At 37.5% G+C, this 1,153,433-nt stretch overlaps 4 protein-coding genes and 2 long non-coding RNA genes across 41 annotated transcripts in view; 3 read left to right on the top strand and 3 right to left on the bottom strand.

The window, feature by feature from the left end:
* The window catches only part of GRIK2 (glutamate ionotropic receptor kainate type subunit 2), a 629,197-nt gene extending 530,461 nt beyond the window's left edge, over window positions 1-98,736 (bottom strand). For 11 of the 18 annotated variants that reach the window (XR_014806479.1, XR_014806478.1, XR_014806486.1 and 8 more), the window contains exons 1-2: window positions 98,589-98,736; window positions 93,003-93,409 (exon numbers count right to left, since the gene is read on the bottom strand). Coding sequence is in view for 6 of the 18 variants with exons in the window: in XM_021073366.2 (XP_020929025.1) it covers window positions 93,003-93,117 (115 nt within the window). In the remaining 12 variants the exon portion in view is untranslated. Of the gene's footprint in view, window positions 1-89,619; window positions 89,929-93,002; window positions 93,410-98,588 lie in introns of those variants that run through there. The other 7 variants (XR_014806484.1, XR_014806483.1, XM_084961465.1 and 4 more) reach the window with 2 other exon arrangements.
* A 145,147-nt stretch (window positions 98,737-243,883) lies between these two features.
* Window positions 243,884-493,641, bottom strand: LOC110260404 (uncharacterized). Of its 3 annotated transcripts, XR_014806469.1 has the most exons (7): window positions 493,478-493,641; window positions 491,661-491,792; window positions 475,379-475,469; window positions 437,693-437,777; window positions 431,805-432,083; window positions 430,658-430,894; window positions 412,220-413,102 (listed from the first exon to the last, which is right to left on the bottom strand). It is a non-coding gene; the product is annotated as an uncharacterized LOC110260404 (long non-coding RNA). The 3 variants fall into 3 exon arrangements; XR_014806470.1 differs by lacking the exons at window positions 412,220-413,102; window positions 430,658-430,894; window positions 431,805-432,083; window positions 475,379-475,469 and adding an exon at window positions 243,884-246,617; XR_002343650.2 differs by lacking the exons at window positions 412,220-413,102; window positions 430,658-430,894; window positions 431,805-432,083; window positions 437,693-437,777; window positions 475,379-475,469 and adding an exon at window positions 488,735-489,269.
* A 129-nt stretch (window positions 493,642-493,770) lies between these two features.
* ASCC3 (activating signal cointegrator 1 complex subunit 3) lies at window positions 493,771-818,983 on the top strand. 7 transcript variants are annotated; one of them, XM_084961380.1, is made up of 43 exons: window positions 493,771-494,053; window positions 515,684-515,814; window positions 518,747-518,897; window positions 537,004-537,252; window positions 537,378-537,563; window positions 566,651-566,771; window positions 572,585-572,792; window positions 573,509-573,650; window positions 574,247-574,372; window positions 600,761-600,961; window positions 601,579-601,719; window positions 627,107-627,271; window positions 637,339-637,515; window positions 640,380-640,451; window positions 663,443-663,577; window positions 677,627-677,818; window positions 678,122-678,346; window positions 685,708-685,827; window positions 688,939-689,103; window positions 690,533-690,619; window positions 691,476-691,652; window positions 695,234-695,459; window positions 696,988-697,142; window positions 699,742-699,840; window positions 701,196-701,364; window positions 704,842-705,062; window positions 706,402-706,487; window positions 708,139-708,305; window positions 708,439-708,584; window positions 708,705-708,825; window positions 710,958-711,100; window positions 727,090-727,227; window positions 727,313-727,433; window positions 728,539-728,671; window positions 732,680-732,805; window positions 750,028-750,139; window positions 750,338-750,472; window positions 787,515-787,739; window positions 809,547-809,698; window positions 811,495-811,642; window positions 814,801-815,010; window positions 817,906-818,081; window positions 818,176-818,983. In XM_084961380.1, the coding sequence occupies exons 4-43, from the start codon at window positions 537,226-537,228 to the stop codon at window positions 818,321-818,323; spliced, it is 6,024 nt and encodes a 2,007-aa protein (XP_084817506.1). In that variant the 5' UTR covers window positions 493,771-494,053; window positions 515,684-515,814; window positions 518,747-518,897; window positions 537,004-537,225; the 3' UTR covers window positions 818,324-818,983. The 7 variants fall into 7 exon arrangements, 5 of the variants coding, with proteins under 5 accessions (XP_084817506.1, XP_084817500.1, XP_084817487.1 ...); XR_014806468.1 differs by having other exon boundaries at window positions 537,004-537,563; window positions 704,808-705,062; XM_084961374.1 differs by having other exon boundaries at window positions 515,690-515,814; window positions 537,004-537,563.
* On the bottom strand, window positions 740,154-744,923 carry LOC146406134 (uncharacterized). Its single transcript, XR_014806471.1, has 2 exons — window positions 743,152-744,923; window positions 740,154-741,205 (listed from the first exon to the last, which is right to left on the bottom strand). It is a non-coding gene; the product is annotated as an uncharacterized LOC146406134 (long non-coding RNA).
* Window positions 818,984-856,618: 37,635 nt separating the features above from the next.
* Window positions 856,619-936,652, top strand: SIM1 (SIM bHLH transcription factor 1). 7 transcript variants are annotated; one of them, XM_085020902.1, is made up of 12 exons: window positions 856,619-856,839; window positions 857,550-858,153; window positions 867,449-867,531; window positions 870,980-871,073; window positions 871,639-871,743; window positions 871,884-871,969; window positions 872,572-872,771; window positions 872,964-873,070; window positions 873,695-873,842; window positions 898,724-898,892; window positions 927,831-928,090; window positions 930,497-936,652. In XM_085020902.1, the coding sequence occupies exons 2-12, from the start codon at window positions 857,979-857,981 to the stop codon at window positions 930,513-930,515; spliced, it is 1,446 nt and encodes a 481-aa protein (XP_084877028.1). In that variant the 5' UTR covers window positions 856,619-856,839; window positions 857,550-857,978; the 3' UTR covers window positions 930,516-936,652.
* A 17,824-nt stretch (window positions 936,653-954,476) lies between these two features.
* LOC146406133 (uncharacterized) lies at window positions 954,477-1,151,281 on the top strand. Of its 5 annotated transcripts, XR_014806453.1 has the most exons (9): window positions 954,477-954,724; window positions 1,006,238-1,006,281; window positions 1,018,417-1,018,591; window positions 1,074,180-1,074,269; window positions 1,139,594-1,139,718; window positions 1,140,916-1,143,343; window positions 1,144,070-1,144,288; window positions 1,146,306-1,146,480; window positions 1,147,744-1,148,024. XR_014806453.1 is itself a non-coding variant. In XM_084961336.1 (7 exons), the coding sequence occupies exons 5-7, from the start codon at window positions 1,143,282-1,143,284 to the stop codon at window positions 1,146,355-1,146,357; spliced, it is 333 nt and encodes a 110-aa protein (XP_084817462.1). In that variant the 5' UTR covers window positions 1,039,998-1,040,169; window positions 1,041,691-1,041,780; window positions 1,074,180-1,074,269; window positions 1,139,594-1,139,718; window positions 1,140,916-1,143,281; the 3' UTR covers window positions 1,146,358-1,148,024. The 5 variants fall into 5 exon arrangements, 2 of the variants coding, with proteins under 2 accessions (XP_084817462.1, XP_084817453.1); XR_014806454.1 differs by lacking the exons at window positions 1,006,238-1,006,281; window positions 1,018,417-1,018,591; XM_084961336.1 differs by lacking the exons at window positions 954,477-954,724; window positions 1,006,238-1,006,281; window positions 1,018,417-1,018,591 and adding exons at window positions 1,039,998-1,040,169; window positions 1,041,691-1,041,780 and having other exon boundaries at window positions 1,146,306-1,148,024.
* The last annotated feature ends 2,152 nt before the right edge of the window (window positions 1,151,282-1,153,433 follow it).

The raw sequence follows: 1,153,433 nt of genomic DNA, 5'->3' as shown, positions 1-1,153,433 counted from the left end.
CAGTGTTGGAGAAATAAAAATGCCAAGTGAACTTCACCCGTGTTTGTTGTTGTTGTTGTTGCTGCTGTTGCTTTCTTTTCACAGCTGCATGTAAGTTCCCAGGCTAGGGGTTGAATCAGAGCTACAGCTGAGGCCTGCGCCATAGCCATGGCATCACAGGATCCAAGCCTTATCTGTGAGCTATAGCACCCTCACAGAGACAACATCTGGTCCTTAACCCACTGAGCCAAAACAGGAACTCCATTCACTTGTATTTTAAATGAGTGTGTTTTCACAGCAGAACAATCAACTGACCTCCAGGACTTCCTTGGCTCCGCCTGGTGAATCCACACGGGACAAAAAGTGCCCCACATCCACTCTTCATAGTTCTAAGGCCAGTCACTTGATGGAATATAGTGTCTGTCTGGGATAACTGTCAAAGTGATTTTTACTCCTGAAATAAAAGCTAATCATGTATAAACCTCCTTATGTAAATAGGGCACACTCTTCTCTGAGTATTTATGACATTTTGCCAATACTTGGAACCACAGTTGAATGGGGATATTCTGTAAGTAGCTTTATGTTTAAAATTATATCCAGTGGTCATACTGTTCAAAAAAGTAAGTCTTAGAATTCTTATTAAAATATAATCATATTCCAGAGAACTACATCCTTCACAGCACTTGGTGCTATTTCATATACAGCATCATTAATGTAGACAAATATGTTAAGCAGAATTGAATTTATTTTTCTAAAAAATAATCACCTGTTGAAATACTAGGTAGCTTTTCTATCCCATCACCTGCCATTTAGTTCTTCTAACTCTCAGCATTATAGAGGAAAATTCAATAATTATATATTTGCTACACATATATATCCATCCCATGCGGAAAAGGTAAACCCATCTACTATCAGGAATGCAACATTGAGAAAATAATTTTGAAACTTAAGCAGAAGGGTTTAAAAAAGAAGTTTGTGTAAGTATGAATCTAAGAACCTAACTCAAAGAATTTAGACATGATTTGGTCTTACCATTTTATTACAGACAAGGAAATACAAACCCAGAGAGGAAAAAGTGTCTTCCAAGTTACATATGGTACATATGATAAAACCAAAATTAGAATTCAGGTTCCTCCAAAACTAATAAGACATCCATTTATCAATAAATGTACTCACTGGAACAAGCACTAAAATTGAAAATAATAATTCTTTCAATATCTCAGATTAATCTCACACCAAATTCACCTCTACAACTTACATAAAAATCTTTTAACAAACTGTACATGTTTCAATGACAAGCACTGTTTTCTTCTGTTGATAAAGATATTTTCCCATAGAAAAAAAAATCAAAAGCTTTCTAAATAACACAATCCGGGACCTTTTTCACATCCTCTACCCATATGGCTTGTCAAGAGAGCACATTAATTTTGTGGGCTAAAAGTTTTACTTCTACTATTGGAAAGGATTGTTAAGCTTTCATAAGCATGCTTTACATCCCCTAATCAAAGTTAAGTCAGGATAACTTAGATAAATACAGGGAAGGATGATTATTTATAAGGAGAAAGAAAGATATTATAAAAATACTACTAGATGTACTAATGATACATGAAATATTTTAAGACTCATGTCTACATAGAGCTTCCCTGTATTCAGCTTTCAAATACAGTCTAAATAGAAAGAAAAGAACTTGACTTGTCTAAATAGAAAGAAAAGAATTTATAAAGGTATAAGTTTATATACCTTTATACTTAACATTCATTTTGGTCAAAAATCAAAAGGATTAGAATTGTTTTTCTTTAAACGAATTTAGAGAGTGGTTGTACATTCTTTAGTAATAAAAGATAGAAATCAGACTTTCCTCTTAATAAACAGTGTTTTTCCTACTGAGTAATGAAATAAAATGATAGCATTTATTCAGTGTTAATAAGACTTTTTCTATATAATTCTGAAAATTCCATTTCTATCATGCTAACCCAATAGTAATCCCATGGATGCCCCACAAGGAAGCCAGCCTCATAAACATTCAGTCAATGTTGACCCCCAGACTTCTTTCCGCTATACCCAACCAGACTGAAAATTTCCCTTGGCGACATCACTTCACCTTTTACCTAAAGGCTATTTTTATTTTATTTATTTATTTACTTATTTGTTTTTAATATAATGATTTTTACTTTTTTCCATTATAGGTGGTTTACAGTGTCCTATCAGTTTTCTATTGTACAGAATGGTGACCGAGTTACACATACATGTATACATTTTTTTTCTCACATTATTATGCTCCATCATAAGTGACCAGACATAGTTCCCAGTCCTACACAGCAGGATCTCTTTGCTCATCCTTTCCAAAGACAACAGTCTACATCTGTTAACCCCAAGTTCCCAATACATCCCACTCCCTCCCCCTCCCCCTTGGCAACCACAAATCTATTCTCCAAGTCCATGATTTTCTTTTTTGTGGAAAGGTTCATTTGTGCCATATATTAGATTACAGATATAAAAGATATCATATGGTATCTGTCTTTCTCTTTCTGACTTACTTCACTCAGGATGAGAGTCTCTAGTTCCATCCATGTTGCTACAAATGGCATTATTTTGTTCTTTTTTTATGGCTGAGTAGTATTCCATTGTGTATGTGTATGTCTGTATGTGTGTGTGTGCATGTGTGTGTGTGTGTGTGTATATATATATATATATATATATATATGTATATATATATATATACCACATCGTCCTAATCCAGTCATCTATTGATGGTCATTTGGGTTGCTTCCATGTCTTGGCTATTGTGAATAGTGCTGCAATGAACATGCCAGTGCATGTGTATTTTTCAAGGAAAGTTTTGTCCGGATGTATGCCCAAGAGTGGGACTGCTGTGTCATATGGTAGTTCTATGTATAGTTTTCTAAGGTACCTCCATACTGTTCTCCACAGTGGTTGTACCAGCTTCCATTCCCACTAACAGTGCAGGAGGGTTATTTTATTTTTTACATAAATTTTTTTTTAGGCTACATCTATGGCATGTGGAAGTTCACAGTTCAGTCCCTGGCCTGAACAGCAGTAACCCCAGTCATAGCAGTGACAACGCTGGATCCTTAACCCACTAGGCCATCAGGGAACTCCCATTTTATATAAATTTTGCCTGTTAAAAGTTTTAAGGAAAGGAGACTAAAAGCACTAGGCATGGCTTTCCCCAGACAACATCTCTCCTAGGTTACAAGGGTAAGGCCTACCAACACTCAGCAACTTTACTACTAAAAGGTTGATAGACTGAATTTCATATAATCATAAAACAGCATAACTAAAAGTCATAACTAGAAACCTACCAATTTCATATCACAACTCCTTACATATATATCACCAACCCCCTCAAAAAAAAATTAAAGCTATTTTACTAAACACAAAATAACATAACAGTGCTAGATACATTTTCTACCAACCAGAAAAATGGCAGCATAAATTGAAAATATAAAGCTCCCCTGCTGGATCATATATCATAGTTCAAAAGAACTTTAGCTTCTCTTTGCCTATTATGCAGAAATGTAGCTGTAACTGCGTTATTTCTCTCAAATAAATACTCATATTAAAGACTTTCATTTTATATTCATGTTTTATCATCTAAGTATATTTCAATATAATTGGTCTTATCCCTATGAAACCTGTTATTATCAAATCTACTAATATTTATGGTACACTCCTTCTCTAAATTCCATAAGAATTACTTTTCAGAATTAATAACCAAAACAAAATGACTAATGTACAAGGTTATCACCATATTTCATATAAATATCACAGAGCAAATTCCCCCAGAATGTCACAAGTTATTTTGCACTAAATGATTTAGTTTTTTAAAGTTACACGAAGGTTCTACAAAAGCAACGTATTTATGTTTGAAAGCTTAAAGAAAAATTACCAATCATTCAAATTAGTTTACTATGCCTAAAAATTAATTAAGGTTAATGTGATGCAAAAAGAATACTGAATTAGTCTGAAGTTCCAAGTCTTGCATTATATCCCTATTCATTATAAACAACTACTTGATCTTAGGAAAATCATTTAACCTCTAAGGGACTTGAAAGTTCTCATCTGTAAATGAAAAAACTGTATTATCTCATTGCTAAGTTATCTTCAAAATATGATTCTAAAACTATAACTAGTTTACATAATTTAGTGTAAATACAAGATTTAGTACATGGATATTTAGATCTATTCTTTTTGTTGAAGCAAATGATCTGTGTTTAGTCAAGGTTGTTGTCATCGCACTATGTAAAGTCAAGGGTATTTGATGCTCTTTAGTTTTCCTGATAGGAGAAATGTGTTTCAATTGAATTATGACATGCTTCTGCAGCCGGATGCCTACAAGACAGCAACAGTCTGCTGTCTGTCAGCTATGCCAATAAAAGTGATAAATGTTTCCAGTGATTAAGTTATTTGTCAATAATAGAAGGAGCATTTTGAACTCATAAATTCTGCACCTATAACTTCATACTTGTCTAAAACTGTATAATCTACTTAAGCATTGAAATCTAACAGAAATAGATGAAAAAAGTAGAAGTACATTTTGTAGGTTAAAGAGATACACTTTATTTCAAACTTCTCTGCTGCCTGAGAAAAAAATCCCAATAAGGGGATTTCACTGCCTCTTTGAGACAGTTACTTGAATATCATCTTAACATTATCTAGTCAGACATCATTTCCTGATATCAAAGACATAAATAAATACAAATTGTATGTCCCGTATATGAGTATGTGTAGGTGTGTATACACACATGTATATGAATTTTTAATGTCATATTAATACAGTATAAGAATTAGCAAATTTTCAAGAGAGAAAATGTTTGAAATTACTTTTAAAATCTGATAAGATTCCCGAGGAAATCTTTTCACAAAATACAATGGAGCATACACTATGCTGAAATAGTAATATTCAGGCTGTAGTAGGTCTTCAGGGAAATATTCAATGCTCTCTCCAGCTTTCATGGAAAAACTAAATAAACAAACCACAAGCAGCAGGATAGTTTTCCCTCTGGAAGTGGATGGCTATAGATGTATTAAGGAGTATAACATATGCTATTAAATATGGATGGTGAATAATTCATATGAGCTATCAAAAGAGCCAAGCAACTGGGAGTAATATCTACTCTGCTAAAATTCTCATTTTGTTCTTTGTTGTCTTTTGCAATCAGTAGGCTCACAGGATATCTGGTGTAAATGAAATAAGGTTGACGGCAAAGTTATAAAAAATATATGACTTAAACTCAGGTTATAAGCCAAAGCTGACACATTTTCCTTTACTTGAAAAAATCTATAAAACACTCTAAATAGCTGCCCAGTATTTCTCATTATAACCTAAGTAATGTGTTGGCAAAATGTCCACAATAATTTTTTGTTTTAAATAACTCTTTGGACGAAGAGAGAGGGGAAGTACACCAACAAAAAAATGATACAGGGAAACAGTAAAAGAAACGGGCATAATAAAACATCAGTTACGTAGGGTTTTTAAAGGTGATTGTTTAAAGGTGACATTCTGCTTAAAAGACATATATAAACAAGAATGATGTTTAGGAAAGCATCTAGGCTGGTATGGACTCAAGAGGGTCAGAGTTGGCATTTCTGTACCTACTACTAATCGTACTGCAGAAGATGTAAAAAAAGTGAAAGTTGCTTATTTAATAAATGTTCTTTGATAGTAAAAATCACTGTAAGTTATGACATTGCCTCTTGCCCAGCACAGCCTCTATCACAACGAGAACCCCGAGAAGAGGTCTCAGAAAATAGAATGCCATGAAAAATTGAATGGCCCTATGGACTCTACAATATTTTAAGATCTATTAAAAAAAAGAAATTTAAAAATCATGACCACTGCCTTTGAAAGATACATAATGAAGAAAGAAAAATATAAGAACTGCAGTGACTCATTCGTAAACCTATTTCTCCTCAAACTTCTTTATATCACATAGCTAGTATATAAAAATTTGCACACCTGATGCAAAAAATGCTTATTAAAACTTCTGAATACAAAATTATTCTTGGTTTCGACTGTATAATTTGTTAAAGAACAAGCAAAAACATCCTCGTGTAGACATTAAAAATAGCTTTATATAAGTTGAAGGTAATGAAGGAGTAATTTTAAAGTTAAGCTTTCCCATCATCTATCACTTCCAACTTGGTCCCTAAGTCATATTGGGTCAACCATCCCATTCATTACTTCTCCATACCCACTCAAATTACTTTGGTCTAGGCTTCTTATTTTGTTGTTAGATTAGTCTATCTCTCTCTCTCTCTCTCTCTCTCTCTCTCTTTTTTTTTTTTTTTTTTTTTTTTTTGGCTTTTTAGATTACTCTAATAGTCTCTTAACTTACCCCTCACTTTGTTTCTGTATTTCAAGTCCACCTAAACCCCTGGAACCTTACTCTCACACCACATACATACATCTCACATGCCCACTGCTTCCAGAGTGATCTTCCTAAAATACAAGTTTGGATATATAAGCACAAAAATGTAATTCACAGCCCTTAGCTTCAGTCATAAAGCCTTTCTTGATCTCAATCCTTCCCATCTCTATAACCCAATCTTCAGCTCCGATATGACATAGACTTTCCTCTCTAGGCACACTGAATTATCTGTTACACCCCGATGCTGTGGGGCTGTGTCCCATCCTCAGACCTTTGCTCACGGCGATTTCTCTGTATGAAAATGCCCTTCCTTTTGTCCCAGTCACAATAACACAACCATAAAATCCAGCTGACATCACCTGCTTCGGGAAACCTGAAGTGCACAGACTGTTGAGAATCTCCATCTTCTCAACCCGTTTTGCTCAGGGCAGTATATTTCAATCAGAAGTATAACTGACAACCCCTGTCTCACTTGTTGATAAAGCTGGGAAATCCATTGAGAAGAGGGAGCAGGATTCGTTTTCTTTTTCCATTGCTGAGCACAGGCTTGACAATAGTACAGCAGGGGCTCAATAATGTTTATTACATGAGTGACCCAAGAAAGAAAGTTTAACTTACCGAGGGGAATAAAAATATTATGTACGCTTCACTGATGTACATAATAATAAAAGACATATATATCTGTACTCATTCACCTATTAAACTCCAAACCAAGTACCGAAACATGATAAAATGTTTTGGAAACACTCTTTAGGTTAACTTCGGCCACTTGTAATTCAAAGAAATAAAATTCTATTTATCTAAAAATATCATGTATTTAATACCCCAAAACAATTGGAACAAATCTGTATAAATAAGTAAAAGCTTTAACTGAGGAGCAAACACATTTTTGGTAATTTTTATGATTTGTAATTTGTAAATAAATTATAACAAAGCACTGTTTTATGAGTGTAGTTTTCTTGAAAGCAATGCTTTCTAAAGTTTATCTAACCAATAGCTAGAGATTTATCCCTTTATCTTCAAGGAGAGATTCCAAGCTTCCACATGTGGAACAAGAACTAATGAATTGTTAATTGAAAACTATGATTTTAATGATAGCAAACTTTGCTTTGAGACTTGTTCATAGTATACTAGCTAAAATAGCCTTCTGCGTTGATTCCCACCACCAAAAACAGCCTACATATATATATATATATACACCCATTCCAAAAATCAACAATTTTTCAAAAATTATGCTCTTAGTTTCTAATCCCAACTAAAGAGAAGTCTCGAAAAATACAACAACATATTTCCTCAGTTACATTAAAGAAAAATCAGGAGTTCCCGTCGTGGCGCAGTGGTTAACGAATCCGACTAGGAACCATGAGGTTGCGGGTTCGGTCCCTGCCCTTGCTCAGTGGGTTAACAATCCGGCGTTGCCGTGAGCTGTGGTGTAGGTTGCAGACGCAGCTCGGATCCCGCGTTGCTGTGGCTCTGGCGTAGGCTGGTGGCTACAGCTCCGATTCACCCCCTAGCCTGGGAATCTCCATATGCCGCGGGAGCGGCCCAAGAAATGGCAACAACAACAACAACAACAAAATAAAAAAAATAAAAATAAAAAAAAATAAAAAAGAAAAATCAATGTGTCACTAAGTTTATTTTTTAATTTCATGAATTTTAGAGCAAAAGCAATCAGGTGCAGAGCTATATGGACATCAAAATTATCTCTGGGTTTAAACAGAAGCTTGTCTTTGGATTTCCAAAATGTTTTCACACAGAATTATTTTGTATTTGACTATCAATGTCATTCCTGTTTGTCAACACACTATCCATAGTCTGTTTTCTTCACATTTCATAATTACTTCATGTTCAGGCTTTTTACTGATGTAAAGTCCTCAGTAATTGATTCCATATGTTACCAATATCTGTAATTACAGAACACTTCTACTTTTTAAAAATAGGTTAATATGTTAAAGACTAACAAAATGACTGAGTGAAAAGCAAAAGAAGGGACCACTAGACAGAACAATTAGCAAAAATCCCAGGGTTGTTTTGTTTTTTTTTTTTTTAAACCATCTCTTGGCAACAAAGTACAAAATAAATAAAGTTCTGCCTTAACAACAGGTGCAAGAATTTCCATTAGGGATGAAACTTTCTTTCTCTGGAAAAATGCCTTATCAAGCTACAGAAAGCAATACTTCTGTAGAAGTGGAAGCCAAAGCAACAAGCAACAGCAGGGCTTTGAAGAAATAGGATTTGTAGATTTCCTTTATAGTATGAAAATGAGATTTGTTTTCCTCCAGGCAAAAGAGACCGAGGACCCTGGATAGGATGACAAGAGGAAAGGGGAGCCCAGTGGAATGCTATGAAGTTTGAGACAAATAAATTCCTAAGAGATAGATTTATAGCAAGGGTCTAATTTGAAGCCATTTGCATTGATGTGATATAGACCTTCCCCTCCTTCAACTCTGCTATCCTAAAATCAGCTTAGTTTAATGCTCTAGTGAATACATGGTTTCAATGGTTGTTTTCTTGACATTGATGAAGAGGCTTGGTTTCCCCTGTGGTTGAGGCTTTGTAGAACAGAAACTTCCCCAGAATAAGCAGAAATCCTTCTGTGGGATGACCTGGAACATACAACCTTTTCTACAACTACATCACACCTTTGTAAATTTGTAGGAACTTGTGGAGGGGATTGAACCTACCTGGAGCATGGTCTGGAAGGTTGAAGCCAATGTTTTTTGGATTCTGTACTGATACTTGTTCTGCTTTATAAGTTTAAGAGACTTGACAAGTCCCATTTTCTCCCTACTTTGCCGCTCGAAATTGCAATTTTTTTTTTTTTTCTTTTTAGGGCTGTACCTGTGGCATATGGAGGTTCCCAGGCTAGGGGTCTAATCCAAGTTATAGCTGCTGGCCTACACCACAGCCACAGCCACAGCCACGCCAGATCCGAGTGACGTCTGCTACCTACACCACAGCTCATGGCAACACCGGGTCCTTAACCCACTGAGTGAGGCCAGAGATCAAATCCGCAACCTCATAGTTCCTAGTCAGATTCATTTCTGCTGTGCCACAATGGGAACTCCAAAACTGCAATATTTTGAAAAAATTCAGTATATACAATTACAGACACTATCCACAAAAAATACCCAAAGTTCAAGAAACACTTAAAATGAAAAATATTTGAGTTTCATTCACAAGGAGAACATTTTTCAGTTTCTAAAGGCCAAGATTAGAAAGACATCGAAGGAGTTCCCATCGTGGCTCAGCCATAATGAATCCAACTAGTATCTGTGAGGACGTGGGTTCAATCCCTGGCCTTGCTCAGTAGGTTAAGGATATGGCATTGCCATGAGCTGTGGTGTAGGTCACAGATGCAATTCAGATCTGGCATTGCTTTGGCTATGGCATGGGCCAGCAGCAATAGCTCCAGTTCGACCCCTAGCCTGGGAACCTCCATATGCTGCAGGTGTGGCCCTAAAAAGACAAAAACAAAAAGAAAGAAAGACATTTATGTGCTGACTTTTGACATTTGTTGTATACAAGTCAATTTCATAACATATTTCACTAAATAGGTAACTCACATATAAATAACTTATTTATTGTTCTAACAGAGTTCTAGCTAAGAGTCAAAGTTAGCCAAAGTTAAAATATGTTGAAATTAGAAATAATTCATCAGTAAAAGCTTTTAGAAAACTCAAAAGTAGTAGCATTATTTTTCAAATAAGTTTTAAAATAAAATCATTTTTCTGCAGAACGCAAATCAAATTTTTCTTGTCTCCTAATCTGCATGCAGATTTCTGTATAAACATATGGTAAATAGTCATGTGATAAGTGACTTAGCTATTTTTTAAACTATGCCAAGGTCATATCAACCTTAAAGTACAAAGAAAAAAATTATCCCTCCCTGAAAAGGGAATATTTATATAACCATCCAACAAATACTTATTAAGGCATTTTTGAAATAAGATATGCTCATGATCATTGCTAAAAAATAATAAGTGGTACAGACTACTAAGAAGTAAAGGTTACAAAGAAAGTATGGTCAAAGAAATGAGATTAGTGACCATAACAATAGGAATGAGAACTTGGATCTGTCTAGACATTCTCTCTATAATTTGTATAATTGTGTAAGATCACATTTTTTAAACCAAATTAAATGAGGATAAATTACTATCAAATACATTCTTTTTGTTTGTTATTCACATGCCCTGTTGCTTCTCATTTTTTTCTTCAATTGAAAAAGTCTGCTGATTGTGTAACTATAAAGAGTATGATCTATTTCAATAAAAATATCAACATGTATATGCAAATCGAGGACATACTGCTACAAGTAAAATTCAAAAGGCTAAATATGACCAAACAAGGTAAGGGTGGTAGAATGAGGCATAATGGGTTATATTCATTAATATTGGACCAAGTCTTCAGTTATTTTTTTCTTTTTTGGTTGCCCTGTGGCATATGGAGTTCCTGGGCCAGGGGTCAGATCTGAGCCATAGTTGCAATCTATGCCTAAGCCATGGCTGCAGCAATGCCAGATTCCTTAACCCCCTGGGCTGGGCTGGGGATCAAACCTGCCTCCCAGCACTCCCAAGATGCTACCAATCCCATTGCACCACAGTAGGACCTCTCCAGGCTTCTTTTTCAACACTACATTTCAAAGTAGATGTTATAAAAACACAATTAAAAAAAAAACTTTATTCTTTTGCACATAATGCAATCTTTTTTAAAAAAATCAACATTTTGATTTTATTTAAAACAATTTTTAATTATTCTTGCAGGCACCATTAATTGTGCTTTACTTATAGAACATACTGAACAAATAAAAGTAAACATTCACTCTAATATACAAGATAAAAGTGTATATCAAAGTCTCAATTTAAATATTTTAGCTATCTTCTCACAATTAAATTCTGGTGATAGAATCAGATTTTTGAAATAGTTAATTTTTAAGGAACCAAAAAAACTCATATGAAAGTTTAGGTTTAAAGATTTCATTAGCTTTTCCTAATCTTTGATGAACTTATTAATCATAAAATCCCATCCACATTATACAGTCGAACTTTAAAAAATACTTTTTTTAGTAAAGACAGTTCATAGTCCATAATCTATCCAAACCCTATGACAAAAAAATCAAAAATACTCAGTTATCTCAGCTTAAGTTTCAAGCAACGGCTGGCATAGATGGTAGATATTTGATTTTAAAGACATTCATATTTTTAAAAGCTACCTGTAGTGCTATTTTTAGGAATGGCAAGTATGATACACTGATAGATTTCACACACATTATAATGTAATTGACAATATAAAATGTAAATTATGGTCTAAACTAGTAAAGAGGGGAATCAATTAGTACTTAATCAATTTAAAGTTCTTTCTAAAAGTCCCTAAGAATGAAAGACACCTTTCCCCCTGCTGCTCATTTAATGCTGGCATTTCTATGTGGCAGATGGTGACCTTATCCCTGTGCTTCAGCTAAAAAGATTTTTATTAAGGCTAAACAAGTGTGAACAGTGCTAATTTCCTGCAGCAGGCTGATATGAATAAACCTCTAGAATGAGTGCAAATGCCCTGCCTCACCATATGGTTGAGGTCCACATTCTGCCAATAGCATGGACTGAAAAGTAGCCAACATGCTTGAATCCTACCCTGAGTCCCATGTTTCATCGTTAACCACCCAATCAAAGAACAGCTACCAAGGAAGGGAGATCGTAATGGATGAGAAGCATAATCTGATGAATTACATACTTGGTGGGCTAAGCTCTGAAGAAGGGCCAGTTGTGGGTAGATTCTGAAACTTAAAACCTTTCCTTTCAGTACCCCTCATCATTCCCGCCATGCCCCTGCCACTTCTCTCCCTAATACCCATCTACCTTCCCCTTCTAATTACCCAGAGCCCAATGATGACTGCTGTTAATCACTGCTCTGGGCATACCATTGTAAACTGGCCCCGTAAGTGTGCTTCCAAGCCCTCAGGGTGTGTCTCAAACTTAAAAACTCTATGTACCTCCTTTAAACAACATATATTTTTAGACTCCTAGCCTTAATTTATTTTAAAAGGTTACTTAAACATATACAAACATAAACGAGGGAAGAATCTCAGTATACTTTTAGTCCACAGGGATTTGAAAATTTTATAAAATAACATTTAGTAAATCTGTTTATTATTATTATTATTATTATTTGGTTTTTAGGGCCACATCTGCAGCATATGGAAATTCCTAGGCTAGGGGTTGAATCAGAGCTACGGCTGCCAGCCTGCACCTCAGGCACAGCAACACGCCTGTGACCTACACTGCCGCTCACAGCAACATGGGATCCTTAACCCACCGAGTAAGGCCAAAGGTCAAACCTGCATCCTCATGGATACTAGATGGATTCATTTCTGCTGTACCACAACAGGAACTTCCAACAATTAGTAAATTTGAATTAACCACAGTTTGCTGCTTTGCTATGATATTTGCTTGATATTTGAATATGGTAAATATTCTTTTAGGTTGACTACACTACTACACCTTGGGTGAAAATCTAAAAATCTCACCAATCTGTCTTCGTGGAATCACTGTAAAACTTATTCATAGTGGGATGGAAATTTGGGGTCAGTAGACACAAACTATTACATTTAGAATGGATAAGCAATGAGGTCCTACTATACAGCACAGGGAACAATATTCAGTCTCTTGGAAAAGAACATGATGGAAGATAATATACGAAAAGGAATGTGTGTGTGTGTGTGTGTGTGTGTGTGTGTGTGTGTGTGTGTGTGTATGGGTCCCTTTGCTGTACAGCAGAGATTGACACAACATTGTAAATCAAATGTACTTTAATTAAAAAAAAAAAAACTTACACATAGAGCCTGGGCTTGACATCACTTGGTTTGAAAATGGTGTCACTGGGATAGAACATGCTTAATGTCTCATCATCTCAGTAGTTAAGCAGGTAAGACAGAAGGATTTTTTTTAACAGATTATCAAAATAATCATTAAAAATTAAACCTTCTCATGAGAAATTCAAGGAGTATTTTAGGAACCACTACTCTAAAATTTCACCTCTTCTTTCCTCTGCCAAAGTATAATTACCATACAGGTAGGATTTAGTGAACTCTTTCCACATGCCAAGTTCTTTATATGTCTTGTCTTTGGCAATTCTCCCAACAGTCCTACAAGGTAGCTACTATAATCATTCACATTAAAGATTAAAAAACTAGGATCATACAATTAAGATGTAAATCAAGTCTTAGTGGACTCCAGAGCCTTTTCCCTTAATTACTACAATATTCTATCTACCAGCTTGTTCTCAGCTAGTTGCCCAGTGGAATGGTTCCTACCAGTTAACTCTTCTTAAAGAACTGACTGCCTCTTCTGAGAATATTTGCACTATTCCACTTCTTATCACCCCCAAAATGAATAAATGTAAAAGTAAAAATAACAGAAGATTGGCGGGGAGAGGAACAAATCATTCTGTAACAGTGGAATGTTTCAAACGAAGATGAATGAAGATAATACAACTATATATATAGCTACTTATTCTCTAATAGTTCAATCTGACTGCACTAGAGAACATATAATAGCTGAATCCATTGCAGTTATGTTCTAAATTAATCGTTTGGTATTCTTGGGACTAGTTGTGTATTTGCTGAAATGAAAGAAAATGATGGCACAAACTTCATAATATTTTTCAACTGCTTAAAGTTGAAATACTCTTCTACTCTTAATCTGTATATATTATAAAATTTTAGTTTATTTGCATAAGTATTAATGATTTTCATTTTCATATATGTTCCTCTCACATTCTTGCTCATCCAAATATTGCCTTTTTTAGATTTAAATTCCAAGGCCACATATAAGTGTTATCATTAAGACATTTCATACCTACCAAATAGTGCTGTAAATGAATAGATTACTGAATACTTTATGCAACTCTTTCCCTCCTTTTGCTTATAAAAAGTGAGAAGTGTAGTATGCCCTGAACCCTTCAAAAAGTGCAACACAAAATCTAACAGAACAAGGCAAAACAAACAGAAAAAAATTCTTATCAAAGACAAAGTCACCAAAGTAATAAATAGCTATTTATAATTTATAAATTTCTTAAATCTGATTCAATTTTTAAACTGTTTAAAGGAGAGTTTACAATTGTCTTAGCCAAAACAATGCCTTTTAACTACATTCTCTATATCACCATTCATAAGTAATTTTAACAAATAATTTTTATGGACAAATATAATATTTACAATGTTTAAAAAAAATTAAAAATTCAGTTATGTGTTTGTCCACCAAGTTGACTTTTCTAAATTCACTAGGCACAAGAGGATGATAAAATTCTAGTCAGTGAAGGAAAGCATGAGATCTCTAGGGCACAATACACCTTCCCTAAATGTGTATCAGCTTCTAACACATATTAGCCTTTAGATGTGCTATCAGTCATCAGAGAGAGTCAGGCAAAGCAGATAAGAATTTCTTTCAAGAATTCTAAGGCCTCAAGGGAAGTCTCCTATAATTGATCAACACAAGTGTTACATCTCCTGATTATCTGGGAAGTACAAATGATCCATGTAATGAAGCTCTCAACTGTTTGCTTGCATGGGACTATGGAAAGAAGAAAAATCCATCAGCTGCAAGGATAGGAAAGAAATCACTGATGTAAAGATTTACATTTTAGATTTCCTAAAAAATTATAATTGTAGATATTGTGATAAACAGTATTATGTGAGCCTTCTTTTAAGTAGTATCTATCATATATAATCAAACAATTGCATAACCCATAAAAAGTTATTTAATATCCAATTTGCACAATGCAATTTGGGTAGTGAAAGCACAAAGTGAGGAAAACATGCCACTCTTCTATTTTTCTCTTGTGGAATCTGAATTTATTTCACTGACTTAGATGTAATAATGATACATGTAACACCTTGGTAGGAATATGAAATAGAGGGTAAGGGTCTTAGAATATGATTATCATAGAAATAAGATTTTTAGAGCTATCATACTTTATAGGATATTATTAGAAAAATCCACAGCAAAATGCAAGGCCCAGTATTCAAGTCTGAAATTCTCATAATAAGCCAAATATTTTAATTGACCAGATAAATCTTCAGGACATTTATTTTATTAAAAATAAAATAAGACTGACACTAGGTAAGAAATATGTGCTAAAGGCTTTCCCCATATTCTGACCATCATGGGCCTCTTCGAATAAGCATACCATATAATACTATGTGTGGCTTATGAAATAAAGCCCGTGCAATTTGAAATCTTCATTTCCAAAAGATTAGGACATCTCTTTTCCAATTGTAAATAAAATGTAAAGGTCTTTATCTCAAGATTGTTTTTTATTATGCAGTCAATTAGATTATTTTAAATGAGCAGACCAACAGTGTGAACTGGAGATTGGCACTTGCCATCTGCCTCTACACAGACTGAACATGAGCCAGGGCAGCTGCTGACCCTCAACAGACCCTGAAAGGAGCTCAGAGTAGAGAGCAGGAGGGAGGCACTCTCTGTGCTCTGGGCAAACTGGCAGAACAGGTGCTCAGACAGATATTTTCAGGAGAAGATTTTATGAGCCCAATTCTTGCATCTTCTTCTATCTAGAAAAGCCCTAAAATCCTTCATGGGGATGTCTGCTCCTCATGCGTGACAGCAACCTTCTGCAAAAATGCGTGCTTGGTTGTGCGTACTGCCCCCCCGTCAAAACCACACATCTACTGACATTTCCCCTGCCTCTCTGAAGCAGTATTTCAGAGCTATCTGAAATGCTGCCTGGCAGGCTAGAGTCCTCATTTCGCCCCAAGTAAAACTTAACTCTCAACTTTTAAGTTGTGCATGTTTTTTAAGTCGACAACAATAATAACATTTGACTCAATCCCAAATGATCATAGCTCTTTGGGGGATGGCTGGCCCAAAAACAGGAAAATGTTGCTTCTTTTTTACTATCCCCTCACCCCAAACCCACTCTACAACCATCCTTTCTGAAAACACTCCATCCAAGATTCATTAGTAGGACAATATGGGGTAGAGAAGGCATTAAAAGAACAAAGCTATTAGATGCGTAGCTCACAAGTTAAAAAGACCTGGGCAGCAGAGTTGGTTTGGTGGTTTTGTTTTGTTCTGTTTCAGCTATCTAACAGTGAGAGTATGCATGGCCCAATATTCTTACAAAATTTTATATGAGTTTAATTTGTGATATGTAAAACAAGGCAACATGAGAAAAGCAACATCTGCTGCTCCTTTTGTGTGCTTCCCATTTAGTGAGCGATCACCAACATCTATTCCTCAAAGCTATGAATGTAAGTGCTTTACTTTATGGCACAGCAGATAAATAAAATGTGTTACAAACCTAAGGGCATCCAGTAGGTTGGAAATACAGGCAAAAATAGACACATAACAAGTAACAGAATCAACTGATTTAGTTGTTATTTGGTTCTGAAACAAAAATGCAAGCTATCTCAAAGGCAAGAAATAGAGTCTATCCGAGCTAGTCTGTGAAAAATTTTAGTTTGGTTCTAATTCCTATTTTGTTTGCTGAAAGAAAATTATTTGTTTATAATAAATAGTGCCAGCCCAACTAAAGCACAAACCACTAGCAGTGTAATTTACATCCAACTAAATGTTTTACATGACTGCCATCTATGTTGTTCAATAACAAAGAATGGCATTCTAATTGTGAACCAAATGCTTGTGTGTGAGGAAACATGTAGACAGAGAAAAACTGGGGTACCTCTTGTGCTAAAAGCTTAAAATTTTATATGATTCCTAAAAGAAGCAGTGAATGAATGAAACCTCAAAGCTGGAATAAGTTATTTAATCTACTGTTCCGATGTAGTATATCAGATTCTGAAATAAACACATGGAGCTTAAAAAAAAAAAAAAGGAAAGAAACCTGTCAAGTTTTTTTTTTCCTGCCTGAAAAGACTCATAAAAAAACAACTATTGCATTTGGAGTGGATAAGCCATGAGATCCTTCTGTATAGCACAAGGAACTATATCTAGTCATGGAACATGATGGAGGATAATGCAGGAAAAAGTATATATACATGTATATGACTGGGTCACTTTGCTGTGCAGCAGAAACTGACAGAAGACTGTAAATCAACTATAACAAATCTTTTTTTAAAAAAAGAAAAGAAAAAGCATTCTTTTACTGTAGGGCTTAAGTCTCAGAAATAAAAGAAAAAAAATGTGTTATAAAAAATCATGCAGAAATGAGTTGCCCTAAAATGGGCTGAATAAATACCAGATATGATCAGTTAGAGACAGTTTCCATTTTAGTTATTAAACCGCTTTTTCTTCCCTCCTCACATTTATTCTGAAGTTTCTATTAAACTAAAAAATTGAAAATGAATACAATTTTTTGCTTCCCAATTCTGAATATATAACATTTCTCATCCTGAAATGAATATCATTCTTTAAAATTAGCAATCAAAGAACTTGAAAGCGGACAGTGCAACAAACTGCACAATGATTTTAAATCACTAGAAGGAATAGCTGCCAATCAGCTAATTGTAATTACGTATTGTGCCTGCTCAAAAAGAACCTGAAATGGAAATTGTTTCTTATTAACACACTTAAAATAAATTTTGGTCTGCACAAACTTCATGAATTTCGAATAGTCTTTAGGCTGTACATTTTATCTGTTAAGCCGTGAGAGGCTTTCCTGATTCTAAAAGAAAAAAACAAAAACCAGTACCTTTATATTTCTGTAAACATGTTGCGGATGCATTTATTTTAAATGCATGTATTCAGTATGGAAAATCTATGATGTGTCTCTTAGGACTTTATACTGAATACTTCAGTCAAAATAAATAACCCTGGATATTTTGAAAAATACCAGAACAAAAGGTAATCTTCAGTATCACTGTTTCTAAACAGTATTATATCTCTATAGCGAAAACAAATTCAAACAAAAAATAAGGCACAAAGGAAAGGTTGTCTTTGAAAAGGCAATTTTTTAGTGTGCAATTTCCAAAAGGAAAGCTATTCCTAAAGAGAAGCCTATGAAAAACAGATACCATCCTTTACAAGCATACCATTAAAAAAAAGAAATTTATGAAGACATATTGCTCTATTGGCAATTTATCCTAAAATATTCTAGGATAAATAACAATAAATATATTTAACAACACAAATTCAATATCTAAGTACCTTGAGAGAAAAACTACATTTCAAATGTGGTATGGCAAAAGGAAAACATTCTTCATTAAAGAAAAAGACACCATGACTTATATGGAACATAGAGATCATCTTGAATGCTTAAAATATGGACTCCTTTCTAATCATATATACACATAATAAACTAAACTTGTGTCATTAATGAAAGAGAAACACACTAAGCAAAAGAATTTCTCTCAAATTAACACATACCTAAATAAACATATGAATAAATATAACAAAACCAGAAATAGACCCACAGATACAGGTAACAAACTACTGATTGCCAAAGGGAATAAGGGTTTGGGGAGGGCCAAAATAGGTTTAAGGGGATTAAGAGGTAAAAACCACTAGGTATAAAATAAGTAAGTTACAAGGATATTTATATACATCACAGGGAATATAACCAATATTTTATAATAACTTTACCAAACACTACACTGTACACCTGAAACTGATACAATATTGTAAGTCAACTATATTTCAATTAAAAAAAAAAAAAGCAACCAGCAGATATGTTTATGCTTGAGTTGTATTGGCATGTTTAAAGGTTTAATAGTCTTTAAACTATCCAGTTAATGAGTTAGGAAACTAAAAATTCTAAAGAAATATATCACATCTCAAATAATAAATGCAAGACTGAGACCTCAATGCTAACTTTAATTAAAAGAGATAGATCCTAAACAGAAATCTCAGTTTTGCATAAACTACCATTTATAATGTTTAAAGACATTTTTATGACTTGTGTTTAGCTGTAAGACATGTTTACCACTCGTACATGGCAGTAATCAAAATAATTAGCCAAAAATATCGAAGTCTATTTTAACAGGATTATGTAAAATTTACAGACATCAAATCATTATGAAATATTAGAATCCCAGGGATATAGTCAAATCAGATGACACTCAGGAAAACTTGAGTAAACACAGTGCATTATTAATAATACTTTCTAAATAATTAGGATTATACTAATAAGTGAGACATTAAGTAATCTACCAAAGTGTTATATAAATGACTACCAAACATTAAAGTCCAAAGAAGGTTAAGAGAGTTATCCAAAGTCACACAACAATGTAGTTACCCAGAAGAGGCTAGTCTTGAACTGTGGTTTTCTGATGTCAGGTCCAGGTCTCCTTCCGATGCACATACAAATAGAAAATGCTGATTGTATATTATTAGAAGAAAGTAAAACTAGGGGACTGACTGATACAGCCATAGGGATGGCTTTGCATAATGATACAAAAAGAATACATCAAAAGGTAACATTTATATTTGAGTTACTGTAGTCAACACAGTCATTTCTTCCCAAATGTATCCTGATATTTATAACATCATGGTTGTTCTGCAGATCTTGCAGGCCACTGAATGTTTCCATACGTGGAAAATAGTTGCTAGACAAAACAAGTTGAATATTGGCTCATGTCCTAGAAAAGAAAGTTAGCTAAGACTTTGTGAGGTTGTTTCCTTCCTATTTTCCTTGAACAGTCTAACATCAGTGTACAGGGACAGAGTGAATAGGGAATCTCCTGTTTCTCAGAAATCGGTGAGTGAGCCCACAGACTGAAAACAAAGGCTCACTGAGTCTGAAGATAATGACTCTCTTGCAGGTCTTGAGCCCAACTTCCCAAGAGAGATCATCCCTCTACCCTCCCCCCACCACCACGGAAAGAAAAGGAGAGCACATGGGAAGAAGAGAGAGGGCTTCTGAGGAAACAGAGGACAATTCCCCTCCCAGAGCAAGTGCTCGTGTATGTGTGACAGCTGTTTTAAAGAGAATGACACCTAAAAATAGAAGGCTCCTCTAAGAAGGAAGACTGGCATTTTGCTTCTCACTTAGAGGTCTGCTTGGACAGCAATCTTCCTGATTGTTCCCATGCATAAGTGAGCGAGGAAAAGAGACATGGAAAGAGACAGAAGAGCAAAGAGAGAGGAGCTACCATTAAGCAGCTCACACTCCACCAACTTCCCAGGAAAGATGCTAAGAGGTCAGGAGAAAAGGACCACATTCAAGTCATTCTACTGACGTTCCATCCAAGAGAGCTACCCAACAATCAGGAGACCCTAGAAATAAGCCATTGCACTGCCTGAGGCAGAGCTAAAGTGGGAGGGTGGAACAAGTCAAGTCAAGCCTCCCTTGACAAAAGGTGTCTCCAGTGGGAAGGCCTCACAGTATCTCTGAATATTCTCATACCAGCCACACACAGGGCCTCAGCGTCCACGCAGTGGTAGTCCTAGAATCACTGACCATCAACAAAAAGAACAGTTACATAAGAGGAGAGTGTTCATCAATTTATCTTGTGACCTCGACATCCTGGAGGAACCAGGTCCTGAAGAGAAGGAAAGAAACTATACCCTCAATACCTGTGCTACTCCAAGAAACCATGTACTCCCTCCTCAGGTGTGCAGGTGGAAGATGCCACAGGATGAAATGAAATGAGTAGTAAAACTGAATTGTCTTAAAAGAATTAAAGCAACCAGAAAGTTATAGAATCTATTCTAGGTATTGTTAAAAAATAGAAAGAGAATACTCAATACAGAATGAATAAAACAAGACAATTTTAGGTTTTATATCCCACCATTACCAAATTCAGAGATTTAAATGAACCTGGCTTTACAAATGTGTAACTCATTGGTTTTTACTTATCAATCAAATCAGCTCTTGGTCAGTAACAACAGGAATTCTATTTGGACAGTCTATTAACCTAAATGGGACCAGTGAATTTACATCTTCTAGAAGGATAAAAAGAAGTGATATTGCCTATTTTAAAATAATTCCTTTTAGCGGCTTGGGTCTTGAAATAAGGAGTGTGAGAAAGATAGCTGTCCTGTATTGCAAGCCAGTAAGTTTTCCCTTTTTTCATTTACACATTATTCCAATCTTATAAAAAAACGATATAGTATCCCATGTGTTAAAAGAGTATAAGTCATTGATCAACAAATCTGAAATTATAAGTTCCAACAGCCTTGGCTAAATCTTATTTTCTCTGATATGGGATTACAACCATAGAATGTTCTAGTTAGTAGATGACCAGAGAGCACAGAGTCAACCTCTCACTCATGGTATGATCTTCCTTTCAACATTTCTCAAACATGACTACTGAAGCTCTATTTAAATAGTTACAATTATTGCTGTCCCAATGGCTTCACTGGAACTGAAGCAGTGTTGGGAGGGAGAGGTAGAGAGAAGAAACAAGCGGGAAAAGATGAGATTATAATCATGTAGCACTTTATAAAATATGGAGGTCTTCTCTTTCTTAATGGAATATGGAAGAGCATATAATCTAATTCTATTGGGTTATTATGGTTCAAGGAAATCTCCTCTTCAAAAGGACTCTAATTTCTCCATTTCCTGTTACATCAGGATCCAGTAAGGGCAGTTGTACAGAGGGAGGAATATATCCCAACACCTGTTTCAAAAAGGAATGGGTTCTCATACCTATTTTCAAAGCAAGCTAAAAACCACAAGAGAGAGTTTCTGTTGTGGTGCAGTGAAAACAAACCCAACTAGTACCCATGAGGGTGCAGGTTTGATCCCTGCCTCACTCAGTGGGTCCAAGGATCCGGTGTTGCCAGGAGCTATGGCATAGGACAGCAGCTGCAGCTCTGACTCAATCCCAGGTCTGGGAACTTCTATATGCAGTGGGTGTGGCCCTGAAAAGAAAAGAAGGAAAAAAAAAAAAAACCCACAAAAGACAGTTTTCAACAATTTTTTTTTTTTTTTTTAATTTCTAAACTAAAATCTGCCTAGAACTTCCATTGTGGTTCACATGGATAGCAACTGAAACTTTTGGTCCAAGTGAAAGCACACTATAAAAAGGTGTAGAGTAAAAAGACTATAAAAAGTTACCTGGAGTAAGAACTCAGGGTTATATATTTGATCTAGTCTTCCAATATAGATGGACATTTAAAAACTGAATGCTTTCATGTAAAGCTAAGCTTTCAGTAGAGGAACAGAAAGTGAAACTGTACTAATGGAAGGGATCTAGAAAAAAATGAGAAAGGATTATGGGAGCAGCATATACTAGAGGCCATATCCAATGTGTAACATAAGCTTTATATGTTTATATTTTACTATGTTGCTGAACTTGGTTGATACAAAAAGGTGGGGAAAGAGTAGACAGATGTTTTTAGATATTATCATTCAGGGTAAAAAATGTTTCCCTAGCAGTTTTCTATCAAAAAATTTTGTCCCCCTATTTTTTTTTCACTACTCTACTTAAAGACAAGATTAAGTAATGGGAGCTAGAGCCCTGGTTTTGTTAGCTAGTAAAAATAAGGATGAAAGGCTCTAGCTTACCCTACTCAACATTTGAATCACTGTGCATTTTTATCAGGCTACATAGAAGCACTGAAAACCTGTCTTCAATCCAAACCTTGAAAGCTTTTTATAAATCTCTGATTATGTTAATAAAGCACAATCCATAATTGGCCTAGCTATGTTACTTTAGCATCTGGCAGTTTTACAGATTTGACTAAAAATATATGTTTAAAGCCCACTCCTGTATAATTAAATGAAAGTTTGGCTTTATTCAAAAATGCAAATGAATTCTTGGCTTCTTCTCTTATACACTTTTCAATTATTTATATTTATTCCCCATTCATAGTGCTTTCTTTGGTCCAGAAACAATTCAATTTCAACAAAATTCCAATTTGTTTAAAATTTTACAATAGAAAATGACTTTAAATAGTATAATAAAAGCATATTTCTATTGCTGGAAAAGGGTATGAAGTACCTCTTGTGATATGCAACTTGCCAAATCAGAAATGAATGGACATTTCATTTTTTTGTGTCATCTGACACTAGTATTTATGTATATCAGTAGATGCTGAGATCAAATATCAAATCATTTTTACAAGTTATTTGAAAGCAATAAATGAACACCTTTAAGTCTCATCCATCCTTTAAATTCTAATCAGTCAAGAAAAAAATTTACAATTCCATAGTCAACAGCAAGTAGCCAACAGTGAACATTTCTAGATTTCTACCTTCATCATCTACCAAGGTTTCCTTCTAAACATCCTGAAAGCACACATTCACTCTTTCAAAGTACACCAGAGCTTTTGTAGTTGCCTTAAATAGTTGATACCTCCTTTGCATTCCATAAAGGATGACATCTTGAGTTATTTATTTCTTGGAAAATGGACAAATGAAAGATGATACAAGTGTCATGACAAGTTGAAGTAGTGAGGCAGATTTTATTGTTAAAATATTAATATTTCCAAGTAACCAACAAAGATGTTTTCACTAATTCTTAATGGTTTGTTTTATTTACATGGCAACTAACTAGTAATTATGAAGTAAATGTATACCACTAGTTGCAGTACACGAAGAAATTCCTATTGAGCTTTGGTCATTTTTAGGGCTGTTTAACTCATTCAAATATACTGACAATAGTTGCATGCTGATATTATCAAGTTATAAAAAAATAACACAAATTGCATATTAGTTGTTTTTTTCTTTTTATACAAAATTAATTTAATAAAACAGAAGCATATTACTGAATATGGTATTAAATCTTATACATTCATTCATAAAGTACAACTGTGCTTCCCTGAGGTAAGCAGAATACATGTAATAATAGGTCAGTTTCATTTCAATGAATAGATGAAGTCTGAAGAGTTTTCAAGGTGATGAAACCATGACCCAGAAAAACATAATTTGATGAAGAGTTTTCAAGGTGATAAAACCATGACCCAGAAAGACATAATTTGACAAATTAAGAACACTGGCAATGACAGAAGCAAATATTTTGGAAACAACTGAATAAGTGTGAACCATAACAGCCTAGAGTGTCAATGACAACAATATTGACTAGAGGCCAAGATTTAAATAAACCTGTCTTTGATTTATTGTTGTTCTTGTTGTTCTTGTTTTTGAACTCATTTGCGAGGATGATCTTATCTCATGCTTTTAGACACTGCCTCTCTCTAGTCAAAACAGCACTCAACCTCCATAAGACCTGAATTAATCTAATCTTATTTTCCAGATGGAAGATAATTTTCTTTCTGAGAAATGCTGCTAAATACTTAGCCTGACGGGAATCTTAACAGATCTGAATTCCTTTGATTTAAATAACCCAAGTATCCTACTTTATATTCCTCAGACAGAGGAGGGACATTTGTATTATCACAAAGGTTTCAGGACACTTTCCTCAGAGTGGTCCCTGGGCCTCCTAGCTGAGAATCTCACAGGCAGCTCACCAGAAACGGAGAGCTCTGGATCCAACTGCAGCCCTATTAAGTCAGAGTCTCTAAATCCAGGTTATGAGAATACACTTCTATAAAATCCAAGGAAAGTCAAGTTCCATCACTCTCACATGTCACCACCTTGGCCATATTGCATCTCAGGACAATTAAAGTGTAGGTACCCACAGCTAATGAAATAGTGGAGAAATTTAGGAGTCCTGTTATCAAGACTGGCTTACAAAGAACTATCAATCTAAAACCCCTACATACTCCATCTCTGCCAGGTGTAAGCCCTTTAAAAGGCCTCTGTTGTTCTACATCGAAGAATCCACCTAGAAATCCTTTTATTAAAAGGTGTGGTGAAAATTATCATATAGTTCAACACAACTGCCTTTAGCTATAGGAAAGGTTTATATCTGTTCCACTGAGATTGGCTCCTGCCCAAGAAAAACCACAGGGAAAAAAAAAGTCTGAAATCTGGAGTAGTAAGTTGCTTCATTCATCAAGTTTTCTTCACCCTGCTTCATACATCTACCCCTGTACTGTACATCACTTACTGAACTCTACCATTGCTAAGGACATCCACCTTCTCTTTAGGCTGACCTGATCTTGTATAGGATATAACATCTTTCTGATAGTCTGCTTTCTGCCTACTGTCTTCATTGCCAGCTTCCACACCTGTGCTGGTGCTCTGTTCCCTGTGCACTCCTTTGCTGATCCTATCCACAGACACTTCATCTAAGCAGGTGCCTAGTAATAAAGAAAATAAGCCACAAAAAAGAGGGGGTAATATAATCAAGTAACTTGGAGGAACATTATATACTTTATATCTTATCTTCTCTTAGAGATATACTATACACATTAATGCACTGAAGGAGCTGAGAATTCTTACAGCAAAGAAATGTCTGTAAAATAATTGAATCCAGTATTCCAGATAAACCATTTTTGGGAGTAACCCATGTTCCTCAGAACTACACTTAGGAAATACTGTTCTCTCTGTATGTTGGAGTCTCTTTGCCTTGTACCCATGGCCTGACTACCCATAGGGTGGAGCTTATTAGGACCCTGGAGTTGTATTTGAATACAGGCAAATTTCTGAAGGTGCCTGCAAGAAAAGAATCTTCTTATCTCATGTGTATGTGAAGTGGTTCCCTCAGAAAGAGATACGGCATTTTTAAACCATTCTCTCAAAATGATTTTAAGGACCACTCCAAAAGACCAGGTAGTATATTCTGGAAACAAAGTTTTCTAGTTTGATGTAAAGACAAGGAATCTGGAACATGATATACAATTTATAGTCTTCCAACTTCAATCCCATTCCAACCATTATGCCTGGCATCAAGACAGTCTGTAACTCTTAATTACAAAAACAAAATTGCTTTTTTCATCACAAATTTCTTTAAATAGTAGTAACTGTCACAATCATAAGAAGGCACTTTATTAAATAATATTGTGATCAACAAATGCTACCCTAAGATATTTAGTAATAGATTATAGTTTCTTCTGTTTTAATTCATACATTTTGTATGGCTTCTTATAGACCATGGGAAATTTATCTCTAAAACACTGCCTTTAAAATGTCATCATTTAAGTTATTAAGTTTTTTAAATAGAATAGTCTTTGAAATTATGCTTTGTCATGTTGCTGTTATTCATTCAAATTTCAAAGAAAACATTTTGATAGGTAATTCACCAAAATGATAAATGTCTGAAATGATTAAAATGACTAACAACTAATCTATGGTATTTTAATGGATTAAAAAAAGGGAAGGTATCTGCACTTTTTAACTCAATAATCTTCAACATTATAAATTCTTGCTTATATAAGAGAGTCCTTTCCTCAGGTAACTCATGTAATCCAAGTTGCCAGAAGTCTTTCCTGTAAGATTCACCTAGCAAACCTCCCAGCTCATCCTCCATGCGCCAGCCCCCCTGCCCCATGTTGTGGGAATCCTTATGGGACACAGGCATGGCTGATAAACTAGGACTGAATATTAACCATCCTCTTGGGCAGAAGCCCCATCCAATGCCCTGTCCTGCTCTTCTGCACACAGCCTCTCATTTCTTCACTCTTCCTTCACTTGGGCTACACCAGCTAACTTCCTCCTTACAAATTCCTTAAAAACATTAGTATGGGCCTGACTTCAACTCCCCAGACCACAGAGAGAAAGCAGACCAGAGTGTGAAATGAAACATTTCTATCAGTGTGGGGAAATTCTAAATCATAAACAAAGATTAAAACACGACTATAGCTATGAATGTCCCCAAGGTCTATAGGCTAAGCCACCAGCCATCCCCTCTGTCCCAGCCTGCTATGATGATGCGCAGACCAGCTGTCCATTCCCCACACCCATTTTGTCCCCATCCCCAAGCCACAAGCCCTGACCATGGCTTTTTTTTTTTTTCCCCAAATTCTGGCTTCCTATTCACCCGGAGTCCCAGAAGGGACAAGCTGTTTAATTTCCTCATAGGAAATATAATTTCTAGTATGCACCTGTACTCACAACTAAAAAAAAAAAAAAAGTATACTGTAAAGCAGAGAAATTATGTTGTTCAACATCTTGAATATCTACTTTAGAACAGCATTTTGACTTTACATTTGCTGAAAGACAAAAAGCCCAGTGACATTTCTTTTCTAAAAACAAAGGGACATTCTGCCCTCTTAGGTGAATTCAACCTACTCCTGAGAAATAGAAAATATGTTCTCAGCTTTAAAACAATAATTTTGCATAATTCTCTCCAATTAGCCACCAATAAAAAAAAATTACCTGAATCCAGTTTCAGATGGGGCACACTTATATTAGGGAAAAAAGACAGGAAATAAAGGGTTTGTGGTGTACTTAGTAGCTAGGTATGGTTTTATAGTAACTATAATCCTATACAGTGCTAGGCACTAATAATTCTAAGTGAATAATATATTAACATATTAACATTAAACATCACAAAATAAATACTATTAGTATCTCTGTTTCACCTAAGAGAAGTTAGGCACAGAAAGGTTATATGACTTCCCAGGATCACACAGCTAGTAAGTCAGCACTGAGATTCAAAACCAGACAGACTTGGGAAGCAATTCTGAGACCTTTCACATCTAGAGAATAGCTAAGATGTCAAAGAATATAACACCCCAAAATGTTGGTTCTGTAGAAAAAGAATTAGAAGTCAAAAGACTTGGGCTTTAGAACTTACAAAGCTAAGTTTTTACTCAGTACTTTTCTTTAGCCCAACTTAACCCGAATTGGTATTTTCTTTGTAATTCCTAATGCTAAATGGTTTTTGGCAACTGAGAACTAATAAGATCATTTTCTTCAGCACTTATGGTAGGTAGAAAAATGGCCTCCAAAAGATGGCCACGTCTTAATTCCTGGACCCTGCGAATATATTATGTTACATGGCAAAAGGGATTGTACAGATGTGATTAAGAGTGTGGACCAGAAGACATGAAGATTGTCATGATATGATCATCCTAGTGGGCCCAGTCTAAAGACATGGGTCCTTCAAAATAGAGAACTTTTTCTGGCCGTGCCAGAAAAACACAATATGAGGACCTGGTCAGACATACTGGCTTTGAAGGTGGAGGAAGGAGAACATGAGGCAATGGACGTGGTGGCATCTAGTACTTGGGAACAGCAATCAGCTGACAGCCAGCAAGTAAGCAGGGTATCATTCCTACAGGCACAAGGAAGAGATGCTGCCAACAACTACGATAAGCAGGAAAAGGATTCTCTCCTAGAGCCTTGAAAAGAAATTCAGCCCTGTTGACACCATAACTTTTGTCTGGTAAGAACCATAGCAGATTTCTAACCTACAGAATTGTTAAGATAACATGCTATGTCAGCAACAGAAAGCTAATATCAGCACCCAGAGACAATATGAGTGTGTCCACATGGCTTCATCCTTAGGATTGAGGGACTGGAAAATTATCTAACTCTTCTGCTTAAAGAATGTAGAAAGAGCTATCACTTCATCTTCACATTGTGTTATCCTGTTATATTTCTATGTCATATCATCCTGTTATGTCTAGGGTAATGCCACATACAGTGGACACAAACACACACACACACAGGACCTAAAAGTACTGCTGTTAAAAATAATTACATGTCACCTCTAAATCTCATCATAAAATGACTACCTACCTAAACTTCATTACGAGGAGTCAATTTGTCATAAAACCAAAATAAAAAAGACAGATGACTTTTCATCAAAGTTAAAAAAAAAAAAAAATGGACTTGTCGGGAATGTCCTTTTGCTTTCCCTCAGGCTCATAAGTACACAAAATTTGATCTTAGAAAAACCATGTTTAATTCTTTCTGTTGTCCTTCCAGAGAAACTGAAGGCAATGCATAGAGAAAACTGAAGATTCTCTATGTGGAGATAACCACCTGCTGTTCAAAGATTAAATGCTAATTTCTCCAGGATGTGGTTGTCGATAACTACCTAGAGGGAATGGCCAAAGTGTTAATGGACTGTATCATTCTTACCATATTAAAAAAGTAATCCAAACTGCAAAGAACTATTCTAGTTTATTTGCAACAGTTCTGTCAGTGTTAAGAATGCTTGTTGCTACAAATCGGATTTTAAAATCAGATTTTCTCATGTTCGTTTACATCACTAACATGAGAAGTTTATTTCAGGATCTATTCTTCCACTCAAGAAGAAACAAACTTTTAGTTGAGGAAAAGTACCTATTGTCTATTAGTTGTGGAAAAACACCTATTGTCTACATGAATTCTGTCAGAATGGTCTACACTGGTCTGTAAAATGGTTACTCCAGAGGAAGGCCTTTTCTCCTTTGAACATGTGTGTCCATGTATTAAAAGACTTAAATGGCCCCAGGGAGAACCCAGTGATATACTGCTTTAGGGACTGGGAAAACTGGGAGAGAGAGATGGAAGTGGCAGGAGAAAAAGCAGGAAGAGAATCTGGAGGACAGAGTTGAGGATAAGAGCAAGCAGTATATACAGTTTCCATGGTTCAAAGAAGAAGTGTAAGAACATGGAGGCGTGTACCAAGAGCACCCTGCAGTGCACCTCTGTATTTGTGGACTTGCTTGGGGACTGGCCACCAGGAATAGTTCCATAGAGTTGAAAAACTAGCTAAGATTCCCTATCGAGTTTCTTTTTTGCATAGTTAAGATTCACTTGGAGGAATAATAATCACCACTAGGTCCAAACCAGTGCTGCCTTCTAAAAAAAAAGTGTTTAGCCTCTTTATGTCTCTGAATAGAACTATACCAGGAATATACCACTAACAAAGATTGGGAAAGTTATTTCAGGAAGAATATATCATAATGGACTTTCTTAAGATGCACCGCAAATGTATTTGTGCCTTTCAAATGGAAGACTAAATGGCTTCCTCCACATTAACAGAAATTGTAATATATGGCTATTACTCTTTTTCCTCTTTGGACTGAGTCTCACAAACTTTAAAATGACAACATTTAAAGGTTCGATTCAATTTAGGTAATCATCAGAAATGTCAGCTGCTTTTCAAAGGACCCTTGGAGTCTGCCAAATTGGGCTAGAAATCATGCATGGATAGTTTTTATTACATGTGAGCTGACAGTTCTGCTTCTGGTCAAGAAAAATACATTCCTGCAAAGAAGGTGTGGTGGGTGCCTTGGCCCCTGCCCGAGAATAGCACAGAGGCAGAAGGCAGCAGCCTAGGAAGGTTTTATTTGTCCTATTATTGGGACTCCAACTTTGAAAAAATGAGAATTTTGACATTTTGTACTTTCTGAAAATTGGGGGTTCAGAATCACAAAAACGAGTCAGTTTAATTTTTAAACCAATATCAACCGTATTCTAGCTCTTCACAAGAAGTTCTCACATGGAACTGGCAAAGCCCCCATCCACCCAGTTTTTGCTTAAAGGTGGCTGCCACCAGGCTCAGCCCAGCTACAGAGCACAAGTGGCTCAGGTTTCACCAAGTGATTATCTCTGCGCTAGGCACAGGATACAAGAAGGTCCTGACCCTGATGGAACTCTGTACTGGCTGTGACTAGATGCCAGACCCAGCCATCACTCAACGAAAGTCAATCACATCAAAGCCTCTCCACTGGTGCACAGGCTAGGGGATGCCCTGAAGGAGGAGGGGGCAGCCAATCCCTGGACCAGCAACCTCCATCTGCCAGCGTCCTCATCCTTCCATTTATCCCACTCAGCCACAGGAAATCTGATCATTTTCTAGGTGTGTTAAAATGTGAAAAATACCATGAACACTGAATTACATGAATGAATATCCCTATCGAGGAAGTATTGAATGAATCTGGTCAAAAAGAGATTGGTCCACAGCTTTTAACAAACATACATGATAGGATGAGTCAGCTGCATAATTACAATATAAAGAATATTTTTTATTGTTAAGATTTTCCCAGAAATTTTCTTCACAAAGAATCATATCTCCCCCCGGAAAGAAATAAAATTATAGAATACAGAACAAAAATAAAGTAATTTAATCTATTTCAATAACAGTCCAATATATATTTATATATTTAAATAACAGAAATCTACATTTTAATATTTTTTAAAACATACACAATATGTTTTCATGGAATAGTTATTTTTCCCAAGAGTTTTAAAATGCTGGTTTAAGTGACTTTGCTTTTTTGCCTTTCAAAGAAAATTAATTTCAAGGTCTAGCTATGATGTTCATCATTTAAATAAAGGCATTATAGGAAGGTTTAGTGATTTTAAACTTACTGTAAAACATTTTGCTCTCACGTGGGATGTTCTTCACCTTTGCTCTCATTCAGAGTAGTAGCCACAGACAGACATCCCAGGAGCTGCTGTTTAATCAAGTTAGGAAAATTATAATTTCTAATTCCAGGTCAACCTTGTCACATAGGGAAAAACATTCAAAGGAAGAACCTTTTGTGAAACACTAAAACCTTAAATGTTAATGTACCTGAAATCCCAAATTTGATAAGAGGGATGAAAGAACTCATTGGAGCATCTAGCAAGTAACTCTAAAATTTGGCTGTTTAGAGGCCAAAGAATCTGTTCTGTGTCCAAAATGGACATTTATTTCTAGAAGTTGAAAGGTAAAATGTTAGTTAAAATAGGGCTGGCTATGAAAAAATTAAATATCCCATAATAGTAAAATAGGAGTAAACTATCTTAGATAATAAATATTACACACAGATTACTCTCTATATATTCATATATATGTGTATTTATGTATGTGTATATACATACATATATATAAAAATCGTAGGGGTGCTAAGTGCCAAACTGTTAAGTTCTACTTGATACCATCCTGCCAGAATTTCCAAAAGCAATTTCTCCATTAAATGTGTATTAAAGATATCAAGATTTGTTTGTAATTGATATGTGACCTCAAGAGGTACAAATTGATTAACATGCTTATGCCTCACCAAGATTCCCATACCCTGTAATGATAATCTAGTTTGTAATATTGGTGCTGATATTAAAATTAGGTACACAAGGAAAAAACAGACATTTACTCAGAATTTGCTCCTAAATTCCTTGCAATGACTTGATAACTAGCAGTTACATATCTGTAACTTAGTAAAAACATCATTTTACTCAATCTTATACTTAGTTTCAGCTGAGCATACATACACCAGAGTGTTCCCTTTACAACTGTTTGCAGTTAGTCCAACAATTCAACTAATCAAATGCTGCATTTTTATCACAGCATGCTTCAATGAGGTGATTAACTTCACCTATTAACTATTTTGGCTATTCCCCCAAATCATCCAAAAACAATCATCTAAGCTCTAGGTTTGTTTTCTGGTGTTGTGTTTGTTTTGGCAGAAGTTTATCTATGACATTCATGTTTTTTCTTGACTAATTAAAAAAATCTGGAAAAATTAAAAACTTTAAGATTTCAATATAAAAATACACATAACTAAAACTAAAAAGTCTTAATAATCTAAGAACCCAAGATTTATAAAAGAATTATAGAAAATAGCTCACATTCTTCCTTAACCTCTTTTTTTCTCCAAATTAAGATTACAGTCAAATGCAAACATGCCCATGCCAAATACATATTTGAACTTGAATTATTATTTGCAATCTCTCAACAAAACTTTTGAGCATTTACTATGTGCCAAATATTGTTCTAACAATTACTGGGTTTTTTTGTTGTTGTTTTTTTGACTAAACTTAAACACTCTGCTTTTTGGAACTAGATTTTCTCAACAACTCTGACTAGAGGTCCCGAACCTCCCTTTCCTACCCACCATTGAGTAGTTTCCTGAACAAATAATATTAAACCTAAGCAAGCCTAAAAGTTCAAGTATAACTTTTTCCAAGACAAACATTCTACCTCAAATTGAAAATACTTCATTATCTAATTCTGGACTCTATTAAAGCAAATGCTGGGACCTAAACATTCATAGTATCCTTTCCTATCAATTCAGGCTAAATACAATAAAAAATTATGATGTTAATGAAGTTTTCCTTCAGCATCTTCTCAAATGCCCATGTTCTTTGCAGCATCCCTCTTTTCCTTTTTAAAAATCTGCCCCTATTCCTGCAAGTGCCCAACAACCTGAACACATCCAGAGCAGCTAAGACCTGCCCTGTGTTAGAAGCATCTTGTATTCCAGAGCAAGTTCATGAATCAGACGAACATGCCAAATTTTCTCCTCTTTCAAATATCAGGAGTGTTTCTTAGGGGCCGTCCTCTGCCAGGCCTCACAGCAACACCCCTTTGGGACATCTTCTAGATGAACAGAGGCCAGCTCAACTGGTAAGTGGAGTTAACGTGTTAGTGGGTCCTACTGGGATAATGGATTACTTTCACAGTAATATATTACATGTTAATAAAAGCCTCCTGGAGATGGTACCTTAATCCACAGTCATCCTGCAGTAGCTGAAATTTCAGGTACCCAGGCAAGCCTATATTTAAAAATCACTTCAGATCCAAAATGGCCTTTCAAGACAGTCTAATCAGACCCCATTTACAGAAACCCAAAAGTGTTACACGAGCTCCCTAAAATCTGGTTCCTAGAAAAATCAACATTTAAGTTCTATTTTCCTGTACCCTTACCTTTTGAGTTTTCACTTTTTATTCAGGATAAACTACAAGGTATTTAATTCAGCTATATACTGAGCAGTTCCTGTGCTTATGGAGCTGTAATTCTGATTCTGATGACATCCACCATCAGAAGTACTATAGTGCAAATAGAAAATGCATAGACATAAAACAAATTACCCTATCAAGTCATAGAGAGCATTCTTTTCTTTCCTGCTAAACGCTTAATATATTTAAATGAGTCCACAAGATTAATGTAAGGTTTATCAATGTTTACATGAAGATTTCCAAATCAAATCATTATCTACCTGCATTATCTATGTAGAAGGACCACTAAAAAAGAATTCAGAAAAGTGGCTGAGCCCTCAATTGATAAGGACTCCAAGAAATGTCCATATTCCAATGCTATTTACTTGGATAATATAAATCTAACCTAGGTCTAATTATTTTATGACATGGTACCTATAACATTATTATAATGTAGACTGGCCCATGGCATGCTAGAAGCACATATCAAAAACAATTTAGCAGAGAATTGGGGGATTTAGACAATAAGTTAAAAAAAAAAAAAAAACCCACTCCTCCTCCCAAACTCCAGAGAATTTTCCCCTTGTCCCATTCCAGTCATGCCAGAAGTACTGTCCTGAATCATGAAATATTATTTGGAGAAAGGGGCTCAACATACAAAATATGACATATAGCTAAAATCACTAGAACTAAATACAACCAACATTTCTAAATACATTATCTACCTTTATTTTCTCTTCTTTTTTAGACATATAAAACACAAGCAGCAAAAACAAGCAAATGAATCCACCTTTCTAGAAAATGTCTCTGTCCCCTTTCCCTACCCAAGCTTGCCATAACCCTACTGATTTCCTGCAACCCAGACATAACTCCCCAAAAGAAGAGTTTTATACCTATTATCCCGAAATCCAGTAGAAAAAGTATGGGAGACATTTGTAAAATAAAGAGTCTTATGAAGTTATTTCAAACAGCAGTTAAAATTCATAATTACATGGAAAAAATAAAATAAAATAAACATTATTAAAAAGAGTACATTCACTGCATGTAAAACTTTGTGAATTCTCAGGTGTATCTGAAGAAATTTCAGGCTCCCCAGAAAATTTTGAAATGTTTGTTTAAAAAAAAACTCTCCACAGTTTAGTCTGAGAGAATATAACTAAGCATAAAGCATAAAACAAACCATTTAATTACTCAGAAATCCTTGAATATTCAGTAAATCCAATAACTTCAATTTGGAAAAATAATATTTAATATTAAAATACCAATGCCAATCATCACTGGTACCTGCTCACTGATGGTCTGACACACCTTGGGCGGCTCCCCCTTTACTTATTAGCTTTCTGTTAGCTTTATGGTCAGCTTCCTTCCTCATTCCTTTTTTTGTGAAGAAAAAGAGTTTCCACAGTTAGAGATAAATCCTAACCTTGGAGTGAATCCTGGGCTTACTAATCAGCTGGAACTGACCACAAATTAAAAACAACTACAGCATTTTTAACTAAAGAAATAAAAACAAAAACAAAAATCTAACAAAGACCACAACATGGGACAATGTATATAGTTTAAGCTTACATGAAAAAAACAAATACAAAATTGTTTATGAAAAAATAAGTAATGAAAAAAATGGCAGAAAATAAGCTAAATTGTTAATGATTATGTTAAGGGGTAAAGTTATAGGTGGATTTTTTCTTTTTTCTTGTTTATTTCTGTGACACTGTTGTTTAATTTCTATAATAAAAATATTTAATTAGAAAAGCATACTTATTATATTAAAAGCATACTTATACATATTACTATATTATTAAAACCAAAATTTTGTTTAGGTTATTTTAAAGTGATCATTATGTTTTACCCCAAACACTATCCATATAATATCGAGTATTTTAATTCTGACTTAGCAACATCATCATATTATTTTAAGAACAGAGAGATTGTTCACTCTCTTTCACAAATGGTGTACAAGTCCATACTTTTATTTTTACTTTTTTTTAGCTTTTTAGGGCCGCACCCGTAGCATATAGAGGTTCCCAGGCCAGGGGTCCAATCAGAGCTGAAGCTGCTGGCCCACACCACAGCTACAGCAATGTGGGATCCAAGCCACGTCACAACCTACACCGCAGCTCATGGCAACGATGGATCCTTAACCCACTGAGCCAGGCCAGGGATCAAACCCGCAACCTCATGGTTCCCAGTCGGATTCATTTCCGGTGCACCACAACAGGAACTCCAAAGTTCATACTTTTAAAACATAACTTTTAATTTAAAAGTTGAAAATAGTTCTGATGATTATGTGTTGTTGATCTGATTTCAAATCTTAAGGCAGGACTAACACTGAATTTCAAATGAAGAATTACACAAATATTCATGATCAATGTCTAAAACTCTTGAGAATCAGCAAATTTATACCAAAAAGGTTAAATTCCTCCTTGGCTATCATCAAAAAGACAAACAGTAAATATTGGCAAGAATGTGGAGAAAAGGGAACCTTCATACACTGTTGGTGGGGGTTTAAATTGGTGCAGCTACTATGGAAAACACTAGGAAGGTTTCTCAAAAAACTAAAAATAGAGCTACCATAAGTCCCAGCAATTGTATTTCTGGATATTTATTCCCCCTGAAAAAAAGAAATGAAAACACTAATTTGAAAAGATACATGCGCCTAATGTTCCTAGCAGCATTTTTCACAATTACATACACACACACACAACTATTACTCAGCCATAAAAAAGAATAAAATTTTGCCATTTGTAACAACATGGATAGCCTTGAAAAATATAACACTAAGTGAAATAAGTCAGAAAAAAAATACTATATGATATCATTTAGATATGGAATCTAAAAAATAAAACTAGTGAATATAGCAAAACAGAAGCAGGCTCACAGATACAGAGAATAAACTAGTGGTTATTGGTAGGAAGACAGAGGGAAGAGGGACAAGATAGAAGAAGGAGAAATAAGCTACAAGGATATATATTGTAAAACACAGGGAATATAGCCAATGTTCTATAATAATTATAAATGGAATAAAACCTTTAAAAATTGTGAATCACACTATGTTATATATGTGAACATTATATATTTGTATATCAACTTCACCTCAAAAAAACAATTTTTAAAAATTCCACTTCTTTGCAGAGCACTAAAGCAGATGAACCGGTAATCCTCTCACGAGCTGCCCCAGTAGGCTTATGCCTCATGGAAGCAAAAAATTACCTGTGGGAACTTCTCTAACACTACAACACATAGAGCAGAATTCAGTAAAAGCTGATGGTTGCACTGCACCCTCCAAGGGTTTAGTTTTAGGAATTCTAAAAAGAGCTCAGTCTAGGGCATATTATACTAAGCACACAGCTGGGCCTACTGCTGTAACCGGTTAGTCTCCTATGTTGAAATGCAAACATTTAAACAGAAGGCATAATACAGCACCAGCGGCTTGTCTGGGACAGCTGCACTAGCTTTTGAAACCTGCCTCTGCTAGCATGCTTGGCCATACTCATGTGAGGGCTAGAGGTTGGACACTGGCAATTCTCACTAGTATCTCATGAATTTATATTGGATCTCTCAGAAAGCTTTAAAAATGCTCCATCCCATATATCATAGATTATTCCACTGTCATTAAAATCTATGAGTATAAACACATAGCTTTTGGTATTCTGGAATTTTAAAATTCTGTAGCATTTCTGTGTCTTTAAGGAAAATCAAAGGAACAAACCTGTTTTATATACAACCAAATGTTTTAATCTTCAGTTAGTAATGCTGCCAGTCTAAGAAGATGGAGCAGAAGGCACTAGGGGTAGGAGGCAGCAGCAAAATAAGTCCACTTGCTTCAGTCTGCAGGAGGAAGACCTCAATTTCACCCCGTATACAAAGGTGTGAGCTTCTTTTCCTTTGCTTTCTTTATCGTTTCAGGTAACAATTATTTGGTATTTAGCGTTTCTTGATAATTTCCCTTTTTATAACTTATGCTTTGCTCACACAATTGGGACTCCTCAAAGCCTGTCACTGGGAAGTAAATTGATGTTTTACAGAAAAGTTCTAAATTTTATGTTTTGGAAGGAACATGTCAATGAAGCTAGAAGGAAAACTTAATGCAGTAAAATTTAACATATATATGCTAAATGGGAGCTTATAAAAAAAATCAAAGTATAGACATAGAGCACAAGGACTGGAAGGATCTACACTTTTTTTTTTTCTTCTTGCCTTTTCTAGGGCCACTCCCGAGGCATATGGAGGTTCCCAGGGTAGGATCTAATTGGAGCTGTAGCAGCCGGCCTATGCCACAGCCACAGTAATGCGGGATCCAAGCCGCATCTGCGAACTATGCCACAGCTCACGGCAACACTGGATCCTTAACCCACTGAACAAGGGCAGGGATCGAACCCACAACCTCATGGGTCCTAGTTGGATTCGTTAACCACTGAGCCACAACGGGAACTCCAATCTACACATTTAGTATCATAACCTTCTGGGGTGCATTCCCAATATATATTTCAGATGAAAAAGATTACATTTGTATTGCTCTAGTGACTGGAAAATCACAAACAAATTAGACATTTTGAATGCATCACAACTAATAAGATATGGAAACCTTTCCTTATTAAAGTAGGTTAACATTATCAATTTAAAGCATATTTCTGACAGTTCAAATACATTTTTTGGCCATGTAACAGGTTTGCAAATCTTAAATGGTTTCACATTTCTCTAAACCATAATAAGAGCATAACATGAATATTTAAGCAGCTTAGCTTTGATTTAAATATATTTGCTCAGGATATGCTGGCAGCAACCCAAAATGTAGTGTAATACCCTCAAAGCTGGCAATTCCAAACTCATTTAAGAAAGCAGATAATATGAGTTGGCAGCATTAAAGCAAATAAAGTCAATTAATTTTTTTTCTTAATTTGTTTCTTCTAGCTTGAAATTGCCAGGGATGGATAAATCTGAAGATGAATAAAAAAAGAAATTACTGAGAAGGGAACAAAAACAAAACAAAACAAAAAAGATTAAAAAATCTAAAGCTGCTATTTCTTATTCTGATCTTAATAGCAGGTTACAGTTGAATAATAACATTACCTATTGGAGGTCACTGAAATGTAGAGAGCAAAATCCATTTTGAAAAGTTTAATATGTAGAAAGCCAGTACATCATTTCACAAGCAATACCCTAAACAGAAAGATTTTTTTAGCACTATCATGTTACAGAAAACTGCATTTTTATAGTAACTGAAAAATGCAAACTTACTGCCAAAATAAAACTATCTTTTTCTTTTATTACCATTAATCATATGTTTTGAAATGTAATCCCTTGTTGAGGCTATTGAGTGGTAAGATATTTCTACAGACCACACTCAGATAGCATTCTCAGTGTTTAACCACCTTTCTTCAGTCCATTTCGGTTTACTATGGGACTGTAATACTGTTTTTCAGAAATAGAAAAGCAATAAAGAAGCACATTGAAATGGAATCCTAACTTGCTTTGCAATAAAGAAAAAAAAAAACAGTTTGCATTATTTAGTTTTGGCTTGAAGGCACTTCAATTTTTGATGCTTAGATGACTCAACTTAGGTGTTGAGCAAACATATCTTTCATACTATCACTGCCACTTTTTAGGAAAAAAAATTATAAAGTTGTTTTGGAGGAACTTAAAAGCAGTGTCTTATTTGATACTTTGAGAGCAATAGTTCTCAATCCTGTCTACACAAAGGAGAACTTAAAAAAAAAAATTCTGGTTTGCACTGTAACCCTAAATCAATTAAATAACAATGCCTTTGGGTGAGCCCTCAGGTATGAGAAAGGTTTCAAAGTTCCCCAGGCAATTCTAATATCTGGCCAGGTTTAAGAGCCACTACTTTAAGAATAAGTCATTCTTAAAATGTTAGTAAGGTTTTTTACTACTGCTAAATGAAGGACTCCAATGTTTAATTAAATCAGGGCATCATACCACACTATTATCAATACTATGGCCATGTTTCTTGAAGTGTCTTAACATATGGAAATCCATATGCTACACTTGCATACCCATATGCTCAGTTTCTATGTATATTTTTCCAAATACCATTGTAGCCACTGTGTCACTTTCAAAAGAAACATGTTCTCCATATTTTATGAATTGATTAATAGAAGGGTATTTATTTCTATATATATAATGATTTAAAACTAATAAAAATATTATTTAAAGCTATACATCATAGAAAATTATTTGAGATAAAGTATTGGGCATTGGTTTGAACATTAGTGAATACTTGTTTTATGCTCTAGTAGGTAATAGCAGACATCAAGAGTGCCTCGATGGGAGTTCCTGTCATGGTGCAGCAGAAACGAACCCAACTAGGAGCCGTGAGGTCTCGGGTTTGATCTCTGGCCTCGCTCAGTGGGTTACAGATCTGGCTGGCGTTGCTGTGGCTATGGTGTAGGCCAGCAGCTGTAGCTCCAATTCAACCCCTAACCTGGGAGCCTCCATGTACTGTGGGTGCAGCACCAAAAGGAAAAAGAAAAAAAAAAAAAAAAAAAAAAAGAGTTGCCTCAATAGGAAGTGTGAACTAACACAAAACAAAATAAGCAGTGCAATGAGATCCTGCTGTATAGCACTGGGAACTATGTCTAGTCTAGTCACACATGATGGACCATGATAATGTGAGAAAAAAGAATGTATACATGTATGTGTAACTGGGTCACCTTGCTGTACAGTAGAAAATTGACAGAACACTCTAAACCAGCTATAATGGAAAAAATAAAAATCATTGTAAAATAAAAAAAATTAAAAAATTAAAAAAACAAAATAAGCAGTGCAAAATAAAATTTCTAATATTTACTAAAAGAGCATTAAAAAGAAAACTGATATTTGGAGGTTGCATCCTCTGGCCATTCACATTAAGTATTTGCTTTTCTTAAAAAAAACAAAAAACAAAAAAAAAAACTGAGAGGTAGGTAACACTCATCATCAGAATTGAATAATATGGTCTCAGAAAAATTAATAATTTATCCAGGGTTACACAATAATTAAATTCAAACATGGAGTGCAAATCAAGATATTATTCTATACTTTTTTCCTGTCAACCCATTCTATCTCCAAGAAAGGGAACTTCTATATGGTTAACTTCCATAAGACAACAGAAACAAGTATCTTAAAAGAAATGCCATAATTAATCCAATTCCATCCAACTAATTTGTTGACTGCCTAATATAATCACAGGCTACTAGTAGCTATCAAAGACATAAGAATGAAATTCATTTGATCCCCACCTTCAAATATATTATTATAGAAATAATAATTGATTACAAAATATACTAAAGACTAGAAGAGAAATACAAACTAAGAAGTACTGCAGTAGTGTAGACAAAGGAGAATTTTCCTTGCATCAGGAAGCAAGGAAGCATTGAGAATGATGATTAAGCCCAACCTTGAAGACTAAGTAGAATTTCCACAGGACCTGTGTGTGGTATGAGAAAACTGTGCAATGAGTAATCTACAAAGGGAGATAGTTTAGAGTGGTTTAAAGACTGGTAAGAAGTAGTGAAATATGGGAGTTTCCCTTGTGGCTCAGTGGGTTAAGGATATGGCATTGTCACTACAGAGGTTCAGATCACAGCTGTGGCATGGATTCAATCACTGCCATGGGTACGGCCAAAAAAAAAAAGTAGTGAAATCTGGTTGAAGTGCAGAACACAAGAAAAGATGGAACAGGGAAAATAACAGATACTATTTTAGGATCAAAACCAAAAAGCCTGAAAGCCACTTAAAAAATGATCAAGTAGTATATCCTCTCTTTTTACATTGAGGAAACTGTAGCTCAGCGATGTTGGATGTTTCAGCAAACATCATACCAGTAACACAGTGGTAGAGATATATACAGAAAGATAAACTTCCTACTTGCTTTCTCTCCATTCCTTCTCCCTTCCCACTTCATCTCATCCTCCCTTTCTTCTTCCCTTACTTTCTCCCTTACTCCCTTCCTTTCTTTTTGTCATATTTTACATTTTCATTTTATTCTTTTCTCTCTTTTTTTTTCTTTCTTTCTTTTTTTTTTTTTTCTCTTGCTTTTTAGGGCCAAATGAGTGGCATATGGAGGTTCCCAGGCTAGGGGTCAAATCAGAACTATAGCTGCAAGCCTACACCACAGCCACAGCAATGCCAGATCCAAACCACATCTGCAACCTACACCACAGCTCATGGCAACGCCGGATCCTTAACCCACTGAGCGAGGCCAGGGATCAAGCCTGCAACCTCATGGTTCCTAGTCAGATTCGTTTCTGCGGTGCCACTACAGGAACTCCCTTTTCTCTCTTGCATGTTTAACAACACTATATGTAAAATACAGTTAATAGTATAATTAAAAGGTTGACTTAAACTATGCAGGTAATGATGAAAAGACTGAGTAATTACTACCACACTCATAGATTTCATTTACTTACTAGCAAAACAGTGTTTTCTCTTGTAGACACCATGCACTAAGCCAGCTGCAGTCTTGACCAGCTCTGAAGCTGATCCTGACATTACCCCTGACCCAGAATCACATCCTTGATGTGGTCTTGAAACCCGCAAATCTCTGGCATATTTTTTTGCATTTCAATCTGCCACTTTTATAAACTTCATAGAATTAATAGCATCCATAAAGAAGGAATGTCACAATAATATATTATCACATTTTAATAAGGTTAATTCCCAAGCTTACTGTGAATTCATTTAAACAAAGACCCCATAATGCCTCTTGTCTTTTTTCACATTCACTCTCTAAATCTACTATGACTAGAACTACAAAATTTCGGGAGTTCCCGTCGTGGCGCAGTGGTTGGCGAATCCGACTAGGAACCATGAGGTTGCGGGTTCGGTCCCTGCCCTTGCTCAGTGGGTTGACGATCCGGCGTTGCCGTGAGCTGTGGTGTAGGTTGCAGATGTGGCTCGGATCCCGCGTTGCTGTGCCTCTGGCGTAGGCCGGTGGCTACAGCTCCGATTCAACCCCTAGCCTGGGAACCTCCATATGCCGCGGGAGCGGCCCAAGAACCAAGAGATAGCAACAATAACAACAACAACAACAACAACAACAAAAAAAAAGACAAAAAGACAAAATTTCATGCCATCTGAATATGACCTGTGATTTCCCAGATTTCTCCTATTTTCTGCAATAGAAGCCTTGAACTACATACTCTCCAAAGTTCCAGAATGGCTTTCAATAGACTCAGTAATATTCTGGAGTCCATTAGTCAATGTACTGAACAGCTCATTTGCCAGAGCATTTTATAAAGACCAAAGAGTAAAGTCATAATGATCGCAATTTTCCTCTCTTTTTTTCTGAACTGGAAAATGTCCCCATTTTTCAGCTTTTTCCCAAAGTTTTATCTTTGTATTATTAGTCCCTGTACTTCAAGAAAACATATTCATAGTCTTCCTATCAGATAGTTCTCCATTTTTAATATTTTGAAATATTTATTAAAGGCATATGAAATATCTGGAAAGGATTATTTTATTAACAAGTATATTCAAAGTATTCTACCACTGAACTAATATAAATTTTTGAACAAAAATACTTTTAAAAGCCTCACCATTTAAATAATTCAACTAAAAAAACCTGTCATTTTCATGATTAATTGTATTTTGTAAAGCATTTATTAGATACTTTGATTCATTCCAAATATATTGATTGGAACAAGTTATTTTAAATATAAATAATATTATAATTGGATGTTAATCAAAAACATAATTACTTAAATTTCCTCACTTTGGCATTGCTGGTGGGCCAAACATCCAGGTAAAAGTAACAAATTCAACTACCTAAGGACTTCAGACTATTCAAATATGACATATCATGTTGACAAAATATTTGCATATGTAACAAGCCTTTTTTGGCATAAGCATCTCAGTAAAAATTAAGAAATTTTGAATATGTTATATATAAATCATATTTATACACAAAAACACATATTTAGTACATAATTTTGAAACTCTTATTAAGTAAATTTTCACTGTATTGTTAGGAAATACATCTGTGCATGGCTGAATGCAAATTCATAATAGGACTAGACAGAATATGTCAACCTTTTCATAATCATAACAGAATTAAATCCTCCTCATCCTGCTCAAGCAAACTGATCTTCCTTCAATATCAGAATATCTATATTATGGGTACTCACATAAGATGTACCCCTAAAGTGATCATTATCCAGGCCTTGTCAAAAGTGCTGCTGAGATAGTTGGCCTGTCAAAGGGATAGGTGAGCCACCTTGTGATTGATACTTAATATTCCTCTCACAAAATTCCAACCACATTGCCTTTGACGTTTTTTTGGCTGCCCCCCTGTCATATAGAAATTCCTGGGCCAAGGATTAAATTCAAGCCACAGTTGTGACCTAGGCCATATCTGTGGCAACATTAGATACTTAACCCACCATGCCCGGCCAGGAATCAAACCCACACCACTGCAAAAACAACGCCAGATCCTTAACCCGATGTGTTACAGTAGGAACTCCTGCCTCCTGCCTTTCAATATCAAGTCCTTGAATTATTAAAGGGAAAGATTTAGAAGTAACCAAAAGTGTTCCCAATAAGGCCAATGTTAAGGCCACTGTCCATTCTGTTGTTACTATTTCTTATATGCACATTTTATACACATATGCATATACAAAAAAAGATGTCTTCATTTATCAGATTATTTTGTTACTTTGAAGTGTTTCATATTGCCCTGGCTTCCAGGATGCCTAGAGCTAAATTGTTTTGTGTTGATTTCAATTATAAAGTAATACCTTAAAAAAAAAAACATAAAAAATATAGAATAACCCTTAAAATAAAAGGTAAACATGATTTTGTACTCTTACAAACAAGGAATACACTCACTAACACTTTGTTAGGTAATAACTGTTATTTTATTTTTGTTATGGGTATTTATTTGATTATAACAAGATTTAAAATATAGTAAATCAATGTCATTTTTATTTCTTATTAAGAGAATTTGCATTTCTTGGTATGTGAATTCTCTTTCTTCATAGCCTCTGTCAATTTTTTAAAATTAATATTTAAAGATTTTCTTTGTAAACTTAAAAGAATGCTACATATAATAATGGTATTTGATATACTTCTTTCAAATATTTTCTGTTTGCTTATTTTTGTCTAGGCATTCAGATGTCCCACGAACAATTATTTAATAAATAAGCCTCACTTTTTCTGACTAAATGAATGATGCAACTTTTCTTATATATTAATTTTTTTCCAAAACTAAGATCAGGAGTTCCTTTCGTGGCGCAGCGGTTAACGAATCCGACTAGGAACCAAGAGGTTGCGGGTTCGGTCCCTGCCCTTGCTCAGTGGGTTAACGATCCGACGTTGCCATGAGCTGTGGTGTAGGTTGCAGACGCGGCTCGGAACCCGCGTTACTGTGGCTCTGGCGTAGGCCGGTGGCTCCAGCTCTGATTCGACCCCTAGCCTGGGAACCTCCATATGCCGCGGGAGCGGCCAAGAAATAGCTAAAAAGACAAAAAAAAAAAAACAAAAAAACTAAGATCAGCATTGGCTTGCTATTCAGTTAAGCTGCTTTAGCAGTAAATCAGATGTTCAACTGCCATAATTATGTAAGCATAGATGAGATTAAATACTTGTTTCTTTTATTTCCTAGACAATTTCTAATGTTTTATTTTTTATTTTAAAAAAGATATAACAAAGTCATTTAGGCATTTCAAGTAAGTAAATCTTATTAAAATATTCTGTTAAGATACAAATGTTTCAATACATTTATTGCAATCATCATTGCTATTACTGTTGTCAAATCTTGGGTATTTTTTTTGCCAAGAACGTCACAAAGTTTTTTTTTTTTTATTAATCACTTCTCTCATAAGGGATCTTGAGGTTGTTGCTACATTAATGCATGAAACACAAATAATAATTCAGAAGTTAATAATGAAAACAGATAATACTCATAACCTTTTTTAAAAATATAAATTGACCTGCTTTTTTCAGTCTTTTTCTCTCTTTTACCATGTACCTGAATAAGAATTGCATATTTTAGAACAGGAAAGGACATTAAATCATTTAATCAAACCACCATTTTCTGAGAGGACTTTGGGACACTGCAGTTAAAGTGGACACTCTGGTAGAATAATCTCAGAATCAGAACCCACAATTTCTTTAGACTCAGTATTCTCTCCACTCTACCATGAGCTCTTTGAATTCTACAAAAGAATAAAAACTACTTCATTTCATGTGTTAAATTTCCAACTGAATCATTTAAATTGCTTTAGATAAAATTTCTCTGACTGCTGATATTGTATGAATTGTGATTAACATCACTGGTATCAAAATGTTATCTTTCTCAGCAAATAAGTATGATTCTTTGCACATCAAGAATGACATTTACTCCTACCATAGTAAAAAAAAAAAAAAACTTATCTATCAGTAAACTACTCTGGCCTAGGAGACAAGTATTTCAGATTCAGTAAGTGAACCCTGATTGTCAATGTCCTGTATATGACATGAAGTAATTTATCCAAATGTGACATTATATTACACTGCAATTATTTTAACTCTGTTTTCATCACTAGAAAGTAAATTCAATGAAAACATTTTCGACTTCTTTTCTATTGTAGTCTCAATAACTAGAAATAGTACATGGCACATAGTAGGTGTTCACTAAGTATTTATTGAATAGTTAGTACCTTGATTTTTTTCCTCCTATAAGAATCACAATCCAATGTATAATTTTATCAGTTGTCTTAAAAATCATTCATTTCTCTAGTTTGAACCTTATAAAATATCTTTTTATTTGTCAAAATAATGGCCAAATATTAGTAATTACATGGTTCAGTCTAATATAAATTAGTAATGGAAAACTGGTTAAAACTTTTGGTACTCTTTACATAAGCAAATATATACTTATTTGTCAGGTATTTGTTGAAAGAAGTATAAGTGAAAATCAAAAAATTTCAAATCTAGTTTTTTTGTTGGTTGCTTGCTTTTGTCTTTGGGGTGTGTCTGTGTTAGAGAGAGAAAGATAACAAATTAATTTGATTACCTCCATAAATGAGAAAGCTATATATTTAGATGTCCAAAGCTTTAAGAGGCTTAGACTAGCTTCAATTCTTAGAAAATAAAACTTTAATAAATAAAATATAAGCATTTGGATAGAAATGATATCTTTGTAGTTCTCACTCTGCATTGCATCTGTGGGGCCCTAGCTCACCTTTTCTGCTTTATTTGGAGCTGCTTATAAGGAGCCTGAGAGAGTGGACCATATCTAAGCCAACGATGTCCTCAGGGCTTCCTCAAGTTATAATAGAGTTTTCTCGCCCTACACTCCCACCTGAAATCCTAACTATTGAGTATTATGTCTCTTTTTTAAATGAGTGCACAACTGTGTGTTTTGGGGAAGGAGAGTGTTATTTCTGTCCCCTTTTCTCAGGCTATTTCTGTGACTTTCTGCCAATTTTCCTGTAGTTGTCTATAGTAGACCCTGCTTCTTCCTCCTCCCTTCTCCTACCTCAAAATGGCTCATAAACTAGAAAAATCTGGTTTAATACAGTAAATACATTTTGGAAGTGTTTCTTTAATGTATATACTTTGTGCCCAGCTATATGATTATACAGATAAAGAAAATGAGGCCCAGAAAATGAACTTATTTCCTCAAGATTACTTTGCTGCCTAGTAACTTCTGGTTAGTACAATTTTGGGGAAAGGATTAGTTCATTCAATCTTTTTTTTTTTTTCTTTTTATGTATGGCATATGGAAGTTCCAGGCTAGGGGTTGAATCAAAGCTGCAGCTGCAGGCCTATACAACAACACAGCAATGCTGGATCTGAGCCACATCTTCGACCTACACTGCAGCTTGCAGCAACATCGGATCTTTAACCCACTGAGTGAGGCCATGGATCAAATTCACATCCTTACAGAGACTTCATCAGGTTCTTAACCCACTGGGCCACAATGGGGAACTCTGTTCGTTCAGTCTTTTTTTTTTTTTTTTTTTTTGTCTTTTTAGGGCTGCAACTGTGGCATATGGAGGTTCCCAGACCAGGAGTCAAATCGGAGCTGTGGAGCTCTAGCTGCTGGTCTACACCACAGCCATAGCAACGCAGGATTCCAGCTGCATTTGCAACCCACACCACAGCTCATGGCAATGCCAGAGCCTTAACCCATTGGGCAAGGCCAGAAATTGAAACTGCATCCTCATGGATGCTAGTCAGATTAGTTTCCACTGAGCCATGATGGGAACTCTTGGTTCATTCAGTCTTGATTAACTAAATAAGGTTGATATTTAGTTTCATTATCATAAATCACTCACTAAACAGTGCTTCAGATCTCAGACTTAGATGTTTGTGCAAAATAAAGTTATCAACTTGTTTTGGTGCCAAGATACAGGGACAATTTAATACCTAAAAAAATACTTAAAAATATATTTGACAAATGATTTGTCATTAAATATAAAATACAAATTTTGGAAAAAAGAGATTAATGAATGACCTATGTAAAACATAAAATCCATAGCATATGCCATATTAAGTAAACTAAATCTAAACGAGCGCATACTAAACGGATTCATGCCTCAAGTTGACCACAAATTCAACAAGTCAATGCTTGATCTGGCTTCCTAAAATAATTCAGGTCTGAATTATAGTATACAAAGTCATGCTCACATCAAGGTCACACTATATGCTGTGCCAGATTATTGGGTTCACTTCTAAGAAGTACAGTTTTTAATTGGAACTTTGACAAAATATCCAAAGGAAAAAGATAGGATGACAAAAGGTCTGGGAACTATACTGCAGAATGATTCAATTTAAAAATTGTAAGTAATTAAAGAGAAATGATATTTAAACAGCTGTTTGCATGCTACTGGGATTAGTCTTATTTGGCTAAATATCAATTTGGGGATTTAGGAAAGGATTTTCTAACAACATGAATTGCCAATAAAGAATGAGCTCTAAAATAGGCACTGTCCCACCTATAGATGTGTACAAGATAGCCATAGATGAAAAAACGAAAATCTGTGAAAGGTAATATAGGGATGATATCAGAACTGAACTACATGACAGCCAAGTTCCTTTTCATTTTGACATGCAATCTATAGATTTCTACAAATCTGTAAAACTTAACATTTACACCTATGATTTAAAAAGATCCTAGGGAGTTCCCATTATGGCTCAGGGTTTATGAACCCAACTAGTATCCTTGAGGATGCAGGTTTGATCACTGCCCTCGCTCAGTGGGTTAAGGATCCACTGTTGCCATGAGCTGTGGTATAGGCCACAGATGTGGCTCAGATCCCACATTGCTGTGGTTGTGGCCATGGCTGGCAGGTGCAGCTCTGATTCAGCCCCTAGCCTGGGAACTTATGCCATAGATGCAGCCCTAAAAAGCTAAAAAAAAAAAAAAAAAAAAAAAAAAAGAGAGAGAGAGAGAGATTCTAATATGTTAGGTACCAATAACAAACCTAAACAAGTAAGATGTGTGATTACAGCTTCCCAGTTATTTATTTAAATCGTTAATAATCAAAATTCCTGAGAGATCATTGTTCTAAGAATATCGAGGAAGTAAATATAGAGCTCTTGAATAAACCTCTGTTTTGAAACAGATGTTAATTAAAGAGCAAAAAAATGGACCCTAAGAAATACTGCGTCATATTAGTTCAGATACACTTTATAACTTCCATTGGAAATCTATAAAGAGGCACAACTCTCTTAGAGAACCTATTTATAAGCCTGAGGAGCTTTTTTTGAGGCATTTCCCTTCAAGTCTCTATGATTCTGAACCTCTTATACAGCAATGAGAAATGACTGCTTCAGGAAGTTACTCTTCATTGAATGAAATGTGTTAGATCACTCAGGTGTGTTGAGGAAAGAATCAAGGCAGAGAATCACCTTGGCATATGCATAAAGTCTTCTCCATGCTCTATGCATCATAGTCAAAAGCAAAGAGAAAAGGTGACTGAAGTGACTCCAGTGTTGCTTAAGTGGCATTTCCATAAATCCTCCCCCCAAAATACTAATACAATTAGAAGTATACCATGATATTAAAATGATTTTGATATCTGATCCAGCTGTCCTTCAAGGTTCAGGACTTTTAAGGACAATTTTGAAAAGATATGGTTAGTTTAAACGAAGTTGATTAGAAGAGGTAATGATAAAAGTGATCTTTCCCAGTTTGTATTCAGAAATATATCTTACTAGCAAGAGCTTGATTATCTGATGTGATTAAGCTCTTTTACAACAAAGACTATATTATGCTACTAAAACCATAAAGTTCCTAATGTACAAAAGAAAGATATTATCAGTGAGGAGGAGAGGTATCAACACCACTTTATATCTGTTTATTGTAACACTGTATGCTTTTATTTTCTGTAGTAAGGGTTTTATTCTTTGTAATGAAGCATAATAATGAACTATATAGACAAAAAGGATGTAAAATTCAAAAAAAAGGCCCATGAATAACTCACAAACCCACAACTTTGTGCTGTCAAGAGCATGCTTCTAAATTTGCAGAGCTTATCATTCGTTTGAATTTGGTTTGGCAAAAACGTATTCTGCCTAACTAGATATACCTATCATTGAGTTAACTACTGCCAGCACCATAGAATCTTATGGACAGGGTCATCAGAGATAAAGATTCTGCTCACCAAAGCCAACAGAAACAAGCTGACTGCTACGTAGGAAGAGGTCAAAAAGAAGAGACAGGTATTTAAGTTAAGTCTTGAAATCTGGGGAAGGAGATTACAGAGAGAGATCAGGATAAATGGCACAGAGGAGGTGGCAGAACATGAGATATGCCTCTGGGATAACAGTAATATGAAGACTTTATGAGTGTAAAATGGTTTTTATACATGTTATCTCACTAAGTCTTTACAATGTCCAGTCATTTAAATAAGGCAACCATTCCGGCCTCATTCAGAGGCAAAGAATCACACAGCAGTAGTTTCTATGTGTGCCATGACAGGAAAAATCCTGCAAGCCCTGAATTCTGGAGACGTTTATCACAGCTACATTAGTGAATAATTCAACTAGAGACACAAAAGTGGCTATGATCAGTCAGCACTCATTTGGGTCCATAGCCCACATCAACTAAAATTTCTGCCCCATTACAAAAGAAAACAGATACAGGAGAACATCTAGGACTGTGGAAAAATGAAAGAAAATTGGTAAAAAATCAAAGAAACAATGGATTCTAAACTGGTAGCAAGTGCCCTTTAGAAATGGCAGTCCCTGAAGTACATGCTGAACATTTAAGCAGATGAACCAGCAAGACTAAGATGTAGAGGGCATATGAGAAGGACAGAAGGACTCAGGGGAAGAGATAAATAAGAAGTTCATTATGGGGAAAGGAGGGTTGTAGAGAATGGAAAAGAAGATAGGCTAAGATGAACTGTTCACAGATAGTATGTTCAGAGTTAAGAGACCTTGGAAATAATGCTTTCAAGTAATGACAGAGAATATATTCACAATGAGAAGTAGTTCAAACTGGCTGAAACCAAATAGAGACCAAAGCCACTAGGTTTTAGGAAGTGAAAACAATGAAATACCAGGTTAGCCAAGGGTCATCAACATGAGTATTGCCTCCAGATAAGATGGTAAGAGTAAGCCACTGAGGAAGACTAAACCGCATCCTTAAGTTACTGAGGAATAGAAGAGCAAAACAGCAGAGATAAAGGATTATACTGAGCCTGCTTCTGAGTTTCAAGACTTGTAGGGAATTGATGGAGAAGTAGCCTGCCCTGGAAGGAATCCCAGGGATGTTGTCACATTTGGGGTAATATAAAAAAGAGAAGAAAGAAACGTCTGAGAAGTTCAAATCTGAGGATTAGAGAGAATGAGACATGCATGTGGCAAGGTAGAGGCAACTGATAAATAGCAAATGGGGTGTGGGGATACTGAGATCTTATTGCAGAGTAAATAGAAGAGATTTTGTAAATTTGAATCATTACCACTTTTAAAAGAAAACTAAAACCTAAAAGTCACCACAGGCTGGTATAAAACAATGCTTTTTTTCCTAATTCAGAAACCTTAGTACATTTTAAAAGTACCCTGTAGCAGTTTTTAAATCACATGGAAAAACTGTCAAGGTTTCATTAGAGATGATACATCTCGATTAAACTGAATATATTACTATTATTATTATTATTATTATTATTATTATTATTATTTTGTCTTTTTGTCTTTTTGTCTTTTTAGGGCCACACCCAAGGCATACGGAGGTTCCCAAGCTAGGGGTCAAGTTGGAGCTACAGCTGCCGGCCTACACCACAGCAACAGCAACACGGGGGGTCCGAGCTACTTCTGCAACCTACACCACAGCTCACGGCAATGCCGGATCCTTAACCCATTGAGCAAAGTCAAGGATTGAACCCACAACCTCATGATTACTAGTTGGGTTTGTTAACCACTGAGCCACTATGGGAACTCCCTGAATATATTATTTAATATAAACCTAACGTATTTCTAAAAATTATTGAAGTAACAGCTATATGAATAAAAACAAGCAAATCTTCCATCTAGACCTTATCTCAGAATGTAGGATATGTTTTTCCTTGAGATGGAAATAAATAAGATGTTCTTTCCTTGTACTACAACTTACACTTCATACAGTGCAAATGGTTTCAGGTAGTGATAATATTACTGGGGTAAAAAACCAAGAAAAAGAAGTGATCAGAGTTCCCCATGGTGGCACAGCGGAAACAAATCCAACTAGGAACCATGAGGTTGCAGGATCAATCCCTGGCCTCGCCCACCAGCTCAGATCTGGCATTGCTATGACTGTGGTGTAGGCCAGCAGCTGTAGCTCCAATTAGACCCCTAGCCTGGGAACCTCCATATGCCTCGGGTGCGGCCCTCAAAAGCAAAACATAAAAAAAATTTTTTTTTAATTAAAAAAAGAAGTGATCATATTGTTAGGGTAAATAATCAGGAAGAATATGTTCATATTATATGGCTTTAGTTTGGAATTTTCCAAGTACATGCACATATTCAAAAGATCCGCCCTACTAAAAGTTTCAGAAATAATTTTCATGGATATATAATAATCACTTTTAAAATGCTTTTCAAAAAAAATTTCCTTGCATTCAAAATTTACTTGCCTATTTCAGCTTTACTGTCGCCTCAGAAGGTAAGGTTGAACAAAATTAAATTCCTTGATTAAAACTCAGAAACCTGTATCCACTCATTTGTCTTGAGGAATAATCACAATACAAACACATAATTAATTTTTGATAGTTAATATATTCTGCTTTTTCCATCAATCACTAGATATTTTTAGTGCTTTTCTATATGACAGTATTTCTCTCTATAAATTGGAATTCAATTATTTAGTTTTAAGAGAGTATTTTCAATATTTAGAGTATTTTCCATATTTAGAGACATTTTCCTCCTTTTTTTTCTCTTGAGTGAGCTGTTTGACTCTTGGGGGAAAAGAAAAAGCAATAGTGATGTTACTCTTTGAACTTTGATGTTATTGGCTCCCCTTGTTCCTTAAGTGTGTACGTCTGTCTGTGCCTTTTTTTGAGGACCTCTCTCCTATTCTAGATATTTAGAAATGAGAGTGGCCAATCTCAAACTGATCACCCTGTGATGCACTCTACTGCATTGAGAAGTGTGATGAAAATGAAAGAGTATAATACAAAGAGAGGTAGTAATAGAATCGAAAATATTCATGTCCAATTCTATTACAAACATTATAAGAAAAGGAGTAAAACTGGAAAAACATCTTGCGTCATTTCTTTGCTAATTCACTCATGACTTGCTAACACCACACACGGTAAATGTTTTTAATCACAGAAATCTGGGAATACAGTCTACACAGGAGGAGAAAATACCACTCTTAGGCCCAATCGGTCCACTACTTGCTTTTGCAAATAAAGTTTTATTGAAACTCAGTTGTACCTATCCATTGATGTATTGGCTGGTTTCATGGGACAAAGGTAGCGTTGAGTTGTTGCTACAGAACCTTTTGTCCTAAAAAGTTGAAAATATTTGCCAGCTGGCCTTTTACAGAAGTTTGCCAACCCCACGTTTATGTTCAAAAAGGTTCTCAATTAATTTGCCCTTTCGCCACACTTTTTATCTTATACTGCCTTCTAAACCCAATGACAGTGTAGAGAAAACATAAGTTTTTGCTATGTCTTTCAAGAAATCTGTCAGTATGTCAAGCAACTATCAAGCTGCAGGACACATCTGAGGCTAAAGTCACACTCCATGCTATTTTTTCTTGCCATCCAGGAGACTTTAGAATTTCAGTCAATGTTTCTTCCCTCTTTAAAATTATCCATTGAAATTAACACTTTCCCAAGACTTAAGACAACCTCTGCTCTGCTCATCCTTTTCTTGCATCTCCTAAAAGACAAGTATTGACATCCTTTCACTACAAGAAGTTTCTCAAGTCACTTTCTTGCACACTGCAGTTCTAGCAACAAAATGACACCATGCACACTCCATACATTATAAAGATTTCCCAGACCTTAAAACCAATCAAGGCAAAATTACTGGCCATCCACTGTTATGAGAGGGTAAATCACCTCCTCAAGTAGGTAACATCATGTTCTGGGTAGCACGGGAATTTCCAGTATTAAAATAGAAACTAAATGACAAACAAACCAAAAAAAGACCCAGTTCTCTCACTAGAAAAACCTGGAGACTTTCTAGAAATATAGGAAACTGTGATCACTTTTCCTAACTTTATGGTATTGAAATAGAATATGATTCGCCAACATTCAAGGAGGTGCAGACTGGTCCTGCAGGGCCAATCCCCTCAAAAGCAGGAATCCCGTGGTGACAGGAGACAGACACTAGACTACACAGAAGTTTTACTCAGTTAGAAGTGACATGTGGGGAGACTGACTTTTGGAAAGAATTGAGCTTAGAGAGCATATAAAAGGTATTAAGGCCTGCAAAATTGAAGATAGTTATAAATCCTGCAATCTAATACTCTCCCCTCTGTCAATCTTTGGTAAAATTGAAAAAACAAACAAAACAAAAACACAGCCTTTCTTGTGGAATCTGGCAAAGAGGATGTCTTTAGGTCTGAGTCTGATGAGGCCTGGGTCTTAAAGTCCCTTGCATATTTGGGAGGGGGGTGGGGGTGGGGGGTTGCAGACAACAGGAGTAAGTAATGCATTGTAAATCTATGAAAAGGGCTTTGAGCTGCTCTAGGTCCTCAAATGGAAATATGGGTAAATGTGCCAATATGTCCTAGGGGCCCTGATTTGGAATCTGATTATCAATTTTAATTTCTTAACCTGAAAAGACTAGGACATATAGTTGTTGGACAGCCCACATAGGCTCAAGTTTTATTACACAGGCAGAAAGATGTACAGCTAACAGTTCCTCAGTCCAGTTACTTCCAGCTGGGCACAATAATCTTCCTCCAATGATTTTCCTTCAAAGCTGACCAGTTTTAGAACTGGCTGATTAACCAGATTGACTGTGCAAGCATTTGTCCTAGGGTCCTTGTGGCTCCAAAGCACTGGGTAAAGATATAGAGATTCGAGAGCCTCAGCAGGATGATTTTAATTATTGATTAACTTAATGCATTGAGCCAAACTGCAACTTTGTTCATTTCTTCATAAAATCTAGTATTTCCTTCTAGTTTTTCTTGACATCAACTGACCCCTGTCAAATGAGATTTGGTCTATACTATATTTTGCACCTAATTCTGTTGAAATTTTTTATATCTAGTTTCATCTTGATTATTTCCTTTGTTTTAAAAGATTCTTCTTCAAGGAATTTTCCATGAAAAGATCATCTTTATTTGATATTCCATCATTTTTTTTCTGCGACTGTGTGTGTGGGTAATTTTATTTTATTTTTCTTGGTAGTTATTTTTTTCCACTGGCATCTACTAACATTTGTTCATTCCACAGTATTTCATAATGTCATTGAGATGATCATTTACCAATAGAAACATTATTGCCATAACTGTAGTTTTTAATCCCAGAGTCTCTCTAAATGGCATAAACAAGATAAATACTCCCTCAGGAATCTTTTCAAGAATCTTCTTTACTCAAAACTCTATCTAAGGCAGAACATTGCTCTTCTTTACAAATTGTATTTAAGTTCAAAGTTATCAGGTAAAACCATTTAACCCAAAATTCTAAACGAAATGTCCATCTTAACATAATCTCATAATAGATAAACTACTTGTAATACCTACATCCAAGAGATTTTTCTTATTTTTGTTATTTCAACTACAGTATATTGCATTTCCATTTTAAAATAAATATTCAATATACATATTCACCTGTATAATGATGCCTTTAACAAAGGAAGTGGAAAAGAAGAGGAACATTTATTAGGGTCAGTAGAGTATAATGGAAAAAGCCCATGTCTTTGGACATCAGAAAATCCTGGATTCAAATGCTCTTTTTTTTTTTTTTTTTTTTTTTTTGGTCTTTTTGCTATTTCTTGGGTCGCCCCTGTGGCATATGGAGGTTCCCAGGCTAGGGGTTGAATCGGAGCCATAGCCACCGGCCTACGCCAGAGCCACAGCAATGCGGGATCCGAGCCACGTCTGCAACCTACACCACAGCTCACGGCAACGCCGGATCGTTAACCCACTGAGCAAGGGCAGGGACCGAACCCGCAACCTCATGGTTCCTAGTCGGATTCGTTAACCACTGTGCCACAACAGGAACTCCTCAAATGCTCATTTTAATAAATTTAAGCAACCTGGCTTTTAAATTTAGTTTCTTGATCTAAAAGATGAGGCTGGGCATAAATGTCTTATAGGGTTGCTGGGATTAAATGAGATGAGTGTGTAATGGAGTCTATGAAGCATTAATAGGCTGCCAGAACTATGGCTTCCTTCTAAGGCTAGATGTCACAAAATATTCTTTCTGCATAAAGTTGTTACTTTGATCTTTGAGCATCCAGTGAAACTATCAATGCTTTCTAGAACAAAATTAACTGGGCAAAGAAAGGATTGGTGGCTAAACTACAGACATATACAAGAAAGCTTATCTCTGAGATGGAGTCCATGGAACAAGGAACAGTAGGAATAATCCATATGCTATAAACATACATGGACCCAACGGGACCCACTTTCAGGAAGTAAGCATGCTTAGTGCAACTGACAAAGTGGTTAGCAAGCTCCAGCTGTATGCGGAAAGCAGAAGAGCAATTGTTTAAGGTATATATGGACTATTTTACATCCCAGGCTTAGACGTTATGAGATAAAACTAGGCCTCTAGGTAAGCAAAACCAGGATGACCTAAAATACGCCAAACCTCATTGGTTCTATATACTTATCAACAACCTCAATAGTCATTAATACTGTTGTCACAAAAATCAATAGAGCTACTAAAGTGTCTATCGCCTGGTAAACATAGATGAGTCCTCTCTAGGTAAGCTAATTCATTACCGAGGGTTCAATTTCCATCTGCATAGTGATGACTCCCAAAGTCCTCTCTTTGTGAATTTGTTTTAAAGCATAACCTTCTCTGCCTACTGAGAAAAACACTAATCACACATGACATGTCACTTTTAAATATTACTTTATATATATTTACTGGAAAATAATGAGGTCATACAGCTATTAATTACAAATATGGTATCACTATAAGAACGTGCCAAGGACAAAAAAAAAAAGATGATGATCACATGTTTGTTGACGGTGATCTCACAATGCAGTTGCATTATTTTGGTCTTTCCAGAGGACCCTGTATGAAAAGATCTATGTTCTATTCAGGAGTTCCTCACAAACATTAATTTATAAGTGCAATAATGGACCTATTCACAGGATGCATTAGCCTTTGTAATTTTAAATATCTCAAATAAAACTCATCTAAAGAATTAAAGCAATTAAATTAATGGCCAGTGTCACTTCAGGACAAACTGTTCTGATCAATTATGTCATTCCGTGAAAAATTAAAACATTTCAGTTGGCTAAGATCAAAATAACAACAAATGAATGTCTTTCCTTGAACTAACCAAATCCTAATCAACTTCTAAAGCTCATTTCATGTCCCCTTTCTTCCATGGTATCTTCCTAATCATTTCAGTCCATGAAGACCACTAACTTAATAGAATTACAATAAGCCTTACTGCCTCAATAAGAAATTGATCAAACCAAGGTCTTACAGCTGTTAGTGGCAAAAACAGAACTACTAAAGTTTAGGGGGTTTCATGCCAAGTTTTTTCCACTACATTCTATGTTCTCTGCCTTCTGCTTTATATTTTATTTAATTTTAAATGTTTTTGGCTCTCACAATGAAAACATAAGTTCTCTAGGGAAGAAGGATGGAGAGGAAAGGTGAGCTGGGAAGGAAATAAAGGGGGAAGTCTTAGGCACCTTGCTAACTTTTATACTTCCATTGATTATTCTCTTCATCACGGTATTCCTGTAAAGGCCTCTCCGTATTTAACAGGTGAGAACTTGAGGCTCAGAGAGATTATGTTAGGAGGCCAAGGCTACAGAGATGGCAAGATGGACAGTTTGGCCACTTTGGGAAAAATGTGTATTATATTGTATGTACTTTGAGGAAATCACTGTGCTGTGCTTTCCCCTATTCTCTCAGATGTTAAGAATGCAGACCTGTTTATTTATAGCACTCTCTTTTTCCTAAGAAATGTCCTATGAAATTAAAATTTCTTAACGGCATAATAACAGAAATAACAGAAAATGGAGTAGGAAATTTTTAATCAAAATATCGACATATAGCTACAAAGAATACAAAAAGGGTCTTTGAAATAAATGGTAATGGAACAATACTTTTTGTCCTAATTGGCACTGTTTTCAGCAGTTGTGATGTATATTAGATGCTTACCACATTATGCTTCCATTATGTTGCTAGGCCATTATCGATAAAAGGAAAAATAACATATTTGTTAGGATTTCCATTAAGTAAATAGAGCCCCGTGAAGGAATGCAAAGGGACATTTTTGGTAATGCCTTCCCTTGTGTGAGAATGAAAAACTGAAGATTTTTCTGAGAATGGAAATAAGGCAGTAATGTGGTCTGTTGGCTACTTACTAGCCTCAAGTGACAGGACTCATACACCTCCCCTTTAGTCCTTGGTAAGTTGAGGGAATTTCTTTGCCAGCTACTAGCTGCAATAAGGACATGAGTATTTTTTTTTCAATTTTGTTTACAAAATACAACATATATGTCCAATAGGTAGTTAAATCTGGAAGTATTTTAATAATTGCATGTGATATATTACACAATTATAAACTAGCTGAAAATCTCTAAAATTACAAAATAGTCCATTTCTAATCTTAATTTAGAAGACATTTACAATATAATTGAAATCATCTAGGACTTTATTTTAAATTATTATTGATTTTTACTCAAAAAACCCCCCTAAATTATTAAAGAACAAGAAAAATTACAAGATCTTAAATTGGGTGATTTAGTTCTAGGAAAAGATTATACATGATGAACCAAGAAGAATCTGAAAATTTGCAGGAGATACCAATTCCCCAAATTACATATTCTTTATCCAGACTAGTACTTGCTCCCACATAAAAATCTTGCTCCAGTAAGAGCAAGGGTAACATAAATCATAGGATCTAAATATGGAAGAAACCTAATTATTCACCACACCCCCACTCTATTCAAGCTTTGCCACAGAACATTTTTCTCACAAGGAAAATGCTAAATGTCTCTGTGCATAGCCTTGCAGCTGAAAAAAAAAAAAAAAAAAAGAACAATGTCACTAAGAGTTCAGTACAGAAAAAAAAAAAAAAAAGCCATCATCATTTCAGTCAAGCTTTCTGTTTTGTGGAATATTCTGAGATACCAAAAAACATATTGTAGGAATGTAAGATACAAGAGCCTTCAAAAACACAGCCAAAAAAAAAAAAAAAACCTGCTTATCTCCTAAAAACTAATACATAATCAGCAAAATGTAGCCAACCATATAAATATTTAAGTATATATAAATGTATCAACTTGTTCAAAAGTTTTACTCCTGAAGAATTCTGGATAGAATTTATTCACCAAATCTTATTTGAAATGCAATAAGCAAGATTACACTTATAGAGAAACTTAAGATTAGTTTTGAAAAGGATAAACAATAGATCCTAACTTTAAAAAAAATGAAGTGTAATCATCCACATGAAAAAAAGTAGTAAGTTCCTAACTATGAATGTAAAGATAAGCCAGATCCAGGAGGCACTGAAGAGTGTCTTCAAGGATTGGAAAATGTTCACCTATGAGAGTCGGGAGAGGGAAAAGTGAAAGAAAAATCCAACATTCTGAGTCCAAGTAATTACAGAATGTCAGCAGCATTAATAAGAATAAGAATATCGATTCTAGGAAGAAGAAAATGAGTGTTGTTTGGGCACATGACTCTTGAGGTGCCAGAGGAAATTCCGATGGCATGAAAAGAGGCCAAGACCAGAGAGAGATTTAGAAATCATATGTTTTAAATGAAATCACTTGAGCCACTGCATAGAGGCAATGGAATAGGCAGAAGGGACAGAAAGAGGCCTAGAGGTATCACCACACACCAGGAGATAAATGGTTTCCAGAACACAAGGAGAAAACTGGGAGAGTGGGCTTTCTTGGGGTAGGGTTGGCCATGCCATGGCTATGTCCTGGTTTAAGTTATCTGTTTTTAAACCTTCTGTTGCAAAAAATAAGTAAATAAATAAAAATCATCTGTGTGTCTTCATAATGTAGCTAGTTGGAAACTGTCTAATTCTTGGCACAGTTCAAGCAGGATGGGTGGAGAATGAGTCCTGAAGGGAATAATCCCTGCTCTGAACGACAGGAAGAGCCAGCATCAGACAAAGCTAAGAACAGTCCATGGGTCACAACAGCTACTAGAGATTGAAGCAGAAGACACCGTTACTGTTGCTGAGTCACACTAGATGAAAAGAAGAATAGAATAGAAAAGCACATTCAGGGCTCTGGATGAAAGTACTCAACAATCTGATTGAGACATTATTATGCAGGATGGGTCAGGGCGGGGGAATGGCACTGATGAAAAAGAAGAAACAGTTTTAACTCCAAGAGCTGGGACTATGTGATCTATTATTTTCTTGGAAAATGCAAGCTCAGTTTGAACAACCTAAATCTCTAAGGACAGAATTTTCTTTTCTCCTCAGATTCCTCCTCAGGAGCTAAAATAGATTTGCCAACTACTCAGAGTCCTCAGAGAGCAGCTGCAGGAAAATAAGCAAAATATTCTTTATGTCCTGTGATTTTTGTTTTCCCTTCTGGGATCATGGTGAGCAGTTGGGGAGAGAAGTACCCCATTTGCGGTGGTGCCTTCACTGGAAGACCCTTGAGAAAAAAGGGCAACCCTCCAAGGGATCAAGTATGTGACATATTAAATTATCACAAAAATGTGAGAAAAATCCCCTCACCTGTGAAAGGCTTGATCTCATTCCAGAAAGTGGTATGAAAACAATATGTTTTAAATCTCCATGTCTAAAAGGTGATGTTCAAACCATAAAGTTAAATTCAACAGAGCTATAAAATTTTATCTACAATTCACAAACTTCTCAGAAATAAAAAACATAAATGACTCATCTTTTTCTTGTCTTTTCTCATAAAGAAAGATTCAAAATGGTGAAAGAAAAAAAAAGTCTACATGTCAGCTCTTCTGTTTGGGGAATCAGACACCTACAAGGTACTTTGAATTAGATGTCCACTAATATTCAAAATCCCTTCCAGCTCTGAGATTCTTCTGTTTTGAGTTTCTCTGAGAAGAGGGAAACTTTTCTGAGGATCCATTTCCAGGGAGATGACCATGGCCATGTCTCCTCCAAGGCTTGACTCTAGGACTTTGCTCAGCAGTGACCCTAAGACATGTATCCCATGGCACCCTCTCTTCCTCATCTCTAGCAGGAGGTTCTGAAGAAGCCTCTAGAATTCTGTGGCCAGTGGCTCACCTCACCCACAGGAATAAGAAGCAAACAGGGAGGCCCACTTTGCACTGTTTGCCTGTTGTTGGTGTCTAAAAAAACCCCTAGCCCTACATTATTCCACATTTAAGGGTGGTCTCTTCAAGCATATATATCCACCCTATCAGTGGGTCACAGTAAAATGTGTTGCTGTTACTGGTAATGCACTGTTTCTTCTAGCAGAGTTAAGAGGTACATTTAATCTCTAGTCACTATTTTAAGATCTATTTCTGGCCTGCAAGACTCATAAAGTGTTCCTTAAGCTACCCTTGGGAGTAATTTGCATAGGCAACTGGTGACCATTAATTGGGTGACTGCAAATGTAGGCAATAGAGGATAAATAAATGTAGAACTTTTGCTTTTAATCACACTGCTCACCTCTAGATTCAGACTGAAAAAGAAGTTCTCATCCCCATGGACCACCTGCTCTGCAGTGGCATTCTAAATACAAAGCTGTGTATCTTGTACTTTAGCATCCAGAAAACAGAACCCTAAGGGGAAAAAAGTACCTGAGGTAGGTACCTTTCAATGAAGAAAAAATTGAAGCTAAGTTTTAGACATGCAGAAAAGAAACAAAAAATATAGATTTCTATTTTCAGACGTAATAAACATTTATTACACATACAAGTCACTAGACTAAGCCCATTTCTAGGTTGTCTCTTTAAATCCGCCTATCCATCCTACAAAGTAGTTGCTAACATTACCCTCATTTTATAGTTGAGGAAATTGAGGCTAAAGAGGTTAAGCAATTTGTTCAAGGTCATACAGCTAGAAAAGCAGCAAGCCAAGACAGTCTTTGTTCTTCCAGTCTTCGCAAATCTGGAGGAAGTTAGTTTATTTGATCTCGCCAGCAGGCAAACTGGAGAGAAATGGAGGCGAAGTGCACTTTCCAAGCATTTTCTAGATGCCAGGTACTTTACTATATACCTCACATATCTCTCTCATGCGATCCACACAACAGACCCCAGAGTCATTATTTCTGCCTCCAATTTACAGAAGACATCCCTCAGGATTCTGCCAGCCCCAAAGTCCTCCATAGCCTCTGTCTCAGGTCACCTCACTCCTGTCAGGAAAGACCCACACCTCTCAACCAGTGTCTAGGCTATCAAACTCAGCCTCTGAGATAGGCTTCTCTCTTCTCCTCCTCCTCTACCTCCTTAAAATCAGAGAGTCTGCAAAGTGGGGTGCCTTGCCTTTTTTTCTTTCTCTGATTCACATATTATTTTCTCTGGCTCTATGCGGACCTAATTGTGGAGAAGGTTCTCCCTTCCTTTTGATTTGCCAAAGGGGAAGAAAAAGAATCTTTAGAAGACCTCTTCTCAAGAAAATAGCCCCATTTGTATGATTATTATTGTGCTTCCTCACCCTACTCTTGAGTGACAGAAACTAAAAACGATCATGGTCTTTTCTTACCAATTTTCATTATCACCCCCTCCTATGACCCCAAGCAGACAGATATCTTGAGAAACTAGGATGAATGTGTTCCCCAAAAGGCAAAAGAGAAGTGCACAATTATTTTTAAATGCCACCCTTAAAACCTAGGTACCAATCTCCTCTTCTAGACTACCAAAATATGGAACTGAACCTTTTTCATCGTTTCTACACCATTAGGTGTGGAATGAATATTTACAGAGTAGATTGCTGTTGAGTGTTATCAGGACAAGAAATATCACTTAATCCAATGTCTGAAACTGATACCATAGCAAAAAATAGTTTATCAGAATAATTACCCAAAGGAAGGTCCCAGGGATTAGGACACTAGAATATAAATTTCATGAGATTGAAGATTTTATCTTTGTAGTAAGCACCCAGGACAGAGCCAGGAAGAGAGCAGGATCTCAGTAAATATTAGCTGAATGAATGATTCATAAAGCATCTCTTCCTAGGGGAAGCAGAAGAGAAAAATCTACAACATAATAAAATGCTAGAAGACAGGCCTGATTCAATTACGGATAGGAAGCTCCAGAGAAGACTCTGAAGAAGTGGGGAGAAATATGAGAGCATGGGGTATCTGGGGAGAAACAGGACAAGATCTAATGAGAAACACAACAATTACATAGACACATGATTCTTAATTGTGCAGCAGAGAGTTCATTTCTTTAATAATTGCTCAAAATGGATTATTAGTTTCCTGTATGTGGAAGGTAGAAGGGAATTGAGAGCCTGCTTCTTACTAAGGAACTATATTGGGAATATGAATATGAAGCATTTCTAGGACTCCTAGTACTAACTGTTCACCTCTGAATAAAAAGAGCCTGGGATGACACTAAACAGGCAGTGCTGTCATGCACAGGAAGCCTTATGCCCCTTAACCTAACTGAGTGTTGGAAATCTCTACTCTTTACAAAGAATACTAAATCAACAGCTCAACAGCAGGCTGTGCGACAAAGTGAAGACATGTATTCCCGTTTTCCAAATGGCCAAAGTGATGTTACACGCGAGTGCTACTCTGGTAAGTAGTAACACTAGTCAAGTTTGTTTAGGTCACACACTCTCCTCCCCACATACACAAACACACTATATGCACACACCTAAGGTAAAACCCTCCTTTCCTTGACAAGTCTGTTATCTTTTCTTCCCTTCTTACAGGCCTGAGACCTTTTTGTGGCTCCTGACCAAGAACTCTTCCAGGTTGCCACTGAGAGGAAAGATGTTAATTATCTACTTAGCACTTTCTTTTTAGACTCTCAGTAGTAACCACTCTTCATTTCTCTGCCAAGATAATTCTTGGTCTATTATCAGAGCTCAGAGGTCCTTATGCCACCATTCTGACTCACAGCTGTGAACTGCCCTGCTCAAAACATAAGGGAAGAAGGACAGTGCATGTGCGGTCAGGGTGGGCACTCCACCTCTCTTTAGTTAAGTGCTAATGAAATATTTAGGAGTAACAAGGGTATCATGTTTCCTAGTCCTGTGTGAGTTCTCTTTCATCTGCACTACTGCTCTCTTCCAAACGTGCTACTTACAAAACCAAGCTTCTTATAGAGCTTACATTACAAATAACAGGTAAAGAGCTGCTTTTGAAGCATTTTAACTGCCAAAGACCTGGCCCTGTTCACATGTGTTTTTCCCACTAGATGTTGTTGGGGACACCAAGGTCACCAAGACTTGTACTGTTCCCAAAAGAATGTACAGTGAAATGGTAACACACAAAATTTTAATATTTTGGATTCAGGCTGAGGTGCACATATAAACATATTTCATTTTTGGTAGATAAGAACTTATTTGATTTTTCATAAGGCTTTATCTTAGAATTTCACTGTAGCAAATTCTAATAAGGAACCTAAGAATTTGACTTTTGTCTTTTTTTGTTGTTGTTGTTGTTGCTATTTCTTGGGCCGCTCCTGCGGCATATGGAGGTTCCCAGGCTAGGGGTCGAATCGGAGCTGTAGCCACCGGCCTACGCCAGAGCCACAGCAACGCGGGATCCGAGCCACGTCTGCAACCTACACCACAGCTCACGGCAATGCCGGATCCTTAACCCACTGAGCAAGGGCAGGGACCGAACCCGCAACCTCATGGTTCCTAGTCGGATTCGTTAACCACTGCGCCACGACGGGAACTCCAGGAACCTAAGAATTTGAGAGGAGAAATTAGAATTCTAAAGTAAATTTCAAAGAATGAGTGTGTGATACAATGGAAGAGTGGGAGCTGGGAGACACAGGTAAGGGTCTAACCCCCACCCCTCACCTGCAGACTAACACTGGTCAGGGACTAACACTCCCATTCCTTATGGGAGAAAATGAGGGGGTCAGATGTAGTGACCTTTACATTACTTTCTGCTTTTAAACTCTCCGGCTTTATGGCTTCTCATTATATTTGCTTTTTATAAAAAACTAACACATGGATTTTCATTCCTGCTTGGTTCTTTACAAAAGTGGAAGTTTTCAAATTGCTTTATAATGTTAACAATTTCCTTATGTAACTGCGAGAAACTCTTTCTCTGATAAAATGTAGACCGAGTAGTATTACTTCCAAAAGAAGTATTAATTCCTAATGAACTAATTAAAGAAAAGCATCATGGCAGGACGTATGGAGCAAAAGATGGCTCCTAACCACTTCCTAAGTAGATAACCCTGAGGATTAACAACGTTGCGTTTTGCCTTTGTGATCCATCAGATCATTTCAGAAATTTTACAACAGTTTGAAGACCACCAATATCTTTTAGTTACAAACTGTTGGCATTCACTGAATGAATGAATAAATGAATGACAGACAAACTGACTGACTGACAGTCAAAGACAAATCACTCACCAACAGACTGATCAATCCACTTAAATGAATCAGTTAATCTTACAAAACATTTCAGGTTTGTATTTCCTCACAGAATTCACAGAGAGAAAATATTACCCTCACTCAAACCTGGTCATTTGCAACCAGTATGCAAAAGTACTAGGAGGGTTAGGTACATTCTTTTCCAGGAGAAAAAAAAAAAAAACCATATTGAACAGTGTTGATTCATTGTTACTGTTGATGGGCTGCTCACTAGGATAAGTGCCCCAAGGTATGGATGCAGAGATTAAAAGTTTATGGTCTCTGCCTTCAGGCAAGTTTTCTAGCTCATTAGATAACCATACATAATTATATGTATTAATGTATAAATTAACTACAAAAAAAGGCAGACAAATGTGTAACTTCCAAAATAGAGTTATTTGGGAGTGCTATGAGGGTGCCAGAAAAGTAGAGCAATAAGTGTGAAGAGTGAAGGCATTTATCTAGGTCTTATATATGTAGGAATTTCAACAAAAGCTCCATAAGTAAGAGGAAGTGGGGGGTGCACTCAAGAGGCAGGGACCTGGTCAGGGTTGAAATTCAGCTTGTATGATTCATTTCGGCTATGGAAGTTGTTAAAGTATTGAGATAGCTTCCATACCAGGTGATAACTGGCCTCTGTCCCAAACTTCCCCAGGGCCCTCCCACCATCCCAGCTGCACAGGACCCTCTCACAGGGCCTCCTGCAATCTTGCAAACAAAAATGCGATTTTGGGCACAGCAGGGTTTCCCAGCTTGTTCCAGCTTGCTGTCTGTTCCTGTGTTTTATGAGATGTTAATATAACACATATCATCCTTACACTGTACCTTTAAAAAAACTACATGTGGTTTGAATTGTCTGATATGTGGGAGACTACTGAAAAAGACTCTTGAAATCTGATTATGTAGGACTTTAAATGTCAAGCCCAAAGGGTTTGGATTTCTTTTGGAAAGTAGTATTATGAGAGTTGGATGGTGAGAAGGAAGAAGTGGCAGGGGGGAGGGATTAGGAAAACTATGTTTTGGGAAAACCAATGTGACAGTGGTGCATAGGGTAGATAGGGCAAGTGGAGCATCAAATAGGACAAGGGTTACAATCTTCGAACACTTCGTATCTAATAGATACTATAGTCCTAACCACAAACTTGTATGGTAACTAATATTACCCCTTTTGCAGGCCAGAGACAAGCAGAGGCATTAAGAATCCTAACAGCAGCAGACGTGGGGTCTTACCCAGGATGATCTAGCTCCAGAGCCCATCTTCTTAAGCACAGTGCTGTACTGTCTCTCAATAGACAAAACAGAAGGCAGTGAAGACTTGAATTAGGAATTAGAGTACTTAGAGAAAAGACTTAATCACAATGTGGCATGTACTTAAAGATAAGTCAAAGATGCCTCCAAACTTTCAAGTCTGAGAGAATGAAAAGTCCACCCAAAAAAAAAAAAAGAAATTCAGGTGAAAAATTAGTTTGGGAATAACTGGTGATGATCTCAGTGCCAGTGAGACTTATCAAACAGCGTGCCCTTCAGGTCTGAGAGAAGGACAGTGATGCTGAGAAGACAGGATTGAACTCTCTTCTGGAATAACCCTCAAGGAGAGTTGGTAGCCTGGGGAGCGCTGGTCAGGCAGAGAGCAGAATTACAGCTCTGGGAGACACTCAGATCAAAAGGTCTACAGGAGGAGTGAACAAAGACATTGAATGTTTGAATTTGCCTGTGATACATAGGCTTGACTGCAAGAAAAGTTAACTATTTAAAAATATACATCTTCTGCTGTCTTTATAATTTTTTCCCTAATTCCACATTGATAAATGTTTTAAACTTATGATACAAAGTTTTTTAAAGAGTAAGACAAATTTTATATCACCATAGCATAAATTAGGGGAAAGAGATACACATTAGAAAAAAAAAATGGAACAGAATACGCTGAAATACTATCAGTGGTTGTGTGAGGTGTTGCTCTTATGGATAATTTATTTTGCTATCTCAAATTTCTATGTTTTATGAAATTTTATATATGTTATACAATAAAATAAATTTATTAAAACATAATTAAACTGGCACAACCCAGCACTGGTCAACAATAATACAACTAATTGTTCTACAGTATTGATTGCATCAGTAAAAATTTGAGTAAAATAAGATGCACAGAATTTGCCGCTAATTCAAAATACTTCATTGTAAATTTAATTTCCCATTTCTTTTTGGAAAACAGTAACATCCCCCATATGTATGTATTTTCTGTAGGAGGAACCAAGCCCTCATGACTAATCTATAAAATCCTTACTTTGGCTTTAGACATTTTCTACTCCAACAGCTAATCTGCATTCCAAATCTGGGAAAACTCCTCATGGGAAGGGACCCAGACCATACAAGTGGTCAAAGCTTTAATGAATGCTTCATTAATGATAAATAGCTCAGTGCTGTCCCAATATGTAAGGATCCAAATTCCTTATATACGTTGAATATAGTTCTACCCATGGATTTGTGATCCATTCTACAAAAATGAGGATAATGAGCTATGTTAAGTCAGGATTTCTTCAACTCAGTTTGGAGTCAGCTAATCTCTGTTCCTAAAGGTCAAACCTCAAAGTTAAAACAAAGAAAAGGTGTCTCTAAGCTTTCAGGCCTCTTCAGGCTTCAAAGCCTATCTGTTTCCAACTTCTACTTGACCTGCTCGCTTTCTCCCAATTTCTCATCCCTAAATAGCACCTCTCTTTTCCCCTCTATCCTCTGTCAAAATCAGATGAAAGCAATCAGATTAAACAAATTTATACTAAGCTGTGAATGACAGAAAGTTCTCCCAGGGATGTTTTCATGTTTCCATTTTAATTTTTTCACTAGCACATGTAAGGACACACAAACATATATCTTTACACAGATGCATAAGTATGCGCATGTACCTTCTTCCTTTTTTCCCCCTTTTCCTTTCTAGCCTGATTTCTTCCTTGGATATTCTCACACACATCCATATTTCCCATACATATCCATAACTTTTCTCCTCCTGGCATCTATGTTAAAAATCAGTAGTCTTTCTGACACAATCTCATGCAATACACAGGCACACACAGATTCATTCAGAAGAGTCAGGCATAACATATGCACATGTATTTAGAAGTGGATTTTTGTTGGTTTTACTAAAAAAAGAGGACAATTATACACACACTCACACACACACACACACACACACACACACATTATTTTCTCATTCAACAGTATCTTTTGGAAAACCTTCTAAGTCATCTGGTATAGTCCCAATGTGTTCTTTTTAATATGGAGAAAATTTCACATGGAACAAACATATAATTTACTCAAGGATTCTCTTAATAGAAATTTACTGTATCTCCCTTTTTGCCATAACAAACAACCCTGAAATAAACAGTTACTTACTTATGTCTTTATACACAGTGCTTTTATTTCTATGGTATTGGTTCTTACAAGTATATTGCTTATGTGTATATATTTAAGTTTAATAGATACCACCAGATTGCTTTCTGAAAAGGCTGTAATGCTTCACATTTCCACCAGCAATGTATAAAAGTACCCTTTCCCCCACACCCTAGCCAGCAATATATGGAGAAGCTCTATCCTATTTTTGCCAGGCTGATGAGTGTGAAGTGATACACCACTTATTTTCAATTTGCCTTTCCCTGACTGCTAGTAAACTTGAACATCTTTTCATATGCATATTGGCCAAGTGCCCTGAAAAATAAGGAAGTTCATTTTTTTCTTCTTTTTTAGGAATACCACATAAGGCTTTTTAAAGAATACCTAGGAACCAGCTTACTTAGCCCACCATGTGAGTAAAATGGGATTCCCTCTAGATATTCAAAACTAAATCAGTATGGAAAAAGAGACTCAGTTGTGTTACATACAGAGTCATTGAGGAATTCCCTAGCTCCAACCTAAAGCATCTAAGGGTGTTCAATTTGGCCAAGGGTTTGTCTTGCAGTGTTGTGGACTGATGGAGAAAGAGAAAAAGGCACAAAGGCTGAAGTTCACTGGTGGAGTCAGCTGGGCCATCAGCACTGCCTTCAGACTTTTTACATTTAGCATGTGTTCCAGCACACAAGCCCATCTGCTCTCTGGCAGGACACATCCCAAGTCGTAGTGAACTAAAACCAACAGAGCACTGAGGTACTATGGCAACGTGAAAGTTCATATAAATTCCCTTAGGAGCCATAGGAAAAAAAAATTCAAAAAATAAATAAATAAAACGGACTCCATCCTGAATCCTAAAAGGTGTCCAAATATACGTTCACAAATTGGTTTTCCTGGTCATGTTCTAAAGTTGAATAATCCAGGGAGAAATACACACATGACATTAAAATCATATCATTTGCGCTTTAATGGTAAAGAAATATTTGTGAGTAGTATATTGAATTTATATTCAAAAGTATATTTTTATTTTTATTTTTTTTCTTTTTATTCAGGAGTAGGGGTGAAAGGCTAGTATTATTTCTTTCCAAGATTATACTCAAGAAAATGTTCAACTTGAAGTGTTTTTCTAACAAGACTGAAAAAGAAAGGAAGACTTCATCAGGTAGGTCATAAAAGTGCTAAACATTGAAAAATCAGAGCCATAATGATGCTTCAAATTAGCTTCCCCTGAGGAGGGGATTCTGGCCGCAGCCTTTGTTAAGTGCCGTAATGTGTAGTGAGTAAGATGAATTATTCATGTAATATTTGAACATACTCTGGGAATTTCTGAAGGACTCTAGGAGAAAAATATGATTTGTCTTTCAGGTGATAAGAAGAATTTAGATCCTGATTTCAAGCAAATAAAATACAATTCAAGAGCAGCTTGCACTGATATCAGTATCTTGAGAATTCCTACCCCCATCGCCACCCCAGTAAAAACCCAAGGAAATATAATTCAATCAGCTGGGGTAAGAACCTGTGCTGATTATGTGAGCATTCTGCTGAATTCTCAGAGGTGGGACTGCCATTCCTGATGCAGGATTTGCATTCAGCCTGCCTTTGCTAAGTATACAACTGCTGCTATTTGTGTACGTGAATTATTTCTTCCATAACAAGGTTGGAATTACATTTAGGAATTTAATTCAAATTAAGTACTAATAATAGGAGCAACTTTTTTAATGTCATAAAAAGTGCCCTGGTACTTAAAATATAAAGTGTCACAAAGCACTTCCCTCTCCCTGCATACCTGCAGGTTCTAACCTCATCATGAAATTTTTGGTCAAATTATTTTCCAAGTTGTTACCAATGGAATGAAGGGAATCCAAGTGAGATTCAATGCTCACTTTCTTGAGATTGCTTTAAAATTCTGTGTTTTGTTTGTTTGTTTTTTGTTTTTTGTTTAAAAGACTGTCTAGCAGATATTCACTCCCTTTTCTTTGGGAACTTGGTGGCACAAATGGCTAAGGATGCTTTCAAAAAGAGCAGGGATTTATTCAAGCTGATTACTTGTACTTAGGTACTATTTATTAAAAGTTGGCTAGTAAAAAATTAAGAAAATGAACCCAGGATGCTAAGAACTTCAACTATTACTCAGCAAAAAAAAAAAAAAAAAAATTGTTTAAATTTCATGACTTGTACCTCGGTAAATGGAAGAGTATTAGGAATGTCTTCCTTTGAGGGGTAAAGGATTAATCAACATATATTCAGGAGGACACCTCGAGAGTGAAGGAGACCCAGACAGTGGGAAGGTCCCAATCATAGCCCTTCACATCCACTGATCTCTCCTCCTCCTCTTCCCTCTGTGTCAATGTTACCTAGACCAACCTCTGAGCTGCTAAAGGCGAATCCATCCTCTATCTCATGCTGCACAGCTTACTGAAGAGAGAAAGACAAAGTTCTAGAGTAGAGCATTTTCTGACACTTTGCCATGTGCCCACAAAATGAAGCTCCTCAGAGTAAGAGGTAGCAGCAGATGAGCAGTTGAGTGAACCAGCCAGCTGAAGCCTCACCAAGTCCTACCTTGAACTTTCCTAGTTGTCTCACACTGAAGGTGGATTTAGTACACTCCTCCTCCCTGCAATTGGGTCTCAAAATGCAAGAGAGCCACCCCTTGAGGCAGGATGAGGGAAGGTGCAGAGAAGCAGCCCAAAATGTCTAGATTTGATGGTGCTATGCCCTGAGCATGGGCCCCACTTCTGTACCCACATCCTCATCTCTGGATCTGTGTTGTTCTTGCTTGGTCTTGCCCTTTTCCCATCCTTATTTTGCCTCTGAAGACGCTAGTGTTTTGGCAGAAACCTAGAAACACTAATAAAAATTACAAATGCCACTATAAACAATAACTCAGTATTTGTGTTTCTCAAAACTTTGTCCTTTCCAGTAAAGTATAAATGTTTTGAAGGAAGGAACCATGTCCATTTCTATGCATGCTGAAAACACAGTGGTTCATACAGCACCTGACACAGAGCAACTGCTCAAGAATATTGAGACATGTTAGGTTGCACCTGTGGTTCTCAAATTTTAGTGGGTATCAGAAACACCCAGAGGTCTTGTTAACCCTCTCAGTTTCTTGCTAAGCCCTCTCAGTTTCTCATGCAGTAGGCCTGGGAAAGGATCTGAGAATTTGCATTTCGAACAAGTTCCTGGGTGCTGCTGCTACTGGTGGTCCAGACACCACATTTTGAGAAACACTGCATTTCACTACATGAAGTTATCATTTGTGTTGGTCCAAAATAGCCAAATATTAATAACTTCATAAGATTGAATTTAACACGCTTCTAAGTTAATAAATATGAACAGATGGATAAATACAAGCAAGGCATTTATAGTCCTTCTTGAGCTTATTCCAGAAGCCAGCATAAGTGCATATGACAGGCTAGAGAGCATGGGCTATGGAGGCAGACAGACTTGCATTTAAATTCTGACTCTGACACTCACTAGGTGTGATGCCCCAGATAAATCACTTGTCTTCTTAGAGTCTCAGTTTTCTTGTCTCTAAAATGGGGCTGATAGACGTGCCATGAGGATTGAATGAGATAACATGAAAAATAACTGTTGCATTTGGCCTGCGGCAGATAGTCAATAAAGAGTAACTGTCATCATTATTAATTTCACCATTATTACTACGATCTTAACACTGGGCCATGCTCTAGACATTAGAGTAACTCATGTTCTTCTATGCATTTTCTCTCTGAAAAGGTAAACCAGAATTGGGAAAGGCTGCTTGAGGATTATTTCAGAAGAGCGATGGTTCTTTATGCTGAGAAAATGTTCTTGATATGACATGCAATGCCCGCTCTAGGTCACAGAGCAGCAAAGTTCAGCTAAATTCTAACAAAACTTGTTGAAACCAATAGATCGGAAGACTTACTGTCAGAAGTCTAAACCAGCTTCAAACTCCTCAATACGTAGAATGCTGGGGAAAAGTAATTTAGCCTTTCTCACCCTGCTCCCTCATCTGTGAAAGAAGATTAATAGCACCTACTTTTTAGGCTTATTATAGGAATTAAATAACTATTCTGTGTGCAAATGCATACAGAATGCAAAGCACTAAACAAGTATTATTTATTTGGAGTAAAACAGACCTAGTTTCAACCACCCTATTCACTGAGCCTAAAAATCCACCCTTACATGTAACACCCACGTGTTGATTTAGAGTTTATAAAATGTGGTCATTGTAGCTATATAATCTCTAATGATCTCAGCCATCTTTCCACATTGCCAGAGGGCCCAAATGCCTCCACCACCATCCCAGCCTCTTTGTACAGGCCTGCATGAGGATTTGATTACTTAATAAAACCACCAGCTACACAAAGAGGGAAAGAGATGCACTGAGAACAGGATGATTATGAGCAGAAGGAAATGGAAGTGGATCCTGGAAAGGTGAAAGAGTGGTAGGAAAGGATCCTATACTCCCATGAAGACTATATCATATGATAGAACAAAGTAAGAGCGGTGAGTAAAATCAGCTTGCTGCCCAGCCCCAGGAAGAGGAAAAGAGACAGCATCTGAGCAGTCCACCCACCACAGGGAAGGAACAAGTCAGAGAAAGTAAAAGGGAAAACAATGGAAGTAGTCTGAGAGGTTTTCTTCTTTCCTGTCTTGGGCGCAGATAGTTGAGACTCCTCTCCGCTCTTAAAGGTAAGGAAGTCATGTGGAGATGATCACATTAAAAATAGCGCATTCAATACTTTCCCGTAAAGATTTGAAATCTCCTTGGCATGTCAGGGTGACCCTGTTACTGGAGCTCTCAAACAAATGAGAGAAAATGGAAAATAGCCTGGGTTTGGGGCTCATTCTCTTTTAGATTTCATAACTGTCATTCTGCAGATGCTGTTTAGAGTAGCTGTTTCTCATTCACTTGATGTTGAGAACACTGACATTTCCCGAGAATTTAAGGAAAGAGGAACAAACAATGATTGATGAAAGGGGATTAGCAGAGGGAACAAAGGAGTCTCCTCTCTCCCACCTTCCCTCACCCACCCAACCATCACTCTCACAGAAAGCCCCAACCACCCCAGCAAGCCCCCTTGGAAAGATCACAGGGACAGCTGCCTTTTTGGCCAAGCAACATGGAATGCAACAAGAAAGAAAAGGAAGCACAAGAGACAAACAGTTCAGTGCTTAGAGTCTCATACTTCCATAGGGTAGTATTTTGATTCATGGAAACTTGAATCTAAAATTTGACAAATGTTAGGGGAAAAAAACTATCTTCACCCTACCCCTCCATATGTAATCTGGTACCAGTCCATAAAAGGGTTGTTAAACTCTGCACAGACCACCTTATAAAAATAAGCCCTTTTATCTGCTGCCAGAGAACAACAAAAGAACTCTTGAGTATCTGTGGAGATTCTAGGATTATGTTAGGATGGATAATAGAAAGGCAAATACTCACTAAAAGACTGTCTGTTACTCTCAGAATCACTATAGCAATACCCAAGCCATGCAGCTGAGAAAAGCCTTAACACACACTATGCAATTCAAATGCAACCCATCACTGCTGATATAATTACAGGTGCCTGCCTTCCTCCTCTCAGATCTGTGGATAAAAGCCTAGGGCTGAATTTGTATCTCAGCTGCACAGAAGCCGAAACTAGTAGCCAATAAACACAGAGAATTCTGCATTTGACAGACAGGCTCTTGGAGGATATAGAGCTAATCTTGTTCAACAGTTCTTCTACACTCAGAACTATCAGGATGACAAAAAGGGAAGGGATGTTTATGGACGCTCCCTAACTGCAGAACTTTATTTCATTTAAGCCTCACAAGAATCATGTAAGTGAGATGTTATCTTTATTCTTTAAATAAGAAAAATGAGACTCAAAAATTGAGCAATTTGCCTTAGGTTGCACACCTCTATCAGTGGTGGAATTGGCCCTGGAACCTCAATCTTTCTGACCACATTGTCCAGACCTTTTCCAGATCAGTGAGGATCAGGCTCCTGGCAATAGTAGGTAATTAGCAATGGGCTGTGATTCTCCTAACTTGTAAGCTCCTCTCAAAGGCTGATGCATGGCAGCTTTCAAATGAGAGTTCTGCACCTCGGTCCTTTTAGGGAGAGGTGGAGTGGTCAAGATTTAAGATTCCAGTGTGGCTGTATCCGTGTGCAGGTAGATGAGAAAATATTAAATGTAAAGGCAACCTGAAAGGTCAAAAGGAGCACATCAGAGAAACTAGAGAAGGGATGTTTAGGAAGGCACGGAGAGGCAATTCTTAGAATCTCTAGCATCTTGTCTTATTAAAATGCGACTGAAAACATTTGTGCTGAGGTGAAGTTCCTGTGTGGCTCAGCAGAAACAAATCCAACTAGTATCCATGAGGATGCAGGTTCCATCCCTGTCCTCACTCCATGGGTTAAGGATCCGGCAATACCGAGAGCTGCAGTGGGAGTTGCAGACAGGGATGGGAACTGGTGTGTAGGCCGGCAGCTGATTCAACCCCTAGCCTGGGAACTTCCACATGCCACAGGTATGGCACCCCCCTCAAAAAAAAAATTGTTCTGAGGTTGCATATGAGTAGAGGTGACATACTCTATTAGAGGATGGCGACAGTGTCCACCAGCCACATGGAAATCCACCTTCTTACACAGTATAATATATTCTCACATTTTTGCTACATTGACACTTAAACCAATTCCTTCTCTCTGAGCAGGCCAAGGGGATCTCCTTCCAGTGATGTAGGCTCCTCTCAAAAACAAAACCCAACAATCACCTTCCACTTCCCACTCTCTAGATCACAGCATTAGTCTATCTCAAAGGCTCCAGCCACACATTTTTATACCATTTCACTAGGAAGACTTAACATACCCAGTTTTTAAAAACATGATCTGAAATAAATAGGAAAAACAAATCTAGTATTTAGAAATATGCCCTTAAAAGAAAAAAATGGGCAAACCTAGCAACAAACCCTGAGGAATTACCCATTTCAAAATGTTAATTGTTATGTGGAAGTGGCTTTTGAAGTTCAATTTAATTTCCTGAAAGCCCCAAACAACTCTATTTCCCTACAGAAAATAATTAAGCATCAGGGATGATAATGTGATTAGCAAGTAAAACACCTGGAATTTGCTTAGCAAATCAGAACGCAGAGAGAAGACTGCTGTGAACCTGCTGCTCCCTCCCCTGCCCAACCTCATCACCAGTGCTGAAGAGCCATCCTCATCTTCAGAAGCAGGTAGGGGGCCAGGCCTACCACTGTAAGAAAATATTCCACTAGTTACATGTCACTTTCTAAAGGCCTGCTGGGTCGTGGTTGATCCTCTGGCCCCTTGTGTTCCTAAAGGGAACTCCACTGGCCTGAAAAACCACACAGGGTTTCTGGGGGGTCTGATCATCCTTGTGAGAATAACAGAAGATGTAGAAGCATCTTCTCTAAATGAGCCTGAAATCAATTACAGAAATCAAGTCCTTTGTGTTGCAAAATTAATTAAATGATTGAACAATTGATTGATTGCGTTAACAGGTTCTTAAATGCCAGGCAATTCACTAAGCACTGTATGTGTATTATCTCTTTTATTATTTTTTAAATTTTTTTGTCTTTTGTCTTTTTAGGGCTGCACCCATGGCACATGGAGGTTCCCAGGCTAGGGGCTGAATTAGAGCTACAGCTACTGGCCTACACCACAGCCACAGCATCTGCAACCTACACCACAGTTTACAGCAACGCCAGATCATCAACCCACTGAGCCAAGCCAGGAATCGAACCTACAACCTCATCATTCCTAGTCGGATTCCTTTCCTCTGCACCACAATGGGAACTCCATGTTATCTCTTTTTATCCCAAGAATAAATTTAGAAGGTAAATAACATTATCATTCTCATTTTACAAGAAAGGAAACTAGGGACGATTCAACCGCAGGATCTAATCATACAGTTCAAAAGCCACAGAGGCTGGTCAAACTCACATATATGTTTGAATCTGAAATCCAAGCTCACCACCCCATAACAGAAGAACTGGTTAATAAACAAAAACATATAATAGAAAGTCAGACACTTTAAAAACCTGTTACGCAAAAAGACCTGATGACAGACGAATGTTCACAATAAAGTGATAAGTGAAAAAAAAATTAAGTAACAAAACACACATAGTAAGAGTTCAAGGATAAATCTCAAAATGACATTTGTTGTGAGATAATGGGTGATTTTTAAAATAATTTTTATATATTTTCCATTTTCTACAATAACTATGCATTACTTTTATAGTCAATCAAAATATTGTTTTAATTTTAAAAGGCCAATAAATAGAAATGAAATGATTACAGTGGGTTTAGTTGAACATCACAATTATGAAAGGTTTTTTTTTTCATTTTTACTCTTCTCCATATTTTCGAAATGTACTATGAAGCATTACTTCCTAACCACACATACCACACACACACGGAGTTAAAACCTTTTAAAGAACTCCCTTCTAAAATATTTCATTGGATGGATGCCTGTGGCAGAAACTACCAGTGGTCCTTCAATAGTCATTCTCATGTCTTCTAAGGAAACATACCCTGAGATTGCCAAACAGGCACATTTCCTGTAATTGGGCCTAATTCTGAGCCTCCTGTGCACCCAGGTCTAGCCATGTGACTAAGCTCCTACCAACAGGATATGAGGTAAAATGGTACGTGCAGCATCCAGGAGGTGTCCATCCTGCTGTAGGGAAGGTCGATGAGATGGCTAGAGCTCCCTTTTAGACCATGAGAAAGACCTCACCAGATAACAAAAGAGAGAGCTTGAAGCAGCATGGACCCCAGAAGGCTACAGATTCACCACACCATCCCTCAACTGCTCAAGTCTTGACTTGTATGTGAGAGGGAAGTGCACATCTATCTTGTTTTGAACTGTTTTTCTGGGAGGTGAAGTGATGTTTCTGTGATATGTTACTGAATCTATATCTTAACTAATACAGTAGTTAAACACAAAATAATTTAGACTAATTCTCCATGTGAGTGTATGTACACACACACGTATGTGTGCATGTGTTTATGTGTGGATGTGTGTGTGTGTATGTGAGTGTGTATGAAATATATTAGTGGCATCATTATGATTTGGGACAAGAGATCCAGCCCAGCTAAAGACGTCTGCTGTTGGAACAGTGGAGAGAAAGAATACAAAGAGCACAGCCACTGCAAATTAATAACAAGAATGGAATGTCTGAGAAAATGCCTCAGTAGATCACAAGTCCTAGAGGAAGATGCAAACAACAAGCTTTAGAAGTCTTTCCTTGAAGATGCAACTAGATGTATCTCTTCATGTCCAAATAATTATTTGCACGTTACTAGGTGCACTTGTCACATTGTTTTGCAATTTCCTTTTATGCAGCTACCTATATCTGTAGAGTATTCATTTGGAGACCATTTCTTTTTACTTCCAAATTAGTGTCCTAGAGTCCAATACAGTGTCTGGTATATGGTAAGCAGTTAAACCTTTGTTAAATGAATAATCAAAAGAATGAATGAATGAACAAATAATGAACTGGATTACTGCCTGCTTGTACAAACATAGACTTATATACTAATATAAGACAGCCAACAAGCACATGAAAAAAATGCTCAACATCACTGATTATTAGAGAAATGCAACTCAAAATTACTATGAGGTGCCACCTCATACCCGTCAGAATGACAACTCAACAAATAACAAATGCTGGAGAGGGTGTGGAGAAAAGGGAACCCTCCTACACTGATAGTGGGAATGTAAATTGGTACAATCACTCTGGAAAACAGTATGGAGGTACCTCAGAAAACTAAATATAGAACTACCATAGGACCCAGCAATCCCACTTCTGAGCATATATCCAGACAAAACATTCATTGAAAAAGATATATACACCCATATGTTCATTGCAGCACTATTCACAGTAGCCAAGACATGGAAACAACCTAAATGTCTATCGACAAATGAACGGATTAAGGAGATGTGGTACACACACACACACACACACACACACACACACACACACACACAATGGAATACTACTCAGCCATAAAAAAAGAACAAAATAATGTCATTTTTGCAGCAACATGGATGGAACTAGAGGCTCTCATACTAAGTGAAGTAAGTCAGAAAGAGAAAGACAAATACCATATGATATCACATATCTAGAATCTAATATATGACACAAATGAACCTTTCCACAGAAAAGAAACTCATGGACTTGGAGAACAGACTTGTGGTTGCAAACGGGGAGGGAGGGAGTGGGATGGACTGAGAGTCTGGGGTTAATAGATGCAAAGTATTGCATTTGGAGTGGATAAGCAATGGGATCCTGCCTAGTCACTTGTGATGGAACATGATGGAGGATAATGTGAGAAAAAGAATGTATATATGACTGGGTCACTCTGCTGTACAGTGGAAACTGACAGAACACTGTAAATCAACTATAATGGACAAAATAAAAATCATAAAATAAGAAAGGAAAAAATACTAATATATATTACAAATAGGCAACATATTACAAGGTATATATTAAAGTACAAACTAAATATTAGAGAAAAATCATCTCCAAGTACACATATATTTTTATAACTTATAGCAAACTAAGTGCAAATTTCTTAAAGGTCAATAAGGTGGTTCTTCAATTCTAAGAAGGTAGTAAAATAAAATATTGAAATAGAAACTATAGTATAGAAATGAAAAATATACATCTCACTGCCTATCAGAAAAAAATAGTTTCATTAGGAACTTCAATATAATGTATTTTTCAATAATCATATTTTGAGGGAATTTTCACATTTACTGAAGCTTTAATTATATCTTGCTTTTCAATTACTGTATGTTAATAATTGAAGAATTAGATCAGATACCAATGTGGAATACACAGTTACTGAATTAAATTTTAAATCAAAAACAAAACAGAAACAAAATTGAAAGAGCTTATAGAAAACTTTCAGCATCCTCCTTACAATCACAGTATAAAAACATTAATTTTCTGGTAAATATATTTAGCTTTATCTCTCTTGAAGAATAGCACCAAAAGAGGGAGAGAGATTACTTAGACTATATAGGGCTTTTTTCTTATTAATGCACAGTGATTTTTTTATATTAAAGTTTAGTACCCTAGACACAATACAGGAGAACAATAAATAAATTTGAGGGTTAAAATTCTCTTCATAGTTCTCTCACCAGTTATAAAATATGGTACTTTGAAATCTTAACTAAGATTCTATGCTTGTTTACATTAAAAACGCTGATGTTGTTTGGCTACCTGCTAAGAAATAAAAGATGCATAAAATTCAAAGAACTTTGAGAAACTCATGCCCACTACCATCTACTGTGACAGTCAAGTTTAGTAAAGTCAGAGACTCCTACCTAAAGCCAATAAATGAGTATCCTTGAATAAACTTAAATATATTAATTGTATTCCACCGTGAATATTTTTTATATCCTACATATACATAAATTTATCCTACACAAATGGAAAGGTTAAAGGCATAGTAATTCTAGAACTATAATTGGATGAATATATATGATTAAAACCTACTGTGAAATTCATGCCATATAAAGAGATTCTTCATAATTTGTCTTTGAGAGCTGCGTGCCACCATATACAATTTTTTGAAATTACATATTAATGTACTCTCAATCATTAAATCCCCTCTGAACTATTTTAATTAAAATAATTGACAATATTTAAACACTTATTAGTAAACACAGTTGAGTCCAAATAAGAAAGCTTTTCTATTCCTCAGAGCTAAGTCAATGATTTTGTTCAATATTTATCTCAAAATTATCATTAGCATATAGTTTTGATGATTTTAATACTTTAGAATCTCTAATCAATCTCTAATTGGATCAATAAGGTGTCTCCTATACATAATTCTGTATAAAGTCTCCCAGATGGCAAGTTAAATTATAGGAATATACCTAATAAATGGATGTTTTACTTAGGTGGCATTAAAATATGGAAAACATTTAGCTACCAATAATTCGGAGAGATAAAGATATCATGTTTTAATAGAAAGCAGTATATATACTTATTGAAATGTCCACCTGAAACAAATATACAAGCATTCTGGTTTCATTCCAAAAGTAGTGCCCAGATTTCAACTCTTGGTACCATGACCTAACAATGACCCAGAGAGTATAGCAGAGGAGTGGGCTGGAAGTTAAGGGTGGGCATGGTTTAGTCCAAGAGTTTTCGAATGAACACTATATGCTGGACTGTATTTTCAGCCCAGATCTGGGCCATTTACATGTATTCCTGGCAACCAAGTTGGGATCTAAGAAGAAGCCCGGTGGATTTTTTTTTTTTAATACATTTTGGGAGGACAAAATTTTAAAATAATACTAAATTATTTTAACATTAAAATAATTTAATAATAATATTAAAATAATATTTTAATATTAATAGTAAACTAATAATATTAGGGGCTCCTTTAGTTGGAGGTTGAGAGGGAAAGGTCCTGTAACTATTCAACTATTCATCATCTTAGACATTATTTGTAAAACAGCTCCTGCTTAAGATCCCTTTGGACTGTGGGGTCACTTATTTTGAATATGAATGTTCTAAATGCTTTTAAAGGATCAGTTAGCCCATCAGTGGTATGCTGAGAGCCCAACACTGCATATATTCTGTGAGAAATGATAAAATATCCAAGCCACACCCTTTATCTACAAAATGTACTCATTATTTTTTTCATAGGCTAGTCATGATTATCAATTGCCAATCCAGAAAGCTGATGTACCTGCCCATTACAAACAGAGGAATTATAAATTTTTGTTTGTTTGTTTTTTGCTCTTTAGGGCCACACCTGTGGCATATGGAGGTTCCCAGGCTAGGGGTCGAGTCAGAGCCATAGCTTCCAGCCTCCACCACAGCCACAGCAACACTGGATCAGAGCTGCATCTTTGACCTACACCACAGCTCCTGGCAATGCCGGATCCTTAACCCACTGAGCGAGTCCAGGGATCGAACCCGCAACCTCATGGTTCCTAGTCAGGTTCATTGACCACTGAGCCACAATGGGAACTCCGTGGAATTACAAATTTTAAGGTCAAAAACCCCTTAGGATTATCTAGCTCCTTGATTGATTTCCAATCTGCCTGGGAGTTTTCTTTTGTGACTTTTAAGTGCATTTCTTAAGAGTTTTCTAAAGAAGTGAAGGCATTATGACCACACAGTTGTGAAACGATGCAGCTGTGAAAAATGAAACATTTTAAACCACAGAATCTCCAGGTTTGCGAATCAGGAATTCAAATTATTTAAAACTCCTTGCATTTCAATGTGAAACAAAGTTTGGGAGCCACTGATCTGATCAAATTTTCTTGCCAATGGTTGAATTTTCTTCTACAGAATTCCTATTATCTAAAACAGACCTTTTGGAGGAAACAAAATGATCTAGATTTAAAAGGACAGTTGAGGTACGGAACAGCAAAAGGAAGAGAAATGCATCTTAGAAAACAAGCTTGAGGATGAGTGATGGAAATCTCACCCCTAATCTCTAGAAAGGCTTCCTGAGGGATCAACCCAGAATCCTCAGGAAAAGATAACAGAATGGAATATTGCTCTGTCTCTCACCACTGGAAGCAGGGACTCAATGGCGACTTCACATACTCCAACATCATTTCTTCTCCAATACAGAAATGCTTCCAGAAAACACAAAATCAGACTTAAGAGAGTGTTCTTCAACCTTCACTTAATCCATTCCTCCTTTAGTTTATCACAAAAATTTGACACTACCTCTCTTTCATCCCACTCCTGACAGGCAGCACTGATTCAAAACCTCATTATCTTCCATAGCCAGAAAATCTTCCTAATAAACTTCCTATTCTAAAGTTCATAAAACTTTGAAAAAAAATTCCAAGTGTATTATAGATTGAATACACTTTTCAAAGGGCCTTCTGGATGCTCTAATGTGGCACCACTGGTTGGGGGCAGCAGGAGGAGTCTTCTCTCTTTATCCACCTCTCTGCTTATTCCCCAACAAAGGGTTAGATCTTGAAAGAAGAGCCAAAGGTAATTCAGAGGGGCCTTAGGGAAGAATGGTGAGGCTAGTGGAATATGGGTGAACCTGAAATCTACTGTGCCTTAAAGAGGAAGCCCCAGGAAGACTGTCTAGGACAGTTCCAATGTTTTCTGTGTTCATTATTTTTGCCTTAAGTTGTAATTTTCCCCCACTTATATTCTGGATATTTGATAATGTCAATTAAATTCCTGATATATAAGGAAGAAAAAGAAACTATGGATTTGCTCTTCTATAAAACTACCAACTCAGAAGTTTGTTCTATTGGTCAACGACTCCTTTCAACATGTTTATAATTGCTTCAGGTGCATTCCAAGGAAGTCTATTCAAGACTAATTTAGAAAAGACAGGCTACAGAAAACATTTATGCACAGTTTAAGAAGTTGAATGAAATGTACATGAGTGATGACAGTTAATTTGACTTTGTGTTGCATATACACAGTAAGTGACCAGTTACATCTAAAACCCCAAAAGTCTTTTTCTCCCAATAAGCACAGAGTTCTCTACATTTTCCTATTCCAACACTGTCTTGGAAAATAGACAGATAGCAAGTAATACCCATTCTACAGAAATGGAAGTCAAGACCTAGTGAGGTTTAATTTTTTTCCTAATTTATAGCTGCTAGATGACAAAGTCAAGAGTAAAATTCATAACTCAGACAGGTCTGGTGTCCTAAGTTCATGTAGAATTAGAAAATATTACTAAATGAACCCATTCTACTAAATTGTTTTTAATTTTAAATTCTGATAAAATTATAATACAATAGTTTTATTATTATATAAAATTATACATGTAAATAATTGTATGTAAAAATATATACATAGTGCTTCAGGTAATGGAAATCTCTTGGAATCAGACATAAAACATTGAGAATGCCTTGGAAGCCACACACTGTATTCTCTCAAAGAAGCTGATGGTACTTTTAAATTGACTTCCAATGCATTCTCCTTTAGATTAACTGGAAACTTTTCCTTGTTTAACCATTTGATCTGGCCATATGTTAAAAAGACATCCCTTTATTTCATTTCAGAATTTCATTTGAGAAGTATCTGTGACCAAGAATTTCTTAAAGGCTTCAATGTTCAAGGCCAAGAGTGAGTCCTTTGCTTTCACTTCAGTAACACAGAGAAAAGAGATCCATTTATTCGTAAAGTGTAAGTAGCAGACTGAGAAACCACCTGACTGCTCCTTGCAGACCAAGTCAAGCCCATCCCTTCATCTTCAATTGCTTTCTAGGAGTGACACAAAGAAGTACACACCCTATCATCTAAATATTAACGCTCTGAAAAAGCACGGCTCTGTCAGAGCCAGTCCATTCCCTGGCCCAAAACTCACCCTCTTCACTTCAACCTAAACTCCTTTTCTTGTTCTGAGTCTTCGGCCAATGATATATTTCCCCCCTCTTCTTCTCTTCCCTCTCACACAATTTTTTACAGGTCCCAGCCAGAGTTCATTTCTCCTATAAAGATGCAAGCCCACAATAATCTCCCTGAAACAACTATTATATATATTTCCCGTACTACTCAATTGGTACTTCAATATGTATATGTCTTTTCTCTTTAATTGGATTACAAACTCCTTGAGGTCAGAATCTGAATCTTAGAATTCTATTTGCCTGGCACATAAAATGTACTCAATTACTTTTTGTCGAATAAATAGATATGGGTAGACTGTGGGCTCAGGGGGGAAAGAAGACCTTGGCAGGCATGGGAGAGGCAGATGAAGAGAGCTATAGAAGAAGGAGAGAAAGAAAAGCGATAATCTGTGGGATAATGGTCTATGAAAGAAAAAGTGGAAGAAACAAAGTAGGCAAATGTCTAAGAGAAGCTACCAGAGCCACTCTTCCTAAAATTGATGCAAAGTACAGAGTCAAAGGCTACCCTGAAAAAGTAGCATAATTCGTGGGAAAACCCTACTGGACTGGCAGTCAGAATATTCATGCTTTGGTCTAAAATCTGACACTAACTACCTTTGACCAGAGCAAGCTATCTAACTGCCCTTGGCAATTCAGCTCTAAACTTATCACATCTCTAAAGCCCCCTCTGGCTCAGATATTATATGATTCTACAGTCTTCCTTCATCTTGAGAGAGTTTTCATTTCATTTCTTCTGGGCAAGCAGGGTCACAAAGGTATGGTAAACAACACAGAAGGTTTCATTGGTAAAAAAATAAAATAAAATAAAAATAAATAAACCAAACCCCTATGATACTGAAGCATTTAATATTTGCCTTCCTTATTTGATCACTTTAGCTGAGCAATATTCAGAGTGAGGCTTGGCTGGAGGCAGAAATGGGGACTAGAGGCAACACCTTCCAAACACTTGCTTTAGTTCCATGATAGGAAAGTACCTTGTTGATTTAAAAGGGTGTGAAAAGCATTGAAAGATCTTTTGATTGGGAGGAGATATGTCTGTGTAAGAACATCACTGACATCTTATTTAAAATCATCACATTGCTCAAAGATTTGGACTAATATAAGCAAAAAGATCAATTTACAATGCATTGAGATGTCTGGCAGAAAATCTAGAAAAGACTGTATCAAATGGCATTCGACTTCCCTTTTTTTCAGCCTCTCCTTCACATCAGTGCTAATCACTCAGCACTTCCTTAGGCACCTGGTATTCTCTTTTGTATCTGAGGATCTCTGTCACAGACAGAATCGATTGATTTAATAAACTCATCCTAACTTATACAGTCTAGAGACTATGTACTCTCCCTTCCAGAAAATACTTGTCTTAAAACAAGGCCACAAGAGAGTGCAAATGCTAAACCAAAAAGAAAGACTGACAGAATTATTTGTATTGATAGGAAAAAATATCTGAAAGCCACAGTCTCCCCAGGCCCTTTCAGATCTTCACACACAGCTCCGCTGTCCAGTAAGCTGTCTCTATTAAAAGAATGCTAAGTTTTTATTAAAGAAATAAAGGATTCAAATCAGTTTTTAAGCAAATGCTATATTTGAATGCTGCAGCAAATGGAGAAACTCAAAGCCCAAATACAAAAAATAAAATGGAAAATGAAAAATCCTTCAGGAAGATTTTAAGGATCTTCTCTCTCACCTCCCACTCTGTTTTACTAGATTCGTTTTATCTAATAAGCTAATTGACCCTTTGAAAATACAACAGAATAAAACATTTGACCCTAAAGGTGTGAGATAAAAGACAGATAAGCCTACTTGTTTAGGAATCAATGAGTGGGAATGTGGGGTGGGGAAGAGGGGGGAAACTGGTGACCTTTGACCCTACTCTCACCAAGCTGAGTGCTTTGGATTTGGTTAAATCAGAACTTATTAAACATTTTTTTTTTCAATTACATACAATCAAAATTGGAAGATGTTTAAAACTTGGGTTTCAGGTTGGTCTAGAATAATCAAAGGAATAGACAAGTTGGAGAAGACAATTTCACAAGGCAAGAAGCAGTTAGAAGGAATAATCCCATCAGAGATTAAGGCTTGACTTTGACCATGGGACTAGCACTACAAGTGTTTTCAATATAAAGCAAAGACTTGCTCTTGTTTTCTGGGACACAATGCATATGTATGCACAAAGGCATGAAAATCTGAATGGAGACATTTCATTAACAAAAAACAAAGAGGGGAGTTCCTGTTGTGGCTCAGCAGTTAAAGAATCTGACTAGTATCCATGAGGATACAGGTTCAATCCCTGGCCTTGCTCAGTGGGTTAAGGATCTGATGTTTCTGTGGCTGTGGTGTAGACTGGCAGCTGTAGCTCCTATTCCATTCGGCCCCTAGCCTGGGAACCTCCATATGCCACAAGTGCAGCCCTAAAAAGACAAAAAAGAAAAAGCAAAGACAGGATTTAAAAGATGGCATAAAACCTAAGTCAAATATCTTTGACTCAATTGAAAGTGTAGACCAATTTTCAAATTTATCTTTGCAGCTTCTCTAGTATAAACTTTGTTTACAAGAAAAAAATTACCAAAAACAAAACTTTTAAAGAAAAGTCAAATTTGTTCTTTTCAGTTACCGAGAAGAAAGGATTCATCACCAACACTTACCCTCAAAGCCCTGGATACTCTCAAAGAATTTTAAGGGCCTTTTGTTTTTGAAATAAGAGGCACATATAATTCCATTTATGAAGTCACCTCTTAAAAATATTTCCTTACTGAAATTGGTCCTAAACCTAGGTTCACAGTATACGGTGAAGGTCTAAAGAAAGCTTATTTAACCTACATTAAATCTTGATAATGCATTAATGAGTCTTTTAAAGGGATAATTTTAATTCCCCAATCTTCAACCATAAAGACTATATAGTGCTAATCTGCCTTGCCCTTTCGATTAAACTTGTTAAGGGCGTTCTATTTAGTCAGCACCCGGAATGGGCCATTAAAATTCTTGTTCAGCAAGAGTTGTGTTCAGTGCTCTGTTGTTTTAAATTCCATTAAATCCAAATGGTCTTTATCGCCCCATGACCACCGTGACTTCAATCAGCCAATTTAATTACCTTACAAAATTGTCAGCAGAAGCCGCAAAGAAAAACAGGAAGCCTTATGACGTTATCAGATTGAAATCTTCCTCTTAGGTGTTTAATCTAGACCAGTCAATAATGATGATGTATACCTACTTCCTTCCCTTTCGGGCTCTTGTGACCTTACCTTTCATGCTAAGATTTAGGGTTTAAGATTCATCTGAAGCATTTCTAGTAACTTGATAACTGGAGTACAAAGTGAAAGCCCACAGAAGATAAAGCTTCTCCACCCAAATACTAAACTATCAAAAATCCCATTTTAATAATTCAGGCCATCCTACCAAAGAAAGCCTAGGCTGTCCTGCAAACCCCAGGTATAATGGATGCAGTAGATTAATGATTTAAGTCTAGTACAGTTGAAAGACAGTGAATTACTTTCTGCGTGGATGTTTAAAAATAGACATCAACATGGAAGGAATTCCATTCCCAAGGAATAAGTGTAAGTGGAGCTACAACACAGTAAAATCCTAAGAAAAGAAGGAGAAAATTAATTCCTCTCACTTGCATTTCTATCACCAAAGAGCAAAGCATTTTATCAGATATGTTGATAATTTTAAAAAAATCAAAGATTGTCATCATTATCACATGCAACACTTTATTTGATGGTGAACAGACTTGAAAAGGCTCTGATAATCAATGATACATCCTGTGTTTGGTCTATGTTATGTTCCTCCTTTGTGTGGGAGCAATTCACATTAACTTTCCTGTGCTGAGTAAATGTTAAAACAGTGTCATCTGAGAATTCAGGGAATGAACACACTGCAATGATCACTTGAATTAAACTAAAAAGCAAAAGGTGTCTGTCTGAAGAAATGACTACTGACAAATAAATCCTGGTTCACTTCTTAAGGACAAACCTCACAAAGCCATAAAACGTGTTGAGTTCCATGTGTCTGTGTGGAGAAGGGGTGCTATTTCTAGAGGACGAAAAGATCATTTTTCAAAGTCATTTTCTGAAATGACTGTGCCTCTGTTGATGGATCACATCAGAGTTATTCTTTGAAGCTTTAACAATAAGTGAGAACTTATGTGAAGAACAGATTTTTTTTTTTTTTTTTTTTTGGGTGGCCCTTGTGTTGGCAATTCTTGGAAAGATTTCCCTCCCCTGCTTTCCAGAGCTCAGCTAAGCAGGTGTTCGGGCTTTATCTGTTGCAGTCTGTTGCAGACAGTAGCCGCTATTTCTCCCCCATCCCCGCCTCCCTGGGAGCCAGTTTTCCAGCTTCCAGATGTAAGGCCACTCCTCCCTCCCGCCCACCTCACCTCCCAAGGGAAGAAAAATCTCTTTCAAAGAACTTGTAGAGAGTGGCAGCTTCTAAGCCCAGCCAATTCACTAGCACTCCTCGATGTTGTAGTACATCTGCTACTGATTATTGCATCTGGGAGCACATGGGCTATTCGGCAAATAGAGGGAATTTCCATAGGAACCCTTTCCGTTCCTTCTCTCTGAGTTTTATATCTGAACTGTCCTTGAGCTGGTGGCCTTCACCTTTGACATGTGTGCAGGAAGGTGGCTATGTGCGGTGCCAAGGACGTCTGAGTGCCTTTGGGAGACCTCGCCTGCGAAGCCATCTAAGAAAGTTATTCTACTGGCACGCCTAGGAGAAAAGCTAGGTGGAAACATCTGAAGGGAAAAAGTGGCCCACAAGCTCAACTCCTCTTTAAAGACTAGCTTGGAGAAGCCGCCCACGAGTTTGGAGAAAGTTTGGGTTCAAGTCTTTTCTGCTCCTGGCAGTTCTTAATGCCATTTCGCATAAGCAATCTGGAACACCTGACCTTGAAGATCGATAGTAAACAGGTGGTGGCCTGCGAAGTGATTTCTTAAAGAAAATGCCAAAGCCCTCCCCAACTCCGAGCCAAGGGATTGCTAGCCCTGCGTGGCGCCCGGTCCAGTGCTGGCGTCCCACTCCTCCCCACACGTTTCCAAGAGCAGAGGTCGAGGGAACCCGGAAGAGAAGGGTGGCTAAAGTAACAAAAGAAATGTTGCAGTACCTCCGAGCCACTGTCGTGCTGGGAGACCGTGGCATTGTGGCCCACGCCCCCGCGGACGGAAGGATGCCGCCTTCGCCCTCTCCAGCAGCTAGCCTGGTCCGGCCGCAGCTGCGGGGGAACAAAGGTGCCTCATTTACATACCGCGGCAGGCGGCTGCGGGGCGGGAGCGCGGGCCGCGGGGGCGGCGCAAGCTCCACACTGGGAAACGCCGGCCAGGGTCATTGGATCGACTTGGGGCGGGGGACCTGACTCTCAACCGTCCAGGATCCACCGTGTTCCCGGACAGCGCGTCTGCTGGGCGGTCGCTCTGAAGAAGCCGAGCCTGGCCGCGCCAGGATTGGAGGCGGGGGAAACAACCACGACCCATCACCCACGGCGAGGAGCCGACTCTTAGCTGACCCTCAGGTCGTGTCCCTGCCCCTTAAAGCTTCGGGAAGGCGCCCTGGGGTCGGCGCTGTGGAGACTTTCACTGGAGGTGTTTGCTAAGCGGCCTCGGCCAGGCAGGCCCCCAAGGCCAAGCAGGGTGGGAGGGACGCCTGGATACAGGCACTCTGGGCGCGACTGCAGGAAGTTTTTCTGGGGACCAGATAGGAGTCATTGTCTCAAAGTGTGTCACTTGCTTCGCAGGAGCGCACTTGGCCCGTGTGTGTGTGTGCGCGCGCGGGTGCGTGCCCCGCGCGCGCTTGGGAGAGAGAAATTGACGAGAGATTGAGCACCCGGAAGATGGATGGGGATGGCTAGGGGCTTGGCAAGGGTCAGCACCCTAAGCTGCTCCCCCATCCGCAGCCGTTGGTAGGAGGATGCACCGTCAAGTCTGAGTCCTAGTGGGAGCGGGGAAAGGGCAGCATAGAGCCCAGGAAAGTGGTTTTCCACCACCTACGGGAAGGGGGGCTGGGGCGGCCACGACGCGGGGCTCCGCGGTTGCCATAGCGCCGCAGCGGAGGCTCCCGGCGGCTGGCCTTGCCAGCCAGCCACGCCGTAGTCGGTGGGGGAAGGGGGCTAAATGCCACTTCCTCAGTAGAGCGACGGGTCTCACCCACACCCCAGAGGCAAGGCTCCAACCCCTTCCCTTTCAAGGCACAGGCCAGGGATGAGGCTCTGGTTCGCTTTTTCAGCTGAAGTTGAACATAACCTTTCTCAACAGGGGCTCATACTTCGTGCAACCAACCTCCACTCCTCCGCTCAAAACATGTTTTCCACAGAAGAAAATAAAATTCCCGCCCTTGCATCAAAATATCCCCAACAGAGGAGTGTTCCAGTGATTACAATGTACACAATCCTACCCCACAACTCAGATCCAAAGTCGCGGAAAATGGATCTCCACGTGAAAGATGTTTCAAGTTGATGGAGTAAATAACAGGTTATCCAGAACTGGGCTGTTGATTTAAGGTATCAAGGCACAGATGGGAAGGTGTTTTCCTACTCCCCTATTTCTTAGGGACATTCTTTGTGTAAGCAATGGTCTAGGAAAATGTATTTTTGTGTGTGTGTCAGCTCTTTTGGAAAGCTGCTACACACTCTGCTACGGTCGCCAAGATTTTTAATATGAAGATATGAAATGATCAGCGAATGTAACAATCTAATGATTCAGCAAATATTATGCTGCAAGACCAGAGAAGCAATAATTAAATCTTTAGAGTATTAGTGGTATTCTGGCTCCTAGGCTTTTTTTTTTTTCCCATCCAGTCCTCAAACACTGATTCACAAACACACTTTAGAAGATACCTCCAGTATTCCAAATAAGTAGGTTGTATTACTCAAAATATTCTGCAAAACTACCAAACTGTATCACTTACCATGCTTGAAGCAGAACAGCTGAACACAAACATTTCCAGTGATAAAGGAACCTGTTTAATCTCATCCTAAGAAACAAGCATTTCTGTGGATGCTTGTTGCCAAGAGCAACGTGCTTAAGTACCATCTAAAGGCATGAAGAAAGCAGGAAAACTATTACAGGAGGAATCCAGTTATAACTCATTGGTTTTTTTGTCATTACCAGTCTTCTGGACTCCCGGTGTCTATGTGTGGGTGGGGGAGGAAAGGTTGGACTCCCTTTTTAGTATAGGAAAGCATTGCTACCCTGGTACCACAAAGCCTGAGACAGATGACAAATTTTATCATTATAGAAAAAAACATATGGGAAAAGAGAGGAGATGGTGTTGACCTAATAGGAAGTGCAGGCACTCATCCTCTGATTTCAATTTGCCTGAGTTACTTAATGTCTCTCCTATTATCCCAAAGACACATACTCAGGATTATAGGGTTTCCTGCACTCTTTGGGCTAAATCCACTTGACTGTCAAAGGAGTCACCCATAGTGGGAGCGTTTACCCTGCTGGCTTTCTCCTCTCTACCTCTTATCTACTTAAGGGAACTTTCTCTGACTAGTTCTCCTTCTGAAACATCATTGGCCATTGAGAGCAGCTGAACCATTGCCCATGCTTCATTTCCTCCAAGCAAATCTTCTGACCAGCGTTTCCACCCAAAGTCTCACATTTAGATTTTCCTTTGAGCTCTAAGGAAATCTGATTTCTTGGGCAAACAATAAAGTCCTTTAATACATAAGTGTGCATATACATATATAAACAAGTGAAATAAAGACACAGTCTTAAACTCCCAAACACAGATACCCTCTGCCCCAACTACCACTGTTCATCATTTATTAGTCCAGGACGCCCAGTAAGAAAGCTGTGAGAAGAGGACTCACAAGTTAAAAACCCTTCCTTAGGATGCCTTCACTTCAGCTAAGCAGCAGCTTAACCTTGTTAAGTAGAGCCTTCAACCTTACAATATTTTTAAAAGCTCTAAGCCCCTTCAGAGACACCAGGGATTGGAAAAGCGGTGAAATTAACCGAAAAAGCTCTCTGATAACAAAAGAAATCAAAAGGCTCTGCTCCTTTCACTTGCGGACCTGTCCAGGTCCCAGGCAGAAGCGAACAGAGGCCAACTTGCTAAAGAGTTACCAGATATTAACTCATCAGCGGGGCGATCTGAGAGGCGTGTAGCCCTGGCGCGCTCGCTCGCGTGGAAGGAGCAGCCGGCCAAGCACCGAAGGATCTCGGGGAGACAGGCAGGCGCAGCAGCGGCGACTGTACCCCAGCGTCACTACCGTCTCTGTGACCCCGGGGAGGTAACGCCGCGACCACTACCGCACTGGCACTCCCCTCATCCTCCCGCGGCTAATTTTTTTTTTAATAAAAGGTGGGGGGGGGGGAGAATGAAATGGAAAGCACAGGTGGGGTCCTTTAAAATCCCGGAAGGCGATGGAGCAGCGAACAGGTCGAAATGCACTGAGCCCACCCGCCGGGAGAGCGAACACGCCTGTTTACATCCGGCTGCCTCTGAGCCGGATACCAGGCGAAGAAGAGGGATAGGGAATCTTACCAAATCTTAATACATGCGTGGTTCCTTGAGAATATCCAATCCACAGTAAGCAGAGCAGGAGTTTAATGGTGCGCTTGAAGACTGGATTACTTAGAATCGGGGAAATAATCTTCATGGTGTTTCTGTGTACACACGCGCGGCACCCACTTCCCCGATCTAGCGTTAGGCTCCAGGTACGGGTCGGAATGAGGATGCGTCGAGTGGTGGCCGCAGACGCGATCACGGCATGGTCACAGAGAGAGGAAGGAGTCTCCGCTTCCCAAACCCATTAGCAATCGCTGCATGTTCTTCACTCACTGCGCCAAGGAGCAACCTTCCACTGCAAGGGATGGTGGGACATCCATGTTAGTCGGGGAGCATCCGGGAGAAATTCAGCACGCACACCCACAATGTCCGGCCGCGCGAGCCTGGGGAAGCAAAGGAGGAGGAAAATCAATAGGAAATCCAGCCTTGGAAACGGCCAAAGCGTCGGTAGCGAGCCACAGTCCCAGCACAAAAGGCGCTTTGCTCGCAAAGGTTTTGCCAGGCCCTATTCTACTGCACTGCTGCACAGCTTCTGACGTGAAGCCAAGATTAAGTGAGAAAAATTGAGATAGCTGCTTGCCTCTTAAGGCTCTCTGCCAGTGAGCTTCCCAATATCTATTATGCAACCGATTTGATCGCCCACCTTGAGTTGCAAGGAAATCGGATTTATGTGGGAAAAAAAGTGTTTTTATTTTCACCAAGAGACTTTACTAAGATAGTGACTGACGTATGCAAGTGGACTCCCTACATCAACAGATGAATTTTAATAAATGACAAGCTAAGTCAAAGTCTCTTTGCTTAGGAGTTGTAAAAAAAGGAAGTGGTCTCTAAGACCAAATGATTTATTGCAAATGTAGTTTGTTTTTAGGCTAAAAGAGGGTCTTTTAATACTTTGAAATTTTTGCCCAGGAATTAATACAGATTAAAGTGTAACCGGAGACATAAAGTCTTTAAAAACTTTAGTGGGACATTCCTTGACTACTACCCAGAAATAAGATTTCTGCAAGTAGCATTTTAGAGAGAAAAATGTTGAATTAAAATAAAGGAATTATATTTTCTCATCCATTTTTAAGCTTATCTAAAATACTTGTGCATATATTAAAAGACAATAATGTTTGAATTGGTGCAGCAAACTCCAAAGACTTCAATAATTTATGCCCATATTTCTTCTCATTTTGGTTTTCTGAATATCTTTTTCTTGAAAAGGTGAAATATGGGATCATAGCCTGAGCAACACTGAGTGTCACAGTTTTGTCTAAAAATACCTTATTATTTTCTAGTGTTCTGCTCAGAATATTCAGAGTCCACAGACAGTGATGGTTTTGGCTTCCACAAATACCAATTTATTCAAGAAAAAAGGTACAGAAATATATATTTGTTTAACATAGAATATATTTTATTATTGAACTAGGTAATATGCTGTCCTTCATGCGTATAGGTAAAAATATCCAATCCTAATATTTTACATTAGTAAGTGAAACCAAGATGGATAGTGATAACTATATTACTATATTTTTAAGTGAACAGGAAAAACAAAAGGCAAATTGCTGGGCCTGTATCTTAAAATTAATCATTTTTTCATAATCAACTAACAGAGCAGAGGTTAAACCTGATGAAAAAACTGTAAGATCATATCATATTTGATGAATATCTAAGTTTTAAAGGAGTGATATGGGTACTATTTCTTCCAGATAGCAAGAAAACAGTGTAATATATTTAGTCCATCATGGTGATTTTTTAGAATCTATTTTTTTCTTAAAATATTATAAAATGCTGATTTGAAAATAAACCTACATTTTGTAAAAGCATTAAGTAGACAATTTTTTTTTAAGATGGAGGCATAACTGCAGTGTCAAAAATAAGCATCACGAATGGCTAGTTCTGCAGTGTAGCAGGCAATTCAATCAAATAATTTGACTATTTGAGCACTTTAAAAGGAACACCTTGTGGTAAAACCAAGGGTATCTAGCGACTCCTTCAGTCCATATTTAAAATATCTCTTGTAAAACATGTACAGCTCAACATGTTCTGTCTTGTATTTGCTGTCTCATTTGTTCCATCCTATTTGTTCTTTTTCTTTTTGATCCTAGCAGAGATAATAATGACTGCCAGAGCAAAAATATATAGTCTTATCTTTTTCATCTGTCAATGTAATAGATATCCACTATCTGAAAATAGCATGTTCTGTTTTGACTAATCAAAATACTGCAGTTTTGCAGTGTAGTTGGCATTTAACAGAACTTCAGAAAACAAAATGTACTATAACTCCTTGTTCATGTATTCTGTTAACATGATGACATTTGACATTACAGTTGTAAGTTTTATACTTAGAACTAGCATTCTAAACTAACTAGTTTTTTGTGAGATTATTTATTGGGTGTCTAGTTGAAAACTGAAAGATCAAGCTTCCAGATTCATGAAGTTCTTACACAGTAAATTAAACAGTAAAAAAGCCTATCACAAAATTTTCTTACTATTAATTGGTCCCCAAAGAACCAGTTTTGCACATATGCTAAATTATGTTCATTTACATCCATCAACTAATCCAAAAGTCTTCAACACCACAGACAGCAACCGCACCTGTCCAATTGAACTTCTGCAAGACAGGAGACAACCTTTCTTCAGTACCGCGGACAGCGCTCCAGACATAGATTTATTCTGGGGCAGAGCATTGAAAGTTGTACATTGAATGAGTAATGTGCCATTTGAAGTGTCAATGTGCATATTTCTACTATTACAGATTCTGGGAGTTTGAATTATTATATTGTTCACATTGTCAAGAGGACTATTTTGTCAACTGTGTTGTGTGTGTATTTCAGTGTGACTTAACTGGGATTGCTTAGTATAACCAGGATGTGCTAATAGCCATCCCTTTCCAGGGCATACTACTACAAAAGCCACTTACATTAACTGTGAGTTCCCTCATGAGCACTAAACTACTTGATTCTAAGTACAAAATTTCCTGAAAGACCATAAAGAATTCAAAATAGTGAATAATGCTGTCAATGTTCAGTGGCTAAAGACATTTCTAAAAGGTACAATTAGTTATTGCTTTAGAATTCTCCACCTCCAGATTTCCATCTGTTACAAGGTTGATCAAATTAATTCTCAATCTTCCTCATTAAACCCCACTCACTCCCAGGGCACAAACAACAACAAAACCACTAAAATCATCTCGCAATAGTAGAACAGAATGATTTGGTGGTGTGGAAGATGCTTTACATAATAAGGCAATACTGAAGTTATTACAATTTCTCTACAATACTTATAGCATATATCATGGTTCTAGAGCTATATGAAGGATTGATACAGTTTTTATATAGTATTCAGTGACCAGATTTAACTCTTTGTAAATTAGTAATTTGCTCCTTTCTCAAAGAGGAAAAAAAAAAACACGAAATATTATTTGGTGTCAAGCGATCATATATGTTTAGTAATAGTGAGATTTACACACCTTATTCCATAGTTTCATTTCCTTTATTTTCTCTCTTTTTTTTTTTCATTTTAACCATATGGTAACCTTTATTTCTAGGGGCCAAAGCTCTGTAGTTTCCAAGGTCAAAGCAGAGATGACAAACTGCAAACACACACACATATGCACACACACAGAGGAGCTCTGTCTAAAAGTAAGCCTCAAAAAAATTTAAAAACCACACAGAAGGCTGACATGAAGAGATATCAAGCTTATGATAAATTAACAAAGAACAAAATACATTTCATGTTCATGCAGAACTTGTTCCAACAACAACAACAAAAAGCCATTAGCTTCATCTTTCACTCTATTTTTATATTTACTGACACTAATGACCTCTTATTCTTGGGCACTATTACTTGAGAAGCAATTTTAGTCTTCCATTTTCCCAGTGAAAATGAATCTTATTCTAGTTAGCTGCCACCTGCTGGGGCATGTACAAATGTGTATTAATCCTTACAGCACAATGTTTAAAAATGCCTATACCTTTTGCAAGAAACAGCAAATACATTTCCCAGGACAACTAGAATTTCAAAGGTATTTCAAAGGCTCTTCCATGACATATCTATATTTAAGTTTTTCACATGGAATTCTTTCTAAGAATTCCACCTGACTTGTCATGGAAGTCCTGCTGTTATGTGACATTTGAGAAAGCTCATCTTATAGTAACACCTGACCTACTCTTCCATGTATGTGGCCTGTTGTATTGCAGCTAAGCTAAAATAAACAGCCTGTTCATCCATGGCATTAGAGGTGCCAGAGAATAATGTCAAAGCTGATATCAGTTAAAACCACACTGTTGCATATTTGCAATTCACCCTTCCTAACTATGAATGTTATGCTGCTATGCAATCCCTTGTGATTCTGAACACATATCAGCTGTTCCACCAACACTCTGCTGCATTGATGATTAATGACATTTAGAGTTTTAATTAATTTTTAGATGTGAAAAGTAGTGTATCTTAATTAAGAAATTGAACTGGAATAGATTTACATGACCTGCAACTTTTTTTTCAGAGCTGTGCAATCTTCAATAGGTTTGAAATAGAAAACAAACAGATAAGAAAGACTTCTAGCATCACTTATTTCTCTAACACTTTCATTCTGTGTGTTTTGTTTTGTTTGTATAATTAATAAGTTACTAGGGCTACTGGAAGCTGCCTTGGTGGTTACAGAAATGTTTTTATAGAAAGTTACAAGTGTAATGAACTTAGACAAATCAAGACTGAAATATCAGTATCTATCTTCCAGCAACTAACCTACACACTAGTTAAGATTCAAATGAATCAATCACCTCTTGTGAAATTAAAATAATCATAATCCATAAGGTAATTTCTGATGACATAATACTTACAGTATGAAGATGAAGAAATGATAGAAGGTAATCTGGGTGTTATCAAAAGGAGAGCATAGTAAGTTTTCTAACATTCCCTAGTCCCTAAATTGTAAATGATTTTCTAAGAAGCCTTAGCTAGGTCCCCTTGTCTAGTAAAGAAATCCTTAAAGCTAAAAAATGTCAGAGGATGAGAATTATTAAAAGTTCTTGACGTTTATGATCCACCCTGGTGACACTACTTCCCTCACCCTAATGGGACGCCCTCCGAGTTTTTTCAGACGCTCTCAATACTGGCACCGGTTAGAATGAATGTCTGTACTTCCTCAGCACAGAACTAAGGAGCAAGGTTAATGGACGATTGGGAGGATGGAAGGAAGGCTGGGGAGTTTGTCAGACCCGCAGGCAGATACACAGCTTCTTGCCATCTGTCTCTCTTCGCCTCGCGTGAGTCCCAGTAGCTGAGGCCACTTCCTGACACGTCCACTTATTAAATGGTTTTTGTGGAGAACGCGAGCGCCTGCAGCCAACCGAGCCAGTCTCATCCTTGACGGGAATTGGCTGAGGCGAGCGGGACAAAGCCACTCACAGCGAATCGGTCCAGCGGGTGCCCCGAGCGCACCCGTCTCCGCCGCGCCGCTGGTTGTCTTCTTACTCTCCTGGAGGCAAATGCCCACCCCGGGTCCCTCCTGTCCCCGTGGGAACAGACACCTAAAGAGGCAGCCCGGACTGGAGCCCACCCGAGGGGAGTCCTTACCTTTCGCTGGGGGTTAGGTGGGCGGGGAGGGGGAGGGGTGGTCCTCGGGGAGGAGCGGCCGGAGGAGGTCCGGCGGGAAGTCCCCGGCTCCGGGACAGAGCAGCGCAGCCGCAGGCACGGAGCGCGAGTGACGGCGGCAGCGGAGGAGACGGAGACCGCGGAGCTGCAGCGGCGGCGGCGGCGGCGGCGGAGACAGACACGCCTCCTGGCGGGGGTTCCTCGCCTCTTGCTTTAAAGGAGCCGCACTCTTTTCCCTACGGTCCCTGCACGCTCCGGGCCGCCGCAGCCGCCAGGGCGCAGCGCTCGGCCCCAGACCGGAGGAGCGACAGTGCGAAAATTCCGGGCGCTCACACAGACGTGGAAGTTATGAACTCCCCGGCCTGGATTTAGTCCCTAGCATACACCCCTGCTTAGGGATGGGGAGACAGCAACGTAATGCTCAGTTAGGGAGTGATACAAATCGTCAAGGGCTTTGCCTGGCCCTGGGTGGTGACAATATGTATAAGGAGCCCGAGCACGTTTGGTTCTGGGTGGTGGCTTTTATGCCTCTCTGAAACCATAGCAACGGAAACTTCTCTGCTGCCAGGGTTTGGGGAGCAGCTGGTAGTCTCCAAAGTGGCCCTCTTAGTCCAACTGCTGCCATTTCCCTTTGAGGTCTGCGGGGTAAGGTCTTGACCTGCGTCTCACCCTGACCTCCACCTCAAATGCATCCCACCAACGCGCTTCTGCCTTGCTGCCTGTACTCCCCCACCTTAGACTCCGGGAATCTCGGCGCCCCTCTCCCTGCCTCCGTTCCTAAAAGCAAAACAGGCACATTCTCAAGTGTCTGGAGGCAGGGAGGTCGGCGGACTGTCTCTGTGCCTGTCTGGCGCCTTAACGGCAGACGACTCCTTCACCCCCAGGTCCCTGAATTCCCAACCCAAACCGCAGAAAGCAGTTGGTCTTGAGATCTGGTAGGTGTCGGGCAGACTCTAAGGTTGAAGAAAGCAGCCTGGGGAATATTCCAGGCCTGGTGGCCGCCAAACTCTCTACATGACTTCTTAAATAGGCCCTAGTTGAGGAGGGGCGCCTAAATTCCCGAGGCTCCCGGCAGCCTGGTTTTCAGGGAGGGGCCCCCGGCGGCGAGCACAGCAGGCTCCCCCGGTTTCTCAGTAGAAAAGATTAGCTTCTGCAAACAATCCCTGATTTCCGCTCCTCTGGGTCGGAAAAGTCAACATCTATTCAATACCGTTGCTATTTTATCCTCGGCCCTACAATATTAACTAGAGCAGAGACTAAGCAAGTTGCCCCCAGAGGAAGTTGGAGAGCAGCGATTCGCTAGGAGATTTAAGCCAAGCTGAGCGGGAACAGGCCGGGCGGTGCGGGGCCGGCAGTCAGTTTTCAAAGTGCGGAGGGAAGAAGGGGCCAGGTGAGATCCTGGTGGTTCTGCTGAGTCCCCGAGCTTCTCCCATCCCCGCGGGCACTCCACCCTTTAATTCCGAAGGCCCAAATGTAGAGAGATTCTGCGTCCCCAGGGACCAGCTGTGTGTACTGGAGACAAGTGTGTGTCCTTTTGCTGCTCCCTTCTCTGCAGCCCTTGTAGAGTAAGCCCTTGACGGTGGGTCAGCGTCTGGCTCAGCCCAACCCTGAAACACGCAGAAACTCAGTCCTGACCAACCCTACTCAGTACTCAAGCAAAACCCGTCTACCCTCTCTGTCACCACTCCTGGCTCTCCGTGCTCCCTATATACCTATTGTGCCTGCCCGGTTTTAAAGAGGTTAAAGAGAGATAAGTTAGTGGCAATGGAGAGCCCCTTAGTCGTTTAAAAATCCCTGCGTTGGTGGAAGGGAGGCTGCCGTAATTAAGTCAACGGAGGCCTTGTTGTATGGAGTAAATAAATAGTCAATGACTCCATTGTGCCTTGTGGAGCGGGCAGCACAGACGCGTGACCGGCTCTGGGCGCCTGGGTTCCAGCTGCTGTGACCTGCAGCCTAATGGGCCCTCGAGGCACAGCCGAGTTTGGGCCAGGCCCGAAAGAATACTCCATTCAATCCCATTCCCCCACAGGAGTGATGAAGACAACTTGTCTACCCGCCAAAGACACTCTCCTTGTCATCTTACAATCCGCCTTCCCACTCCCAGGGAGGGAGGAGCAAAACGCTGGACACAGAGTAGATTGCAGTGCAAATCCCTGGGTGAAGGCATCCAGTTTTGCTTGTTGTGACTCTGAGCATGTAGAATAGGGAGTGTGTCTCATTTGACTTTGTGATCAACATAGGGTTTGGCATGCAGTAAGTGCTGAATGACAGAATGAAGGGATCACTGGGATCATCCTTCCACCTACCACCCTGTTGTCCCCAAGACCACATTATATCTGGGGAAGGAGAGGCTTGGAACAACTTCCTCTAAGTGCTGCTATGTTGGAGAAAAGTGAAATAAAATTTATGCATGTTGTGACCAATTCATTTCCTAAATAATAAAATGTTACCTGGATTCTAGTGAGAAAAGCAGACTACCAAGGGAGAATTAGCCTATATACATCCATTCAAACCTTCACAATAAAATTCTCCAACACTGTAAGATCTTTTCCGTAATTAATTTCAGGTTTTATGAAGTTACACCTTAAGGAATCAGACACCAAGCCTCTGTGAAGGAAGCAGCGGACTTTTTTCTTTTCCATTTCTGGTCATCCTTAAGACCTAATCTCCCATCCTTGTGAAGGTCACTGGGTCCCTAAGCTAAAGTCTTATGCAGGAACCACTTCTCCATTTTCCCTCTCAAAGTGCTCTTAGAATATTAGCATGTCTAGGATTCTGACTCCTAAGGACCCAGCAGGGACCAGTGTGAATTTCCAACCTTTCACCCAGGTTTTATTTGTTTGTTTTCTTTGTTTGGGTCTGGTTTGTTTGAATTAAATGCATTCATTCAACTGGAAGATACTATTCTGGATCATCTAGTCCAATGCCTTCATTTCACAAGCAATAGAAATCAAAGTGAGAAAAGAGGAGTGACTTGCTCAGGATGTGGCAGAACTGAGACTGCCTTCTAGCTGTGCTGAGCAACATCAGCCTGTCTCCTGTCATCTGCTTTCAAAACTTAGAATCATATGAAGTAAGCACTAAAAGTAACTTCAAAGACTTCGACTCCATTTTAGGGCCACAGACCTCTCTACATGGAAAAAAAAAATGCACACATGTGCACACAGCCTTGAAATTTCGCATACATCAATAGGAGAAGCACATAGCACCTACAGCCCACTGTAGGCTGATGAGGAGTCCCTCAACCCCAGGCTAAGGGCCACCAACCTTGTCCAACAACATCAGTTCCCATTCCCTCATGTCTTTTTAGCTGTAATTGGACAAAAATTACACTAAGGTGTTAATTAGATATAATCCATTGGATTTTTCTCACAGAATAGTATTTTCCCTTGAGAAATGGGATCAATTATTCATTTCTGAAATCTCTCAATATATTTATTGAGTATATTTATATTGTCAGTCACTGCTCTATTGCTAGCAAAACAGCAGTGAAGAAACTAAAATCTACCCTCACTGAGCTTTCAGGTTCATGGCAGGAAGATAGATAATAAACAAATATAAAAGCAAATATGTAATATGTCAGGTAGCAGGGCGTATTACAGAGAAAAATAAAGCAGAAAAGGGTATGTTGGGAAGAGGGGTTAAGGAACGATGTCATTTTATACAGGGTAGCCAAGGAACATCTCTCTCACTAGTTGACACTGGAGTAGAAATTTGAAGGCAGTAAGGGAGAGATCCATGTGCATATTTGGAGGAAGAGGTTTTCAGGCTGAGGAAACAGCAAGCATAAAGGTCCTGTGGTTGGAACAAATGTAAAGCCCCTAAGAGAGCAAAGAAGCCAATTCCCAGAGAAGAAATAAGAGATTAGTAGAAAATCTGGTCAAAGAGTAGCAAAGGATCCTATTTTGGGAATTTTGGATTTTCCGCTGAATGCAACACAGAAGCCATGAAAGGGCTTTGACCAGAGGTGAGGTACGACCTGACACAAACATGAAAGGACAATTCTGGCTGCTCTCTTGAAGCAGACTAATCTTAATTAAGAACAGGGTGGAAGCAAGGCAACCAGTTAGGAGGCCACTGAAATAATCCAGTTATCAGTGGACTGTGGACAAGAACAGGATAGTAGCATAGGGGTGGTAAGAAGTGGTCAGATTCTAGATATATTTTTAAGTAAAGCTGAGAGAATTTAATGATGGATCAAATGCGGAATGACTCCAAAATTTTTGGCCTGTGTAACTAGGAAATAGAAGTGTTATTTATTAAGATGAAGAAGATTATAGGAGGAGCAGGTTCGGACAATATTGGATGAATAATGAGTGAGAATTTGAACTTCATAGGCTTCTAACATACATAAAACATCCAGGTAGAGATGCCAAATAGACAGTTGTATACAATAGGTTGTGGAGCTAAGAGGAGAAGTATACATTTGTGAGTCATCAGCTCATTGAGTTATGAGACAAATGAGAAAATCAAGGGGATAAATGCAGAGAAATGAGGAATTTTCAAAATCAAGCACTGAGACATTCCAAAGTGTAAACATTGAGGAGAGAAGAAGGAAACAACAAAGAAGATAGAAAAATAGCAGCCATTTCAATAGGAAAAGAACCAAATATTTTCAAGAAGCCTAGTGAACAAAGTGTTTCCCCAAATGAGTGTGTTTTCAGCTGTGCAAATGCTGCTGATAGGTCAGATGAGTGAGCACTGAGAATTGGCCATTTGATTAAATAATGAGGCCATTGGTGACTTTGATGAGGATAGTTTTGGAGTGGGGATAGGGATTAAAGCATATCTAAAGTAAGTTCAAGGGAGACTGGAAGAGGAATTAAAGATGGAGAATTAAAATTTTTTTCATGGAATTTTGCTCTTAAGTAGAGAAAAGAAGTAGCAGTGGGATACATTGACATTGACGATGAGAGAGATGGATGAATGTCTTAACTAGTCAAGAGGGAGTTCCCATTGTGGCTCAGTGGAAATGAATCTGACTAGGAACCATGAGGTTGCAGGTTGGATCCCTGGCATCCCTCAGTGGGTTAAGGATCTAGGATTGCTGTGAGCTGTGGTGTAGGTCGCAGGCATGGCTCAGATCTGGTGTTGCTGTGGCTCTGGTGTGGACCAGCAGCTACAGCTCCAATTAGACTCTAGCCTGGGAACTTCCATATGCCATGGGTGCAGCCCTAAAAAGACAAAAAGACAAAACAAAAACAAAAACAAAAACAAACTGGGAGTTCCTAGTCATGGCACAGTGGTTAATGAATCTGACAAGGAACCATGAGGTTGCGGGCTCAATCTCTGGCCTTGCTCAGTAGGTTAAGGATCCGGCGTTGCTGTGAGCTGTGGTTAGGTTGCAGACACGGCTCGGATCTCACGTTGCTGTGGCTGCGGTGTAGGCCGGTGGTTACAGCTCCGATTTGACCCCTAGCCTGGAAACCTCCATATGCGAAGGGAGTGGCTCAAGAAAAGGGAAAAAGACAAAAAACAAAAAAACCAAAACTAGTCAAGGAAAGATGGAATCTGCTACACAAGCAGTAGGATTAGCCTTCAATAGAAGGGTAAATTAATCAAAGTAATAGGAGGGGAGGCGTAATACATAATACAGGCATAAACTAGTTGGTAAGTGTGTTGCTGAGAACCTATGCTTCTTACATGAGTTCCAAAGCCCCTTGCTGGTAGACACCTTCCTTGTCATTCTCTGATTCCCTCCATCTTAATTCCCATGGAGATGCCTGCTTGCTTAGTCCCACTTAATAGATTAAGTACTGTATTTTTCATAAAGAGAAGGGAAAAGTACAGATAAAATAGGAACTGGAAGAAGATGTAAGATCCTCTTGTTATTCTTTGCATTTTCATCATGAAATAAGAATAAAAAACATAAGAAGAGGTTCTTGAATGGGGAGGATATATTAGATGTTTATGGAGAATAGAGAACATGTAAAATTTTGTTTAGGAGAAAGGAAAAGTGAAAAGATAATGAAATATAGTTGGATATTTGGCCAACACTAAGGGCCACTTGAAGTTAAGAGTTAAGCATCTAATCAATAGGCATAGTTGTGTACTACACATTAATCATATTCTGTGCATAAATGAAGGTCTGGAGTAGGTGAAAAGTTGCATTTAAGCAGGGTTTAGGTTTTGCCAAGCAAGTGTGATGAGGAAATTGGGGACAATAGAGATAAATGTAGGTGCAAAGTCATGCTTATATTAATGGATTTTGGAATCCAAACTGGTTAACGAGAAAAGTAAGGACACAAGAAGCAACAAGGGATGGGAAAAGCTGATAGAATCAGCAGGGTCACCCTTTGGTGAAAGTTTGACATAGTTGGAGTAGGAGAGAAAGTGTGTGAATTGGAAAGATAGGAGGTAATGGCTTGAGAATTGTTAGTGACAATTGAATTTTCATAAAGATGAGGTCTAAGATCTAATTGTTAAAGATAGTCAATAGCCGCATGCGGCGATTTATATTTAAATTTTAATTTAAAATCCTGTTCTTCAGGCTCATTAGCCACTTTTCTAATAATCAATAGCCACACGTGGCTGGTGGCTACCACATTGGGCAGTGCAGATCTATATTTCTACTATCACAGAAAGTTCTATAGGACAGTGCTGGAGGGAGTGACTCTGGGAGTGAATGGCTAAGGTAGATAGAGAACAAGATGTTGGAGGAGTGAAGGTCAAGGGAGAGGGGCCAAGGTATTGCAGATATTCAACTCATCAATGATGTTACAGGAATAGTTTTGATGGTAATGACAGTGAGGAGCCAACATCTTTAAGGAATGGGCCGGGAGTGACACAGGCACAAAAGGGAGGGTTAACAAATGGTATTGTTTGATGGCATAAACTTTAAAGTTCAAGAGATTTTTATGAAAGAAGAATGAATAGTGATATCTGGAAGCAATAAGATCATCTACTCCATGTCCAGGCCCAGTGGCAGCAGTGGTGTGGAAGGGAAACAACGATCAGTCTGGTAATTCAGAGAAGCTGTAGGCAAACTGGGTTCCAAGGGGAACTGTGGGAAGGTTTTGGATTTGGGGATGTTCCTAGAAATCTGGAGATAAGTGATATAGGATGACCTGGAAGCCCCAGGCTTCTTGTTAGAACAGATATAAATAGGGAGGAAAGGCAAGTTGGGGTCAATCCTAATGGTCTCCAGAGCATATTGTGGTGCTAAGGTTGTATTATTTGTGGGGTGGGTGGCTGCATTGTTCTGGGACCCTTTTTTTTACATCTGCCTACAAAAGTGTGCATCAGAGAAGGTCATTGTTGCTCAGTCTCAGAACCCTCAAGGCATTTGACCACTATATTTTCTAAAGATGTCCCTCCCTCACCCAGGGAAGAAGGAGTGGAAGAGAAATCTGAGCACCTCCTCTAGTGCACTTCCTTCATCTCACCAGGCACCTAGGACATACAACTCCTCTTTATCCTGGAGACCCAACAAGTCTATGACATTTCCAGGTCACCGGAAATGGCTAAATGACTTGCTTTTAGAATCAGTTCATTGTTTCATGTGTAAACAATTTTCTACTCAAAGTCTTCCTATTTATGGCATTCCAACATTCTCAGTGTCAAAATTTGCTCATTTAGTGGTTTCACTTTTGCCTGGACTCCTGAAAGAGTACCAAAACGCAAGTACTCCTCAAGTACCCTACTTGGATGACTTACAAATCCATGAGCATCAAAGGTTCTCACTCACCCTTCCTCCTAAAATAACTTTCAGATTCTTGAGGTTATTTTGTACTGTTTCCTCGAATCCACCCCACCACTCTCACCAATCTCTAAACATCCAAGTCCTACTTCAATCCCTAGCTAATTTATTTATTCTTCTAGCAGGTATTTGTTGAATGCCTATTGCATTTTAGACAAAGATAAAACAATGAGGAAAAATGTAGGCAATGTACTTTGTAAGATATATCTAAAGACACAAGGTAACATCTATTAGTAAGACTATGATACCCTTGCTCCTCCTGTGTAGAAAGCACTGATACTAAAGTTGGAGTGTATTGGAACACAAGTGGCATCTATTAGAGAAGCACTGTATTAGAAACTATTTCTTACTAGACTCCCTAGTCCACCTGCTAAAAAAGGAGGAAAGAAATCATGTAAAGGCAATGAAAGTCTTTAGGCACATGGATAAGTAGAGAGAGGTTCCCACTCTGTGTATGATAAGGCACACAGGGACAGAAGAACAAGTTTCCTCAAAGCATAGGATCTAATTTGTCAGATCATGAAGGAACCGCCAAACACAAATCCCTCAGGACCCTTTCCTACCTATCCTTAATCTCTACTCTTTCTAGAAATTTAATACAAGGTTGGAGGTGGAGGTGGGGGGGGGATGTTATTTATATGTCCTACTCTATTCTAGAATGCTTTCACATGAAATATCATATGACTCTTTGAACAGCCTTATCAAATGTATAATTCCTATTTTTAGGATGATAAAATTAACACACAGAGAGGCATGTAATCTGCCTATGGACACACAGCTAGTGAAGGCAAAACTAGGATTCAAAACTTTGTATTGTTATTGTTTTGCTGGCTCATCAGAGGATAAAGTAGTGTCTGCCCCAGCTCTCTGTCTATTATCCCCAGGGTTTCAGATGTTGTTGCTAAGCTATGAGAGAGCAAGTCCAACAGTTTAGGCTAGGAATACAGAGGGCTAGGAATATGGAGCAACCTGGATTGAGCAGATTTGTTCCCTCAGCAACCCTCTGAGAAAAGGATTTGTTTGGAGTCAGAAATCAGAAGCAGATGCCTCTCAGAGGGAAGACCAGCTTAAAAGCAAGCAGAGGGCTCTTCTTCAGCTTTTGTTAGAGTCCAAGGAAAACCCCAGAACTTGATCTTATCCCTTAAGAGTGTTCTCAACAGAAACTAAAGGATATTCTTTGTCAAGAGCATAATTCTTGCAATAAATGAGAACTAAAGATAAAAACGCTTCTAGTAATAACCATCCATCCATAATAGTAATACCTTTTTAGTTGTTCCTTTTATAGAAGAATCTGTACATGCCAGGTCTTACTCTAATTTTCTCAACATAGAGCAGTCCAGCCCTCTCAAAGGGTTATTCCAACAATAAGGTAGAGTACACTTGTATATGTCACAGGATTTGGGCAAACTCTGTAACCTGGTTCAGGATATCAAATAGGGCTTTCTATTTAATTTTCATTCAGCACTGAAACATTATGATTGATTCAGTCCATCACAAAGGAAGTTGCTGGGTAGAGAATCAAGACTGTTTCCATAATGGGCCCTGCCTGGAAAGGTTATCCATGCTGTAGAAAGAACTGACCAGGGTGCCAATAGATTTTTTTCTCCTCTACTTTAATGTAGTGATGCTAATTAGCAGTTTTTGAATCTCTTACTGCAGGTGAGCCCAGCTTCAAGTGCTGACATTCATTAAGGTTATGGACACTGCTGATCTCCTACCTGTCACATTCCTGCTGACCAAAGGATCACGCAGGCTGCTCCATCAGGGCCGCCATGGGCTTGTTTGGAAGTGCACTGTTGGAGCATAGGGAACAGAGGTAAGAGAATTCAGTTACGGTTTTTAATTCTGCAAATTAAGCTGAAAATGAGAAGAAGAAAATGAACAGAGAGGAGGTTAAGACCAAAATGTAGGCCCAAACTCTGTATACAAATGGAAAGTGGGAGAATTGGAAAATAACTTTTATTTGTACAATATGTTGTTCCAACCAAGTTTTACTATATAACAGTTTCAATCCGCTTCCAGATCAGTGTCTCTTGGTAAACATATGTGAAATCTGAGTACAAAGAGATGTACAACAGCAATGCATCACTTAACTGCATCAATATTTTATGTAGTTTATCATGTAAAAATCAGAAGAAGATTTAGCCTTCTCTGTGGACTGTAGGGACTAAGGGTCTGTTGACCACATTTCCACTTCACAAACAGAACAATTCTACCAAGACTTATTTACAAAGCAGAAATGTGGGCAAACACACTGTCCCTGATATTTTGTTTGCTCTTCTAGGCTGACAAATTGATCACTTTAGAATTATTTCTACAATAACAGATACATATATAATTAGGAAAAGAGAAGAAGCAAATCTGTGAATATGGAAACATTTCTGATGATAGCTGATAATTAGAAATTGCTCTTCTGGGGGATAAAAGAGAAGAAATACAGTGATTTCTATAATATTTTCCAATATTCACCAGTTTTAAAATATGGATAGGTTTCATATTTATATACACTTGGTACTCTATTTATAACATTACAATATGGGACTTAGGAATCAAGATCCAAATGTCACAAGCCAGAAAATGATCTCAGCTATAAGGGAGGAGAATCTAGGATTTGCAAACATTTTTCATATATTTCCCATCATTCTAATACTTACAACAATCACCAAAGAGAGACAAGGGATATGTTCTTCTCACTGTGTAAATGGGAAGCAAAAGGTTTAGAATCTTTTTTTTTTTTTTCTTTTTACAACCACACCTGCGTCATATGGAAGTTCCCTGCTTAGGGCTCAAATCAGAGCTGCAGCTGAGGCCTATACTACAGTCACAGCAACACAAGATCTGAGCCACATCTGCAACCTACACCTGAAGCTTGTGGCAGTGCCAGATCCTTATCCCACTGAGTGAGGCCAGGGATCAAACCCGCATTCTCACAGAGACAATGTTGGGTCCTTAACCTGCTGAGCCACAACAGGAACTCCTAGAATAATTTTATGCATGGCAAAAACAACACTGAACTAAGAGTTCCCATAACTGAACCTCTATTTAACTATAATGTCTTTGGTAATTCAGTTGATTCCTGTATGCTTCAGTTTTTTCATTTGTAAACTCTGGAGGAGGAATTTATTTTGAAGTCCATGAGTTTCCTGAATTTTTTTTTTTTTTTTTTTTTTTTTGTCTTTCGTCTTTTGTCTTTTTTTTGTTGTTGTTGTTGTTGTTGTTGCTAGTTCTTGGGCCGCTCCCGCGGCATATGGAGGTTCCCAGGCTAGGGGTCGAATCGGAGCTGTAGCCGCCAGCCTATGCCAGAGCCACAGCAACGCGGGATCTGAGCCGCATCTGCAACCTACACCACAGCTCACGGCAACGCCGGATCGTTAACCCACTGAGCAAGGGCAGGGACCGAACCTGCAACCTCATGGTTCCTAGTCGGATTCGTTAACCACTGCACCACCACGGGAACTCCGTGAATTTTTTTTAAGTGATAGTTTCTTAACAGACCCAGGACCACATTATAGTCAATGCTGGAACAGGAGTTCGTCAGACCTCCAGAGTATGACCATTATCCAAATAATAAAACATTTCTGGAATCAAAAGCTAAGCTGCAAAAAAATAGAGTTCTTAGCTTTGATCTTTCAAAGTCACCATGAACATACAAAACTTACAATCTAACATGAAGACAAATATTTCTATTAAAAAGAGATAAATTTTGTTCATTTAGCAAAACTCACTAAAAATAGTCATTTCGGGAGTTCCCGTAGTGGCGCAGTGGTTAACGAATCCGACTAGGAACCATGAGGTTGTGGGTTCGATCCCTGCCCTTGCTCAGTGGGTTAACGATCCGGCTTTGCCATAAGCTGTGGTGTAGATCGCAGACGCAGCTCGGATCCTGCGTTGCTGTGGCTCTGGGTAGGATGGCAGCTACAGCTCAGATTCAACCCCTAGCCTGGGAACCTCCATATGCTGCGGGAGCGGCCCAAGAAATGGCAAAAAGACAAAAAGACAAAAAAAAAAAAAAGTCATTTCGTAATTCTTGGCTAAAGTTAATGTACAGGAAGTGATACCATAATAATTTTTATAAATACCATCCTGCTTAAACTCACTCAGTATTTGGCCCCAAGTAATAAACACTTCTAGAGAAAATCATAGAACTGAGATATACTAGATAGTGTCTCCCCCAAATTCATGTCCACCTAAAACCTATGAATGTGCCCTTATTTGGAAAGAGAGTCTTTGTAGGATGTAATCATTTAAGATGAGACCATATTGAACTAGGGAGGGCTCCAAATCCAATATGACTCTTGTCCTTATAAGAAGATGGAAATTTTCACATGGATACACACACACACACAGAGAAACATCCCATGAAGATGGAGACAGAGCAGAAGGGTTACATGTAGAAACCAAGCAATGCCAAGGATTGACAGCAGCCACCAGAAGCTAGAGGAGAGGTCCTCTCTCAGAACTCCCAGGGGAACCAACCCTGCCAATAGCTTCATTTTGGTCTCCTGCCCTCCAGGACTGTGAGAGAATAAATTTCTATTGCTTTAAGCCAGGTTCACTGTGGCACTTTGTTACCGCAGCCCTAGGAACCTAATTCACATAGAGTCTGGCCAGACATAATATTAATAACTACATATTTCAAATGAACTCTCAACACTACCCTGCAAGTTTGCTCTCCCACTCTTATGTAAAATCATTTCCTACCTCCTTTCTTTTCCTCCAAACCCTTATCTCAGCTTACAATGTGCTTCATTCCTGTTCACATCAGAAGTCATCGGATAGAATTCTTTCATTACCAGCCACCAAGTGTGCTCACCTGTTGCCTCCTGTTCTCATGTCATTACATATCCTTGATTTTCCAAAAGATGGTATGACCCTACTTTTCTTGCAGGGTTATCCTATTACTCATGATCTGGATTCCATACTCTCCTATATCCTCAAGCATTTTGATCCTAAAGTTTAGCATCTCTTTCTTGTAAGAAAGAAAGAGAAAGAAGGAAGGGAGGGAGGGAGGGAGGAGAGTGGAGGAAGGAGAGAGGGAAGAAGAAGGAACTTCCCATCTCTTTTCCCGTATAGTCCCATTTCTTTGCTCATCTTCAAAGAAAAATTTCTTAAGTCATCTGACCTTGTTTTTATTTCCTTTCATCACCTTCCCAATGCACTCCATTTGGTCATCTGTCCTCTCCATTCCAGTGCAAATGCTCTTGCCAAGATCACCAATCTGCTCCATGTTGCTCAATCTTATGTTCCTGTTTCTCTCTTTTTATCTTGATTTCTCAAGAGCATTTCACACTTGTAGATCAGCATCATTTTCTTGAAATGATTTTATTTTTGTTGTTGCTATTTTTTGTTGTACCATGTTTTTCCGCTTTTACTTTTCATTCTCTTTTATAGACTCTTCCTTATCTTGCTAATATCTAAATATTGGGGTGATCTAATTTTTTGTGTGTGTGTCTTTTAAGGGCTGCACCCATGGTATATGGAAGTTCCCAGGCTAGGGGTTGAATCAGACCCACAGCAACACCAGATCTGAGCCGCATCTGCAACCTACACCACAGCTCACAGCAATGCCATATCCTTAAGCCACTGAGCAGGGCCAGGAACTGAACTGACATCCTCATGGATACTAGTCAGGTTCATTACCACTGAGCCACAGCAGGAACTCTGTGATCTAATTTTAGATCTTCTTTTATACTTCCAAGTGAATTAATACAGTTCCATGCTTTCAAACACCATCTGTATTGTAAAGGCCTAAAATATTTATCTTCAATTCTTCTCTCATAAACTCTAGTCTTAATGCTCAATTCCACTTGAATGTCTAATAGGACCATGTCCCAAACAGAACTCCAAATCTACCTGAAACTTTTTACTTTCACTCTACCCCTTACCACAAAGAGCAGCAATATCTCCACTGTTCTAGTTAGACTCTTAGTCACTCGAGTCTCCTCTTTCTCTTACCATTTCCAAAGCAAATTAACCAACAAGCAGTATTAGCTCTCCTTCCAAATATATCCAAACTCTGCCCATCAATGTATGTTTATTGCCATGACTTTGACCCCAGCCACCATCATCTCTCATCTAGCCCACTGCTACAAAAGGTTAAATTATCTCCTTGCTTTCTACTCTTGCCCCTGCAAAATCCATCTTCAGCACCCAAGTGATCTTATATGATAGACTTCTTCTAAAATTCTCTCAGACTTGTTGCATTCGATGAATTTTTATAATATGCAACTCCTTACCATGGTCCTACAAAGCCTACTCATGTCTCTTAACCTGATTTCCTACCAAGTTCACCCCCCTCACAGGTGGTCCAGCCATTGTGTTTTCCTTTACCCTGAACACGCTATGCTCCTTTTGGCCTCATGGCCTCCTCACTCCTTTGCTCACTGTGTCACTTTATGTTTACCCTGCCTGGAGTTCTCTTGACCTAGATCTTCATGTGGTTGAAATATTCTCACCTTTAAGGTCTTAGTTCATTTGTTACCTTCTCCAAGATAGCTTTCCTGGCCATCCAACCCCACCAGCTATACTCCATCCTTTTTGTCTTAGCACTTATCGCTACCTGCTTCTCTAGAGTATAAGCCCCTTTAAGAGTAGGGACCCCAGTCTCTTTCTTTATCACCCTATCCTGGGACCTGGCATAGAATAGATGGACAATAAATATTTATTGGTGAGGTCTTATTATCACACAGGCTTTATGCAAAATTAACTAATTTAATTACAAAGACTTTTGTCTTTTCTAACATGTCTAAAGCACCACATTGTAGAGTCTTTATCACATATTTATGTGTCCATACATAAATACTAGTTAAAATATTACAATTATTTCTCCAAACATATAAACTTTGAAACTGCTTTTTTTTTTCAGAGATAGAGTTTGATAATTAGATACAAGGAATAAAGTGATCACTGCCAAGTTTTATAAGTAAGCCTCTGCTTTGCTAGGGATTGGACAGTTTCATCTGATTGTGCTCAGAAGGACCAGGGTTTTTAGTGCATACACCAACAGTACATTGGCCTTCCTGTCACTAAGACAAAATTATTGGAACATCACTTGTATTTTAATTATTTTTTCTCTTCTCCAATATTACTCATTGTCACTGTTTAAGGTTCTGGCAGGTGATCCATATTCAACTTTCTCCTATAAAATTTGATGGTGAACTTATAATGTTACTTTTTTCTTGATCCTTTTACTCCTTTTAGGACAGAAGAAGGAACAGTTCTTTGTTGAATACATTATATGCAGATACTCCATTAGATGTTTTGCATATTTATCTCATTAAACTTCCTAAAACAATCTTTCAAGGAAACTATGGAGACTGATGGCAACGGTTCTTCAGACCCTCAGTCTACTCTTGATTGTTGAGCAGAGCTCTGCTTATGTCTATAGTTCAGACTCTTCACTCTACTCCCTAGGAATGACTCTAATAACAAAGAAACATCATCTTTAAAATGAAATGTATTAGGTCAGATAGGAGGCCTTCTCCTGGCCGAGTGTATACTTTAATAATATGCTTGGTTTCACATCAATACCATCAAGGAATTTTCAAAATAGTGTTCCCCTATTTTCTGTAAAAGTGGTTTTATTCCAGAAGGACAACTCTGAAACATTTTGAAAGTAAACTAATTTCAGGGTTTTATCTCAGCATATTGTTGAAATGTCTTGTTTATATGTCAGTTTTCTTATGCTCTTTCATAATAGAAAACAAAAAACAATTGTTGATTTTTTTTCCTGGTTGACATACCCTTGAAACAGAAAAGAATCCTAACTTTCAACTCTACTGACCCTATGTAAACTCTTCAAGTTCAAAACTGATGTTAAGTTTGGCACTTTCTATTGCTTGCAATAAAAAGGTGAGGGAAATCTAAGATTAGACCTTCAAATGTGGGAAAGAAAGATGGTAACTGATAGAAAACAGAAGATGTGTGCCCCAGATCACTTCCACTACAAATTGAGAACTACCACTTTGGATGAAGATATTTTTAAAGACTGCAGAATACTGAAGAAAAAAAAAATTCTCAAGCTGTGATGAAAATCTTCCTATACATTTTAATGTTATTAATTAATTTACATACACCTATATATTCCTTAATGTAGAACTGGAACACATGATATAAATATAAAACAAAATAATTGAAATCTGAAACTTTCCAGAAAAATTTGAAGTTATGTATACACAAGAATGCATTGTGTTTGCTAAAAAAAAAAAAAAAAAAAAAGAATATTTCATAGTGTGGGTACTTGATACAAGTACATAATAATTTCTGCATCTATTTCTTAATCTTCTCTATTCCCCATAAGAGTACACAGACATACAGTGACTTTTCTCTTTGTTGAAGAAAGTACTACAATTTCTAAAGCTGCCCATTGAGTGTTTCTGAGTCATAGCCAGAAGCTATTTCAAAACGAGGACAGATTTCTTTTCTCCTCAGGGACAGACAGCATGAGGCTTCCTTAGCCCTGCATTCTAAGCCTCTTCTCCCCAAGATCTCGTTCAGTCCTAGGAGTAAAAAGACACTCTTCCATGATTAAAATGCTGATAGCAATCAAGGTGGGAGTAAGTCCATTTTTTTTTTATTCATTTCATGTTAAATTAAATCATCTGTAGTTCTATAACAATGAATTTGGCCATACCCTTAAAGAGAAACAAAAGAGATTTCAATCACGCCACTGGAAAAGAAACAACTACCAAATTGTTCTCGGATATGGGTCAAGAACAGGTCGTCGTGAGTATAGTTGAATGCAATTACGACATTCATGCATAATACCTGGCACTGTCTCCATTCTCATCAAAGAGGGTGCAAAGAGTGCTTTAGGTACCACTGGTTACAGCCATCTCATCTGCCTGAACTATCACTGTGTTTTCTTAAGCCTGGCTTTCCCCTCCATTGCATTTGTATCTGCTAGAATAAAACAACACATTTTGTTATTGTTGCAGAATTTTCCCAGTATGGTGGATTTTTCATATTTTCATAGAGCTTGAACAACCTGCAGATGAATTCTCACAACCTCCCTTCAAACTTCCCAGGTGGATTAAAACACAATATGTAATTACATCATTTATATCAGTACAGAGAAATCAAGAAAGGTTAATGTTCCAATGCTTTTAACAGAATTCTTTCTGCATCATACCGTTTTATTTCTTTGTAAGAAAAAAAAATGCAGTTATAGATGGTGATAAAAGAACTGAACCAAATAGGGCTGCATCACATTAGTGATATTGAGTCAAGCCTTGGCTCTCAGATTATCTCTAACTTTCTACAATATGGGCATCAATGAAGCTACCAACATTCTTCTTCATTGTTTGGATTTTCTACTTATTTAACGTCCAGGATGGGAGGGGAAGAAGGAGAAAGGAAAGTAATAAATTTTGCATGAAAAATTATGAATATTTATGAATATTTGCTTCATAAATAATGGCAGTGTTGATGTTTCAAAAATAATTCATATTAATTACATTTTTAAATGAAAATAATGAAAATATTTGAATAGCTTACCATCACTACTATTTTAGTGTTTTTTAGTGGTCTTGTTTATTAGTTTTAGGGTGTGTGTGTGAATTTTTTATTGTATTTATGTGTCCATTACAGATTTCTCTCCACAGGACCAAGATTCGATTTTATTTTATTTTATTTCATTTTATATTTTTAATTTTTTAAGGTTTTTGTTTGGTTTGGTTTTTTTTTTTTTTTTTTTTTTTTTTTGCTTTTTAGGGCCACTCACACATCATATGGAGGTTCCCAGGCTAGGGATCGAATCAGAGCTACAGCTGCTGGCCTATACCACAACCACAGCAATGCAGGATCCAAGCCATGTCTGCGACCTACACCACGGCTCTCAGCAACACCAGATCCTTAACCCACTGAGCAAGGCCAGGGATCGAACCCACAACCTTGTAGTTCCTAGTGGGAGTCATTTCCACTGTGCCACAACAGGAATTCCCAAGATTCCACTTTAATGCTTAGAATAGGCTTAAGTTTTGCCAAGAGCAAATGTATAAACATTACCAGAGCATTAATGCTGTTCCCTGCCTGTCAACTGCTATATCAGGGCTCTGGCAGGGATAAGACTTCACACAAGAAAAGGCCAAGCAAACCTGTGGGTTAATCAGAAGCTAAGGACTTACACAAGTTACCGCTTTGCAACAGGAAAGAACATGGGACTAAGAAGACAGATAAATGAGGAATAGAAGGAGGACCGACAGAACTCCAGTTCTGAGGATCAAGATCTTAGCGTCAGAGGTGAAGACTCAGACATTTAAAGGAGAACATTTTTTCTCAGGTCAGTCTCCCAAAGCAATAGAAATTAGAGCAAAAATAAACCCATGGGACCTCATCAAACTGAAAAGCTTTTGCACAGCAAAGGAAACCCAAAAGAAAACAAAAAGACAACTTACAGAATGGGAGAAAACAGTTTCAAATGATGCAACTGACAAGGGCTTAATCTCTAGAATATATAAACAACTTATACAACCCAACAGCAAAAAAAACAATCAATCAATGGAAAAATGGGCAAAAGACCCGAATAGACTGTTCTCCAAAGAAGATGTACAGATGGCCAACAAACACATGAAAAAATGCTCAACATCACTGAGTATAAGAGAAATGCAAATCAAAACTACCATGAGATATCACCTCACACCAGTCAGAATGGCCATCATTAATAAATCTACAAATAACAAGTGCTGGAGGGGCTGTGGAGAAAAGGGAACCCTCCTGCACTGTTGGTGGGAATGTAAACTGGTACAGCCACTATGGAGAACAGTTTGGAGATACCTTAGAAATCTATACATAGAACTTCCATATGACCCTGCAATCCCACTCTTGGGCATCTATCTGGACAAAACTCTACTTAAAAGAGACACGTGCACCCACATGTTCATTGCAGCACTATTCACAATAGCCAGGACATGGAAACAACCCAAATGTCCATTGACAGATGATTGGATTCGGAAGAGGTGGTATATATACACAATGGAATACTACTCAGCCATAAAAAGAATGACATAATGCCATTTGCAGCAACATGGATGGAACTAGAGAATCTCATCCTGAGTGAAATGAGCCAGAAAGACAAAGACAAATACCATATGATATCACTTATAACTGGAATCTAATATCCAGCACAAATGAACATCTCCTCAGAAAAGAAAATCATGGACTTGGAGAAAAGACTTGTGGCTGCCTGATGGGAGGGGGAGGGAGTGGGAGGGATCGGGAGCTTGGGCTTATCAGACACAACTTAGAATAGATTTACAAGGAGATCCTGCTGAATAGCATTGAGAACTTTGTCTAGATACTCATGTTGCAACAGAAGAAAGGGTGGGGGAAAAATGTAATTGTAATGTATACATGTAAGGATAACCTGACCCCCTTGCTGTACAGTGGGAAAATAAAAAAAAATTATTTAAAAAAAAAAAAAAAAAAAAAAAAAAGGAGAACACCCGGGCCCTATCTAGACACTGAGAGACACTTAAGTCAAGGGTACGAATCCAAACAATTAAAGATGGTACCATCTCAGCACACGCACACAAAAAAAGAAAGAAATGAATTATCTAACCATGAAAACATGTGGAGGAGTGGTGATTCTTTTGAAATGTATAAAAATATCAAATCACTATGTTGTGTACCAGGAACTAACACAGTATTGTAGGTTAATTATACTTCAAAGACAAACTGATGAACGACTGAATTTGTGAGATGGGGGGGATTGGATGAAGGTGATCAAAAGGTACACACTTCCAGCTTTAAGATAAATAAGTATAGGATTGTAATATCCAACATGGTAAATATAATTAACCTGCTGTATGTTATATATGAAATTATTAGGAGAGTAAATCCTAAGATTTCTCGTCACAAGGAAAATATTTTTTTTCTATTTAATTTTGTATCTATATGAGATGATGGATGTTCACTAAAATTATGGGGTAATCATTTCACAATGTATGTAAGTGAAACTATTTTGTACACCTTAAACTTATTCAGAGCTGTATGTCAACTATATCTCAATAAAACTGGAAGAAAAAAGGACATCATTGAGAAAGTGAAAAGACAACTCAGAGAATGAGAGAAACATTTATAAACCATATATTTGATAAGGGACTTACATCCAGGACATTAAAAAAAAGCTTACAATACAACAACAAAATGACAAATAACTTAATTAAAAATGGGCAAATGATTTGAAAAGACAGTTGTCCAAAGAAGATATACAGATAGCTAATAAGTATGAAAAGATGTTCAGCATTAGTCCTTTGGAAAATACAAACCCAAACCACAAGAAGATACCATTTCACACTTACTAGATTGGATAGAATCAAAAAGTCAGATATTAACCAGTGTTGGCGAGTATGTGGAGAAACTGAAGCCCTCATATATTGCTGGTGTAAATGTAATCAAAGATTAAATCTAGAGTTACCATATACCCAGAAATTTTACTCCCAAATAGATATCACAAGAGAATTAAAAACATCTTCGCACAAAAAATTTCACACAAGTGTTTATAGCAGTCATATTCATAATAGCTGAAAAGCAGAAAGAACCCAAATGTTCATCAACTGATGAATAGATAAATAAATATGGTATATATATACACTAGAATATCATTCAGACATGGAAAGGACTAAAAGTGAATCAGTCATTGCCAGAGGCTGGGGGAAGGGGAATGGGGAGTGACCTTAGTGGGTACTGGGTTTCTTTCGGGTGATGTAAATGTTCTAGGATTAGATAGTAGCAACTAATGAAAAATTTTGTGAATATACTGAAAAAACCCACAATGAATTGTATGCATTAAAAGGGTGAGCTTTATGATATGTGAATTATATTTCAGTAAAGCTGTTTTTTTAATCAAAATGAATTAATAACCTAAAAGCAAGATGCGAAGCCATAAAATTCCTAGAGGAAAACATAGGCACGACACTCTTTGACATGAATTGTAGCAATATTTTTTTTTGGATCTGTCTCTGAAGGCAAAAGAAATAAAACCAAAAATTAAAAAATGACAACTAATTAAAGTTAAAAGCTTTTGCACAGCCTGGAAATCATCAACAAAATGAAAAGACAACCTACCGAATGGTAGAAAATATTTGCAAACCATATGACTAACAAGGGGTTAATAATCAAAATATATAAACAGCTTATACAACTCAGTATCAAAAAATCAGACAACTCAATCAAAAAATGGGCAGAAGACCTGAAGAGACATTTTTCCAGAGAAGATATATAGATGGCTACTAGGCACATGAAAAAATGCTCAGCATCACTAACCATCAGAGAAATGCAAATCAAAACAATGGACTAACATCTCACACCAGTCAGAATGGCCATAATCAAGTCTATAAATAACACATATCAGTGACGTGGCGAAATGGGAACCTTCATATGCTGTTAGTGGGAATGTAAATTGGTGCAGCCATTATGGGAAACAACATGGAGTTCCTCAAAAAACTAAAAATAGAACGTCCATGTGATCCAGCAAGTATACTCCCAGACATATACCCAGAAAAAAATGAAAACACTAGTTTGTAAAGATACATCCACCTCATTGTTCATAGCAGCACTATTTAAATAGCCAAGACTTGGAAGCAACCTACATGCCCATCAACAGATGAATGGATAAAAGAAGATGTAATGTATCTATACAAAGGAATACTAGTAAGCTATAAAATAAAATGAAATTCTGCCATTTGCAGCAACATGATAGACCTAGAGAATATTATGCCTAGTGAAATGTCAGACAAATATTGTATGATGTCACTTATATGTGAAATTTAAACAATAAAACAAATTAATTTATACGCAATACAAAACAGACTCAGAGATACAAAAAATAAATTTGTAGTTACCAAAGGGGAAAGGTGAAGGAGGAGGGACAAATTAGGAGTATAGGATTAACAGATACAAACCACTGTGTATAAAATTGATAACCAGTAAAGATATATTGTATAGCACAGGGAATTATAGCTATTATCTTATAATAACTTATGATGGAGTATAATTTGCAAAAATACTGAAACACTATGCTGTACTCCGGAAAGTAATACAATATTGTAAATCAACTATACTTCAAATCAAAAACAATTTTAAAAGAGTCTTAAAAAACCCCGTTAATAATAATTTTTTATATTGAGTACATGTTGAAATGGTACTATTTTTGATACATTGGTTTAAATAAAGTATATGATTAATTTTTTTAAAAAGATATTTAAAAAAAAGACTTGGAAGAATCTTAAATGCGTGTTACTAAGAGAAAGAGGCCAATATGAAAAGGCTACGTGCTATATGAGCCCAACTATTTGACATTCTGGAAAAGGCAAAATATAGGGACAGTAAAAATATCAGTGGTTGCTAGACTAGGGCTTAGGAGGGACAGATAAATAGGCAGAACAGAGAGGATTTGGGGGGCAATGAAACTATTCTGTGTGATACTATAGTGGTGAATAAATGTCATTATACATTTGTGAAAACCCACTGAATGTACAACACCCAAGAGTGGAGTCCAATGCAAGCATGAACTTTGGGTGATAATGATGTGTAAATCTAGGTTCATCAGTTGTAACAAATGTACCACTCTGATGGGGGATGATGATGGTGGGAGTGGCTGTGTGTGTGTGCATGTGTGTGTAGAGGGACCTCTGCACTTTCTGCTCCGTTTTGCTATGAATCTAAAACTGCTCTAAAAAATAAAATCCCTTAAAAAAAAAAAAAAAGATAGTGCCATTAAGAACTTGGAGCAGAACCAGCTGGAAGACTGCTTCAGCATTGACCAAGAGCATCAGACGAAAAGAGTATCAAGCATGCCTTGCTGTTCACGACCAGGCTCAACTTCAGGGACAAAGCAACAAGACTGAATCCAGAGTTGTATGATACTGGGCACTGAACTGTGTCCTCCCAAAATTCATATTTGGAAACCCTAACTCCTATTGTGATGTTCTTTAGAGATTGGATTTTTAAGAGATAATTAGGTTTAGATGAGGTCATGAGTGTGGGATCCCTCATGAAAGGATTAGTGTCCTCATAAGAAGAGACATAGCTAGCTTGTTCACCACCCCCCACCAAATGAGGACACAGTGAGAAGGTGGCCATTCAAAAGGCAGAACGAGAACTTTCACCAGAACCCAAACATGTTGGTGCAGTGATCACAGACTTCCAGCATCCAAAAAGGTGAGGAATTAATTTTTGTTATTGAAGTCACTTTGTCTATGGTATTTTGTTAAAGCAGCCTTAGCCAACTAAAACAGATGGTACCATACAGGTTCTACTTTTGAACCAGTGTTACTAAAGGCCAATCTAAAATTCATAGGTGGTAGATTTTGACCAGGTTCTCCAATCTGTGCAAACTTCCAGGCCTTTCTATCTTTGCTTGATAGCCAGATGCATTTAAATCTTTCACTAGGTACAAAAGAAATTGCTGAAAGCAAGAAAAAGTATTTAGATATCTGTAATCACAACTTGCTACGCAAACAAGTACTGTGCTACTCTGAATGAGCAACAATTCTTCAGTATAAAAGATGTTAAAAAATCTTCAAGAATATGAGAGTAAGTAAGATGGTGAGTGTACCCACAAGTGTCTCTAGCCCTACTCTGGTAGGTGAAAATGCAAAGGAAAATAGAGGAAATATGGATAAACATGATGCTTTATTTTATTTGTTTTCAAAATCTTGTCACTGAATCACTTCAAAGAATTGCCCTCTGACTTTTCTATCCTGGTATTTGCTGAATAATTCCACACTCATTATAGCCACTTCCCACTTATTCTGACTCCTGTTTCCGGAGTAACACAACCTCATCTTCAATCTATATTCAAAAGTTGCTTTAGTGTTTGGTTTTGTCTTTGCTCTTCCCTCAAGGGACGAGGATGAGAATCTGGTGAGTGCCCCCAGGTAATGCCACACTGAAGCTTTGTGCAGGGTCAGCTGGCCCTTCCTGACTCTGTGGTCAGGGGCTGAGGATGGAGGTGTGGCCTCAAGATCCTGCCTCTGTGAAGCAATGCAGATGCACAAAGGAACACGATCACCCCCTGTGTTTCTGCCAGTTACAGTGAGAAAATAAAGCTCTGACAATTCTTTTTTGAAGTGATGCCGACGATGACAATAACAGAAGCTAAACATTTATTCAATGTCAATTAGAGGATAATCTCAACGTTTCCACTGGTATTAAAATAAAGGAATCTGAGGACACCCAGGCAGAAAAGAAAACATGGGAAAAATAACATTCAGGGACAAAGGTCACTGAAAAGTTAGAAATTATATTGACCCCTAGGATCGGCCTCATCTGGGAATATTATGTTACTAAAGTGCCACCCACATTGATGTGGCTGCCACATCTCCTCCCAGCACTACATCAGCTGGTATTCTGCCCTCCCAAGATACTCTGTTCTAGAGGCAGCTATTTCCCCTCATTAGAATGACTTCTTGTACTAGGGCTGTGTATTGAGGGTCTATTAAGTGCTACACATATTCTCTCCTTTGATATTTAGAGCAGACTTCAGAAATGTCCTTACTCTGAATTTTTCTATTCAGGACATAAAGATTCAGAGCCAGTAACTAACTTTATTAAGGTCACAAAACTAGCAAGGATAAGAGACAGAATTTGACCTCATGCTATAGCCCATTTGACCAGAAGTATGTGGCACTGTGTTGGGGTTCTAAATAGTGAGCAATCTGATACATTGTTTTATACTAAAATAAGCATTCACAGATATTTTATATAATATGATGCCCACTTTATAAGGATTTTACAAAGAAACTAGACCACTGTGGGTCCTCTCTCAATTTCACTCTCCTACATTGGGATGATGTTAGGTGGAAAAGTGGGGAGTATTCTCCTTCCATGCAATTACTCTAATAACAGTGTTTCAGCTTTTCTAAATACATTTTCTGAGGACAAATAGAAGAAAGCATGACAAATAAAAATGTAAAAGCTTCAACATAGAATAATTAGAAATGCAAATCCTTCGTGCTTTGGTTGACATAAACTCCAAGTCCTCACTTCATTCCTGTCTCGTCTGGACACTAGACAAGACAAGGAGGGCAGGCAGCCTGATATGGATTCTGATGTGGATTTGAGCTGCCCTTGTGCTTAGGCTCAGAGACTTTCTCAAGTTCTCCCTACCACCTCTTTCATTGCCCCCTTTCAGGGAACATCACCACTTCTGGTCCTGGCTCTGTTCTGCTTCAGCTCTGTAGCCATCCTGGCCTGAGGAAACACCTCTCTGTCTGGCTCCAAACATCCCCCCCCACAGTCACTGCACACTAAGTCTACAGATGACTTTACCAATGGAAAACCAGGGACACAAGTGCTTGCAGAGTCTGCCCCTCTGGTGCTTTCTTGTTGTAGAACCCCAGCACATGACTCATCCCTTTCTGCCTTCTTCATTCCTTTGAATCATAAATACTATCTCCACCACTATTTATTTATTTTCTTTTTTGGCTGCCCTGTGACATACGGAGCTCCTATGCCAGGGATCAGATCTGAGCAGCAGTTGTGACCTACGCAGCTGCAGCAACTCCAGATCCTTTAACCCACTGTGCCCGATGGGATCGAACCTGTGTCCTAGTGCTCCAGAAATGCCACAGATCCCGTTGCACCATAGCAGGAACTCTCCTCACTACTGTTTTAAGATGAGCTCACCTTCTAATGTAGAAGAGCATGAGAAGCTGATATCCTGAGCATTCCGATGGCCTCAGTGTGTGCTGATATCACCTATGTCACCTAATCAGTCACTAACCTAAAACATTCCTGACCAGGCTGAGGCTATCACTACCTGGTGGGAGTGATTCACCAAGGTAGGAACATTTCTCAGCTAGAGCTGAGAAATGGTAGGGTTTTACCCTAGTTTTCTATAATCCCAATCCAAATCCAAGACCATCACGTACAGTAGACACAGAGTTTTCAAAATAGACAAAAGATCTTGGAACACCTGTCTGAGCCTCATGTATCCAGAGGCACAATCTCCTTTACCTCTTCTGTGCTATTTGCTGTGCTCGCATCAAAATGTCCAATCACTGGAGCAGATCCTAAGGCAGTTAACAGGAAGTAGTGAGTGAATGGTGAGTCCCAGTCTCTCTCCCCAAATTAGAGCTTATTGACTCAAATGAATCTCCTGTTGATAAAGTTAGTGGAAGAGCTCCCAGTGCAGGCAGGAAGGCTCTGCTTCATTTCCATCACCATCTTACAAACTAGTAAGGCCGGCAGCAAAATTCATGGAATCACATAGCCTAATGCCATTCACCTGCTGTCCTTTTACCTCTTGAAAAAAGCTTCATTCCCCTCAGTAAAACAGTGAAAGCAGTCTTTCAGAGTCCAGAGTGCTAACCATTACACTATGGAACCGACACTGAAAGCAGTCTTTCAATAGCAAAACATATGTTTTTAAAACTATAGTGGAGAGTATCTAAATATAGATGATTTCCATCCCACTTCACCCTATTTTTGCTTTGCAACATATTCTATAGTGAAAAACTGGAAAGAAATAACTCTTTATTGTCCCCATCCCTTTCAAAATGAATTTGCAAATTTTCTGGTCTGCCCTTCCATCAAAAAATTACTAGTTCTGAAAGCCTGCAAGATATGACCCAAATTCACCCCATTCTGCCTCCAATCACAAAAGTGTAATACCCTTTCCTTTTTTAAATGAACATGACTTTGGTGGAGAAGTTCTTTATTTTGATACAAATCTCATTCTGCCAGAAGACATGAATAGTCAATATTTCCTCATGTATCATGCTGTTCATCAACAATAACCAATTTATTCAGAGATTTATTACCTTACCCCAGCCCACTGCTTAGCACTGACAGAGCTGATAAGAAATTCGCTCTATTTATGAAACTACAACCCTTTGGGTGAGGTAGAAAAGGTACTCATAAAGATGTGCAATAATGATGTTTCTAGGTAACTAGAGATAGAATCATAGTGTGTTGAAACTGACAGAACCATCTTAAGGAGCCAAATGCTGACAAACCAGGCTGAGGGTCTCGTGGGCTCCCGCTTAGAAGGGCTCCTATTAACCAGAAACTGTAGGAAAATGCCAACTCCTTCATATCTTTGACAAGTATGTGTTGGTGTTAAGTTCCCATTAAATGCAAATTTGATCTTTTATAAAATCATGCTTAAAGCTAATATCAAAGAGCATCAATTAGACTTCTATGCTTTTAAGAGGCTGAATAATTGCATTCATTTCGAAGCTATCTTGTGATATGTATAAAACAGAAATTTCATCAAGTTTAACTAATTACAACACAAGTCAAATTCTATTCCTGACATGTAAATAAAGTCAGCCTACTGCTGTTTACTTACTTGGTTCCTGTTTCCTCTGAAGAATTCTGGCCTTCGAAATCAATAGTAACTGAATTATTTTGCAGTAATGCTTTAATTACCAGGCATAAGAAATGAAGTATTTTGGAAAAGGGAGGATTGTCCATCTTTTAAACCATATTTTCAAATCTGATAAATTTTAATCATAATAACATAATCTTAACAAATATATTTTAACAATTCAATTACACAAAGAACATAAATTATTCAATTAGATCTGAACTCTCTCCCTCCACTCTGCAATGTTTGTAAAACAAGTACTTTCACAGAATAAAGGGAAAAACATGAAAGTTCAGAGAAGGTAAATGACTTTCAAAGTCACTTATCGTGTAACTAGAAGACACCATATCAGAATCTTCAGACTCCACAAAAACTGTTCTTTTCGTCAATAAAGTCTTTTGAAAATATACTTAGCTCTCTGCTTTATAAAATAGAAGTGTCTCAAAATATTTTCAAATTTTCTTGATGAATCAAAAATTTTATGAACAACTGACAAACTGAACTATGCAGCAATATATTGCTATTTTCTGCTCTTTGAAGTATGAAAGATTGCTTTCCCCAACACTGTATAATTCCAGAATGCTGTGCTGTTCTAATTGGTGAGCTTTAGTCTTAAATTGGCACTAAGAATCCCTAGAGGGTTACTGAGTCATGAAGAACCTAACGTGCCCTTACACTAAGGGTCCTCAGAATATTGTATGTTTGAATGCATGTTTCTCTCCCTCTCCTCACGGTTATCTGGGGACACTCTCATCATTGTTCAGATGTCAGAAAGTTGTCCCACTACCATTTTTAACCCCCCAAAGTACTTCCAATATCATCTTTTTCTTACATTTCTCTGTCCTATTCTTATTTTCCCCTGTCTCTGTCCCCTTTAGTCTTGGTAAGATTTTAAGTTATTACATTTAACATCCAGTGAGAGTGTTCCTTTCTTCAGTTTGAAGGACTAAGTGATTACATTGCATTTCCTATTGCCTTTTTATCTTTGTGACTCTTTTCAGCAATTTTTGTTACTGTTCATGCTCAGAGTATATATATTTATAATCTATATATATGAAATTGATTTTGTATATATATAATTTTGAGACTTGAATTTGTGGTTGCTTAAAACTGTGGTTACAAATAAGTGGGGATGTTGAGGTTATAAATAGAACAAATTATTTAAAACATGTAATATTTAAATTGGTTTTGAGTTGAGAAAATGAGATAAAGTGACAACTCTCAGTAGCAGGTGAAGCAACCCAAGAATATTTTGTATTCATTCGGTTCCTAAGTGAAGATCATGGAATATGCATAGTGGAATAATGGGTTCATGGAATGCTGTGGAGTAGAAAGCCTTACTAGCCATCAGAATTAGGCCCTGACCTTCTCAACCTCTTTTTCTGAATCTGAATGAACTTATAAGATGCTTCTCATAAGTATGAACTATTCCCAAGTTTACTCCTGGAATATAAACTACAAATCTATTCTTTTTTCCTCCCACTCAAAATTAGCAGAGAGGAATGAAAATTATTGTGAACGATATTATTCTAAGGATAGTCACCCTAAAAGAAAATGTTAATCCTTGGCAAATTGGGCACTTTGTGTACCATTAGACACAAATTCATCTCAAAATACATTACTAGGCTTTGATATAGTAAAGTGTCAGAGAAGAGAGTCCAAGTGTTAATGCAGAAACCAGGTTCCGGAGAGGGAGAGTGACTTACCTGAGGTCACACAGTAGGTGATGGTAGTGCCAAGGTTGGAGACCACCTCTCCAAGTCTACTGATGTTCAGAGCATATCTTGCTGCCTCATAATTAAAATTTAAGATATGATCTATTAAAATACCAGAGAAAAATTATTTTCAAACTACACTATAATATTAGAGAATATTTTTTTGCTTTACAATGTAAGCCAAAATAATTATTAGAAAGTATTAATAGTGAAAAGTTAACAGCCAATGAGAAATTTCTAGCAAGTAAAAATTACTCAAAGGACAAAAAAATACTCAAAAAACTCTTAAAGTGGAACTAGTTAGCACATTTGCTATCATAAGCACCTTCTTTCTATGTCATATTAGTAAAAAAAGTTCCAAAGCAATAGCATCATAATAGCCAATAAATATGTATGGGATATAAGATGTAATTTTGATTTTGAACCAAGTAGTTTCCAGTAAGCCTGTATCTACATGCCCAAAGTAGCAGATGGAAAAGAAAATTGTCTTCTTGCAATTATTTTGTGTATCTGGCTTAATTCATTTTTAGCTGAATTGGCTGATGGAGTCAGAATCAGGCGGAGCCTGTGCCCTTTAGGCACTTACGGTCTAAAGCAGACAATATCATTCTTGGTACTGACAGTAACTCATGAACTACCCTCAACCACACACTCAGAAAGTTTGTATCAGTTCTAACATGAAGTTATATAGAATCAATCCAATGAAAAAATATACACAAGCACTACAGATCTGTCTTAGCTCAGTGTGCTTTAACAAAATACCATACATCAAGTGGCTTAAACAACAGATGTTTATTTCTCACAGTTCTAGAAGTCCATAAGGTCAGGGTCTGGTGAGAGCTCTCTTCCTGTCTTGCAGACTGGTGCCTTCTTGCTGTATTCTGACATGAGGAGGGAGAGGGAAAAGGGGAGGGAGAGAGAAGGAGGGAGGGAGAAGGAGAAGGAGAGGAAAGAGGAGAGAGAGATGGAGGGGGAGGGAGACGGAGGTGAAAAGAGAATGTTTCTTGGTTACTTCTTTTTTTTTTTTTTTTTTGTCTTTTTGCCATTTTCTTGGGCCGATCCTGCGGCATATGGAGGTTTCCAGGCTAGGGGTCGAATCAGAGCTGTAGCCACTGGCCTACACCAGAGCCACAGCAACTCAGGATCTGAGCCGCGTCTGCAACCTACACCACAGCTCCTGGCAACACCGGATCGTTAACCCATTGAGCAAGGGCAGGGATCGAACCTGCAACCTCAAGGTTCCTAGTCAGTTTCATTAGCCACTGAGCCACGACAGGAACTCCTCTTGGTCTCTTCTTATAAGGGCATTGATCCCTTCATAAGGCTCCCCACCCTCATGACCTCATCTAAACCTAATTACCTCCTAAGGGTCTTGCCTCCAAATATCATCACATGGGGGGTTAGAACATCAACATATGAATTTTGGAGGAACAAACATTCAGTCCATAACAAGATCAAAGTGTTAGGTTTTGTGATTTAGTAGCAGAAGTAGTTTTTATCATAATCTAATAATCAGCACACTTATAATGTCGTATATATATTCAAAAACACTACTTATAATTCAATAGCATATGCCTTGCTTTTCATTTCAGGTGATTTTAATTCCATTAGTCTAGCTGCAGACAAAGTACTTGCTAGATACATGAAACAGCTATTTCTCAAACAGTTCACTTACCTGTAGTGATAAGACTATATTCCACATATTTTTAGGGGGTAAAAAAAATCAACATTGTACTCTTTGCTGGATCCTGAATCACCTCCAGTATGCTCTGTTCCCCCATATAAGTGACGATGCAGATTATATATACATATGTTATACCATAAAACAAGATGCACTTGACCTGAAACCATTTTGGCATCAAAACAGTTTTTAATGCTGCTGATATATCTAGTCTTTTGACATAGAATACACAAATCCTTAAAATAATCCCAGCCCCCTTTGAAACATGCATCAGATTAATATATCACTGGAAAATAACCAGGACAAATGAACAAAATTGGCATTGTCAATAAAGAATACGTGATTCATCTTGAACAAAGGCCCTGAAGGGGAAAAAAAAAACAAACAAAAAACCCACCAAATTGAGAGAGTAACAAACTGTAATGGTTGTTCAAATTGCACCTTCACCTAGCAAAGAATAAAACAACTTTCAGACATGCAAATAAACATTGTCTCCAAAAGTGAAAGCCAAAATCTGTACAGATAGTTGAAGATGAATGATTAAACAATTTTTATAAAACCTGGAAAATAGATTCATTTTTAGCAAGCTTTTTTTTTCTCTCAGTGCACATTAGGGAATTCAGAATGCATTTAGTATAAATAGATTTAAATGTGGAATGATTTCAAGTCTTAAATGTGCAGCTAAAATATTTAATGCTTCCCAGTCTCTATATGTAAAGGACTTTGAACTTACAGACAACCATCAACAAATAATCATTAGCTATTAGTCTGCAGAAAAAAGAGAAGAAAGAAAAACATCTAGACTCTTCAGTTTCTTAAAGACATGAATCTATTTTACAAAGAGTTGAAGCTAATTGAGGATGTTTAATAAGTGGTAAGAAAATACAAGTCTCAATTAAACATTTTGTTCCAAAGTTTAGTAGAAGAGATTTATTCTTTTTTTTTTTTTTTTTTTTTTTTTTTTTTTGGTCTTTTTGCTATTTCTTGGGCCGCTCCTGCGGCATATGGAGATTCCCAGGCTAGGGGTCGAATCGGAGCTGTAGCCACCGGCCTATGCCAGAGCCACAGCAACGCGGGATCCCAGCCGCGTCTGCAACCTACACCACAGCTCACGGCAACGCTGGATCGTTAACCCACTGAGCAAGGGCAGGGACCGAACCCGCAACCTCATGGTTCCTAGTCGGATTCGTTAACCACTGCGCCACCACGGGAACTCCGAGATTTATTCTTTATTAGTTTAATACTCTATTAACTTGTGTTAATCTGATTACACACACACACACACACAAACCCAATCACCTTTAATAGAAGCCTAAAAAATTTAGTTATATTTACATAAAGAAATTTGAGCACTGACCAAAAAGGACATGTTAAAAAAATATTCTTTTATTCTGAATACTTCTGAATTTAAAATTTCAAGTGTAATTTAAAAATTCAATACCTTAATGAAATTTGAGTATTATATATATGAAGAAGAATACAGAGTGTTTCAAAGGCACGAATTTTATTATTATTTTTCAAATACATACAAAATGAAAATATCAATTAATCTGATATTGATAATTCAATCTACTTTTTAATCATTAGATTCATTTCTTGTATATTATATTCAAGTTCACAAATTATTCATTAATGTTTTGTTTTCAAAATATTTAAGAAACTTTAATTTCAGAGTAGTTCAAAGATCACTCAACTTCAGGTTTATTAATCTGAATGTTTAATAGGATATTTCTAAGCAAAACAGGACAAACCTAGCCCTTGCCCACTTGTCTAAATCCAAAATTATTTTATTTTATTTTTTATTTTTTTGTCTTTTTGCCATTTCTTGGGCCGCTCCCGTGGCATATGGAGGTTCCCAGGCTAGGGGTTGAATCGGAGCTGTAGCCACCGGCCTACACCAGAGCCACAGCAACTTGGGATCCAAGCCGAGTCTGCGACCTACACCACAGCCCATGGCAACGCCAGATCCTTAACCCACTGAGCAAGGCCAGGGATCGAACCTGCAACCTCATGGTTCCTAGCCAGATTCATTAACCACTGTGCCACGACGGGAACTCCCAAAATTTTTTAGATTTTAGGAATTGGTATGGTTCTATTTCCAAGAATGTAAACTAAAAGAGGGTATTTTTGTCTGTTTTGCTCACTACAATATCTCTAGCATCTGGAATAATGTTGAGCACATGATGGGTACTAAAGTTGTCGTTGGAGTTCCCGTTGTGGCTCAGTGGAAATGAATCTGACCAGTATCCATGAGGACACAGGTTTGATCCCTGGCCTCACTCAGTGAGTTAAGGATCTGGTGTTGCCATGAACTGTGATGTAGACTGCAGACACCACTTGGATGTGGCATTGCTGTGGCTGTGGTGTAGGCCAGCAGCTACAGCTCTGATTTGACCCTTAGCCTGGGAGTCTCCATATGCCACAGGTGCTTGGCACATGTAACTGTATGTTCATTGCAGCACTATTCACAGTAGCCAAGACATGGAAACAACCTAAATGTCCACTGACAGATGAATGGATTACGAAGATGTGGTATGTATACACAATGGAATACTACTCAGCCATAAAGAAGAACAAAATAGTGTCATTTGTGGCAATTCGGATGGAACTAGAGGCTCTCATACTAAGTGAAGTAAGTTGGAAAGAGAAAGACAGATATCATATGATATCACTTATATCTGGAATCTAATATATGGCACAAATGAACCTTTCCACAGAAAAGAAACTCATGGACTTGGAGAATAGAACTGTGGTTGCCAAGAGGGAAGGGGAAGGTGGGGATAGACTAGGAATCTGGGATTAATGGAGTCAAACTATGCCTTTGAAGTGGATAAGCAATAAGATACTGCTGTATATATATTGAAAACTATATCTAGTCACTTATGATGGAGCATGATGGAGGATAATGTGAGAAAAATAATGCATATATGTAAGTGTGACTGGGTCACTTTGCTGTACAGGAGAAAATTGACAGAACACTGTAAACCTGCAATAATGGAAAAAATAAAAATCATTAAAAAAAAAAAGGACAAAAAAATTGTTGTTGAAGGTTGAATAAATACATTGCATTCCCAGCTCTATTCCTGGAGAGAGTCTGTTATTTTCCCTAGAAGGCAGTCTTGCAGGAAACAAGTTCTCTACAACTTGACTTTTTCATACAGTCCAGAATTGTCTCAATCTCAAAGTTAGTATTTTCTCAAATAATTGCTTGCTGTTATTTTCAGAAATAAGATTTTAGTATAGGATGTTGCTTTTGATCATGTTGAATTGCAGGATCTTTTAGAATGCATAAAGTCACTTTGGTATACTTAAAGAAAAAAAGATCCTTGCTAAGCTTCCTCTTCAAGGAAGTTAACTGGCTAAGTGCAAATGTTCCAATTTATTCAGTGTAACCAAGAGACTGATGTGAGCTGGAAATTTTAAAATGTTCCAAAGATTAGCATTTCAAAAAGACATATTACTAAATCTTTTTTTAAACTCCCCATACTCAATTTACTTTGAGAACATTTCTCAAACATTAGTAGAAATAAAATGTTTGAAAAGATAAAGAAAATCACAAAGATCAGAAAAGGTAACTTTTTTTTTCTTTTATCATATCTGTAGTCAGAAGTTAATAAGTAAAACACTGCTTGGAGTTCATTTTCTTCAAGGCAATATATTTCAGAACTCATATAAGAGAAATCAATTGAACATTTTGCTATCTATTACCCAGAAATAATCCATCATTTTTTATTTCCCAGAAACTGCGTTTAGAGATACTATATACATTCCTCAGCTTGACTTGTAGTTCTGGATCCTTGCTAGATGACACCTAAGATATGTTTCAGGAATGTCTTTACACTGCTTCCTTTTAATCTTTTTAGAACCTTATTTTTACTTATGCTTTAAAAAAATGCATTCTCATTACTTAAAAATGCAAACATTTAAAAAAATGTGTGAGTTAGGAATTGAAAATACCCAAATCTCAAAATGAATATTAAGAGGTAATGAACATACTTCCTAATTTCTATTACTCTGCATATACTAAAATGTGTATATGTTCAAACAGCCATGCATTTATACTTTTTAGAAAAATGTAATCATACCAATTATATTTGTACACACTGTATTGTGTACTAAATTGTGTCTTTTTTGCCTAACAATGTATCTTGTAAACCTTCCCATTTATGATAAGTGGATAAAACTCATTTTGTAAATTGTATAATATTTTATAACAACATTGTGAGATATTATTTAATGCCAGACTGGTAGACAGGTAAGTTTTCCCTTTTTGTCCTTCTTACAAATGAACATTTTTGCATTTAGATCTTTCTTATGTATTTCTATGAATTTTTTAGAAATGGAATTTCTGGTAGCCAAATTTCTCTAGAAAAAGTGTATCAATTGACCCTTTCACCAATATGAATGAGAACATACTTCACATCTGGCAACACTAAGTATCAATGTTTTTAATATTCAAAAATATTTTAATACTTGAAAATTCATATTTTGCCATAGAGATAGTTTATGCCATGCTTAGTAATATCTTCCTTGTATAAAATATATACAACATAAATAGGCGTGATTCCAAGATATTTAGCATGATTCCAAGTTTTGACTTTAGATTTGTATACAAAAATGATACAGATTGATAATAGATAATGATATTTATTCCATGCAAGTAGTATACCTGTACTAATTTGTACAAACTACCAATTCTGCACCTAAATTTTATTTTATTTCTTTTATGGCTTAAAATTTTATATTTAAGTTTTTCATCTATGTGAAGTATATTTAGTGTAAGGAATGAGATAGAGACTATAACCAAACCTCCCAAAAGGATAATTATTCTATTATCATTTACTCATTAAATAACTCACTTTACTCCAGTGATACAAAATGCAGTCTCGTTTTGGATAAACTGTACAGATGTTTCAGGCTGAGAGTGTTTCAGAAAGACAAAGCAGCAGCAAGGAAGCCAGTGTGGTTGGAGAGGTGTGAGCTAGAGCAGGAGGAGCAGGAAATGAGATTATGCAAGAAATGGCAGGTCCACATCATGTAGGAGCTCCTAGACTGCTCTGCATCTGAAGGATTTTTATGGATTTCCTTTGGTTTGTTAGTTTGTTTGTAGAAGTGGGTATAAATTTTTTTAAAAACCTCCCAATTTATCTCATTATTTGCTCATTTGTCTTTTCTTTTTAGATCAATTTTGATTATTTGTAGTTTTAAAAAACACCTATTCAATCTAGGATTTTTCCCAAATTCATTGATATGGAAAAGTACAAGGAAATCTCTTAACATGCAAAGTATATATTTCCCTTCAATTAATAAAATATTGGGTTTTTTATTCCTATTTATGCTTTGCTTTCCCTTTTCTTTTTCCTCATTAAGATATCTAGTAGCTTTGTTTTTTCAACAGGATTTTTTTAATGAAGATGGCTCTTTGATCTATATATGCCACAATTTTCCTTTTTTTGAATTCATTAATTTATGTTTTTAACATTTGTTTTTCTCTGTATTCTCCATATTCTTTGAGTATATTTTTATTTGCCTAATTTCTTGAATTTTATTTTTCTTCTTCGATGGTGCCTGCAGAAATGGAAGTTTCCTGCCCAGTGATTGAATTGGAGCCACAACTGTGACCTATGCCACAACTGCAGTAAAGTCAGATCCTTAACCCACTGCACTGGGCTGGGAATCAAACCTGTGACAACACTGGCTCCTTAATCCTCTGCCCCACATAAGAAACTCCTTGGGCTTGATATTTAAGTGATTTGTTTTCATAGTTTTCTGTTTAATCATTTAAATGTTTAATGTTTGGTATTTTCCTATGAGTACAAAGCTAGCCATATCCTATAGCTTTTGATTTATAATGTATCTTTTCATTTTTTATTTATTTTTCTAATTTATTTAGTCATTTTGTCTTTTTATGGCCATACCCACAGCATATGGAAGTTCCCAGGCTAGGGCTCAAATTGGAGCTATAGCCACCAGCCTATGCCACAGCCACAGCAATGCGGGATCAGAGCTGTGTCTGTGATCTATACCACAGCTCACGGCAACACCAGATCCTTAACCCACTGAGCAAGACCAGGGATCGAACCCACGTCCTTATGGATTCCAGTCGGGTTCGTTAACTACTGAGCCAGGACGGGAAATCCTATAATGTATCTTTATTTCCTGGAAATTCTATATTTTGTTTTGATATTTTCTTTGATCTAAGAATTAAATTGTGAGCCTAACAAATATTTTTTTTAAAAAAAAAAGAAATGGACTGTGTAGGAGGAGAGGTTTTTTTTTTTTTTTTTCTTTCTTTTTTTGGTCTTTTTAGGACTGCACCCACGGCATAAGGAAGTTTCCAGGCTAGAGGTCCAATCGGAGCTACAGCTGGGGGCCTGTGCCACAGCCACAGCAATGCCAGATCCAAGCCATGTCTGCCACCTACACCACAGGTCATGGCAACGCTGGATCCTTAACCCATTGAGCAAGGCCAGGGATCGAACCCACAACCTCATGATTCCTAGTCAGATTCATTTCCATTCCACCACAACGGGAACTCCCAAACCTCTGTTTTATGGCTTTTTGTCAAAAATGTGGTTATTGCTTTTATTTCTTAAAATTTTTAGGTTTTACAAATGTGGCCAATATGAAATTCTTTAAAACATTTTTAATAGGTACATTTACACTTAATAGTAAATCTGAATTTAATATGTGAAATCTATTCAAATACTTTTTTGCTCTTTCTCTGAACTGATAAAAAACATAAAATAAGTTGAAATCACTACTTAGCATTCATAGAATAAACTGAAGGAGTTCCTGTTGTGGCACAGCAGAAATGAATCTGACTAGTGTCCATGAGGATGCGGGTTTGATTCCTGGCCTTGCTCATGGGTCAGGGATCTGGTGTTGCTGTGAGCTGTGGTGTAGGTCGCAGACTCAGCTAGGATCCTGCATTGCTGTGGCTGTGGCATAGGCCAGCAGCTGCAACTCTGATTCAATCCCTAGCCTGGGAACTTCCATATGTCACGGGTACAGCCCTGAAAAGGCAAAATAAATAAATAAATAAACTGAAATCACTACTTGGCATTAATGCATTGATCCTATCAATGCAATCAAAACCATTCACCCATTCTGACTGAGCCCCAACAATGTGTCAGGCATGGAAATGGTTTTATGAATAAGAAAGTAGTGCGTGATTACCATAAAGAGACAGAGGGCCATACACAAAGTCTGGTGAGAGAACACAGCAGAGAGAAATTAATTCTGAGAGAGGGATGAATAAAGGCAATAGAAAATCAATGCCTTTTGTAACACGGTCTCCAATACATATTGTTCAACACGTCACTGCACAACGAAGATCAGAAAAGGCAAGGATTGTCATTATACATATATATACATATAAAATATACCAGGTTTCAAAATACCATGAAGTCTGTACTGCAGATGTCACGTTTTGGATCATAAATCCAAAGTTGGAAGTATTTCATTACACATCTTCCAATGCAGATTTTCTGGAAAGACTTGCTAAACCATTTCTCAGATAATAAAAGCCCCCCACCCGGCTTCAACCCACACAATTGAAAAAGATCTGTCTTAAGGGAATTTATATTTGAAAGCATGAATCTCTAAGGCCATACTAAAAGCTGGTAAAAAAAATAAAGACCATCAGAAAGGGAAAATAGATTTTCTAAAACAAAATGGGACATTCCTCTTATTATTAAAACATGCCATGGAACTCTAGGGATTGTGGTGCTCAGGTGCAAAATAACGAGCCTTGATTTGGCAATGGAAAATTCCATGAAGGGTCCAATGATATGTTATGCTTCATTAATATAAGAATTTTTACATTTAGACTGTGATTTTCACCCTTCATTATCCCAAAATGATTTATTAACTGAAGATACTATGAAGAAAATCTCATAACCACCTTGGGAGAAGTTCCTTGTAGGATGTTCTTAAATTAAAATATCAAAAACAATTTTGTTTAAGGAAGGGAGAACAAAATGATACCTACATGGAAGTTTCATAAATTCCTAAAGCCAGCAAATCTTAGCACCATCCCATTTTAATTTCAGATTTATACACAGTTACTTATTTCCACTGAGAGTAAAGACAAAGGGCTGGTCTGAGGTGGTGGTTAAGGGTGGATTTGGACATTTTTTCCACCTGGCAAAATCCTAGGGTGACAGTCTCTGGAAGACCAAATGTAAAACTGCTGTACAACACTTCATACAGTCTCTGAGCAAAGTGATCCAGAGTCATGAGCAACTCTTTAGTTAGCCATTCTCCTGGCCCAGAAAATTATGACTTATTTCTTACCAGCCCCCTTCTCTTCTATCAAAGTTTTCTCTGATGCTCTTAAATGGAAGAAATGTAAATAGATAACAGAGGTATCAGCAGAGTCCTTTACCTTCCCCTAGGCATGCAAGTACAGGGGAGATTGCTCAACCACTGCAGAAAACTCACACTCCATGAACTGAGGTAGGTATTCCCTGTTCTTGCTCTGAGCAGTCAGAGCCAGGGAGTCACAGCAGTGATCTTGGTTTAAGGTCACTGAAGAACGCATGGTCTCTTTCCAAAGGTGTCTCATCTACAACAGGTTGTCAGGGAAGCTGGTGGCCCATGGTCAGCAGTTCAGGGGAAACTGGTCAGAAGGAATGAATTGAGTCTTTTTGCCCTGATAGTGTCACCATACTCACATCACCTCTCCAGGCTTCTGTTTTGAAGCAGGAATATATATATATATATATATATATATATATATATATATATATTTTTTTTTTTTTTTTTTTTTGCAGCTGCACCTGTGGTATATGGAAGTTCCCAGGCTAGAGGTCAAATTGGAGCTGCAGCCACAGGCTAGGCCACAGCCACAGCAACATGGGATCTGAGCTGCCTATGCTGCAGACTGCAGCAATGCCAGATCCTTAATCCACTGAATGAGGCCAGGGTGGAACCAGCATCCTCACAGACACTATGCCAGGTTTCTAACCCACTGAGCTACAATGTTTTTTTAAAGAAGGTAAATATAAATTTTTATTCATCATAAAAGTAGAAGATTGGACTAAAGAAGATCTCTAAAAGCCCTCCACTGTCACGGAACTCTAATTCTAGAACTCTAATTCTTCCAGACTTTGGGTGGCTCTGTCCAGTGTGGTTTCTAACACATACTTCCTTAGAACCTAAAACTATTTCTTACGTCGACTTTTCTAATAGTGTAGGAGTATGGACTCTCAAGCTTATGAGTTGAATGATTTGGGGCAAATCGCACGATCACTTCTTGCCTATATGTCCCCACCTGAATGGAGGAAATAATCATTCTTACTTCATAGATTTACAAGGAAAGTGCTTAGAACAGTATTTCACATATAGAACGTACTTTAAATAAACTGTTATAGTTAATGGTCAGGTTATACAAGGTAAAATCAGATACACAATTTCAAAAATACAAAGCAACAAACTATAAAAAATAATTACAAATCAAACTAACCACTCAAGCAATGCTTTAAAAATTTACATATTTATTTATTTATTTATTTTTTGTCTTTTTGCCATTTCTTGGGCTACTCCCGCGGCATATGGAGGTTCCCAGGCTAGGGGTCTGATCGGAGCTGTAGCTGCCAGCCCACCCCAGAGCCACAGCAACACGGGATCCAAACTGAGTCTGAAACCTACACCACAGCTCACGGCAATGCCGGATCCTTAACCCACTGAGCAAGGGCAGGGATTGAACCTGCAACCTCATGGTTCCTAGTCGGATTCGTTAACCACTGCGCCACTACGGGAACTCCAAAAAAATTTACATATTTAAAGATAAGATGGGAGGTCCTGCTGTGGCACAACAGGTTAAGGATCAGGTGTTGTCTCTGTGGCAGCACAGGTTCGATCCCCAGCCTGGTGCAGTGGGTTAAGGATTCGGCATTGTTGCAGCTGTGGCATAGACACAGCTGTTGCTCAGATTCAGTCCCTGGCCCAGGAACTTCCATATGCTGTGGGTACAGCCAAAAAATAAAAATAAAAAAATAAGTAAAAGAAAGATGCCTGGCATTTTATCATACCCATTTCTCTTAATATAAGAGGAGCATTTTTTTCTGTCAATATTTTCAACAATGGTTTTATTAAAGCCTCTCATGTGAGGATATATTGTGATATATTTAAATTTCTCTATGTAAGAAATAAACTGTTTCCAGTCTTTATTGTTTAAAAAAAATACTAGGATAAATGCCCTTGTATACAAATGTTGGAGTAAATAATTGATGCTTATTTCCTCAGGATATATTCTATGAATGAGATTTCTTGGCCAATAGGAGGCATTTTCAGGCCTCTCTATATGTAGGTCCCAACTGCTTTCCCAAAAGGCTATACTAATTTGGAACATGAAGGTCCTTATCAAACTGCATTCTATTTAGTACTAAATACTACTTTTATGTAATCTTTGGTAATTTTATAGATAAAACCTGTATATAACTAATATGTTATTTTGAATGTCTTGGCTTCCAAATGAGATTAAACTTGGTTTTCTCACAGTTAACAGTTTTGTATTTCTTCTGTTAATTGTCTGTTCGTGTATTTTGACCATCTTTTTTTATTATTTTATATTTTTATTATATGTTTTGCTATGTATTGTTTTATTCCATAACCCTTGGTTATATTTTGACAAATTTTTCCTCACAATTGCTGTTCATCTCACTCTTGTTTCCAATGGTGTTTTAGTCATTCAACAGAAATTTATTGAGCACCAACTATGTGTGATCACTGCCCCAAGCTCTGGAGAAACAAGACAATATTTTAGAGAAGCCCTTGATCTCATAGAACTTATAGCTGAGTCTGGGAGATAGATATTAATGAAGAAAAGAAGTAAGTAATATAATATATAATGTAAAAAAAGTGATGTTGCAATGATATGGATCATTTTCACCTGCCAGACTACTCCAATATAAGATGTGTGTTATTCATTAATTATAAAGTCTAGTGAGTATTTCTCACTAGAACATAGAACCTAGAGGGTTTTTTCTTAACAGTTTACAGTATTAAAAAAAGTTTTCTTTTTCCTCCCCAAAGAAGGTGTTCAGCTTTAGCTGCACATTAGAAGCACTGGCTTTTTAAATACCCATGTCTGTCCACCCCTCCTACCCCATGAATTGCTCCTGGGTGAGGGCTGGGCATAGATTTTTTTAAAGCTTGCCAGGCAAGACTGATGTGAATCTAGTGCTGAGAAGAAAGTGTTGAGAAGGCACTTACTAGTGGCCTCTTGCTTCTCTCAGCTTGAATACAGAGATCAAGACCTGGCTTTTATGTTAAAACTAAAGTCACTAATCAAGGTCACCTTGGAATAGTGCTGAGAGACATAACTCTCCTCATTCCTGGGTGACTGAAAAATCAGACCTAAAATCATCCACTGATAGTTAAAGGGAAAGACTTTGGGAGTATGACTATTACCATAACTGAAGATAAAACTAAGAGACACACTGGGCAGTGTGGAAGGAAAAGTGAACAGTGATATGAGCTACATGTAGCACCAAGGCTATATCAGTCAGGACAGGAGTGTACTGTAGCAACATAACTAGAAACTCTAATTTTTAGTGGTTAAAAACCATGAGAGTTTATTTCTTGCTCGGAGTAAATATCCTGCAAAAGTTGGCAAGGAGCTCTATTTCACAGAACACTCAGAATTTTAGGCTAACACATGGATGTAAACACAAAGAAATAAAAGAAAACGAAAATCCAAGCACCATATCTTTCCAAGTTGGGCTGATGCCAATAAGATTACTGCTTTTTGCTCTGTATTCTCCAAAAGAATGGTAGCTGATAGCTCTACTCTGCTTCCTGAGTTGAAGTGCTCTATAAATATTTATTATTATTAATGGTCAGATTATACCTCAAGGCAAAACTGGGCTCATCATTTCCTATCCAAAGCTGAATTCAGCAAGGATAAATAAACGTGAATTTATCCATCTTTAATATAGGCACCCCTGCTCATCAGGGATGTGGTTTAAGAATTCATCCACTCAGTTAGCAACTCCTCCTCACATCTGGATCAGTGTTAGGGTGGCTAGTAGAAGGAATTAAGAAATAAGAAATAAGATAGAGACACAACATTCTTTTACTGTTCCTATATAGTTCCTGAAAATTGTGAATAATGACGTTCCTGTACGTCCTTCTGTCCTGCCATTTTTCCAAGCTGCTACTGCCTAGTGTAGTATGTGAAAAAGAATCACAAGACCCCAACAAAGTTGAAAAGCAAAAGTTGTCACTCCTTCAAAGGAAAACATCAGTTAACACTGAGAAATGTATTTTTTAGTATCATCATCTGATCTACACTAACTCAAGTGGATGGTGTTACTGTATGGGGCATTACTTCAGTTGACTGAATGCCATGTTTCTGAAAAACCAGTCAACAATGTGATCCAAAGAAACCTCTTCTCCAAACCCATATGTGACTCCACCTCTTGGAAGTAAGAAGAGATGGTATGAAAGAGGTTGTGTGGATCACTTCACCACTTTCCCATTATCAGGAAAGGAAGTCAGAGGATGGGCCTCTTTTAACTTTGAAACAATACTCCAGGAATAAAACAATAGCCCTTCCCCAACTTCCACTGTGTTCTTAAAATACTCTGCTGTGAAAAATTCACTACTGAGGAGTTGAAGACTATGTAGAAATGGGTTTAGGTAATTGATGACATGAGGGGACCAGTGAAAAGCCTTATAAATATTTTTCCATTAATCAAAATTAAACTAAAATAGAGTAGGTTAAATAGAATAGCAAGGACACATTATATATCTTTAAAGGAACAGTAAGGAGCACTCTATAATTAATTTCCACTTTCTTTTCCTTCCTTGCTGGAGCTACTTCAGGATCTTCTGTCCTGTCATTTTAGGGAGAGACTTATAATTATCTTTGTTTTGTAGCAGCTTATAAATATACTGAAAAGTAGCCTGGTCCCTCATAAAAAGTTTAGTGTCTTTCTGCTCTTATGACCTAAATTGTTGAGTCCCGAACTCTAAGAAAACCAAAAGAATTTGTATACTTGACATATTGAGATGAAGGGGAAAAAAATTGTGAGTAATCTTATAAGCTTTTCTTTTTTCTTTTTGGCAGTACCTACAGTGTGCAGAAGTTCCCAGGCCAGGGATCAAACCCAGGCCATATCAGGGACCTGAGCCACTGCAATGACAATGCCAGAACTTTAACCTTCTGAGCCACCAGGGAACTCCTGTTTTTAAATATATCACAGAGGAATAGATGCTATCAAGTCCTAACCCCTCCCCTGGAACATTCCAAAAGGCAAAGAGACAAAGTTATTCAGGATTTGCTTTCACCAATGAACCTAACCAAAAGCAGCTTAAAATAGAACACAACAGAAGACATGGACTTGACTCTGAAAACCTCTGACAACTTTTTAACTGCTTTCTACCTAACAGAGAAGGCTTGGGGTTATTTGCCTCCTCTTCCTATGTCTGTCTTAAGGCAACATTGCAAAATCCTCTACAATTCATTGCTAACCAGTCCTTGTGTTAGAGGGTTCAAACAAGAATGCTCCCTTCCTAGCAGGTGGTATTAGGTGCTCCCACCACTGAAAGACTAGCCAATCTCTGTTTTCATCTTCTGCTTTGACCAAGAAATAAATACATGAACAAAAAGGAAGAAGAGGAAAAAAAAAAAAATAACCTGCTATCGACTGAATTGTGTCCCCTCAAGCAGAGATTGTTTCTCTCTCAATCTCTCTCCAGTTGTCAAGTGAAGACACAGCAAGAGGATGGTTATAGCCAGGAGCCTTCATCAGGAATCAAGCCAGCACCTTGATCTTGGACTTCCAAGCCTCTGGAACCATGAGAAATAAAGTTCTGTTGCTAAAGCCACCCAGTCTATGATGTTAAATAACAACCCAAGCTGACTAAGTCACTGTCCCAGAATAATGATGGATCTTTCACAAATCTATAGACAACTGGAGTATATTTCTAAGACCTCTCATTCCTTTTCCTCTCATTCAGAGCCTGGGACACTAGACTGTGATCCTGAGGAGAAACAACAGCACCTGTGATTTCTCTCTTGCACGTCCCCTGGGGTCCTTTTCTTTCCCAAGTCCCGCCCAATTTTCAGCCACAAAATTGCTTTAAAACCCACATCTCCTAAAACTGAAATTCTCCACTTTGAGAAGGTATTTTTTGAACCAAATTTTCAAAGGAAAGAAATTTGTACGAAAATAGACTAAATTAAGAAATTTCAACCCAAAAATCTGTTACAGCATTTTTTTCATATTACACATATGGTACTATAACATTACTAAGGTAAAATTTAGCGTAACAGAATTCTTCTCAAATGGAAGCCTTTGCTCTTTCCATAGCTTTAAGTAGACTTCGAAATTCTGACTGATTCCTTTTTAATGTTACATTTGAGAGGTGAGGGTGTAAAAATGATCTCACACTTTGATTTTAGAAGAAAAAATATTATTTTGTGTAGAAAGCCCTGTAGTCTGTATCTGAGGCTTTCTCAGACACTATTTGATGAACATAAACATGTTAAAGATATGATCTCCTTTGGGACTGGAGTTTGTTACTGAGCCTAGGGAGAAATGGACGATTTTAGGATACCCTTATATGGTTCTTAGCTATGCTGTTATGGTAACCTTTGTGTCTTAATTCCTTACCTTCAAAGGAGAAGCTGGACCTCAAAGGACTTCAGTGTTGTCTTCACATTTCACAACTTCCTTAGGCTATTATATCCAACCTGGACCTGTAATGGAATTCCTAGGGTAACTTATGGAAAGTCTGAATCATAAGTTGGAGGCTCACAAAATTAATATGCATTTACTTACAAATATTTCCCTTACAATTTTCTTCCCTTCTCAATGTGCAGGTAAATGCTTAATCTGACAATTTGTAGCTTTATTTTTCTTCAAAAGCAAATATTTTAGCAAAATGATTTTGGTATTCTTCCTCTTCTGATAAAATGAGGTAACATAATTTGAAACCTCTAATCTACTTGCAAGGATCTCAGAAGATATTCAGCTTATAAATCAGCATTATGGCTAATCATTTCAAACTTTAAGGCTACTCTTATGTTTGCTTCTGTATTTGTCATTATGTTTGTTTTCCATGTGTTTAAAGTGCTAATGACATTCACTGCTTTTGAGATTTATCCGATTAGCACCACCATAACAGTTTATGGTGTTACATTTTACAAGATTCACTTAATATAATTTTAATTATCACTGAAAAATGGCTTCTAGTCATAAAAGTGCTTTAAAAATTACAAGCTAAATCTACCCTAAATTAAAAGTCAGGGCCTGCACTGTTAATAATAATCTTATAAAAGGAGAACATCACATGGCACAGTAGCTCAAAATTGAAATATTCATATTTTAAATAACAAAATACAGTTAGAAATATAAAACTGTCAAATAATATGGGTTCTTTGTGGTAATACTTTACAGCATCATAGAAAATTACTGGTGTAACAATTACAGGTTGTTAGGAACATATATTATTTGAAGAAACAAGATTTAGTTTGGAATCTTGGCATTCAATCCCTATATGGTGCTTCCAAAATATTGTTGCATAATGGTGAAAACAGTGCAAGAATCAATTCTATGCTAAGTATTATGAGGACTGTACTTGCATAAAAGTTACACCTAATTTTGAATTACCTACAAGTAGAAATTCAATAAAAGCTTTAAATATCGACTCTGAGGAACCAGAGGATCCTTTGCCAAGGATCTCTAAAAATTTTCCAAATGTTTTAAATTCTAAAAGCTCCATTTTCAGAGGGTGTTATAAATAAAAGTATCAACTATATTCCTATCAAAACTATATAAAATAAGACAATTATTATTCCACATAACTGCTTCATCTTCTCTAAACTTTCTGTAGGATTACCTCTTTCATTTTGTTTAAATCACTTCCCCGCACACTAGGTTATCTTCCATATTTCTTAATAACCCCCACTAGCCACCTCATTTGCATTAGATCTTGTATTACTTTCAAGACTTTTTTCAAGCCTGAGTTATTAAAAAAAAACCCTTAAGATTATATATAATTTCTGTCTAGGGTTATACAGGTGTTGGGTCCTGAAAGTTTGGACAATAAAGGCAGGGATTGAGGACATGAGTAACTTAAAGCACATGAGATCATGGGTCCAAGGTAGACATGAAATTTGGAGATGAGTTAATCAAGAGAAAAGAACAGACAAGCAAAACATGACTAGTCAAAGGTTCTAGACCTCATCTGAAATTCAAGACATCCATTCAAACCAGATGTTTGGTCACAACCAAAAGAGCAGGGAAAACAAATGGTCAGCATTTGAAAATCTGGGAGCAGATATTGGAAAACTGGCTCTGAGAAGTTGGTTTGAGGACAGAAAATTCACTCTCCTGAATGTCTAGGGCAGGGAGAGTGGGCAGGTAAGGAGGCACTTAACCACAGAAGCCCAATAGATGATAGATTGCTGGGAACTTGAAGTATAAGACAAAAATGAATTTACGAATTCACAAAAGAGGAATTCAGATAATGGGTCAGGTGCTGAGGCCAGAGTAGAGGCAAACACACTAAGAACCAGATTGGGAAGGAATCATCCTTCACTGGGATTTGGGAGCCTCAGCCATATACAGGAGAAAAGTTTTCCTTAACCCACTCAAAAGCTGACTCCCCCATGAAAAATAAGGACAGAGAGAAAATAATTCCCATGCAATTTCAGGAGACCCTTATCATTTCTGAGTCCATCTGTGGACTCTGTGGTGGTCCACAGATCACTTTCACAAATATCTGGCTCTCAAGTTGTGAGACTGAAGCCTAGAAAATCATTGCCCTCCTTCCCTATGGAGCTTTCGGCCTGCTCCAGACTTGACTTCTGAACTTCTGCAATAATTATTATTTCCCTCATTTATTTAACAGTTAGAATATGCTACCAGTGTATAGTTTATAAAATATATTCATGTTTATGAACTCCCTTTCCCCTGAAGTCTCAGACAATATTTTAAATCTCTTTGTCCTTTGTTTCCCAGGAGCCTGGCACACTGGGTATTGGTGATAGCATGCAGAAGATGGTGAGTTTATAAGACAGGGTGATGAGAGTTGGCAAAGACTTTGACTTTGAAAATTCAAAATGTCCAACAGTTTTGAGGCAAAGGGGTAAATTTATTTACCTTGAAAACCGGATATTGCTCCAGTGAGCTTCCAAATATCAGATAAACAGCTGTTCAGATTAACCAGATAAACTTTAAATCATTGCCAAGAGTATCTCACCCTTCTCAATATTACTAGAGAGGGTGGGAGGAGAAGGGGAAGGGGGGGAGAAAGGGTGTAGTATGATTAACTTAAAATTATTTAAATGAGTAGCATTTTTATAATCATCTTTCAGATACTTACAGAAAAAGTGATTAAATACATTGAAAAGAGAAAATTTTAAGAGGCTTTAGAAGTGTGTGATTAAGATGAAATGAATGGAAAGAAGAAAAAGGAAATGAGGCTCAAAATCAGGAAAGATTTTGGTAGCAGAGCTATTATCCTGAAGTATATAGAAGCAGATAGCAGGATTAAAGATACTGTGAATAGACAAACTTCTCATTGCCCCAGAGAACAGACTAGATTTCAGAGTTAATCTTTCCCCATCCAACTAGTGAGATGCTTTGTGAAGTAATTGGTACTATTGTGGTTCTGAAAAGCCTTGCTCTCATTTTGCTTATAAGAGTATTTGTGTTTATGAAAGGGTTGATGGTTTTCTATCTCAGGATCATATATGAGGCAGCTCACATGCACACATCCATTCAACAAGCACACACATATACACACACACAAAGCAAGAAGAGGAGTAAACTGTGTTCCATGTAGCTGGGAGATGTGAACTTAGAGATATCTTATTTGCAACCTCTTGAGTACTGTCATGACTTAGTTATGAGTCCTCCTGACATTAAAAGGAAAGACTCGCCAGTCCCATAGTTCAGCGGTCTCAGCAGCTGGCCCTCAGTGATGGACATATTTGTGCCCGGAGTACTGCTCACGGACATGGACACTACCCAACTCAATTCCTCAGTTGTGGAGGGGCAGATGCATAGCAATGGTAAGTTACTAAGGGAAAAAAAGAACAGGAAACACTCTTGTAAAATGCACAGAAGTGTTACATAGCCATATGCTGTAGGCTGCAAGCATCAGTCAAGGTAGATTTTACAATGTAAATTCACAGGCTATTATGCTGGAAGGAACCTTGGAGCTCCCCCAGAACACCCTAACTTGCCCTCCTTAGATGAAAAATTTGAGGCCTAGGCAAGCAAAGTTATTTGCCTGGGGTTATATGCCTGGTTAGCAATGGTGAGTTGACAAGCGTTATAGACTTTTGGAGCCAAGGCTCTGAGTGATATAGTGTTAAAGGCAGTTTGCTAACCAATGCCTGCAAAAGATTTTCATGTAGATAACAGGGCAAGCCTTTATTTGTGAATAATGGGAAAATATATTGGCTGTCAATAAAGTTTTAAAAAATCCTTTCAATTATATATTCTTTTATTTATTTATTTATTTTTAAATTTTTATGGTGACATCTGCAGCATATGGAAGTTCCCAGGCTAGGGATCGAATTGGAGCCACAGCCGCAGGCTTATACCACAGCTGCAGAAACACCAGATCCAAGCCACATCTATGAGCTACATACATCACAGCTTGTGGCAATGCTGGATTCTTAATCCACTGAGCAAGGCCAGGAATCGAATCCACATCCTCAGAAACAGAGAGCATTGGGTTCTTAAGCTGCGGAATCACAACGGGAACTCCTAGATATTCATTCTGTTGGTAGTGACATCTTCAAAGAAGAGAATATCACATAACGGTACATAAACTGAATAAGCACTACTATTTTCACTGAAATCTCTCACTTAGCAACAGTAGCCCTTAAAATTGAATTTAGCAGCTTTGCTCTGCTCAGGGGAAGCCTCCACAAATGCAATGTGCTTCCTGACTTAAAAAGCCCTTTGCCCCATTTCGTTCCATTTGTCTCCTAAGCACATACATATTCATTCATTCATTTACCCTCTCATTAAATAAACACTGTGTGTCTACTATGTCCCAGACACCATTTTAGGTTATAGGAGTAAGGCAACAAAGTAGAAACGTCCTCTTCATCATTGCCCTTGAATTCTGGTGGATACAATAAAATAGAGTGGACAAAATATCACATGACTTTTATGAGGATACATATTTATAGTTTAAACTATCTCTTACAAAAAGAAAGAAAGATCCATCTAAATGATTTTCTGATGTCTTTTTCAGCCTTATCATTGCCTACCTGTCAGAGTAATAGCTAGATATCAGAAGTGTAAACATAACTGAGATCTTAAACATTCCCCTATATTACAAATTCCCATTCAAAGAGCAAAGGCACACTATCCAAATATGGTGTATTTTTCTTTTTTTTCATTGGGCAGTCTCATATTTTCCATAAATAATCATCATTCTTATCTCTCACCTCAGAGCAATAAATTATTTTAGGGAAAAGTGTAAAGTTTTTTGCTGTTGTTGTTGTTTGTATTTTTGCTTTTTAGGTTTGCAACCACAGCATATGGAGGTTCCCAGGCTAGGGGTCCAATCAGGGCTGTAGCTGCCGGCCTACGCCATAGCCACAGCAATGCCAGATCCGAGCTGCGTCTGCAACCTACACCGCAGCTCACGACAATGCTGGATCCTTAACCCACTGAGCGAGGCCAGGGATCAAACCTGCAACCTCATGGTTCCTAGTCATATTTGTTTTTGCTGAGCCACAACGGGAACTCCAAGGTTTTTATCTATTTATCTAGGAACCAGCCACCCCAGACAAGTTCAAGGTGAGCTCAGTCCCCTTCTCGCCCTTGTTCCCCCAGCACATGTGTGATACCCAGGGTTCTGTTAACGGAGCACTTGCTGTGATGGAGACAACAAGTCACCTTCCCCTTGATTCCTTCCCTGGAGCCTAGTAGAGAGAAAATGTATCAGTTCTGTTTTCTGAAGCTAATCAAGACAGATCCATACCCTGAATGTAATTCAGCTCAGGTAAATGTGAAAAGAAATGAGAAAATAAAATACTGTAAACTCAAATACTTCATTCTTTTTTCATTTTGGTATATGAGTGCCCTAGTGGACAAAAGATTTAATATAGATGATTCTAAAATAAAACCTTGTGATAGAATCAGTAAATAGTTTGCTTCTCATTTATTAGCTAGGTTATTCTAAAATGCAATTACCAGCATTTTCTATGTCCTCTAATTCTACTCTCCTAAATCTGATTTCCTGAAGAATATTAATATTAAATCACTGTGAAGTGGCATATTATTCATAGGAAATGTAGTTGCCAACTAAACAATGTATCAAAATTCAAGTTTGATTTTTAAAAATTTCATGTTTTTATTTATTGCTCCTGAGAAATGCTTGTGTGCCTCTGAAACCCTAGGAAAGTGTAGGGGCTTGTGCTTTTCTTAATCAACAAATATTTATGTGGTAAATAGATTGCCTTTGGCCAAGAACCCGCATGTTGACTAGCATCCTGATGAAAATTTAAATAGCTGATTAAACTCCTCAAACACAGGATTTATAATGGATGCCACTATCATTTTGCAAAGTAATTTAATGCATATTTAGTGCAATTATTATGTGCTCTCTTTTCAGAAGGAGACCCAGCTGTGATCCTGCAAGTGCAAGAGAGAGCAATTGGTAGAAGGGTAGCAATTCATTGAGATTTGCGTGAAGAAGGTCTTCTGACCCTTGCTTCACTAGAGATATATAAGTACAGCTTTGAAAATTTTTCACAATGTTGTTACTAGATATTGTATGCATTCTGAGTAAAGCAGACACACAAATATAATATTCAACATTCAAGGACTGGAAAAAAAAACTATCTGAAAGTTCCTATCATTAATTAGATAAACACATTTAAATGGGCACACTCCTTTGCCATAGCTCTTAGACTATGGAGGACCAAGTGAGCTAAACACTTGGAATGGCTAGCAGAGTAATGTCTCATAATGTGTGCAAGTGTGCATGAGTGTGTGTGCACACACACCCCCCACATGACAAAGGAAGACTAATGACAATCTTTTAATTACCACTATATGAATAAACCATAAACACTAAGGTCTATCGTAACTAAGCCAAACAAAAATTTTTCTCCTATTTCCCAAAGACTTTACTTTCCTCAGAAATTGTCCCTGAACAGGAGTTCCCATCATGGCTCAGTGGAAACAAATGACTAGCATTCATGAGGAGGCAGGTTCGATCCCTGACTTCACTCAGTAGGTTAAAGGATCTGGCATTGCCGTGAGCTGTGGTGAATGTTACAGATGTGGCTTGGATCCCATGTTTTTGTTGCTGTGGTATAGGCCAGCAGCTACAGTTCCTAGTTGACCTCTAGCTGAGGAACTTCCATATGCCATGGGTGCAGCTGTAAAAAGACAAAAAAAAAAAAAAAAAAAAAAAAAGAAAGAAAGAAATTGTTCCTGAACTGTCAAATTGAGTACTAATTTGTTAAAATTAATATGATGCTGAGCTCTTACTTTATGTTCTTCTAAGTCAGTAGAATATTCAAATCAGTTTTTGCAAAGAAACCATAGAAAACATGGTGCTTCACTGAGAGAGAAAAAGAAGATAGAGAGAAGCCAAGGAAATGCTGAAAAATATATTTTCAGATAAGAGTTAAAATGAACCTAACTAATGTTGTCCCGTAATTTATTTCAAGTTGTCTGGAGTCTGCACCATGAACATATTCTCAATTTTTGTAGCCTTTTATGAGGAGGAAAAAAAGGCTTACTCAGTGTATCACATTTTGCATGTTTTCTTTTTGCTTCTTTTAATGAAAATGTTATCAAATCTTTGCAGTGCATTTTGGCATCACTGACTCCCAGTGCTTGGCCTGTGTGTGCATGCCTGAAGCAGCCTCCTTCCTGTAAGCACCTGAAATCTGTTAGCACTGCATCCCCGCCCAGGAAGCATAATAAATGCCTTGGTCCTCTGAACCTCCCCTACATCAACACCTTTTGCCTGCGAACTAAAAATATGTCGATTGTGCCTTTCTTTAAATGAAATTCAATATTAGCTATAACATTGAAAATAATTGGAAAAAACTGGTCTAGAAAAGAATACTCTTTAGCAAAAAATAATATTTGAGAAAACATGAGTATTTCACAATAAAGGGAATGTAATGAAGGTGCCTCGTGCTATATTTATCATTCCTTTAATTTGGTTCTCTCCAGAGGAAAGACATAGCTGGGGAGGGGGGAGAGGAGGAGCACCCCCCCACCTGGACATACACTTTTTAAAGATGGGAGAATAAGCAATAAAGAGCACTAAGATGTATATAGTTTTTGTTTTTTTGTTTGTTTTAAAGTTGGGCTCACTTTAATATAAGAAAATGCACTAGGGCCTTGGGAATTTCCATTAAGAGCTAGCTGAGTTATTTGGATTTCTAGGAATCAGTCTTCTCAACCTTGTGCTTGAAACCAAAAAGTAAGCAGGGAGAGCCAAGAAAAAGATGTTGGTCCAGAGCTTCATTCATCAAGTCTTCTTTTAGCTAAATTCACAAGGGGGCTCCAATTTTAGCAATTTGATGTCTGTATTTAATAAACACTGTTGACCTTTTTTAGTGTTTATTTACCTGTTTATGCTTTTCAGCAGGAGTTGAGAGAGAAGAAAATTTTTCTTCTTATAGCCCTCCAAGGAGCTTAGCTCTACTGGAAAGGAGAGCAGGAGCAGCAATGAGCAAAGAGGAGGGACAGATTTAAAAGACTTTCCTTCTAGAGAAGGCAGGAAATTGAGGCGGAATTTGGAGAGTGTTGCTTAAAATACATCAGCTGTAGAGACCCAACCTCAGCACTGAGAGGGAAAGCGAGAGGTTAAAAACCGTAACAGCACTGAGGTAAGAAACTGAAGTTTTTACCCAAAGCAATCTACAGATTTAATGCAATCCCTATCAAATTACCCATGACATTTTTCACAGAACTAGAACACATAATCCAGAAATTTATATGTAACTATAAAAGACCCAGAATATCCAAAGCAGTCCTGAGGGGGTGGGGGGAAGCAGGAGACCTAACTCTCCTAGACTTCAGACAATATTACAAAGCTACAATAATCAAGATAGTGTTGTACTTATACAAAAGCAGACATATGGATCAATAGTACAGAATAGAGAGCCCAGACATAAACCAGACACCTACAGTCAATTAATCTTCAGCAAAGGAGGCAAGAATATAAAATGGGAAAAAGACAGTCTCTTCAGCAAGTGGTGCTGAAAACTGGACAGCTGCATACAAATCAATGAAACTAGAACACACCCTCACACCATGCACAAAAAGAAACTCAAAATGGCTTAAAGACTTAAACATAAGAAATGACACTATAAGACTCCTAGAAGAGAACATAGGCCAAACAAGCTCTGATATAAATTACACAAATGCTCTCCTATGTCAGTCTCCCAAAACAATAGAAATAAAACCAAAAATAAACAAATTGGACCTAATGAAACTTATAAGCTTTTGCACAGCAATGGAAACCATTAAAAATGAAAATACAACATAAGGAATTGGAGAAAATAGTTGAAATGATGCAATCGACAAGGGCATAATCTCCAAAATATAGAAACGACTCATACAACTCAACAACGACTCATACAAACAACCCAATCGAAAAATGGGCAGAAGACCTAAACAGACATTTCTCCAAAGAAGACATATGGATGATCAGTAGGCACGTGAAAAAAATGCTCAACATCACTAATTATTAGAGAAATGCAAAACTACAATGAGGTACCACCTCACACCAATAAGAATGGCCATTGTTAATAAATCTACCAATAACAAATGCTGGAGATGATGTGGAGAAAAGGGAACCCTCCTACATTGTTGGTGGGAATGAAAACTGCTACAACCACTATAGAAAACAGTGTGGAGGTTCCTCAGAAATCTATATATAGAACTACTGTATGATCTAGCAGTCCCTCTCCTGGGCATATATACAGACAAAACTTCCATTCAAAAAGATACATGGATCGCTATGTTCACCGCAGCTCTGTTCACAACAGCCAAGACATGAAAACAACCTCAATGTCCACCAACAGATGAATGGATTGAGATGATGTGTACATATTTACAATGGAATACTACCTGGTCATAAAAAAGAATGAAATAATGCCATTTGTAGCAACATGGATGCAACTAGAGTTTCTCTTGATAAGTGAAGTAAGTCAGAAAGAGAAAGACAAATACCATATAATATCACTTATATGTGTAATCTAAAATATGGAACAAATGAAGCTTTCCATGAAACAGAAACAGACTCACAGACATAGAGAAGAGACTTGTCGTTGCTGAGGGGGAGGAGGGAGGGAGGGAGATGGACTGAGAGTTTGGGGTTGGTAGATGCAAACTATTACATTTCGAATGGATAAGCAATGAAGTACTACTGCATTGCACAGTAAACTATATCCAATCTTCTGAGATATACCATGATGGAAAATAATATAAGAAAAAGAATGTATATGTATTTATGACTGGGTCATTCTACTGTACAGCCAAAACTGGCACATCATCATAAATTAACTGCACTTCAATAAAAAGGAAGAAAAAAGAAAGAAAAAAAAAGTTTTTTTTAACTCCCTCTGAATTTTTCCACAGAATAATTTGTGATCTTGAAATGTGTATATTAGAAAAGTGTCAGATACAGTCATATTCAAAACTAAAAATAACATTAAATTGTTTGGCAGTCAATATTTGCAATTTTGCATTACAAGCTTCATTGCTCCATTTCACCAGCCAACTTGGACCCACAGTTTAGCAAGAATCTCTTAAAGCTCTACCATCTATCTAGCCTTGAACTATGAATGCAAGGGATGGGTTTAAAAAAAAGAATGTGACCTTCACAATGGTCTATACCAGAGAGAAACCTACAGTTCCTACAGGCTAAACCAGTTTGACTTTTCTAGTTGTGAATTCATGTTAATAAAGAGTTTTTATACTTACCAAGAATTAAGAGCTACAAACCCAGCCAGTGAATTTTCTACAGCTTATTCTAAATTGAGTTCTACAACCTATATTACTTCTCTGTTGTTATCCCTGTTCCTGTCTTTCACTTTTGTTTTATGGCAAAAGATTTTGATTGAATTAAGCAGTTAACTAATGTGTAAGTAATACTCCTGGAAATGCTACACAGACACAACGGAGAATTATCAAGCTAGAATATGTGATACAAGTTTTAGAACAGCTTGATGAGGCTTCGAGAGAAAGGTCAAAGAAACAGGTAGTGAAAATCAACATGTATTTAGGGATTGGAGGAAGCCTAACTTACTAAGGGCACCATATAATCACTGCAACTGGGGAGAACGTACCAATAAACATACCACCAGTAGCTGGAAGAAAGTCTGGTTGGAGGTGCATCAGGACTCAAGGATTTGAAGAGGAGAGTGATTGCTAATGTGAGCATCTGGGAGTGAGACTTGGCAGGGTTGCACTATAGAATCTCTGTAGAGAAATGATCTGAGCTCCCACTTCCAGGAATGCATCCCTAACACTACCAGATCCTGCCTGCATTCTTTCTTAGGAAAATAAGAGCAAGTTTCTGGTTAAGTATGGCCAATGGTAAAAAGGTTTTGAGCATGTACTCTGAATATATGTTCTTCTTAACACAGAACAAATTGAAAAGGATAATATAAAGATTAAATGAAAATAATTACAAATTTTCTTTTAAATTAATGGGGCAATCATTTTTTTTTTTTTTGCTCCTTCTACAATACTGTCTGTAATAAATGTGGTAAAAAATGTTTTATTATTTTTTTTATTTGACTTAAACTTTGTGATTCGGCTATTTGAAGGTGTGGTATTGAGTCCAGTTTATTTGAATACTTGATCTTATGTGCAATCATTATTGCAAAGACAGCTCAAAATATGCATAGTTTCAAATAAAAGTATATCACTAGCTATGCTTACAAAATCATAAAATCCAGTGCCATATACCAATTATACAAACTTTTTTGCCAAAATTTAGACAGCAAAATTTCCATCTTCCTTAATATTAATGAATTGTTCTTACACACAAACTGAAAGGCATTTATTCCTGATTTTTGAAAACCAGTTCAGAATTCACTGAATAATGTCATTTGGATGATTTTTAAAGCAGGTTAGGAAATTCAGTTTCCCCATCCTATAAGTACATAGAGTTTGTAAATATAAGGGTTTTTATAGGTGACAATATTTTTAGTAATAAAATCACATAGCAGTGGAAGCATTTGCAAATATTCACTTTTGAAGTGTTCTCACTGTAGTGAGATGTTTTTTAAAAGTAGCATTTACTTTCTTATTGTTTAAATGTCATCTTTACCTTCAAGAAGGACAGATTTTGTGGGATATATATATCCTAAATAGCGTACTGTTGAAGGCCATTTCCCTCACAAAAATATTTAGAAAATTTAAAATAGTTATCACCCTTTCATAAAGTAAAAATATATAACTTTTACATTTGAACAACTGTTTTAAATATTTTGCTGCAAGATAAATGGCAAAGCTTTGTGTGGAAGAGATTTCCAAAGTCACTTCCCTTCTCACTGCAAAGCATTTAAAAATAGTAATATTTCCAGGTCTTGCTTTTATGAAAATAACCACCTTGGTGGCAATAAGTGGCAAATAAACCACACTTTTGTCACAAGATCATAAAATCAAATGAGTGAGGGCAGCACTGTCAACACCTCCACTTGAGAAACTTCCATTTTTCCTTCAGGATGCCTCAAGGGCTTGGGTCACTGGCTGAGATGTCAAGGGGTGTGGGAGCCGGTGTTAATTCATATACTGACTATTAGAGAAGCTATACTTTTTATTTGAAAAGTAATCAAGAAAGACTCTAATTACTTCTTCTCTGCTCTGACGAATGCCCTTGCACACCCTGGGAAACACAGTCACCACGAAGCCACTGTGCTGTGTGGTGGGTTTTGTCTGGCTTTTGCTACACAACCATGAGCAGAGCAACTGTAGAAAAGTAAGTGCAGATTTGAGATTTGAACCTGGGTGTTATGCCCTCCAGAACTCACCTTTAACCATCTCGCCCACAGCCTCTGTGGTGAGGATGGCATGACTGGCTGCCCCACTTGCCCAGATGTATGTATGTATGACAAGAGACAAAGTCAGAAGAGAGCCACCTTCTAAGAACTTGAAGAAGAAAGAGGATCACTTGTTTCTGTCCCTGGGCCACAGAGACCTTACCATTGGTAAAAGTACCAAGTGTCCCACGAAATATTGACTAGAATATGATGTTCTTCTTTCTTGGGTAGAAGAACTAAAGGCAGAGGTATAGGGGAGTTCCCCCTAAAGGCGGAGGTATAGGGGAGTTCCCTGGTGGTTCAGTGGGTTAAGGATCTGGTGTTGCCAGTGCTGTGGCTCAGGTCACTGCTGTGGTGCGAGTTCAATCTTTGGCCTGGTAACTTCCACATGCCTGAGATATGCTCCCCCAAAATGGGCGGGAGTATATGAGGAGTAAATAATTGCTACTGGCACTTTGCCCCCAAACCGTCCATCCCTATGCACTGCGCCTCTCCATCACCTCTCAGTAGTCAGGATAATTTCCTTCAACCCCTTTGAGCCTTTGGGTCCTCCCTCTGTAAAACAGAGACAGAATTCCTGCTGTCAAGGTTAAACAAATATATTTAATGAAGTATAAAATATTATAGATGGAGGGGTGGATCCAGTGGAAGGGAGCAGCAGAGAGCTTCCCTGTCCTCAGTGGTTCTAGACATGGAAAATATCCAGTGCCCTTTGCTGACTTGTGGGTGAACTGAGGAAGAAAATACTTTCTAACCAAGGCAATTTCAAAGAAATAGGTTTTCAATTCACAGCCTCGGTGGGTACAACTGTTCCACCCACAGCCAGCTGTGCATAGAGAAAACAGTCCTGTACTGGGTGGCACCTGGTCTGCCTAGAAAGTTTGAGAAACAGTTCTATTTCTGGCCCTCTCAAAACTCCCCAAGCACTCCTCCACAACATGCAATTTACTCAGTGCTTTCTCTGGACTGCCTGCCTTCTCCTTATTAGTCTTACATATTATAAACGCTTTGGAGACGCAAAAATTCTCCTTAACACCCATTTCTGTCTTCCCCAAAGACTTAACCACCAAAACATGACTCTCTTTCCTCAAGCTGTGGAGACCTCATCCAGTAAAAAATGGTATCTTTGTCTAAAAATGCCGTGCTTTTTTGTTCTACGAAGCCTGAACTTAACTCTTATAGAACTGCTTATGAAAGCTTCTTTCAATCCAGTATTGAGTATAAATGATAAATGAAATGAATAGCATAATTCATAATGAGATAGTTAGTTGATAGGTCTTTTGCCTTTGCTAAAAGTCAGGTCTCTGCTATGCCTCCCTTTATTAAAAGCCCCCGAATAACCCATCTTATTACAATTCTGGTGCTCAGTATGTGATCCATCTGAAAGGCATACATTATGTAATGGATCTGAAAAAATAAACTTCAGATACAATTATGAATGAATTTTCTTTCTTCTAAAGCCACTCCTGAAGCTTCTCCTCTTTACCATCATGATGAGCAGGGCCACTTCATTCTGTCATAGCCTTTAGCCAGCTGTCCTTTCTCATTACTGGACAGGAGCTGCTCTCTGGGAGATCATCAGCTGCAACCCCATCTACCTTAAAGTCATGAAACAGTTGACATTAACATCCTCTCCCAGAAACCCTCTCCCCTGCTACTATCAAGCTTGTTTGTTGATTCCCTCTCACTCCTCCAGGGGCTTGTGCACAGCTGCTTTTGCTAGCCTCTCACCTTCAGCTCCCAGCTTTAGATGATCCACCTGCAGTCTACCCTTGGTCTTGCTCCCTTGTGACCCACTTTATAAACGCTCCCCTGGTGTGGCCCTTTTCATCACCAACCTACAGTCCTTGTAGGTTAGGACTATCCTGCAGGATAGATGTATCTCTAACCTCATCCTTCTGACTCATTTGCCTTCATCTCTGAACTGCATCTCTAACCTCATCTCTAACCTTCATTTCTAACCTCATCCTTCTGACTAGTTTGCCAGCCCTCAGGCGGTATGTATGTATGTATATACATACGTATATATGTATGTATGTATGTATGTATTTGTCTGTCTGTCTTTTTAGGGTTGCACTCACAACCAGTTCCCAGGCTGGGGGGGTGGGGTGGGGAGGCGGGCAAATCAGAGCTGCAGCTGCTAGCCCACAGCCACAGCAATGCCAGATCTGAGCCATGTCTCCAACCTATACCACAGAGCATGGCAACACCTGATCCTTAACCCACTGAGCAAGGCCAGGGATTGAACCCATGTCCTCATGGATACTAGTTGGGTTCATTACCACTGAACCACGACAGGAACTCCTGTATTTTATTTTAATTCTCTAAACATTTTCAATTATCTACCCCATATAAAGGTTAATTATATCTTTCACCTCTTAGAAAACTCTGTGGCTTTCCATTACATTTGTGGTACTGTGTAAGCTCCCTAACACGGATGCTCTCCCAAGATCTGATTCTGGCCATGCTTTCATCCTCAGTTTTCTAGCCACCTCTGTGAGAATTCTTCTCTCAAGGGAGGCCAGCTGTCTTATTGTTCCCTAAGGCCACTGTATAGTTTTCATCTCTGTGTTTCCTGGAATGCTCTACCCAAAGAATGAATGGGATTTCGGTAAAGCCCAATATGAATGGCCCCCACCTCTGAGAAGTCTTCTCAAATGCCCAGAGAAATTCCATCTCTCCTTCCTTTGGCCCTCTCCCAGACCCCCATACACACACAGTGTAGAGCCTGTCCCTTCTGCTAAAGCATTAGGTGATTCAGCTTGTATCAGTTGTCTACATGCATGTTTAACAAAGGAGATTTCAGGATAGACAGAAAAGACTCAATAAATATCTAATACAGGAATTTAAAAATGATTAGAAATCATATTAAATTGCTATAAGTGATTAGGAAGGGGATAATTTTTTGAAAAATTATATAAAATTCTAAAATAGTGGGCAGAAAATATTATAACAAAAACTAATATACCATCTAGACATAATAAGTAAATAAATAATAAAAATGTTGACATTTTGTGTTATTTGTCAGATTTAAAAGTTATTAAAACATAGTTGATTTACAATGTTGTATCAATTTCTGCTGTACAGCAAAGTGACCAAATCATGCACATATATGCATTCTTTTCCTCATATATCTTCCATCATGTTCTATCCCAAGAGAGTGGATGTAGTTCCCTGTCTGTACAGTAGGACCTCATAGTTTGCATCTACTATCCCTAAATTCTCAGTCCATTCCACACCCCACCCCACCCCCAGGAAACCACAAGTCAGTTCTCTGCCACAGGTTTTTTTTTTTTTTTTTAATTTAACAAATCATTTTTGATACAGTGTAGTCTGCTTAGTATTCAATCTATTGTTTCACTTTTCTCACTTGGAGCAACTTCTCATTGAATCACTCACCAATCTATTCATCTAATTTTTTTCTTTTAATACTTCTAATAAATAAATAATCTATAAGCAATGTTAGAATAATTTTGTGCATTTTAAAAGTTTGAAATAAATGGTAACACTATGTAACTTGCTTTTTCCACTCAACATTATACTTCTGAGATGGGTCCATATTGGTGCATATAGATCTAGTTCATTCATTTGAATTGCTATGTATGTCATTTTATAAATATAGCCACAATTTATTTATTCATTTCCCCTATTGATTCTGGAAAGATGTTACTGGAATCCAGGTTCTTGTTCATGCAGCCAAAGAATGAACTTTGTGAACACACAGGCAGCTAGCAAGCAAACTCTTTATTACAGGAAAGCAAATAGCTCCTAGGACAGCTGGGCTCAGGGAGAAGAGCCCCCACTCTCCATTGTCCTATAGGGGTTTTTAATCCCTTAAAGATAGGGTGGAACCAATGTGGCGTCCATAAAGATGTGGTTTTCTCCCATTGGCCTTGCCCAGTTACCTATATCACTCCTTGCCCAATAGGGGCTCTATGAGTAGAAGTGTCCCATAAGTTTTATGATTTCTTTGCCCTTTTCTTCCGGTAAACTGAGTCACAGGGGGTTAGGGATTAATGTCCATCTGGGCATAGGTACACTCCCTATAGTAAACAAGGCCTGTGGGGATATTACTCCCTGGAGCCCTTAAGCCAAAAATGTTAATCAACAGCCATATCAAAGAATGCATTGAAGCCCATGCTCCTATACTTACTCCCTGAATTATTTTTCTGCCCCAGAGGAAACAGTGTTACAATGAGCATACTTATATGTGTCTCCTCTGACATATTAAAATGTTTCTCTAGAGTATATACTTAGAAGCAGAACTGTTGGTTCATGGGTATTGTTTGTTCATTTGCATTTTCAACTTTAATAGATATTGCCAACTTGATCCCTAAAATGGTGGTTGAAGATGGAGACATTTTAATGAAATTTGAATATAACTGACAAAACAAAGACTTATTTATGTCATCAATGATGTTCAAAGGCAACTAAAACACCAGGAAGTTGAGGAATACATAAATTTCAGGAATTGGAAATTCATTTATTGCCAGCCAATAAACAAGAAGGTCTATTTTATAAAGATACTAATGTTAGCTGTTTCTATGATGTTTTCTAATACATACATTTTACAATTCTTTAGAAAATATGAATCGATGAAAATCTCAAGTAAGCAAAATCCAAAGCACTTCTCTTTTTTTCTTTCAATCAACTAAATTTTGAATATTATCTCTATTTTCCTTTTGCCCCTTCCCCTCAACAGCCAGAGATATGCAGAGTTTCCAGGAACTTACATAACACCAGGGTTCCCCACCCTCTTCACTCACTGCCCCTGGGGCTTATCACTGAAATCCTTTGTCCCAGGGTGGGTACAGCCCTTTCAGATCTGGCAGCTTTGCTTCTTATTAGTCACATGTAGCAAACAGGAATCTTTGTTGAAGCAGTGAATTCCTATGCCCAGGGTCCAGAGGACTCAGAAACATTATGCAGGCTTCTGAGGTTTGCCCCCTCCGGGGGGCACTCTTAGGAAGTGAAGTTCACCTAATCTTGAGACTTGCTTACTTTTGTCCTTTTCTCCAGTCTCCTGGAATCTAACACCTCTCTCACCCTCCCTCTCCCATTCCTTCCCCCACTCTCTCTCTCTCTCACACAGATGTGCGTGCGCGCGCGCGCGCGCGCACACACACACACACACACACACACACACACACACACACACACACAGACTTCCTCCCCATTGTCTTCAAAGGCCTTTCTCTCTCTCTTCTTTTCTCTACAAAATATTTAGAAAAATGTCCGTGGTTGATGAGAACAAATAATTTTTGTTCTATGCTCTTGGAATTCTATAAATTTCAAGGTATTTCCGAGACCACTGCTACCTTTTGTTGATTAATACAAAAGGTAATTAGGGGTATCAATTATCCCAATGTATCACTTTAATTAGACGAAATAATTGTGTTCTACAGGACTTGAAAAAAACATGAGTAACCACTTAAAGTACTGAGCAGTTTGGGGAGGACAGATTTGGAATTATTTCTTTCCAACTTTTCTCAAGTACATTGGGCACAGAGTGTTCAAACACAGAGTAAGCACCAGTGCTGGAAAGTTACCAGCTAACACCAGTTGGTAATGCTCTACCAATTATAAAGAAATTAAAAATACTGGGGGCTTAGAGGTTAATATAGTTTTGTGAAAAACTGTTTCCAGAGTACTAAACTGCTCAATGATTTAATTCTATTTTTTATAAATGTACAGTTGGGGAAAGCCAATAAAATCAGGAGAAATCCACTACATGATTGGATACCCAGCCCAACTCACCTTCTATGTTTTCTTGGAGGTCTGGGTGGACACTACGAACAGACTGTCAGGACCTGATATATAATCCTGTATGAGCCTGACCATACTCTCCAATTACTTATTTACCTGTGTCCTGGCTTTGGAGATTTAGAGATTGAGCTATACCAAGATAAAAAAATAAGGAATAAAGGCCAAAAGCTTTTGTGAGCCTATCTGACTGAAAGTGAAACTCTGTAGTCGATACTCAAATTAGAACCTCTTGGGTTAAATGTCTTCATCATTTACAAGGGATATTCATGTGGAGGGCCATAATCTATTCACAACCTGCACACCTGAGATGAAATCTATATATCAAGTGGCATTGGTAAATGACCACAAAAGCAGACTCTAGATTTTTCTCTTTCTTTCTCTCTTTCCCTCTCTCTTTCTTTCTTTCTTTCCTCCCTCCCTTCCTTTCTTCCTTTTTTTCTTTTTTAAATTTTAGAGCCATACCTTCAGCATATTGAGGTTCCCCAGGCTAGGGGTCCAATAGGAGCTGCATCTGCCAGATCTGAGCAGTGTCTGTGACCCATACCACAGCTCATGGAAATGCTGGATCCTTAACCCACTGAGTGAGGCCAGGGATTGAACCCACATCCTCATGGATACTAGTTGGGTTTGTTGCCACTAAGCCATGACAAGAACTCTGCATATAAGGGTTTTTTTTTAATTTTTAAAATAAGATTTTTATTTTTTCCATTATAGTTGATTTATAATGTTCTATCAATTTCTGCTATACAGCAAAGTGACCCAGTCATACATATATATATATATTCTTTTTCTCACATTATCCTCCATCATGTTTCATCACAAGTGACTAGATATAGTTCCCTGTGCTATAAAGCAGGATCTCAGTGCTTATCCATTCCAAATGCAATAGTTTGTATCTACTAACCCCAAACTCCCAGTCCATCCCACTCCTTTCCCCTCCCCCTTGGCAACCACAAGTCTGTTCTCCAAGTCCATGAGTTTGTTTCTTTTCTGTGGAAAGATTCATTTGTGCCGTATATTAGATTCCAGCTGTAAGTGCTATCATATGGCATTTGTATTTCTCTTTCTTACTAACTTCACTTAGTATGAAAGTCTCTAGTTTTCACAGTAAGTTTTAGCAACAAAGATGAAAGTGCACCTTTCAGCTGCTTTGCTTACAGACTATTAAAAATATTCTCCTGAAGCTGGGGGTGGTCAGTAGAATTTGGGGTAGAATATAGCCCTGACAGCATTATGACTACTCAGAATTGGCCTTAGCCCTCTTGCCAAGGCAGTGGGTTGGGTAACCATAAGCATATAGCAGAAGGCAAGTCAATACGTCCTCTGTTGGTAAGAAATTCTGAAGGAAAACCCAGTAAGTACGTATTTATAGCTCATAGACTTTACTCTCTAAGTTATTTCTCTATAATCAGGAGTGAAACTTTAAAAGCCGCCCCCCCCCACTTTTTCCCAGCAGAATGACTTGAACTTGCTGGATTGAAGGAATCAAGAGAAAGGCCTTTTATTTTTCCCAATATGATGGCTCACACAGAGATATCACTGAATTCTGTTAACTATGACAAGGAAATATACCTGTGAACAGAAGGGACAACAAATCCAGTACATGACTTGTTTAGTACATGATTGAAAACATACCTAGGTTGCCCTCAAGTATATATTTTGAAGATGGGAATGGGGGTCAAGAGAACTGAGATAGTGTTCAGTATTCCACTCAGTATTCAGCTAAGACAAAGGAAATGTAAAGACAGCCACCACTTCTTCTCACTCCTCAGGCTGGAGTAAGCAACACTATGAGGCCAGAATAAAGATGAGACAGGGTGCTAGAAGGGAAATGCACAGAACTAGAAAATTCATGGAAAGTTGGTAATAGTTGACCTCAGCAAGCCAACTTCCTATCCACTGGTAAGAAATCCTAGTACTGTTCCTATGTTTAGAAGGAAGAAGAGTAGGGCTGGGATCTTAAAGTAGCCCACAGGACAATATGCAGAATGAGAGAAGGAAAATTAAGAACAAGCAACTAAATAGAGAGTGAGGAGGGGAAGTCAAGTACTGAGACAGAGTGGAAGATAGGAAAGTGTTTGCTCATGAACACTTAACACCTGTGCAAAATTATTTAAACTGAAAAAAATAAAACAACACAAAGATGATTGGGATACAGATGGGGGCAAAAGAGTTAGGCTATCTAATTCTATACAAAGGAGAAACTTTCCAAGAGGAATAAATTTGGAGGAATAAATAAATAGCAAGTACCTGACAAGAAATGTATTAGAAATTTAAAAGTAGCAACATTTTAAAAGAACTTATGAGCAAAAAAAAAAAAGACATAATATGATGGAAATTAGACAATACTTGGAAAAGACCAATAATAAACTTACAACATAGAAAAACTATGGTACATATGCTGAATGTTCCTTAAAGAATTACCTACAGCCTTAAATGGTTAGAGAAAAAAAGTTAGAGAGAATAAAATTTATTGAGTTAAGGGTTGTACTTATGAAATTAGAAAATAGTAGACTAAATTCAAGCCACATGTAAAGAATGAAATAAGTATGATATTAAACATTATGAAATAGAAAGCATCAATGAATCTCAAATAGGTCTTTTTGAAAAGTCTAAGAAAGTTGACGAAATTAAAAGATTTATCAACAAAACCATTATTAACAGTGATAAAAGGTCATAATTGTGGAAAAAGCAAAAATTTAAATCTAAAAATACTATTAAGGAATTTATGTTGATAAATGTGAAACTGAACAAAACAGTTTTCTGAAGAATAACTTCCAAAAATCAATCAAAATGAAAGAAAAACATGAGTAAAACTAACCATTCAGTCATTAAAAAATCTATCAATTTGAACTTTGAGAGAAACAAGGACTAAATTTATCCTATCTTCTGAAATAAATCAGAAATAAAAATAATAATAAGGGAATAAAATGAATAACTATCATAAAACTTAGATAACCTAGATAAAATGGACAAAGTCCTAGAAAGATGCTAATTATTAAAAATGACTCAAAAAAAAAAAGAATGCAAAATCTGAATAGAGCTATGGCAAAAAAAGATTAGAGTTATGATCAACATGGTCTTAATAGATTAAAAGATTAGAGTTATGAGCAACATGCTTTTAAATTCATGAAATTTTAGATGGGTATCTTCCTCACTATAGCCCCTTTACTTAGAGTATTTACTTTGGAAAACTTACAAATTCTCTGCCTCTTTGAGATGTAAATTCTCTTCCCAGGTTTGGAATGTGGTTATCAAGGAAGCTAGCACCCCATCCCCCAATTACCACGACAGATAGGAGCCTAACCATGAGGATAAGGAAGTACGTGGCTTCAAGTTATCAAACTACCTCTTGTCTTGAAGATCAGAGGAAATTTAATTTCCCTTTGGATAAGGTCAGTTAGCAAACATATTTGGTCTATGATCCTCCAAAACTACACTCATTCTTAAAAACTCTCCAGCCCTTTGTCTTGGCAGAGCTGGGTATCCCAACTTGCTCTGTGCTTCCTCTCCTATTGCTGGCACTAGTATCAGAATAAAATCAATTTCTATCTGCTCACCTTGTACAGTGCATTTTTTTTTCTTTTACAGACAGTAAACTTTAAAAACCTGACAAACTAAAGGCCAGGACCAAATGGCTCAACAGATGAATTCTACCAAACATTTAAGTATAAATTAACACAAATCCTTCAAAATTCTATAAAAAATTGAAAAAGGAAGAACACTTATTGCCATATTCATGAGGGCAGTTCCAATACCAAATTCTAAAACCATACAAAAACATAATAAGAAAACTACTGATCAATAACCTTTATCAGTGTATAAAAAAGATATGGTACATATATACAATGGAATATAACTCAGCCATAACAAAGAATGAAATAATGCCATTTGCAGCAACATGTATGAACTTAGAGATTATCATACTATGTAAGTCAGAGAAAGAAAGATATCATATGAAAGCAATATTATATGATATTGCTTATATGTAGAATCTAAAAAAAGGATACAAATGAACTTATTTGTAAAAGAGAAATAGACTCAGACTTTGAAAACAAATTTATGGTTACCAAAGGGGAGGTAGTGAGGAGGAACATATTAGAGGTTTGGGATTAAGCATATGCACATGTTGCACATGGAATAACTGGTTGACAGGGACCTGCTGTATGGCACAAGAAATGCTACTGAATATTCTATGATAATCTACATGGAAAATAATTTGAAAAAGAATGAATGTGTGTATAAGTATAATTAAATCACTCTGTTGTACAGCAGAAATTATCATATTGTAAATCACAAATTTATACTTCAATAAAACTTTAAAAAATGAAAAGATATTACAGTGGGAAATATTTTGATTAAGTTAAATTTTACTGTAAGATGTTTAAATGATTTCCAGATGAAATGCACTGGAAGAACTGTCATCTCACTGGACATGTTTCTGTTGGATTTAATTCTTTAGTTCATTTTGCCTATAATTAAAATTATAATTTAATGTCTTAGCATGAGCACACTTAAAAATTAAACTAGGAGGCAGAGCAAAATGGTGGAGGAGTAAGAGGTCTCATACACCTTCTCCCATAAACACATCAAAAAAAAAGTCTACATGTAAAACGACTCACATAGAACATCAACTGAATGCTGGCAGAACTTAAACCTCCAAAAAGGGCAAGAAACTCTTGACATAACTGGATAGAACAAAAGAAAAAAAGAGAGAGAAAAGGAATCAGGACAGGACTAGCATTCCCGAGGGGGAGAAAAGGAACCCACATCGTGGGAAGCCACCTAACTGATGAAAGATTGGCTGAGTTGGAGGAACCTCAAGGTCACCAAGAAAAGCACAGCAGCTGGACTGAGAACAGTAAAGCAGAGAGAGAGCTGCACAGATCATCTGAACCACTGGCCTGGACACCACAGCTTGAGACGCTCGCGTCGGGGCTGGACACTGAGACTCAGGCTCCAGACGTCCTTGCTGATATTGAAAACCCAATGACCAGGTACTGACAAATAGCCCTACCCATTGCCTCCTTCTCCCTGAAAACACACTGAGCATCGTGGGGACAACAGCCTCCTCACACCGAAGAAAGAGACAGCAAATATTCAAACTCCTACACCAAAAATAAATAGTAACCTCACCCCAAAATACAAAGGGGTATTCTTACATAGAAGTAGCCTTACAAGACTACATTTTGGCTTCCCCAAACTCACAGAAAAAGAAAAACACAAGCAAGATGAAGAAGCACAGAAACCATTTCTAGTTAAAGGAATAGGAGAATTCACCTAAAGCAGACAACAATGAAACAGACCTCTGCAGTCTGATAGACATTGAGTTCAAAAGGGAGGTACTGAAAATACTGAAGGAATTAAGAGAGGATATGAACAGTAATGCAGATTCCTTTAGAAAGGAACTAGAAAATATAAGGAGGAGCCAAGAAAAACTAGAAAATTCATTTGCAAAGATACAAACTGAGCTTAAGGCAATAAAGAGCAGAGTGAATAATGCAGAGAAACAAATTAGTGACATGGAAGATAAAACAATGGAAATAACCTGATCAGGACAGCAGACAGAAAACCAAATGAAAACAACATGAAATAAATGTAAGAGACCTATGGGATAATATAAAACAGGCCAATCTACACATAATAGAAATTCCAGAAGGAAAAGAAGAAGAAAAGGGGATTGAAAACGTATTTGAAAAAAATTATGGCTGAAAATTTTCCAAATTTAAAGCATACTGATATCAAGATACAGGAAGCACAGAGGGCCCCAAACAAGCTGAACCCAAAAAGGCCTACACCACGACATATTATAATAGAAATGGCAAAAGTTAAAGATAAAGAGAGGATGCTAAAGGCAGCAAGAGAAAAGCAAAGCATTAATTATAAGGGAACCCCCATAAGGCTATCAGCTAATTTCTCTACAGAAACACTACAGGCCAGAAAGGAGTGGCAAGATATATTTAAAGTGCTGAAAGGAAAAAATTTGCAACTTAGAATACACTATCCAGCAAGAATATCATTTAAATTAGAAGGGGAAATAAAGAATTTCTCCCACAAACAAAAGCTAAAAGAGTACAGCAATACTAAACCCATTCTAAAAGAAATACTGACAGGGCTTCTCTAAATTAAAAAAAAGAGAGAGAGAGAGAGAGAGAGAGAAAGAAAAAGAAGCAGTAAGATGGAGGAAACAACAATTGGAAAGCAATCACTTAAATAAGCCAGCATACAGATCTAAACATGAAGATGTTAAAAAAAAAAAAAAAAGACATCAAAATCAGACAATGTGGGAAAGGAAAGTAATAAAATATAGATTCTTTTTTTTTTATTTTAATGATGTGTCTGAGCCTATATGACTATCAGGCAAAAGCAAGCAGATGTAGGAAGGGCTTAATGTGCTTAGAAAACAGGGCAACCACAAATCAAAACCAAACATTACATTCACAAAAACTGAAAAGAAAAGTACTCAAGTATAAAATAAATAGAAACTATCCAACCCAAAAAAGAAAAGAAGAAAAGAGAAACATAGAATTAACTGGAAAACAAGGTTTAAAATGGCAAGAAATATGTATCTATCAATAATCACCTTAAATGTCAATGGACTAAATGCTCCAATCAAAAGACACAGAGTGGCAGATTGGATAAAAAAGCAAAAACCTTCAATCTGCTGCCTACAAGAAACTCACCTTAGAGCAAAGGACACATACAGACTGGAAGTGAGGGGATGGGAAAATATATTTCATGCCAAGGGACAAGACAGGAAAGCAGGAGTTACAATACTCATATAAGACAAAATAGACTTAAAATAAAGGCTATAAAGAAAGACAGAGAAGGACACTATTTAATGGTTAAAGGATCCATTCAAGAAGAGGATATTACAATCGTCAATATATATGCCCCTAATATAAGAGCACCCAGATAGCTACAAGAAATACTAATAGACATAAAAGGAGAAATTGATGGGAATACAATCATAGTAGGAGATTTTAACACCCCATTTACATCCATGGGCAGATCCTCTGGACAGAAAATCAATAAGGCAACAGAGATCCTAAAGGACACAATAGAAGAGTTAAACTTAATTGACATTTTCAGGACATTACATCCAAAAAAATCAGAATATACATTCTTCTCAAGTGCACATGGAACATTCTCAAGAATTGATCACATACCGGGGCACAAAGCTAACCTCAACAAATTTAAGAATATAGAAATTATTTCAAGTATCTTATCTGACCACAATGGCATGAAACTAGAAATCAATCAAAGGAAAAGAAATGAGAAAAAACTGACTACATGGAAACTAAACAACATGCTCCTAAGAAACCAATGGGTCAATGAGGAAATCAAGAAGGAAATTAAAAAATACCTCGAGACAAATGATAATGAAGACATATCCACTCAAAATCTATGGGATGCCACAAAAGCAGTGCTCAGAGGGAAATTCATAGCAATACAGGCCTTCCTCAAAAAAGAAGAAAAATCTCAAATTGACGACTTAACACCTAAATGAATTAGAAAAAGAAGAAAAAACCTAAAGTCAGCAGAATGAAGGAAATCATAAAGATCAAAGAGGAAATCAATAAAATAGAGATTAAAAAAACAATTGAAGACATCAATAAAACCAAGAGCTGGTTCTTTTAAAAGGTAAACAAAATTGACAAACCTCTGGCTAGACTCACCAAGAAGAGGACAGAAAAAACCCAAATAAACAAAATCAGAAATGAAAAAGAAGTCATAATGAATACTACAGAAATACAAAAAACCATGAGAGAATACTATAAACAATTGCATGCCAACAAATTTGACAACCTGGAAGAAATGGACAACTTTCTAGAGACTTACAGCTTGCCAAAACTGATTCAAGAAGAAATAGATCAACTGGACAGACCAATCACTAGAAATGAAATTGAATACATCATAAAAACACTCCCTACAAATAAAAGTCCAGGACCAGATGGCTTTGCAGGTGAATTCTACCAAACATATAAACAGGATCTGGTGCCCATCCTCCTTAAACTTTTTCAAAAGGTTGAAGAAGGAATACTCCCAAAGACATTCTCTGATGCCACCATCACCCTAATTCCAAAACCATACAAAGATACCCCCCAAAAAGAAAACTATCAGCCAATATCTTTGATGAATATAGACGCAACAATTCTCAACAAAATTTTAGCCAACTGAATCCAACAACATATCAAAAAGAACATACACAACGACTAGGTGGGATTCATCCCAGGTGCACAAGGATGGTTCAACATACGCAAATCAGTCAACGTCATACACCACATTAACAATAGAAAAGTCAAAACTCACATGATTATCTCAATAGATGCAGAAAAAACATTTGACAAAGTACAACATCCATTCATGATCAAAATTCTAAAATTTTGTTGAGAATTGTTGCGTCTATATTCATCAAAGATATTGGCTGATAGTTTTCTTTTTGGGGGGTATCTTTGTATGGTTTTGGAATTAGGGTGATGGTGGCATCAGAGAATGTCTTTGGGAGTATTCCTTCTTCAACCTTTTGAAAAAGTTTAAGGAGGATGGGCACCAGATCCTCTTTATATGTTTGGTAGAATTCACCTGCAAAGCCATCTGGTCCTGGACTTTTATTTGTAGGGAGTGTTTTTATGACGTATTCAATTTCATTTCTAGTGATTGGTCTGTCCAGTTGATCTATTTCTTCTTGAATCAGTTTTGGCAAGCTGTAAGTCTCTAGAAAGTTGTCCATTTCTTCCAGGTTGTCAAATTTGTTGGCATGCAATTGTTTATAGTATTCTCTCATGGTTTTTTGTATTTCTGTAGTATCAGTTATGACTTCAATACACCACAGCCAGATAGGATTCATCCCAGGTGCACAAGGATGGTTCAACATAAGCAAATCAATTAATATCATACACCACATCAACAAAAGAAAATTCAAAAACCACATGATCATCTCAATAGATGCAGAGAAAGCATTTGACAAAGTACAACATCCATTTATGATAAAAACTCTTGCCAAAGTGGGTATAGAGGGAACATTCCTGAACATAATCAAAGCCATTTAGGATAAACTCACAGCAAATATAATACTCAATGGGGAAAACCTGAAAGCCTTCCCACTAAAATCTGGAACAAGACAAGGATGCCCACTCTAACCACTGTTATTCAACATAGTACTGGAAGTCCTAGCCACAGCAATCAGACAAACCAAAGAAATAAAAGGTATTCAAAGTGAAAGAAAAGTGGTAAAACTGTCACTCTCTGCAGATGACATGATACTATATATAGAAAACCCTAAGGACTCAACCCAAAAACTACTTGAACTGATCAAAAAATTCAGCAAAGTAGCAGGATATAAGATTAACATTCAGAAATCAGGTGCATTTCTGTATACTAACAATGAAATATTAGAAAAGGAATACAAAAATATAATGTCTTTTAAAATTGCACCCCCAAAAAATCAAATACCTGGGAATACATCTGACCAAGGAGGTAAAGGACTTATATGACGAGACTATAAAACATTAATCAAGGAAATTAAAGAAGGTGTAAAGAAATGGAAAGATATTCCATGCTCCTGGGTAGAAAAATTAATGTTGTAAAAATGGCCATACTACCCAAAGCAATCTACAGATTCACTGCAATCCCTATCCAATTCCCCATGACATTTTTCACAGAACTAGAACAAACAATCCAAACATTTATATGGAACCACAAAAGACCCAAAATTGCCAAAGCAATCCTGAGAAAAAAAAACCAAGCAGGAGGCATAACTCTCCCAGACTTCAGGCAATATTACAAAGCCACAGTCATCAAGACAGTGTGGTATTGGTACCAAAACAGACAGACAGACCGACAGAACAGAATAGAGAACCCAGAAATAAACTCAGACACCTATGGTCAATTAATCTTTGACAAAGGAGGCAAGAACATAAAATGGGAAAAAGACAGTCTTTTCAGCAAGCATTCCTGGGAAACCTGGACAGCTGCATGTAAATCAATGAAACTAGAACACACCCTCACACCATGCACAAAAATAAACTCCAAATGGCTGAAAGACTTAAACATAAGACAAGACACCATCAAACTCCTGGAAGAGGACATAGGCAAAACATTCTTTGGCATCAACTTTAGGAATATTTTCTCAGGGCAGTCTCCCAAAGCAATAGAAATTAGAGCAAAAATAAACCCATGGGACCTCATCAAACTGAAAAGCTTTTGCACAGCAAAGGAAACCAAAAAGAAAACAAAAAGACAACTTACAGAAGGGGAGAAAATAGTTTCAAATGATGCAACTGACAAGGGCTTAATCTCTAGAATATACAAGCAACTTATACAATTCAACAGCAAAAAAAAAAAAGCCAACAACCCAATGGAAAAATGGGCAAAAGACCTGAATAGACATTTTTCCAAGGAAGATGTACAGATGGCCAACAAGCACATGAAAAAATGCCCAACATCACTGATTATTAGAGAAATGCAAATCAAAACTACCATGAGGTACCACCTCACACCAGTCAGAATGGCCGTCACTAATAAGTCCACAAATAACAAGTGCTGGAGGGGGTGTGGAGAAAAGGGAACCTTCCTGCACTTTTGGTGGGAATGTAAGCTGGTACAACCACCATGGAGAACAGTATGGAGGTACCTTAGAAATCTATACATACAATTACCATATGACCCAGTAGTCCCACTCTTGGGCATATATCCGGACAGAACTTTTCTTAAAAGAGACACATAAATCCACATGTTCATTGCAGCTCTATTCACAATAGCCAAGACATGGAAACAACCCAAATGTCCATTGACAGACGATTGGATTAGGAAGAAGTGGTATATATACACAATGGAATACTACTCAGCCACAAAAAAGAATGAAATAATGCCATTTGCAGCAACATGGATGGAACTAGAGACTTTCGTACTGAGTGAAGTAAGTCATAAAGAGATAAATACCATATGATATCACTTATATCTGGAATCTACTATAAGGCACAAATGAACCTTTCCACAGAAAAGAAAATCATGGACTTGTCAAGGGGGAGGTAGTAGGTTGGTTGGGGAGCCTGGGGTTAATAAATACAAACGATTGCCTTTGGAATGGATTAGCAATGAGATCCTGCTGTGTAGCACTGGGAACTATGTCTAGTCACTTATGACCGAGCATGATAATGTGCAAAAATAGTATGTGTACATGTATGTGTAACTGAGTCACCATGCTGTACAGTAGAAAAAAACTGTATTAGGGAAATAACTATTAAAAAATAATTAAAAAATAAAAACTTAAACTAAACCATAGAAATCACTATTAAACAATGGATTACAAAAAATGTATTCATCAGTATAGATAAAAAAAATATCCTCAACAAAATACTAGCAAACCAATTCAAGCATTACATAAAAAGAGAATATTCCATGCCCAAGTGTGCTTTATCCCAGGAATACAAAATTAGGTCAAACATGAAATCACTCAAGATAATACTCCATGTCATTAGAGTAAAAGAGAAAAATGAATGATCATATCAATAGATGTAGAAAAAGCACTTTACAAAATCCAACACTTTTTCATGATGAAACCACTCAACAAAATAAGAATAGAAGGGAGGTTCTTCAACCTGATAAATTGTGTCTATGCAAAACTCATAGCTAACTTGATGGAGAAAGACTGAAATCTTTCTCCCTAAGATTAAGAACAAAATAAAGATGTCTTCTCTTGCTACTTTGATTCAACATTGTAGTGAAATTCTAGACAAAGCAATTAGATAAGAAAAAATTTATAGGCATTCATACTGGAAAGGAAGAAGGAAAACTATTTTTATTTGTATATGACATAACATTGTATATATAAAATTCTAAAGAACTCACAAAAGAAAACACACAAAAGCTAATAAACAAATGCTGCAATTTGCAGGATATAGAATCAACATTAAAAAATCAGTTGAATTTCTATACACTATCAAGGAACAATTTGAAAATGATAGAAGAAAACAATTCCATTTAAATGAGCATCAAAAACAATTTTGGAATAAATTTTACCAAAGAAGCATGAGGTTTGTACACTGAAAACTATGAAATATAATTAAAAGAAATTAAAGAAGATCTAAATAAATGGAAAACATTCTGTGTTCAGGAATTGGAAGACAGTATTGTTAAGAAAGTGATGTTTCCCAGATTGAATCTACAGATTCAGTACAATCTTTATCAAAATTCCCACTGTCTTAAAAAAAAAAAAAAATAGAGACAGGAGTTCCTGTTGTTAATCAGCAGAAACCAACCCGACTAGTATCCCATGAGGATCCATGAGGTTTGATCCCTGGCCTTGCTCAGTGGGTTAACAATCTAGTGTTGCCATTAGCTGTGCTATAGGCCAGCATCTGTAGCTCCAATTTGACCCCTAGCCTGGGAACTTCCATATGCTATGGGTGCATCACTAAAGTAAAAAAATAAAAATAAATAAATAAGACAAGCTGATCTTAACATTCTTATGAAAATGCAAAGGGCCCACATTCACCAAAACGATACTGAAAAAAATGAAAAAAACTGGAGAATTAACACCTTCCAATTTCAGGACCTACTATAAAGTTATATTAAGCAAGAGAGTCTGGTGTTGGCCTAAGGATATTTAGACCAAAGGGATAGTATCTACAATTTGGTTTATAAATAAACCCCTACAAATATGGCCAACTGATTTTTGATGAGTGCTATTAACATTCAATAAGGAAATAATAGTCTTTTCAATAAAGAATACTAGGAAAACTGGATAAAAAATAAATGTTTTAAAAAATAAATTTGGACCCTCTACCCCATAGCATGTACAAAAATTTAACTTAAAATATCTTCCTTTCCTTGAGTCTTATTGACCTAGAAAGTTAATTTCCTTTGTATTTTAAAAATAATATTAAAAACTACTGCCTTTGGAATGGATAAGCAATGAGATCCTGCTGTGTAGCACTAGGAACTATGTCTAGTTACTTATGATGGAAAATTATAATGTGAGAAAAAAGAATGTATACATGCATGTGTAACTGGGTCACCATGCTGTACAGTAGAAAATTGACAGAACACTGTAAACCAGCTATAATGGAAAAAATAAAAGTCATCATATAAAATGTTAAAAAAAACAACTGTCTCACACAAAAAAATCCCTCAAAATAGATTGTGAATTATAAAATTTTTATTAAATATTTTCTAAAATTAAAAGCTAAACAATGGAGAAAACTTGAATATTGACATTTATTTTATTTCCTAACTTATACATGACTCTTTTTATGTAGTTAATATTTCCTAGACTGCAAACATTTAGTATTTTCACTCTTTTCAATTTGCATTGCAGTTTGAATAAGCTATACTGAAATATTTAGAAACATAATTAAATATTGTCTATTGAGATATTAGCCATGAAAAGAACAATTAAAATTGAAATTCAGAGAGATAGTGATATAAGTTTAGAATGCAAAGATTTCTTTCTTGAGTCAGAGAGCCCATGGAACCTAGTGTAGATACTTCATACCAACTTTAGAGATCTCTCTTAGGCTAATTAGATCTAACAATAAGTTGAAACGGCATTTTTTTTGGAGAACAATCCATTAATGAATCTATATATTAATACATATATATTTAGTTTCATCTTTGGAATTAGAACTTAGTCTTTGACAGTTGTAACACCTACTCTTCTTTTTTTTATTTTTAGCATGAAGAAAATTTTAGGTTCCTAAGATGTAAACTGAGAGCTAAGTGACTTACCAAGGTTGCACAGCAGATAAGGTACAGAAAGAGGATTCACTGTGAATCTTATAGATTTGACTATCATACTTTTCCATGACATCATAAGGTTATAAATATACAAAATATTAATTTATGCAAAGGAACCAATGGTCTGATCAGGCCTAGGAGAAAATAAGAGGAAGAAGCTTAAATATAAGGAACCACAGAGGGATGTAAATAAGCTAAATAATACCATCTCTTTAAAGACCAAAGACCAGAATTATAATCTCATGTGAAGCATTTTTAATACATCAGTGAGACTTTCAGTTCCAAAAGACTGAGTCTAGTAAATAAACACTGTCTTTTCATTCATTAATCTATTTCTCTAAGAAGAAAAATACACCATTTAATGCAATCGCCTATTTAATAGATACCAGGAAGATACAGCCCACTAAAAATTAATCTTAGTGCATTTCACTACTGTATGAATACATGAGTTACTAACCCCTAAGTCTAAACAAGAAAACTCAACAGGAAAAGAACAAACAACTCATTTTAAAAATGGGCAAAGAGGAGTTCCCATCATGGCACAGTGGAAACAAATCCAACTAGGAAACATGAGGTTGTGGGTTTGATCCCCGGCCTTGCTCAGTGGGTTAAGGATCTGGCATTGCCGTGTCGTGGTGTAGGTTGCAGACGCAGCTCGGATCTGGCATTGCTGTGGCTGTGGTGTAGGCCGGCGGCTACAGCTCCGATTCAACCCCTAGCCTGGGAACCTCCATATGCCGCAGGTGTGGCCCCAAAGAGACAAAAAAAGACAGAATAAAAAATAAAAAAAAACCCTAAAAATGGGCAAAGGGCTCAAATAAACATTTCTCCCAAAGAAGATAAACAAATGGCCAATAAGCACATAAAAAGATAACATAATTAATTATTAGGGAAATACAAATCAAAACCACAATGAGATCACTTCACACCTACTAGGATAGCTATATTTAAACAAACAGAAAATAGCAAATGTTGATAAGAATGTGGAAAAACTAGAATCTTTGTGCATTGCTGGTGGGAACTACCACATGACTTAGCAATTCTACTGCTAGATAATATCTAATAGAAATGAAATTGGAATCTTGAACAAATATTTGTACAGTGATATTCACACCAGCATTACAGTAGTCAAAATGTGTAGACAACCCAAATGTATATCAACATACAATATATAAACAAAATATTGTACATATTTAATGAAATACTGAATAATAAAATATTATTTTGCAATAAAAAAGGAAATTTTGGTATATGTTATAACACGGATGGACTTTGAAAATATTATGCCTAGAAAAATTATAAACAGAACAAATAGTGTATGTAAAATGACAGAGTACACAGATGAGGTATCTAGAAGAGGAAAATTTATGGAGACAAAAAGAATAGAGGTTGAGAGGGGCTGGGGAGAGAGGGCAAGGGGAGGACTATTTTTTAATGTGTATAGAGATTTTGTGTTGGGTATGATGAAAGTTTTAAATAAAAAGAGTGATGATGATCACAAAACATTATGAATCTATTTAATTCCATACACTTAAGAATGGTTAATATGATAAATATTATGATATGTATACCTTGCTTTAATGAAAAAGTGCTAATGTGAAACCCAAACCAAAAACATTGCAAGAAAGGATAGCTATCATCAAATATCTCTTATGAAAAAAGATACAAAAATCCTCAACAATATACTAGCAAATCTAATCCAAGAATGTATTAAAGGAATTATGACTACAATCAAATGGGATTTATATCAGATTTGCAAAGCTGGTTCAACATTTAAAAATTGATTAATGTATAAATCAACTGTACTCCAATATACAATAAAAGTTTTTTTTTGTCTTTTTGCCTTTTTCTGGGGCCGCTCCCACAGCACATGGAGGTTCCCAGGCTAGGGGTCTAATCAGAGCTGTAGCCGCCGGCCTACACCAGAGCCACAGCAACGCGGGATCCGAGCTGCGTCTTTGACCTACACCACAGCTCACGGCAACGCCAGATCCTTAATCCACTGATCAAGGCCAGGGATCGAACCTGAAACCTCATGGTTCCTAGTCGGATTCGTTAACCACTGAGCCATGACAGGAACTCCACAATAAAAGTTTTTTTTTAAAAAATCAATTAACATAATCTACCACATCAATAGGCTAAAGATAAAAAATTGCATGATCATATCAGTTGATATAAAAAAATCATTTGACAAAGTGCAACATCTATTTATGATAAAAGCTCTCAGCAAGATAAGAATGGAGGGTAATTTCTTCAACTTTATAGAAAACATCTACCAAAAAACAAAACCAATAACTAAATCTAACATTGTACTTAATTGTGAGAAGCTGGATAATTTTACTCCAAGACTGGGGAAAAAAAATCCTCAACCCCGTATTTATTTGATATCATACTAGAAATTACAGACAGTGGAAGAAGACAAGAAAAAGAAAAAGTATAAAGATTTAGAAGCAAGAAATAAAACTAACTTTGTTCACAAATGATAATACTGTCTATGTAGAAGTTCTAAAGAATCAATAAAAATATCCTGAAATTAGTAAGCAATTCTAGTTAGGTAATAGATACAAGAGAAATGCATTAAAAAATTGCTTTTATTTATACCAGTAGTGAATAGTTGAAATTTGAAATTTAAAAGAATATCATTTGCATTAGCATCAAAAGGATTAGCCACTTACATATATATCTTTAAAAAATGTGTACAGTATCCATATGCATAAAACTGTAAAACACTGATAAAGGAAACAGGTTTAAATAAATGGAGATATATTCTGTGTTCATGGATCAGAAGACTTAGTAATGATAAGATGTCATTATTTCCAACTTAATTGATAGATTCAATGCAACCTGGTCAAAATCCCAGTAAGTAATTTTGTGGAGACTGCAAAAGTGTTTATAAAATTTATATGGAAAGGCACAAGATGCAGAATAACCTACACAATACTGAAGAAGAAGAACAAAGTTGGAGGATTGACATTACCAGACTTCAAATCGTACTATAAAGCTACAATGTTTAAGACAGAGTAGTACTGGTACATGGGCAAAAAAAAAAAAAAGAAAAAGAAAAAGAAAAATATATATTAAACAGTGGAAGAGAATAGATAGTCCAGATACAGACCCCCACAAACCTAGTCAACCAATCTTAGACAAAGAAGCAAAGAAAATTCAGTGGAGAAGGGATAATGTTTTCAATAAATGGTGCTGGAACAACTGGATATCTATGTACAAAAAAGGATTCTAGACACAACCTTTACACCTTTCATATAAATTAACTCAAAAGTGATCGGTCCTAGGTGTATATTTAAACTATAAAACACCTAGAGAAAAACACAGGAGAAATCTAGGTGACTTTGGGCTCAGTGATAAATTTGTAGATACAGCACCAAAAGAGGGATCCATGAAAGAAAAATCAGTGTCATGGAGTTCCCGTCATGGCTCAGTGGCAACAAATATGACTAGGATTCATGAGGACACGTTTGATTCCTGGCCTCGCTCAGTGGGTTAAAGATATAGGGTTGCTGTGAGGTGTGGTGTAGGTCGCAAACATGGCTTGGAGCTGGTGTTGCTGTGGCTGTGGCACAGGCCAGGGGCTACAGCTCTGATTCGACCCCTAGCCTGGTAACCTCCATATGCCACAGGTGCGGCCCTAAAAGAAAAATTGATGTCAGACATTATTAAAATTAAAACCTTCTGCTCTGCAAAAGACATTGTGGAGAAAATGAAAAGACAAGCTACAGACTAGGGGGAACTATTTGAAAAAACACATTATTTGATACAGTATATCTATTCAAAATATACAAAGAACTCTTAAAATTCAACAATAAGAAAAGAAACAACCCAATTAAAAATGCTTTCAAAATATATGAAGAACGCTTAAAATTCAACAATAAGAAAAGAAATAACCCAATTAAAAATGCTTGGAATAGACACCTCAACAAAGAAGATATGCAGATAGAAAATAAACATATGAAAAGATGACCAATATCATTTGTCATTGGGGAAATACAAATTAAAACAACAATGAGATATCACACGTCTATTAGAATGGACAAATTCCTAAAACTGACAATATCAAATCCTAGTAAGGACACGGAGCAACAGAAACGCTCATTTATTGCTGGTAGGAATACAAACTGGTATGACTACCTTAGAGGACAGCTTGGCAGTTTCTTACAAAGTTAAACATAGTCTTATCATACAATCCAATAATCATGCTCCTAGGTATTTACGCTACTGAGTTGAGAACTTAAATGTACAAAAAACCTGTACACAAATGTTTACAGCAGCTGTATCCATAATCACCAAAATGTAGGAGCAACCAAGGTGTCCTTAAATAAGGTAACTGGATAAACAAACTGTGGTATAGCTATACAACGGAATATTATTCAGCAATAAAAAGAAATGAACTATTAAGCAATGAAAAGATAAGGAGAAAACTTGAGTGCAATTTGCCAAGTGAAAAGTCTAACATACTGTTTGATGCCAACTATATGTCATTTTGGAAATGGCAAAACTGTAGAGATGGTAAAAAGATCAGTGGTCACTAGAGATTCAGGGAGATGGAGGCAGGGATAAGTAGGTGAAGCACAAAGGTGAGGCTTTCTGCATGATGCTGTAAGGGCAGATATTTGACATTATGCATTTATCAAAACCAATAGGACTTCACAACACAGAGTGGAGCTTAATGTATGCAAATTTTTAAAAACTCATTTATATTATTTTCAATAAAGATTCTAGATTATTGAAGAGATTTTTTAAATTCCATGCTTTCAGAGGTTTGCAAATTATCCCCGATGACATGGGAATAAAAGTGATTGATGAGTATTCTTCATGAAGATTCAGATTTGGGGGCTGTGGTAGGCACATCCTGATCCTGGAACGGGGGGAATGTTACACTGTATGGCAAAAGTGATTTAAACATAATTAAGGTTATAGAATTTAAAATAGGTAGATTATCCTGTATTATCTAGGTGGCCTCAATCTAATCATACAAGCTTTTAAAACCAGAAAATTTTCTCTGGCTGAGGCAGAAGAGATGCAGCAGCAGAAGTCAAAGAGATTCAAAGTATAAGAAGAACTCAACACACAGTTGCTGGCTTGAAGGTGGAGGAGTGACAAGGAATGCAGGCAGCCTTAAGGAGGTAAGGGAGGCTCCAGCTGACACTTAGCAAGGAAATGGGGACCTCAGTCCTACGGCTGCACAGACATGAATTCTGCCAACATCCTGAAGAAGTCTGAAAGCAGCTTCTCCCGCAGAGCCTCTGGACAAGAGCTCAGGCCACTGATATCTTAATTTCAGCTTCATGAGATCCAGAGTAGAGGATTTAGCTGAACCCACTCAAACGTCTGGCTTACACAACTGTAAGATAATAAATGTGTGTTGTTTTAAGCCACTAATTTTGTGATAATTCATCACAGGAGAAAATTGTGATTTTGCCCAATTTATAAATAGCTTTTTACTTCTTTTATTTTTTAATTTTTTTTTGTCTTTTTTGCCATTTCTTGGGCCACTCTCGCGGCATATAGAGGTTCCCAGGCTAGGGGTCGAATTGGAGCTGTAGCCACTGGCCTACGCCACAGCCACAGCAACAGCAATGCGGGATCCCAGCTGTGTCTGCGACCTACACCACAGCTCATGGCAACGTTGGATCCTTAACCCACTGAGCAAGGCCCACTGCACCACGACAGGAACTCCGTAGCTTTTTAAATTAAAGAAATGTTGGCATTTCTGTCGTGGCTCAGCAGAAATGAATGTGGCTAGCATCCATGAGGTTGAGGGTTTGATCCTCGGCCTTGCTCAAGGATCCCACATTGCCATGAGCTGTGGTATAGGTTGCTGACACAGCTCAGATTCTGTGTTGCTATGGCTGTGGTGTATGCCGGGGCAATAGCTCCAAGCTAGGGAACCCCCATATGCCGTAGATGTGACCCTAAAAAGACAAAAACTAAATAAATAAAATTAAAAAAAAATGTTAAGAACCACTAAGAGCTTATACCCCTCACATAATGTAAAACTAAGCACCACACCATCCAAGAAGATACCAGCAAAAAGAGGATTACATGCATAATCCTAGACACTACACTACCCCTGCTATCCTGCTTTCATGTATTCATTCATTCATTCAGCAGATATTTTGAAATGGAAGAGCCAAAAAGTCTTGAAAGAAAAAAATGAAGGGAAAACAGCAGAGTAAATGTAAGTGAAATAAGAAATTATCACGTTTTATGGATTCAAGAGGAAAAGAAATGCAAAGAGGAGGAACAATGACAAAAACAAAAATTTATGATAATCTGACAGGTGGTTTCATGAAAATGTAGCAGAGACGAATAAACCTGACTCCATACTAGATCTATCCCTTTAGTTCTAACCTTTGTGCTCTGTTGCCTGTGCCTAGTCCTGCTGGTTCTGCACCATTGTATAACAACATTGCATAGAGTTGAAAATAGGCATGATAGCATTCTCAAGGCTCTGTCTCCTAGGCTTGACCTTTAAAAATATACCACTTTTCCATTCATATAGAGATACAAAGTTACAGAACAGAGATTAAAAAACATCTTGTTGGATATATACAGGAACATTGTGACCAGACCTATGTGGAGAGCTGCAAAAACAAAAGATTCCTATACCACCAAGTTAATAGCCAACCACAGCCCCTTCACTTATAGTATAAGATAAGCTTGAATTCTAACTCAGGTAAGATGGGTCTTTGGGACACTTGTCTACCATCCTTTTGGTCTGCTGGTTTTCCAAATAAAGTCATATTTTCTTGTCCCAACACCTTGTCTATTTATTGGCCTGTTATGTGGTAAGCATTATGAGCTTGGACTTGGTAACAAAAAGAGTGGTAGAGGCTTAAGTTCTAGTTTCAGCTCTGTCTCCAGTTGACACTAGGACTTTAAACAACTTTATTAGTTTCACCAGTCCTTTGTTGAGCTGACCGATATTTTCTAGATCCTTCCAGGTTTCAAACTAATAAGAGAGGAAGAGAGGGAGTTCCCTTCATGGCTCAGTGGTTAACAAACCTGACTAGGATCCATGGGGATGCAGGTACGATCCTTGGCCTAGTTCAGTGGATTAAGAATCCAGCATTGCTGTGGCTGTGCTGCAGGCCAGCAGCTGTAGCTCTGATTGGAACCCTAGCCCGGGAACTTCCACATGCCTCAGGTGTGGCCCTAAAAACCAAGAAAAAAAAAAAAAAAAAAAGAAATAAAAAGAAAAGAAAAAGGGAGGGAGAGGGGAAAAAGGGAGAGAAAGACATGATAGTGGGGGAGTGGCGGAGTGCCTCTGAAAAATATTCTTATATTCATGAAGTCCTTCCCTCTGATTACTATGGACTTAAAGTATCTCAGAACCCCAAATGATGTCATGCCTTCCTATGGGGGAGGGATGAATTTTGAAAAGGCAGTTATGAAAAATCCAGAGAAAGCTAGGCTGATGTGAAAATAGAAAGTGACTCTTTAAGACAAAATTCTTTTTTAAGGGACTGAAGTGTTACAAATGAAAACTAACTAGACAATCATGAATATGATCTTTTTTTTCACCAAAATGATAGCTCTCTGAAGATTTAAAAACTTGGCAGACTATTGAAAATTGAGTTTAAATAGAAAGTTTCACCAGTTTGTTCTTCTGTACTGACATCTCATTCAATTACACTTTTAATTTAACTGTTATTGAGAAAGTCTTATGCTAGCAAGTTGACAATTTAGTGGGGATAATAAGGGGAATTCATTTTGGCCATTAACTACTCCCTGAAGGTTTCCATCTGAATGTTCCATCTCATTGAAACTGAAACTAAGGTTGTGTAAAAATTCCCATAAGATTAAATTGCAAGAGTCTCTATGTTTCTCTTTTTATTTGAGAATTTGGTTAAGGTAACATTGTCAATGAACAGAAAACACAATAAAGTCATTTTTACCTAATTACTGTCATTATAAACTTTAAATGAGAAACATGAGTGATTAAGACTTGATGTGGAAATCAAGGTTGTACAAGTTGTTGTCAGAGGACTTACCAACTCCAGGGGAGGGGGTTTCTCCCAGGCTGGGAAGTGAGTTTTCTGCAACCATCTGATTGTAAAAGTGTGGCAAGGTCTTCAGGGTTCCATTATGCTATTGGAATATGGTTAAATAAGATTGTACATTGTGCATTATAAATTAAGAAATTCTGGCTTTCTTCATATGATTTGGATTTTTGAAAAAAATTGAAGAGATTTAGTAAGAAAAAGGAAGCCTAGGTCAAGAGCACCAAGTAGAGAAATAGAATGGGTAGAGGGGAAGCCATTGATGTTATTTTACAGAATTTCCAATAATTCTGATTTCTCTGCCTTGGTAATTTCCAAGATAGAGTTTTGATTTATATTTGAATTATGTCAACTAGGGTCAGAAGAGTCAGTTCACGTGGGAAGAAGAATCTTTCAGATGCTCAATTTCGTGAAAAACAAAATGATCAAATAAGTAACACATAGCTTATGATTCATTACATAATTTCTAAGATGACTTGAGTCAAGCCTCTACCATAAAAACATTTTTAAAGACTCTAATTTTAGCCCTAAGAGCTATTTTTTGCCATCAAGAAGACAGTGAAACCAGTTTGAGCATTTGCCTCAACCCTCGGTATTTCTTGTCTTCCTCAGCTTCCTGAAGCTACATAATGCCTCATTCCTCACTCTGCACAACCTTTCTACAGATAAGATTGTACCCTCTCCTCAGATAAACTTACATACTGAAAACTGGATTTATGAATCATACTAGAGGACTGAGCCACTTTTTCTCCCCGGTTTGTGTGTGTGTATTCGTCTTTTTAGGATTGCACCTGCAGAATATGGAGGTTCCCAGGCTAGGGATCCAATCAAAGCTACAGCTGCTGGGCTACACCACAGCCACAGCCACAGCAATGCCAGATCTGAGCTGCGTCTACATCTTACATCACATCTCATGGCAACTCCGGATCCTTAATCCACTGAACAAGGCCAGAATTGAACCTGTGTCCTCATGGATACTAGTTAGATTCGTTTCTGCTGAGCCACAATGGGAACTCTTCTCCCCAGTTTTATTAAGGCATAATTACCAAATAAAATTATAAGATATTTAAAATGTAAACTGTGATGATGTAATGTATGTGTACATTGTGAAAGAATTCCTTCCATCAAGTTATTTACATCCATTTCCTCACATATTTACCTTTTCTATTTTTTTTAAAGGTCTGTCCTCTTAGTAAGTTTCAGCTATACAATATATTATCAACCACAGTAACCAGGTTATACATTAGACCCTCAGACTTTATTCATCTTAAAATAGAAAGTTTGTACCACCGTATTTCTCTTGTCTCCCAGCCTCTGGCAACCATATGCAACCAACCACATTTCTGTGCTCTGTGTCTGTAAGTTTGACTTTGTTGTTGTTGTTGTTTTTTAGATTGCACAGTCGATTCTTGAACAACAGGGTTTGAACTGCCTGGGTCAACTTATGCACATATTTTTTTTCAACAAATATACAGTTGGCACTTCATATTTGCAGCTTTCAAATCTTAGGATTCAACCCCTGTGGATGGAGATTCCCATCCACAGTCGGTTGAATCTAAAGATGCAAAACCCACACACTCCAACTATACTATGCCATTTTAAATAAGGAACTTGAGTACTGACAAATTTTAGTGTTGGTGGGGGTTTCTAGAATGATTCCCCTGCAGATTTGAGAAACAATTGTATGAGTGATAACCTGTCTTTTGTCTTTCTCTAACTTATTTCTCTAACTTAGCATAATGTCCCCCAAATGGCAGGATTTCCTTATTTTAAAGGCTAATAAGATTCCATTACACATGCACACACACACTCACACACACACACAACATTTGTTTATCCATAATTCATCAATAAACACCTTAGGTTGTTTTCATATCTTGGCTATTATGAATAATGCTGCTATGACCATGGGAGTACAGCTATCTCTTCAAGAACCTGGGTTCATTTACTTTAGATAGACCAAGAAGAGGGATTACTGGTAGTTCTATTTTTAATTTCTTGAGGAACAATCATACTATTTTCCACAGTGACTGTACCAGTTTACATTCCCATGAATGGTATACATAGATTCCTTTTATATCCACATCCTCACCAGCATTTGTCATATATTGCTTTTTAAAATATATGTCCTAACAGTTGTGAGGTGATATTTCATTGTGGTTTTGATTTGCATTTCCCTGATGATTAGTGATGTTGACCCATCACTAATCATGTACCTGTTGGCCATCTGTACATCTTCTTTTAAAAATGTCTATTCAAGTCTTTTGCCCATTTTTTAACTTGGTCATTTGTTTTTTTTTTGCTATGGAATTGTATGATTTCCTTGCATATTTTGAATAATAATTCCTTATAAAATATTTGGTTTGCAAATATTTTCCTCCATTCCAAAAGTTGACTTTTCATTTTGTTAATAGTTTCCTTTACCACTGCTTTACTGTGCAGAAGCTTTTTACTTTGATTAGTCACACATATTTATTTTTGTTCATTGCCTTTACTTTTTATGCCAAATACAGAAAATCATTATCAAGGCCAGTGTTAAGTTGCTTACTTCCTACGTTTTATTTAAAAAAATTATTACCATTGATTTACAATGTTTTGTCAATTTTTGCAGTATAGCAAAGTTATCCACTCATACACACATATATATTGTTTTTCATATTATTTTCTATCATGTTCTATCCCTATGCTATACAGCAGGATCTAATTGTTTACCCATTCTAAATATAATAGTTTGCATGTACTAACCCCAAAATCCCAGTCCATCTCACTCCCTCCCCTTCCCCCTTGGTGATGACAAGTCTGTCCTCCATGTCTCTTGAGTCTATTTTTGTAGATAGGTTCATCTGTGCCATATTTTAGATTCCAGATATAAGTGATATCATATGGTATTTGTCTTTCTCTTTCTGATGTACTTCACTTAGTATGAGAATTTCTAGTTGCATCCATGTGGCTGCAATTGGCAGGCATTATTTCATTCTTTTTTAGGGTCAGGTAGTATTCTATTATATATATTGACCACATCATCTTAATCCATTCATCCAACAACATTAAGGTTGTTTCCATGTCTTGGGTATTGTGAATAGTGCTGCAATAGACATAGGGGTGCATGTATCTTTTTTGAGTGAAAGTTTTGTCTGATATATGCCCAGGAGTGGGATTGCTGGATCATACGGTAGTTCTATATTTAGTTTTCTGAGGAAGTGCCATACTGTCTTCCATAGTGGTTTTACTGGTTTACATTCCCAGCAACAGTATAGGAGAGTTCCATTTCTGCCCACCCTCTCCAGCATTTTTTATTTGTAGATTTATTAATGATAGCCATTCTGGAGTTCCCGCCGTGGCGCAGTGGTTAATGAATTCGACTAGGAACCATGAGGTTGCGGGTTCGGTCCCTGCCCTTGTTCAGTGCGTTAACGATCCGGCGTTGCCGTGAGCTGTGGTGTAGGTTGCAGACGCGGCTTGGATCCTGCGTTGCTGTGGCTCTGGCGTAGGCCGGTGGCTACAGCTCCGATTCGACCCCTAGCCTGGGAATCTCCATATGCCGTGGGAGCGGCCTAAGAAATAGCAACAACAACAACAACAAAAGACAAAAAAAAAAAAAAAAAAAAAAAAAAAAGATAGCCATTTTGACTGGTGTGAGGTGGTACCTCATTTTAGTTTTGATTTGCATTTCTCTAATAATTAGTGATGTTGACATTTTTTCATGTGTGTGTTGGCCATCTGTATGTCTTTGGAGAAATGTCTATTTAGGTCTTCTGCCCATTTTTTGATTGGGTTGTTTGTTTTTTTGTGGTTGAGTTGTATGAGTTGTTTGTACATTTTAGAGATTAAGCTCTTGTCAGTTACATCATTTGCAACTATTTTCTCCCATTCCATAGGTTGTCTTTTCTTTTTTTAATGATTTTTGTTTTCCATTATAGTTGGCTTAGGTGTTGTTAATTTTCTACTATACAGCAAAGTGACCCAGTCTCTCTCTCTCTCTCTCTCTCTCTCTCTCTCTCTCTCACACACACACACACACACATATTCTTTCTCTCACATTTTCTTCCACCGTGCTCCATCACAAGTTCTTTTTGTTTTTTTAATGGTTTCCTTTGCTGAGCAAAACTTGTAAGTTTTATTAGGTCCCATTTGTTTATTTTTGTTTTTATTTCTACTGCCTTAGGAGACTGACCTAATAAAACATTTGAAAGATATCCCATGCTCCTGGATTGGAAGAATTAATATCATTAATTCTACCCAAAGTAGTCTACAGATTTGATGCAATCCCTATAAAATTACCTATGACATTTTTCACAGAACTAGAACAGACAATCCAAAAATTTATGTGGAACCATAAAAGACCCAGAATTTCCAAAGCAATCCTGAGGAAAAAAGAAAAAAAACAAGTAGGAGACATAACTCTCCCAGACTTCAGACAATATTTCAAAACTGCAGTAATCAGACAATGTGGTACTCTTACAAAAACAGACATATGGACCAATGGAACAGAATAGAGAGTCCAGAAATAAACCCAGACACCTAGGGTCAATTAATCTTCAACAAAGGAGGTGAGAACATAAAATGGGAAAAAGATAGTCTCTTCAGAAGTGGTGCTTGGAAAGCTGGACAGTTGCATGTAAATCAATGAAACTAGAACACACTCTCACAACATGCACAAAAATAAACTTGAAATGGCTTAAAGACTTAAAATACCATAAAACTCCTAGGAGAGAACACAGCTAAAACATTCTCTGACATCAACCTATGTTTTCTTTCAGAAGTTTTATAGTGTTAGGTCTTATGTTAGACCCTTTAATTCATTTTGATTTAAGTTTTGCATGGTGCATGGTGTAAGAGAGTGGTCCAGTTTCATTCTACATGTGACTGTTCACTTTTCTCAACACTATTTATTAAAGAGACTACCCTTTCTGCATTGTATGTTTTTGGCTCCTTTGTCAAAAATTAATTGAGCATATATCTATGGGTTTATTTCTGGGCTCTCTATTCTATTTAGTTGATTTATGCTTCTGTTTTCATGCCAATAACATACTGTTTTGATTACTACATCTTTGGAATGTAGTTTGAAATCAGCAATGTGATGTCTTTAGCTTTGTTCTTTTTTCTTAAGATTACCTTGGCTATGTAGGGTCTTTTTATGTGGTTCCATGTAAAATTGAGGATTCTTTTTCTACTTATGTGAGAAATGCCATTGGAATTTTGATGAAATTTCACTGAATATTATGTATAAGTTTAATATTTCTTAAGAGTTCTACATATAATATTAGCATGCAAATCAATGAAAATTAAACCCTGAGTGTTTTGCAGACACTAAAGTATCAACAAAAATTTTCATATAAAATATATTTCATCTTCACAACAAACTTGTGAGACATTATAATGTTCAGTTAACTAGTGGCCCGTTAATTTGCCATTTCACTTGTTGAGAGTATGATCAATCATCTGGAGGAAGCAAAACAAAACATTTTAATCAACTCAAATCAAGATCTGGAAAGCCACATAATACAATTTCTCTGTTTAACTATTAGGATAGCCCTCAGTTTTACTCTGAGTCTACCTCTTTAGGCACAACTCTAAGAAAACTGGGCACACCAGATTAGAAAACAACCAAAAGAGATACACAGAAAAGGAGCAACGTGATGCTGTGATGTACATATTATGGATAGTAAGAAGTTGTGTCTGATACTTGAAACACTGACCCATTTTCTTTTATTTTAAAGCAGACTTAGGAGCTCGAAATGGGATCATTCATTGGAGGCACAAACGCTCCTGAGTTGTTTTTATCAAGTCTGATCTCTTAGCTGTGGAACTGGAGGAATGTGGACTTATCTGTAATCCAGTAGAATGGGATCTGGGGAATCATTTTCATTTAAAAAATCAGTAATAACATAATGTGAGATGTCTATACTCTGTGCTTGCGAGCAAGTCTGGCCTCATGGGCACGCACAGGGACCCATCGTCAGAAATGCCTTGTATTTGGTTTAGCTCTGTTGTTGCTGTATTGAAATTCCTGGGTTTTGAACAAGGGACCTCACATTGTCATTTTGTACTAAGCCCTGCAAATGATATAGCCAGTCCTGTCTGTGAATATGCAGAGTTAAACTTACACCTAGGACATAGTGTTTTGGATAATTTTTACAACTTCACTCCATCTGACTTGAAGCTTATAGCAAGTGGTCAGCAAGTCTTAGGGCTGAGTTAAAACTGCACACCAAATACAGATAAAATGTCACACCAAAGATAATTTTTCTTTCATTTCACAATTTAATAATCTTGTTATCAAACTGAATTTTAGAGCACAAAAATCCAAGCCAAGTGGGTTAAAAAAAAAAAGCGTTGTAAAATGTATATTTTAAAGCCAAGTAATAATTGAATCCCTGCAGACTAAACAATATCACTTAGCAGCCTGCACAATGTGAAAGACTAAAAGCTTTTAATTAGACTTTTACTCAATAGGGGAGGAAAAAATAATTTAAAAGACTCAGGGCTAAAGCTGAATTGTTAGTTTTAACTTTGAACACAATGAAGAAACAATTTGACTAAATTAGTTTAGCTGTGCATTCATTAGCCTTTAATAGAAATGTGAATGCAAACTGACTCCAGGTTATTGTACTTAGAGCCAGCTTTTTAATTAGTGATTGGCAAAATGTTTATCTAGTTTGTTGTTGGAATGTTCAACCATTTACACAACAGGACTGTTGTAAACCTTTATGTAATCTTAATTGGATCTTTCAGGAGAACAAGATTTCATGTACATAAAATCACAAACTATAGTAATAAAGTTAGCTAATTTATATCAAAGTTGATACTTAAAAAGAAGAAGTTGTGCTCTGTGGCTCAATGAGGTGGAGAAATGGTTAACATCTATTTAAACTTAGTTAAATGTGATGCTCTGTTGAACTTGGCCAAACCTTGGTTATAACTGCCTTCAAAGTTGGATAGACCCAGTTTCTGAGTGGTACATGGGTTACTAATCCTATGATATTGGGCACATTAATTAGCCTCTCTGAGCCTCAGTTGCATTATCTGTAAAATGGGTATTATATAATGGATCTTAAATAGTCATTGTAGTATTGAAGATAATATATAAGTGCCCTATCTGAGGCACTCAATATAGTAGTTTTCATCAACATCATCATTATCAGCATTTTTTATTTTTAATGTATTTAAGTTAAATACCTTTGAACAGATAAAACTTGTAATATGTTGCAAAATTCAAAATGTTACAAAATTCAAAATTCGAAATGTATAAAAAGGCATACAAAGGAAAGTCATCTCCCATTCACCACGAATAATGTGGCATTATGTGCTTTATTCAATAGGTTGCTCTTTTGTCATAATAACATTACACGATTTTAGTAGTAGTAAATTTTAGTAATTTAATAATTCATATTAAATAGTAATTTATCCTAGGACTCATTCTATATCAATACAGATAAAACTTCCTCATCCTTTTTAATGGCTACATGAATATACCATAATTAAAATAAGTAATCACTTATTTTCATTTTATTTTATTTTTTTGTCTTTTTGCCATTTCTTGGGCCACTCCCGCGGCATATGGAGATTCCCAGGCTAGGGGTCGAATCGGAACTGTAGCTGCCAGCCTACGCCAGAGCCACAGCAACGCGGGATCCGAGCCGCATCTGCGACCTACACCACAGCTCACGGCAAAGCCGGATCGTTAACCCACTGAGCAAGGGCAGGGACCAAACCCGCAACCTCATGGTTCCTAGTCGGATTCGTTAACCACTGCGCCACGACCGGAACACCAAATCCCTTATTTTCAGAAGATTAGCTTATATTCATTCTTTTGCAGTTGTAAATATCGCTGAAGTAAATATCCTTAGGCACAGATTATTTTAACCCGTATGAGTACAACTTGAGAATGAATTTCTAGAAGCAACATTGGTGGTGAAAGCTTATATGTACTTTTTCATTTTGATAGATATTACAAACTGCCCTCCACAGAATGGTACCAATTTACATTTCTACCAATAACTCTAATGCTTGTTCTCCTGTATCCTAACCATAGTGCATCAATTAAAAAAAAAAAATCTCTGCCAGTCTTCCACATGAACATTTTCACCTTATAGTTTCAGTTTGCTTTTATTTTATTGTATGTGAAGTTTAGGCCCTTTTATATGTTAAAGAGTAACTGATATTTCCTCTTTTATATACTATTTCTTTATGGTCTTATCTCATTTACTGAGTTAATGATCTTTTTCTGAAATTTTTTTTAAGGAAAACTATATATACTCAGAATATCCGTCTTATATTAATTGTTTTTATTTTTTTCTCCATTTTATTTTCTCATATTCATTTTAATGTAAACTATGTATCCTTTCTTTTATATCTTAACTGTTTTATATTATCTCTAGAAAAACTCTAAGAATTTTAAAAATTAGGGGTCTAATTGAACCTACAGCTACCAGCCTATGCCACAGTCATAGCAATGCAGGATCTGAACCACCATCCGTGACCTACATTGCAGCTCAGGGTAAGGCTGGATCCTTAACCCACTGAGCGGGGCCAGGGATCAAACCGGCATCCTCATGGATACTAGTCAGGTTCGTTTCTGCTGACCCACAACAGGAATTCCCCTTCTAGTATATTTCTGTTTTCACTTTTTATATTTAAATCTTTGAATTTGTTTTAGTTACCCATTTAGTTGCTCCAGCCTAATTTACTGAATAATTCATCTGTTCACCGTCAGAACACAATATGATTTTTATCACATGCTAAAATCATTTACTAATAAATTGTATCTTTTGGAGTCTATTTAGTCATGTTGATCTATTTGCTTTGCAAAATGTTTTATTTTTTAATTTTTTTCCTCTTTTTTTATGTGTGTATTTGTTTTCTACCGTACAGCAAACTGTTTTAAATTGTATATAGTATTTATACCTTTACAGTATCTGTAGTGTAACCAATTCATTATTACTAATTTTTCCTCATGAGGTTTAGAATCACGCTATTCAGTATATTATGCCACACTTGTGAGTAATTTTACTGAGATTGAATTAAATTTTCAGATTAAGTTAGAGAAAATAATGCTTTTATAATTTTATGTCTTCCCAGTCAAGAATATGAAATGCCTTTTCTAAAGTGATTCAAGAAAAAAAAAAAGAAATTCTGAATAGCCCTATAACTATTGAAGCATTTCAATTTATAGCTACAATGAAGAAAATCCCAGGCTCAAATGGCTTTGGTATGAATTCTATCAATTATTAAAGGAAGAAATAATTAAAAAACTACATAAACTTTTTCAGGAAATAGAAAATATGGAAACACTTGTCAACTTATATTAGAAAGTTAGCACTGTCATGATACCAAAATAAGACACATATATTATAAGAATTTCTTATGAATGTAGACACAAAAAATCCTCCACAAAATATTACCAAATCAAATCCAGCAATCTCTAAAAAGTTTACTACACCCACCGTGATCAACAATATTCCCCCCCCCAGGAATGCAAGGTTAGTTGAAGACTGGAAAATCAGTCAATGTAATTCAACATATTAACAGACAAAGTAGGAAAACCACATGATTATCTCAATAGATTTGAAAAAAACAAAACATTTAACAAAATTTGACATTCACTTTCGAATTAGTAATAGAAATGATCTTTAATCTCAAAAACAGTGTCTACAATAACATCTTTAATGATTAAAGATTAAATGTTCTTTCCCTAAGATCTGAAACGAGAAGGGAATGTTTGCTCATACCACTTTTATTCCATATTGCAAATGAGATTATAGCCAGTGCAATAAGGCAAAAAGGAAAAAAAGAAAAAGAAAAAAAGGCATGGAGAAATGACTTTTTTTTTACATAAAAAGATTTAAAAAATATTCCTATTCTAAGACAACATAATTATGATCATGTACATTGAAAATCCTAAGGAATCTATCAAAAATTGTTATAATTCATAAGCAAATTAGCAAGTTCACAAGATACAAGGAGACTATAAAAAATCACTTGAATTTGTATATGCTAATGAAACATCAGGACTTGAAATTTCAACTATTACTACTTCCATTGTATTTAAACATGAAATAATTAGAGATAAATTTAATAAAATACATTCCAGATCTCTACACTATAAAATGAAAAACATTACTGAGAAAAACTAATGATCTAAATTAAAGGAACACACCATATTCAGGCATCAGAAGACGTAATATTAAGATGTAATTTCTACCCAAAGTGGTCTATATATTCAACATAATCTCAATCAAAACCTTAGAAACCATCCTGACAAGCTGATTCTAATGTTTATTGAAAATTAATAAAAGCCAAACAGGGTAATATCCTATTCAAAGTTAACTTTGGTCGTCAAGAAAAGAATGGGCTGGAGAGTAGTGGTAGGTCTTTACATGAAGATATGTTAAAGGACTATAGCATAAGTTCAAATTTACTCCGTAAAACTAGAGTAAGACAGTGTGATATAGGCATAAGAATACAGAATAATGGGAAATAATACACAATACAGAAATAGAATCATTAATACAACACCAAATGATTCTGAATAAAGATGTAATTTAAGGGAAAATTGATACTTTTAACAAATAGTAATGGAAACTTGGATAACCATGTAGAAAAACATAAATCTCAATCTTAACCTCACAGTATACATGAAAATTAAATAAAAGAGCTGTAAATGTTAAAAACTATGCTTTTAAAAATTCTAGAAGAAAAAAATTTTGTGACCTTGGGATAGACAAATATTTCTTAGGTCACAAAAGAAAAATTGATAATTAGGCCATATTGAAATTAAAAATTTTTGCTTTTCAAAAGATTTATATCAGATAGATGATAAATATAGATAAAGACTTTATATATATATATAAAATTACATGTCTACATAAAGATTTGTACTGATATATCATTAAGTTATGTTATGAAATAATTTTATATATATATATACATATATATATATATATCCCCAGTTACTGCTAATATTTGGTCTTTAATCCCATTTTATGACACTGAACTTCTAAATCTTTTGGAATTTCCTAGGTTATAGAAACAGTTTTTGTTCTAATGAGGTGACTCTTGGTGGTCTCCTACATGGAAGCTGGTCATTTGAAAGACCAACCCATGATTAGAATCTTGGACCTTTCAGCTCTACACCCCACTCTCTAGAGAGAGGAAAGGGGTTGGAAATTGAGTTAATAATTGGTCACATCTAGGTGATGAAGTCTCCATTAAAAATTCCAGAACAGAGTTTGAAGAGCTTCAAAGTTGGTGAATACACCCCTATGCTAGTAGGGTGGCATACCCCAACTCCATAGAGATAGAAGCTCCTGCATTCAGTACCCATTCAGACCTTGTCCTATGTATCTCTCCTTCTGGCTGTTCATTTGTATTTGTAATAAATCAGCAATAGTAAGCTATTTACCTGGGCTTTGTCAGTTAGTCCAGTAAGTTATTAAACCTAAGGCAGAGGTAATGGGCACCTCCGATTTGTAGCCAAGTCAGACAGAAGTTGCAAGAAACCTAGGACCCAGTACTTATGACTGGCATCCAAAGTGGGGGGCAGTCTTGTGAGATTGAGCCCTTAGTCTGTGGGGTCTTCACTAACTCAGATTAGTGTCAGGATTGAGTTGAATTGATAGGATACTCAGCTGGTGTCAGAGAATTGGTCAGTGAAGGGAAGAATCCACACATCTGGTATCAGAAGTGTTCTCAGTAGTGAGTAAAGGAAATAAGTGTTTTTTCTTTTATACAACTTCATAAGAAAACAACCAAATAGAAGGTAAATAGACAGCCAATAAGCAGAGCAAAGATACTCAGTATCAGTCATCAGGGAAATGAAAAGTAAAGCTATAATGAAATTCAACACATACCCAACAGGATGGTCAAAATTTAAAAGATTGATTCTATCAAATTTTAGAGAGGAACTCATACATTGTTACGGGAATGTGAAATGATACAGCTACTTTAGAAAATATTTGGGAAGTTTCTCATAAAATTAAACATGATTTAGAACACAAAATTCCCTTATCCAGATATGTACCTAAGAGAAATTAAACATATGTTCATATTTAAGAATATTCATACAGCTTGATTTGTAATAGCCAAAAAATGGGAATAACCTAAATGTCCATAAATAGGCAAATGGGTAAGCATACTGTGGTATATTCCTACAATGAACTCAGCAAGAAAAAGAAAGAAACTAGCTACTGATTCATGCAACAACAGAATTGAATCCCCAAAAGGAATAGGCTGAGCCAAAAGGAAAAAAAAAAAGCCAGATATACAAGAAGACTATTTCTTTAAAAGTCGTAACATAGGACAGTTAGTCTATAGTAACAGAAAATTATAGTGCCTTCATGGGGCCAAGGTGGGAGGTGGGAATGGATAGGAAAGGGGTATAAGGAAATCTTTTGAAATGATGAAAATTTTCTCTATCTTGTTTTGGTGATGGATATATTTGTCAAAACTCATGGAATACTACACTTATAATGGAGTTTTTCACAAAAATTATACTTCAATGAAACTGCTATTTTGAAAAGTGAAAGCTAGAAATGGTGGTGAGTCTGTATGTGAGTGATGGGTTTTATACGAGGTAGTTGGTTTGCAGTGGGAGATTTTTTAGAGGAGATAGATTCTGGACTTTGCATTTGGATGACTGAATTTAGAGTACTCAGAGTACTCTCGAGTGAGGCTCATTGACCTCCTCTTCCCACACATCATTGTGAAGTTGGGCAGAAGAGGATGACCAAGCTTTTAGCATAAGACAGAGGAAGTTGTTCTGAGGCACCTTCCCTCAGGAATCTCTAAGTGGTGCCTAATTTCCACATGGAGATTGAGATGATTAATTTTGTGTGTCACCTTGACTGAGCTTCGGGATGCCCAGAGAGCTGTTAAAACATTATTTCTTGGTGTGTCTATGAGTGTGTTTCCAGAAGAGATCAGCATTTGAATCCGTAGACTGAGTAAAGAAGATCACCCTCACCAATGCAGGTCGGCATTATTTGATCTGCTCAGGGCCTGACTAGAACAGATACAGAGGAAGGGTGAATTTGCTGTCTTGATTGAGCTAAGACACCCATCTTCTCCTACTCTTAGACACTGGTACCTCTGGTTCTTGGCCTTTGAGTTTGCTCTGAAATTGTAACACTGGCTTTCCTTGACCTCTATTTTATAGACAGCAGATAGTGGAACTCAGCCCCCATAATGTTTTGAGCTAATCCTTCATAATCAATTTCCTTCTATCTCTCTCTCTCTCTCTCTATATATATATCCTATTGGTTCCTTTTCTCTGAAGAATTCCTGATTACTACAAAGATATACAAAGGAAATCAACTGTTTGAATCTGTTTCAATTTAAAAGATCCTATAAGTTCCAATGGAAAAATTATATTTTTGTATATGTATTCATATATATCTCTCTGTTTAATTTCATCTTTTTATTGTTTTTTCATTTTATCTTTTAAATGTATCCTTTAATTTTATTTGTTTACTTTTTGATTAGCAAAGTCTATAGCTGGCAACATTGCTGAATGTATTTGCTATACTGATTACTATGGTGCTGTGTCCAGATTTACAAAAAGACACTGAATCTTAGAGTTCTAATTCTCCCCATAATAAATGATAAATTATCTAATTGAAAGTAGACTATCTTAGGTTATATCATTATAAGTAGATACTAAAGTCATTCCTAGGCTTCTGATTCTTCAATACAGAAAGCAGAGGCTAGGATTTCTTTTCCTTGTTTTCCTCAGCTCATTTCTTATACATCATGTGTAACCAAAGAGCATGTATTATTTCAGGCAAGAAAGATCTAGGTTCAAATTCTGTCTTTATCATTTACCCTGAACTTTGTGTTACAACTGTCTGATTAGTTTCTTAACTTTCTCCCTTATTGGATAGCAATCATAGTATAACCTCTCATGAGTAAGAGAGAAACCACAGTATTTGGGCACATCAGTATGGCTTCATGGAGTTAATGACACTTAAATTTCCTTTATTCAAAAGATGGGAGGAAGAATGCACCATTTGAAGCAGAACTCTAGGGGAGATGTGGGGGATAAGACTTTAGGAGGGCTTTAATGATACAGAATTTGGATCATATAAATTGCTAATGGGCATAAACAAAAGTTCTTGATGAAGAGAGTGACTGATCGAAATTTTACTTTAAGAAGAATATTCTGATGACGATGAAAAGAATAATTGGAATTTGAGAAAACAATTACCAAAATCTAAGAGAGTGATAATTAGTTTACATAAAATGGGACATCAAATCAGTTGTAAGATGCATAATTATTTTATGTACTATTATGAGAGAACAGAAAGCACTGCTAATTAAACTATGATACAATTCTGAAACACCATCAATAGTAGGACATATTCCAGTTTTCAGAGATGTTAGCATTTGAACAATTATGCATGTTAGAATTGATGAAATGCAGTATAATAATTGTAATGAAAGGAAGAAGAGATTAAAAGTTTTGACAGAACATGATAACTGAATTACCAAAAATAGAGTGGGGAAAGGAGGAATCAAACATGGAACCGAGATTTTTAGTTTTATTTCTTAGTACCAGTATCAGAAAATGGGAATGACTTCATTGTGGTGCCACTGGAACTTCCAGGGTGTTGTCAATCAAAAAGTTGGAAATGTAGACTCGAAATGGAAAGCATCATTGTTATTTGAGAGTGAAATTTGAAAACCAAGTATTTAGGGATAATCATTTAAGTCATATGAATATATGAATTTACTAAGGAACAGAGGACATGGAAAGAAGAGAACAGGATTAAAGGCAGGAAGCTAAAATTTTGGAGGAGGAAAAAGGAACAAAATAAACAGGGGGGAAAAAGAATTAGAGAAAAGAAAAAGTCATTCTAGGATAGAGAACCCAGATCAGGGAAGCAGAAAGTTTCCAGAAGAATAGATTGGTTGTTAGTGTTAGTGGCTGTAGAGCAGTGAAGGAAGCCAACTAATGGAGAAGGAAAAACATAGTTCTGTTTCAACCAAAGTTAATTAAGTGAAGTTAAGATTTTAAATCCTGAAAAATATTCTCAAAGAAACTTGCCAAACAGATTTTATGTTCCTGTCTTTTTTGAGAAATTTCCAGCATTTAAGAGGGACACATTTTGTTTTAAAAGCTAGTATATAGGTGTTTAGAATCTGCCCCAAATTTTTAAAAGCTAATGCATGCACTTCACCAGGAGTCTTAACTGAATCTGAAATAAAGCTGTCATAATAACTTTTTCAGTTCCCAGTATTGCAGATGGTCATTAGAATTTTCAAAGAGAAAAAAAAATAAATGCAGCATCCAGAAATACAAAAACAATGAGCAAAACATTTCCCCAAATGAATAAATAAATATTAACATGAATTGTAACACAAGTACTTTCTAGCAGAGGATAAAGGTATTTGGTGTATATTCTTCTAGAGCCATGAGCTCTACCTGATCATACCTTCTCAAAGGGAGCAAGCACGTTTTCATGGGGAGAAAGGATCTCATCTTGTGCCCAGCTTCTCACTTGCCCCAAAAGCAATCTGCTTATGTCACATGAAGAAAGAGTGGGACTTTCTAGATCTCCACACGTGCATGGACCTCTCTACTTCCATGCCAGTTTTCTTTTCCAGCTCCTATTGTGCTTTTCAGTGAGACTAACTCAGCATTCCAATTCATCCATTGCTGGACATTATGGCTTCAGAAGAAAGTTTAAAGTGTAAACCCATTTCTAGGACTATGCCTGAGAAAAGAAAAGGAGGTTAGGGGGAAGCAAACTGTTCCTGGTGAAAGGTTCTTGTCTCCTCTCAGAAGGAATTCAGAAGGGACTCAGGAACATTGAGAAGGTAAAGTGAGGATTTATTTAAGTGAGAATTAAGCTCCCAGAGAGGAGTGGGCAGACAGGTAAGAAGGCGCCCTGAGATTCTTTGGCGAGCTGGTTATGAGGGTCGTACAAACGAACGGGTGGAATATTCACTGAGAAAGGAGGAGTTTGGGGGTCAGACTCCCTGATTTTCATCCCAGTTTCACCTTCCCAAAGGGAGGAGGGATTTTTGTCCTTATTTAGCCTTGATCAGGAGTGTCATGGCATCAGTGCATGATGGCAACTTTTTTTTTAATAAGTATAGTTGATTTATGATGTCGTGCCAATTTCTGCTGTACAGCAAAGTGACCCAGTCATACAGATACATACATTTTTTTTTCATATTATCCTCCATCATCTTCTATCACAAGAGTTTGGATATGGTTCCCTGTGCTGTACAGTAGGACCTCATTGCTTATCAATTCTAATGTAACAGTTTGCATCTACCAACCCCAAACTCCATGATGGGATTTTCTTATCTGCAAGGCTAATTTTATTGTAATGAGGGCATAATGAGCAACAGGTTACACTCAGATGCTGGAGATTCCTGCCTCTTAACTTCCTTTGTCTGCCTCCAGGACACTTATCGCCCCAAAATATATGATTTTTTGTTAGTGATCTTTGTCTGGAGGTTCCTGCTTTATTTGGTCTGCCCATAGAACCCTGCTGTTTACAAGATGTGTGGTTTCCTGCCATCTGGCCTGTGCCCCCCTTCTCTGCTCATACCTAGTCTTTACTTGCGGTAACAAAACCACCTTATTCAATTACCTTCACCCCAAACATTTCTATGCTGGCAAATCATAGTAAAGTGAGCATCAGGGGAAGCACTGATGTAGAAAATGTAGGCTCAAGAAGTAGGGACAGAAATGAACATTTGTTGAGCATTTAACTATGAGCCAAATCATCTGCTAGACGCTCTAGTGACATTTTAATTTTTTATTCTCAAAACTACACTATGAGATGTGTATTACTGGCCCCATTTTACAGGTTCAGATACTTAAGACACAAGAGGTTATTGGTACTATCTGACAAATCAGGATTCAAATTCGGATTTGAGTCCAAAATTTATGACTTTTCCTAAGCACACTGTTACCTGCTTGAATGTGAGTGGAAGTGAGGGCAGAGACTCAAAGCTGTGTTTGGAGCATAGCTGACTGTATAGGTGAGGGCACAGTCCTCTGTTCTGCCATCAGCTTAAAGAGACAGCATCTTCCTACCTCATGTTGCCTGTGTCAGTGCCCACCTGTCCCCAACAGAGAGACATCAAAATCATCTGACCTAGAAGTGTAGAACCCAATCCACACTTCTAAATGCTATATAAAACATTGCTTCTGAAACTAGATAAATGGAGTTTGCTATTGCCAATTTCTATCTGCATGTAAATAATACTATAAAGCCTTTTTATCTCTCTCTCTTTTTTTTTTTTTTTTTGTCTTTTTAGGGCTACACCTGCAGCACATGGAGGTTCCCAGGCTAGGGGTCGAATTGAAGCTACAGCCGCTGGCCTACTCCACAGCCACAGCAACCCCAGATCCAAGCTGCATCTGTGACCTACACCACAGCTCACAGCAATGCCTGATCCTTAACCCACCGATTGAGGCCAGGGATCAAACCTGCATCCTCATGGATGCCAGTCAGATTCGTTTCCACTGAGCCATGACAGGAACTCCTCAAATTACCTTTTTAATAGGATAAATGTGCCCTGCACACAATTTTTTTTTACTAGAATATCTCTACTTTTTCTATTACAATATGCTATATACTAACTTTTGACAAAGAACTGTAGAAATACAGTTACAGTATCTCAAATGCCCACTCAAAACAATTGCCTTAGGAAAGTGGGCCCCTCATGTGTGAAACAGGTATAACAACACCTACCTTCTAATATTGTTGTGAATGTTAGGGGTAATTTATTTATTCAAAAATATTTATTGAGCCTCTGTTATGTACCAAGAACAGTCTGGATATGCAAATCACTCAGCACCTGGCACATAGCTGGTGCTAATTAAATAAGGACACAGGCCTCATCTCATAGGATCATAAGAGAACAGAAAAGCAACTCCAACTAAAGGGATTGCTCATGTCTTCTGAGAGGTATCCTTTTTCCTCTGTCCACTGGCAGCACAGTGATCACTAAAGAGCAATTGCTGTTACATCTGTAGATGCTGGGCTTTGCTTCCTTTCCCTACAGATTCATACCTGGGTAACACACTGTTATATAAATGGGCCAAAGAAGGCCCATGTACATCGGCTTCTATGTTGTTTACTTCTTCCCAGCAGGCTAGGACTCTTATGCCAAAGCCTGCCAAGCTCAAATTCTGACGCATGCAGTGGTTTTAAATATAGCCCCAATAAGCATATTTTTAGCCGTACAGAGTCTGCCTGCTTTGCCCACTCTGTGAAACTGCACCCAACATCTGCTAATCATAGATAAGTCAAACTAAATATGCACAAACAACAACAAAAAACATGTGTAATAAACTAGAGAATTGCTGTTCAATGGCTATAAAGTTTCGATTATATGAGATGAATAAGCTCTAGAGATCTGTTACAGGACACTGTGCCTACAGTTAACAACACTGCATTGTGCACTTAAAGACCTGTTAAAAGGGGAGATCTTAAATGCTCTTACCAAAATTAAAAAAAAAAAAAAAACAAGCAAGAAACTAGTTATAAGGAAAAAAAAATGCATGTTTCCAAAAGCAGAATGATACCGTCCCATACACACAAACACAAAAGCTCTAATAAAGGACCACAGGCAAAACTTAACCTTCAGACTAAAACAAACAAATTAGAAGAACTGGTACTTATTTTGCCACCTTATATGCAAAGTTAACTCTATATTATTAATATTCTGTGTGCATATGGGATACAGCAGCTATTTTTTTACAGTTCTTTGTCAGAAGTTAATATATAGCATATTAGAAAAGAAAAAGTAAGGGGTTTTCTAGCAAGAAAAATTGTGTGGTGGGGCACATCCAACCTGCTAAAATACAATTTGAAAAGGTTTTAGGATATTATTTGCATGCAGGTAGAAATAGGTAATAACAAAATATGCTTATTTAGTTTACAGAAGCAATGTGCATATAAAGTATTTAAGTGTGTGGACTGGGATTAAATTCCAGGTGGGCCACTTAATAGCTGTGAACCCAGCCAAGCTACTCACCCTCTCCAGGCCTCAGTGTTTTGATCTGTAAAATAGAGAGAATAACATTTAGGATGGCCCATATGGACTAGCTGATATTCAACAGTTTTTGATCTATAAAGAGGGCAATTTCATGTGGTTTAATCTAATAACTAACTCTAATATGTATGCTGAGGGGATTATAGAGATAATATGTGAAGAGCACCTAGCCCAGTTCCTGGAAAGTAGTCAAGCCTCAGTAATGTTCTGTCATATTCCCCTCAATTCTCCATGGATGCTGCTGACCTTTACGTATAATCTGTTCTCAATTTTCTGTGTTAGTGAAGATAGCCATGGGATGGAAAACCAAATACTGCGAGTGATAATCATACACTCTAAGAGCTGAATTGGACCTTACGTATGAACGGCTCTGGGCTGCTTATTTTTCAGAGGAAGAATCTGAACTTAGTAATTCAAAGAGAACCCCATCACCAGCCTCAGTTGGGATCATGGTCTCTAAAAGCCTGCAATTTTTCTAATAGAACCAGTCCATTGGGATATCACAGGGTAGTTCTCAACCCAAACTCTAAATGCCAGCACATCTAAAAGGGCCTTTTTTGTGGTGATTTTAAAGTTTATAATTTAATACCAGTGGCTATTTAGACTGATAAACGAATATGCTAAACATTACAGACAAATCGTTTCATAAGATCACCAAGAACAATTGTTAAAACACTTGGAGAAAAAAAAGTCCCTAAAATAGTGCCAACATGTTAAATTAGCTCTAACTAAACAACATAGATTTAATATATTTTCCATGCTACTTCCTCTAAATTTCTTTCCCTTATGACAACTATTCATATACCTTTTGAGCCTCCTAGATTTACTTATTCCACTCATATTTTAACATAAGAATAAAATATTTACAAAATCCTTAAAACAGCAAGCTACCTTGAATTTAGACATATTGTTGGTTTATATACTGTCAGTATATATACATGCTATATCCAAAATAAGAATACTAGCTGCCAGATATAGCAGCATGTTATCACCACTTCAATTAAGAAGTATAATTGGGTTCCCTGGTGGCTCAGTGGGTTAAGGATGCAGCATTGTCACTGCTGTGGCTCAGTTTCAATCCCTGGCCCAGGAACATCTGTATGCAGCAGGAATGGCCAAAAAAAGAGAAATGTAGTTATTTGGTAGCTTGATGAAGACTTTAGGCTTTGACTCAGATGGGTTGACTAAAGTTTAGTCTCAGCTAGATTCCAAACAGGCAAAAAAGCAAATACATTAATATATGGTCATGAATGGCTGACAGTCTTGGAGAAATCTGGGAAAAAGACAAATTATTTTCTGTTTATGAAATGTAAGCATACTATGATCCATTTTCCTTACTTATACCCTGTCAGTGGTATTATTATATTACCTATGGAATTCAAATTGCAAAGTAATCTTTTTTTGCTAATGTTGTACTACCGTGTCAACTGGGCTAACAAATCAGAAATATAAAACCACGACTATAGCCCATTTTAAATAAAGAGGAAATAACTAGCTAGGATTTTTTCATTTAGAGTAAGAGCACTGCTATCCATAGACAAGGGGAAAAGTAAAATGGAACAAACTAAGAGGAGAGAAAAAGTAAAAAAATGACCCCAAAGATGACTCAAGTTAACAAGACCATGAAAGAGTCAGGATCACAGCACCTTTTAAAATTTGTTTTCTCAAAGTGAAGTTGTTTCTGGTATTTGAATTAAGATCCTGAAGCAATCCTGACAGTATATATGTCTATACCCACTATGTTATCCTGACTCCTTAGCTTCGCTGGATATCAGTTCTTTTTTTCTTTTTCTGATTAAACTTACAAGAATAATGCAAAAACAATTACATTGTGAATTTTGCCTCTGATACCCCAGTCAACCAAATGTAAAAGTGGCATATGGCATAAAAGCAAGCTGCAGATGGCCCAACAGCAGCCGTGCACATCTGGCACATGGCTGTTTGATTTTGTATTTGCAATTTGCCAGATGACTCTTTCTGGAGAGAAGCCCAATAAGACAAATTCACTCATCGTCTTCCTCCTACAGGCTCAATGCTTCAGCCACTCTTCTCACCCTATCAGTACAACCCCAAGCAATCATGGATTCTCAGCTCTTCTAAAAAAAAAAAAAAAAAAAAAAAAAAAAAAAAAAAAAAAAGTATGCTGGCTAGTTTGGTGGTAAGTAGAACCCAAGTTTTCTGATTTTATAACCTCTCTAATTCTGAGCTTTATCTTTGAGAGCTAGTTAGATAGCCTATAAAACAAAAGAACATTTGGTACAATGATTATGCAGTGGTAAGAATACATTGATAGACATTCAGGAATATCAATCTCCTTCAAAAAGCTTTGCATTTGGATATTGGAATCAAGCTGCCAGGATATTTTAAAGTTCCCCCAGTCTGACACCAGGGGTCCAACTGAAATAGAATGTGAAGAAATCACTCTATGTTACAAAAATTATTTTATATGGTAGATAATTTGTATGTTCTAGGGAAATAGTGCTTACTTTAAGTATGAACTAGCTGTATAAGATGTCTGTGGTAGGTGGTGTTGCTAATCTCCTTACATTTCCAACTTTACCAAATAATTTGTATTTACTTAAATATACCATGATTTATTATGTCTTCCTATATTTGCATATGTTTTCACTCTACCTGTAATATTATTTTCTACTTAATACTATGTTTTTATCATTTAAAATTAAAAATCTTACCATTTTTATAAAGGTTTCTCTTTTAATTCTTTCCCCCAACTCCTAAAAATACCTCCTCTGTGTTTTCATAGTGCTTCGAGCACTTTTTTTTGTTTGTTTGTTTGTTTTTTTAATATTTTTTTTTTATTTTCCCACTGTACAGCAAGGGGGTCAGGTTATCCTTACATGTATACATTACAATTACATTTTTTCCCCCACCCTTTCTTCTGTTGCAACATGAGTATCTAGACATAGTTCTCAATGCTATTCAGCAGGATCTCCTTGTAGCACTTTTTTTTTTTATAAAGTAACCCATCCCAGTTTATCTCCTTGATCAGTGTATTTGTTTGCTAGAGCTGCCTAACAAAGTATCACAGACTGGATAAACAACAAAATCTATCTCTCACAATTCTAGAGGCTGGAAGTAAGACATCAAGATGTTAGCAGGGTTGATTTATTCCAAAATCTCTCTCTTGGGCTTTTTCTTTTTTCTTTCTTTCTTTCTTTTTTTTTTTTTTTTTTTTTTTTTTTTTTTTTTTTTTTGGTAAAGTATAGTTGATTTACAGTGTTGTGCCAATTTCTGTTGTAAAGCAAAGTGACCAAGTCATTTGTATATATACAAATGTATTTATAAATATATATATATACAAATTCTTATTCTCATATTATCTTCCATCATGGTCTATCCCAAGAGATTGGATACAGTTCCCTGTGCTGTACAGTAGTCCCTCACTGCTTATCCATTCTAAATGTAACAGCTTGCATCTACCAATCCCAAACTCCCAGTCCATCCTACCTCCTCCCCCCAATCCCCCAAGTAACCACAAGTCTATTCTCTATGTCTGTGGGTCTGTTTTGTTTTTCAGCACTATTCATAATAGCCAAAACTTGGAAATAACCTAAATGTCCATTGACAGATGAATGGATTAAGAAGATGTGGTATACATATAACAGAATACCACTCAGCTGTAAAAAGAACAAAACTGTGCCACTGCAGCAATGTGGATGTAACTAGAGATTCTCATACTAAATGAAGTAACTCTCTTTTGGACTTTTTAGATGAATGTCTTCTCCCTATTTTCACACTGCTTCCCCTCTGTAAGTATACCAGTCATATTGGATTAAGGTCTACCCTAATGACCTCATTTTAACCTAAGTAACCTTTAAAGACCCTATTCCCAGATACAATCACATTCTACGGTAATGAAGATTAGGACATGGCCATATGAATTTAGGGAGGAACACAGTCCAGCCCATAACAACTAGGTTATGAATACTTTGAGCGGCAAGACTGTCTTAGTCATATACATATTTCTAAGTTCTAGCACAACCTCCAGTGCATAACTTGAGAGCAAGATCTCATATCATTTCTTCTAGGAATATTTAAAGGGAGATGGAAATTGAAGGTAGGTCCAAATCTGTACGTAGGAGAGGTCATAGATAGGACACGTGAATAGCATTAGTGCACAGGACTTAATCAATGACCTAGGAGGCATATTCAGTCAGGCTGTTGTCCAGGCAAAGGGTAACCATAAAAGGAAAAGGTAAAGAAGTTATTGTTACTGGGGATAGGGTAGGTTTAGCCACAAGTATTGGGAAACCAGGATACAAACCAACAAATACAGCTCCTGACCAAAAAAGAAAAAAAGTGAGGAAATCCTAACACTTAAATATAGGACCATTGTTGGTGCCAGCTTGTTAGTAGCTGTGTTCCGCAGGAGTCAGCTATTACCATATGATGCTATGTAAAAACTACTCAAAATCCATTGGTTCAAAACAGCAATCATTTATTCTTACTCAAGTATCTGTGGTTCAGCTAGGGGTTTGCCTATCTGCATTGGCTAAACTGGTCAGCTCCACTTCAAGTTTTCATTGGGTCTAGGCTTATTTCCTTACTATGGATTGGGTCAGGTCAGCTCTGTGTCATTCATTCTGGGACCAGGCTGAATAGGCAGCATCTACTCAGGGGAAGCTGTTCTCACGGTAACAGCAAAAGTGCAAGAAGGGAAGCTCAATCATGTAAGTCCATTTCAAGCTTTTGTTTGCATATCTTCTAATAGCTCATTGGCCCAAGCAAGTCACAGGCTCAGCACAAAGACAAGATGGGAGTTCACACTACCATTGGTGGGAAGGAGAGCAATGTCACATGACAAAAGCCATGAATACAGGGAGCGATGAACATTTGGGGCCAGGAATACAATCTACCATAAGCCTTTTGAGATCTTGAGGTAACTTTATACAAGACAATGAACTTGAGCTGGATTCATAATTTTTTATGAGAAAATATTATTGGACCTTGGGATGGCCCAAGACTGGATCTTGCATCTCAGTCAATAGGACTCCTAAAAGATGGGTCACAAGACCTGCGGATACAAAGGGAATGCAATGACTGACTCCTTTTTAGGTTTAAATATAGGCTCCTCCAAAGAATAATTTTTTTTTTTTAATTTGGATCCTTGGGATCAGGTTAAACTCATTTTGGGGAGGTCAGTGGAATGCCTGAAACCAAATGAAGTATCTTGTTAGTAACAAAAAATCTTCTGGCATTAGGAGTTACCCCATCTATGGCTGCATCTTCACTGAAAACCCCAGATGATCTTCTCTGTGCCTGATGAACCAACAGAGGCAGCAGCAGATAGCTCCTATGACCCAGGAGATAGGTGATGATGGCTCAGAGGTCATGGTTGGGCCATGTTTCAATGGTTCAAAGGAAGGAGGCTGAGGCATTAGGCCCTACAGGAGATTCTGAAAAACTGCTACCTTTTTATAAAGTAGGTTACTGAAAGCACTAAAATAATGAAGGCCGTATATTAAAATAGCAATGGTATTCCAGTTTTCACCCTCAAAAAATATTGTTAGAGGCTTGGTTAAAGATAATACCCAGTTTTATTTGCTTTGAAGGTGATCGAGCAGCAGTGTTTATTAGGTAGTTGGATATAAACCATCTAAACCCCGTACACTTAGGGCCTTGGCAGTCTGTACCTCCAGATTCATAAAGCCTTTCTCATCCCAGAAGCATCTTTCTTCACTGTTGTCCAGATACTCCACTATTAATTCTGAACCTCTTAAACTCAAATATACTAATCTTTCTTATCTTTCTTCCTACCATTTCCTCTACTTGGAATTTTCCCCTAAAATATCTTCCTATCTTGTCTCTATCTCCCCATTCGGATCTCTGTTGAGAAGGGCCTTCCCTCACCACACTATATAGCATAGGGTCCCCATCCCATCCACCTTTGGTTCCTTCACTTGATTTTTCTTCGTAGTACTTATCATTCTCCAAAATTATCTTATCTGTTGATATACTTCTTGTTTATCATAATATTCTCTACTAGAATAGAATCCCCTCAAGGGAAGAGAGTCAATAAACATCTGTTGAATGAATAAATGCATGAATGAGCAAAATAATTCAAGCAGAACCTGCAATAATAGTGATGCTGAACTTGAGAATATTGATACTGGGTCCCCTATCACACAACCACCAGACCCTGGTATAGGATTGATCCCAAAGTTTGATGTGGAACTGAATTAGAATAGTCAGACTTAGAATAAAAATTATTAGTAAATATCAATTCACATATATAGAACATTTACATGGGCCAGATACTGTGTCAAGCACTTTATAGGCATTAATGCTTAATCTATGTGATAAGGTACCATATTTTCCTCTATCATACAGGTAAAGGAACTGATGGTTCCAATGGCTAAGCTACATGTTGGAGGACTTTGGAAAGTAAAGAGAACAGAGGTAGGAACCAGGATGTTTTACTTAAAGTGTGAGGACAAGGCTCTGTCACCTTGCTGCACACATGCAACCCCTTTGATTTTCTAGCAACTATTTCACTAAGGTATGTATGTAATTATCTCATAGTTTGTCTTTATGCTTCCTTCTCACTTTTCCTTTCCCTCATGCCACAGAGGACTTGAAATCTAGAGTAAATGATTTCAACTCTCCCTTTGCATCTCCATTTCCATCTCCTAAATCATCATGATGTTGCTGACCCAGGAGGGGTCTACAGATCTCTCCTTGCAGGTCCCCAAGTCCTCACAACCTGGATATCTCCTTTACTGTCTGTTATGGTTACTTCTGGGCAATCATGCTTTCCTTGCCCATTACTCATCTTCTGCTCTCTGTCACTGACTACTGCACTTCATAGGAGAGTCTAAGTAAATTTATAACATTTTTAGTACATAAAATTAGATTGTCCAACCATGAATCAGCAATTCCAATCTATTAGTAGATTATTTTCTGTGCTGAGGACTTTAATATTCTCATCAGGGTCAAAGCAGTTCAAATAGAAACATTTCCTAGAGCCTCCAAGACTCTAATTTTCTCTTTTGGTTCCTGTACTTCCATATAAACATTTAAATACATAAATTGTACATGAGACAAGCATGTTTGTGATTATAGATTTTGGGTCCGAACAGTTTCTTTCTTTCAGCGAGTTCACAAAAACGGAATAATGAGCAAAGACACAAACAGCACACCAGATGATCTGAGCAGAGGTAAGGATTATACATAGAGTCAGCAGCTGCGGTGGTAAGGGTAACACTGGGAAACTGAGCTGAGGATGATCAAAACCAAGCTAAGTTCCTAAGAATTATGATTCCTGGCCTTGGAAGAGGGTACCACGGAATAGAGTTTTGTTTCAAGAGTTAACTTTCCAATGAAGTGTTCTTTATATTGTTAGTAGATCTTATGTAATAAAAATATATCCTTTGCCAGGAAATACAATTGCGATTTAGCTCAATGTTAGTGGACTGGTTTAGCAATCTGACAATCAATTTGACAGAAGTTCAAATAAATACTAGCTCCAGTCTACTTATCCTTTCTAATTCACAACTCTAAATGTGGGCTTGTCCATTTATTTTTGGTACATTTTCACATGGTTCTTTCCAGTTATATTTTTATATATGATTAATTAAACACAAAGTAGCCTGAAAATCAAAGTTAAATAATCATCAAAGTAACCAAGCAAAAACAGTCCACATCAACAGAGCTTTGTAAGGAGGAAGCTTAGTGGTAATTGAGACATGTATTTGAGAACTGCTTCTGCAACCAATACCTCTGGAGAAATATCTATGTTCTGATCAGATTCTATCTTAATAGGAAACGCCATACACGAAATACCCATGTGTAAGAAGGTCTAAGGTCATGACTCTGGAATTAATCCTATAGTAAATCCACACATCAAACTCCATGAACTTTAACTGAATTTTGGAAAGACAATTTCAGAACCTGGCTGTAGGTGGATAATTTACGATGTAGTGTGAAATAAAGAACTCTCTATACCCAAGTAACACAAAGGGCTAAATTTACTGTTGTCAATTACTTTTATACAACAGCAGGGTCAGCCTCTGGCCCCAATTACTCATGTACAGAAACAGAACTGGTAGTGAGAAAATCAACAGATCCTCAGAGGTTGTAAAAGAAACCTGGAAGTGGACTGAGCAGGTATCACTGGTCTCTCCATCTTCTGCCCTGGGCACCAGGAAAGCTCTGTGACCTTAAGAAACTCATGGTCAGATTTTCTGAAATTCCGATTGTTGAAGAATGCCTTGAGTGTGGTTCTCCTTATAGTATGTAGAAGGGTACAGACTAAGGAGAAGCCGAAGCCTAACTGGAGCATCTCACACCTCTCTTTTTTCTCCACTGTTGACAGAAGCAGGCCTGGTGTGCTGTCTAGATACCAGAGAAGCTCTTGAATGAAGAACCCTTACGTAGAGAAAAAAGGTTTCATTCACCAGCTCAATAGGACTTAGCCTCTGCCTATTCTTAGCTGAGTACACATCAACTCTACCAAAATGAAAAAGACAAAAGGATAGCTGTGGACCTGCCAAAACTCAGGACCAGTCTTCACTCCATCTCAGGTCTCATTTTCTACCTGCAGGTTAGGTGTATGAACCTGGACCAGGAATACTGACCACACATTTTAACCTCTAAGCCAATTATTTCCAACAGTACTCCAATGTCTAGGATATCTCCCGCTCTTTAGCCAACTGGAGAATCTCTGAACTTGTTACAATTATATCAATGGGATTCCAGCTAAGGTTTTATTAGAATAAAGGGTATGTGGCTAAAGAATTTGAAAATCATTGCAGAAGTGGGAGCTCAAATTTTCTTTGCTCCTCACTTCTACATCTGAACTCCTCCTGAAGAGATGAACAAAATGTAGCTCTAAGGAGACCATGAGGACAGATTGTACGGAAGTGCAGCTTTTAGTAAGTGGAATAATAAATGGAACTTGAACAGAAGCACTTTTTGGGGGGGAACTTACTTCCACTTTTCTCTGCAGAGCTCTTGGCATTCTCTCTCATTTAAGATGTGGTTGAAGAGGTTAAGGAGGAAGGTGGGATAAGAGTAGCTTCTAATGAGGAAGACTTATGGGACCAGAGTGGGGTTAAAGGCTGGAAGCATAAATGGGGCACTTCCACCAATGTAAGATGAAGTTCTCCTTTTCTTCTTTCCCAGATTTTTCTTCCTGTTTTCTAAGGGCAAAACCATCTTCATATCTAGTGGAAAGAGAAAGCCTTTTTCTGCATTTAGTCTGGTCCATTATAGAATGAAGGTAAAAATGTTCTTGGGATTCACTTGTGGTTTAGTCCAGCTTCACTTGCATAAAAGATAAGAGGGATTGGAGTTCAATGCTCTAGTTAGTGATAATGTGTATACACAGTTCTTGGTGTCTTCTGGGGGTATATGGCAAGGAAGGCAGAGCTACACTAAGTTCAAAATTTGAAGTTTCATGACCCCAGAGATCTTCCTTTAGAAGAAATATGAATAATAGGGTGGTCTATGGGGCAAAGATCAGCATCTACAGAAGTTACATCCCTTTTCTATTCAAGGGATGACCTTGAGAGAACAGTGCCCAGGCAGACATAAGTTTTCAGGAAAGATAGATATCTAGATAATTTTTCTTGCCTTCAGCAATTTCTTCTACACCTAGTGAAAGATTTAAATGCATCTGGCTATGGAGAAAAGATTAAAAAGGGCTAGAAATTTGCAAGGATTGAAGAGTATAGTCAAAATCTACCACATCCAGATTTGAGATTGAGCTTTAGGGATGTTGGTTCAGGAGAAGTGGGACCTGGTAGATATCACTTATCTTAGTCTGCTTAGGCTGCTGTAACAAAATAACCATAGACTCAGTGATTTAAACAACAGGAATATATTTCTTACAGTAATGGAGGCTAGAAGTCCAAGATCAGTATGCCAGCATGGTGAGGTTTGGATGAGAATTTGAATCCTGGCTTGCAGACAGCTACCTTTTCAAGGTGTCTTCCCTGCAGGGGGCTGGGGAGAGTACCTTCTGAGGTCTCTTCTTATAAGGACACCAATCCCTTCATAAGGAACCTACCCTCATGACCTCATCTAATTCTAATTCTCTCCCAAAGGCCCCATCTCCAAATACCATAATACTGTGGACTAGGGTTTTAATACATGAATTTGAGGGAGACACAATTCAGTCCATAGCACAGAGTTTAATACTAAACTTTAGTTTTATACTTTAAATACTTACATTATTGCTATGTATCTATAAGGATACAAAATACCAAATTTATTTTGATGGAGCATTAAGAAGGAACAGGATTAAGAAGCCCTCAGGAACAGGATTAAACCTTTAAGAGATGCAGCATGATTTAGTGAAATAAATATGGGTACTTGGAGCAAGATAGATTTGTCTTGAAATTGTATTCCAGCACTTGCTATCTCTGTCACAGGAGAACTCTGGACAAGAGTAATAATATTTCCTTCTTAACAGAATTGTTGTGAAGATTAGTGAACTAATGTATAAAACATCTAGCACTACGGCTGGTACTTAGTAACTATTCATAAATACGAATTTACCCTTTTGCCTTTTATCATTAGGAGTGTTTTGAGCACCAATAACAGTTGTTTTGTCAGAAAGCACATTTAACTGTCTCTCAAAATTAACAAGTCTGGAAGTATAAAAATATAAGCTTGAAATAGCAGCTCAACAATGCCCTCAAGGACTGCTTATATTTTTTCCCTCACCTTAGCATTGTGTTATCAAACAAGAACATCATCAATTGATTGTCAAGAGAAATGTGTACATGCTTGTATACAGATGGCTTGGTATATGTGTGTCACCTCATGGTCACCAGGTAGCCAAATGCAGCTCCAAGCATCATACCTACATTCATGTAGGAAAGAAAAGCTCCAGGATATCTGTTTTTTAATCAAGAAAGAAAAGGTTTCTCAGCAGCTTTCCAGTGAATTTCCTCTTAATGATTCATTGGCCAGGTCAACTAGTTTCCCTACCTGGAAGGGAGGCTGGAAAACAGTATGTGGCTTTCTAACTTCTACACTAGGCTAGTTTGAGAGAAGGGGATTAGGAGTGACTGATAGGTTAGCTGTCTGTGGCAGGCAGAATTCTAAGATGGCCTCCAAAATTCTCAACTTCTGATGTACAATCACTTTCTCTCAGTTACAGAACCAAACTTTAATATAAGTACTGCTGTGAAGGGATTTTTTCAGATGTAATTAAGGACCCAAATAAGTTGACTTTCAAAAAGGGAGATTATCTGGGTGGTTTTAACCTAATCACATAAACCTTTAAATATGGGTCTAGATGTCAGAGACAGAGAAGCCAACGAGAGTTTAAAGCCCCTTCCCTGGCTGGATGATGATGGAGGTCACGTGGCAAAGTATGTGGCAACCTCAGGAGTCTGCAGTGTCTGCAGCTAAGAGCAGCCAGGGAGATGGGGAGCTTAATCTTTAACCTCAAGGAACTGAATTCTGCCAACAAGAATGAAGATTCTTTTCCCCCAGAGCCTCCAGGTAAGAACTGCAGACATCAGCTGATGTCTTGAGTCCAGCCTGATACCCTGAGCCCAGCCATGCTGTGTTGGACATCCAACCTACATAACTCTGAGCTAACAAATTAGTATTGTTCCAAAGCCACTACGTTTTCAGTAATATGTTACATAGAACTAGAGGATTAATATACCATCCATCACTGCCTACCACATCCCCTGACATTACTATTAAAATATTTTTATAAAAAGTATAAGAAGTCATATTTACATAATCAGAATAATTTAGGAAAATTTTGTATAGTGAGAAGGTGAGATACATTCTGAGGAAAAAGATGATATGTTGAAGTCAGCATAAAGAAAAGGGGCAGGAACAAGGGGCAGAAGTGAGTTTTGACTAGATTGGAAACAATTTGAGCCTTAAAAGTTATAGGAAAATTAGATATTTAGCAAGTAAATCAAATTTTCCTAAAACAAGGTAGTTTTAAGACTTAATCCAAAGGATGACAACATTTGCACTGTGTAATAAAGTAATGACACTATCCCTTGTCCCAAAAGAAACTTGGGCAATAAACTAAGATAGGAACTTGTTTATACAATCACTTCACTAAAAAAGGCTAACCTCTGCATGTTAAAAGTCACTTTTATGAATTAAATTTGCTTAGATTCTGAATAAAAAAGCTTCAAAAGTCATAACTGATTACCCAACAAATATGCACTTAACCTAAATACACATAACATTACTTCCCCAATTTTATACTTATACAAACTAAAATATTGAGTGAAAAGTCACCAAGATAAACATGCAGTACCCATATCAATATCAAAGAAGTTGATCATCATGGGAGCTTCAGACCCTTACTCAGAAATGGAGAAGCACTACATGATTCCAAAGGGTCAACCAGAACCCTGACCCCATACCACCTGCGACAGGTGAGAGCTTACCAAACCCTCCCCTTTGCTAGAAAAACAGAAAATATGCCAGCTGTGAACCAAACTCTGGCATCTTACAGAAGACATGGCCATTTGTCAGATTGACGCCAGGATACTTGGAGGAGAGTGTGAACCCTAAATATCATTCAATGCATTAGGATTCTGGAAGAGAAAAGTAAAAATCACCTTGTCACTTGGTGGAACTGAAGGCTAGAAAAATTAAACTTCCTCATGATTAATGTTAGTACCTTCAGCTTCCACTCTGTCACCTTCTTGTATGGAATCTGAGTTTACATCATGGGCAGGAAGAAGCAATTAAAGCACGCATCAAGGCAAAAACAGAACCAGCTTTTAGAGAAAGATTGCTTTAACTCCTCAAAGAACCTCCCCTTTCACATACATCATGTCTCTTTCGGTGGCTGGCTCAAATCAGTGAGTATAATTAGACTGAATCTCTGGTGGCAGGGCAGGTGGCAGCTGAATGGCTAGAAAATTACACACTTTGCTTCTATGCTGCCAGAAGCTCCCGTTTTCCTGTTTCTGATTTTGTTCTTTGAAAAAAAAAAAAAAACTATTTTCAAAGAACAAATTTAAGTAGAGCTACATTCAAAATCATTACAAAATAGCTAATATTGTGGGAAGACAGTCCACAAATACAAATTCTTGTCAAAAATGATAGGTAAGTTAATAAAATACCAAACAGACAGGGTAAGGAAGAAAAGCAGTGATATAAATTATATACAATTATTTAAAGTTCATATAAAAATCTAATTGAACTTATTCCTTGCAGAAGTTGAATGTAAGATCTTGATCCTTATACAGATAATAAGCATGTTTATTTTCTTTCTAGAGACCTTTAAGAATTAGCTAAAATTATTAATCTTCTCCATATAATAAATGTATGTGCACACATCATGTACTACCAAGAGCCATAGTTTCTAGAAACGCTGGTTTCAAGCCTTTTTCAATTAGAATTCTATTCATAACAGATTAGTAGATTTTTTTTTTTAATCTTTTTTTAGGGCCGTACCCATGGCTTATGGAGGTTCCCTGGCTAGGAGTTGAATGGGAGCTGTAGCTGCCGGCCTACATCACAGCCACAGCCATGGCAGATCCAAGCCATGTCTGCGACCTACACCACAGCTCACAGCAACACCAGATCCTTAACCCACTGAGCAAGGCTAGGGACTGAACCAGCATCCTCCTGGATACTAGTTGGGTTCATTAACTTGCTAAGCCATGATGGGAACTCCAGATTCACAGATTTTTAAAAATCCAAAAATATGAGAAAAATATATGAATGTTAGAGGACAGTCCTTTTCTTTAAGAAGTGTATGTCCCAAGCCAGACAAATGTCTAAATCTGACAGTTCCTTCCTTAGAAGTAGTATCCAAGGTTGATGAAGGTGTGCTATGAGGTAAATTAAGGAAAGACTTCTTTCAAAGCAAGGTTTACACTTGAAAAGTGATTGACAGCACAGTAAATTATTTAAGAAAAGGAATACTGGGAAAAAGTGTTAGACAAGGCTTTACTAGATGAAGCAAGAAAATAGAAGGGATGGTTATTTGGATGGAGGCAATGGAAAGGACAAAGCATATATAAAGATATACAGAAGGACATCAAAAGAGTGCTCTGAAACCAGGAAAGGAATCTGTTGCAAAAAGCAACAGATGGACATGTGAAAATTATAAAGGGTGAAGATCATTTTCAAAGTGGTGTCAAAAGAAAAAAGCAGAGGAGTTAGAAGAAATAAAGTTGATAGAAAAGAAAGTTTATTATTTGACTGAAGAAATTAAAAAATACAAGGCATGGAATTGAAAAATAAATGACAAAGTTTAGAAATAGTACAAAGGAATGAGTGTCAAAAGCCTAAGAGTAGGATAAGTTAATAACCATTGTGACAGTTTTTACAACTAAGGTCATTATACTGCTTGATTAATGTTTGCAAGGCTGTGGTGTAGATATGACCCAGGGGCTAGTGGGGCGGGGGAGCAGAGAAGGTAGAGAGACCCTTTACTGATAGTTCTCATTTGCCCTGAAGGCTTACCTTTTAGCAGGACACTTCTAGGGATTTTCAGGAAATGTTTTACATAGATATTCCCTAACAGCCATGAAATATCATTAGGTCTCTCAATTCATTCCTGAACAAGAATCCATACAAGGTCAAAGATTCTTGTCCTCCCTGAACCTCGACTTTCCTTAATCTAAGAGCTGTCTCTGGTTGGGGTTAGCTTCCCTGGTCTATAATTTCTCTCAAATCCACCTATTTCTCTCTTTCTTCTCTTCTCTCTCCTAAGATCTATCCCTATATTTGCAATTTCTTCCATTTGCCTATAGGAAGAAGTCGATGTACTTTATCAGCGTAGAGAAGATCCTTTAGACTGCCCTCAGGACCTTCACCTCCTGCTCTGTATTCCTCCTACAGCCAAACTCCCAAACTACACAAGCAGTGTGCTCTTTCAGTCTGGCCAGGAAAAATCTACTCACTGTTTACAAACCTCACATTTTGCTTCTCAGAAGCCCCTGCTATGTATCTGCCTCTCCCATGAGACTTTGAATGCTGAGACAAATATGATGACATGCTCATCTCTGCTTCTAGTACAGTGTCTGCTATGTTTTCTTTCTAAAAATATAAATTTCATAAATTATTACAGATGCTGTAGCTTCATATTTCTATTTCGACTTACAGTTGTCCTTAAGTACAATGAGTATTTTATCCAGTGTACAGAGCATACCTATGCCTCCAGAAAAAATATACATCATAATATAATAGGAAAGGATATTTTGCCAGGTGCTTGGAAGTAGAGAGAAGAGGAACTGGAAGCATGCATATTGTTTTGCCATATTATTTTCAGAGCAAATATCATAATAATAGTTTGGATATAGTATGACATGCATTTTAAAATACAAATCTGTATGTAATCAAATGGATGATTTTTCAAGTCATGAAAGAACAGAGGGAAAATAATGACAGTTGGGATTTTCCTCCAATAATTCCACTAAGAAAGCAAATACAGTAGATATAAAGACATAGTCTTTGGCCAGGAAGAACTGGCCATAACCTAATCAACATTATTGATATAACTGAGCTAAGAAAATGCCATTCAGAAAAATTTTGTGCAGCTATAAGAGTACAAAAAAAAAAGACTATCACAGAGGCAAACATCCACAATGGTAATACAAACACTTACCAGGAGAGAAGATACCTTTCTAGGTAGGCATGAGCCTGGTCCTGATATGGCTAGAATATTTCTGTTATGTAACTAAACACCATAAGCACCCAAAGATAGTTACTTTTACACACCAAGCTCATTTAACTAATACCCCTTGCTCTAATTATATCATCACTAATCCCAAGTAGTAGAAAAAGAGGCAAGTCAGGCCAAGAGAAATACTTGATTTTTCTAATAGTTATATTTCTCATTTTAAATTAATAAACCGCATTCTTATTTTAGATACTGGTCCTTTGTGAGGTCTGTTGGCATGATTCAACATGCCAGCATTTTATCACTTCGGAAGACAGATGAGATTGGATTTCTAACTTTACAAGGCTGAGGGCCAGATTCACCAGTCATACCTAAGACATACCCTTTATAATTACAGGCTTTCTCCCAACACAAATTACCCCAGTAAAAGAGGGACATATAGAGCAATTTGTAGTAGTCTTAAGAAAACAGTATCCTAGAACATGATGGTAAGTGGAGTAAGTAAAAGCAAAAAAAGTTTAGACAAATGTCAAAAGATCCATCTAAAATAAAGAACAAGAATGGGAGAAAAAAACGATACCTCTGGATCCTGAAGTGTGATTTCAAGGAGGAAAAACAAACAAAGGCAATGATGAATACCAGAAGGATAAGTAATGAGATTACACCCTTAGAGTTGTTAATAAGGACATGATTTTAATGGACCAGAAACTAGACTGCTGAGAATCTAAGAGAAAGCAAAAGAAAGAAAAGGCAATAATATAAATCTTGTAATTGCACAAGGAAAAGTGACACAGTAAGATTCACAGCCATGTAAATCTGACAGCCTACATAAATCTGAGAGTTTTGCTCTCAGATCTACTCAGACCATTTTGGTCATATGACTAAAGATATGACTGGAAGCAGGAGATTTCAGAAAGGTAATAGCCAAAATAAATAAATAAATAAATAAATAAGAAGAAGAAGATGGTGGTCAATGCTAATTCTATAAAAAGAATGAAAGTGGCTCTTCAATCCTTGCTTCTCATACCAAACCAGCCCCAAGAGGAAAAGACCCGAGTCTAAGTGTCAATACAGAGGACACTGTAGATAACATAAGGTTCCTGCTACTTTACTACAACACAATCAAGACAGTTGCGGCCTGTTTTGCACAGTACAGATTTTGCCACCAATTTACAGGCAACTCAAGGCCGACTCTCAAACCCAATCTTAAAAAGTTAAGAAGCTTTTATTTTACTGTACATACTTGTGGATTCCTCTTACATAGAGGGATAAGGGACACTGTTTTTGAAATGAAAATTTGAAGAGTAAGAGGATCAGTAACACATACTTGGCAAAGATAATCTAAGCCACTGACGTTTATCAGGATTTATCTAGCTGTTAGTGCTTAGAATGCTTTACATTATAATTTAAATATAGAACTGGGATCAGCCCAAGCAGTTATTTGTTCTCTGAAATGGTCTCCTAAAGCAAGTAGTTCAAGTTCAGTAATTTAAAATTTCTAAAGTTAAAGTGAAAATTATATACGGGGCTATTCAGAAGGTAATCCTTCATTGGCACGGGACCGGGCTGCCAAAAGGGGCTTTTCCATATTTTATCTGTACATGAAGAGTAAAAATTCTGAGTCTTTTCAGCTCTTACAGGATTCGACAAACATGATCTGTAAGCTTTCTCAAAGTTAATGAAACCTTCCCATAAAGCAAGGCTCTATGTTCTAACACACTACAGCAGCAAAGCAAAGGTCAAGCTTTGGAGCAAATAATGTGATGTTGAAAAGGGTCAGTGTTTTTATTTAGGTCTGCAGGGAGCTAGAGTAATGAGAAGAGAAGAGGATGAAATATACAACAAATATAATTATTTAAATTCTCAAAAATATTAATAAATTACTTGCCTAGTGCTAAAAATATATATAGGAAAAAAGGAAACAATATTCCTAGGCATTATTTATCTACTTAGCTATTTTTTTCCTGCAGCTTATGGATTCCTTTTAGACTTTCATGGCTTACTCTCTAATAAAAATCACAAACACACACACTCATACACAGACACACAAATATAGAAATTGACACGTCACAAAGCTGCAATGAATTTCACAGGCTTTATTGATCCTTTGAAATAAAAAAACAGAGAGAGAGTCCATTCTGGCTCTCTCCAAACCCCTTTCTATAATTAAAGTTTGCTCACTAATCTCACTATGTGTCAGACTTACTGGTAATAGCAGCCCATCAAGAGCATTCAAAACATAATGCAACTGTAGTTTACAGAGGTCAAAACTCTGCCTGAGAATTTTGAAAATTTATGAAAAAATAGTTTTATTTGGTGAAAACTAATATTATTTCAAAATGAGATACCAATTCATATCTACTAAAATAGATAAAATTGAAAACACTAACAGTACAAAATTTTAGCAAAGATGTAGAGCAACTGGGACTCTTCTACATTACTGTTGGAATTATAAAATATTACAACTTTGAAAAGCTCTTAGGCAGTTTCTTATAAAGTTAAACATGCACCTACTCTATGACCTAGTAATTTCATACCTTTATATTTACTAAAGAGAAATGAAAACATACATCCATACAAAGTAGTGTTTAAAAAATGTGCAAAGCAGGAGTTTCCATTGTGGCTCAGTAGGTGAAGGACCTGATATTGTTTCTGTGAGGATGTGGGTTTGATCCCTGGCCTTGCTCAGTGGGTTAGGATCCAGCATTGCCACAAGCTGTTGCTTAGGTCGCAGATATGGCTCATATCTGGTGTTTCTGTGGCTGTGGTATAGGCCACAGCTGCAGCTCCAATTTGACCCATGGCCTGGGAACTTCCATATGCAGCATGTGCAGCCATTTAAAAAAAAAAAAATGTATAAAATGTTTCATTTTAAATGGCCAAAAAGTGGAAACAACCCAAATATTCATTATCAGGAGAAGGAATAAACTAAATATACCATAGCCATATAATGAAATATTACCCAGAAATAATAAGAACAAACTCTTAGTACAACATGGATCTCTAAAGAACTACATTGGGTGAAAGAAGTAAGACAGAAAAAAAGTCCATATTATGTAATTCCCATCATATGGAAAACAGAATAATCCATAGATAAATATCAGTACAGTGTTTATCTCTTGGGAAAGAACTGAATGGAAAGCAAGAGGGAACTTTCTAGGCTATTGGGAATGTTTTATATCTTGAGTAGGGTATGGGTTAAATGGTAGCATATGTCTTTCAAAATTTTCAAACTATATGTGCATTTTATTGTCTATAAATTATACTTCAATTTTAAAACTTAAAAAAAAAACTTCTGGAGTTCCTATCGTGGCGCAGTGGTTAATGAATCCGACTAGGAACCATGAGGTCGCGAGTTTGATCCCTGCCCTTGCTCAGTGGGTTAAGGATCCGGCATTGCCGTGAGCTGTGGTGTAGGTTGCAGATGTGGCTCAGATCCCGCGTTGCTGTGGCTCTGGCGAAGGCCGGTGGCTACAGCTCCGATTAGACCCCTAGCCTGGGAATCTCCATATGCCACGGAAGCAGCCCTAGAAAAGGCAAAAAGACAAAAACAAAAACAAAACAAAACAAAACAAAACAAAACAAAAACAAACAAAACGAAACAAAAAAACAAAAAAAACTTCCTTGGAGAATGGTCTATTCAGGTCTTTTGCCCATTTTTCCATTGGGTGGTTGGCTTTTTTGCTGTTGAGGTGCATAAGTTGCTTGTATATCCACCACATGACCCAGCAATCCCACTCTTGGGCATATATCCGGACAAAACTTTCCTTAAAAAAGACACATGCACCCACATGTTCATTGCAGCTTTGTTCACAATAGCCAAGAGCTGGAAACAACCTAAATGTCCATCGAAAGATGATTGGATTAGGAAAATGTGGTATATACACATGATGGAATACTACTTGGCCATAAAAAAGAACGACATAATGCCATTTGCAGCAACATGGATGAAACTAGAGATTCATACTGAGTGAAATAAGTCAGGAAGAGAAAGATAAATACCATATGATATCACTTATAACTGGAATCTAATGTACAGCACAAATGAACGTTTCCACAGAAAAGAAAATCATAGACTTGGAGAATAGACTTGTGGCTACCCCGGGGGAGAGGGAGGGAGTGGGAGGGATCAGGAGCTTGGGGTCAACGGATGCAAACTATTGCTCTTGGAATGGATTTACAATGAGATCCTGCTGTGTAGCACTGAGAACTATGTCTAGATACTTACAACAGAGCACAACAATGGGAGGAAAAATTATGTATACATGTATGTGTAACTTGGTCCCCATGCTGTACAGTAAAAAAAAAAAAAAAAAAAAAAAAAAAAAAAAAAAAAATTGAAAAAAAATTGAAAAAAAAATCTAAGGATAGATATCAAGTTTACTCTGAAACAAGGAAGAGGAAGGGCTTAGTGAAACCAGCAGGAAAACTCTATTAGGAGGTTGCTAGGGACCTTACTTCAGGGACATTTTCCAGAGAAACACAAGTCCTAGAATTTGCATGTAGAACTCTACTGAACATATTACCCAGCCTTTACTTTTTAGGTTTTTTTTTTTTAATTGAAGTATAATGGACTTATATTAGTTTCAGGTATACAACATAGTGATTCAATATTTTTATACACTACAAAATGATTATCACAATAAGTCTAGGCGCTATCTGTCACCATACAAAGTTGTTGCAATATTATTGGTTAAATTCCCTATCCTTTTGCCTTTTTAGTCAATACTTTCAAGCATTTGCCGCTCTGGAACTTAATCCCTAGCTCTTAGCTCCGCCCTATAGTATTCGCAGATGATAACAAGTACTTTCTCCATGGGACAGCATTTAAAATATTTACTGAGAATCATCATGCCTCTTCACTTTAGTCTTCTCTCATCCTAACTAAACAATGCCAGGTCCTTGCTTCAGTTCATCTATATCCAGCATGGAATCAAAGGCTCTTCCCCACTCATATCCCTCTCATCTTAACAGATCTCCATTTGCCAATATGCTACACTTTCATTAATCAATCTAAGCTCATACTAGCATTTTTGGAAGTCATGTCACTTTTTGAAATGAACAGCTATTAAGCCAGGTTCCTCCTATGCAATGCATGCAATGGATCGAAATAACAATGTTAAGGGCAGAAGCTTCCTCGAGGATTGACCAGTCCAAACTACTCCTTCAACATCTGAAGAAATGGAGGTTCAGAGATTGACCAGCTCAAAGCTTTCAGCAAGTTTATGAGAGAATCAGATCAATGCTCTCTTCTGGTTCCCTTATATCAACACCTATTGTTATCACATGCAGTTTTTAGTTACTTAAGGACAAGAAGGACCTCAGAAATGTAAGGTTTAAGTTAAAAACACAAACTGGAACATGATATTAATAATATTAATAGAAGCCAGATGGATAGCAACCAAATTACTTAAATATCATCTGTTCATCATCACTACTACCATCATCACAATGTACTGAGATCTAGTAGCTGTGTGGCCTGGAGAGTCATTAGAGCCAAAGAGTTTATTCATGATTTAATTCTCAGACTGCTTAAATGGATAGATACCATTTTATTGTTATTGATCAGAAAAATGAGAGAAAACTGAGGCCTAGAGAAAGTTAGTTTTTAAAATTGTACTGTTCTCACCAAAAAAAGGAAGGTTGGTAAATATATGAGATAAAGGATGTGTCAATTAATCAATGGGGGGGCATAAAAGAAGAAAAAGAATTTTAAGATCACGTATAAAGTGACAGAATCAGGACTGTACCCTTCCAACCACATTCACTTAATTACAAAGTATAAACCACACATATACTCTTCTTAACCACAAGAATCCTGTATCCTTGTTACGTTGTTTGAGAAGAAACAAGGGTTACCAGTTTTCCACACAACATTGGGGCAGCAGATCACCAGATGCTAATGTATTCTTATTAGCATTCTTATTAGTGTCAGCATTAGAATTAAACATGCCACACAATCTCTACATACTTGTCACCACCATTCTATCTTGTTTCTATTAGTTTGAATATTCTTAACACTTCATGTAAGTGGAACCATACACTATTGGTCTTTTTGTAACTGTTTCACTTAGCATAATGTCCTCAATGTTTAGCCAGGTTGTAACATGTATCGAAACGGCCTTCATTTTAAAGACTGAATAATATTTCATTTTATGTACATGCCACATTTTGTTCATCCATTCATCTGATGATGGAAGTTTGGGTTGCTTCCACCTTTTGGTTTCTGTGAATGCTGCTGCTATGAACATGGGTGTGTACAAATAAAAAAATTAATTATTTTTCTTAGTAGTTATAAATGATAATTATGTTAGAAGTTAGTAAAACTGGAAACCAATAAATCAAACATTATGCTCTTGGCAATGGACTAAGAAAAGTTTCCATATAAAGTAAAAACAGTCGATTTAACAGTCTTTCCCACGTTCAATATGAAAAAGCCTGTACTTGCCAAATACATAATTAGAAGGAGCTTTTAGAAAATGAAAATAATATGCTTCAGTTTTACATATATTATATATGTAAAGTCTCAAAATTCAACTAAATTTATTGAATAATTAAGAGCAAAAAGCAGACATAAAGCCCTCACTTTAAAAGTATTCAATGTAAGACAAGGAAATATTTCCTTATTGATCACTATAACTAAACTCTTTCAAAATAATTGTCCTGTATTAATAAGACACTACCTTGAAATTCATCCCACAGGATTTTTGGACAATAGCAGCTGCAGACTTTTTTTTTTAACTGTACACACTAAATAAGAGAAATGATTTCAACATATGGCTTGTTCTATAGCTATTACTTAGCAGATGGTTAATACTAAGTTTGAAAAACTGAAGTGCAATTTTGTAGCACCTTAATATGCCATGTGATCTTATTTACCTGATCAATGACTACTGTATCTTTCCATGATGTAGATTGTTTATATCATAGCTGTACAAGACATGATTATAGAAAATACTTAAGTATAAGAAAAGGAAGTGAAACAACCATAACAATTTATCTCATGAAAAATAACTCTGACATACTCATAAAGTCTTTAAATAAAAGTATAGTAAATCTGAATACCTTATTATAAGTTCTATTAAATCACATTACTCATGTCCTATATGTATAACTCTTACTCTAATGCAAGAAGCCTGACACTAATGTTAATTGTTCTGGTTCTTCGAATCTCAAATATATGATAGAGTTTTATGCCTCTACAAATAACAAAATATCAATGTGTGTATCTAATAGTTACAAAAAGGACCACTCACTGAAATAAAGTAGCAAAGATATTCAATGTGGTAGAGAGAAAAGAAACATGAAGGTGATTAAATATTTAAATAAGTAGAGTTGGTTCTTGCTAGTCCTAGTAGTTACGTTCTAAAAAGTTGCTACCAACACTGAACTACTGTTTTAGGGAGATATACAAGGTTAGGCTGCTGTGAGCCCATGGCTACAAAATTTTCTTCAACCAAAATGCCATTTGCATTATAAAGGTACATTTGCCAATGTCCTTGTTAAAACCAGCATCATCAGTGTTGAAAACCTGTTCTTCCACATAATCCTTTTCCTGTGTAACATTTAGCAGGTATTTTTAAATTCTTCTACAGCATCCTGATCTGCAGAACCTGACTCACCTTCAGGTTTAACATTTTTCACACCATATCACCTTCTGAAAAGTGTGAGCCAGCCAGCAACAGCCAAGAAGGGGTTTACCATTTTCCTGACCCTGAGTAACATGACCATAAATTTCTTTGTCTTTCAGCCTCACAACACCACTATCCAATGCACTTCAAAAATCAGTTGTCATTTTATCAATCCACCAACATAGCCACTTTTCCACAGCTTTAGCACACACCAAAGATTTTACTCGAGCGCTTTCTGGAGCAGCCTCACATAAGATTGGAGAATTTCCTCTGGTTCTACCAGTTCCCAGGCTGAGATCACCTTAGCTAACTACAGCCCCAAGGTTAAGTGTGATCTTGAGGCTCTTGACCACTGTGGCCTTTATAATCTCCCTGACAGTACGGGAAGCTATGTTTGTTCTCTTCTCTCCCTGTGTAAGTATAAGCCAGAAATTCAAAGAAATAATTTTTAAATTCCAGAGGGGCTGATTTTTCTTGATTTTTTAAACAGCTGCACCATGGTAAAAACTAATGTAAAATAAACTGTAGATATTTAAAGTTTATGATTTGATAGGTTTTGACACATGTATAAACCCATGAAAATAATGAGTATATATACACTGTTTCCTTGTACCTTTTCTAATCCTTCCCGCCTCATCTCAGCCCCTCCCCCCACCCACTGCTTTCATGCCGCCACTGATCTTTTGTCACTATAAATTAATTTGCATTTTCTAGAATTTTATATAAAGGAAATCACCTAGCATGATTTTTTGATCTAGCATTTTTCGTTTGGCACAATTTTTTGAGAATCATCCATGAGGTTGTATATTTCAATAGTGCATTTCTTTTTATTATTGAGTGGTATAATTGTGTGGGTATATCACAGTTGTTTGTTCATTGATCCGATGATGGACATTTGTACTGTGTCCCCAGTTTGGGGCTATGAGTATTGTTGGGGAACAATGTTCAATGAATATTTTTACTTTTCTGCATTCGTCAGGACTTTCTGAGCAAAGAACTCAGGTATTTGCATTGAGATAATTGTGTAGCAATCTCAAGGATGGAGACAACCAGAGAGATATGACATCCTATCTCTCCCAGAAGTCATCATTTGTTACCATTTCAAAGGATAATGAACCTAGAGACCTTCTCTCCCTTCCCCAGATAGAGGATCTGCTTACATTCTACACACTCCAGAGCAAAGCCTGCACGTGGGCTTCCCTCCAGCCCCTGAAGGGAAAAAGGGGTACATTTGCCAGCTGCTCATATAAAATTTGAGATTCATAACTTTTAAGTTCCTCTCCTATGGTGCAAATCCCTCCTCATGCACAGGAACATTAGGCCCTCATTGTGTCAGCCCGTGGATTATTGAGGCATGAAGAACTGGCACTAAGATATTCTGTGAGTAAATAATTGATTTGTTGTCTGATCCAGCGATTTTGTGTTTCCAGTCAGGATAAATGAAGATATAAAATCTTCTGACATATGCTTTCATTTCTCTTAGATAAATACCTAGGAATAGAATAACTAGATCATATGGTAGGTGTGTATTAAAATTAAAAAAAAAAAAACTTCCCAACTGTTTTATAAGTTGGATGTACCACTTTGCATTCTCCCAAGAAATATGTGAAGGTTCCTGTTTCTCCTCATTCTAACACGTGATTCTATGAAATCTCTTTTTACCTGAACCATTCTAACACATGTATTCCCTCACGATTAATGATACAGAATTATCTTTTCATGTGCTTATTTACTATCTGTAAACCTTCTTTGGTGATATGTCTGTTCAAAATTTTGGCCTTGTTCAAAAACTTTTAACTGGGTGGTTTGTCTTCTTATTGAGTTGAAAGATTTCAGTACACATTCTAAGATACAAGTCCTTTGTCAGATACATGTTTGGAAAATATTTTCTCATGAAAGGGCTTGACTCCTCATGTTCATAAAAGCGCCTTTTGAAGAGTAAAATAGTTTAATTTATAGTCCAGTTTATTGACATTTTCTTTTAGTGCATGATTTTGTGCCTTAAAAAATCTTTGCCAAACCCAAGATCACCATTTTCTACTATATTTTAATCTAGAAGTTTTATCTGTTTTGTTTTAAATTTAAGTATATGATCAATTGTGAATTTATTTTTACCTATGGTATAACATATGGACACAAGGTTTGTTTGTTTGTTTGTTTTTGTAAATGGATATTCAATTATCCAAACACCATTTATCAAAAAGACTGATTTCTCCATAGCATCTTGATCAAACATAAGTTGTCCATACATGTGTGGGTCTATTTCTCAACTCTCTCTTGTCTTCCATTGATCCAGTTGCCTATCTTTATTCCAATACCACACTATCTTGATAACTGTAGCTTTTCAACAAGGCTTGAAATTAGGTAGTGTTAGTCCTTTAACTTTCATTTTCTCTGTCAAAATTGTTTTACTTATTCCAGTCCTTTGCAATTCCATATGAATTTTAGAACTACCTTGTCATTAAAAAAAAAAAAAAAAAAAAAAAAAAAAAAAAAAAAAAAAAGCTACTGGTATTTTGCCTGGGACTGCATTGTATCTACACACCAATTTGTGGAGCATCAACAATATTGAGTCTTCTGACCAATCAGCATACTATATCTCTACAGTTTTTAGATCTTTACTTTCTCTCAGCAGTGCTTTCAGTTTTCAGTATAGATCTGCACAGCTTCTATCAGATTTGTCTCTAAGTGTTCTATATTTTGATGCTATTATATTGTTTTCCAATTTTGATGCTAGTACATAGAAATATAATTGATGATTTAAATTGTATTTCAATCACAGGTTCCTTAGCTTTGATAAACATGGTCTTCTGTGACTAGTTAAATTTGTGTAATATTTTAGTTACTGTTTTGTAGACTCCATAGCTCACTGATGCCCTTTTTGTTGTCCCCCATCTTTTTCTCTGTTTCATTTTTCAATAGCTTCTACTGTGAGCTCTTCAAATTCATTCATCTCATCTTCTTCAGTATCTATGTATTTTATCTCAGTGTTTTAATCACATACAGTGTATTTTTCATTCAGACACTATAATTTTCATCTCTAGAAGTTCAATTTGGGCTTTTTATTATATCTTCATGTTTCTACTTAAGTTTTGGAAGATTACAGTTATAATTGTCAATGTCCTTGTCTGCTAATTCTAACACCTGGTCATTTCTGAATCAGCTTCAATTATTAAAATTTTCTCATTATGGGTTTTATTCTACTGCTTTCTTGCATGCCTGGTATTTTTAACTGGATATCATACATTGTTAATTTTATTTTGTTGGGTGCAGGATATTTTTAAATTTATATAATATTTTTGAGCTTTTTTTCTGGGATGCAGTTAATTTGCTGGGCAACAGTTTGATTCTTTCAGCTCTTGCTTTTTAAGATTTATAAGGCAGTGCTACAGTCATATTTACTTTAAAGCTAATTATCTCCCTCTACTGAGTCAAGACTCTTCAGGGCACTCTATTCACTTCTCTGTGAATTCTGAGAGTTTTCTTTTTTTCTCTTTTCTTGCTTTTTAGGCCTGCACCTGTAGCATATGGAAGTTTCCAGGCTAGGGGTTGAATTGGAGCTACAGCTGCTGGCCTATGCCACAGCCACAGCAATTCGTGATCTGAGTCATGGCTGTGACCTACACCACAGCTCACTGCAATGCTGGATCCTTAACCTGCTGGGCAAGGCCAGGGATCCAACCTGTATCCTCATGGATCCTAGCCAGGTTTGTCAACCACTGAGCCATGAAGGGAACTCTTTAAGATTTTTCTAGCCTGGTTAAGATGTCTATTTCTAGTTCTGTGGTCAGTTTTAGGTAGGTACTATTTCCTGTAATGATTTTTTTTTTTCAGGGATGCAGCTGCAGCACATGGAAATTCCCAGGCTAGGGGTCAAGAGTGCAGCTGTCAACCAATACCACAGCCACAGCAACACAGGATCCAAGCCTCATCTGTGACCTACACCACACACAGCTCACAACAATGCCTTATCCTTAACCCACTGAGCCAGGCCAGGGATTGAACCCACATTCTCATTCATGGATACTAGTTGGGTTTGTAACTCTGTGAGCCACAACAGGAACTCCCTTCTCTAATACTTTTGAATGGTTATTTCCACGCCCAGCTACTTTCCTTGCATGCATATGCTAATCAGTATACTGATGAACACTCAAGGGGGACTCTAACAATCTCTGGAGTTATCTGTACAGGTCCTTCATATCTAACACTCTCTTCTGCAAACTAAAAGCTTATCCGTCTCTCTCAGTCAGGAGTCTGTCTTTTGTTTCCCTTTTCCTGACCTCCAGCCTGGAAATTTTAAGACAATGGCCTGGGACAATTGTAGGACACACTTGGCTTGTTTCCCATGCCTCGGGGATCATTGTACTTCATTGCCAAATGTCCAATATCTTGCAATCACTCTTTCAGACATGTGTCCAGTTTTTTGTTGTTACTATTGTTTCTTATAAGAAGGTAAAGCTGGTCTCTATACCTTGTCAGCAAGTAGAAGTCCTCTCTGTTCTGTTTTCTTCTGGGAGAGTTACATTGTCAGAAAGCTTCTTTCTTTGATGTTACGAGAATTTTCAGCAGTTTTAGACTTACATCTTCATAGCTCCAGATCCAGACGAAAAGATACCAACTTCTTTTCTAGTGACTGACATAAAACTCCCCACTTTGGTCCTGAATGAACTTGAGTGGCTTAGTATTAGGTAACTATCCTGAAGCAATTCTTGTAGTTTGGGAGAAGCTGAGTTGTGTTTGCTACAGCGTGTGTGTATCCCTGTCAATCCTAGGATCAGGGTGTACTGAACAGCATCATACCACCTGGGCTGAGAGACAGGTAGAAATGCCTCCCCAGAAGACAATCAGGAGCAGATGGATGGGTAAGTGGAGAAAAACAGAACAAAACCAAACCAAAATGATATCTATTAGATGCTTATTATGAGAATTATGAGAAAGTAAGTAGAGGAAACTTACTTTAGTCATTCAGTGAAAAAAGTTGCAGTCTTTTGTTTTTTGGTTTGTTTTGCTTTTGAGTCATTTTGTTAACAGTTTCATAATAATTAAACTGAGCTACAATGAATTCTCTCATTGTATTATAAATGCTCAGTATTTATAAATGCTCTCTCAGTATTCAGTATTATAAATGCTCTCTCTATATAAGATCGTAAATGAAATACCCTTTAATTAACAAATACTCTCAGTGCAGAGAAAAATAATACTGAAAATAATAAGAAGACTTGCCTTTATCTCTGGTCTATATTAAATGTTTATATCCCTTTTTCAATTACTTAACTTTTCAAGATATCTTTTTGTAATTCTGTAAGGCAAAGACTTTCAAGATTTATTTTATCTTAAAGAATAGGAATATGCCAACATATACCCATTGCTGGTAAAGATTTTGAAAATTTATCTTGTCTTAAATTAATTTAAATAAGGTGACATATTCCTTGTTGACCAATGGATTTCACACTGCCTCTTGTGAGTAGAGCAAAGGAGGTAAAAGTACATATTTCCTCCCTTTTTATTTGTATTTCTAAATGACTTATGAGTAGGTAAATATATCCTAGGGAAGATAACAAGTTTGTCCTCAAAGTATATATTACTTATTTTTCATTGATCTTTTCCACATTTTCTAGAGTTTCTTTAAAAGTAGGATCACCACCAAAACATAATTTAGAAATGTTATTCAACATTTTTCACGTTTTTTTTAACAATGGATGAGTAACAAGGATTCAAGCAGTTTATATCAGACTCCTTTCCATCTTCCAACTTCAGCTGTTTAAAGTGGCATGGAATTCATTTGAAACTTTCAAATGAAGTGGACTAAGAGTTCTTCTTCTTCTTTTTTTTTTTTTTTTGGTAGAGAAGACTATATTTTTTATTTTAATTTTTAATTGAAGTATAGTGATATAGGAAATGAACTGGTGGTTACTAAGAGTTCTTTAAGTCAAAATTTTGCGACATAAATAAAATAATATTTGCCTAGCCTTCAGAACAATGCAATACCTACTAGGAAGTGCTAGCTGGAGTCACCTTATTGAGTGCACTTAATTTATACCTGGCCTACTTCTCCACCCCAAACTGCAGACAGGCATAATTATATAAAATTTCAATAACTTGTTTTTGCATGCATCAGTGCATCATTTCAGATATGCTTAAGCTTTGCATTTGTCCCCTATTATTTTCCTAAAATGCTAGTTCTTAGAAGAAAATGATATAGTAGCTCATCAAGTTAAATTGAATAATCCTTTTCATCCTGCATCAATACAATCTATATGACTTTATTATTTACTCCTCATTTAATTGGATGGTGTTGACTTGCTTCTACTAGAATTTTAAAACTACCCCAAACTCTTTTAAAAGTTATAAAAGAGTTCTTAACTTTAGGAATCTTTCTGAAAATAATGACTTAGAATGATAGTTGGTGAAACGATTAGCATTTTTTTCTGGTTTCCTTTAGATGGCTACATAACATGATTTTATTTTTAAAGATTTTTTTTTAAAATTTTCCTTATTTACCTCACCAGTGTCAACTTAGCTGAGTAGCTCCTACTCAGAAACTACCACATAACCTTGAAAAGAGTATATTGATTGGTGACACAAACTCATTGCCTAGTATGTTTTAAAATGACCAGCTGTTGGAATTCCCATTGTTGTGCAGCAGAAATGAATCCGACTAGGAACCATGAGGTTGCAGGTTCAACCCCTGGCCTCGCTCAGTGGGTTAAGAATCTGGCATTGCCGTGAGCTGTGGTGTAGGTTGCAGACACGGCATGGATCCTGGGTTGCTGTGACTGTGGCCTAGGCTGGCAGCTGTAGCTCAGATTCAACCCCTAGCCTGGGAACCTCCATATACCCCAGGTATGGCCCTAAAAAGAAAAAAAAAAAATGACCAGCTGTTAAAACATTAATAGGTGTGTTTTTGTAATATTCCACTTAAAGATTATGGATTCAGAGACTGCAAACAAACTGAGATTGAAACAGCTGAAACTATTAAATACAGATATTAGGCAATAAAAGACAGTGAAGCATAAGAGACAGTAAAGAAAACAAGTAAGCCTTACTCTTGCTCCAAACCCCTGCCTTGAAAACATTTCCAAGCTGTGACCCAGGAAGGGGAACCCACGCAGAGGCTGGATGAATCTGAAATTGAGGAGATGGAGCTGAGCATTCATAGAGACCAGAGTAGCTAGAGTTCTTAGGACAGAGAACTAGAGATGGAAGAGCTACAAAGAAAAAAAACTCCAGAGTTCTAAAGAGGGTGTCTCTCAACTGTTCAAAACACTGATCAGTTCATGCCTGCTAAAAAACTACCTGAGTCTGCAGAACAAATCATCTGAAAAACAATAAAATACCTCAGACTGGGTTAGAAATAATGACTGTTCCCATAAGTCAAGTTGGAATACTTTGTAAAGCATGGGGTATTTGGTAGAGTTACTAAAACTGTATTGCCTCATTAGACCAAATAATTAGCTCTGGATGAAAGAGTGTTTGACCTCACATAATAAATCTGAAAGCAACCCCCCCCAAAAAAAAATAATCCAACTGTTCCCAAGTAACTTAATAACATGCTTGAACAAAGCTCAAAAGTATTTACAGTAATACAAAAAATACCAACAATAGATAATATTATAAGGTCTGGCATGCAATAAAAAGTTACCAGATATGCAAAAGCATGGGGAAAAATGAGAAAAAAAAATCAATCAAAATTAATCCAGGAGTTTTCAGTGTGGCTCAGTGGATTAAGATCCTGACATAGTGTCCATGACCATTAGAATTCAATCCCTGGCCTTCCTCAGTGAGTTAAGGATTTAGCGGATGGGTCACAGACGCAGCTCGGCTCTGGTGTTGCTGTGGTTGTGGCATGGGCCAGCAGCTGCAGCTCCCATTCAACACCTAACCTGGTAACTTCCATATGCCACAGGTATGGCCATAAAAAGAAAAAGAAAATTAACACAGAACTGACATGGATGTTAGAATTAACAGATAAGAACATTAACACAGTTGTTAAAAATCTTCACAGAAAGAATTAGCTTTTCAAATAGAGACATAGAAGATATAAAATATACAAATTAAATTCTAGAGATAAAAACTGCAACATATAACATGAAAAATGCACTGGATGAAATTAACAGCAGATTAAACTTTGCAAAGAAAAATTTGAATAAATGGCAATTCAAACTATTCAAAATGGAAAAAGATGATAAAAAAGAATCAAAAATAAATGAAGAGAGGGAGTTCCCGTTGTGGCTCAGTGGAAATGATCCCAACTAACATCCATGAGGACGTGGGTTTGATCCCTGGCCTCGCTCAGTGGGTTAAGGATCCAGCATCGCCCCAAGCTGCAGTGTAGGTCACAGATACAGCTTGGATCTCCTGCATTGCTGTGGCTGTGGTGTAGGCTGGCAGCTATAGATTGGATTCCACCCTTAGCCTGGGAACTTCCATATGCTGCAACTGCAGGCCTAAAAAGACAATACATAAGTAAGTAAATAGATAAATAAATACCTGTGGTACAAATTCACTGACTTAATATCTGTGTAATTCAAGTGTCCAAAGGTAAAAAGAGAGGACAAAGGATAGAAAATTATTTGAGAAAATATTATACAAAAAATTCTCCAAATTGATTAAATACATAAACACATGCTCATCCAGAATATCAAGTCCAATTACATAAGAGACAAAGAAAACCACAGTCACCTCATAATTAAACTTCTGAAAATGAGCATCACTATAAAAAGAAATTATAAATCAATAAAAAATACCTCTGTAAAATACTACCAATTTGTAAATGTAAACAATCCATCAGGTAATGATGGGTCAAGAAAAAATAAAAACTAAATCTATAAACATTTTAAGTGAATGAAAATGAAAATATATAAAATTTGTGAGATGAAGTTAAAGCAATACTAGGTAAGAAATTTATAGAACAAGGTCCCTTTTTGTGAATAGGTGAAAAGTTGCAAATAAATCTCAGTTCTGTCTTATAAAACTAAGAAAGAAAAGTAAGCTCAACCTAAAGTAAGCAGAAGAAAATATAGAATAAAAATTAAAGCAAAAAGAAATAATAAAATGGAAAGCAGAAAAACAATAGAGAAAAACCAATAAATCCAAGAGCTATTTCTTTAAGAAGATCAATACATTTAATCAAGTCCATAGCTATAATGATCAATAAAAAAGAAAACAAATCACCAATATTAGCAATGACAAATGTGCATCACTACACATTCTATGGACATATATACATTTATATATAAATATAAAATACATATTTATGGCCACACCTGTGGCATATGGAAGTTCTGGGGTCAGGAATTGAAACCAAGCCACAGCTCTGACCTATGCAGCAGTTCTGCCAACACCATATCCTTAAACCCACTGGACCAGCCAGCCAGGATCAAGTCTGCACCTCCACAGAGAGGCAAGCCACTGTAGTCAGATTCTAAACTCATGGAACTCCAATTCTATGGCTATTAAGAGGATAATAAGGAGATACTATGAATAATTTTATGTCAAAAATTTTGACTATTTTTTAATAAAACAGACCAATTCCTTGAAAGACACAAACTGCTAACGCTCTATAATGGGAACTGAATAGCCTTAAATCTACTACAGAAATTAAATGTCATTAAAAACATTTTTACAAAGAAAATCTCAATTCTAAGTGACATTATTAATGATTTTTTTTTTCAGAAAACCAAAGGGAACACTTTCCAATTCATTCTATAAAGCCAACATTGACCTAAAAGCAAAACAAAACATTGGAAGAAAGTACTAGAGACCAATAACACTCTTGAATATAATGCAAAATTATTAACAAATTTTAGCATACAAAACCCAACAATATGAAAAAGTGGAATGTAAACCAGAATGCCAGCAAAGTCTCTGCTGTGGTTTTTTGAATATTTAAGAGAACTAAAATCTTGCTTTGGTTTTTCCTATAGCCGTTTTATTTTTCTAGCTTCAACAGTCAATCCTTTTTCTCTTGTCCTCCACCTCCCACGATGACTTTATTTTCCTCAGATATTCCTTAACTCTCTCTGCCAATCAGAATTCTAATGCTGCCCTACTCTATGGTAAGTTCTCACTGTAATTTTATTAAATTCATGTGGTAGTTTACTCTCTCAAGACATTTGTTGTTGTTGTTGTTGTTGTTGTTGTTGTTGTTTCTTGGGCCGCTCCCTCGGCATATGGAGGTTCCCAGGCTAGGGGTTGATTCGGAGCTGTAGCCACCGGCCTACGCCAGAGCCACAGCAATGCGGGATCCGAGCCGCGTCTGCAACCTACACCACAGCTCACGGCAACGCCGGATCGTTAACCCACTGAGCAAGGGCAGGGACCGAACCCGCAACCTCATGGTTCCTAGTCGGATTCGTTAACCACTGCGCCACGACGGGAACTCCTCAAGACATTTTTTGAATTCCTTCTTGCCCTACCATCATTCTGTCTGACTGTATTTTTCAATTATATTTCTTTTCTATTCTGATGTCCACTTCCGTTATAGCTTCTATATTTTTACATTTATCAAAGTCGCAGTATCTCTCAGCCACACCTTTTCTGACCTTTACTTTTTTGTCATGAGATTCTTTCTTTCTGGCTTCTTCAGAGGAATCATTAAAATCATTCCAAAGTCTTGGCCTCTTTTTCCCTCATGTATTCTACAAAGTCTGATCCATTTCCCCCCCTCCACCAATCTGAAGCTTACAGAAAATTCATTATTAACAAGGATTTTAATTATCTCAAACATGCCTCTTGTGTTCAATCCAACTGAGTTTCTAATCAGTGCTCCCTGGTTGAACAACTCTTCTCAGCCCCCTGTGGCAAATCTCCACTCTGATTCTTCCCTCAAAGGCATCGCCAGCAGCATCCTCTTAAAGTCTAAACAACTTCTTTCAAGCTTTCTCTCAAGCCCCTCCCTAAACTAGTCCTTGTTTTTAAAAATATCTAAGCCAAGGAGGTGAGTTTGCTTTCTTTCCCTTTCTCTTCTTTTGTTTCTCTTTTCCATACTAACTCAGCTTCTCACTATCAACCTCTCTCTCTTAAAGTCCACATTCGCAGGTAGCTGAGACACTGACCCAGATTTGGCTTAAGCTGAGGACAATACAGAGAGCAAACTCTGTGTGGAGGGCACCTGCTGTGTCTTTCCTTCCCTTCAAGGACCACAGTAGTCTGAGCAAATGCTGAACTGTTGCTTCCTCTGACTCCTCCAACACTTGAGCTACCTGATGTTTTGTAGGCTGAAAAATTGGAAGCACTGAAAATTGTTCTAGGAGTCCTGGGCCCTTTTCCTGATATTTTCCATAAATTAAATGTGCTGTTTTCCTCACTCTTGGTTCTTCCTTTACCCCTCATCTCAGGGGCAGTCATGCTGCCTCATCAGAAATACAAGCCTCTCACACAGGTAACAGGATCTACAAAGTAAATGTACTAGGAACTCTATCTGAACTACATTTGCTCCAGTACGTGTACTTACCTCTAACCTGGAAATTACAAGGGTCTGCTGTGATCTAGTCTAGCAGGATATCACAATCAAAGAAATACAGCTAAATAAAAGTAGATAAAAATTACTTCGAATATACATTCACCCCTTAAGAAAGCCCAAAAGGCATAGTAAAATATCTTTCCAGCCATTACTGCCACTCTTAATATTCTCCACACAGGCAGAGATCCTCACAGAAAAAACTCAACTCATGTGGCTCTTCTCCCTTTCCATTATTTTCTCTTTCATGTCAATGGCTAAAAATCATCCCTTCTTTAGTTCATCAATGCAGCTCGCTTTGTCTACACATTACTTTCCAATTTCCCTTCCTTTATGTTCATGCCATGACTTCTTTCACCCACCATGCCTTCCCTAGAAGCCCAACTTCTCATTTATGGAACATTCCAAAGTGCAGAGGAAAGAGGTGTAGTGAATCTGCTTCTCTCACAAGATTCAGCACATCACCCAAACTCTGTACAGTTAGAGCTCGTGAACTGACTCATCACTGAAAAAGAGATTCCCCCCTTCCTTTAAAGGAGACATAGGAGTAAGAAAAAAATATGAATATGGTGACTATCTTATTATATTTTCACAAAGTTAAAATCCATATTACTTGACTATATCCTGCACAAAAAAGCTTGGAGAACTATGTTCTGACCATACTATCTCTATGATGTAACCTTTCTAAGTAAGGTCCAGAATTAATCAACATAAAGATCTAGTATATACACAAATAGCAAATGCTGGAGAGGTTGTGGAAAAAGGGGAATGTACATATTTATAACCACGAGAAGAATGGTATGGAGGTTCCTCAGAAAACTAAATATAGAACTACCACATAACCCAACAATCCTACTCCTGGGCATTTATCCAGACAAAACTTCAATTCAAAAAGATACATGTAGCCCTATGCTCACAGCAGCACTATTCACAATAGCCAAGACATGGAAGCAACCTAAATGCCCACTGACAGAGGAGTGGATTAAGAAGATGTGGTATATATACACAATGGAATACTACTCTGCCATAAAAATGAAAGAAATAATATCATTTGCAGCAACATGGATGCAAATAGAGATAATCATACTAAGTGAAATAAGTCAGAAAGAGAAAGACAAATACCATAGGATACCAGTTATATGTGGAATCTAAAATATGGCACAAATGAACCTATCTACAAAACAAAAACAGACTCATGGACATAGAGAATAGACATGTGGTTGCCAATGGGAATGGGAGGGAGCAGGATGGACTGCGAGTTTGGGGTTAGTATATGCCAACTATTACATTTAGAATGGATAAGAAATGAGGTCCTGTTGTATATCCAATTACCTGTGACAGAACATGATAGAAGATAATATAAGAAAAAGTAGCTGGTTCACTTTGCTATACAGCAGAAATTGACAGAACATGGTAAATCAAGTATAATAAAAATTAAGATAAAAACAGAAACAGACTCATGGACATAGAGTACAGACTTAGACTTGCCAAGGGGAGTGGGGAGGGTGTGGGATGGACTGGAAGTTTGGCTTTGGCGCATACAAACTAGTACATTTAGAATGAATGGACAATGAAGTCCTGCTGTACAGCACAGGGAACTATATCCCGTCTCTTGGGATAGACCATGATGGAAGATAATATGAGAAAGAGAATGTGTATATATATATGACTGGGTCACTCTCCTGTATAGCATAAATTGACACAACACTTTAAAGCAAATATACTTTAATTAAAAAGGGGGGTACAGAAAAAAAAATCGTACATACAGAGTACTCTGGGATGTGGCAGTGAAAAGAACACTAATCTGAATTTGAAGACCTAGAATTAAACTCTGCACTATCACTGCCTGAATGACACCACATCATGTGCTGTCTTATTTTGGGTTCTCCAAAAGCAGACATCAAGATAATTTTAGGAGTTCCCATCATGGTGCAGCAGAAATGAATCCGACTAGGAACCATGAGATTGCAGGTTCGACCCCTGCAATCCCTTTCAGTGGGTTGAGGATCTGGCATTGCCCTGAGCTGTGGTGTAGATTGCAGTTGCGGCTTGGATCTGGCATTGCTGTGGCTCTTGTGTAGGCCAGCGGCATCAGCTCCAATTAGACCCCTAGCCTGGGAACCTCCATATGCTGCAGGTATGGCCCTAAAAAAAGACAAAAAGACAAAAAGACAAAAAAAAAAAAGATAATTAGTTGACTTGGAAGATGATTCCAAGAAACACAAGTAGTTGAATGGCAAAGAGAAAGAAAAAGGAAAGACATCAGTAACATGTATTATGAATCAAATTACCATTGTAGGCAACTGAGGCTTAATCCTGGTGGGAGCTCTGAGACACTGCATAAGGACACTGCTTTAAGTTATCCCACTCCAGGATGAGGGAGATAGGGTATTTAAATAGCTTTTTTTTTTTTTTTTTTTTTTTGTCTTTTTGCTATTTCTTGGGCCGCTCCTGCAGCATATGGAGGTTCCCAAGCTAGGGGTCTAATCGGAGCTGTAGCCACCGGCCTACACCAGAGCCACAGCAATGCCAGATCCAAGCCGCATCTGCAACCTACACCACAGCTCACAGCAACGCCAGATCGTCAACCCACTGAGCAAGGCCAGGGACTGACCCCCGCAACCTCATGGTTCCTAATCAGATTCATTAACCACTGCGCCACAACGGGAACTCCTAAATAGCTATTTCTATCAATCATTGGTTGAGGGCTTTTTGTTGGGGGAGGAACTGTTAATTCTAGTTTGTACTTAGAACAGACAGAGAAGGATCTGTTGATCAGAGTAAGCACGCAGAAGAGTCACATATGGAAGATGTTGCAGAAGACATGACAATGAAAAATATCAAGGGGTTATAGTAAGATCTCTGTAGTGTCTTTCTATTCCTCCCCTTGCACCATTCCGATTCACTCTTACCTCAAGAAGGTCACCCATACTACCACAGATTCATAATCTTTTTTGTAAAATTACCTTAGGAATGTTATTGGAATAAGCTATAGTCCCCACTGCCTTACCTGATTCTGGGTCCATAACTGATACTCACTACCTCCTCTCTTTATCACTCATGCTGGCTTTTTCTTCATGTTCAACCAGTGCTCCAGCTTCTCTAGGCTCTTTGCCTGGTAGAGACTTTCATCCCTGAGGAGTGTGCATCCTAGTCCTTGTACCCTTCTAGAATATGGCTGGTATAGTGCCCATTCAAAATTAAGAGGCATAGTGCCAAGAGGCACTTCACTGAACACCCTGGGCTCCAAACATGCTCTTTCATTTCTCCATTAGGTAGTAGCAACTCTTCTTTCCTCTTAATAATCAGGGTCCATTATCCTGCCAGTATGGTAATTTCTTTCTTTGCCTGCTTCTCTACCACTACGAGAAGCACACAATGACCAGATGATAGTCTCAGCTAAGATTTAGTGGAACATTTAAACTTGTCCATTGGCAGAAGACATTATTTCCCCTTCTGATAACCAAGACCTCTAATTCAGCAGAGTTTAATGTTGTAGAAATAGGAATCACAAATTTCTTAGTCAAACTGATGTTAAGATGGGCCACTCTTACTTCCATACCTTGATTCCTTTTCTATCTACTAGGGACACAGAGCCATATAATGGCAAGCAATTCAAAGCATATAAAACACCTCTTGAAAGGAGCAGCCCACCTCCTCAGAGCTTCATCCCCAATTGGCTTCATAACCATGCCTTTAAGAATTAAATTACACAGCATTTCGTCAGGCCAGCAACTTTCAGGTGATGCATATAATGGTAGAACTAATGGGTCCCCAGGTCATATGTTCATTGCTGAACCTCTAACCCTGTAAGTAGTTCCTTTCATCCAAACAATGTCATGTGGAATTCCATTACAATAAATCAGGTATTTTGTGTGCCCTCTGATTGCGGTTGCTGGGAAGGCAAAAGATCACATTTACTGTCAATTTGAAAGCAAGCTGGCAAAAACAGAAATGACAAATGCCAAAGGGACATGGGTGGGGCACTGACATTTTATCTGCAAACTCCCTGAGTCTGTCTCCTCTATAAATTGGACAAATAATAATATAGCTCAAAGGATTTCTATGGGAACCTGCTTTTGAAGTATTATAGAAATATAAGCTATAAATATTCAGTTTTTTGATAGAAGCTACAAAAGAAATAAATATCATCACTCCAACCTCCATAAAATGAGAACCTATCTTGAGTTTTCTTTTACATTATATTCCATATTTAGCGACCTGTGGTTAATATGTGACTTTAAATCTAAGAGATAAAAATTAGGCAACTGAAAATAAAACATACATTATAAATGAGAAACAGAAAAAAAATTTCCATTTCCAAAAGGATTGTTGCTATTAGCAACATATACAAAAGAAACTGAGAATAATTAATTTTTACATAAAAGCTGTAAATAAATATTTGGACAGTTGATGGAGGAGACGGTCACTTATTTGTTTGCATTTGATTGACACTTTTTTGGAGGGGGGTCTTTTTTGTTTTTGTTTTTAGGGCCACATCTGCAGCATACAGAGGTTCCCAGCCTAGGGTTTGAATTGGAGCTGTAGCAGCCAGCCTACACCACAGCCTCAGCAACGCCAGAGCCTAGCTGCATCTGCGACCTACACCACAGCTCACAGCAACACCTGATTCTTAACCCACTGAGCGAGGCCAGGGATCAAACATGCATCCTCTAGGATCCCAGTCAGATTTGTTTCCACTGAGCTATGATGGGAACTCCTGATTGACATTTATATATATATATATATCATTATATATATAATGATTTTTTTCATAATAGCTGGTTTACAGTGTTCTGTCAATTTTCTACTGTACAACATGGTGGCCCAGTTACACATACATGTATACGTTCTTTTTTCTCACATTATCATTCTCAATCATAAGTGACAAGACATAATTCCCAGTGCTACACAGCAGGATCTCATTGCTGATTGACATTTTAATCTAATATATTAAATCAAAGAATTCATTTATCTTAGGAAATATAATCACTGGATGAGACACTTAATTTCAAAAATTAATAAAAGTAAACTGAAGTATATTTAAAATATTATTTCAAAACTTTTTGAATTGCTTTAAATATCTTGCTAGTTTCTTTCTATGAGGATCAACTAAAACTATTTTATACATAGTAAGTACATACTCACTTTTGTGAAAATCCTGTTTCTGTTAAGGTGGATTAATTTTTGTGGACTTTATAGGGACGGCATAGCCTTAGGAATCTGAAGCCACATTGTGAAATGCAAGAACCAGTCTAGTAGAAAGAAAAGGTTTAGTAGGAAAGAAAAGGCACTAGGCTGAGACTATAAAGTAAGGAAGTTTAATGGCACAGAGAGAGCATTTTTGTACCAAGAAGTTATTTTTATAAGAGAAAGGAACAATCTGACCTAGTTGGTCCAAACAGTAATGTTCATGAGTGAGATAATCTTGGGGAGACAGAAAGATTTCTCTCAGAAGAATGACAGTATCAACTGTCAGATCTAGTAATCAATTAAATCTTTGAAAATACTGTTATTTTCAAAGAGAGACCATTTCCACTTGCAGAAATTTTCTCCGACTTTCCTTTTTCATTTGTTATGGTTAATTGTAATTGCTTTAACTAAAAATAGATATATAGTTATAAATAAATAAACAATAACTTTTATGAGACCACTGTAAAACCTGTTTGCACATTCCTGATGCTATTTAGTTATTCACTCATAATTAAGGAATATCTGGTATCTCTTCTCACCTAGGGCCAGTAACATATGAGAAAGCACAACACCTTAGCTGCATCTGAGATATCTAGTAAGATCTGTCTCAAACCTCAAAGTAGTAAGAAAAATAATGGGCCAAATCATACTTGGTGAAAAAGATGTGGTGAGATCCCTCACATCCTCTCACAAAGGTCAAACATGAAAAGAAAAAATTCATTCATGAAAACAAATGCCTGTCTCAAAGCTTCTGCCTGGACAAACCAGGTCTTATATCTATACCAACATTCAAGATTAATGTTCTCTTTTGTTCACATGGAGAACCTGGGGCATGATTAAAGTTCTGTCTCTTGACCACATCTCCTCTTGTACTCTGTCTACAAACAAAGGGCTTTCCTTCCCATCAACTTGGTAGATAAATATCCCATAATCTCATCCATCCCCACACTCAGGAAAAATTTATGCAATACTGTAAAGCAGATTGACTTTATGAATTTTACCACCTGTAACATAAAAGCCAGTTTAAAAATATATATGTATATATATTCATACACGTATATAATTATAACATATACAGTTTATATATGCATTAAGTTTTATTCTTAACTTCTTGATGAGTTATGCTTTATTTTCTTCTACCAGCACAGAAATATTTCCATAAAGTATTTAAAATTGGTGTTCTAGAGGAAATAATTTTTTGGCAATACTGGGGAGAGTATTTTTTTCCACTATAATGCACAAATGCAGAAAAGTTTGTTTTCTTTACACCTTTACACCTGGACGATAGTTGAGATATTATTTTTCATACTACCTTAAAAGAAATATGCATCTCAAAGTATTTAATGATGAGTGCAATCCCCCTCCCAACAAGGATATATGCAAAAAGGAAAAAATGAACTGTTTAAGAAGAGAAAAAAGTTACTTGATTGCCAGGACGAGAATTATTTTTATTTTTATTTTTAATTTTTTTTTTTTGTCTTTTTGTCTTTTTAGGGCAGCACCTGCAGCATATGGAGGTTCCCAGGCTAGGAGTCTAATCAGAGCTTTAGCCACTGGTATATGCCACAGCCACAGCAATGCCAGATCTGAGCTGCATCTGCGACCTACACCACAGCTCATGGAAACACTGGATCCTTAACCCACTGAGTGAGGACAGGGATCAAACCTGCAACCTCACGGTTCCTAGTCAGATTCATTTCCACTGCACCATGACGGGAACTCCAAGAATTATTTTTAATTACAAAGTAATGATTAGAATCAGAATTCTAAGCCCCTGCCTGGTCTTCTAGTTTATAGTAACATAATTTTCTGGGAAATTTAAATACATAGAAATTGGATTAAATTCTACGAAAATGGAAAACTAAGTCAAATATTTTGTTAAAAATGGGGAGGGAATGGAGTTAGTAGATGCAAACTATCACATTTAGAATGGATAAGCAATTAAGTCCTAATGTATAGCACAGGGTATAACATCCAGTCTCTTGGGATAGACCATAAAAGAAGATAATGTAAGAAAGGGAAAGCGTGTGTGTGTGTGTGTGTGTGTGTGTGTGTGTGTGTGTGTGTGTGATTGGGTCACTTTGCTGAACAGCAGAAATTGGCACAATACTGTAAATCAACTATACTGTAATAAAAAATTATTTTGTCAAAGTGGGAGTTCCCGTTGTGGCTCAGTGGTAATGAACCCAACCAGTATCCACGAAGAAGCTGGTTTAATCCCTGGTCTTGCTCAGTGGGTTTAAGGATCTGGCTTTGCTGTGAGGTGCAGTATAGGTCACAGACATGGCTTGAATCTGGGACTGCTGTGGCTGGCAATTGGAGCTCTGACTCAACCCCTAGCCTGGGAACTTCCGTATGCCATAGGTGCAGCCCTAAAAAGAAAAAAAAAAAAAAAAAATGTCAAAAATGGATGTTCAATTTAATTTGAAATTTTTAAACTGAATTTTTTTTTTTGTCTTATCTCTTTTTAGGGCCTTACCTGCGGCATATGGAGGTTCCCAGGCTAGGGGTCAAACTGGAGCTGTAGCTGCTGGCCTACACCAGAGCCACAGCAATGCCAGACCTGAGCAGCATCTACGACCTACACCACAGCTCACGGCAACACCGGATCCCTAACCCACTGAGTGAGGCCAAGAATCGAACCCGCAACTCCATGGTTCCCAGTCAGATTCGCCTCTGCTGTGCCATGATGGGAACTCCTCAATTGAAATTTTAAAGTGAAACACTTCTGTTCTATCCACAGGAGAACATAAAAGGATTAATGGCAGAGTTTCTGCATTTATGATATTTGGGGAGCTATTATTTTATGTATTTATTCTATTATTTCTTACTTAACAATTTCACTTAATTTACATTACTGACAAGATATTCAACTAATATGATCACCATACCACAAATTCTAAATATTAAATATAAATAGATGAAGACAAAATTCATTTTCTCTATTTGCTTCAAACACTTGGACTTTCAAAGACAGCAAATTTTAATGCTAAGGAAATTCTGTGAACTAAAGGTGCCATCTTTATGTAATACTGCTATTAAACGCCTACTACAATCATTTTATAAATTTATAACAATCTGTCTTAGAACATTTCAATTAATATATACTTCAGATATTTAACAAAAAATGTGATTCTAATCCAAATTGAAATATATAAAGCTATCCTAATAAGTAAACCTAATAAGTAAACGTTTTTGAGTTCAACAGTATGAATGTGCTCTGAATATTCTGAATTCTTCTCCAATGATCATATAAAAAACATGAAAAAGAATAAAGAAAAGGATGGGAAAGGCTCTAATATTTATTGAATGCTTTTCTCTTTGTTTTCCTCTGTTTTCGGTGTATTATATATATCACCTTAAATAGCAGTTGTCTTCCCTTCTGTACTCTGAATCAAGGGTTAGCAAATTTTTTCTATAAAGAGCTAGTAAACATTTTAGGCTTTGCCTGTCTCTGTCACAACTATTAACTGTCAACATAGCATAAAAGCAGCCATGTACTTACATAAGTGAATGAAGTACCTGTGTTCCAATAAAACTTTATTTTTAAGACTGAAATTGGAGTTTCACATAATTTTAATGTCCAAAGTATGATCAGGACGAGGGATAATCAGGTCAGGACCTGTGCCCCTGGGGAATAAGTGGTTCAAGCCACATATTGGGCACCCCAACCCTGGGGACTGACACAGGGAAGGCAAATCCCCCCACTTAGCTGGTTAGAAAATAAGTGAAACCAGCAGAAGGGCTGTAATAAGCCTAGGCTCCACTCCTGAAGAGCGTGCAGACATTTACCTACTCCTGAAACAAGATTTAGAGAGCAAATTGAAACTGCATGGTACTTTGGCCAGTTTTCCATGACTACTCTGGAGCACACCCCAGCCTGAGTAAAGCACTTACTTTGGCCCCATTCACTTTGCAATACAGCTCCATAGTACAGATGCCAGGTGTGAGGGGAATGTTCAGCTGAAGGGACAGGAGCCAACCTGGACCAGGAATAGTATCTGAATGGGGTTGGGGTGTGATATTCATTACTGGCAATGATAGAGGCAGTGCATCAGAATCATACCTGGACTCTGACTGTAGCCAGGACCACCATAGTTCATTCCTAGATTCATGCTGAGCCCCACTCCAGGCCTTCCTGCTCCATTACTGCTCGCTTCTGGGGTGAGGGTTCTGGAGCTGGGAAGGGAAAGAACACACACTTAGAGGGAATAGAGACAGGTTGCATCTGAACTTCAAGAATTCCATTCCAGCTACTGGGTACCCTACTCCACCCCCAATAGGGTACTGTTGGTCCCTGAGCAAGTGATAAGCCCTAGCTCACTCCTGGTTCTGGTTAAAGCCTCTCCATCTCCAGCCCCACCTCCTACCAAGGTGAGAACTGCCAGTAAACCCTGAGGAAAGATGTGACTCATGTTCAGATCAGATCCAACTTTCCTACCAAAGTCACTGGACACATACAGACAATAGGGACACTCCTACATAAGGGCACCCCTTCAGGACTGAAATAGGTAACTGATTTCATAAAGACAGAAAAAGTGAAGTGAAGACAGAGGGATTTGTTTCAATTCAAAAAACAAGAGAAAACTCCTGAAAAAACTAATGAAACAGAAAAAAATTATTTACCAGATAGAGTTCAAAGCATTAGTAATAAGAATGCTAACTGAATTATAGAAAAGAAGAAATGAACACAGGGAGAATTATAACAAGGAACTAAAATGTGCAAAAGAACTGAGCTGAAGAATAAAATGACTAAAATGAAAAACACACTAGAAGGAATTAACAGCAGTAGGTGATACAGAGACTGTGTAAGTGATCTAGAAGATAGAATTTTAGAAATCACCCAACCAGAACAACAAATAGAAAAACAAATTTTAAAAACAGTAACAATGTAAAGAACCTCTGGGAAACATCAAGCATACCAATAATTGCATTATAGAGGTCCCAGAAGAAGAAGGCAGAGAGAAAGGGGTAAAAAATGTATTTGATGAAAGTATGTCTGAAATCTTTCTGAATATGAAGCAGACATCTACGTACGAGAAACACAGAAGGTCCAAAACAAGAAGCCAAACAGATCCATACCAATATATGTAATAATTAGAAGTTAGGAGTTCCCGTCGTGGCGCAGTGGTTAACGAATCTGACTAGGAACCATGAGGTTGCGGGTTCGGTCCCTGCCCTTGCTCAGTGGGTTAACGATCCGGCGTTGCCGTGAGCTGTGGTGTAGGTTGCAGACGCGGCTCGGATCCCGCGTTGCTGTGGCTCTGGTGTAGGCCGGTGGCTACAGCTCCGATTCAACCCCTAGCCTGGGAATCTCCATATGCCGCGGGAGCGGCCCAAGAAATAGCCACAACAACAACAACAACAACAACAAACAAAACAAAACAAAAAAAAAAGTTAAAGATAGATAATTATATAGACAATTCTAAACAATTGTCTATAGACAATTCTAAAGGCAGCAAAAGAAAAACTAAGAGTCACATACAAGGGAACCCTCCATAAGGCTATCAGCTGATTTTTCTTCAGAAATTTTCCAGGCCAGAAGGGAATGGCATGATACAAGTAATGTGCTGAAAGGAATGCAAGTGTTCATTCTCCCTACTCTCTCTCCTTTTCCACCAGCTGGATCCACAGGAATTTGAGGCCTTCTATTTTGGGAGGATTCAAGGTGGAAGCAGCCTTAAATCCTTAAATCAGTAGACAAACAAAACCCACCAGGAAACCAACCTTCTATGTTACTAAGCCAGTAAAATTTAGGGTTTAGTTGTAATGACAGCTAGCATCAGTCTAACAAATATAACATCTCAAGTGTAACATATCCAAAATAGAACTTTTTTCACCCGGGACATTCCTCCCCCACTCTTTGCCATCTCAGTTAAGTGTGGCACCAACCATTCAGGTTCTCAAGGCCCAAACCTGGCATCATCACCCCAACATCTTTTTCTGAAATGTAAATCAGATTATGATAATCCTGGGCCTAAAATCCTTCACATTTTTGTCAATGAACTGAGACAAAAATCCAAAATTTTTATTACAGGCCCTTCGATATCTTTAACCTCATTTATTTTCCACAGACCCTCTCGGTCCTGGCACTCCAGTGTACTGGCTTCTTTCAGCTCCTCGAATGTACTAATCTCTTTCCTATCATGAGAAATCTGGGCATTGTGTTACTCTCATCCTGGAAGGTTTTTCCCACCTTACTTGATCTGCTTAATTCAGATCTTAGCTCAAATGCCACCTTCTCAGAATGGTCTTTCCAATCTTGCTGTATAACTTTCCTCTCCCTTTTTAATTCCTGGGACATTGTAATTTTCTTCACAGAAGTTTTTATAAGTAGATACATATTCTTCTTTCCAGTGATTCAATGTCTAACTCACCTACTAGGCAGAATTTCCCATATGGGTATCAGTGACACGGGGATGCACCTGAAGATACATTATTCAAACTTTCATTTGCGTTTCCTTTTTATCTCAACTCACCAATATTTACTGTTGAATTAGTTTACTTTATGCACTTGGTTTATTAGTAAAATGGTACATGAATGACGTTTATAAATATGTTAATTGTTCATTCTCAAAAATTTTTCCAATAGAGCTATTCAATCAAACAAGTTTTAAAAATATTGCACTAGACCATAAACTCCATAAGAAGAAGGATTATATCTGTCTCTCCACCCCTCAAATGCCCTTGCATGTGACTATCCTCAATAAATACTTGTTGAATAGGTAAATAAATAATAAGCATCTACAATTTATTGTCCTTCATAATTAGTTGGAATTATTATATGAATGCTAGAGTAACTAAAACTGTATTTATAAAAATGAATTATTCTAGGCTTGCTTTAATAAATAGACAAAAATCAATTCATAAATAATAGCATACATTTGCATACAAACATTGTTCTAAAGTCTTCTAAAAATTATGTTGTCTCTTTCATAAAGGTTAAAACCCCCTCCACTATCTCCTTTAAGCTATTCAGCTATTCAGTTAAAACTTTCATGAAGATAATACAAAGGGAAATGTCAACCCCGGCAAATTATCAAAAATTCCAAATTAAATAGAATCTGAATTAAGGTTTTATCCTATCTTCAATCTTACAATCACATCTTGGGAAACATTAATATAATTACTACTATTGTACTTCATGTCTTCAATATAATCAACACCATATTTTTATATATTTTTCTCAAATCATATAGTTGCTTTATTATTTCCTTTACTATAGTCTTCTTAGGCAAAGAAATATATAAAACTTTTTTTTTTCCTGGAGCAGTATCCCCTTGCCTAAGGGGTTTTTGTTTGTTTGTTTATTTTTATTTCCCCAATACGTTATATTTTTTCTACTGTACAGCATGTTGACCCAGTTATACATACATGTATATAATCTTTTTTCTCACATTATCAGACTCCATCATAAGTGACTCGACATAGTTCCCAGTGCTACACAGCAGAATCTCATTGCTAATCTATTCCAAAGGCAATAGTCTGCATCTATTAACCCCAGGCTCCCAATCCATCCCACTCCTTCCTTCTCCCCTTTGGCAACCACAAGTCTATTCTCTAATGATAGCACTTATATCTGAAATCTAACATATGGCACAAATGAAAAGAAAATCATGGACTTGGAGAAAAATCTTTTCCTATTTTTAACATAATCCTTTGTATATAATAGTTTTTTTGTTGTTTTTTATAGCAATTCCAATCATCTGCCCCAAATTTGCTTTTTTTTTTTCCCCTCCCTCTACTTCCCTTTAACCCACTTTCCTCCCACTGGTAAGCTATCAGAATGAAGTGACAGAAAGTTTAGCAGGGCCTTGATCTCTGATATTTCCCAGTCTATTTCTCTGTAATCAAAATGGGAAGAATAAGTTGAAAAATCAAGTTCAGTAGCTGGTGACAGACTAATCGTCACAGAAAATTACTAGTAGTATTTCCTCTCATTCATTTATTCATTCATAGTCAATAATTATGAAACACCCTTATATGCAAAGTGTTATATATTCATAGATTAAAAAAACAGATGTAATTCAGGAAATGTGTGATAATTCACTGAGAAGCTCTGAATGAAGACATTCTGGGTGGAACAACAGCAATCATAGTTTCTACTCTCTTCTTGATTGCCTTTTCCTTTTTAACAGACATTCTTCTTGTTAATATTGTTATTATTTGGGTTTTTTTAAAAAATAACACATAGGAAAGCAAAATATATCCTTACACGAAAATACAAGTATACCACTAAATTACTTGCCAGCTTGCTCTAAGTAAGGTTGCTGGGTCATGTCTAGGTGCGTTTTTATTTTATTTATTTATTTTTATGATTTTTAATTTTTTCCGTTTAGTTGATTTACAGTGTTGTGTCAGTTTCTACCATACAGCAAAGTGACCCAGTCATACATGTGCATTTTTCTTATGATGATTATTTGCTGATCGAATTAGCATTATAAATGAACATTTATTGTTCTCATATTTCTATGCAGATTTTAATCTCTCCTCTAATTTGATTTTGTGGTGTTTAAAGACATCATTGTTTTCATGTATCTACAAATACCTGAATTTTAGATTTTTAGGACTATTGCATTTCTTCTATTCTGTATCTTCCAATCTGATTTTCTTGAACTCGTTTATTTTCTTGTTATTTACCTTTACTTATGTGAGAGTACAATTTTAACTGCTAAAGATTTTAACTCTTTACCATACGTTACGTTCTACATATTACAGATTTTTTCATACTAAGTTTTGTGGCGTCTTGAATTTCAGTATAGTTAAGATATTCTCTACCTCTGTAAGATGAAATGGACATTTCTTTGCATTTCTTTTTTTTTTTTAAATCAGTTACTATTTTATTCCATTAAACTTTAGGCAAGCTCCAAGAAGAGCTAATTAACAGCCAATTCCTGACTGGATGGCTGCTATATTCAGAGCTACTGAATCCACAACAGTGTTCAAATGAATGAATGAATGAATAAATAAATAAATAAATAAATAAATGCAACTGTGACCAAATACCTCCTTCTTCTGCCAAATCTAAGCACAGTACAAAATTCTTTGGACTCTTAAGAAAAAACTTTGGGCTGAGAGTGAGGCCAAGACTTGAGGTTGGCTCTTCCCCTGAGGAATATGTCAGTCCATAAGGGTGCCTAGGACAGTCTTCCTCAGCCTTCTTTACCCTGTTCTACAGCCTTACTAGTGATGTTCACAACTGACTGGGAACATAGCACTTTCTATCTGAAGCAAGCTTTAATGCACTTGAGGAAACAGGGCATTCTTTCCATCAGAAGAGGATGGTGCAGGATGAATGAATCTTTAGTAAAGGAGAGATAAAAGAAAGAAAGGGTAAGCCAATAGCTTCATCTTTGAATGCCGAGTTAGTAATTGTGCCTAAACCTGATAAGAGTTTTTTAAAAAAAAATTAAGTGAAACTGATTTTTTATAAGAAGAAATGTAAAAAAAATACATTTTTTTTCAGATGAACTGAAAATAACATTATAACTATAATAGGGAAGAGAGGAAGTATAAGATGGAGAGGTGTTGTGAATGAGTTAAAGGCCTTGTCTATTGACCTCCTGCTAGAAAAGATTATGTCTAAAGTTCATGAATCAAGAAAGTAAACTAATAACCTATAAATGAAAAGAATCTGAAAGAGAAAACACATATATCTGAGTCACGTTGATCTACACCTGAAACTAACATGACATTGTAAATCAACTGTATTTCAATTTTAAAAAGAAAGAAGGAAAGGAAGGAAGGCAAGGCAAGGAAAGGCATGTTATGGAGGGCCAGACATAGCTACAAGAAGAGTTAAAAATGGACATTTGGGACTGGGGATAGTGCAGAGTAGAGCAGAAGATAGGGAGGGTAGAACTATATAAGACCTTCGTGCAATTTTATATTTAAATCGTGTGCATGTACTACTGAGACAAACATTCAATACATACACAAAGAGGCAAAACAAACCCAATGACCTATCTTAGCATTACCAACAGTTAGACAGTATCTTCTCAAAATAAAATACAGTAACAATGAATTATTGACGGGATTATTTTGTGCCCTAAGATGAATCTAAATATAATTGAACATTTATATTCTAACCACCAATTTGTTGGAAATACATGGAATAAAAAGATTTTAAGCTAAACTGGACAGGAAGGAAATCAAATTCCAAAACATCAGACATTTCTAAAGCACAAATGATCTAGTTTCTAACACATCAATGGCAAATAAAGAGGAGGAAACTATTACAGTATAAATGAAACATAACATATGAATACATGTGAAACACAATTGACTCCTGATGTAAATAAACCACCTACAAAAATGCATCTTCGAGAAACAAGAAAATCTGAAGATATACCTGATATCAGATGATATTATGGAATTAGAATAGGCTTAATGATAACAAAATGAGTATGTTAAAAATGCCTTTGCAGTACAGATGAATATGAAAGTATTTATAAGTAAAATGACACAATATCTTGGATTTGCTTTAAAAGTTTTCCAGCAACATAAAATGTTAGGGGTAATAGTGATAAAAAATAATGAAAATACATGGTGATTTTTGTCTCTGGGTGATGAGTATATTGAGTTTATTATACATTACTATGTTCTCTATCTTTATGTTTCTACAACAAAAAGTTTAAGAAGTAAGTGGATTCAGATGTACTGGGAGATTTTATTTAGTAATGTATGATTGTGTAGAAAAAATAAATAGGTAGATAAGCAAAATTAAGATTGAAATTATGCAATGCCATTGTGATATGATTCCAAATCTTTTGCTGAGTATGTCTGTGTGTAAGAAAGTGGTACTTTCCACTTGAAGAAACATGATTTATCCTGAGAGACAGAGACTTGCCTTGGAAATGACTATGAGTGAACATTAAAAGAACCATATGTTTGTGAGTACAGCCAATCTTAGTATTAAGTATTTCTGGCTGAAGAACAGACCACTGAACAAAGACCTTTCCTTCCTCACACCCCAAGAAGCACTGGGCTAGACTGGAATGTACATGGGCAGAGGGGGCGGGGAAAGAGCAGGAGGGTTGACCTGAATCATATCATTTCGTGATAAGTTATAGGGGCAACACGTGCTTCCTGGCTTGTTGGATACCTGGTAAGTCAGCCAACATTCAGTGCTAATGTGCAGTTCTTCACCCTCACGGGAGCGCTTCTAGCTCTTGCAACATAGCCAGGGAAACCAGGATGGGTCCTTTGGTCACGAGAAAACAACTCTAGGTATTCTTGGAAATATCAATGAAGAAAGAGCCCAAGGTGAGAAGAACATTTTATTGTCATGTCATCTATCTTGGGTACTATTTATTGAAAAGCCATTATCTGAGTTGGCACATGCACACTACTATATATAGGGTAGATAACTAACAGAGACTTACTATATAGGGCAGGGAGGTCTGCTCAATGTCCTGTAATAATCTATATGGGAAAAAAGAATAGATATATGTATATGTATAAATGGTATGCTTTGCTATAAAGCTAAAGCTAATATAACATTGTAAACCAACTATACATACCCAACAAAGTTTTTTAAAAATTGAGTCTCAGTTAAATACACACTTACATAAATATAATAATATGTACATACTCTTTGCATTATTCCACTTAATAAAGTATGAATACAACAATAAATAAACTATAATGTTATCTTGCTTGAAAGTATTCCATTATAGTACTACACTTCAGTTTGTTCAACTTACCCTCTATATCTAGATATTTAGGTTGTTTCCCAGTTTTTACTATTATAAAAAATGGCTCATTGGATATTTTATAGTTAAATCTTTGTGCTTATCTTTATTCTTCTATGATAAATTTCAAGCAATTCAGTTTCTGAGTCAGTATGGTATTGTGAATGAGCAAAACAAAATGAACTGCCCCCAAACAGAACTTAATGTGGTAAAGTATTAAATATATGATAAAGTAGACATCATGGATTAGTGTAGAATGGAATTATTTTATAGTAAGTGCTACTAGGCCAATTGCTTAGCCATTTATCAGATTTATTTTTATATCCATCTTTGTTATATAAATAGTTTAAGATGGCTTACTCAGATATGTGCAAGATAAGGTAAATTTTAGATGGGATAAATAGAGTAAGGAGAAAACAAAGAAAAGGGGAGAGGTTTTCTTTTTTTATGCTTGCCTTAAAATACCATATATTTGCTGGACATAACCCACAAACTTTAAATGAGAAGACAGAAAGTAGTTGTAATAATTAATTTAATTCACATAGCTAATGAGATGAAGACAAGCTAGTTGCTACAAAGAAGCAGAAATACTTGTCTGTTAAGCCCTGAAGGAAAATCCCTCTAGACTATCTTGGAGAACAAGGTATAAATGAAATGGACAACACCCTTACAGTATGCATAGCAATGCATTTCATCGGGCTGTTTATACAACATCCTCCAACATAAGTTAATGGCATTGTATCGAAGTACAAATCAATACAAATTCCACAGGGGAAGGTGAGCAATAAAACACAGTCCACACAGGCAGCAACCTATTGTACTGATTTCATCCAGGGACAGAGTATCTAAAAGAGGATCGAGAGTATATTTTTTTAACTCAATCCCTCTTAAATACAGTTTCTCGCAACCAGAGCTTTGATAGATATTGAGCATGAGTGAGTTAATATTTCCTGAAATGTACTATGAGTGTAGCCATGTAGGAAGCAGAACAATGAAACCCCTTATAAGTATATATAAACCCCTTATAAGTATATATATATATAAGTATATATAAACCCCTTATAAGTATATATAAACCTTGGTATGAGTCCATCTCATCTCTCTGAAGTAAACAGTGTAAGTAATTTTAAACAGTTTAGATGAAATAACTAGTCAGTTAATGGGCCCATACTCTTTATATCATGGTTATAATTGAATACTTACATAATGATAATATTTAATATGTAATATTCCTGCTAAACCATAAGATTTGAGGGCAGGAAGCACAGCATATCTTACTTGCATAGAATGGAAATACTATAGGCATTTACAACCCACCACTACCACCTCCTTGTATCTTACATGGAATAATGACCTATAAATTCCAGCTTGTAATTTATAGGTAGCACACATTTTGGACAGAATGCTCAAATTAATAGTCTATAATTTGGGAGGGGATTAAAAGAGGTTATATTTTATGAAAAGGAATACACTAAAATCTGGGATCTCAAATCATTAAAGTTTACCTGATGAGTTGCTGAACATGCAAGCAAGAGCTAAAGACCAAAAATAAGACAGGTTTTTGATAATGTTAATGTCAGGAATTCCTCTTCAGTTGCTTTATTAATATTAAAACTTTTATCAAGCTCAATCTGTGTTCTGCAAAGTTTGACGCATGGGCCTTTGGTTTAAAAACTGGAAAAAGTAAACCTTCCAGGCAATAATTTCCTAGAAGTACTTTATTCCTTAGACAAATGAATCTCTAACTGATGGAAATGCTCATATTCCTCAGCTTTCTGTCTGAGGATACACTCTGCCTGTTGGTAGATAAGGGCAGGGTAGGGGAAGAGGAGAAAAGTAAGAAATACATGGGTCTTATTTTCTTTATTCCTAGCCTTTCTTTTTCGTCTTATGTTTTTCTAGCATGTAGGCCACTTTATAATATGTCTTGCACTATAAGGCAAGAATCCTACATTATATGTATTCCAGATTTTTAAATGAATTGTTTCATATGTTTGAATTATTCAATAGCATGCTTTTCCTAAATAAACTAGTAAAAACTAACTCTCTGAGATTCTAAGATCTCCCATTCATGAGTTATAAAGTCCAGAGAAAGTTAAGGTAACATCATAATGAACTCAACGCTAGCTCTATGAAAATTTTCCTATTTGTATTTTTAGAATACTGGCTCTATGCAAATGTTCCTATTTGTATTTTTGTTTTTGCTATGGCAGAAAATGTGAAAATAAGTTATCTTATTAATACGGTGATGAAACATGCATAGGAGTGGAAGTCTTATTTTTTGCTAATATTACTTTAGATAATATGCACAGCAAACTTAAAAATTTAAACAGTTTTAAAAATCTATTCTTGATCTTAACATTTGGGAAAAAATAAACTTCTATAACTATAGTTGAATTTAACAAAGCTTATATTAAATCCAGGAAAACAAACTCAGCTAATATTTCACTTGCCTATAAGCTCAATAATTTAAAAAAATAGTTTTTCTGGAAAACAGACAAAATGAAATTCATTATTAAGACAACAGTTTGCACAATTGACATGAAAAACAGCCGAGTGCTATGCTAAATAAAACAAAGGGCAGGGTAGCATTCGTGTGCAATTATCCAGAAGCCTAAATCAACGCTACTCATCTCTGGAATATTGATGACTTGGTGTACCACCTCTGCAGAGAATTCCAAAGTAGCAGGTGGGGGTGATGTAGTGATGGGACAGACATTCAGAGGGAAGATAGAGAATTAATGGTCTGAGGTTTTAGGAGAGGCAGGCAGGGTCCATGGGAGTTTGCTAGAGATGAAGAAAGAGAATTGAGTCAACAAACGTATGATGTGATCCACTGAGTCAACAAACATGTGAATGCTTACAACATGCCAGGCAACAGTCCAGGCATTAGTGACATCAATTTCAAATACTTGAACTAATACCTTCAAAGAACACAGAAGTCTTTACCGAAATCATCACATAACTGAAGCAGAGTAAGAAATGTGAGTACCAAGAAATGCAGCGCAAATGGCTAGAGTTGACATGAGCAAATGAGCAGAACAAATATCTGCCAAGTTCAACTGTCACAATTAAAAGGCATCATCAATTGAGGGATGCCAAAGCACTTGTGGGTTATTTGTTTTTATTTTCTATCTTCATAGAGAAATATGTTTTTTCCCAACTTGTATATTAGAACATGACTTACATTTCCCAATTTAGAGAATCAGTGTTAAGATGATAACCACCATTCTTTTTTCTGGTAGCCTACATGGAACATGTGTGGTCTCCTCTGAACCACACACTCAGACACACACACTGACACACACACTGCTGATGTCCTTCTTATTTGGATTTATCTGCAAATTGGAGTAAGATTTGTAACTGCAAAAACACTAAACAAAACGGTGACTAAAATTTTATCTGCTTGACAAAATTAATAGTATTGTGGACCTAAGATCAACAGATCTATGGATCTAAGATAAAAGCTTATTTTGAAACATGTAATATTTCAAGGCTCAGGGCCATATATGTCCTTAACAGTGTCAGCTACTCTCTTTTGACCCAACTCTACTTGAAAAACTGCTGTGGTGTCTCCTCTCCTTATCTGAGTTAAGCATCACATTTATCCTCTGGCCTTGTCCTCAGTGAGAGTCGTTTAAAGACATGGTGCCCTCCTGTCAGCTGCTTGCTGCTCATCATTCATTGAAATAACAAGACTCAGATACAACCTTAGTCTGTTCGACCCCCATTCATCTGATGGGAAACTTCTTAGGGAAAAAAAAAATTGCCATGTATGATTGTATAAATGGCAACCCAGTTAAAAAACAAAAGCTAAATGATTACCACAAACATCTAAAAGATACATTCTAACATCATAAGCATAACAGAAGTTCAATCAATATTTGCTAAATCAGCGAACAAATGAATGATAAAGAAAATTAACCTGCCTTTATACCCACTACAGACTTGAATGACACTCATCTAATGATAACAATGTTCTATTTATTTATTCTATAGAATATTTTCCATGATTTTGATATTACTGTTCTCTTTTCTAACCTATAAAACACTATATTCTCCAATTTAAATATATAAAATTTTATTACAGGTGGCACATTTGCAGACTGAGGTCTTTTCTCCTCAATAAAAGCTATTTTTTTAAGATAACAGATCCAAGACCACTTTAATTTATTTGGTCAGTGATAACTGACCTAAAATGTCCTAAATTAGGTCATAGCACAGGAGACCATACCGGCTGAAACAAATCATCAGGCTGTTTCAACTTCTGACTTTGGATTTCTCCAGATACTTATAAAAACAAGTGTTTTTTAAAAAGGAGAAAAATAGAAACACTTTTTTACACTCTTATGCAGAGATGACATTTAGACCTTCCTAGTTCGTAATTTCCACAAAAGCCAAATGGGTATTGCCAATCATCCAGAGCTGTCATGGAGTATAAAGCAATTAAGACCTTTTAAAGAGTTTGTAATGACTATTTTGTCTTAAAATACTGTGGCAAGCAACAAATGACATTCAGTTGCATTTAAGTCATTTTAATGACTTGATTGGATCACGTTTATCATTAGGACAAAAAACTCACGGGGCCTATTTTTCATGATCTCTCTATACAAATTATTGCTGCATATGCATTACTCAATTCCTGGGTACAAGGCATGAAGGTAGTCTTGAAATTTTAGCTTTCCTTCTATTACCTTGAGTTGGTGCATTAACACTCGACTCTTCCCTCAGCATTTTCTAGGAACTCTTTCTGTTGCCTAGGGCCTTCTTATCTACATATTTTTATGCATGAAAAGGTATATACAACTATGACCAGAAGAAAGCATTTCTGAAAGCAATCCATGATCATAGTTAAGTCTTTTAAATGATATGGAAGACAAGTGTAATGAGCAAATCTGTGTACTGGCTGGAGTGACGTGTGCAGATAAAGTCAAGTTCTGGTTATCAAGAAAGGATAGAAAGAAGCTCAGTGCTTAAGAAAAGTGAATGGAAATGTGCTGCCTGAAGGTTGTGAAGCAAACGCTGAGATATGGATGACAGCTTCCACTCTCACATACTCCTTACAAAAGACTGATGACAAGTGGTGGACAAAGGAAAAAAGGTAACCCCAATCCTAAATATACAAAGCATCTTTTAGAAATTCTGGGGGGGGGGGGATATTAAAGTCATTATTTTTACATCCTAACCCAAATATATCTCTAAAGATTAATCAAGAATCTAACCAAAATTACATTAACCCACAGGATTTGAAAATATAGGAATACTGAAAGCTAAAAATACATTTAAGAAGAGAGGCTTGAGCTTTAAACTACTCCCTCATAATATTCAACATATAATTGATCTGATGCATGCACTTAACTTTATGGGATGTAAAATAGCATGCAGTGACATTTTATTTTTTACTAAACTTAGGTAACCACACTTTTTTTGAATGCCACCCATGAGTCACTGTATATGCTGAAATCATCCCTCTTCGGTAGCATGAATATACAGGCCTTTAACAAGTCAAAAATTAAACTATCTCCTATCATTTCTGAAATAGAGTAGATTGACTGATGGAGTCAGATAGTTACAGTTTGTTGGCTTTCTATGTGTCAACTTCCTATCTTCCCTTTCTTCAGTCATAGTGTCAATTGTCATCACCATTATCCTCTAAAATGATAGAATGTTTGTACTAGAAGGAACATTAGAAATAAAGTTGCCACACTGATTTATTTTCAAGGAATTAAGGTCTAAAGAAGCTAAATGATATGGGACAACCTGGGAAAAGAGTGGGAATTCAAGCATCACTACTAATTTTGCGCTACTCTGAATGGTTGCTTCTATTATACTGTATTACATTGAATGTAAGGCACTATCAAGTTTATGGCACATAATTATTTTATATATCATTTTGAAAATTGATAATGGACATTAAATGATGATATACTGTCAACTATGTCACATCCTCATTTCAAAGATGTTAACAGTGAGAAAAATGGGAATCTTAGAATTGCTGAAATATGTCATCACACACCATATGGGAAGGAAAGAATTGCTTCCTGGTCCAATCAAATTCATAATTAGATAGTTGGTGATTACCTAATTCATCCCAATGACTTTAATTTTTTGTGGCCATACCCAAGGCATGTGGAAGTTCTTGGGCCAGAGATTGAACCTGCACCACAGCAGTGACCCAGGCCACTGCAGTAACAATGCTGGATCCTTAATCCACTGTGCCACAAGGGAACTCTATAACAACTTTAATTTTATAGCAATTCAGATCTAGAAGAGCAAATGACTTACCTGAAATCACACAGAGACCTGATAAAAATATTAGGACCTAAACACAAATTTGGACTAGCTGTGATGGCAGCTTCCATAACTTTATTTTTTGCTCTTTAGGGCTGTACCATGGCATATGGAGGTTCCCAGGCTAGGGTAGAATAAGAGCTCTAGCTGTCGGCTTATACCACAGCCACAGCAATGCCAGATTCAAGCCACATCTGTGATCTACACCACTGCTCACAGCAACGCCAGATCCTTAACCCACTGAGCAAGGCCAGAGATGGAACCCACATCCTCATGGATACTAGTTGGATTCATATCCACTGAGCCATTATGGAACTCCAGCTTCCATAACTTAATTCCTATTTCAAACAGTAAGTCACTATGTGATTAAGGGAAGTCCCACACCCCTTTCTCTGTATCACTGGTTTAAGAAAAGAGGTCTGCAGTAAGAAGATAGCACCCAGTAGTCTGTGTGATCCCTTCCAGACCTAATGATCTCTAATTATTATGCATGTATGCAATACATATTCTACACACGATAAATCATGGTTCTTAATAATTACTTGCAAGAGAAATGCAAAATTTTGTTGACATCTTTTCTCTGTCATACTGAATTCAGTAGAAAAGCTGTAAAATAAAAATTCAAAATGTTCATGAAGGATCTGATTCTCACCAGGTCTGCTATAATCATCACCTTCTTTCCCCACTCTCCCATTTCATGAAAAAAATGTATTGAAATTTCAGATATATGTTGGACATCAGTATATTTGTGGTTATAATTTGAGTCTTCTGACATAATTTTCTAAAGAATGTTATTTTCAACTCCATGTAATTGTTGGCCATGCTATTCCTACAAGTGTGTTCAAAGTCAGAAGAGAATATTTACAAAATACTAGAACAATGGTTTTTACTATGATGATTGTTTTTATTTATCCAATAGATCAGTTATCAGGTGTGATTCTGAGCTAGTCACATCAGTATCACCTGGAAACTTGTTAAAACTGAAACATGTCAGGATTTCTATATGACCTATGAAACTGAAACTTTGAGGTTTGGGCCAATAATTTCTATTTCAAAGCCCTCCATGGGCTTCTGATGCACACTGACATTTGAGAACTGCTACAGTAGGTATGTGTGTGTGTGTGTGTATATGTATGTATATATATATATATATGTGATGATTTTTTTCCATTATAGCTGGTTTACAATGTTCTGTCAATTTTCTACTGTACAGCATGATGACCCAGTTACACATACATGTGTACATTCTTTTTTCTCCCATTATCATGCTCCATCATAAGTGACTAGACATAGCAACAACCCAAATGTCTATCGATAGATGATTGGATTAGGAAGATGTGGTATATACACAGTGGGTATTTATTGCTGTTTTCCATAGCATAATCTATCGCATGAGTTTTATTTTTCATTTTTTAAAGTTTTATTGCAGTATAGTTGATTTACAATGTTGTGTCATTTTTCTGCTGTACAGCATAGTGACCCAGTCATACAGATATATAAATTCACTTATATTATCTTCCATCTATTGCATTACTTTTTGAATCGATACTTTAAAAACAATTCCCAATATTTTATTTGTGAACGAATACGCACTAGAATAACCAAACCACTGAAAACTTTGTACTGACATCAGGTGGTCCCTTTTTTTTGTTGTTGCATTTTTTAGGGCTGCACCCTAGGCATATGGAAGTTCCCAGGTTAGGGGTCAAATAAAAAATGCAGCTAGCATCCTATACCACACCCAAAGCAACAGCATATCCAAGCCATATCTGTGACCTATGCCACAGCTCATGGCAACGCCAGATCTACTATCCACTGAATGAGGCCAGGGATAGAACCTACATCCTCAAGGATACTAGTTGGATTCATTTCCTCTGCACAACGGGAACTCCAACATCAGGTGATCTTGATGAAAGCACAAATGGTATTGACTGAAATTGTTTCAAGTTAATGTCTTACCCCAAACAGTATTTCTTTGGTTTAAACAGGATATTTGAGAGAATACTATGGAATATGAGAGATTTTTTAAAGGTCTCAAATATAATTATCCCTTGTGTCTTTTCAACTAATTATAGTATTTCCTTATAATTAGGCATGTTCTTTTCTTCCATAGCTTTGCAAAATTTACCTTCTATATTTATGTGCATGGATTGAAACTAAGTTCTGGCCACAGCACCTTATCAGCACCTTACAGTGGCACAAGAAACTTACCTACTTTACATATTTGTAAAATCTGAAGTCGGATGGGAGACTGTGGCAGAGTCTAACATTCACTATTCACATCTAGACCTAACTTAATATGGTCTCTTCAGAGTGAAACTGTGAGTTTTTACCACTCATTACACTTGCAGGTCTACCTGTTGCCTTTCTGCTCTCCTAAGACTGAAGGTGGAGATTAGACACAAGCTTTGGACCCTGCTCTGACCAGACATTCTCGAGCAGGATCTTACAGTGATAACCTAGGGGAGACACCATGAGGGGACTGAGGGACCATTACAAAAACTACGTAGAGATTGGGGTACTGGGGGGATGTTTTGTATTCCATCCAGATTCCCCATTTAGGACCAAGTGACTTTTTTCCGCTGGCTGTCAGGAGTATTTGCCAACAATGGTGCACAGCAAGTCCCACTATAAGTATTGCCCTCAATCCAAGAGGAGTTGCTTCACCCAAGTGTATGCTCTCCCTGGGGGCAAACTACACCCAATGACTGATTGGCATGGGGAAACAAAAGCCCGGTACCCTTGCTTCAAGGCAGTACAACTCTGAAAGTCCATGCAAGCCCCAGAGATTCTCATGGGGTCCATTGGGTGTGGCAACTGCATCGTAATTCAGCCTCCCCCTGCCCAATCCATCTGTCCTCTGCTGCTCTTACAGGTGCTGCTCTCAAAAGCACTCTCAAATACCACCTGCATGGAAATCTCTTCTAGAGTCTGATTCCCAGGGAAACTGACATAAGATAAACTATTGCCTCCTGCCAATACTATTCCCCCCCAAAATAGTGTTAGGGGGAGAGATTTAATTTATATAAATTAGGTAATCTTACATCGAATAATCTCTTTGTTGTGTTAAATCTACAATAAATGCAAGTATTTTGAAAGGCTACCTAGGTCAGTCCGCATTTTTATATTAAGTCCAATTAATATATTGTTTTACACTGTGGTTTTAGACCTGTGCCATTGTTTTGTTACTGCTCTTATAATAATAATGAAATAATAATGAAATTATCTTCCCCTTAAAAGAAAAGCTATCATGCATCTAGTTCTCAATTATCTTTTTTTTTTCTGATTTTGATCCCTGTTGTCAGATATACTCAGCTACATTTATTTATTGTATCTTCTTCCATCTTCCCTGTATTCATCTAGTTTTTTGGGTCATTTTACTGAAGTACTCCCTTAGAATGATATTTTACATGAAGGATATATGAATGTTCCAAGTACTATTTTGTCCAAATTTGTTTTATCTTGCTGATAAATTATCTGGATATAAAATTCTGGGCTTAAAAATCCTCAAAACTTTGAGGAAATTTTTACATGATCTTTTGATATCCACTGATGCCAGAGTAATTCTCATCCCTTTGTAGTGACCTGCTTTTTAATTTTTTTTTCTCTCCAAAGATTTCAGAATTCTCCTTGTCCTATGGGTCTTAAATTTCACCAGATTGTATCTAGATGTGTTTCTGTGGTTTTGCTTAATTTTATTTTTTTGTTATTAAACACACTTGACATTTAGTGGACCCCTTCCATTTAAAGACTATTTCTTTCTTCAGACCTGTGTTGGTGTTTTGTCTCTTCTATTTAATAGCTCATTAGTATCCTCTCCTGTCTTAACTCTGTTTCCTATTTTTTTTTTTTTTTTTTTGGTCTTTTTGCCTTTTCTAGGGCCGCTCCCGCAGCATATGGAGGTTCCCAAGCTAGGGGTCGAATCAGAGCTGTGGCCTCTGGCCTATGCCAGAGCTACAGAAATGTGGGATCCAAGCCATGTCTGCGACCTACACCACAGCTCAGAGCAACGCCGGATCCTTAACCCACTGAGCACAGTCAGGGATCGAACCCGCAACCTCATGGTTCCTAGTCGGATTCGTTAACCACTGAGCCATGACAGGAACTCCTGTTTCCTATTTTTGAACCTCGCATTAGAAGAATGCTGTATCTCTTAAAACATTCATCCCTGTACTTTAGCTTTTCTCACTTTTATTTCCCGACTTTTTATTGCTTAGCTCTGTGTTCTTATTTTTATTAGCCAGATAACAATGTTGGTACTCACAAAATTTTATTTCTCAGCCATCCCCCGAATGGTTTTTATTTAAGCAAACACATTTTTAGGTTTTTTTTTCTTGATCTTTGTTTTTGTTTTTCATTAAGGCCTATTCTTGATTTATGGGCATAAATTTTTCTGAAGGTAATAATTCAAGTTATGTATTAATATCTATTTCTTATTTAACTGAAATGTCTCCCTTTCTAAAAGGGTTTTTGAGTCTTGATGGTAGATACTGTATTGCATTTCTCAGATTCCCATCCAGGAAGAGCTTATTACCCTAATTGTGAATGTATTCTGCTGTCAGCCCCATCAGCTGTAGAGAATCCCATTCCACAAGGCCATACCCCTTTCCCAGGATTTCTCACACCTCTTGAGGGGCTGACATGGCCTAACCTGGGACAACTCTGAAGAGCCACTCCAGGCCCAGAGCTCTCCTTATGATTGGTTGAGGCTCTCATTAGGCCTACATTACAGCTCAGCTTCTCCCTAAGCCATGAGAAAGAAGCAAATGATGGAACGCCATTCAGCCATGAGAAAGAAGGAAATCCTTCCAGTTCCAACAACATGGATGGGCCTTGAGGGCCTTGTGCTAAGTGAGCCAAGTCAGACAAAGAGAGACAAATACTGTATAATATTACTTACATGTGGAATCCAAAAAAAAATTGAACTTTATATAAACAAAGATAGAATGGTTGTTACTAGCAGCTAGGAGAAAGGATTGGGGAGATCTTGTTTAAGGGTACAAACCTACAAAGAATAGATAAATTAGATCTCGATATCTAATGAGCATAATGATTAGAGCTAACCATACTGCATCCTTCACATTGCAAAGAGTATAGTTCTTAACTGTTCTCACCACAATAAAAGAAATGGTAATTAGGTGATGTGATAGAGGTGTTGGCTAATGCTTTGGTGGTAATCATATTGCAAATACATAAATGTATCGAATCAGTATTTCGTACACTCTAAGCTTATGAAATGTTATGTGTCAATTATATCTCAATGTTTAAAAAGAATGAATGTATCATTTCTGTTTTTTGACTGGGAAAAGGACTCAGAGAAGAGGTGAGATTTTTACTGATGACATAAAAGATGATAATGATTTTGTCTCCAGTCCATGCATGTTGTGTATATTACAGCAACATTAAATGAATGTAACAGTTCCATTCTCCCCCTTCAATACTTAATGTCACCAGGAAAATCTCTTTGCAGGGAGTGGTTTTGAAATAAGTATTATTTACTGATGTAGCTAGAAGAAATTTTAAATATTTTAAACGATTGCCTCATTTCCATTTTCAAAAATTAGAGCTCATTGAGCTCCTCTGAAGTCAAAGCAGCTTGTAAAGTACATGATAATTTGAGGCCAGTCCAACAACCTGATCCAAAACATTTCATATGCCTAGAATAGATATAAAATGCATCTTGACACGATAAAGACGTGGTTAATCCTACTCACATGGAGGGGGAAATGTGAGATCAAATTTACTATAAACTGATTATCTTCCTCCCTTTCCCAAATTCAAGTTTTCTAAATTCCAAGCTATGAGTAATAATAAAGAGATGAACTAAATCTTATGTTGTCTGAATCTAACCATCTGCTATTCAAAATTATGTTTAGAAAAGGACACATAGGGACAAAGCAATCAAAATCTCTTCTACTGCAAACATTCTTTAATTTTTTTTAATGTCCTTAAAATGGCAACAATCTCCCATGAAAATAAATCCTGAAAACTTAGCCATTTACTTGACCATGAAAAATAAAGCATTGAAATATTTTTCATAAAAATATGTATCAGTTTCAGATTTGAACCTAATCCTTTTAAAACATAAAGTACTTAAAATTACTTAAGCATTTTTTATTTTAACAAGACTTATTCCATATACGTAGCTTTTTTCACAAGCCAGCTATAGAGGAGTAAAACCGTGGTACTTCTAGTCTTTAATACACACACATCAACTTCACAGCTATTTACAGATGAAAGTGAAATTTTAAACACATTATTTCTAGCACTTTATCTCTCATGCATATGGCAGGATTTCTGGGTATTCCCATAATTATGTACATGTGTTTTCTTTTTCTTTTTTTTTTTTTTGTTTGTTTGTTTTGTTTTGCTTTTTAGGGTCATACCCACAGCATTTGGAAGTTCCTAGGCTAGGGGTCGAATTGGAACTACAGCCACTGGTCTACATCACAGCCATCGCAATGCAGGATCCTTAAACCACTGAGCAAGGTCAAGGACCAAACCCATGTCCTCATGGATACTAGTCAGGTTTGTTATCACTGTGCCATCACAGGAATTTCTGTAGCTGCATTTTCTATGTCTTGTATCATTAGTTCTTATTTTTCATGTTAATGAAATAAACCACAGTCGTAGATAAACCAAAACAGTACACAATCTCCCCTCCCATGACAAAAAGCCAAAGTTTATGCTGGAATATAATTCTGTCCTTTAGTATCAACAGGCAGATGTGAAATGGCTAAGAAGGTGTGGTTAGAGTCAGGCCTTCAGGGAGGGATCCCCAGCCTTCCTGTGATTCTGAGCAGATTTTTCAATCTATCTTAGCCCTACTATCCGCATCTACAAAACTGGAGATGCTGATAACACTTATCTGGCAGGGCGGTTATGTAGATTAAATGAGTTGAAGCACATAAGTCCTTCAAACAGCTTCTAGCACATAAATGACTAATAAATGTTAGCTGGCGGTAGTAGACATAGCAGTGCCAGCATTCTGGAAATCTACTGTACACAAAATTATAAGCCCACAAAGGAGGTGATTTGATAACTTAGGAGGTTTTAAGATTCAATATTTACCATGAGTTACATCTCAGTGAAAATAATCTCATTATAATTTAAAAGGTGAACATCACAGGGTCTGACAGCTAAAAGGCTGCCTGCTGACAACATCTCACAATTAGAGTAATAAGCTCTTCCTTGAGGGGATCTAGACAGCACGCCACAGAGTCCACCATAAAGAATCAAAGGCCCTGTTAGAAACAGGGACATTTCAGTAAAGTAAGATTACATATACATATCTGTGTATGTATACATATACATATATATATATATACATATATACACACATATACACACATATAGAATTATTATTCTCAGAGGAATTTGTACCTATAAATCAAAAATAAGCTTCAATGAAAAAAGAAACAATCAGAGAATAAGAAAGAACTTTAAAAATAGGCTTACTTAAAAGAAAAAAAATCAGTGGATGCCTGGAAACAAATCAAAGGTGAAAAACTGCTGAGTGTTGTAAGAATGGATATAAAATAGTAAAAATATAAAAAAATTCAGAGTTTAGCAGAAGCCGTAGTCTGGTTTAATGCTAAAGTGTCTATTTCATTAAGAAGCTGGGAAACAGAGAAGCCTAAACAGGCAATCAGAGCAAGGAAAGAACGTCTGAAACAACTTTAGGCCAGTTATTTTATCATTCCTATGACTCTCCTTGCTTGGAAGATGAATCCAAGGGGGTTTTTTTGCAATAGAAAGAGATGAGGGAGTTCCTGCATAATTTCTCTCCCTCTTTCTAGCCTGACTTCACTTGGAAGAAGGAACTATTAAATGATAATGAGAAGCTAAAAGGTAATTTGAAGACTCCCCTCAACATAAATATGTAATGAGCAATGGGCCAAACCTATGATGTCCCATCAGTGGCTGTTTCAAAGAACAGAACCTGAGGGTTGAAGTGACAGCTTCCTTCATAATGAGGCAGCTGTTCAGGGAGAAAGGCTGCAGGGATTCCAGGCCCGTGCACTAGCTGCCAAACAATGGCAGAGGTGCCACTGCAGATGACCCCAACACCTCAGCTCATAAGAAAAGTAGGTTGAGAATTACTGCCTCTAGCATATAATTGAAAGACAAGTGAGGATGTGTGGTATTAAAAAGACATTACATTGAGCCTAGTTTCTTGTTTCTTCTCTTATTCTTTTCATTGTCTGTATTTATTAGCTTCATGTAGCAGTGTTTGTTTTCATCATATTCATTCCATACAATCTTTTTTTGAATTTGTATCTGCATTTGCCTTAATATGTTTCCATCTTTCTTCTTGTAAAGCCCCAGCCTGCACTGTACCACTAAGTGCCTTCTCCACCTTGTATTGGTTCCTCCAAATTACAGAAAGGAGCCTGAAGACAGTAATGAGCCTGAAAACAGTAAGGAGCCTAATGAGGGCAGGGCTTGCCAACATAATACAATTTTAGTGACAGCTCATAAGATCTGAAACTGAAAGAGATATGACCTATCCCTCATTTTAGGTAAGGACTCTGAAGCCAAAAACAACAACAAAAAAAGTGCCCCAATATGGCATAGCTAGCTGGTAACAGGGCTTAGACTAAATGCAGGTATCCTAACACCTAAACTTCCAGGATCCTCACTGGACCAGCAAACCACACCACTAGTGGGGACAGGGTGCAAGAGCTTGGCTCTGTAATTAGTTGTCAATCTTATTGAAATCTTGTGTCACACAGTTACATGGGGTTATAATCAGTGGAAATGTGTTTAGAATGGGTACCAAATCCTATTTATGTCCCCCTACCTGCTTAGATTTGCTCAGTTCTCCCTATCTTCTAGGTCCTCTGCCTTGTGCTCAGTATAGAACTTCAGCACCTGCCACAACTGATTGATCCCTGAGCACTGTCAGTGTCTGTCTCTCTTTCCAAATAAGGACGGGGCTCTGGTAAGGCCTCTGTATGCCAGTGCAATAGGAGCCAAAGCAGCCCCAGCTCCCGTGCCCTGCCTATAGGGACCAAAGAGGCTTGGACTACTCCGACTACTTCTGGACTCAGTTGAAGCATCTATTTGTGGTAAATGGTCTCTGGCCTTTACAAGCACTGACATTCAACTGCTTACAGAATGCCTGATATTCAATATGGTACCTCCATTACATTTCTTTAGACCATAAGATTCATTTTTTTCAAATGAATTAAGATGATGGGCTCATGACTCTGGGAGCTTTGCTAGAAGCTTGAGGTGATAAAAGTGAAACAAGCTGTCCAAAGCTCAGCTAAAGTTTTAGTTTGGGAAGATACAGTTCAGGATTGTGGCACTATCCTCCAGGACATGGATTCTGCAGTTGAACAATGGCCAGTGTATAATTCTATCTCCCTAATAGCTGGAAAGGATACGATGGAATTAGAAGACACCCTTTCTACCATCTCTTCCAGGGACACTCCACACAAAACTTATGCTTTCTCAAACTGAAAACATAAGATTGGCAGACTAGGAATCTTGGGCCTAGGAGGGGGGGTGGTCCCATTTCTATGGGAGGATATATTAAGATTTCCATTGGAGACTATGACAAATCCACTAGACATCTGAACCCCTCAGTGGAAAAGCAGGAGAAAAAAAGGAATGTAGCAATTGGGAAATTAATCAACCCTGATTACCAAAGCAATCTAGGATTATAAGGCAGGGACCAGGGAGAAGTGTGTCTAAAACAGGAAACTTACTGAAGCTTCTCCTATTACATGTCCAGTGACAACTGTCAATAGGCAGGCAGCAACTATATCCCCACAGGACAAGGCAATTAAGGACACAGACTCCTTCTTGAGGAGGATCCTCAAGGTAAGAAACCCTTTAGAGGAGTTCCATGGTGGCTCAGCAAGTTAAGGATCTGGCATTGTCACTGCTGTGGCTCTGGTTACTGCTGTGGTATAGGTTAGATCCCTGGCAAGGGAACTTCTGCATGTCACAGGCGTGGCCAAAGAAAGAGGAACTCTTGAGAAAGACAGTGAATATTAATTATAAAAGCAGGATAAGCAACAGTAGAGGAGGCTATAGTTTGACTTAGCCTCTTTATTTATTTATTTATTTATTTATTTATTTGATCTTTTTTTTTTTAGGGCCACATCCATGGCATATGGAGGTTTCCCAGGCTAGGGGTGGAATTGGAGCTGTAGCCACTGGTCTACACCAGAGCCACAGCAATACCAGATCCAAGCCACACCTGCAACCTACACCACAGCTCATGGCAATGCTGGATCCTTAACCCACTGAGTGAGGCCAGGGATCGAACCTGCATCCTCATGGATACTAGTCAGATTCGTTTCCACTGAGCCATGACGGGAACTCTCTGACTTAGCCTCTTTAAAATTTTTCAGAAATTATGGTTGGCTATGTTTAAAGAAAATCTGTAATTAGCTGGATTTATACCTCCCTTTTTTGGTGTCCCATCTAGAAATGAGGGCATCTTGTTCTTACAAAAGTGGAGGTCCCGCATTATGGTAACACAAGAGGGTGTGAAGGGATCTGAATGGTACAATGGGAAGACTGTTCTGGACCTGATTTATGTGTCTTCCCAGGTTTGCACAAACTCACCTGCCTTCTGCTCACTCAGATGCTCAGAGAGTTCTGTCCTTGCCTCACCTTCTTGAACTACATGGCTGCCTCTGCCACCACACCCAACCCTGTGTTTGGGCTGGGATATGCCAGCCTCTATTACCTCCCCCGAGGCAGAAGCTGCCCCAGCTCCATGCACCAGCCCAACTCCAAAGATTTTGGCTTCTTCTACTCTTCCATACCCAGATGCAGTGCCAAGCCGTGGGATGTAGGAACTGGTTTCCAAGTGGCAAAACCTGGAAGTGAAGGAGATGATGCTGAGAAGGAGCTAATACATTCCTCTCCCTTCCTCCTTCTCTGATGCTGCTCTCAAGTGCAGTGGGTGTTACAGTTCAGCTCAGGCCACTAGCTGTGATTTTCCATGAACTCATGAAAGTTTGGTCATGAGCCACCTCAAATTAACTGATTCTCCTCCCCTTGTACTTTCCCTCACTGTTGTCACCTGGGATTTCATTTTCCCATAACATACTACAAAATGCTTTGCCTGGGGCTCTGTTTTCTGGAAAGCCCTGGCTAAGACTAAATATTTTGAGTCAGTCCTCCAAGAGAGGTATGCCACAAATTGAAACGTGTGTGCTGCTTTCCCTGAGTTTACCACAAAAAAGGAGTATACCAACACCTAAGGATTATACTCTAATAGATGAGTGGTCCCAATTTGTACCTACGACAAAACAAAAATTTGTAATGTTGCTCTAATAGTCTTTGTTCTTACAATTCTTAGGTACGTATGCCACTAAAATTGTCTAAGTCTTCTTGAAAGTCTTTTCTTCTGTTATTTTACTCCACCAAGTACCTTTTCATAAACTGTAATTTGAAAATGTATTGCTTAAGCTTGAAATAGTGTCACACTTTAACAAAACTTTGATGGTACAGATTTATTTATTTTTCTCCACAAGTCAAAGTTTTAAGTGGGAATAGCATTGTACTTAAAATTTGAGAGCATGAGTGTATATACAAGAAGAGAATGCTTAATATTTTGTCAATTCCTTCTCTATCTAAAGTGGACATATAAGACATACATTTTTGGAGGATACAATATAAAAAGAAGTGATAGTTGTTAAATACTGTTCCATCACCTCTAGATTACTGAGTAGAGGAAAGGTTATACCGTCAAAAGAAGAAAATGAATGCATCAGCTGGGAAGATGGAAAAGATAACAGATTATAAATACCTAACTTACAGGAAGTATAGGAGGTTTTGTTTCTTTCCATTGAATCAGTTTGTTCAGTTAAAGTTTTTGAATATATTTACTAATAAAGCTCAATGCTAGTGATATAGTCAAGATGAATTACATTTTCATTAATAGGATGTTCAAAGGTTTTAAAGGGGGGTTATCGTAGATATTCAGTTCACACTTAAGGACAGGGTATTCAAGCAATGGCAGCTTGTCATAGATCATAATAACTAAACAGAGTAAGTGAAGAATTCATAACAGTACAGGCTCTCAAAGAAGGAAAATTTTAAGCTCCCTTGCCTTTAAAAATAAATTTTCCACTGGATCTTTTAAAGTTGTTTTTCCTGAGATACAGCAAAAGCTAATTAATGCTTTCATCAAACAGGTTCCAACATAACACCATTCAGAGAATATCAACTGAAATTCAGCACAGAGGTGGTGATGTCTTACCAACAACAAATAATAGACCTAAGACTGAGTGAGCAGATGTTTACCACTTTAGGGAAGTAGCTACACATCCATCTTGTTTCCCTCTGTGGAAAGTTGGGTGGATTATGGCGTATGTTTTCCTTTTCGATTTTGACACACTGGCTTTTGAGAAAGTCACCAAGTCCCTGAGAACATGAATTTCCTTTCTGCCAATTCAGCCTTCATTTAAATGAGGCAGTCAGAGTAGAAATTATAAAACTCTTCTAAATGTGAGAGTGACTCCTTTGCTTGAACCAAGGAGAAATTTGGAAGTTCACACATCTTTTTCAGAAAAAAAATTATCCTGACTATACAATTACTGAATAGGAATAATAAAAAACGTATTTAGAAAATCATACATTTTTTTTCATGAAGTGTGTTTATTATACTAAAAATGTGTTTGAAAGGGTAGGAAGAAAAAAGCAACTTTGAAATCAGTGGTCTATTTGCTTCAGTAAAGAAAACTTTCTCTTTAGGAGTTAATGATTAGGAGGGAAAAAGAAGAGGGGAACTGAGTAGGGTGGTGGCCTTGGCCAGAATGAAAATAGAAATAGCCTGTGATAGAAGCTTGGAAACATGTAACTGTTGCTGATTGGAAGGTTGGCATCATAGGGAGACAGGAGAGAAAAGGAACGAGAAGGAATAACATATTTTCTATTTTTACCTGAAATAGGCAACATCAAGCAGCAGCCCTTCTATGGAATGTGCTATAAACTAGCCTCCTAGACTGTGAGCTCCTGGAGAACAAGGTCTGTGTCTTCTTTGTATCTTTATCCCCAGCCCTGCGCACAGTATGTGTGCAATAGATGTTTATTGAATGAATAAATGATCGTGCTGCTCTTACTAAGAGGTAAGCACAAGCAAGCATGATACAGAAACACAGCAAGCTATCTTATGGAAGAAGTTATCTGTCAACAACCGCTGCACACAAAGGAGCAGAGAAATAGCTTGTCTTTTATCTTCCGCCTCCTCTGCTAGAATTTTATGAGATTCCTAATGAAGCCACCTTGAGCAAAGAAGTTGAAGATGATTTTGTATTTTTTTATGTTTTAATCACTACTGTAACTATAATATTTCAAGAAAAAATTTTAGGCATCTTCTGAAATGGTGCTACTAGAGGCTAGGACATCCATACCTCACCCATGGTCTCACTCTTCTTTGCCAGCTCACACTATGAGCAGCTCAGTTTTACCTCTATCTCAAAGACATGCATATTCAGAATCACATTTACCTTATTTATTTGTGAGGCTTACAAATTCACTGCACTCATTTGATTGTGGAATGGCTTAAGAATATATTCTAGTCACATTTTATGTTTATAACTAAGAAAACTATTGGCTTGAATCCCAATCTGTAGAAATAACTCTTCCTCATCTACCACCAAATGTATTCTGTGGCTATTTGTTTGGGAGGTTTTTATGTCCCCAAACACCAATTCAGAACAGAACATAGGGTAAGTCATTACTTAAAGCACAGCTACACTTTAAATCGAGTGCTTAAATGACCTTGGGAATTTGTTTTCTCTAGGTGACATTCACATTGTTTATCATTTAACACACCAGTGTGAGGTTCTCCTGAATAATAACATTATTATTGGTCATTCCCCATGGTGTCTCCTTACAGGAGCACATGCCAGTCAGCACATACTGGGGCATCTGGACCCAAGTCCTCCTTTACGGGTGATTCTCCAACTAGCTGACACCTTAGCTTGACACACAATCTGGCCATCATAATTTTCTGGCCTTGGCTCCTCTCCTGTTTATGACTCCATCTTTCCAATTTGGCAAATGCTCCCATAAACAAAGCCCTTTTATTTCCACCTACACTAGAACACTTAGACCCACATGCCATTCCAGGGGGTAGTTTTGTTTTGTTTTGTTTTGTTTGTCTTTTTTTTTTCCCTTTTTAGGGCCACTCCCACGGAATATGGGGGTTCCCAGGCAAGGGGTCTGATCGGAGCTGTAGCTGCCTGGCCTATGCCAGAGCCACAGCAACTTGGCATCTGAGCCATGTCTACGACCTATACCACAGCTCATGGCAACGCCGGATCCTTAACCCACTGAGTGAGGACAGGGATCGAACCTGCAACCTCATGGTTCCTACTCGGATTCGTTAACCACTGAGCCACGATGGGAACTCCCTAGGGGCTGGTTTTTATCTGATTTGTCCTCAACTTGCAGAAAGTATTTGTACAATCTTCTGATCCACAATGGAATATACCATACAAACCATGCATTATTATATGCATTAACAAATTCTGTTCAACTATAGCCTTTCTCAGCATGACAATTTATCAAATAGACACATGAAACTTATCCTTTCAATTCTCACCTTTTGACAGCTTTAACTAAATATCATCGCCGTAAAAATACACACATACTCCTGTGACCACACTGATGCTGAATTACTATTGTTCAAGGGCTAGCAGACCTCACCTCAACCTAAGCAATGACCTCACTGCAACTCCTTGAAATTCCCATTCTTGAGCCTCACCTCCTATGGAAGTTCCCTTTCACTCCATTTTGACCAACACTGTTGGATTATTCTACTGACATCTACTTATCCTCTCAAGGACAGGCTCCTCCACCGAAACTAATACATACGAAGATGCTAGTGCTAGTGAAGTTTATTATGAAATCAGTCCTAGATAGCTTCATTCTAGTGAATGGACAGTTGCTTACTAATGATCAAATTTCAATCATCAGCTACAAAATTAAGAGGAGATATTCCAGGGGAAATAGTCTTCTTATAGGAAACTATTTACCTCCCCTATGTAAAATGGACTGATCTTCTACCCTCAGTCCTCAGCCTTCCAAAGGTAAATGATCAATAGGACTAAACTCTAAGTATCCATTGAAGAAACTAACTGAAAGACAGCCTCTTGTATCATCACCAGTAATGTTTTCTTTCCTTTCCTTTTCTTTTTTAAGGCTGCACCCACAGCATATGGAAGTTCCCAGACTAGGGGTCAAATCAAAGCTGCAGCTGGCAACCTACACCACAGCCACAGTAATGCCAGATCCGAACTGCATCTGCGACCTATACCACAGCTCACAGCAACACCAGATCCTCAACCCACTGAGCAGGGACAGGGATTGAACCTGCATCCTCATGGATACTAGTCAGATTCGTTACCCTTGAGCTACAATGGGAACTCCAGTAATTAGATTTTCTATCAGGTCCTATTGTTTCCTGTTAACCAAATATCAATTTCACTAATGCAATAAAATAGATATAACATCATTTTAGGATGTACCTGATGAATTAATTCTACAGTGTTCTGCATTGAGTAAAATGTATTCTTGACCCCTAGATCAGTTGCTTCATAAAGGAAAGCTTGAGATTTAATTGAGCAAAATTTAAGAAATTTCATTGCTGAGAGCTTTATTTATGTACCAATAAAAGATCAGACCATGATATTAAACTAAAAGGTCTCTTTCCAGAGTTGACCTCCATACCACAGGTCAAAAAATATTTCTCAAGATGAAAATAGTAAACTTTCTCCATTAGAGAAGTAAAAAAAGAAAGCTCGGTTGTTAAGAGTGACTTGAATAGGAAAACTTATGTTTAGCAAGAGTTTAGAATGTTCTAGTCTCAAAAGTAATTATCTGAGAAGTAATGGTGAATGAAATTGAGTTTAAAATGCAATCTTAAAATTGAAGGGCATTATCAATTCTAAATCTGAGATTAAAAGAAAAAACCAAAACTTGCTGGTTTTCAAATCATGTCATTGTATGATGATTCTATGCCTCTGTGCTCGCTCTTCCAACTGCAAAGCACCACACTCCTTGTTGAACGCTTTCAAGACTATTCAAATGCAACCTCTTCAATGAAGTCTTTCCGAATGTGGTGGGACACTAATGATGGGAGAGTCAGACATTATGTGTCTCATGATATTGATATGATATATTAGGAACATCCACCTCAACCTATAAAATATTACTGCAAAAAAAGTAGACCCTCCATCTAATCAAACTTCTCGATCTAACAATCAGTTTATAGGAAACATATGAAAAGAAGAAACAGTTAAATCATGCTCCAAAGAAGTAATTAGCCAGAATATGGGATGTTCTCAAGGACAAATTAGTGAGATTTAAAATAAAAGGATGACAATCCCAGGATAAAAGTTACAGAGACATAATGATCAAATGTGATAGGTAGATCTTATTTTGCTCCTGATTCCAACGAAACAAGTCTAAAAAGATATTTTTGAGACAATTAGGCAAATCTGAATATGGACTGGGTATTAAATGATATTAAGAAATGATAGGTATTATAATGAAGTGGCTTTTATATTAAAATATTCTTTTCAGTCAGAGATTCATATTAAGTGAAATGACATGAGATTTGTTTTAAAATACTTAAGCAAAAGAAAAAAGGACATGATAGTTGAAATAAGATTGGTAAAATGATGGAAATCGTTGAAGCTGGTGATAGGTACATAAGGGTTCATTAAACTACATTCTGTACTTTTGTGTATCTTTGAAAATTTCCATAATAAAAGGTTTTAAAATGTTGAATATGTACAGTGGGGAATAAAAAGCCACAGAACTCTAGGTATATCATAGTGAACAAGAGCCCCATGGAGCTTATATTCTCAAAAAGAAAAAGCAAACAAAGCAATTTTATTTTACAAATAATTAATTTGTAATTAATTTGTTTGTGCTCCAGAAGAAAAGTATAAGGTTTCAGGAGAGTGTGCAATTGGGATGGCTCCTGGTTGCATGCAAGGCTCCTGTGTTCTCCTCAACAGTCAGCTCAACCATCGCATCAACTCTTGGAGTTATCTTGCCTTCTCTAGGATGTTCAGTCCCTCTCTCCTTTGTCCCTTAACTCTTATACCACATGCAGTTTTATTCATAACATCTATTATAATTTATTTCACATACTTGACTCCATGTCTGCCTGATCCATGTCAACCTCCCATCCCCAACCCTTCCAGTTTATGAGGTCCTAAATGACAGGACACTATTCAATTCAGCTCTGTATTTCAGTACTCAATTAACTATGGGCCCACAGAGATACTCTCTGGTCCTAGCATCACAAACTTCTTATCTAATCATTTGGCTATCCACTGGTAACCATTGCCCAGATATATTATTCGAGCAAATTTTTGCAAATAAGAGTTTTCTAAAGACATAGACTTCTGACAGGCCCTCCATCTGCCCCTGACTAAAGTCACATCAAGCCAGATGGACAGAAGGACCTGGGTTTGAATCCTGACATCTCCACTTTCTGACTTCATGGCTCATGTCCCCTCACTTCTCATTCACCTCAGGTTGGGATTTGAGTTCTTTCTCTGTCCCTTGGAAAAACCTCTCATTGGAGGTAGAATAACTGAGATTCAGGGTGGAATGAAGCCAAAACTCTACCAAGAAAACAAAGTATCTTCCCTCTCTCCAGTGTGTACAGAGGATTCTGCACCTTGCAGAATCAGTCTCATCTAAAAGGCACAGACAATGCTGGGATTGTGATAACTAGCAAAGGAAACTTTTTATTTTCATCTTTTTATATACTCTATTTGTAGGTAATATGTACACTGGCTTAGGAGAGAAGGAAAGAACAAGGGAACACAAGGATTCTAATCTCAAGCTTTACTATGTCCCATAGGAAAGCATATTCCAGTCTCAGTTAAAAAAAAAAAAAAACCAAACAAACAAAAAAAACCAAAAAACAAAAGCAAAACAAAACAACACAAGCAAGTTGCAAAAGCCTTCAACTGGGCCCAGCAATGGGATGTACTTTGTAATTTCATTTGAGGTAAACCTAAAATTTGAATAATCCTGCTTGAAAAATAAAGTGACGTTACTTTATTAGAAATGCTTCATGATGTAAAGGTTTGGCTATTGGACATGTTAAGAGGAAACAGGTAAGATATTACTATGTTAGGCAGCTTTCTCCCTTCATGCAGGAACACGCAAGGATGTCTCGTCTCTTAACAATTCTATTCAACATGGTGCTAGAGGTTCTAAAGAAAGGAACTCTGAAGATATTAAAAATAAAAAAAGAAAGAAAGAAAAAGAAAAAGGAAAAAAGAAAAAATAGTACCCAGATAGGAAAGAAAGAAATAAAATTGGCTTTGTTCACATAAATCATGACAGTCTATGAAGAAAATCCTATGGAATCTGCAAGAAAGAGACTAGAACTAAGAAGCGAGTTTAGCAATTTATAGGATACAATGTCAATACATATGTCAACCATATTTTTTACACTAGCAAGGAAAAATTAGAAATTGAAAATTAAACAAAAACAATATCATTTGAAATAGCATCAGAAAAAAATGAAATATTAAAGAAAAATTGGATAAAAGGTACAAAAGACCTTGCCAATGAAAACTACAAAACAGGAGTTCCCATTGTAGCTCAGTGGGTTAAGAACCTGCCTAGTATTTACGAGGATATGGGTTCCACCCCTGGCCCTGCTCAATGGGTTAAGGATCTGGAGTTGCCACAAGGCATAGTTTGCAGATGAGGCTCAGATCTGGCCTTGCTGTGATGTAGGATGCCAGCTGCAGCTCCGATTTGATCCCTTGCCTGGGAAGTTCCATATACTGCGAGTGTGACCCTAAAAAATCAAAAAATGAAAACTATAAAATATTGTTGAAGAAAATTAGGAAGGCCTGTGTAAATGAAAGGTATACCAGGTTCATGGGTCAGAACCCTCAATCCTCTTAAGATGCCATTTCCCACAAATTGATCTATATATTAAATGTAATACCATCAAAATCCCAGCAATTTTTTTTCTTTTTTTGTAGAACTTGATGTGCTTTTTTTTTTAAGTCATAAAAAAATGCTGTTATCATTTATATGTGGAATCTAAAAAAAAGGATACAATGAACTTTTCAGAACTGATACTGACCCACAGACTTAAAAAAACTTATGGTTTTCCAAAGGAGATAGGTTGGAAGGAGGGCGGGAGATGGGCTGGGTGTTTGGGATGGAAATGCTGTAAAACTGGGTTGTGATGATTATTGAACAACTATAAATGTAAGAAAATTCATTGATTTTAAAAAAATAAGATAAAAGTCATAAAAAATGCAAAGGGTGTAGACTAGCAAAAGTATCTGTGAAAGAGAACAATGCTGAGACACATACTCCCTGAAATTGAAAAAATATAAAACTATATTAATCAAATGTGTGGTATCAGCACAGAGAAATAGATAAATCACTCTAAGAGTCTGAAAATAGACCTACACATATATAGTCAGTTGATTTTTTTTAACCAAAATGCAAAACAATTTAGTGGAGAAAAAAGGATAGTCTTTAAATAAATGGTCCTAGAACTATTGGTATCCATCTACAAAACAATAAACTTCCATCCATATCTCCCAATGTAAAGAAAAGGGACCATAAGCCTAAATGCAAAGTCTAAAACTGAAAACTTGTATGACAAAACTGAGGAGAAAATATTCATGATGCTGAATTAGACAAAGATTTCCTAAATACATCAACAACATGATCCACAAAAGAACAAATTGATAAATTGAACTCTATCAAAATTAGGAAACCTCCACTCTTTGAAATACCCTTAAGAGAAAGAAACACAAACCATAGACTGGGAGAAAATACTGGAAAATCAAACATCTGATAAAGCACTTATAACAGAGTATATTATATTATTATCTCCAAAACACTCAATAATAAGAAAAACTAAAAAATGATATATAAAATCTTTGCACAGATATTTGACCAAAGAAGACATATGGATAACAAAGGAGCCATCTGTATATAAAAAGATAGTCAATGTCACTAGTCATTAAAAATGCAAAATAAAATTATGAGGTAGTACTACACACATAAAAAATGGCTAAAATATTAAAAGAAAACCTGAAAATATCAAATGTTGACAATGATATGGAACAACTGCTCAATAATGTAAAATGAGACAAATTTTTTGGAAAATAGTTTGGCAGCTTCTTATAAAGTTAAGCATGTACCAATCATGTGCAACTCAGCCATTCTATTCCTAGGCATTTTTAACAAAGAGAAATAAAAGCAGAAGTTAATGCATAGATTTGTACGCTAATATTGATAATCTTTATACTACACTGGTAATAACTAAAACCTGGAAACAACTCCAATGTCCATCCAAACATGAATAGATAAATTGTTGTATGTCTATACAATAGAATACTAATCAGTAATAAAAGAGATTAAACTATTAATATATGCAGCAGTATGAATGAGTCTTAAATACACATATATAATCAAATGTGAGTGAAACAATGTGAATGAGTAAATAGAATATAATTTCATATACTTTTAGGAAATAAAACCAATGATTAGTGAAGGTTAGGTTTATTATCTTGATTGTGGTAATAGGGTTTTTTTTTTTCTTTTTTTCGGCTTTGTAAAATTTGTGGCAGCTTAAACTGAGATAAGATTCTAATAGGAAAAAATTTTTTTGGTCTTTTTAGGACCGCACCCACGGCATATAGAGGTTCCCAAGCTAGGGGTCAAACTGGAGCTACAGCTTCCAGCCTACACCACAGCCACAGCAACCCAGGATCCGAGCTGCGTCTGAGACCTACACCGTAGTGCACAGCAACGCTGGATCCTTGACCCACTGAGCGAGGCCAGGGCTTGAACCTACAACCTCATGGTTCTTAGATTTGTATCCCCTGCGCCATGAAGGGAACTCCGAAAATGGTTATTTTTTTTTTAATTGTTTTTACCTTTGCATTCTTTGCCACTATATTGTTTTGGCTGCTAGCTATGGCCTTGTTTTCATTTGTTTTTATTTATTTGTTTTATATTTTTTAACCTTATGGCAAAATACAAAATGCTGAAAGTTTCTTTTGAATAACATCAAAGACTTTTATATCAACAATACTAGAAAAAAAAATCTGAGTTTTGTTTGTTTGTTTGTTTTTTAGGGCCACATCTGTGGCATATGGAAGTTCCCAGGCTAGGGATTGAATCAGAGCTACAGCTGCCAGCCTCCTCCACAGCCACAGCAATACCAGATCTGAGCCATATATGCAACCTACACCACAGCTTGCATCAACGCCAGATCCTTAGCCCATTGATCAAGGTCAGAGATTGAACCTGTATCCTCATGGATACTAGTTGGGTTCTTAACACACTGCGTCACAACATGAACTCTGTGGTAATGGTTTTGAGGCAGGAGATAGATGGGTCCCAGGTTGAGCTACTGGAATCTGCCCCCTGTGAGCAGATATTTCAAAATAATGACAGGAGCAGGGATGAGCTAAGTCCTGCTTAGATAAAAGATATTATTCCCATAATATCATTCTCATTCTTGAGCACATATTTCTCATTCTTGAGGTCAAGGAGACATGCCAAACTACACATGTGCAGAACAGTTCCTCAGGAGTAGAGAAGGGAGGGGACACCAGGCCATAATGGGTCCAGAATCCCTTGCACTAGAATCCATCTTGCCTAAGAGATTCATGTACACACAGGGAAGGGCCTTGGGTCAGGCCAGATATGGACTCAAGGCTAGACAAACAAGATGATTAACCAGAGGAAACCTGGAAGAAATGCCCTCATATAAGTGACTTAAACCACCCCCAAAAGCATGTGGCTCTCTCTGTCTCTGAGTTTGCCTGAGCTTTCTCCACTCATATCATCTCTCTTAATAAGCACTTTACTTGTCTCTTGACCCCCAGTCTCTTTGCCATTTTTTTTTTTTCTCCAAAGAGACAAGGACTGGGGACCTACATCAAGCCTGCTGGCCCTTGTGCTCTAATAATTAGGATTTAGCACTCTCACCCCACAGCGACTCAAGATAATTTTCACAAATGTATATATACATGTCAAAACATCAACTTATACATTTTAAATATTTTTGTCAATTATACCTGAACAAAGTTGCTTTTTTTAAGTATAATGTTTACTGTAGGCTTTCAAAGAAGAAATTTTACATGCATGTCCTTTAAGGATCAAGGGAAAAGTAATGTACCCCTCACTGCTACTCATTCAACACAAGGGGAAGTCCTGGAAAATTCTCTAAGAAATAAAAAGGAGTAAGATGCATGACTGGAAGAGAAAAGATAAATATTTCTTTATCTGTAAAATATGTCATCATTTACCAAGAGGAAAACAGCTCTCAGTAGAATCAGTAGAGAAGGAAGGTAATAAGAAATACACAAAACTTCAATGTGGAATGCTTGAAAATTCTGATAAATAACAAAGAAATTAATATCATTAAATTGAGTCTTTCTGTGCTTTAGAAAGAACATCTTAACAGCATACAGATAATAGTTTTTCCAGATGACTCTATCAATTCTTTGCAATCTGAACCAAAATTCCAGTTATATTTTTATTTAATGAATAAATATATTATACATTTTTCATGGAAGAATAAAATTTCCTAAAGAGCACTGTTTATAGTTTTAGGAATTTGAAGAAGCCCTAGATGTCCCTTAAAGCAGAGTAGATACATTAAAAGAGTGAGAGCTCACAATGGAATACTAGGTAGCTATCTGAAGCAAAGGACTTGATGTACACATAAAATATGTTGGACCTTAAGTACATAGTATTGTGAGAAAAAAGTAAGAAACTAAATGAGATCTATAATTGAATGCATTATTAGACAATAAAATATACATTCACCCAAAACAGTAGTTTCTGCTACTCTCGAGTACATGTAAACAAATAGCTACACACTGAATACATTTCAATGGTTGCCTGTGGAAGAGAGAGACTGGGCATGGGAAGTGAGAGAAAAAAAGCAATGAATAAATAAAGATCATGTATAGACCAAGGTCAATAATCAGTCAAGAAATGAGCAGTGTGACTAACCCAACCCACTGCAGCCGAGGCCATTTACTAAAACTAAATAAAATAATTAACTAGGAAATAGACCTTAATATTTGAGTGTCCTTTCTTTGGTCAGCATAAGTTTAGTGACAGAAAATTATATTTCCTTCATTATGGAAAAAAAATAATTCTGCTTAGATCTATATTGCATTAGTCTTCTATTGCGGCCTACAAAATTATGACAGCTTCTTAAAATCGCAGAGAATTATTTCAAAGTTTCCGTGGTCAGGTGTCTAGACACAGCTTAGATGGGCCCTCTGCTCAGGGTATCACAGACTGCAATCCAGGCACTGGGCAGGCTGCATTCTCATCTGGAGGCTAGATGGGAGAAAATCCACAACCAAGCTGACTCATTGTTGACAGAATTATCTCCTGGTGGTTGTTAAGACTGTGGTCCACATTTCTCATGCTGATGGCTCTCAGCTAGGGCCCCCACAAGTACACATGCATTACCCACAGATCCATTACCTTTGCCATATTCTAGTGTTAGAAGCAAATCAAAGGTCTCATTCATAGTCATGGGCAGGGCATAAACATGGGGCAACCCTAGGGTCTGTCTGTCACATGTAAAAACAATATTTACACCATAATATCATTATAAATGAACTCACTTTTTAATTTTTAAAATCAAATTACAAAGTATTGTTATTAATAGTTATAAAGTTTATAACAGGAGAGTTGGAAACTATTAAAAGAAATGTTCTAAAGTGGGCAGATGAATAAATGGAGAGTATGTTACAAAAGTCATAAAGGTAACCACTGGAAAAAACAAAAACACAGAACTGAAAAATTAGGAAGGACATGAAGAATTTACTGGTAGTTTAATAGCATAGATTCTTCACCTTTGATAAAGGCAGTCAATACTGTCTGGTGGTGAAACCATCAAGCCACAAGTATACTGTTTGAATGGTAATGACTGGAAGAAGTAGAAACCGGAAACCATTAATGCTTCTTGCATGGCACAGACCAGTGGTGGGAACAGGAGAGAAGGGAGACTCAATTTTTCTTTGAAGTCTTGTGTGCTACTTGATTTCTTTTTACCATGGCATTATTTTCACATTATTTTTCAACTTGTTTTAAGCATAAGATATTTTAGGAATTGGGTGACAATACTCACATCAGCTATAAAATCTTCAAAAGACCATAAAGATTATAAATATCATACTTTCCTTTTTACAGCCATAGAAACTAAGTCTTAGAAAAATCACATTGTTTACCCCAGATCATGCTGCTGACTCTAGGCAGAACCATGAGTAGACCCTTGGTCCCCTGATTCTAAAACCATTCTACACCCTATACAACACACTGCTCAAATACATTTAATCAAAAGACAGGAAAGCTAGATTCTGGGTTCCAGTTCTAGCTCTGCCAATAATTTGTTTGGGGTAAGTCACTAACTGAACTTCAGTTTCCTCATGTATAAAATTCGCAATAGATCAGTGATTTTTTAACCTTTTTTTAAGCAGCAAAATTTATTTATTTAGTCTTTCTGCCATTTCTAGGGCCGCTCCCACGGCATATGGAGGTTCCCGGGCCAGGGGTTGAATCCGAGCTGTAGCCACTGGCCTACACCAGAGCCACAGCAACGCGGGATCCAAGCCACGTCTGCAACCTACACCACAGCTCATGGCAATGTCAGATCCTTAACCCACTGAGCAAGGCCAGGGATCGAACCTGCAACCTCATGGTTCCTAGTCAGATTCGTTAACCACTGAGCCACAACAGGAACTCTAAAGCAGTGAAATTTATTGTTCAAATGAAATATTGTCTCAGGTTTGATAGAAGTTTAAAATGAAAGGAAAAAAAAAAGTCAAACATGAAAGCTTCTTTGATTGAAGAGGGCAGGATGAATTCTTCAGGCTCTCTACAGCCCTGACAGACCCTCTGTCATAGTCTATAAAGCTCTTTGGTCCAAGTATGTAAAAATCATCAAGGTAGATTCTAATTGAGAGGGGTTGGTGGGGAAGCAGAGTCTGCATTGATAACAAGCCTCTGGGCAGTGCTAATGTTGCTAGCCTTTTAGCAAATCACTAGACTATCTCAGTGTCTTTTCTATGGCTTCTCTGGATTTTGACTTATCTTCATTTTACTACTTAACACCCATTTTTATGAGCCTATTGACAATAGAGACCAATCTCAAAGAACATTGCTTGCTTCCCATTTCCTGATGAAGGAGTTTACTTAGTGAAGGAGCTGAACCATCTGAAACTGCATTGAGGCAGGAGAGCACAGTGATGGATAATATAACCCCTGAATGTGACAGAACCCGACTCAAGTCTCAATTGTCCCACTTACTGGTTGGGACAACCAGCAACTTGTCTCAGTGAGTGTTAGGTTTTTCATCTATAAAGTGGAGATAAAAGTAGCTGACTTAGAAGTTGTTGGGAAAATTATAAGTAATACTATTCTTTAAGGTCCTTAGCACAGTGCCTTGAATATAACAATTATTCAATAAATATTAGCTACTTAAGGAACCTAGAGGACATTTTAAAAAATTATTCGCAAAACTTTGAGTCTAATATCAAAGTAACTGTATACAAAGAATTCTAACCTGGGGCTGGCAGACTCAAAGCAAGGTTACAGTGTACAGAGCAGGAGCACATGAAGGGTTAAACAGCAGAAATAAATTACATTATCTTCACCAAGGCCCTACAGACTATTTATAGGCTATCCGGACAGCAGTGTCATGATTTCATTATAGTTATCCAATGTATCACCAGAAAGTATTGTTCATATATTGTGTCTTTATAAGAACAAATTATAAATAAAATACAAACAAGAACAGATTTTTTTTCTATTATAACTAATTAAATCAAGCCTAAAACATTGATATCATCTCCTTAGCTTTTTTGTCATTTTTTTCCTGCTAAAAACTATTATTCTAAGGAAAAATATATATGTATATATTGCAATCATCATCAAAACCAAGTATTAACATTCTATCATAAAAAAATATTCCATCTAATATTTCCCCCTACCTTACCATGCATAAATTACCAAGACAAATTTTTCTGAAGCTTCTACAGTATAGAACTCTAGATTTAAAGAGAGGAGGCTATGCCACATTACTGGGAAACACACTTAAGAATGCTCTGGTTCTTTCTGATTTGCTTTGAACAGGCATCTCCCATGACAATATAACTCATTGTATGGGGTGACCTAGGAATTCAGTGATTTGGGGCCAAGGCATAATGCTAAATATTGGCAGAATATTGTGCAAAGATCCAGCCTCAGACAAAACATAATTCCTGAAAGCTTAACCATGAACAGACAGCTAATTTAGAAAATAATCAAAACACTTAATCTGTTAGTAGAATGTGAAAGAATAAAGAAAAAATGCTAAAGCTTCATCAAATGACTATTGACTAAAGGTTGTGCACATTTTCTTTTCTTTTTTTAAGAGCATATTTTTTAATTGGGGAATACACATATCTTCAAAAATAAAAATTTACTGGAAGCATATAAATAGCAGAAGGGCAACAACACAAAGCAAGACAGGAATTTGTTGAGCTTTAGTGAGTTTCCCAGACAATATTAAAGAAAAGAAGGTGGGAGATGAAGCTCACCTACATGTTCCAATAAAATTAGTTTTCTCCCATTCAAGAAGTAACATATTATAGTCATTTTTATATAAACTCTAGATTAAAAAGCAAGAGAATTGATTTCTTCCCCAATTTTACCCCTAATGGGGTGTATGACATTGGGAAAGTCATCCAATTTCTCTGAACTTTGACTTTCTAATTTATTCAATGAAGGGATTCATCATTTCAATTATAATTTTAATTTTATTATAAATATTATATGTATTATAATACAAATATTATTAATTTCATTTAAAATGTTTATAATGTAAATGTAGAAAATTTTATGTAAACTTCTAGTTTTTCAATATTTGTGCTATGCTTATAATTGTAGCATTTTCAACACCCATCTTCTACTTGGTTCCAAACTTTCAGAAACTTATAGTAACAATTTTTTTTTCTTTTTTCTTTTTAGGGCTGTGCCTGTGACATATGGAAGTTCCCAGGCTAGGGGTCAAATCAGAGCTGCACCTGAGCCCTATTCCACAGCCATAGCAACACCAGATCCGAGCCACTCTGGGACCTATGCCACAGTTTATGGCAATGCCTGATCCTTAACTCACTGAGCGAGGCCCGGGATCAAACCCCCATTCTCATGGAGACAACACTGAGTCCTTCACCCAATGAGCCACAACAGAGCTCCCCAAATTTTTAAATTGTATTTTTGGAGAAGTATATGTATGAGAAAGAGAGAAGCAGAGTTCACACCTGAAAAGACATATGTGTTTAAAACACAGTGAATATCTCTTTCTAAAACAAAATTAGGTTTTAGTTTTATTTGCATTGTGTATTTACCCTGCTAATTCCTGAACAGAAGAAATCCAGCTTCAGAAGGATTCTGCACTGTGCCTGCTATGGTCTCACAGGCATTTAAGAAGCTATGAGGCATCATGCCCATTAGAATTGTTTCTTCCTGAAAGAATTACTCTTCCTTCTCCTTCATGACACTTCTTAATTTATTTCCCCAAAGGCACATTGTCTTATATGTGGTGGCACTCAATAAATACTTGTGGAACAGAACTGAATGCTAACCAATGTGAAAAGAGGGCAAAAGGAACAGTTTCTCCTTCTGAACTTCTTTCTCTTAGGTCTGTACGTGTCTTTCTCTTACTTTGATGTCTCAGTGTCCATCCTACCAATGAAGTCTGCCCTTTCTCTAGTTCTTGGCCTCAAAACCTCCTGCAGCTCAGCCACCTGCTTCCTGATAGAGTTAACCAGCACACACCTCCCATGCCAGATGGCTCCCTTCCCCTGCCTTTGCTTGGCAAGAATTTACAAACATATTTCCACATGTCCAGACTGGGACATGCATGGATGCATCCAAGGGTCGAGGTTCTATACAAGCATTAGAAGAGGCCCAAACAGCCCAAAGAAACTTGGAAGATCTGTGCCTATACACCATTTTTCATATTCATTTTGTTTACAGGATGATTTTTGTGCATATAAATACTTTGTTCTGGAAGCTTTATTTCCCTCAATCAACTTCAGAATCCTCACAAATTTTCCAAGTTTCGCAAGGCCAGAGATGTGAAAAGATTTCTTTAATCTCAGTTTCCCATTTGACTTCACAGTTCTGTGTAAGCCGGTTATCAATCTGAACACCACGGGATACTGAGAGTAAGACAAGAGTACTTCTTTAGGTCAGCTCTAATTACAGGTTTGGGAGGGATAAGTGTGTGGAGAAGGCAGACTTTAAAAGCTTCTTGGAAAAAAAAACTGGCAAATCACTTGCATATGCCAAAAAAGTAAATTTTTCTATCCATATTTCTTCCCTCCTTCTTTTGATTTAAATTGTTCAAAAATGAACTACTTGTAAAAATGGAACTATAGACACTATAGAGTTGAAAATGAAAGAACTGGGAGTTCCCGTCGTGGCGCAGTGGTTAACGAATCCGACTAGGAACCATGAGGTTGCGGGTTCGGTCCCTGCCCTTGCTCAGTGGGTCAACGATCCGGCGTTGCCGTGAGCTGTGGTGTAGGTTGCAGACGCGGCTCGGATCCTGCGTTGCTGTGGCTCTGGCGTAGGCCAGTGGCTACAGCTCCGATTAGACCCCTAGCCTGGGAACCTCCATATGCCGGGGGAGCGGCTCAAAGAAATAGCAAAAAGACAAAAAAAAAAAAAAAAAAAAAAAAAAAGAAAATGAAAGAACTTTATTTCCTTCCAGTCCATCTCTTATGGAGGTAAAGGAGGAATCAAGTCTTATTTATACCTCAGATCTTCCTATTGTATTGTACCAACTAATGTAAAAAGTGAGCTGAAAGTGGAACGTAAGAGCCTTGGAAAAAAATGGTATCAAGAATTCAACTCTCTATCTCTTTAACAACTACCTTCCTTCACTAAAAATCAGGGATGTGTATGAAGCATCTAGCTCAGCCAGTTAGATACATGGTCTCAAAATATAGGCAATGACCAGTAAATCCTTCAGGTATACCAGGTACATTTTTACATGGTCTTCAACAATGATATTTATGATATGGCTGAGCCTAAGCTAATAACTGCAAACTAGTAATCTGTCTACAAATTTTAGTAGAAAACTTTTACTGATAACATTTAAAAACTGCCAGCTTGCCCCTTTGTCCAGTGAAGTTCTTTGGATGGTCCATTTGGTTGGGTAGTTGGTTATAGTAGAAGTCACAATGTGTTTGAATGATTCTCGGCTTTTTCTAGACATTATCAGGGCCATTGGATATATATCCCAAGTACAATGTATTTACTTGCATGTCTTCCAAATTCACAAAATTATCCCCCAGGATACGAAATGAAAAAATAATAATAAAAAAAAAGGTGATGTCCTTGAATAATTTCCAGTTTTACAAATATTTTTTTCTATCCTTGAAAGAACAATCATGGCAAAAGCTTTATGATCAGTTTCATAGCTAGTTAGAGGGAGAAAATCTTGTACATCCATCATTTTTCTTAAACATTTTCCTTTAGCTCAAGGAGATCCTTCCATTAAGGATAGGTTACGCTGAGACACACAGAGGGTTAAAACAAAGACACAGGGAAGGTTCCTAATATCTGCAGCTGCTTCACCCCTGCCCTCCCACTGTTGTTGTCTGTCTCCATTATTCCTCATTTGAACCAGTCTAGCATAATACTCTTCCTGTGGACCAAAGGTCTGAAGCCAAAAGCCATAACATTGGGGAAAAAAAGGAAAGTAATGAACATAAACATCACTTCTCAATCACTTTATTTGCTTCCAAAAGCATTGATGCATTCATTTTTATTACTTTCCTAAAGATACTTTCCCTAAATTGCTCTCAAGAAATAGCTGAGGGAAGAAGTCAGGGAAGGAGGGAAGGAAAGAGAGAAATAAGAGACCGAGGTTAAGGGCTGGCTTCTGAGTAGGCAGACTGTATGGCTGTCCACCTCATGTCCTTCCAGAAAGGCTTCTCTGCCCCACAAATTTCCTTACCCTACCAGCTTTCTAAGGTTTAAAATGCCATCATTAGACTTACATAAGTTTGAATTAAAATGCTAGCTCCTATTAAAATACAGTTGCAAACCCTGAGTAACCTTAAATAAATGATTTATGAGATCTATGTATAAGACTAGATTTTGATAGCAGTAGTGGAGGAAAAACATGAAAAACCTCAGGATAAATTTAGATTTAAAAAAAAAAGAGGGGGGAGGAAAACAGAAAAATTATTGCCTGACATGCTGCAGATACATGGCTACCACCTGACTTTGAGGTTAGCATTAGGTTTTTAGTAACAAGAAAGAGGATTACAGGTTATTGTAATACATTCACATTATTTGCTTCCTTTCTCATAGAGTAGTGGTGAAACACGCAGACTGTGGCATCAGAGTGATTGCTTTAGAAAAGACAAAAAGACAAAAAAAAAAAAAAAAAAAGACTAGCTCTTATAATCTACATAACTTTCGGCATATCATGTAACTCCTTCCAGTTTCAATTTCCTCATCTGTGAAATACGTATAATAACAGTGCCTGTGCATATAAAGATTAGTGACATGTCACACATAAAATGCTTCATTCAGTGCCTGCTACATTAAAAAACCCTAAAAAGTGTTTATCATCATCACCATCATTATTACATGGAATTACATGAAGGAATGTAGAAACTGTGTAAGAAAATTAGATAGTAAAATAGTTACTTTAAAAAAAATCCCATTTCATACTAATAGTACCTATAATTAAGTTCAATTTCAAATTGTGGTTTGCTTATCTTGAATGATAGCCATTATTTACTGAGGAGCTACTAAGTAAAAGTATTGTATTATTTACTATATGCATTTCCATTTAATCTAAGACATGATACCCCTCTACAAAGTTTCAGTAATGCATGATGAATAAGTTTTGAACAGCAAAGGGCCTATAGTTAACTATACTGTATTGGATAGTTAAAATTATGCTAAGTGATCTTACCAAGAAAGAAAAAATATTTTTTACATAAAGAATTATTTTAAAAAATATTTTTTAAATAATAAGTATTTTTTTAAATAAATAGGGGGAAGGATGAAGATGGTGGAGGAGTAAGATGTCGCACTCACTTTCTCCTACAAACACATCAAAAAACCACATCTACATGTAGAATGATTTGCACAGAACATCTACTGAATGCTGGCAAAAGGCCTTAAACCTCCAAAAAGTGCAAGAAACCCTCCACATAACTGGGTAGAACAAAAGGAAAAAAAAAAAAGAGAGAGGGGGCGGGAAATAAAAGGAATCAGGATAGAACTAGCACTCCAGAGAGGGAGCCTTGAAAGAGGAAAGAAACCCACACCCTGGGAAGCCACCTAAACAGTGGGGAGATCAGCTGAGATGGAGGGACCTCAATGTTGCAGAGAAAAGCATTGCAGTTGGACTGAGGGGGTCAAAGCAGATCCACACAGACCATCTACACTACTGTCCTGGACACCACAGACTGAGATGCTTGGGTGGGGGCTGGGTGTGAGACCCAGGCTCTGGAGATCAGTTCCGGGGAGAGGACTAGGGTTGGCTGTATGGAGACAGCCTGAGGAGCTAAGGAGCAGTGTGCCATGGGCTGGGGAGCTGAACACCATGGGCTGGGAAGTGGAAGACCATAGCCAAGGGAACCTGGGAGGATGTCTGGCCTCATAGGAGAAGCACGGCACCATTGTTGGGGAGGGAGAGAGGAGAAGGGGCAGATGCCATAGGAATCTCTTTCCCTGTACACGTATGGACTCTCAGAGGGCAGGGTGCCTCTGGTGCAGGCTACGGGTGGCAAGGCACCACTTGCTCAGGCTACAGGTGACCCAGGGCCTCTTCTTGCAGGCTATGCATGGCCAGGCACCTCTTGTGTGGCTTAAGAGCAGCGGTAGGCTAAACACAACATGGTACATCTTGTGTGATCTACAGGCAGTGGGGACAAACCACAACAGTCATCTCAGACACCAGAGGGGGGTATGGCCCACCACTAGGGGTCTGGTAACAGGTACCACCTGGAGCCCCAGTCACCTCAGAGGTCAGCAAAGAAGAAGGCACTGCAGCCAAGTACCAACTGTTGTTGCTTTCATTTCCCTGGGAGCACACCTGCCCTGCTGCTGCCACTGCCAAAAGCTCTGGGCACTGCCTACACTTGCCTGATCACAGTCACTTCCCAGGGCCATGCAACTACGAGCAGCCTGAACCACCTTTCCATGGGTCCTTGTCACTGTCAAGGGCCCAGCAACCAGGCACTGACAACTAGCCCTGCCCATTGCCTCCATCTCCCTGAAAGCATGTGCAGCACTCTAAAAATAAAAAGTAAGCCCTAGCAAAATACCCAGGAGTGCTCACATATATAAATATACCTCCAAGACTACAGTAGTGGTTTTCCTTAGACTCACAGAATAAGAAAAATATAAGTAAAATGAAGAGGCCCAGTTAAAAAACAGGATAATTCACCTGAAGCAGCAAACAATGAAACAGACCACTGCATTCTAACTGACACTGAGTTCAGAAAAGAGATAGTGAAAATACTGAAGGAATTACCAATGAATATGAAGGAATTAGGAGTGGCTATGGACAGTAATGCAAATTACTTTAGAAAGGAACTAGAAAATATAAGGAGGAACATAGAAAAATTAGAAAATTCATTTGCAGGGACACAAGCTGAGTTAAGGGCAGTGAAGAGCAGAATGAATAATGCAGAGGAACAAATTAGTGACTTGGAAGATAGAATAATGGAAATCACACACTCAGGACAGCAGACAGAAAACCAAATGAATAAACATGAAAGCAATATAAGAGATCTATGGGATAATATAAAGTGGGCCAATCTATGCATAATAAGGATTCTAGAAGGAGAAGAAAAAGAAAAGGGGATTGAAAATACATTTGAAGATTTATGGCTGAAAACTTTCTAAATATAAAGGAAACAAATATAAAGATACAGGAGGCACAGATGGCCCCGAACAAGTTGAACCCAAATAGGCCCATGCTGAGACATATTATAATATAAAAATGGAAAAAGTTAAAGATAAGGAGAGGATTTCAAAGGCAGCAAGAGAAAAACAAAGCGTTAATTATAAGGGAACACCCCCCCCATAAAGCTATCAGCTGAATTTTCCACAGAAACACTATAGGCCAGAAGAGAGCAATATATACTCAAAATTCTAAAAGGAATACTCTACCCAGCAAGAATATCATTTAAAATAGAGGGAGAAATAAATAATTTCTCCAATAAACAAAAACTAAAAGAGTACAGCAATATTAAACCCATTCTAAAAGAAATACAGAAAGGGCTCCTCTAAATAAAAAAGAAGCAAAAAGAAATAGGACGGAGGAAATCACAATGGGAAAGCAAACAGTTACGTAAGTCAGCATACAGATCTAAAAGAGGAAAAAAAACTATTGGTAAAAGTAACGATAAACACAAGGAACAGCAAAAGGATAAACATGAAGATGTTAAAAAAGGGCTTCAAAATCATAAAATGTGGGGATGCAAAGTAAGAAAATCTAGACTCTTTTTTAGAATGTGTTTGAGCCTATATGACTATCAGGCTAAAACAAGCAGATAAAGGAAGAAGTTAACATACTTGAAAAGCGGTTACCACAAATCAAAACCAAATATTATATTCACAAAAACTAAAAAGAAGAAGATACAGCACAAAATAAAAAAATCATCCAACCAGAAAGAAATAAAGAAAGAAACAAAGGAGAAACACAGAATCAACTGGAAAACAAGGTTTAAAATGGCAATAAATATATATTTTTCAATAATGAACTTAAATGTCAATGGACTGAATGCTGCAGTCAAAAGACACAGAATGGCAGATTGGATAAAAAAGCAAGAGCCTACAATATGCTGCCTACAAGAGATTCACCTTAGGGCAAAAGACACATGTAAATTGAAAGTGAGGGGATGGAAAAAGATATTTCACAGGAATGGAAAAGACAGGAAAGCAGGAGTTGCAATACTAATATCAGACAAAATAGACTTTAAAATGAAGGCCTATTCAAGAAGAGGATATTCCAAGCATCAATACATATGCCTCTAATATAGAGGCACCCAGACACATACAAAAAGTACTAACAGACATAAAAGGAGAAAATGATGGGAATACAATAATAGTAGGAGACTTTAACACCCCATTCACATCAATGGAGAGATCCTCTAGACAGAAAATCAATAAGGCAAGAGAGATCCAAAATGTCACAATAGAAAAGTTAGACTTAATTGACATTTTCAGGACATTACCTTCAAAAAAATCAGGTTATACATTCTTTTCAATGCACATGGAACATTCTCAAGGATTGACTACATACTGGGGCATAAAACTAACCTCAATAAATTTAAGAATATAGAAATTATTTCAAGTATCTTCTCTGACCACAATGGCATGAAACTAGAAATCAACCATAGGAAAAGAGAAGAAGAAAAAACTCACTACATGGAGACCAAACAATATACTACTAAAAAAATCAATGGGTCAAGGAAGTCAAAAGGGAAATTAAAAAATACCTTGAGAAAAATGATAATGAAAACACAACCATTCAAAATCTATGGGATGCCAAAAAAGCAATGCTTAGAGGGAAGTTCACAGTGATACATGCCTTCTTCAAAAAAGAAGAAAAATCTCAAATTGACAATTTAACCCCCACCTAAAAGAATTAGAAAAAGAAGAACAAACAGAACCTAAAGTCAGCAGGAGTAAGGGAATCATAAAGATCAGAGAGAAAATCAGTAAGACAGAGATTCAAAAACAATAGAAAAAGAAAAAACCAATAAAACCAAGAGCTGGTTCTTTGAAACTGTAAACAAAATTTACAAACCTTTGGCTAGACTCAACAAGAAGAGGAAAGAAAGAACTCAAATAAACAAAATAAGTAATGAAAAAAGAGAAATCTCAACAGATACTGCAGAAATACAAAAAACATAAGAGAATACTATGAACAATTATATGCCAACAAATTTGACAACCTACAAAAAATGTACAACTTTCTAGAGACATACGGCCCACCAAAACTGAATCAAGAAGAAACAGATCAATTGAACAGACCGATCACTAGAAATGAAATTGACTATGTCATAAAAACACTCCCTACAAACAAACGTCCAGGACCAGACTTCACAGGTGAATTCTACCAAACTTACAAAGAAGAATTTATACCTATCCTGCTTAAAATTTTCCAAGAGGTTGAAGAGGAAGGAACACTCCCAAAGATATTCCATGATGCCACCATCACCCTAATACCAAAACCAGACAAAGATACTACCAAAAAAGAAAATTATAGGCCAATATCTTTAATGTATGTATACACAAAAATTCTCAACAAAATTTTAGCCAACCGAATGCAGCAACGTATAAAAACGATCATAAGCCATGACCAAGTGGGATTCATTCCAGGTTCACAGGATGGTTCAACAAATGTAAATCATTCAGTGTCTACATTAACACCTTAACAAAAGTCAAAAACCACATGATCATCTCAATAGATACAGAAAAAGCATTTGACAAAATCCAACATCCTTTCATGATAAAAACCCTTACCAAAGTGGGGATAGAGGGAACATATTTTAACATAATAAAAGCCATTTATGACAAACACACAGCAAACATAATACTCAATGGAAAAAAGCTGAAAGCCTTCCCACTAAAATCTGTAACAAGACGATGCCCACTCTTACCACTTTTATTCAACATAGTATTGAAGTCCTAGCCACAGCAATTAGACAAACAAAAGAAATAAAAGATATTCAAATTGGAAGAAAAGTGGTAAAATTTTTACTCTGTGCAGATGACATACTAAGGACTCCAGACAAAAACTATTCAAACTGATCGATGAATTCAGCAAAGTAGCAGGATACAAGTTCAACATTCAGAAATCAGTTGCATTTCTATATATTAACAGTGAAGTATTATAAAAGGAATATAAAAATACAATACTTTTTAAAATTGCACCCCCAAAAATTAAATATCTAGGAATAAACCTAAGGAGATGAAAGACTTACATGCTGAGAACTATAAAACATTAGTCAAAGAAACTAAAGAGGATTCAAAGAAATAGAAAGAGGAGTTCCCGTCATGGCTCAGTAGTCAATGAATCTGACTAGGAACCATGAGATTGCAGGTTCGATCCCTGGCCGTGCTCAGTGGGTTAAGGGTCTGGCGTTGCCATGAGCTGTGGTGTATGTCACAGACGTGGCTTGGATCCTGTGTTGCTGTGGCTCTGGCGTAGGCCAGCGGCTACAGCTCTGATTAGACCCCTAGCCTGGGAACCTCCATATGCCGTAGGGGTGGCCCCAGAAAATACAAAAAACAAAACAAAACAAAAAAAACAAAGAAATGGAAAGATATTCCATACTCCTGGATTGGAAGACTCAACCCTGTCAAAATGGCCATACTACCCAAAGCATCTACAGATTCAATGCAATCCCTATCAAATTAACCCTGACATTTTTCACAGAACTAGAACAAACAATCCAAAAACTTATATGGAACAATAGAAGACCCAGAATTACCAAAGCAATTCTGAGGAACAAAAAACAAAGCAGGAGGCATAATTCCCCCAGTCTTCAGGCCAATATTTCAAAACTACAGTCATCAAGACAGTATGGTACTAGTACCAAAACAGACATACAGACCACTGGAACAGAATAGAGAACCCATAAATAAACCCAGACACCTATAGTTAATTAGTCTTTGACAAAGGAGGTAAGAATATAAAATGGGAAAAAGTCTCTTCAGCAAATGGTGCTGGGAAAACTGGACAGCTGCATGTAAATCAATGAAACTAGAACATGCCCTCACACTATGCACAAAAATAAACTCAAAATGGCTTAAAGACTTAGATGTAAGAGAAGAAATCATCAAACTCCTAGAAGAGAACATAGGCAAAGCATTCTCCGACATCAACCTTACAAATGTTTTCTTAGGTCTGTCTCCCAAGGCAACAGAAATAAAAACAAATATAAACCAAAGGGACCTAATTAGACTCACAAGCTTTGGCAAAGCAAAGGAAACCATTTTTAAAAATGTTTCAAATGATACTAGTGACAAGGGCTTAATCTCTAAAATATACAAACAAGCAACTCAACAACAAAAAAGCCAACAACCCAATTGAAAAATGGGCAAAAGACCTGAATAGACATTTCTCCAAAGAAGATATACAGATAGCCAACAGGCACATGAAAAAAAAATGCTCAATATTACTAATTATTAGAGAAATCCAAGTCAAAACTATGATGAGGTACTACCTCACACTGGCCAGAATGGCCATGATTAACAAGTCAACAAATAACAAATGCTGGAGAGGGTGTGGAGAAAAGAGAAGCCTTGGAGTTCCCGTCGTGGCGCAGTGGTTAACGAATCCGACTAGGAACCATAAGGTTGCGGGTTCAATCCCTAGCCTTGCTCAGTGGGTTAAGGATCCAGTGTTGCTGTGATCTGTGGCAGATAGGGCTCGGATCCCGCATTGCTGTGGCTCTGGCCTAGGCCTGTGGCTTCAGCTCTGATTCGACCCCTAGCCTGGGAACCTCCATGTGCCACGAGAGCGGCCCAAGAAATGCTAAAAAGACAAAAGAAAAAAAAGAAAAGAGAAGCCTCCTACACTGTTGGTGGGAATGTAAGTAAGTTGGTACAACCACTGTGGAAAACAGTACGGAGGTACCTCAGAAAACTAAATATAGAACTACCATATGACCCAGCAATACCACTCCTGGGCATATATCCAGACAAAACTTTCATTGAAAAAGATATATGCACCCCTATATTCACTGCAGCACTATTCACAATAGCCAAGACATGGAAACAACCTAAATGTCCATGGACAGATGAATGGATTAAGAAGATGTGGTAAATATATATACACAGTGGAGTACTACTCAGCCATAAAAAGAACAAAATAATGCCATTTGCAGCAACATGGATGCAAATAGCGATTCTCATACTAAGTGAAGTCAGAAAGAGAAAGAAAAATACCGTATGATATTGCTTCTATCTGGAATCTAATACATGGCACAAATGACCTTTCTACAGAAAAGAAACAAACTTATGGACTTAGAGAACAGACTTGTGGTTGCCAAGAAAGAGGAGGAGGGAGTAAGATGGACTGGGAGTTTGAGGTTAGTAGATGCAAACTATTGCATTTGGAGTAGATAGGCAATGAGATCCTGCTGTATAGCACAGGGAACTGTATCTAGTCACTTTTGATGGAATGCGATGGAGGATAATGTGAGAAAAAGAATATATATATATATATGTACATATATATACACACACACACACACATATGTATATATATGTTTGACTGGGTCACTTTGCTGTATAGCAGAAATTGACAGAACAATGTAAATCAACTCTAATAGAAAAATAATAACCTAAAAAAAAGTAGGGGCAGAAGGTAACTTTTGTAGGTAAGGGATAAGGTTAGTTTTATGGGTGTATATTTATCTTCAAAATTATCAACTATTAAACATTAAATATGTACAACTTTTTGTACATCAACCGTAACTCATCAAAGTGGTTTTATGGAAGAAAAAAGACAGACAGTACACTTGAGAAAAGCCATTTTTTTTTCTAAAAAAGATTAAATTTTAAAATTTCTTTCACACCACAATTTACCTTCTAGAAATTTTCCAAGGGGGAAAAAAAAACATCAGACCTATGCAGGGAAATTTATGTACGGTGTTTATAGCAGCATTACCCATAATTGTCAAAGCAGTGAGAAGAAAACCTATATGCCTGAAAATGTAGAAGTGGGTAAATATTAAATGTTCACCCTTTTGATGAAATATGATTAAGCTGTTTCAAAGAGAAATATTTAATGCCATGGGAAATTATTCAAAATATGTTAAGTAAAAAAAGCATTTTATAAAACATTTATTTATAGTATTATTTTACCTGTATAAATATTGATACAAAGTATCTAGCACAAAGCCTAGATCAAAAGATACTTGTTAAATATAGGTAAATCCAAAGAACAAAGACAGTAAGGATGTTTAATGTTACCAATGGTTATTTAGGGGTAGAGGATTATGTCATTTTTTATTTATTCTTCATATTTCTCTGAATTCTCTAATTTTCATATAATGAACCTATATTACTTCCGTAATTCAAAAGAAATACCCTAAAAACCCATTCTGACTTTCTCAGAAAATAAACAATTCTAAGAAATTCAACAGAGGGCAAGTATTTAGAGGAGCCAAGAATGAAAATCCTGGAGTTCCCATTGTGGCTCAGCGGTTAACGAATCCGACTAGGAACCATGAGGTTTCAGGTTCAATCCCTGGCCTTGCTCAGTGGGTTAAGGATCCGGTGTTGCCATGAACTGTGGTGTAGATTGCAGACACGGCTCGGATCCTGCGTTGCTGTGGCTCTGGCATAGGCCAGCGGCTACAGCTCCGATTGGACCCCTAGCCTGGGAACCTCCAAATGCTCCAAGAGTGGCCCAAGAAATGGCAAAAAAGAAAAAAAAAAAAAAATGAAAATCCTACAAGACAGGTAAGTGAGGACTTTAAAGATTGAATCCAAGAAGCAGAACCCAGACAGGTTCCCTTAGCAGGATAAAGGGGAGCAGCTGTTATTACTATATGCAGCAGGTGTGAATCAATAAGTAGATGTTAAAAGTTCTGATCTACAACCACATTCACTAACGTCAGAAAAATCCACAGCTGCTACAATTGTTTAAAGGAGATACACATGCTCCAGCATGTTGTTCACTGCCCTCTATGGGACATCTAAGGTGACCAATTCTTGGTAGAGTTGAGTACCAAAAGGAATTTCATCTTCTGTGAAAGAAGTAGTTTAGATGTATCTCTTTAGCTCAGGTGTCCCCATGTGGAACATGAATACTCCAGCAGTAACTACTTCATGGGCTTTAATGAAGACTAAATGAGATACTACACATGTAACAAATCTCTCATCAATATTATCTATTTTTATTATTGCTCTCATAGGAGGAGGTTTATGTGATGCACAGTCTTTCCTATTTGCCTAAGCTTCCAGGCAGTCCTGAGTAAAATTTAACCTTTGATTATACTACCTAAATTGCCCCTCATGAAAAGACGATTTGCTTACTTTGCTTTTACAAAATATTTACTTGTTTATTTTATATTTAGACAGTATCAAATATTGAACATTTTCCACAAAGTGATACAAATTATTTTCTAAAGTGAGTAACTTGTGCTTGTCACTGTGGCTCACTCCTTCCTTTTTGAAACATTCTCTTTGCTTCCATGATGCCCTTCCCTTAGTTTTCCTTCAAAAATCTCTGGCTCTTCCTTCCTTTTCTTAACTCACTGGCTCACTCTCCCCAAGCTCTCCACTCAATGTCATTATCCTCAAGTGCTAGGCCTATTTACTCTTCAATTTGACCTCTATATTTTGCATATTTACTGATCTTCCTGGTGATTTCACCACACTCCCTTATAACCCTTCTGATGACTCCCAAATCACCTCCAGTCTGAATAACCAGCTGCCTACAAGAGTTCTCCACTTAGACCTCTCAAAGGACATTTGTTTTTTCAAACTGAAGTAAATCAGAAAGAGAAAGACAAATACCATATGACATCACTTATATCCAGAATCTAATATACAGCACAAATGAACTATCTACAGAAAAGAAACAGGGAGTTCCCGGCATGGCGCAGTGGTTAACGAATCCGACTAGGAACCATGAGGTTGCGGGTTCGGTCCCTGCCCTTGCTCAGTGGGTTGACGATCCAGTGTTGCCGTGAGCTGTGGTGTAGGTTGCAGACGCGGCTGGGATCCCGCGTTGCTGTGGCTGTGGCGTAGGCCGGCGGCTACAGCTCCGATTCGACCCCTAGCCTGGGAACCTCCATATGCCGCAGAAGCGGCCCAAAGAAATAGCAAAAAGACAAAAAAAAGAAAAAAAGAAACAGACTCATGGTCATGAAAAACAGACTTGTGGTTGCCAAGAGGGAGAGAGAGGGAGTGGGATGGACTGGGAGTTTGGGGTTAGTAGATGCAAACTATTGTATTTGGAGTGGATAAGCAATGAGATCCTGCTATAGAGCACAGGGAACTATACCTAATTACTTGTGATGGAATGTGATGGAAGATAATGTGAGAAAAAGAATGTATACATATGTATAACTGGGTCACCTTGCTGTACAGCAGAAATTGATAGAATATTCTGAATCAATGATAATAAAAAAAATTTAAAAATAAAAAAATAAAAAAATCATACTTTCCCCCCTAATTGTTTGGTTTCAAAAAACCACCACCACCAACAACAAACTCCCTTTCTCTAATCCAATATGTGGTTTGTTAATCAGTCTTACATAACTTCCTTTTCTCTTCTCTACAACCAACTTAGTTCAAACTCCTATCCTATCACCTCATACCTGGACTAGTGTAACAGCCCCTTAACTGGTTTCCCCAGATTCATTTTGCACATCACAAGATTATTCTACATGTATCTGTCAGAGTATTCAGGTTAAATTATAACCAAACGTCTCTCTGCTGTTTTCAATCCTTTGTTCTCAGGCTAAAGTACAAAGGCCTAATCCAAAATGTGAGACCTTGAATAATCTGGCCCTTGCTTATGGCCTTGCACTCATTTCATGCTGCTCCTCGTCTTTTCCTCTGTTTCAGCCTCATGGGCCTCTTCCCAGTTGCCTGAACAACATATTAGTTTCTCTCTCACTCTGAGCTTTTAAATAAGTTGGTCTTTCCACCTAGCCTACTTCTCCATATTCCTCCCCCCCGCTTTTACATGTAATTCCTACCCACCCTGATTTCATATCTAATGTTACTTCCTCAGGGAACCCTTCCCTGCTTCATAAGATTGGGTCAGATCTTCCACCGCATGCCCTTCTCACACCAAATTAATTCCCTTCATAGCCCAGTCTGTGTTTGCAATTATATTAATTATGCAATGATTTGAATAGTTTCTTGCCTACTATTAATATCATAAAGCTTATCAGAGTTCCTGTCATGGCTCAGTGGTTAACAAATCTGACTAGGAACCATGAGATTGTGGGTTTGATCCCTGGCCTTGCAGAGTGGGTTAAGACCTGGCATTGCTGTGAGCTGTGGTGTAGGTTGCAGACATAGATTGGATCTGGCGTTGCTGTGGCTGTGGTGTAGGCCAGCAGCTACAGCTCTGATTCGACTCCTAGCCTGGGAATCTCCATATGCCGTGGGAGCGGCCCAAAAAATGGCAAAAAGACTAAAAAAAAAAAAAAAAAACACAAAACACCTTATGAAGGCAAAGACCATTTCTGTTTTGCTCACCAGTATTATTTCAGAACCTAGCAGAGCTCAGGGTATCCAGTACATATTAACTGGATGAATTAATATTCATATTTTTTATTCACCCACTTCTTTCAATTCCTAGTACCTCTCCAAAGTCAGACCTGCATTACTACTTTCCTAGGCACTGCAATACCCTTTAATTGGAATCCTCAACCTCATGGTCTCTCCTCCCTTTAGCACACATTGTGATTCACTGTCAGATTAATTTTCCAGAGGCATAGCTCTGATCATTTCATTCCCAGCTCAAGAACCTTGAGTAGTATTTCCATCACCAATAGAATAAACCCCAAATTCTTTTTGATCTCCAGCCAAACTTTCCAATCTTACTTTCCTACTAATCTTCACATGCTGTGTTTTGGTTAAACTGAACTGCATGTGAACTGAGATTTTCTGTAATTTTTTGCTACACTTTGGATCCTTTTTTCACACTACTTCTTCTACCTAAAATATTTTAATAATGTCTCTACCATCTCACATATTCAAATCTTTATGATTTTCCAATCATAGCTAAAATATAATTCATCCAAGAAGCTGTTCCTGATTTCTTTTAACTAGAGATAATCTCTTTCTCTTGCTTCTGAATTCCCTTCCTTCCTTTCCTGTACCTCTTGAAAAAAGATTGTCATTTTCTACCATTCATTAGATCTATTTATTATGTGATAGCTCCACTAGACTGCAAAATCTTTGGAGACAGGACTGGAACACCCAATCAGTGCCCTGTGCACTGAAGGAGCTACACAAATATTCATTGCATTTTTGACTTGTGCAAGTATATGAATTATTCTAGTAAGATACTCATTAAAGAATATTTCATAATTAGAAAGGGAAAAAATTCATCTACATCACCACTCCTTTGAGGGAAGAATTTGGTTTTCATGGACCCAGTAGGTAATTTTCTTTGTTCACTGGTTAAATTTCTTCTAATCACCAAAGTGGCCAAAAAAAATTGATACAGGAGAAAATTACACTTTTAGCTATTTCCTTCTCTTTTGATGGTAACTTCAGGATATGTCTGCTAGAGATCCTTTTGATAGAATATAATTATAGTCTATAGTTTTTATCTGCTTCTTGTTAATTCCATTTGGGGGCTCATGCTGGCAATTGAAATTCTTGAGTTTTTCTTTTTGCCCGAACTGCTGCTTCCAGCTAGCTTGGACAGCTCATGCTGTGCACCCAAGCCATTTCTCTCAACGGACTCCTGTTTCCCCTTTTGAAGTAAGAAGGCAAACCAGGACCTTTCCTAACAAATTTAAAGTATTTAAAAGCAGAAAGAGGGAATTAACCCATTCACACAGCAATATGGACTGTTATCACAACTTTATCCTCAGAAATTCAGAATCAAGTGAATTATAGGAAAAAGAAATCAGATTAAGAGACCTCATAATTATGGCTTTACCTTGTTTTGTACGTTTAGTGTGGTTATACAAGTTTAAGACTAACCGGATATGATCCAAAAGACCAATAAAATATGGCATTTAATTGTGCATGAGGGATGCATTACATATTGTTTGAGAACCTAAAATTTTTAGGCAGGAAGGGATGCCATTCCTACCTCTAAGTCAGAGTGGTCTAATGTAAAGGACACTGCAGTGGAAGTCAGTGTTCTGGTTCCATCTGCCACTTACTCATCATAAGTCCCTAGGAAAAGTGCTAAACCTCTCTGAGCTACAGATTTATTTTCCCTGAAATGAAAAGAATATCTATTCTGCCTGCCTTTCTGGATATCTTCTTGAGAGTCAAATGAGAACAAATGAAATTATATATATATATACATATACATATGTATATATATATATATGCATGTTTTAAACTGAAAGCACATGAATTTAATTTCAATATATTTTCGCCCTTATCTAGTAAATATATGACATGAAATTCAAATAACTCCAAAAAAAAATTTTACCATAGAGCAAATTTTAACTTTGTTCACCTTAGGAAAGGTTAATAGCACACCTCCATACATAACTGAGTGTGGTCTGTCCTTACCTCTTCAAGTAATCTGTTCTTTTCTAGGTAAGGCCACTACCTTGAGGCTTTTCTCGCAAGGAGGATTCCCTCAAAGCTGAAACCAGTTCCCTTTTTCTCTTCACATTTTCCAAATTTCCAAAATCTGATTTAATATGCTGATTTGGGTGAGCTGATGACTGCGCTGATGGTTAGCAGTTTCTGGTTGCCCTTCTTACCCCCAGTTCTTCCTTCAGGCTATATCCTAACACCTATTCACTTATCCTAGCATCATTCATTCAATAGCATTTATTGAGCACATATAATATGGAAAGCAGTAAGAATGTATTCACTGGAGAGGATACAAATTTGTTTTCATTCTATCTTGGCTTTCCAGGAGTTTACACTTCTGATAGAGGAGATAAAACATGCAGACCGGTAACACTGTCAGAGAATGGTTCAGTGTCAACAAGAAACAGAGAATTTTTTTCTTAATCTATGGAAGCTTTATTCTAAAAAAGTAACTTAGACATTCATGTTGTCCCAGGAATCTTACTTGAAAGAATATTTTTTTTTTAATTCTCTCAAGAGCAACTGTGTACTTAAATGCTAAAAGTCCTAGGTTAGTAGCATTTGTTAACTTTCTTTACATCTTTAAACAATGTTCTTCTTTACCAAGACAAGGATTCCTCCTGCATCTAATCAAGGCCCTCCCAGAGATATATTGCTGATTCATTTTTAGGCCTAAGTCAATGCTGTTTTTTAATATATCCAACATCACTGACTTCAAATGAAAATATAACCAAATATGGCATTTTTAAGTGAAATAGGATGTTAGAAATCTTCTGATTTAAGTTCTTATTGTACAGATTTGGAAAATTGAAGCCCAAAGAAACTCAGAAACTAGCCTGAATTTCTATAAGTAACTAATGACTAATCTGTGATTGTCTATCCTCCCAGGGTAGTGTCTGTTCAACTACACCTCAAAAGCAAGAAGGTTTTTCAGAGCTGGAAACCATAAATGAAATGAAAAAGTGACCTACTGAATAGAAGAAAATATTTGCAAATCATATATCTGATAAAGGGTTAATATCTAAAGTATGAGTATAAAACTCACTAGCAAAAAAAACAGTCTTATTAAAAAATGGCCAGAGGATCTGAATAAACATTTTTCCAAAGATGACATACAGATGCCAACAGGTACATGAAAAGATGTTCATCACTAATCACCAGGGAAATGCAAATTAAAACCACAGTGATGTACCGTCTCATACTTGTTAGAATGGCTATTACCAAAAAGACAAGATATAGCAAGTGTTGGTGAGGATGTGGAGACAGAACCCTTGTACACTGCACTGTTGGTAGGAATGTGGATTGGTGCAGTCACTATGAAGAACAGTATGGAAGTTCCTCAGAAAATAAAAAGTAGAGTTATCGTATGATCCAGTAATTCCACTTTTGAGTATTTATCCAAAGAAAACAAAAACATTAACTCAAAATGATATATTCACATCCATGTTCATTGCAGCATTATTTAAAATAAGCAAACTGTGGAAACAACCTTAGTGTCCATCAGTGGATTAATGGATATAGAATATTGTATACATATGACTGCATAGAATATTATTCAGTCATAAAAAAAGAAGAAAATTGTACATTTGCAAAAACATGGATGAAACCTGAGGACATTATGCTAAGAGAAATAAATCAGACAAATACCATATGATCTCATTTATATGTGGAAACTAAACAAACAATAAAATCAAGCTCATAGATATAGGGAATAGACTGACAGTTGCTGGAGGTGGGGGCTGGGTAAAAATGGATGAAGATGGTCAAAATGTACCAACTTGAAGTTATAAAATACACTAAGTCATAGGAATGTCATATACAACATGTTGACTGTAGTTAATAATACTGTATTATAGGAATTCCCTGGTGGCTCAATAGGTTTAACGACTTGGCATTGTTACTGCCATGGTGAAGGTTTGATCCTGGCCCAGAAACTTCTCTGTGTCATGGGAGTGGCCCAGTAATAATAATAATAATAATAATAATAATAATAATAATAATGGTGATGATGTATTGCATATTTGAAAGTTGTTCAGAGAGAAATCTTAAAAGTTCTCATTAGAAGAAAAAAAACAGTACCTACACACAGTGACAGATAACTAGACTTATTGTGATCATTCTATAATACATACAATATCAAATCATTATCTTCTACCATGAAGCTGTTATACGTTAATTATACCTCAAATATTTTTTAATACAACAATTTTTAAGAAAAGACTTTTCCATTCAGAGATGTAGACACAGGAAGAGGAAGTAAATCCTACGAAAGGATGGAAAGAATTTCTGGGTCCCATAATCCTACCCATCTAAAGCTTCTCTTCTTTCAGCACTGTCCACGCCCACCATTGTGAAAAGAAGTGTGGTCCCAGGACAGGGCAGGGAATTTCCACTCCTAAGGCCAACACTGGTTCCACCTCCACTAATTAAGCTCTGACCAGAAACATGTTGCCCTTTTCTGTCAAATTAGAACTTTTAAGGCTCTTAGAGTTCCAAACCTCCATGATATTCTTTCTTCCTTTGCCATCTTAATCCCATCTGCAAATGTTAACACCCTAATAATAACAGATGTGCTTTAGGTCTGCTCACTAGCTCGAGGAGAATAATGCTTATACAGTATGTTAACTAACCTCCCTTCCCTTGATCCAGAGGTAAAAGAGACAAGCACTGCCACTGAAGAAACCACACAGAAAAAGCATGTGTAGGGGATATGTCGAGACTCTTCTAACCCCAAATCAAATGTGATTATCTCCAAGTTATTCCCCTAACAAAGAGCTTTCAGAGAAAATGCCAAATATCTCTAAGTTTTTGTTCCCTGTTTCGTTTACAACCCTACCCTCTCTTATACTGTATTGCATCTTTTCCACAGAGATTCATAGATTGTTAGCTCATGAAGGCTAGTAGCATGAATTAAATCTCAGTGTTGGAGTTCCCATTGTGGCACAGTGGAAATGAATCTAATAACCATAAGGTTACAGGTTCGATCCCTTGCCTTGCTCAGTGGGTTAAGGATCCAGCATTGCTGTGAGCTCTGGCGTAGTTCACAGACCCAGCTTGGATCTTGCATTGCCATGGCTATGGTGTAGGCCAGCAGCTGTAGCTCTGATTCTACCCCTAGCCTGTGAACCTCCATATGCTGCAGGTGAGCCCCTAAAAAGAGAAAAAAAAAAATCTCAGTGATTGGACATAGAAGGCATTTGGTTGTTTTTTAAAATATCAAATTAAATGTTTAATTGTCATTATTTCCAAATGATGCGTGATATTTGAGAGGAATCATTCATTTTTAATTCAATTTACTTGTATGATTATAATTAACTTGGTATCTTAAGAAAATATTGACTCACCCAGAAATAACAATGATATCACTATGCTCACCCTGCAGTTTATTTTTTTGAGTTTTAGGCCTCCATTCTCCTTTGGCCTGGATCCCAAATAACCATCCAGTTCATCATGCTTGTGTTGGGTACTACATTAAATAATTGTAGATTTTCACTGAAGATAAAATATCCCAACATAAACCCTTTAAAAATTATCTTTTGCTGAATAAATAAGCCAGTTGGTTACAAAAGTTATCCATGTGGAAAATTAGTATATTATGAAGTCAGGAGAAAATAAATTTCATTTTATATATTCTAAAACCTTTACATTAACATCTTTTATCAAATTAATACATTCCTTTGTCATGAAATGAATTTTGAATCTACTATTTCAAAAAAGACCTAATTTTCTTCTTTCCCTGATATTTTAATACTGCATTAAATTTGTCATATCATTGAGACTTTCTTTGCATTTTCATTTTTCAGTCAAATGTGAACATTATTTGCTTGAAAGATTTGCTCTCACTTGACTCCTAACACTTCTCTCAAAATCCATCATAGACAAAAAGTTCTAAAGTAATGCTGATATTTCATTTTTAGCATATGTAAGGATGACTTCATTCTTCCCCTGGAGAAGCTTTTTGGAAGTTAGTAAGAGATGTGCAATAGAAGAAACAGAAGGGAATTAAAATCTAACTGTGAAAGTGTCTGTAAATGAACACAAAAATAAGAACAGTGATCTTGAAGACCTCAGTCCTTTCAACTCCACAGCCACATTAATTTGAACTCATCCATGGGCTGGTATATCCAAAGGTGGGTGTAGAGAATATTCTGCTTCTGTGATGAACGAGTATAGTGCTCTGAACATAGTTGGACTAATAGCACTGGACTTGTTATTTGGACCCTAGGTCATTCTAAGGTCCCCCACTCCTCACCAATTCCACATTTATCTCCATGTCAAATAAATCAATTAACATGATACATAGTCATTTTTTCTGATTGTGTTATGATGATAATAAAAATGTCATTTTTTTACTTTACAAGTGTGAGTGGATGTTAATTATCTACGATATGTCCCAAGTAGTCCAATGACAGTATTATGTAGAACTATATTGAACTGAAGGGATTTCTAGAGAAAAGCAGAGTAAGGGAGAAAAAAAATGAGAACACGTATGTACTGGCTGAATTGCAAGTTTTAAAAGATGATCAAGATATTTACGTAATAATTTCTGTCATTTCAATGCATTTGATACAAAAAAATAACAGAATCATCACTAAATGTTACATGGTAGACAGACGGTATTCTCTTGACAGTACAGCAAAAGTTCATGAATGGAAGGCTAAGTGTTACTTGTGTTGGCGGGGAATGCTAAAAAAAAAAAAAAAATATATGGACACTTCCTATTTAAGGCAAACATTTCGAGAACAGACCAGATTGCTCAGTTCTGATTTTTCAGCAAGAAGGAAGAACAGTGGGTGCTTTCATTTTTCCCTTAGGGAAGGGCATTGGTCAGAGGGCTCCCATCATTCCTTATTTGCACAAGATTCTTTGGCCTGAACTCTTAGATGTCACTGATTTCACAAAAACTTACTATTATCACATGGAGAGTATCTTGATTTATATACCGTAAACTGGAAAATGAACATGGCATCATATTACAAAATATCTACAATTATGCCATCCATTTCCTTGGACAAAATCAGTAACAATGACATGATATTTTACTCTAAAGACCTCAATAAAGAAGATATTTAATCTGACTCCAATATTTGCATTCATGATTCATCTAATATTTATATAGAAGCCTTCTTTAAGGAAAGTGTTTTCATGACATGATTATTCCCAGAGCAGTTAAAAGCAAGTTTTATTAACAGGGAAGTTATACTGTACTTAACAGCAGGCCTAGCACTGGAACCTAGGTTGCTTCACTCTTATGCAGAATTCTATGTCACACTTTTTTTGTTCTTTCTTCAGTCAGCTTATGAGTAACTCCTATGGGTCAAACACAGTGCTTGATACTGTGAAAAGAGTACGTAGCTTTAGAGTCTGAGGGTTCTGGTTTTGAAAATGAGCCTCATTGTTACTAAATGCATGATCATGGGCAAGATTCATGAGTTCTTTGAAACTTTCTCTCATGTAAGATGAGGATATCTACCAGAATTCATTGCTTTGAAATGGGATGATGTCTGCAAGAAGGTTAAGTGTCTAGTATGTTATAGACACTCAATAAATGCAAAGGAGGAAGAAAAGAAAAAGGAGAAAGGACTAAGAAGAAAATAGAACAAAATGGAAAACTGAGGATGTGATTACTTGGTTTTGGCTTCAACTTCTTTACTGTAGCCAGTCATCATTATTCTCTTTCTTCTCTCCCCAGATCCCAAACACAGGAAGTTCTGGGCAGCATGAATAAAGCCAACTGTTCACCTAAAATTCGCAGAGAGTTGGTGACAGTGTTTCTGTACAACCCTTTTAAAAAAAGTTTTCTGCCTCTTTCTCCTCCCTGATGCTGGCTCTTTTCTTGATCCCCCATCATTCTTTGCTCCTAGCTTTTTATCCTTCCATTCCTCCTTATCTTCTTCTTCCTATTTTATTTTTTTGTACCCATAGCATATGGAAGTTCCTGAGCTAGGGGATGAATCAGAGCTGCAGCCCCAGGCCTGTGCCACAGCCACAGCCGCACCAGAGCCAAGTGGCACTGTGGCATCCTTAATTCACTGAGTGAGGCCAGGGATTGAATCTTCATTCTCAAGGAGACAGTGTTGGGTTCTTAAGCCACTGAGCCATCATGGGAACTCCCTCCTTATTTTCTTTAGTGTCTCCTCTTCATTCTCCTGTCTTCCAAATATAGCTTTTCCTGAAAGTTCTATCTTGTGTGTATATTTTCCTTCCCCATGATCTCATCCACTCTCATAACTTCAGCAATTCAAATTTCCTCATCCTTAGCCCTACATTCCCACCGGGCTCCAAATGTGCATTTTCAATTCTCTGCTTGGCATCTCAACTTAAGCACCCCCCCATTGGTCTATAACTGCACAGGATAGCTTTTGTTTGCCCTCCAGATCACTGTACATCCTACTGTGTGCCTTGAGAGGTTGACCCAAATGGATGATGCTAACAGCTCTCTTGACCTCTGACTTCTATTTGTGCTTGGCCTGTGCGGGAGACCTCACAAGAAAGGAGAAGAATAAGGTCAAGATACTTTCCCTGAGGTTGCTCTGGACTGGTTGCCTCTTTCTAGCAAAGGCTTTCTACTCCACACAATTCTCTCCTGGGCTCTGATGACACTTCTGCCCCACCACTGGCAATGGTGATGGTCCCTGTTCTAACAATTCCCAAAGAACGGCATTATCTATCCCTTATGGTTCCCCCCACCCAACTATTCACACCTTTGAAAGTAGTAATGTTCTTAAAGTGTCCTCCATTGACATGAATTAAATGTGCCATTTCTTTCCTTCCTGAACTCTGTGTAACAATTCTTACTAACTCTTCAATTCTCTTTCAATAATCCAGACACTACGGTACTACAATAATGCACAACTCAACTACCCTAAACTCTGCCACACCACTTTTCTTAAACCATAGCCCCCAATCTACTTTTCTTTTCCTCAAAGTATTTCAATGTCTTCATATCTCTAATTAAATAAAGTCTGGATATTTCACCTAATGTTTACACCCTTCTGCAGTAAAACCACCTTGTCTTTCTAACTTCATTTCTCACCACTTCTCCAAGTGTACCTTAGATCCGGATGCATCCAACTCTTCTGAAACAGTGAATATCTGAATATATAGACCACTTCCCCACTGTCACTGCTGTGCTCATGTTCTTTCTCCAATCCTTTTGCTCCCAACCAAACAAAAGCCTATCCCTTCATGTCCATCTTACATGTCACCCTTTTCATGAGTTTCAACTACATGAACTAGTTTCTGCCTTTCAACTCCATATAAATTACTTGTACTTTTCTTACTTTTTTCTTAATTGCAATTATTTGTGCTCTGTCTTAACTCCACAAGAATCATGGAGCTTCTTGAAGACAAAGTCCATATCTAGATCTATTTTTGTATAGTTATTACATAGTGTTTTGCCAAATTTTTGAATTGAAATGGAAAGTTAAATTTTTCATGATATTATCATATGTTAATGTATATTTCTGAGATATATATATATATATATATATATATATATATATACACACACACAAACACACACGGTACAGGCCAAATACAAAAGCATATGCTAATAAACACTATATAATTGTCAGCTTATATTTTTGACCCTGGTTCTTGATATAACATATATCTCTTTGGCAGGTGTATAACTGTGTCATTCTTTATATCTCCATTTATAGTTTTGCATCTATGTACATAGTAAAAAAGGAATTTCCTCATGCATTATATTATTGCACTCACATTCAGCAAGAAATCATATGGGACTTTGATGTACTGGATTTTGTCCCATGTGTCATGTTCGAAGGCAGGGGGAGAGTGCTGTCACAAAGACTGAGCTAAATTTCAAAAATCCAAAATGCCAACTTTTATGACTCAAGATGAAAAGGTAACATTTTCTGGCCTATTTGCTACCCCATGTATACTAGGTCATTGCTGCTCAGAATCAGGACAGAGCAAGAATAGAACTTTCAACTTCCCAACAAGACAAGGGAAAGTTGCACTCAGCTCAACTCTGGTATAGCTCTTCATTTTCATGTCAGCTGTCTTGTTCAAAGTCAGGTTGGTGGTGGTTGGTTTGGCACAACAAAACAGAGTATTCAGGGTCTTAGAAAAAGATGGTTAGCTTGTCTATTTATTGGCTCATTCATCAACTCATTCAATTACTCCTTGAATATGAATTTGTAGCATGCTTACAATGTACTTGCCATGGGAAATCAGCAAAATAATAAAGAAAAAAGTAATAAAAATTATAAAGCAATGCTCAGGGAACCCACAATCTCAATGGGAAGGAAAATAATTAAATTCTTTCCTTTTAAAAAAACGAAGTCTAGGAGTTCCTGTCATGGCGCAGTGGTTAATGAATCCGACTAGGAACCATGAGGTTGAGGGTTCGATCCCTGGCCTTGCTCAGTGGGTTAAGGATCTGGCGTTGCCGTGAGCTGTGGTGTAGGTTGTAGATATGGCTGGGATCCCCCATTGCTGTGGCTGTGGTGCAGGCCAGCGGCTACAGTTCTGATTAGACCCCTAGCCTGGGAATCTCCATATGTCGCAGGTACAGCCCTAGAAAAGGCAAAAAGACAAAAAAAAAAAAAAAAAAAAGTCTAGAAAAAGACTTTTTTTCTCACCTCTATTACTTTTTGTTAAAATAACCAAAATGTTAAGGCATATATGTGACATAAAGATTCTTAGCAGTTAATTTTTTCAAATGCTAACACAGAATTCCATTATCTAAAATTATACATGATATATATTTATAATATTTATCATTTAATATATTTGAGATAATTTACTTCGTTATATGAAATGATAAAATAATAAATGAGTGCTTTGGGCAATTAAATTTTTCTAGGTGGTTAGGTTGGGTGGAGAGTGCTTTGCTGCTTCACCATCCTGAAGTATCTCCACGGAGGCACTGTGTTCTCAAGAGCGGGATTTGACATTCGTTCCACTGTTCCACATGCCTCTTTGATCACTTCAGTGACATGCTCTTTAAGAGTGAGGGTACTTCTTCATGACGAGAGGAAGTCTTCATTAATACTCTGGTTTATTTTTTAAACCAAGACACATAAGCTGACGAGGATGTTGAATAAAGAACCCCACCATAGATTTCAACTGAGTCTATGTGAGTGAAGAGTCAAATGATCCAGAAGAATGTGAATTCAAGAAGCAATGGGTTTTTTTTGTTCATTTGTTTTGTAAGATTCCACATATAAGTGATAGCATTTGATGCTGGTGTCCCATTGTCTAAAAAAAGTACACAATGATCTTCTTTGCAGAACAGACACTAACTCACAGACTTCAAAAACTTATGGTTTCCAAATGAGACAGGCTGGGGGTTGAGGGGATGCACTGATGGTTTGGGATGGAAATGCTATAAAATTGGGTTGTGATGATCATTGTACAACTATAAATGTAATAAATTCATTAAGTAATTTTTAAAAAGCAATGGTTAATTGTTTGATCTGGTCTTTAGAGAATGCCCACAATACCACGGGCTAGGTACTACATCTGATTTAAAATTGCATGGTTCTTGTCCTCTAGGAAACTAAAACTTGTTTTGGTCTTTGTTTAAAAACAGAATTCTGGAGTTCCCGTCATGGCACAGTGGTTAAAGAATCCGACTAGGAACCATGAGGTTGTGGGTTCAATCCCTGCCCTTGCTCAGTGGGTTGACGATCTGGCATTGCTGCGGCTCTGGCGTAGGCCGGTAGCTACAGCTCTGATTAGACCCCTAGCCTGGGAACCTCCATATGCCGCAGGAGTGGTCCAAGAAATGGCAAAAAAAAAAAAAAGACAAAAATAAATAAATAAATAAAAACAGAATCCTCAAGTGGACCAGCATGCATTTACTTTCTCCGTTTTACACAGAGGTAATACTCAGCTTCCCTTTGTTGGGTGGACGTCCTAAAGGACCTGAATGAATGTCAGGAGCAATGACTCCCCAGAGAGAATTCTATTTCAGTTGAATGATCTTTAGTGACTTTCTGGCTGCCTGAGAACCAGACCTAAAACGGTGAAAGATCCTGTTTATGCCTAGTTTCTGAAAATAACTTACCAGAACACTCAGTTTTGACCTAACATAGGGAGTAATCATTTCTGTCTATGAAGTTACATTGTCACCAAAAGTAGAGTTAAGTTTCAGCTGACAAGGTCAAAAAATCTGAAAGGAGAAAAAGAAGGAAAAGATGTGCAGACAGATAAAAGCAACATACACCATGAGAATGCAAAGGAAATATTTAATTAATATTCCAAGTAAAGTAAAATAAACAGAGAAACAATACCATTTCTAAATATTATGTGAAAAGAGAAAAAGAAAGAGAAATATGTCTACTAAATATGAGAATCAATCAATAAAAAAATAAATAAAAGCAGTGAAATAACACTCAGTACACTGACTGAAAAATGTTAATCAAAGCAGGAAAGCAGAAGTTTGGGTGACATTTTATATCTAGCATGTAAGCTTTCCTTTATATTTCTTCATCAAACTTTTGTAGTCAAGGACCAAGGCTACAACATGCTGTGAAAACAAGAGAGGAAAAAAGATTTAATGACCAGAAGATAATAATAATAACTGCATGGAATGATAAAGAGTTTGGACAGAGCAAACCATTATACTACAGAATAATCTTCTAAAGGTATAAGTAAATCTTTTTCATCATTGTACTGGAACAAAGGAAAAGTTGAAGAATAAGCATTGACTACTAATCTTTTGTCATAAAGATCTGATCTGACTCTGTAATTGCTTCAAGAACAGTTTAATTCAAAGAGAAACAGAAATAGGAATATAATATCACTAATGACAAAAAATCAAAGTGTCTTATTTGTTAAGCAGATATGATCACAAAAAGAAGTCTGAAGGCTTCCTCTAAACACTAAAATGGAGTAGCTTTCTGAGCATTTATCCAAAGAAAACAAAAACACTAATTCAAAAAGATATATGAATTCCTATGTTCATTTCTGATTACTTACAATAGTCACAATGTAGTAGAACTTGAGCCCATCAACAGATGAATGGATAAAGAAGATACAAGATAGATGATAGATAAATCTGATAGAATATAAAATGGAATAATAGCTATAAAAAGAATGAAATCTTGCCATTTGTGACAACATGGATGGATGTAGAGATACTATGCTAAGTGAAGTAAGTCAAAGACAAAAACATATGATTTCACTTATATGTGATATGTGGAATCTAAAAAGCAAAACAAATGAACAAATAAAACAGACTCACCGATAGAACAAATAAGTAGTTGCCAGAGGGGAAGGGAATGGGGTGTAACACACAGCATAAGAAATACAGTCAATAATACTGTAACAGTTTTACATAGTGAAAGATGATTAGCAGGCTTATCATGGTGATCATTTCAGAACATTTACATTTCTAATCACTATGCTGTACACGGAAACTAACATCATATTGCCCATTAATTATACTTTAATAAAAAAACCAACTCAAACAAAATCAAAACAACTCCAATCAGTGGAGTGGTTTGTTTCTAATGTTTTTTTCCATAGTTTTTACAATAGTCTGCAGCCATGCTATGAAAATCACATTAGAAGAGCTGACTGGCCTTCACTGAAACTTCTGTTTCTGATATCAAATGTGAATACAGCTGTATAGGTTGAATTGTATCCCCACAAAATCCACACGTTGAGGTTTGAACCTGCAGTACTTTATAATGTGACCTTATTTGGAAATAGGACCATTGGAGATATAACTAGTTAAGATGAGATCATACTAGACTAGGGTGGGTCCCTAATCCAGTATGACTACTATCATAGAAAGAGGACATTTGGATATAGACATGCAACATAGGGAGAACATAATGTGAAGATGAGAGTTTTGTTGCCACAACCATGGCAATTATCAGAAGCCAGGGAAGAAGCATAGCACTGATCCTTCCCTAGAGCCTTCAGAGGGGAGAATGACCCTGCCAGCACCTTGATCTCGGATTGCTAACCTCCAGAACTCTGAGACAATAAATTTCTTTTATTTATAACTCTCAACTTGTGGTGCTAGAAACTAAAACAACAGGGCTATAAATACTCAATTAGATTAATTAATTCCTGTAGGTTGTTTATTGCCAGTCTCAGTCCCATAGTACGAAAGTCATGAAAACTGGTCAAGTTTATTGTAAGGATAATTTGGTACCTACTTTAAATCAAAATCTATGGGTAAAGGAAGTACTGTTCAGTGACCAAACCATTTAAGATGAATATTACTGAGAGATACAGATATGTATGTCTTGAAACACCCTAAAATCATAGAAAAAGGAAAATTCAAGTTCCTTTAAACCTTAACTACTATATAGACACATGTATTTTTTTTCCTAAAAAAAGATTCATCATTAGATCACCAACTTTGAGAGTTGCAGAAGTAAATAAAAAACCCAGCCAGCTTCTAGAGTGCCTTTCCACATCTCTGAGTAACAATTGTGATTGAAAGATTCTACATGTGAACCACTAAAATTATGCTTCATTAATGAAATAGTGGAAGCAAAATAAATGGATGTGCATTCTCAAAGTGGTAGATAGTGGGCAAAATGAGCAAAGCATATCTAGTTTTATGGTTAACTTGAAATTATAAACCTTGAGGACCATGTGGGCCATTGTTATTATTCAGATAGAATATAGCAGATTATATCCATTAAAACATATTTCCTAGAAATCTCATTAATTAATATAAAAAGAGATTTACATGCTGTTATATTAATAGTTCTTTAGTAAATATTACCTCTTCAAATATGAAGGTTGGTGGCATAACAAAAGGAAAGAAAACACTTAATGAATCATTTGTAAATGTTTTGCCCTAAGGACAATACTTAGAAAATCAAGATGAAAAGTAGGATACAATGTGTATTTTACACTAACATTTTTTGCTAACTCCTGGCTTTAACTTTATAGGCTGTCTACTGACTTCTTTTTTTCAGTTATTTTTATTGATGCATACTTAAAAAAAAGTGTTCAGTTCTATGGGCAGTTCTGTGAGTTCTAATATCTGCATAGAACTGTGTAACTTCCACCAAACCAACAAACAAAACAGGTCTATCACTCCATAAAATTCCCTTGTGTCTCTTCATAGTTAACTCCTCCCTGCTATAGATTTAATGTTTGCCTCCTCCCAAAATTTGAATGTTGAAATCTAATGTCCCTTGTGATGATATTAGGAGGTGGGGTATTTGGGAGGTCTTAGGTAATTAGGGTAGTCTTCATTAATGGAATTAGTATCCTCATAAAAGAAAACCCACAGAAGTCCCCAGCCACTACCACCTTGTGAAAACACAGCAAAAAGATTGTCGCTTATGAATCAGGAAGTGGGTCCTCATCAGACCGCAAATCTGCCAGCAACTTGATCTTGGACTTCCTAGCCTCCAGAACTATGAGAAATAAATTTCTGTTACCTTTAAGTCTATGACATTTTTGTTTGAAGCCCAAACAGATTAGGACACTCCCTCCACTCCCACTATCTGAAAACCTGTTGTCTCTCCCATTCTTTTGCTTTTTCCAGAATGTCATACAAATGGACTCATTCAGTATAGAACCATTTAGAACTGGCTGCTTTCACCCAATACATGAATATCTTTGAGATTAATCTATGACATTGCATGTATCAGTAGCTCATTTCATTTTTTAGCTGAATAGCATTCTACCTTATGAATGTACGGCAGTTGCTATATCCACTTATCAGCTACTAGAAATTTCAGTTACCAGTTTAGGAGCTATTACAAATAAAGCTGCTATAAAGAATAGTGTACAAATTTTTAATTTCTATTAAATAAATTACCTAAGAGTGGTAATGCCAGATCTTATAATAAACATATATTTAACTTCCTAAGAAACTGCTGAATTATTTTCCACGGTAGTTTCCTATTTTCTATTCTCATCACTTGGTACTAGCAGTTTTGTTTTTGCATTTTAAACATTCAGCAAGGGTGCAATAGAACCTTATTTTGGGTTTAAATTTGCATTTTCCTAATGACAAATTCTTATTTGACATCCAACTCTCTTCTTGGTAAAGTATTTTTCAAATCTTTTACTGTTAAATAAGCTTTTTTAATTTTTTATGATTGTGTTTTGAGAATTCTTTCTATATTCTGTATACTAGTTCTTTATAAAAGATGTAGGTATTTGAAAATATTTTTACTAATTCAGTTACTTGTCTTGATTTTTTCTAAACTGTACCTTATGGAAAACAGAAGTTTTTAATCTTGATCAAATAAAATGTATCAAATTTTTATCTTATGGATCATGTTTTTGGTGTCATTTCTAAGAAAACTTTGCCTAACCTGAAATTACAAAGACTTTTCTCCCTTATTTTTCTTCTAGTTTTCTACTTTTAGGTTTTACGTTGAGGTCTATAATCCACTTTGTGTCAATTTTTTAAATTGATGCAATGCAAAGTATAGATCAAGATTCTTTTTTGTTTCAGGTGGATGTCCAATTGCTCCTGTACCATTTGTTGAAAAACAGTCCTGGATTTCCAGTTTCAGGTCTGCCATGGAAAGTGCTTGGAAGGCATCCCTCCCATCCTCACAACAAGAAAAATACTGAACAATCTAAAAATTAATTACTTTTCTCAGACCCAGCAAGAGATCTGGGGTTGCAGGGCAAACCACCACCCTGAAATCTGGAGCGGTAAATGAATACAGGGAATAACAGTATGACTTTTTTTTTTTTCTAGAGTAGAAGCCACAAAACAGTAGAAGCACTTAAGGGGTAATTTTGACTAATTCTTGGAAGTTGAGTGGACTAGCATAAAAATAAAACACTCCTCTTAGTCTTAGGAGGGCTATGGTGCATTTTACCTCCAGAAATCCCACCAGGTTCTCACAGTAAAGAGCCAGAAAAGAATAGGGCACTGGGGTGAGAGGGTTTTGTTGAACATAGTACTCTTTCATCTTTACACCTTCTAGGATTTTTTTTTTTTTTTTTTGCATTTCTCAAACTTGGGGTTATACCGTCTATTTTTTGACTCATAGCTATTTCTTATATTTAACAGCACCAAATAATTGGTATGTTAACTATACTTACCCTGTTGAGAACTATAGGCCAAATATTCATCACCAGTACAATTAAAATATTTATGAGATATATAAAGAGAAATGGAAGTATAAACTACCATAGCCATTAGAATTTATCAAACAATAAGCCATTTTTAAAGGAACTTATTATTCAAAGTTCAACGGAAAATAATAACCTACTGATAATGAATTCAAAAGTTTTTTTAACTTAATTATTTGTTACTGAAATGTTTTATGCAGAGAAAGGGTAGAATTCAGTAGATCAGTTAAGGTAAAGACAAGATTGGATAAATGCAGGAGCGTATAAAAAATCTATAACAACAAATGAAAAAATTGAATCACTGATAAAAGCATCTTTCAATAATGTAGCTTGAAAACTTGGAAGGAGTTAGAAAAAGAAATGGGACCACAATGCTACAAAAACCAAGAAGAATAACATATAAAAATGCATGAGGAGTAGCTTGATTGATAGAAGAAATACCTGCATCTTTCCAAATAGAGAAAGGACAAGGCAGAAAAATAACTTAAGTGCTTCCTGATTGTAGAATTCATGAAAAGATCAAGAAACACTGCAAAGAAAAATGGATGGGGCAAAAATGAACAGTGGGAATTGGAGAAAAAGAAGCATTCTGGTACTGATAAGCTGAGATTACATGTATAGAAGTGAGGGAAAAAATGCTAAGCAGAAATAAAACATTTGGAAAAGGTTACAAAGATAAGGGATATATCCAAAATAAAAATTAATAGAGGCAAGGTGTTTCAAAGGTGAAGCAAAGAAAGAAATGCCAACTGCATGCCAAGAAAATAAAACAGAGAGGCTTAAACAATAAAATCTCACTTGAGATGACAGGGAAGATCCCAAAAATCTAAACAGAATACCTAAAGGTCATGAAAATATACAATAAAAAATGATTGACCAACAATGTTACCACAACAGCTAGTTTCCAACATGTTTGTTTAAATCAGTTGTATAATTTCTTTCATGAATTTGAAAGATGGAAAACACTAATGTAATGCCAATGATCAGGAGTGTGATTATTTTTTATTTAATTTATTTATTAATGTATTTGTCTTTTTGTCTTTTTAGGGCCGCACCTGTGGCATATGGAGGTTCCCAGACTAGGGGTTGAATCAGAGCTGTAGCTGCTGGCCTGCAACACAGCCACAGCAATGTGGGATCTGAGCCATGTCTGGAACCTACACCACAGCTCATGGCAATGCCGGATCCTTAACCCACTGAGCGAGGCCAGGGACCAAACCTGCAACCTCATGGTTACTAGTTGGGTTCGTTAACCACTGAGCCATGATGGGAACTCCCATGATTATTTTTTAAACGACTACAGTAAATAATGTAAAAACTACCAAAAAAAATAATTGTTTATCTAGTGCTTATTATACACCTAAGCTATGTCTTTTGATCTTCATAGAAGCACTTTAAAGTCAGTATTAGCATTTACATTTTACAGATGAAGAAACCAAACTCGAAGAGTTTAAAAAGTCAACCATAGCAATATGGCTCTAAGCCAAGAAAAGTGATTCAAACTCAGGTGTCCAAATGTAAAACTCATATTCTTTCCACTTTCTATGTTGCTTCCTTACTATGACTAAATCTAATGATGCACAAATAGAAAAAATTGACAGTGTAGATTTTAGGAATCTACAGTGGAAATAAAGACGTTCACTGTAAAACATATTCAACTTTGTTGTGTATTTGAAAATTTTCCAAATAAAATGCTGCAGTCTGGGGTTGAAGGGATACTTGACAGATTAAAAGATCTAACTAGAAAGGAAACTCTAAACTTGACTATGTTACTTGCAAAGAATATCAGAAGGCTTAAAGGTCCATTTCCTCAATGGGCACCTTCACCAGGGTGCCAAAAAGACATTAACATCTCTTTTGGTTAAGACATTTATAGCTCTTTAAGCCTCCTGTTGAAATAGAGATATGTCACCTGGATTGAGATCACACCTCAAACTATTTAATGCCATGAACACATTATGCTAATGACAATACTTTAGAATGCTTTTAATATTTTAGAAATCAAGGAAGAAGGCATTGGAATAATGGGACAAGAAAATAGATATACAGGAGAGAGGATTAAGATGGCAGAATAGAAGGACTGGAGCTCAACTTCTCTCCTAAAAACAACAAAATTCACAACTAAAGGCTGAGCAATCTCCACCCAAATGGACCAGAAACCTTAAAAAAGATACCCTACTCCAGAAGAAAAAGAGGAGGCCACATCAAGAGGTAGGAGGGGTGATTGCGCGATATAAACAACCCCATACCTCCGTGATGGGAAGCTCCATAGACTGAAAACTAATTGGTTCACAGAGACTCACCTACAGGAGTGAGAGTTCTGAGCCCCACGTCAAACCCTCACATGCGGGGATCTGGCACTGGGAGAAAGAGCCCCTGGAGCATTTGGCATTGAAGGTCACTGGGGCTTGTGTGCAGGACCTCCACAGGACTGGGGTAAACGGAGACCCCATTCTTAAAAGGCACACATGGACTTTCATGTGCACTGGGTCCCAGAGCAGAGTGAGGTCTCCATAGAAATCTGGGTCAAACCTGACTGCAGTTCTTGGAGGACCTCCTGGGAAAACAGGAGTGAATGTGGCTTTTTGTGGGGGAAGGACATTGGAAGCAAGGCTCTCAGGAATATTCAGCAGCATGCCTTTCTCTGGAGGTGGCCATTTTGGGAAAATCTGGTCCTACCCATCAGTCAGTGCTGAGAAGCCCCAGGGCAAACAACAATCCAGGTGGGATCACAGCCCCACCCCTCAGTAAACAGGCTACCTAAAGACCCCTCAGGCACACAGCTGCCTCTAATCCCATCCAGAGACAAAGCTCCACCCACCAGAGGGACTAGAATCAGCTCCACCTACCAGTGGGCAGGCATCAGCACCCCCCATCAGGAAGCCTACAGCAAGCCCCCACACTGACTTCAGCCACAAGGGGGGCAGATGCCAGAAGTAAGAGAGGCTACAACTCTATTATCTGTAAAAAGGCCACCACACCAAAAATCTATAAAAATGAAAAGACAGAGAACTATAACTCAGATGAGGGAGAAAGGAAAAACCCCAGAAAATCAGCTAAGTGATGAGGAGATTCTCAGCCTCCAGGAAAAAGACTTTAGACTGTTGATGCTGAAGATGATGCAAGACATTGGAAATAAACTGGAGGCAAAGACGGATAACTTACAGGAAATACTGACCAAAGAGATACAAGATATAAAACTTAAACAAGAAGAGATGCAAAATACAGTAACTGAAGTAAAAGATTCACTAGAAGCAGCCAACAGCAGAATACAGGATGCGGAAGAACGAATAAGCGAGGTGGAGGACAGATTAGTGGAAATTACGGATGCAGAACAGAAAAGAGAAAAAATATGGAGAAGAAATGAAGAGAGTTTCAGAGAACTCTGGGACAACGTGAAACGCAACAACATCCATATTATAGGGGTGCCAGAAGGAGAAGGGGGGGACAGAAAAAATATTCCAAGAGATAATAGCTGAAAACTTCCCTAACATGGGAAAGGAACCACTCACTCAAATCCAGGAAGCACAATGAGTACCATATAAAATAAACTCAAGGCAGAATACACTGAGACACATATTAATCAAACTGACCAAAATTAAAGACAAAGAGAAAATCTTGAAAGCAGCTAGGGAAAAGAAACAAGTAACATACAAGGGAACGCCAATAAGGTTATCGGCAGATTTTTCAGCAGGCCAGAAGGGAGTGGCATGATATACTTAACATGATGAAAGGAAAAAACCTCCAGCCAAGATTACTCTACCCAGCAAGGCTCTCATTCAGATTTGAAGTAGAAATCAAAAGCTTCACAGATAAGCAAAAGCTGAGAGAATTCAGCAACACTAAACCAGTCTTACAACAAATACTAAAGGATCTTCTCCAGGCAGAAAAGAAAAGGCCACAACAGGAAACAAAAATTCCGCAAATGACAAGGCTCACCAGTAAAGGTATGAAATCATCCATGCACAATTAAACCACCAAAATCAGAAACCATGAGAAGAGGTGGGTACAAATGCAGGACACTGGAGATGAACTTGCAATTAAGAGACCAACAACTTAAAACAATCTCATATACATATAGACTCTTACATCAAAACTTCAGAATAACTGCAAACCAAAAATCTACAATTGATACACAAACAAGGAATCTCTGGAGAAGAAATATATCTCATAGTAAATAAGTGCATAATCCACCATGAAGAGGGTCATTTGACATCATTCTTGGAATGCTGAAGTCTTCTTACATCCGATTCTGACTTCCTCTCCATTAAAAGAATTTACGATAATTATAATTAAATAATGCAACTGCACAATTAAATAATACAGTTCTACAATTGTATTATCAATAACCATTTCTCTCCATGGTACAATGTAAGGTCTATAATGTCTTGTTTATCACATCACCTAGAATGGTGTAATGCCTATATTGAAGAATCAATAAGATGTAACAAATTGTGAGGACATATTTATATAGTTACACTATTTTTTAACCAATTTATGCATTTTATATTTTACTTATAAAAAAAAGAAAATAGATACACAGAAAACAGTAGTAATAATGAGTAACTTCACACCTACCCTGAGCTACTGTTACAGGCATTGTTCTAAACACATAACAAGTAATAACTCATTTAAACTTAATAAAGCAGGTATCATACTATTACATGATATAACTGACACCAGCAGTTTGATTCCAGAGGACACACCCTTAGCCACTGTACTGCACTGCCTTTCTGAAGTTGATTGCTCTTTGGAATACATGGAACCCCCGGATACCTGGGAAATGAATAAAATATTGAAAGTGATAACAGTCTAGGTTAGGGGATGCGAAAAACGTTAAGAGTGAAGTGAGATTAAAAATAAACAGAACTACATGACTTCACTTAGGTGCTAATAGGTGTGTTTCTTACAATAGGATAAGAAAGGAAAATGTGATATATGCAAGATGTTTTATTTTATTTTTTTGGCTGCACCTATTCGCTGGCCAGGGATCAAATTCAAGCCACAGCTGCGACCTAAGTAATAGCTGTGACAAAACTGGATCCTTAACCCACTGAGCCAAGCCTGGGATCAAACACACACCTCAGCAGCAACCTGAGATACTACAGAGACAACTCCTGATCCTTAACCCGCTGTGACACAGCAGGAACTCTAAGGTATGTGCAAGATGTTTTAAATGCAAACAATTAAGAGGAAACAGGATATCAAGTCAAATAAGAAAAGAAGCCCCCCTAAAAAGGGATACTTGTGCACTGGTAGGAATAAAAGTTAAGCAAGAGGAGGAAAAAAGACGATAATCAGTGAAGAATTTATAAAAATTTACTTTTAGGAAAGGAGAAATTTTCTAACACTAGTAACATTTTAAATAAGAGTCTGAAGATAGAACATAGAGTAAGATGTTAGTACAAATGCAAGGTGTATGCAAATCACTATGCATTTCTATGCAAATATATTTCCTTTTAAATTTCCAGTTACATCATTTCATTTCATTATTATGTTTTGCTACTCAGCCCCCCAAAACTTTCTTCTGGAGGAAAATTCCCCAATGTACCTGGTTAGGGAAGTCTACCCCTTTGATTCCCAAGAACTCCCTCTCCTTGCCTTTGGACAGTCAAATGGAAGGCATATAACCTAAGGTTAGCCAACTGGATGTTCTCACAAGGGACTGGAAATCTTGTAGGTGTGATGCACATGCTCAGTCATCAGAATCTAAGGCGATGCTACATCAGCTCCAGCAAGCAAGCAGAGGCCAGAAGCCTCCAGCAGGACCCAAACAGGCTGCTCTGAGGCATGACCTCAATGGCATTGCCTGCTGCAAGTGCCTTGCTGATTGCCATTCCTAAACTTAATTCATCAAGTGATTCCATCAGTTCTATTAGCTATCTTCCAATAAGCTCATTTTCAGCTAAAGCTGTCAGATTTAATTTTGCTGCTTATAACTAGAAAAACTGACAAACAAAAAAGAGTCCCTGGAGGAGGCTGCAGCATTGAAGGAACAATATGGAAGGCCACACAGCAACAAAGGAATTGTGAGCATCAAGACTTGCTGGTGACACCTCTTCCAATAACCCTAAACAGATTAGAGAGAGAATGACACGTTTATACCCCTAAATGTTTGGCTTAAGGACTAACCTGATACCTAGAAACTTCCTCTAAAGAGACTAAAGAATTTCTTAAGTCTTACAACTTCAGGACTGATGTGGCCAAAAACCATACTTAAGGCTGAGGTAAGTCACTTGTTGAATTATATCCCTGAAGTTTATAGCCTCTTCAAGTTCCTTTTATGTAAAAGGTATGGTACTGATAAGGAAATAATAAGACCCTATAATCTGGGATAGGGATGAATAAAAGGCTTCAGGGGATGCAAAGCATCCTGAACCCAACCTCTCATTCTCCCCTCTGTGGGCTTCCTTCATCAGCTACCCCAATCTTACTGTACATGAGCTGTTCCTCCATACCTGGGGATTTATCTTACAAGAGGGGATCGACATTCAAATACCATTCCTCCTTGCCCCTTTTGCCTCAGTCTCAGTCTGCCTGGAAGGTCAAATGCATCACTGCATGATTCAGTGTGCTGCCTTGAACAGCTGGGAAGGATTATAACTGATTGCTCAGCTGATAATTAGAAACGTGGGATCAATGATGGACAATACAGAAATGAACATGCCAAAAAGTCCTTGTTAGCTTCCATTATGAAATCCTACTGGCTCTACATTCAAAACATATTAAGGACACAGCACTTCTGACCATTTCTGCTATTACCATCACATTCTGAACCATCATCACCATCTCACCAGGATTACTGCAAAAGCCTCCTAACAGGTTTCTGAGCTGCTACTCTTATCTCCTCCATCTCCATCCCTAGAGACTATTCCTGGTTCAGCAACCAGATGAATCTCTTAAAAATCTAAGTCATGAAACATCCCTTTCTTCAAAATCTTGCAAAGGCCCCCCATTTCACACAGAGTAAGTGGCCTGTAAACCTCCATGTGATTCAGCTCTCAGCTGGCCCTCTGAACCTTTCTTCTACCATCTTCCTCCTCACTCACTGCTTTGGCCACATTGGTCTCCCTGCTGGTCTCTGAACTTGCCTAACACACTCCACCTTAGGGATTTTTTGTATTTTCTGCTCCTTCTACCTGGAACACTCCACCCCTGGATGACTACGCTGTTGCTTTCCTCATCTTCACCTCTTTCAAGTCTTTTCGTACCCTCTCAATGAAACATACCCTGAACATCTTGTTCAGTTCTGCAACCTCATCTCCTCTAACCATTTGGCAATTTCAATCCCCTCAGCTGTCTCCCCGCCCCCACGCCGCCCCATCATCTTCTAATACAATATGTGATAATTTACTTAATACCTTTACTGTGATCACCTACCTCCTTGGGGTAGAATATAAGCTCCCATCTTCCTGTGGCACGTTTTGGCTCACCTATCTGCCCTCAGATTCCTTCTGAGTCCCTCCTCTGCTCGGCTCTGTATCTAAGAGGTGCTGACCTCTTCAAGGTACATTCCCAGGCTCCCGGGTCAGCCACTTTTGACCAAAGAGAACCAGGAACCCTGAAATTGGTTGGTAAGGTAGATTTTATATCTTCCCCCCCACCACTATACTATAGCCCTCCAGAATTCTGATGTCTTTAGAAGGATCCTTCTGATGTCTTTAGAAGGATCAGTCTCCTAGGATTCTATTAATTGCAGGGAAGATGCAGTTTACTAAATAGTAACCTGAACTTTAAAATAAACTGAACATAATCAGGTCAGGTCTTTAGGGTAAGGGAAAAAATGAGGTTTTGTTTAATTTGTGCTTAGATATTTATTTTGCTTTGTATAGTTTTTCTCAAAATTCTAAAACTATTACATTTAGTTGAAAAGGCATATAAGTTGAAAATTAGAGAACACTTCTAATTTATCTTCCCTTGGTTATTTTCTATAAATATTCCCTGAGGTCTCCTTCTGTCTTTTATGTTTTTTTGGAATAGTTTGAAGTGTTTGAGAAACAGTCATGGTGAGCTAGCTGCATGCTAGCGTTCCAAGGTCTGTTTCCATATTTCCACCCGACAGTAGGCTATTTGTTCTTGGATATGTCCTGAGGCAATCTTGACACAGAAATACAAAGTAATCACAGTTATCTGGAATCTTTGATTAAAACTTACAGTGATAGCTTTGGCAGCAGAAATATTCTTTTACACCAAGGTGTCATAAGGCTCGTTTTTTAGACTGTGATTAGATAATGAATCCACAGAATTCTGCAAAAGCACATTTAAGTTTATTGCAAAGGCAACAATTTATTTAGCCCAGTTCTATACTGGGCATTTAAAAATACTATATTTTCAAATTTTCACAACCCTGCTGAGGCTATATTATTATTTCCAATTTACAGATGAACAACTGAAACTCAGAGTCATAGAGCTGTAAGTGACAGCAGTGGGATTTTCACCCAGGACTTCTTGATTCCAAATTCTCAGATTTCCACTACTCTGTCTCATTGGGCTTTATAAAAGGTAGGATGGAAAGAAATAATGATACACAAATATCTACAAAATTTTTACGATCCCCAAGTAATGTTGGTTCATTTCAGGATTGAAATCTTAGAAGAATGAGGTATATGCAAGAGAGCAGCTCCAGCTGGAAAGGGAGCCAACTGGAAATAAACTGCCTATTGTTTTTTGTGGCAGTGGTGCCTACATGTAATATATAACAATAATTTCATTATTTCTAAATTAATAAATAAAATACTAAGCAGATACTTGGATGATGAGTTATTGAAGCATCTAGGAAGACTACACAGTAAAACTTTTATCTAGTATGATCAAATAATAATAGATATATTTTTCATGGTTTAATATGTGCCAGTCCATGAGAGAAGTATGCAAATGTCCTTCAAACTTTTATTATCAACTATTACAGCTAACAAAATTCAGACAGAGAGGCTTAGAAATTGTCTGGAATTTAGCAAATTGCAGAATTGGCAATTAAAGTTCATGTTCTTAACCAAAATTCTTTTAAGCACTATAGATGCATTCATGGTACTGCTATCCACCTGTAATGTGGCTTTCTGCATGTGCTCTACCTTCTTGCAAGGTCACAACAGCTTAGGAAAACAATTTTAATTGTTTAGAGTGCCAGAGCACAGAACATTAAGCAGACTAATACTTGAAAGCAGCTATATAAAGTTGTGAAACATACATTATGGATCATTTGTTCTGCAATAGTAAGAACCATCAACTTTTCAACTTAACATGCTGGAGGGAGATCTTATCTCCACAGTAATACCTACAATGAATCACTCCTCTTGGTAGCCGCCTCTTTGTGTCATCTGTTCCCACCCTGACTCTCAGTGTGGCTACATGCCTTGCTTTGGCCAGTAAAGCACAGCAAAAATAACACAAGCAGAAGCATAGTAAGTGTGAGAACGTTGGAGTACATTTTTTTGGAATACTACCACCAAACTATCCTGCTAGAGAAACCACATGGGGGAGAACCAAGTAATCTCGGGCCAAGAGCCCCAGATGACCCCCAGACACATATGTGATGTATTATGGACTATTCAGCCGCGCTTCAACCCCCAGATGACCGAAGACACAGGAGCAACTCGAGGCAAGATCAGCAGGAGAATTGCCACCTAAACCTAGCCCAAAGCAAAGAATCAGTATATACATGATTGTTACTTTAATCCACTAGATTTGAGGTAGTTTGTTACCTACAGTAAATAACTAATGTACTACCATTTTTCTACACATGCGTGCACACACACAAACATACACACACACTGTCCTATCAGCATATTTTCGCATATTACCCCTGTTCTTGACATTTGAAAAGAAAATATTATAAAATATCTGGGTCACATTTCTCTATGTCGTACAAATCATTGATATTGCTTTATTTTGGCTATACTTTTATTGAGTTTATGAATACATCACAACTATAAGTTTACCACACTGTGAAATAAAACTACCTAGCAAATATGATGCATACTAACATACAAGTTATTATTTCATTGAGACATTTATATGTACAAATATTTAGGCCCTACCTTTTTTCATAATAAAAAATAAAGACTCCAGACAGGTGGGGAAGAGTTTAACAGTAATGCTTTAAAGTTACAGAACACTAGCTTAAAGTCAATTTCATGGGAAGATAGCAAGTGTGGACTTCTGTTTATGGGACCCTCAAAAATATCCTCCTCACCTACATTACCCAAGGATGATAGGAATAGCAACTAGACATTAAACACTGTGGCACAGGGCTTTGTCCCAAGTTGAAATGCAAATCCTTGGGAAGGGGAATATCTATAGCCTCCTCCTCATTCATTAGCAATTTAGTATAATGATATACCTTCTTGAGTAGGGGTTTCCCAGGATATTAGGAAGAATGTGAAGAATCTAGGAACCGAAAGGTATTTGACTAAGAAGAGAAAAAGGGGTGGAAAACACTCGATCCATTTCATTATTCCTCTCAAGTTTGGGGTGGAATCAGCCTCTTGCCAGATTTGTTTTCAGGGATGTGGGGAGGTACCAGCCACACGAGGCCCCAACTCCAGACAGGACAGGATTTTACAGACACAGGATTTTGTTGACATATAGATGTCATTTATCTTGGGAGTCCCCAAGTCCCTCAACACTCCATAAAGCCATTGCAGTTTCTGTCCCTGTCCCTCTTAGAAACCTGCACAACTCAGAAAGGGAGAGTCACAAAGGCTTTTAAAAACAAAAAGTTCTAGAAATACATTCAAAGCTCTACTACCTTGACCTAAGTTCTCTTGGTCCACTCCTTCTGAAAAATGAGAATACTAGCTTAAAGTCAGTTTCACAGGAAGGCAAGGGTTAGCAAATTCTGGCCCATGGGCCAAGTTTAACTCACTCTTTTGTACAGCCTGTAAGCTATCTCTAGTTTTACCTACCAGGTACACATCATAACCAGCAATGTAACTATTTTTTCTTTTGATTCTTACTAAAAATTTAAGAATACAGTGTTCCCGTCATGGCTCAGTGGAAACTAATCTGACTAGTATCCATGAGTGGCAGGTTCGATCCCTGGCCTCGCTCAGTGGGTTAAGAATCCAGAGTTGGAGTTCCCGTCATGGCTCAGCGGTTAGCAAACTCAACTAGCATCCATGAGGACGCAGGTTTGATCCCTGGCCTTGCTCAGTGGGTTAAGGATCTGGTGTTGTTGTGAGCTGTGGTATAGGTCACAGATGCAGCTCTGATCCTGAGTTGCTGTGGCTCTGGTGCAGGCCAGTGGCTACAGCTTCAATTCGACTCCTAGCCTGGGAACCTCCATATGCTGCAGGTGCAGCCCTAAAAAAAAGACAAAAGAAAAAAAAAAAAAAAAGAATCTGGCATTGCCATGAACTGTAGTGTAGGTCACAGATGTGGTTCGGATCCAGCATTGGTATAGCTGTAATGTAGGCCAGTGGCTACAGCTCCAGTTTGACCCCTAGATTGGGAACTTCCATATGCTGTGAGTACAGCCCTAAAAAAAACACCAAAAAAATTATAAAAACAAATTTTAAGAATAATTCATGCCAAAGCGTAATAATAATAATAAAGATGTTACTAATAAATATTGCTTTCAATAAACTCTGGAGGGCACGAAATAGTTGTTAACTGCTGAGAAAGAAAAATAGTGTTCAGTACTTAGATGATGCTCATGGAAAACTTTTGTATGAATGAATTCATTTAAACACTTTTATCTGTTACTAACAGTTTAATTAGTTATCTTATTTGCTTATGTACAGTCAGCAAAATCCCCCCAAATTCAGATAATATTGGGTAAATTAGCCTAATAGAGACCAGAAAAACAATTTGCAAGATGGAATTATTCAAACTGGATGCGTTGACTGCTCTAATTACATATAATAGCTCTGTTCCTGTCTGTTTGACTTGTTTGTGTGGACCTTGTCTTAAACAACAATGTGGAGTATTTGAGCCTAGAGAAAGCAGAGGAGGGAATATTTCTAAGAGAAACAGAGGAATCCTGGGAGCAGATGGGCAGATTAGAGAAAGAACAGCAGAGCCATGGCAGTAGCTGCACCTGTCAAAATTTGGCTGGAAACTATGTTCCCAGCTGATCTGATTTTAGAGTAACAGGATGGATCCATGAAATACTTATCCTGACACTTTAAAATTGTGGATTTTACGGTTTGCTGCTGCTCCTGCTGGGCTGCCTGTTCCATTCAGCTATGCTGAATCCACAAATCTGGAAATGGCATCTCTTGTCAGAGGAAGGACTGCCTCCAAAAAGGCCAGTTTAGCCCAAAGATACCCACGGTTGGCAGTGAGCTTACAAGGTATTATATGACTTGGAATATATAGATTCTTGGGGAAATATTGCCGTATTCCAGTAATCAGTGAAATTGATAAATCATACAAATATTTATTAGCTGATTCTGAATCCTGAACAGAGACAAAGTTGGTTTGAATGGGCTCTAAAAGGCCTTTAGTGTTTGACTCTAATTTAATGTTTGAATCTGTAATGAATAAAGATTAAGATTGTAGATACTGTGGCTCCCATCCTCGCAGTTTTGAGATTGGACTCTCAGAAAGCAAGTAAGAAAGAAGTGGTCTGCGATGAGCCTAGATGAAGCCCTGGATCCCTGCTCTCACCGCTGCACAGCTTCTCCCTCCATTTCCTCCTTAATCTGCTACCTCGTGATTTAAATCAGCTATCAGCCCTTTGAAATGCTGTATCAAGAATCCCCATAGTGACTGATATTGCAGCTCACATTTAGCAACAATCTGGTGAACTAAGTGCCCTGATTGAAACTCCGACTAAAAAAAGAAAAAAAAAAAAAGTTGGACCAAATACAAATATCTTTTTAAAGTCTTAAATTTATCTATGGGTTGACAAGAAACTAAGAAATAAAATGTTGAGTGAGGGCAAAACCCCAAAAAGATAAAAGTTGGTTTTCACCTTGTGAACATTTGCTACATCCTGATACATATTCTGCTCAGTTGTCATGGCTTTGAAATTAGAGATTGTAGACAGGAAGTGGAAAAGCCCAGGGTCTCCTAATTTGGAGAATATCAAAAGATCTTGCCCCATAAAGCCAGCCCTCAAAGGGTTATAATAACAGTGGAAGTTAACAGTGAGCTCGAAATAATTCTACCCAAACATTCAGCCCCTCAAACAGGGGCTCCAAAAAAATTGCCTTCATTCTGAGTGAAAGAGAACACCCTTGTGGATTTTTAACCACAATCCAGGCCTCACATGGGTTTTACTTAAATGCACACTGCTTATCTAATCTGAAAAATCTCAAGATGAGAATTTCAAGTGTTTCTGAACAAGAACTAGCAGAAGAAAATGAAACTTTTCTTTGCATGAACATACCTCTATCCCAGGTCTCACATTATTCCTACAGAACTCCAAGAAATACATACTCCCTGCCAAAATCAGAAAACACAGAAATAAGCCACCAACTGCAACAGAAATAAAAAGAGAGGAAAGATCAAACAATAAACAGTTCAGATGTTGAAATTATCATGCAGAATTTAAAATAAGTATGTTTATTATGTTTTTCAAAAGATAATAAAAGGCACAATAATGCAAATAAAGATCAAGGGAGTATAAAATAGCCATCCATATTTGAAAAATAACCAAGCAATTTCTGCAAATGAAAACTATCATGACTGAAATTAAAAACTTAATAAATGGATTTAATAGATGAAGAGAGTTTCACTGAACAGTACAGTACATCTGAAAACTGTAGCACAGAAAGACAAAGAGATGGAAAATATTTTTTAAATGTTGAAATACATAAGAGAAAAATGAGAAAATCTAACACTTTAAGAGTTAAATTCTGTCAATATATATCAAGCAAGATGAATATAAAAGATGTCAATTCCCTAGTCCAATCACTGTAAAATTGCTGAAAAATAATACAATCTTAAAACAGAAGGAAAAGACAGATTTGATTTTAAAGAAAAAATACAATTATACCAACAGCAAACTCTTCAATGGCACCGATATAAGCCAGAAGCAAGTGTAATATTTTCAATATATCGAGAAAAAAAATAATTACAAGTCTAGAATTTTAAATCAAGTAAAATTATCTTACTGGAAAAAAAAGACAAAACAAGACATTGTTATATAATGAAAACATGAAGGTTTGCTCATCTAGTGACCCTCACTAGAATAAAATCTAAACGATATGCATCAGGCAAAAGGAAAGTGATTCTGATGGAAGATTTGAGAAGCAAGAGGAAATAAAGTACTGAGGCACTGAAACATCTGGATAAATCTAAATATATATGACTGAATTAAACAGTAATAATTCACGTGGGATAAAAAGATAAAACTAAAATACCTGACAATAATAACAAAGTTAAGAAAGGAGTAATTAATTGAATTGAAAGATTTTAAGTCCTTATATTGTTTAGGGGAGAGTAAAAATACTAACTAAATTTGGACTTGAAAAATATGCATGCTGAATTTTCTGGAATAGTCAGTTATTTTTACCTTTTTTTTTTCCTACTGTAGAGCATGGTGATCCAGTTATACATACATGTATACATTCTTTTTTCTCACATTATCATGTTCCATCATAAGTTACTAAACATAGTTCTCAGTGCTACAGAGAAGGATCTCATTGCTAATCTATTCCGAAGGCAATAGTCTGCATCTGTTAACCCCAAGCTCCCAGTCCAAATAGTCATTTTAAAATAATCAACTATATCACTTAGATGTGGAATCTAAAATACAGCATAAATGAGCCTATCTACAAAACAGAAACAGAATCACAGACATAGAGACCAAACTTGTGGCTGCCATGGGGGAGGGTGGAAGGAGTGAGATGGCCTAGCAGTTTAGGGTTAATAGATGCAAACTATTATATATAGAATGGGTAGAAAATAAGGTCCTACTGTATGGCAGAGGGAGCTATATTCAATCTCCTGGGACATACTATGGTGGAAAATAGTATTTTCTTAAAAATGAATATACATATGACTGAGTCACTTTACTGTACAGCAGAAATTGGCATAAGATTATAAGTCAATGATACTTTAATAAAAAATAAAATACTCAACTAATCCAAAAGAAGGCAAGAACAGAGGGGGAAAAAAAGAAGTATAGAATAAGCATGGTAATCAAGAAGCATAAAATATGGCTGTATAAATAAATTCAAATACTTTAAAAATTACAATTCATATAAATGAAAACAATGTTCTGTTTAAGACAAAAATTGTGACTATTTCTATCATAGGTTTCTTTTTAAACTCTCTTTATAAAACACATATCTAAGATACCAAATTCAGAAATGCTGAAAATAAAATGTTGGAAAAGATATAATAGTCAAATTCTAACCCAAAGAAACTGGTGTCACTCTCTTAGAATCAGACAAAACAGACTTTAAGGCAAAAAAAAAAGTTATGAGACAGAAAAAGGGCACTGCTTAACAAAAAAATTCAGATATTTAAAAATACTGAAAATATGTAAATATTAATTTTATATATTTAAAAATACACACAATTTCTGGGGAAAAAACAATGGCATTGCTTTACGTATAAAGAGCAAAAATCAAGCAAGTACAGAATACACATTATTTTCAAGCTCACAGAGAACAATTACAAAATTCACTAAACAAATCTTTATAGTGCTAGTCTCAATGAATTTCAAAGGGTTTGTATTATAACCATTACATTTTCTGATCCGAATAATTTTAAAAGAAATAAATAACAAAAAGTAAATATTAAAAACTCCATGTATTTGAAAACTGACATGTACTTCTAAATAGTCAAGAGGATAAAAAAGAAGTCATAAGGAAAATAAACATTTTCAACTGAAAATAGTGGAAATGCTACATATTAAATTGGGTAGAATGCATCTGAAACAGTATCTGCCACCTTAAATACGTATTAGTGAAGAAGAAAGTATGACAATTAATGAGGTAAGCATGCAAATAATTTCAGTACTTACTACTTATGTGCCCTAAGCACGTGACCTAACCTCTCTGTGCCTCAGTTTCCTCATCTGTAGACTGGTAAAAATAGCACTCATTAAGCACTGCAGTGAGGATCAAATAGGTGTGCTAGGTATTTCACATTTGTTCCTTGAGGTCTCCCCAGCCCTACTTGCTTCCCCAATGTTTCTCAACTCTGCCTTCCTCCTTCCTCCTGCCATCTTTTGCCTGCACTATTGCAACCTTCTACCAACTAGTCTCACAGCAGCTCTCAGCTTCTTCAAAATCATTTTCAAGGCTGGGCCTTTCCTACGAATCATGTTACCCCTGCTTATGATCCATCAATGGCTTATTATTGCTCTAAGGATAGAGCCCAAATTTTTAATGTGGCTTTCAAGACTTCCTTTACAAACTGTTACCTCCATCTTTGCTCCTCGTATTCTTCCTCTCCCACTGTATCCATATGGAATTTATCTCAGTCCGTTGAAAATGGCATTCCCCCACCTCTACCTAAATGGACACCTATGCATGATGTCTTCTCCATCAGATATACTTTCCCTCTTTACATGGCTAGTGTTTAAACCTTGGAAATTTAAAATTTTACCTTTTTAATTTTATGGAAAATTTTAAACATACACAAAATAAAAGTGGACAAAATAGTTTTAAAAAGCTCTACTTCCAATCTCTCAGGCTCACGTATTAGCTCATACCAATCTTGTTCCATCCATACCTCTATCCCACTCACCCCACCCTTTCCTACATTTTTTGGACGTCATATCATCTCATTCATAAAATCTGTGAAATTTTCACTATGTATCTCTAAATTATGTGGATTTATTTTTTGTCGTAATAGCCTATTTTCATATTTTAAAAAATTAATTAAAACATTCAATATCTAGGAGTGTTAAATATCCAACTGCCTCATGCATTCCACACATATAAAATTATTTACACTTATAATATCTTTGACTCGGGACCCAAATAAGTTTACTACATTGTGATTAATTGATATGGTTCTGAAGCTTCCTTTAATATCAGATTCTTCTTCCATCCTTTGCAACTCATTAATTGAAGAAAATGGGTTGGATGTTCTATAGAGTACCCCACATCCTGGATAATTTTGATTTCATATTTTTTGTATCATTTAGCATGTTCCTCTGGCGTCCATATTGGCTGTAACATGGTAACTGTACAGAGACTTAATCAGAATCACTTTTGTTTTTTTCCCAAGACTATATCATAAGTTGTATTCTTCAATTAAGAGACAAACAACGTCTGCTAGTCTTTCTTATTATAATGTAAGCAATCAGTGATGATCAGTGCTTAAATCCACTTATGGATTAAGTTGGTAAATTACCTGACTAATGTCTAAATACCTTATTCACCCTTCATGCCTGAATTTAATATGCTCCTCTTTTGGGGAATTCTTTCCTGATTTTTCCCATTTTTGGAAGTCTCTGCTTCCAAACTAGGGCTTGTTCTTCTGATATGCACCTCCTTTCATACTTTTTACCTCCCATAGTTGTTACTTGTTAAACTGAGTGTCTGCCTCTCCAAAATTGAAGTCTAATGTGGTGGGGCCACATCTGCTTATTTACCATCAAATCCTCAAAACCTTGCCACAATGTCAACAGTAATTATATAAAAAGGGAAGAAAGACAAGACAGAAAGAAAGACAAAGAACAGAAAGACAGACAGACAGACAAGAAAGAAAGAAAAGAAAGGAAGGAAGGAGAAGGAGAAGGAGGGGAGAAGAAAGAAAGAGAGGAAAAAAAGACATTTTAAAAGGTTGGAGAGAGGGATGGGTTTTCAAACATGTGACCATTGACAAAAAACTTCAGTCGTACATGAAGATAATGGAAGCAGAAAAGGAAAGCACATACAGGGTTACCCCAATTTATTTTTCTTGCTAGAATTAGGCCATTTAACAAGCATGTCTCAGCAACTCTCAGACATAGATTGATGGATTTAAAGTTTTAAATTCCCTCAGATGAGATAAGAATAGTACAAAAACTAATGCATTAAGAGGAAGCTGAGAAACTAAGAAATACTCTGAAAGCCCTGCATAGTGATTGAACGTTAAAAAACAAAACAAAACAAAACAAAAAATGGAATGGTAATGGGCAGAAATGTTTTGCCCAAAGTCTTTCCCACATGCCCCACTCTGCTGGCCTCCCTCTTTGATAAGTATTTTCAAAGTCAGTTTTGGGGGAGAAAATAAAACTCTTCACTCTTTTCTATCCCTGCCTTATACTCTGAAACATGGAGATATTTGCACTAGTTCTGAGAACTGAACATAACTAGGAGTCACTAGTAGTTTGTGTTTGGGCAGGGAAGAGGCTACCTCAGTTGTGCCTGGGTGTAGTGTTTTATTGGAAATGTGAACAAAAAATGGGTAAGTAAAACAAATAAAATATCTGATGTTATTTATACAGAATGAGGTTAAATGCCACATAACCATAATAATCATCTTGGTTGATAAGAAAATTTTCTCCTTATGATACTTCAAAATTCAGATGCCCAGGAACTTTCTGAATCATCAGGTTGGATAGAGGTCCCACCTCTCCATTCTGACAATACCTTGGGTATATCATCAACAAACTCCCTATGAAGCTGGAACTTTTGATAGCCTCATTTCATGTGCTAGTCTAGGGTAGTGATGGAGTTGCTTTCATCAGTACATTTCTATACTGTAGTACACGCATGCATAACACATAACAGGTGTTAAATATTTTTTGAATAGTGACACCAAGGTGATCTGTGTAAAATGACATAAATGCTCCCCTTCATCTAATTATCACCAAAAGTAGCCCTTCCACACAGTAAAAGACAATATTTCACCCGCTGTTACAACAAAAGAATAAACCAAACAATCTTAATATAAACAAGAAAATTTCCCTCCTGTAAGCTTTATCTCCAATGAAATTAAACTTCAGCTGATGCCACTTATATGTAATGCCAATACCTCATGCCAGGGAAAGTATCTGAAAAAGGAAAACTGACTGTGATTGTTCACATTCATCTCTGAATACAGATATTCTTCTCTAAGTGCTGAGCTTTTATATACTCCTTCCCTTTCTTTCTTGACAAGGTTATATCATCTTCTCAAAACACTCTCAAACATTTAACTTAATAATGTAATATGATGTAATATAATGCCCTCAAACAATCCCATGGGGTATGAAAGACAGTATAACACAATAAAAGAGTCCCTGAAACAACGTCAGGACTCCCTGATTGCTTAGGTACATAATTAAATACATCGAACATAATCTATGTGTCCTATATATTTTTTTCTCAAATGTCCTAAGACTTACAACATCTCTATAAAAATATCCTGTTCTCATTAAGAATATTTTGTAGTAGAAAAATTAATAATGTTTTCCTGTGAACTGAATTTTTAAGCAAATGGATAGAGCAGCGTGGTGGAGAGATGGGTTTTTCTTTACCAATTAGAAATATTTAAGATTTTATACAAGTAAAACCAAAGAAACTCATTCCCACATTAAAGTGGACGTATTGGATGAAGACTAGAGAAGACAAACAGCATTTAGGTCAAGGGCAAAGAATGTTAAGAGAATATAGGACAACATGCATCACTTTTTTTGTTCTACTTTACTGACACTTTTCAATGATAAGGAATTTGTTTATGTGTGGATCCCTTTTGAATCCATGGGTTTTTTTGTTCGTTTTTGGTTTAATGTTTTAGAAAACAGTATAGCATCCCTGACGAATTCTCTTTTTCTTCTTTTTTCCTATGAGGAAAGGTCTCAAGTGTGACCTCATCTGGCCTTTTTCTTCAGTCGTGATTTTAAGAGCCCATCATAATCTACCCTCTCCCTCCTGAGTTTGCCTATTGGGCTAATTTCAAAATTGAACCCCAAATCTAATATCACAAAAGTCTGAACATCACAACTCTAATGATTATTACTGGGAGTTTATTGCAGGGCTAGAAGAACCAATAGCTTTATAATTTCACACACACCCCCACCACCACCCATTTTGTTTTCTTTTTAGGGTCGCTCCTGTGGCATATGGAAGTTCCTGGGCAAAGGGTTGAATCAGAGCTGCAGCTGCCACCACAGCCACAGCAATACCAGATCCAAGCCATGTCTGTGACCTATGTTATGCTGCAAATTGTGGCAATGCCAGATCTTTAACCCAATGAGCGAGGCCAGGGATTGAACTGTCAAGGACACTATGTCAGGTTCTTAACCCGCTGAGCCACAATAAGAACTCCTCAATTCTCTTCTCAGGTACTCTTCTAGGTGGGCATGGTGTCTAAAAATCTGGAAGATTATTCCTGTCCTCAAGTAGCATTGAGTAGACTTAGCATGGCTTTGAGTACTCCAAGAGCATAAAAGGAAGGAAAATACTCAAGGCCAGTAGGGCACATGGGGTTAAAGAATGTAGACACAGAAGCCAAGGCAGAATCCAAATATTAAGTTACTTATTCTCAAAGGAGTTTAGCTTCTTGAGGCCTCCTTTTCCTTAACTAAAAAATGGAGCTAATGATTCTTACCTCATGGGGTTATTGAGAGATTAAATTGGATGAGGTTTACAAAACATTTAGCACAGTGGCTGGCATGTGAGAAATACTAATATAGGAGAGTTAATATTATGCCAAGAACGAATAACTAATTAGTGTGTGCAGAAAGAGCAAAATACTTAACACTTTTTACTTTCTTTTTAATGAAAACATTTTTTCTGCAACATCCACAGGTAAGAATTTCTTGGCTTGACTCTTTTACTCACTTTTTGTATACAGTCATCATGCATTTTTCTTCTCTAATTTGTGCTATACTTTGATCCTTTTTCAAAGAAGGTCTATTTGAGGTTGACTCTTTGGAGTCTCTGTACAGCATCCTTACAAACTACAAAAATGAATTTGGGGCTGTTATGTATGCATTGAAAGAAAGAAGACTAAGGGGTCTTACTTAGACTGTTAAGAACCTATTTTTCTCGATATCATCTAAATTTCATGGATTCTTCAGCTGGGTGAGGCATAAGTGATTTGTGAATTCAATCTCACTGTACCTAGATTATGCTGAGTGTCTCCATTAGGACAAGATGAAGGCTTGGTTGCTTTTAAGTAGTTTTTTCTGTGTTAAAGTTCTATTACAGTTTGTATAATGCCTTGTGCTGATAGTTGCAGTTTCCATAACTTTTAGCACTGTTAATTTTGTCTGTATTTTTAATAATGCCACTTAATTCATTTTTAATAGATCCAATTTGTCTAGTCTCCTATCACATGAGGATAAAAATTCAGCAGAATGACAGTAAATGTGTGACACTGAAGATCTCCTGTGGCCTTTTGCATGTCCTCTGCTCTCTTTGCTTTTAACGCCGGGGGGTAAACACCAAAATTACTGCATGAATTAAAACTTTGCCACATCAATTTTATTGTGGTACTAATAGGTTGGCAGGGTACATTTCAGATTACGGTGATACAAATGCTTAATCTCTGAGCATAACAATAAAATTCAAAAACATAGCATTCCTTTGGGGGGAGGAGTTGCTTTTGAATGAGCTCAATTAAAAAAAAAAAAAAAGAAAGGAAATGCCAACTGATTACTCCAACAACACTGAAAATTAGACATCGCCAGAAGGAATGTGTAAAAGGCTTTCTGATGGCTTGGATTAGAGACAACTGTTCCCACAAAGCCTATCAGAGATAAATGAAATAAATGGAAGGAAGACGCAGACTCAGTCTTTGTTCCAATAGCTGCCGAATGTCATATTGGAATTCTCAACACAAAACCAAATGGCTGGCAAGATCATCTGTATGCAAATGCAGAGCAAGTGACCCCTCCCAGCTCAGTAGCTATTCTGAGATAATTGGAGTCTATACTATATAGGAAAGTAGTGTCTTTCCACAACTATGTTGCCTTTTCAAGAAACCTGAAAAATTCTATGAGTACTTAATGCCTAAAAATGTTACTTTCATAGTTTAATAGACAGATGCCATTAATTTAACTGTCCAGCATCTGCAGCCCATTCTTACCTGATAAAAGGCAAGACTATCTCTCTCTGAAAATCCTAGCAGGTCAGAGGCTACTTCTCCCTGCCACAGACAAGCCGGGCAGGTGACCCAGGCTTGGCTAATCTGATGATCCTGACTGCCACTTGAATTGTGAGCAAGTGACAGAAAGGAGCAGGGACAGTTTAGAATTCTTTCCAAGAGGCATCTCCCAGTGCCAGCAGCATTAGCCAACATCCAGCGTGGTGGCCAGGGGAGGTGTCGTAGCAGCAGAGCTCAGGGAATGTCCTTACCAGGCTATTCAATCTGCAGTGGGACCTTGGCTGTGGTTCTTCCTGCTTGAACCTGCCTGTGCTCCACCAGTTTACAGGGCCTCTAGACTTCTCAGCCAACAAGTGAGCTTCCTGATACCCTGCCAGCAAATCTCTCTTTGCTGAAGTCAATGAGAATCAGTGTTCGATGCTTACAACAAAGAATACTAACTGATACACAGAGGGTTTACTTACTGTTAAGTATTGTCAGCGGTGCCCCAGAACGTTTTGTTCTATGCATGAAAAGAAGATGCTTGATGACAATACACCCAGTCTTTAATGTGTCTATTTGTAATAATAAAAAGCCTCATACTTCTAAGAATTCACCAGTCAAAAATAGCATTTTAGAGACAGAGTAGTCAGAATTATTCAAGGTTAATATCATGGCTGTGTTATTATATATGATGTAATTAGTATAATAAAGGATTGAATACTAAAAATAATAGAAACATACTTCTAGCTCATAAAAAAATTCAAAGAAAAACAAATGAGAAAAATTCACAAATGTCCAACTTTGTAAAAACGTCGCTTTAGAAACATAACTAGCAAAAGACTGGGCAGCAGTAGAGCATAATTATTAAGATCATGGATGTGGATTCCAATTCTAATTTGCCACATACTAGCCATGTGACTTTAGCCATTCTATATCACACCCTTCTTCTCTATACAGTGTATATACTGACAGCATTGAATTCACAGGGCTAATGTGAGAATTAATCCCAGAATCTGGGAGATAATACCTAAGAAGAGTTTATAAATGATGGAGGACTGTATGCCCGTGAGCCCATTAGATGATTCATTTGTCCTTATTTACGTGCGTGCACACATGCATGGACACACACGCAGATACACCACCACCACTACCAGTCTCCCTTATATTCCCACACATAGATTTGTTGGAATTTATGTTGGGAAGATTATCACAGCTCACATTAGCTCCCTTTCCCCTGGTCTCTCGAGGATTTCATCAAAAGACCCTATCAGCTCCATAGGTCTCCGCACCTGGGAGGTCCTGGTGGGTGTGGTGCGGCTGCCATTGCTGTTTTCTGCCCTCTGTCACATTTAATGAGAGGAAGAAACAAAACAAAGCACAAAATCTCAACATTAGCTTGAGAACAATGTTAGGAAGTTTGCTTTAGGATGAAACACTGTAATGATTTCAGACAAGGAAAGCAGCAGATTCAAGCAACACCACTGAATTCTCCCGATTCTTCCATATGAGCCCCTCCTCCCATTCCTCCCCCATCACCGCACTGCCCATCCCTCTCTCCATGCTTCACCTCAGACCAAGAGTTGACTGATGAGAAGAGCACCTTGAAACTTCAAGTTTCTGACTTGAAAGTAGGGTCTATGTTCCAAAGCTGCCCATTTCTAATGGACTGACCCCAAATCTTCATACCCACCATCTTGGCCTGACCACCGTCTCCCCCTGCACCAGCAGCCCTGCTTCCTAACTGACCTCCCTCTTCCCTACTCAGGCTCCCACCATTTCTTGTCAACATCCTGAACGACCTTCACAAAACAAAAACTGAATCACCTCATCTCCCTCAACACTTAGAATCAAATCTAAATCCCAGATATGTGACCCACAAGCTGCCCCCATCACTGTTTTATTTTCTGCAAAGCTGCTTTCTGAAAAAAATCAGGCATATTTATTTCTGTCTCTCTCTGATACGGATGGAATTAAGCCCCATGCAAGCAGGAACCAACTCAGCTTTGTAGTGTGTCTCTGGTGCCTTAAGCTATATTCAACCCACAGTAAATATTGGTTACCTGATTGATGGAATGAATGATGTTTGGTCTGCTTTTGAAATTCTAAAAGATAATGGGTCTCTCCCATCTATTCCTCACTCCTCTTTCTAAAAGTTCCTCTCATTTCTTGAAGAAAAAAAAAAAGAGGGCTCCACAGCTGCTAGCAACTTCTGGTTTGGATAATAAAAGGGCTGAGAGTGTTTATAGCCTCTGCCAGTTTCCCAGATAACAGCCTTGACTTCTGTGCTCCTCTCTGGACTGAGGAACCTATCTGACGCTGTGCCCCTAGATCAGACCATAAGCAGGTAAGTCCATGCATAATACCACACCCAAGCTCTGGGCAAGAAATGTCCTCACCACATACCCAGGTATCAGAGGCACCTAAGGGCAATTTCATGGCAGGTTTCCAGATTCCCACATCTGAGGGTGAGGAGGCAGCTCATTAACCAAGTTTGCATTTAAGTGTAAAATGTCATATTTTCACAGGAAAAAGTAGATGTGTTTTCTGCAAAGAATTTCAGTCTGAGTTCTCATCCAATCTTTTAATTCCTAAATGCAGAAAAAAAAAAACTAAATAATAAGCCTCCTAGAATACATATTTAAGAAGCTCTGTTTAACCCTAAGCTATTTAACACCTCAGTGGTTTTATAAGCACCAGAGTCTCTTTAAATATTGTATGTGTCTTTGTGTGGGTATGGCACAGGGTGCCTGGGAGTGATCACTGCCACACTGACAGACACACTGAAAAAGCTATGGAAAAACTGAGATTAGGAGGCAAGCAACAGTGACATCTAGTGTGGGTAAGAAATGCCAAAGCAATATAGCAAACTCCCGCTTCCTGTAGCAAAAGGGATGGCAAATTAGGATCAGAAAAATAATGACAAGGGCCAATGTGAAAAATCAGAATACAGATATAGTAGGTGACTATAGAAGAATCAACTCAAATGACATTGCCGCTAAATTCTCACCCCAATTCCATATTACTACTCACTGTCCCATTCCACAAAGTTCCTAAGCCGAACCAGTCTCCCACCTATTTCCCCCTCCCCATCCCAAACCCTCCCACTGCGCTCCAGCAGTCAGACCCCTGCCCCCCCATCCTCAACCCTGTCTTGGAGCCCTTCTTCACCTCTTGTCTTAAAGAGGTCTTTTTGGACATGACCTTCTCTGAAACCCTCCTGAGGAAAAGCTCTTTTTTTGTGTTTATTTCACCCTGCGCTGTGACCTGGCCACTGTTGCTTCCCCTCACCTAACTCTTCCTCCCTCTTACAGAGATCTCTGCTCCCTTGAGCCCCTGCTAACTTGCATATATCACTCTGTCCCCACACTGGTGGCAATCATCTACCAAAGCTCTGCTCATTCACAATCACTTGTTGACTATTTTCATTCCTGGCTCACAGTTTTCCCTTGACCACACATGCTTATCATTTTCAGTGTCACCACTTACTTTTCCTTCCATGAGTCCCTTCCTGGGTTCACTGCCCTTCTATCCAGCCCATACACTCTAGGTCCAATATTTTATTCCCTGCCTTGCAAATACTCTCAGTTCCCTTCCTCCTTTCTCCCTCCATTAAACTGATGGATAAGACTTATCGATGCCTTGGGTTAAGCAGCTAAACAGTCTTAGAGAAAAATTGCTCAACCCAGCTGACCAGTTTCACTTTAAATTCATGACCTTAGGTGGATGCTCACTGCTGCCTGGCTATCCTATGTTTCTCCCAGTAGTATTACCTCTAACTCCACGAGAACTATTTTATACATACTTCATCCTCACTCTAGTATAAAGGCCTCACTTCATTACCCTTTGAAAATAAGAAAGTCAATGATCCGCTTTATTGTCTCAGCATCTGCACCCAGTTCTTCCTTCTTCCCTCTCCTATCGAAGCCTGATTCCTCCTCATGTGCTCAAGTTGCCACCTTCCCTTGTACCTTCTCATTGACGGACGTCACTGCTTCAGTCAATTCCTCCCCATTCTAAGTTAGCAACTCCCCTCTGTATGAAAGCGGTTCTATCTTTATACAAATATGCTGCATATCATGGATCTTAAAAAAAAAAAAAAAAAACCCAAACTCTCTCAATCCCAAAATATTCTGCCACCTCCCTCACAGCTGAATTCCTCAAAAGAGGCATTACGTGTGCTGCCTCCATGTTCTCACCTCCCCTTCACTCTTCAACCCACTTCAGTCTGGTCTCTGCCCCCACCATTCTGGTGAACACTCCTCTCAATGCTCTCAGGAGCATTCAGAGTTGACAACTCCATCCCTCCACTGAGCGCAGAACTCTACACTCCTTGAGTTCTCTTCTATATCCCTGGACACTCCTTGGCCATCTCCTCTGAGGCTGCTTCTCCTCCGGACTACATCTATAAGTGCTGGCGATTCTCCATGCTCAGTCTTGGCCCAGCTTTCCTTCTCGCCTTATGGAATCTTAGGCATTCTGTCTGAAAATATGATTCATACGTTTATCTCCTAGAAAATTTGGTCTCCAGCATGAATCTTTACTGTAAACCCCAGGCTCACATATCCAGCTGCCTATTTAACATCTTTTCTTGGATATTTCACACACACCTCGATCTTAACACATCCAAAGCTAACCATTTGTTTATCCTCTCAAGCTGTTTCACCTCCTTCACTCCTCTGGATCTCAGTAAACAGCAATGCCACACAACCCATCATTCTTGATTCTTTCTTCCCTTCCTCCCCACATCCAAGTGTTGACAGCAAAGCCGGTATGCATCCATCCTCAGCATTTATCTTGAAGTAGCGTACTTCCTTCTCTTCTGACATTACCCTATTCCTGGCCACCATTATCTATCAACCAAGTCTCTGCAAAAGACAAAATTAGTCAAGATAGATTAGGCAGTGCTACAGCAAAAAATCAATCATGAAATCTTAGGGACCAAGAAAGAAGAACTAGAAAGATTTGGCATTCGGCACTAATGACTACCACAGTCTGCCCCTCTAGTCATCAAATATTCCACTCATCATCTTTCCCACAGCTCCCATGCCTACCTGCCACTCATGGAAGCTACCCAACATTGCATCTGGCCAGGGTATCAAATTCAATGTTCAGCATCTCCTGGTGATGCGTAATAGGCTCTAAAACCCTAAAAAATACATAAAATAAAATATCTTCCCCATTCATACCCTGAACACAACAGTGAAACAGGAATGAGATAGACTCAATAAACACTCCCATTCAGAAAGCAAAAGAATGGAAAGAAGAGACAAAGTAGTCAATACTCTGTAATAATTGTGAAATCCCACCTGGGGCTGGAGAATGTTCTTTGATTAGGCTCAGATTCTTCTGGAGAGGGGTTTCTCAATCTCTCTCTTCTCTCTCTCCTTCACTACAATGTATCTGGATGAAATCAGCAAAGCTGAATTTACTGTTTACTGCTACATCTAGAATATCAAGCTCAGCCCAGGGATATGTCCAGTAGGTACCAATAAATTGTTATTAAATGAATAATTAAATGAACCCTACCTAAGTTTGAATGATGATTCTGCTTTCAGCTCCACATTCTACTTCCCTAATTATTTTACTCTTTATCTTTCCTTCATAAAAATGCTACGGTCTGAGTCTAAGTGGCTTCTAATTCTAGTCTTCTATTTCCTTCTCTGTATGTTCTCATTTCTCCCTCAAGTACTTTCTGGACCCAGACAAGGTGATGAATTGTAACAAATACTCTGCAGCTATTCTCCAAAGCCATTATATTAGCCTTCTCTACACCTAGAGCAGTAGTTTTCAATCTTGGCTTCACAGTAGAATCAGCTGGAGAGATTCTGAAACTTAGCACACTAGCCACACACCAAACTAATTAGAGTTTCTAGGGGTTGGGGGGGGGTGCCCAGCCATCAGTAATTCTTATAGCTCCCCATGTTATCCCAGTGTGCAGCCAAGATTGAGACCACTGTTTCAGAGTGAGATTTCTAGCTCCTTCTTTCCTCCATAACTCTGAACCCTAATACTGATTGCTCAACCTATGGATCCACCATCATTCCAAACAGCAAATCAACAAGTATTGAATTCCCTAAGTACTCACATCTGTGACTAATTTTACTTCCTCCTCACTCTTTTCCCCCTCCCAGCTGCATCTCTTCATCTCTATTCATGGCACTAAATTCTTGATTTTAACAATTGCACTTTAATTTCCTTTTAGATCTGTTCCCACGTCTTCTCTCTTCAACTGCAAAACTTTACTTAAGATTTCAACTAAATCTTCTGCATCTTCCCATTTGGCACATGTGCTGATTCTCCCTTGCTTTCATTTATTCCCATCCACCTGTCTTTGTTTTGTTTTAATCATAAAAAAGGGCGACATAGAGATTTTTAGTAACTCGGCTTGTCTCTGTTATGCACCCTGTCCTCTAGTCTGTTCTGACTTTGGCTTTTTTGAGTGCAATTGCTGGTCATCCCATTCTGCTGCAGACATCTTCCTAAATATGACACTCTTCAAGAAGGACACATTGGAGTTCCCGTCGTGGCTCCATGGTTGACGAATCTGACTAGGAACCATGAGGTTGCAGATTCAATCCCTGGCCTTGCTCAGTGGGTTGGGGATCCGGCGTTGCTGTGAACTGTGGTGTAGGTTGCAGACTTGGCTGGGATCCCGCGTTGCTGTGGCTTTGGCATAGGCCCGGTGACTACAGCTCTGATTAGACCCTTGGCCTGGGAACCTCCATATGCTGCGGGTTAGGCCCTAGAAAAGACAAAAAGACAAAATAAATAAATAAATAAATAAAGACGAAGAAGGATACATTCATTGCTATTTACAGACTCAGTGTCTGAAATAATAAAAATGGGAACCATCATCATATACTTTGATGGGGCCTAGTGGTTAACAAATAGAGTGGTTTTTTTGTTTGTTTGTTTTTCCTGTCTTTTCAGGGCTGCACCCATGGCATACGAAGGTTCCCAGGCTAGGGGTCAAATCGGAGCTATATTCACTGGCCTATACCACAGCCACAGCAACGCAGGATTCAAGCTGTGTCTGTGACCTATACCACACTCATGGCAACACTGAATCCTTAACCCACTGAGCGAGGCCAAGGATCAAATCTGTGTCCTCATGGATACTAGTCAGATTCGTTTCTGCTAAGCCACAATGGGAACTCCTAATAGAGTGTATTTTAAAAGGGAATAAAAGAATGGGTGTTTGAAGATCCATACTTTTAAAACACACACATAAACACAAAAATATATGATTAAGAATGGAAATACTCTCCAACATTCCATCAACTTTAACATGTCAAATAGTCCTGAATATGTGTGTGTTGAATATCACACTCTAGCAGCCCTTGAAGCTGGGGCTGGGAGGTCATATTCCTGGCCAGCTGGCATTGAAACTTTCTCTGCAGATTCCATCACACTCTAAAGGGGACCAGAGCAAACCACTGGAAACCTGACTGTGGAACTACTTCTACTCCAGATTACAGTTTGGGCAGGTCACAGGTACCTGCAATAGTTGAGTTCAATCCACACCCATGTGGAGGCAAAAGGCCAACGTAGAAACAATCAAGATCAGGCAGAGAAAGGATATTCATTGATCTTCTCTGTAAATGCTTGTTTGTTTTCTAAACGTTCGCAGGCACCGGGTAAGGCATTAGAATTAAGAAAATCAAGAACAAGCGAAGGAAGTAAATATGCTAAAAGTATGGTAGTACAATTCAAAAATTGAGATGTATACTGAGTAGAAACATGACACAAAGGAATGTCTGAATAGCTCTCTAAATCCACTGGGAACCAGGAGCTAGAAATTACAAAATTAAATGAAATATGTAAAAAAAAAAAAAAAGTTGCAATAATTAATTGACAGGAAAAAAAAGTTAGCAGGCTGTTTTGAAGAGTAATGAACTTCCTTCCCATCCAAAGAAGGCTGATCCCATCTTGACAGAAATGCTGTAAATTTCTTCATATACAGGTGAACACCACTACTTTATTGGGCACTTATTCCCCTTTTCTTCTCTCTGCAACTCTAGAGTTCAGGGTGGAGAGTTAAAAATAGAATCAGGTAGGTAGATAAAGACATTATACATATAAAATGAGAGCACACATGCGCAAGAGAAAGAAGGATGACAAGCTTTGCTTAAGACACAGACTTGGGAATTTTAAAAGGAGAATCACTATTAGCAAAATCAAAGAAGTCAAATGCAACAATTTCACTAGCAAAACCTTTCCACATATGCTATCTTAAAACAACCCGAAGGGAGTTCCTGCAGTGGTGCTGCAGTTTAAGGATCTGCTGTTGTCTCTGAGGCAGTGCAGGTTGATGCCCAGCAAGGCTCAGTGAGTTAAGGATCTGGCATTGCTGCAGCTGGGGGAAAGGTTACAGCTGCAGCATAGGTGACAGCTGTGGCTGGAATGTGGTCCCTGGCCCAGGAACTTCCATATGCCACAGGTGCAGCTGAAAAAGAAAACAAAACAAAAACTAGAGGACTTATGATAGAGACGTATAGTTGCCATACTAATTCATACAAACATTTTATCCTTCTGTGATAAACTGTATGACAGAGCAACCCAATTAACTGAATAGGCTCCTTTCATCTTAGTACCTTAATCTTTTATTATTCTAATCATTTTTCTACATGTCCTCCTCAGGTTATTTCCCATTGTACTGGTTTCTACTCTGGGATCCCTACTTTATAGGCCTCCCAAAAGCTTCTCATCATTTTACAGACTACATCTCATAATACCTTTGATTATATTTTAAACACCTTAATCTACTCTATAGCATTGTGCTGGTCACGTTAGCAGAACATGATCAGAAAGCCAAATCCTGTAACACGAATGAAGAAGGGGTTAATGATTTTTCAGCTGTATTTCTTGCTGGTGAATATGCCACAGATGAGTATTTTCAAAATGAATATGAGCAGTTTTAGATGAGTGCTCCTTAAATGTCACTGTGTATTAGTCATGCAAGGATCATTAAGGGCTATGAGAGGTAGACTTGCACATTTCATCCAAGACATAGATCCTCACCGTGGACTGTTACTGTCAGAGTTGCCAGGTTAGACTCTGCTGGTAATGATTATTAATGCAACTGAAGCATTAAATGGTTCATTCTTCTCCATTTTTCTCCATATAAAACAATATTTCTAAAATATCCAGAAAAAAAAATGCTTTTTCTACATGAGTCCTTGGGGTATGGCAACAAAACAAGGTAAATAAAATGTTACAAATTCCAGTATATGTTGATAAAATGGAAATTATCATTAAAATTTAATAATGTGTTAATGTGGCTATTTATAGGCAGAAAGCATATTTCTGCCAATGAACCACCTTAGTTCTTTAGGAAAACATAAATCATTGAGTGTCTTGAATGCTTAAATGCCAACAGCTAACTATATGTTTCCTTCTTTTTTTGAGGTATCAGATATCAATCCCTGATTTATAAGTATATAAGCACATATAACTACAACTATGCCTCCTCAAATATTTATATGACAAATGGGAAATGCTTCACAATATTTTTCCCAAATGCACTGGGTAACCTATCATTTAGATTTTATCGAGATATCAATTGCTTGAAAGAGTCTTGAGACTGATCAAAGAAGAGATCCTTTGAAACTTGCCTGATTGCCCCTGACAGTGCATCTGGGCCAAAAGCAATTCTCTGCGGGAAAGTGGGGTAGGTCTGGACCGATGGTCTGAATCAAGCCCTAGAAGCTCTTCTAAGAAATAATACTTTTTCTCAATACCAGGTCTCACATAACCATTTCCTTTGACTCCAAGTAAATCATTTACTTTCAGTTTCTCCATCCATAAAGTGAGAAGCAAATACCTCATGAGGATGACAAGACTGCTTAAGGCTTTTAATAAGGTTCTTTGAAAAAAGCTAATACAATTTGCTTATAATTATAATACAGCAATTTGAATTTAAAGAATTTTTTTTCTCCTGAGTGATTCCAGTTATTGAGCACTCTTTGTCAGTGTAGTAAATTATTCTAACTAGGTAAAGCTAGCCAGCAAAGTGTGAAAAGTTACTATCAGCATCTTAACTCTGCACAAAAAAACAAGCTATCACTATAAAATAGCAAAGTCTTTTATCTGGTTGAAATATAAGTAAGGTAGCAGATAAATGGGATTTTAAGCCTCGTTGTTAAACAATGAGTTCTTAAAATGAGTAGAAATCCTATGCAAGAAAGAGAATTCAATGGTGTCTATTGTTATTACTATTATGTTTTCAGAATCCAAAGCTTTATATTAAAAGCTATAATTAAATTTCTAAATATTAAATCATATAAACAAAACTTCCTTTCCTCTCAGTGGAATAAAACTGATTTTCATTTCCTGGCAAACATATGATTTCTCTGAGAGAGATCTTTCTTGTCTATCTAACTCTATTTATCTCTCTCCTGTGCATAATCAAGTAAAAAGTCTCCCAAAGCAACTCAAATGTTTCAATAAACCTGCTCATGACCTCATTAAATGAGCTTGAGACAGAAGTAGCAGGACACATCCATCATAAAAGTACTCAGGCCAAACAGGAGAGGGGAAAACTATAACTTCCCTATCCCTTCAGACAATTTTCACTAAATAATATGCTCCATCTCCATTCCTATTATTTAAGTCCTGTAGGAGAAGCATAATTGTGAACAAAAATCATCTTATTAATTGGGATGCTTATTAATAGGGATGTACCAAGAAAATTAAATGACAGGTACAAGAATCTTAAGTCAAAAAGCCACCCATAAACATATTTGGGACCAGTCTCTCATTGGTACCATGGGCTTGCAAAGAACTATAAACATGGCTTTCTAGTATCCTTGCCTTGGTCAATCCACCCTTCCCACTCCTAGTATCATCACGATGAAGGCTAAATGTCTTAGTAGCACTCGTACAGCCCTTCAGGCCCTGTCTTCTTTCTCCTAATCTCTTCAGATTCATATCATGTTACTCCTGATGTACATTTCATGTTTGTTCCCATCTTTCCTTGACACGTTATACACACACAAATGTATATATATGCTAACACTCATATTGTCCTGTGTGTTCACATATTTATCCTGCACTACTCAGAACTCCTATTTATCCTGCAAAACTTCCTTTGAGGACCTTTTGAGGAAGCCTTCTCTGGAACAAAATCCCAGCCTGTCCTCCTGCACTATCTTATTTCTTGCTGTGATAGTGCTTTTCATAGTCTGCCTTTTTCTCTGTTTTCTCTACAAACTGTGTGTAACTCAAGAGAAGGGCTGTGTCTGCTTTATTCCCACAGCCTTGGGGCCTAGCACAGAGACTGAGACATACTGAGGGTTCAGATCTGGGCTCTGCCAGTGCTAATAAGCTGATCAGAGAGTAAAGACATGCATGTATGATGCAATTGAACACAACGTACGACCATGTCAAACTGTGAAGTGTGTAATCTCATGCTAATTGGCATAAGAAGACTTTTTAGAGAAATAAGAATTTAAACTGAGTCTGCATGAGCAAAGAAATGGAAGTGGGCAAAAATAACATGATAACCAGGATGCCAAAATGAAAGTCTAAGAGCAGGGGAATGAAAAGAAGAGACAAGTAGAAGAATAGAATATAATAATGTATTGTGCACTTAAAAACCTATTAAGAAGATAGATCTCTTGTAAGTGTTCTTACCAAAATAAAATAAAATAGAAGATCCAATGTTATTTTTAAAACTACTGTTAGGGATGTAAACCCTTTCTCGAAGGCAGCTTTTCACCACCAAAGCCTTAAAATATATATCCATCACCACCATCCCATAATCTTGATCCTATGCCTTTCCCTACCTACTGATACAGTAATTCCACCTCTATAAACTTTCCTAAAGAAATAATTAAGAATGTGAAAAGATACATGTACAAAAGAGTTCATTAGAGTATTCTGAAAATTAGCCCCCCTCAAAAAAAAGGAAACTAACACATTCCCACTAATAGGCGACTCTTTAAAATATCACATTGCCTTGTAATGAAATACCCATCATTATTCAATCGATGCTTGAATATTCATTTTTTGTTATCATTCTGATATAGAAATAATAATGTTAAATGAAAATTCAAGCATGTTAAAGATCATGGCTGGGAAAAAAATCTTGGTTTGTATAAAAATTTACATTATTTTATTTTAAACTACATTGTCAAGAAAAAAACCTTAAAATATAAGATCATGTTAACAATGGAGGAGTTATGGAAACTCTTTTGTTTGGCTTCTTTGCATTTTATATATTTCCTAAAAGAATAGTCTATTTTATAGTAAGAAAAATAAATTTATCTTAATTGACAGAAAATCTTTAATAGTTCTATGAAAATTAAGTTTGAAGGATAAGTTAGGATAGGAAGATTATTTGGGAAGATTGCTGAGGTTATTTTAGGACTATATCTTATAGAATGATTGATTGGACCCAATGAGAACAACTATGAAAGAGCTCTGAGAACTGGCAATTATTAGTTACTGCATTTCTTGAAGCTTCTTCTCAGGAATGTTTGTAGAGTCTTTGTGAAACTATTGCATGGTATAATCAAGATAGAATATACTGAGTTAAGCAAAGTTAAGTGGATTTTTACTGCAGGACATATCAGAGCCTTTAATATGATGGTTTTCACTGTGGAACTTCAAGAGGTAAATATAATATGCAGTGCTTCCTAAGCATATTTGACCCTTTCCTTACAGACCAGCTATCTGATAGGACTTATGTTTCATAGGACACACCTTGGAAAATGTTGCATTAAAAAATGCAATGTAATGTTCATTTTGAAGTGATGGCAAGCATCTATAAACACAGGACTGGCACAATTAATTTAATAATCATCACCATAGGTCAGGTTTTCCCAACCTTGGCATTATTGATATTTAGAGCCAGATAATTATTAGTTGTGAGGGACTATGCAGTGCACTGTAGCATGTTTAGCAGTACCCCTGGCTTCTAATCATCAAATGCCAGTAGCAACCACCACCTCCCCCCACCAAGCTGTAAATCCCAAAAATGTTCCCAGACATTGTCAAATGTCCCCACTAGCTGTAAAGAAGACTGATTTGAGAAATTAGGCTGGGAAGCTTTGGCTGAGGTCAGAATTTCCAGCCCCAGTTCTTCGGTCTTTTAAAATATAAGCTGCCTTAACATCTTGTAAAATGTCTGTCTGCTCTAACAAATGCAGAATGTCATCATGTTACTTTTCTAAAACACTATGTCAAAAGAACCATCTGTTAAAATGCTACATTGCACATTTTCATCATTTTATCTATATAACATTTTGATGAATGCTTAATTTTAAAAAAGTTATGACTTTCACAAATGAAAATATCTTCTATTTTACGTTAACTGCAACAAATAGGTGTCTTATTGTGGAAATCAGTTACTTAGAGCCTTGGTTTCCTCTCTCTCTCTCTCTCTCTCACGCTCTCTCTCTCTCTCTCTCTCTCTCACAGACACACACACACATACACAAAACTAAGGCCAAGGCCACTGGCCAAGATAATTTCTAGAATCCATCCCAATGCTAAAAATCAATAAAAAAATACTTTTATTTTTCATTTATGATATGAATCATTTTACACACCAAACTTACTTTCTGGTTGTTGCAATAATTTCAATTGGGAAAATGCTACTTTCAGACAATGAAGTGAATTATATTCAAAAGAAGCCAGGATTATAACCTTCTTTATACTTTGGAAACCCAATGTGAAGCTGGGGAAATAAGCTATGAGCTTATCAAAAACATTAATACAAATATATAACATGAAGAATGAAAAAAGAGATTTAAATTCAGAAATGGATTTTTTTTAATTATGAGCAAATACTATGCTAATACTGAAATTATTATTATTATTATTATTATTATTATTTGTCTTTTTAGGGCCATACTTGTGGCATATGGAAGTTACCAGGCTAGGGGTCAAGTTGGAGCTGTAGCTGCCAGACTATGCTGCAGCTACAGCAACGTGTAATCTGAGCCTTGTCTAGGACCTAAACCACAGCTCATGACAATGCCAGATCCTTAACCCACTGAGTAAAGCGAGGGATTGAACCCACATCCTCATACATACTAGTCATGTTCGTTACCACTGAGCCATGATGGGAACTTCTAAAATTAGAATTATTGATGAAAAGAATTTTCTAGAAAAAAAGATGAAAGAAATTGAACAAGTTGTCCAAAATGAGGTTAAGCTCAGTTTTACAACAGAATTCCTTCTTCAAAACACAGATCCCTCTCTATGCTTTTTTAACTCTTCTGGTGTAGAAAAATCTTGAAAACTTTTTGATTGTTTTTAAAAAGCTATCACAATCCTAGCACTAGAACCAGAGTAATATGTCACCCAAAGAAGAATATTAAAATAACAACTCACTAATTAAATGCAAAAATCCTAAGAAAAATGTTATCCTGTAATGAATCAAAGGAAGTATCTGACATAATTAACTGGGATTCAATGCATCCATTAATTCATTCAACAAATGTTTATTAAGCATCTATAATGCAAATCATAAGTCTCAGTACTTGGAATATGTCAGCAAATACAACAAAGCTCCCTGCCTCCTGGAAATTACTGTATAGCAGGAGAATAAAGGCAATAAACAACTGGCATTATTAAGAGGTAAGTTACACAGTAAGTTAGGGACAAATGAGACAGGAAAAGAAAAATTAAAGTAGAGTGAGGGTCAGGAATGATAAGAACAAGAAGTGGGTTGCAATTTTAAATAAGAAGTCAGAAACAGACCTCCACTGAGTTGACAACATTTAAAGAGAACCCTGAAAACATCGGAGTCAGCCTGTGGCTACTGTAAGAAATAGCATTCTAGGTAAAGAATACAGCAAGAGCAAAGGCCTTAAGGTCAGATTACACCTGGCAAGTTCAAAGAACAGAGGCCAGTGGGGTGGGAGCAGAGTGAGGTTTGGGAGGAGAAGGAGACTGGGTTCAGAGAAGTAACTCTAGGGCTACTTTATAAAGCCTTTAGTTGTTAGCCTGAGTGAAATGGGGACACTTGAGGGATTCAAGCAGAGCCATAACACAGATTATCTACATTGTAATAGAATTACTCTAGCTGCTGTATTGAGAGTAGACTGTAGTGGGAAAGGGTAGGATAAGGGAAAACATGAGATTATTTTGTATTCCAGGCAAGTGAGTAGCTTAGACCAGTGTGGTACCTGGGGAGGTGGTAAGAAGTGGTGGGAGTCTGGATATATTTGGAAAATAAAGCCATCAGGAACTGCTGCTGTATTGGAGAAAGAGGAGGCAACAGGGATGCCATGATTTTTATCCTCAACACATGGAAAGATGAAGCTATTATCAAGGGCAAATGGGAAGGCTGTAAGTTATGCAAGTGTGAAAGAGCAAGATCAAAAAATGTTCTGAACATATTGTATTTAAGAGGAATTTAGACGTCCAAAAAAAGGAGACATCAAGTAGGCAGCTGGATAAACATGAGTGGAGATTGAGAAAAAGTCTAAACCAGAGATAAAAATTTATGTCTTAAGCATATAGATAGTATTTAAAGCCATGAGACATGATAAATTCAAGGGTAGAAAGCAATAAATCAAAGATTTGTGGCACTAAAGCATTAACAGATTACAGAAAGAAACTATCAGAAGAGACTGAGAGTGAGAGAAAAAAAGTAGGAAACAAGCCAGAAGAGAATGATGTTCTATTCATGGTTTCAAGTCTGTCCCAGTAAAGTAAGGATGGTTCAACATAAGAGAACACACTAATACAACTATATTAACAGAATTGTTTTGACATAATTGATGAAATACCAGTAAGTCAAAGAAAAAATTACATCATCTTAACAACTGTGAGAATGTTATTTGATAAAACTGAAGGCTTTTAAAAAAGATATATGATCAACTAATAGCCAACGTTATACTTAAATTGTGAAACAGTGATAACATTCTCAGTGAAGCCAAGAATAAACGTAGCATGCCTACCAGCATCACCATAATCATCGGGTTTTTTCGTTTTTTTGTTTTTTGCAAACGGTCATGAATGAGAAATGTCTCTCTATAAGAGAAAAAAAAAAGAAATTGAGTTTTATACAGTAGAATATAGGACAGTATGATTACCTACTTAAAAATCTTCTGAAAAATCAGAATTCCCTGGTGGCTCACCAGGTTAAGGATATGGTGTTGTCACTGACATGGCTCAGGTCACTGCTGTGGCATGGATTTAATCCCTGGCCCAGGAACTTCCACATGCCATGGGATTGGCCAATTAAAAAAAAAAAAGAAATTTCCTCTAAAATCCTTATAATTCATAAGAGAATTAAGTGAGGTCAGTTACAAGTAAATATGAAAAAATATATATTTTACCTATTAAAAATCAGTCCAGAAGTATAAAGAAAGCAAAGACCTCATTTTCAATAAATGCAAAAAGATAAAATAACTTTGAGTATCAGTTAATATGATAAAAATGTGGCTACTCAAAGTGTCAGTTATAAAGCGTGTAACTTTAGCCAAAAGGATATAAGAACACTAACCTGTGTCATACAAGATATCAAGCATAATGGCCTGCTTAAACCCCTTCCTCAGAAAATTTGTAAGACCTATAACTGGAGTCACCTGCCTTCTCAGCTTTCCCTTAGGCTCTGGGGCCCATTTTATTTCTCTTTGAGGACAATTATGGTATCTCCAGCCCAGGTAATAGTCATTTTTCTGAACAAACTAGATGCCTATGATTGTTTCCCACCTGGAAGATGCTGCATTCTGACAATAACCATGCATTTTCAAAGCTGCAAGTTTTCCTATCTCTTAGCTCCTTTCTACTTAGTGTATACTTTTTATTCTGGAGAGGACAGAAAATGGATGTCTCTCCATTGAAATGATACGGAAGCTTTAATTTTGGTGCAAAGAAAACATAAAAGCTCCCAATAAATTTTGCATGATTAGTAGGTCAGATACGGAAGAGTGAGCGATAGAGAGCATCAAAACTTTTATCTCATTCCCAACTAGATATATGATCCTCTGAAAACATTTCCAAAAATTGTGATTGAGGCCTGTCAGAATGCTGGACCTAGAGGGATGGTTTTTATGAGATCTCTCCCCTTGAAGAAATGTGTTATCACCATGTATCAGATTTCAGAGACAAACTTTGAGGATTCATGATAAAAAGGCAAGGCAGACAAGAAGGATTCATGCACTGGCCAAAATGGCTAGAAACCTGAATTCTAGTTCAGCCTGCTTGTGGATCATCATCATACTTTATAGCTGTGTAGGACCTTCGCAAAGCAACATAAATTTTCACAGGAGTCATGTGAGATCTCACATAGGCTTATTGTAGAAGAAGAAACCCAGCCTCTTAAGAGATTAAAAGACTTGCCAAAGGTCACAAAATCAATGTGCAGCAAAGCTCAAGGTTGAACCCAGGCCTCCTGACACTAAATTCGGGGTTTTGCCACTACATCTGTGTAGTCCTGGACCAACAAGTTCACTTCTCTAAAGACTTGGTTTCCTCATCTCTACAATGTGCAACCACTATATGTCCAGTCTTTCTGGGTCTAAATTCTTTGTGTTTTGTACAAGTTAAAAAAGAAAAGGTTCAAAGCAAATTTAAAGGTATATTATAAATGGAGACTTATATCCTATGTCTGGGCAGTGAAAAATTTTATTGAATTTTATAATCTCATACACACCCATTTTTAATTTTTGATACCACCTGCCTAATCCTAATCCCCTCATTTCAATTTTATGTTGCCAAAACCTAGCTAGTTTTACTGCTGGACCAATTGTGTCGTATAAATGTACCAATCATCACAGCACTTGTCTGTTCAAGCACTTTTTAATACTCCATTATGTTCTAAATCTCATCTCTTCTGTTTGGTGTTCAAGTTCTCCCTGATTTGGTCTCATCCTATTTATCTAATCTCACTTTCCAATTTGAACTACCTTCACTTATTAGACCAGTGTCCTTGCAACCAAAGAAGCCAGAGTTTAATTTCACGTTTGTATCTCTGGTCATATTGTCCCCCTCACCTGGAATTATTTTCCTGACATTCCACATATTTCAGTGCTGTCTCCTTAAAGACGTAGCTTATTTTATGTTATCACCTCAAAACTCTTTCTACTACAAAAGTACTAAAACCTCCTTGGCCAGCTTCTCCTCTAAAAGCCTCAAAATGCCCAGAGAATTAATGGTCTCCTCCTGAAGGTCCAAATTATGCTTAGTACAAAGTAGATATTTTTACTACAAGTTGTTCATGCCCTATGTTCAAAGGTAAAGAAAGATCTGGTCCTTTTGTGTTTAATATGGTACTGCATTATCACTAATACTTGAACTCTCAAGTAAAACAATCATTCAGTATGTTATAAACTATGCCCTCAAATTCTTTTATAGATATCCTATTATTTTATATCACTCTGGATGAACTACTCTGGCTTTCATTGAGAAACATTTCCTCAAGCACAGACCTTAAAGGAAAACTAACCAAGCTGATTAACCAAATTTCTCATATATTGCTGGAGTCTAATATACATAACTACTTTAACATGAAACATCATTTCAGTACAAAATTTCAAGCATAAGACATATTGAGGCAATATAAAATTTATACAAAAAATGTTAAAAAGTAGAGATTCTTAAGTTCTTTAATATTGCTACATTATGGGCAAGATGTAATATTCAAAATATTCTAATAGGTGATGTATGAAATATACTGTACGGTTCTTGGAAAAACTTAACTTTATACTTCCCTGAAGGCTTAAATCTGAGCAACTTACTTGGAAAAAAGAGTCAGTTGAGTTTAATGAATATTCTTGCCTGAATAATTTTCTGCTGACTGCTGTAATCATAGGTCATTTTCCTCTTAATTTTTTAAGTAAGGAGAAAATAGTAATGCTACATGTGAAACAAAACAAGAAGACTATACATCTGTTAAAAATGAAGTTAATTGTTAAAATAATAAGCATGCTATTTGCTGTGATGCATGATACTTAGAGGAAAGAAAGACATGGTCCTTCTGTAAAAAGCACTGGCTTTGGACTTGTAACACCCAAGTTATAGGATAGATCCTAACAATAGTGATGTGAGTGTATATGGGAAATTTTATGAATAAGCAGCTTTCACATCTGTAAAATAATCCCCATAAGACCTTCCATCATCTGACACAGTAAGAAGTTAGAGGTAAGTATTACATGTAATAATGTATATGAAAACTTTTTGTATGCCGTAAGGTACTATATAATTTTTCAAAATTTTTCTTGATTATTTACAATTATAAAATGTTCGTCAAAGAAAATAACAAATGCAAAACTTTATTTACAAAGGAAAAACTTTCAAATCACTAATAATTTTACAATACGGGAATAATTATTACTATTTCAGTGTAACTTTTTTCTACACACATATATGTGCATATACATATAAATATCTTTAAAATTTTTGCATTATGCTACATTTATTGCTTTAAAAGTTGCTTTCCTCATGTAAAAAGCAGTACATAAATTTAAGTCATCTTTATATATAACAATGAGGATACATAAATGTGGAAGTTGGAGTGGATAAGCAATGAGATCCTGCTGTATAGCACAGGGAACTATATCTAGTCACTTATAATGAGATGTGATGGAGGATAATGTGAGAAAAAGAATGTGTGTGTATATGTGTGTGTGTGTGTGTGTGACTAGGTCACTTTGCTGTATAGCAGAAGTTGACAGAACACTGTAAAGCAACTATAGTGGAAAAAACGAAAATCATTAAAAAGCAAAATAAAATAAAAATAAATGTGGAAGAAAGAGTTTTCCACAATTGAAACCAGTAGGTAAATGAAGGTAAATAAAAATAAAAAGTGTGTAGTAAAGAAACAATTTGACAATGAAAATCTCTCTGGGAACCCCTGAATGCATAACACAAAAAAGCCTCAAGATTTGAGTCTGCTTAATTTTTCAGTAGGAGATACCCTAAATATTCTCCAGTTGCAAGCCCTATATTTCCACAGGCAAGGACAGCTCACACGTCAGACTTCATCCTGGAATCTGATAAAGGAAGAGAAAGGAAGTTATGCTTGGTACTCTGACCAGATCCCCTCTTCAGAGCAGAGACACCCATGCCCCGGCTGCTAGGAAGGTTACCGACAACGCACAGCTGCCTGCTCACTTGGAATGCCCTTGGCTGCCCTTGCTAGCCATTGACTCAGTGATGCAGGGACCAAGACTTGGCCTGATGCCCCTGTTGGGAACAAGTCTAAAGGGCCTTCTTCACTTTCTTATAGGGCTCTCTCCAGAGACTCTCCTCATAAACCAACTTTCTCCCAATTGGTTCAATCTCAAGTCTGTTTGCAGAGCACCCATAACAACTCCCTTTCCAGGGGCGGGGGGGGGGGGGACTGAAAAGAGCTCAATTACAGAAAGGAAAAAATTAAGTTTTATAGCAAGAAATAGAAGGTTGGGATCCAGGACCACTTTGAATAAAATACCATTAGTAGATAGCACTTTGCCAGTTACTAAAGACTCACATATATTCTCATTTGATAATTACAATAGCCTGGTGAAATGCATTTTACTATCACCATTTTATAACTTAAACATCTGAGAAAGTAGACTGAATAGTATGATTTATGGAGAACTTTTCAGTCCTACTCTTAAGATTCCTCCTCTAACCCACTGACTCTCTCTAAAACTCTACGGTTTATCAGATTCCTATAGAAGAGTTAAGGAAATGTCTATTAATTTCTTTAGTGTAAATTATGTCACTTTCCCCACAGTTTCTGAGAGGTAGTTTTAATGGGATTTTTGGGGAGATGGTGGAGGGAGAGATCGGAATGAAGGATAATCCTCTCTCCCCAACCCCTGTACCTCACAAACTGGGACATCCTACATCTTCAGTCTCAACCTCCCACCATGCCCCATCTCATAGCCAGGCTTAAACTCTGCTCCTCAAATATGTCCAACTCCACATTTTACTCAGGAACTTAGTCTTCTCTGTGTGGAATGCACTTCATACCCCTTTGTGCTTAGAAAACTCCTATTCACTATTTAAGAGTCATTTTTTGAGTTCTTTGGAGTACTTTTTCCTAAATTTTCCAGATAGAGTTGATCTCTTATTTCACTACTCCCATTCTTTATTTTATCTCTCTGTTCCTTATTCATTCTCTGTTATGGCTCTGAAAACATAGTCTTGGAATTATCTGCTTAAATGCCCAATCCAACCATTAAACTCTGAGGGGGCAGAAGACAATCTCATTCGTCTTTGAGTTCCCAGGGTTTTGTTCATTTTCTGGTAGGTAATGTGTTCTCAGTAAATGTTTACAGAACAAATGAATGAATAGGGACTGGGGTGGGTAAAAATCCACAGAAGGATTGCATGGAGGCAGTTTAAAGGATTAAACTGGGTTTTGAAAAGTTAGTAGAAATGTTAGGGTGACGAGGATAATTTTTAATCACATGGTTTATATTACCACATTTTTCTTTATTAATTTTAGTGGTTTTGAAGTTACATATAAGACATATAATGCATCTGAACTTCATAAAGTAGACAGAGAAGGAAAGGGGGAAAAGGAAAGTCAGACAACAGTAGAAGGTACTCTGTCAATAGGCTACAGAAGCTCCATCTTATATATATCCACAGCCAGACAACAGCAGTGACTGATTTACAAAAAAATTACCTCATATAAGAGTGACTTTTTAAAAGTTTGCCATAAATTTAACTCTTTATGATTACAAGAGGTTAGAAACATACAACATTCAGAATTGACTTTGGGAAAAAAATGATCATAAGAAAAGGAAAGTAAATAAAAACTAAATAGAATCTTTTAGCAGAAATGTATAGTAGTTTCTTCTTCAATTCAAGACAAAAAAGAAGATAAAATTACCATTAACTCCAAATACAAAATTAAGCTTCTGACACTTAAGAAAATATTTTAAGGTGTTATCATACTGCTAGATTCTATAGATGAAAAATTATATTTTAATATATAACATGTATGTGCAATTCCATGAAATATCTGAATTGTGTGTGCAGTGTTTTTCTATTCCTTAAATCAACCTGTTCAGAAAAATATCAAGGAAATTCAACATTTGATAATTATTATTTTCTCCTGAATCTTGCTTTAAGTATTGCTTGGATAACACTTTAAGAACATTTTAGTAATCAAACTGTTACTTATTATTCACATAGAAAATATAAAAGTTAAGTAAAATATCCATTTGCTGCTATAAATTAATGGTTTCTAAGTAACACAATTTGAAGTTCTAAAATTAAATTACTTACAGGAGGAATGTGTTCAATAATTAAAGAAACACTTTGAAAGTAGCTGTATTAGTCTAATTCTCTTGAGCATAGCACCAACTCATTTTTATAATCTAAGATTTATCCTTTTGTTTCATCACATTTTGCTAAGTATAACTTAAGACTGCCACTATCTATATATGAACCAACCAAAATGTCTGCACAACTTTGCATAATGATTAAGCCATGCCTAACAAAGCTACTGACCTTGGGAATGGTACAGGAGAGTGCTGTGAAAAATGTACCTGTAACACTTCATCTTAGCTAGTGTTAGTATAACCCAGTTTACTTAACTCCTAACCCACTAAATCTGAGGAGCTTGGTATGAGTTTACCCCCAAAAGGCTATGGCTCTTAAGTTAAAAATCAGTGACTCAGGAGAACTGAGGATCATTAATGAATCATGACTTCTCTATTGCATATATAAAGTACAATTTGGTCATCTTTAGGACATCATTCTAAAATACAGTTGACCCTTGAACACAGGTTTGAACTACATGGGTCTCTGTAAGTTTTTTTAATAGTCAATACCACAGTGCTACACAATTTGCAGTTGGTTGAGTCCAAGGATGAGGAAACAAAGATATGGAAGGCCAGCTATAAATTACATGTGGACTTTGATTTCAGAGAGTGTGGGCCCCTAACCCCAGCACTGCTGAAGATTCAACTGTAATTATAAAAATTTTTTGGCAACTTAAATATTAAGTCATTTACATTTAAAATATGTAATCTTATCAAATTCACCTTATTTACTTCATGGAAACACTAAAGAACAATGCTACCTTTGCACTGTCTCAAAATTTATGGTCCAGTGCTAAATAGGGAGCTGAATTTCCTTCATTTGCTTTCTCCTCCCTCCTCCCAAGTATGTTCCCCATCCTTCTCCACCATGCTCTGTGACCTCTATCCTTTGCCTTCTAGATTCTGCTTGGGTTTGGCTAATGAAAAGCACCAGTAGCCAATCAGAGGGTGGAAGGAAAAGGAGATGAGGGTATTCATTCCCCTGGGCCCCTCTCTGCCAGGAGCATGGCAGCGGTGGCTCCATTTCTCTGTCTAAGCCCACAGCTCATGCTGGCTCCCTCCTCTTCAGCTACAGCCCTCAGGATTCTGGTAACGACTCCTTTCTTTACAGATCCCCTACGGTTGTTAGCCTTGTTGATTTACCTTAATTTTGCCCACATGTTACAGTCTGTTCATTAAATGAGCCCAATTACTAGACTGCCATTTATTTCCTGACAGTATCCTAAGTACAAAGTAATAAAGCAGAATACATACGATTTTAGAAAAAAGAAATATTTCCTTCCCTGCTTTCTTCCTGTTAAACTGAGTTACCCTTTTAGATACTATTTCAGTTTATTAAGGAGAAACAGTACTTTTAAGAAGAAACTATATTTCTCAAACATAGGGGACCATGAATTCTATTTCTATGGTAAACTGCAAGCATCGTAGTCCCCTGATTCCTAGAGATGAGTATAGTAATGTGCCTCTATTAGACAATCAGTGAATGGTCATTGGTTTCAAACACTGAAATCTAACCTAAGTAATTTGTATAAGTGATTATTTTATGATACCAACTACCTCAGTAATGTTGCCTGGGATAAAATTAAATAAATCATTTGGCCAAAAAAAATTTCATATTATCAATCAAATAGGAAAGCACACATAGTAGTTTCAAACTCAAAGCTTTTAAAATATCTGGACCACCTTTGGGAATTGTCAGTGAGATTGAATACGACAAGTGTGTGGAAAAGAGATCACAGTTTTTAATCAAATACAAGTCTAGTAACTGCATATGTTTACTAATGGACAGAATTTTAGTTTTTAGGTGTGAATTAACATTATATATGTTTTTAAGAAAAATGTGTTAAGAAACAGTTAGATCTAATTAAAACAGAGCCTTTTAATCTCCTGAATTTTTTATTATCATTAGAAAATTACACATGGCTATCTTCTTTCAGTAATTATAAGAGATAAATTGGAAGGGAAAAATATACATAAATAAGTCAAATAATGTTATTCCATAGCAGATTCAAATAAACATTGAATTGTTTTTCTTATTCATCATTCTTATCAGCTAGGTTATAAAAACTTATTTGCACAGCGTAAAAATAGAAAATCTGCAGAAATCGAATCTTGCAGAAATTTATTTAACTTTTCATTATGTAAATCGAAGAAGCAGAGCACCCACACATTTGACAAATGAAGATTAAGTACCCTATTTGTTTTGGTTAGTTCACTCTTTCACAAGACATAGTCCTACAAGTGAGAAGGGCCCCATTCCAAGTGGAAAAACACTTTTAAGTCCAGAACAAGTGAATCTGTCCATCTACAGCCTTGCTTTACTGAGGAAGTCCAAGAGACAAAGAGACTGCCAAGCCTAGGCTATTAGGACATATGTTACCCCAGATGCATTTGAGAAAGTCAAGGACATAAACCGTCTGAGACAATGGAGAAGTTTTATAACCTGGTCTATGAATAATAAGAAGTTATAATTGGGAGTTCTCATCATGGCTCAGTGGTTAACAAATCCCACTAGGAACCATGAGGTTGCGGGTTTGATCCCTGGCCTTGCTCAGTGGGTTGAGGATCCGGCATTGACATGAGCTCTGGTGTATGTCGCAGACGCAGCTCGGATCCTGCGTTGCTGTGACTCTGGCATAGGCTGGGCGGCTACAGCTCCGATTCGACCCCTAGCCTGGGAACCTCCATGTGCCACGGGAGTGGCCCTAAAAAAGGCAAAAATACAAATTAAAAAAAAAGTTATAATTAATTACTCTATGACAAAATACTCAAGCCCCAGACCTTAGAAATGTGATATTCTGGCTTACAAAGTATTATCTTATGAAAAACAAATATAGAGATGGGATTAAGATGAAGGACTGGAGCTCAACTTCTCTCCTAAAAACAACAAAATTTACAAGTAAAGGCTGAGCAATCTCCACCCAAATGGACCAGAAACCTTAAAACAGATATCCTACTCCAGAAGACAAAGAAGAGGCCGTAGGAGGAGCGACTACAAAATATAAACAACCCTGTGGGAAGCCCCACAGACTGGAAACTAACTGGTTCACAGAGACTCACCTACAGGAGTGAGAGTTCTGAGTCACACATCAAACTCCCACATGTGAGTATCTGGCACTGGGAGAAAAAGCCCCCAGAGCATCTGGCATTGAAGGCCAGTGGGATTGTGCACAGGAGCTCCACGGGACTGAGGGAAACGGAGACCCCATTCTTAAAAGGCGCACATGGACTTTCAGGTAGACTGGGTCCCAGGGCAAAGCAAACTCCATAGGAATCTGGGTCAAACCTGACTGCAGTTCTGGGAGGACATCCCGGGAAAACAGGGGTGAATGTGGCTTTTTGTGGGGGAAAGACATGGGAAGAAAAGCTCTTGGGAATATTCAGCAGCATGCCTTTCTCTGGAGGTGGCCATTTTGGGAAAATCTGGCCCCACCCATCAGTGCTAAGAAGCCTCAGGGCAAACAACAATCCAGGTAGGGATCACAGTCCCACCCTTCAGTAAACAGGCTGCTTAAAGACTCCTCAGGCACCCAGTTGCCTCTAATCCCATCCAGAGACTGAACCCCACCCACCAGAGGGATAGGAATCGGCTCCACCTACCAGTGGGCAGGCATCAGTCCCTCCCATCAAGAAGCCTACAGCAAGCCCCCAGACCAGCTTCAGCCACAAGGGGGGCAGACACCAGAAGTAAGAAAGGCTACAACTCTATTGTCTGCAAATAGGACACCACACCAAAAACACATAAAAGATGTTCAACATCACTCATTATTAGAGAAATGCAAATCAAACCCACTATGAGGTACTACCTTTCACCAGCCAGAATGACCATCATCAAAACGTCAACAAATAATAAGTGCTGAAGAGGGTGTGCAGAAAAAGGAACCCTATTACACTGTTGGTGGGATTGTAAATTGGTGCAACCACTGTGGAAAACAGTATGGAGAGTCCTCATAAAACTAAAAATAGAACTACCATTTGATCTAGCAATCTCACTCCTGGGCATCTATCCAGAGAAAACCATGACTTGCAAAGACACTTGTACTCCCATCTTCATTGCAGTACTATTTGCCAAGACATGGAAACAACCTAAATGTCCATCGACAGAGGAGTGGATCAAGAAGAAGTGGTACATATACACAATGGAATATTACTCAGCCATTAAAAGGAATGAAATACTGGCATTTTTAGCAACATGGGTGGACCTAGAAATTATCATGCTAAGCGAAGTCAGCCACACAATGAGACACCAACATCAAATGCTTTCACTGACATGTGTAATCTGAAAAAAAGGGGTGGGGGGATGCACTGGGGTTATGGGATGGAAATCCTATAAAATTGGATTGTGATGATCATTGTACAACTATAAATGTAACAAATTCATTGTTATAAAAAAATTAGGAGTTCCTGTTGTGGTGCAGTGGTTAACGAATCCGACTAGGAACCATGAGGTTGCGGGTTCGGTCCCTGACCTTGCTCAGTGGGTTAACGATCCGGCGTTGCCGTGAGCTGTGGTGTAGGTTGCAGACGCGGCTCGGATCCCGCGTTGCTGTGGCTCTGGCGTAGGCCGGTGGCTACAGCTCCGATTCGACCCCTAGCCTGGGAACCCCCATATGCCGCGGGAGCGGCCCAAGAAATAGCAACAACAACAACAACAAAGACCAAAAAAAAAAAAAAAAAAAAAGACCAAAAAAATAAATAAATAAATAAAGAGAAAAACAAATATAATAATTGATAGAACATTGTAAATCAACTATAATAAAAAATTTTTTAAATATATCATAATAAAAATCTTCAGAATGATGAATCTTATCCATTTTGGAGTCACTAAAAAAGGAGTTTTCCTTACATGGTGGAATCTAACTCATCATACAAAAAACAATAATTTCTTACATTAAAAAGCTGTCAGAATTCTCAAAATTCTATAATATAAATTTGTTTTGTTTTGCCTTTTTAAAGCCACACCTGCAGCATATGGAGGTTCAAAGGCTAGGGGTCTAATTGGAGCTACAGCTGCCAGCCTGTGCCACAGCCACAGCAACGCAGGATCCAAGCCACGTCTGCGACCTACACCACTGCTAGCAAGGCCAGGGATTGAACCCACAACCTCAGGGTTCCTAATCAGATTCATTTCCAACTGCACCACGACAGGAACTCCAGTAATATAAATTTTCAAGGTAGACAATTATATTCAATACTGAAGATTGTGAACATTAATGCAGAGAAACATTTCAAATGTCAAATTGGAAAAGCATTTGTTCTAAGATAATTCTTTAAAACTTTCTAATAAAAATGTATAGTTCTTTTTTTCTCAATCTGTAATCCTGGAAAGCAAATTCTAGTTCAAGAGTTAATAAAATTGTTTTATAGTGATATTTTAAAATAATATGTATTTTTTGATAAAGTAAAATACAGAAAAATGTAAAGAAGGAAAGAAAAAAATCTATAACAAACCAACCAAAGACAGCCACTGTTTACATTCCAGTACTGACTGTGCCATTTGAGTCCTGTCTTATTTAACATCATATCATCAGTATTTTCCTATGAATTAGAAATATCATAATTTAACTATTATGTTACACCTTAATTTGTAACTAAAGTTTTTTAATTAAAGTTTCGTCTACATTTTGAAAATCTCTTTACAATTGACTTATAATACTGATAGAAGGAAAAGTAACATTTTTAGGATACTTGATAAAAGCGGTGATTAATGTTCTTAAAAGAAACACCCCTTGTTTAAAAAGATCATTTTCTGTGATTTTATATTTCAAAATTCACAGGAAAAAAATAAAATATACTCAAAATACTGAACACTCACCATAAGAACAAAGTTTACAGGATAATTATTAATTAAAAAGCACTTTTAGGAGTTCCCGTCGTGGCACAGTGGAAATGACTCTGACTAGGAACCATGAGGTTGCAGGTTTGAACCCTGGCCTTGCTCAGTGGGTTAAGGATCTGATGTTGCTGTGAGCTATGGTGTAGGTCGTAGATGCGGCTCAGATCTGATGCTGCTGTGGTTGTGGTGGAGGCTGGCAGCTGTAGCTCCCATTCAACCCCTAGCCTGGGAAACTCCATATGCCATGGGTGTGACCCTAAAAAGCAAAAAAATAAAAATAAAATAAAAAGCACTTTTATTTGAAAATCATTTCTGAATTATATATTGGCTATTCTTGGCAAAGAAAAATTACACTGGAAGGAGTTAAACAGTCAAGAAAGAAGAATTTATTCAAGACTAATGCAATATAGGTGAGAGGTTGAATTTGACCCATCCCTCCACACCCCAGACAAAACGCAGGAGAGTTTTTAACTGCTGGGGTGAACTAGTGGCAAAGTATTGAAAGACATCAGAGGAGAGGTGGTCAATGAGATTAGGCCATGAATATCTACCAGTTGGTACTTATGGAAGGTAGGCTCCTACCCTCCCAGAGAGACTGAGATTTAGAGAACCATCTTTTTAAATAATTCCATTCAGAGATGTGGTGCCTGGGTCCTTGAGAAAGGCAGTCCTCAGTTGTAGGTTTACATCTCAAAGCGGCAGAGAAAGAATTTACAGTAAGTTGTCTAATGTAAGCTCTCTGAGAAAAGGAAGGTTGAGAGCCCAGAGTCAGGAAGAAGCCTGTGTAAAGTTAGCTCAAATTGAGGGGAATCTTAATGGCATCTGGGTCACTATCACCAATATGGACATTCCCCATTGGACTGGATGGCTGGTTTTAAGGATATGAAAATCCAAGAGGAAATATCTGTCTTGAATAATATCAGTTCCTATTAGTTTTTTTCTTATGACTAAACAACAAGAAAGGACATTGAGTAGCTGTGGTGGACTGAATCCTTCTAAAGATGTGTAAACACAACCAGAACAAAGCACTTAACCCATTTCTACTGGTGATCTCAACTACATGGGATAAAATTCCCATAGACCACCACTGATCTGTGATGTGAATAAGAAATAAACCTGTTGTGCAATAAATTCTACATATTTGGGGAGATTTTGTTACCCAGTAATCACCCCCTCCTTCTTTAGCCTGGAAGAATTAGTAGTAATTCAAAAGGTGAACACAAAAAGAAAGAAATACACTCTCTAAATTTCAAGGCAAGTTTCCAGTGAAATTTTCCACTACAAGGACCACCAGTTGCTTCTAAATTAAATTATTAAACCAAATAATATTCAAAATCTAGAACAAAAGGTCTATTTTCCACAGCTGGTAACTAGCCATACTTTAGAAAGTAGATCTTTATCATGGGCTGATCATTCCAGTTAGTGAAACATAAAAATAGTTGTACAGAGGAATAAATGCTGAGGGAGGGGAGGTAAAACATTCGTCCTATATATATAAATTAGATGTATAATATATATAAATGTATAATATATATATTCAGAACCAACATGTAAATATATTACTTAAAATTCCTCTAATTAAGGACTCATAATTGTAAGTAAAATTTATCTTTCTTAAAATAGACTGGTAACATTTTAAAAACAATCAAATTTGAATAGTGCTGGAGTCTTCTACAGATTAAAAAGTAAATAAGGTCTTTTGAAGTCTTTTGAAAATATTAAGAACTTTGTTCAAATGTCTATTCATGCAACAGACAATTCTCTTTAAAAATGTCCATCTAACCACATTTTACCAAACAATTCACCCTTTTGCCCAACTTTATGACTTTAGCTCTACATAAAAATTTATACAATTTTCTTGGAGAATTCACCATTATTAAAAGAGTAAAAACATGCTATAAAGAATTGGGTAGTAACATACAGGTCTAGCCTTTCAGAAATCTATTTCTTTTGAAAAATCCCTTTTACAAAGCATACTTTGATTTATTATTATAAATCATAACATGGCCAGCGAGAGTTAAAACTTATCTTTTTTAAAAAAAACTATGCTTTTTAATGATCTAGGAAAGCTAGGCCTCCAAGATATCCAAAACCATGGTAACCCCATGTAAATTACTAATTATACCTCAAACTCAGGTATCCTTATCATCTTTTCTCCAAAAGCCTTTTCTTTTTGGCTGTGTTCCATCTTTAAAAATGGCATTGTTATCTTTTCAGGTATCCCCTTTACCTCAGTCACTCTGCTGTCACCCCCTCATAGCCAAGCTCCAAGTCCTGTTAAGTCTGTATATGTTATGTCATCTCCCCACTCCGATCCATATTACTATGTTATCTCTCTTTAAAAAAAATACAAATTGAAATCACAATAAGCTATAATTCTGGACCCTCTGAAGGATAAATAAGGACGAAATATACCAAGTGCTTCAATGATGTAGAGAAGCCAAAACTTATACAAAAACTGGTGGAAGTATAAATTGATACAATGTGATTAGAAGTCATTTTGTAGTCAGTCCCACAGCTAAATAGGTACACACTCAGACTCTTCACTCAAAGGAATATTCCCTAAGTGGCAAGGAATTTGTTCACATGTAAGTTTCTTTGCTCTCTGAGATAAGCATTAACAGATGAGAAGTAACCATTAGAAGTAACCATTTTTTTTTTTTTTTTTTTTTTGTCTTTTGTCTTTTTGTTGTTGTTGTTGTTGCTGCTATTTCTTGGGCCGCTCCCGCGGCATATGGAGGTTCCCAGGCTAGGGGTTGAATCGGAGCTGTAGCCACCGGCCTACGCCAGAGCCACAGCAACGCGGGATCCGAGCCGCGTCTGCAACCTACACCACAGCTCACGGCAACGCCGGATCGTTAACCCACTGAGCAAGGGCAGGGACCGAACCCGCAACCTCATGGTTCCTAGTCGGATTCGTTAACCACTGCGCCACCACGGGAACTCCAGAAGTAACCATTTTTAACTAGGCTACCAAAAGGACTTAAAAATATACTTTTTATTTCTTCAACATACTCAGAACTGTAGTATAATATTTTGATTATATTCAACTGTAATAAACTGCATTAAATACATAAGCTATATACATCCAACTTAATTTAAAATTAGTACCCTTCTGCACTTCCCGTTGGCTTTCTGGAAACTGCTCAGGCTATTATGACTAAATTGCTTGTGTTCACTACTTTATTTTTCTACTTTTGTCAGTATCCGGGGTTTTTTTCCCCCGTCTCAATTTCATCTATTTACCAGTTATTTTGTATAGTTTCCTTTTACACCAAGATAATTTATGTGTACAGTAAAGAGGCAGAATGTAAAGTTAAAGTAGCTCCTTATTTTTGCTGGAAATTTTAAAAATAATTTAAAAGGTAAGGCCACATTCAGAAAAAAACTAATAGATGTTATACTATAACCAAAGCTTTTATTTCTATTCTAAATAGATTAAAAACTAGCTTTTTTTGCAAATGAGAATCAGTATTTGTCATCATTTGGATTTTTGTAGCTTCTTTATTCATATGAATATAAAAATTCTTATAGTTTAGCATTTGATCTTAGCTCTAATCTTCATAAAATAAGGTGAATCAATATACAGAAGAAGGTTGCCCCAGAGGCAGATGCCTATAAATAAACCATCTCTTTTTTTTTTTTTTTTCACTTTTATCACAAAACACAAAGCATCTCTCATAGCTGGAATAATTTTCATTTTCATTGTCATGATGTACTTATGCATTAGTTTGAACTACTTGTGTTGAAAGTAAGTTGAACAAGGGGGTGGGGTAAAAAAAGAAAGTTGAACAATCTTAAATGTATCAATTCCCCTAATTGTGACAGGAAGTCAAATAACATTTGCTTTATTGCAATGGGATAATCCAGGATAATTTTTTTGTCAACACATCCACTGCAAAGAACAGATTTCAGTTAGAGTACTTTATCTAACTGCTTTTGTTTGTAAGCATTCTGAAAGTCACACGACATTTCACTGTCAGATCATTAATCTGTAGTTTTCCTTAATACTCATTACAGCTCTGTGAACATGTCATAGCTCATAAAAGATACTGCATAACAAAAAAGCATAGACCACATGAAGACCTGTGTTAACTGCATGTTGTAGTCAAGGGCATAGTTCAGCAAGCTTCCCTTAGGTCTCCTCTGTGTACCAGGGACAGTGCTGATGCTATCAGAGAAAAATGAAAAAGAAGCAACAGTCTCTGATCTTAAGCTACCAACAGCCTAGATGAAGAATGACAATGAATTACAAAGCAATGAAAATGTCCTCAAAGGGTTACTTGCTGGAGGGCCCCAGAGCAAAAAGTGACTAACTTGGGTGATTTGAAAACTCCCTGGAGATAATCTGCAAGGTGGGTCCTATAAGACTGGCAAGGTTCCTTGCACTAGGTCCTCTCTTAGTTCAGAGAGAGGAACGGAGGTTCCAGGCAGAGGAAAGACAGGGCGGATCCCCCAAAAATGGAATCTCCAGATAAGAAAAGAGTATCTTGTTCTAACACAAAATATCCCACAAAGGATAACACTTTTTTAAGTTTGTAAATCAAATAATGGCAGCAGAGCACTCCAGTAATTCAGCATGTATTTGGATTGGAGAATTCTGAAGGAATTTATCTCCTGCCAGAAAACTGAATTTATTATTAAAGCCATTAAGGAGAGGCGTTTAAGCAGAACAATTGCAAAGTGTGTCTGTCAGTGCACTTTGAAAGCCGCTAAAGGGCCTTTTCCTCTGGGCTTAATAATCCAATTAAAGGCTACAGAGTTAGACCTCATGGAAGGAAAAAACACGTTCTTCTTTTTGTTCCAATTTTTTTCCTTTTGTCCCACACTGATATTTCAAGTCCATTTATGTTGAATACAGGATGGTCTTAAGTCTCTTCAACTGTGTGATTGGCTTGGCCTAAGCATGAGATGAGGGTAAAAGAGTTGGGGGTTGAGGGGCAGGAAGCTATTTCCTGTAGCATTTCATTAGCTGTTTTTTATTTAGGCTGAGTTATTTCTTTTTAAAAAGTAGCCAATGTTACTGAGAGCAAGTTGTCAGTAATCTTTCACGGTTTGTGTTCAGATGGGGATATATTCGAATCCTCAGTGAATCACACCTGATAATATCTTCCCCACTGAGATTTCAGCAACAAATGCAAAATGTGTTTGGTATGCAACATTGCACAGCATTAGTATAAGAAAGGACTAGGTTATTCACCCCAATATGGTGTGTTCAGAACACTTCTTTATTGTTCTTAAATCTAAAGTTATTTTTTAAACTATAGAAATCAGAATGTCCATAATGATAGATTTTAATAGTTTTTTTTTTTTTTCCTTTTTATGATTAAACCTGCAGCATATGAAAGTTTCTAGGCTAGGGGTTGAATCAGAGCTGCAGCTGCAGACCTATGCCACAGTCACTGCAATGCCGGATACGAGCCACATCTGCAAACTAACTCGCAGCTTGCAGAAAGTGCTAGGATCCTTAATCCACTAAGCGAGGCCAGAAATCAAACTCCCATCCTCACAGAGACTATTAACCCACTGAGCCACAATGGGAATTTTGTTAATTCAGTTTTTAGGTAAGTTCACAAAGACAGTGTCCCTAAAACTAACACATCATCTCTTCTTCCTGGGGATCCTTATGCAGAAAATACCATACATATAGGCATAATCAAACTGTCATATTAGGTAACACATGCTACAGTACTATTTCCCTGATTAGAACTTGAAACACTCCTACCTGCCTCTCCTAAGCAGCTCCAACATTATCGTGAACCAATGTGTCCCTTATTCAGTCTCACTACTTTTCTGTCTCTTGAACACACTGAATAATCCCCACCTTAGGACTCTTGTACCTACCATTTCCTTTACCTGGAATAATCAGATAATCTTTCATCAGACTCCCACCCCCTCACACACATACTCCCTCTGTGTGTTGTGGGGGACAGATCCCCCTTGGAACTCAATTGCCATATGGAATAAAGTGTTCCAATCAACAGTCCCAGCAAAGGTCGCAGCCAACAGCCAGCATCAACTGCCAGACACACGAGCAAGTCTGCAGATGATTCCACTTTCCAGCCTTTGAGCCACTCCAGATGATGCCAATTTGAGCAGAGATAAACTATCTCCTGCCCAAATTGTGAGCAAAATATATGTTGTAATCATTTTAAGCCACAAAGTTTTCAGGGTAATTTGCTATGCAGCCATAGCAACTAGAACAGAATTTTGGTATATACATTGTACAGAATACACACACACACACATACATGTACTGTGTATATATAGAGTCAAACACATAGCCATATACACATGTGTGTATACAAAATAATTAAGCCACACAAGAAACACATGATTGTTTTTGTGTTTTCATAGACAATACAGTTTTTTCCTTCAGTATTCATATATTCAAGTATTCTTCCTTTCCAGTGTTCTGTATTTTCTCCTTCAGCTTCATGCTTTCATTTATGATCATTTCTTTTGCTTAAAGAATATCCTTTAGTATTTCTATTGGTTTGCTGGTGACTTTTTTCACTTTTTTTTTTAATGTCTTAATTTTTGAAGGACATTTATTGAGTACAGAGTTATTGATTAGAAGTTATTTTCTATTGAGAACTATGTCTAGATACTCATGTTGCAACAGAACAAAGAGTGGGGGAAAATGTAATTGTAATGTATACATGTAAGGATAACCTGACCCCCTTGCTGTACAGTGGGAAAATAAAAAAAAAAAAAAGTTATTTTCTTTTAGCACTTTGAAGAGACTATCCCACTGTCAGTCTCTGTTGAAAATAATATCCCTTCTTTCTCTAATTGCTTACAATATTGCCTCTTTGTCTTTGGTTTTCAGCAGTTTAATTACACCACCAAGTATGATTTTCTTTGTATTCATTCAGCTTAGAGCTGATTGAGGCTTCCTGAATGTAGTTTAAATCTTTTTTAGTGATTACCTGTTCAAATGTAACTTTTGCCTCATCCCGTCTCTCTGTGCTCACTCTGGGACTAAACTTAACACATGTATTGAAACTTTTCATCATGTCCCATATAACATATATGTTCTTTGTGTTATCCATTCTTTTACCTGTTCTTCAGTCTGGATATTTCCTTCTGACCTATCTTCCAGTTCATAAATTCTCTCTTCTGCTGTGACTAATCTAATGATAAACCAGTCATCAACTTCTTAATTTCAGTTATTGTCTTTTCAAACAAGAATTTCTAGGAATTCTACTTATTATTTTTCTTACAATTACTACTTCTCTTTCAAAATACTCACTTTAATATATTTAACTTATAAAGCATATTAATTATGTTGCTTTAAGTTCCAAGTGTTATAATTTCATAGTTCCAGTACTTGAACTTTCTGTAGGTATGTTTTGTTGTCTATTATTTTTTTCTCTTGGCTTTCATTCTGTTATCTTTTTAGACATCTAGTTACTTTATTTTTTATTTTTTAATTTTTTTTTGCCATTTCTTGGGCGGCTCTTGCAGCATATGGAGTTTCCCAGGCTAGGGGTTACATCGGAGCTATAGCTGCTGGCCTATGCCAGAGCCACAGCAACGCGAGATCCAAGCTGCATCTGCGACCTACACCACAGCTCACGGCAACACCAGATCCATAACCCACTGAGCAAGGCCAGGGATCGAACCTGCAACCTCATGGTTCCTAGTTGGATTCATTAACCACTGTGCCACAACGGGAACTCCCAGACATCTAGTTACTTTAGATTGAATGCTAAATACAGTGAAAGTTCTGAATGACATTATTTTACATCCAAGAGGATTTACAATTGCTTTTGGCAAGTGACTAGGCTAGAAAGAAATTCCATAATGTAATCAGGCATTGAGCTAATTTAAAATTGGGCCTCCATTATTTTGAGGAATGGTTTATTATTAGCATACCATTTTTAGCCCTTTAGGGTTCCAACTAAAAACCCTGAGCATTTATCAGGGCCTCTCCTCCTTCGAGAGGTTCAAACTCTACTAGCACCCAGAGACTAAAATCTGCCCAATTTATCCTCTAAGCCAGGATTTTAACTTCAGTTTCTCAGCTGCCACTTTTGAATCAGCAAATGCCTCAAGGGGAAAATTGATTCCAAATGTTGGATTAATTTCTAGATATTTCCTTATGCATCTTCACTATCTTGATATTTCTCTGGTGCTATTAAATATATTTTTTTATTTATTGCAACTTTATAGTTATTCCCAGTGGGAGGGTTGGTAGGAAACAAATTAGACAGTCATTACTGAAAATTGAACACTGGATGACTTATTCTTAAGTATTAAATGACTGCAAAAATAATACTCTGTTCAGAGAGGACTTATTTCACCACAAATTAACAAAATCACCTGATTCTTATTCCTTTACTTTTTATCATATCAGCTTGTTTATTTCCTTTATAGCATATATCACAATCTGAAATTATCCCATTTAATTATTTGTGTATTTATTAATGATTTTTAAATGATATGTTTTATCCCAAGTAGAACACAAATTCCATGATAAGAGAAGCATGACTTTCTCTTCTTTTTTATTGGGGGTGGGGCACTGCACCCACAGCATATGGAAGTTCCCAGGCTAGGGGTCAAATCAGAGATGCAGCCACCAGCCTACACTACAGCCACAGCAATGCCATCCGAGCTGTGTCTGCAACCTACACTGCAGCTCATGGCAACACCAGATCCTTAATCCACTGAACGAGGCCAGGGGTCAAACATACATCCTCATGGATACTAGCTGGGTTTGTTACCACTGAGCCATGATGGAAATTCCAAAACCTGACTTTCTTGATTATTTCTATCCCCAATGCCCAGCACTATGCCTAAAATACTGAACATTATTATTTGAATGAATAAATAAATGAATAAATTACTTGATAATCAGCCAGGAGATTCAAAAGGTGCTTAATATATAGATAACTATGTATGCATGTACATATGCAAGGGGATAAGGAGAGGGACAGAGAGAATTAAATAGCAAGGACTCTGAAATATATTGTTAATGAATTCACTCTAAATAAGCTGAGGTACTCAATCTGCCTGAATCTCTGAACCATGCTCAAGAGGACAAGGACATTTAAATGAAGTTTGTTTTTACCTCTTCTAATATTCAGGGAGAAAAATGTCCTGCAACTAGCCTGAAACTGTGTGTGTGTGAAAAATGCGAAGGGTCAGTTCTTGGAGTCTGCTTACAAAAGCCGTGTCAGGGTGGGCTGTATAGCTGGTGATAAAGCATTTCAAATCTGTGCTAGGTTGGTGCCTCAGTGAACCTCTTCTCCACACCAAAGGGGAGGTAACATTTAAGTACACCACAGCTACAATTATTTCTAGGTATTAACCAAAGACAAGTCTTCCAGAATGGGGATGTTTTACTTTACTGTTCTCTTATATCTCAATGAGTAACAAAAAGATGTTAGAGCCAATCTAATATGTACTGATTACTACAGGAAGGCTGACGGAGGAAATAAGACATAAAACATCTCATCTTTCCATTATTCTCTTCCAGTCACAAAATCCACCCTCAAACCTATTAAAAGTAGAGCTTGAGCTAATGCCTGAACATAAGCCAAAAATCAAAATTTTAGAATAGAGGTCATAAACTGGCAACCTATGGACTGAACTGACCCACAGGTATGTTGTGTTTGACTGGCACAGTGTTCTTAAACATTTGAATTCAATGCCTTTGCATTGGAAATGTGTCCTTCATTTTTCCAAATCTCCCCCACTGCCTAGTATTTTATAGCAAGCATGAGTCACTCAATTATGATGCATGCCTGGCCTCTACAGGCATTTCAGATTGCAACCTCAATTTTAAAAATGTATGCACTCAGGGTTTTTTTAAAAAATAAATGAAATTATCTTTTAAAAAAGAAGTGCACTAAATTAGTTTGCAAAGTATTCAGACTGAACAATAATTATTATAATTTTTATTCCAAAGGAAATACTCAAAATATTCAATCACTTAGATGCCAAGATAACTAGAAATACACAACATTAAGTTAGAAGATGGATAACTTGGGTTCCACTTTGTTTTTGTCAGATTGTCAAAGTCCTCCAAAATCATAAAAGTTATACACACTATAATTTTTATCTTTATGTCTTTTTAGGGCTGCACCTGCAGCATATGTAAAATCCCAGGCAAGGGGTCGAATCAGAGCAGTAACCTCTAGCCTACACAATAGCCTCAGCAATGCAGGATCCCAGATGTGTCTGTGACCTCAGCAATGCAGGATCCTTTAACCCACTACATGAAGCCAGGGATCAAATCCACGTCCTCGTGGATACTAGCTGGGTTCATTAGCACTGAGCCACAATGGAAATTCCCACATCATTATAATTTTTATTCTAATTTAGTTTTATCGTTTATCCATAAAATAGGAATAACAAAACCTCCAGTGGAGTGCAATAAGAAACATTTGTGGCCAAGAGCCTGTGGGATGGCTGGCTGATGCTCATGATTTGAGTGAGCTGGGCTCAGTGGGGCTCAACCATGTGTCTGTTGGAAGGTTAAATGGTAACAGGCTGGTTTAAGATAATCTTAGTTAAGACAACCAGTCTCTAACATGTAGCAGGGGCCCCGAAGAGAAAACAGAATAACACAAGCCTTCTTGAGGTTTAGGCTTAAGGGCTGAATATCACCCCATCATGAAATTGGCCAAAGTAAGCCACAAGGCCAGGCCAGATCCAAGGGGTAGGGAAATAGACTTCACCCTTTGATGTAAAGTCACATCTCAAAAGTCACATTCCAGGAAAGGATGGAAAACTGAGGCCATTTAAAAAATTGATCTACCGAAGTAGTCTTTTCTAAATCTTTTTCCAATATACCATGAGATCCTTAGAAATAAGCAATGCCCTCAACCCACTTCTTAGGAATATTTTCATGTTTAATAGCATAGTATTTTAATGTTGCTTTGGAGTCCAAGGTTCATGTTTTAAGAATATTTGAGATTTGTAACTTTGAATTGCACATTATATAAAAACTAGAGAGGCTTAGAAAACAAAACAATTTTGTGGCAGAACCAGAAATAGGTATTTCTGCAGCTACCACTCTGATTTTCCTTAAGCCTTCTTGGGGGTGTGTGTGTGTTCATAAGAAGGTTATGTTCCACCTGGAATATAAGAATTCCTAAGAGCTCTTCCTGCTTCCAATCTGGAAACCCCTCTGACACATCTTGCACACAACTGCCAAAGTGACCCTTAAAATGATACCTGATTATATAATTCCACTCTGTAAACTCTTCAATGATGCCCATTCCCTTAGGATAAAGTCCAGATCCTCTGTTCAGCATTATACATATGCACACACCTCTCACCACCCAGAACCATCTGGTTTCTTCCTACACCTAACCTCATCTCCTGCTATCTCCACATACTCCTTATGTTCTAACTGCACCTCAACATTCTAAGTATGTGCTATATTGTATCAAATCTTTCAGTCTTTGTGATGCTGTTCTCAATTCATTGCCTATGAAATTTATGCAAGTTTTTTAAATGTCTAAGATGCAGAGAAAGAGATACTTAAATACACCTGTTAGTAAAAGTCTAAATTATTACCAACTTTCTGGAAAACAATTTGGCAGTCTATAAATCCTTTAATTTTATATTAAAATATAAGATTTTCCATTTTTAGGGGGAGGGCATTATAAACCTTGCTCTTCTTGCTTCAAATTCTACTCTAAATATTAGAATAGAATGAGAATAAAGGGAAATTAACTGAAATTTACTGGTAAGAAACATTATTAAATAAGATTCTACATAATTAATGCATATTATATAGTCTAAAAGTCCAGAAATATACATTTTTAAGCACTGAAAAACTTAAGCTTTACTCCTAAAAATGACATTTTTCCAGTATCTCTTCCAAGCATCAGAACATATATTAAAAGAAAGCTAAAAACCTTGTAACCTATATGAGCAAGAAATGGCCCTAAAAAGCCAAGCTATTACCAGAGATGGCCTTCGAGCAATCCTGTTCCTCCTTGGACCCTCATTAAAGTTTATTTTTTATAAGATGCACATTGAAGGTCAGTCTGCTATACCAAGTAAATTGCATGTGGATGCCTATTCCCACTTGGTTGTGAGGCAGACTTGGACCAATCCCCAAAATAAAACAAGTTCACTGTTTTTGAGAGGGGAAGGAATGTTGCTTAGCATCTAAGTGAAGTCTGCAGTTTTGCTGCTGAGTCCCTTCTGATGAGTCAGGTGGACAGGATGAGCTGCAAAAGTATGAGTGATGGGCAGATGATGAACTAATATGACCAGAGTACTCAGAGAGAGACGGTAAGGCATCTGCTGACCCCCTGGCTTGGTTCTTACAAATCCATGTGTTGTCAGCTAAATGGGGAGAGAAGGAGCTGACTCTGCCTACTTTCTGAACCTGACCCCACACACCCTCATTCGCCCCCCTACACTCCATGGGGTGACCTACTTAACCAACCCTTAAAACATGTCTGTTCAATGAAACCCTTGGATGATAGACGAACAAAAAACTATTTTTAGGCAAGACTTAAGGGAAGTACACACTCCAAAGTTTATTCAGATCAAAGAGAAACAAGTTGCAGACCTACAGTTGGCATTGATTTTTTTCTATACTTTCATGGTTTTATAAAGCACTTTTCATAACTATAAATAAACAATTCACTTTGGAATATACGCTATGAAGTGTGGACATTTGAGGAAGGCACTTAACAGATAAATAATTTACTTTTTTACTATTAGCCAATGTATTCCACAGTGTTGAGAACTAGAAGTTAAGAGCTTAGGGACCAAATGTAAGCAGCAGATTTCTTAACATAGTGTCTGACTTCAGATATACTCATATAGAAAACCATTATTAATTATATGGCAAAGTATTAGTAGTAGTATTATAAAGGGATATCAAAAAAGGGGGGGGGGAATACCTCTCTACTCTCAGAGAAAAATGCACCAGTATAGGTAGACACTAACTTAAAATACGATTAATGTTAAAGAAAAAAAAAAATCACTGAATGGCGTTTAGAAGGAAAAAAAAAACCTAAAATCTATTCATCTTATGTATAGTCTATTACCATTTCTATTTTTTAGAATTAAATAGATTTTCCATTACCAATGCAATTTAGGACTCATGTGATTTTTTTTTTTAAACTCTGAGGATAATCTACTATGTATTTAACTGAAGTTGGAAATAGAGCCATCCCAAAAGCCTTAACAATACTCCAGAAAAGCTGGCCCAATGCAGAGGAAGCCCAGCTCACTAAATTTGGCTGTAGGATTGTTTTCTCTATTTCTGAGTTAGGGCTATGTATTAATCACATATGAGGAAAATACAGCAGTTAAAATTATTCAAAGAGGGAAAATCTTCCCATCCATATATTTCAATATTTTTGGCATTATATGATGTTTGCTATTTTCAATATTTTAACACAAATGGATACTCCTGTTCCCCAGTGTAGTAGGCAGAATTCCAAGATCAGCCCCCAAATCCCACCTGCTGATATGTAATACTCTGTATAATCCTTTCTTTCAGTAGAAGCAGGACCTGCAAATTTGATATGATATCACTCCTGTAACTAGATTATGTTATATGGAAAAAGTGAAAGGATTTTGTACATGTAATTAGGGTCCCTAATCAGGTTAATTTCGTCAAAGAGAGGTTATCCTAAGTGGGGTTGACCTAATCAGATGAGCTTATTATTAATGAAAACAAAAACAAAACAAAACAAAAAAAACAGAAAGTAGAAATTTAAGACAGGAGAAATCAGACAGTCCAGCTGGCCTTGGAGAAGCAGACAGTCATGATGTGAACTGGATTTGGGCAGAGAGTCTCTGGGAGCTTAAGTCCTATGGCTGCAAGTCATGGAATTCTGCCAGCAACCTGTATGAGCTTGAAAGAGGACTCAAGCTCATACAGCCCCAGCTGACAACTTGATTTTATCTGGGTGAGACCCTAAACAGATTAAATTCATACCTTCACTCCTAATTCACATAAAATGTAAAATTATGAGGTATGTTGTTTTAACCCACTAAGTTCGTAAGTGATTTATTATAGAACCATGAAAATGAATACACCCAGTAACCTATAGGTTGAATTGCATGGTATATTCTTGAGGGGAAAGGACATGAGAAATCTAACTTTTGGGGAGTTCCCATTGTGGCTGAGAGGGCTAAGGACCCAACATAGCATCTGTGAGGATGCAGGTTCAATCCCTGGCCTTGCTCAGTGAGTTAAGTATCTGGTATTGCCACAAGCTTTGGTGTAGGTCACAGATGTAGCTTGGATCTGGTATTCCCATGGTTCATGTGTAGGCCTCAGCTGCAGCTGCAATCCAACCCCTAGCCAGGGAACTTCCATAGGCCTCAGGTGCAACCATTAAAAAGAAAAAGAAAAAAAAAAAATAAGTCATCTTACTTTGGGGATTCAAGGATTCTTCAATACCTGCAGATCAATGAGTGTGTTATATAACACATTAACAAATTGAAGAATAAAAACCATATGGTCATCTAAATAGATGGAGAAAAAACTTTTGACAAAATTCAATTTTTTGACAAAAAACTTTTGAAAAAATACCATTTCTGATTAAAAAAAAAAACTCTCCTGAAAATAGGCATAGAGGGAACCTATATCAACATAATAAGGCCATATATGACAAACTCACAGCTAACATCATACTCAACAGTGAAAACCTGAAAACATTTCTGCTAAGATTCTGCATAATCTTGGAAGTCCTAGCCACAGCAATCAGAGAAGAAAAAGAAATAAAAGGAATCCAAATTGGAAAAGAAGAAGCAAAACTGTCACTATCTGCAGATGACACGATACTATACATAGAAGATACTAAAACTATTAGAGCTCATCAATGAATTTGGTAAAGTTATAGGATACAAAATTAATACACATAAATCTTTTGCATTCCTATTCCCAAACAATGTAAGATCAGAAAGAGAAATCAAGGAAACATTCCCATTTACCATCATATCAAAAAGAATAAAATTCATAGGAATGAACTTTCCTAGGAGACAAAAGATCTGTACTCTGAAAACTGTAGGATGCTGATGAAGGAAACTGAATATGACACCAGCAGATGGAAAGATATGTCATGTTCTTGGATTGGAAGAATCAATATTCTCAAAATGGCTATACTACCCAAGGCAATTTATAGGTTCAATGCAATCCCTATCAAATCACTAATGGCATTTTTTACAGAACTAGAACAAAAAATTTCAAAATTTGTATGAAAGCACAAAAGATCCCAAACAGCCAAGGCAATCCTAAGGAAAAGAAAAAAAAAAATGGAGCTAGAAGAATCAGACTCTCTGACTTAACACTATATAGCAAAGCTACAGTCATCAAAACAGTATGGTACTGGAGCAAAAGCAGAAACATAGATCAATGAAATAGGTTGGAAAGCCTAGAAATAAACCCACCCACCTATGGCCAATTAATCTTTGACAAAGGAGTCAAAATGTACATTGGAAAAAAAGCAGTCTCTTCAGTAAGTGATGTCAAGAAAATTGGACAGCTACATGTAAAACAATGAACTTAGAACATTCTCTAAAACCATACACAAAAATAAACTCAAAATGCACTAAGGAACCTAAACATAAAGCCGGATACTATAAAACTCCTAGAGGAAAATAGGCAGAACACACTTTGACATAAATCATAGCAATATCTTTTTAGATCCACTTCCCAGAGTAATGAAAATAAAAATAAATAAATGAGACCTAGATAAACTTAAAAGCTTTTTCCCAGCAAAGGGAACAAACAAACAAACAAAAAACCAGGAGAAAATCTTTGCAAATGAAGCAACCATCAAGGGATTAACCTACAAAATATACTTACATCTTTATATATAAAAAAATCACAATCGAAAAATGGTCAGAAGATCTAAATAGACATTTTCCAAAGAAGACAGACAAATGGCCAAAACTCACATGAAAAGATGTTCAACATCAATAATTATTAGAGAACTACAAATCAAAACTCTAAAGAGGTATCACCTCGCACTGGTCAGAATGGCCTTTATCAAAATGTCTACAAACAGTAAATGTTGGAAAAGGTGTGGAGAAAAGGGAACCCTTCTACACTGTTGGTGAGAATGTAAATTGGTACAACTACTATGGAGAACAATGTGGAGTTCCTTAAAAAAACTAAATATAGGGAGTTCCTGTTGTGATGCAGCAGAAACGAATCCAACTAATATCCATGAGGATGCTAGTTTGATCCCTGGCCTTGCTCAGTGGGTTGGCAATCTGGCATTCCCAAGAGCTGTGGTGTGGTTCACAGACATGGTTCAGATCCCATGTTACTGTGGCTGTGGTGTAGGCCAGCAGCTACAGCTCAGATTCAACCCCTAGCCTGGGCACTTCCATATACCATGGGTGCATATGAAAGCAAAAAAAAAAAAAAGCGAAAACAAAACAAAAAACCCAAAAACAAAAACCTGAAAAACTAAATATAGAACTACCATATGATCTAGTAATCACAGTCCTGAGCATAGATAATTCAAAAAGAAACATGCACCCAAATGTTCAGTGAAGCACTATTTACAACAGCCAAGACTTGGAAGCAACCTGATCATGGACAGAGGAATGAATAAAGTGTGGTACATATATACAATGGAATAAAAAGAACAAACCAATGCCACTTGCAGCAACATGGATGGACCTAGAGATTATCATATTAAATAACATTAGTCAGACAAAGACAAATACCATAGGATATCACTTACATGCAGAATTTAAAAAGTGATACAAATTCACTTATTTACAAAATAGAAACAGACCCACAGACTTTGAAAACAGACACATGGTTACTCACTTCAAAGGGTTGGGTAGGGGTAGAGATAGCCTGGGATAGATAATGGCAAAGGCACAATTTTGTATATGGAATGGATGATCAATGAAAACATGGGTTGCTAAAAAGGTACCTGCTGTACAGCACAGGGAAATCTACTGAGTGTTCTGTGAGCATCTAGATGGGAATGGATATTTGTATATGTATGCTGACTCATTTTACTGTAAAGCAGAAATTAAAACAACACTGTAAATCAACTATACTTCAATAAAATTAAATAAAAAAGGAATCTAACTTTTCATCCAATTAGCTATATAAATACTTTCCTGATTAGAGAAATTAACTTCTCCTTGTTTCCTTGCCTACATCTTTATAATTTACAGAAGGACTGCATATGGCTTTAAGGAACAGTTCCCATAGTCCATTCATTTCTTCAGACATCCTTCACATGCTTGAGAATATGGCCAGAACCAAGATGGGCAGAAAGTGTTTTGCTGGCACAAAGTGGTCCACTTTTCAGTGCATAGCACTACATGGGACTTAGGTACTGTTGCCCAGTCTAAAAGTAGGTTTGAGATTTAACCATCCAATTTAGCTCACTAGGATGGATACCACTGACCAGGATTGAAACAATGGATGTAGACATATTCTAGACAGTCATTTCTAAATAGAAGGTAATGTACAAATTCATATAACTTTGAAATGGGCGTCTGAAGTTGTAAATGTAGATTCTGTCTTTGCCACTAATTCACTGTGTCATCTTAGGCAAGGCCTGTATCTCTGTACATAATTTATACAGCTGTGCTAATTAGTAAAGAAAACTCTCCAACGTCCCTTCTAGGATAAATGTTCTAAGAATACATTAGTTCATACCTATTTCTTTAAGTAGGGTTGAGCCTACACTAGCTCAGATGATTGCTTTGGTCTACCCATGGAAATACTGTTTTATTTTTATTTTATCTAAACGAAGAGCATCAATGATGAAAACAACTCAGAGAAGTGCCATTATGGCCACTTTGGCATCTACCCAGCTAGTATCCCAGGTCATAGTAGAAAGAAAACATGGGTTGCTAAAAAGGAGAGGTATGTAAAGACACCTAAAGAAGAGAGGAAATTGGGGTAAAAAGAACATAGGCTGTGATACAGCACTTATAAATGTAAAGTGCAATTTCTACCAATTCCCCCAATCTTATTTCCTTCCAGAGAAGGAATTCCAGAAATGAAATTATTCAAGAGACCCATAACAGAGGCCTTTATGTAGATCCCAGTATCTAAGAAACCTATGAACAGGCCTCTAGCCTACCTATAAAATTGAATTCAGAGTGTCCCTGGAAACATCTATGGGATACGGAGAATCTTGAAACATCAGATTTCTCTTACAAGAGAAGGATTAGTCTCTGAGAGATGCCTTGAAATGATAATTTATCACCAAGATCCTAGAAGGCAGAGTCAATGTTTAATATATACATATTTTTTACATTATCTAGAATACAACTGCATAAAATATTAGCTCCTAATAAATGCTTTTCAAAATCCTACTGTAGACAACATACCATTTAATAAGAAATCTGTAAATAACCCAGGAAAAAACAATTCGAACATCTGTCCCTTAGAAACATCAGTGAGCACCTCCGTAAAAGCCTTAAAATAAGTTGACAGTGAATGCCTAGGGGGACATAGGTTAACTATGATGTCCCTTAAAGAAATCTAACTCCCAGGATCCTTATAGATCTCAGGGTATGTAAACCAAAAGCAAACTACCTGAAACTTTCACTAGCACCAATTTCAAATGATCTGGTAACTAAAAGTGAAATAAATCTATTTATATTAACAAATGTTTTAACCCAACACAAAGTCCATTGAAGATATAATTCATACCTATGACTTTAGAGTTCTTGGTGAGATAAAGAGGCAAAGGAGGGGGGAGTGTCTAAGGCACAGATACTAACAATATTATGAAGAACTAAGACAAAAATTTTGAATTTCGTAGTGTCAATCAAAAATATAATTCAATAGAGGGAAAGATGTTATTTCCCCCAGATTTTAGCCTAGCTTTCTATAGTAGATAAAAGTAAACGCTATATTGAGAAACTCTTTTGTGGAAGAAGGTGCTAAATCTCCAATTACATCTCTGAGAGGGAAAAAAAAAAAAAACCTCAATAGTTACTCATCACAGAAAATGACACATATTTTGAGATCAAGAGTCAGCCACCTGCCTGGTACATAGAGTGAGAGAAAGATAAAAAAATCTATCTTACAGTCTGTGATAATGTAAGTTTGATAAGAAAAATGACAGAAGATTAATACATAGCATAGCTGCATGGTCATAGCTAAAATTAATGGCCTTCAGAGTTCTTTTCTGACTCTCTCATGAGTGTCCAAAAAAGTCCTTTTGAAATCTACAAAGTTTCACATTGCATTTTGGAGTCACAAGGCAAAAAATTCAATTATGAAATGATTTTGCAAGCCATCTTAAATTTTATAGAGTAAAAATCACATGTATATGTGTATACAGATATGTGTGCATTCATATGTGTAAATAATTTTATAAAAAATTCTTATCTTTCATACTCCACTCTTTTAATCCTTATGGTCTTAAGCTTTGAATATCATGATAACTAATCATTAAGAGTTCAGCCTGTGAATATAGAGACAACAAAATCCAATGACAAAGATAAACTGCAGGAAGACTAGAGAAGGATAGAAAACTATTTTGAAAGCAAAATTTAATGAGAACTAGACATCAAAAGGGGAAATAAAATGATCATTGTATATATTTGACAGGAATATAAAGAAGATTATACATGCTCATAAAGAATCTGAACTCTAAGAAAAATGCAGAGAAATCTGGAAGCTGAATGACAAGGATTTGCTGAGTTTGTTTGTTTGGCTGCACGCACAGCATACAGAAGTTCCTGGGTCAGGGATCAAACCTGAGCCTCAGCAGTGACCCAAGCCAAATCCTTAACCATTAGGCCACCAGAAAACTTCTAGTTGTTCATGGTATACACTTTCTTGCCAGTAGAGAGCTATCTTTAAGTGAACAGAATAATTAATGAGTCATAGGACATTATACTTTGAAAGTTTATCAATTTAAATGCTTCAATTAAAACTTTAAGTGAAAGGAAACAGTTTTTTGATTCATTGCTAAGCCGACTTTATGCCTACAAAAGTGTACCACCATTCCTCCTTTGCAAGATTCTCATCAAATAAATATCATATGTATTTACAAGCAGCGCCTTGGAATGTTACCGAGGAAAAATTCAGTGGAAAGGAAAAGGTTAGGAACAAAATGGAGGGTGTGTTACCATTTGTGGAAAGAAAGCAGAGCATATGTCAACATGTGCCAAGACCATCCTAAGAAGGAGTCATGAAAAACTAGATCTAGCAGATTAGGGATAAAAGCTGCAGGGTGACTTACTTTAACTGTATACACTTTATGTTCCGGCCTAATGTTTTACCATGAGTACACATTACTTTTTCAAACAATTAAAAAGAAATAAAATGGTATGTCTCTTACATGCAGTAGGGATTAGGAAGAAAGCAGAGTGTACAGACCCACCCCACATACAACTATAGAATCACATCTTTCATCAGGAGGTCTGGATGCCCACAAAACTCATGTACCCAGACACAGTCTTTATCCCCAAAGTGAATGAGGCAGAAAAGGCCTCTGGATTTGGCTGCAACTTCATCATAACCAGCTGCCAGATCACTAGGTCCTCACCTGTAACCTGTAAGCAGACATTATCTACCTCATTCTCACAATATCCCTGCAAGGTAGGTATTCTTTTCCGCCTTCTAAACAGAGGTTTGGTGTAAAGACACTTCCCCAAGGTCTCACAGATCCCAAGCGGCAGAATGAAGAATCCCTCAGGATATCTGGCCCCAAACCACCACGCTCCCCTGCTGCTGGGGAGATGGGGGTGCAGGTATTAGGAGCAGCACACCAAAAAAAAGTCAAGGTGGCAGCTGACAGCCAACAGGCTGGAGTGGAGAAAGAAAACAACTTCAGATTCATAGCATCCTTCAGAGCTCAGCATGTGTGGCTGCATGTGTGGCATGTTTAAGTTCCCAGGTTAGGGTCTGAATCAGCTGCCAGCCTACACCACAGCCGCAGCAACATGGAATCCAAACCACGTCTGTGACCTACACCACAGCTTATGGCAACACTGGATCCATAACCCATCGATCGAGGACAGGGATTGAACCCCCATCCTCATGGACACTAGTCAGGTTTGTTACCACTGAGCCACAATGGGAACTTCCTATTTTCTTATCTTTCTGGAAGCCAGAATCCAAAATGAGTCTCACCAGGCTAAAATCCAGGTGTTAGCAGGGCTGCATTCCTTCCAGAGCCTCTCGGGGAGAATCCGTTTTCTTCCTTGTTTTACAGTCCCTTCCATCGCCAAGGTCAGCCAAGGTCAGCCAAGGTCAGCCAAGGTCGTTGGCATCTCTCTCTTGCTGCATCACTCTGACCCAACTCTTCTGCCTTCTGCTTCCTCTCATGATTATATTGAGCCCACCTGGATAATCCAGGCTCATCTCCTTATCTTAAAGTCAGCTGTTTGGCAACCTTAATTTCATCAAGTGCCCTTATTTCTCCCTTACATAACAAAAAACACTCATAGGTTCCAGGGATTAGAATGTGGACAGCTTTAAAAGGCCATTATTTTGCCTACCACATGTCTTTTTAGGAAAAAATTTCATCAGTAATGTTAACAGGAAGTAGCTATCAGCACTTTAATTATATGGAATATTTACATAGATTCCTTGATGGTGCTGGGGTAGGGGGGAAGCATTTTTTTGAAAATTAGGTTTATTTTGAAAAAGAAAATCTATATTGTCTATGATAGTACTTACATATTTGGGAACCTGGCTAAATTATATAAATCATTATAAATAATACTATGTGATGGGTATTGTAAATTTTTAAAACTTCACATTTTCCTGCTGCCTCAGCATCCACACGAACAGGCTGTGAGCACCCCATCCAGGGAACCAGGTGCACTAATACAATGGGCTGGCCCCTGCACCAGACTCCCCTTCCTTCCCTCTCCTGACTGTGCAGAGGGACATTTAAACACCAATGAAATCCCCTTATGCCTTTTATTTGCCTGCTCCACCTTGAGCCACAATAAAGGCAACTTGCCCGTGGAGGGCTCACTCTCTTACAACTGCCCACCTCCTGGGCTGAGCCTGCTCCCTCAGGCTCCCCCATATGATCCCCTGTGTGTGGCATGTGTGCTTCCCTTTTCTAGGACCTGGAAGTGTAATAAATCCTTTAATTTCATTTACTTCTCCAAGTGTAATGCCCAGGGATATATTGGAATGATCCTTAAAGATCTCACAGGTAGGAATTTCCTATTTACAGAACAGGGACTCCTTTATAACATGCCTCTAATGTTCATAGCAATCAGTTGAAGAATTCACTTTATAAAATAACTGGCACTGATGTTGTCACTTTCTCCATAATTTTACCTGTGTACATCAGACATATTCATATGGTTGAGAAGTCTCTTCCAGGCTTACCCAGAATGAAGGCCCCCACAGGCTCACACCTGTTCTCACATCATCACTCTAGAACTTCCTGTCTAGACCCAACAAATCTGTTTCCACATATTGGTAGAAGAGCTCAAATATTTTAAAGGTCCAACTGGTCAATGGTTCTATATTTAGTTAATTGACCATCTGCCCTTATAACCATCTGCTAAAAGACAAAATGGCACCAAAGGTAAAAGAAAAAATTGACTAGTGGGAAAATTTACTTTTTAAAGCATCTAGGCTCTATTAAAGATAAAAAGTGAAAATATTTTTAACCTGACATAGTGTCCATGAGGATGCAGGTTCAATCCCTGACCTCACTCAGTGGGTTAAGGATCCAGTGTTGATGCAAGCTATGGTGTGGGTGGCAGATGCAGCTCAGATCTAGTGTCACCATGGGTGTGGTGTAGGCTGGCAGCTACAGCTCTGATTCCACCCCTAGCCCAAGAACTTCCATATGCTGTGGTGCGGCAATGAAAAGAAGAAAGAAAATATTTTTTAAAGATATAATAAAATCATCAAAATTTGTACTTTTATAGCTAAGAAAAATGGCTAAAGAGATGGCAGATGATTGATCCCAAAACAATTGAAAAAAAAAAAAAGATCCAGTATGAGTATTTAGTATATGCATGTGTGTTCCAGTTACAGCAGTTTGCCTAAACACTAAGATATGCAGCAAATCACAATTTGTCAGGTGTGGAACTGTGTAGCTTACAGTTATTAGTTTTGGTTCAATGCTTATAACCTTAGGAACAAAGGCATTACATTCTATGCACATTTAAAAAGCAATTTCATAAACTTAAAATGCCAACAGTTTCTCATAAATGTTGCTGTAGTTATTTTAAATCACATAACAATATTCCAGGAAAAGGGTGACTTAACTGTTAAGCCCAAGTCCAGTTCACAGAAAACAACAGCATGACCCAGAGCTGGGAGACTCTTTCTTAGTTTTGTTTTTGTTTTTCAATCAAGATGTCTGTTGTTGTTCACTTATTATTACGGTTTCCAAGAAGCCATCTTTAGGCAGGCATAAAAAAAAATGATTCAATTGATTTAAAGAATACCGACTAATGTGGACAATTAATAGACTAGGAACATATACAAAAGGTTTCTAAAAAATCTCCAACCTGATTCTTACCTACCAGCATAGGAAAATAGTAAGAGATTATTTTACATTCAAATTAGTTCCTATTTCATTGTTAGCCTGTATACCGCTTCCTTCAGGAATCCTGTTTTCACAAGTGAAAATGAGAAAATATGATCTATGCAAATATGAAGAAAGCCTAAAATAATAATCTGCTAAAGGCTTTTTTCATAAAAGCTTCAGAATTTCTGAATAAGCAAACATATTTTCCTCTCCAAACAATCAAGTTTTTTTGTTGGTTTGTATTTTGTCCTTTATGAAGTATTCTTATTACCTAGGTCTACAGTGACAGGGAAATGAAATGTATTTGGATAGCTTTTTCGTGCTGTGCATAAGAATCTCACCTACAATGATGCGCTGTACTTTCTATAACCAGCCTCATTCTTAGGTACTGGCCATGGTATTTGGGTTTGCAGGGTTCAGGAAGCCAAAGAACAAACCACTTCAGTCCCCAGCCTAAGCTCACTGGGTCAAGGTATACTAGGTAAACAAAATGAAATCACTATTTCATAAAGAAATAATTGAATACTATTCTTCAAGTTTTACCATATATTTGAAATTTTTCACAATCAAATGTTGGCACAATTAAATATTGGCAAAAAAGGGTCAAATATAAGTATATTCATATAGTTCACCTAATAGCGTTTCCTAATTTCATACCTTTGTATTTCTGAAAGTAGACTCAGCCTTCTGTGCTGTGATCCCTAAGTTCTAGCTACTTCTGCTTAATGAACCAAAGCTGAGATCCTTTCTGGTGGCATCTACCATGCTACTACCCCAAACCTGTGTAAAACATAGCAGTGAAGTTGAATGGACAGGATCTCCTTGTGCCTCCAGCTACATTAGAAGCCACACATCCTTCCAATTGACTTCCCACATTTCAGAAAAACGCCACCTATGCTTCCTGTGCTCAAGGGGCCCCTGATCATCAGTACAGAGGACATCCAGGCTTTTGTTGCTAAGTACAAGCTCCGCCTGGTAGTCTCTTCACACAATTATCTAAATGTGTTGGATCTACCTGGTTCTCGGTGTGCACCTCCTCTTCAGCTTAACTCTTACACTCCATAAAGTCCCTAGAACACAACCTCCAAACTCTCCCCAATTCAGTCTTTCCTTCTGAAGTAGCACTAGCTTTATGATCCTTTTAGATATGCCTGTTGATTATGAGGATTTGTTCAATGTATCACTGCACACAGAGTTGAAATAGGTATATCATCTATTTTGAGAGGTTATAGTCCATGTTTTCAAAATGGCTGCACCAACTGGGGAAAGGGAAGATAAGCCAACTGGACTATTTATTAAACATTCAATCCTTTATTGAGCCAACAATCTACTATGATGGCTTGTCAAAAAAGCTAGCTTATCCAGAGTTCCCTAGTGGTTCATCAGATTAAAGATACAGCAATGTAACTGCTGAGGCACAGGTTTGATCCCCAGCCCTGGAATCAGGCACAGCCAAAAAAATACCCAACCAAACAAACAAAAAAGCTAGTTTATCCTCATAAACTTCTGAGGATTCTTAATGAATTCCAAAATAAGGATTTCTTTCAGTTAAAGTACAAATTTAAATTTGTAATTTTTACTTGTTCCATTCACATTAAAGGTGAATAATAATATTACAAGCCTTCTAATAAAAATTTGCAATCCCTAACTCAACACATTCCCCCCTTAAAATTTTCAACAAAAAGAGGAAAATTCTGCCAACTGTCTTTGCTGATTATTCTATAATTTAAAAATACAGTGTTTATTTTAGTGAAAAACTACTTTCATGATGCTTACTACATGCCAGGAGCTTTCTAAGTACTTCACAATATTCATTCATTGAGTCCTCATAATAAGCTATAAGGCAGTAATTCATACTTTCTAGCTAGGAAATTGAGCAGAGAAAGGTCAAGTAAGTTTTGCCCAAGGTCACACAGGCAGTAAGTCATGCAGCAAGGATTCTAACCCAAGCAAATCTGGTTCAAACCACAGTTATGACCACAACAACGCATATATATTTCTAAGCAGTAATCTTAAACTGCTATTTATTAATTTTAACATTTTTGACAATATTGATTTTCTACGATGAAAAATTAGGATAATTTTTCACACAAAATGTACACAGGAAACACAAATACACACACTCACATACACACTCACTTCCCCCCATCCATTCTCCCAATACAAGTATCATATTTTTCTTAAATTACTGTCTAGTTTACTTTTATTTTATTTATTTATTTATTTTTAGGGTCGCACCTGTGGCATATGGAGTTTCCCAGGAGAGAGGTTGAATCTGAGACATAGCCATCAGCCTACACCATAGCCATAGCAATGTCAGATCCGATCCATGTCTGTGACCTTACACCACAGCTCACAGCAACACCAGATCCTTAACACATTGAGCGAAGCCAGGGATCGAACCTGCATCCTCATGATGCTAGTCAGATTCGTTTCCACTGAGGCACGACAGGAACACCCTAGTTTACATTTTTATAACAGCTGATCATTCAGTGCCCATTGATTACATTTCCTATTTTATTTTTTATTTTTTTAAAGATACAGTTTTATTTTATGTATATTTTTTGGCCATGCCCACAACATACAGAAGTCCCCAGGCCAGGGATTGAACCCATACCATAGCAGTGGCAATGCTAGATCCTTAACTACTAGGCCACCAGGGAACCCCCTAACTTGACTATTTTAAATGTGTACAGTTTGAACTGGGTTTAACATGTTTTGACAAATGAGTAAACATATCTTGGAAAGTAAACTATTAATTATAAAACAAATCTACAAATTTCTTGAAAAAAATCTTTTGTAAATAAAGTTTCCCTTAGTTATACTGTTTATTTCCTTAAAAACTTATGTTTCAAATAAACTTCCATCTAGCCTGCTTCCTAATAAACACAAATCCTAAATCAGTGAAGTCTGTAGTCATAACACTACATTAAAATGACTACAAGGCGTTAAAATATTTTAATTAATAAGTTCACATATCAACTATTCATTCCTTCTTTCTCAAAATCACTTTTCAATTTTCAACTTCAAAGCAAAACATGAAGTAAGTCTTAAATACATGTTGATAAAAAAAAGTTTAATGTTATATTTCCTTATGTCAGAAGTTATCCAAACTACAAATCCCAACATTTTATTTATAGATAATTTTTTCTAGACCATGTTATTGTAAGTACCTCACCCACTGTGGAAAGGTTCAGTAGAATTGAATCTCGTATTCAAAACCCAGTGTTCCTGCGGTGCAAGCTTTGAAAATATTAACATTTTTCCCTCAGTATCAGCTCAACACAGTAAGGGAAAATAAACCACATGGCATAATTCATTCTGTCAGGAAGAAATCCATCAAGTCATCCTGGACAGTAGAGATTCAGCAATAGGGCATGAGTAATTGATCAGGCTCAGGAACCCACAAAGAAGGTTTAAATCACACTATATATAGCAAATTGGCATTTAAGGGGGGGCAGCCCACTGACAAGTACACTATCTATACATGTATTCTGTATCCTCTGTATAGACTGTAACTTTTAGATATAGAGGGTAAATTTAACAAATTTATCAAAAAGAAAAAAAAAAAGAAAATGCAAGGACTTGATTCAATAAGTTTTTAGCAACTAAACAAATAATTTTAAAGTTTAGTCACCAGCTCTGGTTTCCCCACAACTACCTAATTCTGATCCCTAAAACTAAATACATTAACATGTTTCATAGGCTTCACCAGCAGACACAGGCCTAAAAGGAATAGGTAATATACCTTGTGAGGCTGGTACCCTTGATGGAGATACAATTACAAGTTCAGAATCAGTGACTCAACAACAGCTGCATGACTTCAGGTCACCTTGTTGTCCTAGACCTATCCCACTACCAGGTTCAGTTTTATTTTTAGTTAACAGACTTGGGACCTGGAACATGCATCTGAGTGAGGTTGTTCTTCTGAAGTGTGTCCTACATAGCAGTGGGTGGGATTCTGACAAGTCCTGGGGTTCCATGTTGCCAAGTTTAGCTTGGCAATAAATGGAGAAGCAACTATTCAAATGACCATTCTTAAGAATTTGATAGAATTACTCTGAATATTTATATGCATTTCTTTAAAAAGAGGAATTGTATATAACTTACAAAAACACTCAAATGTAAAGATAGGTAAAGAATTAACTACAAGGATATGAATGAGGTTTCTACCCTGATTATAATGGAATAACACAGTCTAGATTCACCTTCCTAATGTAAATAACTAGAAAATGGGACAAAATACTTGAAACAACTTATCGGACAATAAGCAGCACAGACAACAAGAAATCTTCTTTAACTTTAAAGACATGATAAATTAAATAGAGAAAGATATTCAGGGAGTTTTTGGTTATAGTGCAGCAGAAATGAATCTGACTAGGAATCATGAGGTGGTAGGTTCAATCCCTGGCCTCGCTCAATGGGTTAAGGATCCTGCGTTGCCATGAGCCTGTGGTGTAGGTTGCAGACGAGGCTTGGATCTGGCATTGCTGTGGCTGTGGCACAGGCCCCCAGCTGTAGCTCTGATTTGACACCTAGCCTGGGAACTTCCATATGCAGAAGATGCAGCCCTAAAAAGCCAAAAACTGGAGAGGCTGTTTTAGTACCACATGCAAAAGACTTATGAACAAGGATTTTCATTTTCTCTAAATGAAGAGTAGCACTGATGAAAACAACTCAGAGACATGCTTAATAAGTTCTTTAACATATACCCAGTCAGTATCCCAGGTCATAGTGAAAAGAAAATATGGGCAGCTAAGAAGAAGAGGGAGACAAATGCACCAATAGGATAGAGGAGAGAGGATAAGAAGAACAAAAGCTATGAGACAGGAATTATAAATGTAAAGGGCAATGACCATCAACTTCCCAATCTTACTTCCTTCCAGAGATAAAATTATTAAAGAGACGCATATAGACAAGCCATTATGTAGAATCCCAGTATCTATGAATAGGCCTCTCCCTTACCTATAACATGAATTCAGAATGTCCCCAGAAACAACTAGAGGAAGCACAGAATCTTAAAGATAACTCAAATTCCATTTATATTAGAAAAGACCACCCATATGAGAGAAATAGTGAAAAACCAATATATCAAAACATGTGGGATACTGCCAAAATAGTGCTTAGAGGGAAACTTAAAAGCTTTATGTAATTATATTAGAAAATAGGAAAGGTCCAAAATATATTATTTAGACTTTCACCTTTGAAAATGAGAAAAAAGGAGTTCCCATCGTGGCTCAGTCATTAACGAATCCGACGAGGAACCATGAGGTTGTGGGTTCGGTCCCTGGCCTTGCTCAATGGGTTAAGGATCCGGTGTTGCCATGAGCTGTGGGGTAGGTTGCAGACGAGGCTTGGATCCCGCATTGCTGTGGCTCTGGTGTAGGCCAGCGGCTACAGCTCTGATTGGACCCCTAGCCTGGGAACCTCCATATGCCACAGTAGTGGCCCAAGAAATAGGCAAAAAGACAAAAAGAAAAAAACAAAACAAACAAACAAAAAATAAATAAATAAAAATGAGAAAAAAGAAAACCAAATTAAACCCAAAGCAAAAGTAAAGAAAGAATGCAAATAAGATCAGAAATTAATGTAAGAGAAAAGGTACAAATGACAAAGAAATTTACTGGACAGAAAACTAATTTTTTAAAATATTCAATGAACACTGGCAAACACCTAGCAAAATTGATTAAGAAAAAAGATTAAAGACAATGATCAAAATCACGCAAAAAAGTAGGGATATCACTATAGACTGTACAGCTATCAAAAGGATAAGAAAATATTATGAACAACTTTATGACAATAAATTAACAACTTACATAAAATGGACAAATTAAAAAATATCTTACCAAAACCGACTGGAGAAAAAATAGATACCTAAGTAGCCTGATCTGTATTGAAAGAATTAAAATAATAAAAGCTTCACACAAAGAAAAGGTCCAGGTCTATTAGATTTTAAGGGCAACTATTTTTTTAATTGTCATTTTTTTTTTTTTTTTTTTTTTTTTTTGTCTTTTAAGGGCCACACCTGTGGCATATGGAGGTTCCCAGGCTAGGGGTCGTATCCAAGCTGCACCCACTGGCCTACGCCAGAGCCACAGTGACTTGGGATCCAAGCCATGTCTGTGACCTACATCACAGCTCATGGCAACACTGGATCCTTTAACCCACTGAGTGAAGCCAGGGATCGAACCTGCGTCCTCATGGATGCTAGTCGGGTTCGTTAACCGCTGAGCCACAACAGGAACTCCTAATCATCAAATTTTAAAAATTTCTACCACTCAGTATTTTTTTTAAATTCAAGGAGGGTGATAAAGGGAAATGTTAGTCAAGCTGAAAACTCATGCAAATAAAAGAGTGATATATGATGTAAAAGATTTTTTTTTCAAGTAAAAAAACCAAAATAGAATTCTGTTAAACATAAAACTGTTACCTAGCAGTTATTTTTTGAAATTCCTTCTCCTTCCTCAGTTAAAAGCTCCTGAAAGAGGCTCTATCTTTCCTGTCTTTTCCCAGCAGCATCCAAATGAGTCATTTGTGTAAAGTTGGTAATCAATTAATATTTCTTTAACAGAATAGAAAATTGCTGCTAAACATTAGAGAAGAGCTGGTGAAACACTGCACCTTATCTGTCATCTAAAAGCACAAAAACCTGCTAATTTCATTCATTTAGGGCACCTCATGCTACTTAGTGCACCTTCTGCTGGCATAGTTGTTAAAATTCAAATGAGCCATTAAGTAACTGCCACTCAATTCCTTTTTACAAGAATGTAGTGCTTTGGTGGCTTCACATAACCAAAGAACTATAGCAGTTAAGTAAAGCAACTAGAATACTTTTGTAAATAGAAAAATATAATTATCAGTATTTCTTTTTTTTCAACTAAATATTTGAAAAACTGTAGTTCTGCTACCAAGGGAAATACTAAATGGAAGCCTCAAAGAATTATGCAATATTAGAAGCCAAAACAAAATTATACAAGTTTAGAGACAGGTGATATAATTTTTTTTTTCTCCATTCATGTCACGGATCGAAAGGTAGATAACTTTGAGAAGTTTATCAGAAATAGAACTGGCTCCTTCAAAAGCTAGAAAAAAAGAAATCCTTTATTTATGAGGAAGTTAAGATTAAAAACTCAGCATCTTGTGCCAAACATTTTTCAAAATATGCTTTTTAAATCACTATTCTGAAGCACAGAGTTTTGGAAAAAATTGAAAGATTCATAAGAAGATCCAGCCTTTCCCCAATAACATGACATTTCCAAATATAGTGATATCCATACTCATTAACTGTAAAGATTAATTTTCTTTACATTTGATACTGGAATTTTTCTGACTGATGTAGATATTATGTACATTTAAAATTGGCTCAATATATAAAATAACTATATGTTCCTGCATTAACATTATACCTTGTACATACCCTCTTGACAAGCTTAGACACCAGCAGTTTCTTGTTAATATAGACCAGAATATTTTCTGGAAGAGAAAAAATGCAAACATATCCAGTACTTAGCACTGTTTGTAGCACATGGTAGTCACTCAGTAAATATTTGCAGAAGGAAGGGGGGAACAAAGAGGGAGAGATAGAGGAAGGGAGGGAGAAAGGAAGGAAGGGAGAGAAAGAAAGAAGGGAAGAGAGAAAAAGAAAGAAAGAAAGAAAGAAAGAAAGAAAGAAAGAAAGAAAGAAAGAAAGAAAGAAAGAAAGAAAGAAAAAGAAAGAAAAAAGAAAGAGAAAGAAAGAGAAAAAGAGAGAAAGAAAGAAAGAAAGGAGAAAGAGTCAAATAAATCTTTCTAGCTCTATTCAAAATAGATGCCTTGCAGTTATAATGGTAAGTTATAATCTAAGTAAAAATGAGTCATTAAAAATGAAAGCAACTTTTTAGAATGAAGGCAAATTCTTCACTGAAGGTATAAATTAATTACTGCAATTTTATTTTAGATTCCTCTAAATGATTTCTTTCCAGTCTTGAACAAACTTCCATGGGTTTAATTAAGACTTTTCCCCCATTTTTTAGACTTCCTTCCTTAATTATAATATTTCCCTTGGTTTTCCTTACAGGTAGTTCTGGAACTGCAAAATTTTAGATTTATGTATTGCCTATCACTGTTACACAAATAAGTGGTATTTGTTGGGAGGACCTCATCTTCCAATGACAAATTATTTTTATTTGATTGATATTTTAAAGTTCTCTTTGGCTCAACCAGTCTGCCTCAAGCTTTTAAGACAATCAGGAATAAATTTATGTGAACTTTGGATGTTACCAAAACTTAAAGGGAAATTATAATATAGGCGAAGAGTTTAGAGAGAAATGAGGCTATTCTGTATACAGATTCAAGTAGGTCTTTCTTCTTAGACAGGATCTGGCCCTATATTGCTGCTGCTTCTTTTTTTTAATTTTTTTTATTTTTCCTTTTTTTTGTTTGTTTGTTTGTTTTAGGGTCTCCCGTGTAGCAATGCAAATTCCCAGGCTAGGGGTTGAACTGGAGATGCAGCTGCCAGCCTACGCCACAGCCACAGCAACACCAGATTTGAGCCACATTTGCAAGCTGCACCACAGCTCACAACAACACTGGATCCTTAACCCACTGAGCTGGGCCAGGGATCAAACCTGCATCCTCATGGATATTAGTTGGGCTTGTTACCGCTGAGCCACAACAGGAACTCCCGGGTCTGGTCCTATTAAGAGAAGTTTCTCTCCATGGCCTTCTTCCTGCAGCTCTGAGACTGCAAGCTCACTTAGTTTTCCAACCTAAATGCATTTTCCAAATCATCTTTACAGGAAATACAATACACTGACAGGCTTAAGTTAATATTAGCTGTAGCAATAGCAATACTATCTCTCATTGTAAAGGACCTAATTTACTTTCTGGTGCACATTATCCTTTTGTAAGGCTGAGGGTCTATAAGTTTTGCTCTGGGACTGGTCACTTGTCACTGGCTATTCAAATTTCAGAGCAGCAGAAAAAAAGAAAAGAAACCCTGAAGGACAGAGAATACCAGGCTTTCTTACCATCAACTTATTTCTCACTAATACAGTATTTGCTTTACCTGTGAGAACTAGGAAAATTTACCTCCCACACATCCGTTCTTGAGGTTATACTTTTAACAAAGTAAGGAGTTCGGGAAGTGGTGGATTCAACTGAGGAAGCAGGAAATGGAAGCTCCAGGGTAATCAAGGCTTTAGGAGCAATTCAAATAGATTGTAACTAAAAGACCCTGAGAAAGAGTGGTTTCCCAGAAAAAAAAAAAAAAAAAAAAAAAAAAAGGAGACTTTGTGCAATAGGCACTATAACTGAGAGACTATTTAAACTCGAGGACATGGCAAAGATTCAATTTTTTAAATCAACAATAAAAAAGAAAGTCATCGGAGTTCCCGTCATGGCGCAGTGGTTAACGAATCCGACTAGGAACCATGAGGTTGCGGGTTCGGTCCCTGCCCTTGCTCAGTGGGTTGACGATCTGGCATTGCCATGAGCTGTGGTGTAGGTTGCAGACGCGGCTCGGATCCCAAGTTGCTGTGGCTCTGGCGTAGGCCAGCGGCTACAGCTCCGATTCGACGCCTAGCCTGGGAACCTCCATATGCCGTGGGAGCGGCCCAAGAAATAGCAAAAAGACAAAAAAAAAAAAAAAAAAAAAAAAAAAAAAAGAAAGCCATGTAGGAGTTCCCTGGTGGCCTAAAGGTTAAGGACTCAGCACTGTTACTGCTGTGGTGTGGGTTAGATCCATGGCCCAGGAACTTCCATGTGCTGTGGGCAAGGCCAAAAAAACAAAAGAAGAAGAAGAAAGATGTGTAGATTTTGGGGGAGGGGGATCAAATATGTATAAGAAAATAAAACATGGATATTACCCAATTGTTTGAAGTGTTAAAAAAATAATCGATTTGACTTTGTGGCCGGGGAACATCCTCTTTTGAGTAATGCAGGAGTGATCATTTTGGATTCATAATGAAAGATATAATCCTTAGCGATATTTAAATTATTAAAAATGTAAACATTGTGTACTGGATTTTGGCTTTTATTCAATCATTGGCTCTATTCCAGGCACCATTCTAGGAACTGATTATAATCAATTTTTTAAAAACCTTTAGAGAAAGCATAGAAGACTTATTTTGATTACAGAACTGAATTAAATGTGACAGTGCCACAGCAATTACAGCTAGAGATAGTGGGAGATGTATTTGATAGGGAGGGAAGGTAAAGAGAAACTAGACGGGACTCTGCAATGATTAAGGTAGGGGAACAATAAAAGGAAGTAAACATATACTGTTTAAAATTCCCATAAGTAATAAAATCTGGAGTAGGAGAAAGAGGGGAATGTAGAATTTGGTGGATTAAATACTAATCATGCCTAGGAGAGAGTCTATAGCTACTGTCTTGATCAAGTTGATTATCAAGAACAAGAAACATAAGTATGTTACTTAGAGGTATAATTAGAGGTTTTCCAAGTTCCTCCAAAGGACTGCTGAGTTGTTCATTGATTTTTGGATTGAATTTGTAAAATCGTCTAAGACTAATGACATGGTTTTCAATATGAATTGTATATCCATGAATAAGATACATATTTATACTGATTCAGATATTTTTGTGTTCTTTCATAGAGTTTTTCAGTCTTTTCCATAAAGATCTTGTGCCTGCGGGCCCTCTGGGAGTCACCACTGTGCTAAGAGCTAAAAAAAAAAACCTATTTTATCCTATCATTCCCCACTGGTTGTAGGATCTCCTGACCAGCTAGCTGGCCAGGGCAGGGTAACATGTTCAACTTAGAGTGATTGCCATTTCAGGGAAAATGAGAATAACTGTTCAATTTCTGTTTTGTATATTGCATGATATTTACTTGAGTTTCATTAAAATTAGAGCCATGGTCTACACTTTGCCCTCAGAATCTGATCTTCCCAAAAGAGAGCCAGGGTCCAGGTCTGAATTTATTTTCATTTATCATCTAGTCTCTCTAGACACAAAAACTGGGGAAGAAAGTCCTGATTAAAATAAATTATCCTAAGGGAAGAGAAGGAGTCAGGATCTAGGGGAGAAAAAGAGGAGAGGTAGGGCTGGATTCCAGCCCTTAGGGTGTGGTGGTCTCCACAGCTCCAGAAGAAAGGCTGAGCATTAGACCTGGAATATTTCCCCAAAGCACAGCCCCCCTCACTTTTCCTCAGTGGTTTCTCCAACCCTGTTCTATTCTAAGAACACTATACCAAAAACCTCAACAAAAGATAAAAGCCCAAATTGGATCAAATGGCTAATCAACATAAGAAAAGATTTTCAACCTCTTTAATAACTTGAGATCTTTCCTAAGGGTTTTAGGGGATTTTTTTCTCCCCTAAGGGTTTTTAACAAGTGAGGAAGGTAGTCAGAATCATTTTTAAGTGAGGGCACATAAATTCAAAACAAAATTGTAATTCAGCAGATATTCTTGAGTAGATGTCAAGATGTAAATGCATACTTGAGGATTTTTTTAAATACCAGAAAAGAAGTTATTAAACACACACACACACACACACACGTGCACTGCTATTTCAGCCCTTGAAAAATGGCACAATATAACACAATATAAAGACTCAAACCGTATTTCATTAACAAAACCCAGGTGTCACCAACCCAGCATCTTCTCTGAGCATATGCTGCTCAGTGCTCTGGAGCTTCCTGACCCAGCTAGGCCTATTCCAGCCCTAAGTATTTGGCAGCCCTATACTTTCCAGAAAGTAGCATCCTTTCCCTCAAGCTTGAGCCTTACCTGCATTGTCTAATGGCAATCTCTATTTAAGAATTTGTTTTGCAGGCATTTTCCACTCTAAAACTGATGTTTTAAATAAATCAAAAAAACTGACTTTGAAAGTAGCTCAAAAACCAAACTTTGAAGTTAGTCTGGCTAGAGATTGGTCTAAGGGCTCTGGGTTGTGCCTGCCCATCTCGGTAAACTGAATGGCAAGTTAAATGCTAAGGTCACCCTGACATTAAGACCTTGAAACCCAGAAGCTCTACATTCCACACCAAACATTCTTTTCAGATCAGGTGGTAAAGTGGATTAAGGTCACTGGTGTAGTGCTGGTTCAGTCCCTGGCCCTGGAAATTCCACATGCACATAGGCAAAAAGAAAAAAAAAAAAAAAAGATAATAGAATTCTTTCAGACCAGCTAGCCTTTTGTAGTACTTAGAGATGGACAGGATGACTATTACTATGTAATTTAACTATTTTTAAGTATTTTAAGTATTTGAATATACTGAATAGTTTAGAATGTATCCCTCTGTATTTTTGTTCAGTGATATGAGGTGGGGAGAGCACATCACTATATACTTATAAAGTAAGTAAAATAATTAATATTATGGACCTATTTGTCCTATTATTATAAAGCATCTTTGGTCTCTGACCACTGAATAGACCTTAAGAAATATTTTTTTCCAGATATTGCAACATTAGAATTAAGAGCATGAAGAATAGTACAAGACATGAGAAAAAAAGTAAGCAGATAAGTGAATAAAAGTGAGAAGTGAGAGTAGGTGAAGAGACGTCCAAGAGGGTTTCAAAAGATAGAATCAGAGAGTTAAAAAGAATAAATAATTTAGAGAGAATCCAATACTTTTGGCTTGAGCAAACACTTTTTGTGTACAGCAATACCACAGGTAAAAATCTGCTCAGAAACATAATTTGGGGTGATGTGTAAAGGAAATACATTATTTAGTTTTGAGTAATTTTGAAATGGTTGTGGCCCAGGTAAGCAGAAATATCTTGTAGATAGTTAGATATGCATCTATAATTCAGGAAAAATTGGGTTTAGATAATTTTTTTTTTCAGTTTGAGGTAGATTTTACAAACCATAAATTCAATCATTGTAAATGTATAGTTCAATGATTTTTAGTAAATTTTGCAATTGTGCAATCATTGTGACATTCCACTTTTATAACACTCCCACCTCTAGTCCCCCACACAGATATTGATATGTATGCAGGCTGTATAGTTTTAGAAATTTCACATAAATTGAGTCACCTAAGATGTATATTTTTGTGTCTGGCTCCTTTCCTTTAGCATAATTATTTTATTGTTCATCCAGTTTGTTTCATGTGTCAAGGAGGAAGAAATTTTCCTCTGCCCTTCTAGGTTATTCTGACTGCAGTAAGAATTAAATTGAGGAGTTCTCATTATGGCTCAACAGGTTAAGGACCCAACTTTGTATCCATGAGGATGCAGATTCAATCCCTGGTCTTGCTCATCGAGTTAAGGATTTGGCATTGTCACAAGCTGCAGGTTGCAGATACAGCTCAGATTTGGCCTAGTTGTGACAGTGGCATAGGCCTACAGCTGCAGCTCTGATTTGACCCCCAGCCCAAGAATTTCCATATGCAGGTGAAGCCGTAAAAACAAAAAAGAAAAGAAAAGAATTAAATTGGTATGTGGCAGATTAACGGGAGAAAATCACACAAAAGTTGACTAGAGTGGGTACATGGGAGAGACCCAGGGAAATTGAATAACTTGCTAAAATGACTGAAGTCTTCACTTCAAATACCATCTTCAGCTAAAGACAAAAGAACATGTTGGGGACAGTGTTTTGGGGCTTTAAAGGGAAGGCAATCCATATGGAGATGGAAAAGCAAATGTTTGGTAAATAAACATTTGCTGGGCCAGGCAGAGACAGTGGGACACAGAGAGGAATTGACAGACCTTGCTAGGTTTTTCTCTGTCTACTACACCCAGTTCATATCAATAGTTATCCATGGAAATAGCTCCTTTCTTGGAACAGTCCCTCTCTCTATAGTCTTTTAGGGAGTTAGGAGGAAAGCCAAAGTTTCTTCCTAAGTCTTTTGGGCTTTGAACATGTTCAACTTGAAATAATCCACATGCCAAAAAGAGATATTTTGAGACAGCAAATTCTGTTCCTCTGAACAGGTATTCATGCCTTTTCATTGCTGAGTAGTATTTCATGCCATAGATATATTGATTTTGTTTATTCATTCCATGTTGATAGACATTGACTGGTTATTATAAACACTTGTAAAAGGTCTTTCTGTGAACCTACATCTTCATTTCTCTTAAATATGTAGGAGTAGAGTTGCAGGGTTGTATAATAGGTATCTGTTTGACATTTTAAGAAACTTCCAAATTGCTTCATTAAGTGATTGTATCATTTTACATTCCTACCTATAAAATATGAGGATAGAGATATACATTGGATTGTTATCAGTACATTAGCAGTAGTATAAATATGGATGTGATCACCCAGCATACTGGTCATAACACTAGCCTTTTGTAATGTTGAGAACAAAAGGGAATGTAGCAAAGTAAAAGCTGTTTTTTAAAGCTTCTGCCTGAAAGTAACATATACCAATTCCACTCACAGTTCTTTGGTCAATCTCGTCCCATGCATAAGCCTGACTTTAATGACAGGGAAAAGTACAATCCTCCTCCCGCGAGGGGAGAGGAAACAGATATTGGTGAAGCTGAAGTATATTTTACCACATTTGGAGAGATGATAAATAGCCAGAAATGGACAAAGACAAAACACTGTGGAGTGGGGTTTGTACCCCCAAAGGGTTCCCCCCTAACCCTACCACACTGTAGCCTTGTGGTGAAAGTGGCAGCCCTATTAATCTCTAGGTCACCTTTGGGGTCCTTCTTCCCATGCCTTGAAGAATAGCACAAACTCACAGCTGAATGGTTCTATGGTCTGGTCCTTCAGGGTCTAAGAAACCCAATAGTCTTTTTCTGCACAGTTTTTTCTGTTTCCTTTACTCCCAGCTGTCAGTCTTTCTGTCACTATAGCCTCCTCTCTATTCCTGCCTTTTGTTGAGATGGTTGCTAAAATCCTTAGTTCTCACCCATACTAATCTCCATATCCAATCTATCATACCCTTAGTGTTCTCTTCTGAACAGCTTTCTCATTTTTGATAATATGGGTAGGTTGAGAACTTGCAAACCTTTAAGGATCTAATTCCTTTTTGCTTACCCAGTTCATCTTTAGTTTATTTCCTTCTTCTCATGTTTTACAATTAGCAGTCAAGAGGAACCAAGCTACTCCTTCAACACTTTCCTTAGAAATCTCCTTTGTTAAATATTTCACTTCATCACTTGCAAGTTCTACCTTCCACAAAAGACTTAAAAAAAAGAAAAAAAAAAAAAGAACACAATTCAGCCAAGTTCTTTGCCACTTTATAATAAGGATTGCCTTTCCTCCAGTTTCCAATGACATGTTCTTCATTTCTGTCTATTTCATCAGAATGGCCTTTATTGTCCATATTTCTACCAACATTCTGTTCATGGTTACTTAGGTATTCTCTAAGAAAATGAAGCTTTTCTCTACAGATCTCCTCTTTTCTTTGTGAGATCTCACCAGAATCAACATTAAAAAATCTGTTCACGGCAATTCAGGCTATTTCTAGCATGCACCTCAAAATTCCACTTATTACCTACCTAGGTTTCTACTTATTACCCAGTTCCAAAGCCATGTCCACATTTTTACAGCAGCACTCCCACTTCTAGGTGCTAATTTATTAGTCCATTCAGGCTGCTAGAACAGAGTCAATGGGTGGCTCATAAACAACAGAAATTTATTTCCCAGTTCTGGAGGCTGCAACTCCAAGATTATGGTCAGGTTCTGTGAGAGCCCTCCTTTAGGTTATAAACTGCCAACTTCTCATTGCATCCTTGCTTGGCAAAAAAGAAAAAGAGAGAAATCTCTGGGGTTTCTTTTATAAAAGCATCAATTCCATTCATAAGGGCTCCTCCTTCATAACTGAGTCATCTTCCAAAAGTCCCATCACCTAATACCATCACATTGCGGGTTTGGATTTCAACATATGAATCTGAAAGTTGGGGGAGGTAACACAAACATTCAGTCCATAACATCCTGAATTGTTTTCCCCATCTGTAGCAATAGAGAAATTTCTATATCTCATGAGATCCTATAATGATCAGTATGGAAAATATCATTAAAATTCTCTATGCTAGAGGACTGAAAGTATGTTTTTCTAATATAGAATAGAAGCAGTTTTATTATATCTTAGTAAAACTTGCAGATTTCTGTGGGATTGCTTAAACTTCAAAATATACCAGAATATAGCCCTAATATATTGGTGATACCACAGTACATGATTCCTGATTCATATAGTGTTAGATTTGATTGGGCATTAAATAAGCTGAGGACCATTTCTGATAGAAAAAATTTGTCTTCCATTTATTTCTCCTCCAATATCCAGAGGTTGTCAGTTTGTAACACTCTGTTTGAGATAAAGACTGAACTAGATGATTATCCCAAAGATCTGGAGTTAGAAAGACAAGGAGTCATGATTTGAATGTTCAAAGCATTAAAAGCCCAGTAATTACTGCATAAAAGAAACATCATTTTAAAACTCATCACTGGCTCAGTGAAATACACTTAAGAATCGTTTTCTACACTACTCATGTTTGAACTTGCCTGTGTAGGGGAGCAAAATTTGCCACCCCAAAATGCATCTCTTTGGCACAAGTATTAATTTAGGCTGACTTTTTTTTTTTTTTTTTTTTTTTTTTTTTTTTGTCTTTTTGCCTTTTCTTGAGCTGCTCCCTTTGCATATAGAGGTTCCCAGGCCAGGGGTCAAATCGGACCTGTAGCCGCCGGCCTACACCACAGCCACAGCAACATGAGATCCGAGCCACGTCTGCAACCTACACCACAGCTCATGGCAACGCCGGATCCTTAACCCACTGAGCAAGGCCAGGGATTGAACCTGAAACCTCATGGTTCCTCGTCTGATTCGTTAACCACTGCGCCATGACAGGAACTCCCCTAGGCTGACTATTTTTAAGAAAAAGAAGACTCAGAAAGTCTTCCTTTTTAGGGGTTCCTGTAGTGGCTGAGTGAAAATGAATCTGACTAAGATCCATGAGCATGCAGGTTCCATCCCAGACCTCACTCAGTGGGTTAAGGATCCGGCATTGCCATGAGCTGTGGTGTAGGTTGCAGATGCGGCTCGGATCTCGCTTTGCTGTGGCTGTGGCTTAGGCTGGCAGCTACAACTCTGATCTGACCCCTAGCCTGGGAACCTCCATAAGCCATGGGTGCGGCCCTAAAAAGACAAAAGAAAGAAGGAAAGGAAGGAAGGAAGGAAGGAAGAAAGAAAATAATAAAGTAAAATAAAATACATTACAAATGTCTTCAGCCTCTCCAAGACAATTAGTTTAAAAAGGAAAAAAAAGTTTTCCTTTTTATCTCTGCCTTAGCTGCCTAAAGAATTCAGATAAAGGGTCTGTTCCAGGAATAGAGCCATGCCAGAGATATCTGCAGAGAATGTGGGCTAGGTGTGGTCAGAGAAACTCAAAGATCAGAGTCTGCTCTGTATCCCATTGTCTCTGCCTGGCGCAGCAAACACTGGTTTACCAAACATTTACTTTTGCATTTCCTTGCCAATTGCCACTCCTTCCTTTGTCATCTGAAATGACTACCTTCTCAACTTTCTCTTTTGTTTTTAACTGAAGATGGTTTCTAAGGTGAGGGTTTCAACCATTTGGGTGAGTTACTCCCTGTTCCTGGGTCTCTCCCATGTAAACACGTTTTTTTGTTTTGTTTTGTTTTGTTTTTCGTTTTTGTCTGTTTGCCTTTTGTGGGGCCGCTCCCGCAGCATGTGGAGATTCCCAGACTAGGGGTCTAATCAGAGCCACAGCCACCAGCCTACACCACAATCACAGCAACGTGAGATCCGAGCCACGTCTGCAACCTACACCACAGCTCATGGCAACGCCGGATCCTTAACCCACTGAGCAAGGCCAGGGATCGAACCCGAAACCTCATGGTTCCTAGTGGGATTCGTTAACAATGGGAACCCCCATGTATACATGTTTTTAAACTTTTGTTAAATTTTCTCCTGTTAGCCTGTCTCGTGTCAACATAAGACCATCCGGAAAAAGCTAGAAGGGTACAGGAAAATCTCCTCCTCCCTGACACCTGCATCATATGTGGACTTTCTTTGACATTGCTTCTCACCTATACAGATAGAGTTAGTCACTGATGCTAGTGAAAAGGAGATATTTTTTTTTCGAAAACTGTGAGGTGCCATTTTGAATATCACCGCATTTAGAAATGGAAAACATTGAAGTCAAATGCCTGAATATGATGAACAGACCACCCACCTTCCATCTTTGACGAAGGAGTCAGAAGTCATTTGCAACCAAGTACCATGCTAGGCAATTTCAAAATAAGAAAATTAGTATATATTTCATATCAAACCATCTAAATATAGAGTCAAATACACTCTATGTATAGGAGATTTCCGGCAGTTGTTAGCCAGAGACTTGGGGAGAGATGTCCATTTTAGTCAGTCTTATCCTGTGACAATGTATGTAACAAGATGGGAAAAGATACAGCTGAATCCCACTTTCCTGCTGATTTACTGCCACTCACAAAGCTGACAGGACATTGCACTCAAGGCATCAATATTAATCATTCCACGGCTGTTCTCAATTTACCTCTTGAGTGTCCCAAAATGTTAATAGCATATACTGGTCCAGAATGCAAAAAGGAAAGTTTGGAGTAAAGATTTAAATATTTATTAGGAAAGATAAGATATTGATGATATTATAAGTTACAAACCAAAGTGAAAATGGCCTTATATATAAAAAATGGACTTGTAAGACAATTATATTTTTAAATGTCATAAACTACATATAGAACTACAGTGATTAAATAGCATTCTTATATGTATCAGATGCTGCTTATAAGAATTTGTATGAGTATTTACATGAGACTGAGGAAATTCTTTGACAGTTAGTTGTTACAAGAATAATTCTGCAAACAAGTGGAAGTTTATTATTGCACAGGTTAAGAAAACACAGCTTGATTTGTGGACTTAGACCTTCCCTATGTACAAACAGTAAAGAAGAAAAATGAAAAATTCCTTTTCCTTTTTTTAGAAAATGAAATAGTTTCCTATTATCTCCATTTGTTCGCCTACCTAAATTTTCTTTTAGCAATGGTGGATAAGTGTTAAAAGAATAATTTTACCCCAAATTACCCACATGAAGACTGGAAAAGAAAATTCAACACAGACCACTCTCTCTCTAGTCTACAGAAAGTTTATTGGCCCCCAAATTAATTTTGGATACAAAAATTGATTATCTTCCAAAGCGGCTTTAAAAAGTCTGAGGGAAAGTAAAATTTTGGATGGTAGATAATTCACTTAATCTGCTTCTGAGCTTTTTTATTTTCCCACATTCACAAAATAAAAATAATATTATCTTTTTCATAAGAGCTGCTGTAGGATTAAATATGATAACATATATTTTTTGATTTTTTAAAATGTTTATGGAAATCACGGCACCTAAATGTTATTATTATTTTTAAAACTTATTTATTTATTTATTGCTTTTTAGGGCTGCACTCATGACATATGGAAGTTCCCAGGCTAGGGGTCGAATGAGAGCTACAGCTGCTGGCCTATGCCACAGCCACAGCAACGCTGGATCCAAGCCATGTCTGAGTCCTACACCGCAGCTCAAGGCAATGCAGGATCCCCAATCCACTGAGCGAGGCCAGGTATCAAACCTGCATCCTCATGAAAAATAGTTGGATTCATTTCCGCTGCACAACAACAGAAACACCTGCACCTAAATATTATTAACTATAAGACCAGGATTGTGTTAAGATACACTGAAAAATAAATTACATCATATAAATATGACAATATATATTTAAAAAATCTGTACAAATAATGCTCACCTTGTCTGGAATAAAAAGTATGGAGTTAGAAAGAAGAATAATTCCTAACAAGAATGTGTATGGTGATGGCCTAGTTTCTCTGCTTGTTGGCTACCTAGTTGGCTGACTGAGGGGATAAATGCTACAACTTCACTCTCCTCACTCCTTTGACCTCCTACTGGGCTCCCATTGCCTGACTAGAAGTCAATGGAGAAGATGGTCCATGGATGTCTCCATATTAGATCAGTCCTGGATTAAAAGAGAAAGATAAAGAGTGAATTTAGAAGGACAAATGGAAGATACTTGATACATTATATTTTTCATTGATGTTTCTTAAACACCGTGAAGATGGGATACAGCTCAGGAAAACTTTTTTAAAACTCTTTATCCTCTCTCCTATCAACCTCTCACACAACAACTCCTACCATGCTACTGTCTCCCAAACTACCAGAAAAAAAAGACTCTGGAAATTATGCCTGCCTAACCCCATTCAGACTTTCCCTCTTCTGCCTCACAACAGCCCAGGAGTCCAGCAATGGCAAAAATCTCCCCAGAAGAGATGGACTTGTGTACCTTTCCCCTCTTCCTCATGAATGAATGGAGGATGAGAACCATGTTTTATTCACTTGTGTTCTTGAAAATAAACCTCATATACAGCAAGTACCTACTAAGTATTTCTGGAGTTACAGTGAATAGCTTTCCATGTGCTTAAAAAGAGATGGAAGAATATACTTCTTTTTTAAAGCTTAGGGTAAAAGAGTTGGTTTAGGCTAGGAAAAAGATATTTGCTGAAACCTCAAATTCTGTTGCTATTCATAAATAAGAAAATTTGTTCAAATTTATTTTATTAAGTAATTTACAATACAATTAATTCTAAGAATTAAAACATGAAGCCCTCTAGAGAAGAAAAACAATACAGCAGTGTCTGGGGTAATTGGGGAATGTAATTGTGAATTTGCACAATAGACAAATAAAACTCCTGAAGAAATTCATCCTGCTAAATGTAGTTATTAGCAAAGCACATATTAATCTTCTTGTGCCAGATAAAACTCCATACTTAAACCTCTACCTAGTTGATTACTTAGCTGACAGAGTTGTAATTACGGTTGCAAATTTTTAAAGAAATGTCAAGATATTGAAGTGGCCCGGTCTAGAAGTGTAAAAGTTATTTGTTTAAGTTAAGCCATTTTACTAGGTAATGCCCTTTACAGAGAAAAAGAGTGACAATGAGAACAGTACATCTTACAACTAAATTTCTGGACTCTTTTCAAATATCCCCTCAACCTAAATCTGAACTTCCAAAGGGAAGGGCATCTAATAGCACCTAACACTAGGTTCTCTAAGGAATTGGGGCTCCCTAATAATTTAGCCCCATTTTAACACAGCAATATATATTTCAGGGTTCAATGACACTATTTTTAATTCTCCAGATTAAGTCTGACCTTTGCGCCCTGTTCTTTTTGGTCACTCTTACACCACCACCATCCACAGAAGAATAGGATCAACTGTGTTAATTACTGCCTGTAAGAAGACATGAAGATTATTATTTCCTATGTCTTCAATGTCTATTTTTATACAAATGTATATTGTTCAGAGTAATAAAACAGGCTTGTTTTATAAGTACACTGATGACCACAATAAGGTGTATTGAATCATATATCTGAATCTGGCTACATGGAAAATTTGTACAAGCATAAGGACACATACAACATCACACACACAAAAAGGAGAGATCCTATAAGTAAAATGTTTTAGGTAGTCAAACTGTTCACAGATCGTGAGAAAAATGATCCCTTTCTCATAAATAGGCCTGAGGATGTGCATGATTCAGTAATTATTCAGACACAGGATTAAGGTGATAAGGTTGCAAGTCCCGAAAAGGGTTCCTCCAGGTGTATGACCAGTCATTTATAACGCAGGGTAGCTGCTGGCTACCAGGGAACATGTTAGTCACAGTTCTAGCTTTAGACAACGCTGGCTTATTATAAATGCCTGAGTGAGAAAGAGAATTTCCACTTGGACTAACCATGAAAATCTCCAAAATTTAACCTTAGGCTGTCCCAAGCAATTATGGATATATATGGCTATGGATTTATTCATTTTTAAAAAAAACAAAAGTACAAAAAAACATCATCCTCAAAATTAGTTATTTGACACTAGTGAAGGTTAAACCACGAGAGAGGAGTTGATAAAAAATAATCAGAATCACTAAAAAAAAAAAAAATCACAATAAAAGTGAAAAAGTCCATCCCAAATCATATATTTTTATATGTCTCTAAAGAATGATGATGGTGCGTGGGGAAACATAATTGAAACATAATTTTGAAATACAATTGAAAACTTGGGCCCAATTCCACATTTTCTTGTATTTTTCCCCACTAAAGATTTTTGGTTGAGTTCTGTTTCCTTTGCTACTTTCTCCCGCCTGAAGTCATAATCTTCCAATTGTAACATAAAAAATCTTTTTTGTAAAAACCAATTGTGATACCTTAAACATAGGACTACTCTTTGAGATTTGAAAAAGCAGCAGGAAATGACAGTCAAAAGTTTATTTTTAAAAAATCCCGCAAAGAACTAAGCAAGAGAAATTCAGAGAATATAATGTAGAAGCAGAAATGACCTTCCAGAGAATGTCTAATTTTCCCAAAAAGATTTCATGGGTTCTGTTAGGCCACTTTCACAAAATATAATCAGCCAGGACTCATCTTGGAAATAATGACAAAGCTTCAGAATGCAGAGAATTTAAGGCCCAGGAACTGTTTAAAACTCACAGGTCTAAAGAAGGGCACTGTTCCAAATAGAAATTTCTCAGAACTAATTTCTTAAAAATGACTGAGTAAATATTAGTAAGTCAAGCTATAAGGTAAATATTAAGGAATTAGACTACCAACAATAGAAATGTTATAAGCTTTCATGAAGATATAGGCTGCCTCTATTCAATGTTTTTTTAACAGTTATAGAATTGGCAAACCAGGAAACAAAAAACTGACCCATATTGAACTATGCAATAATTTTGAAATGAAGAAACATTTAAACTATGTTGCTTGCATGACACAATGAAATCATTTTTAAAAGTCCCAAATTAAAACTATGTGATATCTACTGCTCAAACATGATACAATCCAAGTTATTCAAGAGAACAAGATCATTCGAACACACACACACACAAAATATATATATAGATAGATAGATAGATTGTTGTGGAATTAAAATTAAAATATACATGAAAGTACTTTATAAATCTGAAACATCATTATTCACATGAAATGAATTGTAATAATCATTTTTAGGGGGTTGACACAAGTCATCACACAGCAGCTTCTGAGGTATTTCATACAATCACCTTATTTTGACTCTTTCAATCCAAATGTGTTATATTCTCTTTTGCTGATTGGCTCAGGAAATTTTCTTTTTTACTTTTAATACACTGTCTTGGTAATATTTTAAGGATGTTACACTAGAGGGGGGAAGATCTACTTTTTTTAAATTAAAGTATAGTTGATTTATAGTGTTGTGCCAATTTCTGCTATACAGCATGGTGACCCAGTTGTACACACACACACACACACACACACACATATATACACACACACATTCTTTTTCTCATACTATCTTCCATCATGTTCTAACCCAAGAGATTGGACATAGCTCCCTGTGCTATACAGTAGGACCTCATTGCTTATCCATTCTAAATATAACAGTTTGTATCTACCAACCCCAAATTCTCCATTCCTCCCACCCCCTCCCCCCTCCCCTTTGGCAACCATAAGTCTTTTCTCTATGTCTGTGAGTCTTTTTCTGTTTTGTACATAGGTTCATCTGTGCCATATTTTAGATTCCACATATAAGTGATATATAGTATTTGTCTTTCTCTTTCTGAGTTACTTCACTTAGTATGAGAATCTCTAGTTCTTATCTAACTCATCTAAAGGCTTACAACTCTCTTAGTTTAGATTTCCCTGAAAATAGAATCTGAGATGAGTGCCTGTATACAGGTGAATTTACTATAAAGAAAAAGTAAGACAGGGAAGGAATGATATAGGCATCAGGGGCTCCGTTACACCAGCATTTCTGGGAACATAGATGCCTGCTTAAAGAGCACTAGGCTGGAACTTTAATGACTTGAGCCTCCACTGCTGTGCAACAGTTAAGGCTATGTAGGATTAGGTTCCTATTCCTGTGTAATAAATTACCACAAACAGAAACTTAAAATAACACCTGTGTGTTAGGCCACAGTTTCTGAAGGTCAGAAGTCCAGGCATAACTTGATTCTTTGCTCAGGGTCTCAATGGACTGAAATCAAGGGGGTGACTGGGGCTGTGGACTCATGGTCCTCTTCCAAGCTTACTGGTCACTATCAGTATGCACTTCCTTGTAGTTGTAGGACTGAAGTCCCTACTTTCCTGACAGCTGTCAGGTCAAGACTGTTCTTGGGTATAAGAACCTGCCCATGTCTCCTTTCACATGGACCCTCACTAGGCAGGCAGCTCACCAGATGTATGTTTGCTTTCTTCTAAACCAGTAAGAGCACATCTTTCTGACTTTTCTGCCACCAGTGGCAAAAACTCTTTTTCTTTTATGGCTGCACCTGTAGCATATGGAAGTTCCCAGGCCAGGGATCAAATCAGAGCTTCAGCTAAGGCCTACACCACAGCCATGGCAACACAGGATCCCAGCCCCATCTGTGACATACACTGCAGCTTGTGGCAACGCAGGATCCGTAACCCACTGAGTGAGACCAGGGATGAAGCCTGCATCCTCACGGAGACGTCATCAGGTCCTTAACCCATTAAGCCACAACTGGAACCCTAAAGACTGTTTTTAAAAGGTTGATTTGATGAAGTCAGACAATATCCATGTCTCAAGATCAACTGATCAGGACTTTAACTATATCTGCAAAAATCCCTTCACAGCAGCATCTAGATTAGCAGTTGATTGAGCAATTGAGAAAAGGTATGAACGCGAGGGGCCAAGCCCTTGGGGAGCATGTTAGAATTTTGCCCACCTCAGACTGAACTCACAGGTTAGCTGAGGGGATATGATGTAGGATACCAAAATCATCTGCTGTGGCAATTTTTTAAAGTGAGTTTGTTTTTTGCTTAACAGTTTAAGTAGAGAAGCCAAAATCTAGCTAGCAAGGTGGGTCTCAATTAAGAAGCATCTCCTTAAGTCTGGTTTAGGGAATTAATTGATCAGACTTTTCTGATACTTGAATAAAGAACTAAGTAGGGTAGATGTCAACACCCATCATAACCTAGGTTTTCAATTATTTTCTTTGATATTTTCTACATGGGTGCTTAAATGACTATACCTGTTAAGTAAGAACAATGTCATAAAACTGATTGCTCTGAAGAACTGTGCAACTAGTAAAGAAGGTAAAGTGGGAGATTTTTGAAGATTTACTTCTCCTTTATCCTGTATTGTGAGCATTATTTGAATGAATTACAATGGACTCAATTTTTTCATCCATAATTGTTACATTTTATCTAGCTTATTAAATCTAACATTTAAATTAAAAAACCCAGTTACTATAAATTAAATATCTGCCAATTTTATGGCTATGAGCACATGCTAATCTTCTTGCTGGAAGATGAGTGGTGCAGATTGCAAGAAACCAAGCTATATTTAGAAGCACATTACTAGAGCTGGATATTTAAATTTGAGCTCTGCTAGATTTTGTATGAAGTTCTTTTCCATTTTGTAAAAAGTATGTTCAACAGTTCCTCTGATTGCATAATTTAACTCACGAGAAGCCTAAGTGGCATTCCCTAATTCTATGCAGACAATAGCAATGTTGTGTTTGTAGTTTCTGACACAAAATTGCAGCCCTCCGATTTTTCTGAATTCATTTCCAGCTGCACGTGGCATCTCTGGGAATCTCTCCTGTGGCTTCCTGAGCAGCTCACTGACTTAGTGAGGAACAAGAGAGAAGCAAAGGGAAATACCAAACGCAGAGGGCTGTCTTTACTCTCTCTGCACCCTGATCATTCTCCTGCTTCCTGGCTTGAAAGAGGGAGTGTCATGCATATGTGTGAACACTTAGTATATGCCAAGCTCTATGCTGAGACCTTGATTCATATGTTTTTCCTCATTTAATCTTCATAAGAACTTTAGGATATAGGCACTAGTGATAACCTCATTTTCCAGATGAGGTTACAGAAGAGCTTATGTGACTTGCATATGGCTAACAACACAATTGCACAGCTAATAATAAGCTAATAGGGCTTCAAACCCAAGCAGCCTAATTCCACAGCTGGTGTTCTGAACCTCTATGCTATACCATTAAGAAGATGGTGAATATGGAGTTTGCTTGTGATGCAGCAGGTTAGGTATCCAGCATTGTCAACGCAGCAGCACAGGCCCCAGCTGTGTGGGGTCAGTTCCTGGCCAGGGAACTTCCACATGCTGCAGGCACAGCCAAAAAAAAAAAAAAAGAAAGAAAGAAAAAAAGAAAAGAAAAAGGAAAAAGAAGGTGTTTAACAGATTAATTTTCTAAAATTGCTGCTCAAGTTCCAAAGAAATTAGTAAATTTTTCTTCAGGTCCTAAAAGCCAAGATGACTGGAGGATACAGATTCACAAAGTATTATAAAATGCCACACATAAATTTGCCACCAAATGCACTTTAATATGATGCATTTGAAGATCCCGAGGCTTCTTTTTCTCTTATACAACATGCCATTTACTGAGCCATAGGCAAAACTTTTATTATCAAATGTTGATTTCCCAAATGGAACAATGAGTATAGAATTATTTTTACCTTAAAATAAAATAATGTGACTACCAGAGTAACTGTCTCAAGATCAGAATTTATATTCTACCCATTTTTTCCCTTAAATGTCAGTTACTTTTGAAAAATAAGACAAAAGTTGTCTCATATCTCATGTATTCATACCTGAGAAGTTCTCAGACCTCTGGGTCCTTCTTTCCCAAGCTCACTAGCCAGGTCCCATTGCCTTCACAGAGGCAGGATTCATGATGACTTTTAAGGGTACGAAGGCAAAATGATAGAAAACTACTGATGTGTGCATTTACTATCATTTGTCAGAGAAATTTTCGTCTTGAAAGTTGGTTCTTATTTGGAAGGAACAAAGTATCCAGAATTAAAAGACTACCAAATGGTGATTCAGAGTCCAAATGTCTTGATTCACATACTCTAAAAGCAGAATGATAAGCAAAGTCTTAAAATTCCCCATATGGATTCTGTAGGCTAAATGAGGTTCACAACTGAACCACCAAATGCATCAGGGATAAATTTCACCAAAAGAATTGCTTCCAAATTTAGTGTTAGAAACTTCCAATTCACATGTTATACAATTTTGCATAACATCGCGGAACCAACATTTGAGCTCCTGAATCTCTTTTTTCTTTAAAGGATCCTGATATCCTGGGACCGTAAGGGATAGTCCCATAGCTGGGAAGGATCACGCATATTCTAATGTGTCATTTGGTTCAACCCTCACTGAGTTCTCAGAGCTTCTCACAAAGTTCAAAATCATTCACCTCCTTTCTCCTTTTGCAATGGATAAGTTTTACTCAGTATAGATAAATTTGGGGGCTTAGTGTTAATATACAATCATAATGTAGGAATAGAACTTTTCATTTCTCCCCCAGACTGAGTAAAACATATACACATTCAAAACAAAAAATATGGGATCAGTGAATTAAATATAATATTTAAGATACTTGCAAATTAAATGCTTAGCATGAGTGATCTGCATCATACCAGAAAACCATAAATGCACATAATTTGTGCAATTTTATTTTATTGGTTCTAAGAGAAACAGTGAGTGTAAGAAAATGATCTTTTTGTTCTTTTTCTTTTTTTTTTGTTCCCACAGCATGTGGAAGTTCCCAAACCAGAGATCAAACCAGTGCCACAGCAGCAAACTGAGCCACAGCAGTGGTAATGCCAGATCCTTAACCCGCTGAGCCACCAAGGAACTCTGACAATGATCTTTTAAGAAATTATAATCTACAAATAAATCATTAATACCATAATTCCATGAGAGTTATATATAAGAAAATTTCTCTTAAATTGCAGAAAAAGTTGTTTTGTTGAATTTTTTATTCTATTTATTCTTTAGAGTAGCAATTCAAAGTGCAAAGTCTAAAATATTATAATCTCAGGTATTACAGTGAAATGACAAACCATATATCAAATTTTAAATCATAGAAGGATGCCTGATATACTACAATTTGTTGCATTTTGGATAGAGCAAAAGTCTTTTTCTGTAAAAGATAACTTATAGGCAGTTTTCTCATTTGGTTTAGTGTTTATACATTAAGTATAATTCTGATATCTTTATTATTTGATGCCATATTAATCCTTATTTGAGTATTTTTCTGGAGACCCCTGAATCATGAAGGAGTCATACTTCTGATTCAAGCTCCCATCTAGAAACCAAGGAAACAGCCCAGCAAGCAAGTCCAATTGGAATATGAAAGAAAAAATAAATATATACATAAAATAAATATATGTAATATATATTTGTATAAGATATATAACATCGTTATATAAAAAGATAAAAGGCAAATTGAACAAATATTATATTTTCCTCACTGGACAGATAATCCAGGGAAGTGGGAGATGCAGTATTTGTGACCCTGGCTTTAAATGACAGGCCTAAGTTTAAAACAGGCAGGATGAAAGAAAGTGCTTAGCTATAGGGTCTGGCAAGTACAGGCCCCATTTCTGCCACACCCCAGTTTTGTGACCTTGAGCAAGTTAATTAACTTGAAAAACCTCATGTGAAAAATGGAGAATAAAAACAGATTCTACACAAAAGATTGTATTTATCCAAAGCAGGGTTTTCAAAACTTGCCTAGTGATAAAAATCACCCGGAACATAGTAAAAACATAGATTTCAAAACCCTTCTTCTGGAGAACAGGATTCAGAAGGTCTGAGTCAGGGCTCTCAAATCAATATTTTTTAGCTAAGTACCTCATATGATCAGTATCATCAGGCAAATTTGGGAAATATTGCTATATTGTACAGTTCATATCCCATTCAGTTAATGTTAGTGCTTTTCTGTTTATCAAAACTGATGTTCTAGAGACCCACAGGGAGGAAGCTGGGCACACTTCCTGGTCACAAGTCAGTTTTCTCTTCCCAGTCACATCCCTGAACTACAGTTCCCAGGTCTCTTTGCTTCTCAGTGACCTAAGGCAGAAACAATTTGTCTCTTTTTTTTCTTCATCTCCTTCCATCCAGTCTGATGGCTGTGTATACTCTTGAAAGGTAATCTTGAAACCATAAGTTAAAGATGTCAAACCCAAGTGGATAAAGAAGATGTGGTACATATACACAATGGAATATTACTCAGTCATTAAAGGAAAGAAATAACGGCATTTGCAGCAACATGGATGGACCTAGAAATTATCATGCTAAGTGAAGTCAGTCAGACAATGAGACATCAACATCAAATGCTATCACTTACATTTGGAATCTAAACAAAGGACACAATGATCTTCTTTGCAGAACAGATACTGACTCACAGACTTTGAAAAATTTACGGTTTCCAAATGAGACAGGTTGGGGGGTTGGAGGATGCACTGAGGGTTTAAGATGGAAATGCTATGAAATTTGGTTGTGATGATTGTTGTACAACTATAAATCTATAAATGTAATAAAATTCATTGAGTAATTTTTTTTTTTTGTCTTTTTGCCGTTTTTGGGGCTGCTCCCGCAGCATATGGAGGTTCCCAGGCTAGGGGTCCAATCGGCGCTGTAGCTGCCAGCCTATCCCAGAGCCACAGCAACGCTGGATCCGAGCCTGGTCTGCAACCTACACCATAGCTCACGGCAACGCCGGATCGTTAACCCACTGAGCAAGGGCAGGGATCGAACCTGCAACCTCATGGTTCCTCGTCGGATTCGTTAACCACTGCGCCACGACGGGAACTCCTCATTGAGTAATTTTTTAAAAAAGAAGAAAAGAAAGGATTAGCCAGCAGCAGGGAAAGAAAATTTACTTGCGGAAAAGTAAAAGTAAACAAATTGGTAAAAAGAGTTCCTACTACCATGTTACTGCAAATGTGAGTCATGTTATTCATCAAATAAGGAAGTTTTAAAATGCACGTGGGGAGTAATTTTTGAAGTTTTATAAATATTTACATATTTCAAAAAAAAAAAAAGTCAAACCCACAGTTTACAAATTACATGGGTTTGTAAACGGTTTTGAAGCATGAGGTCCCCTACAAGCCCACCCTGGACTGCAACATGAAGAGGAATAAAGCTTTACTGTGTCAAGCTGCTGACTTTTGGAGCTGCTATACAACCAGCATCACATATCTAACACACCCACAGTACATCATCTAGGATTACTGAAACTACCCTTACCTCCTTCATTCAGGTTTCCAGTCTCGAAAATCCAGCTTGCATACCACTGCCTGTCACTAATCTTAAAACCGCATTTTCCTCACCTCACTTACCTGTACAAACCTACATTAATGACTTCTTTGATTTACCTCCTCAGGTCAAAATTCCTCACTTTTGTTTTAAAGACCCTGAGTATCCCATCCTAACTATCTAAACTTTATTTCTAGAGGATGGGAAAAAATTAAATGCCTAAGAAAAATATAGAGAACTAGGGAGATATAAAGAGCATTCTTTCTTTGTTTCACTTGGTGCCAGAACCATGCAACATAACATACCATTTTTCTGTTATCTTGCATAAGATAGCTCTATTTCTTCCCCTGGACAATACCATTAAACGTGAGGTCCATGCCTCACACTTCCTTTTTATCCAGTATAGTCTCTGGCACCACGCTAAACACAGTAGGAATTTGATAAAACCTTCCTCCTGGATTGTTGAGCCAGGTTCCTAAGATTTTACACCTCATTTCTTAGTTGAAACTATGTATTTCTGAAACATAGTACCTTACTCAAAGTGCTGGGATAATGTGAGAAACTGGGAGAAAGTATTCTAGTGAATGGCAGGCAGTGGAGTCAAAGCTGGGTGGTTTCTTTGACTGCAGATGCATACTGAGCTGGTCTGCCGTACAAAACACATTTTAGTTCCAAGTATTCTGATAAGCAGTTATTTGTTCCCAGTTACTTAGAAGTTTTGGTACCAATATAGCAATTACCCAAACCCTTAGAATTTTTAAAAATGGATTTTAGAGGGGAAAAGAACCTTAAAAATGATCTAATTCATCACCTTCATTTTCACAGATGGGAAAATGGCATGGTAGAAAAAAGGTCTGACAAAAAGCCATGTATCCATGTTCTGTTCTCAATCCCACATATGTGGTTTGAGCAAGACATTCAGTTTCCCCCAGCCTCAGTTCCTCATCTAAAAATTAGGGGAACAGGATGATATTTAAAGCCACTTCTAGGGTGTGTGGTAGCTCAGTAGATTAAGGATCAGCATTGTCACTGCTGTGGCACGGGTTTGATCACTGGTCCCAGAACTTCCACATGCCATGGGAGTGTCCAAAAAATAAAAAACAAAAATAAAACCCTTTCTAGTTCTGGGATTCTATCCCAGATTCTATTAGATATGCTTAATTTGTTTATTAAGCAATTTTTTAAGAAAAGAAAAATGTTAATTTATAAATTCATATAAATAATAAGATTTCTCTATTTACACAATAGATTTGGAAAATGTCTTAATACAAAGATTTGAAAAACTCATACAACATGCTGGGTTAATAAATATACTAGGATATTCTACTTAGCAAAAATATGGCAAAACTAAGTTAATGAACCCTTAGTTTAAATCAATAAAAATGAATTACAACCAAAACTGAAATTATGGACTGTTCTTTTAGAATTTGCAGTAATAGATTTTTGCCTGTACTGCTATATTTAAATCTATTTTTGAGCATATAATGAGTGAGCTTTCCCTAGTACCTAGGTTATGACATGGACATAAATTAGGTCCATAAAGAAAACAAACTTTTGCAAGTCATCACATAAGTACTTAGTGCATAGAGTAAATGAAATCACAAAATGATACCCATAAGATTTTTGGAGGGTAAAGTATGCATCTTGGGGTTTTTGTTTTTTGGGGTTTTTTTAAGGGCCACACCCACAGCATATGGAAGTTCCCAGGCTAGGAGTTGAATCAGAGTTACAGCTGCCAGCCTATACCACGGCAATGTGGAATCTGAGCTTCATCTATGACCTACACCACAGCTCACAGCAATGCAGGATCCCTGACCCACTGAGTGAGGCCAAGGATCGAACCTGCATCTCTGTGGATACTAGTCGGATTTGTTTCCTCTGTGCTACAACGGGAACTCCCAAGTATGCACTTTTTATAGTGACTTATTCCAATAATATTCCCTACAAACTAACTCCATATTTAATATAAACTGTATTACTCAGGTTTCTGCCTGAACTCTTCTACCCCTTGAGATCTAAGTAAAATTATCCCCCAAGCCCCTCTCCTGATGCTGCAGCCGGTACAAGCCCCAATTCCTCCTAAGGTTTTCTGTGAACAAAATCACACAACCTTTGCCTTCTCACAGGTGGACTCTGTTTTGCTTCCCAGCAACCCAAATGTGAAATTCAACAGCCATTTCACCCATTTCCACAAAAGCTACATCAAAGCATTAATGAGACTTGACACCTTCCTGAGGATCAGGGATCCTGAGGAGGAATCACACAGCAACTTTAAGATCTTTTACTAGATATTCTTTTCCCTTCAACCAACCTGACCTCAGAGAGCCTCCGTTGGCAATTCAAGATGAAGCATACTTCTCTCATCTTTCTTCATACTGAAGAGCCACAGCAATGACAAATATCTATTTCCTCATCCCAGAGAGAGCAACTCAGCCTCCTTTTCTAAAACTTTCTTCAATTCTCAAGGCCTTGGAGCCTATCAAGATATTTTTCCAAAAATAAAGGTTCTCTTCTCTTGAAGACAAAATTCTTTTGGTTGAAAGTTACTGAAAGCAATAAATTAGTTTAAGCCGCAAAGGGAGAGTTATTGGCTCAGGTAACTGGGAAGTCGAGTGGATTGCAGAACTTAAATCAGTGCCATTTAGACTTTCCCACTGACTCCCTGGCTTTTTTCTGGATGTTGGTTCTGTTCTCTCCTCCTGCCCATGCTATAGGAGATTTGGCAGCTGGCAGTGAGGGTTCATTTCATGAGGCCTCAAAATTTAAGAGAAAGAAGAGACTCGTTTACTCTGTTATTGCCATTCTTGAGAGGCAGTATGTATCCAGACCCAAAGTTTGAATCAGGCGTTAAGACTGATGAACTCCCTTGCCACCACAGACACACAGACACACAGGCTTCTCACTTATATAAGGAAGCTTTCTAGAGAGACCAGGGCTGACTTTCCATGCCAGTCAGAAAATGGCTTGAAAGAGCCAAAAATGGAGGCTGGCTTGAGGCTTTAATTGTGATTAGGAGATGGGACCAGAATGAGGCTGCCTGTGCATGGGCAGGTGTTTGCCTGGTTTAAATTTCCCACCAGCACCAAAGAAGAAGCACTGGCCTTTCTTATCATCTTGCCCAGATGTGAAGCACAAGGGATGAGGAAGGGGTAGGCTGAAAACTTTGTCAGCAGTTGAACACCAATATAGGGAGTCAGACTATTTATTACAATATATCAACTTAAGCCACATGTCCAACTATCAGAATCACTGCTGCATCTGGAAGGACACAATTCTATAATAGATCTTATGCTCACATCTGTGGCCTTGGGAAAAGATGTGGAAATTGACAGCCCCACAAAATCCAATGTAATAGGTAGTGAAAAAAGAGCAGATCCTCAAAGAAAAGATATATATTCTTTCTATAAAAAGTTGAGGCAGCAGGCAGAGCAGAATAATGATAATAATAAGTCCATACTAAATAAAGAGATTGTAGTGCTACCTTATAAGATTTTCAAAAGTCCCTACCTTGTGATGTGTGATTGGTTGCACAAATAATCAGCAGAAGTACATAATGCAACAGCACTAAAGTTTGGATTTAGAATGAATTAGTTAGGAATGTAAAACCATTCATTAGCTCTGGGGACTTGGGCAAAAGTAAAATAAGAAAAGGAAAAAAGGAAAAAATTAAGATTTTTAGAAAGTGCTGAGTAAGTGCCAAGTGGCATGCCAACTGCTTTACACAGATTACCTCGTTTAGTCTCCCATAAGAATCCTGTGATTTGAATACTGTTATAACCTCCACTTTATACACATAAAACTGAAGGTTAAAAAAGTTAAATAACTTCCCCCAAGTCCTACCACTAGAAAGCTTTGGTTCCTGATATTACTCAAGTGCAAAGCCTTCAGGATTAACCACCATGGCTTAACTTCTCTAAACCTCAGTTCATTCCCCTGCAAAATGAATAATGAATAAATAAAAAAAAATTAGCTCTGAAATCTTTACTCATCAACCAGTCCTTCAAATTTTAAAGAGAAACTTTGAGCTTTTTTCATTATATTATGTAAAGTAGATTCCATCTCTTCTTCATTCCCTACTGCCAGCTTCAGTCTGGTTCCCAAAGATCTCACCTTCAAGCCCAAACACTTCTCAAAGCATATTTTTCAAATTATGATAATTCCCTCCCTGAGAACTGTGCTTATCATTTTTCTCTTATGAAAAAATGATCAAAATTAAAATGATAAAGAACAATGGCATTATTATCACCCTCTCACATATGTGACGATGAAATCAATTTTTTACAATAGGGTTAGGCAAAAATCAACTAATCAAAATGACCATAAAAATCCATCTGAACCGCCAATTGGGACTGACATTTAATTTGTAATGTAGTCAGTCCAGTAGAGTCAGATCTTCCATCGACACTGAAAGATACCTCTTTTTTTTTTTTTTTTTTTTTTTTTTTTGTCTTTTTGCTATTTCTTGGGCCACTCCCACGGCACATGGAAGTTCCCAGGCTAGGGGTCTAATAGGAGCTGAAGCAGCTGGCCTACACCAGAGCCACAGCAACGCTGGATCCGAGCCGCGTCTACAACCTACACCACAGCTCACGGCAACGCCGGATCGTTAACCCTGAGCAAGGGCAGGGATCAAACCCGCAACCTCATGGTTCCTAGTCGGATTCATTAACCACTGCGCCACGATGGGAACTCCCTACCTCTCTTTTTGATTGAGTCAAGTGGAATACTGGGCTTGTGTTTAAAAAGTCATGTATGAGTGGATCAAGAAGATGTGGTACATATACACAATGGAATTTTACTCAGCCATTAAAAAGAACGAAATACCAGCATTATTAGCAACATGGATGGACCTAGAAATTATCATGCTAAGTGAAGTCAGCCATACAATGAGACACCGACATCAAATGCTTTCACTGACATGTGGAATCTAAAAAAAAGACAGATTGAACTTTGCAGAACAGATGCTGACTCACAGACATTGAAAAACTTATGGTCTCCAGAGGATACAGTTTGGGGGGTGGGGGGATGTGCTTGGGCTCTGAGATGGAAATCCTGTGAAATCAGATTGTTATGATCATTATACAACTACAGATGTGATAAATTCATTTGTGTAATAAAAAATAAATAAATAAATAAAGGAAAAAAAGTCATGTATGAAAAATACATACCTTTAGTCACTAAAATTACACTAAACACAGAAACAAACTCACAGTGTGAGAGGCATGAAGAAATTAAGATTCCTTGTGGTAAGAGGAGATTCAATGTGCCTTAGAATAAATATGAAAGAGATGAGATCATATGGGGATTTTAGAAAGACTGTTGTTTCAATGTGGGAAACGACTGAGAAGAAAGAGACCAGCAGGAAAACCATTGCAGAACTTCAAATATGAAGACAATGGCAGTACAAACTCAAGTAGCAGCAGTGGAGGCAGAGAGAAGGAACTGATTCAAGTGTTCTTAAGATGGAAGATATGATAGAACTTGGTATTTGACTGGAGGTAGAGGTTGAAGGAAAGGAAAGAGTGGAAGATGAAGACTGGGCATTGGGATGATTTATGTGTAATACTACCAACACAGAAAACACTGAAACAATTACTTGCTATGTGCTATTGCTCTTTTGATACCATACTAATCGTTTAACCAATAAAATTCATAGGTATTCTTTTACATAAACTTCTGCCAAGATAATGTATCCCAATCCTTTATTTGGTACACAATTTTTTAACCTCCTGTTCCAAAATGTGGCGGTTCTCAATTTTGATGCTTTCATTTGAAAATGTGTGAACCATAATGAAATATGAGAATGGTTAAATTTATGGATAAATTTAAAATTTTATAGTCAGTTCTTTTTTTCTCTTTTAGTATAGATAAGTCCATCTGTCATGTGGATGAGGGAATAGAAATTTGTACATGACTCCATGGGGTAGAAACAAGACTGAAACTATGAGCTACAGGAAGATCAATTTTAGCTCTTATATAAGGACAGCTTTTCTAGTATTTGTAGCTATACGGAAATGGAATGAAATAATAAATGTTCTGTCTCTGATGGTGTTTAAGAGGATTTAAGCACTGTCAAAAGAATTAGACCAGATGATCCTTCCAAAAGAAATATTAATGATGATGATGATAATAGTTAGCAATACTATACAGAAGCCAAAATATACGCTCTCATTAAGGTGTGCAAAAAAGAAAGTCTTTGCTTACCATAATTTGACATTATCTTCCTCTAGAACTGAAATCCTGATGATGGCATTCAGTTTAATAAAATTATCTTCTATCACATTCTTATCCTCTTTGAAAAAGATTCTCAAACTTCACTTTCTTAACGTTATGCTAGAGATATAGCTGAGCATAAAAATACACAGAGAAGCAGGGGTAGGGAGCTGCTGCTTCTTGTGCGTTCTCCCAATTCTCACTGGACAAAGCAAAGATATCCCTAATTGGGTCTGATTATCAGGTGTCCACAGTGACAATCTATGATAGGTGGGTACCCTCTGCTGGCTTTGGTAGAAGACCATTGTACTCACAACTGCAGCTGAAATCTATGGTCCTTGTCATATTCTCCTGTCACTCTGACATCTCTTTATCCTTGCCCTAAGGTATCTTCATGTCTACTAGTTCTATCCTGGAACATGTGGATATTCTGGCTGCCTTGAATGTCACATTCAATGTCAGGGTGATTTAAAGAGAAATCTTAGGACCATACAACCTGCATCTCCTTCCACTGATGTTACTTTACTGCTCCTGTACCATGTTGGCTGCTACACTGCACTAGAAAGAAAATTTCTCATGAGTTCCCCTTGTGGCTCAGCGGGTTGAAAACCTGACTAGCATCCATGAGGATTCAAGTTTGATTTCTGGCCTTGCTCAGTGGGTTAAGGATTCGGCATTGCTGCAAGCTGTGGCATAGATCTCAGATGCGGCTTGGGTCTGTCGTTGCTGTGGCTGTGGCATAGGCTCCTATTTGACCCCTGGCCTGGGAACTTCCATATGCCATGGATACGGCCCTAAAAAGGAAAGAAAGGAAGGAAGGAAGAAGGAAAAAAAGAAGGAAAACTTCTCTGTGAAGCTTGCAACCTCCCTAGGATACACATGAGAAACTGAAGCATTAGTCTGAAAATTTTTGGATTCATACAAATACATCTGGAACTTTTACCTGCCTCTCCCCATTCCCAGGGTTTCTCTAAGAATAGTCAAGACCTTGCTTCTTATCTTTGCTCTTCTGACCTCTTTCTGTTTGGCTCTTTTTATCAGTCATCTGTTGCCACAGTAATGCTGTGAGGAAGTCATTTCAAAAACTAAAGTGACTTAACCATCACATGTTTTCACTCATGCACTAGCAGGCTAGGAGTTGGGAATTGTGGAACCTAGACAATTGTGGATTGTGGAACCCAGCTTAACTGTCCTATCTCCAGGCTGAAGGTAGATCCAAATCAGTTCCTTCTGTTTCTTACCCTCATTGGTACAGTGGACTATCCAGGTCACATTCTTCTCAGGACCATGGCAGAGGTTGCAAGACGTCAAGCTCAACCACATGAACATATTTCAAGCTTGTGCTTATGTTACAGTGGTTAGCCTTTGCATTGGCCAAAGTACTTTCTTCCTCTATGCGGCCCAATCAGGTCGCATGACCAAATCCAACATGAGTGAGGTAGTGATGAGAACTCCATCCATGGATATGAGGAAAAGGCCTGTAAATACATGTGAACACTAATCTAAGAGACTACACTCCTCCTTCCAGCAACAGAGAAGTTCTCTATTTCCTCTTTCTGTCTGACAGTAGGAAACAGGAAGTGACTCAACCATAAAACATTGACCCTCTCATTTACTTTCCCATGGAAGAACCCCACTGGATCACTGAGAAAAGAAAAAGTACTGGGTAATATTTCAAATATACTGTCCCCAAAGCAACTGCTAATACTATTTAGTCCAGGTCTTTGGTAATCCATTTACTACTTCAAATCATTTAATTATTACCACAATCTAGTGTAACAATTTATTAGTCTTTATTTCACAACTATGCACAAGGATAAAGTTCAGAAATCTGACCAAGATCACCCAGATGAGTGAAAGAAACAAAACTCAAACCAAATTCTACATGACTCAATCATCTGTTACCAGCAAGAATTCAAGTTCAGCAGGAAAAGCCAGCAAAATACTTTGTAATCCCTGCAAATGTGCCAGTTAGAGAACTCTAAGTCATTAGACTTGAATGGCTAAATCTTAACATTTCCTATAGACTTACTGTTTCATTGAGCATTCATTATATTGCCTTAATGGTCATTGGCATGCCGCACATTTGTTTTGCCTAGTAACCTCATATTTTGCTCCAAAATTCATGGTTCACAAGTCAGAAACTAGGACATCTCTTTATTTAGCATCATGTAGTTTCCAGATAAGAGGCATTGCCATCTGTCATGGTAACTTTATATCTTAATTTAGGAAAATCAATAGGAGCAATAGGGGCAGAAGTTCTAGCAGTAACAGAGATCAGGAGTGAAAATGTACTTGTGTGAAACAAATAACAAAAAGGCCATCCGCAAGACACACACTCACACACCATAAATACCAGAAGTCCCCAAATCTTCCACCATAACTTACTGTTATCATGAGGTGTGAAATCAGTAATGACAACAGCAATGATTCAAGTTAATTGAATTCTGAGCTCCCTTATTGTTATCTTCACACTCCAATAGGTGCTCAGGCCTCTTTCTCTGACTGAAATCACTATATAATACCTTCCACTCTCTCCTTCCAATGTGCATAATACGTAAGAAATCAAATCAAATCTTGTGCCCTTTGCTCACTTTTTCTGCAAAACCATCATCCTCACTTCAAAATAGTACTTTTCATGTTATGCATCAGGTATTGACCTAGACTCTGGAATAAAAAGGTGAACAAGAGAAACAAGTCATTGCTTTGCAGAGTTCATATTCTAGAAATACACTCAATAAACAAATGAAAGATAGTCTCATGTGGCAATAATTGCTATAAATTATGTGATGATGGTTAAGATGGGAGTAGCAATGTTAGATTTGGACTAAGGAAAGATTTTCTATGAATGAACATTCATGAACACAGCCAATATTCTTCTTTGGTAAGAAATGACTCCCAAATCTCAGCAGGGTTGTTTGCTCCAAGTCAGAACAATCCTCCAAGGTAAATGAAATTTTTACAGTGATTTAACAACACAGGCTAGTGGGGTCTCTACTTTCCTGTAACAGCACCATCTGTCTTTTTTCTTTTTTTTTTTTTTTTTTTTTTTTTTTAGGGCTGCACCTGTGACATATGGAGATTCTCAGGCTAGGGGTCAAATCAGAGCTACAGCTGCTGACCTACACCACAGCCACAGAAATGCAGGATCTGAGCCATGTCTGTGACCTACACCACAGCTCATGGTAATGCTGGATCCCCAACCTACTGAGCAAGACCAAGGATTGAACCCACATCCTCATGGAGACTAGTCGGGTTCATTAACCACTGTGCCATGAGGAGAACTCCAGCACCTTCTGAAAGAGCCCATTTCTTCACCTGATCTGGCAGGGAAAGGAAGACTGGAAAGCAGCACAGTCAATGGTTTTTCATTGTCATTTCCCCTTATAGCGCTTTGGCCAGAAAATAGTCACAGAGCCCTTCCCAACACCAACCATCACTGGTATTCTGCCCTCAAGATGTACCCTTTAACTTGGTACACAAGGACCAACTTAACTATGAACTCCCTTGTTTATCTCCCCAACCTCTGCCCCTCTTAAAGCAGAGGGGAGGCATGTTCACTTCACACTTTAACTTCTAATTCCTAAAACTCTTCCTGTTACCATTCACCTCCCTCACTTTACTCTGGGATAGTTTTTTATTTGTGTTTCATAACCCAGCCTACTTGTCCTCTCCTCTGGAGACTCTTTTCTGACTCCCCCAAGTTGGGTTTGTATCCCCACTTGTGTTCCTAAAACTCTACACTTACCTATTGTCACTTTAATACTTGAATCTCTCCTTGGCTTTCTATCAGATTACAAATTTATGAAGCACATAACTGTGTCCTCCCAATTACTCTACCCCAAGACAGTTTCTTAAAAACATGAGTTAGGAGTTCCCGTCGTGGCGCAGTGGTTAACGAATCCGACTAGGAACCATGAGGTTGCGGGTTCGATCCCTGCCCTTGCTCAGTGGGTTAACGATCCAGCGTTGCCGTGAGCTGTGGTGTAGGTTGCAGACGCGGCTCGGATCCCGCGTTGCTGTGGCTCTGGTGTAGGCTGGTGGCTACAGCTCCGATTCAACCCCTAGCCTGGGAACCTCCATATGCCGCGGGAGCAGCCCAAGAAATAGCAACAACAACAACAACAACAACAACAAAAGACCAAAAAAATAAAAAAATAAAAAAAATAAAAACATGAGTTAGTTAAATAATTACTGAAGAAAAAACGAGGAGAAAAATACACTAGTAAAAGATGCTGGATTTTTAAGTCTCATTCAAGAAAAAAAAAAAAAAAAGGAAAGAATCATGAGAACAAACAAGAAGATTCAAGAAGAAAGAGAACTGGAATTTTTTGAGTGCCTATCATATGTCAAAGTACTGAGCTAGAAATACTATAGATGTACAGTTGAGGTTTGAACATAATGAATTTGAGATGCTATTGGAATAATAATTAGAATATATGCAAAAGACAGTTGAAATTGAAATCTAGTTGTCACGTATGAAGACACGTAGATTGAGATTCATCCATACTAATGGCAGTAGGACCCAAACAGTGTGGATCCCTGTGTTTCAAACTCTGTATAACAATATTTGACAGAAATAAAGTCTAGTCAAGTCAACGGCCAGCAAGCATTGGGTGATAGTAAAAAAATAATAAAATAAAATAAAATAAAATAAAATAAAATAAAAATGCACATCTGACATCTTAAAGCAAGATATAGTCTAGAATTCCAAAGTATATATTCTATGGCAAATGAGAGATAATGGGAAAAGTGTGAGACTCAGATTAATTCTGTTACACTTTTCATTGATGTTCATCTTGAATTTACTGTCTTGAATATGCCCCATACCACTTTTACATTGCCCATAATTCCATTATGTATTAAAGGTATCACCTTTTCTTTTCTTTCTTTTTTCTTTTGCTTTTTAAGGCTGCACCAGCGGCATATAGAAGCTCCCAGACCAGGGGTAAAATAAGAGCTGTAGCTGCTGGCCCTTATACCACAGCTGCAGCAACACTGGATTCGAGTCACGTGTGCCACCTACACCACAGCTCACAGCAATGCCAGATCCTTAACCTACTGAGCAAGGCCGGGGATTGAACTCTCATCCTCATGGATACTAGTTGGGTTTGTAACCTGCTGAGCTGCAATGGGAACGCCCAGGTACCACCATTTCTGAAAAGAGTCAATCTTATCTTTATGAAAAAGAGAGCCCCTTGTGATCCTCAGGGTTATTTTTGACACTCCTCTCCGTTGTACCACAGAATAACATTGTTAATATCCAAAATATTTTTTTTCTTTTTAGGGGGCGCACCTGCAGCATGTGTAAGTTCCCAGCCCAGGGATCAAACCTGCGTCATAGCAGTGACAACACTGGATCTTGAACCCACTGAGTCACAAGGAAACTCCCCCAAATATTTAATTAATGTCTCTTGTAATTAAAATAACAGCTTTTCCAAGAGCTTAATTAGACCATGAAATAAAGAGAAGCAACCCACTACAAGAATGTTCAGTCTTTCAGAGTCATTGACTACCAGACGTCACCAATGAGAATCACATGCAAACTGATAAAGATTTCCATAATGGATCAATCATAGGTAATAAAAGAGTACCATTTATTAGAAACAATCCATCTACTTTATGGCTACAGACAGCAGCAAAACAGTAGTTTATCTAAGAACTCTAAATAGACAAATGAAAAGGAGTAGCTCTTGGGTATAAAACTGCTTATTGTGAAAACGTACTAGTCTCAAAGGGCATGCTGTATTCATATCTAGACTTTATTTATTTATTTGTCTTTTGTCTTTTTTTTAGGGCTGCACCTGCGGCATATGGAGGTTCCCAGGCTAGGGGTCTAATTGGAACTATAGCTGCCGGCCTATGCCAGAGCCATAGCAACTCCAGATCCAAGCCATGCCTGGGACCTACACCACAGCTCACTGCATCGTTGGATCCTTAACCCACTGAGCAAGGCCTGGGATCAGACCCACAACCTCATGGTTCCTAGTTGTATTTGTTTCCACTGCACCATGATGGGAACTCCTCATATCTAGACTTTATACATACAGGACACCAGATTGCTTGTTTATGGTTATAGATTTTTCATACTACTCAGTGACGTAAAATACCTAGTGTTTCCAGATATTTTATATAGCATAAAAGCATTGTAATTCATGGATCTTGAGTTACAAAAGGAAGATAGCTCTCCTTTGGTCTTTTAAGCAGTAATTGGCCATGTTTCAGCTAAAAGCCACAAAACCAGAAATACTCAGACGGCTTATTTAGGGTAACAGAGTACAGGGTAGATTTTGTCTGCCTCAGTGATTGTAAGGTCCTGAAGACTTCATACGGTTAAGTCTCATCTGGCAAATATGCTTATTGAGTCTCTGAATTTCTCTTCAGGCCTTCTTCAGTAATTCTCGGATTCCTTAAAATACTTCTGTAATCTGTCTATTTTAGGAGTACATAAAAAACGAGATAGTGTATATTTTTTTAACTAACATCTAAAACCTCTACAGAAACTCTCATAGGATTCTTCCCTGTAGCCAAGATTCTCAGCTGGAGTCTGTGGCAAATTCTTTCCAAATGATTTTCCTGTTGGAAAACTCAGGCAGCTAAAAATCTTAGCAAAACTTCAGGCATACCCCCAAAAGAACTGTGTAACTCTGCGCTTGAGAGCTTGATATCCTTTTAGAATAAACCTAAGGAGGGAATTTCTGCAAAACTTTTGACAACCATGACAACAACAACAATGCTGATATCCAATATCTATTGAATGCTTATTATATGCAGGCATTGAGCTAAGGGTCACAGGGTTCCCTACACTATTGATATAACCACCTTTGAGCGAGGTACTCTGATTTTCCCCTGAAGAACTATCGGGGGGAGTAACTTACCCAAACTCAGCCTGCTAGTATTGGTGTAGCTGGGGGTCGAACAATCTAATTTCAGCTGCACTTCTTGCTACATGTACTGATTCTTACTTGTGAAGGAGCTAAATCCCACTTATACCTCAAAATCAATTCAGACTCCCCCAGTAATCCCATCTGCATCGTGTTCTGGATCTAAAACTTAGCTAAGTGTCCCTCTTCTTTGTTTTCCCAAAGCACATTTGCATTCCCCATTTACCATAATTTTTCTCATTTTTAAAATTATCTATTAATTTCTCAGTGTCTCCCACTAGATTTAAATTTCTTCAAGCCAATAGCCTTAACCTGGAAGTGATTTTTGCCCCCTGCCCCCAGGGCACATTTGGTAATGTCTGAAGACACTTTTGTTTATCACCAGTGGGAGAGATACTGGCATTTGGTGAATAGAGGCCTGTGATGTTGCTAAACACTTTACAATGCACAGGACAGCCTCCTGCTAGAAATATTTGGCCTCCAATGTCAATAGTGTTGAGATGAAAACACATCTGTAAGGCAGGACCAACTGTATATTATTAATTTTTTTAAGGTTTTTATTTTTTCTATTATAGCTGATTTACAATGTTCTGTCAATTTCTGCTGTACAGCAAAGTGACCCAGTCATACATCCATATACATTCTTTTATTATTAATATTTTTTCATGGTCACGCTCGCAGCATGTGGAAGTTCCTGGGACAGGGGATCAAACTAGCACCACAGCAGTGACCCAAGCCAGAGCAATGACAACACTGGATCTTTAATAAGCTTGTACCACCAGGGAACTCCTATCTTATTAATCTTTGTATTCATCACCCAACATGATATCTGATACATAATAGGTACTCCATAGACGCTTGCTGAATAGGGCTCAACTGTGGTTAGAAAACGATGCTCCATTTTCTATTAATTTGAAAATGCCTTCCCTAAACCTCCCAGATTGAGTTGGCTCTCCATTCTCCACAAGATATCATTATCTTAAGTCAACTACCATACTGAAGAAAATCTCTCTGCTTTTACATATTTGTTAGATGGTAACCTGTTATTGGTCTCAGATATCTTAGCATCTTGGTCCCTCCTTATACAAAGCAGTTTTATTTTATCTTATCTTATCTTATTTTTGTCTTTTTAGGGCCGCACCCACGGCATATGGAGGTTCCTAGCCACTGGCCTACACCAGAGCTACAGCAAATCAGATGTGAGCAATGTCTGCGACCTATACCACAGCTCATGGCAACACCGGATCCTTGACCAGTTGAGCGAGGACAGGGATTGAACTCGCAACCTCATTGTTCCTATCAGATTTGTTTCTGCTGCACCACGATGGGAACTCCATACAAAGCAGTTTTAAAAGATACTAAAAAAAAAAGAATGTATAGAGAAATACTTACCATAATTAGGTGACTTGGCATCTCCCTCCCAAGGATATGTAGTCTCCTCTTCCAACATTCTCCAGGAACGCAGGCACAAGGAGACCTACAGTCAGCAGAGGGCAAAATCATTTGGGGTGAAGGCTGGCCCTGATGTGCGGTACTCTATTTTCTGTTTTTCTATTATGTAATCTGCAACATCCTGTTGTATATAAGCTGCAACAGCGGGCCCTAGTTAGGTTTCTCTCAAACTGACGTTGCTCCCCATTGAGGTTGTGATTTTATATTTACTGTTTTTCCCAGATCTGAAAAAGCCTGTCACCAAAACTGGGGTCAGGACACTCTGCAGTAGGGGCTTTCTTGGCTTTTCTTGCAGAGGTACCAGAGTTTAAGCAAACATTCCCATGAGAACCTACTAAAGAAAAAGCTGTGATTTTTTTCTCATTGAAAAAAAAGTGAAATAGGATCAAGGGCCATAATGGGAAGCTCTTGTTCAAGAGTAAGAAAGTGAGTCTTATAAAAGGCATTGAAAAAGTGTCTGTTAAATCTTACTGGGTTATTAATATAACCTACTCAGCTTCTTCTCATTGATGTTTTGTTTGATAGCAGTCTAATATTCTAATATTGGTAGAATAATGGTAATCTCACATCCCTCATATTTTTTGATGAATTATGACCTACAGTACTTTTTCCTTAGCTTAATATCTCAGTCTTCCATGTGCTGCTCAATCATCCTTTCTGATCTAAGACTTAATTAAGATGTTACTTTGGTGTTTTTAAAGCACTTTTAGATAAATGACCATTTGTCATTAGATTATTCTTTACATAGAAGAAAATGCCATTACAACTTCCACTTTTAGTTACAACAAAGTAGCTACTAGGAAATCAAAATTCATACCAAAAGCAACCAGAAAAGCTGGATAAAACATTTTTAACAAAGATTTTGAAGGTATTGAAGGGCTTCAGAACAGCCAGGACTGGAGGGCACCAAGCATTCAAAGAAACAAGATGCTTATTGGAATGAGTTTGACACCTGGGCTCAAGTTTTCTCCTTTGAGGTATTTTCCAAATCTTTAAGACTCTAGAGCAAGAAACATGAGGCTCGTCAGTAAAGAAGCAGAAACCAGCTTCTGGTTGCAAGAAGCTGGGGGAATAAAACTTTTGAGTTCTGGTCTGACAAAGAAGCCAGGACTGAAGGGACCAAGAACCTGTATTGAAGAAAGAATAATTTTAATAAATGGTCCTGTAACTATGGCATACCTGTATGAGAAAAAAAAAAAGAGAGAGAGAGAAAGAGAACCTTGAAGTTTACAACATACCATTAAAAAAATCCCCTCTAGATGTACTTTAGGTTTAAATGTGAAGTTTAATACTAAAAGCTTCTAAAATATAACATAGGAAAATTAAGGATGGGAAAAAAATTTTAAGCACCTCAAAGGCACTAACCATAAAAGAAAATATTAATCAACTGGACTACATTAAAATTAAGAACGTCTATGTTTTTCAAAAGACACTTTTAAGAGAGTGAAAAAGGTTTAAGTCACAGAGTGGAAAAAAGTATTTTCAATTCATATATTCAAAAAGGACCTGTATCTAGAAAATAATAATAGCTCCTACAAATCAGTAAGAAAAAAAAAAAAACAGACAACCCAATTTAAAAAATGAACAAAAGACTTATACAGGAGCCTCATAAAAGATGATATCAAATGGAATAAACATGACTATATATCAAAATCATGACTTATCATGGAAATGCAAAGTAAAAGTGAGATAACAAAATGGTTACTATGTTTAAAAGATAGCACCAAATGTTCGTGAGATTGTGAATAACTCAAACTCTTTACATTCTGTTCTAAAAATGGGAATTGGTGCAACCACTGTTTGGCAACATATGCTAACAATACTACATGCATTACTCATGATTAAGTACTTCTACTCCCATGTATACACACTGCAGAGATGCAAAAATAGGTTTCTCTAAAGGCACTCATGATAATGTTCATTGTAACACTATTTGTAATACCCCAAAACAGGAAACAACACAAATGACTTTTAATAGTATAACTGCTTAATAAATTATAGTATCTTCAGATAAGGTAATAATAAATAAGAATAAGAATGAAATACTGTAATATTAATAATAAATAAGAATAAGAATAAAATACACACAACAACGATAATCTGAGTGAAGGAAAGAAAGCAAACACAGGAAATACAGACCATGCAACTTCATTTATTTAAGGTTCAAACATGTACAGAATTAGTTGGTGGCAAAGATGTCAGGATAGCAGTTTGGATGTTAGGAACTGGAAAGAGTGCAATGGAGGATGCTGGGTAATATTCTATTCTTGACCTGAGAAGTAGAAGTGTAACCACTAATGAAAAAGTTCACTGAGCTGTACACTATATTTTAGCACAAAGTTTATGCTCTAAAAATTCCATTTCACAAATCAGATGACAAAACAATGTTCATATCTTAGGAAAAGCTCAAAGAGGCTATATTAGGTAGTCAGGTTGCAAAAAGAAATGCCGCCCTCAATATAATATTTGTTTTGATTAAAAGAAAATCTTAATTTCTTTTTTCTACCACATATTTTCACCACTTGACATTACATTACATACTAACATTTATTGCCTGTCTCCCCTGACCAGCATGTAAACTACATGAAGGCAAAGATTTTGTCTATTTTATTCACTGCTGTATAGTCAGCATCTAAAATACTACATAAAAATTCCTTAATAAATCTTTGTGAAGGAATTATGGAATCAAACTTCTTATGGCCATTACTAGTCATTGATGCTTTCACTTAATTTTTCAATTTCACACACATGGAACCTTACAGAAAGCCCTCAATAATTCCAGGTCTTCAACAACTTTCATGAGGAGGGCAAAAAGTGCTTAAAAATTTAAACATTCTGGAAGATAACATTTAATCCTGCTTTATAGCTACAGTGAAGACACTATAGGAAGACCAGAAAGCATTATAAAACATTCTTTTGGTTCGAGGGAGTTTCTTGCCAACCAGATTCTTCTCTACAAGATTTTTAGTTGTTTAAAAGGAGAAAAGAGTTCATATCATTCAGATAAGAAGGAGGAAAATATGGCTTAATGGCCACTGGATAATGTAATGACTGGGACTAGTGTCCAGAGTGATGGGACCATCTGCTGACTAATATACATCCCTACCTAAACCACAGACGAAAGGTGAGTAATGGTGGAAATCAAAATAACATCCTCTTTATTAAACAGGTGATAAGAGTCCTCTCCTTAGACTGGGTGGCCCCAGAGCATGTGAGCTCTGGGCTCAGATCAGCAGCACAGAAAGGAAGCCAGACTGCTCAGAGGAAGTCTGTGCAGCCCACCAGGCCTGGGGTGAGCCTGGGAAATTGGCCCTGGATGGGTGAGTACAGACAGAAAAAGCAACAGTGGACATGGCATCACAGGTGACCATGAGTCATTTAATATCCAGGATAAAGGTGAGAAAAGTTGGAGCAGAAAGAGAAAGCTAACAATTAGAGCAATTGCAGGAGAAAGGGGAGATAAACATGCGTCCATCTGTATCCAGGGAGACAAAGCCCACTTACATAACTGGGATCTGTAAGGATAAAGAGAATAAAGAGATAAAGAGAAGGGGGAAGAGAAGAGGAGAAGGAATGAGGAATTCAGCAGGACAAATGCTAAGGCAGCTACCCTCATCAAGGGGGCAGAGCTAAATGCATGTTTATTGAACATTACAAGATCACTGATGTTTAGGTCAGCTATTTCATAAATTCAGTAAATAACTTCATTTGTGAAGCTAATTTGAAAGAAAATTAATAAGTCTCCAAAGAGATTTCTAGAAGAGCATTAGATTATATGGTTTTTATTTTTTTAATTTTAGTTGATTTATAGTATTGTGCCAATTTCTGCTATACAGTATAGTGACCCAATCATACATATATTTTTTTTCTCATACATTCTCTTTTTATCTTCCATCATGTTCTGTCCCAAAAGATTATACATATTTTCCTACACTGTACAGTAAGACCTCATTGCTTATCCACTCTAAATGTAAGAATTTTCATCCATCAACCCCAAACTCCCTGTCCATCCCACACCCTCTCCCTTCCCCTTGGCAGCCACAAGTCTGTTCTCAAGTCTGTGAGTCTGTTTCTGTTTTGCAGATAGGTTCATTTGTGCCATATGTTAAATTCCACATACAAGTCATATCATATATGTTTTTTAATTACTAAATTCTGGAGGACTGATGCCCAGTAAGCTTGTATGGCACAAGGCATATACCCTCCCTACCCAGAAGAGAGGAAATGGGAGTGTTACATGGAAAATTCCCTAAATAAGGGTGGTTTAAGGAGTGCCCATGATTGGGTCGTGTTTGACTGATATCCTGCACTACACCAGCAGAGTAAAACCTGATACATAAACCTACTTCATTTGTACCCTGAGTCCATGCAGTTAGGGTTTGGTCTTTCTTCATAGCATAAATATGGCTCAAACTCAGTATTGGAAATTTTGTTGGGTCAATAGACACTGCTAAGAATTCAAAATTAAAACTAATATCAGGACCTCTTAGAGGCTTCCTTTTTTAAAATGCAGGTTCACGTAAAACATACCCTAGGTAGGTTATTAAAGCTCTAAATGGGATTTTTTTTTTTTCCAGAGAAGCTAAAATGTTAATGAAATGTCATTACCAGGGGCAAGGGAAAGGAAAGGATTAAACAAACTACTGTTGTGTAACTCTGACTTAAGGGACAATATCCATGATGAACCTATTATCTCTTTTTCCAGGCAAGATATTTACTGAATCCACTTTTTAAACCAGCCAAAATTGCAAAATGCAATTCATTCTTTAAATAATTGGAAATCAGTATTGTGAATGGATTTTGATTGCTAGAAAAAAATGTTAGCTTTTTCTTATTAGCCAAGCACAGCTGAAAATGAAGATGGAAGACAAATAAAATATGGACTTGTTAATGGACCCTGGAAAAATAAATGAGCTTTTCTTAATTTCTTAGTGACTGTGGAGAGAGTGTTTATGTCACAATGAAAAGACAGCTCTGTCAAAGCTCTGAAAAGTAAGTAGGAAGCAAATAGAAACAGGAATTGAATTAGGTTATTTTTTCTCCCTAGGACTTTTCTAAAAAGACTTAAAAATAAAAAACTAAATAAACCCTGTATTCAGATGTGATTTTGCTTGTATTTGTTGAAGTCTTAAATATTCAGGAAATATACAGGCTCATTGATTTCAGAAGCAAATTGACTTTCAAGTTTTATAATTTGGTATAAAGAGTTGAATCTTAAATATAGAAATAGGAGTTCCCGTTGTGGCTCAGCAGAAACGAATCTGACTAGGAACCATGATGTTGTGGGTTTGATCCCTGGCCTCGCTCAGTGGGTTAAGTATCTGGCATTGCTGTGAGCTGTGGTGTAGGTCTCAGACACGGCTTGGATCTGGTGTTGCTGTGGCTGTGGTGTAGGCTGGCAGTTGTAGCTCCAACTGAACCACTGGCCTGGGAACCTCCATATGCCACAGGTACGGCCCTGAAAAAAAAAAAATCTAGAGATAGATCAAAAGGAAGAGCTCTGTTTCAGAATCAACCTTTAATTGTATGTAGAGATTGGAGTTGGTTCCTTAACTCTAAGCATTCATTTACTCATTTGTAAAGTAGAGGAAATAATAATATCTGACTCAATACTCATTGTGAAAATCAAATTAGATAACAAAATGAACAGGCTGTTGAAAGTGATTTTCCCTGTTTCTAGCATCTCATTCACTGGCTGAACATTTGCTGACTTGCAGGGGCTTCTATGCCCACCACTGGGCTGCCACCTAACTGAAGAATGATGAGGCTGTATACTGGTCAGGCTTCTCCAGAAAAGCAGACTAACAGATCAGTCAATCAATTGATCTATCTATCTATCTTTATATACATAAAAGGAGATTTATTATGAGGAATTGGCACAAATAATTATGGAGACTGAGAAGTCCCATGATCTGCCATCTGCAAGTTGAAAACCCAGGAAAGCCAGTATAAATCCTAGTCTGAGGGCAGGAGAAGATGAGATGAGATGTCCCAGCTCAAATAGTGAAACAGAAAAATAGGGACAAATTCCTCCTTCTTCTGTCTTTTAAGTCTGTTCAGGTACTCAACAGTTTGGAGGGTGCCCACTCACATCAGAGGGGAATGTGGTACTTTAGAGCACACCAATTCAAATGCTAATCTCGCCTGGAAACTGCCTTACAGACACACCAAGGAACAAGGCTGAATCCGGGAACCTGTGGACCACTCAAAGTAACACATAAAATTAATTATCACAGACTGATACTGAAAGAACTAGGCAACAGTCCCCCAAGAGACTGCAACGGGCTTAAACACAAAGGCTGGTGCTTGCTTCCTGCTTGGAGAATTGTGAATACAAAAGTCTGGTGAGAGAACCATAAGGTCCAGGCAAGAAAGAAAGTCACAGTGGGCAGTTTCCTGTAAATCAGGAGAATACCACAAAGGTACCAGACTTAAGCTGTCTCTAAATTATATCCTCCCAGAGGGTGGCTAGGATTAAGATGCTGTAGAGTACTGGAACTTAAGAAAATGCTTCATACCAGGTCAGTGAAGGAATTCGTCTCTGCTTCTGGGAATGATACTGTCTTAGTCCATTCAGGCTACCATAACACCACCACCAACAGCAAAAACAACAACAAAAACATTGACTGAGTAGCTCATTGGCTTATAAACAACAGAAATTTATTTCTCACAATTCTGGGGGCTGAAACACCAAGATCAAGGTGCCAGCAGATTCAGTGTCTGGTATAAGCCCACTTCCTGGTTCACAAATGTGCATCTTTTCTCTGTATCCACACACAGCAGAAGAAATAAGGAAGCTCTATGGGGTCTCTCTTACAAGGGCACTGATCCCATTCATGAAAGCTCCACTCAAGACCTAATCACTTCCAAAAGGTTCACCTCCAAAAGGTTCACCTCATGATATCATCACATTGGACATAAGGATTTTAATATGAATTTTGAAGGGACACAAACATTCATCTGTAGCAGATGCAACACAAAAGTGCCTTCTTCAGGACACACACAAATGACCAATGAAAATGCCCACACGTGAAGGCTTACCACACTGGGGACATTCACGATCTGATTGCAATAGTTCCAGAATGTCAGAAACTTGATGATTTTCCACTAATCTGCTCTTCTCTTGCAGAAGGAACAGGGTAGGAAGAGGAGTGAAGAACAGACCATCCTCCCTGCCCTCCCTGACCCACCACTGCAGAGTCTCTGCCTAATAGCCAGGCCTGAGCTAGGAAAAAAAAAAAAAAAAAAAGGAAACAAAGAAAGAGAGAAAAAGAAAAGAAAAAAATCCTGGAATAGGATGTGAAATTAAAACTTCTTCTTGAACTATATTGGACTAGAAATCTTTAGGATCTGCTAATGATGGTGTCACAAATCAGGAAAGAGAAATCTAGTATAAGTGAGTGATTGAGGGAAAAAAAGGATCATTTATTCCATTGAATATAGTGGCCAATAAACTGGTTACATACAATAAGATCCTGCTATATAGGGCAGGGAACTATATCTAATCACTTGTAATAGAACATGATGGAGGATAATGCGAAAAAAAAGAATGTATATAAATGTATAACTGGGTCATTTTGCTGTACAGCAGAAATTGACAGAACATTGTAAATTATAATAAAATTGTTAAATAAACTGGTTACATAGATTATAAATGTATTTTTCAATATTAAAAGCATTATAGAAATGTTAAGATTTATATTTATTTGTGTTTGTAGTTATTATCACTTCACAAACACAGGTATAATGTGTGCTTACACTTTCCTTTAACTTTAGAAAGTGAACTACTATCAGTAAGCAATATTTACCATTTCAATCTTATCATTTGTCTTCCAAAAAATTTTTTTTTTTTTTTTGTCTTTTTGCCATTTCTAGGGCAGTTCCCTTGGCATATGGAGTTTCCCAGGCAAGGGGTCTAATCTGAGCTGTAGCCACTGGCCTACACCAGAGCCACAGCAACACCAGATCCGAGCTGCATCTGTGACCTACACCACACCTCACAGCAACGCCGGATCCTTAACCCACTGAGCAAGGCCAGGAATCGAACCCGCAACCTCATGGTTCCTAGTCGGATTTGTTAACCACTGAGCCATGAACCCCTGTCTTCAAAAATTTTAAGTGGATTTTCACATATATAAAATTTGAATGAGTTCCTTGTTATTTAAAGATGAAGCATCTTATCTTCTCACTTAGTAACTTTTTCATTAACATTGCTATCAACTATAACTATTACACTTCACCGGCTTTAGACTTCTTTAAGAAATAACTTCATGAATTTTTTCATAGTTTGCATTTATTACATGAAAAATAAAACCTCCCCTGTTTTGCAATTAATTTTTTCTGGCCTTTGATTAATGACATATACCTCCTTCGTAAAAATATCCTTCTTATCTTCATTCAATATTAAATCTCAGTGACACCTGGAGTCTTAATGTATGAATATATACTCTTCCTTTCACTACCAGGTACTGTCTTCAAGCAGAGGGAAGAGGGGCCACTGGTCTGAACCCTGCAAATGTCTTTTCCCCAGCTCCATCCTCCCCAGAGCAGACTATCCTGCAGGTGTGCACACCACACACTGAGAAGTGGCCAAGGGTGGGCTGATTGTAGGGGGTGTGTTAAGAACTTGGCTGGGAGTCAAGCTGACCACATGAGTGGGTCTAAGACTTTCATAAAGCCAGAGAAAGAAGAGAAGGAAGTGGGTCATCTCATTGGAATGCAGAACTTCACAGAGCCTGAAATTTCTAACTTCAAATTTAACTTTCCAAATCATTATGAAGGTCCGTTTCTCAAAGGAAGAGGATAGAAATCATTTCATGTAACAGTTTGTTGGGCTTGATTTGCAACTTTAAACAGTTAGCTGTTTGATGTATGGGCATCCATTTTTACTCTTTCCCTGGCCACATGATGTTAGGGGCAGGAAGGACTACCATCACCCTCCAAGTCACATGCCAGAAGTCAAGCTAAGGGGCACCCAGAGAGGCCCACTGAGAAGCAACAGTTCTTTTACTTCTTTTTCTTAAAGATATAATTTTTCTTACATTCTTGAAAAGCCAAGGAAATCCAAGTAGATATCATTCAATTTCACATAACAACAACTAAAAGGGAAAAGTGAATTCAAGAATTAACCATCCTTTTCATTTTTTTTCCCCTATTCCCTGAGTCCCTCTATTTACTGCTTGGATCTTTCACATTTCCAAGGAAATTCCTATTCTAATGCCATGATATCTTGTTCCAGATCACAAAGAGAAGTAGTGGTAAAATACAGCATATTCTCTTTGTCTTGAATTTATTTCCTCTCCAGAGTGTTGCCTAACCCACATTTAGGTAACTGACAGTATCTAATTAAACTACCCATGTAGTTTTAATTTGTTATGGCATTTTTCAATGTTCCTACCCACTCAGAGTTGGATGAAATGTTTTCCAAGTGTATCATTTTGTAAAGCTCTTCAGAGTGAAACACAAAATTAGTATAAGGTCATAAAAGTGTGATGGTAAACACGAAGTCCAAATTTATATCCAAAGTTTCTCAAATGATTTGAGAAAAATACTTTTGTTAATGTAAATTGTGCTTAGTGAAAATGCATGTCATTCAAACTTTAAAAAATTATTGTTGGAGTTCTCGTCGTGGCTCAGTGGAAATGAATCTGACTAGCATCCATGAGGAGGCAGGTTCAATCCCTGGCCTGGCCAGTGGGTTAAAGATCCGGCACTGCTATGAGCTGTTGTGTAGGTCGCAGATGTGGCTCAGATCTGATGTTGCTGTGATTGTGGTGTAGGCCAGCGGCTACAGCTCCGATTTGATCCCTCACTTGGGAAACTCCATATGCTGTGGGTGTGGCCCTAAAAAGCAAAAAAATAAAAATAATTGTTTAGGGAATTGCTTAATTGATATTATTTGCTTTGATTTTACAATGCTTCTGTTAAATTTTCAGGCCCATCTCCAAAACAGATCAACCAGTCGTTTGCTAATCGGTTTCCCTGTCAGTGACTGCCTGGTCTAAGAAATGTGGGTCCGACAACCCCTACTGAAGGAGCAGGGGTCCCTCTGACCCCTTCCCTTGGCCTGGCTGCCTGGGTAAGGATGATCACCTGACTCGAGCTGAACCAACTGGGATTTCTTTCAAAAATGGGTTTAAGAACTCAAGAACTCTCGTTAATCTCTGTTGGGCACCTGGCCTAATACAGGATGCAATGCCAAGGTGGGGGTAATGATGTTAGTCATGAGCAAATGGACCAAGGAAGTCTATCTGCAAGCAGAGAATCATGAAGCAGAGAGACACAAAGAGATCTCAGCAGAGCGCCCTTACAGCCCACATGACAGAAAGAGAAAAAAGACAGAAAGAGAAAAAAGAGAGTTAACTGCCTTGATTTCTGCTACACTCCTGATACTATTTCCACACCAAGTGACTGACAGCTACATTTGCTCCTTTGGGTTCTAAAAAGATTCCCTTGTATATTTACAATAAATTAGACATTTTACTTCTACTAATTTAAGTGGTATCTAAGAGCAATCTTCTTTCAATAAAGAAAAGATTTTCCCATATCTAATTCAGTAATTCTATGATGACATTTTGTATAACTCATATGTGGAAATGAAGTTAAACCAATCCTGCATAAGGATCCTATGATATAGGTACTATTAGAATTGCTACTTTTCAAATGAGAACATTGAGGGATAAAGAAGTTAAGTAACTTGTCCAATGTCATTCAACTGATATTTAAGGTCATTCAGTTAAGAACCAAACAAAGACTCCAGGATTCACACTCTTAAGAACGATATGATTTATAACAGATCAACCACTTTTCTATGATTCAAATAATCACATCTTAGAGAGGGCTGGTGGTAACTCATAACTTATTTAGAAATTGCATTAAGTAGAGTAAATAAAACAGTACACCCACTAGAAGCAGCCTGAGAAACTATTAGCATTTGGAATTATGTTAGATATGCAAATTAAAGTCATAAAACCTTTAACCTTCCTTTACAGAATGCCTCATTGACCACCCTTTCTCTGAGGAGTTACAAAGAAGACTGATATATGACAAAATCATTATGAAAATTAGGATATTTATTTAAATTTTCCAATGAATAAGCAAACATGAACTAGAGGGTAATAAGACCAAATATTTATTAAGCACTTAGAGCTTGAGTAACAGTTCTTACACTACTGAGAATCTCTTTCAAGGTAAAATAATTTCTATATATAGTCTTCCTTCATCTATAATATATATTTATTTAACATGAGATATAAGACGTTAAAATTACTGTGGGATTAAGGTGAAATTTTTAAAGTTTGTGTTTTGTTTTGTTTTTACTAAAATGGATGCCATTTTAAGGTAAAGCCAAATATAATCTCTGAAAGTAAGTTTTAAAATGTTAACGACCAAGAACATAACAATAATAAGCAATGCTATGTTTTGGATCGTTAAGAGTTACACAATAGGGGAGTTCCCATCGTGGCACAGTGGTTAACAAAGCCGACTAGGAACCATGAGGTTACGGGTTCGATCCCTGGCCTCGCTCAGTGGGTTAAGGATCTGGCGTTGCCGTGAGCTGTGGTGTAGGTCGCAGACGTGGCTCAGATCCTGTGTTGCTGTGGCTCTGGCGTACGCTGGCAGCTACAGCTCTGATTCGACCCCTAGCCTGGGAACCTCCATATGCTGCGAGAGCAGCCCAAGAAATGGCAAAAAGACAAAAAAAAAAAAAAAAAAAAAAAAAAAAGAATTACACAATAGGGAATTCCTTGGTGGTCTAGTGTGAAGATTTGGTGCTTTCACCGCAGTGGTCTGGGTTCAATGCCTGGTCTGGGAACTGAGATCCCACATCAAGCTGCTGCAGAAGCAAGAAGCAGCCAAAAAAAAAAAAGAAAGAAAGAAAAAAAGAATTAGACAATAATAATCTGTTGTTTATAGTCTCAGCCCAACTCTGTGAGGTACAGAGAAATAGACAGCAAAATCCTTGCCAAGAAGAGTGTACAATCTGGCTTGGAAAACAAAAGGGACTTGTATGACACAAGCACAGATTTATAAATGATGCCATGTTTTGTTATTTATTTATACTCCCAACCCTTTAAAAATATATCTTGGATCAACTTCATATAGCAGTTTATAATCCCGCCATACATTATGTGGTACAAAAGAAACATCTAACAGGGAAGGGTGCAAATGGGGATGCGATAGTCAAGGATGGTATCTTGTAGCACGAAGGTAAGTCTTTACCTTATCCTGACAAGATGAGAAGTATTTCAAAAAGCAGAAAGAAGGGAATAATTCATTCAATTCCAGAGAAGCAGCATAAACATGTTTGGAGACAGGCAGTATTATACCATGGTCATCTTTCCAATAGCCATTCTTGCTGCCATGTAGGTTAGAAAATAATGTCTCCAGTTCCAGGAATGCACCAGGCCCCAAGCAACAAGGACAAGCCCATCTTTTTTTTCCACAAGTCACTGGTCCAGATTATCCAGGCCTAAGCCAATCAGTGAATGTTATCCACTGGTATAAATGGTTCAAAAGAGGACACAATTTTATTGTGAGAAGGGATGCTTTCTCACATTGGCCATAGTGAAGCTTGGGTCTCTGGTTTTCACAAGTATTAAGTATTGAAACATGAAAACTGTGTTTCTTCATAATCGTGGGAAATAGAGATGTTTTCTACTGAAGAAATATTGCCAGAATGTAATACCACTGATCTGTGATTCTATGCACAGTCCTTAGAATGTGATATCTATAAAAGGAGTTTTGTTTTCTGGTTGTATAATATTCTTATTGATAACATACATTAACAATAATGAAAATAGAGGGATTTTTAAAACACATAGTGGGATCTACTGTGTATAATACTGTCCGATCTTATCACTTCATTAAAAGTGAAACATAATTTTTTTGTCACTCTATCTCACAGAGATATCTTGAGTCAGTGTCTATAAAAAGAGTATGTTGTGGTGATGCACAATAAGCTTTTAGGAGAATATAAGCATAACTGAACTAAAATAAAAATCACTACTAAGCCAGTTAATGGCCAAATTTACACTCCTTTTCAATAAATATATTTTGTTAATGTGTTCCAGCTTCTAAAACATTCAGAAGACTAGTTATAAAGCTCAATAAGTCAATCAGAGTACCTCTGAATCATTTTCTTTTCCAACATATTTGAAACATTTGGAACAGCCCAACATAGACACAATAAAAAATAAAAGAATAACTTTATACAACTCCTAGTTCAAATAAGGAAAAGTACAATGTAACTCAACCATATTCTTTTGAAAGTCAGTTACAATATAACTTTAAATAGCTAAATTTCTTAATTTTCTCTTGAAATCTAAATAGTCCTTTCATAACGTACAGTCAGTGATTTTTAACTGAAATCTAGGTCACCCAACTGTCCTCTTTTTTTTTCCTATTCCAGTTTCCAAATCTCTGTTTCATCATTTCACTTTCAGTCAGCATAATACACAAAATCAATACTCAATTTGACAGATATAGGACTAATTTTAACAAATATTATCTCAATCAAACCTAACCTTATTCCATGGAGTTCCCGTCATGGCTCAGTGGTTAACGAATCCGACTAGGAACCATGAGGTTGCAGGTTCGATCCCTGGCCTCGCTCAGTGGGTTAAGGATCCGGCGTTGCTGTGAGCTGTGGTGTAGGTTGCAGAATGTGGCTCGGATCCTGAGTTGCTGTGGTTGTGGTGTAGGCTGGCAGCTACAGGTCCGATTAGACCCCTAGCCCGGGAACATCCATATGCCACAGGAGTGGCCCTAGAAAAGGCAAAAAAAAAACAAACGAACAAAAAAAAAAACAACAACCTTATTCCAAATGTTATCTTTATTTTAAATGCCCTATATTACTTACTGTTTTGAAGTTCTTTTTATTTCACTCTCAACATCTCTCTGTCCTCACAACTAAAAGCATATCAGATTTCCTTTTCTTTTTATTTTTTTCTTTCTTCGGCTGCTCTTGCAGCATACGGAAGTTCCTGGGCCAGGGGTCAAATCAAAGTGGCAGGCCTACACCACAGCCACAGCAATGCCAGATCTGAGCCACATCTGTGACCTACAACACAGCTTGTGGTGACACTGTATCCTTAACCCACTGAGTAAGGCCGGGGATAGAACCCACATCCTCATGGATAATAGTCTGGTTCTTAACCCACTGAGACACAATGGGAACTCCCAATCTTTTCTAATTTTTGATTTGGAAATTTTTGCCATTGAAGAAGCAGCAGCAGCAGATGATTATTTTTCCATCTCAGTTACATCTTTCAAAAAAGTTTGAAATGCATGGAAATAACTCCTTACCTACTGAAAAGAAGATTAACTAACCCTCATAGACCAACAGTTCTGGTTTATTAGACTTCCATAATATACTTAGATTTGAGGCAAATTTTAAAAGAAAAAATTTTAAAGTCAATAATAATTTCTTTCAATGTCTAAAAAATTAGTTTTCCTACTTTCTAATCTCCTCAACATGAACATGAAATCTAAAACGTTATAAGGAAGAGAAATCCTATTTTTTTAAAAAAGTATTTGTATAATATCTTACTGACCACCCCCCCAATATCACCCAACAACCTGTTAATAAAACCAAACCAAATTCATCCAGACTCACCACACTAAAGGAAAATATCAGCTCAACAAAGAATCTTAGCAGTGTCTCAGAAGAAGAATGTCAGAAGTGAGGTATTTATAAGACTTTGAAGTTTGAGGGCAAGTGGCAAAAGGTGAGTCTTTCAAGGACAGGGAATTATAAAAATTCAATTAAAACTGTGATATAATAGCATAGGATTGGTAGACATAGCAAAGTGAAGGTGTTGGAGAGACTCTTGGAAAGTAAACATCTGTTGGATAAGTGAGCAGTTTCCCCAGGTACACAGATTATTGTCTCCAATAAATTTATCTATAGGAAATTCCTGAAGCAAACAGTGAAGTTGTTTATTCATTTATAGCCCATAGTTCCCTCAGGCAAAGTTTTCTTGGAACAAACAACTAAGTCAGATTGATATCATTGGTTTAAAATCTTACTGAAATCCAGTTGCTACAGATGGTCTAATTCTCAGTGTTCCCGTTTGATCATTCTTCAGCCTGATCTGGAGTATGGATGGTTATTATAAGAGGAAAGGATTAAATACATGCTTGTAGAGCTATCATTATATATCAGGGTTCTGCTCATAATTTCAACAATTACACATATCATTTTTTCTTATTCTTTTTGTTGGATTACCATCTGATGAAACAGTGCCTATGAAAGAGGACTAAGATTCTAAAGGCATTATACAATGGAATATTAGCCATAAAAAAGAACAAAATAATGCCATTTGCAGCAACATGGATAGACGTAGAGATTATCATATTATATAAGTCAGACAGAGAAAGAAAAATATAATATGCTATCACTTACATGTGGAATCTAATAAAAATGATCAACTTTATAGTTACCAAAGGGGAAATGTTGGGGGGGGGATAAATTAGGAGGGATTAACATATACACATTACCATATATAACATAGATAACTAATAAGGACCTACGATATAGCACAGGAAAATCTACTCAATATTTCAATATTCTTTAATAACCTATATGGGGGAAGAATCTGAAAAAGATTGGATATATGTATAACTGATTTGCTATGCTGTACACCTGAAACTAACGCAGCATTGTAAGTCAATTATACTCCAATAAAATTTTTAAAAAAGAAATAAAGAAAAGTAAAAAAAAAAAATTCTAAAGGTTATATATTTGAACATCAGAACACAGTCAAATGCTAATACCATGATCAGATTCTATAGTCTACACCTCAGCCAAAAGCCAAGGGGGGGGGGTCTGAGGAAACCAAAAGAAGAGATTATATTTAACAACAACAACAAAACAAACCTCAAGCTAGATATGGGTGTTTTAGAAAATTTTCCTAATCTTAGAACTTTCTTTCTTTGTTTCCTGGAACTTCTTAGTAATATTAAAATTCTCAGGAATATCTATATGAATCTAAATGCAATATCCTTTTCTTCAAGTGGTACTTATAATACTTCTGTAGTTCAGTTAATTCAAGAGAAGGAGTTCTATGGATTTCTGATTCCCCTTTCAATCTCTGAACAACAGGAGGTTAAGATTTTCTTCACCACCCATGCCTCTAGCAAAGAGTGATATAAAGTGGCTTAAGGACAGAAGAAAAGCATCCCTAATTTCCCTTGAGTAGTTAAGATTTCAGATTTCAATAGAAGTTCAGTTTTTCTCCTTAAAACAAGATAACTAATTATCTCCTTTTCTAAGAGTGTCAACAGTGGAACAAAATATAGGAGGAGCTTAACAGAGACTACTGACTACCCTGAAACAGGCACCAATTCACTATGTTAAGATAAACCTGTCCAATTTGTTGGTAGTAGTCAGTAGGCTTTTGTGCCTCAAATTCAATACCTATGGTAGGGGGCTACCCAATAACAGGTTCTTAGGCAAAACACATGTGTGGATGCAAGTCTTATTATACAGTTTTAGCAGTATTCAAAAGGATTTAGGTGGGAAAATATAAAGATGTCATGAAATACATGAATGTTATATCTTATAACAAGGTTCTACAAACCTTGTTTGTAAGGTCTGTAAACATGAGGGGGTGGTGTTAAATAAATTACACAAGTTCCCTGAGTCTCACCTCTGTAAACATTCAGTTATATAGAAGTGTGCTCCTATGAGTGACACCTGAGTAATACAGAATCTCCCCTTTCTATCTTCCTAGGTATGGGATATCAGGGTGTTTCAGTTTTTGGCCATCTGCTTGATGTGTTACCCACCACAAACCCACACACGCAAAAACCAACAGGATTTCCCATTGTGGCTCCGCAGTAATGAACCAGGTTAGTATCCAAGATGATATGGTTTTGAGTTAAGGATCCAGTGTTGCTGTGGTGTGGGTCACAGACATGGCTCGGATCTGGCATTGCTGTGGCTGTGTATAGGCCAGCAGCTACAGCTCTGATTTGCCCCCTAGCCTGGGAACTTCCATATGCCAAGGCGTGGCCCTAAAAAGCAAAAACAACAAAAACAAACAAAAAAAAATCCAACAACAATAACAACAAAAATCATACATTAGTAACTGAGTCAAATGACTGACTGAACCAAAATTTTTATTATAAGAAATTGGAACTAAAGGGAGCATTTTACCTAAATCCAATTCATGAACAAGTTGCATTCAGGTATTAGACTTATATTTAGGATTGAATAAGATTGCAGAAAACAATATTGATTGCAGAGAACTCATAAGTGACATAGTTAAAAAATAACAAGTGTGTTTATTTTTTAATTTTTATTTATTTATTTATTTATTTATTTATTTATTGCCTTTTCTAGTGCCGCTCCCGCAGCATATGGAGGTTCCCAGGCTAGGGGTCTAATCGGAGCTGTAGCCACCAGCCTAGCCAGAGCCACAGCAACACGGGATCCGAGCTGCGTCTGCGAACTACACCACAGCTCATGGCAGTGCCAGATCCTTAATCCACTGAGCAAGGCCAGAGATCGAACCCACAACCTCATGGTTCCTAGTCAGATTCGTTACCCACTGAGCCACGACAGGAACTCCACAAGTGTGATTCTTTAAAATTCAGAATTTTAAAAGGAAAAAAGGCTTTAAAAAATAACAAAAGCATGCAGATTAAAGAATGACAATCTGTAGACTCTGATCCATAGGTCTGGAGCAGAAGCTGTCCCTTTCATGAAGTTTCTGAATAAGTTCAAGGCTTTACAAAATTTTCTAATAGTCCCATTAAAATGGGTGCCTCTATCACTGGAGAGGTGGACAGGAATTCCCAGGTTAGGAACATAAAATCAACAATGTGTTTGCTACTATAGGAACCACAGCTCTCCAGGAAGGAAATATTTCAATCCATTCTAAGAATAAGCAAACAGTGATCAGAAGGACATATTAAAAACCCATAGAAGGGGGAAGTTATTTGAACTCCTTTAAAAATGTTCACAGGGAGTTCCCACTGTAGCTCAACCAGTTAAGAACCCGACTAATATCCAGGAGGCTGCACGTTCAATCTCTGAACTCACTCAGTGGGTTAAGGATCCGGTGTTGCCATGAACTGCAATGTAGGTCGAAGACATGGTTTGATCCCCCAATGCTGTGACTGTGGTGTAGCCTGGCAGCTGCAGCTCTGATTCGACCCCTATCCTTGGAACTGCCATATGCCACAGGTGCAGCCCTTAAAAAATAAAAATTTCACAGGGATCTAAAGGCTTGTCTGTGTCCCATTTTTACACACATGTACTAGAGATTCCTCAGCAATCTCAGTAAAAATTTCTTTATCAATGTTGATTGACTGCAATGGTCAATTTTCCTGCTTTTGGTAGGCAATTTCACATGAAATTTTTAAATAAAGTCCAAGTATCACCACGTATCCACTGTGAAGTGTCAGAGATGATCTTCACGCAATTTACAAGTGGAATTTTTCCAGTAACTCTTCATATTCTGGAGCCAGTCCCTGAATTCCATAAAAGCTTTCTTCAACATCTCAAATGAGTTAGCTTCTAGGACTATTGTGGGAGCTGGAAACTTAATGAGGCATGCTTGCCATATTAATTAGCTAGGCCTTTGGGGAGGGGGCTCCATGCTATCTGTTTCTGCATACCTTCAATCTTTATGACAGCCAATCCCTTAGAAAGTATGAGAGCATTTAAAAATTATTTAATCTGTTGGAATTCCCATCGTGGCGCAGAGGAAAAGAACATGACTAGGAAACATGAGGTTGTGGGTTCAATCCCTGTCCTTGCTCAGTGGGCTAAGGATCCTGCACTGCCGTGAGCTGTGGTGTAGGTCGCAGAAGTGGCTAGGATCTGCCATTGCTGTGGCTGTGGCGTAGGCCAGCAGCTGTACTCCAATTAGACCCCTAGCCTGGGAACTGCCATATGCCTCAGGTGTGGCCCTAAAAAGCAAATAAATAAATAAATAAAAGTTACTTAATCTGTTAATCATTTTTACTGAGTTAACTGTTAAAATTAAAAAAAAAATCCTTTGTTGTTACTACCTCACATTCCTTAGGGATGTGGCCATGGAAAATACACTGCAGCAGCTTAGGTCACTGCTGTGGCCTGGGAACTTCCACATGCCATGGGGTGTGGCTGAAAAAAATATGGAAAGTGCTAGCAATGATGTGAAGAATTTAGAACCCTTGTGCACTAGTGACAGGAATATAAAATGTTGCAGGGATCTTCATACTTTATGTTTATATTAATACATTTTCCTAAATGTTATATTACACTAAGTGAGGTAAGCCAAACACAAAAGAAAAAAAAAAAACAACAACAAAAAACATTGCATGGTTCTGCAATATGAGGTACCTAGAATAGGAAAATTCATAGAGACAGAAACTAGGATAGAGGTGACTAGGGCTGAGGGGAACAGAAAGTGAGGAATTACTGTTTAATGGTGATATAGTTTCTGTTTGGGATGATGAAAAAGTTCTGGAAATAGATCATAGTGATGGCTGCAGGCACCTTGATCTTAAACTTCCTAGCCTCCAGAACTGTAAGAAATAAATGCTTGTTGTTTAAGCTACTCAGTCTATGGTATTTTTGTTATAGTAGCCCAAATGGACTAAGTTCTATGTGTATGTCTGTATATAAACATAATTACAATTTTTAAAAGTCTCCTTTATTTCCAAAGTATTCCAAAATCATGAACCACTCCAAAAGCCTACCTGCTATGGGTGTATATATTTAAATTTGTTTTTTGCCAGTTGGCAAGCTCTGGCAAGGACAAAAAATTTGACCATCTGAGCTAAATTTACTTTTTTTTTTCTTTTTTGTTTTTTAGGGCCGCACCTGCAGCACATGGAAGTTTCCAGGCTAGGGATCAAATCGGAGCTACTGCTGCTGGCCTACTCCACAGCTACAGCAATGCTGGATCCAAGCCTCATCTGCAGCCTACACCATAGCTCACAACACCACCAGATCCTTAACCCACAGAGCAAGGCCAGGGATTGAACCCACATCCTCATGGATACTAATAGGATTCATTACCATTGAGCCACAACAGGAACTCTGAGGCAAATTTACTTCTGATAAACAGTCAGCTCCTAGGAGTGAATTGAGATCTGTCATGACATATCTTGCCTAATACCTCCCAGTTTCAGAAGTAAGAGTTGACTCATCAACAAACAATACTAAACCAGGATTTTCTAGAGATATTTATAATAAATGTGTTGAAGGCGCAGTCAGTTCTTGAACAGACTGTAGACAGTAACAGGATACCCTTTTTTGGGCAATAAAGATGAGTAGAATTTAAAATACTCCAACAATGGATACAACATGTGAAGAAAACATGATGAAACTGCAAAGGAAGTAAGGCTGCTTGCTGAATAATGTCACCTATCTTTAGAAAGTAGTAAAGATTACACAGCATGAGATGCCATCAAGTTTAAGGAAGACCCTAAAACCAAGTGAATATAATGCTCTACTTGTTTGGTTGCTGCTGCTTAGACAAGGAGATAATGGGTCTAGGGAAAGGGTGAAATAAACACTTGGTCTGTGATGATTCCCATAGGTTTGCATCAGAACACTAAGGGATTATCCCAGGGCACTGATGTATAAATAGGTAGAAAGGTTTGTAGTCATGAAGACCCAGCGTATGAGACTTTTTGAAGAGGTTTTAGACTGTAGATGTTTTGCCTCTCTCTCTCTCTCTCTCTCTTTTTTTTTTTTTTTTTTCTTTTCAGAGCTGTATTTGTGGCATATGAAAGTTCCCAGGCTAGGGGCTGAATTAGAGCTGCAGCCATTAGGGCCTACACCACAGCCACAGCAATGTGGGATCCAAACCCCATATGTGACCTACACCCCAGCAACGCAGGATCCTTAACCCATTGAGTGGGGGCCAGTTAGTGAACCTGCATCCTCATGGATACTACTTGTGTTTGTAACCCACTGAGCCACAACATGAACTCCCTTTTTTTTATTTTACAATGTTGTCTACAATAAGCATGTATTTCATTTATGTGGTAAAATAGATTGTTTTCTTTCATTTATTTTAGGATGTAGAGCAATCATCCAAGTGATGGCTTTCAGGTACTGACTTATCACAGGGTACAATGAAATGAAGTTAAAAGACAGAGCCTGTTCTCTGATAATCTTTTCAAAACACAGATTAAGAATAATAAATTCAATCAGCATGTTATTTAAGAAAACTAAATCAAGTGACACTTTCCAAAGTTTTATGAGAATATATTTTTAAGCTTGGGTTTGGGAGTGGAGGGCCGATGGAGAGTGGATCAATGAACTTTCCTTTGACATTGGAGAATAAATGGAAAACATGTATGGTTCAGTAATGGGTTGACTAATAGGTTTTTAAGAAAAAAAATAGAGGTAGTTTTGTTCAATCTTCTCATTTTATGGATGGACCATATGAGACCTTACTACTATCCCCCTGTTTAAAAATCTACTAATTCTAGCTAGTTACTATTTTCTATTCCTAGATTAAGAACACCCACCATAACCCAGAACTTCATTGAGACTTGGGACATCTGTTAGCTATTTGTTGTGGTAAAAAAAGCATAAAGGGATGCAAAGGCAAACTGTACAATAATAGATGATGGTCACAAATGTGGCCCAAAATATGTCTGGATGAGCTTGTGATAGTTTTATTGTTAGAAACCTGCTCCCTTTCAAATTATGCCTGAGTGAGTTCTGATAATTTTCCCAGGTGCTCTCTCCCATGTGCCCTCATGTCCTCTCCTCAGCTTCTTTCTCAGACCAGCTCTGCTGCTTTGATGTTGATGACCTTTTTAAGATCACTTAACCATTGGTCACGATGCCCTCATCCAATGGCTGCCTCCACTACCATCACCTGGTCTCAGAGAAAGAACCCTGCCCATTCACTGTTTAGTTTATCATAAATGCTGACCAGGTATTTTTCTTTAATTCCCTATAGCACACCATCATCCTCTCATTACATAAGAAACTGGAATTAGTGCTATGTCTTTATTAAAGGTTCAGGGAGAGAAGGGATCTCTTAAGGGAACATACAACTGCCCCAAACCATCATTTGAGTAACTCATACAAAAGTAGTGCCACTGAATTTTTATTACAAAAATAAGAAAGTGAGGGGCTGTTAATCACATAACTCTATTTCCCCTACACCACTGCGTACTCTAGTGAGCAAATAAGATATGCTCTTTCCAATTGTCCAGAGTCTTATTTTCTCTTGGAGGCCCATTTCTTTGTCAGTAATTCATCTAAATCTTAAAATCCCTTTAAACCTGAGATAAAAATGCTTTTCCCACCACTAGGTTTTACTACTGTGGCTCCCTTCACATTCGCCATTTCAGAATTGTTTGAACATTTACATTTGCAACACTGAAGAATGGGTATTATATTGCAAGTTCTTACCTTACTTTGTTTCATTTATCTCCACAGCTAAATGGCTAACATTTCAAGGACAGGAACCACTATATTTCTTTTTCACTTCCCATAATACTTTGCACAATACCAGACACAGAGTTAGCTTTTGATACTCAAAGATTTGACTGAATTTGACTTATGGAACTGGGATAATTTGAGATTTGAGTTATGATGGCAACAGTATTCTTCAAATGTTTTTTTCTCTTTCTTTGGTGATTTAAGAACCTTAGCCCCAAATATAGGAGCGAACATAAATCACTGTAAACATTATCAGGAAACAATAAGGAATGGAGTCCAGGATGAAGGAGGAAATAACTATGTATACATATGATTAATTATTTGAATTTTTAAAATCCTATGTTATTTTCTTTCTTTATATAGCTTGCTTAAGCTCTTAATGACAAAAATCATATTTGAAAAATTTATTCTACTTTATTATCAGTCCAAGAAAACACATGGATCAGTAGTATCCTAAGCACATTAACCTGATGACTAGGGATTATCTTAAAAAACAGCAAATCTAACATTCATTCACTGGAACAAGGACAAATAGAATAGAAAAACTGTTCACCTCCAGATTCAGGCAATTAGTTTTAAATATGTCTAGATGAGTGCTGCTATGAGAAATAAATGCACTGAATAGTAAGTGTGAAAAAGATAAATTGCAGAAGAAGCTGAGGTGTAAGTAACTACCTTAACAGAAGGCACTTGAAACTAAATCCTTGCTACTATTATTGGAGGGTTCAAAATATAAAGATATATTAAATTTTATTTTTGAACTTCTATAACTGTCCCCATGGTAACAGTCCAGGACAATTCAGCTGGAAAATTTAAATTAAGAACCATAGGTTGGACAGAAAGAACAAATGTCCATAAATCCCTGACCTAATTGAGAAAATGAATTCTATCATTCATGTTAAAAAAAATAGCAATAGGCCTTCTGTCATGATTAGGAGATGGGGTAATCTGAAGACAATCCAATAACATTGTTTAAAAATGTGACTATAAAAATACAATGTGGCAAATATTCTTAAGATAATGCTTATCTTTCCCTGGAATAGCAGATATTCCTTTCTAAGTAAAAAGCCTTTATTTTGCTATTGCTACAAAAGTAATACATGCACATAGAAACAAAAAAATTAAAAACAGTGTGGTTTAAAATGAAAAGCAAGTCCTTCTTCCTGCCTCGCACTGCCAATTCTATTCCTCATAGACAACATTTTTTTTTTTAAGCTTTTTAGGGCCATACCCATGGTGTATGGATGTTCCCAGGCAAGAGGTCAAATTGGAGCTATATCTGCCAGCCATTGCCACAGCCACAGCCACGAGGGATCCAAGCCAAATCTGCGACATACACCACAGCTCAAGGCAATGCCGGATCCCCAACCTACTGTGGGAGGCCAGGAATCAAACCTGCATCATCATGGACACTAGTCCATGTGCCACAACAGGAACTCCCAATAACAATCTTTTAATACCATTTCTGGCTCTTGCTCTTCTACAGTTTACCTTCATTATCTTCCAAATAACAAGGACTATCTAGATTCTAGGTTATCTTCTAGAGGTTATCTATATAAGCATATAGCAATATTGCTGATATTTCTTTTATCAGTTGTTCTAACAGAAGAAAAAATGAGAAATTAGCTCATGCTTTCTGTTCTTTCTCTTCCCCATTCAGTCTTTTATTACATTATGATTTTAGTAGGTTTACTTGAAAATTTTAAGTAATCTGATTAAACATCTCATTCTTTAATTTATATTTCCTAACTCTTCACTATAAATATGAAAAATGTTAGTACTTCTGCACCTCAATCTACTTCTTTAAAACTCAGTCAGATATACTGTTATTTTACTGTCAAGGTATATAGAATTTGTGTATTATTCTCTAACAAAGATTAAGTCTTTCACTCTTTGTTTATAGCTTGATTCTGAAAACTGAAAATCAATACAAAGCATTTCCATTATCATTCATTACAGAGTCACATTTTATGATTGGATTTAGAGAAAAACAAATCTAATCTAAAAAGTTGAACCATGTAAATAAAATATTTCAAGAGTATGGATCAAATGGATTCTCATGTTTACTTGACTCCGCCTCAAAACATCTGAAGAAATAATGAAGTTTTATTTTCCAGACTTTTTTAATTTTATTTTTTTTCTCTTTTTGCCATTTCTTGGGCCACTTCTGCGGTATATGGAGGTTCCCAGGCTAGGGGTTGAATCAGAGCTGTATCTGCCAGCCTATGCCAGAGCCACAGTAACTCGGGATCTGAGGCGCGTCTGCAACCTACACCACAGCTCATAGCAACGCCGGATCCTTAACCCACTGAGCAAGTCCAGGGATTGAACCCACAACCTCATGGTTCCTAATAGGATTCGTTAACCACTGAGCCACGACAGGAACTCCCTCTAGACTTTTTTTTAAAGTGAGAGACCTCAGATTGAAAGGCCCAAAAAGTACCAAAGAGAAGAAACAGGGAAAATCCAGCTTGAGACATATCAGAGTGAAGTTTATGAGCATCAAAGACAGAGAATATTTCAAAAGCTGACAAAGAGAAAGTACAGAGAATATATAAAGGAATGAGAATTAAACTGACTTCAGATTTTTCAATAGCAGCACTGGATGAAAGAAGATGATGGAGAAAAGTCTCCAAAGTATTAAAGGGTAAGAATTTTTTTTTTCTGGCCACGTTCACAGCATGTGGAAGTTCCTGGGCCAGGAATTGAACCTGCACCACAGCAGCGATTCAAGCCTCTATAGTGACAACAGGCAGATCATCAGCCCACTGAGCCACTGGGGAACTCCAAAGAGCAGGAATTTAGAATCTAGAATTTTCTCTGTAGCTATTAAAATGTAAAGGCACGATAAACTATTCTCAGATCTATAATACCTTGGAAACTTTGCTGCAGGAGAAATTTTCTTGAATTCTCAATTCTTACCACAATGGCTGATGCAAGGTAGGCACTTAATGAATACACAACAAAGAAAGGAAAAGGGTGGGAGGCAAAAGGAAGTAAGAAAGGAAGAGAGTAAGAAAACCTGAAAGTAAGCCCAATCATTAGTTTTCATGAAAACACAGAAACACTATTTCTTATGTGATTGAACCGTATTCACTACGTAAAGACTTATATTAAAAACAAATATGGACCTAAATAAGAGGAGAGACGTTCAAAAGATGTTGCAAGAGAAATCTGAAGTAAAGGCGATAAGATACTTTGGTAAAATTTATTGTTGCCTTTTTAAAAATCACTGAAACAAAAAAAAATCACTGAAAAAAAATCATTGAAACAAAAAAAATCACTGAAATTATTCAGCTGTGAAAAAAGCCTATGCTACGCACAAATGAACTTTGACATTATGCTAAGTGCAGTAAGCCAGTCACAGAAGAACAAATACTGCATGAATCCACTTATGTCAGGTATCTAAAACTGTCAAACTCTTAGAATCAGAAAGATGAATTGTGGTGCCAGGGGGTTGGGGGAGGGAAAAAGGGGAAAAAGAGTTTCAGTGGAAAAAGAGTTCAGTGGAAAAAGTTTCAGTTTTGCAAAATAAAAAAAATTTCTAGCAGTCTCTTGTACAACAATGTGTTTTCAGGTAACAATACTACACTCCACACTTAAAAATGGTAAAAAAAAAAAAAAGTAAATAGCACATCTTTTTTACCACAAAAAAAAAAAAAAAAAAATCTGAAACCAGAGTTTTGTCTCTGCAATTCACTAGTAACATAAAATAGCTGACTTTTGAGTTCCTTAAGGAACACATGTTAGCTACCAGTTTGTTGTTGTTGTTGTTTTTAAATAACCAACAGTTTTTCTCCTATCTTCTTCTGGGTATTGATTACTCTTTCCTCACTATTTTGACTTCTGTGAGCCTAAACTAAGCCAATGAGACTTCCTTTCTCAGAGTTATGGACTTATCTATGCCCGCTTCTCCCCCAGTCCACCAAGTTCCAAGTTCATAAGTTGAAGCCCTAACATACAGTACCTCTGAATGATTCTATTTGGAAACAGTCTTTAAAGAGGTAGTTAAGAGTTATAAGACCATAAGCATGGGATCCTAATCCACTATGACAGGTGCTCTTAGAATAACACTCCAGGGGTGCACATGCACAGAGAAAGTTCGTGTGTAGACACAGCCAGAAGGTGGCCACCTGCAAGAGACAAAACCTACTGACACCTTGATCTTGGACACCTAGTCTCCAGAACATTGGGAAAATAAATTTATTCTGTTTAAGCCACCCAGCCTGTAGTATTTTGTTATGACAGCCCTAGCAAACACACTCAGAAATCATTTTGCCTTTTTTTTTTTTTTTTTTGTCTTTTTGCTATTTCTTTGGGCCGCTCCCGCGGCATATGTAGGTTCCCAGGCTAGGGGTCGAATTGGAGCTGTAGCCACTGGCCTACGCCAGAGCCACAGCAACGCGGGATCCGAGCCACGTCTGCAACCTACACCACAGCTCACGGCAACGCCGGATCGTTAACCCACTGAGCAAGGGCAGGGACCGAACCCGCAACCTCATGGTTCCTAGTCGGATTCGTTAACCACTGCGCCACGACGGGAACTCCAGAAATCATTTTGAACGAAGCCACAAACACCGAAGTTATTCGGCCAGATAGAGCAGCTAACATTCTAGGCTGGGAGGTGGGGAACAAGACAATACATACATATAAAACTCAGTGTCAAGAAGCAGCCAGTCCTATGAAAAAAACTGCATGAGAATAAGAGACTACAGTGATGAAGGATGAGGGCCTATTTTAAACTAGTTAGGGAAGTAAATATTGAGAATTGTGTTCGTTATGTGTTTTTCTACAAAGCCTCAAAGGAAGAAATTCTCTCTAGTATCAGCAAGAATTTTATGTACCTTTATGAGCAACTGGTTCATTTTTACCATGTTAAAACCATGACACTTGTAACTGTTCACATTACCCATCTAACATTTGTGATTTGCCCTTTTCAGCCAGGGTTACCTACAAAGGAAAGACAACTGGACATGCAGCAGACAATAGAAATGATGGAAGGTAGAAAACAGAGGGACAATATTTTCAAAGTGATGAGAGAAGAGATAATTGTAAGGCTGTTTGAAGTCATACCTTAAATGTAATTCACCTGGACCTAACAGCAGGTGTGCCCTTGTTATGGAGACGGCTAAATCAGGTTACTGATGTTGAACATCTGAATCAGGATAATAGCTGATAAAAGTACCATCTGTTTACAATACATATATAATCTCTAATCCTCAAAACAATCCTAAAAATAGGCTTTATTATATCTGTTTTATAAAACAGAACCAGAGACTCAGAGAAGTTAAATTACATAAAACCACTCAACTAATCAAAAGATCCACTATTATATTTCAGAGCCCACATTCTACACATTAAACCACTGACCTTTCCTAATTTGCTCTAAATTTATGTTCATCAAGCGAATTTCATATTATAACATTTATTCTTACATAAATTTTCTCTTCAGGGAAAAATTGCATACTGCCTTTTTCATAAAATTCACATAAGAAATAAATTTGAAATATTAGGGAATTTACATACATTTTATTTACACAAATATTTAGAAGCATGTCTATGATCAAAAAATTAAATGTGTTTACATTTACAGAGGCATGAATCTTAACAAAACCTGCTTTTTAATTTTATGCGTAAAATATCATATTTAATATATGAAGTACTAACCTACTAACCTATCATCAGAAAGACATGAAGACTGGGATTTTTCTCAGTAGAAATGAAATGTTAGTACCACTCCGCCTTGCTTTTTTACTTAATTTTTTTCTAATGCCTCTCCCACCTCCCACTTGCAAGATGGCTGGTCATGATTAAGCATTTAACTAAGCCATAGAACATTCTGATCCACAAAAAAATCAAAAGTCGTGTCCTTGGCCTTATTAGAACAGTTTCACAAATCACCATTATCCAAATTCACCTTTTAAAAATTCCAATAGCAATTATTATCTGTAGAATCCCTTTGGTAATTAATCATGTACTGCTTTGTGACAAACTTATTGTTTTCTTGAACTGTTACTTAACTACTTTGCTATTTATCTTGATGCTATAGTCCATCTAAACCATCTTCCTAAAGCACAGATGTTATGATCATGTCATTGCCCTGGCTCAAAAATTAAGAAAGGCACATTCTCAGGACTCCCTCTGGTGTCAAGCCCCCTGCTTCCACTGGATGGGTGCACTTTACAGATCATGACAGTGTTCTACCCACACTTTCTCTTTTCCTCCACAGAGCAAAGTCATGGACCGCCCCTTGCCCCCAAATGTCACATACTAATCCCCAAAACCTGTGAATATGTTACCTTGCATGGGAAAAGGGACTTTGCAGTTGTGATTCAGAATCTTGAGGAGTTCCCATCGTGGCACAGTGGAAATGAATCTGACAAGGAACCATGAGGTTGCAGGTTCAATCCCTGGCCTCACTCAGGGGGTTAAGGATCTGGCGTTGCTGTGAGCTGTGGTGTAGGTCACAGATTCGGCTCAGATCCAGCATTGCTGCAGCTGTGGCATAGGCCAGCAGCGTAGCTCTGATTCCACCCCTAGCCTGGGAACTTCCATATGCCATGGTGTGGCCCTAAAAAGACAAAAAAAAAAAAAAAAAAAAAAAAGAATCTTGACATGAAGAGATAAATCTGTATTATGTGAGTAGGGCCAATAAGATCACAAGGGTCCTTATAAGGGAAAGAGGAAAGCAAGAGAGTTGAGAGGCCAAGTCAGAGAAGAGGTGACAACAGAAGCAGAGATCAGAAAGAGAGATTTGAAGACTTGACGCTATTAGCTCAGAAGGTGGAGGAAAGGACCACAAGCCAAAGAATGTAGGAAGCCTCTAGAAGGTGAGAAAGACAAGGGACAGATACTCCCCTAGAGCCTCCAGAAGGAACCAGTCCAGCTGACATTTCATTGTAGCCTGTAGGACCCAATTTTGGACTTCTGACCTCCAGAACAGTAAGATAATAAACTTGTTGTTTTAAGCCACTAAACTTATGTTAATCTGTCATAGGAGTAATAAGAAACTAACACAGTAGGTGCAACCTATTACATTTACAATGGATAAGCACTGAGGTCCTAGTGTATACTGCAGAGAACTATACACAATCTCTTGGGATGGGCCATAATGGAAGATAATAAAAGAAAAGGAATGCATATATATGGATGACTGGGTCACTCTGCTGTACAGCACAAATTGGCATGACATTGTAAATCGACTATAATTTTTAAAAATTAAAATAAATAAATAAAACCTATTGCCAAAAGAAAGAAAGAAAGAAACTAATACAAAGCCATTTGAGGAAATCAGTCCCTTTTCTCATCTTGTAAAACAGAACTCCCATAACTGCTTAGGATTTGGGGCAGCCGAGCAAGGAGTTCACATATCAGAATAATGAACATGAGACATCTTTGCTTTTAAAGATACTCACCTACACTTTTTTTTCCCCCTCTCTCTCTGGTGTGCTCTTTCCCCTTTCCTCAAATTCTTATTTATCACAAATAGAAGCTAAGCTTTTCCCTTCATTTGTTTGACTCCTGATAATCCATGCCCTTAGGATCTCATTTTCCATGTCAAGTGATTTTTATCTAAGCATTTCCTCAATAAAATCAAAGGAACTCCAATACCAGCTGTTAAGATAACAGTTTTTTACATCTCCCTGTACAAAGTACATGAAACAGATATCTTATATATAATTTGTTTTTATCTCTCTGGATCCTTTCTTAAGAGTAGCTCAGCACATTTTTCTTTTAATTTACTTGAGCAGAAGTGCTATTATCTGAATTCAACATTACATTTTAGCTACATATATGGTTAGATAACCTTCTGCTGAAGGATCCTGGAATTGCCTTTGAATTTCCTGTCAGGAAGAGGGCAAAGGATCTAAACTTTGTAAGATATTACTTTTTTTTGCACTCTTTTAGTGCTGATAGTTACACAGAATTACACGCAACCTCACCAAATACTCTCTGTGACTAATGGTATATATTTTTGAAATGTTTGCCCATAATTTTGTTTTCTGCTTTTTTTACTTCCCTTATAAACTGAAACAAACAAAGCACTGTGAATTAGAATTACACCATGATCTAGGGTTTTTTTTTCAGATTAAGAGATATACCTGAGACTAAGAGACTACACTAAATTACACCAGCCTACGGGCCTGGGAAGTGATGGTTAGAAAGTCAGCAACAAAGCATGTGGTCAAAAATCATGCACAAATATTGGCAAAGTGTCAAGAATACCACAAGATACTATCATTAAGCCAATTTCTTGTCCTTATTTCCTAACTTTGTATAAAGCCAACAGCAAAACCATTGACTCTGATCAATATGAGGCAAGTCTAGGCTGCCTGGAGTTATTCTTATCTTTTGTATTTAGAAGAAAAGTGTGTAATTGGTTTGACAGGAAGAAACCAAAAATGTTATGTGATGTATACTACAAAGGAATTTATTTTATAAGCAGCTCTTTCCAACTCACGGTGAGGAAACTATGGCACAATAAGCCAAAGTTTGCATTTGATTTTATATTACCTGGGTAGGAACATCCTATATCAAGAGAAGGTTTTCTAGTATTTGATGCTAACATGCCCCATTCAGAATGGAGTTTTATTTTTGAGATTTAAAGATTGGAACAGTTGAAGCATAACTAATAGTAGTTAATTTGATACTCAAAATTTCAAAGGGCAGAGATAATATTTAATCATTTGCTTAAAATCCCATAGCTCAAGTAAATAGTAGAAGATGGCAAAAAATTACTTATTTCCAACTCACTTCCACAGCAGAAGACTCAAATTACATATAAAGGGCATCAGTCTTTTAAAGCCCTTATTGAAAAACTGGAAAGTTTCAACTCTTCACCAATTCCTCACATCTAAGCTCAATGAACACAATATAGAAACATGAGATTATTATCAAGATAAAAGGAAAGTCAATAACACAGAAAATATTCAATAGACATATGACAGTAGATCAAACGCTCTCAAATGAGCACATCTCAATGTTATGTACCACTTTGTGTGAAAATATGCTATATAGCAAGCATGTCCCGGCCTAAGTTACAGGGCCCTCCACTGGCATGCTCCACTGAAGCAATCATTCTCCTGTGCCAATAACCTATTTTTGGCTTTGGCTGCTTTCAAAGGGTTTTGCTTTTTTTTTTTTTTTTTTTTTTTGAATCATCTTCTACTCTATTGTCTCCTGTTTTCCCCTGCTGGGGAAGCAGGTATCACTGAGCATAATTCCAAGCGTGGTGCTGAGGAGTATGCTACCATAAGATAATTCATATTTTATTTATTCATTTACCTTTTTATAGGCATTAGAGCAGTTTCCAAGTTTTAGCTATTGCAAATAATCTTGCTATGAACACTTGTGTACATATCTTTGTGTGGATACCTGTTTTAATTTCTTTTGGTAAATTCCTAGAAATGAAATCACTGGATCATATGGAAAGTATATGTTTAATTTCTTAAGAACTGTCAAGCTGTTTAAAAGTGGTTGTATTATTTTATATACCCATGAACAGTATATGAGAATTCCATTTTCTATACACCTTCACCATATCATTCTTTTTAATTTTATCCATTCTAGTAGGTGTATAGTGGTTTCAATTTGCAATTCCTTAATTACTAATGATGTGGAACATTTTTCATGTGCTTCTTTTCCATTTATAAATCTTCTTTAATAAAGTATATTCAAATGTTTTTGCTTATTTTTGTGATTTGCTTGTTTTCTTACTATTAAGTTTTGAAAGTTCTTTGCATAGTGTGGCTATGTCATTTATCAAAATATGATTTGCAAATATTTTCCACCCAGCCTGTTTCATCTTTAATTCTTCAAGAGCTATGTCTCTTGCAAAGCAAAAGTGGTGAATTTTGGAACCCGGTTTCTCAATTTGTTTGCTAATGGATGGTAATTTTGTTATCCTAAAAAAACTCTCATGTCACCCAGTGTTTTCTCCTATGCTCTTCTGTATCTACTGATATAATTATATGATTTTTCTTATTTAGTTTGTTGATGTGGTGAATTATATTCATTGGTTTTCTTTTTTGTCTTTTTGCTATTTCTTGGGCCGCTCCTGCGGCATATGGAGGTTCCCAGGCTAGGGGCCGAATCGGAGCTGTCGCCACTGGCCTACGCCAGAGCCACAGCAACGTGGGATCCGAGCCGCGTCTGCAACCTACACCACAGCTCACGGCAACGCCGGATCGTCAACCCACTGAGCAAGGGCAGGGACCGAACCCGCAACCTCATGGTTCCTGGTCGGATTCGATAACCACTGCGCCACGATGGGAACTCCATATTCATTGGTTTTCAAATGTTAAATCAATTTTGTATTTCTAGAGTAAGCCCCATTTGATCATGATATGCAGGCATACCTCAGAGATAATATGGGTTTGTTCAGTACCAGACCACCACAGTGATAAAGTGAGTAATGTGATAAAGTGAGTCACATGAATTTTTTGGTTTCCCAGTGTATATAAAAATTATGTTTACACTATAATGTAATTAAGTATGCAATAGCATTAAGTCTAAAAAATATATAGACCTTAACTAAAAAATACTTTATTGCTAAAAAATGCTAAGCATCATCTGAGCCTTCAATGAGGCATAATAGTAACATCAAATATCACTGATCATAGATCACCATAACAAATATAATAATGATGAACAAGTTTGACATATTACGAGAATTACCAAAATGTGACAGAGACATAAGGTGAGCAAATGCTGTTGGAAAAAATAGTACTGAAAGTTTTGCTTGATGTAGAAGTGTCACAATCCTACAATTTATAAAAAAAAAAAAAAAAGCAATATGTGGTGTGAAGCACAATAAAAAAAATCAAGTGCAATAAAATGAGATATGCCTGCATTATCCTTTTTACATATTTTTATTGTATTTGCAAAAATTTTTGTTTATAGTGTTTCAACTATATTATGATGAATAATTACATGTAGTTTTCTTTTTTGGTTAACTTTCATTTTGTTACTAGAGTAATTTTTGCCTCATAGGATGAATTGGGAAATCTAATTATCTCATTTATTGGCATACAGTTGCTTTTTTTTTTTTTTTTTGTCTTTTGTCCTTTTAGGGCTGCACCCCCCGCCATGCGGAGGTTCCTAGGCTAGGGGCCTAATCGGACCTACGACTGCCGGGCTATATCACAGCCACAGCAATGCCAGATCCAAGCTGCGTCTGCAACCTACACCACAGCTCACGGCAATGTCGGATCCTTAACCCACTGAGCAAGGCCAGGGATCGAACCTGCAACCTCATGGTTCCTAGTCAGATTCGTTTCGACTCTGCCATGATAGGAACTCCTCCAGCATACAGTTGCTATTAACTTTTAAATTAGAAATAAAAGCAAAAATAAACCAGTGGGACATAATCAAACTGACAAGCTTTTGCACAGCAAAGGAGACCAAAAGACAAAACCAAAAAGACAACTTACAGAATGGGAGAAAATAATTTCAAATGATGCAACTGACAAGGGCTTAATCTCTAAAATATACAAACAGCTTATACAAGTCAACAGCAAAAAAGCCAATCACCCAATGGAAAAATGGGCAAAAGACCTGAACAGACATTTCTCCAAGGAAGATGTACAGATGGCCAACAAGCACATGAAAAAATGCTCAACATCCCTGATTATTAGAGAAATGCAAGTCAAAACTACCACAAGATACCACCTCACACCATTCAGAATGGCCGTCATTAATAACTCCACAAATAACAAGTGCTGGAAGGGGTGTGGAGAAAAGGGAACCCCCCTGCACTGTTGGTGGGAATGTGAATTAGTACAACCACTATGGAAAACATTATGGAGGTAACTTAGAAATCTATACATAGAACTGCCATATGACCCAGCAATCCCACTCTTGGGCATATGCCTGGACAAAACTTTCCTTAAAAAAGACACGTACACCTGCATGTTCATTGCAGCACTATTCACAATAGCCAAGACATGGAAACAACCCAAATGTCCATCGACAGATGATTGGATTAGGAAGATGTGGTATATATACACAATGGAATACTACTTAGCCATAAAAAAGAACAAAATAATGCCACTTGCAGCAACATGGATAGAACTAGAAACTCTCATACTGAGTGAAGTAAGTCAGAAAGAGAAAGAAAAATACCATGTGATATCACCTATAACTTGAATCTAATATCCAGCACAAATAAACCTTTCCACAGAAAAGAAAATCATAAACTTGGAGAATAGACTTGTGGCTGCCAAGGGGAGGGGGTGGGAGTGGGATGGATTGGGAGCTTGGGGTTAATAGATGCAAACAATTGCCTTTGGAATGGATTAGCAATGAGATCCTGCTGTGCAGCACTGGGAACTATGTCTAGTCACTTATGATGGAGCAAGATAATGAGAGAAAAAAGAATGTATACATGTATGTGTAACTGGGTCACCATGCTGTACAGTAGAAAATGGACAGAACACTGTTAACCAGCTATAATTAAAAAAATAAAAATCATTACACAAATAAAAAATAAATAAATAAAAGAAAGAAAGAAAAGAACTGTCAAAGGTCAGAGATCTAAGTTGCTATTTGTATTTTTACGTAATATGGTAGGTTTCTTGACCTTGGAGAAATGGCCCTGGGCAGGTGGCACCCTATGCATCTTAGCAGTGCACTCCTCTCTCATCACTGAAGCTATATGCTTTAGGGGTTCCCCCTAAGATGGTTAAGTGGGTCTTTCTGTTGTGGTGGTCTATGTGGGCGGTCTAGCAGGCTTGGTTGGCCCCTGCCTCGGCTGGCCTTTACCCAGGTTGGTTGCCAGGCAGTATCCCGTGCAGATCATCTTGGCTGCTGTTTAGTGGGGCCTGGTCACAAAGTGGCTGGTTGCAGATTCCTAGGGGGCCTCACTGGTGGGCGGAGTCAGAGTCCTGAAGACTCTGGAGTTATTGCCCACCCATTGGCAGGTAAAGCCACATCCTGTGGTGAGTGCCTACTGGCAGCAGAGCTGGTTCCTGGAGTCTAGCTGCACAGTCCAGGGGTCCCAGAGCACATTCCAGATCCAGTTCCTGACACAGTTGGGTATGAAGTCTGCGTATTCCCCAGGTGGTATTGGCCTGGCAGTGGACAGGACCAGGGCCCAGATAGCCCCAGGATACAGTCTGGTCTGCATTGCAGGATAGTAGTTTCCTTGCTCTGGTTTCTTCCTCCTGGTGGAAGGTCTAGAGGCCTGTGTGGCTTCCTGGCAGGAGGGGCCGGTGCCTGCTCACTGCTGGGTGGAGATGGGTCTTGGCCTTCTGGTGGGCAGGACTGTGTCTAGGGGTATATCCAAAGGTGGCTGAGGCTCTTCGGTGTTTTTTGTTCTTTTTTTTTTTTTTTGTCTTTTTGCTATTTCTTTGGGCTGCTCCCACGGCATATGGAGGTTCCCAGGCTAGGGGTCTAATCGGAGCTGTAGCCACCGGCCTATGCCAGGGCCACAGCAACGCGGGATCCGAGCCGCGTCTGCAACCTACACCACAGCCCACGGCAACGCCAGATCGTTAACCCACTGAGCAAGGGCAGGGACCAAACCCGCAACCTCATGGTTCCTAGTCGGATTCGTTAACCACTGCGCCACGACAGGAACTCCCGCTCTTTGGTCTTTAACAAGCCCATCTGCTGATGTGTGGGACTGTGTCCCTGTGTAGTTGGGTGTTTGGCCTGAGGCGTCCAAACACTGGAGCTGCAGGCTGTTGGTGATGCCAGGTCTTGGCGCTAATGAGCTTAGATATCAGCCACCAGCAGCAGCAGGGTGCACATGGCAGGATGCATTCCCTTATGAAATGTTTATTGTTCTCTTAGGCTATAATTTGTTACGCAGCAAAAGATAACTAATATAATAGAAAGCATTCCTTCCACCAATATTCCATTGGTGAGAATTGAGTTACTTTGACCACATATAACCAAGAGAGTCTAGAAAGTGTAGTTTGTCTGTATACACAGTAAGAAAGGGAGACCAGCTTTTGGTAGACAGCTGGCATTCTTTGCAAAACACATTCTAATATCTGGACATTATCTGACCTGTGTTTCAGTTTCTCCAACTGTATTGTGGAAATGGAAACCCAAATTTTAGTGACAGCTACTTCTGTCATAGCTGACTCATGTTAAATGCCCACACTGGAACCAAAGAATGGAGGCCAAGAAAGCAGATTAACTACTGCTAGTACAAGGGGCAGTCATGGTACATAAATGGAGGACAGGGAAGCAGTTCTCAGGAGATGTGTGGATAGGAGGGCAAGGTAAACAATTGCATAGATATACACTCTTTCTCAATAAACATCTTTAGACTCAATTAATTATTAAACTGGACTTTTCTACAAATTAAAATATAAAACTGTTAATGAATCTGAGATAGATGCATATATCATGATATGGCTATTAAGATACTGTTAAGTAATAAAAGCAGATTACAGAATAGTCTGTATAAAATGGCTCTATTTATAAAAGCAAATGAATATAAATAAATACATATGCATGAAAAACTCTTGGAAAAAATGTACCTCAAACTGTTAACAGTTGTTGCTTCCAAGGACATTCACTTCCTCTTTACAATTTGTTATTGTTTGAATTTTTCTACTATTTGTTTTACACACACTGCATTATTTAAATTGGTTACAATAAATATCCATTACTTCTATAGGGATATGAAGTAATAAAAAGCAAAAAGAGCAATAAAAATATATTCTTTGGGGGAAAAAAAAGCAAACTTCTCTCTAAAATGCTTCACAAATCTTCTTGTCTCCATTGCATGCTACTTCCCTAGTTCAATCCTTTACCATTTATTACTTGAACCAAGATTCAGCAAACTCTTCCTGTTATGGGCCATATAATAAATACTTTACATATGCAGGCTATATGCTGTCTTTCACATCTACCAATTCTGCTGTTATAGCTTGAAAGCAGCTGTAAGTGATACCTAAACTAGGGGGTACAGCTGTTTTCCAATAAAACTTTATTTACTAAAACAAATGGTGGGCCAGCTCATGGGCCATAGTTTGCTGACCATTCACCTGACTACCTCAAATTATATCTCTGACTCCAATCCTTCCCCCTTCTCACTCAGGTTCTATAGATGTCCCATGGTTTTGCTTAAGTCTCATCTGCCTGGAAAGTCCTTAGATTTTTTTGTGAATCTGGATCATTTTTTAAGACCCTAAATAGCCTTCATGACCCCATAAATAAAATCGACTGTTCCCCTTCAGTGCTTTCACAGTCTCTGCACATACCTTGATTGGCACCTTGTATTGTGATGCTTTCCATATGTGCCTCCCAGTCAGACACAGGAGGGCTGAGACTATGCTTTTGAATTCCTGGAACCTAACATAAGACAAAGCAGAGAGTAGGGATTCAGAAATGTTTGCTGAGTGAATAAAGACACAGAGAGAGGTATCTCTTTTTGGCCTTTTCAGCTTTCAAATTAGGTGCAGAAAATTATTCCTTCTAGCAGTCCTTTTTCCCTCAGCAATCAGAGCAATCAATACTTGGCAGCTTGGATCTTGCTTCTTTCCTTCCTTTTTATATTTCTGTATGATTTAATGTCCAGACAAATAAAACCATATAGGTAACATCAGCTTTCTGAATCTAATTTGTCACCTGCTCCAAAACAATACTCTAAGCACTTACAAGTAATATCATTCAAGGGATTGGTTCATCTTTTGTCCTGTAGCTCAACTTACAAGGACTCTCCTCAAACCTGGTTTATCAGATGGTGAGCAACTTGACTACGGGGAGTATGTTTTTGAAAAGCTTAAAGATATTTAGTGTGTAAATGAATTTTCCTAGGGCACAGCCAGCAAATTTAGAATTTGCTTGGGACCTTTTCACAGGGCTTTTACATAGGAAAAATCCTACTTACATACAATCCACTATCACAAAGCCCCATATATTTATTACTCAACTTAATCCCCCTCAGCTCTTTAGATGGCTATTACCAGCAATTTCCTGATGAGGAAACTGAGGTTCAGGGTTGTTAAGTATCTCACCCAGTGTCTTAGTGAACAAGGGAGAGCCCTTTAGATTTAAATTGTATGTCCTTTTCTCATATGTGACTTACCCTCATCTTCCCTTGATTTCTAACACTTGTATGAAAACCTTTTGCATATCATTTAAAATGAGCTATTGAACTTCGCTGTCCAGTCCTGCAGCCTTTGCAGCTGACTTTCTGCTAAACAATATAGTTAATTATGCAAACCATTATTAAAAGTTTGCTTTTCAATCATTTTAAGAATGTTTAAAACAGACAATTAAGATGGTTTTAAGCACCACACTATACTGAGCTTTGTTGAGCTGTCCCTGGATCTTGGCTGACAGTGACATGGACTAGAGTGAGATAACCTACATTTGAAGACAGAATAAATATCCATCCACAGTCAAGGCAGGTGAGCAGCTAGACCTGAGCAGCCCAACATGGTTAGGGAAAGTTAACATCAGTTGCAATACTGCAAAATTCAACAAGAGATGGGAGGTCCAGTCCACGTACAGAATATGATCAAAGATCCAGAGCTCTACCCATCCTCCAAGATATCCCTAAGATAATAAGAGAAATCTACTCTTAGAGGTAGAACTGAATCAAGGAAAACCAAGTATGAAGCTCAGCTCCATGGGAGATAGCATACCCTTCTTAGGAAACAAGGCTGAGACTCAGGCACAAGGGAACCAGACAACACAAGGGGGCAAGAAAAAAGGCTGCCAAGTTAAAGTGACAGCAGCTGACTTGCTGTAGAGCCCCTCCCATTCTCTCCTCCTAAAGGCAGAGATGTTCCAGGCTGTCATGTAGGCTGAACTTCACAGGTGATGGATACAACCTTCCTGCTATGTAGATAGGAAAAACGAGCAGGGATTATAGTACTCATCTGTACTACTGTCTCTTCCAGGACACTCATCTCCTTATATACATCCCTGTACTTCCAGTTTGCTCTTGCCTGCCTCCCTTTACTCTTTCCTCCTCACTGTTCAAAGGCTTTGAGTAACCAAAGTATATTTTGGAGTATTTTTCTTAATTATTAAATAATGTTTATTGTTCTGAATTTTTAAAATAATTGACTATGTTATATTTCACTATGAAAAAATATAATTCAAATTATTTTTTTTCCTTTGGATCAACAGCTCTCTATAGAATTCCTAACCATGTATTAACCAACTTTTTATTCACCAGACTAAAAACTGCAACTAATTTAAATTGCACAGATTAATGGGATTTTTTTTGTTTGTGTTGTTTTGTTTGTCTTTTTGTATTTTAGGGTCGCACCCACGGCATATGGAGGTTCCCAGACAAGGCGTCTAATCAGAGCTGTAGCCACCAGCCTATACCTGAGCCACAGCAACGGGGGATCCGAGCCGCATCTTCGACCCACACCACAGCTCAAGGCAATGCCAGATCCTTAACTCACTGAGCAAGGCCAGGGATTGAATCCGCAACCTCATGGTTCCTAGTCGGATTCATTTCCTCTGCGCCATGACGGGAACTCCAGATTAATGTTTTTAAAATGTCTCTACACTCCACAAAAATTAAGAGTATACATGCTTCCTAAATATTCACAAATGATGAAAGTCTTATTATGCATTCACTTGATGAATTATTATGCACTGACAAAAATATTTTAGAATGCTGAAGCCAAGTATACAAATGTTCACATTTTAAAAATTAAAATTTGGGAAAGTTCCCGTTGTGGCTCAGTGGAAACGAATCTGACTAGGAACCATGAGGTTGTGGGTTCGATCCCTGGCCTTGCTTAGTGGGTTAAGGATCCGGTGTTGCCATGAGCTGTGGTGTAGGTTGCAGACTCGGCTGGGATCTGGCATTGCTGTGGCTGTGGTATAGGCCGGCAGCCGCAGCTCTGTTTCGACCCCTAGCCTGGGAACCTCCATATGCCAAGGGTGCAACCCTGAAAAAGACAGAAAAAAAAATAAATAAAAATTTGAATCCATAACAAATTTTTATCATCACCTGGGCAAAAATATTAAGAGAGTATGGAAAAACAAAAATATGGTTTCACAGAGAGGCAAAAAGACTAATGGCGAATTATACATTATTTTTTTGGTGTTAACCAATGTTAGTTATGCAATTAATCATACTTTTAAAAATGAAATGTATATCCCTCACCTGTATTCTTTTTTATGTTTAACTTTTAATTACTTGAGAAAGTGGGCATAGAGGGAACCTACCTCAATATAATAAAGGCCATGTATGACAAACCCAGAGCTAACATCATTCTCAATGGTGAAAAGCTGAAAGAATTCCCCCTGAGATCAGGAACAAGACAAGGATGTCTGCTCTGGCCACTACTATTTAACTTTTAATTGCTTGAGATGAATGCATAAGCTCACATAACATGTAGTTGGTTTTACAGAGCCGCTACCCTAAAAATGCTCAGCTGTTTCACTGTGATGCTTCTAAAATAAAGCACTTCAAAGAATATAGTATCTTTGGGAAATAGAACTTCGTGTATCTAAAACAAAACAAAAAAGTATTTCCATGATAGATATGATAAAGGAAGGTGTCACTCAAAACAGATAGAACAGAGTATGTTCCAGGGAAATCTCTGTGACCTCCCAATCACCTCTATCTCCTAACTCTACCCTGCCCCATCCTCCTGCGATTTTCACTGGTGATTTGAAATTTTTCTTCAATCCTCAGTATTCTTGCACAGAATGCCAAAAGGCTTTTTTGCCCTTCCTCTGCTTTCTGATATGCCATTTTTGGCTTCTAATTTGAATGCACTTAAATCCTGCACAAAATTAAATTCCGATTATGCATTCACTTACCTTTTATTCCTTAAAAGTAGTTTTTCTTCCCCTGAGTTTAGAGTAGCAGGCTGATAAAGGCCTGCTTACATCTGCAATTTTATTAAATTAATACATATTCAATGGAAACATTCAGATATGATTATTTTACTATTCATAATACATAATTTGTTTCCTTTGAGAAATCTTTTATTCTTCCAACAAATAACTTCAATAAAATACAATAACATGAGATTGAATACATGGATAGACTTTTTTCATTATGAAGAAATATAAATGCTTATTAAAAATATGGTCTTTCCCCATAAGAACCTCTTAAACATCAGTTCTAAAATGATGAAGTAAAATAAACTTTTATAATAGTATTAAAATTTGTGGAAGCTTAAACTGGAATAAGATTCTAATATGAAAATGGTTATTTTTATTGTTTTTATCTTCATAGTCATTGCCAACATATTGTTTTAGCTGCTAGCTATGGCCTTGTTTTTATTTGTTTTTATTTGTTTTATATTTTTTATCTTAAGGCAAAATACAAAATGCTGACAATTTCTTTTAAATAACATCAAAGACTTTTGTATCGATACTAAAAAAAATCTGAGTGTTAATGAATATAAATTTGGAGTGTCAATTCTGAGGCAGGAACTTGCTTCATGTATTCAACAATATCAAGGAAGCAGCATGAGTAAAGCAAAGAGAGTGAAGAAAGTGGTGAGTGTAGAAGGCAGCATCTAAAAGATAACCAAGGGGCAAGACATCAGGCTACAGAGGTCTTCAGATATTATATATGTGATGAGAAGCCATTGTATTGAACAGGATAGTGATGTCTTGTTTTGTTTTCACAGGCTCACTCTGGTTGCTGTGTGGTAAGTAGACTGTAGGGTGAGCAAAAGTGGTATTAGGGTAATGAGGTAGCTTTGAGGTAAGTTGTTTTGCATGGGCGCTCAGGTATGGTTAGATTGTGGAGATACAGAAACCTACAGATAGACCCCTCATCAGGTTCGCATGTTGCTAATACTATACTCTGTGTATTTTATCATTTCTCTCTCTCAATCCTAATTCAAACAGTTCCTCTGAACTATCTGAGAGTGAGCTATATTCATCATACACTGTGACCCTTTACTTCTAAATTCTTCAGTGTGCATTTCCTGAGAGGGATCATTCCTAACCTTACATAACCACTGTAAAAATTCAACTTCAGTGAATTTAACATTGATACAGTATCTAACTTTTTCTAATTTACCATTCATATTCCAGTCTGGTCAACTGACCTAGTAATATCCTTTATAGCACTGTTCCCTTCCCATACAGGATCCAGTGTTATGTTTAGTTGTCCCGTTTCTTTAGGCTTCTTCAATATGGAACCTTTCAGCAAACTTTGTCTATCAAGAATATATCTTTAAGGTAGAGCCAACTAACAGGACTGAAAACATACAGATGGACGGATGTGGACTTTGAGGGAGATGAGGATGCCTCTAAGATTTTTGGCTTGAGAAACTGAATGGGTGTCATTTATTGTGATAACTAACACAGCAAAGATTGGGGAGGCACATAGTAGGAACAGAAACCGCTAAAGAGGTGCCACCTCTTTGTAAAGAGACTTACAGTTTTCACTCATGTCTTATTCTCCTCTCCTGAACACACTGGAGGATTTTACTTCCCCACCACCTTATACCTACCTATGGCTACATGATCAGTTTTGACAAATGGGTTATGTTAAAAAATTAGAGTTGGGACCCTCATGCCTTGTGATGATACCAGAGCTCAACAGGAAGAAGGCTTTCTTTCCTGACAATGAAAAATTATAAACTCTTAGTTTCCTATGACCCTCCCAACTTCCTTTTTTGTCTATATAAAGCATTCTCCTTCCCTCACCTTGTGTCCAGGGACATACACATGGCTCTCTGTGGTTGCACACCTTGAATTGCAATTCTCCGCTTTCCTGAATAAATCCATCTTTGCTGAAAAAATATGCAGCCATCTATTTGTACCAGGTCAGTGGTTGTAAGCTGCAGTGAAGCATTCTGTTCTCCTGTCTCATTGCTCAAGGAGGCTGCATGTTTTGTGTGGTGCAGCTGCAGGATCATGGAGGCGGCTCCATCATTCTGGATGGTTGAATTGCCACATGAAGAACACTCGCCCTGGAGAACTACCCAGCCCCACAGCATATGTTGTATGAGTGAATAGATATTTGTTATATTAGTCCACCAAGATCTGAGGGTTGACTGCTACCTCACCTGTCATGACTATGGGGTGGTAGGGGTGGTGTGAGTAGGTGTAACCTTCCAAGTGTGGTAACTTTCTTAAGTGAGGGTATTTTTCCAAAGGGTGCAGTTATGAGCACTTGGCATCCAAAACTCACAGCAGCTGGGGAAACATACACCCACCCAAGAAAGAAGTTCTGAGCAGGACATCAGCATCTTTTGTTTGTTTGTTTGTTTGTCTTTCTGCCTTTTCTAGGGCTGCTCCCGAGACATATAGAGGTTCCAAGGCTAGGGGTCTAATCAGAGCTGTAGCCACCGGCCTATGCCACAGCCACAGCAACGCGGGATCCGAGCCGCATCTGTGACCTACACCACAGCTCAGGCAACACCAAATCCTTAACCCACTGAGCAGGGCCAGGGACCGAACCTGCAACCTCATGGTTCCTAGATGGATTTGTTAACCACTGAGCCACGAAGGGAACTCCAGACTCTTCTCTTGAATGTTTTATTAGTGCTGTATGCCAACCTGATAGCTAGGCATAAACTGAGAAGAGAATTTAACCAGCCTTCAACTAGATATAGTCAATGACTCCATTTAAACAGACGAAATATAAAGTCTTACACATCATTGACTAGAATTCTCCTTGTTTGAAGATGAAGGCAGAAAAAAAATCGACATAGTATTTATGAAAGGGATTGCAGCAAACAGAAAAAACATTACATTGAACAAACAGTGGATCACTGAAAATCGTTTATTACATACAAAAGAACTGGTTGATTTTAATAGTTTTGAAATATAATTATATATCATAAAATTCATTGATTGAAATAACTGAATAAATGCTTATATTTGCATACACAACCATCATCACAATCTAATTTTTGACCATGACCATCATTAAAAAAGGTTACATCCCTACATACAGTCATTTCCCATCCCCATCCCCCTGCCCCCAGCACAGGGCCAGCACGTTGTATCACTTATCGGTATGTTTTAGCTCTTCTTTTTATTGCTTGTTACTAGTGAATGGTATCCAATTATAATTTTTTTTTTTTTGTCTTTTTTGCCTTTTCTTGAGCGGCTCCCGTGGCACATGGAGGTTCCCAGGCTAGGGGTCTAATCAGAGCCGTGTCTGTGACCTACACCACAGCTCATGGCAACACCGGATCCTTAACCCACTGAGCAAGGCCAGGGACCGAACCTGCAACCCCACAGTTCCTAGTTGGATTCGTCAACCACTGAGCCACGACGGGAACTCCCCAATTATAATTTGTTTACACATTTACCAGTTGATGAACTTTTGAGCAGCTTCCATCTTTTGGCTATTGTGAATAATGCTGTTATGAACATTCATGTACAAGTCTTTACATGGATTTTTACTTTTCATTTCTCTAACGTAGATATCTAGGACTGAAATTGTTGGATTATATATTAACTCAAAGCTTAACTTTTTCAGAAATTGCCAGACTGTTTCCAAAGCAGCTGCATCATTTTACCTTTCCATCAGCAGTGTATGAAGGTTCCACTTTCTTCACATCTTCTAACATTTGTTATCATCTTACTTTTTTTATTATGGCCATTGTTGTTTATACCTGTTTTGCTTATATATGTATTTGTAATTACTTGCTGTGTCTTTGTGAAAGCTTAAAAGGAGAAATTTTCCCATAGAGTGTATATGTCAGAATTTTGTAAAATTCACTCCAGTGATTGTTATATAACCAGGTCTGTTCATAGTTGTGTACATCTGAGACTTCACATTCAGGCAAGAACAATTGTTTTCTATCATTGTCCATTGATTGTACCTAGATTTAAAATTTTTAAATAATGCATTGATGAAATAAAAATCATACTTTAAAAAATTTATTTATTTATTTATTTTCTGGCCATACCTGTGGCATATGGAATTTTCCAGGCTAGAGATCAATTCCAAGCTGCAGCTGTGACTTATGCAGTTGCCTGCACCACCTCAAAGACAATACCAGATCCTTAACCTGCTGTGCTACAGTGGGAACCCCAACATTACATTTTTAAAGAACTTATTTTTAGGCAAACTTATTAAGTACTAATATACTAAAATTAATTATTTATCTCTATTTTTCTACATTCTTCTGCAAAATAAACTGACAATGTGAAACTGAGTCTCTCCTTCAGGTCTAGAAAATGCTATAATTCTAGATGACAAGCAATTCAATAAAGGGAATGAGGTAAACCCTTGACTCCTTTGTCATCGGTCCCCAGGTCAAGTCCTTCTTTATGAAATTCCACATCTTGCCAAAAGGTGGGGCTCTTGTATCCAGCACAGAAACTGAAAGTGACAGGATATTTTTTCGAATACTAAGGAATTATGTTCACTACAACCGGCATGGGTCTTTTGCTAGCAAGAAAGCTTTAGAGAGGGGGCTAGAGGCCTTTAGACAGTCTCTTCCAGTTAAATCGTCAACTTCTTAGAGACTCAGTTTCTTACCTGTGAAACCTAGTTAATAAAAGTGAGAATAATGGAGTTGTAGAAGAAGTGCTTAGCACAATGCCTCGCAAACAGGTGGTAATGGCAATGAATGTTAGCTATCATCCCTAAAAACCAACAGTGTTTGTCTTGCTGGCTGACCTGTAGTAGGTGGTCAATGTACAGTATATCAGTTGAATAAAGGTTGAATGAAACTTCAATCTACAGCGTTAGCTAAACATAGCTTTTAGTCCAAGCTTCTTGAGCCTAAGAAATCAGAATCTTATGCCTGACTTGAACCTTGTATTTTCTAACAAATGACTCTATACTACTGGCCCCACCTGTGATTTGATTGACTTCAATTGCTCTGGTCCTGCTAGGATGGCAGGCATTTCAGTTTCCAGCCTATTTCATCAACTTAAGTCCTGTGTCTTACTATATCTTAACTAGAAAAAATGACAACAAGATTCTAACTCATATTAAACTATGAATAGAGCTAACCCTATCAAAATAGTAACGGATATTTGAAATTCATAGTAAGTGGTACCTTAACCTCTCAATCTTTTAATTTCATTTTAAACCATCATGGTATTAGCTCCTCAAAGATGATTTCTCAACACACTCATGTAAAGAGAAAACTGTCCAAAATATAGAGAAATTTTAGATAATTTCATTCCTCTTTATGGAAGTTTTGAGGAAGAATTAACATTCTTTATAGGGGAGCCTTGTATACTTACCCAATCCTCAAGCCTCTAAATCACAGAAATGTTGCTAACTCAGCCTTTTTTTTTAGTCATTGTCAGTTCTGACAATATAATCACCCAGAAAACTGTTTTATTTTGTAGTTGTTGCCCAACTTTCAAAAGAATGCACTACAAGTCAGTAATCTTGGTAGAACCCTCGTATTTATATATATTGGACAATTGTGGGAAAGGAAAATGTGTAGTACTTCTGCTCCAATCTTAACTCTCTTGTCAAATATGTTTCACAATAATTCAGAATATTTAAAAAGATAAAAACTCATGAAATTAATCATTGAGAAACAATTTTTTGAAGAAACAATTTAATTTTAGGTTTTAGAAATAACACATTCTCCAGTGAGAAAAGATTGGCTTTTGCCCAAAGAGAAGGCCTGGCCTTTGCTGCTGTTTGCCTGAGGGCCTTGCGTAATACCAGCTAATCTAATAATACGATTTAGGGTGGGGCCAGGCCACATCATATAGTCTTAGGTTGAGGCCTGGCCACACCCACATAGTCCAGAGGGCGAACAATGTGACTTAGAGTGGGGGCTTTGGATCACATAGTATCAGTACACCAGAAAACTTGAAGTAAGTGGGCAATCATGCCTACATGATGAGCACCCGCCCCTCACCACCCCCCAAACAAAACAAAACCAAAACACTCAGGACACCAACCTCATGTGAGCCTTCCTGACTGGAAGCACTCTGTGCATGTTGTCACACATCAGTGCTGTGACAGTACTATGTCCTGACTCCACAGCTAGAAGACAACTCAAACTGCATTTGAAACCCTCCTAGACTCTGCTCTGTGTGTACCTTCTTTTGACTAATCTTAATCTGTATCCTTTCCCTTTAACAAACCTTAACCATGAGTATAACAGTTTTCCATGAGTACTTTGACTCTTTCTAACAAACTATTAAAACAGGTAGTTTGGGAACACCCTCCCCCGACCCTTGCAAACTTGTAATTAGAGTCAGAGTGAGGGGGGTTTTGAATAAGGACTGTGCCTCTAACTCTGTAGTTGACCTAAACTTCTCATAAGGGATCCCCAGATTTGTTTGAGTAAAAAAGTCACAGCAAGTTAACTTGACTGCCATTTTGGAAGTATCAAGCCGTACTAGGTTAATAGTACAGGATGGAGTTATACTGGCCTTGTCTACCCTTAAAGTAAGCACAACCTGTCTTTGAAGTTTAAAGATCAGTGACAACTCTGGTATATATTACTACATAATAAATGTCTTTTCTATATGTTTATAGGGCTTTCCCATAAGAAAAGACTTTAGATGGTGGAAATATCTCCAAATATCAACAAGCCTCACAAATTAAGGCCAGGGTAGCAACAACCTGAAAAAAAAATGTTAAGTAACATACTCTATTAATTTATTTATATGAATTTCAAAGCTAGGAATATAATCTATGTTGATAGAAGTCAGAATAGTGGCTCCTTTGGAGTGGCTGGAGTGGGGGGATGGGATTTGAGTACTGACTAAGAGAGTCATAAGAGTCATAAGAGTATTCCAGGGAGTTCTTTGACTTGACTTGGGTAGTAGTTGCATGAGGTGGTATACGACACTATACAATTAAGATTTGTACACTTTTGGTACATTTCTAGTTTTTCAAAAAGCTGTACCTCAACAACAATATGAAATCCTTAGCCACATAATAAAAGAAACACTGAGGATACGAGAAAAATATTTACTTGGTGTCTAATATGTGTCAGGTATCCTGTTAGTATTTGGGGATACAGCATAAAGTAAAAAATAGAAATGACACCTGCTTATAGATGACTGAATCAGCCATTTTTAGCCTTTAAGCAATTATCAGCAACAGCTTGCACTTTAAGATTCAACATGTCTTTATCCTCTAGGATCAACTCTATAAATAAACCTTTCATGATTTTGCATATGAAAGGTTTTATAAATAAATTCTATTTATTTTTATTTGTCCAGTTCAATCTATACAATTTCCACAAAGGTTTTTAATGTCTCACAGCCAGTGGTGTCTTATCTATACTTTGAATTCCTTTTGACTTACAAAATAATCACACAGCACAGCATTTAACTGTTCTCAAACAGTCTGTGGGTGTTAAATTTTTCCTCTACCCAAACTGTAAGTTCCTCTAAGCTCCTCGAGACTAACGATCATATCACATTTTTCTTTGGAAAGTTTCACACTGCTTAGCAAAGTGTGGGTTTTGTGATATATGCTTAATTACTTGTGGGCAAAAGGAATGAAAACTTCACTTTAACCATATTGAACACACTTAAGAATAGTTTAAACTTCAGGAAAAATTAATCCTTAAAGTAATTACTATTCAGGATTTCATTTTCCCATTTTTTTACTAGCTCACTTTTTACATGCTAGAAAGAGATAAAAGTTATTGTTGACATATTGTTCTGTTCCCTGTGGCTCAGTTCTGATAAGTGAAGAGAAGCTATTCTTATCTCTTTAGTACCAGTTTTTTTGCTTTAATGGAACAGGAAAAGCATTCTAGGTAAAACATTTGTCTCCAACAGTTCTTACCTCCTGATTATTTAACTTAGTATAGAGTTGTCTAAAATAAAAACTACATTTCCCAGCTTTCCTTGCAACTAAGTATGGCCAGGTGACTGCGGTAGGTGTACTTTCAGCTGTCTTTGGTTCCTCCTCCTCCATTGGACTGCTACTTGGAATAAGGTCATGACTGTGAGTCATCTTGGACTATTAAGTGAGGACAACACCCTAGAAATGTCAGATTAATGAGAAGGTTCCCATGTCCCTGGATGAATAATACATCAAGAAAGGACAATATTTCAGGATACCCATGTAGCCTGTAAGATGCTTAAGACATCCATTGTTTAAGCTACTGTTATTCTGGGTCTCATTATATATATAGCTTAACCAGTTCCCCACCTTATCCATGGGGTAATCACAGAATGGTGACATTTGGCACAGAATGATTCTTCCCTTCCCACACAATACTTTAAGGAATAAACCGTGTTTGGTTCCAAACTTTGGGTAGATTACTTGTTTGTATAAGAAAACCAAACCTAGCTTCTAATATCAAAAGGCTAGTTAAAAATGATTTGTTTTGAAGGTAACTACCTCTAATCTTTCCCCCCAAAGTCCCATTCACACACACAAACATACACTCATATGCATACTCACACTTAATCATGGAGTGTTACCTGGCATTTGGGTAATCAACTGGATGTCAAGTTAAAATAACTAAAAAGAACTGTGTGACTAGTTTTCATTACATATTTTATATTGACTTTGAGTATTGCTGCTTTTTAATATCTAATCTTGACTGCCTCCTTGAAATTGGCTTTTGTCTGCACTTTGTAATATTTTCTGAAAATTTAATGTATCTAATTATACTAAAGAGTTAAAAATATTAATCTACTGAACAATAATTCATAATTTCAAGGCTGCCAAAATATGAATAACTTTTATTTTATATATTCAACTTTGAAGTTTATATGGCTATACATATCTCAATACCTTAAACTCTTCCTGTATATTCAAGCATTCTATTTCTGTCCTCACAGAAAAATGTCCTTCTATCAGGGTTAAGAATAAACTTACCCATGTGTATCTTCAATATTATCTTACTCATCTCATCTTTTTCTTAAAGGTTCTTTCCTTCTATCACCCCGTCCTCCTTCTATCTCAAAAAAACACACACAGGCAAAAGTCTTTCTTGGACATTAATATTTCTTCCATGCATTTCTCTGCTTTTTTTAGACAAAAATGACTATTATCAGTGTTTTCATTTTCTCATTTCTCATTTAATCCTTACTTTATTCCTTACATGTGTCATGTGATTCCATCTTTATCAGGTTACTACAAGTGCTTCCATTTCACCAGTCACCTAAATCTCCAAGGACATTTATTCAGTCTCCACTTTCCTTGACTCTCTAGACATGCTGCACAGTCCTCTTCTGGGAATTTTTCTTTGCCTTTTTTTTTTTTTTTTTTTTTTTTTAGGATTGATACCCTTTTCCAGAATTCCATGGTTTCCTCTGGTTTTTGCCCTTATTTTGACGGAGTGATATGGTAACTTCCTAAAACATCACAGAGAGAGGAAAGTGTTCCATTGTTTTTCATCCTACTTGATCTGAAAATATCTTTACTTTGCTCTTTTTGGTAACTGACAATTTGAATGAGTACAGAATTCTAGACTAAAAAAAATCTACCATTAAAACTTTGAAAATATTCTGTAATTGTCCTCTTGTATCCAATGCTGCTGATAGGTCTGATTTTTGTTCCTTTGTTGGTAAATGCCTTTTATGTTTGGAAACTTTTATAGGTTTATTATTATTATTATTATTATTATTAGTTTTTATTCTTGATTTTTTCTCACTTAAAAAAACAAAAACAAAAACAAAAAAAACCTCTTTCTCTTCTCCTGACTGAATATTAGTCAGCTGGATTGGCCCTGCAATGACTCCTTCTTTTTTTTTTTTTCATATTTTCTGTTTCTGTCTTTATATCCTCTGTTTTATATTTCTTTGATTTTTATCTTCAAAATTTCCAGTGAATTTTTTATTTAAGGAATCATATTTTTAGTGTCTCAGAGCTCTATTTCATACTATGGTTGCTCCTTTTTCAGAGTACTTTGTTTCTTACAGATCCAATATATTCTGAATACTGGAGTATATAAACCAGGGTGCTTTAAAAGGTTTTTTTTTTGTTTGTTTGTTTTTTAGTTCATGAATTCCGTTAACTGATTCCTTTAGAGTTAGTTATTCTGTTTGTCTTCCTCTTTCACAGTGGTGGTTTTCCTGATTTGCCTGTTGATTCTTCATTGCATATTCATACATATAAAGGACTCATCACTGATGTGGTTTTCCTTTACTTTTAGCAAGTAGGATGTCTTCCAGGTTTCTCTGCTGCGTGGAAATTGTGAATAGCTAGCTAGCTTAAGGAGGGCAGGGCCAGAAATGCTGAATATCATGTTTCACTTTAGGATGGGTAGGCAAGTAGTTGCTCTCTGGATGCTGGCCCTGAATGCAAGAATGATAGTGGTTTTGCTCTGTTTGCCAACATAAAAGTTTTCACTTCTCTACTATTTGTGCAATTAATTTGGAGGAGACTTTGGTGGCTTTTTGGTTTCTGTTTTTGTCTACAGGCAGATTTGTCTTTGCCTGATCTCAGTGTGCATGGATAAAAGAAAGAAATATGTGGTGATTGACTCAATTGTACCGTATTTAGAATAGTATCTCCATTTTAAGCCCTTATTCTCACTTCTACCCTTGCCATTCCCCCACTCAACTCACTTGTAGCCTCTTCACTAAATTCTTTTAGGCCATAATTTTGGGTATTGTTACTAGTCATATCACTACAATTATCTTTGTTTTCCAGGAAGTTACTGAAAAATTTATTTTCCTTCCCTTCTCCACCTACCATCTTCTCCCTAACATAAGCACCTATATACAAAGACATGTATCTTTTTTCTTTTATTTGTTCCTTGGTTTTTCTACTTCAACATTTTTATTTCAGGAGTGTCTAGGAAAGAACAGTTGGCAGATTTTATGCCAAGTCCACCATCTTGAACAGTAACCCAAGAATAACTCTCTATATTTTATAAGCATATATTTTGCCATTGGGTAAAACATATCACAGAATCCTCCCTAGCTGACCATCCCTTGGTCACATGACTACCTCTACAACATTCTTGTTAAAAGGGAAATAGAATCTCTACTAAGGTAATGGGAGTAGCTCACATTTCTTTAGCTTTTTTTTGGTACTCAAAAAATCCATTTTATTAATTAAGGAAGATAATAAAGGTAGTAGTTGGGTTGGCAACCAATAGTGTGTTCCAGGGTAGTGATTTTTTATTCCTTCCCAACATAGTTCATTAAAATTTTAATGAAGCTTATTTTTATTTTTTATTTTTTGGGCTGCACTTATGGCACGCAGAAGTTCTGGGCCAGGAAATAGAACCCATGCCACAGCAGTAACCAGAGCCACAGCAGTAATAACATCGAATCCTTAACATGCTGAGCCACCTGGGAACTCTGGGAAGCTTTATTTATTTATTTTTTTGGCCACGTCCAGGGCATGTGGAAGTTCTAAACCAGGATCAAACCTATACCGCAGCAGCTTGAGTCGCTGCAGTGCAGTGACAATGCCAGATCCTCAACCTGCTGCACCACAAGGGAAATCCCAGGGAAGCTTACTTTAGAATTAAGTCTTTTATTTATTTATTTATTTATTAAAAAAAATTTTGGCCAGGCCCACAGCTTACAGAAGTCCCAAGGGTAGGGATTGAACCCACACCACAGCTGCAACCCAAGCCACAGGAGTGACAATGCCAGATCCTTATCTCTCTGTGCCACCAGTGAACCCCAGAATTGGGTCTTTTATTAATCAGCATTCCCCAGCAGTAAACTGTCAGCCCCAAGTAAGAGACTGAACTGGGGTGTAGTTTAACCCCCCGTGTTGCAAGTGGGGGTAGGGAAGAAGCAGGATAATGAACTGAGAATAGGTAAAATCAAAAAAGGCCTATAAGCTAAGGCTGTGGGATGCTAGTGAGCTGAGCAGACCTAGTGATCTTACATACTGAGATACTAAGAGGCTGATGGGCTGTAAATAAGTCTGGACCTTATTTATTTACTTATTTTTTGACTGCACCCACAGCATATGGAGAGTCCTGGGCCAGGGATCAAATCTGAGGAGCAGCTGCAACCCAGCCTCACGGGATCCTTTAACTCATCGTGCTGGGCCAGGGATTGAACCTGTGCCTCCACAGCCCCGGTCGCTGCAGTCAGATTCTTAACACACTGTGCCACAGTGGGAATTTCAAGTCTGAGCTTATTAATACATCCTGTCTCATGAGGTGACAAGGCTGAGAATGAAGGGCTAATATGCTAAGGATGATGGAGCATAAAGAAGAGTGAGCCAAAAACCTGAATGACTTTGTTGAGCCACTGAAAATATGTTGAAAACACTCCATCCACCCTGAGATTTTCTGTTTTTAAGACAATTTTGAAATAATTAAGGCAATTTTAGTCAAATGATCTAGTTACATACATACACGTATTGTACATCTTGATATGTTTTCACATCAAACAATACAGATTCCACTTTAGAGATGCTCTGTAACTTATTTAAATCAACCTCTATTGAACATTTTTTGGTATAATACATTTTTATGTAAAATGAATTTTAATTGGTTGACCAACTACCCATTAATTTTACACTACTGAACTCAATATTGCCAAGATAATCATACAGTCCCATTTTGTCACTGTCAAATCCTGATTGTCCACAAGACTAAATTCCTTAAATTTAAAATTAAGTCTCTCCTTACAGACTAGTGTGTATTTAATTTTAATTTTATTGTCACTACCTTCTAGTAAGAACCTTCTACTGTAGACAAACAAGTTACTCACCTTAGAATGTACCCGCAGTCTTGTTTCCCTGTTTTTGCTCATGCCATATTTTCTGGATCATCTCCTTCTCTTCAGGAGAAAGCTTTTCATCAGACTGTCTTTCCATTAACATTTTGGAAAATTGACCAGGCACTACAAAGGGTACAAAAAGAGTTCTTAAAAATTCAATGGGAGTCCCTGTCGTGGCGCAGTGATTAACAAATCCGACTAGGAACCATGAGGTTGCGGTTTCGATCCCTGCCCTTGCTCAGTGGGTTAACAATCTGGCTCAGTGGGTTAACAATCTGGCGTTGATGTGAGCTGTAGATCAGACCCCTAGCCTGGGAACCTCCATGTGCCGCGGGAGCGGCCCAAGAAATGGCAAAAAGATAAAAAAAAAAAAGAATTCAATGAACTATATTTCCTTATAGATCAGGCCAGCCTAATAAATAATAAGATGCAAGGAAGCTATGTAATTTAAAATTTTTCTAGTAGTTACATTAAAAAAGTGAAAATAGGTAAAATTAACTTTAATACACTAACTCAATATATACCAAATATTATCTCAACATATCATCAACATAAGAATTAAGATATTTTACATTTTTTTCTTTGTACTAATTCTTTGAAATATGGTGTGTATTTCATATTCAATTTGGACCAGCCACATTTCATACTTGGCTAGTGGCTATCCTACTGAACAGGGCAGTTCTAAGTATAGTCTAGATGTCCTTCTTGTCCCTTAAGCCTCTGAACTGTGGTGAGAACAATCTGTCATGTGAGTTCTAAGAACATATTGTTAGTATCTCTCATTATCATATGACATCCCTAAATTATTTACTTTTCGATGCATTTGTCTTCTCTCATAGCTAACCTGTAAATTCTTTTAGGGCTGGAATCATGAACTAATAAACTCTCAAGGTTGTAAATATTTTTAACAAAACCACCAGCTAAGTCTTCTCTTGATTCATGGTGTCCCTGCAACTAGTTCCTCTTAAGTAAGCCTCTGGAATTTACTTAAAGTCAAATCCAGTCGTCAAGGCCTCCAAGCAACCTAAAGCAGACAACTTCTCTGGCTAGTGCTAGTAGGGCATCTTCTTTTTGGGATCTGAAATCATTTCTCTCAAGTCTGCATCTCTTGAACTCACATGAAACAAATCTATGCAACGTGATGAATTTTTAGTATGTGGAGATAGTCTCAGTAGCTTTCTCTCTTCTATGCGACTCTTCCCAAGTACAAAGAGTACTTCATCTGCCATGCTTTTGAGTGCTCCTCATCATTTTGCTCCTCTCTGAAATAATTCCCACTTCTCTGAGGTCTTAAGTGTTTGATCTAGAACTGAATACAGAAATCCAGAAGAAGTTTGGCCAGTGAAGCGGATAATTGGATCCCTATCGGCTACTTCACTAGAAAACAGGGTTCTACAGGGCGTCAAGACAGTCCATATGAGGGCAATGGAAGAGAAAAAGGGAACCATGATACATTGTTAACTCATACCGCCTCTGCATGCCATGCTTTAGTCTAGAACTGTACTCACATACACCACACAGTTCTTGAAGTGAGGTTTCCTTAATATCATCTTCCTGATTTTCAATTGAGCCAAGGAATTTTCAGGTTTTGTTTTTGTGGGGTTCATGTGAGAAAAGGACCGGCTGGAAGAGGAAACTTTAAACTCTAAAATCAGAATTTAGAAAGCTTAAGGAAAGTGGAACATGAGACCAAGGAACCATGTATAAAGACCAGCAGCCAGGATTTCTGGCTGGTGATGACGATGGCAATTACCCAGTTCTTCATTCACACTCAGGGCTTTCTCTCCTTTAACTGTAACAGGAATTACCTCCTCCACGTCTCCACTTTACAGAGAAGGGCGGAGAGAAGATGCAGCCGACTCAAGTAATTGCACGGAAAAACGCTCAGGTCCGACCTGGTGGGGGCACCCAAAAGACTCGGAGTCCCTGGAACGCGCGCGCACGCGCCCAATGCCCGTCCGGGGGCGCGCCCTCGCGGCAAGTCTGCTTCCTCTCAGCCTGGTTCGGCGGGCGAGAGGCGGGTCGGCGGCGCGCGCACCCGGGCGGGGTGGGGCTTGGGGGAGCCGACGTGCCGACGTTGGCGCCGCTGCGGGCGGGTGACGTGTAGGCGCGCGCCTGCCCTGCCCCCTCCCTCCTCGCCGGGGCTGAGCGTCTGTCCCGCGGTCGGGCAGTCCTCGCGGACCCTGCTGGGTCAGTGGGAGGGTGCCGGCCATCCCGGCGTGGGGTGCGGACGAGGACGTGGCGGGACAGCTTCCCGCTGGCATCCTCACCTCTGCCTTCCGCTCCCCAGCCGGCGTGGGAAGTAAAGATCAAACTGAAAGGGAGGAAGGCGCGGAGGCAGGAGCTTGCGGAGTGATGGGAAGCCCATGAACCAGGGCCAAAAGGTGAGGAGGTGGCACTGGGAGAAGGGGTGCAGTGGCCTGGGGAAGCCGGTGGCAGGCGGAGCCTCGAGGGCACGCGACGCAGTCGGGGTACCCCTCGGGCGATTCTCCTGCCCTGGAGGCAAGCCCAGACCTGTCATCCCTCTCGGGACCGAAGACTTGTCCGTGGTCTCCGATGGTCTCGTCCTACTCCTGAAATTTGTAGATGGGCCTGGGGATCAAAAATGAACCCGAGGCAGATGTTGCCAGGGTGTTAGGCCACAACGTGATGACCAGATGGGTGATTTTTTTTTTTTTTCCCTGTGCATGGGCTGTGTATTTTAATTAGGTTTTTTTTTTTTTTTTTTTTTGGTTACAAAGATGTGATAACTTTTTCGCTTTCTTCCGGTGGACTTTGGGAGTGAAATAAGCTTCCTTGTATTTTTTTACTTACACACTGAAAAGACTGGGTAGGGAGTGACCCATAGTGAATTGTGGGTGAATTTAGCAACCGAGGAGTCTAGAATGTTACTTTGAAGTAAGAGTGTTCTGTGTGCGAGTGTGCTACTGAGGTGTTGTGGATACCTGGGCATTTCTTTTAAATAGGCTTTTTGTGATACATTACTTTATCTGAATGCAGTGTGTTCATGTATTTTGCTATTCTCTGGTTTAAAAGAGGCTTCATTTTAGCAGTAACTAAAAGTTTGGTAAGTGGTATCACATGTGCAGTTCAAACTGGTAATCATATTTTTGTCTTTCTTGCCCTAAGTAAAATGAGCGTGAATAGGTGTTATCTGCCTCACCAGATTTCATATTTCATAGATGGAAATCATTTTTCTGATTTTCGAAGTGTTCTCAAAAGTCGAGAATTCAGTTTTTGATTCCTCCCTGTACTGTGCTCCTGTTCATGTATCTTTTATTTTGGTTGTAATAATATTCTTATTTATTTATTTTTGTCTTTTTGCCCTTTCTTGAGCAGCTCCCTTGGCATATGGAGGTTCCCAGGCTAGGGGTCTAATCAGAGCTGTAGCCACCAGCCTACGCCAGAGCCACAGCAACTCGGGATCCGAGCCGCATCTGCAGCCTACACCACAGCTCACGGCAATGCCAGATCCTTAACCCACTGAGCAAGGCCAGGGATTGAACCTGAAACCTCATGGTTCCTAGTCGGATTCATTAACCACTGTAGCTCCACGGGAACTCCTATAATAATATTCTCGCGTTAAGAATGGCCCTTAGGGAGTTCCCATTGTGGCTCAGTGGTTAACGAATCCGACTAGGAACCATGAGGTTGAGGGTTCAATCCCTGGCCTTGCTCAGTGGGTTAAGGATCCCGCATTGCCATGAGCTGTGGTGTGGGTTGCAGACGCGGCTCCAATCCCACGTTGCTGTGGCTCTGGCTTAGGCCAGTGGCTACAGCTCCAATTAGACCCCTAGCCTGGGAACCTCCATATGCTGAGGGAGCGGCTCAAGAAAAGGGCAAAAAAAGGAAAAAAAAAAGATGGTCCTTAGAGATGCCAGTTAAGTGTAAGCTAAATATTTTAGTGAATTGTTATTTGAGTGAATTAAGTTTTCATTGCTTAACTTTGTGATCCCTGCTGAATAGATTTAGCTTTCAGTTGTCATTCATTTACTCATGTCTTCACATCTACTGGGCATTATGCTAGGCCTAGGGATTTGAGAGATGAGGATGTCTGTACTTACAGAACTTTTGATAGAGAATTCTAACTAGGGTTCCTCTTGGTGCCATGGATTGCTAGTTGACCTAAGCAGTCTTTTTGCAATAAGTTATTGTCAGTGTTTATATGTAAGTGATGTTGAAAGAGGAGCAGATCATTTTACTTACTTGAACACCATATCTTGATTTTGCCTTTGACCAAAAAGATACTTGTATTTTGCTAGTTAAGAGGAGTAAGTTTTCTTTTTGCGAAGTTGGCTTAATTAGCTTAATTATAAAGTTCACAGTTGGAAATCAGTTTCTGCCTGAAAAATAATACTTTGTTTCCAGTTTTACATTGGTCTGATTGATTTATTTTTTAATAACTTGTAATTCATAAGAGGTCTATGCCCAAAGCATATTCATCAGGAAAATGTATAAACTTGTTGATTGAAGTAAATGTGTTGCCCTATAGTACCTTCCATGGGGAGGTAGTTAGCATAAGCCCTTTCAGTACGGAATAGTGCCGATGTAGTATGGCACAGTTTTCAACTTTGAGCAGATATCTACCTGAAACTGAAATCTTAGTAAACACACATTTATGGAAAGAAAAAATGCATAATTACAAAGGAGGAGTGAGTAAGGTATCTAGTATGTATTTAGTAAGCATCCGAAGGCAAGCATTACGTGACTATAATCCTACATTGTTCTCTAAAGTTACCTGAAGTAGGGATTGGATCTTATTTCTTGTCTCTTTTGCCTGGTTTAGTACTAGAACACAGCTGACAGACCCATATAGATGTTCATTCATTCAGTATGTTCCATCTCATTTGAGTAGTATTTTGCTTGTAAATGGGCAAGCATGTATGTTTGAGTGAGTTTGTCTGCAGTTTGTCAGTGTCATTTTCCTGCTCTCCATTGACTATGATAATATCTTCTAGATTGTCCTAATTTATTTCTAAAACTATGTCCCTGTGATTCAGAGTTAATAAAATTAAATTCATGTTTGATTATTTTAATTTAATTAGATTATTCTGCTTGAAAAGAGCATTAAAAAGTCATTTTGTAATCCCTCATTTATAAGAAAATTGATACCTCAAAAAGTTACTGATTTTTTTACCATCAGACAAAAATTGGCATGTAAACTAATTTTATTTTTATTCTTCTTCCTGCTACATTCTGCCTCATCATTGTTATTTGAATAGAATCATTCTTGGGGAGCTTTATAAATTAAGGTAGATTCCCATTTTATCTTCCTGGTTTTGGAGTTTTGGGCTAGTTTTCCTCCACTTCCCTCTTCAAAGAAAATTCTTAGGAATTGCATTCATTATCAAAGATTTGAACCGACGTGGAAACTTAGGGTGGAATTTGTTAATTAATTAATTGAAAAATGTAATATGTAATAAATTTACAGGTTACAGTAAGCATTCTCAGGATATGTTTTAGTGAGATAATTGGCAAGAAATATTTATTTATTTATCTTTTTTAGGGCCGCACCTGCACCATATGGAGGTTCCCAGGCTGGGGGTCGAATCAAAGCTGTAGCTGCTGGTCTACACCACAGCCACAGCAGTGCCTGATTTGAGCCGCATCTGCGACCTACACCATAGCTTATGGCAATTCCATATCCTTAACCCACTGAGCAAGACCAGAAATCTGACCTGGGTCCTCATGGATGCTAGTCAGATTCCTTTCTGCTGAGCCATGACAGGGACTCTGAAATTTTTGTATTTGAAGAAGAGAGTTACATCTAGTTGTATAATGGCTAAGCCAAAGATTGTCAAATTAATCATAATTTCTGGGGGTGGTGCTGTAAATGTAGTTTTCAATCCCATTCTTGGGTATCTATCCGGACAAAACTCTACTTAAAAGAGACACGTGCACCTGCATGTTCATTGCAGCACTATTCACAATAGCCAGGGCATGGAAACAACCCAAATGTCCATCGACAGATGATTGGATTCGGAAGATGTGGTATAGATACACAATGGAATACTACTCAGCCATAAAAAAGAACAAAATAATGCCATTTGCAGCAACATGGATGGAACTAGAGAATCTCATCCTGAGTGAAATGAGCCAGAAAGACAAAGACAAATACCATATGATATCACTTATAACTGGAATCTAATATCCAGCACAAATGAACATCTCCTCAGAAAAGAAAATCATGGACTTGGGAGAAGAGACTTGTGGCTGCCTGATGGGAGGGGGAGGGAGTGGGAGGGATCGGGAGCTTGGGCTTATCAGACACAACTTAGAATAGATTTACAAGGAGATCCTGCTGAGTAGCATTGAGAACTTTGTCTAGATACTCATGTTGCAACAGAAGAAAGGGTGGGGGAAAAATGTAATTGTAATGTATACATGTAAGGATAACCTGACCCCCTTGCTGTACAGTGGGAAAATAAAAAAAATTATATAAAAAATATTTGGAACGGAAAAAAAATAAAAAGGAAAGAAACAAATATAAAAAGTAGAAAAAAAGAAAAAAATGTCTGTTTTCATGAGACTGCCCAGCGAGTCCAATATCACCAATTCATATTGTTGAAGAACTTTTACATTAAAGCATATGAATTCAGGAGCCTTTTAATTTTGGAGAATATCTATTCTGTTAAGCCAGAACTTTTTTGGGGGGGGGGCGCTTTTTGCCTTTTGTAGGGCCGCTCCCGCGGCATATGGAGGTCCCCAGGCTAGGGGTCAAATCAAGCTGTAGCCACCTGCCTACGCCTGAGCCACAGCAACAGGGGATCTGAGCCGCGTTTGCAACCTACACCACAGCTCATGACAATGCCATATCTTTAACTGAGCAAGGCCGGGGATAGAACCCTCAACCTCATGGTTCTAGTGGGATTCATTAACCGCTGAGCCACGGCGGGAACTCTAGTTAAGCCAGGACTTTGAAAAGAGGAATGTAGTTTATCTCAGAATTATGGAGTAGTTAGGGAAGCAGTTGCTAATGTTTTCCAGTGTTTTTCAAAGACTTGCTAGGTCATTTTCAATTTCAGTGACTAGCAAGTTACTCAGTTGTGTATAGCTAAGAAGCATGGCATATACATTTGATAAAGGAAAACTTGGAGTTCCCATTGTGGCTCAGTGGTTAACGAATCCGACTAAGAACCGTGAGGTTGCGGGTTCAATCCCTGGCCTTGCCCAGTGGGTTAAGATCTGGCATTGCCGTGAGCTGTGGTGTAGGTTGCAGACGCGGTTCAGATCCCGCGTTGCTATGGCTCTGGCGTAGCCTTAGCAGCTACAGCTCTGATTAGACCCCTAGCCTGGGAACCTCCATATGCTGCAGGTGTAGCCCTACAAAAGACAAAAAAAAAAAAAAAAAAAAAAGAAAACTTATATTCCATATTCCATTCCAAGTGAGGATATCCTTGTTTACTGATGAGGCTTCTACTTGCCTTTGTAGGAAAATTCTTGAAAGTGAATAAAATGCCCAACAGGCTAATCAGATGGAATGATATAAAAATACTAGGAGTTCCCTTGGTGGGCACAGCCAAAAAAAAAAAAGTGGAGCTCCCTTGTGGCTCAGCAGGGTTAAGGATCCAGTGTTGTCACTGCTGTGGCACAGGTTTAATCCCTGGCTCCAGAGCTTCCACATGCTGCAAGTGTGGGCAAAAATGTTAAATTCTACTCTTATTTATAAAAAGAAATAACTAAGTCTTCATCTTGATTTTAAAAACTTAATTATAAAGTTATACATAAATTATTTATAAGAAATTAATATGAGCACAGTACTCAGTTTGCAGAAATAATTTCAGTGCATCTTTCCCCAGTGTGCTGCTGTTCAAGAGTGCCTTTATAGACCATTTCCATCTACTTTCTCTGTAAAGGCTAGTATTCCTCCATCTTCTGCTATCTTGTCTTAGTCTTGCGGAAGTCAGTTGTGGTTCCTGCCTCCTTCCCGACCACAAATAAAAATAATCTAAGTCAAATAGATTTGATTGAATTACCTGGATTTCGCCACTTTTCTCTAAATCACTGCCATACTTCAATTCAGGAATCCACTGTCCCTTCTTTATCTCTTCTCTTGGATTACTGTAACAACCTCCTGGTTGGTATCATTCTGCTTCAGGTCTAATCTTCCTGTGGTCCATCCCCTTCACTGCAGTTATAGTAATCCTTATCAAACACAGCCCAAGTCAGAAACTCTTTGGGAAATTTTTTATTATCAGAACAATTTTTTTTAATTAAAAATTTTTTATATTACTCTGAATTTATTGCATTTATAGTTGTACAGTGATTATCACAACCCAATTTTATAGCATTTCCATCCCAAACCCCCAGCGCATCCCCCCACCCCCCAACTTGTCTCCTTTACTATTAGAACAGTTGCTGAATAACATGGCTTATAAAGCCATCCATGTCCTGGTTCCTATCTGTCCAGCTCATTTGTCACGTTACATAATTCTTGACGATGATGTTCCAGTCTCTTCAGTTCCTTGAATGTGAAATGTTCCACCCCTAAGCTGGAATATGTTGTCCTTTTTACCTGACTTATTCTTCATCCTTGAAGCCTCAAGTAAAAAAGCTGCTTTTCCTTCCAACCCCTTTTCTTGGTAGGCTAGTTGCACCTGTTTTGTGCTCCAATAACACTCATTACTGCCCTCCCTTCTTTTTCGCGTCACCTGCGGCATATGAAAGTTCCTGGGCCAGGGATTAAACCTGCACTACAGCAGCGACCCAAGCTGCTTCAGTGACAATGCTGGATTCTTAAGGCACTGTGCCACGAGAGAACTCTTTGCCCTCTTTTATAGCAGGCTTCTTTTGTATTGAGATGGCTTATTGGCTTGTTTTTCCCACCAGACTGTGAGCTTTACAAGGGCAAGTACCAGATTGATTTTGCTCACTATGGTCACCCAGTCTGGGGTCAAGCATGTAGGGGAAATGCTACTTAAGAAATACCAGTTCAATAAGTGAAAGTTATTCCTGCATTGTTCTACCATGATTTTCCTGCTGAGCCTTCTCTTACCCTAGGGTTTCTAACAACTACTAACTCCTCTTTTACCCTTGCTTTTGCTTTTCTGCTGTATTAAGTTGAGATTTGAAAAAGCTTACACAAATAATTAGAATTAAATTTTGTATATGTATATTCTTAGTTCTTTGAGAACGGCATCAAGAATTGAGTAAATCACATTAGATTTTGATTTCTTTTGTGTTTGAGAAAATTTACTTGTTTGTAAAACCTGTTATGTCTTCTAATGATTTGAAATAAATCAAATCATTAATTTCTATGAAAAAATATTTTTTAGGTATTGAAATAAAGATGATAATCAGCTTAAAAAAATAAATGTGTAGGAATCCAGATCTGTACATACTGCCTTTTTTTGTGTGTGGAAGCTTTGGCCTCCCTTTATCCTTCCTGTCAGACCAGCCAGTCAACCAGCCATTATACAAATAGTTACTGAGAACATACTATGCCCCAGGCACTGTTTTAGGTGATGTAGATACTGCAGTGGACAAAACGAAGTTCCCACACTCCTGGGACTCTTATTCTATTGGAGGAACCTGACAATAGACACAGAAAATATGTGTCATGTTGTTAAGTGCCTTGAAGTAAAGTGGATCGGGTGGAAGAGAAGGATGAAGGGAAGGGTGTGGTTTTATACAGGGTGGTCAGGGAAGGTTTCTATGGTAGAGATGTTGGAGCAACGACTTGAAGGACGTGAAGGAGCTACCTATGTGGCATCTGGGAAGGAGGGATCTGTTTTGTGTAGGCCAGTGTGGCTGCCTACAAATGAGCATGGAGGAGAGTTATAGGGGATTGAATCAAAACGTAGGAGAAAACCAGGTGCCTTGAGGTTTTTGAAGTTAGCTCAGAGATATGGGGGAAACTTTTGGGGGGCATTGTGCAGAGGAGAGCCACAATGTTATTTGTTTTAGAAAAGAATCATTCTTGTTTATATGTGGAAACTACATTTTTAGGGAATAAAGGTGAAAATAAGGAGACTGGATAGGCCACGTCAATCAACTGGGAAGAGACGGCAATAATGAGGAGTGGTCAGGTCCTGGATGTATCTTGAAGGTAGAGTTGGGAGATGTTGTCGATGAATTGGATGGTAGAGCATAACTCCAAGTTTTTTTTGGCCTGAGCTGCAGTCAGAGTCGAGATGTGATGTATTAACGTGAGGTAGACTGCAGAACGAGGTTTGCAGTAAGAGATTAATTTTGACATTTTTAAGTTTGAGCTAGCTATTAGACATCTGAGTGGAGTTGTGGAAGAGGCAGTGGGTACCCAAATCTAGAGTATAGGTGAAATGTGCAGAATGGAGATAAGAATTTGGTGTTGGTTAGATTTTAAGTGATACTTAAAGCTTTGAAAGTGAATGGAAAGTGCCAGTAATGTAGGAGAAAAACCAATAGAGATTGTTGTCCTAGATGGCAAGTAAAACTACTGTCTAGAAGGGCTGGATCAATAACCCCTAAAGGAGATCAAATAAAGACTGGGAAGTAACAGTTTGGCAAGGTTGAGGTTATTTGTGACCTTCATAGCTCTTTTGGTGAAATAGTGGAGGTGAAGGCCTGATTCAGCTGGAGTTTTTGCTAGAGATAGGGATCAGACAAGTGAGGTGTTAATTGAAGACGGCTGTGGGATCAGCAGAGGTTTTTAAATATGGGAAATGCTATAGCATATTTTTAGGTTTTGGAAATCATCTTACTAGAGAAAAATATGTTACTAATAAGGAAAGAAGGGACAGTTCTACTCCAGCAACTTTATCACTATATCCCCACTTAATAAAATTTTCTTGAATGAATGAGTGATTAGATAAAAATATTTTTACCAGATGCGGTATTCTTTTTCTTTTCTTTTTTTTAAATCAGTGCTGAATAAGAAAGTGAGATAAAGAACACTTCAGTTAACACCTTTTTCAGAGCAGTTTGGGGGTTGATTAGGTTTCAGCCTTCCTTGGTTAGAGTAATTACCATCTTGAAGTTTACTTTTTCACTCTGGTGAATCAGGTGTTTCTCAAGTCTTTGCAGCTGCCTTTACAGATGGTCTGTTAAGGTGTGTCATCATTATGGACTGGTTTAATCTTTGCGTTCATTTTTTCCATTTTAACTTTTGAAAAGTTGATACCTATTTCAAAAATTTAGAGACCTCTTAATAGCTGTTACCCTTGACTTAAGAAGATACAGTGTTTAACAGAAGAGTGATGGAAGACAGATTTTTGAATATTCAGAGTAGGGTTGACAAGTAAAATACAGGATGCAGAGTTAAATTTGGATTTCAGGTGAACAACAAGTAATTTTTTTTTTTTTTTTTTTTTTTTTTTTTTTGGCCGTGCCTGTGGCATGTGGAAGTTCCTGGGCCAGGGATTGAACTTGCTGCAGTGACAACTTCAGATCCTTAAACAGCTGCGCCACAAGAGAACTCTAACAAGTAATTTTTTTTTAGCTTAAGTGTATGCCATTTAAGTATGTCCCAAATGTGCATGGGACATATTATACTAAAAAATTATTTGTTGTTTACTGGAAATTTCAGATTTAACACTGCATTCTGTAGTTTTAGTCTGCTAATCTGGCAACTGTAATTTAGAGAAAAGGATTGTATGATTGTATGATTTGTGTCTAAACACAAAGGTATCAAGTTTGGGTCTCTTGAAAATATAATCTTCATGGTATAGTCATACGTAACTCTGATGATCAAGAAGAGTGAGGCATCGTAAGAAACTGATGTTGCTGTGCCTGAATATTTTTAAAAATATCAGTTGAATATAGAGAAAGAGTATACAAACCAAGGACAAATAAAAGAAAATAGAATTTGTAAAACCTGTGATCCATCTCCTTGAAGAAACATTAAGGTTAGTAAAAACAATTTTTAAGCTACATTAACGGTGTGTTTCTTGGGGCAATTGCTAGGATGTTAAAAGAGAAAATAGGTTTATTTAACTATTTTATCTGCTGCTTTTATGCTAAGGAGAATGGAGAATGGACTCTGGATTGAAAATGGCAGAATAGATTGAGCTAAATGGAATTGTAGCACATTATGGGTGGTTAGTATTGAAAGAGCACCCAGATGTTCAAAGGTCAGTCGCTCAAAAGCCTGAGGATTTTCAGTAGTGTTTTCAGAACCTGCGATTTGACCTACATTCAGTTTGATTCTTTCATAACTCTTATCTCTCTTATTAACTTATGTGTTTATTTAAAACTTAATTAAAACTTAATTGTGGAACACTTCCAGAATAGAGGAAATTTCAGAAAATAATACAACAACCACTGATATACTTGACATGCAGATTTAACAAGTATTAATTTTTGTCTTACTTGCTTCAATTTTCTTTTAAAAATATTGATTTTTTTTCACTTTTGTCATTTTATTTAACTATTTTATCTGCTGCTTTTATGCTAAGGAGAATGGAGAATGGACTCTGGATTGAAAATGGCAGGATGGATTGAGCTAATTACCTTGAAGCTGGTGTAGATTGTTCTCGTGGATGTTTCTACATATTTCTATGTGACAGGATATAGACCAAGACCAAAGAAATGAGACTGATTAGCTTGGTGAAGAAAAAACTTAAAGTAGGGTGACAGGTTTCTCAACTATCTGGAAGTCACTCATGTGAAAAGAGTGCTTAAATTTTATAATTTACTATCATTAGGCAGTAGGGGTAGTTTTTTAAAAAGAGCTTTTAAGACTAGAAAGCAATATGTACTAGTTAGTGGCCCAGTTATTTTATGGTCTATACTTATATGGAAATTTAAAACATTAAAAAAATCATTGTTCAACTTATATAGATATATTTTTATTAAAAATCAACAAATATCATAGTTTTCCTGCTATCTTTATTGTAAAAATGGTTAACTAGGATTCTTCAGAGAAATGACTATATTACCATTTAAAAATTTGTTAAGGGCTCATGCTGTAATATTTAAGACATCAGGGAAGGTTAATTTTTAAAGTGTATTTCTCATGTCTGATGCTTTTTGAAGCATAGTGTTTCTTTCAGTCATTAAATTCTAAAAAGGTTGGAGGTGTCATTGACAAAACCTGATTTTCCTCTGAATTGTAATATATACATTTTGTTATATTTGTAAGAAAAATGGCTTAGAATTTAGAATATAAGAAAAGAATTGAGAAATATGGGCCTTTCAAATATCTTTCCGTTTAGGAAGCTGTGAGTAGCAGAGGATAGAGTCTGATAGGGAAGTGAGAGTTCAGCTCAGAACAAGGCACTGAAAAAACATTCTTCTGAACTATTTGTCAAGGTGCATTTCTGACTAATGGAAACAGAGAGTCCCCAGTTTTTGCAAGTAATTAAGTTTTTATTTATAAATACTGAAATGCACAATTCAGACAAGAATGTTAAGTAATGGTCATGGCAATACATTCTTTCAGAAAGAATAAGTAAAACATGTATTAATGTAATATAAAAGCATTTTAAAATTCTTTCTGTGTTTGTTCTAATTCATAATGCCCAATGAGTTAGTAATTTACCTGTTTTTATATTTCTTGTTTACCACATAATTTCATTTGAGCCCTGATTTTAGTGTCTAGATTTTCTGTACTTGAGAGAGATGGATAGAGATTTCATCTGCTCTTACCAGCTATGTGCCAACTCTTTTACATAGAGTTGATGTTGGGGTTATTTAAGAATTTCCTCTGCTATGCACAAAGCAATAAGTAAAGATCAAAGCTATCATCCCCTTTGACAAATACTTTTTTTGGATTTGGAGCATATAATCCTAGTTGTTTGGGTATAAAAACTTGCATCAGATTTCTGAAAGGTCACCAGTTGCATAGCTCATATTCAGATATGTAATGGTGCTTCCTGTAATTGTGATACAGAGGAACATGCACGTATACAAGGTCAGGAAAATCCTTCCTCTCCAAAACAGCTATGGCTGGCTCCAGAGCATCACTTGAGTTTTGGTTTGATGTATGAGGGTACTCTTGAGAGGAGGAAGTATTCACAGTTTCAATTCAGATTAATCTCTTCAAGGCTTGAATTCCTTGGGTCTGTCTTTCAGAGACTCATATATTAGGGTGTATTGAGAATTTTGCTTTTCTCAGACAATATGGGCCAGGACCTTTTCCATTAGAATTAAATGTGTGCTTCCTCCCATGTAGTGGGTCTGTTCCATGTGTTCTCTAGAGTAATGCATGTGATTCTTTGTTGCTTGTGGAGTGTTCTTTCTGACTGTTCCCCACAAGGATCAGCTCATAGCAACACCAACTAGTATCCATGAGCACGCAAGTTCCATCCCTGGCCTTGCTCAGTGAGTTAAGGATCCGGCATTGCTGTGAGCTGTGGTGTATGTAGGTCACAGACAGAGCTCCATTTTATTCTTAACAAGCCATCATAGATTTTGATTTATATAAAATGTGTATATGTATATACTTCATTATCTTGCCCTTTCTTTGTTCTCTGTGCTCCATGTGTTTCCCGACTTGATTGGAAACTATTAAGTGCAGTTGCTTCTTTCTTAAGAATGTGTTAGGCTCTAAAGTGACTTGTTGAGTGGAAATTATGAATAATTAAAATTTCCCTTGAAAATCCTTTAGGAGGACACCAGGTTGTCACAACATACTCTCAGTATATTGTGTACAGCCATGTTTCTCCCCCAAACTTGGAACATGTCACAATTTCTGAGGATGAAACAGGTGAAAAAGTTGGCTTGTGTTTAATGGCTATGTTATGTATCTTAAAATTTATTTATTTTGTCCATGCCCATGGAATGTAGAAATTACTGGGCCAGGGATCAAACCCTTACCACAGCAGCAACCCAGGCTGGCAGTGCTGAGTCCTTAACCCAGTGAGCCACATGGGAACTCCCATAAGGTTTTTTTGTTTGTTTTGTTTTTTGGCTATGCCTGTGGCATGTGGAAGTTCCCTGGCTGGGGATTGAACCTGAGCTACAGCAGTGACAACACTCAGTCCTAAACTACGAGGCCACATGTGAACTGTATATTTTTTTAGTTTTAAACATTGTAGTCATGCAAGATTTTCACAGTACAATATGCCTGTAAACAGACTAAGTGTGCACCGTATTCTCGTTGCTCATACCCATTCACTCTAGAGCATGTATTGAGTGTGTAAGGCAGGATCTCTAGTATTATTATGTCTGTCTCTATCTTATATTTGGACTGTTGTGTTTGAGTCACGTAATTGAATGCTTCTATGATATGACTCCAGTAAATTAATTGGTGGCAATAATGTACAATATAAGTAAGGAGTGCAAGTTCAGTGCAAATAAATACACAGTTTCTTTAGGATTTACCATAAAAAAATTGCCCTTTTTGAAATGGCATATTAGAGGATTATATACATATAATGTTTTACATATAATAAGGCTATTAATGCTGATGATGTTTTCTGAATTCTGGTCTTAACAGTATTAACTGTGTCACAACTCAAATTTTTTTTTTTTTTTTTTCTTTTGGCTTTTTTTTAGGGCCGCACTGAGGCATATGGAGATTCCCAGGCTAGGGGTCCAATCAGAGCTATGTTTGCCAGCCTGAGCCACAGCCACAGCAATGCAGGATGTGGGCCACGTCTGTGACCTGCGGCACAGCTCATGACAACAGCAGATCCTTAACCCACTTAGCGAGGCCAGGGATCAAACCTGCAGCCTCATGGTTCCTAGTTGGATTCATTTCCGCTGGCCACAATGGGAATTCCTTAATTTTTTAGACAGGTGATTTAAAATATAAATATTTCAGCTTTTTATCTATTTTTATTTTTATTTTTTGTCTGAGCCATAAAGGAACTCCCAGCTTATTGTTTTTTTAAAGATAAGGTTTGTGGGGCATATAATTCTATTTTAAATATTGAAATCTTGAATTGTAATTTTTATTCCATTCACAACATACTCTATCTTTTCAGTCTTTTTCATCTCTTACCTAATTATACCACCCTCCTAATATTTACCTGGTATCCATGATCACAAACAAGTAATTGCTTGACTTTATACTCATTAGGAAGTATAGCTTATCTCTTCTGGAGCTTTTGTTATTTGTTTATACTTAAAAATACTGTAACTGTATTTTCCTAAAGTTGCTGTCAAGCAGTTGGACTCTTTTTAGAGTTGAGAAACATAGGTTTGGAATGAGAAGGAAAATCTTACAATTTTTAGTGTAGTGCAACAGAATAGTGTATACTAGAATTCTAGCTTACTGGTCATTGGTTAATACTGTTTCACAAAGGGGAATGTATTTTTGTCAGATTTTTTTCTTCCCTGTTTGAATGTTAAAAAAGGCAGTTAATTCCTTCAAGGCAGTCTCTTTTTTATCTGTACATACATCTAATCAGTACTAAAAATTCATTCAGATAACCATGGAGGGTACTTCTGGCCAACAGAAAAAAATTGACTTTTGCGGTTTTAATCTTTTAAGAATTATATTTGTTCTGAGGGTTTCTTTACGTATACATTTGTCATTTAGTAGGCTGTACTAAATGTGGAATAAAAATTACTATGGTAACAATTGCTTTGTAGGCCAGTTTATCTTGATGAGCATTCACTGTAGTCTTAAACATCAGAGATTTTAACCATGAGCATTATGACGTGTCTTTAAGACCTCCTAGTTGAGTGTCCTTTCCTTTCGTTTGGATCAGCACTCAATCATTGCATTATTTAGGCTCCACTGTCCTCCTACAGTCTCTGTGTTATAAAACCTTAACATATATCATACCAGCCTTTGCTTCTTTGCCGTATTGTTGCCATTCTAAATGTATGGTTTCCAGTATCAGATGAGCATTCATTTGCTACTTGAAAAATTCTTTTCTAACTTGTTAATCAGTTTCCTCTCATTATTGGTGATAAGGTCAAACTTTTGCCTCTGTCTTCAAAAATTCCATCTCATTTTTTGCATAGTCTTGGCAGATCTCAAAGAAAATAGGAGTCATTTTGGTAGAATTCCCTTTTTACCATGTTTTTTCTTTCTCCGTTCACCTTCTGCTTCCCAAATTACAGATGTATCTGCACTTCCACTCATCCATCCCTCCATGCTCATCCTTCTGTCCAAATCTTATCTTTAGACCCATTCTTTTTTTTTTTTTTTTTTTTTTGTCTTTTTGCCTTTTGTAGGGCCGCCCTGCAGCATATGGAGGTTCCTAGGCAAGGAGTCTAATCAGACCTGTAGCCACCGGTCTATGCGAGAGCCACAGCAAAGCCAGATCCGAGCTGCATCTGCAACTTACACCACAGCTCACGGCAACGTCATATCTTTAACCCAATGAGAAAGGCCAGGGATCGAACCCTCAACCTCATGGTTCCTAGTCGGATTCGTTAACCACTGTGCCACGACAGGAACTCCTTTAGGTTCATTCTTATCTCTCCTGTGTTCTCAGGGATCCTACTTGCTTAAGTCATAGTCTTTCTTCTGGTTATTCAACCTTTCTCTTTCTCTTGGCCCTTCTCTGATTATAGAATTATGTCACCTTGTTTCTGTATTTCCCAAAACTCTCAACCCGTATATTTCACTATTTTTTTTTTTGCCTTTTCTCTTTTTCTTCTCAGCCAAGTTCATTGAAAGAGTAGCTAATACCCATTTTATTTCCCCATTTTCTCCATTTCCATTTATCTTTCAACTCACTGAAATTTGCTTTCTCCCACCATTTTTTTGGAAACTATGTTTACTAAAGTCATCTGAGACTTGAGGGTGGTTGTGTACACTGGACTCTAGCATAGCATTTGAAAGTTTCTCTTTTCTCATGATACCACTTTCTTCATGACAGCTCTTTGCTGATCTCTTCCTTAGGACTCTGTCATTGGCTTTCTACTGTCTACCATGAAGAAATTTTTAGGAGTACATAGATGGATTTCGTGACATTCATGTAGCCTCTGAAACGAATTACAAAAATGTTTTTATGTGTGTATGTCTGTTTTCTTAGGGAGAGGGTCCCCAGGTTATATATAAATAATTTAATTTAAAGAGTTCATCTGTGCTTTTAACTACATTGAAGTGATAACACTAAATTCTGTATTTCCAGCCGAGATCTCTGAAAGGAAACCCCAAACTGTATATCCCACTTGGTGGCCCACCACCAAAACTTTCCAAAGCAGAATTAGTCTTCTTTCCTCTTCCAATATGTGCTCTATACCTACATACCCTACTGTTCTGCCTCTCCTGAACCAGAAATATGGGGGTCCCGCCCCTTTCTCCTTTATTGTCACTTCCTGTCCTTCAACTATATTCTCTCTCAAATATAAATATCTCTAAAATCCATCCATTTCTTCTTTTCCCTGCCTCAGTTGTATCCGGTATTTCTTGCCTGGTTATTGAAATAAATTAGCAACTGCTGTGCTTTTCTCTAGTTTGAACCTGCCTTTAATCTGTTCAGTACACTTAAATCGTAGTCATTTTTCTGTAGTGTGTTTTTTTTTTTTTTTGTCTTTTTATGGCTGCTCATGTGGTATATGGAAGTTCCCTGGCTAGGGGTTGAACTGGAGCTGCATCTGAGACCTGTTCTGCACCTTGTGGCAACGCCGGATCCTTAATTCACTGAGTGAGGCCAGGGATTGAACCCACATTCTCACGGATACTATGTTGGGTTCTTAACCCATGGAGCTGCAATGGAGAGTCCAAATTTTTAAATCAGGATAAGAAGTCTTAAAATGAGACATATTATTGAGTCTCTGCTTACTTTTTTAATATTTCGTTAGTCTCCAAATGTCCTATTACATAGGGGTTTTTAAGCAATAATCTGTTATTTTGGTTTTCCTCTTAATATAAAGATGTATAATTAATATATGTATCTTAATATACCTTGTTATATCCTATACATATCTCTTAATACATATTATATATCTTATATATATCTTAATATATCTACATATATATAATCTTAATATATCTTAATATAAAGATATATTCCAAGGTAAAGAATTTTTATAAGCAATAATCTATTGTTTTGGTTTTCCTCTTAATATAAGGAAATATATAATATAAGGAAATATCTTAATATATCATAATATATCTTATATATATTTAATATATCTTTTATATATAAATAAATCTTAGTATAAAGATATATTCCAAGGTAAAGACTTTGGAAGAACTTTTTCTTCATTTTAAGGCTAACTCATTCAAGTCCTTTAAATCTCACCTTCCTTCTTAGCTACCTTCCTTCCTATCTTCTTATGTGTTTTTCTCTTGCCTTCCCACAGTTACCTGCATAGTTGTTACAACTGTTTTTCTTTCTTTTCAACTAGACTGTAAACTTGTAATTTAGGGCAACTGCAGTAATACTAAAAATGCTTTTCTTTTTTTAATCTCTAGAACCTTACATTGTTATCTGATATATAGTGGGTGATCTATAGATATTTGCTGATTAAATGAATAACCAAAGATTTAAAATTTGTTTTCTGAGTTTGACCATTATGCATTTGAAATACCCTTAAATATTGGTCATCTTTTTACTGGTACAAAATACAGTAAGTTTTGGAGAATAGAGTTCTGCAAACTCTGTCTATACCTAGTACCAAGCACAGTTCCTGTTAGACAGGAGATACTCAAATGTTTGTGAATGATTTATAGATGACTATGAGGAAATGAGCTGTTACATTTTACAGTGTTAGTCATTTAACTGGAGAAAGTAGATAAAACCAAATTAGAAAATCAGGTAATATGCTTGACTTCATTTTTTTGATAAGTATAGTTCATACTGATTATTTTGATGTGTACTCAGGGAGCTTTAAAATTTCTTTTTCTAGTATAGTGTATAACAGTGTACATGTTTTCTACTAGTGTAGTGTATAGCAGTATGACCTCATTCCCAGGCTCTACTGTTAGGTCTCAGAGTTTGGGTGTCAGAAGAACCTTGGTTTTTTAGGATTTTCTAGGTTTGTGAATTAGAATAGAAATCAATGAAGTCTTACTCCCTGCTTGTTTAAGAGAGGGACAGGGCATTCAGACTACTGTGAGGTATGTCAAAATGATGAAAGTCGTGTTTCCAAATACCCTATTAATTCCTAAGACTTTGCCTGAGGCAGAATATTCAGTATATCTTGTTCTGATGTTACATTTGAAAGCACTAACTGTGTGGTAAAAGGTAGGTTCAGAGGCAGAACATGGTTCAATTTAGTGTCAAGACCTTTCTTTAAAGACTTCTGACTTAATGTCAGTCATCATGAATAGGGTTCTAGTCTCTGCAATCTCTCAAACTAGGTAGAGAATTTAAACTCCAGTGCCCTAAGGCATCCACTGTGTGCTTTACTTCTCAATGGAATATATATATATTTTTTATGACCATGCCAGCATTTTTTTTTTTTTTGGAAGTTTCTGCATTTTTCTTTTTTTTTAATTACTCAGTGAATTTTATTACATTTATAGTTATACAACAATCATCACAACCCAATTTTATACCGTTAGCATCCCAAACCCCAGCCCATCCCCCCACCCCTAACCTCTCTCCTTTGGAAACCATAAGTTTTTCAAAATCTGTGAGTCAGTATCTGCAAAGGAGTTCATTGTGTCCTTTTGTTAGATTCCATGTAAGTGATAACATATGATGTTGGTGTCTCACTGACTAATTTCACTTCGGATGATAATTTCTAGGTCCATCCATGTTGCTGTAAATGCCGTTATTTCTCTCCTTTTAATGGCCGAGTAATATTCCAATGTGTATATGTACCACATCTTTACTCACTCCTCTGTTGATGGACATTAAGGTTGTTTCCATGTCTTTTGTACATAGTGCTGCAATGAACATTGGAGTACATGTATCTTTTTGAGTCATGGTTTTCTCTGGATAGATGCCCAGGAGTGGGATTACTGGATCGAATGGGAGTTCTATGTTTAGTTTTCTGAGGAATCTCCATACTGTTTTCCACAGTGATTGCACCAATTTACAATCCCACCAACAGTGTGATAGGGTTCCTTTTTCTCCACACCCTCTCCAGCACTTACTGTTTGTAGACTTTTTGATGATGGCCATTCTGGCTGGTGTAAGGTGGTACCTCATAGTGGTTTTGATTTGCATTTCTCTAATAATGAGTGATGTTGAACATCTTTTCATGTGTTTTTTGGCCATCTGTATGTCTTCTTTGGAGAACTGTCTGTTTCGATCTTCTGCCCGTTTTTTGATGGGGCTGTTTGTTTTTTTGGTATAGAGCTGCAGGAGGTGTTTATATTTTGGAGAATAATCCCTTGTCAGTCACTTCATTTGCAAATATTTTCTCCCATTCTGTGGGTTGTCTTTTCGTTTTGTTTGGGGTTTCCTTTTCTGTGGAGAAACTTTTAAGTTTAATTAAGTCCCATTTGTTTATTTTTGTTTTTATTGTCATTATTCTAGGAGGTGGATCTGAGAAGATATTGCTGTTGTTTATGTTGTTTGGCCTATGTTTTTCTCTAAGAGTTTTATAGTATTCAGTCATATATTTAGGTCTTTAATCCATTTTGAGTTTTTTTTTGTGTGGGGTGTTAGGAAGTGTTCTAATTTCATTTTTTTCCATGTGGCTGTCCAGTTTTCCCAGCACCACTTATTGAAGGGACTATCTTTTCTCCACCATGTATTCTTGCCTCCTTTGTCATAGATTAGTTGACTGTAGGTGTGTGGATATGACTACACCAGTGTTAAAGTTCCTGGACCAGAAATTGAATCTGAGCCTCAGCTGTGGTCTACACCACAGCTGCAGCAATGCTGGATCCTTTAACCTACTGTGCTGGGCTGGAGATTGAACCCATGCCTCCACAGCAACCCGAGCTGCTGCAGTCAGGTTCTTAACCCACTGTACTATGGTGGAAACTCCTTAATGGATGGTATTAACTGTGTTCCACCCATGGGGGAATTGAGAAAAAAGTCACTTAATTCACTTTCAATAAGACTTAATTTTCTTAGATCCTCATTGAGAAAGACTACTGCAAAGCAGATGGTGCACCTAACTCAAGCCACTAAATTCTTAATATAGATGGAAACTCTTTGATTACTATTTATTTGAGGCAAAATTGAATGGTGACTTCAGAATAAAAGATACCACCCAGTGGTTTTGAGTCTCGTCTTGACCTGTACATCACTGGAGAACTTGTTGAAAATATAAAATTCGTGTGCCCCATATTAGTACCATCTGATCTAATGACTCAGAAAGTTGGTGGTAAAGAGTAGGATGGTGGGGCTCAGCAGTTTGAGAAGCCCTCCGGATGACTTTGATGCACACTATAGTTTGAGAATCTCTGGGCTGTCCACTGACTCCTGCTTTTATTTCTTCTTCCAAAGGCTCCAGAAAGTATGTTATCTAGTGTTAGAAAGATCTAGATGTGATTCCCAGAAATGCTTTCTTAAATTCATTCCCAATGTGTAGTTGAAATTTATAGTTGAAATTTAAAGTCAGCTAGCTGGGAGTTTTTTGCAAATGGGATCATTTTACTTTTTTTTTTTTTTTTTTTAAGGAAATTACTTTTATTTATTTTTATTGTTTTACAGCAAACTAATTTGGTCATCCTGAGCCCAAGAATGATTTCTACACCTTTAAAAGTGTTGGTTTTGTAGTCGTTGTTGTTAAAAAGGAAAAGAAAGCAAATATGTAACAGAGACTCTGTGACCTGCCAAACCTAAAATATTTACTCTGTCTTCTTCTGCAAAGTTTTTGGTCCTTGATCTATATGATACTTACTTTTTGACATTTGTTGAGATTTACTTTATGCCCTAGTATGCATAAACCATTTAAAATTGTCACAAATATACTTGCAAAAATGTTTTCTAATCATTAGATGCAGGTGTGTGTGTGTACCCATATATATGCACATGTATCTGTATATTAGGTTAACTAGTAATTTACTAATTTTAGTGCTCAAGTTCCTATTTCTTTGAATTTTTTGTTGATTCAGTCTGTTGAAAATTGATCAATTATTGAACTTTTTACATTATTCTGGAAGCTTAATTTATTTTGAGGCTATTTCATAGGGGAGAATATATAAATATATTAGAGATAATATATAAATAAGATAATGTCAAATTTTAATTAGTGCCTGTAAAGAGGATTGCAATTTTGTACTTTGATAGACAGTAACTGGGTAGCTGCCCTGTCTTGGATTGAGTGGTTAAGAAATGTCCCATCTCAGGAGATATCTTTTAAGCCAAGATCTCTGTGTTTAGGAGTCATTTATATGATCCTCAGAAGAGTATTCCAAGTAATGCAAATGCGTGAAGGTAGAGATATACTTGATATTTTAAGAAGGGAAAAAGCCAGTGAGACTGAAAGCAAAGGGTTAATGTGAGATGAAATTAATGGGCATAAAATAAAATTGCAGAAAAAGATGGGCAAGTGCTTTCATCTCTCTCATTATTATTGGCTGTAGTAACATAATATTTGAGGCCTATATTTGGGAATCTTTAGTATTCATTTGGAAGTGATATTAATAGTAGTACCCACATACAAGTGGTTGTTTTTGTTTTTGTTGTTTTTTTTTTTTTTTTGCCACGTTGTGTGGAAGTTCCTAGGCAAGGGATCAAACCCTTGCCACAGCTGTGATCCACACTGCTGCAGTGACAGTGTTGGATCTTTAACCCAATGAAGCACAGAGGAGCTCCAAACACGTGGTTTTTTTTGTTTTGTTTTGTTTTGTTGTCTCTCTCTCTCTTTTTTTTTTTTCGTCTTTTTGTTTTTTGCTATTTCTTGGGCCGCTACTGCGGCATATGGAGGTTCCCAGGCTAGGGGTCGAATCGGAGCTGCAGCCACCAGCCTACGCCAGAGCCACAGCAATGCGGGATCCGAGCCACGTCTGCAACCTACACCACAGCTCACAGCAACGCCGCATCATTAACCCACTAAGCAAGGGCAGGGACCGAACCCGCAACCTCATGGTTCCTAGTCGGATTCGTTAACCACTGTGCCACGACGGGAACTCCTCTTTCTCTTTTTTTTTCACCTATAGCAAGTATATTATAGCTAAACTACTTGGGTAGAAAATGCGTCAAGAGAATTTTTCAACATTGGTAGCAATTGCTTTTTAACTAACTGGTTTCTTTTTTTCTCGTACAGGCCAATCTGTTGAGTTTGATTACATCTCCCACCTCCTACCTTCAGATAAATATCATCTTGTTTTGTTTTAGTTTCAGGTTTCTCCTTGTATGGATCACTGATTGAATAATAGATGGCTTTGCCACGTCTCACAGGAGCCTTGCGCTCCTTTTCAAATGTCACCAAGCAAGATAATTATAATGAAGAAGTGGCTGACTTACAGGTAAATTTTTTAGATGACAGCCATTATAAACATGAAATATGGGCAAATATTTGACATCCTTTTTCTCAGTTCTGCATGTATTTTTAAAAATGTTAAGTTTTATCTTGTTTGGTGTTACAACCAAGAAGGAGAATGGGTGTATTGATATTTGCTATGGAAGTACTTATCTTAAGCACTTAAGACTAAGCTGTCAAAGAGAAGAAGCAGAACGATGATATTGAATCCTTGTTACTTTTTCTGTTCGAAAGGTTCCTACCTCAGTTAATTTGATCCAATAATTTAGTCTGGATCAACTGAATAAGTTTTTAGGTCTGGTAAAATTCTAATCAAACAGTCAGAAACAGTATATGTACTGTACCATGACAAATATGAATATTAATCTCTTAAACTCAGTGGCTGTCTTGTAATTGACTTCTGTTTTGTCCTTATCATTGATTGTGAATGTTATAGACCTAAAGGTTCATGAACCTTACATATGAAAGAATGAGTCTTATAATAGAGTAGATGAAGAAACCGGCCCTATGCTGTTTTTTTGTTTTTGTTTTTTTTTGTCTTTTTGCCATTTCTTGGGCCACTCCCGTGGCATATGGAGGTTCCCAGGCTAGGGGTCGAATCTAGCAATGCCGGATCCTTAACCCACTGAGCAAGGCCAGGGATTGAACCCTCAACCTCATGGTTCCTAGTTGGATTCATTAACCACTGTGCCACGATGGGAACTCCTGCAAGAGAGCTGTTTTTTAAAAAACAGTAGTCACTTTGCTGATTCCTCATTTGACTCTACTGTAGAATATTAATACTGTTTCCTAGCGGGTTGGAATTTTATTACTTAAAGCCCTTACAGAGTTTTATCATTAGTGGTTTTACTTAAAGATTGATACTAGGAAGAAAAGATGTGTAACAGTCTTGAGGTAGATTTTTTTCCTCTAATGATGATATAGAATTTTGTTACACACAAAACAAATTAACCTTCTTTATGATTGGAACTATTTTACATTTTCACAGCAGTTAAAATAAGGATATATTATATACAACCAATTAATATATGCTATCTTATTTCCTTTCTTCACCTAACACCCTTTACAAGTTATTTTATGTTAGAGATACAACAGAAGATTTTAAAATTTGAAAGTATATAAGGACTACATGCTTGTCCTGTGTCATTTTATTTGATTCTTGTAGGCTTTTTTTTTTTTTTAGGGCCACGTATGAGGCACATGGAGGTTTCCAGGCTAGGGGTCGAATCATAGCTATAGCCGCTGGCTCATACCATAGCCACAGCAACTCGGGATCTGAGCCATGACTGCAACCTACACCACAGCTCACGGCAACACCGGATCCTTAACACACTGAGTGAGGCCAGAGATCAAACCTGCATCCTCATGGATGCTAGTCAGATTCGTTTCCGCTGAGCCATAACAGAAACTCCCCTTGTAGGCTTTTAAACAGTTCTTTTTCTCTTTGAGGAAAGAAAGTGGCAGATATAATGAGCCTTATTTTAATTTTTTTTCTTGGGAATTTCCAACATATTCAAGAAAGAGAAAAGTAGCATGAACCTTTGTGTACCTACCTGTGACCTATCATAACAACTTAATTCACCCTAGAGGCCAATCTTAATTCATCTCTACATTTGCCTATTTTCTTCTTCCTGGACCTAGATTAATTAGCTCTGTTTGAATTTAGAAAACTGAGGCAAGGAAAAAATAGAGAATTATAAAAGTAATAGGAATGTTATCAGTACAACAAAGAGGAAAGTTACAGTTTTCTTTCTGACCCACAACTTTTCCTTTGATCAAAGGACAGCATGAAGTTTAATCCATGGCCCAAGTCCATTGATATGAAGTAAACTTTTTATTGCTTTCTGTGTCAGTTCTTTTTTTTTTTTTTTTCTTTTTTTTCCCCTTTTTTGGCTGTACCTGTGGCATATGGAAGTTCCCAGGCCAGGGATAAAATCCTAGCTGGAGCTGTGTCCTGGGTCACAGCTGTAGCAACACTGGATCCTTAACATACTACATCAGCCCAAGGATTGAACTGGTGCCTCCACAGAGACAAACCAGATCATTAACCCACTGTGCCACAGTGGGAACTCCCCTGTGTCACTTCTTGAGAATTTGTAGTCTCAAGAAAGTGTATAGATAAGAATCTGTTGGATGCCTAAAGTGTTTTAGAATCAGACTTAGGAAAGCAGTGCTGATTTGAGTATGTTGTACTCATCATAGGAATTTTATTTTCTTTAAATGCCTTTCATTTAAAGCATGATATAAAACTTTTTTTTTTTTTTTTTTTCTTTTTTTGTCTTTTTTGCCTTTTCTAGGGCTGCTTCCAAGGCGTATGGGGATTCCCAGGCTCGGGGTCTAATTGGAGCCGTAGCCACCCGCCTACGCCAGAGCCACAGCAATGCAGGATCCGAGCCGCGTCTGCAACCTACACTGCAGCTCATGGCAACACCGGATCCTTAACCCACTGAGCAAGGGCAGGGACCAAACCCGCAACCTCATGGTTCCTAGTCGGATTAGTTAACCACTGCACCACGACAGGAACTCCAATATAAAACTTTTTATACAGTATGGTCTAAGTTATGTTAAAAATGAGTAGGAGAATGGAAAAGAGGTACATGAGATGTTACCAATTGTTATCTGGATGTTGGACTTCCTGCCTTTTAGTTTGCTGCATTAAAATTATTTCATAATGAATATTCATTATGATTAAACAATACAAAAGAAGTTCTTATTAAATTTTTAAACAAATGGGATTTTTTAAAATCATATTTAAATAAAAATCCTCTTGGGAGCTATAAATTTGCATGTGAGTAGATACAATTTTAAATTCTTGTGTGTGGTGCCAAGTTGTATAATATAATGCAAAATATATATAATGAATGATAGATCTGAGAAAATTTTTAACCAGTATGTCTGTATTATGCTGTCTGTTTCAGATGAAGCGGTCTAAACTTCATGAACAAATTGTAGGTTTGGACCTGACATGGAAGAAGATAGTAAAATTTTTGAATGAAAAACTGGAGAAGAGTGAAATGCAAAGTGTAAATGAAGACTTAAAAGACATATTGCAGGCTGCAAAACAAATAGGTATAGTTATGTTTTGCTATTTTTTTTAAACCACTAAATTAAAAAGTAGATTCCTTTTAAGCTATTTACTGTATAACGAAAGGTTAAATTTTCCAGGAACGTATTCATAATTATGAGACAGTCTTTTCTATAGAAGGAGCTTATGATTCAGGGAGACAGAAGTAAACCAGTAATTATAATACTTTCAAACCTGAGGGATTTATAGGAATTTAGAGTTTTAAATCACTGTATTTATGGCAATAAGGATAAGGTAAATTAAAAACTTAATGTAATTGGAAAGAACCTTAAACACTACGTAGCTCAGTCTCCTATGGATTCCTGCCTAGCACACAGTGAAGGCTAGTACTAAAACTCAACTTTTCTTCAGTTCCTGTCACACATTAACATTCTCACCAATTGATTATATTTGAAGGACATTATAATTAGAAGTTATAATACCTATGCTTCACACAGGTTACTTCCCCAAGGTTGGAAAGAGAACAGAGCAAAATAAATGACTCTTTAATAAAACATCTGCGTTTTTTCATTGAAATTCATTGTTTCATTCCAGACTTTTTTAACTTAAAAGCATAGTTAGTGCTTCTGCTGGTCTAGATTTCAAATTCAGGTTTGTACTTTCCAGAATTCAGACAGATAACTCTCATCCTATGTGATTTGGCCATCACCTTTCTATCCTCAAGTCATCCTTGCTTGTGCTAATGGTGCTACCGCCACATGGCCTTTTCTTACCTCCTTAAACCCACCAGATCAGTGCCTATTTGGAGGTCTTTGTTCATTCTCTTCCCTGTGCTAAGAATGTTCTTCTGTCCTAATCTTAGAGTGGTTAGATCCTTTCTTGTTCTGAGCTTACCTAAAATTATTTCCTTAATGAGACCTTCACTGACCATCCAATCTCACGTTGTTAACCAGTCATTTTTTATCTTGTGACCCTTAGTTAACATTTTCTCCATAACATTTATTATCTAATATTTTGCTTGTTTGATTATTGCCTGTGTTTTGCTACTGGGATGTAAGTTTCATGAGAAGAGGATCTTATTTTTTCTTGTTCAACACATTCCATCCCCAGTGCTTGAAGTAGTGCTTGGCATACTTTAGAGTCTTAATAAAAATTCACTTGATAAATAAATGAAAAAGTCTTAGGTGATTTCTTGGTAGAAGGAAGATTTAGATCCTTACCTTACCATATGCTGATTGGCAATTTTCTTCCTTTCACCAGCTTTGGAAGGTGTTCGTATTATATCTCATACACTTGAAGACTTTTTATTTATGATCATCAAATATTAGAATTTATTATTTGGATATTTTGACTTTGATGTATCATTTAATTATCACTGGTTTGTAATACAGTATAATGTTGAATTTAATGTTCTCTTAATTTTATTTTTTGCCACATTTTGTAGTTAGATGATCTTTTGAAGTTTAGGGGCTTAAGTAAGAATTGAGTTTTTCGAGCCTAGGGAGTATAGAGCACACTTTGATGCAGTTCGTGATAGCATTTGCTATAGAATCATACTTTATATCTTAAGAATATCAAGGAAGTTCATGTTCATTAGAAAACAGCAAAAATGAAAAGTCTCTCATCTACCTAGATTACTTTAAGTAAGATCTTAATCCTATTGGACTTCACTATCTCCATTTCTGAGGTGTTAGAATTGTTAGACAAGAGGAGGGGGTATCCGACTCAAGTACTTTTCAAAAACTATGTCCTTCCTCTTCTTTAATTCCATTATAAAAATAACTCAGAACACTTAGCAAAAACAGTATAAAATATTGAGCTTATTCAGTACTGTGACTAAGTTATTTCTTAATTAAATGATGTGGAAAGTAAGATTTTTAAGAAATAAGTTATTCTTTACATTACTTTCCCAGATATCTCTGATGAGTAAAAAATTACAGTTTTAAATAGCTAATTATTAAATGTAATCCCAGGAGTTTTGCCTCTTAGCAAAATGTCTGATTCATATTCAGGGACTAATCTATTGACTAATATGTTGAAGGAACTGATTATTTTTATTTTTTTAATTAAAAATTTTTTATTTTATATTGGAGTATAGCCGGTTTAGCATTGTATTAGTTCTAGATATACAGCATATTGATCCAGTTATACATACGTATATCCATTCTTTTTCAGATTCATTTCACATTGAGGTTATTACAGAGTATTGAGTAGAGTTCTCTGTTGAGTAGAGTTATATAGAAGGTCCTTGTTGATTATCTATTTTGTATGTAGTACTGTGTATATACTAATCCCAAACTTCTAATTACTCCCTCCCCCCGTCTTTCCCCTTTGGTACCATAACTTTGTGTTCTTTTTTTTAAATTTATTTTTTAAAGTATAATTGATTTACAGTGTTGTGCCAGTTTCTGCTCTACAGCATAGTGTCTCAGTCATACATATATATTCATTCTTTTTCTCATACTGTCTCCCATCATGTTCTGTCCCAAGGGATTGGATATAGTTCCCTGTGCTATATAGTTGGACCTTAATTGCTTATCCATTCTAAATGAAATAGTTTGCATCTATCAACCCCAAATTCCCACTCCCTCCTTCCTCCCACTTGGCAACCACATGTCTAAGAACTGATTATTTTGGGATGTAATGTCTCAAGAGAATATTTTCATGACAGATAAAATCTTAGGGTTGAATTTAGGGAAGTGCTTTGTATTATCTACTTTTAAATGGCACGTTTAAGTTGAATAACTATTAACTTTTGTAAACTAATAATTCACTAGTAGTCATCCACTCTCTGAATGAACATACTGCTGATACTGGAAATGAAATTAAAACTAGCAGCATTGGAAAGATTAGTCTTACGGAAAAATGTCTTTGTGATTTCTCATTACCTCTTTTACACAGGTAATGTTGCTGTAATTGTGTCAAGAAGGTGGAACAAGAGAAAAAAGAAAAAAGAACAAGGACTTAATATTTCAATTGAGTATTTTAGTGTGAGGCACTTGTTTAAGGTCATGTATATTGACCAGTTTGAGGAATAGTTATTTTAAGCTGGAGGGGGTGTCAGGAAACATCTCGTCTAATCCCTTCATTCTGTATGTGAAGAAACAGGGTACATGAAGTTTGAGTGAATCTCTTGGTTGACTTGTAGCACCGATAGGCCTAGATCCAAATTCTGAAATGGAGACATGATGGAAATCCTAGATTCTTTCCTTTTAGTCAAAGGTTCTGTTCTGTCAAGCCCACTTTTCAGCTATTTTTTTCTAATTTAATTTTTATTTTATATTGGAGAATAGTTGATTTACAGTGTTGTGTTAGTTTCAGGTGTATAGCAAAGTGATTTCAGTTATATATACACGTATATCTCTTCTTTTTCAGGTTCTTTCCCCACATAGATTATTACAGAATATTGAATAGAGTTGCCTGTGTTGTATAATAGGTTCTTGTTGGTTATCTATTTTATATGTAGTAGTGTGTATAGGTTAATCTCAGGCTCCCAGTTTATCTCTTCTTCCCCTCAGCTGTTCTTAAATTGTCTCCCCCTCATATTTGCCATTGCCCTAGGGCTTTTACGTATCATGTCTGAGCTACTGCAGTAACCTATTGCCTGAGCTACTGCAGTAACCTGTTGCCTCAGTCTTCCTCTCTTATTTCAACTTTTTCACTGTCACTAGACTGATCTTTGTGAAAAGCAAAGTTCCTTTTGATCTGTGCTTTACTCTTCATGACAAATTTCTTATAATGGGAGAAATTCACCTTTAATGAAGTGAAATAATTTACTTTTTCACCTTATAATTCCATCACGTGTAACCTTTTTTCACCTTATGATTCCTAATGTTTACTATCTTGCCTGAGCAGCACTCACTGTTTTTTCTCTCTGTCATTTATGTATTAGAATAACTTTCCCCATTATGTCCATCTAGTAAATGCTTCTCATCTCTGAAGAAATGACTTAGGCTTCATTCATGTCCTCTGTTACTCCTTCGTAATGTTAGTAGACAGTGATTTACTAGAAAGTCGTCTAGGAGTTCCCATCCTGGCTCAGTGGAAATGAATCTGATTAGCATCCATGAGGATACAGGTTTGATCCCTGGCTTCGCTCAGTGGGTTAAGGATCCAGCATTGCCATGAGCTGTGGTGTAGGTCACAGATGTGGCTTGGACCTGGCATTGCTTTGGCTGTGATGTAGGCCAGTGGCTACAACACCGATTTGACCGCTAGCCTAGGAACCTCCATGTGCCACGTGTGCAGCCCTAACAGAAAAAAAAGAAAGTCATCTAGTTCAAACATTTTTATAATACTTTCTCACTGGTTGATAATTATTTACCTCTTTTCCTTCCTTGATGGACTATGAATGCTTTGATGATACAGGGATTCCAGGAATCACAGTGTCTTTGTACTCTAGTACCCAGTATGGTGGAAAGGATGCAGTTAGATGCTCAATAAATTAATGAAGTTCTAAGAATCCAACTAAAAGTCAACTATGGTCTCTACTACCTCCAATGTTGGCAATGTTTTATAAGTGGCAGTTATAAAAAGTTTTTATAAGTTTTTAAAAACTTTTGTAATTTTAAAGCACTTTTCGTTCTCAGATTTACACTTAATATATTCCCATAATTTTTTACAATTTTATTCTCCCCTCAAGATTATTTTAATACTAAAACTTAGCTTGAGGGAGAAAATACTATAAATTATTTAAAAATAGTATTCTTGGCCCTTAATCTTAGTTTTTTTAAGTACTCATTGTAGATATAATGATCCCCTCCATGGACTTTGAAGGATAAGCACAGTAATATTAACTACAGGATAATATATTTCTCTTGGTAATGAAACTTTGTCAATACCTTTTGTGCTCTAAATAAAAACATTTTTGAAAATAAAGAGGTCAGCATTGAGAATGACAATAAAATGCATCATGTATTAGGCATGTATCTCTGTTACTTAGAGTTTTAAATGATCATTTCAGGAGACTTAAGATTTTTCAGAGTAGGTAGAAACTAGGATGGGGGTCAAGACTGGTGGAAAAGTCAGTAAAAGACCGGACAGTTCCCTAATAAGCTTGGTAATTATATCTCTATCCTAGGGTCAAACAGAATGATCTAATGACTTTACTTTGAATCGTGAATACAGATCAGGACTCAGCCTGCACTGTACTAATGAACTAGTTTTTGTTTTGTTTTGTTTTCTTTCAGTGTTCAAATTCTTTTGCTATACACAGACCTGTTTGTTTTGCCTTCTCTAATTTCTAACCCCTGCTTTATTTGGGTTTTGATGTTTTTGCTGTTTTTGAGAAAAGTATGAACCAAAGGGTAGGTTGAACAGGAGTAACTTACAAAGTGTGGTTTAGGGAATTTGGGTATCCATTATGTTTTTGAGTTGTCAACAAAATAAGATTTTACTATAAAAAATGAGGAATCAGGAGTTCCCATTGTGGCTCAGTTGAAATGAATCTGACTGGTATCCATGAGGTCACAGGTTTGATCCCTGGCCTCACGTAGTGGGTTAAGGATCCAGCGTTGCTGTAGCTGTGGTGTAGGCCAGAAGCTGTAGCTCCGATTTGACCCCTAGATTGGGAACCTCCATGTGCTGTGCATGCGGCCCTAAAAAGACAGGGAAAAAAAAAAAAAAAAGAGGAATCAAAACTGAGTGTGGAAAGCAGTTTATAAAGCAGTGACTAGAAAAAGGAGATATAAGAAGATATTAGCAGGATCTGGCAGTTCTGTTTATGGAAGTGAGAGTAGGCATTTATAATAATAAAGGCCATATCTGGATATGGCTGGAGATTTTCAGAAGTATTTGTGGAAAACAGCTATCTTAAAAATTGTAGATTCCAAAGAAATTGAATTCTATTTCCCAAAATTTGGAACAACTCTCTGCTGAGAATAACTGGAAAAACTATAAAATATAAAGTTTGTTTGACTGCATCAGAGTACTACCAAAGCAGTGAAAAATTATGGGTTCAAGATCTGGAAGCAGAAATAAACTCTGAAAACATGATCCTGGTTTGGACCACTTTTTTCTAAAGGTGACTGTCCATTATGGAGGAGGAAGCCAGATGGAGAAGAGGAAGATAAGATGATGCCCAGAGTTTCTGATAGATTCAAAGGACCAAGATAACAAAAATGACTAAAATGGACAAAAGAGGAAATAGAAAATCTGAATATTTGAGTATTATAGAAATTGAATCTATGATTAAAAATCTTTACACAAAGAAATCTATATGCCTTTTTGGCTTTATTGGGTAATGTCATTTAATGCAATTTAAAAAGAGGGTATTGTTGATTAAAGGAGGTTACAGACATAAAATAATCAAATGCAATGTATTGTAGTTGATTAAATCCTGAATCAGAAAAAAAATCGTAGCGATATTTTGGGGGCCATTGTAGAAATTTGAATATGTGTTGGGTATCATTGGGTAATGTAAGTAAGGTCTTAGGTGAGATAATGGTGTTTTGGCTGTGTAAAAGAATATCCTAAATCTCAGTGTTGATAATGAAATGTCATGAAGACTGTAATATACTGTTTGTGGATCCGCAAAAAAAGTACACGTGAGCTATGTGAAAGAGAGGGGATATAAGTGCATGTGAGTGAAAAAAATGTTGACTATTGGATTATTAAATGGGAAAAATAGTGTGATTCATGTAAAGCAATAAAAGTTTAAAAATCATGATTTTTTTAGTAGATGAAGAAAAAGGATTTTATGAATATCTAAAATCCAATTGTGATTAAAAAAATTCTGAACTAGTTAGGAATAGAACTTCCTTAATTTGATAAAGTACCTATTAAAAAAAACCCCTACATCAAACATTATATTTAATGATGCAGCATTATATTTAATGTTGAAAAAGATTCTCTTTTGAGATAGGGAACTAGAGAAGAATGCCTGTCATCACTTAAGTTTCTCACTGTATTAAAGGTCCTTGCTAATGTAATAAGGCATGAAAAAGAAAGAATATAAAGACTGAAACTTCAGTGAGTCACATAACCGTATCATTAGAAAATCAGTTTAGCAAGGTCAGTATGAAAATCAGTTTTATTTCTACTTACCAGCAGCAAATTTTTTTTTTTTTTTTTTTTTGTCTTTTTGCCTTTTCTAGGGCCACTCCCGCGGCGTATGGAGGTTCCCAGGCTACTAGGGGTTTAATCGGAGCTGTAGCCACTGGCCTATGCCAGAGCCACAGCAACGCAGGATCTGAGCTGCTTCTGCAGCCTACACCACAGCTCACAGCAATGCTGGATCCTTAACCCACTGAGCAAGGCCAGGGATCAAACCTGCAACCTCATGGTTCCTAGTAGTTGGATTCTTTAACCACTGCGCCATGACGAGAACCCCAACCAGCAGCAAATTTTAAAAAATGCCATATACAAAAGTATTAAAAATCGTCATATACCTAGAAGTAAACTTAACAAGAGGCGGATTTCCTCATGGAAAACTAAAGTATTGAGAGAAATTAAAGAAGACCTAAATAAATACAGGGATTGAAACACTCACTTTTACCCCAATTGATTTACATATTCATTGTCATCCCTCTCAAGATCTCAGCATGTTTGTGTTTTGGAATGTTTGTTTGTATGTAGAAATTGACAAGGTAATTTGAACATTACGTGGAAATTCAAAGGTAAAGAGTGACCATGTCAACCTCGCAGAACAAAGAGGGAAAACTTACTCTCTGGATGTTGACTTATAAAGATAAGTAGTCTGGGTAGTGAATTATTGATCCAAGGATAGACAAAATAGACCAGAGTGAAGATTTCTAGAAACTGACCTATGGATATTAGGATACTTGATTTATCATGAAGGCTTTCAAGTTGTGAGACACGGCTGATTTTTCAGTACATGGTGCTAACTTACCTGGGTGTACATATGAAAAAAATGCCTAAACAGAAATGAAATATGAAGCTCAAAACAGTAAATCTTTTTGGAATATGGACCAATTTATTGAACAAAAAACAGCATTCATAAAGGGAATTATTGGTAAATTAGACTGCATTCAAATTAATGCTTTTTATTCTTTCAGAGTTAAAAAGCAGGTCATGGAGTGGAAGGATATAGCTTCAACATAAAACCAAAAAGAGACTTGTATCTACATTAAATAAGAACTCCTATAAAGCAATAAAAAAAGGACAGATAGTCCTATATAAAAATGGGCAAGAACCTTGAACAACATTTCAGAGAAGATAATTGAATGGCTAATAAACATGAAAAGATAGATGCCCAGTCTTGTAACTAATCGGGGATATGACATTACATGCCCATGAGAATGGTTAAAATTGAAAAGACTGACGTACCAAGAATGTGAAGCAATTTCATCCACTGCTAGTAGAGTTTATTTGTGTAACTGCTTTGAATAACCTATATGATTGGACACGTGATATTTAGATCTTGGTACATATTACTCAGTGATATGTCCATAATTATCCAATATCAGTGTCTGCTCATGCACACAAAAGACAATGTGCATTCAAGGCATCATTATTTTTAGTAGCTTTAAAATGGAAACAACCCAATTCACTGTTAAGTAATGGCATAGATAAATTATGATACACAGATTACCTTATAGCAATAGTGAACCATAGTAAATGTGTAACATTGTAAATGAATCTTCATGTTCACTGAAAGGCAAACACAAATGAACAGATAGTATGATTCTATTTATATAAAATTAAGAACTAGGCATTACTAACCTCAGGTGTCAGAAATCAGGATAGTGGCTTCTTTTGAGGCAGTGGGTAATGACTGGGAATGCATATGGGAGAAATTTCTGGGAAGCTGATAATGTCCTATTTCTGGAAGTAGTTACCCAAATTATATAAGTGTGTTCAGTTTGGGATAACTCTTTGAGTTGTTTTGTATATATATCTTTTTATATTCAATAAAGTAAAAATTGTGGCTTTTTATGTTATTTTCAAGAAATATTTCAGACTGATTAAAATTTTAAAATATATAACAAATACTTGTGTAATCACCATTCAGCTTAATTAACGCTTGGCTATCTTTCCCTCGGATTTTTCTTTTAAAAAAAAATAAAATTGATATGATCAGAACTCCTTATATATCTTGTTCAGTCTTAGTAACTGATACCATAAAAATAATAAATTGGTATTTATCATTCTCATGCCTATTGATGTATTTTCATTACATAATTATACATTCATAAATATATGCTTTAGGAAAGAAAATAAATATAAATATCAAACTAAAGTTGCAGAGGCCAAGTAGATTTATTTATTCATCTGACAGTCTACCTCTAGAATTTACTAGCTTTATAATATCAGGGCTTAAGACTGCTAATGGCTTGGTCTTTTCTTCATCTTTGTTGCTTTTTTTTTTATCATGTCTGCTCCACTTCTAGCCAACATGTGTATTCTCTAGAAGAATCTGCTTTAGTTTTTTGAGAGTAGATTATGTTGCCAGATTTTCTGATAATTGAATCATCTTTGCATTCCTGGAATAAATTCTACTTGCTTTTAGTTTATTTTTAGATATACGGATGGCTCTAGTAAGCTAATATTTTGTTTAGAATATTTGTAACTATATCTTTTGTACCATCTTTGTTTTGTTTTCAGTTTTAAGTTTGTTGTCGTGATTTTTTTTTTTTTTTCCTGGCTTTTTAGGGCCCCATTCGCAGCATATGGAGGTTCCTAAACAAGGGTTCAAATCAGAGCTACAGCTGCTGACCTATACCAGAGCCACAGCAAGGTGAGATCTAAGCCACATCTGTGACCTACACCACAGCTCATGGCAATGCCATATCCTTAACCCATTGATTGAGGCCAAGGATCGAACTGGAAACTTCATGGTTCCTAGTTGGATTCATTTCCACTGCACCACAACAGGAACTCCCTCAGTTTTAGGTTTGAATAAAATTATTATGTTTATAGCCTATATAATTTCAATTTATCACTTAATGTATGTGGTACAAATTCAGTTCTTTCATTTACTAATTTATATCACTAAGCCTGTTTCCTCCTCTGTAATAAGGTGAAAGTAATTCTTTGAACAGTTGTGATGTGAAGCAGTGCTGCAAAGTGCCTGGTAAAATGGCTGTCAATGAATAATTCTGTTAAAACCTAGTTGTACCAGTAGCCGTTGATAAAATAGTGCACTGAGTGGTTAAATGTTATGATAGAGGTATGTTGCCCCAGTGATGTGGTGCAAAAAGGTCAGGAACTTCCTAGGGTAAATCAGGAAGGGATTTGTAAAGAGGGAAATTTGGGACAGAATTAGTTTGTGTTTTGAATGTTAAGGGACAGAAGTGTGTTACATTTATGTCCATTTCACAAGAGAAATTATAAAATAAAAGAGCTGAGTAGCTTAATGAAAATCATAAATGACTTTCCAAATATATCAGCCATTTAAACAGGTAGTTCAGATTACTTGGGAATAGGACAAAACAGCTATAAATTAAATTGCTCTTGTAGCAGTAGCAAGAGTTGGAAATAAGATCACTTCTTCACAGTTTGCTTTATCTTATCAATTTATTTTTCATTTACGAGTTATTATGACTCCCTAAGCATAAAGAAATTTTTACTGCATTCTTTGGTAGAGGCACTTTTAAATTTGCAGGTAAGTTTCTTTATAGTATTACCAAGTATAATATTACTAAGCACCTGATAAATGGATGTAGCACTTAGGTGTTTATCTTATTAAAAAAATTTCCCCTTGGAATTAAAAAAGTAAAAAATGTAAGTTTCAGTGAGCTATGAGATTTGTTCAAAGATAGAATTTCTATTTCTTGAGTGATGCTCAAAATATGGTTTTGTTATAGAAAGCTTTCGTTAGCCATTTGGTTGCTTGGGAAGTCAGGTTGTAATTTGATGCAGGATTTTTAGTAGTAGAAATTGCAATGTAATGACTGAATGCTGACTTAAAGTTTACACTATAAGTATACACATTTTGTAATGAATATATGTAAGATTAAATAGATGACTTTAAAACATGGAGACATGCCTTGGTCTTTGTTAAAACTCTTGTATTACTACTCTTTTTCTCTACCAAATATGTTTCTGTTTTCCTTTAATTGTTTGCTCACCCTGAAAGCAATGATTTTTTTTTTTTTTTTTTTTTTTTTTGTCTTTTTGCCTTTTCTAGGACCGCTCCCATGGCATGTTGAGGTTCCCAGGCTAGGGGTCCAATTGGAGCTGTAGCCACCAGCCTACACCAGAGCCACAGCGACGTGGGATCTGAGCCACGTGTGCAACCTACACCACAGCTCACAGCAATGCAGGATCCTTAACCCACTGAGCAAGGCCAGGGATCGAACCCTCAACCTCATGGTTCCTAGTCGGATTCGTTAACCACTGCACCATGATGGGAACTCCAAAGGCAATGATTTTTATATCAGCGTAGGCGTAATCTTAACATTTAAGCAACTCCTTCAAATTACTGTATTGAACATTTCTTAAAACACTTTACCTACTTAATGCAATGTTTTGATGGAGGTACTCTGATGCAGAGTTATAATTTTAAAATAAATGAAACTCATTATATTACATTTCTTAGGCAATTTAAAATTTATATCACATAAATTGTTCAGTTTATTTCCCAAAAAGCCATATGGTAAATGCTTACTTACTTCTGTTACATCATAAGTTAAGATAATTTGGTGATTACTTGAAAGATGGTATAAGGCAAAAAGAAAAAAATGGTCCTGACTGTTATAGTCTTAGTATGTTATTTAACCTTTCTGTATCTGAGTTTCTCTATAAAATGAGTAAAATACTTATAAAGTTCATGTGACAATTTTAGATAATATACTTAGAAAAAATACATTACTGGGTATTGGAGGCAAATATGTAAGAGGGAAAAAATGATGAGGATATAAGATAGTGTATTGTTTAAATTGAATCTTTTTTTTCTTTCTTTTTTGGCTGCTCTGCCATATATGGAGTTCCCAGGGCAGGGATTAGATCCAAGCCACAGTTGTGACCTATGCTGTAGCTGTGCCAGACCAGGGATCAAATCTTTGTCTCTGCACTGCAGAGATGCTGCAGATCCCGTTGTGCCACAGTGGGAACTGACTCCAGTTGAATCATTTTGTACTGTTTAGTATGTAATACTGTCCTAGGAAAGTTGCTGGTGCAAGTATTTAACATATTGTAAAATAAACCATCGTGATTATCAGTTAAATCACTTAGTTAATCTATTCGAATATAAAATGTTTATAGTTGCTTGCCTGCCTTGCTGGTATTTTTAACAAGTGGAACGAACTTAACACTATGATGCAAGGTTATAATACTTTGGTATTTTCAGTCGCAGATCAAGTGTCGGGGTAAAAATGGACTTTTAAAATTTGAGCATAGCATGAAAAAATAAATTTGTAAGTTACTTTCTCTTACACATTGAAGATTTAACTGATCAAGGCAGTCATTTGCTGACAATTTATAAATTGAATATTTAGCAATATTAAGGATGAAAACAGTTGGTTCAATTTTTAATTAAAATTTCCTACTCATCCTTTAAAAAGAATTCTTCAATGATTATGGTAGGGAGTTTTATTTTATTTTTTTTTAATAGGAGCTGACATTTAATTAGCACTTACCATGTGCTAGACCTTGTTTTTTTTTTTTTTTTTTTTTTTTTTTTTTTTTTTTTTTTTTTGTCTTTTGTTGTTGTTGTTGTTGTTGCTATTTCTTGGGCCGCTCCCGCGGCATATGGAGGTTCCCAGGCTAGGGGTCTAATCGGAGCTGTAGCCACCGGCCTACGCCAGAGCCACAGCAACGCGGGATCCGAGCCGCGTCTGCAACCTACACCACAGCTCACGGCAACGCCGGATCGTTAACCCACTGAGCAAGGCCAGGGACCGAACCCGCAACCTCATGGTTCCTAGTCGGATTCGTTAACCACTGCGCCACGACGGGAACTCCAGACCTTGTTTTAAACATGTTATGCATATGAACTTTTTTTTTTTTTTTTTTTGTCTTTTTGCCATTTCTTGAGCCACTCCCGCAACATATGAAGGTTCCCAGGCTAGGGGTCGAATTGGAGCTGTAGCTTCTGGCCTACACCACAGCCACAGCAATGCGGGGTCCGAGTGGTGTCTTCGACCTACACCACAGCTCATGGCAACGCTGGATCCTTAACCCACTGAGCAAGGCCAGGGATCGAACCTACAATCTCATGGTTCCTAGTCAGATTCATTAAGCACTGAGCCACGACGGGAACTCCTGAACTCTTTAAACACTATAACCCGCTTGTTATTGTCCATATTTTGCAAGTGAGGAAACAGGCAGAGGGACTGAAATGCATACAATAGAGCCAGCATTTGATGGGGTGTGTCTGACTCAAGAGACCATATTCTTTTTTTTTTTTTTTTTTTATATATTATTTTTTTTTGGGGGGGGCCGCGCCCACGGCATATGGAAGTTCCCAGGCTAGGGGTCTAATCAGAGCTACTACAGCTGCTGGCCTACACCACAGCCATAGCAATGCAGGATCCGAGCTGTGTCTTCAACCTACACCACAGCTCCTGTCAATGCCAGATCCTTAAGCTGTTGAGCGAGGCCAGGGATCAAACCCCCGTCCTCATGGATGCTAGTTGGGTTTGTTAACCACTGAGCCACTGTGGGAACTCCAAGATTATGGTAGGCAATTTAAAATTATACTTCAGAATCTTTTAATTTTAATATTTTGGGATCAAAAGGAAAATATAAGTAAATTGTTGAGGATGATCTAAGATTATAGTCATCACTAAAGTCTGATTTTAAAAAATTGTTTTATGGAGTTCTCCTTGTGGTTCAGCGGGTTAAGAACCCAAAGTAGTCTCTGTGAGAATGCAGGTTCAATTTTTGGCTTCGCTCAGTGGGTTAAGGATTCAGTGTTGCAGTAGGAGCAGGCTGTGGTGTAGGTCACAGATGCAGCTCCGATTTGACCCCTAGCCTGGGAATTTCTATATGTAGCAGGTGTGACCTTAAAAAGAAAAACAAATTTTTTTTCTGTTTCGTAATGGTACAGTAATCAGTTATACTGATCCTTATACTTTTCACATATATCTCATTTACTCCCAATATAACTGTAAAGCGGGCAGGACAAGCATTTATTATTAATAAAAAGTGTTCTAGTGACCTTTAAGCCTATTTGTTTAAATGTATTGTGGTTGAAATGCCAGTTTTCTGGTTTACAGCCCTAGTGTTTTATGGATAGAAAATTAGGTGTTTAAGTAGTAAGCACTAGACTAGCTTCCTTAAAAGTTTGGAGATCTTAAGTTTCATTCACACTTTTAGTCAAATGATTATTTGTTGTTTATTTTATTCTTTACTGAAACCTTATTTTGAGGACAGAACTAAATTTCCTAAAATTCCTATTCCTCTTATAAAGATTTGCAGTCTCTGTTGTGAAAGGAAAAGCTTGAAGAATGGGGAGCAAATGTTAACTGACCAACGAGTTTCAGCCTAGTAAATAATCATTTAAAAGATTACTTGTTACCAAACTGTACTTAAAATATAAAGGGAAATGGTAAACAGCAGGTTATTTGTGAACAAGATCCTCACAGTTAATCGAACAAGTTCAGTTTTTGTAAGAAAACAAGAACACAGCTATTTATGACAAATTTCCACCCTAGAAACATACCATGTGGTTTTTCCCAGGCCTCCCTCCTCACAGAGTGGTCCAGTCCACTGATTCCATGGACTGATGGAGAAGCACAGAAGTGTTTAGGTTTCTGTAGGTTTCTCTTGAAACTGCTTTGTTGAGAGAAGGGCGGCAGCCTGCCAGATGTTTAACAAGTCAGACATCTGATTGCATTCATTCTCTTCAGATCTTTTCTGTTTTACCAACACCCTTCATATATTTCAGTCACCAAAAAGATCGCTTAGTCGTGGGCTGTACTAGCAAATCGGGTGCTCCTTTTGTCGCAACCCTCCCTGGGCCTATAGTTCCTGCTCCAATCCTGAGCTGTCTTCTTGTCAGGGGTCCTCTGACAGCCAGTCTCTGTGGTGACAACGTCATCACATGCAAACAAAGAGCCACAGGTGTGTCAGTCTGGGCTGAAAGACATGCGTGTGCGGTGACCGGAACATGGTGCAATGTGTGGGCTTCAGATAAGTACGTTAGTTTAAGAATGTGGTAGTCTCGTTCTTTATGGGAGAGCGAACAGTGGCAGTAAATGCTGTTTGCTAATGTTTCTCAAAAGCTGGAACTTCCAGACTCATGTAGCACAGTTGAGGAGATTCACTTTTGAGGAACCGCTTTGTAGTGTGGACACTTGTCCATTTTTAGCACTGCAACTCAAAGATGGGGTAGAGTAGGTTGTGCAAAAGGAGAGTTAGTCATTAGGCAAGGATATTAACACCATTACCCAACTAGGCTTAGAAGTTTGAAAGTATTTGTTATTTTTGAAATTTTATAGGTGTTAAGTCAGTACTCAAAAATTTGAAACCTTGAGAAAATTATTTTTCATGTTAGTAGAAGTTTCCATGAATCTGCATTTATTTTCTCTTTCTTCAAAATGAACTCATCACTTACTTTTTTCTCACCTAATATATTGCTCAATATATTTCTCACTTAATATATACTTTATGGCAAGATATATAGATCCACTGTATTATGTTTAGTGAATGTTATATATGGCTGTGATTATTTCTTTATTAAGTGAGAATTAGAGATAATTCACTTTCCAGGAATTTACAGGGAATCAATGTGGTATAGTAGAAAGAATTTTGTTTAGGAGTTTGAAGATTTCTTTGAATCTTGTTTAATGGCTAAATACCTGTTTGACCTCTCCCATACTTAATTGAGTCTATTTTAACATCCATAAGATGGATATAATTTTGTTAGGAAGAATTGAGATCGTTTAATATAAAAGTCCTTAGTAAGTAGTTAAAGGAAAATCCCAAGATGCAAAATGATAATATCTTTATCAAAGTTTACAGGTTAGATGTAGAATGAATTTGTCAAGGTGAATTCCATTTTTACTCAGACTCAGTAGTCCCAACCCTGTTGAATTATTTGTAGAATTATCATAATCCCTAAATTACCCAAAAACCAGAATTCGTAGAGCATCTTATGTAGACTGAATAAGTAAAATGTACACAAATGCCATTCAGTTATTTAATTTAAAACCATTATTTGATTTATAGAAGATTTTTGTGATGTATTCTCCTAAATACTAAAAGAATATATGTCAGGTGATATTTTAAAAATTTTTTATAGGAGTTTCTGTTGTGGCACAGCAGAAACAAACCCAACTAGTATCCATAAAGATGTGGGTTCGATACCTGGCTTCAATCAGTGGGTCAGGAATCTGGCACTGCCATGAGCTGTGGTGTAGGTTACAGATGTGGCTGGGATCCCGATTTGCTGTGGCTGTGGCGTAGGCCATCAGCTGTGGCTTCCATTCCACCCCTGGCCTGGGAACCTCCATATGCTGTGGGTGCGGCCCTAAAACGACAAGAAAAAAAAAAAAAATTCTTTATAATCATAAAAGTAGACTACATATTTGAAGAATTAAATAATGGACATACATTGTAAAATTGCATATCTTCACTTAGTCTTCTACCCACATGTGTAAACATCAAATACAGTAAGTTACTGAGGCAGTATGATGCAGTGTAAAAACACTAGTCTAGTGTCATTGACACCTGGGTTCAGTTGAATTCAACAGTTTAAATTTCTGTGGAGATTAACATCTCTGTCCAGGCACCTATTTTGGCTAGATACAACAATGTTCTTAATATTCTATTTACTGTGAAAGAGGCAGTTGAGTTGGATTCTGAAACATGGGTAGGATTTGGATAATCAGAGGCCTTGGGGAACATAAGTAAAGGTATGGAAACAGGCCTTTAGGACAGGAACTGGATTTTGGATGTTAAGAAATTCTTATTGACTGGAGCAGAAAAGGTCTGTTAGCCAGCTAGAAAGCTGGGGAAAAGAATGATGTAGCTCCTGGCTTGACTTAAAAACAGAGTGTAGGAGTTTGGCTGGAATTACTGAGTTATATTGTAAGCTGCTCAAGTTTGTGATTAATGATATAATTGGAACCATGGTTTCAGGAAGATATTGGTGTTATTTATATTATTACTGATTTTACCAATATTACTTTAGTTAAGTCACATTGACTTTGGGGGCCTTCTGAAGATTGAAATTCTTTTTTTTTACGTTTAAGAATATTCTTTGAATTCTGTGACCTGATGACAGGTTCTCTTTTTATTTGAGAGAGTCAGATATGATCAGTTAGTGTCTTAAAGAAATTAGAGGCCACTCCTTTTTATTTCCTCTTACTCTGGTAAGGAATTTACTTCTGGCCTCCTCAGCAGCAGGATTAAAACAAATTTATAATATGGCTAGGTTTATCATAAAAGATTCTATTCATATTCATCCTTGATATTAAATGTTTATTTTTTAGTGGAAGGAGAGTTGATTTATATATTAAATGCTTTTGAATAAAAACTATGTAAATCTGTTTGTTGTCATCTTAGATTTACAGTACCTGGAAAGAAAGTTATGGATTTGTGAGGCTTTCTTCCAACTCCAAAAGTCTGTAATTCAGGGTTTTTTTTGCACCTTATTTATTTAACTGGTGTCTCAAATCAGTGTTTTTATTTGTTTGTTTTGTCTTTTTGTCTTTTCTAGGGCCTCACCCAAGGCATACGGAGGGTTCCCAGGCTAGGAGTCTAATCGGAGCTGTAGCCCCCAGCCTATGGCACAGCCACAGCAACGCGGGATCCAAGCTGAGTCTGTGACTGACACCACAGCTCACAGCAACTCTGGATCCTTAACCCACTGAGCGAGGCCAGGGATCAAACCCACAGCCCCATGGTTCCTAGGTGGATTCATTAGCCACTGAGCCATGACGGGAACTCCTCAAATCAGTTTTTAGAATTTAGTTTTAAATAAGTTTTAGCTAATGTCTCAAATTATTTTTAGGAATAGGTAAAGGGTTGTTATAGGTAGTTTCTGTACTTAGAATAATTACTATTAGATAATGGGTTATCTACCTAATATAATTCTTTGGAACTTTGGGAATGGACTTAAAGGGATTTTCCTATTCCTAAATCGGTTATCTTATACCGTGTGTGTGTGTGTGTGTGTGTGTGTGTGTGTGTGTGTGTGTCTATTTTCACATGAATTTACTCAAAAGAATATTTGTAGTGGGTTTTTTGAAAGTGGAAACTCGAACCATTTGAGCTAATACTGTTTCTTTTGTCTTTGAATAGTTGGAATGGATAATGGGAAAGAAGCAGTTGAAAGTGCGGCTGCATTTCTCTTCAAGACCTTTCACTTGAAGGACTCTGTTGGTCACAAGGAGACAAAGGCAATCAAGCAGATGTTTGGTCCCTTTCCATCGTCATCTGCCACTGCAGCCTGTGATGCTACTAATCGAATTACTTCTCACTTTTGCAAAGACAATCTTACTGCTCTTATGCAGATGACAACAGATGAATCTGGTGACAGAGTTTTATTTGGTAAAAATTTAGCATTTTCATTTGATATGCATGATTTGGACCACTTTGACGAACTGCCAGTAAATGGTGAATCCCAGAAAACTATAAGCTTGGATTACAAGAAGTTTCTAACTGACCATTTTCAGGATCATTCCACCCCAGACCTCAAGCCTGTGGAAAAAACAAATGATTCCCTTTTGTGGTGTGAAGTTGAGAAGTACTTAAATGCAACTTTAAATGAAGTGGCGAAAGCAACAAGAATGGAAGATCTTTGCTGTACTTTATATGATATGCTTGCTTCTGTTAAAAGTGGTGATGAACTTCAAGATGAGGTATAGTTGAAATTATTGCAGTTTTATTTCAATGTGAATTATTATTTTAATGAAATAACCTATTTAAAGGGTGGCTGGCAAAGAAAGTGCTTCTTTGGTATTGTGGTACAATGGTCAAATATGTAGCCAAATGGCTTTGCATAGTAGGTATGCATATCTTTCCACTGGGTAGTGGCAGTAAGACTGTGAGTGTAATGAATTGCAGAAGAGTATAGGGCAATAGTTAGCATTTCCACATGTCCTGGTTACTGGGACAGTTCTGGTTAAATCTGTTGTTACATTATAATAATTAGTAGTGTCCCTTCTTCAAAAAGTGTATAGATTTGAATGATAAGTTATATGACTAATCTGGTAATAACCATTAACGTTTGTACAGCAGCTTACATTTCTAAACTCTTTGATGAAAATATAATAAGCTTCAAAACATTAGAAATTTTGTCTATGTATTGAAAGACTCTTTGATTTAGAAAAAATATTTTTGACTAGCTTCTTTGATTGAAAGACTAAGCTTTGAAAAGCAGACTGATCTAGAAATAATTAGACTATTTTATATTACTTGTTCAAAAAAGAATTGTCTTTATAAGTGTTTTACATCCCACAAAGGAAACATTTTAATTCCTTTCTATGCTGCCATTTGGTTATATTATTCAAAATGATGAATTACTCTTGTGTTGCATGAAAAGTTTATCTCGAAGGGTTTAGTTATGCTCTCGATACCAGCATTATATTCATTACCTAGTATAAATTTAAAATAATAGCAACTCAATTTTAGTATGGGATGAGTAATGTTTGATGAAGGATTAGGAGAGGTGGCATATTATTGTAGAAAGGGCAGAAGTGGAGTTCCTGCTGTGGTGCAGCAGGTTAAGGATCTGGTGTTTTCTCTGCCGTGTCTCGTGTTGCTGTTGAGGTGGGGGTTTGATCTGCTGCCCAGACTTAAAGGAATCTAGCATTGCTGCAGCTGTGGCATAGGTTGCAGCTTCTGCTCAGATTCTGTTCCTGATTGGGAACTTCCATATGCTGTGGGAGTGGCCAAGGGAAAAAAGAATGAAAAAAAAAAAAAATCAGAGTCTTAGAAGGCAGAATTTTTTCCTTTCCATTTATTGGTAATATGACTTTAGATAATTGGATCTCCTAGAGGCTGTTTTCTTGTTGGGCTCTCTCAAGAGAAAAAGAATATGCAGATTTTAGAATTGGTATAAGCCCTGAAAGAGATACCATATGTGAAATGTTAAGTAGCATTTGATTAACACTTATTACAAGGTAGCTGTGATTATTTTTGGTTGTTTTTATTATTATTATTGGAATTAAGAATTTTAAAATCACATGGAGTATAAGGAATATAGAAAAAAAAGCTAGTTTGTTTGTTTGTTTGTTTTTTCAGAAGAGAACTAATTTAGTGAATTAGCCAAAATAGGTATTGGAGTACTAAACCCATGGTAGTTGCTAGTATTATGCTGATTAACTTCAGCTTCTAAATAACAGCAAGTTATCATGCTGTTAATTCTTTGATCAGTCTTAATTTACCTTGAATGTTTAATTTATATCAGATACAGTCCATATTCTAAATGGATTTCTCTAACATCCTGAAAATAGTAATATTCTTTTAAAAATTGTGATTTATAAAGAAAATTTCACTGGTATTTGCTTATCATAATTGAATACACAGCAGTTTTGCTATTATGGTTATAGTCAACTGAAACTTATAAACTAATCGAAATTTTATTTTTCTGAGTGAGCCATAAAAAGTATTCTTTTTACTTCAGAATAGCTAGAGTGAAGTTTGTGTTTCTTAGTTCTTCACCACAATTTTTTAAGTATGCGACTGCATCTGATTGTTGGAAGAAGGCCATTTTCTTTCTCGAGATTGTTTTCATTGATCACGGCAAGGTCAAACAATTTATTCATCTACCCACTTATTGTATATTGTAGCACTAGATACAATGCTAGTTACTGAATATAAAAGGAGAAATAAGATAGCATCCATGCTCCCAGGGAATTAATTGTTTGATAGGAAGAGATAGTTATTATATTACTATATACAAAGAAAAAGCAGGCATGAAAAATCCAGTCATAGCTCTGTATAAGGGTTGGTATGGTAGGAAAAGTATTCAGAGAAAGGTAAGCTTGGGTCAAGTCTTAAAATATGATTAGATTTAACTTCTTCCGGTGGACCAGAAAGGTAGGGAACATGTTTTAAATGTGAAAGAGACTGTGGTGTGTTTAGAGAGCTGCAGTCTCTACAGTGAGGGTGCAGAATGCAAAGCAGGTGTGGCCAGAGACAAGGGTGGGTAGATGAGGGCCAAATAAGGTAAGGCTTTGTATACCTGGTTGAGGTATATTTTAAGCCACTCTAAAACCTGTCAATACATCTTATGTGATCTATGATTTTTCAACTAGGGTTATTTATTTACTGGACAGTTGAACATGAAAGGGAATATTTCACATTCTTCCATTGGCTTGAGTGGTAGAGTGGTTCATCCCTCAGTTTTTGTTTTTTTTTTTTAAATATGTGAATGAAAATAAACAATCATTATGATTTTTTTTTGTTTTACAATGTAGTATATATTTATTGGATCCTTTTTTCAATTATATTATTTTGATGACATTTTCCTTTATAATTTTGAAGTAATGCTTCAAGAGAAAAATGTTGTTTCAGGACATTGTTATTTTCACTTTAGGGTATGCTATATATCTTATGTGTTGTCTGTTTACTTTTAAATTCCTTCTTAAGCCTGGAAAGAGTGTAATTAGTCTAATCAGTTTATGTGATAGCATAGTTCATTTCCTTTTGTTCTGAGCTTTTAGTTGACTCTGTGGAATAGTGGTGTTTAAATAACCATGCTCTGTGCAGTTACAGAAATTTAGCAGAATCATAGAAACTTATTTTTACATATAACATGAGAAGTATACAAAAAACTATCCACGCTGAAGTTATTTTTGCTCCTTACCATATGATTTCCCATTTCTGTTTTAGTTTATTGACCTAATGACTGATGATAAAGCTGTTTTTAAGGGCTGGCTATTGAAAGACTTTAAATAGCCTCTGTGTTACTATTGAACTGGAGTTGGAAGCAAGAGAATAAAAGTGTATGGATATGATGACATTTACCTCAAACATGTTTGTAAGAGAGCTTTTTGTCTAAACATAGCGAGAAATAATTCTAATAACAATAGTAATAATGGCTACTCTATTAAATAAGACATTTTGTTTTTTAAGCGTATCACTTCGTTTAATCCTTAGCATAATACTTTGAGGTGGGCAGTACTGGATTAAAAGCTCTTATAGGCCGTAAGCACTGAAAAGGTTATACTCTAAGGTGTTTCTTTTCCTCTCCTATAGTAATTTTTTTTAAAAAAAGCATACTGTAGGAAATATAAGAAAGTCTAATAGAATTTTATTTTTACCCTTGTGGCTAAGTTAATGTCTTTTTCAGACATCACATTCTTATAAAAGTTTTTTTCATTTTTTGTTACTCCTGCTTTGCTAGTACTTGAAGGAAATGTTTTGTTGGCCTCATGGATTATTGCTCACTGGAGGACAGGTATTTTATAGGGATGTTGGGAAATTTGCTAAAGGTTGCAAGATAAGTAGTGAATCAAGGATTTAAATTCAGACATACTGACTCCAGTATGTACTTTCTTTGCCGAGAAGTAGATCTGTATGTTATCTTATATTTGATGCTTTGAAACATCAAGCATTTCAAATGTGCTGAGGAATCTCTAGCATTTACTCTAATTTATAATTTCTTTAGAAACAATGTCCATTCCTTATAGAAAATTCCAAGTATTAAACTGGCTGAAATAAGAAAAGGGATGAAATCTTGAGACCCTGTTAAAGATGTTTTAAAATTTTTTCAGGGAATTAGTTGCATTAAAGTAATTCTCTGGTTTTGTGGATGTTGAACTAATAAACCAGCTCACTTAGGTTTCCCAGTACCATCTTCTTTTCCTTCCCTACTTCACACCTCAAAGTTGCTGTCTCTTAAAGGTCTTTTCTTCTTTTAAACTCTAACTCCTAATTTCTCTGTTGCTGTTGTTGTTGTTGTTTTTTTTTCTAATTTCTCTGTTAAGGCTGTTGTTATTATGATTAAACCTGAGTCTTTCAGTCTTTATGCTCTTTAGATTTATTTACTTTTAAAAATTTTTATTAAAGTTAGTACATTTTTCCACCAGAAGCAAATAAGACTTGAACATTACAAGTTATTTTCTTGATCAAGATTCATCCATTATTGGTACAGACATCTTCCTGCTGCTGCTCTTCTGTACTCAGAATTGTAGCAATAGGTTAGTCCTACTGTGATCGAATAGTTAATGAATTTTCAAAGGAAGCTTTCCCCCTAGAAAGTAGTAATATTAGTAACAGCAAAACTACCATGTTTTGAGTACCTGTTATGCATGGACCTGGACCAGTTTCTTCATGGTCCTGCAAGTTGGGGATGGCATCCTCTATATAAAGATGATTGAAAAACAAAAACAGGAGTTCTCGTTGTGGCTCAGCAGAAACGAGTCCGACTAGGAACCATGAGGTTGCTGGTTCAATTCTTGGCCTCACTCAGTGGGTTAAGGATCCAATGTTGCTGTGAGCTGTGGTGTAGGTTGCAGAAGCTGCTCAGGTCTGGCGTCGCTTTGGCTGTGGCTCTGGCTTGCAGGCCGGTGGCTACAGTTGTGATTTGACCCCTACCTAGCCTGGGAACCTCCATATGCCAGTGGGTTCGACCCTAAGAAAAAAAGCTAAAAAAACCCCAGAAAAACAATAAAAACCCCTGCAGCCCAGTTTGTTTCCCAAAGTCACAAAATAAGATTTTGGTAGAAATTTTGGACTTCTTTCTCAGCATAGGCCTGCTGTTTCTATCCAGTATGACACTGGATTCTTTGAAGAGAAGGGCACTTACTGACTGACAAGGCTTTTGGAAGGAAATTTTGTCTCTATTTGCTTACCTATTGTTACTATGAGCAAATTACCCAGCCCTAGTGAACCTCAGTCTCTAATTTGTGAAATATTTGTTTCATGGTGGTGGTGTGAGGATTTATGAGATAATATATATGAAGTACCTAGCATAATATTTCACAAACTGTAGGTTCTTGAGTGTAAATTTCTGGCCTTCAACATTAATGAAGATCATATATTTCCACATATCAAAGTTTTATTAGAATGTATACCTTATATTAATTTTGATCTATTCCTTATATGTGGACGTCTCAAGTAACTAATAAAATGATAAAAGTTAGGTCTTAATTCAGAGAATTATTATTTTTACCACTGTTTTTTTTTCCTGTTTTGCTTTTTCAAGACTCACTATTCTACAGGAAATTCTGAACTCAGTTTTTGAAGTGAGTTCTGATTTTAAAAGTCTTTGGTAAAATTAAAGAAGTGTTAATAGGAAAACACTTGAGAATACTAGAGTTATGTTAGAGATGGAGTATAGATATTTCTTGATATTATCTCAATGTTAAATACTATTTGCAGAGTTATTAATATTGATGTAAATATTGACGGAGTTATTGTGTAACCAGTTTTTAGAAAAAGTGAATTTTGCATTATATTGATATTATCAGAGTTTGCTTTTGTGTAGCTGGGGTTCATTCTTTTTTTTTTTTTTTTTTTTTTTTTTTTTGTCTTTTTGCTATTTCTTGGGCCGCTCTTGCAGCATATGGAGATTCCCAGGCTAGGGGTCCAATCAGAGCTGTAGCCACCGGCCTACACCAGAGCCACAGCAATGCAAGACCCGAGCTGCGTCTGCAACCTACACCACAGCTCACGGCAACACCAGATCGTTAACCCACTGAGCAAGGGCAGGGACCGAACCCACCACCTCACAGTTCCTAGTTGGATTCGTTAACCACTGCGCCACGACGGGAACTCCTGGGGTTCATTCTTTAGAGAATTTCTGATTTGACATTTGCTGCTACCATCATCTCTTAATTCTATGTAAATGGTATTACTTGATCCATGTACACTCATTTCTGAACCCAGCCCTGTTCCAGATGTATGTCTGATCCTAAAAATTGGGATTTATTTGATTAGAATGTCTTCTGAGCAAAGACTATATTTTAGTGTTTATTTGTGTTATAGATGGTTCTAGCATCCTTTGAAATTTTGGTGTTTATTTAGTACAGTGATTCTCAAACTTTTTATTTTTAAAACTTCTTTACGCTCTTAAAAATTACAGAGGATCTCATGGAGTTTTACTTTATGTTGCTTATCAATGTGTTCTATTGATATTTATTGCATTAAAAATTAAAGCAAAAAATTTAACATTATTAAATACTGTGTTTACTAAGTCATTTAAAATAATATTTAATCTATTAAATTAATATAAGTAATTGTATTATTACAATAAATACTAGTAATACTAAATCTGTTACATTATTATAAGTAACATTTTTATAAAAAAACTTTTCTAAAATAAAAAATGTAGTATGAAGAATGTCATTATATGACATTTTTCAACTCATTTCAATGTGTAGCTTAATATAAGACAGGTAGATTCCCTTATGTGCTTCTGCCTATGTCTGTTTTGATATGACACATTATGTAGCATCTGCAAAACTCCATTCACTTTATATTTGTGGAAGGATGGGTGTGGAAGAGAAATATTTTATTTATTTTATTTTTTTGTCTTTGCCATTTTTTGGGCTGCTCCTGCGACATATGGAGGTTCCCAGGCTAGGGGTCGAATCAGAGCTGTAGCCACCAGCCTACGCCAGAGCCACAGCAACATGGGATCCGAGCCATGTCTGCAACCTACACCACTGCTCACGGCAACACAGGATCCTTAACCCACTGAGCAAGGCCAGGGATCGAACTCGCAACCTCATGGTTCCTAGTCGGATTCACTAATCACTGAGCCACGATGGGAACTCTGAGAAATATTTTAGAGTTATTACGAAAATAATTTTGGCTTCATGGAGCTTCTGAAAGGATCTTGAAGATTCCAGACCACCCTTTGAGAAACACTGATTTAATGTGTATACTACAGTTTGACAAGGAAGCCCTAGTGATGTTTTTTGGTATCCAGAGTAGGAAATTTAAAATGTTATCAAGCTAAATGACTAACATTAATGCTTCATGAAAAGGTTTTTTGTGTAGGGTCCTGCACATTCTTTTTGGTAGTCTTAGCACTGCAGAAATATAAGGCCACCAACATCAGCCACATTGCAATTAAAATAATGTACCTTCATCTGTGAGGACCAAATAGGTGTTGCTTTTTCTATAGCCTTTCCACCAGATAATTAGAAGAGCCCTTCCCCTGCCCAAGCCTGAATAGACAGCTGCCATGGTTAAAATTATATTTGTATCCAATATGGATATAGTTGTTCAGTGCTCCATGAATCTAACAGTATTGACAGTTAGAATGCTTTCATCATCTTGTCTTCAAAGATAGCACACTTTCAGTTGCTTTTTCAGTCTAAGAACAACTAACCTTATCTCATAGGAAAAAGAATTAAGACTGTTTCGTCATGATTTTACTTGTGAATTCTGTTCTTTGTTCTGTTACATTTTCATGTGCTGCTATTACATTAATTTTCAGAATGCCTCATTTTTATCATTTCCTTTTTAAATCAGAAGTTTTGCCTTCATCTGACATTTCTATTTTCCTTCATTATTTCTTAGATAGCAGTGACTCTGTAAGCAGTTTTTGAACCTTGGAATATAATTAATCAAGGTCTGAATACCTGAACTTATTTGAAGAAGCTAGGTGACTCCTTACTATTTTCTCCCTTACCATAGGTAGTATTCAATATTTATGCTATTTGTCCTGCTCTTTCCTGTCTTAAGCTAATATTCCCTTTAGGAGAAGGTGTATACAAAATGAGAATGGACTTGCTTCCCTCATCTTCACTGGGGAAGAACATATGTCCTGGTTTTATTTCCTTGCCTCAAGTTTGGTAAAAGGACTCTCTGTTATTTCTCTTGTTTTTATATGCCTAGATAGTTTTAGAGATTTCACCTTTATGGATGCTGCTATAATAGGTTATAAAAATATATGGGTAAATATGTTAGTTTTTATTGTGAGTTTGCTATCATTTTCTCTCAGGTCCAATTTTTTTGGTTTATATTTACTACCTAACCATAGTATTTTATCAGAATCCATTGTTTTTCTCTTATTTTTTTCAGGATTATGGTAGAAATTTCAGTCTTTTATGGCATTTCTTAATGCCAACTATTCTTTTTATGCAACTTTATTTTTCCAGTTTTAAAATAAAATTTAGAACACACTTATACATAAAATGTAGGAATGAAATGACCTGTATTCTCACTATTATCTAGTGATAGTCTCTGCAAATATTTTGGAATATATATGTAAAAAATATAAGTACTTGAAAATGGGTCAGATAGTATATGTTATGCTTTTTTGTTACTTAACATTTCTATGCATGTTTTTTGTGGCCGTAAGACATGCAAAACATTATCAATTGTATGTATATTTTTTATATTGAATTACAGTTCATTTACAGAGTGGTATTAGTTTCAGGTATAGGGCATGGTGATTTGATTAATGTATAATAATTTTTAATGGCTACATTTATCATCATATCCTAGTTTACTAAATTAACATTCTGCTATTGAAGATTTAAATTAAATCTAGCTTTTCTCTATTGTAAATAACATTGCAGTGAAAACTCTTAAACTAAATATTTGCTCATATGTATTTTTCCCTTGAATATAACCTAGTACTGAAAATTTTGCACCCAAAAGTATGGACAAAATTCTCTCCTGAAAGACTCTACCAGCGTACATTTCTACATGAGGTGTACAAGAGAATCCCTATACTTATATTCTTGCCAATATTAATTTACAGGTACATATCTGAATTTGTCCATATTGCATACTCTAAAGTGATAGGACTTTCTCCCAAGTTTCTTGTTACTTCAACATTGACTGCCATCTTAGGTTGTTTATTCCTACTTTTACTTTATAAGGGATGAACTTTTCATGAAGAAAACTCAAGAATCTATTTGTTCTACTTTTAGCTCAATGTAAAATTTAGAAAAGGTCAAGATAGTTGAAGCGTTTTACCTGCTATAAGTTCTCTTACGTTTTATAGTCTGTACTGGGAAGGCACTCGCCATATTTTTTTATTTATATTGATTGTTGCTTTTATCTCCTTTATGGATCTGACTGTTAGAATGATGGGCTGCATATGTCATGATAAAATAGATAAATAGAAGTTCATATACTTGTCACTAGGAACACTGTTGATTTTATATAGGTAGATGTAGTTTAGCAGGACCATTTGGAGAGAGTAAATTCAGTGTGGGTCAGCCATGGGAACTGCAAATTTAAGTAGTTAAGAGCACGGACTTTAGGTTACACACATGTATGAATCCTAGCTCTTCTGCTTATAAACTGTTTGACTTTGGCCAAATCACTTCTCTAAGGTGCAGTTTTCTTAATTATTATGTGGAGAAAATGATAGGCTTATTATATAAGTTGGCTCTGAAGATATATTATATAAAGCACTTAAGCACTTAGAATAGTGCTTACCAGATAGCAGGTATTCTATATGTATTGTCTTTTGTAAGTAGTGTATGTAGCTAGCTAACAATATTAATTTTAATATTAAGAAAGTACAGTTTTATACATCAGTTATGACGATTCAGTTATTTTTGTGCTCTTCAGGCTGCACTTGGCCTCTTCACTTTAAGGGAGTCCTGTGGAAGATATATGCAGGAGAGTGATCAGGTCAGTGAAGGAAGTGGAAATAATATCTTATGAGGAACACTTGAAAAAACTGCAATTGGTTATTCCTTTAAAGAGAAAGCTATGGTAGGATAAGAGGATTGGCATATATTTGAAGATCTGTACATGGGAGAAGGATGTCCCAAGAGTTATAATTAGAACCTCTAGGTAGAAGGTATATAAAGACAAATCTCAGCACAGGCAGACCTTTTAAATTTTCTGAGTACTTTAAGTATAATGAGCTCTTGTGGCAAAAAATAAGATCTTTTACTGGAATAAAATAAAATATAGACATGTATGCTAAATGAAGACTTTGTTGGAATTTGTAGAAGATTAGAGTGTGATGACTTTTAAAGTAACTTTCAACCTCAAGTGTTCTTGAGGTCGTATATCATCTTGTTATAGATGTAGAGAAAAAGATATTAATATGTTAATGTAAACTCACAATGAAGACTTAAAAGTGCTTTCTGTTTTCAATTTGTGGAAATAACAGGCTTCAAACTGTTTTGCTTATTGTTGGAATGATTATTCAAAGAGTAAGACATTTTGCCAAATTTCATACAGTTTGTCTTATTCTTCTCCATTTGTTACTGTTCATTCTCTTATTTGTCCATCCTCTACTGTTTGTCAAGTACTCTCAAGTTTTGGGAGACAAAAAAGAAATGTCACAAAATTTAATTAAACCATTCCCGTTCCCATTATCTTCCTTTCCTAAGTCTCCTTCTCTTGGAACTTTCATACATTTATTTAAAAGGAAAATGGGCAAGAAAATTATATTTGATATAATGGATGTTGTTATTACTAAATTGGAGGAGCATGTGGATTTTATGCATTGAGAAATATCTGTAGTATATCAATATAGGAGAGAAATAAGATCAATACATTTAATTAGTAGAATAAGGAATCAGTTTCTGTGTTTTGATAGTATTTGAGATGAATAAAAAAATTCTAGATAGTGTCTGACATTAAACATAAATAACTATGACTGTTACATTTAGAAATTTCTGTAAGCACTTATTTGAATATTTAAAATTTAATATATTAATTTATTCACCTTTATATATACTTTTGCACACATATATATATACATACATATGATGGCTGTATATTTGTTTTCTCTAAGGCAGTTACAAATCAGCATATTTTATTTTTAAGTATCAAGGAAGCTATCAATTTGCCATGTGCAAGAAAATGTAAAGTAAGCTTTTAAATAGACGATGGTACCTAGCTTTAACCTTACTTACTATACGTGTAATTAATTACAGTGTGTGAGGAATAAATAGTGTTCACATTCTAAGTAGTTTTAATAAAGTTGTAAGTGACCTTGGTTTTAGCTTTGTTAAGTTGTATTAGATTAAGTACCTGTAAATAATGAGCATTAGTTATTCTGAAAGTATAATTCATCTAATTCTCTGTAATGGGCAACAATTTGCATAGCACATTTTTCTTGAGAGAAAGTAAACACTAAATAAGTGCTGTCCTAATTTTCACGGTCATTTTCTTTTGTTTAGGACTTTATTTTGGAATGTATGAATACTTAATTTTTTTATGCCACAAACCAAACTAAGAATAATTTACAGTGTTATAAATAACATACTTTGCTTTATGTAATTCTTCTGATACTGAGTTCCACATGGACTATAATTCAAAACTTTTTTCAGAGTTAGTTAACATTTTATCATACTTCATTATTCTTGGTTTTTAATGTGCATATCTTTTTCATTTCATGTACAAATCTAAAATTGTTTATTATCTCAAAGGAAGACATTCCTAAATTGAATGTAGTTTCTCTTTGGATGCCATGCTTACTATAATGTATAATGTATGCTGTTTATTACATCCAGTAGAAGTGTAGTTACAGCTCAAGAGTTTTAAAATACCCCTCCATATAATTAAAAAAAGAAATACATGGATTTCCCTTAGTTTAACTTATGAGAATCAGAACCCTTTTTTTCTTTGGGCTTTATTGTATATTCACTCATTTATCACATGATTTTTCCAATCCTCATATTCCACTCGGAATCCTATAGGCTGAATAGAGAATTTGTAAATCAAGCTATTTTAACACCTAAGGTTATTCTTCATAAAATAAAACCTCTGGAGCTTTCCTTATATATATTTTTTAAAAGTTTCTGTAAGAAAGTGATTCTTTGATGAAAGTTGATGCTAGTATACTTGTAAAACTGTCTCACCTTGTGTTTTTTGGAGGGCAGGCATTACCCATTCAGATTTTCCGGTTGGTTTATTTAGATTTTCAATTTCTACTTAAATGCAATTTGATATAATTGTATTTTTCTATGAAATTAGCCATTTCATCTGAGTATTGAAGCTTTTTGCTCTGAAGTTACTCATAATGTCTTCTTATTTAAAAAAAAAATTGTAACGCTAGCTTTTAGTCAGGTCTTTCTATCTATACTCTACTTTCTACTTTTTGGTAGAGGACTGTTTGTTTTCAGAGAACCAGCTTTTGATTTTGTTCCTCTTCTCTTTTTTCTTTTTCCTACATGTATTTATAGCTTTTATTTATATAGCAGTTTTAAATAATAATACATCTGGGAATTTCTCAATCTTTAGATACAAAGGGGTTGGGACAACCCTGATGGCTGCCTAGTAACATTCAGTCATAGGAAATGTATTTGTTTCACAGTGGAAATGGATTATCTTCTTTAAAATTTTTAGTCTGTTTATAACTACTTTCTTATGCTATCAGTAATAATCATAATAATGTTTAAAATAGATTAAAAATATAAAGTGACCTCAAGGACATTTATTATATCTGAAAAATAAAATAGATCCCAATGAGAATTTTAAAAGAGATATGTATTTTATGACCTGATAACTAATGCTGGTAGAAAATTACCTCATATTGGTCATTAATTTCCTCTTTTCATTACTTGTTTTCTTCAGAAAGATTTCTTAAGCATCTTTTTTATATCTAAGGCATTTTTTTAGGTGCTTTTTGCTTAAACCACAAGTTATGATTCTTTAACTTTACAAATAACTTTACAGATAACAGTAGAACAATCACCTTGATTGATATAGCTTTAAAATTCTTTTTTTCTTGAATCATTTATGATATTTTAAAAAAATTAATAAATTCTTTAAAGAGCAGCTTTAAATATACAGAAAAATTGAGCAAAAAGTATAGAATATTCCAATACACCCTCTTTTGTTTTTATTTCATAAATTCTTTTAATGGAATCACCTGCTTTGTTATCACTTTGAGCTTTGTAACAGTACTTATTTGAAAGTTACCACATTGTTCCACATTAACTTCTCCTGGAATTCTGTTGTTGATTTCGTCATCTATCATTTTTGGTTTAAGATTTATTCATATTGTTTAGAATTTTATTCTTATGCTTATATTGATTTGTAGCATCTTCCCTCCACATTTCCCCTACTCCAGTCTTAGGTTACTGTAGTAGTTGTAACTCACTTTGACAGTAGTTCTTTTCAGCTCCTTCTTATGAACAGGGAAACCCCATGCCCATGCTCTGGCTTCAGCTAAACCTTGCTCTACTTCCCACGTTGTTTGGAGCATTTTTCATCTAGGTTTTCTCATAGGAGCCCAAGTCCTGGCATTGCGGTCCAGAACTGGAGTCAGCTTGTCACGATAGCCCTGCTCAGTGTTTTACTTTTTTGCTCCATTTCTGATCCAGGAAGAGATTTTTCTTCTTTTCAAGTTTGGAGAGTATTTTAGGTTTTTCTCTTTTTCTATCTTACTAGAGGAGGTGCATTCAAGTGTGAATTTTATGCCCTACCTTCTTTTTCATGTTAATCCCTAATACTTGTTTTCAGAAGGCAACCTCCTTCATTTCTTAAGCTAAAAAAGGAAAAGTTGTTTTCTGTGTGTGTGTGTGTATATAAATATATATATATATAAATATATATATATAAATATATATATATATATAAATATATATATATATATATATAATTTTTTTTTTTTTTGTCCTTTTAGGGCCATACCCGTGGTGTGTGGAGTTTCCCAGGCTAGGGGTCTACAGCTACACCACAGCCACAGCAACACCAGATCCAAGTCTCATCTGCAGCCTACACCACAGCTCATGGCAACCCTGGATCCTTAACCCACTGAGCGAGGCCAGGGATCGAACCTGTGTCCTCATGCATACTAGTCAGATTTGTTTCTCCTGAGCCACAATGGGAACTCCTGTTTTCAATATACTTTAAAAAATAAATTTAAAATTAAAACATTTTAGTTAAGTTTTTTTAAAAGAGAAATGACTGATTATTCTTGTGGGATCATTTTTTAATTGCTATTTGTAAGCATTCTAAAGCTTGAAAAAATAGTTAAATTCAGTATATAGAATGTCAATTGTACTGTCATAATCAGAGACCAGTAAACACTTATTCAGCTGTTCTTTCTACTTAGGATTAAAATTTAAATATCAAGTTTGCTTAAGGCAGTGGAAAATTAGTCACAATGGTTATGTGGTTAAAAGTTAACTATAACCTTTACCAGTATCTTGATGCTTTTAGCAAAAAGACCCCAAACCAGGAACTAATTGTTACTTATATTATTGTTAAGGTTTATTTATATTTTGCTTTATTTTGGTACTATTAACTCTGTCTTTAGTTTTATACAAGTACCTAGTTCTCATTACTTCACTGCTTATGCATTTTATATGTTAATTGATACTCAGAAAAGTGATGTGTGGTATAACATTCTTGGGGATTCAGTTTCTGTACAGAGTTTAGTGTCTTGCAAATACCCCACTTGATAGGTCCCCTGATAAAGGCTGTGATTTTTATTGTCTGTGCCAATAAGGAAAGAGGCTAACCATTATTGCTTGCATATTATCAGTCTACCATGAAACGTAATAAATAATTCTCATACCAATATTGAATGTATATTTGAAAAGTTATAGGTATTAATTTCCTTTTGTTATCCAAGTAAATAAGCTTACTTGAAGAGTAATTCCTCACACACTTGCTCCATTTTGTAAATCTGGCCATTTAGATACTCAAGTAAATTTTAAATTTCTATTTGCACATTTCTATTCCTTTCCGTAACTAGGTTAATTCAAAATGCCATCAGGGCTTTTCTACTTAAAAAGAATATAATGGACATTCAGCACTTACTGCATCTCTGTCCCTCTTAAGTAGTTCCAGTTGAGTATTAGGATAAGGAGTTTACTTATTAACTCAAATGATTCAATTGTAAAAACTTTAAAAATTGCTGTTATCAAGTAATAATAGTTATAGTATTAAAATTACTGAAACTGTTTTTTTTTTTTTTTTTTTTTTTTTGGTCTTTTTGCCTTTTCTAGGGCTGCACACGCTGCATGTGGAGGTTCCCAGGCTAGGGGTCTAATTGGAGCTGTAGCCACCGGCCTACTCCAGAGCCACAGCAACACAGGATCCGAGCCGCGTCCGCAACCCACACAACAGCTCACGGCAATGCCTGATCCTTAACCCACTGAGCAAGGCCGCCTGGGATCGAACCCACAACCTCATGGTTCCTAGTCGGATTCGTTAACCACTGAACCACGACGGGAACTCCCTGAAACGGTTTTTGTGGTACGATTTTTTTAGAAAATGGTGTATATTAGCATGATTCCTATGTGTTTAAATTGTGTTTGATTAAAAAAAGTTTTTCATTTGAAAAATAAGATTTGATAGAGGAAATAAAGTTTAAATTATCTATTCATTGGTCCTTGTAGTATTATTATATCAACTGATTTTTCTACATGATAAGGAGTTTTTTGGTTTATATAATTTCTGGTGTTCATTCCAAATATGCAAATGTGTGAAAACCTATTTTATTTATTAATTTAGTGATGCTTTGTGTCCTTAGCAGAAGAAAGTTAAAAAAACTTGTAAATTAAAATCTGGTTTGTATTATTTAAAACTAAAATAAAACCTTTTCTGATTAAGTTATTGTAGAAAGGTTGGAAAATAAAAAATAAGAGGAAATGAAAATGTTCAATTTAGTGATATTCTTTCAGCATTTCTCTATAGGACTTGTTTGCATGTTTTTTTGGATTTGATCATTTTAGTAAAAAGCAGAGTTTATCGAAAAACAAAATAAAGAGGTAATTATCAGAAGCAAACAAAATATCCTTCAATAGGGAAATAGATAAACTGGTATATCCATATGATGGAATGTTATTCAGTGATTAAAGAGAATGAGTGATCAAGCCATGAAAAAACTTAGAAGAGCCTTAAATGGTTATTTCTAAGTGGAAGAAATCCATCTGGAAAAGGTTCATACTGTTTGATTCCAATCATATGACATTCTGGAAAATGCAAAATTTTGGAGATAGTCAAAAGATCAGTGGTTAAGGGGGGATTGGGGCGAAGAGAGACCGTGATGAATTAGTGAAGCATGGGGGATTTTTTGGTCAGTGAATCTCTTCTGTATGATATTGTGATGATGAGACATGTTACTATAGTCAATAGATGTGCTAAAACCTATAGACTATATAACACAGAGTAGATAAACTCTGGTGTAAAAGTATGAGCTTTTAAACAATCCAATTTGGTAGCCAGTGTGATGCAACTAGGCAGATAGATTATACTATATCAACATCTATCTAGATCTCAGCAGAGTATTTTACAATATAATCAAAATATCTTCTAGACAAGTTGTCTGTTTTGAGATGATTGAAATATTGTTTGTTCTTCGGCACAGTAGCTCCTAGCTACATATAGCTGCTGAGTTCTTGAAATGTGGTTAATGTGACTGAGGAATTGTATTTCACATTTTGTTTAATTGTAATTACTTGACATTATAAATAGCCTATGTCTAGTGGCTATAATAATAGACAGTGAAGAACCTACATTAGCAAGACGAAAATGTCAGATAGTGGTTAATACAATTAAATGGAGTTAATAGTTGATTGAAAAACCTTACTGTAAATATTTGTTCATTGCAAATTTGGGGTCAGGCCTTCATTCTTTATCCTGCAGTTTTTTACATTTGTCTTGTTCTTGTGCAAAGAATACAATAATTTGTGTAAAGACACAGTTAAACGATAATTTGTGTAAAGGCACAGTTATCAAATTTGTGTTTGGGAAAGAATCAACACTGATAGTATTTACTGATATGATAGATGCCAGAATCTCAATTTTTAAAACTCTCAAAAGACTGAAAAAAAAAAAGTAACAGAAAAAAAGTAAAATTTATAAGGGACCCATTTGAAATTTGGGCTTGAAAATTATTATATAAAATATAAGATATGAAAATCTTCATCTACTAGGAATTGATGTGGGAAAAAAACCTAAAATCAAATGTTTTTACTTGGTTACATGTTCAACTTGAGCCAACAATGTGATGTTTTTACCAACTTCCAAAGTTTTTTTAATCTCTGTGATCTACCCTGATCAAAGTATATTTGAAATATTATGTTCAGTTTTGGATGCCATTTTAAAAAGGCTTAGTAAAAGATACATTTTAAAGCACTTTCACATTTTTAAGAAGAATCATTGAGAAACCGAGTTAGGAATTCCCGTCATGGTGCAGTGGTTAACGAATCCGACTAGGAACCATGAGGTTGCGGGTTCAATCCCTGCCCTTGCTCAGTGGGTTGAGGATCCACCTTTGCCGTGAGCTGTGGTGTAGGTCGCAGACGCGGCTCAGAATCCCGTGTTGCTGTGGCTGTGGCTGTGGCTGGCAGCTACAGCTCCGATTCGACCCCTAGCCTGGGAACCTCCATATGCCGCAGGAGCGGCCTAAGAAATGGCAGAAAGACCAAAAAAAAAAAAAAAAAGAAACTGAAACTGAGTTATATGACTAATAGTAAGGACTTAATATATGTTTACCCGGGAAGGGAAGAAGTTGTGAGTAAAGTGTTCCTAATACTTTACCTGGCCTTATCTTTAATTTTTGAAGGGCTGTCTTGTAGAAATCTTACTAGTAGCATTTTCTATGACCCCAGAGGGCACAGCCAGACTGATAGGTGAAAGTGAGACTGCTCTGGCTCAATATACAGAAAGGTTTTTTTTTGACAATTAGCATTCTTTAGCAAAGGCATGGAGAGAACATGGAGTGGAAGTAGGAGAAAGCCTGGGATTAAACCTTTACGGAACTCCAACATGTACTTGTCAAAGTGAGCCCGAAGAGGGGATAGGAATAGGAATGTGGGATACATAACAGAAGAATGGTATATCAAGGATATCAAAGGAAGAGTGTGTTTCAAAAAGGATAAGAGGTAGTTAGCAATGTGGAATGATGCATGGAGGAAGGTTAAGAAAGATGGGACCAGAACAATATTCCTCATCTTTATCAAATTTATAAATGAGTATTCTTCAAACAGAGGGAATAATAATAACAGATCTTCTATTGAAGAAGTTTGAATAGCTATCTTATTTTTACTTTTTTTTCATATTCTACACTTTAGTTTTTTATTGTAACCTTAAAAAGTATAGATTAGAATTGAACTCAGCATGCTAAATATGTTTCAATTAATATAATATTCACTGAGATGCTAAATAGGAATTTTGAGATACAATATTACTATTAATAAATTTATTAAATTTAAAATTTTCCCCTAACCTTCATTGCATTTTTTTTACTCATATTGATCCTGCAAATAACCAACCACTTTCAGGATTTTTCTTAGGAATTTATTTGTGGGATAATGTTTCCCTATCTTGTACAAAAGTACACAGAAGTTTTTTAAACCTAACTGTAGAGTTTTGTATTTAGCTCTGTTCTCCTTAGGTCTGGCCAGGTTATAGCTGACTATTTAGGAAGTTTTAAAGTCTTGAGTCTATCATGAACCATATTAACACTTTAACAAATTGGATTAACTATGTCTTCTAGTTTATAAAATTTTGAACAGGATAGAGAGCCATGGCCAGTCTTTGAAGAACCAACTTTAATGGGTGATCTCATTATTACTATATTGTTGTCTAAAAGGATAACATCACTCACATCAAGGTATTATACCTACTATGCAACACTGGCCATTTTTCAGAATGCTCACTGACCATTTGATAAGAAGAATGATTGGTCTTTCTTTTTAGAACTTTAGATACGTTTATTTCCAACTTTCAATTAATTTTTTAATATTGACTGGATGGAAACAGAAGGGAACTGACAAACCTTTTATAAATATAAATTTTATTTTCGGAGTTCCCGTCATGGCTCAGTGGTTAATGAATCCGACTAGGAACCATGAGGTTGTGGGTTCGATCCCTGGCTTGGTCAGTGGGCTAAGGAAGGATCCAGCGTTGCGGTGAGCTGTGGTAGGTCTCAGATGTGGCTTGGATCCCGTGTTGCTGTGGCTGTGGTGTAGGCAGGCAGCTACAGCTCCGATTAGACCCCTAGCTTGGGAACCTCCATATGCCGTGGGAGCAGTCCTAGTAAAAGGCAAAAAGACAAAAAAAAAATATATATATATATATGTGTGTGTATATATATATATATATACACACATATATATTTTTTTTAGTTTAAAGCCTGTTTTAGTGATTAAATGCTTTACTTGTTCAGCATTTTTTGACTAACCTGAAAGGAAGGGTTTCAAGCAGGACATTAGCATGACCAGAATTATGTTTTACTTGGAAATGTTTTGCCTCTAAGTCTTTGAGTAAACCTATAATGTAGGTATATTTATTCTGTGGTTTCAGAGACACTCAGCGTATCTCTGCATACCCCAGCTTGAGAGCAGATTTACAGTTCTTATTTAGGCCCATTAAGCCCATTATAGCTCTTTTTTTCTTACCAATTTTCGTAAAATTTATAGTATAATTTCCAAGGTTTGTTATTTAAAGGTTTTCTTTATTTTATCTTTTGCTTTTATGATGATATAATATCTGTGATTCATTTGATACTGTGTTGGGAATATAGCATTATTCCTATTGGAATAAAAATGATATAACAATATAGTGAGAGTTGGAGATTACCTTTCCTGAGATATTCACAAACCGTTCATCTGTTAAGTGTAAGAAACAAGAAAGTAATCCTGTTTTGTCTGTACATGTTCTGAAATAATTTTTTTTTAACATCTGTGGAATGTCATCTGTTGGTTAACTTTTACTGTCTGAATTATTTTAATGTAATGAAGAACTACTTTAATTAGATAATTCAGTGTGATGAAAAAGGAATTTTAATAATGAGAACTCTAAGCACCTTTGTCTATTGAGGACTTCCTTAATAGATAATAATGGCTTTAACAAAATCTACCAAGAAAAAGATGTTACCTGTCTATTCCTATTGTGTTTCCTTTAAATCTCATACTGCTAATTTATATATAGTCCGGGTGGTGAAACTTGTATTTTTATTGTTTGACAGCTGCGTTCTCTTTTTTTTTTTTTTTTTTTTTTAATTTTTAAACTCTATAGTTGATGCCTGTTTCACTACCCCCATAGCTGACTTTTCCCTCCTTTTTTTTTTTTTTTCAATGATAGCTCCTGGAACTAGTGTCAGTGTACAGAGCAGTGATCCAGACAGCTGTACCTTTACAAACAGTCATTCTTAGTGCCAAATTAGTTTGTAGAGCAAATCTTGAGTGAGAATTGCACCTGCTCTCAATGTAGATGAAAATGGCAAATGTTAGGGAAAGCATAATTTGGGATTGCTTTAAATCTGGTGGCAGCTGATCTCAGAATTCTCTAGGGCTTCTTCATTTTGGAGTGTGGAAGACCTACTATTCAGAACAAAATACTCTTGTCTCTTTTGCTAGGTCTTAGGTGTGTTTATTTTATCTTATTTTTATTTTATTGGAGTATAGTTGACTTATTCCCTTATCTGAGTTATAGTTCTCTGCCTTTTCATTTTTATAGGTTTTTGGTGTGGTCTCCTTTTTGCAGACAGTAGAGTTGGAGCCTCTCTTATTTCTGATGTCTGTCCCCCTTGTGGCTGAAGTTGGTACAGAGGCTTGCTGTAGGCTTTCTGACAGAGGGAGGGACTGGTGGAGCTGGTTCCTAATCCCTCTGGTGGGTGGGGCTTTGTCTCTGGGTGAGATTAGAGGCAGCTGTGTGCCTCTTTGTTATAGAGAAAATGGGTGGAGCTGTTTACTGATGGGTGGAGCTGTGATCCCACCTGGATTTTTGTTTGGCCTTGGGCCAGTGCTGATGGGTGGGGCCAGATTTTCCCAAAATGGCCACCTCTAGAGGAACGCACTGCTGATGAATATTCCCGAGACCTTTGCCTGCAATGTCCTTCCCCCACAGTGAGCCACAGTCACCCCCTATTTTCCCAGGAGATCCTTCAAGAACTGAAGTCAGGTCTGACCCAGATTCCTGTGGAGCCTCTGCTTTGCCCTGGGACCCAGTGCACATGAAAGCCTATGTGTGCCTTTCAAGAATGGGGTCTCTGTTTCCCCCAGTCCCATGGAACTCCTGCACACAAGCCCCACTGGCCTTCAATGCCAGATGCTCCTGGGCTGTTTCTCCCAATCCCAGATCCCCAGGCCTAGGAACCTGACATGGGGCTCAGAACTCTCACTCCTGTAGGTGATTCTCTGTGATACAGTTACTTTCCAGTCTGTGGGCTTCCCACCCGGAGGGTATATGGTTGCTTATATCACGTAATTACCCCTCCTACCATCTTGATGTGGCCTCCTCTTTGTGTTCTGGAGTAAGATTTTTTTTTTTTTTAAAGTTTCCAGCCGATTGGTTGAAGGTTTGTTCAGCATTTGGTTCTACTTCTGTTGTCTTTATGAGAGAAGCTGAGTTCCAGTCCTTCTATTCCGCCTATCTTAATCCCGTCTTCAGAGTATAGTTGACTTAGAAAGTTGTGTTTATTTCAGGTATACAGCAAAGGAAGTTAGTTATACATACACATATATACATTTCTCTTCTGATTCTTTTCCCATACAGGTTATTACACAGTATTGAGTAAATTTCCCTGTGCTATACAGTAGGTCCTTAGGTGTGTTTATATGTAGGAAATAATGTCTTTATGTTGTGTTTCTACACATAAGATGTTACATTAGAAGTTTTCTTCCAAATATAGTTTCCTAAAATTATATTGGACTAAAAATTTCTGAATCTCTAATTTATCATGTCAATATTGTGTTTCAAATAACTTTGAGTAGCTGAAATTATGTGTAAAAGTAACTGCCATGATAAGAAATTTTTGTTATAGAGAAAATGGTCTCAATCTAAGAATTAATACATTCTTTGAGAGTTGATAAGGTATGAGAGACTTATGCTGTAGAGAGTATTTCCGACTGCAGTTTGTTTCCAGTATGTATGTATTACATTTATTTTTTTTTAATTCACTTGTTCTTTAATATCACCCTTTCCTTAAGCATGAAGCTTGTGTCTAACAGCAATTCACAGTATTCACTTAAAATGCTTATTAGGAAAACTATAGTTATTTATTTATATGAGCCACAACCATGGCGTCTAGAAGCTCCTGGGCCAGGAATAAACCTACACTAAAGCAGCAACCCAAGCCGCTGCAGTAATGATGCCAGTCCTTAACCCAGTGTTCCACAAGAGAACCCCTAGAAAAATTATATTTTATCTTTATCTTTTAACCTTAATCAATTTATTGGTTATTTTTATAGCTAAAGTCATTTTGGGTCATAACTTTAAAACATAGCTTCAGTGATATATATTTCATATATAGTTCACCCATTTAAAGTGTATAAATCGTTGTTTTTTAGTATTTTCATAGATATGTGCAACCATCACCACAGTCGTTTTTAGAGCTTTTACAACACTTCAAAAAGAAAGTCTAAGCCTTTAGCTTTTATTCCCCTACTCCCCCAGTCCCAACCCATAAACCCTAAAACAACCAACCACTAGCCTGCTTTCTGTCTCTAGAGATTTTCCTATTTAGGACATTTCATGTAAATGGAATCATACAATACATGGCCTTTTGTGACTACCTTCTTTCACTTAGCAAAGTATTTTGAACTTTCATCGTGTTGTATACTACATCATTCTTTTTTATGGTTTAGTAATATTCTGTTGTACGGATATATCACACTTTGTTTATCCATGCATGAGGTGATGGACACTTGGGTTGTTTCTGCTTTTTGTCTATACGAATAACCATATTTGTGTACAAGTTTTTGTTTGGACACATGTTTTAAATTCCTTTTGGTATATATCTAGGAATGGAATTACTGGGTCATATTATAATTCTAGGTTCAACCTATTGAGGAACCAGAAAAATGTCTTTCATGATAGCTAATTAATTTTGTATTCCTACAAACAATGTATGAGAATATCAGTTTTTTCCACATCTTTGACAACATTAAATTAAAATGTTTCATTAAAATAATAGTCTTTCCATTATTTTTCATTAAAATAATAGTCTTTCTAGTAGTTCTTTTTGTTTTTTTTTTTTAAAGAAAGCATTCTTATTTATTTATTTATTTATTTTTGTCTTTTTGCTATTTCTTGGGCTGCTCCTGGGGCATATGGAGGTTCCCAGGCAAGGGGTTGAATCGGAGCTGTAGCCACCAGCCTAAGCCAGAGCCACAGCAACGCGGGATCCGAGCCACGTCTGCGACCTACACCACAGCTCACGGCAACGCCAGATCGTTAACCCACTGAGCAAGGGCAGAGACCAAACCCGCAACCTCATGGTTCCTAGTGGGATTCATTAACCACTGCGCCACGACGGGAACTTCCTAGTAGTTCTTTTTGTTTTGATTTGCATTTCTTTGATGACTAAACCATCTTTTCATGTGCTTATTTGCCATTTTTTCCTTGAAAAAATTCAGATCCTTTCCTTATTTCTTCATTGGTTGTCTTTTGTATTATTAATAAGAATTCTTTATGTATTCTGGATACAAATCCCTTAACAGATATATGATTTGCACATATTTTCTCCTATTCTGTGAGTTGTTTTATTCACTTTCTTTTTTTAATTCAGTGAATTTTATTATGTTTATAGTTGTACAACCATCATCACCTGATTTTAGAACATTTCCATCCCTAAACCCCAGCCCATCCCTCCCCCTCCAGCCTGTCTCCTTTGTTAACCATAAGTTTTTCAAAGTCTGTGAGTCAGTTTCTGTTCTGCAAATAAGTTCATTGTATCCTCTGTTTAGATTCCGTATATAAGTGCTAGCATATGGTGTTTGTGTCTCACTGGTTAACTTCACTTAACTCGGTAATTTCTAGGTCCATCCATGTTGCTGCAAATGCCATTGTTTCATTCCTTTTTATGACTGAATAATACTCAGTTGTGTATCTGTACCACATATTCTTCATCCACTCCTCTGTAGATGGACATTTAGGTTACTTCCACGTCTTGGCTATTGTATATAGTGCTGCAGTGAACATTGGGGTACATGTATCTTTTCGATGGTTCATGGTTTTCTCTGGATAGTTGCTCAGGAGTGGGATGGCTGGTCAAATGGTAATTCTATTTTTAGTTTTTTGAGGAATCTCCATACTGTTTTCCATAGTGGTTGCACCAGTTTACATTCACACCAGCTGTGTAGGAGGGTTTGCTTTTCTCCATACCCTCTCCAGCTTTTATTGTTTGTAGACTTTTTGATGGCCATTCTGGCTGGTGTAAGGTGGTACTTCAGTAATTTGGATTTGTATTTCTCTAACAATTAGTGATGTTGAACATCATTTCATTTGATTTTTGGCCATCTGTATGTCTTCTTTGGAGAATTGTCTGCTTAGATCTTCTTTTAATGTCTTGCTAGATTCAGTCTGCTTTTTTTGTTGAGGATTTTTGCATCTATGTTCAGTAGTGATATTGGCCTGTAATTTTCTTTCTTTTTTTTTTTTTTTTGGTATCTTTGTCTGGTTTTAGAATCAGGGTGATGGTGGCCTCATAGAATGAGTTTGGGAGTGTCCCTTCCTCTGCAATTTCTTGGAATAGCTTCAGAAGGATAGGTGTTAGCTCTTCTCTAAATGTTTGATAGAATTCGCCTATGAAGCCATCTGGTCCTGGACTTTTGTTTGTTGGAAGTTTTAAATCACAGTTTCAATTTCAGTACGTGTGACTGATTAGTTCATCTTTTCTGTTTCCTCTTGCTTTAGTCTTGGAAGATTGTACTTTTCTAAGAATTTGTCCATTTCTTCTAGGTTGTCCATTTTATTGCCATACAGTTGATTGTAGTATAGTCTCTTATGATCCTCTGTATTTCTGTGATGTTCACTGTAACTTCTTTCTCTCTCTCCTTTTTTTTTTTTTTTTTTTTTATCTTTTTAGGGCTGCACCCATGTCATATGGAGGTTCCCAGGCTAGGGGTCAAATTAGAATTTCAGCCTCTGGTCTATGCCACTGCCACAGCAACGCCAGATCCAAGCCTCATCTGCAACCTACACCACAGCTGAGCTTAACCCACTGAGCAAGGCCAGGGATTGAACCCTCATCCTCATGGATACTAGTTGGGTTCTTTAATGCTGAGCCATGACAGGAACTCCCTCTTTCATCACTTTAAGTATATTATGCCACTCACTTCTGGCCTACAGAGTTTCTGCTGAAAAATGTTATATTCACTTTGATGGTGTCCTTTGAATCAGATAAGTTTCTTATTTTGATGAAGTCGAAATTACCTGTGTTTTCTTTTTTTTAACTCATGCTTTTTATGTCATATTTAAGAATCCCTTACCAAATCTGACTCCATTAAGATTTACTTCTGTGTTTTCTTCTAAGATTTGATAAGTTTATTTATTACATTTAGATCAATGATCCATTTGATTTAATTTTTGTGTATGGTATAAGGATCCAACTTCAGTTTATTTCATGTGGCTAGCCAGTTGTCCCATCATTTATTGAAAAGACTGATCTTTCCTCACTGAATTGTCTTGGCATGCTTTTTGAAAACTTACTTATTAGTTCAAATAGTATTTCAGCATATTCTTTAGTGTTTTATACATAGAGAGTCATAATGATCTACCCATAAAAATAAGTTTACTTATTTATGCATGGTTTTTGTCTTGTTTCTGTTCTAAGTTGGAAAGTATCCAATGTTTTACTATTAAGTTAACTGGGATTTTCAATGATGCCTTTATCAGGTTATGGAAGTTCTAGTCTTAGTCTTAGTTTGTTGAGTATTTTTCTCATGAAAGAATGTCAGATTTTGTCAAATGCTTTTTATGCATCTGTTGAGCTGATCATGTAATTTATGCTTTTTATTCTTTGTATATAATGTATATAATGTAATATATACACTGATTTTCTTAATGTTCAACTAACCTTGTATTCCTGACATAAATCTCACATCATCATGTTGTGTAATTCTTTTTATAAATATGATGCATTTGATCTGGTTTGTTTGTATTTCGTTGAGGATTTTTGTGTCTGTATTCCTAGGAAATACTGGTCTGTAGTTTTCTCATCATGTGTTTGGTTGTAGAGTCAAAGTAATAGTGACCTCATCAAATGAGTTGTGAGAGATTCTTTCTTTGGTCTTTTGGAAGTATTTTTGAGGAATTGGTACTTACTTTTTAAAATGCTTTATAGAAGTCAGCATTAAAGCCATCTGGACCTGGACTTTTCTTTGTGGGTGGTTTTTGATTACTCATGTAGTCTTTCACTTGTTTTAAGTCTATTGAGTTTGTCTGTCTGGAGTTACTTTTGGTAGTTTGCGCCAACTAGGAATTTGTCCATTTCATCTAGTCTGCCACCTCCAGGGCTTGTTATGATATTTATTTGTTTATTTGTTTAGTGACCAGCTGGGTTATTTTAGTGTAGACAGTTCCTCCTACCATCATTATGCAGCACTGAACTTCTGATGTTGTCCCCTGGGAGGGACACCTTTGAGTATACCCAAAGACACTGAATGAAGGTAGTTTTCTACACTACACTCGGTTGTTAATCTTTACTGATCACTAGACTGTTCTGTTATTTGCAAAAATGCCCTGGGGCATAAATTGCTCCACACACTAATCCAATAAATTTGTGGCCCCTTTGAAGGGATAATTCCAAAATTCAGTGTTGCTGTTTATTCTCACCTCAAGAGGGCTTCTTCCAGTTGTCTCTTCCCTCAGTTCTCTCCTGCAACCTAGCTGAATCTCTAAATCATCTTCTAATTCTGGCTCACCACAACCTCTGCTGTTTTTACCGTAGGGCTTAGGCTTCAGCTTCATGCCTTGGTTGCAGATGGGGTCAATTTGTTTGGAAGAGCTTGGGATATTTCTATTTTTTTTTTTTTTTTTTTTTTGCTTTCTAGAGCTGCACCCATGGCATATGGAAGTTCCCAGGCTGGGGGTCAAATTGGAGCTATAGCTACTGGGCTCCACCACAGCTACAGCAACCCAGGATCCAAGCCACATCTGTGACCTATACCAAGCTCACAGCAACACCAGAGATCCTTAACCCACTGAGCTAGGACAGGGATCGAACCCCCAACCTCGTAGTTCCTAGTCAGATTCATTTCCACTGCACCTTTTTTTTTTGGGGGGGGGATATTTCTGTTTTATGGTTTAGTTTTACTGCTAGGCAGAATCTCCAAAGCCGAACTCAGAAGCTAGGAGTGGGGACAATGGAAAGCTTCTGAATGACACTCCTGCTTTAGAAGCTGAGCACTTGATGGAAGGTATAGGCTGTAGCCTAAATTCTAGGCTTGCCTCTCCTTGGGTGGAATCACTGCCAGTCAGCCAAGGTGAGAGTGATTGAATGGTCAGTATTTTTGATGATGTTTTGCCCAAAGGTGGAGCCTGTCCACACTTGGGGGCAGGATAGAAAACCAGTGGCCTTATGTTTAGGTAGTATTAGTAAAATGAATATCAAAAAGAAATTTTCTAAATATTTAATACCATATCTATTCAACATAAAGCTCTATTTTTAATGATGTTTTTATTTGTGTGAATTCTCTGAGAACAGTTAGAGTGTGTTTAATATAAAATCTTATGTCAAATTAGACTATTACATAACTGGACAATAAAAAAATATACATCCCCAAACCATACTTGAAGAAATCTAAAGTTATTTCATACAATTGTGTAATTGAAAGTCTATAGATATTTAATCTGGCTCTCTGAGGGAGTTCCCAGTGTGGCACAGTGGAAACAAATCCAACTAGTATCCATGAGGAAGTGGGTTTGATTCCCAGCCTCACTCAGTGGGTTAAGGATCTGGCATTGCCATGAGCTGTGATGTAGGTCACAGATGTGGCTCGGATCTGGCATTGATGTGGCTGTGGCGTGGCTGGCAGCTGTAGCTCCGATTTGACCCCTAGCCTGGAAACTTCCATATGCCGTGGTACAGCCTTAAAAAGCAAAAAACAAACAAACAAAAACTGGCTCTCTGCTCCAAGTCCATGATTTTCTTTTCTGAGGAGATGTTCATTTGTGCTGGATATTAGACTTGGGGTTGCCTGATGGGAGGGGGAGGGAGTGGGAGGGATCGGGAGCTTGGGCTTATCAGACACAACCTAGAATAGATTTACAAGGAGATCCTGCTGAATAGCATTGAGAACTATGTCTAGATACTCATGTTGCAACAGAAGAAAGGGTGGGGGAAAAAACTGTAACTGCAATGTATACATCTAAGGATAACCTGACCCCCTTGCTGTACAGTGGGAAAATAAAAAAAAAAAACAAAAAACTGGCTCTCTGGACTCCAGCAGCCACTCTGCATAGGAGAGTATAGTATGCATAAAAAACTTTTGATAAAGTTACATAAAGTACTTGCAGTACTGTGTTTCAGAAGATATTAAGCATTAAAATTTACTTATTACTTAAGCATTAATAAAATAATAAAAATACAATTTAACAAAAATAATTATTAAACATTACAACTTTGGCATATCATGATTTATTAAAACATTCTTTTTTTTTTTTTTTTTTTTTTCGTCCTTTTGCCTTTTCTAGGGCCGCTCCCGCGGCATATGGAGGTTCCCAGGCTGGGGTCAAATCGGAGCTACAGCTGCCGGTCTACACCACAGCCACATGGGATCTGAGCTGTGTCTGCAACGTACACCACAGCTCATGGCAATGCCAGATCCTTAACCCACTGAGCGAGGAGGCCAGGAATCGAACCTGCAACCTCATGGTTCCTAGTTTGGATTTGTTAACCACTGAGCCACGACGAGAACTCCATTAAAACATTCTAATGGTTTTTTAACTCTAAAATAATAGCTCTTATGAAATAAGTTGTAAAAAAAAATGGTACTCTGCACTCTACTTGGGAAAACCAGAACTGTATGTTAAAAATCAAAGTAATTTTAGAATTTTACTTGTTTATACCAAGAAAAACCAAGTGTAAGAATATTTTATTCTGTGATTTAGTGTTTTATGTATAGATCATAATTATTTTAACATTTGGATCATGCCCTTTAGTTATATAATTACAGATAGCCTTATAAAGATGAGAGCTCCTTAGCAATGTGAAGAGTTAATTTTCTTTCCTAAGTTATTATTTTTTTACAGTTCTTTTCTAAGTACTTTTAAAGGTTCTTCTGCATTAGGTTACTTCACAGCTCTGTTGAGTAGGGTGTTAACGACTTGGAAAAGTTAATTTTGAAGTAACAGGTTGTTTTGATTTTTCGCTTCTCATAAGCTCTTTGAACTGCTGGGACCTGATGGACTTGAACTTATTGAGAAACTCCTGCAGAACAGAATTACAATTGTGGACAGATTTCTTAATTCTTCAAATGATCATAAGTTTCAGGCTCTTCAAGGTAAGAAAGTATTCAGTGATATTTTAATTCAGAAGAAAAATTCACTGGTTAACAATCTTTTTAATACATTTATATCCTTTGGTTGATTATATAGCTTACTGATATTGTTCTCTTAAGTAGATTTTAGATATGATAGACTATGAAACAGATATCAATGCCCTAAGTAAATGTCAGAGATTCTTTTTATGTTTAGGTGTAGCATTTTATTTTTGCAAAAGATTTGGATAGACAAAATTTTTTTTAAACCAAATACATATAGTGCTTATTACTATGGGTCAAGTAGTGTTAATATTTATAGCCACATTTTTTTTATTTTGAAAACTTTCGAACCTGTAGAAATGGTGCAGGGATAGTGCAATGAATGCTCAAGTGCTCTTCATGTAGATTTGCTGGTCATTAACATTTTGCTTCCTCCACCATTCTCATTTTCTAGACATACACGCACATATACACACTCATAAACATGTATACATACACACATATCTATGTTTAAAATTTCTGCACAATGACTGGATGTTTTGGACACCATAATACTTTAGCTATAAATCCTCAGCATACGGTAATAGCCTCCTGCTTACCTACAATATAGTTTGTACACCCAACAAATTGAACATTTATATTGTCCTGTATTACATATATTTGTAAACCTGAGAAGAATTAGAAAGATTTGTTGAGGCAGCAAAAATTGACTTTAAAAAGCCTGACTTATTGTGAGACAACTTTTGCCACACTTTACTCAGGTTTCTTTTCCAGCCTTAAAAATATTTTAGAATTTTTAGAAAGTGCATGAGTGTAATAAAGTAGACATCTTTCTTCAAATTAGTCCACATTTATCTTTTAGGTAAGTGATGTCACATTTTCCTTACGGTTAGGAGTATGGCACTAAATGTAAATTATAAAACAGTCTTGATTTAAATCCAAAATTTCTTGTATATTTTCTTTATCCTACCCTTTGATTACGATAGCCACCTTGGAGTTGCTTTGAGATTTCGTGAAACTTTGAAGATTGTCTGTCTGCAAGTTTCTTGGTTGTTTAAGTATACTGAACACTTAGAAACTTCCTTGCTCTGAGAAAACTCTTACATGTTAAACAGTGCTTAGTCAGACACAGCAGTATAGGACCATTTAAAATGAATATCTGCCAGAAGAAAAAGAAAGGATTTAAATATCTCGTCTTGCAATGGAATTTCTGAAAATTTGTTATTTGTCAGTCTTCTCAGAGCTCATGTAGATTCTTGATTCCATCCTTTAATGGTATTAATGTGTTACCAAAAAGTTCAGAATGAATTCAGTTTCACCTATTTTTTAAAGAAGCTATAGACGATGGGTTAATGTAGTCTTATAGTTTCATTGTAATGTTTGCTTTAGAATACCATTTATACACACATTTTACTCTACTAGGATAACTTTTGAGAAGCAACACACTTTTAACCTAAAACTAAATGTTAAATTTCAATTATTAACCATCCATCTGCCCTGAAATATTTTCTACTCTTCTCAAATGATTTTTACTCTTGTAGTCTATACTAGATCATTATTAATGTTGCTACCAACTAAGAAATAATAGTTAAACTATAGTAACTTTGATGTGTTTAAACAGACTGACTTTCTCCAAGGACTGTGGTAAAGAAGCTGATGAGGAGCATATTTTGTTTCCCTTTTTTTAATAGAGTTTTTTTGTGTCAGTGCATTAAAAATGATTTTCCTTAATTTTTTTTTTTTTTTTTTTTTTTGTGTGTGTGTGGGAGGGGAAGGAAGTACTCTGGAAGAAAGAATCACTGAACTCTCATTACTTTATTGCTATTCTCATCCATTTATATCTTTTTTATTTTTTTGCTTTTTAGGTCCATAGGTGAGGCATATGGAAGTTCTGAGGTTGAATCAGAGCTGCAGCTACCAGCCTTACCACAGCTATAGCAATGCCACATCTGTGACCTATATCACAGCTCACAGCAATGCCAGATCCTTAACCCACTGAGTGAGGCTGGTGATTGAACCTGCATCCTCATGGTTACTAGTCGAGTTCATTAACTCTGAGCCACAATGGAACTCCATCTGTTTATATCTTTTGATTTAATTTTGTGTTAATGATCCTTCAAAATTCTCTTAAAACTACCAAATTGTGTTCTTTATTAAGCTACTTTAGCCTGACAACTCTATCCTATCCTTTTTTCTGTTCCACAAAATCATGGTTTAGAAAGCAGTAGCTTCTTGCCATTAGCATTTTCTAGCCTTCATTCTGATTTTCTTTGAATTTTTTATCCAGTTTTATATATGCATATACATATATTTTATATATGTGTCTCCACCCTACTTTATTACTTTCCTTATAACCAGGAAATGTAAGGTAGGTGAGAAGTGGGTGGGTATAGTGTACTCACTGCTATGTTGAGAATAGTTGTAAATTAAATTCTGTTTAGGGGGCTCTTGTGGAGAATGTTTATTATGGGGTGTATCATAACATAAAAATTAAGTTAGCTCATGTCATCAAGTTATATTGTTTTAAGTTATACAAGACTTTTTTCTGTTATAATAACATTTTAAAGGGATACAAGCTCTACATGTTGTTCAGTAAAATTTTATGTTAGAATTGCTGTTAAGTTTATTCTATTCACTTCTGCTTGTCAGTCTCTACAGCTAGCTGATCTCATCAGAGACCTATGCACTTAAGTATTTGTGCTTTATAACTTTTTTTTTTTTTTTTTTTTTTTTTTTGTCTTTTTGCCATTTCTTGGGCCGCTCCCGCAGCATATGGAGGTTCCCAGGCTAGGGGTCTAATCGGAGCTGTAGCTGCCAGCCTACGCCAGAGCCACAGCAATGTGGGACCCGGGCCGCGTCTGCAATCTACACCACAGCTCACGGCAACGCCGGATCGTTAACCCACTGAGCAAGGGCAGGAATCGAACCCGCAACCTCATGGTTCCTAGTCGGATTCGTTAACCACTGCGCCACGACGGGAACGCCTATAACTTGTTTTTTTAAATCACGTATCATATTCAGTCTTACAGGATTTCAGTATAATTCTGATTGAGACCTTATAAAGCTATCAATGAGGTAGACGTATTTTGTTATAATTTCCTTATTTTGATATCATAAATTGTCTAATAGTATTTTATTAACTGACACATTCATTTAAAATGTTAATGATGTTAGCATAGAATTTAGTATGTCACCCAGAGTATTTTAGTTTCAGACAAAATCTTTAACATTCATTTTTAGTAATATGTACATTGCATTATTTACATTGAGAAAAAATTCTAGTTAATATCTCTTGTTGATTGTGTGACTTTCCAACCAGTGTAATTTTTTTCATAGTTCAGAGTACATTTGAAAACTCAGTATGCTGCTTTCTTTTTCCGTTTTTTTTTTTTTTTTTTTTTTCTTTTTAGGACTGCACCCACAGCATATGGAGGTTCCCAGGTTAGGGGTCTGACCAGAGCTATAGCTACTGGCCTACACCACAGCCACACCAACGAGGGATTCGAGCTGTGTCTGTGACCTACTCCACAGTTCATGGCAATGCTGGATCCTTAACCAACTGAGCAAGGCCAGGGATCGAACCCGTATCCTTGTGGTTACTAGTCAGATTCGTTTCTGCAGCACCACAACAGGAACTCCTGCTTTCTAACACTAAGAATTAATTGGTTCTAAATTCAATAATCATAATAGATCTATAAAGACATACAAAGTAAGATATATAAGACTTAGAAAAATACCTTTTTCAGAACTGTAAAATGTAGAACTATAAAGTCTTATATAAACAAGATTATGTATTTTATAGTTTTGATAGTAATGCATCTTTACTTCTCACTTTTCTTTTTGAGATTTATAAAGCCATTATACAAAAGGGGTTATTTTATGTGATAGAGAGTTGAAATGACTTATTCAAAGTCATGTAATGAGATAGTGACAAATGTCTGAGAATTATGAAGGTTTGACTTAGAATAAATTAGAAAGCTAATTTCCCTCTCTTGATACTATGCTTAATTCCTTCCTTGTTCTGTATTGAATCTTAGAATTTGATATAATAGCCCATGTTATGCTCCATCAGAGTTTGGACCAATTCCATTCTTCATTATCCTCCTAGCCTAGCAGCAGTGCCTTGAACCTAGTAGGTCTTCAATATAGTAAATGTGTATTGACTTGGGTTTCTCTCAGTGACATCGCTATCACTTCCTTTAGGGCTGTAGTAACCCAAGATACTACTACTTGGAGATATTTAATTGAACAAGAAGGTAATCATATTAAAAGAAATTTTTTTCTGAATATTAAGTTGGCAATATATTGTACCTTTTAACCATGAGCTTTTATTGACATGATTCCTTTTAGTGTTCTAGGGTTTCGTACATTAAAAAAAAAATGCCTTTCCCGAATCAAATCAAAATGCATTTTTCAATGAAATATCACCTCACACCAGTCAGAATGGCCATCATTAAAAAGTCTACAAATTATAAATACTGGAGAGGATGTGGAGAAAAGGGAACCCTCCTACACTGTTGGTGGGAATGTAAATTGGTACAGCCACTATGGAAAACAGTATAGAGGTTCTTTAGTTCCCTTGAAGAAACTAAAAATAGAGCTGCCGTGTGATCCTGTAATCCCTCTCCTGGGTATAAATCCAGGGAAAACTTAATTCGAAAAGATACTTGTACCCTAGTGTTTATGAACACTATTTACAATATTTACAACAGCTGAGACATGGAAGCAACCTAAGTGTCCATCAACAGATGAATGGATAAAGATGTGGTATATATGCAATGAAATATTCCTCAGCCATAAAAAGGAATGAAATAATGCCATTTGTGGCAACATGGATGGACCTAGAGATTATCATACTAAGTGAAGTAAGACAGAGAAAGATAAATATTATATGATGTCACTTATTTGTGGGATCTTAAAAAATGATACAAATGAACTTATTTACAGAAGAGACCCACAGACTTAGAAAACAAACTTATGGTTACCAGGGGAAGGTGGGACAGATAAAGATTTGGGGGCAAGCATATATATATAAAATTATATATAAAAACAGATAAACCAAAAGGACCTTCTGTATAGCACAGGAAACCATATTCAGTATTTTGTAGTAACCTAAAATGGAAAAGAACCTGCAAAAGAATATTTGTGTTAGACACATATATGCATATATGTGTGTCTAACAGTCACTTTGCTGTACATCTGAAATTAACACATTGTAAATTAAGTATACTTCAATTTTAAAAAATGATTGAAAAAGATCCCTGCATTTCCATGAAAAGATGGACCATACTCTTTCTTTATTTGCTTTGGTCATCTTCTAAATATATCCTGAGCTATATTTAATTTTAATCTTATTTCATGTATAAATTAGTAGTAGTGACATATAAATAGTTTAACAGAGTAAGGCCTACTACATAAGGAACAGTTCTATCTTATATGTGAATACATTTATTATGATGTTAACACTACATGCTAAATGGTATCAGTAATTACTGCATTTATTGAAATTATATAAACAGATTATTTCAAAATTATGAAATAGAATTTTTATGTTCCTGATGTTATATCCAAGAATTTGTAACATTTAAATTTATAACCATTAAGTCTGTAGGAAGGTAATACTGGCTAACTTTTCTTAAGCTACTATGTAATATCATTTAGAAATTGTGATTTATAAAAACTCCTTAAAACACATAATTGAATGAATAATTGGATTCAGTTTAAAAAAATGAATTCTTAGAGCATTCTCTTATCTTTATGTTTTGGCGAGATGGAAAACAGTGGTTTTCATAAGGGTTAAACTTGTAAAATATGTTCTTAAATTTGCTTTGCAGACAGTTGCAAAAAAATTTTAGGAGAAAATGCTAAGCCTAATTATGGTTGTCAAGTCACTATTCAGTCTGAACAAGAGAAACAGTTAATGAAACAGTATCGCCGAGAAGAAAAAAGAATTGCCAGACGAGAAAAAAAGGCTGGAGAAGATGGAGAAATTGCAGGAGAAGGACCCCTGTGCTTTGATCCTAAGGAATTGCGCTTACACAGGTAATAAAAATTAGCAGCTGAAAAATGCTTGTGTTGTAATTGCTGCTCTAATGTATCATTATCATTTTTAAATTTATTTTAACAATTTAGATGATTCTAGCTCTAGTCACATTTTCTTACAAGAATAGAATTTTGTTGTGTGAAAACCTAATTTTCTGAGATAAGAAAGCAGTGATCTGCTTAATTAGCATATTCTTAGTTATATCCATGTAGGTGAGAGATGTAGATTATAGAGGTAAATTGTTTTTAGGTGCTGTGCACACATCACCAGTTTAAGCTTTGTGAAGTGTATAGAAATTTATTTTGAGACTTTGTTTTCTTTCCTAGCATAGTGAATATTTTTCCCCATGTTGTCATATAGAAGTAGCAAGGAAAAAAATGAAATAAAGGCATAGTTATACATGGTGTTTAAATATTGAAACCCATTTTTTAAAAAAGGAATTTATACTTTGTAAATATCTTTGGATTATGACAAAGAAAATTATAAAGAACAATAATTCAAACTTATCAGATGATGCTGTCTAAAAATAGTACCTAAAAATGTGTTGTGCTTACATAGAAAATTTCATAATTGCTAATAGCGTCCTTCGTGTAGTTTAGTTTCTTCTCTTTTATAATGGAAGGCTACCTGAAATAGTTATTTTGACTTTGTTTCAGTATATACTTTACTTTGCAAAATAAAATTATAGATTTAGCCTATATTTTTGTATTTACAGAGAACAGGCACTTATGAATGCTAGAAGTGTTCCAATTCTGAGCAGGCAGAGAGACACGGATGTCGAAAAAATACGTTATCCTCATGTTTATGATTCCCAGGCTGAGGCCATGAAAACGTCAGCATTCATTGCTGGTGCAAAGGTATGCCCACCAGTATATGACCACTTTTGAATGATGTATCTATTCTGAAGTATTGACATGTATATTTTCCCTTTTTCTTTTGTGACTCTAGTACTAGTTGACTGTAATGTGCTAAATTATATTTTTAAATATTGGGAAAATGAGATAATGCAGTTTATGTAAAGTTCTTAACACATGGTAAGTATTCAAAACATACTTGTTCTCCCTTTCATTATTTATGTACTTGTATTTTCAAGAGTTTTAGCAGTTGCATCGCTTTGCGGCTAAACTTTACATGTATGCTTGCATATTTCCCCTAGCAGTGTGACTACATTTGTCTTCAGGAGTACCATCTAATCATTGCACACTTAAAATTCATCAACATAATATAGTTTGTGTGTTATATGAGATATCTGACTCATGAATGCTTTGTGTGTATATGTGGTTTTTTGTTTTTGTTTTGTTTTCTCTCGTTTTCCTTTCAATTAGCGGTATTTACCAGTGCTGTATCATAGAACCAGTAGTATTCTTTTTTTCTCTCATTAATCCAAGAATCTTTACCAGAGAAATTGTTTTATTTTGCATTAGTATTGAATTTTAATTTTTGATGCTTGTAGATGATTTTACCAGAAGGAATCCAAAGAGAGAATAACAAGATGTATGAAGAAGTAAAGATTCCTTATAGTGAACCAATGCCCATTGGCTTTGAGGAAAAACCGGTTTATATCCAAGACCTAGATGAGGTAAGATTATCATTTTATTAAGTTGATATTTTTGATGTTTGCTATGTGTTTGAATGTATTTGAATTGGAAAAATTATTTTTAAAAATTAGCTAATATAGTAAAGAGATACATGCAGTTCATTACTATACAGTAGGGGAGTTTAAGTTTAGAAAACACATGTATATATTTTTCTTTACATTTTAAACATATTTATATATATTTTTGTATATATATTTCTATAATTATACATTTATTTGGGTTATTTTAGCTAATATTTGTTTTAACCCCTCTAAGCTGACTTAAATAAGCTGTTTTAAAGGATTCATGTATTGTATTGTTATATCAAATGCTCAGCCTACAATAATATAGAATATTACTTGGGGACAGGACTAAATTCTAAACTATAATTAATTTTCCCTCAACTTTTAAATTTTGAGTAATTTCAGACCTATGTAGAAAAGATGCATGAATAGTGCCATCCTTAATACCCTTTGTTTCTATTCACCATTTGTTAAAATTTTGCCTTATTTGCTTTATCTCAAAATAAAAGACTTTTTCATTTAGTTTAAAAATACATATACAGGAGTTCCCGTCGTGGCGCAGTGGTTAACAAATCCGACTAGGAACCATGAGGTTGCAGGTTCGATCCCTGCCCTTCCTTGCTCAGTGGGTTAACGATTCGGCGTTGCCGTGAGCTGTGGTGTAGGTCGCAGATGCGGCTCGGATCCCGCATTGCTGTGGCTCTGGCTTAGGCTGGCAGCTACAGCTCTGATTCGACCCCTAGCCTGGGAATCTCCATATGCTGCGGGAGCGGCCCAAGAAATGGCAAAAAGACAAAAAAAAAAAAAATACATATGCATATGTCATCACCAAAATGAAATGAAGTTGTCTTATTTTAACATACACGTCATATGAAGTCATTCAGAAATGTCAAATAGTATAGGCAAGCAAAAGGAGCAGCATAAAGAATAACCAGAGCCAATCAGAATTGACTCTGTTCTATACATTTGTGTGCATGTGTGTTTTATTTTACAAAAATGGAATTATTTCATACTACATGTCGTTCTCTGTGTGTTTTTATATATGTGCTTGCAAACATCTTTCTGTGTCGGTAGATAAAGTTCTACAGCATCATTTTAAATCACTATAAGTATTCCATTTTATGTGTTTATTACTTTTAAATCTCTTTCTTATTTTTACAATTTTGTTTCCTACAATCAGTTTTCATAGTAAACAAATTATAATTAAGTCTTATGTTACTGGGTTTCATTCTGTGCATCAGAATTACCTGCAGAACTTTTTCAAAATCCAAATGGCTTGGTCCATGTTAAATCATAATCTCTTGGGAAATGCCCAGGTGTCTGTGTTTTGAAGATTATTTCTAGAGCTCTGTAGATGATTCTGCAATGCAGCCAGTCCTGAGAGACTATAGAATTAAATAATTATATACGTAATTCTTTTTAAACCTTACCGGTCGTTATAAGGATTATTATGATAAAAATTTATTTTGTTTTTACATATTAAATATTAACATTTTTTCATGTAAAATCGTCATTGATATTCATTGTCCATATATTGAATGAACCAGGCTTGTTTTTCTTTCATACTTATTTCCAAATAAATGCTTTTCGTTCATTTTAATTTAGAATGTAAGAGTAAGAGTCTTCTAAATGGATTAGTGCCATCTGCATCCTTCATGTTTCTTTGCCATGTAACTTACATTTATGGGTTCCATGGATCGGGATGTGCACATGATACGGGATCATTATTCTCCCTACCACATATGATATGGATGACCACAGTTTAGCTATTTACCTATTGAAAGTCATCTGCTGTTTGTAGTTGTTGGTTATTATGAATTGTATGAGTCTTTTCAGGCTGCCGTAACCACAGACCAGACAGTCATTTTTTCAGTCTGTAGGTTAGGAGTCTCACATCAAGGTGCTAACAGATTCGGTTCCTGGGAGGACCCTCATCCTGACTTGCAGTCAGGTGTTTTCTCACTGTGTCTGCATGGTCTCACATGTCCTTTTCTCTGTGTGTCCAGAGAGGGAGGGAGAGAGATCTCTGGTGTCTTTTCCACTTCTTAAAAGGATACCAGCCCTATTGGATTAGGGCCTCATTCAGATAACCTCATTAACCTTAATTATTTCCTTTAAGATTCTGTCTTCAAATATGGTCACTTTGGGACCGCTTTGGGTCATTGAAGGCTTTAATTTATGAATTTTAAGGGAACATTATTATATCCATAACATGGATAAAGCTGCTCTAGACATTGATGTACATGTTTTTGTGTGAACATAAATTTTCATTTCCCTGGGATAAATTCATGAGAGTTGAAATGCTGGGTCATATTGTAGTTGCATGTTTGGTTTTCTAAGAAACGACCACAATTTTTTCTAGTGTAATATTTCATATTACCACCAGCATTGCAGCATGATCTAGTTTCTCCACATATTCACCAGCATATGGTGTTATTTTCAAAATTTTTATTTTAGCCATTTAAATTTATGTTTTTATGTATTATTTATATTTTTATTTTAACCATTCTGATAGTGTGTAGAAAGTACTCATTATGGTAACAGAATGTTAGTTTTAAGTAGATGTTTCTGTTGGTTTGGATCTTTTGTATACAAGGTAGGATCTTTATGTATCAGGGAAAATTCTCTTGAAGATGACATCTTTCCCTTTTCAATGAGATCATAATCATGTGCTATTACTGACAGTCCTGTGGCACTATAGATAAAATGCTCTTATATACTGTCACTGACTAAATGTATCATCGGGTAAATTTGTCCAGTCTTCTTAAGTTACTTTCTGTAATTTGATTAAAAAGATTGGAAGAACTTTAAAATTCTAAAAAAAAAAAAAAAAAAAGGATGGGTTTCTGTATTAGGACGCATTCAGTTGGAAGTTAGAGAAATCAAAGTCGAAGTAAGTTTTAGTAATGAAGACAATGTGTTGGCTTTCCTAACCAGTGTGTCCCAGAATAAAGTTGCCTGTGTGCCCAGGTAGCTGTATAGATTCATCATGAAGTCATCAGATCTCTTCCTCTGTTTCCATCTCTTTCCCTTTCTCTATTTCCCTATTTCCTTCTCTGTTCTCTTTCCCTTCCCCCTGATTTCCTCCTCCCTCTCCTTTACTCTCTTTCCTTCTCCTTTTATTTCTTTGATTATTCTCATGCTGACTCCTGGATATGTTTTTTCCCTATAATCAGGGAAGAATGTATGACTGTAGCTACAGGCATATCTGATTCTTCCTTCCTTAATTCTAAAAGCAAGAGGGTTTTTCCCACAAGAAACACCTCGGATGAGCTCTTATCTTCCTGACTTGGGTCCCTGGTTCATTTCTGAACCACTTTCCCTGTGGTGGGAGTGTGGGGCTCTTATTGCCCATGCCCACTCATTTGTGTATCCTCATCCTCAGCTTCCTGTGAGCCATCTAGAGTCAAGGAGAAGTGTCTCAAAGGAAAGATGAGTGCTGTTATTTCCTTTAAAATGAGAATGAAAAAGATGCCCGGCAGACAGAACTGTGTCTTTGATATTTTGGTTTAAGATCCAGGTCTGCTTTTTTTTGGAGTTAAATAAGTTGACTGCTATCTGTTTCCCCAGTTGGGAGTTAAATTTTTTTAAATAGTCACTAGAGTGTTATTCAGCAAAATTGGAAAACTGACCCAAACGTAATATTTGGGTAATATGAAAGATGCACAAAGTGTTTCATTTGAGAATTTAAGAAAGTTGAGTCCTTTAATATCTGAATATAGAGAATTTGATGTTTTCTATGACCTTATTATTGAATCCCATGCTTGTAGGCTAGGTTCTGGAGTAAATGATAAATAGGACATTGTCACTGATCTTAAGATACTCCACGTAGTGCATCTGCTCCACACCATTTCCATGAAAGTGATTAATACAGTAGGGGTATGTTGTCTAAATTTCTATGGCAGCACAGAGAAGGCAGATTGACAAGTTCACAGAAGAAGCCTTCATGAAGGTGAAAGGGCATAGGATTTGCCAGATAGACAAAGTAGGTCAGGAGGTGTATTTTAGGCAAAGGATGCTCCATGAAATGGTTTTTAGCCTCTTATAAAAAAAGAATTTCAGTATTACTAGCAGGTAAGGTACATGTGGAGAGAGCAGCAAATTTGTCCAGAAAGAGACTTCATAGGACACATGAAGGACTTTGAAAACCATACAAGGCTTAGACTCAATATTGTGGGAAATACTACTTCTTAAAGGTAAAAGTAAGTGATCCCAAGTATTTTTTTGGGGTGCGATTTTAAAAGATATTTCTTTATATTCCTTTTCTGAAATTTCATCGTTAGTATACAAAAATACAGACAACTTCTAAATGTTAGTCTTGTATCCTGTTACTTTGCTGAATTCATTTTTCAGCTTGAGTAGTTTTTGTGTGGAATCTCTAGGGTTTTCTGTATATGGTATCATGTCATCTGCATACAGTGACAACTTTATTTGACCAAGGAGGTGAAAGATTTATACGAAGAGAACTATAAAAAACATTAATAAAGGAAATTAAAGGGAATTTTTTTCTTTAAAATGGAAAGATATCCCATGCTCTTGAATTGGAAGAATTAATATTGTTAATTTGGCCATATTATCCAAAAAAAACTATAGATTTAATGCATCCCTATCAAATTACTCATGACATTTTTCAAAGAACTTGAACAATTAACCTCAAAATTTATATGGACCCATCAAAGACCTAGAATTGCTAAAGCAATCCTGAGGGTAAAAAACAAGGCAGGAAACATAACTCTCCAGACTTCAGACAATACTGCTAAGCTATAATAATCAAAGCAATGTGGTATTGGTACAAAAAACAGGCATGTGGATCAATGCAACAGAATAGAGAGCCCAGAAATGAACCCAGACACCTACATCAGTTAGTCTTCAACAAAGAAAGCAAGAATGTAAGATGAGAAAAATATGTCTCTTCAAGAAATGCTGCCAGGAAAGTTGTAGCACTGCATGTACAACTTTTACAACTCAATAGCAAAAAAAAAACAAAACAACAATCCAGTTGCAAGTAGGCAAAAGACCTGAATAGACATTTCTCCAAAGAAGATATACAGATGGCCAATAAGCATATGAAAAAATGCTCAACATCACCAGTTATTACAGAAATGCAAATCAAAACTATGAGGTACCACTTCACAGCAGTCAGAATGGCCATCATTAACAAGTCAACAAATAAAAATGCTGGAGAGAGTGTGGAGAAAAGGGAACCCTCTTACATTGTTGGTGGGAATATAAATTGGAACAACCACTATGGAAAACAGTATGGAGGTACCTCAGAAAACTAAATATAGAACTATCATATGACCCAGCAACACCACTCTTGGGCATATATCTGGACAAAACTTTCATTGAAAAAGATACATGCGCCTATATATTCATTGAAGCACTATTCACACTAGCCAAGACGTGGAAAAAAAATGCCCCATGGACAGATGAATGGATTAAGAAGATGTGATACACACACACACCCACACACATCCACACACCCACCCAACGGAATACTACTCAGCCATAAAAAAGAACAAAATAATGCCATTTGCAGCAACATGGATGGAACTAGAGATCTCAAACTAAGTGAAGTCAGTCAGAAAGAGAAAGACAAATACCATATGATATCACTTATATCTGGAATCTAATATACAGCATAAATGAACCTTTCCATAGAAAAGAAACTAATGGACTTGGAGAACAGACTTGTGGTTGCCAAGGGGGAGGGGAAGGGAGTGGCAGGGACTGGGAGTCTGGGATTGATAGATGCAAACTATTGCCTTTGGAGTGGATAAACAATGAGATCCTGCTGTATAGTACTGGAAACTAAATCTAGTCGCTAGTGATGGAATGTGATGGAAGATAATGTGAGAAAAGGAATATATATATATGGACAGATGAATGTTTTAAGAACATGTGATACATATATGCAATGGAATACTATTTAGTTATTTACAAAAAGGAAAATTTGCCATTTACAGCAACATGGATGCAACTAGAGATTCTCATATTAAGTGAAGTAAGTCAGAAAGAGAAAGACAAATAGCATTTATCACTTGTATGTGGATTCTGAAATACGGCACAAATGAACCTATCCATGAAACAGAAACTTATGCAGACAAGGGAACAGACTTGTGGTTGCCAATGGTGGAGAAAAGGAAAAGGTTTGTGTGTGTTAAGTCTGGAAGGCAGTATACCATGTTGGTGAAGCAGGGCCTCTGAATCCAGGCTGACTGAATCTTGGTTCCCCACTTTCTAGCTATGAGATTTGGGTCAAGTTACTTAGCTCTCTGTGATCTAGTATTTCATTTGTGCAGTTGGGGTGATAGTACCTACCTCTTAGTTTGATTGTGAGGATTAAATGAGTTAATATATGAAAAAGTTGAGTACTTAAGACATTTTAGATAACATGTTACCTTAAACTGATAATGTAAGGGGAATTCCCATTGTGGCTCAGTGGGTTAAGAACCTGACTAGTGTCCATGAGGATGTGAGTTCGATCCCTGGCCTTGCTCCATGGGTTAAGGATCCAGCATTGCCGTGAGCTGTGGTATAGGTCGCAGATGTGGCTCAGATCTGGCATCGCTGTGGCTGTGGTGTAGACCAGCAGCTGCAACAGCTTCAGTCTGACCCCTAGCCTGGTAACTTCCATGTGCCACAGGTGCAGCCCTAAAAAAAAAAAAAAAAGCCAAAAATGCGGAGACCAGCTCAGCAGGATGGGGCTGAAGAACGGGTGCTGTAGAACTTAAGGAAAAAAAGTTAACATAAAACAAGACACAGAAACATTTATCTTAAGTAAAGGTAGGAACTGGGGTACTCAAGGTCTCAGGGACCAAGAGCCCTGCCTCAAGAAACCACACTGCTTTTATTGTGCTCTAGTGAAAAGGGGGTTGTAGGTGCAGGATATAGGGGCTTTTTTTTATTATTATTATTTTATAAGTTCTTTTAGTATTTTAAAAGTCATTTAGCTGGTAGATGGTTAAACTTTTACTCTAAACTTTAGGCATTTAAGAATCATTAGCATTTGAGTTAGCTATCTATGCATAGCATCTCAGAGAATCCTCACTGTGCTTCAGCAAAATGGCATGCCTATTTGCGGCAACCCTGTGTGCCTAGGTTTGCACCTTGGTTCTCTTTGCTAATGCATATTCTGCTGACGACCACTCATAAACCACTTGGCCATGAGGTTCCTCTTTCTCTTATTCTTTAGAGGACATATCATGCTTGTGCAAATGGCATTCTAATCTGCACAGGTCTAGAGTGCCTAGACCAATGTATTATGTCCTCATTCAGCTGATCCTAGGACTAACCCATGCCTTTAGGTCTTTGTTCTTAAGCTTAAGTCATTTACCATCACCATGACTGTTTCTCAAGCAGGAAGAGGGGACAAAGTAAGGAAGGATAAGATGGAGTTTTCAGCAAAGAGGCTAAGAAAATATTATAAAAACATGTCTTGCAACACAAAAAGGCCAAAAAAAAAAAAAAAAGATAATGTAAAGTGACACTGTGAGGTCAGAATATGGATACAATGAAAAGACTTATTGTTTCTTTGGAAGTTACATTTATTAAATAAATTATTTCTGGGTTCATTTATGCTAATCAGCTATGCTTTCATCCCACATAGTCACTCTATTAAGACATAGAGTAGTGTCCAGTTAATTGATAGAAATTAAAGAAAGCAGTCTTTATTAACATTTATGGTTATCTAAAGACTTATAGTTTAGGGAAAGGGAAAAAGAATAAGTATTTAAAAATGTTATTTTTCCTTTGGTTTTACTTTGTTCTCTGAGCCTAAATTTAAGGAGTTTATTGACATAGTTTGATTAATCAAATTACAAATGCAAGAAAGCTAAAGAGGCACCCAGAAAAACACTTCAGAATGTAGATCAAAACTTGAACAGGATAAAATGTCACTAAAAACCTGGAAATACGCCCAAATAAAAAGGCTTCTCCTGAAACATCCCATGGGCTGCTTTTTACACTGTCAAGCATATTATCAGTTTCATCAGAACCATAGTCTTGAATTACTCACTGCCTTTTTAAGAGGTGGCATCAAGAAATAATAACAAAATATAAAGTTTAAAACTGAAAAATGAGTTTACAATCTTTTAGAGATCTTAGCAAAGAAGAATTTCTTAAATTTCATGAGGAAGTAAACAATGTGGCAAAAATTAAATTTCTAATGATTTTTAACAAATCTTAATTTCCCTTCATACATGCCTAACCTCACTTGGTAATTAGAGCCACAAGTATTCTCATTCTATTTGCTGATATATATATATATTTTTTTTGTTTTTGTTTTTTTTTGCTTTTTAGGGCTGCGCCTGCGCGTATGGAGATTCTCAGGCTAGGTGTCCAATCAGAGCTTCAGCTGCCCACCTACACCACAACCACAGCAACCCCAGATCTGAGCTGCATCTGTGACCTACACCACAGCATCACTGGATCCTTAACCTACTGAGGGAGGCCAGGGATCAAACCCGCAACCTCATGGTTCCTAGTCGGATTTGTTTCCGCTGCACCACGATGGGAACTCCTACTGCTATATTTTTTAGCACTTATAAATACCTAAACAAACATAGAGAGGTAGACTCCTTCAAAATCTCTTGTAATCTCCACAATACATTGTCATTCTTTTTTACTCAAAGTCTTTTTAAGATGAGACTTAAGATATGTAAATAATAACCAAAAAAAAAAAAATTTATACTTGTGTTCCTATCTGGAACCCTTTATGCCTTTGTCTAAGTAAATCCAGATTTTCATCTGGTATTTATTTCTTATAGTGCAGATCTGCTGGTGATGAATTTTTTCAGCTTTGTATGCCTGAAAAAAAAAAATCTGTTTTTGTTCTTGAAAGGTATTTCATTTGCCATGGAATTCTACGTTGACATTTCTTTTGTAGTACTTAGAGATATAGCTGTGTTATCTTCTTGCTTATGTTGTGTCTGATGAGAAGCATGCCCTCATTTGTAATCTTCCTTTTTATGTAATATGTCTTATTTTTCTGGTTGATTTAAAAAAAAAAATCTTTTTTATCACTAGTTTTAGACAGTTTGATTATGATGTGATTTTATATTAGCTTTGTGTTATTGTACCAAAGTATTAGTGAATTAAAATGTTCATTTTATTATCTCAAAAGTTCTGGAGATCCTATTTGGATGGGTTTGACAGAGTTCTTTGTTCAGGCTTTCACAAGAGCCAAATCATGGAATTGGCTAGACTGAACTCTCGTCTGGAAGCTCTGAGGAAGGGTTTCCTTTCAAATTCATTCAGACTGTGGGCCAAATCCATCTCCTTGCACTTGTAGAACTGAACTCCCCATTTCCTTGCTGTCTGTCATTCTCAGCTATGAAGGCTGTCCACATTCTGTGGTATGTGGCCCACTCTATGTTCAAAGCCAGCATAGGAATATCAGATCCCTTGTATGCTTAAAATCTCTGACTTCTTCTGGCAGCTGGAAATAAAAACAAAAACGAAAACAAAACCTCTCTGACTTTAAAAGATTCAGACCCACCCAGACAGTCTTCCTAAAGCCCAACTGTTCCATATAGCATAAACTGAATCAAAGAGATAAATCTATTATAATCACACTTCTGGAGTTTATGCAGGGTATTTACACTGTGGAGTGCTGGCAGGAGGAAATCTTGAGAGCCAAGTTAGAATTTTACCTACCACTACCTTGGTGTGGTTTTCTTCGGTTTTGGTTGTGTGTGTGCACGTGCATGTGTGCTTTGCATTGGTTAAACATTTTGAATCTGTGGGTTTATAGTTTTCACCAAGTGTGGGAAATTTTCAAGCACTATTTTTTTCAAAAATTTCCTGCCCCTCTTCCCCCTTTTCAGGAATTCTTGTCATAGGTGTATTAGAGTTCCTAAAGTTGTCACGCAGCTTAATGATGGTCTATTAAGTTTTGTTTGTTTTGTGTTTTTCTTTTTTTTTTTAATGATTTTTACTTTTTCCATTATAGTTGGTTTACAGTGTTCTGTCAGTTTTCTACTGTACAGCAAAATGACCCAGTCACACATACATATATACATTCTTTTTCTCACATTATCCTCCATCATGCTCCATCATAAGTGAGTAGATATAATTCTCAGTGCTATACAGCAGGATCTCATTGCTTATCCATTCCAAAGGCAATAGCTTGCATCTATTAACCCAAGACTCCCAGTCCATGCCACTCCTTCCCCCTCCCCTTGGCAACCACAAGTCTGTTCTCCAAGTCCATGAGTTTCTTTTCTGTGGAAGGGTTTATTTGTGCCATATATTAGATTCCAGATGTAAGTGAGATCATATGGCATTTGTCTTTCTCTTTCTGACTTACTTCACTTAAGTATGAGACTCTCTAGTTCCATACGTGTTGCTGCAAATGGCTGTTTTGTATTTTTCTTTTCTTTATGTTTTATTTTGGGTAGTTTCTGTTGCCTTGTCTTCAAATTCACTAATCTTTTCTTCTGCAGAGTCTAAAGTGCTGTTAATCCCATCCAGTGTGTTTTTCATCTCAGTCGTTGTGATTTTATCTCTAAAAGTTCTCTTTGTGGCTCAGTGGGTTAAGAACCTGACATAGCGTCTGTGAGGATGCAGGTTTTATCCCTGGCCTCACTCAGTGGGTTAAGGATCTGGTTTGCCATGGCTATGGAGTAGGCCTGCAGCTGCAGCTCTGATTCAACCTCTAGCCCAGGAACTTCCATATGCCACAGGTGTGACTGTAAAAAAATTAATTAAAAGTTTGATTTGAGTTCTTTTAATATCTTTTATATCTCTGTATACACAATCATTTCTAGAGCTTAGGGGACCGTCATCAAACTTTTTCTGTAAAGGAGCAGATAGTAATTATTTTAAGCTTTGTAGACCACATAGGTCTGTGTTCCATATTTATTATTGTCTTTTTTCTTAGGATACCCTTTCAAAATGTAATAACTATTCTTACTTTATAGACCATAAAAAACAAAACAAATAGATAAAAACATGCTTCAGGCCAGATTTGGTCCATAGGCCATAATTTGCTGAATCTTGCTCTAGTTTCTTAAACAGTGTCATTTGTGTCATTTCTGGATTGCTTTTAATTGATCCGTTTTTCTTATTTCTTATGATAATTTTTTTCCTACTTTTTAGTGTGTGTTACCCTTTTTGACTGAATGCCAGACATTGTGTTTTTTGAGTACTTATTTGAGTACTGGATATTTTGTTTTCTTCTAAGTATTGCCCTCCCCCCACCTCCAGGGTCATAGTTAAGTTACTGTGGGTTGGTTTGATTATTTCAGGTCTTGCTTTTGAAGTTTCTTAACTTTAAAAGAGCAGCATTTTAGTCCAGGGCTAATTTTACCCCACAGCTGAGGCAAAGTCTTCTGAGTACTCTACCTAATTCCTAGTTAATTAGGAAGTTTTCTGCTATGGCTGGTAAGAACAGAAACCATTCCAGTGTATGGTGAGGTTTGAACTAGCTTCTTCAGATCCATTCAGAAGAATGGATTGTCTAGTTTTCTCTTATATGTATGGCTGGTAAGAACAGAAACCATTCCAGTGTATGGTGAGGTTTGAATTAGCTTCTTCAGATCCATTCAGAAGAATGGATTGTCTAGTTTTCTCTTATATGTATGGCTGGTAAGAACAGAAACCATTCCAGTGTATGGTGAGGTTTGAATTAGCTTCTTCAGATCCATTCAGAAGAATGGATTGTCTAGTTTTCTCATATGTGTGTGTTGTTTATTACTCACCTAAAGATTTGAGGGAAACTTCTCTGCAGATCTCTGGAGATGTCCACTCTTTCTCTCTTATGATTTTTTTTTACAATAAAGTTATTTTCCCTCAAAGGAGAAACTCAGCTCTAATGAACGAAGTAGGATAGGAAGCTGATAGAGTAGGATATGAATCTTCAGTGTTTATGTGTGGATTTTATTTTTCCCTGTGAACCAAAAGCAGCAGATAAATCTGACAATTGGAAATTATTGAATTTCCCCTTCATGTATGTGGGTTCTGAATTCAGGAATTCAATCAACTGTGGATCAAAAATATTCAGAAAAAAAATTCCAGAAACTTCCAGAAAGTAAAACTTGAATTTACTGCATGTCACCAGCTATTTACATAGCATAGGAGACATGTATATGTTATAAATAAGTGCTGTACCGTTTCACATAAGGGACTTAAACATCTGTGGATTTTGGTATCTGCAGGGGTCTTGGAAGCAGTCCCCCTCACACACTGAGAAATGACTGTATTGCAAAGGTGAAAGGTATGTTCTGGCTCTTCTCTCTGAAGGAGGCTAATCACTAATTTCATTCCAAGATAAGTTGTTATCAAAGGAAGGAAAAAGTCATCTTCTCACAGTTAAATTATCGGAGATGTGAGGTCTGTCCTCTCAAGTAAGGTTTTAAATAAAATGAGAAACGTAAAAGGGGTTGGCCCTTCCCTACCTTTTCCATTCTTTTCGTACAACAGCAGTTCTCATTCGGCAGTGTTGCTGCCTCCCACATCCTCCTCAGGAGACATTTGGCAATGTGTGGAGACACTTGTTTTTCTCAACTACTGGTGCTACTGGCATCTAGTAAATAGAAGCCAGGGTGCTGCTAAACATCCTATAGTTCACATGACCGCCTCTCATGAGGCAGTTACCAAATGTCAATAACACCAAGATTCAGACGCCTCAAAGGAACTGAGCTGTCCCTCGGAACATTATGCCTTCCATAGTTGGATATCTGGAAAGTTGGTCCTCTTTCTTTTTCTTTCTCCTCCCTTCCTCCCTCCCTCCCTTTCGCTCTTTCTCTCTCTCTCTTTTACTTTCTTTCATCTCTTCTAAGCATGGAGTAGACCTAAAACTATTATAAATACATTTATTAAAACTTTTTAACTCCAGTCACTTCCTTCCTAATTTCTTTGATGTTGTAGTCACCTTGTTTTAGGTTTTACACTATACTGTCATTGTTGTTATTATTTAATAGTTGATAGTTATTTGGATTCCTTACATATTTAGTTGGTTTTTTTTTTTTTTAAGCCACACTTGCAGCATATGGAAGTTCCCAGCCTAGGGGCTTAATCAGAGCTGCAGCTTCAGGCCTATGCCACAGCAATAGCAACACCAGATATGAGTTGCATCTGTGATCTTTGCTGCAGCTTGTGGCAATGCTGGATCTTTAACCCACTGACCAAGGCCAGGGATCAAACCCTCAGTGTCATGGACACTATGTCAGGTTCTTAAGCCACAACAAGAACTCATCATTGTTTTTTAATTTTATCCAGTTCTTTCATATTCTGTGACTTTTTATCGCCTAAATTTTCTTTAGGGGGAATCTGGTTGATGGCAGATTAAGATTTTTTTTAACTTTTGTTAATATAAAATACATTTATCTTACCATTATTCTCGAAAGATATTTTTGTTGGTAATTGTATCCTAAGTTCATAGTAATTTTTTAGCATATTAAAGATATTACTCTATTGTCTTCTGCTTTTCATTTTTGCTTTTGAAAAGTTTGTGGTCACTCTAACTATGATTTGTTTTAAGGTACACTTTGTTCCTGGCTGCTTTTAAGATCTTCTCTTTGCCTTTGGAATTTTCCAGTTTTACCACGTTTCTCGATAAAACTTTCTTTTTAATTTCTTGTTCATTTTCTCATTCTATTGTTGGCTTAACATCAGCAGGCAAAAAGAAGGAAAAAGGATTTTAATGTTTTTCATGCACCTAAAACTTGGCAAGCAATGTTAGATAATATTAAAAAGAAATCAGCAAGGTGTTTCCCTTCTCTTTGGTCACCTTGCAGCATAATTGGGGGCATAAGATGGTGTCCATATTGAGTATTTACCATTAATATACTATGGAATGTACTAAGTGCAAAATCAGTAATTTGAATTTATTGTAATATTGTATATAAGGAAGAGGGATCAGTGCAAGTTATAGCTATTAATGAAGATTTCTTGGAGAACTTGAGACTTGAGTTATTTCTTGACTGCTGTAGTCTGAGGGGAGTTGGGCTTTATCTGAAGTGACAGTAAACTTAATGTTTTTCACAGCAGAGCTGGTGTAGAGTATACAGAAAAAGGACAGTTCTTGATTTTGTATTGAAAACTGTATGTAGACCTGGTATAGAATATAGGAGCTTATGTCTTATCCACATTACTTTTTATATAGAAACTTTAAAATGGTATTTTTGTTATAATAATTTGGTCACTGTCATGAGGGCCATTATTTTATGTATTCAAATATTATCTAAAGTATTACTATGAAAACTGTAAGGAAAATCTTTAAAATCCCTCAGCTTACTCTCAAAAGTAATTAGAATTGGATTTTGATACATTCAGTATGCTATGTGTGAAAGTATGCTTTTGGTACTGTGTTATAATCTATTTTAAGAGTCAGTAAATGGTTAATATGTAAAAATTTGATCCATTAGATAAGCTTGCTTATAAATAAGGTATTTTTATTTATTTTTGACTCTTAACAGTTATTTAAATGGTATGATTAAAAAGTAATGTTTACTTGCTATGAAAGTGCACTACAGTTCAAATATATGAAATAGCTAGGTCTCATTTTAAGAGAAGGGCTATCTGTATTTTCTTTTCTGCAAAAGAATTTTTTCTGTATTCCCTGAACTTTTTCAGGATTGCAGTACCATAAAGTCTACTGGGAACACTTGAACCAACTAACTAGGAAAAGGGCACCAGCTGCTTGAAAAATACCTACTAAACTGGAGGGAGTTTTAACTAACATCTGCTTCTAGCTAGAAGTACTCTAAAAAAAAAAACTTTCTTTACAACCTATACTTTATTGATTTTACAGGGCAGGAAATTAGAAGAGAGATAAAAAGCTTAAAGGCATATTGAGCTACCCTATAATGATAATTTTAGAATTCACATGAATTTAGAAGTCTAACTTGTAATGTGGGAATTTCAAGTTGCTTTAGAAATTGAAATTCTTGTCATGGCTTAGCAGAAAGGAATCTGACTAGGAACCATGAGGTTGCGGGTTCGATCCGTGGCCTCGCTTAGTGGGTTAAAGGATCTGGCGTTGCCATGGGCTGTGGTGTAGGTTTCAGACGGGGCCCGGATCCTGCATTGCTGTGGCTGTGACTCAGGCTGGCAGCTGTAGCTCGGATTGGACCCCTAGCCTGGGAACCTCCATATGCTGCGGGTGAGGCCCTTAGCAAAACAAACCAAGTTGCTTTAGAAATGGACTTTGCTCATATCTTCCTACATATCTATGTATTGTGGTTATACAGGCCTATCATAATAAACAGAAATATTGGATATGATTGTATTGCTACTATAAGTTTTCATTATTTGTCTCTGAAAATATGTATGGATTTGTTATCAGTCATCGGAAGTCATTTCTTATGTTTTTGATTGATGCAAATCATTGTGCTAGGAGCTGCAGTGAATACCAAAAGGCTTGGAAGTATGATCATGCCTTTAAGGAACTTACTTTACACTTAGGCAAGTAGAACTGATGTTTACGTCCGCAGCTTCACCATTTGCACATTTTGTATATGGATCAAGTTGCATAGCCCCTAAGTTTCAGTTTCCTCATCAGACTCTTTATTTTGAAGATTACACGCATCAGTCCACAGAAAATGTATAGCAGTAGAGTGTCTGTGATATATTTTGGGACATTAGCCACCCACATTATAAATTGCAATCCTGAAAAATTTAAGGGCATACTTTGAATCTTTCTGTTGAGTTATTAATAGGTGAAATTAATTTGGTGTAAATAACATTAAAATTCTTTAGAGATGAATATTGAAGTAGGAAGACAGCTTTAAATTAATAATGGTAAAGAAAAGGAACTTGCATGTCTAGATAATAGTGTGCTTTTCTTTAGGCATCTTATATTGCATTGTTTAACTTAATCCCCTTGTATAACCCCCGAAGCCAGTTTTAGAGAGGACTAGTTTAAATTTGATCCACTGGTTCAAATATCAAAGAATGACTAAATAAACATAGGTTACCTTGCTTTTTATATTCTCAACAAACTCTTAACATTCTTAGTAAACTTCAGAGGTGTATGAAAATAATTATGTAATTTTGGGGTAATTTTAAATGTATGGAGGAAATCTAATATATAAAGAAATCCCAGTGAATTCTCAAGCAGTCTGTATAACATGTTTTATTGCATAATTTTCATGATTTCTTCTTTTAAATAAGTTTTACTTATCCTTCAGATCTTAACAATACAATACAAGAAGTTCAAGTAAAGCATTTATCTTATAGGGGTCCCCTTATAAACCTGTCCCTTTTAATTTGATACCTGTTCAAACAGTTCTTCTGACTAAAACGTACTTTGTTCTTCCCAGAGTAGGCTGTGTTAAATTATGAAAAAAAAAAAGATGACTAAGAAAACCTTAATCACTATGTTGGGAGTGGGTAGGGAAAATTCGGGTAACAGTTCTAGTCTTGCCTGTACTTGATAATCACGTGGGGGACTGTTAAGAAATGTCCAGATGACTTTTCCCCACCCAAGCAAATAAATAAAAATCTCAAGGATTGAGCCCTGAAAATCTGTCATTTTTCAAAGCACCAGTACTCCCTACCTCAAGTATGAAAAACGTGTTCTTGAATCACTGGCCTCCTCAGCACATCCTCACCACGCTCTTCCCCAGCAGCCTTTGGCTGGGCCCTTCCCTGACTCTTTTGAGCGGTGGGTTCAGTGTATTTGGAACCCTTCCATGTGAGCTTCAGATCTCACCTGGGGAACAAGTGGTAAATTTCAATTTAAGGAAGCATTTTAAGTCCTGCTTACTGCTTATTTTCCAATAAATGAAGAAAATTCTGAGATCCACTCTTTTATGGAAATGAGTTAATGACATTAGATTGTGTTTTTAAAATACTGGAAAATTTAAAAGATACCATCTTAAATAGACATTTCTAAATATTTATTCTTCAGGAAACTGATATCAAGTCTGCTGTTAAAAATTGGAATATTTGAATACACATGTGAGTGTGTGCACATTTATATACTGAACTGACCATTCTAAATAAGTCAATACTTTCATTTCTATAACATATTTATGCTATATCATTTATATTAAATAGATTCTTGACCTGAAATTATAATAGGTTAACCAAGTATTGTTAGGTTAGTTAGTGAAAATAGTTTCTTATCTTTCAAAACAGTTTGATGAGGATTCTGTTAATAGGCAATTTTCTTGTATAAGGAGAGATTTAAAATGACGTCTTTGCTTTATTTGATTAGTTTTGGAAAATTTAAAGTCATTTGTTCTGCAACAATTTTTTTTTTTTTTTTTTTTTTTGTCTTTTTGCCATTTCTTGGGCCGCTCCCGCGGCATATGGAGGTTCCCAAGCTAGGGGTCAAGTCGGAGCTGTAGCCACCAGCCTATGCCGGAGCCACAGCAATGCGGAATCCAAGCTGCATCTGCAACCTACACTACAGCTCACAGCAATGCCAGATCCTTAACCCACTGAGCAAGGCCAGGGATCGAATCTGCAACTTCATGGTTCCTAGTCGGATTCGTTGACTACTGCGCCACGACGGGAACTCCAACAAAATTTTAAATTAAGAAATTACCCATAATTTAACAACGGTAATTTTTTGTGTGAGCTTGACCATGTCAGTACCCAAATACTTGATCCTCTTTAAAGATTTAGGAGTTCCTGTCGAGTCTCAGTGGAAAGGAATCTGACTAGTACCCATGAGGATGCAAGTTAGATCCCTAGCCTCCATCATTGGGTTAAGGATCCAGCATTGCCATGAGCTGTGGTTTAGTTTACAGATGTGGCTTGGATCCCGTGTTGCTGCAGGTCCGATTCGACCCCTAGCTGGGAACATCCATATGCCGTGGTCATGGCCCTAAACACACACACACACACACACACACACACACACACACACAGGTCCGATTCGACCCCTAGCTGGGAACATCCATATGCCGTGGTCATGGCCCTAAACACACACACACACACACACACACACACACACACACAGGTCCGATTCGACCCCTAGCTGGGAACATCCATATGCCGTGGTCATGGCCCTAAACACACACACACACACACACACACACACACAGGTCCGATTCGACCCCTAGCTGGGAACATCCATATGCCGTGGTCATGGCCCTAAATACACACACACACACACACACACACACATTTGAAGATTAAGCAAGCTAACGAAAGTAATTCAAAAGTTAAGGTCAGAACCAAAACCAGTTATTACTCTAAATATCAGCCAAGAAACTGAAAATGACATTTTCTTTGTGGAACTCAACCGAATTTGACAGAGACTCTTTGCTTCTATTAGAAGTGCAGCTGTTTATTAGAAGGAAGATCCCTCAGTTTGGGTCAAAAAGACTGTAAAACCAATTAAATAACAGTGTCTTACATTTTTAAGATATAATACAGAGATGTCCTAGAGGGATATTTATATGCATGTCAGGATAAGTTCATCTCCCATATGAAGATAATTTATTAACTTAGTAGAAAACCAGATTCTTTGCCTCCAATTTTACTTCTGCCTTTAAACATCTGATCTTTGTATTATAATCCTGGTTTTGTGAATCCAGCCTTTACTTATTATGTTGGTTCTATCTGAAGTCAAGCATACCAATCCCAGCCAAATCAAACCCATGACTGAGGTTTAGCCATGTCTTTTACTGTCTTCTTGTGCATTGGGAATGTTACTCTTAGCACAGCACCTTAGTGAAGGTGTTTCAGAATGACATTTGACATGCTGTCTTGTTAATGAGTGTGCTGGTGGAAACCCACATGGGCAGTCCCCACGGTTTATTCGTGGAGTTTGTTACTGTGCAGCCAGAGTTTTTTTTTTTTTTTTTTTTTTTTTTTGCTATTTCTTGGGTCGCTCCCCCGGCATATGGAGGTTCCCAGGCTAGGGGTCGAATCAGAGCTGTAGCTGCCGGCCTACGCCAGAGCCACAGCAACTCGGGATCCGAGCCACGTCTGTGACCTACACCACAGCTCACGGCAACGCCAGATCCTTAACCCACTGAGCAAGGGCAGGGATGGAACCCGCAACCTCATGGTTCCTAGTCGGATTCGTTAACCATTGCGCCATGATGGGAACTCCAGCCAGAGTTTAGTGTGTCTTTTAAAATACCCCCTTGAGAATTTTTCTTTAGTTTTCTTACTATTTAAGCCTTAGCTCAAACCTGGGAATCAGGAGTACCTTCCTTTTCCAGAAAGAGGTTAATGCTCCTTCCTGACTCCTCTTACTCCCTAAGTGCTCATTAAATGTGGCAATATTGCTATTACTCATTTTCTCTCCTTGTATATTTCTCTTCCAGGCCAGTGGTAATAGCTATTTATTTATCATTTTGTTATCAAGGAATGCAGTGTATTTAGAAAACGCATCTATTTACTTGGGTTTTTTTTCGTTTTTGTTAAATAGACTGTCTTCAGGATGAGAAGATTCTTAGGAATTGACTCATTAAGGCATATTGAGCATTTTTGGTTACTCTTTAAAATGATGTAAATGCGTTCCTTTAAATAATATGAAAGGATTATGAATTATGCATTGTGATTTCTTATTGCCTTTTTTGTGTGTGATAAAAATTGGCTCAGTTTCATTTTAGACAATAACTAACGTACCTGATTTTCACAAAATCTTACAATCTCATTTCCTTCAAAGATTTAATAGTAGATTACTTTCCTGAGGCCTTTTGTTGCTAAGACTTAATTTCCTCCACCCACATTGTCTGGTTCAAAATGAATTTTTACCACGAAACATTAAAACATACGACTCTTTAGTAAAGAGGAACTAAACAGTGGCTATACACTGTTTTTCCTATCTTTTTTTTTCTTCTTCCTCTCAATTAACAAAATTCAGTTATTTTTCAGTGCATTTTAAAGTGGAAGTACAAATTAGAAATTTGGGGTTTGGTAAAGATGTATAATTCTATATATAACAATGGGAAAAGGAGTGAATCAGTTACTTTGTAATGACATAAATATGTTAGGTATTTATATCTGTAAGGAAGAAATTATTATTTTTAATACATTATAAGACAACACAGAGTAGGCCTTCCCCTTTTGTTTTTTTCTTGAGATAAATATTTTTTATCTAAACAGAAAGGCGTTTTTTGTAGAGCTGATGATAACATCTGTTCTTAAAAAAATAATATCTAATGTAATTTCTAAATTTATAAAATATAAAGTAAAATTCATTTATAGTCCCAGCTCCAATGGAATGGTTTGATATAGCTTTCCATAATAGGTTTTTGTATTAACAGATTATATGTAATTAGTTATGTTCCTGTTTTATGGCATGCTTTTTTTTCCCTTTTAGATGTTTTCCTATGAGCATATATATCTTCCTTATCCTGTTTGACCACTGTAATTCATAAAGAATGTATCACAAACTACTTATCTCAGACTCCTATTTATGGCCATTCAACTTGTATTCATTTTTTTAATTATAAATGATCTTTTAGCAAACATCTTTGTGCTTATTTATCTGGCATTCTTGTTCAGTTTAACTTGGATAAATTTTTGGAAGTGGAATTTTTAAATTAAATGATATGTAAATTTATTAATGTTAATTATTTAAAAGCAAGTTACTTGGTTAAAAATTGGCATAAGGAATAAAAGTGTAAAGTAATGAAATCATTACTCTTTTCAAGTTTTTAACTTGAATTTTTAAATTTGAACTTGTTCCAGTCCTTGCTGTGTATTTCTTTGCTATTTATCCTTGGGCAAGTTTTTTAATCTCTCTGTGCCTAGTTTTCCCATATTTAAAATAAGGATAATAAGAAAGACCTACCTCATGGGTTTTCCTCAAATATCAAAAGAAATAATCCCCTTAAAGCATTTAAAGCAAAGCTTTCCATGAAGTATGTGTTCAATAGAAAAGCTAGTTAACTGGTACTATTATCATTAAGTAGATTAGTGAAAAATTTACCTGCGGACTTAATAAGGAATATGTTACTTTTTTTTTTTTTTTTTTTTTGTCTTTTTAGGGCCATGCCTGTGGCCCATGGAAGTTGCCAGGCTAGGGCTCAAATCAGAGCTGGAATTGCCAGCCTACACCACATCCATATCAATGCCAGATCCGAGCCGCATCTGCAACCTACACTGCAGCTCACAGCAATGCTGGATCCTTAACCCACTGAGCAGAGCCAGGGATTGAACCTCATCCTCATGGATAGTAGTCGGGTTCATTACCACTGAGCCACAATGCCAATGCCAGGACTATGTTATATTTTGTATTTATCTCCAATTCAAGAGCATTAAAGGTAACATTTTAGTTTTGTTTTATAACATATTAGTCTACTGATCTTGTCACAGACCATCAGTTTGGGGTTGGCAGTCTGTGAAGAACTATGCCAGATCTTCCCCGGTTTCTTTAAAGGTTTGGATGTGGAATTGTGTAGTAGCAGAGGTATAATTGGGTCCACATTACAGGCTTCTGGTAGTCCACACTCACCCACTGCATTGTGAGCTCTTGAAGACAAAGAGTAAGTCCTCAAGGCTGGGCACTTGGTAGGCAGAGTTCAGTGCGCAACAAATGAATGGGAAGGTACAGTTTAGATAATGGCAAGGTGTATCATGTGCAAAACTAGGCTTTACATGTAACACATCTAGTCTTCTGCTGAAACAGAATTTTGGGTGAGGTCCCAGGTCTAATGCTTTAAGTATTGTATATAGGAAACCTACTGTTTCTTCACTTCCTAAACTTTTAATTGAGAGATGCTTTGAGGAAGTTGACTTATTATGACCAAAAAAGTGAATTTGTTGAGGAGGACAATGAGTGGAGGGATGTATGACTTAAAATAATCTGAAGGACCTTTAGAAGAGAAGCTCAGTTTACCTTTTTGTCTCTAGAGGGTAAAACTCTAGGAATAATAACTTTTTAATATGAGATATTTTTGTAATACTGTAGAGCTTATTTATGCATCTCCACTTAATCAGACATTTCTCTAGTTTTTCTGTTTTTTAATGAATTCAGCTGTATATTTTTGTGTCTTTTTTTCATTGTTCATAGGTACTAATTATCACATTTTAAAAACTAGAATTTTTTTTTTTTTTTTTGGCCACACCTGCAGCATGCAGAGGTCTGGGGTCAGGGATTGAACCCGTGCCACAACAGCAACCCAAGCAACAGCAGTGACACCTTAACCTACTGAACCACCAGGGAACTCCCCAAAACTGACGTCTTTAAATAGTAAAGTCTCTTAATTTATCTCTGTCCTCTATTTTTTCAGATCCCTACTTTCTTCTATTAAAAACTGCTGTATTAGGTTTTATGTATTATTCCAGATATAAACAAATATAGACATATTTTAATATTAAACATATAAATGATAGATTCTTATTCCCTGTTCCTCCTGTCTTACCAACTTTGAAAAAAATAGCATATTATGATATTGTTATGCATCTTGCTTTTTTCAAATAACAAGATCCTTCCATCTTCATAAATAGAATCCATTCTTACATTGTTTTATGGCTACATGGAATTCCATTGTATGGATGTGCCATAATTTATTTGCGTAGTACCTTATTGTTAACATTGGATTGTTTCCAATTTCTGGTACCACACATAATTTTGTGATGTATAATCTTGTACAAATACATTTTTGCACTTGGATACATTCTAAGAAAGTGGAATTGCTAAGCCCCAGGTAATATGCATTTGTGAGAGAAAGATTTTTGTGTTCCCAAAATGAAATAAGCCATGTTGTGAAAGAATTCATTGGTGCTCGCTGGAAAATGTTTGTCTGATAGCCTTGGGTTTCACACTTTTTTGACTGCAGCTCACTGTTTAAAAAAATTATTTTACATTGTGATTCAATACACCCAAATACAATTTAAAACATTTTCCTTTATCTTATGTGATGCACTGCATTATTTTCTTTTTCTTTTCTATTTTGAGCCTAAGGTGCATGCTATCTAGAGCTAGAGGAAACTGTGAAAATTACATATATCTTTGGTATCTATATGATTTTTTTCTAATATATACTGAAATTGTAATGTTTACTGTTAGAATATTTAAAACTTAAGCTTATGATATGGAAGGGATGACATGGCCCTCGCTTCATCTTAGATGCCCAGTTGTTGCGTTTTAATTGACTGGCAGTATAAGTATCTACATTTGACTATTGTAAACAATTAATGCAGTATGTTTACTGTAAATTTTTGTTCATGAAGGTAAATAGTATCATCTAGATTATTTTTTAAAATAAAGTATGCATTGGACAGCAGCCTGTGTGGCTAGTATTTGATAAAGGATATTAGAAGCATATATATTTTCTATGGAATTGCATGAATGAGTCATGTCATTTCTGTAAGAATAGTAGTTTGATTAATCTAAAATATTTATAGACAAGTGGATTTATGATGAGGCATCTGACATTTTCATCTGCTGATTCTGATGTTTTGAAAATGCTTGGTTAAAACTAACTAAAGGGAAAAATGACTATTCTAAACATAAACTCTTTATGATAAATTAGCCATCAGATACTCAGTTTTCTGTTTAAGAGCAAATACATGCTAAGAAAAATAATTGTAGTTTAACTTTGTATATTAATGTATAAAATCAATGTATATGTTTCTTCTAGGTTAGAAGAATATCATATATTTGGAAGCCATGATTGTTATCACCATTTAATTAGATATTAGGGTTTTTATGAAATGTAAATGAAACAATGAATATTATTACTACATAGTCCTAAATTTGAGTAGAATTTTGATATACACTTTTTCTTCCTCTTGAATCTTTTGTTTTCTTAAGATATTTATGAATACAATTTGAATACAGTTTAAATACAAGAAATTCTTTATGCATAATAAACTTTAACTTAATTATCTTATGTTCCAGTAGCTCATAGTCAAAATTTGAAATATACTGAATTCTCTAGTGATATTTTTTCAGTACTGTTACAATTGCTGTCTGTATACAATCCTTTTATTTTTTTTACCAAGCTTATTGATGAAAATTGTTTCATTAATTTTTCTAAATTTAAAATGGAAAACAAATAGAAATGGGAGGCAGAATGTGGGCTTTTTGAAGTAATTGATAAATTTTTGTAGGTTTTTTTTTTTGGTAACTTGCTGTTTCTTAGCATATTCTGCTGATAGTAGAGTGTATATATGCAACAATATTTTAAGGATTGTTTTTGCAGTGGTTTTGAAATGAATGCAGAGACTTATTAATTGGCAAAATAAATGATCATATGGTAGTATTTTAAACAGTATGTTTGGTGGTAATTTGTATTTGGAGCTAAGACAAACACAGTTCAGATCTCATCCCTTCCACAATTTATTAGCAGTGTGGACTTGGATAAGTTGTTTAACTTCTCTAGGTCTTGGTTTCCTCTGCTACCCTTTGGTCTTTTAGGAAAATCATTAGAGACAGAGGAGGCTCTATGGTAGTCTGGTCTTCATAGCCTGGTCATGGCCTACTTTTCTATCTTCATCATCTCTGCTACCCCTTCCTCCCATCTCTGTCACAAAATGACTAACTTTTAACTAGTTCCAGGTGTTTTTTTAATGCTCAGTTCCTTCTTGAAATAGCCTTCTTAGTGACTCCTTGCCCAGATACCTCAGCACATACATCATATCTTTATTTTAGACAGCTGGAATGATGTAACATAATTTTATCATCTTTTTTTCCCCCTTAACAAACTAATCTATTATAAGGGTCATTTTAAACACTTTCTACTTATATTAAGAAAATGAATATTTATATCAATGTAAGTTCTTAGTATAGTAATATTTATACAAATGGTTAGTGACTATTGAATGGAATAGAATGTTATAAACCTCCATCTGTAAGGTTTGTTGGTGTGTTCTTCTGATGTCTTAGTTTACTTCTTTTTTTTAAATTTTTTTTAATTGTTATTTCCCCAATACAGTTTTTTTTTCCTACTGTACAGCATGGTGACCCAGTTGCACATACATACATACATTCTTTTTTCTCACATTATCATGCTCCATCATAAGTGACTAGACATAGTTCCCAGTGCTACACAGCAGGATTTCATTGCTAGTCTATCTCAACGGCAATAATCTGCATCTATTAACAACAAGCTCCCAATCCACCCCACTCCCTCCTGCTCCCCCTTGGCAACCCCAAGTCTATTCTCCAAGCCCCTGAGTTTACTTCTTGATTGAGCTGTAACCTTTAAGAGCATAAAAAAATGTTTCTTATTCATGGTTGAATATAGGGTTTTTTCTGGAACTGCTATATATTTTGTTTAAATTGAGTTTACTGTTTCTTTGGAAGGTATTGTGTATAAAGTACATATCTTTTTAAGACTTTTCCTCTCATTTATCAATTGATTTATCAATCAATAAAAATTTATGTTTCTAGCAGTTGCTTAGGTACTTTGGTGATGCAAAGAGTAATAAAACTGAATTCTTAGTTTCAATCCAGTGGGCTGGACATACACATAAACAAATCACTTCAATGTTTGTGGTTAAGAATCATAATGACAGTATGTAAAGGGGTGTTGAGAGAAAAGGGAGTTCCTTAAATTTTTTGAAATATGGAAAAGTATAAATACATAAATATAATAATTGCAATGGAATTGAAGAGGACAAGAGATTTGAACTTGAATGATACTGAAGAGTTTCTCAAGATTGGGAAAGGTATTATAGGTAGTGCAGAGGCACAAAGAATGTTCAGAAGGTAGTATGTATAGACAGTGGTAGTGGAAGATAATAACAAGAGTTCACATTTTGAAGAGTCCTGTTTACTGTACCTTCTGTGCCTTGAAATATCTTATATGCTGCATAACCTGTATAGTGAAAGTTTACAGTGAGAAGTCTCAGAAAATCTTCAAACTGGAATGTGACATGACCAGATTTATAATTTAGGAATAATGAACTCTGTATTTCTTATCATGAGTCTGTAAAGGCTAGAAATTGCGCATTCATTTACAATAATATTTTACTGAGTTCCTTGGTATCTCAGCGGATTAAGGATCCAGTATTGTCACTGCCATGGCATGGGTTCAATCCCTGGCCTGGAAACTTCTGCATGCCACAGGCATGGCCAAAAAAAAAATTTTTTTTAATTAAAAAAATATAGCAGTATTTTAAAAGCTTCATTATAAAAAACAAAGATGATACAGTGATGACAGTAGATGCTATTATGTCATCTTAAATCTAAATAAATAAGGCTGTAGTCATATAAAATCAAAAGGTACCTAATCTAATTTTGTTTCATTACGTTATTAATTTATTATTGTTTTGTACTTAGGAATGTGTACAAAGATACAATATAGTCTCATTGTCATATTTTTCAAATTGAGTAAGCTGCAATTCCCAGATGCATTAGAATTGTTGTGAATTGTTCTTGACACATCTACTTAGTTTAAATATAGGACACATGGGGAGATTAAACAAACTAGTTTGTTTGCATTTAATGTTTTCTATGGAACCTTCACTATTATTATTTATAACAAGTCATGTCTTTTTTAGATTGGGCAACTGGCTTTTAAAGGAATGAGGAGACTCAATAGAATCCAGTCAATTGTGTTTGAAACTGCCTACAACACCAATGAGAACATGCTGATTTGTGCCCCCACTGGAGCCGGAAAGACTAACATTGCAATGCTTACGGTTTTGCATGAAATTCGCCAACATTTTCAACAAGGTGTTATCAAAAAGAATGAATTTAAGGTAGGAAATTAACAAGTCAAACATCACCTTATTAAATTTTAAAATTTAAAATCATTCTGTAGTTGTACACATTACATGAAATCTGGAATTTTTAAGGTTATTATATGAAGTCATGTAAAGAATACTGCTTATTTTATTTCTTTACTTTTTTAAAATTTTTTTATTATAGTTGATTTACAACGTTCTGTCAATTTCTGCTGTACAGCAAAGTGACCCAGTTATACAAATACATGTGTTCTTTTTTTTCACATTATCCTCCATCATGTTCCATCACATATAGTTCCATGTGCTACACAAGATTGGTACTTATTACTTTTAAGAAAATCCCTATTTGTGTTATGAAAAGCCCACTGCTCTTGTGAGAGCTATGAAAATACACTTAGCTTTGAAGCACCAGTTCTCATAGTGATGAGGCTGTAAAGCAAATTCCATTGTCCTTTAAACAGCTGCACAGTTATCCAACAGCGATAAGTACTTTTCATATATCACTATTAAGATTTTTCACTCCAAATAGCTAGAATCATATTTCACAATAAATAGTGACTTGTATTGACTGCTGTGAAACAAATGACATTGTAGTTTTTGCTCATTCATCATGTGGTGTTTCTTTGGCACAGATTGTATATGTTGCTCCAATGAAAGCCTTGGCAGCTGAAATGACAAATTACTTCAGCAAACGTCTAGAGCCACTGGGCATTGTTGTGAAAGAATTGACTGGTGATATGCAATTGTCAAAGAATGAAATTTTACGAACTCAGGTATGTTGTATACTTGAAATTTATTGTTCTTGTTTAAATACCATTCTTTTTTTTCGGGTAATTGTGAAAATTGTTAAACAACCATACCTTAGGTAACTGTAAAACATAATATAAATGTAACATAATGAACTTTTATTTGTAACCACATTTATCCTCTACAGAAGAGGTTTTTGCTGGTACTTTGTTCTATTATATCTATTCTAACTTCATGGTTCTTGCTGTAACCTTGGATAGGTTACTTGTATAAATTTTAAGTTATTGACAGTAAATTTTGTTCTTTTAAAACAGTAGCCAGTTTTAAAGAACAGGAAAATATATAGATCTTTAAATGATCCCACTAGCATTCTGAACTATTCCATAAGGATGGTTTAATATATAAAAAAGTTTTAGTCATTCATTATTTTAGCAGATAGGAAGCTATTAAATCATGCATTGTATAAGCATTATACTAGGTGAAATATATGACAACTAAGGCATTTAAGATACAGTTTCTATTCTCAAGTATCTTATATTATGACTGAGTAGACAAAACTGTATTAGAACTACAACCAGATTATTATTAATGGCCACAGAGGTATAAATTTCAGAAAAAAATATAGGAACAACTCATTATATTAATAGAATTATGGATTATATGGAATAACCGATATTTTATCAGGGTAAACACTTACAGTAGTTATGTCTGTTGGTGGAATTACGGAAGATTTTTTTCTCCTGCTTTTTCTACTATGAGAATTTGTTACTGTTATAATCTTTAAAGTATATGTAATTTTTCTTTTACTTTGGTTTAGGTAGTATAGCGTTTTATTCAGCATAATTATTTTTCTTCACTGTAGTTGTTTCCCAGCCTATCACTCAATTTTTAAAGGCCAGGGAAAGGAAACTAAAATTAATAGGACACCAGTTATCATGGTGCTCTTATCACTGTGATGGTTGCTTTACAGACATAACATTGCATTTTTGTTGGAGAGACTGAGGCTTACTGAGGTAACAATTCCTTCATGAGGTCTCATTTCCAGTAAATCATGTAGGTAGGATTGGATTCCAGGTTTTCAAATTTCAAAGTTTGTGATAGGTTTCTACAGAAATATGTCACATCTGTCCATCATTTATTCCACAGTTTGTTGTTGTTGTTGGTGGTGGTGGTGGTTTAACCTACCAAGATATTGAAGGAGCTTGGATTTATTTGAAAGAAAATCAGTAAAATGAACATTTGTATATGTAAGAAAAATATGTCTGTATCTACAGATGTTTAATTTTCAAGTCAATTCAGTTTAATATGTATAGCAAATATATGAAATAATTTTTAAAATTATTGGAAATAACATCAGTTGAAAATTACTTTATTAATTTTAGTTAAAGTAATTAATAAAGACCTTACATTCTAATCAGGTTTTTAGAATCTGACCATATGTCAGAGTTATGCAGTAGCTAAAACTTACAATGATAGAATTATAAAAATAATAATTTGTTTCACTACTCAACTGTAATCATGGATAAAATAGTACACTAAAGGAGTATTTGTTATAATAAATGCATAGAATATTTTACATTAATAATACCTCAGATATTAGAATTTAGCAATTAAAATTCCTAAATTAACAGTAATGGAAATACATTTTACTTTTTTTTTTTTTTTTTTCTTTTTATGGCCGCATCTGTGGCATATGGAAGTTCCTGAGTTAGGGGGCAAATCAGAGCTGCAGCTGAGGCCTACACTATAGCCACGGCAATACCAGATCTGAGCCATATCTGAGACCTACACCACAGCTTGCAGCAATGCTGGATCCTTAACTCATTGAGTGAAGCCAGGGATCAAACCCGTATCCTCACAGATGTTCTGTCAGATGCTTAACCTGCTGAGCCACAACAGGAACTCCAGATATTTTAAATAAAAAAGCCGTGTTATGATTTTATTAAATTTTTCCTTCTGTCTCTTTAAAATAGAAAACCATTTTTCAATTTACAGATTTTTTAAAAACCTGTCAGATAGCGACATATTCTAAATGTTAATGCTTTCCTATAATAAAAAGGATATTAAAAATAACCAGAACTTGGAGTCCCCGCCGTGGCTCAGTGGTTAACGAATCCGACTAGGAACCATGAGGTTGCGGGTTCGATCCCTGGCCTTGCACAGTGGGTTAAGGATCTGGCCTTACTGTGAGCTGTGGTGTAGGTCACAGATGCGACTCGGATCTCGTATTGCTGTGGCTCTGGCTTAGGCTGGTGGCTACAGCTCTGATTCGACCCCTAGCCTGGGAACCTCCATATGCCGTGGGAGTGGCCCAAGAAAATGGCAAAAAGACAAAAAAAATAGATAAAAATAAAAATAACCAGAACTGGTGTTCCCGTCGTGGTCTGGCGTTGCCATGAACACTGGCGTAGGCCGGTGGCTACAGCTCCGATTCGACCCCTAGCCGGGGAACGTGCATATGCTGTGGGAGTGGCCCAAGAAATGGCAAAAAGACAAAATAAAATAAAATAAAATAACCAGAACTACACCCTTGATCATTGCTTTTATCTACTGACCTTTACTGAAGTAGGTTCTGGTCCTCACTAATAAATTTTTAAAGTCTAGTAGTATTAATTTAAAATCAAATACAATATTTAAAATATTTAATAGCCAGTATGTCACTTTTTGCTAGTGAGGCAACACTTTTCCCTATTCCCTTTTCTGTAGTCATAGCAGTGGGTGTGGGAGTTATACTCTTGAGTCAGAAAGCTGCAAACTGGTAATTTTTTACCCCTTCCAGTTGCAGTTTAGGCATTACATTCCTCTGGTTTCTTTCTGCTTTTGGATGTTTTCTGTGTCTTAAAAATTTTTTTAAATTGTATCAATATTTTGTAATTATCTGCAGAGGTTCCCTTGGTCATTACTAGAGGTCGATTCTGATATCTAAATATACTTATTATTGAGTTTGTTAGTATTTAAAAAGCACTAATTGTCTTTTCCTGGCAGCAAAAGCAAGAGGTATATTTTAAAAAACAAACTGCTTTAATCAAAGGATTTTCTCTAAATTTCTAATATTCTCTGTGAAATTTGAGTGATTTAGGTATCATTTCAGCCTTTTCCTTGAAACGTTCTAAATTTGATTTTGTTAAAGAAGCTATGGACTTATCAGCTAAAAACAGAAGTAACAATTATTTTTGCACATCATCATTTTAATAAATTTTTGTTTTTTAAGTATTTATATTTAGCACAATGAGCTAAATCATTTTAAATTTTTTTAGTTTATACAGTAAAGAGAAAGAAGCTTTACAGATCTGTATAACACAGTAAAATATTATGTATAGTTTCTAAATTTATGAATACATCAGATTCTGCAAGTTTGTTCATGCATTTATAGATGTAGTGTTATATTTGATAGGTTCCAAGGCTAACTCTCATAGCTGGCTGAGCATATAATTCCAGAGATCATATCTGAAAACTATACATCAGGACAGGTAGACTGATAGATTTTTTTTTAGTGTATAATCTTTACTTTCATAATGTCTTATGAAGTCATATACATGAGATAGAAATTTGACGGGTAACAAATTGTCTTTATTGAAAATAAAATTTCCTGAAACTGGAACCCATTCTGGAACATCTGAGAACATACCTATGATAATAGCTTACCTAAAGAAATGAGTTTTTTATCCTGGTGGGTACCGTGAAGGTAAGGGAAGAAATTAAATCAGTTTGTTCTTTTATTACTTGCAAGTCTAGCCTTAAGAAATTTTCTTTTGGAGTTCCCATCATGGTGCAGTGGTTAATGAATCCAACTAGGAATCATAAGGTTGCGGGCTTGATCCCTGGCCTTGCTCAGTGGGTTAAGGATCCGGTGTTGCCGTGAGCTGTGGTGTAGGTTGCAGACACTACTGTTACAATTCCGATTAGACCCCTAACCTGGGAACCTCCAGGGAAGCAGCCCTAGAAAAGGAAAAAAAAAAAAAAAAAAAAAAATTTCTGTAAATGTTGAATTTGGCTTTGGTGATCTTATCTCACTACTGTGCCAAATCCAGGGCTCTTCCTCTGTATCTTTCTGCTTTAGTCTTTCTGCATACCATTAACGGGCTTATTAAAAAGAAATAAAAACAACTCTGCATTGATTCAGTCATTTGCATTGCTATAAGGAGGTGGTTCTCAAAATTGATATGGGGACATGCAGGGTTTGCTAAGACTTCAGGGGATCAGTGAGGTTAAAACCAAGGGAAAGCTATTTATATAGGGCGATAAATTCTCTTCATAATCTACATCTAGCCGATTTTCAACCTTGCATTCCCAGCTGCTTTCCCATATAAACTTCAACCAGAACATTTTTACTTTTTCTGAAATAACAATACTCAGCATTTCCTCTGATGAATGTTACTGTTTAATGTTTCATCATGCATTTTCTCTTTTTCAGTGTCTGTCTTTATCCATTGACATTTGTCCAGATCTTAATCTATTTTACAAAACTCAGTTTGATCCCTTAAGTACTTAATTCCTTTTGCCTGAGTCCCATAGCACCATCCATTTATATTCATAAAATAAGACCTAGTCCATAATGTCTTTGCTTTTAGATCTGGTCTTAGAAATCTGGGCCACTCAAATAATACATAGATTTGTATGTTGTATCTTCAGAAGCTTGATGAGCATCTCTTTTTCCCTTTGCTCGTCTCTGTACTTCCCTAGATCTGTTCTGTATCCTTTGGAAATATTTGTTGACTCTCTGAGGGCAAGGACCATGTGCTTGGCCTCAGTTATAGTTTATAAATGGAACCTCCTATTTTGTGCTTGCTCTTTATTCTCCTCCAGTGTACCCATACTATTAGTGATGCTAACTTTTGTAAACCTGACATTATAGTTATCAACCTCTTCACCCTGTCCTTCTACCTGTCCTCACAGATTAATAGCCTGTGCTACTATCATTGCCTTTGCAATTGGTAGAGAGAATAAACAGGAATATTGCAGATCATTTGGGAGTACAGACAAACTCAACTTTTACCTTCGAATTTTTTTTCTGGCCATGCCCATGGCATGCAGAAGTTCCCAGGCCACGGATCAAACCCAACCCATAGCAGTAACCCAAGCCATAGCAGTGACAACAGCAAATCCTTAACCACTAGGCCACTGGGGAACTCCTATTTCCTGCTTTCTCTACTTTTCCAACTTTTATAATTTTTAGTAGCTGTTTAATGATTCCTATAGTATATTTCTTTTGGTGAGTAAGTTCCCCAATACTTAGCACAGTTAAATATAGCACAGTTAAATTTTCCCTGACATTTAAAAAATATTTTCAGCATTGTTTATCTTTTTTTAGTGTAGGAAGAGAAATTAATTTCATTTGCAAATTCTGTCATGCTGTTCTGATTGTATTATTTCCTTGCTCATAAACTTTCACTGTCTCTTTATTGCTTATCCAACTACCTAGCTTGTTAAAAATCTTGTATAAATTAAGTATAATGTGAGAAGTAATCTGTTTTGTGATTCACTAGGGATTGTCAGGTCTAGCTGCAGTTATGATTTTATTGAGGCTTGATGTTAAATTTCCTTTTACAGGAGAAAATTATATAATTCTAAGATTTACTATCAGGAGAAATAGTCTGTGAGGCAACAGATACCTCTTTGGTGTTCAACTAAAAAGCTTTTGAATGATATAGTAAGTTTATCATCAATGAAAATACAAATCTACTTTCCTGCCCTTATTTTTTCATTATTCTATGTCTACCATTAATTTCAAAGTTCTCTCCCCATGTGTATTCTCCTTCAAGAGTTGCTACTTTATAATATTCATTTTGCCTTTTAGTAATTCTATCAAGCAATTGTGCTTTTTCTTATACTCTTTCTTTCCTCAACTCATATTATCCTTCTGCATTCTCTCCTAATACAGAGTCCTTTGAATCTCAGTGAAAATAGTGGTCAGAAATTTTAGAAAAGATTTCTCCTCTCCTGACAGTAACTCTGTATCAAAATGAGGCATTTGCTCTGAGTTCTGAAATCATTCTCCTTTTTAAAAAAACTTGTTTGCTCATCCTTATACTGGGCTGAGTTTACCTGTGAAGCTTTGGGAGTTGAGGTAGGTATTTTCAGGTTTTGGTTTTGTTTCTATTCTGGCTGGGGTTGGAAGGAGATTCTCTTAGATTCAGCAACAGCAAAGGGAACCCTGAATTTCCATTGTGTTACTCTGTTCACCCAGAGTTTTATCCAGTAGGCTTTGTAGGGAGGGTGTGTGTGTGTTGTGCACGGACATGTGCTTTTGCTATACTCAGTGTTCCTGTAGCACTGTCCCAATTTACTCTTCTCTCAAGGGGATTCTTCCTATGGTATATATCTTATTGATTACTTCACTGAGAATACGTATATATGAAAAAAGGGGAGAAGGAGGGATGGGCTAGAGATTACATATGCTCAGGTTGCAGTTTTATCTGGATATCTGTGTATATGTTTCATTTAATATTGCTACCTTTCTGTATAAAATCTGAGGATATCTTTATTACATCTCCATTTCTAAAAGGTATTTTTGCTGGATATAGATTTGTCAGTTAGAAGTTCTTTTCTTTCACCACTGGAAAAATGTGCCACTTTTTCTGGCCTCCAAGGTTTCTGAGGAAATACCTACTGCCATTCCAACCCTAACCCTAACCCTAACCTGCTGAGCGAGGCCAGGGATTGAACCTGCATTTTCATGGATACTAGTCAGGCTCATTACCTCTGAGCCACAACAAGACATCTATAACCTAAAATATTTTATTTTATATCCTTTTCCATGAAACACATAACTCAAAAAAGAATAAACTTACTATTAGTAACTAAGAAATTCATATGTACTCTATTTATAATAAAAATGAATTAGTCTTGTGACTGAATTAACCAGATCATTTTATAACATTATCACTTGACCTAGTGCTTTTAGATAGAAAATGTAAAATGTTTTGCAAAAAGAATGCTAGAGGAGTTCCCATCATGGCTCAGTGGTTAATGAATCCGACTAGGAACCATGGGGTTGTAGGTTCGATCCCTGGCCTTGCTCAGTGGTTTGGGGATCCGGCGTTGCCGTGAGCTGTGGTGTAGGTCGCAGACACGGCTCGGATCTACATTGCTGTGGCTGTGGCGTAGGCCGGCAGCTACAGCTCCAATTCGACCCCTAGCCTGAGAACCTCCATATGCCGTGGGACTCGCCCAAAAAACGGAAAAAAAAAAAAAAAAAAAGAATCCTAGAATTGAGTTGTAGCAAGGCTGATGGGTTTTTTTTTTTTTTTTTTTTTTTTTTTGGTTTGTTTGTTTTGTTTCTTAGGGCCACACCTGTGGCATATGTAAGTTCCCAGGCTAGGGTTTGAATTGAAGCTGCAGCTACCGGCCTCTGCCACAGCCAAAGCAATGCAGAATCCAGCCACATCTGTGACCTACACCACAGCTCATGTAGCATCAGAGCTGAGCGAGGCCAGGGATTGAACCTGCATCTTCATGGATACTAGTTGGGTTCGTAACCCATTGAGCCATAACAGGAACTCCAAAGCTAATGTTTAAGGGTCACCTTTGAGGTACATGGAAAACCATCAACTAGCTCTTTCCTGAGTTATGGTCTTGTGTCTCTAAAAGCATCTTAATCCTATATGCTTCTAGATGAGTAATTTGTTGTGCCTCATTAGCAGTTTGGAAAGGATTGGTTTATTAGTTTAGCTGACTTTAAATGGGTCTGGCCTGTGTAGAAGATGAGAGAGAATGGCTCTCTGAGGACTGCCACTGTGGACATGAGGTGTCGAGCGGTTCAGTGCCTGGGGAAAGATACTAGTTGTGGAAAGAGCTACCCTGAAGTTTTATATGTGCCAAAGGTAAATTTTGCTGCATACTTTTTTAATGTTCAGTGGTAGGTATGAGTTTTATGTTAAAGCTAAAACAGGAAATATATTAATTTAGTGATTTCATTAGTTTTTTTTGTTTTCTTTTGTTTTATTTTGTCTTTTCTAGGGGCTGCACTTATGGTATATGGAGTTTCCCAGGCTAGGGGTCCAATTGGAGCTGTAGCTGCTGGCCTATGCCACAGCCACAGCAATGCCAGATCCGAGCCACGTCTGCGACCTACACCACTGCTCACGGCAATGCCAGATTCTTAACCCACTGAGTGAAGCCAGGGATCAAACCTGCAACCTCATGTTTTCTAGTTGGATTCGTTTACCACTGAGCCACTACGGGAACTCCCATATTATTATTGCTTAGGGAACAAAAATGAAAATGACAGGAATAATTTGAAATTTTAACTTTAAGATTGTCCCAGTATATGTGTGGCAGAACAGTATTTGGGGGGAGGGTGCTGCTGCTGAATGAATGATAAGAGTTCTGTGGTCAAATAGTCAGACAGTCTATCCCTGTGAGAGACTGATAATCCTATTAGTATAATAAAAACTTAGATACCTTGCCAGTGAGCTTTAACTTTGCATTTTCCAAACTTAATTGAACACAGATCATTTCTTTCACAGAGCAGTTGTTACTAGAACTTGCTTTGAGAAATGCTGCCCTGGAACGTTTATACCCATTCAGTGAAGCCATGTTCCAGGGGGAAGAGTTAGTCTTACTTTTGGTAGTTTTAAGAAATCAACCTCAGGTAAATATTCTGTGTTGCTCTCATCTTTGATTTAATGTATTTGGTTCAGACCAAACCTGAATATATTAAAAGTACTTTGTTTTAAACCACACTTTCTTTTTAACACTTACAACTGCTAAAAATATTTTGTGGATAACTATACTTTTAAAATTTTATAACGTAAATACAGTTATTCAAGAAAATCATAGTGATTGTTAGTAGTAGTTTGCAAAGTATTCTTTTTTTCCTTAAAACAAATTTCTCAAATACATTAACCATAAAAGGAGTGTGAATTTTTAGCACAGTCACTGAGTAGTTGACTATTTGGAATTTAATCATGATCTAAAACTAATGGTAAACTCTTTAGATCTTCCTGAGAAATACTCAGAAATTGCAGTAGCAAAGAATGCACAGATTTTTAGAAATGTCAATTATTTTGAAATTATACATTGTGTACAGAGTGTTTTATGTTTGATATATGTTTCATTAGGCCTGAAGATTATGACTTTCTATACAGTGTTGCTCTATGTCTAAACAAAATCTCAAAAAGAGATGTCTTTTTTTAACATAGTGTCTTCTTCACTGATGTTAGAATTCTCTTTTAGAAATGACGAAATACCTTAGAGTACTGAAACTTTCTCCTCTAGATAGAAGATCTTTTTTAAATTGTCCATTTTTCTGTGCCCTTTTATGACATTTTACACAACCTTCTTCCATTTCACGTCAATTTAATTTTAATGCTGGTAATGTAGGATAGCCAATAGCCATTTTTATTGTGAGAAATTACAGTGTTTTGTTGTTGACTATGTTAGCAACAAACTACTTATCAGAGATCTTGGCCAAATTCTGTCAAATTTAAGATATTAATTAAAATACTTAATTTTTCTTCTCTAATTTTCAATTTCAACTTACAAGATGTTTATGTATCACCAACTATATTTTATTTATACTACTTGAGACTTAGGTATAAGGGTACAAGCTGAATAAGATATAATCTTCAAAATGTTAGATTGTTAAAAGTCTTTGATCAGAAATCTTAGATCAGAATGATTTATCAGTAAAGCCCAGGCCCAAGTTTATAGACCCTCCCAAGTCTGTGCTTTGAAGCAGGCCCTTTCATTTCATACTTATTTCCTATTACACAGAAGGAGAATAAGCAGAAAAATTGCTTAATAAATTTTGTATTTATTAGATCATTTTCTTTCATTGTTCCCATACTAAACTTCACATTTTCCCACATTTGAGTATTTTGCATTTAAACTGATATTTTGGATTGTGGAAGGAACAATAATTTTAAAAAATTGTCTGCTTAAGCATATTCTGAACTTCTTAGGTAGAGTGGCTTGAACTTTCTGTTGCTTAGGTTTTATAATTTGATCAAAATCTATACAGTGGTCATTGGATAATATAAATAGAATTTAGTCCATTTAACATTCTGGATATAGTTCTAACAAGTTGGAGGATAAACGGATATAATACACCAAAATAACATTTTCCTAGCAGACAGTTTTGAACCTGAATACATGGTAGGACAAAATAACTTTTTATTAGAAGAGCAAGTTTTGTTTTAAATATGTAGAACGTGAAAAGATGTCTGGATCAATTATATTTTAAAATAAAATAAAAGATGTTTTCTTTGGTATTTCAATATGGTACCTTGATTCTCATTGTTATGTAATTTGTATGTCATAAATAATTCCTTTATTTTAAAGAAATATTAAACAATTTGTCTATAGCATGGCATAGTGCTTTGCATTGAGGAGTCAGTTGTTTTTTAAGGTAGGGTCAGAATTCAAAAGCTAATGCTCTGTGAGAACATATTTGGTCTTTCCTGTTGGCCTAAAAAACATTTTCATTGTGTAGTGCTTTGTTTCCTCAAGTTATAGAAGACTAAAAACATATTTTAAATGTTTTTACTGTTATTATTTGATATAACGTATAAAAGGTACTTTGAAGTTAGTTCTTTGCACATAATTGAGCTTCAGGAAATAAATGTTCTTTCCTTTATGCATCTTCATTGGGTTCTTTATACTGCTCATAATCCATTGCACATCATGTGAAATAACCCCAGAGTATACACTTGATGATTTATGCTACATTGACTCTTGTCACTGGCTGTGACAGTCCAGAAGAAAAGAAAAGAAAAAAAAAAAGATGGTTCCCCCCACCCTCCCCACCCCCGTCCCAGTTTTAGAAGCAACATTATAGTTAAGTGTGAGTAGTGCTTATTTGGCAGTAAGTAGAGTATCCTTTTGACATACTCCTTTGGCAGAATGGTTATCTGTGAAATTAATTCCAGGAGAAAACCTTTTGAAGGCTTGGTTTGAAAGAAGGCTTTTATGTTAAATTTGATCCTCTCTTTTTATAAGAGAATAAAAGCTACTCATTCCTAAATTTGAGACAATTCTTACTAGAAAGGAAGATAGTAATCAATTATATTCCAAGGAAAGTACTAGATACTACCACATGTTACATATAATGCATGCATTCTGGTTGATCTTTAAACATTTTGTTTCAGCCTTATTGAGGTATAACTAATGTTATACTATAAAAAACTGTACATATTTAAAGAATACAATTTAATGAGTTTTGACATATGTGCATACTAGTGAAACCATCACCACAATCAAAATAATGAATATATTCATCAGCCCTAAATGTTTCCGTACATCTCTTTGTAATCTATCTCTCACCATCTGCCACTCATCCCCAGGCAACCACTGAACGCTTTCTGTCACTGAAATAAAACTTTATTTACATTAAAAAATTTTATGTAAGTAGGATAATACAGTGTATGCCTTTTTACCTGACCTCACTCAATATAATTATTTTGATATTCATCCACGTTGCATGTTTTAGTTTTTTATTCCGCTGTACTGCTAAGTAATATTGTGTTGCATGGATATACCATGAATTGTTTATCCATTCAGTTTTGACGAATATGTACCGTGGTTCAGGTTTTTGGCTATTACAAGTAACAATGCTGTGAACATTCTTTACAGTCATTTTTGTGGACACAGGACTTTCATTTCTGGATAAGTGCCTAGGAGAAGAGTTGCTGGGGATATGGTGGATGGGTATTAAACTTTTAAAGAATCTACCAAACTATTTCTAAAATGGCTGAAAAGCTTTACATTCACACGAGCCATATATGAACACTCTTAATTCTTTCACATCCCGTTTAATACTTACTTTAATACTTCCTAATTTTAGCTATTCTAGTAGATGTTCAGTGGCATCTCATTGTGATTTTAATTTGCATTCCCAATGACAGTGATGTTAAGCATCCTTTCATGTGTCTTTTTGGCATCTGTATGTTTTCTTTTGTGATATATCTTTTCAAATCATTTGCTTTGTTCAAAAGTATTTTAAGTGGGTAGTTTGTCTTACTAGTGAGTCATAAGACTTTTGTATGACTGAATACAAGTCCTGTGTTGAATATGTGCTTGGCAAATATTTTCCAGTTACTAGGCTTGTCTTTTCATGTTTTTAACAATATCTTTTGAAAAATAAACCCCTTAAATTTTATAGAGTCATAACATATTGACTTTCTCTCTTAAAGTGAATATTTTTTTGTGTCCAGTTTAAATATATTAACCAAACCCTTGATAAATAAGAATTTTTCCTGTGTTTTCTTCTAGAAATTTTTATAGTTTTAGCTCTTAGTTTTAAACCTTTTTTAGTTTTAGGCTGCAATTTTGAGTTGATTTTTGTGTAAGATAGAGGTAGTGGTTGAAGTTCTTATTTGTTGAAAAGGTTACCTTTTCTCCATTGAATTATCTTTGTACCATTACTAAAAACAAATTGATCATGTGTGTGACTATTTTTCTGGATTCTGTTGTTTCATTGATTTGTATGTTTATCTTTATGCCGGTACCACACTTGTAATTACTATAACCATGTAATATGTCTTAAAGCAGGTAGTATAAGTTCTCCAACTTTGCTCTTTTTCAGGGTTGTTTTGGTTGTTATAGGTCTTCTCTCTTCCACATAAATTCTATATATTTTGGTTGATTTTTGATAACTTTTTTTCCATCTATTACTATGCAATTTTACTTAGTAACTATATAGAGAGAATACATGAAAGTGTTAGTTGGGGGATTGTAGCTGTTTGTTTTTAATTATTTTGCAAAACTTAAGCCTCCTGAAAACATTTCTTTAATGGCAATGGAAACTGTAGTGACTAAAATAAATTAGAAATACTTTGAAAGTAGGAGAAATTATCCACAGCACCCTAGGATTTATAGTTTTTAAAGTATTTAATTCTTTTTAATATTTTAGTCTTTATTGTATCTCTTCTCTTTTCAAAGCATATTCTTTCATTGCAGAAAAAATTTTAAATAGACAAACAAAAATAACATAACACATCCAATCAAAGTTATTGTAATTATATACTTTGAATTTCTCAATTTTGTACCAAAATATATTATATTCATATATTTAAATGAATGGTAGTATGCCATAGTGATATGTGGAAGTTAATTGATTTTATACATGTGAAGTGTTTAGAACATTGCTTGGCAACAGTAAGTTCTTAATAAGCAATAGCTATCTTTTAAATAAACCATACAAACAAGCTGATTTATATTCTGCCTTTTTTATTATTTAGCAAGGTACCATGAACAGCCAGCCAGCCATGTCAAATAGGTATATGTCTACAACGGTTTTTATGATACTATCCAACTGAACAGGGTGGATTACTGATTGTTGGAAAAGGACTCCACACACAAACCTGCCATGTATTCCTCATTGATTAAGTTTAGAGTATAGTACAATCCTGTTCAGTATAGTAGCCACTAGTCATGTGTGATTGAATTAAAATTTAATAAAATTAAAAGTTGTGGGGTTTTTTTTTTTTTTTTTTGGTCTCTAAGGGCCATACACCATAGCCACAACACCACCAGATCTGAGCCCCATCTGCGACCTACACCACAGCCCACAGCAACGCTGGATCCTTAAGCCACTGAGTGAGGCCAGGGATCACACCCGCAACCTCATGGCTGGTTCCTAGTCAGATTCATTTCCACTGCCCCACGACGGGAACTCCAAAATTAAAAGCTTTTTCCTTCATTTGTACTAGGCTCATTTCAGTCACTAGTGGTTACCAGATTAGATAATTACTGCTATCACAGAAAATTCTATTGGACAGTGACAGTGTAGTTCTTAAAGGAAACCTTGTGGCAATATAGAAAACAGAAGCTGAGGCAGTGTGCATGCATGTACCTGCATTTTCTTTTGTTATGGGACATACAGTGTTCTAGTATACAAAAGGTTGAGAAAGAAGCCAGGTGTCACTAAACCAATCCCCTTTGTAGAGTTCAGACTTAAGAGTCTCTGGGCTTCAGCTTAGGGGAATATTTACAAACATCAGGCTTTTCTGATTCTGAACCAATTTTGATTCAGTTCTCAATTGTACAGTTGAGAAATCCCTGCTTACAGCTTCCCAGGGTCCTGCAGAGCCTTCTCCTCATAGTAATATACAAAATTGGATAGATATTTTACGTTTTATTTCACTCTTGCTTGGGTGTTTGTTGACAGTGTTTTCAAAATTTTCCTATTAGAAAAATCAGAGTGTGCATGATTAGCTAAAAATTCTACTGCTAAAAGGCAAAGCATAGAGTTCCCTGGTGGCCTAGCAGTTAAGGATGTCATGTTGTCACTGCTGTGGCACAAGTTTGATCCCTGGCCCAAGAACTTCTGTATGCCAAGAAAAAAAAAAGGCATATATAATAGGAAATAAAAGCCCAATAAGTTTTGAAAAATTGGCGTAAGTGCTTAATAAAACATTGAATCTTGCAAAACAACCCTGTGGAGCATCTGCCATTTTAACACATTCAACTTAGTAACCAGAAATGGCTTTTTCATGAATTTTTTATTTCAAAAGTTATCATTACAATATTATATTAGTATTATTATTATTGTCTTTTTAGGCTGCACCCGCGACATATAGAAGTTCCCAGGCTAGGAGTCGAATCGGAGCTATAGCTGCTAGCCTACACGACAGCCACAGCAGTGCGAGATCCAAGCCACATCTGTGACCTACACCACAGCTTATGGCAACACCAGATCCTTAACCCTCATGGATATTAGATTCCTTTCCGTTGAGCCACAACAGGAACTGCTACAAAATTATTTTTGATGTTATCCTTTTTAAAATCATTATCTATAGTCAGAAACTAGCTTAATTTACTGTTCACATCTTTTCTATAACATCTAGGCATTGATTGCCATATCGCTATGTTAATGATATTTTATAGCTCTGGAAAATACAGCGTTGTTTTACAGCTTACTTATAATCACCATCTAAATATTCTAGGTATTGACTTAGTTTAGAAATTAGTGTGGTTATTTATATTTGTTATAGTGTTGCATCATATTTCCTTAGTTGTCTTCTTTGTTGATTTGTTTTTCAGTACTTCAGAAGCAGAATAAAAGACAACATTGTTTTACATTTTGAAGGTGATTCTTTACTGCTTAAAGCTTAATTTTTCAAGTGACTGCACAAATATAATTAGTGTGCTTTTGATGGTAGTAATAATTTTTCATTTCTTCATAAATCTAAACATTTGCTTTTTCTAATTTTTTAATTTGAATTTCCAATTTTATTTAATTAAACAACTAATAACCAAAATGAATTTTTTAAACTTTCCTTCATTAGGAGAGAAAATGGGAGTAGAACCTGAATTATGAAAGATTTACTCTCTAAGAAGAACAGTTGTTACTAAAAGGCTTGGCTAGGTGTTTATACATTATGGAATTAGAAGGCTACCACTTTCAAAATCCCCTGATGAAATGTAAATATTATTTGCCAGGGTAACTATTTCCTGAATTGAAGACATGCCATTAAGAAGTAATGAGAGTTCTATTTTGAAGAATGTCTCATTACTTTTATTAGCTATAAATTACTTGAAAGCATCGTGAAGTTCTTTGGGTTACTTATTGATTATTTTTACTTTTGTAAGGTTTAACAGCCACTCATAAAATACATTAAAATGCTTTGAGTAAAAAAGCCCATTTCTATAAATAAACTAATGTTTTTAACTGTTTTCTTCTTCTTAATGTACTTGGGTTGAAAGGGGTAGTGAGAGAGCTATAATTTTTGATACATAAAAATCTGTCTGATGAATGCAAATTATGTATTATGTGAGATCCCTTTCTTAGAGTATAATTTAAAAGCACTCAGGAATCTAACTATCTTTGCTTTCACTGAAAACAATTTAGAATAACAACTTTGCCTATTTCATTAGTATTCCTCTGCAGAAAAATGCCGTGTTTCATAGTATTAGAGGAGTGAAGAGAGGAATGAGGGTCATATTCTATTAATGGTTTATTTTTTTCTTTTGCTGTATTTGTTTCACATCAACACTTAGTTGACTTTTTTTAATTTTATTAAAGTATAGTTGATTAACAATGTGTCAATTTCTGCTGTATAGCAAAGTAACCCAGTCACACATATATCTACATTCTTTTTCTCATATTATCTTCCATCATGTTCTATCACAAGAAATTGGATATAGTTCCCTGTGCTATACAGTAGGATAGTTACTTTTTTAGAATCATGTTATTGTTTCATATTCTTATGAACATTTAAAAAAAGCAAAGTAATTAGAAAATTTATTTTTAAATTAGTTCTAGAACTCTGCTTGCAAAGTCTATCATGCTAACTTATTGAAATACAGATCAAAAGTCACTAGAAGGTTCATTATTTTCTTTTTCCCAGGCAAAAAATCAGAATGCTTTCTATTGTAAAATTATAACACAATACGTAGCATCTTTAGAAACAATCTGGTTTCTCTATGAACAAGGACATAAAAGTAAATGTTGAGATATCTATGATGCTCATCCCAAGTATCCTAGTTATTAAAGTGCAGAAAAATCTTGCCACCAGTAAGTCATAGATGGGAACTCACTAAACACAGATACTAGTATCATTTTGAAAAATTACTTCTCGTTCTCAGAAATGTGTCATGTTATCTCTGTGGTCTATCATAATTGCAGATCCCTTAAAATAAGTTTGTTAGATTGTAAGAAATAGAAAGGAATGGAGGGAAAAAATGTAGAAAAATATATAACTTCACTCAGTTCTGCACTGTAGTCATATTGTTGATACATGTATAGTTTATGTGTGGTTGTAGGCAGATTCGGTGGCAGTTGCTTGAACAAGGTTAACTGCCTCCTCATGGGTGACCTTTGTATTTCATAAATTGCATGAAAGAGAGAGTTTAGACCACATTTCACTTCTTTGCTATGTTTTCTCCTTGAAGTATAAGCTTCTAAATTTGCCTTTATCTTGTGTTCTTAACCAGAGGCAAATACCTGAGGACATTGTGTTGAGTGAGTTAATCACGAAGTTGAGAGGTTCTCCCCCCCGCCTTTTTTTTTTTTTTTTTTTTTTGCTTTAAGTAAAGTAGGAAGGATCCAAGTAATGGAAGTAGGTATACAGTAAAGAGAACTCCTTTCCTCCTTTCCTTAATTGCAGTCATTTTCAGCAGCTTACATCCCGCCATAATTTCTTCATAAAATTTTAGAATCCTCCCTTCATTTGTCTCTTCTTCCTGATAATAGATCTCAAACAAAATTTTGATTAATTATTCTTGATTTAGTAGAATTTCTTAGTATTGAATGTCTAGAATTAGTTTGAAGGGATGAAATTGGTATTATTTTGGTATTATCATTTTATGAAGAATACATTTTCTTTAGCTCATCACATTTGAGGTTTTAGTGGTTTGGTATTATAATATGATACTTTAATTTAAAGTGTTTCATTTTAGTAAGAAATTAATCCTAAAACTCAGCTCTGCACATGGGGCAGGAAAGAGGTGGTGACTATTAAATGTTCAAAATCATGTGACAGAGGATTCTCCCCCCCCCTTTCAAAGAGTACATATATCAGTTGTCTTTGGGGTGGGGGGGAACCCTACTTTATAGTAAACCAGGGAAACCCATTCTCTATGAGCCAGATCCCAATTGTACAGGATAGTATTTACGACAGGACTGGTTGTTACCACAAATTAGCCATATTCAAGAAACTATACGAGTGAGCAGAATAGAAATCATTGTATCAGACCCTCCCTTTGAGACTTTAATGGATGAAACCTGGGGTATTATGGACAGGCAGAGTGACAAGAGCAAGGTCTTTGTGTCTTATACACACTGCAATATAAGCAATTTTGTATTCTTCACTATTGTGTGTAAATAAATAAGTTCTAGGGTAACCAGGCATTGTTCACATACTTATGTTGTTTAGTATACATGTTCTGGGATTGTTGAAAAGTGTTTTAAATCAATAAAAAGAACTACAGAGATTATTCTACTCCAGTTATAAACACATGTAATCTAGAAAGTATTTTCTTAAATGTTCAATTTTGAATCATGGAGCTTTTTCTCTCTAAACTCCCAGCATTCCATGCTTTGTTCCTTCAAAAGCATTAGGATTTCTTATTGAATTGTATTATACAGACTATCATACAGATTGTTTTTTTCTAACATGAAAATGCCAAGATACATTTCAGATTACCTTCTTTATGCCTTAGCTTGGCCATATCTTTACTATCAACAAAAATATTCATAAGAACACTTTTGTACTTGAAGATTTTCCAATTAACTTTTATATTTTCATTTTATAATTGAAAGCTGTGGTCCTTGACATAAATAAATATAACTAGCTACTATAGAAGACTTTGTGCTTTATATGTATGAGTGTGCACTCATGCAAGTGAATTGGTGGGAGAGGGAGGAACATAAAAAAAAGTAGAAAGGGAAGTAGTTGGAACTAACTGATTTGTTGCAGTGTCCCAAGGGGCAGGTATAATCTGCAAGCTGTCAGGTTCCATTACAGGGGCAGTTGCCATCAATCAGAGCTGACATTTATATAGCAGAGGTTAGTATAACTGTAATTATATGTATGTTTGTGGAATTTAAGCCATGTGACATTTTAGATTTAATCCTTAAATTAAAACATTCGTGTTATTTATAAACTTGTTGGTTGAGTAAGTGTGTGATTATGTATTTTAAAAAGGAAGATAGACTTCCTAACTCCTGTAAACTGTTGTGTTGTACATCTAAAGCATTAGAATATGATTTGTAACAACTCTAGGCTGACTGTTTTCAATGCAGAAAATGTATTAAGCAAGCATTCTTGAATATTCTTCTTTAGCTTAGTTAATAGATCTCTCACATTTTCAACTAAATGTGCAATATTTCATCAGTTGTAAAACACTTTTTAAAAATTTATTTGGTAGTTTTTTGTTTTTTTTTTTAACTTCTCAATGACACCAAATGATGATGTGGCTTAAAATCAATAGCTCTGGGAGTTCTTCTTGTGGCTCAATGGAAACAGATCTAACTAGCATCCATGAGGATGCAGGTTTGATCCCTGGCCCTGCTCAGTGAGTTAAGGATCCATCATTGCCATGAGCTGTGGTGTAGGTCGCAGAGAGCGACTCAGATCTGGCATTGCTGTGGCTGTGCGTATAAATTCTTCTTTGTATTTTGGTAAAATTCACCTGTGAAGCCATCTTGTCCTGAACTTTTGTTTGTTGGGAGTGTTTTTATTACATATTCAATTTCGTTTCTAGTGATTGGTCTGTTCAATTGATCTATTTCTTCTTGATTCGGTTTTGTCAGACCGTATATCTCTAGAAAGTTGTCCATTGCTTGTTTTGTCAAATTTGTTGGCATATAATTTTCATAATATTCTCTTACGGTTTTTTTTTTCATATTTCTGCAGTATCTGTTGAGATTTTTCCTTTTTTTATAATGATTTTTATTTTTATCATTATAGCTGGTGTACAGTGTTCTGTCAGTTTTATGCTGTACAGCATGGTGACCCAGTTACACATACATGTATACATTCTTTTTTCTCACATTATCATGCTCCATCTTAAATGACTAGATATATGTATAGTTCCCAGCACTACACAGCAGGATCTCAATGCTTATCCATTCCAAAGGCAATAGTCTGCATCTGTTAATCCTAAGTTCCCAATCCATCCCACTCCCTCCCTCTTCCCCTTGGCAACCACAAGTCTCTTCTCCAAGTCCATCATTTTCTTTTCTGTGGAAAGGTACATTTGTGCTGTATATCAGATTCCAGATATAAGCAATATGGTATTTGTCTTTTTATTTCTGACTTCACTTAGTAGATCACAGACGTGGCTCAGATCCCACGTTGCTATGGCTCTGGTGTAGGCTGGCGGCTACAACTTGGATTCAGCCCCTAGCCTGGGAACCTCCATGTGCCGCAGTTGCAGCCCTAAATAGACAATAAATAAATAAATAAGTAAATAAATATTTGTCTTTCTCTTTTTGACTTACTTCACTCAGTATGAGAGTTTCTAGTTCCATCCATGTTGCTGCAAATGGCATTATTTCGTTCTTTTTATGGCTGAGTAGTATTCTATTGTGTATGTATACCACATCTTCCGAATCCAATCATCTGTCAATGGACATTTGGGTTGTTTCCATGTCTTGGCTATTCTGAATAGTGCTGCAATAGGTGCATGTGTCTTTTCTAAGGAAAGTTTTTTCTGGATGTATGCCCAAGAGTGGGATTGCTGGGTCATATGGTAGGTAGATTGGGAATTTGAGGTTAATAGATGCAAACTATTGCCTTTGAAATGGATAAGCATTGAGATCCTGCGTATAGCACTGGGAACCATATCTAGTCACTTTTGATGGAGCATGATAATATGAGAGAAAAGAATGAAAACATGTATGTGTAACTGAGTCACCATGCTGTACAGTAGAAAATTGACAGAACACTGTATACCAGCTATAATGGAAAAAATGAAAATCATTATAAAATATAAAAGATAGAACCAGCTCTTGGTTTTATTGTTAGTTTAAACAATTAAAATTTTTTTATAATCTTAAGTACCAAAAATTTCAATATCAATTTTAAATATTATAAAAATAAATAGTATGTTTTTTTAATTTCTTATATTCCTTTGAATTTAAAATATTAAGCATTTTCAATCTGGTTTAATTTATAGCCAGCTACCTCAAGGGAAAAAAAAACTGCTCCAAAAGTCAAAATGAGTTTTTTTGTGTTTTTTTTTTTTTTTTTTTTTTTTTGTCTTTTTGCTATTTCTTGGGCCGCTCCCGCAGCATATGGAGGTTCCCAGGCTAGGGGTCGAATCGGAGCTGTAGCCACCGGCCTACGCCAGAGACACAGCAACGCGGGATCTGAGCCGCGTCTGCAACCTACACCACAGCTCACGGCAATGCTGGATCGTTAACCCACTGAGCAAGGGCAGGTTCCTAGTCGGATTCGTTAACCACTGCGCCACGACGGGAACTCCCAAAATGAGTTTTAAAAACAGTTAAAATTCAGTGTGATATCAGTGTGACTGGTATAATTTTTGTTTTGTTTTGTTTTTGTCTTTTTGTCTTTTCTAGGGCCGCTTCCGCAGTATATGGAGGTTCCCAGGCTAGGGGTTGAATCAGAGCTGTAGCTGCCAGCCTACGCCAGGGCCATAGCAACGCCAGATCCAAGTTGTGTCTGCGACCTACACCACAGCTCACGGCAACGCCGGATCCTTAACCCACTGAGCGAGGCCAGGGATCACACCTACATCCTCATGGATACTAGTTGGGTTCATTAACTGCTGGATACCAGTTGGGTTCATTAACCGCTGAGGCACAACGGAAATACCCGATTTTGTTTTTAAATAGATAGCAACAGGGTACAAAGTCAACATGCATAAATCTGTTAAATATCTATAAACTAACAGCAAAAAAAAAAAAAATCCATACACAGTAGCATTAAAAACAACAAATACTTAGGAATAAATTTAACCAAGGGAGTGAAGGATCTATACACCAGAACTGTAAGATACTGAGGAAGTAAATTGAAGATACAAATAAATGGAAAGATAGCTCATGTTCATTCACTGAAAGAGTCAATATTATGAAAATGTACATATATTCAAGACATCTCTGAATTCAATGCATCCCTATCAAAATTCCATTATCATTTTTCACAGAAATAGAAAAAATAATTCTAAAATTTGTATGGAAACACAGAAGACCCCCAAATAGCAAAATAGAAAAAAAAATTGATACTATTATAAAAACAGACACATAGACCAATGGAATAGAATAGATATCTCAGAAATTAACACACAAACATATATCATCAACAAATATTTGACAGTTGAGCCAAAACCACTAAACTGGGGAAGAATAGTCTCTTTGATAAATGATATGGAGAAAAGTGGTTTACCATATGCAGAAGAATGAAATGGCTACCTGTCTTGTATTGCTTACAAAAAAATTAACTCAAAATGAATCAAAAACTTAAATGTAAGACCTGAAACTGCAAAACTACATGAAGAAAACACGGGGTAAAACCTTCATACTGCTCTTGGGAATGATATTTGGATATGACACCAAAAGCACATGCAGCAAAAGCAAAAATAAGCCTCTGCACAGAAAAGAATCAATCAGCAAAATTAAAAGGCAGTCTGTAGAATGGGAGAAAATATTTGCAAACCATCTATCAGATAAATATGTAAGGAATGTACAACTCAATAACAAAAAGAAAAAAAAAACAATTAAAAAATGGACAGAGGATTTGAATAGATATTTTTCCAAAGAAGACATACAAATGGCTACCAAGCACATGGAAAGATGCTCAACATCACTAATCATCAGGGAAATGCGAGTCATAATCACACTGAGAAATCACCTTAGACCTGCTAGAATGACTTGTTACCCAAAATATGAATTGGCAGATATTGGTGTGGATGAGGGGAAAAAAGGGAAGCCTTGTGCACTGTTAGTGGGAATGTAAATTGGTACTGCTGCTATGGAAAACAGCTTGAAGTTTTCCCAAAATGTTAGAAAAAGAACTACCGTATGATCCAGCAATTCTACTTCAGGGTACATATCAGAAGGAAGTGAAATCACTATTTTGAAGAGACAATTGCTCTCCCATGTTCTTTGCAGCATTATTCACAATAGCTAAGTCATGGAAACAGCTTAAGTGTTCACCTCACCAAGTAATGAATGGATAAAGAACATGTGATCTGTATGAAGAATAGAATATTATTCAGCCTTAAAAAGAAGGAAATTCAGCCTTTTCCCATAACATGGATGGATCTTGAGGTCATTAAGCTAGGTGAAATAAATCAGACAGAGAAGGATAAATACTGTGTGTTCTAAATTATGTATGATATATATGCCATACTCAAAGAACTATAAAGTAGAATAGTGGTTGCCAGGAACTTAGGGGTGGGAGAAAGGGAGAAATGTTGGTCACAGTATATATAAACTTTCAGCTGTAAGATGAATGTGTTCTGGGTGATGTACAGCAGAGAGAGTATAGTTAACATTCCTGTATTCTTAAAAGATGTTAAGAGAGTGGACCTTAAAAATTATCACACCACACACATAAACACACATAGATACACACACGGTAATTATGTGAGGGGATTGGTAGTGTTAACTAACCCTCTTGTGTTATCATTTTGCAATATATATGTGTATCAGATCATCACATTTTGCACCTTAAATTTGTATCTATCACATGTCAATAATAACTCAGTAGAGCTGGCCAAAAACGGAAGTAGAGTGATTTTCCCTAGATCACAATGTTTTAAAAGGCAAAAGATAATATTAATGTTTAAGTGAATTACCAAATGAAGTGATTCTGATAAGTCTTAGTCCTTCCTTTGGTTTAGCTTTCAAATGGATGGAGCATTTTAAAATTGAATACTACAAATTGTTGGCACAGTGGTGGTGAATAGCATCTCAACTATGCCATTTTCCCAGTGGTCAGACTAAAATTGGAACAGTTTGGAATAATGATTTTTATACTCCTGAGGGAAATAAGTACATGTATTAAAAGAAATTTGAGTTGACAGTAAAAATATTGACAGTTAACCTATGCCCTGCTACAAGAGCAGATGGAAATATCTTGCATGAGTTCCAATTCATTAAGCAAATATGACACTTTATTTTCTAGCCATTTTTGTTCAGGGAATTAGAGTAATGAATAGTAATATAAATGAAGCTGCTTCTCAGTATGCTGAAAGTAAAGTATAGAAAACAAAATGCTAAAATGGATTTTTAATCTTTGGTAGCATGGTTTTCTGATACCTGAAAAATTTGATTTTACAATTTAATTGTTACCATATCATCTTTGAAAGTTAATTGTAAGAAAGTGTTGGCATAGTATTCTAAATTCATGATGAGTTAGGTAGTCAAGCTTTATATTATAATTTAGTAGTGTACTTTGTAGCTTTCCTAATGTTTATTAATAGTAAGCTTACTTATTTTACATTTTAATGTGTCATGAATTGGCAGTTTATGAGAATTGCGGTTTTTGAAAACACATAGGCATGTTTTTTAGGACTTTGAGTGAAAGGCTTGTTAGGAATATTTATAGGTATATAAATAGGTATATTTATAATGATATATCTTGGGTTATTTTAAATTTGTCATTTTTTTCAAAGTAGAAGTTTTGTTTAAATTATTGGAATATAAAAGAGATGTTAATGCACAGTGAGTGTTTCAACCTATTTTGGATTTTAAAATTCATTATACATCGGTTTATACAGTAGGATATTTTTTATGTAAAATGTGATGTGATCTCAACATTGCCATTTAGCTTTAGCAAATTAACTTTGGATTGTAGTATTTCACACCTTAGATATGAATGCCTTAATCTGTTTCATTATAATTTGTCAATTAATGTTGGGTTGAAGTACAACTGCTAAATTTTGTGGTTGATATAGTTCATTTCAGAATGAAAGCAGTGATATATCTAATAATGCAATAGGTTATATTGACAAACTTGGATTATGTATTTGTTGAGAATTTGAAAACTAAATAATTATTTTCTTTCTCATAAACAACTTCAAAACATACATGAGATAACATAACAGAAATGTTGAGAGAACAATTTAACCCCCATCCCATTTAACCTTTTCAAAGCACATTTGAGTTTTGATTATCATCTATAATCTGATACACTAGCTACGAAGAGCTTTGGTTTTGATTTGTTACCTCTGGTGTTCTTTGAATTACCCACATTAGAGCTTATTTCCTAGAGTAATATTACTGTAGTAGAGGGTTTATTAAACTTATCTTTTTCTCTGCTACTGTATGCTTTTAGAGGATATAAACTATTCAATTGGAGAAAGCAAATAGATTTATAATCACAGCTTCATGTCAAATGGTCTCTTCCAAGAGCCTAATACAAATACCCTGGACTTAACTCTTGTTCTAAGTGCACTGGCTCTCCAGTGACTCATTGTTTGCATTGCTATTATGTACTAGTTATGCTGTAGTATATGTATTGTTTTTTAGTACAAAGTCCTGAATGTACTGGTTGATATTAAAGGGTGGTTTTTAAAAGCTGTGTATCAATAATGAAGTTTCCTCCAGATTTGGAAAGGGAGAGACAGGTGACCATTCCTGCAGTGGATTCTTGATCTCAAATTTTCACTTCCTTTTGATGCTTCATTCATTTATTTGTCCCTTTCCAAATAAAAGCCATTATCATTATACATATGTTTAAAAGACAGTGTCATTTTTTTTTTTTACATTGTAAGGCTCCTTTTAAATAAGCTTGTGTTATTTTATACACTTTACAATTTACTGAAGAACTACCTTCCATGAGTTTTAAACAGCTCCTTAATATCACAACTTAAAGAAAGGTCTTCTTGAAATGACTGTTGTCTACAGTGAATCAGACATCATTCTGGGATATTTTTAACATGTCTTATTTGATCTGTAAGTAGGTGGTCAGTCATATTTCTTTTTGAATGACAGAGTGGAAAATGAATATGTGACCTTTGCCCCTTTTGAATTTGATTTTTTTTTTTGTCTTTTAGATGCTTGTGACCACACCAGAAAAATGGGATGTAGTAACAAGAAAGAGTGTTGGGGATGTAGCTCTTTCCCAAATTGTAAAGCTCCTAATTCTTGATGAAGTTCATTTATTGCATGAAGATAGAGGACCAGTATTAGAAAGCATTGTGGCACGTACTTTACGGCAGGTAAGAGGAAGTTATTTGTAGCTTATCTTGAAGGATAAGTTTTTAATTAATTCATTTATTTGTTTTGTCTTTTTAGGGCTGCACCTGCAGCATATGGAAGTTCCCAGACTAGGGTTTGAATTAGAACTGCAGCTGCCGGCATACTCCATAGCCACAGCAATGTGGGATCTGAGCAGCATCTGCAACCTGCACCACAGCTCATGGAAATGCCAGATCCTTAACCCACTGAGCAAGGCCAAGGATCAAACCTGCGTCCTCATGTATACTAGTCAGATTTGTTTCTGCTTAGCCACTATGGGAACTCTGAAGGATAAGTTTTTAAACTTAAATGTAACATTCAAAGAAATATTATATGTGTTGTTCATGGGGAAAAAAGCTAATTTTATTATGGAGAAATCTTTAGCTACTTTATTTTTATGTTAAAAGTACCCTATTTTTCTTTCTCCCCAGTCTTATTTTATTGAAGTCTCTTTAAATTAACCCAAATAAATACGGGAAAACCTCAGTTCAGCACCTGGAGGTCCCCAGGCTAGGGGTCTAATCGGAGCTGTAGCCACTGGCCTACACCAGAGCCACAGCAACTCGGGATCCGAGCCGAATCTGCAACCTACACCACAGCTCTCGGCAACACCGGATCCTTAACCCACTGAGCAAGGCCAGGGATCAAACCCGCAACCTCATGGTTCCTAGTTGGATTCGTTAACCACTGCGCCACGATGGGACCTCCTTTTTTTTTTTTTTTTTTTTTTTTTGCCACATCATATAGTGGCTTTCTGTGAGATCTCAATTCCCAGACCAGGGATTGAACCTAAGCCACAGCAGTGAAAGGAGCAAATCTGAACCACTAGACCACCAGGGAATTCCCCTAAACCTGTTTTTTAAAACTAAATCTAATATTAACTAAGCAGTATTAAAAATGGTAGATCATAAGAAAATATTAGTGATTCATCCACTTCTCTCTATGCCTGTCATTCCCCTCTGAAAAAACTCTGAACATGATTTATATTTACCTGAAACACCAGATAAAATGAAATATTATCACCTAATGTACATAAGATTAATTGTTATTTTTTAAAGGAGACATGTACATGTTGTCTCAAGTTTTGGACCTTTGTGGTTATTAATTGTCCAAACCAAAGTTGATAAATTCTGTCAGCTCCTCTTTTCATTAAGTGAAAAGATATCTTAGAATACCCATGAGTATTAAAATGACATTTGTTGGTATATAGTACATGTATAGAAAGTAGATAAACACTGATTATCTAATTCCTTGACTTCCCATCTATTATTGTCTTTGATCTATATTCTACTGGATTTATTTTCTTTCTGAAATAGCCAAGACTCCATGACCAATTTTTCTTTTGTCAATAATCTTAACTTGCTTAGCCTCTGACTATCTGGTGAAAGTCTAGTCATAAATCAGTTGAAGAGTGTCTCTGCCTCCAGCCGCATTGCTAAATACAAGCTGCGATTACACAGGGGTGGAGGCAAAGGTCTCCATTCACAGAGTCTGATTTCACCTGGATCATTGGGATTATCTCCTAACTTGTAAGCAGCTCTCCTTCTTTTTCTCAAGCTTCACCAGACTCCTCCCTCATTCTTCCCTACTTTGTCAAGCCTCATTCTTAGAAGATAATACTTTTTACTGAGTGGAAATAAAGCCCTTCATGCTCGAGCTCCCTCAATTTGTGCCCAGAAAAAAACCATCCCCAGCCACCCAGAAAAAGCCTCAAACTCCTCCCCAAATCTGTCCTCATCATTCTTTCCCTCAGCCCTTAACTATAGGCTACTTCTCCCCTTGTCTTAGACCCCATTTCTTTCACTCTATAAGTTACCCACTTTCCTTCTCCCAGGTCTTTAACTTTTCCCTCTCTGTGAGCACTGTGCACTTAAACTTAAAAGAATTGCAAAATGCTACCCATCTTGACCAAAACCTATCTACTTCCAGTAACTTCTGCGTATTAATAAAGCTGTGTTTGCCACCTAGCTTCTGGAAATATTAATCTATATTCACCTTCCCTTTTGCCTTCAAAACCACTGCAGTCTGGTTATCGTTCCAACCAACATAGGTCATAAATTTTTTTTTTTTTTTAACCAGGATCACCAGTTACTAAATCCAAAAGATAGTTCTCAAAGCAATTCCCTTTTTTATTTTTTAACACTACTCATTTTTGATATTTGATATAACTCATTACTTCCTCAATCTTGAGACTTTTTTCTCTGTGACTCCTTGCTCCAGTCCTGCCTTGGTCTCCTTCACTGGGCTTTTTGTCACCTGCTTAAGTGCTCCTTCTCACGTTTCCTTGCCATCTTCTTTTCTCACCCTTGAAATGTTTACATTCTCTAAGATGTTGGTTTGCAAATGCCCTGTACACAGAGAGCAAGGAGAGACTGAAGAAAGAGGCAGATCACACCAGACAGTTTTAATAAGCAAAGGAACTTAACTTTGAGGCTTGTCTTGAGTGACTGCAAGATAAGTAGATTTCCACACCGCCACCAGAATCTTAAAAGTTTATTTAGAGGCTTTAATTGGCTTAGTCACATAAACCATCCAGACATCTCAACAACACATTGCTCTCTGAAGGCTGCATCCTTAGGGCAGACTTTGAGGTCAGGGAAGGCATGTGGAATGCACATTCCAAGGACAGGGAAGGAGGTGAGGATCCTCTCATTGCCAAGGTCAAGTTCAGGGATTAACCAGCAGTTACATCCTCCTCTAACACAGGACTCTCACTTGCCATCTTCTGTTTTCCTTCTAAATATTTGCCCTGGGAAAATAACACTTCTTTATCTGTGTCTAAATCTCTGCATATAGTCCAAACCTCCACAATGACTTGTAGTTTAACATCTCATGTTAAACAGGTCAGAAACTCTGTCATCTTTCCTGTGTATTTATCTATGGCATCACAATCCGCTTGGTTCTCAAGCCCAAATTGAATGTGTGGGAGTCACACTCAAGTTTTTCCTTCTTCCTTAACACTCTCCCTCACCCCTAATAAGTAGTTAGATATAAGTTCTTTTATCTTTCGTATCCTGACTAGTTCTCATCCAGACCTAGGTACGGGAATTTAATGTAAAAAAGAGTATAAAACTTTACAAGCTATATTGCATTTTAAAATGTTTTAAAATAATGTGTTTTCATCTTATAAAGCCACCATAAAATTCTACATAAATTAATTATTTTAATTCATGCACTGAGCCAAACTCAGTGTATTAAAGAAAATGTAAGAGAGCATTTTATAAATAATTTTGGGGTGGAGATCCTCTAAGCAAAATGCAAAACCACAAAGGTTGTAAACATATGGCACATTTGGATATGCAAATATTAAAAACTTCTGACATCCAAAAAGTTAAGATGTAAAACAGAATAACCGAAGTTATTTGCAGCACATAAAATAAAGCTTAAATGTCTTTATAATGAAAAGTTATTGTAAATTAATAAGAAATGTTTTTTAAAATTTTGGAAAAAGCACCTAACAGTAGAAATAAAAATACTGAGAATCATAGAAAAGGTACTTAAAAGAAATCCAAATGAACATGAGACAATTCTCTTCCATTAGATTGGCAAAAGTGAAAAAATGGATGTAATTTGAAAACACTTGCTAAACTGTGTTTTTACTTCTAGAAAGCTGACCTATGGAAATAATGGTATGAACACATAGGTTCATTAACACCAGTATTCACTGACACTTTCTGGTTAATGCAGAATATGTTTGGAAACAACTCATACGTACAACAAAAGAAGAAATGATTTAATTCTATTACATTCATAAAGTAAAATGCTACTTTGCCATCTTTAGAAAGAATGAAGTAGAGCTGTGTGAACTGAGCTTAAAAGATGTCCATGTTAGATTCTCTGAAAAGGCAAGCTGACCTGTGTATATAGCACAGTCCCATTTGTGTGAAGAAGAAAACATACAGTATATTTATATTCTCATTCATTCATTTTGAAAACTTTTATTAACCACTTCCTGTAGGCCAACTACATAGTTCTAGGCCATGGATATAGTTAACAAGCAGAGTTCTTATAAACCTTTTGATTTTAGGCAGGGGGAGTGTAGGGTGCATTTATGAGGAAGGATATACAACATGCTGTGGCAGCTACAGCTCTGATTAGACACCTAGCCTGGGAACTTCCTTTTAGGGCGGGCGTGGCCCTAAAAAGACCAAAAAAAAAAAAAGTCATTTTATAGTTGGGATGGAATGGAAGGGCTTTTTAGGACATGTTCACTTTTTTACCATACAAATTAAAAATATGTGCATTCAGGAGTTCCCGTCGTGGCACAGTGGTTAACAAATCCGACTAGGAACCATGAGGTCGCGGGTTCGGTCCCTGCCCTTGCTCAGTGGGTTAATGATCCGGCATTGCCGTGAGCTGTGGTGTAGGTTGCAGACACGGCTCGGATCCCGCGTTGCTGTGGTTCTGGCGTAGGCCTGCGGCTACAGCTCCGATTCGACCCCTAGCCTGGGAACCTCCATATGCCGTGGGAGCGGCCCAAGAAATAGCAAAAAAAAAAAGACAAAAAAAAAAAAAAATGTGCATTCACACACACAGAGATACACATACATAAAACACAAGGGTTGAAATATTCAAAGTAGACACAAAAATCAGAGACTTTGGCTAATATTCAACTTAATAATTTCAAGGATACAGGCAATTGTGAGGCAAAGGTGATACATAGAAAAATCTGAAACTGCCATCACTGCTCTCCTTTCTTGCCGCAGTGGGATCTGCTCTAGCACAGGTTTTACTTCTGAGGCCTTGAAAAGGAGCATGCAGGGCATCATTTCACTACAGAGAGCTCTTATGAACATGAGATGTTTTGATTTGATTTGATTCGAATGTAGTCTAGTGATGTTTTTTTCAGGCCATATGTTCTTGGTTTGTTTGCATTGAACCACTTAGAGATCCACCTTCAGTTAAAAGCATTACAAAAATAAGGCTTTCCTGCAACTGTAGAACATTAGTACTCAAGTAAATACCATTAGTACATTTGCCAGGAGATCTGTCATCAGCATGTTTACAAGGGGATTTGACCAGGGTGTCTTCTTGAGCATTTCCAGTTAAGGAAGAAAATAGACTGTAGACCTGCTGCTGATGCTTTCTGTAGGTATGTACACAGACACACATGCATTATGTACCATATATATTTTGAAGTAATCATTATAAATTTATAAATATTTTGTAAATTTTGTTTGATTATTATATATAATATTACATTAATAATGATATAGGAATATATAATATGGATATGTGGTATGCAAATATATAGTAAGTCCTACACACTGGCATATTAATAATATAATCAAATTCCAGTTGTATAATTTATCACTGCTATGCTCATAAGCCTTTGATGACTTGCTGTTTGTTATCTTAAGAAAAAAGTTTAAATTATTTAACTGGCCATTAAAGAAGCCCTGATCCATTTGTCTAATTTTAGCTTCTCCATCATGTTCCATAGCTGCCCTAGGTTCCAGCCACACAAAACCATTCATTCCTTCCCCACTTTCTTTCCAGTACCATTGACCCTCTTTCAGAGATAAAAACTAATTTTACCTAAGTTAGAGTGTGATGTTAGTTATGAGATTAATATATATATTATCACCCCACGCATCCATCTGTTGAAAACCTACTGTTCTTTGAATCTGCCAAGTATCACTTCTTCTATGAAGTGTTTTCTAGTTCACTTAGAATGAATTATACCTTTTCTGTGTTCCCTCTGTCTAGCACTTACCATTCTTCCTTATAATTTCACAATTTGGCTCTGGATAATTCTATCTTCACTTGTGGCCATCACTATACTCTAATCTCCTTGATGGAATGATCTATATAATTCTTCTCGTATTTCCAGTGTATTAATACAGTGCTCATAAATAGTTTCATAAAAAGCATATGTTCCTGTTTTTATTTGTTCCCTGTAATTACCAGACATTGCCAGTAGATGGCAGTATTTCACACAGCACTTCAACTTTTGTAACTAACACAGAAACACCATAGGGAGCTATTCTAATGCAGTGAAGATTCTGTTTAGGTTCTGAAATTGCACTGTGGTGTTAGAGACTAATTCACAACGCCCTTGGCATGACTGAGAGAAATCTGGAAAAGAGAAAAGTATAAGAAAACCCAAATTTGTTGTATTTAATGGCATTGAACTAACATTATTTGTCCTAACTAAATGTACTTTCAGTGAATAGGGAGACTTTGTCCAAACTTAGATTTTATGTGAAGAAAAACATCATAAAAATTGACTGCCTAGTTTTTGGATTAATGACAAAGAAGAAGCTGAAAAATGTTAATTTTTTTATAGTTTTCAGATGAGTATGTAGTGCATATAGCATCAAGATTTGGTTCCAGGAGTTCCCATCATGGCACAGCAAAAATGAATCTGACTAGGAACCATGAGGTAGCGGGTTCATTCTCTGGCTTCGCTCAGTGGGTTGAGGATCCGGCGTTGCCATGAGCTGTGGTGTAGGTCGCAGATGCGGCTCGGATCCTGCGTTACTGCGCTCTGGTGTAGGCCGGAGGCTACAGCTCCAATTGGACCCCTAGCCTGGGAACCTACGTATGCAGTGAGTACAGCCCTAAAAAGAGAAAAGACAGAAAAAATAAAAAATAAAATAAAGATGTGGTTCCAGACATAAAGGTCCAAATTATCCCTATTTAAAAGAAAATATTTCTTATACAGGCTTAGCTATATTGAGAATGATAGGACAGTTTTTTAGGTTAAAAAATACAGTTTTATTTTATTTATGGACACGTCTGCAACATATGAAAGTTCCCAGACCAGGAATTGAATTCAAGACACAGCTGCAACCTACACCATAGCTACAGCAATGCCAGACCCTTTAATCCACTGCATCAGGCCAGTGCTTGAACCCACACCTCTGCAGCGACCTGGGCCCTGCAGTTAGATTCTTAACCCACTGTGCCACAGCAAGAACTCCTACCATTGTTTTAAAATGAAGTTTTAGCATAAAAATATCTCTAGTGTTTTCAAGGTATCATGTATTTAACATCAAGAAACCTTAAAAATATACTCAATAACTTTTGTGTTATAAATAATGATTTTAAAACAAAAAAGTCACTCTCATTTCCTTTAAATTTTCACCAGTAAGAGTTTAAAATTTTAAATTAAAAGGAATCATTTTAATTACCATAAAGGGTATTCTAGTCATAACATGTAAAGGAAATTTATTAAATAGGAGGTAGGATCACTGTTTACTCTTAGAGCACCTTGGTTTGGTACCAAATAAGCCCAGCTATAACCCATAATGATGAGTAAGCAGATTCATTTCTGTCCTGCTTACAGAATAAGTTTGGAAGGCACAAGGCCACATTTTCTCTTAGTGCCTGTAAGTAACATTTGTGTCAGGGAATGAACTTGGACTTTCTGGCCCATGTATAGATATATCCAAGGAGAAATCCAGCTTCGGGAACTGCTCACTTATGTATAATAACTTGAAGATATCAGCAGGCAAGTTTTGACTAAAAAAAAATAATAATAAAAAAAATAAAATGAAATTTAAATGAGAGACATAAAAAACTGGGGAAAAAATTAAAATATTTACTGTGGTAAATATATCCCATGAATCCCCTTATTTTACTTATGATACCAAAAAGATAAGAATGACTTAACATTCTTAGGTTTTAAACAAATAATAATATTGTATAGCCTTTTATTAAAGATTGAGAATCTTTTTATATGCATTATCTCATAAAGGAGTTTGGTCTTAACCTAATTAACTTGCCAAATTCATTCTAAGTCATGTGTACTTTTAAAAATCACATCAGAGGTTTTCAAACCTTTTGCCAAGTAAGAACCCTTTTTAAAATCAGACTTTTACATGGAAACCTAGTATGTAAATATAAGAAAGCAGGCAGGATTTGAAAACTCAGACAGAAGGGCTGTTATAGGGACTTGGGGCTGCAGAATGTCACCCATAGTGGAGAGAAGCCCTAGGATTTAGGTGTGAATGGTCCCAGGCTGTCATGGTGATCATATAAATTATTTCCCTTCATAACATTTTGCATCATAATTTAAAATGGGAAGTTTGTGTGTGATTAAAGAATACTTTCTCCTGGCAAATACTAATAACTTCCTATATTGTTAACATAGAGAATTTTAAATATATAATTAATATGGTAAACTAGTCAAGCGCATGGAATTGTATACCCTAAAAATAGATAAATTATGTTCCTCTCAGGTCTCCACGGGACATTTTTTCCAAGCAGAAATTGAAAAGATCATAGTCTTTACAGAATACAAGAGAAATTTTGAAGTAATTCTAAATTCTATATAATAAAATTCTACACACACCCAAATGTACATCTATATATGTATGGATGTACTGTGCGTATGTATATACACATACATATATACATACATTCTACACTTTTGTATTTGATAAAATGAAGATTTAAAGCCCAAGTACTTAAAAGGAAAGAGCAGTCTCCCGACAGAGCCCAGTAAGTGGTCATGAAAGGAAGGAAGGGAAGAAGAGCATGAAAACATTGTTATTAGAAAATAATGAAAGCTTGTCAAATACAGCCAGAGTTGTAATTCAGAGTAAGAGTTATACTCTAAAGTGAACAGGAATGTAGAGACTATAATTAGTTAATTATTAAATTTTAATTGATAGATAATTTTAAACACTATTCTAAAGAAAATAATGGAAAAAAAACTGAAAACAAAATTAAATACAAAATAGGAAAACAGTAGAATTAGGTTTATTAGCTAGAATCCTTCTATAAAAATATTTTCAATGCTAGTTTTTAAAAAGCTAAAGAAGTTTCGAAAAACATCTAACCACAAATAAGTAAAAAACCTTTGAATAAACAAAATTAGAAAGGACACAGAAGTTTTACAAGATTTTAAGAAATAGAAAAAGATGAGAATGCTATAAGGTTTCATCATGAAGACGTAACAGAGAGAATGGAAGACTGCTCTGTGCTCATGAGCAGTAAAATGGATAAACACCTTGGCACGCAAGATTTCTCATGATCATTTCTATATTTCTTCATATCTTTTGTCACCTCCGCCCGTAGCCCATGCCACTCGTGTTGCTAAGTGCAGGACTTAAACACCATTCTTCATGGCCTATCTGCCAAGACACTGTTCTCTTCGAACACCAGCAACCATCACCTTTGTGTGCCTTCCCTGATTTACCCAAATTTAATTAGTACTCTCTCTTCATTGTTCTTACGGTTTTTAAAAGGTACTACTAATAATTGGACACATTCAGTGTTTCTGTGATTTTTAAAAACTCTAAACCCCTGCTCTAAATGGCACTGTGTCTGTCATTAAAACTTAATAAATAATTGATGAACATATTAATCAGTTTTATCAGCATTGTTCAGCAACAAAATTAGAATACTACACCACACCAATGAACACAAATAATGCAGCTAAATACATTCTTTGAATAGTTTGTGATTTTTTTTTTCTCCCCTAAATTTTGGCTGTTGTTCCACACCTTTCCTTACACAGTGTATCATTTTAAATTTAAACTTGCAAAACACTGGAAATATCTACCTTAATTATTTTAGACTTTTTTGCCTTTGTGTTCAAAATGAATTTCAAATTATTAAAATGTAGAATGAAGAGCATATACTTTTAACACTTGACATTACAAATTGGTAAAACTTATACTAAAACCTAACATGTCACTTGCCTTATTACATTTTTAGAGGGATTAAAAAAAAAAAGAAACCATTTAACTAATGGAATTTTCCATTTCAAGAAATCTACTAAAATCACATCTTTAATCATTTTATATCTTCCTACATGCCAGATTAGACCAGTTTCATATTATCTTTTATTTATGTATGTATTTATTTTTCTTGTTTTATTATTTTAATTTTTTTCCGCTGTACAGCATGGGGACCAAGTTACTCTTACATGTATACACTATTATCTTTTAACTGTGTGTTGTTATTCTCTTTCTTCAGTGATCTTTTTTTATTGTGAATATTTCATACTTTATACTTACTAAAACTAATTTTAAACTTAGTATAAATCCAGATGGGTTGCATCTATCTCATACATTAATTAAAATAACCCCTATAGGTTGAATCCACACAGAGTATGATAAGAATTCTCGGACTCTCTGCAACCTTACCCAACTACCTCGATGTTGCTACGTTTTTACATGTCAATCCCTGCATTGGACTTTTCTACTTTGATGGCCGTTTTCGACCTGTTCCTCTTGGACAGACATTTTTGGGAGTTAAAAGTGCAAATAAGGTAAGTATTCATTTTTAAAATTATACTTTTCTAGAGATGTTTTTGTCGCTGTATTATGTGATACTCGTTTAAGATTAGAGACTCCTGAAGACTGTTTCAGTCGCATTTACAAATACAACACCCTAGAAGAAAATGTAGCACACTTCCTCAGCTACATACAGCAGAGTATTTCCTGTGCCAAAAAATTGTATGTAGTAATTTGCTTTGTTACCATCAGTGTATATTTTGTATTCTAAGCTAAAAACACAAGTTATGTATAAGACTATGTTTCAGAAAGTTATTTTGATATAGTTGAAGGTCAGTGTGAAATAATAAAGGGCTTTAGTTGAATCAGTAATATATATTTTGATATAACATTATTCATCTGAAATAAATAATACCTTATATGCAACTGAAAAATAATTTCATAATAGCAGCTATTAAGGAAGCTGCTCTATTTAACTTGTAATATTTTATAATTGTTATGTTAATTATATAAGTGGCATTTCTGAAATGTTTTGCAGTGTTTAAAAAAGCTTATCTAATTCCTTAAATAATATTACCCATGTACCATTTGCATGATTAGTGTGTTTATTTTAGGCTTTTATAATATCATGAAGGAATACTTTGCTTAAAATGTATACATTTGTCATTTTTTTTAATGACATCTTTCCCCCCTGTGAAAGAAGTAGCTTTAGGAGAAGATTTGAAAGCCATATGACTCCTTTTTAGAAGAAAACATGATAGAATCATATGCTACCACATCAACCTTGGTCTTTAATGTATTACATTACTTCTTGTCTAAAAACTTTTATTAGTAAAATTGGGTCATTTTTTACCTTACAGTACTGTAAATAAAATACTCAGTTCAAAAAATACCAGAAGTGAATGTCACTGCAACAGTTAGTATACTCTATCTGCACTGCATAAAAGTAAGATGTGTTTAGAATTGTGAATGGGGATCCATTTCAGATATATACACAAAGGGATAGCTCATGACATGGTAACAGTTATGATGTGACCTTTTTGTTTGTTTGTTTGTTTTTGTTTTTTTGCCTTTTCCAGGGCCGCTCCCGTGGCATATGGAGGTTCCCAGGCAAGGGGTCTAATTGGAGCTGTAGCGCTCGGCCTACGCCAGAGCCACAGCAATGCGGGATCCGAGCTGCGTCTGCAGCCTACACCACATCTCTTGGCAACACCAGATCCTTAACCCACTGAGCAAGGCCAGGGATTGAACCCTCAACCTCATGGTTCCTAGTCAGATTCGTCAACCACTGCACCACTATGGGAACTCCAGTATGCACCTTTTACCTTTATTGTTTCAAGTGCTTTTCAGTATTACTTGCTCCTTGTTTTTTTATTCATATCTTAATATATATTTGATCAGTTTATTTTAGTGTATCATTAGGACAGATGTAGAGCTATTTATAACCTTAGATTGTTCTTTAAACTTATAATTTAAGTAATAGCGGAGGATTATCACAGAAAGATGTAGAGAAGAAAATATTTTCAGATGCCTGTCAACCATCTTAAAGCTTATTTTCTGTTAGTTTCATTATAGAAATTGGTAAATCACTTAAAGCTAATTAAATGCAAAGTATTTTTAACCACAACATGTTACATTATAATCATAAAAAGAATGGTGTGAGATATTGAACTCACTCATGATTTTTTGAGTGTTTCAAACTGTAGCAAAATTTTTAAAAAACCTTTTACAAATCTTATGTAATATAAATAGTAAATTAATTACATATATTAGTTATAAATAAGCATTTTTGTCTTACAAAATTGTTGTTATTACACTCAGCTGACATATACAGTTGGTAACCATTAAGCACTTCCCTTGGGTGTCATTTATTATATTCTAACCATTTTGAATTTTTCATTTCATAAGAAATCCTTACAGGTTTCTGAGAGTTTCATTCAGAAGGGTTAGGCTTAGGGTTAGGGTTAGGGTTAGGTCAGTTGTTGTAGAAGAACATGGGAAAATGAAGTCCATTGCATGTCTAATTTGAAATAATGGCTTTAACCAGAATTCAATCTAAAATTCACAGGAAAAATTATTGGGAGTTTTGTTTAGAAGAGTTTTTTTTTTAATAATTAATGAAGAGTAAATTATTTTAATCATCCTGCTTAATCACTATAAGTCATGAGTTCCAGAATGCTAAAGTGTTTATTGAAACAAAAAATCTAAATCATAATCTTTTCAGATGTGTAACATTTTTATCCCCTCCAAACTCTGAATAAATGTGGGTTGGGTCGCATGCCTACTCTTTTGAGGTGACCATTTTTCCTTTTTGGTTGGAAGCTATCTCATTCACAGGAAAATGACATCTCTTTTGAAATTAAATTTCTGATTAATCTGAAAAAAATGTTTATGTAGAAAAATGTCCATCTCCAGATACATTACAGAAATAATGTTTCCTTAGATTTTAGCTTTATATGCCATAACATCCTATTAGTACTATTCTAGTGTTTTGAGAATTACACAGGAAAGCTTTATAGTATTATAGAATGAAGTGGAAGAAAAACAGCCTGAAGAAAGGGCTCCTCTGGAGAAAGGAATGAAAAGAACTTGAAAATTATTTTAAAATTTCTGTAACTAGTATCTTATTCTTAAAATTGTTTTCTTTAAAAAAGTTGGTGCTCTTATGAAGTTACTACTCTGAAAGTATTGCATGAGGTATTTTATTTGCATTTTGTAATTACCTCGTGTTTATTTGGTTTTGGGTTGTTATGATAGATACTTAAATTGAGTTTGTTGTTTCTGTATTCTAGCTAGTCTGAAAATAAAAGGAGATATATCATAATTGCTAAAGTTTTATGTGTAGTTAAGAGGTTTATAATTGCTTCATTTAATTTTTTCATGTTTCAAAAACTTTAAGGTGCAGCAATTGAATAACATGGATGAAGTATGCTATGAAAGCGTCTTAAAGCAAGTAAAGGCTGGACACCAGGTACACTTTATGTTATCCTGTTTTTAGAGAATGCCCAGTGGTTAAAATTATTAATTTTTATATTCCTAAAATTTTGCTTGAATTCTGAGATAATGACTCGCAGATTTTATTTATTAGTAGTTTTTTTAGCCCAGCGGATGCCGTGAGTCATAAAATATTCATAGATGACACTATGATTCAATATTGATGATCATACTGTTTTGTTTGCCATTTGTATTAAATAGAAAGAAGGATTTTATCCTTTACACTTCAGGTTTTGTTTGTTTTTTAAAGCACCAACTTTCTCTCACACCTCAAAATTTTTAATTTATATTTTTTTACATAACGTAAAAAATTTAAATGTTATATTATTCCTACCATTGTCTTGAAGTAGTAGAATATATATAAAATAAAGTTTTATATATGACATATATAATGTTTTATTATATATAACATATAATAAAATATATAACCAGTATCTTATATAGTAATATATAATAGTTTCACATTATTATACATTGAAACTATTATATATAATAAATATATGTTATATTTATACATATAACATATATAATAAAGTTTCATCTTGTGAAATTTATAATATAGTTTCATATTATTTGGAAATTAAGCACTTTTACTTCTAAATTCCAAGGTTCAAAATGCTCCAATCATGATTGTTAAATAAAAGTGGAATGATAATTTTACTTACATAAAAGTTAATCATTTCTCAATTGTATATAGTTCTTTGGATCACTTTATTATGGAATTTTTTTCTATGTTGTTAGATTTTCACAACACGTAAAATTAAATATTTTCTGGTTCTTCGGTTTTAAAATGTATTTTAAGATGAGTAAAATCCTTTTTTCAAGGTAAATCTTGTTTGGAACTCAAATATATAAAACAAATCAAAGATGATTTGGAATTGAAAGCATGGAACACTACTCACTGAGCATCCTTGATGTATTTTGCCCCTTAGATAAGACACTGTTATAAAATGCTAACCTCAAGAGAATGTCCTTAGTTTTAAGAAAAACTTTTAAGGAAAAGAAATTGTAATTAAGTTATAAAGTAAAATTGATAACTTACTTTCTTAGTGATCAGTAAATACTTTGATAAAAATTTATCTTACATTTATTATCTCATTGAATCCTCTCAGCAGCCAAGGAGACAGCCAGTATTATCCTAATTTCTCAGATGAAAAAAAAAAAGTGAGGTGGTATGCCAAATAAAGCAACACATTGCCTTTGTTTTACTAGTGTGCTTAACACAGGCCATGTAGTATCTTGGCTAATCCTCATCTCATGTCACTTTACTTGGATTTATTTTATACCCATATTCTTCTGTGATCCTCATTAGAAAACTGGTTTGTGGGTTCCATTATTTAATCGTGTAAGAATTAAGAAATGTAAGAGATTATTATTCTTTAATCCAAAAATATTACTGAGTATTCCGGATTTATTCTTAGGAGCCAGGGAACTTTTCTGTAGAGGGTCATACAGTGAATATTTTAGGCTTTGTTGGCCTTATGTTCTGTGTTGCAGCTACTCACCGCCATGTGCTGTTGCAGCATGAAAGTAGCCGTGGACGATATACAAACACTTGGACATGGCTGTATTCCAGTAAAACTTTATTTACAGAAACAGGCAGCAAGTGCATTCGACTTGCAGGCTATAGTTTTCCAACCTCTGTTCTAGATTTCCTTTTGAGATTTATTTGTAGTGAATGTCTGATGATCCTCAAATGCTATCTTAAGAAACTTTTGGCAGCATTTCAGAAGAAATCTTAACAGAAAGAAATGTGCTGCATAGCCACCAATGTTTGTACCTTCTTTGTAAAAGAATAGGATAAATTCAGTATTATTAGGTAGATGTTACCACCATGGACATTTATTTCCAACTTTTATATTATTATGTTGTAGGTAGTTAAAAGTCCAAGTAAACGTAATTTAAAGGCTCCTAGGAAGATTATATCCTCTTCCTCTTCTGGCCTAGTTCCCTCACTGTTAACAGGGTCTAACATGTCCCTCTAGAAATCATGATTTCTAAAGTTCACATGCTGGCTGAGAGTGTTCAGTTGGTAGAGATTAGATCTTACTGCCAGCCCTTTCATTCTTAGTGTAAATCCAGTCATTGCATTACCTTTCAAAATGAACAGCGTGCCTTAAGGCAGGCACTTGTAGTAGTCAATTCAGACCAGGCAAAGTTTGGATGAACAGTTCGGTTCACAGAACTCACTCCTGTTTAGAAAGGACAGACTAGGTTAGGAAACCCCAGGGGAGGCTTCGGGTGGTCAGGGGCTGGTTTCTTTAGGGCAGGAAGAACCCGGGATTGAGAGTGTGCACACAAGCTTTACCTCCCCACCTCTTGAATGCATGGCATGGCATCTACCATTGCCAGTTTTCTAATGATGGGTGACCACCAACTATCTCCTTTCCCTGCACTTTTGTCTGGGGAAAAAGCACTGTGTAAAGTATAGTTACACAAGAGCCCTCTGAAACAGTGTGAGATCAGAGTTCCTATCCAGATCTGTGCTCAGCCCTCTCTCCAAATAAGAATTAGAGCAGGGTGGTTGCCTGGTGGTCTTTAGGCTCTGCACCCTAAGAAGTATGATTTAGGCTGTAGGTCTCCCAGTTTCTCTTTCAGTGATTAGTGATGATTTTTTTTTTTCCATAATCATAGGACTTTCCTCAGTTCTCTAGAAATACCTTCGTAGCTCTTTACTTTTTTTAATTATAAAAGTAAAATAATATTAAGAAAAACTTTCATAGTTCTATTGTTTTACCACTTTAACATTATTATTGTAATTTTTATACCTATCCTGCTGGTCTTTTTTTCATCCATTTACACATGTAGCATTTAATTTTGCTCATTCAGACTTAATTATTAGTTATAGTCCATTGCTAAATTCTAATTATACTGTATATGCAGTTTTATATTCACTGTTTTCCTCAAAGAATACTAAACATTTTTTTATTGTTTCCCTATGGTCTTCACAATCTTAATGTCTATAAGAGAGAAAAGGGAGTTTTTATTCAGGTTCTAAGTTTCAGATGCCATGTAGATCACTTTGAACTTTTAATCTTCAGAATCCTCTTGACACAAGCATTATCTCCTTTTGTTAAAAGAAAAAAATGAACCTAAGATATGTTAAGGTCATACAGCTAGTAAAAGGTCACACCAGTATTGACATACAGGTCTGTGTTGATCAAGCCCATGGCATAATTTTCCAAACTTTGTATTGCTCCTTTGCCTATTCACTGACATTGGCTGTTTATTATTGAGTGCCTTAAATGTTTGCAACTTTCTACTACTTAAGATAGTGCTTCTATAGTGATCATCTTTCTGCCTGTATGTTGTCGTTGGAACATTTACTTTGGATAAATAAGATTATGGTAAAAATGGCCACATTTTGTGTTCTTACCACATGATCCTATAATGCATTCCGAATGCTTTATAACATTGTTGTCAGAGCAGACCTACAAAGGATTTTATAAACAAATGTATGCCATGTTCTCTGATCAGATTTATCAGTGTATCATGTTGTAAGGTTATGATCTGATGTGTTTGTCATTTTGAATTTATCTTACAATTTTAAGATGCATAAGACAGAGTGGTGTCTTAACCATTGAAATTTTTTAAATGGTAACATTTACCTCTAAATCATGACTACAAAAACTCATGTTTTACATACCAGATTGTTCATGCTTTGCTTTGGGTGTGCACTTACTTCAACTAGAAAAACCTCTTCTCTATGTTTTTGCTTCATATGTGACCCTGTGGTCTTTGGCCTCTATAATTTAAAATGTTTAAAATAAAATATGATAAAATAAAGGAGACCAACCAATAGAAGAGTTTGAACAAATGTAACACTTGGGCACACCAGAAAGAGAAAATGAGGGGGAAAAATCAGTATTAATTGTACTATTCAGAGATAGTTTCAGTTGGTATATATATGTATGTCCTTCTTTTTTTTTTTTTTTTTTTTTTGTCTTTTTGTCTTTTTGCTATTTCTTTGGGCCGCTCTCGCGGCATATGGAGGATCCCAGGCTAGGGGTCGAATCAGAGCTGTAGCCCCGGCCTACGCCAGAGCCACAGCAACGTGGAATCCGAGCCGTATCTGCAAGCTACACCACAGCTCACGGCAACGCCGGATCGTTAACCCACTGAGCAAGGGCAGGGACCGAACCCGCAACCTCATGGTTCCTAGTCGGATTCGTAAACCACTGCGCCACGAAGGGAACTCCTGTCCTTCCATTTTTAAAAATACATTTTATTCCCTTACTTTCCTATCTTTTTCCCTAATTATTTCTGTAGTTTCTCTGTTTTCCCTATCTAAAAAAATATGAGAGAACCATAAATAGAAAAAAAAGATATAAATAAAAACTTAAAGATGTCATATTATAAAAATTTAATCAGTGTCTTCTTTGCAGTGTTGCGGTTTTGTTTTATTGGGTGTTTTTGGTCACACTCTTGGCATGTGTAAATTCCCAGGCTAGGGGTCAAACCTATGCCTCGGGAGTGACAATGTTGGTTCCTTAACTGCTAGACCACCAGGAAACTCTGCAATATTGGCTTTTTAGGTTTTGTGTTCCAGTAGAATAGGTCCTACCAAGTAAGACTGGGTTATAAGGAAATATTGTTGGTTCAGTTCCTAGTATGGAGTCATGTACGTGGGGACTCTGTGGTAAATAGAATTTTGTTGTGATGAACTGCTCATCTTCAGAGATCCTTAGTGAGTTGGGGATGTTGGGAAATATGAAATACATCAAAACTGTGGCCCGTTAGTTGATGTTTGCCTCTAGTCTTGCTAGTATTACAAATGCTCAGGCTAGTAGTGCCTTAAGATTATAAGTACTGGTTGTTAAGGCAGCATCTTAATGTAATCTTTACATTAATATAATCATCTCAAGTAAAAAACTCTTTTACAACATAATTTGAGAACGAACCTCTATGTTTTTCATTTCTTTAAATTATCTGTATTAAATATGTAACTTTGGTAAAGTCGCCCAAAACTAAAATCTTTTTGTGTTTTAGTCTTTTCAAAGAGATCATTCTGTCTGTTTAAATCTTCTATTTGCAAGTTACTCTGCCAAGTACTATTTGGCCTATAAGTTCGGTTAGCTTGATACATGGCAGCGTCTGCTGATTGTCTTTATAATATGTCCAATACTGGAATTGCAGTGTAGGTACTTAGAAGGGCAGACTATTATACATTTTGTTTTTGGAAGTTGATGCAGATACCTATTTCAATAAGGCTAGAAATCTTCTATTTAATCTATCACAGAAGAATTGCTACTTCACAGTAGTCTGATTACTGATGCTCAGGTGGAAATTTGTTTTCAGGAGCTTAGAACCCCTCATTGTATTGGTTTTCTCTTTTTTATCTCCTTGAAGAAATACCTTCACTCTGCTTTGGTCCTCCGCTTTTATTAGAAGGTTAATAAAGAACTCCCCAATAGAATAGAGTTTCTGAGTTTCGTTTTTTCCCTCATAATTTAGATTGAATATAATATTATCCTAGTCACTAGCTGTCTTTGTGTAAGATTCCAAGTGATAAATTTCAACAAATGAATTTGTATGTATATATATCTGTCAGAAAATGAAAAAATAGATAATTCAGTAGTCTTTTATCTTATTATCCAAATTCTTCAGTTATTTTATTCTGCTGACTGTAATAACTGAAAGGTCTAACTATTTGCATTTCATTTTAAGATACTCTTCTGTATAAATGTTTTGTTGTACATATAAAAGTACAGTAAATTAGATATGTCTCTGTGTGTATACATACGCAGAAAGAGAGACAGAGACAGAGAGAAACAGGGAGACAGAGCTTTGTTCTGAATTTCATTTATAATTTACTGTACATTAGTGCATTGTTGTTAAACAGCCAGCTGTATATTTGAATGTGCTTTTACTTTTTATTAAGGGAGCATGAATTATTTCTTGTAGGGTTTTATTTTAGCTTTATTTTGTTGCCTTTTAAATACATCTTAGCAGTTAGTGTGTAGTAGCAACAATTGTAATTCCTATTTCACTCCAGGAAAGACATTGAATTTTCCTGGCTAACACCTCATGCCCCAACCCCGCTTCCTTCCAACTAGTTTTTTTTTTTTTTCTTTTTAACAAAATAAAATACATATATTTAAACACAGTTACAATCACACAGATTATTATATCATGGATATTAAGAAACAGATTAAGTGACTCCCTCTGGAGAAGTGGAATGGAAAATATGCTGAGACAAATAGTAAATTTATTCTATACTTTATCTCATTTTGTATGGCTTTCATCTTTACTATTTAGTATTATCTATTACATTTCAATTTTTCTTTGAAAATTAGCATTATATTAAAATTGTATACATTATGCAACTAAAATTTATAAGAAGAAAGACTTATATACCATTAAATATTTTATATAGCATAATAAAAAGAATAACAACTGGTAAGAATAACAAAAATAATATACTCTCTGAAAATAAGTAAAATATAAAATGCATAAATTGGTTAACAAACAGTGTAACTATATAAATATGTCCTCACAATTTGTTACATCTTATTGATTCTTCAATAAAGGCATTACACCATTCTAGGTGATGTGATAAACAAGACATTATAGACTTTACCCTTCCAGCTAGTTAAAAAAAAAAAATTCTTTCAACAAATATTCCTCAATTTTGTTTGCCTTTAGGTTGTATAGTATTTTGGATTTTTTTTTTTCTCTCTAGTTGTGGTTTTCCTAAGTAATTTTACTTGAGCAGCTACTTTCAGGCCATTATTAAGAAGATTAAAGTATGTGTCCACTAAAAAAAAAAGGGGGGGGGAACTATACCTTAGGCAAATAAGTACTTTTCATGTTAAAAATTAAGGTTCCTCTTAAATGTATAAACGAATTAATTTTGTTTGTCTCCGCTGAGATTAAATTAGAGTAGAGCAAATTTCATGTTCAAAAGCCATGCTGATGTTCTCCGATCATACTCTTCTATGGGTTTTAGTATACCAATCAACTAAACTCGTATATTCATGTACTTAATAGATTTCATGTGCAGCTTTGTTTTAAAAGTATTAAAAGCAGTAGGAGGCAGTTGTGTTCCACTCAAGCATGTGTGATGACAGATGGAGAAAATCTTTTCATGTTGACTTTTCAACAGTCATACTCTGCAAGACTTCAAACTCTTCTTGGCTATTGGGAAATTAAAAGTTGGCGATTCAGCCTTTAATTTTGATCCATCTGCTCAAACTAATGAGACGTCTCATTTGTAAGCTTCTCTTTCCGTTACCAAATGCAAGTACAGCTTTATCATTCCTGTTAATAATTCCCCTCCTCCTGTGTAACTCGCAGAATGGGAAAATAATTGATGCCTTAACCCTATTGAGATTTTTCTTGTTATACAAACTTTGTTACACTGATAGGAAAAGAAATTAGAAACTGCCTCAGAGATTATGGCATATTTAGTAAGTTATCTTGTTCTTTTTCCACATTATCAAACTATTAAGATCCTAATCAGTAGCTTCTTACTCAGAATCTACCTCCAGATTCAAGAATAAAAGGTTTTGCAGTGTTAAAGAGAAAAAAAAAAATCCTCTTCAATATTGGGTTGATGCTAAACATCCAGGAAAAGCTTTTCCTTATTCATACATGTGAATATATGTACCTTTTCTCTTCATTGTTTATAAGTTTTTAGTAGATGTTTGACTAATACAAAACTACCTTTAAAAATTGACTAGAAATTATGGATTAATTTATTACTATCTGAAGGGCATTATTTTTGTTCCTTGGCATTGTTTTTTCATTCAAATAAAAGTAATTATGTACAATTGAAGGAAGTTTTACCATGCATACTACTTTAATAATAGGACCATGCTAACTTTAATAATGGAAATTTTTTCATTGGCCCTTTGCCAAAAAAGTTTTCTTTGTCCAGATACAAGAATCTCTGATTCTTGGCACTCATGTTTCTGTCATATCAAACTTGTCTAACATGAATTTTATTGGTAACTTATTTGAGAGCTTCTGTCTTTTCTGCTTTCTTTGCTTCCCACCTCAGTCAGAATATGTCCCATCTAAGACATAACCCCAAAGGAATATAAGAACAAAGGTTCTTAAGAAGTAGACATTTTAACAACTATGAGCACAATAATTAAAGATTTTCCTATATCTTTGCTGCTAAGGATGGTACTACTAACAAAATATTTCAGGTGTTTTTAAGCTGTAGAAAATCTAAAGGAAGCAAACTCTTAAATCTCTACCTTTATAAAAAGGCCCCCAACCCACAAGAAGAAAAGCTCTGATGAGTCTTCTGTCAAATTGAAATTTCCTTATTCCTCCATATTTCACAGGCAGAAACTAGTTTTTAGTACTGTTTAGTTCTGTATTTTAGTTTCTAATTAGTATCAATAGCGTTTGCTTAGATTTTTTTATCTTCTCCCCATGTAAGATTTCTTTAGTATATCTGTGTACAACATTGGTTAAAATGAAGGCCAAAACAGAATATTGCCATCATAGAAGGAATATCTGGTATGATGTAATGAAAATTCATAATGAAAATTAAATTATAATTATACATTTAGCAGTCAAAAAATTTTAATGAGGCAGTATAGTTCAGGGGCTGTAATTTCTTAGCACTGTCGGTTGCTGGTTTGATTCTGTGATCACTGTACTGCATATTTTGGTCATGCCTAATTCAGGAACGTGGAAAACAATGTCAGCCTAGGCATTCTGCTTCTCTCCCCTGCCAAAGGCCAAAGCCAAAGAGCGTTTCAGTTAAATATTAAAGCAAAGCAAACTTGATTCATCTTTATAAAAGATTTGGGGTTTTTGTTTTGTTTCTGTTTTAAGGCAAAACTCCCTTATGGCGATAGCTCATCGTTGGGAATAAAATAACCAAGGGATTCTAGGGAGTTTGTAGAAGTAGTGGCAAAATGCCAGTTTTTCTTTGTGCTTTCTCTTTCCTGGTTCTGGTGATACAAAACTCTCTTTGCTTTTCTCTATCTTCTAACCTTTTGGGCCATCCTTTTTCTTTCTTTGTAGCCTTTTCGTCTCTACCTGGCTTGTTCCTAGACCTTTTTTAAATTTAGCACTCATTCTTGTATTATTCCAACCCAGTTATGACCTTTATAGAAATAACACATGTATTTATATTCTCAACCCAGACTTCTCTGAGCCTTAGACCTATATTATCTCAGCTGGCCTCTCTTCCTGAATATCACGAATGTAAAATGTCCAAATAAAATACATAATTTTTCCTCTAAACCAATGGTATTTCATCCATTATTCATTGGTTCTGTGAATGGCATAACTATAGATTTAGTTCCATAAGCCAGAAACCTAAAAGTCACCCTTGTCTATTCTTTCTCCTGTGTTCTCATTTCTGATCCCTCATTTAAGGTGTGTCCATTTAACTTAATGTCTCTCAGCTCTGCCCATTTCTTTCCTCCTCCTCCTTTTGCACTATCACCATCACTACCTAACCCAGGCAAGCATCACATCATCCATGACACCCTCTTAATTGCGCTGCATCCTCTTTACTGTTCTATCTGAATCCATTCTGGCCTTCTTCTAAGGTGTTCTGTACGGTGCAGCTAGCTAGAACGATCCTTTCAAAATATAGCTCCAGAATAAAACACGGATACTTAAAGCTCCGTTAAAGGGCCCAGGGGTTCCTATATTGTTTGGCCATTACCTTCCTTCATCATCACATTTGTGTCTCTCGCTCATTTCCCACCTCCCATCTTCTTGGCTCTCTTGCAGACCCTCATCAGAAAGATGCTCTTCCATTTAACTCTGAGACTCTGCACAGCTTATTCCCTCTGCCTCTCACATTTTTCCTTATTCTCTGTTTATTAAATCCTTTAGATTTTACCTTTTTTAGAGAAGCCTTTTTTTACCTCTATGATGTTCACCTCCGTTATAAATTGTGGAATAACATAGCATGTCATCTATTTCTTGCTATAGTTTTATAATTTTCCTGGCTGTTTTTGATTAATGCCACTCTTCAGTAGAAGATCCGAAGTTCCATAGGAAAGGGGCTATCTCTGGTTTTGCTCATCATCATACTATCAATGGCCTCACAAGCATCTGGGGCACAGTTGGTGCTGACTTTGCGTGTGATAAATAAATGAACAAGAGATGTGGTTATCTTCGTACATCTGAATTTAAAAGATTAGGAGGCAAACAACTTCAAAGAAACTCAAGAAAATAATAATTAGTTTCATTCCAGTAAGAATGTCCAGGCCAAGGGAAACTTTATCCCCCTGTAGTCTGTAAAGATCAATGAAAGAATATTGGTATTCTCAAAAGTGTTTCATTCTAGGGAGTTCCCTGGTGATCTAGTGGTTAGGATTCAGTGCTTTCACTGCTACAGCCCTGGTTCAATCCCTGGTCTGGGAACTGAGATCCTATATCAAGCCACTGCATGCTGTGGCCAAAAAAAAAAAAAAAAAAGTTTCATTACATGCATTTACTGTTAATACAATTTCATCCTAGATATAGTCTTTTCTGTTAGAAGTTAGAAGCATTAAAATATCTCATGTTTCTCCTAAAATAAAATAACTATCTGACTTAGCTATTTTTTATGATCTACATAGCCTTCATCCTACCAGTTAAGTTAATACGTTATTTCTTTCTTTTATTTCCATTCATTAAGCCCTAGAAGAGTAACTCTTGAACCATTTTAAAATTTTACATTTTTAAGAGAACAAAGTTCCATTTTTCTGAACTATAGTTTACCATAAGAGTACTCAATTATATTCTTGAAATTTTATGTATGTTTCTTTATTAACCTTGTAATGTTCTCTTCATTTGCAAAGAGAATATTAGTATTGTATTTTTCATTCATTGCTCTTAGCATTACTTTTTTCCTAAGTCTTTGAGGATCTTCATTACTGAAATAACATTCTTACAACAAGAGAATCAATACAAATATGTAGAAAGAAAAGGCTAAGGAATTACTTTCTCTTCTCCTCATCCCTCCTCACCTCCAGGACGCCTACCCCTGAGTGTGTCCAGTTTTCTTCTGGCACATACAGACTTATACAAGTAGGTACATATCTTTAGGCATTTGAGGTTTTTGTTTGGTTGTTTACTGTGTTTTAAGCATGTGGTAGTTCATGGGCCAGGGATTGTACCAATACCACAGTTGTGGCATGAGCCACAGCTGTGGCAACACCAGATCCTTAACCCACTGTGCCACAAAGGAACTTCCTAGGCATTTGAGCTATTTAAAGCTAGTAATCGATGGTTTCTGTAATTATAGTACAAATTGCTTGAGCACATGAAACAGTTTGTCTCAGAATGATGTTTAGACATTTTTGATGATATAAGCAAAGTTTAGGTCTGTCCCTGTACAGATCTTTAGCCAAAAGAGCAAAAGAAAAATAGTGCTGTGCATAATCTTGGAATAAAGTTGGAAGCAACATAAGTTGTTTTATTTTCCTGAAACTGGTTTTCTTCATGTTAGATGTATTGTTGAACACCAAGGAACGTGTATAGCAAACAATTCAGACCTAGAAACTAAAGCCTATGCTCTATCCATTTCATATCATCTACTTCATCTATTATATAGTTGTATATTATCTCTGTTTTTAAACTGTCAGGTCAGTATAACTCCCTTATAGAAATAATCACCATTTCTATTCATTCCCTCATTCTCTGTGTCTTCTTTCATGTCCTTCTTCATATTTTAAGTTGCAAACTGCAAAGATAGTAGTCGTTGCTTTGCTGTCTTCTTGGGTACTATTACCATATCATTGTATAATTTTCCTCTCAGTTTGTTCAGTTTCACACCTCCAGAATGCCTTGCATAAGAACTATGACTATCAAGGTTTGTATGTATGCTTTATTCATTGTAGCCAATGCCTAAGAAAATGTTTCACAGGAAAGGTAAAGTTAAGTAAACTGTGTATAATTTGTTAAAAGGTTTGTTGTTTGAAAATTCTGTATAGATCCACAGCTTATTTAAAGCAAATATTCCAGACTTAGGAAGTGAATTTGATTAGTTGGTAATTTATTGATGCAGTTTTTTTGTCATCACCATATTAAATTATAGTAAATATATAATTATCAGGTTAAATAATATAGAAGAAGCATTGAATCTGTTTTGTGGTATTTACTTTTGTCAAATACTCTGTGTATGTGATATTTTCACTAATTCTGTTGAAAATAAAACCTAATTTACATACACGTAAGAGAGGAGTGGGAGAGGAATAGGGAGAAAGGAAGGGAGAGAGGAGACAAAGAAGTAGACCAGCTGACCTGCCCAAGGACCTTCTCTCTTTGACTCTGGAATATAAGAAGATCCTCTTATGAGGAAGGAGGAGGAGACCTGGACCCTGGAATGTAAGCAGTTTTCTCCCTGAGTAATAATGAAGGAGGCTCAAGGCTTTATTACCTACAGAAAGATAGGAGATGGCTCTAGGGGAGAGGAGACTTTAAAGTGCTTGCCTTTAAAGCACTTCAGTTTTCATTGCTCAGAAGGCGCAGACCATGTAGGATCACCAAAAACTTAAGGGAGAATTCTTTTCCAATGTGACCTAAAGGTATCTTGAAAGGACATGTACTCTACTAAACCATCCCAGTAAGACGTAAAAAGCTTTCTAACCTTACCTAGATTGCATGTTCTCTCCAGTAGTCCTTTTGTCCTGTTCTCTGTGGACTTTGATCTCATTTTTTTCACTATGGTATTTGATTTGCTCTGTCTTGTAGCTGTATTTTTGAAATCATATGGAGAAAAGGTCAAATAAAGTGACTTAATGGATGGTCAAATGGCAGTGTACCTTTTTTTTAAAAGTGTGGTGTAACTATCACAACTTGAGTTTGTAGAGGTCTTTTTTTCTTGTTTTTCCTTTCTCTTACTTTTTTTTCCTTAATGAAGAAAGTCAGTTAAAGAGTATAGTACAGATTTATGGAGAATTGAGGTATTTTCATTTAATAAACAAAAATACGAAAGCAGACTAAAAAAAAAAAATGGAGACAGTTAAGAGCCAATCTAAGAGGAATTACAGCTTTGTGATTTTCCCTTTATAGCAGTACAGTTTTAATTAGTCTAGCTAGTAAATTTTATTGAGAGTGTATTGGCTTAGTGGGATTTCTTCTGCTCATGTAAGATTAAAAAAAAAAAAGGCATATTCTTTTAGGGAGAATCTAGTCAAGTGTGTTACTTAAGAATATTAAGTGCACAGTTGGATGTTTAGGAATTATAACTAGTGATTATTGCCCAAGAAAATAAATGAAAAATACTGATAGAAATCTTAAAAATACATTTTTATGTTGTTATTTTACTGAAATTAGATTCATCTTATAACATTGAATAATAATAGGCCTTCCAGGCCAACAGCATCTGTAGAAATGAAATTGTTAGCTCACTAATGAATTTTATTTGCATAGTAATAGACTAGCTGGTCTTGCTTAATTTGCTCTACAGAATAGATGTTGCTATTTTGGGGCTGTCAGTAACAAATGTCAATGCAATTCGGACTGTCATGGAGGTCAGTAGAGTATTTTTCTGTATGTGATGCTATGATGTATTAAAACATTATTTATTCTGTCTTACCAGTCTTTATTGGATGGACCTAGTTTTTAGCACTGAATTAAGTTGATCCACATTTGTACTATGGGGACTCACTAGGAGCAGTGTGGTTTGGGGCAGATTTTAGTCATATTTGAAAACATCTTTGACAAAGCATCAGTTCAGAATGGTTAGATTTTTAGAACTTCATCACTAAATTCCTTCGATATTAAATAAATCATTACAAGTGGGTTGGCCTCAATATGTTTCTTCAAAGTTTTGCTTATGTGGGGAGTCCATATGAACTTTTTAAAACTAGTGATATTTATTAGTAATATTTATAATCTTTTAATACTTAAATGTAGACTGAAATTTTAAATGGAAATACAATTTTAGACTTAAAAGCTTACTGAGACTGATTCATAATATGAGATCTCTTTCTGTAGCCTATAGGTCTTGTTAAGGTAAGAGCTACAGTGGGTAGAATGCCAAATATAGAAATGGGTACACTTTTGTTGTAGCACTTGAGCTATATCCAAGTCATCAATCTTAATATTGGATATTGAACAGAATGGAAATTTTTTTTTAAGACTAAACCATCTCAGTACTGTTAATATTGCTGTGGTTTATTCCATCAAGTATTTATTGAATAGCCAGTGTGTGCCAAAGACTGTGCTGAATACAGGAAACAGAAAGATGCACTCTGCATTAGTGTTGCATACAATCTGATAAGAGAACCAAAGGTTAATTAAATAATTACGCATAAAATGTAAATGTACAGATTTCACAATAAACTTTCACCAACTCATTTTAGCATCTAGCACCGTCTTTCCTTTTATTCCATTATATGTAAGAAAGGGCTTCACCCCCATTTAAATTCATTTTTTTCTCTGCTGACGCAGATTCTTACTTTATTCAAAGGGTTATAATCCATTGTCACAGTATTTACTTTGATATTATTTACTTTGATATTATCCCAAATTTGGCAATTAGAAGTCTCTTCAAGCTGGCTTCTTTGTCATTTTAACATGCTCATGTCCCCAAATTGGAATTAAATCATTTCTGATGAATCATTTATGCAAGCAAATCCAGTATTTAGAGACCAGTGAAAGTATTTTACTTCTTCAGCGACTATTTCCACTTATTTCTTTCCCCAAATATTATCCAGAAGAATGAAAGAGATGTTGGGTTTTTAGAATTTTCCACATTTTAATGAAAAGGAAATACAATTTTGAGCAGTTCCTTTCCACTAGTAGAGTTCCTGTCACTGCTGTTATTGCTCCAGCATGCTCCAAGGGACCATGGAAATCGTTGGCAGGAGCTTGGAAGTGGTGTGCTGCTTGGGAAGGAGAAATGAGATTTGGAGCTCTCAGGTCCACTTAGGTTGCTTCAGTCTTTATATACATATGTATTGAGCTCTTGCAAAAGACTGTGGTGCAAGAAAGAATTCTACAGCCAAAATAAGTTTTTAAACCATTGTCATTCAGCATTAACTTCTCAGATTTTCCATAAGGATCAGTAGTTTCTGTTCTTGTGGAGATTCTAGGAGGACCAGTCTTTCATATAAAGGTGGGACCTAGTCTTCCACTCTGTCATGTGTATACTGGACTAAGTGAAGCAGTAGTTTTTTGCTTATGGTCCTTGAAAACCAAGTAGAATCTCAATTGGGTATACCGGCTGAATGGAATAGCCTGGAGGTTTTCAAATGTAGGGTCTTTTCTTCACCAGGCAACTGTGACTCCTCCATGCTCAAATCAGTTACAAAGTAATGTATGTGCATAGATGATAAGACAGGCCTGTGGCTGAAAATGTTTCACCACCCCTGCAACTAGGGCCAAGCCGGAAGGGGTGCACCTTTTCACAGCCCCTTAATACTTAAGAAAACATTCTAAATTATGTTCAAAAGTTTATAGCCAGGAAAAATACATTTAAAATACCACTTTAAAATTATGTTTTCAAAACTACCTTTTTTTTCTATTTATTATAGTCTTCATATTATAGAGACCATACTGAGATATAACTGTCTTACGCTTCTAAGTATATTGTAAAATGTCCTATTATATCACAAACATTGTAAGGTAATATTTTTTACAGTGTGAGCTAGAAATATGATGATATATATTTTTGCTGTTATGATACATAAGCATATTAAGTCCTTCAAGTTTTTTTAATTGTTATGCATTTTGATACCAAGTGTCTCTCAGGGTATAGAAGATGTAAAATATTGTGGATTTGTACAGCAGTTAAAGCACCCTACAACTGAAACATAGAAACTGATAAATATTAAGATGATTCCTTTAGAGAAATTGATGACGAATATATTTCACATTCAGGGTAATACCCTAAATGTAATTCAGTAATGATAACCTGAATCTATTTATCACTTAAAAAGCTTAGGTTTCTTGAAAAGAACTGCAAATCCTCAGCGTGAGAGTCCAGAGGTGGCTGTGGACTGCCGAGGGTAGATCTAATTACACAGCTTGGAGCTGCGGAACCACTTCTCTTTACCCCAGATTACTTTCTTTGGTTTATTTGCATAATTTAATGCATGAAGACTAGTCAGTGAATTATACAGTTTTCTGATATAAATTAATCTTATTTGAGGCAGTTTGTATACCTGATAAACCTTTAACCAGGTCTTTTTAAATTAAAAAAATATGCTTTAGTAACGTAGTTGTTTGGCAGGAATACCTGATAATAAATGCTAGTTGTTAAGTGCTAGTTGTTAGACTCAATGATTAATAAAATAGAGGATTTTAAAATGTATTGTTTTAGCTCAATTTTTTTAGTAATTGTAGTTTTATTGGTGTAACCCAAATAAGTAGTGTCAAAATTTTCCACCATTATAAGACATAAAAATGCTTTCTGTATTCATATCCATTGGTAATTCATGTCATCTTGGTTCATGAATCTAAGTAATTTCATTGATTGTAAATATAAGTAGCTTTGATTTAGTAACTTTCTGACCTCAAAGTTGAGAATTTGGGAGTTTTGTGGGTTTTTGTTTGTTTAAGATGCTTTCAAAAATAGTTTATTATATGTTTTCTTTTTAAAGTCCAAATTTTGAACTTTGCAATGGCATTAAAATATGTGGTTGACCCTTGAATAATTTGGGGGATGGGGCGCCCACCCTCCACATGGTCAAAAATATACCTATGCCTTGTAGTCAGCCCTCTGGATACAAGGTTCCTTCACAAGTATGGTCCCTCTGGATCAGGGGTTCCCCATGGGATTCAACCAATAGTGGTACTGTAGTATTTACTATTGAAAAAAAATCTGTGTTTTAAGTGGACCTGCACAGTTCAAAGTCATGTTGTTCAAAGGTCAAGTGTATACAACAGTATCAAAGACTAATCAGTAGCACTTTTAGTTATTAAATATCAGTGGAATGTTTGCTACTAAATTTAAATAAAACTATTCAGGAAAATTAATTATCTAGGTGAATAATTGGAAGTTAGCTTTCTATCCAATATTCTAATAAAAGGTTTCAGTACAAGTTTTAACTTAGCCTACATCCTGTGATGATTTATAAACTTTTTTTTGGGGGGGGGGGAGGGCACACATGCGGCATATGGAAGTTCCCAGGCTAGAGGTTGAATCGGAGCTATAGCTGCCGACCTACACCACAGCCATAGCAATGGCAGATCCTTAACTTACTGAGCGAGGCCAGGGATTGAACCCGCATCCTCAAGGATACTGGTTGGGTTTGTTTCTGCTGAGTGACAATGGGAAATCCCTATAAATTTTAATTCATGTCCCTCCCCAAAAATATGTGAAAAATAAAATTTTTGTGTGAAAGCTGACCATTTTTAACACTGGAATTTCAGCAGTCATGTATTGAGTGCCTAATGATTGGCTTGATAGCAGGGAGAGTGATATGGGGATAACAAGGAGACCTCAAAATTAGTAAGATGTAAACATGTCCTCAAGCAACATGCATGGAGGTGTTAACTAACAGTATTGTGGTAATCATTTTGCAATATGCATGTGTGTCAGGTCATCACATTGTACATCTTAAATTTATATCTATCACATGTCAATAATAACTCAATAGAGCTGGGCAAAAAAAGGAAACAGATAAAGTGATTTCCACTAGATCACAGTGTTTTAAAAGGCAAGAGATAATAGTATTAATGTTTAAGTGAATTACCGTATGAAATGATTCAGACAAGTCTTAAATTTTGACAAGATAAACTCGTCATTTAGATCAAAAACACTACCATCACCTTTTAAGTTCATTTAAATGTGTTCTTTAAGTCTTTAACACTGTAAATCCCTTAGTACTAAAATAATCACATCTGGAGTTCCCATCTGGCTCAGTGGTTAAGGAATCCGACTAGGAACCATTACGTTGCGGGTTCGACCCCTGGCCTTGCTCAGTGGGTTAAGGATCTGGCATTGCCATAAGCTGTGGTGTATGTTGCAGACGCGGCTCTGATCCTGTGTTGCTGTGGCTCTGGCATAGGCCAGCGGCTACAGCTCCGATTAGACCCCTAGCCTGGCAACCTCCATATGCCATGGGAGTGGCCCTAGAAAAGGCAGAAAGACAAAAAAATAAAAATAAAAAAATAGTAATCACATCTAGTATGCTAGTATTATAGTATATTGTAAGAATACTATTACAACCTTGTCATCACTGATGTTTCCTCCTGTTCAATGTACTTTTTATATATTTAGTTCTAAATCTGTTGAAGCTTGTGTCTGTGGGGGAAGACAAGCCTTACATGACATACAAAGGAAACATCTTTTCATCCCGTTCAATCCCATTTTCATTTGTTAGGTAATTAATTTGGCAGATATCCATCCGTATCTCTCCATCTTTAAACACATACACATACCCTTTAAAAATACTCAGGATAATGCAATGAAAATTGTTCTTCAATTTGGTATTTTCTCACATAGAATTATATTGTGGATGTCTTTGCAGATGTTTTTGCAAATCTATGTGTATGTGTGTGCAAGAGCAAAATGCAGCTATTTTTGCCCACTGTTGAATTTCTACAATGCTACAAAGTTCAGCACCTTTTCATATGTTTGTGATTATTTTCACTTCCTTGCCTATGAGTTTGCCAGAAGTCATAGAGAAAAGTCATGATAGATTTAAGGAAGAATTAGCTATTTCCATACTGAATAAGATACCATAAGCAAAGTCAAAAGGTAAAGCATAGACAAGAACAAAATATTTGCAATACAGAAAAAGATAAAACACACAAAACTTTTATTATTATAAGGGCCCCTACAAATTAATAAGAAAAAAAATGCCCAATAATGAAAGAGACAACATTCAGAATAGGGACATAGTTCAATGATCATATATGTACTTTGACCCAACAATATCACTTCTCTGAAAATATTCACAAACATGTGAAAAGACTTGTGTACAGGGTTATTTATTATACCATTGCTTTAAATATGAAAATATTGGAAACAACATAAATGTCTGTTACACAAGGACCGGTTAAATAAATTGTAGTTCTAAGTAATAGAATGCTATGCAAATGTAAAAATAAATAAGGAAACTTCAGATGACCTGAGAGTACTTTAGCTGGTCAGTATTGGCAGACTTGAAATGATATGTCCTTCTTTCTTTTGAATACGCTGAAACAATATGAGTTACTTTAGCATTTTGGTTTTTTGAATGATCATTGTCTGAGCTTTTACTTTTTATTAATCTTAGCAGCATCTTATTTGCAGAACATTTTCTTTGACAAGTCCAATAACTGGACCAGAACTCAGATGTGCATACTCTCTTTTCCAGTCCAGGACTGATTCCATCATACATTTTTAAACTAAATGGCTTTTTAAACTAAAAGTAGGTATATAAAATATTTTAATCGCATTAACCCAACAAACCTCAAGTAAAAATTTAAACAGTTTTATCAAACAATTATAATTTATCAATTTTATTGTCTTGAATCTGCTATTCTAATCTTATTTTAACAACACATGCCCATTTATCTGCTATTGGTTACCAGCAGCATTTCTAAGATTAATTTGGAATTATTTGTGCCAAATGAAACAGTGCTGTCCTCTCTGTTAGTTATAATTTTCATAGAGTCTATTTAAATTAATTAACCAAATTAACAAACCATAAAATCAAGTATGTTTATAGGGACCCAAAACCTTGTAATGGGTTCTGTTGGAGCCTCTAGACAGAATATTCTTATTAAGAAAAAGAGTTTATTTTACTGAACAAGACATGATGGATTCTTTAATAAAAAGAAATTGCTACTTTAAGTTGTAACTAATATTTCTCTTGGCTACAGAAGAAAATAATTTGCAAAATGATAAGTTGACAAGTCAGAACGAAATAATTAATGAAGATTTAGGGTCATATTTTATTTCCCCTTATGTTCTCCATATCTGTTATTTTAGCAGGATTTACATAATGTGGCATTTGAATTATGGAGAATAGAAATCTGGTTTTACTATAAAACCCTAGCCCATCTGGAAAATGATCTTGGGGCTATACTGGTTATATAAAATATCTTAATAATCCCGGATATTTCATACGTATAGTGTAAGAAAAAAGATAGGTATTAGGGAATCTTTGTAATGGTGGTTTATGTTTCCTTTTAAACTTAATTTAACTTAGAAGAAGAAAACTAAGTTGGTGGTAGTTATTAACTAATTTCATACAGTAGTACAGTGATGATCTCAATAGTTGTTAATAATTTAATTTTTAGACCCCACTGCTAGATAATTTTACTCAGTTGGTGTTAGTGGAGGACCCAGAAGTCTACTTTAACAAGCCCCCGAAGTGATTCTGACAAAGTGCTCCCCAGACTTCAGTGTAAGAAACTGTGAAGGAGAAGAACCTGTTTTTTCAAGTTAACACGCTAAAATTACCAAGGATAAATAATCAACTCCTGTAGCCTCCTCCTTGCAGACTCTTCTGCTTTTACAGCCAGGTTGGGCTGATTCCTAGTGAGTCATTCTTGCCAAAATAGAAGTGTTCCTATTTGGTGTCTTGGGACATATTTATCATTGTATCCCTGGTGCTTAGACCACTGTTTGGCACACAAAAGATTGTGTAAATATCTTGGTATGGATGAATGAAGGAGAACAGCTCGCTCCATATTTAGTTTTCTGTGTCAGCCACACTCTGTCTTTTGGAGCAGCTCCCTAAATTATGCCTGCAATTTTATCTCCCTCTTTAAATTGTATAGAAGAAGGCACCACATCTTATCTATCTTTAAAAGAGATCCTTTTAACAGTATTTTACACACACATGGCCAATGAATATGTATTAAGTAAAAAATATTGTATGCCTTTATGAGGGCAGGGACCTTGTCTTTCTTTTTTGCAGCGGTTTTCTCAGTGCTTGGTAGTGGTTGCATGCTCAGAAATGTTTGAATGATTGAATAAGTTAATAAAATAATAAGTAACTTCATTTTCATTGAGATTTTCTTAAAATTTAGTGTTGGGGTAAGTGAAGTTTTGTGCGTGATCAAATTTATTTATATATAAAATAAAGAAATCTGCATTATCCTTTAAAAAGAAACTCGTAGTTGAAATGTCCCTGCCTCCCAGAAAGACAGGATAGTAGAATTTGACAGATTCTGAATTGGTGAATTCAGCAAGGCTAATAATATGGTTAACAGAATTTTCTGTCTGACTTAGTATTAAACAGCTTATATCAGTAATTATGAAAATATCATAAGGAAGTTAAATGGCAGTCTCTTGACATGCTGTGCAGTAAGGTTGATTCCTCAGAGCTAGAGAGCTTATGAAAAGCAGATTTGGGGGTTTTTGTGGGGTTTTTTTTGTTGTTGTTGAAAATAAGAAAAACAAAAAAATTTCAGAGTATCCATGAACTTTCTGAAATAAATTTTATTAGTGTACTCTTTAGAAATTCTCTTATGATCATATTTCTTTTCAAATCATGTTACTTATCAGAAAATGATTTAGAGCACTGATAAAGTATGAAATCTGAAGCTTTATGTCCTTGAAGGCTAAAATTAACTTATGTTAAATTTCTCTAGATGACTTACAATATGTGTTTTATTTTCTCTAAACACACTGGAAGATTTTTCTTGAGAAACTTCTAGTCTTTTTGAGACTGTCTGCCTTTGAATATATCCTAAAAGAATATTAAGTATTCCAGTTTCTTGAATGATTGTTACCTGAGATTTTACTATACTGTGAATTTTATCAGATCCCATATGTGTAGACAAGTTTACCATGGGAAAGCATGTGCTCTAGAGCTATGTCACTTTGTCTCCTTTCTGGTCAAATCCCAGGACTTCTTACCCTTTTCACTTTGTTCATCCTCAAAATGATCTTCTCTTACTCAGGTCACCTCTCATAAGCCTATTAGTTCCTTGACTAAAAACTATCTGTGGTATATTTTTCTAAATGTGTAGCCTGCAAGTAACAGCAAAGTTCCAACTGCTGCAAAGTCACAATTGACCAAAGAATATGGAGAGAATCTGGGAAGAGAGGCAAGAATTAGGAATTAGTAATGGCTCTTCGGGAGGGCTGGGGTTGAGCTGTGGAGAGAGGGGATGAGGAGAAGCAGCAGGCCCTAATGAGCAGCACATGCAGATTGCTCATCACCCCCTTAATTTATTCTCTTCATTTGCCTTCACATTTCTGCCTGACCGCTGTCTCTAAAAGGACTTTCTTCTACTTCCTTTTTTTTTTTTTTTTTAAATTTGCTTTTTTTTATAGCCACACGTGGAGCATATGGAAGTTTCTAGGCTCTGAGTCAAATGGGAGCTGCAACTGAGGCCTATGCCACAGCCACGGCAGCACTGGATCTGAGCTGCATCTTCAACCTACACCACAGTTTGCAGCAACACCAGTTCCCTAACTCACTGATAGAGAACCTACATCCTCACAGAGACTACGTTGGGTCCTTAACCTGCTGAGCTGCAACGGGAACTCCTTTCCATTTCTTGACAAAGCATCCAAACACTCATCTTCTTTCTAATCCAGATTTCCACAGTTGCTTTGTGAAGAAATTCCACAAGAAGGTCTACCAAAACAGAAAATTCCAGATACCTCTCTAGAAGCTTTTTCATCCCCAAAAGTGCTCTAAATTTTAAATGGTTGTTCTTGGACATGATTTTTGTCCCAGGAAGAGTGTTCTTTATTGTTTTCAATTTATTTAATCATCTTTATGATACAGGCAACTTCATTGACTATGGAGAAATAAGGCTCTTGTATATTTTTATATTCTGTCCTCATAAGATCTGACTGGGCTAATGAATCATGTCTTCAGAAGAGAAATGTACAAATTAAATCCCACATTTTAGATAATCCATTAATTTCATTCTGACTTCTATTATTATAGCCTAATAATAAAGTCATGTTACTGAATTTTACTTAACTTGCCTCTATCTTGCATACATTTTGTTCTAAAATAAACAAATGTTGGAGAATTCATAAGTTGGGGATTTTATTTTGAAAAATTAATAGTTTATCTAGGGTGATTTCAAGACTAATTTATTAAGGCATCTTTTAAGGAATTTGATGATTAAATAAACTGCTTTCCTTTATTTTAGGTGATGGTGTTTGTACATGCTAGAAATGCCACTGTAAGAACAGCTATGTCTTTAATAGAAAGAGCCAAGAATAATGGCCAGATTTCCTACTTTTTACCTACTCAAGGACCTGAGTATGGACATGCAGAAAAACAGGTAAGGAACAAATGACAGCACAATAAGAAAACTAAAGCACATAATGTGCCAGATGTACCAGATATTTTATATGTGAAAGATCCATGGTCTCCAGTTTCCAGGAAGCTAATTTTACAGATTTATCATGTTACATACATTTTGTCTTTTTTCTTCACTTTCAAAGCATCCCAATTCGTGATGTGTTCAATTATCAGTTTTTTTATGTATGATTATAATTGTTGTGTTTAGTCCTGCTCTTTAAAATGTAAAGCATAAAGTAGAGTTAAATTTTATAAAATATGTTAGCATCTAATGAATTATTGTTCTCTTAAAGATATAGATGTTATGTTTTTTTATTTCTAAGGTTTACATGGACAGATGTATTTTAAATAAACAAAAGCTCTTTTTGAGAGTGAAAAATGTGAGACCAAAAAGGTTCAGAACAACTGTCTTGCTACTCAGTCTGTGCTCAAAGGACCAGAAAAGTCTGAGTCCTCCTAGGAACACAGAACCTCAGACCCCACCTGAAACTCATCATATCATAATCTGCATTCTACCTGATCCCCAGATGACGTATGCACATTACAGTTTGAGAAGCATCTGTCTAGGTGATTTATTGTATTGATAGTACTCTAAGATTTACGAAAGGTTTTATTTATGTATCAAGTAATGATGTAGATCAAGAGTAGGTGAACTACATCCCAAAGGCCAAAGGTGCCAACTGTTTTTGTAATTGGTTTTATTAAGAAGTAGTCAAAGCCCTTCCTTTATTTCTCTTTATTTTTTTCTTTATAATTATATTTCTTTTTTAATAATGATTTTTATTTTTTCTACTGTAGTTGGTTTACAGTGTTCAGGTATGGTTGATTTATATTGTTGTACCAATTTCTGCTGTACAGCATAATGACCCCGTCATGTGTATATATATATACATTCTTTTTCTCACATTATATCCCATCATATTTTATCCAAAGAGAATGGATATAATTCCCTGTGCTATATGTAGTACCTCATTGCCCATCCATTCTACTAATCCCAAACTTCCAGTTCATCACACTCCCTCTCCCCTCCCTCTTGGCAACCACAAGTCTATTTGCCATACCTGTGAGTCTGTTTCTGTTTCATAGACATGTTTATTTGTGCCATATTTTAAATTCCACATGTAGGTGATACCATATGGTATTTATCTTTCTCTTTCTGACTGACTTCATTTAATATGAGAATCTCTAGTTGCATCCCATGTTGCTGTGAATGGCATTATTTCATCCTTCTTTTAGTTTCTACTGCTGCTTTTTTATACACAAGGGAAAAGTTGAGTAGTTGTTATAGAGATTATATGACTCACGAAGTCCAGTGTACTCTGTCCCTTTGCAGAAAAGTTTGCCCTGATTTAAGCTATAAAAATAAATTTTCAAATAAAAAAACTACATATGGGCATAAAATAATAGTAACTTCAAAATATTTTATATGGATAATGTAAGATTTAACTGATATTCGTTGAATAGCTACCAGGCATTGTGCTCTGAACCTTTGCATTTACCATCTTAGTAAAATGTATTTAGTTGTTAGGCTTGTGCTGTAAGTTTCACCATTTTATATTGATATTTTAAATTCTGACCATGATAATCTGATGCTAGTTATTTTGAATGTCAGATTCTCTTTCACTTTAACTATAAAATGTGTTCATTTTCTTCATTTTTCCCTTTATAAAATTTTCTATTACATGCCACTTATTATGTAGCTTTGTATCTTCCAGTTGTTTATTAATTATGAATTTATGAGAGTCTTTAAAAAGTCAGATCAGCATTCATAAGACTTCTTTCATTTCTTTGGAAATACAAAGCAGCTCTATTGTGTTTAAAAGCCAGGCCTTGAGAGCCACCTTGTGGATTTCTGGTTATTTCATACCTCTCAGTTCTGAGAGTTGTTACTAGTCTAAATCATATAAGATTATTGTTTAATTGTTATAACAGTATTATTTAGTATTAATCAAAGGCATTGTTTTTATTGTTTTCTGTAATTCGTTCAGTAGTCATGACAACCCATTATGTAGATTTGTGCTGTTATCATCTCTTGATGTGGCATATGTGTGAATAATTCAAATACAGCATGAGATGTACTAAAGCATATAGAAATAATTTATGTACAGACATTTTCAAATGATATTTATTCAAGGTAACCTCACCAAACACATAATCGCAGATCACTATGCTGAAAAAATGTAGAGAAATGGAAAGTCTTAATACAGTTGAGTAGACTTGAAAGTTATTGAATTTTACTATACTTATTTTTGATATTTTAACTATACTTGATTTTTATTCTGAGCCATCTGTTATTATTTGGTTTATTTTTTAAAGAAGATTGTATTCCATAGCCATTTATTAATAAGTATATGTTTTCGAGGAACATTGTCCTGTTCGCCATCATATTCTTTAATATAGTACTTGGCTGATAGTAGGTACCCCAAAATTACCTTTTTTTTTTTTTTTTTTTTGCCTTTGTTCCTCAGAGACAACATTAAGAGATGTTCTCACTTTAATTTTCTCATTTGATCTCTATCACTGTTCTGTCCTTTAAAGATTCTTATCCTCATTTTATAGATAAGGACACCAAGAAAAGAGAATAATTTTCCCAGAGACACCCATGTAATAAGCAGAGCTTTGGTTTGAACCATTCTGACTCCAAGGTGTACCCTTTTCACTGCAGTGCATCCTGTTTGTTTAAAAGCAAACAGAGCAAATCCAATTTGTGGCTTTCTAAAACCTTTAGAGCTTTGAGTCTTTTTTTTTTTTTAATAAAATGAAAGGGTATTTCTTCAGCCCAGCTATATCCTTCATTTCACCTAAAGAGGAATTCAAAAATGGCCCCTCCATAGTGGAAATCATTTTATAACAAAAGGTAATCTTTCTGAATATCTTCTTGAAGCTCTAGAATTTTAGATTATTCTTCCATTGCAAGTTGTATGTTTGTACTTATTTGTTGAAGTGCCATGTGAATTTGAATTGTATTAATATTCCGTCACTTCTAAGGAAGCTATTACCATGATGGAGGGAGATATTTCTCCTCATGTTTTTGAAAAATAGGAAATTAAGTACTCAAAACATTAAAATAAAATTAGAAGGTGAATTTGCTGTGGTAATACATAGAAATTTAGCCTCATGACTCCTGTTAATGAAAATAGAGATAAATCCCTACCGTGCCACAGGGATGCTTTACCCTAAGTGGTTAATGTAACCGTCTCACTTCCTGACTCACCAAGTATGGGTTTTAAAAGCATTTCTTTACAGTTTTATTCAACACACCATAACTTTATTTGTATAAACAATAAATAAAACACCATTAAGGGTTGCTTTTCTGTATGTGTGGCGAGGGAAAGGGTGGTATGTGCGTATGTAATAAGGCTATTTCTATGCTGTAGCCACAGCTGAAAATGAGTCTTTTCTTTCTAGTGAGTCACAATTATACTTCAAGACTCCTCATTCCATTCCCATCTCTGATATCAAATTCACTCCCAGCTGAAAAACCAGCTATGTTTTCAAATTGCCCATTGAAACAGGAAAATAAGGAAAGGAAAATACCCCGAAAGAAGCCACTCATGTGGTTCAAATTTTTAAGTATATTAGTAATATTAAGTTTTTGTTGGTTTTTTTAATGGGTAGATGTGGTCTGTCTGTCATGCAGCAAGCCTTTTGAAAATAGTTATTGGGAATATCTATTAAACAAATGAGAACACTAAGAAAAATCCAATGATAAGATCTATTACTTAGATCTCCAAACTAGGTTACTTTTAGCCTATGGCTCAGTTATTCATTTCAAGGTAGTCTAACATATGCCTCACTTTGAACAAGTGCTACTATAGATGCCTTTCCTCAGTCATGAACTCAGTAGAAAATCAAATTTTGGGTGTACAGTACATTCGTAGTAACTTCGAATCCTCATTTCTCCAAGATCTTGTTTGCCAGCCAAAGACAATAGTGAAGATGGTTTCTTCTTCATTTCCATTGCCTAGATCTTACATGAGTGCATCTGATAAGCAGAGTGGATTTTTTTATCCAGTACCCTGACAAGAGATCTGGGAAATTATAGATTTTACCTTCTGGTTCATGCAGTACAGGAAGGCCTCACTGAAGGAGGTGGAACTTGGCATGCTGATCAATATTTTTGCATTAATTGGGAATGGAAATGTATTTAAGAAAAAAATAGCTATTCCTTTATTCTTATGGAGCTTGTATTCTGGCTGAACAGAAAGATTAATCAACTAATTAAATAATTGATTTTAATTACATCTTAATAAATATTAAAGAAGAATAAAGTGCTAAAAGAAAGTAAATTGGAGAATCTAATCTAGACTGATGGTATTAGAGGAGGCTAACACAGTGACATTTAAGCCTGGATCTGAGTCTTTGGAGTTCACAAAGCAAAGAACAGTGGAAGAAAATACTAGGACAAGTCTCTAACACCGCAAAAACAATAGCACATTGAAGGAAGTAGATAAAGTCAGAATGACTAAAAAATGTAGAGAATGATGAGAAGTGGCAGATGGCAGGTTTGTAGCATGAGTCTAATTTACAGGCAAGGCCCAGATTGTGAGATCCTTGTGTTTCATGTCTGTACTAGCTATTTTGGAAGCAGTACAGTTGTGGATTGACAACAGGCTTAGAATACAATCCTTGGTATGGCTGAAATGGGACAAAGGAGCTGCCACTGGAAAGGAGGGTGTCAAGGAATTGAAGCGTGTGGATTTTAGATGTCCACATGGAAAATACTGTCATCAAGGATCATGACAGGAAGTGGGATGGACAGAAAGACTTAGGAACCATGGGTGGCAAGTCTTCATTGGATAAGGTAGGGTGACAGTTGACATAGCCAGATGTACTGAACCTTATAGGAACAGGTTTTGGTAAAAGGTAAGTCCATGCTGGTCTGGAAATGGTGATGGAAAAGAGAGACATCATCTCCCGCCACTGGAAAGATATGCATAGAAAACAGAATCCCTGGAAAAGGGTCATATTTCAGTGAAGACAAGGTAGAAGATGAGGTTGATGTAATTTGCTGATCTTTGAGTGGCAGTTTCATAGAGTAAAGAATTTCCTACCCAGGTTGGAGAAATAGAGAAAGTAAAAAATTGAGTCAAGGCAAAGAAATACCAAGTATAGTATACCAAGAACCATAGTAGGACGTTGGTTCCCTGTTACCTGTTACCATGCCAGCTATCAGAATCAGAATGTCTGAGACTAACTTTAGTCTGAGACTAAAATTTTTTTTAATTTATTTATTTGTTTATTTTTGGTCTTTCTGCCTTTTCTAGGGCTGCACCCACAGCATGTGGAGGTTCCCAGACTAGGGGTCTAACCAGAGCTGTACCGCCGGCCTACGCCAGAGCCATAGGAACGCCAGATCCGAGCCACGTCTGCGACCTACACCACAGCTCGCGGCAACACCAGATCCTTAACCCACTGAGCAAGGCCAGGGATTGAACCCACAACCTCATGGTTCCTAGTCAGATTCATTAACCACTGAGCCATGACGGGAACTCCAGAGGCAAAAATTTTTAAGTGAGCCTCAGATATTCTGATCATAGCCAGGTTTATTGATCATGTGAACAGGTGACTAGTAGACCCTGAGAACAGGATGGGAGGTATGATGCATTTTCTTCTGAAAGCCTCATGGAAGAAGAGTATTTCAGGTCTTGGCTCTCTTGGTGTAGATGCCAGAGGACCAATTTCTCAGTGATAGGGTTTAGAGTGGATGAAGAGCTTTAAAAGAGAAAGAGAAAGGGTGGGGAAGGATGACACAGTATAATCCTGAGATCTCTAACTCCCTTGTCAGAAGATAAGCCAGTTACTGGTTTATACTCCTAATCAGTAAGCAGGTCCACTGGTTAACTTTATAAACTTGAGTGAAAAAATAGCACCTACCAAAGATGAGGACTTTATAATGTTTTTTCCAATGTTGATAAGGCATACTTACTGGTAATTGTTCAGAAGAATTGTATCATTTGGGAGAAACTATTTGCCTCCTTCTATAAAAATTTTAGTTTTTATAAAGACAATTAAGTTATTCCTTCCTAATGGATTTGAAATTATCCATATTGAAGCATACCTTATGAAGATGAATTACGTCAGAAGGCTTACAAAGGTCACTAAATTATTTATGCCATTTCATTTTGCTCTTTCGTTCAGGGTTTTTATCTGAGATGAAGATCTTGCATTACTTCAGTATAGTCTTTGGTTTTTTTATGGGGGGGTGGATATCCCCATTGCTTGCTGTCAGTCTTTGTTCTTTAATCAAGTGTTTGGGGTAGTTTGAAGTCATTTCAGGAAGTGGTTACATTTCACTCTTATTCCTTTAGAAAAGTGCTCACACTGATTTTCCATATCATGGGTTGGAAGAAGATATCTAAAGTCATGAAAGGAGCTCGGTGTGCGTTCACTGGGGGAGAAAATGCAGTACCCTCTGTGGTAGTGGATTATCTTCGCGGTTGTATATTCTAATTTTATTGATATAAAGCCCTATATGAAGTGTTCATCGTGACAAGTGGAAATAGAAAGTCAGAGCTTAGACAATTCTACAACTACACACCTGACTCCCTTTACCTTTTCATGACTGGTGTTCTTTTGTGCTGAGTTTCCATGTATAGAGACACTTTATCCAGTGAGTATAGTATTGGATCTCAGATGACTTCCTTAGAGAATCCAGTGCTCTGTTCAGAGAGGGTGAACAAGATGAATGATACCTCTCCAGCCCTGAAGAGGATAGCAAAACCTGGACTCCAGGTAGCGCTCACCTTGAGAAACTAGGTGGAAGATAACAGCTGTTCTAGAACTTGAGAAGGCAGCAGACATCCTGTAATAAACAAGTTTAGCTCTGTAACTTATGGTCTTAACCACCTTTCTCCATTCATTTCTCCAAATGAAATTCCTATTAAAAGCTTCTTACATTTATATTTCTTTTAAGGGAAGATTTTGTGCAATTACCGGTGTGTGTGTTTGCATGTGAGTTTCAGTATGAAAATTGGATCCTGTTAAACACACTTCTGTGTCTCTCGTTTTTGGTTTTGTTTTTTATTTTCATTCAGTAATACATCATGGAGATCTTTCCAAATCAACACAGAATGATCTGATCCATTCTTTTAACAACAGCATAGTATATGTCAACGTTGACATAGTCTTATTAGTTCATTTACCCAGTCTGACTTGATTGTTTTGTTGTTTCTAATGATGTTTTATTGTGAACAGTGATGCAGTAAACATTCTTGTTCATACCGTTGGTAGTTGTAACAATGTCCATTGGGAAAATTCCTAGGCATTGAATTTATCTATCAACACAGTATATGCATTTAAAATTTTGGCGAATGGTCCTGAATTGCCCACTAGGGAGGTTGTTCCAACTTAAATTTCCCGGGAAAGTAACTCCCTCCCATCTGACTTCTCCAGTACTGAGCAGTGTCAGAGTTTTTGAGTCTTTGAACAGATTAATAGACAAAAAAATGTTACTTCATTTTTGTTTTCGTTTTTTTTGGCTGCACCCATGGCATATGGAAGTTCCTGGGCCAGGAATCAAATCCAAGCCACAGTTTCAGCCTATGCCACAGTTGCAGCAATTCCATATCCTTAAGCCACTGTGCCAGGCCAGAGATCAAACCCACACCTCAGCAGTGAGCTGAGCCCCTACAGAGACAATGCAGAATCCTTATCACACTGTGCTGCGTGAGAACTCCAAAAATTTATTTGACCCACTTTATTTCTTTTCCTTTGGTCACACCCAAGGCATGCAGAAGTTCCAGGGTCGGGGATGGAACTTGAGCCACAGCAGTGACAATGCCAGATCCTTATTAACCTGCTAGGCCACTAGGGAACTCCTGTTTTGACTGAGATTTTTTATTTATTTTTGAATATTTTTACCATGATGAGATTTTTTTTTTTATCAGTTTATTTTTAGTCTTTGGGCTTTGTCTTGCTTAATAAGGCCATACCCACTTCATCCATGATTTCCTTCACCTCATTTTAAATTAGTTTACATTTTTATTATTAAATCTTTGATCTGTCTGTAACTTTTCCTATATAGTAATGGTATTGGTTTGCAATCCAATTAGGACCTGAGTGAAATCTGAAACTGACCTCCACACAAAGAGGCAGACTATGCCAGACTGGTGGGTAGCAGGTTTAATAAGGGAACTTGTAAACAAGTAGATCATCACACCTACCCACCACAGTCTTAGAAGTTTACATAGAGGCCTTAACCCGAGTTTAGTCACTTACACAGTCAATGCCATGTTTCTGTCTCAAGGCAGCCTCTAGCAAAGAGAAGGCAAGCAGAGTGCAATTTCAAAGACAAGAGAAGGGGAAAGGGTGGGGGCCTCTGCTTGTGGGTCAAACCAGTGGCCACTGATTCTTGATGACCTCCCCCAGCAAATCCATTTCCGAATACTTCCTGTTTATTCTTTTTATTTTAAAATTTAATAGGACATACAAAATTCTCACATTTGCCTGAACTTTCTCTTCTGTTTCACTGATCTCTGTTATCAAACTGTTTTACTTATTCTGTTTTTTATATTTTTAATACCTGACTGGGATAAGCATCCTGATTATTCTTCAATTTTTCCTGGGTAAATATACAGATTTACTTTTCAGGATGAACTTTAGTATCACTTCCAAAAAATGATAGTCATCTTTTAGTTGAGTTAGTGCATTGATTTTATGGATTAAGTTAGTGAGAATTGGTATTTTTACTAAATCAGGTTTTCCCATATCTCAAAGGGAAAGCATATCACTTCATTTTTTGAACATCCTTCAACAGTATTTTAATGTTTTCTTCATGTAGATGCTTCCTGTTTCTTGTTTTTTCTGTTTTTGATGATAGCTTTTATAAATGCTATGTTTTCTTCCCTTTTATTTTCTAACAAGTTATTATATACAGAGGGTCTTGTTTAAAGTACTGATTTTGTGGACTGTCACCTTTCTGAATCCTATTGTTATTATAGTCAGTAGTTTTTAATCAGTCCTCAGTTTTAAAATTTATTTCATCTGCAGCTAGTAATTGCTTTGACCTTTTCTATTCCAGTATGTATACTTTTTATTATCTTCTCATGTCTAATTCTATTGTCTAGGACATTGGTAAGCTGATTGTAAACAAATTTGCCCTGTTCCTAATTTTGATCAATAATACTCCTAATGGTTTATGAGTCACTGTGATTTGAGATCAGTATTGTCACCTCTGCTCATCAAGATTGAATGTAGTCTTTTGTGAGATTTCAATGCTTAGAAATGATCATAGTTTTTTTTTCTTCCTTTGATTTTTTAATAAGTATGTTAATATAAGTATATTTATAAGTATAATGCCCTTGATTCTGGGGTTTAATTTTACATAGTTGTGGTGTATCATTTTAATGCATTGGTGAATTCTCTTCTCCAGAGTTCTTTACTATTTGGATTAATATTCTTAAGAGAGATTTCTCTATTGAATTCTGTTTTCTGCTGTTTTATCAGGTTTTAATATCAGTGCTATTATGTTGCCTCTGTAAGATTAATTTTTATACTTCTATTTCTGTGCACAAGGGCCTCTTAATTACATTAGAATTAATTTGTCTTTAAGAAGTTTGGAAGCCTAGATATTAGATAACCCTAAAATTTTCTTCCATTGCTTTTATTATAATTTTCTATCACTTTTAATATAAATATTGGTAACATATTTTCCTAGAAAATCATCTGTTCCAGTTTTAATAATGGAGTGTATTAAATTGTTCAAAGTACTCTTTTCTGATTCTTTTAATTAGTAAAGTATTTCTGAAACTTCTTTTTTACATTCTAATTTTGTGTCTTTGTGCTTGTGCTCTTGTGTTTGTGAACAGCTTTTATTTAAAGGCTAGGCAGTAAATATTTCAAGCCTGTGAACATACGGTGTCTGTCACAATTCCTCAGCTCCCCTGTTGTAGCTCAAAAGCAGCTATAGATAATATATAAACAAATACAGCTGTGTTCCAATAAAACTTTATTTACGGAACAGGCAATTGGCACATAATTTGCCAACTCCCGCTGCCCAATAATAGCCATTGTCTATTTTTGTTTATTTTTTCTTTTAAAGTAAGAGATTTTTTTGTTTACATATCAATTTCACGTTTTAAAAATTAGATTCTCTTTTAACTTAGGACATTTATTTTTCCCTTAGTTTTGTTATATTTTTTATTTTTATAACTTTCTAAATTGGATGCTTAATTTACTTATTTATTATACTCTTCCTTAGTTATGTAAGTATTTCAAGTATGATACTTTCTGAGAGCACAACTTAACTCTGTGCTGTAAGTTCAATGTGCAATATTTTCATTAATTTTTAGACTTATGCAGTTTTAGTTTTTATTTCTCATTTGTTAAAAAAGCCAAGACAAGCAAGATACTTATATATAGATTTGTACATAAATCCACATTGTACCACTCTATTACACATATGTAGATAAAAATATCACTACAAGCATCTTCCTATAAGGAACAGTGGTCTTTAAGCTTTTGTGTGCAACACAAAAGTGATTAGAACTGTTCATTGAAGAACATGAAAAGATATTTATTTCACATCATTAACCATTAAGGAAATACAGATTAAAACCACAGTGAAATACTGCCACATACCTATTAGAATGACTAAAATAAAAAATAGTAACAATATTAAGTGCTGGCAAACATAGGAGGCATCTGTTAGGTACTCTCATGTACTGTTGTCAATGCAAAATGACATAGCCACTCTGGAAATGATTTAGCAGTTTTCGTAAAGTTAAACATAGCTTTACCGTATGACCCAGCAATCCTACCAGTATCTACTCTAGAGAAATTAAAATGCACTCGCACACATGTATACACACACTGTATACTAATATTCATAGAGGCTCTATTCATAATTGCCCAAACTGGAAACAACTCAGACATCCTTTATTGGGTGATTGGATTAATAGTCTGTGATATATCTGTCTATACTATGGAATACTGCTCAGCAATAAAAAGGAATCAACAATTGATACAATCTCAAAGGCATCAAACTGGGTGAAAGAAGCCAGTCTCTAAAGTGTATATACTGTGTGATTCCATTTATATAATATTCTTTTTTTTGTTTTGTTTTTTTGTTTTTTTGCCTTTTCTAGGGCCGCTTCCACGACATGTGGAGATTCCCAGGCTAGGGGTTCAGAGCTGTAGCCACTGGCCTACACCACAGCTCACAGCAATGCCAGATCCTTAACCCACTGAGCAAGGCCAGGAATCGAACCCACAACCTCGTGGTTCCTAATCGGATTCATTAACCACTGAGCCATGATGGGAACTCCCCATTTATATAATATTCTTGAAGTGATAAAACAATAGGGATAGAGAACAGATCAAAGGGTGTCAGAGGTTGTAGGTTAGAAGGGTTTAAATATAAAGAAATAACGCAAGAGAATTTAGAGAGGTAAAGAAACTGATTATTATGGTGGTTTAAGTTTGAACATATGCTAAAATTTATATAACTGTACATCAGAAGTGAAAAGAATTTTACTGTATGATGATTTTTAAAATAAGATTTTTAAAGTGCACATCCCTGGGCCTCAGCCCCAGGATTCCCAGTTTATTTTTACTGCAAAGTAGGTTAGATCACAGATGGCAGATTCAGATTCAGGACTGAGGATGAAAAACTGGGTCTTATTTTAAGATTGTTGTCACTTTAGTTTCTCTACTTCACTAATAAAAAAGCAATGTACAGGAAAGGAGCAGTAATAGAGACAAAGCAGAAGTGACCCACCTACCTCTTGGTTGCTTACAGAGACCAAGTTGGTTGAATCCACCTGATCAGAGGTGGAGGTGCTGTGTTAGCCCCTCATCATCTGCCTGCTCCCTTACAAGAATATCTTCACCGCAGTCGCATATTTCCTATGTTCAACTCCTTACTGGGTCACTGGTGTCACAAGCCAAGTCTTACCTCTCCTGGACTTTGACTAAAAAAAAAAAAAAAAAATCTTCATTTGTAATGAGCACATCGGGATATTTCAGTGCAGGGCTCCATGGACAGTAGATTCACCAGAAACAAACAGCAATCCAGCAGTAGTATTTGTTCAGAACAGCTCCAAGCGGTAATCTTTAGTTTCCTCTGTTAGCTCTGAATGTTCACTCATGAATAGTAGTGAAAAAAATGCAGTAATTGAAATGTTTTTCTTTCCCTATTCTTGGCCTCTCAAAGGAGCTCTGTTATATCCTAGCAAATACTCCACAATGGACTTTATCCCAAGTCATTCTACATTCATAAGATTGACAATAATTCATGTCTGAAAAGATGAAAATTAAGGCAATATGATCCAATAAAGTATATATATAAAATTATTTCTAAGAGGCTGACAGAAATGAAATATAGATACCCTCTGTACAGAAATGAAATATAGATACCCTCCCCCTTGAAATTTGAAGAAGATAGTCTTTTTGTGTATACATCTATTTTGCTTGGGACTCAGAAAGGTGCAAATTTTAAGTTATTTCCTTGGCTGGCCACTAGATGGTGCGGTTTATTAACGTATTCCCTTCCATTTTATATTTGAAGCAGATTTCATGGAGCATTTTTTTCTTAGGTCACTTTCTTAGTTAATTATTACTAATTTAGACGTTTATAATTTTAAGTGACCATAGAGATAATCAATATGACAAGTCTGTACTAGAACCCCAGACCCAAAATCCCACTCCCTGCCAATGTAATGCCCCTCACATAAAAACTATGGAAAATGCTGTTTCAAAGAAGCTGTGAAGATGTTGACCATGAAATTTTCAGAGCAATAGCAGATAAGCACATTATGTGATGCCCAAGCAGAAGCTTTGACTATCTGAGCACTTATATTAATCCACAGTCTAATTTTGCAGGAAAATTTTCTCCATTGTACAGTGAGCTGGCAGTGAATTTTCTAAGATCTGCTATAACACTTATATAGATTGCAGATAAGTGGACCAAACCCCACATCTGTGCCCAGACCAGGCCACAGAGCAGACCCCAGAAGCAAAGTTTGTATATTCAGGACATAATGGAAAGTTGAGAAGCTAGAACAGGTGGTCAGTGCCCTTCTATCAGGGATGAGCAGGAACACAAGCGTAGGGGAAGCACAGTTGGGTTTATTGGCTAATTGCTGTGAGGAGGAGCACAGGCTCATGAGCCAGAGGCATCTTAGTAAGGGGGACAGGCTTCTATGACAGTAGGCGTGGAACAGGTAGTATAAAGACCCCAAGGCAGGTGTGGATTTGTGCCTCCCCCACCCCCCACCCCCCTGCCAAAAAGGGGGCTTAGAGAAAAAGCCAGACTTTGTGTCTGGCATGGATACGTGAGGTTCAGGGATTGGAATGACTTCTATAGGTCTTACATGGTAAGGACTCTGGCCTTTACTCTGAGTGGAAAGCCACTGAGTTTTATGCCTTTTTTTTTTTTTTTCTTTGTCTTTTTGCCTTTTCTAGGGCTGCACTCGTGACATATGGAGATTCCCAGGCTAGGGGTAAAATCCGAGCTGTAGCTGCTGGCCTACACCAGAGCCACAGTAACACGGGATCCGAGCCGCACCTGCAACCTACACCACAACGACAACACCAGGTCCTTAACCCACTGAGCAACAGCAACGCCAGATCCTTAACCCACTGAGCAGCGGCACCGCCAGATCCTTAACCCACTGAGCAAGGCCAGGGATCGAACCCGCAACCTCATGTTTCCTAGTCAGATTCATTAACCACTGAGCCACAATGGGAACTCCTATGCCTATTTTTAATAAAGTATTTTTGAAAGGATAGGAAAGAAGTAATACTGATTGATTGCAAGAAGAGGACACCTGGGTGAAAAAGACACTTGCTTTTAAGTTCTTTCCTTTTAGATTTTATGTCATATTCAGGGTACCTATTTTTTCAAAATAGGTGAAATATAATTTTTAATGATTTTGTATAAGACATTATATAGCAAGACTTAGTAAAACCTTAAGATGCTTTAAAAAATTTTATGTTTTCCTAGATAAACTCATTCAGGAGAAGTGTAACTAACAATTGCTTTTAAATGCTAAATAACACTTTTATGTTTTATTGATATCTACTCTAGGTGCAAAAGTCAAGAAATAAGCAAGTGCGAGAATTATTTCCAGATGGTTTTAGTATTCATCATGCAGGAATGCTTCGGCAGGACAGAAATTTGGTTGAAAGCTTGTTTTCTAATGGGCATATTAAAGTCCTAGTCTGCACAGCTACTTTAGCCTGGGGTGTCAATCTTCCTGCTCATGCTGTTATTATTAAGGTAAGATCCTTTGCACATGGGTTTGTGGTATCTTAAAACAAACCTTTGGATTGATTTATTTAGAAAAATATTGTGGCTTGGCTGTGTCATTGACTTTGAATGTTATTTATGTAAGGTCAGAATTATTTCCTCCAAAAGAATCTAGTTTATATTGTGAAAATTTAACTCTGTCACAGATGATGAAAGGATTAGTGAAAGTACACTTCTAAGATCTTGCCATATTTGTCTAATTTCAGCATTCTGCTCATCAGGATTATATTTGTGTGTGTTTATGTAAATTTTTATTAACTTTTCCTCATCCAGGGAACACAAATATATGCTGCAAAAAGAGGCTCCTTTGTTGACCTTGGAATTTTAGATGTCATGCAGATATTTGGTAGAGCAGGAAGACCACAATTTGACAAATTTGGGGAAGGAATCATCATAACAACGCATGATAAACTCAGCCATTACCTCACTTTGCTCACTCAACAAAACCCAATTGAGAGTCAGTTTCTGGAAAGCCTTGCAGATAACCTGAATGCAGAGGTAAGATCTACTGATTAAAAAGTTGGAATTGAATCATCAGCTTCAAGAATGACCAAGTAAAGTAAAGGTTGAGTTGATTGCTATTTTATAATACTTAGTAATACATTTTATGTCAAACATAGTTATAAGAAGCAAGAGATTTAATGGCAATGTAGTTGATTAGTTCAGAGAAGTATAGAGTGCAAATAATAACTGATAATAACTCATTGCTAAAAGACTATACTTTTATTTATTTATTTATTTATTTTGTCTTTTTGCCATTTCTAGGGCCGCTCCCGCGGCATATGGAGGTTCCCAGGCTAGGGGTCTAATCGGAGCTGTAGCCACTGGCCTACGCCAGAGCCACAGCAACGCGGGATCCGAGCCGCGTCTGCAACCCACACCACAGCTCACGGCAACACCGGATCATTAACCCACTGAGCAAGGGCAGGGACCGAACCCGCAACCTCATGGTTCCTAGTTGGATTCGTTAACCACTGCGCCACGAAGGGATCTCCAAGACTATACTTTTAAATCCTGAGGTTTTATTGTAGGACAGAAATCTAATCAAAGCTATACAAACTAGGGAAACAAAAATGACAATAACAACAACTCTTCATATTATACTTTTATGAAGTTTATTATGGAGTATTTTATAGAGCTTTTATAAAATTTCTTAAGATCTGTCTTAGATCACTTGATTAACCTGATTATACAAAATATGATTGCTTAAATTAAGCTATAATAATTTATTTCATGTGTGATGTGTTTTGTGTTAAGATTTAAATAGCAGACCCTGGAAGCTTACGTAATATCTTAACTGGTAAAGAGAATAAACATTCTTCATTCAAGAGTCTGTGTGTCAGACGTTTAAATGAGATTTTTCTCTTTTCATGACATTTTTAATTATTGCTCTGTCATCCAACACTTTTCCCACTTCTGTATCCTTTCTTACTGTTAAATTTGATGTATATTATTTTTGAAAGTAGGTGGGGTATAAATATTAAATAGATGAATAAATGAAGTACTTGTAAGGAAATATTACTTTCAGAAATTTTACTTGGATTCTATTCATGCTATTTACAAGTCGTTTTAGAGGATGAAACACACTCACTATGCAATTTCCTCTGTAGTCTAAACAGAGAGAAAAAGATAACCAAAACACAGTGCAATAGTGTTGATAAGCAATAAGTTCTGAAGAAGGATTCAGTAGAAGGAGAAAATACTTTTGACCCCAGCCTATGAGGAAAGGCTTTTTGAAGGTGGTAAAACTTGATCTGGGTTCAGAAGGTTAGATAAGGTTTAGCAAGAAGCTCTGGTTGAAAGTTAGAAAAAGTCATGAAAGATGCTGTTTTCTAGTAGCATAATTACAAGAAAATAAAAATGATTAGGAAATAAATTTCAACTCCAAAGGAAATATGATAGCTCAATTTCAATCTTCATTACCTGTTATGATGGCTTGGTTTAAATAATTAGGTCTCAGGTCATGGGTTACCACATCCTTGATGGAATAGCCTGTTGTGCAAAGATAGTAATAGTGGACTGAAGGTCTGCTACCCCGCTGGATGCTTTTTGCATATTTTCTCATTCTCTCAATACTGCTGCTCATTGTCCTCAGAAAAATACATAACTGACCCAAACATCATTCAGCTACTAGTTTTTGGAACTAGTATTCGAACTCGGGTCTGTTTAACCACAAACCTGGTCTTTTTATTATAGCCTAGATTTCTGTTATATAAAATGTAGTAAGTTAAAGGTGAGTACATTCCTTTATGTTAATACCTGTCATGTGCCTTCATTGAAGACCAGGACTAAATATTTTCCAAAATGGTGGTAATATTTTCTCTGACTTTTATAAAAAGAAAGGCTCTTTTATACAGTTTTTTTTTTAGAATGAGTGTATTTTCAAGGAGGATTATATTTTTGTAAACTTGTAATTATTGTCCTCGATAGCTTTTTATAAGTCATAAACACAAGGTGGTAATATTTTTATGCAGAAGATATAAATGAGTAAAATACTTCTCTTGATAAATGAGTAAAATACTTCTCTTGATAAATGAGTAAAATACTTCTCTTGTCATCAAGGAACTCTTTTTCTTAGAGACTATAAAATACCATGAGTGAAACTATTTGGTCAAGCCCTGAGAAATTTAAAATGAATTTTAGTCCATAGATTCACCTCATATTCATAAAATACTTATTAAGGTTTGTCATTTGCAGAAATGTCAACTAACTGTAACCATAATTCCATTTAATGTCATAAATGGCATTGAAATAATGAGACATATACTTTGAAATTTTTAACTAATATAGTGAAGTATAGCCATTGCTAAAATTTGTCATATTTTGTCTACTAGAATAGTTCCCAATTAAAGTAAATTTTTTTCTTAAGGAATCAACTTCCTTAAATTATAGCTGAGTATGAAATTAAATTTGGAAATCTGTGGAAACCAAGTGTGAAATTAGTTTATAAAATGAATGTGTGCTGTGTTCTTAAGGTAATGGATTTTTTAGTCTTTAGACTCTTGAAATCTTTGCAAGACTGTACAGCGGCATTGATCAACATCAAGGTCATGTTTGATTAGGTGTGTTGCCTATACGAATATTTTTGATAACACCAGAAGAACTGGAGAAAGTATTATATTAAGTAATTGTTTTAATGCAAACTTTTTATGAGGCACCTTTGCTGATTGATGCCTAGTGGGGCTGACTCCATAATTAATGCCAAAAGGTCATAAGTCCCAACCCTTTGCACTTTTATAAGCAATTATAAAAGGGCACAATTAATAAGCTACTTAATTTTGCACTGAAACATGTTTGAGGCTTATTAAAATTTATTTATGAGACATTAGTGGGTACCTATTCTGTGCTAGTCTCCTGTGGTCCATACTTTAAAGTACATTAATCTATAGCTGTACATACATTCTCTATATAGAGCCCCTCCCATCACCACAGGGCACAAAACCTGGTCCTTTTATTTAAGGCCTCAGCAGTCTGACAGTCTTCCCAAATCTGTCTCTGGCTTCTTTCCAGCATAGGTGTTCTGATTTAGATAGGTTTTCACTCTACTCACCTCACCTATAAAGTGCAATGTGTAAAATAGTAAAATATTAACAATATCACTAAATTGTTTTAAAATTTTAACAAGTTTTGAGAGTTCCCATTGTGGCTCAGCAGTAACGAGCCCGATTAGTATTCATGAGGATGTGGATTCTACCCCTGGCCTCCTTCAGTGGGTTAAGGATCCAGTGTTGACGTGAGCTTGGTGTAGGTCGCAGATGCAGCTCAGATCCTGTGTTGCTGTGGCTGTGGTGTAGGATGGCTGCTGCAGCTCTGATTCAACCCCTAGCCTGGGAACTACCATATGCCACAGGTGCAGCCCTAAAAAGCAAAAAAATTTAAGAAGTTGTTACTCGGTACAAGATTGTACCACTTAAATTATCTAATTGATAGTCCCTTTATACTCAACTCTAGTACTTAGTACCTGAACTTAAATTTTAGTGGAATAAATAAATGAATAGTGAGTGGCTTAAATGATGTTTTCATAATTCACTAAGGGGTTTATATGTACAAGTATTTATATATAAATGTGATGATTATATTTGCTTGTTTAGTCTTATATGATTTCAACCAGCTTTTTAAAAAAACACGCATTAATAAACAACTAAGATAACTTTGACGACTAGAGTTTAAATACATATATTAGATGCAAACTTCTGAATTACCAAATTTGGGGTGGATTATTTTTTCCTCTTTGACTTAGCACATGAAGTTCTATTACACTGTATACCAATGGCACTTCTACAAGTTTCACATGTTAGGTGTTTTTCTTTAAATGCATTTTTGAATACATATTATGTGCAAGGCACTGTGGATGATGTCGTCTTAGTTACCCGTGTCTCACCTATAAGACTAGGAACTTCTCGTGACCAGGGACCATGCTCCATTTCTTGCCATATCCGTTGTCCTTTACATGGTACAGTCTTGTTGCTGACTTTCTGTATGATTATTGATATGAATGGACACGTTTCAGAGAGATACTAAGGAAGATGCTTGTTTTGTAGAAGGCTTCTGTACAAAAGTAGCCACTAGGAGATTCCAGATATTTATAAGTAAATTTTTACTTTTGTCACTAGGTGGCATTCAAGGATTAATCTCACAATGTGATGTACCATCATAAATTTACATTGATTTTCTTAGGTAGTCTGTTCCTTTTTGGGGAACATTGAGAAAACTTGCACTGTTTGATCTAATCTTTGACACCTAATTCCTCTTTTCCTTTTCTTATCACTACCTAGCAATAGGTAATTATTATTAATTTAGTGAATCTGATTTTGAAAGTAATAGCAAGCTCATTTTATCCTTTGTAACATTTTTCTACTCTTAGGAATTGTGTGATATTATTTTAAAATATCTGTATGTCAGAAAAGAATTAGCACAGTTTGGCTGTCAAATAATAGAATCACTAATGGAGGGCACTATCAGATATTTAGCCATTTCCTCAAACTGGTTTGCTTTACCTAAGCAGACTAGAAAACGTTTAACTGTGTTACTTCTAAATATTTAGGAAGTGTTGTAGAATTCATTCCTTAGCTAAATTTTTGTTCTTGTTACTCTTCGTTTTGTGGAAAATCTTTGAGAGTTCACATTTTAGGAAATGTATATGTTTACCAGTATTGCAGATTTAGTCATTTTTGCATATATTAATGTAGATTTTTTTCAGCTTTATGGAGATTTAACTGATATGACATTGTATGTTTTAGGTATACAATGCAGTGATTTGACATACACATGTATTTTTGAAATGTTTACCACAGTAAAGTTAGTAAACACATCCTTCACCTCACATAAGCATTTTGTTGTTATTAAGATGAGAGCATTAAAGTTCTGCTCTCATATCAGCTTTCAAGTATACAGTACAGTATGATTAACTGTAGTTGCCATACTGTGTATTAGATCCCCAGAACTTACTCATCTTACACATGAAAGTTTGTACCTTTTAACCATCATCTCATTTCCTCCACCCCTCAATCCTGGCAACCACTGTTCTATTCTTTGTTTCTGTGATTTTGATGTTTGTAGATTCTATATGTAAGGGAGAGCATACGGTATTTGTCTTTCTCTGTCTGACTTACTTCCAGAGAGTACAATTTTTAAAGTAAGTAGTCAGAATCTGCTTTATCATTTATTAACTTTTGGGGTTTTTTTGTTTGTTTGTTTTTTCCTTTTTTGGGGCTGCACCCATGGCATGTGGAGGTTCCCAGGCTAGGGGTCGATCAGAGCTATAGCTACCAGTCTATACCATAGCCACGGCAAAGCAGGATATGAGCCACATCTGTGACCTACACCACAGCTCTTAGCAACACCGGGTCCTTAACCCACTGGGCGAGGCCAGGGATTGAACCCTCAACCTCATGGTTCCTAGTCAGATTCTTTTCCACCAAGCCATGATGAGAACTCCAACTTTTGGTCATTTTTTAAAAGTGATATAGCATGATGTAATATTACGATGATATTTATAAATTGCTCTGTCTCATCTTCAACTAACGAAAGATAGCCAAGCATCCACATACTTATTTTACAAAATTAGTTTTACAGAATTTAAATTATAATATGGGAATAAAGCAAACATTAAGGTTTATATTTTCTTTAATGTTTAGTACTAAAATCAGAGGACTTCTTTTCCCTTCTTTTCTCTTAAAATTTTATCCTTCAGGTAAGGAACATCACTTCTCCTTTGATTAAAGTATTAAGAGATGGAGTTCCCGTCGTGGCGCAGTGGTTAACGAATCCGACTAGGAACCATGAGGTTGCGGGTTCAGTCCCTGCCCTTGCTCAGTGGGTTAACGATCTGGCGTTGCCGTGAGCTGTGGTGTGGGTTGCAGACGTGGCTCGGATCCCGCGTTGCTGTGGCTCTGGCGTAGGCTAGTGGCTACAGCTCCGATTCGACCCCTGGCCTGGGAACCTCCATGTGCTGCGGGAGCGGCCCAAAGAAATAGCAAAAAGACAAAAAATAATAATAATAATAAAATAAAGTATTAAGAGATATAAAAATTTTTTTTTCAGCTATAGATGAGGGAAAAATTATACAACTAGAAAGTTTCATAACTTAGATAAATTTTTAAATTAAAATGAAAACTCTAAGTAAAAGAAAATGACTACCTGTTGATCCAGTGGCTAAATATATTTTTAGGAAAACTTGCCATTGCAAGTCTGTGTTAAGATCATTTTCTAACAATTCCCTTTAATAACAGATATTATATGTTATTGTTGTGTTTTAAAATTATTAACCTTTGGTTTCTTTAAATTAATCTATAATAAAGCTACATTTAAATGCTGTGTTAAAAATTATATTTCCTTTTAGAATATAATCTAAAGAATTACCCAGTTTTTACTGTCATTAAGATATATGAATATCCATAGGTTAAGTTTACCAATAAAAAATTCAAATCACTCCCTGTTCTTATATGATTTTTTAAAGTATATGTATTAATATATATAAATCCTAATAAAATATGATTTGTTTTGGGCAAAAGTTACTGCATTTACCATTGTATTCATATTATATATTTATACTAGCTGTGCGGCAAATGGGTATCTTTCAAGGAAAAAGCCCTTTGTGATATTTGGTAATGACGATATAGAGAATCTCTAGAAAGAGAGAATCATTATCTGTTATGACTCTATCATATGTTGTGTTTTTTTGTTTTTTTTTTTTTTTTTTGTCTTTTTTGCTATTTCTTGGGCCACTCTCACGGCATATGGAGGTTCCCAGGCTAGGGGTCAAATTGGAGCTGCAGCCACTAGCCTATGCCAGAGCCACAGCAACGCGGGATCCGAGCTGCGTCTGCAACCCACACCACAGCTCACGGCAACGCCGGATCGTTAACCCACTGAGCAAGGGCAGGGACTGAACCCGCAACCTCATGGTTCCTAGTCGGATTCGTTAACCACTGCGCCACGACGGGAACTCCTCATATGTTGTTTTGATTGTGGTGTGCTTACATTTAAAACTGTTGCAGTGTCACATAAAATGAAAACAATTTTGTAAAGGAAAAAAAGGAAAAATTAATGAATACCAAGAATGTTTTTAATACTATATAGAATTGAACTCAAATAGTAAAAATAATCAAATGCCATAACAATAAATAAGGTCACTTTTAGAAGATAGCATTTCTAATGTACTGTTCTCAATTAAATGAGGCAGAACTGATTTTTAATTAATTGGAGAAGTGTCATGCCCCATAATTGTGCTTACCTTCTTTTAAATACAGCATGGTGATGTATTTTAAAAACAGCTTTTGACAAAATGGTCTTTGATGAAATGTTTATATGCAACTTTAATGCATTAGTTTAATTTTTGTTACATTTTTGATTTGCAGATTGCTCTGGGAACAGTTACTAATGTGGAAGAAGCAGTGAAGTGGATAAGTTACACTTATCTTTATGTACGGATGAGAGCAAATCCATTAGTGTATGGTATCAGTCACAAGGCTTATCAGGTAGAAAACTCATTTATTAAAAAAAAAAAGTCAGACCTCCTTTTTGGTTCTGTAATCTTTTTATGATATGAGGATAAATATTTGCTGCTTCTGTCCCATCTGAAGAGAGTTAGATACCTGGAAAAAAAACAAAGTGCTTTAATCTTTTTTAGAAAGTATTAAGGAAAATTAAATTTGTCCCCTACAACTATTTCCCACTTTCTTTATATCTCTTTTCCATTGATACTAATAATCTTTATTATTATCAATTTACAATTCATATGTTTCCATTTCATATTAATATTTTGCTGTGAATTTTTTTTTTTTTATTCTTTTTAGCTATTTCTTGGGCCGCTCCCGCGGCATATGGAGGTTCCCAGGCCAGGGGTCGAATCGGAGCTATAGCCACCAGCCTTCACCAGAGCCACAGCAACGCGGGATCCAAGCCGCATCTGCAACCTATACCACAGCTCACAGCAACGCCGGATCGTTAACCCACTGAGCAAGGGCAGGGACTGAACCCGCAACCTCATGGTTCCTAGTCGGATTCGTTAACCACTGTGCCACGACAGGAACTCCTGCTGTGATTTTTAACTATATTTTTAAAATTTCATTTTTGGAATAAATCAGACATGAGGAAACTTAAAGGCTACTTTTAATGATAGGCTTATGTTATATACAGTATGTTCTCTCATCAAATTCTTCTAAGCCCTTACTCCTAAATTAGAATATAGTATTAATGAGGTATATTATCTTAACAGTTTGGAGGCTGGGATCAGTTCTGTTGTGCACGTAGACTGAGAATGGATGCATGTGGTCACAGCTCTTCCTTTTGAACTTCATGGCTGTGTGGTCCACATTGCTTACAGGTTCTGTTGAGATTTTGTCTTTTCTTTAGAACTCTGCTTTATACATTGTAAGTGCTTCCTCATTACAGATAAATCCAGTTGTCTAATGAAAATACTGTTTTATCACCATAATATTGATATTCAGTAGTGTTAAGTCAAAATTAGCAAAGAAGTTGAATTTAACTCAGAACTATAGTTTTCTTCCATTTACTAATACTGATAACTGTATATATATTACTGTATAATATATATTTCATTGTGCTATCAGAGCAGTTGCCAGTCTTTTTTTTTTTTCCCTTCATTTTTCCTTTTCATGTACAGTAGATTTGACCATGGGGAAATTGAAACCTAAGGTTTAGGAGGAAAAAAAAGAAGAAAAATAGCAGCAGCAACTAATTATAAAACTGTAAATCTGAAATCACTCGATATTTATACTTAGGTTTACTGTAGATGGGCTTCAACTACCTTTCTTCTCAGTTAAAATCTGTGCTGATCTTCAAATGGATGTCTTTTATGGACAAATTGCTCTACTTATAAAATGTAACCAGTAACCTGATACATTTTAAAGAATATCACACTAGCTATTCTCATTAAAAATATGGGCTTTGTGAAAAGAGTAAATGGCACCATGGAAATATTTTGTAGGAAAACAGAATACAGCATGTATTTTCATGGGCTAAGGCATCTCAAATCTTGGGACAAATGTTAATTGATTTTTTAAGTACTAGGCTAATGTTGGAAGTCATTTTTGTATGATTTTCTAATATAAAAAAACTTTCTTTCTTTTGATATACATTGTTTTACACCCTTCACAGTTCAGAGAATCTTACCATTTTTTTTTAAATCTATGTGTTGTTACTACTCAACAAGAATTTGTAGCAAGCCACAGAACTCATGTGCACTAACACAGATCATGTAGTTTAATTCTTTTTAATGGTTTAGTAATACGTGATTAGTAAAATGTTTTCACTCATAAAATGTATGAACCTGATACATACAGTATATCACTTATAGAAAATATTTAACTTAAGACTTTTTGTATTTGCTGATATGACTCTTGACTCCATCTTACTTCCCTATAGTTGATTTTTCCTTATTTTTCTGATTTTTTCATTTATTTTAGGTATATTTGGTTCATGAATAAGCTGTCATAAAAATCTAAGTTAGAAAAAATGGTAGGAGTATTAACTCATTATTTGATTTCTAAAGTATTTTATACTTCTCCCTTCCCGCTTTAAAGGTCATACTTCACTGTATGGCTTGTGACCAGACAATGATCTTCAGGACTTGATCTTCAGGACTTGGTTTGTGTGTGTGTGTGTGTGTGTGTGTGTGTGTATCTACATATATTTACACACACATACATCATGGTAATAAGAATGTTTGGTAATATCTTGTGTTAAAGGTCCTTTCCGCTTCAAAAAGTATTATAATACAATAATTTCTAAGCTATTCCAAAGTAAATTGTCACATTGATTTTACTCTTTGCTTGTATTATCATTATAGGCAAAATGGCTTTTCCCATCCACAGTTATGAAAACTTCTAGGACACTAAAACCATGCTTCTGAAAGGATAATTTTTTATTTATTTTTATATATCCTTACTTTGACAGAAGAAAGCATTTTCCCACTACCATTTTTCTAAATAAATGATGAAGTAAGACTATAGTTGATATTTTAAAATTCTTAATTATTTTAGTGTGGGAGAAAATGATTTTTTTTCTTATATCTAATTTCTAGTCCTTATTAGTCTTTTTTTTTTTTTTTTTGTTATTTCTTGGGCCGCTCCCATGGCATATGGAGGTTCCCAGGCTAGGGTCGAATCAGAGCTGTAGCCACCAGCCTACGCCAGAGCCACAGCAACGCGGGATCCGAGCCACGTCTGCAACCTACACCACAGCTCACGGCAACGCCGGATCGTTAACCCGCAACCTCATGGTTCCTAGTTGGATTCGTTAACCACTGCGCCACGACGGGAACTCCTAGTCCTTAGGAGTCTTAAACTTTATAAGACTGTATAGAATTTTAGCTTCCAAAATATTGCTCTTTGAAGATAATATATAGATTGATAATTTTAATTAATTTTAAAGACTTCTTTATTTAATGGAATAAAATATTTTCTAATTATGTCCTAACTTTTTAAAAATCTACTTCTTTTAAAATTATAATAAAATTTTACAGTAACTAAAGCATCAACAAAAACATTTAATTTTCATAAACAGGTATATGTTTGTAAATGACAACTCTTTGAGGAATTTTTCAAATGTTTATTTTTTTTCCATAGATTGATCCAACATTAGCAAAGCATCGAGAACAGCTGGTCATTGAAGTTGGACGGAAATTAGACAAAGCTCGGATGATTCGTTTTGAGGAGCGAACTGGCTACTTTTCCTCAACTGATTTGGGTAGAACCGCTAGCCACTACTATATTAAATACAACACTATTGAGGTATTATACTGAGTGGAACAAATAGAATAACATATTTGTTCTTAAATGCAAATATTTTCTAGATTTCAAAATATGGTATTAATGCAAAATAAAAAAAGCTACTGATAGAACAAAGTGCATTTAACTTATATGAATTCAACAACATACCCTCGATAAAGATAAAGAAAAAATAGGACTTTAAGTATTCAGAACCTTTTTGCTATCGAGTTCAATGAGTATATCCCAAGCAGTAGACAGACTCAAGCCTAAAACCATGGAGCATAGTGGCAAGACCTCTGGAATGAAGACCCGAATGAAATCTAAGCTTTGTACTTATTAACATGTGTTTATGCATATAACATGTTTCTGGAAACATTTTTGTGCAATTAATAACTCTTCCTCGTCTTGCCCCACATAAATCTTATGTTTGTAAGGCACTTTCGGTTTCTTCAGAGTCTTTTATCTCACTACCGTGATCTGATAGTTCCTCAACCTGAAACATTTTCCCTAACCCTCTGCTGCTTCCATCACTTACTCATGTCCACTCATTTTATCCATCAAGTTACCTTTTTCATCTGTAACTTGGTAGTATATTGCTGGCAAACTACATCTTAGGCCTGTTTGCAGCTCTCTTTGAGGATCTCTAGCCTTTTCTTCAGCTTTGTTTTTATTCTGTAAGACCTCTTATGATTCTTTTGTTTCCAGTTTCCTAAATTTCTATATGCCCTCACTTGCAATATTGTGCTATCTTTGCCAGAATCTTCAGGTTACATATTGTTAGTTGTTATTCCTCTCTGAATTTTATGTGATGTATGATCAGCTTAAAGTTGCTGAATGGTGCAAATTTCCATATGCCAGTGCTGAAAATGAGCCAGGACCAGAATGTTTTGCTGAACATTTTTTCAGATATCTAATGTAGGATTCATTAACTGATTTTATTGCTCTTTTCGCTCCTAAAGGTCTTCTCTAGATAATTATGTTTTAGGAATATTTTCTAGTCTTTGGTAAATTTGACAGTGTTTAAGTGATGATATGGAACAGTATGCTATAGATATTACTATGCTGCATAGTCAAGGGTTCAGATGTTCTTTTAAAATGTGTGATTTAGGAGTTCCCATTGTGGCGCAGCAGAAACGAATCCAACTAGGAACCATGAAGTTGCAGGTTCGATCCCTGGCCTCACTCAGCAGGTCAAGGATCCGACGTTGCTGTGAACTGTGGTATAGGTCATAGACGTGGCTCAGATCTGGCATTGCTGTGGCTGTGGCCTAGGCCAGAGGCTACAGCTCCAATTAGACCCCTAGCCTGGGAATCTCCATATGCCGTGGGTGTGGCCCTAAAAAGACAAAAAAAAAAAAAAAAAAAAAGGTATAATTTATAGTCACATTTTTAATTTAAAATATTTTACTGAGCCTTCTATTTTAATCAAATATAACACTTACTTTGACAGACCTTCAATGAACTCTTTGATGCTCACAAAACAGAAAGCGATATTTTTGCTATAGTCTCCAAAGCCGAAGAATTTGATCAAATCAAGGTAAGATTACTTGAAGCTTGAATCAAATGCATATAACGTGTGGACTTACTCATTAATAAAAGTTTACAATTAATTGTTATTCCTGATACAGTGTAAGCTGTATGACACTTCCCATTTGACATACCAACGATGTTCTTCCATTTATCAACAATTTCCACTATACTCGATTTTGATAATATGTCATACCTGACATTCTTTCCTCTGTACTGCAAATCAAATATAATTTAAGTAGGTTTTGCATTAATGAAACTATCGGAGAATGTAGTATGTAGATTTTGGTTTATTTGCAGTATAAGGTTCACTGTAGAAAATGTAAAAGACAGGCAGGACTCAAACTTAGATATGAATATTGCTGTACCCGTATTTTAATTTAATCTTATTAACAGTGAAAACTTTAATACTTTGAGTCATAGTACTTCATAGCTTTAAGCTATGAATGTGTTACATCATATAAAAATATATGACTGTAATGAATGCATTTGAAGGTAATTCAAGTTTGCCCTAATCCATTTGGTTAGAGGTTTTACTCTAGTCAAATAAAATATGAAATCTCATCAGTTGAATGATGGTGAGGTCAGAAGATTTAATTTTTGTGGCATATCAAATTTTTATATGTCAATGGCAACTTTAATATTGGTGATGAATAATAAAATGTAATTGTATGAGCCTCAAGATAGTTTTCCATTGTGTTTTTTAACTGCCTATGAAAAATTGCTATTATTTTAATATGCAAAAGGAAAATGTTGGGTTATAACAAATGGAAACTTTTAGAAAACATGCAAAGTGGTTTAACTTCAAAATGAAAAATTTAAATAAATCAGCCCAAATAATCCTATAAAAACATTGATTCTTCCAGGTCAGAGAAGAGGAAATAGAGGAGTTAGATGCCTTATTAAACAACTTCTGTGAGCTCTCAGCTCCTGGAGGAGTAGAGAACAGTTATGGGAAAATAAACATTCTACTTCAAACTTACATCAGCCGAGGAGAGATGGACAGTTTCTCTCTTATATCAGATTCTGCGTACGTTGCACAGGTAAGAATATTACGCCTTTCCTGTTTTCTCTTTCTTATTTACTTTTAGAGATTCAAGTAATTAATTCATGCTATAATGTGAATGCATTGCATTGTGACATGTTGTAAAATTACCATTTTATCTTAGAACTGGTTCTGGTTCTCTTTAATATGTACATCTTTTATGCCATCTATACTATTAGATCAGGAACAGGGGTGGGATTTGGTGGTGATTTGGCTTTTTTTTTTGATGTTGCTATTGTTTACATGTTAGAATTTTAAAATATCAGTATCTGATTTTTCCTGTTTTAAATGATAAAGTCCATTTCTTTTACTTAGAAAGGGCAGTAATACAAGAATATTTAAAGCAAAAAATAAAAGATTGTGGAGCCTTTGTAGCTTTCCCCAAATGTTATAAATACAAACAATTTTTAACCATTAAAGAAGGCTTAGTAAATATACTTCATACCATCTATTCAGTATGATACATCTCTGATTAAAAACAAAAAATCATCTTTCTTTCCTGCTGTTGATACTTACAAATTGAGGACTGAAAGAAAACTAATGCTTAAATTACTGGTCCATTAAATGTTTAAGTTTTTTAAGTTAATATAAAATATGTTTTTATACTCAAGCCCTCAAGTGATGTAAAGTAGGTGATTTGTTGCATTATTTACCTTTCAAATGAGACATACTCTTTCTAAAGATATTTTTTATTTATCAAGAATACCTTTTTCAGAGTTCCCCTTGTGGCACGGTGGAAACGAATCCGACTTAGGAACATGAGGTTGCGGGTTCTATCCCTGGCCTCATTCAATGGGTTGAGGATCCGGCGTTGCCATGAGCTGTGGTATAGGTCGCTGGCACGACTCAGATCCTGCGTTGCTATGGCTCTGGCATAGGCTGGCAGCTGTAACCCTGATTCAACCCCTAGCCTGGGGAACCCCCATATGCCTTGGATGTGGCCCTTAAAAGCAAAAAAAAAAAGACCCAAAAAACAAAAACAATACCTTTTTCATTATTTTTATTGAGTAATGCCTCCCCTAGTTTAAGGAGAAATAAAAGCTTAATCTTACTTTAAATATAGAAACCATTCCACTACATATTTATTTCCATGAATACCCTAGAGTGCTTTGGAATAATATAAATGTGAAATATTTACAAACATAAACCAAGATATGTTGGTAAACAATTTGAATGAATGCAGTAATTTAATCAAAGTAACCAAGAAACCAATTTCATAAATTATATAAAGTAAATGTGGATGTAGTGAAAACATTTTTTTTCATTTCGGAACACATATGTTTCTGTCATAGAACAATATATATATTCTCTGAAGCTTAAAGCCTCTATAGGAGCCACTGTTTTTAAAGTCTTTTGTTTTGAAAAAATAATATTGTCATTTTGAATTATCTAATGATTTTATATTGAAATAGTTAATGATTTAAATAAAAAGCAAAGTTTACTGGGTTCTGCATAAATAATCTTGCCACATTTCTCCTTAATTCAAGATTATGAAGAAATTATTAGAGACTGATACATGAATTGCTTTACAACATAAAACCTATGGTTCCTTCCTTCATGACTGGTACCCAGAAAGTCAATCTTAGGAGACTGAGGATATATCTCAGAGCAGCCTTGGTTTTTCTTAAGTAGCTGTTAGGAGTTTATCATTCTTGAATGCATTGGATACACTATCGTTGAGGTTTTTTAAGTTCAGGCCATCACCCATCGCTGGTTCCACAGCACTCTCTCAGCGCTGTAAAATGGTTCTTCCTCCTATATTGTGCAACTTTATTCTCTTAGCCCCTAAGATAAATGCTTAGCTTAGATATTCTATGATTTTATAAAAGAGCCTGTGTTTATCTTCTACATGTTACAGATTTTAATCATTCTTCCCATCTAATTTATAGCATTCTAGATTAATGTCCTGTTTGTTATCTTGTCACATGGAGTTTCTCCTTCCATTTCTTTTAGCTTTTAGGGAACAACTATAGTTTCTGAAATATAAAAATAACATACTTTCAAATGCAGCTGGGAAAATGAGTCTAGTAGTTTTTTAGAAGAGTAACTGGACATGATGTAGGAAGACATATTTGATAGCACTAGTCATCAAAATATTCATTTTATTCGTCATTTTCTGGGCCTACTGAGAACCATCCTGTTGTTTTTAATGGATATTAGAGCAGTCCTCATACTTCTAAATACCATTTTTGTTTTTAAATTTCTAATACTGAAACAAAATAGTCAAATATATCAAAAGACAACACTTGATAAAAAATGTAAAACCAAAGCTCTTAACTGTTATGGTCATTTTTCACCTCACAAATTCAAGCCAGGTCACATGTTGGCTATTTATAGTCTTATTCTTTTTTTCATCTCTTTTTATGATTTTGACCAGATTTAACATTCTTTCTTTTTAAAATACAAGTGTCATTAGATATTGTAAGGTGTCTCTAAGCTCATGATTTTTAAAAATAATCTTCCACAAAGTAATCTGCAAAGTTAATGACAGAGTGAGGAGGCAGAACAAATGGAAAGTAACTATAGAGATGTGAAAAACAACTTCAATCACTTAACTTCCTATATGTCTATTAATGAAGTTATCCTCAGATCCCTGAATTTAGCACCTTGGAGTTAGGTTTGAAGTTCTTTAGACCTGGCTTTCAGTGGGTACTGTGGCACCAACTATCCTGGTCAAATTATTAACCTTACCAAACTTCAGTATCTTCATCTATAAAATCATAATATCAATATCAATCAAGTGCAGTTGTCATAAATATTAAATGAGATAATATATATGAAGCAGTGAACACATTGCTTGTTTTATAAAGGGTATGGCTAGTTGCACTTATCAATAATTTTTTGTCACTCTTCTCTCACTAATTTTTCTCTCTGACTGGCTCCCGAAGTCTTCCTTATTTCTCTAAATAACCTTTTAAGTTTAATCCCTCCACTGTACACCCAAGGGCATCCTCGGTTGTCTCAGATTCCAAATGGCCTCAACAGCCTCCTGAATCCTTTGTGTGCCTTTTGTCTCTTCCTACTTCATTCCTATTTAGGGAGTGTAAGAGGGAGCTTCCTAAGGACATGGAAATGAAGCTACTCTTGGAGAGTTAAACTGGATAATGCCCACATATAAAGGATGTAATTATTCTTGTGTAGAGTAATAAAGATAGTTAGGGTTATATGAGGCTAGGTTTTGCCCACAATTAAAGGAAGCAGTTTGACGTACTTTTGAAACTGAGTCTGAATAATAATTTTTTGTTTGTTTTTTAGGACTGCACCCACAGCATATGGAGGTTCCCAAGCTAGGGGTTGATTCAGAGCTGTAGCTGCTGGCCTACGCCACAGCCACAGCAACACCAGATCTGAGCTGCATCTTCAACCTACACCACGGCTCACAGCAATGCTGGATCCTTAACCCACTGAGCAAGGCCAGGAATCAAACCACATCCTCATGGATACTAGTCAGGTTCTTAACCCACTGAGCACAGTGGGAACTCCTGAATAATACCTTTATTGACAAATTTAAAATTGCGTTAGACCTAAAAAAAAAAATTACATTGGACCTAACCACCAATCCCCCTTTTCATTCTTCAGAACGCAGCTAGAATTGTCCGTGCTCTTTTTGAAATTGCTCTGAGGAAACGTTGGCCTGCCATGACCTACAGGCTCCTGAATCTTAGTAAAGTCATCGACAAGAGGCTTTGGGGTTGGACTAGCCCTTTGAGACAATTTTCAGTCTTACCACCACACATTCTAACAAGATTAGAAGAAAAAAATCTTACTGTGGATAAGCTGAAAGACATGAGGAAAGATGAAATAGGTAAGAAGGAGGCAAAAATGTTTTAATGTAGTGTTCTGTGCAAATATTTCACTATATGTAAATATGTAAAAGACAAAGTATTGTGAATTTCCGTATTACGAAACAAAAACTTTTATAATTTTTATGAAATTTCTTTCTCATCGACCTAAACTCAAGCAAAGTATATCAGAATTTAATGAAGTTACTCAAAAGAATTAACAGTTAAAATGGAGTTTAGATTGTCAGACCCTCTTTGAATATCTCACAGATACACTCTTAGCTATAAAAGATGAGAATTAGTCTTAATTTATTTCCTAATATTTAATTGATTCCGTAGTCTTTTGTTGTCTGTATCAGCAGTATGACACCAAAAAAATGTATGTCAACGTTAAACTCTACATTTCTTCAGTTTCTAAATGACTATCATTACGCATATATATCTTTAAATATAGTTGGCATCAGTGTATAAAAAGCATTAGGTTTTCTACATTTTACACATAATATTGAAAAGTTATCCCTACATACATTTCCATGGACCTTGACATTGTTTTGGACAAACATTGATTAGGCAATATTTCAGATTTGGAATAGGATAAACATTACACATGAAGGGAGTTAGGCTGAAGAGAAGAAAGACTTGGCAAATGTCCACAGATATAAAGAGAGGCTGAGATAGTTATTTTACTTGTGTAATAAAAAGATTTCTTCTAAGACAGAATGGAAGAAGGGAAGTATCAATAAAAATAGAAATTGAGAACATTAGCTAGGGGACATGAGATTACTTACATTGGGTAATGTAAATATTTTATCAAAATAAGGAAAACCACTTTATTTTCAAACATGGATGAACATAAAACATTTTGATTTATTTGTAAATATGCTTTAAAAATTACATTATGAAGAGCCAAGACATAATAAGAAATATTAACACTATAAAATATAAACTATTTCCACTTAGTTGCTTGGAATAGAGTAGGCAACATATAGTTATATATGTTTATGACCCCCACCTCCCCCACCCGGGTACTTTCACATATATCTGCATTTCAGAATCTGATCGTTTGTGAAGTGGTTAATTTTTTGCTAAGTTGCCCAGATTTTATGTTTTATCTTGGGGAATGGATAGGTTAGTAGTGTTTGATTAATAAAGCATTTTCCATCATGGTTATAGTGTTCCGAAATAGGCCTTGCATAAAGTAAAGGCTATTTTCACAAAATACTAAACATTTCTATAATGTGTCTAAAACTAACTAGGAGAAAAGTGGAACTGTTTATAGTAGTTTAAGCGCTATCAAGTCTCAGTAATTTTAAGAACCCTATTAATAGCTGACAAAAACCTTGATACTGCTTTTCAGAGCTATGAATTGCTAATTCAAGTTAACTATTACAAAATATTCAAACATGCCAGGTCAAGAATGTCAGCTATTCTACATAGCAAATCATAAAACAAGCAATAAAATCACCTTCTCTGAAATCCCATTTACAAGTCAGATTATATTGCTTTTTTTCTGTCTGGACACATTTACTCTAAGTGATGTTTTCCTTTCAGGTCACATTCTGCATCATGTGAATATTGGGCTCAAGGTCAAACAATGTGTTCATCAGATTCCTTCTGTTACGATGGAAGCATCTATTCAGCCCATCACAAGGACAGTCCTAAGAGTGACACTCAGCATCTGTCCTGATTTCACTTGGAATGATCAGGTAGAAATGGAAAACACTGCAGGTTCAGCTATACCTCCTTATATCTGTCCTCAAGGCATTTAGAAAATCCTTTTAAAACATATATATATATATATATATATATATATAGAAGAATCATTTAAAGCATTGTAGTATTATTTACTCTTATCCTCAAGAAAAACATGGTATAATATATTAGTATATGTCAACCAATGAGACCCCTTCAGAGCATCTTAGGAGATCCAAAATTTCACATTCAGCAATGCTTTAGTGGATTCAGCTCCATAGGGACCTTACTTAATTCGGTCTTCTTTCATTTTCTCTATGTGGTCTTCATTTTTTCCAGCTCTACTTCCTCTTTCGTCTTTGCCTACTAACTAAAAATTCAAGATTCTCCATGCTAAAGGAAACCTTTTAAAATTCTGCTATTCCTCATACTGTCATTCTTTTCTTTACCATTAGGCTTGTAGAAAGAGTGTTCTACATTTCCCTCCTGGTCACTTGTTTCCTGCTGAGACTATCTCCTCAATGATCACCAAAGACTGACTGATTGCCATAATGAATGGCTTTTTCTTAGTTATCAGCTTTACCTCTCTGATCACTCTGTCCTTTACATTGTCCTTCTTGAAAATGTCCTTCCTTTGCTCCCATCACATTCTTGTTTCTCTTTTTACCCCTTCTTCTGTTCTTTTGTCCAAACCTTAGGTGTTACTGTATACATATGTGAAAATCCACTCTGGATCCTCTTCTGATTCAGTCAGTAATTCTTAAGGTTTTTCTTTACACCAGTTAACCATGCAAAGAGGAGAGTAGAAAAGAAATTGTAGATACACACAAGTCTCAGTCCTTTCTTTCAAGAAGCCAGTGGGAGAAGACAAGTAAATCAGTAAATGTAGTATAGCAATGCCTACATTACATGGTTATTATAAGGTTCTAGCTAAGTATAAGTAAATATCTCATGCATTACATGACATTAGTATATCTTTAAAGTGAATACATTTTATTCAGCAGTGTACCAAATAATTAGCCAAATCTACCATTGGTCTTGTTGTGTTCTAACAATTCATTCCTTCAATTTCTTCATCTAAACATGTATAATAATAATAATTATCTTTCTCACAGAATTTCTGTGAGGACTAGATGATATAAAATTACATTTAATATTTCGATAAATATGAAATTTTACATAAAATGTAAAATTGCAGTTATCTGTAAACATAGCAAGGTTTTATATCTTGAAATGTTTAAAAGTTTTTAAATTTTAACCCTAATTTCTTCCATCAATATCCATCATAAATCTCTCACAATTTGGTTTAATTCATTAGTAGAATGGAATACTCTATTGTTTTCATAGTGTTGCTTCTATCAGTTAAAATGCTGTTGGCTACAAGAACAGCAAATATGATTTGTGTCAAACTGACTTTAGTAAAAGAAGATATATTAGGTTATATAATGAAAGGTCCACAATAGTCCCTAAAGATGATAGAGTCTTCTGTTTAGCGATACTATTCTGGGCCCCGGGATCTTTCCATCTTTTTGTTCTGCTGACAAGGTTACCTTATTCCCAGGTGTTTTCATGTGGAATTCCTTGTTCACCTTTAACAGAGAAAAGGAACAATCCCCCTCCCCCTTTCACCAGGCCAGAGCCTGGATCAGAAGACCTTTTCTTCAGCCTAACTGGGCTGGGATTAGGCATGTGCCTGTCCCTCATCACAAGCCATTGTAAGGGGGATACCATAAGCTGATTAGTTATGCTAACCAAAATTATCCTGGGAGATGGGATTACCTTCTCCTAAGTTATGTGAGAGAGAGGAACACTGAACAAGACTAGGCTTTGTTAGTCATTTAAAAAGAGAGAGGAATGGGGGGAGTTCCTGTCATGGCTCAGCAGAAATGAATCTGACTAGTATCCTTGAGGATGCAGGTTCCTGGCCTCGCTCAGTGGGTTAAGGATCTGATGTTGCCATGAGCTGTGGTGTAGGTGGCAGACATGGCTTGGATCCGGCATTGCTGTGGTTGTGGCATAGGCCAGCAGCCGCAGCTCTGATTTGACCCCTAGCCTGGGAACCTCCATATACTGCAGGTGCAGCCCTAAAAAGACAAATAAAAAATAAAAAGAGAGAGGAATGAATACACAAAATATGGTGTATCTATCCAATGAAATATTACTTGTTCATAAAAAGGAATTAAATACTATGTCATGCTATAACACGAATGAACCTTGAAAACATTATAAGTAAAAGAAGCCAGTCACAAGAGACTGCATGTTATATGATTCATGTATATGAAATGTCCAAAACAGGCAAATCTATAGAGAAAGAAAGTAGATTGTGATTGTCCAGGGCTGGAGATTGGGAGGAAGGGGGGCTGTAGGTAGAGTACAAGGTTTCTTGGGGGATGATGAAAAATGTCCTAAAATTAGATTATGAAGATGGTTGCAAAACTTTGTTAATATATTAAAATTATTGAACTATATCTGTTGGGTAAACTTTGTTATATAAATTGCATATCAGTAAATCTATTTATTTAAAAAAGAGAGGGCTGGGTGCTGAGGATGTAAACAACAGTATCCCTTACTTAAGTTACCATATATAGTATTACAATACTATTTTTCTTCTAGGTCCATGGGACAGTAGGAGAACCCTGGTGGATTTGGGTAGAAGATCCCACAAATGATCATATTTATCATTCAGAGTATTTTCTAGTTCTAAAAAAGCAGGTAAGTATGGATAAGTGGCTCTGTCTTTGCTATGTTGCTATCATTAAGAAGAAAAGATAGGTGTTCCCATTGTGGCTCTGTGGGTTAAGGCTCCAGTATTGCCTCATCTGTGGCATAGGTCATAGCTGTGGCTTGGATTTGATCCCTGGCCTGGGAACTTCCATATATCACGGGTGTGGCCAAAAAAGAAAAAAAGGAGAAGAAAATATAAATGAAAAAATCTCTATTTTTACTATTTCTCTACAGTTTCATAGTGCCATTAAAGCTTTATTTATAATCTCTTTATATTTGTTTGGTTTTAAAAGAAAATAGTAATTAAATGTTACAGTATTCATATATTCAATGTGATTTTCATTTGAGAAATTGAATTATAATCTTTGTAATGGCTTGCAGAGGGATGGAATATGTCAAATGGGTGGGATAAATAATATTTTTTAATCAAATAAATAAAAAATAATAACTTCAGGTGTTACATAAACACAGTGTTAAAGAGGATTGAGGTATTCCTATTGTGCTTCAGCAGGTTACAAACCGACTACTATCCATGAGGATGCTTGTTCAATCCCTGGCCTCACGCAGTGGGTTAAGGATCCAGCATTGCTGTGAGCTATGGTGTAGGTTGCAGATGCAGCTCAGATCGCAGGTTGCTGTGGCTGTCGTGTAGGCTGGCAGCTGCAGCTCCAATTCAATTCCTAGCCTGGAATTTAGGGTGTAGCCCTAAAAAGCAAAAAAAAGAGTATTGAATCATATTGTGAAAAAGGCATTCTCTTTTAAGTTCTCTGTAAATCCGAAGAGAAAAACTCAAATTGATGAAAGCTTCCTTTAACTGTGATGCCTCATTCCTAATTCCCCTTTAAAGAAATAAAAAAGGAAGAAAAAACTTTAGGCTTGAGTGAGCAGCCATAGAATTTTATAGCAATACTTTATTTTCTTTGCATTTGTGTTCATGTTTATCTTCTCTTTATGACAAGTGTTCTGTTAATTCCACTTACCGCAGTGACAATATTATGTAAATAATTTGGTAAAAATTAGAAGGTAAATAATTGAATAGTGAAGTTTGGGAAATTCTGATAATGAGTCAGATTGGTAACCTGTTAATACATGATGATATGCCTATTTAAATAATATAAATTGAGTATATGTTTTTCCTTCTGTAGTATCAGGTATCTTCAAGGGAACCACCTACAAGTTTCTGAAGTATCTGACTATGTTGGCTATTTAGAAATCCAAGATATTTTCTTTATCTTTAGTACTTATTGCTATAGATATGATTGTTTAAAAAAAAAAAAAAAGACTGATAAGGCCTTTATGCTGTTAGAATAGCCATGTTCATTTTAGACTTTATTTCACATTAGGTCATTAGTAAAGAAGCTCAACTGCTGGTATTTACAATCCCTATTTTTGAGCCATTGCCTTCCCAATACTACATCCGAGCAGTGTCAGACCGATGGTTAGGAGCTGAGGCTGTATGTATTATCAACTTTCAACATTTGATTCTACCAGAAAGACATCCTCCTCATACAGGTAATATATGGAATAGTAATTGAATTACCGATCTTCCAAAATTGTTGTTTTAGTTACTATTAAAAAGCATCTATGCTTTAAAGTTGTCTGAATCTGAATAAAACTGCAAGTTGTCCATATAGTTTCAAAAGAGACTTTTCGAAATCAAATCTATGTAGACCCTAATGGCAGACCTTAATTTTTTTTTTAATTTGAGTTCTAAAAACATTAAACTAGACCTACTTCAATTCTTATATTCTAACAAGAATGAAACTCACTTTTGGTATAACAATGCCTTCATGTCTATTTTTACATACAATTATTATAATTTATCCATATCTCCTTCCTTTTTCATTGCAAGTATTGTGATTTAATCTGTGCTGTCTGTGAAACTTTTGAAATATCCTTTTCCCTTGTGTATTACCATTAAGCTTATTTCTATTATGTTAATTAAAGTGATTTGTAGGATTTTTTTTCCTCCTTATAGTGCACTTCTATGCAACAAAAGTGCTGATGCTAAGGCGTCAGGTTATGGTATCACTACAGAATGGATTCATTTATACCTCAAGTCATTTTGGTTCTTAGAAACAACACAAAATCTTTATATTAGTTCTTTTCCTTTGCACTGGCATTGTGAAAGTGTATATGGTGATCCAGAATACCATGTAACAGTGTTTTTCATTGTCATAACTGACAAAAATTGACTTTAGATTTTCATAACATTCTATTTTGACTTGACACAGAAGCAAAATTTCATGATAAATGTTTATCATGAATCATTTAATGCTCTGTAAAATATTCTATTTCAAAAATCCCCAGAGACTAATCAATTAACTAGTGTATTAAGTTTATTTCTTCTCACCAAGAATCCATAATAAGTATAGATTTCAAGAGGCCTTTCCTTAATTACCTTTATAGAAAAATGAAAGGCAATTTTCTTTTCCATGTAATTCTTCCAAAGACAGACTCTTTGTTTTCCTTCAAAATAAAAATGCTAGTTTTTACAACTTTTAAGAAACAAAGTATTTGATAGTCTTTTGGGACTGTAAAGAGGCATTAATGTGACTTTAATCTTTGTCATATTTGTCAAATGTGTATCTTGATCATTATCCTAGCAAAATCTTAGATACTTTAGACCACAGCTTAGCACCTCTTTGATATCTTGAAAGAACAAAACTAAAAAGTTTGTCAACATAGAAAAATGAGATTTTGGTATCTGCTGATCTACTCATTGAAGAGGGCTCTTCTGGTTTTCTTTCATCAAATATGCTTTGTCACATTATCATGCTCCCAGTGCAACACAGCAGGTTCTCACTGATAAAGTGAAAAAAAAAGAATGTATACATGTATGTGTAACATGCAGTATAGTAGAAAATTGGCAGAACACTGTAAACCAGCTAAAATGGAAAAAAATAAAAATCATTATGAAAAATATGCTTTGGGTTACATACAATCTCAAAATAAAGTATATAAAAAATGTTTGGTGCTCTAATTTAAAATATATGCTACAGAGTTCCCATCGCAGCTCAGTAGTTATCAAACCCAGTAGTATCCACGAGGATGCGGGTTTGATCCCTGCTCTCACTCAGTGGATTAAGGATCCCGTGTTGCCATCAGCTGTGGTGTAGGTTGCAGACACGCCTCGGATCCAGCATTGCCTGTGGCTGTGGCACAGGCTGGCAGCTACAGCTCCGATTCAACCCCTAGCCTGGGACCCTCCATATGCTGTGGGTGAGGCCCTAAAAAGACAAAAAAATAAAATATATGCTACCAACATCACTACTAGGTCTCTTTGGATGTAGTACCTGATTTTAACATGTATTAACATATTTTTATGCTCATTTTATCACTTCATTGTTGAATGGTCAAGCACATAGCACCCTATTTATATAATTAGCTGATTTTCTGACTGCGTTTTTAAAAGGAATAAATGTACCCTGCTGACATATCAATTGATACTAAAAATGCATGATGTAAGCTCAATAGTTCCTAGTTCTGTTTGGCTCAAAGTATATGCAGAGGCATCCCACTGAGCCCAAATAGCCAAGAAAAATCTTCATATCTCACAGAAGTAAAACATCTTAATTTAGAATTGTCAATAAATGCCAGAATGTTTATTTCATTAGACTTTATTAAGAATATGTCTGCTTTGTTTAGCATTTAAAGTTACAACTTCCTCCCCTCTTGATTTTCATTGCTGCAAAAAATATAGGGGGCTGTGATCTGGTATAGGAAACATAGTTCTCAATTGCCTTTACACACGGAATAGCGTAGAGTAGTGGGACAGTGATAATATTTTTTATTAAGTTTTTTTACTTTTAAATGACACTTTTTGAGAAGAGAATTCTCCATACTTTCCAACTTGAAGATCTAACCCAGGATACAGACCACCATGTTACATTATTGGGTTTTTTTTTTCCTTCTTACTCAAATTTTGAGTGAGTTAAGTCATCCTCCATGGGATAATCCTGAGAGTAAATCTGCTTTATGGTTTTCCAACTGATACCTTTCTAGATTATGGGAAAATGAAATGACTGTCAAGTTCAGGGGTATCTAGGTATAACTGTTTCTCTAAATCATCTTAATTTTCTAATCTCCTAAACCCCTAATCTACAAAATGATTTACAGTTAAATCTAATTTCCTTTGATGTTTTTTCAGCACAGTTTCTTTTTTATTTATTTATGTATTTATTTATTTATTTATTTTGTTGTTGTTGTTGTTGTTGCTATTTCTTGGGCCGCTCCCGCGGCATATGGAGGTTCCAAGGCTAGGGGTTGAATCGGAGCTGTAGCCACCGGCCTACGCCAGGGCCACAGCAACGCGGGATCCGAGCCGCATCTGCAACCTACACCACAGCTCACGGCAACGCCAGATCGTTAACCCACTGAGCAAGGGCAGGGACCGAACCCGCAACCTCATGGTTCCTATTCGGATTCATTAACCACTGCGCCACGACGGGAACTCCTCAGCACAGTTTCTGTTTAACAAATCATACTCTGATTTAAAACTCCCACCTAAGTTTCTTCTTGGAATTATTTTGAGTCCATGTTAGTTTATATTAGCTAGAACAACAGTTCACTCAACCACTCTCTTTTGTCAGTTGTCTAACAGATGAAAAAATAATTTGTTATTAGTAACCATTCTAGTACTGAAGTTTGCAAATGGTTTTCCTTTTTCTACAGATTGGGGTAGATTTAGTTTTCTTCTATAACATGCGTATTTTCGTATACCTGTCATTCACATTACTTTCCTGATTGGAAAGGAATAATGTACCATTATAGCTGTCTTATAGGGCACTCCCCTGGAAAAGTATCCAGTATGTCAATATTATAAGTGTAGTAATGGGGGAAAAAGGTCTGTAAGTAGTATATAAGATTTTTTAATGCATTTTCCCTCTAAAAAATTAAGGAGTGTTATAGTTTATTTCTAAGAGATAGTATTCAATGTTGTGTGTATTTTCCAGTTATTGTATGGCAGTACCTGTTGAATCTTTTCAGAATTACTGGATCTTCAGCCTTTACCAGTCACAGCTTTGGGGTGTGAAGCATATGAAGCGCTGTACAACTTCAGCCACTTTAACCCTGTGCAGACACAAATATTTCATACGCTGTATCACACAGACTGTAATGTTCTTCTTGGAGCACCCACTGGATCAGGAAAGACTGTTGCAGCTGAATTAGCCATTTTCAGAGTTTTCAACAAGTACCCTACTTCAAAGGTCAGTTGGAAACAATCACATGCTTACATTCAAGTAGAAAATAGTTCATAATCTATAAACTAGCCAGCTCTAAATATACCGGCAGGACTCAATGAATTGATTTGTCACTATCTTGGTAAATTCTCCAGGGGTGGCCCACAGCAGTATTAGAATAACTGCCACAAGAAAATTTATATTAAACTGTAGAGTCCTTTATTTAGATTTCTAATGTACATATCAGTGTTCACATATCCTTTCCTCATTGTAAGATATCTATAATTCATAGGCAATTTCATTGTAAGGGTAGCTAATTCATAGCTTTATTTATAAGAAATATAATGATTCATAATCATCAGTCATAATCAAATCCTTTGGTTCTGAAGGAGCTACTAATACTTTAACAAATATAGCTTGATTACACTCAGGAAATATAGAGGCAGCTTCTCCAAATGACCATGATACTGTTATTTAATGTAAAATAATGTGTCAAGTCCAAAAAAGTGTTGATTTTAAGCTTTCTTGAAATGTGAAGTACTCAACTTGAGAAACATTTTTCAAGAAAGCTAACTCATATATTGTCATTGGGATTATGTACTCTTTTCTTCATTTTGATTTTAGAAATGTTTTAATTTCCTTTTTCAGTGATTTACAATTAGTAGCTGTTCTTTCCAGTTTATACGTTTTCCCACTCTTCAGTCTGTTATATGGTTCTTGATCCAACAGGAGATATAGTAACACAACAGTAGAGCTCTGTTCTAAATTTGAAACATTTTATAAAGGAAAGAATTTTTTTCAGTGAATAATCTTGTTATTTTTAACTTTTTCTTTTTTCCTGGTAGAAACACCGAAAAGGCATCTGTATCTTCCATAAAATCTGCATTAAAATTTTAACAACTAGATTATTTATCTTTAGAATTTCAAAACTAGTACTTTTTTTCATGAAACAGTTACAACTCAGATAACTCTTGATCATAAAAACTGTTTTCATCAGAACCCTAATTTTCTTTATGTAATGTAGTAAGTTATTTTTTTTTTAGTTTTTAACATTATGTTAAAAAATAATTTCACTGTAAATTACCTAAAGAAAATACCACTGGTACTTTAAAATATATATATTTAAAATTTTCTATATTAATATTTTTATGTTGTATTATATACATGTCTTAATTTAGGTAAATGGAGTTTCAGTTAATGACTTTTTTCCATTAAATTTTCCATTAAGTTAAAATTTTAAGTCTTTGAGTATTGAAAGTTACATTTTAAAAACCACGGTTATATTTTGATAAATTTTATTGAGTATACATTTATTTGATAATGATGTCACTATTTTCATGAGATTTTTTTTGCACCCCCATTTTAGGCAGTATATATTGCACCCTTAAAAGCCCTAGTACGTGAAAGAATGGATGATTGGAAAGTTAGAATAGAAGAAAAACTTGGTAAAAAGTAAGTTTATACTTTTTTCAGAAGATATGCGTTGACTAATCTGAAAGGATAAAAGATTTGCATAAAACGCTTAAATGCTTTTGCAATGATTTTATAGTCTTCTTATTCAAAGGTATTGTAATTAAAATGTTAAAATGTTGGAGTTCCCGTTGTGGCGCAGTGGTTAACAAATCCGACTAGGAACCATGAGGTTGCAGGTTCAGTCCCTGGCCTTGCTCAGTGGGTTAAGGATCCGGTGTTGCCGTGAGCTGTGGTGTAGGTCGCAGATGCGGCTCAGATCCCGCATTGCTGTGGCTCTGGCGTAGGCCAGTGGCTACAGCTCTGATTAAACCCCTAGCCTGGGAACCTTCATATGCCACGGGAGCGGCCCTAGAAAAGGCAAAAAGCCAAAAAAAAAAAGTTAAAATGTTATCAATATTTGCATTGTTTTAAGATTGAAAAATGAAAGCCCTTAATTTATTTATACCTTTATTTGGCAAGATAATTTTCTCAAAATTGTTAGATTGAAAAACAAAAGAAAAATATCTTTTTATTTTTCTTTAATGTCATTCAGGATAACTTCCAGAAACTGCTTAGAAGCCATTTTATATGTAAATAATTTACTCAAAAGTAGAAATTCATTTAAGAACATGACTTTTCAAAAAAAACATGTTTTACTCTTTACCAGGTTACTTATTGTTTGTAATAACAAGATCACATGTAACCTGAGTGACTAGTAGAGCATCACTAAATAAATTATACCACATTCACACAATGCAAAATATTGTATTACTCTATAAAAATGAGAAAGTCTTCAGATATTTAAATGATTTTAAGTATCCCATCTTTTTTTTTTAAATGGTAAAGAGTATAAATGTATAATTATTGTAGAATGAAAACTCAGTGAGTAGAGAATATACATGTTACAGAGACTTTTAAAATATTCTTTGAACATCTGAATGTATTACCTATCACAATAATAAATAGAATGTAAAAAAATTTTTAAATAAGTAAAAGCTTTGGAAAGGCCATTCCTGGAGGAACTAACTTTGACTTTTTTATGTGTTTTGAATATTTAAAATAGATAAAAATTTAGTGATTAGTTGAAATTTGGAGTTAACCTTCAGATTTCCTTCTTTCTCACTATAAATTTGGGATCTATCTTCTCAGAGTAGAGTTGCACATATTTGCCCCAGCTTATCTTGTTTGTGTCCTAATATGTTTGAATTTGCCTATAATATCTATAGAAGATTTCAACCTGAGAAGAGAAATGAAGCTTACACATAATGATATTCTAAATGAAATCCTCCTTTTGTCTTAATAAGTTAACACTTTTCCTCATTAAAAGGTGTTTATTCCAACATATGGAGGAGGTGTGAGTTCAACTCTATAAAATCACATAGGCAGAGACTTTGTAAACATAATCAAAGTTTGACACCCTTGCATATCTGCATAAAAGTTAGACTTTAGTGATTTGCTTTTATGCATTCTTCATTTTATGTGAGAAAATTATCTTAGAATTATTAAGGAACATCTATTTTGGACTCAACTCAAAATTTCAGCAATCAAAGGGAAATAAAATAGTTTTGAGCATAGTAAAATTTTACTTTGAAGGTCATAATTGTGCTTCGGTACCTGAAAAATTAAAGGCATTATTTTTATTCTTCTCTAGAGTTATTGAACTAACAGGGGATGTAACTCCTGACATGAAATCCATTGCCAAGGCTGACCTCATCGTCACTACACCAGAGAAGTGGGATGGAGTCAGCAGAAGCTGGCAAAATAGGAACTATGTAAAGCAAGTTACTATTCTCATCATAGATGAGATACATCTGCTCGGTGGGTACCGCTGTCTGAATTCGGTGGTTTACAAACTTCAATTCTTCATACCTGCAGCACCCAGCATCAGACTTGTTAAATGATTAACAGGTATTAAAAAAAAAAATTAACAGGTATTATTCCTATTTCCTAGGGGAAGAAAGAGGCCCTGTTCTAGAAGTCATTGTATCTCGAACGAATTTCATCTCATCTCACACAGAAAAGCCTGTTAGAATAGTTGGACTGTCTACTGCATTAGCCAATGCCAGAGACCTTGCTGACTGGCTCAATATTCGTCAGGTATGTGGAAGCTTGATAAATCAGGTATTTCATAGTGTGGCTTAAGGCCATATTAAGGAGGCACTATAACACTATAAAGTATAAAAACTGGAAATGGTTTTTCTCTCATTTTTACTCTAGATGGGCTTGTTCAACTTCCGACCATCAGTACGTCCAGTTCCTCTGGAAGTTCACATTCAAGGCTTCCCAGGTCAACATTACTGTCCTCGTATGGCCAGTATGAATAAGCCTACATTTCAGGGTAAGCTTCAGGTTCTTACAATGAAATGCCAGCCATTTTGTCTGGTAGCCTTTAATACATTCTAAGTGCTTGGAGTGTCTTTGAAAGGATGATACGGCTCCAATTTCTAAAAATATCCAAAACTATTTGCCTTCACTATTAAAAGATATAAATATATATTGAATTAATTATTGAAAATTAGATTTCATAAGTGATAATGTCTTTGTGATAGAATGTTACATCGATTTTTTAAATTTATCAGATTATTCTTAAAATTAATTTATTAAGATATGACCGTAGTAGCTGGAGCAAATGATGAACAGAAGATACGTTTTAAAAGTCACAATACTAATTTTTATCAGTAATCATCTTAAAAATTTCAATACTTATTTTTACAATGCCTCTGTTAATGTGTTTGGTTTTTTGTTTTCCCCTTTCTAACAAATTAGGCAAGCAGGAAAGATTTAAGAATAACACTCCTATTTTATTGGAGCATGTTTTGTTTAGGCTGCATAAGGAATATTTATTATATCAATTAAAAACAACCTCCAAAATAAATTCTCTAATGTGAACTGCTGTTGATTGTGAGGTGACAGTTGCGAGGTGACTTTTTAGCTGCTATAATTAGCCTTATGACAGAAGCAAAGTATTGATTGTGAACTAGAGACCAATCTAGGCAGTTCAGATTATTTACACCTCCACAGAAGCATTGTACAAAATCACTAATGAACAATAAATCTGCCGTGAGCTATTCAGCCACACCTGTTCTTGCAGCAGCAAAAATCCATTAAATGTTGAAGTTTAAAACAGAGGCAAATTCATTCATGATTATGTGTATAAGTGATACCAATATTGTACTAATATGTGTATTTTAATATCTAATACAATTTATCAAAACATTACCATTTGCATTCTACAAATTCTCATAAGCTGTGAGTATATTCATTTTTCATAGTATGTATTGTAGATGGCTCATATTTATTTAGGGAATGGCTGCTTGCATAGCAGTGATCGAAATGAAGCATCCTGTGTTATGTAAATCAATACTAAGTAACCTATACCTGTACTTCTCTGGATACGTTACCAATACAGTAGCTATCCTTGTGAGAAGTTTATTATACCTATAGTGGAGCACTGTATTTCCTTGAGCTTAGATTTATGAATTTATGATAGCTTTATTTCTCACTTTAGGGTGTAAATATAGTCAAGGTCATGTCAACATTACCATTTATGAATCTTGTGTTTTAGCCCATAAAAAAAAATTCTGCAGCTCACATTTCAAACAAGAAATTACAAAGAGTTAAACTTTTTATATAAAAATTTTAAATATCTCCAACTGTTTTAAGAGATCTGTGTACACCTAAGTATAAATTCTACTTGTGCCATCTTGTCAGCATTTTGGAGCCTATGCATAGCAAGGAGACCTCATCTCCAGTTAGGTCAAGTGATTTATGTAGCTCTTTAATTTTTTTCAGTCTTATTTCCGAGTTTTCAAACTACTGATCTTCTGTGTGTCTGTTCCTGTGTGCCATCACTTAAACACTAGGCTTAAGCATGGTGTTTTCATCAGCTCGCTTCTTTTTTCTATTAACTTCCCACTTGAAAGCTTACACATGTGTTTTTAGAAAAACAGGGAAAAATTCTTCTGACTTACCTCTGACTAATTTATTGATACAAACTCTCTTAATTTTTCCATTACTGGCAACAAGACAAAAATAAAAGGAATTTTTTTGTGGCTTTTCATCATCCTGCAGGACTTTGTCTCCAGACCCCAGGGCCAGTTAACTCTGCAGGTTATCATTGCTCAAACAGTAGAAACACTACTCAGAAACTGAAAACCCAACCTAAGAGATAACATCTATATACAGCTATTAATGGAGAGTCTCAGCCTTTAAGTCTCCTTGGAGAGCTCAGAACAAAACCAGGAGTCAAGGGAGTATACTGTCCTGGGCAGTAGGTAGGACCTTTGCTTTCTTATCATTTCTACCACAAATTCAGGTAGTACCTCAAATAAGGCTAAATTTCATGACCAAATAAAGAATTCAGTTACATTATTTACACCATTAGTTTCCAAGTATCCATTGGCTATCCTCATGTAATTCAGATTCTGGTGTAAGTGGCTTACCATTTTATTTTCCATAACTTTTCTACAGCAATTAGAAGCCATTCTCCAGCTAAACCTGTGTTGATATTTGTCTCATCAAGACGTCAAACTCGTCTGACTGCTTTAGAATTGATAGCCTTTCTGGCTACTGAAGAAGATCCAAAACAGTGGTTGAATATGGATGAAAGAGAGGTAAGCAATATATTTTATTTCTGCTTCTTTTTTTTTTTTTTTTTTTTTGGTCTTTTCTAGGACTGCTCCCACAGCATATGGAGGTTCCCTGGCTAGGCTAGGGGTCCGGTTGGAGCTGTAGCTGCTGACCTACACCAGAGCCACAGCAACTCGGGATCCAAGCCACGTCTGCAACCTACACCACAGCCCACGGCAGCACTGGATCTTTAACCCACTGAGCAAGGCCAGGGATCTAACCTGAAACCTCATGGTTCCTAGTCAGATTCGTTAACCACTGCGCCACGACGGGAACTCCTATTTCTGCTTCTTATACATGTAGTATAATGGAAATTACAGAGATAATTATATTTAGTTTTAATCTATATTGAGAGTTTAGTAAACATTACAGAAATGTGGAAAAAATAGAAAATGCATAATACTGCAACCTTAACATTTTAATATTTTGATGGATTTTCTTCTAGTATTTCCCCACTAAGTATGTATTTTGTATATCCATATTTTTCAATTTAACATTATCACCTATGTATATGTCAATATTCACCTAAAAGTTTCCATAATATTTGAGTGTTCACTGCCCTCAGGGAATTAATAATCAATTTTGCAAAATTAGAAGAGTTCCGTGATGGCTTTGTGGGTTATGAACTTGACATTGTCACTGCCATGATGCAGGTTCAATCCCTGGCCCAGGAACAACTGCATGGGAGGCACAGGCAAAAAAATAATAATAATTTTCCAAAATTAACCTTTTATAAACTATGTAACATGACCATTTTCAAAATATAGAAAACACTGACAATTATGTAAAAGTTAGAAACTTGTTATCCTTTAAGTAATAAACATCATTAAAATTTTTATGTCTCTATAATTCTGTTATGTGTTTGGCTATTCCATTGTACTTTTGACCTGTAATTAAGTAACCATTTGTCTTTATTCTAAGTTTTTCTTCAGTTAGAATTATTTCCTTATTATAAATTTCTAAATTTAAAATTAATAGGTCAAATAATGTGGACATTTTTATAGCTTTTCATATTCACTGATAATTACTTTTCAGAAGGACTATACCAGTTGTGTTTATCACCGTTAATGTAACAGAATTATCAACAGTATATGAGAGTAACAATTTCACTACATGCTCATTTGTTGTAATTTATTGGTATAGATTAAATTTTTTTGTTGTTTTAGTGTTTTAATGTGTCCTTTAATTTTTTTGTCATTGAACATCTTTTTCATATGTTTGTTTTAGTTTTTCTTCTTTCTTGTCCCTTCCTTCCTTTGTGCTTTTATCTGTTGCTGTACAGCATTTTTCTTACAGATTTATATGAGAGTCTTACCAAATTAAAATACACGTACACACATATGAAACTTTATACCAGCATATCTTGGAGATGTTGCAGGTCGGGTTTCAGATCACTGCAATAAAGCAAATTGCAATGAAGTCAAGCCACATGAAATTTTTGGTTTGTTAGTACGTAATAAAAGTTATGTTTACACTATGCAATAGTCAGTTAAGTGTCCAGTAACATAGGTTTAAAAAATTGTACATACCTTAATTTAAAAAATGCCGACCATCATCTGAGCCTTCAGCAAGTAATAGTGGTAACATCGAAGATCACTGATCACAGACCACCAGAACAAATATAGTAATGATGAAAAAGTTTGAAATATTGCAGGAATTACCAAAATGTGACACAGAGACATGGAGTGAGCAAATGCTGTTGGAAAAATGATGCCAATAGACTTGCTCAACATGAGTTGTCACAAACCTTCAATTTGTTTAAAAAAAAAAATAATGTCTGCAAAGCACAATAAAATAAGCTATGCTTGTACGATATCACTTTTTCCATTTATATGTAATAAACATATTAATTTTTCATCTGATTTATTAGTTAATTCTAGTTCACTGTCTTTTTATCTTAGTTGTTTTTTTGAATAGCAGTTTTTGCATTTTTTGTGTTATAATCTGTTAATATGTTTCTTTGTGATTCCTTCTAATACTTCTAAATGTAGGTATTCCTCTTCCCCTTCATAGATGTATAGTGATTTTCCAGTCTAATACTTTCCCAACTTTTGAAAATACATTCCTAGTTGGAATTATTATAAGAAAAGTAGATGAAATCAATTAAGTTGCATTGTCTTCCTTCTGTCTGCATATCTCCCCTTTCTCATCTCATGCAGCTTGAAAAAGAGCATTAACACAATGCTCTAGCCAGCAAGTGCCAGTCTCAGCAGCTTGCATATTTCTCCCCATCCACTTCTCACTACTCATTTAGGGTTAGTAGCCAACATCCAACAGGATGGCACTGTGTATATTATTGTAATACATTAACTAATATCAGGTAACTAATAATAGTTAATATTTCAGAATACTCTTGCATGGAACCACAGATGACCTTATTCACTAATAAGTAATAGCAGACCACCAAATGAGCTTCATGTAAATATATCACATGACTCTGTGAAGTAGAGTGCAAGCTATCACTTTATTTTCACGTTTTATCATTCCTTCTTTCATGTGACTTGCAGGTGTACACAAGGTGTATAATTCAAGATAATTTAAAATCAAAATGATTTTGTCAAAAGTCCCTAGGCCTGTGTTATTTAATTATTATGCCCAAATAATCACCCTGTTGTGTCTAAACAGTATTTTGACTTAGAAGGCAGATACTGAAAAATGGATGTATGGAATATTGACAGTTTAGTTTATGTGCATGCAGTGTCTGTGTAGGCTTAATTTTATTTTGTTTCTTTTGTGTCGTATCCCTAAAAGTGTTCCAAATGAAGACTTTTCTTTGAAGTCAAGGTACGTGGTACCTACTTATTGAACACATTTTGGGATGTTTGCTCGAAGTGTATGTATAAGAGCTATGCATTTAGCGCATATGTGACTCACGTGAACCTCAAATGTGAACCGCATGTGCTCCTTCCAGCTATAGTAAAACTCTACTATTTTATTTTTTATTTTAAGGTATGAAACGTAAGGAACCGTGGCCAGCTGAGCCACTGTATAGAACTGCTTTTCTGTTTTGTCTTTTTATCAGCACAAAAATCTATCACCAAGGCTCATTAGAAACAATAGAATTTATTTGTATAGTTTCTGCTGTTTTGTAGACTTTCATTGCTAAAATAGGACAGCTCAAAATTAGGTCAATTTCTGGACATTTTTTTCACCAAGTCTATCTGAAGAATACGAACCCAGGCTTTGTTTTTATTCCTGCCTCTAAAAGCAGTATAACCTTTAAAATTGAAATTTCCGGAGTTCCGGTCATGGCGCAGTGGTTAACGAATCCGACTAGGAACCATGAGGTTGCGGGTTCGGTCCCTGCCCTTGCTCAGTGGGTTAACGATCCGGCGTTGCCGTGAGCTGTGGTGTAGGTTGCAGACGCGGCTCGGATCCCGCGTTGCTGTGGCTCTGGCGTAGGCCGGTGGCTACAGCTCCGATTCAACCCCTAGCCTGGGAACCTCCATATGCTGCGGGAGCGGCCCAAGAAATAGCAACAACAACAACAACAACAACAAACAACAACAACAAAAAAAAAGACAAAAGACAAAAAAAAAAAAAAATTGAAATTTCCGAGGGTTTACAACTGATTGTTTGCAAATTCACTCTGATTATACCAAAACCTATATAAAGCGGGTGTTTCTGTTGTTGAATCCCCTAAATTATTAAATTAGGGGCACTTTTTAAAACTGTAATTTTCCTAAGAGTTGCTTTCCAAAATATCCTAGGCTAGACACTTAGTGTCTGTTCCTGTTGCTTCTCCTTGGACAGTGTCAGATTGGTGGTCAGTAGTAGGACATGGGTACTCTGGTTAGGACTCAAGCATTTGAAGGAGGCAGAGTAAGGCCAGGAGCAGTTATCCTGGCAACTCTGGAGCAAGGTGCCTGAGGAATAAGGCAGCATCAAAATCATTCTGCCATTGAATGGTGTGAAGCCAGGAAGTGTCCCTAGATATAAAGGTAGAAAGAGAGAGGATGGAGGTGGGGTGGGGTGTGGGTGAGGAAGAACTAGGCCATATCTGAAGAGGATGGTGAGAGAGAATGTAACCAAGGAAGAGTGGTCTGTTTTTCCAAGTGGTCTGTTAGCTAGACTAAATTTTCCAAGTGGTCTGTTAGCTAGATTGCAGAAGACATCAGCACACATTGACTACTTAGTTCCTGAAACTGTATGTTCTAGCACCGACAGAAGTAGTATCATTTAATGATTACTTAGTTCAGAACATACACCTCATCCTACAAAATAACACCCCAACCTTGCCAAAGTAATGCCTCTCCGCTGCCGTTCTTTGTCATTAATCTATAAAGCCAGCTGTTTCTGGGCAATGAGAGAAATAATAAGAACAGTGGATCCCATAGCATCCATTGTCATAATCTTTCTCTATGAAGTGAGCTCCTTTGTCAAAGTCATTATTATACAGGATACCATGATGGTAAGGTGTTCGGTAATCCTGCTATTGAGACTACTGATGGGCAGGAAAGAAGAATCAAAATTCAAAGTGTTCATTCTAGATATCATCTCAAATAGCTGTCCCTGCTGTGATATCAAGCGTCCAGTATAATTTCCTTACCACCAAATAATCCTCTATTCCCACAGGTAAGGTATTTTATAACAGGCCCAGGGTTATTTGCGTTGGTGGCATCTTAGGCATTAAATTTGGGGTCTGCTTGAGGAAACAGGAGTCCGTGTTTAGCCATAATTTTCATCTCTTCCACCATGGAGCCACTTAGTACATTAACCCGTAGCTCAAAGCCTTGGGGCCTAGGAGAGAGACTGTCAGGTACCCAGACGCCCACTTGACTACTAACAGTATTTTCCACACCTCTTTTAACTTTTTGGCAAACATCTTCATGGGATATGGGTAGCTGTTTATTCTAGGGCCATTCTAAAAGTTCATCCACATAAAGTTTCTGCCTTTCTTGATACCCATCCTCCTACAGCACTCTTACCAAGCTCCTGAGCATTTGGCTAATCTAGTAACTGCAGAGCAAAGTGTGGATTATGAGTTCACATCATCTCTACTTTGTAGTAAAGGAACAGGGAATTACTTGACAATCAGCTTCTACTTCTTTTCGTAGAGTCATCCATGAAAGGACTGTAATGCCACGTCAGCATTCTTCATATGGTGCCACGGTCTTATTCAAAGTGTTTGGAATTTGGATTTTTTTTTTTCCCCTCAGCCAATTTGACGTAAGAAATGCTCAAGGGGCCTAGATAGATAGGTCAAAGTGAGGATAATATGGTAGGAATAGGCACACACATGGAGAGTTCATGGATTACTTTTCAAGATAGTCTTCCATCAGGTCCTTTTATTTCTGCTAATGATGACTGCTGCTAGGCACATCCAAATATATAGCTGGATAGTTCACATAACCTCCAGTTCATGATAAGCAGCTTCCTTTGCAAGGTTACCTGGTATTACATAGTCAGGAATTCTTACTCTTCCCCCACCTCAAAAATACCCATTAAACAATCCTCTAACTTAAATCAGTAGCTAGGTCTTACTAGAATTTGTAAAGTATTCACTTATTCACCATATATCTATTGAACGTCTACAACTTACCAGGTGTGTTATCTTACTGATCTCAGTTCTCAAGGAGCTGAAGTGAAGAAGATAGAAATTTAAATATACAGATATATTATTAAACAAATAATACCATAGATATAAAATATATATGATATCAAATTATGAAAATTACTATGAAAGAAACTAATAAGAAATGAAATAGAGTAAGAGAATGGTAAACTTCTTTAAATAGAGTGGTGAGAGAAGACATCTCTAAGGAGGTGACACTTAAGCTAAGAATCAAAACAATAAGAACAAGACAGCTACACCAGAAGGAAAAAAAACAGCATTTCAGGTAAAAGGAACAGCATGTTCAAGGAACTGAGAGATCAGTTCATCTGGAGCAAAACAAGCTAGGAGGAGGGTGGTACAAGTTAAGTTTGAGAGGGGGCAGGAGCCAGTTCATTCAAGGTCATAGACCCTTGGTTAGGAATACTTGAATTTTTATTCTGAGTAGTAAGACTTTTATTTGTTTATTAAACCAACATTATTGAGCTCCTTCTGTGTGTCAGATAATGTCCCTTTCCTTAGGGAATTAACATTCTCATGGGAATGATGATAGGTAATAAGCAAATATGTCAAGTTGTGATAATTCCTATAGAAAAAAAAAATGCAGGGTAGAGGGAATAAGGAATGCCACGGATGATAGTGGAATGTTGTACATTAATATACGTAGAGAAGGCCTCCCTGATGAGGGTACCTTTGAATAGAGAAGTGAAAGAAGCAAACTAAGTAGTTATCTAAGGCATTTAAAGATTCTAAGCTAAACAAAGGACATACATCAGTTTACATTTGAAGATCACTTTTGCTGCTGAGTGGAAAATGGATTGCAGTGGAAGTAAACTTGGAATTAATGATGATGGTGACCTGGGGGCCACCTAGGGTGGTGACAGCAGGAGTGAAAAGACATGTTTTGGGCTAGATTTAATAGGGCTTTCTAATGGTTAAGGAATGGAGATTGAGCAAAAGAGAAGCATCAAGAATAGTGCCCTGGGGAGTTCCCACAGTAGCAGAGTGTATTAAGAATCTGATTGCAGTGACTCTGGTCACTGCAGAGGTGCAGGCTGAATGCCAGGCCCCGTGCAGTGGGTTAAAGGATCTGGCTTTAGGTCACAGCTGCGGCTCAGATTTAATCCTTGGCCAGGGAACTTCTATATGTCGTAGGTGCAGCCATTTAAAAAAAAAAAAAATGGTACTCCCTTCCCTCTGTTATAATTCTAAACATCTGAGTAAATAAGAATGTCATGCATTGAAATGGGGAGGGCTGAGAGTATAGGGTAGAGGGAAAGGAGGAAACAGATTTGAATTAAAAACAAAAAAAGAAAAAATGGTTTTATTTTGGATGCATTAATTTGTATGGCCAAAACTTTCCAAGTGCAGACTTCAAGTTGCTTAAATGTAGGAAGTCTCTAAAACCCACAGAGAATATGTGATGAACATATGAACTTGGGAGCATCTGCATAAAAGCAGTATTTGAACCCAGGTGAACACTTGAGACCCTCCATAGAGAGTATGAAGACCAGAGGGTAGGCCCTGAGGGACTCTCTCATTGTGAACCTAGTAGAAAATGAGGAGCTGGCAGAGGACCCTGAGAAAGTGGTGCCAGTGAGGAAAGACAGTGTCTTAGACTCTGTAAGCAAGAGGGGTTCATGAAGGAAGGCATGCTTGACTGCATCAGATAGTAATGGGAGTTGAGTGAGATGAGAGCAGAGAAACGCCCATGGGTTGAGCACTTGGATGTCCTAGAGGAACTTGGCTGCAGTGTCAGTGATATATTGTGAGCATAAGCCAGTTTGGAATAAGCTGAGGAGTAAATGGGTGGGAGGGAAAGGAAATGAAAGCAGATAGCATACAACTCCTTCTAGAAGCTTTGCTATGTAATTTAATTAATGTTATAATTTAATGCCTAACAAGTATGGTTCATTGGCTTCCACCAGATATTACTCTGCAGCTTGGTCCCACGTGCAAGCATGGATGTCTGGGATCTGGATAGTTGCCAACCTGTTCTGAAAGATAAAAGGGCAGAGGGAACACTCTTTCTTCTGAGCAGGTTTAATGATTGAAAGCTCAGAATACTGTGCTTATTTCATCACTCACACCTTGGATGAGATGCATATCTGGGATGGGAAAGCAGAATCCTGGCTAAAGATTAGACTTTATTCTTCAGTCTCATTTACGTTCTCTTCCTCAGCTCCTCTCTTTGTCTACACAGTTAGTGGTGGGGCTGTCCCTTTCTTCTTCTGTCCTGTTAAGGTCCAGGTAGCTAAAAGAAAAGCCCATCAAAGAGAGCTGGCTATTCTGTTGTTGTTGTTGTCTTCACGGATAGGAAGAATTCTACAGGTTTTTTTGCCTAAAACCCCTGGACCAAAAGTTTGCATTGTGTTCTAAAGTCTGCAGTACCCCTAGAGGGTAAGTAGGGAAAAAGGGAATCACTTTCTGACTAAAGCAAGATATGAAAGGAATCCAGACGTGGGTAACAAAAATCAGAGGAGTATGGAACGTAAGAATTCCTTGGAACACAGTATAGTTAAACCTTGCTAATTCAAATTAATTGACAAGAAGACTCATATAAATGAAACAGTATTATTAAGAAAATGTAATTTTCTTAATTTCTCATTGTAATTTTACACAATGCTTCAAAGTGAATTCATGAAAAACTGTAGCACAGGTGCATAAGAGGAGCATGTTCATGAAAAATAAGTTGGTGCTTTTCACATACTTAATACTGAAGGAATTTTTCAAGTCATTTTAAGCTAACCTTAACTCATCCAGCCATATTATAAGTAAAGTTTTCACAGAGTTAAAAAATGAACAATAGTCAAGTTTTACGCAAAATCACCACAAGTTCGGATTTGGTGGAGTTTGTACTACTGACATTTCATTATAGCTTTTTTTTTTTTATTATTCTTGTGCTTCCTTATTCAGCATATACACATTGACCTCTTCTATAGGTAAAGAACTTAGTACCAGGCTTTGAAAATGGACTTTGAGATTGTCGAAAATCAGAAAATAAGTTGAGCTTAGTGCAGGATAACCACATTTTCAAACTGAAGGTTCTATTTTATCAAACAAAAACAGATTTATCTCACAATACAGAAGTCCCAACACAGGTGCTTTTTGTCTTGATCAGGCATCAGACCTCTTAATGTCTGACCAGTAAAGAAAACTATTAGGCTAAGACTATTAAGTGTCAAAACAGATATTATCTATAGATTTGCAGAGCAATGGACCTATGAACTGAGCATTAACATTTTCTTTCTTTTTTTTTTTTTTTTTTTTTCTTTTTTGCCTTTCTGGGGCCGCTCCCAAGGCATTTGGAGGTTTCCAGGCTAGGGATCTAATAAGCTGTAGCTGCCGGCCTACGCTATAGTCATGGCAATGCGGGATTTGAGCCTCGTCTGCAACCTACACCACAGCTCACAGCAACGCTGGATCCTTAACCCACTGGGCAAGGCCAGGGATCGAACCCACAACCTCATGGTTCCCAGTCGAATTTGTTAACCACTGAGCCACAATGGGAACTCCAGTTTTAACATTTTCGTGGAATATTTGTGTTATTAAGAGCAGCTATAAAATAGGAGGCTACTTTTTATTTTGCTGTAGTTTATATCATACATATACTATTGAAGAAAGAGGCAAAGTTCTTATTATGCTTAGTAATAATTGCTATATTTCTAAAGTGCTTTATAGTTCACTAAAGTCTTATCTCATTTAATGATGGAATCTGGGAGGGTTGTTCCTGTTATCCTGGTTTTACAGATGCAGAAACTGAAGCTTTGAAGAATTAAATGATTTGCTCAACAACACAAAGCAAGTAAGGGGAGCATGGGAATTCAAAACCAGAGTGGCTGTCTCAGAGCCTCTGTTCTTTTACTCTGCCACACAAAATAGAATCATTGACAATAGATTGACTAGAGAAGATAGAAAAATCAAAGTGAGGGTGTGTGCCATTTTACCAGGACAGAAAAGTTAGTAGCTAAAATATGAAATACAAGCAACCAACAAGAGCTGTTCCAGTCTCAGTCATGAGAGGTGATAGTTTAGAAAAGAAGGTAATTGTAGATATTCTTCATTTTGAACCATAGGAGTAGAAATAATCAAATAATAAAGAAGAAATAGTTTTGCAGATCATCTGCCTAGAGTTGCCCAGCTGTGTGAGTCTAGGAAATTATTCATAATTTCAAATCTTATCTTTTTTTTTTTTTTTTTTGCATACAGTTTAAAATAATGAGACCCAGCCCTGAGCCAAGTGAATGCCAATGATGTCATTACTTCAAATAGTTATTTGAAATAATCATCTCATTTTATCTGGTGATTAGAGGCTGGCATTGTGGTTGAGAGCGTGGACTAGAGCCAGGCTTCCTGGGTTCAATACTGACTGCCCACTGCAAGCTAAATGACTTTGGTGGGTTGAATTTCTGAGCCTCATCCTTTAATCTGTGAAAGGATAATAATAATCCTGCCCGCACAAGATTATTATTGTGGGGATTAAATGTATTTGTGCATGCAATGTACTTAGAACAGGCCTGGAACAGAGTTAAATGTTGAATAAATGTTAACCAATTATTACATTGAATAATACGTTTTAAACATTCTTTTTGCTGAAAGCTCAGTGGTAAAATTTGATCATATGTTTATAATCTTTAGCTTGTGATCCTTTAGAAATTAGTTCATATTAATAGTATTCATTCATTTAAAATTAAGCTACTTTAGAAAATTAATCCTATAATGTAACTTTCATTAGCTTCCTCTGCATTTTAAAAGCTTTTCAATGTATGAAAATGCTCTCCAGGAGTTCCTGTTGTGGCACAGTGGTTAACGAATCCGACTAGGAACCATGAGGTTGCGGGTTCAATCCCTGCCCTTGCTCAGTGGGTTAACGATCCTGTGTTGCCATGAGCTGTGGTGTAGGTCGCAGACGTGGCTCGGATCCTGCATTGCTGTGGCTCTGGTGTAGGCTGGCGGCTACAGCTCCGATTAGACCCCTTGCCTGGGAACCTCCATATGCCGGGGGAGCGGCCCAAGAAATGGCAAAAAGACAAAAAAAAAAAAAAGCTCTCCAAGCATGTTTTGGGATTTGATCTTTCCAAAAATTGAAATAAGCGTAAAATATATATTCAAAAATAAATAGGAAGTACTTACACTGAGGTTTCCTATCAATAGCATAGTGAGTTAAATTAGAAACAATAATAAGGAAGTATTTGTAATATCTCACCCTATAGCCCAGATTTGATATTGCTATTATTATAAATCAGACCAAGCTAAAAGCAAACATTGAAAATAGTATTGTGTTTATTTAGCTGACATAGCAAAGATTTACATGTTATTGTTTAGATTTCATTTAAGGATTCATTTTCCATATAATTGCATATTTAATCACATATAAATATATTTACATATTAATACTATAATAAATTATTTTGAGATGTAATTGTTTTAGGTTTCAGAAGGGACAGCAAGAGAATATGTTTTGAGGTGTATTGGTAAAGTTTGGAAATTTACTACCTTTATTTTTTCTTTCTTTTCTATTAACAGATAAGAGAATATTCTAGTGTTTCTTTCATTTTAGTTTCTATTCTTCAGTCTGTGGAGTTTATCATATAGAAGTATATTTTAAGAATAACACTTAGTAATTATGAGGAAATGTTTTAACTTCATTTAACATCTGTACCAGATGTGATATATTTGATTATTTTTGTAAAAAAAAGAAAGTCTTTGTAACTTTCATTATCCTCCTGTATGGTGAATCTTTTATTGAGCGTTTTATACAATTGATAAGCATTATTCAGTGGCATATGGTCTGAGTCTGACGTGCTTTGAAAAGAGTACAGAGTTCTGATAATGAGGATTCTGTGAAAATGGGAAAACCAGCACAACAGATATGCTTTGAGAAAGTATGGGTTTTTAGCATCTTGAAACAATATATCACACTCAAAGGGACAGAACTGGGCTGCACAATCTGTTAGCTCATTCTTGTCCAATCTGGTCTCCTCCTTTCTTTTGGAGCCAGCATTGTCATCAACTCACTGAGTTATATTCTGCCTGGAATGTATTTCAGGCACAGAGTAATGTATCTACTTAAATGGAATCCTATCTTTCTACAAAAGCTTTTTGAGTATAATAAATTTAAAATATAAAAAAAAATTTCTATTAAGTTAAAGTAATTGGTTCAACAGTTTACATATGTGCCTCCTCCCCTACCACCCTAAAAAAACACCACTGCTTAGAGGAGCATAGATGTATTTTTCTTTTATTTATAGTATTGAAAATATTTTCGGTTTAACATACAGTCAGACATATTTCAAAGACCGTTTATTAGAAAGATACCTGTACATTACAACAAATGTTACTCGAACAGAAATGAACTGTGGAATTAAAACATCCTCAATCAAAGTTTTTTACTTATCATGTTTTTTTTTTAATCCCATGTAGCCTTTCTTAACAAGAATTAAACCTTAATGGCCTAAGGTATCCATTATGTGTGATAAATGAACTTTTTCCTAACCATTTAGAATGGTAATTCACATGTTTTTTTGTGGGGCTCAATGCTCTCATGAAACCAAAATTGAGAAAGACTACTATACATTACTCCAGATCACTGTCTTTTAATTTGAAGTATAGAGATTTGTATAAATGATTTGGATGTTACATTAGAGCTGTATTACTTTATGTAAAGGATTAAATGTGATAATATTTGTAAAGTGATAAGTACAATTCCTGACACATAAGTACTCAACAGATACCAGTTATCATGTTTTAAGTTTTCATTATCCTAAATTCCTGAAAAAATTTTGCTTGTGTTATATTGTTTCGATCAAGATGAAACTTACTTTACGTATAGTGATAAAGATGTATAATCCAATCAAAAATTATATTTTCAAATTTAAACAGGCTGTCCTGGTAGCATTTTATGCTAAATGATTAACATTACTATAAATTTTGCTTTTTTTATGATGTACATACAGATAGCTCAGAATTCATCCACAGTAACCTTGTAATAAATGAAGTTGTTTTTTGTGATTGTCCTCATGAGGATTTTAGGTCTTTACCAGTTCAGATGGGCAAATAGTTTTTTAAATGCATTGATTTATGTGAAAGTGGGGGCAGGGGAATGAGAAATAGCTAGGCTTCCCTGATGTGAAAGGGCAAGATAACTGCTTCACCAAACCTCCTGCCATAGGATTCTTCAGCTTTCCTGTGGTAAATAGTACATTACTTTTTGGATATAATTGTCATTGCCATGGAACACTTTAAATTATACAAGTTATTTAAGTTGTGAAACTGAAAAATCCCTGAACCTAATTGTCAGAGCAAAAGTATCAGTGAATTAATTCTTGATGGTGTAAATTGAAGATATTTTATGCAGTGAACTATTGAACAAAAAAAAGGATAACAGGCTGTCACTTGAAAATAGCTAACATAATTTATGAGACCAGACAAGCACCTTTCTTTATAGCATGCATTTGTAGTCAGCTTACTTATCCTGTGCTAATTTTAAAGGTAAAGTGGATTTATGTTAATACGTTTCCATATTCTTGCTAGACAGTTTATAAAGTAAATAATGGAAGAATGTCAGGTGACTATACTGTGACTATGAAATAGAATGAACTGTTTATATGTTGCATTCAATTCAGGGAAAGTGGGTAAATGACATTTCTGATGTGTATGTCATTAAAATATTACCTAGTCTATGCAGTGCTATTTATACATTAATAATTATTATAAAGCCAAACTTCATCTTCCCTTTTTTTTTTTTTTTTGGATTATTGGTGTAAAACAACTTTTTCCCACATTAAAAAAAAAAAAAAAAAATTGGAAAACTGGAGTTCCTGCTAGGGCACAGTGGGGTAAGAATCCAACTGCTGCTGCTCAGGTTGCTGCAGAAGCCTGAGTTCAGACCCTGGCCCCATGTACTGGGCTAAAGGATCTGGTGTTGCCACAGCAGCATGGGTTGCATCTGCAACCTGGATTCAGTTCCTGCCTGGGAACTTCTTTATGCCGCGGGATTTTAGTTTAAAAACTTGGAAAACTTTTTCAACCATTGAAGGTAAAATTAGTAATAATGAAAACAGTTGAAATGCTTCATTATATGAATGTTTGTCTTAGGCATTTTTACCAAATGGGAATAGCCTCCTGAAATTTCTCTAAATGGAAATTTTGTGGGCTATTTATTGGTTTATGCACAGCTGAGAGAGTACTGTATTGTACTTGTAAATCTCCATGGTGATTTTACAGAGGGATAAAAAGGAAATCTGAAGACAATGTCAGTTTTTGAACTTCTTAGTCTTCAGCATATAATAGTCACACATGAACTTATTTCCAAGTTTCTTCTCCACTGTTGTTTACTGATGTCATTGTGAAGCTATAGACATAACTGAAATATATCCTTCTTCTAAATGCTCATATATTCTCAAACCACTTAATCTCTGCATTACTACCCTCGTGGAGTTGCCCAAAAAGGTGTCCAGGCTGCACCTAGTATATCCTTTTCTTTAAGGACAAGTAGAGGTCTGTCATTAAACAAAAAGAGATTGGGTTTTCCATTTATTTCTTTACACGGAGTAAGTTTTATAAGAAAATAAGATTTTCTGCTTGTTGCCATAAAGTCTGTGTTACATTAAGTATATTTCATGTAGAATGGAAAGTGATAGAATATTCAGAAATTATTTATAAAATATGAGTTTCAGAAACCGTCTAGACACATAAAATTCAGTGAGCTACACTGAAGCTGGAAATGAAATCTGTTTTAAAATGCAAAAACTGGAATGTATAAGAATGCTGAAAGTAATAACATTAGCATTTAAAATAAGTAAGGTAAGGAATTATGTAATCAATATTGCTAAAATAATTATTTAGAAAAGATAAATTTAAATTTCTACCATACTATTATAAAATAAATTACAAAATAATTATTTAAGTGTAAAAAATAAAACAGAACTTGAAGAAATAGTAGCTGAATATATATTTGATCTCAAGATGAAGAAAAGGTTCCTAAGCAACATAAGGAGACCAATTTAAAATGTTAAGTCAATAAATAAATAAAATGAAGTACAAATAAAACCAGATGGAAGTACTATACCATGTGATGGACAGAGGGTTGATACCCTTAATATATAAAGAACTATCATAAACCAATAAAAAAGGCTATTATATTAGATCTACTCAATAACTGAAAAGATAATTTACAGAGAAAGCCAGACAGTAGATATGAAAATATTTAACTACACTATTGAGCAAAGAAATAAATAAAACAAAAAATATACCAGTTTGAGTTTTTAAATGAGGAAACTGAGGCTCAGAGAGGTTATATGACGTGTTCCCAGGTCACTAAGTTCAGGGAGAAAACCTAAATTTGAATAATTACTATTTAGTAGGATTGTAACTGATTTTTATTTATTTATTTATTTATTTATTTTGTCCATACTTTCTAAATTGTTATCACTGAACAAAAAAAATAGAAGTCTTTTCTCTAATGAGACAGACAGAAACACTGAATCATTTTAGGCAACATTACATCCCTTTTGGGAGTTCCCATTGTGGCTCAGTGGTGACAAACCCAGCTAGTATCTAGGAGGATGTAGGTTCAATCCCTCATCCCAATCAGTGGGTTAAGGATCCAGTATTGCCATGAGATGTGGTGTAGTTCGCAGACATGGCTCAGATGTGGTGTTGCTGTGGCTGTGGCATAGGCCAGCAGCTGTAGCTCCGATTAGACCCCTAGCCTGGGAACCTCCATGTGCCACTGGTGCGACCCTAAAAAAAAAGACATCCTAGTTGTTACTCATTAAGAAGTAACATTTTCTTCCTTGGTACATTAAAAAAGACCCCTAGCCTGGGAACCTCCATGTGCCACTGGTGCGACCCTAAAAAAAAAGACATCCTAGTTGTTACTCATTAAGAAGTAACATTTTCTTCCTTGGTACATTAAAAAAGACAGCATTTAAATTTTAGTTAATTTAGAATATACATCCTCAGTAGGTAGATATTCTTGTCTTTTTTTTTTTTTTTTTTTTTTTTGCTATTTCTTTGGGCCGCTCCCGCGGCATATGGAGGTTCCCAGGCTAGGGGTCGAATCGGAGCTGTAGCCACCGGCCTATGGCAGAGCCACAGCAACGCGGGATCCGAGCCGCATCTGCAACCTACACCACAGCTCACGGCAACGCCGGATCATTAACCCACTTAGCAAGGGCAGGGACCGAACCCGCAACCTCATGGTTCCTAGTCGGATTCGTTAACCACTGCGCCACGACGGGAACTCCAAGATATTCTTTACAACTAATTTAACTTCAATCATAACTGCACTTGGGACCTATATTTTTATGCCCATATAGCATAAGACGCACAAAACAAAATTAATCAAATGCATTCTTAATACAAAAAATATAAAATTAATTCACCTACACCTTGTAATTGTGTTTTTATTTATAGATGGAGAATATCATTGGAACAATAAGAGATTCCAACCTGAAGCTGACGCTTGCTTTTGGAATAGGAATGCATCATGCTGGATTACATGAGAGGGACCGGAAAACAGTAGAGGAACTATTTGTAAACTGTAAAGTTCAGGTATATTTTTTTTTCCATGAACAGATATTAAGAAGTAACTTAGAAGTTGTATTTTGGTTAAATGTAAGATATTTTATTTTTTTAGGTTCTTATTGCTACAAGTACACTGGCCTGGGGTGTAAATTTTCCAGCTCATTTAGTAATTATTAAGGGAACAGAATATTATGATGGAAAAACGAGACGATATGTGGATTTTCCCATCACAGGTAATTTTTTTAAATTTTCAAGTACATAAAGCTTTTATATTTACCTTAATAATTTGATTTATTTTTTTATTATTATTATTATTTTGAGCTATTCTTGCAGCATGTGGATGTTCCAAGGCCATAGATCAAACCTGAGCCGTGGCAATGATAATGCCATATCCTTATAACTCTCTAGTCCACCAAGGGAACTCCTAACCTTAATAATTTGAATTTTCATAAAACTTTTAGAGAATTGGACACATATGATGAGAAAATTGTAAATGATGAGCAAATTATAAATTTTTTTGTTTCTACTAAAAATATTACTCAGAGAATTAAGTTGTTTTATTTACTTTTACTTACCCAGTTTGTTAATGAATGCCAAAAACTAAAATAATGGTTTTAAATTCATAAATAGATAAAAGTACTGATTAGTAGCTATTGGTGACTTAATAAACTATAATTAAACATTATGTTTACTTTTAAATCTGTTTCATTAGACATGGTATTTCCATTGAACTTCTAGAACCGAAGTGCTTATTCCTGTAATTTGTGTGTGAACAGTCTATGAACATACCTTAAAACTTTACAAAAGCATTTTCAGTGACTTTTGAGCAGGGAAATATACCACATGTGTATTTCACCTCAGTGGATGCATATAAAACTTGTATCATTTCTCAGTCATTACTTATCTCAGAGAGTCCTTCAGTATGAAAGAAGAATTTTATACCATGGGTGGGAGGAGAATAGCGCCTAAATGTACCCATTATGCATGGGGAAAAAATAATCAAATGACTCTGCTAAAGAGGTTTTCCTATATTTTACTTTTTCTTGTTTGATTACAATAGTTAAACAAATAGAATTTTTAAACATTTAATAAAAGGAACATTTGGTCTTTCTTACTTTTACAAACAGTGAGAATCTGTTGGGGACTTAAATTTCTGTCATAATGAATTGATTATTTAATTATTAGGGAACCCAGTAGTAAGCATCAAAGGTACCATCCCTGCTCTTAAAATATTCTGTTCCTTTGTTATATTGTTGTGTTGTAGAAACATGCCACAATCCATAAACATTTCTTATGCTCCATGCCACATTGCAGAATACCTATTGTTCTCTTTTATAGATGTACTCCAGATGATGGGGCGTGCTGGGAGGCCTCAGTTTGATGACCAAGGCAAAGCTGTGATTCTGGTTCATGACATAAAAAAAGACTTTTACAAAAAATTTCTTTATGAACCTTTCCCTGTAGAATCAAGGTAAATTTTGCTGTAAATTAAGTTAAATGGATTATGTCATAGCAGGTTGATATTTTTGTAGTTATATTTTATTAGATAAAAATCAGTAAAACTTATAGTTCAAAATAATTATTTAAAGTCAAACAACATATTTATCACAATAAGACAACATTAAATTATAACTTTCACTTAGAAAAAGCTTTTTATTTTTATTCATTTATTTATTTATTTATTTATTTATTTATTTATTTATATGTCTTTTTAGGGTGGCACCCACAGCATATGGAGGTTCCCAGGCTAGGGGTCAAATCGGAGCTGTAGCTGTTGGCCCACACCACAGCCACAGCAACGTGGGATCTGAGCCGTGTCTGCAACCTACACCACAGCTCATGGCAACACTAGATCCTTAATCCACTATGCAAGGCCAGGGATTGAACCTGCATCCTCATGAATGCTAGTCAGATTTCCACTGAGCCATGACAGGAACTCTGAAAAAGCTTTTTTAAAAAGGCAGTGTGGTACATTGTTCAGTCACATTGACTCCAGAGCAAAACAACCCAGGTTCATATCTGAGCTCTCCACCACTTACTTTCTTGATCTTGAGCATGTTATTTAATCCCTCAGAGCCTTAGTGCACCCGTATGTATGATGGAGATAATAGCAATATTGGCCATCTCTTAAGGTACTTGTATTGATCAAATGTATCATGCCTGGAACAGTATCTGTCACACAGCAAGCATTTAACAAAGTATTAGTTTGGTGTACATTTTTTAATTATAGTTAATAAATACCAAAATGGATTGGTAAAAATAGGCTCATGGCCTATTTCAGAATGATCACATACTTCTTTGCGGATCTAGTAACTACCACCCCTTTGACAAAGTCTTCCTTTGTTTTCTCAGCCAAAAATATCCTTTTCTCTGTCAGATTTATATATTTTTCGTTTTTAACACATATGACTTGCTACCTTTTTATCAGAGTCTTTTTAATATACTGAATTTCCTTTACTATATGCTAACCGCAAATGTCAAAACATATTTCTAATTTATAACCCCTAAGTAGTTATTGGGATTTTCACTGTGTTAGAAGTTCTACTAATGTTCTTTTTTTTCTAATTTGGAAAATATAAAAACATTTAGTATTGTGGGAGATAGCTAACACAGTGCTCAGAGAAAATTTATGACCATAAATATGTATCTACTAAAAGAAAGAATGAAAACTGAATTATCAAAATACCAATCTCAAGAATTTGAAAAAAAAATTAGCAGATTGAACTCAAAAAAGATAGAATTAATTAATAAAACCCAAACATACATTAGTTAAAAAAAAAAAAAGAAAAAAATCAACAAAGCCAAAATTTGGTTATCTGAAAAGAAGAGTAATATTGATAAACCTTTAAGTCTGGTCAAGAGAAAAAGAAAGAAGGAACAATACAATATCAAGAATCAAAAGATACAGAAGAAATTAAAAAGATAATAAGATTATGAAAAGTTTATGCAAATAATTTTTAAAATTTAGTTCAAATGATAAAATTCTGGAGTTCCCGTTGTGGCTCAGTGGGTTCAGAATCCAACTAGTATCCATGAGGATGCAAGTTTGATCCCTGGCCTCACTCAGTGGGTTAAGGATCCCATGTTGCCCTGAGCTGTGGTGTAGGTCACAGATACAGCTCTGATCTGGTGTTACTGTGGCTGTGGCATAGTCTGGCAGCTGCATTTCTGAGTTGACCCCTAGCCTGGGAACTTACGTAAACCACAGGTGCACCCTAAAAAGAAAAAAAAAAAGGTAAAATTCTTTATTTGATCAAATCCACACCATAACAGCAACCCAAGCTGCTGAAGTGATAATACCAGATCCTTAACCCACTGAACCTCAAGGGAAATCCCAAATGGTAAATTCTTTTTTAAAAAAACTTATTAAAACTGACACAAAAAGAAATAGAAAATTTAAATAATCCCTTACATATCAAAACAGTTGTATCTGAAGTTTAAAATCTTTCAACAGGAATTCCCGTTGTGGCACAACAGAAACGAATCCAAGTAGTATCCATGAAGGTGCAGGTTCAATCCCTACCCTCACTCAGTGGGTCAGGGATGTGGCATTGCCATGAGCTGTGATGTAGTTTACAGACATGGCTTGGATCCTGCCTTGCTGTGGCTGTGACTTAGGCTGGCAGCTGTAGTTCCGATTTGACCCCTAGCCTGGGAACTTCCATATGCCATGGGTGCAGTCCTAAAAAGCAAATAAAATAAAGTTAAATTAAAAAAATTTTTTTAAATAAAATATTTCCACAAAGAAATTTTCTGACTCAGATGCTTCACTAAAGAATACTTCCTAACATTTAAGGCAGAAATCGAACTCATGAAATTGAACATGCACTCTACCTTTAATAGTAGAAGAAATAGGAGTATTTACCAACTTATTTTGTGAGACTAGAATACCTTGATACCAAAACCCGATAAGAAATTTACAAGAAAAGAATGTTAAAAATCTGTGTCTTTCATGAATATAGATGTAGAAATCCATTAGTAAATCAAATCCAAGAATGTATAAAAAATATATTAATTAATTATGACATAAATGCAATGATGACTTATTACTTGAAAATAAATGGCTATAATTCACCACATTAACAGAAAGAAAATGAAAAAAGTGTATGATTATTTCATAGATATGAAAAAAGCATTTGATGAGATTCCACACCCATTCATAATAAAAACTCTTAGCCAACAGGAGTATAAGGGAATATTCTTAATCTGATAAAGAGTATCTACCAAAAATCTACTGCAAGCATCATGATTAATGATTCAGTATTGAAAGCTTTTCCCTTTGAGATAAGAAATGATAGAGGGATGTTGTTCTCACCACTGCCAGTAAACATTGTGCTAGAGACCAAGCCACTGCATTAAGGTAAAGAAAAGAAATAAAAATCACAGTATCCTTTTGAGCAAGAGGAGTGACTGAGAAGCACAAAGAGAAGACTTTTGGGCCACTGGTAGTGCTTGGTCTTGCTTTTGGTTACACAGATGTGTTTTTGCATTGTGGAAATTACTTGAGTTGTACACATATAATTTATGTATTTTTTTCTTTGTATACTTCAGTGAAAAACTAAAAATTTAAATTTGTACCTTGATATGACTACTATTATTATTTTATCTACTACAGAGTATATATATGGATGATATGTATTAACTTCTCTGTTAATGGGCATTTAGAATGTTTCCAATTTTTTCCTCTCACTTATATTGCTGCAGTGAAGTATTTTGCTTCCCTATCCTAACAAGTGATCATGAAAAAGTGAAGTTACTACGTCATAGTAATTGTTCAAATAGCTGTTATCAAAATGCCCTGCAAATTGACTATACCGATTTATACTCTGCCACTGGTGACTGGCAGAGTAAAATTTCATTCAATTTTATATGGCCATTTTCTTATATCTTTAAAAACGTTCTTTGCAAAAATTGTTTTTAATACCCATGTACTTTTCCATGGCCTTTTCCTTTGTCGGACATTGCTTCCTTTTTTTATATTTTACATAAGAAACTAAAATGTACATTTTGTTATGCCAGTCTTTCAAGATTGCTAATCATCTCTGTATATTCCACAACACCTAGCACATTTCCATGTTATATAACTGAACTTAATATTTGCTGATTGAATGAAGGGAATATCCTGCTCTATCATAACTATCACCCCTTTCCTTCCAACTCTACTTTCTTCTGCCTCAGTATTATTCCATACTTACCCCAGTGCTCTATAAGTAAATTCTTCTCTGCTCTTCAAGACATATCCTCTCTTGTCTGCTCTTGATCTTGGCTCTCATCTTCTCCTGACAGCCCCGTTCCTGTCAGCCTGTGTTTATTTCCACATAGCAATCCATTTCCCCAAAATTATATACAAAATATGCAAATTATACAAAACACATTTGCTCTGTATCTTGAAACATAAAATCTGCGTCTTGACTGTTTGAGATAAAGTGCTTTTCATTTAATGTTCATGTATGTTTCCCATGTCTTGTTCACTCCATAGCTTATTAGGAGTGCTCGCTGACCATTTAAATGCAGAGATCGCTGGTGGTACAATAACATCTAAGCAAGATGCAATGGATTATATCACCTGGACTTATTTTTTCCGACGTCTTATCATGAACCCCAGGTAAGCACGGGCCTGCTGTTTATCTTTCTTTTTTGCACTGAAAGAAAATATATGTGAAAGTAGTAATATCTAAATCCAAGTACATAACAAAAAAGCCGGAATATTGGACTTCCTAGGTATATGAATTTGCCCAGAAAATCAGATGATGTCTCTCATATGATCACAGTTATTATGATGTATTAAAAAATAATTGTGTACATTTTATTAGCTGATTTTAGTTAACTTAGAATATGCTCAAGGCATTCTCTCTGTAGTTAGACACCTGAAGTCATTAAGAAATGTGCTTAATTAAATTACATTGAGTAATTTAATAATGACTGACTTGGGTACAGTTGAGTCAGAGAAGAGTGAGGCCTATGAAATTGTAGGGGGAGGAATTTGTGATGTATTTGTAAGGGTTAACGGGAACCCTGCAAGAGGAATAAAACTGGGGGAGTTGTAATAGCATATCTTTTACTCAAGACAGGATAGATTGTACCTTCATTCAGCACCTATTCATCAGATGTTAGACTAGATACTGAGCATGAAGATGAGTGTATGTCATCCCTTATCATCCAGCACTTATCTTTTAATGTGGAAAAAGACATAAACTATTACAATGTAAATCATAAATGCTCTTAATGGACTATTTGTAAGCCTATGCGAATGAAAGCTTCACAAGACTAGTGATACTTCAGCCAGATCTTGAATCTGGAACAGGAATAGAAAAGGTGGAAGACATAAAAATACTAGAGGAACAAAGACCCTCAAGACTTAAAAGAGTCTCTAGAGAATGAGAAGTTTGATGTAGACCTTAGAGGGTACAGTAAAAAAGTAAATAAGATTGTCTTGACCAGAAAGTGGGCCAAGTGCCAGAGAATATAGGGCCTATATGCCATGCTAAGCAGTTTATATCTGATCCTATTGGCTGTGGTTGGAGGTTTTTATTGTTTTTTGTTTTGGCCACACCCATGGCATGCAGAAGTTCCAGGAGCAGGGATCAAACCTGTGCCACAACATGACAACACCAGATCCCTTACCCACTGCACTACCAGGGAACTCTAGAAGTTTTTAAAAAGTATTTTAGCATCACCAAATTAGATTTTTGTTAGTGTCATTGTTGTTTTCTTTTTACCTTTTAACTCTCTTTACCCATTCTTCCCACCCTTATCCTCCCACCTCTGGCAGCCACCAATCTGTCCTTTGGTATTTTGTTTTTGTTTTGGTTTTTGATTCTAAATGTAAGAGAGATTGTATGCTATTTGTCTTTCTCTGACTTGTTTCACTTAGCATAATATCCTAGTGGTCCATCCATATTGTTGCAGATGGCATAGTTTCAATTTTATGGCTGAATAATATTCATTTGTATGTCTGTACCACAATTTCTTTATCCATTCATCCACTGATAGATACTTAGGTTGTTTCCATGTTCTGGCTATTGTAAATAATGCTGCAGTGAACATGGGGGTGCATGTATCTTTTCAAATTAGTGTTTTCATTTTCTTCTGATGAACACTGGCTTTCTTTCAATACTCATGGCACTATGGTAAGGAGTGAGCTGGAATGGGGAAATATTTATAGCAGGGAGACCGACTAGGATGCTTTTTAACCTTTGACCAAGACAGATACGACCTTAACAGATGCAGAGGGAATGGAAGAAAGTCAAAGATAAGAGATGTTCCTGATATGAGTAAGAGGAAATACTAAACCATTTTATACTATCTTGAACAGAGAGATCATTATAAACCTGATGAAATGAAATTACTAAATCTTTTGGCACTTTAACAAATTTGTCTCCCTTCAGCCAACATTTCCGCTTAACATAGGTAGGAGTTTGAGAATAAGGTGACAATTTGCTCAGTTTCCTCAGCTATTAGGGCCTCTGGATTAGGTACAAAATATCATTTGAGAAAATGACTGAAAAACTAATGAGCTAACTATACAATACTGCAGACTTTCCATAGTAAACAGATTCTATGATGGGATAGACGTACATGTACCCTAGTCCAACCTTCCTGTTTGATAGTGAGGAAATGGAGCATGGAAACTTAAAGTGACTTGTTTTGGATCCCATAATTACCTTTTTTGTTGTTTTTAGTTACTCAAATGAATTTATCACCTCTATAGTTGTATAATGATCATTACAGTCCAATCTCACGGGTTTTCCAACCCACAGCCCAAGCACATCCCCCCACCCCCCAAACTGTCTCCTCCAGAGACCATAAGTTTTTCAATGTCTGTGAGTCAGCATCTGTTCTGCAAAGAAGTTCAGTCTGTCCTTTTTTCAGATTCCACATGTCAGTGAAAGCACTGGATGTTGGGGTCTCATTGTATGGCTGACCTCACTTAGCATGATAATTTCTAGGCCCATCCATGTTGCTAAAAATGCTGGTATTTCTTTCATTTTAATGGCTGAGTAATAGTCCATTGTGTATATGTACCACATCTTGATCCACTGCTCTCTCGATGGACATTTAGGTTATTTCCATGTCTCAGCTATTGCAAACAGTGCTACAATGAACATCAGAGTACATGTGTCTTTGCGAGTCGTGGTTTTCTCTGGATAGATGCCCAGGAGTGGGATTGCTGGATCAAATGGTAGTTCTATGTTTAGTTTCCTGAGGAATTTCCATGCTGTTTTCCACAGTGGTTGCACCACTTTACAATCCCACCAACAGTGTCATAGGGTTCCTTTTCCTCCACACCCTCTCCAGCACTTATTGTTTGTTGACATTTTGATGGTGGCCATTCTGGCTGGTGTAAGGTGGTACCTCAGAGTGGTTTTGATTTGCACTTCTCTAATAATGAGTGATGTTGAACATCGTTTCATGTGTTTCTTGGCCATCTGTATGTCTTCTTTGGAGAACTGTCTGTTTAGATCTTCCGCCCGTTTTTTGATGGGGTTATTTGTTTTTTTGGTATGGAGCTGCAGAAGGTGTTTATAAATTTTGGAGATTAATCCCTTGTCAGTCGATTCACTTGCAAAGATTTTCTCCCATTCTGTGGGTTGTCTTTTTGTTTTGCTTAGGGTTTCCTTTGCTGTGCAGAAACTTTTCAGTTTGATTAGGTCCCATTTGTTTATTTTTGTTTTTATTGTCAATACTCTAAGAGGCGGATCTGAGAAGATGTTGCTGTTCTTTATGTTAGAGAGTGTTTGGCCTATGTTTTCCTCTAAGAGTTTTAGAGTGTCTGGTCTTATATCTAGGTCTTTAATCCATTTGGAGTTTATTTTTGTGTATGGTGTTAGGGAGTGTTCTAATTTCATCCTGTTCCATGTGGCTGTCCAGTTTTCCCAGAACCTCTTATTGAAGGGGCTGTCTTTTCTCCATTGTATATTCTTGCCTCCTTTGCCATAGATGAGTTGGCTATAGGTGCGTGGGTTTAATTCTGGGCTTTCTATTCTGTTCCACTGATCTATATTTCTGTCTTTGTGCCAGTACCATATGGTTTTGATGACTGTTGCTTTGTAGTATAGTCTGAAGTCCAGGAGCCAGACTCCTCTAGCTCCGTTTTTCTTTTTCAGGATGTCTGGCTATTCTGGGTCTTTTGTGCGTCCAAACAAACGTTAAAATATTTTGTTGGAGTTCTGTGAAGAACGTCCTTGGTAATTTGATAGGGATTGCATTGAATCTGTAGATTGCCTTAGGCAGTATGGTCATTTTGACAATATTGACTCTTCCAATCCATGAGCATGGTATATCTTTCCATCTATTTGTGTCATCTTTGATTTCTTTCATCAGTTGCTTGTAGTTTTCAGAGTATAGGTCTTTTGTCTCTTTAGGTAGGTTTATTCCTAGGTACTTTATTCCTTTGGATGCAATGGTAAACGGGATTGCTTCCCTAATTTCTCTTTCTGATCTTTCATTGTTAGTGTATAGAAATGCCATTGATTTCTGTGTATTAATTTTGTATTCTGCAACTTTGCCAAATTCATGAATGAGCTCTAACAGTTTTCTGGTAGAGTCTTTAGGATTCTCTAGGTATAGTATCATGTCATCTGCACATAGTGATAGTTTTACTTCTTCCTTTCCAATTTGGATTCCTTTTATTTGTTTTACTTCTCTGATTGCTGTGGCTAGGACTTCCGAAACTGTGTTGAATAGTAGTGCAAGAGTGGACATCCTTGTCTTATTCCAGATCTCAGTGGGAATTCTTTCAGCTTCTCACCATTGAGAATGATGTTTGCTGTGGGTTTGTCATATATGGCCTTTATTATGTTGAGGTAGGTTCCCACTATGCCCACTTTCTGAAGGGTCTTTATCAGAAATGGGTGTTATATTTTGCCAGAGGTTTTTTTCCACATCTATTGAGAGGATCATAATGGTTTTTATTCTTCAGTTTGTTAATGTGGTGTATCACACTGATTGCTTTGTGCATATTGAAGAACCCTTGCTTTCCTGGGATAAATCCCACTTGATAAGAACATACATATCAATAATTACCTTAAATGTTATGAACTAAACGCCCCAACCAAAAGACATAGACTGGCTGAATGGATACAAAAACAAGATCCATATATATGCTATCTTCAAGAGACCCACTTCACTCCTAGGGACACATACAAATTGAAAGTGAGAGAATGGAAGAAAATATTCCATGCAAACAGGGATCAAAAGAAAGCTGGAGTAGCAATACTCATAACAGACAAAATAGAATTTAAAATGAAGAATATTTTAAGGAACCACGAAGGTCATTACATAATGATCAAGAGATCAATACAAGAAGAAGATAGAACAATTTCAAATATCTACACACCCCACATAGGTTCACCACAATATATAAGGCAACTGCTAACAACCTTAAAAGGACAGATCGACAATAACACAGTCATAGTGGGGGATTTTAACACCCCGCTTACAGCAATGGACAGATCATCCAGACAGAAAATCAGTAAGGAAACACAGGCTCTGAATGAAGCATTAGACCAGGTGGACTTAATAGATATTTATAGGACATTTCATCCAAAAGCAACAGAATACACATTCTTCTCAAATGCACATGGAACATTATCTAAGATTGATCACATCCTGGGCTACAAATCAAACCTCAGTACCTTTAAGAAAATCGAAATCATATCAAGCATCTTTTCTGACCATAGCGCTATACCACTGGAAATCAACAACAAGAAAAAAACTGCAAAAACACAAATACGTGGAGACAGAACAACTTGCTGCTAGGCAACTAATGGATCACTGAAGAAATCAAAGAGGAAATTAAAAAATACCTAGAAGCAAATGACAACAAAGAGACAACACTCCAAAGCCTATGGGACTCAGCAAAAGCTGTTCTAAGAGGAAAGTTTATAGCAATACAAGCCCACCTCGGGAAACAAAAAGCTCAAATAAACAAGCTAACTTTACATCTAAAGCTGCTCGAGAAAGAAGAACAGACAAGACTTAAAGTTAGTAGAAGGAAAGAAATCATATAGATCAGAGCAGAAATCAATGAAATATAAACAAAGAAAACCATAGTAAAGATCAATGAAATGAAAAGCTGGTTCTTTGAAAAGATCAAGAAAATTGATAAACCCTTAGCCAGACTTCTCACAAAAAGAGAGAGGACTCAAACCAATAAAATTACAAATGAAAAAGGAGAAGTTACAACGGACATTACATAAATGCAAAGAATCATAAGAGACTACTATATGTAACTATATGCCAATAAAACAGAAAACCTAGAAGAAATGGACAAATTCTTAGAAAAGTACAATCTTCCAAGATAATCCAAAATGAAACAGAAAAGATGAATGGACCAATCACAAGAACTGAAATTGAAACTGTGATTTAAAAATTCCAAGAAACAAAAGTCCAGGACCCGATGGCTTCACAGGTGAATTCTATCCAACATTTAGAGAAGAGCTAACACTTATCCTTCTGAAACTATTTCAAAAAATTGCAGAGGAAGGGATACTCCCAAACTCATGAGGCCGCCATCACCCTGATACCAAAACCAGACAAAGATACCACAAAAAAAGAAAACTACAGGCCAATTTCACTGATGAACATCGATGCAAAAATCCTCAACAAAATACTAGCAAACCGCATCCAACAATACATCAAAAGAATTGTACACCATAATTATTTTTGATAGAGCCAGGCCTTAAAAAACCTAGGTTTTCTAACTCACTCCTCACTCCTTTCTTATCATAAGAATAGAGGCAATTAATGTGGTAGAAAGAATTTTGACTTGCAGTCAGAACTCTGATTCTTGTTTCAGCACTGCCCTTTGTTTACTTTGTGACCTTGATCACTTCACCTCTCTTAGCATCACTTTCTTCATCTGAAAAGTGATTAATAGTACCTCCTTTACAAGATCCTGTTGAAAATCAAATACATGAATTAAAGTCTTTCTAGGTTTTGTTTTAATTATGAAGAACTTAATGTTGATTAGTGAGCCTTTACTCCTGTACTCCCTTCCAGTAGTTTTACTGGTCTAGACCATCCTAAAGAGATCGTTAGATACTGCCAACCTAGTCATTTCTTTCACCTTATCTGATTAGTAAATAGGAGAATAATTCTCTGAGACAAATTGCATTCTTTAACAAATTATAGTTCATTACTGAATCCACAGATACATTGAATTTTGTGTACCTTCTTAAAAAAATTAACTTTTCATTTTCAAAAATGTGAGACCTTAAAAATTGCAAAAATAGGACAAACAAGCACTGTATACCCATCACCCAGCTTCCTCAAGTATTAACATCTTACATGACCATAGTACAGTTATCCAAACCAGGAAATTTACTTTTATGCAATAGTATTAACTAATCTACAAGCTTTATTCACATTTCATCAATATTTCCACCAATGTTCCTTTTCTGTTGAAGATCCAATTTAGTATCCTGCATTGCATTTAGTTGTTCTGTCTCCTTAGTTCATTCCAATCTGTGATGCTTCCTCAGTGTTCCTTTGTCTGTCATAACCTTTACACTTTAGAAGAATACTGGCCAATTATTTTGTATAATTTCCTTCAGTCAGTATTTGCCTAAAGTTTTCTCAACCATAAATTCAGGATCTGCCTTTAGAGCAAGAAGACTGTAGAAGTAATGCTGTCTGTGCTCTTCTCAGTTCATAATACTAAGTAGCCTTAGGCCTAAAGTCACTGTCGTCGGTGTGTAGAATGGAGAGGGCACTGTCCATCTCAACTCCCTCTTATCAGAACGAACCCCGGGGGACTCCCCGCCTTTGCTGGGGTTCTGTATTTAAAATATCACCTGTCTGAAAGACCCCCTCCCCCCAAATGTGTTACTCCCATCTGCTTTCCATCAGTTTACAGCCTCATTTCTCCACCTGCCCTTCTGAATGTTGCCACATGGACTTCTCACCACCATTTCAAATTCACGTGTCCAAAACTGAATCATGTATCAAAATTTTGCTCAGCTCTCACTTTTTTACTTTTGTTAATGTTATCACTACATCTATTTATGTTTTCTTCAACTGTCAAATTTACTTTTTAATTTTTTTCTTCCCTTACTTCCTTCTTTCTTCACCTGCTTAACCTGCTTTTAGTCTAGCCTAATTTGCATGCTGTCAGCATATTGATCAGAAATTACATGTATTATATTGAAGGTGGGAACTAGATAAGGTTTATTTAGTGGACATAGAATACCTTGAGTCTTTAAATTCAGATAATGAGTAGGAGATTGTCCAGTGTTACATGTTTCCAGCCATGAGTATGAGATGAACCAAGAGCACACTTGGAGACCCCAGTCAGGTTACAGGTCCCACTGACAGAGGACTTGAGGAAGCATCACTCCCTTTTACTCTGGTTACAAACTGCCTTCTACTTACGATGAGAGGGCAGAGATCGAGTTGGCAGAGTCAGAGGATGCTGAGCTCACCCACCCTCATGAACACATCAAAACTAAAACTTCATTTGGAGCACCTCTCACTGAAAACCTGGAGACTAGCAGAATGGCTCTTCTACAAGCAGGGCTGTAAAGGAAGATTCACAGGGAGTCTAATAAGAAGGGAGGAAAAGCACCCTGACAGGAGACTAGAGGAGGGGATGTCACAGACTCTGGGATCCTCCTTAGGGAGCAAGGGATTCAAATGACATATTAGGCACCCTAGCCCTGGGGTCCCACACCATCATCGAGATGAGCTGTCTTAGCTGATCTGAAGACCACAGGGTTTAGTAGAGGGCTATAAGAAACTGAAATTCTGCTCCTGAAGAGCATGCACAATCTTTCCTAATCCTAGTCGTAGCCTGGGAGCCGCAGATTGAAAGCTGTCTGGGATCATGGCTGGCTTGCCAGGACTGCCTCAGCATGCCTTGTGTTTCCTCCTTTCTCTCCATCCTACACTCACAGCCCTACCCTAATCCAACGCATGACATTTGTATTTACTCAGTTTTGTTTTTTGTTTTTTTTGTTTGTTTGTTTTGGTTTTTTTTGTTCTTTTTGTCTTTTTAGGGCCACACCTGCAGCATATGGAAGTTCCCAGACTAGGGGTCTAATCAGAGCTGTAGCTGCTGGCCTACGCCAGAGCCACAGCAACACAAGATCCCAGCCGTGTCTGCGACCTACACCACAGCTCACGGCAATGCCAGATTCATAACCCACTGAGCAAGGCCGGAGATCGAACCCGCGACTTCATGGTTCCTAGTCGGATTTGTTTCCACTGTGCCACAACGGGAACTCCCTTTACTCAAATGTTTAGATTTAATAACTGTGGTGCTATTCATGATTCTTTTCTTTTGCACAACCTCCATCCTCATCCATTAGAAAGTCTTATTGAGTCTAGCTCAAAACATATCTCTTCATTCCCGTTGTCACCACCCAAGGTGGCCCCTGGATCACCACCATCATTAATTCCATGCTCACTTCCACTTCAATACATTTTCCACTAAGCAGCAAAAGTGATCTTCACATGTAAATTGATGTATGTCATTTGTTTAGCTTAGAACCTTTTAATGCTCTGGAACACCCCTCCCTTATGTATCTGCTTAGTTCGCTTCCTTCATCTCTCTGTTCAATGGTACCCTTAATCAGGGAGGCCTTCTCTACTTGTTAATGTATAACATTTCAGTACTATCCTTGCTACTCCCTATCCCCTCTACCCTGCTTATTTATGTCAATGGAAATTGTCATAACTTGACATACTTGCTTAGTATCTGTCATTCCCACTAGAATGTTAATTCCCTAAGAGCATGACCTTTACTTGACACACAGAAGGAGCTCAATAAATGTTGGTTTTATAAGTGAACAAATGACTGTCTTAGTACTTAAAATAAAAATCCAGCTCCTTTGTAAACAAATGGGACCTAATCAAACTTTAAAGCTTTTACACAGCAAAGGAAGTCATAAATAAAATGAAGTGAAAACCTACAAAATGGGAAAACATATTTGCAAACAATGTGATCGACAATAGATTAATATCCAAAATATGCAAACATCTCATACAACTCAATACAGATAATACCAACAGCCCAATCAAAAAATGGGCAGAAGACCTAAATAGACATTTCTTCGAAGAAGACATGCATATGGTCAGCAGACACATGGAAAGATATTCAGCATTACTAATCATCAGCGAAGTGCACATCAAACCACTAGGAGATATCACCTGATAGAACTGCTGTTACCAAAAATATAAGCAAATCTATACTGGCGAGAAAGGGGAATCCTTATGCACTGTTGGTGAGAATGAAAACTGGTGTAGCCACTATGGAAAACACTATGGAGATTCCTCAAAAAATCAGAAATAGAACTACCATATGAGCCAACATTACCACTTCTAGATATTTTCCCCAAAAAATGGCATGACAATTGAAAAGCTATCTGCACTCCCATTTTTATTATGGCGTTATTTATAATAACCAAGATTTGGAAACAGTAAGCCTCCATCAGTGGATGCATGAGTAAAGAAGTTGTGATACACACACACACACAGTGGAATATTATTGAAGCATACAAAAAGAAGGAAAATCTGTCACTTGCAACAACATGGATGGACCTTGAGGGCATTATGTTAAGTGAAATGTCAGGCAGAGAAAAACAAATACTATATAATCATACCTATATGTGAACTGTTAAGGAAAAAAAACTCGTAAGACACAGAAAATAGATTGGTGGTTTCCAGAAGTGAGGGGCACAAACAGATAAAGTGGGTAAAAGTGGTCAAAAGCTATGTACTTACAGCTGTAATTATATGTACTTTACAGTTATAAATAAGTTCTGGGGGAGTTCTGTCGTGGCGCAGTGGTTAACGAATCTGACTAGGAACCATGAGGTTTCGGGTTCCATCCCTGGCTTTGCTCAGTGGATTAAGGACCTGGCATTGCCATGAGCTGTGGTGTAGGTTGCAGATGTGGCTCGGATCCTGCATTGCTGTGGCGTAGGCCGGTGGCTACAGCTCCGATTGGACCCCTAGCCTGGGAATCTCCATACGCTGCGGGAGCAGCCCTAGAAAAGGCAAAAAGACAAAAATAAATAAATAAATAGTTCTGGGATCTAATATATAGCATGGTGACTATAGTTAATAATACTGCATTAGTTTTTGGGTTTTGGTTTTTTTCAGTGTTGACATCTAAACAAAGACTTGAAAGAGGTGAAATGGTTGACCACATGAGTATCTAGCGAACGTTCAGGCCAAGGGAACAGGAGAAGATCTAAGGCAGGCATGCCTGCTTTGTGGAAGGCATAGCAAGAAGTTGTAGCTGAAGTGGAATGAGGTGGGGTTAGGGATGTGGGTGGTCAGTGGTAGTCCTGGTCATGTGACACCTTAGTAGGAACTTTCATTTTCATTTTGTATGAAATGAGAACCATTGTAGGGTTTTGATCAGAGGACTGACAGAATCTATGCTTATCATTAAAAGGTCAGTTATAATCATAAATGTTACAAAAAGTTTAAACTTCCCCTGTTGAAATAAATTCTCATATTTACTTTTTAAACCCCAATGAAAATAACTTGAAAGCAACATATCAAATCAAAATGACATAGAAAAGATGAAAATTGGGCATTGAAAAAAGATAGGAAGGAGAATAACAAAGAGAAACCAATAGCAACAGAATTAAAATCAAGCAAAATGAAATTCAAGGCAATAGTTGGGGAGTGGGGAGATGCGCTGGGGGTTTGGGGTGGAAGTGCTATAAAATTGGGTTGTGATGATCATTGCACAACCACAAATATAATAAAATTCATTAAAAAATAAAAAAATTCAAGGCAATAAAGGTTGAAAGGACAATAATAAATGGTTATAGTGATAATAAGCATAATCACTAAATGTTATGTAGATTGTACATTTTTAGGCAGCTGGAAATATAGCATCAAAATATATAAAGCAAAAACTGATAGATGTCTAAGACATTAACTAAATTATAGCTATGTTGAAAGACTTTTAACACATATCCCTCAAAAATCATGCCAAAGAGATACGAAGTATTTCATAAAAGATTTGAATATCACAGTATCCTTGAATATGTGTGTCTTTGTAGTTCCCCTCTGAAAGAATGTGCCATACTTACAAAAATAAAACAGAAATAAACACAAAAAGGAATGACAAAAAAATCTGCTTGGCATTTAAGTACTTTGTTCTAGTGGAAGATAAATATACTTATATACTAGAGCTATACAGAAATAAAAATGTTTCAGAACAAAACCTATGGATTTCAATCAAAGCACAATTCCAAGGAATATTCTTATCTTTAGGGCACCTACAGGAAAGTATTGAAAATACTGAAACGGGGATCTCAGGAAACTAGATGAAGAACATTAGCAAAAGATAAAAACAAGAAAAATTTATAAAAAATATAAATTGAAATTAGTAGGAAACAAAAACTATACTAATATTATTTATTACGGAGTGTCTGCTATATTTGGGATGCTGTTTCAAGAGCATAACTCATGTATTCCTTGTGACCCCCTTTTTATAGATGAAGAAACAAGCACAGGGAGATTAAGCAACTTGCCCACAGTCAGGCCACTGGCAGAGGCAGCACTAGAATCCAGTCATTCAGGTTCCAGAGGCCACATCCTCCATCCCTGGCCCATTATCAGGGCCAGAATTCAAATCTCCATATACTCTATCCACTTCTCTTTTCAGTCCTTTGATGAAAAGTGTGTTCTCTTTAGAAACAATACCAGACTAATTCTGAATGTATAACACTTTTGTTCATTTGATGCAAAAAAAAAAAAAATTGTCTTTAATGTCCATACCTTTATATCTGGATAAAAAGGGGAAAAGTACCTAAATAAAGTTTAATAATTTTTGCATATTTTTTGTTTAGTCAGCTTTAGTCCTGCTCTGTAGTTTTATTTCTGATTGGCCCTTATATCTTATTATTGCCTTTGTGAAAATCACCTTTCCACAAAGATAAAGGAAGGAAAGGCACAGGAGTTAAGGAAATTTGTACATTTTTTTTTCCTACTTATATATAGATCTAGTAAAAGTTTTGAGAAGGCTAAAAATCATTGTCTCAAATGAAGAGCTTGTATTATGTATGGTTTTACTGTAAATTTCATACTTCCTGTCATCAGTGCCATAAATTGAGATTTGAATTTTCTTTGAGTGGGAGGGGCTTATGTGCACACTTGTGTGCATGGATATATGTGTAACAAAGAGAAACTGAGGTTTATTTAGGCAAAAACCACTCTTGAAATAGTCATATATGGATAAATAAATATGACCCATTTCTCCAAACCTCTTCGTTTAATCATATTGCTGTAAAGTGTTCCCAGCACACCACCAGCAAAAAGAAAATTGATGTTGAGAAAGATTTCACTTCCTGGGTTGTTCTATGTCTGTGTATAGTCCTATGTTTTTGATATGTATATGTATGCAAATATATACATATTAAGATACATATTTGTCTGTATAAATATATATGTAGACACATACATATATGTACATTAGGTTGTTCAAATAGATATAAACATATGTACTGGTGCATCATGAAATATAATATATTTCAAATTGAGTTCTGGATTCAATTTGTGTGTTCAGTTTGACTCTCTGTTTTCCCCTGAGAAAGCGTCTAAATATTTCTGGGCAAAAAATGTTGTGGTAGTTACAGCTGTCCCTACAACCACTTTCATTATTTGTGTCATTATTACTGCTGCATAATCTGAACATAAAAAAACATGGTGCTGTAACAAATGACTTCCCAGTACTGACAGTTATAGCAGCAGCATTTCAATACTGATGAAAAATTTCCCAGCGAGATCACCGGCCAAGTTTACATAAACCAAACAGGAAATAGCTGCTACTATTCACATTAAATCCAAACTGTTTGGTGTAACTTTATCTATGTTTTACTTTACAATAAAATCTCTTTCATTTTTCAGCTGGTGAAATTTTATCCTTATTAAGGTTAGAAAAAGATAACTTGAGGGTTTCATGTGTGGTATTCTTGTTTGTTCTTTGATAAGATCTTTTAAAGATAATTTTTTAAAAAGTTGTTTCACTTTTTGATTGTTTACATTTAATGAACTTTGTAAATTTTTATGATAGGGAGAGGTTTGTTATGACTTTTTCCCTACTGACTGCTAATAGAAGTCAGCTTGTCTTGCCCATGTGCTAGATGCTGTCAGTATCAAACTGCCTTTGACTTTCACATCTCTCAAGGGACTAGTAATTGTTGTGTTCAAACAGCCTGTAATTGTGATCCCGCTGGCTTTCTCAGTACGCTTCTGGCTATTAGAATCATTAAACAACTCAGCACCTGTTAACAGCATTGTAAATATTCAACCCTGCTTGTGTGCAGGTTGAGTCCAATATAGAGAAATCTTACAGAGCTCAGCCTCATAAATTAGAGCCTCTGACAAGTCAATTATTGTGAAACTGGGTTTCTCTGTGAAATAAATGAAATAGCATGCTGACAAAAAGGTAGGCTGTCTGTTTATGGCAAAGAGAAGATAATGACTTGATGATTCAATGCAGTGAACATGAAACTACATTGTATCCTTTATCCATAATTAAACAGTTGTATACTATTTCTGCTTTAATAACCAATAAATTATAAATTTTGTGCTGTGGAGAGTGCCACATGAAAACAGACCTTTTTATTTAGCTGTTGTACGCTTTTTCAAGTTAGTAAAGTGATTATTGAAATTAATGATATGTAATGTTTTAAGCTAAATACTTATAATTGTTTAGGCTAGAAATTACACAGTGACTGAAAAGTTCACATATGAGAAGCGAAGGCCATATAATGCTAATGAAGATCATGTAAATATAAACTCCATCCTTTATTCATGTTGAGAGAATATATTCTCTCAAAATTTTATGTCACCTAAAAGAAATTCCAATTACATTTAGTTATATACTTTATTGTGTCTTGTAAGTTATATATCTAATTAAGATGTAGCAGTATCTTACTTTTTAAAGGATTTGAAAATTTTTACATAACCTTAGTATCTCAGTTGAAATATTAACAAAGACTAATACTTGGTATAAATCAATAAGGTCATATAACTAACAAAAATAGATACATTTTAGTATTTGTGTTGGCTGTATAGGGAGAAAAGTTTTTATTGATTGAGATTTTACTGTATTCAAGAATGTAATATTTTAACTAATACTCTATTTTTAAAGTTGTCACTTTTAAAAAATAAAGTTTTCACATATTCCAGAATATCTGAAGAAAACTATTTTAGGGATTTTTTTAAAATTCTGATTACCCTCAGATATATTATAAAGGTAAAAGTTTTGATATTGAATAAATCAAATGTCAGTTCAGTTACTTGAATAGTTCATTTCTTCTCATATATAAATCATTAAGAATGTTGGTGAGCACATTGGAAAAGAACAACAATATAATGCAATATCAGTGGAAGTTTTAAGTTATTCTGCACAAAAAAAATGCATTAATTTTTAGCCAGTTAGATTGTGAATAATATTTGAGTATAGTTACCAGATAATTTGTTGCAGTCTCAGAGCCATAATTTTACTTGATTTTTTTTTCTTCTTTGCAACTCATTTTAAATGTTTAAAAAATGTTTACTCTAACTGCACTTTATCTGGATAAAAGCCACAAATTTGTCTAAAAATCTTCCCAATAGATTTAAATAAACTTCCAAAGAGATATTAGTCTGTCAAAGTGTATCTTGTAAATATGTAAAATAGTAAGTAAAATAAATATAAAAGAATGTTTAATTTTTGGAGAAAAATTTTTATCATTAATAGTTTTAAGTATTACTTGTAAGTGTACCAAATTATTTATTAAAGCATAATATAGTAAAGTTGGCATTCCAGTTATTTATTTTATAGGGGAATGGCTTGTGGTAATCAGTAGCAACAACCTTAAGTTTTTTATGTTTTTAAATGGCCTAATAAATTTAAAGATATAAGTGGAGTTTTAACTTTTTCATTTTTGTGGTAATATTGTTTTCATAATGTCTTCCTTCTGTAATTTTAATTGCATAAAAAATAACTTAATTCTGTTAGCAAATGATACTATTTATTCAGTATCCTGGGCACATTTTCACTAGTTTTTTCAATTTAAAAAAGACTTTATCAACTATGCATTAGTCCAGACAGCTGAAAATAGTGTTAGAAAATTTATAGGCTTAGCAAGCCAAAAGAATGTGAAATATAAAGTAAGCACTTACATTGCAGAAAGTTTGGCTGATAAATTTCATTTGTTGGGGAAAAAAATAAAAGACAAAAAAATATTATTCATAATTTGGGAAAGCTTTGGGGATCTGTCTCTTTTATGGGGCTTTGAATGTCCAGAATTTTTATTTTCACCTCTAACACAGAATAAATTATTCTAACAATATACTCCTTCTTAGTCATAGCTCAGGATAAAGGAAATATTTATTTTATAATGGTTTCTAATGCTGATTTTTCACCTTCACATATGTCTGGTTAGATGAAAGTCAATACATTTTGTTTAAGTTAACAACAGCACTGATCTGTCTGGAATTTATCTGTTCATTGATAAATGTTGCTTTATTTTGGACTATGAAATGAACTTTTCCAGGAAAGGCAGTGATTTCTCTGCAGACTAAAATTTAAAATAACTACTTCTTTATTTGTAAAAATTAAAATCCTCAGCATATAACTATGATTTACAATTATTTTCTCAAATACATAACCTATTATTAATCTGTACTCACTGAAAACTCTCATATTTGTGTGTACTTGGCCATTTCAGCTAACTTCTCTTTCTAGTGAAAATATATCTTGCCATGGTTTAAGTCCTGCTTTGTGTATTTCTCAATAAATTTTTATAGCATCTTGGCCCCAGATCCTTCCTTTTGGAAGAAAGGGAAATTTTCCTTTCCCATTGAAGAAAGAGGAAAAAAAAAAAAAATCATCATACTTGTTAGGTTAGACCTCTCCCTTTTGAGATTGTTAACACTTTCTTCCCCAGGCTCTGACTGCCTCCTTCCTAGTCCTGTACAAATGTTAAACCCCCATGCTGGGGTTTCAGTGATGAGAGTCTGTTCTTGGAGGACACACTTTCTACTCCTGTTCCTTGATTTGGATGGAGGTGGGGCATGTAATTCCCCATGCTGACTAGGGGACAGGGGTCACTCAACAGGAATTAGACATCTGCCATGACTGTGGGGGCAGCCCCCCACCTCTTGGATCTGTTCCCAGACACAGATTCCTAGTGATCTTAGGGGATTTGCCAAAAACCTCTTTAAGCCACAGGGAGGAACATTCAGGTGAATTGCATGTCCTTAGGCTTTTTACTTAGAAGATATATGAAGCTGAAGCTTTGTGTTTTCTGTGTACATGAGCTTAGATTGCTTTTTTTATTAGCCTGATGATGTTCCTACTAATTTTAGGATATTTATTCCTTAAGCATTAGGGGAATGGCAGATGACTAAATGTCTTAAAAGAACTCATCTACCACCCAAATCAATAGTTCTTGGAGTTTTGTAAAATTACTGAAGATGAATTTTTACATATAAAGAGGAATTATATATTTATATATAATACGCTTCTCACTATTTCAAAAACTAGCACTTGAGTTTAGTTTGCTGTAGATATGTAACCTGAAATAATGTCAGTTGTATCTGGAAATTTAGTACCTTTTAATGTGATACTGAATTTGATCTGCTTATCTTACCTATTTTTAATGTATTGCCATCGTTCATCAGTGTCAATAAGTCTTAGTATGGGGATTTTGTTCTGTAAAATGGAAATGGTAATTGTAGTTGCTTTATTTCTTTGATTTGTTATAAATGGAATAGTTTCTTTTGAAATTCTGAAAAGAATGATGTGAAACTGGAATGACAGTTTTAATAGGAAATATCTTGAAACAAATAATGACCTTGCTTGTTTTCTAGCTACTACAATTTGAGTGATGTGAGCCATGATTCCGTGAACAAGTTTCTGTCCAATCTGGTTGAAAAGTCTCTGGTTGAATTGGAACAATCCTATTGTATTGAAATTGGAGAGGTACGACTTGGTCATACATGTTGCAATTGAAAAGATTGCCCAGTTCTTTAACAATAGGGCTTTTGCTTCTAATGATACCAAAAAGTTTAATGAAGCTGTTGCAGTAGCAACCTGCATTATGAATTATTAATTTTATGAATATATATATACTTCTACTGTACTTTTTATTTATGTTATTTTATCTTTCTTTCAAAATAGGATAATCGGAGCATTGAACCTCTGACATATGGCCGGATTGCCTCTTATTACTACTTGAAGCACCAAACAGTTAAAATGTTCAAGGAGCGTTTGAAACCTGAATGTGGTACCGAAGAATTGCTTTCAATTCTGAGTGTGAGTTTCATGATATTATTGCGTTGTTTTTAATATAAAGAGATTGTATTTTATATATTTCATACCTTCTCTTTTAATTTGGGTCTTAAGTTTGTTGCCATCTAGTTCCTCTTGAAATTTGGCAGGAACTGTTTTAAAGTTTTTTCCTCTGTCAAACAAGATCACTACAAAACAATACATCTGGATCAAGCTCCCCATAGATAAGGTGACCACATGATTTATCATCCAAACTCAGGTGAGTCTGGGTACCAAGATACTAGGTGCAAACTGAGCACTCCTCAGCAGCCAGGTGATCACCCTATCCTTCAACGTAATAACCTCTCTGAATTATAATTGAAAGCTTTTCTTACTGTTTTTTTTTTTTTTTTTGAGTAGTTCTTGTTGAAACCATGATATTACTGATCTTTCTTTACATAAGGATCCACATGATTAAGTTCTCTTAGAGTTAATGCCAGAAAAGTTAACTCCTCCCATCCCTCCTTCCAAAATATGTACAATCAAATATATCACATGATAAAAAACTGTATTATGTTCATTTTGCTTTTTTGCCAGGAAGCTAAAGGAAGGACTGAATTTACTATTGAAGTTAAAATTACTGTTAAGAGTATCCTCTCCACTTCTTTTCTATGTATATGTGCATTACTTTCTTCTTGGCTGACTCTAAGTGACTCTAAGTTTTACCATAAAACTTTGTGGGGGCATTAGTCAGGATATATGTTACAAGTAAATACTGTATTTTACTTTACCTTTGAGATGTGTTGGTACTTTTTTTAAAAGTTAACATTCATTGGACTGTAATGTCCTTAAGGCCCTTCTCTTATAAATTCAGTGATTCTACTGTAGTTCACTTATTAGCTTTTTTCCTACCTCTCCGACTGCTTTGTCACTCTCAGTAGGTGTCATATCCCATTCACAGTTTTCCAATTTTAGTGTTTTCCCTTTAAGAAACTAGTGTATAGATTTTGTGTGTGGCGTAGGGCCAAATACATTGCAATGAGTCAGAAAAAATTGTTAATGAATCGATGGGTGGGTGAACAAATCCTGTTGAAATCATTTTCCCACTGTTTGCTGTATAGAAGTAAGTAGAGTGTTAAAGAATATGAGGCAGCTATCAAAAAAATGATTTTATTGTCAAGTTAACAATTCATTTTTGAGGTGGGAATATATATATTTGTCTTCTTAGGGCTGCACCCATGGCACATGGAGGTGCCCAAGCTAGAGTCGAAACAGAGCTGCAGCCACTGGCCTACACCACAGCCACAGCAACACAAGATTTGAGCTGTGTCTGTGACCTACACCACAGCTCACAGTAATGCCGGATCCTAACGCACTGAGCGAAGCCAGGGATCGAAATCGCAATGCCATGGTTACTAGTTGGGTTGGTTACTGCTGAGCCACAACAGGAGTTCCAAGAATATTTTTTAAAATGAAGAATTTTGTTTAGATTTCTAATAATGAAGTTTTTATCATTTCCTGGACAGAGATTCATAAAAACAGGATTTATCTATGAGAAAGACATTAAATAATGGTAAATTAATTTCAGCAAGCACTTTAAACTAGAATCTGTTAGATTGGTGGCTCAGCAGGTTAAGGATCTGGCATTGTCACTGTTGTGGCTTGGTTTGATGCTGTGCTGTGAGTTGATCCCTGGCTCAGGAACTTCTGCATGCCATGGGCACAGCCCCCACCCCCCAAAAAAGAATATAATATTTCTTTCATATTTACTACCTCGATATATTCACCTAATCGAGTATTTTACAGTACCTGGGAATACGTAATGATAGCTAACACTTTTGAGCACTTTTCATGTGCCAGGCTCTATTCTAGGAACTTTACATTGATAAATGGATTTAATACTAACAAAAGCACTCATTTGATGTTGAAAAACATCCCATTATTATTCCCATTTTACTGATTAACCAACTTGTCCAAGGTTGCACAGCAAGTGAGTATTTTATAGTCTAGCACCTGAGTGTAGGTTCTTACCCACTGCACTGTGCTATGTCTCATGTCACACACACACACACACACAATGAGGTGGAAAACACTAAGGCAGGAGGTGCAGAGTATGTCATATTGACACTAGATGCACATTGTTTTGTGGAAGTTTATGAAAACCATATGTCTATTACATTCTGCCCCTTCTATCCCACTAAAAAAAGCCCCAAATGTATATAGTACCAAGGAGTTCAATCATTATTCTCTTTGATCTTTTCTATGAAAAGGCATTGGTTAGAACAAGAGATATGTTCATATCCTTTCAACAGTCTGTTTCTTTCCAGCATTACACTGCCAGCAACACTGATCTCATGGTATATCTTTATTAAATAGTCAATCCTTTTGTGAATAATATACCAAGCAGATAATCTATGGATGTCTCTATTTATGTATCTATCTATGATAAACTACAGTGTAGCATATTTATATTATAGAAATACAGTGTATTTATATAGTTCAGCATACCCCCTTAATGATTTCCACAGCAACAATGATAGAATCTGCTCATCCCCTGGGGTTTAGCGCAGAAAATTCTCAGCTTCTGCTGGTTAGTGTCTAAGTCTATAATAGCTAAGTGAGACTTTTTTTTGTTTGTTTTTAATCTCCGTTTCATTTTTTAAAGTTTTATTGAAGTTTGGTTGATTTACAGTGTTGTGAGTAAGACTTCTAATGGGGCATTAGAAGTGTAGGACTCATTTGGAGAAGGAGATCTGCAAGTACCGCTATTTTGCTAATTTCTTATCAAGAAATTATTCTCTGGAGTTCCTATTGTGGCTCAGCAGTAATGAACCCAGTTAGTATCCATGAGGACGTGAGTTTGATCCCTGGCTTCTTTCAGTGGGTTCAGGATCCGGTGTTGCCATGAGCTGTGGTGTAGGTCACATACGCAGCTTGGATCCTGCATCACTGTGGCTGTAGTGTAGGCTGGAAGCTACATCTCCAATTCTATCCTTAGCCTGGGAACTTCTTACTCCACAGGCGTGGCCCTAAACAAAACAAAACAAAAAACAAAGAAATTACTCTCTTTGTTAGAGAACATATTTGTAACTAAGAGAGAAACGTTAAATAATAAAGCAGTATTGTGTTTGAAGTACTTCTAGTAAAATTTCTAGGAGTCATTCTTTCATTAGGAAGTATTTTTAAATTTTTGGGACCACAACAGGGATTCCTAAATGACTCACATATCTTCATTATCTTCTCCACTCTCACATCCAAAAATATACATTAATGTCCTTGTGATTTTGAAACAAGGAAAAAGAAGTAGTCAAGCAGACGCTACAAAGAAGAGAATGACAAATACAATAGGGCCAAGAAAACCAGAGTATGTGAAAGGCCTCTTTCTATTACCACTGCTTTTGTTTTTATAATGCTTAATAATGTCAGATTATATTTTTGAACAATTCAATGTTATAACTTCATAAGATATAGTCAGTGATGTTTCTAAAGTCATGTTTAAACTTTTTAAAAATAATGTATTAATTATTTTAAAGAGGAAATTTCAGTACTCCTGAAAAGATCACAATTGAAAAACTTCTTTTCTCTTGAATATTACTTTGAATTCAGTATAATATTTTCATCAGTTTAATTTTGTCAGTGAATAGAGTTTTCTCATTATTTCTTAGTATATATATTGTATTTAACTTTTGGGCTTTGTTGTTTCTGGTATTAATGATAATGTAGAAATTATATTCATTTAAGATTTTTATTTTAGGTATTATGAATATTTTTTAATGTAATTATTGTTGATGCAGAGAAAATGAACTAGCAGGTAACCATAGAATGAAAAAAGAGTAGTACAACATTCATTGACTTTCAGCAAGCATTTGAAAATACATAAGCTTTTAAGTAAAGAGACAATTTTATATATATATGATTAGGTTTTTTAAAAACTAAAAAGAAAAAGCCATATAATCAGGTCATTTCATGGTGCAGCTTCTTTCATAGTCTTTTTGGCCCTTCAGACCTCCCTATTCCACAGTGTTCCATGGCAGAAGTCAGGTTTGGTTTAAAAAAAAAAAAAATCCATACATTAGGTACATTTATACCCTATCTTTTAAATTCTGTCCTTTTTGTTTTTTCCTCTGTCAGTAGGCTGGTTGAGGTCCATATATTGTAGAACAGTATTATGTTGACAGTTTCCTTTTGGATGAAAGACAACAGGAAATTGGAGAGTTTAAAGATGAAAACTAAACTCTTCCAAATAGTAAGGAGCTAAGCTAAATGAATCTGTCTTAAGAAGTATCTTAAGCATATGAAGTATGTATAATTTAGATAGTTACTCTACATGTATCCATATTAAACTCCATCCATCATGTTACTACCCACAGACCATACATTGATTCATCCAAAAAATAATTACTTTGTGTAAAACACATACAATATGTAAGGCTCTTTGTAGGGGCAGGAGATCAGATAATGAACATTAGTGACAAATTGTGTGTATGTGTCTGTGTATTAAATTATGGGCCATGGTAATAAACCATGAAAGACACTTGGGTGTTGCTCCTGACTGAGGTCACCAGTTCAGTGTGATGCTCTAAGAATCACAGCAGAAGGTTGCCCATCATCAAAAAGAGCCTCTAAAAACAAAACAGGATAGAGTAGTCTGTCCTTGGTGTTAATCTTCCCTATGCACAAGATTTGCTATATACATTTCTGCTGGCCCCACATCAAAAGAATATCATGGAGAAAATTTAAATGGGCCCAAATGAGCCATTTAAATGGTAGAAGAAACATGATTGGGGCATTTCAGTCTAGAAAGGCGCAAAGACTTGAATCAGGTAACATGCTAAAGCCATGAATTGTATCAATGGAGGCCCTCTTAGGTTGTGAACACAAGTGATGTTTTTAATTAAAAGGCAGTTCCATCTGATCCTGCAGGTAATAAATTCAGAGAATTTATTACTTCACTTGATGAATATAATGTAGGGCAAAAATATAGAGATTCAAAGAGCACTGAAAAGAATTGACTAATGGTAAAAATACTAATGAACTAAAGAAGATGAAATTGCGCCTGTCATATTTGGTGTGATAGATGCTGATCATTCTATTGCAGACCAGGGAAGGCAGGGACTAAGACAAGATAAAAGTGTGTCATCTGTATGGTATTTTTCTCTTGACCCACTAGATATCTGGAATATTTTTTATCCTTCAGAATATGGGGAAGGAATGGTATTTGTTTTTCTAAATGTGACAGTCTGTTTTACGTTCAAAATCTAACTCCTGTTGATTATTAACACCATTATGTGTAAGTCTGTATTTCAGTCAACACTGAAAAAGAAGACATACTTCCACTAATGTTTTTTTCTCTACTAACACCTCTTTTGAGACTTCCAGTTTCACTTATCTTCTTCCCAAAAAAGTGAACTGTTTCTGGCTTACATTTTCAGATGTCATTGGCTTTACACAATAGTAAAACACTCTATTTTAGGTGTGAGACTGAAGATTGTATTGAGACTATTTTTCTTCACTTATTCTGTGATAACAACCCATTTATTTAAATCTTGCCTTTTCCATACATTTATTAAAAAATAATAACTACCTTTTATGGAGCACCTACTATATGCCAGGCACTTAATATATATTGTTTAAAATCATCACACAACATGTCATGGTAACTGTTAATATATAGAAAATGAAATTGAGGTTTAATGAGTTTTCCCAGGCTCTATATAAAGTAGGTCTTTAGAGCTCTTTTCCCTATACTTTACTTCCTCTTCTAGACATATTTTATCTTTATCCTATGATTTAATTCCAGCTGTAAAAAAATTTTAAAGCAATGAAATATAAGCGTATATATTTTTAAGTCAATTAAGAAGCAGAGTTAGTTTCAAAATTACGTGTGACCTTGTAACTTAGAATTATAGGTATTAAATGCAGATGTTAATTACTGGAAAAATAATTATTTCAACACCCCTTATTGAGAACATGTATTTTAAGTTTTAAGCAATATGATGCTATTTGGAAAGGTTAGATATTTTATAAGAACTCTTGCCAAGTTTTTTTTTTAACACCATGAATTAATAAGCTTCATAATTAAGGCAGCTGCTTCACACATCTATTGTTAACCAGTGACATTACATCTGTCTTGCTCCATTGCTGGCCCCCTCCTACTTATTGAAGCATTTAGCAGTTTTGGCAACAGGGATTACATGGCATGGAGTAAGTAGTCTAATTAGATATAAGTGAAAATCCTGAGGGAAAAGGACATTTAAAAAGTAATTTGAAGAATCTCTTAATGATGTTGGCACTGAAAGCCAAGTCGAGAGTAGGAAGTGCCTGTCATCATGGCAAATAAGGACACTGATTTGATATGTTCAGTGGATTTTTAGAAGGTAGGTTATTTTTAAAAAGTAATAGAAATGGAAAGATTCCAAAGTTATGGGAAATTTATCTGAATGAATTTTTTGTTACTATGCTTGCCATAGTATTCATAGCTTTGAAAAAAAGCAGAAAATGCCTCAAATATGTTGTTTCTAAATTTTCAATAGTTTTTTAAAACCATTGACTCAGTCATTAAGTTTTTTGTGACTAAACAGAAACATGAGATTATATATCAAATATCCAATTTTAAAAGTTGTGAAGTTCTTATTTTTCCACACAGCCTTGGATATTGACCAAAAGCATGAGTTTCATGTTTTAATGTAAAATAGAAGCATTCCAAATGTAGAAAAATACCAGAGCAATAAGGTTTTTATATGTTAATAAATTTCCAGGTTTGACAATTCACTACACTGCTTTCTTTGCTGTGCTCATATAAAGAACATTTTCAGTAATAAGCATCTTTAATGCTTGAATTTTGTCCTCTCTGGGATATAACCCACAAATCTTTTGGTTGAAAATTACAAACATATCTTTCTTAAATATGGAATTTTTTAAGAGAGAAATTTTAAATGGAATAAATAAAGAGGACAAGCCATATATAAATACTATTGGTAGGGGACCCAGCATGTAAAATTAAAGAGTTCATTAAAGGAAAAATGAAAGGAAGGAAAGGTTAACCGTGTAACAGTGAACATCACCAACCTCATGGCCTTCCATTTCCAAATAACCTCCTGACAATCACAGGATCCCATCTGCTACTCTTTATCATCCTAGTGGGGAAACCCAATGGGATATCTTTAGGGTTTGTGAGAAGAGCTTTCCTAACCCTCAGTCTGGGAAGCTGCTTGGCATCTTTTGGAGAGGCACAGATGGCAAATGTCTTGAAAAAAAGTATCTTTCTCCTTGTCTTGGTCTCTTTCCCTTGAGACCTCCCTGTTCCCCATTATTTCCTAGTTTCCCTTTAGCTTTCTGCACTTATAAGCTTTTCTCAGCACAGAGAAAAGTCATATATCTTCCTGGTAAAAGTCTTCATTCTCAGATAATCTTGGGAAGATTCTGAAGGTTGGTGATTAAATAGGGTTGTTAATTAAGAAATAAGTTTAGATATCAAAGTATGAATAACCTCAATATTTCTTTCATTATCACCTGGTTTAACTTTCTCATTTAAAAAAAAAAAAAAAAGAAAAGACCTGGTCTTGCCCAAGATGACACAGTCAGTATGGAAAAGAGTACAAAACTTAGCTCCCAAATGGCAGAGTTGAAATTAGAATTCATGTCTCCCAACACCCTTTTAAATTTCCTTCTTTATTTTCCCCTTTGCTGTTCTGTGCTTTTCCTTTTCTTCTTGTATCTTATTTTGCCCTTTTAATGAAACTTACACAGCAAGGTATATAAAAAGGATATACCATTAACCTTCTTGGCCTTAGCTATCTATAAAAAGTACTTTTGGTTTGTCAGTAATTATTCTCTGTCTGTCTCTTCTGCTGTTGCTGCTTAATATAGTTCTACCTATGCATGAGAAGTGTTAGTCCTGCTTATCACCTTCAAGGCAGAAGAGTTGTTGATGTTGGCCTCAAAGTTAGAGTTACCACTCTGGCTGAGGGGCAGGATTGGATCACCAAGGTTCTGGGGCCATGTTAAAAGCATTTGCAGGAGTTCCTGTGGTGGCGCAGTGGTTAATGAATCCGACTAGGAACCATGAGGTTGCGGGTTCGGTCCCTGCCCTTGCTCAGTGGGTTAACGATCCGGCGTTGCCGTGAGCTGTGGTGTAGGTTGCAGACGTGGCTCGGATCCTGTGTTGCTGTGGCTCTGGCGTAGGCCAGTGGCTACAGCTCCGATTCGACCCCTAGCCTGGGAACCTCCATATGCTGCGGGAGCGGCCCAAAGAAATAGCAAAAAAAAAAAAAAAAAAGCATTTGCAAAGGGAAACTGCATTTAGACATTTTTAAATTACAAATAAAATCACAAGTGGTTTTATATAAATTAAGTCATATTTATAGAACTCCAGCATAGTTTGATTTTTCAGGGAACCTTATCATGATTCACTTAATTTGGTTTTAAATATAATTTTGTTTATCATTGGTAGTAACTCTTTGCTTAATGTTATCATAACTATTTAGAATTGTCATCACATATGCAGTCACATTGGGGAAATTAAAATGTAATGAAAATAATATTGAAGATTATTATCTTTCTGGGAATAAAATCTCTTCCCTAAATTCTAATAATCATTTGTCTCTTCATTCTACTTTGAGTAAGCAGAGCATTGTTTTGACTATAAAAATAAGTGGAAATTAAGTAGAAATTTCAAAAGTGGATAAATCATTTTAAAATATCATTTTTATATGCTAAAAATTGGTTCCTGTCAAAATGTTTCTAATTGCATCCCAATAAAATGTAAGTACTCTAAAATTCCTGTTAAGGTTTCATTGGCCCAGCAGGTGGAGCAGTTCAGAAATCAATGCTAGCTTCTTCCTCGATTAGTAATGACAATTAGAAATATTTCAAAAGGTTCATGGTTCCTGTCCTAAATATCTTCCCAATAGAAATAATGCCAAAACATTGCCTTTTATTTTCAAAAAGTAGCCAAGTGAGTAAATAAGTGTGATCATTCCCAATGCTTAAAGCCAACTGAATGTACTTCATTATCATTTTCTGTGTAATAGAGCAAAAGAAGAATTAGACCTCCTAAAAGAAAAATCAAATATCCTTCCCAACCCCCTATTGGTATAATCAAAGTCCTTTAATATTACATTGTTTTAGAAACATAGAATTTTAAAAAAAGTAGAAAAACTTCCTGATGCTGAGGGATGTACAGCCCTTTAGGATAACTAATATGCCAGGCTTTTTTTTTTTTTTTTTAATGTAATAATACAGAGAAACACAACAGAAACACTATGTGCTTAAAAATTTTTTAACAGTTTCAGAAAAATGTTTATAAATTCTGTTATAAATTATGCTAAAGTGTATCTTAATGTGTGTTTGAAAACACATCATTATATTTGGCCATCTTGTTTTATTGAATCTTGTTTTATAGATAATACTGCTTTTATAAGTTTGGGAGGGTTAATGAAAACAATAGTTATTCTTTTTTAATTTATTTGTTATTCCTAGCTATACTTCTTTATACTTAATAAATCATGGATTTTTCTCCCACATTGGTCATTATCAGACCACCACTAGTCCTCACATAACAGCAATTATTTAGTCTGTGTAGAGATTTATATCTCCTAATCACTTTCTCACAAGACCGTTTCTCATCAACTAATCTTTCTGAGTTGTTCTTTTCAGGTTATTGTATTTTAAAGAAGAGAGCCCATAGTCCAAGTTCAGAATGATTCCATAACTATCTTGCCACCGATCTCACCACCATAAGTACCTCCTCATGCAATTATTGGGGAGATTAAATTAGTCAGTATAGGTAAAACACAGAATAATCCTTTGCTCATTTTTAGTACTTAATAAATGTTAGCTCTTTTTATATTTAATAATATTTATTGAGCACATAGTGTTCTAGGCATGGAGTACACTGCAGCAAGCTAGGCAGATGAAGTTCCAGTACTCATGGACCCTATATTCATAGTGGGCTTGGCAAACAAACAAGAAAACAAATAAACATGTAATAAGTTCATATGTTTAAAGTGAAATTTTTTTTTTTAATAAGGCAGGAGTCTGGAGATAACTAGATAAGGAATTTTTTTTTTTTTTTTTTTTAACTTTTCAGGGCCACACTCTTGGCCCATGGAAGTTCCTAGGCTAGGGGTCATATCGGAGCTGCAGCTGCTGGCGTACGCCATAGCAACTCAGGATGCAAACCACATCTGCAACCTACACCACAGGCAGCAGCCAGATCCTTGACACACTGAGTAAGGCCAGGGATCAAACCAGCATCCTCGAGGATACTAGTTGGGTTCATTACCACTGAGCCACAACGGGAACTCTGAGAAAGCTATTCTTCATAGAAATGTAATGGAAAGCACCTCTGAAGAGTTGATATTTGAACACAAAACTGATTAACATGAAGGAGCAACTTGTGAGAAAGCCTTGTGGAAGAAATTCTGGGCAAAGGGAACAGCAAGTGCAGAGGTGATGAAATGGAGCTGCTTGTCAGGTTCAGGGAATAGCAAGAAAGCATGGCTAGAGTGGAATAAGCACCAAAGGACATGGTAGGCAGGACCGAGGTCATCTTTGGCCTTGCTAAGGGGTTTGGATTTTATCCTTATTGTTCAGAGGAGCCATTGGTAGAATTTTGATCAAAAGAATGATGTGATATCATTAATTCCAAAAAGACCACTCAGGCTCGCTAGTAGAGAAATGATTGTTGCAGAAAGTCCAGATGAGAGGAAGTGGCCTGGATAGAGTGGTCGGAAATTGAAATGCTGTGTAGTCATTGGACTCAGGATGTTTTAAAGATAGAACCAACAGAAATTGGTAGATTGATTATAAGTAAACAGAGGAAATAAAGACAATGCCTAGTTTTGGGGCTGGAAGAACTCAATGGGAGAGAATACTTTTATTGAGGTGAAGAAGGCAGGGTGAAGAGTGACGACCTCTGACTGTGTTTGTGTTGGGGGCCGCTGGTGACAGGCATATATCAGGGAGTATTCAAAATTTCAGAGTCCAGAGGTGGGTTGAGATCATCTGGGCAGTGAGTATTGACAGGCAGTCTGAAGATTGCCCTCCGGGAAATCTAGCTTAATGAGGCTGGGGAGAGAAGGAGGAGAAGGTGAGTCAGCAGAAAATTGAATGAGGGATGATAAGCAAGAAGGAAAACTTCCAGGAGTGTGCACTTCCCTGAGCCAAGAAGAGAAGAGTATCGCAAGAAAGAGATGGTGATTAATTGAGTTAAAACCGTTGATATGAAGTAGATGAGAGCTGAGGTTACTCATTCGACTCGATGTGATAGAGCTCCTAGATGTCCTTAGTGAGTAATTTTAGTGGAGTCATAGGAGATAAAAGCCTTATTTGAGAGTCCTCAAGAGACAGTTTTAAGAAAGCAGAGACCACAAATACAGCTAATTCTTGGATGGAGCTAGGGAGGGGAGATGATATGAAATCAATTTCCTTTCTTTTTAAAAATTTTATAACATATTTGAATGCTGATAGAAATGATTCTACAGAGAGCAGGGGAAATGACATAGGAAAGAGAAAAATCCTTAAGATTACAGAGGGGTAATAGGAATCAATTACATAAATGGAAGAATTAGTCTTGAGCAGAAGAGACAACCACTGTAACAGAAGATAGAGTGTGAGGGTAGAGGTGCAAGGAGGATGGTAATAGGTGGTAGGATAGGAAGTTCCCTTCTGTTTGCTTTAATTTTTTTCATGAACTTAGAAGTTAAGTCATTAGCTGAAACTGAGGAGGTTGGGAAAGACCTATAAATGTGAGTGAATGGCTGTTAGTAGACTGAGGTAGCCCTAGGGTGGGAGAATGAATGTGGTATTTGAATTTAGGAAACAGGTCCAGATCTGAGCATGGCCATTATAAAACATATAAGTGGTAAGTCATTTAATCTCTCTAAGCTTCAGTTTCCCCATTTGTTAAAAGATGTGCAAACATACCTGCCCTCCATATCATCACAGGATTAGTGTGAAGATCTTATAAGGTAAAAGGTATGTGTTGGAACATATCTTGATCTAAATAGATTTTTTTGTTTTGTGTTACATTGAATTTAGGTTTATTATTTGTATATTGCTTTTGTTTTGCATTCAAAACTGCCTCACTCTCGATACCTTTAGGTTCCTTAGGGGTTTAGGGTACTTAGTGTCAGAAAGGCTGGCCTTACTGGATTTACTACAAAATTTTATTTCATTATTAATATTTGAAGGAATAGAGAAGAGTACAGAATCTGGGTTTCCTTATGATCCCTAAGAAAACTTTGCCCTCACCCTAGCATGTATCCTTTAGTGAATTTTAGTACTGCTTTGTATTTTTTTCCTTAAAGAACATATGGTAACTTCATTTGAGAGATCTTGGCATTCTTGATCACAGGGTCCTTTTCTGGTTTTCTCTCTTAGTTTTTTCTGCCCCTATTCCCTTGTTCCCTCTGTCTTTCTCGCCAGGTTAATATTTTTCTAGAGGCCATGGCTCTGGGTTTTAGTGTACCACGGGGAGTGACAAAGTCTATAAGTAAAGATTCCCCACTGCCACATTATCCTACCTCTAAATAAAAAAGCACTACGGTTCTTTAATGAGACATTCCCCTGGCTTCCAGACCAATGTCTGTGCTCCTAAGAGTGCTCATCTATTTATAGTTGTTAAAAACCACTTAGTAATTAGAAGAAATCATAAAGTAATTATGATTCGTAATAGTGATTATGGCTGGGTGATTACTCCTTCACTAAGATGCTTTGCAAATGGATTAGCACTTCTTTGAATTAGGAACTTGGGCTTGAAATCTATGAGGAAGCTATATTAGTTTAAAAAAAAAATTGTTCTTTTTGGGGGGGACTAAGCAGAAAGCTGTAAAACAGCCAGGAGGCTATTGGAACCTGGCTGAAAGAAAAATCAAGCAAATAAAGTTGGCCATTTTATTAGGCATATATTCATCTGGAAAAATTCCCTTCATTCTTGCAGTTAAAGCTCTGGTCAGTTTCATTAGTAATGCCAGCTCTAAGTTGGGCTGTGATAATTTAGTGGTTTCTCTTTCTGAATAATTAGTTAAATATTACATAGCTTCACAGGATACTTGGTGGGGGGTGCATATTTAAAGGCTAGGTACTTGCTAAATACAGATTTTCAAAAATTAGCATTTTTGATACACAAAGCATTGCTTCATTTTAATTTCTAAATTAAATGTCCATTTCTTTTACTATCCTGCACTTTTCTAATCTCTTCCTTCCTCTACTTCAGTTTCTTCTCTGCCTTCCTTACTAGTTACACTTTCTCTTGTTTGTCCTTCATTTTCTCTTATTTGGAAGCTATCCTACAGATATTCTTAAACACACATCTTCAACAGGCCAGCTCGTATTTATTTAGCACCTACTGTGTTAGGTGCAAGAGGACAATGATAATTAAGATAGGGTTCCTATCTTCAAGAAGGGAAAAGGCCTATGTCTAAGAAGTAATTATAATTTGATATTAACTATTGTAAAAGTGTAATTTGTAACAGCATGTCTAGAGTATGTAGAAAGTCTGGTTATTAAGAACATAGGCTTTAGAGTATGTAGAAAGTCTAGTTATTAAGAACATAGGCTTTAGAGTCACACAGACCTAACTATCATTTTCTAGCTATGTGACCTTGGGTTAGTCGCTTAATCTCTCCAAGCTTCATGCTTCTCTATAAAATAAAGGGGAAGATTAATAAAATAATATGTGTAAAGTCTCAGTACATTATCTACCATATGATAATCATTCATATCTGTTATTGCTAGTTTTCATTAATAATAATATTTTAATATTGACAAGTTCTGGTTGTTGATGTATTATAATTTACATAAATCATATCAACATAGGACAGATATCATTATCCCCATCTATTCCAGAAAAAAACCTTTTAATGTAAATTCTGACTCTTTAGTATGCCACATGAGATTGTTCTGAGCCTAGATCCAATAAAGAATGGAGTAAAAATAGCCTCCAAATACTCCATCTTCAACTACTCTTTCCCTTTTGCCTCTGCAGAGCTCCTGCTGCTCCATATGTCAAGAATGCCTCCCTCCCCACCTCAGCCAGGATAGTTGTCACACATTGGTCAAGACCCATCTCACTTATCTGTGTGAAGCACTAACCAAAGAGAAAACATTATAAAATCATTGAGTCAAGGGTAGTTTATTCAACAAATATTGTTGGTTAAATTATAGAATGTTTTGGAACATTAGATCCACTAGATTCTAATTTCCTAGCATATACCAAAATAAAATTAAGTCAAATTAAGGATTAAAGCCAAGAAAAATGCTTAAATCTCAAAGAGGAAGAGGGGAAGAACAAAAAGCATAAAGGAATTGAAGAAGTTATAAAAGGAAATGGATGGCTTTGCTTATATAAAAATATAAAATATATGCATGTCTCCAAGATTTTAAAGCATTAATATATAATTGTTTTTAATTATATCAAAAGGGTAATAAATTTTAATTTTTTAAATTAAACAACCACTATGATTCCAGTGATGAAAAGACATTAAATAACGACTTATAGAAGAATAAACTCATTTTCTGAAATATAAAATATCCTCAACCTTCTCAGTGATCGAGGAAATAGGAGTTGAAACAAAAAAACAGGCATCTTTTTAGCCTATTAAATTGTTAGAAATTCAAAAAAGATAACACTCATTGATGGTGAGTGTGCTATGGGTTGCAACATTCCCAGACACTGCTAAATAGAGTCTGTTCATCCAGACTTTCTAGAGAGAAATTTGATAATATCTGTCAAAGTTTTTTTTTTTAAAAAAAAGGGCTCTAAAAAGTTTCTACTGCTCCGTGGTGTTGTAATTCCATTTCCAGAGATCTATCCTAAGGAAACAAGTCAAGATATATATACAGAGATGTTCACTATAGTGCTACTCATAATAGAAAAAAAAAAAAAAAAACTGGAAAACTTTTCTTAAAAGACCAGTATCTATTTAAGAATAAATAATCTGTGCTACTTAAACACAAACTTAAGTTTTTGAAAGTAAATCAGTGGGGGAAGTGGTGTTTGTCTTGTTTTCACATAGCCCTATATGTAGTAAATTCTGGTCACTGAGGTAGTTATGCTTGCATTATCAGATGATAGAAGATAACTTACTAATTAAGTGAATAGTTTTGAAAAGCTCTTTCAAGAAAAATATCTAACTAGTGCTTAATAATTATTAGCAAACTATAGTCTTCCTGCTGTGTGAAGGGCTAAAATGAATACTTTTATGCCGAGCCATTATACATATGGCAAGCCTAGGGGAATTTCCTTCCCAGAGGTATGTTATAAGCCAAATATCTTTTGATTTCTCCACCCAAAGAAATGGATATTCCCCATTCTCATGTATTCTTAAAATTTGTGTTGTAACTACCAGATAGAATACATCGAAGTGGTCTTTATTACAGTAGTAGTATTCACACCATCTGCATTTTATTTTAACATTACATTCTCCTAAAACAGAACTCCACTTATATTACAATGTTTTCCAGCTGACAGTCCAATAGAATTTAAGCATGTCTCAGAGGTTTGATTATGTCAGAAAGTTAGAACCCACTTTGCTTTATAAAACAAAACAAAAGAAAAAACTGGAAGGTGAGGATTTCCAAATGTCATTCTCCTCAGATACATGAAATTCTATACATTCTTATATTCTAGACATTATTTTGTATGTTATTCAGCAGACTAATGCAGTTTAGCACAAACACTATAATCTGTTTTAAAGATTTCCATTGGCAACTGAGAATTTTTTTTTTCTACTGTACAGCATGGGGACCAAGTTACACATACATGTATACATAATTTTTCCTCCCATTGTTGTTATATATACTTCCTTCAACTTATTAGACTATAGGTCTTCCATTCCATCTCTGTAGGTTTTCTGTTATTTATTAAGCAGTGTCAGCAAATTTCTAAGACAAATGCCAAACAGGTGTCATCTTCTACTGACAGATGAACAAATAAACTGTCTTACAGAACCAGTGACTAAGGTGGCCGTGGACCTCTGTGCTGGACTGAAGGCACAGAAACTGTTGTAACTTTGAACTACTTTTACTTTTTTTTAATCAGTGAAGGAGGAAGAAAAGTGAGAGGGGAAAGAATCAGTAAGATGTCAAAATAACCAGTGAATGCAAGTAAAATCAGCGAAAAAAGAAAGATGATTTAATTGCCACTTGAAACCCCCACCAAAGTCATGTGGGTAATGCCAGACTAACTTAAAAGCAGGATGGGCTTTTTTTCTTTTTCTTTTTTAAATTATGTGATGATTATTTAAAATGCTTTTGTTAATAAAATATCAAGGAGTTCCTGTTGTGACACAGTGGGTTAATGATCTGGCTCGTCCCTGTGGCATTGCCAGTTCGATCCCTGGCCCACACAGTGGGTTAAGGATTCAGCATTGCTGCAGCTGCAGAATAGGTCGCAGATGCAGCTCAAATTCAGTCCTTGGCCCAGCAACTTCCATGTGCTGAGAGTGTGGCTGAAAAAGGGAAAAAAAAAATTCTAAATACATATCTTATATGGATTTCAGAATTCAAAGAACTTTAGTGCTACAGAATACTCGTAGAACTGTGCCAGAAAAAAATGTTTCTTTGATCATTCGGAAGACCCATAAAGATCTTTCAGAGTCTTGAAGCCATCATTATAAACATCAGTCATCATTACGTTATGGATATATTAAAATGCTAGAGGGCTCATTAAAAAAGAGCTAGTAGAGTCCTGATAAACTGAATTTCACTATTTGTAGACCAAGAGCAATGGTTCTTTCAGTTTTAGAGAAAAACAAATGTCCACAGATATCCACTCTATCCATGTGTCAGAAAATAAAGCCAAGTGAAATCAAAGGTTTCCCTGTGTAACACTTTATTAGAACTGATTTAAACAGTCTTACTTTTCTTTTTGAAACAAATAGTTGGTTGCTACATCTGAGAATCTGGAAATGTGTATATGCCTGCTGTATTCTCATACTGTACTCTGAGAAGTTTAATTTCGAGTTAATCAGCTCTACAGAAATACCAGACTTAAGAGACATACTTTATAAACTCTGAACCTGTACTTTGCTTTCCAACATTTAAAGCACCAAGGAAATGTAAACTAAGTTGAGGAATTGGGTTAATTTAGCTTACAGTGATTGCCTGTTATTGAATAGGGAGAGAGGGAGGGATGGAGGGAGATAGATATAGATATTCCTATAAGATGTTATGGGGTTTGAATATGACTTTAGCCGTAAGAATGCATGTTTGCTTTCTTTTGATTCACACAGAGCAGATGGATGCTTGACTGCCTGCTAATCCACAGCTGGAATGGTTTCAGCAGTTTCCACGTTGCCGGGTTAGAGTGGCTTTTCTAGTGGACTGAGAGGGCAGCAAAAGAGGGATATCATTATTCATCAGTATCCCAGTGGGAGCGCTGCCAGCAGAGATTAATTTTTTCTGTTATGCTTGTAAAACAAGCTCAGGTGGAGTCTCTAATCCTCAGGGCACGGGTGGCAGATCAAGGAAGATGCTACAAAGCTAGTTAATTTTCTGATTCTGGGGGAAACAGAAGCTCTGTTAGATGTATAAATACATGATTGCAAATTTAAGTAGCTCAAATCCAAATGGGATCTTCCCAGACATCTGGTACTGAAAATCTCTATTTTTCTTTGTTGTCTTTAAATAAAACTTCTTCGAAGTTTGCCCTGGAGCCAAAAATATTGGTAACTCTAAATATGAGGAAGTAGTTAATTTTGAGTGAATAACAAAACATTTAATTTTTACAAACATGAGCAAAAGCAAAGCTTTCTGCCTAAACAGACTCAAAGTTAGATGCCTAAAGTGCCCACTTAAGTATATTACCACCAGAAAGATACGGCATTAGCTATCTGATTGGCAGAACTTGTTAAAACATGTTTATCCAGTCTATTTTTTGATGGTTTTATTTTTATTTCTCCCAATAAATGATTTCCATGTGACACCTGTTCCCTGTATCTTATTATGTGACCCATCAGTATGGTCATAGTTTTGAGCAGTTATTCTTCAAAATAAGATTAGGTGACTTTTTAAATAAACATTAACGGAACTTATACCTCCAATAATCTAATACAGTTAAAAAAAAAAAACCTGATATCTTCTTAAGATGGTTTATCTTTAAAAGCTGTTTATTACTAGATTTATTTGAAAAAAAATATTAACTTCTTGTGGGCCCATGGCATGGCACTTTCTATTGATTATGATGGGTCGAAGAGATATTCATTAATGATACTTTTTTTAATGATTTTTTTTCCATTACAGTTGGTTTACAATGCTCTGTCAACTTTCTACTGTACAGCAAAGTGACCCAGTCACACGTACATTTGTTTTTGTTTTGAGGAAATAGCAGGCAGTCATTTAAAGCCTAGTCAAAAGACTACATTTGATTAAGTCAGACAGTATAACTTTCGATTGTAAAATTGGTTGTGACTACAAGGTAATGTGTAGTTCCTAAAGCTCTGACTGTTTTGCCACAAAAGAAGTTTCAAAATGTTTGGAGTGAAGAAAGCCTTATTGGAAGGAATTTATAACCTCTCAGATTAGTCATTTTGAATAGAATGACATATATATGTTCTGAGATATTTATTTACAATCCTCCCATGAGTCTAGTCACACCTTAGACATTTTCTTTTAGTTAACTTATGGAATTTTGCTAATAATGAGTCCAGATCTTGTTGTTTTACCAAGAACATTTTGTAGTTCAAGAAAAGATACATATTTTTAAAAAACACTAAGTAGAAGGCAATAACTAGCACTTCATGGAAGAGGCTCCTACAAAATGCAAGATTTGTTACGGTCAGGAAGGCTTTCCAGTTATGAGGATCTAGCCAGGGGACATAATATGGAATGATAGTTAAGCAAATCTCAGAGGGACTAGAGAACTAACTGAAGAGTTAGGATGAAGCCCAGAGCCATTTGTTAATAATGTTTGAAGTAGTAATGACTGCTAATAAATTTAAGTAATTGTTCCCCAGCCTGTACCAAATAAGCCAGCTCTTAATGTCAGTTACCTGACATGCTCATAAGAAAATAATAATTTAAATACTATACCTAGCCTAAACAAGAACCCCAAACACCACAAATCTATAATTTCTTCATTCGTCTGCAAATCATATGATTAATTCCATAGTAGCACTTGACTTTCCATAACGAACATTGTTTCAAGAGAGAATGGAAATTGTTTGTTGAATCAATCCTTAATTTTAAGCCATACATTTTTTAACCCAAAGAGAAAACTAGAATACTTATCAGAATTTTTCAGAAATTTTAGAGATATCCACATTTTTCTTCCTAATCAACACAAGGCTTTGCTTCTTGATGGAATGGTTCATGCATACAATAATATATGCAAGCTACCATTTTTGTGAGTTTCCTCTGAGAACCTAAATTTTTGTATTTCAAATAAATCAGAAGTTCCCTTAGGCTGTTTCTAAAGATTTTAGAAAAGGAACTTTCTACTTAGTGAATAAAAAGCGATAAAATCGATTACATTTGGAGAAACATCTGAGCTGTTTCTCCAATACCAGTAAGAGAATAGGACCCATCCAGTCAGTATGCTGACTTTCTGGCACTCTAGGTGCTAAGGCACAGGTGTCTCATTTCCAGACTCTGGGCCTCAGTGATTGGTTTGTTGATTAGACATCTAGGAAGAGAATTTTTTTGAAACTTACAAGGCTGCGTATGAGCACTGACTGACCCATTTCACAAGTTTACTGTATTCTGTTACATGTATTCTTTGTAGTTGTTAGTTTCTTGATGTTGGCAAACTATCCTAAGGAGCAACTATTTATAAAAATTAAGTTTATATTTGTATTAATAATGATAACACCATCTACATAGAATTTGTGGTACATTTGAACATATTCAACATATAGTCAAATATGCAGATCTGTACAGCTCATTGTAGCTTGAAATTCAGATTTTTACCAATGATGCCATGTACTCCCTCTTAGAAAACTGTGTTGAGACTTTCAGGTCACTGAAATAGAGATTTAGCATAACTTTTTTATACAGATGTATAGAATTATTCCCTTCATTGTGAATTTGGAGCCTTATAAATAATCGTATTTTTTTAAGGCACAGAATTTATGTCACATTCAAAAATCTAATTAATTGGGGGCTTTGTTATACCATTTGCACTAAATAAGATTGAAAGAGCCAAAGAAGGAGCAGTATTAAAGAACTGAGGATACTGGTCCCTGAAAGAAGCCACTAAAATTTAATCTCCTTTAAAGAGAGCCTAATGTTTTATAGTGAGTGATCAGAAAGGTGACAGTTTAATTGAAGAAAAAAATTTATCTTAAAAAAAATAAAGCTGTGGAGAAAGGTTTATTTAATTTTATATTAAACAAAATTTGAACTTAAAGAATATCTCAAATCAGTAACCTAACCTTCTAAGTGCTAAGAAGCTAGAAAAAGAAGAACAAGCAGAAGAAAGCATAGAATAAAGATTAGCATTGAAACAAATGAAATAGAAACTATAAAATCAGTAGAGAAAGTCAATAAAAACAAAATGGACACATCTTTATCAGAACTAATCAAGAACAATAGAACATTCAAGTCACTGTAACTGGTAATGAAGCAGATTATTACTAGTGACTTCACAAAAGTAAACATAAGGGAATACTATGAACAGTTATATCCCAAAAATTATATGATGTAAATGAAATGGGCAAATTCCTAAAAAGACACAAACTACCAAAATTGACTCAGTAAGATATAAAACACCTAAAAGTGACCTATAACAGAAAAAAATTGAATTAGTAACTTTAACATTTTCTACTAAGAAAAATCCAGGCTCAGATAACTTTGTGCTGAAATCTACCAATCATTTTAAGAGTTAATATCAATTCTGCATAAATTCTTTCAAAAATATGAAAGAACACCTCCCAACTCATTTTATGAGGCCAGCATTACCCTGATACCAAAACCAGACAAGGACATCACAAGAAAACTTTAGGCTAATGTCCCTTGTGAATATAGATCCTCAACAAAATACTAGCATACCAAATCCTGCTGCTGAGTAAAAGGATTATAAACCATGACCAAGTGGAATCTATTCTACCAAGTGGAATGCAAGGTTGATTTAACATCCAAAAGGCAATTGATGTAGTTCACAGTTTAATGGAATAAAAGTAACCACACAATCCAGTAGACAAAAAACTTCTGACAAAATCTGGCACTCTTTCATGATGAAGATGAAAACACTTAACAAAGTAGGAATAGAATTGAACTTCCTCAACCTGACAGAGGGCATCTACGAAAAACCCTTAGCTAACATCATGCTGAATAATGAAAAATTGGATACTTTCTTCCTAGTACCAGAAACAAGATGAGGATGTTTATTCTCACCATTTTATCTAACAGCATACTGGATATTGTACCTAGGGCAGCTAGGGAAGAAAAACATATCAAAGGCATCCAAATTGGAAAAGAAGAAGTAAACTATTGCCAAATCCAGAAGACGTGATCTTAAATATGAAAAAGCCTTAAGGAATTCACCAAAATAGTAATAGAATGAGTTAAAAAGTTTAGAAAGATTTCAGGATGCAAGATCATTATACAAAATTCAATTGTGTTGCTATACACTAAAAATGAACAAAATGAAATAAAATGAAAAAAAATTCATTTATAACTGCATCAAAAAGAATAAAATACTTAGGGATAAATTTAACTGAGGAAGTGTAAGTCCTATAAACTGAAAATTACAAAATACTGTTGAAAGTAATTACAGATCTAAATAAATGAGATATCCCATATTCATGAAATCAGAAGACTTAATATTAAGATGGCAGTACTCTTTATATTCATCTACAGGTTCAACATGATTCCTATCAAAATCTCAGCTGACTTTTTTGCAGAAATTGAGAAGCTGATACTATAGCTCATATGGAAATGCAAGGTAAATAGCTAAAAAAGAAAAAGAAGAGCAAAGTTGGAAGACAAAATTCTTGATTCAAAACTTGTTACAAAGCCAGTCTGATCAAAATTGTAGCAAAGGATAGACATATTTATAAATAAAATAGAATTGGGAGTCCAGAAATAAACTCTTATAGTTACAGTTATTTGAGTTTATATCAGGCTACCAAGCCATTAAAATGGAGAAAGAATAGCCTTTTCAGCACATGCTAAGGAGATAATTTGATATATACATACAAAAGAATAAAATTGGACCCCTCACACCATATGTAAAAGTTAAGTGTAAATTGACCATAGACCTAAATGTAGTAGCTGAAACTAATACTCTTAGAAGAAAACATTGGTGTAAATTTTTTTCACCTTGGGTTGGATAATGGCTTTTTAAGTAAAACACCATAAGAGCCAGCAACAAAAGAAAAAAGAGCTTAAATCGAACATCATCAAAAAAAGCTCTTGGACTGCAAATGATACTATCAAGAAAGAATATATTTGCAAATCATATATCTGATAAAAGACCTGCATCAAGAATATATAAAGAACTTTTTAACTTCAAAAATAAAAAGATAAATAGCTCAATTTAAAAATGGGCAAAGGATCTAAATAGGTATTTCCCCAAAGAAGATATAGAACTGGCTGATGAGTACATAAAAGATGCTCACTATCAGCAGTTATTAGAAAAATGCAAATTGAAACCACAGTGAGATACCACTTCACATGCTAGGATGGTTATAATCAAAAAGACAGACAGTAACAAATGTTGATCAGGATATGGAGAACTGGAACACCCCCCACCCCCATACATTGCTGGCGGGAATGTAAAGTGGTGTGGCCACTTTGGAAAATGGTTTGGCTGTTCCTTAAAATGTTGAGCAGAGCTAACGTATGGTGTACCAGTTTCAATCTTAGGTATATACCCAAAGGCATTAAAATATATTCACACAAGAACTTGTAAATGAATGTTCATAAAAGCATTATTCATAACAGCCAAAGAGTGGACACAACCAAAACTATGAATAAACAAAATGTAGTATATTCATAAGATAGGTAACAGTTGATTCGCACGAGATGGTTCTCCCTCTCGTAACTGTTTTGATGTCAAGTATTCTCAGTAGATCACTCGATATTGTTTCTTATAAACCTTAAAACAATTTTGTAACTTTAGCTTTAAAAAAAAAAAAAAAAAAAAAAAAAGCTCTTCTAAGCATGTATAGGTCACCCTTAGCCTTGGAGAAGAAACCACTTTATTTGCTTTTAACATCCTCTTCAAATTACCATCTTACTTCCTTTCTCCCATTCACTGCCAAAATAAAAAATGAAATCCCATTACTTGTTTCTTTTCTTTCCATCCATCTATTCATAGATCCCTGTAATCTGGATTCCTATTGTCCAAAATTTTCAGAGGTCTCCCATCCAAGTACTAACCAAGCCCAACCCCACTTAGCTTCCGAGATCAGATGAGTTCGGGCATGTTCAGGGTTGTACACAATGGAATACTACTAAGCCATAAAAAATGCCATTTACAGCAACATGGTTGGAACTAGAGATTCTCATACTAAGTGAAGTAAGTCAGAAAGAGAAGACATACCATATGATATCACTTATATCTGGAATCTAATATATGGTGCAAATGAACCTTGCCACAGAAAAGAAAATCATGGATATAGAGAACAGACTTGTGGTTGCCAAGGGGAAGGGGGAGGGAGTGGGATGGACTGGGAGTTTGTAGTTAATAGAAGCAAACTATTTGGAATAGATAAACAATGGGATCCTACTATATAGCACTGGGAACTATGTCTGGCCACTTGTAATGGAGTATGGTAATATGAGAAAAAAAAATGAATACTTGTATGTGTCACCTTGCTGTGCAGTGGAAAATTGACAGAACACTGCAAACCAGCTATAATGGAAAAAATAAAAATCAAAAAAAATTTTTTTAATTTTTAAATCAAGAAAAAATAACTTTTTCAGAGGTACCCCTTGCCCTCCTAATTATCCAGTGCTCGGGTCTTTTCTTAGTGCTTGTTCTCTTTGATCTTTTTGTAGCACTTGACAGCATGGGTTACTACTTCTTGATACTCTCTTCATCCTTAGAAATGCACTTTCACATCTTATCTAGTTCTTTTTCTTAGAATTTGACACTGGCTTCTCTTCCTCTGTCTACCTCTAATTGTTCTCAATATTTTTTTCTTACTTTCCTATGTACTCACTTTTCAGGTCATACCACAGTTACAGTTTAAAGTGTTACCTTTAAATAGATGAATCTCATAGCATAGTCACCAATCTTGACATCTCTCGTAAACTACACTTTCAACTTCTCCTTACTCAGTGGACATTCCCACTTCATTGTGTCTCTGTGACCCAACTTCAAAATGTCTTGAAGTTCCCATTGTGGTGCAGAGGAAATGAATCCGACTAGTATCCATGAGGATGCGGGTTTGATCTCTGGCCTCGCTCAGTGGGTCTGAGATCCAGCATTGCTGTGAGCTGTGGTGTAGGTCGCAGACATGGCTTGGATCCCACGTTGCTATGGCTGTGGTATAGGGTGGCAGCTGTAGCTCCAATTCAACCCCTAGCCTGGGAAGCGCCATATGCCAAGGGTATACCACTAAAAGGAGAAAAGCAAGAATGTCTCAACCTTGCTCTTCATTATTCCCAGAATTCCTGTCCTTGTTTAGACTGTCAGTTGTATTTGCATCCTTTCAGACTCCAGATGAATTCCTTCAAGTAACCTATGGCTCCTATTTTCTCCTTTTTAACTACACATATTATACAAGTTATCAAGACTATTCCTTCATCATTTTTTTTTCTCATTTCTCCCCTTTTTAAAGAATGTTCATTCTTCAGCTGTTTGGGTTCTCATCACGTCATTCCTCAATAGTCGTGCTATACAGTCTCCTAAATGATCATCCTACTTTAGCTTCTCTTTCTTCTTTAATCCACTCAGTGCATCCCTGACAGTTTACCTGTTTTAAAACACCATTGGCATCATTCCTCCCCTCCAGAATCTAAAGTTAATGTACATAATAAGGTGTTATTTCCTTAACCTGGCTATCAAGGCCCTCTACGGCCTTCCTTTTTTATCCGAACCTTCTTACTCTCACCTTTAAACATGCTGTATACATGGCTCAACTGCATTTGACTCTGCCTATGACTCCCACCTGGACAACGTGTCTAACATTCATCCATGCATCTTGGCTCATGTCCTTCTTAAAATAGTCCCTTATTCAGATGCAGTGGTTATTACTCTTTCTAAATTCATGGCACCGGTGTTTGTTTCATTAATTTATCCATCACTCCTGTGTTATCTTGTAATATTTCTTGTATATTGGCCTATTTTGATATTCCACTTTTAAATTTATTTTACTTTTTGTATATGTGTAGCTTAAATCCTGGAAGAGAGATATCCAGTAGATATTAATTAGACTACATAATGTGTTTTAATGTTTCCAGTTTGGGTTTTAGTTTTTAGTTCTTTGTTTTGTTTTTGTTTGATGTAATCTCATAGACTATAGAAATGCAAATTAAAAAGCAAGTCACTCTTATTAAAATAAAAATACAAAGTTTTAAAGATAGAAGCAAGGTGGTTAGAAAAAAGTTTGTTTAGCTTTTAAAGATAGATTGCAGCAATTCCTGATGTGGCATAGTGGATTAAGAATCTGACTGCAGCGGTTCAGGTAGCTATTGAGGCTCAGGTAGCTATTGAGGCGCAGGTTCATTCCTTGGCCCAAATGCAGTGGGTTAAGGATCCAGCATCGCTGCAGCCATGCTGTAGGTCAAAACTGTGGCTCAGATTTGATCCCTGGCCCAGGAATTGCTGTATGCCATGGATGCAGGCAAAAAAAAAAAAAAAAAAAGGATTGCAAAGTGTGACATTTAACCAAACACAATTATTATATATTACTGCTAATCTCAGTTCTTCCCTTTTAGGATTTAAACTGGATAGCCTTGAGATTTTTATTCTTAAGAGGAAAATATCTAAACATTGTTAAGCTATAGACATTTTTATTATATCCTTGAAAACTGAGGAATTTTTTTAAGTTTCATCAAAGAGCAATTTTTTTAAGGACTTAACTATAAATCCTGGAAAATAGAAATTTCTAGTGGAATTCTTACCACTGAAATTATTTTAAGTACAACAGACCCTTTGGTACCCTATTGTAAGATCCCTTAAAATCCAGCTATCAACCAGGTGGTCATTCTTACAATGGAAAGAATAGGGTATTATTTCTTGTTCATATTTATTTTTGGCAAATGATTCTGTGCTTGCCACAATTGATTGAAAGCCAAACATATGTCTATAAGTTTAAGACAAATTGGACACATGTACTCTCATAAGCCCTGACAAGAAACACACATAGATATATGAGTAATTACAGTTATATCGGTCAGCATTTACGTTTGCCATCTGCATATAATAAAAGTATTCAGATACTTTATTTTAGTAAAGCAAATGATATGCATATTAGAAAAATATTTTATTATTGCTTAACTAGATCTTAGTTTTATCATTTTCCAATAAATGTTTTATGACCAAGGGCTCTTCTTTTTTTTTTTTAACTTGTAATCTTAAGTTCATTCCAGTATACTTGCCACTTCATTTTAAGGTTGTCATAAGTTCTGTGTAAGTGTAGTTTATAGCAGTCTTTTATTTTAGAGATATAGTGTGTTCATTATAGTAGTAAGTGATTTATTCAGTTTGAATAGATAACTTTAATAAAAGTACAAATCAGAAGTGTTAGAAACAATACTAATTATGTATTTATGTATATATATATTTGATTTAAAAAACAAGTGTCAGTTATTTAGTAGAATAATGATTGAATAAAAAGTAATCTAAAGTAATAAAGATAAAAATATGAGGCATATCTTCTTACCCCTTAATGTATCTGGACTTGGTTCGGTAAATGCCAGATTATTTTTCAATTGTTATAAATATATATAATATACAATTAATTTAGTAGTTCAGAAAGGCACAGAAATTAAACAGGGTTCCTATCAGGGAAATTTACTGAAATGCCTTTTCTACAGCTTCAATGGCCAAAAGACAGCACTGGAATGTGAGAAACTAATTTTGGTTTGTTTTAACGCCTCAGAATGTTACAAATTAATCAAGTGCTGCTTAAAGTCTACAACTCATTAACTTTATAAGTTTTGCTTTTCCCATGACAGAGATCAAGTTATAGCATAAAGCTTCTTTAGTCCCTCACCTTGATGGGGTTGCTATCCCCACTGTCCAAGTACCCTCTTATCTGCTACTTAGTGAGTTTGGTGTAGGCAGTGATGTGTGCAGCGACGCAAAAGTACTAGTTTACAATTACGTAATCCTTGCACAGGACCAGGCATGAACCCATGCTGGCTGCTTCTCACCTCAGTAATTTGCTTAGGTAGAGCAGACTCTTATAGTTACTGCACCTAGAAGAAAAAGAAAATATGCATAAACACACTCACAAACACATGCACACACTGAAACAATTCACTTGTTCACATACTTTCACTAAAGAGAAAAAAAAAGTAAATGCTGAGTATCTAATAAGCTTCTCATTTTAACAAATCTAAAAGGTAAGCTACACAATCATCATATTTAAAGGCCACAAGGACATGTAAGACTTATGTGTTAGATAAGCTAACAGAGTCCTAACTAAACCCAAGTGCCAGCTAATCTCTGAAAGACATACCTCAGCAGTGTAGAGTACCAGATTGTTCTTCAGAGAACAAGCAAATAAGTTGGTGTTAACAGTGGTGTGACTAAACCATTATGTAAGGGTGTATATCCTCAATAAACTAAAATCAGTGTAAATATGCTAGCCAAATGTAGTAGCATACATATATATGTTTGGGGTTTTTTTAATTTTTTATTTTATATGGACTAGCTGAGTTTATGGCATTTGCAGAACAGATTGAGGTTTGTGATGAAAAGGGAAACAAAATGAAAACTATTGGGTGAACAGCAGGGCCCATTTGATGTGATTATGAAAGATGTTTCTTTATTCCTATTTCTCTTTTGCAATCTGAAAACAGTAGCAGGGGGTGGCAGGCAGAGTTCGTCATAGGTTGTCAATCACTGTCATTCAACATTTGCAGGGAAGATGTCTTTATTCAAGGACAGCTGGGCAAATCAGAAACATAGATTTGCAGTTAGTAGCCTGTCCAGCCAACACTAAATAAACAAGGACAGGGCAGACAAACCAGCCTCTCACATAAAAATATAATGGACTCCACTGACCTCCCTGCCCTCCATTCAGCTTCAATCCCAGTTGCATAAAAGCTTCACTGCCCACTTTCAATTTCCTTTAATTACCTACATGATGTAGATAAGAAAATGAACCTCACTTATATTCAGTGATCACACACAGGAAATTAACTAGACAAGTTGTTTAAAATTAGAGGAGTAATTTGGAAGTAAATAGAGTGTCCTACTAAGGAAGAAGTGGCTAGAAAGGAGTTTTGTTTGCTTGTTTGTTTTTAAGCAGGGATTGTATTATTTTACTAGCTCTCTTTTTTGATCCTGGGCTTGCTGCTTTTCTTATCAGGCTAAACTAAGTTAAAAAAAAAAAAATCTCCTTTGTAAGTATTCTGAAACACCCAGAATAAAATACGTGAAGGAGATAAGAGCTAAGCTAAGTGGTGAAGCAAGCATGCCACATTCGAAAGAGCTCAGGAAAATTGTGAACTCGAATTCCAGGAATAAATTATTGTGGTTTTCACAGGAGGGTCTGGCAGAGCAATTGAGGGTTAGCTAGTAGTATATTTAGTGGGTCTTCATTTTACATTGCTTCTTGAATCCATAATCAAACCACAAAAAATAAAATGCTGCTTAATGTTTGTATTCTAATTGATCTAACAGACAGTGTTTTCTGTTGCATTCTAGTGGTTCATAGCATTTGAATTTTAATTATAAAACACTATGGGGTTACAGAGTACTATAACTCTCCATAGTGCTTTTTCTTCAAAAAACTTGCAACAAGTATAATTTTGAGTTAGTTAACTAAAGGGCACTGAAAAGAGCATCTTTTCTTATCACATATTGATGTACTTTCGTAAACATGTAATTAATATGGATTTAAAAGAAACCTAATTGCAGACTGGAGACTAAAACCTGAAGTATCAAACTTGTAATTCAAGAAGCTGTAATTTCTCAATTTGTTTATAATTTGGCTGTCCCTTGTATTGAGAACATTGGTTTTCAAAGAAACAATATTTTCTATAACAGTTATAGGAAAAGTGTATGATTACCTGCATAAAATGAATGTGCCAGTCCTAGTGAAGTATCAGTAAAAATAATAATCTTGTTTCTTTGAATAATGTTTTAAAAAGTAAATTAACTAAATGTCATTTCAGGTAGGGAAGTACATTTACATAATTGTATACAAAGATTTACAGCTGAAAAGTATAGAACAAAATTCAAATAATTGAATCTTAAGCCTCAGTTAACATTCTGTATGGTATCAGATGTAGGGATTATTATTATAGTAATAATGCCCAACATTTATACCAAGACTTACAGCTTTTAAGCATTTTCATAAACACTATCACATTGAATCTTCACACCAAATCCCAATGTAAGATAAGGAATTTGGGACTTAGAGGGTTCAGTTACTCTCAGAAGGTCACATAGTGTGTAAGTGGCAGCGCTGAAAATCCACCTGTTGTATTAATTCCCAGATCCAGTGTTCTCTCCACTGCCTCACACATACATACCACCATCCTCCTGGTCTATAACGTTTCTAAGGAGAAGAATTACTTACTGCATTCTTTGAATTCCCCATTAATTCAAATACTGGAAACAGAAAGGGAGAGATCCTTCCTTAAAGGAAGTCATAGCTTTCGATGAGACCTCATTTAATTACCGATAATTTTTTTTTTTTTCCCCTTTTTAGGGCCACCTGTGGCATATGGAAGTTCCCAGGCTAGGGGTCAAAATGGAGCTACAGCCACTGGCCTATGCCACAGCCACAGCAACACCAGATCCGAGCCACATCTGCAACCTACACCTCAGCTCACAGCAACTCCGGATCCTCAACCCACAGAGCGAGGCCAGGGATCAAACCGCATCCTCATGGATCCTGCTCGAGTTCGTTAACCACTGAGCCACGAAGGGAGCTCCCTATGGATAATTTTTAACTGTAGGAACTATTATTCATTTGCTATTTTATAAATATAAATCAAATATCAACTCTTTGAAGATCTCAAAAACATTGCTTGTGTCAAATTTAATAATGAAAAGGGTGTTATTTATCAAAAGAATATGTTAAATAATAAAATCTGCATAAGTATTCTTTTTTTTTTTTTTTTTTTTTTTTTTTGTCTTTTTGTTTTTTGTTGTTGTTGCTATTTCTTGGGCCGCTCCCACGGCATATGGAGGTTCCCAGGCTAGGGGTTGAATCGGAGCTGTAGCTACCGGCCTACGCCAGAGCCACAGCAACGCAGGATCCGAGCCGTGTCTGCGAACTACACCACAGCTCACGGCAACGCCGGATCGTTAACCCACTGAGCAAGGGCAGGGACCGAACCCGCAACCTCATGGTTCCTAGTCGGATTCGTTAACCACTGTGCCACGACGGGAACTCCCTGCATAAGTATTCTAAAGAGCGTTTTCCTGTAACTCATTACAGTCTGTGTCCCTCTTGCTCAAGTTTGAACCTTAACCTATCATTTCTCCTTTATTTACCTAAAATATATGTATATATGTAATTCGTATATGTATTATGTATATTTTATGTATATATATATATATATTATTTTTTACACTCTTTTGGCTTAGTTGTAATCTCTTCAAAGATACCTTCCCTGACCCACTGTTATTATTTGTACCCCTCCCTCCTTATGCTTGTCCCGTTGTCATTTTACATTTATTCATGGCCCGTTTTGATTGAAGTCTGGCTCCCCCACGTGACTATGTAGCTTCGTGAGAGTTGAGGGTGCGTCGGGGGGGTGTTATTGTGGCTTTGTTTTTCTTCACCATTGTATACCCAGCACTAGTAGTTGCTGAAGAAAGATTTAGTAAACATCTATACATCTTCCTTAGAAACATGTCTATTCGGGTCTTTTGCCCATTGGATAGTTGGCTTTTTTTGCTGTTGAGTTGTATAAGTTGTTTGTATATTCTAGAGATTAAGCCCTTGTCAGTTGCATCATTTGAAACTATTTTCTCCCATTTGGTAAGTTGTCTTTTTGTTTTCCTTTTGGTTTCCTCAAATGACTCATCACACTAAGACCTTGTCCATTGTAGTTATTAAAACATTTTTCATCTTTTTTTTTTTTTTATTTTTTTAGGGCCACGCCAGTGGCATATGGAGATTCCCAGGCTAGGGGACCAATTGGAGCTACAGCTGCCAGCCTACACCACAGCCACAGCAACACCAGATCCTTAACAACTGAGCAAGGCCAGGGATCAAACCTGAGTCCTCATGGATACTAGTCAGATTCGTTTCTACAGAGCCACAATGGGAACTCCTGAAATATTTTTCATTATTATTATTACAGTCTATGGATTTTGCGAAGAAATTAAGGAGCCCTTAGTTTAATTAGTAAAGGAAACCCTGTATTGCCTTTATGCAGAGAAAAGGCATCACTGAATTCAGTTTTTTCAGTAAGGTCACTGTCTTTGGGTAATCTACATTAAAGATCTTATTGCTCCCCTATTTGACCTAGAAGGATCTCTCTACTGCAGAGCATTTTTTCCCAAGCTAAGATGTACTCAGCTGTTAGCAGACACATTTGATACTGATACTGCTGGCAGTGAGCAAATTCACAATCCTGGTGAAGCAGGGGATTAAAGCAATAAATCAGGTAATTCAAGCAGAATTGGCATGGTTTGGAAAACAGTGGAGTCACATCTTACATAGAGTTTAGATTCTAAAGTAAAAAAATACAATAAAAAATACTAGTGAGCAAATTTACCTGAAAATAACTCCAAGAGTACAATAAGCATAATAAGCATAATTGTGAGTGGCCAGTCCCATTCAGACACACCACTTCTCAGTGAGTTTTCCCTCAAGTAGTGGAGCAGATCATTGGTTCTTTAGTTTAGCACCAAATGAAATAGTTGGTTTGCATTTAGAAATCATGCTCTGTGGGAAATGTGTGTCTTTGGATACTGAAATCATTTCACAGAAAGATGTTCCACTCTTTCCAGGGATATTTGGGAACTAAGACTAGGAAATGGCTAGTTAATGTTGTTGCCTCCCAATGAGTCAATCAATCAATGTCTAATCAACCTACCTTCCTCTCTATCTCTCTCTCTCTCTCTCATACACATACACACACACACACACACACACACACACACACACACAGTGTGAGGAGAAGTGTTGTGTAATGTATGTAATCAAATTTGAACAAGTTCATACTGAGGGAAGTAGATTACTTAGATAATGCTATTAATTAGTGTTTTCAGCCAAATTCCTACTTTCCATGTAATTTGATTTTAACTTTTCATAAGTCCATAACTAGGTAAGACATATCTAAAACCTAGAGGACCAATACAGTTTGCAGTATTAAAACAGTTATTCAATTATCTTCTGGTAAAAGGTCAGAGGAAGTTGATTTTATGAACAGTAGAAATAAATCTAGATATGAATAAATTATAAGTTGTAAAACAGATTTAAAGCTGATTTCATCTCCCTATACCTCTGCCCAACTATCTGGATTGTTGCCCTCTCTTTAACTGTATTTTGTATGCTTAACAGAAAGCGCCTGCTCACTGCTTCTTTGCTATTAATAGCATCATCATTCTCCTCATCCCTGAGGCTTAAACTGTAGACCCCTCCTTGTCCGTTTTTATGGATCTGTGTGTACTATTTTCTGTGCCTGGAATGCAAGGAATCTCTCTCCCTCTCTCCTCTTCTACAAATTGCTCATAGCCTAGAACAAACACTCTCTCCTTTGGAAAACTTTCCAGTGCATCCAGTTCACTTCAGTGCTCTTCTCTGAATAACAGTGTTTTATTCTGCACCTAAAATAATTATTTATATAAATATTTTTCCCCAATAATATTTTAATTTCCTTGAAAGGAAAGGTCATGTTTTAAATTTCTGAACCGTCTTTTTCCTCTTCTGCTGTTAAACGTTTCTTTTGTCAAGGCTAGGATAGGTAGACAGGTGTTGATGGGGACTTGAATGGAGCCCAGATATGACGTTGAGATGCATCAGGCATCAGATGAGAATACTGCAGTCTTGACGTTCACCTAAAATCAAAAATAATAGCAACGCCATATATAAATGGCCCTTCTTTGGCAAATGACTTCAGGGAGAACAGGAAAAAACTGAAACAATATAGGAAGAGAAAACCAAGATGACACATAGAGGCAAAACGTTGACCGTTGTTATCAACAGACACTTCTTACCTAAAGCGGTACAAAATGCTAAAGACACTGTCCAAAATAGTATAAAGTAGTTGTGATATTTTTGACTATTGCAGGACAAAGTAAGACAAGAGACATAATTCATGACTGAGAGGATATGTAATGGTTATTTTAATATCTCTATTAAACATATTTAATAGAATTAAATTATAAAATTTTATATTATAAAATTTAACATAATATGATGTATATTATAATTTTTTATTTATTTGTTCAGTTAAACAGAATGTTTTAAATATTCATTTAAGAGTTTTTTTCAGATATTACATCAATTGAAATTATTTTTAGATAACATTTTTCAGTCTCTTGGACTCAACCATTTTCCCTCCCATTACAAGGCCTTTGCATACACTACATACTGTTCCTAGAACACTGTTCACTTCTTCCAGCATTCCCATTGTGCATATGTTACATCTTTTGTAGTCATCCCATGGTCCTTGGATGTTCTCTTGTGTTTTTTCAGTCTCTATTCTCTTTGCTTTTCTATTTTCAGAATGTCAATTGATATATTCTCTCGCTCAGAAATTCTTTCCTCAGCCATGTCCAATCTACAGGAAGCTCACCAAAGGCATTCTTCACTTCTATTACAGTGCTTTTAGTGTTTCTTTTTGGTTCTTTCTTAAGACTTCCATCTCTCTCTGAAAACTATAAGACACTGATGAAAGAAATCAAAGATGACACAAATAGATGGAAAGATATACCATGCTCGTGGATTGGAAGAGTCAATATTATCAAAATGACCATACTGCCTAAGGCAATCTACAGATTCAATGCAATCCCTATCAAATTACCAAGGACGTTCTTCACAGAACTCCAACAAAATATTTTAACGTTTGTTTGGACGCACAAAAGACCCAGAATAGCCAGACATCCTGAAAAAGAAAAACGGAGCTAGAGGAGTCTGGCTCCTGGACTTCAGACTATACTACAAAGCAACAGTCATCAAAACCATATGGTACTGGCACAAAGACAGAAATATAGATCAGTGGAACAGAATAGAAAGCCCAGAATTAAACCCACGCACCTATAGCCAACTCATCTATGGCAAAGGAGGCAAGAATATACAATGGAGAAAAGACAGCCCCTTCAATAAGAGGTTCTGGGAAAACTGGACAACCACATGGAACAGGATGAAATTAGAACACTCCCTAACACCATACACAAAAATAAACTCCAAATGGATTAAAGACCTAGATATAAGACCAGACACTCTAAAACTCTTAGAGGAAAACATAGGCCAAACACTCTCTAACATAAAGAACAGCAACATCTTCTCAGATCCGCCTCTTAGAGTATTGACAATAAAAACAAAAATAAACAAATGGGACCTAATCAAACTGAAAAGTTTCTGCACAGCAAAGGAAACCCTAAGCAAAACAAAAAGACAACCCACAGAATGGGAGAAAATCTTTGCAAGTGAATTGACTGACAAGGGATTAATCTCCAAAATTTATAAACACCTTCTGCAGCTCCATACCAAAAAAACAAATAACCCCATCAAAAAACGGGCGGAAGATCTAAACAGACAGTTCTCCAAAGAAGACATACAGATGGCCAAGAAACACATGAAATGATGTTCCACATCACTCATTATTAGAGAAATGCAAATCAAAACCACTCTGAGGTACCACCTTACACCAGCCAGAATGGCCACCATCAAAATGTCAACAAACAATAAGTGCTGGAGAGGGTGTGGAGGAAAAGGAACCCTATGACACTGTTGGTGGGATTGTAAAGTGGTGCAACCACTGTGGAAAACAGTATGGAGATTCCTCAGGAAACAAAACATAGAACTACCATTTGATCCAGCAATCCCACTCCTGGGCATCTATCCAGAGAAAACCACGACTCGCAAAGACACATGTACTCTGATGTTCATTGCAGCACTGTTTGCAATAACCAAGACATGGAAACAACCTAAATGTCCATCGAGAGAGGAGTGGATCCAGAAGATGTGGTACGTATACACAATGGAATATTACTCAGCCATTAAAATGAACGAAATACCAGCATTTTTAGCAACATGGATGGGCCTAGAAATTATCATGCTAAGTGAGGTCAGCCATACAATGAGACCCCAACATCCAGTGCTTTCACTGACATGTGGAATCTGAAAAAAGGACAGACTGAACTTCTTTGCAGAACAGATGCTGACTCACAGACATTGGAAAACTTATGGTTTCCAAAGGAGACAGTTTGGGTGTTGGGGGGATGTGCTTGGGTTATGGGATGGAAATCCTGTGAAATTGGATTGTTATGATCATTAAACAACTACAGATGTGAATAAATAAATAAATAAAGTAGACTTTAAAAAAAATACTTCCATCTCTCCACTTATACTGTCTGATATTACATATTAATCATAGTTGTTTTAAGTTCCTGATCTGATGGTTCCAACATCCTTGCCATGTCTGATTCTGATGATGGCCCCATTTCTTCAAATTGTGCTTTTAGCCTTTTGGTATACCTTGTCATTTTTTTCTGCATAGATGGATGTAATGAACTGGGTAAAAAGGACTGCTGTAAATAGGCCTTAGGTAATGTGGTGAGCTGGGGCATGGCAGTATGGGGAAGTATTCTATAGTCATGTGATTAGGTCTGCTTCTGAATTGTGAACTTCACAGAGTTTTCCCTTTTTTTCCACTCTCCCGCCTTAGATGAGAAAGGATGGGCAGGAATGGGGTATTTCCCTTCTCCCATGTGCATAGCTAGAGCTGGGTACAGTTGGGTATTTCCTTTCCCAGGGTTAGTTAGGCTCTGATAATACCCCAGCAGGTTAGGCTCTGCTTAACTAGTTTCTCCTGAAAGCAGGCCTTGTTAAGGACAGGGTGCTCTGGAGTATTTCAGAATGGTTCTTTTCCCCTCCCTTTGCTAGAAGCCCAAGGGGATTTTTCTCTGATATTTACTGTGGGAATCTGGTGGAGCTCCTGTAAGTAAATCCTGCAGTACTGTGGAGCCCCCTATGACTGGGTCACCCTGGAGTTTTGAGCTCTCAGAGTTGTCTGCACCGAGCCTCCCACAGTGCATCAGTTTCAGCTCAGGTTTTCTTAGTGACACTGATTGTCTTGGCATTTTCTGCTTGTGAGTATCCACTCTTAGCCATGACTCCCTGCATTTGCCTGTTTCCTGTGGTTGTATGTCCTCCTTTCTCATATGGGTCCAAAACGAGTTGTTGATTTTTCAGCTTTTTACTTGTTAGGACGGAGTGCTGATTTCTAAGCACCTTGCATGTGGAACCAGAAATCCTCAAGTTTGAACAGTTTTGTTTTCATCTAATTTATTACAGTAAATCTTAAGTTAATGATCCTGGTCTTCACCCTTATCTCACCAATCCTCTTCTCATCCTCCTTTCACCCAGCCATGCCTTATTTCTTCCACTCATCCTATAGATCTTCACTTAAACATCTTTTTCCAAGGAGCATATTTTACCTGACCTAAATTAAATAAGTCCTCAAACTGAATATCCATCCCTTCAGCACCCTGTACTTACCATATCATAGCATTCATTTCCACTTTGTAGAGCTTATTTGTCCCTGACAAACTCTGTTTCTGGTTCATTGCTGGAGCTCAGTGTCAAGCATAGTGTTTGATGCCTAGTAGGATCTGTATTGTATTTATTGACTATATAAATAAAAATCACATTCAAGAATTTCAGATGTGTTATACATGACCCACTTTTGCTTAATATTAATTGCTTAAAATATTAAACCATGTTTTAACTGTCAGTAGTTAAAGCTAAGAAGTACATTAACTATTATGGTTTTGATCCAATATATTACATATCTATATGGGTTGGTTTGTTTGGTTTTTTTTTTTTTTCAGGACGCAGAGGAATACACAGATTTGCCAGTAAGACACAATGAAGATCATATGAATAGCGAACTGGCAAAATGTCTTCCCTTGGAATCAAACCCTCATTCATTTGACAGCCCCCACACGAAAGCACATCTCTTACTGCAGGCCCATCTCAGCCGAACCATGCTGCCATGCCCAGATTATGACACCGATACCAAAACAGTGTTGGATCAAGCTCTCAGAGTATGTCAGGTATGGAAATCATTCCTAATTACCTACATTTTCTCCTCTTCTTTCTGGGGTTTTTGTTTGTTTTTTCCTGTTTTAGAATAAAATCTACTTTCATTTACATATTTTTAATATAGCGTTGTTGAGAAACACCTAGTGAATTAAATCAGGAATCCTCAAAGGAAAAGCAAGTAGAAATGTAATAGGATGACAATTTCAGCCATCCATCCATTCAATTGAAATTTTCTGATGGTAAACTAAGTGCCAGGAACTTTTCTAGGTTCTGAGCTTACAGCAGTGAACAGGACAGAGGAGAACCTGCTGTAATGGGCTCTCACTAGAGATGGAGAAGACACAAAATTAAAAAGTGTTAGGTGGTGATCAGTGCTATTTTAAAGTAATAATAATAATAATAATAACATATAAGAAAGGAACTATGGAGAAAGATGGAGGGTGCTGTTTTGTACTGTTTCTTTAATGTGGCATTCAGGGACTATCTTGCTTGTAAGGTGTCATTTAAGAAACGAAGGGAGTGAGCCATAGGGCTACCTGCGAGAATGTGTTCCAAACAGTAAGAAGAGCTAGTGCTTTTGATTTATGTAGGAACTCACTTGGTAAATTCAAGAAAAACCAAGGAGGCCATTATAAGAAATATGAAAAGGGGGTAATTATAAATGAGGTTAGGAAGGGATGAGAGTGGAGATTATAGAGAAAATGAGGTCTGGTCATGTAGGGAGTTTGTAAACCATGTAAGGATTTTGGATTTTACTCTGCATGAGAGGGAAGCTACTAGAGGAATGGTTCACTAAATGGTTATGTTGGTTGTATCTATGAATATTTACCATATCTGTTAAAACTGAGAAATTCTCATATTTATTATTTCATTTAAAAATAACAATAATTAACTCATTATATGTTAATGATTTTTCAAGAAAAACAACTTTTCCAAAGCAATAAAACATTAGTGAGAAGTGCATCCTGTGTTTTACATTTCTGCAAATATCTGTAACATCTAGTTTAATATAACTCAACTAAATTAATTTGTTGCCTTTTACAAACAGTCTGTTACAATTTGATGTTTTAGTTGAAGTATATGAAAGAAACCCAGCCTCCCAGGAATAATGTAGTTTAAAGGAGAAAGAGTATTTTTATAGCCTTTTCAGAAAATTGTGTATGTCCTTGGATACTGTATAAAACCTTGACATGTGATATTTCTTACTTAGTTGCAATGTGAAATCTGAAACCATATCCATGAACGTTATACCTTGAATGCTCTAAGGCTAGGCAAGAAATGATGGTGGTTGGACCCAGTTGGTATGGGTGAGTTTGGTGAAAATTGGTTGGATCCTGTGTACTTCTTTAAGGAGAACTAACCGAATTTGCTAGTGGTTTAGACAAGGGTTTTTTTAAGGAAAAGTGAGGAACTATAAGATGATTCCAAAACTTTTCTCCAGAGTAGCTGGAGGACTGGAGCTGCCATTTGCTGGGAGGTGACTATGAGAGGAGTAGGGTAGGAGAAGCACCAGCCCTAAGAGTTGGAGGTTATAAGAGCTTTTGATTTTCTGTATCATGCCTTTTTGGGCATTTCTATAATAAAAAACAATTTTTGAGATTTTCAAAAGATTTGCATTGTTCTTAAAAGTAGGGAGTAAATGAATCTGTAAAGATCTGCATATAGACATTTGCAAAATTAAAGACAGAAATAACCCAAGCATCCTTCAGGTTATAGAACACTGCAGAATATTACAATTCCATTTACGAATTCTGCTTCTGTGTAGACTGTCTACATAAATATGTGAAAATATATCTAGAGAGAAGATCCAGAATAAGTCTGTAATAAGCATGTAAATTTTCTTACACCCTTTTTGTAACTAACATGTGGTTTATCTCTCTAGGAAGATGATTTGCCACTCCTTATTAGTCACACTTTATAAACAAAGGTTAAAGTTCCTAAAGTTTTAGCTGTGACCCTGGATACTCATTTGTGTTTCCTTTAGCTGCTTTTTTCCCCCTCAAACACTGACCTGTTAATGAACTCACGGGTCAGGAAGAGTGGCAGAGAGGTTGCAGGAGGAATTAAATTTTTATACTTATTATACTTATAAGTATACTCATAGATATACATATTTGTATCATATTTAAAAGCTATAATGTATTATCAACTCATTCATACTTTCTTTTTTACCACTAAGTCAGCAATGATTCAAAGGCTGTATAGTAGTAGTAATTAGCAATTTCACATGGAGTCTATTTCTAAATTTGCTATAACAGAAAAGGATTCGGTCAGGTACTTTTAGCCTTTAGTAGTTATTCTTGTATAGAGCTTCTTAGGATATTTATATTTCTTGAGTAGTTTTTGCTTCTTCTAAATAATATCTAGAAAGAAACAATTTTCTCTTTAATTATAAAAGTAATACACTTCTTTGTAGAAAATATGGAAAAACAACATATTAAAATGAAAGTCATTCATAGTAATTATATCTTCACCTCCATGAATATGAGGCTCTTTTCTTTCTGTTAATGAATTAAAATTTTTTAATTCAGAAAAAGAATTTTTAATTTTTTTGTTTTGAACTAACCCCAGATTTAGAAAATGTTTGTAAAAATAATACAATGAAATTTCCATATATCTGTCACCCAGCTTGGTAACACCTTGCCTCAGTACTGATCTAGTCCTATTAACTAATCTAGAGACCGCATTCCAGTTTTGTCCACTAGTATTTTATCCCACTAATGTCTTTCTCTGGACCAGGATTCAGCCAGGATCCCACATTCCATTTAATTGTCATGTCACCTTAGTCTTGTTAACTTTCTGGATGTTGGCACTTGTGAGTAGTACTGGCCAGGCATTGTGTAGAGAGCTCTCCTTCAGTTTGAGTTTACCTAACATTTCCTCATAATTACTGAAGAATACCACAGAAGTGATGTTTTGCCCTCTTGGTATCAGGCCTGTGACATGGATATGTGTTATTACTAGGGGTGTTAACTCTGTGCTCTTGAGATGGTGTCTGCCAGGCTTCTCCACTGAGAAGTTACTTTTTTTTCCTTTTGTAACTAATATGTTGTAGTGCCATACTTTGAGATTTTGTAGGTACCCTGTTTTTCCTATTTTCCTACATTACTTTCATCATCCATTGGTGACTTTTGCCTAAAACAATTATTACTGCTGTAATTTTCTGTTTCCATCATTCCCAGAGTTCCACTGTTAACGGAGAATTATTCATTCTCCTCCATTTATTTATTTACTTTATTTATTTAAAGTGTATGGAGTTCCCGTTGTGGCTCAGCGGAACTTGACTAATATCCATGAGGATGCAGACTCAGTCCCTGGCCTCACTCATTGGGTTAAGGATCTGGCGTTGCCATGAGCTGTGGTATAGGTCACAGACACAGCTCAGATCGGTGTTGCAGTGGCTGTGACATTGGTTGGCAGCTGCAGCTCCAATTCAACTCCTAGCCTGGGAACTTACTTATGCCGCAGGTGCGGCCCTAAAGAGCAAAGTATAAGCTCACGAGTATTTGTTTTTATTGGTGAGGGCTTTAGAGACTAAAACCGGGGTGCTTGTTGACTCCTATCGCTAAGTTGGTACCTTTGCCTCTAGGCCCCTCAGTGGACAAAGCTAGAAAATATAAGTATGACACACAGACATCTTATATCTATTTGTATATCTTCTTATCTGTGTGTGTATGTGTGTGTGTGTGTGTGCTTGGGTGTTTGAAAAATATTTGTTTTCATAAAACCGTGAGTTCATTCTAATAATGCCAATTCCAATTTAATACCAAGTGTTCACTTTTCACTTGAGTCTTCCCCCTTTTTTGAATTATAATTCTTCTCTTCACCTATGAGAAACTTGGCCCTCATTAATCAAAATATGTTTACTTGATTCCTCCATCCTAGCCTACTCCTGATGACTCCTGCAAAAAATTTTTTTAAAAAAGTTTACTAATAGTTACATATAGTTCTTTTTTGTCTTTGGAGATGCAGAGGCTCTTTTACTTTGTACATTTACACACATATACACTTGCTGTCTCACTTTCTTCCTTTGCAAATTTTTATCGTGTTATTTTATCATCTTTTTTTTTTGTCTCTCCCCCCCTTAGGGCTGTACCCATGGCATATGGAAGTTCCCAGGGTAGGACTCAAATCGGAGCTGCACCAATTTGAGCAGCCACAGCCACAGCAACACGGGATCCAAGCCACTGATGGCAACACCAGATCCCCGACCCATTGAGCAAGGCCAGGGATTGAACCCCTATCCTTATGGATACAGTTTGGGTTCGTTACTGCTGAGCCACAAGGGGAACCCCTATAATCTTTTTCAACTTAGTAATTTATAACATTTAATATTCTTCTTAAGAGTAATTTCTGATGGCTACACTATATTTCTTCAGAAGTCATAATTTACTTAATTATTCCCTGTTATTAGACATTGTATGGGCAATTTTCCTGTATTATAAATTATAAGCATTATAATTATGGTTATAAATATGGATTTGACTTTTCAGAAGCCACCTAAAAAGCAACTTAGTTGTGAAGCGGGGTTCCCATCATGGCTCAGTGGTTAATGAACCCAACTAGTATCCATGAGGACGCAGGTTCCATCCCTGGCCTCACTCAGTGGGTTAAGGATCCAGCATTGACGTGAGCTGTGGTGTAGGTCACAGGTGCGGCTTGGATCCCGTGTTGCTGTGGCTGTGGTGTAGGCTGGCAGCTGTAGCTCTGATCACAACCCCTAGCCTGGAAACCTCCATATGCCATTGGTGCTGCCCTAAAAAGACAAAAGGACAAAAAAGAAAAGAAACTTAATTGTAAAGAGATGGCAACCAGCTTCACATCCTAAATCGTCTCATTCTTGTAATTTCTTTTTTTTTCTTCTTTTTTTTGTCTTTTTGCCATTTCTTGGGCCGCGCCCGCAGCATATGGGAGGTTCCCAAGCTAGGGGTCGAATCGGAGCTGTAGCCACCGGCCCACGCCAGAGCCACAGCAACGCAGGATCCGAGCCACATCTGCGACCTACACCACAGCTCACGGCAACACCGGATCATTAACCCACTGAGCAAGGGCAGGAACCGAACCCGCAACCTCATGGTTCCTAGTCGGATTTGTTAACCACTGTGCCACGACGGGAACTCCTCATTCTTGTAATTTCTTTCTAAGATTGTGATAAAAGTAAGCCATCAAAAAGAGGAATGAATATTATGGTTGTTAATGGAAAATTTGGGGAAAATCATGGCTTGATAAAATTTTCCATGACTGATTGACAGGTTTCATTACTGTGCCCTATTGTTCTAATTTGATATGCAAATACTGTTGGCCTAGAAAGCATTGGTTTGGTGTTCCAAGCTGTGGCCCTGCTGTCTGATTGAAAATTATACTATTGCCCTCATGGGACATTAGCGTGACTTTGTGTTCTGTGTATGGGACTCAGTGCCACCAGCTCTTACTATAAATTCAGCTCTGCTCCTGTCTTAGTATAAGGCCTTAGGCAAGTCACTTAACCCCTGCTGTCTGAGTAAAAATAACACCTTACAAGAGAGGGACATTAGTTAATGTTTATAAAGTAAACAATGATTTGAAGACTCAGGGAACTAGGTCTTACTCTCCTCATTCTTAGTAATTCTCTTATTTTCTTGCTTCTTCATAGTCTTTTAACTCTATATTTTTTATTCCCTATAATTTTAGAAATATACCTTTTTCATGATTATGAAAACTCTGTAGTTTTGACTCCCCATGTCCTGGAAGATCATTCACAAAAGAAAAACATATTGCTGTAGTTCCGCTTTGGCTTGAAGTCAGAATGTACAGTTCAGCCTGCCTTCTCTTTTTGTGTCCTTTTGAAATTGTGTACCAAGGACATTTGTGTCGTTTTTTTGTTTGAAGATATTTTTATCATTGTTCCTTTTATTTGGGGGGGGGGAGGTTTTAAGGATGTGTTTTTTTAATGCAATTTAATTTTTATTTTATATTCAGGTATAGTTGATTTACAATGTTGTGTTAGTTTCAGGTGTACAGCAAAATGATTTAGTTATACATATACATATATCCATTCTTTTTCATATTCTTTTCCTATGTGAGTTATTACAGACTATTGAGTAGAGTTCCCTGTGCTGTACACTAGGACGTTCATCATGGTTCCTTTGAGTATTTTACTGCTGCTATCATTTCCATCCCACCTAACAAAAACAAGAGTAAAATTTTATGTACATATCTCAGTTTTTTAAACCTGCTTAAAATGTTTTAATTTTTTAATTGAGCAGTTAAGAAATTGATTATTCTTGCCATTATATCCTCTTCTTGATTATGTTAACCCTAAAATATATTTGTAAAATGTAGTAAGTGACATACTTTGTGTCCCAGATGTACCCAAGAAAAACCATGGTAGCTTTTGTGGTAAAATTACGAATAAATATCAAAAACTTAGGGAGTTTCCACTGTGGTACAATGGGTTAGTGATCTGGCTTTTCTCTGTGGAGGTACCACTTCGATTCCAGACCCAGTGCAGTAGATTAAAGATACAGCGGTTGCTGTAGCTGTGGTGTAGGTCAAACCGCTGGCTTGGATTCAGTCCCTAGCCCAGGAACTTCCAGATGCCACAGGTGTGGCCAAAAAGGAAAAAAAAAAAAAAATTTAATGCTTGCCTAAATTTTTCAAATTTGATGACAAAGCCAGATCTGATGGAAAGTGTCTGATGTTTTGATTAGCTCTCTGTCCCACGCTGCTTTTGTATCAAGGAGCAAAGAAACTGGTTTTTAGAGAAGTTAAATAACTGCTGAAAGGTGGTTTGTTGAGGCAGTTTATGCTGAAACCAAATGGCGATACCAGGACTTTTAAATCCTGCTCTAGGTGTTCCCACTGTGGCAGAGTGGGTTAAGGAACCAACGTTGCTGCAGCTGTGGCATAGGTCTCGGCTGAAGCTCTGATTTGATCCCTGGCAAAGGATCATGCTGTGGTGTGGCCATAAATAAATAAAGTCCTGCTCTAATAGCCCTGATCATTTCTGAGAAGTGCTGTATGTCTTTACATTAAAATCACCTGCATTTAAATGCAAAATAATTAAATACAATACTAAGCCAAATAATGTAAGAGTACAAGTTTATGTTTTTGCCACTCTTACCACCTTCTATTTAGTATTTGCAGCAAAACTTCCCAGTAATTGGATGCTTTCAGGTGTTAAAGGGAAAAAGGGGAACCATGGCTGGAGGAGCTGACCCAGTGAGCTGAAGACCAGAGGGCTATGTGCTTGTGCTGTCACTCTGCTGGGTTAATTTGGGAAAGTTGCATTCAGATATAGTAGAGGCCATTTTTACCCTTCAGCTAATGCTGTCTACCCTGCAACCTGAATTTAATAGATTGCAATATTTGTGTGCATTTTAAGATTTATTTTAAAGAACTTTAGCATCAGTATCCTTAAGAACTACAAGATAATGCTGTGATCTCATGCAAGGAGAACACACACACAAAAGTGTGGTAGTATAGATTGATTAGAAAGATCTCTGGAAACCTACGCTTTCAGATTTAAATTGGAATTCATGTATGTTAAATGCCAAGTTCTACCAGAATATTTGGAAAACTGCATATCATCTCCATATCCCACACTAAAAAAAAGAAAGAAAAAGAAAGAAAGAAAAAAGAATTGCTATTTAATGACAGTCCATAAGACAGACCATCATTAACAGTGGTGCTGGTGAATGTTTATTGAGGATTTTCTTTGTACCAGGCTCTGTTCTCATTTCTTTCCATTGCTTGGACTCATTTGCTGTAACAGTCCAATGAAGTAGTGCAGTTATTATCCTCATTTTACAGATAAAGACTAAGTAACTTCCCCCAAAATCTTTTTCTTGAAAGAAAAGCAGTTTTCGGCATTCAGCATAGGTTGGATATGTAATAAAAATATATCTTATTGGGTTCCTTTTGACCTATAAAGATAGCTAAGAATTGTATTCATGGTCTAGTCAGGATTTATTTTAAAATATGAGAACTTTGCAGGATTTTCTACTTTTCTTTTGACCAAGAATTCCCACTAGAACATGAATACTATTTTTTAATTAATCCCTTCTTTTTAATGTATATTCAAGTCACCTCCCTTTAATTACTCCAGTTCCCCTTCAACAGTCTACCTATAATTACTTTAACCAGTTTCTAAGAGGGACTTGTTAATATGATTGATATTTGTAATTGGGCTTTATTATATCACTCTGCAGTGTCCAGTTGATGTGCTGTTTGCCAGTTGATATGTTTTTATGTCAATTGCTTGTGAGCCTTCTCAAGGTTTTTATGTTATGCTAGGTAGCCCAATGAATTAACCATTTATTTCCCCACATTCTCCCCTAAAACTACAGTAATTGGAAATAACAGAGGAAAGATCAGACTGCTCATACAACCACAGGAGGAAAGAGGAATGCCGTCATAATTATAAGATACCCCTATAATAAACAGTGATGCACACTATAATAATTGTGTGTAGGTTCATTATTAAAACACATGCACACACACGTTAATATTTCACTTTCATTCTTGAAGGTTTGCTTTCTCTGCTTATGTTAGATTCTTGGCTTCTTTCACTGACCCATCATCGCCGCCACTAATGGGGCTCCCCTGGAGATAGCCTTTGTCCATCCATCCCCCTGGTCCTCTTTGAGAAACTTCAAATTTCTAGTAGCAGTAGGCAATCTCAGCGATTCCTGGTCCCAAAATACAGAACTACCAACTCCCCCAAAAGATAACAAACATCCCTATTGAGGGAGAGTATCAAGTTCTATATCCTGCATACCAAGGTGCATATGTATTTAGGTTGAATTTGTGTTCCATAGCATGAAAGCTGGCAATGGTAAACCAGGAGGCCGGCTTTGAAAATAATCCTGGTGATTCAGTGCCCGTAAGGAAAACCTTTGAGGAACTATGTTCCGATGGGTAAGTTTCCATTGTTTTGAAAGTTCTTGCATCTAACATTAATACAGGAGTTGTCATTTTACATCATTTCCTTTAATGTCCAAGTCTTTTTTTGAACAACTAAGTTTCCAGCCTTTTTTTCTTTCACTGAAGATAATAGGTAGCTCATATACCACTCAATTTAATGTTAACCATATTCTAATAGGATTTATCAGTTGTCACAAAAGGTGATCGTCAAAAAGATAACTTTAATAAGCTGCATAAATAGAGAAAGGGAAGGAGAGGTATGAACTGGCATACTTTCCTCCATTCAGAAAACCTTAAATTTACAAAAGCAAATCCCTAAAAGTTTGTTGGTAAGGTTGTTGTTTAGCCCAAACTTCAAAACAATAATTTGACCTCTTTATCTCTGTAACAATTTCTGATAAATTTAATGTGCATTACATTTCAAATAACTAGTTTATTTGAACATTTCAAATAGTTTTTCTGTAACCCGTAGCTATTCTGAAACACACTGCATCTTCAATCTATTTTTTAAAGTATTTTAATTGATAAGCTCAAGATATGAATATATGCATGTATCAGAGTCTGAGAATGAGAAAAAAATAGGACAAGATAAAAGAAGATACAATGATATGAGTATTTTTATTGACCTAATTATTTTAACTGAGAGATACTATGACTATGATTGGGTCTATATTTCTATTACCAAATGATTCTCATTTGTAGCAGATTAAAAAGCATGGAAATATTCGATAATACCAAGAGACAGAAGTACCATTGAGCAAGGTTAACGTAACCTTTGAGGAGTGTTTACCAATGTCTGCACTAAGTACAGGCTTAGCAGGATGTAAATGTATTGAAGAATGTCAGTGTCAATTAAATGACCAAGTTTTAGAATCATAAAGTCAAGTATAGTTAGCAGCAAAAATAGTCCAGGTACTGTCGAGCTTAACAAAAAAAGTACTTGGTCAAATCCTTAATCCAGTACTTGTAAGAAATGTTTTGATATAGTAAATGGTAGATAAAATCTTCCATATATTCTTAGTAGAATCCTTTCACATTTTAAAGTGCTTATGAATAGTTCAAGTGACAGTCTTATCTTTACATAGACAGTAAAATACAATACATTTCAGAAAGTGTCTTCAGATCATTTTGAGAAAAAGATGGATGGTTGATAAGTAAATAAATTCTAGACTTTCAAAATGGGGTTACCCATATTTACTAATCTACAATTTAAAGAGTTAATTTCTGCAACTTAAAATCTTTAAAGGATTCTAAGATGAAAAGTACACTATTAAGTTTTAAATATATCTGATTTATGGATATGTTTCAAAGAATATTAATCCCGTGAGCATACATTTGTATCATCCAAAATATGCTGGAACCTTATCAATAACTATTTATAATGCCACTGACTGTTAAGGTGACTTGGGCATAATTCTTGGCACATAATAGATCTCAATGTATCATGGATAAATGGAATGACTAAATATTTCACTTTTTCCTTTCTAGTTCTTTCTTAGGAGAGAGTTGAAAGGGAGATTTATTGTGTGTGGAGTCTCACAATGTTTTTAAAAATATCTGCCAGATCTGAATTGTCTACGAACAAAAGTATTCTGTTTGTGGCAAACATTCGTGTGACCTTATCAAATTCATAGAGACAGGGATGTCTAATTCAGGCTGCTTTCCTGGCAAGACTGCCAGGAGCTCAGATCTTACCATAGAAGCCTCTTATTAATGGATGTCTATTTCAAAACAAATAATTCTACATGAACTTAATCCTGAGTGATTATTCTTCCAAATGCAAAGATCCACACCATGGTGCAGAATCATCATCCAGCTAGTGCAGCTTTTATCCTGTATCACAGTTATATTTTAATTCCATGATAGAATACCCAAATTACCACCTTAAAAAAAGCACCGTTCCCCATTACAGATGCAACACAGAGCTAAAGCATTTAGTGTTTCCAAAACTAACACAAATGTGTGGGTTTTGAGGTGTAAAACACCTTTACTTACTCTTGTGGATTTACAGGCAATCTCTCTTCAAGGACTATAATATAATTTGGAAAGCTGTTTCCCCCTGGGTGGCTCTACCTGTAAGCTTTTGTATGACAATTTGGTGGTGGTTTATTGATGATATGATGCTATTATGAAGGATCCTTCTACCCCCAGCTCCTCTCCTCATACCCACATAACAACCCTTTTCCCGGTTGGGGCTGAAGGAAATGAATAATGCTTAACCCATTTGTGTGATCAATTCACTTAAGCAGCTACTGTGAAATGTTAATCACAACTTTAATTTGTACTGCATTAGCATTTTGATTAACTTGTAGGCTTGCTAGCACACTTGAAGCGCTTTTACTCATAGTTACAGCTCGGAAATGACTTTTTGATTAATTAAGTTTGTTAGACAGCAGCTGAGCTTCCTGAATGCTAACCTTCTGGGGGTAAAAGTTCAGGAGAAAGTTACTGTGAACAACTGTTGCTATTGAAAAAGATTCTTATAAATGTACTTATAGCATTTTAATTATTGACAAAATATTGTATCATTACTTGCAACCGACCTGAACCTTTAAAGAGTGTGCCTTTCTGTCAGGAAGGCTTTTTTCAGGTTTTCCCATCATTGCAAAACTTCTGGGAGCTCTTGAATTTCCAGCAGATGTCTAACAACTAATATTTTAACAGGCTGCCCAGAATGAATTTCCATAGCTTTTTGAAAAATAAACTTTGTAGTTTAGAATCATCTTAGAAGTTATAGAGACAGTACAGAGCTTTCCTATATATTTCACACTCATAGTTTTCCCCTGTGATTAACATCTTAGGTTAATATGGTATATTTGTCACAATTGATGAGCCTTTATTGATATATTATTATTAAGTCCATACTTATCTATGTGGGAAAAGAATCTGTGAGAGAATGAGTATGTTTGTATGTATGACTGGGTCAGTTTGTTGTTCAGCAGAAATTATCACAACCTTGTAAATTAACTATACTTCAATGAAACTTTTAAAAGTCCATACTTATTAAGAATTCTTCAGTTTACTCAGTGTCTTCTGTTCTAGGATTCCACTCAGGACACCACATTACATTTAGTTGTCCTATCTCTTTAGGTTCCCTTAGGCTCCAACTCCTGGGAGTTTCTGAGATTTGCATTGTTTTTGCTGATCTTTCCATAGCATTTTGCAGTCTCATGATATTCCATAAATCACAATTTTTAAATAAATTGAAATAAATAACAGCGGTTGTTATAAATAAATGAAAAGGTTTTTTCCTCACTCTGGATTCAATAAGCCTGTCTCTTCAACTCTAACAGTGAATTATGTTTATGTCATTAACTTTGAATAGATGTAGTTATCTAGCCATTTCCATCTTTCTCATAAGCTTATTTTCATGTGATTTTTGCAGTCCCTACACTATCACTAGAAACTTTAGGAAGATGGGTGGAAAAGGAGAAAGTTTCCTTGAAGAGGAGAAAGGATAAGGGGAGGACGAGAGGGTGCAGGTCATCAGCATGCCTGGAGGGACTAGGGATCCTATTCCGTATATAGACCCAACAGTCACAGCTGGAAGACCTGAGGACTAGGTTCACAGATTTTGCAAACTGAAGCTTAGAAAGTTTTTAACAATGGATCTTAGAGCTACATCTGTTATTCACCTGTTAACTTACCTCTTGGTGTACATGGACCGGTAGTTTTTCTTTTAGTGACCTAAATCAGAGATTCTTTTTCCTTACAATGAAATTGACTTAATTCAGTCACAGTACTCTCAGTTCCAGTTTTACCCCTGAATTATTTAAATCCAGAATTCAGTTATGTTTCAAAAGATATTTAATGCCTGCACATCAAATAATAAGCTGTCATTATAACCAAATGGTGGGTTAAAGTTAATTCTGAAATTTTAGGTTTTCAAAACTCCTAAGGAGGAAGAGTTCCTGTTGTGGCTCAGTGGATTAAGAACTTGACATACTATCCCTGAGGATGCGGGTTCGATCCCTGGCTTCCACTAGTAGGTTAAGGATCTGGCATTGCCTTGAGCTGCCGTGTAGGTCACAGGTGGGACTCAGATCCCATATTTCCATGGCTGTGGTGTAAGCTGGCAGCTCAGCTCTGATTTAACCCCTAGCCCCGAAACTTCCATATGCTGCAGGTGTGGCTATAAAAAGAAAAAAAAAATCCCATTGACAAAATTTATTCAGAGACAATAACCAATTAAATGCATAATAATTTTGTCTGGACTCTGTATTTTTCTGTTATATAGGAGAAAAAGCATAGATGTAAATAAACCACTTTACTTCAAAATAAGACATGGTATATACATAAATAATTTAGAGGTTGTGGAAGAAGTGTGGTGAGCAAGGTATGAAGTTAGAAAACCAAGATCAAGTCTTAACATCACTTTTCACCAGTGTGATCACACAGTCACTGAACTTATGTGAGCTTCAGTTTTTCCATCTGTGGAAAGGAGACAGACTAATGTCTGCCTCATGCTTGGTATTGTTAAGAGCTATTTACAAAAGTGTTTTCTATCTCTGCACTATTATACCAATATTTTCACTACACCATATTTTTGCAGACTGTCTATACAGTTTGACCTTATGTATTTTACTGTTTGCTACTTTTTGCAGTAATTGAACAAAATGTATTTTGTTTGGTACAGAACACAGAGATATGTTGTCAAGCTTGCATTTTTAAGTATAATCTACAGTAACAGAAAAAGAAGGAAAGTATCTATAGATTTGGACAAATCTATCCTTTGCAGAAATAGTTAACATCACTATGAAATGTGGTTGAGTTTAACTCCAAGACCAAGTTTGATATGCTTAGGGAATTCTTGAAATCAATCCAGAATAAATGTTGAGGACATGAGGTGTAATCAAGTCAAAAAGCATGCCATTGACTTTAAGACCCCTGCAACCTAAAACATTTCCTTCCAGATAGTGTTCATTTTCAAAAATCTAGTTCTTTTTGATATGGGGGATGGGGGTGGAGTTGGTTTTGGTGGTCATGCTGGTGGTAGTGGTGGTGGTGGTTTTACCTTTACGTAAAGCCAAATATCTCAGAAGTTCTTGAGTTTGCCCTGTGGTTTCCATGTGAGGATGAGGATGTGGTTAGTATGTGTGCCTCTCTTTGTTTCTGCCTTTCCCTCTCTCCTCAGCCATCTCTCCTTCCTCCCTCTCTTCTTCCTTCTCTTGCTTTCAGTTAGACATAGGCAAACACACACACCATCCCATTTCTACCTTCCCTTTGAAAATTCCTGCACTTGCCTAATTATTCTTGTTTCTCAGTAACAAAAGTCTGCTACCTTAAATCTCTCCAACCATGTCTTTCTTCTCAGAATCCTCCTTCTTTTCTCATGTATGTTTTATTTTCGGAGTCTGTATGATTTCTTTTTCAACTATGTTCCAAAGTCTAGATCTCTTTGCCACCTCCCTCAAAAACCAGTCCATAGCTTTCAGCTCCATTCCAGTTCCTGCAGTCACCAGGGTGACTTCAGCAAATGACCTTTCCACACTGTAATCACATGTATTCCATGCTCCTCTGCTCTAGTAATTACTATATCCAAAACCACTTTAGCCACCACCTCTGTGACATCAACTCTGACCACAGCTTCTTTACCCATCACCTTGACTGAACATTTCTGATACTCATCAGACCTGGCGTCTCTCCTCCCCTCCCTCATCCCCCTGTCTAGGCCCCAGACCCTGATGACTGCACCTGACACCCGAACAGCATTGGCCCTAGAGTTTCCACTTCCACAATGATGTCAAAATTTGAATTCTCTGCTTTCACGCCCAAATTAATCTTACTCATCATTGCCAGAAACAATCACAACGGATTGCTAATTTCTATAATTTCTAATTGTGTCTAAAATTTCTATAAATATTGTTTCAAAGTCATGCTCTTGAAACTCACCACTGCTCTAGTTTTTATTCACATCATTAATTCCCCCCAGTATTATTCCAAACATTTTCATGCTGCTTTACAGCACTTTTCTCCAAGCAAGAGACATCACCTCTAATTTACAGAGGTGATTGAGACCCTGTGAAATGAGTGCTGGCAATTTCCATTCTCTTCCTTCAGACCCTCCCTCTCTCCAGTGACCGGGTGGGTGAGGTCTTCAATGTCCCACTGAAGCCTCTCCTCTGTGAGGCTTTGCTCACACACCCAGCAGTGGAAACTCATCTTCTTCTGATCCCAAGAGGGTCTTTTCTCTCTGTACCTTATTCTGTGCTTACCGTATGCTGCCTTCTTTTTTGACTTAGGTTTTTCTGTCCCTAACTCCAAGGGTATTACAGTCTGTTTGGAAAAATAGAAAGTGAACTTTATAAAAGCAAATAACAAAATAATGTAAGTATGTTGGCATTTTATTGATGAAAGTTTAAAGCATATTTTTAGATGAAAAAAACAAATGCCAGCAGTTAAGTCATTTACCTAAGGTCTTACAGTGACTTTAAAGGCACAAAACCTCTAAACGCTAAGGCCAAGTCTCTCTCTAGTTATGTCACACCTTCTTCAAACTAGTGTCAAGTGTTCATGAATTATATGTCTGTTTATACTTCATCCAAACTTACTGTTTGCTTTAAACACTCTCTTGTCAGGAAACTTCGTCAAAGTCTCATTTTATCCAGTAGCACATTCATCAAAGAACCTTCCATTCTAATCTAGAATTAGAATCCCAAACACTTACCTCTCATCTTGAACTTTATAGACAATGTCCTATACTGGTTAGAAGCAAGCACTTTGGAGTCAAGCTCCCCAGAATTTGAATTCCATCCACACCCATTTACCAGAGCTGTGCCATTTTGGGTATATTTCTTTACCTTTCTGAGCTACATTGTCTTCATCTGTAAAATGGGTTTTAATTCAGTAACTTTTATAAAATGGTTGGTTATTGGAGCATTTGACAAATTGTACATGCTTAACCAGTGACCACTGGAATCACAATTATCTCAACAGTGCCCTCGAGAGTCCCTTAGATGCCCTTAGCCCTTTGTTCTTTCCTGCCTTTCCTGATCTTATCTCCACATAACTGCCCCTCTTGCCATCTTTGCCTCTGCTCCAAAGATGCTCATTGTAACAGTTTTGGCTGCCCAACTTGTTCCCAGCATTTCTGAATCCACATCCATAGCCCATACTCTCTCTCCCAAGCTCATTATCACCTGGGCTTCTCACCTGGCTTCATAGTGGCACCTCAGTTACCATGAGTTCAAAACCAAACTCATCACCTGCTTTTCTATAAATAAATGGCAACCTCACAGTTTCTGTTAATTGCAATAAGGTTTTAAATATAGTTTGATTTTATAAGTGAATGCAATGCTAGCAATCATTTCCACTCTGTCACAGCTGGAAATGACGAATTCTGAGTCAACAATCAATTGAAGTTGATTCCAGCTTAGTAGGAGAAAGTCTTATGCCTGCAGTCAACCCCCACCCATTTTTCCCCTAGACTTAGAATCACCCTGGCCTTGCCTGATAGGTAACATGCTCAGTAGAAGATGAATAAGAGGTAAAGGGGGATTTGCCTAATGTTAATGCTAAGCCTGTGAAGAATGTCCAGAGGTTTTTCTCCTCAGTGTACTATAAAACAGCCGTTTTCTATTTGAGTATTAGATCTCTGTAAGGGGCTTGTGGTATCTTGGGGAATTGAGCAATAATCTCCAGCTATTACCAAAGCCAGCCCCATTCTATGGAGGAGCATGCGTCTATTTGTTCTTTTTTTAAAATATAGTTTTTAAAGGTTTCACTCTATTTACAGTTACTACAAAATATTGGCTATATCCCCCATGTTGTACAATACATCCTTGAGCCTGTCTTACCCCCAGTGGTGTATACCTCCCACTCCCCCACCCCTATACTGACCCCTCCTCCTCTGGTAACCACTAGTTTGTTCTCTGTATTGGTGAGTCTACTTTTCTGTTATATTCACTAGTTTGCTATATTTTTTAGGTTCCACATGTGATATCATCTAGTATTTATCTTTCAATGTCTGAGTTACTTCACTTAGCATAATGCCCTCCAAGTCTATCCACATTGCTGCAAATAGCAAAATTTCGTTCCTTTTTATGGCTGAGTAATATTCCATTGTATGTATGAACCACATCTTTTTTAGCCATTCATCTGTTGGTAGACACTTAGATTGAGTCTATTTCTTGGCAATTGTAAATAGTTCTGTTATGAATATTGGGGTGCATGTATCTTTTTGAATTAGTGTTTTCATTCTCTTTGGATACCCAGGAATCGAATTGCTAGATCATATGGTAGTTCTATTTTTAGTTTTTTGAGGAATCTCCATAATGTTTTCCACAGTGGCTATGACAATTTACATTCCCACCAACAGTGTATGAGGTTTCTCTTTTCTCCACATCCTCGCCAACATTTGTTATTTGTGTTCTTTTTGATGATAGCCATGTTGACAGGTGTAAAGTGGTATCCCATAGTAGTTTTGATTTGCATTTCCCTGATGATTAGAGATGTTGGACATCCTTTCATGTGCCTGTTTGCCATCTGCATTTCCTTTTTGGAGAAAAGTCTGTTCACTTCCTCTGCCTATTTTTTAATTGAGTTGTTTGTTTTTTTGTTATTGAGTTGTGTGAGCTGTTTATATATGTCGGATATTAACCCCTTGGCAGTTATATCATTTGCAAATATCCTCTTTCATTCAGAAGGTTATCTTTTTGTTTTGTTGATGGTTTCCTTTGCTGTGCAGATGCTTTTAAGTTTAACTAGCTCTCATTTATTTTTGCTTTTGAGAAGAACAGATCCTAAAAATATTGCTTCAATTTATGTCAGCATTCTGCCTATGTTTTCTTCTAGGATTTTTATGGTATCTGGTCTTATATTTGGGTCTTTAAGCCATTTTGTGTATATTTTTTGTCTGTGGTGTTAGAGAATGTTCTAATATCATTCTTTCACATGTAGCTGTCTACTTTTCCCAGCACCACTTATTGAAGAGACTCTCTTTTCTCCATTGTGTGGTCTTGCATGCTTTGTCAAAGATTAATTCACCATAGGTGCATAGGTTTATTTCTGGGCTCTCTATCCTGTTCCATTGATCTATGCATTTTTGTGTGTGTGTGCCAGTACCATACTGTCTCACCTATTGGTTCTTATCTACCAAGAAGATTGCTGTAAAGATAGTGAGATGCAGGGAGTCTGTCTTGGGCTCAGTCATGCAGAGATGTATCAGGATGACCTACCAAGCCCTCAAACCCATTTACCTGGACCATCCCTTATCCTTAGCCCCTTCAGGTATGTACCTGAGTAGTAACATGGACTTGTCCACTCAAACTGAGAACCAAGCCCATGTCCTCCAGTTAGGCATGAGCTGCAGGTTCTGTCTTTGGCCTTGTCTGTCCCCTGACTTTCTTGCATTTGCTCACCTCTCCTGATGAACAGTTCTGCACATTCCATGCATTTGCTTCTATCCTTGCATGCCCTGTTCCTCGAAGCCCTGTACTACTCAGTGCAAAAATCAACCCCAAAAGTTCCAAAGGAGGTCCCTCTTAGAAAGAATTGTTTGTTTTCAGATGTTCTTTTCATATCATCATAGAGGAATATTAAAATATGTACCTATTTCTTGAGACCTACGTGTTCCAGGCAGTATAGTAGATATCTTCCACAGTACGTCACTTCATTTTACCATCATAGCACCCCTGTATGGATGTACAACACCCTTCTATCAATGAGAGATCTAGTGTCATAGGTTGAGTTCTCCAAATTTACACACAGTAAGTGGGGCAAAATTAGGGTTCAAATGTATGTCTGACAGCAAAGCTTGTGGTTTCTAGGTTTTTTTCCCTACACGGTACTGCCTTTAGCAGATGTGAAGGAACTTAGGTGGAACATTTGTTATAATTCTTGTAATTGCATTTTTTACTAATATTCTTTCATAAAATGAATATTTCTTGAGTGCTCTGTGTTAAGGCTATAGCTACAAAGAATATTTCCAGAATATTGCCGTCAAAGAGCCTATATTTAATGGGCACGTGTATAAACAAAGATTCATGGTAGGGTAATGGTGGCATGCCAAGAGCAGCAGACACATAGGAAAAGAGGTACCTACAGTCCATCTAAAAGACTCAGGAAGCCTTCACAGGAAGAAGGAGCATTTGAGCTTGACTTGAAGGATGGCTAGGAATTTCCCAGGTAGACTAGGTCAAGCAAGGGAGAAGTATTTGTAAAAAGAGAAACTGCAGAGAAGTGTTAGCTTTTGTCCTCTACACAGCATGAAGCCATTGAAAGAAGTCCAAGCAGAGGAATGACGTGATTAGTTTTACCTTGAAAGTTTACTGTGGTAACAGTATAAAATATGAGTTGAAGAAAAATGAGTGTGAGAATAAAGGGGTATTTATAATAGTTATAATATTCCAGGTGAGAGTTGATGAGGGTGTGCTGCACTGTGGCAGTAATGGGAGGGGCAGAGAAAACACGATGCACAGAGATGTGTGGCAACGTTTGGTTCAGCACATTTGTGTACTCACAGCCGTCTACCAACCCAGGTTCTTGGTCTCCCAACCTGCCTTTTCTCTAAATTAAAACAAGGTAAATAATAGTTTTCAATTCATGATACCATTTTTTCATTTACTTCGCTTAAGCAATCACTTTGTGTGATTTTTTTTTTTTTTTTTTTTACATTTTCACATCTGGATCATACAATGAAAGATTGTGGCGAGCTCTCATAAATTTTATGAAATCTTTCAACTTCATCATGAAAACTTCAAAGTTAAAAACATCTGGTCCATCCGTCCAGCTCTTCTAGTATGTGAGCTTTGGTCTGGAATTTATTTCCAGTCAAGTTGTAATGTAAAAATCACAAGTAAATTCGCCATAGTTAACTCTACATTACAACTTCTAGCATCATCATGATCCTGCATTAGGTATAATTATTCATTTCTCTTTCCCTTTTCTCCTCCCTCCCTTGCAGAATTCAAGAGTTGTGACTTGTGAACTAATACTTTTATTTTTGTCTGAGTAGTGTTCCTCATGAACAGCTTGTCTCATACACTTCAAAGGCAATGTGTTTTAATCAGCTATACAGAGAAACAGACAGAAGTGGATTTTCCCTAGGTTTTTGTTTTGTTTTGTTTTTGGGTTTTTTTGTTTGTTTTTTTTTGTTTGTTTGTTTGTTTGTTTTTTGCTTTATAGGGCCACACCTGCGGCATGTGGAGGTTCCCAGGCTAGGGGTTGAATTGGAACTGTAGCTGCCGGCCTACACCAGAGCCACAGCAACACAGGATCCAAGCTGTGTCTGCAACCTACACCATACACAGCAACGCCAGATCCTTAACCCACTGAGCAAGGCCAGGGATGGAACCTGCATCCTCATGGATGCTAGTCAGATTCGTTAACCGCTGAGCCGCAACAGGAACTCCTCCCTAGATTTTTAAGTACACACATTCATACATGTAAACACATTCATATGTACACATACACATATACATGCATATAAATATGTCTCTTCTCCCAACAGTCAGGCGTCATGATGTACAATTAGTAGACTCACTAAAGATCAATTTGATCATTCCATCACACTAACCATAACATACATCCATAAATGTCCATCCATTTCCCTGTAATGTGTATGAAAAGACCACACATTGGTTTGGCCAGATGGTTTTTAAACTATTTTACTTTTTGTAAATTAGAGAACCCAGGATAGGAAATTCAAAACTTAGAAGGAAAGTGTGTCTGTCTCAATAGTACTAAGTAGTATGGCAAACTAATTTTATTAGCATAATAGACCTTCAAAACCATTTCTGAAAATGTACTGATAGATTTTGTACATTTTATAAGTCATCAGTGAGATGGAAAAATATCATTTTAGACATTTACAATATACATCTGATTTCTCTTACCTTCATCTCTTCATTTACCAAAACAAGAGAGTACACTCCTAAAACTGTATAAAGTAGTTGCCTCAGATCATGATGTTAACTTAGGTGTCTTTAAGTCAGTATTCACTAGAATCTAATTTAATTGAAACAGCTTTGCCTGTGTAAACTTCTCCTTTGTTTAAGTAAGATTTCACTGTTTAGTTTTGCCTTAAGCAAATGCAGCCGTTTGTTTGTCCATAAAACATTGGATTAAACATATAGACTAATATGAATCGCTTCTCATCATTGCACATGTACCACTGGTTCCTGCCCCCTTTAGTGTGTGGTATATTATTTTCATTGAAAACCAGGGCTCTGCTTTCAGCCTGCCCTCTAGGGAAAATAAATTTTTGGCAAGAAGACCTCCTATCACCTTACCATTATTGATTTTAAATTTGGAAAAGGCTCCCTGAGATTTACTTTTTAAATGCAGCTGCTAGTGCTCTTCATACACTGAATTATGTAGGTATTTGCTCTCATTCAAGTACACTCGGTTTTTCTCTTTGTTTTATTGCTGGATGCCAATATTACCGGCCTATCTTTGCTGACCTAAAAAAGCTAAATATTTGGCACCTTGTAGGAAGTAATGTGCAATAAATGCTAGGAGACAGTGTGTCCCTCTAATCCAACTATTTTGAGTTATAGCAATTTAGAGGTATAATGCTGGGGGTGGGGGTTGTTTTTTGTCAAGGCTAATGTCAGGGTCTCCCGTGCAAAGGGCAGGTGCTGTGGTATTCTTTTTTTTTTTTTTTTTTTTTGTCTTTTTTTTGTCTTTTTGCCTTTTCTAGGGCCACTCCCACGGCATATGGAGGTTCCCAGGCTAGGGGTCTAATCAGAGCTGTAGCCGCTGACCTACACCAAAGCCACAGCAACGTGGGATCCGAGCCGCGTCTTCGACCTACACCACAGGTCGCAGCAACGCCGGATCCTTAACCCACGGAGCAAGGCCAGGGATCAAACCTGCAACCTCATGGTTCCTAGTCAGATTCGTTAACCACTGCGCCACAACGGGAACTCCATGTGCCATGGTATGCTTATAACGTGCACGTTGTCTCTGTTCAGGCAATGCTGGATGTGGCCGCAGACCAGGGCTGGCTGGTGACTGTCCTGAACATCACCAACTTGGTACAGATGGTGATCCAAGGTCGGTGGTTGAAAGACTCCTCTCTTCTTACGATACCACACATAGAAAACAACCATCTTCACATTTTCAGGTAGTTATTTTACTTCTCAATGTAATTGTTTCTTTTTTTTTTTACCTCACAAAATTATTTCCTTTACCTGTGTAGTCACTTGAATTTCATGTTGTGCCTAAAATATAGATTCCTTCAGTCAAAATGCCCATTTCGCATAGGGAGACGCAGGCTAGTGACAGAGTACTCTCACTTGGAATTTGGTCATCGGGCTCCAGCTGAACCACAATTCCTTTTAGCCTTCTATTAAATTGTTTTCCATTCGCAACATCAAATACATTTTCATTTTAACTGTGTTTATTCCTTTACAATATCAGCCTTCATTATAAAATATGATATTGATGTACTTTGTGATCTAAAGTAAAATAAATGACCAATTTCTGTTATTGCAGAATACATTTGAGGGGTCAGAAATCTATTATCAAAAAAGTGTACAAAATGTCCAAACCTGAGTAGCTGTATATACTAGCAGCTGGAGATATAACCTGTGCTTAAAAGAACAGTTTATATTATCATGAAATTATTCAGTTCTTAGGTCATATATATAGGGCTGCAAATATTTGTAACTAAGAAAAGAACAGTACATATTACAAGCAGGGTTGGCAGTGTTTAAACAAAAATGTTTCACACCAGTTGAGAGAGAATTTGCAGCCAAAATGTTGGTTCACAGTCCTGTAGACAAGCAAAACAGTCTGGCTGTGCCACCGTCATGCACCCTCTCCCTCTCATCAGCTGGACTAAGAGTGGCAGTCATTTAAGGCATCTAAAGATGTACGCCAACCAGACATGGGGTCTCCTCAGGAAAGTCCCTCGGTTTCGCTGAAGTAGACTGAGTTCCAGGGCAGTTGTTTCCATCATGCTTGAGTCCCCACCACAGGATGTCCCTGGAAACTAAAAGGCACATTCAGAGAGTAAGCCACACTAGCAGCACGTGGGGGAAAAGCTGATACCTCATATGTCAGCAACTCAGCTTCAGGAGCCCTTTCAGTATGGCCCTAGAGGTTATGGGAGTTGGGTTTCAGCAGTAAAGGAGACACATAAAAGTAGTAATCCAACACAGCACATGGGCCTGGTGTGGAAGCTGGCTGGGGCCTGAGAGAGTCCATCCAATTCTTTGTTGTTAACCAGAAAAGTGCTAGTGTGTGTCTAATTGCAATTATATTTTTCGTCTTGCTGTGTATACAGGAAATAGCAAGATTTAGGTAGATTCTGTTCCTGGTGATCTGGCACTATGTATGCTATGAGTCTCAGATATTCCCAAAATGTACTTTGAATTGTATGCTCTCAACAACTTACAGTGAGAACCATATTCAGGTAATTATATTAGAGACCTTTGCCTGCTTGCATTAAAAAAGCTCCAGTTCAGTACTTTGTCCATGTGGAAGCATTAGCCCACGTCCGTGCCTTCCTAGAGAAAGACACCACCTGTCTGTGAACCCTAATTGTCTGCTGAGCTCACATATGATTTACAGATTTTATATGATGGTAACGAAACTGCCTTGGATTAATATCTTAGAGAATGCTGGCTGATTTTGAAGCTTAACAGTGGTGGCCTTTAAAAAGTCATATAGTTGGGGATATGATTTAATTGGTATATTTAGTTGGGCGTATGGTATAATTTCTGCTGTACAGTAGAGTGACTCAGGTTACTATACAGCAGAAGTTATCACAATATTGCAAGTCAACTAAACTTCAATAAAATTTTAAAAACTCATAGTAATTTTTTTAAAACTGTTCTAATTATATAAATCATCATTGTCAGAAAATCTCTTGTACCATGAAAGGATTATTTGGTTGGTATTGATATTATTTCCTAGGAAATGGAGCCCAGGTGTAAAGGGCCCACGTGCTGGACACCATGGCTTCATCGAGTGCCTCCCTGAACTGATCCATGCCTGTGGAGGGAAAGACCACATATTCAGCTCCATGATAGAAAAAGAGCTACCAGCCACAAAAATGAAGCAGGTAAGGCCATCGGTTCCACAGTTCAAAGCTCTCTCCCTCTGTGAGTCTGGAAAGTTATACCAAGAGTTTTCCAACCTTAGAGTGCTGCTTTCAGAATCAGACTCTCCTGGGTTTAAATTCCATGTGCCTTTTACAGACAGTGATTATGAACATAAAGACATTACACCGGTCTCCTGAAGTCCTTAGGAAGATTAAGCAAGATGTTATTATGTAAACTGCTCTATGGAGTTCCTATTATGGCATAGAGCTTAATAAGTGATATTAAAAATAATGATAATAACCATAATCAGTAGTAGCACTGGCATTACTAGAAGGTTGTCTTAGTATAATGCAGTTAAGCTGACTGAGAAAGGCTTCCTATGACTTGCCCATCACTGAGCTGCCTTGCTTAGGAGCTCTTCTAATCCCCTCTTCAGAGTGGGTTTTTTTTGGGGGGTGTGGGGGTGTTAATGCTTAGTATATTTTCTTTTTCTTTTTTTTTTTTTTTTCTTTTTAGGGCCATACCTGCAACATATGAAAGTTCCCAGTCTAGGAGTCAAATCAGAGCTGAAGTCGCCAACATGCACCAGAGCCACAGCACAGCAACTCAGGATTCGAGCCATGTCTGTGACCTACATCACAGCTCACAGTAACACTGGATCCTTAACCCACTGAGCAAAGCCAGGGATCGAACCCACATCCTCATGGATACTAATTGGGTTCATTACCACTGAGCCACAATGGGAACTCATTTAGTATATTTTCATGCACTTCCCTCAATTACTTTTTTATGCCCTCCCATTTTAATCAGTTTGTTTTTCTTAGATTCTGATGTATTCCTTCAAATAAACTCCTTATTGTATTACCTATAGCTTAGATATAGATCAAAATCTTTGTTATGAAAGACAACATGACAGAAAAAGATCATGACAACATGGTAGAAAAAGACTGTCTTTGGAAAGATGAAAAATATGAATGAACAATGCCAGAAATATTTGGCAAATATAGACTTCTGAGTCTTAAGCAATTTTACCTAAACATGTCAAAGTAAATGTTCAGGATTTATAACATAATTAACATATTGACTTGCAAATGCAGGTATTAAAATAAAGAAACTTCTAAACCATGTCATTTTTTTTCCAGTGGAACTTACTTTTGAGCAAGACTTGGAAAAAGTATAACAGGCATTAAAATCTGATTGTTCAATTTCTGTTGAACCCAAAATTGGCACCAAAAAAACCTATTTAATTATTCATAATAAGTGCCTACCTTTCCAACTGAATTACCATCAAAATTCTGAATAAAAACAATATATTTAAATCAAAACAAGGCTTCTGTTAGCAGCAACAGATTTCTAACATAACATACAGTGATTTCAAGCCAAGTTTGAGATGTGATAAAAAATTAGAACATTGTTATAATTAGTTCAGGGAGAACTCAGAAGTAAACTTAGTTAATTTATTTGCATAAATTGCCGTTCTGTTATCTTTAAAACCAAATGCAAATTGGCTCAGTCTGATATGATGATGGTTATTTGGCTCAAAAGTGCTTCAATTTGCAGAGCAATCTGGTGTCGGCTCTGCAGTGAGGCGATCCCAGGTAACATACAAATCCTGAATTATTCCAGAAATTAGTATGTTGAAAGCATCAATTTAAGTGCTAATTGCAGTAGTAATGAGAAAAAGCAGTACGACTGTGCGATTTGCATCTTCTACCCCATCAGTATGCCTGGAACGGCTGCTGACTGGCAGAGGATTTGGCTGCTAATTAAATAATTGTATGCATGGCAGTGCTTTTGCCTGATTCAATAGATGAAGATTAATCCTCAGATAAATATGTTTGGCTGGTATTGAAATGTCTTAGCAATTTCTTTAAAAACCAGCTCATGTTTTATATACATATATATGTGTGTATATGTTTGTGTATATATGTACAAATATATATACACAACCAACAAATACATGTATATACATTGAAGACTGAAATTAATAATACTAAGTGCTGTGAAAAGATTACAGATATATTAAAGACGGATCTGCCTTTGGGAGGCTCTATAAAATAAAATTCCAAGAAGTTGCTAATAACTCTTTTTAAGACACAAGTAAAGAAACAAGTGAAGTCTTGCTTCATGTGGTAAATCACAATTGTGTTGTCTCAGGAAGTTAAATGCTTTATAGAATTTGTGTATTTGTTGACCACTTACATCCAGAGGTACGGCTTCTAGACTCAATGACTATTGATTCTAGCAGGGGATCAGCCATCATCTGTTAACTTGAAGCACAGTGTAGGCCCTTCTGCAGCCTGACTATTTCAAGATCTATTCCAAACATGATTTCAGATTCACAAACCAAGTGATAGGTGTGGATTTGGATTGAAAATTTGCATTGGATTTACAGTTTTGGACCTAAGGGACAATTTGATTCATCAGGGCTTCTTCATTTCAATTAGGTGGTATACTCAACAGCAATAAAGTCTTAGCAAACAGGAAATCAAGGACTATAAGGAAAACTATAGTGTCTATTAAATAAAAGGAAAACCAAAATTGAAGTATTCATGTAGCTTTACAAACTTAGAAAGTAAAACAGATAAACAGCCACTATAGAGAGAAGTTTTCTTGACTGATAGTGATATGTGCCACATAATTATAAACGTTAGAAAAAGATGACAATTAATTATCTGCAGACATCAAGGATGCTATTTTGCACACAAATAAATGAGTACAAGAAAAACTAGGAAATCCGAACAAGAGCTGTGGGTTGTATCAATATTAATATCCTGGTGTTAATATTGTACTTTAGTTTTGAAAAATGCTATCATCACTGGGGGAAACTGGGGATATGGTGTTCAGGTTCTCTCTGTTTTACATATAATCTTTTTCATATTTTTCTGTTATGATTTATTGCTGGATATCGCTTATAGTCCCCTGTGCTATACAATAGGACTTTGTTTATCCATCCTATATGTAATACTTTGTACCTGCTAATCCCAAACTCTCAATTCTTCTTTCCCCCATCCCCCTTGGCAACCATAAGGCTGTTCTCTATACCTGTGAGGCTCTCTCTGCTTTATTTCTTATAACTTCATTGAATCTAGAATTAATCTCAAAAAAAGAGGTCGATTTTTTTTAACTCACCATTTCTTAGTTTCACATTATTATCTTTTATTTCTTTTTAATTCAGGCATGGAATTTCTTATCTCATTTGCCAGTGATAGATGTTGGCTTAAGTGTCAAAGGCTGGTGGGATGACTCAGCAGAAGGACATGACGAGCTCTCTATCACAACTGTGACTTCGGACAAACGCAACGACAACAGATGGGTCAAATTGCACGCTGATCAGGAGTATGTGCTTCAAGTCAGTTTGCAGAGAGTCAACCTTGGGTTCCACAAGGTATAGTGTTTGGTTTCCATTCTCAAATGCCTCACACCAGTTACCAACATGCGCCAGCACACGTATCTTTCATATTTCTAATATGTCCGTGCCATTCATGAATCCCAGTTCCTCAACTGGCCTTAAGCAGTAAGAGTCAGCCATCTGAAATTAATCAGTTCTGCTCATGGGCCATTTTTCCATTCCAGATACCTGCATGACATAAGAATATAATGCCTAGAGTCCTGTCCTCAAATTATGGTCCATATATTCAGTCCCCCAGAATGTCCTGGAGTACCGTTAAGAGCACAGATTCCTTGTCCCTGTGCTAGGCCAACTACATCAGAATCTCAGGGCCCTGAAGGATTCTCAAAAGCTAGACTTCTCCTAGCGCCCAAGTGAGGAAGACACCAGCTTATTGTGCCTCACTTGCCACACCCACCTGCTTCCTTCATGAGGATGCACAGGAGAGAGCTTTGCCGACGTTCACATGGGCCAAATACATACAGTATTTTTATTTATTTTATTTTATTTTATTTTATTTTATTTGTCTTTTTGCTATTTCTTGAGCTGCTCCTGCGGCATATGGAGGTTCCCAGGCTAGGGGTCTAATCAGAGCTGTAGCCACCGGCCTACGCCAGAGCCACAGCAACACGGGATCCGAGCCGCATCTGCAACCTACACCACAGCTCACGGCAACGCCGGATCATTAACCCACTGAGCAAGCGCAGGGACCGAACCCGAAACCTCATGGTTCCTAGTCGGATTCGTTAACCACTGCGCCACGACGGGAACTCCAAGTTTTTTTATTTTAAGTTTTTGTGCTCTTTTCTATTGCCTGTGACACCAAAAGTAGTTATTGGGCCCTCTAAGAATATCAGGACACAACATGTGGGCAGATTGGTTTTTAAGATCCTAATAATCAAAATAAGAATTTGAAAGTCAGGGGCTTCCCCCATATCTAGAACTAGCACTCAGGAGTGAGGTTGTATTTCGTTAATAGTGTACCCTCTGTTTTCATGCAAAAAATGGTCAGTAACTCTCTGTTGTTACAGTGTCTTTTCAGGACTATGCCTTCAAGTCCCATCTCATTTGACTGCTAATTCTAAAAATCAGTCACTGTTGGTATGAACTGATTGGCCTCTGGCATTTCAGAGGTTTTAATTTGAGCATTTTTATCTCACTTATGTATAGCAACTAACAAAAAAAAACAAATACAGTAATAATCATACAGATAAAATCACGAGGGAAACTTAATATTTTTTTTGCATAGCTACCTTGTGAGGAGGTGTGTTTCCCATTTTACAGAATAAGGAAACTTAGGGAGTTTAGGAATTTGCCAAGGTCCTAGCGTTTAAAAGCATGAGGGCAGGGTTGGAGCACAGAGTTCTCTTGTTACAGTTCCTGTCCTCTGTGCACCTGCCACCTGCAGACCCCCTGACAGAAGCCAGGCCTGTCACATAGCTAAACAAGGTACCCCAGCCTCAGGGGGCTCCAGTCTCAACAAAGAGACACTCAGGCAACTTATCACAGTCCCCTGAGAAGCACCGTGCTGAGGGCTGTCTGTGGTACTCTGAGAGCACTAATGAGGGAGAACTTTATTTTTAAGCCTTTGCAAATGTTTCTGACAATACTGTAGCATAAGATTTTTGTACCTTATAGTAGTACCTTTTTTTACCCTAATATTAAACATTAGATTTAATCATGCTAGAAAAACTCTAAATTTTGTTTCTAAAGTTTGTAAAAAAAATACCTTACTCTCTGACCTCTTTTTTTTTTTAAATGCCTTAAGTGAAACAACTCCCTCTAGAATATTGAATGAAGTCTGATGGAGAGCATGCCATTATTAGTACATGTCATTCATTATTCGTGCATTTTATACCATAAACTCATTGTCTTAAGGAATCTCTAGAATAATCTTATATTTTGTAAAATCAATCTAAAACAAAGACTTCAAGTGCTGTCGTTATGGTGATATCTAATCTTGGATGGAAGTGATTAATATATTTTACAAATTGCTTAGCTTACAACTTCTCATTCCTTGGAAAAAGGAGAAAGGACTTTTTAATATTACCACAGTAGAGTATGTGCTTTTTCACGTGACTTTGTCTTTTTTTTTTTTTTTTTTTTTGTCTTTTTGTCTTTTTAGGTCCACTCCTTGAGCATATGGAGGTTCCCAGGCTAGGGGTCTCATCGGAATTGTGGCCACCAGCCTATGCCACAGCAGCATCAGATCTGAGCCAAGTCTATGACCTACACCACAGCTCATGGCAACATCAGATCCTTACCCCACTGAGTGAGGCCAGGGATCAAACCTGTGTCCCCAGGGATGCTAGTCAGATTCATTTCCGCTGAACCACGACAGGAACTCCTTCATGTGAGCTTGATTCTTGAGTTGGGGGGAAAATGTTTATACAGCAGAGTACTTATTATCTCAGTGTCCAGAATCTAGCCTTGATTGACTTTTTTCCCTAAGTATCAGTTTTTTGTAAATAAGACTTTGGAAGATTTGATTAATTTGGTTGTGTCTCAATTTATTCATCTGAAAACGGAGTCTTAATTTCATTTATAAGAATGTTATGAGAATTTACTAATTTGGTAAGCTGTTCTAACTGGCCAGATAATTCTAGTGGTTATAGTCAAACAATAATAGTGGTTAAATAATTACATAGTCAAATAATTATAGTGGTTAAAGTAGTGTCTATAATGTGCTTTGAGAATCTTGAAAGAAGATAGATGATAGCATATCAAACAAGCAAACCAGAAAATTAAACACGTCCCAGATGGATACATTAAACCATGTAGACGTATGGCCTTAACATAGCCTTTTAACCACAACCAAGGAGTAGTATAGAAGATCTAGCCATTTTTAAGGCGCTTCGTTTTTTGTTTTTGTTTTTGTTTTCTGGTTTTCAGGGAAAGCAAGACAGCCATGCCGTCACCCCTCGATTTCCCAAATCAAAAGATGAAGGATGGTTTTTGATATTAGGAGAAGTGGATAAGAGAGAACTTATCGCTTTGAAAAGAGTGGGTTATGTCCGAAACCATCACCTTGTCTCCATCTCGTTTTATACCCCTGAAGTCCCAGGAAGGTAAGCAGACTCTTACCCCCAAGTTCAGGGAGAAGTAACCGCAGCTGTGATGAGAGTGGTGCTTTTACATTTGTGTTCCTTTTTTACACTTTAGGTATATTTACACACTGTACTTCATGAGTGACTGCTACCTTGGCCTGGACCAGCAATATGACATCCATCTCAACGTCATACCAGCCAGCGTTTCTGCACAGGCCGACGAGGAACTCTCTGATGCCCTGGCTGACCTCAAAGTAAAATAACTTGACCTGAAGGATCCATTGGAAAGGAGCAGTTGAGAAGCCTGACGGTGCAGTCATCTGGACAGAGTCAAATGACTTGATGTTTGCCTTGGGAGACTCAGCTTCCAACCCCAAGACACCGTGGAAATCAGCAGTGGCTGCAACACTGACTCCAGCCACCCAAAGTCAGCTGCAGGGGCCTTTCACCAAATGTTGCCTTTTTATAATGTTGTCTTCATGGGTCTCTTGATGTGTAAAATGACTACACAAGTAGGAGAACCTTTTAATTTATGTATATTGAGATGATATTTAGATATTATTAAATTTTACATTTCACAAAGGTTTACAGCAACATTGGCTTCTCTTTTTTAAGGAAAACTACACAGAAGCGTGACAGTGTTAAGATTTGTTATAACAGATTTCTAACCCTGCAGCATAAAATATATAAGGTAAATCTGTACACTGATATACAGGGTGTCTTATTAGCCAAATTTATACTCTGATCACACAAGAGATGTAATTTCAAGAATTTCTTATTGTCATCAATGTTAATAATATATGATGTAAACTTACATTACAGAGCCCAATAATGATTTAAAAAGAAAATGGTATACTGAGCTCAGAAAATGTAGATACTTTAACTGGTGGAAATAAAATATTCAGCGTGCAACTTCAAGAAAAGCTGTCTATTTATTCTCTCTGCCTCCTTCCATTGGAGCCCCTCTTATTCTTCTGTTCTTTTCGTTTCCTTCTCTTTCAAGACTTCACTTCTGTACACTTTCTGGTATATTTATTTACACAAGGAGAGAAGTACAATCTAATTCATACAGACCACAAAGTACAATTCTTGGTCTCTGTGTGCTTCAGAACAGGCCTGAGACAAACGTAGAAAACTATCAACCCCTACAGGTAGGTTTTCACCTGTGATAAGAGGAAAATCTCTATGTCCAAACAATTTCCACCTTGAAAAATACTTTTTTTCGTGGAAATAGCGGTTGGATTCAATGTCCATATAACATACATTCCCGTGAAATGAAATTCTATCTTAGCAACATAATTTCAGTTATTCCCAGTCCTGTGATGCATTATTTTAAAATACTTTCCATTATAATCACCACAGATACTAGAATTTCAAAGTTTCTCAGAAACTGGAACACACTGCTTGTGTGTACCTCCTTTTCCATACCAAAAAAAAAAAAAAAAAAGAAAAGAGAAAGAAGGAAGAAGGAGGAGAAATAAAAGCAGGATGGAAAGGGAAGTTCCCTGGTAGCTCAGCAGGTTAGGGATCCAGTGTTGTCACTTCTGTGGCTCAGGTTTGAATCCTGGCCCCAGGTACGGCAATTTAAAAAAGGCGGAGGGGGGTTCCCGTCGTGGCTCAGCAGAAATGAATCCAACTAATATCAATGAGGACGCAGTTTCGATTCCTGGCCTTGCTCAGTGGGTTAAGGATCTGGCATTGCCGTGAGTTGTGGTGTAGGTCACAAACGCAGCTCAGATCCCATGTTGCTGTAGCTGTGGTATAGGCCAGGGGGTACAGCTCTTGATTCAACCCCTAGCCTGATAACTTCTGCGGTTATGGCCCTAAAATGACAAAAGTGGGGGGATGGGGAGAAGCAGGCATTCACTTCTCTAAATTAAATCTAAATAATGATCATGAGCACACAATAAATAACGATTGTGAGTACAGTGGGCATGAGGTATCTGAAGAGCTCTAATCTCAGAAGTTTACTTCATATAAAGAGGTCTTTCTGCTCTCTCTCTCTGGAAGCTTATTTTCTAATTGCAATTCATACCTTAACCACTGTTTTAGTGAAATTAAAAGAAAATGAAGACTATATATAGACAATCAACAGCCCATACAGGAAACAGAAAAGAAACAATCTCACTGTCTTTATGTTATCAGTCTCATTCCTTTTTGTTTAGAAAGCAGGCGAGTTTGGGGAAGTGAATCTACTTCACTGGACATGCTGCTGAGGACATAGGCACAATGAGAATGAATTTCTGTTGCATCTATTGCGAGAACAGACAATGTGATAATTTAATTTTAAAATTAAAAGTGATTAGTTCACCATAAGCTGCTGAAGATACTAGGAAGGCCAGGTGTGCTTGGATGAAAAAGTTCGTCTTCTTCCAATGACCAATGCCATTTGTCTAAACTTTATCCTCACTCATTGCTCAACCATTTCACATTTTCCTGGATTGTATCAACTCCACATAATGGACATTCCAGTCAGATATTCGTTCTGGGTATGATGTTGAGTGCTCCGGTATTCACGTGAATCAGAGACATGTCCTCCCTCAGACAAGGTAGCCTGGTGATGAAAGAAGATGTTGATAACTAATAAAAGGAAGTCATTGCAGCAGTGAAGTACTTAGAAAAGTCATGAAGGGACATTGAGGCTGAGTTTTGAAAATGGCTAGAATTACAAAGGTGGAGATGAAGGAAGAGCCCTCCAGGTAAAATAGCATTGACCAAGGCTCTGAGAGAGCCCGGGGTGTCCAGTTAGTCTGCACTTTCAGAGACATGAAAGGATTGACAGACAAGAATGGAAACGTATGTGAAATGCCCTTGAATTATAGGGTAAGAACTGCACATCTTAGGAGAATGCAATGGAATTCCTTGGCAAGGCTCCAGAGACGATGACAAGAAAGTCTAGGAGAACAACAGAGAACGAGTGGAGATGGGAGAGTGTGCATCCGCACCTGTGATGGGGAACAGGTACTAAATACAATATTAAGCCTCCTCCCAATTCCCATATTCCCTTCTGGTGAACTGATCCAACAGCCTTAGAAAACTACACATCTCTTCCCGAGCACACACGTCACACCGTCCTCTACCTGCTCAGGCCATAATGCTTAGAGTCATCCTGGAAGCCCCTCTTGCACCTCATGCTGCTCCCTCAGCCTGGCTTTTCCCCAGACACCTACATGTCTAACCATCTGAGTTTAGGTGTCAACCCACCCAAGCTCACCTGTCCCCCATCCCCCTTTCCTGTTTTTTTCTCCATTGTTTTTATCACCACTATAAAAATTATTTTCATACTTATTATTAGTCTCTCCTAAGCTTCCGGATTAAGCTTCAGGAAGGGTTTTTTATTTTATCGCATTTGTTCACTGCTACATCAGCCAGGACCTACAGCATCACCCGGCACATGGTAACTGCTTGATAAATCGTTGCTGAATGACTCAATGAACAGAAACTCACATGGATTCTAAAATGCCACACACCCACCTCAGCTGACACCTCCTCTTCCAGAGATGGCACCTCCTCTCAGACTCACTAGGAGCAAGGTACTGGCCTGACCCTCCTGTCAGCTGTCACCAGAGCAGAGGTATCCTTAAGCTAATTGGTACGTCTATTGTGATGATGTTTATGGGATATTTTTAGATAGCAGTGGATCTTGGGTATTACAGTTGCTTTAAACCTTCACATTCTCCTAAAATCTTTTTAACCTGAGCTTTTAGCTCTCTTTTTCTCTCACCGAATCCCTTTCTTTCCTCCATCACTGCTGCTAACTATTCACAGTAAAAAGATCCCCAAACAGAAACTCCAGACATTTGAAGAATGTGAACTGATAATAACTTCTCTTTTTCAGAAATAATTGAAAATGAGCAAGCAAACATTATTTCATGAGCTAGCTTCTTATAAAGAAAAACCTGAATTAAGTTTTAAGTCTTTCAACAAGTATTACCAAAATACAGCTTGGCTTCAAAGATGTATAGTGAGCCCCTAGATTAGCTTTCTTTTTTTGCTTTCAGGAATCTAAATTCTAAATCTAAGATTTGCAAGGAGATAAAAATGTTGAGTTTAATGTGTTCTAATTATATTACTTTAACATCCTCAGTAAAGCTCAGAATGGTAGTTGATTCCAGGTTGTCCTGGAAGCCTGCTTTTTGTTAATGGAGGATGGCTGGAGTGACTTCAGGAAAGAGTTTTTCCCACAGTCTCAGGCTTAGTTCTTTCACTTTTCATTATGGAACATTCTGTCCTATTTCTGAAAAATAAAGTCCTTCAGATTTAAGGACTTTAAATGAAATTTCAAAGATTTTTCTTTGCTTGAAACTTCTTCCCAAGTCTTCTGCATGTTGATTTGAGGAAGATGTTGGGGTGCTATTCAGATATTAGGTCCAGTCTCATCCAAGGTCAAGCTTTGGGCCCCGATGGCTACATCTGAATAGATGCTTAAATTTTTATTATTACTCTTCAATTGACCTGCAGTTCAGGAAATATTTTTAAATACATTTGATTAAAGTTTCACAAGTAATACTGTGTCTCTAAATTAATATAAAGCAGTTTTTTGTGGAGACTTCCTGAAGGACAAAATGGACCATAAATCAATCCAGGATGTTAAGCAGAATTATAGCACCTCCTTCTAATTAAAAGTTCTTGAATCCCCAAATGCTTGTCTCCTTACTTATTACTTCTATTACTTGCGTGTTCTTGATTTTATTTGGACTAGTTAAACCTCATAGATGCCATGCCAGTCCATTGAAAACAAGTACTAATGATCTTGAATGATTGTACCCTTTGATTCCAAGTTATGTTGGAAGCAGTTTTTAATGATTTGAAGATCACCAGGCTGATTCAAGATGAATTTTATATCTTAACTTTCATCCAAGTACAAATGGCTCTTGGCATCAGAATACTGCCCTTTGCAGGGTGTGGATTGCTGTAGCCATAGCCCATCTTCTCAAATGGTCTCAAAGTCACCAACTTTCAGAGGGGAATGGAACCTCTGAAGGAACCAAATAATTCCTGCAGGTGAGATGACTAGTAAAATTGAGTAACGCTGACTTCCATAAAAGTGAAACACCAAAGACAATCAAAAAATAGCGATTTTGAAAAAGTTTTTCATGGCAATGTCAGAATTGGTACATATTCTCCAAAAGCAACAGTCTAAAGGGAAAAAAATTATTTGGATGTTAAGTTCTAACCCACGTGGGCCAGCCAAACATAAAATGGGGCGGTTTAAATTATAGAAGAAAGTTTGAATTGCAACAACACAACAATAGCCAAAAAACACCTTCACAGCATGATTATAAAATAATGTATAGCAGGGCTACCAACAGAGATCTTCATTAATCTAACATTCTCTGTCTCAACTTCATAGCTGTCTCTCCACTAAACCCCACACTGGACAGCTTCACATACTTCCTCTTTAAGTATCTGAAGCTGATACCACCACATGAAAATTTCCAATAATCATTCTTTTTTATTTATTTATTTATTTATTTATTTATTTATCTATCTATCTTTTTAGGGCCATACCCAAGCTTTGGGCCCCGATGGAACTTCCCAGGCTAGGGGTCAAATTGGAGCTGTAGCTTCCAAAATAAGCCACAGCCACAGCAATGCCAGATTGTAGCCACATCTGCAACCTACACCACAGTTCAGGGCAACGCCGGATCCTTAACCCACCAAGCAAGGCCAGGGATCAAATCCACGTCCTCATGGATACTAGTTGGATTCATTACCACTGAGCCACGATGGGAACTCCCTCTAATAATCACTCTTTAAAAAAAAAAATGCCAGTATCTTCAACTGAGCTTTCAAATAAGCCCTTCTAATCACAATACAAAAATGGCCTAATTATATGAGCAGTTTACCAGGAATGTGCACCTTTATCTGTGTTACATTAGCTGGGTATTATCAGCAAACATGTTCTATCTCCTATGACAACCCACTTTTACCAGAGATCTGGAAGGAATAGACATGGGTTAGAAAGAAAAGTTGGGTTTTGTATCAAGAGAAGTAGTTTGGTTTTAAGGGTTTTGGTTATTGTTTTCTTTTAATGCTATCTTACCCCTGTGTTGGACTTGGCAAGCCAACCCATACTGGAAGAAATTAGGATAATAGATCCATCTGGTCAGCTCTCTTCTGTTCCTATTTCCCCACTTCCAGAAAAGAGGTGATACCTAACCTTCCTCTCATAGTACTTGGCTCCATGATGTTAAGAAGGGCAGCCATCTTCATCTCTATGGCACAGCAAGTATTTTACCAGTTTTATTGAACTAATTATTTATGTGAAAATGCCGAGAAGATGATAAGGAGCTAGAAAGAGAAAATAATATAAGTGAAATATTTCACTTATAAATTGTAAGTGAAACTCAAAGGTGATAAATTATAAATAAACTCATCCTCAGGATTGATTTTGTATGGCAGTGGGCTAAAAGCCTATCTCATCATTGCTACTCCCACCAAAAATAGTCAAACCTTTCTGCCCAGAAAGGGATGCACTTGTGTTCCATTACTTTGTGCTATAGTATTTCTACCTCTGCAGATGCAAATGCATGCACACTTTCCATTGAAGCTCAGCACATACGTGGGAATGGGTGGAACTTCAGGGGAACTTTTCTGAGGATGCTTCCTGGCAGCTTGCTTTGACAGAGAGTAAAGAGTAGACAAAAGCCCCAGACAGTGAAGAAGTCTGACTGCCCCATTTCTACACCCCCTGGGTTCTGAGCACCACCTTCACCACATCACAACCTTGCCAAGGCCATTTCTGATGTCCAAATGAGCAGAAGCAGGGACGATTCTGGAAGCAGAACACCTTTGAGAGCAAAAGCATTGTGGGCACCTCACACTTGGACCAAGTGTTTGAGTTGCAAGATATATTACAAACCGAATGCAATGATATATTCAAGTAAATTCTAAAAATATTTTAAAGGCATTTGTGTACTTTGCTCTTTTTTTATTAAAGTGTAGTTGATTTACAATGTTGAGCCAATTTCTGCTGTACAGCAGAGTGACCTAGTCATACATATATATATACAATTCTTTTCTTATATTATCTTCCATCATGTTCTGTCCCAAGAGATTGGATATAGTTCCCTGTGCTGTACAGTAGGACCTCATTGTTTATCCATTCTGTCCTTCCTATTGCAAGCAATACCCACTCTGTCCAATCTCCCTGGGATTCGCATTGCTCCCCGTGCTCATAGAAGCATGAAAATCAATTCAAGTATATTCAGTAAAAACCTAAACCCTTTCCTTTTAAAAGCAAATATTTGACTTTTGTTTTCAAAAGTAACTATTTTTACACCATTTTATCCAACTTCTGAAACCTAATTCTAGCCAAAAATAAGAAGGAAAAAATGCCACTGGCTTCTAATATGGTATATTAGAAGCAATGAGAATAATATAGACATCTTAGTAAAACCACAGTCTTATTTTCTGATACTTTAGAAAATGCATTCCTCTAAAAACACATTACCCTTCAAGTGGCCTTTGGAGAAACTGAAACATTGAAGAAATCCTTGGATTGCAGCAAAGAACATTCTCCATGGACAGTTCTAATCAATTATAGAAACATAACTGTACCCAGATCATATAATATACCACAGCGATGGTCCTGGCTTCTGTCCATGTTATAAAGTGCTGCAAGTCATAAACACAGGTCCTGCTGCTGTTTGCATCTCTCTAACCAGAAAGATTTACTCTCAACTGATTGTTACTTTTCATGCCGAAAATGATTGTACATCTGCACCTTTTATTTCAGTTTTGTCATTTTGTTATCTTTGCCCACTGTGTTAATTATTGTTGGATGCTTCAATCCTATCTCCAAACAATATATTTGAAACACTCATGGGGCTGCATTGCATAAATATTGAATGTGTTAAAGACAGAGTCTGAGGTAATTCAGAATGAATTTAAGTAAATTGATTGGAATCCGCTTTTATTTAGAAAGTCTTCCAGGAACAATTGTGACATATTTAAAATAACTGTTCACAGAGATGCAATCTGCATGTGCATTCCGACAAATCCATGAATCAGCAATCAGCAGAAATACATGCCTTTAAGATGCCAGAAAACTGCCAAAAAGAGCATCAAAAAGTCAATACTGATTATGGTAATAGTATACCTGGGAAAATTCTTCAGAACAAAAAGTGTTTTAAAATCAGATAAAAATAATGTAACAATGATGAGGCGTTAAAATTAAAAGGGGAAATGTAAGGTACACCCGGTCTGTAATTACATATGTGTTTTATAGGTTCAGTAGACAGAAAAATGAGATCTGTTCCACCCTGGTGAACAATGAGGGAAAGAGAAGTGGCAACTGTAATTAAAAGTCAAATGTCTTGCATTAGATTTGGCAGTGATTTCTTGGATATGACAACAAGGGCACAGGCAACAAAAGAAAGAACAGACAAATTGGACTTCATAAAAATCTGAAAATTTTGTGCATCGAAAGACACTGTATATAAGCAGTAAAAAGGCAACCCACAGAATATGGGGAGAAAGTCTTTTCAAATCATATATCTGATAAAGGATTCACATCCACAATATATAAAAGAGAACTCCTAAAACTCAAAAACAACAACAAAAAACCCCAACCTGATTTAAAAAGTGGGAAAAGAGCTTGAATAGATATATTTTAAAAAAAGATATGCAAGCAGCCAATGGTGGCCCACATGAAAAGATGCTCAACATCACTAATCACTAGAGAAATGCAAATCCAAACCACAATGAGACACTGCCTCACATCTATTAGATTGGGGCGGGGGGGGGGGTTCCAGGAAATAACAAGTGTTGATGAGGATGTAGAGAAATCGGAACCTTTGTACACTTTGGTTGGGAATGTAAAATGATACAACTATTATGGAAAAATAATATGGTCAATCCTCAAAAAATTAAAAATGGAATAACCATATGATCAATCAATTTCACCTCTGGATATATTCTCAAAAGATTTAAAAGCAGGGTCTCAAAGAAATATCTGTTCACCTGTGTTTATAGCAGCATTATTTATAGCTAAAACCTGGAAGCAACCCAAGTGTCTATCAACAAGTGAATGGATAAGCAAAATATAGTATGAATACATAATGGAATATTATGCAGCCTTCAAAAGGAAGGAAATTCTGACACGCTGCAACATGGGTGAACTTTGAAGATATAATGCAGAGTTAAATAAGACAGTCATAAAAAGACAAATACTGTATGATTCTACTTACATAAGATACCTAGTATAGTCAAATTCATAGAGACAGAAAGTAAAATGGTGGTTTCTAGGGGCTAGGAGAAGGGCGTAATAGAGATTTAATAGATATCATTTCAGTTTTATAAAATAAAACAAATTTAGGAGATGGTGGTAACAATTGCATAACAACATGAATGTACATAATACCACTAAACTATGTACTTAAAAATGGTTAAGATGGTAAATTTTGTGTGTGTATATCACCATAAAAAAGAAAAAGGTGTTATTTTTAAGAAGCCAAATGTCTTGGATGAAAGATGAATTATAAGAAAACCAAATGACATTCAAAATGTTTATTAAAAGTTCAGGACCATGCACTATGCAGTCAGAATACTTATACAGGTAAAAGTAAACATTCCACATGGAAAACTCACCAGACCATTTTACCAGTTTATTCCATTGAAAATATATTTCAAAAACTTATATATTCAAATATATTCAAATGCTGGGTCTAGAAATCTTTGTTTCTAAATATTTTTTAAAAATTAAAAATGACAGGAGTGGAGCAACTAATTTCCATTCATACATCTTTCCCTACTTCTTTTCCTGCCAGAATCCATTCCCCTGAATTAGGTCAGAGGCAGGTCTTCACGGAGTGAGAGCACATCCACATGCCCAAAACTTAGCCCAAGACTTTGTACCTACCACATGCTAAAAAGTTATTGGTTGCTTAAATAGTGGCCCCTTTGTGATACCCACACCTCCCTTCAGGTAAAACTGGTAGCCAAAAGACAGGCCTTTTTCCCTCTCCTCTGTCTCCCACACGTATGCTTGCGAGGTATTTGAACCCCATTCTTTGAGCCCACAAGGAAATAGAATGAAAAGTTTTTAATTATTCGTATTTTGCATATTCTTTTTATTATGAAATATTCCAAACATTAGAAATGCAGACACCGTAGTTCTGCAGACACTGTGGCTCAGCGGATTAAGAACCTGACTGGTGTCCATGAGGATGCAGGTTGATTGATTCCTGGCATTGCTCAATGGGTTAAAACATCCAGCGTTGCCATGAGCTACAGTGTAGGTCTCAAACACCGTTCAGATCCCAGGTTGCTGTGGCTGTGGCATAGGCCAGCGGCTACAGCTCTGATTAGATCTCTAGCCTGGGAACCTCCATATACCACAGTGTGGCCCTATAAAAAGAAAAAAGGGAAAAAAAAGAAATGCAGACATGAATATAATGGATATCCCTGAACTGTCTCCCACATTTATTGAATTATAACAATTTTCCATACTTACTTTTTAAAAGAGAAAGAAAACATTGAATATATATATATAGTGTCCTCATACACCCTCTCCAAAGCCTGCTTGCTTCTTCTAGCCCAGAGCGAATCCTTACCTCAAATTATTCTTTCATGAACATGTTTTTCTACTATTACTGATATAACTACATAATTTTATGACCTGTTTTTACACTATTTTCACATATATCCAAAAACAGTATTCAGCAGTTGTGGTGGGCAGGCTCCAGGATGGCCCTCAGTGACCTCCTCGTGGTGTTCACACCGGGCAACTCCCTCCCCTTGAATGTTGACTGGACTTAAAAGACTAACTTTTAATGAACAGAATATGGCAGAAGGGATGGGAGAACACTTCCAAGCTTAGATTATAAAAAGATATTGTTTTTGAGATTTATCTGTGTTGACATAGTTGCTTACACCGTATGAATATATCACTGTTTATTTATTCACTTTAAAGTTGATGGGCTTTTATATGTGTTCCCAACATGTGCTACCACAAGTAATTGCTGCAACCAATATTTTTGCCACTTCTTGTTGAATTATCTTTAATTTCATAAAAATGCACATAGCTGAATAATATTCAAGGGAAAGTTTTAGGTCAGGAATCAAACGAATTAGACACAAAGAATTTATGATTTGCCTAGACTAGCATGACATGTTTATATTTTTAGGGCAAAATGTAATCTACCATGAATTTCTCCACAAAAATATATCTGTGGAGGTGATGTTGAAATTGTAGAATAAAGGCAGCCATAGAACCAGATTCCAGACCCAGGCTGATGGAGTACAGGCAGCCGTGTCTCATGATTCCCTGACTTTGTATAAATAGATGCAGTTAGCATGCATTTTCCTTTTCTGCTGTTCTTTTAAACTTAGATTTAACTTCAGAATTTCCCAATGGATGCCTCTTTAGTGCATCAGTGGGAGGTGTCCTCACAGGTGGGTGTTCCAAGGCATCACCTAAAGAAAAGTCAGGAAGCAGAGCCACTGTTTTCACAGCCCAGCTAAGCAGGGATCCAGGGGCTCTGCCCAGTGGGCTGTGTCCAGAGGCTGAGGGCAAGACCTGTGGGGCGGGCACTTCTCCTTCCCGCACCACAGGAGTTAAACTGAAGTTGTAAACCTCCTAAGAAATGGGAATATGCCCTGTGGTCATCTCTCCTGGCAAAAGAGGACTGGATAAAATGTCATCATGAATTAACAGGCATGCCTGCATGCTTCATGATGTGACAGAGGTCTTAAAAGGTTCTCTTCTATTTTTGATTTACAGACTTCCAAAGATGACATTAAAAATTATTTCACCCATACACGTATTTGGTCAAAGGCTATCACTTTTTTGGATAGGCTTGGTTATTCACATTAAATGTATTTCTTTATATTTCCTATCACATGTGGATAGAAAATGAGATTCCTGCAGACTCTTGCCTCCCAGTTTTAGCTAAAGCTGTGGCAGCCACCCACCCCCAACATCAATACCACTATTCAGACATGAAAGTACTATGTGGAAAAAAGCCGGCTTTAATTCAAGATGCAAATATAGTAACGCCCAATGTTGAATGGCCTTGAATAGCTGTTCTAATGCACACTGAATAGGTAATCTTAAAGGGGTGTCAGGGAGTTCCTGTTGTGGCTCTGAGGTAACAAACCTGCGGGTTTGATCCCTGGCCTCACTCAGTGGGTTAAGGAGCCAGCGTCACCTTGAGCTGTGGTGTAGGTCACTGATATGGCTCAGATCCCTCATTGCTGTGGCTGTAGCGTAGCCTCCAGCTGCAGCTCCGATTCGACCCCCTAGCCTGGGAACTTCCATATCCCACAGGCGTGGCCCTAAAAAGCAAAAAATAAAAAATAAAAATAAATAAAGGGATGTCAGACAGTCTAAAGAACTTGAGTTACCGTTTCAGCACAACGCAAGATATATTCAAGAAAAAAGAAATCACATTTAAAAATTCCTTCATTATTTGAATCATTTTCAGAAGAAATTTCTATCTCTCTCGGAATATATATATTTTATTTCATATTCATCAACTGAAAAAATACCTATGAAACACAACCTTCACCCCAAATTGAGCTATGCCAGGGGCTTCAAAACACAAAAGGCAACAAAAATCAGCCACAGCCAGTCTCCCCAGCCTTGAGGTCTTGCGACTTCCACCGAGCCTTGGGCTGTCTTTGCCCTAAGCCTCCTTTCCTGACCCCCAGGGCATCAGCCTCTCTCCTGGTATTAACTAGCTCAGCATTAACTAGCTCACCTTAAACCCTCACCTGCAGAGCCCATGGCCTCACACGTGAGAAGCGCTTGAGCGCTATCTGTGGCACAAATATAACTTAAAATAATAGACTGAAGGATTGTTTCATACGGATGATGAAACTAACAGAGGAAAGTGAAAGGAATAAGGCTTCTCCAGTGTCCAATCCTCTCTTAAAGGATCGAGTGAGGCATCCAGGTGAAGGTCAGCAGAACAAAGTGAGGTTACAGAATATCCTTCCTGTTTGCAGATCATTAGGCAGACAAATGCCTTCCTGTCCTGGGAAAGATGATCTGAAAGAACTAAGTAAGCAGAGAATTTAGGAAATTAAGGTATTTCTTGGGCAGGGGGTTCAATAATAAAAGTCCCTGACGTCTAACAGCCCAGCTGGAGAATATTTTACAGCCTCCACCTCAGACTGCCCTTCACTTAACTTGTTTCCAACCAAATGTGCACCTCCTCAAGACCTCAGTGCCCTCCATAGAATATTCTGGAAAGCTATACAAGGAATTTATGAACGGCAGCTTCCGAGCAGGGGACTGGAAAGAGAGACTTCATGTGTCATTTATTGCACTGTTTGATTTTTTTTTTTTTTTACCTTGTGCTTACACAGTATTTTTCCATTGAAAATAGTTGGTTTAAAATGTTTGATAAAAGGAAAAACACTCAAAATTATAACCTGCTTCAAATGAACCAAACCAAACCAAGAAATTGTGCTTGGTCTTTCCTTTACAAACTGACTCACGAGTTATACCTTTGAGGGAGTAGGGGTTCATGGAGGCTTAAGGGAAAAAAACAACAAAAAAAACCCTTTAATTTCCTGTTGAGGGCCACTTGGGGAGAAAAAGGGTGATTTCTGGTTCACGCCTGGGCAGGCACCCTCCTGAGAGCGAGCTTGGGTCCTCTGGCATGTTTACTGTATGTGAAAATGGCACAGCCAGTGCCAGAGCCCTCATCTCCTCCATGAGGCCCTGTGAACCTGAGAGGATGGTCACTAGGATGCTCTATTGAAGGATGATTAAAAGAGGGAAGATTCAGTGTTTTATTTAGGGAGAAAAACTGAGGTTTTTCTGGGGGAGGTTTTTTCTTTTTGTGCTTTTTCTACTTCAAAAAATCTCAAGATGATCTCTCTCCTTTAAATCCTATTATGGGTTGAATTGTGCCCCCCCTCCAAAAAAAAGATGCGTTGAAGTCCTAGCCCCTAGTGCCTCAGAATGTGATCGAGTTTGCACACAGGGCCTTTACAGAGGTCTTCGAGTTAAAACCAGGGCCTTAGGGTGGGTCCTTCTCCACTGAAACAGGTGTCCTTATTAAAAGGGAAGTTTGAAAAAGAGACAGACACGTGAAGAGACACAAGGAGGATGCCTATGAAGAAAGAGTCAGACACTGGAGTCAAGGAACAGGTGGATGAGGCCAGAAGCTGGAAGAGGCAAAGATGGACCCTTTCCTTACAGGTCTCAGAGGGAGCATGGCCCTGCCGATGCCTGGCTCCCAATGGATTTCTATTGTTCTAAGCTGCCTGACTTTCGTACTTTCTTTTGGCAGCCTTAGGAAACTAATACAAACCTTCCCTGTATATTCTGGGCTGACAGGCCCTCAGTGACCTCTGCAAGGTCTCAATGCCTTTGGCCTTTTGCTTCAAATCCGAGGCCTTGAATTTTACCTCATTGCTTTTTGGTTCCTTCATGCTGCCTTCACCTCAGGCCTTGGCCCAGTCGGTCCCCATGCTTGGAAGTCCTTTGGGGGCTCGGGGAACCTTCCTGGCTGTACACCTCTCACTCATCCTCAAGTCTTAGCCCGGAGGCATCTCCTGGAGGTGGCGAAGCCTCCATTTCCTGCCTTCCCCTCTCTGGTCCCTCCCTCCATTTCTGCACCTGCCCATTTTGCAGGAAGTATCTGGGGGTCTGTCTGGCCCAGGGAGAATAACTCTCTCCAGGGCAAGGACCATGTCGTCTTCATCCTTTACTCCCCAGCCTGCCGCAGCATCTCACTTGTAGACATTCAGTGAATCGTTCCTGAGCTGAACTGCCCCCTGAGGAGTTATCATTGGTGGAACCCTGTCAGGAGAGGCACTGTCTTTCCAACCACCTTCAAGTGATAGCCAACGCCCAGAATCTCAGCAGTCCTATGGTAGGCTAGAGAAGGACATCATGACAGGGAGTAACGACAGCGTCTGGTCTGTTTCTAGCACTTCTGCAACTATTAGATCCCCGCTTAGAGGCCCCATGATATAAGAGCCCAGAGCAACAAAGAGGGCCCCAGTTGTGGCATCTGTCCTGGGCTATAAATCTGTGCTGTTGGGCTGTTTTTCCCCCATTAACTCTCACTTGTCTGCTTGTGCATCCACCTTGATTGCATCTGGCAGTAAATTCCTTTAGGGCTGTAACCTCCTCTTTAGAGAGTATCATTCAAGGTTCTCTGGCATCTGAAGAAATGATGGCTGGATTGAAACTGCAAAACCGGGAGACTGAACAAATGAATGGACATGAAAGAAGGTTCTGGAAGAAGTTGATGGTCTCATCCCCCTACTTGTTTATTATGAGGCCAAAGAAACAGGTTTAAAGAAGTAATGATTTGGAAGGAATAAAAAAAGAAAACTGGGAAATAAAAGTCCTATTTTTCTAAGGAAAGAACATTTTCTCTTGATCATCCACAAATTATACAACGACATACATTAGCATGCTATTTCATTAACAAATTACAGTCCATTCTCCGCTGCGGATGAATAAAGAAAAAGTTCACCTAATAAGAGAGGTTAGCTCCTAATTAGGATCAAGCTGCAGAATTTGCCGAGTGTAATTTTCCACTGCAAATTGTTCTCGGGTTGACCTTGGCTGGTATTAAGGACATGGGTTTGAAAACACTCCTTGCCTTTGCCAGCACGTCCCCACAAGGCACCAGTGCCTTCCACAGACCATAACTGTCTCCAACCCCCTCGCCTCCTGCTCCCCTGTTGCCCTGCCATTCCCTCCAGTTTTGAGATTATCTTCTTGACAAGAAATTAACATGGACTGAGTGCCCTGGAGTGGCAGAAAAGACACAGGACTTGGCATCAGACAGTCCTGGCACTGAACCACGTCTCCACTACTTACTACCTCGCGGCTTAATTGACTTTGGTTCCCAGCTCAATGATGAAACGATGGCACCTACTTTCAGAGCTGCCACAGGGCTTCAATGTGAGGGTGGTACCAAGATATAAAGCAAGTGCTCACACGTTTCCTTCTGTTTCAGGTCCTGTCAGCAACTCTGAGAGGCTGGCATTCCTCCTCATTCTGCAGCTAAGTCACCCAGAGATGCTAAGTCAGCCTCTCAAGGACATGCAGCCCATACACAATGAGGCCAAGATTTGAACTTCTGATCCCCAAAGGGTCCACCTCAGCCACAGTGTCCACCCAAGCACAGTGACCTTGAAGATTGGCTGATCAAGCTCCAACAGGGAGTGAAGGCCCCGAAAAATCTGGATGCTACGCATGGTAGCTGTTCATGCCTTCTACCCTTAGGGGCTCCAAAAGTGAGTCTGAGGCAGGGGATGGGGTAGCCAAGGCTGTCCTGGGTACAGATCTCCTCCCTTCCTCCAACCGGATCCCACTTACCTTGCTACCTAGTGGCTTCAAAAGAGATCATGTAAAAAAAGTCTTGAGAGAGTAATGCTCTTTATTTCCAAGAAACCACCACCACCCTCTCATCCTGTCTCACCTCCTCCCTCCAAATACCTTGTGAGGCCCCAGGTGTGCGGGATTGCTGTGTGACAGAGGTGGTTTTTTCATAATGAGGCAAGGATCAGAGCTTTATACAATCATTTCATCCATATTGATTGCTTCACTGCATGAAGAGGAAACCCGTGGAAAAGTTCTGTAAATGCACACCAAGCAATCCAGCTCCTCAGTCAGCACTTTGGAAAACTTTGGGGCTTTGAAATTTTTCCAACGGTTCCAGAGCTGCCAATGTGACCTTCAGAGACAGGACCATATGGTGGGAAGGAGGGAGAGGTGGAGAGAAGATGGATTTCAAGCTCAGGTCAATTGTGCTCTCATATGACTACAACAAATAGGCATGCAGAAAATTTTACCAGAAAAGGTCTTGAAAATAGAATTAATAGAATCTCCTTGGACTTCATAGCTTCCTTGATTCCTTTTAGGATTTGTTGTCTCTATTTGCCCTAAATGGGCCCCACTTTGGGCTGCCTGAGAGCCATCATTAAGAAAGGAATGTCAAGAAAAGCAAAATCAGTAAAAATCCCTAAAATTTAGAGAGCCAAGATTGCCATGGTTTGTGGAAGAGAGAGTGGAAAGAATGAAAAATGAGAATGGGAAAATAATTCTTCTCAGCCAGTACCTATACACATGGCAATGGTGTAAGTTCTCTTCATAAACACAAGAATCTAAAAGCATGGTTCTTAACATGCCAGTGCATTTTATTTTATTTTGGTTTTTTTATTTTTACCACCGCACCTGCAGCATATGGAAGTTCCCCAATTTTCCCAAATTGGAACTGCAGATGCAGACCTATGCCACAGCCATCCCAATGTTAGATCCGAGCCACATCTGTGACCTATACCAAAGCTGGCCGCAATGCTGGATCCTTAACCCACGGAGTGAGGCCAGGAATTGAAACCATGTCCTCAGAGATAACATCAGGTCCTTAACCCACTGAGCCGCAACAGGAACTCTGCCAGTGCATTTTAAAGCAGGAAAGACTTGTCTTTTCCTTTTGTGTCATAAAGGGAATTGTACAAATTTCAACAATCTTCCTTTGGTCAAAAATGATTTTCATGAATTTGTTACACAAATACTCAAATTTACAAGTAATGGTTGTAAAGCCATCTGACTTTTAGCAAATCCCCAAAATAGCACCTGAATGTGTATTATTTCCTTCCAAGTAATCATCTTGGTAGACTGCTTATTTCAACAATGCAGTTATGTCCCACAAGTTTTTGAAACCCCCTTTCAGAACTCTCTTCAGAACCCAAGGTGATTTTCTCCTCAGTGGTGCCAAACATTTGTTCTCTGAGAGAAAATGTGATTTTTGGAAATGACCAGAAATTAACACAATCACTCTAAGGCAAAAATAGCCTTGGTCAAAAACAAAATGAGACAATGATTCTGGAGTAATTGAGTTTGGAACCAGTTCCCAAAGAGGATTTTGAAAAAGTGTTTTACACATGGCATCCTGTTGGAATAGGAGTCTGCCCGCCCAAGATCGATGCTCACTCAGCTCTACGAGTCACTCTTCTTTCCTTGAGCCTACATCCCACTATTGAGTTTTTGGTAGCCGCTTTTCGCACAGTTTTAATTAGACACATAACTTGATACTACTTCTCCTTTCACCTAGGAGCAGTCATTTTCTCATTGCTGGTGTAGAAAATTAGTTCTCTTGGAGCCCACAGAACTAATTAGCTAGTGGAGGGGCCACTGTGCATTTGTTCATTAGATTTACTCTTTAGTTTGACACATTTTCTGGCATTCATAAGCTGTTAAGATTAGTGCTAAATTGTAGCTTTACCATGTTTCTGATGCCCATAGCATGTGGAGGTTAGCTTTGCCTCCTCCTCTCTGTCATTTAGAAGCTCATTAGAAGACATTTATTTACTTCAAAAGAGCATGACCATCAAGGTCAAGTGCTAATCTCTGCCATCCCATCACTAGGACCAAGGAACTAAATCTTTCTACACCCACAAAGTTTATAAATGCCTTTTGCTTAGTTCCCATGTCAGTTTCTCCATATTCTGGGGAGTGATCAAGAGTGGTACATATGGGAAGAAAAAGGATAAAGTTGTTTCTAAATGATGCTCCCTCTGCGCTCACTGGAGGCATCTGTGTACCTTCGTGTGGTCCAAGCCTGCTCCTTTCATCCAACTGAAAAGAAAGCACATGAGCATCTTCTCTTTTTTCCAGTGAATGGTGTGGCTCAGCCACAGGGGCCGAGATGGGATCCTGGTGTTTGGGAACACAGTGGAGTCACCCGGGCTACCAGGGGTGCCTGTTCTACGGAGGTCAGCTGTCAGCAGCTCGTCTGAAATTGGCATCAGGCTAAAATAGGGTGTGTGTTCCCTTGGGCCATATCGGGGAAAAGCACTCAGAGGAGGAGCCTCAGGCATCTTAGAAAACTCCAAGGGGCGCAGGGACTTGCCTGCAAAAAGCCTTTCAGATGACAGCTCTGAAAGGCAGATGTTCCACCTACGGACCCAGCCTGATATTTTGGGACTGGGGGAGGGGGTCCAGGTTTTCCCATCCCTGGACAAGAAGGAGGATGAAGGACTCTGTGCTGGTCTACCATTAATGTGAGTGTTTACCTTTGTCACTGATGTTTACCTGGGGATTTTTATTTAAGTCATATAACCTAGTTATCAACATCATATATGTAAGCTGAGCTCTGATGTGTTTATTCTTTTGTTTATATAATCAAAGCTTTGTGCCTCTAGATTAGAAAAAGGAGTCATATTTATCCCTTTTTCAGTGGTTGTCTGGAATTACTAAACACCCAAGATGGCTTACAAAATGGAAAGTGAAGACAGGTTATTCTCCTAAACTGGGATCAAGTGAATTATTTGCCCAGGGAGATGAAGAATATAGATTCTGGGAGTTCCTGTAGTGGCACAGCGGAAACAAATCCGACTAGGAACCATGGGGTTTTGGGTTCGATCCCTGGCCTCGCTCAGTGGGTTAAGGATCTGGCGTTGCCGTGAGCTATGGTGTTGGATGCACATGCGGCTCCGATCTGGCATTGCTGTGCCTGTGGTGTAGGCCAGCAGCTAAAGCTCCGATTCAACCCCTAGCCTGGGAACTTCCATTTGCTGTGGGGTGTGGCCCTAAAAAAAAAAAAAAAAAAAAGTTAGATTCTGAACTGAATCCCTAAGTTCTCAATAATGTTTGTATAGGGTACATTCTGTTGACAAATTTGATGCCATTTTGAAACACACGGAATCTGCTTTGGAAAATGGGTTTTGCCTGGAGTCAGTGTTTTCCTGTAAGATCACGTGGCCTGTGTCTGGTGGTTGGCTGCCTAAGAGGTAAAGAGAAGGAACCAAAGAAAATTCAGGCTACACTAGAAACATTATACCCTATGGTCCTTCCCTCCTCTGCCCCTCTGTTGCTTTATTTCTCAGTTCTCATTGAGAAGCTGGCAGTAACTTAAATAGATCTTGTTTGTATAGACAACTCTAATAATTTGTCACAGTATTGTCAACAGGGAGTAAGTTTTATTGAGAGAAATCTGCTCGCAAAATACCTCTCCTCCCACTCCACCCACCTGTCAAAACACCCTCTGTCTTTGACACATACGAATGTGACTTTAATAAGGGAATAAAATACAGACTCGCCAAAGCACCCTTTTCCTTTCTCCTCAGCCTCTGTCGTGCTCTCTCTCTCTTCACTTTTTGTTTTTGAATTTACTAGTTTGTTAGGGAAACGAAGGGGTGGTAGGTGCTATGTGGAGACAGTAGCGATGAAAATCTCTAGCTCCTGAGTGACACAGGTCAAATTTCTCCGTCCACTGGCAAAGAAACCTGCAGTCACTGCCAAAACCACAGAGTAAAGTCTTCTAAAAATCCCCTCAGACAGTGATGTTTTAAGAGTTAAGCCTTTTCATTTATATTTGGACAACCACCTGTTGACTTCTACTGGAGCTTTCAAGGGCAGAGAGTTGGTGGGAACCTGGAGCAGAATTAGCCCATTCAGAGGGCTTGATACTCCGCTTTGAAGACATTGCCATTGTTTTCAGTGGAGCCTAGTCAAGGCTCATAAGATCAAAACACGAGAAACAAAAAGGAAAGATTTTACTTGGGGCAGGGTCTGGCTCTCCTCTTGTGATTATCCTGGCATTCTCAGGCCATCCTCTTTAATCCAGGAACCAAGTGGGGCAGTCTGCACAATGCATTTCCCAGTCATGAAATGCAGCCAGTAAGAGCCAAAGTCCACGCTGGACGTGGAGCGCACAGCAGGGCTGGTCTCAGGTCTCCTGCACACCTTCCAGGGCAGGTTCTGCTACTTTCGTGAAGAAAGAGGGGAGGATGAAGGCACAGCCAGAGGAGAGGGAACAGAGTGCAAAGTGCACTTCGGTTAAGAAAGTCTCATTTAAACCAAACCTCAAGTCTGGGATGGGGAAGTCAGGCACCACGGGACCGCATCTTTGGCAAGATGCAGACAGTTCTAAGCACTGACAATTGCCTAATTCTCAAGCCTGCCTTGAACAAACCACTTCACAAGTATTGTGGGAGCATTTACTATACCCTAGGCCTTATAACAAGTCAACCAGGAACCCTCTGTGGATCCTGCCCGAATGAAAACATTTGTTGTCAATTATACTTAACAATCCCTAAAAAGAGAAAAGAAGACAAATTTCAAAACTGCAGGCCTATTTTCACTGAATAAACCATTCCAGGGTCTCTTTCTGGAGATGATTCCTTTGCCAGTTCAGCAGCATGAACAGTGGATGGTGTCCTCCATTTACCAACACATGTATTGTGTAACACTGCAGATCCAGAATTACACCAAGGACTGAGAACCATACAGGGAGCTCAGGTAAGAAAGCCATCCTTGCCCTCCTTCTGTGAGCGCTGTGAGATCTTGGAAAGGACATGATGTCAAGCTAGCTCTACCAGCTTCCTCCTATGGCTTCCCTGTCCCTCCCACAAGCCACCCACTTATAAACCATTTCTTCCCCTCAACTGCCATGGACAGGGGCTCTGCCACAGCTTAGAATTCGTGGCCCTTTGCTCTCATCCACAACTACCCCAGCCAAGCCACCCAGGTACCCAATGGGCTCCCTCAGGCTCTGGGCTGGGCTCTGGGGAACCAAGCACAAACCCAGATGCTTTGTATCTGCCCTCAAAATCAACATGGTCAGTCCTGAATTGAGGTGTCTGTGAAGTGCTAGGGGGACCTGGAGGTCGTGCATTTGATTTTGCAGAGAGAGAAGCAAAGATGTCTATAGTCCCTATTAAATCCAGCATCAGCGCAACAGGATCTGAAGCACTGCTGAAGCAGGCAAAGCGGCATCAGGGCTTCTGTGCTGCTATAGTTGCTTATCAGATGCTCGGTTCCTGGATTTATCTTTCCATTTCTGGTCAGCTAAAAGCAGCATTTGGCTTTCAAAGCAGAGATGAACACACGTGTCCCCTCAACAGCATAGCCAGGAACAGGGGTAGACACTCCGCCCAGCAAAAGAGAGTGTTTCCAAATGCTTGCCTCTTCTAGCCCAGTGTCTCATCTACACTTTCTCTCCAGGTGGAACCCATCTCACTATCCACCTTGACAGCCACTGCCAGATTGTTCTTTCCAAAAGGCCAGGCACACCTTGTGCTGGCCGACTCTACTAGAACATACAGGGTTGAACTGAGAAGAGTTCAATGAAGGGACTGTGCTGTATAGGACAGGGTTTTGGAGGTGCCACCAAAGGATGATGGAGCACTTAGAAGCTAGCAAGAGTCAGAAGGCCTCAACCATGTCCCAGGTCTAAGAGGACAAGGGTAGAGAGGGCTGCTGCTGGAGAGGAGGGTCTGTCCACCAGAGCTGGAGCCCAGAGCAACACCACCACCCCCAAGGCCTGATTCTGATCCTGATCCTGATCTTGATCATGGCAGGAAGAGGACAAAGCAATAAACAATTCAACTTTCCCTCTCCCATTCTCCAGTGGCTAAACACTGGTTGAAGTCAATCAGAAGCTGAAGGAGCCCAGCTTCCCTCTGGAACACCGAAGAGGTTCAGTGCTAGGGAGAAGAGAACAGGGTCAGAAGGGGAAAATAACCAGCATGGAGTTCCCGTCGTGGCGCGGTAGAAACGAATCTGCCTAGGAACCGTGAGTTTTCAGGTTCGATCCCTGCTTGCTCAGTGGGTTAAGGATCTGGCGTTGCTGTGAGCTATGGTGTAGGATGCAGATGGGGCTCGGATCCTGCATTGCTGTGGCTGTGGTGTAGGCCGGCAGCTGTAGCTCCGACTGGACCCCTGGCATGGGAACCTCCATATGCCTTGGGTGCAGCCCTAAAAAGCAAAAGAAAAAAAAAAAAGAAGAAGAAGAAAAGAAAAGAAAAGAAAAGAAAAGAAAAGAAAAGAACCAACACATAGCTACTCTGAGATTGTCCAGAAACCTTCAATCCAATGGATATTTGTTGACTCTCAAGGATGCATGTTGCCATAATATTACTTCTGATTTACACTAGAGCCCTGAGCAAGGCTGTTACATACATGATCTCATAACCCATTTTACAGATGGTGAAATTGAGGTTCCATTAGCTTATGCATCTTGGCCAAAGCCTCACAGTATTAATGATGGAGTCAGGATTTGAGCTCAAGTCTGCCTGACCCCAAAGCCTGTGTGCTTTAGCTGGGGAAGATGTGTCTATGACAGGACTCAGGGATTGGTAGGGTCTGCGAAAGGAGCAAGAGGGGAGATCTATGTCTTTTAGAGGTTGACCTGTGAGCCTCAAGCATATTTGGGCCATGAGCTGAAATAGGACAGACAAGCCCCTCAAGTAAGCAACTGCTGGTGTGTGTGTCAACATATAGCATGGATGTGGATCTAGTGAGTATCTGGAGGTCTCAAAGCCAGGGAGAAACAGTATGGCCATGGGACTGGGTGATGGCTGACACCCTGGGGTAAAGGACATCGCTTGGGGAGCTTGCTGGGCAAAGATGAGGCAAAGACCCCAGCAGGGCCTTCCAAGACCCTGCACTGAGCAGATCCTCCTTATGTATGTACGTATGTATGTATGTATTTTGCCTTTTGGGGCCACACCTGCAGCATATGAAGGTTCCCAAGCGAGGGGTCAAATCTGAGCTGCAGCTCCTGGCCTATGCCACAGCCATAGCAATGCCAGATCTGAGCCATGTCTACGACCTACACCACAGCTCTTGGCAACACCAGATCCTTAACCCACTGAGCAAGGCTAAGGATTCAACCCATGGCTGGTGGCGTTGGCCAGCAGCTTCAGCTCTGATTCAACCCCTAGCCTGGGTGGGAACTTCTATATACTCAGGTGAGGCCCTAAAAAAAAACCAAAGCAAAGCAAAAAAAAAAAAAAAAAAAAAAGTTGATTTAATTCCTTGCTTATTTTGCATCTTTGTAGACAAAGGGCAACTTTCTTGCTTCATTCACATTAGCCTTACAGTTTAGACTCGTTTGTTATTCCTAGAAGAATGCTCCAAAACAGTTGCAGCAGCATCACTGGAATATGTGGGTAGACTTCCAAACGGACTATACAATAAGGACAACACTTATTTACAAATATATTACAGTGACCAAAGGCTGAGGAATCAGATTATCCATGTTCAAATTCTGGCCCTAGCACTTACTTCCTTGCAATCTAGAACAAGTTACTTAATCTTTCTAAGTCTTTTTCTTCCTTCCTTCCTTTCTTCCTTCCTTTCTTCCTTCCTTCCTTTCTTTCTTTCTTTCTTTCTTTCTTTCTTTCTTTCTTTCTTTCTTTCTTTCTTTCTTTCTTTCTTTCTTTCTTTCTCTCTTTCTTGCTCTTTCTTTCTCTCTCTGCCTTTTTAGAGCTATACCCACAACATATGGAAATTCCCAGGCTAGGGGTCAAATCAGAGCTGCAGCTGCCAGCCTACACCACAGCCACAGCAACTCAGAGATCCAAGCCAAGTCTGCAACCTACACTGCGGTTCATGGCAAGGCCGGATCGTTAACCCACTGAGTGAGGCCAGGGATCAAACCTGAATCCTCATGGATACTAGTTGGGTTCATTACCACTGAGCCACAACAGGAACTCCTAAGTCTGTTTTCTTACTTGTAACAGTGGTACCCATTTCATAGGTTTGTTAGGCAGGTGAAATAAGACTGTGCCTAGCCCAAGGCCTTACTATTAACATAGTAAGGGCTTAATAAACGTTCGATATCACTGTTATAATTACTTTTAGCCCATAGAGTCTAGCTCGTTGAAGCTAGAAACAGCTGTATAGAAATTCTAGTCCCATCACTTCATTCATAGATGTGGAAATGGATGCTCACAGGTCAGGCCACGACCCGGTAGAGCTCAGACATCATAGAACAAGGCCTGGGGTTTTCCTCACTGCCCAGCATTATTCAAGTGAATGGATGATGGTTTATACTTGTTCAGGTCCACTTATAAGTAGTGGGGCAGAGTGATCTCAATTTTTTTTGTGTTTTTAATTTTCTGAAGATCACTGGCAATCCTGTGGGAACACTGAAAGCAAACATGGAGAGTATAGTTGGAGTAGAAGTCATGGGGGTGTTTTGTGCATGACTGTTTTCGTTTTTGTTTTAGACCACTATTGAGGTCACAGGCAAACACATGTAATGAAAGTGTCCACCTATAGGTGGCAAACTTATACTGCTGACATGCTGACCTTGCGTGTCCTTGCAAACAAACGTCACTGAAGATGGAGATGAAAGTGAAATTTTAAAAAAGAAAATAAGAAACTTAAATGGATCCAGAAATAAAATTCTCATGCAAACGTGCAAGGAAAAGAAACCCACATAATTTCCCAGAACACTTTGATTCATCTACCAAAACGCCTCGTGGAATTGTACCAAAAGCATTTATTTGAAATCTATTTCCAGAGTCCTTATAGCATAGCACCCCCTGACTTGCAGTGAAAAAGACACACATCACAGCTATGACAGCCCTGACTGTCCAGTGACCTTCCACACACAAAGCACTTTCAGCGACAGCTCTCGTTTGGCCAGAGCCATTGTTCCCAATTTCACAGATGAGGAAAGAGACACCGAGGACAGTGGCAGGTGGAGAATGGAGCCCAGCTCTCTGGATTCCAAGTCCTAGCTCTGCCTGCCACTGTATGCTGCCCCCCACCCCCAACATAAGAGCGAACACGATGAACTCATCTAGGACCTGGGGGTAGGACTAATTCTGGTTGGGGTTTATCATTCCCATAGGAGCCCCACCTGGTTCTTCCAGAGACTTTCTGAACAGAGGATCCGAGTGGCCCCACTAACCTAGACTCGCTCCCTAACTGTGAGGGGAAGAGCTATTTCCCCAAGTGCAGGTCTGGACCTCCTGGGACCTCTAAGGAAGGTAATGAAAAATCTAATTAATTAACAAAAAAAAAATTCTTCCTTACTACTTTTAAAAAAACGTGGCTATAAGTCAGTCTTTTAAAATTTGTTTAATTAAGACAATTTAAACATGGAAATTCTTTTAAAGAATTTCGTACATATTATTCCAGACCTATGACTATGTATGCACAGAGATGTGGCTGCATAAGTGTGCATATGGAAAGAGTTTTCTTTACCCATTTCATACATCATTCTGCCACTTGTTTTTTTCATGGAACAATGTAACTCAGACAGCTTCCTATAGATATGTGTCACTCGGTTTAATGTGGCATGGTGATTTATAGTTTGGATGTACCATAGTATATAAAATATTCCCCTACTGGTGGGTATTTAGGTTGTTTCTGCTGTTCACTTTTACAAATAGTACTTTTACATATAAATCCTTTTACATATGACTGTGTACATGTGCAAGAAGCCCTGAAGGATACATTTCTAAAAAGGAAAATTGTTGGAGCAAAGTCTATATAGATTTTACATTTTTATAAATACTGTTAAATTGTCCCTCAGGAAGGCTGAACTCACTTTTCTGTTGACTCTTCTCATCCTTTTTTTTTTTTTTTTTTTTTCTCTTTCTTTCTTAATTTTCTAGTCTCTTCCTATTCGCTGGGCCACTTTTATCCTATGTTCTAATTTTAAGTCTTCCTCCTCCCACACCCATTTATCAGAAAGCCCTGCGGGATATACCTTCAAATATGTCCGAAGCACAAGCCCTTCTTACCCTTTCCCCTGCCAGCACCTGGTGGAAGCCACTGTCATCTAGCTTCCTACACATCCCCCTGTATTTGCTTTTGCCTCCTTCAAACTATTGTCAACACAGCAGCCACGGTGACCTTGCTAACACTGAGTCAGACAGAGCGGCCTTCTGGTCAACACCCCCCAGTGCTCCTCCGTTCACTCAGTGCTGCCACACGGTGGCCTCCATAGCCCACTCGCCTCCCTGATCCACTCTGCTCCAGACATCAACCTTCCACCAGCACTCCACGCCTGCCCCCACTTCGGGTCTTCGTTCCAACTGTCCCCTCCCTCCAGGCATTGCTTGACCAACTCCTTCATCCCCTTCAAGTCAGCTCAGGCTGCACCTTCTCAGCAAAGCCATCCTGACACTTAATTCATCTTGCAAACGCCCCCTCTGGCTCCCTGTCTTCTTTGCTCGCTTTTCTTTTCCCTCAGCATTTACAACCCTCTTACCTACTATGTATCTAACTTTTTATCATGATCATTGTCTCTATCCTCCCCCCACGTGAATGGAACAACAAGATAAGGGAGCCTTGTAGTGATGTTATAGCTCTGTATCTTGATGGTGATGCCTCCGCTAAAGTACATGTGTGACAAAACTGCATATAACTACACATACACCAGTGCATGCATAACTGGAGAAACCCAAATAAGCTCTATTGACAGTAAGGCAGGCTGGGTGAGTGTATGAGGTCCACTGGACTTCCCTGTACATTTCTTTTTTTTTTTTTCTGACTTTTTAGGGCCACACCTGCGGCATATGGAGGTTCCCAGGCTAGGGGTCCAGTCGGAACTACAGCTAACAGCCTAAGCTGCAGTCACAGCAACACAGGATCCGGGCTGCGTCTGTGACCTACACCACAGCTCACAGCAACACTGAAGGCTTAACCCACTGAGCGAGGCCAGGCATTGAACCTGCGTCATCATGGATACTAGTCAGATTTGTTTCCGCTGAGCCACTATGGGAACTCCTTCCCTGTACATTTCTTTGAAACCTCCTGTAAATCTATAATTAGTTCAACATGAAGAGTTAAGAAAAATTGCAAGCAGAAATCCAGGCCAGGTAGGAAGTGCCTCTTATCTCAGCCCAGAGATGCTTCTGCTTCCTTGACTTTATGAAAGGGATGTTTGCCCCTTGGGTTACTCTCTTTATTTTCCATATACCTCGCCCCTCTTTACTTGAGCTGGTTCTAAAAGTTTCAATCACTTTTCAGAAGAAAGTCTGGAAATACTTACTCAGATGAACATTACTCCTGTGGGGTTCTGAGAAAGTTACTCAGCTTTCTGTTCTTCAGCCTTCCCTTTGGAAATCTGGACCAATGGCATCTGTCCCCTTCCTCACAGGTATGCTGAGGTTAACAAATCCACAGAAGTTCCAATGAAGTCCTGAAATCAAGGCACGAGTGAGAATCCCCTCCAGCGAGCGCCCTACCCATTCTCCTCACTGCACAAGTGTTCCTATCACACTGTCTCCTTGGTCAGGTGTCAGCTCATTCTAGAAGGACGTGAGGTTCTATATAAGCTACAACATTGCTGACCACTGGATAACTGGTAGTTAATAATACTACTAACTATTCTGGGTCTGTCCTGGATTTATATCCTTTCCCAAATTTCAAATTTAGTCAAAGCAAGTGTGATTTTTCAAAAGCTACCTTAAAATGCATCAACGTACTGTTTAGTAGACAGACTTTTTAAAATATACATACTCAGCTACTTTAAAGCATATCCCCTCTGAATTTGGCCAATAGATTTTCAAACCATTTTGTGCATGTCGATGTCAATATTTTGGCTAAATTCTCCCCTCAATACGTCCCCCTCATACATGTTCCTCTCTTTCTCTTCATCACAGTAACCTTTCCTTTTCATTCCCCTACTTCCTCTGGGACATAAATTTGCCGTGTCACTTCTATTCTTACACTCCCCTGAAGTATTTGCTGGTTGCGCTAACCAGCACTGGCAGCTGGGGTTGACCACTGAAATCCCTGCATGATTGTTTCCAAAAGGTCATAATAAACATTTCTTGACATGTGCCTCATGGCCTAGAATCAACAAGGAGGGCAGTGTCAGCCCTGCAAGAACTATACCACATCGAGCCTTTGTACAAATTAGAAAAAGGTGACCTCCCTGGGTAGACAAAGGGCTGAGTCATGGCTGAATTTCAATCTTGACTTGCCCACATAGGGCATGCCCTCCCCAGCTGAACCCAGAAGCGTGAGACCAAGTTCAGGCACACAAGCTCAGCTCCCTCTGATCATTGCCCTGACTCCATCATTGACTTGCAGTGTCTCTAAGAGCAAGCTCTTGACCCTTCTGTGACACAATTTTTCCCTGGGTCACAGTTAAAATTATAAAATACTTAGACACAAGGTGTTACAAGTTTTTTTTTTTTTCTTTTTTTCACCGTGATACCAATGCTCATTGGGAGATCAGCATTTCACTCAGCTCTAGGACAAGCTCAGACTGTTTGGGTTTCCTCTAATGAGGGTGGGAACTCTGGCTATTTTCATCCTTGTTCCATTTTCCTCTTCCAGTGCAGTGGTCTGTGCCCAGCATTTACGACCTGCTGGCGGGGGCCTGAGGCGCACATTTTCTTGAGTTGAACAAGAACATTTAACACTCTCTGTCTGTCAGTTTGCAGTGGAACACACCCCCCCCCCCCAGATTTTCTACACGATGTGATGCCAGCTCTGGACACTTCTCACTCAGTGTTCATCCCTGCCAGCTAGTCTGAAAATTGGAACCAGAAACACTTGACAAATCACTGGCCACATTATGCTTACAGGTGGTGACCTATTGCTGTGCCGCTGCTGCTTATTCATGAAACCAGAGGTTAAGACTCCATTTCTGAGATGTAAGGTAGGGAAAGCCCCACATAAAGCACTAGCGTTGGACAGAATACCACATAGACAATTTCCCACTGAAATGCCGGTTATTAGAAGTCATGTGGAGTCAGGAGTTGCCATGGAATCCATTTGTTTCTAAACCAGCTCCTCCTACTGGAATAGTTTTTCATTATCCTGTCTTTCTCACTGGGGGGAGGGGGAGAGGGACAGAGAGAGACAGACAGACAGACAAGCAGATATGCAGATGTTATCTGATATAAAACTATGTTATAATTCTAAAACACTCAAGCCCTAAAATGAATAATAAATGTAAACATTTAAGAAAGGTTCATATCAGCCTTAACACATGCTTATATCACTGTCTGGTTTGGAGTGAAACAGTCACATTGCCATCACACGACTTCTGATTATTTAGGGAGACTATGCGGTGGTGTATCACATGACATTTATCTTCACAAACAAGTTATCAGATCTCCAGGAGTGAAAATAAATATCAAAGCAGATCTAAACCACCATAGGCTGCACACTTGTTTTTCCTGTTTTCTCCTATGTATCATTTTTACTTAGATTCTTAACCAGATCAGTACAGTTTTCCCTGTGAAACTACTGCCAGGATCAATCTATCCCCTTATTCCTCCAAGTTATTTGCTTAAATTATGAGAAGTGATTGGCTGGCATGTGTTAATGCTTGAATTATTTTTTGGTAAAGTTTCCACATATTTATAGGTAAAATACAAAAACAAGTTGTTCAAATATCAACTTGGGACAACTGAATATCAAAACATTTATGGTTAGCCCACTATTTTTAACATATGTACAATACAATTGACTGTAATTAGTCAGGAGATTGGTTGGATGAAGACACATTAAAATTATATTTGTATATTTATATTTCATGTTTTGCACTAAAGAATATTAATTGTTTCAATGAGGGGGGAAAAGTGTTGGTAGATGACTCTAGAGCCTCAAACCTGTATTTCTGACCATCTCCACTTCCCAGCATTCTGGTGAAAACCTCTCCCCCCAGGGATTCAAGAAACCCTCACCTCCATTAAAAGCCAGATCCCAGGAGCTCCCTTGTGGCACAGCAGGTTAAGGAACTGACGTTGTCACTGCAATGTACTGGGTCACTGCTCTGGCCTGGAAACTTCCACAAGCAGCGGATGAAACAAACAAAAAAAACAAACAAAAAAAACATGTCACGGCTTCCTCTAGCCCTGGCACTTTAACACTGTCCAGAGCCAAGAGGCCCTACCCTCAAAAGACAATTCAGAGGAGAGCTATTCAGAAAGTCCTTAAGCAGGGAGTTCCCAGCAGGGAGTTCCCATCCCGGTGCAGCGGAAACGAATCTGACTAGGAACCATGAGGTTGTGGGTTTGATCCTTGGCCTCGCTCAGTGGGTCAAGGATCTGGCATTTCCATGATCTGTGGTGTAGGTCGAAGACGCAGCTCAGATCTGGTGTTGCTGTGGCTGTGGTGTAGACCAGTGGCTACAGCTCTGATTAGATCCCTAGCCTGGGAACCTCCCATATACCATGGGTGTGGCCCTAAAAAGACCCAAAAAACCAAAACAAAAAGTGCTTAGACATATAAAAGATGTTCAACCTCCATAATAAAAGGAAAACAAATTAAAAGTAGACTGGTTTTGTTTACCCATCAGATTGGCCAAAGGGGTGGGGGGTGAGGGAGAGGGAGTTATAATGTACTTCATTGCAAGCCTATGGGAAAACAACCACCCTGGCGCATTGGTGGTGTGAGTGTCAATTGTCACAATTTTTGTGGAAGGCCAAATGGCAATATCTATTAGGAGTACAAATCTACATACCCTTAACCTAGCAATTCCACTTTTAGGAATTTGTCCTGTGGTTCCACTGGTACACAGGTAACTGTCATGTATAAAGTGTTATTCACTGCTGTATTGTTTGTGATAGCAACAATGGGGAACAACCGAAATGCTCTCAGTGGGTGACAGGTTAGATAAATTATACTGATATAGTCTCAAAATAGAAGGCTGTACAGATGTTTAGGAAAGACAGGATGCTATAGCTGTCATGGAAAGTGAAAAATTCAAGGTGCGGGACCGTGTATAGAACATCAATCTTAATGTTTGCTTGAATATGCATATAAAGTGACTCCAGAAAGATGATAAAAAATTAAGTAGACGTAAAGCAGTGGACACCGACTGGCAACCCAAAGCTGCATTTGCTTGGTTTGCACGGTGTTTTCAAAATTGGATTTCACTTAATAATCTGATATCCAGGTAAAGAAAACAAGTGAATCAGGCCAGGTGTTACGATAAGAAGTGGTGCTGGTAACCTCATCTGTTTGGATTGTCCACCCAGCTTTAGGGTCATACCTCGGACATCACTAAAGCCTGGTGGAGGGACTCTGCCTTGAGAGCACTGAGGAGCTGTCGAGTTTCATACCTGGAGTGGAGCTGCGACTCACAGATAAATATCCTGGCCCCAAACCTCTCTCCAGGTTTCCTAAAGAGGCTTGGGAGTGGCCCCTGGGAAAAGCTACACCTAGAATCCCCACCCTCCCAGGTGTGCCATAAGCAGCATTTGTCACAACAGGCCCAGGGCCTAGGGGCCATGATAGTTTGAGAAGTGCCCTAAATGTTTTAATTTTAATCTCTTTTACAATCAGAAGAAAAAAATACATAAGAATAATGAAAACATGATAACGAATTCAGCCAGAATTACATTAATCTCTGCACCAATCCAGTTGTAAAATATAATCTAATAATTTTTTGGGTGGAGGAAGGGGCCCATAAACATGACAAAATTGCCTAAGGACTGACAAAGTCATAATTTGGTAGCCTAACCCTGCACAGGAGGGAGCATGTGCCATGTGAGAGGAGGCCTAGACCACCTGGACCCCAGGAGCCCAGTCCAGGCCTCTTCCTCCAAGGACAGATCCACTGCTCCAACACCACATGCACCTTGGGTCCTTTATGTTTAAGGAGTCTGGCAAAATTAGGGAGTTCCCTGGTGGCCTAGCAGTTAAGGATTCACTGTTGTCACTGCTGTGGCGCAGGTGCAATCCTGACCAGGGAACTTCAGCATGCCGTGGGTGTGGAAAAAAAAATATATTAGGGAATGATTCCAAGGCCAAAAGAAGAACCAATGCTTATCTGCTATTTTTCCAATGTGTCCTGCCTAGGTGGTTTGACCCAAGCCCTCTGGCCTTCTTCCCCAGCTACAAACCTGGAAATCTGGAGCCTTCTAAAAATGTTCTGAGCACTTCCCTGCCATTTTGAGGTTAAAACTCCCACTGAAAGGTGGCCTGGCTGGGTTCCCCCTGCCATGTCTTCCTCAGAGACCCCACCCTATCGTAGCCATGAGGCTCATACCAGGACCTCATCTAGACAGTCATATCATTTAATGCCATATGCCCAAGGTCCTACAATAGGACTCTCACTTTAAATGTTTCCTCCTGACTGTCTTGTCCAAAGACAAGCTGAGAAAAAGCAGAGAAAGTAGTGGTTCTCAAAGTGCACCTCTGGGACTGGAAGCATCAGCATCACTGGGAACTTGTTAGAAAGGCAATTTATTGGGTCCCATCCCAGATCTGCTGGATCATAACCTCTGGGAGTGGCGACCAAGCAATCTGTTTTCACAGGCCCTCCAGGCAATTCCCATGCAAACTTAAGTTCCAAAACCATGGATGCCCAGATTTTCCAGGGCAGATTCCCAAGTCCTAAAAGCAGAGGTGATGGAGTAGCCCAGCTAGAGTGGGAATGTGCCCAGACGCCAGAGGCACTTGGTTTGCCTCCAGGCGAACACAGAGGTACTTTGCTGGGATCCTGGGGTGACGCCTGAGGGCAGGAGCTGGAGGCAGCTCCTCCAAACTTCAGGCCGAGTTAAGCTGCAGCGCCTCTGGGCGGGGGGAGGGGTGAAGGTCCCAACAGAAATCGCCCGCGTTGGGAAGCGGCAGTCTCGCCTCTAACTCCGAGCTCGTCCTAACTTCTGCTTCCGAGGCTCGCCAGCAGCCTAGTTACGCGCACAATTCCCCCCGCCCCCCATGCCTTATGAATGCCAACTCAGAATTCAACAGGAATTTCCCATCCTAAATCAGAGTCGGGCCTGAGGGGCTATATTTAAAAGCCGCGCTCATTCAATAACTCCACCCTAGGGGACCCCAGGGGCTCAGCCAGATCTGGAAGCCCTTTATCTGTTTACGGATTAGATTAGAGGGATCCGCCTCACGGAGAATGCCTTACCCACTCCGTCTAGAGAGTGCAAGACTAGGGGGGGTCCTTTCCAGACCCTCCTGGCACACAGATCCCAGGAGCTAGACTCAAAGTTGGGGCTCAGGGAAGGCGAAACTCTCCAGAAACCTAATCCAGAGGCTCTCAAAGCAGGATAGTGAAGCGCAAGCCCTCAGGATCCACCTAATTCTGACGCCCCTCGCCCTTTTCGAAGCCACTGACGCCTCTCCGCCCTCTTCTGGCCACCTCGCCCCCTACTCCCCCCATCCCCGAGCGCATCCCAGCAACCCAGCCACCCACTCGCGCCGGACTTGGCATGCGCTCTTGCAGTGCACCGGGAACATGATTTGGCTTCGGAAACCGACTTAGGAATCAGTGTCTTTCCACCTCAAGCGGCAAACCAACGTTCAGTTTCAGTTTTGAACACCTTGGTTGTGTTCCTGTGCCCGGCTTTGCTGAATTACACACATACAGCATCTGCCACTCTGTTTCTGGAAGGGAAAAATGTGAAAAGTGTTGGCGCCCCGGTCCTGTCCTCAGAATGCGCAGCATCAGTTTTCAGCGACTGTTAATGTTTGAAGCATTCAGTTCTTTTAAAGTGTGTACAGTTTAAGAAGCACTCTTGTTTCTCAGCCACCAATTCAAGGTTATACTAGACCACGGTTTCAAAATATGAGTGGAAAATATTTTCCAAATATTTAGAAAAACTTACAGTCCTTACTTGCGTTTGCCACTCTCGTTTTTCAAGTTCTTTCCCCTTTCCTTCCTTCCCTTCTTTCTTTCTCTCTTCCCTCCCTTTCTTATTTTTTTCAGTGTGTAACCACTGAAGCTACTATGTGGGACATTTTAATAGTGAATTCAGGCAGGCATATGAGTAGTACCTCAGAAGAGGGCTGTTTTGTGCATAAAATAACTTAGATTCTCCCAAATGTCCTGATCAAACAAACAATATTTACCATAATTTTTAAAAATATGTCCTTTTTTGTAGATTCCTCCTAGACTGTTTTCTAGCAGACTGTCTCCTCTGGGTCAAAATTATTTTATTTTATTTATTTGCTTTTTAGGTCCATACTTGTGGCATGTGGAAGTTCCCAGGCTAGGGGTCAAATTAGAGCTGCAACTTCCAGCCTACATCACAGCCACAGCTATGAGGGATTCAAGCTACTTATCGAGGCCAGGGATTGAACCTTCATCCTCATGTATACTAGTCAGGTTCATTTCCACTGAGCTACAATGGGAAATCCCAGGTCAAAAGTATAAGGGGCTCTTGCTTCTGCCTCAAGATCACAACGTTTAAATGTGCAAACAAAAGGAGGATAGAGTAGATTCACTTACATGGAAGAAGAAAAATGTTGATTGTTTCACTAGACATTAATATTGCCTGAGATAAATTCTCTTTTCTAGTGGTAGAGAGTGAACATCTTCATATCACATACTGAGATATTTAAGTGACCATCTTCAGATTTTGCATCATGATTAAAATATATCCTTTAGCTTGACCTTGGCCATTGAGTTAAATCCGTGCCTGTGTGCTCTGTACAGTTGTGCGTATGTGATATGGAGTGTAAAAGTACATGTGTGAGTCCCTAGGAGTCTTTCATTTTTTTTAACGTTATAGGAGGTGATGTGGAAGATAGAGATCACCTTGGTTTTTGATAAGATGCTGAAGTAGCAGGGCGCGAAAAGAGTCACCAGAGAAGGGACAGAGGTCTGTGCCCGAAGCTGGGGTCGGGGTCGCTCTGCTGAAACCCGGCTCACGATTTGTACCAGAATTCCTCAGGGCGTACCCTCCTTTTACAATCTAAGGGTTCAGCTTCTCTTGTCTGGTCTCCAGCTGACGTAGGAGGAGGCGGGCTGCACTTAGAAGGCCCACTCCTTTTGGACTCCGCACTCACAGGCATGTAGGTTCTCGGCTCTGGGCTTGGCTGCGGCGGGCACACTTTGCCGGCAGAATGTGAGCCCTGGACCCCTGAAAGTCTTGGAGTCCAGGCCTCTTGAGGGCGGGATCCATGCGGGCAATACCTGGGGTTATGCCAGCGGGAGAAGAGGCCAGGGTACGATGCTCGGTCATTCTAGTCTGTGTGCCCTCCTAGGTGGGGAGGGGCTTGGTGTTGCCAGGGAAAGTCTTAGTGGCGAGGGAGGAGGAAGGTATCTGTTTATAATTCCGCTCCTGTTGCCCCACCCCCCGCGTTGGGATCATGTTCCTGGGCCGCATAGACAGTGCCTGAGCGTCTGAGGGCTGTAGTGTGAAGCACCCACGCAAGGAGGCGGCGGCCTAGCTACTCTTAGGGTTCCAGTTTGGTGTTGGTGGTTCGCGTGTGCCTGTCTTTTTCCTTGCTGGGACTTTGCCCCTTAATTAGCAAAGAGAGGTGGATAGATTTAGAGTCTCAGCGTCAAGAAACTGATGTAAATTTTCTCCTGCTAGAGGCGAACAGCGATCCTCGGAGCACGTGGGAGGCACCCGAGGTTCCGGTTCCCGCCCCGCAGGCGCGGTGCTCGCCGGGCGGCGGGCGGGGCGGCGGGGAGGGTGCGGGGCCCGGCCCGCGCCGGGCGGTGGCAGTGACGGAGCCGCGTTTCCGCACCAGCCTGGGTTCAAAGATTAGAAAAACAGGTGTTACATCGCCATGCTAATTCACTCTTTCGGTAAACGCGGCTCAGACAGTTGTGTGCGGAGGACTTAGCGAGGGGACAGTCACCACATGGCCGGGCATTCATTTTGTTTATTAAAGGACACCCACTCGGTTCATCGACTGCTGAGCTTCACTGCGAAGCAGGAGCAGCCTTCCTGGCCCCCACCTCCGACGTCGTCTTTGGTGCGACGACATCCATACTCATTTTGCCCATCTATCTTGCTTCTGATTGCAAAACACTGGTTTTCCGCTCAAAACGCACTCTGTATGGGGAGCCTGGCACTGCCTGACCACTCAGAGTCCCTGCCCCCAGGCAAGGGTTTCAGGCAGAAGAAAAGCACTGACACACCTGCACTTTTGTTTGAAGTAGAGATAGGGTTTACAATAACCATCGACTTAAATTAAAATCCTTTCTAGAACACAGCTGGAAGAGAAAACTGCTTTGTACCCCTGAAGTGCCATTGCTTCGTCAGGCCCCTCCATTTTACCCTTAAGATCTGTCCAGATTGGGGGTCAGGGGGTTGGGGAGAAAGAAGGGTCTCCGGGAAGGTTCTCCTACCCTTTCCACCCTCCCCTCCTTTTCTTGTTATTAGTAAACTTGATCTTATCTGGTCTTTCTGGAATCCGGTGTATGAGGGAGCCACAGTACACTCCATATCCCTCCGCATCTCTTGTTGAGTGCATTGCTTGGTTGAACTGCCCAGAGCCAGGTTTCTAAGTGGCAACAGCTTCTGGGGAAATGACTCCTCTTTCTAGGTTAGAGCCCATTCTCTGGCTTCCAGTTTGGGAACACCTACAAAATCTCTGTTTAGTTCTTCTTCTTCTTCTTCTTTTTTTTTTTTTTAATCTTTCTATCCAGAACGTTCACCACCTTCTCCTGCCAGGTGTTTCCCAGATGTGTAAATACCCCCCAAAATGTCCTTCTGGGAGCTTACGGCCCTTGGGCAGCAAGGAGGTGGCAGATGTATGTCTTTTTGAACAAATGCTCTTAAAGTTGTTCGGAATATCGTCAGGATGGCACACCATCCTCTTCAGAGTATATGTTTTCTTAGAGGCAATTAGCGGCACAAATGATAGGAGTGCAACATGACTGGTATTTTCACTCTTTTATCGCTGATGAAACAGCTACCTCCAAGTCCACCTCCAGGAGCAGAATCGTGGTTATCAGCAGCACCAAAACCAAGCAGGGAATCGCATCTGTATGGAATGATTCGTAAGCAGCTATAATTGTCTTCCAGGTCGAGTGAACTTTTTCCGTTGCTATCTGTTGTCTATCCTCAGATGACAGAGAAGGCGATTCAAATTAGAGGTTCTCTTAAATATAACTTGTCAGCAATCATACTTACTAGCGTATTTAATTGGCTCCCATAAAGGAATGCTGTAAATCCATTTATGCAGGCTGTATCCTTTCTGTAAGGAATATTCACATTGGACTTTTGTTTCCTAAAACAAAACCCAACAAAAAGTCTTCGCTCACGTTTAAGATAACGCATTGTTACGAGATACCTACTTCTCTATCAACGACTCTATCTAACCCTATTTTGACCTGAATCGTAACCTCTTTTTCCCCTAGTGTCCCCTATCTGCTCCCATAGGAAAACTCCATGACTGAGCTTTCAACGATGAACAATTTAGCCCCCAAATTCGACCCACTTCGAAAAAGACGCTCCTCTTTGGGATTAATTTAAAAACAATTCTCTGGCGATGAATTCGGTGTCGCTGTGGCTTCAGAGAAAGGCGAAAGAGGAAATATAACCTAACACCGGCCAGCGCACGCTGTGGGCTCCGCGACTTGCCCTCGGGAAGGACGCGGCCGCCTGGTGGGCCTTTGGTCGAACGCAGCGCGCAGCCTGGCCTATTCCTGCCTCTCCTGCCGGGCGCCCCAGGCACCGGGCCCAACCTCTGCGGCCCCACGGCCTCTCCGCCGCTTTGGGAGACCGGCACTCAGGGCTGAGGGCGCAGCCGCTCGGTTCACGGGAGCGTGGGGAGCGCGGGTCCTGCACATCACCCTCGGGCCCGGGAGTTTGGGAACGGCAGCGGCTGCGGGGCAGCGCAGACACCGGTGCCCTGGTCTCATTAGGAGCGCCGCGGCCACGCGGGTAAGCAAGCAGATAGCTAGGAGCTCCGGAGGGCGGGATGGGGGGGAGGAGCGGGGCTTGCTCGCGTCACTCAGCCTGGTCAGCCAATGAGCGTGATGCCCCGGGACGCGCCAGGCCAATGGAAAGCAAGGAGGTTTGTGAGTGGCATCAAGGGAGGGCGGGAGAGAAGAAGCCCGGGAGTGAAGTTGAAGCTAAACCCCATAAGCCATAAAGAAGTTACAGGGGGGCGCTTTTGGCTTCCAATTAGGGATAATATTGGCTTCGTAGCAACTACCAAGGAGGAGGACTCTAGAACCACCTCAGCCGTCCCAAAGCCAACACCCTCCTCCTTCTCCCACGCACCCCTCCCCCAATTCATGACCAAGAAAAGAAAAGACAGTCAAGGCGCGCTCTGCTCCTCTCTGCGGGTGGGAAGCAGAGAGGCCCGCGGAGTGGCTTAGTTGGACGGTAGGCATGAGTACAGTTAAAAGGTGGGCGCCTCCGCACGCCTTGCCGCCAGCGGGGACTGAAGGTAGGTGAAGCGGAAGACGCCCTGCGCCCGCCCGGCGGCGCCCGCCCGGCGGCGCCCGCAGCTCTACGGCGGAGGGGTGAGGCCGGGCGCCTCCCACCCCGCGGTGCCTGTGAGGGGCTGTTGTGAATGTGCCACCTGTTAACCTGGCGCTGCCGTGCCCCGCGTGTTGCCGCCCCTGCTGGGCAAGGAGAGCGCGGGGTCGCCTCCTCGGCAGTCCCGAGGGACTTGATGTGTAAGTGCCACTTTTGAGGAATGTCCGAGACTTGAGACCCAAGTTAAAGAGCCAAGTTCCCGACCTGCCAAAGTGGGGGGACAGAAAGGCGCCCGAGCGCTCTGGAGGAATTCTGATTTGCGGAAACCTGCTTTCCTGGGATGTGCGCCTGGCCTGGGCGCGGGCACGGGGACCCGCGGCCGAGGGGGCTCCCGAGGGTCTTCCAAAATCTGCGTTTGGTTGTTTGGGCAACTTCCCAGGGGGCCGGAGAATGTGTCTGGCAGGGGTGAGAGAATGCGAGCAGTATTTACAGGGGGTTCAGTCTCGCTGCTGATTTCTCCATATCTTAGCAAAACCAACCAACCAACCAAAACACCAAGCCTGGCGAGGAAAGCCGAGGCGCGCTGAGGCCCTTCCCGGCCATTTTTTCGGAATTCGGGAAAGCGCGTGAGTGATTGTGGAGCTGCAGATCTCTTACGCTCTGATGTTGTCTTCACAGTGGCCTGAAAGAGCTGTCCGGCATTCCTGTTCTTCCCAAAGGGCCGCTTCAAAGGCCGTGGGACTGAGAGCAAACGTCGGGGATTATTATGTCGATTTCCCGAGGACCCGGGTTCGCCGCGAGGAACCGAAGAACAGGCTGGCTGTTCCGGCGTCCCGCCAACATTTGATACCCAGCGAAGCCTAGGATTGCCCGAATTGCCGTGGATCTGCAACTTTCCTCTACTCGCATCCCAGATTTTTAAAGAAAGTATTTTCTGGTCGCCGAGTTGGTCTTTTACCACCATCAGAACACTGAAGCAAAGACTTCAGTCTCACCAGAGTATGCTTTATGTTTTTGCCAAGTGTGATCTCTAATTGAAAATTTATTTTTGGTTTTGGATGAATCTGTGGAATTTATGTTGTAAGAAGAAAGGGGGAACGAGACACGATGAAAGAGAAGTCCAAAAATGCTGCCCGGACTAGGAGGGAGAAGGAAAACAGTGAATTTTATGAACTGGCTAAATTACTGCCTTTGCCCTCGGCTATCACCTCGCAGCTGGACAAAGCATCCATAATCAGACTCACCACCAGCTATCTCAAAATGAGAGTAGTGTTCCCAGAAGGTAAGTGACTTTGCCCAGATGGAATTTCAAAGGCAGAAGGGGTACAGGATTTGCCAGTGAATGAACCTACACCACTGGGCAGAGAATTACATTCACATTTAACATGCACACTCTCTGCAAAGAGAAGTTTAGCATGGCTGCCTAACTAAGGAGCTCTCTGGATTTAGAATTTCTGTTGCCTTTTCCTGGCTCTTTCTACTTCCCCATTAACACTTTCTCTTCAGTCCATCAGATGTGTTTGATTGGGAAGCAGCCCAACAGTGCTATTGTCAACACTTAGATATAAAGCTCAAATGAAAGTATACTAACTAATCCAAACATGACTTTCTTTTTTTATTACTTTTGTTAGAATTGTATTTAGCTTAAAGCAGGAACACCTCCAGATTCTTGTATTTTTCTTTTGTCTAGATAAACCCATGTACATGAAGCTAGCTAAGCCAGATATTTTCTTTATATGTCAGTAATTCTGCAGATGAGGAACAGGCATATCCATGAACAAATATGTCCTAAATTTACCTAGTCCTTTTACTACTTTTTAGTAAATTTATTCTGAGTTTTTGAGGTGTTTACAGATTCTGAAACTAAATCTGGGGCTTGGTGATTTGCAACTCTGGGCTTAATCCTAAGATTGAATTAAAATGACTAGACCACTTAGAAACTATCTTCTATGTAGTAGGTTGGCAAACAGATCTCTAGGGATATTGTCTTCTTATAAGGCCTAGAAATTAGAATAGCTGAGATGTTGACATGATTTAAAATGTATGTTTAGATTGTCAAGATTCACATGTGAGAACAGAGTAGCCTTCATAGAAAGCTGTCCTGTATAAAACAATTTATATTCACTAGGAGGATTCTTCTCTCTTCTATCTCCTTATTCTTTCCTTTACCCACATTTAAATAATATACACAGATTAAAAATATATTTTAGATATGTCTTTGTTGGGGAAGGGAATTTGGAGATGTAAAGGAGAGAATACTAAACAAACAAAAATCCAAGAGAAAGAACCCTGTTTGTGTACAAACAAGAACCTCTTATTTGACCCGGAGAGGTTTGTGTTATTGTTGATTTTGGAAGTTGGGAGTTTGTTGTTTCCTTTTGAGGAAATAGGGGGAAGGAAATAATCATTATGGGGCTTTGAGTTTCACTTTTTCTTCATCTTGACTGAAAGTTATTGTCTAAATCAAAATCTTGCAAAACATGCCTCCAAATTAGCCAGGGCCACTAAAAGAAAACTTTGAAATTATAATTCAAAACTACAAATAGTGTTGTAGTCATTTTGTCTAAAAGCAGGTCCCTGAACAATCTCATCTGACCCTGGAAACCACGGAGGAGAGGAATCAAAACCTAATGTACCTGAAAAGTTTAAAAAAAAAAAAAAAGAAAAGAAAAGAAAGAAAGGAAAAGGGGGGGGAAAGGAGGAACTTATATATTAAAAACCTCATTTCCTATTTAAACTGTGCTAGGAATTGCTGGTGGGGAAATTACTCTTAATGCTACATTGCCTTCTGTTTAAAAAAGAGATCTCGTTGTCTTTATACTGTCAGCGCCTACTTTATATAAATAAAGCTATTGTGAACTTCGCTGGCCGCTCTGTTCCTAACAGGATTATTAGCAGTGATTTGTCAGCCCCTGCGGTCTCAGTGGGTTCCCTTTCTGCGTGATTTCTAACGGGTCTCGTCAATTATCGGTGCCGATGTCGCTCGCTGTTTGATCAGGAGAAGCATATGTGCTGCTTGTGAGGCAGCGAGTAATCGCGGAGGAAAAGAAAAGCGGGTCGGAGTTCCCGGGCAGGAGCAGAGGGGGACCCAGAACACGGGGAGTCGCTGGGCCAGGGGCTCCTCTGTGTAGTGCAGACCCCGGGTAGGCGCAGCTGGAGGGAATCAAGTTGGGTTTGGTTGTTTGGGTTTTGTTTTTAAGAGAGTAAGCTTTCTTGCTTAATTAAGGGCTAACTCCACAAATTATACATCGCATGACAAATAAATAGGACGAGCAAAAAGTAAACTCTCTTAGCCAACTTCTCGTTATTTTAAAAAAAGAGCGCTGGTAAGATTCCTGCCAGAGTCCCCTTGGTGGCCAGGCCTGTCCCCTGTGGCTACTTTAAAGGTGACTGTGCTTTCTTCAGCCACATTCACCTTCCTTTCCGGCTCTGGGCCCCGGGCCCCTCCTTCCTCTCCCTTCCTTTGTGGACAGAGTGTGAGTTTATGGGGAGGAGGGGGTGGACGATGTGTGAACTCTGGGCACATCATTTATTTCTCCAGCTACTGTTGAGCTCATAACTCACCCTCAGCCTCCTCCACTGGGTGAGTTAGACAGGGCCATCCAGACAGCTGGTTCCTAGGGATGAGGTTTTAATTTTGAGGACATATTAGCCTCAAAAGTCCCAAACTCAGATACACCCCTTTAAAATATTAAAGAACTACAGCAACAAACAATAAAACCAACAGCGTCAAAGGAGTGAAATAATCAACAGCCTCAGAACCAGGCACAACCTGCAGAGGGTGCCAAATTTGGGTTCAGCTATTGACTGAAGGCAGAGGGAAGAACTTGATTGGGTCCATAGCTGTTTGGGGAAACTGCGGGTCATCTTTTTTAGTGATGAGAAATGGAAAGAATTTGTTTGAAAATGAAGTTCTTTTTACATCCATCTTGACACCATCTTAGCACATAGTATGTCTTCAATAAAATTTTAGGGTTGGGATGAAGGTAACTATTTCATCATGGGGGAAGATTTCTATCACATGTAAAATATGGATTTTGCTAGGCATACAACTAAAATAATTCTCAATCTGGTGATCTTAATTACAGGCATTACAATGACTGTAAAACTTCACTGGTTTTGCTCATATTCCATTTTATCTATAATACCCAGTAATGCCAAAAGTCTTACTTAAATCAACAAACAGAAATCCCTTCATACTTACATTTGAAACAAATTTAAAAATCCTTAAAATATAGCTAATTCCCTCCCTTATCATTTGCTGAATACAATTCCCACTCCCCTCCCCAGGGTCTAGTAGATTCCTTGTCTGGGAGCAAACTTCAGCTTTTATTTATCTGAGTAGATAAAATTGAGCTGTTAGGGGGCAATTGAGAAAGAGAACAGAGGACTAGGATATGGGTGCCGGTAATAATTAAGAATTAAGCATTAGATTGGAGATTTCATAGTAAAAAACAAAACTCTGGGATGATTACTGTGAAATCATTAAAACCTCATATCTCCCAACTGGTAATATATTCTAATATAAAATACCTCTGCAAAGGAAAAATTGAGGCATCTAGATATGTATAAGTCTTTGGTGTTATCAAAACCAGAAAAGCAGAATTTTTTTAAAAAAAGATATAACATTATTTGTTAACAAAATTGATAAAATTCAACAAAAATATGTATTTGTTATTCAACTCTAATATAGTTTTGACTGGAGGGGTAGTGGCTTGCAGAATAACCTTTGAAAAGATCAGATGTTTCCAAATCTATATCCATTCAGAATCTTGATAACATCACTACCATTTCATTGTCAAGATGTCTTGTGAAAATAAAAATTTAATGACAGAACTGAAATTAGTAACTGCAGGAAGGAGAGCCTCTACCAAGGCTGAAAGGAAAGGATGATTAAACCAACCTCCACAGACCCTTTCCATAATATTCACCTCAAGATTGAAATCCTTAATCACCTTTTATTTTTTGAGGCCAGGAACTGAAAGAGAAAAAGAGGCCCCATTTCCCACGTGGATAGGTGATTTAAGGCTGTTTTTCTTGCTGCTTGGGGAAATGATTGAGCATTAGGTTTCCATGTTTATTTTCTTACAGAAGTTTTTCTCATTTAAAAGCCTTTAAGCATAGTTTTACGCTCCACGCTGGTTTTCTCTGTTTAATTCTAGTTTTGATGTTGACTTAAAATGTAGAGTGCAGAACTAAACTCCGTGCAGAGCATTTGCAAGGCAGATTTATGTGCTAGAAATTGTAGATCACATCAATGAAAAGGGTACTTTAAAAAAAAGGGGGGGGAGTAATCACTAATGAGAACAATAACAAAAAAACAACTACAACAACAAAGTGTTATAAGCTATGGCAGAATACTTTTGGGCAGAGTACAATCGGCCATCTGAAGCTAAAATCAGGTTGAATTTCCCGAGGACAAATCTGATTTCTAGGCGTTATTTTTCAATTCTAGGGAAATCTTGGCAGCTTCGAGATTTTGCAGACACAAATGTGGACAGAGTTCCAGCCTATGGATTCGTGCCTCAGTTCTCTGTATGTTCAGATAGTTCTCAAGAGAATGAGGTTTAGATCCAGCTAAAACCTTATGATTTTAGCTGTTCACCCACTGCCAGTCTCTGATCCATGGACTTTTAAATTTTGCGTGGGGGCGAGAAACCCTCAATTATTTAGCGACAGACCTGCTAATCAGAAACACTTAAACAGGGTCTGAGAATTGAGGGGCAAACCTTCTTTCCCAGGAACTCCATCGGGCAGGCGGCTCCTGAGCGTAGTCACTCGATCTCAGTGGCTCGGACCAACCCTAGGACAGCGACCCTTTCGAAGCCCTTGCCTTGCTTCCCGCACGGCAGGCAGCATGCGGTAGGGAGAACCGTGCAGGCCGCGGTCGGCTACCCAGGGCCGTGCAGGAGGCCCATTCTCTTCTCGCGGCGGCGGCGGCGGCTCGAGACCCGCCGCCTCCGCTCAGATGGCCGCAGCCCGGGGAGCGCCCGCTCCCGGCCTTCGCACAACCTCCTCAGGCCCCGCGCGGGCCCGGGGCTCGGCCCTCCAGGGGCGCGAGGGAGTCTCCGTGAGCCGTGCTGAGCGGAGACCCGGCCGGTGCGGACGTGTGTCCGCGGCCACCGCCCCAAGGACCCAACTTCGTCCAAAACTTCAGCCAAGAGCCCACCCATGGGGCCGCCGCTGCGCGGCTGTCGAGTCCCAGCTGCCAAGTGGAACCGAAGGAAGATGCGCCGCGGCGCAGCCTTATCAGCCTCATTCGCGCTGGCCTTGGAGGCGGTGGCAACGCCCGGACCCGCCACCCTCGAAGGTCCGGGGTCTCGGGGAGACACCGCATGAAGCTCTCCGCCACCACTCAGGGCACCACTGTCAAGCCCTGTGCATGTTTTCCCCACGGATTAGTTGGGACCTGGCCGAACCCCGCCAGTCCCTCGTCCCTGCAGTTCCTGTTCTTCTGCGGCTCGGGCCCGCCCCCTAAGCCCTAGCTCTGGGGCCCCGGAGGCGACGAGGGCACCGAGAGGGAGACTGTCGCGGCAGTGACCAGCGGTCTCCACCCCAGATCTGCACCGACAGTACTGGACCCCCCGGGCGCAGCTGCCCAGGCGGGGGTAGGATCTCAGGGCACACACGCACTGTGGGGGACAGGCTGTTGCGCGGGACAAGCCCAGCCCCGTGCAGCTACGACGCTCTTGGAAGGTCGGCCACACCCGCCAGGTGGCCGAGAAGGCCGCGCCGGCGCCTGAGGTGGGCTGAGTGCACCTCGGTGCGTGAAGTCCTGTCCAGTGACCGCTCTGGGCTCTCGGTCTCAGCTAATTCGCCGGGTCTCTGTCCCTCTGTTCCCCAGAGAGGCCAGCTACTGAGACTCCGCGAGCAAAGGCCGCTCCGTTTTGGGCTGGGGAAAGGTTTGGCCAATGCGCGCTCTGTGAGGGCACGCAGGCCCTGTGGAAGGACCAGCTTGCTGAGACAAGTCTCCCCAGGGCCCGAAGTTAGGAGCGGGGTCTCTCGGAGGGCTTTTCCCTCCTCAGACACCAAGCTGTAGTCAGGTGATGGGACAGCTCCCCCAGCAACATCATATTGCCTAAAAGGCGATCCATCCAAGAGATGAAGTCTCAGAACCGACTACGAGGAGGACACCGTTCCATTGAGATATAGTGTTTATTTATTAAAAGTCAGAAAAAAAAAAAAACAGTACAACATGCTCTTCTCCCCCTCCTCCTCTTCCTGTCTGAGTGAAGGAGGCGATGATGCCGAGTCTGTAATCTATATTTTGTCAAGCGTATGAAATTCATTCTGAAGGAAAAGCTCGATCAATTTATTTTTGCTGCTTGCAATAACACAGCTGGATGATGCTTTGAGCTCACGCTAGACTGGGACTCATCATTCATTCGCCAAGAACGGGCCTAAATTGTGCCTGTGGGATTAGGTCAATTTTAGTGGATCTACTTCGCCTCATTTGGTTACTAATTGGTTTCTTGTTTTATAAATCGAAATCTCATTTTCAGGAAATTACAAAACCCGTGCAGTCAGTCCATTGAGGTAATCCTTGGGTCAGGGGGTATTTAAATGGAAATGGCTCAACAGCGCACCGAGGGTAAAGCAACAGTGAAACTTCGCCTGAGGTTTCACATGAAATGTGAGCTAGCCCTTTAGATCCATAATAGATACATCCCTCCTAACACTACTTATGTAAATATGATAAACCAGACTTTAAGGGAAGAGGGGGGCGGGGAGAAGCAAAATTTATCTGCTAAGGTTAATGTGGCATATCTTGGAAATCTTCCAAAATAGATTATGTTTTCCTTTGTCTTCGGCCACTTTAGCTGAGGAAAATCCTTTTGTCTAAAACCCGATTTAGTTATCGCCTCCCTCACAGAGCTCCTTTTCTCTTTTGCAAAATCCCGCTCCCTCAGCCTCACCGAATTACAAGAGAATCTTTAGATCTTGTTCCCACTGTAATCCTGCCGCAATGGGAGCTGGTTTCCTCCTCATTTTAAACAGACAATCAAAGGATTTGCGAATTTTCTGCGGTAGGTCAAGTGCAGGAACGAAATCTCAGCTTACCCCCCTCGCCAACTGAAATTGGGTGCGGGAACGTGACACCACAGGCAAAAGGTGAGGGGGTCTCTGGCCCACCCCGGGCTTTTCGGAAGGTGGAACCCAAGACCAGACCCGGTCTTGGAAGGTCTCTTGGGCAGCCTGAAGGGCCACTTCAGTGCTGGTATTAGGTCAAGAACGCCTGCAGGTAGAGGAGGGCATCCAGTCTCTTATAAAACATTAACACAGACATAACCGTGTGATGGAGATTTCAACCCGGAACATAAGAGAAGGCAATGCTCCGTGAAAGCAAAAGTTTCCTTAAAGTGGGCGGGGGTGGGGAGTGGGGTCGGGGGTGCAGGAGAGGGCTAGGGAGGCCGCCGTCAACCTTCGCCAGCCCGGCTGTTTATTAACCTGCCGGGAAGTCTTATTTTCCCCTGGTAGGCGCATACTAATGAGGCCACAACCTGAGACCACAAGCGGCCGAGGCTAGCTCCGGGAGTTCGGAACCAGTACTTAACCCCAGCCCAGCTCCGGGGGATTTTCAGGTGATTCGGCTAGGGAGGCGGCTCCCGGCCGTCCCCACCCACCCTGGGGGACCTTCCTAAGTTTAGAATAAAGACTTTTGTTTGTTGGCTCTAAACGCAGGCTTCACACCCATTGGGGAGCTGCGGAAGGCAGGATACCAGATGCACCGTGGCCTCAGCCAGCTCCCCGTACATCCGGAGCGCCCTGCCCCTCGCCCCAGGGAAGCTGGGCCCGGATGTCCAAGGGCCAGGGCCACCCGCTTACCGGCTCTTCCAGCAGGATCCTTTCCCTTTTCCTCCCCTGCAACCTCCCTGGCTACCCCTTCCCCCCCTCTTGGGGGGGTACTTGTGATGGGGATGGAAAAATGAACAGTTTGTGCCAGAAACCAAAGAGGGTAGTTTGACAAAGACTGGAGGAGCAAAGGAAAGGTGACAGGGCGAAGGGGTGTGTACAGGCGGTCTTGGCGGAGGCCCTCTCAAATGGTCCAGGAGGACCACAGGTATCAGGGCAGTGGAGTCAGTCTGGGGAGGGAAGCTGGGGTGGGCTAATGAATCTGGAGGGGTTGCTGAGTGGAGAGGGAGGGGACAGGAGTCCGGGCGGGCCAGGGCAGGGAGCAACAGTGTTTGCAGAGCAGTGGGGAAATCGTTAGATTTATTTAGATGTGCAAACACCCCGAAAGACAGGATTTGAGCTTAAGGGGCGCTCACGGTTACTGGTTACCAGAGTTTTGATCGCCAGTTTTCTCGGCAGCTCCTGACCAACACTTTTTAAGTGTCCAACTGCTTGTTTATTTTTGAAAGATCTGTCCCCACCTGCACATTACAATGTGAGGGTTTGTCACTGGGTACTTCATAGTCCCTTAATGCAGTAAATCTCCCCACACACATTTTTTGTCATGTTAAACCTTGTTTAATGGGATAAGCATAGAAGAGTTTTCTTAGTTAAATTAATTTCAGCAGCAACTTCTTAAAAGATATTACCCATAAGTAGTTCAACCTTGCTCTTGGCAAGTTTCTTCTGCCTTATTTTTCATTTTCTTTCTGCTAACAGGTACTAGAGCAGACTCCATATTAATTTTAAAAAATCAGCCATGGGCATACTCGGGTATTATTATTTAGGCATCACCAGAGAAATGATTTGTGACAAAGCCTGAGAAGATCTTAATGAGAACATCAAAGAGAGGAAGGGGTCGTATTTGTTAACAGATGATACCTGAAAAGTAGAGATACTGAATGATTCTTTATACCCAAAAGGGAATGAAAATATTGTAAAATGGTGTTAGCACCTGAAAATAAGTGGCCTCAGAAAAGCCTGTGGGTTTTTCAGTGGTGGGTGGTGGTGGTGGTGTGGGGGCCTGAGGTTAGGACGTGTAAGAGGGGAGCTACTAGGAGAGGAAAGGCAGAGGAAGGATTGAGTAGAGTGTTTGGTGCTGGAAGCCATCCCCAAGCAAACGGATTTTTCTGAAGGGGATTAAAGTCAGAGGCCCAAGGGTAGTAAATGGCTGGAGAGTGCCGCAACCAATCAAAGCCCACCAGGGACGACCTGGACTTGGCCGGTCTTCTCAGGTCGCTCAGAAGGTCAGCAACTTTCGCCAGATGTATGGACACCCTCGGTCTCGTGATAAGGAGGATGATGAAACTTGGAGTTAGAAATAGTGTCTCTCACCCTTCCAAGCACACTAGTGAATCTACGCAAAAGTTATCGCTGTGGTGCGGTGTCGGGTGCCCCTTCTGGGCACAGCCTGCCTGGGGATGGGGGTGGGTGCACTTAGCCAGGGCCCCGCCCTTCCGGAGAAGCCCCGGCCGACCCCGCAGAGGACAAGGGAGTCTGACCTCCGCCCTATCCGGAAGCCGAGTGGGCAGAGCAGTAATTTATTCGCTCTGGTCCACGGGGAGGGAGCCCAGAAGGCACCCGGCGGTGTGTGAGAGCTAGCTTGTGTGACGACCGCTAAACTAGTCTCAAACTGCCAGCCGGGTCGGAGTGCGTCTTTTAAGGGTATCTCTGTGTCTCCTCAGGGCTCGGCGAGGCGTGGGGCCACTCGAGTAGGACCAGTCCCCTGGACAACGTTGGCCGCGAACTGGGCTCCCACCTGCTCCAGGTACTGACCTGGGCCTCTGGTGGCGCAGGTGCTTCGAGGGCCCGGGTGCGGGCGGGGCATCCAGGCTTCGTGTATCCCAGAAAATGGTCCGGTCCGGAAGTGGCTGTCTCGCAGCCCCTACAACTCCTTAGAAAGCTGAAGTGTTTAGCTCATAATAACCTCGCTGGGTGTGGATGGCACCTCGCGAGGCGGAGGGAGAGACTAGGTGACCGTCAGCGCGTTGGGTTTGGAAGGGAGCCCAGTAAAGCCCCAATCAGGACGGCTGAACAGAGGGAGGGGGCGCTATCTGACACCACTCGGCAGAGGGAACCCGAGCGCCCCAGCCAGGCTGCCCAGGCTGAGCTACAAAACCGTCCGAAATGAAGCATTTATCCAGGAAATAACAAGAATCTGGTAGAAATGCCCGTCAACGCTTTAAGCCCACACATCCTGGATCCAGCTGCGTCTGCAACTCTTTCCATCTCCTTCCTGTAGTTCCCTGGCTTCCTCCTCTCTCTTCTTCACGTGCCCTCACCCCGGGCCTGCTCAGGCCATGTACAGACCCCGACGTACACATACATACTCCTCCGCAGGTAATGAGTTTATCCAAGGTGGACGCGCCCATTACCGCGCTATTTGCAGTGTACACCGTTTTAAATTGCCCATTGCCCGCTTAAGTCGCCTAGCAAATATTTAAAAGAGTAAAACTCCCGGTGGCATTTTCAGGCTGGACACTTGTATCCTACCCTCCACCCTTTTATTCTTATAATTCAAGTCCACCGCGGGGTCCTCCAGTGGGAGCCTCAAACCTGAGCAGCGTCAGATTGGGGAACCGGTTTTCCCTCCTGGACCATGCAAGAGCAAAATCTCCTGGAGGGAGTGTCATAGCCTTTCCTGTCCCATGGGTACTCTGTCCCTCCCTCCATCCCAGAGGACAAAGAGATTTTGGTTTCATAGAGCAAGAAAAGGCCCGTGTGAGCATTCCCACATAGGTCTGGCCTCCCTGCCTCTGAATTTAACTAGAAAGGTGCTGTCTCTCTCCTTTCTCTGGGACACCTTCCATCAGTTGTCTCTCACAACAGACCCCTCCCAAATCTTTCCATACTCCCACCTAACTTCCCTCATCAATATAAACAAGAGAGAAAATCCAAACAATCTTTCACCGTCTAGTTCTTGCCCAGTCTTTTTCCTCATCTTTATCCTACATCCCTGGAAGGACTTAGTGATCTCTCAGTTTCAGTTGCTTGCCCTGCCCCACTCACTCCCACACCCCTGCAGTCAGCATCTTTCTCAGCATTTGTGCTCTGCAGAGACTCCACTATGTTTCGATGTCCAGTATTAGATGCTCATTTATCCTACCTGACCTCATTCATTCCACAAATATAAGAGGCCCAACTGTGTGCCAGAGAGAAAGCCCTGCCCTCATGGAGTTGACATTCCAAGGCCAGCAGCCTTGCAAACCCACATAGGTGCCCTGCAGAGTATGACAGGTGGTGTAGGTGCCAGGAAAGAAAATAAGAAGGCCAAGGAGGAGAGTTGTGTTTCAGTGGGGCTGTATTAAATGGGGACTGTTGCAGAAGAACTCACGGGGGAAGGCGATATTTGGCCAAAGACTGGGTGGAGGTGACACTGCTTACCTGACATTCTGCCTCTCCCTCAGTCTTGAAAGTAGCATAATTTCCTGGATTCCTCTCTCTCTCTGCTTGCTCCTCTAGTTTTCTCCCCACAGTCTGGCTGTAAATGCTGGCATCTTCCTAAGATTCTAGCTCTGTTTCTCCTCTCACAATTTCAAGGCCTCCTGGGTTATCTCAGTCAAAACTACCACACTCAGTTCCTTTCCCCCATTTGCATGCCCCACTGGTTTCTCATCTAGACACCCTTCCAGACCTTTATTTCCTACTGCCAACCGGACATATCCAAATGGAAATATGCATATAACTGAAGTTTAGTACATCTAAGACAAGAATTCATTATCTCCTTCTTCCAGACTTCCATTCATACAAAAACTCACCAGGCCTAAATTTTCAATGCTTTCAAAGTCAGTTTCAGCTTCTCTTTCTGCCACCATGAATTCCACAATTGGCAGAACCATCTTTGACTTAGACTCCCCTCTCCCCTTGTCTTCCTCGTGACAACCCAAGTTCAGGCTTAACTATCTCTAATCTCCTCATCTCCACTCTTTTCTCCTATCAGTCACTGTCCACATTCTGCCAGAACACACACCACACACACACACACACACACACACACACACACACACACACACACACACACACCACACCTCTAAGCTTGCTATTCTCCTGCTTAGCTCTCTCTGTTGGAATATTGATGCCCTCAGGAGCATCTCCAAACCTCTCAGACTGACATCTCAACCTCTCCAAAAATCTAGCACCAGTGTACCTCCTCAGCCTCATATCTCTGCCATACCAAAATCATCACCCCTGGATACACCAGATCCACCCTCCCCCCGGTCCCTGCTTTCTATACATCATCCCATCTGCCTAGGTTTCTCTTCCTCCATTCCCCCTTCCAAGCTTCCTCTTCAAGCCTCTGCTCAAACAGCTCTTCTAAGCCTCTCTGATTCTTCCCCAGGTCTCTGGCCACTCAGCTGCCAGGCCCTCACAGCACTGTCTATTCAGCTGTGTGGTCATTATATCCATCTTTAGGCCAATTGTTCCTTTTGGTCTTCCAGCTCTTTGAGAACAGGATCTGATGGATCCTTATACTTCACTGTCTGGACTGAAGCCTCTTTCACAGAGATAAAGGAACAGTGAAAGTCTAAGACTTTTCTTCATAGAGAGCCTGTCAGTTTGATGCACCAATGTAAATATACACGTACACACTATAGCACCACTCTACAGACTTGCTGCCTGGAAAACCTCTCCTCTCCTAAATCCCCCTCTCCCAGACACTTCCTAGAGCCACTGGCCAGCTGCCTTCTATCTACAAACTTTTCAGACTGCCAGCCCTTTCACGTCTCCTAGTGTCTACTATTTTCCAAATCCCGCTAGCATGCTTTCCATTATAGGATGCTCCCACTAGGAAACTGTCCAAGACCAGCACAGGAAACCTCTGGTTCACTCAGTGACCAGCCCCCCCAAGAACCTAACCCATTTCCTATCACAGGCTATAATTTTTTTCACCCAGAATGTTTGTGTGTGTATATGTTATAACTCTGTTTGTATTGTCCATTTCGATGGATCCTTAGTCTTGGAGGGCAGTAGCATTGACCACCACTTCCTCTGGATCTCTCCCAGGGTGTTGCAGGTCCCATGTTTATGAATTTGGCATGAACAAAAGAGGGACTCTTTTGGCTGGTTTTCTTTGCCCTGTTTCCTGTCTGCCTCTCTCTACTTCATCTCTCTGCACTTCAGGTGGAACAACTCCAACTTCTGTTTGCTGCACCCCCACCCCCAATTTCTTCCAGCAGCCCAGAGGGCTCTCTATTCAACTATTTCTATCTCCCCAGACCCTGGATGGCTTCATCTTTGTGGTGGCCCCAGATGGAAAGATCATGTACATTTCGGAGACAGCCTCAGTCCACCTGGGTCTTTCTCAGGTAGGTGAGTGGTCCACACCTCCAGCCTTCAATGTTTCCAGCCAGGGCAGGAGGCAGGAGGTGGCATCGTCAGTGTGTGTGTGTGTGTGTGTGTGTGTGTGTGTGTGTGTGTGCTTTCTCAAAGCTTTGGTATGAGTTTCTGGGACAGGAAAGTTCTCAGCTGGCAGGAAGTCTGGATCTCACCCTTCCTCTACTTATCCTTTAGCTTCCACCCAAAACCCTAAAATGGCTCCTTTTTTGAGTCGCCACCGTAAGCCAAATACCATGAGAGGTGGTTATGTACCTATGTCATGATGTCTTCACCAGAACATTGCCAGGGAGCTGCTGCTGTTACTACTGCTGCTGCTGCTACTACTCATCTTACTATTATTATTCTTTCCCCTCATAGTTAAGGTAATTGAGGCTTAGGCTGCAACATGTAGTAGGCAGCAGAACTGGAACTCAGGGCTGACTCTAGAGCTCTGACTCCTGTCCTCACAGCCCTGCAGACCCCGTGGCACAATCTTCCAGCCCTTCTATGGGGCATTCCACCATCTGGGAGAGGGTGACACCCTCCTCTTTACAGGTAGAGCTGACCGGGAACAGCATTTACGAATACATCCACCCAGCCGACCACGACGAGATGACGGCAGTGCTCACGGCCCACCAGCCCTACCACTCTCACTTCGTCCAGGGTAAGCCAGACACGACACTCAGGCCCGGGCCCATAGAAGTCTGCTTGTAGCTCTTCCCCAATTAACCGAGGCAGGGTCCTTGGAGCCTCGCCCTCGCCGCCTGCCTCACGTCCTGCGCCCTCCCTTCCCCTCTCTTCCAGAGTATGAGATTGAGCGCTCCTTCTTCCTGAGGATGAAGTGCGTCTTGGCCAAGAGGAACGCAGGTCTCACCTGCGGTGGCTACAAGGTGCGTGGCTGAAAGGGGAGATCCCGCCACTCAGCCCCAGGAGGCAGGACAAGAAGCGCCAGCGGGTGGGAGGGAGGTTCAGGAGCTTTCCGCGCTGCCCGCCCCCTCACGTCTCAGAACGCCTGGGGCCAGGCACACTGCAGGGGGCCTTCAGAATCCCTAGGGACTACGTTTTAAGGTTATGTACTTCTTACTGGGTCCAGATACTGCGTGACCTCTGGGGATCTTAACTGGGGCTCATAATGGGCTTCAAGGGTGTGTAAAGCGTCGTCTTTAACAGGTCGGTAACTTGGATAGATTCCTAGAGTTCACTCAGAGCTGCAGATTCTGCCCCTTCCCCCCGCCAGGGTTAAGAACAAGAGCTTTAGCTGGAATCTCAGGGTTTCTTGTTTAATAGATTAGACATGATCACAATACAGATTCCAGGGCCCCACTTCGCTATTCGGTTGCATTGGCTGGGCTCAGGCCTCTGCATTTTTATCAGCGCCCAAGTGAGCCCGGTGGGCCAGTACTGTCATTCCCTTGAGTCGTCTGGGAGCGCCAATAACTTTGGACACTGTTTCCTGGCTGAGGCTGAGTCTCACGCCCTGACTCTCCCCCAGGTCATTCACTGCAGCGGCTACTTGAAGATCCGACAGTACAGCCTGGACATGTCCCCCTTCGACGGCTGCTACCAGAACGTGGGCCTGGTGGCTGTGGGCCACTCGTTGCCTCCCAGCGCCGTCACAGAAATCAAGCTGCACAGCAACATGTTCATGTTCCGCGCCAGCCTGGACATGAAGCTCATCTTCCTGGACTCCAGGTGGGTGGTCAGGGCGGGAAAGGGTCACCCAGGCGGGAGGGCAGCCCTGCTCAGTCACAAGAGCGCCTCGTTGACCTTATGAGCCCATTTTGCAGATAAGGTGACTGACCTGGCTCTGCGAAGTGAGGGCCGTCGGGGGTGCAGGCACCCCCCCACGTCCCCCCCTCATCCCACGGGGTTTGCTCTCCGCAGAGTGGCGGAGCTGACCGGGTACGAACCTCAGGACCTGATTGAGAAGACCCTGTATCACCACGTGCACGGCTGCGACACCTTCCACCTGCGCTGCGCCCACCACCTGCGTAAGGCACCACCTTGCCCCGCGAGGGATGGGGGACGGTCGGGGAGGGCTGCTGGTCATGGTGGTGGGAGAGGACCTGGGAGTGGCCGCTCCAGCACCCGCCCCACCTTATTTCCCTAGCCACCCGCGGGTCCTGACAGCCCAGCGGGCGAGAGTTTCTGGGTGATCTTCCCCCAGGAGGGGTCTTGTTCTCCTATAGATAGGCCGCCCGCAGAGATGGGAACGGGAACCGAGGCTAAACTACCTGGCTCACCCGCATTGCTCATTGCGCATTGACTCGCTTCAGATTTTCATGCAGCTCAGCTTTGAGCTTAATCTCCAGGACAGGGAACGTGAGTGTGGGGGTCCGGCGGCCCAGACCCTACCTTCCGGTGTTAGAAAATCGAATCCGGGGAAGCTCCCAACCTTAAGTGTTCCCCTCTTTGCTAATCGTGAGGGGCCAGAGGACTTGATGCAAACTAGCAGGATAATTGGTTGTTTGGGGGATGTTGCGTTGTCCCTCCCTCAAGCCAGGGAGCAGTAATTAGGGCTCCAGGGGGACCCGCACTCCTCCCGCCAGGGATTGATTTGGGCCGGTTCAGAAGCAGGTTCGTTTACCGTCAGCTGCCTTCTGTCTCTCCACCAGTTCTGGTAAAGGGGCAGGTGACCACCAAGTACTACCGGTTCCTGGCCAAGCACGGCGGCTGGGTCTGGGTACAGAGCTACGCGACCATCGTGCACAACAGCCGCTCCTCCAGGCCACACTGCATCGTCAGCGTCAACTACGTCCTCACGTGAGTGCAAGTCTGGGACTCCTTGACCCACTCCAGGCGACCCTGGTTTCGACGGTGGGCAAGGCCGGGTTAGGCGACTGGGGTCCACTGGGGACGGCCGGGTTTGACTCCGGAGCTCTGGCTGCTCTGGGAAGTGGCAGCTCCAGCACTTTCGTCCTCATAAAGAGGCTTCCTGCCTTATATTCTAGAAAAAGATTTAGGAGTTTTTCCATCCACAGTCCATATTTGCTTTCTACTCTCTCTTTTAACCTTGTAAGCAAACTCTGCATTAAACAAATAAAATTAAATAAAACAACGCGGCAGGGAGAGAGAGAGAGAGAGAGAGCCTGCGTGAGAAGGAGAAGGGTCCCACGTTCGGAGCCCTTTATGGTTAACAACAAACAGGACATCTGTTTCACTTTCTCAAATCTGGGTTTTGAAGTTCTTAATTTTATCCAGAGTCTCCAATCAAAGTTAAGAGTTCTGAGAGAGTGATTCTTTCCCTGAACCGCGAAGAGGGTTTAAGTGACCAGGAAAGTTTAGCTTTAAACTCCACAAAGCACAGGGCTTGAGCTAAGGCTGCAGGTCTTGGCGAGCGCCCAGGTCCCCGCGTTGTGCCGCATCACTGGCTGAGGAGCCGGCCTCGCGGTGCCACGGGAGGGCGGGGGCTGCTGGTTGGGCGCCTTCATGGCCGCATTGGAGCCTTATTCTTTCTAGAAACAATAACTGTTTCTGCTTGTCCGTGTTGCCCTGCAGACTGATCACGTGTCTTGCCGTGCTGCTGGCAAGCACATTCTGTACAACGTTTGTGAAAGTAGAATTGCTTAGGGTTGAAAACTTATGAAGAACCCTTTTGTGTGTGCAGTTACCTTTCTTTTTTCCTTTTGGCAGAGGTTGAAATTCTTGTGATTTTAGGGAACCTCAGTAGTTATTTACTTTGGAAGCGCTGACACACCAGACACTTAGCAGAAATGCTGTTTGACTTTAGGAAGTTGGTTAAAAGGTGCTCTTTGGAATCAGACTCTACTAGAGGCCATGAGGACTAGATTCATTCCACGTTCTTTTAAATTAACAAATTAAAAATGTAGTAGTCAGAAATATTATGCTTGGCAATAAGACTATTTACTCTATGCTCTGTTTAATAAGAAAATTTAATTCAATAGACTTGGAAAATCAATTTGGTTTAAATGAGGATTCAGTATTCAAGAATAATAGCTGGTTATTAGGAAGAATCTTTTTCTTTTTTTCATTTTAGGAAGCAGTATTAAAACAAATACTGTTAGATTTTTGGAATAGTAAGTGGGCTGTAGATTTTAACACACAGCAGAAAACATGCCCATATTTTGGGTACCATGAAATAAAACCATTTATTGTATGAATGCAGTTTTTCATATCATTAAAATAAACATAAGAGAAAATGGCAAAACATAATTCGTGAAAGAAGCCACTTTGTGAAGCAGAGGTATTAAAGAGTGAAAAATTATGTCTGCTTACTCTGGAAAGGAAACGAACATTCTTTAAGAAGGTGCTTTGTATGTCTGAGACATCGCAAGCATTATACATACACTCTGTTCTCTGGTGGGTGCCTGTGGTTCGTAATCATTTTTTATCAAACAGCAGGGTATATAGTCACACAGCTCCATATAAATGATCAGAGGGCAAGTTAGACCTCCCAATGGGTAAAGTTAATTTATGTTTAGAGTCATTTGGAAATATTCTGTTTTGTTTTCCAATGGATAAGGGTACTTTCTTTCTTCTGTTGACTCTGTCATTCTTCACTTTATACACCTCTTCAGAGCTGCAGGATTAGGCTCCCAACTTTACATCAGATTAAAAAGATATAATGAGGATAAGTGATTTACAGGGGAAAAATAGCATGGCACATGTTTTTCTGAATGTTTTATACCTCTGAGTGAAAATAGAAATAAACACACAGAAGCACATATGATGAAAAGCTGAAATTGATTACCCTTTTATGAGTCTCGGTTCCAATTCTTTGTATAAAAATTCTTAGGACAATTTTTATAGCTGCAAATGTGGAAACTGCCTTAGATGGAATGTTATCAAGTGGCTCTATGTGTGTTGACAGGATTTTCATAATGAACAGGTTGCAGTTTGTTTGATGTGTTTATCACACATCTGGCTGGAAGTTACTAATTTACATTGTCTTAGCAAATTAAATAGACGGCTATTGATTCTCTATGGTAGCAGTGAACTATCACATACATTTATTTTCAGGACTAGTTCTCTATGAAGCCTGAGAATGATAAGTGAATTCTTTCCAAATATACCACCTCAAACAATATTTAAAACCACAAGCCCCCCCCAAATAGTCAGATGTTTTCCAACTTTAGACATTTTAATAGCACACATTTTGAAGGAGTTTTCATGTCATGAAAGTAGAGGGAATTTTAAATAATCATTGGTTAAATGAAGGTGTGACATTTTGGTAGAAGCTGTATTTATAAGGAACACATTTTTCTAATTTCCTGATGGTAAATTTATTGTTGAAGTTAAAATATACCTAGAAAAAGCAGTCTTAATATCTAATGAAATCAGTGATGTACAGAAATATTCAGTAACCTTGTTTTAATAAGCAGCTGCAACAGTGAATGTAGGAATTTTGGAAGCAGGTGTGCTTTTACTGGCTTTTGTATGACCACCATACAAAATGTTGGTGTTCTGAAAATCTGGAGAAGAGAGAGAGAAGACACAATGATTACATTTAAAAAAATTCTCTTAGTTTTTCCCAGGTCCTTGAGGTTCCCTGAAGCTTGTGTAGCTCTTCATTAAAACTGCAAAAAACAAAAATCAAAAACAGAAAAAAAAACCCCCAAACTGACCAGCTCATGACTTTCTATAGACACACATAGCCTATTAGCTTAAAAAAAAAAAAAAATCTTTCTAATACACTTCGTGTGACCACAGGCTTTGAAATAATGGTTAAGTATGACAGACCCTGCTTGCTGATGATCTTCAAGAGGGGAGGTGAGTGAAGCTAGTGTCTAGTAATAGTGAACATGGGGAAAGTCCAGAAAAGTATGGAGGGTGAAAAAGAGCATACTGGGTAAAATCTAAGAACATATCTTAAATTCATATTTCCTTGAGGTTAATTAGTAGTATTAATTATTCATAGCTAGTTCAAAAGGAAAACACTGGCACTTAAGGTGAAGAAAGTTGAAAATGTGGAACACCCAATAAACTATGAAAAGTAATTTCTAGAAAAATGAAGAGACGTGATTCTTTATTTTTTTAAATTAAACTTTTAAAATCTACTTTTCATGATAAACCAATGACATAAAGAATCCCATTTTAAAGTATTTTAAGACATAAGTTTTTCAAACATACAAAAAAGTCGAGTCATCCAACGAATTTCCATACACCCATCGTCTATAATACAAACCATATTTTCCTTATATTGCTTTCTTTCTTATCTTAAAGTAAGCTACAGACATCCTGATACATCATCTTTAAATTATATTCTCCTACATAGCCACTGTACCTTTTATGACAACACTTTTAAAATGTTCAAATTACTGTGTGTAAAAGGTTGCAAAAATATACATGAGATCTCGTTTATTGATGCCATTAAAGACAATCTGCCACTGAAATTCATCAAGTACTCACTGATGTGTGACATCACTTAAGCTGAATGGTAGACAATATTTTTGAGGGGAACTCTGTAAGATTTAGTTGTAAATGTTACTGTATTTTAAACTAGACTTCTAATGAGAATTGTAAGCTGATACAATGCTGATCTTTTGCCTGGAAGGTAAAAGAGAAGATTTTCAGACTCATTTGGTAATTTTGGAATCAGATACATTTAATGTCTTCAACCATTTGTTGTTGTTGGTGGTGGTGGTAAAGAAGCCTTCTCTGCTTGTTTCCCAAGTTTAGGATAGAAAGCTTTTTAGTGGAAAATCGCACATGCTGTTTTAGAGTGATTTACTGAACACATAGAAGAAAGTAATTTTCTGTGTTACAATTTCTATCTCAGTGTTATAGAAAGCAGAACAAATAGCGACAATTTACATTGTGGTCTAAATAACACTTGCTATCTACCAAATAATCCTTTGAATTTGTAGAAAAGTTGGGGCAAAAGCCAAAGAACACATACTTCCTTCATGGAAAGGAAAAAATAAGAGGGTATTTACTTTGTAATTATTGCAGGTCCCATTATTTTTGTTCTTGTTTTGCATGAAAACATTGTAGTTCTCACAATTTAAAAGGGTTTTTAAGTGCTATATTCTGTGAGTATAAACCTTATATATCTTTACCACAAAGCAGCAAACATTAAAGTATGCTCATATTTGTTTGCTCTTTCAAGTATGTCAATAGTGCTGAGTTAATTCAAACTCTTAAATTTAAAAAATGTTTAGGTTAGTTTAAAGGCCCATTATATTACTATTATTGCTACTAGGAAATTTTAAAAACTTAACCAATAATATATATGGTCATAAAAATAGACTTTATTTTTCTAGATAGCAAAACCCTTACATTATAAATAATGTCAAATGAAGCACTTTTTGACTGAGCAAGCTACAGCAAAATATAAAATAATTAACTCTCATGTCTCAGATCTATGGAGCACTCATTGAAAAGATTTAATATTTTTGATCATTGAAAATAATAATCATGCATCAATGTAGACACATAAATTGTATTTGATATTTAATTATATTTAATTATGATTATAATAGTAAGCCTCAAAGCTCCAGTTGTCCATTTTAAATGATCTTTTATGTAGCTGAATGATCATAGAAACAAATTGAAACATCTTTGTATGGGTAGTAATTTATAACAACCAAAACTGTTAATAGTAATTAACAGTAATTTTATAACTACCAAAATACTTTATTAAACAAAAGAGCTGGGAGATCTAGTCTGTTTTACAGTACGTAATACCAGTACTCACTTCAGTAATCTTATCCTTCATATGCTTTTTATGTATCATAAATTTTTAATCAGAATGATTCGTTTTTAGTTTTGAATTCATCATTTACACTTAACATTTCTTTTTTACCATGCTGAATATATATTTCTCTTAAAGAGCTGTCATGCTCATTACTAATTTGCTATTTTGACAGCTCTGCACAGTGGTTGGGGCAGGGATCACACTGCCCATTTTCTAGGTTAGCAAACTGAGGTCAGATCTGCCAAGTAAGTGGTGAAGCCGGAGTTAAAGCCTGTGGTGTCTGCTGTATCTCTGGGTTCTCTGTAGAGGAGTTGGTGGTGGTGGCAGTGGTGGTGGAGAAAATGTCTGGGAGAGAGGAATGGGTTTAAATGAGTAAGTCTTACAGTAGTGTTCAGCCCACCAACTTCTGGATAAACTTTCATCTGACCTCATGGTGGACCATTAAAAGGGCTGCCTCTGTGTTCCTGCTTCACAAGTATATACATATATTGATGGGGTTAAATTAGCAGTGCTGGCTTCTCCATGACATTTGATTAAGAATGTATCTTTTTCTTCCCCTTAAGGCGTTTTCATTTTGTGAGAAAAAATGTGGCCTGCAAACATTCTAGTTTTTTTTTTTTTTTTTTTTTTTTTTTTTTTTACTGATTTGCTTACCTTTAGGTTACACAGATACAATATTACTATTACTAATCACTTTATTTCTGCAACCAGATTTAACATTTTATATTCTTGTTAAACAAAAGTGCTACAACAAATATCAGTGCATTTGGCAAGCCAAGCCTTTTTTTTTTTTTTTTTAAATTAGATAAGGCACCAAATTGCCTCCTGGGGCAGCAGGCTATTTCTAAGATGGTGTGTGTGTGTGTGTGTGTGTGTGTGTGTGTGTGTGTGTGTGTGTGTGTTTTTGGGGGGTGGGGAGGGCTGGCATTGCCCTTTTCCTTCTTTTGAAAGAGAATGGCAGAAAATGTTGTCTCCTGGGGATTCTGTTTAGGGGCTGGGGATGGAGAGCTTCCCAGCATGCTCTGGGCAGGTGTGCCATCCTCTGGCCCTTGGGCAGTGCTGTTGCCTGACTGCTGCTGCTTTCACTGACCTCTCTGGCTTCCACTCCTTCCTTTGCTGTTGCCCTGACCTGGAGGGCACTGATTCACAGGACCTCCCCTCTACCTCCTGGGTCGAGGCTACTTGGTGTTTTCTGAATGACTAGCCTAACTACTCTGCTCTGGCTTTTGGGAGAGAAAGGGTTCTGATCTTTGAGTCACAGTATGGAAAAAAGATGGGTTTTTACATTTGCGGGCAGGGACTCATCCATGTTATTGTGAGGGGATGGACAAATTCAAATGAGGCTTTACTGGAACTTCAGAGAAGCACGTTTTTGTCTTCTGACTTAATGTAGTCAAGGGCAAACACTTGTGTTTTGTATAAGATATGTGTTCATGTGTAGGGTGTGGGTTATGCATATCTTTGTAAAAAATTGAAGTAAAACTGATTTACTTTTTTTTTGGATTATGCAAATCTTGATAATTTAAGGCTGCTAACTTCATTCCCTTTATACAGAGCTTCCCTCTCTGTTTTCTGCTCTCATTGGCTTGTGATATCTTTCCAGATGAGCAGGTGGTGATAGAAAACTCATTTGGGTTGAAGTGCTGGTGTCTGTTTAAGGTATCATGCAAAAAGAATTGGTTGGAGTTTAGATGGAACCTGGAAATACCTGAGTGCCTATGAATGGAGGAATTTAACGTTCTGCCTTGTCTGAGGGAGTAACTTCCACACCTCCTTTCATTTCAAGGTCTAGGGAGATGACAGGGAAGAGAGGTGGTCCATGGTGAGGGCAGGGCTATGGGTATGAGAGGGTAACTTGCTTTTGTTAGGCATTGATAATGTTTGAAGTCTGACTGAGTCTGAGCCATCTGTTTACCATCTGTGACTTTTAGTCTGGGAAGTTGTATTGCACTGGGATCATGATTTTGTTTTCATAAAAGCACAGTATTACTTGAAGCAACCTATAAGGGAAAGGCATGGGCTTTGGTGTCAGATGAATCTGAGTTCAATTATGCGTTGCTGCATAATAGCTGTGAGACTTTGAGCACAACTCTACTCATTTGACCCTCTGTTTTCACATCTGTTAAATGGAGACATTTGCACACACGTTTTAAGCACTCAGGGTTAAATGAGATAATGAGCATATAGCACGGTACCTAGCAGAAAGCAGATGCTCAAAATACCTTAACTGTTTTTTATTAGCTCCTCCCAATTATGTAACACCAACTGAAATATTTTGGGAGGAGATGAATAATTCCCTCTTTAACTTGGACTTTAAAATCCACAAACTTAAGGGTTTATTTTCTTTCCCCTCCTAGTTCTTCCATATACACACCTCCAAGCATTGTGTTCTTTGTGTGTGGTGGCTTCTATAGCTTGGTTAAGTCACCGTTTCTCACTGCTTCACTGTATACTCTAAAGGGAACTGAGATTTCTGCTTGGATGGAGGTAAGCCAGCATTTATTGAGTGCCTTATTTGTGTCAAGCAAGGTTGAAGGTGCCTTACCTGGTGAAATAGTGCTTTATAGGGAAAAGAGTGTTCTAAGAAACTAAGCTTTTATCAAATTTCCAGACTGAATTTAGTTGGAACCAGTGCTTTGTCAATTTTACAAGTCAGTAATTATAATTTAAAGGGAATAAAACAGGTATTTTTATAGTATTTTTATAATTTATTTATTTATTTATTTTTTTTTGTCTTTTTTTTGTTGTTGTTGTTGTTGCTATTTCTTGGGCCGCTCCCGCGACATATGGAGGTTCCCAGGCTAGGGGTTGAATCGGAGCTGTAGCCACTGGCCTACGCCAGAGCCACAGCGGGATCCCAGCTGCGTCTGCAACCTACACCACAGCTCAGGGCAACGCCGGATCGTTAACCCACTGAGCAAGGGCAGGGACCGAACCTGCAACCTCATGGTTCCTAGTCGGATTCGTTAACCACTGCGCCACGACGGGAACTCCAGTATTTTTATAATTTAAAGGGGATAAAACAGAGGAGGCTCTAGTATATTCTCCATCTCTCTTCATGGGCTGGGCATGGCTAGATCACTAGTGTTGTAGAGGGTGGCAGATTGCAGTGATTTATTGCAGGCACACGTGAAGCAGAAGTCTTGGCATCTCTTGAGTAGTTTATAGTTTAGTTGGTAAAATAAAAGTGCTTCGTTTAAATATTTAAGAATGTAGATCTTGACAAAAAAAAAAAAAAAAAAAAAAGAGAAGTTTCTATGGCAGCACAGTGTTAATGAACCCGACTAGTATTGGCGGGTTTAATCCCTGGCCTTGCTCAGTGGGTTAAGGATCCAGCATTGCCATGAGCTGTGGTGTAGGTCACAGAGGAAGCTTGGATTCTGCATTGCTGTGGCTATGGACTGTGCTGTGGCTGTAGCTCCAAAACTAACCCTAGCCTGAGAACTTTCATATGCCGTGGGTGAGGCCCTAAAAAAAAAAAAAAGAATAAAAAAAGAAAGGAGTTCCCTGGTGGCTTAGTGGTTAAGGATCCAGTGTTGTCACTACTGTGGCTTGGGTCACTGCTGTGATATGGGTGTAATCCCTGGCCTGGGAACTTCTGCATGTCATGGGTGTGGCTAAAAAAAAAAAGAAGAGCACAGATTGGCCTAGTTTGAAACAATACGGTACACTTGCACTGTTTGGTAAGGGCACAGAGTTCAAGGGTGCTTGAAGTGAGGGTGCAGCTATCAGAGTAGGAGGGAATTTCAGGGGTCGGAAGCAGAGGTAGTGTCTTTTGAGATGAAACAGGTACTTCTCCATGCTTATCTCACTGCGCTCATCTAAGGTGGGTTTCTTTCTGTCTCTACCTTTTTCCCTAAACTTCTCTGTTGGAACTGAGCATGTTCCATCAGGATTGGAAACAGTTTCCTCTAAGGCTTTTGCCTTTCCCAGATTAGTACTGATATATCTTCAACATGTCCATCTGACTTTAGTAATAAATGTGTATTTTTTAGCATCTAGGCATAGAGCACAGTTTTAAAGTTTTAAGGGATTTCAGCATTGTGAATTGAATATAAGATCACCTAATGGAAATGAATACACACAGTGGCACCACATGAATAATGGTTATACTTTAAAATTTATTTGTAGCAGGCAAAAATGAGCTATACATTAGGATGACAGACAGCAGTAGATTGGAAGAGAGGATGGTACAAAGAACTATATGGCTGACTCCAGATTTGCAGGACCAGATTTGCCTCCCCAGGGATGCTTTTGACATCCTCATCCTACTGTTAGAATATGATGTAGTCTAGTCCCTAGGCTTCTTACTTAGATGTTTCAAACTCTGGTAACCAAAGGGATGTTTTATAAGATATTTGAAAAATGTGTGGGGAAATGAAACAGCACTACGTTTTATTATGCAGCATAGCATGTTAGTTAAGGGTTTGGGCTCTGGGTCTATTGCCTCTCCAAAATCCCAGTGCTTCCAGTGACTAACTTTGTGACCATGGGAAAATTGCTTAACTTCGCTGTCTTTTTAAAATTATTATTATTAATCTGTAAAATGCAGGTAATAATTATATCTACCCCATAAAGCTGTGAACATTAAATGAGATAATGGGATTTTTGAGTATTTTGTGGGGCTGACTTATAAAGGATTATGAACCTTGGCAAATATTATTTTATTTATTTTTTTCTTTTTAGGGCCACACCCATGGCATATGGAAGTCCCAGGCTAGGGGTTGAATCAGAGTTGCACCTGCTGGCCTACACCACAGCCACAGCAACACAGGAACTGAACTGCATCTGTGACCTACACCACAGATCAGAGCAGTGCTGGATCCTTAACCCACTGAGCGAGGCCAGGGATTGAACCTGCATCCTTATGGATACTAGTCAGGTTCATTACTGCTGAGCCAGGATAGGAACTCCATGAGCCTTGGCAAATTTTAAAGTAAAGAATCTCTCTAGAGTCAAAATAGTCTTTGCAGATTTATTACCTTTTTAGGAAGGTTGCTGATTATTTTAGGCTTTTGTAATATTTTAAACTTTTCGGAGTTCCTGCCGTGGCTTAGCAGTTAACGAATCCGACTAGGAACCACAAGGTTGCGGGTTTGATCCCTGGTCTCGATCAGTGGTTTAAGGATCCAGTGTTACCGTGAGCAGTGGTGTAGGTTGCAGAGGCGGAATGGATCTGGCGTTGCTGTGGCTCTGGCGTGGGCCAGCGGCTGCAGCTCCGATTAGATCCCTGGCCTGGGAACTTCCATATGCCATGGGAGCGGCCCTAGAAAAGATTTAAAAAACGACAAAAAAAAAAAAAAAAAAAACAAACAAAACCCCAAAACTTTTCTTCTGTAAGGGATTCTTCTCAGGCAGCAGTGCTGCCTTGTCCTGGAGAGACTGAAAGATGACCGTCAGCTTTAAGCAGAAGGGGAGGTGGGAAACTTCGCTGTTTGTTGCCATGATTAGAAAGGCTGGGGAGACACAAGGATTCACATTTGAGGGGTGGCTACTTCATGCCAGGGCCTCAGAGAGACCAAGAGATTTAGCCAGTACAACACAGTTAATGAGGTGAGCATACCAACCCAGGCCCCCGTCCCAGAGCCTACCTGATGTCCTCTTTGGCAGGCTGTCTTTCAGCTGGTAACATTGCACTAGGATGAACCACATGAAATTGCCATTTCCTACATTAAAATAGTCTAAAATTGACATTTCATATGGAAGTAATAGGATGTTTTGCAGAAATTTTTCAGCCTGTGGGTGCTTCACTCTCTTGTTCAGTATGGGGTCTTCATTGCTTTGAAGTCTGGATGTACTCAGAACCCATCAGTTGCCATGCAGTATGCTCATTCCAGGCCCTGGCCCATCTCCCCTTCACCGGTTTAAGCATCAACAGACCTGACATGTTCGCATAACAGCAAATCCATAAGTATCACCCACAGACCATTATTTTATTTAGAACATCTAATATTTTACCAGGATTCAAACATGAGCTGCTGTCTTTACTAGGAGGATATCTTTCCTTTGATTGATTGCTAAATAGATAGGGCTTGTGAAAGGATCTCTCTTTTTTTTTTTCCCCGGGATTTCTTGTTCAAACAGAATTTGTTGTATCCACATCAGTAAAGCCGTGCTAATGTGGGCTGCTGGCCAGACTGTGGAAATAGCCTCATTATGTTGAACTGGATGTCATAATGGTACCCATTAAGGTGGGATTCTCTGTGTGTTTGTACTTTTAAACCCAAGTCCCTTGTCACTTTTTAACATCTCTCTGAGAATAGCAACATTCTCTGGTAATGCAATCTGAGAATGTACTGGCTCTCTCCTGCTGCTGAAAACCATGACAAAAATAGAATCCTGGGTTCAGAGTCTTTTTAGGGGTTTGTGGCTTGCTGCTGCTCCTCCATCATTCATTTTACTCTCTGGCTTGTGATGATTGTGATGTGTTCTGGTGGCTGAAGGACTCACAGGGTTATTTCTTTCCACATTCCCATTAATTGATGTTGGTGTCCAAATATACAACAGGAAAAGAGCAGCATTTTTTTTTTTCCCCTCCAGGACTAACCCAATGCAACACAAGGCTTTTCATTTTAATTTTTATAAGCCATTAAGAGACTAATAGAATAACAGCATTTCTATTAGCTGGTGAAGTCTTACCTTAGTCCTAGCAAAGTGAAGTATTTGTTGTGCTGGGTTTGGGTAATGGACCCCTGCAGGGTTACAGCTCAGGAATGCTAGAAGGAGGAAGCCCACAAAGGGGAGGGAAGAATAATTCCTCCAATTAAAGCAGTTAAAGAAATAGCAAAGTGCAGGGTGGCATTTGGTGGTGAGGGCTAATTGAAAATCAGGGGAAAATATTTTGAGATGCTTCATGGCATTTTACATTATAATCTCTGTTCTATTTGTGTCTCATCTCGGTTGACTCAATAGGGCCTTCATTAACAACAAATTTCTGTCATTAGAATCAGCTTAATTTCTGCTGCTGTAAAAGAGGGTGGTAAGAAATGTTGTAAAGCATAGGCCTCTCTACTGAAGGCTCGGCATGGGTCTTGTATTCACTCAGCAAGTATTTCCCCAGTGCCTGCTACATGCCAAGTTCTGTGACTGGGATCTGGTAAGACCAAGACAGATATGGTCCTTATCCTCATTGAGCATACATTTTAGGGGAAAGAAACAGTACTTACAAACAAATAAATACGTTGTATAATGTCATGTAATGAAAAAAAAATTAAGTAGGACAAAAAGACGACAGTGCTCAGGGAAGGAAGGCCTCTCTGAAGACTCTTAAATAAAGGAGGGGGGCAGCAATCTTGAGCCTGCAGGGAGAACAGTTCAGCAGAGTGGGAAGCAAGTGCAAAGGCCCTGAGGTGGAAACCAGCTTGGTAATTTGATGAAGGGAGGTGATCACCATGGCAGGAGCAGAGAAAGGGATGGGAAGAACAGAAAAAGGCAGTTCTAAAATAGAGAATGTCAGATCATTGGTTGGGTCTTGAAGGCTTTAGGAAGCCGTTGGAGAGTTTTGAGCAAAGGCCTGGCATGAAGTAATTTAAGCTTTGAAAGGATCACCTGGCTGATGTGGAGAATAAAGTTTAGGGAGAGTGGTGAGTAGAGGCAGGGAGACTAGTTAGGGAATGATTTTTATCGCCTAGATGAGGGGAGATGATAGCTTGAAGGCGGGAGGTAGTGGTGATGGATCAGATGCAGGATGCCTTGAAGGTAGACCAACGGGATTTGCACATGGACTGGATGTGAGTTGTGAAAAAAAAAAGAGTCAGGAGCATCACCTAGATTTTTAGCCTGAGCAGCCTGAGTGAATGGTGGGAGGAAGCAGATTTTAAGGAAAGGGCAGCAATCAAGTGTTGTGTGTGGACATGTTTAGTTTGAGATGTCTGTTATTCATCAGAGTGGAAATGTCAGGTAGACAGTTGGATCTGGATGTATTGGAGTGGGGAGGACTAGGCAGGGATGGCGGGCCGTCAGCATATGGAATTTAAAACCAGCAGAGGAGTTGCCATTGTGGCTCAGCTGGTAACTAACCTGACTAGTATCCATGAAGATGTGGGTTTGCTCAGTGGGTTAAGGATCCAGTGTTGCTGTGATTGTGGTTGCAGATGCAGCTTGGATCTGCTGTTGCTGTGGCTGTGGCGTAGGCCGGCAGCTGCAGCTTTGATTCGACCCCTAGCCTGGGACCGTCCATATACCATGGGTGCAGCTCTAAAATAAAGCCAGCAGAAGGGGTCGAGATCGCTAGAGTGGATGTTAATAGAGAAAAAGCCTGAACACCAAGCCCTATGGCTCTCCAATGGTATAGGGAGGATTTACAGGAATAATACCAAAGAAAAGGCCGAAAAGATGTAAACAGTCTGGGGTGGGGATGGGAGTGGGTCAGTGAAATATCTGTAGTCAGGGAAGGCCCTGGGGAAAATGTGAATTTTGTCTTTGAAATGTTTGCTCCATTTTCAGTGGCTTTTCACCTTCTCTGTGGTGTGTGACTCTTAGTTTTTCTCATCCCAGATAACAACTGCTCTAGTTCTGATCCCTTAGCTGGCATCAAGGAGCTTGTTAAAAAATGCAAATTGTGGGCTCCATCCCAGACCCCCAAGTAAAAAATTCTAAAAAGTGGAGCCCAGCAAGCTGTATATTAATAAAACTCTTTATGTTCTTCTGAGGCATGCTGAAATTTGAGTATCACTGCTCCATAGAAAGGAGCTAATAACCAATCAATGAAAGATAATAGATGAGGCTTACCCTATTATCCCTTTCTGAGTCATCTATCTAAAGCCATAGAAATAAATGTCTAACAGTAGATTTTAAACATCAACTGGTAGACTATTCTTGAGACATCTTTGTGGGGCCAAGGAAACTTCTTAAGCCATAAAAATCATAAAAACAGGCAGCTGCTTATTCTGTCTTTAGTAATGGGCTCTATAAATAATCATATATTCTGTGTAGTATTATATAAGCTCTCTGACTCTAAGTATGGAACAATGAAAAATTTAGCCTTTTAGTGGCAATTCAAAATCTCCAGCAACAATTCAGAATTTACTTTATAAAGGCAACTTATCTACCAGGCATTTTTTTTTTATTTCTTTTGTTACTATTTTATTTAAAACATTTTTTTTCTTTTATCAGCTGCACCCTTGGCATATGGAAGTTTCTGGGCCAGGGATTGAATCTGAGCCACATCTGAGACCTACGCCATAGCTGCGGCAAAGCCAGATCCTTAACCCACTGTGCTGTGCCGGATATGGAACCAGCAATGCCACAGAGACAAGCCAGATCATTAACCCACTGCACTGCAGTGGGAACTTCATACCAGGCAACCTTAAATAATATCTGAATGCCAAGGCACATAATGATGATGATGATGATGATGATGGTAATAATAATAACGGGACATTTTTTGAATTGTGAATTTTTATTCATAAAATACATTTCAAATTTATTTTAGCTGTTTAAATAATAGAGTTTAATATATATTTAGTTAAGCATTACAGTAGTAAGGACTTAAGGAGATTAGAAATAAATGAATCCAATTAAAGAACAGTCTGTGAGATTTGATATGTCACAGGTATGAATGAACTGTTTGCACAGCAACTGTAAAGAAACCATTAAATGATTAACTATCTAGAAAAGGTTTAATCAAGAATAAATGCTATAGGACATGTTTTAAAATATTTAAGTTAAACAAATGAAGACGTGTGCACTTGAAAACATTGCATTGTGCCATCCTATTTTGCTGCTGCTTTTCCTAGGGAGTTCAAAGTCTGAGGTTCAAATCTTCTGTTATCTGCAGAAATGCCAGTACCTTGTGTTGTGTAGAAAAGAGCAGAGCTTCCAGCAGTGCCATGAGGTTTGGCCTTGTGGGGCCTCCCAACACACTATAGGAAATTTGGGGACCCTGTGATTGAGGATAGGACTCAAATTTCCCAGTGTTGTGGGAAGAGTATTTATTTATGAACAGATATCTTTTAATGTTCCTGGATTTTGTGTGGAGTTGAGCATAGGAGGTATGTTCCTTTTACCCTCTCTTCCAGATAGTTTTAGGGTTTAGAAATCAGCTTTGTAAAGGTCAGAAGAACTAGTAAGAAAGCTCTTCTGTGAGAATAGAAATTTCCAAATACAAAGTATTAGGTGACGGTTTCCCCATTACTTACCTATCTTAGGTATTGGAAGAGTTCTAAAGAGAATGTGTGTTTGAAAAACATTAGCATAATAAATGACAGTGAAGGTGAGGGGAAAGGACCGAGAGGTTGGGGAAGTGAGAAAGAGGAAAGAGATGGAAAGTGGGGCCAGAGTAACGTGTACATTTTATTTATTTTATTTGTGAAAATTTTAAAAAGTAAGAAAAACTGGAGTTCCCGTTGTGGTGCAGTGGTTAACGAATCCGACTAGGAACCATGAGGTTGTGGGTTCGATACCTGGCCTTGCCCGGTGGGTTGAGGATCCGGCGTTGCCGTGAGCTGTGGTGTAGGTTGCAGACGTGGCTCGGATCCTGCGTTGCTGTGGCTCTGGCATAGGCCGGTGGCTGCAGCTCCGATTCAACCCCTAGCCTGGGAATTTCCATGTGCCGAGGGAGCGGCCCAAAGAAATAGCAAAAAGACAAAAAAAAAAAAAAAAAAAAAGAAAGAAAGAAAAACTTGGTTGATATTACTATCATTTTTCCTTTCTTATAGATTTGGCTTTTTTTTTTTTTTTTTTTTTTTTTCCCCTCCAGAAAATTAGGGATTCTGATTGTGGAGGAGAGGAGACCGACTGTTTTTAATTTATGCCTTTGATGAAAGAGGCAGCACATTTTGCATTTCATTTAACTTTTAAAGACCAACATTTTATCTCTTACCCACACCTCATCCTAAGAAAGTAAGAAACCAAACAGCTATGAGAGCTATAGAATTTTGAACTTATACCAGGAAGATTCACAAACATACCTAAAACTTTAGTAGCTAGATATAGAATAAATTTCTGAGCAAAAAATTAAGTTCCCCAGGACAAGAAATGTGGCCCCTAAGTAGGGTTTAGGCCATTTAAGCAATGGCAAATATGCCATATATAACTCAAATGAAACTAAATTGTTTTAAGAAACTCCATGGAAAAATGTTCTTTTTTTTTCAGTTATAAGTAATAATTTAAGTTATAGTCTCCTAAGAAGAAAACATAAATTCCTGTAATTCACTGGAAAGCCTTCAGAGACAAATAATTCTATAAGATAGGAAGGGTGGAAAATAGATCAGAAAGTAAAATCTCTAGGTACTGAGACATTTAAAAATTATGAATGGGAGTTCCCTTTGTGACTCAGTGGTAACAAATCTGACTAGTATCCATGAAGACATGGGTTTGATCCCTGACCCTGCTCAGTGGCTTAAGGATCTGGCTTTGCTGTAAACTGTGATATAGGTTGCAGATGCGGCTCAGTTCTGGTGTTGCTGTGGCTGTGGTGTAGGCTGGCTGCTACAGCTCTGATTGGACCCCTAGCCCAAGAACTTCCGTATGCCACAGGTGTGGCCCTAAAATGACAATAAATAAATAAATAAATAAAATTACAAACGTGTGAGAAATTAAACCTATGGGAAAAGAAGTTTAGTAGTGCTTTCTCTTTTGTAATTTAACACTATTCATCAAGAAGAAAATCTTAAAATATAAAGAGAAATTGGGGAATAATATCACAATAGATAGGAGTGACTGAAATTTGAGTGTTCTTTTAAGAAATTTTTTTCTGATAATAAATGTCATACATGTTTATTATAGAAAAATTTAAGATACTGTGGAGTAATATAAAGAGAAAGAATGTCATTAATCTATTTTCCAGATATCACTATTCACATTTTAGTTTTTTCCATCCCACATTATTGGCATGCATATACATGCCCATACTGTACATGTTAAAGAGGTAATTTTTCATTTTATCAATAGTATTTTTCACATCATTGGAGTAAAAAAAGTTAATGACTGCATAATATTTTATCATATTGGTATATAAGTAATTCTTCTAAAATTGGTTCTTCCTATTTGATTATTTACAATTAACTATAAGAGATTATGTGGATAAGCACTCTAGTATATATGCTTTTGATACTTATCTCTGATTTTTTCATAAGCTATATTCCTAGAAGTGGAATTACTGAATTTAAGCTATGAATACCCCTAAAATTCTTGATAAACACTGCTAGTTTGCTCTCTTTCCAGTAGTATATAAAAATGCCCATTTATTTCACCTTATCTTCATTGAGGTTTATTATCATTTAAAACATATTTACCAATTTGAAAGGCAAAAATGACATTTGATAGCCACCTTAATTCACACAAGTTATTACTAGTGAGGATAAACCTTTAAAAATTGTTTCTCAGCAATTTATGAATTGTTTACATTCTTTTCATATTTTTCTTTTTCTGCTGTACCAGCAGCATCCAGAAGTTCCCAGCCCAAGGACTGAACCCAAGCCACAGCAGTGGCAATGCTAGGTCCTTAATCTGCTGAGCCATCAGGGAACTCCCCATTTCATATTTTTCTCTTGCAGAGATATTGTATTTGTTACTGATTTTTAGAAGCGTTTCTCAGAGTTCCCCTTGTGGTGCAGTGGAAACGAATCCAACTAGTATCCATCAGGATGAGGGTTCGATTCCTGGTCTTTTTCAGTGGGTTAAGGATCCGGCATTACTGCAAGCTGTGGTGTGCGTTACAGATGAGGCTCCGATCCTGCATGGCTGTGGCTGTGGTGTAGGCCAGCAGCTGTAGCTCCATTTGACCCCTAACCTGGGAACCTCCATATGCCTCAGGTGCAGCCCTAAAATGCAAAAGAAAAAAAAAAAAGTGTTTCTCTGGGGGTTTAAAGCACTATTACTACTCACCCCTTCAGTACAACTGTAATCATTCTAAATAAACAGTTAAGTATGAAACTAATTTAGTATTATAGTTTGCCTCAGTATAACAGATACTATGCCTGAATTATAACTTGAAAAAACAGTGCATTTAATTAATACACTAAATACATAACACTAAAACAGTAGCATATGATTTGTTTCTTTGATTTAAGATCTCCACAGACCTTCAGAATGATCAGTATTAATTATAATCTGGGAATTTTAAAATCTCTCCCATGAATTCCCTAATTTAGCTGATATTTTCTTCCCAATTATGTAGAAAGGTTTGCCAGTTTTGTGAATTTTTGGTCATTTGGATTGGAGAGGAATGAAAGTTTATTGCAATGAGAGTTATTTTGTTAATCACTTGCAAGGTGAGCATCTGTCTCCATAAAATACCGTGCTAGAGAGTAAATAAGAGACTCAGAAGCAAAAACATTTTGGAGGTTGCTGTTGGATAGACTGTTCACTATAAGACAGAAGTGGGCAATGAGCCACAGGGACAGGGACGGGGGCAGGAGCTCAGAGGAGGGGCCATGAGAGACCACTGTGGCCAGTGGGGAAAGGAATCAGTCAGACACAGTATGGCGGCAGATCTGGATTTAGCTATGTTTCAACTTGTGTCATGGATTTGTATGAGGGTACTGCACAATCCCTGTTGTGAGGATGGTTGGTGTTGCCACATCACAAGACGTGACAGCTTTTTGACTTATTTTTTGTTTGTGATTCTTTGCCTATTGTTTACACCCCTGTCTTTCCTTCTTGAAATCACAATGTGATAGTAAACCTCATTCATGATCAAGTAATATTTACTCTCACTGAGGGGAAGGGTAAGCCATCCCTTACCTTTATGGGGTTGTCCACTCCAGAGCATGTTGGACGAAGTCTACAAAATGGAGGGGAAAGAGGTTTCTAGGCAGAGGCAAGGTTTACATAAAGCCCAAGACTTTGGGGGGAACTACTAAAATCACCAAATCAAATGGAGAAAACCACAAGGAGCAAACACAAATCCACTTATTAGTATGAGACTATTACATTTCCAAGGGTGCCTTAGCCTAATTTCCCAGCAGATTGTTTTAGTCTGTGAGCCCCTCGCAGTATGGAATCCTCCTTATCAGCTATCTCTGCTGGGCTCGGTGGGAGCCTGAAAATGAAACATAAAGTAGGTCTCTCTGCTGTGGAGGTTTACCCGGTGGCTAGGCAGTAACTCTGCCAGAATATAAAGAAGGTCATGCACTTCGTGTAACGGGGACTCTAGAATCCAATTAAAAAGTTTAGTATAAGGCACAGTCGTTCCCACTTAATCCGATCACGGTTTAATGCAATCCTCTGCTTATTTCAGTCAGCGCCTTTGGAGCTAAATCAATTGTATGTCTTTGTTTCCACGTTTTCCCCAGTAATTTGATCACCTTCAGCTGTTAAAAAAAAGCTCAATTGGGAAATCTGGCAACATCTTTTAAGAATTGCCACGTAATACAAAGTCAACAAACTCCAGAATGGCTAGCTCTAAAACTGACATGACAAAAGCAAAACTTCAGTGGTCTAAAATGGAGGCAGAATAGGGCAAGGCAGGATTGAAGAGGAAGATTCTTGCAAAGAATCTGGACTCAACCTGAAGTGATCCAATACTGTTGATTGCTTCTCTGTACACTCATTCCAACTCCCTTGAAGGCTGTACTTATGTTGATTCTGGATTGGCATTGTGGACACAAACCTCCCACTCAAAATGATAGACATGATATAAACACAGTTTTTTTTTCTGAAGTTGACAGTACCATTTGCCAGTGAAGACACCTTTTATTTGCTTTGTATGGGCATCACACTGAGTTTCCCATGTGGCAAGCTGGCATTTACCTTGTGAGTGGTTGTGAAAGATTGCTTAAGGAAAGGCTGAGAAGGCCAATGATGCCAAACCAGCCCCTTTTATTCTGTTGGAATTTGGGTAATTCCAAATATGTACATGACTATTATAAAGTTTAGAGTAGATTCAGATGGTTAATTCTGCAAATTGAATGATTTCTGACTGTCCATAATGGAATAAGAGGATTACTTTGGTCTGTGCAAATATGGGTGAGATTGACAAGCTGCCAGTCCTTGTGACTGCAAATTACCATTTCACATTGCTTTCAGAGCCGAGGTAACTGAGGATGTCTACAGCTCTGGTACAAGTCATTAAAGGGAGAAAAAAAAAATTGTAAATTGGTATCAGCCACTTTGAAAAATACGCCAAATGGCATATGCCATAGTTCCTCTTTCCATACGTGGATTGTACCTCGGAGAGCAACTTGAGCTGCCCTTGAGAGGGTTACCTATGGGGTCCTAAATGATCTAGTGGCCCTTCTCAGGAAAGCTTGAGGGCTGAGTCCTTCCTTTATTGAAGTCAGTTGAGTCAGGCTCTTCTCCATACCCATTTCAGACTGTAAATTCTGTGCACTCAGTGTTTCACCTTATCCCCCTTCTGCATGGGGGCACTGAACAGCTTTACTAGGCATATACCTGATTCTGAGAATGTGCATGCGTGATGCCAGAATGCATCTCGCTGAGGGAAGAGGGAGATCCAGACTCTTCTTTGTGTCTGAGTTTGGAGGAGGGAAATGGGACTCGTAATGGGATTCCAATCAGCATCTAGACTTTATACAAATGAAATACTCGATTTAATAGAATTCTAAAACAAATGCTTTGTTCTCAGCAAATCCACCATTCAGAGCTGCTCTTGGCAGCACATCAACCGCTCTTGAAATGTCTCTAAGTGGGTTTTTTTTATTGTGGGTTTCATCCTAACACATTTTTTGAGCTGTTAGAATCTCAAACAGAGAAACAGGGAGGCCGAGCTCCTTTCACAGTGTCACTCAAAGGTCTTCATTTGCTGACGTAGTAATAAGGAACTTACCTTAATAAATATTTTGGCCACACTGCAATAGGATTTAGAGGCTAAAAAAGAACAGAGCAAATTAAAATGAGTTTGGGATGGAAAGGAAAGAAAAAACAGGTAGGTGTTTGTCATGAAATGTCTTACAGTTGTTACCAAAGTGAAATTATTGTTCTGAAGAAATCAGGTGCCAAAAATGCCATAGAGGGTGGAAGTTAGGAAATAATACTATTTATTGAGCATTTACTATGTTCTTGGCGCTGTGCTATGAGTTTTTCATATAATATTTCATCTGAACCTCAGCACATCCCTGTGAGTTCTAAAGAGGAAACTGAAGCCTAGCTAGGTTGTCACGCAGTAAGGGGCTCAAACTGTGATCTACCTGACTTCATGATCTTCTGCTCAATTTTGGCGGATTCTTTTTTGTATGTTTTGGTGTGCACTAAAACATTAATATTTTTATTGGTGTATCCAAAGCATTCGTATAACTCTTCTTATATTTATTAGTTTATTCATGTGAATATGTAAAATTTAAAATCATTTATTGGTCCTTCAAATTTCATTTAAGCCTATTTAATTTGGAGTATTTCTATCATTGGAAACAAGGCAGAAGTTTCAGACCTTTTCAGTAGTCGAGATGCATACTGTGGGGTGTGCAAGAGAAAAGTGAATCCTTGCTTACTCTCTGCTTGTAGTTGTGATGTTGCTGTGCTGAAATGTTGTGTTAAGAATGAGTTGGCAGTGTCTTGGGAACACTGGGACACAGGTTTAGTACCCAGCCCAGCACAGTGGGTTGAGGATCCCATTGCCACAGCTGCCTATAGCTGGGATCTGATCCCTGGCCCGGGAACTCCACATACCAAAGAGTGGCCAGGAAAAAAAAAAAAGAGGTGACAAGAATTCTGGTTTTCAGGGTTGCATCATTTTTGCTGTCAGTCTAGGCCCTGTCAGGTAGGGCCTGTGTGGATACTCTCCTGCCCAGTGGTCAGAAGTATATTTGACACAGAAGATGCCCAAGGATGGGGGCTCTACCTCTCAGAGCCCAGCTTGCTCACTGTTACTTGTATGTTACCTCAGGGCCAGGTGGGTCTGGGGACTCACAGCCCACAGGGGTCTTTTCTCACACAGAAAGATTGTTGGGTTACAGTTATCAGTAGTCATTGAAGACAATAATCCTTTCCTAGTTGCATTCTTGTCTTCTTCCTCTTCCATCTATAGAACTACTGTGCAATTGCTATTGGAATAGACAGAATATCTCTTCTTTTAAAATTATAGTTGATTTACAATGTGTCAATTCCTCCTGTACAGCAAAGTGATTCAGCTATACATATATGTACATTCTTTTTTTGTAATATTCTTTCCCATCATGGTCCATTCCAGGAAATTGAATATAGTTTTCTGTGCTATACAGTAGGACCTTGTTGTTTATCCATTCTAAATGCAATAATTTGCATCTGCTAACCCCAAACTGCATCCAACTCCCTACCCTCTTCCCCTTGGCAACCACAAGTTTCTTCTCTATGAGTCTGTTTCAGCTTTGTAGATAAGTTCATTTGTGCCATATTTTAGATTCTACACATAAGTGATATCATAAGGTATTTGTCTTTCTCTTTCTGAATTATTTTACTTTATATGATCTATGTTGTATCCATGTTGCTGTGAATGGCATTATTTCATTCTTTTTTATGGCCAAGTAGTATTTTCTCATACAAATATATCACATCTTCTTTATCCATTCCTCCGTCGAATGCTAGGTTGTTTCCATTACTTGGCTATTGTTAATAGTCCTGCAGTGAACATTGGAGTGCATGTATCTTTTTGAATTATGGTTTTCAGACAGAATATCTCTTGACTGTAATCGTCAAGGAATGTAGAATCCACTAGGAAATATAAGACATAATTACTTGAAAAATAAGATTAGAGGAGGAAAAAAAAGCTTCTGGTCCCCTCCACAGTTCCCTAAGGAATTGCCTTTGTCATGGGGGTAGTGTTTAGTCCTTCTGTTTATTGCTGCCTCAGAGATATACCTCAGGGATACTTAGTAAACCCGTACTGAAGGAATGAATGGGTTTAACAGTTAGGAAGGGCTTCCTTACAGGCAAGTGGGATTTAAAACTGTTCTTTATTAAGAAGGGTTTTGTAAATATTTGTTGGAGGAGAGAAAAAGTCAGGAAAGTATAAGTTCGGGGGTGGGGGAGAACTATTTTTGAATGAAATAAAGAGCCAATGAAGGACAAATTCTGAGATATTGTCAGAAAAATAGGTGGGCTCCACATTTTGGAGAGCATTGAGTTTCTGACCAAGAAGTGCTCAGAGTCTGTACTGTGTGTTGTCCTTAGTGGATCTGAGTGGTATATTGTGATCAGATTCCCCAAGCCCAAAAGACAAATTGCATGTCTACCTTCTATATTTTTGTTACTCACATAGGAGAATTTTTTTTTTATCTGCACTAAGTAGATGGGCTATTAGCTATGAAGTCATTGTAATTTGATGACATCCATCATTGCACTGCACTTAGTGGAAGTGATATTATTGGACCTATTTTAGCTGGTTTCTATTCCTGGTCACTTGAGGAACTCCTTGCCTGAATTACGCTCTTGCTTCTGCCTGATCTCTCTGTAGAAGAACGGATAAGGAAAAGAAGGCAACTGAATATTTATGGGTCCATGGAAATCTGCCAGTCACTTTTACATATAAAATTTTGTCAATCTATTATATTTAAGTTCCCTATCTTAATCAGAAGAATATTGAACATACATGTGAAAATGTTTAAAAAGGTAAACACATTAGAGAAAGGAAAAATAAGAAAAAGATAAAAGAAAAAAATAAAGCCTGCCATGAGGACTCATACTTGCTAGAGGTGGTGACGCATTGGACTTGGGCTCAGGGCTTTTTGACTTCAGTGCACAGAGGGAAACAGGATGAGTTCTCTGATTCCCAGTGCTTGTGAGATAAAAAGAAATCAATGACCCCAGAGCAGCCCAGCTGGTTCTGGAACCTGAGAGAAAATTCTCCCACAAGTCCTCATAAAGAAGGCTCTGAAACATTTTATTTTGGCTGCCGGCAGGAAGGGTTGATATCCTCTTATGAAAACTGAGGAGTCAGATGAGACTCTGCTGCTTAGAAGCAGGCAGAGGTGGTAGCTGTGGGAGGGCCAAACCTTTAGTCCCTAAATACCTCAGGCAACATCTTTGCAGTGAACTCTCTGAGATACACTCTTTATCCCTGTCATATCACAGTCTGGAGTTGTTATGCTCATTTGTTTATTGTTTCTTCTCCTTAGTGGATTGTAATTTGCATAAGGGCAGGGGCTTTAAGTGTCTAATTTATCTTTTCATCTCCACATAGCACAAAGTCTGGTATATATGATCATGGAGTTTAATAAATACTGATGGAGTGGAAAGAACTAGTGGGAAAGTGAAACCTAAAGTAACTGAATTAGCCTGTGGAAAGGGATTTTTAACTACTTATAAGCCTAGATACACTAGTTTGCTAGCCATATGAATATCTGGAATATTTACCTGAACGATTGATCTTGGAGCAGCTGATAGAAGACATCCTTCTTGGAGTTCCCGTCGTGGCGCAGTGGTTAACGAATCTGACTAGGAACCATGAGGTTGTGGGTTCGATCCCTGGGCTTGCTCAGTGGGTTAAGGGTCTGGTGTTGCTGTGAGCTGTGGTGTAGGTTGCTGATGCGGCTCGGATCCCGCGTTGCTGTGGCTCTGGTGTAGGCCAGTGGCTACAGCTCCAATTAGACCCCTAGCCCAGGAACCTCCATATGCCATGAGAAGCAGCCCTAGAAAAGGCTAAAAGACAAAAAAAAAAAAAAAAAAAAAAAAAGAAGAAGACATCCTTCTTGCCAATGATCAGCCAGCATCAAATAGTCAGTTTTCTGTTGAGCTCACCCCACAAAGAAAATTTTTAGAGTAGATTTTATAATCCATATTTCACCACTGAGGTCACCAAAGCTCAGAGAACCTGACTTATAGATTTATTTTTCCGCTTATATAAAAATAATGAAAAATTATTATTTTTTTTTAAATCAAGACCTCTTCACGTGCATATCATGTAATTTGACTGTGGTGCATGTGGCAGCTACATTCACATACATTGGTTAAATATCAGGCACTTCTAAAATCAAAGTGTTTGTGGAAACCAGCTATATTGATAACTTTTGCTTGCTTCCTTTTCAAATATGAATGCCTGTTCATGAGAAGAGAATATGTGTATCCATTTCCTGTGGTGGCCGATTAAGGGCTATGTCTTCCCACCCTGCAGGGACACGGAATACAAAGGGCTGCAGCTCTCCCTGGATCAGATCTCAGCCTCCAAACCAGCCTTCTCCTATGCAGGCAGCTCTACTCCCGCTATGACTGACAGCAGGAAGGGGGCCAAGTCCAGGCTCTCCAGTTCAAAGTCAAAGTCCAGGACTTCCCCGTACCCTCAGGTAGGTGCACTGCCATTTGGCAATGTCTTTCTCTGTGCCCTGATTTGGTCTTGCAGTGGAGGAAGTATTAAATCTGTTTGGAATTAGTTATCTGAGTTTAATACATTTAAAACTTCTATAAATCTGGAAAGCTTTCTAAAAATATCTTCTTCCTTCTTATCTTCCTTTAAAATAACTGTGCTAGTAAAAATTGGGAGTGATCTTGTGGTTTACTGCTTTTATATGAAGGTTGTGAGAGGCTTAGTTGCAGTCAAAACCGTAACTTTATTTCAAGCAGTTTTTTTTCCCCCTACAATAGTGAACCAGAAAGATGCAGTCAGAATAGCAAACTATGGAAAACAAGAGCTTGATGTAGAAAAATTGAATCTTAGGACAGGAACTGAAGTAAAAGGATAAATGAAGAGGTGGAGGCAAAAGATCAAGGATACATTTCACCATGAGATTTGAGCACAGCTGGATTATTTATGGGGAGGTATGAAACAAAGAGCGTCTTCCAGATGGCAGCAGTGGTAGGACAAGCAACCCTCTTCTCATCTTTGCAAGGTGGTGAGCTGATGAGACCCAGAGGACATATTCCAGAAACACCGCAAGGTACAAAGATGAGTTCTGATGCTTGGAAGGAAAAAATGTTTTTCCTCCTCAGCCCCTGAGAGATAGAAGCTTGTCTGTGTCAGGATGTAGGCACATCCCTCTCCTGGCCTGAAGGAAGTAGGACAGAGCTGAGGCTTTCCCACTCCTGACACCCTGGGACCACCTCCATCCCTTGGGGTACCACATCCAGATTCCTGCAGTTCATTAGAGTAACTCAGAAGATGATTCCTGGGCCAGCAGAAAACCCAACGGGATTCAGAGACATTTCATCAGGTTTCATCTTTATCATTTATGTGTTTAAAGCATATTTTTTAAAGTAAAAATGGCCATCTAGTGGGTCCAGAAACTAGTTCCTTACTTATCAGAGCTGTGTTATTCTGTTGACTTCTCCATGTGTGTACTGTTTGAGGAAATGCCATTTATTGAACTAATGGTCACCAAGAAGCTACTATTTACCAGATTGTTTTAGCAGCTTGGTGAATGAAGATGAGAAGATCATGGCCACAAAAGGACTGAGGTCATGTGGTTTAAAATCTCATGCAGAGACCAGATTTCTTTACCTGGACAAGAGGGAGGGGAGTAGATATGTGATGCCTGGACATTTTTCAATGTACAGCTTCTGTTATGAAGACTGAGCATTTTGCTTATAAAGTGCATTTCAGTTCAAGTCACCATGGAGGAGGAGGTGGTTCTTTTTATAAAATATCTGAGAAGCTTTTCTTATTACTATCCTGTACCTTGGGGAAAGGGTCTTCTTATTATAAGGAAGGATGAATTACTCCTTGGCTAATTCTATCCTTAAATGAATAGGAGTGCTGGACACATAGATGAAAGAAGGATTTAAATTAGGATATACTAAGTTAAGAAGGGGTTTGACTATTGTTATACAGAAATTATGCCACCAAAACAAAATCTCCCCACTGGACTTCTAAAACCTAACTATGTTTTCTTTCATGCTCATCTAAGTCTAAAATTTCTTTAGTTTACTCTAATGGTAGACTACCTACACATTTTAAAAAAATGTTTTAACTGCCTTTAGACTGTTCCTTGCGTTTGTATGGGAAAGAGTTAATTTGAAAGTTGTACACATTTCAGTTTTTAGAAAAAGCATAGTTTTTAGAAAAAACAGTTTTTACAGAAGACTGGAAAGTAGAAAATCACCCACTCTTCTCTCATTTTCCCTTTCCAAAATGATCTTTTCTTCTAGAAATGCTCTATGATATATGAAAAACCACTCACATGCGCACACACATATGTCCACATGTCCATATGTCACAAAAATATGTCTTGATTTTTGTGTTCGTTTTTGTGATTAATACTTGTATGACTGCAGTCCTTGGAACTTTGTGCCTATGTCTTATTTGAAATCTTACAGTCATGAATTGTTTACTTAACATTTATGTGCCTAGTAAAGGTTATTCTTTAATTGAGTTTATTTTAGATAATCATGGTGCCAGGTCATTGACTGAGTTCCTGGTACATGGGCTACCAAAATATAGAGATCGGAAATGGAACACAGTCTTTCCTTATGAGGAGACACTCATGTAGACAGACAAGAGAACAGTCATTGGCAGTGAGTTGTCCTCCAGGGTGAGCAGAGGGCCCTCTGGGGGCACAGTGGAAAAACATGACATCTAAGGCAACTCCTCACTGTTTCCACTGGAGGAAAACAACTCAGTACCATCATTTTGGATTCTAAATCCTCACAAATTTTAAAGAAAAAAATTAGCTTCTCAAAAGTCTTACTTGGTCCAAAATGTCCTTATGTTATTAAGGAATGCTTAGTTTTCAATTTTCTTACATCATTGTTATTATGTGTCTTTGACTCAGTGAGGCCAGCTGAGCATCTGCATCAGAAAGATGCTATGCTGGCCATTGTGGTAAATGAAGGTAAGGGTTGGGGAGAAGATGCTAGAATATAAAGAAGTGGTATAAGAAATGCCCTTAAGTGTTGCAGTACAGTTGGAATAAATTATATACCAGGATAAGGAGTGTGTAGGAGATGATATATTCAAAAGGCTTTAAGAGTGGTGTCAGCCTGGATGACTGGGGAGGGTGTTGTGGGTGACCTGGCCTTGAGGGTAGGTTTCAGGCATGTGCACATAACGGAGAGGAGAGTACACTTCAGAAAGACCAAGTCTGTGAGGAGATGTAGGAATGCACTGTCAGTGTGAGTGGGCCTGGGGGTGAAGAGGGGAAGGATAGGTCCCTGTGTGTAAGGACAAGGGGTTTTATGTTTGGAAGCAATTCATTGATTGGTACCAAAGATCTATGAGGCCAAGGATTTTAGATTTTGTTTTTCAGAAAACCAGTACAGATTTTGAACAGGAAATGAGAGCATGAAAGTGGTTGAAGCAAGGCAAACTACTCAGGAGAGTCATTTTAATAGTCCTGGTGTGAGTATGGGAATGTTCTCAACCGAAGTAAAAGTCATTGTAGAAGAAGGATGGATAAAATTGTTTTTATCCTTGGCTGCTTGTACCTCTTCTCAGTAGAGATGTACTTTGATCATTATAGGTTTATTTTGAAATTATATTGGAAAGCTCACATTTTGTAGTTAATGACACACTTGTACTGAATTTCCCTTTATATATTAATAGACACATAATAAATGATTTTTATTTACTGAATGATCAAGCTTCTTAATGGCATTTAACTTTAAATACTTCTGCCTCGTCTCAAAAATAAAGAGAAGATTTTTTTTTATTATTTCCATGTTTACATATTTTTAGCAGGCAGATTCTCATCAGATTTTTCAAGAGGCCATTTCCAGAGCAACACTGAACTCATAGGATAATGGCTGGTGCCTTTTATTTGTTTTGAAAATGGTAATTTAGTGATTCTATCAATATTGTTAGGCTCTTTGCTCTAGATGTATTAGGCATATCTAGAAATTTCTAACAGATGTCTGATGAATGCAAACAGCAATGCTGCTTTCTGGAGTTATTTAGGCAATGAGACATGCACAAATTGTAATTCACTGCCACCACCCAGTTTGTCTGCAGTAGTAGATGAACTTTCAGCTCCCCTCCTGGTACAAGATGCCCTTGGAATGATTTTAGTCTTGATTATATTATAGTCACTTAATGAATGACTCAATCACCTTTGTACCTCTATGTATTACTCAGGACAAGAGAGGTCAAAACAGAATTATTTTGAATGGTGCTGGGAAAATGGTTGTGAGAAATATTATAGACCAAAGACTCTGCAGGCAGCTTCTGCGCTGCTCTAGAGCCATCTTACCATTATAACAGTTGTATTTTATTGTTATTGTGTTTATATTCATGAAAATAGCAGCTTATTTTTTCACAGTTCTGTCAAATTAGAAGTATTGAGTTTATAGAATGTATTTTTCAGACCTCATCTCTAGTCATTGCTCGCAGAGATCGCTGGTGTATTTTTCACCTGTTTTTAGGGAACTTGTCATGGCTATTCTAATACAGCTGGAAGTTTTCTTGTCATAGTTTAGCCATGTCAGTCATGACTAAATTGCCTCCTGATTCCAGTTTCCTTTTAAACCTCTCCTCTTGGTATGTTTATGATTGTTACGTTTATTAGCAACAGTGGGTGCCCTCCTGTTTTATTGCATCATTCTTCCCTCCTCTTGCTTTTCCCCCTGTCAGTAATAACCAATCCTCTATATAATTCTGTAATAACACTGCGTGCATAAAACCATGTATGCTTCTGAAATCTGAAAGTGTTTAGTCACTTGTTCCAGATACACTGTAACACTTGCAGGTTTAACTCCACATCTGTTACTTTAAATAATCCCACAGAATCCTCTTAATATTCACTGCTGGCAGTCTAGCTTCCTTTAGGTGAAGGTAGAAACTCTTCCTGCAAAGTTAGTTTATTTTTGGTCTCAAAAAAAAAAAACCCCACAAAACTCCCCCAAAACCAAAAACATCAGTGGCTGCTATGCTGACTTTTTAAGCTATAGAGAAAAGAAGGACTAAGAATTTATCAAGCATAGTTTTCCCTTACACATATTATTATTTTTTCTTAAATAAATTTTATTGGACTATAGCTGTCTTACAATGTCGTGTTAGTTTCAGGTGTACAGCAAAGTTAATCAGCAGTACATATACATATACATTTATTCTTTTTCAGATTCTTTCCCCATATAGGCTACCATAGAGTATTGAATAGATTCCACTGAGCTATATAGTAGGTTTTTGTTATGGATCAATTTTGTATATACCAGTGTGTATATGCCATTCCCCACCTCCCAATCCATCCCTGCCCCCAGTTTCCCCTTTTGGTAACCATAGTTTAGTTTCAAAAAAAATTTTTTTTTTGGTCTTATGCTGTCCTGACCATGGGATTCCTTCCTTCTAGAAGCCTGTCCACTTTTAGCCTCACATTTCTTAGCTTTGAAATCAATTATGCAGTAAATAGAGCATTAAAATGCAAGACCATGTGTTTTCCTAAGAAAATGTAATTTACAGTATCCATGGGAATGATTATCATCAAACATGTAATGGCTTTATTTATTTATTTATTTTTAAATTACTCAATGAATTTATTACATTTATGGTTGTACAATGATCATCACAATCCAGTTTTATAGGATTTCCATCCCATAACCCAAGCACATCCCCCCACCACCCAAACTGTCTCCTTTGGAAACCATAAGTTTTCCAATGTCTGTGAGTCAGCATCTGTTCTGCAAAGAAGTTCAGTCTGTCCTTTTTTCAGATTCCACATGTCAGTGAAAGCATTGGATGTTGGGGTCTCATTGTATGGCTGACCTCACTTAGCATGATAGTTTCTAGGTCCATGCATGTTGCTAAAAATGCCAGTATTTTGTTCCTTTTAATGGCTGAGTAATAGTCTACTGTGTATATGTACCACAACTTATTGATCCCGTCCTCTGTCGATGGACATTTAGGTTATTTCCATGTCTTGGCTATTGAAAAGAGTGCTTCAGTGAACATCAGAGTACATGTGTCTTTGTCAGTCATGGTTTTCTCTGGATAGATGCCCAGGGGTGGGACTGCTAGATCAAATCGTAGTTCTATGTTTAGTTTCCTGAGGAATCTCCATACTATTTTCCACAGTGGTTGCACCAATTTACAATCCCACCAACAGTGTGATAGGGTTCCTTTTTCTCCACACCCTCTCCAGAACTTATTGTTTGTCGACTTTTTGATGATGGCCATTCTGGCTGGTGTAAGGTGGTACCTCAGAATGGTTTTGATTTGCATTTCTCTAACAATGAGTGATGTTGAACATCATTTCATGTGTTTCTTGGCCATCTGTATGTCTTCTTTGGAGAACTGTCTGTTTAGATCTTCTGCCCATTTTTTGATGGGGTTGTGTATTTTTGGTATTGAGCAGTAGGTGGTGTTTATAAATTTTGGAGATCAATCCCTTGTCAGTCGATTCATTTGCAAATATGTTCTCCCATTCTGTGGGTTGTCTTTTTGTTTTGTTTGAGGTTTCCTTTGCTGTGGAAAAACTTTTAAGTCCCATTTGTTCATTTTTGTTTTTACTGTTATTACTCTAAGAGGTGGACCTGAGAAGATGTTGCTGTCGTTTATGTCAGAGAGTGTTTGGCCTATGTTTTCCTCTAAGATTTTTATAGTATCTGGTCTTATATCTAGGTCTTTAATCCATGTTGAGTTTATTTTTGTGTATGGTATTAGGGAGTGTTCTAAATTCATTCTTTTACATGTGGCTGTCCAGTTTTCCCAGCACCACTTATTGAACAAGCTGTCCTTTCTCCATTGTATATTCTTGCTTCCTTTGCCATAGATGAGTTGGCTGTAGGCACGTGGGTTGAATTCTGGGCTTTCTATCCTGTTCCACTGATCTGTATTTTTGTCTTTGTGCCAGTACCATACAGTTTTGATGATTGTTGCTTTGTAGTATAGTCTTAAGTCAGGGAGCCTGATTCCTCCAGCTCCATTTTTCTTTTTCAGGATGTCTTTGTTTATTCTGGGTCTTTTGTGCTTCCAAACACACATTAAAATATTTTGTTGGAGTTCTGTGAAGAATGTCCTTGGTAATTTGATAGGGATTGCATTGAATCTGTATATTGCCTTAGGTAGTATAGTCATTTGGATAATATTGACTCTTCCAATCCAAGAGCATGGTATGTCTTTCCATCTATTTCTGTCATCTTTGATTTCTTTCATCAGTATCTTATAGTTTTCAGAGTACAGGTCTTTTGTCTCTTTGGGTAGGTTTACTCCTACATATTTTATTCTTTTGGATGCAGTAGTAAATGGGATTGCTTCCCTAATTTCTCTTTCTGATCCTTCATTGTTAGTATACAGAAATGCCATTGATTTCTCTCTGTTAATTTTGTATCCTGCAACTTTGCCAAATTCATGGATGAGCTCTAACAGTTTTCTGGTAGATTCTTTAGGATTCTCTAGGTATAGTATCATGTCATCTGCACATAGTGATAGTTTTACTTCTTCCTTTCCAATTTGGATTCCTTTTATTTCTTTTACTTCTCTGATTGCTGTGGCTAGGACTTCCAAAACTATGTTGAATAGTAGTGCAAGAGTGGACATCCTTGTCTTGTTCCAGATCTCAGTGGGAATTCTTTCAGCTTTTCACCATTGAGAATGATGTTCGCTGTGGGTTTGTCTTGTATGGCCTTTATTATATTGAGGTAGGTTCCCTCTATGCCCACTTTCTGAAGGGTTTTTATCAGAAATGGGTGTTGGATTTTGTCAAAGGCTTTTTCTGCGTCTATTGAGAGGATCATAATGGTTTTTATTCTTCAGTTTGTTAATGTGGTGTATCACACTGATGGATTTGTGCATTTTGAAGAACCCTTGCATCCCTGGGATAAATCCCACTTGATCATGACATACAATCCTTTTAACATATTGTTGGATGTGGTTTGCTAGTATTTTGTTGAGGATTTTTGCATTGATGTTCATCAGTGAAATAGGCCTGTAGTTTTCTTTTCTTGAGGTATCTCTGTCTGGTTTTGGTATCAGGGTGATGGCAGCCTCATAAAATGATTTTGGGAGTGTCCCTTCCTCTGTGAACTTTTGGAATAATTTCAGAAGGAGAAGTGTTAGCTCTTCTCTAAATGTTTGATAGAATTCACCTGTGAAGGCATCTGGTCCTGGACTTTTGTTTGTTGGAAGTTTTTTAGTCATGATTTCAATTTCAGTACTTGTGATGGGTCCATTCATCTTTTCTATTTCATTTTGACTTAGTCTTGGAAGATTGTACTTTTCTAAGAATTTGTCCATTTCTTCCAGGTTTTCTGTTTTATTGGCATATAGTTGCATATATAGTCTCTTATGATCCTTTGTATTTCTGTGATGTCCATTGTTACTTCTCCTTTTTCATTTCTAATTTTATTGATTTGAGTCCTCTCTCTTTTTTGCTTGATAAGTCTGGCTAGGGTGTATCAATTTTGTTGATCTTTTCAAAGAACCAGATTTTCATTTCATTGATCTTTTCTAGGGTTTTCTTTGTTTCTATTTCATTGATTTCTGCTCTGATCTGTATGATTTCTTTCCTTCTACTAACTTTAGGTCTTGTCTGTTCTTCTCTCTCTAGCTGCTTTAGATGTAAAGTTAGGTTGATTATTTGAGCTTTTTCTTGTTTCCTGAGGTGGGCTTGTATTGCTATAAACTTTCCTCTTAGAACAGCTTTTGCTGCATCCATAGGTTTTGGAATGTCGTCTCTTTGTTGTCGTTTGCTTCTAGGTATTTTTTAATTTCCTCTTTGATTTCTTCAGTGATCCATTGGTTGTTTAGTAGCATGTTGTTTAGTCTCCACGAGTTTGTGTTTTTTGCAGTTTTTTTCTTGTTGTTGATTTCCAGTGGTATAGTGCTATGGTCAGAAAAGATGCTTGATATGATTTCGATTTTCTTAAAGGTACTGAGGTTTGATTTGTAGCCCAGGATATGATCAATCTTAGAGAATGTTCCATGTGCACTTGAGAAGAATGTGTATTCTGCTGCTTTTGGATGAAATGTCGTATGAATATCTATTAAGTCCATCTGGTTTAATGCTTCATTCAGGGCCTGTGTTTCTTTACTGATTTTCTGTCTGGATGATCTGTCCATTGCTGTAAGTGGGGTGTTAAAGTCCCCCACTATGATTGTGTTATTGTTGATTTGTCCTTTTAAGGTTGTTAGCAGTTGCCTTATATATTGTGGTGCACCCTATGTTGGGTGCATAGATATTTAAAATTGTTATATCTTATTCTTGGATTGATCCTTTGTTCATTAGGTAGTGACCTTCCTCATCCTTTAAAATTTCTTCCTTTTAATGTTTATTTTGTCTGTATGAGTATTGCTACTCCAGCTTTCGTTTGATTCCTATTTTACATGGAATATTTTCTTCTACCTCTCACTTTCAATTTGTATGTGTCCCTAGGAGTGAAGTGGGTCTCTTGAAGACAGCATATATATGGATCTTGTTTTTGTATCCATTCAGCCAGTCTATGTCTTTTGGTTGGGGCGTTTAGTCCATTCACATTTAAGGTAATTATTGATATGTATGTTCTTATTGCCATTTTATTAATTGCTTTGGATTTGTTTTTGTTGCTCTTTTTCTTCCCTTCCCTTGTTCTCTCCTCTTGTGATTTGATAACTATCTTTAGTGTTGTATTTGAGTTGATTTTTCTTATTTTTTTGTGTATCAATTTAGATTTTTGGTTAGCAGTTATTCCGAAGTTTTGATATGAGACTGTATACATATACGAGAATGTTTTAAGTTGTTGTTCTCTTAATTGCAAGTGCATCTCCTGTGTCCTACATTTGTAACCTCCTCTTCTCACAATTTCTGATTTTTGTGGCATAATTGTGTATGGATGTTTTCATGTCTTTACTGTATATATACCTTTACTGGTGAGCCTTGTTATTTGTGGTATTTTTGTTTCTGGTTGTGCCCTTTTCTTTTCTGCCTAGAGAAGTTCATTTAGTATTTGTGGTAAAGCTGGTTTAGTGTTGCTGAATTCTCTCAGCTTTTGCTTAATCTGTAAAGCTTTTGATTTCTCCTTCAAATCTGAAGGAGAGCCTTCCTGGGTAAAGTAATCTTTGTTGGAGGTTTTTTCCTTTCATCATGTTAAGCATATCATGCCACTCCCTTCTGGCCTGCAGAGTTTCTGCTGAAAAATCTACCGATAACCTTATTGGGGTTCCCTTGTATATTATTATCTTTTCCCTAGCTGCATTCAATATTTTCTCTTTGTCTTTAATTTTGGTCAGTTTGATTAATATATGTCTCAGGTTATTCCTCCTTGGGTTTATTTATATGGTACTTGTTGTGCTTCCTGGATTTGAGTGGGTGGTTCCTTTCCCATGATAAGGAAGTTTTTGGCTATTATCTCTTGGAATATTTTTCCTGTCCCCTTCTCTGTTCTCCTTTGGGCATCCCTATGATATGGATGTTGGTGCATTTAACATTGTCCCAGAGTTCTCTGAGACTCTCTTCATTTGTTTTCAATCTTTTTTCTCTTTTCTGTTCTGTGTCCATAATTTCCACTAATCTGTCTTCCACCTTGCTTATTTGTTCTTCTGCCTCCTGTATTCTGCTGTTGGCTGCTTCTGATGAATTTTTTACTTCAGTTATTATATTTTGCATCTCTTCTTGCTTAAGTTTTATATCTTGTATCTCTTTGCTCAGTGTTTCCTGTAAGTTATCCATCTTTGCCTCCAGTTTATTTCCAATGTCTTGCGTCATCTTCAGCATCAACAGTCTAAAGTATTTTTCCTGGAGGCTGAGAATCTCCTCATCACTTAACTGATATTCTGGTTTTTTTTCTTTCTCCCTCATCTGAGTTATAGTTCACTGTCTTTTCATTTTTATAGATTTTTGATGTGGTGTCCTTTTTGCAGTCAATAGAGTTGTAGCCTCTCTTACTTCTGGTGTCTGACCCCCTGTGGCTAAGGTTAGTATGGGGACTTTATGTAGCCTTCCTGATGGGAGGGGCTGATGCCTGCCCACTGGTAGGTGGAGGTGATTCTAATCCCTCTGGTGGGTGGGGCTTAGTCTCTGCATGGGACTAGAGTAGGCTGTGTGCCTGAGGGGTCTTTAGGCAGTCTGTTTACTGATGCACAGGGCTGTGATCTCACCTGGATTGTTCTTTGCCCTGGGGCTTCTCAGCACTGATGGATGGGGCCAGATTTTCTCAAAATGGCCACCTCCAGAGAAAGGCACTGCTGCTGAATATTCCCGAGAGCTTTGCTTTCAATGTCCTTCCCTCACAACAAGCCACATTCACTCCTGTTTTTCCAGGATGTCCTCCAAGAACTGAGGTCAGGTTTGACCCAGATTCCCTTGGAGACTTTGCTTTGCCCTGGGACCCAGTGCATGTGAAAATCTGTGTGCGCCTTTTAAGAATGGGGTCTCCGTTTCCCCCAGTCCCATGGAGCTCTTGCGCACAAGCCCCTCTGGCCTTCATTGCCAGATGCTCTGGGGCTCTTTCTCCCTGTGCCAGATCCCCACACGTGAGAATTTGATGTGGGGCTCAGAGCTCTCACTCCTATAGGTGAGTCTCTGTGAACAGTTAGTTTCCGATCTGTGGGGCTTCCCACCCAGGAGGTATGGAGTGTTTATATCAAGTAATCGCCCCTCCTACCTCTTGAAGTGGCCTCCTTTTTGTCTTCTGTGATAGGATATCTTTTTTAAGGTTTCTGGTCCATTTGGTTGAAGATAGCTCAGCATTTGGTTGTAAATTTTGTTGTTTTTAGGAGAGAAGTTGAGTTCCAGTCCTTCTATTCTGCCATCTTAATCTCATCCAGTTTCAAAATCTTTGAATTTGTTCGTATCATTTCTTATTGGATTTCACATATTAGTCTTTTTTTTTTTTTGTTATTTCTTGGGCTGCTTCCGCGGTATATGGAGGTTCCCAGGCAAGGGGTCCAATCGGAGCTGTAGCCACCAGCCTACGCCAGAGCCACAGCAACGCGGGATCCGAGCCATGTCTGCAATCTACACCACAGCTCACGGCAATGCTGGATCGTTAACCCACTGAGCAAGGGCAGGGACCGAACCCGCAACCTCATGGTTCCTAGTCTGATTCATTAACCATTGCGTCACGACGGGAACTCTGATTTCACATATTAGTGATACCATATAATATTTGCCTCATTTAATATGGTAATCTGTGACTCCATCCTTGTTGCTGCAAATGGCATTATTTTGTTCTTTTTTTGGCCAAGCAATAGTCCACTCTACATATGTACAATCTTCTTAATCTGTTCTTCTCTCTAATGACATTTAGGTTGTTTCCATGTCTTGGCTATCATAAACAGTGCTGCAATGTACATTGGGGTGCATGTACTTTTATAATTACCAAGGTACACATCCCTTTATTTCATGTTTTATATGTTACATGTAATACTTGACCATCGGCAACAGCAAAAATTTTAGTGTATCTTGAAAAAAGTAAGGTTATTTTCTCAGAAATTATTATAGTATACAGACTTGTTTATATTTTCTGGCCATGTCTAAACTTCAGATGTCTCTTCTTCTATAGAAATATCAGATTATTGAAGTGGACCTTTATGGTCTTTTTAGATTGTCTTCATAAGTGATATTCTGAGTATTATTATTATTATTATTATTTTTTGCTTTTTAGGTCTGCACTCGAGGCCATGGAAGTTTCCAGGCTAGGGGGTGAATTGGAGCTACAGCTGCAGGCCTGTGCCATAGCCACAGCCACAGCAACTCAGGATCCGAGCTACATCTGCTACCTACACCACAGCAACGCTGGATCCTTTATCCAGTGAGCAAGGCCAGGGATTGAACCTGCATCCTCATGGATATTAGTCATGTTCATTTCCACTGCGCTGCAACCGGAGATCCCTCTGAGTATTATTTTAGAAAACACTTTGCTCAGTAAGATGAGGCCTCTGTGTTACAGATTTGTACTTTGATTTAAATATCTTGCATTTAAATATCTAACTCTTGCATTTAAATATCTGCTATGTGCACTAAAATGCTAAAGGTAGGTCTTTGAGGAATCTTGTCCATGTCCCTGGTCTCACTGGAGAGGCAAGACTAACATTTCAGAGAGGAATTGTAAGATGTGGTTGTTCATGGGACCTCTAGGTCTAGCATCTGCCTTTTCATCCCCTTGGTATCTGGTTGGGGGTGGGGTAGACACGGCATTTGCTTCCCCACTAATCAAATCAGCTTCTTTATTCTCTCACATTTACCTATGAATACCCTGCTTCCTTATCCTCACTCAGCACATGGGTTTCAGGAGGAACCTTGGGCCTTATGTGTAGGCCAGTGAAGTCTGCTATAAAGCACACACATATTTGCTAAGGGAATGTGCAGGGTAAAGGAATGGTCTGATTATGGGCATCTGCAGAGAAAGGTGACATTTTAGGAGATATAATAGAATGGGTGATAAGATAGGTGGAAATGACAATGGTGCTAGGCAAAAGTGGTTGTTTCTAGGACAGTCTACCTGCCATTATAGGGAACTTCTTTGTCTTTCACACTTGGGAGCATCATGGTATAATACAATGGTAAAGGTAAGGTAGGTATTTATGGTAGATAAACTAGGTGTGTGGAATTAGAAATAGGGCCATAGGATGATATACTTTTTTGCTAAGTAGCTTACTCAAGTGGGAAAATATTTTTTAATTTTTTTAAATTAAATTACAGTTGGTTTACCATGTTGTGCCAATTTCTGCTGTACAGCAAAGTAACCCATATATATATTTCCTTTTTACAATATTATTTTCCATCATGGTCTACCCCGCGAGATTAGATATAGTTCCCTGGGCTATACGGTAGGACCTTGTTGTTTATCCATTCTAAATGTAATAGTTTGCATTAACAGCATCTTAAATATACTGTTTCATTGGTGTTTACTAGAACATACAATATATTGTAATAATATATCATGTAAAAGGCATTCCTAATAGTGAGAATCTAATGATAACAAATCTCACAAAAATTTAAATAAACAGATGGCTGTGTTTAATCATGCTAGATTTATAAGTTGGGCAGCAGGACTTTATTGAATAAGAAAAGACTAATGAGAAGAAAAAATGAGAAACAGTGGCATAAATGAGGGAACTGGAAGGAGACTTTGCAAAAATGAGAAGATGAAAAGAGGAAACTTTGGGGGCAGTAAATGGGGACCCTAAGATCCATGAGGACGGGAGATGCTGCTCTTGATTACAGATTGCTTTGGGCACCGAAAGCCCTTAGGACGTATTGACTGAGTTGGTGAATGAATTGATGGAGGACCCCACCAAGGTGAAGGTGATAAGATAGGTTGGTAAAGAAGCAGTGGTGAGATGAGATGACCTGGGTCCACAGCCATCCCCCAGGGGGCTTACAGCTTCAGTGGGGGAGAGAGACATGCAAACAGGTAATTGAAACATAGCATAGTGTGTCTGTGATAAAAGCCTGCAGTGGCAGTGGTGGCAGCTGTGGTTGTGTGTGTGTTGAGGGCTCACCTGCCCTTCCAGCACTGGACTGACAGTGAGAGAACCAATGGCTTCTAGGCTTAGAGACTTCTGTGCCATGGGGAGTTTCTAGCATGTTCAAATTTGTTCTGGTTTGCAAGGTTTACAGAGTAGTTGCAGCTTGAAAGTTAATAAAACCCTGAAGCCCTTGGGTGCTCCCTCAAGGACCAGACTCATGCTCCATCTCCCAGTTGTGCTCTCCGCCCCGCCCCCCCCACCCCCGTCACCCATTTACCCTTCTTTCTCCATTGCCCATGTCCCAGGAGCTTCCTTAATCTGGAGGACTGCAATGCATTTTAATTTTCTCTCCACTTTGGGAAATTTTCCTCTCCAGTCTTCTCTGCTTCCCAGATTGACCTTAAAAGATCACTGATCATGTTAGTATTTGGAGACTTGCCACAGTCCTAGCTGTCACTCAAGGTCACCTATAAGTGGGTCCTAAATTACCTGAACCTCATGATTCAGCCAGACTTCTTTGCTCACTCTTTGCTGAAGGCCTTGTCCTTTCCTACCTCCATGCTTGTGCTTAGCATTTATTTCTGCCTACATTGCCTCAATTTTTCAAAATTCCGCCTATCTTCTAAGGCCTGAATGGAATGCTACTTCTTTTATGAAATATAACTGAGTTATATTTCTCCTTTGGGCCTTTAGAATAATCTATCTTCTACTGCCTTCTAAATATGTCAGATCTCCTCTCTTGGACAATAATGTCTTAGAAAGTAGTAACCATATCCACTTAATACCCAGCTCCCACCTCACCCCAGCATGTAGTACATTGTCCTCCACACATTCACTCACTAAATGTTAATGAAATGAATGAATGGATAAATAAATATGTTAAGTAAGTATGTGGATAAGAGTCCCACTGTAGTGCAGTGTGTTAAGGATCTGGTGTTGCTGCAGCTGTGGCATAGGTTGCAGCTCTAGCTCAGATTGGATCCCTGGTCCTGGGAACTTACATCGTGGGTGTGGCCAAAAGAGAAAAAAAAAATATGTTAGTTGCCTCTGGAGACATAAAAACCACTAAAGAGAGAAAATATTTTACTACTATGGAATTTATAATCTACATAAAGGGGTAAAAGATACACATGCAAAACAACATAGGGATGGTTTCACAAATGCAAAATTCTGCCGTAAAAATCAAATACCTACCGCTGAGGAGGAATTAGATGTGGTGGAATCCAGAAGCTTTTAGAACTCTACGCAATATTCTGTAATAACCTATATGGGAAAATAATCTGGAAAATAATGGATATATGTATATTTATAACTGAATCACTTTGCTGGACACCTGAAACTAACACAATATTGCAAGTCAACTCTATTCCAATAATTTTTTTTTTTTTTTAAAGAGTAAAGCTTGGAACAAGCACTCAGAACCATGCACATCCTGTCCTGAGGTAGGCTTCCTGGTCTCCAAGTCTTTCCTGTCATCTCCAGCACAACGATGGAGAGATGTGACAACTGGCATTTTCTCTGTGTGCATTTTGGTTACAAAATAATTGCCTTGACATGAGTGTCTGTACAAGAAATGCCATTTGGTCGGTTTTCCATCTCCAGGACCTGTCGTTGTTATGGGCTCATCCCTAGTTCCATGCCCACTTCCCATTATCAATAGACACTTTCCCGATCACTCTCTTACTCCTTTAATAATCTGTGTGCATTTTTGGTGCTGTACCTTTTGTAGTGTTATACTCTAGGATGTATAGATTTCTTCCATAAGAAAGGGAAAAGTCTCTTAAAATTTTGGTTTCTTTGTTTGCATTTTGATCTTTGGACACAAAAAGTCTTGTGAGGGTCATGTTCCTTCATGATGCTTCTTGACATTTAGCTGCTCGTCTATCCAATCGCCATTGTCTTTGTCCAGCTCTAGGCTCTTTGGAACAGGACATGACTTTTAGATTGCTTCATCAGCCTCCTATTCTTTTAGTCTTGATTGTTGCTGCCAGATTAAGCTTCCTGAAATATCATTTTCATCATGTCGCCCCCCTCTCCCGCCCCCTGCCCTGACTTAAACACCTACAGAGGCCCTGTGTTGAATATAGTATGAAGTCTCATCTCCACGGTCGGCCCAAGCTATATCTTTGCCTCTGCTGGCCACCTCCAACCACCCCACAGAGACGTGGTCTGCTGTGTACTCGCCCCAAGGACACCTTTCCTGCTGAGCTTCTTAAGCCCTACACCCACCCACCAAAACACAGCTGCAGCCCACTTCTCACCACCACAGATCCCTGGCTGTAAGTCATAATTCTTGTTAAACACATCTCTATTTCATAATGTGGATGGTTTGTATCTAGGGGAGAGTTAGTGTCAAAAAAGAAATTGGGCAGCGGGCAAAGCAGCTGTGCTAAATCAAATGCAAAGCCCCTGCTTCTGGCTTAATGGAAATGATGGCTGGAATTTGCGATTCTGCTCCACAGCTGACCAGAAGAGAAGAGAGGAATGGCTGAATCCAGCATCAAAATGTGCCCAGGGAAATTTATTTTAACAAACCTATAAAAACAAATTTTCATAAAATGACATAGTGAAATTAAAGAGAGCAAATGTGTTATTTGACAGTTCTTGGTGGAATTTGACCCACTCATAATGGGAACTTTATAGGGTTAAGAAAGCTGGATTTTGATACCTTTGTCTAAGAAATTTAGATATCTTTAAGTCTTTCATCTTTCAAAGATTTTTAGGAAACTCCATTATGCGTGTTGTGGTGCACTGAATTGCAGTATTTTCCTGGAAGATCAAGGTCTGGATGTATATTGTTTAATAGATAGTTTATGCTCTTTTAGTTTTCCTCATTGTTTTAATGTGCTTGGCTTAGAAGATGAAAAGGTAGATCCATTCTTCTATTTACAGATAATCATTCGAAATTAAGTCAGTAAAGGGCCTTCAAATTTCAATTTCTTTTTAACAAAATTATAAATCTGATCGATCTCTTTCAGCATGCAGAAGGCTGGTAATATGCCGGCCAATCTGTTGGCCCAGTTCTAGGACACTGCCAAGAGCAGCTTTGTTCAGATCGGAAAAAAACCAATGGAAGACCAGACAAAGCTGTAGTAAGGGCTTGGAGCAGGTGGCACCACCTGCACCCATCTAATTCAAGCCCATCTAATCTGCCACTTATATGTGAAAAATCAGAGAGTGAGTCAGAGTATCAGTGAAAAGATGGAAGTGGTTCTGGCTCATGCTCAAAGCCCATCATGGAAGAAGATTACCATTAAACTAGTGCTACCGGTCCTGGAAACCCAGGATCTATCCCATGGGATAGAGGCCTTTCTGTATTATCTAGGCAAGTTGGGATATTCTTGATTATGTACAGCTGTGTATGCCAGAACACTAAAGGGCTAAATTAAATGTTTATTACTGTTTAAAATCTTCAGTGCAGTGAAGATGCCTGCCAGCCTTTAGGACTTTACCTTTGGATTTACAAAGGATGTGGATTGTGGATTTCATGGTTGGGAACAGCTCTCTCCATATGGAACCCTATAGGAGATTCCTTATAGAATTACACCGGAGGAAACCCAGCCTCTGGTTCTGAGTGCTGATTCCCTTCCAGCTGCACATCACCCTGACAGCTAATGAGATGTCGACTATGGTTACTTTCTGTGAGAAAAATGAGTGAAACAAATCCCAGGAACATTTTTGTAACTGTGGGGGGTGGATTAAGGGAAGGCCCATAACATTTCAAAACACATTTGAGGCATATTAAAAAACTTCCCATGTTTCTACTTTATGAACTATATCGGGAACCTACAGGTATGAAAGATTTCTCACCAAAATGTTCTTTGAGCTAATAACAAAATTGGGTGAAAGCTAAAAATAATGCCACAATAAATAACATTATAAGTGGGGCAAATCCAAAAAATAATGAGTGAAAATCTTGTGGAGCCATTCTTAAAAATTGATTTGAGAAGCTAACAATTTATACCATTTACTAAAATAAGAGGAGAATGGGCCAAAATATTTAAGTTTTTTTGATAATTGAATTTTGAATTAATATTTGCTTTCTAATTATTTGTAGTATAAATGGAAATATTTATTGCTCAGTTCTGCTAGTGAAGCCAATCTTGACTCTGGAATGTGACTCAAGATTGATTTGTATTTTCTTTTAAAATATGCTCTTGAGTTTTTTCTTGAAGGTTTTCTGAATCTTAGCTCTTTTGGAGCTATATGTAATTAAACTGCTTTTCATGAAAAATTTCATAAGGATTCTTTTCCAATGCTAAATATTTGTGAGATGTGTAGAAATCACATCATATTTAGTGTTTCTTCATGTATAGTCTCTACAGAATTATTCTTGCTGTTGGTTAATGAGACAATAAATTCGAAATGAAATAGCAGCAGAGAAATTCTACCTACCACTAGTAGGCGTGCAGGAACGTAGCAAATACTGTCTACTTAGTAGCCTCTTAGCAGTTTCATTTAGTTATGATTTCTAGGTAGTAAAATTTTTCAAGTTGGAAACCGACTCTGTTATTTGACTGCTATTTAGTTACACTATCACAGGCAAGTGTTTTCAGTCAGCCTCCCAGATTAGCAAAATCAGTTGTGTAATTGTCATTTTAAAATGCATTTGATTTTGACGTTAGTTTTTCTCTTACCCTTATGTTTAGCCTTGAAAAAACCCCTGGCAATTTTCAGTGTGTGTAAGCCAAAGCCATTCTTTATAGTAAACACAACTCCTCTTCGAGGGCAGCATCCCCAGCAGTGGGGGTTATTTTAATGGACATGCTGTATTACTTTAATCTAACCCTTTTACCATCTGTTCTTCCCATAACAGTGAATGAAAAAAAAGGACATATTTTATGTTTCAGGGTTACATTAGTAAAAAGTAAGATAAAAGTGATTTAAAAGCATGCATATGTTCTTAGTACAATGCAGTCTGCATCTGTGATTTTTTTCTCATGGTTCAGACACAAATCAAGAGGAAAGCTGCTCAGGCCTGATAGAGTGAAAGTTTTTCATGGAAAACAGGACTTTACCATAAGAGGGTCTCTCTCTATATTTTATGGCTAAAAATGATAAAAAAAAAACCTCAATGAGCTGCCAGAATAAAAATAGATAACTGTAACATCTATTGTGGGAACATCTGGCATTTTTCCTGACTTGGCTTGTTGCTGCCACATTCAGATGAATGCAGAGCACCTGTCTGGAACATGCTGTTGAGGCAGGAATGATGACTATTATCAAAAGGAAGATGTCTGTGGTGTGATTGTGGTGAGACAGCTCTTCAGGGCTGAGAGGACATCGCCAAGGCTGTGTGGAATTGGTCTACTAGAGGGTAGAGGTTGGAGAAAGCCCCCTTTGTAAGAACACGCTCGGGGACCTGAGATCCATTACTGCTCAGTGGATAGGACACTGCTGCTTCTGTTATCTAAGTACCTAAGTCTAGATGAGTCCGGGATCCTGGAAAGAGCAATGGCTCTGGAATTGCATCTCTCCTCTCAAACTTCATAAGCATGTGAACTTGGGGCAGGGTTTGTTTGTTTGTTTTTGTTTTTTAAGCTTCATTTGCTGCATCAGTAAAGGAATTAATGATAATTTTAAGAGGTGAGCATTATTTATTTATATATTTTTTATTGTTATTTCCCCCAACATACTTTTTTTTCCCCACTGTACGGCATGGGGACCCAGTTACACATACATGTATACACAATTTTTTCTCCCATTTGTGCTGTGTTGTCTCTATTCATAGTTCTCATTTCATTATCAGTATAGGGACCAGAGCATAGCAGGTGTTTGATAATAGCAGCTATTAGCTATTATTGTTGTTCCAGGCATTAGTTAGCCTTTGCAAATCATATGGTAAATTGCCTCTTAACCATAGCTCATTTTCCCTTCCTGAGCAGCTACAGTGTTAAAAGAAAGTAAGAGTTCCCTTCTTTGAACTCCTAAACTCTATTGTTTTTTTCTTTGTTCAGGCCTTTGCCATTTGCCAACTTGTGTTAAAGTTCTGTGCATTATTTATGCCCCTCCTACTGCGAACACCTTGAAAAAAGGGCTGTATTTCTCATATCACTTGGCACACTGCCTTGCAAATAATAGGTACTCAATAAATATTAGAATGAATCATAGAATGAATTATTATAAATCGTTCCCATTGAATGCATATAAAGCCCCAACAGATGGTTCAGACCTTTAGACTGAGACTAGATGAGGTATCAGTCTCTTCTAGAAGGAATGATTCTTTCATGAGCCTTCAATCTCAGAGGTGAGCTGGGGCGTGTGGCTGTCAACTGACATCCTTTTTTTGGCAGGCATCCAAGCTCTTTGCTGGTCAGCTTTAGCCATCTTTGGTGGGTGGCATTTGGTTTCATGTTTATTTATTCATCTGACTCATTTTTAAATTTATCAACATGATAGCCTGTTTTGAAAATTAAATTTTAAATAAGAAATAGAGGTAAATTAAGGTGCAGAGTATTCACATAATAACAAATTTTCTAAGAAAGAAAAACAGGTTTCAGCAAAATTAACCAAAAAATAGTTTCAGTGAAGTTTCTTTAATCTTTGATGTAACCTAGTTGAAATTGAGAATGGAATCATTTAGTTTCTTAGCTTTAAACAGAGGAGAAAGTGTTGTTACATTTTCAAAAGAAGACGAGCAAATATTCTTGGGCTCCTAAAACATAATTTTGTTTTTTGGAAATAGTCTAGATGTCCACAATTGCTGGAAGAACCTTTACTGGGTTGCCATATATTCTAATCTATCATGAGTCCCACTCTCTCTCCACCCTTAAAACATATATTTGGGTCAAAGTTTAAGTGATAAGAATCTTTGGTACAAAAGGGCATTTCAACTTTTAAAATCAGAGCATTTGGAAGAAAAAACCCTCGTGTTTAGGAGATTTGCTAGTGGCCTGATATCTTTTTGTAGGTGGGATATTTTCTTTCTTTTTAAAAAATTTTTATTGAAGTATAATTGATTTACAGCATTGCGTTGGTTTCAGATGTACACAAAGTGATTCAGTTATATATACATATGTATACATATTTTTTAGATTATTTCTATCATAGTTTATTACAAGATATTGAATACAGTTCCCTGTGCTATACAGTAAATCCCTGTTGCTTATCTGTTTTATGTATAGTAGTTTGTATCTATTAATCCCATATTCCTAATTTAGCCCTCTCCTTCTCCTCTCCCTTTGGTAACCATAAAATGGTTTTCTGTTGGGAGTTTCCGTCGTGGCACAGTGATTAACAAATCCGACTAGGAACCGTGAGGTTGCGGGTTCGGTCCCTGGCCTCACTCAGTGGGTTAAGGATTCGGTGTTGCAGTGAGTTGTGGTGTAGGTTGCAGACGCGGCTTGGATCCCGCGTTGCTGTGGCTCTGGCGTAGGCCAGTGGCTACAGCTCCAATTAGATCCCTAGCCTGGGAACTTCCATATGCCGCAGGAGCGGCCCTAGAAAAGGCAAAAGGCCAAAAAAAAAAAAAAAAAAAAAAAAGGTGATTTTCTGTCTCTGAGACTTTTTCTGGTTTGCATATGGATTCATTTGCATTATTTTTTAAGATTCCACATATAAGTGATATCATATAATATTTGTTTTTCTCCGACTTAATTCATTGAGTATGATAATCTTTACATCCATCCATGTTGCTGCAAATGACAGTATTTCGTTCTTTTTATGGCTGAGTAGTATTCTATTGTACTTAAATTTTCTTAAATTTCAGTAAGTTTCACCACGTAGAAATATTATAAACAGCACTTTCTGACCACGATGAGCAATAAATAGAAATTAAAAACAATATTTTTCCACCTGAAAAAAAAACTATTAACTCCTGGGGAAAATTAAAACAACACTGAGATAGCATTTCGTAGTCATCAGACTAACACAAATTCAAAAGTTTGACAATACATTGTCACATCCTCTTAAATCAATCATCTATTGATGGGCACTTTGTTTCCATATCTTGGCCTATTGTAAATAGTCCTGCTATGAACACTGGGGTGCATGTATCTTTTTTTATGGTTGCACCCTGGCAAATGGAAGTTCCCAGGTTAGGAACTGAATCTGAGCTGCAGCTGTGACTTATGCCACAGAGGCAGCAATGGCAGATCCTTTAACCCACCCTCCAGGTCTGGGATCGAACTTGTGCATTGCAGTGACCAGGGCCGCTGCAGTCAGATTCTTAATCCATTGTGCCACAGTGGGAACTCATCTTTTCGAATTAGAGTTTTTGTTTTTTCCAGATACATACCCAGGAGTGATATTGTTAGGTCATATGGTAGTTCTTTATTTTTAGTTTTTTAAGGAAATTTCATACTGTTTTTCCTAGCGGCTACACCAATTTACATTCCCACCAACAGTGTACAAGGGTTCCTTTTCTCCATAAGGGATGTTGGTTTCTTTATCCTTTAACAGATGTTTTATCTCTGATATGTTTGTAGGATGGGACCGAAAATATGCCCTCTAGATAATACAGTCTAGGGGAAGAATAATTTTTAAAAGATGGTGATATGATAACTATTCCTCCCAAGTGAAAAACATTAATCAAGGACCTTTACATGATACACACATATCTATAACATTTGCATTTTTAAGAGCACTTTGAAACATATTATGTATTTGATCTTCCCCACAATCCTATAATGCAGGTAGTCTGTTCCTATTCTGCAGATGGAAATATCAAAGCCCATGGGAAGTGATCTTTTGTACAAGTCATATTGGATGATAGTAGATCACGGTTCTCCCATATTTGAGTTGAGAGCTGTTTCTACTGGAATCTCTAGTTGATAGCATTAAATTACATTTTTATGCACAAAATATTAATCATAAGTAATGAAAACAAAGGCATTTAATTAAATTATCACTTTATTAGATAATGTCTCTATTTTTTCAGAAAAATGTCTTTTTTTAAAAAAATGGCCTTATCTGTAATCATTCTATAAAAATAAGTTTGCTATATAGGTTTTTTTTATTTTAAAATATTTATTTCAAAATGATTTCATACATAAAGAAAAGTTGCAGAGTTCCCATCATGGCTGAGTTGAAACAAATCCGACTAGGAACCATGAGGTTGCAGGTTTGATCCCTGGCCTTGTTCAGCTGGTTAAGGATCCGGCGTTGCCATGAGCTGTGATGTAGGTTGCAGACGAGGCTCGGATCTGGTGGATCTGGCGTTGCTATGACTCTGGCATAGGCTGGTGGCAACAGCTCTGATTAGACCCCAGCCTGGGAACCTCCATGTACCGTGGATGCCGCCCTAAAAAGACAAAAGACAAAAAAAAAAAAAGAAAGGAAAGTTGCAAGGACAGTATTTTTGCCTCCTAAACTTAGGTTCACTACATACAATGGATGCCTCTTTACTTAAACCTTAATACTTCAATATGTATTGCTTGGTGTAATGGTTCCTTAGAAGTGGGAAGTTGCAGTTTTTGTTAGCTATTGCCAAATTCCCTCTATAGAGATTGTATCAATTTGCATTTCCACCACTGATATGTGGGAGGGAATGCCTGATTTCCCATAATCTGTCTAACAATGTATTGTTAAGCTTTTGAATTTGTGCTAGTCTGTTTTAATTCTTCCCCAGGAGTTAACAGTTTTGCTTTTTTTTTTAGGTGGAAGAGTTTTTTTTTTAAATATTGTTCTTAATTTTTATTTGTTATTCAGAGGGGTCAGAGAGTGCTGTTTATAATATTTCTATGTAGTGAAACTTACTGAGATTTCCTTTGCAACCTAATATTTAATCAATTTTGATGATAAGTCATGTACACTGGAGGTTTATTCTTTATTATCATCATGTAAAATTTGATATATAGTCATAATATTTATGGTTTTGCTTTTTAAATCTTTGGGCAACTTTTCTTATTTTTAAAAATCTACTTTACTTCTCTTATACTAAGAGTGGCATATTAGTATCTTATTAGGATATTTCTCTGTATTTCCTATAGTTTCAGCTTTATATAGATGGTATTACCATGCATAGACAGAAAGATGGCAGAAAAACAATGCTTTTAAGCAAAAAAACCCCGACATGATTAGATAAGAGTTTAGAAAGATCTCTGAGGTGGGTAGGTTCTGGGAACCCCTAACACCAGGCCAGGTTTGGGGTTTCTGGGGCTCATTTGTTTTTCCTCTGTCAGGAAGACATCAGAAGGACTAAAAGCAGCTTGGTGGTTTTCAGGTGCTGGAGAAAATAGGGAGTTACTCTTCAATAAGCAGAGAGTCAGTTTAGCAAGATAAAGAGTTCCAGAGATGGGTGGTGGTGATGGTTATACAGGAATGTGAATGTACTTAATGCCACTGAATTGTACACAGAAATGGGTAAGATTGAAACTTCAGTGTTATGTGTATTTTACCACAATTAAAAATAATTTTAAAAAGAAAGGGAACAGTTAAAGAGGATCTGGAAGTAGGGAAAAATACTGCTATTTTTTAAAAATACTGCTATTTTTAAAAAATACTCTATGGGTTTTTACATGAATGTAATTTTCATTTATCTGGAAAAAGCATCCAGGGTTGCATGTAGTTGTTGCACATTTAGGATTTTTTAGAAACTGCTAAGCTATTTTCCAGAGGAGCCATACTATTTTACATTCCCACCAGCAGTGCATGAGTGAGCCAGATGTCAGCATTTGGTGTTGTCACTATTTTTTATTTTAGCCAGTTTAATAGGCATGTGGTGGTATTTCATTGTAGTTTGAATTTCCATCTCTTTAATTGCTAACATGGTGTTGAACATCTTTTCATGTGATTATTTGTCATCTATTTACCTATTGGGCGAAATGTCTCTTCATGTCTTTTGGACATTTTAGTTTTTTATTGTTGAGTTTTGGGAGTTCTTTATATATTCTAGATACTATCCTTTGTTGAATTTCTGGTTTGCAATTTTTTTTTTTTTTTTGTCTTTTTGCCATTTTCTTGGGCCGCTCTCGCGGCATATGGAAGTTCCCAGGCTAGGGGTCTAATCAGAGCTGTAGCCGCTGGTCTACACCAGAGCCACAACAACGCGGGATCTGAGCCGCCTCTGCAACCTACGCTACAGCTCATGGCAACACCGAATCCTTAACCCACTGAGCAAGGGCAGGGATTGAACCCGCAACCTCATGGTTCCTAGTCGGATTCGTTAACCACTGAGCCATGACGGGAACTCCTGATTTGCAAATGTTTTCTACCTATCTGTAGTTTGTCTTTTGATCCTTTTAACAGGGTGTTTTTCAGAGCAAAGATTTAATTTTGATTAAGTCCAATTTATCACATTTTTCTTTTATGCATTGCACTTTTGGTGTCAAGTCTAAGAACTCTTTACCTAGTCCCAGGTCTTGACGATTTTTTTCTGTTATTTTTTAAAAGTTTTGTAATTTTACCTTTTACATTTAAGTCTGTGATCCATTTGAGTTAATTTTTATTTTATATGCGTTATGAGACATAGGTTGAGGTTCACTTTATTTTTGCCTATGGATGTCTAATTACTCCAGCAGCATTTGTTGAGAAGATTGTCTTTCCTCTACTGAGTTACTTTTTGTACCTTTGTCAAAAATCATTTGCTCATATTTGCATATCTGTTTCTGGGTTCTCTATTTTGTTCTATTGATCTGTGCATCTATTTGCCCATCAACACACACAATTGTGATTACTGTAGTTGTGTGGTAAGGTTTGAAGTTAGGTAGACATATTCTCTCACTTTATTCTTTGTTTTCAAATTGTCTTGAACAATTCCAGTTTCTTTGCCTTCTGTATAAATGTTATGTGTATTCTGAAGTTTTCTATCTTCTTTCAATCACTTTCTCTGAATCAATTTCCCTTTACTTTCTCCAAACAATTTTGTTTTCTTACATGTTTTCCAGCCTTCCTTCAACTCCCCTTTGTATATTTCCATTCAAATCTATTCTTTTCACAACTTGTGGTTTATTTAATTTCTCTGAACTTGGTCAGTCTTTATTGCTTTTTTTCCTGTTCTGTTGCTATTGGGTGTTTGGTTTCTTTGTTGGTCATTTCTTAGTTTTAAAATATCTGACTTCAGGTGTGTGCACACCTGTGTCTGTGTTTGTGTGTCCAAATACCTGTTGAGAGCACTTACTTCAGTATGGAATGTTGTCTTACAATTTTCTGTTGTTTCATGGTTGGTTATTTGATGAGAATTTTAATCAGCTGAGATGTTTGTATTTCCATTTTCATGTTTGTCGGTAACATTCATTCGCTGGATGGCAGAGGTTGCATATATTGCCTGGCTACCTTCCTGCCTGCCCTCTCTCTTTCCTCAAATACTTAATGAACATCTGAACTGTTTCAGATCACAGTACCGGGTTATGGTGTTAACAGAGTATGGTTCATAAAGGGTGGGTGTGGCTCACAGTTTGGTGCACACAGGTTCATATTTATAGGCCTTCTCCTTAAAAGCAAAGGTTTGCGGCTAGGCTTTTCCACAGTACCTCTAAAGCAGTGGGGGGAGGGGGGCACCCCAGTTTCTGCCTGCTCGGAGGGTAGTGCCCTTGCTGCTGTAGCTTCCTAATCATTGACAAGAGGCTTATCTATCAGATTCTTCTTTGGGTGCCCTTGAAATGTATACCTCACATGTGCCAGGTTGCCTTGTGTTGAATTTTCTTTGTCAGCGAAGGATAGAAGGTTCTTCTCTGCTGTGCCAATAGCACTTTTCCATATACACTCAGGGAAGGCTTTTTCCCTCTTAACAGGGCTCAAAAATCTTGACTGGAGTACTTCAGAAATAGGCCTGGTTTATATTTTTATAACAACAAGCAGAGTCTGGGCAATTCCTAGCTTGGAGTAGCACTGATGATCTGACTTTTTCCTAGGCGAGCACATGGATGGTGCTACCAGAGGGCAAATGGGTAGTACTCTGGTCCCCACTCAGTAAGGAGTGAGGGTGGCAACCCCTGCTTGGTAAAAGTGAAGGCGCTATCTTGTGAAAAGCAAGGCTGGTGATCATGGGGAGAAAAGGCGGGTGGCATGTGAAGGTAGTGAAATGGAGCTCAGGGTGCCTTGCTGTGCGCATCCTACAGGCCTGCAGGAAAGAAGTTGGATTTTCTATTTTTTTTCTTGATGAAATACGCTGGTAGCCCATATGGACACTTGTAAAATAATTAAAGTAATATTAGATATGGCCCTGGAGTAATCTTGAACCTGAAATTGCTTAGAACTCTGTCCTGAGCATGCTGCATTTATCAGTGTACTTCTTTTTGTTTTTGTTTCCCTTTTCTAGGGCCGCTTCCCCTGGCATGTGGAGGTTCCCAGGCTAGGGGTTAAACTGGAGCTATAGTCACCTGCCTACACTGCAGCCACAGCAACTCGGGATCCGAGCCTCGTCTGCGACCTACACCACAGCTCATGGCAACGCCAGATCCTTAACCCACTGAGCAAGGCCAGGGATTGAACCGGAAACCTCATGGTTCCTAGTCGGATTCATTAACCACTGCGCCACAGTGGGAACTCCCTATCAGTGTACTTTGGATTTGCCCTGGAGGAGTCTCTGTACCTCATCTCCCTGGCTCCTGGGGACCCTCAGAGAAACTGCCTGTTTGCACTGAGCTAGGAAGACCTGGGGTTCTTCCTCCTGATCAGGGTGGGCCTGGAGGGAAGGGGAAACTTACCTTGTCCTGTGAAGGTCTCATCATGGCTCAGATTTGCTCCACTAGCATGTGGCAAGTGAAGAACAATAGAGTCAAAGAATTTCTCCTTTCCACCCACCACCATGTCCATCCCTCTTTCTTCTTGGGACTAAGAAAGAAAATGTAGAATGGACTTATATGTTGGTTCCCTGAGACTGTAAAGCAGTTCCTGCCACTTTTCTGGAAAACTAATATTGAATCCTTTTTTTCTCTCCTCTCTTCCTTACCAGTATTTTCTCTCAAATGCAAAACCATGGTTTAGCATGCAGGTTTTGAGACCACATATATGGTGGGGTGGCTGTGACATCTTATTAAAACTCAGTGATACAGTGTCCTCAACTATACAACGGAAATATTTTTAGTGTCCAGGTGGCTCCAAGGATTCCCTCATGTAATATATAGTGAGTAATTAGCACCTTGCTGGGCATATGGCAACCTCAATAAGTGACATCTATTAATATTATAACAGGTAGTCTCTATAGGGTACCTAGAATTATGTTTGGCATTAGGTGCCAAAAACTAGTAGAAATGGTTATATTACTGATTTTAGTGGTTCTTAAGGGCCTTCGAACTGAGCATACCTCCTAGGGAGGTCTGTGAAGCCTTTCCTGTTGTTTTTCAAACACCTGACCAAATACTCTGGCACCAGGTGAGTAATGTGATTCCAACAAGGCACAACCTTGCCTGCAGCTGTGTTGTCCTGATGAGCCTGTGCATATTTGAAGTTCTACTTTGGAAAAGCAAGAAACACATCCCAGCAAACAGGCATAGTTTACAGGGGACAGATTGAGACTGAACTAGATTAAGCATTTATTGACGTCCTTGCCATGTATCCACCATGGCTGTCAGAGTTAACAGTCCAATGTGAAGCCTTAAAGCTTATTTTTGTTTTGTTTTTTAAGTGAGAAAAAAAAAAGTGAAAAGCAAACACAAGTAAAACATGGTACTTTCCTGGACTCTCCCTTTGGCAATGCCGTTTGTCCCTGTGGTCTTGGGCAAATCATTTTACGTCTCAGTGCCTTAGCTTCCCTATCCATATAATGGGTTACTAATATCTCCATGAAAGTGTTTATAAGAAGTATGTGGCGTAATTCAGGTGAAGTACTTCCAGTAGTGCCAGGCATGGGCATTTAGTTCAGTCCCTGTTTGCTGTTATTATTCTTATCTCCTTCTTCTGGAAGTCAAAAGGATTTGCTTTTGAGGTACCATGACTGATTAGGTGATTTCAAGTCAAGGGTGTCCAGCGTGGTGCTAGAGTCTTTCTTCGGTGCCTTAGGCGCAATATGACCTTAAGGATGCTTTCGGAGTGAAAAGGCCCCCTTTCCTCCCTTTTATTTTGAAATGTACTTTTCTCACCCTCTCGGTTTCAGTATTCGGGATTTCCCACGGAAAGATCGGAATCTGATCACGACAGCCAGTGGGGCGGCAGTCCCCTGACGGACGCCGCCTCCCCGCAGCTCCTGGATCCCGCGGAGCGGCCGGGCTCCCAGCACGACGCGTCGTGCGCCTACAGGCAGTTCTCAGAGCGCGGCTCCCTCTGCTACGGCTTTGCGCTGGACCACTCCAGGCTGGTGGAGGAGAGGCATTTCCACACCCAGGCCTGCGAGGGCGGCCGCTGTGAGGCAGGCAGGTACTTCCTGGGAGCGCCGCAGGCGGGGAGGGAGCCCTGGTGGGGCTCTCGCGCAGCCCTGCCCCTGACCAAGGCATCCCCGGAAAGCAGAGAAGCCTATGAGAGCAGCATGCCTCACATCGCCTCGGTCCACAGGATCCACGGTAAGGGCGGGCCCCGCCACTCCTGCCTTCACGCGTTGCGCCCCTGGGCAGGTGTATCATATTCGAGGTTTGACGCCGAGATAACCTCCACCCTTGGAATTTATTATTTTTATTTTTTATTTTTTAGGGCCACACCCGCGGCATATGGAGGTTCGCAAGCTAGGGGTCTAATCGGAGCTGTAGCCGCCTGTACCACAGCCACAGCAACGCGGGATCTGAGACTCGTCCGCGACCTACACCACAGCTCATGGCAACGGCAGATCCTTAATCTACTGAGCGAGGCCAGGGATAGAACACGCATCCTCATGGTTCCTAATCGGATTCTTTAACCACTGCACCACGATGGGAACTCCTCTCCTTGGAATTTACAATCGGAAACTCGAACCAATGGGATTTTAAACAACCAAGTCCACTCTTTAGAAGTGCATTCATTTATTCAGCTGATGTTTGCTAAAAACATTTTTGACAGGCAAGTTAATATGATTCCCATTTTAACATTAAAAAAAAGTAGACATCAAGATAAAGTGAATTGTTAAATCTACTGAACTTGTAGTGTGTATGCATTCAAATTTCTTGTGTATTATTCTGTATTTTCAAGCTTCAGATGTGGACATGAGCAGTTTGGGGCTCATTTAGCAGGTTTCCCAATGAGGGCATTGTGGGCGTGTTAAGGAGGCCTATCTTTGTTTTATGGCCCATCACTCACATCACACCTAGTTCAACCTCCCCAGCCCTCTAGGCATTAAATGCTAGTAACGGTCCCCCTCCCCCATCATTACAACAACCCACAGCGTCCCCTGTGTGTAAAGGATGAAGGTGTGGAACAGATTTTCACCTTGGGATTATTCGTGACTTTATAAACACACAGAAATGGGCCCTGCAGTTAAAGCCTTTAGTGTTATTAATACCCCTTTTTGTCCATTTCAGAGTAAACTGGTCAGGAACTCATCTGTCCATTGCAACCTTGGGTCCAGGCAGGTCTTGAAAACCCTCCCCATTTCATTAAAAGTCGGTGACACTAAGATCAATCCAATGGCCATAATATTACTCTTCTTGCTAAGTCACTAGGATGAGAAATGTGCTAGACAGTGTTGTTCTCACCCATAAAAGTCTCCTGCAAATACCAACCAGACACTGACTGTTTTCTGTGAATGATTTAACTTTGTTTCCATTTTTACTTTTTCTGCTTTTGCGTTTCTCCCAGTTTGGTAGACTGGGATTGGAAGCCCAGGGCAAAGGGCAATTGCTTGCCAAGGAAAGGAAAATATTAGAAATAAAATAAGCAAAGGGAAAAGGAAAGCAATGAGCAGTGTGATCCAGGGCTTCTCTGCTGCATTAAGCAGTTTACAGCTTTCACATGTCCCTCTCTACTTCTCTCTTTCTATATTGACTTCAGACTGTTTTGAGAATAACGTAGTCTATGGAATATATTTTGGATGCACTCTTCATCCATATTATATCTCTGTTCTTGGTTCAGAACATGTTGTTGTTATTAACATTTAAACTATTTATTTACTCTTCGCCTTAGATCAGAAGCAATCTAGGCTATAAGAGTTACCTTTATGATTATGCGTAAAACTGAGATTTTTTTTTTTACCGGTGGGTTTAAGAAGACATTATTTATATTTTTGATTGGGATGACATATATATATATATGGTCTCCATGCACACATATACTCATATATGTGAGTATGTGTACATATTTTTAATCCTCAAATAGTTTAAAAACTAACATTAGAATTTTATTGCAACTCTACTTAGGAGACATGTAGCAATTTTAACATTTTAGTTGATTTAGCTGGAATTGAGAAAATAGTCCAGGCTATCATCATCTTCCTCAAACCTCAGTGAAATTGTTCTCCATCAATCCAATGTAACACTTGCCTAGAAAATAACATAAAGACCAAATGCTACACATTTTTCTTCTATTATTTACTGTCAGACAGGTCTAGGGATGTGCATACATGGACAAGTATAAACATACTTAACTATTTTGCTAATTGGCATTTGCAACCCATGAACAACATTTAGCTTCTAGAAATCTTGTTATAAACTTCATGTGCACTCAAAAGCCACTAAGAACTATGAATTCCAGGACAATATATTGACACTGTATCTGTCACGTGAGCCCATGTCTGTTTCAGATATTGGTGCACATTAAAAATGAAAGATATAGGGTTTCCTTTACTAGGAAAAAAAATATACTTACAATTGTGGGAGTGAATTTTGAGACCACTTACTTGTTACTTTTTCTAACTTCTAGGGCGAGGTCACTGGGATGAAGATAGCGTGGTCAGTTCTCCAGACCCTGGGTCGGCCAGCGAATCAGGTGACCGATACCGCACCGAGCAGTATCAAAGTAGCCCACATGAACCTAGCAAAATTGAAACTCTGATAAGAGCCACCCAGCAAATGATTAAAGAAGAAGAGAACAGGTTGCAGCTAAGGAAAGCCCCCTCAGACCAACTGGCTTCCATTAATGGAGCTGGGAAAAAACACTCCCTCTGTTTTGCAAACTACCAGCAGCCTCCACCGACAGGCGAAGTCTGCCACAGCTCTGCTCTTGCCAACACTTCACCATGTGACCACATCCATCAGAGAGAGGGAAAGATGCTGAGCCCCCACGAAAATGACTATGACAACAGTCCCACAGCACTGTCTCGGATAAGTAGTCCCAATTCGGACCGCATTTCAAAATCCAGCCTGATCCTAGCTAAAGACTATCTACATTCGGATATGTCTCCTCATCAGACAGCAGGAGACCATCCTGCCGTCTCTCCAAACTGCTTTGGCTCTCACCGGCAGTATTTTGATAAGCATGCTTACACATTAACTGGATACGCTCTGGAGCACTTATATGACAGCGAAACCATTAGAAACTATTCCTTGGGCTGTAATGGCTCACACTTTGATGTAACTTCTCATCTAAGGATGCAGCCAGATCCAGCACAAGGACACAAGGGAACATCTGTTATAATAACCAATGGAAGCTGATGTTTTTGTAGAATGTTTTGTTCTTTAAGGAGCTCTGAAACATATTTATCATTTACTGCCCCATTACCAGCATTTACAATGCCACAGATTGTTAGAGTGGATAATTTAAGTTACTGGGTATTTGGCATGTGTTCCTGTGAAATCCAAGACAACAGCACTGGCATTCAGGGTTCTACACAGATAATGGAGCTGAAATGAATATACAAATTGCCCCTCTATTTATATGGGAACCAGAATTGATAAGTTTTGAATTGAAAAATACTTTATATTAAATGAGCATATATACCACATGAAAGTACTGATGGATGGCAACAATGCATTATCATGATCCAGTAATCTTCATACACACAGAACATTATCCACAAACTGCTGTATATACTTTACATACAGAAATATAGACGCTATACCAGAAATATATCCCGAGTGGATAACCTTCCTTCACTGGCACGTTAAGAATCTTAAAGAAATTCCCATTACCAAAATAACTAAGAAAGAGAGAGATAACATCTTGTAAACTGGATTCTCCTTTGTGGCTTCAACCATCCAGCTCATTTGGTTCAGGCATAAATTAGGGAAATGGCTCTGGATATGATACGAGAATGAGTTTTCACCTGGTATCCATTATAAGCAATCAGGAAGTGGTGATTTTTCACCTTACTTTTGACTTAGACAAGGAACAGGATCACACTGACAGAGCAGTGAGGGTTGTTCTAAGTAAAAACATTGAGATATTGGGACCCACATCAAAAGCCTGGTGTGCCCAACTGGAAATAGGTTAGTAAAGATGGAAAGGCCAGAGGCAGAGAAAAATGAAATGATATTTCAAAACAAACAATTTAAGAGTCAGCATAAGTAATCAATATATTTGGGGCTTAGGAAGCCCCAAATAAAAAATTCAAGGTAATTCACCAAGAAAAAATGCTAATAAGTGCCAAAAAAAAAAACCCAACAAAAAAACCAAAACCAAAATCCCCAAACTAAGGAAAACCAGTGAAGTGCTACATGACAGCAGTGTAAATGTTTGAATATATTACAAAGCACAGATGTGCAAATATGACGTGTGGAAAACCTCAGGGGAGAGTTTATGATAAAAGCTTGGGCTGATAGACAAGTAGTTAAAACAGAAAGAGTAGTACTTTGATTGAAAGAACAGATGAAGTGTTCATTTTCTGTATTGTTTGTAAACAACAAAAACAACAATCTGGCTCTTAAATTCATTCAAACAGTAGAAAGACCAGCAGACTAGATGCTGAGGTCTCTGGGTTCCAGTTCTGACCCTGCCTGTAACTTATTTTGGGAGTACAGATGTCTCGCTCACCACACCTGGGCCCCAATTTCATCCCTGTGTGGCAGTTCTAAAGTCCCATGGTTCTGTGGTTCATTGGTGCAGCAGAACTGAACTTGTTAACAGCTTGACTCTCTGCTGTGAGTTATCATGGCTTTTCTTCACTCATACAGAGGTCTAGATGCTTTGAAATAAGCAGGTGCATGGGCTCTTTTAGGCATGTATAGTACAGTCAACTTTCTAGTTCAGCCAAAGTGTAGCTGGTAGAAACTGATGAGGGAGAAGAAAAAATTAGTAAGGTTTATTGAATGTGCCATTCTCTAGTAATCAAAGCAAAGTGACAAAGTGTTAGGGAAGTTTCATAGAAAATATTTCCTGGAGTTCCCATCATGGCTTAATGGGTTAAGAACCCAAGCAGTATCCTTGAGGATGTGGGTTCGATCCCTGGCCTTGCTCAGTGGGTTAAGGATCCGGTGTTGCCATGAACTGTGGTGTAGATCATAGTCATGGCTCCGGTCCTGCGTTGCTGCGGCTGTGGCTGTGGTGTCGACCTGCAGCTGCAGCTCTGATTTGACCCCTAGCCTGGGAACTTCCATATGCTGTGGGTGTGACCGCCCCCCCCCCAAAAAAAGGGAAAGTATTTCATAGGAGTCCCATGCCTGAAACTCTTGCCATAGGGAAGGAGAGGAATATAGTGGAATAACTTATTGTTTTTAAAACTGAACATAACATTGAACACTCAGGGATTAGTACTATATTTTCATCATTTAACACAGTTATTTGGCATCCTGAGGCAGGTGATGATCTGAATGATGGTAACCTGAGAGATAAATACTAGGTCGTTTGTACATGAAAAAAGAAGCTACATAAAATTAAATAAATACTTCTTGGTTATGATGGCAACATTTGTGCTGAAAATTGGAAAGAGAGCAAGTGAGTAAGAAAAATTAGTGGTTATCATGTATAATTTCAAAAGTCTTCAAAGAATAATAAAAACTAAATCTTGAACTATATGAGCAAAAATATTTGGTAATTTTGAGAAAAATATTTATGGAAACCCCTAGAATACTTAAAATGATTTCTGATCAATTTGCAACATGAAGTAAGGTTTTAGGAATGCTAAAGTTTTTGCAGAATTCTGTAGATGGGAAAATGGTTCAAAGACACAAATATCTCAAGAATATGGTGCATTTTGGAAAGGAAATCTATACAAATGGGTTTTACTGATAGATACGCATTCTACCAAAAATGTCAAGGACAGATGCTATAAAAGAAATGGAATCTTATGAATCACAGAAAATGAACTGATCTGAAAGAAAAGACTGTCAACTAAAGAAATTTCAGTGGAATTTTTATATGGAAGATAGTTAATTGATGAAAAATAAATTATGAATTCTACAAATAGGAGGTAATCAGAAGGAATAATGCCCTTTAAAATGGTATGACCCATATTTTTAGGTGAAGATGGAATTAACTAAATTATTCCATCTTGATTAAACTTTTGGTAGATTGACCTAATTTTAAACACCGTTTAAAAGTCATTCGCTTAATTTACAGTCTAATTTGTGGTAGCAGCTTTATTACATTGCGTATAATGCCTATATATGTGTATGTATATTCCCAGTTAAACTTAAATTGGCTTTAGTTTTAATACTTGATTTCCATAACTTTGCTAAGTGCTGAGAATCATGATACTTGATTGACATAGAGAAGTGTGACATATCACTTTGGGGATTCATAAAAATGTGTCATATCCAATTACTAGTAAATATGTAGCAGTCCACTAGATGATACAAACCTCATACTTTCTAGTAATAGTAGGAGTCTATTTCCCATTTCACCTGTCTGCCCTACCTAATTTAAAAATTTGGATGACCAAAGAAATGAGTATTTCTCTATCTTCCTTGAGAAAATTTAGTTAAAACTATTATTGAGAGTATTCAGATTTGATATATTATTTTTGGATGCGTAATATTAATGTCACAGTCATTATAGGTCAGATATTTAGGTGTGTCTTTTGGCATACTATGCTGAATACAATGGGCTAGCTTTTTCTAAACAGTAATTACCTGATACAGCATATTACGACACAGGACCGATGTGATATTCAGAATGAGGGAGGATGCAAAAATTATTTGCCTTCAGTTTTGATACAGAAAACTCATTTATTCTTTCTTGATGATATTTTATAGGACTAGAATATTTTCATTGGTACTATTCTTTTTTTTTTTTGAAGAGTTTCCTGTGTTTTATTTATTTATTTTATTTTTTATTTTTGTCTTTTTGCCATTTCTTGGGCCGCTCCTGTGGCATATGGAGGTTCCCATTCCCATTGCTAGGGGTCGAATCGCAGCTATAGCCGCTGGCTTACACCACAGCCACAGCCGCGTCTGTGACCTACACCACAGCTCACGGCAACGCTGGATCGTTAACCCACTGAGCAAGGGCAGGGATCAAACCTGCAACCTCATGGTTCCCAGTCAGATTCGTTAACCACTGAGCCACCACGGGAACTCTTGGGTACTATTCTTAATTCTCTCTATACCCTGCTGCTGCATGTAGCCTCTGGGCAGAAAATCCCACTTAAACTGAGCTTTAATGGGATCTTCTACAAAAGGACAATATGCTCCATTTTCTTTTCTTCTTTAATTAAGGATGAGGATAGATTCGATAAAAGACCATTTGGGAAATATACATAGATATTTTAAAATAAAACAAAAGGCTTTCCCCCCCAAGACCTAGATCAAATACATTTGATAGAAGATACTACAGCTAAAGAGAACTTCTGAATACAGACATGATTATTTTAGAGTGAGCTTTCTCTTTCTTTCAAGAGCTAGATGTCCTAAAATGTTCAGGGCAATTCTGTTAGTACTAGCAGTAATTTGGAAGTGACAGAGTGAATGCCGATCTTTGAAAAACTAAGGACTTTGCTGTTTTGGAGTCACTTATCTTGCCTATGAGAATAGCTTACATTTTAATATACTCTCATTGATTTAAAAAATTTGAATGCCCAGATTTGGTTCCTTTGTTCACACAAATAACAGGACGGAAACATACATCTTGTTTTCTGAATGACTTAATAATGAGCATAAATGCTAGGCTTCTCCAAATAAGTGATTCAATTTTCATGTCAGTGTCAGCTTTTGTGAATAGGAATTTGACCAGAGACAGCAAAATCGATTGGTTAGTTCTTACTGGGAAATGCATCATGGATCAAACATTCATTTTCATTCTAAACTTTAAATGAATGACAGAACAGCTATGGACACATGCATAGGAAATTTCCCTGGGGAAGATTTCTGTGTGGGGCTCATTTCTTGTGCACAAGAGTTGTACGGGTAATGCTGAACTCAAAAAGTGAGATTGTGCTCATGTCTAAATAGGGGTTTGCTCAGAGTTCCTTTTACAGGACGGTATGCAAAAAGTCTGTGTGTGTGTGTATTACACACAACTGTAAAACAAGTAACAAATTTCTATTCTGCTGTGCTCCTAAAAACGGATAGTTCACATAAGAAATCCTAATTAATAATTTAAAACCCAACGTTTATCATTTTATTTATTGCAATTTTGCTGCATGGGACTTTGCTTTCATAAGCCTATATAGTGGAGAGTTTGTCCTAGTTTGCTGATCTGGAACACATTTAATCACAGTTGAATTTGCACCCAACAACCCTGGTGTGTTTACATTTCAAAAGAAATGAAATTGGCGTGGAAAAATTTTTAGAAGTACTGTAACTTTTTTCCATTATTTTTCCCCCAAAGGGAAATATTTCAAAAAAAAAAAAATGAAACATATGAGTAGGCACTTCAAAAAAGATAAAATATTTTGTTTGTTTTTTGAATGACATGCTATAAAAAGGATTATATTTGTGAAAGAAGATACTGATTGCCAATATTTCAAATACCATCTTGCAATGTATAGTTTTTAGTGACATCGTAGTATAATCTGTAATTTGAACTTTTACTTTGGAATGTAAAGTAGAAAATATTAGCTATGTCAATGATACCTTGGAAAGTGTTCCCATTTATAATTATTTATATTGTAAATAGCTTTCTGAAGTAAATTTGAAGTTAATGTGCATAAAATGTATTTATTATGTGAGGAATTTTTTGGTTTAAAATATAGTTACCAATGCAGTTTGAGTCTGAATTATTCATTGAAAGAAAAGTTTCTATAGAACAGAACAGACTGTCAACTAAAAGACTAGCAATGTGAAGAAATAAGCATTGTTTTTGGGCACTCTAGATTCTTTTGGAATGGGTAACACACATACACACACACACACACTTAAAAAGATCTAGCAATAGAAGCCTACACATATGCACGGTAACTATTAAGTAACATCTGATTTTTGTTTAGATACTGGAGAATGGTTTCTTTTTTTTAGTCTTTTTTAGGGCTGCACCCACGGCATATGGAGGTTCCCAGGCTAGGGGTCGAATCGGACATTAGCCACCAGCCTACGCCACAGCCATAACAACACCAGATCCAAGCCGTGTCTATGACCTATACCACAGCTCACGGCAACGCCTGATCCTTAACCCACTGAGCGAGGCTGGGGATCGAACCTGCAACCTCATGGTTCCTAGTCGGATTTGTTTCTGTTGCACCACAATGGGAACTCCAAGAATGGTTTCTTAATTTTTTATTACAATGTCTTAAGAAGGACTTCTTTCGTCTCTACCTTGCTAAAATAAAGTGAGAAATTTGAAAGTACAGGTTACATGTTTAATGTCCAAGAAGGGGAAATAAAACCTCTAATACTGAGATTATTTAAACTGCTTTAATTTAAAAACACACTGAAAAATATAACAAATAATTTTTATTTTGGAATCCAGAGTATTTTTAAAATTTAGAACTTAGGGTCAAGCAAAAAATAGATTGCCAGGTGATTCTCTCTTTTTTCATTTTTCATAGCACTCAACATGGTTTTTTCCCCCTTCCAGGGATTTCCGATTGATCTTAATGTATTTCATAAACTGTCAATCATTAGCCAATTCAACAGGCCTACATGATATATTTTTAATTCAGTGGAAATGTTATTTGTATTTCATAAAGCTTTCTGACAGTGCTGCATGAAATACCATTGCCATCAGTATTACAGCATTTATCAGATATTTTCCAATGTGATTCTTTAAGAACTTGTTTTAGTGCTTTTGTTTCTGAAAATAAAATTGTTTTCACCTACTTTATACTTCAAAATAACTGCTCTTCCAGTTTAATTCACATTTATGGAATCCGTATTATGCGTCCCGCCTGGGATAGATACCAAGAAACCTTTTCATCGTAGGACATTGTAGGAAGGCATATACAGAGGGTCTTTGATTTTCCCGATGTGCTTTGAAAGTGTAAATTCTTTAGATAATCATAAAAATGACAAGCATTTATTGAATCATCATGTGCCAGGCATCCAACCAAGCTCAGATGATCACCAAAGCCTGAACGGAGACCTTTACTGAGGGGAATAACACTATGCTTTGTCTCATTCATGAGGAAAGTGAAACAGCGTGGTTAAGTAGCTCAGTGACACAGCTAAGTTGGTAAGTGGTGGAGATGACAGTGGAACCCCGGCAGGTTTATTCTAAAACGCCACCTTACTTCATTCTGCTTTCTCTATGTAAATAAACAAATGAACAAGTGAAAGAAAACATTGTCAAAATGGTGGTTGCAGAAAGCAGATCCATCAGTCCAGTCAGTGGTGGCTCCTGTAGCCCGCTGCTGCGTGGGCTTCAGGCTGGGCTAGCTCATTCTCCAATACGACACTGCCAGTGTGATGACTGGCCTGAGGGCACAGAGGCCAAGCCCGCTGCTTCCTTACACAACATTTTGCCTTCCTGCTGAATGAGTGTTCTAATGTTTCTTTGAAATGAAGGCGATCCCAAGAAAAGTCTAGGGCTTAAATCAGCTACAGGCAAATTATCCTAACAGGATCCCCATGATAATTTGAAAAATGTTTTGAGGCTTTCTCACTTAACAAAATACAAGCGAATTCAAGTAAAACGCCTACACCTTTTCATTCAACATTTTTAGGATATGAGCCAAAACAAAAGTATTAATTTTTCTTGATCGTCATTAAATACTATTTTGTTTCATGGAAAAATTCCCTTTCTCTTTGGATAATGACTAGCCCACTCCAAGAACTAATGTGTGTCAGTGTTGCCTGGATTACTTAAAGGCCTGGGTTCAAGGGCACTCTGCAGGGAGAGTTTAGACAGCTGTTGCAACTGCAACATTATGTGTTGGAAACTGCCCGAAAGCTATGTGACAGAAAGGCTGCCCCTCAGAATACATATGGTTCCTGTGAGATGTCCTTAAGCAACGGCACGAGCCTGCTGGCATCAGTCTGTCTCTGGTTCCCTTGGTGATGAAGGGAGCAACCCAGGTAGCCTGTGCAGCCATCTCGGTCCCCATCCTCTGCCTCACAGTGTCAGGAGGGTCGATCCTCTGTAGCACTTCTTGGCCTTTTCATAATTATGTGTTATAACTTAATATGTGCTGTATTTACCAATGGAATTAGATCCAGGGTGGCAGAAATGTAAAGCAGCCCTGGCTTTGGGAGTTTGTAAATAATCTCTGCTTTGTTCGGCTTCCCCCAGGTCAGGCTCCTGTGTGGGGAGTAATTCCATATGGGAATCTGCCTTGAGTGCCATCTAAGTAAACCTAAGAGAGAATCTTGGCAGTATCTCCCAAGCCATAAGGAAACCATTCTCAGTATCTTGGGAAGATTTTCTGTTAGCTTCGCGTGGTATACAGCATTTTAAAATTGAACCTGAAGATCTTATGGGTAAGATCTCCAGAGTTCACCGAGGAATGGGGAATTGAGACCTAATGTGAGAAGAATCGTCCAGAAAATAATTGAAGTTCACATGGTCACATGCCCAATTACATAAGACGGATGAGGTCTGTCTATGGTGCCATGCTAAACTGCTATTTTTAAATTTAAAATGTCAGAAACACCTTTTTAATAAACTTTTACAATTCTGTTACAAAATTAAAGGTTATCGATAGCTAAGACTTTTTTTCTGGGGTGGACAGAAGAGGAGGTGGGAAGGCTAGCAGTTCTTTACTGCTTAAATACATCTTTCAGGCACCTGTACCTTGTTTAAATATCCACATCTGATGTATTATTAACCCTGATGTTTTTTTCTGCATAAAGTTAAGACATGTAGAAGATATCTTTTCATGTAAGAGATATACAATTTTATTTTTAAAATTCATTTTTCTTTCATGGATAGTACTGTTGCTCCATTTAATGTCCCTGAAAGGAAATAAGAATAAAGAATAAATGAAGAATTCTACCATCCTTTCATCTCCCCTTTGCTTGGTTTATGGGCAGTTCTCCTTCTTTAGAATACATATATGTGTGTGTGTGTGTGTGTGTATGCACATATATATGTGTGTGTGTATATATATATATATATATACTTAATATATGTGTGTGTGTGTGTGTGTGTGTGTATACTTTTTTAGTTCCCATCGTGGCGTCTTTAGAATACACATATATGTGTGTGTGTGTGTTTATATATATACTTTATATGTGTGTGTGTATATATATACTTTATATATGTGTGTGTGTATATATATATACTTTTTTAGAATGTCATATTGTTCCAAATTTTTACTTTTTTCTTAAACTCATCCTGCATACATCATGTCATTTTACTTCAGTGACCATCTCTAAATGAGAAGGACTTGAAAAATATGTGTATATAACTCTCATACCTGCAAAAATTAGCAATAGCTTCTTACCATCCAATATGTGGCATTAAAGGAGGAGATTAAGATAACGGATGAAACTTTGTCCTTATGTCTTTTTTTTTTTTTTTTTTTTTTGGCCTCACTCTCTGCATGGGGGAGTGCCTGGGCCAGGGATTGAAACCATGTTATGACAGTAACCAGAGCCTTAGCCTGCTGAGCCATGGCGGGGTGGGGGTGCATAGGGGGAACACCTGTCCTTATGTCTTAAGAATCTCGAGGCCTCCCTCTGGACACTCCCAGCGGCAGCCCTTCCATGGTGCTCTTCATCTATTTACCCTCCACTTCTTTCTGTTTTTTGATGCCTCTCAGTTCCTCTCCAGGATGTGTGAGTGTGCTAGTGTTCGTCTGACACATACTTAGGTACGTGCCCACACACATGCACACATGGTCTCCCAGATGAGGCCAGCCTTCACTTCATAGGGCCTCTTTAAAACTCAGCTATGCTCTACTCCACCCTCAGAGGTGCTGCTTTACATCCTGGGAGCAACACAAATTCTACTCTGAGATGTGGACTGGGTGCTCTGGAGTCCTTGCTTTCCTGAATCATCTCCACATCTCTTCTTGCTATCTCAAAGGGTATCTGTATCTTTGCATTATCTCATGAAGCGGGTGACTTTCCTGTGTCAAATGAGGATGCTGGGGCTCCATATCTCAAAGTGCCATGGTGGGCATTCAATGAAGCAATACCTGCAGAGTTCTCTGCATACATCAGGTACTCAGTGGGTATTGGCATTTAGTGTTATGGGCCTCTGAAGAGAGGGCCCTGTGGTTTTCCACTTCCCCCTCGTTCATCATTCAGTCAGTGTCCAAGGAACATGTATTCAGTGCCTCCATGGGGACGACACTTAGCGCCATGGGCAATACAGACCAAAACACGTGTGGTCCCTGAGTCCAGAGGTTTGCAGCCGGTGGGGAATGGGAGGTGAGGAAGAACCCAGATGCCCTTCCCCCTCTTCCTCCACTTTCCTCAGTGCTGCCCCTCCTCTGATGCCCCCCTCTCAGTGACCTCCCCTTGTCCCTTGACAAACCCATGTCCCATGATAGCTCTGGACTCTCATTTTTCTGAACTCCCCAAGTTGATGTTCTCAGCCACCTTGGCAGCTGCTCCCCCTCATTCTCTCATGTGTCTCGGCCTTCTCCTGTTCCCTGTGACTCCGGCCCCCAGCCCAGTGCCTGCACATGGTAGACACAAGATAAATATGTGTCAGATGAGTGATTACATGCTCCCTCACCAATGAGGATGATGTATTTCAAGTTATTTCATCTTGTTCTACAGTCAATATTGTAAAACATCCTGTGGCTTGTGCTACTCACAATAACATTCTGAATTCTATAAACATTATAGCTGCTTTACGTTTTCTTTATGGAAGGGGTTGCAATTTGCTTTTAACCTTCTGATTTTGCGACCTGAGTAGTGTCATCCCTGTTAATGCCCCCTCTTACTTATATGCTGAAGGAGATGACATGTATGTGACACTTGAGGACAGTTCCCACCTCAGCAACCCTCTCAAATCCACCTTGTCTCCTGATTGGCCCCAGTTACTTTCTGCACTTTTGATCCCTATTCCATATTTCTGAGTAGTATTACATGACAGGTCCATTTTTTTAATTATTATTATTTATTTTATTTTATTTTTTTTTGTCTTTTTGCCATTTCTTTGGGCCACTCCTGCGGCATATGGAGGTTCCCAGGCTAGGGGTTGAATCGGAGCTGTAGCCACTGGTCTACGCAAGAGCCACAGCAATGCAGGATCCTAGCCGCGTCTGCAACCTACACAACAGCTCATGGCAACTCCGGATCCTTAACCCACTGAGCAAGGGCAAGGACTGAACCCGGAACCTCATGGTTCCTAGTCGGATTTGTTAACCACTGCGCCACGACGGGAACTCCCCATTTTTTTTTTTTTAAAGAAAACTTTCCCCAAATCTTACCCCGTCATTGCGTGAGATACTACCACAAATTTTACTTTCTTTCAAAGTCTTTCTCTTTCCCCTCAAACTTCCCTCCTTTGTTCCATACAGTTCAGCTCCCCCAGTGTTGACAGGGTCTTCTTCCTGTTGTGGCTGAAAAAAAAGTAAATCCGGGAGCTTGTCACATCAGGTGTTTCAAATTACCTCCTTGGTCTTCTCCATCTGCCCCCCACCCCAATACCCTAGTTTTTTGCTGCACCAGGTTTTCCAGTTTTCCCGGAATGTGCCATGCCCATCACTCTCCTGGGTCCGGGTATGAGCTGTTCTCTGAGCAGAAAACTCCATAGCCATTCTTTCTTTTTTTAAAAAATTGAAGTATAGTTGATTTACAATGTTGTATTACTTTCTGCTGTAGAGCAACGTGATTCAGATATACATTATACATGTATATATACATCCTTTTTTCATATTATTTTCCACTATGGTGTATCATAGGATATTGAAATATAGCTCCCTGTGCTATACAGTAGGACCTTGTTGTTTAGCCATTCTAAATGTAATAGTTTGCATCTGCTAACTCCAAACTCCCAGTCCCTTCTTCCGCCCTGTCCCTCTTGGTAACCACAAGTCTGTTCTCTGTGTGAGTTTGTTTCTGTTTCATAGATAGGTTCATTTGTGTCATATTTTAGATTCCACGTGTAAGCAATATCATATGGTATTTGTCTTTCTCTTTCTGACTTATTTCATTTAGTATGAGGATCTCTAGGTCCACCCATGTTGCTGAAAATCACAGCTATTCTTTATTAAGTTCTCTTCACCCTTCTTGGCACAGACTTCTCGAGTGATGCCTGAAGCCTGACCCCCCCCTTGGGAAAGTTTTACACTTCCTTTCTGGACTCTCACTGTACTTGATTCATATTTCTGTTATGTTTATCAAGTTGTAGTTATGTTTCTTTTTAATTACAAAAAGAGTAGGTGAGTTAAAAATTTGACATAATGTAGAAATGGGTATAATAATAGAACATGCACAATTTTTTCACTTGATGTATCATGGACATCCTTTATGTCATTTTCTATATGTCTCGTGCTCTCTTTAATGAATATATAATTTCATTGCTATGAAATGAAATGGTTTACTTGTTTATTCCCCTTTTGATAGATATCTATTTCTTTCCAATTTTTATTATTTTACATTATATATATGTATATGTACACAATAAATATCTTTGCAAATAGATCCTTTTTCATCTGTGACTGAATTTCAGTAGAATGGATTTCTAGACGTAAAGTAAAATTGCTGGGTCAAAGAGTATCTGCAGTTTTGACAAGGACTACTCAGTTGTTTTCCAAAGACACTGTAAAAGTGGACTCTCCCCCCAGTAGTATATAAGACTAATATATATATCCGTGTCCTTTAACAGTTTACTATCTTGTTTCATGTAGTCTTGTGTATTTCTTGACTTTATTCCAAGGTATTCAATAATTTTGTGAACTATTAACATGTGGACTTCTTCTGTAACTTTTTTTTTCCAATTTGAAATTGATAGTGTATAGGAAAGCATTAATATAGATTTTGTATGTATATATTTATTTCTTGTACTAATTATATTTTATTTACTCTTATGTCAAATAGTGTTCAGTTGACTCCTTTGGATTTTTCTGGGTAAACAATAATGTTTATTTTCTAATATTTGCAATTCTTCCCGCTTCTGTGTTAACATGGTTTTTATTATTTTTTTTCTTTTTATGGCCACACCCATGGCGTATGGAAGTTTCCGGGCTAAGAGTCGAATTAGAGCTACATTTGAGGCCCATGCCATAGCCACAGCAAAACTGGATCCGAGCATCTGTGACCTATGCCACAGCTTTGCAGCAATGCTGGATCCCCAACACACTGAAAAAGGCGGGGATCAAATCTGCATCCTCATAGAGACAAGTCTGGTCCTTAGCCCTTCTGAGCTGCAACAAGAACTCCTTAATACAGTTTTAAACATCAATAACAGATATTAGTTTTATTAAATGCCTTTTTGGCACTCAAGATTATAGTTCATTTCTTTCCTAATTTCCTAATTTGAAACATTCTTTCCTAATGTTGAAATGTCTTTGTATTCCTGGCCAAAACATGTTTCATCAAATTATTCTTTTAATATACTTCTGTATTCAGCGTGCTGATGTTTAACCTCAGACATTTTCCTCTATTTTTCAGTTATAATCATTTTCTTATATTTGCTCCTATTTGAATATGGGCTCTTTGAGGACAGGAGCCATATATTGTTCAACTGTAAATACCCCTTAACTCACATAACACCTGGCACACGGTAAATGCTAAAGCTATGCCTGTGTTTGTGTTCTGAGGCCCTGGATTCAAATCCCAATTCTGCCTCTTACTAATGACGTGGACAGGTCATTTAATATTATTTTGTTTTGCCATTTGTAAAGTGTGATATTATTTCCTTAAAGGGTCTATGTAAAGATTAAATGAAAGACATCTGTAAAGTATATATTACAGTGTTTAGAACATGAAAATTAATTAAGGTTTACTCCATTTTCCCTTTCATATAGAAAAATAATATGAATTTATCTGTTATGGGAGAGCTATCAGGGCAATCTAAGAATTTTTTAACAGATAGGATTATGAATGTCTCTGAATTTCCACATTCTCACTGCAAAATGAATGGATGGACGTCAGCCTTCTTCTGATCACTATCCTCAGGTAAATACTTGTTAGGCAGCTCATAATTACAACTTGAGACAAACTTAATATCATATAGATGCCAGAGGCCAATTAGTAAAAAATTAACATTAGAATTATAGTTCATTACTTCATGTTTTATACTTTAATCACATGTGTGCACACATGCACAACTTCAAAATATTTTTTTAGTCTATCCCTATTAGAACTTGAAAGTGTAGAATTGTTGCTGATGTAAGTCACCAGTAAGCATGAGAATTTTGTGATGAGAGTGGTCTTATTCGACGTGTCTAATTTGATGTTTTTATTTCTTTAAGAAGAGGGGAAAAAAGTCACTGGATGGTTTAAACTTGAAACTTCCCTCCATCAAACTTAAATATTGATGTTTTCTCATATACAGCTGAATAAATTCTCTTGCCTATGCATGAAGTGGAATCAATGCCTCAGTAAAACCCTCTGGTGTCATCTCGCTGGATGGTTTCAAATAGGAATACAAAGCCCAGATGAAACTAAGATGAGATAGTAGAAATTGTGACAGGGCTATTTTTGAAATGATGCTCTTAGGAAAAGCTGCTGATTGAAATCAATACCTCAAGACCCGGAATTTGAAAAGACCATTTCTGAGACCTGAGAGGGTCACTGAATAGAAGTGTCAGTTGATGGTATTCAGCCCATGCAATTGCTTTCACCAAGGTGCCTCTGTGTTTACTTAAGTGACTTGTGGTAGCTGGTGGCTGAGCATACATTGAGAGAGTCTCCCTCCATTCAGGCTCAGGGGACGAGGAGACTAGAGGGGACATTGTCTGAGGTCTAAATAAGTCCTAGTGTGCTATATTGGAAGAAATGAATTGAACTGGGTTTTCCTTTTCATTTATCCCCTGAGAAGAAGATTCTGTGAAGGATGTGAAGAATATAAACCTTTTAAATATTAAAAAAATTCAGTACACTCCAAATCTTGCAGTATTTATTTCAGACCAAATCTTCATTTGATAAATTATAATGGATCAGAAAAAATTCACTTGCACAGATCTCTGCTAATATTTTTTCTCCAAGGAGTCATTTCCTTTCTGCTAAGTGTGAGATTTCTCTGTGTGGGATGATGATGCTCTGGGCTATAGGGTAACATAGAAGCTATTCATACAATTCAAACCGCTTTATGTAGAAATTGTCAGATAATTACACTAAGATCTGAGATGTTGTTATGGGGAGATATATAGTTTAATGAAGCCATTAGCCTTTTTAGTTCTTCTTTAAAGGATTAGCTTTTAACATTTAAATTATAGGGACATCTGACTTGTCTCTTTTTTTTTTTGTATGTCAAAGTGAGTAAATCACATTTCAGTGTCTAGCACATGAAGTGTGTGAGACTGTTCACTTGAATGAAATGAAATCCTTTACTCTGAACCCAGCTATCCACTTTCTATCAACCCATGGGACTGTCCCTGATTCATGTGCATGTCACAGGCACAGGTGACCATCAGAGGTACCAGAGTAACCAGCTCCACCCCCACCCCCAGGCTCTGTCACACGCTGCAGAGCTGGACGTGCTTTTCAGAAAAAGAAACCTGGCCAAATGGGATGTACACTAACCTTTGGGAATGGAATCAAGGTTTTAAAATGTTAGAAGAATGGTTTGAAATGCCACACGGCCCCATCAGCTGCCTGGGTTATATAAGAACACATTGAAAAGGGGGACCCTCTTGTTGCTGCCACTGTTCTGAGAAACTCTTCAGGTGGAGAGGCTGTGAACACAGTGACAGCTGTGAAGTCAGGAGGGGCTGGGTGGTTCGGAGCACGAGAAGGAAAACAAGCAGCAGAGGTTGTGGGGGTCCATTTGCATCCTGTGTACTAACATCTCTGACCTGAAGACAGAGCCTGATCCTTGGACATTCACATTTCATGGTTACGTGGCTACTAAAACTCTGCCTACAAGACCCACCAATGTAAGTTTGCCTACTAGATGCTTTTTGTAAAAAAAGAAAAAAGAAAAAAGTTGATGATATAGGCTGGAGCCTAACTGAATATTTTCTACCATTTCTGCTTTCGGCTTTTTTTGATTCTTGGAATTCATAAAACCAAGCATTTTAAATGTGATCTCAAAGCCAAAGTCTTGCTAACATACATGCTATGTCACCAGCAATATGGCCTCGAGCAAAGTACTTGATCTAAGTCTCAATATCTTTGACCATAAAATGGGGATAAAAAGAGCCCCTACTTTGAAGGATTGATGAAAGGATTAAAAAGGGAAAGTCTTCAAAGCATGGAAGGCTTGTGCCTAAGCCATAACTAGCTCAGTACTCAAATATTATTTGTTGTGATTGGTACTATGATTATTAGAATCATCGTTATTTTGATACTGTTCTTTGACCTAAATCCTATAATTTCTGTTTCTAGAACTATACTGAAGTCAGAATTAATATTTATGGATTTTTTTCCCAGGGATTTTAAAAAAGGATGTTGCATTTCATCAAAAGCATTCTTCGTAAAAAGAAAAAAAAAACTATTGGAATGTGTGTGATAGTTTTATTTTTATTGCGGTTCTTTAGTGGAATTCCAATACTATTCAGCATGTTTTATGTTTACAGAATTATTTAGGGTATAATCAAGAATACCATAATACTGTCTTCATAAATGGGCACTGTTTTAAAAACTAGGCATAATTAGCAGGAAGATATTCATAGTGTAAGCCTGACATTATTATGACTTCAATATAAATTCCACGAGGTGGAGAAGACCCAGAGAAAGAAGGCTACAGATTTATCATAGTATGATGCATTTGCAATATGGATTGTACTTATCTTTTTATTGGCCACAGACAATGTAAATTAGGAACATCTGAATGAAGGTTCAAATAATTTAACAGCTGTAGCCCACTATAAAATATGCTGTTCTGTTGCCTAGAGTAGAAACAGAAATTTACTGTTTTCTAACTCTACTGATAGGATGATTTGGCTTGGGGTCCCAGAGGTAGCCTCCCACCAGTGATGAACAGGGAGCCATCCTGAAGGAAAAGTAGGGCAATGGGAGTGGGTCACTTGTCCTCTTCTCTCTTTAGTGCTCTAAAGAAATTTTGTTCTTTGGTCAAGATGTTATGAATTAAACCCTTTGTTGGGGTAAATTTGGGTAATGATGTCTTCAACCCATTTTCTAGCTTCATGTCCTTTAGTCTCCTATTTCTGAAATTGTAAGATTTAAGAAACCTAACTGCGCAGCTGAAGATTTAAGTTCATGTAAAAGTACGTGTGAATTGAGGGATGTTCTTAATAGCTCTAAATATTCCCATTTGGATCACTTTCCCAGCATGTATGAAGAACTTCACGGTACCCAGGGCAAGAAGTTAATCACCATGGCAACAGGCGGAAGGCAGAGGGCCTGCCCCAAGCCAGAACCTCATCACAAGGATCTTCATGTTTGCTTTTCCCCCAAACTTTACTATCCTGTTTTGACAGATGAGGAACCTGAGGCTCTGAGATTTCTCAATTATTTACTCTAGGTCACTTGGGTCACAAGTCGGACTTTGCAAAACTTTTGTTTTGTAAAAGACAAAATATAATTTGGTCAAGGGTAAAGTTGTGGACAGAGATCAGAGCGGTGGGCCTCAGCCTGTTGAATGCCCTGGGAAATCCTAGACTGCCACAGCAGCTGGGAGCCTGGGAGCAAACATTAGCTGTGAAACCACCATGAGGAGAACATGGGTGGCTAGCAAGTTTTGAGGAAGAGAGTGGAGGCAGGAGAGAGAACAGGAGGGTATGTGTTTCATCGTGGCACTTACTCTGCTCAGCCTTTGGGCATGAGGATAAGGCCGACCAAAGGAAGATGGCAGTTCTTTCTTCACTCTGCATGCCTGGGTGCATTTTTGAAGTGGTTCCCCAGTTTTATCATTAGAGAATAATTTGGAAAATTTGTGTAAAAGTGGCAGACTCTGAGGCCTGAGAGAGCACCTCACTCTTGTCTAATTGGCCTCTGACTGAGGAGTTTTTCTCACTGGGGACAAGAGGGTCTTCTCTGTGCTGCCCCCATTTAGTAACAAACAACAGCTGGGTAGTTTTGCTCCAATTATAGCTACTAATTTGCAAGTGGCTCTACGCAGCCCTGAGATATCCCATGACTTTCTCCTAGCTGTGTGTCTTGAGTTCAGAAAGTGGAAAGATGATGTCCCTCTGGCTTCCCAGGCGACCATGAGAGCCTCAGCTTAATGCGGAACTGATTTCATTCTCTGAGCAGTAATAGCAAAGCAAGCACTTCAAAAAGACCAATCCATCTCCTCTCCATAAAACGTTAATACCCTTCAATGTACAAAAAAAAAAAAAAAAAAAAAAGCCAACTCAACAGGCTTTCACCCTTTGCATGACAAACACAAACTGAAAAAAACTCGAAGGACCCAAAACATTTGAATACCCTCTTTTGCTATCTATCTGTTATCCATCATCCCAGACTATAAAGGTTAGAGAAAGTACATGCTCTCTGGGGCTTGCTTGTAAGTTTCAGTTTTGCCTACCCATGGGGAGTGTAGAGGGCCAGCATCCTCTGTGGAATAGAGGCTGGCTCTATGGGGCTTCTGCTCCTGGGTGTTTTCCATGAGACTTCACATCAAAGCCAACTCCCCCAGCTGGAACTGGGACCAATGATCTGACCAAAGAAATGTGGTTTTCAAGATGCGTGAACATGAACGTCCGAAGAGCCCATGGCACCGTTATCCTACCCTGCCTAATCCCCATTGGGAGATTACACCATGGGTTTCTTGAATTCTCTTTGCCCTTATCGAATTTTCACAGTGTCCAGAGTTGGTCTGATGCTTGGAGCACTCTTGTCACTTTCAAAGGGAGGTGTTTTTGATGAAGTGAGGGAGCATGTGGGAACTAGAAAATGGTTTCCTAAATTTCATCACTTTACCCCGCTCTGTTCAGGACTAGGGACCAACCATTGGCTTGGAATACCAAGAGGTTATTTTTCTACACAGAAATGGCAATGAGGAATATTTAACACATTGCATCAAGCATCAGTTTCAGAGAGTTTGTCACTCCTGAGCTGTTAAAGATTGCTTCTGGTTAAGAACTTGGACTTGGAGCAAGATTCCCTATTCAAATTGTAGCTTTGCCCCAGAGTAGTACCACGACCTTAGGCAAGTGATTTAACTACTCTGGGCCCCCATTTTCTCATCTGTAACAATGGGGATAGTAAGAGAATCTACTTCAAAGTATCCAGACAACCATCTGATAAATAATCAAAATATGTTAGTTGGTATTGTCTTATCACAAGGAATACATGAATGGCAATTCAGTGTGATTTTGTGATTCCATTCTGTCAACATTATATAATAATAGCTAGCCTATTCTACTTGTTCACAAATGATTGAAACAAATTCTCCTAGACTCAAAAGGTAAAAATTTCTACAAAAACCAGCCAGTGTTCTTTTGAGTAGGGATTTTTTTTTTCCCATTGATAACTACAGCTTCCATAAAATAAACATATTTCCTGACACATTTCTGAGTTAATTCCTATAAGGTATCACTAAGGAAGAAATAATATGCTGGTGTATTTCAATGGCCTGACAGATACAAGTCAGTCACTTTTAAATTTGAATAATATAGTATTTTCTTCCTATTTAACAGGTCTATGTTTTGTGAAGGTTGGTTGGTATAAAGCTTATTACTCTTTGAGAATAATATCCTTTTTTGGGGATGGGGCACACCTCCTGTGGCATATGGAAGTTCCCAGGCTAGGGGTCAAGTTGGAGCTGCAGCTGCTGGCCTACACCATAGCTCACGGCAATGCCGGATCCTTAACCCACTGAGCGAGGCCAGGGATCGAACCCACATCCTCATGGATACTAGTTGGGTTCTTAACCTGCTCAGCCACAATAGGAACTCCAATATTAATATTCTTAATTTGATTGGTTCTTAGGACCTTTTGTAAAAGAAAGTGAAATTCTAGATCATTTTTAAATGAATAAAATGAGAGCTATGAGAGAGAGAAACAGTGAAGAAGATTGTGTGTGTGTGTGTGTTTTCCTTTTCTTTTTTGGTTGCACCTGCAACATACACCACAGCTGCAGTAATGATGGATCCTTAACCCACTGTGCTGGGCAGGGTATTGCACAGCACCTCCACAAGACAAGCTGGGTAATTAACCCACTGTGCCATAAGTACAACTCCAAGAACATTGTGTTCTTAATGGATAACTCAACAGCATTATCAGGTTACATAAAATATTCTTGCATCATCATTCTTTTTCATCCTCAGGACTCTCAGAAAAATAACTAAGAGAGGCTAAGATGAGATCTAGGAGAACTAAGTGGCAGGATTATTAGAAAATATGGAATTTAATGTTGCTTTAGGGCTTTGGCGTTATTCTCTTATTGCAAAGGATAGTCTATTTTTCTCTGAGTCAGATAAAGGGAGAGTGTGAAATATATACATAGGCTTTAAAAGGTCTGTGGAGAGGACATTGTACAGTTTCACACAAGGTATTTGGTGTATAATGTGCATAGGATATGTATATTCATATATAATAATTAATAACTAATGAAAGAGCTAACAATTTTTGAGCACCTACTATGGCCCAAGCCATTTAGTGCTCGCAAAATGTCACATCATAAATATGCCATTGCTTTAATAGACTGTGAAAACATTGCTTTCTCTTTTCATGTTTACATCTCAAGCTACACATCTATGAATGCCCTTTGTGTCAAGGATGATAGTAAGAATGAGGATGCCTTGTTGCTGCAGAACTATGTTTTCCTCTCTTCTGTGCATACTGCTAGGTTATATCTTTCAATCTCTTTGCATCTTGGTGGGGCCATATGATTAAATGCTGGCCAATAAAAAGTGGTGGAAGTGATGCAGGCTACTTCTTCACTCTCTTGAGCTCCTTTTATGTAGGCTGGATGGTGAAGATCCAATGATAGACTCCAAGGTTATAGAATATGGAGGAGCTACTAGACAGGAGGACTCTGAGTCCCACACTGGTGAGACCTCATCCTGTAAAGTGAACAGAAAACACTTTTGCTGTATTAAGCTCACTGAAATTTCAGAGCTGTTTGTTATACCAGTTAACATTGCTAACCCTGACTAAAACAATACACATGCTCCTTTATGAACAGAAATGCCTCGAAATAGTAAGAATAGCTAATATCTATTGAAAATTAACTAAATGCAAGGACCAAAGCTTAGAGAGGATAAGTTCCTAGGCCGAGGTAATGAGCTAATAGTGACAGAACCAGGATTGAAAGCAGGGCAGCATGACCTTGAAGTCATGCACTTAGCCATTTTGATATTTTCTTATGAAATGTAGCATTTATTATAATCATTTTTGCAGAAGTAAATCACAGGGTGAAGTTTACTTCCACTAAGTTTTTGCTTTAATCCTCATTAGAAAATCTTGTGATAAGTAGCTACAAGTAAATATAGTTTTCTTAGCTGAAAAGCTCTCTTTTGGTCACTTAGTATTTATTTCAGCACTTAAAACCATGTAAATAGATATGTATCATCTTTATAGTTTACCTCCTCAGCTGGGCCAGGATATTTCAACTGAGACAACACACAGGTCCATCCACTTTTCTGTGTTTTTTTTTTTTTTTTAAGGGCCGCAGGTGCTGCATATGGAGGTTCCCAGGCTAGGGGTGGAATCAGAGCTGCAGCTGCTGGCCACAGCCGCAACCATAGCAGCGTGGGATCTGAGCCTCATCTGTGACCTACACCACAGTGCAGGCAAAGCTGGATCCTTAACCCACTGAGAAAGAAGGTCAGAAATTGAAGCCGAATCTTGCGGATACTAGTCAGGTTCATAACCTGCTGAGCCACAGCGGGAACACCACTTGTCTGTTTTTGATTTAGCAGGATTACTTTTTATTCCCTTTGTTCCACATCATCCATGTTACTCTGTGCATTCCAGCTATCAAAGGGGTACAGCCTCTGAGTCCCAATGGCCATCGTTTCAGTGGTGATGGTGGAGGTGGCTTGTGTGAGTTTGGGTCACGGGAGGCAAAGAGATAATGCCAGAGAAGGGGCAAGGATGGGTTTGGTAACCTCTACATTTTTGTTCCATGGGAATCCGTTCTTTATATTTCTTGTTTGTTGTAGCCTCCTGAAGAACATTATTTATCTCCTAAGCAAAATGTACACACTCAAACTCCATTGACCTTAAGGAATTTTAAGTATGACTCTATGTGTTCCTTGAAGAAAAACCACTTTTAAAGTGTAAAAAAAAAAAAAAAAAAAAAGTTCTTTAAAGCTAAATTAGAAACAAAAAAGATCTGAAACCTCTGGAACCTATACATATAGAAATAGTTTTTTGGGGGCCATATGTTCCTCTTTGTAATACAAATGTGTCGAAAGAGCAAATATCTGCAAAAATCAACTACAAAGAATACCATGCAAGTTAATGCATATCAAGCCATTCAGTCACGAGAAAAATTTGGAGTAACCAGCAGTGGGTCCATCCAGACTCACTCTCTGGTGATAAAATCCCAGATGCTGTGCCAGCCGTGTGTGTGGAGGCTCCAGGTCGGAGGCACCCCTGGGATGTGTGTGCCTGGGGAGAGAGCAAGATCGGCTGAGCCTCCTCATTTGAAAGCTTTGAACAGTCTGTTTGGAATGCTAATGGGTTATGCTTTCTGCTTGTAGGGAAGGACGGCTTTTCTGCAAAGCATTAAATCATTCCCCACCCCACCCCCAGGTTTTTCCAGTAGTAGTTCTATCAAATTTTATCAAGCGGCTCTCTCTGAACTGATTTTTAACATCCAAACTTGGAGACCATAGGCCACAATCCATAGGGACAAACGAAAGGCGCAATGAGAAAATCAGGCCAAAGTAAAAAGGGGTAAAATGGGAAGGCCCTCAAAGGGATCCTAGAGAAGAGGAGGGGGGGAGCGAGGGAGGAGCGGAGGAGGGACACGTGGAGCTGGTTAACGTGACCGTTATCTGCACAAGGCTGAAACCCGCAGATCCTGAACGCGTAATGGACCTTCGCCTATTCGTATGACAATGTCAATATTAGCTGTGGTTTTGACTCCAGTTATAATATATTAATTTATAGCCGAACATATATTGCAAACAACCAAAGCTGGTTTTTTAATCTGACAGACCTTTGAAGGGAATTGGCTTAACTAGCCACTTCACACATCTTTAGCTGAATGATAAATGGTGTTAAATGATGTTGTGCCTGAAGCAGAATGAGATCCGCCAGGGCCTCCCACACCATTAAGGGACAGATAAGTTTATTCCGCATAATGCAGTGGGTGTAATGTTTGGCGTTTATGTCTTTGGAAACTGATGATCCATCCATAGTGTAAATGGTAACTGGAGTTAATTTTATGACCAGGACCTGCCATTTCTAATAAGGCTGTGTTCATACTCAGTGAACTCTGAGTTTCTCTAACTCATATTCTTTCTTGTCTTGAAGTGGAACTTTTCGGGGTCCTGAGCCGCGTGGTCTCGGGGCTTGAGACATTTGCTGGGGACTGGGGAGGAAAAGGGCTTCCCACTGCGCATGCGTCATTCTCAGAGTCCAATTAGGTTCTTTCCTTAGGAAGCCTGTGATCATTGTACTCAGGTTTCTGCTCTTAGCTGATTTTGTTTCCAATGCTTCTTTCTCCTAAGCCTGCAACTGTGGTCCTCACCCAGCCATTGAAGGTTTTGCTGCCTTTCCAGTTCCATCAAGAGAACTCTAGAATTAAAAGCAGACTCACCTCTGACAGCATAGGCGCTACTGTTTGAGAGCAACGTGAGGCCATTCATGAACGAACACACCCAAGTCACCAGGCCATGTGTCCAGCGGTTGCAACTGTGACTAAAAAACATGGAGAACTTTTTGTGTACCACTTTCTCCCCTCCAAGTGAAGTGAGAGGTAAGCTGATACTCGACTACCTACTAGCTGCTGATTCCTAAAAGGCAGGTCTACTACCAGACCTGACTGGTGTAGGTAACAGTTCTCCAGCACATGCCCTTGGTTCAGGAAATCTTTGCATTCTACAGTGTTTGTCAGACCTGGCACCAAGCTGCTATCACACAACTGAAACATTTTATTTTTCGTGACAATTTTATATCACTTCCAGACTTTAAAACTTTTTCCATTTTATTGAAAATTCTTGGTTTACTTGTTGGCAGATCAAACGCTGTTCTTAAGTGCACATATTTTAAAATTAACTGTCCTTTAACTCCAGTGAACAAACCTGGTTAGAAAGCTTTTTACTCCGACACAAACTCTTTTAATTTCTTCCTCAATTCTTATGAACTGATGAAATAATTTAATTGCCAAGACCTGTGGATTGAGTGTCTCTCTACATATGGTGTGCAGGATGTGTGCTGGCCTGCCTTCGGAGGCAATAATTTTTGGTTTGGTTGCCAGTGAATTTTGTGTGCTCTGTAGCCTTTGTTAGTGCACTGATTGAAATTGCCTTTTTAAATTTGAATTTATTTATTTTATCTCATGAGAAATGTGGGTGATATCTGGGCTACGTTAGGCAAGTGCTTGGTCACATGTGACCTTGTGGCCCTGGGCGCATCAGTTTCCCGCTCTTCTGGAGACTGCATTGGACAGACTGATTACTCTCAGGGTTTTACTGTGATTCCTTTGGTTGAAAAGCTGGCTCTGCCATTTACTAGTTGTGTGAACTTTGAGAACTTAGCCTTTCTGAGCCTCAGTTTCATAGTTCGTAAAGTCAGGGTGAAACTAGTACCTAATTGTAGGGTTGTCCAGAATAGTAATTGAATTATTTTACCTTAAAAAACCTAGAAGAGTTTCTCAGAAAATGTTAGCAATTATTACATGGGACCATATCGGAAAGATCATCTTAAGGTGTTTTCCTTTTTAAAAAATTAGTTCAAGTAATCAGACAAGAGGGGAAAAAGACTCCTATCGCATTGCCTTCTCCAAAGTAAGAGTATGATATTCTATCAATCACTGTGCTTCTGCCCTAATAATTTGTCTCTCAGGCCTTTTCATTATTAGCATTAGTAATGGCATTTGCCAGTCTTCCTGTGTCTGTGGGACTGTAAAGCTTGTCTGTTTTCTCAAGACACAAATTACTAAACCACAGTCACAATGCCACCCGTGGACACTTCTGAAGAGTCTTCCTAACCCCTGTGCCATTTATGGCTCCATGGGAACTGCCTCTTGGCTCCACAGGGTGGGTGTTTGGTTGTCCCATCTTTATGTGCTGTTACCTGTCACTTTAGCCAAGGCTGTCAGGACAGCTGTCCTGAAATTGACCAATCACAGTCTTTCTCCCAATAATTTGTCTTTGGGATTGCAACCTCTAGTTGCTGCAGGTGGCTGGTACCATTTTATGTAAATCTGGAAGTTGTAAGTCTTTCATATTAGGTCACTGGTGCATAGATGTAGAGAAAGCCTGTCTTCAGCCAGAGAAAAGAATGGAGCAGATGAGAGAAGCCAAGATGTGATTCAGAGAGATTTGAAGAGAGCTGACCTATAGGGATTCCTGGTGTATTCTTGCCCTTCAATTTCATAAAGAATTCTCTGCCTATATAATTAATTCTGTGTTTTTACTTAAGGTACCCGAATAGCTTAAAGACTTGGTTCTGATCAGTGATGATTTGAAATCAAGTTCACAAGTCCATTGCCATCTACCCACTGGCCCCCATCACTCACTGTGACCTCTGTCATTCTATTGCTATTTGTTTTTTGTGCAGTAGAACTTCATATCTATATGTTTTCCCAACAATTTTTTTTTTTACCTCTTGGGACATAGAGCATTTCATTTGGCTTAGTTATGTAAGTTTGGAACAGTCTAATTTTATAATTGTTCCAAGGGTATAAGAAATGATGATTAAATTAATTCATTTCTAACCCAGTTTTTGAAAGGTGCTTCAAATTCTGTAAAGAATATTTGTAATGGTGCTAACTCATGTTTAAGAAAGAAACTGTGTAACATTTCTGGTATTAATGGAAATCTAATCACAGAGCAGAAAAATCCTCACTTTGGTCCAGCCCAGGACCCAATGTTAGAGGGTGGCCCTCAGCAGAGTTTCCCAAAGTGTGTTCCTTTGAACTCTTGTTTTCAGTTTCATTAATGAGTGTAATGAACAAAGGGGTCAATGTATAAATATGCTGTGAAAAACTGAATTTAAACACAGTTCAATTCTTTATTAAAGATTTAGAAGAGGATTTTATGCACATTGTGATTCTTCAATTGGTGTGTGATTGTAGTAATTTCTCAGGTATTTGGCCACGGAATCTTTTTTTCTGTAGAGAATATCTTTTTTTGGGACAAGTGTTCCATGGAACATATTTTGGGTGTATCGTCCTAAGGGAAGTGTTTGGGAAAGGTTCGTGTTGCCTGGTGTGGCTTGACTTGCTCTGCTTTCTTATTGGCTACTTATGGCTCTTTCATTTCAAATAATGTCAAAATCTTTTTGGAATTATAAGTATTTTTTTTAAATCAATACCAGATTTTAGGTGACATTGGCACTAATGAAATAATACTACCAGTGGCATAAAGATGACACCTACTAGGTCACAAAATTCTTGAAGTAAAATGTCTTATTCATTCTCAGATCTCTCTGACAGGGCCAGTTCATGCCAATCATATTGGTTGAATTGCCTTACTAATTTGCTGAAGAGATAGGCTTTAATGTGATTTTTTTTTCAACAATTAGGGAACTGCATTTCTTTTTCCACAATAGACTCCTTAAAACATTTACTTTTATGTAGCAAAGCTAAGACTGAACTGGCTATATCAAGCTGCACCATTTTAATTCTTGGGGATAAATTGCTAGCAAGTGCTTTACTCTTTTACAAGTTTCTTTCATATTTAGTGAAATATCTGTTATACTTTTGCTAAAGGAAAGAACGATAAATCTTTGTTAGAGAAATCAAAATTTTGTTTAGGCCTTAAGTAACAGACCATCAGTATGATAATTGAATGAAATTATAAGAGAACGTGATGCAGAACAGTTCACTGTAAGATTTCATTGTCCTTGTATCATTAATGGAATTGACTCTGGCAGTATGGAAACAAGCTGGGAAAGTTAAGATGCTTTCGATTACATGAGTATTCATACTTCTAATGTGTATAACATACACATTGCATTTTAATTTATGGGCTTAAGGGCACAGTGATTAAGTAGGAGAGAGAAGAGCTTTTTAAACACCTCCTGGGGAGTGATTTCTATTCTTTGCTGTCACATCTCCAATTATTCTTTCTCTTCAAATACTCATTCTCTTTCTTTGAGTTTTCCTGGTACAGGTGGCTGCCATTTGTAGAGCTATCAATTTTGCTGCCCCCTTTTAAGGCAGCTATTATTTATGCCAGTTCCTGCTTATTCTTCTTTTGATTCTTTTAGACAAGAACAGCTACAAAACATTTTAAACAGCTTGAGAAAAAGGTTAACTTTAAGGATCCCATGTTATCATGCATAGCCTCTAAATGAAGTGTTTAATCCACTCCAGCACAACTCTCAGGGATTGTGCCTTTAACATGCTTTTAATTTGAGCCACTCTTTCAGAAGCCAGAAATGTGGGGATCAACTCCGTCCCAGCAATGCAATGCCAGCAAGGCTGTCCCACACAGTGGCTAAAACGTAAGCTCTTTGGAAGACATAAGCTCAGAAAATGTGAGCAAATTTTCTGCGTTTTTGAAAGACAGCGTGAAAACTACGGGTCATCCGGCAGAGTTGCTCCCCGGTTAATTGCTGTTGCGGGTTTTGCTCTTCCAAATCATTTGGTTTAAAGTTTGTTATGTTAGAATAATGGCAGGTTTCGTAGTCTGTCGAACCATAAATTACCACTCCTTGTCTTGGTACTGAAAGAGATTCCTGAGCCATTCACAATTTTCCATGGGATGTTCTCCAGATGTGTGCCATCTGAAGTCTCCTGATGCCTCACTCCAGCGGGCTAAGCTGGCCTCTTGTTGAGGAAACAAAGACCTGGAAAATATATACATCAATGTTAAAACATGCAGGTCCTCAGACAATGTTAAGATGCCTTCACACTTTCACTGAGTCCATTTGCGTTTCCTAACAATGCCCCTACTGTGGTGGGCAAGTGCCACGGCTGTACTTACCCTCCTTTATGTATAATTTTATGCTAATCCTCGAATTGTTCAAGGAGCCTTTAACAGTCAGCTGCCTTTCGCTGTCTTTTGAGGTATCAAATGATGTTACAACTTGGAAATCCCATGGATGTGGGCAATTGTGTCTTTAAACAATTCTGGCCCATTGGGTTTTCTAATATGTTCTGTGTTAAGGACAAGATTCTCCCCAGTCCTGAAAAACTGCAGGAGATTCTCTATTTCAAAGCAGCCCAAAGGAGATAGCGATTAAGACAACGTTACCTCTAATCCAATTTCCCATAATCTCAAACTCTATGCAAAAGCAAATGTTGAACCTGTAGCTGAACCCAGTCTTTTGAAAACCAAAGCAAGACCCATAATGTATTATCTTAACTATTTTGGGGAGAGGCTGATTGTTTGCAAAATATCTTTGGGTTGCCATTAGTTAGGGTTTAATCCTTTAGAAATATTCAGCTCTCAGGCCTATTCAAACCGGGACCCCCGCTCCTTCAGCTTCTCTGCGCAGCCTGTGCAATGGCTTGTGTACTTAGCCCCCACTTATTTTGTTCAGGTTCACGATCAGGCGAGACAGCGCTGTCAATTCAAAAAGACATTCTTTTTTCAAACTATTGATCTCCGTTGCTCTTGCAAATCCTTTAGTATTGGCTCTCAGGATTACTATAATGCTATAATCATTCTGTTAAGGATTCAGATTTGTGGTGAGCTAAAAGATGGGAACATCAAAAGGGCTGAAATGCCCTTGAAGCAATCAATTTTTGTTCATCAAATACAAATGCTGAGAGGCTGCTTTTGGCTAATAATTTATAACTGAATTAATGACACATGGCTTCCTTCAGTCTTTTTTTCCTTGAATTGTTCCCCACCTCTTAAATGATCTGATTTTATAGTCCGGCAAGTCAATTTGAATTGCATAGTGCTCTAAATGAGAAGAATGCTTTGGGAAGTGAAAAGCTTGTTTCACTTGCTTCCAAACTGCTAAGGCAGTAGAAATCTTTTCTCTTTCTTTGGACTTTACAAGAAGGTAAATCCTAACAAGCTATCTATTCCACTTAATGAACCATGAATTTGTGGTTTATGTGTGGGTAACATCCTGGCAGAAGCATCCACCAGCAAAATAATTTCTGTTAAAGTCACAAATGGCTTGCTGTGCCTCAATTGCTTTTACACAAAACAGTTCCAAGAAATGGAAAGTTTGTTAATAATAAGATAATAATGCTATTGGACAAGATTTTACTTTGGTGTTAATACAGTTACAGGGTTTTCTTAACATAATGATTAAAATGACTAAATGTTTAAAACGTTTTGAAGGCATTAAGTTATTTTCAATTGCATTCCTCAATTTTCTGGTTTTCAAAGTGACTGGGTTTTTTTTTTTTTTTTTTGCTTTTTAGGGCCACACCGCAGCATATGGAGGTTCTCAGGCTAGGGATGGAATCAGAGCTGTAGCTGCTGGCCCAGTCATAGCAACACGGAATCCAAGCTCCATCTGCGACCTACATCACAGCTCATGGCAATATGGTATCCTTAACCCACTGAGCAAGGCCAGGGATTGAACACGCCACCTCATGGTTCCTAGTTGGATTTGTTTCAACTGTGCCGCAATGGGAATTCCCACAAGGGAGTGTGTTGACATTTATATTTTGGACAGTGAGGAGGTCTTCCAGAGGCAGCACTGTGTGTCTGTACACTTCTGTGTCCCGTGAGCTTTATGTGAATCACAAAGACACCTGAGAAGAAAGTTCTAAATGTTATGTGAGTTCAGCTGAAAGGTAGGATGTAGAAGAGCTGCAGAAGCCCAAAAAATGTGTGAATTTGGTCTCCACCTTTGTAGCAATTTTGATTATTTAGATAGAAAGGGTTGAAAATGTCCTTTACTCAGTCAACTATGAGACAGTAAAAGTTAATATGGTGGACAAAATGGTGGAGGAGAAAAATGGTTGAGAAAAAAAATGTTTCTTGACCATTTTAGAAACATTTACCTACCTGCAAAAGTAAAGTCCTTCATCATGTGCAATATCTGTTTAATGTTGTTAACAGGTACTTTTGTAGCTTAGTCTGAGTTACTATCACATTTGAAAAGAGCACCACCTTTTCTTGTCTTCAGTGAAGACATTTACTCACTCACAACATCTCTTACCCCATTTCCTTCCTACTTTGGTTCAAATAATTGGCAACAAACATGTCATGAATGCCTCCTCTGCCATCTTTGCAGTGCCAGTGCCCAGCATTGAGCCTGGGCACGGTACACACTCAGAAAACATCTGTTGCAAGAATGAAAGCCAGGCTTTGTGTCCATTTTTGGTATAAATTAAAACACTGCAAGACTTTGAGACAAATTAATATTTTAGATTTCCTGGTCAGGCAGATTCAAGAAGCAAATGATATTTAAATGTTCTAAAAGTGTTGGTCTATCTCAGTGTTCTTAGAAGAACAGTTGAAAATGGATAGAAATACAGTATGGTCACCTTTGTCTTAAGGCAAGAGGGAGAATGAAAGCTGGGGAACAGTGTATGGGGGGGGTGACCCCAAGGCATGCTTTTTGGACTTTAATAAAAATCGTGTTGTGAGTGGGTAGTATTTTTAACTTTCCACTGTTCTGTAATAGGAAAGAATAAGTCTAACTCTGTATTAGATCTGTTCCTTTTCCTTTAACTTTCCTTTAACCTTTGTCCTCTGTCACTTGTGCTGAGTCATCCTGGCTGTGCACCTTTTGCAAAAGGATGCTGCCTATAGCCTGAAACATACAGGATAGCCTATTCTCAAGGCTAAGACCTTTAAGACTATTATATATATATTTTTTTTTTTTTTTTTTTTTTTTTGTCTTTTTTGTCTTTTCTAGGGCCGCAGTCTCGACATATGGAGGTTCCCAGGCTAGGGGTTGAATTGGAGCTGTAGCCGCAGGCCTATACCAGAGCCACAGCAATGCCAGATCCGAGCTGCATCTGCAACCTACACCACAGCTCATGGCAATGCCGGATCCTTAACCCACTAAGCAAGGCCAGGGATTGAACCTGCAACCTCATGGTTCCTAGTTGGATTTGTTAACCACTGAGCCATGATGGGAACTCCCCTAAGACGATTATATTTTTAGATTAAAAAGTTGTAGAACAGAGAATAATATCTGTTTAGTTGGCGGTTTATGGGAACATCATGACCAGACCTAGGTGGACAGCTACAAGAACAAAGGATCCCACATGAAGAAATTTGAAGCTAACCATGCCCCTCCCTCACTCTGCCTTTACAAAGGCTTTGCTAAAAGCCTTCAGGGAGTTCAAGGCTTTTTTGGGCACGAGCCACCTGTTTTCCTGCATGGTCCTGCAGTAAACATTTCTCTCTTCAAATGTCAAGGTTTTGGTATTTTTTGGCCTCACTGTATGTCAACTTCATTGACATGGAGTTGCATTCGGTAACAGTTTGTGACCCTGTGTTATCTTATTCTCATAGCCATCCTGTGAGGGAGGTAGGGCAGACCTCACATGTGAATCCCTCCTGCGCCACGACAGGAACTCCGACATAAGTCTTTTGATGAGAGACAAAATATAACCCTTAGAAATAGAGCTGTAATGGAAGAATTCTACTTATCATCAGATAAAGGAGGTCCTTTTAGCCAGTAGTGTCTCTGAAATCTTACCAGTCCCATACTTGCTCCTGCCAATCTTATGTCCTTTGAAAGACTGGTCTCAACGGTCCAGTTTCAAAATCCACTCTCGGAGTTCCCGTTGTGGCGCAGCAGAAACGAATTTGACTAGGAACCATGAGGTTTCGGGTTTGATCCCTAGCCTTGCTCAGTGGGTTAAGGATCCGGCATTGCCGTGAGCTGTGGTGTAGGTTGCAGATGCGGCTCAGATCTGGTGTTGCTGTGGCTCTGGCATAGGCCTGCAGCAACAGCTCTGATTCGACCCCTAGCCTGGGAACCTCCATATGCCTGGGTGCATCCCTAAAAAGACGAAAAGACAAAAATAAATAAATAAAACCAAAATCTACATCTCAATGAGTCAAAATCCACTTCCAGAAATGTCTAACACTGATAGTTGTACTAGTGTTCTCTACAAATTATTTTCACAAAGCTTTTGACATTTGCTTTTTTTTAAAAATTTCCCATTGCTTTACACACTGTTGGGAGGAAGTCACATCTTCAGTTCTTTGCTTGCCTGAGTTTCTCAGTGTTGTCTGCCTTAATCTCTGTAAACTCACATCTATTGGAGGCCATGGCAGAATGTTTGTTATCCCTCACATCATGTGCTATTTATCTAGCTGTAGTAATAATACTGTTGGTATTTGGAAATAAATACCAGCCTACTTGTTTTAAATACCCTGGCACTTTTATGCAGGTGTTAAGAGGAAAGGAGAGCTTCCTATCTTGGAATAACTGAGTTATCGTCTTTTAAACAGAGATTGTATTTTCTCCTAATGGCATTGAGGAGCTTACTACATGCAGGTGTGAGTGTGGGTGGGCGAGGAAAAGAGATGCTCTGCCTGCTGTTGTGGGGTCAGACAGGATGCTAAGTGGCAATAACATTTACAGATTGATCAGGAGTCATATTTTTCTTTCTTTAAGCAATAACCATTGCTTCCTGAAGATTTGTTATTCACACAGTCCAAATACACATGCAACCAGCCAAAACAGAAGAAAAATATACACAGGGCCAAATAAATTTTATCTACAAGAAGGAGTCTACTCTCTATTTGTTGTTTTTTTTATATATATCTGTTTCCCTGCAGCAAAGCATTAGGTGTTACTTTATTTTTTTTAGGTGTTACTTTGAAGTGAGACATGGGTTCACAAAATAGGAGCTGACCATTCTCAGTTCTCATCTTAATGTAATAGAGAAGAACAAATCTGACTCATATCAGATCTGTTTCTTTAGCTGGAACCCTTGCACTCTTCTGCCTGTGCTTAGTCATGTTGGCTCTGCACCTTTAGTGAAAGAACTCTGCCTATAGCCTAAAAATATACAAGATAGCCTATCCTTAAGGCTCTGACCTTTAAGAGTTCATTCATATAGAGATAAAAAGTTGCAGAACGGAAAATAACATTTGTCTTGTTGGAGGTTTATAGGAACATGGTAACCTAGATGGACAGCTGCAAGAACAGGATTCTGACTCCAAAAATTTGCAACAACTAACCACACCTCTCCTTCACCTTGCCTTTAAAAGGGCTTTGCCGAACTCTTTTGAGGAGTTTGGGGCTTTGGAGGCGTCAGCCACCCATCTTCTCGCATGGCCCTGCAGTGAACCTTTTTCTGCTCCAAACTCTGACATTGCAGTATTGTTTGTCCTCACTGTGCAATGGGCACTCGAGTTTTCATTCATTAACACTAACACAATTCCAAAGAGTAGGTCCTGTTGGAAAAGAAACACTCACTCTGTAAACCACTGGGTATCAAGCTCTGTGTTCCATGTCTGCTAGAACCTGGTGTCTGGCCCCAGATCCTTGCATGCTGCAGGCACCCTCAAGATAGAGGAATTTTAACAGTACTATAGTATAAATAGAAATAAAGAAATAAAATGCGGTATGTTTTAAATGAAAATCTGAAGTGACCTAAATGGACCTGAACAATCTGTTGCATTGCACAGACCCCCTATACTTGTGTCATTCATGGCCAACCCCATGTTGCTCTTGTTGGTTGTGCATGTTTTGATTTAATGAGGGTGGGGAAGAGAGGGGAGGCAGAAAGCACTTTCTCTTTCCAAGTTTCTCTTTCCTTCAAAGTTGAAAACAGAATTCAGTTCCAGAAAAAAAATCATTTTTCCCAATATTGTAGCATTCGATATTTATTATTTTTCCTCTCTTTCTCAATTATAAAAGACAGGATTTTTCCGATTAATCCAGAGCGAGTTTAATAGCATTTCACCTCATAAAATCAATGTGTTGGTGCTTTCAAAAGGTGAGGAACAGGAGCATGTTCTGAACCTCAGGTGATGGGGTTGACTCTAAGGGTCCATGGGAAAGTGAGCAGGCTGGGAACCTGCTTAGTATGGAAGAGCCAGACCTCAGTGAGGATAAGATGCCCTGCTGATGCATTTAGACTTACCTCCAGAACAGTCAGTTAATACACTTGTGTTGTTTTGAGCCCCTAAGCTTGTGGTAATTTGTCATGGCAGCAATAAGGAACTAAGACTTGGCCTGTAGAGGGGCCACATGGCAGACAGAGGTCATGGGCTTCAGGAGGAGCCATTGCTTGTTTGTTTGTTTTTTTGCTTTTCAGGGGCACACCTATGGCACATGGAAGTTCCCAGGCTGGGGATCAAATCAGAGCTGTAGCCGCCAGCCTACATGCAGCCACAGCAATGCCAGATGCAAGCCCCGTCTGTGACTACACCACAGCTCACAGCAACGCCAGATCTGTAACCCAGTAAGCAAGGCCAGGGATCAAACCTACATCCTCATGGATACTGGTTGGACTTATTTCTGCTGCACCACAGTAGGAACTCCCCAGGAGAAGCCATTGTTGAAAGGTTAGGAAGAATAGCCAGAGTGTTTGGACCCTTTATCAAATCTGCCTGGTGCTGCTATTCCTTGTTGCATGGTTCACTGTGCTGTGCTTCTATTGGTGGGTCTAAGATCCAGACACATCCTTATGAAAGAGGAAGTCCCCAAAGCCTAAAAGGTTTGGATGTGATGGGAAGGTATAGCCCAAGCAGACAGCTTTGGTTACCTGCGATCTGACCTCTGTTTTCTCTTTTTCTCACCCAACAGAAACTTAAATTTTTTTTTTTCTTTTCAGGGCCCCCCTGTGGCACATGGAGGTTCCTGGACTGGGAGTCAAATCGGAGCTACAGTTGCTGGCCTACACCACAGCCGCAGCAACGTGGGAACTGAGCTGCGTCTGCACCCTAAACCACAGCTCACGGCACTGAGCTGTGTCTGCACCCTAAACCACAGCTCACGGCAACATGTGATCCTTAACCCAGTGAACGAGGCCAGGGATCGAACCTGCAACCTCATGATTCCTAGTCGGATTTGTTTCTGCTGTGCCACTATGGGAACTCCCAGAAACTTAATTTTATTCTAATTTCCTCCTCCTCTACTCATTGATGTTCTCCTGGAGAAAGAGGCTCCATTTACATGTTCCATTGCAGTACGTCTCCCATCTGAGTACTGATTATTAAGCCATTCATCACATGGCATTTCCTGATGACTGTTATCTGTCCAGAGATGGACACATAACCCTAGAATCCCAATAGGACTAAAACAAAGGTTCATTCCACACATGGAGAGGCATTTTACTATTTCTTGTGACCAGGAAGGCATAGCCCTGGTTGTCATTGGCAGCCATCTTTTGACCACAAAGGGAAAGTAATTTTAGGAAGACATTGTCACTGAGGACAGAAGAGCAGATGGATAGAAAGAGGCTGAATCTTTGGTAACATAGCTGACCTAACATCCTGGACTTCTATGTGAGGTACTTAAATACTTAAAGTGAGTTTAAGTTGGCTGTAACTTGCAGCCAGAATGATTCTATTAAAGCACTTTCTGGTGCCTGAGCCCTTCTTATCTCACATCTTTCTGGGCAGATAGTAAATGTGGTTCTAACTAGAATGAACTGACACATCTGCTGATAACACTCTCCTTTTGGGTAAGAGAAGTGGTCACCTATATGACCTTGACTTTCTCATCTTAAAGGGAAGACTATAATAATGTCTATATTACAGCATTACCTCAAGAATTTATTGAGACCAAACTCATAAACTCATTTTGAAATTCTAAAGTGGTAAAGAGGTAAAGGATAAGAAATAAGAAAGCTGTCTTCCTGTTGCTACCTCTCAAATATGGAGTCTGTAGAGCAACTTATGATGCTTTTAGGACACATAAAAGGCACTCCTGGGTCATCTAGCATTTACTTATAACTTTTCAGAACAGCATGATAACATTACAGAAGTAAGTAAACATGTTTTTCATTTGGCTACATGGTCATCATAGTTATTTTTAATCATTGAGTAGTATCTTATTGAACTGTGTTAAAGTTTCCATAATCATTTTTTCTATTGTTGGGCATTTAGATAATTTTTAAAAAAGTTTTTACTTCTGCCTCTGCAAATAACACTTTTGCTACCAAAGTTAATATTTTCCTACATGTGAATTTCTCTAATGACCACATGATACTCTTAGGATGTGCTTCTGGAATTAGAATCATTGGCTCAAAGGTATAAACATTTCTTGGGTCTAATTGCTTCCCTAAAATTTTGCCAACATAAAATTTTCCCCCCAGGAGTGTGAGTTGGTGTTTATTTCAAGGTCCTTTTGCCAGATTTAATAATTATTTTAAAATATTTAAATATTTAGTTTTTAAAGAATCAGCTTTATGAAAGTATAGTCATATCTAGAAAAATAAACCCATGTACAATTCAGTATATTGTGGTAATTGTATGCATCCATGTAACTACCACTGAAATCAAGCTGTAAAACATTTACATTGCTCCTTAGAATTTTCTTGTATCCGCTTACCAGTCAGCCCATCCTCTATCCTGGCCCCATGCAACCACTGATTTGCTTTTAGGAAATTTGTTTTGTTAGTTTTACTGGAATTTGTAGAAATGGATTACTACAGTCTATACTTTTTAAGTCTGCCTGATTTTGTTCAGCATGCTATTTTTGAGATTTACCTATCTTGTATATATCAGTAGTTTGGTTCTTTTGATTATAGACTAGGAATTCATTGAATGAATATAACTGATTATTTAATAATTGATTTACCTATTGTTGAATGTGTGGGTTAATTCTGGTTTTTTTTGGTGTTATGAATTAAGGTTATTTAAGCATTTGCATACAACCTTTGTATGAGCATCTATTTTTATTTATGTTGTGTAAACACCTAGAAGTAGGATTTTTGGGTCATATAAAGAGCATATATTTAACTTTGCAGAAAACTGCCAAACTATTTTTGGCAAACTTGAAACTATTTCTCAAAATGATTTTACCAATTTACATTCTCACTGTCCGTGAATGGGAGTTCCAATTGCTCCACATCTTTGCCAACACCTGGTATGGTCAATCTTAATTTTAACTATTCTAGTGGGTGTGAACTGGTATTTCATTGGCATTTGTTATTTAATTTCGATATGATGTTTACCTAAAGTTTTTTGGGGGTAAAAACTAGGCCATAAAATTTACTTTCTATTATTACATTGAAAATAAGGGGAAATAGAATAAATGAATAATAAAATTTTAATTTCTGCTCATGCAATAAAAATAAGGGGAAATGAAAGAAGCTGAAAAGAGACTAATTTGTAGAGGAAATTTAAAAAGATATTAAATAGATTTTGCCATACAGTTTCACAAAATATGGATGTTTTGATTTGTTTAAAGTGAACAGACCTCATTGGGAGGGGCTATGGAAGCAGAGATAGCATTGTGAGTTGCTTGAGAAGGCTTGAGACAGGTAGAGTGCCTGTAGCTCACCTGTAGAAGCAGGCAAAAAATCCTGAGGAAGTGCCCTGAGGCTGAATCATTTCTTTTCTCATTGTCCTGCTAGAGGTTGTATTAATAGGTATGAAATGCCACTTTCCAGATTGACTCACCCTTTTACCTCCTAAACCCAGGAACAAAGGGGATGGAGTTGACTATTTACCATTGTTGGGCAGTGATCTCCCCTTCAACTTCTGCTCAGGCTTTGGTGTGCTGGGATAACACTTGGTCTCAGTCTGTGGGAGCAGGAAGGACAAAGCCAGCCTACCAGTTAACCTGAGAAGGACTTAAGGAAGAAGCTGACACTCCCAAGTCAGCAGAAATCATATCCAAAGCCCTCAGTCTCCAGTGTTCTTCATGGACGTCAGAGGCTTTTCCCATCTAAAGCCTTTGTGAAGCTAATCCCTTATACCATAGAAATTAAACTTATTGCTTATACAGAATTTGGTAAAATGGATAGAGACGGGTGGGGTACATAATTTCAGTTCAGTGAAATTTTAAAGATAGGATCAAGATGACAAAAATGACAATCCTCAATTTAGAACATCTCACAAAACCAGTAATACCCCCATTCTCTGAAATATCACATGTAAATGTGTGTACCGATTGATGTATTTTGTCCTCATGGGATATCAGAAAGCTCATAATCTGAGAGAGATTCTCAAAGAAAAATGATTTTAAGCAACTCTCATCTGTGATGGGGGACAAAGGTCAACCAGTAACAGCCAGAGTGGATGAAATTGTTGCTCAAAATTATTTGGGACTGCATGATCATCGCTACCTACTGATGTATTTTTTTCATTGACTTTTACTTATATCTTTACCAGAAAGGAATTTGAGTGGACAATCTTGGGGAGTCTTGGTCCATGTGAAGGTTATAATCACAGCAGATAGATTTAATCCTGATCCATCCTCAATTCTTATTGAGACCAGATTTTCAAAATTCAATCCAATGAGTAATGCATTGTACCATTATTGTCTTTGAGACATGTCCTCTTCCAAGTCATAAAGACTTACAAGTTCACTTTATCTTTTTTGCCCAAGTTACAGTTTTTGAATTTCAATGCTGGTCATGTACTACTGTAAACTAATTAATTGTCTTAAAAATATGCCAAGTGCAAAGTAATTGTGAGGTTACTGTTGCCACCAAATATATAACTTGAAACTTATGCCTCCAAGCGATGAATACTTCACAGAAGACTCCAGAGAGAATTAGACCCAGAATTCTTTTATGGAGCTTTGATACATTTCAAACACTCCTAAGGAAAAGGAATAGCATATTGAAAATGGAGATCATATGTATGGTGTAGCCTTTCTTAGAAATTCCTTAAAACAGAAAGAAAATTGGCAATAAAATGCTATTCCTTCAAGCTGAGAAATGGTGCCATGATGCATCAACAGTGACCTGGGTTAAATCCAATACAGTCCATCCTTAGTAAAGAATACTATTCAGCTGTTGAAAAGAGAGAGGTAGGTTTACACATATTGACTTGGCAAGACTGCTAAGTAAGACCTTTTTAAGTGAAAATGCATGGAACAATAATCTTGTATAATCCCATTTTTATAAGAAAGACATGAAGTATAATTGTGATATAAACACACCTATAAATAAAGGCATGACATGCATACCAAACTATTGGCAGAGGCTACTTTTGGGAGGGAAGTAGGTAAGTGTGAGCATGTGAATGTGTGTATGAGTATACATGTGTGTTTTGGAGGTGGCACGAGGGGTAGTGAACCAGAGATTAACATGTTGTATTCTGTATGATTCTTTTTGTTTGAATATTTTATGAGACTATATTTAGGTATATGACAACTACGCCCAAACAAGAAAAGAAATAGTTTAATTAGATGTACTTCAGCCAATTTAAGGTTATAAAATGATACTGGTATATACCTAAATCTATAACATTCCTACTGATAGCACAATTGAAGACTGTTCTGGAATTGGTTCTACAATGCCGAAACAATTCATTGAAGATGGAAATAAATACAGACGCAATCCGGGGATAAGGATAAGCTCTAGAGGCTGTCTTGTTCTCTACTCTACCCTCTCAAGCCTAGCACAGATCCCAGCATAAAGTAAAGCATTCAGCAAATATTAGTTAGATGAAGGTTTTAGGTCTGTTGGAAGCATATGTTTCTTACTCTTAAAATGCAAATATGTAACAAATGATATTATTTAGCATATTAAGGGCAGTATGAATTTTACTACCTGGTTTAATTCAATTTCATCAGCAAAGACATTCCCGGTCCAGAACCTTAGCTGCCAGTGCTTTGTGAAACAGAAGACTTTAAGAAAACAACATGGCATCCAGCTCCATACCAAAAGGAAGTTCTCCAGATGACGGTAGTGTCCAGCCTTCCCTAGATGTCACATCTGGCTTCTTGAGCCATTCCTTCAGCAGCATCCACTAGTCGCACTTAACATGAAATGCGAAGCAGGATCACCCACAACGTGCTCCTGGATCTCAGCCAGGCTGCCTACTCTGTGGCAAAGCTGTCTGCAACACAAGATCTTTGGGGAGGACATGTGTGGAGAATGGATGGCAATGCAGGCTCTGCACCGAGCTGAAATGGGATCGCCACGAGCAGGGTGGGCAGAAGAAACACTGTGATTTAATATCAAATGATAGGCTGCAGAGGTGGACTTCTGGGAAATCAGACACAATGGAAAAATTCCTTTCAGGCCGAGAGTCCCATTGGGGAAGGGGAAGAGAATAAAGCACGAAAGAAAAAATGTTTTGAAGTTTTAGCTTTGATTGAAGGGGTATTATTAGTGGACGGGTGGAGTATAAAACAGTCTGCCTACCAATGACTATCTTCAGTGTGTCATCACCCAGAGTGATATTAGTTTTAGACATAAAGGGCTTTTGTACAGTTAATCGAGAATATGTCTATAAATGTTACATTTATATGGAAGAAGTGTTTTCACATAGTCATGGTGTTTACCTAGGTTTGAGATTTGCAACCGTGTCACATTTTAAAACTTTGAAAAAATAATTCTGTGTTCATAATTTCCAATGTAAAATGAAAACACGGACCATCTGGAAATTATCAAAGTGCTATGTAAAGGCAATGATGCCATTTACTGTATAGAATCAATTTAGCACACCAATAAAAACACACACACACACGTATAAACCTTGAAAAAGCGGGCTTTTTTTTTCTATAGGACTTTTCATTTAAATTCTGTTGCCATTGTTGTGCAGTAAATTTTGTTGTCACACAGCTATAGCTAAAGTGCTTTTTATTTGATGTAATCCTACTGCATCATTAAAATATCAGTATTTTTTATGTTTTGCAAATATTTGTGGACACCATTAAGCAACACAAAGCCTAGTGCAGTAACAAATGTCCATTTTATGGCCACTGTCAGACTATATATTGTACAATGCCCCAATATTACCAGCAATCTAGACCTAAATTATCACAACCCTAAGTCCATGAAACACAAGACACATATATAATCTCCCTTAGTCCATGTATTGAAATGTTAGAATTGAAAGCTTGGGCTATCAATTCAGGCAGAAAATGTCGTTTTCCAGAGGAATTTCTCACTCAGGACAAAAAAGGAGAAAAGGCAAAAGAAGCTAAGGGCAGATTTTTGAGACCTGCTCTAAACCTGAGAGAAGATTTTTATGTCCCCAGAGAAGAAACAGGTGAGAAGGGAAGTAAGTGGACAAGTGGAAAAGTTTTTTTTTTTTTTTAAACCACTGTGCTTTATTATTATTATTTTAATTAATGTAAGCCCTCCGATTATCAGTAAACAATGTTGGTTTATGGTGTTGGAGATTTTCTCTCAACTCTCAATTTGCCTCGAGAGAAGCCAAGGAAATTGATGTTTTAAACTGTGATGACAAATTACTCTCAACATATGGTTCATGGCAAATCCTGAGCAAATAGTCTCTAAGTTGCTCAAGAATGCACCCAGCAAAGGTCCAGCAGAGCGTTTCTTTGAGATTGGGTCACAACTGAAAATATTCTGTCATGTAATTAGGCAGGATTAGTGTGGCACTTGCTGTAAACACCTGGTGATTCAGTCTGCCCTGTGACAGAAGCCCCCTAACTTACTGAAAAATACTGATAAATATTTCCTTTCTTCTGCTTTATCATTTCTGCAAATCATAAAAGACAAATCACCCCTCACCTCCCTTACATCCCTTGGTCTTCTTTCTTTGTAGAGCTTTGAAGGCGGTGAAAGAATCGATTTCATTGACTACAAACGACTATTAATCAAAAGAGGCTGCCTGGACTCATAACGGTGTCGGTGTCGGAGAGGGGTTGAGCCGGCACAGTCTACTTGGCCTCTTGCAGTTTGTTGTCTTCGTTGTGATTCTTGATGGCAGCTTGGAGGGGTAAGGGGAAGCTGCTGGATCTGGCTGCCCCGAGACAAGGCACCGGGGAAAAGGAGAGGAAAAGTTAGCACTTTGAAAAGCAAGCGGTCTGACTTTCAATCGCTCTAGTATTCAAACCTCAAGGGCATTTTGACAGAAGGCAAGCCGTTACTAATCATGAGAGAGATTCAAAATCTTTTTTTCCCCCCGAACTAGGCAGACCAAATGCACATAATCTGTTTCCTCAAACTACTCCGCAACACGGGGCTTTTATTTTTAACTGTCTGCTCATTATGAATTTCAGAGGATCTCTTCCAACTGAAGAGTTGTATCCTCTTCTGACAGAACCTCGCTGGCCCCTTAGATGACCAATTTGTTGGAGAATTTCCTCCCCAAGTGTTTCTTAATATGAGATGTGATTTAGAAGTGGGATTTTCACTCTGTTGTGTTACCAATATTGGCATGATTTGCAACAAGGTTGTGAGATGGCTGGATCAATAATTCTGAATTAAAAAATTACAGATTTACTTGAGTGTGTTTCTCATATGAGATAAATTGTGTTGGAGAAGAACTAAAATGGGAATTTTTTGATTTATCTCTTTAGTTAAAAATGAAGTTTTTGATAGATAAAAATATGCAATAGAAATTGAAAAAACATTGTAAATTAACTATACTTTAATAAAAAAATTTAAAAATTCAATTTCAGGTCAGAATCTGTTGAAGTGAAGAAATAGTTCCTTATTCATGTAAATGAACATAATTGGGATTTTTCTGAGGTCTTAAAAAAGCAGAGCTGAATTACTTTAATTAAATATATTCAAAATATGTTCAGATATAGTAGATAAGTGTTAAAATTAAAATTTGATGAGATTTCAAAACAAATTGCAAAATTGAGACATTTTTCTAATTTCAGCTGTCTTTTAAGAAATCGAAATGGAACTTTTTGGAGAGTTTTAGTTATTTTCATACACATGGTATAAAATAGATGTGAATGCTAGAACATACATTTTAAAAATATTTGCAAGTCTTACCTAAATTTCTATGTCTTTTTATGTTCCATCTAAGCAGTTGAAGATGAAGCTAGGTTTTTCAGATTGCTTTAAGTAGTAGTTCACAAAAATAATTTTATATCCTGCAAATTAAGTTTAGGTTTTTTTCCCTCTGACTTGCTTCTCTTTTAAGGGTTTTTTTATTTTTTAAAATATGAATATTTGAAGTGTTTTTAAAATTTGTTTGTTTCTTTGTTTTGTTTTGGTTTTGATTCCATTTTCTTGGGGCCTCAGAGAATTGTATGGCTAATTCTCCCTGTCACTTTTATTGTAGGTTTGGATGAGTCATTAGAATTAGTTACAGGGACTAGAAAAACATGAAACAAACTGCATATTATTTAAAAATCATGCTTCTTACAAAATGAGTGAAGTTAAAAGGTTTCTATTTTTTACATCAGCATTTTTATGTTTAAAGTGGAATAGTTTTCCCATTTGTATTTTAAAATGGAGAAACATTCTAAAAATATTTGTACAATGGTAGGAGAGTATATGTAAGTGTAGGTACAAATATAAAGCGCATTTCTGAATGGATGTAGTAGAATGTTTTAAACCATTTTAGAAAGAGGCTGGAGTAGGTAGATGATTGTGAGAGGAGAATCTTGTAGTTTTATGCCCTTTTGAATAGTTGGAGTTTTCTAATTATGTGTGTCCTGCTTTTATTTTTGAAAGTGAATAATTAAATATGCGCAGTGGAATGATGTGCTTTCTTTATATTTTCCTGTGTAAAAATTTTTGGCTAATAATTTTTTTAAAAATAAAAGGGATTTAAGTATATATACTTGGGGGGGGGGGGTGAAGGAGAAAAGAATAGTTTTATTGCTTTGCTGGCAGAGAGGAACTCCCTGGGCTGATGCCCTCAAAAAATTGTGTGTCCCCTTAAGTATATTTTTTAAAAACCTTGAAATTAAGCAGCCTTATTACTTTGCTTTTAAGAATAGGCTGAAGAGGCTCAGCCCCTGCATTGGGCTCTGTCCCAACTTGGGCAGGTTGGTAGTGTTGTCGGTTTAGTTGGAATAGTTTCTTTTTAAATTATCATAATTCCTCCTGTGGGTATATTCTAATAAATCCTGATAGATTATTTTGATGGCAAAAACCACATGGTCAAAAGTATCTTCTAAGTTAAATCCATTGCTCACTTTTGTGCCACTCTCTCAGTTTCATAGCTGAATATTTTGATGATCAGAGCTTTGCTTGACTTAGGGTTAGTTGCTTTCTCTTGATTTTCTGTAGAAAAACATCAATGCTGAGATCTTTCTGTGACATGACCTAGTTGCTACTCACGGGTTTGGGAACCATTGTCAGGCAGAAGTGGAAATGTCCTGTATGTCTATAGAGATTGCAAGTATTTGGTGTTCTCTAAAGTGCTAAAATTTTTCTCTATCGACATCATTTCATTTGGAATTTTGTATTTGCTTGGCATATCATTCTGGTCCGACTTTGCATGCAATAAAATAGGTCCACATTAAAATAAAGTGTCTTTCAATTCCAAACATCCATTTAGGTGTAATAATGTTTACTATTATTTCTTTTCTTTTCCATTTTATACTTTTACTTTTAGTATCTGAAAGAAATAATTGTTTGATTTTGCTCTACACTGAAAATAGGATTTTTAAGATTAAAAGCAATGTCAACTTTGAAAGATAATATTCATCTATTCCTATAACTAGAACTATATATATATATGAGCTAATAATTTGTTTACTTCCAAGATACATTCTGCTGCGGCAAAAAAAGGACAGAATTATGTAGTTATAGCTTGTGTCTAAAAGATAACAAAACAGTAAGTTTAGTAACAAAGTCATTTGAAGCAACTGTCAGAAAATTTTCAGCAAAAACACTGGCCAGTTGAATATTTCCAATTTTTAAGGAGTGTTTCTGATATCACATTGCAGCAAAAATAAAACAAATAAATAAAAATACATGTTTCTATATTAAATCCATACTAAAAATTAAAAAATAAGATTATTATTATTTCTGTTGAAATCAAAATGCAGAAAATAATTGGGGAAGGAATTTCACGTCCTATAGATAATGAGGATGTGTTAAAAATTGTCACTTAGATTTAAAGCAGAAGATTTTTTTTAAGTTTATAGATTTCATGTGGATTTACAAGATTAAATATATATCTTGTATTCAACTTTTTGTATTGTCATAAAAAACTATGAAAAAAGTAATAAATTTAAATTCAGGTTCATTTTGCTGTGCATTTTAGTTGAAAATTATACCAAATCTTTTTGCTTCCTTCAGAACCATATGTCACTGTGTTCTTTATACATCTAACAGATAATATTATGACAAAGATTCAAAAATCTTATCCCCAAAAGTGAAAATTGAAGACCATTTACTATTAAGGAGGCAGTATATCACTATGATTTTTTTAAACTATTATGCATTCCTAATCTTAAATGAAGATGAGTTCTTCAACTGCCAGAAATGGTAGCAAGATTATTGACCTTTGAAAATTTTATTTGGTGTAGGGACACAATGCTTAATACTAAGTACAGATGGAAAAGGAATTTATGATTAAGAATTTAGAAAATTATTTTGTTTGTATATCCTTTTAATTAAGAATCATGTAAATTAACTTTTAAAATAAAGTAGTGATTGGTTTTATTCTTAAAAAAGAGTCAAACTCTTAAAGCAGCATTTTCATCATTGTCTTTTAAATCAATATGGATTTTGTATTTTCTAAGATTTTGATAGTATACTATTGAGAAAGCAACTTACTAATTTAAAATATAATATTCAAAGACCTATAGTATCAATTCATTTTTATCTTTTTTAAAAACATAAGCTAGTATTTTTGAGATAACTGTGGTTTTCTTTGCTTAATTACTGTGACAGTGATTCAACACTTTTTACACAAGTATCTCTCTAAGTTATACTTCAAAAGCAATGATGGTTTGGTTGAAGATTTTTTTCAGGGAGTGATGCATTAACGGAATGCTTTTACTATGCCTTATAGTCACAAATTTCTGTCATACAATTTTTTAGAATATTTTTATTTTGTAAACAGCCATTTGTCTAAATTACTGCCACTGTTGTTGCTATTATTACTACCGATAGATAGTATCCAGCACTTCAGTTTTTCCAGGCAGTGTGCTAATGCAGTCCATGTATTATCTCATTTAATCTGAAAACAGTTGCATGAGACAGAGACATGTATTTCATTTTACAGGTGGAGAAACAGGCACAGAGATGTTAAGTAATATGGTAATTATTTTATAAGCAGCTATGATAGTCCTGGGATTTGAAACCCAGGCACTCTGACACCAGAGCCTATACCTTAACATCCATAGATAATGGGATTCAATTCTATTTGAAGGTTGGAATTTCCATTTTATGCTTGTTTATAAAATGACAATTTTATGAGCAAATATGTAAAATTCTGAAAAATGATTTTAGTTAGTTTTTTTTTTTTTTTTTTTTTCCTGTCCAGGGGTAGGGTTTAGATTTACAGAAAAAATAAATTGTGTGGCCTCTTTAAATTTAAGAAAGAAATCTAAGAATGAAACTGCAGGTAGCTCACTGGGGCATGACTGAACAAACTCTGTTTATTTATTAATAAAACCAATAATACATTTGGTTTACTTATTGTTGACTTTATGCAGTCTATTGATATCTAGAAGTAAAGGGCACAGGTCATGCTCTCAGTACCTTACAATTTGGTTTGGGAATCAGTTGAGTCAATAGAGAATGAGATGCGATATGAGCAGGACTAGATCTGAGGCAAATCTAAGTTCATGGAAAAGGGCAACCGGTGTTCCTTAGTTTGAGGGAGAGTGGGAAAGCTTCCTGGAGGTGGTGATCCTTGAGCTGCATACATTTCAAAGGATGGGTGATGTTTTTGAGACGGAGAAGGAGTGGAGCAGAAGGTCTTGCAGGCAGAAAACCACTAAACTTAAAGGTAGCATGGCTTAATTTGGAAATTTCATGGCTAAAGTATGGAGCATAGGAAATGAAGCTGGTGAAACAATCAGAGTCTGTAGGATAAACTGCCCTGTATACTGTTCCTAAGGACCTAGGATTTTATTGTGAAGGTCATGGAGAACCATTTAAAGATTTGAGCAGGGGAGGAAACGTAATTAGATTTGTACTTTGGAAAGATTGCTTTAGACACATAATGAAGGTTTTAATGCTTGGGAGGCAAGCCTGGAGTTAGGAGATGATTGTACAAGACTGTAGAAATCCTGGTGAGATCTAATTAGAACTTGAATTAAAGCAACGGAAATGGAAACAGAGACGTTTAAAAGCTACTTAGGAGATGACTAAATGATCAGTTAGATATCTTCTAAAGGTAATGACTATGCTGATTTCTGTTACTAGAAGTTAGTTTGGGTTGTTTTTGAATTTCATATAAAACCATACAGTATTCTTTTTCTGGTCTTTTTTTTTATACTCAATATTTATGTAATTGCATGTAGCAGTACATTTTTCTTTATTTATTGCTGTAATGATATTCCCTTGTGTGAATATATCACAGTTTATTTCACCTATCTGTTACTGATTGACACTCAGGTTGTTTTTATTTTTGTGTTAATTTAATTCATGGGGCATAAATAGTCTTGCACATGTTTGTTGGTACATGGAGAACAAACCGGTTCTTGTGAGAGGGGAAAAAGGTAGGGGGATGGGCAAAATAAGGGAAGGCGATTAAGAGAGAAAAATAACTAGTGATAAAAAAGTCACTGGGATGGAATGTTACAGCACAGGAACAATTGTCTGTAATATTGTAATAATTTTGTGTGGTATGTAATGTATAAAAATATCGAGTCACTAAATTTTACACCTGAAACTAATAAATAATATAATCTTATAAGTCAATTATACTTCAATTAAGAAAAAACACAAAAAGAAAGGATCATGTGTTATTAGGATATTCAGCATTAGAAGGTCTATCAAATAGTTTTTTTGTTTTGTTTTGTTTGTCTTTTACAGTCACACCAGTGGCATAGGAAAGTTCCCAGGCTAGTGATAGAACAGGAGGTGCAGCTACACCAATGCGGGATCCAAGCCACGTCTGCGACCTACACCACAGCTCATGGCAACGTTGGATCCTTAACCCAGTGAGAGAGACCAGGGGATCCTGCATCCTCATGGATACCAGTCAGGTTTGTTACCACTGAGCCACGACGGGAACTCCCAAAGAGTTTTTTAAAGTGATCATATCAAATTTACACCCCTGTCAACACTAATCAAGAGATTCAAGTGCTCCACACGTTCACCAGGAGTTGGAATTTTCAGATTTTTAAAATTTTCGCCTTGAAGGTTGTGTTGTGGTGTCACAGTTCTATTTCACATTTTTCTGCTGACTAATGATGCTTACAACCTTTTCATATGCTTGCTGGCTGTTTGTAAAATATCTTTTCCATCTCTTGCCCATTAAAAAAATGTGTTGTCTGTCTTTTGCTTATTGATTTCTGAGAATTGATTTTATATTCCAGCAGCTCCCTTGTTGGAAGATACTTTTTTGGACCTATGTTGAGAATATCTTCTGATCTCTGGCTTGTTTTTCACTCTCTAATGTCTTTTGAATAACAAAAGTTTTAAATTTAATAAAATCTACTTCATTAATCTTTTCCTTTGTAGTTAGTGTTTTCTGTGTTGTTTAAAAAGTACTTGCCTATTTCAAGTAAAAAGACATTTTCCCATCTTTTCTTCTATCAACTTCATTTATGATAATCTGGAATAGATTTTTCTCTGTATTGTAAAGTAGGGGGTCAGGCTGTACTTTTAAAATATATGTAATCCAGTGAGTCTGGCAGCATTTATTGAAAATACTACTCTTTTCCCATTACATTGCAGTGTCACTTTTTATTTATTTTTCATTATTTATTATTTCATTATTTTGTCCTCAGCATGTAGTGGCTTGATGAAGGATCTCCCAGACCAGAAGCAGTGAAAGTACTGAGTCCTAACCACTAAGACCACCAGGGAAAGGCAGTGTCACTTTTATAATATAATAATAATAATGATGATAACCATATCTGTGTAGGTCTGTTTTCTGGACTCTTTTGTTCTACTAGTCTTTTCATATATCTTTGTTTCAATACCACACTGTTTTATTATTGTAGACTTATGTCTTGATATCTGGTTGTGTATGTTCTCCAATGTTTTTTTCTTGATTGTTTTCTTTGTATCTGCATTTCCATACAAAAGTTATAATCATATGTAAGTTCCCCCAAACCTACTATGACTAATACAATTTGTTGCCTATTCATAATGGAAATAATTGTTCTTTTCCAGTTTGGGATTAGTAGAAATGAAGTTGTACCTCTTCTCTTCTAATTTCATGGATCTCCTGAATTTTAGTCCTTCATTAAGAACCCCTTACATGTAAAGGCACAGCTTTAACTCCTTTCTTCAAATTCCTTATAATATACTCATTTTCATTAAATTCAGGTTAAATTTTTAAAAAAACTTTGTGATTTCTCCTTTAATCATTGTTATTTAGGAGAAAATTGTATAAATTGTAAACATGTGTTATTGTTTGATTGAATGCTCTATTTCAATACTATTATTAATTATTTATGTATTGAAGTGTAGTGGATTTACATATATTATTTTCAGGTATACAATATAGTGATTCAATATTTTTATAGATTATACTTCATTTACTGTTGTTATAAAATATTGGCTATATTCCCTGGGCTGTGCATTATATCTTTGCATCTTATTTATTTTACACCTGGTAGTTTGTACCTCTTAATCTTCTTTCCCTATCTTGCCCCTCCCACTGGTAACCACTAGTTTGTTCTCTGTATCTATGAGTCTGTTTCTGTTTTGTTATATTCATCTGTTTGTTTTATTTTTCAGATTCCACATATAAGTGAGAAAATGTTTTAATTTCATCTTTTTACATGCAGCTCTGAAGTTTTCCCAGTACAGTTATTGAAGAGACTGTCTTTTCCCCAGTGTATTCTCTTGCCTCCTTTGTCAAAAATTAATGGACTATATATGCATGGGTTTATTTCTGGGCTCTGTGTTCTGTTCCATTGATCTATGCGTCTATTTTTGTGCCAGTATTGTTTTGATTACTATCCCTTTGTAGTGTTGTCTGAAGTAATGGAGCATGATATATCTAGCTTTGTTCTTTTTTCTCAAGACTGCTCTGGTTGTTTTCCAATACTTGAAAATTCACTGGACTTGTTTTATGGCCTAGTATATAGCCTATTCTGATAGATATTTCTTGTACACTTTATAAGTCAATGAGGTCTATTGTTCAAATCTTCTATAGCTTTGGAGATTTTTTTTTTCTATTTCTTCTGTAAATCACTGAGAGGCATGTTAAATATCTCGTGGTGACCATGAGTTTAATTTTTTTAAAGTTTAACATTAGTTTTTGCTTTACATATTTTGATGTATTAGGCACATATAAATTTTGGATTGTTATGTCCAATGTACACCCCCCCACATTAATTATCTTTTAACTGAGGTATTTATTTGATTTATAGTTGATATAATTACTAGCTTGTAATGGTTTAAATCTTCCATTTGCATATACATTTTCCATTTATTCTCGCTCTTTCTTTTTTTCCTCTTTTTTCATTTATTATTATTATTATTTTGTCTTTTTTTTGTCTTTTTTTGGCCTTTTCTAGGGCCACTCCCGTGGCATATGGAGGTTCCCAGGCTAGGGGTCCAATCGAGCTGTAGCCACCAGCCTACGCCAGAGCCACAGCAATGGGGGATCCGAGCCATGTCTGCAACCTACACCACAGCTCACGGCAACGCCAGACCCTTAACCCACTGAGCAAGGCCGGGGATCGAACCCACAGCCTCATGGTTCCTAGTCAGATTCGTTAACCACTGAGCCATGACGGGAACTCCTCATTTATTAATATTATTAATTTTATTACTCCATTTCCTCTGTTTCAGCTTGTTAGTAATACATTGCTAAATGGTTACTTTAACCTCTAAGATGCAGCCTCTCTTCTTAATACCTACTTGAAATTAGGTTCCAATTAGGCTTTAGTTTTCTATGCAATGCAAGGACCTTAAATACCTTAAATTTTATATACCACATTCCTGTCCTTTGTGTTATTGTCCTATATTTTACCTTTACATTTGTTATAAACCCCACATTTGTTATAAACCCCTCTTCTTCCCATTCCATTTTCCTAAAGGTGGTGTTCATAATTTCTGTATAGATTTAAAACTTTTATTATAATGTTTATTTGGGTTTTGTTTGTTTGTTTGTTTGTTTGGCTATGCCTGCAGCATGTGGAAGTTCTGGGGCCAGGGGTCAAACCCTTACCACAGTGGTGACCTGAGCCACAGTAGTGACAACTCCAGATACTTAACCTAGTGGGCCACCATGGAACTCCATAATATGTTTATTTGTAAACACTATACATTATTGTTATCATTTTGAATTTCTCATAAATGTTACTCTGTGTCATTTTACAACCTTTAAATGAAATATTTTATTTTTTAGATATATCATATTAATGCATCTAGATTATTCAGTTTAGCTGAATAGTATCACTTTCAATTAGTATCACATCAATTAGTATCACATTATTTGACTATACCAGAGTATCGATCCATACCCCTGAATGACAATTGGGTTGTTTCTGCCATAGCAAAGTGGGCTCTACTGAATTTTTTTGTACTGTCTCCTTGTCTACATGTTGAAGAGTTCTTTAAGGTATTGGTAGAATTTCTAGGGTTTATAATGTGTGTATCTTCAGTGTTATTTAATATTACTAAAGAAAGCTTGCTAATTAAGTTATGAATTTATAATGGAACCATACAGTATGTGTGTGTGTGTGTGTGTTTGTGATTTTTACTCATCAAACGCAGGATTTGGAAGGGAGAGAGTAGATGTTTGGAGTGATTCATAGCTGAAGTTCACTGGTAGTGTGGCAAAAGGACAAGGGTCAACAATGTGGAAATATCAAAGGAAACAAAGGCTGGAATAAAAAGGTAGATGAAAAGGAAATGAAGGTTCAAGGAGTTGAAAATTTCAGTGTGAGAGAAGCAAGCATATGAGAGAAGCAAGGCTAGGATGTTGTGGCTAGAGTGTGGAATGCTGGTGTTTAAGATTTTGGCTATACATCAGCTATGCTAATTATAAGGCACGAGATAAGTCTGGATATCAGAAATAAAGTGGAGATGAAGGAAGGACCAGAACATTAACAGAACCAGGAAGACTGGGTTTTCAACATATCAGCTACAATTGCCATTAAATGTTCAACCCCAGACGATGTTGAACAATTTGAAGGGTCTTTTTCTGCCAGGTGGCAGATGGGATGCAGACCCTGCAGGCTCAGTACTGCAGCATGTGATCTTTGCAGAGAGAAGTTGGGAGCAGTCCTTTTTTTTTTGGCAGAGAGAAGGCTGTGGAATAAGGAGTACTTGGAATTAAGACAAAGGTGTCAAAGTTGCAATGACTATTGCGTATGCTCAGTCTGATAGTGGTCAGGGCTGAGCTGGAGCAGATGGCAAGGAGAAAGGGACTGGCAAATCACAATTCTTGTCACATTTTGCTCTAGAATTTGATGTCTTGGGATTAGTTGGGATCAGTTGCTCAGCTGGGATTGCCATGACACATCACCATGCTTGTGAAAGCATTGCACTGGGAAGCTGCTGATGCTACCAGTGGAGAGAGAAGCTTGGGAAGATGAGAAGTGGACAACTGCATGAGAAGAGGGCCCCAAATATGTTTTATTCTCTTTGGGTAATCCACACACAAAGTTACTTCCAGCCTTGTATAATGGTAGAGGCACTAGGCCATACAGAGCCTTGGTATTTGAAAATTGAATTTATTGGGTAGATTAGCAAACCAAATGGCTCAAGTATGTCATTACAATCACAAAGCAACATAAGATCCACAGGGCTGGCAGTCCTGAAGAAGGTTGTTTATTCCAGGAGGATGCCATGGAATCACACAGAGTTACAGCTCTTTCACTCCAGGCAGTTTTATGTTGCTCTTGAATCTTTCTTCTTTCAGTTCAGGCAAGTTACATTATAAGTTGGGTCTTTTAGGCCTCCATGGTGGCAATTTATTTGACTGTAGACCAATTAATCCATGATTTCTTCTTGCCTTAAAATTAAGCAAAATAAAAGGGTATAAGGAATGACTGGCCAATGGGGACCTGCTGTGTAGCACAGGAAACTCTACCCAATATTCTGTGATAATCTATATGGGAAAAAAAATCTGAAAAAGAATGGAGTTTGTGTATGTAAAACCGAATCACTCTGTTGTACAGAGGAAATTATCACAACATTGTAAATTAACTATACTTCAATAAAACTTAAAAAAAATGAAAAACACAATAACAATTGTATGCCCTCAGGTGGAGAATTTGGACATGTCCTCTTATTCATTTTCCCATTTGGTTGCTTGGCTAGAATTTGAATTTTGGAGTTTGGTGGAAAGCTATTTTTCTTAAACTCTTTGAAATAATCTTTTTCTCTGGGTATCTCTCTTACTTTTAGGACATCTCTGCCTTGTACTTCTTCACAAAAAAAATCCTTGTATAATGCATTTGGATGGAATTTCCAAAGGTAGAGTAAAAGTTCTTAATACATTTCTTCTTAACATGTAGGGTTTCCCAATATCACTTATAGACAAAAAGGCACAATCTTTAAAATATTGTTTCCTCCCCTCATAGCTCTGTTGACCCATCTGGCTGTGGTGACCCCCACTCCCCTTCCTCAAATAACCAGGCCTCTGTCTTCACAAATGCTTTTTAACTTAGTACGATAGATAATTTTTCCCTCTGGACATTATCTTAATCCTTAAATTGTACTTAACATTTTTAGTTAATGTCTTCATTTATCAACATTATGGGTAGTATATTGAGGTTAAATTATAATGTATATGAATATATAAAATATGACAAATAATATTTTATTTATAAACTTTACCTACAGCTATCCATACTCAGAAAAACATTTCCATAGCAAATCTGTCAGGTACACCATCATTGCCAAGTGGTATGGTTAGAGAAAAAGTTGTGTCTGGTGTGGGGTTGGGAGTGGGTATCTAGCAAGGTAGAATTTCCTCTTGGGTTCTTTACTTAATGCATCTTCCTCTTTTGCTTATTTATTTTTGACTTGTCTTTAACTAAAAGCTAGGAAATGCTATGAGTGGTTGGTAGCATGTCCTAAGGAGTAATTTCAGGAGGAGGGATTTGTGAACTGTTTAAATGACTAAGTCATGTAGCTACAAATAAAACATGTGCAGAAAGGGTTTGCAGTAATAACCAGATAAGTTCCAGATTTCCAGATTTCTTCATCTTTGGAAGGTGACCAAATGAAGTCAATGGAGGATTAAGTATTCCATGGTAAGAAGGGCTTGATCCAGGCCTGATCACTTAAGACTTGGCAGAGGAAATTGGGCTGGGCTGTGGAAGAAGTGATAGAAGGAATGTGAGTTCGAAAGTGTGGAGAACACTTTAATGGTGCTTCTTCTGACAAGACCTCCCTCTCCAGGGGTCTAGGTTGGTTTGTAGCAGTTCCTTGCTAGATGAAGGCAGTAGTTAAGGCTTTGGGCCAAGGGCATGCATCACATGACCTCCTAGGTTCTACTCAATGCTAGAACTACCTCTTTAGGCTTTACTGTGAGGGCATTTAATTTAGAAATCACCAGACACATCCTACATACTTACCCAAGCTCTGGGACTTTGTAGTGTAGCAATCTCATTTTATGTATTTTCAGCTTTAGGAGAATTTGGTGTTGGGTGAGCTAGAGGATAAAGTTCTTCAGGACAGGAATGCAAACACAACCCTTCCTGAATTGCTTTGTAAAGCTCAGCGCGCAGGGCTCTGGGCCTTGCTGATGACATTCACTGAGCCCCCATTAACTCCCTGTGACACAGGTACCATTCTTCATTCCACGTTACAGGTGAGAAGCTGAGGCCTAGAAAGGGAAGTCACCTGAGTTAGTAAATGGCAGGGCTGGAATTCAAACCCAGAAGTCTGCCTCCAGAGACGGAACACCTAACTACTTTGAGATTTGTTGAATTAATTTTAAACACTTTGATTAAAGAGGAAATAGTTGCTGGGAACAGAGGAAATGCTGTTCACATGATTGTCTTTGAGTTGTAAGTATAGCCAGAAAACCTCAGGTTTCTCCCAGTGGAAGTACATACTTGAGATTATTTTATTAAAAAAATTTTTTTTTTCTTTTTGTGGCCGTTCCTACAACATATGGAAGTTCCCAGGCTAGGGGCTGAATTGGAGCTGCAACTGCAGGTCTGTACCACAGCCATGGCAATGCCAGATCTGAGCCGCAGATTATGGTAATGCTGGATTCTTAACCCAGTGAGTGAGGCCAGGGGTCAAATATGCATTCTTACAGACATTATGTTGGTTCTTAACCTGCTGAGCCACAATGGGAACTCCTAAAATTTTTTCAAAAACATTTTTTATTGTGAAATATAAACACATTTACAGAAAAATAAAACTCCAACATAGTCACCATATCTATGTAGGTAACATCATAGAACACTGCCAGACCCCAGAAGAACCTGCATATACCTTCCTGATAAATACTCTCTAGGTAACCACGCTCCTGACTACCACTGTCATCATTTCTTGGCTTTTATTCATATTTTTATTAACTATGTACCCGAGATAACCTATATGATACTTATGAGGATGACTGGGATAGCAGATAACATTTGAAACAATAAGCAGGAAAATTTCAATCATTTGTTATGATTCAAAGGATAAATATGAAAAGTGTCTGCTGAAAGCATCCCTCCCTGTTAAGCTCAAAAAACAAGCCAACCAAAAACCACAGGCTTTCTGAATTCCTTTTATTTTCTCTTTCCCACAATACAACAATTTGAATTCTTCTAAAGATTTTGAGTTAATTAATAGACATTTATATGTAGCCTTAGGCGCAGAGTACATGCTACTTGCCAGAGAGTTAAAAAGTAAAGATGAAATAAAGTCCTGGCACCAAGGGGCTGCTGTTCTGATAGGGAGAGAATAGGGGACAAGGCCAGTCCTTTGTGGGGCTTGTGTAAGATTGCAGAGAACATGATGGAAAGGGTTAAATAGAGAAATCAGAACATTTCCTGGAGAAGTTAGAGTTGAGTGCCTTGACAGAACCAAACCTAATTTTATTATTCTAGGATCCAGTGAAGATGGGGAAAGGTAAACTGAATATGGACATTGTACAACAAATAATATCAAAATGAAGGAAAGAGCAATGGTGAATAAGCCAATTTTTTTTATAGTGACATGTGGAATCTATTAAAAGAAAAATAAATGCTTTTTTGGGGGGTATAGTTTTAATATAAGAATCCTTTTGGTTGCAAGTGATAACTGAATTCAAAATGGCTTAAACAGACCAGAAAAAAAGTGTGGAGGGAAAGAGGAATTTATTGATTCACTTAACTGAAGTTTGGCATATCTAGATTTAGGAGCTCAGTTGACTTGGTCTCTCTCCAGCCCTCACTCTGCTTGTCTTTGCATTGGCTTGTTGAGGCAGGCTCTGTCTGCAAGGTGGTTCGGAATGTGGCCCCAGAAGTTCCAGACTAACCTCATGAGCCTCCCAGTAACCCTGGCAGGAATTCCTAGGGTGACTTGGGTTCATCATTTTTAGTCACAAGCCTGTCTGAGCACTCCGGAGAGATGGGACACTCTGATGGGCCAGATCTGAACCCAATGAAAGGGGGTGTGTGGTGCAGGCAGCCTCATAAAACTGCGTGGACTAAAGTAGGGGAGGGACCTCAGAAGAAAAGTAAGATCTTCTTATGAAAAAGCAGGGCAAGAAAGAGCAGATGCTCACAGCAATAGGACTTTACTTTCTGGACTGTTCCCACATAGTGTTATATATATATTTATTTTTTGCTTCTTAGAGCTGCACCTGCAGCATATGGAAGTTCCAAGGCTAGGGATCACATCAGAGCTGCAATGGCTGGCTTATGCCACAGCCACAGCAATGCCAGATTTGAGCCACATCTGCAACCTACAACACAGCTCATGGCAACACCAGATCCTTAACCCACTGAGTGAGGCCATGGATTGAACCTGAATCTTCATAGATACTAGTCAGGTTCTTAACCCACTGAGCCACAACAGGAACTCCCAGTAATTATACTTAATATAATATAATAAAACAACTGTGTGTGTTTTAAATAGTTGTAAAGACCCCTTAGGGCTTCGTATATGCTCTTTCCCCTGCCTGTAATATCCCTCCTGTGTTGATCTCCCTCTATAAGCTGATTGATGTTGACTTATGCTTTGTGTCACTTTTTCAGGATAGCTTTCCTTGACCTAACAGACAAGTTAGTGCCTATTTTAAATGGAGCCCTCCAGCCTTATTTTTGTGCACTTAACTGTAAGTCTTGTTAGTTAATTTTCCACTAACATTTACTTAACTTTTTCTCTCCCTGCCCTTTGCTAGCTCCATGAGGACAGAGACTGTAACAAAGGCATTCACTTTTCATTGGCCAGTGCATACCACAGTGCCTGGCAAAGTGGGTACACAAATATTTTTCGAAGGAGTAACTAACTCAAATTAAGCCTTAAAAATCTGAAGTATGGGAGTTCCCATCGTGGCTCAGTGGTTAATGAATCTGACTAGGATCACGAGGACATGGGTTGGATCCCTGGACTTGCTCAGTGGGTTAGGGATCTGGCATTGCTGTGAACTGTGGTGTAGGTCAAAGACATGTCTCGGATCCTGAATTGCTATGGCTGTGGCGTAGGCCAGCTGCTGCAGCTCTGATTAGACCTCTACCTGGGAACCTCCTTGTGCCCCGGGTGTGACCCTAAAAAGACAAAAGGCAAAAAGAAAAAAAAAATCTGAAGTATTCGGCTATGATGTAGAATAAAATTCTCTAAAATTTCTTTAATTTTTTTCTTATTGTCTTTAAAAGCCATATCTAACAACTCAGTGTGCCAAGGTTTTGGACCCAGAAAACTTCCACTTCTGTTGAGAGTTACAGTAGCTCACGGTTACCTAAGGGTATTATACATCTTATAACTAATTACATTTTCTTGGTTTACTAGATTCCTAGGAAGATGAAGAGCCAATTTTTCTGAGTTCATTTAAAGATTTAATCCCATACTTTGATAAACATAACTCAAATCCCCTTCAAGCACAAGGGGGGTGTAAGTAAAAAAAGCAATAAGTGATAGTTTTCACTCTGAAGTTAAACTTAACATTAGAACAAATACTTTGTTCCCTACAATTATCTTTGTTAAACCTATGGTAGATACCTGAGAAAAGCTCAGAGGTAAATTGTTTCCTACACTTTCTTCCTACATTGGAGCTTGGGAAATTATAAAGCCATATAGTTCTAATTACCAGAAGCAAAGCTGAGTTCATTTGTGGTGAATTACCTTCTATGGATGTCACCTCCTCTTTGCTTTCAGAGTATCTGCCACTGGGAGATTTGGCTGAGATTGGCTCACATGTGCCTCAGACTGAATGAGGTCTTGGATGTTGGTGAAGCCACAGGGGACCTAAGAAAGGGATTCTTCAAGAAAGTGTGGGTAACAGCAGAGCTGGCTGGCCATCTCCTCCCTCCCTGAGGCCCCTCCTTGTTATCTACATTCCCAGAGCACTCATACGAAATGGAGACAAAGAGGACATCCATACCCAAATTTCCCCCACTGTTGGGTGATCTGATGCCAATGCACTTCTTCCAGAGTTGAGGTCCCAACATACAAACAAACATACATGATTCAGATAATCACCAAATTTCTCTAAATCTGCCTCAGAACATTGAGATACAAGAGGTGTGAGAGAAAGGAAAATGTGTTTCTTGAAGATTCTGACTAGTCATGAAGTTCTTTCATGACAGCATCATATTGAAACAATGTGCTTCTTGCTCTGGGCTTATGGAGAAGCCTTATACACAAAGTTTTCATAATTCTATTTCTGTGCTATTTAAAAATTATTATATTAACTTAGACAAATCAGTTTTATTGAGATAATTTTTTTTTTGCCTTCTGGTTGGCAAAACAATTTGTTTAGTTTTTTTGAAGAATGAAATAATTTTATTCTGAATAGATGAATAGCAGTATTCAGTGTTAGTTAAGGAAGAAAGAGTCCCCCACCACCACTTCTCTTTTAAACCCATGGTCTAAAAGTTGAACAAATTTAAAAGACTTAAGCAAGATGACCTCAAATAATCTTTACAGTGTCTTTAACAAGCTAAGTATAAATGAATGGAAGCATATGGGATTAATTTTCAAAAAAATAGATCTTGATTCTAAATTAAGAGAGAGTATTTGGAAAAATATATTCTAGATTTCTACAGGTTTAAAAAGACTGGGAGCAGGTCCAAGATATTTGATGAACTAGAATCCCTTTCTTACTTTTGATTATACCCGATATGCCTTTTCTCACCCCTTGTCTATTGCCCAAATTTCAAAGGAAAGAATGGACAATATGATGGGGCAAGACTGTGTCTACATATTATCTATAAACAATGGGCTGAAACTGGTGAGAAATTTGTAAAAGCTTTTTTGGCATTAGAAAGAGAAAAAACAAATTAAAGAAGCTGGTGGTGGTGGTTTGGTAATGGGATGGGATTTTTAAGTGCTTCTCTGTCTCTTGGGTCCTGAGTCCACTGACTAACTTCTCTTTGTTTCACGGAAGCCAAAGGACTTTTTTTAATTTGGGTAAATTCCATGGGAATTTGTTGTTTGACTTCAGATAAAAGAGTTATAGGAGCTTTACAGATGGGAACCACAACACAAGGAATTTAAAAATAAGGGTTAGGAATAATCTACAAATTTTAGGAGTTCCCTCTGTGGCTCAGCGGGTTAAGAAACCGACATAGTGTCCCTGAGGATGTGGTTTTGATCCCTGGCCTCACTTAGTGAGTTAACAATCCAGCATTGCTGCAAGTTGCAGCATAGGTTGCAGATGTGGCGCAGATCTGGTGTTGCCATGGCTGTGGCATAGGCCTGCAGCTGGGGCTCCCATTTGACCCCTAGCCTGGGAACTTCCAAATGCTGCAGCCATGGCCTTAAAAAAAGGAAAAAAAAAAATTAAATAAATAAAATAAAAAAAACCCCATATTAATGGTAAGCTACTTCATAGAATATAGCAGGCTGTACTCTTCACTACTTTCTAAAAAATCAGCATTGATTATCCTGCCCCAATTGTGGCTCCTATTCAATTTACCAAATTGTCTTTATAATTTCACCTCTTTTCTAGATGATTTCTTATTTGATATATGATGTAAAGCAATGCTAAAATTAGCCTGAAATTCTGATAACAACCTGGGAATTTTTAAACTGAAATTTAAATTAACTGTAATGATCAATAATCAATGGCTTTAAGACCATTGCTTCACCAGAGGAGTTTGTATATTCAACTTGAAAATTTGGGCAAAAGGTGAAATTAGGTAGTAGTAGCAGACATACCCTCAGGTGACTGCCAATGAGTGATGCCCTTGTATAACATAATCCTGTCCCACTGAATGCAGAGGGAACTTGCTCTTTGCTTCTAACCAGTGGCAAAGGTGATGGATGTCATTCTCATGAATATGTTTATTTGTCTAAGACTCTGTCTCAGCAGCCTGAGTAAGAGATTCTCCTGTTGGCCTTGAAGAAGTAAGATGCCACATTGTGTGAGGGCATGCGAGAGTGCCTCATGGCAAACTGTGAGTGGCCTCTAGGATCTGAGGGCAACCTCCTGTCAGCGATGTATAGGAACCTGAGGCCTTTTGTCACAGTGCAAGGAAATGAATTCTGTCAACAACCTGAGTGAGCCTGAAGGTAGTTTCTCCCCAAGTTGAGCCTCCAGATGAAAACACAGTCCAGGAGTTCCTGTCGTGGTGCAGTGGTTAACGAATCCGACTAGGAACCATGAGGTTGTGGGTTCGATCCCTGCCCTTGCTCAGTGGGTTAATGATCCGGCGTTGCCGTGAGCTGTGGTGTAGGTCGCAGACGTGGCTTGGATCCTGCGCTGCTGTGGCTCTGGCATAGGCCGGTGGCTATAGCTCCGATTAGACCCCTAGCCTGGGAACCTCCATATGCCGCGGGAGCGGCCCAAGAAATGGCAAAAAGACAAAAAAAAAAAAAAAAGAAAAAAAAAAAGAAAAAGAAAACACAGTCCAACACGGAACTGGAGCCTTGTGAGATGCTGAGCATAGGACCCAGTTATGCTGTGCACAGAATCCTGCCCATAGCAACTGTGATGGAATAAGTGAGTTGTCTCAGGAAACTATGTTGAGGGAAATTTGTTATACAGGATAGAAAATTAATACAGTAGTTGACTTGCTCCTGTTATTCATTCCTAAGGTAGGCTGTTCTACTATCTCACACTTAATAGGCTCAAAAGATCTCACCAGCTCCTTGGAAATGAGGAAAAAATATAAAGACCTAACAAAAGAGAAATTCATAACTCAGAAAAGTAGCTTATTACAAATAGAAGTAATGAGGTTAGCAGGATTTTCTTGAAAGTGGAAAGATATTTAAGAAGAGTAATTCCTTAAGAAGCTGTAAAATAACTAAGTTATGTTGACTTTAGGTAATGGAGTTTGGGATAAATGCTGGAAGTCAGTTATCTGAGAAATTTAAGACTTGGAAAGTTAAAACATTTTTGGAAAAATCAGTATAAACTCTATATGGGGGAAGTTATATGTCCAATTAAATGTACTAACATCCAGTCCATGATGGTTCTCAATGATGAGGACTATTTTTTTTTCTGTCATAAATCACCTTCTTAATCATCTGTTCACAGAATATTTACATCATAGGTATCATGGAACATGAGTGACCACTGATTACATTTTAAAATCTGTTAGTTTGCATTTGATTTCCTTGGAGTCAGCTATCTGTTCTTCTTTATTTTAATCAACTTTTAAAAGCCTTTTTGCATCTTCCTATCCTTTCCTACCAAACTTGGCTCTGATAATGATTTCTAGCATCAGTAATCCAGGTCTTAAGCCAATGCTTTATATGTTTCAGGACAATTTGTGCTGTAAGCTTTCTCTGATTCATTCATTCATTCATTCCCTGACACATTTTTAATTGAGTAATTTCTATAATCAATCAATACATTCGATGCTTGAAACATGCAATAGTGGCAAAAGAGACTTTGTCTCTGTTCTGGTGTGGTTTACCATCTAGTGAGGAATAGGGACAATAATCAAACAGTCCCAGGAAATCTAGCCACAAGCCAGCCTGGGCTGGTGTGTTTTGAGGTCAGTTTTGTCTGCAACATTGACATTATAACATCTCTTGGCCAGGGAAGACCTACTTTACTCCAGAGAGAACTACTTTTTGAAAGGTACACATATATTGCAATGACTTCATGATTAGTAGGTGCTTGAAAAGAGCCTATTTTTCTTTATAGAACTCTTGTATACACTTTCTGAGCATTTCAGAAATAGTAGCCATCGAAACATGCTCTATCTGTTACAGGGAGCAGGTGTTGGACAGCAGAAAATGGCAGCTGGCTTGATAGCTCTTTGTACACTGCAGTGGAAAAGAATTTGGGGATGAAAGAGACTGAGCAGCAACCCATTTGGCATCAACATGAGCCCAATTCTCCTGAAAGAACACCCTATGGAAAGGAAGTGTTCCTGGGCAGGCTGGGTAGCTGTTTGCTAATGATGCCTGAAATCCATTTTGAAAAGAGTAAAGAAATCTGACAACGACCCAGAGCTTTGGGCACAATGATGATGAAAAGAAAAGAAGAGGGGAAATTAAAATAGTATTTATAGCTTATCCACTGAGCCTAACATGTGGAAGAAAATTATTGAGAAGATGAGGGTCTGACTTGCCACATATTTCTCTTCATATTTTTTATTCTCTTTTAACATCTTTCCATTTCACCCTCTCACAAATGCCTGGATTTTTTTTCTCTATACATTTTTGCTCTCTTTTGCTCCTCACCTGTCCTTTTAATATCTCATATACCTTTGAGATATATGAGATAGTCTGTTCGTAAACTGAAGTTGGTGGGTAATTGAACAACTAACCTACTACATCCAGGGTTCCTGGGTGTGTAAAAAGTGTGGGAAATTCTGAAGATGCATCATTAGATGCTTTTGTGACAATGTTTTTAAAAGAATATATAAGAAGTAAAAATGAAATCAATTACCCTGTACGTAACTCATTCTCTGTCCTATATTTTTTGTGTTTGAAATATTTGTCCAACTGGTATTTTTATGCCATTGGAAAAGAACACAATATCAATATTAATACATAGAAATTCAAGTTTATTGAATATTAACTGTGTGAAAAGTGACATGTACTTTTCTCATAAGTAATGTTAACTACTATAAAGTTTAGCTTCAAAATTTTCTTATAAGAAAATTCTTAGCGTAAAAGTAGTCTGTTTTTTACTTCAGATGACACATATGACTGTAGAAATGATAGAGGTAGAGAGTGATATAACATTTCAAAATGCTCCCTTTTAAAGTTTATTGGAATTTTGAATCTGAGAAGCACAGTAGTATTTTTTAACCTATAATCTTGATTCAGTCAACCATTATTTATATGCTTGCAACAAGAAAGTCACAGAAACACACTGTGTGGTGGGTAAGATGAGAAGGCACCATTTCTGCTCCCTTAGAAATGACCATCCACTAGAGCTGATGGGTTTATGTTGAGAAAAGTAAACTTTAAGGCAGAATGTGATCAATGCTACAAAAAGGTACAGATTGAGTACCCTGGTGGTCCCAACAAAGGAGAACTTCCTTCTAGTTTTAGTGTCTGAACAGAAGAAGCATCTGGGCCTGGACTTAAAGAGTAGATATGCAGAGATGGTGTGTTGTAGACAGAGACCATACCAGCAGTCATGGACAATGTGAGTGTGGACCTTCTTGGGGAAAGGAGACTATGCCAAGGTGACTGCAGCTTCTGTGAGAGGCTGGGGCCAGGTCCCTGGAGACCTTGAATGCCAGGGTACAAAGTTTGAGTTTTGACTGTTACACCAAAGAGATTGATTGTGGGTCATCAGAGGAATGACAGGGAAAGAACTGTGACTGAGAAAGGTGGTTGTGGAAGCCATACAGATCATCAGAACAGGGAAGAAACTGGGGCTAGGAGGCCAGTAGGAGCAACTGCAGGAGTTGGGCTGGGGGGGGGGGGATTGTCATAATAGCAGCAATAATGGAGAGAGTGAATATAACATAAATGACTATTTATAAAATAGAAACAGACTAAAAGCCATAGAAAACAAACTTATGGCTACTGAAGGGAAAATGGGGGAGGGCTAAATTAGGAGTATTGGATGACTAGATACACACCACTATATATAAAATAAGTAACAAGAATTTACTGTATAGCAGAGGGGATTATCTTCAATATCTTGTAATATCCTATAATGGAAAAGAATCTGAAAAAAAATGTATATATCTCTATATATATAATGTATATATAACTGAATTATTTGCTCTGCACCTAGAATTAACCCAGTGTTATAAATCAACTATAGTTTTTAAAAAAAGATATCTTGGAAAAGAGATCCACAGAGTTTGGCATCTGAAGGAATTGAGGAGGTAGACTAAAGCTGTTGAGGGTTGTCAGTCAAAGAAGCATATCGGAGTTCCCGTCGTGGCGCAGTGGTTAACGAATCCGACTAGGAACCATGAGGTCGCGGGTTCGGTCCCTGCCCTTGCTCAGTGGGTTAATGATCCGGCGTTGCCGTGAGCTGTGGTGTAGGTTGCAGACGCGGCTCGGATCCCGTGTTGCTGTGGCTCTGGTGTACGCCGGTGGCTACAGCTCCGATTGGACCCCTAGCCTGGGAACCTCCATATGCCGCGGGAGCGGCCCAAGAGATAGCAACAACAACAAAAGACAAAAAAAAAAAAAAAAAAAAAAAAAAAAGAAGCATATCTATAGGAAAGGTAATTTCAGTTGTGGTTAATAAAATAATTGAGCTTTAATTTTTAGGAAAATAAAAGTTTTTATTATGATTAAAAAAGAGATAGGATAACATTACCTTCCTAAGGTTTCACTTACAGAGGGAAGCGCCAGATTAGAATTCCACAACAAGCACCGTGGGTGACATCGTAATAGGTTTATTTAAGGGACACCAAAAAAAAACAAGCAGAACTACCATTTTTGGGGGTCACTTCCCTGAACTAGCTGGCTCCTCGCCATCAATTAGATCTCAGTGTGAAGGGCTCATACTCAGAGACTGCCTCATCCACGTGGATCTGACTGTCCTTGACCTGTGGCTTCATTCCTGCACCTGTAGCTCTCTTATGGAACTTGTCATGTGTTGCGTTATATGCATATATAGTTAGAGGTTTATTATCTAACTTTCTACTGAATGCTTTAGGGCAAGAACTTCAATTTTCAATTACTTATTTTTGAAAAGTATCACTAAAATATGCTCAAAATGTATCACACTGTAGTACATGGTAGAATAAATGAATACTAAGTAGGTGTGGTCATACCAACCAAAGAAAATTTTGCAGCTTACTGAAAGTTTCATACAGCAGGAAGAATCGGGTGGGTATTGACAGATAACTAGAGAGGGAACAAGAAAAAGAATGTTTCATGCTTGTGAGAGTGTTTACCTAATTTTTTTTTTTTTTGGCATTGACTCTTATTTGACCTCACTGTATGTAGATTGTTCATTATCAAGTCAAATTAAATTCTTCTAGTGAGTAAATGATTTCCCAGTCCTTTTCCTTCCCTGCCCTTCAAAGAGAGAAGGGAAGCCAGGATATTTAATAAAGTTGGGACGAAGAAGAGTTCTTGACCCCTGGGCAGAACACCCTGAAGAGCTATGGTGCTCTTGAAGGAGGCTGCAACCCACACGCACCCTCAGGATTATCTGCATCCTCTTTGCATTCAGTATACCCATATGCTTCAAATGTAAGCAGATGTTGTCGTGGTTAATAAATTAAAACACATGCAAAATATCTTCTCAATCACGAGGTATTTTAAAAGACTGGCCCAGGCATCATACCACTTAGGGTGAATTTTGATTCTGTGACTTTGGGCACTTATTTAAAATTCAGCTTTATGAGAAAATGCCAAATTGTTCTCCAAAGTGGTCGCACCTGTTTACCCAACTGCCTCCCTCCCAAGCAGTGAGTTCCCCTTGTTCCACATCTCTTTGGTCTTTTAAGATTTTTGCTAAATTTATGGGTGCAAAATGGTATCTTATTGGCTTTAATGAAGTTGTAATATATTTTATCATGTATTTTCCCCCTATACTTTCTAATATTTATTAGTCATCCAGATTTCCTCCCCTGTGAAATGCCTGTTCGCGACTTGTGCAGCTTTGCGATTGGTTATCTATGTCTTATTGATTTTTCTGAATTTTTTTAAAAAAATATTTTTGAGTTATATCCCCCTCTCTTCTGCTTGGCTGTATGTATTGTAAAACCATTTCTCAATTTGCTACTTTTTTTTTCCAACTCTGTTTGTGGCATCTTTTGAGGAAAAAAGTTGTTAATTTTTGCTTGACCAAATACATCAAATTTTTTATAATTTTGAGTGTTAAGAAATCTTTTCTTTCCCCAAGTAATAAATGCATTCTCCCATTTTTCCCCCAAATTTGAAAAATTTGCCTTCTCTATTTAACTCTTAATGATTCTAAAACAATGGTTTGTACACTTAACTTATTTACAGAATTTTTGTGCTTATGCAGCAGGCACCCTATAGCACCCAATTGCCCTCATGTAAGTTGGGGTGTATTACAACAGATCTGCACAAATATGACAACTACATGGCATTCAGAACTACCAATCCTTCACTATGGAACAGACTTGGAAGCTCAGTCCCCAAATGTGACTGGGTGACTTCTTAGAAAGCATCAACTCAGCATTTCAAGTATTTTAAAAGTTGCATGCTAATTTTGCATTTCAACCTACATTCTCAAAAGTGTGAGTGTTTTCAGACCCTAGGTAGCTAACCTGATCTTTTTCTCTTAGCTAGAAGAAAATGCTTTGTGACCATGTGGGATAAAGGGACTGACTATAGGTAACATGATGAGAAATGTCATTTGGAAATGTTAGACATCAGTAAAAGTAGCCAGGGTTGCTGGTGAGCAGTGGCTTCTGTTCCAACTGCTCAAAATATTTTACTGTTAGGTTGTTCTTAGTGACTCTGAATATTTTAGCAAATCCAACTTCCAGAGGTCTCATTTTATGTATTAAAAATCTCTGCTTACATGAAGAAGAACTATGCTCATACAAAGTATCTGACATTTTATGCTTCCCTTTTCCCTGAAATGCCTAGTTAAGAAATTTTCAATCATTTTCCCCTCAAAGATAGCAGGGCATTTTTTTTTAGAAATATCTAGTCTCGATGGAAAACTAGAAAATGGCTTCACTTTTTCCCAATAGATGTTTTCTGTAAAGAATAGTTAAATATCTTATTTTTCCTGTCATTTTCTTAGGGAATAAAAGAAGTTCTAATCACGTTGACCAATACTAGTATCCCTTGGATTAAATTGAAATGAAATTATTCAAGTTATGCATAGGTGTTGGTCTCCCATTTCAAGTCTAGGTAAAATTAAGTGAAAAAATTGTATCAAAGCAGAGACCTGCCCCTATGAAGATTTAGGACAATCTTACATAGAGTTAATGATTCAATTTCCAAAAGTGGGTTTAAACTATACCAGATATTAAAGCAATTAGAGAGAGTGCCTTTGTTATTTTCTCGGGCATTTAGAAATATGGGTTGGAGATAGCAGTAGAGTCTTGGTCAATCAATATGGGTTAGTAAATATTTAAGTGTGTCAAAATAAAAAGAGGTAATGTAGTTAAGCTTAATCCTGGGTAATAACTGTCGGGGCCACTGGCCTGCTTTTGAACTGAGAACACACCTGCTTCCCTTTGCATCTTTTGCCAGAATGTGTGTAACACTTCAAGCTGGGATTTCAAGGACAGTCAATACAGATTACTGAAGGATCTCATTTATATGACACCCTGGGTGTTCTGAGAAGAACCTGGGAAACCTATGCTATAGTTTATAGACCGACAGGACTTCCATATTAGGCTTTGCCTTGGCTCCGACCATGATACGGGCCCCTATTGCATAATCCCTTTTGATGGAGAGGTACCTCTTGCAATGAAAGTCAAATGTATTATTTTGGCTATTCAGTCTTCCCAGCTGCCACATGTCTTATTTTATGTCGCATAGGCAGCTGCTTCCAGCTGCCTGGAGACGGTTTTATCCATTAGAGTCTTTTGGTGAAGGCTGGTGCTTCTCGAGACTTAGATCATGGGTGGTGGGTGTCCCCACAATGACGCTGATGAGAGAGCCCAGGCAGCTTTGGGGCTTAGAGAAGATGCCTCTGATGCAGGGGGACTCTGAAGCGCCAGGTTCCAATCCCCACCCCAGATACTGTGTTTCCTGGACTAATTATTCATCCTCCTGGAACTTTATTTTTCTTTTTCACATAGATTTTGGTCACCTGCTTCTACCTCTGAATCCGTAAAAATGGAGAGAAATGTTGATATGGGGGAAGGACCCAGGATAGTCTTTCAGGGTGTCGTCTCTGCTGAAGGTGTGGTATTTTAGAACTAGTAAGAGAGTTTGAACTATTGAAAGATCTTGTTACCACTTTTGTGGCAAAGTTGTGCAGGAGCTTCAGTGACAGTCTGGGTCCAGGGATAGAAGATGCTGTGTGGATGTCAGAGCACCAGGAGAGAAGAATCAGGCAAAGCAGCTGTGGATACGTGTGTGTGTGTGTGTGTGTGTGTGTGTGTGTGTGTGTGGTATTTGTTAGAGAAGTCGCATCAAATCTACATGCTAATACATTTTTGTGCTTTCTTTCCCTTATGAGGAGTCTGCATGTATTGATTTTTGGAGTATTTTGTGGTACGGATATGCAAAGATGCTGCTTGGTCATAAAAACCTTAGAGTAGAACACAGAGCTGATCTACTGACTAAAGCAGAAATTTCCTTTACAACCATTGATGTAAGTGCCACCTTCTGCTGGGAGACCTCTGTCGCACTGCTTGGGGGATGGTCCATCCCATAGGTGGGCAACATGAATTAAAGTTGGAAATGGAAAGGCATCCTATTCTTTTATTCACAAATTTACTTTCAAACTTTATCGATTTCTCCCTTCTCTTGAATTTTCCTCTGTCTCTTTCTAAACCCTTTTATCAGTCCTAGTTTTGCTTTTAGTAGGTATATACCAGAGTCTTTACCCCGCCTCCACAAAATACACGAAGAAAGAATGTGTTTTCTTCATAATCGGGGATATTAATTGAAACCCAACAACATGTCAGGCCCCATTCTTTGCTTACATCTATGGCCACATCCAATCACTGTAATCATATTCTAAATCCTATTAGTGCCCTTGGTAATTGAACTGGAAAATAACTGGGTGCTTGCCCATGGCCACACAGTGAGTAAGAGACTGAGTCAGAGTTTGAACTTGGGCAGTTCCAGGTGAAAGCCCACATTGTAACCCCTTCTCTTACTTTACTCTTTTTCTTTTCTTCCCCTCTATGATCCAGTAGCCTCTCCTTATCCCAGCATAGGGTCTTTGTCACTTCTTCCTAGCCGTTCTCTGTCATCCATGGTCATTGTCATCTATCTGGCTTGAGGTCCTTCTCCTACAGGTAGGTCACGCTGGTGACACACTCAGTCAGGTTGTGGGTGAATGGGATGAGCAGGAGAAAACCAAGCCTGTGCCTCCTGCTGTGCACAAAATAAAAAAGCCACAAGTCAGTCTTTTTAGGTGCTCCACTCTCTGCTTCCATCACTGAGGGCGCCATTATCAAATGATCTGCTGATTCAGAACTGTAGCTTTCCTTTCCCTTTTCGTCAGGGAAAAAAAATCTTATATTTTAGAACAAGGTCCAGATATTATTTCCCCTAATCCATTGCACATGTTTTAGCACACAACATATGCTTTGAGAAAAAGCCCTTGGGCCTATTAAGGCCTTTAAGGAGGGAAACATCTCAGGAATTGTGATGACGTGTTAAACCTACAAAGAACAACAAACAGCAAACTCTAGAAAACTAACAATTATTCTAAGCAGCTTTAGTAACTGAAATTATAATGGTACATTTGAATGCTTTCGTGTGTTTTTTTTCTCCATTCCATTTACAGTGTAAATTCATAGGCAGTGCACTAGATCCACATACTAAGAACATATCATTGAAATACAGAAAGTGGAGTTCCCTGATGGCTCAGTGGGTTACGGATGCAGTATGGTCACTGAGACTCGGGTCACTGCTGTGGTGTAGGTTTGATTTCTGGCCTGTGGAACTTCTGCATGCCACATGTGCAGCCAAAAAAAAAAAAAGAAAAGAAAACCAACCAACCAAACAAAACAAAAACAAAAACAAAAAATACAGTGAAAGTGGGACTAGAAAAAGTACGTCTGATTTGACCCACAAATTGACCATTCTCACATTATAAGTGGTGCTCATTCGTTCTTGGATTAAATCTCTGCTTCTGCTCTATACCACTTTAACTACATTTCTACTTCAATTCACAGAGATAAAGGAAGTGTTAGTCAACCCTAGTAAAAGTTCAAATGTCATGTGGACCAGATCAGGTTGAAATGAGCCAGTGGCAATAAAAACCTCAATTTTTACTATGTTCTCACTAGACTCGACATTTATAGGAATTCCAGAATTCAGAAATAAAACAATGTTTTGTTTGTTGGTCTCATTGATTACATTCCTTGGTCTCATTGATTAGGTGTCCCCCAGGCAAGGAGATATATGTTGAGTATTATGGCATGTGCTCTATGAGGTTGCAATGTACTTATACATCATGTGACTCATTATATAAGGGAAGACGAGAGAGGAAGAGAGGTGTGGGGAGAGAGAAAGGCTGTGGGATAGGCCACTCAGTCTTCTGCCATCTTATATTTTTGTCCCAATCATGTTTAGAACTAATGAGACTTTAGAATCCCTGGAAGGGAAATAAATGCCACCAAATAATAATGCAGAGATTTTTAGTTTTCTTAACTGATGTTTGGACTATTGATGACCTAGGAAAAAATTTTTTTTCCTTTACTGTAATTGTGCTAGGCAGGAAAAATCATTCTAAGTAAGTTTATTTCAAACATCTCTGGGGTACTGGTGTTAAAACTTGTACAGAAACATTCAGAGGTTACTTCTGGTTTAAACAAAATTAAGCAATTTTCCTTACTTCTGGATTTCTCAAAGCCTTTAGGTCCTGAGACTTTGGGGGAAAGGGCGGGCGGACATAGTAGTGAGCAGTCTTATTTGACCATGGAATTTTTTTCCCCACAGAATGTTAGTATTACATGGAACACATGCCACTCTGATATTAGTACTACATGGAATACACTTTTTTTAAATGGCCACACTCATGACATATGGAAATTCCCAGGCCAGGGATTGAATCTGAGCCACACCTGCATTGCAGGTGTGGCAATGCTGGGCCAGGGATTGAACCCACACCTCTGCAGTGACTCTGCAGCTGCTCACTGCAGTTGAATTCTTAACCCACTGCGCCACAGTGGAAACCTCAGAATACACTTTTTAAAAAGCTCTGCTGAAGACCTGTTGGATAGTTGCAAGGTTAAAATCAAATTCTAGTGACATTAGTTCAGACTGGGAGTTGAAAATAGGATTAAGACCAACTCAGAGTAATAATGACATAAGCTATTAATCCATGCTGAATATTTTATAAATAATGCTAGAAACTCTGAGTGTCAGCCATAAGTCTGAAGAACTCTCCTGGTGGATTATCCTTTCCCTATGATAGCATCCACTAATAACATTTTGAAAATCCTTTTGCTTATAAGAAAATCTCAGTTTGGTTGACAGGCCATAAACCTTCCCTCCCTTTCTGGTCCCTCATATATTTCATGTCCTCTGAAAACCTTTTTAGTGTCTATTGAGTTTTTTTTTTAAAGTAATGTGTCAGATTCTAATGCTCCTGCTGGTTTAAGGAAAAATGCTCTCACTAATAAATTATAATGAATTGTCAGTCTCAACAGGCCTGTGACCTTGAGTCAGTGGGGGGTTTGGGGCTAACCTCCACTTCCCCCTCTTCTTGTTGGAACCACTTTTCTTGTTTGAGCCTGTCCTCTTAATTTATGGGTGGGCTGCCCACAGGACAACTCACCTGCAAAAATAGTTCCTGCTGTGGTGTTTATTGTACTAAGTAGGTTTCATGCTGACTGAGAGTTTTAACAAGGGGATGGAGTTGCTGTCAAGATCTTCCATCATCTGAGCAGAGCTGGCCCTCAAATTTTCTCATATTTCAGCATATTGAATTTAGTGGGGCAGGAGTAGGATGAATGGGAGTGAGATGGGACAGAGTGGTGTGAAGTTAGCTTAAATGTCTTGCTCCAGGACCTCTGTACATCTGACTGTAGTAGAATCAATAGAACAGCAAAACATAAAGACATATGTCTTAGAAATAGTAAAATTGTACTCTACTCACACAAGGTAATGAAAAATCTCTGTAGCCTACATGAAGGAATCCTAAAATAAGCAGCTTTAAGCTGATTTTTTGGCGAGTTGAATGAATACTCACTGGCTATATTTTCTTTATTCTCCAACCATAGCTATTTATGGGTTATTCAATTAATATATTCTCCTTGTAGAGAATTTGAAAAGAACAAAATAAAATAACAAAAAAAAAGAGGAAAAATGCCTACCATCCTTTCTTAGAGGCAATTATTTTTACCATTGTTATTTTCTTTCCAGTGGGTCTTTTGTGCATTTTTGTCATAGTCATAATGATAGAATATGTCTTACTTTGTGCCTTCTTTTTATGCCTAACATTTATGTCATAAGCATTTCACATATAACTAAAAACTCTTTGCAAATGTACATCATTTCTGATGCTAAACAATGTGTTATAGCACGCATGTATTTTTTAGTCATTCTCCTACTGTGGAATCACCTTAACACCTAGGCTTTTCTTTTATCTTTTCTTTCTTTCTCCCTCCTCCCTTTCTTTCTCTTTGTCTTATTTTTTTCAGTTACTCTAAGGTCAAGTTCCTTTATGGACCTCAGGTCCTTTGCACTGCCACCTCCTCTGCCGATAGGACTCTTGCCCAGATCTGCAAAGGGAAGCTCTGGGAGAGAGAATGATGGAGTCATTCATTGACTGTTTGCCCTGGCCCGCCTGGAAAAAGAATTACTTGTCTGTCTTGTTCAAAATAAGATTTCCAGCCCTCTAATGGGCCGGGCACTTTGTAGATGGTCAATAAATATTTATTGCATGAATTTATAATAGCAAAACTTTAGGCTGTGGGTATGTGCATTTTTTGGCTTGTATTAATACTGTGAAAAAAAATCCTTTGTGCTTAAATTTTTATCTGCATTTTAGAACATCTCCTTGGAATTGATTACTAGAATGAAAATAATCAGGCCAGAAGGACTGAGTATTTTAACATTCTTGACACATGCACACTGGCTTTTGTTAAAGGCTCTACCATTTATACCGGCCATGAGGGAGTGGGCTCTTCTAACCCTGAAATGACAGCATTTCTCATTCCAACTGGGATTGACTTACTGTTTTTAGACTAAATCCAATAAAATTGAAGACTATGCTATTTTAATTTAATGTCTTTGATTACTGTAAGTTGAAATCTTTATTTGTGTTTGCTTCTTTGTGGATCATGTAAGGTCTTCATCTAGTTAACCCTTGGGTATCTTTATGTTTCCCTATCAGCTTACATGAGGTTTTGAAAGCCAAAATGTTAGTTTTTGCCTGTTTTATTTATTTAAATTTTTAGTTTACTGAACATTTTAAGAGTCATTTATATATCAAATTTATCAGTCTTTTTTGGGGGGTAATTTGTTCCATAGTTTTTAATCCTAGAAAAGCCTAACCTATTTCCAGAACAAATAAGTATTCATTTGTCTTGTAACCTTTTTTATGGCTTTATACTTCTTTTAAACTTTTAATTTGTTATTTTGTCTGAATTTGTCTCTGTATATGGTATGAAGTGAGGATCTAAATAGAATTTTTTCCAAATGACATGTCATTGTCCATTTTTCCAGCTGATTCATGGTGCCTCTTTATCTGGAACATTTCAGCAGTAACATATACAATTTAGCTATTATTATTGAAATGAAAAGAAATGTCTTTATAAGTTTTTAAAAATATGTGATTTCATCTTATACTACCATGAGCAAATTAATTTTGGTGTTTTGCTGGCTGCTGAGTAGCATGTGAGAGCATGTCTTGGAATATTAGTGAAGGCCTTGCAAAATTTTTTAAACACGTTTTAATATTAAAATAAAAAAGATATAAACTACTATACATAAAATAGGTAAGCAAGAGGATTTACTGTATAGGACAGGAAATTATCTTGTAATAATCTATAGTGGAATATATTCAGAAAAAATAACTGAATCACTATGCTATAAACCTGAAACTGATATCATAAATCAACTATATTTCAATTTAAAAAGAAATGACACTCATAAAAGAAAAAATACTTTGGTATAAGGAAAATGCCAAAGTTAAAAAGCAAGACAAGAAATACAATAATGTCTGCTAATGGGATGCCCAAGTCACCCACCCTACTGCCCAGCCAACTATAATTAAAATTTTTAGTTTACTGTAACATTTTAAGAGCCCAGCCAACTATAAATGTGGGGGCTCCTTGGATAATTCCTTACAACGACTCATAGGACTCAGAAGAAAACACCTTACTCACATTCACTGGTTAATTTTAAAGGATGCAACTTAGGGACAATCAAACAAAAGAGATGTAAATGCAATGGAGTAAATTTATTGAGTTAATTCTTCTGAAATTGAATTTTTAAAAAACCTCATTGCAAACACCTTGAAACATTTTTTTCCCTGTATTTGAGGTAATTATTAGGCATGCGGTTGTTAAAAAAAATGTCTTTTTTTTTTTGGCTTTGTTTTCATATAGATTTTAAATAATGCATTAACTTTGCCAGACTTTTTACTTCTCCTGATTGTGGAGCTTCTCAATGAAGTGGAGTGTTGGCAAGACTTAGAAAATTCAGTTTAAATACAACCATGTTAATACTTGATAACTATTTTATTCTGTTTCCTAAGACAATATGACAAGCAAAAGAATATTGTATCTTAAGCTGAACATTGTACATAGGGCACAGTCTATATCTGTGAATCACATGTACAAGTTACTTTGTAGAGATCAGATGCTATTGATGGGAAATATTCTATAAATGTGACATAAGTAACTATTTCACAATAAAATGCTGTGGGCTTGAATTGTCTCTCACAGTCTTAATATTTTCTGTTAATAAAATAGTTTGCCAGAAACACATATCAGCTTTATATATCAACAAAAGAAAAATGACAAGTATGCTTGACATCTATACAATTTGTAACTTGTAAGTAGTATTCCAAATCCTGAGGCGATGCAGGAAATAGTTATCCCTGAGAAGAGTATTTCCCACCAAGGTATTCAAATTGAAGTAAACCCTTTTATTTCCCTTGACTTGGCTGAATTTGTCTTTTCAGACAAATATCAAGGACATTACCAGGCACCCAATGTCTCAACCTTCCAGATGGAAGATGTTTCCTGTCTGCTGGAACAAGGGGCCTCAGGACTTAGTGACTGGTTCTATCCTAAGTATGGTTTCATCTGCATCCTGTGGCTAGTATTGTTTTGATTGCTGATATGAGAGATAATACAGAGAATCTTTTCCACCAATTTTCCCATTTCTTTTGCTCAGGTGAAAGTATCTGAATGGTAGACAATCTGTAGAGAAACAATTCTGTAAGTAAAAAAAAAATTTTTTTTTTTTTTTTTGTCTTTGTAGGGCTGCACCCATGGCATATGGAGGTTCCCAGGCTAGGGGTCTAATCGGAGCTACAGCTGCCGGCCTGCACCACAGCCACAGCAACATCAGGTCCAAGCTGTGTCTGTGAACTACACCACAGCTCACAGCAATGCTGGATCCTTAACACACTGAGTGAGGCCAGGAATGGAACCTGCGATCTCATGATTCCTAGTCTGATTCGTTCTGGATGTGCCATGATGGGAACTCCTAGTAAGTAAAAATCTTAATGAAAACTGTGAAGTTGTATCTCCACCTGTACTCAGCACTGCCATTTGGATGACTAATAGGCATTATAGATCTGACATTTCAAAAGAGACCTGATTCTCCACTACCCCAATACCACCTACAACGAACTTTTCAACATTCATCAAAATCTCTCCCTTTGTTTCCTAAAAGTAAATGGCATCTTCAGCCACCTAATCCTCAATCCCAAATCTCTGTAAATAGTCCTCTCTTTTTTCTCTCCTTCATATCCAATCCATTAGCAAGGTAATGGACACTTTTTGGAACTATTTCAGGATCTAGCTTTTGTCTGCCCCTCTGACTTTCTACCTGCTTTGTTCCTTGTGTCCCAGCCACACTCACCTTTGGTCTGTTGCTGGAATTTGATAAGCCCCTTCTTGCCCTAGGACTTTGTACTACTGTTTCCTTGGCCTGGGTGACTATAGTATTGTCACAATGTTATCTTTTTCTTGCCGTTTAGATCTTAGCTTGAAGATCCCTGGTGATGCAGTGGGTTAAGGATCCAGCCATGGGCATGGCATAAATACATACACACACACACACACACATATGTGTATATACACATATACATATATATATGCAAATGTATATATCTCAGCTTAAATTTCATCTCCTCAGATATTTTCCTGACCACACAATCTAAAATAGCTTTATTAGTCATTAAACATTCTGTTTTGTGTTATGATTTTAAAATTGAAATATAGTTAATTTACAATGCCGTATTAATTTCAGATGTACAGCAAAATGATTTGGTTATACATGCGCATTCTTTTTCAGATTCTTTTCCATTACAGGTTATTACAAGATATCGAGTGTAGTTCCCTGTGCTATGCAGTAGGTCCCTGTTGTTTATGTTTGGTTTTATCCTCACAGAATATGTCTAACAAATATTTTCTTGTCTATTCACAAGTTTCAAAAGAAAGATACTATATTTTGTTGTATATTTTGTGTACCCTGTGTCTGGAAGAGGGCCTGATATATAGCAGGTGTTCAATGAGTGAGTTATTAGGATGCATTGTGATAACATTCTGGAATCCACCGTCCTAGTGGATTGAAGCTGGTCACAGTGGATACTTCACAACCTACTGAAACCATCTGTCTTCTCTCTCCCCTCCTGATTATTTTGCTTCTTTGCCTCTCCCTTTCCCTTTGTCTTACTTCTGCACTCTGCATTTTACTTTTCTCTTTATGTATCTTCTTCCCCCTCTAACTTTATTCCACTATCAGTTCTCCCTCTACTCTTCACCCCATGCTGGACATAAAATGGGCCTAAGAGATTTTTTAAAAAATACTTGTTTTACTTTTGAATAAATCTTCAGTTTCTCTGCCTTTAATTTAAAAATCAGATGAGCTAGATGTTTTATATTTTTCTAAGAAAAAGATATATATATATATATATATATATTTAAAATTATTTCTATAATTCAGTGGCTCTGGAGAGGTGGGATAAACCCTCTCTGCTCCAGTTTTAATGGTTCAAAGACTTTTGAACATCTATAAATCTGGAGCTTAACTGGAAGAGTTGTTCCCAAAGAAAGAGAGGGACTTGTGCATTGAAAATCATTTCAAAAAAAGGGAAACTTGGGGTCCTCTAACTGAGAAACTGGAAAACACTCAGGAGACAACTACATGGAATAGAACTATACTCCCATGACTCAAGCCCCACGTGGTCATGACCTCTGTGATCAAGTGCCAAACACTTCACTGACAATGAAGGTTCCTTGGCTTTTACACTATAGTTTTTATGGTTTGTCATTGACATGGAGATGACTCTTCTACTTTGAAAACAGTGTGGCTGATGATCTCACCAGGAAGAGTATATATCCTGGGTTGTTTTGTCTAGGTCTAAGGACATGGTGGCTCTGCAGATGTGAGAAGCTACTTAATGAGGATATGTTTAGAGGATTCAAGAGTTAGTTCAAGAGAACAAAGAATTAAAATTAAAGGAACAGTTGGATTGCTATAAAACCAGAATGGAATAGTCACGTGTGTGTGTGTGTGTGTGTGTACGTGTGTACGAGAGAGAGAGAGAGAGAGAGAGAGAGAGAGAGAGAGAGAGAGAGAGAGAGAGAGAGAGCTATCAAGTGGGTAGAGAAGGGAGCTTCAGGTTTTTACCTTGTGTTCTTTTAAAAATTGTGAGGGTATAGGTGTTTTTTATGTTTTTTCCCCTCCGTTTTCCTTTCAATAGTTTTCAAACAGAATATTGCTCACCTCCCCTAAAAAGCCACAGTGACTTGTGGATCATCACAGTGGTATTGGGTGAGGGAGTGACTTGGGAGGTCAGTTCATTACAAAGCATTCTTAAACCTACTGGAATTTAGAACCCATTTTTCTTTTTTTCTTTTTTTTTTTCTTTTCTTTTTATATTTATTTATTTATTTAAATTTTTTCCCGCTGTACAGCATGGGGATCAAGTTATTCTTACATGTATATGTTTTTTCCCCCACCCTTTGCTCTGTTGCAATATGAGTATCTAGACATAGTTCTCAATGCTACTCAGCAGGATCTCCTTGTAAATCTATTCTAAATTGTGTCTGATAACCCCAAGCTCTTGATCCCTCCCACACCCTCCCTCTCCTGTCGGGCAGCCACAAGTCTATTCTCCAAGTCCATGATTCTCTTTTCTGTGGAGATGTTCATTTGTGCTGGATATTAGATTCCAGTTATAAGTGATATCATATGGTATTTGTCTTTGTCTTTCTGGCTCATTTCACTCAGTATGAGAGTCTCTAGTTCCTTCCATGTTGCTGCAAATGACATTATGTCATTCTTTTTTATGGCTGAGTAGTATTCCATTGTGTATACATACCACTTCTTCCGAATCCAATCATCTGTTGATGGACATTTGGGTTGTTTCCATGTCCTGGCTATTGTGAATAGGGCTGCAATGAACATGCGGGTGCATGTGTCTCTTTTAAGTAGAGTTTTGTCCGGATAGATGCCCAAGAGTGGGATTGCAGGGTCATATGGAAGTTCTATGTATAGATTTCTAAGGTATCTCCAAACTGTTCTCCATAGTGGCTGTACCAGTTTACATTCCCACCAACAGTGCAGGAGGGTTCCCTTTTCTCCACACCCCCTCCAGCTCTTGTTATTTGTGGATTTATTAATGATGGCCATTCTGACTGGTGTGAGGTGGTATCTTGTGGTAGTTTTGATTTGCATTTCTCTAATCATCAGGGATGTTGAGCATTTTTTCATGAGCTTGATGGCCATCTGTAGATCTTCCTTGGAGAAATGTCTATTCAGATCTTTTGCCCATTTTTCCGTTGGGTGGTTGGCTTTTTTGCTGTTGGGTTGTATAAGTTGTTTATATATTCTAGAGATTAAGCGCTTGTGAGTTGCATCATTTGAAACTATTTTCTCCCATTCTGTAAGTTGTCTTTTTGTTTTCTTTTGGGTTTCCTTTGCTGTGCAAAAGCTTTTCAGTTTGATGAGGTCCCATGGGTTTATTTTTGCTCTAGTTTCTATTGCTTTGGGAGACTGACCTGAGAAAATATTCATGATGTTGATGTCAGAGAGTGTTTTGCCTATGTTTTCTTCTAGGAGTTTGATGGTGTCCTGTCTTATATTTAAGTCTTTCAGCCATTTTGAGTTTATTTTTGTGCATGGTGTGAGGGTGTGTTCTAATTTCATTGCTTTGCATGCAGCTGTCCAGAGAACCCATTTTTTTTTTGTTGTTGTATCACTCAGATGGGACATTTTTGGAAACTTGATTCTAAACCAGTAAAGCTCATTTGGTTTTGTACCTATCAAGTAATAAATCTTCAGGAAATAAGCTGTGGTGACTGAATGTGGAATTCAAGGTGGAACAGTATGGATGGTCACTTAGAGGTATTTACTAAAGACCTATGCAAGTAATTTAACTTACTTACCTGGTCAACACTTGTTTGCCTGGTTCTCATCAGTCTCATTATTCATAAAATACTTGCTCTCATCTCAGCTTTTGCATTGGCCTCATCTAATTCTCCTTCTCTCTCCTAATCATTCTTTTGGATGATTCAAGCTTCTCCATTCAGATAAGAAACATGCTCATAGGGAATAGTGGCCTCCTTAATCACCTCCTTGCTGCTTATTCTTCAAAGTATTCAAACTAATCTGTATAATACATGCAGGGAAAAATATATATAGAAAGAGGGAGAGAGAGAGAATAGAGAAAGAGCAACTGAATTAAACCAAATAATTTATTTGGTTATGATCTCAAAATACAATAACAGTCATATCAGATTATGAAAATGCCAAACAGTGTTTTTTCCTTTTTTTGTATCTATAAAGTGGATAAGAGGACTTGAAAACTATTTAACATCTATTGTATTTTTAAATTCCTTTTTAAAATGTGAAATGTCTTGAAATAGTAGGAGGGACTAAGCAAATTATAAAAAATATTTTTAAGCCCTGCATTGAAATGCTAAGATAAATCAATTTTGTTTAATGAAGAAAATACTTCAGTAAAGGGGAGCCTTCATTATGAATGGTCATAGCTCTCCACTTTAAACACAGATGTGAATTCTATGATGTTTTGACAATTAAAAAATATGACATGTAATGACTAAGAAAAGTCGTTTATTTATCTGAGATGGGAGAAAGAAAATTCCTCAAGTGGTTTTCATTCTTTCATGCCAGTCAGGGTATTTACATTCAAACAGCCTGGGTCTTGAGAGGGAGGGAGGAGAAGGAAAAACATGATAAGAAAATGTTTAAAATTTGAGTTCATTAAGGATAAAAACATGAGAATATATTTGCTTTTACTCAGACTCACAATTCTGAAAAGCAAGTTTGAGGCCGCATTAAGAATTTGGCCTAAGATGTAACGCTATCTAACACTTGCAGATGACATGTAGCTCACAGATTTTAGCTGTACAGCTGTGAAGACACCTGCCAGTGCCTTCCCTCCTCAGATTTCTTGCCTCTTCATTATTGAAAGATCCTATCTGATTTCCATGAAGGTATTTCTCCCTGTAGGTTTAGGATATGGTGACTGCAAATGTATTATTTCAGTTTCATGTGCCTTCATTTTAATGCTTCTTTTGTTAGAGAAGTAAATTACTCAGCATTCATTTAGGTATTTGAAATAAAAAGCCACTTACAATAATTCCTAATTATCTAGGAGTTCATTAGCCTCTTCATTTCTGGTTATTAGATGACCAGAATACAATCTGCTTTTAAATTGAGAGGACCTATGATATACCTTTCATCAATATGGCTTTCCTTCAGAGCAAGGGAATTCATTTCTGGGGAGTTACCTGGAAAAAGTATTACATGTAAAAGGAAACAAAAAGAAAACTGGAGTAGCAATACTTATATCAGAGAAATTAGACTTTAAAACAAAGACTATAGCAAGAGACAAAGATATTACCTAATGATAAATGGATCAATCCAATAAGAAGATATAACAATTGCAAATATAAATGTACCCAAAATAGAAGCACCTAAATACAAAAAAATAAGTACTAATAAGCCTAAAGAAAGAAATTGACACTAACACAATAATAGCAAGGGACTTTAATGCCATATATATATAGTGAGAGAGAGAGTGAGAGAGACACACACAGAGAGAGAAAGGGCGCCATGTATATGTTACCATATATAGGCTATTTTGTCCAAAAGCAGCAGGAATACACATTTGTTTTAAGTGCACAGGGAGCATTCCCCAGAATAGATCTCATGCTAGACCACAAAACAAGTCTCAGTAACTTTAAGAAGATTTGAAATCATATCAAAAATCTTTTTTTGATGACAACACTGAGGCTAGAAATAAACTATAAGGGAAAGATGCAAAAAAACCCCACAAACATGTCAAAGATAAACAATATGCTACTAAACAACCAATGAGTTGCTGAAGAAATGAAAGAGAAATAATAAAATACCTGGAGAAAAATGAAAATAGAAACAATGATCCAAAATCTATGGGACAAAGCAAAAGCAGTTCTAAGAGGGAAGTTTATAGTGATACAAATCTACATTAGGAAATAAGAAAAATCTCAAATAAACAAATTAATTTTATATCTGAAGGACCTAGAAACAGAAGAAAAAACAAAACCTAAAATTATTAGAAGGAAAGAAATAATACCAATTACAGCAGAAATAAATAAAAAAGAGATGATAAAATAGAAAAGATCAATAAAACTTAGAGATGGTTCTTTGAAAAGATAAACAAAATGAATAAGCCTTTAGCCAGACTCTTCAAGAAAAAAGGGCTCAAATAAAATCAGAAATGAAAAAAATGTTACAACACCACAGAAATACACAGGTTCATTAAGAGATTACTATGAACAACTAAACATCAATAAAATGGATAACCTAGAAGAAATGGACAAATTCCTAGAAATGTACAGCCTCACAAGACTAAATCAGAAAGAAATAGAAAATACAAACAAATTGCCAGTAATGAAATTGAATTGGTAATTTAAAAACTTCCAATAAAGCCCAGGACCAGACAGCTTAACAGGTGAATTCTACCAAGCATTTAAAGAATTAATGCCTATCTTTCTCAAACTATTCTCAAAAATTGAATAGGAAGGAAAATGTCTAAACTCATTCTACCAGGACAGCATCACTGGGATACCAAAACCAAAAACACCATGAAAAAAGAAAATTACAAGAAAATCCAGATGAACATGGATACAAAAAATCCACAACAAAACATTAGCAAACAAAATTCAATGGTACCTTGAATTATATGCAAAGATCAAGTAAAATTTATCCTGGGGATTCAAGAATGGTTTCTCAAAAAAATTTAAAATGAAACTACCACATGATTCAGTGATTTCACTTCAGGGTATTTTTCCAAAGAAAAAACCCCACTAATTTGAAAAGATATATGCACCCCTATGTTCATTGAAGTATTATTATCAATAGCCAAGATATCATAGCAAACTAAGTGCTTGTCAATAGATGACTGGATAAAGAAGATAGTGTATCTTTATATCTATCTATCTATCTATCTATCTATCTATCTATCTATCTATCTATCTAAATTACTCAGCCATAAAAAATGAAATCTTGCAATTTTTGACAACATGGATGGACCCAAGTTAATTGTATTAAGTGAAATAAGTCAGAGAAAGACAAATGCTGTATGATTCATTTATATCTGTCATCTAAAAGACAAAGCAAATGGACAAATATAACAAAACAGAGTCATAGATACAGAAAACTAACAAGTGGTTGCCAGAGGGTAAAGGGGTAGAGGCATGAGTGAAAGAGGTGAGGGAAATTAAGAGGTACAAACCTCTAGTTGCAAAAGGAATGGTTCACAGCGATGAAATGAACAGAGTAGGGAAGGAATATAGTCAGTAATATTGTAATATCTTTATATGGTGGCAATGGAAAATAGACTTACTATGGTGATCATTTCATAATATATAGAAATACTGAATCACTATGCTGTACACCAAGAACTATCATAGCGCCATAAATCATTCATACTTTAAAAACAAGCAGACAAACTCATAGAAAAGAGATCAGATTTGTCATTACCAGAGGTAGGGAGTGAGGGGAGAAGAGTTGGATGAAAGTGGTCAAAAGGTACAAACTTCCAGTTGTAAGATAAATAAGCCCTAGGAATGTAATGAACAACATGATAAATACAATGAACACCACTACATGTTCTATATGAAAGTTATTAAGAGAGTAATTCCTGAGTTCTCATTACAAGAAAAACTATTTTTTTCTTTTCTTTTACTTTGTGTTTATATGAGACAATACACGATGACTAAATTTACTGTGGTAATCATCATGCTTTAAGTCAAATCATCATGCCATACACATCAAACTTATACAGTACAATATGTCAATTATATCTCAATAAAACTGAGAGGGTAAAATAAATAATTAAAAGGAAAACCCAAAACTCAGCATCGTCTGATCTGATACAAGCTGTTGTAATGGTAGCCCGTTCTTGCCAGATCTTCCCATTTTTTATCTGGAAAAGTCTGAAATTTCAATAATATTGTAGTGTCAAATCTCTGAGTTTTAGAAGGTTGGTAAGTAAATCAAATTAAACGAAAACGCTGTGCATGACAAACAAACCACATCTGTAGTTCATAGTCAGCTGAGAAGCTTCCCATTTAGGCTTCTGACATTGATAGGAGATTTAAAGAAGATCACATCTTCACACAATTACAGTTTGGAACCTGAGATGGCTACTTTTTATACAACAGTGCACATAAAACATCACCTCTGCCTCGAGGAATTTGTGTGTATAGGTCTGCCCCACTAGAGAGCAGATGCCTTTGAAGAGAAGGACGGAGTTGTCTTGATCTCTGAATGCCTCCAGTACCTATCCCAAAGGTTTCCATGTGGAAGGCACATAGTATACATGTTTGTTCAATGAAAAGAGCAATAGCTACCACAGGACTGTCATCCACTGGTCCTATTTTAGGCATCTGGGGTTATCATATTACGCTAAAAAACAAGTAAAATTAAGTATAAAAAATTGGTCTTTGTGAGTTATTTGATTAAATAGGTGCCAAAGGGCTTCTTAATAAAACACTTATTTTGTTTAAATCTTATTTACTCTGATTTAAATCAGGAAATTAGATTTGGTTTTCTACTACTGTTACTGAAGTTATGTTTACAATTTGGTAATATAAACACCTAAAGAGTAGGGCACTGGAACCTCTGCCTGTGTTTTGCCATTTATGAATTTTCACCTGCAGTATTTCATTTGCTAGAGGTATCATGTAATAGGAAGCTATTGATATTATTTGCAAAAAATAACTTTTTTTTTACAACAGTAAGTTCTATGTTATGCCTAGTTGACTAGATGATATAATAAGGTACTTAGTAAAATTCATAGCAAATCAATTAAAGAGCAAAAAGTTTAAAAATACCCTCTGATACTAATACAAAAAGCAGAGTAGAATATTTGGAATCCTAAAGTAGAATCTTAGAGTAAGGAGGGTATTTCTCAGACAAAAGATCTAGAAATCATAAAAGATTGGCAGTTTTGATAATTTGAAAACTAAAAATATCTGTATGGGAAAGGCATCAATAAATACATCTTATTTAAAAGCAATCATGAAAAAATGTTCTCTCTCTCTCCAGTTATCTTTTTTTCTATATCTATCACCCATATATCTATGTATCAATCTACATTTCTCTATGTCTATCTATATAATCTATATTTCAGAGTGTTAACAGCAATGATAAAAGAAGAGTTGCTACCAGTCAATAAGAAAGAATTAAGCCTCTCAGATAATGGGAGATGAGTTGGTGATTCATTGAATAATAATAAATATGCTTCAAACAATTAAAATTTTGTTTTATCTCAATAGTGATCATGCAAATGAAAATGATAATGCAATTTTGTTTTATTCATCAAATTAGCAGAAGTTGAAGAGCTGGATGATACTGAGTGCTAGCTTGTATTTAGGCAAACAACCAGCCAGTCATTGTTCCAAGCAATATAAATTGATACAAATATTTTACATGGCAATTTGAGGGTACCACTGAAAATAAAAATACACATACCTTTTGATTTGCAATTTTTAAATTATAGTTGATTTACAATGTGCCAATTTCTGCTGTACAGCAAAGTGAACCAGCTATATATATATATATATATATATATATATATATACACACAAACACACACATATATATACATACATACATATATATATATATATATATATATATATATATATATATATATATATACACACACACACACATATACATTCCCTTTCTTATATTATCTTCCATTGTGGTCTATCCTAAGAGCCTGGATATAGTTCCCTGTGCCATACAGTAGGATATCATTGCTTATGCATTTGGAATGTAAAAGTTTGCATCTACTATCCCCAAACTTCCAGTCCATCCCACTCCCTCTCCACCCCCCTTGGCAATCACAAGTCTGTTCTCCATGTCTGTGAGTCCCTTTCTGTTTTATAGCTAGATTCAACTGTGCCATATTTTAGATTACACATATAAGTGATATGATGTGGTATTTGTCTTTCTGATTTATGTCACTGAGTATGATAATCTCTAGTTGCATCCATGTTGCTGCAAATGGCATTATTTCGTTCTTTTTTATGGCCAAGTACATGCATTGTGTATCTATATCTATACATCTATATAGATATATCCCAAATCTTCTTAATCCATTCATCTGTCAGTGCACATTTAGATTGGTCTCTACATCTTGGCTATTGTGAATAGTGCAGATTAGTAATTATAAATACAGGAATTTGTCACCCAAAATGATGCTCGTAAGTGTTCAGAGATGTCCTTGCATAGATGCAGTATCCTTTGTGGCAGCAAGATAGTCAAACTACCTGCATGTTTAGCAGTGGGAGATTGTTAGGATACCCTCTGGTTCTGATCTCATATAGATCCCAGTGATCTCTCCATCTCCCTACGTGCACTAGCATGCAGAGACATCTACAACATGGTGAATGAGGACATGCAAGGCACACAACAAAAAATGTTCACATTTTGTAAAATTATAAAATATGTCTTTAGACAGAAATAGTTGAAAGAAACATTCAGAAAGAGAAACATCCTAACAGTGGTGAAAAATGAGATTGGGAGGGGATGTTTTTTACCTCATACTCTTCTTTAATTGTCATTATTTTTGATGACAAATACTCTGCTTTTTCATTGCATGCTTCTAGTGAAAATGCTGTTTTATGAAACAGATCTTTAGCATGTAAACTCATGTTCCATTATGACTTTCACATCACAGACATAGAGTATTTTTTAAATTAAAAGTGTCAGCGACTTAAGAGCTCAATATAGGCATAATTTGTTCAATAGCTACCTCATCTGAGACAATTTGCTCTAATAGAGTTGACCTTATTACGTTATCCCCACCTGATTCAGGTAGAGGCCTCTGGTCCAAGATGTGGTCAGTGCCCTGTGTCTGAGATTTAAGTGTTAGTTTGGGTATGTAGGATGTGGCTGAGGCATTTTAGAACATGGTTCATTGTTGCATGAATTTATCTCTAGGATGATTGAATTATTAATCTCACTATGTGCAATAAAGGCCAGATGAGCTCTGAGTCAGGCATTCTAACATTGAAATATTTCAGAAAGGACAATTAACACTATTGTGTTGAGGTCTCCCTGGGGTCTCAACAAAACTTTGAGTTTTTTTTTTTGTCCATTTGACAAATGAGAAAATTGTATGCTACTTACAGCTATGCAAGCAGAAATTTAACGGAGTCAGGTTTTGAACCTAATATTTTAGTGAGGCAATGTGGTATAGCAGAAAGGGCCTAGACTTTCAGGTAAAAAATAGTGAAAAATCTGCTTCATGAGAACACAATAAACTGTGTGACCTAGGCTGCTGTGGGTTAGGTCAGGTAACAAAATATTGCTATATTAGTGCCTCTTCACACTTGAAGAGTGTGAACTGGTCAGGTCATAAACACTGTGCTTTATGGACAAACCCAATAACAAACTTAATACAGCAGTGGAATTTACTGATATATTTTGCCTCTAAGTCCGTCCTAAGCCTGGAACATATGCGGAGATGATAAATTCGTGAGTGCATCTGGTAGAAGAGCTGAAACAGATGTGCAGAGTGAGAGACATCAAAGTTAAAACAATTACCATCTCAGCAAATGGATAATTCTCCCAGATACAAGTTTAGCATTTTTAAAAGACCTGGGCATTCCTTCTATCAGATGGGCAAATCAGAGGTGGTGTATTCAGATGTGAAGCATATGTAAATCATTAAAATAAAAACAAAACAAAAGTGAGTGGCCGCTAGTTGCTTTAAAACATACTGTGATGTGGCAGCCAATGTTGTGGCATATATTTTATTGATCTGGGGGAAGAGCCTTACTTTCCTCCTGCCCTCCACCACCCTCTCTCCCAAGGGCCTCTCCAGTATGGGTACATCTGCCACTGATGCCTTGGCAGGACTGAGTGTTGGGACCATAAAGGAGGCCAGCTATCATCTACTGCCACTGATGCCTTGGCAGGACTGAGTGTTGGGACCATAAAGGAGGCCAGCTATCATCTACTGCCAGGTGATATGACAAGGGGGAAATGGTGAGTACAGGCTGTGGAAATGGGCGCAGACATGGGTGGATGCACAGCAGGGGTCTTCTCTGGTCAGCAGTGCTGAAGTCACTGTCACGTGGATGTTTCTTTCGGAGGCTGGGGATTACCAATAGTTTTAAAAAAAGAACAACCATTCAATGTACTGTTTTGCCTGCTTTACAGGTAAAGGAATTCGAGAAGATTTTTCTATTAAGTGATTATTATGTGTTTGTTATAAGAAGTAAGATCCAGATTTAATAAATTAATAAGTAAATGTACTATGGGCTTTTGGGCTTTATGTATGGATATTTTCATATTGGATAGACATGGGCTAAAACATAATTTTTAAAAAATTTCATTTTCATTACCTTTGGCTTCATTATCTTATCTTGAAAATATCAATAACCGAAAAGATTTGCATCTGTGGATATTTTAAATGAGGCTTTGCCTGAAGATGGTATTTGATAATATTAATAGCTTTTAAACTTCTCATGCTCCTGTCTAATAGTCTTTAAGAAAATGTAAACCATTTGTCTGTATTTGTAAGAAATGATAAATTACCTAGAGAGAAAAATAGCACTATAATGAATTAATGGCCAATGACTGTTCAATATCAGGTCTGAAGACTCTGCGTTTTCATCATATGCCGCTGGTGAAAATGCTGTTTTATGAAAATGACACCTCAGCATGCAAACTCATACTCCATTAGACTTTCATATCACAGTTTACTGGGGCTCAAAAAAAAAAAAAAGGTGTTGCTATGCACTACGCTACTGGAATTGAATTAAATTATTAAACAGAAGCTACCGAAGAAATAATAGTGCAGCTGAATATTTTTGTGATTTGTTGGTGATCCTGTGTGTTCTCCAGTGTTTAGTTGCAATTATAGGACTTTTCCAAGAAGGACAACTGCAGTTTTGAATTGCAGCCTCCAAGAACAGAGAAGATGCTGTGTAGCAAGGGGAATAAATAACATTCACTCTCATTTTTAAAAATAGACATACATATAATTTAGTAAGTATATTTAGAAATTGTTCCTTTAATTTATAGGATCCTGGGAGTATATATTGAAATGTTTTGGGTACCGTGTGGAATAAAACCACAGTGGCAGAGTATCTTGACCTAAGTGATCATGATTTGGAGTGAAGCAATCACCAGTTTGCCAGTTACAATTATCTTGCCGGTGCTTTCTTATATCTGACAATTTCCAAGTGTGAATCATCCATCGGAAAACAAACCAGCACTGTAGCTGTGCTTTCTAATTTCTGCTTTTATGTATGCCTTACAAATAAGCCAAGTATTTAATACATTGATTAAAAGGCATACAGAATTGTGCTGAGATCATGGACAAGTAAAAGAGTGGGATTAGAAGCTCTACCCCACCCACCATTGTTCTGAGCTTGAAATATTTTATCCAAAGCAGGCTATGTAGAGTCCTGAGAGACCAACCTAGGATACAAATTTAGCATACACTTTAAACTTTGGTTGTTCTATCTTTCAAGCTAAATTTAAATCTCATTAATTTTTAGTAAAAGAACAATAGTTAAATATCTTGCAGATGTAGCTTGTGTACTTAAAATTCCTTAGAAGGTTTCCATTTAGGGTTTTTAACTACATTAGTTTGATCTACTGTGCATGACAATATGGCATGTGCATTTCTCTCAGGATGTGCAATTTGATTTCATACTGTGGAAAAATTCAGAGCGTAAAATATTAGCATGAACAGTGTCAAGTGTCGATGCTAATTCTTTTATTACTGTGACATTATTTAAGGACAGCAATCATTCAACTATTTTAAATGATAGATATTAGAGCTTGAAAAATAGCTATGTGATCAGCTAAGACATGTCCTTGGAGAAGAGAAAATACTAGAAAGTTCTAGAAAGATGACATATACTTCCAACTATAGATTTCTCCTGCTTGTACAAGATTTCAGAGGATGCAGCTGTTAACGCCAGTGAATTAAATCAGAATGTAACATTTTAACATTGTTGCATGAGTGTCACCAACTTTGCTTACTTTGGTGATCACAGGCTAAGGGCATAGTTATTGCCAAAGGACGATATATTCTAGTACAAATGATGATGCCTTGCAAGAGGGCCAAAAAAATTTCAATATTAGTTCTGGGGAATTCTAAGAAGTTAGAGTGTTGAATTTTTCTGTTAAAAATGAAAATTATTTAAAGGACAAATATCCTGATTCACATTGCTTATTTTTAGAAGCTTATGTTCAATAAACACTTAGTAGAGAAAATTTAGTTTGAACAGGAGAGAATTCCATATGACTCATTTTCTCTTGCATTCAAATTTCTTATCCCGATTCTTAGAATATAACCACAAGTCTCTTCTCCAAGTAGTTGTGGAAAAGCTATACTATGTTGCATAGAGGGGTACAGTAGTGATATCCTACATTATTATAGTGCTATCCTAGTTGACAGAATACTGTCACCTGTATTACTTACACTCCTAAGATGTATTCACGATGAAGGTGTTTATCACAATTTAAAGTTCTAGAAATGTCAATTCATTCATTCAGCAAATGCTTTTTGCGTGCAAATTGAGAGCATATAAAAGGACAGATGGGTTAGATATTGGGGATGAAAACACATCATGTAAAAAAAAAAAAACAACGAGTCATTTTGTGTTGTGGAGAGAGAGACAAATTATGACACAGTCCCACAACTCTACACAGGGCATGTACAAAGAGCAGCAGGACCACTCATTTACTTGGGAGAGTGGGGAGGCTGGTATAGGTAGGGAGGCTTCAAGGAGGAGGCTGATGGCCAGCAGAGACATAAAGGGCTTGGAAGCACTGATCAGTAAGTAGGCAGGCAAGGACATGGCGGGCTAGACAGGGAATCCAAGAAAAGACAAAGGCAGAGCTGTAAAGGTGGCACACAAGGCGGCATGCTGGGGACTGCACAAAAGTCATGATGGCTTTGGCACAGAGTTTGATGGAAAGGAAGACTATGATTGAAGCTGGGATGAAATCATGCAAAATCTATGCTTCGCAAGGGAATTAGATTAAATCTTGTAGGTAAGAGAGCACTTGGAATTTTGTTCGGGGGGTAATATTCTCAGATTTGAATGTTTCATTATGGCACCTGTTTGGAGAATGGATGGGTGGAAGACATCTTGAATAACTCTAAGGCTCTGACTCAGGTTGATTCTGGGGCCATTTCCTGAGGATTAGGAGTTCAGGAGGGGAGCAGGGCAGAAGAGTTGGGAAGGACTGAAGGAGAAAATGAGATCAATTTGAATGTGCTGAGATTGATAGAAGTTAGAAAGTTCAGGTTTTAGGCCATTGTATGTAGTGGTCATTATTTAGTATGGAGCTAGACTGAACAAAATATATATGGGTGAGTCATGAAAAATCACCACCCCTGGAGAAGGCCACCATGCCATCTTAGTCATTTTAGGTAGGGAGCCAGTCCATGAAGGCAAAGAGGCAGTGAAGTGTGTGTGTTGAGACTCTGGAGCCAGGATGTCTGGGTTTGGACCCTAGCTCTCTGACTTAACATGTCTATAACCCAAGGCAGCTCTATGACCCTGGGCAGATTAGTTTCTGTGCTTCAGTTTCTTCAACTGTGCAATGTAAGAACAGTATTGACCTCAAAGGATTATTGTGCAGATTAAATGTTTCTAAAACTTCCATGTTTTATTTATATGTAAAGTATATGGGACATATAAATATTATTATTATCTTTATCATTCCTCTCCCAAGCTTTCACACATTGGAATGTCTCCATGATCTACTGGGTTGGAATGTGGTGGTTCTTCAGTTTTTCTGTTTGGACCTGAGGGATCTGATAAGAAATGGTTAGTCATGGTGATGGAGGTCCCAGTAGAAAGTGGAATGCTGTAGTCTTCAACTCAAAACTCTTTCATTTACTTTGAAAACATGGATAAACAGCCAGGTCAGCTTGAGCAAACCAGGTAGGTAGCTCTGGGAATGTAGCTTGGTGGACCCCTTCTGAGTTGAAGGGCTAGAGTTGCCCTACAGAGTTGGCTGAAGAGAAAATTGGAGAGATGAGGGAGACACAGAAACTTGTGGCTATTCCAAGAGAGGCTACTGGAAGCTGAGTGAATGGTAATCCAGCTGGTGCTCTAGACCCTTCAGAATCCTGTGGTGAGAAAAGGCCAGGCCTTTGAGTGTCTTCAAGGTGTTTCACCTTGATGATCCACCATTCCAGATACATTTTGTGGGAATCTAAATTAAAGTCATGATATAATATTTTATTTCAATTTCACCTGCCCTTCAAGATTCAGTTCAAACCCCTCTTCCTCTCTAAATCCTTTCTTCAGTATCCAAACTAACATAATCTGTCCCTTCTAGCAAATATTATCATAATATTATTATTATCAAAATATTGCAAAAATGAATGGGGCAAAACCTAACATTTCTTTAAAGCTTGCTGTGTACCAGGCACGATTTAAGCCACTTTGCCTTCATAATTTTATTTAATTCAGGCCATGGTACAGTCTTAAAAATAATAAATTATTGCTTGTGATTTTTTTTCTGTCCTCAGTCATTTCTTTTATAGTTGATCTTCTTTATATAGCAAATTGTTTATTCATATGCTTTTCATGAGCTTATTCCTAGAGTATAACAACCAGAGAGCAGCAAGTTTATATTGTGTCTCTCAGAACTTAATTGTGTGTTGATTTCATCTAGAATTAGGACAGCCATGTTGAACAATTCACAGATATTATTCAACTGGCGGTCAGTGTGAATGGTGCCCCCTGCAGTTGTGCAGTGCACAGATAAGGTGGCCATACATATTGGTCCTGGATAGAATGCAGTTGGATCTATTATTGATTGGAAAGCAGTGTTACACAAGAACTGGTGAATTACTTACCTGTTGGTCTGTTTCCCTCTGGCAGACTCTGAGCTCTTGGCAAGCAAGGCCCAGGTGACTCTGGTCCTGATCTATCTTCCATAGCACTTAACATAAGACTTTGCAAAAAAGAATATCTGCAGATGGTATTTGTTCGAGAATAAGGCAAGAGGATTAAGGCAAGGTGGTACCCTTCCTTTCTTCTGCTCTTAACAGTATAACAAATCACACAAAGTGAAATAATTAACACTAAACACATTTAAGAGAAAATGGGTATCATAGGGATGGAATAGGATAATTGCACAGGTGGTTGTGGTGTCCCAGTGGGGGATCAGGGTTGCAGAGGGGGCTTGGGGAGGTTTGAGCGATCACTGTGGGTTGGTGATCGCTGGGGAGGTCCATCATAACAAGGTAGGCCTGCTTGACTAATGGAGGCACAAGATATGCCCCTGGTCATTGGGTGGGGATTGGGTTGAGGCCTGCATTCAGGTTCAGACCAAGGGCAGGAGTTTAAGGACCACCCTTCTGCTGATTTGAATAAGCACCTTGACAGTCCTAGTTGACCTTATAGGGTCAAATAGGAGCTACTCTTACTAGATACTAAGGAGGAGCTACAACTCAAAGAAAGAGAAAGAAGCAGTCTTTTCCAACCCCCCTTTCCCTTGGATTATAAAAATATTGTCCTTAATCCTCCAGGCAGAGCCTCCTTGCCTGCCCACTTGCATCTCTCACAAGCATTCTATCTTAATAAATCTATTTCTTGCCTATCACTTTGTCTCTCGCTGAATTCCTTCTGACTTGAGGCAGAAAGAAGCTGAGCCTTAGTAAGTCCAGACACTGGGTAAGTGATTCTAATTCAAAAACCATGGGTTCAATTCCCAAACTGGGTTTAGGCTGGGTTGAGGTCCTTGCATGTGGGTTCAAGTTCCAATCTGGGTTCTGGCTAGGTTCAAGTTAGTTTCAAATAGACAATGAATTTCGTGGATATTATGACGGGTCTGTTGCTCACATGTGACAGATAAGGCGAGGCAGGCTGGAGAGGTTAAATGATTTGCCTTAGGTTACACAGGTCTCTGTCAGTGGAGCCTGGTCTAGCACATAGGTAGCTGACTCAGTCCAGTGCTTTTCCCATTACATACTTTCAGAAAGAATGTCATGTAATGATTTCTTTTAAAGGAAAGGAAATCTGAATTGGAGTTTCCAGATTGTTTCCAGATAAATAGATTTAAAATGTCTTAAATTAACCTATTGTCTATTTCACAAACGCCCTCCCAACTCCTACTGCCTCCCAATATCTACTGAATGGTGGTGTCTCTATGTCTCTACATATGGATATATATTTCTAAGCTTTTATATTTCTGATCAAAAGTTACCCTAACACATTATTCTGAACCGATTTAGAACATTTGCCTTTGTTGAAACAAAAGCAGTTCCTTTCATTCACATCAATAACAAGTAATTGTATGTACAGTGAGTCGCGCTCACCCAGGCTAATGAATATTCAACCAGTAGTGAGAGAAGGGCGCCCCTGGAATGATTAGGAGGGTCCCTTTCTGATTCAGCATCGCACCCAAGAGTCAGGCAAGGACAACACGGCTCTTTCTCCCTAGTTCGATAGCCGGCCGGTAGCTCCGCCCACCCTTACGCAGAGGCCCGCCTGTCTGATTTGGGGGCTCTGGCAAAAAGCCTGAGCCCATTGATTACAGATCGCTGTTAATAAAGAGCATTTGTAATGCAGCAGCGGCGAGGCGAGCTCCGCATGCCGGTTCATGATGGCCCTTCAGGCTCCACAATTAAGTCGTCCAGCAGGCATGCCCCCTGTTGCAGCTGCTCTGTCAATCTCATTTTGAAGCACAAATGATCTTAGACCCAGTGTTTGACATGGGGTTTTAACACCAAAGAAGGCAATTCTGCAACTTCAAATGAGCCTAATTGGCTGAGCGCTCGGGCGTTCACTCAAGCTGCTTCAGTCCATCAGAGAGAGATTTCCCGCTAATTGAACTGCTCAGAAGGAAAAGGACCGCGAGTAATCACGAGGTGCCAAACCATTTGAGAGGGTAGTATATATATGTATTTTCATGATAGCAAACTTAAAGATACATTCCTCCTCCTTCATCGGCCACCTGTCAACATAAAAAAGGTAGTTATCGCTGCAGATGCTCAACGAGTTTCGAAAATAGAGTTGCTGCTGGGTGTGTAAATGCGCATATTGCAGATAGAGGACATTTCAAAACATTTGATCTGGACAGCGCTTTTATCCATCACTTTGAAGCCTGCCTGAAATAAAAACATGCAAATCCAGGCTGTGTATAGCAGGGTGAGGAAAATAATTACAGGTGCCCAGTTGGAATCAGTGTGTATTCATCCATCACCTTAGCCATTTACCCAGGTACCTCCATCACCTGTGTCTTGGTCCTTCCTCTGTTACATGATGATCTTACAGGAATGAAAAGGTGATATCTATACCTATATCTATATCCACATCTGTATCCCTGCCTTTATAGCTGATATATCCCTATCTACATCCATATTTATTTATCTGAGATTCCCTAGCAGACTCAGAATAAAGTATTTTATGGACAGTAACAATCTACATACAATATTTAAAAAGTACTTAATTGTAAAACTGATATTATAATGTATCAGAATCTTGAAACTAAGGAAATTGATCTGATGTAAGTTTTTCTAAACCAAAGCATTGCTTAAATATTGATACTTAATACTCTTTTTTTTTTTTCTTGGTGTCAAATTCTCCACACATGTATATGGTGACATGGTGGTTGAAAAATAATGAGGGGGAGGAATAAAGAAGTGAGAAGAAGATACAAAGATTTAAGACTGGCTCAATTTTATTTAGATAACTCTATTTCAAATCTGGAGTGGATCTAGAAAACATTCCACTACATATTTTAAGATATATAGGAAGTGACTAAAATATGCTTGGCCTCAGCAGACTTTTCAACCTGGATCATGTAGTGTACATTTTGTGGTGCCCAAGTCTGGGGGAGGGTAGTTGTGTTCAGGGGTCTGTATTTGAAATCTTTAGAATTGTTTGCCTGAGTTCTGCCTCTGCTTTACTTTGTGACCTTGGATAAACTGTTCCGATTCCCTAAGTCCTAGTTTTTTGTCTTCAAAGACAGCAGACCAAGGATGATCCACCACCAGCAGCACCCTGAGATGCTTAATGAAAAGGATGAAATGGTTTTTTCACATATTTAATCTTTTGGGGAAGGACCTGTTGAATTTGTACCTTGAATCATGGTAACATTTCTGTTCCCAATCCAAAAGAGAGCAGATGATCCTCAATTCCCCACTCAAGGCAGAGTTAGCAAACAATCCTGATTTGGAATGTGCCCCTTCCCCACCCCCTGGTTGAATCAGTTTTGGAATCAGCACTGTGACACCTGCATGCTCAGAGTCTTGGGCCAATGTGGAGTGATGTTGTTGCTTTTCTCTCAGGTGAAGCCTCCAACCAGGGTAACTTCTTTACAGGCTGGGCTGGTAGTAAAAAACAAACTTAGACCTAGTTTTTTTAAAGTGATAAATCACATGGTTAAGAAAGAAGAAGGTAGCACTAAAAAGCTTTTACTAACAGTCACAGCATCACCAATCCCATCCTCCCATAGTTCCTGCCTTCCAGAGGAAACCACTTGCTGTTCTTAGAGCTTTTTTAGCATTTCTAACTAAAATGCATATTTATTTAATATTTCTCAATTTGTCCATTTTAGGCACAATCTATTATTAATTTCTTGTTATGGAAGATGATGTATACTATCTTCTACCTCTCCTAACTTCCCCATCCCAACCCTCCATTCTACTAGTATCTCTAGTTAAATCAACAATATGCATTATGATAACTATGCAAATTCATCCATGTCATGGGACACAGTGATTTTTGCCCTCATGAACACCTTTCTTTTCATGGGAGTCAGGATTTGCCTGATTTTCCCAGTTTTTATTTGTTTTCAATAGGCTTATTGAACTATAACACAAAATTCACTCAGTTACATGTATAATTTAATGGAATTTAATGGTTTTTAGTATGTATACAGGGTTTTGCCATTATGTCCCTAATCTAATTTTTGGACATTTTCGTTTCCTCAACAAGGAACCTAGAACTCATTAACAACTGCTCTCCATTTCCCCTTCTCTCCTGCTCCAGCCCTAGGCCAAGACTAATCTATATTCTCTCTGTACACATTTGCCTGTTCTGGACTTTCATATAAATGAAATCATACAATATGAGATCTTTTTCGTCTGGCTACTTTTGCTTGATGTTTTCAAGGTTCATTCAGGTTGTAGCATACATATCAGTACCACATTCCTTTTTATGGTCCAGCAATATTCCATTGTGTGGATATACATAGATATCCATTCATCATTTGATGGACAATTGGATTGGTTCCACTTGTAACTTATTATGAAGTAACCCTGCTATGAACATTCATGTATCATCTAGTTATCTTTACCTGTATAGTTTCCTCTTTGACCATCCTTATTACTTTTTCCTGTATGTTCCTTCAGTTCCAGTACATGCTATTCGTGATTTTTTTTTCTCCATTGCTCTAGTATATCGGATAAACCCCCCCCACACACACCCCTTTCCTTTAGGAAACTTTCCTCCTGAACCTTCCTTTTTCCTGCTCTAACCCAGGTGGTTACCCTCAAATCTACTGCACAGCTTTCTTACTAGAACATTCCTTCAGTGTACTTATGGATCAGAGCCCCTATTTCCTGAATCCCATGCCATCTCTTTCTTAGTCGATTCCCCTGTTGAAATGAGGGGTGTGGGAGGGCACTTGGAAGCCACTGCTCAGTGTACATCAGACTTTCAATTGATGTCTCTCATCCTACATCCAACCCTGGTGAATTGGCTCATTTTTTATTAGTGTTCCCTCTGCTCTGATTTTTACCTTCCCATCATGTCTGAGATATGTGTATGGAAGACTCTTCTTTAGTTTTCTTTGTCCTTAAGGGTTTATACTGTCCTTAACCCTTTAGATCATTGAAGAAAGGTCTCTGGAGAAAGAATGGAGGTAAACATGGGGAATAAATGTTTGTAGGGGAGCTCAGATCTTGATTTCAATGATTTGGGGTTGTTCTTCAAAACTTACTTTCCCATATTGGTTTTCTCCTTTGTCTGGGATTGAAATTTTAAAATCCCTTTAGGAAAAAGTAACTGTCAATCTTATTTTATTCTACCTATTTATACTTGCACAACTTAAATGTTGTAAAAAAAAATTATGAAAGCAAAACTGAACTACCAATTGTTCCTAAATGGCTCAGTGTGGACCAAGCCCAAGAGGTTCTGGAATCAATTAGAACTGGAAGGGAGATTAAGGTTATAAGGCCTAACTCAGTTGGGTAGGAGAGGAAACAGGCTCACTGGCCACCTGTGTGCTCCAGGTCCCACAACTAACAGACAAGAGTTACAAGGAGGACCAGGTCTTCTGAGTCAGTCCAGGGAGAATCTTCTCTCCTCCTACTGCCTCCCATACCACTGTTTGATCTTTGCTAGCCTGCTTGAGAAGCCCACAAAGAAGAATCTTGTAGCCTCTGTAGAGGCATAGTCCAGTAGATAGTGACCCCCACAGAAATTTATTTATACATGCAATATAATCAACTCCCCTTAGATCACAATTAGACTTTTTTTTTTTAACCGTGATTTCTTAGCAGGGATGTAGAGACTCTGGTTAATTAGTTTTGCTGACTATGAAGTCTTCATTGTCTATTTCTTCATGACTACATAGTACCCATCTCTCAAGGCCATGAGGATGAAAAAGAGCAATATGTAAGAGTGCCTGGTGTAGTGTTGGGCACCCTATAAATAAATGCTGGAGTCTGTGCTTTATTTTCCTTCAAAGTAAAATTGTCATACGAAACATCACACTGGTATAAGGCAGGTATATGATGTATGTAGGAACATTATTTTCTTACTATAGGAATTGTTATGGAATTACTTGGAATCAACTCTAATTTTGTCAGTAAGCTTGTAAGTAAAGTTCCCCCTTAAGAGTCTGGTGAGTGGGGGATATGAGAGGAGGATTTCAATGAGGCCTCTTAGGATGTGCCCACTGCCTCTTCCGCAACCCTTGCACTGACTCAAACCCTCTCCCACCACATTTCTGATTATATTTCCCATCAGCCTCTGTATGACATTTCATTCTTCCAAGGAAACTTGTGGAATATTGTGTTCTAACAGTGTTATCTCTTTATTCTTGAGTACCTTGTTCTTGATTTTTTGCTATTCTTTTTGTATTTTTACCTTTTTCTGTGATCTATGCATAGGTAAATTCTATCATATCATGGAAATAAAAACAACTGTAGACATCAGTTGGCCTTTCATTTTCAGACAAGCGATGAAGGCCCAGAGATGGGGAATAACATGCCCCAAATCCCACAGCTTATTTATGGTCCAGGGCTCCTGACTTCCAGTCTTGCCACTCCACCCTGGTTTGCCTCCTGCTTAGCTATACTGTTTGTTCCAAACTATGATTCTTGCAAACCTGGGCACTTAAAATTCTGTCTTCAAAAACAAAACAAAACAAACAAACAAAACAACAACAGAAACAATTCACATAGATTATTAATTAGGTGAACTTTTTTTTTTCATTCTTAAAACCTCATTTCAGATTCATTGCATTGGCACAGTTCAAACTTGCATGTCAGGGTGACTGGTGGGCCCATGGTTCATGATCTCCTTTCTCTGTTCTAAGACACCATAGCCAGTGGCAAGCTCTGTCTTTGCAATGGATCACATGTGAGAGAGCTAAGAGCTTTCTTGCAAATAATCCAAGTTCCAGTGCTTTAGCCTCTCAGAAGAGACTATTAAAAGTAGAAATAAATGCTCTTAAAACTTCTCAGAAAATATAAAAAAATCTTTATAGGAAAGGAAGTTTAAAATTACACGGACACTTCCAATACCACCTTTTTGAGAGGATGATAGTTACAAGTGCCAGGTCAGAGGTCAGATAGCAAGTTTTATATTGAGATGCACTCTAGGAAGATAACATGGCCTCAGGAGCCCTCTAAGGGCCCCCACCATGACTCCGTCTGATCCACCGCCCCCTCTGGCCTCTATCGACCCCCATCTGCTCCCTCTCTCTTCCTGGCTCTCTCATCTCTGCCTTCCTGTGGTGCCTCCAGAGAGTATAAGGAGCACTTTTACCATGGTCTTTGTCCCCTCTGCCTTTTCCAACCTGTATTATTTTCCCCCAGAGAGCCACAACCACAAAGCCAACTCCCTCAACTTCTTCAAGTCTTTGCTCATATATCTCCTCCAAGAGCCTGCCTGAACCATTCTGAGTTTCAACTGGACCAACTAACTCCATCAACCATGTCCTGTATTTTGGATCACCTTTTCTTGCTCTTTTTTTTTTCTCTATAGCACTTATTACTTTCTTACAAATATATATAGTTTATTTTTCTTACTGTGCTTATTTTTTTTTTTTTATGTTTGCTTGTGTGCTAGAATGTAAACTCCATGAGGGCTTGTGTCCCCTTTGCTCCTTGATGCTTCAGTACAATTTGTTGATTGAATAAGTGACTGAGAAATGCATCCTTATTTATGCCCGTCTAAAGTAATTAGTACCTTCACATTAAAAATGTAAAAAATTTTTGATTGGTATTTCTTATTATAAAAGTAACATATGCTTATAGTAGCTCAAGCAAACAAAATAGAAGAGTATAAAATAAGATGAGAACATCTGTCTCTAGCTCTTACACATTGTACATAGCAATGTGGTTATTCATGCCAGTATTTCTATAGCTAAATTAGAGCTCTTTAAAGATACGTACATTTAAAATTTTTAAATCGTCATCCAACTTGTCCTCCAAAGAGGCTGTACCCACTTCTACTCCTTCTAACGTTGCCAGACCCTGCCTGTTTCTCCAAATCTTTGTAAGCACTAAATGTTTCCCTCTTCACTAATTTTGTGAGAAAATAGTTTTTCACTTTGCTTAGCATTCTCTGATTGGTACTTAAATTGAGTGATTTTAACATGATTATAATTATATATATTTATTCTGTAAATTATTTATTTGAGACTTTTCCCATTTTTTCCTATGGATTATTTTCTTTGTCTTGATTTTTTTACACACTGGATAGTATACCTTTGCTAATTAAATGGGTTATAAAATTTTTCTGCCTGTCATTTATCTTTTAACTTGTTTATGCTATCTTTCACTATACAGTGGCCTTAAATATGTATATTATTAAATCGGTCAATCTTTTCCTTTATAACTTCTAGGATTTGGGTCTTTTCTTACTCTAAACAGTATAAAATTTAATTTAACTAGAATTTATTTTGTGTACCTTTTGATGTAGGGATTTACATTTATCTATTTTTTCTTAGTAAACAACCACAATTCTAACTCAAATAATAAAATACATGAATAGTATTTCCACCTTTTAAAATGGCCACTTTTATATTTATAAATGCACATATATTCAAGAGTCTCTTTCTGGGCTCTTAATAGTGTTCCACTGATGTATTTGTTTTATCTGTGCCAGTATAACACTATTCTAATTATAGTAAGTGTATAATATATTTTGATATCAAGTGGAGCAAGTCCGGAAGGAAAAAAATTGAAATTTTTATTTTTCTTTCTTTTTACATTGCCCTTTTCCAACCTAATTGCAGTCTCTCTAGTTTGCTATGGCTGCACTGATTGCTGTGTTGATCTTGGCTCTTCAAGATTTCATACTTTGCATTCTTACAACCATTTTCCTCCTCCTTTGAGGCTAGACCCCATTTGGTAAGAGCAGTGTTGTTATTAGGATTCAGAAGACTTTTAAACTGCATCTTTACTTGCCAAGTGAGGTGGACTTTGATGGACAAGTTTGGGGAATTTGATAATTTCCAGCTCATTTGACTGAAAGGTGAAACAACTCCCAGCATACTCCAGCCTCATTCTTCCAAATTATCTCATTTTTATTTACCCACTTAGACATGCTAAATTCTCAGCCTATGCTGAAAACAAAGAAAACTTACAGACTACGTGACAGCTTCTCCATTCCTTTTTCACTGTTTAAGACAATTTCTTTGTATAGCTGTATAATCATTTGGCCTGGTTGAGACCACTGACATGTTAGTAGAGAGCAAGAATTAAATTTTAGGTTATAATACTCTCAACTTTCTTAATAATAATAACGTTTTTATATTTGTAATGTACTTTACAATTTCCAAAGTACTTCCATTCATAGTCTTATTCCAATTGACCCTTCAAAATTGGATTTCATGTGACATAGAATGGGCGTGTGTCCGAATATAGATATTTGAAGTGAACTGTGTCTTAGGAACATTGAATACTAATGAAAATTAAATTTTATAATGAAACGTTAGAAGGAGATAATTTTTTATCATATTTCCAAAATGAAAGTGGAGTTTTGATTTCTGAATTTCACTGAAATAATATAGCACTTTTGGCTATAAGTTTTCCATTTTTCTTACATTGTTTTAGATCTAACATGGAATGTCTCCTCTCCCCCAATCCTATATTGAAGAGTGATTGTTGACTGCTGGCTCCTCTAACAGTAGGGTTGGATGTGGACTCTAGGCTCCCCTGCTGTTGAACATAACAAACAAGCTGACCATGAGATTCCAGATGTTTCTACTTTTTGTTTAAGCCTATTGGACCTCCCAGGAGCAAATATCAGTATGGTTGAGTGGTAGACCCTGTCCCCTTCAGGTTGAGAAAAAAATGTTAACCTTGTGGCATTGCCAAAAATTTAAACTTGGGTCCCTCAGAGCAGGAAACTCTCACAGATCCAGAGCATTAACTTGCACTGCCAGTGACACCAGTCAGAAATATAAGTACATTTAGAAAACATGGCCTAGGTTGAAAGACAGCTGTCCTGATTTGATGCTGTAAATGGGTCGCATGAATTTTTGCACTGACCTCTGACTGAGGAACACACAGGGAGTATTCTAGCTGTGATTTTCAAAATTGGTTGGGAAGGAGGAGGAGGTTGTAGGGAGATTGGAGCAGAAAATTTGTGCCACCTAATTGGGTTAAAGAGGACTCGTAATAGAGCCTCTGCCGGGAGAGAAGGGGGAAGGCTGGTGGAGTGAGTCATCAGGTGTTGGATTTGATGAAGCTCATTGTTTATCTCATTTACTCTGTTCGTTATCCCAAATGTGCATTTGGAGCTCAGTCAGCGAGAGCTGGATTTAAAATGAGAAAGCCTCCTTAAAAACCCATTGACAGAAACAGGACTTTTGAAAAACAATCCTTTCATAGACTCATCACATATTAGTGGTATGTGGGCCTTGAGGTCAATGCCATGGAATGAATTAATCTCAAGTATGCACTGGATTACATCTGAGCTTCATGTAGTTGTATTAGACTGATGGCTTATTAATCCATGATTGTTTTCATAATTTTATTTTGGGGGTCTTGATGCAAACAGTCCTTTCTAACAAGCCCTCTAAACTTCTACTTAAGATTCCACTAAAACCACACTGAAGCAATTAGTGAGAGGAAATGAGAATTATAAATGTTCCTCACAGCGGTCGTTTGGCATTGGGGCTTTTGAGGGATGGAAGGTGTGCTGTTTGGGTTATTTTTTGGTTGCAACTGGAAAGACACACAGAACCATTAACAATGCTAATTTAAAAAGCCAGTCAGTAAGATGAATTAAATCGAGCAGGAAAATAAACCTCAAGGGGGCTTCGCACAAAGCATACACTTAACAATGGGAAAGGGCAGAAAGAAAGAAGTAAAACACTCTTTCACTGCAAGAATATTTCCAGGCCAAAGGCAGAGTTTCCCTAGTTTGAAACTGTGGTGCTTTTGATTTTCTGCACTGAAGAACTGATATCCTGTACCTCCACCCCCACCTCCCCCAACCTGCCTGCTCACTATTAAAGTAGCGTTTTTCACTGGGCTGAACACTGCTTGTATATTGGCTGTTTGACTTGCCAGCATTCTGCTCTCCTGTGGAAAATGTGGATCTTCAGCCACATAATGTCTTTCCATTAGCGATGGCAACTTTCCAAAGTAGGGCTGTGGTTGAAACACAAATGGGCAGTGTGGGCCAAAATGAATGCAATTTTGAGCCTACTATCTTTAAAAGGTGGATCTGGAGGCAATTTAGTGAGTGTAAATTACAATTGACTTTGGAAGAAATAACTCATACACTTGAACCTCCTCAGATGTGTAGCCAATAGGGGGTAGCCAGGCTAACATGAAATTTTACACATCCATCAGCTAAAGAAGAGATCCAAATGTAAGACTCTAGCTATCATATGGATTCGTAACACCCCCTGGAGGACTTGCGGCCCACAAATCAATGAATGGTTTATGCTGAGCCAAAAATGTACTTTCACAGTGCTTCTCATTTTCCTTAACTGTTTCGGAACAGCATATGGGAGAGGCACGGCAGCCTAGGAACTGCTCGTGCAGAAGGCAGTCCTGGGCAGTGAGAGGGGTACCTTGCAAGGCAGCCAGAGACTGGTTGTTGGCCAGTTCCTTGGCTCTGACCAGAAATGGTATTGAGTTACCTTTAAAACTTAAGCCCGAGGGATCTTCTGTCATACAGGTGTTTTGGTCTGTGGTATCCTAGAAGCCATCTGACCCGTGTTTATTGCCACTGACTCTCTTCCTTATACTCATCAGTGATGGGTTAAAACAATCTGATTTTGCTATTGGCTTGCCCCCTTCTTTAGTGTTTGCTGGGACCTGTTCATCCTTACTTGATGACCACAACCAGAAATGTGGACACATTCCCAGGGTTTGCGCTCTCTCTCTCTGTGTTACATAATCTAAGTTTGCTGAATAGAAGTGTATCTAATGGTAGCATTGCCTGTGAGTAAAATGGACATTTTATGGTAGCTTAATTTTTAAAGCACTAAGAACTAAATTACAGACAGTGAGAACTATTTATTAACAATTAAGTGAGTAAAATGCAGGTCATTTATTTTTGGATAACATAGTTTTCTTAGGTGATATAAATAAATATGTTTGCCTTATTTGAAAAAAGGGCACTGATGTTTATCTTTCTTGAGTACTGACATTTTTCTGTTTAACAAACTTTAATGACATCTTACTTCACTTCCTGCATTAAAAAGCTGTCAACTAAAATGCTCAAAACAAAGTCTTACGTAGAGTCTATGCAGACTATTCTAAACAAGCAGGTGTGGAAGAAAATGTTTTTCATTTACAGTAATATGTGACTTGGAATTCCAAGTTTGCACTGCATTTTATGTGTGTTTTTATTATATATATTTATGTATTTTTATTATATATATGTATATGTGTGTGTGTGTGTGTGTGTGTGTATGTATATACACAGTTGTTGTTACCTAGCATTTCAGTTAGGACTTGCATCCAGCCCCATGTAACAGAGATCTGAACATAACAATGGCTTAAGCAAATGAGGACTTCCTTTTCCTGTGATGTGAAAGAATTCCTGAGGTTGGAAGTTCAGGGTTAGCATGATGGCTCCCCAGTGTCACCAATGATCCAGAGTCCTTCTAGCTTTCTGTTCTGCTATCATTAGGGCAGAGGGTGTGACCTTTTTTCCCATGTGCTCAGAATGGCTGCCAGTGCTCCAGCCTCACAGTTGAATTTCACACAAGAACAGAGAGGTCAAGAAAAGTTTTCCCACGGACTCAGCCCCATGAAAGTCCTTTTCCAGCAGCCTCACCTAGGGATACCCACTTAGATCTCATTGACAAAAACTTTTGTCATAGGAGCTGCTGCAGAGGAGACTGGGAAAAATAGATTTTGAGCTGGCCACATTGAAGCCCCAGATAATAGCAAGGCTCTGTTATTATAGCAGAAGGGAAATGAATAGGCAAGTAGTGCTGTTTGCTACAGATGTAGTTTGCAATGCAAACAGAGGAGTTTGTCATGGCTCAACTGAAATAAATCTGACTAGCATCCATGAAGATGCAGGTTTGATCCCTGGCCTCCCTCAGTGGGTTAAGGATCCGGTGTTGCCATGAGCTTCGGTGTAGGTTGCAGACGTGACTCGGATTCTGCATTGCTGTGGCTGTGGTGTAGGCCAGAGGCTATAGCGCCATTTCAACCCCTAGCCTAGGAACCTCCATATGCTGCAGGTGCAGCCATAAAAAGACAAAAAAAAGGGGGGGATTTTATGCAAATAGAGACATCTTTTAAGGTAATTTAGACTTCTCACGAGGACACACTAGTAGGAAACATAATGACTGCCCAAGGCATTTCGTTCCAGAGACCTTTGTCCTGTCTGTTCCCTTTGCCTGGAAAACTTCTAGGAATTTGCAGAGCTTTATGCTTTATTCAAGTCTCTGCTTAAATTTTATCTCCTCAATGAGGTCTTCCCTGTTGCCTGGAAAGGAATCCAAGTTTTTCTCATCTGAAGCTTACACAATTTGAGAGGCCCCCTTAAGAAATAGGGGAAGAAAGTAAATATCAAATTAGATATTTACATAGGAAAAGGAGTATTGATTTAGAGTAAGAAACCACAAGTTATACAATTAAGAAACTTATAACTACTACAAAACAAAGATCACAAAATCTGGAAGAATTACATAATAAATTTTATTAATGGACTAGACAAAACTCTTGAATGCTTCCCCACCCTGTCCCACTTTTTGATTATGTATCCTTTGATTCCCCCTTACAATTGATAACAATTTTATAATATTTCCTATAAAAAGGACAGAAAACTATCCTCTAGCATAGGTGATAAAAACATTTTTTGTGGTCATTGGGAGTTTCGGAAAGTTCTTTCCAGCTTCTAAAAAACTTGTATTTGGTAATGCCATTGCAAATTTTAGGATTATCATCAAATTTGGGAAAACCTCTGTCAAGTTTTTTGGTATATGATCTTTAAGATTTTAGGGAATATCAAATTTTCTTGTGCATTGTCTGATCTTAAACAGTCTTTCACTGCAACATGCATTAACTTGCTTGTCATCGATGTCCTCAGTATAGTGGCATATTATGTGTAGTTTATATTATCTTTGTTGGTATCATTTTTTTTTTGTGTCCAATAATCATGTAATTCAAAATGGTAAGACCATTTCAGGCTGAGAGAAGATCATGGGCAGAGGTGGGGTCCAGGAAAGGCAGAAAGTCCAGCTTGGAGGGGTGCAGTGTACAGGTAAAAGTTTGACAGGAAATACGACTGGAAAGATGTGTCAGAGCAGGTGGAACAATTGTCAAGTGCTGGTGTGTGGCTGGAAAATATTTTAAGTAATAATTCTTTTAAGTGAAGGAATGGAAGCCTTCTTCATGGAAAAGTAAGCATATGAAAAGTGAGAAAGCATTATGTTGAAACTGGTATTAGGGTTGGACAAATCCTTGATTTAAATCCTGGCTCTGCTGCTTACTCATCTGGGAGAAATTCCTAGTAACTCTGCAAGCAGAAGGGCCAGTAAACTCCATAATTAGATCTCACTATACCCAAACCAAATGCATCTCTAGCTCAGCTTCCCCTAAGCTGTGTCCTTAATATGTCCAAAGCCTACCCAGTGCCACCATACAAGGAAAATATGATGGAGGGGAAGTTGGAGTGGGAAAAAATTGTAGCATAACAAGTGTCAGAGAGGTATATTGGAAAGTGGGCATATGAGTGAGAGGCCCCAAAACTTCTGCTTCACTGGCTTCCCAGTAAATCTAGCTCTGTGATGACCCCCTTCACAGTTGCTGAGCTCTCCTCACTACCCACAGCTCTCCCAGTTTTCCTTGCCCTTCTTAATTTTCTCCATAGCGCTTGTTATATATTAACTAATTGCGATAGTATCTATTTGCTTGTTTACTATTTGTTGTTTACTTCACCGCATGAGGGTATAAACTTCCATGGTGACAAGGACTCTTTTGCTGTCAGTGTCTCCCCATGTGACAAAAGTACATGGCACCTAAAAATTTGTTAAACGAATGACTGAATGATTCACTGGCTTCACTGTTTTGTGTTGTGTTTTTTACTTCTAAATCATATTTGGTTTATTCTGTGGATGCAAACAAAGTGGTCAAAGGATTGTTTCTGTACTATATATTTGGCTTTCAGAAAGCAAAATGAGAAAGTTTAGGGAGGTGGAGAGTGATGGGGTGAGGATGAAGGGCAGCCAAGGACAAGGAGAAAAGTCAGTCAAAATTAAACAGTGAACAAGTGAAATCCCAAGTGTGAGGCCATCTCAAAAATCCCGTAGGTTAGCAACGCTGCAGATCTGACTTGCCAAGCACTTTAAGAACTATTTTTGATAAATGTGTCCTTTGAATCCTATGGTGAATTTATTTATGTTGCAATTGAATATTTTAGACCTCTTGCTCCTGCTTGGTTCTCCCATTCAACATCTATCTGCTAACCTTTGCTCCACGGCTCCGGGAGACATGGTGTTTTATATGAGTCCCATGATGTCTTAGCAAAGACTGAAATCCGATGCTGGTATTGATGTTGTCTTGGGAATGAGAATCCTGACTCTATATGCAGGTACTAAACCTACACTTTGGTCCCCTACCAAATACAATTATTACATACAAATTCGAAAAAGACTTAAAATTTGCTTCTCCCTCTTTCCTATATATTAATACACTGTCAAGGGAGATAGAGTGGTCTGTCCAAACCAGAACTAAGATTCTCCTGTTATGCATTTTAACCCATGTTCTTTTAATTATAATGCAGGATAACTTGAGAAGGAAGAACCCAAAGAAAATTGGCATGCTTTCATTTTGCATTTTTACCTAAATGAAAATTAATTTTTGTGGTGGGGGCTCTGAATAGCAAGCTTCTGTCTCCTTTGGCATTAAGGATATTTTGAGGGTGCCCATGGGCCTTGGAGCATGATAAATCCAGGAAATTTTCCAGTTTTGAGCTTTTTTCAGAGCATATGATAAGAAAAACTCAGATATGCTTTTTGTGGAAAGCAGTCCAATTTCCAAAACTTTGATCCGCTTTTAGGGTGTTCCTGAGATGCGAGTCTTTGTGTTCAAAGCCTTAGGCAGAGAGGACTGCATATAAACCACCAGGAAATAGAAAGGAGTTAATGTAAAAAAATTGCATTTCCATAGAAAGCAGCCTTTAGTCCACATTATTTGTGTGGGGGAGAATTCATTTCTTCCTTCCTTTCTTTTCTTCCTCCTTTCTTTTCTTTTCTTTCTTTTCTTTTCTTTTCTGTCTGTCTCTTTCTTTCTTTCTTTCTCTCTCTTTCTCTCTTTATGTTCAGAGCATTCAGCTTTAAAAAGACTAGGTCTAAAAACCGTGTTCTAAATAAACGCTGCCTTGCTCCCTGATGCCAAAAACAAATGCATTGTCAAACAAGCCAGTTATTCGTGAGCCGTCCTCACACTTTCTAGACCTTCCACTTTAAGATCTTTTTACATGACACAGCCTCTACTACAAGGAAATAATTTGGGTAGAGTAGACCCAAGTTGCCCTGGCCAATTGGCTCATTATGTTGGCAGTGAGTTTATCTGGGCCCCAATCTTGAAGAATCTGCTTCTGTCTGTTCTAGTGTTTTCCTCTGGTATTCTTTCTTAGCTCACTTATTCTCGGCCACAAGGATTTGTCCTGGGGAGGTGCACCCAATCCAGGCGAGGCCAATTAAAACATCTCATCTGCCTGCCAACTGTGATTGATTTCCTTGGGCCAAAGTTCTTCCCTGAACTTTTCAAACTACAGTTGAGGGAAGAAACCATTCCTCTTTGTCTGGGGAGCTCTGGGGAGACAAGTCTGGCAGCTGCCATAGGCATGCCTCCAACCTGGAGTAGAAGGTGTGTGTATGGAGGAGAATGCAGCTGACGGAAGAAGATAAAGAGCAGGAAGGTGGGTTCTGGAGGTCAGTGCTGCCACTGTATTTCCTTTTTGGTCCTATCAGCTGATGTCTCTCTTCCTTTTCTCTCTCTCCCTTTTTTTGCTTTCCTCCTTCCTTTTTCTTAAGCTAGGACTTAGGGAGTTCCAGCCCTGGCCACCAGAGTCCTGATGGATACAATACATTACATAATTTTTTCCTACTTGGAAGTGTAAAACTCAACATGGATAGAATCAGGTTTCTCTTAACTCTCATATGCTTTTTCTGAACTGAATTTTGCCACACAGAATTTCTGCTGTTGTTTATGTATAAGAATATTTGAAAGAAAAATAGAGTGTTTCTACCATTGGTCAGATTCTCTCTGAGCAGATGGCTGTTGTAAAGAGTCAAGGGGAGAGAGGCTGGAAAAGGTCTCTCCCCAGCATCTAGGCCGTGGTGCTCCCTGAGGTGTGTGATCAAGGCACAGCATGGTCATTGTCCCTAGAGTGGATTTCCAGGTGAAGGCTGGCTGTGGAACTGAGCTCTGGGGTGTAGCCCAGGAAACATTTGCTGCTCAGAGTAGAGACGATAAGGGAACTGCTATGTTTTGGCCCCAGGATGATGAGAATGATGATCCCAGGTTAGGGGTTGGTTCTGGTCCTTTTCCTAGATTGCCGGTCACTGTTGTGTTCAGAGATGTAAAAGGCTTTCCCGCTGCTCCTCTTCCTGCCTTGGCCTCCACCAAGCAGGACTTGTAGATGCCTTTGTTTTCTTCATTTATGCTTGCCTTGGGAGGAGAGTTTCACTCCTTTGAAAAATACATCCCCCTTAAGTTCCTTAAAACGTAGTTTTGGAGTAGAAATGTAAAATGCTGCAGCCACTATGGAAAAGAGTGTAGGGCCTTCCCCCCCAAATAAAATAGAACTACCATATGGTCCAGCAATCCTACTTCTGGGTATGTATCCAAAGGAAATGAAAAAAGAATATCAAAAAGTATCTGCCTTCCCATGTTCATTGCAATATCATTTATAACTGCCAAAATTATTCATCATGGCATATTGGTGGATGAATGGAAAAAGAAAATGCGGCATAAATGTATAATGGACTATTATTCAGCCCTTAAAAGAAGGATATCCTGTGACATGCTTCAACATGGTTGAACTTTGAGGGCATTATACTAAGTGAAATAAGCCAGATGCGAAAGACAGATCCAGCATGATTCTACTTATATGAGGAACATAGAGTAGTCAAATTCATGGAAGCAAAAAGAAGAGTGGTTGCCAGGAGGCAAAGTAAATGGGAATTGTTGGATACTGGGTCTAGGGTTTCAGTTGTGCCAAATGAAAAAGGTCTAGATACCTGTTGCAGAACAATGTGCAAAGAGTTCACACTATTGTATGACACACTTAAAGATGGTTAAGATAGTAAACTTCATTATATGTTTTTAACCATAATTTTAAAAAGTAGACTTCAGGGTGACAGCTCCTTCTTTTAAACAGGGTTGGGGAACAACGTACGCCATGGGAGTGCTCAGACCTTCCTTTCCTTTGTCCCAGGCTCAGTTTCTTCCCATCTCTTACCCTCCAAAGAGAAGCTAGTCTTGGATTTGGGGATTTTCCACTGAAAAATAAGAAGGAAGTGGAGAGGTGAGTAAGGCAACAACAAGGGACCTAGGGGGAGAAGGATAGAGTTTCTTCTCAAGGGTTTCTGGAGAGAGAAGAGTGAGGAGAGAAAGAAACTGGTATGGGAAGATGAGGGCCACAGCTGATCCAAACAGAACCTTTGCAAGGGTGAGAAAAAAGGGCCCTCCGAGAGGATGAAACCTGCTCCATGACTGGCACCTTTGTTTGAAGATAAGAGGCCCTGTCTCCAATACGTAGAGTCTCATCAGAGACATCTCTTGGCATCAGAGTGCAGGCTAGATTCTGCTGTCCTTGGCCTTCATGCCCAGAACTATTCAGACACCCCGTGGGAAGGACAATGTATGAGAGAAGAAAAGAGGTTTTTATTTTTTTAATTAATTAATTTATTTATTTTTGCTTTTTTAGGGTCACACCCACAGCACATGGAAGTTCCCAGTCTAGGGTTGAATTGGAGCTGCAGCTGCAGGACTACTCCACAGCCACAGCAATGTGGCATCCAAGCTGCATCTGCAATCTACACCACAGCTCATGGCAATGGCAATCCTTAAATGCTAAGTGAGGCCAGGGATCAAACCCGCAGCCTCATGGATACTAGTTGGGTTTGTAACCAGCTTAGCTACAACACAAACTCCCAAGGGTTTTTAAAGAATATATAAATAGAACTGGAAATTGTGTCCCCTTCAAAAGTTTGATGAGTTTGAAAAAAAGAGGACTTGAGATTTTAAATAAATTATGAAATAATTAAAAACATAAATTAATATAAATAATAATATAAAAGACCCCATGCATAGCCCCACGATTGAACACGGGTCAACATATTGTTGTATTTTCTTCAAATGCAGTAGTTGCAGATACCTTCTTGCTCATGTTATAGGCGCAGGTAAATCCACTTTGGCTACATCCTGTTCCTCTTCCTACTTTCCTGGAAATGAGGTTCAGAATGAAGTTAATGTTTATCTTTTCTATGTTTGTACTTTTACTACATTTGCTTGTATATATAAATAATACATAGTCATCTTTGGGCATATTTTATAAATAGATAATTAATATGTAATGTCTATATATATATATATATATATATATATATATATATACACACACACACACACACACATACACACATAGGATTCTTTTTGTTCTGTCTTTTGTCTTTTCAGGGCTGCACCCACAGCATATAGAAGTTCCCAGGCTAGGGGCTGAATTGGAACTGTAGCTGCCAGCTTATGCCACAGCCACAGCAATGCAGGATCTGAGCCACATCTGTGACCTACACCACAGCTCATGGCAATGCCAGATCCTTAACTGTGAGGCCAGGGATTAAACCCACATCTTCATGGATACTAGTTGGGTTCATTAACTACTGAGCCACAACAGGAATTCCCATAGGATTCTTTTGACACTTGCTTTTGGCATTTAATATTATATTTTCAAGCTATTTTAATATTATCTTATACAGATCTAGTTCTATCATTTTAGCTGCTCTATAGTATTCCCTTGTGCACCTAACCCATATTTTCCTTATCCATCTTGCTAATGAAAAAAGGTGGGTTGTTTGGATCTGAAAGCAATGCAGTCTTTGTGTGCATGTTCTTACAAGCCCCCATGAGAGCATGCCCATTCTGTTACTTCTCTTGTGCAAAGAGAACTACTGATGGAGTGCTCTGAAATGCCAGCATTCTTTGGGTGAACATACGTATTAGGTCCCTGTTGTCAAAGTTGGGGCAATCAGAAAAAAAAAAAAAATCCATTCTTAGAAACTTTCTGCCACTGCCCCAGCCCTCCCTACTCCTGGGTGCTCTCCCCACGTGCTCTCTCTGCCATCAAAGTCCTCAAGTGCTTTGATTCTTCAATTTTGCAGAAAGATTGTAAACAAGGGAAGGATGTCCCTGAGTTTGCATCCAGATTGAAATTTAGCCCAAAGATATTTGAAGCCTTGTTGACAAGGGTAAAAATACGATTGAAAACTTCAGGTTTCTCTCTTCCCAAGAGTGGAACGGAGACCTGAATACAGGTTGGAATAGACTCTCTCTCTCTATTTGAGACAAGCTTTTTTTTTTTTTTTTTTTGGTCTTTTTGCCATTTCTTGGGCCGCTCCCGCGGCATATGGAGGTTCCCAGGCTAGGGGTCGAATCGGAGCTGTAGCCACCAGCCTACACCAGAGCCACAGCAACACGGGATCCGAGCCGCATCTGCAACCTACACCACAGCTCACGGCAACGCCAGATCATCAACCCACTGAGCAAGGGCAGGGACCGAACCCGCAACCTCATGGTTCCTAGTCGGATTCGTTAACCATTGTGCCACGACGGGAACTCCCTGGGACAAGCTTTTGAATGATACAGTTAGTTTTGCAGACTTAAAGTAGTGGTTACAACCAAACTTGATGCTTGAGATCAGTGGCAGCAAGGAGCTCCAGGTAAAAACAGCCTATTGCCTGAGAGGTGAGCAGAGTCTCATGGCTGCACATGCAGCTTTCTGGGCAGATTTTATTTTCTAAGGAGAGTTGAGATTGTTTTGTGCCTGAATACTGTTGTTTTCTCCTGCGGAAATGGATCATTTAAAAACAAGCAGGTACTGTGAACTTGGGCAAAGAAGCTGAATCCTGGCTAATGCAGGGCTACTTTGGGGCATGGTTGCCAAAAAAATTATTTGTTGTATAAATGAAAGCAGGTTTGGAGTTGGAGTGCAGGACGTTCTTTCCACCTCCTCATGGGCGCTGGGGTCCTGCAAAGAGATCCATCAACAGGAGCAATGGTAAGGATTCCTTGTGGCTGATGAGCAGGAGAACAGGAAGACCCAGAAAAACAAAATAGGAGGGCAGAGGTGGAACCCCTGGGTAGCTCACGTGATCACCTCTTTGGGGACTTCCAGAAGTAACTGGGAGACATTTTAAGGGGCACAGAAATCAATCAGGTGAAGAGACATACGGATTTGAACATTGAGCATGGATACAACCTTATTGATATTCACAGGCTGCTGGTGAAGGACAGAGGCTGTTTTCTTTTTCTTCGGGAGGAGCAGCATTAAAAAGGAATGGGTGTGTTTCCTCTTGTCTATGTGCACAGAAATCCTTTGGAAGGTGGCAGATTTTGCAGGGAGTGTACTAGGCTTAAAAGGGGGGCAATTATAGAAATGTGAAAAGATTTTTACCTAGCAATTTCTGATGATTTGATTTATAAGTGCACTTCCTATATATTTTGGCCTTAATTTCCTACCCTTTTGTCTAACCTGAATGTTAAGAGTTAGAGGGGGAAATAGTCAAATTCAAACAACTTGCCACTGTCTGAGATTACGGTTGCACATCATTTTTTTTTTAAAATAATGTTTTAATCTAGGTATATACTTTAAATGAATCCTTGAAGAATTTTCTTCTCTGATACCTAATTATTAATTGGACTGAGATGGTATATTTTACCTTTGACTGGTTTGCCAAATACATTTGGCATAAATATGTAAGGAATGTTCAGTATTTCTATCTTTAAGGGCTACGAGACACCTCATCACTTGTCTGGATCACTTAGGACTTCAAAATCCTAATTTTTACAGGTATTGGTTTATTGTTACTTTTAATTTCATTTTGAATTATAAAGCTCTTGGAGACCTTGCTGAAGAGGGCTGTATGAATTTATTATACTGTTCTTATTGCTCGTCATAGATTATCCATGCAGTATTAATGGAAAAACCATGAGAAATAAGGTTTTAAAGCAAGAGACTCATTTGTAAGAACCCAACCTTACAGCTTTTTCTTTTCCTTTTTTTTCCCCCCAGTTTCATCATTTCTGCCTCTGCCTTGTCCTGTTAGCTTGTTAACAGTATAGTTTCTATAGCAACACCTATCGGTTGTAATAATGAAAGCCACAGCAAGATCTCCTGCAGAGAAATCCTTGATGCTGACAAAATCAACTCATATTTTCTTTGTCCGATATTTTCTATTTCTTCTCAGAATGACCCTTTTAGCAGAATATAAAAGATCTCTACTAATTACTTGTGAAATAAACAGCTGAAGACAGGCAGCTCTGACAACCCATCGGATGTAGCTTTATTCTAGAGATGGTGAGATACTGCCTGAACCAACAAGCCAATTTCTTTAGCTATAAATTTTACTAGCCAGCACTGTTAACATGAAATAAAATGAAGGTCAGTCCACTTCTTCCAATTTGAGTTAAAAGGTTTTATTTAGAGAAAATTTCCCATGTACTCAGGCTTTTTCACTTCATCAAAATAGCAAAAGTAAATGGCTGATGTTATTTTGATGCATGATTTAGAACAATAGGTTAAAAACAAAAACAAAATAATGAATGCTAATTCTGATAATATAGGTTTGGATAATGATTAGGCAACCACCAAATCCTCCTTTGTTTCTATTTTTGGAGCTATAAGGTGCAAAATTTTCTCTTAAATATTCCTCTCCTGAATTATTCAGATAACTGCACTGCTTCTGCATTTTGCTTCATGAGACATATTCATACTTATTAACTTAAAATAGGAGGAATTGAGGAGTTATGGATTTTCTTTACTGAAAACTTACCCATTGTGCATCATTAACCAAAAATAAAGTATCATTGTTTCAAATATTGCTTAATGTTTAATTCCAGGTCTTGATCAGTGGAAGATCTCTGGCCTTACTTCCTATTCCAGTTTCTTTTCAGGGTCGCCTCAATTTCCACGTGAACTTATCTGTTTGCTTTTGTTTTAATGACGTCTTCCTTTTTTTCTCATGAACAACAACAACAAAATAACATTAAATTGGACTCATTGACAATCTACATTAATTCCTTCTGGTCACAAGCCATCTATTCCATGCATTTAAATAATTTTCTAAGGGTTTTAAAACAGTTTATCTCTCTTCCAATAGTTTAAACAGTAGATATCATGAAAAGATTTACTGCCTGGGAATCAAAAGCAGTACTGGGTGATACCAAGGCTTTTGATTTCAGAGACGTCTAGTATGTATGCAAAGGATTTAATTAAAACAAGAAAAGTGCTGAAATTCATATTTCCCTTTTTAATTTCTCTCATATCTCTGTATTTGGAGGAGTTTCTCATGTCTACTAAGAAAACTGCCACAATTTCCCAAAACTGTTACCTCTTTCAGATATGTAAACACACACACATACATATGTGGCAACATATGAATAATGTTGTGTGGGCTTTTTTTCAGTGGGTCAGGAACAGTGTTGTTTTCTTGATGCATTTTTGTATTTTTTCCAAATTTATTCTTTGAAGGTATCTTGTTTTTAGAATTAGAGAAAGTTAAGGAAAAACTTCTTGGTAAAAGTTAATTATGGTAAATGCCTTCATATCAGGTTTCATAAATTCTGGTCAGCTTCTGGGTGCTACTTCATCCTGAAAATCTCATCTCCAGCAGAAGTAGTAGTTAATGCTAGAGATAATAAGAAAAAAGTGTTAAGGACTTTGCCACCTGAATCTCAATGAAAGCTATCTTGAACCCTACATATCCCTTATTTAAGGTACAAAGATACCCAGATTCAGAATCCCACACATCATCTAGCATGTGTCTGAAAAGTGCTTCCCCACACACTATAAGAGAGCAGTATCAAATGTAGCCTCAGCCAGTGTCTGCTGTTCTGGTTCATTAAGACCTCTCTCAAGCACTTGTTTACTCACTTTCTGAATCATAGCCTTCAGGTACAGGTGTTTCTTAGGGTTTGGAATCTCGTCTGTCCTGATCATCAGCTGATGTTGGCTCCAACTCCATAATCTTGAAATGAATGTTTCCATGATCATAACCTGCATATTCCTGACTTTCATAGCTAACAAACCTTCTCTCCATCTGCACCAAGCTTCCAGTTCTTTGATTCCTCCAACTTTACCCAACCAGTCACCAGTGCCTCCCATGGAGCCCACTCTGTCTACATGCCACTGTCAGGGACTTCCATGCTTTTGCCTCTTCCTCCCTGGACTTGCCCACCCACTGACTAGCTGGCACTAACCTAGGTCATGACTAGGTCATCACTGGCATGTTTTAGGCCCATCACCATTCCCTTTCTTTATAGTATGCCTGTGTCTTCTCATCTTAAAAAAAATCAAAGCCAATAAACAACGAAAGAAACTTTCCTGTGCACTGTCATAGGTTTAACCCCTCTCCAACTGACTTCTTTCATTTTGTATCAAACACTTTAGCGAGTGATTGAAACCCTCTGTCTTCCACTTTGGTATTATTTAAGCTGTTCCCTAATTCCATGTAGAAGCAAGTTTCTGCCTCCATTATTCTTTTAAAACTGGTTTCTCAAGAATCACCGGTGAGCTCCTGGACAGAGGTAAAGGCTCTCTTTCAGTCCCCGTACTCCTGGGGTTCTATGTAGTGACTGCCAGTGCTCTTGCTAATGCCCATCTCCCTTGGTTTTCACAAATACCATTGTTTCCTGGGTTTATTTGTTTTATTTTTTAATTTAAACCTCAAACTACTTATCTGGCTTTTCTCTTTTCCCTTTCCTTACTCAGGTATTACCCAAGCCCCAGAGCCAGGTTTCTGCCTTTATCTCCTTATATTTTCTCCCTTGGAGAAATACCAGTTTTTGAAAATATGATCACCATAGTGGTTCTCAGCAAGGTCTACTTGAGGAGGATGGTGGGGTGATGGCTGGGGGTGGTAGTGAGCAGGGAGCTTTACTGGATCACATTGGCCAGATCCTATCCCCAGGGGCTGACCAGCACCTAGTGGGTAGGAGTGGTTTGCCCTGGGGGGCAGGGAGTAGGGTGTGCATTTTCAGTGGTGTAGAATTTAAAAACAATAATAAAACTTACTCAAATTTGATCTGATTTTTATTTTCACCATGTGCCAGCAATTCTAAATGATGTCAATGAGAAATTCCTCCCCCTCAAAAAGTTTCCTTTGTTGATCTATATTCTAAACAACTGCTGTGATTACTTTTGATATTTAACTATATATACAATCTTCAAATTAGGGATATTTTAATTACTTATCCTTTAAGAAACATTGTTTTCTACATGAAAGTTGATTTGAAGAACTTCTCTTTTATACAGTTGCCCCATGGGAACTCAGCTACTACACATTTCTTTCAAGAATAAACTAAAAGTTGGAGTTCCTGTCGTGGTTCCGACTAGGAACCATGAGGTTGTGGGTTTGATCCCTGGCCTTGCTCAGTGGGTTAGGGATCCGGTGTTGCCTTGAGTTGTGGTGTAGGTTGCAGACGCAGCTCGGATGCCACGTTGCTGTGGCTCTGGTGTAGGCCAGTGGCTACAGCTCCGGTTCAACCCCTAGCCTGGGAACCTCCATATGCCGCGGGAGTGGCCCTAGAAAAGGCAAAAAGACAAAAAGAAAGAATAAACTAAAAATTGTTCCAAATCTTCTGAACCCACCTCAAGAGCAGTTCTTGTCACCCATCTCTGTGCTGCTATTACATATTCTTGTATTTAAATGGAAAAGTCAAAATTAGCCAGTCATTGTAAGACTTAAGTCATTGTAAGAACTTGAGTCTGCTAAGTGATCCCCTGGAGTTATTTGAGTTTAAAATTTAAAAGAATACAATGGAGTGTTACCTATAATGTGTGATATTTTTTTCAGTTAGTGAAAATTTTAGCTCATACATGCAATATTTTACTGAATTTAAATTATATATATATATATATATATATATATACATATATTTTTCAACTTTCTAATTTTATTCTTAAAACATAAAGTATACCATATGCAGTGGCAGAGGTGACCTTGAGGAAGGTGGTTTTGGAAATTGGCCGGGTGCTCTTGCAAGAGCCAGTGCAGGACCTAGTATGGAGGGGTGGGGTGGGGCTGGAGCAGTCAGTGCAGGCTCACCCTGAAGGGCTGCTGAATTCTCCTCTGGCCCTTGGTCTCCTGAAGGAGCTGATGCAACGTTTCCCTCCAGCAGAGGTAAACGCACATCAGTGTCTGGGGCTGCTACCAGAGCAGCTGCAGGTTCTCCCTGCCTGGGTGGTGAGTCCTCATGCAGACCTGGGCCTCCTGCAGGAGCAGCTGCAGGTTCTCCCTGCTCAGGTGGTGTCTTGTTCTCTGGCTCTGGGCCTCTGATGGAGCTTCAGGCTGGACCTCAGGGGGGGCCAGGCTGTCCAGCGGACTCAGGCCCTGGTTGTCTCTGTCCTCCGTGCCAGAGCTGGATGTGCTGATCTCCCCAAGAGCCAGGCAGAGGATCCTGGAGTATGGCCTGTGTAGAGTTTCATCTAGAGGCCTTATGATGCCTTCCTTGCCCAGCTCCTGGCAGGTCCCAGGTGGGGGCAGTGGAGGTGGGGGAGTGCTCTGCAATGACTGAGTGGCAGAGGGCCCGGCCCTAAGGTGTCAGAGCCCTATGTGTCCATTACCTTCTCACTGCTTCTTCTGCCCCCTTGACCTGCTCCCAGATCAGGTGAGGCCTTGTCTGCTCAGATACCCCACCTCCCGGGAGGGCTGGGGGTACAGCTAGTGCACAGGGCTCAGCCCTGACTCTCAACAACCCCCTTTTCCCCGATCAGCCTTGTCCTGGGATGTGGACATGCCCCACCCCGCAGGCATCCAACACTGTGTCAGCCTGCTTTTGCTTGAGGCAGACCCACCCCTCACAACCCCCCTCTGCACACAATCATCCATGGAGGGGACACAGGGCTACTGTGTGGGATCAGAGAGATCCCTGCACTGGGATGGAGATCCCTCTCCATGTGTTACCTCTGGGCCCCTGTGAGCAAAGGCACATAGGTGTCTGCCCTGAGTTCTGATCCATTTTCCGCTGGCTTTGCAGATATTGTCTCTACTGCAGCCTCAGCCTAGGAAGAACGGGATACAGCAGAGCAAGTCCATGCCTCCTCTGTCCTCTCCCAGAGAAGTGGGTGCCTGGCTACCCAGGTTCCAAGTTCTCTTGGCCTCTATTGTCAGGGAAGTGAGGTAACTACCTGGGGTCCACTTAGCCAGGCTTCCTCCTTCCACAAAGCTCCCAAGGGTACCTCTGGACTGTTACAGCTCACCCCCCACCCAACCCCATGTTTTAGTTCTGTGAAAAATGTTCTTGGTAGTCTGATAGGGATTGTGTTGAATCTGTAGATTGCCTTGGGTAGTGTATCATTTTGATAATGTTGACTCTTTCAATCCAAGAGTATGGTATGTCTTTCCATCTGTTTGTGTCATCTTTGATTTCTTTCATCAGCGTCTTATAGTTTTCAGAGTACAGGTCTTTGGTCTTTTTAGGTAGGTTTATTCCTAAGCATTTTATTCTTTTTGATGTGATGCTAAATGGGATTGTTTACCTAATCCCATTTCTTTCTGATATTTCATTGTTAGCATATAGAAATGCTGTTGATTTCCATGTGTTAATTTTGTATCCTGTAACTTTGCCAAATTTATTGATGAGCTCTAACAATTTTCTGGTAGAGTCTTTAGGATTCTCTAAGTATAGTATCATGTCATCTGCAAATAGTGATAGTTTTACTTCTTCCTTTCCAATTTGGATTCCTTTTATTTCTTTTTCTTCACTGATTGCCCTGGCTAGGACTTCCAAAACTATGTTGAATAGTAGTGGTGAGAGCAGACATCCTTGTCTTGTTCCTGATCCCAGCAGGAATTCTTTCAGCTTTACACAATTGAGAATGATATTAGCTCTGGGTTTGTCATATATGGCCTTTATGATGTTGAGGTAGGTTCCCTCTATGCCCACTTTCTGAAGGTTTTTTTTTTTTTAATCAGAAATGGGTGTTGGATTCTGTCAAAGGCTTTTTTTTGCATCTATTGCGAGAATCATGGTTTTTATTCTTCAGTGTGTTAATGTGGTGTATCACACTAATTTGCAGATATTAAGGAATCCTTGAATCTCTGGGATAAATCCCAATTGATCATGAAGTACAAATCCTTTTATTAAAAGGATTATTGTTAGATTCAGTTTGCTAGTATTTCATTGAAGATTTTTGCATCTATGTTCATCAGTGAAATTGGCCTGTAATTTTCTTTTTTGTGATATCTTTGTCTGGTTTTGGTATCAGGGTGATGGTGGCCTCATAGAATGAGTTTGGGAGCATTCCTTCCTCTTCAATCTTTTGGAATAGTTTCAGAAGGAGAGGTGTTAGCTCTTCTCTAAATGTTTGATAGAATTCGCCTGTGAAGCCATCTGGTCCTGGACTTCTGTTCTGTTCTGTTTGTTGTTTTAATCACGGTTTCAATATCAGTTGTTGTGATTAGTCCATTCATCTTTTCTATTTCATCATGGTTTAGTCTTGGAAGATTATACTTTTCTAAGAATTTGTGCATTTCTTCTAGGTTTTCCATTTTTTGGCATATAGTTGCATGTAGTAGTCTCTTATGATCCTTTGTATTTCTGTGATGTCTATTGTAACTTCTCCTTTTTCATTTCTAATTTTATTGATTTGAGTCCTCTCTCTTTTTTGCTTGATAAGTCTGGCTAGGGGATTATCAATTTTGTTGATCTTTTCAAAGAACCAGCTTTTTGTTTCATTGATCTTTTCTATTGTATTCTTCATTTTTATTTCATTGATTTCTGCTCTGATCTTTATGATTTCTTTCCTTCTATTAACTTTAGGTCTTGTCTGTTCTTCTCTCTCTAGCTGCTTTAGATGTAAAGTTAGGTTGTTTATTTGAGCTTTTTCTTGTTTCCTGAGGTGGGCTTGTACTGCTATAAACTTTCCTCTTAGAATGGCTTTTGCTGCATCCCATAGGTTTTGGAGTGTTGTCTCTTTGTTGTCATTTGCTTCTAGGTATTTTTTAATTTCCTCTTTGATTTCTTCCGTGATCCATTGGTTGTTTTAGTCTCCACATGTTTGTGTTTTATGCAGTTTTTTTCTTGTTGATTTCTAGTTTTATAGCATTGTGGTTGGAAAAGATACTTGATATAATTTCAATTTTCTTAAAGTTACTGAGGCTTGATTTATGGCACAGAATGTGATCGATCAATCTTAGAGAATGTTCCATGTGCACTTGAGAAGAATCAGTATTCTGTTGCTTTTAGATGGTATGTCGTATAAATAAATATCTATTAAGTCCATCTGGTCTAATGCTTCATTAAGGGTCTGTGTTTTCTTATTGATTTTCAGTCTGGTTGATCTGTCCATTGCTGTAAGTGGGGTGTTAAAGTCCCCTGCTATTATTGTTTTATTGTCAGTTTCTCCTTTTAAGGTTGTTAGCAGTTGCCTCATATATTGTGATAAATATATGTGCTGGGTACATATATATTTAAAATTGTTATATCTTATTCTTGGATTGGTCCTTTGAACATCATGTGATGTCCTTCCTTGTCTCTTAAAATAGTCTTTATTTTAAGGTCTATTTTGTCTGATATGAGTATGCTACTCCAGCTTTCTTTTGGTTCCCATTTGCATGGAATATTTTCTTCCATCCTCTCACTTTCAATTTGTATGTGTCCCTAGAAGTGAAGTAGGTCTTTTGAAGACAGCATATATATGGATCTTGTTTTTGTATCCATTCAGCCAGTCTGTGTCTTTTGGTTGGGACATTTACTCCATTTACATTTATGCTAATTATTGATATATATGTTCTTTTGCCATTTTATTAACTGTTTTAGATTTGGCTTTGTTGCTCTTTTCTTTTCCCTTTTTCTCTTGTTCTCTCCTCTTATAGTTTGATGACTCTTTTTAGTGTGGTATTTGAGTTGATTTTTCTTATCTGTTTGTGTATCAATTGTAGATTTTTGATTTGCAGTTACCCTGAACTTTTGATGTAGGAATACACACACACACACACACACACACACACACACACGATTGTTTTAAGTTGTTGGTCTCTTAATTGCAAGTGTATCTCCAGTGTCCTTACATTTGTACTCTTTTCTTCTCATGATTTATGATTTTGGTAGCATAATTGTGCATGGAAGATTTTCTACCTTTACTGTATACATATATGCCTTACTGGTAGGCCTTGTCATTTGTGGTATTTTTGTTTCCAGTTGTGGCCTTTTCTTTTCTGCCTAGAGAAGTTCCTTTAGTATTTGTTGTAAAGCTGGTTTAGGGTTGCTGAATTCTCTTAGCTTTTGCTTATCTGTGAAGCTTTTGATTTCTCCTTCAGATCTGAAGGAGAGCCTTCCTGAGTAAAGTAATCTTGGTTGGAGTTTTTTTCCTTTCATCACGTTAAGTATATCATGCCACTCCCTTCTGACCTGCAGAGTTCCTGCTGAAAAATCTGCCAGTAACCTTATTGATGTTCCCTTGTATGTTATTTGTTTCTTTTCCCTAGCTGTTTTCAGTTTTCTCTGTCTTTAATTTTGGTCAGTTTGATTAATATGTGTCTCAGAGTTTTCCTCCTTGGGTTTACTTAATATTGTACTCGTTGTGCTTCCTGGATTTGAGTGAGTGGTTCCTTTCCCATGTTAGGGAAGTTTTTGGCTATTATCTCTTTGAATATTTTTTTCTGTCCCTTTCTCTCTCTCTTCTCCTTCTGACATTCCTATAATACGAATGTTGGTGCATTTAACGTTGTCCCAGAGTTCTTTGAGACTTGCTTCATTTATTTTCGATCTTTTTGCACTTTTCTGCTCTTCATCCATGATTTACACTAGTCTATCCTCCACCATGCTTATTCATTCTTCTGCCTCCTGTATTCTGCTGTTGGTTGATTCTAATGAATTTTTTATTTCAGTTATTGTATTTTGCATCTCTACTTGCTTAGGTTTTAAATCTTATATTTCTTTGCTCAGTGTTTCTTGTAAATTATAAATCTTTGCCTCCAGATTATTTCCAATGTCCTGCATCATCTTCAACACCAACAGTCTAAAGTCTTTTTCCTGGAGGCTGAGAATCTCCTGATCACTTTGTTGTTTTTCTGGCGGTTTTTCTTTCTCCCTCATCTGAGTTATAGTTCTCTGTCTTTTCATTTTTATAGGTTTTTGGTGTGGTGTCCTTTTTGCAGACAATAGATGTCTGCTCCCCTTGTGGCTGAAGTTGGTACAGGGACTTGCTGTAAGCTTCCTAATGGGAGGGACTAATGCCTGCCCACTGGTAGGTGGGGCTGATTCTTATCCCTCTAGTGGGTTGGGCTTTGTCTCTGGGTGAGATTAGAGGTGGTTGTGTACCTGGGGGTCTTTAGGCTGCCTGTTTACTGAGGGGCGGGGCTGTGATCCCAGCTGGATTATTGTTTGGCCTGGGGCTTCTTAGTGCTGATGGGTGGGGCCATATTTTCCTAAAATGGCCACCTCCAGAGAAAGGCATGCTTCTGAATATTCCCAAGAGCATTGCCTCTGATGTCCTTCCCCCACAACAAGCCACAGTAACCTCCTGTTTTCCTAGGAGATCCTCCAAGAACTGCAGTCAGGTTTGACCCAGATTCCTATGGAGCCTCTGCTTTGCCCTGGAACCCAGTGCACATGAAAGTCTGTGTGCACCTTTCAAAAATGGGGTCTCTGTTTCCCCCAGTCTCATGGACCTCCTGTGCACAAGCCCCATTGGCCTTCAATGCCAGATGCTCTGGGGGCTCTTTCTACCAATCCCAGATCCCCAGGTGTGGGGACTTGATGTGGGGCTCAGAAGTCTCACTCCTGTAGGTGAGTCTCTGTGATACAGTTACTTTCCAATCTGTGGGCTTCCCACAGGGCAGGTATGGGGTTGCTTATATTGAGTAATCACCCCTGCTACCTCTTGATGTGGCCTCCTCTTTGTCTTCTGAAGTAGGATATCTTTTTGAAAATTTCTAGTCCATTTGGTTGAAGGTTGTTCAGCATTTGGTTAAAATTTGTTGTTTTTATGAGAGAGGTTGAGCTCCAATCCTTCTATTCTGCCATCTTAATCCTGTCCTAAATAATATATTTAAAATTTAAATTTATTCTTTTAAAATTATTTGTTTGCTTTAAAATTAAAGAACAACTCAAAAATAATGATTACTGATTATTACCTAATTATTACTCAAAATAATTCTGTTCTATAGATGAGGTGATTAGCAGGTCACCATAAGTGTGCATTCCATAGCCTCTTGGATATTTATTTGTTATTTATTTAGTACTTTTAGTTTGTCAATGTTTTCTTTGATAGTATACATAATATTCACATTATGTATTTTAAAACTTCCGTACTCATAAAGATTAAATGATAGCAATACAAGAAGCAGACTTCCAAGTAGTATCTTTATTTTCCATTGTCCGTGAATGAAACTTTCTGTGTTTATCTCTTTGGTTCATTTTCTAAAATCTGGAAGGTCATTTAGTTCCAATGACATCTTAATGGAACAATGGAGGGTGTGTGTGTGTGTGTGTGTGTGTGTGTGTGTGTGTGTGTGCATGCATGCACACATGTGTATCTTAGTCCATTCAGACTGCTATAACAAAATACGGAAGACTTGGTGGCTTATAAGCAACAGAATTTATTTCTCACAGTTCTAGAGGCTAAGTCTGAAATCAAGATGCCAGAAAATTCTGTGTTTGGTGAGGGCCCACTTCCTACTTCCTGTCTTTGCACTGAGTTCCATGTGACAGAGAGCAGAGAGAGGGATCGCTCTGATGACTCATATGTGGGCACTAATCCCATTCATGAGGGCTCCACCCTATGACCTCATCTAATTCTAATTACCTTCTCAGAGTTTCATTTCCTAACATCATCACAGTAGGGGATAGACTTTCAACGTAGGTATTATGGGAAGGACACATTCAGTCCATAATAGTGTGTATATAGCTCTCAATATTAGTAATACCTACTTATCTCTCTGTCTACATCCATGTACATTCATACATTTTCTTTCTTGACATCTCTGTGACATTTGGTACATTGCCCACTCCTTTTTTCTCCCTTTCATTAATTTCTTTGATATCCTTTTCTTGCTTTTTCTCCAACTTCATGCACCATTCCTTCCTTAACTCACCCTTTCAATGTAGGACTCCCTAATGCTGAGTTCTGGGTCTTTCCCCTTTTCATCATTCCAGCACTTTCAACTCCACCCATGAGCTCAGGACTGCTATGCAGATTTCTACCTTAGGCCACTTGCTTTTGCTTCAGGTCCATATTCCAGTCGGAGATGCCACAAGAAATCAAGCTCAACATATGCAAAACATATTATCTTCCTCTCTCAAATCCACTCATACTCTGTTTTCCTCTTGATTAATGGCACCAGAAATCTTGGAATCAAGGAAAGGTTAAACCAAAAACTCATCTTATACTTCCCTCATCACCCCTATTCCCAAATCCTTCCCTTTTTACTTCTAACATGACCAATCTATTCCATCTCCTCTGTTTTCATTCCCAGCATCTTAATTTGGGTCTTTCTAAAGAGTTAGTAAACTAAATTCCTGAAATCTGTCTCCCATCCTCTCTTCTTTTTATCCCATTCCATATCCTTGTCCTGTTTCTGGAGGGTTTGTTCTAAAATATACATCAAACTGTATTACCTCTTACCCTATCCTTTATTGGATTTCTAATGCCTTCATGACAAGAGTTCCAGTTCTTTAGCATGTGCAATACAGTCTGTCATAATATGGTATGTCTTCACCTTCCCCAGAATATGTCCAGGATTTCCTCCAAAGTACCTTTTCCTCCAGCCCTGCTGGACTAGTCTGAGCCCCTAAACCCTCTCATTCACGTCTCTTATCTCGGACTGAAGTTTTTGTCCCCATTCCCTACTCCCCTCCACAGCCTGTCCCTTTCTGGCTAAACTGGCCTTATCTGTTCTCTTGTGGCTCCTCAGAGATTTTCCTAAGACTCCTCACACAGCTCCTTCTCAGCCTTCTTTGTTCTCTCTTCCTCCTCTAGTTACCCCTCTGCATTGGTGCTCTTCAAGTCTTGATCCCAGACTCTTCTCTTTTTAAATCTTCTCTTTTGGAGACCTCATCCTATTATCTTAAGATGGAGTCTCCTTTGTATACCTACCTCCCATTGGATGTCTTAGCTGTCTTAAATTTAACAAGTCCAAAGGAAAGGGGAATATTTGAAATTCTCTTCTTGTCCTCTCTGCTCTTCCTTCCTTATTTCAGCAATTGGGGCTGCTGCCTACCCAGAGTTTGAGCCAGATATAAACCAGGTTTTGAGCCATTTCTTACTTCCAATCTATCTATATTACCTCCAAAATACATCTTAAGTCATTAGTGTCTCCATCTCCATCTCCACCACTGCCATGCTAGTTCAACCCCATCATCTTTCAAGTACTTTGTTCAGTTAGTCACCAGCCTGGCTTCCATGCTTCCCTGTCTGTCTCTTTATACTGCAGTCTCCAAAGAGCAGTCCAAACAGCATGTTAGAAAACTACATCAGATTAAGTTTTTTTCCTGTTTAAAATCCTTCAGTGGCTCCTCTTTACACGTTTGATGAAATCCAAAATTCTTGCAATAACCTTCAATGCCTGTAATGCCCTCACTCCTGCTTCCCTCCCCCAGCTGACCTTCCTCTTCTCTCCTCCCCTTTCTTGCTCTTCATTCACATGGCCCTTCTTTCATTTCCTAAAACAGGGCAGGTTGTTTTCAGTTATCTACAGTTGCTTCTCCCTGGAATCCTTTCCACTCTCACCACCCCATTTGATGTCCCACCTCTCATCCTTCATTCCTTAACTCAAACATTAAATTTTTTTTTCCCCGCTATACAGCAAGGGGGTCAGGTTTTCCTTACATGTATACATTGCAATTACATTTCCCCCCCACTCTTTCTTCTGTTGCAACATGAGTATCTAGACAAAGTTCTCAATGCTATTCAGCAGGATCTCCTTATAAATCTATTCTAAGTTGTGTCTGATAAGCCAAGCTCCTGATTCCTCCTACTCCCTCCCCCTCCCATCAGGCAGCCACAAGTCTCTTCTCCCAAGTCCATGATTTTCTTTTCTGAGGAGATGTTCATTTGTGCTGGATATTAGATTCCAGTTATAAGTGATATCATATGGTATTTGTCTTTGTCTTTCTGGCTCATTTCACTCAGGATGAGATTCTCTAGTTCCATCCATGTTGCTGCAAATGACATTATGTCATTCCTTTTTATGGCTGAGTAGTATTCCATTGTGTATATATACCATCTCTTCCGAATCCAATCATCTGTCGATGGACATTTGGATTGTTTCCATGTCCTGGCTATTGTGAATAGGGCTGCAATGAACATGCGGGTGCACGTGTCTCTTTTAAGTAGAGTTTTGTCCGGATATATGCCCAAGAGTGGGATTGCAGGGTCATATGGAAGTTCTATGTATAGATTTCTAAGGTATCTCCAAACTGTTCTCCATAGTGGCTGTACCAGTTTACATTCCCACCAACAGTGCAGGAGGGTTCCCTTTTCTCCACAGCCCCTCCAGCACTTGTTATTTGTGGATTTATTAATGATGGCCATTCTGACTGGTGTGAGGTGATATCTCATGGTAGTTTTGATTTGCATTTCTCTTATAATCAGCGATGTTGAGCATTTTTTCATGTGTTTGTTGGGCATCTGTATATCTTCTTTGGAGAAATGTCTATTCAGGTCTTTTGCCCATTTTTCCATTGATTGGTTTTTTTGCTGTTGAGTTGTGTAAGTTGCTTGTATATTCTAGAGATTAAGCCCTTGTCAGTTGCATCATTTGAAACTATTTTCTCCCATTCTGTAAGTTGTCTTTTTGTCTTCTTTTGGGTTTCCTTTGCTGTGCAAAAGCTTTTCAGTTTGATGAGGTCCCATGGGTTTATTTTTGCTCTAATTTCTATTGCTTTGGGAGACTGACCTGAGAAAATATTCATGATGTTGATGTCAGAGAGTGTTTTGCCAATGTTTTCTTCTAGGAGTTTGATGGTCTCCTGTCTTATATTTAAGTCTTTCAGCCATTTTGAGTTTATTTTTGTGCATGGTGTGAGGGTGTGTTCTCGTTTCATTGCTTTGCATGCAGCTGTCCAGGTTTCCCAGCAATGCTTGCTGAATAGACTTTCTTTTTCCCATTTTATGTTCTTGCCTCCCTTGTCAAAGATTAATTGACCATTGTCAGGGTTTATTTCCGGATTCTCTATTCTGTTCCATTGGTCTGTCTGTCTGTTTTGATACCAGTACCACACTGTTTTGATGACTGTGGCTTTGTAGTATTTCTTGAAGTCTGGGAGAGTTATGCCTCCTGCTTGGTTTTTGTTTCTCAGGATTGCTTTGGTGATTCTGGGTCTTTTGTGGTTCCATATAAATGTTTGGATTGTTTGTTCTAGTTCTGTGAAAAATGTCATGGGTAATTTGATAGGGATTGCATTGAATCTGTAGATTGCTTTGGGTAGGATGGCCATTTTCACAATATTGATTTTCCCAATCCATGAACATGGAATATCTTTCCATTTCTTTACATCTTCTTTGATTTCTTTGATTAAAGTTTTACAGTTCTTGGCATATAGGTCCTTTACCTCCTTGGTCAGGTGTATTCCGAGGTATTTGATTTTGTGAGGTACAATTTTAAAAGGTATCGTATTTTTGTATTCCTTTTCTAATGTTTCATTGCTGGTAGACAGAAATGCAACTGACTTCTGAATGTTAATCTTATATCCTGCCACTTTGCTGAATTTATTAATCAGTTCAAGGAGTTTTGGGGTTGAGTCCTTAGGGTTTTCTAGGTATAGTATCATGTCATCTGCATACAGTGACAGTTTGATCTCTTCTCTTCCTATATGGATGCCTTTGATTTCTTTTGTTTGTCTAATTGCTGTGGCTAGGACTTCCAAAACTATGTTGAAGAGCAGTGGTGAGAGTGGGCATCCCTGTCTTGTTCCAGATTTGAGTGAGAAGGCTTTCAGTTTTTCCCCATTGAGGATTGTATTTGCTGTGGGTTTATCATAAATGGCTTTGATTATATTCAGGAATGTTCCCTCTATACCCACTTTGGCGAGGGTCTTGATCATGAATGGATGTTGGACTTTGTCAAATGCTTTTTCTGTGTCTATTGAGATGATCATATGATTTTTGACTTTTTTTTTTTGTTAATGTGGTGTATGATGCTGATTGATTTGCGTATGTTGAACCATCCTTGTGAACCTGGGATGAACCCTACCTGGTTATGGTGTATAATTTTTTTGGTATGTTGTTGGATTCGGTTGGCTAAGGTTTTGTTGAGAATTTTTGCATCTATATTCATCAATGATATTGGGCGATAGTTTTCTTTTTTGGTGGTATCTCTGTCTGGTTTTGGAATGAGGGTGATGGTGGCCTCATAGAATGTCTTTGGGAGTATTCCTTCTTCTTCAACCTTTTGAAAGAGTTTAAGGAGGATGGGCACCAATTCCTCTTTATTTTTTTTATTTTTTTTTTTTTTGTCTTTTGCTATTTCTTTGGGCCGCTCCCGCGGCATATGGAGGTTCCCAGGCTAGGGGTCCAATCGGAGCTGTAGCCACCGGCCTAAACCAGAGCCACAGCAACGCGGGATCCGAGCCGCGTCTGCAACCTACACCACAGCTCGCGGCAACGCCGGATCGTTAACCCACTGAGCAAGCGCAGGGATCGAACCCGCAACCTCATGGTTCCTAGTCGGATTCGTTAACCACTGCGCCACGACGGGAACTCCCCAATTCCTCTTTATATGTCAAACATTAGGAGTTCCCGTCGTGGCGCAGTGGTTAACGAATCCGACTAGGAACCATGAGGTTGCGGGTTCGGTCCCTGCCCTTGCTCAGTGGGTTAACGATCCGGCGTTGCCGTGAGCTGTGGTGTAGGTTGCAGACGCGGCTCGGATCCTGCGTTGCTGTGCCTCTGGCGTAGGCCGGTGGCTACAGCTCCGATTCAACCCCTAGCCTGGGAACCTCCATATGCCGCGGGAGCGGCCCAAGAAATAGCAACAACAACAACAACAAAAAAAAAGACAAAAGACAAAAAAAAAAAAAAAAAAAAAAAAAAAAAAAAAAAAAAAAAAAAAAAAAAAAGAAATTTGATAATGATAGTAGGGTAAGGAGCCTTTAAAAAAAAAAAAAAAAAAAAAAAAAAAAAAAAAAAAAAAAACATTAAATTTTTAGAGAAGCCTTCTCTAGCCATATTTTCAGAGTAGCTCTACACCCACCTCATGTTTTTCTCCCAGAAAAACTGGTTCCCTTTGTGGCATTTATTACACTATCAACGTTTGGTTTACTGACTATCTCCCCTACTAGAATATATGCTCCATGAAAACATAGACAATGTCTGTCTTATTCCTGCTTTCGCCCAGTGCCTACACTCACTATATATTTGTGGAGAAATTAACGAACACTTGATGGGCATGCATTTTAGGTGTTACATTTTCTTGGAAACATTTCCTAATAATTTCCACCTGAATTAAGACAGGGAAAACCTGCTGAATAATGAGATCCTCCTGGAACTCTTTTCTTCCTTCTTTACTTTATTATAATAATCATTTTTTTTATAGTATGATGGCTAATTTGCAAATCATTTTCCACAGTAGGTTGTTCATTTCTGAGGGCAGGTTTGAGCCCTGTTCATCTCTTCATCTCTCACAGTCCAAGCACAGTGTCTAGATGACAGTGTGTGTCAACTGTTGTTTGTTAATGAATAGACTGTACTGGGGTCTGTAGTATCACATCAAACTCTCCGGGGACTCTACCAAGGGTTTCTCAGTTGGGTGGTAGAAGTGGTTGCATTTTGTGTTGAACAGTTCTTTGGTGTGTAGAACCATCTGGAGCATTGAAGCCATGGTGTATCTCTGGCTTATGGACTCTTATGTCAACCAAAATTGTCATCCCCCCTTTCCAAGTGGAATCTAGAAACCCCAAAGAGTGCAAACTTCAGCTTGAAGAAGTGTTTTAAAGCTTGTCCATTTCTCATAGAACCAGCACTGTTCTTTCCACAACTTGCTTAGAAATTAATAAACACCTATTGGTCTTTAATTATATTGGGAATTGTTAAGCACCCATAAGACTATGATGAAACCTTTTAAATGTTTAAGTATATCATCTTCCTACAGTTTATTTATTTATAAATTATAATCTGTTGTTTCCTTAAAAAAATAAAAATGAGGAGTTCCCATCGTGGCGCAGTGGTTAGCAAATCCGACTAGAAACCATGAGGTTGTGGGTTTGATCCCTGGCCTTGCTCAGTGGGTTAAGGATCTGGCTTTACTGTGAGCTGTGGTGTGGGTGGCAGACAGAGCTTGGATCCCGCGTGGCTGTGGCTGTGGCGCAGGCCAGTGGCTACAGCTCCGGTTCAACCCCTAGCCTGGGAACCTCCATATGCTGCAGGAATGGCCCAAAAAATGGCAAAAAGACAAAATAAAATAAAATAAAATGAAATGAAATAAAAATGAGAGAGTTAGAAGCATATACTAAGAGAGAGTCAGAAAATATAAATTTAAAGAAGAGGAAAGAGAGGACTTAGCTTGGTATAGTAGCATATGAATATAATTTGAATATAATCAGTAACTCTTAGAAATCATAGTCCAACACAAATATGACTGGAGAAGTTTTCAGTGGTACTTCTTTTTAACAGTATAGAACATCAGATAACTATCAGACATTTACTCTGCATCAGTTTGAAACCTCTCAGTGACATGTAATGTCAGTGCCTCCTTTTTCCAAGTGAAATCTTGTTTTTGACTTTTTCCTAAAGCACTTTACTGCCCATAATGCCCTCATAATACTTGTTAATTTGCTTCTAAGTGAAGCCAATTTTTTCCATTTTACTTTGGTGTGAATCTTCCAGAATTCAGTTTTTAACCTTGAAATGATATTTCTTTCCTAAAGCAATTGGTCCATCAGGTGAATTTCTTTCCTAGATCTGGTTTTTTTCAATCTCCTATTTTACATGAAATGGCATCATAAAGAACAAAAGCCTACGAACTCCTGCTGTGGCACAATGGGGTTGGTGGCATCTTGGGAGCACTGGGACATGGGTTTGATCCCCAGCCCAGCACTGCAGTGGGTTAAGGATCTGTGTTGCCACAGCTGCAGCTTAGGCCGTGACTGTGCCTTGTATCTGATCTCTGGCCCAGGAGCTCCATATGCCGTGGGGAGGCCAAAATTTTTAAAAAATTTTTTAATTAATTAACACATACACACACACACACACACACACACACACACACACACACAAGCATAAAGATTAAACTAACACCAGCCATGTTAGTAAATTGATATTCACATCTAGCTGTGGGAAGTGTGGCACAACACATTTACCCTTTTTTCTTCCTCTCATTTTAGAGTTTTATCTTAATAACTGACTTGGAAGTATACATTTATTATCTGTGAATATTGAATTGAATTCCTTTACTGTTTCTAGCTCCAAACTAAACCCCACAACCTCTCTCCTACCACCCCACCCCCTGAAATTATCTTACATGGTGTTTTAAAAATATAACAGCTCATTTCCATCATCCCCACACCATACTTTGTTAGGGCAATTGAGGGCTCTATCATAAATCAAACATGATTTTTTTGACATGGCTATCAGTACCAAGTCTTTTCAATACTGATATGAATTGAGTACGTTTGGCAATAACCCTACAAGGGGACAACTCAAAGCTTGTTCTCTGATTTGCAGATCTTTCCTAAAGGGGCCGCACTCACTGCTTTCATCCTTTTACCAAGGTGCGCTCTGCCTGACTACACCCTCCTTCAGTAAATAATCCCTGGGGAGGACTGGGGTAAAAGTAATTTAAGGATGTAAAGAACTTTTAGACAATTTAGAAACAATACAGTATGGTCACAAACAGATATCTGTAAGCAGTTTTAAAATAAAGTTTTCTTAAGAAAAATATTCCTATCTCTTTCTATTTCTAAAAAAGGAAGGCGTAGCATGAAAGGAGTTACTGAATCAAGAATAAAAAGAAAAAATAGATTTGAGACTTAACTAATTAATGAAATGTTTAATCTCAGTATAGAAATGATCCCATGCTGTGCATTCCACAAAATCCAGACTTGTGTGCTATTTGGGCTCTATTACATATTCAAATTCATTCAGATTTAACTGAGAAATCACTTACTCACGCATGAAAACATGGACTACCCTTTTAACATTTTCAAGTGAGGTTGTCAACTCCGTTTTACCCTATGTGAAATGTATGAGCTCAAATGATTTGGATTGTAAATCATCTATATTCCTGTAATTGATTGGAGCCAAGTAAAATGGAACTTACTGTGAGCAGTCATCTGAGCTCAATAGAATTTGGTGACAGCTTTATGAAATAGAAAATTTTAAGGTGGAGAGAATAGCACAGATGTGAAGACACACCAAACATAAAACAATGATTTGTCTTTCTTTAAAATTCAAAAATTCATTTGCAGGAAATATTGGAGTTCCATGGTCACATTCAAAAGGACTATGGTGCCTAAGGAAAAAAATTTCAAAAAAGGGACAAGAATTATTTGTTTGAGATATCCTTTGTGGTTTTATATATAAGAATAAAAAAAAAATCGAGGACATCCTAACTGGCAGGCTTAGCGGGGATTTGAATAGCACATTATGGTACATAAATGAAACAGAATGCTGTTGAGCTGCCAAAAACTGATGAAACATAATGATATTAAATAATATTTAGTTAAATGGGAAAAAATAATGCAAACTGAAGCTGTGCTTTGATTTCAGTTGTGTTGAATTATGTGTGCTTGTAATTATGTGTATTTGGATGATGAGAATGTGGAATTTCCCCTTTTGGTTCCTTTATTGCAGTAAAAATATGATTTGCACATTAAATAAGAATTAGGCAATAAAGATAACAGTGCCATTCCTGATATAAAATATTGTACAACTGTTTTCCATTGTTTCTGGTTCTGCTTCTGTTGAACTTGATTCTTACAAGAGATAGCAAGCTTGACTTCAGCAATTTTGTTGTTCACCAGATAGTCCCAGGATAACTGCATTTTACTGCTGAAACACCATCTGGACTTTGTTCAAAATCCTCCTTAGCATGAATTGTAGTTGGCTAATGTCTCTCCCTGTATAAACATCATAAATTATCTACTCTCAATAGGGACTTCTATCACTTTATAATTTAGATTATTTCAGCCTTTCAAGACACAGCTACAGGAACTTTTCAACATCTCACCCTATTTTGGGAGGCACAATTAATATATTTTTCAAGAAGCTTTATAATGAGTTTTTTTTTTAATACTTTAAGAGTCAGGTTTTATATATTTATATATCAGGTACTTTCCATCTTTAAAAGTTGGAAATTATTTTTAAAAAACAATCGAACACAAAATATGTTGGACATGTTGTACTAGAACAAGAGTAGCGAGAAAGTGTTTCAATGTTTTCTCTGATAGAGGTGTGGAAGTCATTTGAATTTTCTCATCAGCCTTCTCACATTCCTTCCCTCTGATGGCCTTGCCCCTCGTCATCCCTGGAGGTTTCTGCTCCTTAAGCAGCCAGCAGCTGTCAGAGTTGATAAGGATGTGATAGAAACTATTGCAAGGTGATTCTCTGTGTTGACTAAGGGCCAACACTCCAGAACCAGGAGATGGGGAAGAAGGATTGACTTCCTGTCCCTTAGCTAGAGAAACTAGAAAAAAGGCTTCACTTGGAATCTTTAGGAACACACATGACTGTCCTTTCATCGCTTTGGGGATGATAGGCCTGCCTTTGCCTTTTTCCTGCTTTGACATTTTTTTTGTCCCACAGATATAGTGGATCATCTTGCAGGGGATCAGTAAATAGTTGCTAAATTGACCCCAGAAGAGATTAAACCCATTTCCTCTGTTTTGCTTTCTGGGTGGGCTAGTGTCCCAACAGCCTATTCAGTTCAGGTGTTAGATTCATCCTGGAAAAACTGAGAGACCATTCTAGCAGTCATGGAATAGCCCATCTAAAGCTGAGTTAAAATATATCCAGGGAGGTTGTGGAAGTGATTATACACTTCTTAAGTAATTATGCCAGAGTTGGAGCACACAAATGGGTCTGATGGGGTTCTTGTCTTTGCAGCTGGCCTCCTGTAACACCTCTGTCAGTAGCCTGTGAGGCAACATCACAAGCAGAGAGCAGTGGATTGAGAAAAGGGGGTACAAAGAAGCACTAAAATGGGCCAGTCTGCTTTACCCACTGAAGTGGTCCATCCACTTCTATTCTCTCAAAATAGAGTGTTCTAGGTGAGCCCTTCAGGAGCCAAGTAACCCATCTGTTAAGACCAAATAAGGGAAGGTGGGAGTAGTGAAAATGAATATTAGGCACCTGCTTTGTACCATGCACTGGGCTAGGAGTTTTACATGTGCTAATCATCAGAGTAACCCTGTGAGTGACATTATCATACTTGTTTTTTAGATGAGGAAACCACAGCTCATAATGGTAAATTGCAGAGATAATATTTGAATTTCATCTGAATCCATGGCCAACCCTATGTGCTGTTGCTCACAGAAGGTCCAAGCCTAAAATAACTTCTTGGGGCTTGGGGGTCACTATACAGAGACTTAATTGTAAATAGGGAGAGTGAGAAAAGAGAAGATGGGGTGGCAGTCAAAGGATTTCAGGGCGACAGTGGGAAAGAGTAGGCAGTGTGCTGTTTTTAGGTATTGGTGATCACTAACAGTATGCCTTTATAATTAAAACTTCCAAAGAGCTTCCCACTCCATCTTTTCTGCCAAGCTTATCTGCTGAACTGAAAGGGTGAGGACTTGCATTCAAGAGGGGTGAACTTGGAGTTAGGGAGTGATATACTCAGGGTGGAATAGGACCCTGGAAGAAGGGAACACCAGTCAAGTCAAAGTCCATAGGAAGAGGTCAAAGGTCACATCCGGGGAGACCACATATAAACATCAAGTCCACTGCACCAGAGGTAGGATTGAGGGCAGGGTCAGAGATCAAGAGTTTGAGACCAGATGGGGATGAGATTGGAGCAAAGGCAGGCCAGGGGCAAGCAGGTTATGACTGAAGGTGGGAGGCGAGGCTTAGGATGAGTTCTTAGAACTGCAGTGGAAGTCTTGCACCTGCAATTCTGGAGGTGGGCTTGTAGTGTCTGGATGGGTAAGGCTGTTTTAAAGCTGAGAAGAGGGTTAACACTGGCATTCCATTTTCAGGATAATGGGGGATTAACAATATTTATATTTTTTCAAACTAGAAAACTGAAACCAAGAGAGATTGGTTAGTCACACAGCATGGGAGTGATAGAGCGGGGGTATGGCCTTCATCAATGACAAAGAAGAGGTGAGCGCGTCACTGCTATTCATAGAAGTTGCACAGAAACAGGCAGAACATGGGCACAGCAACCCCAACTGTCCAGTTGACAGTCCATCAGGTTAACAGAGCTGTGGAGAAACAGAACTCAGTCCACAACTCAAATGCACATGAAAGGCTAACTTTATTATATTAAAAAGTGATAGTATTTTGAAGATTTCTATGATGATCTTCTGTCTCATGATGGGGCATCTCAGTCAAATTCAGGGAAAACACCCCTTTCTCCCAGAGTTGTTTTAAGGTGCAGGTGGTGTGATCATACCTGCGCCAGGGCAGGGCGAGGGATGGGGCTGGGGACCTGGGGTGGGTCTGTCTTTCTATCCTCAGTTTGGTCCGTCCTCCAGAACTGATCCCTTGATTTCTGCTGAGCTACCTCCTGTTCCCAGGTACGAGTTTCCTGCACCAATGTCCTCACAGGGTGTGGACTCATTTGCTACCAGACTGGGGTGAACCCTGATGGGGGAACTGGTGGGGATCTCTGGGGTCACGTGCAAGAGAATTGTTCTCTTGCTAGAAAACGGTCACCCCTTCTCCTTTAATTATTTCCATCAGTCCTGGTCTCCCACTGCACCCTACCTCTGAGGTGGATGATTGACACTTCCTCAATCTAATGTGAAATGCAAGCAATGTCACTCCTAAATCCTCCTGCATGGACATTCTGGCACAGCCCTTGCTGGCTCCCCTAATAAAGCCAGCAAGACTTCATGGGGTGCTGGGCAAGATGCAGAATGCAGTGAATTTCTCTGGATCATCCTGCCCAGTGTTCATCTAGCTGCCTTGATTTTCCTTAGCGACCAAACAAGATTGCCAAGTATCTAAATGACGAGGTCTGGTTCCGGCTCCTTCATCAGAAATTACGGCTAAGGCCAGGTCAGCCTGACATGAAGAGAAGTCAATTGCTGGCAGCTGACCTCATCTCTGGCTGATATTCTTTTGTAAAAATGTAGAACCTTACATGTTTTAGGAATATTTGATGAATGCGGATAGAATATTCTGCTAATATTCATCTATTAAAGATATTCTTCTTTTCATTATAATAATTACATGAATATTTTTATGGTGGATTGATTAGAATAATTTTCCTCTAATTCACAATGGGCTTTTTGTTTATGTCCTAGTATCCTATTCCAGTGTAGTGATGGGAGGGATGAAAGTTATAACATTTCTGGCATGAGACTGTGAATCATTTTAGCTAATCGTGCTATTATAAAATTTAACTTATTCCAGAGATAATTCTATCACATGAGTAAGTGGAGACTTTATGGGCTGTTGCCTTTTTCTTCATCCACAAATAGAGAGACTCTGGGTACCACAAAATGGAATTGGACCAGACAGATTGGATTCGAATCCTGGCTCTGTAGAAGTTAAGTGTCACCTTAAGTCAGTCACTTAAATTCTCTGAGTCTTGATTTCTTCCTCTGTGAAATGGGTCAAAGTCCCTGCTTTGTGAGGACTGTACATTAGACTGGACAGCTGCTTCAATGTACTCCATCACACCCTTTTCAGCGACTTAGCAGCTACTTACAGATATGTTTAGTAAAAATGGGGAACACGATCATAAGGTCAAGAGAGATTAAAGCAGAAAGACCTTTTCATTACTTCAGCTGAGACTAGAAGTGTAGTGTCAAGTGTCAGAAAACCTGGTTTCAAATCTCACCTCTGTTATGTTAGAGTTACCATTAGATAATTTCTCTGAGCCTCAGTTGTGAAAAACAAAACAAAACAAAAACCAGTAACTCTAACCCAAAGAGTTGTAGGATCCAAGAGTTCTCTCATGGTGCAGGGGGTTAAGGATCTGGCATTGTCACTGTAGTGGCTTGGGTTGTGGCTGTGGCTCGGGTTAGAGCCCTGGCCCCAGAACTTCCACATTCTTTGGCCTTGTGGCCCTACCACCCAAAAAGAGTTGTAGGATCCTAAATGATATAACACATGTGAATGTTTCGTATGATGCTTGGCCCTTGATAAGTATGCAATAAATGTTTGGTGTTGAATCAAAACACTAAGCTTATGGAGTGTCAATTATTTGAATTGAATTTCCATAGAGATAGCTTTGTATTGTGGAATACGCCATAGTTTGTTCTAAGTAAATATATCCAAAAATATGACACTGTAAAATAACCATTCATAGACTAGATTTTTCCCCACAAAAATTAATTAAAATTTCATTACCTGCAGAGAATCCCTATGATAATAATATCCTGTGATAACACACGTTTGGCTTTGACAAAATTGATAATCGGATCTTGTTCTGCACAGTAGGCTTATCCTGACTGGCTCTTTGATCTTGCAATAATGACGCTGAAGTTTAAATGACTGTATTTTTTTTCAGACCCTCAGTAATATGGTGAGGTCAACAACAATTGTAGCCCTGTGGTCCCACTTTTATGTTTCCATAAATATATATGGTATATGTTACTTGTTACTATACTGCAGCTGAGGAAACTGAGCAGAGACGGTCATTATCTGACCCTGGAAGAGATGACAGATGAAATGGAAGAAGTGGGTTGGGAATAACTGAGGAAATTTTTGACATAGTTTGTCTTCAATGCTTTCTCCTATCCATCCTCTTTCCCTCCCAATCCAATGTAGAGAGCTTCCTTTTTTCCTTGCCTCCAGTTTTAAGCTTCCCTCACCCCTTAATCATATCTTGAACTTGGTGGAGTATGTGGCAGATTCAGTGCTCACCAAATATTCTATTCTGTCCCCAAGATCTCCCAGCCTTCCTTGGAGGTTAGGGCCAGATGACCAGGGCTGACCAGTGGAATATGAATGAAATGTCATGTGTGACTTCTGGGCCAAAGCAATTAAAAGCTATCATCTAGTGTTAATAACTCCAGTAAAGAACAAGATACTCACTTGTACCTTTGTAATTAACATGTTTACCTTCCTTTTGCAAAATGCACCATAACTTAGTAGTTTTGCGTTTTCTGGAATTTCATAAATGCAATCGTAGAGTACAATCTTTCGTGTCTGGTTTCTTTTGCTCATCCTAACGTTAATGAGTTTCATCCAGGTTTTTGCATGTACATTCATTTGATTGCAAAGAATCATCCCACTGTATGACTATGTCACAATTTGTTTATCCCACTTACCTGTTATTGGACATTTGGGTTGTTTCCAGTTTGGCTTCTAACCCAAAGAAATGTTTAAAAATTTGAGTATTATCTATATGTGAATATATGCTTCATTTATCTTGAATAAATACTTAGGAGCAAAATGGATGGTTATCAAGGTAAGCATATGCTTAACTCTATAAGAAATACCAAACTATCTTCTAGAGCAGCCTTATCATTTTATATTCCCACCACCAATTTTATATTAAATTTCCAGTTACTCTGCATTCTTGTCAGATCTTGGTCTTTTTATTATTAAAATTTAGCTATTCTAATAGGTTTATAGTGGTATTCCGTTCTGGTTTAATTTGCATTTCCCCAGTGACTAATGATGTTGAGTTTCTTTTCACTTATTTTTTTATAACCATTAATATCTCTGTTCCTGGGTCTGTTTGAATCTTTTGCTCACTAAAATAGTCAGAATGTTTTCTTGTCTAATTGAAAGAGTATTTATATATTCCGAACAGAAATTCTTTATCAGACATATGCTTTGCAAATATTTTCTCCTGGTCTGTGGCCTGCTTTTTCATTTTCTTAGCGGTGTCTTTTGAAGAGCAGAAAATTTTAGTATTAATAAAGCCTAACCTATCGCTTATTTTTTTTATTCATACTTTTTGTGTGCTAAGAAATATTTGCCTAACCCAAAGTCACAAAGATACTTTTTTCTGTACTTTCTTCTAGAAGTCTTAGAGTTTTGCTCAAATATTTTGAAATAATTTTCATTCCCGATATGATTTATTTATTTATTCATTAATTCTTTTTTATTTTTTGGTCTTTTTAGGGGTGCACCTGTGGCATATGGAGGTTCCCAGGCTAGGGGTCCAGTTCGAACTATAGCCGCTAGCCTATGCCAGAGCCATAGCAACTTGGGATCTGAGCCATGTCCATGGCCTACACCACAGCTCACAGCAATGCCGGATCCTTAACCCACTGAGCGAGACCAGGGATCGAACCAAAGTCCTCATGCATGCTAGTTGGAGTCGTTAACTGCTGAGCCATGACAGAAACTCCCATTCATTCTTTTTTTTTTTTTTTTTTTTTTTTTTGTCTTTTTAGGCCGCACCTGTGGCATATGGAGGTTCCGAGGCTAGGGGTTGAATTGGAACTGCATCCACCAGCCTATACCACAGCCTTAGCAATTTGGGATCTGAGTTACATCTGCAACATATGTTGCAACTCAAGATTCTTTGCCTACTGAGTGAGGCCAGGAATTGAACCTGCATCCCCACAGACACTATGTTGGGTCCTTAACCCAATGAACCACAGTGGGAACTCCAGGGATTTATTTATTTATTTATTTATTTATTTATTTATTTATTTTGGTCTTTTCTAGGGCTGCGCCCGCAGCACATTGAGGTTCCCAGGCTAGGGTCTAATCAGAGCTGTAGCCACTGGCCTACGCCACAGCTCACGGCAACGCCAGATACCCAATCCACTGAGTGAAGCCAGGGATCGAACCCACAACTTCATGGTTCCTAGTCGGGTTTGTTAACCACTGTGCCACACGGGAACTCCTATTTATTTTTTAGTATAAATATCCAGTTGTCCCAGAACCATCTTTGAAAATGTTATTATTTCCCCATTGAATTACCTTGATATTTTTGTTGCAAACTCATTTACCAAATTGGTTTGGATTTATTTCTGGATTCTCTATTCTGTTCTACTGACCTATATGTTTATACTTATGCCAAAACTACTTTTGCTTGCTTACTGAAGTCATTCTTGAAATCAGATAATGGAAGTTCTTCAGCTTTGTCTCACCCTCGTCTGAAAGTCATTTAGGCTAAGTTTTTTGGATTTCCATATAAATTGTAAAATCAGTTTGTCATTTTTTTTTACAAGAAAAACCTGTAAGGTGTTTGATTTAAAATGCATTGAATTCGTACATCAATATAGGAAGAAATGACATTTTGACAATTTTGAGCTTCCAATACATGAATATAGTATACCTCTCCATTATTTAGTTCTTATCTAACGTCTTTTAGCAATATTTGGCAGTTTTTCAGTATACCTACCTTGTACACAATTTTAAAAAAATACTTCCTGAGTAGTTCATATCTTCTGATGTCATTATTGACAGCATTGTTTCCTTATTCCAATTTCCAATGACTCATTGCTCATATGTAGAAATACAATTGATTTTAATATTGACCCTGGATCATGTGAACTTACTACATTTTACTTATTAGTTTTAGTACATTTTTGGTAATTTTTAAAGGATTTCCTACATAGACAATCAAGTCATCTGCAAATACAGAAAAAGAAAAAGAGTTTTGATGATGAAATTTCAGACATAAAAGGAATCCCAGGGGAGACATTGGGAAGGTGCCCCTCAGGTATGATTTGGGGAAGTAGACACTAAATTAATCTGTGCAAGAAGTGACTTCAGATCTTGTGGGAAAAAGACAAAACCAAAAATAAACCCCGTAAATCTCCTTGCACAGATCTGGGTCCTAAATTCTTAATTGTACAATTCTTAATTGTAAGGCTTCTCCTGACTTGTGCTTAAGGTTCATCAACATAAATTGTGCTAGAGGTTAAATTAAATACAGCCACTTAATGACTTCTCAAGGGGACTGAAGTAATTAATCAGGATTTGAATTAAACTTCTAAGCAAAGTGACTACAATTGCATCTTGAATAGGTGCAGGAAAATCATAATGTTATAGTCATTCTTACAAGTCAATCAGGTTAAGCCTAAACAACTGTAGTTAAGACACAGATAAACAAACATTACTCATCAATTATATTCTCCTCTTTCAAGGTTAAAATAAAAATAATTTGATGCTTAAATATTTGTTGATAAAAGTTCACCATATTTTATTCATTTAATTTCGAATGTCATCCAGCTCTCTCCGATTCTTACCAGCTCCAGCCATTTCACGTGTCTGTGGTTAATTTATATTCTACTGAAGGGATATCTTCCAGAAGAATATGCTTGTCTGGTTAAAAACTATGGCATATTAAAGACAATAAGTCTTTCAAAATTTCAGAAGGCTGTAAAACCTTTCTAATCAGTGTACTCATAATGTTTTTATGGATAGTTCATTTTTAAATAATGCCAATCTTACATTATATTGATGCTGACTTTTCTCAAATGCACATAGAGCTTTAAAATGTGCATCACTTTTTAAAATGGTCAATTTTATTTCCTCCAAATGTTGATTTACTCAAAATAGATTTTTTTTTCCCTTCTGAGACTGCATTCCAGTCTATATGTAAATTGAAACACACTCAGATTAAATTAAAATAACAGTGAATCATGGGACAGTTTCCTCACATAAAGTCTTTTCCACTCTTTCCACAGGAAAGAGAAAATCTGTATTTGATGTCTACTGAACCTGTTTGGCATTCCAGAGATGTCAGAATCCTGAAGAATACATCTTAGCTGGTCTGGGTAATGCTTTTGTTGCATAAAAGAACTAAGCTGGAGAGGGATTTGTGATTTTTCAATTCTGGAAATAGTATGATGAAAAAACTAATGATCCCACACAGAGTTCAGTGTTTGTGCAATGTTTATTCAGCCAGACAGAGCTGTTTTTCTTCTGCTATTAATCCTCAGCTTTTCTTAGACTCTGGCATAAAGTATTGGTGGAAAGCAATGTTTTAGTAGCATGTTACATTTCATTAAATAAATATGGGCATATGAGTGAATCACACAACCATTTTGAAGCCAAGCACATTTCCTAACCTAAGAATTTAACTCTTTAATTTGCATTCATTTTCACTTTATAGAAAAATTATACTTTCACCCCTTCTCTCTTTTATCTTGGAAACTAGTAGTAATAATTCAATGTAAAAATCCAAAAATCTCTTCATGGAATCATTTAAGATGTCCCATAGTGAAAAAAAAAATTTTTTTTTTTTTGTGAATGGCACATATTGTGTATTCCCTTAAATCTGTCTTTACTTTTTTTTCCTAAGTCACTCTGACGGTGTCTTGTGAACACACTTGAAATGGCTTGATCCAATAAGAATTCAAATTCCATCACATCTTTTCCTCAAATCTCATCTTTTTAGTCTTGTGCTTCCCCAATAAACATGCCAATTCTGTTGAGATTACCATGTTCGCTTCCCAGAATCACTTGTGCATCATTTCGTGATGTATATTGGGATTGATTTTTAAAAATATGGTGGCAAAGAATAGAGCTAGAGTAGGTGAGAGCGACAGAAGCAGGAGGGAGGGAGAAAAACGGGAGAAAATCCTTTGGAATCTTCATGAAGTTCGTCCAAATTGCAAATCCTGTTTGGCATTTATTGAACACTTACTACCTGGTGGGCGCTGCAGAACACGTCCTCCATAATTTTTGTCTTTTAGTTTATCCTTCTCCTATGAAGTAAGCCATCTGTTAATGCCCACTGTAATGTGGGAAAATCAAGGACTACAGAAATTAAGCGGCTTTTGGAGTTTCCGTTGTGGCTCAGTGGTTAACAATCCTGATTAGTATCCATGAGGACATGGGTTCGATCCCTGGCCTTGCTCAGTGGGTTAAGGATCTGGCATTGCAGTGAGCCGTGGTGTAGGTCACAGATATGGCTCAGATCCCACGTTGCTGTGGCTGTGGCACAGGCCAGCAGCTACAGCTCTGATTCGACCCCTAGCTTGGGAACCTCCATATGCCAAGGGTGCAGCCCTAAAAAGACAAAAGACAAAAAAAGAAAAAGAAAGAAAAAAAGAAAAGAAATTAAGTGGTTTTTCCCAGATTACACAAGTACTAACTAGCAGAAAAGCGACACAAATTCAGGTTTGCCTGCTTTCAATATGTAGGGCAAACCTCTATCACCATCTCGCAACCACTTCTGTTAGGAGCAGACATTTCCGAAAGGGCTTATTTTTCTTCTGAAATTACTCAAAATGAGGCCAAGGCTTGTGTTTTTGGTTTTATGTTCCTCTGACAACTTGTAGGCAAACCCTTACCCTCCCCCTAAAACTCTGAAATCTTATTCTAGGTTTTTTGCACAAATCTCTTTGTAAGGACAAAAATGCAATGGAAACAGAGGTATTAGATTCAAGCCAGCATGAAATTTGCCCTATCTTAGTCAGCCAGACCCTGCTGACGGCCCCAGAGGGGCCAGCTGGAGTCAGGGCAGCATTGCAAGAAGTATCTCAAAACAGCGGTTGGCTCTCCCTGCCCCACCTCAGTGCCTGCAGATGCCCCACTTTGACGGTGACTGGGGGCTGCATCTCATTCACTGAGCAAGAATCGACTTCCCAGCCCTTGGTCTTTTACACATTGTAATAGCTGTGGTAAAAGATGCAGACATTTTATTTAAGATAGGAAAATCTATGATAGTGATCCCAGCCAGTCTTGTTCTCCCATCCCCCTTCTTATTCCTATCCTCAATTTATTGCTGTCTTTGATCTTTTGTTTCAGAAAGGACAAACTGTTTTGTGCCCTGATTTCAACTTTTTTTTTCCTTTGTCTTTTTTTTAGGGCTGCACCTGTGACATATGGAAGCTCCCAGGCTAGGGCTCCAATCGGAGCTGTAGCCACCGGCCTACACCACAACCACAGCAACGCCAGATCCAAGCGGGGTCTGTGACCTACACCACAGCTCATGGCAACACTGGATCCTTGACCCACTGAGCAAGGCCAGGGATCAAACCTGCAACCTCATGATTCCTAGTCAGATTCGTTTCCGCTGCACCATGACGGGAACGCCCCGATTTCAACTTTTGATTTAATAAATCAGTAAATCAATTTAATAAATAATGACTTCCATGTAACAGAAGGTATCAGAGTGGCACCCCTTGTTATGAAAGCTGGCATAGAATTTCGGTCCCAGCACTGTGCAGGAGCAAAAGATGGCAGTGTGATTTTCTTCTGCCCAGAGTTATCAGCACTTGTATTTACAAAGCATTTTGTGTAGAGGGATGCTATGTGGCAGTTACATTTTAGCTAAGATAATTATATCCCAGCTGCTGAAACTTTTCCCTTCTTTTAAAGTATTGTACTTCTGGTAAGTATTCTTTCTTCTCCTATTGTTCTCTTGAGTTCTAAAGCAACCAAGTTTTCTTTAGAAGGGATGGTTGAGGAAGAAGACCTCCTGATTGAGCCAATATTCTGATTAATTTAGATTTAATGCGAAAGTCCTTTTGGTTAAGTCTTAGAACAACCATTAAAAGATGATTTGTAAACACAGCAAATGGAATGTTACCCAATTATTGATGGCTGACATGCACTCAGGATCCAAGTTCTCTATCTGAATGCGGTCCCGGGACAGAATTGTGCAAAATGGCAGCTGGTGGACCTTCCACTCATCCTCTCTGGGTCCTTTTTTACTTGGGTTCAAATCCCAGTTTCTTTAGGTACTGTTTGATCTTGAGCAAGTTTTTTATTTTCTATGACGCTCAGTCTTTTCATCTATACAAAGAATAATAACTACCTCAAAGGGTTGTTCTGAGGACTAAATAAGTTAATTCGTGTCAATGTCTTAGCATAACCGTTGGCAGAGTGCAGGTGTAAGTCTTAGGCAACAATAGCTCAACTTCTTCTTCTTTAGTGTTTGCTGACCTCAACACATACTTTGAAAATTGCTTTCCTTCAGATAAATATCACATAAATCAAATCATTTTCTTGCCGTTGCTTCTTTCTTTTGAAGAGAGAGTTTAGTTGTAGTGGAGGGAAAACTACTTCAGCCGGCTGGTTCTGTATTGGGGGGGCACATAAAATGTTTTGTGTAATTTAACAGATGTAAGTTATTTTATAGAGAGCAAAAATAACTTGGTTAAGTTTGATGAATGCATATGGAAACATAAGACCAACTGGCTGGATGACTCAAGAATATGAATCATAAATTTCTATTTTGGATTAACAAGAACCTTGAATAATCTGCCTCATTTCTTTAATGGCTTTCTACACTGAAGTGGAAAAAAGTTTGCACCTAATTAGACTGCCTGTTTGTCCCTCCCTTCCTTCTTCCCTCCCTTCTTTGTCCTACATGGGCATGATGAAGAGACAGAGGAAAGAGCTTGTTTGTTCAGTCTCTGGTCCTTCTCTTTGGCCATCCTCTCCATGGTGGAAGGTCGGTGCGCAAAGGTCACCATCCAGGGCCCCTACATTAAACACTCTGACCTCACTGCCAAATCACTTTTCCAGAAAGTGCCACCAGATCATGTGTCACTTTTATGAACTTTTGTTCTGGCAAATCTGATGTTATGTGTCGCCTCCTTCTTGGTTAAAATGTGTGCTCTTTAAAGGCAAATGCTATGTAAGGATAGAGGTTTGTTTCCGGCCTGATTTTAAGAACATTCTTTACCTCATTCTGAAAAATTTAAAGCATATTTAATTTAATACAGTACCACAGCAGGAACCTAGAATTTACAGGTTAACTCCTCATTAGCATGTTATATCTAAGTTGTGCACTAAAACAAGGTTATAAGTCATGAATGAATACATTTAGGAAGTGTGTTTGAATTGCATTGATTGGTAGAAGTCTGCGATTTGATCAAAGAGTTGATTCATGTCAACATCAAGTTTATGTTTTGCCCACTTAAACCAGTTTTTATTGCTTTAAAAGTGTTTGCTTATTAAGTGTACAATGACATATTGCTTACAATTTTGACTTCACTAAAATGAACAAATATGTTTTACATTTAACTTTTGAAGCATTTCATTGTTTATTTATGTTTTAATTAATAGTTTAAAAAATCTTCCATCATTTAACCTCTAAAGTTAGTTCTTTAATAATAGAACAAAACAACACCTTCTTCTCTCCTAAAAAAATCAAACTGGTCATTAAAACATTTTGTATTTGTTAATATACACATAGACCTCTTGACTCACTTTTAATTTACATTTATGGAAAAGAAAGACATTCATACTCTTAGTTATCATTTGACAGCTAGTATCCATGTATATTTTATACATTCTTATAATTATTCTTTTTTTATCAATGCTACAATTATCCGTATATAAATATATATATATATATATATATATATTTCACATAGGTGAGTTATGTCATTTTAAAAGAAATATTTACACAAAATATAATAATTTTGGGCACCAAGATTAAAACTATTTATTCATATTTTTTAAATGTGCAATCTTGTGAAGCCCATTGATTTCTCTGAGTGCATTTAAGTGATTACCTACATTTAAAACTAACCAAATTAAAAATTTGGGTAATTTTTTTTTTCTTTCTTTAGGGCTGCTTCCCTGGCATATGGAGATTCCCAGGCTACAGGGCTAATTGGAGCTATAGCTGCTGGCCTATGCCACAGCCACAGCAACACCAGATCCGAGCCACATCAGCAACCTACACCACAGCTCACAGCAACACCGTATCATTAACCCACTGAGCAAGGCCAGGGATCAAGCCCAAAACCTCATGGTTCCTTGTTGGATTCATTTCCCCTGTGCCATGTCCGGAACTCCAAATTTCGGTAATTATATTTGTAAAAAAGGAACCCCAATTTAGAAATGATAGCAAAAATCCTATATATTTATTTAATTTTTTAAAGAACAATAGAGAACTCCCAGCACATTTGATGATATCAAGTCAGAAAAACAGGATTTTAGCATGCTTCTAGCTCTGATAAGTTCACTAAATTTTGCTGATATTTTCATATATAATTGGCAGTTCTTATATTCTAGGAGTTTATGGCCAATGGGAATGTTATTTACATGAGGGAAATAATATATAGTTAACCAAAGGATCAGCAGCTATTTCCAGTGGTAAGCAAGTTGTGATTAATTTGTGAGAGGAAACACCCTTACATTTACTTATGGCCAGTGATGAGTGATTAAATGTAGATATTTGTAAGAGAGAGTGTGCACTAGGTCAGTCAAGGAAAACCTGGAAAAATAAAACCTTGAAATGGCAGAAGCATAGAGTTATAGCACAGGGGCAAATACTAGAAACCCTTCTTTCAGGCACTTTGTAGCTATACCTGTTCTATTTTTATAGATTCTCACAGAAAGATATTACATAATTTATGCCTTTTAGTTTTATACTGACTAAATTGATAATAAGATTAATAATCATATCTGACTTGCTAATGTCCATTTTGATTTCAGTGTGAAAAACTAGGTATAAACCCATCCCTGGCTCATTTAAAGAGTAATACCTCAGGAGTTCCCATCGTGGCTCAGAGGTAATGAACCCGACCAGTATCCATGAGGACACAGGTTACTCCCTGACCTTGCTCAGTGGGTTAAGGATCTGGTGTTGCCATGAGTTGTGGTGTAGGTCACAGATTCGGCTCGGATTCCATGTTGCTGTGGCTCTGGTGTCTGCTGGCAGCTGTAGCTCTGATTAGACCCCTAGACTGGGAACTTCCATGTGCTGTGGGTGCAGCCCTAAAAAGCAAAAAAAAAAAAAAAAAAAAAAAAAAAAGGAGTAATATTTCAGTGGTGAGCTCTCAAGACTATCTTTTCCACTTGCTTGTCCCAGACCAAGCCAAGTACAGCAATCTCCCCATGAGACCATTTTTGGAGGAGTGAAAATCCATCACTTTCTTACATCCATTACTTCCTCTTCACTCCAGCAATGCCCCTAGTAGTTGGCCATCTTTCATGGGGGCACATCATTAAGATACGCAAGGCAATCTGGTCTGCTTATTCACTCAGCAGTTCTCACACAGCTCCCCACCTTCCCACCCACTACACTGATAGCAAATTTGACCCTAACAGTAGTCAGGTTTGAGACTAAGCATTGCAGAGTTGAATCCGTAGTTAAAATTGGAAATGTGAAGGGACTTCACTATTGCCTCTGAGCCACTTACTTTTTAAAAATCTTATTTTATTTTTATTATATTTGATTTACAGTGTCATGTCAATTTCTGCTATACAGTATAGTGACCCAGTCGCTATATATATTCCAAGAGATTAGATATAGTTCCCTATGGTGTAGAGTAGGACCTCATTGTTTATGCATTCTAAAAGTAATAGTTTGCATCTACCAACCCTAAATTTCCCATCCATCTCACTCCGTTCCCTCCCCCTTGGCAACCACAAGTCTGTTCTCTATGTCTGTGAGTCTATTTCTGTTTTGTAGATAGGTTCATTTGTGCCGTATTTTAGATTCCACATGTAAGTGCTACCATATGGTAATACACATAACCCTGGAAAGGGTGACATGTTGAGCTGTTGTAGGTCATCTTTCCTTACCTGCAAAGAAATTTATTAGAATTCTTTCTTCTGTATCCTACTGCTTAAGGTGGTTTCTGAGAGTAACTGTTGGATAATTTAAAATCCAGTGGGTGGTACTGGGTGGGGATATCTATCTTGAGGAGCCCTGAAGTTGGTAACTTGAGGGGTTGGAGAAATATCAGAAGGGATCCTTTTTAGGCAGTTAACGATTGTCAGAAGAGACAGCATTTCTGGTGTTTACCACGTGCCAGGCACTGTCTTATGACCTTTTATATGTACTGATTCATTTAATTCTCATGAAAACCTTATGAAATAGAGTCTACAGTTAGCTCCCTTCTGCAGACAATAAAACTGAGGTAAAGAAAAGTTAAATAATCACCAAGATCATAGTAAATGACAGAGTAGATAGCAGTGTGGCAATCTGAATCCAGCTAGCCAGTTCATCTAGAGCTTAAGCAATACTATCTATTCACCTGGTTCCTTACTTAGAGATAGCGGTAAAGACTTGGGAGTGAGAACCCAGGAGGGGAAAAGAGTCCAGAAAAGGAGTGTGGGTGGCCCACCAGCTACATCACAAACTTCAATTCGCTTCAGATTAGTTTTACAGTCTGTTAATGGAAGGAGATGGTTTTGATCCCATGATCTCTCCCGGAAATAGGAATCTGTGTTTTAGCTCAACTCTGCTAAGTCATGCCACTTTGGATAAATTTATCTTTTTAATCTACATCTTAATTTACAAATAAATAAATGGGTTCTACAAAAGAAAGTAAATGAGCATAAATTCTTTTAAATGTGAAGTAATCATTCTGTATATATCACTGATTTTGATAACTTCTTTGTTTAATATGGAAACAACCAAAAAAGCTAAGGAGCCCAAATAAGACAATTCTAAATAAAAAGCTCTTGGGAGAATAAAATTTTTAAAAACCCTGTAAAAACAAGGAAACAATCACTTAGATTTTTATTGTATGCATAGTTCTTATCTCCAAAGGCAAGGTGAGAAGTTGGTGAAGTTGTCTAGGTGATTCCTAAGGAAAGATTACTTGTGTTCATATGCCCTGATAAGAACAAGAACAGTTAGTCTTTCCCACCATGTTTGTGGGTTTCTTTGACTGACTGATTGATTTTTGGCCTTAAATCCATTTTCTCCTAAATCCATAAGAAATTTTGCCATGAGTATATAGGTCAACTGTGGTTTCTGGAAAATTGCTTTTCTTTTTAAATTTCAAGACATTTGTGGAATTCTCTATTCTAAAATTGGCCATTTGGGCAGGAACGTTCTGGGATTGATTTTGGAATAACGCTTCAGTTCCATCTATCCTTTACTTTTGCTGGTAGAGTTCGGTCACACTCCACCAGCCTGGTGTTGTGTTTTGGAACTTGGAGCTTCCCATTGCTGGGTGTCATTACCCATAGTTTGCTCTGAAAATTAACTGTGTAGCTATTGGTAGTTTTCAGGAAAGCCATTGTATTCACTTTCCTGCTCTGAATCAATAAACAGGTCAGACCTCTGGACAAATGTCTCTATGATGAGGTCCAGCCTAGGGGGTAGGGAAAGTGAGGAACAGGGTTGGGCTCATGGACATGGAAACTTATTAGAGTCATGTGATAAGCACCAAATATCGCTTTCATTGTAAAGTTGAAGGTAGCGAAATTGTTTCAGAAGGATCAGAGTGTTCTGATGGAACTAGAATGTTGTTATTTAGCCCAATTTCCCTGGAAGAGACAGGTTCTCTTCATGATGGTGTGGAGGCGCAAGATCAAATTAATAGTAGCAGAGTGGGTAGCAGGAAGCTAGAGTTAGCCTACTGGGATGAGGAAAGATCTAATCAAGTTCCATATCAGCGAGGTAAAGTGAAAGAGCATTTGGAAAGAACTACCAATGCCAAGGTTTCTTTGCATGAAATATAGCACAAGTTCAGGCTTCTAAATTCCACATACCTCTGACCTTTGGCTCTTTTACGTCTCTATTTTTCTGGCCTGACAGACCACATGCCAATGTGCAACCCAGAATCCCTCACCCTGGTGATTTATGGCTTACAGCTGCTTCAGTGCCTCAGACATGGCAGCTGCTTTTCAGATGTCTTCAAACCGGAGAGAGTGTGTTAATGTGAACTTGAGTGGCTACAGAAGAGAAGAAGAAAAGTTGATGAAAAAAATCATCTGAATTCAGCCCCAAAGCTTCCCATTGATCTTTGCCTTCAGGGCCAAGCAAAATGTTTGGTTTATTTCATAAGCTAATTAGGTGTGTGAAAGGCTACTTGGCATCTGCTATTGACTGAACCCAACAAAAGTGATCACTGGGCTGGGTAATCAATAAGGGATCAATAATAAGCGTGTGATTGGATTAGCCATTTGATCAATGCTATGTGCTAATATATTAACAAGCAAATTACCGAGCAGCCCTTAAGAGCAGAATGCTGAGTCTGATTGCATTACAAACTAGTGAGATCTAATGACCCGCCAAGTGCAAAAGGTTAGTTATACAAATCAAGATCTGAAGGTATTTTTTTTTCCTTGAAGATTTCTCCCCTACCAGAGAAAATGCCTCCTTAAGTGAGATTCAAATTAAATTACAATTAGAAAGCAGTTGCACTGGGACATCTAATTTCCAGGCAGGTATCATTTGGAAAGAAGAGGGCTTGGGAAGTCCAGAAAAAAAAAAAAAAAAAACATTGCCTGGAGGACTTACAGGAAAACTCAGATAAATATCGAAAATGGCAACCACAGAGAATGCCAGAATAGCCACTAGTATTTCTCCAATAAAAGTTTAGCAAATGCAGTCCCGATTTGGATATATAGAGCTCTTTAATGATAGAATCTAATGGTGGGTGAGTTTTTTTTTTTAATCAAAACCAGAGATGTCGTCCCAATTTGCATTTGTGTTTGAAGGTAGCCTATTATCTTAACTAATTCAATCTCAAAATGGGTAAGCAATAAGATACATCTTGTGTGTGTGTTTACGTGCACATGCAATCACCATATGCGTAGTGCAAAGGATCGTTGCTAACAACGTGCACTTTCAAAAAAAAAGAGATAGAGAGGGAGGGAGGGAACCAATTACATGACACAGGATGTGGAAGAGGGAAGAAATATCCTCCACTTCCTAAATCTTCAGAACATGTTACTGTTGGATGATTCCATAATCTACCTCACAGGAGTAAGAAGCCACAAAGCAGAGCTTTCCTCCTACCCCGTTTTCCCTATGATTAGGTGAATCATTTATTCAATTGACTGTGCTCTTTCTGATTCCCTAAGTGGAGACCAGGCAAGCCTTTGCTCACTTTCTTAATCCTTTTCCTTTAAAGAAACCCTTTTTTCCCCTTAGCCTCAGGGAAGCTGAACCGATTAGTCTGAATTCTCCAGTGTTATTTGCAGACTGGAAAGGTCTCCCCGGGCTGGGAGGCAGAGTGGCAGCCGTGCCTTGGTGAGGTGAGGCAGGCGGCAGCTGACAAAACAGGCGGCCTGGCCCGCCGAGCTGGGGGCCGGGAGGGGAGAGGCTGTCAATCAGTATCAAAGGAGCGCAGGCAGGGAATATAATATCTGATGGAGCCCTGTCAGTGCCAAGACTTTAAGGTGAACTAAGGTTGATGTGCCTGAGGCTTAAACGCCTGGTTCCTCAAAGTTGCGTGTTTCGGCACTAGGGGGTCTATAGGCAGATTTTTCCCACTTGAGCTGCATTTGGTGGGTTTCAGTTTGTAAACCTTCCTATGTTAGTTTTTGAACCCAAACGCCTAGTCCAGTGCCATCAAGAACACCAAATGACATTTCTATGAGAACTATTGTTTCATTTGAATAGTCAATGATCACAGCAATGGCAGTCCTTTCAGACCCACTCCTTTGTGGTGTTGTCTTGTTTGACCAGCTCTGTTCTATGTTTTAAAATACCTTTTTTGAGTGCCTACCAAAGTATAACATATAGGAAGCTAGCAATATGCAGTTGAAGAGCTTAACTCCATTTATTTTTTTTTTTTTTTTTTTTTTTTTTTTCTTTTTTTTTTTTTTTTTTTTTTTTTAATTTTATTTTCCCACTGTACAGCAAGGGGGTCAGGTTATCCTTACATGTATACATTGCAATTACAGTTTTTCCCCCACCATTTCTTCTGTTGCAACATGAGTATCTAGACATAGTTCTCAATGCTATTCAGCGGGATCTCCTTATAAATCTATTCTACGTTGTGACTGATAAGCCCAAGCTCCCGATCCCTCCCACTCCCTCCCCCTCCCATCAGGCAACCACAAGTCTCTTCTCCAAGTCCATGATTGATTTTCTTTTCTGAGGAGATGTTCATTTGTGCTGGATATTAGATTCCAGTTATAAGTGATGTCATATGGTATTTGTCTTTGTCTTTCTGGCTCATTTCACTCAGTATGAGATTCTCTAGTTCCATCCATGTTGCTGCAAATGGCATGATGTCATCCTTTTTTATGGCTGAGTAGTATTCCATCGTGTATATATACCACATCTTCCGAATCCAATCCTCTGTCGATGGACATTTGGATTGTTTCCATGTCCTGGCTATTGTGAATAGTGCTGCAATGAACATGCGGGTGCACGTGTCTCTTTTAAGTAGAGCTTTGTCCGGATAGATGCCCAAGAGTGGGATTGCAGGGTCATATGGAAGTTCTATGTATAGATTTCTAAGGTATCTCCAAACTGTTCTCCATAGTGGCTGTACCAGTTTACATTCCCACCAGCAGTGCAGGAGGGTTCCCTTTTCTCCACAGCCCCTCCAGCACTTGTTATTTGTGGATTTATGAATGATGGCCATTCTGACTGGTGTGAGGTGGTATCTCATGGTAGTTTTGATTTGCATTTCTCTTATAATCAGCGATGTTGAGCATTTTTTCATGTGTTTGTTGGCCATCTGTATATCTTCTTTGGAGAAATGTCTATTCAGGTCTTTTGCCCATTTTTCCATTGATTGATTGGTTTTTTTGCTGTTGAGTTGTATAAGTTGCTTGTATATTCTAGAGATTAAGCCCTTGTCAGTTGCATCATTTGAAACTATTTTCTCCCATTCTGTAAGTTGTCTTTTTGTTTTCTTTTGGGTTTCCTTTGCTGTGCAAAAGCTTTTCAGTTTGATGAGGTCCCATGGGTTTATTTTTGCTCTAATTTCTATTGCTTTGGGAGACTGACCTGAGAAAATATTCATGATGTTGATGTCAGAGAGTGTTTTGCCTATGTTTTCTTCTAGGAGTTTGATGGTGTCCTGTCGTATATTTAAGTCTTTCAGCCATTTTGAGTTTATTTTTGTGCATGGTGTGAGGGTGTGTTCTAGTTTCATTGCTTTGCATGCAGCTGTCCAGGTTTCCCAGCAATGCTTGCTGAATAGAGTTTCCTTTTCCCATTTGATGTTCTTGCCTCCCTTGTCAAAGATTAATTGACCATAGGTGTCAGGGTTAATTTCCAGATTCTCTATTCTGTTCCATTGGTCTGTCTGTCTGTTTTGATACCAGTACCACACTGTTTTGATGACTGTGGCTTTGTAGTATTTCTTGAAGTCTGGGAGAGTTATGCCTCCTGCTTGGTTTTTGTTTCTCAGGATTGCTTTGGCGATTCTGGGTCTTTTGTTGTTCCATATAAATGTTTGGATTGTTTGTTCTAGTTCTGTGAAAAATGTCATGGGTAATTTGATAGGGATTGCATTGAATCTGTAGATTGCTTTGGGTAGGATGGCCATTTTCACAATATTGATTTTTCCAATCCAGGAACATGGAATATCTTTCCATTTTTTTACATCTTCTTTGATTTCTTTGATTAAGGTTTTATAGTTCTCGGCATATAGGTCCTTTACCTCTTTGGTTAGGTGTATTCCGAGGTATTTGATTTTGTGAGGTACAATTTTAAAAGGTATCGTATTTTTGTATTCCTTTTCTAATGCTTCATTGCTGGTATACAGAAATGCAACTGACTTCTGAATGTTAATCTTATATCCTGCCACTTTGCTGAATTTATTAATCAGTTCAAGGAGTTTTGGGGTTGAGTCCTTAGGGTTTTCTAGGTATAGAATCATGTCATCTGCATACAGTGACAGTTTGATCTCTTCTCTTCCTATATGGATGCCTTTGATTTCTTTTGTTTGTCTAATTGCTGTGGCTAAGACTTCCAAAACTATGTTGAAGAGCAGTGGTGAGAGTGGGCATCCCTGTCTTGTTCCAGATTTGAGTGAGAAGGCTTTCAGTTTTTCCCCATTGAGGATTATATTTGCTGTGGGTTTATCATAAATGGCTTTGATTATATTCAGGAATGTTCCCTCTATACCCACTTTGGCGAGGGTCTTGATCATGAATGGATGTTGAACTTTGTCAAATGCTTTTTCTGCATCTATTGAGATGATCATATGATTTTTGACTTTTTTCTTGTTAATGTGGTGTATGATGTTGATTGATTTGCGTATGTTGAACCATCCTTGTGAACCTGGGATGAACCCAACCTGGTCATGGTGTATAATTTTTTTGATATGTTGTTGGATTCGGTTGGCTAAGATTTTGTTGAGAAGTTTTGCATCTATATTCATCAATGATATTGGGCGATAGTTTTCTTTTTTGGTGGTATCTCTGCCTGGTTTTGGAATGAGGGTGATGGTGGCCTCATAGAATGTCTTTGGGAGTATTCCTTCTTCTTCAACCTTTTGAAAGAGTTTAAGGAGGATGGGCACCAATTCCTCTTTATATGTTTGATAGAATTCACCTGTGAAGCCATCTGGTCCTGGGCTTTTATTTGTAGGGAGTGATTTTATGACCTCTTCAATTTCATTTCTAGTGATTGGTCTGTTCAGTTGGTCTGCTTCTGCTTGATTCAGTTTTGGCAGGCTGTAAGATTCTAGAAAATTGTCCATTTCTTCCAGATTGTCAAACTTATTGCCATATAGTTGTTCATAGTATTCTCTTATGGTTTTTTGAATTTCTGCTGTATCCGTTGTGATTTCTCCTTTTTCATTTATAATTTTGGTGATTTGGGTTCTTTCTCTCCTCTTTTTAGTGAGTCTGGCCAGGGGTTTATCAATTTTGTTCACCTTTTCAAAGAACCAGCTCTTGGTTTTATTAATTTTCTCTATTGTTTTTTGAGTCTCTATTTTATTGATTTCTTCTTTGATCTTTACAATTTCCTTCCTTCTGCTGACTTTAGGACTTCTTTGTTCTTCTTTTTCTAATTCATTTAGGTGGAGGGTTAAGTTGTCAATTTGGGATCTTTCTTCTTTTTTGAGAAAGGCCTGGATTGCTATAAATTTCCCTCTGAGCACTGCTTTCGCAGCATCCCATAGATTTTGAGAGGTTGTGTCTTCATTATCATTTGTTTCAAGATAGTTTTTAATTTCCTTCTTGATTTCCTCATTGACCCATTGGTTTTTTAGTAGCATGTTGTTTAGTCTCCATGGAGTAGGTTTTTTCTCTTTCCTTTTCCCATGGTTGATTTCTAATTTCATGGCATTGTGGTCAGAGAAGATACTTGAGATAATTTCTATGCTCCTAAATTTATTGAGATTCGCTTTATGTCCCAATATGTGGTCGATTCTTGAGAATGTTCCATGAGCATTTGAGAAGAATGTGTATTCTGATTTTTTTGGATGTAGTGTCCTGAAGATATCAATTAAGTCTAACTTTTCTATTGTTTCCTTTAGGATCTCTGTTGCTTTATTGGTTTTCTGTCTAGAGGATCTGTCCATTGATGTGAGGGGGGTATTTAGGTCTCCTACTATGATTGTATTCTCATCAATATCTCCCTTTATGTCTGTTAATATTTGTTGTATGTATCTGGGTGCTCCTATGTTTGGGGCATATATGTTGATGATAGTAACATCCTCTCCTTGGATGGATCCCTTAATCATTAAATAGTGTCCTTCTTTGTCTTTCTTTATGTCTTTTGTTTTAAAGTCTATTTTGTCTGATATGAGCGTTGCAACTCCTGCTTTTCTGTCATGTCTATTGGCATGAAATACTTTTCCCCAGCCTTTCACTTTCAATCTATATGTATCTTTTGTCCTAAGGTGAGTTTCTTGTAGGCAGCATATTGAAGGTTTTTGCCGTTTTATCCACTCAGCCACTCTGTGTCTTTTGATTGGGGCATTCAGTCCATTGACATTTAAGGTGATAATTGATAGATGATTATTTATTGCCATTTGATCCTCGTGTTCCAGTTGATTCTATGGTTCTCCATTCTTCTTTTTTTTTTTTCTTTTTTTTTTTGGTTGGATGGTCTCCTGTTATTATCTGCTTGAGTGTATTTTTTTTTTTTCATTTTTTGCAAATGCAATATTTGGTTTTGGCTTGTGGTTGCCCTGTTTTTTAAGTATGCTAACCCCTTCCCATAATTGTGTGTTTTAGCCTGATGGTCCTGTAAGTTCAAACACTTCATTATTATATTAAAATTAAGAAGAGAGACATACATACAAACAAAAAGGATTATTTACCTCCTAACATCCCTTGCCCACATTTTATGGTTTTGATGACTCTTTTATTTTTTTCTTTTTAATTTTATTTTGTTTGAAGCATGTTCATGATTAAATCTGTATGCTGGCTTATTTGAGTGACTGCTCTCTGATTGTATCTTCCTCAGTCCTAGTTCTTCCTCTTCTTCTTCTTCTTCTTTTTTTTTTTTTTCTTTTCTTTTTTCTTCCCTTTCCTTCCTTTCTTTTTGGTTTAGAGAAGCCCTTTCAATATTTCCTTTAACCTGGGTTTTGTGTTGCTGTATTCTTTAAGTTTTTGTTTGTTGGGAAAAATTTTTATTTCCCCTTCTATTTTAAATGATATTCTTGCTGGATAAAGTATTCTAGGTTGCATATTTTTTCCTTTGAGCACTTTAAATATCTCTTGCCATTCCCTCCTGGCCTGTAGTGTTTCTGTAGAGAAATCAGCTGATATTCTTATGGGGGTTCCCTTGTAGGTAACATTCTGTTTTTCTCTTGCTGCCTTTAGGATCCTCTCTTTATCACTAACTTTTGCCATTTTTATTATGATGTGTCTTGGTGTGGGTCTGTTTGGGTTCAGTTTGTTTGGGGCCCTCTGTGCTTCTTGTATCTTGAATCCAGTATCCTTTAGATTTGGGAAGTTTCCAGCGATAATTTCTTCAAATATATTTTCCATTCCTTTATCTTTTTCTACTCCTTCTGGAATTCCTATTATGCGTAGATTGGCCCGTTTTATATTATCCCATAGGTCTCTTATATTGCTTTCCAGTTTTTTGATTCGGTTTTCTGTCTGTTGACCAGATTGAGTGATTTCCATTATTCTATCTTCCATATCACTGATTCGTTCTTCTGCATTATTCATTCTGGTTTTTACTGCCCCTAGTTCAGTTTGCATCTCTGCAAATGAATGTTCTAGTTTTTCTTGGCTCCTCCTTATATTTTCTAGCTCCTTTCTGAGGGTATCTGCATTGCTGTTCATATCTTCTCTTAATTCCTTCAGTATTTTCACTATTTCTCTTTTGAACTCCAGGTCTGTCAGACTGCAGAGATCAGTTTCATTGTTGACTGTTTTAGGTGAGTTCTCCTGTTGGTTTGACTGGGGGTGGTTTCTCAGCTTCTTCATCTTGCTTGTTGTCTTCTTTCTCCTGAGGGAGTTGTACTCTCCGTTATCGGGTAGTGTTTGCCTTGTCACTGCCCTGGAATATTTCCTGAGGGCTGTCGTTGTTGGTCAATCTTTTTTTGAGGCAGTGTGGCTTTTCTGGAGTGTTGATGGGACTAACAGTGTTTCTTTGAAGCAAAGGAGGACTTCCTGAGGGCAGACAGGACTGGGAGGTCCACCCCACGATGGTAGCAGATTTCACTTGGTTCTCAGCACCCCCTGGGGTCTTGGGCGGGTAGCAGGGCCCTTGGAGACTCAAGAGGCTCCTCCCCAGGGCAGCCCGACTCAGAAAGACCGTCTGAGATCTTTTCCCGATTCGGCCAGGCTTGTTGCAGCTTTTCTGGGCTGCAGGGGGTCCTGCCTGGAGCTGGCAGTCCTATGCAGCTGGTCCACTAGGTCTCAGCACCCCTTGGGGTCTTGGGCGGGTAGCAGGGCCTTTGGAGACTCAAGAGGCTCCTCCCCAGAACAGCCCGACTCAGAAAGACCGTCTGAGATCTTTTCCCAATTCGGCCAGGCTTGTTGCAGCTTTTCTGGGCTGCAGGGGGTCCTGCCTGGAGCTGGCAGTCCTATGCAGCTGGTCCACTAGGTCTCAGCACCCCTTGGGGTCTTGGGCGGGTAGCAGGGCCCTTGGAGACTCAAGAGGCTCCTCCCCAGGACAGCCCGACTCAGAAAGACCGTCTGAGATCTTTTCCCGATTCGGCCAGGCTTGTTGCAGCTTTTCTGGGCTGCAGGGGGTCCTGCCTGGAGCTGGCAGTCCTATGCAGCTGGTCCACTAGGTCTCAGCACCCCCTGGGGTCTTGGGCGGGTAGCAGGGCCCTTGGAGACTCAAGAGGCTCCTCCCCAGGACAGCCCGACTCAGAAAGACCGTCTGAGATCTTTTCCCGATTCGGCCAGGCTTGTTGCAGCTTTTCTGGGCTGCAGGGGGTCCTGACTGGAGCTGGCAGTCCTATGCAGCTGGTCCACTAGGTCTCAGCACCCCTTGGGGTCTTGGGCGGGTAGCAGGGCCCTTGGAGACTCAAGAGGCTCCTCCCCAGGACAGCCCGACTCAGAAAGACCGTCTGAGATCTTTTCCCGATTCGGCCAGGCTTGTTGCAGCTTTTCTGGGCTGCAGGGGGTCCTGCCTGGAGCTGGCAGTCCTATGCAGCTGGTCCACTAGGTCTCAGCACCCCCTGGGGTCTTGGGCGGGTAGCAGGGCCCTTGGAGACTCAAGAGGCTCCTCCCCAGGACAGCCCGACTCAGAAAGACCGTCTGAGATCTTTTCCCGATTCGGCCAGGCTTGTTGCAGCTTTTCTGGGCTGCAGGGGGTCCTGCCTGGAGCTGGCAGTCCTATGCAGCTGGTCCACTAGGTCTCAGCACCCCCTGGGGTCTTGGGCGGGTAGCAGGGCCCTTGGAGACTCAAGAGGCTCCTCCCCAGGACAGCCCGACTCAGAAAGACCGTCTGAGATCTTTTCCCAATTCGGCCAGGCTTGTTGCAGCTTTTCTGGGCTGCAGGGGGTCCTGACTGGAGCTGGCAGTCCTATGCAGCTGGTCCACTAGGTCTCAGCACCCCTTGGGGTCTTGGGCGGGTAGCAGGGCCCTTGGAGACTCAAGAGGCTCCTCCCCAGGACAGCCCGACTCAGAAAGACCGTCTGAGATCTTTTCCCGATTCGGCCAGGCTTGTTGCAGCTTTTCTGGGCTGCAGGGGGTCCTGCCTGGAGCTGGCAGTCCTATGCAGCTGGTCCACTAGGTCTTAGCACCCCCTGGGGTCTTGGGCGTGTAGCAAGGCCCTTGGAGACTCAAGAGGCTCCTCCCCGGGGGAGCCCGTCTCAGAAAAACCGTGGGAGAATTAGGTCGATCTATTCACGGCCTGGCTAGGCTTGTTCTAGCTTTTCTGGGCTGCAGGCCTTTTCTAGGGGGCTGGTGGTGTTTGGTGCTGCTCTGTGGAAGTGTAGCCCCTCCAAAGGGCAAGCAGGCCTGTGCAGGGAGAGCCCCTGCGGTGGTAGGCTTCAGGCAATTGTTGAGGCCAGCCCTCCTGGATGGCAGGCAGCCCCAGGTTCGGCGAGAGCATAGGGGGTGGCGGGGGTGGGGGGAGGGAATGCACTGGGAAGCACAGCTTTCTGCTAGCTAGCGGGCCTGTAAGCTTGCTGTGGCGTGGGGGGTATTCTATGGGGACCCACCCCTTCTTCTCTCCCCTCCCCAGCACGGGCGCAGACCAGGCTCTTCTCCCAGGTTCCCTCTGAGGCGGCTTTCCACTTCCCCGCCCCTAGAGTATTGCTCCCTTCCTCTGCGACAGCTTTGTTTTCTAGTCTCCCAGGCAGTCTCTGCCCCGTCAAATGGTTTAGAGACCTCCCAAGCAGTTTCCGCTCTTCCCCGCCCCCCTAGCCCGGGGACTAATCTCTGGAGCTGAGGTCTCGGTGCCCAGCCCCCCCCACCAGGCGTCCCCCGGCCCTTTCTTGGGGACTAACCTTCGGAGGCGAGGTCTCGGTGCCCAGCCCCAACCCAGGCGTCCCCCGGCCCCCTCTCGGGGACCAACCTTCAGAGCTGAGGTCTCGGTGCCCAGCCCCCACCCAGGCGTCCCCCGGCCCTTTCCCGGGGACTAACCTCTGGAGCCGAGGATTCGGTGCCCAGCCCCCACCCAGGCGTCTCAATTTTTGCTGACTGTGCCCGTAGTTCAGATGGTCCGTTGGGTTCTTGATCTTTTTTCCGTACTCCGACTTACTGCTACACTCTTCTCTGCATCTGGAGATTCCTCCGGTTCGTTTGATCTTTCCCCCGGTAGGAGACTTTCCAGGGTGCGGGATCCCTTTCTCCTCCGCAGTTCCCTTTCGGGAGCGCCCGTCCCGCTCGGATTCACCTTCTCTCACTCTCCTCTTTTCTCCCGTTCTGCCCAATAATGTCACGAACTTCTTGCCGTTATTGGAGTTTAGGTTCCTCTGCCAGCGATTGGTTGTTGTTCTGTGCGAGTCATTTCTTCTGTAGATGTGCTTTTTTTGTTGTGTTTGTGGGAGAGGGCGAGCGTGTCCCCCTACTCCTCCGCCATCTTGTCCTCTCTCCGCAACTCCATTTAAATATGGCAGTACATGAAACAATGAAGTCATCATATTTATTATGGATGGAATCGCACCCATCACTTTACCACTGGTGAGATTTCGTAAATAAAAGACCAATCTTTGGGATAGGATACATCCTAAGCTACAGTGGCATGGGGTATAATGATGCTACAAGATTAATTATTTCAATCATCGGTGATTATATCCAAGAAGCAACATACTTTGAAACTGCAGTATAAGCCCATCTCATTAATCACATGTTCACCAAAAACATTAAGCAGAATTAAAGAATATTATGTATCTCATAAATGTAAGACAGGTTAGTGCGATAAAACCCTTATTGCAGTGTTGCTGGTTAATGCCTCTGACATGATTCTGCTCTTTTGTAGTATTATTAATTTGAAGCTTTAAGTGATGTCATAAATATTCCTCCAGGAAGAACCAGCTGCATGACTCTGGATGATAACAATTATAATCATTTAAGATAGAAAGCATTAGAGGACAAAATTCTTGCTTGTCACTGGTTGTGTAATATGCTGGTTTGCAGAGTGAACTGAGAAGAGAGAATGATCACAGGCAAAAAAGAAATTTGCCAATGTTCATTAGTTCGTTTGGGAATGTGTGATTGTTTCACCACGGAAAGAAAACAACATAAGGGCTAAAGATAAGCAACTTGATAAACACAGCCATTAAACCTGAACATCATCTAAAGTATATATAGGAGTTCCCTTTGTGGCTCAGCGGGTTAAGAACCCAACTTGTATCCATGAGGATTCGGGTTTGATTTCTGGCTTTGTTCAGTGGGTTAAGGATCCTGCATTGCCCCAAGCTTTTGCATAGGCTGCAGATGAGGCTTGGATCCAGTGTTGCCAGGGCTGTGGCATAGGTGGGCAGCTGCAGCTCCAATTTGACCCCTAGCCTGGGCACTTCCATATGCCACAGGTGTGGCCCTAAAAAAAAAGAAGTATATACATCTTCTAATCAACAGTTTTTTTTGTTGTTGTTTTGTTGTTTTGTCTTTTTGTCTTTTTTGAGGGCTGCACCCATGGCATATGGAGTTCCCAGGCTAGGGTCTAATCAGAGCTGTTGCCACCAGCCTAGGCCAGAACTACAGCAACGCCAGATTCGAGCCATGTCTGCAACCTACACCACAGCTCACGGCAATGCCAGATCCTTAACCCACTGAGCAAGGCCAGGGATAGAACCGGAAACCTCATGGTTCCTAGTCAGTTTTGTTTCCTCTGCGCCACGACGGGAACTCCGTTTTGTTCGTTTGCTTTTTAAATATCTGTTTAGTTTCTAAAATGTCTCGATTTACCTCTTTCTTGTTAAGCTTAATGACAGTGAATACTGAAGATTTAATGTGATATTTCCCATCAGTTTGAGGATAAGCGTGTTTTAGAATCTCAGTTTCCTTTGGCTTTAGTTAAACCTTACAGAGCCTGATGTGGCCCTCATCAGTACGAGAATGAAAGTCATGTTCTTTTGCCTTTGTTCACCCACAGAAGAGTCGTCTTCCCCAGATGACTCCCGAAAGCTCCAGTGGGCTGGACTTTGACTTGGTTCCAGTAGACAGCTCAGTGTTATCCTGTGAACGACCAAGGATTAATCAAGAGAAAAAGGAAGGGATGTTGAAGCATGCATGTATGAGGTGGCTTACAAGAAGGGAAATGGCTCTGATAAGAAAAATGTTACAAAATACTAGGTAGGGGTCTTCACACCCATGCGGATGGATGGCTACTACTAAAAATACAGAAAATAAGTGTTGACAAGCTTGTGGAGAAATTGGAACCCTTATACACTGCTGGTGAGAGAGTTAAATGGTACAGTCACTACAGAAAACAGTGTGATGGTTCTTCAAAAATTAAAAATAGAATTCCCATGGATCCAGCATGTCCACTTTTGGGTATAGACCCGAAAGAATTGGAAGCGGGGATTTGAAAAAGATATTTGTATACACATATACATATTAGTGTTAGTTATTCACAATAGCAAAACTATAAGCAAACTGAGTATCCACTGATGGATGAATAGATAAACCAAATGTGGTATAGGATTTCCTGTTGTGGCTCAGTGGAAGCAAACCTGATGAGTCTCCATGAGGACGCAGGTTTGATCCCTGGCCTCGCTCAGTAGGTTAAGGATCCAGCAGTGTAGGTCGCAGACGCGGCTCAGATCTGGTGTTGCTGTGGCTGTGGCATAGCTGGTGGCTATGCTCAGATTTGCCCCCTAGCCTGGAAACTTCCGTCTGCCACAGTTCAGCCCTAAAAAGACAATAAAATAAAAGGTATATATAATACAATGGGGTATTATTCAGCCTTAACAAGGAAGGGACTCTGAGGCATGCTGCAACCCAGGGGAACCTAAAAGAAAAATATTGTGAGTCTACTTATATGAGGTGTCCAGAGCAGTCAGATTCACAGAGACAGAAAGTAGAATGGTGGTGCCAGGGCTTTGGAGGAGGGGGAAACAGAGAATTATTGTTTAATGGATACAGAGAGTTTCAATTTAGAGTATGAGATAAAGTTCTGCAGAGGAATGGTGGGGATGGTTTCACAACACTGTGAATGTTCTTATTGTCACTGAGCTATGTACTCAAAAGTCATCAAAATGGTTCAGTTTCTGCTATACGTAATTTACTACAATTAAAAAAACACTAGTTAAGGAATCACCTACAGAGATATCTATGACCTTCCTAAGTCTCCTTCAGGGTTTTTGAGCAGAGGAAGGAAGCAGTCACCTGTCAAAGGGCATGTTGCCTTTTTCCTCCTCCTTTTGGGGGTCAGGCTGGAGGAATTTATTTTTCATTCCCATGCTTCCCTTGGCCGCTTGGGAGTGAGGTTTGAAGGAAATGCTAAACAAGAACTTGAACTAGTCATGCTGACCTCTGTTGGCTTTCCTCAGTAAAGTTTATAATTGACACAAGTGGACTCTGCTACCAGAAACTTTTTCTGCTACATTGAGAGGCCACAGTAAAAGCAATTACAATTTTCACTTTTTAAACTTTAATTCAGTAAATATTTACTGAGTAATTATGTGCTGAGCTCTATGATTGATCTCATTTTACTCAAGACCCAAGTTCTACATTCTCAGTGGAAGTCGTGGTTATTCCAGTCCTTGTCTACACAGACGGCCATGATAATAGTTGATGTCAGTCTCAGGAATTAGGGCTATAACCCCAGCAAAATCAGTGTCCTTTAAAGACTTGTCCTTGGGTATATGTATAACTGATTCACTTTGTTGTAAACCTGAAGATAATACAACATTATAAATCAACTCTACCCTAATCCATTTAAAAAAAAATACATGTCATTGGTTAGTTAGTTCTGAGTTATCTAATGTTTTTGAATCCCATTTAAACTTTTTGCCATGGCCTTTTAGGGGAGCAAGAATTTCATTGGTATATAAATATTATTGAATGATTGTGATAAATGCCATTTCTTTGAGGCCTATAGCACCTGCAGTTTATATAGCTGTTTTTCTTACTATCCTATATACTTACATTTTGAGATTTGTTTTTCTTATTCATACATTTTAACAAAGACACTGAAATTTAGGTGTCTGTCAAAAGTCACATTCTTAAATAAACTTGGAAAAGAACTTTATGATGTCTTCCCTTGCAGGATAGTAGTAGAGTTTTTTTTCCACTATTCTTCTTTCTTTTTTTTTTTTTTTCCTTTTCTAGGGCCGCTCCCGCGGCAACTTGTTTCTTTTTTTTTAAATTAAAGTGTAATTGATATGCAATGCTGTGCCAATTTCTGCTCTATAGCCAAGTGACCTAGTCATACAATACGTGTGTGTGTGTGTGTGTGTGTGTGTGTGTGTGTGTGTGTTCTCTTTCCCATATTACCTTCCATTGTGGTCTATCTGAAGAGACTGGAAATAGTTTCCTGTGCTATAGAGTAGGACCTCATTGCTTATCATTCTAAATGTTATAATTTGCATTTACTAACCCCAAATTCCCAGTCTATCCCACTATCTCCTTCCCTTCCACTACATTTCATTTCTGCATCCATAATGTGTCTTGGTTGCTATCTTGGTAGAATCAGTCAGAACCTGGTGATGACCCACTGAATCAATTTTTTCAGTAGTCTTTCCAGATTTTGGTCTAGCCCCAGAGTGAATTTCTGAAATAAATGTTGGAAACATTTGACTTGGTTTTTTTGGAGTGGAAAAAAAAACCTTTAAGACATCACCATTTTTTTTTTTGACACAACAGCCTGAAATCTATTAGGATTTTATAGTTTGAAAACCAGGGAAGGCAAACTACAAAAATATTCTCATTGTCTAGAAAGTGAACATTAATTATTGTGTCATTTTCAAAAAAAGGATTTATAATGTTATTTGTCTGACACATTGTCGTTAACTATAGTTTCTTAGTAAGTACAGAGTTTGGTGAAACTTTAAAGTAGAGAATAGTAATACCTATAAATAAAACTTAAAAAAAGCTCAAGTGATGCTTCAGGAAACAACTTGCATTTTGTTTTACTTAATTAGAGTTAAGTGGAAAGAGCTATACATTTCTTTTCTAGCTTTCATGAATTATTAAGAATCTTTGATAATGTGCCAGGAAAAAGAATTAATACATATAGAAAGTACATATTCTATCTATAAAACTTCATGTTATCCTAGCTGACTTATGGAATTTTATATTGAAACTGTTATTCATATTACTGTTTACTATTTCTGTGCATTAGAAAGAAGAAGTGATTTTTTTTTTTACACAAGCATTTGTGTATCTATTTAGTGTTGATAATGCAAAATCCGCCCTTGGGTGTACTTTCAAACAACCTAAAAGTAGCTTTTCCAGAAAAGTTAGGGACATTTAGCATTCGCTCCTAATTGCGGTCGACCTGCCATTATGCACGCTGGCCATGACGTTGAAAACCACCAGTCATGAAGAGAGAGCAGCAAAAATGGGCACAATGTGGTGGCAGAGATCCAGTGGCATCCAGGTGGCATTGTTCTCTAAGGCTGGATGCTCGCTTCACACCAAAAGGGCTGTTAGTGAAATCTGGCCAGGCACTGTCCTGGCATAAAAATATAAACCTATTCACAAGGAAACTTTTGTAAGCCTAAGATATATAACTCACGAAAACAAAAGATATAGATGAGAGATAAGATGCATGGTCATCGATAGATAAAACCTATTAATATTAGTAAATACACATTTTTGCTCAAATGTATTCATCTTTAATGATTTCACTGTAATAGCTCAGCTTACTATATACTCCAGACAATATGAAAGATAGAGTGCTGTACCCACAATCCATTTTTTCCTTTGATTTACCTTTTATTTATCTTCCTTTTTTAGTATATAAAATATATACATTTTAACATTTATATAATGTCATCAATAAAATACCAATTTTATCTTCACTCCTGGGTATGAATACTCCTTGACTCATTTAAGGATATGAATTATACAAGCCACGGACTCTTTCTTCCCTATTACATAGGATGCTGGCTTGCCTTTTGTATTTGCAATCTGTATGCTGAATAAATTGGCGTGTTTCCCTTGAAGAGGCTACATATTTCATACATATGTGGCAGTTGTAGGTACATATGTCTGCTGTAGGTACAACTCACATTCATCGAAAGTAATTACATAGAATGGGTTATAGTGAGTAAAGTGAGTTGATAAAAATGATAATGCAAGGCTCTATATTTATTCATTTGCAATGATTTCCACATCAACTTCACTCAGTTTATAAATCTAAACATTAGTTCTCTTGCTGTCAGCACTTAAGACTCCACCTGGGATCAGTCAGCCAAGCTGTGCTTTCTGCCTCCTAGAATCATCATGCAAAATAAAGATTCTGCATTTGGAATGTAGCTGACAGGTTGGTTGATGATGCACCAGACAAAAAGGAATGCACTTTTCCTCCTCAGCTGTATAAGCTCCTCTGTTCCACAGGCTTATTTCTTTAGTAGGAAAAGCAGATGTGACTTAAATAGCAGGGACAAGGAGGTGGTAGGGAAAGAGCTGGGCTTCCATTAGCACATTTTAAATGACAACCCATTTTTTTTGTCTTATAAAATACAAAGTACATAAAATTTCCTGGTGCTCAATAGCTAATTAGGTCTGATATCTTTATTCCTGAAAGGAAAAAAAAAACCTACATGCAAGTTTTGCATATTTAAATGAAGGATGTGATGACAAATTTACCAAATAATTTTGTTCACCTTATCATTTTTTTCCTTTGAAATTTCACTTTTTCTTTTACAGTATAATTTTTTTTCCCCGGGGCACTAGATGTGGTGGAGTGTTATCAGGCTGCTTATCTTAAACATGCTAGTCACGTGTTACCTGTCTCTGGGGTCTAGAATATTAAATGCACAGATTCTTTTCTGCTTGAGGCTTTGACTTCCCTTCATTCATACATTTATTCTTTTCTGTTGAATGTTTATATTTCACAAAATAACTCTTATTAAAACACGGTGTTTCTATTTTACTAGTCAAATCTTATATCTTGAAAAATATAACTTCAAAAGTCAAGAAATACTCAGAATTAGGTTGCTAGTTGCTTCTATGCCGAAAAGGCAGATTTTGTTAAACAGAAATCCAGGCTACAGTGGATTTTGCTGGGTATCTGCAGCTATTGTTTACAGCTATCACATCACTAAGTTGATTACATACACAGCAGCTAGAAACGTACCATATTGAATTTTAGTATCTTTGCACGTGGGCTTTAGCAAAGCTATGAATGGAAATGTTTTCATAAAGGAACTATCCCATTTGTATATTTGAAGCTTACTTTTGACTTGTTTTCTCTGCTGTTTCTCCATCTCCTCTTCTCTCTGAGTTAATCTGTTTATTTAGATTAGACAGCAGATCAAATAAGAATCTGAGCAGCTGAGGAGAGTTGAAAGTTACTCTGCTGTCCAAGATGGGAAAATAGACTTGTGATACCTCAGCAAGATGTAATTGTATTTCCTTTGGTATTTTACCTACCGCATCAAACATCCTGGATGCTTCATATTATTTTTTTTAACTTAGTAAATTTATTATTAAGGTAGTATTTACTTCTGTAATTTTTACCTTCCTAGCGAGAATACTATAAAATTTTATCAAACCTAAAAGAAATATTTTTTTTAAGATTTCTTTACCTCACTTAAGAAAGATATCTCCATCTTAAAGCAGAATGAAATGTATGTCTCTTAATATGTCTTACAGGGCTTGGCTGCTCTTGTACTGACCCTTTGGAGAGTCAGTTCATTAAACAATTATTCTGGGCTGTGTTCTGAGCTTCTAATAGAGCAAATTTAGAGAATCTAAAGCAAAGACAATACCCTGACACAGAGTCAACGACGGTGCACCGGGAGGGTTCATTGGCTAGGAGTTGTCATGGCTGATCTCCATTCCCTGCTTCTCATGCCATCGGAGTTCATATGACAGCACCCTGGGGAGACACTTTCATTCTTTATCTCTTTCCTTCTGAACAGCCAAGATTAGGGATGCATTTGTGGCTGTTTCTAACAAATCCACGCTGACACAATCCAAAAAATAATCTTTCCTTGGAACCATAGCCTTAATGAAAAGCAAAAGAAAATAAAAACAAATCTTTAATGCTTTGCTAAAAGAATTAGGGACTGGTGATGGATGGGATGACTTGGAACGATGCCTGGTACAAAATTTATACTCAAATATGTATTGAATTAGGTGGAGAGATAAATACTTAACTACTAATAACTTAACACAACATTTAGGAATGGGCCTGTGATTCATATTTTAGCCCCAAAGGAGCCATTTAGTCATTCAATAATCATTTACAAGGCACCCATCCCATGTAGAGCTGTTATAGCCACTCTAGGGGATACTAAAGTGGATAAATCATAATATAAACCATTACTGATAACTGAATTATCATAGTTGTGTAATTACTAATGTTAAGCGAAATGGAAACACTATGAAAGAGATCCAGATAAAGTAAGTTTAAAGATAATTGTTAGTTATTCCCTGTTGTGGCTAATGCATGTCTCCCACAGAGTAACTGTCTATACACCCTCTTAATAAAAGCTACTACTTATTTACCACCGCCACGAAGTGCCTGCTAGATGCCAAGTACTTTGCTCCTGTTATTTCTAATTTAGTCAACAATCCAGCAAGGATTGTTAACATCATTGCTCCCATTTTATTGTTGTGGAAATGAAGGTTCAGAAAGGTTAAGAAGGAAATTTTTTCAAAGTCACATAGCTAATCAGCTCCAGACCCATGGCTTCCCATTGCTGCAAAAGAAAGACCTACCAAATCCTTTCCTCTGCCTCTGTCTCTCTCCTCTTTGCACAGCCAGGGCCTCTTCCTTCTTAAAGGCTCAGCCTGGCCCCTCTGACCCCACCCAACCCCTTTTTCTAGAAAGAGGATATTTAAGATACTCTTGTGCAACATTCTGAAATTCAGCTCCAAGTGACTTCCAATGACTGTCTGGGAGAGACAGGAAAGTTCTGGGTTTCTTTCTTGTCCCTAAAACCAGTCCCCCTGTGATAACCTTCATGCTCTTGTTCCCTGTCTCCCAAGTTCTGTCTGAGTTGTTTAGTAATCTGGTCCTTCTAGGATGGTGTCCCTGGCTTGTGCTGGTCATCCCTTTCTCTGGACTGGAATCCTTCCCTTGAACGCCAGCCAGAAGTCCAAGGCATAGCCACCCAAAGCCAGAGTTCACAGTGGATCTCCCAGCATTGCCTGCTTGGATGCCGCTGTGCTGCTGGTTTCCTGACATGGCACACAAGGCCTTTGATGATGAGGCCTAGAGCTCACTTCTTCAGCCTCATGCTCATACCCCAAAACCCCAGTCCTACCTAACTAGTTGTAGAGCTCTGAGTTTGACACGTCCATTTCCCCCCATAGATACTTGGCATAAATTGTTCCCTCTGCCTGGATGCTTCTCCTCACTCTTCTATTTTCTGGGTCTACCCTTATTTAGCCATCATCTCCTCCAGGAAGCTGTCCTCTACCCTCCTGAGTCACTCTGGGCTAAGGCCTTAGTTCACTTACTGAGCTAAAAGCAATTTGAGGACATCATTTGTGTATCTCCAGAAACTAAGCCAGGACCTAGCACATTGTAGGCACTCAACAAATATTTTTTTTCCTTGATATTACTTACAATTACTTACAAGGCAATTTACAAGGACTGTAAAAATCAAACAAGCAGTATTTGGATGACACTGATATCTAGTTCCTTGATACAGTAATTTCCCCCTTGAAGCAATATTCTAATATACTAGCTGACTCTTGTGAATCTTGTAGGCAAGCAGAAAAATTTGAGCTCCAGCCTATGAGAATCCTAAGTCCCCCACTGGGAGAATTACTTCAAGTCATTGTTATTGCAAGGACTTAACAGGGCAGATTACTGTGATTCGCAGACAAGGAAACAGGGGCCTAGACAAGTGTCAGGTGCTATTATGATGAGCCTCAGTTAATGGAAGATTTGAATTATGTTCGATTCATATTTCTACTGAGATAGAATGTCAGGGTTTGGGATATGTTGCTAATTAAGCTGATTCTTTGTCTATAAATCTTATGAATGACAAAGTGTTTCTGAGAATTTTTTTTAAAAAGTGTTTATGTAGATATATTTTTAGGAAAACGTCTGTCTTCTACAAATCGAAATAATAAAAGCCACTAAATTACACAAATGCATCATCTGGAAGGTAGCAGATTTATAGACCACTGTCGCCTGGTCACCTGCCACTCTCCTTTCCACCTTGGGGGGCTATCAGTTCCTCATGTCACCGAGCAATGCCACTTTGAGAAGGGAAACAATACTCATCTGTGGGTGGTTCTGGAAAACCCAGAAGATGCAGTGAGTATCCCATGTGGAATGGAGCATTACAAAAGCCTAGAACACTGAAACACGGCAGGAGTTCTCTGGCCACATTCTCAAATAATTAGGAACATGCTGTCTTTTTACACTTTGTGGAAATCTACTGTGTGGTCCTTTAAATGCAATTGTCTTTCAGTGAAAAAAAAAAAAGGGATTTCTCTGTTTATTTAACTTGTGTTCTTTGTATGAATTTGCATACATAGAAAGTTGTTTTAAATAAACTCTTCTTGACTGTATTATTGGAAGAAAACGAAAGAAAAGAAAAGTAGAACTTTCTGGTACACATATCCTGGCACTGATGTTCATTCATTCAACAAGGGTTTGGAAACCTGGATCATGTTAGGCACTGTGCTGGTCACTGGGAGGACTGGAGATACTGGGGGATAAGCACCGTAGCTCTTTCCAAAGGGCCTTAGAGCCCTGGAAGAGGGGCTGGAGGGGATTGGCTGCCATTAACCAGGGGGAGGTCTTCCTTTTGACCCATGTCTTCCTTTCTGGATTCAGAAGGCAAAACGGCCCATTAAGAACAATACAAGGAACAAAATCCTTTCTTTCACCTCGCTTTCTAATTTTCTTAAGTAAACTGATAACTCTTAGCTGGAATCTGTAGCTTCCTGACTGTTGGTGAGGGGAGCTTAACCAACTGCCACCCTGCCAGGAAAACCTGGGCACCTGTGAATATTTCCTGCTCTGTTTGCCTACCCCGCGAGGGCTCTGTGTTGGTATGAATCCACGCACAGAGCAGAGAGACATTTCATTCTTGGATGAACTCGGTAGAGGTGAATTAGCCTCCACTTTTTAGACATTTGAATTATTCTTTAGTTTTCTTTAAACTGCAAAGGGAAATACATTTTACTCCACGCAAATACGTATTCAACCTTTTTTTATATAATTGAGTTCAGGAGTCAGTCTCCTATTTTTATTTACTTATTTGGTAGTATTGAGGAAATTTCTCCATTTCACTAACCACTTTAAAATCTTTCTCCCGATTAAGATCAACATCCGAGGCTAGAATTTAAACCCCAGAAAAGGTAGTAAGTAAAGAATCTTTAATTTATGAAACTGAACAAGTTGACTTATCCAAACATCTCTAGGGCTTTAATGGGGGATATCTATAATTCTCTGAATTGTATTCCTTTCACAGTGATATTTTGTAATTCCATTCTATTACCCTTGCTTAACATTAATGAGATAAAAAGATCACATTATGGCGATTGATGTTCTTCAAATTGAATGCACGTTTCCATGTACAAAGCTGTCTGCTAATTTAAAAAACATAGCATGTAACATAGAATCATGACCATGGTCATCACTCAGCTGGGACCAGATAGCATTTTTTATCTATTCATTGGATTTAACAAGGCATGAGATGGAAGCAGAATACAAAGTGTGGGTAGATTATCCCATACCCCTCCATTTGGCCAATTCTTGGCAATCTCAGCAAGGAAACTGAGGCTTCATGTTTCCATGGAAATAAACCTCAAGGTCAAAGGGGCATATGGAAGGTCAGGCAATGACAAAGGAACATCTGAGAGGCCATCTGGATGAGTGACCTGACATAATTAGTCATTAATCCCACTCTGGGGAACAATAGAGCTGGCAGAGAGTGTGTTTGGGCTTTGATCGTGGTCTGGGTGATTTCATGGGGAAGAGGGAAAAAAGCCCCACTTGGTAACTAAGCAGATTACCCCGGCATGCTGTTCACTAAAGACGGGGTGGCCGAGGAGGCCAGTGGGCTAGGCATTTTACATATTAGACTACATTTCCCTTTACTTACCACAGGCCTCACTAGGACCATGTGGCTTTCGGATTAGCTTCTGGGTAGCATTTTTTACAGTTTACAATGGAAAGAGAGCAAGAGTCCCAAAATACGTTGCTTAAAATTCTCAGGCAACAGATGGGAAGATAGCTGGAGAGCCAACAGCATTAGCCAGCTTGGTTTACAGGTGTCAATATTTACTAAGCAAAGTTTGCCAGGGTGCCTTTGGGGAAAAAGCAGAGAGAATAGTTAATCAGTAAAACAATAGCAATCAGTCCGTTGTCTGTTTTTGAGCCGAATGGTTAGAATTATAAGTTGTCTTCAGTGATAAGGAGTACTCATCAGCATCTGTCTCTCTCTTCGGCTCTTCTTTTTCATGTTTATTAGTCTTAGCTGACTTTGATCAGCTACCCCTCACATGTAGCTTGAATCCTTCTAGTTGAAGGGCTGGTGATGTTTTGAGATTGATTGTATGCGTTTTTGTAGGATGTGAACATGCTAGCAGTCTTTATAAATGCATGTATTTCAGCAACTGCAGAAATCATCATCTGCCCCCCAGGGCTGACGGATTATACTCGCTGTGTGAAGAATGGTGGCCAGATGAGGTAGTAAATATATTGGACCAAAGTCTCTTTGTGAGAATAGCTTTCTGAATAATGACATTTAAAAGTCAATGTGAGCTTTTTAATTTTGATGCTAGAATCTGATTAGTCACTTGGGTGGGTAGCATATTCTGGCAAACGATACGAGGCTGTAGAAAGACCACTGGGCTGAGAATGGGGAGGTGACACATACTGTTGTCCCAACTCTGCTGAGAGTTTGCTGTGCAATCCCCTTGTGAGCACTTCTTTATCTGTAAAAGGGTAGGTCGTGCTACATCACTAATAGCAACTATACTTCTCATAATGCCTACGTGACAGATTGGGAGTGGCTGCCTACTCATCGACTGAAAACTGAGGTAGACTCTGAGGGGTTATCCATGCTTAGTGAAAAGGATTGATTAGTAATGTCTGCCCTTGGTGTGGAAATAGAAGTGGCAGTATGAGTGTTAAATACGTATATCTCCAGATTTGACCATTTTATATATCACCTCCAGTTCTATTTTGGAGGATTGAGGCTGGAGAGATTATTTGCATAAATACTTTAAAAACTAAAGTTGTGGCATATGTTACTGTCATTAGTGGTGGGAGCAGCCACATACAGGAGTCTTGCATCAGGTATGGTCTAGAAGTTGTGGTGATCAGAAAAATCAAAGTAGCTTGCTTGCCAATATTTAACTCTATTTCCTCAAGTAGAATATTGGCACCTACATCATAGGGTCTACTGAAAAATTAAGATTCAAATCAAGGCCAAAAAAAAAAAAAAGGTTCAAATCAAGGCTGACTGTAACCAATGATAAAATATTCCTTAAATGGTGCCATAGACAATTGCTACTTAGTCTTGTTTTTTTCTCTCCATTGGAAAGGTGAATTTTGAATGTACATCTTGAGAACTTTATAAATTCAAATGAGTTTTAAATTGACTAATAGTCCTCAATGGCTGTTCAGAGTAACTAGACATAGATAACACAGGTACATCTCCAGAGAGTATTAAGTCCCAAAGAAGTGTAGCATACAGAACTTTCTAGATTTCTTTCTATTTTACTTCTACTAAGGCTGAAAAAAGCCTGGGAACCTAGGATTTTCTCCCCTCTCCTCCTCCTTATCCCTTCAATCTGTCATATCAGGAGTCTGATTCTTTGCTGTGACATGTTAATTCACATGAGTGATTTACTCAAGCATTCTCAGTGATGCAAAAAATTTCTGAAATCCCTTCTGTGATTAAAAAGTACCTAAAATCATGGAGTTCCCATCATGGCGCAGTGGTTAACGAATCCGACTAGGAACCATGAGGTTGCGGGTTCGGTCCCTGCCCTTGCTCAGTGGGTTAACGATCCGGCGTTGCTGTGAGCTGTGGTGTAGGTTGCAGACGCGGCTTGGATCCCACGTTGCTGTGTCTCTGGCGTAGGCGGGTGGCTACAGCTCCGATTCGACCCCTAGCCTGGGAACCTCCATATGCCACGGGAGCGGCCCAAGAAATAGCAAAAAGACCAAAAAAAAAAAAAAGTACCTAAAACCAGTATGAAATATAACTTGAGTTATATTATCATAATAACTTGAGCTATTCAAGGGAGTATCCTTAACATCTTTTATTTATGGAATGTCCACATGTGAGAATTTTACAAAGGGAGTTTCAGGTGTTTTGTAAAACTTTAATACTCAATTTCTGCTAAAACTCTGTTTAGTCTTATGAACTCACCAAATCATCTCACTTCTAGGTCTATAAGTTCTGGGAAACCAAGACATTATCTGAGAACATTTACATTCAGAGAAGGGAAGTTGCATCAGCAATTTACTAGTGGTTCTTTTTTTTTCCAGCTTTATTGAGGTATAATTGCCAAATAAAACTGTAAGACATTTAAAGTCTACATCTTGGTGATTTGATACACCTACATATTTTGAAATGATGTGCAGCATCCCTCATATTAATTCACACATCCATCCCTTCAAGTATTTATTTAATTAATTAATTTATTTTGGTGAGAACACATAAGTTCTACTCTCTTAGCAAATCTCAGTGATATTATACAGTATTGTCAACTATAGTTGCCATGTTTTACATTAGATCCTCAGACCCGATTCACTTTAGAGCTGGAAGTTTGTACCCTTTTATCACCCTCTCCCTGTTCCCACCAACCCCCAGCCTCTGGCAACTACTTTTCTATTCTTTGTTTTCATGAGGCTGATTTTTTTTTTTAATTTCGTATATAAGTGATACATACCATGCAATATTTGTCATTCTCTGTCTGGCATGTTATACTTAGCATAACACCTTCGAGTTTCATTCATGTAGTTGCGAAGGATAGAATCTCCTTTCTCATGGCTGAATGATATTCAAACATACATGAATATACATATTATATACATACTCTGTATATATCTCACAGCTTCTTTATCCATGTGTCCATTTGTGGACACCTAGGTTGCTTTCATATCTTGGCTATTGTGAATAATGCTGCCGTGAGTATAAGAATGCCGATACTTCGTTGCTATCCTGTTTTTATTTTCTTTGAATACATACTTAGAAGTGGAATTGCTGGATCATACAGTAGTTCTGTATTTAGTTTTTTGAGAAACCTCCGTACTGTTTTCCATAGTGGCCACACCAATTTGCATTCCCACTGACAATGCACAGGTTTTCGCTTTTCTCCACATCCTTGCCAACATTTGTTATTTGTAAGCTTTTGGGGGGCTTTTTTTTTTTTTTGTATGTGTGTCATTTTAGGGCCACACCCATGGCATATGGAAGTTACCAGGCCAGGGGTCGAATCAGAGCTACAGCTGCTGGCCTATACCACAGCTACAGCAATGCCAGATCCAAGCCGTGTCTGCACCTACACCACAGCTCACAGCAACACCAGATCCTTAACCCCCTGAGCCAGGCCAGGGATTGAATACTCATGGATGGTTCATTACTGCTGAGCCACAAGGGGGAACTTCTGTTATTTATAGACTTTTTGATGATAGCCATTCTGACAGGTGTGGGGCAGTATCTCTTGTAATTTTGCTTCGCATTACTCTGATGATTGGTGATGTTGAGCATCTTTTTATGTGCCTGTTGGCCATCTGTATAACTTCTTTGGACAAATATCTATTCAGGTTTGCTGTCATTACAGGGCAGTTTTCTCTTAGCACTCTCTTACTAAATGTGAAAGATTCTGAAGGTTTTTGGCCCAATCTGAGAAAAGATTATAGGGATTTTAATACACTGCTGTGCACATTATTTCTCAAATTAGTGTGTAATTTGTTTCAATATCTCCACTTCTTTTTTTTCTGCTCCCATAAACTTCACAGGGGATTAAATATAAAGCTAGATACCCCCTTTACATACAGTTTTCACAATCAAAACTTTGTTTCCTTCCTGGTACAGCACAGATCTTTCTCACTTCATAAAACTTCTTCACAGGACCACCCCCTTCAGTTTTCAATTTTTGCAACTCTTCCTAACATGCTTTCTTTTATTCTGTCCAATTAAAGCATTCTACATTTTTAAGTTATGTTAACTTCTTAGCACGTCATCAAATAAATCCAAATTTCTCACTCTCTTTTTCAGAGATGCCTTCCCATTACCCTAAGTAGAATTAACTCCTTCTTTCTCTGAGACCCCAGACCCTTCGTTCTCACACCTCTATTGTAAGTCTTATCATAAATGTCCTAATTATTTATAATATATAAATTTTGATTTTTCCTGTAGAATGTGAACATCTAGAAGAGTGAACATTTTTTTCTCTTTCCAACATTTCATACAGCTTGAGACATAAGTAAAGTGATGAATACATAATTGTGAAAATAATGAATAAATGGATGAAGATTTAAACTGGTTTTGTCTAACTCACTGCAATCTTCTTGTGCTGTAGATATAGTCCCACTGTTTTCTCAAAAAAGTTATATCTTGAATTACATATGGTTCACTTATATGTAATTATTCTTGTTAGAGTCCCAGGTAATAATTTTCATATTTTCAAGTTAATATTCTCCGCTTTTACCTGCACTGGGGTTAGAATTGTCAAGTCCCTGTCAATCAGGCCTTGGCTTTCTGGGGTTGAGTACAGCACCCAACATGGTCCAAGCCATTTCACACTTTTGAAACTATATCATCTTAACTAATGGCTCAAATAAGAATCAGAAAGAGGCAATGGAACCAGAACGCAAAGACATATATTGTTACCTGATTTGACTAAGACGTGTTTTCTTATAAGTATTTAAGGCATAATGTAATTGAATGCACAGATCATACTTTTAAAAAGGAATACAGAAAGACTTCATTTTATTGCAATTCACAGATACTGCAGTTTTTCAAACTGAAGGTTAATGGCAACCCTGTGTCTAGCAAGTCCATCAGTGTCATTTTTACAACAGCGCTATTTTTTGGTTTAGGTATGTACGTTATTTTTTAGATGTAACACTATTGCACACTTAATAGGCTACCGTATTGTATAAACATAACTTCTGTACGCACAGGGAAACCAAAAAAAATTGTGTGACTCAATTTATTACAATATTTGCTTGATTGCAGTGGTCTGGAATTGAATCTGCAATATTTCCAAAGTATGCCTGTATTCTTTGTTGACAGGCTTGCTTACTTCATGGGCAAAGCCTTCGGATTTCTCTGGTAAAACATTTTAGGACAAAATGCCACCCTGATATTTCTTCATAATATACTTGAGTGATTATCATCATCTGAACAATTTCCTGCAAAAAATCAATATGGACACAACATTTAGTTCCTGCTAGGAAACATAGAAATAATACAACATATTTCCCACAGGCTAATAATCTTTCAGGGAAGATGAGGTCCACATAGGAAATGATTTGGAAAACAATGCACAAGATTTGTGTTACATGAGAGAAATCCTGAGTTTAGGGAGCCCATGCTTGCACTGGTTATAAAAGAGTTGGGCTCCCTAAACTCAGGATTTCTGCCATGTAACACAATCCACTGCATGTGGAGGCATCCATGTCCTTTGCCCCATGGGACTTGGGGACAAGGAGCCTGAATGCAAGTGTAAAGATGCTCACATTGCTTTCTGTCATGAGCAATTGGTCCTTTATCTCTGATACCAGAGGCTTGTGTATTCTGTCACCATCTATGAAATTTTAGCAGGCTAACTTGTAAGCATGCAGGCAGCGTGACATCTCAGGGATTTTTCAGCTCTTGATAGTGAATAGGGATAAAACTTCATGGAAGACATAGGATTAGAGCTGTACATGAAAAATGGTTTGGTAGTGGAGGAATGGTCTTCCCAAATAGTGGACAGTGTAAAAGTGGGTTCAGATTTTTAGATTGAATCTTGTTGAAGAGGGTGATAGGATGAAAGCAATATTTTAGCAACAGTCTGTGTATTGGAAAAGAGAAAGGGAGTCTAAAATCATGGAGGTCCATTAGGAATTTTGACAGCTTCGAAGCATAAGATTATAGGGCCTAAAAGTAATAAAACTGATACAGTAAGAGAGGGAACATGAGAGAAGAATGACAAATGTAATGGGAAAGTGTAACTTCTTATTTTAGGTTAAGCCTTTCAGTGTTTAATGGTGAGATGAGCTTTAAGGTCAAATAATACTAGTAGTGTGATCTGGAGCTAGTTTTTTAACCTCTCTGGATCTTAGTTTTTGGCATAAACAACATCTATCCCACATTGCTTTTGTAAGGATTAAAAGAAATGATGTCAGCGAAAGTGACAAGTCTTCATCTGTAACAGTTTTAATCAGATAATAATCATCCAAATGAGGCATAGGGTAGAAAATAGTGCATTTTGGCAATAGATGCTGATTTAAAGCTGGATGCTCTTATTTCCTCATTTCTAGAGAAGGGATTTGAATATTTCAGCTGTGAAAAATTAAGAACATAATTAAATACACACACACACACACACACACACACACACACACACACATTTGTCTTCTTGGAGTGGCATCCATGGCATGTGGAGGTTCCCAGGCTAGGGGTCTAATTGGAGCTACAGCTGCCAGCCTATGCCACAGCCACAGCAATGCCAGATGTAAGCCACGTCTGCTACCTACACCACAGCTCACAGCAATGCCGGATCCTTAGCCCACTGAGCGAGGCCAGGGATCGAACCTGCAAACTCATGGTTCCTAGTCAGATTTGTTTCTGCTGTCCACGATGGGAACCCAGAACATAATTATATTTTGAAATATGTTATTAGCAACTGTATAATCAACTCATATGTAGTGAGAAAAAACATCTCATTGGAGTTTCCATCGTGGCTCAGTGGTAACAAATCTGACTAGTATCCATGAGAATGTAGGTTCCATTCCTGGCCCTTCTCAGTGGGTTAAGGATCTGGTGTTGCTGTGGCTGTGGTGTAGGCCATCAGCTGCAACTCTGATTTGACTCATAGCCTGGAAACTTCCATATGCCACAGGTGCAGGGCACTCCCCCCCCCCAAAAAAAAAAACCAGTCTTGTTATTAGGGGAGGAGGGGACATGACAAATAATCCCTTTGGAAGACCCGGACTAAAATTACCTCTTGTGAGTCATAAAGAATGGGGCAGGTAGTGAAGAGGAGCACACCCACCCTGAGTCACAGCAGCCAAGTGGAACTGGAGCAAAAATGTCCTGTTGACACACCCTGGGTTGTTCTGAGAGGTCCTGCCTTAGTAGGTGAGGGCCTGGGTCATAGGTCCTAGAGCTCCCCATCCTGGCAGCATGTTCCCAACTCGGTAATCCACCTTCAGTCCCTGAAGCTCCACTGGAATAGACCCCACCATCCAGTCTCCACCACCAATGTCCCCTCTGCCAGGCTTCACTATGTCCCTTGGTTCAGTCAGTACAAAGGGCTCTGGAAAGCTAAAAATGCACTGTGTTCAGTTTTAAAGGGAAACTATCTCGCGTGTGTGTGTGTGTGTCTGTTGAATTTCTTTTTCTACCAATTATTTCTTAAATAGCTTTTTTTGGGGGGAGGTTGGATTCAGGATCCAATCAATAGTCACTTGTTCCTTTAGTCATTATATCTCTTTTTCTTCTTCAATCTAGAACAGTTTCCTAGTCTTTGGGGGAGGATAGAGGTAGAGGGAGTTTTTCTGTTGTGGACATTTTTTTTTAGAATCTGGACAGTTTTTTTTTTTTCCAAAATGTCCCTCCATTTGTCCAGCTTGAATGTTTCTTTGGGATTAATTTAGGTTAAATATGCTTGGCAAGAATATCACATAGATGATGTTGTATATTCCTTATTGAATCACAGTGATAGTACATGGTGCCAGTTTTTGCTGATAGTGCTGCTACACTTGGTAATCTAGTAAGTTAGTGTCTCTCAGCTCAGTTTCTCTACACTGCTCCCAACAAGCTTTCATCCAATAATTCTAGCACCCAAGGATGATCCTAACTCAACAAGTTTTTTTTGTAGTGCTAGTAAAATGATGACTATCATTCCTTCTACGTTTATTAGTTGGCTTAAAAAATTTTTTTTATAAAGCTTTTCCTTTTCTCCATCCCTCTCTTTAAAAAAAGGTTTAAAGTATCATTTGGACTCACAGACTTTTAAAAAACATTTGATGTGTTATTCCCTATTTCTGTCATTCTTCATTTTGATGCTCAGATGTAACTGTTTATTTCCAAACTGTCTCCATTAGACCGTAAGCCTTTAAAATATGAGTCATAGAGTCATGCCTTGTGGATATTTTCCATTGCCTAACACACATAGGGAACCCTATACATTTTTATCAACTGAATGAATGACTATAACCACCAAATAATCTATCAGATTGGTTCACAGTCTTTAGCAATTAAAGCAATGAGATACTATTTATTATTTCTCAATTTGACAAATAGTGAAACATGTTAAAACTCATTTTTTATATGAATGCATTTTGGGATTTTAAAAGGACATTCCTCATATGCTACTGGAGGATAATTTACTAATGTGTATTAAAAGTCCTTAAGAAATAATGGCTAAGATGAAAATGATTAGAGCTAAAATCCACCACCAAGTTTATAAGGCATAGATAAAACATAGATTTCCTTAGACTCAAAAATTCTACTTCTAGTAATGTCAGAGATGCAGTTTTGAGACCTTAAACCAGTGTGTTATGCAGCAATCCACTTTTTAGAGCTGTTCAGCAGCTGCCCCACCCATTGATCAGTGGAATTCACTGCCATGTGGAAGTGGGGTAGGGGGCTGCCAAAAACAAGGAAATCATTGCTTGACTTTAAATTTCAAAACAGAGATTATTGAATCCACAGTGAATTAATAGCCTAAAAGCAAGTACTTTTGATTTTTCAAAAGCCAGACTTTAATGAGAAACGGGGAAAGTTTGTACATTTCAATGAGTCAGAACTTAAAGGACTGACCACAGAATGGATGATAAAGCAAGGAAAAATCTAGAATATTATGTAAGCCTTTCCTGGGGCTACAGAGGAGAAGCCAGAGAGGAAGGGCAACAAGGCAGGGAGTCAAAGGCAAATGTTCAGTGTCTCCATCCTCCTCGTTTGAACATCACAGAAAGGGAGGGTTTGAATGGGAAGCCAAAGCCTGTGCTCTGTTTTTCATTTGCCTCCCTTTCAGAAGACTTGCAGAGTGCCCTGTGCCAGTGGAAGAATAGAAATGGCAACAGGACTAGCTTAAAATAGAGAGGGGTTGGGCCTCCGTGGGCCATACATAGCTGGCAATGAGCCAGAGGTCGTCACAGGCTAAGGGAAGACTCCTGTGCACAACAGAGAATTAAAGTGGTGCATCTTCCAAGGAGCCACGGTGGTGGTGGGCAAAGGGGCGACCCGAAGGTGGATGCAGAAGGTGGGCACCTGCGTGCTGAGGGTGGGCCGTGGACAAGCCCCCAGACCTGTCGCTGGGCAGAACTGTCGCTGGGAATGACCAGAGAACAGAGGAAGGGTTGTATCAGCTGCAGTCTCCATGCATGTGGCTATTCCTAGTCACAAGCTACCCTTGCACCCAGGCGGCCTCTTGGGGAGGGGGAGAGGAAGTCTAAAATGTTCAAGAGAAGAGCTAGAGTTGTCCCTCAGTATCCATGGTGTTTTGGTTCCAGAACCCCATGGATGCCAAAATCCTCAGATGCTCAAGTCCCTTATACAAAATGGCATAATTCAATGAGGGCAGTCAGTCCTCCACATCCATGACTGGAAATAGGGATACCAAGGGCAGACTGTGTTGCCTAGATAGGCTGCTTCAATTTTGTTTTGTTTTGTTGTTTTGTTTTTTAGGTTTTTTTGTTTGTTTGTTTGTTTGTTTGTTTGTCTTTCCTAGGGCCGCACCCACGCCATATAGGGGTTCCCAGGCCAGGGGTCTCATCAGAGCTGTAGCCGCCAGCCTACACCACAGCCACAGCCACAGCCGCAGCCGCAGCCGCAGCCACAGCAAGAGCAACACCGGATCCAAGCCGCTTCTGTGACCTACACCACAGCTCCCCTGGCAACGCTAGATCATTAACCCACTGAGCAAGGCCAAGGATGGAACCCTCAACCCCATGGTTCCTAGTCGGATTCGTTAACCACTGAGCCACGACGGGAACTCCAGGCTTCAATTTTAAATTGCGTATGTTTATGCTTAAAAGGATTGAGTCAAACTAGTGACTAGGTTATTATTTTCAATTAGCTAAGTTAAGGTTTTTCAACTATTGAGTGGGAATACAGATTACTCAGCAAGATCATAGCAATTCTAGGTTAAGTAAGAATAAGAAAACTTATAAGGAGTAAGAGATAAGAAAGCTCATTTTTTTACACATCAGCAGTAGTAAGGCAATTTCCAACCTCTGAGGTGGCTTGGATTCTTGGATTTGATCCTTGGCACAGGAACTTCCATATGCCATGAGTGTGGCATGCATATATATATATATATATATATATATATATATATGTCAAGTTTCACATTCATTCTTTACCAAAAACATATACAATTATTAGATTCTAAGTGGTGAGTCACAAAACACTTAACAGCCATATTCTTTGTCTTGGAAAGACTCAATTGGCTTGTGCATTTGATACCCTGTATTTGTTTCTTTGTCCAGGATCACTTACGGGCCCAACTATAAGATGTCCTTCCCATTTGTAAACCTGTCAGAGGGTGATTACGTTTGGGGGTTGGTTATGCCAATTTACCATGATGCCAATTTACCAATTTACCATGATGTCCCATACTTAGTGGTTAATATTTCCTACTTTGTTTCATGTAGTTTAAAGGAAAGATGAACTCTATTTTTTTTTTTACTATATATCTGTTTTAAGAAAGTCTTATTGCTATGGTCCAAGACTACAGCAAGGTGTGAGTGTAGTTCTGAGTTTTTTTAGGGTTGTGGGTCAGTCATACCAACTGTCTGCATTTAGCTGTTAAGTTCCTGTTCCACATCCCACCCATCAAATTATAAATGAATGGATGATATGTAGCAGGCCAGTAAGCCATACCTAGGTCTGTGCTCAGTCCTTGACAAGGTATACTCTCTCCTTTGGAGTGCTGTGCACGATTTGAGAGTTCAGTAGTGAAACAAACGTGTTCAACACGTTATTGAATGGCTTTTGCCTTTGTTGCTTTGTTTTTTGTTTTGTGTTAAAGTAGATCTGTGTTTTGTTTTTGTGTTAAAGTAGATGTGTGTTTAACTTTTGTTTACTCTTTACAATTATGATTTCACCTGGGCTTTTTGGTAATAGCCACTTTAACAGGTATGGGTAATATTTCATTGTGGTTTTGATTTTCATTTCCCTGATGATTAGTGATTGTTGAGCATTGTTTCTGTGGTACTGGCAAGCTTAGAAAATATTCCAAGTTTCACAAATTATTACTATTGTTATGCCACCTCTTAATTTTAACCTCCAGGTTGGCATATTCTGGCAAACTCCATTGTGTATTTTCAGAAGAAACTTCCCCCCGCCACCTGCTTCTGAGTATAAACTACCCTTCAGTTGCCACAGCTCGTTCTGCTTTTTGTAAATTTAATACTCCATTTAAAAATTATATATTTTCCATTCTCTCATCATTTGAAAACATTTCAAAAATAAATCGGCTGTTTTTACGGGTGTGACTGCTCCCCCTTTTGTGTCCCTAAAAGAATTACAGCTAGACAGTAAAAATAATATTGTGTATGCTTCTCATTTTTACAAAAATTTTCTTTGAACTTATAATTAGAAGATTTTCAAAGTCTATAAATGACAGAGTTTTCTTTTGTCCCTACTAATGTCTAATTGGAGGATTAAATGTATTTGGATGATATGACTCAAGTCTTTCTATTTGGGAATAATAAAGTTAATCATAAATGAATAGCGGGGGTGAACATAGTGGTGCATGTATCTTTTCAAATTAGTGTTCTTGTCCTCTTTGGAAAAATACCCCGAAGTGGGATTTCTGGAAAAGATTGTAAGTAGTTCTATTTTTAGTTTTTTGATGGACCTCCATACTGTTTTCAATAGTGGCTGCACCAAGTCACATTCCCACCAACAGAGCATAAGGTTCCCTTTCTCCACATCCTTAGCAAAACTTGTTATTTCTTGTCTTTTTGATAATAGACAATTTAACAGGTGTGGGGTAATATTTCATTGTGGTTTTGATTTTCATTTCCCTGATGATTAGTGATGTTGAGCATCTTTTCATGTGCTTGTTGGCCATCTGTATGTCTTCTTTGGAAAAACATGTCAATTCAGATCCCCTGCCTATTTTTTAGTCAGATTGTTTGGTTATTGAGTGTATGAGTTCTTTGTATAATCCCTTTCATATATATGATTGACAAATATCTGCTTCCATTTAGTATGTTGTCTTTTTATTTTGTTGATAGTCTCCTTTGCTGTGAAGAAGTGTTTTATTCTGATGCAGCCCCGTTTCTTTATTTTTGCTTTTGTTGCCATTGTTTTTGGAGTTGGAGTCCAAAACAACATTGCTAAGACCAATGTCAGGGAGCATATTAGTATATTTTTTTCTAGGGGTTTAGTAGTTTCTGGCTTTACATTCAAGTCTTTAATCTTGACTTAATTTTTATATGTGGTGTAAGATATATGGCCCAGTTTTATTCTTTGCATGGTGTTCAGTTTTCCTAATACCACTTACTGAAGACTTTCCTTTTCCAAGGTATATTCTTGCCTCCTCTGTCCTAAATTAGTTGACCATGTTTGTGCAGGGTTTAATTCTGGACTCTCTATTCTATTCCATTGAACTATGTTTCTGTTTTTATGCCAGTACTGTACTGTTCTGATGACTGTAGCTATATATTCTTCCTGTAGATCAGGAAGAATGATGGCTCCAGCTCTGTCTTTTCTCAAGATTGCTTTGGCTATTGAGCATCTTTTGTGGTTTCATACAAATTTTAGAATTGTTTATTCTATTTCTGTAAAAAATGCCATTGGAATTTTGATAGGCATTGATTGCTTTAGGTAGTAATTTTAACATTATTAATTCTTCCAAACCATGAATGTGCAATATCTTTCCATTTATTTGTGTCTTCTTCAGTTGAAAAGAAATAGTACTTAAACAGAAAGAGCCTCGTTTCCAAAACCACTCTCCATCTAGGGACTCTTAGTTGCTGTAGCAATGTACCATCCAAAATAACAGTTTATAAGAGTACGTGGAATAATGATTGGAGACATATCAATAAAATTTCCAATGTTGTGAGTTTAATTCATACTGAGAAAGCATCCAGAATGTTTCAAATGGTTTATGTTGGGAGGGAGAAAAAGGAGACCTGGGCTTCTGAGAGGTGCTGATGACAAGTCATGGGCTCTCCATACTGGCTGACTGTTCCCATTCAGTGAGTCACTTCATTTGCATAGATGACTCTTGCTGCCAAAGGCTGCCCTTCTGGGAGGGCTGTGACTGTGGGAACCGATGTGTGAGCTTTGCTTTCACACCTTTCGTAGGCAGAGACTCAGTGGCAGCTGCTATGTGCAATCTAACACTGGCTGTGACTGCCTTTCTTAGACTCCATCTCGGTAGTATCTTGGGTCCTAAAAACCTTGTAGAGAAGAAAATTTTTCAGCAATTGTTATTCATGCTTTTACATGTCAGGTGACATGTCAGTGTATAGAGTTTCTACCTTGTTGTGGGGTCCTCATGTCACATTACATATCAGTGATTGGGTGGCCTTCAATCAGCCATACTTACTATGCTATCTGAGTGTTACTGCTTCCAAAATAAGGGAAGAATTTTTTGCAGTTTCATGATTAATTTTTTTTTTCGCTATAATCAAAAAGAATGAAACTCAGATCTGTTTCATGATGTGTATGCTTCAATTTGTTTGGGGAGAATACACAAAAATAGTGATAGTCCTGAAACCCAAGTTCTCCTTAATGCCTTTCTTCATTTTGTGCTTAAGGTTTTACATTTTCAGAAGGTCTTTTCTTCATGACATCTCTATCAGAGCATCTTTATACAAATGGATAGATAGATCCATGAAAATGAATTCAAAACACAGTAAAATGTGGTCAATGCTATAACCTATTCATGATTGAGAAGCGATGGAGAAGGTGATGAGGAAAAAGAGTGAGTGTGTAAGATTGTATAACAGCCAGAATATCTGTTTCCTCTGACACCTTGTACTGTTAAGAGACAACATACTTCTAGAGTGGTCTTTCCTTTTACTCAGAATAAATTTTGCATTGCAGTAATAACCTCTGTTGAAACCATCTTCCCTCCTCTTGTACTTTTGTCTTAAGAGAGGGATATGGTCTATTGTTACAGGAGGAGGAAAGGAAGAGCTACCGATGCATGGGTGTCCCCCACCATCTCCCATAAAAAGCATCTTAAAGAAAACCCTAAGGACAGCCCCTAAACTGTGTTCTACTCAAGGGAAAGGAGACAATACTAATCTGGGAGAGGCATGGGTCAAGGAGCTTGAAATCAAATGAAGCCTTTCCATCTGCTGCAAAATGGTCTTCCTTTTGTGTGGGTATGTTTTTCCTTCCCTTCACTTTGGTGTCACACTCTAGGGACTGCTGGGTCATTATCACCTTCATCATCATTGCAAGACACACAAGACTTCACAGATCCCTTGATCTTTATACCTTGTCCCCATGGGAGGATATGGTTTTCTTCCTTTCAGTCATTGGCCAGCTCTCCTCCCCATGTAATAAATAAGGTCACCGGGCTGGTCAGCAGCTGCCCTCCCCCTCTTTGTCACAACTAGTTGGGTTCTTTTTTCTGCCCCATTTGGCTTGAGACCTTCACTCACCCCTCACTTCCTTTCTTATCCCAGTTCACTACTTCAAAATTCCCTTGGCCAATATTGAAATTCTCCTCCCCACCCCACCCCCAATACTGCCATGTTTTATTTCTCCACCATAAAACATAGAGAAAAATAAGAGATTTTAAAATTACATTTGCTAAAGATGGTGAGAGTAAAAGTATTTTTCAGAAGAAGGAAAATACTTTCAAACTTTATTCCTTTTACCACCATCTATCAATTTTCTAGTGATTTTTAATAAACACGAAGGCTTAAAATTTTAAAGCAATAACCAATTAATTATGTCTTGCATCTGGAAATGGGAACGTTTAGTTTAATTACCAGATGCCCCATGCAGATCAGCAGAGTTATTGCTTGTGATGGCGAATTATCAAATTTACCAGCTCATAAATTTGTATTTTTATCCAGATATAACCCTCCAGATTTCTTCTTTAGAAATGTGATAGCTTATAACTTGCTATGTGTTTATATATACATACCTAATAATCATATAGTTTTTTCTCTTCTTTAATGTAGGAACAGAGTATTAACCAAATAACTTTTAAAATAACTTTTTTCTCATTTTGTAATCTCACTCATCCCTACCTTTTCCTTAAATTTAACTTGCCGTTTTAACTCTTGGTCTCTCAGAAGTATTTTCACTGATTTACATATATATTTATATTTATATAGATATAAATATAGACATAAAATTGCAAAATTCTCTGCTTGGAAACCAGTCAACACGGCAAGATGCTCCAGCATCTGTATTTGTGGGGAAACGGCTGGTCTGAAGGAGGCAGGTACTTGATGTTCTTTGCAGCCTGTTTCTCATGCTTTCTCAAGTATAATCCTCTTGTAGCTGCTCTTTCTTGTCACCTAGGACTCACTCAGGCATTCTCTGCTCATGGAGGCCTTCCTTCTGCACTCACTTCAAGGACTCTCTGGCCCCCTGCCCTCATAAGCTGTTTTGGTATCATTCTGATTCAATTTCTTCATGATCTCAGTTTCCTTCTGAAGGTATCTTCCTGTTGTTCAATTACCTATTTATTTTGACGGGTCCCAACTATAGTGTAAGCTCTGCTTAATTGTCTCATTTGTTACTACTATATCCTCAATACTTACAATGGTGCCCAGGCTTGAGGGGACGCTCAGAAAAGAAATCCTGAATGAATATATGTTAGTAAGTTGCTGTTATGGCCAAGGTCACAGAGAAAAGATACAGAACTGGTACAAAATGGGAGGGGAAGGGGCCTCTCCCAGGCAAATGACACTAGAATATTCTTTACAAGACATTACTTCGTACCACAAAGGTGAAAGAGTTTCCATCTGCAGTTGCTGCTTTAAAGGAAAATGGGAGACTTTTAAAATTGTTATACTTGAAAGATGTAGAGAGAAATCACTTAAAAAATATAATTACAAATTACAAAGAAGAGAAGGAGAAAACAAAGGGAAGGAAGATGGTATTGCTGAAATGGTTATAAAGAGTTAAAAGTTGTATTTTAAGGAGACTTTAAATGATTTCTTTAGCAAAGATTGTTTTTTTGAAGTTCCTGTTGTGGCTCAGTGGTAATCAACCCAACTAGTGTCCATGAGGGTGTGGGTTGGATCCCTGGCCCCACCCTTTGGATTAAGGATCTGGCGTTACCTTGAGCTGTGGTCGTGAGCTGTGGGGTAGATCTGGCATTGCTGCCACTGTGGTGATTTGACCCCTAGCCTGGGAACTTCCATATGCCACAGGTGTGGCCCTAAAAAGACAAAAGAAAAATTGTTTTTAATCCTTTGAACTGGAGGAAATTTCATGTTGAAGTAGATCCTCGCAAAACATATTTAAACCCTGCATGTAGAAGGAACTTTCTTTTTGTCAAGTCTGCATAACTCTTTGGAGGGCTAGAGGACACCTTCCACTTGGGTGGGAAAGGTCATCGCTCCCCTTCCCTGCTGCTTTCTTGGTAGCCTGCCCTCTTCTCCAGCCAGCAGATGATCACTGTGAGCAGGGAACCAGCAATTGGAGGAAGAAAACAAGCCCCGAGCTGCACCTGCTCCGAGCATAATGGAAGTAGGCGAAGGCTGGGCGCCACTGTGAAGGAATGCTAGAAACAAGAGGCAGCTGGCAGGAGACAACATCTTGTTTTTATTTCTGTTTTTAAAGGTGTTTTTTTTTTTTTTTAATTTTTTCTTTTTTTTAAGAGCCGCACCTGCGGCATAGGCACATGGAGTTTCCCAGGGTAGGGGTCTAAATGGAGCTGCCACTGCCGCTGCCAGCCAACGCCACAGCCGCAGCAATGTCAGAGCCAAGCTGTGTCTGCCACCTACACCACAGCTCATGGCAACACCGGATCCTTAACCCCCTGAGTGAGGCCAGGGATCAAACCCACATCCTCATAGTTCCTAGTCGGATTCATTTCTTCTGAGCCACAATGGGAACTCTTTAACTTTTTATTTGAGGGTAATACTTTTGGAGGAAGTACTCACATCTTAAGTGTATAAGAAGATGAACTTTTACTACCTGAGCACCTCTGTGAAACTTGTACCCAGATCAGAAACCAGAGCATGACCAGCCCCATCTCCTGTGGCAGCTTCCTCTCATTAACCCTCCTCACTGCGAATAACCATTCCGTGTTGCTTGTTTCTGTACTTTATATAAATGGAACTATACACGACATGTTATTTTGCATATGGCTCCTTTCGTTCTTCATCGTGTTCATGAAATTCATCCACATTTATCCTATGCTGTGGCTGTCTATTCTTGCCGCTGTGCGGTGTTCATTGACAAGTACAACGCTATCTATCCATTCTGCTGCTGAGAGGTGGTTGAGTAGCTTCCTTTTTTGGAGGAGGGGATGAGGGTTATTTTGAATGGTCTGTTATGAACATTCTAGAACATCTCTTCTGGCGAAAGTAGACACCCACACTCCTGTTGGATATAAAGCTGGGGGTAGAGTTTCTGAGTCATAGGATATGTGTATGTTTGGATGTAGCAGATAAGCCAGTTTCCAGAGCCGTCACATGCACTCATACTCACACCAGCAATATAATAGAGCTCCAAATGTTCTACTTCCTCGCCAGTGTTTGGCATTTTCTGTCTTTTTCCATTCTGATGGATATATATTGAATGTGGTTTCATTTCTATTTCCTTGAGATTACCTTGTGTTTAATTGCTCTGGTCACAAGGTTTTGATACCATGTCTGATGCTGAAGCCTGGCGTAAGCCCCCAGGGGATTACATACAGAATGAGACAAGAGATGAAATTCATTCCAAGCGAATAGAAAGGTTAAAGGTTCTTGGACGCAGAACCAAAGAGAAAAAAATAAAAGAGAGCAGCAAGGTTACTTTTGAATCAACTTTATTTTTCCCCAGCAATTCATCAGACAAGGTAGAATCCATCTTTTCAAACAGAATAACTCCTCTTCTGTTCAAGAAAACAGTAGCTTCTTTTTAAATCTATAGTCTTTAATAGAGAATAGGAAATGGCTACATAATACTTGACTATGAAATTCAAAACCATGGTTAGATGATGGACAGATCTGTAACAGATCTGGTCTTTATCTGCCTGGGGTGCTCATTCTAAAAAACAGTGAGGGGTTCTCTGGTGGCCTAGTGGAAAAGGATTCCACATTGTCAATGCTGTGACTCCGGTTCTGTTGCAGACCTGGGAACTTCCGTGGGCACAGCTAAATAAATAAATAAGCAAATGACAAACCCAGAAACTTCCGAAGTCGAATAAGCCTCAAAAGTTACAGGTTTCATAAACATCTCCAGGAATACTGTTTTTGCAAGGGAAGCAGATATGTCTGGGAGGGGGGTGGGGGAGGTATGCTCATTTCTGCTTATCCTTGTCTACTTTTCTCTTTTGCTAATGGATCTGGACTCAGGTAAGTAAACCAGATGGAAATATAGAACACTGCAGCAGAAATCCTGGGGCAGCCCAAAGAGTCATGGCATTTAGTTTCTTGTCCTTGGAGATCCTGTGCCTTTATAACTCTCCAGCCTCAGAAAGCATAGGTCCATTAAAAAAAAAAAAAATCTCTTCACTTAAAAAAAATCTATTAAAGAATTCTAATTATGTAAGATTTTTCCATGGAAGAAGCTAGGCAAAACATACACAGGACCTCTCTCTTTTTTCAACTTCTAAAAAATCTGATACTATTTTAAATACCTGTCTTCTAACACAGAGAATCAATGCACAAAAATAAATTTCTTTGAATTGCAAACAGATATAAACATTTTCTGCAGTTTTAATTGTAATCACATGTATTCCTCTAGGTTAAACATAGCAGAGAAACTCCTGTCCAGCGTGTCTATTAAAAGAGTTTTACTCTAGCTGGAAGCACTGGCCTACTAAGCAGTGGTAATGAAGCCTGGTATCCCAAGTACTCTGCTTAGATGATGGATATATGATAGTAATTTTCACTGCTTTATTTCTCCAACATGAAATTGCCACTTAGCCTTCATAAAGATTCTAATGAAAAAAATTAAGAACATAATCAAATAGTCTGCAAACAAACCAGCAAACTAGGTGGATATAATGGCCTGTGGCAGGTCAGCTTTGTTAGCCTCACATAAGAAAGACAAATAAATAGAATTATTTCTAAACTCCCAGGGGACTTGGATTGACTAGGAAAATGTAACCAAATTATTCATCTACCCCCCCTTAGCTTCTAAATTATTCTCAATTTTAGTTCTTCAGATCTAACTTTTTAAGGTAAATGACCAGATTTTTTAAATGGGAAAATGGAAAGCAATTAAATGCTGAACAATTTTAATTGAAGAATTAAAATTGAGAATGAAATGATAAAAATTATGCATTTGGACTTCACTCTGACCACTACGCAAAGGAGTTTTCTTATTAAGAGCTGGGGAAGGAAACCAAACTTTTTAAGAAATTAATTGTGTTTTACTTATTTTCGACACATTAAGTTTTTCTTCAGGAAAAGTCTTCTGTGAGAGTTTCTTTGTAGAACTTGCTTTCTTTCTGGAGACTCTCACAAATCTCTCTTTTTTTTTTTTTTTTTTCAACAGATCCTTGTCTTTAGTGAGGAAAGGCAAAAGGTAAACAAACAAAAAAAATGAGTGATTAAGTAAATGCTAAGCTGCAGATAAGCACCTCATTAAAAAACGACAAATATGCTACACATCAGAATGAGTTAGTGGAAATGTTATGCATATTGTAAAACATATGTGAATTTATCCATACGGTTAAATAGAGTGGCAGAAAGCTACGTAGTCCCACCAGGTAAATAATACATGTGAAGTTGGATAATGCAAACAAATTATAAATATGCATAAAACATAACCAACTAAATACATATTTACTTAAGAGGTCCCATAGAAATTTCTACTAGACTATTCACTAATATTCATGTAATATTAGTATGGAACATATTAAAGGGCATTTGGTCACACATACCAAACATGCAAAGACTATGAATGAGTGTTATATATCAGCTATGTTAGCTTTTCACAAAGGAATGTAAGTCCCCAAGAGACATAATTAGACATTGCAGTGGAAGGAGATGACCAGAGCATGATCTTACTGAGGAACTGGTATTTGTGACAATATGGTAAAGTTATGAACACCTCTCAGAGCCAAATAATTAGAACTTCAATTAATATAGCAACCTGAAAGCTACTGATTGAAGCACATCATATTTAGGTAAGGCTGAAAGAATCACAGTGTACACATGATGTCTCTGTCATTAGAGGAAACTTGCTTTTGTTTCTTTGGAATGCTGCATCTGTGATAGAATTTTAAACTGATTCACTCACTCATTCATTCATTCCTTCATTCACTCACTGTGTATTCATTTAGCCAACAGCAGCGAGCAAAATGACAGAAACCCCTACACAGCGGAGGACAGGAGACAAATGGATAGTAAGACCTGCAATATGGTATGTAGATGGAGAAAAATAAAGCAGGAGGGCAGGTGGAAAGGGGATGGTTTGCGATTAAAATAAGGGCATCAAGGAAGTTAACATCTGGAGATAAACAGAGAGGGAATGAGCCTTGCAGTTATCTTGGGGAGTGATGTTCTGGGCAGAGGGAACAGCAAGTGCAAAGTCTTTGAGATGGGAGCACACTTGAGGCAGTTGAGGAATGGCCATGAGGCCAGAGACATAGACCAGGAGGTCACCGTGGCGACACTGGGCTGCGCTGCGGGCCAAGGGAAAGGTCCAGCTCTCGCTCTGAGATGAGGGCACATGTTCTCCTCCTGGAAAGTCGCTGGGGGCAGGGGGAGGTCAAGCTAGCTGGAAGGAAGAACAGGTGTGGGGGGCAGCAGAGAACACGGCTGGTTAATCTCTTTTTCGTCTGCTTGAAAGTTTATGGATTATCCCCGAACCTGCTTTCAGACAATATGAGCGGAAACAACAGACCAGGAGTCCTGTGAGTTGTTTCCAGCCAGCACTGCTCCCCTACCCCCCCCCCCCTTTTTCCTCCTTTATCTTTCTACAGTAGAATATCATGGGCAGGTGGACTCCATCTCTTTCCTCTTGTGACTTCTTAATTTTGGCCTCCCCCTACACACAGACATTAAGACAGCAGGCAAAGGTGTCACATTTCTCCACCCAGACACGCCCAGCAGATTTTATTTTGATGAAAGAGAATTTAAAAGATAGTCTCTGGTTTGTTCAATTGACTTGCTGTGAACTTTCACTCCCTCTGCTGGTTGTGAGGAATGTGAAAAACCACAATTCTTAACGTTGTCCTGCTAGGAGGGGCCGGAGCAACCTGCCAGACTCAGGTTTCAGGGTTTCCCCTCTAAGTCAGAGGAGCAAAACAGTCAAGCAGGGACCAGCCCCCAGCAGAGGACCTGAGGGAAAGTTTCCTCCTCAGTCCCGCCCGTGATGAGGCTGTCTAATCAGCCCTCCAGCCCCAGGATATACAGATGTGGAGGCTGAGCTCCAGACACTCAGGCCCTGCTTGGCTCCAGGGCCACAGGTAACTTAGGGCAGAAGCAGCGCTTGGAGAAGGGCTCTGAGGGCTGGTCAGAAACATGACACTTCTTCGTGGAGAGTGAGATCGTGCTGTTATTTAAGCACCCCTTTCTTGGGAGCTGATTGTTATCTCAGACTAAGAGCGGGTGGAAGGGGGATTCCCTCCAGTCCGTCAGAGACAGAAAATACTCATTTTGGAGTTCCTCTTGTGGTGCAGAGAAACGAATCTGACTAGTATCCGTGGGAGTGCATGTTCAATCTCTGACCTCGCTCAGTGAGTCGGGGATCCAGCGTTTCCATGAGCTGTGGTGTAGGTTGCAGATGCAGCTCTGATCCAGAATTGCTGTGGCTGTGGTATAGGCCAGCAGCTGTGGCTCCAATTCCACCCTTAGCCTGGTAACTCCCATATGCTGTGGGTGCTGCCCTGAAAAAGCAAAAACAAAACAAAACAAAACACCTCATCTCTTAGTACGATAGTAGGGCAGTAACATTCCAGACTAAAGTCCTTTCAGTTATTCTCAGAACTCATTAAATGACTACCCTGATGGAATCTGCTGCCATTAAAAATAAACACTGAATCCTACAGCCTTTCTGGGGCTGTAATGCCTTCCTTCTGTAAGACCATTAGAGAGATCACCACCAGCAAAGTCCTCACATGTGCCTGGTGTGACCTGTCATCTAGTGCCAAGTTAAATCAAAGAAGCTTGAAGATGGTTTGGGAAGAAATTAACTTGTATACTTATTACTTTCATAGGTCAAATCTCCTACTCCCCCACAGCCAATGGCTAACACCCAAAATAAAAGCAGATTGACTTTACATGCGCCCCATTTCCTGGGAAAGCCAACTAACGTAAGATGTACGTTGGTCGGGGTGTTTGCACCCTGGCTCATCTTTGCAGGTGGCATAGAGCTAGAGGGGCTGCATCTCCATCCTCCCTCGCACCATCCCTTAGGTGGTGGAAAAGAGGATGCTTGGCCCTTGTCTCTTGTGAGCACTGCTGGCTGCAGGTCTGATGACGTTAGTCTTGTCAGTCACATGGTATGTTTTGCCTTCTTCCTTGTATGACAGTTATTTGTGTACTTTCCTTATCGACCTTCTTGCTTATAAGCTCCCTGAGGGCTGAAATAATGTCTTAGTTTTTAGATCACCTAGTATGTACCAGTTATTTGTTGAATAACAAAAGAGTTATACTAGGTGCTGAATAAATGTTTGTTGAATGGAAGAATTAATAAGGGTATTCACGTGAGACTTTTCCAAAGCATATCAGAAGCTATGGCTTGCCTTTAGTCAATAAAGATATTAATAGTGATAGCTATATTTGTTAAGCATTTATAATGTGTCATGGACTGTGCTCTGCTTTACAACTATTTTCTCACTGATCATTCAACCTGATGAAGTAGGTCACAGTTATTTATCCCCATTTCACAGATGAGAAAAATGAGGCTTAAAGTGATTGAACAACTTGTTCGCAATTACTTAGCCAAGGACTGCATCCATTTACGTTATCTTTGATTATTCTCTTATGAAATGATTTGGACACATGGGCCAGTGGTACCAGGCAAATAGAGTCTTATTCTGCTAACCCGAAATGGTATATTAGCCCCTTTTAAAAACAGAATAATCAAGGACCATATTTGATTTTAGAGTATGGATATCTTTGGATTTATAGAGACCCAAATATCTTGAACGCCTTTGAAGGGTCTTTTAAAACATTTTCATTCATTTAATAAAAGTTTCTTGCTGTGAGGTGTTGTGGAGACAGAGATGGTCAAGTTACTTCAAGTCTAATGATTAAGTTGTGTAATCCGGTATACTGAGGGCTTAACCAGCTGTATGGAAAAAACACCATGACAGCTTGGAACAGACAGCCTCCAACTCTACCTGAGGTCAGTCTAGACAGCCTTCCCAGGGAGAAGGATATTTGAGAAGTGCCTCAAAGGGCAGCTAAGAAGGCAGTGGGGAAGCAGAGGCACAGTGACAACATGGGGGCGGGGGTAGAGTTCACACATGTCCAAAAAATAAAAGTTGGGTCCACTGAAGCCCCCAGTCATTCAGTTCTTTCTCTCTTTTTTTCCTCACTTCTTTCTTTCTTTCTTTCTTTCTTTCTTTCTTTCTTTCTTTCTTTCTTTCTTTCTTTCTTTCTTCCTTTCTTTCTTCCTTCCTTCCTTCCTTCCTTCCTTCCTTCCTTCCTTCCTTCCTTTCTTTCTTTCTTTCTTTTTCTTTCTTTCTTTCTTTCTTTCTTTCTTTCTTTCTTTCTTTCTTTCTTTTTCTTCCTTTTTTTCTTTCTTTCTTTCGCTTTTTAGGAAAAAGCATTTGGAGTTCCCAGGCTAGGGGTCTAATCAAACCTATAGCTACGGGCCTACGCCACAGCCACAGCAACGTGGGATCCAAGCCGTGTCTGCAACCTACACCACAGCTAACAGCAACAGATCCTTAACCCACTCAGCAAGGCCAGGGATTGAAGCGGAATCCTTATGGATTCTGGTCAGATTTGTTTTCACTGTGCCACAATGGGAACTCCCATTCAGTTCTTTCTTTAACTATCCTCAGTGAATGCAATGCATTATATATATATTTATATATTATAAATTTAAAATATATATTACTAAATATATGTTTTTAAAGTTTAAATTATAAATTTAAAATATAATTTATATTTTAAAGTATATATTAAATTATTTTAAAATTATTTTTGCTATATTTTAAAATAATTTGTATTTTAAAATACAGTTAAATTATATTTTAAAGTATTTTAAAATACAAATTAAAATATGATTGCATATGTATATTAATAAATATAATCAATATCTTATTAAATATATATTTTTTAAATAGTAAAGAAATCCAGGTGAAGATTTCTAAGTGCTTTTTAAACAGATAACCAGATACTTTTCTTCATTGAAAAATCCATACAACTAAACATAAAATATCCAGTTAAAACTAACCTTTGATGAATTTTGGTGGATTGATTGAGAGTAGTTAGTGGAGTTGACTAGAACACATTGCAAAGGGACTATTATGAGTTGGTGAGCTTCTTGTGCCACCGGTCTCAAAAGAACTAGGTGAGAGCAAGTGGATGGATCTGAGCAACTAAATCAGTTCATCCCAACTCCAAACCCAACCCCAGTGCCAATGTGGAAAGAGCAACTATACATCTGACTTTGAAAGACAGAATTATCAAATTGCCACTGGGAAATTGCAAATTTATACCATTTCTTTTTGGCCATTGTGAAGCAGTAAACTTAGAAATTAGAAAAAAACATTGCTATGGCTTTTGTTTCTTGAAGATAGTCTTTATACTGACTTAAACCCTCAGAGTTGGCAGAATGAGAAAAGTACAGATTTTTACGGAGTTTTTAAAGAGAATTACTTATGATGTTGATGTTTCCTTTCTCCACCAAATTTAATTAAAATTACATACTTGTGGAGTTCCCGTCGTGGCGCAGTGGTTAACGAATCCGACTAGGAACCATGAGGTTGTGGGTTTGATCCCTGCCCTTGCTCAGTGGGTTAAGGATCCGGCGTTGCCGTGAGCTGTGGTGTAGGTTGCAGACGCGGCTCGGATCCTGCGTTGCTATGGCTCTGGCGTAGGCCTGCGGCTACAGCTCCGATTAGACCCCTAGCCTGGGAACTTCCATATGCTGCGGAAGCGGCCCAAAGAAATAGCAAAAAGACAAAAAAAAAAAAAAAAAAAAAAAAAAAGTTACATACTTGTCATTCTTTTATATTTAAAGTTATACTAACCCTAATGTTTGAATTTTCTTTGTAAAGGAAAAACACCTTGTTGCCAATTTCCTTTCTGTTTTCAGGAATTTCTGACTGCCCTACCTCCAAATTATTTGGACACTTTTTCCTGCCGACAACTTTAATTTGCCTGTAATGTTATTTTTTAACAGATCTTTTCTTATGTCAGATATGAGCACTGCCTTAAATGCAAAAATGCATGTATAATCTGTTACAATCTTTACATGAGAACTAGTCCACATGAGCCAGAACAAATTGTTTTATACCTTTATAAATGATTAAATATCAATGAGTTGGTATAAATATTGATATATATAAATATGTATTTCTCAAAACATATTTATAGGTATTTATTTTCTGAAAGGCCCTAACTGTAAGATTTGGTACATGATCATTATTAGCATAAAATTTTTAAAGAAAGACTATTTGCTCCATATTTAACACTAAATAACTAATATAAATAATGTGTGGGTTGTAGGCTATATGAATTTTTAGTGAATGTTAGGTCTAATCCCCCTTAATAAGTTCAGTTGAAAAAAGCATGTTTCAGTTGAAGGAAGAATACACCACTTTCATGGTGCTCTAGCAAGTCAAAGGGCTTGTCCATTTTCTTGACATTGTATTTACTCAAAAGAGTTTATCTAAAGGGAAAGAGCAAGGTTGCAGGCAGCTTAGAACAATGTTGTAATTGTCACTAATTAAGTGCCCTCAGCTGTGTCTATACTGGGCCACTATTGACTCGCCTTACACACACTCAGCTGTGGGTAACCACACTAAAAATTCCTCCACTTATTACCTCCCTTGCTGTTCTTGTTTCTATGTGGTTTAATATTGACAAATAGGTCACAGTTGACATTCACCCTTTGTTTTGTGAAGAGGTAAATTGAGAATACAAGTATTCTCCCCTATTTTGAATTTTCTACACAGATAGTGGCTCAAAGTGGGGAAATACTGGCCCTTGCTCATGAGCTGAACTGATGAAATGATTCTGAGGGGCAGAAATTAAGAATAATCATGCTTGGGTTGGTGCCTCGCCAGTCCTAATGCGTCAACATACTCCAAACATGCTCTTTGTAACCCCGGCAAACAATCCCCAAAGCTTGAAGCCACCTGGTAGTTCAGCCAGCATTCTACAATCAACTAAGTGAACTGTGACCTAATCCATTCCTGGGATCTATTTGCATTACACTTTAAGCACCATAGTCTTCAGCCTTAGGGACCTATGGGAGTTGGCTTTTGTCACCTTGTTGTCATGTTTGTAAGCAGATGATGAAAGACTAGATGTGTGTTCTCAAACTGTAGTGGGCACATGAATCTCCTGGGCATCATATTAAATTCAGATCTGGATTCAGTAAGTCTACAGTGGGGACAAAAAGTTCCAACTGGCTCCTGGCTGCTGATCCAAGACTACATATTGAGGGCCAAAGAGCTAGCTGGTCTCTAGTGAGCCTGCCAACTCTGAGATTGTCTCATAAGGGCTTTGCTTGTGAAGTATACTTTATCTTAATCTATATATAAATAAATTCACAATCCATTGGGGTGTTTTTTTTTTTTTTGCAAATCATATCATTGGGTTTTATAATGCTAGTGAACAGGTAATGAATTAGGAACTGAATTTGGTTCTTGAACTATTTTCTAAAGTTTAAAAACATATAAATATAAAATAATAATAACTGTAGGAATTAGGAGCCAAGCCTATGTGCTCATGATTTTTTATCACCAATAAATACTAAATCGCAACAAAGTAGATGGCATTTTCATTATACTACAGCTGTAGAACTTCATAAGGCTGCATGAAGGACCCACTAGTATGAGTTATATCATTTTCTCTGCTGTGGGTAAATACACATTGTGAGAACAGAATGAGCTTTCAAATATTTATATGTGGAATGTTTCATGGATTTTGTTTTGATGCATTCGTTTTCTTCACGATACTCCTGAATTCAGGACATCTTAAATTTTTCTCAACTTTTGCCCCAAATTTTTCTCAACTTTTTTCTCCCATCTATCCCAATACCATCCCACTCACATTTTCCAAGACCAAATTAGATAGAATTTTACTGTGGAAAACTCTCCTTCTGCAATCTTTTTATGAAATTCAATTGAACAGGTAGGTTTCCAAGAACAGAAGAAATACAGTCACAGAATTTAAAAGCCTCTATGGTCTCTTGTTTCTTGGGATGTTATTTTAGCATCTGTGCTCAATTTCAAAATCAGCTTGACTATTTCATATTATAATCTTATCAATCTTGAATAACATTGTACATTTTGGTCTCTTGGTTTTATTGTACCAGTTGCTAAGCAATGCTATGGAAAATTTTAGTAAAAATATTCATTTAACACTTTTCTTTAAGAGATTAAATGCAATAGGAGCACATTTTAAAAAAATGAAAGCGTTTCCAATGTTGTTCAAAGCTTAATATGAAAGGATGGAGTAAAGGTTTATGCAGATAATGCATTCATGATTGAACTATTTGTGTATTAAATAATGGGTGTAAGACATAAATTAACTTAAGCTCTTGAAATTTATAGACGAATTCAAAAATGTAAATCTGCTCAGAAAAAAAGCTATTTATCTCATCCGTTTGTATGGTAATTGATGGTTCATAATGAAATAATCTGATGCATAGAATCCAGCTAAATTAGCCTGCCCATAATGTACTATCTTGAAGTGACTTCACATTCTCATTAGGGCCTTTCTAATTTCTAAAGCAAAATTAATGTAATTAGTGATCAAATCAATACATATTGATCATGAGTTTCTTCAATATGGCATGAAAATATCAGGTCAAAAAGAAAGGGCTTTTTAAAGTCATAGAATTAACATAAGAAATTTAGGTTTTGAAAAATGAAGCTTTGTGCTATTTTCCATAGTAGCTATTATTTATGGGAAGGTGGCAATCTTACTTTCAGGATTGTTTGGATGAAATTCAACATAATGTGCTACCTCACCCCTGCCCCCCAACACATCAATACTGTATTCATTGTCTATATGGATTTTTCTCCCCATAAATATCCAAAAGCAATTTTTTTCTCATGTGCAGAATTTCAGATGACTAATTACTCAAAAGCACTTTCTTCTTTTTCACATGCAAATATAAGCAGGATTCAGAGAGTACACCCCCACCCCTGCCAAATTATGGACCCAGTAAATGTACCCATGGTGGAGAGGGCTGGAGTTAAATGTATGCAAGAGGGGACTTGAGGCCCAGAATTAAAAAATCAAAACACATTTCTGGAAATCAAGGGACTGCTGCCTTTCTACATACTAATAAGCTTATTTCAGTGTGAAATAAAAATATACTTCCAAGAAAACAAAAGTGACTCAGTCCCAGAAGTCCCTCTCACCTTTAGCCAAATGGATTCTGAGATGTGGTTCTGCTGGCTGGTGTGAGGTGTGTATGCTGAACTGTCCTAACACTCAACTTCTCATTCTAAAAAGTCCCCAGATTACATGGATCCTGGGGGATATTTCTAAGTAAACTCAGAAAAAAAACATATTGTGGGGCCACATCTACCTTTGAGATCTTCCAAAAGCTAAGCTGGGGAGTGGACCAGATCCAAAGCTCTAAGACCCTGAACTGCACTTGTGGACAGTGAATTTGCTTTTGCATCCTGGGGATATGTTAGGGCATGAGCCACTTTTCCTAAGTCATATTTCATAACTGTGTTTCCAGAAGTTTTATGGCATGTGAATAAATTCTCTGTGATAAAATTCAGTTGCTTTGGTTTTTAAAAAAGGTAATGAATTTGAAGTTTTTCTTACAATTTTCACACCATATGAACACGAGTAAAGCTTTTCATGGTGTGTAAATTTATAAACTGTGATTGCTTAAATGAATGGCAGTGACAGGTGTACATTTTCTTTTGTTTGTAGACTGGTCCCATTGACTCAAAAGTGATTTCACAGATTATGGTTGAAGTTCAGATGCTTATTCTCTGCTATGAAACTCTTTGGTACTTCTGGTGAGGCAACTTGGTGGAACTGATTTAATGTTCTCACCAATGTCACCGTTTTTGAAATTAAAGAGTGTTGGTGAAAATAATAGATTTATATTTGCCAAATTTGAATTCTCTTGAGAGGAGCAGAACATGAGTTTATGTGTTTCTAGAATACCACTTTAAAAAGTGTTACTTTAAGTGTGCTCTACTGGCCCCTGGTACTGTGTGATGCTTTGGCAAAAAAAGGATTACATGGGGAAATATGAAATTTAGAAATGCCTGAGACTCTATTGTATTTGGGGTGGAATCTTACAATATACATTAGCATAATGAAGGCTCTGAGAACTCCTTCAGTAAAGGACTTAATATTCTTTAGCTCAACTTTTCCCAAATTAATTTTTGGTTTATCTCTTCTGAAACCTATTTCTTTTTTGGCCGCACCTGACACATGTGCGAGTTCCTGGGCCAGGGATCGAACCTGAGCCACAGGAGTGACCTGAGCTGCTGCAGTGACAATGTTGAATCCTTAATTTGCTGAGTCACATGGGAACTCTGAAATCTATTAATATCTCTTTCGATCTGCTTTAGTATGCTCTGATTTTGATTTGGAGAGGTTCAGGGAAGTTGTAAAATCTGAATTCTGGGGCTATGCTAAAGGACAAGGACCATTTCACATTTGATTTTGGCCAACAGGAAAGAGCTGGCAAATCCAGCTTAACAATATACTTCTCTCCCCGGTATTAATGTCTTGCTCTTTAACCTGAAACATTTCAGTCAAAACAGCCCTTTAAACAAAACACTAAAATAGATAACTGTTACCAGTACCACCTATTCTGCAATTTCCCACTTCCTGAGGAAAACATAAAATAGCTCTTTTAAAAAATTAACTAAATCACACATTTTTTCCTTTTTTTTTTTTTTTTTTTTTTGCTTTTCAGGGCTGAACCTCTGGCATATGAAGGTTCCCAGGCTAAGGGCTGAATTGGAGCTATAGCTGCCAGCCTATGCTATAGCCACAGAAACACCAGATCCAAGTCGCATCTTTGACCTACACCGTAGCTCATGGCAACGCCGGATTCTTAACCCACTAAGTGAGGCCTATGTCCATTACATCACTATTCACAATAGCCAAGACATGGAAACAACTAAATGTCCATTGACAGATGAATGATTAAGATGTGGTACATGTATACAATGGAATATTACTCAACCATAAAAGAACAAAATAATGCCATTTGTTGCAACATGGATACAACTAGAGATTATCATACTAAGTAAAGTAAGTCAGAAAGAGAAAGACAAAGACCATAGGATATTACTTACATGTGTAATCTAAAACATGGCATAAATGAACCTATCTGCAGAACAGACGCAAACTCATGGACATAGAGAACAGATTTGTAGTTGCCAAGGGGGGATGGCTGAGAGAGTGGGATGGACTAGGAGTTTGGGGTTAGTAGATGCAAACTATTACATTTAGAATGGGTAAGAAATGAGGTCCTACTGTATAGCCCAGGAAACTATTTCCCATCTCTTGGGATAGACCATGATGGAAGATAATATAAGAAAGGGAATGTATGTATATATAGAGAGATATCTCTCTCTCTCTCTCTGTATATATATATAGATAGATAGGTCACTTTGCTGTACAGCAGAAATTGGCACTACATTATAAAACCAATTATAATTTTAAAAAAATTCATTACCTTTTTAAAAAAAGTTTTCTCTCAAGACTGTAATCTGGTTTAAATGCTCCCTAATTTGTATTTCACAACTATTTTGCACATTCCTAGGATTCCTATCACCTTATGGTGTTTGTCTGTCTCTGTCCTTGCCAGGGTTCAAGTCTCAGTTTGCCCTACCTTGGGCAAGTTATTCAACCTCACTCTGCTTGGTTTTCTTTATCTTTAAAATGTGGATGGTAAGAGCACGTGCTTCACAGGGTTATTCTGAATAATAAAGAGTTGATATTTATAATGCACTTAGAAGAACTCCTAACGTATAATGTTCTATGGCTATTCAATCAGTTCTAACTTGGTCCTATCATATTGCTCCTCAAGCCTGTTTCCTTGAAGGTGCAAGTGAGCTATGTTGGAAGTGACCAGCACAGTACCTGGAACATACTACAGGCTCAGTGGACACCTCCAGGGCCACACATGTAATCCATTGTGAGTGCCCATGAAAAGTTCTAGACAGAGCAGGCGTGAACATACACTACAGACATGCCCGAGAGCAACTTCTTGGGACCTTGTGCTTCTGAGCTCTCTTTTACTGCACATCTGTAGTGGTCATCAGTGGCCCACTTTAGTTAAGTTATATCACCCCAGGCTTTTGTTGCATCTCACATAGAGATGGGTATATGTGTGCCTGTATGGGAGACATGAAAACAGTAGGGAAAGCCCAATCCCGTGTTTCCTCAACCTTTTCTCTCCCAAGCTTCGACATTTTGGAATATAGATAAGAAGAGACCTTCAGATTGGAGGTGGGAAGGAGGCCCATGTTTAATGGCGTTGAAATAGGAGGTGAAACTAAACTCACCATTGCTTATTTATGGCTGTGGTTATTTCTCTGTGGGGTATCCCAGAGGGTTACTTTCCTGTTGTTAATTGGAACTTCTAAGCCATTTTTATTTACAAAGTGTTTTACAGTCATTGGTATTGATGACTTATAATTCCCCCCTGAGTTAGGTGTCAGGATGAGGCATTGACACGGCTCCACTCTCAGGAAGCTGAGACGTGAGGGTGGATAAATCTGCTCCCTCCCTCACGGCGGCAGCCCTGGGGCTCCTGGGCTGCTTTGTTTTGGCTCCTCCGAGATAGAGATAGAGATGCCAATGCTGGATACCTTCTCCATGTGCTCTCCTAGCAGTTGTGATTGGATTCCTGAATAAAGGGTCTTTTCAGGAGGGACTGAGAGAAAGAGTGACACAGAATCCACTTAGCAATGATTTCCCTCCTTCTGTTCTCCGTTAAAATGCATTGTCCTCACAACTGTATGTCCTTCGGCACACTTATTTTGTTTTTTAAAGAAGTAAGACGAATAACTGCCTGTTTATTGTGAGATTTGTAGTGCCAGTCATGACAAGCATAAGGATAGTAACACTTTTGCCAGCAGGGTGCTTATCTGTTTTACTAGTTCAGAAGGACTTGATTGATGTGAAAGACCAAGGTCTCAGTAAAGATAATTTAGCCATTTCCATACAGTTTATGCTTGTGTTGCTTGTATCCTGCAGGGGAGTCCCAGGGGGCGGCTTCGTTGACCTTCCCTCTAAAAGGTAACACATAGGAGATTCCTAAAGGAACCATCGTCTAACAAGACTAATGATGGCTTCCATGCCTATTATCATTCAGAGACATAGAAAGAGGCTTTAGAAATGCAGTACCACATTCCTCCCTTGATGTTCCACATGATCTATTAAGGCGTTATGTGGCAGATAAATTAATCATTAAAAACTTACTGTTAAGTCTTTACAAATAATAACCAGGTGTACCTTGATTATCTTAGATCTCAATATATATTTTTCTGTCACTAAACACATGATACAGAGCAGTTTGTTTTACTGACAACTAATCTGAGGGACTCAAAGAAAGGAAGCTATTTTCTTCCAGTATTTTTTCTGCCTTAAAAAAAAAAAAAGTTAGAAGGGCTACAAAGAAGTTCTTCACTCTGCAGTAGCTCATGACAGCCAGAATCACTTTTTCATATTGCTTTGCTGGGGTGTGAGTATGAAGCATCTTCACTGTTTATTATTCCAGCTCTCCTCCCATTTGATTTATTTCACTGCTACTTAGTATTTAAAAGTTTGAACCAAGGGACACGCTCAACATCTTGTGTGAATTAGGTGTTCCATGATACACTGGATTCCTCTTAATGCCATCACTTTGGATGGAGGTGGATTTTTTCTTTATAATGTATTTTTTGTCACATTAACCACTTCCAGAGCTGACATTTTCTACATTTCAAAAAGAAAAAAGTTACATGAAATAATATAAATACAATAAGCAAGATAGATTATATAAGGCAAATAAAAATGCATTATGACAGAGGACAGATTAGTATCATAAATAATTTAATCATTTTCTATTAAGAAAAATACTTGAATGATTTAATATACCTCTGGGGAAACGTGCGTGAATAGAACTTATTTGAGTAACTGCTGAATTCAGGAATAGCACCAGGAATGTGGTGAGAGAGATGGGTGATGATAGGAGAGGAAAAGTGTTCTTCAGCAGACAGTAGGTTTGGTTTCATAAAGAAGTGGAAGGAAGGAAAGAAGGAAGGAAGGAGGGAAGGATGGAAGGAAGGAAGGAAGAGGGAGGGGAGGGAAGGATGGAGGGAGGAAGGAAGTTTGGTTGAAGTCCTTGTTCACACTGTAGATCTCTACAATCTACTCCATTAAATCAAGTGGATTTTTATTGAATGTTATTTTAGAGAAATACAGTTTTTAATTTGGCATTTCAAAATTTAATTTGAAAATAATTTCTTGGTAGCTGTGTGAATTTTCTTTGTATTCTGTCACATCTTAAGGATGACTTTATGGCAAGGTATCAAAACATGGGGATCACTTGGGGGAATTAAGATTGTTTTTTCTGGTTTACTGAATACAATATATGTAAAAAGAATGTATTCAACTCTCAGTTCTGAGCAACTGGTGATGATAAATGCATTTTTACTTTTTAGAAGTTTATGCTAAGGAAATTCTCTTGTGGTGCACTGGGTTGAGTTACTGCAATGGCTCGGGTGGCTGCTGTGGCACAGGTTCAATCCCCGAATTGGGAACTTCATGCAGTGGGCATGGCCAAAAAAAAAAAAAAAACCATTTCTGTTGAACATTATTAACAGGAAGCAAAAAATAACTATGTCTTCATGAAGATGCCAATTATAACAATTTACTTGGGAGCTTGCAATATTTGGGGGGTGATCATATATCTCAATGTCATCTTTAAAATAGAAATGATTCTTGAAGGGTCTAATGGCTATTACTAACTATGATTATAGCTAAAACGTATCAAGTATACTATATGTCAACTGTTCTGTGTTTTACATGTGCTACCTCATTTTACCATTATAACATCATAACCTAGTAGATGTGATTTTTCCCTGTTTATAGATAAGAAACCGAGGCAAAGCAAGATGAAGGCAATTGCCCAAGAACAAATGGCTGGTGAGCTGTAGAGCAGTGATGGATGAGATGATGTACATTCTCTGCTAAATAAATTATAAGGCCTCGATGATGTAAGTTTTATTCTTTCTTCATAAGACTGTCAGAGCAACCAATACCACCGTGGCATTTTATAATGATAAAACCTGAGGTCCAGAGAAGTTAAGAGATTTACCTAAGGTCACACAGCAGATTAGTGATAAACAGGAAGAGCTCTTTTGAACCATACTGTGTTGTCTGAATTGGGCTTGTTTGGCAGCCTACACTAGACCAGGGTTGTGCCAGGAGTGAATGGGTCCCAATCAAAGAGCATAAATGAAGGGGATTTGGTTTAAAAAAAAACTCATCCCTCTCTTTATCTGAATGCAAGGCACACTTGGGCGTGAGTAAGTGCATGAGTCAGGACTAGCTGAAGGCACATTTCTGGAGAAAAAAATTTTTCTTGGGTATGATCCCCACTTCCTACCACTGCCTCCTTGTCCTTTTTATGTTCTATACATGTCTCTGATTCAGATTCCTAACGCTTATGCTGTCTGAAGTCCAGTCCCTTACAAAGCTGTCTATTTTAAAGTGTTAGTACCTTAATAATTCCTTTCTGCAGATTTAAAAAGAGACCAGCTAAAAAAGAACATTGCATGCTGATCTGCTAAGTAGTGTAGCATCTAGGGAGATAAAATAATTTAACATAAAAGGAGTTTCGAAGTATTCTTCCATTCAGATAATTTAAACAACCAACTTTTCCAGGTGTGAATATGCCTCACCTAAAAAAGATAATAACAATTTTCAGAAGAACACTGACAATATGAATAATAGTACATATTTATTTAAGGCTACCTATCTTTGAGATGCTCAACCATGGTCAGATTTTAAAAACAAAAACAACTCTATCTTGGACTATTATCCAATATACTATCCCTTCCCCCATTAAAATCCCTAGAGATAATATGAAAGCATAGGGAAGTTATTTTCTAAAGGAGTAAAATCAAAGCAAAAAAGGGAACTTTCCCAATTCCCTTTGCCTGAGCTGTTATGCTGATTTATTTAGTAATAGTTGCATGGACGGGTGTAGATGTTGGGAATACACAACTCTTGGACCTCAGACTGAAGCAATTTTTTGGAGTTCTTAGGCTTCTGGGCTAGTCTGACTAAACAGTAGTTTTCTAGGTTTTTGTTTTGTTTTGTTTTTTCTCTCTAAATGTTTGAGCCTTCAGGTGGAGAACACAGACTCACAAACAAACACCTTTTATCCTTTTTTGTCTTTCTAAACTCAGTGAAAAGAAAATGGAGGATTCCTCTCCAAAGAGGCAAGTAATTTCTCCTTACTACCTGAATAATGTGGTCAGATTTAGTAAAGAAAAATACAGGATACCCATTTCAATTTGAATTTCAGGTAAAGAATGACTTTTTTGGTATAAGTGTATCCCATAAAATACTTGTATATCCCATATTTTACCTGGCAACTCTAAAGAAGTACTCAGCCCATTCCTGATGGAAAGGGGATGTGGGTACTGTTCTAGCAACCTGAGGGTCCACATGGAAAGTGCGCCTCCTCAGGGCTGAAGAGAAACAGCACTTCTGCCCACAGATCTCTGTTCTGCAATGATAGAGGCACAATCCCAGTGTATGCTGTTGTCTCAGGCTGCACTGGAGCGATGGTCTTGGGTCTTCGTCATTTAGAGGACTCAGTTCATGCTAGCGAAGTGCACGGGCATTCAGGAACCAGACCACTGAGGCAAAAGTAACCCATCAATCCTTTTACACTATATCGATGGAAGCCACTCTTACATTTTGAGTATGGCATTGATGTCTGTATTCAAACTGCTGAGTTGTAATCCAGTTGCATTACCTGGATTATATTCAAGATCTGAAGCTTCATGTAATTGAGGCCATAATTTGCTGACTAAAAAATATTATTACAAAGTAGCATTTGTTGTGAGGCCCCCTGCTCAGTCCCCCAAAGGGGATTTTCCCAGGTACCCCTCCCAACTCTGTGGTAACCACGCCAGAATCATTTGTCCTTCTCAGTCTTGGTTTTCTGGCCACTTTTAGATGAAGTATAGGAAATAAAGCCATTTGAGGGATAAGATTTAGCTGAATGATATTATAACTAGAAGTCAGGAGAGATGACTCGTCCAGCAAGGACTCAAATGAAAATTGGTGCTGATTTTTTTTTTTTTAATGGTAAAGCAGTTCTCAGAGTAATATTTTTAGTCCCACTCCTGGTTATTTAAGATTTTTTTAAAATGTAAATTGGCAGAAGACCCAAAATATAATGATTTTAAATGAACAACATGGGAAAAAAAAACCCTCAAAATGTCACCCTTATTTTTTTTAAAATCTGGCAAGTTATTTTACCCAAAGAAAAGAAATGAGCACAAATTGTGATGAAGACCCTTGACCTGTAGTTTGAATAATAAGATTCTGATAAATCGATACAGTAAAAGCCATGCTAGAAACATTAAACAAAAGAGAACACCAAAGAACTGGTATATGAGAAGGCATTTGCTCAGCATAGCTGTTTTCAATTGCTGAGCATTCTTCTCTGGCAGCACAAGAAGGGCGCCTAGTGACCCCTAGCTGAAGGAGTCTATAGAGCTTAGCGCCCTTCCCCCACCGGACAGACCCTTGACGTTCTGGTCTCCTCTGCCCCTGAACTCCATTCACTCCAGGGAGATAGTGGCTCTCCAGGCGGCAAAGGACACCGATGATGCCAGCTTTTTGTGCCAGCAATTCATGTCTTTTGTGTGTTTTAACAGTCAAAACTCACATCTTCTTGTCTCTTTTTTTAATGATTTGTTTCTCTTCAGTACTTATATCCAAAAGGAAGATAAGCAGAGTGGTAAAGTGATCCAGAGCCTCTAATGACACAGTGATGAGGCACGAGGAACCTGCATTGCTTCCTGGGAATCAATTGCATCCTGAGTCAGGACCTGGGGAAGCAGCTGGTGTATATGCAGTTTTTCATCAGTGGCTTCCAGGCCATGGTTTCATTAATATACTAGAAATTAAGATGGGGTCTATATGGGAAAAGGTTTTTTTTTTTTAAATCTTGCAAGAAAACACACCACAATGGGTTTTTGAGTGAAGGACTATGCTGATTTTTTTAATTGATATTTGCCCTAATTTTAAAATGTTCTAAAATAAACATATATATATATATATCACATATGTCTTTATAAGTAAAAAATAATTGAATAGACTATTTCATCAAGCAAAAGGAATTCTGGTTTGTATATCCTGAGTCTATGTCTCTCATTAGGTTTCAGGCATTCAGTATAAACTAAGAGTTTGTGTCTTAAGCTATCAATAAGCTATTTTCCAAATCTAGACAAAAATGGGACCCAGGGCCATCACTGGGAAAAGATACAGTTCAAATGTCCTTAACAAATCGCCTTGTCACCTTTGTGAGCTCCCATTGCAGAATCAATTCAGCTATATTATCGCCTAATACCGGTTCCTATACATCAAAGACCTAAAGCAGAACACAGCTTAAGCTGCAGAGACTGACTCCCCACTCCTGCTGCCCTAGGTGAAGGATGTAAATGGGTGTGCCTCTTGAATTAAGATGGAAAGCTGGCTTTAAACCACTTGGACTGAGCCAGCTTGCAGCAAACTATGGGAGAACTGAAGAATCAACATGGAAGTCACTTTCAAACATGCAGAAATGGATCCCACCAATGAAATGCAAAACAGTGGAAGGTAATGAATTGTCCAAATCTATCCATTCTCCTTTTCCTCTTGAGTACCACGGAATCTTCATGGGGAAGTCAGGGACCACATGTATTTTTTCCTTAGAAGTGCCTGGCACATAGGAAATACTCACTGAATTTCTCTTGAATGAATGAGTTGTGAGACCAATTCAAAATTAAACATCAAATCTGAACAGAATTTGTGTAGATGAGGAAACTCAGGTTAAGATGTCTACAGCACAACCTTCAGGACCAGGGTGGTCACTCAGTAAACGCCAGATGGATGCTCCCCTATAGAACTCAGTAGAGTCTGCTTTCTAGAAATCTGTGCACTTTACTGTAGGATGGTATTTATCAAACAGCGGCATTTGTGCCTTTAGAGCTGTCAATACATGATTGTTTAAAGAAATAAAGTTAAAAGTTCTAGCACCAAGTAAGTTTGGGAAATGCTGCTGACATTATTCTCTCCTTAGGAATATTCTACTTACCAAGCATTTGAGAAGTACAGCAGCAAAACAAGTTGATTAAACATTTCAAAAAATATTTTCAACCTTATGCAAGTTATATATGCACATAGTTCTATAATGTTTGTTAGGAAAAATAGCAATTGCTCATCCCCGCTTCCCATTTCCTGCTTCCCAGAGGCACTGATTGATTCTTTGGGTATTTATTTCAATACCTCTAAAGGGCCTGAAACAACCACTTACACCACTACTTTGTGAGTTTTGGGTTTTAGGTATTATCTCTTGACTTTGGCAATGGATGTGTTGGGGAAAGGGCTCAGGCAGTGCCAGGAGCATCAAACGGTGAAGACTAGAACCCCACAGGTGGAGGAACTGGCAGCATATGGAGAGGTGTGCTTGGGCCAGGTGTGGCCAGACATATCAAGTCCTGCAGTTGGTGTGATCCTGCAGAGAGCTCACTCTCCAAGGGCTCAGGCTGAGCTGTCCTCCAGGTGAGTGCACATCCTTGTTTACCTCCTTTCCCTGCCTTATTCTGCTTCCCTGTCTCCCTTTTCCTGGGAGCTCCTCCTCAATAAATCAGAGGTACACGAATTTATGTTTCAGGCTCTGCTTCCAGGGGACCTGATCTAAGACAATCATCATCCTAGAGATTCCTTTCACCTTCCTCTTGATTTGGCTCTGTCATTTTCTGAAACTGTGTTTTCCTCCTTCTTGGTTAAAGGCATCCTTTTGTAATTTCCTGAGAAAATTGCATGTAAGATAAATTTTTAGTTCTTGAATGACTTAAAATATTTTACTCTACTGTCACACATGATCAATAGTTTAGCTTAGAGCAGAGTTTTATATCGGAAACCCTTTCCATAAGAAATTTAAAGACTGGGCTCCATTATATCTGATTTCCAGTGCTGCTGTTGAGAAGTCTGGGGACCTTCTGATTCCTGAAGCCTCTTTCTGCTACCTTATTTCCTCATTGGATTTTCTTAGGAACTCTTATCCTCTCTATTGTTCTGCAGTTTCTCAGCAGTGTGGCTTGATGGGGTCTACTTTTATTTACTGTGATGTGTATACCATGAGCACTTTCAATCTGGTGACTTCTGTACTTTAATTTTAGGAAATTTTCTTGAATTATTTCTTAGAAAATTGTTATACCCTTAGTTTTTTCTCTTCTCTCATTCTGTTATCCCTATTATTGGAAAGTTGAAATTCTTGGATTGAATCTTTTTAAAAAAATCTTTATTTTATGATTTTTACTTTTTCCATTATAGTTGATTTACAGTGTTCTGTCAATTTTTACTGTACAGCAAAGTGGCCCAGTCATATGTATATATTCCCTGTGCTATACAGCAGGAACTCATTGCTTATCATCCCAAATCCAGTAGTTTGCATCTATTAACCCCAGACTCCCAGTCCATCCCCCTCCCTCCCCTTCCCCCTTGACAACCACAAGTATATTCTTTATGTCCACGTGTTTCTTTTCTGTAGAAAGGTTCATTTGTGCCAAATATTAGATTCCAGATATACGTGATATCATACGATATTTGCCTTTCTCTTTCTGACTTCACTTAGTATGAGAATCACTAGTTCCATCTATGTTGCTGCAAATGGCATTATTTTGTTCTTTTTATGGCTGAGTAGTATTCTACTGTGTATATATACCACATCTTTTTAATCTATTCATCTGCCAATGGACATTTAGGTTTTATCCATGTCTTGGCTATTGTGAATAGTGCTGCAATGAACATACGGTGCATGCATCTTTTTCAATGAAAGTTTTGTCTGGATATATGCCCAAGAGTGGGATTGGTGGGTCATATGTTAGTTCTACATTTAGTTTTCTGAGGAACCTCCATACTGTTTTCCATAGTGGTTGTACCAAGTTACATTCCCACCAACAGTGTAGGAGGGTACCTTTTTCTCCACACCCTCTCCAGTATTTGTTAAAATCTTTTTCTCTTACCATCTTTTGCTCTATTTTCTGAGAGACTATTTTTCAATTTTATCCTCCATATTTCACTGAATTTTTAAATTTCTGCAATCATATTTTTAATTTTAAGAGACAGAACTATCTCTATTCCATTTTAATGGTATCCTTCTGTTTAATGAACTCAACATATTTATCTTATTTATCTGAAGAATTAATGATACTTAAAATTTTTTTCTTGTGAAGTTTCTATATTTTCTCCAGATATTTTTTTATTGTTGTCATTATTATTTTGGTTGCTTTCTCTGTCATTTATGATAGCTCAGGTATCCCTCAGATTTTTAGTAATCTTTGTTGACCTCCTAACTTTAAGAATAAAGCTCTAAAAAGCTGTTTGGTATCTCCTTGTGCTTGGGAAGAGCTCTTACAGCTCAGTAGTTCTTCGTAGGGTTACTGGGTTGTGCTGTTTCATCAGGTAAGTATCTTATAGTATTATATTGCTTAATGTATATGTTCAGCTGTATGTTACAGAGAATTGAAAGGAGAACAGCCTAAACAAGGGAAAATCTTATTTATATCTAATGCAGGTCTGGGCTTAGTAGAGAATTTGAGAGTGTCCAGGACCCAAGCACCCTCTAGTTTGCTGCTCCACCATCTTGAGGATGCTACACTGCATGGTCCGAGAAGGCTCAGCACCGTGTCTACATTCTAGTCACTAAGAGAAGGGAAGGAAGGGAGGAAGGATATATATATCCCATTCCTGTAAGTAGTATGTATAACATTGCTAGCATCTCACTGACCAGAAGTATCACCGCATCTCATGGCAAAGGAGGTTAGGAAATGTGAAATCTTTTAAATCTACATATAGCCATGTGTCTAATTAAAAATTATATTACTATGGAAGAAGGGAGGTATGGATATTAGGAGATAACTTGAAGACTCTGCCACAGTCAGTACCTTTAGAACAATTCTCTTGGGCTAGTGAAATCCCACAGAAAAGATTCTTCCTAAATCTTGACTAGAAAATTATAAGCCTAGTTGTCAGAGTTCTAGGCATTGAATGAGACGAAAAATTGGGATGGGCTAGTGCTTGTAGTGGTGACTGGGTCTCATGATATAATGTGTAAAGTTTTATTCACTCATGCCACACATTATCTCATCCAAAGACCAGCTCTCCAGAAGCAATCTAGATTTTGGCTCAGGGTTTGGAGGTTAGCTGACTGGGTTCTTGAACAGTAAATTGTTTTTCTGCATGAGTGAGAAGGGCTGCAAATCTAATTTTCAACTAATCTTTGTGTTTTCAGTCCCCTTTTCACTGCTAGTTCCAGAGATAGTTGTCTCCAGCTTCTTAGTATAATAGAAATTGGGCTGCTTCTCAGATTTCCTCACTCTTAACTTAGGATTAAGCTTTCTCAAGTCCCCTAAGTCATTAACCACTTATTCATCTGCTCTACAGCTTCTAAAATTTTGTTTTTATTGACTTCTCACCCATGTTCTCTGTCTGATAGGTTTAAACTTAAAAAAAATTGCTTACTTTTCTTAGTGGGAAGAAACAGAAATAACTGGAGAGAGTCAACCCATCATCTTTAACCTAAAATATAAATTGTTCTTTACAGCCATTTATTTTAATACCTCACTACTTTTATTCTCAGAACATCTATTAACATTTCCCATGGAAAATAAAAGACTGATGAGATGATGATGGTGATATGAAGTGATGATGATAGCCAACATCTATTGAATTCTTACTGGTTTATAGGCTGTGTCATAGATACTTCACCTTTTATTGCCAAGACTGACATGAAAACCAGTTTTGTAGACATTACTGCCCTTAAACCAGACACGCAAGGTTCTTGCACCAGGCCCCAAGCTCAAGGGGCCTCTCCCTTTGGAAATGTCTTCTTTGACAATTTTTAAGACCTCTTTGGAGACTTGGAACCAACAAGCACTGGCAGTGCCACTCAGATGCTTTACAAACTCTAATTAGGATCCATATGAGCCTTGGATCCTGTTTCTCTCATTTAGGGTACACTTGGACCTTCTATCCATGTGTGAAGTTGACCAGATGCCCTGAGGAGCTCTGCAGCTTGCACCAGAAGAATTATTCCAGGGCCTATTAGCCAGCCTGGTACCAGAAGGCTACCTTTGGGAACTGATCCAGCTGTCTGGCACATCATTTTTTCACAGAATTGTGTGGGATTAGATCAGAAGAATGGGGTTGATGTGCTGTGGTGACTTTCATTAGGGACAGTCTTAATGTACACTGATTATGCAATAAACAAAAAGTATATTCCTCTTCTCTATAATTATTAAATCTTCATTGATCCATCACTGTAACTTACACAGGCCTGTGAAGATTCTTTTTTTTTTTAGGGGCACATCTGCAGCATATGGAAGTTCCTGGGCTGGGGGCCACAGCCATAGCAACGCCAGATCTGAACCTCATCTGCAAACTACACCACACCTTGTGGCAATGCTGGGTCTTTAACCCACTGGGTGAGGACAGGGATAGACTAACCTGCATCCTCACAGAGGCTTTGTTGTGTTCTTGACCTGCAGAGCCACACAGGAACTCCAAGAGTCTTCATCTTGTGTACAACTGAGTAAGAGTCACCATAAGCTGGCATATCAACTGCAAGTCTTACTCAGAGTACACAAAAAAATGTGAGTGATAACTCATTTTATTGGTATATTAAACTTACCATTTGGAATTTTACCACGTAAAATTATCTTTCAGCTGTGTCTCCTCTTGAACTCTGTAGGCAGCAATTGCTTAATTCCTAGGATATTTTCTACCTCAACATAGACTGCCCCTCTGACTTCCACGCTGCCACCAGTGAGGAAGATAAGCAGGGGACTTGTGGGATCTGCTGGATTTCAGTTGGTTCTGATCAATGGGTATCCTTGCAATACCAGTAATTATATGTCTGAACATCAACTCTTATTACTTCATTTGTTTCCCTGCTCTTGTTGCAGTGATATAACTAAAGGTCAAATAGACGAAGTGATTTGCAGTAAATGGCAGAAAAGGGGTGTTACCCTGGGGCTGTCTGACTACAATTTGCCTGCCAGACTGTACTCTACCACCTCTAAGATCAAAAAACACTGATGCATTTTCCCCTTACAAGAGTTCAGTGCATTCCAATTAAAGTGGTTATCTTGTTGTATTATATTTGTATTATAAATATTCTGATAATTCTATGTAGCTGCAATCTCTAAAAAAGAGAATTAAATAGGTGCATATTCAATGGCACAAGATTCAGAGCATGGTTAAATTAAACAGTGCTTAGGCTTCTGATTCACCACAAAGTGGGTGCAAATTCCAGAAAATCACTTCAACTTCCCGAGGTAATTTCCTCATCTGTAAAAGGAAATATACTATCTATCTTAGGAATTAATAGTGAAGATGAATGCAACTACATGGATGAGTCATAGTGACTGTACACAGTAGGCACTCAGTGAATGTATCTTGTCTTCCCCAATTCCCAACATACTCATTTAAGGACATGGATGATTCTGATTTACAGACCTTTCTAGAGAAACCAACCTCTGACTCTCAACATATACCCTTGAGTGCTATCAAGGAGATATAAAATGAAAGAATCAGGGACATAATATAATTGTGTCATGCTTTCACATCTTTTCTTACCTAGCTTTGCCAAAAGGTTTAATTCCATGACAGACTTGATTTTATAGAAAATTTGTTGAGGATAGCCTATGGCTCAGACTCTGTTTTTCAATGTTCAGATCTGGGAACAAGCAGAGAAAAAAAAAATCACAAAAATTTGTTGAAGATAAGCTTCAAAACTTTAAGGAAAGAAAAACATTTTAATACCTGGAATTTTAGAGATCTACCTTGGGAGCTATTTTGAGCATGAGGTCACTATGAGAGCAAAATGTATTTTTATGATAATTCAACTCTTGGTAAGTTTGCAAAGGCAAAGTTGGAGAGTTGTTTTGAGATCCAAGTGCCCAGATTTGCAGGCAGCAGCTGGCTAGTATTATTCTCACTTTTCTGAGCACAATAGACACATAGTAACAAGCTAATTTGTGAATACTAACCTTGGAAGAAGACCAAGCAGAGAGTCCGCTGCTCTTCACGGACATCTGAATTGCCCTCTTCCCTTTCCCACCAACCCTGTCCATGTGCAGAATGCACTCTACCAGTCACCAGGGCTGTGGGAGAAGCCTTTGTGCGTCTGTGCTCCATTGTCTTTCCACATCAAATATGAAGGTCAATTCTTCAGGGAGCTCTCTGCTCCCCCAAGGCCTGGCCACATGTGGAGAGGACAGAGTCACCACTCTGTGGATCCTATCTGGGAAAACACTCTTGATCAATGTTTCCTTTATGAACAACACTATTTTAATGTTGGGTAAAAACTGGACAGAAACCTTGGCGGGGGTGGGGCTTATATTGGAGCTAAATTACGTGTATTCTTGGACCCTTTCCATGGGAAATTAACTGCACATTTTTATTTTTAAGATAAATTTTCCCAGTTCATCCTCATTCTTAATATCTAAGCCTTCGTACGCCAGCCACAGCCACATTACTTTACCCTCAGAAGTAAAAACATATTCATGTTCACGATGATTACATTGCGACTATAATTTAATGAACAAAAAAGATATTCTGGAAGAAAGAACTATAACACTCTATCAGTGTTGTAGAGTTAGAAATTTTCTTTTAATTTGTGGTTCTCACATACACTTTCTATATAGCAAATAAGTTCTGCAAATGCCACTCAATAGACCTAAAGTTAGGATTAAATAGAACATAGTATCTTCTGATTTAAATAGAATATAGTATCTACAGATTAAAATATAATGAGGTTACGCATTTCCTCATTAGTCCTTTCATAAGAGAAACAGAAAAATGAAAATTAAACTCTGCTAACAAGATATTGGTTTTTGGCTATGCATCTTTTGAAAAAAAAATAAGGGAAATTATAAATCAAATCAGCTTTTAAACTCATAATGGAATCATGCTTACTTGAAATGTATTTCCATGCATAAGCTCAAAAGACTGTCCATAACATCATCCAGCGAAGACAAGAGTTGGAATGGAAACAATCCAAATGTCCATCAACAGATGATTGGATTCGGAAGATGTGGTATATATACACAATGGAATACTACTCAGCCATAAAAAAGGATGACATAATGCCATTTGCAGCAACATGGATGGAACTAGAGAATCTCATACTGAGTGAAATGAGCTAGAAAGACAAATACAAATACCATATGATATCACTTATAACTGGAATCTAATATCCAGCACAAATGAACATCTCCTCAGAAAAGAAAATCATGGACTTGGAGAAGAGACTTGTGGTTGCCTGATAGGAGGGGGAGGGAGTGGGAGGGATCGGGAGCTTGGGCTTATCAGACACAACTTAGAATAGATTTATAAGGAGATCCTGCTGAATAGCATTGAGAACTATGTCTAGATACTCATGTTGCAACAGAAGAAACGGTGGGGGAAAAACTGTAATTGTAATGTATACATGTAAGGATAACCTGACCCCCTTGCTGTACAGTGGGAAAATAAAAAAAAATAAAAAAAGACAAGAGTTGGAGAGAAAACTGTTGTGCAGGTGGCTAAACACATATATATTTCAAGACAGGACAACAGATGTGGAACAGTTACTCTTTATCTGTAAGGAAAGGGGACTCTGTCTTTGAAATTATTTATAAGCTCCTTCATGATTAGGTCTAATATTTTTTCTTTTGGGTAAATAAAACTAAGCATCGATGATCAGAATTTTAAAATATATCTTGATTTGTAACAACAACATTCCCATATATCAGTTTATCAAATTGCTTCATATTTTAATCCTAGCGAGATTCATATGGGTCCTATTAGGTACAATAGTTATAGGAAACATCTACCAGATATTTACGATGTGCCAGGTACCACTCTAAGTATTTTGGGTCATTTGATGCTCACAACTATCTTCAGAGGTAGATCATATTCTTGTCCTTACTTTGCAAAGCTCAGAGAGGTTATTAACATGCCCAAGATCACACCACTAATAAACGGTGTTGCCCAGATTCAAACACCAGTACTCCGACTCCAGAACCTGCACTTGGCTAAACCATCACATTGTATACTAGTGTTCATAAAACAAAACATTGACTCTTTCAGGTGTGCATCTTATGAAATGGGTGACAGTTTTTGCCTTAAAAGGGAATACCCCCTGAGCAATGAGCTTATCAGTCAGGATAGGCTTGGCTAAATTGTGGAGACTGAAGGACACAATAACATTACATGCCTAAGGCAGGGGACACAACAACATTACATGCCTAAGGCAGGTCAGCAAGAGGCTTTGCTCCCCACAGCTAGTTAGGGACCTCGATGTCAGCTTTCTCTGGCAGCAGAGAGGCTGTGGCAGGGGCACAGCAATTATTAAACGCCTCAGCACAGAAGTCTCACGTTGGACTTCTGCTCACATCTAACTGGATGGAACTAGTCCATTGACCTCACTGACCTGCAAAGCTGTTGATAAATGTGAGCTTTGGGTAGAAAAAAAAACCTTAGAAAAAGACAGTTGGAATCAAAGAGGAATAAAAAGATCATAAAGAAGCATTTATCTATTCTAAGTGCTTATAGAAATTTAGGAGATATGGTATGTCCAAACTTCAGCAAAGCCTGCAACAGCAGGATCAAGGGACAAAACAGGCATGGCATAACTTTTCTGTCTCGTATTTCCCAGCCTCCTTGTAGATTAAAGTTTGCTGTTGCTGATTCTGCCCGTGGAACATGAGTGGAAGTGACATATGTGACTCCTAGGCTGAGTTAGCTAAAGATTAGGTGTGACTTTCTTCACCTTCTCTTTCTCTTTTCTGCCAGCAGGATGATGCCAGGGGGACCATAAAATGACAAGATGGTGGAGCCACAAGATGAAAGCAGCGTGACTCCCTAATCACCCCTTTGAAGTGAGGAATTCAAACCTCATCAAAATGAGATGTAAACAAGAATAAACCCTGATTATATTAAATTTGGGGGTTGTTTACATCTGAAAAACATTTAAGAATTTTAGTTTGCCAGCTAAAGTTTATACACACCAACTAAAAGGATGCTTCCTAGTCTTAACTTCTCAGCAACATTCAACCCCCAGCACTCCCTCCTAATGGAAACACTGACTGCCCTCGGCTTCTGTGATGCAGCACCTTCTAGGTTTTCCTCCTATCTTGCTAGCTGCTCCTTTCTCTGTCTTTTGTTGCATCCTCTTCCCAGGGGCTATTCCTCATTGAGTTTCTCAAGGTTCAGGGCTCCAACCATTCCTCTTTCCATTTGATGTTCTTTTATACTGATTCAATTACCATCTATATGCAGAAGACTCCCAAATTTATGTCACTACCCGAGAACACGCTTCTGAGCTTCAGACACACACAATCAAACTTCCCGCTTGCTATGACTTTGTGGACTTTTCAACACCTCTTCTTACAAAACTGCACTTGTAATCTTTCTCCCCAAATCTGGCTCTCTTCCAGAGTCTCCTACCTCAGTAAACGGCATAGCTCCCCTCCAGTCACACAAGACAGGAGCTGTAAGTCCTTCCTCACCCTTATTGCCCCTTCTCTCCCCCACCTGATATGATCCATTACCAAACTCTACTCATTTTCCTTTTAAACATTTCTCCACTCCATCTTCTTCCTCCAGCTCCACCTGCCCACTCTGCCTTTATCTCTTACCTGTGCTCCTGTAGTCATCT

Source organism: Sus scrofa, chromosome 1 (assembly GCF_054392235.1).
Source record: "Sus scrofa isolate SSC_HxYL_T2T_F1_AM1 chromosome 1, Sscrofa_HxYL_maternal_Yorkshire_Landrace_v2.0, whole genome shotgun sequence".
NCBI lineage: Eukaryota > Metazoa > Chordata > Mammalia > Artiodactyla > Suidae > Sus > Sus scrofa.
Note: the sequence above shows the minus strand (reverse complement) of the source record. Positions and strands in the feature narration are given on the sequence as shown.

Excerpts from the sequence above, each read along its gene's own strand:
- ASCC3 (XM_084961361.1), top strand. The coding sequence starts at position 515,725 with ATGGCTTTGCCACGTCTCACAGGAGCCTTGCGCTCCTTTTCAAATGTC. Across the intron at positions 640,452-663,442 it reads AAGTAAAGGCTGGACACCAG|GTGATGGTGTTTGTACATGC; the intron begins GTACACTTTATG and ends CCTTTATTTTAG. Across the intron at positions 689,104-690,532 it reads TTAAATACAACACTATTGAG|ACCTTCAATGAACTCTTTGA; the intron begins GTATTATACTGA and ends TTACTTTGACAG.
- SIM1 (XM_085020737.1), top strand. The coding sequence starts at position 857,979 with ATGAAAGAGAAGTCCAAAAATGCTGCCCGGACTAGGAGGGAGAAGGAA. Across the intron at positions 858,154-867,448 it reads GAGAGTAGTGTTCCCAGAAG|GGCTCGGCGAGGCGTGGGGC; the intron begins GTAAGTGACTTT and ends GTGTCTCCTCAG. Across the intron at positions 898,893-927,830 it reads GGACTTCCCCGTACCCTCAG|TATTCGGGATTTCCCACGGA; the intron begins GTAGGTGCACTG and ends TCTCGGTTTCAG.
- LOC146406133 (XM_084961336.1), top strand. The coding sequence starts at position 1,143,282 with ATGGAAGTCACTTTCAAACATGCAGAAATGGATCCCACCAATGAAATG. Across the intron at positions 1,143,344-1,144,069 it reads GAAATGCAAAACAGTGGAAG|GTATTATCTCTTGACTTTGG; the intron begins GTAATGAATTGT and ends TTTGGGTTTTAG. Across the intron at positions 1,144,289-1,146,305 it reads CAGGCTGAGCTGTCCTCCAG|GTCTGGGCTTAGTAGAGAAT; the intron begins GTGAGTGCACAT and ends TATCTAATGCAG.